At 35.7% G+C, this 1,153,433-nt stretch overlaps 1 protein-coding gene across 1 annotated transcript; it reads right to left on the bottom strand.

Moving 5' to 3' along the window:
- Positions 1 to 258,956: 258,956 nt before the first annotated feature.
- ROBO2 (roundabout guidance receptor 2) lies at positions 258,957 to 841,094 on the bottom strand. Its single transcript, XM_060010476.1, has 28 exons — positions 840,463 to 841,094; positions 780,968 to 781,294; positions 421,776 to 421,933; positions 418,931 to 419,051; positions 408,940 to 409,078; positions 386,511 to 386,638; positions 381,941 to 381,952; positions 362,464 to 362,588; positions 357,796 to 357,967; positions 353,092 to 353,297; positions 348,779 to 348,860; positions 348,182 to 348,344; positions 346,414 to 346,580; positions 343,208 to 343,329; positions 335,915 to 336,146; positions 332,701 to 332,825; positions 330,213 to 330,384; positions 319,629 to 319,811; positions 310,464 to 310,506; positions 308,920 to 309,047; positions 303,557 to 303,838; positions 298,099 to 298,255; positions 289,202 to 289,462; positions 284,781 to 284,986; positions 273,187 to 273,360; positions 266,686 to 266,958; positions 264,701 to 264,901; positions 258,957 to 262,933 (listed from the first exon to the last, which is right to left on the bottom strand). Coding segments are annotated over exons 1-28 (4,422 nt in total). The 5' UTR covers positions 840,524 to 841,094; the 3' UTR covers positions 258,957 to 262,931.
- Positions 841,095 to 1,153,433: the final 312,339 nt, after the last annotated feature.

Here is a 1,153,433-nt window from a genome sequence, read left to right as displayed (position 1 = left end):
ATCAGTGTCATCATCAATGACTTAGAAAGGAAAATTGAAAAATTATTTGAGTGGTGGGGAAGAATTAATACTGAAATGAATTACAGAGTGAATGGAAGATAGGGAAGAGTCTATGAACCTTAAACCTTTTGTCTGAGAAGTTTTACAATAAAGTGTGAGAGTGAAATGCTGAGATGTCCAGAAAGAGATAGAGGATAGTGGAGGTAATTAAGACATGGAATATCGTGAGAAACACTTCTATTATGAGGAAAATAATCTAATGGAAAAAAAACATATTGACAAGAAGGAAAGCCAGAATGAAATGGAAGAAACAAATTCTTAAAGACTAGTTTTAAGAGAAAGGACAGTCTTTCCACAGAGAATAGGAGGCAAAAGTGAAAAGATGAATTTTTAGTCTTGCAGTGGGAAGTTGAGGGAAGCATGTAGTTTAATGTGGCCTGGCACAGGCTATACCTGATGGAATGACAGGAGTTACCTTACTGTCCTCAACATGAGAATGCAATGCTTCTCCTCTGTGGACTCATTCTCCTTTTTGTATATTATTCTATACTATTACATACACATTCCATGTAGCTGATATTGTCGTCTTTAAAAAATGATAACTTCCCCCCTAAAAATATATTGTTAAATTTTTTAAAAAGCAAAAGACAAGAGAAAAATATATATGTAAATAAGCATGCATATATCTGCTCTTCGAAGAAAAAATATAAGAAAGATAAACTATGAAACCAGAAAACTATGAAATTATTACAGGCGAGGTATGAGTGGAAAGAAGAATAAAAGAGGGAGTTACACTTTTCTGAGTGTACCTTTTTATATGGATTTGACTCTTGGGAGCATGTTAATGTTTTACATATTCAAAAATTTAAAATAAGTCAATGACAATGAGAATTTAAAAAACTAAAATTAAAACAGATGAACTCAACTGTATTTCAATATCACATCAGAGGGATAAAGGTAAACCAAGCAAAAAATTTAATCAAAGTAACTTTAGAACACAGTGTGTGACTATGTACCCTCAGTCCAGGGCTGGGATATTGGGATTTGGGTGGAAATGCAAAGAAATATTGAACTTTTTAGTAGAATTCCTTTTGTACTAGTATGGATGAAATGATTCTCAGATTATTACACAGGATTTGTAGGTTTGAGCAAATGAATAAGTGTATTGTTATTGCTGAGAGCCAGGGTCCCTACTGTAGATGAAGGAAAATATAAATATGGCAAGGGGGCAAGGAGGGAAGGAAGAATAATGTTGAGGTGGATTGCAGTTAGAAGTATCAGTATGAATTTATGGTATAAATACTACTTCTGTCTGTTGCAAAGCCAATAGAGAAACTCCAGTGGCAACAAGCACATGTAGAACCCACACACCTCTATACCACTCCCCATGAAAAATTAAACAGGAATCTTCAGATAACTTACCAATTTATGGTCTAGAATAGGGTAGGTTGAGTCTGGAATAATTTACTATGCAAGAAAGTAAAAATATGCAAAAAGAAATGATGACCTATTAAAAGGACACCATCACCAGCTTGAAGGTGATCCCACTAACCAAGCCTGGAACAAGGTAATTAAGCAGGGAGAGTAATGAATTATAAATAGAAACAAATGTATCCATACTGATAATCAATAAGTAAGTAAATAAGGAAAAAGAAGGGAGGGCTCTTCTTTAAAATAGAATGCTGATCAATAAATGTAGAGGAAGTACAGGAGTTAGAAAATCACCATTTTGCACTCATCATAAAAAGTATTTTTTTCAGTTAAGTATGGAGGGGGATATTTTGATGAAGAGCAGAATTTCTGTGGTCTCAGAGGGTCTCCCTACAGATTGCTTTTAAGATGCAAAGGGAAATATGGTAACTTTACAGTGGAGAAACAAGACAGTATTTGCTATGTTGATCCAACTTGCCATCACCATTGAGAGATAGAGAGACATAGGTGCACTTCCTAATATGACACCTTGAATAGTGCACAAACTTTTACATAGAATTTAGAGCCAGGATACACATCTAAATGTGAAACTAAATGTGAAGATAGTTCTGACAAACCCATTAAGACACATTATTAAAATGAAAAGAAAGGGAACCCTGTTGCACTGTTGGTGGGAATGTAAATTGATACACCCACTATGGAGAACAGTATGGAGGTTCCTTAAAAAACTAAAAATAGAACTACCATACGACCCAGCAATCCCACTACTGGGCATATACCCTGAGAAAACCATAATTCAAAAAGAGTCATGTACCAAAATGTTCATTGCAGCTCTATTTACAATAGCCAGGACATGGAAGCAACCTAAGTGTCCATCAACAGATGAATGGATAAAGAAGATGTGGCACATATATACAATGGAATATTACTCAGCCGTAAAGAGAAACAAAATTGAGTTATTTGTAGTGAAGTGGATGGACCTACAGTCTGTCATACAGAGTGAAGTAAGTCAGAAAGAGAAAAACAAATACCATATGCTAACACATATATATGGAATCTAAGAAAAAAAAAAAGGGTCATGAAGAACCTAGGGGCAAGATGGGAATAAAGACACAGACCTACTAGAGAATGGACTTGAGGATATGGGGAGGGGGAAGGGTAATCTATGACAAAGTGAGAGAGTGGCATGGACATATATACACTACCAAACGTAAAATAGATAGCTAGTGGGAAGCAGCCATATAGCACAGGGAGATCAGCTTGGTGCTTTGTGACCACCTAGAGGGGTGGGATAGGGAGAGTGGGAGGGAGGGAGATGCAAGCGTGAAGAGATATGGGAACATATGTATATACGTAACTGATTCACTTTGTTATAAAGCAGAAACTAACACACCATTGTAAAGCAATTATACTCCAATCAAGATGTTAAAATTAAAAAAAAAAAAGAAAAGAGAGGGTCTGAAGTCTTCCAAAATGTTACTGTCATGAAAGACAACAGCTGAGGAATGTTCCAGATTAAAGGAAACTACATGCAACCTGTGATTTTGGACTGGATCTTAGATTGGAGGGGAAAAAGCTGCCATAAAGAATGTCATTGACAAAATTGGAATATGTAGACAAGAAAACATGGAGAGTGAGTCAATATTAAATCCCCTAAAAATTTAAACTGTACAGTGGTTATGAAAGAATATTATTATTCTTAGGAAATATACCCTGAAGCATTTAAGAGTAAAAGGGTAAAAAAAAAATGTGCAGATAGACAGATCTCATGTGCTCAAAATGTAGCACACTTTCATAAAAGAAGATGAAACTAGGCTGATATTTATTTGGATAAAACACAGGACAGAAAATAGTAATAATGCCAATTACAGAAGGAAAATATTTTTGAGGAGGTTACTAAAAATATAATAATTCCACGTTAGGGAAGTGTACATCAATATTACCATGACATTTTCCAATGTTTCCCAAGCACACATGCCTAGATTAGTTATTTTAAAGAAATATATAAGTTTAACTCTTCAGAAGCTGTCATTCTGAGTCTCCACTTGCCTTGACTCTAATACCCTAAATTTACCAATGAAAGCAGATTTTATCCTGATTTCACAAAGCAGGAAACATTCTAAACTTCAAGATATATAAATTCTGCAGTCCACTTGTGTTGGTGATAATATGAAAAGGGTTGTAGCATTCTTATTGGGTACTAAATTCAGCTTATGGTAGTTGAAGATCGATATCCATTAGAAAGGGGAAATTATAAGGAAATAAACATTTACTTGTATGTCATTTTCCTTTCATTGTCATATTTTATCCAAACAGTGCAGTGATGTTTAAATGGTCCCTATTCTGAAAGGTTTGCTTTCTTCTTCCCACCTTCCTCCCCCAATCCCAAAATGAGTTCTAGTAGATCATCTACTTTCAAGTGTGAATGAATAGATATTTAGTCTTATTTAAAGTCTTATTTAAATTAAAATTAAAAACAAACAAACAAAAAACCAAACCATTGCAAGTATGTTATCATTATTTATAAATTACAAACAAGGCATATTGATCATCATTTGAATATGTTGTTTTTGTTTGTTTTTTCATAAATTTATTTATTTTTGGCTGCATTGGGTCTTTGTTACTGCATGCGGACTTTCTCTAGTTGAGGCGAGCGGGGGCTACTCTTCACTGCGGTGCATGGCCTTCTCACTGCGGTGGCCTCTCTTGTCGCAGAGCACAGACTATAGGTGCACGGGCTTCAGTAGTTATGGCACGTGGGCTCAGTAGTTGTGGCTCTCGGGCTTCAGTAGTTGTGGCATGTGGGCTCAGCAGTTGTGGCTCACGGGCTGTAGAGTGCAGGCTCAGTAGCTGTGGCACACAGGTTTAGTTGCTCCGTGGCATGTGGCATCTTCCCAGTCCAGGGCTCAAACCCATGTCCCCTGCATTGGCAGGCGGATTCTTAACAACTGCTGTTTTCTCCTTCATGTTATACATAAAGGAATTTTATTTTAGGGGTTGAATTAATGTGTGAGTTCACAGATCTCAAGAGTGGCAAAACCAGGATGTATATTTTGTTGAATTACTCTAGAGTTGTATGTAAATAAGATTTATTTCTTTTGATGAACTGGTGTTTCCTAGGAGAGTCATAGAGCTCACTGTTTTTTACTTCAAGCTTTGGAGTGTCAGGAAAACTGGGACTCAGTTTTACACATGGTTGTGCCTCTTCCAAGCCCAGATAGAATAGTCTGCCCCAGTATTTGCAAAATCAGAGTTTGAACTCATCTCGATCTAGCTCCGAATTCCATGCATGTTAAGTTGATAAATGTTTCATACTCGAACAGGGGTCAACAAAGACTCCTTACTTTCCTTAAGCCAGGTGGCTTGTATGGAATCCTCTGTCTACAGGAGCTTGAGTCTATGAGGAAATGTAGTATCACTTGCTCACTGGAGTCCAGGGTGGGTCATCTGAAAGGAGCAAGATTTTTAGCAGCTGAAATAATCATCTGATTGTCTCAGCCAATGAATCATTCATCTGAAGGAGCTATACAGTGAGGGAGAATTCAGGTACAAGTACAGCGACAGAGCAGGTATCACTGAAAGTGGAAAAAATAAACTTGTACAACTACTTGAGCTGAGTAGTAGGGAACTGTAACAAGACTTATTGGAGAAGGAGGCCAAAACCTGGTTTGTAGTATAATTTTTGCTGTATCATTGCTGTTGTTACTACTTATTGTGGGTTGAATTAAATGTGACCTTATTTGGAGATAGAGTCTTTGTAGACTCAAGTTAAGATGAGATCATAGGGAATTACAGTGGGCCTTAAAAAAAAAAAAAGTAGGGAAGATCTTAACATAGAGATAACCAAAATTCTGAATTCAGATGTTGTTTGTAAAATTCTGTAAACAACCTTTAAAGCATAAAATTTTTGCTTGCTTCTGGAGAAGTACTATCCTCACAGTAGTGGATCTGGAAATCAGAGGAAAATTTGGACACATTCATAGGGAAGAATGCCACGTGAAGATGGAGACAGGTATTTGAGTGATGTGTTTACAAACCAAGGAATGCCAACCACCAGAGGCTGGGAAGAGTCAGGGAAGGATCCTTCTTAGAGCCTTCAATTGGAGCATGGTTCGGCAGAGACATCTTGATTTCAGACATCTAGCCTCCAGAACTGGGAACTGATGTACTTCTGCTGTCTTAAGCTACCCAACTTGTGACACTTTGTTATGGAAGCTCTAGGAAACTAGTACATACTGGTATCACCTTGGCTCTCTTGCTGCAACCTGAGACACTAAGAAATATCTTTCTTCTAATCTGCATGAAGACACTGGGTTGAAAATCCTCAAGGGATTCAACATTTCTTTGGTTCAGTAGTATCCTCCAAACCCCAAATCTGAATCTACTCTTTTCCAGATCCACTACCGTAAGAACAGTGCTTCTTCAAACATGTTGTGTTTCAAAGGGTATTACAGACTCTTACAAACAACATCTGTGTTCAGAATCCTGGTTATCTCTCTGCTAAAACTATACTTTGAAACTATATTTTCACCATTTTAATTTTCATTTTTCCTGAAGCCATGTTGACCCTACTTCATCTAGAAAAGATTAAAGGCAAGATACATGAAATGTAATAAGCAGACTGAAGCACAGGCAAAAGAATAAAGAACAAGAACAGGACTATCAAATGAAGCAGAACTATGCCTGGGCCACACATTTCCTTTTTAACAAACTGTGTTAAAATTAAAATCTGGTCAGTTGCACCATTTAGAGAGTCTATACAACAGAACCAATTATTAAGCAAAAATATTTCTGGAACTAAGTCTAGACAACAGTTTCTCTCAGGATCCTATGTTATAAAGAACAAAATCATTGACCACTCTCTACAATAGACTCAATGTCATATTTCATAGAGTTATTTTTATAGTTGCCTTTCATATAATTTGAGAGTTTTACTCAAATCTCAGTATAGTAAAAATAATTAATGCGGGGGGTCAATGTGCCACGACCCAGAAATCTAGCTGATAAAGTTGATCCTCCCTTGAATGGCCAGCTTAAAGTTTACCATTTTCATGTTTGTTGTCCCCTCAATTCTCCATATGTATTTTCCTGTTTTGATTCTCTATTTAATCATTTTTTGGCATTTAATAGAGTCTAAGCACCTATATTTAAATTCAAGGAATTTGCCTTATTCCTATTTATATTCCCCAGAAACTTGGCACAGTGTCTTGCCCAGAGTTAAACACCTAACTCCCATTGAACAGAAAATTCTCAGACCACACTAGAATAGAGACAGTGAGTAAAATCACTTACTCCCATAACTTACCTTTGCTCTAAAACATAAAATTCTCCTTCTCAGGACTGAATAGGCATTTTTCCAAAGAAGACATACAGATGGCCAACAGGTACATGAAAAGATGCTCAACATTACTAATCATCAGGGAAATGCAAATCAAAGCCACAATGAAATATCACCTCACACATGTCAGATTGGCTATCATCAAAAAGACAAGAAATAACAAGTCTTGGCAAGGATGTGGAGAAAAAGCAACCTTAGCACCCAGTTGGTGGGAATGTAAATTGACACAGCCATTCTGGAAAACTGTATGGAGGTTCCTCAAAAAATTAAAAATAGAACTACCATATGATCCAACAATTACCCTCCTGGGTATTTATTTGAAGAAAATAAAAACACTAGTTCAAAAAGATACGCGCACCCCAGTGTTCACAGAAGCATTATTAACAGTAGGCAAGATATGGAAGCAACCTAAGTGCCCATCAGCAGATGAATGGATAAAGAAGATGTGGTATATATATATATATAATGGAATATTACTGAGCCATAAAAAGAATGAAATCTTGCTATTTGCAGCAACATGGATGGACCTGGAGGGTATTATGCTTAGTGAAATAAGTCAGAGAAAGTCAAATACTGTATGTTTTCATATATATGTGGAGTCTAAAAAACAAAACAACTGAACAAATAAAACAGACTCACAGATACAGAGAACAACTGGTGATTACCACAGGGAGAGGGACAGGGGTAGAGGCAAAATAGATGAAGGGGATTAAGAGCTACAAACTACCAACTATAAAATAAGTTACTGTATATCATATACAGCACAGGGAATATAATCAATATTTATAACCACTTTGTATGTATAATCTATACATTATTTTATATATAATCTATAAAAATTTTGAACCACTATGTTGTACACCTGAAAGTAATATAATAAGTCAACTGTACTTCAATAGTCTTTTAAAAGTTCCCTCTCTTCAAAAAGAGTCATGTACGAAAATGTTCATTGCAGCTCTATTTACAATAGCCCAGAGATGGAAACAACCTAAGTGTCCATCATCAGATGAATGGATAAAGAAGATGTGGCACATATATACAATGGAATATTACTCAGCCATAAAAAGAAACGAAATTGAGCTATTTGTAATGAGGTGGATAGACCTAGAGTCTGTCATACAGAGTGAAGTAAGTCAGAAAGAGAAAGACAAATACCATATGTTAACACATATATATGGAATTTAAGAAAAAAAAAAATGTCATGAAGGACCTAGGGGTAAGACAGGAATAAAGACACAGACCTACTAGAGAGTGGACTTGAGGATGTGGGGAGGGGGAAGGGTAAGCTGTGACAAAGCGAGAGAGAGGCATGGACATATATACACTACCAAACGTAAAATAGATAGCTAGTGGGAAGCAGCCGCATAGCACAGGGAGATCAGCTTGGTGCTTTGTGACCACCTGGAGGGGTGGGATAGGGAGGGTGGGAGGGAGGGAGTCACAATAGGGGAGAGATATGGGAACATATGTATATGTATAACTGATTCACTTTGTTATAAAGCAGAAACTAACACACCATTGTAAAGCAATTATACTCCAGTAAGAAAAATTTTTAAAAAAATTAAATAAATAAAAGTTCCCTCTCTGATTAGGCTACAGTGTTTTTCCTCATTCACTCTCAAGATGGGTTCACTTTTAGTCCTATAACCAGCACCCAGAGGGTAGATCAACTACTCGAAATTTCTTTGTCGAGAACTGCTGGCAGGACATTTTATTGACTTTTGTGCCTTATCTATCCCCACTTGTCTTTACTTTCTGGAATCCAGATGTTGAAGTTGATGATGAGAAATAACTTTCTCTTCTGGAATTACACCCTGTTGCCTAGACACAAAACTTGTAATCTTAATTTTAAACGGGAACCCTACTGATGAAGCATTTTATTTGATTCACTTTTATTATGGTCTCCACCACCAAGGCTCTTGCATTGTTCTAAAAGAAACGGGCCAAAGGACAATGTGAGGATAACCAGGTATTACAGTGCAGGATTTGGTTCCTTGAATTGGGAATTCATATCTAGACCTTGTCCAAAGGAGTTAAGAAGCATATGGTTTTGAATTAATGTGACAATCAAATTGCCCTTCCCAACATATACTCTTTCTTCTCTCCTTCTGACCCTTGGTGTCCACCTACTTCCTATAAACTTAGCCCATTCATTCTCTGACTTGTTTGCATTTCCAATGGTTATTCAGCTTAGGACCTACTGCTGGAACCTTTGCCGCACTGAATAAATGGATGTGTAAGAAAATAAATGACTGTATTTAACTTGGAAGAGAGAAGTTACTCATACTGTAATACTCATTTGGGGCACTAAAATGGTGACACATACATGGTGGGCATTGATTAAGTGTCCTGGAACTAAAGAAAGTCCCATAGTGGGCAATGAAACAGATGAACCAGAGGGAGGTAACAGTGGCCCAAAATAATGGGCCATTTTAAAATTCTGCTCCAATTTTTAAGCCACTGATGTTGATTGTTAATATGAATATTTTTAGGACTCTGTGATACAACATACGACCTTTTTGCGAACCAGAAATTTAGGTTTTAGTCCTGGCTCAACTACTATCATTTTACTTGTGAAAATTTCAGCAAATCTGTATGAGGCTTAATTTATACATCTGTAAAATAGGAGATAATTGTCTGTTGTTATCTTAATGACACACAGAAACAGAGAAAAATGAGATAATAAGTGTGAAAGTACTACAAACATTATAAAACATAAATGTAAGATATTCTTAGAATTTCAGCAAGAATTTTGCAGGAATGTAGTACTAGGGAAAGTTGGATGAAGGGAGGCAGAGATCTCTCTAAAGAAGTAAGTATATATCTGTTAGACTATATTCTATAATGACAATTTAGGCATTAATAGGATAACAGAATTTCCCTCACTGTAGCATCTTTACAAATACGTTAGTAGAAGGGTTTTCATATTCTGTATTGAATAGTATTATTCCACTAAATAAAGTCTAAAAGAGTTGTATGATTTCACAGTACCATTTTTATTATGTACAAATATGTAAATTTGGAAAAAAGAAAAAAGCATTTTATTTTGGGGTGGTAGAATTATGGATGGTTTTGTTACATTTGGAAATGGAATAGCAATCAACAAATATTACTTAAAAATTGTTCTCATAGGAAAGAATGCCTGCATGTTAAGCTAATGATGGATAATACTATTTATGTAAAAATTTGCTTTTGGCACCACTCTGAAATGAAAACTTTTCATTTTAAGCCCTCAATTATCATGAATAATACTTCACTTTTAATTGATCATCATCATAGCTCATCATCAAATTATCAACTTGAGCTCTTCTTGTGAAAGGCACTACACAAAATAAAATAATGAAGATGAGCCCTGCCACTTTTCTATTCTGTGAAATAATTGTAGAGGAGGAATCTATCTGCAGACTTTTAGTGTTCATTTGTATTTATTCCTAAGGAGAAGGTTCTTTCCTACCTTTCATCCTGAAAATGCTATAATGCAGGAGAGATTTCAGAGAAGGAAGGCCAGGAGGCAGCATCCAAAGTAACTGTCTAAAAATGGGAACCGTTTCCCTATCTCTGTCCCACAGATGTGGGTGTGAAGGTATCTCCCCTTAAATACATAAAACGTTCTGTGCCGGCAAAATTAGCGGTAAACAGCTATGGCAAAAAGAATACGCTATCATTCCTACTGAGTTCTTGCCTTCTTTTCCATTTATCTCTCTCCTTGCCACTGCTGGAAATGATATTATAGAGATACAGTTTAGCAATATAACAGATTAAATACAAGGAATAACAAGTATCGTTTCTCTCCAAAAGAAGGAATCATCTTTACTCCTTGCTGAGTCCAGGGATAGGGGACACTGACTCTCTTCTACATGCTGCCATTCTAGACAAACCCCCTTGCCCATGATGCTCTGTTTTTGAGGAAACCACCTCCCGCCATTGAGACTGTTACAGGAGAAAGAACCTTAAGCGGCTATGTAGGCATGAGTACTTCTAAAGCATGTGTGGGTGGTCTGTTAAAACGGTAAGGTATGAAATGAATCTCATTGCAAATAGGCCACCCTGCATATAAACGTGAAATTATATATATATATATATATATATATAAATGTATATATACACATATACCTGTGTATATAATTACATGTAATTGAAATAATATGAAGCCTCTGGGAGAGATGATATGTTATTGAGATGTTTTCAGGGATTTTTTCTTTCTACAGCAAATTAATTTTATAGAAAATAGAAGTCTTTGTGAAATACATATCACAAAGGATATATTTTTCCCAACCTCCACATTTATCTGTTTAGCTAATTATTATTTCCATATATACACATACACATAAATTCATTTATATATATCCTGCTCAAAAATTATACTGCATCTGTAACTCTATTTCTGTTTTGCAGATAAGTTCATTTGTACCTTTTTTAGATTCCACACATAAGCAATATCATATGATATTTGTCTTTCTCTGACTGACTTATCTACAAAAGAGAAATAGAGTTACAGATGTATAAAACAAACTTATGGTTACCAAAGGGGGAAGCAGGGGAGGGATAAATTAGGAGTTTAGGATTAACATATACACACCACTATATACAAAATAGATAATCAACAAACACCTACTATATAGAACAGAGAACTATACTCAATAATTTGTAATAACCTATAAGGGAAAAGAATCTGAAAAAGACTGGATATATGTATATGTATAATGGATTCACTTTGCTGTACACCTGAAACTAACACAACATTATAAATCAACTATACTCCAATAAAAATTTAAAAAGAAATTAGTTTGGAAAGAGAGTTTCCTAAGTATTTTTTAGTTTTAAACTACATATGAACCTAGATTTTCTAAGGGAAATCAGAGTTTAGGTATATCAAATATAAATGGTTTCAGCATTTCACAGTGCAAGAAAGCATAAATAAAGTATCACTAGGGCTTCCCTGGTGGCGCAGTGGTTGAGAGTCCGCCTGCCGATGCAGGGGACACGGGTTCGTGCCCCGGTCCGGGAAGATCCCACATGCCGCGGAGCGACTGGGCCCGTGAGCCATGGCTGCTGAGCCTGCGTGTCCGGAGCCTGTGCTCCGCAACGGGAGAGGCCACAACAGTGAGTAGGCCCGCGTACCACAAAAAAAAAAAAAAAATCACTAGATCATCATATCAACCCACACTCTACCCAGAAGTTTTTGCAATGGTGTTTTATTTGTTTGTTTGTTTCTGGGGGTAGGGAAAGGGTAGGGATCCCTTTGAAACGCCACTCAAAGATATTTTCAAATTCATACTATGTCCTCCATATCTGTCCATATACATTTGGTTCATCACAATATTTCCTATTTCTTTTTTTTTTCCTATCTGTATTAGTCAAGATTCTTCAGGTTGTGTATCTACGTAGATACACATAGGGCTAGAGAGAGAAAAGTTTTTTTTAAGGAATTGGTTCATGAGATTATAGAGACTAGTGATGCCTTCACCTGATTGAATGAGGCTTACCCATTTTATGACGAATAACCTGCTTTACTCAACATCCACTGACATAAAGTTTAACTCCATCCAAAACACACCTTCACAGAAATATCCAGAATTATGTTTTACTAAATCTCTGGGCACCATGATCCAACTAAGTTGACACATAAGGTTAACCATCACACCAACTACTGAAAAAAGTTGTCTCACTATTGACATCTGTGTATCTATAGAAAGTGTTTAAAAACGACAGACTAGTGAATGTTTCTCTGTGATAAAACCAAGGGGAACAAGGGAGAAAAATATGCCTTGTGAGTAATTTAAGCCCTAGTTCTGCTGTTCTGTAGGTGATTTACCTCAATTAAATCAGTTACTTGAACCATGCTTTTTCATCTGTAAAATGAGGATAGATCTTTCCACTAATTCACATTTCATTGATTTGCACCTATTTGAGAAATACAGATTGAATCACCAGCTTTCTGCCATATTTCTTTCTGCCATATTTAAGTCTAAAAAAATTTTATCCAAGTTGGGTTTTTTTTGCTTGTTAATTTTTAAAAATTTACATTTGTATGGTACCTAATGTTTTCAGTTATATTGGGTAGAGTTAATTATATAGGGAAAATATCTGAAATCCTCCCTAGCTATATCCCTCTCCCTTTTGTTTATTTTCCTCACTATATAAGTTTTAAATATAGGAGAACATGAAAGATAACTAAATAGCAATTATCTGTAATGGTCTTAAAAGTACAAATTAAAAACTTTAATAAATATTAGAAACTATCTTTCTTCAGAAGTTAAACTTCAATAGTGACTGACTGAGGTCTATCACAGAAACAACTTCATTTACAAGGGAGTAAAGGGAGGACAGAATATATTGAGTTTTGCTCAATTCCAGTTTAACGATTTGGTGTCTCCTTTTCTCTAACCTTTTTCTGAGGGCAACCACTTGCCCTTAAGGAAGCTTAACTTGAAGCTTAAAGAGAAGATTCAATTATAGTCCTTTGATTAGGAATGGTCTGTGAACTTTAAGACAGAGTTTAAGTTGTTTGGCCATTTAATTTTCCCCGGTCTTAAATCTCACATTGTAGCTACTCTTTTGGTGAGAACTACATTGATGTGCATACAGGATATTAAAAACAATAAAATAAAACATTTCCAGTGTGATAATTATAGCCCCACCACCTGTCATTATTTTAAGGAAATTATAATGGGGAAAACAAAAGTGTATTTTTGGTTTATTACTGAATAGAGAATTAATTTTCAAAGAAATTTTTATTCATGTTCATTCTCCAAGTGGTATAAAGGAAGAACAGATGTATAGTAGGAGAAAGCAAATTTGCTCAATATTTGTTTCTCACAATGGAGAATGTAACTATAATTAGGAATGGCAGTCCTTAAAATCTTCAACTGATATGTAATATATTCACAAATTATAAAATAAAATTTTTTAAATATATTCACAAATTAAGTATGTTTATACGGTCCAAGGACAAAAAATAAGATGCAGTGCTTGCTCATCTGTCCACATTAAGTGTTTAAATAAATATATACATACACACGGTATCATATTACATACATGTCAAATATATGTCATATTCCTCTCCACTGAACAATATTTTTCTCTCTTGGTCAAACTTCATCAGTCTTAGTTTTCTCAATCACAAAACTTTACAGGCAGAAAATAATCAACAGTTTTACTATAGAGAGTGTGCAAATGTTTTCATACAGCTCTGTTATTAACAATAATGACCTCAGCACAAAGTATTTCCAGGGGAATTAATGACTGGGGCTAATGGCCTGAAGCAAAGCCATCCAGTCATGAATCCCTAAGAAATACCCTGTGCTTTGATCATTATTGCTTCATTACAACATAAAAATAATTAGCAGCAATTATAGTAGGAACTATGGGAACAGTTCAGCCTTGAAAATTAACTCTTTCCAGTGCCACTTTGCTGAAGATTTCACTGCTTCTAGTGAATTTAGTATAAACAATTCTGTAACAAAAAAGAATTGATACAAATGACACTGAAAAGTAATGTGATCCTGAGTGGCCAATATTCCAACTGAAATTAGAGATGTGCATGGCTAACCAAAGAAAGTGAAATGAGCCTGTGTAATTAAAACACCAAGCTAGTCAATCTAAACTAAGAATTTTAAAACAGGTATTTACCTCATGCTCAGAAAAAATTTAAAAATGGATAGTAAAATCATGCCCATATTTTGATGAATCCTAGGAAAATATTAATAGGGAAGAAAAAAAGATAATCCAAAAAACATCATGAAATTCATTTTTGCATAAATTTAACTAAAATTTTGGGGGCAAAAGGCAAAAATAAAATGTATTTTTTCTTTGTTTTTTATTGTTTAAGATCTAGTTCATTTTATTTTTTTATTGCTGTGTAGTTGGTTTACAATGTTGTGTTAATTTTAGGTGTACAGCAAAGTGATTAATTTTACATATATATATATATATATATGTACACACACACACACATATATATGTATATTATTTTTCAGGTTCTTTTCCCTTATAGGTTATTACAAAATATTGAGTATAGTTCTCTGTGCTATATAGTGGGTATTTGTTGGTTATCTATTTTATATATAGTGGTGCATATATGTTAATCCTAAACTTCTAATTTATCCCTCCCGCTCTTTCCCCTTTGGTAACCATAAGTTTGTTTTCTATGTCTGTGGGTCTATATAATACATGTGTTTTAACTTTGCATATCAATTTTCAAATTATTCTCCATTTGTATATAATGTAAACCTTTTCCAAAGTAATGCATGTGTTGTTGAATTAAAGGATGCTTGGGTAAATTCTCATAAATTGAACATGCGAATTTAATAAAAATCGATATGAGAATACAATTTCCTGCTTTATGGCTTCTGCCCCACAAGACCTCTTGAACGATTGTTCACTAACAATGTCTTCATCTAGAAGTTCAGTAACCTTTTCACATATTACTTTCCCCTACTCAGTTCAAGATGAACATTTGACATGGTTAAACTTGCTTTTGTTTTCTTTTTTTTTTCCTTTAAGCTCTCTCTCTTCCCTTGGCTTTTATGACAAATGTTTGTCCTTTTTGACTCATTACACACTGAGTCTTTGACTATCTCCTTTGGACTTCATTTCTCTTCCCATTTTCTAAATATAGGTATCCATTAAGACTTGTTTTTGATTTTATTTTCTTCCCTATAAGCACCCTAATAATTCTAGAATATCATTTGCTTCCACAAGTTTAATGCTTTTCCTTTATAGATGCATACCAAGCCTATTTCTCTATTTCAATCCTCTCACAAATTAGTACTTCCTAACTCTCTACTAGACATGAGGCCATATATATGCTTTTGGCAATTCAAGATACTATATTTAAACCTACCTCATCACCTTCCTCATCTGCCCCTTTATTAATCCTCCCCTTGTTTGAAACATCTATCTTTTGACATCACCATTTCTAGTCACTGATCGAGTTCTATTTAACTCCACATCCAAGTTTTCTAGACTTGATCTCCGAACAACTCTAACATTCATTTGTCTCTTTTAATTCCATAGCCACATCCCTAATTAATCTTTAATCTGAATTATTTCAGTAGACCTTATCTGTTCTTAATATTTCTCAATCTACCACAAATAATGTATCCTTAATAAGACTTTTTCTCATTTTGCCACCAGCCTCCAACTGAATGTAAAATATGATGGGTACATGAGTTTTGGCATGTAAGACAGAGGTCTGAATCCTGGCTTCAATAAGTACCATATATATGACATCGGGGAAATTATTTATTCCATTGTATCTTCAATACTGACACAAATAATAACACCTGTATTATAAGCTATTATAACATGTAAAACTACTAATAATTATAAAGAGCCTCTGATTTCACATTGATTAATTTGCTTAAACTTTTGTTAGATCTGGCAATGTAGATACATGATAAATATGTCTTAAATAAAATTAATGAATCATTTTATAGCTTTTGGGTATCAGTTCCTTTCTGATCCCCCTACCTCACTCCTGCTACATATATCCACCTAGATCTATATGCTGCCTCAAGACAGAGATGATTTTACTTATTTATTAAAAGTATACAGTACTGGTTTTGGTTTCCACTTGGGATATATAAAGCAGGAAAGAGTAAAACTTCCACTATTAAAATAACAACAAAACTGACAAACTTCAAATTCACAACTTTTCCTAAGCCCATCAGAAAGCTGAGTTTGCAGAGTGATTAACCAACATGAAATAGCAAAAAAAGACAATGTACCACTGTTAAGGAAAACAGAAATCTATGGACCAAATTCAGAAATGACACGGAGGTTGGAAATATTAGACAGTGAGTTGAGAACAACTGTGATTACTATCATAGTTAAACATTGCAGTGGAAAAGATGGAAAACATGGAAAGTCAGGTAGATATTTTCAGTAGAGTGATGAAACTATGGGAAACAAGTGGAAATAATAGAAATGAAAAATACAGTAAAAGATGAGGAATGCCTTCAACATGCTCATTAGTAGACTCAAAACAGCTAAGGAATAGGTCAGTGAAATAGGTTTGTAGAAATTACCAAACTGAAAAGGGGGAAAAAAACCCCACAGAATAGAACAACCAAGAGTTGTGAGGCAATTGCATGTGATCTAACCTACATGTATTTGGACTTGCAGAGGCCAAAGAGAAAGAACGGAACAGAGAAACAGGTAAAGAAACAATGGCTAAGAATTCTCCAAAGTTACTAATATCAAATCATATATTTAATATGAGAATCAAAGACGACCTCTTGTCTTTTAAGTGCTAAAAGAAAAAACTGAGAAGCAAAAACAAACTATACTCAGTGAGAATATTTCTCACAAATGAAGGAGAAATAAAGACTTTCTGAGGCAAACCAAAACTGAGAAAAGTCATTGCCAATCATTCTGCACTACAACAAAATGTTAAAGGTAGTTTTTCAGCAGAAGAAATATAATACCAGACAGTAACTTGAATCTACACAAGAAATAAATGGGACTGGAACTAAAATAAATGAAGGCAAAATTAAAATTTATTTTTCTTACATTATTGGCTCTGAAAGATAGCGGTCCAAAAGTAGGAATACTTAGCAATACATTCTGCTTATATCATATACAAAATTAAAATGTATTAAAGCAGCAGCACAAAAATAAGAGAGAGGAATTAGAAATATATTGTAAAATTATTTGAAAGTGTACTCTATGTGTACTGTATACGCTAGGAAAATTCCATTTTTAGAAAAAGAGATATAAATAATAGGTCTCTAATAGGCCAGTGATGGAGATGAGACAGAATCATAAAAACTGCTAAATTACCCCCAAGGAAGGCAGAAAAGAGAAAAAGTGAAACAAAGAACAGATCAAAAAACAGAAAATAGCTAGCAACTGGTAGATTTTATTCTAACTATAGCTATAATTACATTAAGTGTAAGTGGTTGAAACACATCAATTAAAGGAAAGAGGTTGTCAGATTAGATTAAAAAGATAGACACACACATATGCTATCTACAGGAAATACACTTTAAATATAAACATATAGATAGCTTAAAAGTAAAATTATGGGGCTTCCCTGGTGGCGCAGTGGTTGAGAGTCTGCCTGCCAATGCAGGGGACATGGGTTCGTGCCCCGGTCTAGGAAGATCCCACATGCCGCAGAGCAGCTAGGCCCGTGAGCCATGACCACTGAGCCTGCGCGTCCGGAGCCTGTGCTCCGCAACGGGAGAGGCCACAACAGTGAGAGGCCTGCGTACCACAAAAAAAGAAAGTAAAAGTATGGAAAAAGATATACCATGCAAACGCAATTCAAAATCAAGCCAAAGTGACTATATTAATATCAGGCAAGGTGACTTTAGAAATAAGAAAATTAAGAAGGTACGACGAGTGACATTACATAATGATAAAGTGGCCAATCTTCTTAAAAATATAACAGTCCTAAATGTGTATTCACCTGATAACATAATTTCAAAGTACAGAAAACAAAACCGATAGAACTGAAAGAGAAATTTATCAAATCTACAAATATAGTTGAAGACTTCAATACTCCTCTTTCAATAATTGATAGAATAAGCAGACATAAAATCAACAAGCATATAGGAGACCCAAACAGCAATATCCATCACCTTAACATTTTTAGAATACTTTACCCAACAATGGTAAAATACACATTTTTAATGCACTTGGAATATTTACCAAAATCTATGTAAATATGTGCCATAAAGCATACTCTAATAAATATTAAAAATATAAATATCATACAAAGTATGTTTTTAGGCCATAATAGAACTAAACTGATCACGAAATGTTAAACTAGTAATCAATGATAGAAAACTGTCTGGAAATTTTCAAAATTTTGGAATTTTTAAAAAATCATACTTCTGGGCTTCCCTGGTGGCGCAGTGGTTGAGAGTCCGCCTGCCGATGCAGGGGACACGGGTTCGTGCCCCGGTCTGGGAAGATCCCACATGCCGCGGAGTGGCTGGGCCCGTGAGCCATGGCCGCTGAGCCTGCGCGTCCGGAGCCTGTGCTCCGCAACGGGAGAGGCCACAACAGTGAGAGGCCCGCGTACTGCAAAACAAAACAAAACAAAACAAAACAAATCACACTTCTGTGGGTCAAAGAGGATGTCTCAAAAATTTAAATAAATTTAAATGAATTTTAAAAGTATTATGAATTAAGTGAAAATAAAAAGTACAGCATATCAAAATGAATGGAATCGGGCTTCCCTGGTGGCGCAGTGATTGGGAGTCCGCCTGCCGATGCAGGGGACGCGGGTTCGTGCCCCGGTCCGGGAAGATCCCAATAAAAATAAGAGCAGAGTCAAAATAGAAAAAGTCAACTGAGCCAAAGTCTTCTTCTTTAAAAAAATTAATAACATTAATAAACTTCTAGACTAATTAACCAAAAAAAAAGAGAAAAATCATAATATACCAATATTAGGAATGAAATATGAGTTATCATACAGAATTCATGGACAATAAACTGTTAACATAGGAACAGCATGAAAAACACTGGCATGGACCAATTTTTTGAAACACACGAACTACCAAACCTTTCCCAAGAAGAAACAATGTGAAGGTACCTACAATGATTAAAAATTTGGACTAACAGTTTTAAATTTTCTAATGACAGAAAATTCCAGATACAGATAATTTCACTGGTGACATCTATCAAACATTCAAGGAAGAAATAATTCAAATTCTTTTTAGAAAATAGAAGAAGAGGGAAACTTCTCAAGTTATTTTATGAAGCCATAGTTACATTTATATCAAAACTAGAAACATTAGAAGAAACAAAAATTACAGACCAATGGCTTTCATAAGTGTGGATAGCAAAATCTTCAATATTATAATGAAACCAATTCCACAAACATATAAGTAAAGCATAACACATCACAAACAAGCAAGATTTATTATATGAATGCAAGACTGGTATAATAACTGAGTATCAATCCATGTACATTATCATGTTAGTAGACTAAATAAGAAAAACCATGATTATTTCAAAAAATGCAGAAAAAGCATTGACAAAATTCCACATTCCATTGATGATAAAACTCTCAGACAAATAGGAATAGAAAGAACCTCCTCACCTGATAAAGGGCTTCTATAAAAGACCTGCAGCCAATGTCATACTTATGACTTATTTCTCCCTCTCAACATGGGGAACAAGGCAGGGACGTTTCCTCTCACAATTCCTAGTCAACAACATGCTGAAAGTCACAGACAATGCAATAAAACAACAAAAGAAAATAAAGGCATCCAGATTGGAAAAGAATGATCAAAACATTCTCTATTCACAGACAATGTAACTGTATATATATATATATATATATATATACACATATATATTCATGAAAATTCTACAAAAAGTTCTAAAGTTAAGTGAATTTAACCCCATTCAAAGTTGCAGTATACAAGATCAATATATTTTAAAACATCAATTATATTTCTCTATAGTAGCAGTGAACAATTGAAATTCAAAATGTAAAAGAAAAGCTACAATTTACAATAGCACCAAAGAAAAAGAAATACTTAGATATAAATATTACAAGATATTTGCAGTCATTATAATGAACACTATAAAAAAATCAAAGAAAACCAAAATTAATAGAAATTTATACAGTGATTATGGATTAGAAGACTCAATAGTGTTAAGATGTTAATTATTCTTAAATTTGGATTTTTCATCTCAATAAAAATCCCACCATGACATTCATGAAATTAATAAGTGTATTCTAAAATTCATATAGAAAGGCAAAGGAATTAGGATAGCTGAAACAATTTTATAAAAGAAAAACAAAGTTGGATAATTCACATTACTTGATTTCAAGCTTTGCTTTAAATCTATAACAACAACAACAAAAAAGTGTGGTATTGACCAAAAAGAAACATATCAGTTGAGTAGAATAGAGAGTCAAGAATAGACCCACACAAATATAGTAAACTGATTTTTGATAAAGTTGCAAAGGTAATTGAATGGAGAAAGGATAGTCTTTTTATCAGTGATGCTGGAACAAGTGGACATTTATATGCAAATAAAACAGAACAAAAAATTAACCCATATCTCACACCTTATGCAAAAATTAATTCAAGATGCATCATAGCCTTAAATATAAAACCTAAAACTAGAAAACTTCCTGAACACATATAAAAATATCATTGTAGCATTTGGTTAGGCAAAGAGTTCTTAAATATGACCCCCAAAAGGCATAATTGATAAAAGAAGCCATTGATAAAAAGTGGGCTTTATCAAAATTAAAAAGTTTGCTCTGTGAAAGACACTATTAAAAGAATGAGAACACAACCACAGACTGTGAGAAATTTTTGCAGATGATATATCTGAAAGGAATTACATCGAGAGCACATAACACAAAAGTAGGGAAACAATTTTTAAAATGGGCGAAAGATTTGAAATGATATTTTACCATGGAAGATAAATAGGTTGTAAATAATGTGCAAAGATGCTCAACATAATATTTAGAGAAATTGAAATTAAGTCAACATTGTCATACCTATTTGAATGACTTTTTTTAAAAGACAAATAAAAAAAATACAATAGCAAGTGCTGGCAAGTCATAGAGCAGATGGAACTGACACACATAGCTCGCAGTAAAGCAGAAGTGATGCAGCCACTTTAGAAAAGACAGTTTGGCCATTTATTTTAAAATTAAATGTATGACCTATCATTCCCACTCGTAGAAAGAAATGAAAACAGGATCATCAAAAACCTGCACATAAATATTTATAGTAGCTTTATTTGTGATAAAAATTTAGAACCCACCCTAACCTCTCTTAACTATGAATGGATAAATGAACTGCGGTACATCCATGCCATGGAAAACTACTCAATAAAAATGAATGAACTATTGATATACTTCACTATGTGTTTAAACCTCAGCTGCATTTTACTAAGTAAAAGAACTCATATCCAAAAAGTGATTATACAAATTATTGTATGATTCCACTTATATGGCATTATGGAAAACATAAAACTGTAGGAATAAAAGACAGAAAGGTGGTTGCCAAAGAATGGGGCTGGGGTGGATGCTTGACTACAAAAGGAGAGCATGAGGGAATCTGGGGGCTTTTGGAAACATTCTATATCTTTTTTTTTTTTTTTTTTTTTTGCGGTACGCGGGCCTCTCCCGTTGCGGAGCACAGGCTCCGGACGCGCAGGCTCAGCGGCCATGGCTCACAGGCCCAGCCGCTCCGCTGCATATGGGATCCTCCCGGACCGGGCACGAACCCGCGTCTCCTACATTGGCAGGCGGACTCTCAACCACTGCGCCACCAGGGAAGCCCAACAGTCTATATCTTGATTCTGGTGCTGAACACACAGATATATGCAATTCTCAAAACTGAAGAGTAGCTTTTGTTTCAGGTAAATTAAGAAGTAAAACTTTTCAAAGTCTACAATGCTTCGGAACATACTTGACCAAATATTGGTGAAGTATTAAATTTAACTGAGTGCCGATGAGATCACAAGTGATTCCAAGTTCTATTGATCAGTATCAGGAAGTATTCCAACCCAGGGTTACAAGGCTTCTTTTGACATAGACCTAAATCTTTAGGGATCATCCAAATCAGGGATATCGTGTATTCAAGTTGGCTTTGAAAGTTTTTATGGACCTTCTAAAAGGTAAAAACAGAAGTTCTAGGAAAGTTTTACAATGCTTTGTTTCAACAAGGCCTTAAGACCTTTGTGAAGATTGATACATTTCTTTAACATAGCAAAATGTTCTAATAGATGTAAAGTTAGCTTATACTTGAGTCTTCCCCCGTTTCTTAACAGGTGTCAGTGTATTGTTTTCTTATTGCTGCTGTTACAGATTACCACAAACTTAGTGACTTAACACAATCCACATTTATTATCTTATACTGCTGGAGATCAGAAGTCTGAAATGGGTTCTGTTGGGCTGAGATCAATGTATTAGCCGGGCTGTGCTCCCTCCAGAGGCTCTATGAGAGAATGTATGCCCTCGCATTTTCTAGCTTCTCGAGTCCACCTGCATTCTTTGGTGCATTCTTTGGCTGGTGGTCTCTTCCTTCATCTTCAAAGTCAGCATAGCAACTTCGAATCACTCTCTGACTCTGAGCCTCTACTTCCATTGTCACATCTCCTTCCAAGTCTGACCATTCTGTCTCCCTCTTATACTGACCCTTGTGATTACATTGGGTCCACTCAGTTAGTCCAGGATAATCTCTTACCTCAATGTCCTTAATTTAATTATATCTGCAAAGTCCCTTTTGCCATGTAAGGTAACATATTGACTGGTTCCTGGGATTAGGATATGAATATCATTGGGTGAGGGTGGAAAGAAGGGAGAGAGTTATCAGACTATCATAGCCAGCATTCTACCCCCCTGGCACACATTGCCCCATCAACCTGTATAATATATAACTCAATTTATGCCCAATTACTAATAAATCATGAATTTCATATTGTCTTCTTCACTGAGACAGCCTAAAACTAAGTTACTCTTGCCAGAAGATCAACACACTAGAGACCCCTTTATTATGTATGAGAAAGGCCTAAGGGCATAAGACCCCCAAGTTTCATCTGGAGAATTGCCTGATGGAATGCAATATCCAGCCACTTCCTGTATGTCTTACCAACAGGCAGCTCAGACTTAATTGGTTATAATGTCCCTGAAGAAATAGACAAAAACAACATTCAAGGCAAAACACAATGTTACCTCTTCCCAAGATAAAAGAATGTCACCAAGGAAAAATTATATATAATATGTAATATATAATATTATATTTTATTATACTATGTAATAAACATATACAACATTCATACAAAATGTATATCATAATATGTAAATTTTAAATGTATAATATATATTATATAAATCATATCACGTATAAATTTTTAATAGCTTCTCTGTCTCTCCCTTACTAGGTATTCCACAAATATCAGAAAAATACAGCAAAATACAAGTGGAAAGGGACTAAAATTTTAAAATTTTATAATAGAAATTTTAGAAAAAATATCTATAATGTTATAAAGATAGCCAAGAGCAATTAGTCCTTCAAAGACATCTAGTTTACTATTTTAAGATGAATTAAATGTGATTATTGTCACAGTGGTTTTACCCATTTTACTATTTCTTAAAATTTCGGTGTAATACTTTAAACATTTCTATTCTCCCCCCAAGTTCATTCCAAGTTCGTGACACCAAGAAGGTCTCCCATGTTATGGTTACAAAAATGACCCTTTCCCTCAATAATATCAGTAAAATGTATGACTAACAGCATCCCATTAAGGCAAAATAATAAACACTTTGACTTCCCTCCCTAACAAGAAGAGCTAACAAAAGATGGCAGGTTTTGTCTGTTTGTTGCTGTTGCACTTAATAGCTCTGTTTGTTTATACTCCATCAGAAATAAAACAAGATTCAGTAGTTATATCTCTTCATAAAACCATCTACTTCAACAAAAAGTATTCTCTCTATATGACTGTATGCACTTCTCTTAGAAGGTCACATGATAACTGTTCTCAAGATTATTGTCATCTGCAAATATTTATTTTTGTTCACATTCAACATACACACAAATTCAAAAGGTACGTTTTAATTGTAAAAACAAAGAAGAGCTGAATGTCTTAAGCAAGCAAGCAATGATTAATTTTTGACCAATATTGTGTGATTAGCATTGTGAAGAATGAAAGAAATACAGGTAATGTTTCATGTCCTCTTAAGGCTTAGAATCTAACTGGGAACACATGTTTAATATGTGTAAAGCACTAACAAGGTCAGTATGTGTTTGATCTCTTGTTTTGATCAAGAAATAGAGGCATCAAGTTTCCACATGGAGTAACTTCATGTAGATTATATTTATAGCTTCTGGCTTCTCTCTGACCCACGAGGAAGAGGAGAGGCTCATCTGGTTGGGAATTTAGGAGAAGGAGCTTAGCCTCGTCTTACTTGTCTTGTCTTGTCTTGTCCAATTTGCCTGCTGGCAGGCAGCACGGGCTCCAGGCAGTGATCTGCCAGACCCTAGGGTGGGGTTGTTCAAATTTGGGCTGAAATAATGGATGTCAAACTCCCTGCAGCCTTAGCTCTAGGTAAGTCACAACTTCCAATTCAGCCTTTCCTTATCACAGAGATCACATTTCAAGCTCCATTTTTCTCATTTGGTTTCAAACTCATTTGGTTTCAAACTCATTTGGTTTCAAACTTTAACCTAATGCAAAGAGAAGAGAAACTGGGGAGCCCTATGAGATCCTGGGAAGAAGCAGCCTAAAGGAGTTTATACTAGGTTTGAAGGATGAGCAGAACCCAGTTAAATCAAGTATAGGAGAAAAGAGATTCCAGGCATGTAAATGACAGGAGAGGGGATCACTGAGAAATAAAGGTGATGTATCTCAGTCAGTAAGGAAACTGACCTGGCAAGGGTGGATAATTCTGGGGCATTTATAAAATTTAATCATAAAAAATGAGGCTCTTGAAAGCTAGACCAAATAATTTGGACTTGATTTCACAGGTAACAGAGAAGTATTTCATACCCTGGAAAAGGGGAAGGAAATAATGAAATAATTTTTTAAAGATGATTCTTGCTGTGATGTAAAGGAGTTGGATGAGGGAGGGCAGGGGGCAAGGGCAAGTAGACTTAAAGACCAAAAATACCAACCAGAAAATGTATAGAGGGGTTTCCCTGGTGGCGCAGTGGTTGAGAGTCCGCCTGCTGATGCAGGGGACACGGGTTCGTGCCCCGGTCCAGGAAGATCCCACATGCTGCGGAGCGGCTGGACCCATGAGCCATGGCCGCTGAGCCTGCGCGTCCAGAGCCTGTGCTCCACAACGGGAGAGGCCACAACAGTGAGAGGCCCGCGTACCGGAAAAAAAAAAAAAAAAAAAAATGTATAGAGCCCTGGACTTGAACAATCAAAGTGGAATGAAAAACAGGAGTGATCTGATTATGCAAAATTGCTCATTTTTCACAGGAAAATTTTCTCTGTGAACATATAACCTTTAGAAGAGCAGAGAAAATTAGTCATATGGACTTTGACTTTGAAAAATATTTGTAATTATTTGGAAAGATGATTAGATTGTAATTGTGCTGATTTGCGGCTTTGATAACTAAGCATTAATTTGGAGAAAATGTCATTTAAAAACTTAAATGAGTTTTTGGGTTATCTTAGTTCTCACTTTGTAGATAAGGAAACTGAGTCTTAAAGTGAATTTGTTCTGGTTACATAATTTGTGTCCAGCTGGAAAAAGCCCAGCCGTATGAACTTCTACATCAGTTCTCTGTCCACTAAGGCTTGCTGCCACGAGCTAATGCCAACCACATTTGATGAGACAAATACCCTAAATAAAATAATCCATTGCGGTAAATTACCAGTAGGTTGGCCCTAATAATAAGGAAACATATATGATATAGAAAGATGAGGCCAGTGGTATATTATGATTGACAGTGCCCTAATAAGAGATTGATTTTATCTCCCATATAATAATCCCTATCGCCTTTGCCCCTTCACATTTGTTCCCTCATTTATAAAGATTACAGTTTTGGGAGAGAGAGAAATTTGATCAAGTCGCTTTGGTAGTAGTGTGAGGCTCACCAAACGATGTACAGGCACTGTTTTAGCGAATGTGTGTTATGTGAATAGCAGTGATGGAAATGCCCCCTATGTAGCTGGGACTGAGAGTGTAAACATATTTGTGTAATGTTTCTGGACCCGCACACAGCAGCAAACTTGACTGCAAACGTCATCCAGAAATCTGCAGCTCCTTTTCGTCATTCCACAAAGAGCTGCCATGTCTTCAGTTTCAGTGAACAAACAATTTGCTATGTGAACAGCTGAAGGAAGCTGTGTCAACAAGACAGGGTTTGAATTATGACATGCTGCTGTGTCTATGAAAGCAGAAGAGAGGAGTACATGATTACGGCCTAGAGCATGTGGTAGCTCTCCAGCATCAGTTGTTGATGGAAAACATCTGCTTTCTTCCCCACGCCCTTGAAAGTTTCTCTTGGGAAATAGGCCCCCGATGCTATCACTCCAAACCAGCTTGTTCCCTCATCAGAGTTCTGAGGCAATATTTGAGTCTGTTGAGAAATCGTTAAAAAATAGCACGAATAATATGTTGGATAGAATAAAGGGGGACGTGATAAGGAAATGTGAAAGCTTAGTGCGTTCTCAGCCTTAAAATATCATCTGTGCTTTAGCTCCTAATTTTCACACTTCACAGCTGCTAATGGATCTCAGCGGAACTAAACTAATACTGTTCACAGAAAGAGATGTCTTTTTGTCATCTCTGTCAGATTTCTTCCCTTATTCTCATATAAAAGTTTTTATTTGCCTCAAAGTCCCTTGATAGCAGCTAAGTTGCTTTTCTTTTACTTTTCTAAATTGAGACGCTCTCCTTTCTTTCTTTCTTTTTTTTTTTAAATGTCTTCTGTAGCCAACAAAATGATGTAGATAATAAAGGATGATGGATATAAACAGCTTCTCCTGTATGGATTGCCATGAAAGTTATTGGAAACAAAACATGGTAGGGGATCTGGTGATGTGCCCTGGTGCCACGAGCTCGAGGCAGATGTTCCAGGTGTTGGAAGACCTCATAGGCCCTCATATCTGGGATGTTTCCAAATCAAACGAACAATTTTAAGATCCTTATTCGGGGCTAGGAAAAGAAAATTCAAGTTGACTCACTAATAACACAAGCGATAAGCAGTTAAGGGAAAGAGAATTTATTCTCTCTAACAGTTCTGATGGTCTTGCATAATGACATCAACCTTTCTTAGAAAATGACAGATTCCTGGGGTTTCTCAGCTGAACACAGACTCCAAAAAGTTCTAAATTCCTTTGCTTATCCATTGCACTTTCCTTTAACATTCTGGAGTTAAAATGTCATTCAGATATACTGACATAATCTGATTAACTTTGAAGATTTTCAGCCTAATAACTCCATGGTCAAACTATTTCTATTCTACATGGTTTTTTTTTCATATATATTTCTCAGAAATAGTTATAGCTGATGCAGTAAAATAAATACTACCTCGCTGACCCAGTTTTTCTACTTACATGATACTTTTTTGTATTGTGAGGTTTGCTCAATTTTTTTTTCCTCCACCCTAAGGGTGAAAATATATTTTATTTGCACAAAGTAAAATTGGAAGCTTTTATATGACTTATTTTAATCTTTTTTCCATTTTCTATCTTTCTCATTTTCTATGAGATAAATATTGTAACGTTCCCTTTAAAAAGACCTTTAAAAATCCCTTTAAAAATCACCCATAATTTATTCAGGTCATCTAAACAATATTATCAGATTTTCAAGATGTTCTAGTTTTATTACTCTGTTGCTTGTCATTATGAGATAAAATTTCTTCCTGTACTTCTTGACAGTTTCTTATCTCAATCATTTGATCTTTAGGGGTTTTTTACTGGATAATACAAACCTGGACTTCTATTATACGGAACTTCACAGGTTGAAATGGCATTTTGGGGCAGGCCAGAAGGACATTCACTGCCAACGGGAACAGCAACAAAATAGCAGAAGAAGGAGAATTCTTTTCAGAGTGTAGACTCAAAGTTAGGCAGAATATTTATAAACAAATACTGGATATCATATTAAACCAATACAGTCTTTTCATTTAAAACAATCATTTCACAAGTATTTGGAATCTTCCAGGTATAATGGAAGGATTATGGGTTTTGCAATCAAACATAACTGGTTTTGATTAGCTCTCTGACCTTGGAGATTTAACCTCTCTGAACCTCAGTTCTCATTTATTTAATGGCTTTAATAATGACAACTGCCGAGTGTGGTGGTGAGAATTAAATGAATTTAGGGTAGCATCTGGCACCCAGCAAACTCTCTGAATATATAATATTCAGGCACTGTAAATGTGCAATTGAAATATAAGTGTACTTTCCTTCTGGCAATAAATATTTTTATTTAATAAAGCACCTGACAGCAGGACTTTCACAATGTAGTTTAAAAATAAATAATAATACTTGTGACCAGATACTCAGTGGTGGTACAGAGTAAATGTTACCAGAGAAAGGGAAGACAAGGAAGGTATAATAATTGGGGAATGATTCCTTGATGAAATGGGACTTGAGTTCGGCCATGAATAATATGTAGAATTTATAATGGTACAAGCAAGAGGGAAGAGACATCGAGGTGAAGTGAAGCAAACCCGATTTAAGAAGCTGTGCTGACACGCATCATCATGCTGTGTCAGGCACTATGCAATCTGTGTGATGAAAGGAGAACCATGTGTTGGAATACAAATAAAATTGACACATAAGTTTGGTCAAGTTTATGAAGGATTTTGAAAGCTTTAATGAAGAATTTAGAGTTGGTGTGGTATATTGACGGGAGAAAATTTGATTCACTGAGCAGAAAGTAACTTGATTAGAATTTAATCCCTATATTGTTGGCAAATAGAAAGTGAGCCAGCATTTACTTAGAGTAGACAGCTTTAATGTTAGCTTCTGCTGCCAGGGAGGATTTGGAAGTGAGAGATGGAGAACCACAGTGAAGACATTCCTTGGACTTGTGCAATAGCAATTATAAACAGAAATGGTTCTACTACCAGAAGTATAGTTGCTGGGTTTTATGAGGCAACAGAAGAAAAGGCTCTTTATTTTTTGGAATGAATTTCTAGAAATTTAAGAAAGTGTGCTCCAAATGAGTTAGACCATATGTGTCCCAGAAGAGGACAAAGTGGAACTGTCATAGGAAACAGGGTAAATGAAGATGGAGATACAGAAGAACTGGGACCCAGATACTAGTTACGAAGGACCTTACCAGTACCAGTGTGGGACAAATATATTGTTAACAATTGAACTACTTGGTTGTCATGGCCAAGCATAATGTATAATTTACTCAGTTCCTATTGTCACATGAGTGTGTGTGTGTATGTGTCTGTGTGTGTGTGTGTGTGGAGAGGGAGAGAGAGAGAAAGAAAAAGAGGTATAAACCATCAGCAAACAGAATATAATTTATTTTAAATCATGAATTTCTCCTAGAATTTTTTAAAAATTTATTTATTTTTGGCTGTGTTGGGTCTTCGTTGCTGCATTCAGGCTTTCTCTAGTTGTGGCGAGAGGGGGCTACTCTGTTGCGGTGCGCAGGCTTCTCATTGCGGTGGCTTCTCTTGTTGCGGAGCACGGGCTCTAGGCGCATGGGCTTCAGTAGTTGCAGCACACGGACTCAGTAGTTGTGGTACATGGGCTCTAGAGAGCAGGCTCAGTGGTTGTGGTGCACGGGTTTAGTTGCTCAGCGGCATGTGGGATCTTCCCGGAATAGGGCTTGCACCCATGTCCCCTGCATTGGCAGGTGGATTCTTAACCACTGCACCACCAGGGAAGCCCTCTCCTAGCATTTTTAAATAGCTTCATTAAAAGAAGAACTTCATTTATTTTTAGGAAGAGGTATTTGAACTAGGTGAGCCCAATTGCTATTGTTAGCCATTAACCCTTTCAAAAAGAAGGGCAAGGTGGAACAGAACTTTGAGAAGGAAGTGGAGAAGGAAATGAATCAGTGAAGAAGATATTCAAGAACAAAATACAAGATTCAATGGAATTCAACTACAGAATCCAAGTCAAGGATAAAATTTTGAAACACAGAGTAAGAATGTCACATGACTTGACAGTTCAAAGATGAAGAAAACAGAAAAAAACATTGATTTTTGGTGAAAAAGTCAGAGGTGGCCTTCCTGAAAGCAGCTTCCACAAATGGAGGGTTTAAGTGGTTAAGGGGCCAGGGGCTAAGAATTTACAATTGAAGAAATAGAAATAATGAGTGGAAGCTTGTCTTTAACTTATTTGAGTTCATAGTGTTGCGGGGGAGGGGTACCATGGAAAAAATTTTTGAGTGGCAAATATGTATTTATTTTTTGAGGGAGGAGATCTGAGTAACTTTACAGAAAGAGGGAAAGGAGGGTAATGCAAACAATATCAAAAATGCAATGGGCAGGGGAGGGTGGCAATTATTGATAAAACTTGCTCTTTTGTAGAAACCAGGATGAAAAGGAATCAAACATTGAATTATTATTTCTGGAAAACCGGAGAGTCATTATTTTCCTCAGAAAAGGAAAAAGATTGGGAACAAAATATTTGAAGAAATTTAAAAATATTAGACTAGCTACTGTAGAGGGTAGAATAGGAATAGAACACAAGATGAATATAAGGCCTGTTGAGGTACAGCTAGGTCTCTCTGAAACAGCGATAGTAATTATTATATGTAATCAGACATTTGTATAGACTTCTTACATCAACTTTAAACAAGGTGGAAGAGAGAACAGAGGAAACCACAGGTAAGAGTGATTAAGGGTTCAGGAATGCAGTACAGGCCAAGGGGATGAGTGATTCTAGGGTGCCTTAAAAGGGATATTGAGATGACAGATCACAGTGTGCAGCCAAAGCAGAGAGGTGAGTGGATTCAATTCAGTTTAGCATTTATGGAAGGTCTCCAGTTTCAAGGCCAATGCTAGGTCCCAATAGTGAAGAAAGAACAAAACAAGGAAAATGAGCAGGTGGTGAAGGATCAGAGGTCACAATGGGAGCCAAGAGTCAAAAGGCCTTAGAGCAGATGTAAAACTGGAAAATGGAGAGAATTAAAAGCTATAAGTCAAAGAAAAATCATTCAAGTTCCAAGTGCAGGAAAAGTCTGAGATGGGGATTTGCCAGATGGCAACTCTTTAATTGTAAGTCAGTGCAGTTGAGAAGGTCAAAGAACTGTTGTGCCATATAGGTTATCAAAGCAGTCAATAAAAGCACTAAGTAGAAAGGCATAAAACAATCTAAGGAAGAAAACTCGTCAGTAAAATCATCAAGATACATCTGGACAACAGTAAACATTAGCCACAGGATTTAGAAATGAAGGAATATGGAGGATATAATGGACTTCAGAAGAGGAAGCAACAGCAGTAATGAAAGAGTAGTCCAAAGCAGCAATGAAAAATAAGAGTTTTACTGTGTGTTTAGTTTTATAAGAAATTGCCAAAGGTAGTTGTATCGTTTTATAATACCAAGGGTAGTTGTACCATTTTGTAATACCACAAATAATGTACTAAAATTCTAGTTGCTCATCAGCCCTGTCAAAATTTGGTGTTTTTATTCTTTTGAATTTTAATTATTTCAGTGGCTGTATAATGATATGCCATTGTGGTTTTAATTTGCATTTCCCTGATGACTTGATCTTGAGCACGTTTTCATGTGCTTATGGTCATTTACGTACCTTTCTTTATGTAATGTCTGTTCAAATATTTTGCCCAATTATATTGAGTTGTTTGATATTTCATTATTGAATTGTAATATTTCATTATGAATTCTAGATACTGTCAGGAAGGAGGAGAACGTTCCTCTGCCCTTCTAGATTCTTCTGGCTGGCCTAAGAATTAAATTGACATGAGACAGATTAACAGGAGAAAATCAAATTTATGCATACTGAAACCTCACATATGTGAATGGTTCCAAAAGAGAAAGGTAAAATAAGGTATATATGCCATCCTGAGGTAAGGAATGGGATAAAGTCCTGGGGACAGAACAGGAGGGTCATTCACAGGATGATAAGAAAAGCAGATGTTTGATAATCAGATGTTTGCCCTGTTACATAGATGGGGCCATTTGGGTACGATTTATCTCTAATAATAACTGTCTTCTGGGAAAAATCCCCAATTTAAACTCTTCTAGGTAGTTAATGGAGGGGTAATATTTTCTCTTGAATCCACAGGGTCTCGATTATCTTTGGCTCAGAATGATCATCATGCAAAAGTGACATTTTGGGGAGGCTCATTTTGGACCCCTACAATACCGATCCTTTGACAGATAATATGTTTGTGAATATTTGTTCCCAGTCTGTAGTTTATCCTTTTTCTTTTTTATTTTATTTTAACTTTTATTGCAGTATAGTTGCTTTCCAATGTTGTGTTAGTTTCTACTATACAGCAAAGTGAATCAGTTATACATATACATATATCCCCTCTTTTCTAGATTTCCTTCCCATTTAGGTCACCACAGAGCACTGAGTAGAGTACCCTGTGCTATACAGTAGGCTCTCGTTAGTTATCTATTTTATACATAGTAGTGTATATATGTCAATCCCAATCTCCCAATTCATCCCACCCCCTCTTTCCCCCTTGGTATCCATAAGTTTGTTCTCTACATCTGTGTGTCTATTTCTGCTTTGCAAATAAGTTCATCTGCACCATTTTTCTAGATTCCACATATAAATGATATTATACAATATTTGTTTTTCTCTTTCTGACTTACTTCACTCTGTATGACAGTCTTATCCCTTTCCTTAAAAGAATCTTTTAATGGACCAAAGTTTTTACATTTGGTGAAACTGGTGAACTTCTTGATGAAGTTTATCATTTTTCTTTTACGATTATCACTTTCTGTGCCTTCTATAATACACCTTACTCTACACTTAAGTCACAAAAATTTTCTCCCTATATTGTATGGATTTAGTTTTACAGTTTTCACTTTTACAATCAAGTCTGTGATTCATCCTAAATTTCTATGGTATGAGTTTAATTTTGAATTGTTTTTGTTTGGTTTTTTTTCTTTATGGATATTCTTTCCCCATTAGATTGTTTTAGCTCCTCTGTCAAAAATTGATGGAATTAAATAAAAATTAATTAAATAGGTCTATTTCTGAGTTCTTTATTCTGTCCAAGTTTATCTTGTTTATCTTTAGACCAGTACCACACTTTATTGACTACTGTAGGTTTATAGAAAATCTTAAAGTCAGCTAGTGTAAGTCATCCAACTCTTCTTTTAAAAGAATATTTAGAATATTCTAGGTCTTTTTATTTCTACCTAAGTTTTGGAATCAGCTTGCAAATTTCTACCAAAAAAAAAAAAAAAAGCCTGATATAATCAGGATTGGGATTGCATTGAATCTATAACTTGGGGAGAAGTGACACCTGAAAAATATTGACCCTTCTGATCCATGAACATTGTATATCTCTTCTTTTATTTAGATGTCCTTTAATTTTTGTCAGCAATATTTTATAGTATTCAGTGTAAAAACATTGTACTTCCTTTGTTATTTTATCCTTAATATTTTGTTTTTCGATTCTATTCTGTTTTTGCTTTTCTAATTCTAAATGCAATTTTTAATTGTCAGCTTTATTTTCTGATTGTTTATTGCTATTATATACAAATACTATTATTATTTATACTGACCTTGTATCCAGTGACTGCTAAATTTGCTTATTTGTTGTAGTATCTTTTATAGATACCTTAACATAGTCTACATTTAAAAAAGAAATATTATGTCATTTGTGAATAAAGAATGTTTTACTACCTCCTTTATGATCTATTTGTCTTATAGTTCATTGTCTTGCCTTATTGCATTGGGAAGGATTTCCAACACAATATTGAATATAAGTGGTGCAGGCAGACAGGCTTATCTCATTCCTGATCTTATGGGAAAAGTGGTTAGTCTTTGACCTTTGTCATGTTAGTTGAAGGAATTTGTATATTCTTTTCATCATATTGAAGGTGTTCTATTCTTATTTGCTGAGAACTTTTATAATGAACGGACATTGAATAATCTCAAAGGCTTTTTCTTAACTTATTGAAATGATTATATGATTTTTCTCTTATTCAGTTAATAGGGTGTTACCTTGACTTTTTTTAATCTACTAGTTTACTTTGTGAATGTGGGGCAAACAATGGGGCCTGTAGCTTCTCCACTTCTCAGAGGATGTCCTTCTTCAGCTTTTCTGAATTCCAGGCCAAGTGCATGTGCAACCCCGGGTTAAAGATACCATCTTCTCCCACGGGTAACCCATGAAATGAAAGTTGGAGGTGGTAAGAGAGGAATGGGTTCTAGTTCTCCATTGAATTTTTAAAACGTTAAAACAACTTAGCATTCCTGGTATTATTATCCTCTTGGTCATTATGTCAATTTGACATGTATTGCTGAATTTTATTAGCTGATATTTTGTAGAGAATATCTTTCTATTTTCATGAAAGATATTTGTCTGTAGTTTTTTTTTTCCTTTAAATGACTTTGTCTAATTTCATTATCAGGGAAATTAATATTAAATTGGAAGTGTTTCATACTTAATTTTCTGAAACAGTCTGTGTGAGTTTCCCTCAAATATTTGCTAGAATTCACCAGTGAATCTACCAGCAGCTTTCTTTGTGAATAAGTTTTTGATAATAAACTTAGTTTCTTTAATGTATGTAGGAATAGTAAAGTTTTCTACTAATGATGTATAGAAGTTTGGTATGTTCTTCACAGAATTTGTTCATTTCATCTAAAATTTTCTTCCATAATTTGTGTTATTTGCATTTATTAGAATTCCATTTTTATTTAACTATTTGATTTTGGCTAACTCTCTTTGCAATATGTTTAGTGGTTTATCTAGGAATTTCAAAATATATCTTTAACATTTCACAGTTTACTCAGTGTTAAAATTGTACTACATGTAAAATTTAAGAAACTCACAGCCACGTAGGCCCACTTACCTCATCTCCTCCCTCCTTTCTGTTACAGTTGTCCTGTGTATTACGTATAACACATAATACAAGTTTATACTTTATAACAAAATTATATATTTTTTAATTAAAAGAAAAATGTATACATAATATTTATTCTCATATTTATTTTTTCCAGTAATTTCATTTGCTTCTGAAGACCTGGGTTTCAATATAGTATCATTTCCCTGTAAACTAAAGAATTTCCTATAGCATTTCTGTAGTGTAGTTGTTCTGATGATGAATTATTTTCTTTATGCTTTATCTGTAAAAGTCTGTATCTCATTTTCCTTCTTCAACACTATTTTCAACAGGTATAGAGTTGACAACTTTTTGTCTCAGCACTTTTAAGTGTCTTTCCACTGTCTTAGGGACTTCATTATTTCTCATGAAGAGTCTCCAGTAATATGTGTTTTGAGTCCCCTATTCTTAATGTGTCATTTTTTTTCTCTAGCTAATTTCAAACTTTTCTCTCATATTTAGTTTCAGCAATTTGATTTTCACCAACTTTGGGGAGATTTTTGCCATTATTCTTAATTTTCCTTTTTTCCCCCATTATTTATCTTCTCTCCTTTTGGGAGGTCAATTACAGATCTGCTAGACCTGCCCTATGCCTTTCTCCAGGGGCAGAATATGTATAATATTAAGTTAGTAATATTATACATATATTCTGTATGTAATATTTTTTATTTTTAACTTAGTTTGAACTATGAAGGCAAGGACTCCCCACCACCACCCCTTCCAATGATTAGGTGAGTTAAAATGTTACTAATTGCCTCAGCAATGTGATTTCAGGGAGACTTTTCTAAGGATACATGTATGCAAAACAGGGATAATATTACCCACCTCCAAGAATTGTTGTTAAATAAAAGAGATAATGTTTGTAAAACTCACAGAATGTGTCTTGCCCATGTATTTCTTAATATAAACTATATATTGTGATCATCATTGTTGTTATTATTTTTGAAGAATAGTACTAATCTACTATTTAACTAAGCATGGATTTTTATAATTATAGTGCTATTTCTTTGTAAACATAAAAGCCCTGTCCCTTAGAAATATTTCGACCCTTCATCGTTTACATCTCAGTATGAATGAATTCATAAAATTCCTTTCTAAAAGGAAGTTCTTATGGGTTGTATCAGGCAAGGAGAGCTAGGTAAGTTCTTGGTCAGAAAGACAAAGTTAAAAGCCATGGGATAAAAACCATCTTATTTTTCTTCCACTAATATTTATACGCTTTAGTTTTGTCATATGACTTCTTAAGACACTGTTCTTCATGTAACAACCTCTCTGCCCTAAACATATAGACACACACACACACACTCACACTCAACAACTAAAATGTGCACCACAGGAAGTGGCTGGTACCAGTCAGAAAGTTTGATTAGAATGATGAATTGGAGGAAAGTCATCAAACTTCATGATAGGTTGCTAACCAAGGACCAAGGAAAAAGAATGTGCTTTACACAAAACTTTAGCTTATTCAAGTAATCTGCCAGAAAGAGCCACAGTAGAGCCATTAATTTCTTAGTTTAACAGTTTGAGGTGAATTGCTTTAAGGAATGTTCTGTTCAGTATCGAAGCTATTGTAAGCCTTTGTAGGCAGCATAATTAAAGGTAGAGTGATTACCTCAATGCTGATGACTGAATTTGGGGCATGGCAATGAACAAACGGTTTTGCAGATTTTTATCATCACATGAAAACACAATTTAAACAATAACTTTTTTAGGCTAATAAGTTTATTAACAGTAAATGAAACAAATAATCTGAAACAGGGTGGGGAGATATAAAAGAATTAGAATTAAATGATCTAGTAGAGAAATAAAATTAATTTCAGATCCGAATAGCTTTGAGATGTAGTAACTTTTCACTATATTGTTAGAAATTATAGACTAGAATGAGTGTAACTGTTCAGTTAATTAAATAAACAGTGGACAAAAGTAAGAGTTCTTTAAAATTATTTTTAACATTAAAGTCAAATGCATTTTATATAGATAATCACAGAATGTACAAGATCTTCTCAGCAGTTGGAATCCTTTTATATGTTTTAACAATACACATGTAATACATGTGATTTGTAAGCTCAGTGGGGATTATGTTCATTTTATTTTAGAAAAACTCCTTCTGATGCACAAATAAATATTTGAGGTGTTACTAAATGTGAAATGCAGAATAAATGTCTTTTACTAATTGTAGAAAAACACTTATACTAAGAGAAAACTATGAAAATATTAGTCAGCAGTGTTCAGGATCCCAGTAAGTAGGTAAAAAAAATGATTCAGCAATTTATTTGCAGCTACAGCTTCTGTCAGTTAGCTTCATATATTTATGCTGAAATTGCTCTCACATTTAGTATATTTTTCAAAACACTGGCAACAAAGAAATCGGTTTCAAAAAGTAATAAAGGTCAACTTGAAAAAAATCCTTCTGTCAGCAATTGATTATAAAAATGGCTTGCTAATAATAATAATAAAATATAGTAAATACTAAAAAGGGATGAACTGAACTATTGTTGATAAGAAAAATATACTTTGTCCTGTAGATATTTTGGTGGTTCAGGACAAGCTGTTCTGGGCAACAATTTACTAAATTGTAAATATTTTCAGGTTGATGTAATCATGCAACAGTAATAGTCATTTTGAACTTTCATAACACAAAGTGCTCAACAGTCAGTGCTCACAGGGAAAGGTGATTAAATCAAAATCAATGAACAAAATTATTTTTAAGATTAAAGTATAATTTAAGTGTCCTAAGAAGGAAACCCTTACTAACCCAGAGAAGAAAGCAATTACATGTATATTTTTGTTGTTGTTATGAACCTTGTTAATTAAGACTAATAAAAAATGTGATTTTCTCCTAGAATAATCTCCATTTTTGCTGCTTCCCCTTAAATGCTGCCCTTACAGGATATTAAACACTTCTCTTAGGAGTCCAAATTGTTGATGCCAACACACATATTGAAGGCATTAGGAAGAGGGAAGACTCCTTTCTTCAAATACCAAGACAAGGAAAATCTTCTTTAATAACTCAGAGAAGTCAGAGGATGTTACTAGAAAGCACAAGTTGCTGAATGGCCAGGAAGGATAATCTGGAAACAGGTATTCACTTTAGAAGAGCCCTTGTTTTAAGCAGTGGAGATCCCAGTTCCTTTAAACAAGCTTTTGAAAAATAATTATCAAGCATACACTAATAATTACCATATGAAAAAGGATTTTTTTCCCCAATGGGATCTAGATATTCTACTGGTAATTTAAGTGTATGTTGATGGAATTATCAAATTTAGGCTTACAACTTTAAAAATGATGCAGGAATTGTATTATGTCTCTAATAGTTATGCTTTAGAAAATAGCATTTTTCACTTATAATTTATCATCAGTTTTTTTTTTTTTCTTTTAGGCTATGAGAATGGGAGGCAGGATAATCCCATCAACATGAGAATATTCATGTTAGATAATTCAGGATCGAATTAGCTGTTTTTTTTCTTTGTTTTCTTGTTTCTCATTAGAAGGACTTGAGACTGACATAGTCTCAATAAAGGACTCTAATTTTGCTTGTGTAGACATAGATTTTGCCATTATATCTTAGAAAGGTTTTTTTAGGACTCTTATAAGTTGTACCAGAATTTATTCTTAATAATTTGTATAAAGGTACAGCATGGGAACTTTACAATAGAAATGCAAAATTAGATGACAGGCACTCAGTAATAATTTATAGAATTAGAGGTTTTATTCTGTCTGAACCTGAGCTCATCTCTTTTGCCCTCTACATCTAGCTCAGGGCACAAACATACCCAACACAGGAATGAGCAACAAGAACAGCAAAAACCCAGGAGGCTTCATGTTCTCATTTTCCCCAATATCTGATCATAGTGTAGGTTAACAGGTAGATGAGAACACAAAGGTACTTATGCAGGTTAACTGGTGATTAAGTAAAACTATTAGAGTGTTTCTTAGTGAATTTCTGTCATTTTCAAAGTATTTTAGGCTGGATGGAACCTCGCCAAGCCTTCAAGCTTTTGAAACAACGATTCATGGTTATTAAGAGCAAATGCCCTAGAGAGATTAATCTGTGCTATCCCAGCTGACCTTTTCCCAAAGACATAGCAATTTAATTACCTACTTTGAAAAGCACAATTACAGTAAAATTCAAAACCTGTTTTATAGACAGGTTTTATATTTTCATCTATAATGCATATAAGAGTCTTTGGGGTTTCTTTTTTCTAGTTCTGTTGTGTGTGTATTTTGTATAACTAATAAGTGCTAAATAGTTCTTGCTTTAAAAACCATGGACTTTTAAAATTAAATATCTGCTATTAGTAAAAATAATATTTCAAATTATGAGTGTTTTACAGTCTGTGTTATAAATTTCACAAATCACTTGCAGTATTTTAAGTAAACAGGTGTTTCTGTAGTCTGTGAACCTAGGAAACTTGACCTGAATAGGATTTCTAGTTAAGCACAAGCTGATAAAAATGATGTCATCCTTTATTTTTTACTTAATGATTCTATATTTTATCTTATGAAGCATAATTCATTTATGCTTGAAATAGCATAAATTATGCTCTTAGTCAGCTAATCAGTTTCAAATATTTACTGAAGATCCAACTACCTAACATGATAACCCCAACCAATCAGAGAAGGAAGATATTTGAAAGCACAAACACCCGCCCTCCACACACAACCCCCCCCCCACCCCCGCAAAGGGCAAGCCTAAGGTACCAGTGCTTTTCTGTTTCTTTGTTTCTGTGTACGTGTCTTGCTTACACCACAATACTGACTACTACTTGCTAGCCATGTACAATGTCAATAACAACAGGATTCTTGGAAAATCCTCTTTTGCTCCTATAAGGTAGCATCCACATTGCAAAGTGGGGATATAAGGGTGATTATTTTGTATAACTGTAGCTATTTATGTTAAAATGTAAATGTAAATTTTAGGACTTTTTGCTTTAATGAAACCTATTGTAGAAATGCAAAGGTGGCAATGTAGATAAGAAAAAAGTTGGAGACTGTCATCAGTGTTAAAGAGGGAATAAGCCAAGAAACTGGCTCAACTAAGACCTGATGGCACAGGTGCTCTCAAGAGCCAAAGAGATGTTGCAGGGGGAAAGAAAGAACAGAGAGAAATCAATAAAAAAGAAACAACTGTTTGCAAATTATAAAGCCTGGTGGCACACAGTAAGCCTGAAACTACACTATATAACTAAAAACTGAACCAACACTTAATAGAGTATACCCAAGAATTCCCTTACCACTGAAGACCATCAAAGAGTTCCTCCTTCCATAGTCACCCAAAATTGTATACACACACACACATATTTGAAACTGGACTCTATAGGAAAATGCAGAAATTCAAAGGTAATAAGATATATTCCCAGTCCCATAGAAATATTATTTAACTGTAAGACATAAATGCAAAAAACAACATATGCAGATATATATCAAGACTGAACAATGTTACCTGGAAGATAATCTCGTCGTAGAGGCATAATCATGGAGATGGAAAAAAGCTTTCACTTGGAAATCTCTGAATACTGAGAGCATATATTGAGAATCTATATAGAATCAATGGAAGACTCGAGGAAGAAAAATAGGATCTAAGTATCAATTTTCTTTCAGATCTTCATCATATGATACATCCAACAGTGTCAACTGATTGAGAGAGTTGTTGTAGTTTCAGAAAGTTCTGATTTATGAATGAATGATGTAAGAACCCTTCTCCACAGGCATAAATGTCCCTTATGCTTTTTCCCCATAATGTGAAGTTTGAGTATTAAAGGGAAAAATTAAAATGTGGTTAAAATAGATGAAAGGATAAAATCTAAAATCAAAGTTATTTATGAAGTATTTTAAATACATTTTAAATAGCCATAAAGGTAGTGATTTTATGTATTTTAAAAGATAGCATAAAATCTCAATGATTCTGAATTGTTTAGAGATAAGAAAGGCAAGAAAGTCCAATGTCTATGTTTATTTTATATATATATTTGTTTTATATATATATATATATATATATATTAGAAGACTGTATTGTACCCTAGTTAATAGCATGCGTCTACAGAAAAAGAGATATGAAGCATGAAACCATGATATTAAACATATAACTGGGGGGTGTTCTGGAGGGTGGTGGGGCTATGAGTGGGACTGAAAAAATGCAGAAAAGGAAATGATCCAAGAAAAATGAAAGAGAATTTTCCAGAGATGAAGAAAAGAAGTTTTGACCAAAAGAATTGACCAAGTGCCAAGCAGAGTAAACTTTTAATTATCCAATACTGGACACATCATTGTGAAATTATAGCATACTAATACTAAAGAGAGAGTCTGAAAAGCTTACAGAGAACAAAAAGAGTTTATCTCCAAATGAAGGAAGAAACTTAGACTATAATAGACAACATGCTATGATTAGCAACAGTGGATTCTAGAAGTCAGTAGAACAGTTCTGTCAAAGATTGAGAGAAATTATTTTAAACCTAGAATTCTGCACCTATGTTAGTGCATAATTAGTGAAGGGAAATTAAAGATAATTTTAGAAATACAGGAGTCAAAACTTTTATATCCTTTGAATAATATTTTTAATTATTAAAGGATATTATCTGGAGAAATGAAAAAGGGATACCAAAAGAACAAAGCATAGTACCTAAGGAATGGTATGGATCTAACCCTTGAAAAGAAAACTTGAAATGACAGCTATGCAGCAAATATAGAAGAAATAAAAAGATTTGGCTTAGAGTAAAATGCCACAAATTATAACTAAAGACTCAGAGAAGTATGTCTTCAGAAAATAAATTTTATTAAACAAACTTTGTGATTAAGATGGATTATTTTAGCAACATGATGAAGAAATCATAATATATTTTTGTCAACAAAAAAGAAAAGCTTTGGGCTTCCCTGGTGGCGCAGTGGTTGAGAGTCCGCCTGCCGATGCAGGGGATGCGGGTTCGTGCCCCGGTCCAGGAAGATCCCACATGCCGCGGAGCGGCTGGGCCCGTGAGCCATGGCCGCTGAGCCTGCGCGTCCGGAGCCTGTGCTCCGCAACTGGAGAGGCCACAACAGTGAGAGGCCCGCGTACCGCAAAACAACAACAACAACAACAAAAAGAAAAGCTTTTACAAACTCTAGAAAAACATCCCCACAAGAAGTCTTGGTCCAAATAAGAAGTAAATGAAATTGGTGTTAAAATTGGGTGCAACAGGACTTCCCTGGTGGAGCAGTGGTTAAGAATCTGCAATCTGCCTGCCAACGCAGGGACATGGATTTGAGCCCTGGTCCTGGAAGATCCCACATGCCATGGAGCAACTAAGCCCGTGTGCCACACCTACTGAGCCTGTGCTCTAGAGCCCACGAGCCACAAGTACTGATCCTGCGTGCCACAACCACTGAAGCCTGTGTGCCTGGAGCCCGTACTCCGCAACAAGAGAAGCCACCACAATGAGAAGCCCGCACACCACAACGAAGAGTAGCCCCACTCACTGCAACTAGAGAAAGCCTGCGTGCAGCAACTGAGACCCAACACAGCCAATAAAAAATTAAATTAAAAATTTTTTTAAAATGTTTTAAATTGGGTATAACCAACCTTTCTGAACTATGCTTTTTTTTTAAATAAACATGACAGAAGTTTCAAGAGACCAAGAAACAGAGGCCAATAAAGTATACCATAATTTCGTCATAAAACGATATATAAGTCAGAATAGGCCAGCTTATGTCACTGAAATGAAAAGAGTCTCATGACTTTTTAACAAAATGAAATTTTATTTCTTGGTTTATCAGTTTTGATCAAGTTACCCTTCTGTGTACTTTCCTGCAAAGAGTGACCCAGAGAACCATGCTCCTTCCACTGTGTGATTCTCAGGTTTCATAGTTCTTGATTTCCAGATGACTAGCAGGGGAAATAGAATGTGCAGGACATTTTAGGGGCCTGTCCTAGAGGTGGCGTCCATCACTTCTATCCACTTTCCACTCAATCCCATGGCCAACAAAAGTGGAGTAGCACACGGATAAAAGTGAACATGATAGTTTCAGCCACAAATGTCAAGCAACGTTATGATATCATCTATATTGCTTGACTCCTTGTCATCTAAGGAGAAATTACAAAATGGCACGGTTTACTTGGTCTAAGGGGACACCAAGGAGCTTGTACACAACTTGTCACAGAGCTTTGTGTGATCTACAGGGAACTCTTAAAATGGAGAGATTATTCCAACTTTTTTAATCCCTAGAGCATATATTATGAGCCATGATGATACCCAGTTACAGCTCTATGACTTCATTTGAGACTGTGCAGGTCCCTCTCTATTCTTTAATAGAAAATTAAAAGAGAACACAAACATAAGGTTTGGATAGAATAAGATGTTGTACACAAATTCCACATATTTTTATCTTCTTGCCCCTCATTATAAAATGCATAATGTTTCTCTGGAAGGGGAGCAAACAGATCTTACTGTGACATATTAAAAATAGATATAGTCTTCAGTTCCAATCTAATTTGCTTCCCTTAAGAAAGAAAAATATTGCTAATTGTAATGAGTGTTAGGGAACTTGACTCTCTCAAATCAGGCATTCTTTTGAGCAACTGGAAAGATAGAATAAATATATCTGACCTTGAACCTTGTAACATTCTCTTTTAAATGGTACATAGGATAGCATAATTTTCTCTTTAGCTCCAATCACTCTGCTTAGTTGCAGTGTATGATATGTAAATAAACGCAGAATTGAAATCAGAGTTTATTGAATTTCAATTTTTAGACTCTATAGGCAATGCACAGAAGAATTAATCACAGTAACAGAATATAAATACTATAAACTTTAATGGTGTACAGGTAAAAAGAGGGAAGTTCAGGTGTTTATTCAAGTGTAAAAGTGGAGAGTAGACTGTTTAAAATTGATGGAATGCTAACTAGAGGTTAGAACTAGAACAGAAGGTAGCAAATAAAAGAACTAAATTACAATAACTTAAACGCGGACAACCGGGGGCAGGAGACAGGTTATAGTGACGAATTCATTATTTTTATTGGCAGGAAAACAATAATATCTAAACTTAATAAAGAAAAGTGTTAGATATAAGCATATTATTCTGATTTTGGTTAACTAAAAATATTAAAAAGTGATGGTTAAATCTGACTACATCTAGGAGATGGCAATGAAGATAAGGGACAACATTTTATTTTTGCTTAATACTCTCTTTATTGCTTGATTTTCTTTTCAACCATGTGAATGTCTTACTCTACATGTACTACTTGTATGTAAAAAAGTAACAACTTTGCAATTATAATAATATTGATAAAGTATGTTGCACTGTCCTAGACACACTGTTTTGATATGGATTCAAAACTGGCCATGAAAGGACAGTATTTCAGATTCACATGTCATATTAAAGGCAACTTATCCAAGCCTCTATACATATGTGAATCTTTTCTACAAATAAATTTCTCAGCACTGTTTTAATGCCTCTGATAAAAGGAAGCTCACTATATTTTTAAGGGTTAAAAATGTTAAGCATTCCATCTCAGTATGGCTTGAATCATTAGTAGATTCTTCCTTACTATACATCAAAAGCTACCTCATTTCAACCTTGCCCATTTGTTCTTAAGTTAATTACTGACAGAATAATATTTGAATCAGTGGAGATTAAAATATTAGAAATTCAATTTATAGAAATATTTTTATCTCAAAAGTGGCAATAAAATGCATGTATACAATATATATCAGTTTGTTAACAATTCACTAAATCCCATTTAACCACTATAAATGAGCACCAAGGGACGCATCAGGTTTTCATCTGGTAGAATCACTCTCCCCCGTTAACAATAATAGGCCTTATTATTAAAGTGTACTATGATCTGCGAAGAAGTGCCGATAGCTTATTTTAATTCGATAGAAAATTACCTCTGTTACTACTTTAAGAACAAACAAAACTAAGAAAGGACTAACCTAAATCTCCACATCGTTGATAATTCATGATTATTTAGGGGAGATTTATGCTACTTGGTAACTGTTTTATAAGCTTTTCCGATAGCAGTATCAGTCTTGGATTTTTCTCTATTACAAATTTATACTCATTCTTATTTCCTTGTAAGTGAAACTTTTTGTTGTTGTGGCCGCCTCTGTTTGGCTGCTTTCATTCCAAAGACAAGAGACTATGTCAGGGACATTTTCATCCTAATAATGCATGTTTACAGATTATAGTAGATCTGTTGTAATACATTCATTATAATATACTTGTAAACAGAAGTCTAAACTTAGAATAATCTGTAAAAGGTTGGCTCAACAAAACTTTTTTGTATTCAAATATTGTAAATTCCTTCCAAGGTGAAAGAGAATAAATGAATTCAAAAGTTTATGACATACCTTCTTGCCTCAAAATTAGGAAAGAATGTTCCACGTTACGTGTGCTTAAACCTGAGACTAGGTATTATGTGGCCCAATCTGCTTACTGAAATTACTTAACTATCCCCCCAAATTTCCTTAAAATAATCAACATGATATGTTCTTTTAGGCAAGAAAGAACGTATATAATAAAGATAATTCCTCTTCTTCAAAAATAAACAAAGGGGATTCTGAAAAGATGGTAGCTGTGGAGAGGTCCTTTTTGAACCTCTCCCATAGCCCTGTAAAAATAAACAGACGGACAACATCTACCACCAAACTAGAGGTAAGTTATCCTCACTAATGAAAAACATGAGAGAGAGCCATGCCAGGATTCCAATCCAGGCAGTCTCACTCCAAAGCCCAAACTCTCACTAACCACGTAATGCTACCACGAAGTGTATACAAAGCTACCATCTAGTGTTTCCATCTTCTTGGGCTTGCTCGGTTACTGTTGTGTAAAGATGACTTTTTGTTGAGGGCAGAAAAGCAGGATCATTCCCTCCTCAATGTATTCTAGACACAAAGAAAACAAAGCTTTTTAAAGGCGGCTTACCCTGAGGAAGGTCACTTGTCTGCTCGTTTGTGCTGTTCTCCCCCCTTTTCCAATAGTGAGCCCTGGAATCTGCTCTGTCAACCCCCAGGAGGGACTGCTGAGGCAGACACCGCTACCTAATATCACAAGAATATTTTCAAACTACAACAGCATGGTGACAAGAAAAGGATTAGCGGAAGATGACTGAATCCAACAATCTAGAGTGTGAATTCTGTATTTTGCTATACAGAGAATTTGAGCATAATTATACACAAAGCGCGTTAGGGGTGTGCTGTGAAAGTCTGGTATAAAACTGTGGTGATATTTTATTAGAAAAATAATGGCAAACTTGAACTAACGTGGATAAAAGAATCTGCACCCAATTTTTCCTTCTTCCGGGAAGTGTATATTCTTCTTTGTTGCCTCAAACCTTCCACGGCAATTATTTGTTTTAATGCTCTCATTACTAGTTCTTAGTCTGCATTTCGAGACTTTAAATCTCGCTAATTATGTCCTCCTTTTGGGTGAGCAAAAATATTGCTGTCTGCCTGTCTTGTTAGTGCAGGAATGGCTTTCTCCTTTTCAAATCTGAGCCTTCTTTGTGCACAGGTGTCCTGAGAACAATCTGCTTTCTCTTTGCCCCTAGGAATATTGATGTTCTGTTCTGATGTCTTTGGCAGAAAGAGCCACTTACACTTTGGCACCTAACCTGAACATAGAATCTCTCTTGATATGTTTGCTGTGTTACGCCATTAAACATCCTCCTAGCAATGGTGCTTTAGGAACATTATTATCCAATTTCCTCACTTGCAAAGTCATTAAGGCAAATGAAAACATCGACACGAGTTTTCAGTACACGGTTTCTTCTCACCAGACGTGAGGGGTCTGGATATATGAGTGCCCTCAGGGGTTTGGGCAGTGCACAAGACATTCAAACCTGGAGTTGAGCAGCGTGAAACTCGGAGAGCCAAATGGCAGTGCAACAGGCCAAAAGATAACTATATTGGAAGCAGGCAGGCAATCAGATTTCAAATCAACCGCCCAAATCAGTCTAGGCAAAATGACGGCTCCTGGTTTGAAAACAAGCAAGAGGACTTAATGATGAAGAATTTCCAAACAGACAGTGGTAATGAAGAGGTGATTTCCAAACAGAATGTGGAAAAACTGGCACACAGCTCTGGGGCTTTTTTACCCGATTCAAAAGTATCTGGGCTTGGGAGATTTAGAAGTATCTATGGGAGAGCAGCAGAACGGACATTGTTTTAGTTCTGTTTTTCTTTGTGATTCCTTAAGCAAAGAAACCATTTCAATAGGAACATATCAGGGTGAGACCTATGCTTTGAGAAATTGAATTCTGATTCTGCAAATCAATTGGAAAGTACATTTATGTACTATGGGTAAAGTGTATGTTAAAATATGATTTAGGTGTTGCTCTCCAACAAATTACTCTTGGTAAATTTAAGATATATGAGTATTCTGTAACCTCATAGATGTTTGCTCTTCATTCGTAAAACCATATTTGAACTATATTTGACTGGAAGAATGTGTATGTCTTCCAAAATATCTTGATATTTTTCAAATTTAGCTAACATCTCGTGAAAAGAAGGATTTGGGTATTATCGTATCTATATAAACATCATGGGACATAAAAATTACTTTTGGCTTTACGGGCACAGAGAGCTGGTCTAATTTCTTGGATTCTATATTAACGCAAAAATGTCAGCCTTTCCCTGAGTCTCACAGAGAGATTTTTTTAAATTTGTTTATATTTTTAAATATATCCCAAACATGAAACATTTGCATTTGAATAATAAAATTTAGCCTTGTAGCTTCAAGTGAAAAGGGAATCTTTGGATCAAAGATATTGAGAAAATAATTTATAAAACATGTTTCTTTTGGCCTAAAGAGAAGTAGAAAAAATTTAGATGCCACAAACATATTCTTCAAGCCTACATATTCAAGAATAAGAATTTTATTTTAATTTAAAGTTTAATTCATTCTAAAATTTTATTTTATTTCTGAAGCAGAAGAAAATATTTCTAGTTAGTTCTGAATTATCATGAAAGACTTGTTCTCTTCACTACATTCTCATTAATTTTGCCACCACCCTATGTCCTCCCATCCTGCTTTATACAGGAACACAGAAAGTTATGGAGTTCACCAGATGGGACTCTTCATTTAATGGTCTGTTGATGAATGAGAGTCAGCCCTTTCTCTCTAGGATCTGAGCAATCTGCTGTTCTAGGAGGCCCATGTTCTGACAATTAAAGAAGTGAGAGGCCAAGATCCAAATTACATATCCACTGAAAATCACATACCTGGCTAGATGGCACTAAAAGTGCTTGCTGAGCGATTGAGTCAGCTGTCAGAAAATAGTGATGTCGTTGGAAACATGAGTGCTTGACTTGTAATCATTGCTCTCTGTACTGCTTTCAGCAGAAGTAAAAACTGCAGTGGAATCACTCCCGTAGCCAATCCTCCACCCCATCCCCAGCAAATGAGCAAAAAGTTATAAGGGAAAATACAGAGCATCATCACAGGTTGTAAAGCAAGGTTTGCAGGTTGACCAGGTAATAAGGCCACCAGAAGAGAGAAGAGGGCTAGGAAACACAACACTTTTGTACTATTGCAGACAAAACAATGCTTGAGGGGATCATCTGCTGATAAAGAAGGTAACAGTGGCTTATGAGTATTCTCATATAAACATAGTAGTAGATCTCACACAAGGAGATGTATTCATTCTCTGTTAGGAAAGAATATTTCTCTTTCTTGTGAAAGAAGTACATATAATAATGCAAAATAGTATTTGAGCCATAAATTTGGCCTTTCCAGTTATTTCTTACAAACATGAAATAATTGTTTTGGGGTCAGCACAAATAATAATACATGTGTTCAAAGTTTAAGTATATTCTTCAAATGTATCCTTCAAAGGACAAGTGCACATTTATTCAATTTCTATCTACACAGATTTTTGTCACTGTATCCTATAACAACAAACTTATTTAATTACTGAAATTTATGGATTGTTTCTGGATAATAACAGATAGCTACACAGTTCTTGAGTTTAGTTCTTATCCAGTAATGACTCAGTTATTAGAGTAACTCAACTAAAGCAAGATTACACTTACTATCTTAGAGATAATGGATATATTAGAAAGTGTTCAGATTTTGAAATAATTAGAAATATCTATATTCAAATCTTTGTTCAACCATTACTTGATAACAAGTTATTTTATATAATGCTTAGTTTCCTCAATGATAAATTTAGGATGTTTTTTGCAGAGATTTACGAGAACTAAAAATAATAAATTTTAAGTTCCTAGCACATAACAGGTGCTCAATGTATAATATACACAGCAGCCATGATCATTTTGTGGTTGCAGTGTTATCATTTTGTAGTTGCAGCGTGGAAGTAGGAATCATAGTAATAGGGTGTATTCATTTCATATTGTTCCTGTGACGATACAACAACCTTAGTAGCTTAAACAACACAAGTTATTTATCTTCTAATTCTGAATATCAGAAGTTCAACGCAGGTCTCACAGGGCCACGATCAAAGTATTGGCAGGGTATATTGTTTTCTGGAGGCTCTAGGGGAGGATCCATCTTCTTGCCTTTTCCAGTTTCTAGGGGTTGCCCATATTCCTGGGCTCACAGCCCTCTTCCTAGATCCTCAAAGACAGCAATGTCAGCAGCGTTCTTTTCATGCTGCTACCCTTTGGTTCTTACCTCTACCTCCCACTCCAACTTCTAAGGATCCTTGTGATTATATTGTGCCCACCCAGATAATCCAGGATAATCTCCCTACTTCAGATCAGTTTATTAGCAATTTTCATTCCAACTGCAACTTTCATTGCCCTTTGCTATGTAACCTAAAATATTCATAGCGCCCAAGGATTGGGACATGGACATCTCCAGGGGCCATTATTCTGTCTACCACAGATGACTACAGATATAAGTAATGGCTAGATTGTACAAAGTCAGATATGTGATTTCAGTACTCATACTGATTGTTATGTTGTCTGGATTATTCCTGAGAAAAAAATTTTGGTATAGTTATGACCTGAAGTCTTAGGAAGTTGAAATCCTGCTTTCTTCTTTTCGTGACTGAATCATAATTCCACTTTCTAGTGGTGCCCTTGTATTTACCATCCATCAATAATAGGCCTATTATAAACATATATATACACCTAAAACATCTGTCCTTTCTTAGAGGAAATCAATATTAATTTCATTTTGGGGCTTTTCATCAGATCTAAAAGAGAAGAGGAATAAAGCTTTTTCCTTTCTCTCTTTTTGACCTTAACTTAAGCAAGCCTCAGGGAGAAAAGAAATCTACCTGATTTATGTATTTATGACATATTAAAAAGGATAAAGTGAAAGTCAGTCATTCTTCTAAGCAGAATGAGATACTTAAATTTTAGTTGTTCTCCAAGACAATAGAGAGCATCTTTTTAATATTCAAAATAGTGTTCATTAACATTGAGGTAATTTACAAATATAACTGAAAACAAGAAATAAGAGTTGTCACAAATTTTGAAATTGCTTAAAGAGTATCATGGAGGCATTCAATTACAGCTGGGAAATTTCCCTCCAAGCGACTTCTGTCTTCAGGCAAAAAACAACAGCCGTAATTCTTATTCTATGCCCGCTGCAAATAACACCTTTAAACCTCTCCACAGCTTTTTTTGCAGCAGAATGTTGTGATAAAAAAAGGTCTTTTAGATTGCTTCACCAGATGCCTAAACTGAACAATGCTAACACAGAAATTGATCAAAATCCAGCAATCGAATCTTTGTAGTCTGAGAAACTCTAGTCTAAGACAACTACTCCCATTTGGGAAAACTATTACTGAGAAACTGAAAACAAAAAAAAAGGTCCTCAAATTTATTTGAATTTCTCATTAACCGTTAAACCAATAACTCTGGGTGAATTAGATTTGGAAATTTTGTCTTTCTTCTCTCTGGATTAATGTGATTGAGTAAGAAAAACCAGTAAGTTTGTACGTTTGCTTCCCCATTGGGAACTATGAGACAGCTCTGGAATTCATACAGGATCCTTTGAAATGGACTTGATGTCCTTAGCTCAGTGCTTATCAAAAGTAAAGGAACATGAATCACGACGAGGTCTTGCTGAATTACAGATTCTGATTCAGTAGTTCTAAGGTGGTGCCTGGGATTCTGCACTTCTGACAAGTTCTCAGGAGAGGTTATAGCAGGTCTGCCAGAAGCAACACTTAGTCCAGGCAATCCACTTCTCCATGGATTTCTCTACTTCTCTTTCTGTTAAATGTCCTTCATGTATTTTGTTTTTTTCCAGCTCTTTCTACAGTTCTGATAGTATTGCAAGACATACTCAATTTTGATGACAGAGTTCATAACATAGTATGGTTTGCAACCCAAATATTTATCAAATATTTGTTATATTTAACATGAAAGAAATATGGCTGGCCTCTGCTCTTTTTAAAAGAGGGGGTTTTGTTTTTGTTGTTGTTTTCAATCTGCTTTTCAAGAATTCCTGGCTTCAGTTCGTCAACTATTTTATTTTTCCATCTCCTGCTGTGTTAATCATTTTAAGCCAGATATATTCGGGTTTTTTTCCCTATTTTTTCCTAGCTTTATTGAAATATAATTGAAATATAACTTTGTATAAGTTAAAGGTATACAACATGATGACAATACATGTGTATAAATGATTACCACTTTGTGTGTGTGTATGTTTATGCGCGTGTGTGTGTGTGTGTGTGTGTGTGTGTGTGTGTGTGTAGTGAGAATATTTAAGATCTACTCTCAGCAACTTTCAAGTATATAATACAGTACTGTTAACTATAATCACTATGCTGTACATTAGGTCCCCAGAACTTAATCATCTTATAACTGGAAGTTTGTACCCTTTGACCAACATCTTCCAGTTTCCCTCACACCCCCAGCCCAAGGCAATCATCATCCTACTCTCTGTTTCTGTGAGTTTATAAGCTAGATATATTTGAATATGTCCTATGCATTATACTTGATCCTGGGAATAAAAGACGAGTAAGACCATTTTAATGTTTTTAATGAGCTTGCACAAAAGACAGAACCATATATGTGAAGCTATGTCTGCTGGGAAGGGGTGGTGAATGTCACAAAATAAGTGACATTTTAATTGTGCCTTCATGAAGGATAAGATTTTGCCAAGTGACATTAAAAGTAATACAACTTAATAATAAACCTAATAATATTTAACATTTAATGAGGACCTAACACAGACAAGATACAATGTTTAGGAACAATGTTAGAAGTTAAATTTCTAAAGATATTTTCCTATTCAACATGGTATCTCTCCATTTACAATTAACATCATCATAAAGTTGAAGAAGATTTTACTGCCATTAACTTCTGGCATGGAAGCCTTCCCCATACTTACTACCAGTTCTGGGATATCTCTAGAACACAAGAATTGAGATCAGAGGAGATGGGTATATTGTAGAAAACTTTTAACATTGTTAAGCATTCACTGTTTGGGATTTAATTGAATTGAGTAGAAGGTCATGATTTTATTTGCTTGAACACTCTCTGTTTGACCCCTGAACCACAATGAATGAAGTCTGACAACCTTGAAGCTTTCATGCTGTGAAGGAAGGGCTTGTGTAATCACTGCAGTTGGCAGTTCTAACTGTGCCCAGCCATGGAGCCCTCCCATGTGAGTGAAAATGCCTTCAGTGGGCTGCAGTCCACAGTCATCTGTGTCCCCCAAGCTGAGGCCCCAGACATATTGCAGCAGAAGTAAGCCAATCTCACTGGGCCCTGTCCAAATTTTGGACTGGCAAAATGCATGAGCATAAAAACAAAAAATGTTTTTGTTTTGAGGTGGTTTGTTATTCATCAATAGATAACTGGAAAAAGTAATAAGGAGATAATATTTGTAAATTATTTAGAAAAATTCACGGCTCAGACAATATCCAGCTGATGCTATTTTCTTATTATTTTCAGGAATAAATATTCCATTTATTCCCTGCATCATCTCACTTTAACTTCACCTGTATTTTCTCTTACACTTTAAATCTTACAAAAGATATAAGATTATCTCCATCTGCTCTATTATAACTCCTGGCCTCCTATAGGCTATATAAAAACTTTTGTAAAGAGCATATTTGTTTAAGTCAATATATTCTAGCTATTATAGTCTAAATGGAGTAAGCTAATATCCAAGAGAAAATACTCTTCAATAGGTCTAAGGAGATATACTTTCTTTCCTGGTAGACCTTTACACATTATACAGAAATCAGTTTCTATAAACCATTACACAGAAATCAGTTTCTATAACATTACACAAAAGTCAGGTTTTATAACATTAGAAATTCCTTCCAGATTTCAAGGGCTTTATTTTATTGTTTATCTTCAAAATCCCTATGGATGCATTCTTTCTTTTTTTTTTTAACATCTTTATTGGAGTATAATTGTTTACAATGGTGTGTTAGTTTCTACTTTATAACAAAGTGAATCACCTATACATATACATATATCCCCATAAGCCCTCACTCTTGCGTCTCCCTCCCACCCTCACTATCCCACCCCTCAGGGGGTCACAAAGCACCAAGCTGAATAAACTCGTGCTATGCGGTTGCTTCCCACTAGCTATCTGTTTTACATTTGGTAGTATATATAAGTCCATGCCACTCTCTCACTTCGTCCCAGCTTACCCTTCCCCCTCCCCATATCCCGAAGTCCATTCTCTATGTCTGCGTCTTTCTTCCTGTCCTGCCCCTAGGTTCTTCAGAACCTTTATTTATTATTATTATCTTTTTTTAGATTCCATATATATGTGTTAGCTACAGTATTTGTTTTTCTCTTTCTGACTTACTTCACTCTGTATGACAGACTCTAGCTCCATCCTCCTGACTACAAATAAATCAATTTTGTTTCTTTTTGTGGCTGAGTAATATTCCATTGTATATGTGTGCCACATCTTCTCTATCCATTCATCTGTTGATGGACACTTAGGTTGTTTCCATGTCCTGGCTATTGTAAATAGAGCTGCAATGAACATTGTGGTACATGACACTTTTTGAATTATGGTTTTCTCAGGGTATATGCCCAGTAGTGGCATTGCTATGTCATGTGGTAGTTCTATTTTTCAATTTTTAAGGAACCTCCATACTGTTCTCCATAGTGCCTGTATCAATTTACATTCCCACCAACAGTGCAAGAGGCTTGGTTCCCTTTTCTCCACACCCTCTCCAGCATTTATTGTTTGTAGATTTTTTGAAGATGGCCATTCTGACTGGTGTGAGGTGATACCTCATTGTAGTTTTGATTTGCATTTCTCTAATGATTAATGATGTTGAACATCCTTTCATGTGTTTCTGGCCAATCTGTATATCTTCTTTGGATAAATGTCTATTTAGGTCTTCGGCTCATTTTTGTATTGGGTTGTTTGCTTTTTTAACACTGAGCTGCATGAGCTGCTTGTAAATATTGGAGATTAATCCTTTGTCAGTTGCTTCATTTGCAAATATTTTCTCCCATTCTGAGAGTTGTCTTTTCATCTTGATTATGGTTTCCTTTGCTGTGCAAAAGCTTTTAAGTTTCATTAGGTCCCATTTGTTTATTTTTATTTCCATTTCTCTTGGCGGTGGGTCAAAAAGGGTCTTGCTGTGATTTATGCCATGGAGTGTTCTGCCTATGTTTTCCTCTAAGAGTTTGATAGTGTCTGGCCTTACATTTAGGTCTTTAATCCATTTTGAGTTTATTTTTGTGTATGGTGTTAAGGAGTGTTCTAATTTCTTTCTTATACATGTACCTGTCCAGTTTTCCCAGCACCACTTATTGAAGAGGCTGTCTTTTCTCCATTGTATATTCTTGCCTCCTTTATCAAAAATAAGATAACCATATGTGTGTGGGTTTATATCTGGGCTTTCTATCCTGTTCCATTGATCTATATTTCTGTTTCTGTGCCAGTACCATACTGGATTGATTACTGTAGCTTTGTAGTATAGTCTGAAGTCAGGGAGCTTGATTCCTCCAGCTCCGTTTTGCTTTCTCAAGACTGCTTTGGCTATTCGGGGTCTTTTGTGTTTCCATACAAATTGTGAACTTTTTTGTTCTAGTTCTGTTAAAAATGCCATTGGTAGTTTGATAGGGATTGCATTGAATCTGTAGATTGCTTTGGGTAGTATAGTCATTTTCACAATGTTGATTCTTCCAATCCAAGAACATGGTATATCTCTCCAAGTCTTTTGTATCATCTTTATTTTCTTTTCTCAGTGTCTTATAGTTTTCTGCATACAGGTCTTTTGTCTCCTTAGGTAGGTTTATTCCTAGGTATTTTATTCTTTTTGTTGCAGTGGTCAATGGGAGTGTTTTCTTAATTTCTCTTTCAGATTTTTCATCATTAGCTTATAGGAATGCAAGAGATTTCTGTGCATTAATTTTGTATCCTGCTACTTTACCAAATTCATTGATTAGCTGTAGTAGTTTTCTGGTAGCATCTTTAGGATTCTCTATGTACAGTATCATGTCATCTACAAACAGTGACAGCTTTATTTCTTCTTTTGCAATTTGGATTCCTTTTATTTCTTTTTCTTCTCTGATTGCTGTGGCTAAAACATCCAAAACTATGTTGAATAATAGTGGTGAGAGTGGACAACCTTGTCTTGTTCCTGATCTTAGAGAAACTGTTTCAGTTTTCACCATTCAGAAAGATGTTGGCTGTGGGTTTGTCATATATGGCCTTTATTATGTTGAGGTAAGTTCCCTCTATGCCTACTTTCTGGAGGGTTTTTATCATAAATTGGTGTTGAATTTTTTCAAAAGCTTTTTCTGCATCTATTGAGATGATCATATGGTTTTTCCCCCTCAATTTGTTAATATGGTTTATCACATTGATTGATTCATATATATTGAAGAATCCTTGCATTCTTGGGATAAAACCTCACTTAATCATGGTGTATGATCCTTTTAATGTGCTCTTGGATTCTGTTTGCTGAATCAGATATTGTTGAGGATTTTTGTTGAGGATTTTTGCATCTATGTTCATCAGTGATATTGGCCTGTAGTTTTCTTTCTTTGTGACATCTTCTTCTGGTTCTGGTATTAGGGTGATGTTGGCGTCGTAGAATGAGTTTGGGAATATTCCTCCCTCTGCTATATTTTGGAAGAGTTTAAGTAGCATAAATGTTAGCTCTTCTCTAAATGTTTGACAGAATTCGCCTGTGAAGCCATCTGGTCTTGGGCTTTGGTTTGTTGGAAGATTTTTAATAACAGTCTCAATTTCAGTGCTTGTGATTGGTCTGTTTATATTTTCTATTTCTTCCTGGTTCATTCTCAGAAGGTTGTGCATTTCTAAGAATTTGTCCATTTCTTACAGATTGGCCATTTTATTGGCATATAGGTGCTTGTAGTAATCTCTCATGATCCTTTGTATTTCTGCAGTGTCAGTTGTTATTTCTCCTTTTTCATCTCTAATTCTATTGATCTGAGTCTCTTTTTTTTTTCTTGATTAGTCTGGCTAATGGTTTATCAATTTTGTTTATCTTCTCAAAGAACCAGCTTTTAGTTTTATTGATCGTTACTATTGTTACCTTCATTTCTTTTTCATTGATTTCTGATCTGATCTTTATGATTTCTTTCCTTCTGCTAACTTTGTTTTTTGTTTTGTTTTGTTTTTCTTTCTCTAATTGCTTTAGGTGTAAGGCTAGGTTGTTTACTTGAGATGCTTCTTGTTGCTTGAGGTAGGATTGTATTGCTATAAACTTTCCTCTTAAAACTGCTTTTGCTGCATCCCATAGGTTTTGGGTCATCATGTTTTCATTGTCATTTATTTAGGTATATTTTGATTTCCTCTTTGATTTCTTCAGTGATCACTTGGTTATTAAATAGTGTATGGTTTAGCCTCCATGTGTTTGTATTTTTCACAGATTTTTTTCCTGTAATTGATATCTAATCTCATAGTGTTGTAGTCCGAAGAGATATTTGATATTATTTCACTTTTCTTAAATTTACTGAGCCTTGATTTGTGACTCAAGATACGATCTATGCTGGAGAATGTTCCATGAGTACTTGAGAAGAAAGTGTATTCTGTTGTTTTTGGATGGAATGTCCTATAAATATCAATTAAGTCCATCTTGTTTAATGTATCATTTAAAGCTTGTGTTTCCTTATTTATTTTCATTTTGGACTGTCCATTGGTGAAAGTGGGCTGTTAATGTCCCCTGCTGTGATTGTGTTACTGTCGATTTCCCCTTTTATGGCTGTTAGCATTTGCCTATGGGTTTCGTTGTTCCTACATTGGGTGCATAAATATTTATAATTGTTATATCTTCTTCTTGGATTGATCCCTTGATCATTATGTAGTGTCCTTCTTTGTCTCTTGTAATAGTCTTTATTGTAAAGTCTATTTTGTCTGATATGAATATTGCTACTCCAGCTTTCTTTTGATTTCCATTTGTATGGAATATCTTTTTCCATCCCCTCACTTTCAGTCTGTATGTTTCTTTAGGTCTAAAGTTGTTCTCTTGTAGACAGCATATATACATGTCTTGTTTTTGTATCCATTTGGCCAGTCTATATATTTTGGTTGGAGCATTTAATCCATTCGCATTTAAGGTAATTATCAGTATGTATGTTCCTATTACCATTTTCTTAATTATTTTGGGTTTGTTTTTGTAGGTCTTTTCCTTCTCTTGTGTTTCCTGTCTATAGAAGTTCCTTTAGCATTTGTTATAAAGCTGGTTTGGTGGTGCTGAATTGTCTTAGCTTTTGCTTGTCTGTAAAGCTTTTAATTTCTCCACCAAATCTGAATGAGGTCCTTGCTGGGTAGAGTAATCTTGGTTGTAGGTTTTTCCCTTTCATCACTTTAAATATGTCCTGCCACTCCCTTCTGGCTTGCAGAGTTTCTGCTGAAAGATCAGCTGTTAACCTTATGGGGATTCCCGTGTATATTATTTGTTACTTTTCCCTTGTTCCTTTTAATATTTTTTGTTTGTATTTAATTTTTGATAATTTGATTAATATGTGTCTTGGTGTGTTTCTCCTTGGATTTATCCTGTATGGAACCCTCTGGACTTCCTGGACTTGATTGACTCTTTCCTTTCCCATATTAGGGAAGTTTTCAACCATAATCTCTTCAAATATTTTCTCAGTCCGTTTCTTTTCCTCTTCTTCTTCTGGGACCCCTATAGTTCAAATGTTGTCCCAAAGGTCTTACAGATGCGTTCTTTACCTCTTCTACCTTTGTGCTTCTCTCCATTACAAGTCAGTATAAATAGTTAGTAGAGGATGAAAGGAGTCTAAGTAAATATGCTTGCTTTCCAGTTTAGGTATGTGTTCTCCATAGACTGTGCCTTCCTGCTTCATCATGTTAGTTTAAAACTATACCCCTCTATAAAGCCCTCATAGCAAATTATTATGAATTATGATGTGTATTTTTTCTGCTGGCTGTAGTAACAGGTTGACTTACACTTCTCAACTGGACCCTGGTGCCCAGAAGAGTTATGCCCATCACTTGTCAGAAGAACCTTGCAGGTCCCTCCACTGGAGCAGAGTTTCCTCTCCCATCCTCTCATCTCTGCTGTTGACTCTGTCCATGATCTCAGCTAGATTCTGGTTATTCAGAGTGTGCTACTGGGCTAGGCGGACTTTGAAAGGATCCCTTACTCATTGGGCAGGAAGATAAGAGTAGAAGATGTAAGAAAAAAATACCTAGCAGTCATCATATGAGCTTTGGAGCTGTACTATTTGGATTTGCATCCTACTTTCACAACTTACAGGTTATATGACCTTGGGCAAGTTACTCGTGTTTCCTGTGCAATGGAAATGAGAGTTCCTATCATACAGGGTGCTTGTGATGATTGTTAAATTACACAAAACACACAAGTGACTGGCATATAGTCCGTACTTTGAAGCAATGTTTGCTTTCCTCAGGGGTCTCCAGTGTAATGGAGGTGTTTCTTGTTTTTCATCTATATATCTCCTATATTATCTCTTCATTCCTGTAAACTTTGATTCTTATAGTGTTTCGTTTTCTTTCTATTATTTTTTTTCTATTCTTTATAAGAACTCTCTTGTATTTGGTGAGATTTGTTATACAGAAGCAAAGGTTTCCATCTTTTTTGCAAGCAAAATGACCAACTTGTGTTTAATGCAGACATAGTTGTCATAAGTAAAAAGCTCAGAATTCAAATTAACCCTTCTATTTCTATGCCCACTATTAAGTTTATCTTTAACTGGAAAGATAGCATGTTTGGTTTCACTACTTAATTTCTTAAACCAATCACTTCTCTAACATGGCACAACCAATTATCTTTTGGCCACATTGATTTGCTCCCAAATTCAAAGATATTTTAAAAGCCATACCCTTCTTGCACTATTCTAAAGTTAACTGTGCTTCAGAACAAAGCTAAGGCTGTGAACAGAGTTATATTGTGTGACAGGTCTACTTTCATTTCCAGGAAATTACTGTGATTTCACAAGGTTGCTCAATTCCTTGCAGATTGCAAACAAAGCCAAAACCATGATGGACTTAGGTTTAACACCTTTCTTACCTGTTTTAGCAAGGGCAACTTCAACCCTACCATTGCTGGGTTCAGTTTTCAGGTGCTGGGATATATTTTTCATAAGATAGTGATCTCTTAATTCCTATTTATATGCCAAATTCATATCCTAGAAATCTGCAGAAGCTTACCAAAGAAGAGCATTCTGAAAATTACTGGCCATAGCTTTATGTTCAGCAGTGTGATTAAAACACAAATCAAAGGTAACTTGTTTATGGATGCCCTTTAATAAAATTACAAATCGCAAACAGTCAACAATCTTTTGAGATATAATAGAACATAATTGATAATAATAAAATATAGTAAGTTGAGGAATGAATACTTCATTTGTCTTACATATTAAAATCCATATAATTTTATTTCTATTCAAATGAAAATATCTTTGTTTAATTTTCTCCTTATAATTTCAAATCAGTTTTATTAAGGTATAATTTACCTATAATAAAATGTACCCATTTTAAGAGTATAGTTCTATGAGTGTTGACAAATGTGTACAGCTGGGTAATCACCAACACAAACTAGAATATTTCTATCTTTCTAAAAATTTCCTCCATTTTAGTCAGTTCCTGACCTATTTTCAGCCTCAGCCATTAACTGATCTACTTAGGTCACTATAGATTAGATTTCTTTTTTCTAGAGGAATTATACATACTCTTTTGTGTCTGGCTTCTTTTGCTCGGAATAATGTTTTTGAGATTCACTCACGTTGTTGTTATCGTGAGTTCATTCCTCTTCATTGCTGAATGATATTCCGAGTACGAATAAAATACAATGTGTTTATCCATCTGTTGATAGGAATTTATGCTGTTTATACTGTTTGCTATTAGGAATAAAACTACTATGGATATTTAGTACAAGTTTCTGTATAATCATAGATTTTTATTTTTCTTGAGTAATTATTATAGCAGTGAAATTATTGGGTCTTATTATACGTTTAACTTTATAAGAAAATGTAAAAGTATTTTCCAGAATTGTGGAAACAATTAAAATTCCTGAGAGCAAAGTTTAATAGGTCAATTTGCTCCATATCATTACCAACACTTTTACCTTTTTTTAGGCATTCAAGTTAATATTTAATAGTATATAACTTTTCTTTAAATTTTCACTCCCCTTTTGACTAATGTTAAGCAGACAGTATTTTCATGAATTAATCAATCATCTGTACGTCTTCCTTTGTGGAAAGTTTATTCAAATTTTTTGCCCATTTTTAGATTAAGATTTTGTCTTTTTACCATTGATTTGTAGAAGTGTTTTATATTTTATGAATACACATCCTTTGTCAGATGTTGTACTGAAAATGTTTTCTCCTAGTCTGTTATTTACATTTTATTTCTTAATAATGCCTTTAGAGAGCAGAAGTTATTAATTTTAATATAATGTCCTATTTGTTATTTATGTTACTTTTGTAGTTAGTGCTTTTTACATCCTCTCCAAAAAAATCTTTACCTAACTCAATGTTACAAATATTTTCTCCCATATTTTCTTTTAGTTGTTCTTAGTTTAAGCATTTAATTTTAAGTGTGTGAGTAATGTCTAGCTATTTCGAATTTGAAGTGAGATAAGGATTAAGTGTCATATTTTGACAATGGGTATCTGTTCCAACATGATTTGATGGAAGATTATTCTTTTCCCCATTGATTTACACTTGTTAAAAAATCAATTGACCCTATATATATGGGTCAATTTCTGGACTTTCTATTCTATACTATTGATATAGTTTACTTATACCAATACCTCCCTTGTTTTGATTACTGTAATTTCATAGTAAGTCTTAATATCAGGGAGTATAAATCCTCCAATTTTATTCTCTTTCAAAATTGTTTTGGAGTTTTGAATTCTTCTGATTTCCATATAGATTTTAGAAGCAATTTGTTCATTTTTACAAAAAAAAACCCTCTATAATCGTGTCTTTATTTTGTTTAGGATTGCAATACATCTGTAGATCAATTTGGAGAAAACTGACATCTTAATAACATTAAACATTCCAGTCCATGAACATGGTATTTTATATACATTTTATTTAGATGTTCTTTAATTTCTCTCAGCAGTGTTTTATAGTTTTCAGTGTACAATACTAACATACATGTTACTTAGTTTATACATAATTATTTCATGATTTTATATGCTATTGTAAATAGTATTGAATTTACAATTTTATTTTCCAATTTTTCATTGTTATTATATAGAAACACAATTAACTTTGTATATATCATGCAACTTTGCTAATCTCAAATATTTGTTTCTGCAGTATAGTAGCTATTTTGTAGATATTGTAGAATTTTTCATGTACACAATGATGTCTTCTGTAAATAAAGGTAATTATATTTTTTCTTTCTAGTATGCCTTTTTTCTTTCTTTCTTTCTTTTTTCTTACTAAACAGTCATACACAATGTTGAAGAAAACTGGTAAAAACAGAATTTTTTTTACCTTCTTCCCAATCCTGGTGTGTAGGGTGGAGGAAACCATTCCATCTTTCATCAGTAAGTTTGACGTTAGCTGTAGATTTTTCATAGATGCCTTTAATCAAGTTGGGGGTATGCTAAGAAGCTTTTTTGTATATTATAAGTGGATTTTGAATTTTGTCAAATGCTTTTGCTTATATCTATTGAGTAAAATTATATGATTTTTCTCATTATTTTATTAATATCATGTATTATTTTTTATACTTTTTGACTGTTGAGTCAATCTTGCATTCCCAAGGTAAATCCTACTTGGTCATAATGTGTTAACAACTTTGTGTTTTGCTGGATTTGCTTTGCTAATATTTTGTGAAGAGTTTTGATTCTGTGTTTATGAGGGAAATTTTTTTTTTTATGTGATACCTTTCTTTGGTTTGCTTATCAGGATAATGCTGACCACATAGAATGATTTGGAAAGCACTTCCTCTTATTTCCTGAAATAGCTGTGTACACTGACATTATTTATTCCTTAAATGTTGAACGGAGCTTTATCACTGAGGCCATTTGAACATGAAATTATCTTTATGAGAGGGATATTTTAGTTATGAATTCAATTTCTTTAATAGATTTGGGGCAATCAAGGTTTTCTGTCTTTTCTTGTGTCAGTTATGGTAATTTATTATTTATTTCTTTTCTTTCCTGGAACTTGTCCATTTTATCTAATTTATTAAAAATTTTTCATTCCTTTACTATCTTTAATGACTTTTAGAACTATGTGATGTCTGCTCTTTTATTCCTAATACTGATGACCTGTATATGTTATTTTTTTTCTTAATCAGTCTACCTAGAGGTTTATCAGATCTACTGATTTTTAAAAACAGGTTTTTATAAACTTTATTTAAATTAATATAAAATGTACATATATTAAAGTTCACAAATCTTAAACATAGTCCTTAAGAAATTTTTATGAATGAATGCACTCAAATAACCACCACACTGGTTCAGATATACAATATTACCGGCAAAAGGAAGCTTCCTCATCATCTTCTAGTCAATATTTTCCCAAAGTTAACCACTCTTATAACTTCTTTCACCTTTAATTAGTTTTGCCTGGTTTGGAATCTCATATAAATGGAATCATACAAAATGCACTTTTATATGCCTGGCTTCTTTGGCTAAACGTATTTGTGAGATCCATTCATGTTATTATGAATAGTAGTGGTTAATTTGCCCAAGTTAAAAAAAGTAGTAGTGGTTAAGTTGCCCAAGTTAAAAAAATAAGCAAATGAATAAAATATAGCCCCTGGGTTTCCTGTCTTCTTATAGTCTGTTCTTTGCCACCGTCTTCTCACCTATTTTTACAAGTATCCAATTACATTCTAAAACTCTGGAGGGTAGAGAGTATTTTCTAATACTTAAAATATCTACATAGTCCTGAGCATAAGGCTATTCTCAATAAAGATTTATTGACCTGGCTGGGATAGTCAGGATTCTTTATCACTGAAGGAAGTGGAAAGAGAACAAGGCTTGGCATTAAAGACTAATGCTGAGTCTCCTCTAGTTATTATTATCTTACTGAGTTTGGATAAGTCACTTAATTTTTTGTTTCACTTTATTCTCCATAAAGTGGGAATAATATTACTTGCCTTAGCCTGTTCTGAGATACAGTGGAAATCCAATACAAGCATGTACAAAAGTACTTTGTCATCAGTAATCTAACACATTCTTTACAAATGTTTTGTTAATAAATAAAGCGCTAACTTTTATGACTCAAACCTTAAAAGGTAACAGAATCCCTGGCTGTCATTTTCTGCCAAGCCTGTGGCTGAATCCAACTGGGCAGGCAGTAGGGATGATCAAGCTGGACTGAGTCCATCTACAAACATGTCATGACAGGATGTAGGTGCCATGATGGGGCCATGTGGAAAGATAGAAGTGGAAAGTTCAACATGGAATTTGTGTGATCGTTCATGAAATATCTTACTATAAAGCACATCGTCATAATATCACTTCAAGCATTCAAAATTTTTATTCATTTAAAAAATTTACATAAAGTAAAACTCAGTCAGTTTTTGGTGTGGCGCTAGCTTTAGGTTTCATTAATTTCCCCTATTATTTACCTAATTTTGAGTTCGTTTTTTTCATTATCATTTTAAGTGCCATCTTTTTATTTACACAGAGGTTAATTTGCTTTTCTTTTTTCATTCTTGAGGTGGGACCTTAGAACATTGATATTTGGCATTTTTCCCTTTCTAATAAAGCATTTATAAATTTATCCTAAGCATTACTTTAGCTATATCCCACAGATTTTGATATGCTATACTTTCAATATTATCCAGTGTAAAATATATTCTAATTTCACTTATGCTATCTTCTTACCCATGAATTTTATAGAACTACAATGTTTAATTTCCAAACATTTGGGGAATTTTTATGTATCTTTTGTATTATTTATATCTAATTTAATATTTTGATGTTATTATAAACAGTATTATTTAAAATTTTACTTTCCAGCTTTTCATTACTAGTATATAAAAATCCAGTTGAATTTTATATATTGACCTTTTCTCCAGTGATTTTGCTAAACTCAAGTATTTGTTCTAGTACCCTTTTTTTTCTAGATTTCTTAATATTTTCTCTGTTCATATTATATTTTATGCAAATAAAGACAGTTTACTTCATCCTTTCCAATTTGTATCCCTCTTAGGTAAGTGTCATAGAACACATTCAGTATAATTTCCACACTTTAAAATTTTTTACCCCTTTAAATGTGGTGTGTTCTATGGCCTCATATATATATCTATTATGGTGAATATTCCATGCACACTTGAAAAGGACATGCATTTTGTCATTGTTGGATGGGATTTTCTCTAAATGTCAATTAGGTCATGTTAGGTAATAATGTTGGTCACATCTTCTAGATTATTTCTGATTTTTTTTTCCCAATTGTTCTGTCAATTACAGAAATAAGAGTGCTATAGTCTCCAGTTCTAATTGTGAATATGTCTGTTTCTCCTTTCAGATCTATCAAGTTTTGCTTCAAGTATTTTGAAGCTGTTTTTCTATGCATAGTCTTTAGGATTGTCGTGTCTTCTTGATAAATTCATCTTATTTATTTGTTTGTTTTGTTTTGTTGTTTTTTTCTTTATTGGAGTATAAATGCTTTACAATGTTGTGTTAGTTTCTGCTGTACAACAAAGTGAAACAGCTATATGTATACATATATCTCCATATCCCCTCCGTCTTAAGCCTCCCTCCCACCCTCCCTATCCCATCCCTCTAGGTCATCACAAAGTATTGAGTTGATCTCCTGCTGCTATGCAGCAGCTTCCCACTAGCCATTCATTTTACATTTGGTAGTGTATATATGTCAATGCTACCCTCTCACTTCATCCCAGCTTCCCCTTCCCTCCCCCGTGCCCTCAAGTCCTTTCTCTACGTCTGTGTCTTTATTCCTGCCCTGCCACTAGGTTCATCAGTACCGCTTTTTAAATTTCATATATATATACATTAGCATACAGTATTTTTCTCCTCCCAACCTACTCCGCTCTGTATGACAGATTCTAGGTCCATCCACCTCACTACAAATAACTCAATTTCGTTCCTCTTTATGGCTAATATTCCACTGTACACACATACCACATCTTCTTTATCCATTCATCCACCGAGGGACACTTAGGTTGCTTCCACATCCTGGCTATTGTAAATAGTGCTGCAATGAACATTGTGGTACATGCATCTCCCAGAACTATGGTTTTCTCTGGGTATATGCCCAGTAGTGGGACCACTGGGTCCATATGGCAGCTCCACTTCTAGCCCTTTAAGGAAGCTCCACAGTATCTCCACAGTGGCTGTATCAATCCACATTCCCACCAACAGTGCAGGAGGGTTCCCCCTTCCCCACACCACCCCGCTAGCATTTATTGTTTCTAGATGTTTTGGTGATGACCACTCTGACCAGTGTGAGGCAGTAACCCACCGTGGTCCTGATAAACACCTCTCCAATGACCAGCGTTGCCGAGCATCCCTCCCTGAGCCTGCCAGCTATCTGCATGTCCCCCACGGGGAAATGTCCACTCAGATCCCCCACGCATCCCTGGATTGTGTTGTTTGTTTTTGTGATATTGAGCTGCACAAGCTGCCTGAATATTCTGGAGATCAATCCTCTGTCAGCTGCTTCGTTTGCAAATATTTTCTCCCATTCTGTCCCTTCGTCCTGTCCCTGGTCTCCAATGCTGTGTAAAAGCTCCCAAGCTCCATTAGGTCCCATTTGTTCACCTTTGCTCCCACCTCCCTCATTCCAGGAGGTGAGTCAAAAAGGATCTTGCTGTGATTTATGTCATAGAGTGTTCTGCCCATGTCCTTCTCCGAGAGCCTCACAGCATCCGGCCTTACAACTAGATCTCCAATCCATCTTGAGTCCACCTTTGTGTATTGTGTCAGGGTGTGTTCCAATCTCATTCTTTCACACGTATCCATCCATTCTTCCCAGCACCACCCACTGAAGAATATCTCTCTTTATCCCTGATTATGTTCCTTTACCTAAATTTGATTTTGTCTGATATTCACACAGTCAGTTCAGTTCTCTTATGTGTAGTGTTTGCATGGTTTTGTTTTTTCCATCCTTTTACTGCTAACTTGTGTGTTTGAATTTAAAGTGTTCTTTTTTTTAATGAGCACAGTTTTATGCTGCTTTTTATGTCTGAAAAGAGCTGTTTTATAAGTTTTCCCCAGTTTTCTGTTTGTTTACATTGTTTGTGACATGTAAGGTACTATTATTTCCTCATGGCCGATTTTCTTCTATACATTTTTATCCTCTGATTTGTAGTGTACATGGCATTTAGTCTATACATATTGTCACCTTCATGTTAATGACTACAAGACCTAATACCTTTCTTATTTATTGGTAATATCCCTTTACACATTGAATAACCATTTGCATTTGGTTTTATGATTCCAAGTGAAATGAGTGTTGCCTGTGTAGAAATAGCATTTATCATCAAGATGCATTTGTAAAAACCTCTAGGGACTAAAATACATATCTATCTACATAATTCAAAATATGAGCCACACTATGGATGAAAATCTCAGCTCCTCCAACCATGAAGTACAAGCAAAGGAAGCATAGCATTTCTTAAATAAAATGACACATACCTCCAACATTGCATGATAAGGTGATGACTAAAACTTGCTAGCAGCCAATTCCAAATGAAAAACTAAATGATTAAGTATATACTTAAATGTTAAAAATTAATTTCTTTTCACATATGATATTCAGATATACAGACTAGTCTCAGTTATGTTAACAATTTAGTAGAATTTACATTTAAAACTCTTGTGGTAAAATTTTATTGAAAGGAGTAATATAATCACATATAATTTATGGCTTAAAATGTTTTACATCACTGTAATTGGATAAGTCAAATTTCACTTAAACATGTCAGTATGGTTTCTATATTTTATAATGTTCCTTTTTTACTGAGCTAGTGAATTTATTCTGTAGAGAGTTTTTTTCAAATTTCTGCCTTAAACATTATTATATTTTTCTCAATTTTAACAAAGGTTCTTAATAAATAATTTACTAAATGTTATAAAAGTCTACTGATTTGTCATTCCTTTCATCTTCTTTATATATTGATGCAATACCCCCTTAATTATCATCTTTGTGTACTATCTATAACATTTTTAAATGATAGAAGTTGATTTCTTACCACCCTAAAACTGATTTCCAAGTTACTTTACACAACACACAACATTGGTTGACAATGCACATAAACGTATAGATGGATATAGATCACTATTTTAATTTCAGCCTATTAAATCCCACCAAAATTTTACTGAATATACTTATTGTTACAAAACTTATCTGTTGTTGTGGGTTATTTACTATCTACCATCAACAAAGAGAATCTGATACGCAAAAAAATAGATAATCACACCTTTTCATTGCAGCCACAAACAATGGTTTTTATATAGACCTTAGTAAGAGAAATTTAGCTGGTGAAATAATCAAGTTCTATGAAACCTAAAATTCCTTACATAAGTGTATCTGTGTTTTACCTAGTGCCTGTAAGTTTATGGGCAAATGAACTGGATGTATGGCAACAGACTAAAATTCTTGGGTGAAGGGAATTTTTAAATGATATTTTTTATTTTGAAATATTTTAAACTAGAGAAAGTTTTAAACATTACTGTGTTATTATAATAAATACCACCTACTAATTCTTTCCAATTTTTTCAAATTTTAATACTCATATTAATTTTTTTAATGAATGAAATTCTGGAGATAAACTAAAGTCTTTTATGTACCCCTAATGAACTCCATTCCCTTTCCTCTCTCCCTCCCAAGAGATAAATATTCCCTTAATTTGCTATTTATCATTTCCATGCATAATTTTTAATACTGGATATCATATGCAAGTATCCATAAACATGTGTGTATTCTTTGGGTTACATTTTAAATTTCCTATAAATGGTGTACTATATTTACAATTCTACAACTTGCTTTTTTCCTTAAATATTTATCTGTGATTTATATAGCTTTGGTTTCTTAATTTAACTGCTATATACTATTCCAATTATATGAATATACCACAACGTATTCATCCATTCTCCTGTTGCTGGACATTTAAGTGATTCCAATTGTTCACTACTATAGAAAATGCTTAAAATGAACATTCTTGTGAGGACCTTCTTATGCCATACTTGGGATACTTTAAAAGTATATTTGAAAGTGAAATTGCTGATACAGCTTATGTTCATTTTCAGTATTTCTAAAAATAACCAAAGTGATTATACACATTTACAAGATCACCAGCAGTAAAGGAGAGTCAATAGACTATTTTTACAGATTGATTTTAATGGAAATCAAAAATCAAATTAATATTTTACTAACCATATTCTGTTTATTAGATGTAGGGACTCAAATGACATATTTTTATTTCTTTTAGGTATTCCAGGAAATTTAAGTATTTCAGGAAAACTTTGAAATTATCTTAAGGTACATGTTATTACAGTACCTGAGTCTTAGTTTTTAGCAGTTAGTAATTGGTTATATGTTCAGAACTCTCCTTGATTCAATAATCATTGTTTAACCATTCAAGTAAAATATTATTGTCCCTTTTTTCCCTGGCTGTATCATTTATATTTCTTCTATAGCAGTCGCAATAATAAACATTTTTCTAGAGACTACTATCCACACTAAAAGTACCCTCAGATCACTTTCATTTTTCATGATAAGTTCCGAAAGCACCAAGTAGAATGTTTCATACCGCTGAGCACAGCGTGCTATCTTCCCAGTGTCATGCTACATTTCCTTCACACCAGGCTTCTTACTGGATTTGTGTTTCTTTTAATCCCAGGTTGCTCCTGTGCCATCTCTGGTCACCTGAGATGGATGCTGTCTTCTCCTTCTACATTGCCTTCCCCATGCATTCCATGTGCTGCCAAAGAAACATGATTAGAGGGACTTGAGGGCTTTATTCCTGATTATGATCCAATCATTTGCTGCAGTGACAAATAATGTATCTATATTATACAGGCCCTCTCCTGGTCTGATTAATCAGTCATTCCCGAACTTAGACATTTATACTACAAAGGAAATAAATATTGAAAAGACTTGATCTTGCACCAGACATCTTCTGAGTGCATTTTCTTGGGTTTGTTATTGTCTTACATTATAATGACAAAGAAATTGAATATATTATTTATATTAACATAATTGCAATTCAATTCTTTGAAAGAGATTTTAGCTTCCTAAATATTTAAGTAAACAAAGATCACTGAAACTCATCATACCAGCAAGATAACTCACTGTTATCATTCTTTTTGATCCACACACTTGTCTGCATTATATAGATTAGTCCACAAAGTATTCACTCAAGAAACTTTCACAGGCTGGCAGACTAAACCATCACCACACACTGAACAATGTAGCAAGTCATTATTAGGCTATTACAATGATCCGATTGAAAAAAGTGAATAGACATTTAAAAATGCCTTTTGCGCAGCTGTGCTGTGTGAACATTTCTTATGTTTCTAGATAAATAATATTTTGTATTTCGTAAAATCAAACTCTTAGCCACTATATAATGCAGTTTATGGTTTTGGGCTATGCTCGGGGGTCTGACTGCCTGAAAGAAATTTTGTCAATACCTAACAAAACTACATATGATGCAATTACCCTTTTACCCAGCAACCCCACTTCTAAGAATCCACCCTAAAGGTAAGCCTCAAACAACATGAAAATGCACATATATGCACGGTTATTCATTCCAGAGATGTTTATAATTGCAAAATATTGGAAACAGTCTAAATACTCACATATAGGAACATAGTTGAATAAATAATGTTACAGTCATACAATGGAGTACTATACAAATGTTCTTTGTGAAATGATATGGAGGTGATTTCCATGATATACTGTAAAGTGAAAAAAGCAAATTGCAGAAGAACACCTTACCCTTCTTACAAGAAAGAAGGGGATGTAAGAAAATGCATTTATCTTCTTATTTATGCAAAATAACTGCAGAAAGGACAAAAACAGAAGCTCGAGAAATTTGTTACTTCTAAGGGGTGGCTAAGAAAGGGGTGGAAGGAAGAAAATTCTCTCTCTGCCTCTTTCTTCCAGGATACTCCCTTCATCTCAAACCCATAATGTAATCATATTTTTGCCTGTATAATGTCACATTCATAGGTCCCATGAATTAGGACATGAATATCTTTTGGGGGGCCATTTTTCCAGCCTCCCATAATATTGATAAGTCCATACCAATGTACATAATTAAATTGGGGAGAACAGACAGCTCTTCATTAGAGATAAATCCAAATTTTACTAATTGTATTATAGAAGGAATGAAGAAATAGAAAGTGACCATAGGCAAGCATTATAGTAACAATTGTTGCAGAAAAATATACCACTAATATATATTTAAATCAGGGGAGCAAAAGTTTGAGAAAAAAACAGATATTTGCATAGTCTCAAAGTATTTCTCTGAAGTATCTGCCTTATCAATTACAAAGTGAAAAATAATAATTTTATGTAGAGAAACATTGCAGACACCACTGTAACCAAGAGATCAACGATGAGATATACCAACACAATGTACCCCCAGTATAGATGCACCAAGAAAGACACAATAAATCTTCTGTGGTATTCTTGCCAAAGTGTATAACCTCAATCTAATCACGGGCCAATATCAGACAAGCCCAGATTGAGAGACATGCTGCAAAATAACTAGCCAGTCCTTATCCAAACACCAAGGTTATGAAAAACAAGGAAAGACTAAAGAACCGCCTCAGGTTGGAGGAAGCTAAGGAGTCACAATTAGATGCAATGTGAGATCCTAGATTGTTTCCTGGAACATAAGACAAGAGGCGTGAAAAAACTGGTGAAATTAGAACATGACCTGTAGTTTATTTTATAGTATTATACTGATATCAATTTCCTTGTTTTGATAACTATATGAAGGTTCTGTAAGTTTTTAATATTAGAGAAAAGGTATATGTGAATGCTCATTTCTTTAATTCTAAAATTATGGGAAAATAACAAGTAGAAAGAAAGGAAAGGAAAGGGAAAGAAGGAAGAAAGGAAGGAAGGAGGGAGGGAGGAAGAAAGAGAGAAAGGAAGAAAGGAAGGAAGGAAGGGAGACTGTTTAGCTCTTATATAAATACTTTTCAGTAGGCTCAAATGTTGGACCAAAGCCATGCCCAATGGACTCAACTTCTGGCCCGTCAGCCATTTTAATAGAGAAGTGTGATGTATGTGCTTCGATGTGCTACATTTTAACAAAGGCCCCATCACCGTCCTACTCACTCACTCAATGGATGGATGGATGGAAAATAAGCAAGCAAGGAAACAAACTCTTTTAGTTACCAAGCAATGTCTAAAATAGACATCCTCACTTCCTGGCTGAGTCCATTTTATCCCTGAACTGTTGTTGCCAAACTCTTTTTTAATCATAACCTGAGGATATGGGTGAAATGTCCTTAGAGACAAACCCAGATCTAATTAATTTAAAATAATGATTTCATTATTTTATTTTTCTGATTGTCAAAGTAGTGCATATGTGATTTCTTAAATAACTATATTTTAAAGAAATAAATGAATAGAAATGGACTGTCTTTCTTTACCAGAGTTAGCCACAGGAAAGGTCAGATATATGTTTCTTGCATCCACTGGTAACCAAAAACCATAATATTACATTTTGCTTCAAAATCTTCCCTGTCTCAAAATGGTCACTTCTCAATACTGTCTCCTCCAAGTGTTCTGCTTCAGCCCAGACCTCATGTTTCTGACCATATATTGTTGTTACCCCGCTATTTAGGGAATCTTCCAAGGGATGAGTGGACACAGGCTCTTCCTCTGTGTTAAGTGCTATCTCTGCTCTTATGCGCCAGGCACTTATAAGGTACTGTCTACAATGAGCCATGCCTATTTTCAAGCACATACACCTTCTTTACTGTCAGCAACCAGCCATCTGCAACTCCCAAACCCTCAAGAAAGAAACCAAGCTTTTCATCATAGTGCAAATCCCCGCATACATTTACCTCTGGATGTCAGTTCAACAGGCAGTAAAAATTGGAGAAATTTTTCTGGACTCTTGAGATCTCAGGCACTGATTGGGTGGTCATTATAGACTGAGAGAGAAATAATACCAGGAACAGACCCAAGACCTTAATGCAGAAGATCCATCAAAGTGCCTGTTGGGTTTCCTTAGAGCCCAGGCACCTTATGATGGACATGTGGGCGTTAACTGGACATCCTCAGAGCCTGATACCAGATCAAAGGCTACAGAGCCATCTGGCCACTATCCCTTAATTTTAATCCATCTTCAGCAATTATTTCAATCTACTTTGTGTATTCAAAATCCTTCTGGCTGCTGTTCTTTCCACACAGCAAACCTAACAGAGTTATTGCATCAGTTCAAAGAAACACTCTCTTGTAATCAATTAATTTAACAACACTTAAATATTGAATTCTTGTGACATATAGTTTACATCATGATTTCAAGCAACTTGTTTTGCAGTCCCCAGGCCTAACAAAATGACCTCCTAGAAAGCATTATAATGGCTTTTTTTTTTTTCACCAGGGGCAAACGGTGAAAGATCCTATCCAGCACATATTTTAGTAGTACACTAAGATCATACATACCCTAGGCATCCTCTACTACAGTGTAATATGAAATTGGTTTATTGGAACACTTTTGTAACTTTTTAAAATTAAGTATCTACCTGAACTAGTCCACTGTGAGCTAGATGCTTTTCATTGCCTTGTTTAATCCCCAGTGGTGCTGAACTGCACTTCCAGAGGTTAAGGATTTGTCCAAGATCATACAGCTAGTCAGAGGCAGAACCAGGTCTTTTACTATAAAATCTCTTCTCTTCCCCTGCCTACTGTTTCCACTGTTACCTAAGCTGCAGTCATTGTGGTTGGTATTTTTTTTCAAGTAGAAATATGCAAACAAAAGAAAGGCAAATGAGATTATTTCCATGCACACAGTATCCAGTTCCTCCATTGAAAAGGAACACACTAGAGTGAACTCTGCCCTATTCCAGAGTGTTGGTCCATGTTGGAAGTTCCCTAAATCTCTATCACACTCAGGTCTTCCAGAGCCCAGAAGATGGGGTGAAAAGAGTTTCTATTGAAATCCAGTGATGTTGCCAATACTCACAAGATACTCACAGGCAACCAGGGTAAACTCATTTCTAAAAGGAATACAAACTGGCCAAATATTTCATACAGTTAGAAGGAGCTAAAGGCAAGAAACAAAGATCCAGGCAAACTTCACCAAGGCATTGATCCCTTTGCTTTAAATGTATAGTGGCATTTTCCAAAAACTTTGGAAGGGAAGGATTATCAAAAGTTCAACAATTTAGTTATAATCAGATGCAGGTGACTCTGCCTTAGTTTAGTGATATTCAATGACATTTTTTTAAAAAAAGGCCACCTGTGTTTTACTGCTTCTACCTTATGTTGTTTGGGTACATTTCCTTTAAATACAGGGTTTTACTCTAATAAATGTGCAGGTGGTACAATAAAACTCCTGATGTCGTGGTAAGTAAATACTTCCTGGGGAATAAGCTATGCCCGTCTTTGCAATGAAGCATGCTTGAACAGAAAACTTCACTCAGTGGGTTTGTGGCATCTGGGATATGTAAATTCATGTAATATGGGCATGCAGTTTATTGTCATGGAGGAGTTTAGGCACCATATAACCAAACCATCCCTAAGAGTTATACCATTCCCAAAATGAAATAAACATACACAATGTTTCATAGAAGATATTTTTTGGCAGATATAAATTCTCCATATTGTTAGCCATCTCAAAATATGGGAGAAAAGCCAGCAACTGTACTTGTAAGGGTAGATACACTTAGAATTAGACAGAATATGTGGGAGCTGAACTTATGATTTAAAATTCATCAGAACATGATAGGAGTCCTCATTAACCACTCTGAGCGCTTTGTAATAAATAAACTCCAGTAATTTTTTTTTTTTTTTTTTTTTTGTGGTATGCGGGCCTCTCCCTGTTGTGGCCTCTCCCGTTGCGGAGCACAGGCTCTGGACGTGAAGGCTCAGCAGCCACGGCTCAGGGGCCCAGCCGCTCCGCGGCCTGTGGGATCTTCACGGACCGGGGCACGAACCCGTGTCCCCTGCGTCAGCAGGCGGACACTCAACCACTGCGCCACCAGGGAAGCCCAAAACTCCAGTAATTTTTGTCTGTGTTATGTTTCATCATGTTGCTCTAATTCCTGACAAATCCTTCTTGAGTTTTTTGCTCCGCAAAGTGTTTTATTAATGTCCCTTTTTAACATTCTCCACATTGCTAGTAGCAACCTAGACTTATTAAAAAAGATTACGTTTTCACTTTTAGCTTTTTACAGAAATTTAATATTTGGATTCTACGATCTCTCTGTCTAAGTGTGCAACATTAACACCTTTATCTAATCTACCCCTTGGAAACAATCAGCTGAATTGTATTCCTCTTTACAGGAAAAATGTATTATTAAATTCGTGAGACCCCATTGTGTTATAAGAAACCATGTATCATATCCATATGTCTCTCTATAAATATGCCATTTACAAGCAAACAAGCAAATAATAGACTGTATACTCAGAAAATACTTAATGTCTTTGCATTACATCTTGTACAGTATAGTGTAATGAGGATGGTATTAACCTTAGCATCAGAGATTTTGATTCAAATCTCGACTTTACCACAAACAAAGTTTGCAATCTTGGCATTTTGTTTATCTGTTTGTTTATTTAACCAATTAAAACATCAGATTCTTTATCTATAGAAATCATTAATAAGGCATAATATGCAGGATTGTCTGTATATTTTTAAATGGCAGAAAAAAATATCCAACACAGTGATTATATCATAATAGAGATTATATAAGCCTTATTTCCCCTTTTCTTCCCTTTTTCTGGAGTGTGTAACCTACAAGTTTTCCATTGCAAATGCACAGTAAATGTTTTTATTTCATTTACTAGTCAGTTAAATACACATGAATTGGCCAATTTACTTCAAATAGATTATAAAGGTATTTTTGTAAAATAATTTAGAGAATTTAATTTTTCAGATCAACTCCCAATATTCAGGTAATAATTACTGTGTATTGTCAGGAATTAAATGACGTATAAAGAGTGTAATGAACTAATAAGAACCTGCTGTATAAAAAAATAAATAAAATAAAATTCAAAAAAAGAGTATAATGATATATATTTAGTGATATTCAATGCCTTTTCCTTAAAGGCCACCTGTGTGTGTGTATGTATATATATAAAATTATTCAACATATATAATATTACTTATTGATATAGACTCATGTTTTTTAAATTAAACAAAAATGTATGTACCTGAGAGTGAATAATATGCACACGAATTCTTATTGTAGTGTTTTTGTTATTAGTGAAAAATCGAAAACAATCCAACTACACACACACATACAGACATAGAGAAAAAAAGTATAAGTATTATTGGAAAGGGGAAGAAACAAGATTTTTTCATAATATGTTGAGGATAGAATCAATTTATTGTTGCTTTTTTGTTAATAGTGAAAAAAATGGAAAAATATATGGAAAATATATGTAGCAAATATTAGAAGAATGTGAACTGAAAACAGTTCTTGGCATGGGGAGGTGGATTACAGAGGACTTTCTCTTCTATATTACATATCTTTCTAATGTTTAGACTTTGTATTACTTTGTATATTTCAGTATATATTAATATCTTCTGTAAGAAAAAATATCATTTTCTAACTAAAAATAATTTGAAAGCTTGTCCATTAAGGCAAATAACCAAAGTAATTTAACTCTATATCCCTCAGTTAATCTACTTTATAGAATTGTGGAAATAATTTGAGATAAAGCAAGGAAGACCACTCCACAATGCATAGTGCTATCTCATAATGTGAAATCTGTAGATGGATTTGCTTTGAACTATTGATAAGATTATCTTGCCCACCTCTAATTCCAGGTGGAAGACAGTGCAGTAAATGGCTCTTACAGAGATAAGACACTGCCTTCTTTTTCAGCCAGGTTTAACTCCTTCAGAGCAGGCTATCATCATCAGTCAATAGAACAAAGTAAATCTCAAACTTCAAAAAGAAAAGCTCCAATAATCCAGAAAAAGCTCCTGCATATTATTATATTGCTGACTATTCCCATGCAAAAATGGCCATCTGATTCTTTCTTTGTTTATTCAAATGCATTATTCTCCATATGTAAGACACTTCCACATATTCATATTGATGATCTAAAGTACTGAAGCAAGACAGCCTGGGCCATAAAATTAGCTTATTATCATAAAGTTATCTGGAAAAGCACAGCTAAACCATGGAGGACATGTGTCAGAGGAGGTTGGCTTACTTGCAATGGATGTTGTTCCTTTCTAGTTTTTTAGCAATGAGAATGAAAAACCAAGACAGTAGGGGGCAGCTTCCTTAACAGCATTTGGCAGATTGAGATAGTTAGGACCTAATAAGTACCTATTAGTTGTACTAATATTTGCTGCCCTTCACCCAAGGAAATTTCCATAATTATTATTGTGTATTTATATCACCAAATGAAGTTTTGTATTTGCATTGTGGTTTAAAAGGCATATTGATGGTGATTTGATTAGTCATTAGCATATCAAATATGGACTATCCAGGCTTTGGAAAGGTTGGCGGCTAGATTTTACTGTCCTCAAACTGGGTGATTTGTATCTTTTTTGAAAAATGTACATGTCTCAGATTTGCCTCCCCATAAATGACCCTCTAGATCTAGACAATAAGATGTCTCATATCCCATTTCAATGAGCAATGCTGAAACTTTCATATGTATCATAAGTTGTCTCTATATTGGGTAAATCTCAATCATGATCAGAAAATCAATTACAACTTTCTTAATAGGAGAGTGAAATTTGAAATTCCTTTCTAAACTTAGTAATATTTAGATCTGTGGTATCTTATGATTTGCTCTCCAGGTTTAGTTTAAGGAACTGCTAGGTGTTAAAAACAGGCTATTTTGGAAAAATTAGACAACAAATAAAAACCTGGAAGTTATTAAGATGAAATTATAATTTTTAATTAAATTCAATACAGTAAAAGATTTTTGAATGCAATGTGCCATCCACACAGAAGTTCATAAAGGGGTGCGGGGGGAGAAAGAGAGAATCTTTGGCTTTAGAAAGCTTACTGTTCAGTAGGGAGGTGTCATGTAAAAAATATTGATAATATAAATAGCTACAATTTATTTCCCACATAAGTACAGTACTATTACTACCCCTATAATATCAATACTAATACTAATCAATACTAATAAATATACTACTACTATAATATCAATAGTAGTAAAAATATTTCAGAATGTTTACTCTGTGCTAGTCACCATCCAAGACACTCTAAACATTATCTTGTTTAACCTGTCCACAAGCCTATGAGTTTACCCATTCCTATCATGGAAGAGGAAACTAAAACTTAGAGATATTACTTAAGCTAGGAAATGGAAGGATTTGTCTGGTTCCAAGATTCTGTTGAATAGTAACTTACAGAATTCTAAACAATATATATAGTACAAGACAAAATACATTCTACAAGAGTGTTCAAGCCAGGGATATTAATGCCAAAATGGCAGGCAGCTTTACCCGTTTTGCTTACTGATGTATGCCAGGTTCCTAGAACTGTATCTCATAAGTAAAAGACACTCAATAAAGATGTGTAGAACTGAATTATATCTCAGGGAAATAAGTTTTCATTCTTTAGGTGTGAGGGTTAGAGTGGGAGTTGAGAAAGGGCTCAGAAGCAATTATCTGAAGAAAGTTTTTAAGGCCTCACTAGCTCCAACTGCTAAGTTCCTTCTTGTCAAATCTCCTACCCACTGCAGCCCTCCTGATTACATGCACAACTCAAGCCCTCTTGGAACACTCCTCATGTTAATGGGATCTCCAAACTCACTTTCTGAATGTTTAGATCTGCGTGCTTAGATGCAGAGTGAGAACATGTATTATATGAGAAACTATAAATGTCATTGTTCAGGAACTCGTAGGGCTATATGGTTGTGTTTGTGGCTGGTAGAAGTTAAATTACTAGGGTTGAGGAGGTTGTGGAACTGGAAAGTGTTTGAATTATATCTTATAACCATAAAGTTTGCAAGAAACAAGGCAGAGAATGAAAATGTAGATGTGGTGCTGAAATTACTGAGGAAAGTAGAAGAAGATCTGGGTAGCTCAGTAAATGACTGTATTAAAGGACAACAAGGAACCTTGTCAATATGAACTGGAGAAAAGAAGAAGAGGGTGGAATGACTGCATTCTGACCACTTGCAGGGAACAAGGAATGTACAAATGCCTTGTTCTGTCAATATGGATGTCTGGGGAGCACATTAAACATCCAGCTGCAATCTGTTCTGGGGGAAAGGCAAAGAAATGGAAGTGATATTTAAGGAAAAGCCTGAGAATAAATTTCTTGAGCATGTGTCTATTGATGAAGTGTCAATACTCTGCCAGTCCCTTTATCAGGCACTGGGGATGTAGAAGGCTTCCATTCTCAAAATAATAAGCATTCCAAAATGAGCAGTTAGAGACAAATAAAGGAACAGTTACAAATCCAGTGAGTTCAATAAAACAAGACTGTGCTAGCTGTGATCAAGTAGGAAGACAATATTGGGGAAGGGGGATCATCTAAAGCAGGAAGATAAAACGAGTTGTTTGGAAAGTATAATGAGATGGGATGGACATGTTGCAACAGAGAATGAAAGTGTAGAATTGAAGAAATATAAGAAAAACGTATCCTAATAGAGATTAGTCAGACTAATTTTGATGTTTATATCTACTAGATATAATCATAAGATTATTAACTAGTAAATACCTAGAAAAGCTCAGGTATTCTACTGTAACTTAATATGATTTTATGAAAGTTAATCACCCTAGAACAACTTAATTTCTCCATGACAGTGATGCCTAAGAAAGAGCAAGACAGTTAATATATATGGGTTTTAGTAAGGCCTCTGTTACAGACTCGTATGCCATTTTTCACCACGAAATTTGGAATATTTTGTGAAGTCAATGTATAACTTCAAGAAAGCTCATACCCTTAGGTGATGATCAATGGTTATGTGACAACCTAGGATCACATATTGAGAGCTGTCCCACTGTGGTCAGTTCTAATGCCCAGTATTTTTTATACATTTTATTAATGATTTGGAAGATAGCCTCACACTCAGCTTAATGAGCACACTATCTGTTCCCATCTTGGAAGACTGCCAACACTACAAGGCACAAAAATGGAATTCAAATGTCCCTGGTTAACTGGGAACTGGTCCATCAAAAGTGTGAATTAAACCATAGGATACACCCTCTATATTTAGGGAATGAACAGTAGCCACTTGCATATAAGCATTAACATACTAGCATAGCCCCAAGAGGCAATAACTAAAGACAAGAGAACTCCTTTATTGACTGCTATGAATTACAACAGAAGTCCAGTTTGTTAAGAGTATCCACAATGCCTGCTATGTCCTAGTTGGAGAATTGCTTTTCTCTTTATTTTTTAACGTTTTAAAAAAGAGTTCCATAGGGGACTTCCCTGGTGGTCCGGTGGTAAAGAATCTGTCTTCTAATGCAGGGGACACGGGTTCGATCTCTGGTCAGGGAACTAAGATACAACATGCTACGAGACAACTAAGCCCGCATGCCAGAACTACTGAGCCCTTGTGCCTCAACTAGAGAGCCCACGTGCTCTGGAGCCTGCATGTCACAACTAGAGAGAAGCCCGTGCACTGTAACTAGAGAGAAGCCCGCGGGCCGCAATGAAGAGCCACGTGCTACAACAACAAAGATCCCGCATGCCTCAACAAAGATCCCACATGCCACAACTAAGATCCAATGCAGCCAAAATAACTAACTAAATAAATAAAAATTAAAAAAATAAAAAAGAGTTCCATAAAAAGAGATATCCAACAAATGTTAATTGATGGCATATGATAATTAATATGTCAGATATTTTGTATTCTAAATAAATTCTTCCTATCCCCTTTGAAAATAGTAAGGATTCAAGCAATATTTGTTAAATGAATGAATGACTTGAAGAAAGAAACTTGAGACAAAAGATTATGATTGAAGCAAAATTCACTCATTTCTATTCATTTAAGTGACACATTGTTCTTTTACTATTTTCCAGATATGTGTTAAGCACTGGGAATACAGTAATGTGTGAGTCATTGAGCCTGCTCAGAAGGAGCAAACAGCCCAGTTAAAAAAAAAAAATCAATAAGTACAATGGTATGTGGCAAATACTATAAGACAAGGGTCCCCAATACCCCCGTCTGTGGAAAAATTGTTTTCCACGAAACTGGTCCCTGGTGCCAAAAAGGTTGGGGACCATTGCTATAAGAGATGCATGTCAGGGCATTATAGGACAACAGAGAATAAGAAGCTATCTAAACTGAGGCAGGGATAGTGATCTGACAAAGGTAAAATTTGAATAATTAATTTCCAACAATGAAGTTTCAAGAATAAGTTATTCTTAACTGTATATGTGTACGTTTGTATGAATGAGTGTGAGTGTGTATGTGTGTATGCATTGGGGAGTGGGCAGGAGGAGGAATTTTTCTTTCTGGCAGAGGAAACAGAATTGGAACACATGACAGATTTTACATGACAGATTGTGTAGGAAATTTACAGACAATCCCTTCTCTCTCTTTAGAAAAGACGACACTAGAGACAAGATGACTTAAATAAAATCAAGTGGAATTTAACTTGGGCATAAGAATTTCTGTCAGTGTTTTAACATTGGAAAGGAGTATTCACACAATATTGTTATTTGTTCCTAGAAGTCATTAAAAATGGAATTTTAAAAAATCTATCCTTTTTATTGAATGAAAGATTCTTTAAATTCTATAGTGCTTTACAATTTTCAAAAGTTTCACGCACAAGATTTCATATAATCCCATAATAATCCTTTTTTTCCCCATCCCTATATTGCCCCTTCCCCTTTCCCACTCCCCAGTCTATCTTTGGGATGTCAACAAATGGCAAAATAAGAGATACCAGCCTTTTTTCTCCCCACAAATGACAGTAATTAGACAGTAATATAGCCCCGAGAGGGCTCAAGAGTCCAATTAAGAACCTATAGTGAAAAATGGAGAATATCCACACATAAAAGATCACTAGGGAAAGCAGCTCAGTGGAAATGTCTGGAGATAGCTAGGAACAAAGAAGAAAGGCAAGACTAACAATATCAGCCACATGGTGGGTGCCATTATGGTCCCCAATGGCCTACTTTGTGGCGGACCCAGCAGCCTTTGCCTCTGAGAGCCTCTACAGCCCTTATGACAGCTGTGGATTCCCTACAACTTTCATAGCAGAGGACCCCATAATATTTGTCATCATGGACCCCAGAGGCCTGCTCTACAGAAGACACTGGCAGCCATTGCAACTAAGTAGCCAACAGCCATAGCTGTTAGAGACTCACCAGAGACGGAGATGCTGCTGTACTGCTCCCCCAGAAAAAGCTGCTGTTGTGTTGCCCAAGGACCAGGGACACTGCACCCCCTAATCCTGCACATGCCCCAGGCCCCAGAGCTGCAGCTGCTCCATGTGGGCCCACACTTCAGCCCCAGCTTCAAGTCCACTCCGTGTGCACATGTGCTCCAGGATCTTAGCTCTGAGGCTGCTCTGCACACACCCACAGTCTAGATTCAGGACCGTAGCTGCTCCATGTACACCTCAAGCACCAGAACCAACATCACTGTGGTATCACCAGCATCCTGGACTCCAGAGCTGTTGTCACTCCATGCATGCCTGTGCTCCAGACTTTGGGTTTGTGGCAGCTTAGTGTGTACCTGTGTCTCACACATCAGTGCTGCTGTGGGCTAGCCAATGCCCCAGACCCTAGAGCCACTGTCACTCTGTGAGCACTTGGGCTTCAAATCCTAGCTTCATGGCTGCTCCACAGGAATCTGCACATCAGATACCAATGCCACCACCACCACAAGGGTGCCCACAAGCTGGTTCTGACACCAGCAGGGAACTCCTTGGCCACGTCCTTCATGGGAAAAAAAGAGATCAGGTGGTCTCTGAAAACCTTCACCACTGCTACAGATAGCCCCAGCATTGGTCATTGAGGGCCTCTGAAATCTTCATCAACACTGACCTGAGCTGATGAAGCTAAATAAGACTGTGCTGTTGGACCTTCCCAGGAGCTGGAACTAGCACACACCCAGATAGCACCCTCACCTCAACCCACAGGTGAAATCTTTCCCCACAAAAACGAGTCCATAAAATCTGGAAGAGGTGACTTCTTCATCAAATGCATAGACATCAACACAAGGCTACAGGAAACATGAAAAATGAAGAAAACATGACACCACCAGAGGAACTCAATAAGTTTCCAGTGGTCAAATCTAAGGAAATGGAGCTCTAAACATTGCTGGACAGAGACTGCAAAATAATCATTTTAAGGAAGCTGTGATCTATAAAAGAACATAGACAACTCAACAAAGTCAGAAAAAAAATATGAACAAAATGAGAAGTTTAAGAGAGAGATATGTTATTAAAAGAGAACTAAACAAATTCTGGAGCTGAAGAATACACTGAATAAAATAAAAAACACAATAGAGAGCATTAGAAGAAGACTTGATTAAGCAGAAGAAAGAATCTGAGAACCCAAAGATGAAATTAGGCAGCAGAGAAAAAAGAGAAAAAAATTGAAAAACAGTAAAGAAAGTCTATGTAAATTATGTACATCATCAGATGAAACAATATTCACATTTTGCAAGTCACAGAAGAAGTGAGAGAGAAAGGACAGAAAACTTATTTAATGAAATATGGCTGAATATTTCCCAAATCTGAGAAGAGATATGGACATCCAAGTACATGAAATTCATAGATCCCATACAGATTCAACCCAAAGAAAATTTCACTGAGACACATGGTACTAACACTGTCAAAAATCAAAGACCAAAAATAATTTTGAAAGCAGTAAGGGAAACAAACAAAAAACAAAGTGTGGGCTTCCCTGGTGGCGCAGTGGTTGAGAGTCTGCCTGCCGATGCAGGGGACACGGGTTCGTGCCCCGCTCTGGGAAGATCTCACATGCCGCGGAGGGGCTGGGCCCATGAGCCATGGCTGCTGAGCCTGCGCATGCAGAGCCTGTGCTCCACAACGGGAGAGGCCACAACAGTGAGAGGCTCGCATACTGCCAAAAAACCAAAAAACAAAGTGGACCCATAAGGCTCTCAGCATATCTCTCAACAGAAATCTTGCAGGCCAGGAGAGAGTCTGATGATATATTCAAAATGCTGAAAGAAAAAAATCCTGCCAATCAAAAATTATTTACCCAGCAATGCTATCCTTCAGAAATGAAGGAGTGATACTTTCCCAGACAAACAGAAACTGAGGGAGTTCATGATCACTAGATCTGCTTTACAAAAAAATGCTAAAGAAAGTTCTTCAATCTGAAATGAAAAGACACGAAGTTCAGTAATATGAAAACATGAAGATGTAAAACTCCACTGGTAAGGAAAGTACATATAGTCAAATCCAGGATACTCTAATACTCTAATGGTGGTATGTAAGTAACTTAACTCTAGTATAAAAGTTAAAAGACAATTAAAAGTAACTCAAGCTACCACAATTTTTTAATGAATTCACAATATAAAAAGATGTAAAATGAGCCATCAAAAACATAAAATGTGGGAGGGGGAAATAAAAGGGTAAAGTTTTTATATGTAATCAAAGTTATGTTGTTATCAGCTTAAAATAGACTGTTATAACTATAAGACGTTTTATATAAGCTTCATAGTAACCACAAAGCAAAATATCAAGGAATCAAAGCATACCACTACAGAAAATCATCAGATCACAAAGCAAGATAGGAAGAGTGAAAGAAAGGAAAAAAGGAAGTAGAAAACAGCCAGAAAACCATTAACAAGATGGGAATAATATACCTTTACATAATAATTACTTTAAATGTAAATGGACTAGATTCTCCAATCAAAAGACATAAAGTGGCCAAGTGGATTAAAAAAAGGATCCAACTATATGCTGCCTACAAGAGACCTACTTTAGCATCAAAGACACATATAGACAGAAAGTTAAGAGGTGGAAAAGATATTCTATGCAAATGGGAACCAAGTGAGAGCAGGATTATCTATACTTATACCAGGGAAAATAGACTTTAATTCAAGCACTGTAACAAGAGACAAGGAGGTCAGTATATACAGTTGGCCCTTCATATCCAAAAGCTTTGCATCTGCAGATTCAGCCAACTACAGAGCAAAAACATTTAGAAGAAAAAATTCCAGAAAGTTCCAAAAAGCAAAACTCAAATTTGCTGCACATTGGCAACTATTTACATAGCATTTACATTGTATTTACAACTATTTACACAGCATTTACCTTGTATTAGCTATTATAAGTAATCTAGAGATTATATAAAGTATATAAGAGGGTGTGCATGGGTTATTTACAAATATTAAGCCATTTTACATAAGGGACTTGAGCACCTATGAATTTTGGTATCCAAAGGGGGTCTTGGAACTAATCCCCCACAGATACCATGGGGTCAATTAACCAAGAGGATGTGTTTTTGAACTAAATATATTTGAAGTAAATCTGATCTGATCTTAAAGAGTAGTGAAGAGTGGTGAGGTGAATAGAGAACATGTAGAGTTTGAAAGATATAAAATTTAGAAAAGCTTCATTTAAAAGCTCCTTGTGGGCTTCCCTGGTGGCACAGTGGTTGGGAGTCCGCCTGCCGGTGCAGGGGACGCGGGTTCGTGCCCTGGTCCGGGAGGATCCCACATGCCGCAGAGCGGCTGCACCCGTGGGCCATGGCCGCTGAGCCTGCGCGTCTGGAGCCTGTTGCTCCGCAGCGGGAGAGGCCACAGCAGTGAGAGACCCGCGTACCGCAAAAAAAAAAAAAAAAAGCTCCTTGTGTGTCAAGTAGATATTAAACATCATTTTTATGATTTTAATATAAGTGAATCTGAACTAGCATACGGACTGAGTTTCTTTTAGCTGAAATGACTGGGTTTAAAATGTAGGGGAAAATGATCATTTGGTAAATATATTCTTGGTTTTGAAAGACTTACAAGTGTTTAAAAAATAGTTCTCAAATTAACTATATTCATATGCATACAGGTTTTCTCATCTTTACCATTGAAGGATGAAAAGAACTAAAATAAATAAATAAATTTCTAGAAACTTACACCTACTAAGACTGAATCATGAAAAAATAGAGAATATGAATAGAACTATAACTAGTAAGGAGATTGAATCAGTAATCAAAAATCTCCCAACAAAGAAAAGCACAGGACCATATGGCTACATTAGTAAATTGTGCCAGACATTTACAGAAAGATTAATGCCAGTAGTTCTCAAACTCTTCCAGAAAATTAAAAAGGAAGGAATACTTCCAAACTCATGTTATGAAGCCGATATTACCTTGATACCAAAACCAGACAAGGGCACAACTAGAAAAGAAAATTACAGGCCAATATCCCTGATGAATAAGGATGCAAAAATTCTCAACAAAATACTAGCAAATAATATTAAGCAGCACATTAAAAGGATTGTATACCATAATCAAGTCATTTTTATCCCTGTATGCAAGGATGTTCAACATACTGAAATCAGTCAATGTTATGCACCACATTAACAAAATGAAGGATAAAATTCATATGATTATCTCAATAGACACATCAAAAGCATTTGACAAAATTCAACTTCCTTTCATGATTAAAAACTCTCAACAAACTGTGTATAGAAGGAGTATACCTCAATGTAGTAAGGCCATATATGACAAGCCCACAGCTAAAAATCATACTCAATGGTAAAAAGCTAAAATCTATTCCTCTAAGATCAGGAACAAGGATGCCCATACTTCCCATTTCTATTCAATATAGTACTGGAAGTCCTAGCCAAGGCAATTAGGTAAGAAAAAGAAATAAAAAGTATCCAAATCAGAAAGGAAGAAGTTTTGCAGATGATATGATCTTATATATAGAGATCCCTAAAGATTTCACCAAAAGGGTTAGAATTAATAAATGAATTCAGTAAAGTTGCAAGATACAAAATTAACATACAAAAATCAGTTGCATCTCTATATGCTAACAATAAACTAACTGAAAGAGAAATTAGGAAATGAATCCCATTTATAATAGAATCAAAACAATAAAATACTTAGAAATAGACTTAACCAAGGAGGTGAAAGACCTGTACACTGAAAACTAAAAGAGATTGATGAAAGAATATCAATTATACCCTAAATCTAAAACAAACAAAAAAAACTATCTTTGCCATTTATTTAGAAAAAAGGATGTAGGTCTTAGAATTGATATTTAAAGTCTCCTCTTGTTTTGCAATGAAATATATTACTTGGATTATGAATAAGAAAACACATTTATTGAGCACTTATTTCAGTCTGGCATGTACTAAGTATTTACACCTAGTATACTTATTTTGATCTTCAAAAATTATCAGTATTTTAACCCTACAAAAGGTCATTTCTCTCTCACATGACCCATGCAGGTTATTAGGGCACTTTACTCACTGTGTTTATAAGAAAAGCCAGGCTGGGACGAAGTGAGAGAGTAGCATTGACATGTATACACTACCAAATGGAAAATAGATAGCTAGTGGGAAGAGCGGCATTGCATGGGGAGATCAGCTCTGTGCTTTGTGACCACCTAGAGTGGTGGGATAGGGAGGGTGGGAGGGAGATGCAAGAGGGAGGGGGTATGGAGATATATGTATACATATAGCTGATTCACTTTGTTATACAGCAGAAACTAACAAAATATTGTAAAGCAATTATACTCCAATAAAGATGTTTAAAAAAAAAAGAAAGAAAAGAAAGAAAAGCCAGGCTGAAAGAAGTTTTCAGGTAACTTGACGGTTTGAGTTCTGGTTTTTCACCCTTCACATGTCACTGTTAATCACATTTGGAAACAAGTCCCATGACCAAAACTAATGTCAAAAAACCAAAAAAGTACAGTGCAACTATGTGTCAGAAAGTGGGAAAGCTTGAAATATTTGGTGACCACAAAATGGCAACCCAGATTTCTTTTGTTTTTTAATTTTTTTGAAGTATAGTTTATTTATAATATTCCAGGTGTACAGCAAAGTGATTTAGTTATACAGTTATACATATATATTCTTTTCCATATTTTTTTCCATTATAGGCTATTACAAGATATTGAATATAGTTCCCTGTGCTATACAGTAGAGCCTTGTTGTTTATTTTATATATAGTAGTGTGTACCTGTTAATTCCAAATTCCTTCTCCTCTTCCCCTTTGGTAACCATAAGTTTGTTTTCTATGTCTGTGAGTCTATTACTGTTTTGTAAATAAGTTCATTTGTATCATTTTTTTAGATTCCACCTATAAGTGACATCATATGATATTTGCCTTTCTCTGACTTACCTCACTTAGCATAATAATCTCTTGGTCCATCCGTGTTGCTGCAAATAGCATTATTTTATTCTTTTTTAGAGCTAAGTAATATTGCATTGTGTGTGTATATATAAATATATATAAATATATATATAAATATATATATATATATATATATCTTCTTTATCCATTCATCTGCAGATGGACATTTAGGTTGCTTCCATGTCTTGGCTATTGTAAATAGTGCTGCTAGGAACATTGGTGTGCATGTATGTTTTCAAATTTGAGGTTTTGTCTTTTCCAGATATATGCCCAGGAGTGTGGTTGCAAGATCATATGACAACTCTATTTTTAGTTTTTTGAGTAACCTCCATACTCCTTTCCATAGTGGCTGTACCAGTTTATATTCCCACCAACAGTGTAGGAGGGTTCCCTTTTCTCCATACCTCTCCAGCATTTAATATTTGTAGAATTTTTGATAATGACCATTCTGACTGGTGTGAGGTAGTACTTCATGATAGTTTTGATTTGCATTTCTCTAATAATTAGCAATGTTGAGCATCTTTTTATATGCCTGTTGGCCATCTGTATGTCTTCTTTGGAGAAATGTCTATTTAGGTCTTTTGACCATTCTTTGATTAGGTTGTTTGTTTTTTTGATATTGAGCTGTATAAACTGTTTCTATATTTTGGAAATTAAGCCCTTGTTGGTTGCATTATTCGCAAATATCTTCTCCCATTCCTTAGGCTGTTTTTTGTTTTGCTTATGGTTTCCCTTGCTGTGCAAAACTTGCAAGTTTAATTAGTTCCCATTTGTTTATTTTTGCTTTTGTTTCCATTACTCTAGGAGACAGATCCAAAAAATATTGTTGTGATTTATGTCAAAGAATGTTCTTCCTATGTTTTCCTCTAGGAGTTTTGTAGTATGCAGTCTTACATTTAGGTCTTTAATCCATTCTGAGTTTTTTTTTTTATATAATGATGATAAGTGTTCTAATTTCATTCTTTTACATGTAGCTGTCTAGTTTTCCCAGCACCACTTACTGAAGAGACTGTCTTTTCTCCATTGCATATTCTCACCTCCTTTGTTGTAGATTAATCGACCATAAGTGCATGGGTTTACTTCTGGGCTCTCTATCCTATTCCATTGATTTATTGTCTGTTTTTGTGCTGCTGTTTTGTAGCGTTTTCATTACTTTGTAGTATAGTTTGAAGTCAGAGAGCATGATTCCTCCAGATCCATTCTTCATTCTCAAGACTGTTTTGGCTATTTGGGGTCTTTTGTGTTTCCATACAAGTTTTTAAATTTTTTGTCCTAATTCTGTGAAAAATGCCATTAGTAATTTATAGAGATTGTATTAGATCTGTAGATTGCCAGGGGTAGTATGATCATTTTAACAATATTGATTCTTCCAATCCAAGAACACTGTATATCTTTCCATTTATTTGTGTCATCTTCAGCTTCTTTCATCAGCATCTTATAGTTTTTCAAGTATAGGTCTTTTGCCTCCTCAGGTAGGTTTATTCCTAGATATTTTATTCTTTCTGATGTGATGATAAATGGGATTATTTCCTTAATTTCTCTTTCTGATAGTTCATTGTTAGTGTGTAGAAATACAACAGATCTCTATACATTAATTTTGTATGTTGCAACTTTACGAAATTCTTTGAGTTTTCTGGCAGCATCTTCAGGGTTTTCTATGTATAGTATCATGTTATCTGCAAACAGTGACAGTTTTACTTCTTCCTTTCCAATTTGGATTCATTTTATTTCTTTTTCCTCTCTGATTGCTTTGGCTAGGACTTCCAAAACTATGTTGAATAAGAGTGGCAAGACAGGGCATTCTTGTCTTATTCCTGATCTTAGAGGAAATGCTTTCAGCTTTTCAGCATTGAGTATGATGTTACCTGTGGATTTGTCATACATGGCCTTTATTAAGTTAAGGTATGTTCCCTCTGTGCCTGCTTTCTGGAGAGTTTTTACATAAATGGATGTTGAAATTTATCAAAAACTTTTTCTGCATCTATTGAGATGATCATATCGTTTTTCTTCTTCAATTTGTTAATATGATGTATCACATTGATTTATTTGCAGATATTGAAAAATCCTTGCATCTCTGGGATAAATCCCACTTGATCATGATGTATGATCCTTTTCATGTATTACTGGATTTGGTTTGCTTGTATTTTGTTGAGGATTTTTGCATCTACGTTCATCAGTGATATTGGCCTGAAATTTTCTTTTTCTGTGATATATTTGTCTGGTTTTGGTATCAGGGTGATGGTGGCCTCATAGAATAAGTTCAGAAGTGTTCCTTCCTCTGTAAGTTTTTGGAATAGTTTCAGAAGGATAGGCATTAACTCTTCTCTAAATGTTTGGAAGAATTACAACCTAGTTTTCTTGATTCCTGACTTAAGGATATAATCTGTATCAAAATCTTCACATGTGAGAATATGAAGCTCAATTATGTAATAAGATTCAAATGTTTTCTTGATCATGATTTTTCATATTCATTTTTCTAAAGGACACAGGATTAAAAAACTATCCAATGTTTTCTAAACACTGCATAATCATACACTACTTTTTAACACATTTTAATGTTTTTATCTAACAAAGTAAAACAGTAAAAAGTATTAAGTAGTACAAAGTAATACAATTTTATATAGGCCCAGTATTCATGGATTTCAGAAGTCATAGGATGATCAGTTGATTCAGCTTGGTTAGTGGGGATGGTGGCCTCCAAATCTGAAACAGTGAAAGATGACAGAGCTTGAGAGATAGAGAAAAAGAGAGAGAGAAAGAGAGGTGGTGGGAGGGAAGTAAATTTTTACTTAGGGCAAAATCTCCAGGAAATATAAAATTTTGTGTGCTACAAAGGTGAAATTTTGTTGAAAGGAATATCATGACCTCTGAAGAGGAAATGATGCTACAGAAGAGGTGCTGCCCACTCAAGATTGTGGAATAGTGGCAGGAAGCAGATGTCCCTAGGAGCAGCAGACTCTCTTGAATTCTGCGCCCTGTGTGAGTACCTGGCATATTTCTGCCCTGGCTGCCTTGTCACTTGTTAACATGGCTCTTGGAATTTTTGTGGGCCTCAGGGAATCACTAAAGGGAAGGAGAAAAGGAGATGGAGAAGAAACAAGAGAAAAGAAGAAGATAGAGAATGGGAGGGGATAAGCAATGGACCTCTGACCAGCTTGATTTTTCATCAGTTTTGACATTTTTTTTTTATTAATAAAACTGAGTGAAACAGGGAGACACCTTTGTTGGGTTTGAATGATGCGTCTAACTAGGTCCCTTGCTGGTGTTGAAATTGCTTTTCACAGAACCCCATCGAGATTATCTCATAGCATAGTAAACACTGCCTCATAGGCACAGAGGAGTAAAGAGTTGTAATTGATCAAGTAAAAAATAAAGGGCTTTATTTAATTAAATTCTGAGTAGATAGAAAAATAAGTAATTCAACCTTAGATTGGTAAGTCACAATGTAAGCAAATTTGTGGTTAGCACACTGCATCTGTTCCTGATTCTTAAAAGACTTAAGACTTCAAATTTACTGAAGATTAGATGGTGAATTTGTTAGGAATTAAACAAAGCAAGTCATTGTTAGAAAACAGAGAGCAATTCTTGCCAAGGATCTTCTTTCCTTCTCTCTTCATATGTTTAAATCAGCTCAAGTAGCATTTATCAGCAGCGGCAGGATCATTGTTATTTTGTTGAATGTCCCTAATGATAGAATAAAAACTTAAAGTATAATTACTGTTCACTAAATGACAACTAAAGTAAGATTCTCTGTGTATGTATATATATATATTGAATATATATATTCAAATATGCAAATGTATGTGAAATGTCTATATTGTTAATCATATTTATCCATAATCATCTATGTCTACATAATTCTTGGAAAAATCATATACATATATAAATTTTATAAACATGAATTTTTTCTTAAATTTCAATTCATTATCGGTAATATGGAAGATGATATCCCTAAACTGGTTTTCAAACTCAGGACAAAGCTACCTTTGGTAACATATTTCAGTGAATGTCCTGTTCTTGGAATATATGGAACCCATTATTTCTGACAACATATCATATTTTAAGAGACAGCAGCTGCTAAATAAAATTATCACACAATATCTTGCAAAAGAATCACCAAGGCAATTATTTCTCACTACAACCATATCCCCTTTAAGTTGCCTTTCATGTGTCTATATTTTCTCTCTGAAGCTGTCTTGATTTTACACAAAGCAATTAAAATATATTTGGGAGTTTGAAAAATGCAATATATAATTTCCCTGACTTCAGTCCTCGCCACTGATAATAAACTTAAAATTTAGACATAATGACTGTCAAAGACATTTTTAATATTTATGGATTTATGCAAATGAAAAATCTCAAAAAGGCATTTAAATTTTAATAAATCACATATTTATATATGTAATAAACAATCTTTTTTAAAGAATATAACTATAGTAAATTAAGATTGTTCTAAACAATTCAAAACATACAGTGGTTATATCTATGGCTAATTAGATGTTCCAGTTTCAAGGATGGCCATGAACAAGGTCATAATGACTGCATATCCACACAAAGAAATTTACTACTCTAGATTTATATGTGAGCTTTCTATTTCACACACTTAACTTCCTTTAGCTTTAAAAATGCACATGCATATACTTGTGTACATCCCCATATGTCCCCAGGCCCTCAAGATGCTATTCTCGGAACCGAAGCTAGTTTTTCGTAGCTGCAATTCTTTGAGTAAATGGGAAAATCATCCTGACAGAGAATCCCTTAGCCTATGTATATCAGTAATTATATCCATGGTGACATGACCCAAGAAATAAAAGTTCAGGAGATTAAAGACTCAGTGGCCTTGAATCCTGCTTCCAGCAGCTAAGAATCATAATTTGATATCTGGCACAGATTTTCCTTATGACCTATGCCAGATAGGTTAATCGTTTTATGCCTCAGTTTCCTTATTTGTGAAATGTAGTATGAAAATAAATCTGGTCCCAGAGGGAAGAGCTGTTGTGGGGTTTACATGATGAAGTGTGATGTACATGCTGAGTGAATCCTCATTATGAACATTATGGCCTGATTATGCTCATGTTATGTAAAAACTAGCCAATTTACAGATACATGTAGGTATTGTGCTTCAAGTATAAAAGTGAAGGTCAGAAACATTTTTCAATTTTATTTTTGAGACTGATTGAGCACTAAAATAATGTAAAGTACAGCTCATAATTTTCTGCATTTTCCTGGGCATACTGTTCTCAGACAATAAAATAGGATATTAGTTTGACTTTATAATAAAACTGAGCTAAATTCAACCAGTTCTTCATTTTTATTATTTATTGCAATGCCTGTCGCAGGAATGTATTGATTTTTGTGCCAACCTTTGTTTTTCTTACAAGTTTTGTCACACAAATTTGCTTCTCTAAATGCAGTGCCCTTAGTATACTTTACAAAACATATTGGCATGACATTACAATTTGACCTTTACATCTTCTGAGGAACCAGGCCATTTCAGTACTAAAAGCCATATTTTGCAGTTCATTTTATCCCATTCGTTTTCAACTTTTATTGAACTCTCCACAAAGTGAAGCATGCATCCTGCACAAAACTTTCTTTGAATGTTATGACTGAACACAGGTAGTTCAAATACAGGTTTTATATTTTTGAAGCATGGCTAAGTCATTTTTTAGAGCATGATTAAACTAAGCACAATTATTTAGAAGAAAGAATGAGTGAAAAGATGAAAATTGTATTTTGAGTTGAATAAAAATTTACAGAGATACTTGGAAGGTAAAACAGTTACTTGTTACCAGTTCAGAGAGGCAGTGGCATGATTTTACATAATTTGTTTTTCAGAGATTCAATGTCCGCAGTCTGTAGAGCAATGTGAAAAACTAAGTATGCATTTTTGAAGTTCAATAAACTATATTCAGGTTGCCCATATTCACCCTGAATTAATTACTAGCTTGGAAGTACTTGCCAATAACACAGTTCGGGAAGTACAGTGTCTCAACCACCTGGTTTTCCATTCATTTAAAACTATTCATTGAGCACCTTTTATTTGCTAGCTTCTGCTTATTTGCTTTTTAAAACATTATTGTTAGTTTATATCTTTGGGATTTACTTTTAGACAGGAAATTGTTGTTGTTGTTTTAGATTTTAGGTGCAATAATGAAATATTTCTGAGATTTAGAGACAATAATCTTTCTATTGCATCACAGTAGAGCTTTAAAATAGAAGATAATTGATAAAATGAGTAATTTATGGATAATATTCCACTAATAGATAATATAAGGCTGCCATTTTCACTTTTCCATCATTTTCTTGAAATTTAATTATCCCTTCTCTAAAATCAAACTTAATTATGCTCAGTAAAACACATATGAGCTAAAGAAAATTAGACAAGATGATCAAAATCAGAAGAGTGTTTCAGAAAGAAAAATTCCATAAACATTCAAAATATATATTTAAGGGAAGTTAATACATTTATATTGATGCATATTATGAGTTGCTGTTATTGGCTATGACAACCCATTTTATTGTATCTATTTAATATGTTTACTTATAAACTTACTTTTTTTTTTTTTTTTTTTGCGGCACGTGGGCCTGTTCCTGTTGTGGCCTCTCCCATTGCGGAGCAGAAGCTCCAGACATGCAGGCTTAGCGGCCACGGCTCACGGACCCAGCCGCTCCACGGCATGTGGGATCTTCCCGGACTGGGGCACGAACCCGTGTGCCCTGCATTGGCAGGCGGACTCTCAACCACTGCGCCACCAGGGAAGCCCTAAACCTCCTTTTAAAAAATTGTTTAAAGTAGCTCACAACCTCTGAGTGGACCCTATCAAGATAGTTCGCCAAGGAAGTTTTTAATCCATAAATCTTTTGTTTCTCTATTTCTGATGCCATTTGAGCTCATATTCAAAATGATCCTACTTACAGAGCAGAGTCTAAGGAACAAGGAGCAGGATATGGATGGTTCATTGGAGCTTGTATTTTATAGTTGCCTTAAAGCCCAATGATATTAATGAGAAAGTGATGCAGGCAAATCATCACTGTAGTCATCAAACTTCCCTGAATAAAGCAGAACCTAAGGTTCTAAGGTAAGGTTCTAACCTAAGGTATGTAATAAAGAAGGGGAGAGGGAGCATACCTCAACATAGTAAGGCCATATATGACAAGTCCACAGCTAAAAATCATACTCAATGGTAAAAAGCTAAAAGCTTTTCCCTGTTCTTCAGGAACTTAGGATCTAATTGATGAGATGATACATCAAGAAATTAAGCAGTAAAAAAAAAAAAAAAAGCAACCTATCTTTATAAATTTTAAAAAATAGTGGATCAGAGAGTAGGTGCTACAGTACAGTTCAATTAATATTAATATGGAAATTCCTGCTGGAGTAATCCTGAAAGGCTTCCTGGAGGATTTGAAGAGGTAGTCCTGTGAAGGAAAGATATTTAAAATTGCTGGAGGGAAGGGAGAAAGTCCTGCTAAAGAGACAGAATGACACTAGTATAGGATGGCATACATAATGAAAGCAGAGTATTTCCCCAAGGAAAAAGAAAGCATGATGAGATATGGACCTATAGATTAGTCTCAAAGATGTCTGTGTTTACAGAATAAATATGAAATGGGTAAAATTTAAGGAATACAGTATTTCAGATGGAGATTTGGCTACACTTGAACTGCTGTTCAAACAAGAGTAAGCATCCTTGGGGAGTCCTGGGACACTGAGGCAAAAGAGAGGTGAGCTGGATAAGGTGCCTAGACATGTGACACCACAGGAGGTAATGCAGAATAGAAGTGATCCGGTTGGTATCTGGATGCTATAAGTAAAGTCAAATAACGTGTGACCCTGAATTTAAAGCCAGCCTACTTTTATCACCAGCATTAGTTAATGTTAAGTACCTGGAAATTTTTCATTGATATTTCTGAGGCTGTTAAAATGCATGCATTCTCCATCACTTCCCCCAGCCTTTTCTTTCTCTTCTTCCACCTCTTCTTTCTCTTTTTTCTAGACTTTGGCCTTCCTCTGCTCCATCCCCATGGTCCGAGGGAGCAATTTGGAGTACTCCTTTTACTCAAGTGTAGTTTTTAACCTAAATATGTTCCTTTTTCTTTATTGGCATCTGTGTTTTTCTTACCTTCCTCTAGCTAGTTTAAGTAGAAAGAGATTTATTAACAAGCTGGAAGAATCTCCAAGAAGTCTAGCAACAATAGAAGTTAGGAAAAGCTATCATATTTAAGTTTCTTCTTTTCTTATTAATTTTTATTAGAGTAGAGCTGTTTTACAATGTTGTGTTAGTTTCTTGCTGTTCAGGAAGTGAATCTGTCATATGGCATCTGTCCACTCTTTTTTATATTTCCTTCCCATATAGGTCACCACAGAACATTGAGTAGAGTTCCCTGTGCTATACAGTAGATTCTTATTAGTTATCTATTTTATACATAGTAGTGTATATATGTCAATCCCGATCTCCCAGTTCATCCCCCCACCCACGTCCCCCCTCGGTAACCATAAGTTTTTTCTCTGTATCTGTGACTCTATATAAGTTCATTTTTACCATTCTCTAGATTCCACATATAAGTGATATTATACGATGTTTGTTTTTCTCATTCAGACTTAACTTCACACTGCTTGACAGTCTCTAGGTCTCTAATGAAAGCACCACCACTACTCATTATAGCATTAGGCACTTAGGGTACTAGGAACCGTGTACAAGGATTTCCACTAGGGCTGAACACAAGGCATCAACCCCTTAAGCCACTGCCCAATATGCTTTCATGTTGCAAGCAAGTATACTTGCTTCAGCTCATTGCTCTCTTCCTCATTCTGATTTCATGTGGTTGTACCTGCTTAGTAGAACCATAGCTGTATAGAAACCCACCTGAAAAGAGATCTGAAAATATTAATTCTTTTTCTTTTTTTTTAACATCTTTATTGTAGTATAATTGCTTTACACTGGTGCATTAGTTTCTGCTTTATAACAAAGTGAATCAGCTACACATATACATATATCCCCATATCTCCTCCCTCTTGCATCTCCCTCCCACCCTCCCTATCCCACCCCTCCAGGTGGTCACAAAGCACTGAACTGATCTCCCTGTGCTATGCGGCTGCTTCCCACTAGCTATCTGTTTTACATTTGGGAGTCTATATAAGTCCATGCCACTCTCTCCCTTCATCCAGCTTACCCTTCCCCCTCCCCGTGTCCTCAAGTCCATTCTCTATGTCTGCATCTTTATTCCTGTCCTGCCCCTAGGTTCTTCAGAACCATTTTTTTTTCTTCTTTAGATTCCATATATATGTCTTAGCATATGGTATTTGTTTTTCTCTTTCTGACTTACTTCACTCTGTATGACAGACTCTAGGTCCATACACCTCACTACAAGTAACTCAATTTCGTTTCTTTTTATGGCTGAGTAATATTCCACTGTATATATATGCCACATCTTCTTCAACCATTCATCTGTTGATAGACACTTAGGTTGCTACCATGTCCTGACTATTGTTAATAGAGCTGCAGTGAACATTGTGGTACATGAATCTTTGGGAATTATGGTTTTCTCAGGGTATATGCCCAGTAGTGGCATTGCTGGGTCGTATGGTAGTTCTGTTTTTAGTTTTTTCAGGAACCCCCATACTGTTCTCCATAGTGGCTGTATCAATTTACATTCCCACCAACAGTGCAAGAGGGTTCCCTTTTCTCCACACCCTCTCCAGGGTTTATTTTTTGTAGATTTTTTGATGATGGCCATTCTGACTGTTGTGAGGTGATGCCTCATTGTAGTTTTGATTTGCATTTCTCCAATGATTAGTGGTGTTGAGCATCCTTTCATGTATTTGTTGGCAATCTGTATAGCTTCTTTGGAGAAATGTCTATTTATGTCTTCTGCCCACTTTTGGACTGGGTTTTTGTTTTTTTGACATTGAGCTGCATGAGCTGCTTGTAAATTTTGGAGATTAATCCTTTGTCAGTTGCTTCATTTGCAAATATTTTCTACCATTCTGAGGGTTGTCTTTTCATCTTGTGTATGGTTTCCTTTGCTGTGCAAAAGGTTTTAAGTTTCATTAGGTCCCATTTTTTGATTTTTGTTTTTATTTCCATTACTCTAGGAGATGGGTCAAAAAGGATCTTGCTGTGATGTATGTCATAGAGTGTTCTGCCTATGTTTTCCTCTAAGAGTTTGATAGTGTCTGGTCTTACATTTAGGTCTTGAATCCATTTTGAGTTTATTTTTGTGTATGGTGTTAAGGAGTGTTCTAATTTCATTCTTTTACATGTAACTGTCCAGTTTTCCCAGCACCACTTATTGAAGAGGCTGTCTTTTCTCCATTATATATTCTTTCTTCCTTTGTCAAAAATAAGGTAACCACATGTGCATGGGTTTATCTCTAATTATTTTTCTATATATATATTATTCATTTATTTTTAGCTCACCAGCCTTTTCATTATAGAAAATTTCACTGGGGTGTATGCCTTCTGTGGCCATATTGAGTTAATAGGTTTTGTTTGTTTACTTTAACATAATCGAAGAAAATATTAGAGAACCAAGAAAATATACACTTGCTGTTTCTTTCTGCCAAAAGTGTTTTCACTCCAGTCTTTAATGCATTATATTTTCTCTGTTGACATCTCAACAACCATAACATTATTTTATTTTTCAATCTGGAAATACAAAATACAATAATATCTTTGTGTTTCCAGAAATGTGTTATTTGTCTTTGGATTCCAAGTATTGTATATCTATCATCTATCTACCTATCTATCTATCTGTCTTTGTATATATACACCTATATCTCTTGTCCTCTCTCTCTGTCTCTCCCTCTCCCCATGCCTCTTTTTTTCCCCCACTGTCACAATATGAGAAACATAGTTATATTTACACTAATGGCTCTCAAGCTTTTTCACTCCATCGATTCTCCTTTTAATCAACAAGAAGAAAAGAAGAAGAAAAGGAAAGAGGAGAAGAAGAGGGAAAAGAATCGGAAGAAAGGGAAGGGGAGAACAAGAAGAACAATTACAGGAACATGAAGGAAAAGGGACAGGAGGAGAGTGGTAGTGGTAGTGGTAGTGGTAGTGGTGGTGGTAGTAGTGGTGGTAGTGGTAATGGTGGTGGTAGTGGTAGTGATAGGGGTAATGGTAGTGGTGTTGGTGGTGGTAGTGTAGTAGTGGTGGTGGTGGTAGTGGTGGTGGTAGTGGTGGTGATAGTAGTAGTGGTGGTGGTAGTAGTGGTGGTAGTGGTAGCGGTGGTGGTAGTGGTAGTGATGGGGTAATGATAGTGGTGTTGTTGGTGGTAGTGTAGTAGTGGTGGTGGTGGTGGTGGTAGTGGTAGTGATGGTGGTAGTGTAGTGGTGGAGGTGGTGGTAGTGTTTTGGTAGTGGTAGTGGCGGTGATAGTGGTAGTGGTAGGGGTAATGGTAGTGGTGTTGGTGGTGGTAGTGTAGTAGTGGTGGTGGTGGTGGTGGTGGTGGTGGTAGTGGTAGTGGTAGTGGTGGTGGTAGCGTAGTGGTAGTGGTAGTGGCCGTGGTAGTGGTAGGGGTAATGGTAGTGGTGGTGGTGGTGGTAGTGGTAGTGGTGGTGGTAGTGGTAATGGTGGTGGTATTGGTAGTGATAGAAGTAGTAGTGGTGGTGGTGGTAGTGGTAGTGGTGGTGGTAGCGGTAATGGTGGTGGTAGTGGTAGTGTATTGGTAGTGATAGAAGTAGTGGTAGTGGTGGTGGTAGTGTATTGGTAGTGATAGAAGTAGTGGTAGTGGTGGTGGTAGTGTATTGGTAGTGGTAGTGTAGTAGTGGTGGTGGTGGTGGTGGTAGTGGTAGTGGTAGTGGTGGTGGTAGTGCAGTGGTGGTGGTGGTAGTGTAGTGGTAGTGGTAGTGGTAGGGGTAATGGTAGTGGTGGTGGTGGTGGTAGTGTAGTAGTGGTGGTGGTGGTAGTGGTAGTGGTGGTGGTAGTGGCAATGGTGGTGGTAGTGGTAGTGGTATTGGTAGTGATAGAAGTAGTGGTGGTGGTGGTGGTAGTGGAGTGGTAGTGGCAGTGGTAGTGGTAGTGGTAGGGGTAATGGTAGTGGTGGTGGTAGTGTAGTAGTGGTGGTGGTGGTAGTGGTAGTGGTGGTGGTAGTGTAGAAGTGGTGGTGGTGGTAGTGGTAGTGGTGGTGGTAGTGGTGGTGGTAGTGGTAGTGGCGGTGGTAGTGTAGCAGTGGTGGTGGTGGTAGTGGTAGTGGTGGTGGTAGTGGTAGTGGTATTGGTAGTGATAGAAGTAGTGGTGGTGGTGGTGGTAGTGGTAGTGATGGTGGTGGTGTAGTAGTGGTGGTGGGGGTACTCGTAGTGGTGTTGGTGGGGGTAGTGGAGTAGTGGTAGTGGTGGTAGTGGTGTGGTAGTGGTAGTGTAGTAGTGGTAGTAATGCTGGTGGTGGTTGTGGTGGTGGTATATCAGAAGAAAAGTCTTCCGTCTCCTACTGTCTCAGTCTATACACTTATCTGTGTTTTCATTAATCATTACCTTCTACCCTCTTTCACTTGCAGGTATGTCACATCCTTCTCAGAATCTAATACTTGCCTCTTTTGGTGAGATCTTTTCCCATCTCCTCTATTACCATGGCTCTTGCCTCATGGGTTATCCTCTAGCTCATCTGTGACTCCAAATTTCTCACTCTATTATTTCTTTCCTCTCAAGAAGTAAACATTTCCACCTTTCCATCATCTCCAATAAACAAACACACAGACCATTTTTACCTTACCTTTAGATACCTGTAATGTACTATGGCTACAAAATCTTTTTCCTTCACAGCCAAGATTCTAAACACAGGATTTTTCTCTTCGTATTTCACATTCCTATTCCCATTTGTTTTTCGACTCACTGACGTACGTATGGCTTCCAATTCAACTAGTCAAGTGGAAAATATTCTCAGAAAATTTCAAGTGTCCCCAGTTGCCAAATCTCAGGCACACTTTCAAGTTGGGATCTTGTCTTCTTGACAGCATACAGTGCTGTTAGATTGCTTCACCTTCCAACACTTAAATGCATTCATCCCCAGCTTCTATGAACTAGTGTCTCATGAAAGTGTATGTCAAGCTTTTTCTTCTGTATTTCCAGACAGTCTTTCTCAATTACATTTCTGGGCTCTTTTTCTTTCACATATTATTTATAGTTGATATTGCATTGCATTTTTTTCTTGATTCAATTTTCTTCTCAGTCTTAAAGTTCTCCTTAAGTGATCTTATGCATATTCATGAGCTGATAACCAATAAATGTATACTATTCCTCATAATTGAAAGAGTTTTAAACTGGTGTGTCTGTGTGTGTGTGTACAAGTATACATGCATACATATGTACGTATATATACTATATATATATATATATATATATATATATATACACGTATACACTAGCCATACACACATACACACACACATACACTGAGGAGCTTTAACTGAATGTCTAACAGAAAGGTCACCTTTAGGATGTCTAAAACTGAACTTAACACCCCCTTTCACTGTCACCCTCATTGCCACTCTCAATATTCTCTATTCTCAGTATCAAGGGATTGTCAAACAATTTATTCAGTATTTCAATCAGTGGAAATAATCCCTCTTATTTATTCTTATTTATCCTCCCCTTTCTTTTTCAGGCAGTCAGTCTTAAAGTCATGTATGCTCCATTTCCAAAAGATCATTCTAGCCATACCTACTACCATTTCTTAGAGCAGACCCTCCACCATTCCATGCCTGAATAGCTACAGCAGCCATCTATCAGGCAGTCTTGCCTCCAGACCCTAAATTTCTTGTCATTTCACTATCTTCTTAAAATATATTTACTCCTAATCACTGGGTCTTTATTCTTTTTTTTTTTTAATAAATTTATTTATTTATTTTTGGCTGTGTTGGGTCTTCATTTCTGTGCGAGGGCTTTCTCTAGTTGCAGCGAGTGGGGGCCACTCTTCATCGCTGTGCGCGGGCCTTTCACTGTCATGGCCTCTCTTGTGGAGCACAGGCTCCAGACACGCAGGCTCAGTAGTTGTGGCTCACGGGCCTAGTTGCTCCGCGGCAGGTGGGATCTTCCCAGACCAGGGCTCGAACCCATGTCCCTTGCATTGGCAGGCAGATTCTCAACCACTGTGCCACCAGGGAAGCCCCTGGGTCTTTATTCTTAACTACAAAATATTGTGTCTGGAGAGTGGGAGGAATACGGAACTGGAGTATGGTTGAGAGGTCAAGGCTGAAATAAACAGCCCATGTTAATTAAGCACTTATGATGTGCCATGTATTTATTATCTCATATTATCTCATTTTAATCCTCTCTGTATCCCTATGGGAAGGTATTATGATTTTCCAAATTTTACAGATAAAGAAACTGAAGTAGGAAGATACTCGATTTCCCACTCAAGGTCACGGTATAGTAACTGGAGAGAGATGTGAATACTGGAAGTGAGAGTCCAGGACACATGCTCCTTGGAATTACATGTAGTTTTTGAAACCACAGTTAGCAACACTTGTTTTCCTGGATGAATAAAAATAAAAATTCTAGTAAAATAAAATAAAAATTCTAGTAAAAACACACTGTGCTTTGAAAGACAACTGTGTTAAGGTACAGTGACCTAGAGGAGCAGTCTGAGTGGTGGACGGACCAGAATAAAACATCAACTACGTCAAAAAAGGAAATTTTTATTTAGAAAATAGGAGGCGATCCACGGTGTTAAGGTTCCTAAAATGGTGAATAGAGACAAGCTAATTTTTAAAAAGCTTTCCAACTTCTCTTAAACAATAACTGATTGCACTTGGAAGTACAGTTTCATTAGAGTAGGAGATATTTTTAATAAACTCTGGGTTACAGCATTTTAATATTTTATCACAGTTGATAATTTGCAAAAACAAAATAAGAGAATAAGATTCCTCCAATATCCAACTTCTCTTAAGCAATAACTGATTGCACTTGGAAGTACAGTTTCATTAGAGTAGGAGATATTTTTAATAAACTCTGGGTTACAGCATTTTAATATTTTATCACAGTTGATAATTTGCAAAAACAAAATAAGAGAATAAGATTCCTCCAATTTCCAATATGCCTCTTCATGCTAACAATAAAACATTTTATTTGCTCCTAAAATAGTACAAGTAAAGAGAATAGAGAAACTGTGTTATGTTATTTTAATAACTATTTCAATATGAATAGAATAAAACATAATGAAGAACACATGTTTGCTTGGTGCTAATGATATAACGTTTTGCAGTTTTATAGATAAAGCAAAATGCATAATTTGAACCAGATGTTGAAATACTTTGGGATTAGTATCTAAGGACAAATATTTCAAAAACTATGTGGAAAGGTAACCACATATTTGCTACTGGGAGTCCTCTATGTGTCTTTATGTTGCGCTTTACTTGGTTTCTCAAACTGAAATTACAATCTGTTCTCAATACTATATATATATTTTAAATCCCGTAGGAGAGGCAGTTTAGCCAAGCGGTTAAGAGCCCAGATTCTGTAGTCACATATTTTGCTTTATCGTTTTCTGGCAATGGGATCTTGGGAAACTTAACCTCTCTGAGCCTCAAATTCATCATTTGTAAAGAGAAGGATAACAGTAAAACCTACCTCATAGGACTATTGTGTTGTTTAATTTAAGATAATATCTCTGAAGTGCTTTCCATGGGAACATAGCACTCAATGAAAAGTAGCTAGTATTATTGTCTTTGTTATTACTACCACATTTTTTCATTATCGCTACTCCCCCCCTTCAGAATTATTTACTGTTAATCTCCGCATTGTCACTCACTGTCAGTACCTCTGTATCTTGAGAAGTGTGTCAGCTGGGTTCTTTTAATTTCCACGGCACAAAATCACACTCAGTTATCCTCAGATGATCTAGGCTTATTTTTACAATATATAGAAAAGTTTGGGAAAATAGGCAGTGATCTTAGAAGCCTCTCCAGACCTAAAATACCATTTCTTACTGTTCCTCGTAACCCGTGGCTCTGTTGGACTGGCAATAGCTGTACTGATTCGGAAGCATCTCTACTGGTCATTTCTGCAGAAACAGGTATTGCCTGGGCTCTGGGGAAATACTTCTGCCTCTTCAATACCCAGCTGCTTCTGCTGAGCCTGCTACACCTGAACTGACTCTAAAGTCAGGGTCAGTGATTTCAATTCAAACTCACTGAGAAAGAAACACCTTGATGAGTTGGTCACCACAATCCAGGGTAGTGTGTCTCTCATACAAGGGGCTCTCCCCTTGGTCACCACAGAGACTGCTCGGCAGTGATCCTTTTGTTCATCAACCGTGTAGACAACAGAAAGGGAACAGAACATGACAAGATCAATACAGAGGTGGCTGTTATTCTGAGGCTTCTTGAAGGAATCAGTGTAAATGGTAGATGCATTGAGCATCATTCCAGAGCTGAATGCGTGTTAGGGGCACAGAAAGACTCTTTTTTAATTCACTGGCTTCTCTAAGTAAATCATTTTGGAGTGTCAAAATACGCTATTTATATTCATAATGAATTCCTCAGGGGAAGTCACTTGGCCCTGTCTCTCCATGCCACACTTACATGGGGACTGCTTTCCCTCTTTTACAGCAGGATGGCAGGGGTTAGTCTGGGCAACTATTTTGAACAACATACCTTGCTTCTTACTAGGCCAGGCAGGACCATCAGATTGCATTCCCCAAAGATGATCACTTAGCCCAAGCTACTCCTGGCTCAGTCCCTCAGAATTTAAAATTGGGACTGAGAAAGAAAGGTCCACTGTGGAGTGCAACATGTCAGCTGAGGATTCATCAGCAGTCATGCTGATGCTTTGTTTTGCTTTGTTGCATTTGCTGTTGGTTGGGTTTTTTGTTTGTTTTTCTATATTATATGGTCAGGAAACCAAGAGTAAGCTTATCTCTGAGAGGGAGAAAATTGAAGCAGACACAAAGAGAGGCATAATACCTTCCCCTTGCTATCCCTAGATGTTTCCTAAGAAGGAAATTTTTATACCTACTCTTTCACTTCTACGAGATAGTTTTAAATCATTAAACCCTACATTGTTAAGCTAGCACCTACGAGTATCTGTTTTTGAAACTAAGAATTTTAATAACCAGTACAAAGAGAAGTTTTTCCTCCCAAGGATGTAAATCAGGCACTAAAATGACATAGATTATATATATAAATTCCAAAATAAATTTTGCAACCATTTTTCAGTCCTAAGAGAGGGGGGAAACCTTTGACTATTACATTCCAGGAATAATATGGTTCTTATGACCTCAGCCACTCAGCTCATGCTTTTTTGTTTCATCCTTGTTTATTGAACTTTTTAGGTCTTAATATACTTACTTGCTGATGTATAGTCAAGAAAATAAATATTTAATTTTCTCAGGATCTTCAATTCACATAAATACTAATTCTCATTGTTTAGAAATGTAGATATAAACGCAGACAATATAAGAGATGGTACAAGGTTTGCACCAAATCCAGGATATATGTTTAAATATCTGAAGATAAATATGTGTTACTAAACCTAAACCCTGATATAAATCTATTGTCTTGTCATTTGCCTTTTTCTCTAAGGAAGTTAAATATATACATATATATAAATTTTTTATAATTATAGTCTTATATATATATATATATATATATATATGCATTCCAGAACACAGAGCTGGCCAGGTAGGTGATATTTGTGTCTAATTATTACCATCTGGCCTCAATCATCCCCAACTCACAATCCTAATGCCATTTCTGACTTCCTGTAATAACTGTTTTGAATACTAGGGGCTTACTTAGGAGGAATCTATCCTAGCTGGTTAGATCCAGATAAGCCTTGAAGAACTCCTAAGAATGATACACATTTCTGAGGGTTCTATTTCCCAAGAATTATCTTTTTCCCAAGAATTACCTTGTTCCTTTGTATGACTCATCTGTTGCCTGGACATATTTTGGAGGTTAGGGGAAAGCTTTCTGGTTTCCCCTCATCCACACTTTCTTTTCCCCAGTTATTCCAACCATTACTGCTGCATAACAAACCACCACTAATAACTTAGTGGCCTAAAACCACCACCATCTTCTCTGTTCATTAATCTGTGGGTCAGGAATTCAGATAGAATCCAAAAAATAAAGGCTGACTTCTGCTCCAGGATTCTGGAGCAAATGGATGGAGATGACTCAAATACATTGGGGCTAGACTATCACGGAGCCTCCTTCACTCACGTATCTGGTGTCTGGGGTAGGAGGGCATAACCCTGGGCTCAGCTGGACTGTCAACTGGATACTCTCACATGGCCTTACTAGATGGTTTGAACTTTTCTGGGCACGGCAACTGGCTACTAGGTTCTGAGATACTCAAGAAGAAGTATCTGGAGAGTGAGTGTTCAAAGAGAACAAAGCAGAAGCCACATGGCATTTCTATGACCTAGTCCTGGAAGTCAAATTAGCATTGATTCCCACTCAGTTTCTAGGGGAGGGGATAATGACCCCACCTCTCAATGGAAGGATTGTCAAGAAATTTTCAGTCCTGTTAAATCCACTCAACTGAAAGCAAACACGAAAAGCCAAATGAGAATCTAAGTGTGCATTACTGGTAAAACTAGATTGGAGTTTACAGCAGGAATATGCTACTTTCCACTCTTATTTGGATTTGCCTACCTAGTTACAGTTTCAGAGCAGCAGCCTCTTCCCCATCTCTCCACTCACTGTAGAGGAGGATAGATCTCAGGATATTTTTATCACATTGGGAGAGGAAAGAGAAAAGAATTCACTCCGCTTAAAGGTGGCAAGGCAGGGAAGAGAGATTTTGTGATACCAACTATGATATGGACAAATTTGATAGTCCCCTAAGACCCAACACTCAGTAAAAGAGGAACCTCAAAGAGATTAGGGTAATAGTAAACCAGCCTTCAGCTGAGTTCATTTGCCAAATTGGATGAACTTGAGCTTTAATTTTCATGACCTCCTGGTTGTAGCCCTTAGAAGGTGACCATAAGGTTTACTAACTAAAATAACATAGGATAGATGATGAATCTAATACAAAAGTATAGAAAACATGAGACCGGCTTAAATGAGAATGATTTTTTTGTTTTGAGAAAATTTTGTTTACTTGATCACCATGAAAAACAAAGTTCTTATTCTGTGTCATGGCCAAACATATCAAAAGTCACTGTCCTAGAAAAACTCCTGTATATACCCAGGAGACAGGTATAAGAATGTTCAAATAGCACTGTTCCCATTAGAAAAATAATCAGATACACTCAAATGTCTATAATCAGAAGAATGGTAAGTAAATTGTGGTATATCCAGGTAATGGAATAGTGTACAGCAGAGAGAACTGGTGGATAAGAGTTAAAAGGAACAACATGGCTAAATCTTAGGAACAGTTAATTTAAAGAATGTGCTTCTGAAGCATATTTATAGTATGATAAATATACTTTATAAAACATGCAAAATATACATTAAAAACACGCAAAAGCAAACAAAATATTAAGTATAGAAACAGTAAAACTTCAAAAACGCAGGAGAATGATAAACAGATTTTACAAGTTTCAAAAGACTTGTATTTTCTTGGATCTTTGCCTACCAGTGAATAGTCTGTCTCCTAACACCAGCCACAAATTCCTAATGTGACCCTGAAAGGTCAATGTGCCTCTCAGTCTGGTTTACTGATGCCTTAATCTTAAGTTCACCTAATGCAGTTGCAATTTCTGTGTGTTATTTGTGTTCCTAAATGCCAGAATGCCCGAAATGCAGTTGCAATTTCTATGTGTTATTTGTGTGCCTAGATGCCCGAAAAACAAGGTAAAAGGGTACTGTATTTTTATTTATTGCACAATAAGTAAAAATCCCTCTTCCCACTTAATGGAACATAGTTGTTCCAATAAACACTAGGCACAAGGGGGAAGTAAAATTTAAGAAGGCACATTAAACAAGGCTCCTTTGTCTTGTTGTACATTCTGGAAAAAGGCAGTAATTTTGCAAATGCCATTAATTCTCTGAGATGATTGTAAGTATTGGGGATCTTTTCCCCTTTAGATATTACCATGATTATTCTTGATGGAGAGATCTATGCCAATTAGGTTTAAGTTCAGAGATCATGGACTCTGGATAACTGGCCCTAAGCAATCAACATATTAGCAAAAGTAAAAAAAAAAAGCGTTTCCTATTCTGTCCACCCCTCATCCTGCAGATGTTCTCATGCTCTTTCTCTTTGGCAAATTTCTTGGTTCCAGAAACCAAATTTTGCTCAAATAACTACATTATTGTTACACAGTTTCTACCCGGAGTAGCAATCAGGTAGCAAATCTAACCAGATCAAGAACCCAGACAGACAGAATCAAGAGTTGGTAATCATTATATCATCGAGAAATAGATTTTTTTCAGGAGAAAAACTTTTACTTTAAAGCTCCCTCCTTCTTCATGTAATGAAAGAAATAGCACTGGCTATGTTTTTATAGCTCTCTGATGTTATGTGGATTTATTAGGCATAAAATAAGTTTTAAAAGGAAATTATGAAAGTGATGAGTCAGCTTCCAAAAGTTCAATGTTTTGGTTCAGTTGAGTACAATTACTCACATTTGATAATTCATTTTAAATGCCAGGCTCCATATCTCATGTTTCTTCCAACTATTCAAATTTTATGTTCATCCAACAGCTGTATTCAAGGTAAATTTGCCAAATGTGAATCATTTTCTATGCTGCTGGGTACCAGTTGCTAGGAATGATGCTTCATTGTTTTTCTCTTCAATGGCATCATTAAAACTCCAGTCAGTTAATCATCAAAGGAATTACACAAACAACTTTTTCAATTGCACCAAACATAACAAAGCTTGTCAAATTTATTTTTATACAAAATTTCCATGACAATAATGAAGCAAACACCAAAGTCTGTCAAGCATCACAGTTTCTTCATCAGTTTTATATTTATCCATCCTAAACTTGTCAAAATATCACAACCATCCCTAGGCAAATATATTTGCTTCAGATTTTGTACGTACCTCTGCCAAAATAAGATATTTAAACCACCATATTTAAATATGCAGATCTATGAATACTCAAACCCAAATGACAACTAAATATAAAAGGAAATATAAGTGAGCATTTTTAGCTTTATGTCAAATCTTTTAAACAATGCTTTTCACAGGCATTAATTCCTTAATATGTTTTCATCAATCACCCATTGCTAATAAGATTATGAGATATTTCTCTGATTCTGTACTTTAAATGGATACCTAGAAGCATTCCTATGATATTAAAAGAGAAAAGGGAAAAGACAGATTGAGTGAATTTCTTACATCTTTCCTTCCTTCTTGCCAGGACCCAGCATTGTATCAGTGTCATGATTAGCATCTAGATAGTCCCAGATTGAAGGTTAAAAAATACATAGTGCAGTGATCTGAGGTGCTAACAGGAGTCCTAAATTTAGACATCTTCCAAGGCTACCTTCTAATTTTCTGACTCTGAGTTGAGGACACATGACAGTATTTGAATATAATAAAGATCTGTCAACGAATTGGCCCACAGACCAGGCAACATTATTTTTGGTAAATTGTTTCTATTTCTCCATATCTGTGCTCCAAAAGATTATTTCTTTTTTTTTTTTTAACATCTTTATTGGAGTATAATTTCTTTACAATGGTGTGTTAGTTTCTGCTTTACAACAAAGTGAATCAGCTATACATATACATATATCCCCATATCTCCTTTCTCTTGCATCTCCCTCCCACCCTTCCTATCTCACCCCTCTAGGTGGTCACAAAGCACTGAGCTGACCTCCCTGTGCTATGAAGCAGCTTCCCACTAGCTATCTATTATGCATTTGGTAGTATATATAAGACCATGCCACTCTCTCCCTTCGGCCCAGCTTACCCTTCTCCCTCCCTGTGTCCTCAAGTCCATTCTCTACATCTGAATCTTTATTCCTATCCTGCTCCTAGGTTCTTCAGAACATTTTTTTTTAATTTCCATATATATTTGTTAGCATACAGTATTTGTTTTTCTCTTTCTGACTTACTTCATTCTGTATGACAGACTCTAGGTCCATTCACTTCACTACAAATAACTCAATTTCGTTTCTTTTTATGGCTGAGTAATATTCCACTGTATATATGTGACACATCTTCTTCATCCACTCATCTGTCGATGGACACTTAGGTTGCTTCCATGTCCTGGCTATTGTAAATAGAACTGCAATGAACATTGTGGTACATGACTCTTTTTGAATTATGGTTTTCTCAGGGTATATGCCCAGTAGTGAGATTGTTGGGTCGAATGGTAGTTCTGTTTTTAGTTTTTTAAGGAACTTCTATACTGTTCTCCATAGTGGCTGTATCAATTTACATTCCCACCAACAGTGCAAGAGGGTTCCCTTTTCTCCACACCGTCTCTCTCCAGCATTTGTTGCTTGTAGATTTTTTGAGGATGGCCATTCTGACTGGTGTGAGGTGATACCTCATTTTAGTTTTGATTTGTATTTCTCTAATGATTAGTTATGTTGAGCATCCTTTCCTCTGTTTGTTGGCAATCTGTATATCTTCTTTGGAGAAATGTCTATTTAGTTCTTCTGCCCATTTTTGGATTGGGTTGTTTGTTTTTTTGTTATTGAGCTGCATGTAAATTTTGGAGATTAATCCTTTGTCAGTTGCTTCATTTGCAAATATTTTTTCCCATTCTGAGGGTTGTCTTCTTGTCTTGTTTATGGTTTCCTTTGCTGTGCAAAAGCTTTTAAGTTTCATTTGGTCCCGTTTTTTGATTTTTGTTTTTATTTCCATTTGTCTAGGAGGTGGGTCAAAAAGGATCTTGCTGTGATGTATGTCATAGAGTGTTCTGCCTATGTTTTCCTCTAAGAGTTTTATAGTGTCTGGTCTTACATTTAGATCTTGAATCCATTTTGAGTTTATTTTTATGTATGATGTTAGGGAGTGTTCTAATTTCATTCTTTTACATGTAGCTGTCCAGTTTTCCCAGCACCACTTATTGAAGAGGCTCTCTTTTCTCCATTGTATATTCTTGCCTCTTTCATCAGAAATAAGGTGACCATATGTGTGTGGGTTTATCTCTGGGGTTTCTATCCTGTTCCATTGATCTATATTTCTGTTTGTGTGCCAGTACCATAGTGTCTTGATTACTGTAGCTTTGTAGTAAAGTCTGAAGTCTGTATCAAAAATAAGGTGATCATATGTGTGTGGGTTTATCTCTGGGGTTTCTATCCTGTTGCATTAATCTATATTTCATTTTTGTGCCAGTACCACACTGTCTTGATTACTGTAGCTTTGTATTATAGTCTGAAGTCAGGGAGCCTGATTCCCCCAGCTCCGTTTTGCTTTCACAAGATTGCTTTGGCTATTGGGGGTCTTTTGTGTTTCCATACAAATTGTGAATTTTTTGTTCTAGTTCTGTGAAAAATGCCAATCATAGTTTGAGAGGGATTGCATCGAATCTGTAGATTGCTTTGGGTAGTAGAGTCATTTTCACAATGTTGATTCTTCTAATCTAAGAACATGGTATATCTCTCCAAGTGTTTTTTATCATCTTTAATTTCTTTCCCCAGTGCCTTATAGTTTTCTGCATACAGATTTTTCATTAGAAGGATGTTGGCTGTGAGTTTGTCATATATGGTCTTTATTATGTTGAGCTAAGTTCCCTCTATGCCTACTTTCTGGAGGGCTTTTATCATAAATAGGTGTTGAATTTTGTCAAAAGCTTTTTCTGCATCTATTGAGATGATAATATCATTTTTCTGCTTCAATTTGTTAATATGATGTATCACATTGATTGATTTGCGTATATTGAAGAATACTTGCATTCGTGGGATAAACTCCACTTGATCCTGGTGGATCATCCTTTTAATGTGCTGTTGGATTCTGTTTCCTAGTATTTTGTTGAGGATATTTGCATCTATGCACATCAGTGATATTGGCCTGTAGTTTTCTTTTTTTCTGATATTTTTGACTGGTTTGGTATCAGGGTGAGGGTGACCTCAGGGAATGAGTTTGGGAGTGTTCTTCCCTCTGCTATATTTTGGAGGAGCTTGAGAAGGATAGGTGTTAGCTCTTCTCTAAATGTTTGATGGAATTCGCCTGTGAAGCCATCTGGTCCTGGGCTTTGGTTTGTTAAGATTTTTAATCACAGTCTCAATTTCAGTGCTTGTGATTGGTCTGTTTATATTTTCTATTTCTTCCTGGTTCAGTCTCGCAAGGTTGTGCTTTTCTAAGAATTTGTCCATTTCTTCCAGGTTGTCCATTTCATTGCCATATAGTTGCTTGTAGTAATCTCTCATGATCCTTTGTATTTCTGCAGTGTCAGTTGTTGCTTCTCCTTTTTCATTTCTAATTCTGTTGATTTGACTCTTCTCTCATTTTTTCTTGATGAGTCTGGCTAATGGTTTATCAATTTGTTTATCTTCTCAAAGAACCAGCTTTTACTTTTAGTGATCTTTGCTATCATTTCCTTCATTTCTTTCTCATTTATTTCTGATCTAATCTTTATGATTTCTTTCCTTCTGCTAACTTTAGGGCTTTTTGGTTCTTCTTTCTCTGATTGCTTTAGGTGTAAGGTTAGGTTGTTTATTTGAGATGTTTCTTGTTTCTTGAGGTAGGATAGTATTGCTATAAACTTCCCTCTTAGAACTGTTTTTGCTGCATCCCATAGGTTTTGGGTTGTCGTGTATTCATTGTCAATTGTTTCTAGGTATTTTTTGATTTCCTCTTTGAATTATTCAGTGATATCTTGGTTGTTAAGTAGTATATTGTTTAGCCTCCAGGTGTTCCTACTTTTCACAGATTTTTTCCTGTAATTTATATCTAGTCTCATAGCATTGTGGCCAGAAAACATACTTGAAATGATTTCAATTTTCTTAAACTTACCAAAGCTTGAATTGTGACCCAAGCTATGATCTACCCTGAAGAATATTCTATGAGCACTTGAGAAGAAAGGATATGCTGTTGTTTTTGTATGGAATGTCCTATAAATATCTATCTTGTTTAATGTATCATTTAAAGCTTATGTTTCCTTATTTATTTTCATTTTGGATGATCTGTCCTTGGTGAAAGTGGGCTGTTAATGTCTCCTACTATGATTGTGTTACTGTCGATTTCCCCTTTTATGGCTGTTAGCATTTGCCTTATGGGTTTAGGTGTTCCTACATTGGGTGCATAAATATTTATAATTGTTATATCTTCTTCTTGGACTGATCCCTTGATCATTATGTAGTGTCCTTCTTTGTCTCTTGTAATAGTCTTTATTTTAAAGTCTATTTTGTCTGATATGAGGATTGCTACTCCAGCTTTCTTTTGATTTCCATTTGCTTTTTTCCATCCCCTCACTTTCAGTCTGTATGTGTCCCTAGGTCTAAAGTGGGTCTCTTGTAGACACCATATATACGAGTATTATTGTATCCATTCAACCAGTCTATGTCTTTTGGTTGGAGCATTTAATCCATTTACATTTAAGGTAATTATCAATATGCATGTTCCTTTTACCATTTTCTTAATTGTTTTGGGTTTGTTATTGTAGGTTTTTCCCTTCTCTTGTGTTTTTTGCCTAGAGAAGTTCCTTTAGCATTTGTTGTAAAGCTGGTTTGGTGGTGCTGAATTCTCTTAACTTTTGCTTGTCTGTAAAGGTTTTAATTTCTCCGTCGAATTTGAATGAAATCCTTGCTGGGTAGAGTAATCTTGGTTGTAGATTTTTCCTTTCATCACTTTAAATATGTCCTGCCACTCCCTCTGGCTGGCAGAGTTTCTGCTGAAAGATCAGCTGTTAACCTTATGGTGATTCCCTTGTATGTTTTTGTTGCTTTTCCCTTGCTGCTTTTAATATGTTTTCTTTGTATTTAATTTTTGATAGTTTGATTAATATGTGTCTTGGCATCTTTCTCCTTGGATTTATCCTGTATGGGACTCTCTGCACTTCCTGTACTTGATTAACTATTTCCTTTCCCATATTAGTGAAGTCTTCAACTATAATCTTTTCAAATATTTTCTCACTGCCTTTCTTTTTCTGGGACCCCTATAATTCAAATGTCAGTGCATTTAATGTTGTCTCAGTGTTCTCTGAGACTGTCTTCAATTCTTTTCATTCTTTTTTCTTTATTCTGCTCTGTGGTAGTTATTTCCCCTATTTTATCTTCCAGGTCACTTATCCGTTCTTCTGCCTCAGTTATTCTGCTATTGATTCCTTCTAGAGAATTTTTCATTTCATTTATTGTGTTGTTCATCATTATTTGTTTGCTCTTTAGTTCTTCTAGGTCCTTGTTAAACGTTTCTTGTATTTTCTCCATTCTATTTCCAAGATTTTGGATCATCTTTACTGTCATTACTCTGAATTCTTTTTCAGGTAGACTCCCTATTTCCTCTTCATTTGTTTGGTCTGGTGGGTTTTTACCTTGCTCCTTCATCTGCTGCATATTTCTCTGGTCTCACTTTAGCTTACTGGGTTTGGGGTCTCCTTTCCACAGGCTGCATGCTTGTAGTTCCTATTGTTTTTGGTGTCTGCCCACAGTGGCTACGGTTGGTTTAGTGTGTTATGTAGGCTTCCTGGTGTAGGGGACTAGTGCCTGTGTTCTGGTGGATGAGGCTGGATCTTGTCTTTCTCATGGGCAGGACCGTGTCTGGTGCTGTGTTTTGGGGTGTCTATGACCTTATGATTTGAGGCATCCTCTCTGTCAGTGGGTGGGGTTGTGTTCCTGTCCTGCTAGTTGTTTGGCATAGCGTGTCCAGCACTGTAGCTTGCTGGTCATTGAGTGGAGCTGGGTCTTAGCACTGAGATGGAGGTGTTGGGAAAGCTTTCACCATTTGATATTACATGGAGCCAGGAGGTCTCTGGTGGACCAATGTGCTGAACTCGGCTCTCCCACCTCAGAGGCACAGGCCTGACACTGAGCAGGAGCACAAAGACCCTGTCAGCCACATGGCTCAGAAGAAAAGGGAGAAAAGAAAGAAAGAAAGAAAGAAAGAAAGAAAGAAAGAAAGAAAGAAAGAAAGAAAGAGAGGAAGGGAGGGAGGGAGGGAGGAAGGAAGGAAGGAGAAAGGAAGGAAGGAAGGAAGGAAGGAAGGAGAAAGGAAGGAAGGAAGGAAGGAAGGAAGGAAATAAAATAATGTTATTAAAATAAAAAGTAATTATTAAAAATAAAAAAAAACCTGGGGTTTCCCTGGTGGTGCAGTGGTTGAGAGTCCACCTGCTGATGCAGGGGACACGGGTTCGTGGCCCGGTCTGGGAGGATCCCACATGCTGTGGAGTGGCTAGGCCCGTGAGCCATGGCCGCTGAGCCTGTGCGGCCGGAGCCTGTGCTCCGCAACAGGAGAGGCCACAACAGTGAGAGGCCGGTGTACCACAAAAAAATAAATAAATAAAAATTTTTTTAAAATTTTAAAAATTTTAAAAAACTTAAAAAGTAATTTAAAAAGAAGAGAGCAACCAAACCAAAAAACAAATCCACCAATGATAACAAGTGCTAAAAACTATACTAAAAAAAAAAAGGACTGAGAAAACCCTAGGACAAATGGTAAAAGCAAAGCCATACAGACAAAAATCACACAAAGAAGCCTACACATACACACTCACAAAAAGAGAAAAAAAGGATAAAAATATATATATTGTTCCCAACGTCCACTGCCTCAATTTTGGAATGAGTCGTTGTCTATTCAGGTATTCCACAGATGCAGGGTACATGGAGATTTAATCCGCTGCTCCTGAGGCTGCTGGGAGATATTTCCCTTTCTTCTTCTTTGTTCGCACAGCTCCTGGGGTTCAGCTCTGGATTTGGCCTCGTCTCTGCGTGTAGGTCGCCAGAGGGTGTCTGTTCTTTGCTCAAACAGGACGGGATTAAAGGAGCAGCTGATTAGGCGGCTCTGGCTCACTCAGGCCGGGGGGAGGGATGGGTACGGAGTGCGGGGCGAGCCTGCGGTGGCAGAGGCCGATAGGACGTTGCACCAGCCTGAGGTGCGCCGTGCGTTCTCCCGGGGAAGTTGTCCCTGGATCAGGGGACCCTGGCAGTGGTGGGCTGCACAGGCTCCTGGGATGGTAGGTGTGGAGAGTGACCTCTGCTTGCACACAGGCTTCGTGGTGGCGGCAGCAGCAGCCGTAGCGTCTCATGCCCGTTTCTGTTGTCCACGCTGATAGCCAAGGCTCATGCCCACCTCTGAAGTTTGTTTACATGGTGCTCTATATCTCCTCTCCTCGAGCACCCTGAAACAGTGGTCTCTTAGGCAGGTCCAGAGTTTTTCCCGGACTCCCTCCCAGATAGCTGTGGCACACTAGCCCCCTTCAGGCTGTGTTCATGCAGCCAACCCCGGTCCTTCTCTGGGATCCGACCTCCAAAGCCCGAGCCTCAGCTCCCAGCACCGCCCGCCCCGGCGGGTGAGCAGACAAGCCTCTCGGGCTGGTGAGTGCCGGTCGGCACCGATCCTCCGTGCCGGAATCTCTCCGCTTTGCGCTCTGCACCCTTGTTGCTGTGCTCTCCATGGCTCCGAAGCTTCCCCCTCTGCCACCCGCAGTCTCCGCCCACGAAGGGGCTTCTAGTGTGTGAAAACCTTTCCTCCTTCACAGCTCCCTCCCACTGGTGCAGGACCCATCCCTGTTCTTTTGTCTCTGTGTTTTCTTTTTTCTTTTGCCCTACCCAGGTACATCAGGAGTTTCCTGCCTTTTGGGAGGTCTGAGGTCTTCTGCCAGCGTTCAGTAGGTGTTCTGTAGGAGCTGTTCCACGTGTAGATGTATTTCTGATGTATTCGTGGGAAGGAAGGTGATCTCCATGTCTTACTCTTCCCCAATCTTGAAGGTCTCCCCATAAGATTATTTCTAAGTTTTTAATACCAAATGAATTGACTCTCCGGTACACAGATAGGCTATTTTTAACAACGTACTCCGAAGAGGTTTTTTATTTCCCTTTTAACATTCCTTATCTAATGAAATATATTATGCTAGTAGAGTTTAATATAAAACATATTTCTGTATTTTCATCTTACTTGCTCTTGGATCACATTAAAAATTTAAAATATTGAAAAAATAACTCTTCCTTGAAATAATAAAATTACATTTTCAAATGCATAGTAGAGTAGAAAACAATTTCCTCCAAGTTATTCAAAATAGTGTACTAACAAATCTCAATATTAAAACTAATGTGTTGTAATCAAAATAAATCACAAAATAACCTAATTAAAGCAAAAGTGAAATATAATATCAGAAATTCATAACAGTATAATTAGCTGCTTTGTCCTGCCTTAAGAAGTTTTCTAAAATAAGTAGCAGTGCAAGTCCTAAAGCTTTAACAATCTGGTTAAATTTAGCACAAACCAGTGCTTAGCGAATATATAATTTTCAATAATAAACAATATTAATGTGCTTGTTCTATTTTGATCTTTTTCATTTAATCTTTTACATTGTAATATATTATTTAATACATAAATGATATCTGTAAGGTATAAAGAATAATAATATGAAGAATTACATTGAACTCATCACCCAACCCTCCAAACTGGACCACTTCCTATAACTTCCATCTACCTTTGTGCCATTCTTCTATCACACCTTCCTTCGAGATAACCACTATTCTACATGTTGTATTCACCACTTCCTAGATTTTCTACTTTTGTCATGTGAATGCATTGTTGGGCTTTGTTTAAGTTCTATAGTTATATATAATAATGTAAGTCATCTTCCAAGATGTACTATCTTGCCCTGTTATATTTCCAGAGATGTATTCCTGTTGTCATGTTTACTGTAGTTCATTTCTTTTTACTGCTGCATTGTGTCTAATTTTATGAATATACCCCACTTTATTTATTTTTTGTCAAAGTGATTTTGAATTTTTTCAAGTTTTAGAGGGGTGTGTCTTTCTCTTTTTTATCCTCACAGACATTACTGCTGTATTCTCTAGAGTCTATGTACAAACTGTTCATTAAGTCTATGTTTCCTCTTTAAATTGGGTACACAGCTAGACTACATTTCTCAGCTTTCCTTGACACAGGTATGTTCTGGTCAGTGGAATGTGAGACAATGTATTTTATACCTGGGATTCAGCTTTTAAGAAGAGTGTTTTCTCTTTCCATGTCCCCTTCCACCAACTGGTCACAGAAAATAAAAGGCTTTAGAAGATGAGGATGCTCAATAGGGAAAGAACTTTGGTCCCTACTGTATCACAACTTCAGGAGTGCCAGGAGTGAAATTGGAAACTGGCCCCTGAACACAAAGGGCAAGGAGAGACCAAAGAAAGAGGCAGACCACTCCAGATTGGTAGATGGCAGGTTTAATTAGCAAGAAAACTGACATAGGAGGCTTGTCCTGGGCGGATGCAAGATGAGCAGATCTCCCTACCACACTCCACCCCTTGCCAGAATCTTAAAAGTTTACATAGAGGCCCTGATGGGGTTCAGTCATGTATCAGTCCAGATGGTCTCAACAACACATTACTCTCTCAAGTCTGTATCCTTGAAATGGCTCCTAGTGTGAGAATGGTGGGTAGAATATACATTCCAAGGACAGAGGAGGGGTGGGAAGCCTCTTTGATTGCTCTTGGATTAACTGGCAGTCATGTCCTCTCAATGACCTCCAACAACAGTCCCTGAATGGTCACGTAGCACTCTCAGGGCAAGTGATGTACATTTGAGTTATTATTTGAATGAGAAATAAACTTCTAGATTATTGAGCCCATTTATACATTTTGTAATGTACTTGTTAAAACTGTTAATATTCCTCTCAGTGTTTCACTGAGTAAAATTTTTCCACTATCGTGCCCCCCCAGGGGGGCATTTGACAATATCTGCCAGAGCTGGGACCAGAGTAAGGTGACAAATGACCTGAGATGGCATTACATTCTGTACCCTACGAACCTCACTCTTAAAGGGGGTTGCTACTGGCATCTAGTAAATAGAGGCCAGGGACGCTGCTGAACATCCTACAGTGCAGTCCCCCATAACAAAAATATCAGCTGAGAATAACTGCTCTAATTAATATAAGGAAATAACAATAAAAACGTAATAAATAATAGTGACCCTAATGTAGCTTAGAATTTACTCGTTAGATTAAATTTCTGTGGTCATCAGATTTCATCCAAAAGTTCAATAATCCAAATCACAAGAACATGTCTATTAATTAAGTAAAGAATATGTCTTAAATGTACGGCTTTCCATTTTTTAAGTTATGCAGATGCTCTTATAAAGTTTAAAATGCAAGTGCATAGGAAATACTACTCTATTTTTAGGAATGTTTATATATTTATTAATTTATTCATTTACTTCACCGATCACTAGATCAGGTACTAAAATATAAATTCTAATCATTGGTAATCCTTAAAATGATTTAATGTTAAAAAATGATTTAATGTTAAAAACTACATTGGGAGCTTCCCTGGTGGCGCAGTGGTTGAGAGTCCGCCTGCAATGCAGGGGACACGGGTTCGTGCCCCGGTCCGGGAAGATCCCACATGCCGCAGAGCGGCTGGGCCCGTGAGCCATGGCCGCTGAGCCTGTGCGTCCGGAGCCTGTGCTCCACAGCGGGAGAGGCCACGGCAGTGAGAGGCCTGCGTACCACAAGGGAAAACAAACAACCAAAAAAAAACCTACATTGGATTATTCGACTAGGAAAATTAAAGTGGATGAGGCATGACATAAAAGTCAAAAACAACTTGCTTTCCTAATCTGCCCATATCTTGCCATGTGCTTCCAACATGTCACTCTAACATGACTTCCTGGGTCAGCTAAGCTTCAGGGTTGGTGTCTGCTCAAACATCAATCTGACTTATTAATTTTCCTGGCTGGTCTAAATGTTTGGCTCCAAATCAAGTTCTCCTCCTAGTTTTGTGCAACCATTGTTGTGCTTGATTTGCCAGGCCCCATTTCTTATTATCTGCAGGGGATCCAAAGGGAGGCAATAGAGCAAAGTGTGGAAGAGCAGAAATTCTGGATTCCGGTGTGAAATCAAGACCTTGAACAAGATGAAAACCTCTTGTGACTTATTTTCCTATCTGTAACATTATGATAATAGGATAAGGTGAAAGGCTAAGGAAGGTAATATATGTGAAACACTTAGAACAATACCTGGAACATAGCAAATGCTCAAAAACAAAAAGTCAGCTTTATTATAAAGTTCATCATTGCCTTCCTTGCTCTCATATCTTGGGATTTTCTTATTCCTGTCTGTATGCCTACTTGATTTATATTTCACTGATTAGATTGCTTTGTAGTTTCTGCCTTTCTTCTTTTACCTCATCCTCTATATTGCTATCTGCTCTGTCTTTTGTCTGCTCTTGTGTTGTACATATTGATTCATCCATTCATTAAGCAGATGTCCATTGGGTTCCTAATATGTTCTACTCTGGTTACAGCAGAGAAGAAAACAGACAAAACCCCCTGCATTCATAGAATTGCTCCACCAATATCTAGACTCATGACAAGATTTCTGGGCTGTTGATTTCTTCATGGTTGCTGATTTGATTTTCTTACCAGAACTCTTAAATTTAGTGTATTCTTTGGCTATCCTCCTTATGCCTTCTAACCTTCTCTGCTACAGACAGATGAGAACAGCTGAACAAATCTTGATTGGCTGCAGCTCCATGAGTTGCAAAAATTACTGCACAGGGTTTTCCTGGTGGCGCAGTGGTTGAGAGTCCGCCTGCCGATGCAGGGGACAAGGGTTCGTGCCCCAGTCTAGGAAGATCCCACATGCCGCGGAGCGTCTGGACCCGTGGGCCATGGCTGCTGAGCCTGTGCGTCCGGAGCCTGTGCTCCGCGGCGGGAGAGGCCGCAGCAGTGAGAGGCCCGTGTACAGCAAAAAAACAAACAAACAAACAAAAAACAAAAATTACTGCACAGAAATGAAAACCAAAGAAGTGCTGAGTAGCCATTTTCCTCATACATGAGGCAGATTTACTCTATGTCTCATCAGAGTTGGTGCAGATAAAAAGTACTAGAGGTAGAAGACCACATGAAAAGATCAAGACATGTCCAGAGGAAATTTTAGCTTGGAATTCTAAGCACTGTGAGTTACCGTGGACTCTTTTCTATGCTGTTGGACATAGGGTATTTGGAAAACTTTTCGTCATCCGTAGATGTCCTAAAGCTATTCCTAGGCTTCTGACATTGTTTTCCTACAATATTGTTGTCTGGGATCCCAGTACAGATGCCATACTTAGTTCTGTTTTTTGGTGATTATATCAAAGGCAAAAATGGGCTGGATAAAGTGTGTGTCTAATAAAATGCGTGAATCGACGGTAGAAATCTTTTGTTACTGTGCAGCTATATGAGTTAATTTTATTTCCTAGCTTATGTTTTATGTATTTTAGTGTTTTAATTTTGAAAGATACCCAAGGAAAATTACGCAATGGGCTTTAAAAATGAATAATCATGCATTTTCTACATCATGAATATAGGGCCTTAAAGTTATCTCTGAAGCAAACAGAAGATCTTTAATTCACTACTGACTAATGCCACATGCCTTTTCAGTACACAAGGGAAGGATTAACAATATGTAGGAACATGTAAACACAGAAAATCAGTCACAGGTGCTAAAGGCACCATCATGATTGCCTTCCTATGAAATAATAATCCTGATGTGCCTCTGATGGAAAATGGGGTTCCTCTTGGGAATACAAAATCAAGTTTTGTAACATTTAAAGGCTACTCTTGTGAAGACATTTTCAAATGGGTTGATGAAGGAAGATACATGTATGCTTCTGTGATTTATATCAAAATAATTGTGTTACAGTATAAAGATATTGAGCACAGAAACCTACTAAGTGAAACTTCTGAATTTTGATAGTAAATAGAAAGTAAAATGATAAGTCAGACAATGCAGAGCAATAGCAGAGTTTTGTTTGCTTCTGATATGAGCATAACATATTTTCTGTCTATATTTCTATAAATATTAGCATATTTCAAATTAGCTATTTTAGTCTACATGTGGAAATTACTTTTTAAATGAATGATAGGGCTCAAAACTAGTAATATTTAATATATTACATTATCTGATTGAGGTGCAGTACTTTGTAATCGCATATATATTTGAAATTTATGCATGCCAGCAATTAGACTAACTTACCTCCCTTGCTCCACCTAGTTCAACAATGGCTTTTATTAATTATTTATGTGGTGAATTAATGCACCACTGGAAGAGTTTAGTCATGTTAGAGTACTTATCAGCTAAATGATTGTCTAAGATATGACATGGGAATCTCTTGCTCTGTCAATGACGTAAATTCTTTTAAATTATACAATAGACTGGAAATGGTCTACAAAGAGCTGTAAAGACACTTCCTAAGCATCAGAGACCACTAACTATGGATTATGTGATTTAGCTTTTAGTAAAAGCAGACACAAGAAGGTAGTACAACCAAAGCTGGTTTTCATCCCATACAGAGAACCATATGAATTGAATCTGGTTTTGGATATTCATGTGAAATGTGAGCAACCTAGTTACATACAAGCTATAAATCTATGTTTGAAAAAAGAGTTTCAATATTTTATTACAAAGACAAGTGAAATTCTAGAACCGTGTCCCTCTGGAGCCTGAGGTTGGCTCACTGTGGAACTTTTAAAAGCACCCCTTCCAAACTACCCTTGGATGAACAACCTCGTCCACCAACTGAAAATTATGGGTGCAGCATTTAAGAGTGCTTCCGGAACAGTCTACGTTTAGTGAGTGCTCCTGTAATTCCTGTAAAACACTCAGAGTTTCCAACGTTTAAACTAAAAATATACAACTATATATATATGTTTTTACATAATGTGTCTCTTTCATTAGTTTGCTCCCTTGGCGAGAAAAGGTGATGGAAAGGTTCTTCAGGTCTTGGTGAACCTTCTCTTCTGGGGTGGAAGATTGGGCATAGGCTACTGTCAACAGAGTATGAGAAACTGACATCATTCAAAGAGCAGCTGAGGCCAAAAAAGTAGTTTAAATGGAATGAAACTACTAGGCCTACCTTTCACTGCCTTTGATTTATTGCAATAAAATTTGCATTTAAACGTGGTAAGATTAGCTTCCTTTCATATGTTTCAGATAAAAAACACTTTTTCCCTGTACAAAGCAAGTTTAATGTCTTTTCCAACTTTTATTTCCATTAGACTTTATTACTACTGTGTCTGTTGGTATTTTGCGTAAACATTCAGTAGCTGTAATATAAAAACATACGTGTGTGGTCACCCTATATAAAAAGTGAATATTTGTTTCAAAAATAGTAGTTTAATTTGTGTTAAATATCTATCTCCCATGTACAGCAACCAAATGTAACCCAGGGTTAGTTTCTAGCCAGCGTTTAATTTTTAATTAGAATGCTTTCTTTGATGTCCTATTGTGCATAAAAGACAATGCACCTTCCAAATTTAAAATATTAATTTAGATTACATTTACTGGATTGTAGATTTATATGCAAAAGTTTTACTATTAAGCCATTTCAAAGCAACTATATTGAAGTGTCATCACATTGTTTACAAGAAACAAAAATGTCTTCGAAGTGAGGCCATTTAGCTCTCTCTAATAAACAAAATAATCACTCCTTAGATTTAAAAGTTGTCTAAAGAATTAGTAAGTGTCCACGATAGCACTCTTCTATTATATAGCACTCCTCTATTGGAAAATAGTCAATATGTATATAATAAAGATAAACCGATAAAGATAAACTAAAGCAGATCAGTGCTAGTAAGTTTTACAGGGTCACACTGTATAACTATAGAATAAGGAGAAGAACAAATATTTAGTCAAATTGGTCATGTATTAGAACTATATATTTCCATTTTAAAGTTTAATAATCTTCAATTTCAATTTTCCTTAATAATATTTGGGAAACAACTCACCTTTTCTTGAAATTACCTAGGCATATTTTTCCCAGATTTTGAATGTTAAACTGATTCTAAATTCACTAGGATAAAATACAAACTTATGTAAATTACATGAAGCAAAATGGCAAGTGTTCAGCCATTAATTGATGCTTACACTTGCAGAAGAGGAGGGATGAGAGGGTAGGAGAGGAATAAATTAACTAGTTTGACTCTACATGACTGAAATTCGCTAAGATAATTGACAACTTTCTTTTTGTAGTGCCCAGACTGGTTCTCAAATCAGTTTGTTTAAATCATCCCACATGGTGAAGTTTATCCATTTATTGCACACTTAGATCTGGGAAATCCGCAGCTACATGGCATTAACAGCAGTTCAACTGAAAATCACATCTGAAATTCAAAATAAACAAGAAAAAGACCAGTCAATCTTAGGCTTATTAAGTGCTTTTTTATTGATTATATTAACTTCCTTCAGCATGAATACAAAGGACAAAAACTGGTCCTGTGACTTTTCCTCTTTCATTATCCCAAACAAGAAAGGAAGGATGGTATAGAGAACAGGAACATAAAATAGCTGTTTCTGCAAAAATGATCACCTTCCTCATAGCTTCATAATATACTCCCAGTCCATAAGGTCCTCAGTTCCAGTGACTGGAATGATGGATGACTCCACTTCAGCTACAACCGGCAAGGATGCTACAATGTATCACTCCGCAGGCTGTACAATAGAACAAACGAACCAGCAGGATGGAATGGCAAGCAGAGGTGCCAAGGGAATTCTCTTCAGTGGAAGAGTAGATAGTCATTCCCTGGAATTATGTAAAATACAGCTTGTAAATATTGCTCCCATTGTGGACACGTGCATGTGCAACTTGACAGAAAAGGGCAACACTGACATGAAAAAATGCAAAAATATTTTCCACTTCAGTGCCCGTATTTTTCACATGGCCAGATTTTGCATTAAACAAAGCTCCAGCTCTATGCTCAATGAGTTGTTAAGAATGTAAGTATATATATTTGAGGACGGGGGAAACAATTTAGGGTTTTATCATTGATATTTGGTTTACTCTGAAGCTTATAATTCAGTGCTAAAGTAATGCTAAACTGCTTGGTAATACCTGATTAAATCACATTTTTAGAATCATTCCCCTATCTCTTTATAATTCAATGCTAATTTTTTTAATTGAAGTATAGTTGATTTACAATGTTGTGTTTGTTCTGTTAGTTTCTGGTGTACAGCAAAGTGATATATATATATATATATATATATATATATAAAAATATAATTTTTCAGATTTTTTTCCATTATAGTTTGTTACAAGATATTGAATATAGTTCCCTGTGCTATATGGTAGAACCTTGTGGTTTATCTATTTTGTATATAGTAGTTTGTATCTGCTAATCCCAAACTCCTAATTTATCCCCCACACACTCACCCTTTCCCCTTTGGTAACCATGAGTCTGTTGTATAAATAAGTTCATTTGTATCATTTTTTAGATTTCACATATATGTGATATCATGTGATATTTGTGTTTCTCTGTGTAAGTCAATACTAAATTTTAACTAGTTAGGATGTGAAACAATACCTAGCAAATTAACAAAAGGAGCCTTGAATCTCCATACCGTACAGGCAGACGTGTTCACTTCCATCCTTGTCTGTGCAGCTTGCACATGAAAGAAAAATTCTAACTAACCATACTTTACACATTCTCACATAATCTAATAGAAATCTACTCTGTACAGAATAAGTCTAAATGTTTATATCCTGGTAAGACTTTAAGAGCTAAGAGCTCTTATCAGCAAGGGTTGTTAGCAATTTCTCCAAGTTACTAGCAACTAGCAAGAAAAACTTCTTGGCCAGCTCTTATAAACAATTTGCAGATCGCTTTTGCCAAATTCTTCTTTATCTTTTTCATTTGAAACCCTCTGTTCTACAGGAGGCTCTGTTTGAGGGTTTGTCTGTTTTTAACTTTTATGCAAAGTAACCTACTCTTCTACTTCCATACTAGCGGGAAACTCATAAGACGTAGCCTAGCAGAATTTCAGGCACTCAGCTCCATGCAGTGCTGCCACATTTAATTCATAAGCCATAAAACAGACTCGTGTGTGTGTGTGTGTGTGTGTGTGTGTGTGTGAGTATGTGTTAGGGATGGGAGATAATTCATAATCTTACGTAAAGTGATTGGCCCTCGTGACAGATGCAGTGACCTTTATAAGCAAATGAAACCAGGATGTGGATTTCATCTTTTACTTATTGAGATAGCCACATTTGATGTTTTGCTTTTAAACTTTTGTGGGTCTTTAACTTTTTTTTTTGCTCAGAAAAAAAATGAAACTAAAGGAGAAACGTTAATCATAAAATGATATTTTGTATATCTTTTATTCTTAGGAAAGAGATTTGAAACAACACTTTCGCTTGAGAATGGATAATAGAACTCTTTGCTTCAGCTTCTCAGAGCATAAACTATACAGCATTTCCTATCATGTACTAGAAAATGCTATTATTTGTAAAAAAAAAAATAAGGGTCTTGAGATCAAATAAGTTTGGGAAACACTTGATAAAACAAAGTTAAATATATATCTTTACTGTCCACCTTCGTAGAGCCTTTCATATGTTCATATGCATTGAAAATATCAATAAAGGGATATTGTATGCAGTTTTTCTCAAGTATACATGAATTTGAAAACTTTTGTTTTCACTTAAAACCTACTAATATCCTGAGAAACTTACATTATGCAAAGCATATTTTGAAAAATGCTACTTTAATGTTGCATTCATAAGTACAACCAACGATCTTTGATCTTATATTTTAATCATTACTGTCAGCATTCTGATACAATGCAATGCTACGATGTGCAAACTCTCCATTTGTGTGTTACATTTTCTTTTCATTCTGCTATTTTATAGAGCTAGAACCTGGTCTATGAAGTCTGTTTCTTTTTCTGAAAAACTTCTAGATAGGTTGATGACCATTGGTGACTAAAATGACATACCTTGAAGGAACTGACTCATAACTATGACTGTGAGGACTATGCTTTGTAATCTAGAATTCTGGGTCATTTCCTGCCCACTTTCTAAGAGAGATGCAGCCCATTACAAATTGTAAAAGTATATGCAGCTTTGCGCTTTAATGTAAACTGATAGTTATTAAAATCCACCTCCTCCTTTTCATTTGATATTCAGAGATTCAAAGTCAGTGGAGGAAGGTGTCATATTGTAGTGGAAACAGCACTAAACTGAGAATCAAGGGACCAGAGTTTAATCACTAATAGCAGTATAACCCTGGGCAAGTCACTTTCAGGATCTCAGTTTCTCATATGTAAGATGAAGAGTATATGATTCATATATTTGAATCTTTCATTCTGAACATGGAATGGGAAATCAAAACTTCATAAGTAATTAAATTACAATGACTCATTCTTTCTTACACATATGAGCCATTGCAACTGGAAGTCATTGAAGACTAAAAATGTATTTCTTTTTTTAACTTTTACTTAAAATATATAAACAGAAATAGACTCATACTCAGTTTAGTAAAACCTTGTACAATTAAGGCAACTTTCCTGCCCTAGTTTTGTAGTCAAATTATTATAGATAAAAATATGTGTTGTTTATTATAAATTGGGTAAGATCAGAGACTTATTAGCATGAGTATTAATCTATAGGCTCTTTTCTCAAAAACAGTTTTTAGTCTAATAGACTCAGAATTGAATTGCATATCTTTCAACTTGTTGATCTACCAACTCAAAGCTTTTTTAGTGCCTTTCTGTTTCAAGAAAAATGTGCACCTACTTGTTAGAAATCTTGGCACCATTCATCTTCTGTACGTACAAGATATAATAGCCTGACATTAAAAGAACTTAGCTTCAACGAAATATACCCATTAAGTGTCACAGCCAATTCTTCTTGGCAAAGAAAAAAGGTATGAAAAAAGAAAACTGTAGATTCATGAGAAGAACACAAATTAAGCCTTTTAAAATTCCTTTGGTTTAAAAACCTATGTTTCATCCATTGTTCAGTAAAATGCATTCATTACATTTTTTATGATTCTTTGATAGGTTTTATTTTTATTTTAAATGTTTTAAGTGTGTCAATTTTACCCTTCTAACATACATGTGAAATGCTTTATGCCATTCAAATATTTTAAGGGAAAACATGACCTTGAATGTTTTTGAAACTGTACTTCAAAATTTGTGCTTTAAAACATATTATGACAAAATAAAAATGTACACGTTTGCAACTTCTGGGGCTTATGAAGGAAAGCTTAGAGCAAATCCAAATGTAAAAATAAGCACATTTTTTCTTGAAAAGGGTAGAAAATATTTAAATTTCTTGGGTAAAAACACATATTTTTCACTTTGAAAACAGAGGACAAATGTTTTACTGAATTTGTTGGAGCGCTATAGTGTGGATGTGTGGATCTGTTCAGGTTCTTGTTTATCATTTTACTTCTACCTCATTGAGGCACAATTAGGAGGATTAGAGGCTACACTAAGCTTTCAGAAGATGATATTTAGTTATTGCTTTAGGGCACGCAGATGGACTCCCCAGAGCCCTGAGACACTGAGCCTTGTTCTACCTGCAGGCACCAAAGCAGGTGTGTGCCGCTCATGGGGCTGCTCGGAATAGAACCTACCACAGGTGATGCTAATTAAGGAAGCCCAGGGACTGGGAAGGAGCACACAGTTTATTGCTGATGGTGGAGAGCCAAAGGTTAGTGAAAAGCGGGATTGTCTGCTGGCCCAGGGAAGATAAGAACACAAAGGGCACAGAAATGGATTTGAATACAGGCACTTATCAGTGTGCCTTTTAAACTACATAATGCTTCATATAATGGTGTGCTTTTAGCAGTAAAATTAGGAGTCCTTGTATGAATGTACTAATTTATTAACATCAATTTGTGTCACCATTTAAGTAGTCTCATTTTTTTTGTCATGAAGAGGGAGCATCAAGAAAACATTAAACCAACCTCACATAAGCTGTGATTAAAATGAAAATCAGATGTATAATGCCATTTTAATAAGTAGTTTTATATAGTACAACTTTACCCCCACGTTAAGAAAAATTATTTTAATTTCAATAACATATGAATTGAATAAATCTCCATCTTTCCCTGATTTAACAGTTATTTAAAAAATATATTTATTTGGAGAATGAACACGACATTCCACAGAGCAATGTAATTGCATTTTTATTGGTATTGTGATCAAATGGCTAATTCTAATAAGGATAAATCAGAATTAATTCATGTTAACTTTATTGCAGATAATTTTAAATTTTATATATTCTACTTCATTATTAGTTGTATTTCATTTTTAACTAATGATGCTAATATTGCCTAAAGAATAATGACTGTTTACAATAAGGAAGACATATAGCCTGAATATTACAGATTTCAGCATGATTTACCACAGAGCAGCTAGTCGATGATAAGCTGTGTATAGTCCCCTAAAGTGTAGGTGGCAGTATAATTGATCATTTTGAAATTTAATTCAAGTAAAGTGTGTTTTTGTTATCTTCTGTTGTTCAACAAACTACCCTAATATTTAGTAGCTTAACATCAGTACCATTTTTATTTGCTCAAGAGTCTGTGGGTCAGGAATTCAGGAGGTTGGGTGTGCTTGACTGGGCTTTTTTTTTTTCTCTCTCTTTTTTATGCCATTTCCTGGGATTACTCATTTGCCTGCATTCAGCTGGGTTATTAGCTAGAAATTGGGTTCAGTGGGGGCTAGTGAGAGCTGGAATGCCCAAGGTGGATTCATTCACCTGTGTGGTGTCTCAGTTTGAATGGCTGGAAGAGCTGGGGGCTGCCTGGGTGTATATCTCTTTCTCTCTCCATGTCATCTTTCCAGTAGCTGGACATTTTTGCCTGGCAGCCAAGGACTCCAAGAGAGGAATAGGAAGTTTATCAGGCTTGGCCTCACAGATTATAATGTCATTTCCACCAAATTCCATTGATCAAAACAAGTTCGCTAGTCATCTAGACTCAAGGGGAGGGGAAAATAGATTCTAAAGTTTGACGTGGGAGTAGAATGGGAGCTACGACTGTGGCCCTTTTTAGAAACACAATCTAAATCAGTTGAATATGTTTTGTTTTGATATTCAAAAAGACCATATATTTTATAGCAGGTGTCCCCAACCCCCGGGCCGTGGACCAGTACCAGTCTGTGGCCTGTTAGAAACTGGGCTGCACAGCAGGAGGTGAGCAGCGGGCCAGCGAGCAAAGCTTCATCTGCCGCTCCCCATCGCTCCCCATTGCTCTCATTACTTCCTGAACCACGCTCCCTCCCTGTCCGTGGAAAAATTGTCTTCCACGAAAACCAGTCCCTGGTGCCAAAAATGTTGGGGATGGCCGTTTTATAGAATAACGTTTAAAATTATATCAGACACACAGACATTGTCTCCAAAAGAGAGATGAGATAGATCTTGAAATAATTGCTTGGTACATATATAAATTTGAAATCATTATGAAAAATAGTTAAACAGGAAATCAGAAGCTGTACCCTCTTTGCCCTGAAGCAGTGTGGTGAATGCTGTTTCAACAAGAAGCACGTGTTCACCGTTATGAAACCAGACCTCAATGCACCTGGCCTCTCAAAGAAATCTAGACTGGAAAGAATGATGTAAATTGTTATGGGTGAGAATTTTCACCCCACTTAAGAATGGCTTTTATTTAGAAACAAACTACTAACATCTTGTGGGGCCATATTGTGGCCTTGAGCATTTGAGAGTGGTCACTCCAGGTATTTTCTAGTAAGGTATCATTGAAATCATGGTGACACCAATTTTCTAAAGGACCTTAAGGACTAAATTCTATACCCAAGGGATGAAACACATTGTTGTCTTAAGAAGAGATTTTTGCAAAGAATGGAACTGAAAAAATAAGCTTTAACTGAAATCAAATGCTCTTTCCTTTGTGGATATCTATTTTTAGTTCTGATAGGTAATAAAATAGAATTTATTGCAAGAAGAGAATTTGATTTTCATTTATTTCAACACTCTCATTTCATTGGTTAAAACAGTACAGCATTGAGAGGCAGAATCTTGTTCAGAGTCAAAGAGCTAACAAATTGTCAAGCCTGGATAAGAACTCAGGAATTTGATCTGATTCCTCTCCACTGCCCAATGCACCATATTGACTCACATGACTAGTATTGTGACTCTAAGTCAGGAGTCAGCAAACCATGGCCTGGGGACCAAGCCCTGCCCTCTGTTTTTGTAGAGTTCATAATGAGAATGTTTCTCTTCATTTTTAAAAGGTTGAAAAGAAACAACAAGAGGAAAAATGTTTTGTGACATGTCTTGAAACACACACAATTTAAACATTAATGTCTATAAATAAAGTTTTATTGGAGCATAGCCACACTCTTTCTTTTATGCATTTCCCGAGGCTGCTTTCACACTGTAAAGGCAGTGTTGAGTAGTGACGGAGCTCCCTTTTGGCTCATAAAGCCTGAAATATTTACCATCTGGCTCTTTAGAGAAAAAAAACCTTTCTACCCCTACCCTAGGTTTTTTCTTCCCTTTGATTAATTATCTATTGTCCTTCCCTTTCCTACCTTTTTTATCTTTACTTTCCCTCTCCCTGCCCTCTTTCTCTCTCTGTCACTTTTTTCTTTCTTTCTTCATTTATTCCTTTTGTTCCTCTCACACATTTCGTTTTTTATGGTACCAAGCCCCTCAGCTTTTCCTTTGATTTTACATGTGTTTATGTCCTATGCATGGTTCTTTACATATATTATGCTCAAATCAAGACTTTGTCCAAGTGTTTTGTTTTGTTTTGTTTTTTTCAAAATGGCATTCATTCCCATAAGCAGAGATTTGTTTGCTTGTTATACATATGGAGAAATTCAATCAGCAGTCTCTTGTCAACATTTCAAAATTCACCTAAACCAGAAACATGTTAAACCACACAATGTTAACTAAAACAGAACATTCCTTACACTTGCACTTATGCCCCAAGCACATGTGTGGCATAGTTCTTCCCCTTCTTCAGCTCTTTGCTTCAGTGTTTCCCTTTCAGCAGTGTTCTCCCTGACTGCTTCATTCACAGTGGCACAGACCCTCACAATTCCTTCTCTTCCTCCCTTTCTTAATTCCTTCACTGTGCAAATATCTGAAACATGTAACATAATTTACTTCTTTGTTCGATATCTGCCCCACTAGAATGTGAGCTTCATGAGGTCAGAGATGCATATCAACTTTGTTTACTGCTCTATCCCCAGAGCCTAGAACAAAATAAGGAGTCAAACCTAAATTGTCAGGATTTTTCCCAAAAGAATACTGCATCTTCTGAAATTATATTTTCATTTTCTCTAATAAAACAGGACAAACTATTTAGTTGTTTTACTATATCTTAAAATATTTAATGTGTTTAGGTTATAATACGTAAAATCCACTGACCCATTTTAGATGCCAAGAAATAGTGAAAGAAATGACAACTATCAGGTGAGAAGAGAAAATTATATAAGCTCAAATTTATAGAAGAATTGAAAGTACAGTAGAATGAACAATATTTTTCTTAATCCATGGCCCTAAAATATCTTTATAGCAAGAAGATCCATTTTAGACTCAGGGATTTAATTTACTTGCCATGCCTAGTTTCTTCAATTTGGAACAACTCCTCCATTTTTCATTGGTTTTTTTATCTTGATACCTTTGAAGTATACAAACCAGTTATTTCATAGCATGCCTCTCTTTTGAGTTTGTCAAATGTTTCTTCATGATTAAAATCAGGTTATGCATCTTCAGCAGGAATAGCATAGAAGTGATGCTATTTTCTTCTCATTGCATTCCAACAAGTGTTACATGATTTTGCTTTGTCCTATTGTTATTGATAAATTTGATCACTTGTTTAAGGGGGTATCTGCCAGCTTCTCCATTGTAAAATTACACATCTTCCCTTTCTTACTGGTAAGAATTTGGGACAGGAGTAGGGTAGGTACTCTGAAACTATAAAATACCTTAATCAGATTTCTCATCAAAGTTTCAGTTCATTCATTTAATCTATTAATATGGGTTTATGGTTTTCTAATGTATTCATTTGGCATAATTTATTACTGACATTGTTTATTTTGATACTCAATGTGTTCTTTATTTGTCCAGTGGGAGCCCTTCAAGTTGGCTTTTGTGTTACTTTGATGTTTCCATCATTTTTGAGTATGTCATTGCTTTCTGGCATAATAGCACATTTCAGGTTTATTTTAGACTTTCCCTTCCTTGCCCTGGTATCATTTCCACATTTCCATCATTTCTTTTGGTTTATTACTATTTCCAGGTCCTCTCAGTGGGCAGACCTAGGGAATACATGTTTGTACATCATGGCTTATTTCCCACATGAGCCTCTTCATGCCCACCAAACCCACATTACTCCATAATTAGGTAACAATTTGTTCTCCTAGAGCATTCACAAATGCAATTAGTCACTTGATCTTTCAATAAAAGAGGTGAGTGGCCAATTTCACCTGCAATTAACCAATTACCTCATGGTTTCATTTGCTATGTGTGAGTTCATGTATTTCAAAACATTATTTGTACTGCATCCAAAACATCCAAAGGAAAGTCGGGGACAGTTTTTCAAATCCTAGATTAATGCACTTGAGGCAGCACACACTTTCTCTAAAATAGGGGCTAAAAAATTAGAAGTAACACAGTTAGATTTTTCTTATTATTGTGAAACAAGGAATCCTCATATAGTAAAGTGCATAACTGCAGGAGAGACTATCAACGTCACAGTCTATAAAGCTCACTGGCTTGTGCAAGGGCTATCATTCCATAGATCATTCGTTGCAGTATCTCCACTAAATCAGCAGATTTTAAGAAATGAATAACAGTGCTCTTAGTTTCTTTGTCTTTTCTATTTTTAAGGTAAATATACACATAGATAGATGATTGATGGATAGGTAGAGAGATGGGTACATGATAGATAGATGTGATTGAAGGTGACGGCTGCTAACTTTCAATATTTTTTTCTTGATGCATTTCACCTGTAACTAAGATATTTCATTTTCTGTGAGAATCCCACCTCAATCTATAATTAAAACACCTTAATTCAAATTTAAGATAGGAAGAGAATAATTGTTTCTGTGTTTTTCTTTGGTTCCCATCCCTGTGCTCACCAAGATCTAACCTAATCTCCACCTGGTACCCCAATCCCTTTCAGTTACAAGATTAGATTCTCCTATTCCAGTAACTTGTATAATAAAAATGAGGGAATGACTGTCTATAAATGGTTGATTGTGCCACATAATGCTTGAAAATTGCTGTCTTACAGGTTAAAGAGTCACCTTGGCCATTTACTATGTGATGGATCTTCCTTCACCTGAGAAAAATGGGATTTGATCAACTGTTCTAGGGAAACATGTGAGTACATGAATTGGGGTAGTCCATTTCCAGAGATAATTTTTTAAACATTAAAGCAATGGAGAAAAGGAAAGCATGAGATATTCTTCAAAGTCTTCCTACTTAGCTCTATTCCATGAGAATTAGAAAATATTAAGATTTTGGTTGCGAGTATTCAAGACCATTTAATAATCTTTTAAAAAGCTTATTCTTATCTCACATTTCATAAACTTACTGGCAATTCATTTTTTAGTCACAAAGGATAGAAGAGTCTTCCAAATTTGCCTGGCCAGCTTACCTCTTTTAAATAGATAGTAGAAGTCCAAACATGTTGTGTACAGACTCAACCTGTTGCTCTATATTATGTTTAGAGAAACCCCATCTTTCCATTGGTTTAAGCATACCTGCAGACTAAACACAGTTATTAACCACAAGAAGCCCAAAGTCTAATGGGAGAGGCAGGCACATACTCAATAATTTAGCAAAGCAGATTGTGATTGATTAGTGACTATAAGGTAATTAAACATGAAAAACAATAAGAAAATAAGGGAAGGGGAACATGACCAATTTCATAGGGTAATACATAAGACATTGGTATGTAGAGTTGATAGAAAGGCATTTCTAGAAGAATTAAGAGAGATATAAAGTCATCCTTTGAACAACGACTAGAGGAGCAGAGGCATGACAATACGGAAATGTAAGAAGTATTTGGAGACATTAAATAACCATTCACTTAATTATTTTCAAGCACCTCTGTCACAGCATAAAGATGGGTACAAAATCTTTGCCACTCCTTCCCTTGAATCTAGGAGGGCTCTTCTTTAATGTTATATTTTATATAGTATAATATAGCAGAATTTATATTGTGCTAGTTTCTGGACCTAAGCCTTAAGAGACTGGCAGCCTCTACTTCTGTCTCTTGGAATACTTGCTCTTGGAACCTAGCTCCCATGCTGTAAGGAAGCCCAAGCAGTCACGTGAAGCAATCCATGTGGAGAGGAGTCAAGGCACAACAACTCCAGCTGAGCTCCAAGCTGATGGCCAGCACCCACTTATAAGACATATGAGTGAGCCATCTTTGACATGTATTCTCCAGCCCCAGTCAAACTGAACCAGTTTCATGAGAGGTGCCCAATCCCACCAATTCTTAATATGCTCATAAAGCAGATTCATTAGTAAAATAGTATATTATTTTTGTTTAAGCCACTGAGATTTTGGGTAATATGTTGCAAGATCAATAGATAACAGAACAACTACCTACATACCAAGATTGCACCAGGCTCACCATAGGTAGGGAAGAAACTGACAAATTTATGTCTTGTGTTCATGAAGTTTACAGGCATCATGCAGTGCAGCTGGAAATGGGGTGTAGGTATGGAAAATACTGGGATGTTGTAGAACATAAGTTGAGAAAAGTAAGTTTATTAGTGATTATATTGAGAATGCAGGGGCCCCTAATACAAGTATTTATAAAAATGTCTAGATGTGAATGTAAACTATTGAAATTTTATTAAGTGGAGAGTCATGCTTTAGAACAGTGAAAGTGTTGTTAGTATTTCGGTTCAACTGGAGAAGGCAACACTGAAAGTAGATTCACTCTTTAGGAGACCCAGGAATCCGAGAAAAACATAATGGGATCTTAAGCCAGAGCCAAGAGGATGCAAAAGAAAAATTAGGTTTGAGTGATACTGTCACATCTCCATGGAGCAGATTTGATCTGTTCTGTTAATTGATATATCCAATTTCTTAGAACACTATCTGGTATATAACAGGTATTCAATATCTATTTGCAGAATAAATAACTTTTTAAAGAATAAATCAATGTGACAGAAGCCTAGATATCTTTTAGGAAAGTTATACTTCCATTTGGCTCAGTTCATCTTCACCACAGCCCAACAGAAATCTAAGGTAGTCAGTCTACTGCACTCCATGCCTCTCTTCCAAAGATACAGATCCATGAATTGGTTTAAACAAGGATAAAGGAAATACATCACTTGACCATGTCTCTATCCAAAGTGAAATTATCTAAAACACTACTTTGGGCTACTTGTACAGTATAAAGTTTAACCTGTACTGCATTTAATTTCTCACCTTCCAGCCTCCTGCATTTTGTTTTTGTGTGTTTCTTTGTTTTTGTTTCCTTAATATATTCCAGGAAATTTATTTGTAGGTGGTTATATAGGAGAAGATATGATAAATGAATGTAAAGAAGAATCCTTTATTCACACTCTCCCGAGAGGAAAGGGCAAAAGAGATATAACAATAACCAATATATGATTGTATAGAAGGGCTACATACCTGATATTATAAAATACCATATTTTCTTATAGACTTCTCATTCGTAGGCTAAAATATTGCCTTCTTCATCAAACTTGCCTGACAGTATATTTGTTGTTTCATGAGTAAAAGACAATAATTTTTTATCTCCCAAATATACAAATGAGTATTGCTATAGGATCTATATTCACTAACCTCTAAAAATCTTACATAATTAAAATGACAAAAGAAGAAATTTGCTGAAAAGAATTGGGAACAAAGCAAATGTATTCGGTCATACTTATCTAGTTACTTAGTCTACATAGTGAAAAATGAAAGAAACTAACAAAGACTAAAAAGATAAGAAAATTGTGTATTTATTTCTTAATCTAATAGTGGACCACTAAGTGCATGTGTAGAAGTTCATTGTGTATTATTCAATGTTTGGGAATTATTGACACTACTCATATTCTGTTTGTAGCACTGTTTGATTTGTTTTGCATCTATATATTCAAATTCATCTAGAACAAAAATAAAAGCAAAACATATTTTGCCTGATGTTTGGAAAAACAATTGGTAACTATTTGCCTAAATTCAGCTTCTTATTTTAAAATTTTTAATTAAGAATGTAACTTTTAATGTTTAAAATCATTTCAAAATAACTGTTTGAAGAAACAATGTCTTTCTATTTTTTTAAAAAGTGTGCATATATATATATTTAGTTTTTAGATGTTATGAGGGAACCTTTACCGTATCTGGAAGCCATATGCAAAAAATGTTCAATTATTATCAATTTATCTCTGCATAAGTCATCGCAAATGATAGTTCATGTCATAATTCATCTAAGTGTTTCTTTCCTTGGAACACTGCTTTCCACAGATAGTAACAGGACCTGGAAAAAAAATAAAATAGCAATATTATACACATTTTCTATTTCTGCATTTTTCCATTTCTGGAAATGGTCATAGGATAATTTTATGACAGATTAATATCATCTATGATCCTAAATCTCTAAGAATAAAAGTGTTAGATTCTTTTGGTAAAGTTGCCATAAGGACCACATTTATTTTTTAACCAGTTCCTTGGAGTATCAACTCATTTTTAGTTTTACGGCATATGTATCACATCTCCAACCATTCTGCCCCCATTCTAGTTCTTTTCATCCTTCAATTGTGAGGATGAGAAAACCTGGATGCATATGGATATGGTTGATTTGAAAACTACTTTTTAAACATTTGGAAGTTTTTCAAAACCAAAAACATGTTTGCCAAGTGATCTTTTTCCCCTACATTTTAAATCCATGTGTAACTTAAAAGAAATTTAGTCCATATGCTAGTTCAGATTCGCTTATATTAAAATCATGAAAATTATGTTTAATAGCTATTTGACACACAAGAAGCTTTTAAATTAAGTTTCTCTAAATTTTATATCTTTCAAAACACACTTTGCTCTCTGTCCACTCTCAGCACTCCTCACTACCCTCCCAGAAAAGATCAGATTTAATTCAGGACCTATAAATTAGATGCTTTCAATCTACCAATGATGATTAAGTAATAAAGAAAAATGCATTCATTATTTTCCCTTTCTCTATAGTATTTTGTTTCAATACCTCCATGAAAGTTCAGAATGGTTTGATTTTTTTCAGGATCAATAATCTGAGGGATAAAGTCAATTTTTCCATTTGTGATTTTATACTTCCTTTACAGTACATGAAACACATGTACTTTTTGGTGTTTAATTACAAGTAATACATGAGCCTTGTATCAGCACAAATAATGCAAAATTGTATAAAGAGAAAAGTAATCTCTTTTTCCTCATCTTCTTCCTCCTCCAATCCCACCTACACTAAGGCAATCAACGTGAATGGTTCTGTGTCTATCCCTCCACACTTTTAATAGCTGGATTTATGTAGTATAATTCTTTTTCAGGTACAACTACACATGAATAAAACTATGTGTGATTTAGAACCCAGGATTGAGATTTTTAAGGAGTGAGGGAAGGGGAAGGGAAAATGAGAAGTTAAGAGTGGAATGCAGCATAGAAAGAAGTCTTCTTTCTATGTGACATCTGAAGTCCTGACCACCTAACTAACAACATACTCACCTGAAATAGTGAACAGATAAGCACTCTGAAAATTATACAGCATGAATGAAAAGTGCTTGTGAGCCTATTACTATTATATCATTTAATCTTTGTTTTCCCAAGGATGTGTAAATCAAAGTTGTTCATATCCATTAACAAAAAATTCATGAATTCACAAATTAGATAAAATTCTGACAATTTTTAGTACCTTTACATATAATAATTTGGTCCATGTGGTGCTCACTGCTCCTGAAGTTCCTTCTAACATTGAATAATAACTCATACTGGTTTTCAATAATAGTAGTAATTCAACATTCTGTATCCAAGGTTTGTGGACATTGATTGAATATGCAGTATTCCGAGAAGTTGGTGGAAGAGATTTGTGCTAATATGTGAAAGACAGTATTCTGAGGAAGGACAGAAAAAGGATATACATATAAAGAAAGGATGGGTTCCATACTATAATTTAATTTGAGCACCCTCATTCCTGTTTACAAAAAAAAATCTACTTTGTTTTATCAAAAAAATTAACTTATATGAAGTTAATTTAACAGGTTAGAAAAATTCAGATTTGCAATTACAAATGATTTTTTTTAACTACAGAAATTTTAATAATATAGACTTTTCTTTTATAACCATAAATGTATAGTTATAAAATCTAAATATGAATAAGCCCCTGCAATGTTTGATTAACATTACATTAGATATTGCTTAAAAGCAATGGCCTTCCTTTTGCTTTTACCCCAGTAACATTATCATTAGCACAGTGTCTCATGCACACTTATTGTTTCTATCACCCATTGTTATGATTGACAAAACACAAGCCATGCTCAAACAGTCATCTACACGCACAGAGCTGCAGTTATCCTAGGGTGGACTGCATATTGGGTTTCTTAATTTATAAATCTTTATTTCCAACGCACAATTTGTAAAGTTTTGCTGTTGGAAAAATGTCTGAATGGCTATCAAATCCCTGTCTGATTCCTTCTCCCCAACGTGCACACCAATTCTTTGGTTCATTGTTACAACTGTAACTGTTCCTTAATTTTTGACTGAAACTAATCCACATTTGCATCCTTCAGTCTGATACCATTGTCAAAAGTCTACCCTCCAAAACTCTTGTTTTGGTTTCTTTTTATTTCCTTTTTCTTCTTACATTTCCTCAAAGAAATATAGTTTTTCAAAATAGCAAATATTTTGTCTGAGTCTTTATGATGCAAGTATGAGGACAGTAGGAACTTTAAAGACTTTAATTTATGTTAAATTTTGGGAATGCCTGGAACACATTTTCATCCATGCACAATGCAAAGTAGTCACCAACACAAACAGTTTAATGGGAAAAAAAAGAATTCTTTCTATATTTTATCAGAATTTTAAGTTTTATTCCACAACAATCCCCAGATGTTTTAGAAATGGTAATACTTCAAAAATCAAAACATCACTATTATTTTACTACACATGAATTCAGCCACAATTATAGGCAAACCAGATAGAATAGGATTTTCTCTTTCTATTTAGTTTTCACTGCTGGATACCTGATGTGCTGTTTGGTAGATCAGGTATCTGCACTGGAGAACTATACCTGCAAATGAGGTAATTATTGGTTGTGTGAACATACCCATCAGCCTGAAGCAACAGTAACATTCTGTCATTCTGAACATGCGTAGGCTACTTCCTCCCCAGCCTTCTAATTTAGTAATAATAGTGAAAAATAGCCAACATTTATTGAGTACATTTGTTGAGAACTTACTATGTTCCAGATGTTGCATTAAAAACTTTATCTGCAACATTTAATTGAATGCTCACCACCACTCTCTGGGAGGTGTTATTGTTATGCTCACATTTATGTAAAGGGACTAAGACTTGGAGAGGCAAAGTAACTTGAGTATGTTCACATAGCTAATGAATTTAGGAAAACATGATGGTTTAAAACTGTGAATTTCAAAGTTACAGCTACGACAGAAGGGTCCTTCCTCCCCCGCAAGACCCCTTGCCCACCACATACACCACCACCTATATTTTATTTGCAGGTTGTCATCCTGGAGATTATACCACAAATTTTTTTTGTATCAGAATGGTTTCATGACATTCAGTAAAAACTAAGAAAATCTGTTTGAATGAAGTTTGAACTTTAGTCAATCTATCAATATTGGTTCCTTAGCTGTGACAAAGGTACACTATGAATGTCAGAAGTTAACAGGAGAGGAAACTGGGTGTGGGGTGTATGGGAATTCTCTGTGTCATACTCACAACTTTTCTGTAAATCTAAAACAATTCTAAAATAAAAACGTATCAGAGGGGCTTCCCTGGTGGTGCAGTGGTTAAGAGTCTGCCTGCCAATGCAGGGGACTAAGCCTGTGTGCCACAGCTACTGAGCCCACGTGCCACAACTACTGAAGCCCATGCTCCACAGGAGAGAAGCCACCACAATGAGAAGCCTGTGCACAGCAACGAAGAGTAGCCCCTGCTCACCGCAACTAGAGAAAACCCACACACAGCAATGGAGACCCAGGGCAGCCAAAAATAAATAAAATTAAAAAAAATAATTAAGATGTATCAGATACAGTGACTTCATATGCATACCCAATCAGTGTTTAAAACAATCCATCCTACTACCAACCGTCATTTTCCGTTACAATTTTATTATGTTTTTGTTTAAAGAGGGACATAATAATAATAATAATCTCCCCAGAAACAAACCAAAAAAAAGAAAGCTAGTTTCATTAAATCCATTCTTCTTAATGTCAGAAGCCCTTATCCTTCTCTCAAAATCCATGATATTGCATGGATCATGGATAAATATGAAAGCAAATTACAGTAGTCAAAGGAAAATTGTTTACAAAAATGTTATTAATGAAACAATCCTTCTACACAGATGTGAACATATTTTAATAACCTTGGATATGACAGGAAGAGTTGTAATGTAAAAAGAGATTTACATGTACAAAAGCTGAGGGAAAAAGTTTCAACTTCCAGCATTAAGGTCTTAGTTCGTAAATCTGAAGGGAAATAGGTAGAAAATAAAGGCATTAGAAGAAGATATGAAAAAATGTAAAAAAATAAATGTCTCTTTCATGAATCTCTGTGAATATATGATGACACACAAGCTACAGAAAAACAATTTACTGTTTGAAGGATGAATGTGAGTTCGGAAGTATCAACATGGAATTTTCAAGTCAATAGACAATAAACTCATGTTATTTATGCAATAATTTATAGTATCCTGGTTGAATTAAAAGGGATTCTAGAACATACCTTTCCCTATGAAACACATCTTGCTGCTTTAAAACTGCAAGGTGTTTTGAGAACAGATTAGGAAGATTATAAAATACATACTAATAAATCAAAAACAGTTATCCTAAAATCAAATTAAAACCTATTTTTTGCAGAGTTTATTTAAAAGTATTTTGTTTATTTGCTCTAAATGGTTTGTGGCCAACTAAAATTTAAATCATATTAGTCTTAAAATATGCTTTAGATGTAAACTAAATCTAATGCCTACAAAGTTCTTATTTTCCTATTTAATTTAATAGAAATTCCAAAAGACCACTTTCTTTTCAGAGAGAAACTTGTTGAAATAATTACCTATTGAGGACTAGAAATCCCAAGGGGTCAGCTATGGATACAGAGCTTTCAAGTTTCTAGGTCACTGCATGGAATCTGAAACCAAACCCACAGGGACTAAAAGGCATTATCAGGAAACACTGTCAAATGACCTTTATCATATGGTCTCGGTGAGAGACAGTTGTCCACTGTTGTTGACCATCTGGGTTAAGAAGCAAGAACATAAAAGGATATGATTGCCCCTAAAAATGATCTCCAGAGATTTGGTTTAGGCAAAACATTGACCATAGACAAATTCATGCACAATGACTTAACATAATCCCTCTCTCTCTCTCTCTCTCTCTCTCCCCACCCCCGGACAACACACACACTCTGCATAAGCTTCACCAAAAGGTATTTATTGAGAAGATGCTTCAGGGAAATGGGGAATTACCCCTATGATTTGGAAAGGAAAAGACTAAATTTTCTCAAGGGGAATTAAGATTTGGATCAATAGAAAAAGATGATATATTAAAGACTTACATATGAAAAAAGAAAACTTGTGCATGTATTAATTACACAGGTTTTAAAATTATGAAGACAAGTGCAAAACTTATTACAAAATAGTTTCAAATTGCACAAGTTCATAAGTTGATTTTCCTCTGGTTTAGGAAATTTTGAATCAAGTTCTGTCTTTCAAAGCTTTGGTGAGTAGAGAAGAAGGTTATATAATGTGGGATTGGAGAAAGTGGGTAGAACAGTAATCCACGTACAAAATTAGGGATGAAATTGAATCAAATACATTTAATTTATTACCATCAAAATTGTTTTCATAATCAGAATTGAAATTGAATCTTTATGCTTACTATTGAGTACAAATATCGATGAAGTTCATATAGTAACATTGGGGAGTAGAGTAATGGTTACAACTCTCCCCATCACCAAGAGAAAGCAAATTCAATGCACAGTCTCTGTTACTTATTTTGGCCACAATCAGTGTAGAGACTTGTGTCTGGTATTCAAATCATCTTTCTACGTAGCATACTAATTTTAGCTAAGCTCCTTCTTTGAAAAATGTACTTAAAAAAAATTAGAGCTGCTATACAAAGACTTGAGAGTGAGATGGGGAAAGAGAGTCTGTGGTTGATGAAATGCAAATGAGGCTTGGCTCAGGCAGCTGGCTGCTTTGGATGACATGGGTGATAAATGGTTCTTAAAACATGAGCAGGCATCAGGCACCCGATTCAGTGTCGAACTGGCAAAAACAGTAGTATTACTAGATGCTTCCTTTAATTAATGCAACACTACTGCATTAGTCCGGACACTGCCGATAAACGGGAAAAAAGTGATATCGAAGGTAATATCAGAAATCTTTCAACCTTGAAACTGGGATGTCTTGGCCAAAAGCCACAGTATTGTAAGAGGTTTAATTGTATTTGTAATGTACCAGAGCACCATGACAAAAATGGGGAGATAGTGTAGTCAGTACCAGGAAAGGCTGTGATAAATGAGAGAATGAGTGATTACACAGCCAGGAGGACTGTGAAAACAGACAAAGGACAGGCAAATGGAAAGGGGAAATTTAGCCACCACTGTAATTTGAAAGAACTCAGAGGAACTTCGAAGTGCACAAAAGGGCAGTATTTTGTCCTTCAGGATTTGTCAGGGCTAAAGGATGCACATAATACGTAAATAATTCAGTGTGCACCCAAATATGGTCAGACAGCATATACCTTGTAATAATGTATACACTTTAACCTATATCCAAATGGAAATGTGTATGTTATTGAGACAGTGTCTGAGAAATAGCTTTAAAATATATACATTCACACACACACACACACACACACACACACACACACACACACACGATATTTTAAAGAAAATATATCTGGACCTCACTAGCTTTTAAGAGTGTCACCTAGCTCTTGGCTCAAATTTCCACCTAGAAAACAAATAAAATTTTTCAGATGGCACCAATATTGTAAATATGCTGCATCAAAGAAAGATTTCTTTTGAAGCAGATAAACCAGTAAATAATTTTCTGCAACAAGCAAATGACACAGAATTGGCCTCAAATCTCACAGTGGATGCCAGTGAGAATTCCCTGAAATCACATCTCCCTTCGCATTTTGTTAACTACAATGACTACAACCTCACCTACACACTACAAACTGCCACACCTACAAGCTGCCCTTTCTAGACAATCTCAACTGTACTTTTCTACTCTGATCCTATATCTTCCAGCCATGACCTCCTATAGCATTTTAGAGCAAGAGTAAGCAAACTTTTCCTGAATCAGGTGAGATCATAAATATTTTCAGGTTTGCAGGCTCTAATGTCTGTCTCAACTACTCAGCTCTGCCATTGTAGAGCAAAAGCAACAACAGAAAATATATAATGAATGAAGGTCCATGTTCTAATAAAACTTATAAAAACAAGCAGTGAGCTAGTTTAGACCATGGACTATAATTTGCCAATCCCTGATGGAACATCCCAACTCCCCATGCTTCCCTGAAGTACAGATGTGAGTTTGGCCAATAATGATACCTCTCTGAGCACTGCTTACAAAGAGAGCGGAAGAGCCAGTCAGGAATACCTCCTCTTGATACGTGTCCACTCAGGAGTGTACTGCAAAGTCACTACATTATATTTGGGATAGTAACTTTCCTTCCTTTTTGTTCTCATCTTTTGCCCTAGAGTAAAAGCGGTCACCAAACCAAACTGTTTCAGATGGAAAATTAACATGTCCCCTAAACCCAGTCCTTCCTGCCTCTTTTTTTTTTTAATCTTTATTCAGGTATAATTGACAAATAAAATTGTAAGATATTTAAAGTGTGCACTATGATGATTTGTTATAAGTATACATTGTGAAAGGATTCCCACCACCTTAATTAACGTATGCCTCACCTTACATATTTACCTTTTTTGTTGATGGTGGTGGTGAGAACACTTAAGTTCTATTCTCTTAGCAAATTTCTACTATACAATGCAGTATTATCAACGATAGTCACCATGTTGTACATTAGGTACTCAGAATTTATTCATCTTATAACTGAAAGTATGTACCTTTTTACCAGCCTTTCCCTATTTTCCCTACCCCCAAGCCCCATGGCAACCACTATTCGACTCTCTGCTTACATGAGTTCAACTTTTCTTTCTTTTTGTATTCCACATATAAGTGATACCATGCAGTATTTTTCTTTTTCTGTCTGGCTTATTTCATTTGGCATAATGTCCTTCAGGTTCATCCATGTGTTGCAAATGTCAGGTTTTGCTTCTTTTGTAAGGTTCAATAACTTCTTTATCCATTCATCCATCAGTGGACACTTAGGTTGTTTCAATGTCTTGGCTATTGTAAATAATGCTGCTATGAACATGGGGCTGCAGATTTTTTTTTCAAGTTAGTGATTTTGTGGGTTTTTTTGGGAAATATAGCCAGAAGTGGAATTGCTGGATCATATGGGTAGTTGTATTTTTAATTTCTTGAAGAATCTGCATACTGTTTTCCATGGTGGCTGCACCACTTTACATTCCCATCAACAGTGTACAAAGGTTCCCTGTCTCCACATCCTTGCTAGCATTTGTTATCTCTTGTCTTTTGGATAATAACCATCCTAACAGGCATGAGATGATATCTCATTTTGGTTTTGATATTTGTTTCCCTAGTTATTGGGGATGTTGAGCAACTTTTCATGTACATGTTGGCCACTAGTATGTCTTCTTTGAAGAAGTGTCTAGTCGGGCCCATTTTTCAATTGGTTATTTGTTTTTTGCTGTTGAGTTGTATGAGTTCCTTGTATATTTTGTATATTAACTGCTTATCAGATATGTGGTTTGAAAATATTTTCTCCCATTCCATAGGTTGCTTTTTCATTTTGTTGAAGGTTTCCTTTGCTGTACAGAAACTTTTAGTTTGATGTAATCCAGCTTGCTTATTGATTGCCTTTGTTTTCTTTGCTTTTGATGTCAAATGCAAAAAATAATTACCAAGACTAATGTCAAAGAGCTTACTCCTATGTTTTCTTCTATGAGTTCTATGGTTTCAGGTCTTATATTCCAAGTCTTTAATTTTGAGTTGATTTCTGTGTATGGTTTAAGAGAGGGATCCAGTTTCATTCTTTTACATGTGGCTATCCAGTTTCCCAACACCACTTATTGAAGAGACTATCCTTTCCCCATTGTATATTCTTGACTTTGTCATAAATTAATTGACCATATATGCATGGGTTTATTTCTAGACTCTCTTTTCTGTTCCATCAATCTATGTGTCTGTTGTTTTATCAATACCATACTATTTGGATTGCTATAGCTTGTAATATAGTTTGAAATCAGAAATTGTGATGCTTCCAGCTTTCTCTTTTTCAAGATTTCTTTGACTATTTGGGGGTCTTTTGTGGTTCCATACAAATTTTAGGATCTTTTTGTCTATTTCTGTAAAAAATATCATTGGAATTTTTTTAGGGATTGCATTAAAATCTTCAGATCACTTAAGGTTGTATGGACATTTTAACAATATTAATTTTTCCATTCCATTAACATGGAATATCTTTATATTTATTTATGTCTTTTTCAATTTCTTTCATCAATGTCTTATAGACTTCAATGTATAAATCTTTCACCTCCTTGGTTAAATTTATTCCTAGGTATTTTATTCTTTTTGATGTCATTGTACACGGGGTTGTTCTCTTAATTTCTCTTTCTGTTTGTTCATTATTAATACATAGTAATGCAACTGATTTCATATCCTATAATTTTACTGAATTTACTTATTGGTTCTAACAGTTTTTTGATGGAGTCTTTAGGGTTGTCTATATATAATGTCATCTGCAAATACAGGGGGATTTTTTTGTTTGTTTTGTTTTTTGGGTTTTTTGTTTGTTTGTTTTTACTTCTTCCATTCTGATTTGGATGTCTTTTGTTTCTTTTTCTTTCCTGATTGCTCTGGCTAGGACTTTCAGTACTATGTTGAATAGAAATGGCAAGAGTGAGTATGCTTGTCTTGTTCCTGATATTAAAGAAAGAGCCCTTAGCTTTTCACTATTAAGTATGGCATTAGCAGTAGGTATGTTATATATGGTCTTTAGGACCATACACCTATAGTTGGGTGTTGTTTTTTTATTTTTTTAATCCTTTCAGCCACTCTGTGTCTTTTAATTGAATAATTATTTTCCATTTACATTTAAAACAATTGTTGATAGGTTTGGATTTACTATTGCCATTTTGTTAATTGCTTACTAACTGTTTTGTAAGTCCCTGCCTCTTTCTTCTTCTCTTGCTCTTTTCCTTTGTGATTTGATAATTTTCTGTAGTGGGATGCTTTTTTTTAGGGTATTTTGAATATAACTACATGTTTACCTTTACCAGTGAGTTTTATACTTTTACTTGTTTTCATGTTACTAATTACCATCCTTTCAATTAAGCTTCTGAAATATCTGCTGGGGACTTATCAGAACTGCTTCTTTGTTTACTATAGTCCTATGAGTCTTGTGGACGCAACTCTCTTCAGCTTCCAGAGCTAGATGTTTTCAGGGCCCATCCCTTGGGTGAAAGTCTAAAAATGTGATGTGCTAGACACACAGTCCAAACCCTTTACTTTGCAGGGGGAATCTGGGAGTTGGACATTTCCTCCTGATTGTATGGCACTGTGCCAGGAGTGGGGTTTATGGTGAGAGTATGTCTCAGCCTTTTGTGTTCATTTCAAAGTGGGTATTTTCTCATTCCCCTGATGTGTAGGAGCCACTCAGCTAGCTTGTGGATTTCTTCCAGAGGAAACTTCCATGTGTACACACAGTGTGTCCACAGAAAAGGAAAGTTCAGGAGACTCCTAGGTCACTATCTTGGTCCCTTTCCTCCTGCTTCTTAACCTTAGTGTTAAACTTTCCTTACCCAAGGATAGTAAAGATACTTCAACACTTCTATAAGTTTCTATCAGGCATTGTGTTTCATTTCATTATCTGCAATATGCTATGGAAAGGGCATACAATTTTGTATATGTTATCTATTGCAGCATAACAAACCACCCCTCCACTGCAAACAAAAATTGTTTATCCTTTCAGCTCACATATCTGTAAACACCTCAGATGCAGTTGGTCTAGGCTAAACTTAGCTGGGTTGACTGGATTTATTCATGTGCAATTTGCTAGTCTAGGAGAGTTCTTCTCTTTACTGCTTACCTTGGGTAGCTTAACTAGAGAAGCTCTGCTCTTCATGTCTTTCATCTCCTTCCTGGAACCAGGAGATTGACTGAGAATATTCTTCTCATGACAATGATAGAGGCACAAAAGATCAAGTCCCATTGTGTAAACTCAGTTCAAGCCTTTGCTTGTATCATGCCTGCTGAAATTCCATTGGTCAAATCAAGTCCCATGGATAAATTCAGTTCACTGAACAATAGTAGGAGACACCATAAAGAGGATGGATTTAGGGAGATATGAAGATGTTAAGTCAAATATGCAATCTACCAAAGACTAGGAACTAGGCAAAGTTGGGTGTAACTAGCAGCCCAGCCAAATTCCAGCTATGTGATGTTGAGCTCAGTTTTTTCAACTGTAAAAGCAGGGAAGGTTATGCTTAACAAAGAAGATCATTTGTGTGATTGTGAGAAATAAATGAGATAATGTAATGTGAAGGGTCAACAGTATAGTGAAAATTAAAGATATCGAAATGCATAAGCAAATATAATTTATCCTTGAACAACATAGGTTTGAACTGTGCAGGTCCACTTACATGTGGATTGTTTTCAATAGTAAATACTACAGTACTATGCAATCCACTACTGGTTGAATCCATGAATGCAGAACTGTGATATGGAGGAAATGCATATGGAGAGCCTACTATAAGTTATCCAAGGATTTTTGACTGCATGGGTTGGTGTCCCTAACTCCCTCATTATTCAAGGGTTAACTGTAATAATCTGGAATGCCATGAACTATGTAACATCAAATTTATATTAGTTTAATCCACAGAAAGTTAAGAAAATCTAGTTTTCTTCAACACGCTTAGTTTTGGAGTTGACGACTTGAAAATTTACTCCTTTGAGAAAGATACAGTATCAATAACAACTTGGATATCTATTAATAAATCTATTAGTCTAAAAGATGATTCTGTGGTTTTTATAGAAGTAATAATATATTATTCAGCCAAAAACTGATTCTTTCTTGACAACTTTTAATTTAGGGTTAAGCTACAAAATTCTTTCCATGTGATTTGAAAGCAAAATATTTGACTTTTCATATGTTTCATGTAGTTATAAAGTCTTCAAAAGGCATACACTATTGATGCATTATCTTTAATTCTTTATCCTGTAATGACCATGATTAATTAAATATATGGAAAAATGTAGTCTTAAGACCCACATCTATCTCTTGGATTTCAATCAATAGCACTCGTTTTAGAATTGAATGCATTATTCCTAATGTAAAGTCATTAGTCTCTAACTTAGAGTTTTTTACATGGCTCCAGCTGAGATCAAGCCTGTGCTATTTCTTGAGAACTTTCGTGTGTAACTTTAAAACTTATTTCAAGGAGTTGGAGTAACTGAAAAACTAAAGATTAAAGATTTTTCTTTCTTTCTTTTTTTTTTTTTTTTCCTTAAATGGCTTCTCGGGGAAGATGGATTGGACTGGGGTAGGTTATAATTCTTTTTTCTACAACGCTCATGACATGCACTAATGAAAATGTTCACCTTTATGTTCCTCTTGATTATAACCAAGGAATTTTTGATACTACATAGGCATAAATTTTTGTTTCTTGATTGGAAAAGGGCAGACTGGTTGTGGAGTCTAATTGCTGAAAGATGAAATTTGAGAACTGGAGGTCATTATGAAGTTATATTTCTTTCCCATGTCTTGACAAATAACTAAAACTCCATTTTTTTTAAAAACTTGAGGTTAAGCTTTATTTTCTGAAGTTACCTTTTGCATTAGCACTTTCAAAAACAACTATCTACATTTATAGTGAACTTCAATATAAAACTCATATTCCAACATAATATAAACATATATGTATAAGTTGGCTGAAGAATACCTTTCTGGAGTCTTTAGCAGTAAAGGGCCAACTGGGGATAAAAAAGAAACGAACAAGGTTCATTTGACTCTTACACTATTGAAAATAATGCACTCATTAACAGAAGACTTCAGAGACTGGCTAAAGACCCAGAACGGTGACTGATGTCTGATTTGTTTCCCTTGTCTAAAATGTGAGATATGACATTCATGTGCAAGTGGGGATCATGAATAACTGCCATCAAGGTGAATCAATTATATAAGAAAAAGTTTTATCATAACTAAATTTTATCAGTTTGCTGTAACAGAAAAAATTATTCCCTGTGATATGAGAAAGTTTCCAAACTTTAAATTCTCTAAACTTCAAATCCTTAAATGAACCTATCTATTTACCCATCAATTTATCAATGTATCCATCTACCTAATGTATATGGAATAAAATTTTTCTTTATCCAAGACTTTATCAAAATGTAACAACGGTTATCAAACATTCAACTTGCTAAGGCAGGTGACTTAGAAGTTAGTTGCTTCTCCAATCTATAAAAAAAGGAAGGGTAATTCTCTACTTTTCTCATTTGCAGGCTTATTCTGAGGATCATATGAGATCATGAACAACAGCAATACTTTGTAAGCTGTGAGATCTGAGATACTATAATACAAAGGAATTACTTTTTGTTTTGATATTTATGATACAGTGGAAAGACTGCAGGCTCTGGGGTTAAATAAACAAATCTCATTGGTTCCTTCATCTATGAAGTGGGAAGAAAAACGTATTTGGATTTGAAATATTTGGAAAGTATCTAATGCTTTTCCTGAAAAATAACACATGCTCAATAAGTGATAATAATAATTATTATTAATATATCAAAATGGATGAAGATGTGATCTAAATGAGGAGGCAGAGTAGCAGGCAATTTCTGGTATGTGCACTACTCAAAGTCAGACAGGTTCACAAGACACTGCCCAAATTGTCCATTGAGAAACAAGACCACAGGCAGTAGCTGGGAAGATATGAGGACTAGTACAGACTCTCAGTAGGGAAGGAAGCAACAAGATGTAGGGAATTCAGGGAAAGCTTCTTTTTATAATAAGGGAATTAATATAAGGCTGAAGGCTGTCACAGTGGCTGCACACATATGACCGAGGTTGGGGGGGGGGGAAGGAAATGTTGAGATCTCTGTAGTTCAGTCTAGGTGCATCATCATCTGTCAAAGAAACAAATTTGCTGAATGACAATAACATCCATTATTTTACATAATTATAAAAATGTGTGTTATGGACATTTAGTACATGTGTACCCACATGCAATATATTTAAACTTTTACTTCAATTTTCAAAGCCCTTTATATTTCAAAGTCCTGTTATCACCACCCTTTATTATTTAGTTTTTGCAAGAATCAGACTAGCTATCTGCTGTCATCTACCTTAATCTAGGCCTTTACTCTTGTTGTCCACCTGCATTAAATACCTTTTTTTTCTATGTTTGTTTAATTCCTACCATCTTTTAAAGCCCCAGCTGAAAGCTGAGTTCTTCCATTAAGTTTCATTCTCTGAATTCTCCATTACACTCTAATCCCCTTGTTCTCTGATCTTCTATTGCACTTAAGCTGTAACACTCCATTTAGCACATGCCCCATCTCTAATCTTGTCACATTATGTTAATCTTGTCATTCTATTACGCTTGTAAACCCCAGTGAGCACAGACTATGAGGAAGGCTGAGAACTGGTTCTCTCAAATGCCATTCTATCTCCCTTCAAGTTGAAGAAATTAGAAAGCTAAAAACATTCCTAGACTTCCTGGCCACTAAGATTCCAGAAGAGAGTTGGGTTCCACCAATTAGATTTACTTTGAGAAGAACTGGAGGGTAGGAGGTGAGGCAGAAACCATTCTCTTGCACATCTTTGGTTATGCTAATGAGAAATGTTATAGACATGTGCTGTTTTTCTGCAGTAACATTCTTGTGTCCATTCTCCACTTTACCAAACACTTGCATCAGTAGCAGCAGCTAATATGGTGGTGGCTTTTTCACTTCTTCTGCCTCGTTCAGCTATAGCGGTGTGTTTTTGAAATCCTGGCAATAGTGATGATCTCTACATCAGTAGCTCCAGTAAAAATAAATCAACAGACACTTCAATTAAAATACAGTCAGGAATGTCATTGTTACTTCTTTTTCATTTCTAATTCTATTGATTTGAGTGTTTTCCCTTTTTTTCTTGATGAGTCTGGATAATGGTTTTTCAATTTTGTTTATCTTCATAAAGAATCAGCTTTTAGTTTTCTTGATCTTTGCTATTGTTTCCTTCATTTCTTCTTCATTTATTTCTAATCTGATATTTATGATTATTTTCCTTCTGCTAACTTTGGGGTTTTTTTGTTCTTCTTTCTCTAATTGCTTTAGGTGTAAGGTTAGGCTGTTTATTTGAGATGTTTCTTGTTTCTTGAGGTAGGACTGTATTGCTATAAACTTCCCTCTTAGAACTGCTTTTGCTGTATCCCATAGGTTTTGGGTCATCATGTTTTCATAGTCATTTGTTTCTAGGTATTTTTTGATTTCCTTTTTGATTTCTACAGTGATCTCTTGGTTATTTAGTAGTGTATGGTTTAGCCTCCATGTGTTTGTACTTTTTACAGACTTTTTCCTGTAATTGATATCTAATCTCATAGCATTGTGGTCGGAAAAGATACTTTATACGATTTCAATTTTCTTAAATTTACCAAGGCTTTATTTGTGACCCAAGACATGATCTATCCTGGAGAATGTTCCATCAGTATTTGAGAAGACAGTGTACTCTATTGTTTTTGGATGGATTGTCCTATAAATATCAATTAAGTCCACTTTGTTTAATGTGTCATTTAAAGCTTGTGTTTCCTTACTTATTTTCATTTTGGATGTTCTTTCCATTGGTGAAAGTGGGGTATTAAAGTCCCCTACTATGATTGTGTTACTGTTGGCTTTCCCTTTTATGGCTGTTAGCATTCACTTTATGTATTGTGGTGTGCCTACACTAGGTGCATAAATATTTACAATTGTTACATCTTCTTGGATTGATCCCTTGATCATTATGTAGTGTCCTTCTTTGTCCCTTGTAATAGTCTTTATTTTAAAGTCTATTTTTTCTGATATGAGAATTGCTACTCCAGCTTTCTTTTGATTTCCATTTGCATGGAGTATCTTTTTCCATCCCCTCACTTTCAGTCTGTATGTGTCCCTAGGTCTGAAGTGGGTCTCTTGTAGATAGCATATATACGGGTATTGTTATTGTATCCATTCAACCAGTCTATGTCTATTGGTTAGAGCAATTAATCCATTTACACTTAAGATAGTTATTGATATGTATGTTTCTATTAAGATTTTCTTAATTGTTTGGGGTTTGTTATTGTAGGTCTCTTTCTTCTCTTGTGTTTCCTGCCTAGAGAAGTTCCTTTAGCATTTGTTGTAAAGCTGATTTGATGGTGCTGAATTCTCTTAGCTTTTGCTTACCTGCAAAGTTTTTAATTTCTCCATCGAATCTGAATGAAATACAAAGGATCATGAGGGATTACTACAAGCAACTATATGCCAATAAAATGGACAACCTGGAAGAAATGGACAAATTCTTAGAAAAGCACAACCTTCCGAGACTGAACCAGGAAGAAATAAAGAATATAAACAGACCAATCACAAGCACTGAAATTGAGACTGTGATTAAAAATCTTCCAACAAACAAAAGCCCAGGACCAGATGGCTTCACAGGTGAATTCTATCAAACATTTAGAGAAGAGTTAACACCTATCTTTCTCAAACTCTTCCAAAATATAGCAGAGGGAGGAACACTCCCAAACTCATTCTACGAGGCCACCATCACCCTAATACCAAAACCAGACAAAGTTGTCACAAAGAAAGAAAACTACAGGCCAATATCACTGATGAACATAGATGCAAAAATTCTCAACAAAATACTAGCAAACAAAATCCAACAGCACATTAAAAGGATCATACACCATGATCAAGTGGGGTTTATCCCAGGAATGCAAGGATTCTTCAGTATATGCAAATCAATCAATGCGATAAACCATATTAACAAATTGAGGGGGAAAAACCATATGATCATCTCAATAGATGCAGAAAAAGCTTTTGAAAAAATTCAACACCAATTTATGATAAAAACCCTCCAGAAAGTAGACATAGAGGTAACTTACCTCAACATAATAAAGGCCATATATGACAAACCCACAGCCAACATTGTCCTCAATGGTGAAAAACTGAAACCATTTCCACTAAGATCAGGAACAAGACAAGGTTGTCCACTCCCATCGCTATTATTCAACATAGTTTTGGAAGTTTTAGCCACAGCAATCAGAGAAGAAAAAGAAATAAAAGCAACCCAAATCGGAAATGAAGAAGTAAAGTTGTCACTGTTTTCAGATGACATGATACTATAAAAAGAGAAAGATGCTACCAGAAAACTACTACAGCTAATCAATAAATTTGGTAATGTAGCAGGTTACAAAATTAATGCACAGAAATCTCTTGCATTCCTATACACTAATGATGAAAAATGTGAAAGAGAAGTTAAGGAAACACTCCCATTCACCATTGCAACAAAAAGAATAAAATACCCAGGAATAAACCTACCTAAGGAGACAAAAGATATGTATGCAGAAAACTATAAGACACTGCTGAAATTAATTAAAGATGATACAAACAGATGGAGAGATATACCATGTTCTTGGATTGGAAGAATCAACATTGTGAAAATGACTATACTACCCAAAGCAATCTACAGATACAATGCAATCCCTATCAAACTACCAACATAATTTTTCACAGAACTAGAACACAAAATTTCACAATTTGTATGGAAACACAAAAGACCCTGAATAGCCAAAGCAATCTTGAGAAAGACAAACGGAGCTGGAGGAATCTGGCTCCTGGACTTCAGATTATACTACAAATCTACAGTAATCAAGACAGTATAGTACTGGCACAGAAACAGAAATATAGATCAATGGAACAGGATAGAAATCCCAGAGATAAACCCACACACATATGGTCACCTTATTTTTGATAAAAGAGGCAAGAATATAAAAAGGAGAAAAGGCAGCCTCTTCAATAAGTGGTGCTGGGAAAACTGGACAGATACATGTAAAAGAATGAAATCAGAACACTCCCTAACACCATACACAAAAATAAACTCAAGGTGGATTAAAGACCTAAATGTAAGGCCACACACTGTAAAACTCTTAGAGGAAAACATAGGCAGAACACTATGACATAAATCACAGCAAGATCCTTTTTGACCCATTTCCTAGAGAAATGGAAATAAAAACAAAAATAAACAGATGGGACCTAATGAAACTTAAAAGCTTTTGCACAGCAAAGGAAACCATAAACAAGACAAAAAGACAACCCTCAGAATGGTAGAAAATATTTGCAAATGAAGCAACTGACAAAGGATTAATCTCCAAAATTTACAAGCAGCTCATGCAGCTCAATATCAAAAAAGCATAAAACCCAGTCCAAAAATGGGCAGAAGACCTAAATAGACATTTCTCCAAAGAAGATATACAGATTGCTAACAAACACATGAAAGAATGCTCAACATCACTAATCATTGGAGAAATGCAAAACAAAACTACAATGAGGTATCACCTCAAACCAGTCAGAATGGCCATCATCAAAAATTCTACAAGCAATAAATGCTGGAGAGGGTGTGGAGAGAAGGGAACCCTCTTGCACTGTTGGTGAGAATGTAAATTGATACAGCTACTATGAAAAACAGTATGGAGGTTCCTTAAAAAATGAAAAATAGAACTACCATACAACCCAGCAATGCCACTACTGGGCATATACCCTGAGAAAACCGTAATTCAAAAAGTGTCATGTACCACAATGTTTATTGCAGCTCTGTTTACAATAGCCAGGACATGGAAACAACCTAAGTGTCCATCAACAGATGAATGGCTAAAGAAGATGTGGCACATATATAAAATGGAATATTACTCAGCCATAAAAAGAAATGAAATTGAGCTATTTGTAGTGAGTTGGTTGGACCTAGAGTGTCATACAGAGTGAAGTAAGTCAGAAAGAGAAAAACAAATACCTTATGCTAACACATATATATGGAATCAAAAAAAAAATGGTTCTGAAGAACCTAGGGGCAGGACAGGAATAAAGACGCAGACATAGAGAATGGATTTGAGGGCACAGGGAGCGGGAAAGTTAAGCTGCGATGAAGTGAGAGAGTGGCATGGACTTATATACACTACCAAATGTAAAATAGATAGCTAGTGGGAAGCAGCCACTTAGCACAGGGAGATCAGCTTGGTGCTTTGTGACCACCTAGAGGGGTGGGATAGGGAGTGTGTGAGGGAGACGCAAGAGGGAGGAGCTATGGGGATATATGTATATGTATTGGTGATTCACTTTTTATAAAGCAGAAACTAACACACCATTTTAAAGCAATTATACTCCAATAAAGATGTCTGTAAAAAAAATACAGTCGGGAGGCAAATGGGGGAAGCTCTCATGCCCTAATATGATGGCAGAGCCCAACGGGAGAAGAAAGACTCCTCTTCTTGCCTGACAAGAGTTCAGCTCATGAGATACTGTCACAATTCAGCCAATGGAAAGCCACTATACTTTGAAGTTTTAGTTCTTCCAGTGAACTCTGTTTACTTTAGCTCTCCCAATTCCTTTTGCCCTCTTTAAAAGATTTCTCCTCTCCTCCCTGTGTGGGGTCTTGCACGTAGCTCACCATGGTTGCAGATGCTGAATTGCAGTTCTTTGCTGATCCTGAATAAGCCCATTTTTGCTAGAGAAATAACTGGCAATCTGTATGTTTTTGGTCAACATTCCTAAAGGCCCTGACTTGACCATGCAGTTGAAGTTTTCCAATATATTTCTAAGCATCTATTTCCCTCTATTAAAACTCTTCCAGGCAATAATTCCTACAGTGATATCTATGTTCAGCATTGAGTCCTGACTGATACAGATATTAGATATTATTTTTCATTATTATCTCTGACAGCTCCTCATACAAAGTAGGAGATCTGATAAGATATCAATAAGCACTTGGATGATTTTATGAGTTATTTGTTGCTGTGTAACAATTTACCCCCAAACTTGGCAGCTTAAAACAAGAATTATTTATTTTATCACACAGTTCCTGAGGGTCAGGAATCAGGGAGTTTTTTAACTGGATGATTCTGATTCAGGTTCTCTTGGGATGTTATAGTTGAGATTTAGGCTGAAGTCTGCAGCAAGTTTGAGTGAGACTGGAGGACCCATTTCCAAGTTCATTCATGTAGCTGTTGATAGTAGCCCTCAGTTTCTTACTGGTGGTTGATCTTACTGGCCTTAGTTCCTTAACACATGGGTCTCTCTATTATGCTGCTCATGACATGACAGCTGACTTTCCCCAGAACAAGTGATCTGAGGGAAGGATGGAAAGTGAGGGAGAGGAGCATCAAGATGAAAGGCATAGTATCTTTTGTAATCTATGTTACACATGAAATACCATTACTTCTCATAAATTAGTCACAGAGCCTAACTCTGTTACAATATGGGAAGGGGTTGCAGTAGAGTTTGCATTCCAGGACATGGGGACTATTCTGGAGGCAGTCTTCCCCTTCCACCAATAATTCATGTCTGTCCTATATGAAAAATACTCTCCCCCACTCCCAAGGACCCCAAAGTCTCACCTCATTCCACCTTCAGTGTGATATACAGAATCTTGTCTAATCAGATCCATATGCAGGGGAGTCTATTTGTGTGTATTTCCTTAAGGAAAGCTCTTTGAGTCCAGATCCTCTCAATCTGGTGTCCTGTTAACTAAAGAGACAGATGATCTGCCCCCTTCCCCCAACAAAAGCCAACATACATCACTGTTGGGACAGGCACAGGAGAACTGCTACAGGAACTTTTATTCCAAAAGGGAAGACAGGAGGTACACATACTGACCCACAGCAGTTCTGAAATCCATCCAGACACATGTTGAACGTTCCTTGATTAGGACTCAGTTCAACTCCTGCTTGCAAATGACTTACCATGGTTCTGGCCTCCACACTCTGGTATCTTGGTTCTGCACTGTTATCATTTTTTTTCACAAAAGGAAATGTATGTCTCTAGCTGCTTCCTGCTTACAGAAGTTTGGAAATCCAAAAGCTTTCATTTTCTACTCTCTGTCCCTTTGAGTCAAGCTTTCTGCAATTCTTCAACTACCTTACCTACAAGGTCCAGGCTTTTCGAAGAGACTGGTTTGTTCACATACAGTAGAGTGCAGGCACAGTAATCTTTTGCAATCTGATGGCATGTGCATGTGAGGAGAAAAATAACTGAGTGACTGAGTGAGTGAATACAAAGAGCTTTCATTTTGGTGCCCTAGAAACCCTACTGCAAGAACATAAAAAAAAAAAAAAAAAAGGCCAGATATAGCATTTCCTCTTCTCAAGAGACTGCCATGCAGTGTTGGAATTGGAAGGGGAAAGTGGAAGCTGGCAGCATTGGCAGGACTCCAAATAGAGGAGGACAGGAGAGCAAGGAAAGCCTGCACTGGTGCCCAAAGGACCAGGCAGAGATTTTCTGTCTAGAAGACCATGGTGAATAGAAGTTTAGACTGGTTCACAGTCATTGTGGAGAATATCAGCAACCCTAGTGGTGAATTGTGACCGGGATTAGAACTTCTGTTTGAAGAATTAGGGGCTCAAAGCTAGTGAGACTGCAGTAGTAATGCAAAGATGACCTAAATTGCACCCATGGGTTAGGGAGTGCTGGAGAAATTTGGTTTACAAAGAGTATGTACATGATTTCCCATTTCTTTATTTTTGGAACAAAGCCATATCCTTAAATAGAGCTCTTTGTCTTTCAAAAAGACAGCAGTCCACACTCAGCAGTCCACATCCATCAAATAGTCATCTTTCTTATGGCCCCATTCAAGAGAGAAAAAAAATTGTATAATATATATGTATATTTACATAAATGCACACTAACAAGAAGCAAAGATCTAGTCCTCTATGTCATGTACTAAGCAAATAATTTCACAGAACCTAATTTTTTCTGCTGTAAAATAAGGATACTAATCCTATCATTGGAATATATACTAAAAGGGTTAAGTGAGATACTATTTGGATAGAAAGTTCTATAAAAACATAGTGGGAGGGGTGGGATAGGGAGGGTGGGAGGGAGGGAGATGCAAGAGGGAAGAGATATGGGGACATATGTATATGTATAACTGATTCACTTTGTTATAAAGCAGAAACTAACACACCATTGTAAAGCAATTATACTCCAATAAAGATGTTAAAAAAAAAAAAAACATAGTGGGAAATAATTATTTGATTGACTAGCTGGCCCCAATCAGGAACCAAACAAGATTCTGCCTTTCGGTGCATACCTTCAACTAGAACAGTCTGTGGATGAGTAGAAAGATGTGATCTATACATTTAATAATTCCATTAGCACTTATTCTTAACCAGACCCTGTATCATCTCTGTTTTTAAGGAACTACATGATATACTTGATGCTAAATAATTCTGCAACCCATCTACCCACATTTAAGCAATGGATTCTAGTCACACAGTCCCTAGCCAGCTTTAATGAGGCATCTCTTCTAGGTAAAAAGGATTTTTAAAAAACCAAATAGTAAATATTTGGGCCATGTCATCTCTGTTGCAATGACCCAACTCTGCCATTATATCAGGAAAGGAGCCATAGACAATATGCTAATAATCTCTGTTTTCTAATATACATTATTTAAATAAGCAGGCATCAGCCAAGATTTGGCCAGAAAGCTCAAGTTTGCCGACCCCTGATTTGAACAATTACTAGAAGATACTTTGATGAGTATGTTTATATAGTCTAAATAAATCTCTTACTTCTTGTTTTAACATATACTTATCTTACAAGTAAAAAGCAATCCAAATATATACATAGAACATAGATAGATAGATGATAGATAGATAGATAGATATGTAGTTTAAAACCAGCCCTGTATCCCACTTCCCACAGTAAAAACTTGTTATTGTTTTATTATTTTACATATTATGCTTCCAGGCTTAAAAAAAAAAAAAGAGGAGTATAAATTGCAGGTAAAATAAAGTTCATTTTATTACTACTTGAAGTCACATACTCTTTACAGTCTCTCTTCTTGAGGCAATCATTGTGATGATTTTGATGGATGTATTTTTGGATTTTAAAAGTATTTAAAATGCATATTTATATGACTATAAACCTATCCAGAATATATCCATAAACAATATATTGGATTTTATTTATATGTATGGACATGGCCGTCTGCCTTTTTTTAATCTATACAAATGTATTCCCCTACCAGTAGTATATAAATGTAGCTTGATTCCCCACATCCTAGAAAACACTTGATAACATCATGTTTTTCATTTTTGCCAATTCAATGAAGGAAATAAAGTTTAATTTTTAATCCTTGTCAATTTGATGGAGTCAATTCAACCACATATCATTGTTTTAATCTACATTTTCTGATTGCAAATTAATTTAAAATAATTATCATATGTTTATTGGCTGTGGAAAGCCATATAATGCCCCTTTAATATCCACTCCCCAATCTCAGAACCTATGCACCCAGAAACTTATATGGAAAAAGGGACTTTGCAGATTAAGGCTAAAGACTTTGAGATTCATAGATCATCCTGGAATATCTGGGTTCTCCCAACCCAATCATATGAGCTCTTAAAAGCATACAAATGAAAGAAGAGTCAAAGAAATTCAGTGTGAGAAGGAGTCCATCTACCATTGTTGGCTTTAAAAATGGAGGAAGGGGACCATAAATCAAGGAAGGAAGTAACCTCTGAATCTGGGAACGATTCTCAGCTTATAGTTTGCATGATAACAAGGACCTCAGTACTGCAACCTCAAGGAACTGAATTCTGCCAGCCACCTGAATGTGTAGGAAACATTTTCCCAGAGCCTCTAGAAAAGAAACAGCCTGCTGACTTGATTTTAGTGCATTGAGAACTATGTCAGACTTGTGACCTCAAAAACTATAATTTGTGTTGTTTAAGCCTCTGAGTTTGTAGTAACTTGTAATGACAACTGTAAAATTGGATGTTAGTATTTTACTCTTTTGTGACTTACCTATTCTTATCATTGGCCCATTTTTCTATCAGGTTGTTGGGTATGCTTTATTAATCTGTACTTCTTTGTACACTTTAATAATCCTTTGTTATAGCTTCTATTATATAAGTTGCAAAAATCTTCTCTAGATCTGTCACTTGACTTTTTTTTTTGCCACTAGCAATTGGAATTTGTTTCTTAACATCTTTATTGAAGTATAATTGCTTTACAATGGTGTGTTAGTTTCTGCTTTATAACAAAGTGAGTCAGCTATACATATACATATATCCCCATATCTCCTCCCTCTTGTGTCTGCCTCCCACCCTCCCTATCCCACCCCTCTAGGGGGTCACAAAGCACCGAACGGATCTCCTGTGCTATGCAGCTGCTTCCCACTAGCTATCTATTTTACATTTGGTAGTATATATAAGTCCATTCCAATCTCTCACTTCGTCCCAGCTTAGCTTTCCCCCTCCCCATGTCCTCAAGTCCATTCTCTATGTCTGCATCTTTATTCCTGTCCTGCCCCTATGTTCTTCAGAAGCTTTTTTTTTTTTTTTAGATTCCATATATATGTGTTAGCATACAGTATTTGTTTTTCTCTTTCTTACTTCACTCTGTATGACAGACTCTAGGTCCATCCACCTCACTACAAATAACTCAATTTCATTTATTTTTATGGCTGAGTAATATTCCATTGTATATATGTGCCACATCTTCTCTATCCATTCATCTGTCAGTGGACACTTAGGTTGTTTCCATCTCCTAGCTATTGTAAATAGAGCTGCAGTGAACATTGTGGTACATGACTCTTTTTGAATTATGGTTTTCTCAGGGCATATGCTCAGTAGTGGGGCTGCTGGGTCGTATGGTAGTTCTATTTTTCATTTTTTAAGGAAACTCCACACTGTTCTCCATAGTGGCTATATCAATTTACATTCCCACCAACAGTGCAAGAGAGTTCCCTTTTCTCCACACCCACTCCAGCGCTTATTGTTTGTAGATTTTTTGATGATGGCCATTCTGACTGTTGTGAGGTAATACCTCACTGTAGTTTTGATTTGCATTTCTCTAATGATTAGTGATGTTGAGCATTCTTTCATGTGTTTATTGACAATCTGTATATCTTCTTTGGAGAAATGTCTATTTAGGTCTTCTGCCCATTTTTCGATTGGATGGTTTGTTTTTTTGATACTGAGTTGCATGAGCTGCTTGTAAATCTTGGAGGTTAATCCTCTGTCAGTTGCTTCTTTTGAAAATATTTTCTCCCATTCTGAGGGTTGTCTTTTGATCTTGTTTATGGTTTCCTTTGCTGTGCAAAAGCTATTAAGTTTCATTAAGTCCCATTTATTTATTTTTGTTTTTATTTCCATTTCTCTGGGAGGTGGATCAAAAAGGATCTTGCTGTGATATATGTCATAGAGTGTTCTGCCTATGTTTTCCTCTAAGAGTTTTATAGTGTGTGGCCTTACATTTAGGTCTTTAATCCACCTTGAGTTTATTTTTGTGTATGGTGTAAGGAGGTGTTCTAATTTCATTCTTTTCATGTAGCTGTCCAGTTTTCCCAGCACCACTTATTGAAGAAGCTGTCGTTTCTCCATTGTATATTCTTGCCTCCTTTATTAAAAATAAGGTGACCGTATATGTCACTTGACTTTTATTTAACTTTGTTTACAATTGTCTTGATATAGAGATGATTTTAATTTAATGTAATAAAATATACCAAAATATGTCCATTAAGGGTATGCTTTTGTTGTGTTAAGAAAAATCTCTTTCTGTCTCATTAAAAGATAACTAGACTATGTGCTGATTTGATCAATAAGGAGATTTCTAGGTTTAGTGTTGATAATGTAAATTGGCTTCTTTTAATTGCATGTAATAAGGTACAGAAAATAAGAGATGAAAAAAGAGTTGAAAAGAAAAAATGAAATTTCAGTTTGTAGTAGTTATCCACTCTAATATTTAGTTTCCATTTTATTATCTTACACAATATAAAACTGACATTTTGTGGTCCAGCCAGTAGAATATTGGCAATTTCACATGATTTCACATATGTACTCTGTACCCAGTTATTCAGATTCCTTGATGGAATCTTGTCAAGGTTTACACTCTTTACATAGCTTATGAGAATTTCTCATTCAGATCATTTGGATTCCCACACTAGATTTTAACTGTTTTATTTGTTAGAGAATTTATAAAAAGCAATTTTATAGTTACCATTAAAAGATACACAGCAAAATATTCACCATTGTCAGGCAAGATGTCTCGATAAGGAAGCTACATCTTTTCTTTTTTTAATACATTTATTTATTTATTTATTTATTTGCTTGCTTGTTTATTTATTTTTGGTTGCGTTTGGTCTTCATTGCTGCACACGGGCTTTCTCTAGCTGTGGCAAGCAGGGGCTACTCTTTGTTGTGGTGTGCGGGCTTCTCATTGCGGTGTCTTCTCTTGCTGTGGAGCATGGCTCTAGACATGTGGGCTTCAGTAGTTGTGGCACGTGGGCTCAGTAGTTGTGGTTCATGGGCTCTAGAGTGCAGGCTCAGTAGTTGTGGCACACGGATTTAGTTGCTCCACGGCATGTGGGATCTTCCTGGACCAGGGCTTGTATCCGTGTCCCCGGCATTGGCAGGCAGATTCTTAACCACTGTGCCACCAGGGAAGTCCCGCTACATCTTTTCTTGGTCTTAGGTCCCAGAGCTTGGAACTAAGACTAAACTTGCAAACAGCCAGAACAGCATTTTGCCTGGCCTGACTTTCTCACTTAAATCCTATTTATATATTACTACTGTTATGTATCCAGTAATTTTCCACAGCAAATTTACCCAGATTTCCAGTTTATTTTTCAGCATATGCCCCATTAGGTGTTTTTGTCTGCCTTGCATGGATACAAAAGATCACCAGATCTGATGTCAGCATGGCTTTCAGTTGGAAAACCTTTACTTTTTTTGCAGAAATGCAAGCTATTATTACTTGAAAACTGGATTTGAAATGTTTTGTGTCATTATCATTATTACTGTTTCTTTTTAATTGAAATCAAGCAAAAAGGGAGGCAAATCCAAACACTAGTCCTTGTCAGCTATTGCATAGAGACTGGCCTCAAGTCTCTCTCATACAATGTGCTATGCAACTTTGTGGATTTGATAATGCAAATATAATTTCTGTGTCTAGTGCAAGGTTTTATATATTAAACCAGTGGGAGGCAGAGGCTATAGCAAGCTTTCTATATTTAATGAAGCTCTGCATTATCTGGGAATGTGATCCAGGAAATATCCAATGCATTTGCTTCGAAGTCCAAATTTTGTGGTGGCAGATGGGATTACTCTAAGAATACCCAGAAGCTAATTCTCTTTCTGAAGAAATAATAAAGATGATGAATATTGTTATTACGATGATTTCTTTCATCAAGGATCTAAGTATTTTTGGTATAATTTCAAGTAAAAATAGGGCTCTTTTTCTTTCCTCCTGCTGACAAAGATTTTTAGGTTAAAATTAAAGCACATTGGGCTTCCCTGGTGGCACAGTGGTTGAGAGTCCGCCTGCCGATGCAGGGGACACGGGTTCGTGCCCCGGTCCAGGAAGATTCCACATGCCGCGGAGCGGCTGGGCCAGTGAGCCACGGCCGCTGAACCTGCGTGTCCAGAACCTGTGCTCTGCAACGGGAGAGGCCACAACAGTGAGAGGCCCGCATACTGCAAAAAGAATAAAAACATAATAATAATAAATAAAGTACATTTTAATCATGACCTTCTTTCACAGGTTAGATAAAAGGGAGAGGTGAACCAGAATTTAGATAGAAACCAGTACATGATTCACTTATCTGAGATTAACATTTTCAGACCAGTTAAATACCAGTTAGTCTACTCAGTAGTGAATACCAATACACAGTGGTAATCTTGAAGACTTAATGGATGAATTGAGGAACACTTATTTCAGTTTTCTTCAGTATAGACTACAGAAACTTACTCCAAGATGCTCTAAGGGAAAAAGAAATAGATGCATTTGAAACTGGTCCATATATTGTGTATAGAGTATGGATGTATAAATAAGGAAATATATAAATATTCATATATATATAGTACAAATTAACAGTTTAAAGGTTATGAGAAGTACAATAAAGACATTTGTCTGACTTGTTTAAACCAGTTTTTCCCAAATTTATTTGACCACAGATCTTCTGTCTTGAATAATACCAGTTGATACATTTAAAAATGACATTTCCAGAAAACATACATTGTGAAACTCTGATTTACTCATTTTTTACAAACTGATGAGATCAAGATTCTAAATATTCAAATTCTTCTCTTGGATGTTTTTAAAATATATTTTATTTTAAATTCTAGCCAGAATCTACATAGAATGAGAATATGTCTAAATGTTTTTTCTCTATCCCTTTCCATTCCAAAAAGTGTCATTCCAAAAGATGAAGTTAGTCACATCTGTTATACTGCTCTCAACCACTTTAAGTTGGACACGAAAATGAACTTGTTCTTCTTTAAAAAAACAAAACAAAGAAAAAAAGTACATAACATTCCTCTGCATCTGTTTACCAATTACACATAATGGTGAGTCATTTTTTTCCTACGAAATTACTAATGCATAAATACAAAATATGTCTGTTTTTAATCAAGAGTCTGAACTCTGTCAGAATATTCGCAGATATCTTTTTTATTAATTCTATGACCAGGCTAAGGAGGTTGGACTATATATGTAGCTATCTAGCTATCTAGCCATGTTTTTTTCAATCAGATTTGGAAATCTATTTGGAGAGATCCAAACACTAAAAGAGATTTAATGTATGCATAACTATCATAATCCATATGCAGAAACTTACCTGTCTGCAAATTACAGACAGGATGAGCCCAATCAGGGAGGAAATAATGATTTCAAACTTTTTCAATGAATAAAGTCATTTTTTTAAAGCATTAGAAAACATTTTGCATAAGAAGTCAATAAAGAAAACTATCTTTTCTTCATTCAAAAATTCTTTATTAAAGCATAGGCATAAGTATAAGACAGTATGTTAAAAATTAGCTGAATGTCTAATTAAGAGAGACAAAGATGGTTAAATTCCACATTCTTGAAATCATCATGCAACTGTAAAGATGCAGGTAGTTCCCAATGGATATCACTATGTGGATAGCACTTTAGGGAACACTTGATTATTGACCGGGGTTTGGCCTGGACTCTTTTTGTGATCTCCTACTCTAACAAACTCTACTTAACTATTTGTGAGCCTAGATTGGAGCCCAGAAAGAGACCAACATTCTTCCTCCAATAACCTGAATTAATTGTGGTTTGAAGATCCCCTTCAAAAATGGGAGATAATCCCATCTACATTTCCAAGACTTCCAAGAGAGAAGGATGCTAAAGTATTCCAAACAGAAAAATGGCTACTTGATGTGGAAGGCCTCCTAATTTCTTCATCTGAAAACACTATAACCTATCACTATGTCCTATTTATGTCCTTGACTGGAGTTATGAATGGGGAAGTGGAAGATCATTGAGTTCTACCAAGGGGTAATATGTATGTGTGAAACTTTAGGGAGTTATATTCTAGGAATAGTTAGTGACTGTTAAATGTGACTATACTTTAGACTCTATAAATAAAAACGAGTCTCAAGCCCCACTCCATAATCTATATATTTTTCACAGCACATCCAGATGATTTCTAAAACAGCAATATTTGCCATAGACAGGTTTTGGGTGGCCTCTTGGGTTGGTAACTTTAATATAAAACAAACTACAGTGATAGTGATCAAAGAGGTACAGCAAATAATCTTCACTACATGAGTTACACTCAAAAGTCAAATGGATGAGTTTCTTATAGTCAGGGAATATGTTTACAGGGCAAGAGTCTAAAGTCACAGCATCTCTTCAGAAATGATGGGTGAGTTTATTAGCACAGCCCAGGCAAAGAAGCTAGACTTTAGGTATAGGGTTAGGGTTCAGAACAAGAACTTACTACTGAACAAAGGTTTTTATAATTGCTCAAGTAGGTGTATGGAAGGATGCAAAAAAAGAATTAAATTCACTAAATTAAAACACTACACTGAGCATAATTTAAGTTTCCATTCAGAATTAAAGACCTCTGAATCTTCAGTATAATCAGTTCTTACTGGCTTGGCAAAGTAATAGTAAATATATCAAAATGGTGAAATGAAGGGTACATTTCCATTTCCCAAACTGCCTCTTCCCATACATATACATGTAATATATGCCTACGTATAACAGACAGCCCAGAGCTCTGTATATCTGTGGATGAGAGCACATGGGGATAATATGAGAGAATGTACAACTGACTCATACATTTTTACTGTCTAATATTGAAAGGAGAAAGGAACTTTTAAAACATATATTTTAAGCATTATAATATGTATAATAACATATATATTACATGTATACACACTTTATTTATTTATACAATACTTTTGAAGCACCAGAGTAAAGGTTGTAAGTTTTCTGCGATGTAGTGACACAGCAGGGAAGAAAATACGTCTTAGGGGACATTTCTTAAACATTAATGCTACTGTAAGGGAATCTATGGCATGCCTCTAAATGAAAAACCTAATGTCTTTTGACTCAAATTTTTAAGTGACAAAATTTTAGGAACATTATGGGTCTTTGTATATAATACATGTGACAGATTTGTTTTCTTTCTTTTTTTTTTTTTTTTTTTTTGCGGTACGCGGGCCTCTCACTGTTGTGGCCTCTCCCGTTGCGGAGCACAGGCTCCGGACGCACAGGCTCAACGGCATGGCTCACGGGCCCAGCCGCTCCGCGGCATGTGGGATCTTCCCAGACCAGGGCACGAACCCGTGTCCCCTGCATCGGCAGGCGGACTCTCAACCACTGCGCCACCAGGGAAGCCCCATGTGACAGATTTTAAAACTGGAGCAAGTTTGGTCTCTGATAAGAATGAGGTGCCAGTTATAATTTGCCTATGGTGACCTTTTAAAATAATGTCAAGTCCCAAAGAACTACCACCATTTGGATGGTTGTTGGCTCTGAGACATGGATCTAAATTAGGCACAGAAAGTAAACCAGGATTATTTTAAACAATGACAAACTGATCTTAATTTGTAATAAGCCTTTGTTGGCTCCCTGGTTTAGAACTATTACCCTCTCTATGTGGTTCCTAATTTTCTGGGTGGTAATAAGTATTGGCCTTTACAGTTACTCTCATTACAAGCCCACTTACATGCAGCATAAAGAGAATGCGCCCCTCCCATTTTTCTACTCCCAAATTCCTTCTGGACAGAGGTCCTTACCAGTAGAATAGGACACAACGTATATGATAGGTAACTACATGATTAATTGTTTACACCTAATTCTAGCCAAGTTATTAGAGAGAAACAATGGGTCTCTACAGTACCTGGGAATTCTTTCAAGCATGCAGGATCAAAAGAATCCTTTCTTTTACACGTAATAAATTCTAACCCACAGCACGAAGGTCTTTCTAAATCCTCTCCAGGCACTCAACAAAGGTAGAACTAGCTAGACAATATATGGCTCAACTATTAATTACTATTTACTTCTTTTGGTTATTCTCATTATAATAGAGAATAATTATAATTTCTCCTAAAGCCCTGGTCAGCTGTGGTAAGTATCCAGAGTGAAGCCACGAGAAAAGCACTTAATTCTCCTAGAGGATGTTCAGAAGAGGAGGATCTAAGAGAAGGTGACTCATAAAGATATGAAGGAGCCAGATCCTGAAATCCCTGAATGCTGAACTGTTTGGACTTAAACCTGAAGTTACTGCACAAGATTTTGAGGAGGGAAGTGATATGATCAAATTAGCATTTTAGGAAAAACTCATCGGGGTCACTATAGAGAACATGGATTGGAGCTGAGCAGGTCTGTGAGAAAGAAGGCTACTTGGGATGCTGTTGAATAGATCCAGGGGGTAGTTTCATGGAACAGAATTAGCTTAGTGGCAGTGGATATGGATGGGGCAGATACTGGTGGTCAACTGAATAAGATAGTAGGGGATCAGAGTTTGACTGGAGATGCTGGGTTAAAAGCTGGCTGTATCGTGTTACCGTTCAGTCACCAATGTAACTGAAGCATTAACTTTAAACTAACTCTGGTACCAAGTATCTAAGAAGAAAAAACACTGATATTCTTTTGTAGTTTGTGTAACCAGACTCATAACTTTGTGGTTGTACTGCATATGTGAGAAAACTGGTTTGCTTTGAGGGTAGTGCCAACTGTACATTTCATTTATTTATTGAAACTTACTTTAGATTTTCTATAATCTGAAAAAAAAAATCACATGTCCTCAACTTCTCCTTTGTAGATGGGTAATGTTTATTTTCTTTCAACATAGGCTTATATACAGAATATAATACTTAAATTTATAAAAAGTGAACTTGCATACACAATGGTCTTATCTTTCTTGGTTAAGGTTAATGATAAACAATGAAGCAAGTAATTCATCTTCAACAAAAGATTCTTGGCCACATCTTCTTTCTTCTCCCTTATCTAACAAAATATGGTGTATTCTGCCAGGTTGCGCTTAGAAAAGTAACATAACAGATCGTCTTTAATATGACGATTTCACGTCTTGACTATCACAGAAACATTTTCTGCATTATTTTATTTTTTTAATGCATAGCTTTTTAAATATTTTATTACTGATATTTTTTAAAATAATTTTATTTATTTATTTTTGGCTGTGTTGGATGTTCGTTACTGCACGTGGGCTTTCTCTATTTGCGGTGAGTGGGGGCTACTCTTTGTTGCAGTGCGCAGGCTTCTCATTATGGTGGCTTCTCTTGTTGTGGAGCACGGGCCCTGGGCACGCAGGCTTCAGTAGTTGTGGCATGCGGGCTCAGTAGTTGTGGCTCACAGGCTCTAGAGCACAGGCTCAGTAGTTGTGGTGCAAGGGCTTAGTTGCTCCGCGGCATGTGGGATCTTCCCGGACCAGGGCTTGAACTGTGTCCCCTGCGTTGGCAGGTGGATTCTTAACCACTGCGCCACCAGGGAGGTCCTCTGCATAATTTTAAAATCATTTCTTTTAAACTCCAAATCATCTGTGTTGAACATACCTTATTATAGGCATCATTATATTACTAAAGAATAACAGAAATTTAGGATAAATTACCAGTAATAAACCTCTAATTTAAGTTTCTGGGCAACTAAAATACAGTTACCTTTCAGAGTTGACTAAAACCAGAAGACAAAAAATCAATGAAGGATAACATCAAGCTGTGGCAGGCTGAATAATGGCCCCCAAAGGGGAACTTGTAAATATGTTATTTTATACGGTAAAAGAGACTTTACAGATGGGATTAAGTAAGGGCTTTTAAGATACGGGGATTACTCTGGATTATCCAAGTGTGCCCAGTGCAATTACAGGTGTCCTTATAAGTGGGAGGCAGAGATAGACTTGACTGAAGAGAAACAGGTAATGTGACAACAAAGGCAGGGATGGCGGGGAGGTGGTTCCAGCAGCCTCAATAAGTCGGAAGAGGCAAGGAATAGATCTCTCCAGGAGACTCAGGAAGGAACCAACCCTGCCGCCTCCTTGACTTGAGCCAGGAAAGACTCATTTGGGACTTCTGACCTTCAGAATTATAGTTAAATGAATTTGTGTTGTTTTAAGACACTACGTTTGTGGTAATTTACTAGAGCAGCAATAGGAAACTAATATCAGTTTTGATACCTGGAAGTGGGGCGCTGCTGCAACAAATATCCAAACGTGGAAAGGCGGCTTTAGAATTGGGTAATGGGGAAAAGCTGGAAAAATTATTAGCAGTATAACAGGAACAAAGGTACATATAAAGGAAAAATTTTCAATTCAAATCAAGCTAATGCTGGCTACCAGATTTTTTTTTTTTGGTAAACTTCTTTAGTTTTCTTTCCTCTAAATACAGTGCAAGCTCCTTGAGAACAAAATTCCTCTCTGTATTGATGGCTATTGTGTCCCCTGTACCTCAAACAGTGCTTTGCAATTACTTGGTTCTCAAGACATATGTGAAATAGACTGAATAAGTACATTTTTTTTAATTTCAAAATGAAAATTTTAAAAATGTAAATTGCCTTGAAATTAGAAGTAGTTAGAAGTATTTAGAAGTAGTATGGATTTTAATGACTCTGGATAGTAAGAACTCAGAAGGAAGTGAAGAGTGTGTTAAAGCCTATATCATCTTAGATAATACCTAAATGGTCATAAACAGACAGCTGATAGAAATATGGGGGGTAAAGATGCTGTTCATGAGATCTCATAAGGAAAAGAGGAATGTATTATTGAGAATCAGAGGAAAGGATATCTTATTATAGAGTGGCAGAAAACTGCAGAATTGTGTTCCACAGTTTTACTGTAGAATTATGTCCTACACTTTTGTAGAAAACAGAACTTGTAAGTGATGAACTAGGAAATTTAGCTGAGAAAATTTCCAAAGAATGTGTTAGCGGTGCAGCATGCTTTATTCTTGCATTGGTGGAATGCAGGTGAAAAGAGATATATTGAGGTAATAACTGCTAAGCCAAAAAGAACTAGTAGTGGATGATTGGGAGAAGTCTTATTCCATTCAATTTCAAAAAAAATACTACATTGGAGGGTCACTGTCAGGAAGCAAGCTCTAGAGAAAACCAAGGGTGTGGGTGACAACCTTTTGCTAGTGCCTCTGAAGTATCAAAAGGTAAATTATTCAGTCATATGCAGGGCCCTTGACGAGATTAGATGCATGACTCAGACCTCCTCAGCTATCTGAGCAGAAGCCACACTCTAGCCTTCAGAGATCCATGTCCATTCCACATGCAAAATACATTTACCCCATCCAAAGTCTTCAAAATTCTCAAACAACTACAACATCAATTCAAGTCCAAAATGTCATAGAAGTCTCATCAGCTGAAAATTCCCAGATCTCATCATCTAAATCATCTAAATTAGGGATGAGTGTGGGTCTAGATACAATCCATTGTGGGGCAAAAATCCTCTCCATCTGTTGACTTGTGGGGACCATTTTAGACTTATGATGATCAGAACTGTAAGAGACTATGTCTTGTTTTAAGCCACTAATTTGTATTAACTTGTTTCGACAGCAATAAGAAACTAATAAACAATCCTTCAAACTTTAAAAAAAATTGGTGTTTGTGTTTGGTAACCTCTCCAAACAATAATAACTAAAAGTAGAAGACCTCGGTTTCAATGGAACTCTGTCAGAAAAGTTTTCAACATTTCCTAGCAGATTTTTTTTTTTCTGACAGCAAAGTGGAAAAAATTATGAGTCAGTAGGAAGTCAGTAAATACATTCTGATTTACATGATATATTTTCATCCTTGTTTGAATGAGAATTAAGATTATTTATAGGTTATAACTCTAACCTCACTATTTTCCCTTAGGTCAGCAGCCTTTGGCAAGTAAGTTAACTTCTCTGAGTCTCAGATTGCTAATGTACAAAGGAAGGAAAGTAATAATACCAAGTTTATGAGATAACTAGCCATGGGGATCAGATGAGCTCCTTTGTAAATTCTAAACTAGCTACAATGTTAATCTTTTACAATTTTCACCTTACTTCATTATTATATCATTTTTTAAATATTTGTTTAAATCCCTGTTGACCAAGGAAGGAAAAAAAGATATTTTATTTTACTTAGGGATTCATTTTTTAAATGTCTGGAGTTATGAATTATAAAGCTAAATTATTTTTGAATCATTTAAAGTAGCTTCTAATTATAACAAATCAAATATTTTAAAAGCATAATTGTGTTTTGTGTATGAACTGAGAACAATTAAGGATGGATTTCAGGTATTATTTTAAGAAATCTAGTTCACAAAAACAGACTTATGGAACATTTTACAGAGCTATTATTTATTTAAAAGGGATCTCCTAGGGGTTCTTTGAATAGCCACCAACAGAAAAGGATTACACATGTAAATATAAAATATCTACAGTGTAATTTTTTTTTTTTTTTTTTTTTTTTTGCGGTACGCGGGCCTCTCACTGTTGTGGCCTCTCCCATTGTGGAGCACAGGCTCCGGACGCGCAGGCTCAGCGGCCATGGCTCACGGGCCCAGCCCCTCCGCGGCATGTGGGATCTTCCCGGACCGGGGCACGAACCCGTGTCCCCTGCATCGGCAGGCGGACTCTCAACCACTGCGCCACCAGGGAAGCGCTACAGTGTAATATTTTTAAATAGCTTGGCTGACATTATGGAGCATTCTCCAGAACAAAAGGGACTTTCTTTCCATGTATATACATTTCCTTTACATTTAGAACAGTCTCACCATGCACACAAGGGCTACTTTCAGCTCATCATGAATATTCACAAGAATGCCTATTATTAATAAACTTAGAGTTGTTTGTTTTATACTTCTGAAATTTCTTTACATATAAGATTCAAAATTTAAGAACTCTTTTAAAGTATTTCCTATAGTGAATTAGGAAAAATGAATTTTAAGGTAAAATGATTTGCTATCAGTTTGATTTCAATTAAAAACAAATATATTAAATAGGATAACACGTATAAGTTACCTACCAAAATCCCTGATACACAACAGGCATTCAGAAAGTAGAAGCAGCTGTAGTAAAATAAAATATTATAACTATATTATTATATTATTATATCAGTAGTAATGTTATCAATTTAGAAAGGGCCAGAGTGTTACATGCACATTTTCATATGGATGAAAGACTCAGTCTATGCAAACATACATTATAAGAGTTTTTAATTCAGCTACAGAAAGAGTTAAATGTTTAAAGGGACAAAGAAGTAATTGTTTTACGTGAAAATGTAATTGAACATATTTGGTTTATTTTTGTAACTAGCTACAATTTTTTTAAAAAATTCAAATTATTTAAGTGTATGAGGCATACAAAACTGCAAAAAAAATTGGCATTTATGTTTTCTTTTCTTTGATAGCATGAGTCTTTCTCCTTCACACCTTTTTATGAGGTAATATGCATATATTATTAACGTAGAACATCCACTTGGATATTGAACTTGAAATAGTACTGCAATTTAGCACTATTAAAATGAGAATCAGGAATAAAATCTGTATCAGAATCAGAAATCAGAAATAAAATAACACTAGAAATCATATCTAACTTTATTCCCATAATCGTGCTTTTAAAAAATTATTAAATCACTTCTTAACCTTGAAAAATTACTAAAAGCACAACATTGTTTTAAAGAATTATAAATGTGGGAGTTTTTCTTGTCATCTTCATTAATTACGTATAATTTCATCACTACTGAATCTTAAGTAATATTAATAATAATATTAATATTAACATATCCTATATTTAGTCTCACTATGCTCTCATTTTTATTCATGTTTATAGTAGAACATCTGTTTGGTTGACATTTTAAAGGAGCCTGTACTGAAATAAGGCTAACAAATGTTATTTGACACCTAGTATAACTAAAGGTAATAAATCTAAAAATGTGCAACAAGACGAGGTGATATTTACATCATTTAAGAAAACTGTGTAAGTGCTGTAAACATAATTCACTTTTAAACGTCTTTATGAGATGAGGAAATACTTTCTGCCAATCACAGTGTTTAGATTTAAAAATGATACATTTTTAATATACATAGCAAAAAATAACTCTAGAAGGAAGTGGATATTATGGTATGCAATAAGACTCAGACCCATTGAATAAGGTAAATAGTGTATATATTAAAAAAATGGTTTAAATGCCAGCTTTCTATAAAGAGAAGCAAGTTGAATACAATCCAAAGCAATGTCACATATTTTTTCAATGTATGTTTGCCTATATACACATATAGAGAATTCTTATGATAATAACACACGCTTGTTCTGTGCTTTATGCTTGCCAATACATTTTCACATGTGTCAATTTTAACCTTACAGACACACTTTTAGGTAGACAGCAGACTTTTTGATCCCCATTTTACCGATTAGATAGCTGAGATTCAAAGAGATTAAGTTCCAAACTTTACTCAATTGTAAAGTGGGAGTTGGAACTTGAATTCAAATTTTCTCATGCCAAACTCTCCAAGTCTTGATATGAGATAGTCATTCATAAGTATTAGAATCCACATACACTAAGCATAAGGAGGAAACAACACATTTCCTGTTACAACAAGCCTTCTGGAGTTCTCTGAAGGAATGATGATAATGAATGTTTGGGTACAAAGGTATGCCAAGTACGTGTCATCTCTCCTCTCTGCCAAAGTCTGAAACAACTGAGAAGTAAGACAAAAGATTATACAGGTATGGACCAAAATTATACTAAACTCAGAATTGGAGAATGTGGCTTGGACAAATGGCAATAATGGACTTCCAACTACTGGTCCCAGAAAATCAGAAAGATACAACCTCCCGGTTATCCACAGCCCTGGACCACCACAAGCATTTCCATGGGGCAGAGCCTTAGCTTGTAAAGTGACTCCATAACCAAGAGTACATGACTTCTGAAGGCAAGCAGAACCCACAAGGAAAGAAGAAGAGGCCAAGTTTCCCAGGCCCAGTTTATTCCAATACTGACATTTAGGTGAGTGACGGGGTACAGAGAGGCAGGAGTGTGAACTAGCAGAGCTCCCCCTACAGGGCAGAAACTATCAGGAGTGGGGAAGAAATGTTTCTTCTCCCTAAAAGTAGATGTTAAATAATCATATAAACAAGAAATATAAGTGAATACTATTTAGATTTTCAAAAAGGCTTTCAAAAATTCATGAAGTGTCAATATTTTCCACAAAAGGAGATGCAAAAAATTAATGTTAAAGAAAATATGAGTCCTACTATCCAAATAAATAATTATTTCATTCAAATGAGACATAGTGGCATTCCTGTATTTATGCTAAACCTGCAGTCCCCATTGGCCTATTTTAAAAATAATCTCTAAAGGTGAGGTATACCTGTTTTTTTCCTGTACACTCTTAAACCGATATAAGGAAGGAAGTGTGTAGCTTGTTAAAACAACTTAAATGAGGCTTAGTATTATCTCCCAACTAGAGCTAGCTTTATGTGGGCTGTGGTCCTCCCTTCTACCCGTGGGAAAGAGAGTTTTATTTACCTTAGTCCCTAGTTTTGAATTTCTAATATAGTAATGAGTCTTCTACCCAGTCACCCCACCCACTGGCACTGGATTTTTTTTTTTTCTTTGCGGTACGCGGGCCTCTCACTGTTGTGGCCTCTCCCGTTGCGGAGCACAGGCTCCGGACGCGCAGGCTCAGCGGCCATTGCTCACGGGCCCAGCCGCTCCGCGGCATGTGGGATCTTCCCGGACCGGGGCACGAACCTGTGTCCCCTGCATCGACACGCGGACTCTCAACCACTGCACCACCAGGGAAACCCGGCACTGGATTTTTAATTGTAAAGCAAATTCTTCATCTTTTTATCCATATAATGGGATGGCACAGAGTTTGGACTCCTGATACCAACTTTTACTGGATCTATGCCTAGAGATAGTCAAATTCCTTGGTTACCATTTATGTCATTTTGGATAAACTGTAGTGTCAGAAAGCCGTGTTTTTAGCTTGTGTCACTCCCTGTTGGGGGACATCCCAGTTCTTTGCCATCTACTCTACTCTATGTATGTCCGTGCCCTGATGACAAGCTCCATGGTGTCACAAGAAGTGCATAATTAAATTGAAATGTATTTGGCAAACTTTAAACTCTTCCAAATTTTATAATGTTAAATTTATGTAAATAAATGGTAGTGAGATCCTATGTATTTGTTTTCATAGGAAAATCAATCATTGTATGCCATTTTGGAAAAAATAGAAAGCCATGGTTTGGGGCATGGGGGGCGTAATGGAGAGAATAATCCGCATTCTACTGAAAACTCTTTCTTCTACCACACAGAAAACTTCTGATAGTTATTGTACTAATCCCTCACTACTCAGTGGGTGGTCTACTCGCTAGCAGCATCACCTGGGAACTTTCTAAAAATGCAGAATTTCAGACCCCAACTTAGACCTACTTCATTGGCATCTGTATTTTAAGAAGACCGCAGGTGGTGCCCATGCACATTAATATTAAGAAGTACAGAAACTGACAAAACACTGTAAGTCAACTGTACTCCAATATAACATTTTTTAAAATGTTTTTAAAGTACCATATTATCCCACGAATACAACTGTTCAAAGAGCATTTGGAGCCCAAAGCATGTTGGGATACGGGGAAAAATGCTTAGGGATAAAACTGAAGTTATTGTCTTATCCTTGTTCAAATGAATGGAGAATCCACATCTGAAAAATCTCCTTGAGCCACCTCAAGAAATAATGGAGTTGAAGAAAGCCTGGAGAAGGATAAATTTGAGGGGGAAAAGGGGCTACCACGTGTGGAAGGTCTAAAGGCTCGTTCAGACTGCAAGCATAAAAGATGAAGCAACTGTGATCAAAGTTTGTAAAATCAGAGAGGCCCAGAGAGCATGTTCACTGATACTGGTGTCAGGGAACGGCCAATGCTGGAAAAATGTCTGTCCTCTACCCCAGCAAATGTAGATGAAGTATCTGCTACTCAGAGAGCCAGGCAGCTGTTTGTAGTTATTAACAGTTTACTTCCAAGCCAGCTTCAGTCAGGATGGAATCTCAACCAAGTGCAAGGAATATAAAGACAGTGGAGGCCAAGACAGTGGGCTGGCTCCGTGTCAGAATTCTTTGCTTCGCTCCCCATACCCAGCCGCCTTTCCTTCCAGAGGGAGCTCTCTTCAGTTATTTTTGCTGCCTGCCAGGAGTTTCAGATTATTTAGCTGGACTTCACACTCCTTACTCCTCTGCTCACAGGTATGGATGTTCTCTTGATATCTTTGGCTTATCTGATCTCTGGCTGACAGCTGCTCAGAAACCCCAGCATATCAGCTCCCGCCATTCCTCAGGTCACCTCAGCTCTTTCTGTGGGGGTGATTTAAGGCTCTTAGATAGAGGACAGTCCTTGGACTTCATTCAAAAAACAGGAAGTATTTCTCTATATAACAGTAAACCTATCCTGTAAATGGTAGACTCTAGAATTATAAGTAGGTTTAAGAAGGTTTGATGTATCATTAAATCCATGGGAATCTGTAAATCCATAAAATTATTAAAATCCATGTGGATATTTAAAGGAGGAAAGGAGACAAATATTTCTTGTTAATATGTTGGAGGACCTCTCATAAAACACCCCTAAGTGGGCGGAAACAGAGCACTGAGGAGATGGAACATATTTCCACCCAGTGTGATATCTTTTCATTCTCAGTTATAAATTAATAACGTTGTCTAGTTCTAAACTCTCATGGTGGTTAAGGAAACTGAGGGACAAAAAGAGACCTCTGGCAATATTTAGTATAGTTATGTTATTTTGTTCTCAATTTGCTATGAGAACAAAATAATGTATCCTGTTGCTATGCTCACAGGGTATAATTTTTAAGTTTTCATATATTTAATATTTTAACATTCTTTAATGGTGTTTACATATTAATCCGATTCTCTTTTCTTTTGCATGATATGGGAAGCAGATGGATTGATAAAAATGTACAGAAGTTTGCAATCTGATGTATTTATACAAGAGGACATTTATAGAATTAAAATTGTGGACTGGAAAGGAATTTAGTTCAGAGAAGGATAAAAAAAGAGAGAGAGAGATAGAGAGAGAAATAGGAAATAAAGGAGATAAACGTCTTCTGGGTACCTATCATGTGCTGGATACGGTACTCATGCTTTAAAATATAACCAGATGAGATGAAGTTTCCTATAATCTGAGAGTTTATAACCAACGTCTCTGAGGCCAGAAAAATTATAATATGTGCCAGTACCCATCCAGTTTTAAATTGATTCCTGTAACATCTATGCAGGATTTGCATAATGCTTGTTTCTGCCAGCATTAACCCATCACCTATCTTCAGCCTCTACACATGGGAGGCAAGGGTATCAGGGAATTGAGGACAATGGTAGTGAGAACTCATCTGGAGAGAGTGGTCAGTATGTTCTGAACCGTCCCCTTCCCACTGTGCAACCACAGGAAAGAGTCCCCTGCTCTCAAGCTAAGTGAGAATGGCTTCCTGGGGACTGCTGGAGAGCATAGTATACGTTGTCTGGATTTTGATAGACAAAGGGTTGGTCTCTGATTCATGCAGGAAAAATTTAAAGAAGAGTTTCTGACTTTTCCCACAGCAAGTTTCTCAGCCCATCGTAGGCCCAGCAAGTTAAGAGAAGAAATATTAATTGTTGAAATTTAGAGTTTTAAGATGATACTGGAGTTGATTTTGAATACTAGGGAAAAAGGACTATCTATTTACCTGAAACTCTCTAGAAAAACTTTGGCCTTGAATGACTTTTATGCAGGAGAAGGAAACAATAAACAATGGAATGGGATTGCAGTTACCTTCTGTTATCTTACTGAGACCAGCTCATTTTATGAACTGGGTTACTCACACAATATCTCTAATCCAGGTCACGTTAAAATTCTGTCCATAGTAATATAGCCAGTAACCGTGTTTTAAAAATTTTTATTTTACAAGTCTTGTGTTCTTTTCAATAAATCACATTGTAAGTGAATTTACTGCAAATTCACACACATATATTTCTGCCTATATTCTCACAAATAAATTTCTAGTCAAATAATAAAGATCATCCTTTACAAACTTGCTTTTTTTTTTTACTTTCTTATCTTTACTTAAATTTGACCTCTGTATTTTCTTATTTTAATTCTACCACATTTATTTATTTATTTATTTATTTATAATTATTTATGTTTGTGTGTGTGTGTGTGTGTGTGTGTGTGTGTGTGTGTGGTACACGGGCCTGTCACTGCTGTGGCCTCTCCCGTTGCAGAGCACAGGCTCCGGATGCGCACGCTCAGCAACCATGGCTCACGGGCCCAGCCGCTCTGCGGCATGTGGGATCTTCCCAGACCGGGGCACAAACCCGTGTCCCCTGCATCGGCAGGCAGACTCTCAACCACTGCGCCACCAGGGAAGCCCATCTACTACATTTATTAAATACACAAGTCATCTCAGTTGAATTTAATCTCTGCTTTAAAGCAATTCAGTTTTTGAGTGCCTTGTGTGTCAGCCACTGTGGGAGGAATATAAGGTGAATGATATAGAACCAGTGATCTTAAGAAGCTGATGGATCTGGTAGGAAAGACACACACATATGTAAATTTTCTTTTACTAAAATGCAAAGCAGTACTTGATAGTTATATGATAGATGTTGGTTCTGGGGGTGGAAAGCAAGAAAACGTACTCATTTGTATATAAAACAGAAATATAGTACATAAACATATGCAGTCCATCTGTGGTGTTACAAATTCACAGGGAGGACAATTAGGAAAAAATGTTTCCAAGGGCTCTTGGATGGTTGAGGGACGTACCGTGACAGGGAGAAAACAAACAAACAAACCAAAACCCCAAAACTTTGAGAATCACTGGACTAGAGGAATTAGTGAGAACAGCCTGGAGAATTTTTTTTTTAATTTCAATTTTGAACAAATTTCAGACTTAAAAAATGTAAAGATAGTACAGAAAGTGTTTGCATATCTCAATGTTTTCTTTGACTTCCTTCTTTCTCTCTTTGATTTTGATTTTCTGTAGTTTGAAAATAATATACCTTGGTATAGGTATTTTGGCATTTATCCTACTTATTGTTCTCTGAGTTTCTTGGAACTGTGGTTTGCTGTCTGACATTAATTTGGGGAAATTCTCAGTCATTATTTTTTCAAATATTTTTTCTGTTTCTTCCTCTCTTCTCCTTCTGGTCTTCCCCTTATGCATATGTTACACCTTTTTGTAGTTGTCCCACAGTCTTTGGATATTGTTTTTCTCAGTCTTTATTCTCTTCACTTTTCAGTTTTTGAAGTTTCTATTCACATATCCTCAAGCTCAGAGATTCTTTCCCCAGCCATGTCCAGTCTACTAGTAAGCTCATCAAAGGCATTCTTCATTTTTATCATATCATAATTCTAGCATTTCTTCTTGGTCTTTCTTAAGATTGCCGCTCTCTGCTTACCTTGTCTATCTGTTCTTGCATGCTATCTACTTTATCCGTTAGAGCTTTTACCACGTTAATTGTAATTGTTTTAAACACCCAGTCTGATAATTCATGTCTGGTTCTGATCCTTGCTCTGTCTCTTCAAATTGTGTTTTTTGCCTTTTAGTATGCCTTGTAAATTTTTCTTGACAGCTGGTCATGCTGCAATGAGTGAAAGGAACTGCTGTAAATAGGCCTAGAGTACTGTGGTGGTGAAATGTGGGGGAGTAGAAGGGTTCTATAGTCCTATGATTAGGTTTCAGTCTTTTAGGGAACCTATGCCTGCCTCTGGCCTGTGACCTTCCATGTGTTTCTCAGCTTTTTCCTTAGGTGGGACAGGATGCCTAGAGTAGGCTGGAGGTAGGTATTTCTCTTCTCCCACATAAAAGGCTAGAGCTAACTGAAGTTGGATATTTCCCTTTTCCCAGGTCAGTTAGATTCTGCAAATACCCCAGCAGTTAGACTCTAGTTAACTAGTTTCTCTTGAGGGCTGTCCTTGTTAAGAAGAAAATGCTCTGGTATATTTCAAAATAATCCCTTTCCCCCTCTCCCTGTTGGAAGTGAGAGGGAATTTTTCTCTGATATTTACTGTGGCAACCTGGTCAAATTCCTAGAGGTACACCTAACTCCAGGGGGTCCCTATGACTGAGCCCCCCTGGAGTTTTGAACTCTCAGACTTGTCCACAGTGAACCTACAGGAATTAGTCAAATAGAGCTCAGATTTTCCTACCCCAACACTGTTTGCCATGGAGTTTCTGCTAGTGAGTCTCTGCTGTGGTGAGATTTGACTCCCTGTGGTTGCCTATCTTTCTCTCTAATTTGGGGCGGTAGTGGTTTGCCTTGCATCTTCCCCTCTGTTTTGAATCAAGAAGAGCTGTTGATTTTTCAATCTGTTGAGTTGTTTTTTTTTTTTTTTTAGCGTTGTGGGTTTTTTTTTAATAGATCTTTATTGGAGTATAATTGCTTCACAATACTGTGTTAGTTTCTGTTGTACAACAAAGTGAATCAGCCATATGCATACATATATCCCCATGTCCCCTCCCTCTTGAGCCTCTTTCCCATCTTCCTGCCCCTCTAGGTCATCGTAAAGCACTGAGCTGATATCCCAGTGCTATGCTGCTGCTTCCCACTAGCTAACTATTTTACATTCTGCAGTATATATATGTCGATGCTACTCTCACTTTGCCTCAGCTTCCCCCTCCCACCCTGTGTCCTCAAGTCCATTCTCTATGTTTACATCTTTATTCCTGCCCTGCAACTAGGTTCATCAGTACCATTTTTTTTAATTTAGATTCCATATACATGTGCTAGCATACGGTATTTGTTTTTCTCTTTCTGATTTACTTCACTCTGTATTACAGACTCTAGGTCCATCCACCTCACTACAAATAACTCAACTTCATTTCTTTTTATGGCTGAGTAATATTCCATTTTATATATGTGCCATATCTTCTTTATCCATTCATCATCGCCCTTTGTTGAGTTTTTTTGCCCTCTGTTGAGTTTTTTATTTGTTGTTAAGGCAGAGTGGCAACTTCCAAGCTTCTTACATGGAGAACCAGAAACTAGAAATCCCCACTCATTTCCTAAAGCAACACCTTACATGAACATACTATAATGATAAGAACCAAGAAATTAAATTGATACTATACTATTAACCAAAGACCTTATTTGAATTTCACAAATTTTTCCACAGATTTCTTTTTTTAGGATCCAGGAATTTAATCATTTCTCCTTAACTTTCTTCTTCACCTGGGCAATTTCTGGAGATACTTTTAGTTTTTAATAACTGGAGAGTTGCTATAGTATCTGGTGGGTAGAGGCCAGGGATGCTATTAAACTTCCTATAATGCAATGGACAGCCCCCTCTAAAGAGAATTATCTAGTTCATAATATCAAGAGTGTCACAGTTGAGAAATCCAGAATTGAGTGAATAGAATGTATACAAACTTGAATGTGAATGGTGTGCAACAATTTGAAAGAATAATTAATTGTCTGGGATGACTAATGTATAGCTGACATTTTGGAAGATGTGTTGGTCAGCTTGGGCTGCTATAAAAATATACCATAGACTGGGTGGCTTAAGTAACAGACATTTATTTCTCACACTTCTGGAAGCTGGGAAGTCCAACATCAAGTTGCCGGCAGATTTAGTTCTTGGTGAGAACCCACTTTCTGGCTGGCAAATAGCTACCATCTCACAGTGAGCTCACATGACCTCTTCTTTGTGTGCATAGAGAGAAAGATCTTTGGTCTCTCTTGCTCTTCTTATGAGGACACTAATCCCATTAGGGGTTCTCCACCCTCAAGGCCTCACCTAAACCTAATTATCCTCCAAAGGCCCCATCTCTTAGTACCATCACATTGGTGATTAAGGATTCAACACATGAATTTTGGGGAGACACAAGTATTCAGTTCATAATAGAAGGGGACATATCAGCAAACAATTATTTTTTAAATGTAGTTGAAACTCAGCTTGGGAAGTTTAAATGCAATGCTAACAAGGTTAGGCCTTATTCGTGTAATTAATTGACACTTATAGTTTATAGTTGTTTGTTTGTTTGTTGTGCAAGTGGATCTTGTTTGGAGTGACGGCCCAGCATCTTACTTCCCTCCCGAATTGGGGCATCCCCACTGCATGTAGTGTCCATGTGATGCAATACCTCTTCTCATACTGAGGAAGCCAAAGACTCCTCTCGTCTCCTGGTGGCAGTGCCTGAAGCAGAAACAGCAGCATCCTGGCCAGACATTTCCTGCTAAAATACAATTATTGTATTTCCAGGAAAGCCCTCCCAACTGGCTTTTCCCAACACACATTTTTCAAATTTTGTTCTCCAACCTCCCATTAAGTCTGTCATTATATTCCATTTTCGTTGTTAGAAAACTGGAATTGTTTTCTGAGCCTGCATTCACAAACCCTGACTAACACAATAGGTCTCTATCTAAGGTTTTTCTATAAGGGGAGTGATGCTGTCATATTTCTGCATTAAGACATTCACTCTGACCAGTCTGTAGTGTGGATGAAAAGGGGTAGGACTAGACATGGTAAGAAGAAATGTATTATAGTTGATCTGATAGGACATAATAAATGATGAGCTTGAACTAGAACAGGGGAGGAAAAGAAAGAAAACACAATATGAATGTGGAGATATAATTAGTAAATTGATATGACTTGCTGATTGCAAAGGTGCCAAAAAGAGTGAAAGAGGAGAGTAGGTGGTTTGTGACTCTTGAGATAGTAGCCTGAGCAGAACATTGATTCTACTCCCAGAGAACAATATTGGGAGCCAGAGGATGAGACACATGGTAGTGTTTCAATATCAAAAGTGAGAATTTGAGGAAGAATGATAAGATCCCTTCTGGAAATGCTGTATTTGAAGTACCAGTAAAACATGTCTTCATATGATTGCTACTTATTTTGTGCTTACTCCTGTGTAATGTTCATTACTGGTACACAAATGTTAGTGACCCATAGCATGGTGCCTTCAATAGTGAGTATATAAAATATTGGCTTTCACTTATCATAGCATTAAAGCATTTAAAGTAATTGTATCAAAAGTTGTAAATATGTATGGAGACGGTCAGCTAAATAAAACAATCCTAAGCAGAATTTCCAAAAATTTTACATTATTAGGAATATTCTATAATCATAAATGGTAGGTCAGGATGTAGTATACTTCAAGATGCTCATAAATTTAATACAAACTCTAGTATATATAAAAATTGAAGGAAAACATACAAACATGCAAAACACAAATTTTTTAAATTATTTTTAAATCCCTGGCTTACAACTTTAAAAAAAAAAAATGACACACTTATGTTTGCTCATAATAAGATGCAAATTTGATTCATTCACGCTAAGCCTCTCCTTTTTACTGTAGTTCTCTCTCATCCCCACATCTCCCTACCCAATGGTGAGGACATTAATAAACATCAAAATAACTGGAAAATAATTCAACCAAAATAAAATATTTGCCAAAATAAATGAAGAATCACATTAGTAATATCACCACCCTAGAGGGAAATCAAAACAGTTCATGTGATTCAGGCAAGATCACTATAAAAAAAATTTTATGATAATTTTTGAAAAAATGTTCTTTTTAGTATTGCTTAGATGTCATTCCCAAGAGATATCAGTAGCTACAAAATGTGTAATCAAGAAAAATATCTTTTTTTATTACATAAATTTGATAATGAATCTCAGTGCTTAGCTTGTCTTTGCCTTATTTAATGAAATAGATCTATATTTATTGATTGTCCCCTGGAAGTTGAGATTTTAACTTCAATAATCCTAGTCAAAGATAACTTTGGGAACCAAAGAAAATCTCTTAACCTTCCAAGATATCTCAATTAACTTTTTCCTTTCTCTAAGTTTACGCTCTTTCTCTTGCCCCGTTGATAAGACACACTTATCTGTATATGGAGCCCATCACTTCGAATTAATTAGGAGCCAATTAAAATAGGCATGGATAACAAAGTCATGACAGATTTATCATCTTTTTCCCAGTTTGCTTTCCTCTTAGCTATCTTCTGAGTCTAAAGTAATAGAAAGGGAGCTTCTATAATATATCTCAAAGTTGGGGAAGAGACAGACACTCTTGGTCTAAAAATGTATGTATGCCAGAAGGAGCTTAATCTTTGAAGCACAAATTGACTGATTTTCTATTAGATTCTCCCAACATCCATAAGCATCTTTCTCCACTTTTCTCTTTCCTCTACCTCCACTGATAAACAAAATCCAAGCCAGAGGCCAGCACTAGGGCAGGTATAAACTTGGCGAGGAGTACGAATAAAAGGGACAAAAGGTCTAAGAAACTGTGTTGGAAATGGACAAAGAATAAGGTTTGAAAGTCGTGCTCTCTCTTGAGCATGGATGTGTCCACACAGTCTCTTCTGAAAACCTAGAAGTGAGGCCTCCATATCAGTGGACTCAGGCAGGGATGAATAGAACAGTCTATGTCCACCACATTGTGAAACTTGCTATTTGGGTTGGAATAGGTAGTGCTTATACTGAACAAAAGTGATAATTTTTCTATAGTTTTTTGCTTCTAATAAAAATATTTGTTATAGGCTTCATTATCTATAATTTGAGGTGTTATAATTTGAAGGTGGTGCTGTCTTATAATATTATACTCTGACACAGTATTTGGCTGTGCCTTAACCAAATTACTCCATAGAACTAACCCTGGCAAGACACTAGTATGATAATTAAAGTGTTAATGTAAGGTACAAGAAGCATACCTAGTATTTGCCATGTGTTTATCTAATAAGTATTTATAGAGTGCCAACTATCGGTCAGAATTCCCTCTCAGAGGAAAAGAGACAGAAAAGGAACTGTCTCTGAATGAGAACACTACTGTAAGGATAGCACTATGTCTTATGCGAATTTACCAATGGTAGTCCCCAAGAGAGACCTGGAAAATGCCAGAATGAAACAGGTTCTGTAAAGGAGCATGTAAGACCACATCTTTACCAGAGTTTTGGAAGAAAGTAATGTGACTTTGAGAGAGAGAAAGCTGATCCAAAGAGAGAATTCATAGGAAAACCCAAGCAGACATCAATTCACTGGTGGCTACTTTGAGCTCCTAGACCAATGGTTCGGGACAAGTATTAGGCCAGGCAGGGCAGTCTATTTTGGATATAACCATGTACTAAAAGTTAAGGGGTTTTGCATTTGACTTTTATCAGAAATTCAGGAAAGAACAAGGGATATTAGAACAGGAAAGGCCCAGTCCTTGGGTTCTATAATGCTTAAAATCCTTGAACACGTCGCCCTCAGTGTACCATATGTCACTAGGCTCTAAGTGAGCATTTTTGGAGAAAAGCAAGGATAAAGGAGGAAAATTACAATTCCTTAACCACCCAGAAAATAATGGTTGACATGCTTCTTATATATTTTATCAGACTGATTGTAGACAAGGGCAGCATGGGCTTAGGCATTTGCTTAGGCAATTTTTGAAAGGAACTCAGTATATCCAGGAGCTGATAGTCTACCTCAGGGCCTAAGGTTTGTCTGAAATTTCCCTTTAGTTCTCACTAAAAATGGAGTTAATTTAGGTGAAAGAGATGAAAACCAAAGAGATCCAGAGTTACAAAAAAGTGAGTATTGCAGCCTCATTTTATTTCTGAAGTGATGTGGTTAAACATGTCATAGAAAACACACTCTCAAGGAATTCCTTTTTAGCGGTGGAGAATATTCACAAGTCCTCTGATTGTTCATGAAAGAGAACAGAGTCCCAAGCCAGAGTCAGCCAAGTCCCCTCACACAAAGTTTTGTCACTTCAATCTCCTTACTGGATAGATACCCAGCAGCTCCAGGACCAGGTCAAATCAGTGAGAAGTTTGACAATCCACGTGTAGTTTCAATATATAGCCTATAATATTTGCTGAAACCCCACAACTTCTTTAGGTCTCTACAATGGGTTGCACAGGATTTGTGATGAGGGCATTGATCACAGCAGACTTTCTGCCCACCCCTAGTTGGTTATAGTGAGCTTAAGAGACTTCAGAAAAATGCAGCAGTGTCTGGCTGTTGTCAGGAGCATTGTAGCAGACCCTGGGTAGATACTCAGTCTTCCCATTTTCTCTTATTGAACATGTCAGAAGAATATTTCATATCCTCTCTCCAAGTTAACTTAGAAATCCAGGTGATTTGTTTTAGCCAATGAAATGTGAATGGCAGTGATATTTGCTTCTTCCTATCTTCCAGATTCTCCCAGATAAAATTTCCCAGATTCAACTAGAGTGTTCTCTCCCCTTTGCCCTGAGGAAGAATGCAAAAGACTCAAAAGTGACAGACTTATGAGATCAAAAGAGCCAGAATCCCTTAGTCACAACCTTGGAGGAAAACCTTGCCCAGGCAAACATTCAGTTGCATCCAACTATGATGTGAATGTGTGTGTTGGAGGTATTTGCTATAATAACCAGCAGTGTTGTTATGAGACGTTAATTAATGTCTCTTGCCATACAGGCATCTTTTATACCTGGCTCCCCAAGCTGGTCCAGCAGTTTTAGGAATCATGTTTCATCCTCCACCAAAGTCCTTCAAAACAGATGAAGGGTGAGCATTTTCATATACAGCAGCTGCCAGTTCTGTCTTTTCAACTAAACAGCCAAAGCCAAACATACCTGTGTCAGCTGGCGGACCACTTGTATAGCTATGGTATATTTCTAAATTTAGAAAATCTTCCCACATGAATGACACAGAAATTTCTTTTTTCTCAGTTTATGAATTTCCTACTCCATCTGCATTCTGAGCAAGAGAGAAGTGTTGAGAGTTGTTAACCATGGAGAAGTGATTCCATTGGTAATAATAAAAAAGTCAAGGTCAACTTCTTATACCTCAGGGGACCAAAACTTAAAAAGATTTAATAAAACTCTGTTAAATTATGCTAAACATATGTTAAATTATGCTAAACATGTTATGCAAAACATGAGTGTTTCCTAACCTAGGCCCACAGTAAAACTAAAATCGTTGCTCCACTAGTTATACTCAGTACATCTTGATGGTAAAATAGGACGCTGGTTCCAATTTGAATGTCTGTCTAGAGAGAGAAAATTTAATTACAACTGTGAAGTTCGGTTAGAATCAAACAAATTGAAAATATGGGCTTGAAACATTCATCACATAGCATTTTAAACAGCTAGGATTATTTAATTAACATTTGACACTGTGCTGAAAAACTTTTATAATCAAGGAGCTATGTTTTCCAACTGAAATGATAAAGAAAACAAAAACAAGGAAGATCTTTCATGAGCAGAACATATTAATCAAATGGCTCAAAAATTCCAGATCCAGATTATATCAGTAATTGAAATTCTTCTGTAGAATCTCATGATAATAACCCAGATGCCATATATAAAGCACTAAGCTAAATATACAGGTAGGTACAATTAAAATTATTTAGAAATGTGGTTTGTTTGAATGTACATTATTGTTTTGATTTTTAATATAGAGGTTACCTTTGGCTTGCTTGACCACATGCATTTCTAGAAGGTATAATTATGTTTGAAGCTAACCTTCCTCTACTTCAGGAAAGACTCCAGAAAAGGCCTTTCAGTTGCATATATATGAGACAAGTACCCACCTATGATTTAGGATTAAAAAATTTTCTTAATTGGAATGGAGATATTAATGGATTCCACATGGTTATATAAACTGGATTTATCTATAGCCAGATAATCTTATAAATGATTAAATTTTTTTCTCGAAATAAATGAATAAGTTAATTGGAATGTTGGTGGCCTCTACAATAGGTCACTTGAAAGAAATAACAGAGATCTGGGGGAAATTTTGCTGTGCACTGTTGGTTTATCTTGTTCATTGGTTGAATTTTTTCTGTGAAAGGCTGGAACCCACACTACGCATTGAAAAAGTAGCAAGTTTACCAGCAAAGTATGTAGATGATTTTAAATTCCTCGTGACCTTGCATCCTGAGGAACTATGATGGGGTGCAGCGACGTGGTCAGTAATCATTGATCCAAACTACGGAGTTTGCCGGGTCTTGACAACAAGCTAATGTGGCAATGGTCTCTCCCTCAAGCTAGCAATACTTTCCAGTGATGGTAACCAGGATTTACTTACCCTTGCTCAAAACTAACGCTAGTGGGCTTTGGAGAAGATCTCAGGAAGAGAAACTGAGGAAAAGATAAGATTTCCTCAGTATACATGGCATGCAGTCTCAAAGCCATAGTGATATGACTATGAAAAGTCATACAACCTTACATTGAACCTGAAGTTGGTGAAGCCAGACATATTGGTTATTTGGGCTCCTTTCTCCAAACTCTTTTTTAAATTGCAACAATGTATGGCCATGAACCCTTTCCCTGGCCTTGCCTGCAGGAGGGAAAGAAAAGTAAAGTTTGAGTGTTATTTTTAAGGCTTACTTGGACAAACGTGGTATTTTCTTTCTTCAAAATGACATCCTAAGTACATTCTAAACTGGACCTGACACTTAGGTAATATCTTAGAAGTTCACCAAGGCTATTGTAAAGGAATTCTGCCGTATCATAAGGAGATATTTTTGCCGGAGGGAGGCAGTCTGGCCACTTTTAGCTTCAAAGCTAACTTACTTCCACTCCACCAGCTCTAGTTCTCAGTGTATTGTAGCCTTCAGCAAAATTGCTTCAGCAAGAAATAAGGAAATGCCATGAAGAACAAAATCATCAAGGGCAATGAAAATAGCCTTTTGAGCTATCGTTTACTTTTCCCTGAGACTAAAAATATAAACTTTATCAGGTGGTTCTCAAATCGGCTTGCACTCAGCTAGTTAATAGCATGAAAAAGACGTGCTGAAGTTCATCCCTGCAGAACACTGTGGTTTCTTATTTCATGGGTATTTTTCAGTTTCATAGTTCAATACATTAAGTGAATACGTGGACAACCCAAGGCTCATTTTGTTGTCATAAACAAAACTGGAGCGTATATTCTCCAGGATCTTGTCACATCGTTAACTTAGAGTACAATATGGGAGAAATGCTTTACTGTTCAAAATAACGTCATTGCAGTATTGATTCCTAGACTAACCACGATGGAAAGAATTAGCATTGTTTCCCACCTTTCATTAAGCAGAAGGGATGGAAGGCTTGGGAGTGCGGCTGAGAATCCGGAGGATGTTAGGCAGTGAACACACGTCAGTCTTTCTATCTATTCTATACAACACTGAACGTCATCCCTGATTTTTGTGTGTTAATTTTTCCACTCTTTTTTTTTTTTAAATTACTTAACTCAAATTCTATAAATTCAGACAGAAGAGATCAGTTGTAGTGTCGACCAGCATAGAAAACAGTTCTGAGGTATGGTAGGTCACGTGACACTGAGCTCCTGTTTATCTCTCAAGTCTGGCTAAACTGTCAGACCAAAATTTTTTTGGAAGAGGCAAACATTGTTATTCAGGTGCCCTTTTAAAGAGAAACAAATGTACTGGGAAGAAGAGGTACCAAGGAGAAGTGCAGAAATAAAATTTCCTATTTTAGACAGGTAGATAATAAATTGCTCAAGCATGGAAATGTGGAATACTTTACATCAACTGGAGAACTGGGGTTATTAAAATGATCTGTCAATAGAAACAAAGCAAAGTTTAGGTGATGAAAGGCTAACAGCTGCACCTTTTCGGCACAGTCAGGAATTTATAATGAGGTTTAGGTACTGTTTTACTTTTCTTCTCCCCTTTTTTTTTTTTTTGGTAAATAAACAGGCAGGCTTGGAAACATCTTCAAGACTGTACGTTGTAGTAGATTACATTCTGTGTTTAAAATGTTGTAGAATATTTATGTTTCATAGGGAAATTTTCTGGGGGTAAAGCAATGCATATCTTCTTTTCATACTGTCTTCAAAGCAACCCTAAACAGTCCATGAAAGCCTTGCTAAGGAAATTTATACCAAACATAAATGTCCCTGTGTCAAGGGTAGTATCCTTCAGATAATGATTACAAGCTCTGAATTTTCTTTTATAGACAAAAACAGACAAATTATAAAACCCATTAATATATCTTAGATCTTTTAAAATATATTTATCACAAAATTGCCATTAAGACTGAACATTCAGATAAATGAGCAAGTGTCTGACTCCCTTACTGGATTACCTAAAATACCACCTTAATCTCGAATCTCTATAATTCTAGGGTAAAAAATAAATAAATTAGGGAACTATGATATAATTAATCTTTGGCTATAGTTATGTTCTTGACTTCCTGGCCCTCAGTCTTTCTGAACTTTGTAGCTAGGGCTACTTAACTTCATGAATTAGCTCCTCTTAAGGTTCCGGACTGAAGTCTGAATCTAGTCTGGTTTACCATATACCCATTTCATGGAAACAGCAAATCTTATTTGTCCAATCATGTTCATTCTAAAAACTGGCCCGTTTTATTTGCTGCAGCCCACTGACCAAAGACGATCAGGAGCACACATGTGTGAAACAAGGTGAGAACTATTAGTTTCTGGAAACAAGAGAAAACACTTAGCAGAGCTATTGGCCGGGGTGATGGGTGGGGAGCACACAGAAGGAGGGGTGTGCAAGAAGAGGGTCTCTTTAGGGTTTTGGCTTGTACTGGTTGATTCTAAGTAGGGACATGGAAGTAGGCGCCATTTTTGAGATGAATGCGTTAAAGAAGTGAAACAGTTCTGCAATTAGTTGTTGCAGTAATCTTTGTTCAAGAAGTGCGAGAAATGAAATGTGGCGGGGAATGTCATTGGTAAGAAAGTAGCAATCCCTCTGAAGAGCTGGTCCTCAGTACTTTTGCAGCTGTGGTGTGGCCCTGGGCATGATTCTGTAGAAATACTGTTCTTTGTTAGCATTGTCCCTAATTCGTTGGAAAATGGTTGATGTTCCTCGAAGAACAGCACAGTCAGGACTGACTTTTACTTTCACATCTTGTTCTGCTCCAAAAAAAGTCCATGCTGCAAATTTCAAGTTCTTATTTTATTCACTGGATCCCACTATCCTACCTGTTTTGCTTTTCTATTCAATTGCATCTTTCTTCTGTTTCATTTCCCAAGACCAGGCACATGCCTCTGAATACCATTTGGGTGGGATCACAATAGTTTTGAATGTATCTTCCTAGTGCTAATTGCTTTATAGGACTCTGCTGCCAAACTGTGTCACCTGCCAGGTCATCACCTGTTTAATGGCAAGATATCTCAGTTGTGTAAACTTCCTCCATTGCCTGCTTCAGGAACTTACCCTGATTTTCTGCCTCATCGTTTTTGTTCTGTTCAGTCTCTCTTGCCCAACCCCCAACTGGAGTCCAGCAGAAAGAATAAAGACAGAAACAAAAAGTTTTAAAAGTTGGTCCAAAATACAAATGTTTCCAAATTATTAGTTGTTTGGCGATTGACAATTCACACCCTGGGTAACACCAATTAATATTTTATAGTTAATAGTATTTTCTTTTTTTAAAAAAAGAACAAAACACATTAAATTAACCTAAAATAATCAGTGATGAAAGGGGAAGTGTTTCTTCTTTGTTTCAAAACTGAGCCAAGACGCTTGGGTTTGAGCCTTGCTAAGCTAGTAGCAATGTGATACTGCAAAAAATGATTAGACCTCTTTGTGCCTCGAGTTCCTTCCTTTGTAAAAACAGATGCAGTAATGGTCTTACCTCATAAGATTGTTGGTATGTAAAGTGCATATATGGCACATAGTATCTTGCCATTTTTATTATTATTTTTAAGAGGCAATATGTGAAGATGGTGGCATTGGAAGAAAAATAATAATTGATGTTAGGAATCTTTCTAGAAAATATGATTTAAAATTTTGTTCTTAACGTTTAAAAAAAATTTTTAGGTTAATGTCATTGGACAGGAATACATATGATAAGAATGGGAATAATTCAATAACGTCATTTCTGAGATGATATACCTAAGGTCTGCTGATGTGAGTAATAGGAGTGTTGCAGTGCTAATACAATTCTTAAGTGCCATTGTTAGTTATGCCATTGTTTAAATCATTTCGGTTTTTGTAATTTACATGTGCTGGGAGGCCTTAAAAGTAAGTACACATTATAAATCAAAGGAATAATAATAATGGCTTTAGATATTATCAGCAAATAAAATATGACTACTAAATTATCTGAATGACAGAGTAATATTTAAATATGTGTTATTATTTTGCTTCCTTTATTAACACTTGCTTTAACCCAATATTTCAAATTATTCTCTCTTGCTTAATGCAGTCAATAAAAATATTATAATATTTTGCCATCCAATGGAGGGGTGATTTAAATTAGACCATCCCTATCAACCTTAGTTTTTTTCCTCCAAATATCGCACTGAGTACAAACATGAAAAACATCACTTTCTCAGATGTATATGGTGACAGTTTTCTGAGCTCTGCTTAGCAAGTCCTCAGCATGATTGAACCCCTTCATGAGATTTGTTTACACAGTTTCATTTTCTTATCAGCCAATTCAACACAGTCCCTCAGCCTCCGAACAGAAGTCTTCTATTGTATTCCTTACTTTTATCGAACCCCAGCAAGCGTCCTCCACCCAAACATTCTTGAAAATTAACTTTAAATCTTTGCCTGAGGGGATTTTTTTTTTCTGCCTTCCAATTTTCCACTTCTGTGGTCTTCTCTTTGCTTCAACATATTCAGAAATGTGTGCAGTTGATAGGAACACATTTGGAAAGGCAGCGCCAAGGAGCAACCCTCTCCTCTGCTTTTTCCAGAGGGCTGCTCCGGTTTCATGTGGTATGTGGTCTGTGGTGGTGGTGTCTGCCTAACGAGGCGGTGGCCGTTATCTAAGGTTTTAGGTATTTTAGTGGATTTCAACATCTAGTCTGTCCTTTGTTTTTTAACTGCGAGACAGAGTGCCAGGGAAATGAAATTTAAATAACAGTCACAAAAACTCTCCAACATAGATGACATAAAAGGCACTTACTAAAGTAAATCATATCTTGGCAACTTAACGTCTTGCAGTAATGAGAAAATTTGAAGTCATTCCTAGGAACAATAGATCATACAGCTCCATCCTTAACAAGAGCTTAAGATAAAATGGAAAAAAAAATGCAATCGCCATTAATACAGGAAACAGCTATGAAAATAAAACTTGCAAGAGGATATGCTAAATCGAAGATTTAACTATCTTAAAAATAGTGCTGCTAAAAAATAGGAAGCAATTTTAAATACAACAAAGAGGCTTTCAAAAAAATTACAGTTCAGCAGTCTTCAAACTCAGCTTCGTCCCAGGCAAAGCCTTATGGCACTTGGTGAGTATATGGTTGCTAAGATATGTGCAACTGAGCCTTAGAAATAGAATTTGAAAAATGCTTCTTCTGGTTGACATTTTCCTCTATGAGTTGTAGGTGGTTCAGTTTATTCATCACCAGTAGACGTTTCAGAAAATAGTTGATCACATCTAGAGAATTGATTTTATCAGTTCACAAGCAGTGATTAGATTCAAAGACAATGTTTATACCTAACAAATTCACAAGGGACTAAATATTAAAGTTCATTGTCAATGTATTAATTGCACCCAGGTGTGTGCAAGAGGGCAAAGATTTTCCGTTTATTTTGTTTCTTATTACCAACGTAGAAGTTGTTCATGTAGAAAATCTAGAGAATTCAGATAACCTGAAAATGGGAAATAAAATACAACCACATGTGCATCACCCAGAGATAACCATGCTAGCCTTTTGTAGTATGCCTTTGCAGCCTTTTTATGCACCCTTTAATATATTTTTTTTAATTTTAGAAATAAAAGATACCCAATTATATATATTATTTTACAACTTGCCGTTTTTTATTTAATAATATATAACAGATATTTTTTGATGTAATGAAATGTATCTAGAAAAAAGTTTTGTTTGGCTTTAGTACTCCCTTGTTTATGTGATATTTGAAATTTAAGTAGGCAACGTACCTCCTCCACAGCTAACCTTAACCTTTCAGTGACTGATGCAAAATCTTAAGCTTACAATTAAAGGAAGCTGAATTTCCTTTGGATGACATTTTCATCATATTCAAGATTCTTTGTCCTTTCTGAGATGGGGTCTGTGTCTTGGAAGGAAGATATGCATGGTGGACATAGGGTGTATGCGTATGGGGGGGGAGGATTTCCACAGCTGACTCCTGTTACCTGTATCTTCCCCCACCGGCATGTGGTCCCTGGTGCTAGTGAAGTCCATTGTTGCCTGATGAGTGGAAGACAGGTGTCTGAGTTCTAAATATGATTTGATCTGATGCCACTGATTTCTGCTGGTACAGTGGTTTTGGCAAGGATCATGTCCATTTCCTTAGCTTTCAGAGGATCCTCAGGCTCTCTCCACAAGAGCCTGGTAGGTTATATTCGTTACACACTGACATCCAAGGACAACTGGTGGGGAAAAGACGAGGAAAGGAGTGCGTCTTCCAGGCTCTCCTACCCAAACAAAGCACACTGCATTCCCCCAGTCTTCCTGAAGTGGCTTCTCTTTTTGGAGATTAAGAACACTGACCGGGCTTCCCTGGTGGTGCAGTGGTTGAGAGTCTGCCTGCCGATGCAGGGGACACGGATTCATGACCTGGTCCGGGAGGATCCCACATGGCGCGGAGCAGCTAGGCCTCTGCGCGTCCAGAGCCTGTGCTCCACAATGGGAGAGGTCACAACAGTGAGAGGCCCGCGTACCGCAAAAAAAAAAGAACACTGACCAAGGGGCTTCCCTGGTGATCCAGTGCTAAAGAATCCTCCTTACAATGCAGGGGATGAGGGTTCAATCCCTGGTCAGGGAACTAAGATCCTACATGCCGCAGTGCAACTGAGCCTGCGCATCACAACTACTGAGCCCACACACCCTGGAGTCTGTGTGCCACAACTAGAGAAGAGAAAACCCACATGCCACAACTAGAGAAAAGCCCATGCACCACAATGAAGAGCCCATGAGCCGCAATGAAATATCCCACATGCCTCATCGAAGATCCTGTGTGCCGCAACTAAGACCCGATGCAGCCAAAAATAAATAAAATAAGTAAATAAATCTTAAAAAAAAAAAGAATACTGACCAAAAACACATCAAATAAACTTGGAAAGCTCAGGGCTAATTTTATTATGCATTTTTTTTTTTTTTTACTAAAGACAACTTTAGGATACTTAAATGTGCATTATGAACCACCAAGAATATAAAGTATGCAGTGTTTTTCTTAAATGTATTTGACCACAGTATACTTACTCTGAGGAAAATCATACATAAGTCCTATCCCATGGAAGACTCTTTGAGAAACGTTTCAGGTTTCTCCAGTCTGCCTGCCACAAAAATAGTCAGAGTAATCTTGCCAATATTCAAATCTTACCATGGTCCTCCGCATCTCAAAAGTTTTCAATGTTTTTCCATTGGCTTACAAAATAAAAGTCTACACTCCTTGGCAAGACATAAAATAGTCTTTCAACATTTAACTAACTTCTGGCTCCTGATCCAACCACTTGCTCTTTGCAACCTTTCCCTAGCTATTATTATTACCCAACTAAGCTTGGGTCCAATTGCCCATGTGCAGTAAAGCCAATCTACTGACACCGGGTTTTGATGAAGGAAAGTGCAGTGTTTATGGCGAGGTGCCAAGCAAGGAGTCCAGGCAGTTAGTGCTCATCAGGCCCCAACTCCCTGATGGTTTGTAGGGAAAAAGGGAAAAGTTTTTAAAGACAGGGTGAGGGAATGGGGTTGTGGGGTATGTGATCAGCTCATGGACATTCTTCCGATTGGCTGGTGGTGAGGTAACTGGGAGTCAACATCATCAAACTTCTGGTTCCAACTGGTCTGAGGTCTATGTGCTTGTGGGCAGCATACAGTTAACTTCTTCCACCTGGTGGGGGTTTCAGTATCTGCCAAACAGCGCAGAATATTCTCTATAACCCTTGAGGAGGAGCTAAATGTCCTTGACTTCGTTTAATGGCTAAACTATTACTATTTTGTCTTGCTTAACTGTATTCCTTTGTTTCTGCATTTTCTCACTTCTCTGATTAAATTTATTATTTGGAACACGGGGAAGGGCTAGAGGCTAAAGTTTTTCTACAAACAAGAGGCAGGCGGATGACATGTGGAGTCTGTCCTAGAAAAGGCCCCCTAGGGTCCTGCTTGTTTACATTATCTCCTACTTATAATCCCACAATATCGAATTGCCCGTAGATTTCAGAACAAGCCTTTCTCCTCTATACCTTTGTATGCACTGTTCCCTCTGCCTGGTATCCTCTTCTCTTGGGAGTCTGATCAACTTTTTATATCTTAAAACTCTCAGTTCAAATGCTGTATTCTCTGTGACATTGAACTTGACACCCCTAGGCTGATTTAGGTGCTTCTCCTTCTAGTGCACTTGGCACACACATCATTAGAGCAATTGTCTTATTTAGTTACAACTGTTTACTTGAAGTGTCCCTCTTCAGTAAGCTATAGTTCCTTGAGGGATTAGGTAGTGTCTTATTTCTTATATGTCATTAACACTGGAAGGAGACATGAGTACAGTTCTTTACAGAATCGTGTCCCCTTTCTCTGTTATCCCATGAATTAAGCACCCAGAGTCAGAGCGATATACCAAGAAATTCTTTACTTCTGGTCCAAGTCTTCTCCACACAGGACTGCATAGTGAGTGAGGGGTAAGAAGAGGCTTATAATCGCTACTCAGCAAATCTACCAGTAACTTCCTGAATGTGACAGAACTTCATTCTTTCTTATTCTCACTTCCCAAGTACACTTAGGAGTCTCTCCTTACTGTAAATTCCTTTTTTATTCACCCCTCTCCCATTCATTCCAGAGTCCCTTAAGGAATTTTTCTCTCTTATTCCTGCACTAGCATCTTGCTTCTTTTTCTCAGATTTTATTCTTGGTTTACAAGCTTTCCCTTTGGTCTAATTTTTATTAAAATGAATTGAGAATTTTTGGATCTCTGAGAATAGAGAAAATATTGAAGTAAAGAATGACTGTTTCAGCCTCAGGATCAAATATCAAAAAGACGTCCTGAGCAATCTTGTCTTAGCATAACTACTGTGTTTTATACAGAGAGAGAGATTTCCTTTTCCTTTCTTTCTCTAAGTTGTATTTTAAAGGCTGCATCTTTTTTTTTTTAACTTGATTAATACCCAAAAGAGAGGCTACATTTTATGCCCAAGAAGGTGGTAGTGATAGATTGGTAAAGAAAATACTCTCTCCTGCCATGTTGCCTCCCCAATGTCTAGCAGAGTGATGACACATATTACATATGTCTAATAATCTTTTAAATGAGCCAGAAAATAACAACTTAATGATGCTCTTAACTAAAGAGTTTTAGGTATGGAATATGGTCAGGAACCAGTTTGAGAAATGATTCCGGGAACCCGAAGTTGAGTCAAAACAGAATGTTTAGGCCTCTTCTCTCAGCTTTGCTCTGAAAGAAACAGAGCAGCATTTGGAAAGGTACACAGGATCAGAAGTTACCTTATTTACTTGCTTTCATTTTTGTTTATCAAGATGGGAAACACATAAACATACCAATGTAGTGAAGGGAAAGTCTCTTTGAGGACTTTTCCTCTTTGAGGGAACTCTCTTGACCAAGCATAAAAGGATTCACTTTACAAAAGAGAGAGGCTTCTGTCTCTAAACTAAGGGTGGAGCAGATGTGAAAATGGACACAGAGGCAGTAAAGTTTATCACAGAGGATCAGTAATTTAAAGAAATTTGTATCTGAGAGCTTCTCTCTATTTAGACATGTATATATGTATTTTTATTTTGTTTGCCTAGAGTAAATCTGACAACATTTCATGGCACACTATCAAAACTGACCCATGTAAGTTTCTTCTTTTGTATTACTTATTCATCAATCTTATCCCTATTTCCAATTTCACTCATCTACTCTGCCCCTATAGGCACTTATTCAAATGTCTTTTACCAGTGATATTTATCTATCTCCCAGTGCATTACTCTTAGCACATGTTTAGATGGGGTTGAGGAATATGTCAGCGAACAAAATAGAAGAAAATCATTGTCCTGCCCTTGTGGATTTTTTATTCTAATATTCGGGAAGGAAGCAGGGAGAAAGAAAAAAGAAAATATTTATTTTCTAGGTAAAGCATATAGCTTAGATGCTCATAAGTCTTAACAAGAAAAAAGAAATCAGAGAATAAGAATAGGAAGTGCCCAGGAAGGGAGAGGTTTGGGGTCCTGATTAAGGCAGTCAGAGTCTCACAGAGAAAGTGACATTTGAATAAACACTTGACGTCACATCTTGTCTCTTCTCTGCCCAGAACCTTTAAAGAGCTTCCCACATCACCCAGAGCAAAACCAAGGATCCTTTGGAAAGGCCTACAAAGCCCTACACACCTGTGCATCCTTCACCACTGTAAACTCATCTCCCACATCCCCTCTCCCCCAAGGCCCAGAAATAATGGACACTGTGTTGCTGCCAATGCCAGCACCTCCCATGCTCTGCATTTGCTCCTCCTTCAGCTAGAATCGAATTCCTCCAAATATCCAAACAGCACCCCCCCACTTACCTCTTTCTGTTCTTTGCTTAACTGTCACTCTCCCAACAAGGCCTTCCCTGAGTGTGCAGTTAAAAGAAAGCGGTAACATGCCCTGAACCAAAAACGGTGATACATTGTGTCCATGCTTATGTTGGATGGGAATAGATTTCCAAGAGACGCAGGGTGCCTTCCGTACCCCTTTAATGACCCATACAGAGACGACAGCTTCCTGGCTTCCTTTCTTGCTCTCCAGCTACGAAGTCCTGCCACCCCTGAAAGAGGGGGTTAATAAAGCCAACAAAGCATCCAAAAGATAATAAATAAGTAAATATGTTAGCATATTCTGTATCCCACATCTACAGTCTCTACCGCTCTTCCCTGTCTCATCTAACTCCAGACCGTGTATCACTTTCTAACATGCTATAGGAATTGCTCATTTTGTTTATTATCTGTCTCCCCTCAACTCCCCTCCCCACCCTCCCACTGGCACACACACTAAAAGGTAGCTCCTGGGGAGGCGGGGGAGGAAGAAGTCTTTTCAGTTTTAGCCACGGATATGTTCACCGACCACCCACTCCATCCCTGAAGTACCTAGAAAATTAGTCTTTGAATAAATATTTGAGAAATACAGGAACAGAGGGAGCAAACCATGGGGTATTTGGAAGGCATATGGGAGATGTCCGCAGGGTGTGGACCAGAGGTAAAGTGTCCCTGGCCTGTTCAACAAAACAGTAAAGAGGCCACTGTAGCTGGAAGAGATGACCACAGAGAGGAAAGTAGGGCAGTAGGATGATCGTGCTGCATTTTGTTGTCCCCCAATAGGATTTTGGCTTTTGCTTTGTGTTGTGAGAAACCTTGGAAGAATTTTAGCAAATTAACTGTAATGGGTCAAGGGCTAAGGGAGACCCGTCAGTAGAGTGGTACAATAAACCAGTGTAGATATGATAGACGAGGATTAGCTTCTTATAAAATGCTTAGTGTTATCCTGTGTTCATGTATTTTTAGTTAGGACAAATGTTATGATTGTACTATATGTCTCCTTCTCTTTCTTACTTTTCTTTCACCAGCTGTGTGTTTTTATGATGTATCCATGCTGAAGGGTGAACAGCTAGTCAATTGTTTCTAATTGCTAAGTATTATTTCACTGTCATTCATCTGTGTCTTTTTTCCAAACGTGAATTAGAAACAAGGTTAAGATCAGGATATGTGTTTGTTAGGGGAACCACATTAGGGGAATAAAGGCAAGGAGCAATTTGCTAAATGGGATAGTGTGAGCAAAATGGAAAAGCAATGGGTTGGTTTAAACAGTGTTGGAATTTGCCATGTGGGGTCTGTGAAGGAAGAATAAGGTTAGAGAACTAAAGGAACTAATAAGAAAATGGCTGAACAGATAAACCATGGGCTCCATCTGGATATTAATAATATAATAATAATTATAACATAATATATAATTACATATAATATAGTAATAATGATAATAACAATACCGCTAACAATAAAGTAGTTTTTCCTAAATACTTTTAATACGCAGGACACCCAGATAGAAATTCACTTATATTCATTAAAATAAGGGACTAATATATTTGGAGAACAAAGAGAATTCAAGGCATTTGATAGGAAATCAGCAAGGCAATTTAGTGGAAATAATAAAATGAAAGTATTAGAAGTATAGAATATGACATTCCGAAGTACTGATATTTAATTTCCCAGGAGTGAATACTTTCAAGATTGCAATCAACTGAATGTCTTCATAACTGGATAAGGAGCTAGGCTGTTAGAGAATCATGTGCGTGAATGTTGACATTCTCCAAGATGGCGGTAGGAGTTGGGGTGGAAACCTCAGATGCTGGCATGTAATGACTGCACTTGTGATTGGGAGATAGGATGATGCCATCCCAACCTCGTGTCCCATTGACACGTAAGGCAGGGGGGAATAAGAAGCCCATACAAAGGAGGAGAGGAAAGAAGCGACACCAGAAGGAGACTCAGATTCAAGGCAATGCAGAGAAGGAAATCACGTGGAGACATTGAGTTATAAGACAGTTTATTGTCAGTGGGACAAGAGGTCCCAAATGGCACAATTGCAAGATCTAAAGGAAGATAACAGAAGAAAATACATAGGGTGGACAGAGGAGGGAAGAAAAAACTCATGAAATGGGCTTGCATTTAGGCAGAGATATCTCGTGGTTCTAAATAAAATAATGGCCACGTCACCCCAGTTAATTAAATAATTTATTTGGAGTGAAAGCTATTAAACTAGACAAGTGCTTTCGCTCTCTAAATACAACCTGTGCAATAGAAGTGCCTTCATGATGGGGGAAGGAGAGTCTATTTCACCCAGTTCTTTTAACATTCTCAGCCCAACCCCATATACACGGGCACATACGCAAAATAAAATTAAAGCTATTAAACAAAGTGTCATATTGTCATGTTCACTATTTGATCAGTTGGAAGAAATATAACAAGACATTATCCCAATAATTACATTAAATGGCCTCTCATTCTCTTTCCCCTTCTTGGAGCAAATAATAGATTAATCTGCTTCTGACATTTAATAATTTTAGCTTTTTAAAATTTTTCTAGTTGGTTATTTGCCTGACAATTGTTAAAGTGACTAACTTTCTTTTTACCTTCAGAGTGTTTGATAGGCACAAAAGCCATTAACAGGTCTGAATTTTAAATAAATACACAGAATGCATTTTCTCACCTCGATGTTTGCACGTCATTCTAAAAATAAAATATGAGAAACTAGAGCAGTTTATATTTTGGGGAATCACAGTGTGTTTAAAATTCAAGTGATAAGGTTTGTTTTTAAAGAAAAAAAAAAAAACATACTAATTATTTGACGTCTACATGCGCCAACTGCTTAGTAGCCCTGAGCACATTCATTAGTTGCAGGAACCACGTAACATTTATCTCTGAATTTTGTGACTTTCCTTGTCTCTGCCGACATTCCCCAACGTTCACATTCACTTTGAAGTGAAATTGGGCCTGACTTTGTTTCTGTGGAAGGTCTAAATCTCCCCATAAGACTGATAGTGACTGGATTATGTCCTAAAAGTTGCAGTTCACAGAGAAGTTCCCAGACTCTATTTTTCCAAGTCCTAGTGGAGAACATGGTCATGGGTAACTTCTAAGATGTGAGATCATTCCCATAGCCAAAGAATTGCCAGATAGAATTGTTTATTAATAAAAGAGTTTCACAGCTTAGAGATACAAGTCAAATAGCTGGGCACAAATATAACATTTGTTCTCTAATTTTTTTTTTTTTTTGAAGTATAGGTGATTTATAATATTGTGTTAGTTTCAGGGTGTATAGCAAAGTGGTTCAGTTATATATATATTTATATATGTATATTCTTTTTCAGTTTCTTTTCCATTATAGGTTATTACAAGACATTGAATGTAGTTCCTGGTGCTATACAGTAGTTCCTTATTGTTTATCCATTTTATATATAGTAGTGTGTGTCTGTTCATCCCAAGCTCCTAATTTATCCTCCCTTGCTTCCCCTTTGGTAACCATAGGTTTGTTTTCCATATCTGTGAGTCTTTTTCTGTTTTGTAAATAAGTTAATTTGTATCATTTTTTAAATTCCAAATATAAGTATATCATATGATATATGTCTTTCTCTGTCTGACTTACTTCCCTTAGTATGATAATCTCTAGGTCCATCCACATTGCTGCAAATGGCATTATTTCATTCTTTTTTATGGCTGAGTAATATTCCATTGCATATATTTACCACATCTTCTTTATCCATTCATCTGTCGGTGGACATTTATGTTGCTTCCATGTCTTAGCTATTGTAAATGGTGCTTCAGTGAACACTGGGATGCATGTACCTTTTCAAATTAGAGTTTTATCTTTTCTAGATGTATGCCCAGAGTAGGATTGCTGAATCATATAGGAACTCAATTTTTCATTTTTTTGAGGAACCTCCACACTGTTCTCCATAGTGCTGCACCAATTTACATTCCCACCAACAATATAGGAGGATTCCCTTTTCTCTACACCCTCTCCTGCATTTATTATTTGTAGACTTTTTGATGATGGCCATTCTGACCAGTGTGAGGTGGTACCTCATTGTAGTTTTGATTTGCATTTCTCTAATAATTAGTGATGTTGAGCATCTTTTCATGTGCCTGTTGGCCATCTGTAGTTCTTCTTTGGAGAAATGTCTATTTAGGTGTTCTGCCCATTTTTTGATTGTTTTTTTTTTTTGAGCTGTATGAGCTGTTTGTCTATTTTGAAATTAAGCCCTCTTCATTTACATCATTTGCAAATAGTTTCTTCCATTCCATAGGTTGTCTTTTTGTTTTGTTTATGGTTTCCTTTTTTCTTGGACAGTGCTGTGAGCTAAGTGCAGGGAATGGGGATGAAATGAACATGGAATGGCCCTGGAGGAACTCATGGTCCATTGAGGGAGACGGATTGCAGAAGCAAATACCTTACAATAATTACAGTAATTAATAAATGCAACTCCTTAGTTGTGGCTGAATTGCCTAGAAGAGCTGGAATGATTATCCATTAATAGAAAGAAATCAACCTTATTATTAATAACTTGTGAACAAAAACAAAGTCAAGGATATGATACCAAATCTTTGTTTTCTTCTTCTAAGCAGAAAATGTTCATTCTCTTTAGAGTCCTTTTCAGATGGCCATCAGGTGCTTCATCTCCCCCTAGCTCTTCTCTTCCCCTCTTCTTTCTGCCTGCATTTTTCAGGGTCTTTTCAAACCTTTCTTGATCTTTCTACAGGATACTGGTGCCGGACTGGAAAGATAGCAATAGATCCTTATTGGTCTTCATACAAGGAAGCTATAGTCCTTAGGATTCTCCAAATGGAGAAGCTGCAGCATAAGTCTTTCTTTTTTAGTGTACTTCTGCACCAAGACTTCCCATACTATCCCATGAAGTTTCTTTATATAAAGTTGTTCCAGTATTAATGGGTAAAGTCTGGAAACGTGAAAAAGTGATCAAGCTCATGGATTCTGGAGCCAGACTGCCTGGGTTTGAAACACTACTCTGACATTATTTAATGTCTTTCCTCATATCATTGGTTGAGGATTAAATTAATTGATAATATATGTAAAGAGCAAGGACAAAATGAAAAGCAAAATGTCTGACGAGAACAGCAAACCTCATCCTGCCATAGAAAGGTGAATCAGCAACTCTGCAAACCCAGGGGAGTCAGGCACACTGGCTTTGTGCTAAGCCTCTGTCCTGGTGCCATTGCTTCCACATCCCCTTTTGTCTGGGAGAAACTCTTGCTCTTATGGTCTCTGAGAGGTGCCCCACAGGACTGCCATTCCTGTGGCCATCCACACAGAGTTTGCCCTCGCAGGTTGATGCAGCCTTCTCTGGTCATGTCAAGGTGAAGAACTGGCTCACCTTCTCCCTCCAGCCTCATTTTCCTCACCAGGTGGGTAGGTCCTTTTCCCGTGATGGAGCTTGACAGATTCCAAGGGCCCAGGAGTCCAGCCTTTGACTGCTCATCTCTGCATTGTGCTAGAATTCCTTATTGCTTTTCATGTCTCTCTGACACTAGTAAATGGAGGTTTTGCTTGACCACTTTGCCAGCTGAAGGTGAATCAACCAGCTTCTATTTCTGTTCTGTAGACCCCAAGGAGTAGTCCCATGTATGTGGTTTCCTCATCCAGGATTATTTAACTGACCCATCACATTCTTGGCTGTGAGAATCTAAGGACGCCATCACTGCTAGTGCAGTGCCAATGGGTTTATCCAGTTAATGGGAGCACATTTCCATAAACCTAGTAAGAAGGAGGTGGTAGGGAAGACGGAACTGGGTTGTCTTTCGTTCCTCCTTTGGCTGGGTCCAAAATTAGGACCCCATCCTCATTCTTCTGAAAACTCCTATTTTTTAAATCTTTCTTAAGTTTTGGAGTTCTCACTTGATTATTGCCTCCATAAGGTGAAACATTTACAATATAGCCCTTAGCTAAGCACATTAGATCCTACAAAAAACTGTGGCTAGCCAATTTTTTTTTTTAATTACAATCTATAGGAAACTATCACAACGTGAGTGTCTTCTATAGAGTAGCACACTATGTGCAAGGCCACAAGGAGAGCAGTGGAGAAATTTTTACTTCTAGAAAAGAATACTGCTTATAATCTTAGAAACCAAGATTTTAAAGAAATCGATCTCTAATGCCTTCTTGAACAAAAATAACAGCAGAACACCTTTGAGAGAACTTAACCTTAAATTAGTAGAACATGGATTAAAATCTGTCTCTCCCACTTACTAGCTTCTTGTCTGAATTATTTACCATCTCTGAGTATTTGCTTTCTCTTCTATGAAACGGGTATGCTAATATCTACTTGATATGACTTTTGATATAATAAAATGAGAAAACATATAGAGCAACTAACAAGAGTATGGTGAGCATAACAAAAATCCACCTATTCATCTCTGTGTTGAATTCAACTACCTGTAATTTCCAAGACTCAGTGTGGAATTTCCTACAAGTTAAAAAAATCAACTTAATTTGCCTCTCTGGAATATTTAAATATAGCTCCTTTAAGGGAATCCAATGATTTCTTGAAGAACCATATCTGAAGGAATTAGATGATTTATTTAGCATCTCAGCCTAGATTTCTATTCCCAGAATAATCACAAAAGATTATACTATTCCTGTAGCTACATAGTTAGTACCCACTGAAAATGTTTGCACCATACTGTATAATAAATGCATTTTTCTCTTAGTTGCAAAAGACTCTATCCCCAAGAAGCTGTATGCTTTTCCAGATCATGAAAGTGTTGAAGTCAGTAATTGATATTATTAAATATGTTTACTGCTGATGCAGTGACACAGCTGAAATGTGCTTGCTTTTCTATGCTGAAAATTGATGGGATATTGAATCTGATTTCCGTTCTACAGTGGATGTCAGCGAAACTTCAACACGTGAACCAAAGAAAGCAGGAACAGTTGATAAATGTTCTTTCTGAATCAGTCTCAGAAATACGAGCAAATCAAATGCCTGTGGTAACATATGCTGCAGTTTCAGGCAGAGTCTGTTCAAAGAAACCAAGATTCAGAGCAGCTGAGTTTTCGCCACAGAATGAGGCAAAGCCTGTGGAGCCAGAGGAACTGGATCTAAGTCTTATCTTCAGACCAGGGTTTGCTTGGGGCTTGGTCTATGCCTATGGCTGTCTTCCTAGAGGACAGATGTTTTGTTTGTTTTGGAAAGGTGACATTTTTTTTTTCTACTATGCTGTAAAAATGGTAGAGAATGACAGAAAACAACATTCAGGCATATTGATTAGAGAAACATCTTTTGTAAGATTATGGCCAGAAAAATGAATTTTTTGTTGGAAATAATATAAAATAGGCTTTTAAAAAGTTATATGATGCATTGTATATAAGAATGCACTATTTAGCCAAAGATTTATAAATTGCTATCAAACTGTGAATTTCACCATGGACAGGCACAGAACTTATTCTCTTCCCAAAGCAATAGGCATGTCCAATGTTTTCCATTTCATAATTTTAGGTTGCAATCCTTTGTGCATATTGGGCTATTTCCATGGAGGACAAATATTTACATGTATATTTATAATATCACTAATGCTCTAGCAAAATAATGTACTTTCACATGCTTCATCTGTTTTAATCTTTATAACAATCACGTGACCCACATAACATGGCATTTTAATCCCCATTTTACATATTAGGGCACTAAGACTCAGGGCAGGGAAATGACTTGTTTGGGGTCATATAGTTAACAAGTATCTCAATGGTGACTCTATCTCATCTATTCTGGTTTTAAGCTGAGTGGTTTTTGTTTTACATTTTAGTACACCAGAGCACATTTCCCGCTTGCTTCGTATCACTTACCGACATAAAATAGGAAAAACTACTAAAACTTTCCCGTTTATTATTTCATTCATTAGACACGCTTAACATTAAGAATTGAGTTGCTCATTGAGCAAGGATCACGGAATGTTAGATCTGTAACATGTTTGACAAGTTTGCCAAATCCTTTTTTCACTTATACCTTCTATAAACTTGGCAGACCTTCTCCATTGTTCCCATCCAAGTACTAACCAGGCCCGACCCTGCTTAGCTTCCGAGATCAGACAAGATCTGGCAAGTTCAATGTGGTATGGCCGTAAACTCCGTTGTTTCTATTCGAAGATTATCAACGTGTCAGTTTCCAACTTACTTGTGAGGCTCGTTCTCTGGATCTGTTGCAAACTTTTCAAGGAAGATGTTGAACAAAGCAGCAGTATAACTGAAGATATGTTATAAATGGGCTAATTACAAAGGTGTGGGCAGGGTTAAGAGAAAGCAATAAGAGATGGTGCAGTACCTTGAACTCACTGTCTCCCGTGGGCTTGAAGGAGCCAGGAAAGGGAACAGATGCTGGAACCCCAAGAGAATGGTTGGAGGAGAGGGCTGGAGTGCAATTGGCAAGAATGAAGACGGGAAAACAAAAACGCTGAACTCACTTTCTTCTGAACTACCTATATCATACCGTACCTCCCATTGTCCCAAACCAGAAGCCAGTGTATTTTAAACAGAGCCTAAGCTAACATATTCTTTGGGAGTACAATCCTGGGGAAGTGGAACTGAGGTAAGGGGGAGTGAAGAAGCAAAAGGAGAGCAAATATAAAAAGTGCTTTACTGAGCTGGCCCATCTTCACAACAGGCAGATGTCTTGGTTTCACAAAACACCTCCAGAAAAAGTGGTATGAAGCTGTGATGTCTGTCAAGGGTTTGAGGGGTCCCATTGGCTATTAGTGGCCCTATGAAGTGTCAGCTCCTCTCATCTTCTGGATTGTGTCATGCAGGGGCACTGAGTGGTCCTGAGGTGTTTCCCACTAAACAACAATGAGGAAGCTGCAGGGTGCAAGGAAAAAACTGTGAAGCCTGAGCCAGCGTTCTGTGGGGTCACACCTGTGAACCATCTGAAGGAACCACCAAAGCAGAGTCACTCTCAGCTGGAAGTGGCTGGAAAGACCTAGCTCCACGATCTTTAAAACAATGTTAGCTCTGCTAAGGCTGCATCAGTCATAGGGCAAGCAGGGTAATGGCGCAGATCTGGGGACATATAAACTTGTCTCGGTACAGAGGGCCAGAGTGTTTATAGACTGGGACCAGCCTCACAGGGAACAAGCGGAGGCAGGAGTTGGGGGAGAAGAGAAATGGGTCTGGAGGGGCAAATAGAAAATACGCATCATGCATGTACACAATGGGAAGAAGTTTCTACAAAGTAGCCACGCTCTATTTTGTAACACTGTATCTTCAAAATTTATTCTTTTAAGATTTCTGAAGTTGAAGTGGCAAGACAGAGTGTTCTAGTGGTGTTGTCTGATGGCTTTGTGTGTAGCCTTAGAAAATTGTGCCCTCTCCTTTATAGTGGTTTATTTTCATCCAACCTCCTGTAAAACTGCATTTTTACTCAGGGCTCATCCTTACCGTGTCAGGGAAACAAGTGCCATGTTTCCAGTCTTCCCTTTCCTGCAGAATCTGCTTCTGGCCGCCTCACCTCAGTCTCGTCCCCAACTTGGAAGTCTTAGCTGTGTTAGAGATTTATATATGCATTTTAGTATTTAATTCTTTTTTATACACTGTATCGTTAGTACGTTTAATGCAGTAATTTTTTTCTCTTTGGAAATTACAATAAATTTTAATTTTAATCACTAGTTAAAGAGAATACCATTCCCCCTCTTCAGTACTGTAGAAACTAACCTGACCTAGAAGTAAATTTGCACTTATTAATGTCAAACATCATGTAGTTACCCGTAATTGTGATTGGAACCACATGGAAAAAAAGAAGGAAAAAAGGGTTTGCCTACCTCAGCTGTCTAAATTCGACTAACAATTAATATTTGCAGGTGTTGGGAAGTTTACTTAGACTGTTGCTGCCAGGGCACACCTTGATCTACCCTTGAGGCATGGCATTAGGCCTCCAAGTACATAACTCAGAAAGGAATTACGCAGGTGCAAAAAGGATTCACAGATGAATTGCCAAATGCCTCCTTTTGTACTCCTCCGATTCTGAAGACAATGTCACCGGTCTGGTTTGTACTAACTTCTGATAAGATCTAATTAGAAATAAAGACGAGAACAATATTATAGAAACAAAGGATTTTTTTTTAATCAATAAGCTCTTGGAAAATCGTAAATTATTCTGAGGTCTTCCCCTCATTCCTAGTTCCACCCTTGCCAAGTTGCATACATAAAGCCACCTTTGCAAGATTGGTATAAAATTCTGTCCATATGATTAAATCTTCTGCTATAGACAGGAGTAGATATAGTACACAAATGTTTTTTCCAGAATGTTCTTTTTGTTTAAGTGATGGGGAAGTGAGGAGTGTCTGCAAATGGGGAGCTTTCAAGAAGCTTAGTTCCTCTTTGAAATGTGGTATACATGGCAATCACCCTGGTAACACCTGTAATGGCTAAATACATAATAATATCTTCACAGTAAGGAAATAAAATAAGCTATTAACTCCAGAGCTAATATTATTTTGGAATAAAGAGTGTAATTTTGGAAAGGAAGGGCACGTTTTTGGAAATTTCTTTCTCTTTTGACATTTAACTTAGAGGTTGGGGGTAGATGGTATAAATTACCAAGATCTGAGTTGTGGAACAGGGCCTGCACCCCAAATGTGTTGTATGTGGTTACCAAGCCCTCAGTTTTGTTTTGTTTCTTTGGCCATGCCATACTTTCCGAGGCCCAAGATGGTTTGTTTTCTTTTGTTTGTTTATTCATTTTTTTCACTGGTACCAGGACCCGTTCTTAGCTATGCACCGAATCGCTAATGTTGATGTACTACAAATCCATGTAAATAAAAATGAAACTACTTTCATGTATCTCTACTTTAGAATTGCAGATTTTCAAAAAGTATTGTAGGGTGAACATTATTATTTCAATGAAAATTTTTTCAATACTAACCTGGCTTAAATCTCTTTTTTCTAAAGCCGGTAAATAAATAAACTAACTAAAATTCCTTTAAAACACAACATTAACAGTGAGTAGGGGGACTTCCCTGGTGGTCCAGTGGTTACGACTCCACGGTCCCAATGCAGGGGGCACAGGTTCCATCCCTGGTCAGGGAACTAACATTCCCCCCCCTCCCCCCCCCCCCCACCGGCATGCCGGGTGGCCTGGCTGAAACAAACAAACAGAAACAAAGCAAAACAGTGAGTTGGGCTATGCTAGATGGAAGGATAAGAACGTACTATTTTAGCCCCTCCTTGTTTTTATTGATTAAACAAATAAGGCTGAGAACTGTGTTCTCTAAGAGCACAGTTAGAAAACCAAGAAACTAAGAATGGAATCAAGGTTATTTGCTTCTAAATCCAGTACCTTTTTCACTATTCCATTCTAGCGGACTCTACCTAATACATTATAAACCAGTGTTCTTCAAAATATAGACCCCAGGTTCTCCTACATTATCTATGATGCTTTTCACGATATAGCTTCAGACACACGTCCTGAGATTGATTCTGCAGATGTGAAATAAGGCATTAGCATCTGCATTTTTAACAAACAACCACCCAGGGGACCTAATGCACAGTGAAATCTGAGAACACTGCCAACAGCGTGATGCCTTGGATCACTGCGCAGGCACTCTATCCATGCTGGTCACCTGGTCCCCATACATTTCCGTGAACGAGTCCACAGTATCTCTAATTCGGATATTGATACTGAGCCTCTGACAGAAAAAAAAATAAATAAATAACATGTAAAAGTTACCTGGGTTAATCTATTTAGTCAGTGAAGCAATAGATGGAATATAGGATCTGAAAACACAAATTAGCTCTCGTCCTATGAACGTCATGCGCTAAGTCAAAATCAACTGTCGCATCTTATTTATTCGGAGATGCTGGCAACCAGCATTTAACAGAAGGGAGTGGATATATCTCTCTCGAGGGAATGGTCAGATCCTCAAGGAATCTTCAGCTGGTAGCACTTAATTATATCGAGCCCCCAATTCAGAATTGGTGAATTTCTGGAAAAGGATGGTAAGTTCCATTGACTAGCTTAGAAATGACACTATCAGGGTTCAATATAATGTTATTATGATTATCGGGAACAGACTAGTACCTATTTATTTATGGAGATTATGATACAGTTTTCTACTGACGACGTCTGACAGGAATCAAGGCAACATTTTTCACCTCAGGTTTTGATTTTGGTTTTGTTTTAAGAGAGGAGGGGGAGAGGAGACGGAGGGATACTTCATATCAACGTTTGATTGAAAACAACCAAATGCCTGCGTGTGTCTACATACAAGGTGCGGCTTCAAGTTTTCTTATTTCAAGCCCGAGTAATTTAGCTCATCTGGAAGGCACGTGGGCTGCAAGGCCACAGATTCTAGTCAGTGTCAGTTGCCTTTGTACCGGAGACAATCAAGCAGCAAAGCACACTGTAATTTTTCTTTTATGTTTCAAAGGGTTCTTTAAAAAGATTGTATTCTTCCCTCACATTTTCCATGCCACAGCTGGTGGCTCCCTCCTAAATGGTATATTAGGGCCCTGGAGCACTTGATGTCTATCTTCTCTTACTTGACTGACATGATGTGTGTGTCAAAATGTAAATAGTCTAATGCAGAAAGCACAAGAATTCAAGGAGAAATTATAAAACTGTTTCTGAAATGTCTCTGATGGCTGTGCTCTGAGAAATTTCAGCCTGTGACCTTCTCGCCGTCTCTAATTCTAAGCTGGTGGATTTATAAAGTTGTGCTAATGGCCACACGAATCTATAGCCACTGAAAAGACTGAAATGTTCTCTCTCCTCTCCTTGAATACACAGCACTTTCTGCAGTGAGCTGAGGCAGATTATTCACAGCTTGCTGTATAGCCCTACAATTCGTTAGAGCAAAATTAAATTGAGCTCATTTCAGATTCTTTTACTGGTTATTAAGGAATAGTGCATTTCATTTTTAGCACTTTGCTCTAATGAGAGTTCTGTTGTTAATGAAATCATTAGGCATCAATAATGCTGTCTGCCTCTGACCAATACAACTGGACGTAGTTGTGGAATGTTAGAGATGGCAGGAGGTTAGAGACATAGGACCACTGAGTTAGGTAAACGTGCCCTCACCTTCGTTTTCAGATGCAGTATTCTCTGTGAGTTAAAGTCCAACAGCCACACATGAGATCAGCTAATTCTCTATCCGCTCCTATGATTGCTCTTCAGATGCCTCCCACTTTGGCCACAGAGCCACCGCCCTGATGGTGGAGATGGAGAAGAATCTCAGGGATCCTGGTAGAGGGAGTCAGACTCCCTTGGCAGGTCAAATGCTGTTCTCAGAGTCTGCGATTCTTTCCTTTCTCTCATCCCTCTTACTTCCCGTATTTCCTGAGTGCCAGGTTTTTCCAGGTACACTGCTAAGGATAGAGGTTTGGAGATAAGTAAGAAAATGTCTGCCCTCAATAAATGAACAACTAAATAGTCATACTTGTGCATCAGTAACATAAGGTAGATATTAATGGAGATATTGTGAGGATGGAAAGGTAAGATTTGCTTGCAGGGTGATGAAATGCCGCCCTCCACCCCACCCCACCCCATCTCTCCAGCCGGGCAAGGAATTATTCTTTCTTCCTCTATCGTGTTGTTACAATACCTCACAGCTAAGGGTCTGGCCCAATCAGAGTGGTCCTACTCTCCCAACATACTGTGGCGTTTCACACCTCTCCTCCCTTCAGGGTTTTATTTTTCCAGAAAACATTAGATAATCTAATGGACAAAATGACTCCTATCAAACATTCCCCTCCACCGCTTCCCTACTTCTAGAAACACAAACACACACCCCGCGCATACATTCTCTCGGTCTCTTCTTTGTGTGATCACGATGTGTACCTTGTGAGGACGACATAGACTAGTCTAGTTTGCAGAAATTTGGATCTTTTTTTTTTTTTTTTTTTGTGGTATGCGGGCCTCTCACTGTTGTGGCCTCTCCCGTCGCGGAGCACAGGCTCCGGACGCGCAGGCTCAGCGGCCATGGCTCACGGGCCCAGCCACTCCGCGGCATGTAGGATCTTCCCAGACCGAGACACGAACCCGTGTCCCTTGCATCGGCAGGCGGACTGTCAACCACTGCGCCACCAGGGAAGCCCCCTGGATCATTTTTTGACCTCAGGATTCATTCTGGCTTTTTTTTGAGTAAGTAATGAGATCATTCAAGCCCAACTCAAATTATATGGTTGGTTAGGTTTACCAGATCAACGGACTGTCTTTTTGTGTCATTGTGCATATTGCAGAGACAAGTTCTTAATGGGACTCACAAAATGGAGGCTGCCCCAGTGGCCCAGCTTATGTCACAAATCAAAACCCAAACCAGCTGGCCTTCAGGGGAAATACCACACTGACAAGGAAACCTAACGTACATCAGTTACAATCCTCCAACTCAGCTTTGGCTAGCTTACCTTATCCTAGAAGATAGGACCTGCTCACCTTATACAGAAATCCCTGGCCCCCTTGCCAATCGTGCCCTTTTTGAGTATTGGCGCTTCTAATGCTCTAGAAAACTCTTGCACTAAATCCCTTGGGAACAGTGCTTCACTGCTTATAAAGCGCTCTACTCCCCCAGTGCATGGATTGTTTTACTTTGAATACAGGACATCTAAAGTGTTGCTAAATTGTTCTATTTTTGTCATTTGAAACTTGTTTCCTGTGGAAATGTATGTATTTCTTTGAGTTTGTTTTTATTTATGCATTTGCATATGAGTGTATGTTTGTGACTGAATAGGACCAGTTACATTAGAGCTTCAGTTAGTAAAAAATATTCATACATAGCTTCAAATAGGATACTGAAATCATGGCCATAGGTCACCTAAGTCACTATTTACTATTTCTTTCAAGTTGAGGCAATGCAAATAATTTTGACCATTACAATGTCACTCTAAAAATGATAATCTCATTTCATAGTTCTGGGGAACTATTGTCAACAAGCAGGGAAATCTGGAGGGTAGTGGTGAGGATCCAGTATTAAGCAGTTGCCTCATCGTTTCATAGTAGATTTTTAATCAATTACCTAATGCATGAATTTCAATGTCAACAGGAGGATAACACGAATACTTCACATTTGTACAGGATTTTAAATATTAAAACAAATATTAATTTATTTGATTCTCACAACTCTATGAGAAGAGAAACTTAAGAGTGGATTTAAAAAAATGTTAATAAATCATTGGTGTTTTTCCCACCAGCAGAAGTGAAAAGACCTCTCATATCAAAGCATTCAGTTTGCCTCCAAATGAGAATTCCTGGAACATGAATTAGGTCTGCTTCTTTAGAGCTTTGAAGAAACAGCAGAGCTGGGCTATATCAGATAGAGGCATCAACACTCCTAGACTTGATAGGCAAGGATATTTTCATGTGTTTGTGCAGCACCTAATTCTTGCTGGTCGGGAGTTGGGGGGTGGTGTACGAGTGATGGAAATCCACAGATAATCAACAAAATTCTTTTGCTCGAAGGGTTTGCGCTTTATCCCCAAGGAAGCTTTTGCCGTGAGCTCTGCGTAGAAGGAAGAACTGCCTGCTCTTTCTTCTTCTTCAAGCTCCCTTCCCAGCGTGTGGTCACGAGGCTCCCCTCCAGGAGTTTGTGTAGCATCGCCACTGGAGGTCATCTTTTTTTCATCACCATCTGGAGATCTTTTCCCAGGCACTTTGGTTGTTCCTCCAACCTGATTACAATACCCCACTGATCCTGTTTTGCACTCTCTGCTTCTTAACAGGATGTCTCTTTGGTGTCCCAACACCATAAAGAAGTTAATAATGCATAATGAGCTTGGACATCAATAGTTTCAGCTGTGGTGGACTAAAATTACCCTTCTCTTTCATGGCACCATGACGGCAGAGTCTGATCATCGGTTCAGTGAATTCCCACGTTGTCAAGACAAACAGACACAGGTGAATGTTTCCTGAACAATAGTAAGCATATGAGCAAAGGCCACGGCAAATGCACCTCTCTTCCTCATGCTATTCATCTGGAAAAATGATAGCTTTGCATTTGTCCTTGAAAAACCAGCAACTAATAGTCTGGAGGAACTACCTTTGTCTTGTAAAATGCACAATATAATCTTTGTCGCTTCCACATAAATCCAGGTTGTCTTTCATTACCTTTGGTTTTGTGTTTCTTAATGAATTATGATTAGCATGCCTAGACACACTTTTAAACATACCTGTTTTCCTTAAGCTTGTAAGAGAGTCATGGCTTAGGTATGCCAGGAGTTTCCAAAACATATTCCTTTTTTTTTTTCTTTTAGTACATTAATAGAAAGGAAAAGGGTGTTTGCTCTATGAATTGATTGCTTGGAAAAATAAAACAGACATACAAAAGCCAGTATTTGTTAAATGAATACATGAGTAAACTAATCCTCTAAAACAACTCGGGTACATAGACAAAACATTCCATTTGGGGAGAGGACGAGAAGTAGGAGGCAATTTGGGATCAGTATTTGCTCCAATGAGTGTAATTATTGTGTAAATTGTGGCTCTTGACAAAAATCTCTGAGTCCTGTTGAGATGTTGTTAATGCCCCAGGAAGAAGCCTGCCTTCTCTAGTGCGATTCCTTACAAAGATGCTGCCGCCTCCTTCCTCCTTTTCCCACAGGAGATGGGCAATTTGCCAGTGTTTCATTTTCAAGTGCCATTGTTCACCTAGAGCTTTAGGAAAAGCTCCTGCTTCTTACTGTTAATCTAAGCCTAAATGAGGACCATTTTTTTTAAATCCTGGAACATTTTATAACAAATTTATTGGTCACTGACACTAGCCACGATGACACAAATAGCTCTGTCACTTATTTTTTAACTTAACAAGTAATTTAGTAATTTGTGCAGCTTCGGAATTACTTTATTGGTTTGTGAAATCTTCTATGAGTAATTCATGGGAAAAATTATAAATCTGCAGCTGTTTCTGCAGTACCTTTCCGACCTCATTCCATTAGTTATGATTCTGACAACAAAGCAACGTGATAATGTTTATTACATGATTTAATCACGTTAATGTCATATTTTACGTTGCACGTATATACGACACTGAAGAACAGTCCAATCATCCTACATTCTAAGGAAATAAGATACATGTATTCATTAAAGAAATTGAAGAATAGGTTAAAGATGTTAATGATTATTGAATGTGAGCTCATGCTGGGACCTTATGTGAATTAGGTTTGGCAGTCTTGGATTAATTCTTCATATTTAACACACACTGCACATTCGGGGGGTAATTTCCTGTGTTTTATCATAAAGACTGAAGCAGGATCAAAATGGATGCCAGAATTTGAAATGGTTCTATGCAAAAATGGAAAGCAGGTAATCTTTGCCTTTATCGCCCCTTCTAAAATCCTTTGAGCCTGTGTCCCCAGCCCAGTACTCCCCTCACTTGTCATGGGCTGCCCACCCCCCAGCACTTGAGATCTGTCATTTGTCCAGAGCCTCCGCTGTGACAGCGTCCTTCTGCCCCCAACCTTTCCTATTCCCTTCACTCTCAGTTCAAAAATTTCCTACAAACATTACGTTCTTTAAGAGTCCTGTCTAGTCTAGAGAACAAGAACACTGATTTGTGTTTAGGAGTTAATAGCTGGTAGTAGCTATTAATGTGACACCCTTCCGGATGTAATTTACAATTAAACAGCTGCCTGGAACTGAAAGAACTGGAGAATGCTGAGGATTTCAGACTCTGACGCAGGGCCAATGAGAATTATTTTTGGTCACCAAGCCCTTCCCAGGACCTTTCAGGTGTTTACTCAGCCTATGAGACATTAGGAGGGAGAAAAACAAATAAACAAGGCTCTGATTTGATTCCCAGCTCTGACAATTACTAGCTGTGTGACCTTGAGCTAGTCCTTCAGTGTCCTCAACCATAAAATAAGGCTAATAAGTTTTTATGAAGGCTAAATGAGTAAGATAGCTAAAACTCCTAAAAGGTTTAATATTATAAGAATGCCAGTGAAAAGTCTTTTGGTTACAAATGACAGAAATTCAACTCAAACCAGGAATTCTGATATAGTAAAAATGTGCTGTTGTCTAGAAATGTGTATTTGTTTAGCCAGCAAAAGATTCTGATATGGGTGATCGTTGGAGCATACTTCAAAGAACACTACTCTAGGAGTTCAAGGAATATTCCACAGACCTTACAAAATGAGAGGCAGGAGATGATAGAGAATGTAATGGTCCAGATCTAAAAGCATCTGGAAGACGGGGATGGAAACCTCAGTAAGCCATAGAGAGTACAGACAAGATTGAAGTGTCAGCCTAAAGTATACCAAATTCTACACCAAATCTTTAAGTACTTGAGGATCATCTTTGACAATAGAGAAAACTATGTTTTTAAAAGATGTAGCAATTAACTGAAATCAGGGAAGATAATTGGACCACTGGTGGTAAATTGATAAAAGAAGCAGAAAATGAAAGAGGTGCCAAAAGACTGGAGATGAAAAAATGCAGTTCCATTTTTCTTCAAAGAGCCCCAATCTGCTGTGACATAGAAGAAAAAATGCATTTTCTATAACACACCTGTCCACCTTCTCAGATTCTAATTCTGTGAGAACTAGTTACCATACCACTCCGTACAAATGCTCTCTTTTTTGGTAGAGGTTTAAACATCTTCCCTTGAACTCTGTGAAAAAAAGGTTTGCCTCTATCAGCAATTCATTGCAACATTCTTTTATTCCTATAAATTTGGGCCTTTTTGACTTTTTCTTTAAACTGGTTCCCTTATATGCCTGGTTCTCTCAGTTAATGAGTAGAATAAAGCTTAATTGCATGATCATTTTATATCCAAAGGAGAGTCATAATTTTACCTTTTTTTTTTTTGAAAGTAGCTTTCAACAGTGAAATCAGTTGTGTAGGATTGGAAAACTCCACTGTATATTTTTGAGAAAAATGAACAATAAAGAAAAATAATGCCTTAGTATCATTAGGAAAGTAATTTTAACTTTGCAGAGCCCCCAACAATCTTAGAAACTCCCAGGTAATCTCAGAATCATATTTTGAGAACTCTTGCTTCACAATTTTAAGAAGAGCAGTCTCATTCAGCATGGCCAATGAAAAGGATTTTTTATTTAAAGAAGTCAAGTCATTTTACTACCTAAAACGTAGTCTGATAGAAAAGTTTAAAGAAACTGAATAATACATTTAGCCAAGAAATGAGAAAATATAAGGGAACAGGTTATTAATATTCAAATATTTTAGAGGCTTAACATAGAAGACTGACATCTCTCATGCAAAGGTGGAGTTTGAGTCCTTCCCCCTTAAAGTGGAAGTTTAGTAACTTGCTTCTCATGAATAGATTGATGAAGAAGTGACACTGGGGCTTCCCTGGTGGCGCAGTGGTTGAGAGTCCGCCTGCCGATGCAGGGGGCACGGGTTCGTGCTCCGGTCCGGGAAGATCCCACATGCCGTAGAGCGGCTGGGCCCGTAAGCCATGGCCGCTGAGCCTGTGCGTCCGGAGCCTGTGCTCCGCGACGGGAGAGGCCGGCGTACCGCAAAAAAAAAAAAAAAAAAAAAGAAGTGACACTGAATGACCTTCCACATCTAAGTCCTAAGTCATACAAGTTGATAGAACTTACCTGATTGTCTCGCTGGACAGTCATCCTCAGGACCTAGCCACCATTTTTTTAGGAAGAAAGCTCAGGTCACATCACATGGAGAGGCCATGTGTAAGTATTTTGGCCACGGGCACAAGCCAAGGTCCAAGTCAAGAGCTAGCATCAACCACCAGACATCTCAGTGAACAATACTTCAGCCACCAGCCTTAGGACCACCCAGCTAAAGCTGAGTAGAGCAGAGACAAGCTGATGACTGCCGTGCTCTGATCAACTCGCAAACCCATGATCAAAATATATGTCATTGTTCGTAGCCACTAAGATTTTTGATGGTTTGTTAGGAAGCAAGAAATATCCGGAACAAAGAGCAATTACTTCTTGAAGGGTTAGCTCTAAATTTTTGCAACAAGTACGTGGAGGCCAATTTTGGTTGACTATATAAAGACTTTTATAATGAAAATCTATTTACAAAATACAATCATAGAATGAACATATTTAAAGTTCTTTTTTTTTTTAATTTTCCATGTGAGGAAATGTAGACATAACAAGGTCAAATGGTTTGCTTCTCTGCTCCTTACTGGCCCAGCAAGAACTAGAACCAAGGAAGTCTGAATCAATCAATTTCGTTTTCCACTACTCCTCTCGGGAAGTCTTGGCTTCCCTACCTCCAGAGCTCTTCACAGAGCTTGACTTCCTATTTGTCAGGAGTATGGTGTAAGGGAGTACAAGGTAGGATGGGTCTTCTGAGCAGATAATATAGAAGCATCTTTCCAACACCAAGATGTTACAATTCTATGATTTAAAAAGGACATGTGTCTGACCTCTGAGAAGTAACAGTCTTTTCAGTAACACACCACTTACATGTTTCTGGGGTTCTCTGTCTCCCAGACTAGTAATTCATATATGTATTTGTAATTTTAAATGCTGCAGTATTTTAGTTAATTATCCCTCAAAGAGACTGAGAGCTACAGCATGGACTTATGTTCTCACTGGTTCATGTTTTATACATTTAAGGAACTAATGCTATTTAATTTCATCTCATCCGACCCAAATTCTTCCAAGTAAATTTTCATCTGATTCAATTTTTATCCTTATTCCATTTTTCTTAGTGCTAATTTTTACATGTTTGAGAAAGGTAAGAATTATTCTGTTATTTTTTATTAAATTATGGATTAGTAGAAAACATTAGAAATGGGAATATCATAGAAAGATGTAGGATTTTTGTTACAAGTCTACATTGGTGAGCTGGGAATATTTTAATTGTCACTACGTGGAATATTTGCTTTCTTTTCCTATGATTGTAAATGAGATGTTTAAAAAAATCAAAGCAAAAGACAAATATTTTCCAGAAGTCTAATGTTAATTGCTATTTCTATACAAAATTTTGAGGAAAGCAATACAGGGTAGTGGTTGAAAGGACAGATCTGTAACCAAACTGCCTAGGTTCCTATCTCAGTCTGTGCATTTCTTCACTGTCTTACCTAGGGTGAGTCACAAACCTCTTTCTACTTTCTTCATTTGTAAAATGGGGATGATCATTATAGTACCAATTTCATGTGATTGTTACAATAGTGAAAGAGTTAAGATTTGTAACAATATTTAGAACAATGCTTTGCCACATGGTTTGTGCTGTATACCATTTGTTAATTAAAATGTGGACATTTAGTAATACTTTGTGTTCCTCTTTCTAGCGATTCATTACAAAGCTCAATTTTGTAGATTTATTTATCTGACATTTTCTTTGAAAATTGATGAATAAATGGCTAGACTTAATTTAGGCATAACAGTAATCTGCCAATTTATTGTTCTATCTATTTTCAAATCCTCTAAAATTTTGGAACTCGGATGGTTTGCTATCACTGTAGAACTATTTAAACTTAATCTAAACTGTCTACTTAATTTTAATTTTTACCTTAGGTTCTCTGCTTTGGAGATTTTGTGAAGGCTTTCATCACTCTAGGGGTGGAGTGGGGATGGGTTCATACATTTTCACGAGATTTACAGTATTACCTTTTGCTCCTTTTTAATCCACCTAAATTTAAACATTTTGTGTCATGTAAAATAGGCATCTAGATTTATTATTTTCCATATAATTAGCCAATTTTCACAATGCCCTATAATAAGCCATCCATATACAGAAGTGTCGGCATCTTTATCATACACAAAGTGCTCATATGTCCACAGGTCTGTATCTGGACTCTTGAATGTAATCCGTTGGTCTATTTCTTTTACTTTTCCTGTGTCTTACCACACTTTTAACCTTTATACACATATAGTAATAGCCATCCTTTACTGAGCAATATGTATCACTTAGGATGGTAATTACAAACTATAGAGTGTAATGAGAAGCTTATTTTAAAACAGAGAAACAAAAGGGGAAAAAATCCAGTCACTGAAGAGTGGGTAAGTAAAGAAGAATGTGGATGAACATTAGTACTCAAATGAAAAGCTTATTAACTATCAAAGTGAAACTATTGTTAGAATTACAAGGCAACTCTCCATGAGACTGACCGTATGTGACGTTCAGACAGCTGTTTTAGCCCATTTATCATCCATTTAAGGTAGTACCTGAAATTAACAATGCGAAACTTGATCACTAACAATACACCCTGAAGAATTAGACATAATAACACAGAAACTGTCAATGGGTCCCGGATGCCATGGTGTCACCTGACAGGTGGAGTATGTAGAGCATGTCACCCCCGCATTTCTCAGACTTGGTTGTGGACCTGAGATAAGAAGGGGAGTGAATGAAGACTTTGACAAAAAGAACTAAATCACTTAAAAAATGTAAATAAGCAAAAGCTACCTCCCATGTGGCACATTTTTGTCTATGCACTGTTATCTCCAGACAACATTTTGAAAATGTATCCCTTTCTATCTGTTGCTAATATTGTAATCGTCCTTTATCCTGGGTTTTCATAAGAATCCTGGAGGATTTGAGGAAGACCAATTAATCAATGCCAGAGTGGATAATGATTTGTGACCAGAGTAAAAACAGGAGTGCGTACGTTTCAATGTGGTCCCTTCTCTCTGTTGATCAGATTTATTTTTTTTTCTTTCTCTTGGAATGACTCCAAACATCTTGCTGGCAAAGTGGGTGTATTTTTTGAGATAGCAAAGTTGTTTATTGAGCCACTGAGTTCTATCAGCATCAGTAACTCCTGCAGTAAAAGGAAAACTGGAAAGAAAAGGCTTAGTGTAAATTCTTCAAATATACAGTAACGCACTAGCTGGTTCAGCAAGTCACGGAATGGGCTTTATAATGTGAACACATGGTACAGGGAGTGTGTGTTTGGGTCTGTCTGTTTTAAAATATATAAGATGGTCTCTTCCTAGGGATGCATTTTTATTACACTGCCACATTTGTACCCAGGTATTTGGATAGCACGGCTGGCATAGCACTCCCAGCCAAAATAAAAGATAGATATAATTTTTCCTTGAGTTCTACTTTTATCCTTCAAGGTATCTGGTTCAAATATTCAATTAGATTTTATCGCCTTTGTTTCCAAATCATAAATTGTTTGACAAATACCGTATCATTGATGTGTATCATAGAATAAAATAATATCTTCTTTCTTTGATGAGTGATTATGGTACACTATCTTTATATTGCTGAAATTTACGGTACTCTTTTCAGCAAGAGCTACTGTAGGATGGTGAAATGAACAGTAATAAAGTTGGCAGGCTGAATGCTGCAATGTGTGTCTAATGTCTGAAAAAGGAGTCTGCTTTTATGCAAATACAAATTGGCTGTGAAGCTTGTAATTCTGGAATCCAAACATCAAACATGTGTCCTCTGTATGACCCACAGTGATTTGAAAGACAGAGTGGAGACAAAGGGTGGAGAGGGCAAGGATGGAGAAGGAAAATATTAATGTTATTTGTAGAAATTTGTTACAGGTCAGTGCCTATTAAAGAAAAAGACAGGAATGGAACTCCTGCTAAATTACAATCTTAGTAATAAAAGAATAAAGAACTGTTGTTATTATTTTTCTATAGCAACAATGAGGGTTAATTAATAGCCAACACTGCCTTTGGTATTGAGTAAATAGATGATTTCATTTTATTAAGTGTTGTTGTGAATACTAACAGTACTCCTTTTGTGGGAAGGAATAACAAACAACAGGAAGGGAACTATGCCTGGTAGATCTGATATATGGTAAGGACCTGCTGAAATCTGAGAGTTGGTACCCAAGGACCATTTCGAGCCATATTAAAGAGGTTCCTGGGTCCCCCCGTAACAGTTAATGTAAGAACTGGAAACTCTCTCTTTATATCCCTGCACTGAATATCTATTGTTTGCTCTGCCTGATTCTCTCCTTCTTCCAGAATTCTTGCTGTTTATTAATGGTTCTCTCAGTAGAAGCCATGTTTTCATGACTCTATCTCTTAAGCACCATCATTGGTCCAAGGGCGAGAACTTGTCCAAAGCTGGTAAAAATAGAATTCCCTGATGTTGAAGTCACTAGTCCAGGCTTGGGAACTGTATCCTACCAGACTAACCAGGGTAAGTCTGTCTCTCTGAGATTTGAAAACTTAAGATGAAAAACACAGAAGATATAAAAAGCCATGTGTTCTGCTATATAAAGGAAGCCATTATAGCTTTTATGTATTGAGGAAAATGATATAAATAGACAAATGGCAGCTCAGTTAATACCTCGGTCTTTAAACCCTGTTTCTAGGAGTTCTTAAGCCTCAGCTACACCCCCAACTTGCTCATACATTGGACATTCATCTATACCTTCTGTTCCTTGAGCTGAAACATTCCATGTTTTGCCTAATTAATTCAATTTGGGATTTTGTAATCTACAACCAGGAGTCCTGATATATTTTCCAAGGTCAATGATTTTCAGGTATCCTGGAGAGAAGGAGTGTTACATATTAACTATGGTGTATATAAAAAACGTTATGGTGCCAGATTTGTGTCTAGAATTGACCCCATTTTTTTCTTAATAAAATTGTTTATATAAACTATATTTCAGAGGTTAAATAATGCTGAAGAGATTTTAATAGTTTAGTGTGACACAAATTAGTACAATTTTATTCCTTTTATAATGTGATTACATCAAGTAGAAGATACTAAATCATTACTCTTTATTTTAGCTCACCAAAAACGTCATAGATTTTTCTATATACAAGTTGGTATAAACTTAATTGGCTGACCACTAAGTAAAAATATAAATGGCAAATTAAAAATGGAGAGATTCGAGTTGTTATCTCTTCTGCAAAGCAAGTTCTGTGATATTTTTCCCTGCCTTTTGCTGTTGTTGTTGTTTAGAATCATTTGCAGCTACCATGTAGCAAGAACTGAAGATGGAACTCAGAGTCTAATGGAAGAAGGTAATAGTGAAATCCAACCAGCACAGACAGAGAGAGGTGAGAGAAGAATACCCATCTATCAGGGTTATTTGGTGAATATAAAAGGAATTCACATTCAAGAAAGCATCTTCTTGGAAAGAGAAGGTACTCACTGTATGCTAGGTGTGGGTGAAGTCTTTCTCCATCCCATTTCCATTCTTCATATTTGTGTTGATTTGGAATCCTTATATGCACTCTTGTCCTTTGCTTTCTCTTTTCTATCTTCTTCAACTCTCTATAGATCCACTGATTTCCCATATGCAGATTCAGCATCCCCAACTTTTCTGAATTAATCCCAGTTGAACCAGAATATATTTCCGTAGCATCCATAACACCCTCTCCTTAATTCCAACCTAATCAGATGGGACTTTGAACTGTTATGTTCCTATACTTATCATTAAGGTTCCAGGCATTACTCTCTCTCAAGTGTCCCTTGCTGCTAATTTCTGTAATGTAGAAATAATGTGTATGTCCCATTGTGATGATTAATTTTTAAAATGGAGAGAAAATGCTTAGGCAAATGACTCTCATTTGCATATCTATAGTTATTATATTTGTTAGTGATATCTATACTTATTATTTGTCTTTTTTCCTATCATGACTGTTATTAATTATTATCTTCCAGGACCAAATGATGGGTGCCTATGTCTCACCCAAACTAATGATCTGGTATTTGCACCAGTTTTCAGGATTGCTATTCTTTCAATATTCCCCCATTTTAGTTCATTTGTTCAACAATTCATTTATTCAGTTAATATTTTGCAAAAAGAAGCAGGAAAAAGGAGGCTTATGTTAAAGACAAGAAATGAGGCAAAGAGGTAGCAGAGATGACTTAGCCAGTTCAGCCCTGAGAGAGATGGAGGTCAATGGGGTGCTCATATCCAAACATAATAATAAGGACATGGGTCTTTATTCCCAAAATGGGATGAGAAGAACCAAAAGAAAGAGGTCAGAGTATCTTGTTAGGTTTTCCAAACTATAATCATAATCTCTGCCCTCAAGAAGTACATAATATAGGAGGAAAGACCGACACATGAACATACAATATAATGCAGGGTCCTAAGAGTTATATATGTATGAATAGTAACACTAATAGGTAGTGTTTATGAACACATATTACATGTGACTCACTGTGCCAAATTTATAGGTGTGCTGGAGCTGACTCTTACCTGCACACAAAATCCAATCTGATGCATATCCATTTAACCCAGCTTTCAGTGGTATCATGATGCTACAAATCAGGTCCTTCTTTTAACCTGGTGATCTGTTTTGTTGTTTGTTCATTTTTGTTTTTGTTTTTAACACTTATCAGAATAACACAGCCTAAATCATTTAAACCTGTCATCTTATTTTATGTCTTATTTAATCCCAAGACGCAGGTATTATAATTATCTCTTTTTACAGATGCATTGTTTTAAAGTTTTTGTGACTTACTCAAGGCAGTTAGTGGTTGTACCAAAGTTTGAATTCAGTCTAACTCTAGAGTCTGCAACTCTAAACATGATACAGCCTGAGGAGGGCTGGGTATGGAGATGGTACCTTTTCTAAAAAGGCTTCACAAAACTGCTGTTGAAGTTTGATTTGAACAGGAATAGAAATGGGCTGCAAAGATGTGGGGAAGCATAGAAGCTGGATGTTCTAGCTCTGATTTTGAGCTAAATGAGCGAGGAAAACGAGCCAAGAAACATTTTGATCCTTTCACACTGTTAAGATTGACCTGCTTTTAGCTTATTTCCAGTTACATTTTTATGAATTAAGCAAAAAACAACACAACTTCTCACTAACTGGAAATTCCTTTCTTCCAATTGTCCAGGCCAGTATCTTGAGTTATATTTGACACCTTTCTTCCCTTTAGGTGCACATTCAGTTATCAACAAGTATGAGCTCTACTTTAAAAATACATTCAGAGTCTGACCACTATTAATCAACCTTCAATGGTATCACCCTCCCCCAAACTGTCATTATCTCTTACCTGCAATAATTTTTTGTTAGTCTCCTCAATTCCGTTCTTGTCCTGTAGAGACTCGACTTCACAAAATATCCAGTAAAGTAAAATCATGTCATTACTCTGCTTAAAATTTGGCAATGGTGTTGTGTCTCACTCAGAATAAAGTCCTAAGTACTTACCATAGTTGGGTTTTGGCAGAATCACACTGGCTGAGCTAAATGTCCCTGAACATCATGAGAAGGGAGAATTGCTTCTACAGAACTTGGGCAGGAATAAATAGATGTCTAGAGCTCCAGGAAGGTATCATGGGAATGCAGGGGGCCAAGTACAGCTATGGTAGGCAAAGTTCTACCTCAATCTCAAAATGCTAATCTATAGACAGAGTACATCACACGGTAGAGTTGTCTAGATCAAGGTGTAAGAGAGTTGAAAATTCATACCTTGATACCATAATTATTGTTTTAGGGCTCCGCCTGGAGGGACATAAGTTCCAAGCCAATTCCTACCCTCTTTGTGTGAGTAGAATAAGCTCAACATCCCAAGAACAGTCCTATGAGTAAGAGACGCAGGTTCTGGCTGTTGGAGTCAGAGTGAAAATGAATTTGTAAAGTTATCCCAGGGAATGTGTGTGAAGCACAGGGTCTGTTACAATCCACCCATTTCAAGGTGAGATCCACTCAACCCTCGCATTAAATTCACTGTACTGATTCTTCAGGATGGTGTCTGGTAACATTTCTAAAAATAATACTTAAAGAAAGATTAGCGGATTAAGCTACAGCTTCCACTGCTGTGGTTGGTCTTGAGGCAGAGGTGATATTCATCCTCTGCCTACTTTCACTCCCCTCTTGGCCAACACTTCTGCTGCTCTGGATTAATTAAATGCTGGGGTAATCTAGATCTTTATACTGCAAGTGAAAGAGCCCTTGGTACTGTGTCTTTGTTTGGCTGTGATCTGTTCATGGTTAAAACAGTCTTGAGATCGCCAAGGTTGCCACAGTGTATCTCCAGAGGTTCAGACTACTTTCTGTAGCTTTGTAGAGAAGCAATTCTACCTCCTCATAATGATCAGAGTCAGTTACCACTGCCAATACGGTAACTTTCTTGTCTGCTGGTCTACTGGATTGAGGACCAAAATGGCCAGGTAGAAGTCATAGTTTTAGAACTCTAGACCAGCCAAATTAAAAATTGGAAGGACAAGAAGCACAAATCCTCTAAACGGGTCACTGGGAGTGATGGCAATGCGGGGGGGGGTTGTCCCTTCTACTTTCACCCTATCATTTCTGGACTTATAAGTATCAGGGACTCAGGACAAAATGGCTGCTGGCTAAAGGTATATACCATTTCTGAAATCCTCCAAATTAGCAAGGTGTTATTTGCAAGTTGGAACTTTAGCTATGCCTTTGAGTGGCCATTGCAGCATTGTATCAGACTGGTAGGCTCTGGGTGCTACAGAAAATAGTAGAGCCAGTGATCCTTTGAGCCAGGCTCAATATTAAAATCACTTTTCTGCAAAATGTACGCTTTGGTCTGAAGAAATATTATATAAGATAAAATGTCAGTAAATCAGATACGCTGTAAGCCTATAAAACTGACCAAAACATTAAGGACAGGAAAGAAAAACACATACCAGCATATCTGTCAATTACTGCCCATTCCAGAGTGGATGGGGTCTGGTGTAATCAACTTGCCACCACGTGGCTGATGGGTCTTGAGAACTGATAACATATCAAGAGCCCAGCATCACAGTTTGTTGACAAGTGAGATTTTTTTTTTTAATGTTTTGGCCACGCCGCGCGTCATGTGGGATCTTAGTTCCGCAACCAGGGATTGAACCCGGGCAATGACAGTAGTTATATCAAATTTGTTAGAATAAGTCCATGCTATTAGATTCATGTATAGCCATCATCTCTTTTGTCATGGCTAGTTCATTTATGGTTTTATTATACGAACACTGTCATCAATGAGTACAGAGTGTATCTGAATGAGTCACTGCCCCCCCTCTTGTTTAGTACCTCCAATTAATTCATTTACTCTGGTTTGCATTAATGTGTTCTACAAAAACCTGCACACATTCTGATGACTCTCATGAGTCTAACCATATGCCCTTAATCTAGACTTTCTCTTTCAATCTTGTTCTTTCCAAGCCACCGATCAACCAGCGAAGGCTTTTACCACTGGTCAGGGATTTGAGTATGTCCCTACCACAGGCCACTTCTTTCTCCACGTGAGATAGAAGACCAGATGCTACACAAGGTCTGTCTGTTGGGAGGATTTTTTTTTGCCACTGTCTTTCAGGACCCGTCATGCACAGCACTGCGGTACAGCAAGAATGTGCAGACCATCAAGATCCCCTTGGACCATATCATAAAGTAGGAGAGTTAAAATTGCACTGATCAAGACTGGACTGTATATTAGTTACTGTCTGCCCTCGATATAAATATATTTATCCCAATTAAAAACTCAGGGACTGGAAAATGACCACAAGATGAGACTATGTTTCCTCTAGAATTGGACAAGGACCTCGTTTGCCACATGGCATTGCACTATAATGGGTGGCTACAAGGGGATTTGGGTTCCTTGGTATCATGTTAGCTTGTAACTAACAACTTTCAAAAATTCTGGATATCCCCCCATTCCAATGGACATAGATCTCTTTGGGGAAGGATTGGGTGAATTGCTGATGCATTGCAGGTTTTCTCCTCAAATGCACCTGCATCTTTTTCAATCAAGCTCAGGTCTGGAAACTGGATGAAGAATAATGATTTTCCACTGGGGTGGTTAATACCAGTTCATCTGCATTCAATCTTTTTTTGATTATATATATTAAGTTACACCACATTGGTTCCTCCAGTTATCTGACTCTTGAGAATGTCCTGGTATATTAGACTCTGTGGGTCAGAGTCCCCTTGTTTTCATTTCAACTTTACTACCCATAATGGCAAATACACTCACCTTGTGTCTGATAGTTAAATGTTACCACCTGGCCTCTGCTATTCTGTAAATCTATCATTCTCATAACAGAAGCTCAGTTTCACAACATTTTCTATTATTAATGTTGTCCTTTAGTGGATAGCCATCAGTCCACCACTGAGCTTCCACATTGCTGGTTCCTCTCTCACTGAGTGCTTTCCTTAGGAAAAGGAGTGTCCTCTGGGCCCTCCTAGGAAACGTAGCTATTTGCTAGGTCTGGGGCTCACATAATAGATATATTCTTGCCTATCTACCTCTCTGAGTATTTTTGATCCTTTCTCAACATTCTTCCAAGAAGAGTTCTGTCATCTCCAAGTACTTTAATGTGAAGCATCATTATGTCCAGATTTCCAAGAGCCAACCCAACAATGTATCAAAACCAAGTCCTTGCTTGGGTGTTGAATCTAAATCGTCGGAAAAAGCCCACCATATATCCAATCCTCCCAATCTAGCGTTATATACAACTTACTTTGTCCAGTACCTTCAAGTCTTATTTAAGTTTCCTTGATTCTAGCTGCTCCATACTGTCTAGACCTTATTGTTCCTTTGGTGAATAATGCCAATCCTCCCTTAGTAGAGTCAGTACTTCCCAGTTGGACCATCCTAATACTTGACTTTAGTTATTGGTGTCCTAGCCAGAAGGGGTACTCCTTAGGGGAGATTTTAGCATGATCACAGGCAAAGAGATGTCTCTTTGTGATCTTTAGGAAAGGATATGTTGCTATCCTCAAGCAATAATAAGTAGCCATTTCTGTAGACACGAATGGTACAAGGTAATCTTAGATTAAATGTATTCAAGCACATTCACCCAGATATCTCCATAGCAGGTCATAGGATCTCACTCCCTTCCTGACTTTAGACCTTGCCAAGGCTGTGAATTCATCATTCTTTGTAGCTCTGCTATACTCACTCTTGAATTCTGGGCCTGGTCCTCAGCATGGTCTACTCTCTGGCTATAGGTGATGAGAGTCTCTATTAGTGATGCCATGGAAGATTTTTCACTTTCACATCATGCACCGAGTTGGTCATTGACTGACCTGAGTTTGTCATTTTCTTTCTTTACCTCATAATTGACACTTAGCAAAAAAGCAATCAATTCCACAATTCTAAAAGTAACTATTTTCCCTACATTACTTAAATGTTAGAGATATTGTATAAGCCAATACATCCTCTTCCACCTTCTTCCCATCCCAATTTACCAAATGGAATGTCTTGGCAATTGTAAGGCAGTGTTGTGCCAGGAGTTACCATCTATCCAATTTTAATTGCTATCTGGCTGGTAAATGACCTCACTCCAGAATTCCATTCTGGCCATCTATTTTCTAAACCACCTCTGTTAACAACTATGTTATATTGAATTCCCCAAAATCATATTCAGAGAAAACGTTTGTGTGAAATAGAGTTACTAGAAAGAATTCACTGAAAAAAATTGGTGCCAAAGTGGGTAGATAAGACTTGGAAAGAATGGACATCACACGAGGGTGTGATATCAAGGAAATTCCCACAGGTACCAAATTAGTTTTCTATTGCTACTTGGCAAATTACAGCTTGGTGGCTTAAAACGATGACCACTTATAAGCTCAAGTTCTGTAGGTCAGAAACCCAGGGAGGGCCAGCTAGGTTCTCTGCTTAACGGATCACAAGGCCAAAATCAAAGCATCAGCCAGGCTGAACTCTCACCTAGAGACTCTTGGGAAGAACCAGCTTCAGAGTTCATACAGGTACTTAGCAGAATATAGTTCCTTGCAAGGGTAGAACTGGAATCCATGTTTCCTTGTTGGCTGTTGATCAGGATCAGGGTCACTCACAGCTCCTGAAGTCTACTCTACAGTCTTTGCACATGGCTTCCTCTATCTTCAAGGTCAGCAATGACCCTTGGAATATTTCATGGGCTTTTTATCTCTGACTTTCCCTTCTGCTACCGGTGTGGTTAGATTAGACTCACCTATTATATAAGAACCTAGTTCCTATGGGATTTTGAGGCTGCTTGATACAAAGGCTCTCAGTGATGTAGGATATTTGTCTCCCATTTGGTTTATGGAGCCTGATTATGCATTAGAACACATTCCAGATCTTGACCATCAGAGATGAATGCCTATATCCATGAGCCGTCAAAACTCAAATTAAATCTGACATGCACACAGAGTAGTTGGAGTTAATATCCTCTTATAAAAAGGTCAACTGGTTAGGAACCTTAATGAAATATGAGAAGACCCTTTGCTAAGGAAGACAACATAGTCACAAGAGTAACACTATAGAGCAGAGATTACAAATGCCATCTCAGAATTCTGTCTACTACAGTCTGCTACAGAGTTTCCATCAAAAAATATTTGAATCAATTACTTTATAAAATTAAGAAAATAGTATCATCAAAAGAGAAATTAATTAATTATTAACATCTTTATTGGAGTATAATTGCTTTACAATGGTGTGTAAATTTCTGTTGTATAACAAAGTGAATCAGCTATACCTATACATATATCTCTATATCCCCTCCCTCTTGAGTCTCCCTCCCACCCTCCCTATCCCACCTCTGTAGGTGGCCACAAAGCACCAAGCTGATCTCCCTGTGCTATGCACGCTATGCAGCTGCTTCCCACTAGCTATCTATTTTACATTTGGTAGTGTATATATGTCAATGCCACTCTCTCACTTAAACCCAGCTTACCCTTCCCCCACCTGTGTTCTCAAGTCCATTCTCTATGTCTGCATCTTTATTCCTCCTGCCCCTAGGTTCGTCAGAATCAATTTTTTTTTTTTTTAGATATATGTGTTAGCATACGGTATTTGTTTTTCTCTTTCTGACTTACTTCACTCTGTATGACAGACTCTAGGTCCATCTACCTTACTACAAATAACTAAATTTCGTTTCTTTTTATGGCTGAGTAATATTCCATTGTATATATGTGCCACATCTTCTTTATCAATTCATTTGTTGATGGACACTTAGGTTGCTTCCATGTCCTGGCTACTGTAAATATTGCTGCAATGAACATTGTGGTACATGACTCTTTTTGAATTATGGTTTTCTCAGGGTATATGCCCAGTAGAGGGATTGCTGGGTCATAGGTTAGTTTTATTTTTAGTTTTTTAAGGAACCTCCATACAGTTCTCCATAGTGGCTGTTATCAATTTACATTCCCACCAACAGTGCAAGAGTGTCCCCTTTTCTCCACATCCTCTCCAGGGTTTATTGTTTGTAGATTTTTTTGATGATGGCCATTCTGACTGGTGTGAGGTGATACCTCATTGTAGTTTTGGTTTGCATTTCTCTAATGATTAGTGATGTTGAGCATCCTTTCATGTGTTTCTTGGCAATCTGTATATCTTCTTTGGAGAAATGTCTATTTAGGTCTTCTGCCCATTTTTGGAGTGGGTTCTTTGTTTTTTTGATATTGAGTTGCATGAGCTGCTTGTAAATTTTGGAGGTTAATCCTTTGTCAGTAGCTTTGTTTGCAAATATTTTCCCTCATTCTGAGGGTCGTCTTCTTTATGGTTTCCTTTGCTGTGCAAAAGCTTTTAAGTTTCATTAGGTCCCATTTGTTTATTTTTGTTTTTAAATCCATTTCTCTAGGAAGTGGGTCAAAAAGGATCTTGCTGTGATGTATGTCATAGAGTGTTCTGCCTAAGTTTTCCTCTAAGAGTTTTATAGTGTCTGGCCACATTTAGGTCTTTAATCCGTTTTGAGTTTATTTTTGTGTATGGACTTAGGGTGTGTTCTAATTTCATTCCTTTACATGTAGCTGTCCAGTTTTCCCAGCATCACTTATTGAAGAGGCTGTCTTTTCTCCTTTGTATATTCTTGCCTCCTTTATCAAAGATAAGGTAACCATAGGTGGGTAGGCTTATCTCTGGGGTTTCTATCCTGTTCCATTGATCTATATTTCTGTTTTTGTGCCATACCGTACTGTCTTGTTTACTGTAGCTTTGTAGTATAGTCTGAAGTCTATATCAAAAATAAGGTGACCATATGTGCATGGGTTTATTTCTGGGCTTTCTATCCTGTTCCATTGATCTATATTTCTGTTTTTGTGCCAGTACCGTACTGTCTTGATTACTGTAGCTTTGTAGTATAGTCTGATGTCAGGGAGCCTGATTCCCCCAGCTCTGTTTTGCTTTCTCAAGATTGCTTTGGCTGTTCAGGGTCTTTTGTGTTTCCATACAAATTGTGATTTTCTTGTTCTAGTTCTGTGAAAAATGCCATTGGTAGTTTGAAAGGGATTGCATTGAATCTGTAGATTGCTTTGGGTAGTATAGTCATTTTCACAATGTTGATTCTTCCAATCCAAGAACATGGTATATCTCTCGAAATGTTCGTATCATCTTTAATTTCTTTCCTCGCTATCTTATAGTTTTCTGCATACAGGTCTTTTGTCTCCTTAGGTAGGTTTTTTCCTAGGTATTTTATTCTTTTTGTTGTAGTGGTAAATGGGAGTGTTTCCTTAATTTCTCTTTCAGATTTTTCATCATTAGTGTATAGGAATGCAAGAGATTTCTGTGCATTAATTTTGTATCCTGCTACTTTACCAAATTCATTGATTAGCTCTAGTAATTTTCTGGTAACATCTTTAGGATTCTCTATATATAGTATTATGTCAATTGCAAACAGTGACCATTTTACTTTTTCTTTTCCGATTTGGATTCCTTTTATTTCCTTCTTTTTCTCTGATTGCTGTGGCTAAAACTTCCAAAACTATGTTGAATAATAGTGGTGAGAGTGGGCATTCTTGTCTTGTTCTTGATCTTAGTGGAAATGGTTTCAGTTTTTCACCATTGAGAACGATGTTGGCTGTGGGTTTGTCATATATGGCCTTTATTATGTTGAGGTAGGTTCCCTCTGTGCCTACTTTTGGGAGGGTTTTTATCATAAATGGGTGTTGAATTTTGTCAAAAGCTTTTTCTGCATCTATTGAGATGATCATATGGTTTTTCTCTTTCAATTTGTTAATATGGTGTATCACATTGATTGATTTGCATATATTGAAGAATCCTTGCATTCCTGGGATAAACCCCATGTGATCATGGTGTATGATCCTTTTAATGTACTGTTGGATTCTGTTTGCTAGTATTTTGTTGAGGATTTTTGTATCTATGTTCATTAGTGATATTGGCCTGTAGTTTTCTTTCTTTGTGACATCTTTGTCTGGTTTTGGTATTAGGGTTATGGTGGCCTTGTAGAATGAGTGTTCATCCCTGTGCTATATTTTGGAAGAGTTTGAGAAGGATAGATGCTAGCTTTTCTCTAAATGTTTGATAGAATTCGCCTGTGAAGGCACCTGGTCCTGGGCTTTTGTTTATTGGAAGATTTTTAACCACAGTTTCAATTTCAGTGCTTGTGCTTGATCTGTTTATATTTTCTATTTCTTCCTGTTGCAGACTCAGAAGGTTGTGCTTTTCTAAGAGTTTCTGCATTTCTTCCAGGTTGTCCATTTTATTGCCATATAGTTGCTTGTAGTATTCTCTCATGATCCTTTGTATTTCTGCAATGTCAGCTGTTACTTCTCCTTTTTCATTTCTGATTCTGTTGATTTGAGTCTTTTTCCTCTTCTTCTTGATGAGTCTGGCTAATGCTTTATCAATTTTGTTTATCTTCTCAAAGAACCAGCCTTTGTTGTATTGATCTTGGCCATTATTTCCTTTATTTCTTTTTCATTTATCTGGTCTGATTTTTATGACTTCTTTCCTTCTGCTAACTTTGGGGTTTTTTTGTTCTTCTTTCTCTAATTGCTTTCGGTGTAAGGTTAGGTTGTTTATTTGAGATGTTTCTTGTTTCTTGAGGCAGGATTGTATTGCTATAAACTTCCCTCTTAGAACTGCTTTTGCTTCATCCATAAGTTTTGGGTCATCGTGTTTTCATTGTCATTTGTTTCTACGTTCTTTTTGACTTCCTCTTTGATTTCTTCAGTGATCTCTTGCTTATTAAGTAGTGTTTTGTTTAGCCTCCATGTGTTTGTATTTTTTACAGATTTTTTCCTGTAATTGATATCCAGCCTCATGGCGTTGTGGTCGGAAAAGATACTTTATACGATTTCAATTTTCTTAAATTTACCAAGGCTTGATTTGTGACCCAGATATGATCTATCCTGGAAAATCTTCCATGAGCACTTGAGAAGACAGTGTATTCTGGTTTTTTTTGGATGGAATGTCCTATAACTATCAATTAAGTCTATTTTCTTTAATGTGTCATTTAAAGCTTCTGTTTCTGTATTTATTTTCATTTTGGGTGATCTGTACATTGGTGAAAGTGGGGTGTGAAAGTCCCCTACTATGATTGTGTTACTGTTGATTTCCCCTTTTATGGCTGTTAGCATTTGCCTTGTGTATTGAGGTGCTCCTATGTTGGGTGCATAAATATTTACAATTGTTATATCTTCTTCTTGGATTGATCCCTTGATCGTTATGTAGTGTCCTTCTTTTTCTCTTGTAATAGTTTTATTTTAAAGTCTATTTTGTCTGATATAACAATTGTTACTCCAGCTTTGTTCTGATTTTCATTTGCATGGAATAACTTTTTCCATCCCCTGACTTTCAGTCTGTATGTGTCCCTAGGTCTGAAGTTGGTCTCTTGTAGACAGCATATATATGGGTCTTATTTTTGTATCCATTCAGCCAGTCTATGTCTTTTGGTTGCAGCATTTAATCCTTTTACATTTAAGGTAATTATAGATGTGTATGTTCCTATTACCATTTTCTTAATTGTTTTGGGTTTGTTATTTTAGGTCTTTTCCTTCTCTTGTGTTTCCTGCTTAAAAAAGTTCCTTTTGCATTTGTTATAATGCTGGTTTGGTGATGCTGAATTCTTTTAGCTTTCGCTTCTCTGTAAAGGTTTTAATTTCTCTGTCAAATCTGAATGAGATTCTTGCTGGGTACAGTAATCTTGGTTGTAGGTTTTTCCCTTTCATCACTTTAAATATGTCCTGCCACACCCTTCTGGCTTTCAGAGTTTCTGCTGAAAGATCAGCTCCTAAACTTATGGGGATCCCTTGTATGTTTTTTGTTGCTTTTCCCTTGCTCCTTTTAATATTTTTCCTTTGTATTTAATTATTGATAGTTTGATTAATATGTGTCTTAGCATGTTTCTCCTTGGATTTATCCTGTATGGGACTCTCTGAGCTTCCTTGAGTTGACTGACTATTGCTTTCCCATATTAGGGAAGTTTTCAACTATAATCTCTTCAAATATTTTCTCAGTCCCTTTCTTTTTCTCTTCTTCTTCTGGGACCCCTATAATTCGAATATTGGTGTGTTTAATGTTGTCCTAGAGTTCTCTGAGACTGTCTTCAATTCTTTCCATTCTTTTTTCTTGATTCTTCTCTGAGGTATCTATTTCCACTATTTTATCTTCCAGGTCACACTCATCCATTCTTCTGCCTCAGTTATTCTGCTCTTGATTCCTTCTAGAGAATTTTTGATTTCAATTATTATGTTGTTCATCGTTGTTTGTTTCCTCTTTAATTCTACCAGGTCCTTGTTAAATGTTTCTTGTATTTTCTCCATTCTAGTTCCAAGGTTTTGGATCATCTTTGCTATCATTACTCTGAATTCTTATTCAAGTAGATTGCCTATTTCCTCTTCATTTGTTTGGTCTAGTGGGTTTTTACCTTGCTCCTTCATCTGCTGTGTATTTCTCTATCTTCTCATTTTGCTTAACTTATTGTGTTTGGGTTCTCCTTTTCACAGGCTGCAGGTTCGTAGTTCCCATTTTTTTTTTTTTTTTTTGGTGTCTGCCGCCAGTGGGTAAGGTTGGTTCAGTGTCTTGTGTAGACTTCCTGATGGAGGGGACTGGCACCTGTGTTCCGGTGGATGTGTCTGTATCTTGTCTTTCTGGTGGGCAGAACCGTGTCTGATGGTGTGTTTTGAGGTGTCTGTGAACTTATTATGATTTTAGGCAGCCTCTCTGCTAATGGGTTCAGTTCTGTTCCTGTCTTGTTAGTTGTTTGGCATGGGGCGTGCAGCACTGGAGTTTGCTGTTCGTTGAGTGGAGGTCAGTCTTATCATTGAGATGGAGATCTCTGGCACAGCTCTCACCAATTGATAATACGTGGCGCTGCGGGGTCTCTGGTGGTCCAGTGTCCTGTACTTGGCTCTCCCACCTCAGAGGCTCAGGTCTGACAGACAGCCAGAGCACCAAGACCCTTTTGGGAGGTCTGAGGTCTTCTGCCAGCATTCAGTACGTGTTCTGTAGGAGTTGTTCCACATGTAGATGTATTTTGGGGGAGGAAGGTGATCTCCACATCTTGCTCCTCTGCCATCTTGAAGGTCCTACCAAGAAATTTATTTAAGAGAACTTAGTATATTCCTTGGCAAATAGTAAGCTATAACAATTCACTTAGCTAATGAACTGATAAGATTCTGGTAGGTAGTCTCTAAAGATGGATCCCATAGCACCCAGCATCCTAATACTGATGCCCTTGTTTAGTTCCCTTCCCTTGAATCTGGGCTGACTCTTGTGATTCACTTGTAATAAATAATATGTGACAGAAAGAATACTGTCCAATTTCTGATGCTAGATCATAAGAAATCTCATAGTTTCTGTCTCAGTCTCTCGGAACACTTGCTCCAGGGAAGGCTAGCTTCCTGAGAGTGCCATGTTCTGGCTACCCATCTAGCCATACAAGGAGGTGGCATGGAGAGAAAGATGCCTAGGTGGCCCTAAGTTGTCCCATCTCAGGCAGACAATACATTTGGGATTGAAGAAGATATCTTGCATTTCCAGTTGAGCCCTCAAGAGTCCAGACCCTGCCAACATCTGACTGCAGCCTCATGGGAAACTTATAGAACCAATAAAGGTGATAGTAAGTTGTTGCTTCAAACCACTGTTTGTCATAGTTATTTATGCAACAATAGACAACCTGGATGGAGTTCTAAGCAAGTTACTAAACTGAGTTTTTATTGAGGATTTCCTTACTGTCCCAATTGGACTATATCCTTTCCCCAGTTCCTACAGGTTTTTGAAGCTGGTTGATATAAATATTTTCTGTCATGTACCCTATGGGTCTCTCATTTGGTCTATGTAACCTTATTCTTCATTGGGACCTACTCCAGTTCCTTGATCGTCTGTGATAAATGCCTATGTCTATGCACAGTCAAAACCTAAATGGAATCTGACATACATGCAGGGTGGTTGGAGTTACTTTGTCCTCCCCTGGCTCCCACTTCTTATAGAAAGACCTGCTCATTTAAGTGTTTTCCAGCTACATGTTCCCATATTTGGAAGTTATTACATGTTGATAGTTGTCTTCGCTGACATTCACTAGCCTTGATATGCTGAGGAATTTTAAATGGAACTGAGAATCAAAGGCAACACAGTTATGCAGACACTAGAACATGAAATAACACTCCAGTTACTTAAAGAAATGGAATGAATGCAGCCCTAATAAAATATGAAGGCTTTCCAGCCCCAGATCCTATTATCTCCAGTGATACTCCAGTTGTCTGTCTTTTAAAAGTGCGGATGCAATCCAGTTAGAAAAACGTCCTGTAAAAACAGCATGCACCACCTCACAGTAATAAAGATTTTCTCCATCAGTGAACATTGTTGTCTTTGGTCTCTGGCACTGAGAAGTTTCCCCCTGCATCTCACAATCCGCTTGTTTGACAAGTGGGCTGATCTGAGCCACAACAGCAGCAAATATCTTCTTTAACTTTGGTAACTTGCCAAAATTAAATAAAGGAAGTGATCCAAGAGGAGCAATAAACAACAGAGCTGCTAGGATGCTAGTTGAACAGCCTAGCTTGGCATCTTTGTCCTGAAGAGTGCCTTCATGTACTATTTTCAACAGCTTATTGATGATAAATGACAGAGAGGTCATTATTTCCCTGAACTCAATTGCAAAACCTCCTCATTCTTATAAGCACAGTCATGCCTGACAGACATTTAAAGATGTTGGTGACTGTCTAGGAACATGAAGGCTGCAGCTCCAAGCTACATGGGCAGAAATGCGCTCTGAAGGAAACGAGAATTATCTGAAAACCCCAGACTTTAAAACTTCTGACAGTGCAATAAGAGGCACTGAATTCATAAAAATGTAAGACCCCCAAACTAAGGGGGTATTGTTTAATAGGTTCCTTTACAGCAAAATCATTAGCTGCACAAGATTACAAATCTAGCTAAGTTAGAGATCCATACATCTCATAATAAAGGAATTTTTTTTTCCCCATTAAATGTCATTAGATCAGTCCTTATAAAATGCAGCCATGGTATGTGCATGCTTGGAGGAACTGAAGGAAATGAGTCAACAAATAACCATAGAACTAGAAGGGACTCCAGAATTTTACTGGTTTCAGTCTATTATTTTAGATTTTTCTCCATGACACCAGCCCAGAGACTGAGAGTTGCACAAAGCGTCACAGCTCATCTGTGACGGGACCTGACCAGAATTTCCTGCTTCTGTGTCCTTTACTCAACCCATTGCTCCTTCAAGCTGCTGGGTACACCACAGATGCCATTCTGTTAAAAACAGGCTACTTTCAATTAAGTTCTTTATGTGGCTAAAGTTCTAGCACTGATGGTGATGAGAGAGGAAGAGGGGAAGGAAGGGTTCATTGTTCTACATTCGTTGAGCTTTAGGGAAAGTAGAGCAAGCAGTAAGCGTGTGACCAACAGAAAATTTCTGACGTTCGAATAAAGATCTTAAATATTAGGGACTATTGACAAGGGATCTTATAGAATCTTAAAGTTAAAAGAGAATTCAACTATACCATGTTTCAAGGAACAAAAGAACAAGCCTTATAAACATAGTCTAAAGAGGCCTTTAAGATCTGACCATATCTTTACTTTTAGGTTTCATTTTTGAAGCTCCCTGCCCCCCACCCCCCTTCCATCTCAAAGACTACGTTTCCAGTCATACGTCATTTCTCCCTATTCCCTGTTTGTTCCTCTTTTATTCTTCCTAACAAATTCTTTGTTGTTGTTGTTATTTTCAATATGACAATGTTCTCAGCTAAATATTTGCTTTCCCAGATTGCTTCCTTGCTGACAGGCATGAAGAGAGAGGAGAAGGGTTGAAAGGGAACAAACATGGTACATTCAGGCTGAGATCTAGCTTGAGTCATAGATAAGGGAGGAAGGGTCTTAGCAAAGCTCTATCCTTCCAGGTAAAAGAGGATGGCTGATATGGACATTTTATCTTTTTCCTTCATCTTGACTAAAGAATGTGTGTGATAGCTGGAGCTGCAGCAGCCACCTTGCAACCATGAAGGAAAGGCATAATTGATTCCCTGAACCATATGCAGCAACTACCTATTGTGAGCATTCTTGTTATGCCAGAAAAGCCAACTTTTCTGTTTAAAATACTGTTATTAGGTTTTCTATTACTTGCAGTGGAGAGCACTCTAAACTAATGCACTTTCTCAAGGTGCCATTGTTATTTGTCCATGTTTTGTTTTTTTAATGCTGGCCATTTTGGAATGAATGTCTCCTCTCTCCTTGTGTGAAATGTGTTATTCTACCTTTAAGAAAATAATTAACTATAGCCTCTCCTGTTGATCTCTCCCTCAAATCCTCCTGGAGTTATTAATTCCACACCTTTAGGTGTCCTCATAGCTATTTGTACCTGCAGTCACTAGATATTTTTTACATGTTAGTGATAACTCTGCATATAACCTGTATGTTCCCATTCAGTTTCCATAGACTCTGAGATTATATTAGCATTAATAATCATTTGTTACCTCGGTCCCCTTCACATTCATGTTCCTGCAGAGACAGGAAATTCCTGCAAAGACAACCCACCCATTTCTCAAATATTGTGGAAGCCACATGTATGAAAGGATGAGTACCTGCCTCTGGGTGGAGCTGTCCCAGACTCAGGCCTCTACTGCTGACCTTTTCTATCTGCTGGACATTTGTTGGATCTGATGAGTTTCTTAGCTCCTGTTCTATCTGCCACAAATTCTCCCTCCTCTTGGGAGAATGAGGTCCTGCTCTGAGTACAAAAGTCCAAAAGTCCAGGGCAGCCCAAAGCTGCAAAACGACCAATGTGTCAGAATCGCGTGATGCTTCCAACTGAAAACAGCAGGATCAACTTTAGTGTCTCACGTTTCTCTAGGCTGCAGCTCAGATCCAATCCCATGGTCCTGCAGGAGGCCAGATGCCAGTACAGCCCAGTTTCTCCTCCATGGCCCTCCTCTCTCTTCTCTTTTTCCCTGTGACTGCAGCGCACATCTCTCACCTCTTCCTTTACTACTTCTAAAGAATGCATACGTTTTGGCTACCTGGAACAGTGGTCATGGACCACACATTTTCCACACAGGCAGGCTCCCAGGCTGATGTCAGCTGACACCCTGCTGTTACCTATGCTTTTTTTTTCTACAAGGTTTTCAGTTCTTCTGGGACTTGGAGCTTTTAGGTTTCTTTATCTGTTTGTTTGTTTTTGTTTATTTTTCTTTCTTTATCCCTGCACAACATCTGACATACAGTGGGTCCTTGAATAATGTTTAATGAGTTAATGAGGCAAAAAAATGCTAAATGACAATGTCCAGACCTGTCCAGCTAGACAGTGGCAGAGCCAGAACTAGAGGAAATTTCTTTGATTTCTAATCCTGTACTTACTCATTCTTTTGGATGATCTTAATGAGAGCTTGAAGCATGCAGAAAATAGAACTAATAACACTGTTAGCAGTGGGGGGTTTTCTTCAAGAAAAAAACATATCTCTTGCCTGACATTAAATCTAGAACTTATAGTTTGACAGACAAAATGGAAATTATCATTTCCTATAGATGATTTGTGGACTGCCTCAGAGTCCTAGGAGGCCATGTGCTTTGAAAGCCCTGGGTAACCCTAGAAAGCACAGTGGAGGTCAGCTCTGCTTCTGAGAATTTACAAGGTCCAAAGATGGTCAGTGGTCCACTAGTTGTACGGGGGAAAAAAATAAACAAACATGTGTCAGATTAGTGCATGTGAAAAACAATCTCTCATATGTATACAAGCAACACCCCCCCATACACACATATATTGCTTCATATAAACATATCTCAGCAAACTCATAAAATACAGCAAAGGGAACTCATAGAAGCAAAAAGACAGCAATCAATACTCGAGTTGCCCTGGCAACTTGTGAAGGGGTAGAAAAGCTACTGCCAAGCGATTCATATGATAGCAACAGTCTTCATGAGAGACCTGCGGTAGCACCATTAGCCATCTGGCTTTAAAAATAGTAGAGCGGAGTATTGCCAGGGCATTACATTATTTTATGCATGCTTCACTCTATCCCCCAAATCCAGGCTTCTCACTCGAACTGATACGGATTCAGTTTTCTTTTAAGACAAAAGTTACATAGTGTGTATTAAGGTAGGGGAGACAGGAAGTTTTTCTTTCTCTATTATCTATAATTTTAAAATGAGACTTGTATCAGCTGACTCAGGGTGTCATAACAAAATACCACAGACCAGTATGAATTAAATAACATAAATTTATTTTCTCACAGTTCTGGAGGCTGGAAGTCCCAGGTCAAGGTGCTGGCAGATTTGGTCCCTCAGGAGAGCTTTCTTCCTGGCTTGCAGACAGCCACCTTCTTGATGCATCCTCACATGGCCTTTCCTCTGTGACATGTGGAAAGAGAGCTCTTCCTCTTATTATAAGGCCAACAATCATATCAGATGAAACCCCCACCCAAATGACCTTTTTTATCCTCAGTTACCTCCTCAAATGTCCTATCGATCTCCAAATACAGTCACATAGGGGGCTAAGACTTCACCATGGCAATTTGGGGTGAGAATTCAGTCTCTAGCTTAAAATTCATGTCCTTTTCAAATGTCAAATGCACTCATTACACCCCAACATCCCCCGAAGTCTTAACTCAGTGCAGATAGTCTATTAGACATGTCCAATGTCTCATCTAAATATCATCAAAATCAGATATGGGTGAGACTCAAGGTGTGTTTTATTGAGGCAACATTCCTCTCCAGCTGTGAACCTGTGAAACTAGCCAAGTTATGTGCTTCTGAAGTATAATAGTGGAACAGGGGTAAGACGGAAATTCTCATTCCAAAGGGGAGAAATGGGAAAGAAGAAAGGGCGACAGACCTCAATCTAGTCCAAGATTTAGCAGAGCAAATCTCTTTAGATCTTAAGGCTAAAACCAGTCCTCTTTGCTCTGATGTTCTCCCCTCCAGGCCCGCTGGGGTGGTAACATCACCCCATGGCTTTGCAGGGCAGTTGTCTCTTTGGATTTGTGGGGTAACTTCCCCACCTCATGCAGCTCTCTGTGAGGGTCCCCCTCATGCAGTTATCTGTGGTGACCTCTTGTCCACTGAAAGGAGAAAACAGCCTTCCCCCTGGGTCTATGGTGGGAGTGGCAGCCCTCACGATCTCTGAATTTACTTTGAGGGTCATTCTTCCCTTTTCTTGAAGATTAACACATGTTCACAGCCTTCCTTCATTCCGCCCTATTTTCTCTGTTTCCTTTGGTCCAGTGTCGCATCTCTGTTCTGCTCTCTACTGAGGTGGCTGATTAAAATCATGCTTTGTACTCATACTAACCTCTTTATCAAATGATTGTTCAGATACACCCTCAGTGTTCTCTTCAGAACATGCTTTCTCATTTTTGGTAATAATGGATAGGCTGAGAATTTTCCAAATCTTCAAGTTCTGGTTCCCTGTTGCTTAACACTTTCTTCTTTAATTCATTTCTCCCCTTTCACATTTTACTATAACCAGTCAGGATGAACTAGGCTGCTCCTTCAACACTTTGCTTAGAAATCTCCTCAGCTATATATCTAATCCATTGCTTGCAAGCTCTACTTTCCACAAAACATTTGAACTTGCACACAGTTCAGCCAATTTCTTTGCCATTTTGTAACAAGGATTGCCTTTCCTCAAGTTTCTGATAACCTCTTCCTCCTTTCCATCTAAGATCTCACAAGAATGGTCTTGAATATCCATATTTCCACCAACATTCTACTCATGATTATTTATTTATTGTCTAAGGAGATGGAAGCTTTCTCTCCAGTTCTTTTCTCTTTCTGAGATCTCATCGGAATGACCTTTAACGTTCATATTTCTATCAACACCCCCTTCACCCCAATCTTGGATTTTTCTAGCCTGCACCTCAAAACTCTTCCAGATTCTACCCATTTCTCAGTTCCAAAGGCACCTCCACATTTTTACGTAATTGTTACTGTGGCACTCCATTTCTCAGTACCAGAATCTGTTCCAGTTAGCTTGGGCTTCCATAACAAATACCACAGGCAGGGTGGCTTAAACAACAGAAATTAATCTTCTTACAGTGCTGGAGGCTGGAAGTCTCAGGTCAAGGTCCAGCAGTGTTGGTTTCCAGGAAGAAATCTCTTCCTGACTTGCAGACAACCTCCTGCATGCTGTTTTCCTCCTGGCCTTTCCCCTGTGGCATGCCTCTCTCCTATTCTTTTTATAGGACTACCAGTCCTATTGACTTAGGGCCCCATCCTTTTGACATCATTTAAATTTAATATCTCCTGAAGGCCCTATCTCCAAATATGGTCACTTTTTGACTTAGGGCTTCAACATATGATTTTGGAGGTGGGGAGCGAAGAGAGGGTGGCACGATTCAGTTCCTAGCAAGACTGTATATACAACATAAAGCTTTTTCTAAAACACAAACTTGATGAAAAGGAAACAAATATTTCTTGGGCTTAGTAAATTGATATGAATGGACATAAATAGCATGATTAAATAGCTATTCAGAAAATTCTAACTAGATATCATTATTAGCCACAATGAGGTACAAACCTCATTCAACTGGTAGCTTTAATAATTCTTTTTCTAGCTATAAAGTAAATATGTGAATTTCTTTGTAGGAGTGAGAAAATTATAAACCTGGTAATGCAGTTGAGATTTACTCTGAAATTATGGCTAATTACCTACAGTTTAGAGCGGATTAAAACCTAAAAACCTGTGCTTTCTTACCTCTAGGGCTGTCCTTTTAGACTAATTATATATTTTTTTTCTCCTATAGACAAGGCAACAGATGGTTACATTATTCTCTTACTCATATGTACTATGATTAATACCTACAGAGTAATGACAACAGTTTTGTGATTGACTTTGTAAAAAAAAATTGATTTAACCATGTAGAGTCCAAGGGTGAGTATATTCACTGAGCTAGAGTCCATGTTATATTTTGCTTCAAATGTAATATGTAGTAGCAGTTTTCTTCTACCAAGTGTACCTACACTTATAACATGCCTCCAGCATGTACTTCAGTAACTTCACTTAAAAAATGATAGACAAGGGCTTCCCTGGTGGCGCAGTGGTTGAGAGTCTGCCTGCCGATGCAGGGGACATGGGTTTGTGCCCCGGTCCGGGAAGATCCCACATGCCGCAGAGCGGCTGGGCCCGTGAGCCATTGCTGCTGAGCCTGCACGTCCAGAGCCTGTGCTCCGCAACAGGAGAGGCCACAACAGTGAGAGGCCCATGTACTGCAAAAAAAAAAAAAAAATGATACACAAAACTTCTTAAAATAACCACATGGACTTGCATTGTCTGGCCTCTACATTGCCCTCTAACCACATCTCAAACATCCTTGTGTTCTCTGATACTAGCATCATCATACTATAGCCAAATGGGAACGATATGACAACTTTTAAAACAAGATAGTTCAATAAAGAGCTCAATAAATGAACTATTTACAAATATGTGAGTAAGACAGATTGAAACCACACCCTAAAAGTGCTACTATCCTTCGGACCAAAGGGATTGTGAGATAGGAGTGCTTATGAAAACTGGGAAGATAGATCCTTTTGGAGAAGACTTGAAAGAAACCATGACCTGTAGTGAAAGGCAACGCCTGAGGCAACCCCACAAGGAGGGAGCCAGGGGAATGGATATCTTGATTCTTTATGCTCCCTTCAGTTGTTTTTTCTTTTATTTTTTGGGTTAGGTCTCCCCCTGACCAAAAACTAAAAAACTACAAGCCAGAGAAAAGGGACTCCATTGTTATAAACTATTCAGGTCAGCTCCTGGGGCAGCAAGCTAAATGGTAAAGAGTATTTTGGAGGGATAAATAGACATATCCAACAAATAGGGTATCTCTATACTGTGTTTGTCATGATCTCTCCTGAGAAATGATATTAGCATATGTCATTCCTTCTTGAGTAATTCTTCTATTCACTTTGCTAATTCCTATTTATACTTTGGATATTAGGTTAGAAAGTCACTTCTTTAGTTAACCTTTCTTCAGTTCTTTATTAGTCAGGATATGTCAGGTTATGCTGTGATAATAAATAACACCACAACCCCAATGGCTTAATACAACAAAGTTTATTTCCTACTTAACAAGGTCAGCTTCATGGTCATGCAACATATGCAGTCACACAGGTCCTCACACGCAGGAGGACCAATGTCTGGTATAAGGCTCTGCTAACGGCAGAGGCCCATCATGGGAACATACTCCATCCACTCATGGAGAAATCCAGGCCTATGGGAAATCCAGAATCTTGTAACTGAACCCCCAGAAACACATGCTTCCTCCACTGCCGTGGCAGGAGAAGAATCCTCCAAGTCAGGCACACGTGCTCTTCTCTACATTGGCTCGGAAGTGATAAATATCATTTCCTACTCACTGGAATTTGTCATATAACCCAGTTTAACTGTAAGGCAGCTAGGAAACTGAGGCAGCTCTACCACAACCCATGATTACATCAAATTCCCCAATTAGAAAGCCCCGTAGTATCATATGCCTTTCCTGCATCATTGGTTTAAGCTGGAGAAACAGGAATGCTGGTGGTAAAATTCAATATGAGTCAGAACGCCTGGGAATCTAGAGGCCAGTGGTGTAGTTCCAGTTTAAGTTGGAAGTCTGAGAACCAGAAGTACAAATAAACAAGGAAAGGAGAAAATTATGCCTCACCTCAAGCAGAGAAAACGAATTCTCCCCCTTTTGGTTCTATTCAGACCCTCAGTAGATTGGATGATACTGTTGACTTAAAAATAAATGCACAACATGAGAGTTGTGAGTTACGTTTTCTGGGGGGCAAAGGAGGACTATGGCCTGGGAGGCGGCATCTCAGATAGCTCTGTGAAACTGTTCCAAAGAGGTAGGGGGGAAGGTCAAATATATGTGATTTTGGTGAAGAGGGAGTACATGCAAACAAGCACATATTTTTTGCAGAAGATTACTGTTAGTCTCATGGTTACTCCTAGTCACAAGAAGCAGACCATGAAGGATTTTAGTGCTTTTCTAGATATGAAGAGGTACAAGAATTGGGCTCATAAAATCAGCTCCTGAAAATATCTTACTATCTGAAGACCTGTTCTGCCAGTTTTCCCCAGAGCTCAGAGTGCCTCATTTCTGCTCTCCACCTGAACTCCTTTCAGGGGGTGCTGAAAGTCAGCAGATGCAGCAGCTCATGATTTAATCCCTGTAGAGGTAGACGGCAAGTGCCGACGGCAAGTGCCAATAACAAGTGCCAATTTGTAGTTGACAATATCCACTCACAGCGGTGAGGGCAACCTTCATTAGTCTACTGATTCAAATGCTAACCTCATCCAGAAACACCCTCAGAGATACACCCCAAAATGGTGTTTTATTAGCTACCTGGGCATCCCTTATTGCAGTCAAGTTGACAAATAAATTAACCATCACAGTTACACAACAAATATAATTGAATTAATGAATGAATTAGAAACTCCCACAATGGTTTATTCCAGTGGCTCTCCATGTCACTGGTCTCAGGATGCTTTTTCCCTATACTATCCATTAGATGGCCACAAGCCACATCCACTATTTATATTGAAACTAAATAAAATTAAAAAGTTCAGTCTCTCAATCACACAAACACAATTCAAGAGCTCAGTAGCTACATGTGACTATATTGGACACAACTCATTGGACACAACAAATATAGAACATTTTCATTACTGCAGAAGGTCTTATTGGAAATAGCTGCTTTACACTCAAAAGATTAGATAACTCAAAAAATTTTGTTTATGTGGGTTATAACTACAGAGACTTACTGTATTCAAAATTTAATTAATTAATAAAATATGTTAATATATTTTGAAATAACAGTAGTAAACAATTTACATAACATATATTTGTTTAGCTTGATAAAAAGACAGATTTTCACATACACGTCTATGTTTAGTCTACTGAGATATGCTGTTTTGGTTGAACTACATCCTGCCTTACACACATTAGTAGTTGGAAAAGGAGGAGTATTTTAACAGCCTTTTCAAATAATGATGGCTATTCCTCTTTTTATACTATATAAAACTTGACAAGTGGAATTTTCTGAAATTAAGTCACAATGCGAAATTTGAAACCGTATCAGTGAACTTTTAAAACTCTGTTACATTAAAATCCATTAGCCTATCAGGCACTTTGAATAGATTTTTTGTCTATGCAAGATTTTAAATACCATGCATTGGCCAATTGGAAGATATTGACCCATTGAGTTATGCAGATCTTTCAATTGTTGGCTTACTTTGTTATATAATATCAAAAAATCATATATGCCAGTATTATTACCAGTCTTACCAGAAAAGTCTTTAACTATTAGAAAGTTGTCAAGTTCATGGTGGCACATGTATGTTTTCTAATTCTAATTTTTGTTTGAGAGCTCAAATTTTGTCATTAATAATACTCTCATGTATTTTTACTTGAGGTGTCAGGCTTACTTCCTTTGTTTTTGTTTTAAATCTGTCAAATACTCACATCTGAATAGCTATTATTTGTCTGTTAGTATTTATTTATTTTATATTTTAAAACTTTTTTTTAATTAGGGTATAGTTGATTTACAATGTTGTGTTAGTTTCTGCTGTACAACAAAGTGAATCAGCTATATGCTTACATATATCCCCTCCCTCTTAGACCTCTCTCTCACCCTCCCATCCCATCCATCTAGGTCACCACAGAGCACCGACCTGAGATCCCTGCACTATGCAGTATTTTCCCACTAGCTACCTGTTTTACACATGGCTGTGCACATACGTCAATTCCAATCTCTCAGTTCATCTCCCCGCCACCCCCATGTCCACACAGCCATTCCCTACATCTGAGTCTACTCCTGCCCTGCAAATAGGTTCATCTGTACTATTTTTCTAGATTCCACATATGTATATACAATGGAATATTATTCAGCCATAAAAAGGAATGAAATTGGGTCATTTGTAGAGACATGGATGGACCTAGAGTCTGTCATACAGAGTGATTTATGCCAGAAAGAGAAAAACAAATATCATATATTAACACATGTATGTTAGTCTTTAATTTTAATTCAATATGTTCTGTTTTTAAAAAGTGGCTAGTTCAATCTCACACATGTTTTATCTGGGACTCCCATTCATACGTTGGTGTGGAGCAGACGTATTTATGAGTATTTCCCATCCATTCATTACACAGAATATTAAAAATACATTTGCTCAGGGGTTGAGATTTAATAAAATTAATACTTTTTACTGCTTCATCAAGATATTCTTATCTTTTTAAGTTATGTGTGATGGTGAATGTGATGGGCTGAATTCTGTCCCCCTCAAATTCATATGTTGAATTTCTAACCTTCAGTATCTCAGAATGTGACTGTATTGGAGACGGGGTTTTTAAAGAAGTAATTAAGTTAAAATGAGCACATTAGGATGGGCCCTAATTCAATGTGACTCATGTCCTTATAAGAAGAGGATATTGAGACACAGAGGAAGGACCACGTAAAGACACAAGAAGAAGTTAGCTGTCTACAAGCCAAGGCCTCTTGGTTGTCTAGTCTCCAGAGCTGTGAGGAAATAAATTTCTGTTTTTTAAGCCACTTAGTCTGTGGTACTTTGTTAAGGTAGCCCTCGGAAACCAATACAATGGATACAGTAAAAAGCACAATGACTACTAGTACTGTTTTTTTTTTTGTTTTTTGGTGGTACGCGGGCCTCTCACTGTTGTGGCCTCTCCCGTTGCGGAGCACAGGCTCCGGACGCGCAGGCTCAGCGGCCATGGCTCAAGGGCCTAGCCTTTCCGCGGCATGTGGGATCTCCCCGGACCGGGGCATGAACCCGTTTCCCCTGCATCGGCAGGCGGACTCTCAACCACTGCGCCACCAGGGAAGCCCTACTAGTACATTTTGGTGCTAGTAACTTGATTTGTGTTGAAAGAGTAGAAGTTTCATCCATCTCTACTTTTGCGATATCACTGCAGATAACAACCCCGTGAAAAAGACAAGTGACATCTTGCTATTATTATGAAAATAGTGTTGACTTCACAATGTCTCTGAAATTGTCTTGAGGACACCCAGGGTACTGGAAAGATACTTTGAGAACCAGTAGATTATCCATATTACATACTTAATTTTATTATTATTATTCCTTGCCTGTCCCATCTGGGAGCTACTACCTCCATCTTTTCTAAAATGTCTGATGATTCACATAAATCTGAAATATATCTATTTCCACTGGACTTTTTCAGAATCTATATAAAGCATGATTTCTTACAAAATAATTAACATCACAGATAAGTCTTCTTTGTTTGTCCACGTCCTGAAGTGAAAAAAAATAATTTTGAACAAAGCTCTGAAACTCCATACAATTTTTCTCTTGAACAAATTTAATTAGAAAGAGTGGGTAGGATTTGGGCAAGATTATTCCAAAACTAATTACATTTATTTTGTTGCCAACTCATTCAGTGCAACTACTCTGGAACTACTTACCCACTGGCAACTTGTTAAGTTACATTAAGTCTGTATTTTTAAACTACTTCCTTTGGGGAATATCCTGTTTCTTGCACCCAGAAGCATTGACTAATACACAGGGGGTATTCCACTGAAAATTTTTAAATAAAATTACATATATATTTTTAAATTTACCCCTTGTTTTTCATATGAACCTTCACAATTTGGATCAACAATTAGGAAAAAATAAATGCATATCATTATTATTGTAAACAAGAAAATGAGAATTGAAATATTAATAAGATTAAAACCTGTTGCCTAATCTGTTCTGATAACTTCCACTGAGCAGTCATTGTACTGAGAAATAAAATATTGCCTGTCATATCAGTAAACAAAGAATGTCCCAGGCATCAGCCATCACATTGCAGCTGCCCGGATGGTGAGCCCTGAGGAAACTCAGGAAGGAGACAAAGAATGCCCACCATCTATCAGTCAATTCCCCCAATCCCACCCCCAACGGTGCACACTGAGGAGACTCAGGCTGAGAAGTGTTACCGACCAGGGTTCTTGGCCTTCCTTAATCAATCGAAATTGATAAAAGGTCAGACAAGATTCAGGCAGGACTTTACTGGGGCTCCTGCTGCAGCAGCGGGGAGCAAAAACAAGTAATAGTTTCCCTTGCTCACTCCCTGGGGCCGTGAGCTGATGCCTTCTATGGAGTGAGGGTAGGGCTGTGTCCAGGGGTCGGGCCAGAGGGGAGGCTTAGGTGTTTTGCCCACCCCTCTGGTAGTGTTGAGTGCAGGGGGCATGCACAGTACTCTGCTTTTGCTCCTAACACCCTGTTTTTGCTCACAGCTCTTTAGAAGTGGCAGTTGGGTTTTTGGTCTTTTTGTATCTTGTTATCCAAAATTTGCCCCAACTGTTCATGTATACAGTTATTTTTAGTCCCTCATAGTTTCTTTTTATTTTGTTGCTCAAGGAGACGTTTGTCCAGGTGCAAGCAAAGGGTCCCAGATCCCAGCCTGTCTCAAAAGTACAGTAAGATACTGGCCCCAGATAGCTGAGATGCATATCAAAGGAATCACTTCAGTGAGCCCAGACTCTTGCATCATCATACTTAGAAAAACGCTAAATTCCTTAACTTGAGGTTCTGGTTTTCTTTTATTATCAGTAATCCTTTGTTCTCACTACCTGGTGTTGTTGCAGAAACTCCTATATATCTGGCTTCTTCCCACCCTTTCCCTTAGGAGCAGTTTTCTTAGGGTTACTTGAGATGCTGCCTAGCAGGCTTGAAGTCCCAAGAATGCAGAATAAAACACAACTCTCAACTTTTAGGTTGTGCATTATTTTTTTCTGTCGACAGTACTAAACAAAACCAGTGTGTATATCACACTCATCAACATCTATACGGAAAATCTAAGATTCACTGGTTTAATTGACGAGTTGCTTGTTTCATGAGTATATTGGGTGACTTCTGGTGTGCTCAACAGACTGCAGTACGTTCCACAGCATAGCTGAGTTTCTGTAGTTTTTCTTACGAGAGCACATGCAGGAATCGTTTTATGCTCAAGGACAATTTCTTCCACATAACGCAGCATTCAGGCATTTGCTAAATGCTTAAGATGATGCAAGGATCTTCTCACAGGAAAATATTGACTCTATTTGCTCCCTAAGTATATGTTGATTAAGTGGATTGACCTCTCCAGGTACAAAATATTGGTCTACTGCCTACACTTTAACACCACCAATAAAATTGCCTGGATAAGGTAATATTTACTATGACTTCAATCCTCAGCTTTTATAAAGGGTTTATATTAAAAAATGATCTATTTGAAAAACAGTTCTCTGACTTTTGCAAAGCTGCAGTTGAAGATAGTTCTACTGGCTTACCCACAATTTATACAAAAAAATCTCCTAGTAAATTTTTGCTTGCCTGAGGTTTTAGTAGAATAAATATGGTTGTCTCTTTAGAGGAATTTCATGTTATTTACTTTGACATAAAGAGGTAAAATGATGTGCTATGTTTTGCTTCTCTTAAGCGGGTTTAAGCCCCAAACTTAACTGTTCAACAGGCATGTGCCTAGTGGTTTCTAAACACGTTTTTGCTGCCCTCTATTCTGTTTCCACTACTAATTAGCTTATCTTTTAATATGTTCAGACTTTAAGCTCTTAGATAGGGTATTTAGTCAAATAGAATGAATGCTTTTACATGAAAAGTCACAATACTATTTTACTTAATGTGGTAAAATAATTCAGTGGGTGCCAGTATAGTCAAGTCAATTTAGCAGCCTTTCAATTTAGTGTTGCATCAGAAAGTGGAAGTTACAAATGGGGCATAAGACATGATGTTTCAGTGTTGCACATTTTTAAATAATTCACAATATTTTTTAAGAAACCCTCTCTCAAATCTCAAATGGTTGGGAAAATAAATATCCACATTTTCAAGGGAAAAAAATCATTTCTAATAGCACTAAATTTAAACATGGAAAACTTGAAATCCCTGAGGACAAGCTATAACTAGAGAAATATATCAAATAAAGTGTTGAGCAGGTATAGTTTATGCCTGGAAAGCTAATCTAGCCAACTCACATTCAAGAGTATGTTGAATATTGCCCCTAAATCTCATAGCAACTTTATTTTGTCAGCAAATAGCTTTGTTTGCCGTTTGTATGTGGGTGTTCAAGAGTGTGCGTGGGTTTTACAAAATTAAAGTTCTTGTGCATTTTAAAATTATGGAGCCACTTTAGAAGAGATTTGCAGGGAAAGGATGATTAATTATATTTTGCCACTTCATAATTATCCATACTTAGTCTTATGCTCTAATTATTTTTCATGTTTTTGAGTTTTTCTGTTGTTGGTCTTTAATAAAAGATAATCAACAACTCATTAGGATCCTGGGGGAAGGCAGAATGGGACGGAGGTAAGACAGAAGGACCAAGATCCACTTTTCCCTACAAAGTTTTACTGCACATCATTATCTTTGTTTCAATTCATCTGTTCTTGCCAGGATATAATTTGATTTGTTTGTGCTCCTTTTGTGGTTGGTCCTCAGGCAGATTATTATATCAGGTTTATCAGCATTGTGTATTGTTCTTAATTTTCCCTAATGAAGGTCCTATTTGAGCCCTGGGGTCTGGTTTGGCTCTGCTGCAGTCAATTGCACATGTGTGGAAAGCTGCTCTGCCCCATTTGGTGTTCCTTGTAACTGGTCTCGTTCTGCTTCTGCCTGGTATTTCCTGTTGTTGTTTACATGAAACTGCACACTTTCTAAGTAGGAATACTTCACACTGTGTTATGTTTATGATACTTATTTAGTTTGCAGATTTAGGCATATATAGCATTCTTTATTTGGAAACTTATCACATGAATGGCAAATTTGGATACATAGAATTTAAAGGTAGAATTGAATTTTCCCATTTCCAAAAGCACAAATCCCCTTTGAGGGTGAGAGGTCCTTACCTCCCCAGAATGGAAAAAGAAGCATGTGCTTCTGCAGAGGGAAAGTGAAGCCCTCATTTAACTCCTTTGTTTAGGAGGAATAGAGACTCTCTGGGGCATTATTTGGTCTGGAAGGCCTGGCTTGACCCCTAGAGTCTGAGTTAGGTGCCCACCTTCCATATCTCACTATAACACTGCACATATTTATCATATCTTGGATTCCATCATATGATGTTGGTTGGAAACAGTTCAATTATCTGGTTCTCTCATGAGACTGCAGTTTCCTATAGGCTGGAGACTGCATTGTGTCTGCTTCCTCTCTCCACCAGGTTATGTTCTATCAATTCTTCCCATTTAAGGCCAAACTCAATCTGTTTTATCACCGAAGTCTCACTGACCATACCAGCCCTCAGTGTTCTCTCCTACCTGTTAACTCCTGAAATGGATTTCTGCGACATTCAGTCTTATACTGTTTGCTTCACTTTCTACTTCTAATATAATGTTCATGCCTTCTATTACTTTCGACTAGTTTATAATGAGATTGTATTAATTATCATTGCCAGCCTCCCACGACATTGTGCCAAGCACAATACTATGTATACATTTGTTTATTCATTCTAAAACATTTGGTTATTCAAACAACAAAATACCCATTCCTTCACATATATGTATATATTATGATATATATGATGCATATGATATACATAAGTTTATGTGTACATGCGTGTATGTACACATATGTATAAATATAAATGTATATATAAAAATGAGTGTATGTGTACTACCCACAAATAAAAATGGATATATATAAAAACATATATGCACATGAGCGTATATATACATACATATAAATATAAATGCTTATATACTTTGTCCAGGAGAAACAGAGATTATCTAAAGCATTATTCAGTCTGGGATACTTGTCTTGATGCCTATAGTCTTTGTTAGGTGCCCTTTTCCATACTCCATGAGTGTATTCATCATATCTTAGATTCTACTGAATTGAAAATCATTTATATATGTATATGTGTGTGTATACATATGTGTGTATCTCCTACTGCATTTATTGGCTACAAAATACATTTTAAGTGTTAAAATTCATTTTATTTTTAATGTTATTAAACAGATCCAAAATATCTTTCCCCTTGAGAGTCAATGATAAAAGCAGCTCTTATCATCATTATAAATTTTAACTTTTATGATAATAACTAGTTAAATGATTTTAATAGGAATTGGATGATATTGGATATTTAACACATATTTCTTTAAAATTATGCTTTATTGTCATATGTTTATGAGTGTGTATTTTATGCATTTTAGGTATAGTTGAAGTATACTTTAAATGCCAGAGAAATGCTAAGAAAAATTAGCATCATCAACATTAATGAAGACAGGGATTTAATCTTTGGAGTATAATTACTTGCACAAAAATGCTTGCACATTTATTGAAAATGTTTTAATCCCTTTTCTAAAGCTGCCTGCCACTTTCATCTTGTGTCTTTTTTTCCAGGCTGCTTCCATTTACCTGTTTAATCTTTTTTATTAAACTAACCATTACCCGTAAGCAACTACTCTCAAATCATCTATGTTGAGGCATTTTAATCTATTGATTGCATTCATCTACCATTATTCAAAATTAATCAAGTACATTTAAGTCCCTACTCCCCCCATTTCACTTTAATTTCCCTTATAACATATCATCTTCTTTTACACTTAATGCCAGCAAAAGTTCATATCACGGTAATCCTCAATTTCTTTTTTATATTTATCCATTTCTGAGTACACTGAAGTTCATCATCACTAATTAGATGTTTTCCACATCCCACTGCAACTTAGTTCTCTATTGTCTTATTGACAAATTATAAGTTCTGTCCTTGTAAATTTTGTGTGATCCACTATTATTTTTAGCAATGTTCCATTTGAAGTAGAAACTAGTAATAATCAGACAGTGCTCTTAAAAAATGAATAAACTATCCTTTTGTAAGAGTTGGGAGTTAGGGGAGAGGGAAGATAATGAGTGTATTTTCGTGCTTTCGTTTTAGCCTAATGATTTGGAGATTTAACAATACACAAATGAAATACAGAAAAGCTAAAGAACATATTGCAACCTTACCTGTTGATCAAGTGCTCAACACTGATATCAATTAAGTACTTGAAACTCTATCAAAAAGGGGAGGATACATGCAATTTCTCGCTATGTATTTTTTCTGTTATCTCCACAGAATACCTGGGATTCACATGCGTTTTTCTCACGACTTAATAATGACTTTAAAAAACCACAGCAAGGCATGGCATGCATGCCTTGGGGGACACTAATGTAGAGCCTAGGGACAGAATGAGGTATGTCAGCTTCTAGAAGAGTATTTCTCAAAGTGCGTTCACATAGTACTAGTCTTACAAGATGCTCCAGGACTAAGGGTTTTATGTCAGATAAGATTTGAACAGATTTGAAAATAACTCAAGTAGTAAAGAAATCTCTACATATTCAACCATAGAATTTTCACCCCTTTATCTTCTTCTTTATTTTAAATATACCTATTAAAATTCCATAGACTGTTTTGAGAAAAATTAGAATATTGGATAATGTGATGGGGTGAAGGGAAATTAATGAAACTAGTGCAGATTTTATTGCTTGTGAATTTTTTGGAAAGTCTTGCTTCAGGCCTCTTTTCCCTTAGTTCAAAAACAGTAATCAAAAAGATACTTTTCTAGAGATCAGGGCCAGACTTCACAGAAGATACTAATCCATTTATGAAGGCAAAATCCATTTCTGTTTTAATTACTCTGAATCTTTAATTCTTAGCATAATATCTCGATGCTTGCTTGCAAAAGGAATGCATAAGCAAACAACGATAAAAAAAAAAAACTAGTTTGTCAGAAACAAATTATTCATAGATGTTCTCTAGAAAAACATTGTCTAAAAATGGACCAAAAAATGTTGTCTGCTACCCAGAAGCTGTATCCACCAAGGCATTTTATAGACAAAGGGTGATATGGTGCTGTGACCTAAGGGCAGTTACAAGGGCCTGCAAATTGGAGGTTGACCTGAGCCCAAGGTCATTGTATTTGAATTATAAAACAAAAGCATCTTTCCTTTATTAATTACAAAGATAACTGAATATATATATATATATATATATATATATATATATATATATATTTCTTGTAGCTTGACAGCTGGAAGGAGAAAATGTGTTGACTAGAAGATGCAAAGGAAGTCACCTTTGTAGTTCTTTCTAAATTAAATGCACAATCATACAAGTGTCTTGCGTCTGTCACTTGGATTCTTGACAACTTTGCAACTTTTGTGTACCAGATTCCTTCCCTGGTCCTGAAGAAAATTCCTTCTGAGGGTGAAGACCAAAACAAAATGCTAAATTCATCGAGGTGAAAGAGTCCTTGAGAGCTTTTGGAGATGGCATATAACCTCCCCACCTACGCCACGAATCCCAGCCCCCTCCCTGTCCCACCCTTAGCAAGTCTTTCCACTTGCCTTTTCTTTTGAATTCTTATGGCAGTCTTCTGTTACTGTAGTTTTATTTCACATCTCTGCTATAAAGTGAAATTTAGCATGAACTCTCCTGATCGCTTCTTTGAAAGAGATAAAATACATTTTCACAAGTTGAGGACTTTAAATATTATTTGTTGTTTAAATGCTTTCTTGTAACATTGATATATCTTTTCTCTAGCTCATGTACAATAATTAAGAGAGAATAGTGAAAAGAAAATAGAGCATAGTGTATCTTTAATAAACTTTTCTGGTAACTTTGCACTTCCGCCATTTGCAGGAGATTCCATGGTACACTCAGACTCAATAGAGCAATGATTGTTTTGTAATTCCTCTACCATTTATCATACTGGTAACATATATTCTTCTTTAACCACATGTATTATATATTACCATTGTATTATATTAAGACAGCATTATTTGTAATTATTTTAATACTATTTTATTTTCTTATTATTAATCTAAATTAAACTCTGAAATGTATTGTCCACTTACCATGTATTTTTAAAAATATTTAAAGTTTTCTTTTTTTTCATTTTCCTGTTGCTACGATTATTAATTTAAAGAGCTCAAAAATTCTTTTTATTTTTACAGAGCATCTGATCCTGTAATTGTACTTAGTGAAAACGAATGAGCCAAGAAGTTTGTATTCTATCTATCTGAAGGCCTTTGTGGGATTGGGCTGATCAGATCTGTAAAGTAGTGCTGATGGAGTGGGATCTATAATTTCAAATGCTTTTAACATTTCATCAGTGACTTTTAGTCACTACTATAATTTCTATTAATCAATTTCTATTAATCGCCACCAACCCATAACCAAATGAGAAAATGAGATTATGCATTTGGCCACAAAATATTAATGTAGAGTTCTGAAAGTGACAAAATGGTCTGTTTTTGATTTGTCTAAAGCAAGTCTGTTTTACATAAATGGCTTTTTTACAGATTTGAAATGTGAATATATTTTATTTTTTTCCCAGTGAGTACACAATACACAATTCTTTGACAATACTATTAATCAATTTTATGCCGATTTCTTTTCCGATCTAACAACATCAAATGAAACACATTAAGATTTTGGACACTGTTTGGTGACTTAAACAAACTACAGTTAAAAAAAAAGTACATCTATAAAACAAAGTATAAAAAGTCTACCCACGGCCACAAAATCCCTTATCTTGCAACACTTTAAAGTCACAATAAATGCTTTTGAAAATTATGAGATAAGAAAAAATTTAACTTCATTAGTAAAAATTATGGTGTTTCATTTGAAGTACATATCGCAGAGAAGCAAAATAAAAGTAACTTCACCTCTAAGATAATGTGGAAAGACATGTTGCTTTACACCAATTCTTGTCTTGTAATTCTATAAATACAATATACAGAAGCAGATGAACAAATCAGTGAATGTTACAGTTCTGCATATCTTTAATACTGACACACAATCACTTTCCAGTGGAGAAACCACAGTTAAGAGCTCATTGGTATTATAATTATGTTGTCAATGGACAATTACATAACTTTGTTGAATAGAAATTTGGAGGTGTTCTATTAAACTCATACAAACTTTCAACTCAAATCCCATTGAAGGTATATTTAGATAGCCAGAGCATTAGACTATGACATAGAACACCATTTAATGTTTTGTTACAGAGAAAGTCAACTTGCAATGCTTTTACTTCCCTTTGGTTACAGGATATCTTAAATGTTGGTCTGGATTTTCCTATATTCTCCTTTGAACTGGATTCAAATCCTGTGAAGAAATCAATTGTTTTCATGCCCCCGTACTATCCCACCTTACTTTAAATCCAGGATGGGGAAGATTTGGAGAAGGGGTACGGGGCCTCTGCCTGCATACACTGAGGCACACCTGAGTTGGGGCATTGATTCGGCCATGGCCCCAGTTGCAGACCTTGCATGTTAAGAATGGAGCTGTGCTTGTGTTGGGCGTGACTGCATAGCAGCGCTGCCAGTGAGTGCAAGGTAAGGTTATATTCTCTCCCACCCAGGCTTCCTTCTGACAGCTTATGCAGGCTTCTGTTTAGACCTGCTCAAGAGTGAGCTCTGTGAATTTCCACATTCATTTAACTGGCTTCAAAAATGAAAAAATTCATGGTAGCTCTCATGATACTCTGACTTATCCTTATCGGACGTTTTTTACATAAAGCAAGTTGACAAAGGCTTTTGACTTTTGGTAGTGTTCCCGAATTCGTGTGAATCGCTACGGTATTTTTTCTTGCTTTATAGCTACGGAGGAGGATATTTTGGGTGCAATATTAGACCGAAATCAATTAATTTAAAACCAGACTTAACAGAGGATGTGAACTATTGTAAAAGAACATTCCAAGTAACCATAAGGCCTGATATAATCTAACCAAAACAGTTAATTTTTATGCACTGAAGACAATCAAAAAGGTACGACGCTCTGCCCTGCATTACTCCAGAAGCCACCTGCATACACATACTCTGTTTTTGAAGTCTTAGTTTATTAGTCACATACACCTGCCAATTACCAGGGGTAAATGTTTATGTGTAATATGCGTAATGAATTAAAGTTTTAGGCTAAACTGGGTTATAGAGGAGCATAAAGAGGAAAGAAAAACAAACAAAACTTTGCTTTTAAATAGAAAGAGGTGAAGTAGGGAACTGCATAAATAAAGAATTAAATTCCTCACATCTTAGAGCTGTGAATAAGTATGTACTCATTCTTCACAGAAACTTCTCATCTTCCCCAGTCTCTCTGTCCCAGAGAAATCAAACTGCATTAAGGTTCAGGCACTGATGGTGGAAAGTTGATAAAGGGATGAGTAAGTGGGTCGCAGAGTTTTCTTTCTCTTCTATGAAGAAATGAACTACATGGGACCAAGAAGATGTTGGTCCCATAAAGAACATTACGTTCCTCTACTCTTGCCTGTGTTGATGCAGTCTCGGGGAATAAAAAAGATGGAAACATTTAACTATGTCCTTCCTTTGCTATAACAATATGACACACAATTGGTGACTGAGCCAATAATGCACGGAGTATGAACTGTCATTCAAACTGGCCCCATATTTTAGAACTGATTCTAATCATTACATTGAATATTTTTCATAGTACCAACTACTGAACACATCATAGGAAAAACATGAGAAAGTATAACTAGAGATAGAATTTACAATTGTGTAGGCAGCACATGGAAAAATGTCACAAGTGGGAATTTCAGGAAAGTTTGGGAAATTCAGGAAAGTTCTCTTCTACTTGAATGATTGACTATACATGTACAGTAGCTAACATATATTTCAAAGTCATATTCATTTGGACGATACCTGACTGATGTTCAGGAACTTCTTGTTCTCAAAGTCGTGTAAACAAATGAGGCAGGACACTGTTATTAATGTCCACTTACGAGGTTTGGTTTATTTAAAAAGTGTATAAACATGCATTTTTCTTCTTTAGAATTTTTCTTTTCGATTTACTCATTCAAAATGGGTCAAACATATTTTAGTTGGTAGCCAATTTGTGAGAATGTACCATAAAATATTTATTCCAATAACTCTACTTACTGTGAACTGAACATACTCTGAGCACTGCTTTTTAAGCACTTACAATTTGGCTATATATTTGGTGGCATAACTTCACTTCTTAATCAAATAAAACACAAAATTGTATATAGACTGCATTATTTTTAAAAAATCATGAATTTAAGTGATGCAGCTCTATCCTCTAGTGTGTACTGTACATGTATTAAAAAGATGAAACAAGATATTGCAATAGAGTTTTTGTATTTGGAAGCAGCTCGAGTATGTCCTAATAATAAATTGCTTCTTTAACTATTTGCTAGATACTCTAGAGTTCATTTTGTTTGTTTCCTTGGGGAACTTCATATTATATTCTGACTTAATGAATTGGAGAGATTAGTTATGGTAATTCAGAAAATGCTTTTTTAAAAAAACTGTAATATAAATACAGCTCTTGTGAAACACCTTAATTTCCTCTTGCTTGTTGTAGTTCTCAAATGGGTCAATTACAATGACAGGTAAAGCTGATTCTAAATATAACTTTAATTTTTTTTTTAAGCAAGTTTAGTACATCATTGCTACCTGTATTTTTTAATGCCTATTCAGTCTTAAGACTTCAACTTCCTTCTTTTGACCCCTGCTTTTGTCAATAGTAAAAGCCACCTTTCTGCTTTTTTTTTATTGACTCAGTCGCTGATGTTCCAAGAAGACTTCGCCAACACCACTGTTCCTTTGCATCTTTCCTATTTCTACACCCCAACTGAAACCCCCCTAACGTGATCGGTTACAACCAGCATTATCCAACCTAGCTTACAGTACAGAAACTCCCTTCACATTCAGTCTTTTTCTTCATGTCACGAGGAGTAGAGATTTGTGCTTATCACCAAATAAAATTGCAGTGCAAAATTTAAACATAAAAGTTACACAATTAAAAGTTAATATACGGCACCACAGCCTATTAATTCACATATAGTACAACAGACCAATAAGAACGGACAATAATATGAACAGAGCTAAAAAGAGTGAGCTTGCATAGCAATGCACAAAAGAAATTATATACAGAGGAAAATCCTTTTCTTCCTGGAGGGCGAGCTTTGTTTTCTTTCTTTTTTTATATACTCCTGACAAGAAAGAGTTAAGGTGGGTGGTGTACTTAAGAGAAGAACACAAGTAAAATATCTGTGGGATATGTGTGGCTGTGTGTCTTTACATTGCATTTACAGTTCTTTTAATAGTACATAAATAGAAATTGTTCATTGCACTGTTTAGTGTCATCACTTCCATGAGTTCAGACCTGATGGTCCTTCAGAGCAGCTTTGCATGTCTCCTCTCAGTTACTCTATAAAGAGATTTAAAAAAATCAGAAATAAGTTTACATTTAAAGTATTCTTTATCTTGATCAGCGTAACAAAAAGCAAAGCAAACAGATAATAGATGAAGATAACATCTTGGATTTTGTGAGGTTGTGAATTTAAAAAATTATACTTATGGAAAGTGAAAGAAAAAAACACTGTAAAATTTGGAGACAAAATCTGAGTAGATCATTTTTGCACTTCTTATGAGTGTATAATTACTCCAATATAATAGTTAAAGAAAAATCCAAGTAGTCCTGAATCAAATGAAAAATTATAAGTGTATCTTAATCAGATTATTAATAGACAACAGTAATGATAACTTCCATTAATAAAGAAATTTACAGTTTTGAAAGTACTTTCACTTTCATTATCTCATGGCATCCCCCAGTCTGTGATGTGAGCATAAGAGTAATACGATATTTTAGATAAGGAGGTAGAGAAATTAAGACGGTAGTTTACTTTCTCTTCTCATATAACCAGTAAAAGTTGACAAGATTGGAATTCAGGGCTATTCCTTCAGATAAACTGAATTCACGGAAGCAGTTGAAAGTATTCAGCAAGTATAATTCTGACATTGTATAATGAAATTGGTAACTTTCATGATGAAATTAACACAGAGTTCAATGTTTTTCACTGTGTGTGACGTACTGTGACATCCTACTTTTCTCTAGTATTTTATACTTGGAAAGTAGTTTAGTTATATTAACTACCAATGACAGTTCTTTATCAAAAGAGAAATTTATTTATATGTTATTATAATTCAAATATTAAAATTAACTAAAATCAAAGATCAACCTTTCAAGGTTGACTGCCTAAATTTAAAAAAATAAATAAATGAAGAGCAACTAAGGAATGAGGAATTCCCAAAGAAGTTCTTTAAAACTATCAAAGAGCCAACATTTCCTTATTAAATAAGAAAGAAAAGGCAAAGAAAACTACAAGAACTATATTTAATTAATTTCTAAGTATTAAAATTAATTGCCTAAATTATGCAATTTTTGCACAGAATAATTCAAACGAAAGAGAAAAATGTTTATTTGACTGATGTAAATAGCAATGGTCTTTATTATAACCAAACCTACTCAAAATCATGATTTTTTTTCTCATAGTAAAGCAAGCTTTCTATAATTTTGAAATTTGTTTATTGTGGCAATGTCATTGTAGGGGTTCAGGACATGCTACGCCAAAATATGGTACCTTGGCATACCTTAAGGTGAGGGAGTTTGGAAAAAAAAGCAGCAGAAACAGAGAGGTCACTGTGACCGCTCCCACCTCATCTGTCCCTGAAGGATCATAAAAACTCCTGTGTGACAGGTACCCACCCTGTAGTACCAGGAGGAAGATAGTCTTGTCACCAGAGATGGGGAATTGGGGGCTGAGAAATCTGTACAAACAAACCTTATTAAACTAATCCTTATCTTCTCAGTTGCCTCTTCACCATTTACTACCCCTAGCCCAAACCTCTCTGTCTTACCAAATTTAAACGCATTTATTGTTTCTTTGTCTAAAGGATTGAAAAGCTTCCTGCTCTGGTCACTTTGAGTCTTCATTCTCTTGTGAAGGCTCCATGTTCATGTAAAAATTCAATAAAATTTGTATGCTTTTTTCCTGTTAATCTATCTCATCAGTTTGTTTTTCAGACCCAGTCAGAGATCCTAAGAGGGTCAAGGAAAACTTTTTTCTGCCTTACGTTATTAACCCAGTCGTCTTTCTGAATCACCATAGCCTTTTAAACGTCCTAAAGCACTTACATAATTCACCTGTAAACTGTCCTTGACTATTTGAGCCCATATATCCTATGTCAAGAAGGTCGCTGGCATTGCGCTGGTGGCTTCCCCTCAATGCCTCGGCTTTCCTAGGTCCAGTGGATCCCTTAGAAGAAGCCGTTCCTGATGAGCTGTGACCCCCTGGAGATGGGAAACTGGGCTTGCTGTAGGGCACCAAGGTCTCCTCTGAAAAAAGAAACACAAAAGGTTGAGTTGAACAACAGTGTGGAGGCAAAACAAACTTAACTTTAAATACTAAGCTCAAGCTAGGCTATTTTATGATTCCATTCTTCAGTAAAATTAAAAATAAGTTTAATAAGGCCCAAATAGTAAAGGAATTTCTATGTGCAAGCAACATTTCCTACAATAGGAACTGAGGCAGGATTAAATTAAAAGAGATCTTGGAATAAGTATCTAATGTTATATATTATTTGCAAAATTTAAACCCAGTTTAAAAGATATTTGCATACAATAACCATATTGTTTAACTAAAGCATTTCTGAGAATAATTTCTGGGTTCAAAGAGGCTGCAATTTACTTTTTTCATTAAGAAGGAAGGAACATGGTTTGTGTTTTAGTTTAAATTATGGCAACATTTTCTCAATCAACTTAGATAAAGAAGTATATATCAGTGTAATAAACTAGGCTTTTAAAATTTCTGTTGCTTCTTTGGATAGAAATACATTATTTGAAAAGCTGTGTATTTCCTTAAAAGAAAAAGAGAAACTCATTCATTTTAATAATGTCCATATTCTTTTTATGTACCATCTCTCTAAAAATAATTCATGATGTGCATTACTAAATACTTAACACTGAAATAACTTTTTTCTTTCTCTCTTTTTTTGCTTTCTTTCTTCTTTCTTTTTCCCCCCCCCCTCTTTCTCTCCACCTCTCTGTTTTTTCTTTCTTTCTAGGTATGGGTTATTATTACTGCGATTAGATGACTGAAAAAAATACTGACTGAATTTAGTATTTCTCTTTTTAGATAGTCTTTAATGACAAGGGTCACGTGATTTTTCTCTCACAACCGTAAGCATCCTAAATGTTCCACTAAATCTAGATACTAATATTATCATCTTTTGGCTTTTTTATAACTGTATCTTCTTAAACCTTAAGCACCAAGTTGTGACAAAATATAATTATTGAAAATGCATGAGTAGAGGACATATCCAGAAAAGTCCGAATGAATAAAAGAATGTGTAAGGAAACTCAATTGTGTGTGTGTGTGTGTTGTGTGTGTGTGTGTGTGTATGTTTTAATACTCAATGAATCCTGACATAAGAAGAGATGTTCTAGAAAATCCATTTCTATAAGTGGGTCAACATCCCCCTGCCAAAAAAAATCCAACCACTAACCATGGAACTTACTTTGTGACATTTCCAGGAAGTTTGAGTTATAAACAAAAACATTTCACATTGAAGTGTTATCAACTAAATTTAATCCGTTGGAGCAAGTGCAGGCTCCAGTTTAACCTTTTCTAATATGAGAATTCTGTAATTGCCTGTTTATTTGCAACTTTGTTATTTCCATTAATTTACCTATTTGACTGAAGCAAGTTCTCTCAAAATGACTAGCTACTTCAGTCAAAATGAACAAACGGTTGAAGACAGAGATTCAACTGACGCTAAAGATGAAATTTAGTGGTCTAAAAGTACTCAATACAAACATTAAAAGGCAAAAGAAACAAAAAAAATCAAATGGTCTCTTGAGCTCTGCAGATGAAGCCTGGAGGTCTCTTGAGCTCAAAGACCCTGTGCAGAGGTAAACTTGAGGAACAACCCTCACTGAACTGAGTCAGGCTTAAGGGATGTGCTCTTTACACCTTACATCTCTGCTGCGGAATTCCAACTTCAATTAGTGATTCAAAGCAAACGCATTTCAGATGCCCTTAAACAACTGGCATTTCCAAGATACCTGGTAGAAAAAAAAATGTAAAAGTCCACACTTTCTTGGGACTGTGCAGAACACACCTGGTCCAACACCTTGTTTGTGGAGGGCTTTCCGTATGTCTTCTTGGCGTTCTGTGGAGTTTATCCATTCCTGGGTTTGTCGCTGCCACTCTAGGGATGTTTTAGCTGGACAATCCAAAGAGCTCTTTGTGTCTTCTAAGTTGGATGCTTGCTGTCTCTCCAGAGAGCTTCCTTTTCTCTCTGTTGAGTTTTCCACGTTACCAGCATGCTGGCTCAGGCCTATTTGCTGCCTTAAACCCTGACCGGGAGGGGGATCTGGTGGTGGTGGAAGATCTAAAAATTTTGAATAATGTTTAGAATGGACTAAAATGTAATGAAAAGTACAGGTTTTAATTCAAGATGAAGAAAAAACCCTTGCCCTCCTACAGGTATCACCTATGCGAAATGAATTTGGGGGAGGAAAAGGTCAGTTATTTATATCTAAAATGCACATTATTGATCTCTTTGCTATCTTTTGATCACAGTGTCTTTGAAATAAAATCAACTGGCTTTATCCAACTATTGTACATAGAGAGTGTTTTCAATTGCACATTGAGGCTGATGTTCAAGGTGTAAAGAGCAGTTTATGGTTTCTCCATCTTTAATCCATTGTCCACTGCCACCTCCCCAAAGTAGAAATACCAAGACACAAAATGAATAGAAATCCTAGCAGCTGTGTTAATAAAAGGCCCTGGGAATAATAAAAGCTGCCCTGCCAATCTCCATAGGAAATGTTGCCCTTGGGAAATTAAGAACTGTATGCCGTATCGTATACAGCATATGACTGCTCTTATCCGTGTGCGTGGCACATTTAGCAACAGTCAAAGGGTTAAGCTAACATTTATTAAATGCAATTAACATTCTGCCTGACAACCAATTCTGGCTGTTCGTTTCATGAGTTAGCTAATGAGTTACAACTAATATATTATAATCTTCCAATGTATTAATTTTAATAAGTAATAACCAATGTTCAGAGTTTAGATAGAATATGCTTCATGGTGCTAGAGTAGACAATGCATCATGAAAATCTGAGATGTAGTGGAATAGATAATTTTTCATAAAAGCTCTTTACATTAAATATCAGATATGAAAAAACTAAAAGTTCAAATACTCAGCTCATTTTTCATTTTTCTTTTACTAGTTTTTCATTCCATGATACTTTTATATTTTGAATGTCTTTAGTTGTGGAATCATAGTCCCTTCTTTCATATTTCTTTAAGTATTATCGTTCTATCATCTAATTTATACTATTATACTAGTCCTGAAATTACTTTATGGAAGATTTTGAAATCTTCTAAACATTCTAACATTCTTTTGGATTATTTTCTTCTCATTTTTCTGGAATGTTGTTGCAAACTGCTTTGTTCATCCTTAAAGTATCAGTAATTATGTTATTTGTTCACAAAGATCAAATATCGTGGACAATATACATACTTATGTCATTAATAGAGGATACTGTATATAACATAGGTAATTATTTCCCAGGCCATTTTAGTAATGATGCACTTGTTTCTAATAATATTGTTCATGAAATTTAAAAGGGGAAAGTATAAATTTCTTGTGTACAAAACATAATTTCTTTAAGGAAGGCTAAGTTACTCCTTTAAAGACTTTAGTAAGAAGCTTCATACTCTCTTTTATGAACAAAATAATACCGCCCTCCATTGAACCAACAGTGAAAATCTCCTCCGTATCTGCTTCGGGAGTTCCCACATTGGAGCAACATTCCCAATTCTTATGTATGTCCTCTTGTTAGATTATGAATCACTAATTATTGAAGGGAACAGGTTTTCTATCTGGAAGAATAAAGTTGCAATTGGAACATTTCTTCCAAAATGAAGAGCTAATCCAATACTGAGAAAACTGTTTGTTGAATAATCCACCAATGAGTTTGGTATTTTCTTTATATTCAACACTGACTCCCTTCAGTTTGTATTATTATAAATATAAATTAATTATTTCATTTGAGTAATTGGACTTAAGACTGCCAGTTGGGGGGAAATTATTATATTTGCTTTTAAAATAACATATCTTTTCACCGATTTTTATTCTCCATCAGAGCAGCTTAATTTTTCAAATGGCCAAAATGGCATCTGCTTATGCTAGCTAAAATTCTGATTACTATTTAATTTAACCTGAAATCATATGGCTACGTAATTAAGTAATATCCTTGGAGTTTGTATAGTCTAAGAAGAAAGAACATTGAAAGCACATTGAAATAAACAAATTGGAAAAAAGATGAGATTAAGAATGGCTGTGGAAAAAATAAAAGTATGTAATCAAATATGTTTACTTAAATTAAATTTATTATTCATTTCTCTGTTGATTCATTTCAACTAAATCAATTCACTAAAGAGTCTCTGGCTGGCCTACTGAGGATTTGCTATTGTCAGGCACACAACAGTTCAATGATATATGTCCCATTATTATACTCTTTTTTTTAAGGTAAGAAAAAAAGGCATAAAGAAATAGTATCTCCAGCCTGGGTCTCTCCTTCCATGAACTCCAGACTCATCTAACTAAATCCATACTGGAGAGTTCAGCTTTGATGTTTAGAAAGTATCTCAAATTTCACACATGAAATCCGAGCTCTAGATCTTCCTCCACAAACTATACTTCCTCTCTAGTGTTCCTCGTCTCAATTACTACAAGTTGGCCATAACTTTGGAGTAATTTTTGGCTTCCCTGCTTTACAGCCTTTATTAATTTCATCAACAAAGGCTGTGGGCTCTGCCTCCAAACTATACTCAGAATTCAACATTTCTCATTGCTTCCACTGATTCTAGCTTGACATAAACCTTTAGCATCTATTCCCTACATTACTTCCACAATTTCCCATGTGGTTTCTGTGATTCTACATAGAAGCACGTTCAGTCTATCTCAACCTAACATCTAGAATGACTTGTTTTTTAATAAAAATATAAGGAAAATCCTGTTACTCCTCTGCCTTAAACACACACACACACACACACACACACACACACACACACACGTACATACCATCAGTGGTTTCCCACTCAAAGTAAAGAGCCAATGTCCTTATAGAGACTTAAAGGTCCTACAGAACGCTGGTCCTCACTTACTTGTCTGACTTCACAGTCTATTTTGTTGCTCTCTCTGCTTCAGTCACACTGCTCCTCTTCCTTTTTATCAAATATTTCAGGATTCCACTTGCTGTTCTCATTTCCTGGAATGACTTTTCCTCAGATATCATCATTGCTCTTTCCCTTGTAATCTTCCAGTCTTTTCTCAAATGTCGTCATCTTGGTAAGTCCTTCCCTGAGCAATCTAGCTTAAAACTTCCCCCACTTCTATATTTCTCAACTTCCTTCCTATGTTTTTTTTTTTCTCCATGACACTTACAACCATCTTGTATGCTTTTATTTTTCACTTATATATTTATGTTGGTCTTTATCTATCTTCTCTCACTAGAATGTAAGCTACAGGAGGGCAGGGAATTTTGTCTGCATGGTTCCCATTGTGCCTGTCATTTGGTATGAGCTTAATAAATATTTGAATGAATAGATTAATGAATAAAGAAATTTGCTCAATGGTCAAAGCTAGTCCATGGTAGAGCTGGAAAAGAGCCCCTTCTCTGAATAGACAATAGGGTGAGGGGAGGACAGGCTGGAAGGAGATGGGAAAAATGCTGATGATAGAAAACTACCTCTCTGCCTCCTTTGTTTAGCATTGGTCAATGTATTTGCTTTAAAGGATATTCTTTGGCTTATGCAAATGCAATAGATGATTTGAACTGAACAATGTCTGTTTAGGTGAGACTTTATCCAAGGGAGAAGAACATTCCTTAACATGTATGTGAGTTTTTGCATAGTCTTTGAGACAGAGACTGAGGTTGCTTACCACTCCCAATTCCTCTATTGGCCACAAGGGAAGATTACTTTCCCACTCCAGTAGTTAGTTTGATGCCATGTGACAGAGTTCTTGCCAATGAAGGAGGCATGTACCACTTTCAGGACTAGCCACAGAACCTCTCAAATAATCACCTACGTTCTGTCTTCCCCTCACTCAGAAACCATCAAGGTCCCATCTTGGAAATAATGGTGTCTCAATATTTAAGAAGCATACACCCTTACACTACAACTTAGAGGAGAGTCACCTGACTTTTATAAATCACTGTGTCCATGAGAAATAAACGCTTAATGTGCTAAGGCACTGAGGGGATAGAAGCTGTTTGGTATAGCAGCTAGCAATAATTACTCTGATTAATGTACTCATAAAACACTGTTCTAAAATCTATAATGCAAAAATTTTACGGTAAAATGTCTATACATTAAGTGCTACTAAAGAGCAACCTTCCTCAAAAGAACAGTTTGATTTTATACACAAATATTATAAATTTATTACTGATGCATGGATTCATACCATACAAAAGCTACGACATATACATCTGTGGTAAAATAACAAAATCCTTAAGGATAATCTGTAGAGTGCTATCCAAAATAAATGTCCCTGTATCATAACTAAAATGTCTTTGGATCAAACACTTGGAAAGATATGTGAGCCAAAATTTGCTTTGCAATATCACCACTTCCAAAATGTATCTACTAATAGCACCTAATCCATAACCTTTTTTGGAATGCCAGTAAATTTGAAACGTTAGGAACCTATTTGCTTTTTAGAAATATAAGCAACATATTGATCATGCTTTAAACTAGGAGGTAGCTTGTTTTAACTAGACATTCTGAAGAAAGCTTGCAAGGAAAGTGTTTTAGGAAGGAAGAAAAGAGCTCTCTATTTTGCTGATTTATATTTTATATCTTCCACATATTCTGGACACGATCTTCAAACATTTTGGAAAAGCCACAGAAAACCCATATTGTCCCTGGATTTTTTCCTCTCTCCATGACATTCATATCAGGAAAATTCCACAAAATTATTAATGCTGCGATTTGTAACTAGAATATCAGTGGGAGTAGTCCTTTTTATTTAGAGGGAACAAGATGAATGCTTCAAGTGCTCAACTAATCTTTAGATCATCTGGGGCAGAAAGGAGGCAATAAGCATTTTTGCTCACCACAGGATATCCACTTATAGAGAATCAAAATCTTGATTGTACCCTTACCCTTGCATTCCATAGAAACACTTTCCAATGGGGACAAAGTAAGCAGGGAAGATAAGTAAACCTGAAGGCTTTTAGACCAAGTTATTTTGGCTTTTAAAATCTTCTTAGCATTATAAAATGACAAGAGAAAGCACAACGGTGGCTGCCAGCTAAGGACCTACCCCCAAACCAATAAAGAACAAATACTTCTTTTCCAACTAAGCCTCATTCTGTCCTGTAATGATAAGTCTAAGAGACTGAGATGAGTGCGCAGAACTCAGTTATAGCTTCTCAAAGCTGACTGCACGTTAGATTCTCCCATGGAGCTTTAAAAATACTCGTGACTGGTTTTCACCCCAGAACAATTAAATCAGAATCTCCAGGGTATACTTTAAGAGTTCCCAGATGGTTCTAATGTGCAGCTTGGCTAGGTTCATCTTTTTGATGTTTCGTAGTACTATCTCAGGAAAAAGTGTGTGTGCTTGCAGGAGACAGTACAGAGAAGGGGGAAGAAATTTACCTTTGGGTCTGACATTATATTGGGCTTTTTACATATATTATCTTACATATTCCCGAGGATAAAACTTCGGGATAAATACTTTTATTCCTATATTTAAACATATGAGAATTAAGTTGAATATAGGGCTGATGAACTACTCATTATTGAACAAGGATATCGTCCAGTAATATTTTGTTTCCTGAAACTAGCAGTATTTAAGCAAATACTCAAAGACTGGATGCTATACATAAATAAAGGAATTGAAATAAATCAGCAAGCCATGGCCCATGGGCCAAATTAAGCCATTGCCTGTTTTGTCAATAAAGTTTTATGAGAAATCAGTCACACCCATTCATGTACATTTTTTCTATAGCTTCACAGACACGACAATTGAGTAGTGTTGAGTAGTCTTGACAGACACTGTTTGGCTTGCTAAAGCCAAAAATATTTACTATCTGGACTTTTCAGAAAAAGTTTACTGATCCATCAACCAGATGACCTATAGCATATTTTTAGCCCTGGAATTAATGAAACTAAAAAATTACTAAATTGGAAATCACTACACGGTCTTTTTTTAAAGTGAAATACCATCTAAGATATCTTAATTCAATTTCAAAAATGATCCAACAACATGGCAACTGCAATGCTACTTATGTTTTTTTCCTTAATCTTAAAAAGGAATGTTCACTAAAAAGCACTAATGGAAAATGCCAGAACAGCAGAAAAATCAACATTGCAAAGCAGTATGGCCTGTATTTCTTGGGGCTGGATAATGTAGAAATAATTCCAGATTGTTAAAAAAAAAGAGGGTGTTTTATTGAAACAAGACCACATTGCCAGGTGTTCAGCCTGGTTATATAACAAGGCAATGCCTAATCTACCATAGCTTCTTTAATCTAAGTTAATGATTGCACAGAGCATGTCTTTTCAGTTAGGAGACGAGAGAAGGAAACAAACCTACCATCTGTCATTCCTTCCCTTCGGTGAGGCAATGCTGGTTGTGGGTCCACTCGCCCTCCCTTGTGTTTTTTAGTGGGCCGAGGCCTCTGACTTTGACTCATGGCTGCACTGGTGTTACTGTCAGTAGAAAATGGGCTGGTTGGTCGAGGTCTTTGAGAGGAGGTAAAGGCTTTGCCTAAAAAGTAAACAAAGGGAATGAGGTATAGAGAATGTTATTATAAGACCTTGATTCTGTCTTGTATTTCTGCTCTAAGACTAGCCTCTCAACCTGCCTGGAGATGACATTTGAAGATACAAAATACTGGTGCATCTCCATAGAAAAAAAATATGCCCTGCTGCATTTAGCTTGTCCGATTTTTATAAACAACATACTACCCACTGAAAAAATTTAAACAAGTGAATATGAAACAAAGCCACTAACCAAAAACTCAATATTCCTTGATTATATTTTTATTTAACCTTGACAATCTTAGTAATATTTTCATAGATATAGGCAAATTCATGCAGCTTTTACTCCTTAAAATTAAAGAAGCTATTTCTAAAGTGAATTATGTACTGTCTTATCTGTTTAATCAAATTTCACCCTTGGAATCTTACAAACGCTCTTTGAGCACTGAAAAATGTCCTGTAGTAATTACATTTGAAATCTTACAGGAAAGGTCTGCTCAGATACATATATTTAATTGACCTTACCACCCATACACATACATGATGAATTCTACCTCTCTTAGCAGAAACTCAATAACATTAGAGTATAGTATAGGATAGAGAGCAGGTTAAAATCACCTTGTATATCCAAAGTGCAATAGGTGTTTTCTGATGAATAGTATTGTATCTGAGCAGACTCCAAATTCTCACTGAAAAATGAAATGTGTTATGTCCTTGTCTTGTAGTTTAGTGTACATATACAGGGAAATATATTCTGGCAAAAGGTAAGCTAATGAATTTTCAACATCTTACAATTTTAATAACATGTTTATTATGGTATGAGAGGGTTGGTTTATGTACATTTATTCTCTATTGCATGTTTTCATTTCATTCAAAATTACTGTATATAGTTACATTTTAAGTCAATGTGACATGATATCGCTTAATGCTTTATTAGCTATTAGCATACATGCAAGAAATGTACTTGTGCCTTCTAATTTATTAGTGTCCTTGCACTTTCTCACTGTTCTGCTTATAGCTATGCCACAAAAAGCACTCAGGCAACATAAAGTTTCTGACTTATGCCTTAGAAAGCAAGAAAATTCAAATAACCATTATATTACAACATATTTTAGTTCAGATGCTATATGAAAAATAAACCTCTGCAATGCTTGGAAAATCTTCTTTACTTTGAAGATACCTAGTGCATACTCAAAAGAAATAGTATAACATGATATGATGGTATAATTCAAAGAAAGCTTCCAAGACTCATTTTTATAACTTGAGAGTTTAGTGAAGGGTCAAAGTCCTTTATTTTCTACTATTTGAATACTATTAAGATTTCAAAAATGCATTTAGAGTTTAATTAGTTTGTTTTGTAAGGCAACTCAGTTTAATTCATATATCAGAAGTTTCTTCTATGTGCATTTAAGAAGTACACACAGTCATGTAACAGGATCATGCCAAAGTTATTTTGTTCAGTAAAACAAATGATTACGAAATTACTGATCTATTAATAGAGTGAATCCCACATTTATTTTTGAGTTAATGATCAGAAATGTGAAAAATTACATATTTGGTCTTTTATATTATTATTATTTATTAATTTCAGAAACCAAAATTAGATTGTGATAAAGAGCAACATACAAGTAGTCATCATTTTATCTAACTTGCAAATGCAGTGGGTGTATTTTTAATTAGCATCCTTTAAAACAAATAATAAATTATTGGATTAAAATCTTAACAGCCAAACAACTAATAAGACCATCAGCCATTTGAACTGTTAGACTGACAGCTTCAGACCCATTCACCCCATGCTGAGAAAACCTTCCCAGAAAATGCATTTGCAGAAAGAAATGGGGCAAAGGAAAGTAATGGAGATAAAAGCTGAATAATTTTAATCACTGGGTACATTATTGATTGTGTGAGAATTTTGCAAAGTGCGAATTATTGAAAATTTAATGGCAATCTGAGTTGCAGCTTTGCTGTAGTATAAGAAGGAAGCATATTCCAATTAATCAGCAGAACCATGAAGGGAAAGGGGAACAAAGGATGGAAGGTGGTGAGTAGGAGCCTATTCTTGGCTCTGCAAAGGGGGCATCAGAAGAGAGTTCTGTCTGATAACTGAGCACCCAAACTGTGTTCATGCATATTAAAGAAAACCCTGCAGTCAGACTCACTGAGGAGAAAGAACAGAAGATAAATAGCTCAGTGTCCAAGGACAAGATTCTCTCATGCAAAGAGTGTTGACTCAGTCTACCAACCTGTTCTTGTAAGGCTGGTTCCATCCAGCCTAAAACCAGCTTTATCTGCTGCTGCCACCAGTGCTTGTGCAAAACTGCCGCTGGCAAAGATGGAGCCATCTGAGGAGCTACCTACACTAGATCTATGACTAGAAAAGTTACGGTCCTCATCAGATGCAGAGCCCCATCCATTTACCATTGAACCTAAAAACAAATGTAGTCGTCTAGTGAGTTGTATATATTGGATAGCTCATCTGCTTGTACATAACTATACTAATGAACAAAAGCCTTCACTCCTCACTCTTCCTTGAGGTAAATCGGGTTTCATCAAGACTTCTTTAGCCATGTGCAAGCATCATCCATGTTTTAAACATTTCTAGTGCAGAAGAATTAAGCTCATTTAAGACATGTATCTGTTTTCAACACATGAACAAAACATGCTCTGTATGATTCCGTTCTTACCTTGTTTAAATTGTTACACTATTATTTTCTAAAAGAGAATTGCTATGTATATTTTAAGGCCTAGACTTCAGAGAAAAACATTTTTACTGAAATAAATTATAGTGTGTTTAAAGTCAACTTATCAAGAACTCAGTTGAACAAATAGTGTGAATATATTTTGAATTTAATGCAGACTAGTGATAATTGTCATGAAATCTACACTCACATACTGCAGAAGGGCTAGAATTATTTCAAGAATTTAAAATAAAAATGTAATTGCTCAGGAAATAACAAACACTAATAATCAAAAATGTATGAATAATACCAGAGCAAATAGACTTAGAATATAACAAAAAATTTATTTTTGAAAAGTTCTATTTTTTTCAAAGCTTAGTATGATTTCTTTGTTTTTCAATTACTTTAAGACCTCCAGTTTTCTCTTTAATACTAATCTTTATTTTAGAAAATTAATCATTATAAAGAATACCACTGACATTAACATGGATTTTTCTGCAAAGTGCAACATGGCAGTAGAGGAAAAGAATCACAGCTTTATGCGTAAAGAGCTGCAAAATATGATGATATTGAGAAATAATGCTTATTCTTAAGTTTTAGCAAGTCATTTACACTTTTATCCTTTTTTTTTTTAGACCAAAGCACACTGAGACGATCTATTACTTAAAACAATTAACATTACAGTATTTATTTAGGTTGTTGTACCATTAGAGTATGACACAATAAAAATACCAAGTGTTGCTTATCCCAAATTTTTAAAAAGAGAGGCACAAAGTATTTATAGGAAGCTAATTTAATATTCCAGAATAAAACAAACACGTATTCACATCAAAGAGACTAAAGTTAAGTGCCATAGATTTTCTTCCCCCTTTACTCCAATATTTAAGAGACAGCAGTAGAGTTAGAAGTGTTGCCACGATAAAGTGTTTGTACTTTTAGTTCAGGTGCCAGGATTCAATAACACGGGTTTATGCACTTTCAAGACAGAGAAAACAGACACTGGAGGGGTTAGAAGGATCAGAGAAGTTAAAAGGGTGCTAAGTGTAGCAGAAAAAGAAAGAGTTTTGATTCTATTTGCCAAAAGCATGGAGATACACTTTTTACTTTCCAGACAAATTCCCTTGACACAGGCCACTGCAAGGAAGCCAAGATAACACCAGCAACTGAGCCTCCTCTGAGAGAACCATTTCTGAGTTAATAATCACAAGTCGAGGACCAGCAGCCCAAAATGAAAGGAGAAATGATGCAATCAGTTTTGCAATATAATGCTACAGTAGATAAGAAAGAAATCAAAGTGATTCAGCCAGTGATCACAAAAGAATATGAAACCCTAGAACTGAGGATACTTTGGAAACATGGGAAAGCTCAGTTTTGGTCCCTTCTATGTCCTGTTTTCTGTATTTCTACATGTCTGCTGAAATCTGCAAATAAATCTGTGCCGGCTATTTGAAACTCACTCTCCAAACAAGCATCTCCTTTTCTACATCTCCAGTTTCATTCCTAAGCTCCTCCTAACTGATTTCCTTCTGGTTCCTTCTATCTTCCTCCTTGTCATATGAATCACTTTTTCTGAGACATTTATCACATAATTCTGTCTTTCCATTCAAAGCCTTACCTAGTTTGCCAATACATTTAAACACTGACTGAGGTATTTGAGATTCTTCAATATCTAGCCCAGCCTACCTTTCCAGTCCCATTCCCTCTAATAGCCAGTGCAGCCCCATTGCCTCTCATTCCTTTGACACACCTCTAGATTGTTACTAACTGTATTGCCCAGTGCCTAACTTCAAAGTCCAAATCAATATCATCTCTTTTATCACCCTGACTCCACTTCGTCTTCAACCCTGTCTTAGAGAGAATCAATTTCTCTACCTCTTGTGTTTTTCAAATAGTATGCATATGGTAGCATATCATATCTCTACAAACTAGTGTTTGTTGCATATATGTTTTCTCTTCCAGACAGTGGAACTCTGGAGATTAGGAACTATTTATTATTCATTTTAATACCTCATGTACAGGGACATTTCCCAGTAAAAATTCAATGAACATTGGCATAATGAATTAAATGCCTTCGATATTTTCATTATTCAGTATAAATTCTGCATGGGATTCTATTCCATGTGTAATTTCCTAGCAATGGCCTTACTTTAGTTACAGAAAGAACATACTCAAAATAACTCCCAGAACATTTATTAAATAAGGAATATAAGGTCAGTCAACTCCTGTTGATTACTTGGACAATGGGGAAAGCAGTGATGTAACTAGTCCTTCATATGAGGATTTCCACATACAGATTTGCCAATTCCTAAACAAATCAACTATTTTCCGGCCTTTGGGTCTTTGCTCTGACTTTATCTCAATCATTAATGCTCCTTACTATTACTCAGAAATTCCAGTTATTCACGAAGTTTTCTCTGATGCTTTTTTTCCCTTCCCTGGGAAGAGAGGGTAGCATGGATGAATGGCATGGCTTCAAGTGGGTGTTGGTCAATATAGAAAGATATTCTTTTTTCACCACTCTCTGTAAGAGCAAAGAAACTAGATAGATGACTTTAGAGTTGAAGAGATGTGTGCCATAGTGATTTGCCCATAATGGGCAATAGGAAACCTCATCACCACAAACTAAAGAGGGCCAAGTGCCTTCAGCTTAATATAGTTGAGTTTGCCTTCAAAATGGAGGGCAAGAAGGAAACAAACAGAAGGAAAAAAAATTTCTTTCCCTCTTTGCTCCTCTGTCTTTATGTTTGACAACCCATTCTCTCTATTTGAGATATGGAGTACTTATGATATACGGAATGGCTACATTTGCGGGAAATATTTTTAAGGAAAATTGGCAATACACCATGAGTAAAAAAGTATATAACATATATTAAATTTCTTCCATAGTGTAAAATTGTTAAAATTTATTTCATGATTTCTGATTTCATCTCTCTGTGGCTACCATTCTTTCTTTTTCTTTATATTTAAACATCAAAGATTATCTGAAGATTTATGTAAACTATTACCAAAAAAAGACAATGATTATAAGAAAAGAAAAACAGTGATTCATCAATTAGAAAGTAAGCCACTTTTGTGATAACTGGCTTTCTTTCATAAATGTAAACATAACCACGAAAGTTGAAACCAAAACTAGGTAAAACAGCGAAGGTAGAGATTCTTCACAAATTACAAGCAATCCATGCCAATTGGACATGTTATAGACACAAACATAATCAATACATATTTAAACATTTAATGAAAAATGAATTTGTGTAACATAGCCAGATTTATTTGTGTTTGCATCTTCCATCTTTCCAAATTTCTCAGGTTTAAAAATTGCTGAAAGGCCAAAAAAATCTCAAATGTATTCAAGCTGTTAAGGAAGAACTGCAGATAGGACATTAAGCTGTTGCAAAATGGTACTGAGCAGTAAAATACCATGATAAAGTGGTATCTTGCTGTATCTCCATTATGTCTTCAGCACTAAAATTAATTTATGATCAGTCATCAATTCATTTACATGTTGTTTTATGCTAAATCCTTCCTTGCTGATAGATGCTCATCCTTAGACCCATTAAGCTAGAGTAAAGTGTATGCTTTATAATATGACCCTGCTAATTGTTGCATTACCATTTTTATGAGATACAAAAACTGGCTGTCCCCCATTTTTTCAGCCAATATTTAATACAGGAGCTCTTCCTATTAAGTGCAATCTGTCTAACTATCTGTTAAATAAAATCTTCAGCTCTAAGTGTCTTTGGACAAATCAATCCAAATATTGACCTCTGCCTAGATGTAGAAGAACATTTCTAATATTTAGAAGTTCTTTCACTCAAACATATTGAATGCACAACAATTCACTTACATTCCTCAGAGAGAAAGGAATGTGTAATATAAAAGGGAAAGCAAAATAAGAAATTAAAAAATCTCTTCCTTGTGACCTATGACACCTGCTAATTTGTTCTACTCAGATAAAAATTGAATATATGATATTCCACGTTTATCTGTTAAATTTTGAAGTATTTAATTTCTTTTTAAATAAATCAGAGCTGTGGAGAATGTCTAAGAAAATTATTTAGTGATTTTTAGCATTACCTCTGAAATTTCCTTATTACAAAAATATTTTCCTTAAATTTTTGCAACAAAAGCAAGAAATCAGGTCATGCTTTTAAGTGGCCAATTCTTTAAAAGCTGTGTGGTCAAGTAAGGTGGTGAGGCTGCCAGGTTTTACTGTTTTCAAAATAATCTGCTTTGGGACTTCCAGCAAAAACCTCCAAAGACATAAAATACAGAAAATATAGAGCCCCTATTTCCTTTCAACCAGGGTATTTACGTGGGGTTCAGCAGTCAAGGAAACTTTTATTTGTTTCATTTAACAGCACTCACTCTCAGTGTTACTTTTTGTGATCACTGAGGCAGTTAGAATCTTGACTCCATGTTCAGGACATTTTTCTCCTGCCCTCTCTCCTATTGCCTTCTGTTTTTTTTGTTTTTTTTTTTTTTCCCTGTGCTGGAGTCATTAAATACAGGAAACACGCACCCTTGACTCCCACCATGGAAGTCAAAGAAAAAAGTATTAAAGGTTTCCCCCAACCTGTTACTCAAAAGTGGTGGGTTTGGCATTTAGAAGGAAATATTACAAGCATATTCCTGAAGACTGAAACAATCCTGTATGTTTACTTTCTAGACAAAAAAGAGTGTGATGTGCTGTAATCAGAACATTGTTTGTACTTTATTACAACCAAGTAGGTTTAAACTGTAAGTATAAATTAAAATAAAATTATAAAAATGTGACTCCCTATGAGAGTTGAATTTTGTTGGCATGAGTCATTATAACTGAATATAGAATGAAATATGAAAAAAACAAATAATAAAAGTTACATCTAAAAATTTAATATTTTTGATCTTATTAAGTGTATAAGGGGTAAAAATGAATGTTTCCAGAGATAAAATAATGTGTTGTATTTGTATAAATATATATTTATTCATATATGTATACATGCACATGCACAGAAAGGGAGAGAGAAGAACAGACCAGGAAATCATTTTCCTCTTAAATATGCTAAATCCAAAGATGAGAAAACAGTTGAGCATTTCCAGAGCAGGGATCATGACAACTGGTCTTTGGGGTAAGGCTGATTGATTTTGAACATTCTTCTGCCACTTATCAGGTGGGTGATCTTAAAGAAAGTCTTTAAACCCCTCTGTGCCTCAATTTCCTTATCTATAAAATGAGAATAAAAATAGGGTTGTGACAATTAAATGAGTTAATACATGTTAAAACCTTAGAACAGGGATCAGCAAACTTCTCCTGCAAAGTGCCATATACTGAATATTTTAGGCTTTGCTGTCTGTCATTTATTTTTTCTTTTTGTTTGTTTCTTGTTTTCTTACAACCCTTTAAAAATGTAAGAAGCATTCTTAGCTCACTAAGCCACTCATACATGAAAACAGGCAACTGTAGAAGAGTGCCTTGGGTGTACAAAGGGCTATATATGTGCAAGTTGTTGTTGTTGTTGTTATTATTACTATTATTACCAAATCTAAATTCCTAGCCAAGTGGCTGGAAGGAATAGACTTTCAATAAATATTTGTTGTGGAAATCAATAAATAACAGATTTTCAAATACATTTTCCACGCCTGAATGTTATGGACTGAATGTTGACATCCCCCTAAAATTCATAGGCTGACGCTCTAACCCGTAACGTTATGGTATTTTGAGGTGGAGCTTTTGGGAGGAAATTAGGTTTAGATGAGGTCATGAGGGTGAGGTCATGAAGGTGGGATTAGGGACCTTATAAAAGGAGATCAGAGAGCTTGCTTCCTTCTCTGCCATGTGAAGACACAGTGAGAAGATGGCTTCCTGTAAGCCAAGAAGAGGGCTCCCACCAGAAACCCAGTCTGCCCACACCTTGATCTTGGACTTGTCAGCTTTCCACTGTTTGTGCTTTAAGCCACCTAGTCTATGATATTTTGTTATAACTACCCAACCAGACTAAGCCACTGAGACTATGGGTTATAGAATTACTGATACTTTCCTCTCTTCTTGGCCTTTTCCATTCATGAAGCATTATTTCAAAAAATTTAAAGGCCCTCATAAATTACTTAGTTGTTCCGAAAACATTTGAAAATAATATATTTATTTCTTGACAAAAATAGGCTCTGTACCTTGTTAACTGCTGATATTCCTTAATGTGGCAGCTGTTGGAATGCAACATATTTCAGAAGTAAAATTCTAAATAATTTTATATACAGTCTTATTAGCCCATCTTTGTGTTATTGCTGGGCTTTCGTTCTGGTTGGCTTTAGAGTTTCAAGGACTGGTACGTAACTGTTAGTTCTATTTCATAAAAAAATGGTCATTAGTTTCATGAAAATGAAAATAGAGAATTCAGATGAAAGTGATGACTAATTTACTCACACCACACACAAATTTAGAATTCAAGGTAATTTGAGGAAAAATCAGAATCCTCTCCGTGGGCACTTACCATCTTAAAAACATACAAAGCCAATGGAAATAGCCTCTGTTTTATTGCCCACCTCATTTAGCACCATTAAACTAGCCTTGAGTGTCTGAAGAAAACATAAACACGTTAGAGCAATATTCATTAGCATGTTGGTTTCTGTAGCATTTGGTCCATACACACATGCATCTCAGGGCCACCCCCAGGTACACATACACACATGCACACATGCTCTACTGCACTCAACGTCCTATGTATGCTCATATACGTACTCCTACATACACTCACACACACACACCTTACACATAATCACAAACCCAGGCTATACTTTCAGACACGCACACTCTTCTGTACACACAGTCCCTCCCTACACACACATCCTTTTTCTGAAAAACTATATTTACTTTTATTTTTAACTTTTATTTACTTTAAATTACACTTACACCCTAGAAAGCAAATTAAATCTTTGATCATACCTTCCCCACAAAGTTATTGTAAATCCCCCCCCCCAAAAAAAAAGAAAAAAGTTTCCTGCTTGGCTCCTTTGGTATAGAGTGCAACTTCTTTTACTAACTAAGGAGAGATATTATTCATAGGATAAATTCCTTGTGGAATGCATACCTAAACACCTTGAGGTTTTTATATATGGCAGTAATTAAGCACCGAATTTAAGTAGGAAAACAGACTTTTTCTTACCAATAAAAGCTTCATTTGGAATGAACATTATACCAGCTACAAGGGGAAATTCAGATTGTCTTTAACTGCAGTCATATTAACAGTGAAACATGTTATTAACAGGTGAGCAAGTAAAAGTTCAAAATGGCCTTCTCCTGATTTATAGGTATATTTATCATCTTTGACATTATAATATTTAAGAAAAGAACTACATAGGCTCTGGCTGACTTTTATCATTGCAATTTTTACTGCATTCCTAATAGAAAAGAGTTCAGTATCAGCAGCGAGACATGCAAAACTATGCAGATTTTACCCTGAAGGAGATTATGCTAGAAATTCAGGCAAAGGGGCTTAACATAATAGTGCAGTAATAAGTTAGCTCTCTGCATTCAAAGATTTAAACTTTTGCTCTGCCACCTTCAGTCGGATCTGGATTTCAAATCACAGCAGTTTATCTGCACTTCTTAAATCTTAATTAGCTCGGCATGCAGACAGCCCCCAGGTAAAAAGAAAACCTGAAAAGTGTAGGCTTGTGCATGACATTGTGTAATTCAGGAAGTCGTGCAGAGGAAACATGTAGGTACTCATGCTTCTCCATCACTTTCATAAAGGAATTTCCATCAGTGTTTTTGAACTGTAACACACAGAGTGAAATGTGTGCAAATTAAGAAGCCGTTGGAGGAAAAATGAATTAAATGGGACTGTGGTAAAATGCACTCCTAGAATGAAGAGTGTCATGAAGGTAAACATAGAAATGGGTGGCACACAGAGAAGACTCAAGGATAGGACATGCATGGGCGACACATTTGTGGCACTTATATCTTTATAGTCACGTAAGAGGCATTTGCGTGTGTGTATCAAAGAAGGGATACCTACTTGAATAGAAAGACTGAAGTTTTACTTTTCTCCACAGTCACCGTGTACACATTAGGATTTAAGTTTTTTTAAATACAATTTGCTAAATTTAAATCCTTGGAAAAAGGTGGCAGTCCTGGGATCATCCTAGGAGGATACGAGTTGCAGCCTTTCACTTGGTGAAGGAGGCCAGAGGAAGTCAAAGGGGTAAACAGCAAAAATAACTCTTTCTTGGGAGAGAAGCAATTATTGGATCAACAATATGAAACGCATAAATGTATCGTTTATCTCGCTATACATTTTCTCCACTCTAAAAATAATACCTTGTGCAACCTTAGAGAGCCTTATTCTGAAGAGCTGCTTACTTTCATCAGTGAATGATTTTACGGAGTGAACTATCAAGAAGCGTTTTAAGATTGCATTCACTTTGCATGTTGCTCCTGATATACAAAATATATCATTTTTAAAAGTCAAGGTTTTTTACGTAATAGACTTGTTTCCCCAGTAGAGTGAACTTTTCATGAAAGCCCTGGATATAACTGAGTTTTCTTTCATGTCTTAAAGCTTTTTAAAATTCATGAATTTTTCTTATCATTTTTGCAGCGAAGCAAAAGTATTTCCAAATCCTTTTCGAATTTTGTGTTTAATATTAACATATTAAAAATGTTAAAGAAATAGATGGAGTGGAATAAATCTTACATAAGAAAGTATTTGACTTTCGATGCATTTTAATATTACAAATGGGTCACTTATTCCTATTAAATCAGTTCCATTACCTGTCACAGAGCTGTCTAGATTGTCCGTACTGGATCCGGGCGTCTGTTCTAGTGCTCTCAGGGGCCTGGGGATTTCTAAAGCTTCCTCTTCATCATCAGCATCATCATCTGGAACATCTGTTTCCAAATCGGAAATCAAAGCTCCGGACATGTAACCTAATGGTGGAACCGGGGGCTGCGGAGGTTGATTATTGCTTTGAACATGCCTAGAATTCACAAGGGAAGGAAAAAAAAAAGTACTGGTTAGCATTCCACAAAATTGTAATTAGAATGAAACAGCCTGCTGTGGTAACTAATTTTGTTTTCTTGCTTTCCTTTAACTAATTCTGGAGCTTACTATGCTTCCTTACATTTCAGCAGAGACAATGGTCTACATATACATGACTTGCCAAAACAGTAACAACAGTATAGACTATTACACTCTTCTATGGGTATTTACGGGATGATACACAGAGGAAAAAGACTACAGACCCAACATTTTTGTGCAAATAAATCACCCAGAGGAGAATAGGAAGAGTCGTCACACATATCTATTTAAAGCTGATATTTTTTGGTCCAAAAAGAATACAATTACATTCCCAGTTTTGTGTCAAAGTTCTACTCAGCCTGTGTAACCCACATCGCCTGCTGGCCCTTATGAAGAAAAGATGTCACATGAAAATCTAATACCAACACCTTCTCCCTCCAACCATGGCCCATTCGCTGCCCTACGAGGCTTTCCTCCTGCACGATCCCCCCAGGAATCAGGCTGGGTGATTGTTTCCACTTGAACGAGTTTAGGTTAAACCGGGGAGGAATGGCTAATTTTGCTCTAGCTAATATTTTTGCATCTGTCTTAGCCACCAAAGTCTTAAACACCTCAAAGGCAGAAAAGATTCATCTCAGCACTCTGTGTTTAGAACAGTAGGTGTGCCAAATAAACCAGTTGCAATGAATGAATAACTCTAATTGCAACCTTGGGAAGTAGATAGAACTGGTATATCACCTCTCTTTCAGAATTTTTTAAAGGGAGGTTCAAATTTAAGTGACTTAAGTTTCAAATAACATGGCTAGTAAAATGCAGAGCTGGACACTAGAGTCCAGTCAGTTCGCTTGGTGACTACTTAGGAGTTTTTTCTAAACCATAAAATGCTGAAGGAAAGTAAGTCTGTTATTTGTTACTGTCATTATAGAGGGAATATAGCATGTTTTGACACATTTGGTTTTCTTGGGGTTTTTTTTGCCTTGATACAAAATACTTAAAAGACCACTGGATTTAAGGGCGATTTATGCATTTTTATGGTTAGTTTTTGAGTTAAAGATACAAGATTTTCTTTAATATTTGCACTTATGGGGAAAATATTTCATTTTTCCAGAATTTGTTTAATATTCTTCTCCCAACTGCATTCTTGAACTTGTAACCAACTCCAATATTAACAAGATTCTAGACCTTTTAATGTTAAAAAACCTAAGATATTAGTTCTGGAAGCTACCTCAATATCATCAGGCCCACATCTTTAATTTAATAGATAAGGCATTTGAGGTCCCATTTATTACCTGGCATTCATCACAGCTCATTCATTGGAAAGTCAGGAAGTTTCCTAACTAATGCTTTCACAGAAAATCTTGAGTGTTGATGGCAACATCTTGCTCTAAGTGTAACCTCAAATTCTGTTTGTGAAGAGTGGATGGACTGAGTCAAGTCATGAGCAAGAGAATATAAAGTGATATTTATATACATGAGCCATTCTTGCCTAATAATTTTCACTTTGGTCCTAAGAAGGACCGAACAGACCAACACTCTAGTCCTACAGCACTGGTGACACCTCTTAATGGAACCAAGACACACTGAGTGGTGAAAGTGTATTCCTTGAATTCGGGAGAATGAGGAGATGAACAGGAAAAGGGTACGTAACGTTTTTAAGTATCTTCTAGTAACAGGCACTGTGTTCTGCACTTCATGGGTCAATAGGAACAGAATCCCTGGAGGTGAAGCCTGGAATTATTATTTTTACATACTCCTCCTGTGATGTCGATGTGCAGCCCAGATGGGCTGGCACTGCCATCCTAGTAGGGCAAGGTTCTGTGCGAGCACATGAAGACTCATACCTCCTACATGGGGCGTCAGCATGGCATTCTGGAGGACTGTTGGATTAACAGAAGCATACTCAGAGAGAGAAGCAGGGTGTGCTCTGTGGGTACTTGGGGCAGGTGGACGAGAACTAGTTTGTTCACTCATTCAGCAAGTGTCTATAGAGCACTCACTAAGTGGGGCTCTAAGAGTGGAAAGACAGCAATAAACAACTCAGGTGAAAACCCAAGCCCTCTGAATAATAACAGCTATAACGTGGCTAGATAATTTACTAAGTACTATACAAGCGTAAACTCATTTAATTCTCCCAAAAACAATGGTGTGAAATAAAGAATTTGACCTTGCCCAAAGAGAAGTTAGACTTTTGCCTTGTACTCCTGAGAGGTAATCTCTAAGCTCTAGAACATCCTGTCTGATAAAATGTCTTTACCTGGAGGCCAGAGGCTCCTCCAGAAAGTCTAACTATATGATTTATGGAGGGAACTTCGAGTCACAGGATATCAGCTCACCTTCTGGAGGGGCCATAGACCCTGGTCAGCCATGCAGATAGTCAACCACATCTATGTGACAGACCCCCAATAAAGACTCTGAAACTCAAGGCTCATGTGAGTTTCCCTGGTTGACCCATATCGTCACACTGAGTTGCTGAGAAATTGTGCTTTTCACTACTCCACTGGGAGAGGACAAATGGAAGATCCGTCTTTGGAATTTCCTAGCCTTTCTCCCACGCATTTCTTCTCTTGGCTGATTTTAATCTACCTTTTCACTATAATAAGCTATAACTTCAAGTATAATAGCTTTCAGTGAGTTCTGTGGCTCCTTCTAGCGATTCTTGAACCTGGGGGTAGTCTTGGGGACTCTCCAAACTTGTACATAGTGTCAGAAGTGAGGGTGGTCTTGGGGGGACTGCCCTCTCACTTTGTAGATGAGTCAATTCCTATTACCATTATATTTTACAAATGGGGGACTGAAGCACAGAAGTGTTAAGCGAGTTGCCCGTTGTCATACAGCTAGTAAGGAGCGGCAGTGGCAGTGGTCCAGCCTTGGCTGACCCTAGTCAAATCCCAGACCAAACAATCAGAATATCTGGGGTTGGGGCCTACGCATCCAGGTTATCCAGATGATTCCAAAACGCAGGCAGCGCTGAGACCCTCCAAGCTAGAATCTGTGCTTTAAAGGACTAATAGGCAGGGCTTCATTTAATTAACTTGAAAGAAATCCTCTGGCTCTTAAAGCAGCTGGCTTCAACTTCAATAGTTGTATTTTATAAAGCAGACTGATGCAAAATAATACTGTTTACCGGTAAAATGTCTTTGACCTTTGGAAAAACATCTGATGATTGAGAAAATGTTCAAGAACCTCTGGTTCTAAAAAAAGAACCTATGTTTGTAATAAGCTTTAAATGATATTCCTGGTTTGAGTATCTCTTTGTATATTTAGTTGTATTTTTAAAACACATAGTTCATTAACACTGAGAATAAGACATCTCATTATCAGCTCATCCCAGTAGCTAAAACTACCAAAAAAGAAGCTAAGGCTCTTTCATAAAACTTTAACTTCAAGCACAGGACGTAAATCAACATAAGATAATCAGAGGTATGTTACTGAGATTTCATTTTCAGGAGTCAAACTTACATGTTACTGTTTGGGAGAAGGGAGAGAAAATAAGAAAAAATAACTGCACAGAATTGTGAGAGTTGGTTCCACTTGTATTGCTGTCATATTTTTCACAGGATACATCAGCAGACTGCCATATATACCTTATGAAAGTTTATGAATCAATGAGAAAAAAAGGAATTTGGGATTTGTAATTTATTCTAGGGGCTTTTTTGTGTGTGTGTGCATTTACTGTTACTAACATTGTTGTTCTTTTCTGTCTCATTTAGTTCAGCCCAAAGAAGGTCTTTTAATAACTGACACTGACCATATGTGATTTGCAGAAGCTTACATTTACATATTCACAAACACATACAGAATTAATCACAGGCACTTTGAAGAATCTAAAAAGAGTCCTTCATTATGGTGTTGGAAGTGAGTTCAAGGATAAGCTAATTGAGGCTAAACTGTAAATTAGAAAAGATTCTGGTGTAGCCAAAAGTACTTGAGCCTGAAATTCAGCAGATCTGAATTCTTGCTCCAGTTCACTCTAATTAGTTGTGTGACTTTGGTCAAATTCTTTAACATTTCTTCAGTCAATTTCCTTATCTGGATGATGAAGGAGTTGTACAAAAGCATTTCTAACCCCAGCTGTAGAGTTCAATGAGACTCTCTTGTGAATTTAATGTGAAAGAACGTTTCCTCTATCCATGTGTTGAAAGCATGGGTCCCCTGACCTCATGAGGATATTTACCATGTTTGCTTTGCTATATCAAACTGATAGGCCCTTGTCAACTCATCCAGGTGAGCCTGCAGCATGGGCTGCATCTCTTCCCGTGGGGAGGGAGTTAGAGTTGCAGTGGACTGCTGTCCAAAGGAAATGGCAGGGGAAGAAGCCACGCCTCGGACAGGAGGTGTTGGGACACGATCATCATCTTCTTCCAGTTCATCTTCCATACCCTGGTGTAAATAAGTTTGTACTGGTAATGGTGGGCACCAGCTATCACTGTCATAGCTGAAATTAAATGAGGAAAAAAAGCACATTAACACTTAGGCGCGCGCGCGCACACACACACACACACACACACACACACACACACACACACACACAAATACACTGGCAATGAATGGCAACCACAGTAGCATCTAAAATGTTCTCCCAGTTTATTTCCTCCTGATTTCTGGTTGTTGGCACTATTATAGTAAATCACCTGGCTGTTATCTAATTTCTAATCATAAGTACATTGGTTATCTCAAGATCTCAATTTATTCTTAAAAGATCTTTTTAGCTAATTGTTACCCCGACAGTTACAAAAGGCAATAACTTCCCAACAAAGTTACTGACGTAGAAAAACCAAATTGCCAATTAAAGACAATTAATGCATTTAGTGCTTGTAGATTTAACTATTTTCTTCTCTTGTTCATCCTTGTGCACCAACAGAATATGCCAATATTCATCTAAGAAGTGTTTGATAATTTTATTTACTCTTATTCTAGATCTATGCCAACCTTTCATTCCATATGACATGTCAATCATTAAGACTTTGTGCTACAAAATGTATTCAATAGCCTTTCAACTGTCTTAATTTTCTTAATTTTTTCATTAGAAACTGATGTCTCCTTGTATCTCAACATCTCAAATCTATAGAAACAGAAATTTAAAACCTAATCCTATAAAATATATATTAAAAAGAAAAACAACAATTTTAAAAACAGCATGTTTTAGGGATTCTGGTTAGGGAACATAGAAAATTAATCCCCAATGTTTTAATTGTGACACAAAATCAGTAGCATTTTTATTTACACCTTCTCTGTTGTGCTATTATTTTCTTAAATCAAATAGATCCCAATGCACTTTTAAATGGAGACTTAAGGATAAGATAAGCAATTTTATTAGATGTAATTGTCCTATAAATTCAACCTCTTAAATATCCCCCAAGTCTTTATTCTACACTTCACCTCTACTCCCACGATCACAGATCAATCTCCTTCTGAGATGAACCAGCCCATTAGCTTTCCTAGTCTCTTGGAATGTCATCATCATCCCTTCTATATCTTCCATACAGGCAATCGGATTATATTTCTAAAATCTTCATTCACATCACACCTATGCTTAAATTATTAGTGATATTGCTAATGTAAGAAAAAGTTCAAACCCATTAGCAAGGACTAAAAAAAGATACTTCCCCATCTCATCAGCCTATTATTCTAGCTTAATTTCCCATTATTTCCCCAACACCAGCCTACTCTATGTTTTTTTAATCTCTGGGTCTGTATATGACTACTCTCAAATCATGTGACTGTGAGCTCCTGCTTCTCCTTCAAGGTTCAAGTCAAATGTCCTCAGTTTTGTGAGCCTTCTCTGCTCCCACCATATGGAACTGATTACAATTCCATGATACTTATACTGTGCACTCCCCATATTATACTGGAATTATTTGCCTCATGTCTCTTTTTCCCCACTATTCTATGAGATCCTTAACTTGAGAACTCTGTAATTCTCCACTTTGCATTTCCAGCACCTATTACAGTATCTAGCATATAGAAGGTTTCTATTAAAGAAACTGAAAATAGAATGAATATTACAAAAATATATATCTAGTCTTGATGTCCCTTACAAAACACTAATTTGTAAATGTCCAGATGATTCTTGAATAGTTTCACTGGAGTGTCTTTCCAATTATCCTGTTTAAAAATGAATTTGTCAAAAAGCCTATACATGGATGTTTATAGCAGCTTTGTTTATAATTAGTGAAACTTCGAAGCAACAAAGATGTCTTTCAGTAGGTGAATGAGTAAATAACTCGTGGCATATCCAGATAATGGAATATTATTCAGTGCTAAAAAGAAATGCACAATCAAGCCATGATAAGACATGGAGGAATCTTAAATGCATATTACTCAAGTGAAAGAAGCCAACCTGAAAAGGCTACATACTGTATGATTCCAACTATATGACATTTTGGAAAAGGCAAAACTATGAAGACAGTAAAAAGATCAGTGGTTGCCAGAGGTTAAGGGGAGGGAGGGATGAACAGACTGAGCACAGAGGATTTTTACAACAGTGAAACTACTCTGGTTGATACTACAATGGTGGATACATGTCATTATACACTCATCCAGTTTTTCTTTGTACATCGGCACACAGAATGTACGACACCACGAGTGAACCGTAAAGTAAACCATGAATGTTGGGTGATAATTATGTGGCAATGTAGTTTCATCAGTTTATCAAATGTACCACTTTGGTGGGAGATGTTGATAGTGGCAGAGGCTATGCATGTGTGGAGGCATGGGAAATTGGGAAATTATGTATTTTTTTGCTCAGTTTTGCTGTTAACCTACAACAGATCTAAAAAAATAAAGTCTATTTAAAACTCCTCAAGTTATCATCCTTTGATTTGACCAACATGTGTCAGGTAACTGGATCTTTTTATAGAGCATAAAATCCGGTGGGGCAGACTGATAGGTAGCAAATAATCAAAGATACCAAGTATTATAAGAATAAAGCAGGGAGGCTGAAATTAGTTTGGGGCTTGGGTGAGGCTCTGCCGACCACTGAAAAAGGGGATATTCTAGGTAATACATGAGAGGGCCCAGAGGAAGAGAAAATTTAAAGTATTTGAAGAACTCAGCTTTCTAACTGGTAACAGCTGGCCAATAGAGAAGGTTGGTTATAGATGAGGCAGGAGAGGTGAGTATGTGCTAGATCATGAAGGGCTTCATCAGCCCCAAGAAAGAGTTTGGAATTTTGCCTGTGGGTGATGGATAGTCACTGAGAGGTTTTATACAGAGTGTGATGACATCTTTGGCTGTTAAATTTTCATCTCTTGTTGAGGGTACCTGAATAATCTTCTACCTCGATGAGTTGCAAACTGAATACTTTGTTTCAGAAGCCCTGTATAATCTGATAATATCTCTTCTGAAATGTCTTTTACATTTTAGTATCAGGCACACTTTAGTGTGTTACAAATAACCACTCTTATATATTAGAAAATATCAACGGTCAAACTTGTATTCCCATTTCTTGGCTATATAAGTACCAGTATGACCCGAGAAAATATATTGCTCTAAAACGATGGCATTTTTAATGTTTTTTATGTTGGAGATCACAGTTAGATTTCATTCGAAGATAAGAGTCTGTGGTGTAAAAGTTCATAATGACGATCCCAGTTGGATTTATTGCTTTTAATTTTCCCCATCTTCTAATCAATCTTGCACATCACTTACACTTTCTGTCTATGAAAACATCAGAACTCTTGGAATAAAACATTCACTTCACTTTACTCTGTTCTGTCCATTAAATGTGTCAAAGCCTCAACCTACCTTTTCAGATGTTTTCTTCAGTTTCTCAACAAGAATCTCCTGCTCAAAAGAAATTGGTTTGTTTCCTCCTTTCTTTGTACTTTTCCATCTTGGTGCATTAGTTTAAAGAATTCAACTTATTTCAAATAAGCTAGACTCCTCCAATTTCACCTAGCTTACTCTTACAAATCCTTCAAGCTACAGGCTAAATCCCATATCTTTTATAAAGATTTCCCTGATGAGGCCAAGTAGCACTGATATATAACTCTTCTGAATTTGCACTGATAATATTTTTGCACATTTGCTTGAAAATTGATTATACACTGTCTTCTGCCATTTCCAATGTTGATTTCTGTAACTGTTGTCCAACTTATTTTAGTATTTAACCTTTCACATGTTAATAGTATTTTTTCCTCAAGTGGATTTAAGCTACATTAACATAATGACATTGAACTATTCCTGTTTGGCCACATCTGATGTAATACCTTAAAAATAGTATATGATAAGCATATTTATTGATTTGAAATGAAAACTCACAAACTGCTTCATTATTAAGAATGCTTAGGTTTCTTTCCTTAACTTACTTAACTTTAAATGCTATATTATTAAGTCAAACAAAAATATGTATAAGTAGCCTAATTTTTTTTAAAAAACTGCCCATTTTCAATATGGAATATGCATCCTGTTATACTTTATCAATAGTTATAATTAAATTTATTTCATAAACTTGTTACAAAATAGCACAATTTTATTCTATAAACTAGTACATGTACTTTCCTTGCTTACATAGACTATTGTCAGGGATGTCCTACCTTTGAACAAAGAAAGAACATTTATATATTCAATCTTTCAAATGGAAGTAGGGAATTATCTCCTAAAATTTCCCTACTTCATAAGTAGTAAACTATGCTTACTTCAAATAATTCAAAGGGAACACACATATGGAATGAAAATACATATAGAACATAAGAAAAGGAGTAAGTAATGGTACATATATCATGTACTAAGGTAACATAAAAAATTGTAATTAGTTTCACTCAACTCATTTTTTTATTATTCAAATACCATCAGGCAAAGGAGAGTCTACCATAAAATATGAGTTTTAACATTATACAGTTACATTACATAATGTACTAAATGACTAAAAAATATTCTAATTGCTATTCCATTTAACTAGAATGGGTGTTTATCATCAATTCTGCCAAGTCTTTTCTACAAAGAAAATTTAGAACAGTAGTGAGCAAACTCTGTCCCCCTGTGGAACAGAAGCAGAACTAAGAAAAATCCATGGATTCATCTCAGTCATTTGTGCAAGAAGTGGAAAATAGAGAGAGGGGGATAAAAGAAAGTCTAGGCGAAGAACATGAGAGAACAGGTCAAAGAAATTTGGGATATGGTGCAAATCATACGATGGGGACAACTGTGCATCACCTCTGAGGTATTCATGTCTTAATTCATTCCAGAACAACAGATACTTAGGTTTTGTACAGTTTCTGAAGAAGGGCAAGAAAATAATAGATGACTCTATGAATGTTATGAAAAGCATAGTTCTGGTTTTAGAGTTTCCTTCATATTTACAGATGTATACCTTTGAGCAATGAAAATTCAACTTTTTCTTGCAGTAACCTAAAAAAGACTGTGAAAACGATTCTAATGCCAATCCAAAGGTCTTTTGGCCAACCTTTCCTAGAGGAGCTTTTGTTCTTTGACTTCCTGTCAGTGAAATATGAGGCATCATATTATCTGTCTTGCCTGGTGAATAATAAGCAGGATGGCAACAAATCAATGTTGCATGTGAACTAACTTGTGAAAGGCCAGATACAAACACCAAACTACTAATAAAAATACAATAAAGTTCAACAACCACAAAAGCCTGCCAATTTCTAATTGCAATAGCAAAACAAAGCATTAGTTTTCTATTGAATTACTACTGAATTCTTCCTAGCATCATATGATTACATTAAATTTATAGCTACGAACAAACATTTTGATACATTTTTGTCTAGCTGAGAGAGGCATATTGATGAGAGAGAACATTTACCATTGTTGATATAGTACTGAATTAACAAATCATCGTCTATTAGGACAATGATTTGATAACATTTGATATTTAGTATTGTGGGGGGAAAATAGCTCAAGAAAGGCCAAGAAAGATAAAATCTATCCCTCTCTCTCCATCCTGCTGCCATTGCCTTATTTTATTCTCTTATCATTTTCATGGTATTGGCCATTCTGCTGCAATATCCCATACATTATCTACCTGCCCTAGCCTCATGTCCTCCAATCCACCTTCTATACCCAAAGATCAGAATTCCTATAAGACATACAAGACTTCACAACTGGCCTCACGACACCTTCTCAAATTATCTTCTATCCTGTGCATGTTTCAAGCTCAACAAACCTCATATGGCAGAAAGATATAGACAAGCAAGTAGAATGCAATGTGATGAGTATTACAATAGAGAAGTAAGTTTAAGGAATAATGACAAATAAAGGAAAGGTAAGTAACCTTAACTAGAATAGGGTGGGGTTTCAAAGGAAAAGTAGGAAGTACTAAAGGAAAACTAATGGGACTATTCCTTGTTTTCCTCATCTTTCATTTTATTTCTATTTTTTGCCTTTGGCTAGGAAAATTTCTCTCCAACTGCACGACTAATAGTGACATTAGTAACGTTTTGTTGTACTCATTGGTTAGAAAGCTATTCTGATGTGGCGGTTACTTTATGTTAGGGACTACTTCTCATTATCTTTGTCCTTTTTGCTTCTGGCTCAGAGCCTGGCACCCAACAGACACCCAACTCTGGGTACTATTATTTGTGAATAAGTGATTTAAGATTCACCTCAAAACTCAACTTCTATATGCTTGCCCCAGCCTTATCTGGCATACATGGTTATCCCTTTCTGTATGCAAGTTATTATTTTGTACACATTGCTTAGCTAGGGCTTGCCATACAAAATAGTGTGTGTGTGTGTGTGTGTGTGTGTGTGTGTGTGTGTGTGTGTGTGGTTTCTGGTCTCTACCTCTGAATTCTGTGAGTTTCCTAAATCAGGGATCACATCCTCCTTATTAATTGTGTTTTTGTTTCTTTCATCTCTTTTGCTTTCCTTTCTGGCACTGGGCTTAACAGTTCTTAAAAAAAATGTATGTTGAATAAGGTCTCTATTATGATATACTAAAACAACAAAAACAAAATCTACATATCACCATAAGAAGTACAATTGCTGAATCCTTGTTTGTTAAAAATTATTAAAAACAGGTGACTTCTAAAGCTTTTTGTTTATATTTCAAGAAAACTTTAAATTTGCATAAGTTTCAAATCAAGGCATATAAACTATTCTATAAAAGCTCAAAGTTAGGGCTTCCCTGGTGGCGCAGTGGTTGAGAGTCCGCCTGCTGATGCAGGGGACGCGGGTTCGTGCCCCAGTCCGGGAGGATCCCACATGCCGCAGAGCGGCTGCTCCTGTGAGCCATGGCCACTGAGCCTGTGTGTCCGGAGCCTGTGCTCCGCAACGGGAGAGGCCACAACAGTGAGAGGCCCGCATACCGCAAAAAAAAAAAAAAAAAAAAAAAAAAGCTCAAAGTTAATATCATGAAGAGCAGAGTATATAGAAAATATTTTAAAATCTTTTTTCAGTATTATAAGGTTTTCACATTAGAAAATACAAAAATATTAATAAGATAACAAGAGATGGACAAAGTCATCATCATCTCAAATCTACTAATCAAGATTCCAAATTACCTACAATATTTACGCTATCTGAGTTCAAGACTTTATGTTTGTAAATGTTTAACAACACTACTTTTCTCTCCCCAGTTTACAAGTTCTATTTTCTTATTTTCTAATTACAGCCTTTAAAATGCATTTTTCTAAGCCCTGTAATAATATTTTCTTGTGAAATACACACCTCTGTTCCCTGCTTCCCTGCCTAGGAATTGTGTGACACTAACATATTTTATTATTGATATGTATTACATAAGATCATGGGCAAAATTTTGTTTTTAAAAAAGTCAGAGAAAGAAGGTATACTTTTAACTTCCTATTTCAGGTGTGAACGTTTTAACAAAAGTATAATAAAAATGACATGCATATATATGGGAACTACAATCTCACAAAAGCAAATGAAGCCCTTTGGAGGGAAAGAAAGATATAGAGAAAAAATATGGAGGTATGCTTATTTATATATATGCATGCCCATCTATCTATCTATCTGTGTATATAATGAATATATAGAGTATATGTGTATATATATTAGGTAACTGAAAGAAAAAGCAAATGGAATCTTTTTTCGGAAGCAAATGTGATAAAGAAAGTTCTAGTTAGGAAAATGAATCTGGAGACCTCAAAGACAGCAATTATGTAAGAAAAAAGGAGATGGAGAAAAAATTATAAGCATGTGCATGTGATCTTTATGTAAAACAAGATAAGAAATAAAATCATTATTTAAATAAACTGAGATATTTTAATACCTAAATACTTCTAAATAAAGGAAAACTTGGAATAAAAAGCTGCCTCTATTCTGCATTTTTCTTAGTCAAAAGCAATGGGTGACCTGGAAATTGTGAGGAAGCCAGAGCACTTAGAATTATTAAAATAGAAAAAGAGACTATGTTTCTTCTGACTAGCTATTTTTTTTGGATTAAAAAATAAACAGTATCAATGTCTTTCTACTTCAAAATCAATTAACACTTAAACTAACAGAGGAAAACAAACCAATTCTTGTGAGATGTTTGGGAAAGAATAAGGAAGCTGGTCACTTAACTTAAAACTCTTAAAGGAAATTTTCTAACTTAAAAGGTTTTGTTACAGAGTGTGCATTGGCTTGAACCTCCTTTATTGTTTGGACCCCTAAATTCCCATCAAAGCTGATGATTAAAGTCCTACCCACTGGCCAGATCCCTACAATTATCCCATTGTGATGGAGCTCAACAGTGGGCGCCCTGCTATGGCCAGACATCAAGTCATTAGAGAAATGCGAGGGATGATGAAGAAGGTTATTTTAATTTCCTTTTCAGCCCTTCTCAGGAGTGCCTCTTTAGTTCACAGAGCTCTGGGCTACTTGCTTTCAAACTAACAAGCAATATTATAAATGGAGGCTGCATTATCATGATTGCAGACAATCTAAGGCACTTGATGGCCAAGGATTCTACGTCCTCAATATGTGCTGTGTTGTATTTATCAGCTAAAAATATATAGATGGGGCAAACAATAAAAGAGGGGGGGAGCAATGAACAGGTTGGGAAGGCGGCAGGGAAAACAGGAAGACGACACAGTATCAAGACAAAAATGCATAACAGAGAAAGGAGGATAGCCCTGGGCATTTTGCTGGTATATGAGATATTTTTACCCATTTTCTTGCAGTTCCACTGCATAGTGTTCCAGCTCTGTACCAGGAAGGGGCTGGACTGGGGGAGGAGGTAGCGGAACATTGGCCCAGGTTGATCCATTGTTTTTCTGTGCTTTAGAAGAGTTTTTATTTTTCTTCTTTTTTCCACCTTTCCCACCTGAAAATAATAATACGTTTATTCAGACATAGTGAATATCACAAGAAACAGAGTATATCAGGCAGGAAGATGTATTTATGTTTTCAAAACACCAGAATCAGTATGTTACAGCTGTTAAAAGCTATAAACAACGAAATGATATAATAAGAAAAACATTTTTATAAATCACTCAAAATGATATTGTTTCTTTCACAATGCATTAACTGCAGAGTTGAATGAACCAAAAACATGGCTGCGGTAGCAAAAGCTAATTTATTGATTTATTCACGTCTGCTGCCTCCACATTTTCATTGTTAGATGAAATAATGGGCCATAACAAATTCTTTCAAATGTCAGATTTTAGTGCGTTTATAATGCTCCTTTGCATAATCTGTCTCGGTGGAAAATGCAGTATCTAAGGATACAGGCTAAACTTTTCCATTAGAATTTACTCAATTTAATTAATCCAGGCGAGTAACAGTTTTCTCTCAAAAGTAACTTATAAAAATCAATCAACTACAATCTGGAGGATACTTATAAATCTTTCACAATGATATGTTTTATAGAATTTCTGACTAATGAATGGCACAATTATTTTTGCATATAGTGAGAGTAGTTCCCAGATGTCTAAGCATAACATTTCTTAAAATTCCAAATATGGGGAAAATTAATGGAAATAGAGTAATCAGTTTCAGTATTCTCATAATACAAATGAATTCATGTACAAAACATGAGCAGAAAGTAGGTTGGCAGCATATAAGCCATATCTGGAATTACCAGAGCTTAATGAAATAGAGTTTAAAAAATATAAAAATATAGTTTTATCATTTGTTCAGTGCAGTACTTTTTACTCCGCCAAAATTAAGTACATCAAGTTTCTTCCCAAGTGGACCACAGTTGGATGCAGAAACGTGTACTTCTTGAGCAGAATGACAAAAAAATGTTTCAGGGGAACCTAAGCAACTTCTGTCACTCCCACTACAGTCAATAGCTGTATCTCCAAAAAAAAAAATGGTATTGACCCCTTGGACTACATCTTTCTGGAACTAAAAGTTATGAGCATCAAATTGTAGCAGAGCTATCTAACAATAGAGATACCACTGAAGTTTACCTCATTTCTTTTCTTCTACCAATTACTAACCTGCATCAGCCAATTCAGAAAATTATAATAACTTTGAGTGCCAGAAAGTGATGAAACTACTGAACTGGACGTATACACTATTGCCAATTATGGAATTATGTCTGTTTTCTAGGTAGTGCGCACATATACACACATATTTAAAAGAGCATCCCTGAAAACTGAGTGCTTTCACCTTTCTTTTCACTTTTTATCTTTGGCAGAAGAAGTATTAAGAGAAAGGAGAACAGGTATCTTCTGCTTTGAGGATAAGAGCTGGATCTCTGGGTTTGAAAACTAGTTTCTCACCTACTTGACAAGTTATTCATAGATATCACCTCAATTTCCATACATGTAAAAAAATATAAAGTTACTATCTTGGGGGGTTATTTTGAGTATTACAAGAGATAAGGCATATAAATGGCTCAGAATATATAGAATGTTCAGTAAATGCCAGTCATTATCACACTCTCCCATCTCCTCTATCTCAAAGCAAACTAAATCCTACCTGTTTCCAAAGCCATTCCACACCCAACTCCTACCCCAATGAGGATCCCAGAAATAACCCGATTCTCAGAATAAAAATAATAAACCTGATTGAATTTAAGTCTGTAATTTTTGTGTTTAAGGTAGGTGAGCCTTAATTCTTTGTTTCTTGATCAAAACAATCATAAACAAGATTGTATCTTTCTCGGTAGTATCAGAACTATGTCTCAATACTTAAAAGAAGAATGGGTTGGGCGTGTGTTCTTCATAGCTTTTCCCTAGTTGTACCTCTTTTATCCCTTGTATATTTATATGTGTACTATGCTCTTTTCACTTTTTATAGCACTTTTAGAAATGTTATATGATCACCATCAGAACTGAGTGACACAAATAGGGAAGTTTTTACATCTCCATTTTATAGATGAGAAAATAGAGGTTCTTTCTGTGTTTGTGGTCCGTATTCACACTGTAACAGAACAAGCAATTTAGAAGGCAGCAGCTTTACTGGAAATTACAATTTCAGCAGCTCTGAACCCAGCTCTGTTGAAATCCTTGTCCAAGGTCAGGAAAGCCATTATCAACTCTTCCAAACAACTTACTTAAAAATGTGCTGTGGAAGCAGAGGTGATTCATAGGGGGAATTTGGGAGGGTTTTCCATACAATGTCTACTTTCCCCTCTTTGGGGGAAATTTCTGCCTCTCATTGTGGGTGCTTTTGGTAAGACTATCAATCAACATGCTTTGTCTTCTCTAGAATGAGTTAAGAGGTGGGCTCTTAGCATAATAGTGGTATATGATATGAGCTAAGAAAATTAAATTCTCTATCTGAGATCTGTATCTTGATCTAAGTGAACCCATTCATTGTGTTGCTGTTTACTTGCCACCAAAGATCATCAAGCATTTTAAGGTGAGAACTGCCTGCATTATATTTTAGGGGAACATATTTTGATGACTTGCAAACATATTTGATCCGTCCCTCTTCAACTGAAAATGTAAATATTTGGATTTATATTTACTTATGCTGAACAAATGATTTCTATGTAAAGAAAATTATGAAAATAGCTCATTTTAAAATTAAACTTATAGTCTATTTTAAACAAATACTGGCATATAAAAAGATTTAGTTATTACTACTGGCACTGTGTTGTATTTGCATGTATATATATAAAATTATGATTGCAGATACTATTTTGAAAAAATCTGAGTTTTATATTTTTTAATGGTTGGCTTTTTTAAGAGAAGTGCTAAGATCTTATGTATTTAATAAATCATAAGAGTGTTTCAAAGAGGGTGAGAAATTCATTCATATAACTCAGGAATGTCCAATTTTCTTTATTACTGTGATTATTTTAAATTTGTTTTATCACTGTGCACAAATTAAGAAAACCTTATAATATCAGTATGATATGATCCAATATCCATAGGGAAGTTTGATCTTAAATCTAAGCTTTAGGAAACATACCTCTGATTATAAGCACAAAACAAACTAATATTAAGCTCAATTTGACTAAACTAAGAAGAGAATAATCTCATCACTCTTACCTCCTAAAGAATGCTTTCTATCACCAATTTAAGTAATTTTGTATTCAAATGTAGATGAAGTAGTTAATATAATTCATATATATATATATATATATATATATATATATAAATGTCACTCAGATTAATGGATTCAAAAAAGCAGTAAGCACTATTGTGAATCATGTTCTGCTTACAATTACTCAAAAGATAACTTTAAAAACTCAATGGTAATCAAGATATACAGAATATTTAATAAGGAATTCACAGAAGGTCTTAAACAATCCATGGCTTACAATATATAGATTAAAAAGAAAAAAAAATATATATATATATATATTGATTGAGACTTTGCATATCTTGAATGAAATAAGCCTAGGATAAAATTAATTTTTTAATTATTCAGTACAATTGTGGGATTCCTCATAAATAAATGACAGTACAAATGACATATAAGGTTATTCAAAAAAATTCCCCTATATAATTAAGCCAGTTTAAATTCATAACAGATGTTTAAAATTTTCTGCATTCTACAATGTATCTAATTCTACCAATAGGTAAGAAGAGCAAATGGCTCATTTTGGAGGGGAGAGAGAACATTAACATTTTCAGACTGAAAGGGTTTTATCTCTGAGGAAAAGTCATTTAGTAAATGTTAACCTAACGACGTAAAAGAATTAACTCTTTATGGCTTTGATGCCTCGTAGCCTGTGACATATCATAATACACCATAATCTTTTATTAAGGAACTGAGGTTAAAAAAAAACTTCATAGAAATAAATAGTATATCATTAGTATAAAAAAATAAGCAAATAAGGTCATGGCATCAACTAGAAATGTGCAGATAAAGTCGTCAGTCATACACAACATAGATGTTATGTTTGAGAGTTAGAATGTCTGCTAGGACCTCCTCATTTTAGAGATGAGGATCCTTGGGCCTAGAGAAAATCACTGATATTCATTATGATAGGTATATATTTCTTTCCAGTAAAACGTGTTTTTCCCCACGTGTGCTATACAATACCTGCAGTACAGACTGTTAGTTCAGCTGTTGTATCTTGAATATATATGAAAATTTACAGCACAAAAGAATTATCAATAGGAAAGATTAGGGGTTTTTTGGCAATTAAATGTAAAGAGTAATGTCCCATATTAACATTCTCGTTTAGCATGGTATCAGGACCTTACTCTAAATAATATCATTCAATAGAATACTATTACATAATATTTCGGAAAAATTGTCCAAAGATAGGAAGTCACATCACCAGACTCCTAATGTTATGAACAATTGCCAAAATCATTTGCATTTTTGTTGAATTCATCTTTTGCTGTCCACACCATGGGGTTGACTTTCCTACAAGATCTTTTTATTGTAAAGTTCTCTGGACTCTTAAGCAGGGCTCAAGGCAGATCAAACTCATCTGATCCTTAATAATTCGTATTTAGTAAAATGGTACTATTTTTCCCTGAATACATCCTTGTATAATTAGTACATAAAGGGTGATGGTGAATTTTACCCCCCTCCCCCAAATCATGATTTCATTAGGATAAACTGTTATTGTTATTTGAAAGATAAATGTCTGACAGTGAGTTGTGATCCAGGTACTTCTTCATGGTTGTTAGGAACACAGGTCATATGCTGGTGACAAACAAATATTTCTCCTTACTGTGACGAGACCAACCTGAGAGACTGCCACTCCTCTCTGAGCTGTTGTGAGAGCTGGTGGTGCTGAAATCCTGTGACTGGTTGTGTGGCATTCTATTAGACAATCCCTCAGCCAATCGGTAGTCAGGGATGTAAAGTAAGGCTAAGGGTTAAAGGGCAGAGGTCATAGTGGCATCATGTGATTAGTTCACAGCACAAGCCCATGCAGAACATGCAGTTAGCAACTCAGAAGCAGATGTCATAGGACAGTGGAGGCATGTTTTGTCTATCCTGCCTAATGGAAGTCGAGATGGACTATTGATCACTATTGAAAAAAGAGCTAAAAGGATGAAACTGATTGGTGTTGGTGTGTGGTGATAGTGACGACGGTGGTGGTGGTGGGGATTGTGGAAGGTACTGAATACATGCCGGTATATTTTTTAGTTTGGGTAGTGAACCTGGTGATGAATCACTAAACTGAACAACAAATACTACTTTCTATCTCATGCAAAAATGATATGAAAATAACTCTTCAGGAAGTAAGGACTTGACATACCATTGTTACCTTTGTTCTGATCAGGTAGAGAATAACCAAATCCCATCAGATCTGTTTTTTGCTGAATTGAGCTTTTCCACTGTGGATCGGGCAGATCTACAGCCAATTCATGTATGCTATTGGAATGCAATATCTGTGTAGTGGCATACGGAGTAGCCTGTGTTATTTGGCTGGAACTGTTGTAAGTGGTTTTGGTCGTGAAGTCAATGCTGCTATAAATGGCTCCATCTGAGAGCATCGTTGCCGTTTTATCCCCTTGGCCTGGAACTGGTGGCAGCACATCTGTGGTGAACATAGGGAAATGAAACAATTTAATGATGCACAGGAAGCCCAAAACTATCAGGACTGAAGATGAAAAATAAACGTGTCATGCCACACGTTTGCATTTCAGCTGAGATGGGCTTCATGAGCCAATGAAGGGTAGATGATATACAACCATCACCAAGCTATCAGCCTTGTGACAGGCAGGCCTACAGCTCGTCCTTCATGTCTCACTGGTTAACACAGCCCCTCCCCCATTTTCTTCAACCATGAATGAGAAGTTTGGTGTATTTCACTATTAAAAAATGCTTTCAGATGCTCATTCTGTTTTAGAATCTAAGAAATTGTTAGCTCTTTACTGAAGCAATGACAAAAGTGAATCTACAAATCATGGATTAAAGCATCTTTTTCCACTTTATCCCAAGAGACATGGAATATAACTGCTAAATAGATGCAAACATGTCCAAAATTATACTCTCCAAACTATAAGGCACTTTCTTCTGAAGTTTCAACTTGCTGTTTATCTGGGTTGATTTCACAGCTCCAGAAATGGAGTGTAACTAATGGTAACAATTTTTTTTTATTGGATAACAAAGGAACATTTTCATGAATAAGTCATTTTCACAATACAGCAGGATTTAACTATAGAAAAAGCAATGAGTGATTAGCGAGTTTAGTTTATGCTACCAAATCTTAGAAGTGGAGAATTATAGTTTCAAGTTGTAACACAGCAAGTATAAAATTAAAATTTAGGAACAACACTGAATATCAATCAGTCCATTTATCACTTTGGTGTGCTAAATTATCTTTACATGATGCTTTTTATTTCAGAACTGCCACCTCTCTCCTGAGCACTCACTTTCCTTCCCAGAAGAAAGATACTAGTATCTAAAAAAAGAAAAAAAACACAAAAACACACACACACACTAATACTATTTTTAGTCATGCAGAGTTAAAGTGAATATAATTATATCATGCTCCTTAATAATGTATGTTCTGAAAGTCACATTTCATAGGACATGAGGTCATCAACCCACTTGATCTCTTCATTATGGGCAATTTTCAACTAGTTCTAGTACTGTAATAATGAACCAGGTTGTCTCAGTACCAAAACCAGCTTATCATCACAAGGAGAATGCTGAAATAGTCAAAATATCCTAAAACTTTTAGGTGAGATGATACCCAACAGTACTTGAAATAAGGATTCTTGTAAAATATTAATTTTGCTTTTATATTTTACAAAAGCTAAAAATGATCTTCTTTAGCAACAGTAACAAGACATTTATAATATATTTTATGCACTATATAATTTAGGTCTCTCTGAGGGTATTGATGTCTGGAATTCCAAACTGTTTTATAATTAAGTATATATGTACTTTATTAAATGACTATTTTAAATACATATCAGTGAGATTGTTAAACATGTTCACATTTGTAATATTTCACCAAGTTGTATAAGCAAGTAAATTGTTCTTGGATTCAGAATTTTGTAACTACTTTCTCGCCCTTCTTGTTTTTAGCTATAAACTAATTAGAAAATTTGATGACAAAGAAACGTATTTCATTCTAAAGCATTAGGTCAGTATCATTTTATTATCAAAAACTTTTGATACTTAATAATATATCAAGACTCTAGGGAATACATCCCACTCTAGGGAAGTTTTTAGGGTTTTGTTTCTACTTCCTCCACCATGTCTTTCACTGATGAATATTAACTGGATAGATGTTTCTCCAGCATTGACCCCAGCTTCCCAACACCTTGAATATGATGTTCTCCAAAGCTTTAGATTTATATTGTGAGGCACTGCAAGTTTTTGAACTGTTGTGTGTTTAAATGTTTAAAAATGGAAAAAAAATAGTCCGAGAATCTAATCCTTCATAATGTTATTCTGCACCGAACAAAGCTACGGTTCTAGAAATAGAATCTCTCTATGCTTATGAATTATAGAAACATTTCCCTCCAGTTGGATTTACTCATGATTTCATTCTGCAGTCTTTCAGCACCTTGGTTACACATGCATTTATTTCTTTTTGCTTGGAATAATTACTTGTATGAATGACTGTCCCCTTCACTGTATCTTAAATTAGCTGAGGACAGGAGTACCTGGGATTTATGTCTCTAATTCCATAATTCCTCACCTAGCATTGTGCAAAGAGGAAGTACTTACTGAACAGTTAAATGAATTTTTATAGTTTGTATTGTCAAAATGTAGACATGTGATAATTAGTAACTTTATTATTCAAAATACGATTTTCATTACATTTAAACATGTATTGGTATAACATTCTTTTTTTATTGTTATTAAAGTTGACATATTTGGTGTGATTTTTAATTTTTATTTAATTAAATTAAATTAGATTTTTAATGTTTATTTATTTATTTGGCTGTGCCAGGTCTTAGTTGCGGCACGCAGGACCTTTGTTGCAGCACGCAGGATCTTTTTCTTTAGTTGCGGCATGAGAACTCTTAGTTGTGGCATGTGGGATCTAGTTCCCTGACCAGGGATCAAACCCAGGCCCCCTGCATTGGAGGCACAGAGTCTTAGCCACTGGACCACCAGGGAAGTCCCAGTATAACATTCTCAAAGGAAAAAATGTCAGTATCCGTGATTATTCTTCTAAGTGAACATGGTAATACAATCATACATGTGAATCCCACCTTAACTGCAGAACAGTGTAAATAAAAGAACCTAGGCTTTAAAATCTGTTAGATCTGGATTCTACACATAGATCTCAAATTTTTCATCTTGATAAACCTTAATTTCTTGACCTCTAAGATGGAAATATAATTATCTATGTCCTACATTTATTGTGCAAAGGAAATAAAATTTGCAAAAAATCCTACCTTTGGTACATAGTAAATGCTTAAAATACTTATCACACTGAAAAAAGATACAGTAAACCCTGCAGAAACTTTGTCCTGGCCTTGATAGCTACCTGTGAAATATTTTCATGTCATGAAAATGAAGTGGAAATGGAAGGAAACCTTGAAAATCTTCAAATGTACCCTTTGGCTAAATTAGACTGAGACATTTTAGATGTTGATGTAGTCTGCCAGAAACTGAAAAAAACAAAACCAAAACCAAAACACTTTCTCCATCTTTGCGCATTTAATTCTTGATATGTAGATAGAATAGCGTGTTATTCCAATACAAATACAAGAAAGACAGGCAGCTATTCCTTGATTGATAAAAGCTTTGGGACCAGAATTTCAAAGGCAGTGGGTAGGGCAGGGCATCTCCTTGGTGAGGAGATGCTTGGGCATAGAACTACCCGATGTAAAGTAGTAGCCTATAATTGCAGGGCTCAGAGTTTGGACACCTAGGGGAGGCAGCCACCACTATCAGGGGGTCTGGGCAAGTGAGAATCTAAACGGGGAGTACTGGGTTACAGAGGGTAAGCAAGACTCTTGAGGAGTCATACAATTTACTTTCTGTTCTATCATTTACTCCCCAGTCATGCCTGTTGGCCACTGATTGTATGTCAAGCTTTGTGCTAAACCTGTATATTTAGTCATCCATTTAATTCTCATTACACACCTATAAGGTAGGGCTGGTTATTTTCTGCATCTTATTTGGAGAATGGGAGGGAGATCCCTCTTTTTCAGTTTGTATTGACACAATGCAGAGTTGTGCAATAATTAGTAACGTTATTATTTGAAACACTATTTTAATTATATTCAAACTTGGATTGATATTACATTTGTAAAGAGAAAATGCCAATATCCATGACTATTCTTCTAAGTCAATATGTTTATACACTCATACACGTGAAATCCATCACTGAGGTTTATAATGGACTCAGAATAGTTTAGCTCAGCCCTGGGTCTCCTACATTAATTCTACCTAGAAGTGTAGAAATCCTCCAGTGGATTCACATGAACTTTCTTAGATTACAGCACTATTCTCCTAATTAATCACCCAAAATTTCCACACTATCTCCATTCTCCACCCAGCAGCAGGATGGATGATTGAAAACAGTACTCGCATTCTAGCATTCTCCTCTAAAAGTCCATCAATGGCTTCTGAACATCCTTCGGCCAACGTTTAAAGTCTTTGTGTAGCTCAGAAGGCCCTCTGTTACCTGTCCTTCTATATTTCTTACCACTCTTTCTGCCTTGCAATCTATACTCAAGTCATTAGGAAATTCATTCACTTCTTAAATAGGTCAACGTTTCTCTTACTTTCTGGGCCTTGAAACACAGTAGGTTTCTTTACACACTTTCTACACACTCTTGACTCCCCACCTTTCCTTCATATATCAGCTTAAATAATACTCCATTCATAGAACTTTCCTACTCCCGGGGTCAGCTCTTTCATCTGGGGTACTGGCAAGGCAGCTCCAGTCCATTTACTGTCTGTACAATCCCCTGCTAAGGAAAAACTCATGTATCGGCTGAACGGAACAATGGGGCCTGAGACTTCTCTAGTCCCATCTTTCTCTAAACCCATTGCTCTCCTAGTGACTGGATGAAAAGATGGAGAGGGGAAGGTGGTGATTATTTATAGTAGGTCCAATTATGTCTCCTTATAAAGACCTATGGGGAGGACCCTGGTACCAATTTTTGAAGACCTTAGCATGTCAGCCACTTAGCATTTTTTGTCTTTTATTTAGGGTACTATCAGTTGTAGAACTACAGAAAAGCTCTCTGTCAACATGTTGTTATACTTACTTAAGTGTCTGCTCCTTATATGATATTATATTTTTACCATCTGCTATAGTGCCAGATACACAGGACATGCTCAATAAATATATATTGAATGAAAATCAGAGAAGTGAAAAGACTAGTTTGAAATCATAAGCCCTGTTTGGCAGCATCGTTCCTGATTTTCGTAATCTTGTACTAATAGTTCCAAAACCAAATGTATTATGAATATTTATCTTCTTGGTTAGTGATGACGTCCTTAAAAGCTTAGTTTTACTCAAGATAATAGATACAACAGTTTTATAATAAAATACTTAGCAAATGTACAGCATTATATGTACATGTGCATCACTAAATTTAATTATGGAAGAAAATACTTTTTAGTATGCCTTTTTCAAAACACCTAGGAAAGCCAAGAAAACAAATAAATGAAAAAATTTTGAAAAACATAACTTACCTCCGCGCCCAAAATTCGCAATCTCATTTGGGCCACTATTGCTGTTGTTTACTGGCAAGCTCGTGGCTGGCCATGAATCAGCAAGCCATGGATAACTGGGATCACCAGCATTTAGAAGACCTGGGCGGCTAAAACAGGAATTAAAAGGAAATCAATCCATGGAACTCAATGAGAGATTTGGACATCAGTCTCATGAACTAAAATGGATTAAAGAATTTAAGATTTTAATTCACTTTCAAATTAAAATCTGTAGGCTCTCAAGAATTAAGGAACTTTAGCAGTTCACTAGGCTATATATAGATCAACCCTGTCAGTGGAAGCTGAAGAGTGCTGCCTGGGATTCTGCTGATACCCAAATGAATTCAGTCGTCTTCCCTGAAACTGGTGGGAAACTGGTAACATAGCAGCATCCCGAAACAAGGTCTGATGATAAACTGGCACCTCAAGGGAACAACTGCTCAGTATCAGCCATTTCCAGGACTTTGAACTATTGCTTCCTTAATTCCTGCAGCTCCCATATTTATCTGTCCCCTATAGGCTATAACCCCTGATATGGGCCCTCATGCTTGATTAGAGGCAAGGAACTTAAGGGAAATTAATGAACAGTATTTATACTGTTCCATCAATAGCACATTTTCAGGTTCTCTAAATTGAAAATGTTAGGAGAATATTAAAGGTTTTTTTAAAGATCCACTGTGGTCTGATCCAGCATGTGTATATAATCTACGAAGAAAACTTCCTTCATATTCTATTTAATAAAGAATTCCCATCTTTAAAATAAAAGATGGGATTCTGGTCACTTTCCAGATTATTAGCATATTTACAAAGATACAGCAACATCTATAGTCATTGTACTTTTTTTTCTGATAGACTCTTTGTGATACAATCCCTAAGAGAAACATGTGTTTCTATGGAAACTGCAATAAGAAGATCCAACTGCTTTCTTGCTACATCCACTAGCTCTCATTAGACCTAATCTCTTTTTGCTAAAATATTGATTAAATGGGAGATTGGAAGTTATTACCAGAGCCTAATTACAATCTCCATATCGGCAAAGGGAAAATAGATGAGGATATATGGGTTTGTTATCAACTTTTATCAATTTCAATTGAGTATCCAAAGTTGTGGAATCCAGTCTGATCAATCTACAGCCTATTCATCATCCATGAATCATTTACTTTGTGATCGATTATGTGTAATTGTTCACTCACAGCAATTTAGTGAGAACCAATAAGGAGTCTTAAACAACAGCAACTTCATTTGCTAATGTCTAATTAATGCAATAAACATCCTGCTAACAAATGAATACATTCCTTGTGATATTTACTACTAATTTCTTCAGGGGCCTCTGGGAGATATGAAACATCTGGACTTGATTCCTCTAAAGTGCACAACAGACAGGCCATTAAACCTTGTGGTGAGCCGTTTAATTCCTCCTAGAATTCTCACTTATAAGTGATTGTTTATTACAATAATAGCCTCTTACTATAGAGTTTCCTCAGTCCTGATTAAAAATAATAATTTAAGAAATCTCCTCAGTATACCTTCCATTGCTCATTAGTCCTCCATCTCCTCTTTGAAATGTAACTGTAAAAAAAAAAGAAACATACACAAGTAGTCAATATTAATTATGATTAATAACAACTACATATTGGCCCCTAGTTTAGAGCTGAAACCTCTGGGAATTTTAACAAAATATAATTAACATAATTGTACAGAGAATAAGAAGCAGTGGTTTGGCCTAAAGCAAAGCTATCATTTGCTCCATCTTTAATAAGACATTGAAATATTCCTCAAGCCAAACATATGGTTAAGTCAAAGGGGCAATTTTTATTTGGGTGTCAATTGGTATATACATGGTATTGGAAGATCGACATGCAATAACGAGGAATTATCAAATCTTGACTTTTAATGTTAACATAGAGGTGTCCTAATCAGAGGGCATAATGCAAAATGCACATAGTTGAAACTGAAACAGGATAGTCCAAACAGATAATATCCTTTTAATGAAACAAGTGAAAGTACTGATTGACACCACATTCCTCCCCATCACAGATCCTTTTAGGGACATTAAGAAGCACTTTGAGTTGAAATACTATAATTACAAAGACATGAACTGTAATGAATGGAGAATACATAATGTATCGGGTGCTTTGTTTCATTAGCCAACTCTTACAAAAATGAAACTTTCAAATAATTGATACTGAATATATTCCAATTGTATATAATGATTACAAAACTTAAGTCCTTTTTAAAACTGTGGAACTTATTAGCAATATCAAGAAGTATCCAGGAGGGCCACAGCTGAAGAATCCACTCCCTCTGGTCACTAGATTCCATTCTACAAAGCTAACAACATGAAAGTGGGCTTCAAGGATTGGCCAAAGAAGGTAGATATCAGTTTGGGTCCATCATCCCGTATCCCAAACCTTTGCAGCTAAATTTACTTGGAATTCAAAATGCTTCAGATCTGAGATAGGTAATATGATGCATACTGCAGGGAGGGTCCAAGGCAGCAAATGTATTTAAAATTATTGTTTTTGCAATGAGATGTGAATATTCATGATTAGTGGAAAAAAGTCTATAAATAACTTCATATTATTTTCGACCAAATTTTGCCACAAAATTACTTAACTAGAAAATCATTGGGAAAAAAAATTGGTGATTAGAAGTTTATGGATTGCAAAATTGCAATTCTGACCAAAATTAGTATGGATCAGCTAAACCAATCCCTGGGGATGAAGGCAAAAATACCATTTACAGATGTGAATCCAACATATCCTATCTTTGGAAGATACTGATTAGATTTCCTGTGATTACTTGGTAAGCAAAAGTAAAAATAAAATTTTATGAATTGATTCATATTTTTAATAAACTAAGGACATATTGCTACTTAAAGTGCACAAATAGTAAATACTTTCTCATTTGGATAATCTCTCCATCATTCACCTCTTTCTCAAGTTTGAGCTAATAAATATGATTACTCTTTAGATCTTATAACTTTCTAAATGTAGTTCCCCAATCCCTTCCCTAAGGTCATCTAAGGATATATCTCTCATGGCACCATAATTAGGCAATAAGATGGCTAAGGTTCTTTCAGGAATTCATGAAGCAGTGCTTTCAGAAACATCTTGGCACCTAAAAGTACATTGCCGTATCAAGTTTTTAGGTAACTTGTCAAGTGAATTATAAAACAATCCTTACATAAACTTTGTACCTGCCCACGACTGGCTATGGACAGCTCCTTGGAGAAAATAAAAGAATACTGATCACTTATCTGCTTCCTGATGGATTCAGGTGTTGGGAATCAACAATCAGCAGTGTATCCACACCACACTGGGTCCCTTTAATAACTGCTTTTAAGAACAACAATAAAAAATTGATCTGAAACAATTATTGAAAAGAACTGAGCACTGGTGGTATTAAATACAGGCCTGATTAGGAGGAAAAAACACAAAATGTGAAAACAGTACAGCTAATTAGCTTTCTATCTGATGTGACTTCCTAGTTATGTGGATTTTTAATGGACTATCAAGTGATTGTTTTACTCTGGTAAAAGAGAGCTAAGATAATGCTGTGAATATCATTGTGAATATGCAAATCAGCAGGTACTGATGGGCTACACCTCCAAATGTGCTGCTTAGGAGATACATGGGGAGAAGCTGAGCCCTTCTCTCTAACTTAGATGCTCTTTTTCCTCACCCAAATTTTCTGTTACTGTCAGAGCAATAAATGATATTAGAGCAAAAGAGGAGAACTGAAGCAGAAGCACAGAAATTAAGTTGTATTTAACTTCATGTACTTACCAAAGGTAAATTTTTCATAAACTGTAAATTTTAAAGTATTATGATGCAGCACTGAAAATCTTATCCAAAAGATATCATTCAAATGGCTAATAAGCACCTGACAAGATGCTCAACATCAGTAATCATTAGGAAAGTGAAAATCAAAACTATTGGGTTAGGGTTTCCCTGGTGGTGCAGTGGTTGAGAGTCTGCCTGCTAATGCAGGGGACACGGGTTCGTGCCCCGGTCCGGGAAGATCCCACATGCCGCAGAGCGGCTGGGCCTGTGAGCCATGGCCGCTGAGCCTGTGTATCCGGAGCCTGTGCTCCGCAACGGGAGAGGCCACAACAGTGAGAGGCCCGCGTAGCGCAGAAAAAAAACTATTGGGTTGGCCAAAATTTCATTCAGATCTTACGGAAAAACCAGAACGAAATTTTTGGCCAACCCAATACAATGAGCTGTTACTTCACACCTATTAGGTTGGCTGCTATGCAAGAAACATAAAATAAGCATTAACAAGAATGTGGAGGAATTGAAACCCTTGTGCACTGTTGGTGGAAGGTAAACTGGTGCAGCCATAGTTGAAAACAGTATGTTGGTTCCTCAAAAAATTAAAAATAGAATTACCGTAAGATCCATCAATTCCGTTTCCAAAGGAATTGAAAACAGGGTCTCAAAGAGGTATTTGTACATCCATGTTCATTGTAACATTATTCATAGTAGCTAAAATGTGGAAGCAAGCCAAGCAACCAGTGATGGATGAATGGATCAGCGAAGTGTACATATAGACACAATGGAACATCATTCAGCCTTGAAAAGGAAGGAATTTCTGAAATATGCTAAACCTTTGATGTATCTTGAGGACATTATGCTAAGTGAAATAAGCCAGTCACAAAAAGATAAATACTGTATGAGTCCACTTCTATGAGGTACTTAGAGTAGTCAAAATCATAGAGACAGAAAGAAGAATGGCGGTTGTGAGGGGCTGGGGGGAGGGGGGAATAGGGAGTTATTGTTTACTGGATATAGATTTTCAGTTTTAGAAGATGAAAAGATTTATGGATATGGATGGTGGTGATGGTTGCACATCATGAATGTATTTAATGCCACTGAATTGTACACTTAAAAATGGTCAAGATAGTACATTTTATGTAATGTTTATTTTACCACAATAAAAAATTGAAAAAAAAATTTATCAAGTTAATTTACAGCTGTGTTAGTGTATGGACTCTATGATATGGTCCATATTTACCAAATGAGAATTAAATGGTGTGAATAAAAGAATTTTAAATTTCAAAACTTTCAAGACATATCGATTTCCTATTTGTATTCCAAATCATTAAACTGTTTTCAAATGGTTCTAGACCGCTAAAAGACCGTCAAAATATTTCATAAAGACATTTATCTTCGTACCTCTACATACCAACTCTACAAAGGCAAAAATACACAGTCATTATGTAAATACATAATTGACTTAAAATGGCCCATGGATACAATTTGATATACATGAGAATCTTCAATTTTGTATGTTTCTATCAGGAGAGAAAAACAACAACAAAAAACAATACCTTTACATAATAAGGTTGATTAGTTGTCTTTTTAAAGCAAGGGAAAAAGAGAGAACACTTTTTCGAGTATCCTTTTCTTCCCATGCTCTAAAACTTTTAGATTTGTTCCATTTTGAAAAGTAGACCAAAAATAACTGAGTTCTATTAGACCATGAGATCAAAAGCAGACTAGAGGGCTTCCCTGGTGGTGCAGTGGTTGAGAGTCTGCCTGCTGATGCAGGGGACACGGGTTCGTGCCTCAGTCCGGGAAGATCCCACATGCCGCGGAGCGGCTGGGCCCATGAGCCATGGCCGCTCAGCCTGCGCTAAGCATGAACAATCAGAACTCCTAAAATGGAAGTCATATTTGGTGTTTTGATCAGCATTTTTTGTGTGTGCAGAGAGAGAAAAACATAAAAATAAATGCCACAACAAAGTGAAAGCTGTTTTGAGGTAGCTCTCATTTCAGAGATGTTGAACTGCCTTAAAGCTGAAAGCAAGACGGTGGGGAGGGTAGGTGGTTGGACAATTTTGCTCTAGTCACTATTTTGATAATCACAGTGTGGTAACTCTGTGCTTATCAGAATTAAATTTGAAATAAGTGTGAATCTTTACCAGGAGTTTCTGCTAGCATCTAAAATTAAGAATTTTCAAGGGAGCAACATAGAGAAGTTTTTATTGCTAAAACTGACTGACTAGTGCTAAGGTTTCCAAAAAGCTCTATAGACACCACAATCTTAAATGTTTTAGAATTGCATTAAATATTCTGAATTTATTGCAATATTTATAAAAGATATAAGGTAAAGAGATTTTGCAAGTTCATATCATACACAAAGTACCTCTACTATTATCTGACAGGATTAATCCTAATCTCTCGCTTTCTAGAATTGAGGGGGAAGGGAAACAGAGCTACGTGGTAAATTGACATTTTGAGGTAAGGAAGCTTTCAGAGTGCCTATCTCTAGTAGGCCACATTTTCCTACTCCAAATGGAAACTTTAATGTTGCCAGCCAAGCCTCACTCCCCTTCCTGATAAGCTATTTCTCAACTATGAATGTAGATTAATCCTCTTTTAATAAGCATTAACTCAAGCCCAGATAATCAGAGTATAAAAATTCCATCAAATCTTTTAGCTGTCTTAGGGTCATTTTGTCAAATAATTTCACCAAGGGTTTAAAACCTATGCATGAAGTGTTTGGTATTTCATAATTTGCTCACTTATTAAATTATATATATTTACTGAGTTTAATAAAATCTGTTCTCCTCAAAGGTAATATTCATAAAATAGAACTCACCCCTTTAAAAGTGAAAATGTTTATTTTCATTAAAAAGTTGGTGACTTAAAAATTGTGAATATGAACAACATAAGTTTGAAAAGAGTCCTGTAGCCTTCATGAAGATTATAATACAATATATAGAATCTTCATGAAGGCTGCATGGCTTTTATTCAAACTTATGTCATTCACTTTTCTATTCACAAATACCATTAATACATATAATCAAACATTTACTCTAGATTCAAAATCACCTAGTATTTTCTGCCTAAACATGTTTACAATTCTATTTCACCCAGTAATTCAGGTAGTGAATTCTTCTGGCAATCAGGAACCTCACATGCAGTGACAAGCAGACTGTTAGTGTTCAGTGAAGATTAACATAAATAACACTGCATGTTACTCTAGAAAAATATAAAATGATTTAATGTAGAATATGAGATATGAGGATACCTTTCTCATCCCAGCTGCCCTTCTTTGAGCCACGAGCAAAGCTGTTGTGCGTGTTTGTGTCTGAAGAATTTAAATAAAGAATAAATAGGAAAAAACTGAATAGGAAGTTAGTGTGTAATTTTGCCCTGGGGAAATCTCCAAGATCTTCTATGTAAAGGAGCAAAAACATGTTCAGGCCAAATTCTACTCTCAGATCATTTAAGTGTATAAGTTTACATTTGATTCTTGATAGTTGCTTTTACAATCTAAGGTGCTAATCCACTAGTGTTCTATGATCAATATGTTAAATCCTCTGAAACATAAGAAAAATATCAACACTGAGTAGCATGCCATTTTTTTTTACCTTCCTTTTAAGCATTCAAATATAATTTTCCACATGGAGATGGAGAATCAAAGATTAGCCACAATAAAATCAGCAGGTGAGTTTTTGCCTGTACAGAGTGAGTGAAAGTATCCTGCCGAGAGTTAGATTCTCCACTCTGCGAGTTATTTCTTCTCCCCACTAGTTAAAAACTTCCCTCTGGTGGTTAAAATCTACCTGTGGGGCTTCCCTGGTGGCACAGTGTTTGAGAGTCCGCCTGCCAATGCAGGGGACACGGGTTCGTGCCCCGGTCTGGGAAGATCCCACATGCCGCAGAGCGGCTGGGCCCGTGAGCCATGGCTGCTGAGCCTGCGCGTCCGGAGCCTGTGCTCCGCAACGGGAGAGGCCACAACAGTGAGAGGCCCGCGTACCGCAAAAAAAACAAATTAAAAAATAAATAAATAAAATAAAATAAAATAAAATCTACCTGTGATGGTTAAGAAGACTTGGAATGAAGTGGGAAAAAGCAAGTGCTGAAATCAAATTTTACCTGCTTTTCAATTCTACTTAGGATCAGTCTAGCATTATTAAAATGCATGTTTCTTAATTTACATCAATTGCAGCAGAGTTTAAGTATAATCCAAGATCAAATTTGGGGTTTGAAATAAATGAAGACATTTTTTGTTATAAATTAATTTAAATACCAATCCCAAAGTAAACTTTCATTTATTTGAAAAAAAAATGTTATTGCTATCATAAATCAATAAGAAAATTTTGAAACAATATAGATATTATCATGTAGTAAAAAGTGGAAACATTAGACTTTTCATTTTGTGAGTAAAATTACATTGCTTTAATGTTACTGGGTTCAGTTTTCATGCTTGTTAAATTATAAGATTTCCAGAGAAATTTTTATGAAAACCAAAAATAAACAGAACTAGTACACATAGACTATTTTCTCTATAATTTTTATAAAACACTTCAGAGAAAAATATCCCTGTACGAAATCCCTGTGCTCTTAAAATGGATCATTAGCTCATGCATGAAATATCAGAAATTTAAACATATGATAAATACATACTACACTAATCATTCCTATTTAAAATCCTCATATTCTCAAGAATATAAAAATTCCAGGAGGTGGAGGATAGGATATTTATGGAGGGAAATGTGTAGAGAATATCGCCAGGTCAGATATGCAATACTAAGTACCTGTGGTTTGGATTTTCATTTGCTTCTCACCTAGAAGAGAACAGCAGTTGCTGGAAGGCAAATTACCAGCTGAAGGTGAATCCATTCTGAGAGTCAGCCATCTATCAATTAAGTATAAAGGTTCAGAAAGGCTGCTCTGTGGCTTGGCCTAATTCCAAAATACTTGAAGTGCATAGCACCTTCCGAGTTAGTAGTTCTTCTACAAGTAGATGGATATCAATCACAATGAGAACTGATAACAGGAAATGTACTACTCTTGTCAAGCTCAAAGACCAACAGATATTTTTAAATTAAATGCATAGGTTTTGCAAAGAACTGCTGTTTAAAAATAAAGAAGAAGAAAGGCTAACTGACATAATTTTACTAAAAACGTAAACTACTAATTACGAGACCTATGCTATTTTGAAGGAGTGAGTGAATAAAGATGTGTGGAGGGTAAAAATGCAACACTCCAAACGTGGCATCTTAGAACTTCGTACTGAAGTGGCTAGCATAGTCAATCTTTTATTATTTTCACTAAAGCCAAGCAATGAGATAAAACATAAAAATAGTCCTTGAATTAAATCATTCTTCCTTATTTCTCATGTGATTTATATGAGCGTGTCACAGAGACGAAATGGAACGTGGTGATTGACTAAACAGACAGGTTGATGGACAATACCTTCAGGGAATGAAAGCAGAGGACTGGACTGCAAAACAAGAAGTTATGTTAAAGTATCATTAACGTTCATGACTCTGACACTCAGCAGTTATTGCCCAGCATACCTTTCCAGGAAGAATCACTCACTGGTAGGATGATAAAGCACTCAGATGACAAAGCGTAAGGATGCTGGCATCAGCAACCAATGAGAAATGAGAATGGCAGAGCAATAGCAAGTCACAAAGCATGAAAGGCTCTTTTCAATGGATACATTATACTACCTTCTCTAGTCCTGGGAATTTGTTCTAACCAGTAACTAATAAACTTATTTTCACAAAATATAGACATGAGCCACAGTGTGATCATCAAATGATCGTATTTAAATGCTATCGAATAACAAGAAAGGCAACAAAGTGGGTGCTATTCCTTTTATTTTGAACTATTCTCAGAAGCTCAGACACCTACAAGCTACAGCAGCGGATAAACTTAATAAGAATTGAAGCCTCTGTCAAAGTCACCTAACACATTTATGTTTCTTACTAAAGTAAAAATTAGAAATAGAAGATGAATAAAATATCTCAAAAATTTTAAAATATTTGTAGGATGATGGCAAATTAAAATTGTTCCCTTGTAAATTCTACAAAGTGTGAAATATTGTGAGACAATTTCTTTTGATGATCATTGTTAGAGAAAGTACTTAAAATTATTGCAATTTAAACTGTAATTGAATATAGCTTCAGTATTGAGTTCATTTTTCAATCACTGATTGATAATTTTCTCCCTCTCTCTCTTCCTTGGAAGTATTTTGAAGGCCATAATTTTGGACATCCTTAAAATTCCTGTTCTTGATTCTAAGAAGAAAACATTTTTGCGAATAAGTAGAACACCAACGGTCTTCTTTTTCTTCTGCTGCTTCTTTTCCTTCTCCTTTTTCTTCCTTCTAAAATGCCTATTGGTCCCTTTGAAATAGACATCCTATTTAAGTGACTAGTAAATCACTTAATTCATGCCTCATCAGTCTCATCAATCCTGGTGAGATTTTTTTTGCTTCGTTTGTATTTTCCATCTGAGACACAGATTGTATTGTAATCTGTATCATGAAATACAAAGAACTACATTTCAAATCTTTTCTCTTTTTTTCTGAGCATTTTAGGAATGCTCTTGCTTAAATTCACTTTTCAAACAACGGTGTCATAGCATGCAAAGTCTGTGTGTGTGTGTGTGTGTGTGTGTGTTGAACTAGTTGAGAAAAATGTCTAAGCACTTTATCAGTGTGCATTCTTCTTATGCTTCCTTGGAGATACAAGCAAAAAGATTGCCTTATGGTCATAATGTGATATGGTGAAGAGCAGTGCATTAAAGCATGTTGTCTGTAATTGTTTAAATCAAGCCCAAAATATCCATTCATTCACTCAGTTATTCCATTCCATTCCTTCCCTTGAATTTTGTCGTATTTCTAAAGATAAGACATTTTTTTAGCTGGAAGTAGCCTCTTACCAGCATAATTACTGAGTCCCTTTCTCTTCTTTCTTCGCCAATACAACCAGATGCTAAAACCCATCAGAATTACCCAGCAGGCACCACCAATACCAGCTATAAAAGCTGGTTGCTTCACAACATCAGTGATTTGCTCAGTTATGCTGTTATTGTTTTCAGTAATGACAACTTCATTCCTTCCCCCTATGGAAGAAACAACAGTGTTAGTGTTAGTAAATATTAAGACAAAAAACCCCACAAAAATACATATATGGTATGCCAAAGGCACAGAAGATCAGAACATTCTTTGAAGCAGGTAATATTTGTTGTGTCCTGAGCCTGTGACAATTTATTGGTAAGCATATTTTGTAAGTTTCAGAAAAAGAATCAAATAATAAGTTTGAAATGTGATTAAGAACATTGCTCCCTTGTGTTTTGTTTTGCTGTGGACAGATTCAGAACCACTTCTTGATTTACTGCCTCATAAATAAATAAATACTAAAACAAGTGCTGTGAGCTGAAATAATAGTAACCTTTCTTCAGTTAGGTAAAGCATTTTGTAATATAATTCTCATTTTTTTAAAAAAAGCAACTATAACATTTAACGCCAGGTATTTGAAAATTACCTTCCCCCTACAGCACTGCCTAAATACAAATGTTCAAAATATTGCCTTTAGTATTCTACCAAAGGTCTTATTTTGATCAAACATACTTTAATTTTCTGGAAGGTATTAAAATTACTATATTAAACAATGACAATTATGTAAATATCTTTTCATAGACATTAGTATCTACAGTTAAAACATCATGAAAAGATAAAATTCCTAAATGTCCTTAACGTATTTGAAACTAATTTGAAAATCCACTTGAAAGCTGGATACAAAACAACTTGAAAATTAATTCTAAGGTCTATGTAACAAAAACATACATTTAAATATGGACTAAGATGATTCTAGTAGTCATGTGTCTGACAATTTAGCCCTCTCAGAGGTAATAAAGAAAATCTCAATCCACATTTTTAAACAGGTTTAAAACTCACGGAATCATAATATCACTGAAGAGCAAAGATTTATGTGTTTAAGAGATGGATGAATTCAGGCACTGGAAATTAAGTGATTTCTTATGTTAATATCATATCTCATTAGTAACTAATCCAATACTTAAAAAATAAATTGTAAGCAAAATATAAATGGCAAATTTCAGCATATCACATCACAGGAATGTGTAATTCTCATTGTTTCAGTTATCATGGCACTGTAAGATATTAGAAAGTGCAAGGTCTTTGAAATTCCACATTTGAGTATCATCTCAGCCACTTACTAGCTAAGTAAGCAGTGAGCTTATGTAGGGCACTTAATCTTTTGGAATCCCTGTTTCTGTTAGTTGGCAACAGTACTATTTCATTTATTTGGGAGGATTAATTGAGACGATGTATGTAAAGAGGTTAATAAGAACACAGTGATTATAGCCCATATAAGGCTAAGAGTTACTTTAAGGGCCACTCAGGTGGGAATAGAAGTTGTAAATTATCTAGATGTGAGAGTCCCGCAAACAATAGGTGACTTGTTTACCAAGGTTTCACCTTTCTTCCAGGGCAGAAAATTAGCCTATATTCCCCAGCCTCCCTTGTAGCTGAGTACAACAAAGTGACTGAATATTAGCCAATTGTACACAGGCAGATGCATACTACCTCCGGATCTGACCCATAAACCACTGTGACAATACGTCACACTCTCTTTCCTAGCATGTTGGATAGAAACGAGGGATCTGCGGCAGGATGCTGACCATCTAAGACAGTGGTCCCCAACCTTTTGGGCACCAGGGACCGGTTTCGTGGAAGACAATTTTTCCACGGGCGGGCGTGGAGGAGGGGAGAAGGTTCAGGCGGTAATGCGAGTGACGGGCAGATGAAGCTTGCCCGCCCGCCTCTCACTTCCTGCTCTGCGGCCTGGTGCTTACCAGTCCGCGACCCAGGGGATGGGAACCCCTGCTCTAAGAGACGTAGAGCCATTGATGGAAGGAGCCAAGTTCCGTGAAAAATTTTATGGGGTAGAAACCCCATCCTCCATTCTGCTGACTCATATTAGACTGGGCTATGAATAAGAAAGAAACTTTTATTTTGTTAAGCCAATCTGTATGCCTACTTGTTTGTTATAGCTGCTAGCATTTTTTATAGTCTAATATTCCATTCTTGAAATGTCTTTTGTGTTAATTTCCAGATTTAAAAACTAGCTTCACTTATGTACTGAAGCTGGTTCATTCTCCTAATCTATCTGCTCTTAGTTACTATACATATAAACATAATCAAAAATGTATTTAAAATGAGCTCATATTTTCAACTTGAGACATATCAACACATATATCTGGTGATTGTGTTAAACACTAGTAGTTACTAAAAAGAAAACACCTCATAGCACAAACAGAAAAGAAAATTCGTCCTTCATTTGTGTAAAAGATCCATAAAATGTCTTATTGAAGATAATGAAAAATTTACTTACGTTACCCAAAGTGTATGAGTATTTCTTGTGCTGCTAGTATTTTTAAAACAATGTCATCAGTTGGACTAATTAGAGCACAGACATGGGATGTGTGTGACCTGTAACACTCCATTGTTCTTTCAGACAAAAAAATATAATGAAATATAATGTCTTCCTCCCACTGGACAGTAATGAAGAACAAAACTAATTTGTTGGACTAAAAATTAATTAGACACATCAGATTCGACTGTACCTATTACTGTGAAAGTTTGCAGTTGTTCCACATATTATTACCAACTATGTAAGGTAAGCGTGAAATAGGCAAATGATTAAGGAAACAATAGGTATATTACTAAGCAAGATTACTGAGAATTTTAAGTCAATGTAATTTTGTTATATGACATGCTGTTTGATGCTTATATATATAAATGTATTTGGTTGTATTTGTGTGTGTGTAATTGCAAACATATAAAATTATGGATATTTTGATGTAAAAGTCACCTTACCAGTGGAGACAGCAAATAAAAGAACAATACTACTTTTAAGTCTGTGTAAGGCTATTTATTATATTTATACAAATTTTAATTAAAGGTCCCTTAATGTAACTTTTTGGAATAAAAACTAAGCTGAGAAAGAATAGATGAAACAGTACATTGTCTGGCATAAAACAAATCTAAAATTATCAGCCATAAATTACATCAAATGCCAATACATGATTTAATTAAAGCAAAGGGGAAGTGAGGAAGAGCTTGAGTCACTTCAAGTGCTGTTTCCAGTACTGAATAGACAATAGGAAAAGCGTAAATTGAAAGAGAAATGGAGATTAGCCATCACTAAATCACTTTTCAAATAAGGAATAACAGTTGTGTAGATACGGTTATCAGACAAGATGTTGAGGTAGATATGCAAGGGTAATTAAAGAAACAATTAAAGGCTTCTTCAGTACAACAGTAGATATTAAAAAGAAATAAATCTCTCAAGGACAAATAGCCTTTTCCAGGTTGAATTGTGCTTGTGTGTGTGTGTGTGTGTGTGTGCATGTGCGTGTCTGTGTGTGTGTGTGTTTATTTCAAGTAGTACAATTCTATTTTCTATAATTATGTCTTGGATATTGTGTATTCTAACTACATGAAAAGGAGATAGAAATATTACTTATTAGATTATTTTTTATTTCATAGAAAAATTTGAAAAGTATGATATATAAACAAATTAAAAGGTACTCATTATCCACTTGATCACTCAGTCTTTTTAAAATAATACGAGTTAAGCAAAACTTTCCATTTGATTTAAAATAATCTTAGTTAACATTATTATTTTAAGTTACCATACAATTGTTTATTCTTAACTGTCATGACATGAACTTGGGGAAATGGTGTTACTGCAATTTTTACTTGCCTCCAAATACAATAAATCCCCCAATATTGTGAAGCAAATAGGTAGCTACTACAAACCAAAATCAAAACCAAAACAAACCAACTTTTCCATGCTTGAGAATTATATTTATTACCAAAGATGACAGAAAACATGAAAGGAAAATATAGATATTTGGTAATCCTACTGATCTTTGATTTAGAAAAATTACATTCAGTCAATCTTTTTCATAGATATGCTAGAAGGGCAGTGAAAAAAGAAAAGAAGCGGGCTTCCCTGGTGGCGCAGTGGTTGAGAGTCCACCTGCCGATGCAGGGGACGCGGGTTTGTGCCCCGGTCCGGGAAGATCCCACATGCCGCGGAGCGCCTGGGCCCTTTAGCCATGGCCTCTGAGCCTGCGCGTCCGGAGCCTGTGCTCCGCAGTGGGAGAGGCCGCAACAGTGAGAGGCCCGTGAACCGCAAAAAAAAAAAAAAAAAACTTTGTTTACCTATCTAGGAGCTCTCATAGAAAGCTATACCTTTCAAACATGTTTCATATAGATATAGATATAGATATAGATATAGATATAGATATAGATATATTTTTTTTGCGCGGGCCTCTCACTGTTGTGGCCTCTCCCATTGCGGAGCACAGGCTCCGGACGCGCAGGCTCAGTGGCCATGGCTCACAGGCCCAGCCACTCCGCAGCATGTGGGATCTTCCCGGACTGGGGCACGAACCCGTGTTCCCTGCATCGGCAGGCAGACTCTCAACCACTGTGCCACCCAGGAAGCCCTGTTTCATGTTTTTTAAGTGAAAAGTTACTGCCTTATTTCTAAATAACAAATATTCTAAATATTTAGAAAATATGTAGAAATAAGAATAAGTTCATCTATATCTGTTAAATCCTTTTGGGTGTACCTGTATTTCTTTCTTATTCCAATTTATTTTAGAAAATCTCAGAAGGGCAAGATTATAGGTTTCCCTCAGGTTAAGAAATTAATTCAGTTTGTATGACTAATTAAGAAAGGGAAGGCAATTTAAAGAAAAGTTAATACTATAACTTTTCAAATGTTTTTAATATATAAAAGGAAGAATACTTGGAGAATCTAAAAAATTTTAATATGACAACTGAGTATTAAATCTCTTCATTATATAATAAAAACATTGTAAAAAGAAACAGCTTCCCAAAATTTGGTAGTATGTTCTATGTGCATATTTTAGAAAATAAACAGAAAAGAATGCAAATGGCACATTGGCTTGTATGAAACTCTGGACAAGTATTTTTAAAATATATAAACTCTAGGAAGAACGTTTAAAAAGATAAAGACACTGACAAACAAATAAAATCAGAGTAAACTGAAGGGATTTGCCCTTTGAAAGAATAAAACCACTCAAAAAAAAGAATCTGCATTTATGAGGCTTTCTACCCCCTTAGAGGGCTCAATCCATGCAGCACTAGGGAGCTAGAACTCAAGCTGAAAATCTCAGTCTTTTACTTCTAGGAGGTGTCAGAAGATAGCCTTCGCAGCTGCCAGTGTGACAGAAAATTAAGGGAGAAACCATGTGAAAGAGGGAGAGACAGGAGAGTGATGTTCTCAAATCTGTGTATAAATTCTCCCTCAGTACTAGTGTGAACCCTGAATTGTGCAGGCAGAAGGACGATTTCAAGGATTTGGTGAAACTCAAAAGGTAAAAGGCTGCAAAGACTGAGCAGACTCTCTCACTGCAGAGAAGATTGTGTTTGAAGTTTAAATTCCATCAAGTTAGGCAGACCAGATAAATATATTAGGCTTTTCACCGAAAGTCCAGGAGCACTATGCCTTAGAAGTAAAAATTAAACTGAGGTTTTGCCTGAAGAATATTGTCAAAGCATAAATAGTCCATACTAACAATATGTAAAAACCAAGCCACCACAAGATCGAGATGATCAGCCAGTAACATAACTGCCTCTCAGGAAAAGAAAAACAACATTCTTCAGAAGATCACAAAATTGTATAGTATGTTTTCTGCAATGTCCAGTATATAGTAAAAAATTACCAGGCATGCAAAAACAAGCAAAACAATAATAACAACCACAATAGCAAAAATGAGGAAAAGATAACCCAAGATCAAGAGGAATAGTAATCAATAGAAATAGACCATGAGATGACATGGATGTTGAAATTAGGAGGAAAGGGCTTTCAAGCAACTATTACAATATGTTCATTAATTTAAAATAATAGAGTCCTAATGAATGAACACATGGGGAATTTCAGAGGGAAATGAAAAATGTAAAAGAGAACAAATGGAATTTGTATTATATAAGCTGAATAATTCACTGGATACTTCCACTTCTGCCCATGAAAGAATAACAGGAATGAGACATGCCATCCCACCATAAACAAGGAAAACCTAGGCAAAATATGTGAAACAAAAGGACAGAACTATGAGAAAAAAGGAAATAAACAAGGGGAATCGTACGATATTCATATCTTTCTATCTGGAGACAATTTCTAAAATGTGATGCAATGAAGGGGAGTCCAAAAATGGCTGAATAGCATTCCTGAGTTAAAGAGACAGTAAAACTCAGGCAGACTCAGGGACTGAATTTAAGGAACAGAATATCAGATAAAGGTGGGTAATATAAAATATTTTTTCTTAGTTTTAATTGATTTGAAAGATAGTTGATTGTTTAGAGCAAAATCAATAATAATACTTTAGTTTGTGTGTTGGTTTTTATTACATGTGCAGGAGTAAAATGTAGAACAATAGCAAAAAGCTTGAAAGGGAGGAAAATGGAATTATATTTTCTAAGATCCATATAGCATAGGCTAATCCTAGAGTAATCATTACAAAAATAAGTATACTTAACGATTCAATAGTGAACATAAAATATTATACAGGAAGTCATTTTATTCATCCAAAAGAAATCAGTAAATTAGGAAAATAGGAACAAAGTCCGATTAAAAAAAAAAATAGCAAAAGGGTAATTCTAAGCTCCAAAACATCAATGATCACATTAAAGATAATAAACACTCCAATTAAAAGGCAAAGATTGTCATATTGGATAAAAAATAAGGCCTCACAATATGCAATTTAAATAATACAAATGTGCATTAAATACAAAGACATAGGAGTTAAAATAAAAGGATGGAAAAAAAAATCACAAAACGCAAACACTTACACGGGTATACTAACATCAGACAGAGTAAGTTCCAAGACAAAGAATCTTACGAGGAAATACGTGAGGCATTTCATAATAAAAAAGCATAAGTTCATTTAGAAGCTATAACAATCTTAAAATATACTCAGTTAAAACAGAGTAGCAAAATACATGAAACAAAAACATAAAAAGGAGAAATATACAAATCTATAATTATAATAAATTGTCAGGCTCTTTTCTTATTAATTAAAAGAATGCATTAACAGAAAATAAGTCAGGACTTTAACAATACTACCAACTGATTTGACCTGACATTTATTGAACGTTCCATTTCAATATAGAAAAATAAAAATGAACATAGTTTTTAAATGCACAAGGCACGCTCGCTAAAACGAAATTCTGGGCCATAAACTAAGTCTCCATATTTAAAAAGCTAAATTCATGTAAAATACACTCTCTGACCTCAGTGGAATTAAATTAGAAATCAGCAACAAAAAGCTATATGGAAAATACCAAAACATTTGGAAATTTAATAGCACATTTCCAAATAACTTCTGCAAAACCCAAAAATTTTTAGGGAAAGTGAAAAGTGTTTTCAACTTTATGATAAATGGAAACATAACACATCAAATTTGTAAGATTCAGCTGAAGAAGTGCTTAGAGGGAAATTTATGACTTTAAATATTTGTATTAGAAAAGAAGAGAGGTCCAAATCATTGATATAAGTTTCTATCTTAAGAAGCAACATAAAAGTAAGCAGAAGAAATAAATATCAGAAATCGCTTAATTAGAAAACAAATAAAACTAACAAAGCCAAAATTTGTACACTGAAAGGATTAATAAAATTGATAAATCCTTATCGAGATTAAAGTTGGAGAGAGGGAAGAGAGAGAGAGGGTAGGGGGCAATGAAAAAGGAGAAGAGAGAGAGAGCATCAATCCACAGTACTTATGAATAGAAGAGATGGCATTACTACTCATCCTGCAAACATTACAATTAAAGGGATTACAAATAAGGAGATACTGCAAATAAACATGTGATAATAAATTCAACAATTTAGATGGATTAGACAAACTCATTGGTGGGCAAACACCAAAAATCCATTTACCACAACCAACAGAGAAGAAAAAAATATCTGAATAAATGTAAATTCATAACAATAAAAATAATTCACAAAGAAAACTCTAGGCACAGATATCATCATTGAATTCTAGAAGATTTAAGGAAGAAATAGGACCAGGCCTACCAAGACTCTTACAGAATGTAAAAGAGGAAGGAATACTTCCCAACCCATTAAAGCTAGCCTCCCTGATTCCAAAACCTGATGAACACATTAAAAGAACACTACCTATCAATATCCCTCATGAACATAGATGCAAAATTCTTTACTAAATGTTAGCAAATCAGATCCACTAGTATCTGTAAAAAGCATAATATATCCTGACCAAGTGGGATTTATCCCAAGAATGCCAGGTTTAATTACCTTTGAAACCATAGAATTTATCATATTAACACAAATAAGGAGAAAGAAAATAGATGATTATCTGAATACACTCAGAAAAAGTATTTTGCAACTATTAAAATAAGTGAGTGAAGTTAGTAAGGCCATAAGATATAAGGGAAATACATAAAGATAAATTTATATATAACATAAAGTAGTTGAAAAAGGGAATTTTATAAATTCACTTGTAATAGTGTAAAAAACATTAAATAGGAAAAAGTTTAACAAAATATATGTTAAGGCCATATGCTGAAAACTACAAAATATTGTTGAGAAAAATAAAGACAAATAATGGAGAGTACATCAAATTCCCATAGAGAAAGACTGACTATGAAAATGTTTAATCTTTCCAATTTGATGTATAGATCCACTGTATTTTTAAACATAATTTTTCCAACATAATTTTGTAGAAAAAAATTTTCCAAATTTTTCTTCCAACATAATTTTGTAGAAACTGACATGCTGATTTGAAAAGTATATGGAAAAGCAAAAGGTCTGGAACAGTCAAAAAAATTTTGGAGAAGAAAATGATGCAGTATTCACATTACCTGATTTCAGGACTTTCTATGAGCTATTAGTAATCAAGACACTGTGGTTTGGCATATGGATGGACATATAAACAAATGGAATCATACAGGGAATCCAGGAATGGATCCACACATATATAGTTAACTGGAGAAAGGAAAGTTTTTTCAGTGAAAGATACCTATGCATTTTGATTTTACATATGGAAATAAATAAGCCTCAACCCTCAAATCACATGCAATTACTTTAAGATGAATTATAAAAGCTATGCATAAAAGCTAAAACTATAAAGCTTCTGGAAGAAAATATCTTTGCTATCTAGATTAGGACATAGTTTCTTAGAAAGTACTAAACATGAAAGAAAAATTTGATAAATTATAGATTATGTAAATTGAAAACTTTTGCTCATCAAAAGACTATCAAGAAAAGGACTAAAAAGCCATAAATTGGGAGAAAATATTTGTGATACAACCTATGACAGATAATTTATATTGAAAATGTACAAATAACTCCTCTTAGTAACAAGAGACAAATGACACCATTTTAGAAAAGGCAAAGGCTTGGAAATTTTACAAAAGAAAATATGTGAATGGCCAATAAGCACATGTGAAGTTGCTCAACATCATTAGTCATCAAAGAAAATTGAAGTTGAAATGACAATGAGGGACTCTTACACTCACTGAAATGGCTAAAATGACAGATGGCAACATTAAATGTCAGTGAGGATGCAGAAAAACTGGAAGTCATATTATCTGTCCCAGTGAGAGTATAAAATTATACAATTTGAAAAAAATATTTAGAGTTCCTTATAAAGTCAAACTACATCAGTGCTGTTACCCAGAAATTCCACTTCTAGGTAATTCTCCAAAAGAAATAAAAACATATGTCCTCAAAAAATCTTCTTACACATTCTCTCAAGAGAAAAGCAGAGAAACAAAATACGATACATTCACATGATTGAATACTGCTCAGAAATAAAACATATGAATTGCATAATATATGTATGGGAGAATCTCAAAAACATTATGTTTAGTGAAAGAAGCCAGACACAAAATATTATATTCTGTATGACTCCATTTATATATATTTCAAGAAAAGTCAAACATAATCCATGGTGATAGGAAGCAATTTTCTGTAATGATGATAGTAGATTGAATAGGGATTTCGTCTTTGGGATAGTTTATTTGGATTACTAGTTTCTTTTGGCCTGTTTCTGGTTAATTTTTGACATTTTTCTGGCTAAGAGGAGGTATACAGATTTGAAACATAATGCGCCTTCTTCAGTAACTGCCTCATTTCCTATTGTATTTCAAAGGCATCAAAATTACAAATGAAACTATAGATTAAAAATAATTTTCAAACCAACTTTCAGCATGTAAACTCTTAATGATTATGATTTTAAGAAGTTTGTGGAAATCCTAAGAGCATAAGCAATTGCTAAACATTTTGTTAGAAGCTCTAGTCAGTTTATTTGCCTATATGATGTGTGCATTTATTACTCATTATTTACTGTATTTCCACTGTTGGGATGTAGATTCAAAAAAATAATCTACCTTGTTACCAGTTGACTGATTCTAAAACACATATCATATGGATTGGTACTCACCAATTATTATTGGCTGTGGCTCACTTTTTACTCCAACTCCTGCACTGGTACTAGCTGCAACCTCTACCCGGTATTGAATCCCTGGGAATAATCCACCGATTATTACAGATCGAATGGCTGCATCCACAGTTTTGTTGATGTGGAATCGTGTTTCATTCCCCAGACACCAGATCTATAGAAATGTAAAGGTAATATCAAATTATTTTTTTCTGGTAATTAGTTCATTATAATTGATTCAATCTTTTAGTAGAGACCAATCTATTTTCTAGTCTTATAGAAGTATTTGTAAATGACATTTTCTCAAGCCTAATTTCTGCTGTTTATATATATACGTATGTATGTATATATATATAGGTGTGTGTGTCTGTGTATGTGTGTGTGTGTATTAAAGAACAACAAAAGAAGCTAAAACTATGCAGCATTCCTTTATATTTTACAATCAACACTGAATGCTCATAGTACAATGATTCCCTCAGCACCTCTGCAAGGTCTGGAAAGTGGTCCTTGATTACAAATGGTGTTTAGGTATGGATTAAAACACACAAATTCCTCTGCTTAATTTATTTATCAAGATTTATTATGCAAAGAATTATTAAAAATATGGTGATTATGAGTTGTAGTATCCAAAGTATATAGGTGCACATCGAAGTAATTTATATTTCATTTAAGAAAATATTAACTTACACAGAAGTGGTTAACAAGATTAATTGACTAAAGTTATAGGTATTGACTGAGATAAAATTAAAGCCAATATTTACACTGACAGTAACAAATCTTAATATTGATCAAAACATATCTATACATACATACACATGCATGAGAACAGAGTGGTGGGAAGTCTTTAAACACTGATGTGAGGGATGCTAGGCTTGTACTTCCAATAAGAATCAAATTTTAAGTCATACATTCTTTTGGGATATGGAAATCTGTTACTGTAAAATGTGTTATAAAAAATTCTACTGTGTGTACTTATTTGTATTTCTATTATACAGTATTTATAATCTACATGGGGACACGTACATTGCTTGTTTCTGAAAGAGGTAAGTTCCTGAAACTTTTTCTTTAAAAGAGTGCCTTTGAATTGCAAATGTCTTTTATTTAGTCTATGAAACCTAAGTTACTAGTGAAGGGTTATTTAGCCCTTACCAAAATATACACATTTTTACCAAAATAGGACAATCTCATATGAGTGAGAAAATTTACAACTTATGAAAAATTATCATGTTGTGGAAAAAAATCAATATTTAAATAAATAGAAGTTGAAGATATTTAGTCCTAGATGATATAAAAGTAAAATCCTAAACTCATTAAAAAACACACACACTCCAGGGTAGGTAATGTTTTGCTTTTAAAACCATGTGTCCTAACACTTATAAAATTTCTGATTTTATATAATTATGCTACTGTAAAAGCACTTACTCTTATTTTCTTATTCACATTTCTTTATAATGTGATGGGAATAATTTTAAAATAAATTCTTATGCAAATTTAGTCCATTTGCTTCAGTAACTTAACCATTAACTTAGGAAAATTCTACTTTAACTTTCACATTTTTTCCTAGAAGTAACAATGTTTTGAGTAAAATTATTCAGCTTAATTTCACATACCAACTATGAATTTCCTGGGTGAGGTAGGGTGTCTAGTTTTCTTTTCTAATAGATCTACTTAGTATGTTATTATCAGATTTCTATAAAAATTTATTAATAGCAAAAAAGCATAGTTTTTAAATTTTTACAAGATTTAATGAGGTGTTTTACTCTCCCATGTGGTCTAATCACATCACAATTAATTAGAACCTTATTTCTCAAAGTTAGACAACTTGTGATTCTTAAGTGATGTTGCTCAAATGATGGTGAAGAAACAACGAATATATACTGTTTCCAAATAGCAACAAACTCATCAATTGAAAAATAAGAGTTTTTCACAATTTGTTTTTTCAATGGCTCCCTTTTTTCAAATGAAATATTTTACAGAACCTTTTACCAATAACTTGGTAAAAGCAGAATTTACAGTGGGAGGCGGTACTGTCCACCCTCTTATCTCCATCTCAACTCTTTAAACTCCTGAAGCATCTTTTTTATGAGAATACAGTTTAAAAACAGCTGTTCTAAGTCCCATTACACAGAAATCTAATAACAAAGATAAAGGCACTCCCTAGGATAGGGCTTCACTATCTACCCTCTACCCTGTCTCTCTAAATCCCTGAGGTTCTGCAATCACATTATTAAAACAAACAAAAAAAACAACAACAACAACGCTGCATTCTTATGGTTTGCGTGTCCAACTGAGTTTGTGTTATCTGTGACCTTGGAATTAGGTTCTATGCATCCTATGCATTTGCTTCTTTACCTGTCACACAAAGATATAAAATATTACTTTACACTCAAACTCAATAAGAGGGCCACTCGAAATGTTCCCCCTCCATGTGACCCTGAGACTTCTCTGGGGACTTTTACCTGTGAACTTTCCTTCTTCATCCGGGCCTTACCTTGTATTCTTGGATAATTCCATTCTGATGGTCAGGGGGAGGAGGATCCCAGGAAACACTAATACTTGTGCTATTGTGGCTTCCAACAGTCAGCACAGTGACAGACTGTGGTGGGGCACTTGGGGCTGCAGAGGAAGTGATTAGAATGAACACAAACTGTAAGTCTTGGTGTACATTAAGACTGCTTACAGAATATGAATATAAAGACAAAATGCAAGAAGGTCTGGTTTCCAGTAGTTCTGAATTAACAGTGACAGTTTAAAAAAAATCCTTTATATATAATGGATAGATTAAAGCAAATACAACAGCTATGGTAATATGTCCTCAACAATAAATTTAACAGCTAACATTCAAATGAATGTTTCCTATGTGCCCAGAACTGAGGTAAGAGTAAGATTTAATTCTCATAATAACCTCAGGAAATAAAAACAACTCTTATCTCAGTTTTACAGATAAGGAAACTGAAGACTTAGCTAAGTCAAATAATGAGGGAGAATTTGAACCCAGGTATGCCTGATTGATTCTAGAACTTTTGTTCTTTTGACTCTAATAGGCTCGCTTTTTAAAAAACAAACAAACAAAAAACAAACAACAACAACAACAAAAAAACACTGCTATCAAAAATGTTCTGAGAGGATGCATTCCAAAATTTTATGTTATTATCTCTGAGTGGTAGCATTACTGACAATCTTTTTGTTTTGTTCTGATTTGCATTTAATACATAAAAACAGAAACACAGCTATAAATTTCACCAATGCAGAAAAAAGACACTTCTGTTTTCGTATTGAGAAAAATAATTGACTGTTATAAATTGACCCATAATTTAAGATTTAAAACTTATTTTATATTGATGAACAAGGAACTCTGATGATATAAATGAAAACAGTTCATGTTGGATCAAATGTGAAATGGACAGATTTTAATTTCCTACAGTTCTCTTCCTTTATGGAAAAAACAAATCAAAGTACTAACAGTTAAAGCAAAATTCAGATAATCTTGTGGTACAAAAGAATTTTTACATATAAGATCAATGCTTTCACAACTACACAACTTAGTTCTTTGAAAACGTGTACACTTGAAACATAAAACATATTTTAAAAGACTATGAATGGGGGCTTCCCTGGTGGTGCAGTGGTTAAGAGTCCACCTGCCAAGGCAGGGCAGCCGGGTTCGAGCCCTGGTCCAGGAGGATCCCACATGCCACGGAGCAACTAAGCCCGTGCGCCACAACTGCTGAGCCTGCGCTCTGGAGCCCTCAAGCCACAATTACTGAGGCCAAGTGCCACAACTGCTGAAGCCCACGTGCCTGGAGCCCGTGCTCCAAAGCAAAGAGAAGCCACTGCAATGAGAAGCCCGCACGCTGCAACGAAGAGTAGACCCTGTTCGCCACAACCAGAGAAAAGCTTGCGTGCAGCAACAAAGACCCAATGCAGCCCCCCCTCCAAAAAAAAAAGCCGATCAATAAAGTTTCCCACGTTTGATAAATCTGTCACAGCATATTTCACTAAGGTGTAGTCATCTTTGCATTGAGTGTAAGACACACACAGACACGTTACCACCATACTGCTCTTTATCACTCCTCTGTGTGATAAGGTTGCTCCAAAATGTGGCACAATGACATCAATCCAACCATTTGCCTACCAGTTTTGTAGTTATTAAGTAGACTTCATTGAAAAGTAACATTTTGGAGAGCTGGCTTCTCATCTGCCTTACCGCTGGCTTGGCGAGAACACCGTGCCTATTTCCTGACCTGTCAATTATTACACAGATGTGAAAGAACCCACTCATTGCTCCCAGACAAGCCCAGCTGAGTTCCAGTTTGTTCCCTTCAGAAGGCCACAGAAAGCGGAGATGAACGTATACCGAATGGTGACAAATGTCTAGTCTAGAGGAAAAGTCTAACTGCAGTGAAATTGATTTTTGGAAATATGCTTCAAATGTAGCATTCTGTATTAAATTGACCCACCCCACTCATTAGTTCTACACATTATCCACATAAAGTAAAATTTAATGGGGGATGAAGATCCTATTATTAATTTATTTTCTTTACAAATCTTAAAGGTAGACTAATGATGCCTTTAAAAATATGCACTTCAGCTCATATCAGTATAGCACACTGTAAACCAATATGAAGATAAAATTTCTCTGTGTTGCTTACTATAAGATATGTATAATTTAAAAGTTCTTTGGTCAAACATGTACATCTATGTTACCATGAACAACCTACACACATTTTCTTAAGGTTGCTCTTATATTGATTTATATAAAATATGGTTTTGTACATAAAATTAGTACAAAAGCAGAAAAGGGGGGAATTTATTATAGTTGGTATCTGATTTTTTGTTCTTTTTTTTTTTTTGCTGTATGCGGGCCTCTCACTGTTGTGGCCTCTCCCATTGTGGAGCACAGGCTCCAGACGCGCAGGCTCAGTGGCCATGGCTCATGGGCCCAGCTGCTCCGTGGCATGTGGGATCTTCCCGGACTGGGGCACGAACCCGCGTCCCCTGCATCGGCAGGCGGACTCTCAACCACTGCGCCACCAGGGAAGCCCGGATTTTTTGTACGTTGATGATAGCATTCATTATAAACCTCTAGTTTAGGGAAGGAGACGCTAGAAAATGGTCTGGTTGAGACCAACATTAATTTCATGTCCATCACAGACTGACTTTAAAAGTATCTACAGGTAAGAAAAGTTACAAAGGGAAGAGGGAGAGGGAACATCACTAAGAAGAATGCTGCTGCAAACATGCAAGGGGCCTTCCGGATTAGAAATTATGAATCAGACTGGCAGAGCCCGTAGGGAAGCAGGCTTATGAAAGGAAATGTCATGCTTTACTCTACCCAAACAAAGAGAGACAAAGAACAGCCTGTGTACTTGGGTTTCCATTAGCCTGTCCTTTAATGAAGCCAAATGTCTTAAATCCATGTGTAAAAAAAAAAATAGGAAAACATTATAATCAAATTCCAGTGCACTGAAAAACAAGATTTGAAGCGAATGTTTCCTTAAGGAAAATTCAAACTACTTGAATGTCATCTTTTTGAGTTGTTAGATTCTATGAAATTCTCAGAATAAAAGGAGAAAATGATACTTCCTGGATTGACTTTTAGAATGTCTTTTGCTACCCTTCTAAGGAAGATGATAAACTAGAACTTCAACAGAAATTGATTTCATTATGGTTTAAGTTTGGTTTATGTTAGAAATCTGAATACTGACCTTCTTCAGTAGTACGAACTGTTTTAGACTCACTATCCATTCCTTGGAACTCATTAAAATATGGTCGAACTTTAATTTCATAAGTCACCCCCTTTTTCAGATTGACTAAGACAGCACTTCGCTCAGTCGGGACTTTAGCATCTAAATTCTGCCATGTTGATGTAGCCTGCAGGCCTGAAGTCTGACGGTACATCACTCGGTAGCCTTGAATAAACTGGGGTTGGCGATCAACCTGAAAAACAAAGCAAAAGACTTTTGAAACCAAATGGAAGTGTCTGAGTGATGCCATGGCTTTCTAATTCATCTCCCTGCTTCTAATATCCTTTTCCAGTTCTGGGTTCACGTTGCTCCTGAGTTGTTATTTCCAAAATGAAGAGTGGAACAACATTCTCTCCTGTTAAAAATACTTCATAGCAGCTAAGATACTCAATTAATTCAAATTCTTTGGATTAGCACAAAAGCCTGTCAAGGCCTAGACATGCCAATGTTTCTAGCTTTGTTGTTCGTCTGTTTGTTCTTTTTTTGTAGTCAACAATTCTCATTTTTGTGGTTTTATATGTAGTGTGCTATTTGTCCGGAATCTCCATTCTCATCCCTTGTTCATTCACTAATGTCTTCACTCACTCAAACATTTTCTGAGTTCCTACTAAGAGGTGCCAGTTATTCTGTTAACTCTGAGGGTAAAACTGGAATGAAAGTAGAGTCAGTCCCAGGCCTCGTGGTGCATAGAATTCAGGTAGAAGGTGGGCATTATTTAATGATCACTCAAACAATGGGCAGGTTACATTCATAACAAATAAGCATACGCAGATATTATGAGTGAGTTGTACTAGGAGCTAAGAAAGCCTAGAGTGGAGAGGAAGCTGAGTGGTCAGGAAGGGGAGACAGTTTCCTGGAAGAAGAACAAGTGCTGAGGTCTGCATGGAAAGTAAGACTTATTTAGGGGAAGAAGAGTAGGAACAGAATGTGTAAAATTCCTGTAGCTGAAGGAAGCATATGAAAGAGACTCGAGAGTTGTGGCGCCAGAGCGTCTGTTTTAAATGCATATGAAAAGCTTATACCCATTAACAAATATTAAATGAAAGACATTTATTAAGTTATCAACTTCTGGCTCCTCCAATATCCCACTATTGGCACAACCTGACAACTTTCTTGATCCTTTCATTCATTTGAGGTACAGAGGATAAGCAGCTGTTTTTAATAAAAATCTGAGATTTGGAACCTGAAAACCAATATCAAAATATCAAAAAATATCAAAAAACAAGTTCTTGTTTTACATTTATTGAAGAGTCTTTATTGGAGTTACCATTGTTTCATTTCAGGGATAAAGGAACTTTTAGCTTTTTAAACTTTTTTAATGTCTTGCCATTTTTTAGAAATGCTTGACAAATATAACTATCACAGCACCTTCTTCAATTAATATTCCATATGCTATAGTTTAGTAGCCATATTTTAAGAAGCCTTTAACTTGACATATTTCACTGTCAAATAAAGTGTAAAATTCAATGGAGAAGAGATGGAATAACCTCATTTTAGGAAGGTTGAGGAGAGAGAGGAAATAAAGAAGGTGATGATGGAAACGGTTACTTCAGCTTTTTAAAAATGTCTTGATCCAACTGTTAACACAATAAACAAAAGGTATTCTTTCATGTATTAACTTCTGGCATTTCTTCATTAGTTGCAGCATTTTAAAATACTTTTTAAAGTGAAGACAGAAAATTAAAAAATACAGAACCTCAATCAAAATACAGTGAAACAAAGGGACATTTTTTTTGGTATTTAGAATGTCCAAGCTAGAAAAATCCATAAAGTTGGTAAGCATGAGCATGTGTGTTTCTAAGTATAGCTAATTCCAGTTTCACAGATGAGTCTCAACAAGTAAGAATTCCTTCACCCACCTGACAGTTTTCTAACCCTCAAAGATTTGTGGAATTAGTGCTACACTTGTATGAGGTTATGTCAAGGAAAAGTAAGCTCGGTTCTGATACCAAAGCTCATGATCTTTGAATCCTAATGCATGCTACCAGTTTGTGTTCATACCAAAATACATATTTTTTGAAAAGCAGAAGTTGTTCTGACATTATAAAACAAGGCAAGTAAAAAGCAAAAAGGTAAATTTATGAGAGCCAGGAGAGATGCCTTTCATCAAAACTGTCAATGTTCAAAAAAATCCCTGCAGCATATGTTAAAACAACATTAAGCTTGCAGTTTATAAACTTCTCTGCATTCACTTTAAGTGAATTTATATACTGAAAGAAAGACATAACTCACAATAATAGCTTGTTAATACTGAAAGAAGCAAGCTGTGTTTTTAAGAAGGACATTAAGCAGCTGTTTCCAGATGAAGGGAGTCTGTAAATCAGGGTAAATTGGTTTTATCCATGTTTGGTTTTCATTAATTAAGTGTTTTAGGACTTTATGAAGCTAATGTTTACTACACAACATTGCTTTGCTCACTTCAGTGTACACTGCCTTCAACCAGTGTATTCTAATGGCCTACTTAATAGCTAAATAGTTTAACTTGATTTTGCGCGGTTGCTATACATTCTTTTCAGAAGGAAATTTGTTGTTGCAGGTGAAAGCAAAAATGAAAATGCTGCATATTACCTATTAAAAAATAGGTGGGATTTTTAGTGGATACGTGCTCTACAGCACTGACTTTTGGAGCACCTTTTGACAAGTGGTCACTTTTGAGTTAAACCTTATGCTTGTCACTAGTTTTATTAACATTCTAGTTATAAGACGGAGGATTTTCTTTTAGAGTTGATTATAATCAGAGTCCAGCCACAAATCCATGCATGGGCTTATAGAATTTAAAAAATTGGTATTTTCTGGATACCAATCTGAATACAAATGAATTGTCTTAAGGAACATGTGAAGTGAAGAGAGTTTCAGTCTTCAGGTCACAAGGTCTCTATTAAGTGACAGCTTAGCCTTTTAAACTTTCTGAGCCTCAGTTTACTTAGTTTGCTCAAATAATACGCATATTACAAGGGCACAGAAACAATTAAATGACTAATACAGTTTAAACCACTCTGCAAGTTTTAGAGCTGTACAATGATAAAGCATTGTTACGTACGGGATATACTAAAAATGGGGGCCCATATGTGGCCCTCAAATCAGCACTTTCATTAAAAGGTTTAAAGCGAGATGCTCAATATCTATCATTTCAATTTTAAAAATTCCATCTATACTGAAAATTCAAATTGAATTTCCTTTGGTGGGCTTAGCCTTCTAAGTAACTGATCTGGGTTTAATTGAGTTCTGAAATTCAAGTTCGCCAAAACACTCTTTCAACTCCAGTAGCTGTGATGTTTAAGGGGCAAGGAGCCTATAATCCTTTTTGTCCTTGAATAAAAACAAAACACTCACACACAAAAAAACCAGAATAATGATTTTAAAATAAGGGATTTATTGCTACTTTCTTTGTAAAACAGCCATTTTCATCATTTTTACCTACCCTTATTATAACAGCAGTCACTTTTAGAAAGTAGCTTTTGTTAAGTATTGTTGCTTCAAGATTAGACTTGTGGGGCAGGCAGATGGTCTTTCCAGTTCAAACATCCTATGTGTTTGGTAATAGAATCCTGCCAACTATTGATAAACCATATCAGCTGACCCCTAATCGAAATACATGGGCTGGTGAATATATTTCTTCCCTCAAACATCAACATGTCTATAACTCAAATACTAACAGTGTTATAACTCAAAGAACATACACATTTAGCAAGTTGAAAATATGACATGAAAATGAAATATTTGGTTACAATTTCTTTGGCAACTGATCTGACTTCCAGCCTAAATTTATTTCACTAAAATTTACCTCTGAAATATATACTTATCTCATGTGTAACTACAAATTCGTGGGGAATTTGTGATATAATTGAATGGTTTCTTTTTTAAAGTAAAAAGTTAAAATGTATGAAAACAACTGATTTGATCATTCAACAGACAGTTACTGAAAAAGTATTTCATAATGAATGCTTTGTTCTGAAAAAACAGAAATGAAAACACGAACTTTGGACTCTCAGAACACAAGTTCATGAGGGATAGAGATATGCAAACTAGAAATGACAAGTTTCTTGGGATATAGAGATGAATATGACAAGGTCCCTCTCCTGGAAGAACTCCCAGACTACTGATCTGAAATTCTTATCTAATTTGATTTATTCTTTTAAATTCAGTGACTTTTACAGTGATTAACTTCATAAACATAATGACTTTGATTCTTACCCAAATAATTTCCACATTTAGAAGCAGCTTAAAAAAGAAACCCCTTCAAAACTCACAACAAAGCAGAAAAGACTTTTTCAATTGAGAATGAGGAAAAATCTGTTGTTAAAAATATAACCCTTTCCTTGGCTTTATTTGTTTGGTATCTAGCCAAAGCTACAGAAAGATGGAAGAGCCATGTCAGATGATATCCTTTCTGTGCCATTGGAAAAATGATGAGGTCATTATACTCCCTTCACGGGAGCAGAAGAATAGAAACCATTATATGCAGAAAACAGAATAAGTCTATGTGAAATTAAATCAAAAATAAAATTGGAAACAATGTAATCTTAAATAATCATAATTACTCTTAAAACATAAATTTAGTTTTATTTTTTGTTAAAGCATTACCCAGTTTGGTACTCACTAAACGTTTGACTAGTGTGGTTTAAGAAGTAAAGTGCCCCATCCAGGATCATATGTTGAAATTCCACAGTTAAAAGGTATTTCTTTCAACTAAATATTTGTCTATAGTTTATCTTTAAAGTGAAAAACACAAAAAGTAGGTTTAAAGTAAGGAAATTCTAATCCTATCTTTACCTGTAAATAGTTGTAGGATACTGGGAACACTGTTCAACCTGTCTGCATTGGTTTCCTTTTACAAGTCTATAGAACTGGAGAAAACAGCCCTAAATGTTAATTTAGTTTCCTCTGTTCAAATAAATAATGCCTCTATATTTCCCCGTATAGATGTAGATAAGTGATAATGTTGTTTCTGATGCCTGAGGATAGAGTTAATCACTTCCTCTTTGATTGAAACCTGTGTTTATAAAATGTGTACATACAGTTATGGCCCTTATCCCTGTGTACCTTCATTAAGAATTCCCATGTTTTTCTCAAGCAGATTTGTGTCTCTTTATACAGTGTTTCCCCACATCTAGTACAAAACTGGTCCTCAAAAAATGCTTGTTGAACTATGTTTGCTCAATGGTTTTATTAATAAGAGGACGCTGGAATAATTCTCTTCATTGCGTTTCATATTTCAAACATAATTAGTTAAGAGCTGACGAAAAATAACTGGTTTTCCTTTTTCAACTACTTTTGTTAAGGGAATTGATGGAAATGGGTGAAATAGTTCCCTAAAGAAACTTGGATTCTAAGGGGGAAAAATCCATTTTTTTTTTTAACTTACAGTCATTCTTCTACTACCACAAAAACAATAACAAAACTAATAGTCATAATTATAAATACTTTCTAATTAATATAATTCTTTCTAATTAATTATGATGGATATAATTCTAATATTATAATTAAAGTGAAAATTTTCTAGATATCCATGACTCAAATGACCATTACTTACACAACATACAAGATCTAGCACAAATACGGGGGGTTTTAAAAAACTGCCCTTTTATCATCCCCATGGATTTTTAGCGGCAAGAGATCTCAGGCATAAATGAGAAGTTGGCAAAAACTGTATTAGGCACAGGGAAGAACATTATCTGGCTCTTCACAAAACAGACACACATAGACACAAATACATATACAAGGGTTAATATCCTCTAATATGAGTAATATGGCTATTTTTATGCTATTTCTTGTTTTCATTTCAGTGACTATCATGCGATGAAAACATTTGTATTTTGAAATAACAGTGGGCAGGTTGACATTTAATAATGCATGGAATTTGGAATTGGACTTTCTTAGCATATATTAAAATATCAATCTACTTCTTAAAACCCATTAATTTTTTTTTACTACATATGTCAAATTATTAAAATTAAATACTTTTCTTGGTACTGCTGGATGAGATTCAGCTAAAAGAATGTGAAGATGATTGATTTATATTTAGAAGAGAACTTCAAATAAAATTTTTTGTGCTTCAAATGACATCATTAAGAAAGTAAAAAAAATCCCACAGATTGGGAGAAAATATTTACAAATCATATATCTGATAAAGGATTTGTATCCAATATGTAAAGAACATTATAGAACTATAATAAGAAGACAAACAACTCAATTTAAAAATGGACAAAGAATTTGAACAGACATTTCTCTAAAGGAGATATACAAATGCTCAATAAGCACATAAAAGATTCAAAACACTAGTCATTAAAAAAATGTAAATTAAAATCACAGTGATATACCACCCATACCTACTAGAACAGCTATAATCAAAAGGACAGGATAAGATGCAAGAGAAACTGGCAAGGATGTGGAAGAAACTAGAACCTTCAAATATTGCTTGTGGGAGCATAAAATTGTGTAACCACTTTGGAAAACATTTTGGCAGTTCATCCAAACGTTAAGCAGAGAGTTTAATTCAACAATTCCTAAGTATACGCAAGAAAAATGAAAATATACGTCGATGTGTACACAAGTGTTCACGGCACCATCATTCATAATGGTCAAAAGTGGAAACAACTCAAAGATGAATCAGCTGATAAATGGATAAACAGATGTATGTGATACATCTATACAATGGAATTCTACTCTATAATAAAAAGGAACAAAGTACTAATAATACATGCTACAACATGGATGAATCTCAATGACATCATGCTGAGTGAAAGAAGCCCGATACAAAAGATCGTATATTGTATAACTTCATTCACATGGAAGAAATAGGCAAATTTATATAGACAGAGAACAGATTAGTGGTTGCAAAGGGCTAAAGTCAGGGGAACGGAGGAGTGACTGCTAATGGGCGGAGGGTTTCACTTTGGGATGATGAAATGTACTAAAATCAGATTCTGCTGATGACTGCACAACTCTGCAAAGATACCAAACAATACTGAGTTGTACACTTTAACTCTGGTATGTTAATTATATCTCAGTAAGGCCATTTAAAAATTCAGGAGACAGATCGTATTGTTTATATTGCGATCTATTTTTACTCTAGTCACACGTTTATCTATTGAGTTTTTTTTCTTCTTTGCCTTTGATTACACCTTGACTTTAAATGGTGAGTGTTTTTGCTACTTTTTTTTTTTTGGTTTGTTTGTTTGCTTTTTTCTGTTTTGGTTTGTTTTCTTAAAGGAGTAAAAGAGACTACCATTAGGATAGTCTTTAAAAACTTACCGTCCATGTGACTTGAACAGTGGTGGGAGTCAATACAACCGGAGTATGAAGATGGACAAGGACGTCGCCGAGTTCTTTCTGGACTTGTCTGTGGTCCACTCCCTGTGCTGGCGGGCTGATATCTACAGGGATAACCATTCCCAATTTTTTAAAATTAATAGTGGATTCTAATATACATTATATAAGCCAATATTATGCCATTAGAAATAATTCCAGGGCAAAAATTAAGAACTCTTTGGGACAAACAATGTTAAAGTATATTTATATACGTACCACCATTTTAGAACATAATTTGAGAACTGATACCTTCACTAAAATAATCTTAATAAAAGTGTATGCAACCCCTTATCCCCACTCAGTACACTGCTGTGAAAGAGCTATTATTTTCTTATTAAAGGATGAAGTACGTGCTGAAAGACTTCTTTAGAAACATCAGTTTTACACAGATGTTGCCATGTTGAAGGACTTTTCCAAGTAGTTAATGGGGCCAGGTCTGAAAACTGCTGTTGAGGAATTTGTTCAATCCCGTTCCCCAGTTAGTAGGTTGTGTGTTCCTATTCCTTGAGCTATTTCAGTCTGTGAGTGTGGAAGAGAAAGTAATTAGGGGGACTGCGAGTGAATTATGTTACTAAATGTAAACAAAATGAGGGAAAGAAGGGGAAGAACCCTCCCAAATTCTCAAAAATAATTTTGACCAATTTAAAATGCTGATAAAATGTTCTATGTAATAAATTCTGAACAGTACTCCAATATCTGACAAAAAATCATGCTGCTATTTTTTCGAAGTGATGGGGGGGCTAGGAGGGAGAAAGAATTACAATGTTTAAAATGATATACTCTCAGTCATAAACTGTTCTGACCCCTTAGTCACCATTTGCCTAAATACTACTCTACTTCCCATACAATGGTTTACATCCTATGTGTCCATTAAGAAAAAAGATAAATTATAGATGTCCAAATCCATCAAATTGATATCAAACACTGAATTTCACACATACTCAAATCAGCTTCTTTAACTGGTGCACTGCAATGTTATGTTGCATTTTTTTCTTCCATCACCTTATTTAAGGAACAAAGTCCAATTTAAAAGGATTTATTTTCTTAATCTTGTTTTTTCTCAGGCCACAATGCGACACTCTTGCAAAAATATTTTTAAGTGCATATCTCAGCCATAACTTAAATTGGGTGCACTAACTTAAGATGGAACATAAATAATTGGGGACTACATTTTGGTAATTTTTTTCCAGTTCCACTTTTTTTCATCCTTAACATAGACAACACAGTGAGTTTTACTTGATTTAGAAATCATATATATATATATATGTATATATATATGTGTGTGTGTGTGTGTATTATTAATATCATGTGAATACTATTAATCTTTGCTGATATATCTATGATCTACTGTGCTTTGATGGTACAAGTACTTGCTGCCTTGCTGAAATAAGAAATTGCTAAATTCTACAGTATTTAATATCTTTGAAAAATAAGAGCTCACACAGCCAAGTGTTCTTTGCAAAGAGGTGCTTTGCAGAATGCAAAGCTGCTGAAAGTGTGGTGTCAAAAATGATCCTGGGCTTCCCTGGTGGCGCAGTGGTTGAGAGTCCGCCTGCCGATGCAGGGGACACGGGTTCGTGCCCCAGTCTGGGAAGATCCCACAAGCCGCGGAGCGGCTGGGCCCGTGAGCCATGGCCACTGAGCCTGTGCGTCCGGAGCCTGTGCTCCGCAACGGGAGAGAGGCCACAACAGTGAGAGGCCCGCGTATCGCAAAAAAGAAAAAAAAAAAAAAGATCTGGGTACTACAACTTCTTGACTTAAAACCATACACCTCTTCATTTTCAAGTTCAATAATTTAATGTACTCATTAAATTCAGACACACTAAAAGCAACCGGATCCTGGCAAGGTAAAATAGAAACAGTTTCAGGTCGTCAAATTCCTTCTTGCACTTTTTCCTTCTCTTGAGACAGGTTCTTTACCTACAGTCCCTTTATCATTATGGGAAATTAATCACATTACTGCTTAGAGAACAACAGCAAAGTGGCATCCCCTCCTCCCTTGACTGTCATCATGTCAGCAACGTTGCAAAATCACGTGGTGACTTTATTTGACTTGATTCCTTTAAGGTGCCCTTCTCTGTTATAATAGCATGCTAGTTACTATCACCGAACTACATTGTAATTATAATAATATTTTATGGCTGTATGGTGCTTTTCATAGCATAAAAATACTACTTTGAATTATAAATATCTTGTTCAAAGCCTTTTACAAATAAGACATAATTAACCCTTTCTCAAGAACCCTGTGGGAAGTAAGCCGTAACAAAGAATAAAGCCACCGTTTCTATTTTATTAATTCCCTTCACCTACTAGTAAGAAGGAAAATTGTAATTCAACATCCCATATTAACCCCTAGACTGCAGCAACTTCTCAGTTTGAAGGCAGGCTATGAAAGATGAGATGAGAAATCTTCCATTTTGATCTTATAATATTCTGGGTGGGTGTTTTTGTTTTGTTTCGTTTTTTATTAGTCAAAAGCATTGCATACCTCGGGAAGAAAGCTTGGTTTACTGCTTCCTGAAACAAATTGTTCCTTTAAACATGTGGTTTAATAAAATACACTGTAATGATGCTTGTCAAACTTAAGCATTAACATTCCTGGAGGGCACTTTAACAGGCTGCCAGGCGCCATCCCCAGAGCTTCTGAGTCAGGGTCTGAGAATCTGCATTTCTAATGTGGCCCCAGGTGATGCAGATGCTGCTTCTGTGGGAACCACACCTTGAGACCCACTGCACTATCAAAACACAATTCCTGAACTAGAGGAAGTAATTTTGATATCCCTAACAGGGCATTTTATCCATTAAAGATCACTTTTTGCTATTGTACAATTAATTTCAAAGAAGGAGGAACATTTTTCCTTCTTTTGAAATATAGTAAAGCCCTACAGTTAAGCCCCAATTTAACTTACTATGTAATTGTACCAAATTATTTTGTTTCTTTTTTACCAAATAGACCCTGACAACTCCAGAAAGAGGACACACTCACCAAGGTGAACAACAAGTTTTCTTTTTCACTGGATCAGGTCTAGCGAAACATTATAATAAGCAATGCAGACACATTTATCTTTGGTCCTGCAACCCCTTTGCCCTTAAAGATCTGTTTAATGCCTCCTTCTAGAAACAGTCATGTTTGCAGCTATTGAAATTACCTTGTGTGCGCACAGGATCTGACATAGCACTTGGGTCACTGAGACCTTGAGGGTTGATGGCTCTCACCATGAATAAATAGATTGTATTGGGCCGCAGTCCTCTCACTGTATAGAGGGTGGTCTTTACGTGGTTTGCCACTGTCTGCCAGCTATTGCTCACTGATTGGCTGAAACATGAACAGAAATTTCATTTAAACAGCAGTCATAAGGTCTTGGAAATGGAGTTGGGTATCAATGACAAAGGTTAATGGCTGAAAATTAAACACGCACACACACAACGCTTGAAGTGTTCAGCCCAATAAATGAAACATTTGGATGATTTCAGTTTATTCAACAACAAAGCCGAGCCCACCTAACGGAAGTGCCATGCACAACAAAATTAAACTCAGCCCAGGAGATGTGATAGCCCTTTGCTAAAGCACAGCAGCCACTAAATGAATACCTGTAAAAGGAACAGAGGCCAAGATCACAACATCAAGTTTATACAATAAATATGGTCCTCGTAAATGTATATATATATACCTTGAAAAGAATTAACCTGTAGAAAGAATAAATGGACTACAGAGTAAATTATGCCAATACATTTTCCTGTTACAAGGTGTGTTTTCTTTTGCATCAATTCCACATGCAATATTATAATAGAGCCTTCTAAAACTACATATCTGTAAAAGAAGAAAGGAAGCATGTAATGAATATTTTCCCTTGGTCACATTTTTAATAAAATTGTACATTACACAGTATTGTGATTTACCACTTCGGAATGGTGAAATATTTCTGAATCTGTATGTGTGGACCCTTTAACAGTCATCTGCAGATGGGATGCCCTTTTATAGCACTTTGTCTAAGGTCAAATGCTGCTTTGGTTTAGAATGAGGAGGAAATGTGATTTTCAGGGCTGTCTGTTTATTTTTCAGAAGTCTTTTTACATCAAAGCATGAAACTTATAGAAAAACACTGTTTTGAAATTTGAAAACTATATATCGATCCTTAACTTTAATAGATTAGGGAAGCCTAAAATGAAAGTGATGATTTGTCCTAATGCTTAAAAAGGAGAGAGGCTATCACTATATTTATAGTGGCAAACAGAAGCACATTGAAACTAAATATGAAGCCACATTTTCCCATTAGTACAACTATTTTTTCAAATTCTCATAAAACAATTTTATACTAGTATTTGCTAAATTATAGTCTATATCCTTGAATTGATGGCAATTATTTCAAATAACAGTTGGACATATCTTTTCCGTTCAGCAATCAGAAGTGCATGTACTCAATCTCTTAATTGTAGCTTTTAATATTCTCTTAGGCATAGCCAATACACGTATTCAAATATATAGCATAAAACACTGGAATTATTTTAAATTCTGCTCTAATTATTAGGACGTAAAATTCCAAGCTTCCATGCCTCAATAACAGTTGCATAACTTAAAAAGTGCCTGTGCCTAATTAAATTATTTTCTGTTTAGTTCTAAAGCCAAAATTCACATCTGATAAATCCCTACAATGGTCAAGAGCTAAGTGATTATGTCATAACCAGATCCCTACAGACATAGGCATGGATAATGCATATTTAATCTTATAATTAAGGTATGAATGAAAAATAAAACTAAAGTCTATTCTTGAATAAAGTCAGATATAAAAGATAAATTCTTAAAATGCACTGATTAAGCATGTCCTTAGAATAAAACAGCAGGATAGCTCACTTGAGATTTTAGGATATAGGAGCTAAAGCAAAAACCCAATGGAGAAAAAAGGAACTGTCTCATACCTGAAAGCCTCAATGATATATGCACTTGCTGGTAGGGTTCCAGGGGTACCTGGTTGCCAGGACAAGGTGACACTGTTCTTAGTAACATCAGTGACCTGTGGTTTGGATGGTGGTCCAGGCAGGTCATTAAAATCATAATTTTTACTGATTGTTGCTCCAGACTCTAGAGGGGACAAATAGAAAAAGCTTCATTTCTGATTACATAAGCTGACAAAGATGCTTAAAAGGAAAACAGTCTATTAAAGAATTTGAATAGACAGTGAGCAATTCATCTTCATGAATCAAAAGTATATAAGTGAATATTTGATTTTTCCTACATATTAGTAAATATTTACTTTCACACATGATCACTAGAATTGCTTGTTCTTTAGACAGAGAAAATAAAATAACAAGATTATTAAGGACAAATGTATCACATTTCATATATGCAATGCTACGTACCAAGAGGTATAGAAACGAAAAAGTGGCGTAAAGCTTAGTTCTTACATTCAATAAATTTAAAATATTGATCTCTCTTTAACTTGTTAGTTGATAATGAGCTAATCACTGAAACTGGCTCAAGATTTCTTCTGTTAAAATAGTTCACAAAGAACCCACCTGTCACATCCAGCACAGCACTCCAGGAAGTCTCCCCACTTGAACTTGTAGCCACACAAGTATAAGTGCCAGTATCAGAAATCTAGTGTGCATAGAAGGGGGAGAATAAAATTGTTTTAATTGATTTGTAGAATAATTACTCAATCTCAACAAGGCAATATTTGACTGTGAAAATGTGATATATCACTTGGCTGTCCAAATTATACATTAGAGTCAATCAAATGCACATGTAAAATATTAAAATAAGCTCATATCATGTATTTTATTCATAATGGTGATTCAAAGATTCTTATTATATTTCTACAACTAAATGCTATTTGTCTGTAAACTTTAGTTGTCTTTCTATTTGCCTCCATAGCAATCCCCTTATCTTTTAATTCCAGCTTATGTTGGTACTTCACTGTGTCAGAGTTAGATATGGATAACTCAGGACAGAAGTTTTCAGCATCCTATAAACATTCAGAGATCAGTAATGCAAAGCTGTCCTCTTTGTCATCAGTAAACTGTATTTCACAGAATAAAATATACCCAGGAGTAAATAAGCACTGAGATAATATGGGGGCAGATCTTCTTTTTTTTAAAGACATGGAGAAAAGTGAAGAAGAAATTTTGTTTTTTAAAAAAGGAAAACTAAACCTTTCCTTTTAAAGAGTGCAGTGCTCACTTTTATTAAAATTGTAGCAGTGTAACAGTGAATGAAATAAAGTTGTGTCATTAAAAACAAGCAAACGATACCCATGGAATCATTGCAATAGAGAGCTGAAATGGTCATAGAAATCATCTAATCCATAACACTTTTTAAAGCATACTAAAAACTGTCTTTCACTGATTACAAAAAATGTTTTTGTTATTCATTGAAGAGCGGCAAAAGAATTTGAGGAATAGTTGACAATATAATCAAGAGTTCCCTTTTGTAAATGTTAAAAGGCAGAAGATTCCGTGATTATACCTTGACAAAATCTTCAAGTTTGGTAATATGTAAATCAAAAATCCTCCCTGTGGTTGAGCCCCACGGGCTTAAATTGCAAACAACATTCATTCAGGTTAGTTTAGGGGTGAAGGAAAAGCGAGACTGGGAAGAGAAACTGATGACCAAACAGAATAAGGCAAAGCAGAAGATGTAGAATTAAAATTCCACGATGAGCGTGAGTCTAATTGTTGATAAAATACGGGAGGTCATGGAATATAATATCTGTTGGGTTCAAAATGTAAGTGTATTGATGACTCAACCTTCCACAACTGATTCTCGGGTAAATCATTAGTGCCTGGATGTTACTGCGGTTCCACAATTTTAATTGCTTTTAAATGGCATTATGTATTTTAACCTAAGTTTCAAATTACTCTGTCACGTCATTCTTTGCCATATTATGTTATCTCTGTACAATTGTCTTCTATTATAGTGAGGCAAGATGGGGGAATAGCCATTGTAGAAAGAGCCATTTTTTCAAATGTGGCTGTGCACGCATTATAGTCATTAGATCTTTGCTTTTAAGAAGCATCACTCACAAACTAAATATAATGAGCCGAGGCTGGATTTTAATGGGATGTTCATTTGAATATGGTCTGTGAAAGAGTAAAAAATTTGCATTTTATTATAGCAGTTGAACTAAAATGTAGCACTTGTTATTATGTGCAAATGCTAAAAGAAGAGTACTAGGTAATGCTTCTTAACTGCACCTCCTTGTCATTGTATGGAGATACAAGTCTGACATTAGCTGTGGTCGGCAGGTTTTAATGGTTATTGGAATATTCTCCTCAGAAGAAACGGATTCAGCTACCAATTACTGGACCATGAGAACACAGTGTTCATCACACTATTTTTCCCCCCTTGCTTTAAGTACTGGAAAAGAAAGTAAGATCTAAAGGAATATGATCTACAGAAACCCTCTCTTGACTGTATCAGTGAAGTAGTGTAAAACATTTTATTTCTGTTAAAGACAGTCATCTTACAGAAAAAATAACAATGTTTTCATTGTGGAGTTTATCAAAAGTGATATGAAAACCCTAAATACATTGCTAAAGCTCACTCTTGTATTATCATCATCATCACCATATTCATTTTCATTCCTTTAACTTTAAATAATGTCTTCTCTGGTCATGAGTGCTTGATATCTTTTCCATCCTTCTCTTTTCGTCCTTAATCAGTGCTTTGAAAAAGACAAATGTGCTGGCACACTCTCTCACCTCCTTTTCTCCTTGTGTAGCTGGCTGCAGACAAGCTCCCAGGAGTATGCATATGCATCTCAGAAAGACTACTCAGAAGCCTGAGAGAGGGGCTCAAACTTTGTTTGACATCATCAAGCACCCACCTTTAATTGCTTCTTTTAAACACTATTGGGGGTCTTGACTGTTCAAGCACACTCTTTAATTCAGCAGTACAGTGGAAATGCATTAACCTCCATGGCCCAAGAAGTCTGCTTTTAGCTCAGAGAGAGCGATTAAATTGTTTACTCAAGGAGAGCTGGCATTAATTTTTTAATAACTCCCATTTTGTCCAAAGAAGGTTTACAATTAATTTACAATAAATAAAAAGACATTACTGTATTAATTTATTTTTCTTTAAATTGAATTTGATAGCATTTTGTCTACTTAGAGCAATAATTAATGCCTATCTCAAAATTAAAATAAAACAATATATACATTCATTATAGTAACAAATTAAAGATTTGTGTTTGTGTATGCATGTGCACACTACAAAAAAGTCATTCTTCCTTTTTGTTATGTGGCCGTATTTTACACATCCGATAAACATGTGCTTGTAAATAATTTACATTGTAAGAAAAAAACACTCCCCGTTGTGATCATTTGAAAATACACATAATAAAAATAATTTATCTTCCTCCTCAGGCTTCTGAATGGGAAAATGCAACACCTTTTTGTTTGTTTTTGAATCACCTTGGTTCCCAATTTATACCTAGATACCAGATGCTACTAATTGTTCTTCCACTGAATCATTTTCAGTCAATTTTTCTTCATGTACTATTACATCAACCACCCTAATTCTGACCCTCATTCCCAATCTTGTGACTATTCTGACATACTCTTGAGCTTTAGCATAGTGCTTGCTACATGGAGGGGAGGCTTTCTATATTTGGTTGAATGAACTGAATATACTTGTGGAGGGCAGGTGGCCCCCATGATAACATCCTTCTGGTATTCACACCTGGTGTAATCCCTCACCTTGAGTGTGTGGAGGACCTGTTGACTTACTTCTGGCCAATAGAATATGGCATGGAAGTGACAGGATGTCACATTTGTGATTATGTTATATAGGATTGTAAGCCTGCCTTGCAAAAAAACTCTCTTCCTTGTTGATTTTGAGGAAGCAAACAATCATATTGGGAATATCCACATGGCAAGGAACCACAGGCAGCCTTCAGTGAACAGCAAACAAGAAGCTGAGGTCACCAGTCTGATAGCCATTAAGAACTGAATGCCACTAACAACTATGTTGTTTGGAAGCAAACTGATCCCCAGTCCATTTTCAGATGAGACTACAACCCTGACTGTAGCTTTGTGAGACCCTAGGGCAGAAGACCCAGCTAAGTCATGCCCAGACTCCCACAGAAGGTATGAGATAATAAACGTGTTGTTTTGAGTCTAACAACACAAGTGTTGTGAAGTGTTTTCTGATACTGTTACACAGCAGTAGATAGCTAATATAATATTCAGAAGTAAACATTTATTTTGAGCTGCTCCTGTAGCAAGTCTAACTTGGTAATTTGGCAGGAATGGTCATTTTTCTATCACGTCATCTTCTGTTAAAAGACCAGCAATGGCTTGTTCTTGGGCACAGATTTAAACCTAAACTGCACAGCAACTTTACCTAAAATGTAAGATACTTTTACCAACTAGCCAAACCTGCTTCCTATGCAGTCATCAGTCTCATCTCTTTATTACTTTCCACATAACTGTTTGGCCGAGCCAATCTATCCACATTTCATTACGAACTTCCCTTGTTCATGAGAGTAAATCAGAAGCATTTCTCATTTTCAGTTATTTTAAATGTACTACTACTATCATTAACTTTATGTGTTTAACCTTTTTAGTTTCACTGATTACATACATATAGGATAGAATGAAGGAATAAAAAGTTTCTAGGCCTGTTATGAGCTTATAACGAACTTAAGGACAATGAACTTCCCTCTAACTTCAATTTGTCATTTGTAAAATAAGAAATAACAGGGTCTATAATAAAATGTATAGCAATTATGCAGGGATGTAAGATTTTAACTTCACAACACAGTGTTTCCCTAGGGAAGTACGTACTTCTGTGAGATGAAGATCCAAATACAAATTCCAACATTACTTACGCGTAAATTCTTAATCTGCAAGGTTCCTTGTTCTTGTATAGTAGCTCTTGGATCTCTACCCAGAAAAGTAAATCCCTCCTTTAGCCAGCTAATTACAGGAAGAGGGTCACCAGTAGCTTTACATTTCAGTAATGCTGTACCATCTACTGCTAGCGTTTGGTTGGCTGGGCCTTGTAGAATTATAGGTGGAGGTCTATCTGTCAAAACTAAAGGACAAAGATATTTTTCAGGATATTTTAATTTTATGAAATTTGGTAGTCTTTATATCATCAGTAGTCTTATATCAAAAGTAAGATTAAAGCCCCAAAGTCATACATATTACTTACAATTTTTTCTGTAATATTCTACATCCATTATAAATCTATCATCTATAATTACTATACATACACCTGTACATATTTTACTGAAGCCATACTATATTTATAACTTACTCTGAGTTACCTATAATTAAGATGATGATAAGATAAATTCTGACATCTTAGAAAGGTTAAATCATATTAAAATTAAAATGTTGAGAGCTTATCGTAATCATTTGCAAAATGGCCATTTTTTCTCTCATATGCATGTTTTAGAAAGCCTGTGGAATATCACATGAGTACAATCAATTTTCACTTTTGCTTTTATTATAAATATATGAGTAATACATAATTTTACCTTCATAGCACCAGTTGCTGGCTTTATTTATATAGACTATAATATTTTGATGACGTTAAAATATTAGACTATAAATAATTTATTTCTAAAATTGTGATATTGGGCTCTAGATTATAGTAATATAATGTGGATGATATAATTTAATTAGTCTATACTTTTAAGCAAAAAAATCTAAAGACCATATTTATGACATGACAAAAATAGCGTTTTCATGAAAATTTGTGTTTACATATATATCCATTTTTGTGATCATTTGAGTAAATTTTCCATAATTTCATAAACATAGTTCACTGTTTTTTTAATTGAATATTGATTTGTAGCAGTATCATCAGTGCCTTTAGAAGTATTATATAATGATTTAGGAAGTGTATCAGAATGTATAGTAATATTTAAATGGGTAATGAAAATATGGAATCAATTGGAGGCAGGCTTTCATCTACAATTCATTAGAAGACCATCTCACAATGAAACTGATATACCCAAGCCCAAGAAAGGATTTCGTAAGAGAAAGTTTTATAAACTTCACATAGGTTTTGGTTAATTATCCAAATATGCTCTTTATTATGTATAATAATAACAAATATAATATTTAAATATATATATATAAGTTCCACAAAAAGAAAAAGATGGTGAATCTGAATTATTGCTAAGCAACTGTGAAGAATGCTTTTTCTCAAGAAGGTCATCTTGGATTACTATGTACATAATCAAAAAAAGTCATTTTGCTTATTAATGCTCTAATTTCCTTTGTCTACCAACTTTTACAAATACCCATTTATATGTTTATATATTTCTCAATCTATATGTATTTTTATTTGTAGAGTTCACAGTTTTGGCGAAAGACATTAAATCAAACAGCCCTTTTAGAGGCTACCATGAGAAAGCCAACTGATCTTGATTTAAAATAGAGGTCTCCTGCATGTCAAGATAGAGTGGACTTCCAATCAACCTAAACCTGTTATATCAAAATATGTATTAAAATGTGTGTATATGTAGAAAACCTTATAAAAACCTAAGGAAAACAAGATTCTCTGTGTATTCTTTGCAAATAAAAATTAGATCCATTTAGTTCACTGCTTTTCTTGATCAAATTCTTCATTTTAGAAGTAAATTAAATAATCTTCAGAGAATGTGAAAGCACAATATTATACTAATTCTGACATATCTGGCAATAATTGTGCAAATAGATATTCAAGTTGAATGCTTTGTGGAATTTATTTTCTCTCTGAGTCAAAAATGGAAGGCCAATTCACCAAACATTATGAATAATTTTAAAATTCAGTAAGAAAAATGGGTCTGCATTACCAGAGAAGAAACTATTAAATTTTATATAATGTTACTTCTTTGTTTCAAATTAAATATCTATATAGAATTCTGGTAACGTCTTATAACCTGCTCTTACTGTCATATCCTTGAAATCATTATATATGGGCAAAGGACATACAATTAGTTTCTTTTTTCTCTTTTTAACTGCCCAAATGAGTAGCTCATTGTCTTTTAAATGAATTTGATCAAAACAGTAACTGAAAATTTCCTGGCCAGAAAGAACTTTCAGTTTCAAGGATGTTATGGGTGAAAGATGACCACAAGTTTCCATGACACTAAGGTCAGAGGTTAAATGAACATTTAGGGTTTCCAGTGATCTGTGAACAATTCCATGGTTTTCTCTAACTATGCATTGTGAATCCTCAATAAACCATTCATATAAGATCATGATGTGACATCTATTGTACATTTCTTCTCTCCAGTCCTTTTAGATTCTATTGGCTCTACTCAGAATTCTCATTACAATTTCCTAATTTTCTAAAAGAAGAAAAGAAATGAAGAACAGTGTTAATGAAATAATAAGAAGGTCTTTTAAAGGGATGTTTTGAAATTCAAGTGTATTAAAGATCTTAGCTCTACCTATAATAAGTAAAATTATCACTCAACAGCACCTTTCATCACCATTAACAATCTCATCTCATGTGAACACTTGAGTTAAAAATATTTCCAAGAAAGGAGTCTAAGTACAAAACTGTAACAACAGAAACATCGCTATAGATGTTTTGCTTGTTTTTCTGAACACGACATATGTTTTCATTCTACACTGGAATTTCATTTGGCTCTAAACTGCCCTGGATCATACCAAGCAACACGTTCAAAAGGGGATGACTTGCGTATTATTAAACTGTTAACCAGTCTGAAAAGTTCAAAACTATGAATAAAAGCTGAAGTCATCGGCCAATGTGGCAAGTTAATATTTGGAGACCGTTATTTATAATAAAGTGTGTGTGTGTGTGTGTGTGTGTGTGCGTGTGTGTGTGTGTTTAGGTCTTGAAGTTAGATTTCTTTACTGTCAAAATCAATAACTCTATAACCTCCATTCAATGTTGTTGCAAAAGGATCTTGACTTTGTGAATGCTTACGAAAGTAAAAATCAATGTAGCAATTAATATTCAAGCCACTTGTAACCAAATGTTCAGAGACATCTCAGTCAACAGATTTAAATTTCCTTATCACTCTTTTCAGTTTGACCACAGAACCAAAGCTAGAATTACTACTGGTCTGAGAGATTATGTCAACAACAAACATAATTTCTCAAAACAAGTTTTCCTTTTCATTATATCAGGCACAGTTTTGAATATCCACCTGTTTCATGAACCACATCAGTCATATCAACTGGCTTTTCTAAATCATCAACTTTGTTTCTACAAATATGGTTTGCCTTCTTCATAACACTTTCTTCATTTAGAAACATTTAAAAGTCTGTCTTTTGTAAAATACCATAAGCAGCTATAGTGGAGTTCGTAAGCATTATATTTGGAATCTTTCATAGTAGTATAGAATAAAACTTAGGTTTGGGCCAGAATACCTTATTTTCCAAGTATATGTTTCTAGACATTTTTTCCTAGTAGAAGAAAACATAGGAACTTAAAAAAGATTAATAATTATATTTTATTTATTTTAAAGAAATATGGAGGTTTGAAGGATCGACGATCTTGTCCACGTAAAGGAAGAATTTCTTGGCACCATTACCCTTGAACCTGACTTCTTTCAGTTCCATAGCAGTAAATCTCTGCTGCATCAGCAGGTATGGCCATTAACGACTCAATATCCCCTCAGCTAATGTTTGTCTGTTCTATTTATTCCCATTCCTGACATGGCGCTGAATCAGGCAATACCATGGGCAGACATTAAAAAAATACTGCCTTTCTATTAATTTTAAATGACCTTTTAATCTACATGTAAATTTGAATTGCATGAAAGCTCAGCAGAGAAAGAAGAGAATCAGAGAGGTCACAGCCCAAAGCTCTTTTATCGCAGAACCCAGAGGGGGAGAATCAGAAACCCCACAAATCTAAGAGGGCAAGAGAGATTTTTTAAATTTAAGATATCAAAGAATATGGCTTAAATTAATGCTCAGAGGTTCACAAATATCTCAAACTCCCTACGTGTCAATTGGGACAGAAAAGCTCTTGGGAAAAAAAAATCAGACATGAAGAGTGCTGCATGGTCTTCAACTTTCACCTGAATCAGGTGCTTCAGTTAAGATTTGTAGGGCATACATACAAATAAAAAAATAGTTTTAGCATCCATTTGTAGTTTGGAAGGTATTTAATTAATTTAGCTTAGTGAATGTATAATTAACACATCATAGGATGTCATAATGTGATTGGCTAAGTGAAAAGTCATCTCTGTTTCCACTGATAATAAAGATTATATCTCTCTCTCTCCTCTAGTAAAATAAGATGATTACTATCCATTAGAAGCAATCATATCAGCACAAGACTGAATAAAAATATACAGCTAACATTCCTATTTCTATTTCACTAAAATAATGCATCACTATATTTTTAAGAATAAAATAGATTGTGTTTGATGTTCTTCTTTGGGAAAGTAAATGGTATTAAATCAGGGAGAATTAGAAACTATTAAGAATGTTATTTCACCTAGATTCAAACTTAGAAGATAAGCATTAATTTTAAGGATTTAACTAAAAGGTCAGAGAATTTCATAGTTTTGATAAAAATCATTATTTTCAGAAAACAAATTCTAATAATATCACACCATCAGTAACTTCCAGCTGAGCTTTTGCTAAAATGCTTCCTGCCACAGTTAGGGCCTGGCAGATGTAGTAACCCGCGTCCGAGCGCTGAGTGTCGGTAATTGTAAGGTCCCCGGCTGGCGACACAGAACATCTGCTGTTGGCCTGTTGGGGTTGATTTGGGAAAAGCAGGTTCTGTGGAAACAAACACAATGTTACTAAGATCCTCTTCTCACTCAGAAGGAAAATTATATTAACAACAGCTACTGCAGTTAGAGAAATGTGGCTGGAAAAAGAAAACACAAAGATTTAAAAATACGGTACTAAAAGGGTTAAAGGCCACACAGTGAGTCTCACTGGGAAACTTTTTTCCCATCATGGGAAAATGATGTGCTCTAAGAAGCGAGCATGCTCTGGCTGAAGGAACAATCATCTAGGTCTGGATCGTGACCTTTTACTCTCCGCGTGCCTTTCTGTGAGTTACTGAACAGTTTTGAAATGCAGTTTCCTCATCTGTAAAATGGACATAATAATGCTCATCTGACTCAACTCATAAAACATCGTGAGAATCTAGAATGTAACATCAATTGTGTATGTGTTTCATAAACTGCAGATCACTAGAGAACGCAAAAATATTTTCTGCTGACCCTTTTGAATATTTGACATAAGTAACTCAATTTCTCCTAAAGGTATTCAAAAGTGTGTGACTGAGACTGACAGAGAGACAGCTGAATCTCCTTCTGCTATAAGATTTTTGCAGGTTTTAACAGCTTTGAAAGGAGCTAGGTATAAAGGCTACCGTCTGAGCAAGCTTAACCAAATCACTGAAAATAAAAAGAAGATGCGGGATGTTTCTGAAGGATGCGTGTGATGGTAAAGAATTTCATAATATTACCCTATCAAAAAATCAAAGGTTCTTTAGTTTCCTATATAACTCATATTAATACAAGCAGCCAAATCACAAAATTGTGAACGTTCTTATAGGAGAGCAGTAATGTTAACCTGGATGACCTATGTTGCTTTACTGTTGTTCAATTAAAAAAAAATTTGGATACAATAAATTATATTGAGATATGCTTCCAAGTTGGATTATAAATAAGGACATATCAATTTTTATGTTGTATTTACTTACAAAAAAAGAACATTAGAACCCTCTGGGATCTGTTTCTCGACATAGTAATTAATTTTCCAGGTTTGTAATTAAACAGTTTCAATATGTTACAATCAGGAGGTAATAACATTCAATTAAAGGCATAAGACACATTTTCCCCTTAAAATATTTCTACCCTTGAAGTAATACCAATGAAAGAGGATAAAATAGGGTATTAGCACTTTTCAATTACCCTAAATGACTTTAATCCTGCGAATGAGGTCCTACTTTAATTAGAAGCTCTTCTCTTTATTGCAACATGATGGATGTCCACTTTATTAGATTCGAGTGTGACACTGTAAGCCCACTTTACATAAACATACTACGTTATTAAACCTTTTCTAAAAGAGGTGATGTTTGCTAGCATGCCAGGAATATAATTTCAAAATGCTATTGCCTTCCTATAAAATTTGTATTACTATATAAGGCTAGACTATTTCATACATATGAAGCATAATTTGAGAGCAAGCTAATTCTCCTGTGGAATCCAAATATATTACTGAAATAAACCATCTGAAAGAGAAGGGTCTAAATTTTAAAGGCACTTGGAAATGATACAATAACTCAAAGTGTGCACTTTCCTACAATTAGCCATTAGAATACTAATTTACATAGCACTAATACATCAGATGGGCTTAATTCTCTCCGGGATCTCTTCCTCTACAATGTGTTATCAGTCCACCTTCTAAATGATTCGATGACATGGAAAATGGCATATGATTGAGGTTAACCCATCATCTTTATTCCCTGTTTGTATGACATAGGCAAAAGAAAATGGATGACAAGCAAAACCCAGGAATTCTACAGAGCTCTTCTCGCCTTGAAGTGCCTGGGTATCCTATTAGTGCTAATTGGTATTATCAGCACATATTGAGGAATATGGACCATTAAGTCCAGGCTCTTAACTCTCTATACTGATGGATAGTCATAGATCACTGTAAAAATTGGATACTGCAGACAGTAAGACTAATTTATTTTTCCTAATGTCCCAATTCATGATTTGAAAATTTACAATTTGCTCAAGCATTTCTCTTTTGTTCTCATTCACAATCTCCTTTCTCTCTCTCTCCCCTTTCCTCTCTCCCCCGACCCCTCTGTCTAATGTGAGGGAGATAGCTGAAATAAAGAAAAGGAGGCCTAAGATTATAATCAAATCAATCACCTAACTCGAAAATTTTTCCCAGAGATTAATATCTCTGGAATTACATGCCACTTTGTCAAATAAGAGAAAAAGAAATACTTTAATGCTATTTGATCATTACTTGTTTAAAAAACATTAAAACACAATGTAGCATATTTAAATATCATGCTCATTGGGCCACAAGACCAATACACATTTCATGCAATAGCGTGTATAAGCCTGAAGCTATTTTAGGGCACGTGATTTACAAATGATATAGCTGTATCTACACGATAACAAGTTATAATGAGATTTAACTCACTACATGGATTTAAAGTGTAAATCTGCAACAATCAAATTGCTTTATATCATTATATTTGTATCACTTATGAATAAATAATAAATTCACATAAATATCTTTACTATCAGTGGCTTGAGAAAGTAACTTCTGTGGCCCCCATACCTCCCCGAATGGGTGGAGGGAAGGAGCTACAGGCAGGAGTGAGAATCTTGACAGGCTACCAGGGCTCTCCAGGCTCATCCCCTCCTGCCTTCTCAGGCACGATGTGGGTCTGGGGACAGAGGTGACCAGAGTGGTGCTGAGCTTCTGTGCGTGGGCAGAGGGATACCTCTGGCCCTAGCAGCCTGACCTGAGCAGAAGCATGAACTTGCCACTTCAGCCAGGAACAAGGGAAGGCAGATGCATTCTGCATTTTCCCCATTTCTAACCTTCAAAATATGTAAAGCATTTTTACATATAAACTAATTTAATCACATAATCTTCATAATTTATGTGAAGTAAAATATATTATCCTCAAATTTTAGATTAAGAAGATGAGCTTCAGTAAATTTAAACAGTGCTACAAAGATTGTAAAAATTATACGGAGGGAAAATGGCTTTAGAATTCTTTCCTTTTTCAGGGCATGTGTGTGTATGTGTGTGTTCAAGTGTGTTATAACTATATCATGTTGCTTTACACTCACTTTAGAGTTTGGGATGTTTTCATCTGAAAGCAATTTTTAAGTGAAGAATCAAGGAAGTCTATGAGTAGAAATCTATTGTATTGTTACTAACTGATAAAAAAGATGGCAATTAAGTCCTGGAACAATCCTGATGTGGGATAAGACAGTGGCCAGAACTTTACCTTATCCTTCTCATCACTATATTTACATCCCACAAATCATGGGGGAAGTGAATCCAACAAAGAGCATTGAGGAAAGGAAGAAAGATAATTTGCCCGTCCATACTGAGATGTTAAAACTGCTAGCTTGGGGTGGTACGGAACTGTATAGGAATTCACAACAATGCAAGATGACGGCTGAGGGAAACTTCCTGATGTCTCTCTACCCAGATAATCATACACGAGTTTTGATCAACAGGTTCTCTTAACTTAGTCGAAAGCATTTTCCATCTCTGGCAAAGTTTTTAGATTGCCTGAGACTTTAAATCATGGTTTTCATGTTTGCCCAGGAAATTCTTCCAGAACTTGGACTAACACCAGAGGGTGCTGACGAGGAACACCAGTAGGTCTCTTCCTGCGAACTATATGCCTCCTTCGGAACGCTTCCGGAGAGACTAGAATGAAAATATCTCTAGGTCCCTCAGGAATGCACAGATAAGTCTGTAGACAAAGAACTCAATTTCTGATCTGGTTTAGGCTGGAATTTCCACTCATTGCCTCAGAACCTAGAGGCTTGTGCTAGTCCAAGTTTGGACCAAGTTCTAAATGAGAAAACGGGTGTATTCAATTTGTTTTTAGCAGAGTCTTGAGAGATCATGCTGCCCAGAGAGGGCCCGGAGAGGACAAACCAGGGCACAGCAAAGACCAGACAAGTGTTGGTTTTTTTCTGGTATTTAATGTATTATTTCCTGTCTAACCCCACTATGAGGGAATCCAGAAGGGATGATGGAAGAAAATATTTCTCCTACTCAAATGGAAGCGTGCTTAAATTAACGGCAAAGAAAAGGTATTTATACTATATATCTATGAAAGGGGGTTGAAACTAGTTTCTAGGCTGATTAATAATGGAAATATTTTTGACTGTTTTACATTTGCCCAGGATGTCCAAGTGCTTTATATATACTAACTCACTTACTTATCCCAATGTAGCTCAATGCGAGAAAGCAAACTTACCTTTCTGTTAGGAGGTTTTAAACAGCTACAGGTTAGACTTTTTCAGATAATTTGGTTACACTGCATTGTATCTATTTGACGTAAGATAAAAATATTAGAGAATAACACTAGAAAAAAAATGTTATATTAAAGCATCTGACTCCCGCTAATTTTAGAAATAGTTGGTCTCTTTTTCAGAAATAAAATAAATTCAACATTGTTAACAAGAAAGGAAAGACAAACTTTGAGGGTCACTAGAGACGGGGAGTTCAGAGATTTCAGAAAAGCAGTCAAGGCTTACACTCACCTGGCTGCCTTCTTTTTGCCAAAAAACTGCTGGCTGTGGGTTTCCTTTAGTTTCACAGGGAAATGTCACTGTACGACCTTGAGCAACAATCTGATCTCTTGGCCTAACCACAAACTGTGGAGGAGCTATAATTTAAAGGGAAAGAAAGTGTGTCAATATAAACTGTTGACAAAGAAAAATATATCAAAGAGAAAATCTGATACTAGGTGGATTGCTCAGTGCCAGGCAGAGGCTACAGTTTTTGATTTAGTTTTAAGTATTTCTCAAAACACAATGGGGAAAGAAAAACGAGCACTCTATCAAATGTGAGGAAAGAAGTAAATGTATTCGTAGACACATTTTAAATGTACACTGTAAATCCTGCAGCCCCTATACTCGCATAGGAAAATAGATTTTTAATGATATTCTAAAGTTTTTAAGAAAAAACATGGTTTCCCAATATGGTCTTGTGTTTTGAATGAAGAGAGAAAAAGAGGCATTGCATTACTCAAATATCTCCTTCCTGTGAAATCAATCTACTAACAAACATTCATTGTTCTTGTAATATTTGCAAGACATTGTACTGGGCACAGGGATACCAGAAGGAATAAAATATGATACCTATTCTCAAAGTGCTGATATTCTAGACCTGAGGAATTGAAGTGTTGAAAATACCAAAGAATCAAAGAGATGGGAATTACATACAAAGATAACTAACAATATAAAGAAACATATGAAAGTGGTTGATTCTATTTAATTCATTTCATTTACATCAATAAGCATTCGGCAATTACTATGTTCCCCTACTGGGCACTAAAGATACACAGATAAAATCATCTACCCTGCAGCCATGAAGGTACTCATAGTCTAAGAGAAAATACAGAACATGATCATGATGACAACAGCAACAGCAAAATTAAAACAACAATTCTCTAAGGCTGTGGTAAGTTCAATGATAGAGGTGCTCTCAGAGCACAGAGGAGAAGCACTTAAATTATAGTACACATCATAAGTGTGATAGGACTTCAGGAGAGAGGGATCGCTTTGTGTTAAGGTAGCTGTGAAATGCTTTGTTCAGGAGATGGACATTATGGAGACTTGGAGGAAGGGGTGGCATTTAGAGAAGTGGAGAAATGAACATATTCCAAGCAAGGAGCTAACTGAGCAAAGTGTAAGAAGCAAGAACGCATCTAGCATACAGTGTGTAATCCCAAAGGAATGGCAAGTCCCCATTGTATAAACAGCATTGGCTACAAAAGATAGATTCGTATCCTAAGAATGGCCTGAGAAGACAAACTGAGGATTTTATTCCGACTCTTTCTAAGCTGAGGAGTGATAAATGTAAAGCAAAAATTTTGGAAGCTTTAACCCTCTAATGAATGTAGTATATAGATTGTGAGCGAGACAGATCAGTGAATAAAGTAGGGAGTCTGACTGGAAGGCCAATAAAATGGTGTAGGCAAAAATAATGAGACCTAGGTACAAGGAACTCCAGTAGAAAATAAAGGGATGGGGTAAAAATGCTAAGGAAGTTCAGATTTAAATTTGGGGCTAATTATAAAGAGAAAGAAGAAAGTGAAAAACAGTAGACTGTGTAACTGGACGTTTTCACAAGGACATCTTCTTCATACTAAAATCCACTCCTGTTGAAGAGAAAACAGCATGTTTATTCTATGACTTTTCTAATCATCTGTTTCCAGTGTAACTCCTGGCTTATACTAGAAAACTTATGACCAAGAAAAAAACTTTAAAATGAACTCGAAGTTTTAGAACACAGTGTACATGGCCACAGTCCTAAAATTTGAATGCTGAAGAATTTTAACAGCAAGCACCATTCGGTAAAGTCCTTTACTCAGAATTCTTTCAGTCCTTTAGGAGTACATAACTGCAGGTCCAAGAATGGAGTAAATGTAGGGTATCCTCAAACATGCAGGATTTACAGTGTACAGTGTACATACAAACAGCAGCAGCATTTTTTCAAAAATCTCAAGAGATCTGTAGTGGCTTATTTTTTGGTGTCCTATTATACTGCCTCCTAATTCAATACATTCAACACACACCTCAGAGACAGAAGGAATAAATCTACTAAGTGAAATTTCTTCTACAGCTATAGATAATAGAAGACTCAGTTTAAAAGGATGAAGAACCCAGATTTATGGATCTATTTGAACAGGACGTGGTTTATGTTGCCCTGTATTTTTAGGAGATTACTTGCTTCTTATGATCTTCTTGTTATTTCTACACAATTCCACTGAATCAGCAGATACATTGATTTTTGTTCCATTTTTTCTAATACGAATGATAGTTTAAATCAACATTACAAAATTACTTTAGGTATGACTCTTAAAACACTGCAGTGTCTATTTTTCAATAGAGATGTGAAACCACCGATAGTTATCCCCAAAGATACTTAAGATTGGTCTCTATCATCTGTAATATCTAAGAAAAATTATATACATTAAAAAAATTTAAAGATCAATGTATATTTCTTTCCTTCTTAGTAATTCTATGAAAAAAAGTTTACTGTCAACATGGACACTAAGTAAGAAGTACTGAGTAGCTTAGCTTGTACCTCATTATCAAAAATAAAAACTAAAATAAAAGTCAATATAGTAAAAATCAGTTAACAGTCTGTGATGAAAATCACATACACAGCTTATTAGTTCATCTGTATTGCTTTGGACCAGAAAGAATTTGAAATGGTTCTCAAAACTAGCTAGTAAAACTAGTTAGTAAAAATTTAGAGCCCCATATGAACTATAAAATGCTTCTTTATATAATTTTTAAAATGTAATAACTGAGAATACACATGATTAAAATCATCAGACGAAACATCAAATGCAAGCAATGAAAACATATTTTATAGTTTTAAGCATATTATGCTTACTCTGTTTATCTATCATCTATCTCAGTAAAATTACCATTTCTACTTTAAATATTAAACTATAGACTTCTTAAATTTGATTTTTCAAGCTTTCAAAAACCTTTGGATAGATGAGCGATTTTGCAAAATGCTTTTGGAATCCAGATCCTACAATTTTAACACAGCTGCTAAAACATAACCCCCAAAATAAAGACTGGCGAATAACCACATCTATCGATCCACTTTTTGAAAAAGATGATTCATCTATTTACTCGTTCAAAAATGTATTGACTGGTTACAAACTATGATACATTCTGCTTGGTACAGGAGATACAAAACAGAATAAAATATTGTTCATAGCCTATGGCAGAGACTTGCTATTAAATAAATAAATAAAAACAAATACGGCAGAATATGATTTGCATAATAATAGAAACATGCGGGGGGCATCAGGCGAAAAAGTGTGGAAGTGCACAAACTAGATCAAGTAAGTGCTGAGGAAAAAAGAGGAAAGATGCCAGGAGATGGCTATGTTTGAATTGTGCTTTGAAGCACAAGTAAGAGTTCACGAGATGGAGAGGACTCAGGTCACCTGGGACGGAGAGAGGCAGACACAGGCAGAGACCTGTGGAAGCAGATGTGTTGGGAGGATATAAATGATTTAAAAAATAAAATCAGAGATGCAGAAGTGACATAGGTAGGGTGAGATAATTTATGCTAAAGGAGCTTAAATTTTGCCCTAGAAAGTATGGAGATCTTTTCACAGATGCTTATGCAAGAAAGATATAATAAGGTTGTGTTCTAGAAAGAATGCTCTTCCTAAAAGAGAAAAGGCAGATATGAGGCTGAAAAATCTTAGCAAGTTGGGACAGCAAATCCAGTTGAGAATTGCTATATTCATAGTAGCACCTAAATATAATATTTTGTAAGAATTCTTAAAGGAAAAAGAAATTCTGCAATATCACAGTGCAATATTTACCACTGATGATATAATCTAAAAGACCAGGAAATCAAAGTTTCTTGAGTTTTTACTCAGTAATGAATTTTTAAAGACTAGTAACAAAATGCTATCAGCATTTGTGTTACTCAGGCTATGAAATATCCTTTCATGTGATGTTTATATCTAATGTACTTTTATTCCAAGTTATTATAAATACACTGTATTTATAATGTACCAAATTGCTTCTTGTCACCCAAAATTAAATCACACTGATCTTGCTGAAACTAGAATCACATTTTCATTTTTAAAATTAAAAAATAAAGATATTAAAGCATTTAACAAAGCAAAAGATTTTAGAAGTATTCAAGTCTCTGAAAATGTACATCTTTTCTTCTTGTCATCTGAAGTTGAGCCACCAAAACCAACTGCATCAATCACTTTTACTTCTGTAGACCCTCCTTCTCTGCCCAAGACCTATACTGTAATCTTCTGTGAAGGGATATCAGCTGAAGGAATTTATTTTTGAGGTTTTAAAATGAAAAACTGCATCAACAATTCTTCTGATAACACTTCACAGTTTCAGTATTTCTGCCAGGTGGCAGTGAAAATGGTTTGAAAAAACAGTATTTGGCCGATGGCACCAATGGGAGGGAGTAGGCAGAGAGGTGGCATTTTATCAACACAGCACGATAGCACAAAGTGTGCTATACACAAAATGGATTTTCTATGATGGCTCTCATTAAATATGAAAAAACACAACTAGGTCCTCAGGATGACAATCCAAAACACATATTTAAACCCAATGTGAATTAAAGAGTTTGAGTTATAAACTCCAGAAGAATATGCTAGTTATAGAAATGAAAATTCTCATATATTTCGAAGACAGAAGACTATAAAATACATATTTTTTATGTCTTCTCTAAAACCTGAAGCATTAGACAAATCTTTTGTAACTATGATGTAACGACTGACTTGCTTAACCTATTAAATGACGATACTTTATTGCTTCAGCTATAACAAGAAATGAAATGAAGAAAACAGAGTGGCACAATTCAATGTTCAATTACACATGTACTAGTTAAAAACAACAGCTCCTTAAGAAAAGTACATTGTGTGCTTTCCAGAGGAGTAGATCCAGATAGAAAAAGGTCAATTAAGATTAGAGGTCTGTCTCAATGGTGAAAAATGGAAACCATTTCCTCTAAGATCAGGAACAAGACAAGGTTGCCCACTCTTACCACTATTATTCAACATAGTTTTGGAAGTCTTAGCCACAGCAATCAGAGAAGAAAAAGAAATAAAAGGAATCCAAATGGGAAAAGAAGAAGTAAAACTGTCACTGTTTGAAGATGACATGATACTATACAGAGAGAATCCTAAAGATGCTACCAGAAAACTACTAGAGCTAATCAATGAATTTGGTAGAGTAGCAGGATACAAAATTAATGCACAGAAATCTCTTGCATTCCTATACACTAATGATGAAAAGCCTGAAAGAGAAATTAAGGAAACACTCCCATTTACCGTTGCAACAAAAAGAATAAAATACCTAGGAATAAACCTACCTAAGGAGACAAAAGACCTGTATGCAGAAAACTATAAGACACTGGTGAAATAAATTAAAGATGATACAAACAGATGGAGAGATATACCATGTTCTTGGATTGGAAGAATCAACATTGTGAAAATGACTATACTATAGGATTCAGTGCAATCCCTCTCAAACTACCAATGGCATTTTTCACAGAACTAGAACAAAAAATTGCACAATTTGTATGGAAACACAAAAGACCCCAAATAGCCAAAGCAATCTTGAGAAAGAAAAACGGAGCTGCAGGAATCAGGCTCCCTGACTTCAGACTAAACTACAAAGCTACAGTAATCAGTATGGTACTGGCACAAAAACAGAAAGATAGATCAATGGAACAGGATAGAAAGCCCAGAGATAAACCCACGCACACATGGTCACCTTATCTTTGATAAAGGAGGCAAGAGTATACAATGGAGAAAAGACAGCCTCTTCAATAAGTGGTGCTGGGAAAACTGGACAGGTACATGTAGAAGAATGAAATCAGAACACTTCCTAACACCACACATACAAAAAAACTCAAAATGGATTAAAGACCTAAATGTAAGGCCACACACTATAAAACTCTTAGAGAAAAACATAGGCAGAACACTCTATGACATAAATCACAGCAAGATCCTTTTTGACCCACCTCCTAGAGAAATGGAAATAAAAGCAAAAATAAACAAATGGGACCTAATGAAAATTAAAGGCTTTTGCACAGCAAAGGAAACCATAAACAAGACAAAAAGACAACCCTCAGAATGGAAGAAAATATTTACAAATGAAGCAACTGACAAAGGATTAATCTCCAAAATTTACAAGCAGCTCATGCAGCTCCATATCAGAAAAACAAACAACCCAATCCAAAAATGGCCAGAAGACCTAGATAGACATTTCTCCAAAGAAGATATACAGATTGCCAACAAACACATGAAAGGATGCTCAACATCACTAATCATCAGAGAAATGCAAATCAAAGCTACAATGAGGTATCAACTCATACCAGTCAGAATGGCCATCATCAAAAAATCTAGAAACAATAAATGCTGGCGAGTGTGTGGAGAAAAGGGAGCCCTCTTACACTGTTGGTGGGAATGTGATTTGATACAGACACTATGGAGAACAGTATGGATGTTCCTTAAAAAACTACAAATAGAACTACCATACGACCCAGCAATCCCACTATTGGGCATATACCCTGAGAAAACCATAATTCAAAAAGAGTCATGTACCACAATGTTCATTGCAGCACTATTTACAATAGCCAGGACATGGAAGCAACCTAAGTGTACATCAGCAGATGAATGGATAAAGATGTGGGACATATATGCAATGGAATATTGCTCAGCCATAAAAAAGAAACAAAACTGAGTTATTTGTAGTGAGGTGGATGGACCTAGAGTCTGTCATACAGAGTGAAGTAAGTCAGAAAGAGTAAAACAAATACCGTATGCTAACAGATATATATGGAATTAAAAAAAAAATGGTTCTGATGAACCTAGGGGCAGGACAGGAATAAAGACACAGATGTAGAGAATGGACTTGAGGACACAGGGAGGGGGAATGGTAAGCTGGGACGAAGTGAGAGAGTGGCATGGACATATATACACTACCAAATGTAAAATGGATAGCTGGTGGGAAGCAGCTGCACAGCACAGGGAGATCAGCTCAGTGCTTTGCGACCACCTAGAGGGGTGGGATAAGGAGGGTGGGAGGGAGACGCAAGAGGGAGGGGATATGGGGATATATGTATACATATAGCTGATTCACTTTGTTATGTGGCAGCAACTAACACAATATTGTAAAGCAATTATACCCCAATAAAGATGTTTAAAAAAATTAAGGAAATTTTATCAAGAAACTAAATATAAGACCTAATAAAATAAAAAGTCTTAGAAGAAGACACAGGAAAAATAAAAAAGAGATTAGGGGTCTGGTACTGTTCACCCAAAACTGTGTTTTTGAAAATTTAAATACAATGCACAGTGAATTAGATTTGATTTCTGCTAGGTTATGCTTTGATACTTCATTCAGCCCAAGCTGGCTTCAATCAAAGTCACGCTACAGCTCTGTTACGCTAACTCCCGCTGCTGTGAGTGAGTGGCTGATATGGAAATCAGATGGCCGAACACGAGTAGGAAGCATAGGCCTTGCATGAGGTGGGCTTGGAGATGTGGGATGGGGGGACCCTAAAGGTGATCACATCATGTTCAGAGTTGTTTTTACAGGAAAATATGACTTTCTATGGAAGACATGAACATGGAAACAGTCATGAAGAAGTTGCATACATTAATATGTGATAGGGTCGCTATAGGCACACTCAGCAGCTCTTCCTTTGGGTACAATTTTGCACCTGAGTGAATAAGCTTCTTCTTCTGTAACAATAAAGATTATGAACTTTGTATCCTAAACTCAAGTATAAAATTTTTTTGCTATTTAATATTTTTTGCATGTTAAATTATAATATATTCTATAAGCATATTTGAAACACACACTCTTCCATCATTTGCTTGTTTTAAAGATCTGCAAGTTGAAAACTGCTTAATACAACAACAATAATTAAAATTAATTGAGTGCTTATTAAGTACCAGGAGGTGTGTTAAACCATCCACAGGCATTATCTCATTTAATATTCAAAGAGCCTTACGTCTTAACTTCTATCATTATGATGTAAAGACCAGAAAATTGAATCTCATGAAGGCTTTTAAGGATTAAATCAATAGATAGGAGGAAGGACTTGACTTCTGATCCGTCTGATATAGTTGGACCTCTTAAACACATATGGTTCACTTCAAGCCATATGACTGAGAATCTGTCATGTCATTACCAAACGGAAGGGTAAGAATTATATGCTATAATTTCCAATATGGTATAATGTTGTTAAAATCATAACATGTTTTTCCTAAATAATTGCTTTTATTGTTAAAGTACATAAAACCTATAATCTTGCTCTTTCTGCGCCACCTGTAAGTACAACCTTTCTTAAGTATACTTATTTCAAGTGATTCTTTATTCAAAAACCTACAGTGCTTTTTCTATTGCTTGCCATTGCAATGCTTGCACATCATTCTCCTCTGTGTAGCATGTTGTCTTCCATCAGCTGGCCCAGGGTTTTACCATCCTGATGCTCACCTGTCCCCAAACTGGCTCCAACATTTCAGCAGACCAGTCTACTTTCAATCACTTGCATGCGTATTTGCTTGTTCTAGTGGTTAATCCATCTTGATATCTATTATCCTTTGATCCACCTTGTCGACAACGATTAACCTGAACACACTCTAATCTTGTACTTCTCTTGTGTTCTTCCCACTTAAGGTACTTGCCCTTGCTTGTATTGTCTTGTTTCTCTATTTGTTCCCCCTGCCTGTGTGCCTTGATTCTTCTGTTCCATTGTAAACTCTTAGTGGTATGGTGTGCTGTCTACTATTTTGCAATGAAATGGTATCTTTATTTGGCCTGGAAAATCTCCAAATAGTGAACACTAAATAAAATTCTTGATTTAAAGCAAATACTCTCGCTTTTTCCCATCTCCTCATACTAAAGAATACGATGCATTCTTACCAGTGACAGCAACTCACTATTATAGTAATTTGGGTGGGGAGAAGTCAAAGAAAATATGTTTGAAAAATTTTCCTAACTGATTCTTATATGCCCCTCTGTAAAGAATGCCCAATATACCAAATGAAAATCTATAACTTAAAGACTATAAATGAGTAGCCACCACCCCAGAGTGACAAAAACAGCATAAAAAATGTTTACCAATTCTAAAAGTTCCTGCAAAAGAAATTAGTTAATAGGCTTAGCCTCAGCAACAAGAAATAGCAAAAATTCATTTCATTAACATGAAATGTAGAGCAGGAGTAAGAGATGAATGTTTACTCAGTAATCAGAACAGGCTGGCTTCTAATTGATAAATGATTGTTTCTTCAACTTATTTAATTCTATTTAATTTTTACTATTTAACACTTCACTTGATTTCAAAAGAATTTCTGTTAATAATACTGAAAATGCATAATGTCATAAAAATATTTGATTTGAAACTTATTAACACATAATCCATACCAGAGGAAGTAATGAATTTATAATGAAAAATATAACTTAGGGATATAGGATTTAAAATGAACATTTTTATAAACCCCATTTAATCACATTTTGTTCATTTGTCACTATTTTTCAGGAATATAAACGATCAAATTGCTAAATTACCTACCTTTCAAATTAATCATTTTCTTACTGAGTCCATGGCAATAACTCTTCTGGATGAGTGCTGTGATTTCTTTCTCAGCCATTACCTTACTTCTAACTAATATTAAAAATTCTTATTCCATAACAAAAACCAATATCTATACCTCTTTTCAACAATAATCTAATAATCTATCTCTCAATATATATGTTTATATATATATATATATATATGCTTTCCTAATGTCAAAATGAAAAAGTAAAACTACTAAATAGTCTGCTGTTTTCATAAATATGGAAAGTATAGTGGTCAAAAAAATAAAATGACTGAAATGAATCAAAATCTTTAGATTCTTCATCTATTTAGATTTCATATTCTACTCTCCACCTATGAGAGCCCTCGCATGTACAAACTGCATTCAATCCTTGTATGAGTAAAGACGTGTTCCAATTTTGCAGCTATACTCTTTATATTTTTTAACCACTGTTGTGGAATTTATTGATTGTGGGAAGACTAATTTTTGAAGGTTCATATAATAGTGAAAACTAAAAGTTACTCATGGTTGTTCAAAATCTGATGAATAAAGTAGGCCATGAAGCTAGTCAAATGTGTTATATAGTATAACTATAAAATAATGTAAGTGACCTTCTAAACTGACATTTATAATAACTGGGAAAGTAATTCCAAAGAGGGTCAAAGGTACTGAGTTTTGGTGATAATGTGACGTACACACAAAAAAGTATGTGTATGTTTTGTGACAGTGATTAAAACCATGTTCTTAAATGTACAGTCACAGATAATATGCTTCTCCTTGAAAATGAGCAATGTAAATATAAAAATGAAATAATTCTACAATTATCTAGAATAAATAGAATGCCTTTGAAAAGGATAAACTCATTTGGTTCAAAATACCCTGCACATTAAGATCTCACTGCATGCATATAAAAACAGTGTTATAATAAACAGCTCCACCACATAGCCAATTTTTCTTTAATTTTTGAATTTTATTTTATTTATTTTTTGTACAGCAGGTTCTTATTAGTTATCTATTTTATACATATTAGTGTATACATGTCAATCCCAATCTCCCAATTCATCATATAGCCATATTTGACCTTAATTTTTTTAAGGCAACATATTACTGGAAAAAATAAATAAATAAAAATTATTATTATTAATAAATTATTAAATAAATATAAAAATAATAATTTATTATTATAAATTTGTACTAGAAATGAATTCAGATGTTTGTTGGCACTTTCACTCATAATCGTGTTTAATTATTTTAAGCAAACATTTACTGGTTTTATATGGTGTCAGGGTCTGAGGGTACTAAAATCTCTGTTCTCTGGAACTTACCGCCTACCAGAGGAAACTCACATGCAAACAATCAAGCATGACACAACATGATGAACATGGTAATTGCTGTAATACAGGATGTCCCACCATTACGAGAGTAACTTGACTCAGTCTGTCTCCAACAGTTGGGGAAAGCATTGAAAGAGAAAAAGAGAGAGCGAGAGAGAGATTTGTTCTTTTGAGATTAAGTAGGTAAGAAAGGAAGGGTGTGAGGTTGTTCCTCACAGAGGGAAAAATACATGCATTATGTTAGAGATAGAAGTTTTCCAGACTGCACCAATGCACCATTACCATCACCTGGCTTCACTGACACCTTTAGAAAAGCAGGTAAGTCTGTTTGTTAAACTGAAGGATTATATTGGTGGAACCACGTATTTTTCTGTGTAAATGGTCTTTACTGGCTTTAGCAAGTCCAACTTAATCCTCTAATGGTATTAAATATTTCTATATTGTAATAAATGAAATAGCTAACTCATAAAGTAACTAAGTTGGATATGTTTACAGATCATTTTAGATTTTATTACATTTGCACTTAAATTATAGGCAAGTACAGAAAATCATGTAACTATAGGAAATCATTCTGAAATCTAACATGCAAATTTCATAAACTTTTGAATTCTACAAGTTACAAATTAAGAAAAAAATTAAATTTAAACAAATTCTGAATTGTAAATCACATTTTCCCATATTATACTGTCCTTCACCAATCAAGCTTTGCTTCTCTACTTTGCTTTCTGAACTAAAATACTGAGTAGAAAATAAAATAATAAAATTTTGTTTTCTTCAAGGGACTGTTAATTTTCAAGGAAAATACTATTAATTTAAAAACTAATGAATCATTGAATGAGGCAATATTTACATTATTTTTGAAAAAGATCTCATTTTCACCAGCAGAAGAAAAGTAGTTCAAGTAGTGGTGAAAAAAATCCTCTCCAGATACTAACTGGGAAAGCTAGAGTTCTCAGTATTGTGGGTAGAAGAGGTTGTAAGTGTGGAGGTGAGGAGGTAAAACTATAGCTTAAAAATGGCTCTTCATGTAAATGGTGAGACAAGACATCCATTTTCACTCACTTAACCTGTCAACTTGCCAGAACTGTCATGTCAGCACTCTAGCTAAACCACAAAGGTTGATCACATCCCATTATCTCATTTTTTTAGAAAAAGACTGCATGAAGATGCCAATCAGAAGAAAAATAAAAGGGGGGGAAACTTGCAAGCAAGGAACAAATGTACTGAAGCTGAAGGGCTGCTTAGTTAACAGAATTTTAATATGCAACTGCAATGTTTCTTAATAACATTAATTACACGCTTAGTAAGGCACCATCCTAACTCATTAGTGCCTTCTTTTTTGTTGTATTTTATCTCCTACTAGCAGAATGGGGACTATATGATTGGCCTGTTACCATTAATGTTGCTTAATCTTTTTATAGCACTGTTTAAAACTGCTTGCATAAACATTTTTGAGGCAAGTATTACCTATGCATGCATATGTGTGTATCAATTAACTGCACCAACATTTGGCGTGCCCCTCCCACATGTAAATGTTATGCTAGACCTAGAGGCAGCAGAAAGATAAATACAACAATGTATTTACTGACAAAGAGCTAATAGTTTTGAGGGGAGATGAAAATAATAGCCTCAGTGAATCTGGGAAGCCATGTTTGCCATAAGAGATTTAAAAAAGCTTTCAGACATATTTTAACTCAAAATTTAATTTAATTTGGTAGTTTATATATTTTAATGAATCTAATTATGTACTATTCCCTTGAGTGACACTTAATATGTTTAAATAAATAGTGCAGTAATTCAAATGTCATGCATATAATATTTAGGTGTAATGCACATCATGATATATATTTTACAGTATATACATATGTAAATAGATATGATGATATCTTTCTGTCAACAAATTATTATAACTTATAAAAATGAAAATTTTTACTTTCTAAGAAGGTGTGACTAAAATATTGATGCTATCTCTTTCTGGCAATAGCCAGTGAAATCTCTTAATACTAATCTCATAATACTGTTTCTAGCCAGAATATTTACATTATTGAGATATTTGATATTTATAGTACTTTTAACTACTAAGTTAACAATTTATTTTATTTTCATCTGGATAGATCCCAAAATTAATGAGTAATGGAGTAAAGGCTTATTGCTCCACCTTCCTCTATTGACCATAACAAAATAAATGAATAATATGGAAAAACTACCATTGCCTCAAACCACAAATTGTGAAGTACCCCTGCCAAACAAGGTCAAATCTGGAGGAAAATGAGGATGCAAGGTGAGCAACAGCTAGCCCCACCCACAATCCTCTATCAATGCCAATTTCACAAAAAATTTCTGTCAATACTGTGAGAACCCAATCCATGATCCTTTGATAGAAAGAAAGGAGATCTAGAGTCAAGAAGGAGACTTGGGAAATATGAGACATGACTTTGCAGATAACCAACTAAAATTAAGAAGTCTGGAGAGAAGGTACTGAAGGAAAGAAAAAGCCAAGCCTACTATGGATGGCGAAAACTTAAGGGGGCCCCCATGACCTTCCCTTCATGGAGTTACTCCCATGGTTATGTTATGTTATGTGACAAAAGGGATTCTGCAGATGTAATTAAGGTAACTAATCAGTTGACCTTAAGACAGGTCTTAGGGACCTTAAGATTAGTTTAGGGGCCTAACCCAATCACATAAGACCTTTCAATCAGGGAATTTTCTCTAGCTGATAGCAGACTGGGAAGTGAGAGAGATACAGAGCAAAGCACCTGAAGGATTCAAGGGATCACTGCTGACTTTGAAGGCTGTGGCAGCCATGCGCAAAGGTTAGCAAGTGAATTGTGAGCAACTTCTGGCTGGCAGCCAACAAGGAAATGGGGACTTCAATCATACAACCTCAAAGAACTCAATACTGCCAACAACCTGCATGAATTCTGAAGTAGATTCTTCTGGAGAGTCTCCAGAGAAGCGCCCAGCCTGATCAACATCTTGATTTAGCCTGTGAAATGCTAAAAAGAGGACCGAGTTGAGTCTGGTTGGACTTCTGATCTACAGAACTGCGGCCTAAAAAACGGCTGCTGTTTAAGTCATTCAATTTGTGGTAACTTGTTATGCAGCAGTAGAAAACTAGTAAAACCAGGAAAAACCATCTCCATTACAAAGCAGGGAGTATGAAGGAAGATGAAGAGTGTTTCCTATGGAATACAGAGAGTTTGTAACATAAAGTGTTTTGCTGTGTATTACTAGAATCACTAGCTTACCAAGGAGAAAATGACATGTTTTTTGAAAAAATATTCCAGATAAGAGTTCAAGTAGAGGTTGACCCTGATACTTTTCACTTTCTCTTCTCCAAACATGTAAACCCTAGCTTTCAGCAGTTAACTAGATGATTAATAATCAAATAGGGACTAAAACAGGATCTACGTAAAATAAAATAAAGCAAACTGTATATTAACTAATTACTTACTAATTAATGACAGAAAAGAACATAATCAATTAATCAAAGGGAGAAAAAGCATTTATATCGTCCAAAAATAACCCAAGGAAACACAGAAATACTTTAGAATAAATAGTTGTCCATAGTCTAAATAGAATTATGTACAACAGGGCCTCTCTTTAAAAAAGAAACAGACAAAAAAATCTCAAAAAGGGGTAAAGGCGTTAAAACACAAGTGAAGAAGAATACTTTGTTCAAGCTTATCAAGGAAATGAACTAAAAGTTAAAGTAAGTTAAAGAAATATATTTTAGAAATAAGAAAAAATGATAACTGCAATTGAAAAAGTTAGGAAGGTGATAAATACGCATTAAGAAATAATACAATGTGAAACAATGATGACTTCAAAATTATTATAGAGAAGTTAACAAATATGGAACTGAGACAAAGGAAAGCCAATATAACTGATGTATTTGAGAAAAACAAGTGAGACAGAAAAAGTATTCAGAGATAAAACAGAAGAAACCATTTTGAAATAGAGTAAATTAAAGGATGAATCTGCAGATTCTAGGGGTCGTGCTGTCCCAGGAACATTAGACACAGGGTGATCAGGCCCAAGGTATAACCCAGCAAAGTTATAGAAGAAGGGAATACATTGGTATTCATATTTGTATTCATAAAAGGGTATCCCAGCTGAGGATAAAAATATTCTGTAAGTCTTGTACTTCCCTATAGTACCATTCAATACAAAAACAATAAAACATTCTCACAAAAGTCTGAGAAAAGAAAGTATGACTCAATAATTTTGTACCTACCCATCAAATTAGAGGCATTGAACAGACATTGTCAAACACACAAGGTGCTTCCAAAAGAAATAAGTCAGTGACTAAAACCAGCCAAGCATGAGAAGTAACCACTACTTGATTTTCACTTGAAAAATTAGTATGAGCTAAAGATATTTTAAATGTTTCACATTATGGGAACTCTGTTAGAATATACAAGACAAAATACAATGCATTTTTTAACCTACAATTTAATCAAAACATATGGAGCAATGAAAAACGTGATGCTTAATAAAAATTAAACGGGACACTGCATAAAGTAGCTAATCAGCGCCAGATGTAGGAAACATCAAGGGCTCCTAGGAGAGAGATGATCACCTCAGGTCATGGGGTAACACCTTGCCCAAAGAAGAAAGGCTGAAGAGAATAAAAGTATAGGTTTCCTTCCAAGAGGTTTCCTTCCAAGATACACTCAGGATGCCTTTTGCACAAAAGTGGATCTCGACATGAAAGGATTCGTATATAATATCCACCTAGTTTCTGATTTTTAAAAACCTGTAATATTTCCAATATTAAGTTGAATTATATCCAGCACATTAAACTTTCCAAATTTCAAGGTGGGGTGGAGGGTAGGGGTGTTGAAAACACCAGTTGCATTATTTTTAAAGCATTATCTGATTTCTATTTTTTCCTGAATGAAGTTTTTCAGTCACTCACTTTTTATTGGATCTTTTGGTGGCCTCAATAAAATGTTTCAGAGCATGTTATAAAGCAAACTCCACTTCAACTCAAAGGAGAACTTTCTAAAATGAAGACATGTTAATTTTTTGTGTTTAAACAGTTAAAAGATTGAAAAAATATGTCCCTATAGATTTCTGTTCTATAAATATGTCCCTATAGATTTCTGTTCTGCTTCTTTAAAATAATAATAATAAAAGATGGGAATTTTGCCAAAAACATGTATATTTCTCAATACTTATACACTCTTGTGGCCAATTATATTCTATAAAAAGAAACATACTTTTGATTTACTAAACTAGGAAATAATTGGAAGTTTCCATAAAGTTGTGTATTGTCAATTTGTTTTTGATATTTTAAATGAGTTTCACCTGATATACTCAGTTTTTAGTTTCCATACTGGAGGCTATCACCAGCTAGCATATGGTATACACGACACAAAATGGAGCAGGCCTCAGCTTCTCAAGCAAGGCAGCTGGTAGGTTTGACAGTCCTTTTCCAAATTATTCATTATGTTTTGAGTTGCTGCTAGGAAAAAATGTGTTGCCCATCTCCAAAATAGATGTTCTTTTTTATTTTTAAGCTTGGGAAAGACTTCCAATAGAAAATAAGACAGATGGGTATAGGAAGCAAGATATTTATCTCTATTTAGACCCTTTTCTTCTGTCAGTTCCCTCATCAACAGAGTTTTCCAAACAAACAAATGAATATTTCAGCATTCAGACTTAACTCTGTCCTAGGATGTACTTTTGCTCTCATATAAAGAATACCTTTGGAACAGTAAAAAGTCAAAACCACAAGAAGGGTTGGTGGATTCTTAACGATCAAAGTGGCATTTGTCTAGATTTTGTGGTAAAAAGCAGCTAGGGAAGTTACATTCCAGGACTCTTTCTGAGGTGTTGATGACATTGCAGATGAGGAAGTGAAATCTGGAGACTACTTTGCTCCATTGGCAAGTATGTGATTGTTTGCTTTCAGTAGGACTTCCCACATTGATGATCCTCAAAATCAAGAGTTTTCTTACACTCTCAAAAGTACAGGCAAGAAGGTGTTTATTCCAACTGTAAGTTGCATAGAGTTTCCAATTCTTTGACTCAAACGCAGCTAATAAGAGTCATCCAGTTTGGAGGTTTAAAATGATTTCTAAATTGGCTTTCCACACAGACAATCAAGTTTCATCTGGTAGGTAATGTAGTGATTGGTTTCTGAATCTGTTAGTATTCCAGAATGTGCATATATTTCTAATTTTCTTTTAAAAGCTTTAGACAGGAACTATTCCTTGAACTTTCTCTACATTTTACATAGTTGGTACATAGTTCTTCACATAATTTATACTAGAATCGGAAGATGGATTTTCTCCCCCTTCTGTGGTTTCTACTTTGTAGACTACTGATTATGTTATTGCTAAGAGCTTCAAAGTTAAAAAACTTTTAGTCTAGTAACAAATATTAATGTAGTTTTCTATTATTTGAATATTTAATTCATGATTTTACTTAATTTGTAGCTTCTCACCTTACAATAAAAGTTGGCATATCTATATTTCCTGAATTAAAATTGATGTAAAAAGTTGATGCAAAGAAAAAGCAGGCTAATTTCCACATTATCAGTCTCTTCTTTGGTGATCCAATAAGAGCATATCAAACATTCAGTTTCCCAAATTAATAGTAGTTGTCAAGTTTAAAGTATAGTTCTTCATATTTCTGAGCACTGTCATAAGTCATTTTAAGAAAGATTTATGAAATGACAGACTTTCCCAGAATAAAGTACAATGTGTCAAGAATCTATTCTTTAGTTCCAGTCCAATGGGAATTTAAGAAATCATTTCAAAAAAGAATAAAAAACAGAAATAACTTTTGAAATGCCTTGTAGGCGACAAATATATCTCAATACTCTGTGCATATCACATTTTCTAAACAAGATATTTTTTTATTCATGAGTTTTAATATATTGGAAATTATTAACATATTGTTCTATATTCCAGGAGCTTGTGAAATAATACAAATCAAGTGGTCATGGTTTATCAGCATAAGGCTTCTATATATAAAGATCTATAATTTAAATGTGATTTTTCCTGTTAATTTATGAAGTTATTATCTTATTCTTTCCCATTTACTTCATCATTTTAGATGTCATACCATAGATATGTAAAGTTATTATTAATATGAATTATTACAAATGCAAAAAAATTTTAAACTATAGTATATTCTTTAATTTTCTAACAGCATCAATTGTAAAAAGCATGATCAATTTAATAATTGTATTTTAAGAAAAAATGCCTGCAGTTTATGTTCAAATTAATCATAAGCCATAAGCATACTTCAAAAATATTGAAATGTGAAATAATGTATGTCTCAGAAACTAGGAATGTGTTAACAAATGTTGGCATACAAAACTTTTTCACATATATGATCAATTTTGAACTCAATTCATTCCTATAGCAGTTTTGATACGTCAGAGCTTTTCTCTCCGTTTTATAGAGGAAGTGATTGGGGATTAGGGATGTTGAATAACTGACAAAGGAAGTACTGCTCAGAAATGGCAGAGCAGAAATTCAGATTGGGAAGCCAAAGTTCTATTTATTGTATTTGCTATCCATATAAGAGTACATTACATAACAATAATGTTTGTGAATGTTTCAACCAACGGGGGAAAAATGTTATGAGTCTGGATGGCTATACATCAAATGTCAACAATGTCAAGCCAGTATAATAAGAAAGCTTTTGAAGTTAGGTGGACCATTTATAAAGCTGTGTCAAATTGAATAACTTATTAAAGTATTTCTTGGTATATTAAAGAAGCAATGTACTAAATTAATTTATTCATTCACCTACCCATCCATTTATGCATATATCTATTTATTCACTTATAACACAATACCAAGATTTCTTTTATTCAAACACATTTCTTGGTAGGTTAAGCAAAACTTTAAAAGAGATGCAGAAAGTTTATCAATACATTTGAAAATATTTTATTTTTGTTTACAAATAATTACCACTTAAATTACTGCAAGCGCAAGCTGTTAACTTCAGTTTTGCAAAGCCAAATGAAGAAAAAGATATATTCAAACTTTTCATGCCAAAGAACATGGCTCATCCCTCCCTTTTCCCCTTAGTGTAAGCATCAACTTACAGTAACTTGAAGCATTCTACTAAATTTTAAGTAGGCATGCAGATAATAAGTATGCAGCAGTAAAAAATTACCCTTACAGAGAGCAGACTCTAAGCAGCTTAAAATAAAAGTGCATAAAATAATAGAACTTCTTAATTTAGTTCATAATCTTTTATATTAATGAATATCAAACGTAACTAATAATTGAATATTTTATACACACAAGAAAAAGGAAGTATTGTATTTTTCTCAAGAAAAGTTAGAAGTTTATAATATTCATCATTCATATATTCTTTTACAAGAAAATTGTTACCTATTAATTGCTAAGTAACAAAAAGCCACTACAAAATAGTTTAGTAAAGTGATGAAAAAGTTAGGAGCAACTTTTACAGCAGACAGTCCCTCAAGTAATATTTTAACAGGGGTGAACAAATGTATTTCATTCAGTCATATCCTACTATGCATGAGCTATGAAGCATTGTACAAAGCCATGCGAAATGGATAGAAGGATGGCTACTTACCAACAGGGCGAGCTGTAGACATTACAATGGTGTGGTGAGAACATAAAAAAGAAATTAAAAAAAAGAAAGAAAAGAAAATTATCAGAATGCATGATGTGTAATGTTACATTTAAGTATGGACAGTAGGGTGATTTCTAGTCTCATTATTCAAGTATGAACAGGATGTCCTAGCTTGATAAAAACTGAACGTAATATAAATAGAGCTTATATAGAGCTATAATTAGCTCTATAAATAGAGCTAATTATAAATAGAGCTCTAAGAAAATAATTACTTTGCACACCGAGATTAACTTTAAGCAATTTGAGAGATACTTTACATAAGGTCTTATTGTCATCATCATTTACTATAGTTATTATTTCAAAGATCTTTTTAGAGTTAAACAGGCTTGTGTTACCCCAAAGTTAAGAACCTGATGAATATAACTATTCAAGTCACAGGCTAGCAAATGTCATGTCAATAAAAGAAGGCCTTGCTGTCTGATTTAAATAGCAATTGGATTTTAAGCATGGTTAGTCAGAACCATTACAAGGACTACAGAAAAGCCCCTGACGCTGCGTTTCAGCCAGTAATAAGTTAAGATCACGTCACTTTTCATCCGTGGACAGGGTAGATGAAAATATAACAGATAGGTTGGAACATCCTTAGAGATTTCAACTGAGTAGCTCTCTAACTACTGTTAAGCTCTTTTCTTTTTTTGGCAGAGGGCAGGAAACAATGACTGACAAATAGATTCTTGTCCATACTGAGAATGGCTTTCAAACTGCTGCTTCAACAAATTATTGTTATTTTTTATTATTCTATAACTTTCAATCACTAAAATCAGTTGTCATAGACTGCCCCCATTTTTAATGCACAGAAACTGTAAGAGACACACATGGGCTTAATAATACTTTCTTTAAAAAGAATAATGCCAAATCAATTTAGATAGTAAACCACTTTATATAAAAGCAATGGACAAATATAAAACATATGGTCCCATTTTCAAATGAAGAAGAAATAGATTTAGTAGCGTTTGAACTTTTATTAAATCTTACATTTCAAAATATAAATTTATTCAGCAAACAAGTGTTTCATCCATACCCCAGTGGGTAAAGCTCCAGTGTGAACCCAGTGTAACTCTCGAACTTATGAGTAGTTTTGTCTTGATGACTTGTTGGCATGGTGAGATAGATATAGCCATTGAAACCATATTTATAGACCTTCATTCACTCAACAAATACATCACAATTCTAGTTCTGTGTATCTTTGAAACTATATTGGAGTTTATTCTCTATGAGATTCATGGTCTTAGAATATTATTCACAATTAAAGGGGGGGTAATACAACTCAAAGAAGACTAAAGCAATCATAGCAGCTGAATGAAAATTCTGGCTTAGTGAAACTCTAGTGTGTCCTACAGTCTATAGTGGGTTTACTATAGCAAGAGGGAGAAAGTAAGTTGAGCTATGCACAATAATTTCTTTCTTTTTCTGGGGGGGCACAAAAATAACAACTAAGAACAAAACAACAGACTAACGTAATGAAGTTGTGCCTTATTCTGACTGATGAGATTTCTCTTGATTTTGCCAATGTCTAGTAGTAAAAGTACTTTGTGTTTCACTTTTGAATTTGCATTTTCAGGTACCACCTCCAGCTGAATCTGAAACATAATGTTTCCTTTAGAAACAAAAAGGCATTTTGAGTCTATGATTGTAAAGAGAGAAAAAGAAAAAAACATGGTGAGAAATCATGTTTTAAAGAAATAAAATATATTTCTTAGTCTAGGAAAGTTCCAAAAAAATTAAAGCTTTATTGCTCTAGAACCAAGATAGTTTTCCCAACGAAGCTTTGATTTATGCAAAGCCAATTTAAGCAACTGAAAAATGGGAAAAAAAATATGTTTATAAATATGCAGTTTGTGTTCACTCATTTTGGAGCCACTTTAAAAAAGTTCTATTAGATCATGAAATATTTGATTAGAATATAAATGCTAGGAGGCTCATTATTGTCTAGCAATATTTCTTTCTAATTTTATGTTTGTCAAGTCAGCAAAGGGAGCTACTTGCTGTTAAGTTTAATTTTATAGTCTATTTTCACCATATTTCTGAAGTGGAAAACAACTGAGTAAGTGTTTCAGATTGTGATTATAAAACTTCGTTTTCTTTTCTCAAACTGGCTAAAGTGAATATCATGATAAAATTTTAGCAGAAACATCACAATAAAACTTGTTGTAACATAGCAACATTTCATCCTGAAAAAAAACCCAGCAGGTGGATGTTTTCAAAATCAGCAAATTAAACTAAACTGTGTCCCTGCATTAAATGGATGAAAATGGATGTGGCCTCTTGGGTCAGTTGACCCTGTTCTAATAAAACAATCCAGAGAAGGGCTGAACATTTCATTTATGTGCATAGAAAAATGAGTGTAAAAAAATAAGCCGTAGATAATATTTTTTTTTTCCGTTAACCTCTTAGTATGAGAAATCCCAACCGTTTTTCCTAATGGTAAAAAAGTATTTTTAAACAATTTTTACTCCACATTCTATTATATTATGGAGATTTTAATTCTTTAACCCTGTTTTTGAGGTTTCAGTCTTAGATGAAATGCATACTACATAGATTAAACACTCTAATCCATTTACAGGACACAGATTAGGGGAGAGACCATTAAGGTTTGCTGATTTAAAAAAAAGAATCCTATTGAAAACAAACAACTCTTTCTATTAGTTTTGTAAATTAGCTTCAAACATCCATCCAGGAGTAGCATGCTTTGTTAAATGAAATGGTAAACCTGAAACTTTCAACAAATTATGAAAACAATTAGCTGGGAAAGATCTTAAAGCAAACAGACCACTTCAAATCTCATTCACCCAAGCATTCAAGTATAAAAGGAACCCTGCTGCTTCTACAAACAAACAACTCCTCACATTTTCTCACCATTTGTTTAGTCAGCAAATATTTTTTTGACAGGAACATTTCTTGGTTAGTTGTTTATTTTCTTTTTCCACTTACTTTAGAAAAAACAAACAAACAAACTTTGGGCGAATTATGGTCAAGTGAATTCCTTTTGCAAAGGACTGACTAGATAAAAGCAAACAAATATGCATAAATATATAACCACCTACCGGAAAAGGTAGGTTAACTATACTAAAGTGACTTACAAATCAGATTTTGATCATATATTATCAGTATATATATTCAATTGGTGTATCATCATAGCTTTTTGTGATCTGTTAACTAATGAGGAATGAAAAACTTTTTAAGCAACTAGTTTGCTCATTTTGTCTAAGCTTATTTTATATCTAAGTCCACACTAGAATATCTGGATGGGGGAAAAATGGATTAAGCGGAATAGGAATGAAGTGATTGAGAAGTCTGGAACTCACCAGTTTTTTTTCTAGGTATCCAGAGTAAATGTCTCCTAATATTTACCTGGAGGAAGGTTTCTTTTTAATGATATGATGCCCAAATCATACATCTGGCAAAAATCATTTTTCTTACCAGCTAGAGGACCAGTCTGAGAATCCCTGACACACTTCTTGCCAATCCAAATTCCTCCAAGCCTTTCTCCTAATCTTATGAAAACTTCTGTGAGCAAAGCTGCACAAGGCTAAGAGGTCTGACTAAACAGGGTGAGATGCAAGTGAGACATGGATATAAACATGCAGCCAACTTCCTTATCATGAGGGATGGGAGGAGGAGGCATTAGTTAAGGTACTGGAAGAAAGGCTGGAAGATAGGGCAATGGATGTACTTGCCTATCTCTGAAGTTCTGTGAGTGTAAACAATGCCATGGGTGATATCTATTTGGCGAGAGTAAGTGTAACTGTGTACTTGGTACTACTTGGTACCTTGGGCTATATAATTTACTCATGTGGATCAACATGCGCCACCAGGAAGGCAGTTAATTCATTCTAGCTCACTGTAGGGTTAAGTAATGCTTTCTTTCACTTATAAGTAATTGCAGGGAGTCTATAAATGAAAATTATTCCATGACTGAGAAAGTGCATGATACCCAGAAAGTGAAAGTTATTACAGGAGCGGCACTGACTATTTCAATTTTTTAAGGTGAATGAACTTCACAAATCACTTTCTAAATCAGATTTTCTCAACATGGGAGCTCCTTTGTGTCCATTTTTCACCTTTGGAAGCAGTGTTAGCTTTTTCAGATTGCTTTTTGAATGTTGAAATAAAAAAGAATTTCAAAAAAAGTCTACTAGTATAAAGTGACAATCTAGTAAACAGAAAACCAAGTATCTTTGAAATTAGTGACATTTAAAAGCAGTAAATAGTTCAAAACAATGGAAACATAAAAGATTAGTGTAAATCTTTCCTATTTTAAGATTTACTTTTAAACTACATTAGCTATTATTTATTAAATAAAAATTAATCATTTCAAATGATCATCCCTTCAAACCCAAATTTGAAAGTAATTTTATTTCAACTAAAATATAGAGAGGACACAAAATCTAGGCATTTTAATGTGATAATAAAACAGCATAAGCTATTATTTTGATTGTGAGTTCACTTACCAATTTGACCAAATATTAGTCTTCTGGTTCAATTGTATTTCACATCTTAAGTCTCTTACCTCGGACTGTGAGGGTAGCAGAAGCTTCCACCTTTCCAACCCGATTCTCAGCAATACACGTATATGTGCCTTCATCTGTACTCATGGCCTTTTTAATTCTCAGTGTGTAATCATCTCTGATGTCATACCTGTGTAGAATATGAATTGGTTTTATTAAATAACATTGATTATATTTAGATAACACTAACTATTCCTTTTTCTCTTTTATACCGTATTTTACCTAAAATAACACACACACACACACACACACACAACGTTCAGCCATAAAGTGCAATTGCTTAGATTAAAGCTACTGCTAATAAGATCATTAATTTTGTATCTTATCTCTAGCTGCTTGATTATCAATTACCGATAATTTAGACATGTATACAACTCTGGCTGCATCAAAACTCTCAAAGGTATTATTAACACTTTGACTATTTTTTGGTAGCTCTTAGACAGTAAGAAAACAGTGTATAGTTCAGTTTCTTGGTGAGTTATATTTTGTAAGCTACACTGCATTCAAATATATGATTTACTTTTTAGGTACCTTGAATATAATAGAGCTGAAATATATTAAAGGAGAAGATTCTCTTATTTGTTGGCAAATTGACAAAACAGACACTGGCTAAAAGAATTAAGAAGGGGTAATCCTTTTTTTAGATTAGCAGTATTAACTTTTAAAACATCCACATGCCTTGGAGTGATTTCTGGAAATGCACGTCGTCGGCTCTTTCACAAACATTTATTGTCACACTTCTATTTTGTAACAAGTACACTAACATACTAGTTCAGAAAAAAATTCTAAAATTTTAACATGAATTTTTTAAGAGCTTGCATAGAATATGCTCTTATTAGATTCTAAGAAATTATACAAATTGATGAAGAAGTTATCTTTACATTGTTTTCATGTCTGATTTTTCTTCTTGATTTTCACTGATGAAAATGAAAATGTGTGTGTGTTATTTCACACACACATTTTTGCAATAGCTTCTGGTTGATCACACTGACTGTCCTCCTCATACATACATACCACACATTTAAAGCTATATTTCCAAAATATTACTTTAATTGATTCTGTCTGCTTACAACTAGCTGGGACTTCCTATTGCTTTTAGGCTTGCACTGAAGATTATTATAATCAGATTTCTTCTACTTCTAGCTAGTTATAAAAGAATAACACAGCTTAACATTATTACGAACTGAGACATGGACCTAATAAAAGTTCTATTTTACAGAACTCTGCAAGACAGAAATCAAGTGTCTATGAACCAAGCATGCCAACTAAACTCAACTATCCTTGCTCCTCCATCCTCCAGTTACGGTGGTTACTTTTCTGTCTGCATGTTTCGGGTTAAACTTCTGCTGATTTACAATGTCCTAAGTCATGAGGGAAGCCTTATCTTCCACTACTCTTGTTTGAAGCCATCCATTACCACACTAGAAAACTATGATTCTTCTCTCCTCAGAACAAAACAAAACAAACAAACAAAAAACCAAAACCGACCCCCCAAAGCAAACAAAAAAACTTCTTGCTACACCAATCAATCTGCACTCACTCACATTTTGATTTGTCTATTTTGATAAAGGCAGAGATCCTGTCTGTTTCACTCACTGCTATATCCAAAACCCCAACACAGAGCTTTTAACATCCAGTAGCATAACCAAGTGGTTAAGAGCACAGACTCTGGTCTTTGAGATTTTTAAATAATCTCTCCAACTTCTTGTTCACTCTCTCCTGACAACATGGCCCTTTTTCCCTTGCTCAACATAACAACCTAATTACCACTGTGTCTTTGTACTTCTCTTGTAACTTCAGGGGATGCCCTTCCCCTACAGTTTTCATTGCTGTTGCTGATCATTCTTGGGTTTTGTTTTTTTTTTTTTTTGCGGTACGCGGGCCTCTCACTGTTGTGGCCTCTCCCATTGTGGAGCTACAGGCTCCGGACGCGCAGGCTCAGCGGCCATGGCTCATGGGCACAGCCGCTCTGCGGCATGTGGGATCTTCCCGGACCGGGGCACAAACCCGTGTCCCCTGCATCGGCAGGCGGACTCTCAACCACTGCGCCACCAGGGAAGCCCTGTTGCTGATCATTCTTGACTTTCAAGATAACCCAAATATCCCCTCAAAGATATCTTCTTGCCCAAACAATGTAAAGTAGCCCTTTACCCACCAGTTACATTTATTATTATTATTATTTTTGCGGTACGCGGGCGTCTCACTGTTGTAGACTCTCCCGTCGCGGAGCACAGGCTCCGGACGCACAGGCTCAGCGGCCATGGCTCACGTGCCCAGCCGCTCCGCGGCATGTGGGATCTTCCCCGACCGGGGCATGAACCCGTGTCCCCTGCATTGGCAGGCGGACTCTCAACCACTGCGCCACCAGGGAAGGAAGCCCCACCAGTTACATTTTAAAATTACTTTTACTTGTTTTTATTCTTTGTTTTTATATTTTTAGTTAGTTTTAGTACTTTTTATCTTTTTCACAGCACACACCTCTATCAAATTTTTGTTTGCTTGTTTATTGTCTACCTAGTTTCCAAGAGCATGTATGCTCCATGAGAACAATAATTGATTCTGTCTTGTTCCAAACTATATACTCTGAACCCTACCAAACAGCACCTGAGATCTTGGATGTGCTCAATGAATGCTTACGGAATGAGTGGTGAACCATCCAACACATTCTTAAAATTCTTCTATAGTTCTTTCATAGCATCGTTATTAGTAAAACAATCGTATGCAGAACTGAAAGGTAAACTAATATGAAATATAGAACTCTATTATATCAAGAAACAAAGTAGTGTTATTAGCTTTATATATCAGCAGTTAGTTCTGAAATGTAGGTTAAATCAAACAAAATACTGTAAATGTTAAGACTCACAATATTTAATACATAAATGCTACTATGGAGATAGAGCTAAAATAAAGAAGTTAGCGAATCCTGACTAGCAATCTAGACTTTTGATTTACATATTATCACTGTAAATTTCCCTCTGTAAGTTGGTAACATGAAAAAACCCTCTCTCTCTGCACAAAAGTAAATGAAATAATTCTAGAAGAATATCTAAAACAATGTGAAGACTACAGGAGAACAAAGTAAAGCTTTGTGCTTTGTTCAATGCTTTTGAGAATATCAACTCATTATTCTGGCAGCTAGAGTGGTTACTAATCACATGTGTTATTAAAATAAAATAATGACAAAAAATGCATTTGCATAGTGTTCTTAAATATACTTTTTAATGTATTCTCATAACAATTCTGGTAGGTAAGGAGTAAAGTTATTACGTCTCCTATTTTAAAAATTAGAAATTTTAGGCATATAAGCTTCAACCTGAAACTATATAGTTTATTTTTACACTTTTATAAAATATGGCATAGTGGAATATTATGTTCAATTTTACCCCCTATTAATCAAGAAAGGAATTAGAGACATAAAAATTGAAAAGGTGACATACATGAACTTGAACTCTTCACGTGTGAAAACAATAACTTCAAAAAATATAATTTAAGTCTAGAAAACTGTGAAGAATATGAATCAGTGAACATGGAAATACTCAGAAAATCCCCAAATATAATATTAAAGGAGAATACTTGAAGCCTAAATAAAATACCTTTAGGATAAGAGGGGGGAAAAGGCTATTTAATTATGCAATTATAAGAAAATACATGGAAATTGGTTATTCCACGAAACCAACAGATTATAAATTCTGAGACATAGGGAAAAAATATTGAGTCTAGTCTAATATTCTAATTTTAAGATTAGAAAAATAATACTTTGCTATTCAGAGTCTGGGAATTCATTGGTAGCAAAAGTTTAGACCATATTAAAAACTAGCTCTCCTGGCACATTCTTCATCAATTATATTACAGCGGTTACAACTTTCTACCAAAAGAAAGCATAAAGTTTCAATTTTTAAAAATCATGATGTATGAATCTATAAAGAGAAATTAAACAGGGGATATACTACCAAAATGGCAACTACTTCCACAAATTTTTCCTTAATGGGTTCAATGAATAAATGGTCAACATGCCAATTAAGCTTTTAGTGGCAGAGTTGTTATTAGAATTCAGGCTTTGTGGTCTGACTACAGAAATTTACACCGGATACTATAAAATCATAATTGCAGTTTGCTCATTTGTGGACTGAAGTCTGCATGAGAGCAAGTGGTGTGTGTGTATCCATGTGCGTGTTGTGTTTTGGCTCACTAATGTTTTAAAATTATTGGAATAACTGATATTTAAAATTTTGACACTTTCACATAGAAATCTGGATTTTCAAATCAAGGTCTGTCTTCCTCCAAAGTGCACACTTTTTCTCCTTCATCACACTGCCTACATGGGTCTAATAGAACTGTACAACTGGAGACACTGCGGTCCCTTCCAACATAACTGAACCACTGTGCCAGTCTCTAGCCTGAACCCTGACAGTACCCACAACCCAAGAGACTGAAGCATGTCATGGTACCTTTGTCAATTTTCACAATAAGATACAACTCAGATCAGAGAAATGATAAACCTATAATTATGATCAAATTAGCTCTTACCTGCAAAAACTTAAGATATTTGAGGGTTGGTTTTAAAGAAATTACGTCTAAATAACTTCAAAACCCAGAAAGAATTAGATATTTGGCTCATTGCTAGTTTCACATTTAGGCAAGCTGAGGCAAAATATGACAAAGTTCCTTTCCCAAGGCCACACACATTGAGACAGTTATAGTCAGGAGAAAAATTGTCATGAGTACCTACTGCCAGTCTCTGCTTTCTCTACAGGTCATGATGTCTCTGAGACAATAACTTGCTTCCTAAAAGTACATATTTCACAAGAAATTAGATGTCAAATATTTCCACAGGTCCAATAATTGTGGCCTTATTTCTTGTATTCCTTTCTGGATAAATTTGTACATGCTTAATAGTCATCTCATTGATGCTTTACACTACTAGATTGGATAATTGGGGAAACATTCATTTTTCCCTAGAAAGCAAATATTGACTGAGTAATATAAATAATTATAAATAATAGTTCCTTATATTTAAAGAGATCTTTACAGTTTACAACTGAGATTCATATAAATTTCACAACAATAAATTAGAGAAAATGCCTATTTCCAAACACCATTTTATAGAAGAAGATTCTGATATTGTTGTCTCGAGTTATAGAGAGACTGAAGTCGATGTCCTGTGCATCGGTGTCCATTTATTTTTCTAACACAGAACAACACACCTTTTCCATTTGATATGTGTGTTTATTGCTCTGTGTGCATGTGCTTTGAGCAGGTGTGTATTTCTGCATCAGACTCTATGTTCAGAGTCTCAAAAACTCCAGAAACTAACTTTTATCAATATTTTTCTCAGTATTGCTCTAAAACCAACTGTAATCCTAGGAGGGTCATAAATGCATTTCCATATATATATATATATACTTTAAAATTATTGTTTTATTAAACAATCTAATGTACCTAAAATTTTCCCTGATTTGCTCTTAGCCTTCTTTACATAGTGGAGGATAAATTTTTAGTAACTAGAGCACACTTTGGTATAAAACAACTAGTTTTCCAACATGGTATGATATTATATGTGATCAACATGTAGGAGGTATTGTCTGACTTTAATTAAAAATAAGAAAAAAAAAGAAACAGATGAAAAAACATTACTAGTGAAGAAATCCTAACAGAAATTGGGTGATTTTGATTGTGAAATCTGCCAGTCTCAGACTTGTATAAATGCAGTCATTGTTGCCAGGTTTGATTAATGACAGTTGTACAATCATGTGCTGACAGTCCCCACTATAAAGATACCTTTTTTTTTTTTTTTTTCTGATATGAAACACTGCTGAAAAATGCAACCCAATCAGATTTGGCCCCCGGACAACATGTGCTATCATCACTGTACCGTGAATTGAGATTGATTGGTAACCAGCTGTGACAAAGTGGGAAAAGAAGCTCTGGTTTTTGTGTTGTTTTTTTCCCAAAGGAAAAAAGAAAAAAAAGAGAGAGAGAAAAAGGGAACTAAATTGTGTCAAACCGTTACCATCTGTTCAGCTAAATAATAAACAAAACAAAATACATTTCTTTTAATACTTAAAATAACAGTTTGTATGCAAGGTTCTGTTTGTATGTGATCTTAAATAATCTTAAAAGTGTGTCAAAAGAGAAAATATTACTGATATTTTAAGAAACAGAGTACTATATGCTAAAATCACTTCCAAATTTAAGTGAGATAATCTATTTTATTTCTTCCTGCTAAAGAAGCCTCTCACAGCTAGGGGGAAGAGTTCCTATAAATCTAAATTTACTTTGAAAATACCAAACAAGATTTTTGAAAACTGGCCAAGTTTTATAACATAACCACATTTTATACATTTCTCATACTTTGCAATCCCCAATGTACCTTAAGCTTCTAGGGTAGGAACTTCTCATGATTTTCTGGCTTTTATGAATATAACTAAGATAACTTAGGGACCACCCCCTCCAAATCTCCCAAATTATATAATTTGAGAGGAGAAAAGACGAAAGAAAATACTCTATATTTTCTACTACAAACTGGAATTTTACCATGTTCAGTTTAAGTCCCTGTATCTCATTGCCTTGTTTGACTTGTGTGAGGTCTCTACACTAATAAAACTTCCTGAAAGACCGTTCTCATCTCAAAAGCACCTTTGTTTTTTGTGGAAGGAAATTTATCTTCTCAGCATTTTTAGTTTTGAAATTACCTACTACTTCTTATTATAGGATGTCTGGCTCCAATTCTAGAACGAGTGTTTTGAATTAGCACCTAAAATTTTATTATGTATCTGCTTTATTAATCATTAAGTTGGCCAATCGTAAAAACTATGAATCGGACCAGGAAATATTTAATATCTACACAAGTAAATGCTTCTTTCCTTTTAGGGAGACTTGAAAAGTTTGTTTTCAGTTTTCAAAATACTTGCACTCAATCAAAATAGCTGAAGATCACCTTACACCTTTTAGATTCTTTCAGAAAATGAAGGAAGGTCTGCAATAATAGGCATTCCGTAGTTCCAAATTCAGTGAAAATTTAACTATGGAGCTTTTACATGAAAATGTTACAAAGTATTGCTTTGTTTTCAACAGAAGAATTTTTAAGATTAAAAAAAATCACTTATTAATCTCATGGAATCATTCACTGATAATTAGAGACACACCGATCAACTAAAACCTGCAGGGCACTTAAGAGCAGTATGAAGAACAGGTATCATTTAAAAATTAAAATTAACATAACATTCATTGGGAACAAAAATCTTGGGAGATTAGACTTATAGGGAAATAGTAAGAGAAAAGTGGTCCCCAAAGAGAACTTGCTGTTCTATTCTGGAAGCTTATACAGAAAGCCAAAATGAAACTTGAAATAAGCTTATACAGAAAGCCAAAATGAAACTTGAAATATGATGGCATTCTTGACTCTGTCTTAATTAACCAAACAATATTTTATCCTTTTTTGGCTTCCCGTAAATGCTATCCTCGTTATCTTCATCCCAATCAAAGGTGGCTCTACCCTTGTAGGCTTGACCCATCAATGGAAAACCCCTCTTCTAGTCTCTCTTTAGCACAGCTGAGAGAGCAAGGAGTTTTCCAACTAAAAAGCTAAGAGAAAGCAAGCAAACAAAAACGATAACTAAAATACCCACAAGAATATAACAATAGTTAACTTAACACAGGGCATATTTCAAATCACAGGATAATAGGCCCAAAAGACAAGGCCTCAAAATGACTGCCAGGGAATCCCAGACATTGACCATCGTGAAAACAGAGTCCCTCTCTGGAGACTGGGCAATTAAACCAAACTATAGCCGAGTCCTTCCAGAAAGGCCAAAGCACCCTGCTCATCCCAACTAAAAGTACCTCCAAATTTTAATCACTGAGGCTATGGCTGTCTTTTGAGTACCCCCTGTCTCTCCCATCTTCTACACCTATGACAGACAGCAGAGACTCCAAGAGTTAACTCCCTTGGCAAATCTGTGGACAACTGTGAAGTTCATAGCCTGGTACCCTTGGTCACCATCCAAGTTTCCGTCTTCTCCTGTATCTTATTCTCTCATTTTCACCACCTCTGCAGTGAGTTTTATCTCCTCTGATATAACCTCAGACAACTTTTTTGTGGTCCTCTTCACAAAATTTTTCACTGTGCCATCTGAACTACCTGTTTGCTGATTTGTAAAACTTCTTGATCCTCTATCTCTCTCAGATTTTCACCTTCACCTCCATGCATTAATAGAAATCTGGCTCTTCCCTGTGGGTTTGTGTAAGGGTGGAGAAAGAGTGAAAGTGAGAACACCTTCCCAGATATTCCAAATAATACCCAGAGCCTGACATGGAGCAGTTACTCAATAAATATTTTTGGAAAGAATTACATAGCCTCAAAACAAACCAAGCAAAGTTTTAAAAGCAAAACCAAAAAGTCCTATCCCATTGAATAGTAATTATGTTATCCAGTTTTCAAATGGAACCTTTAGAATTTCTTTCCATTTGACCAAGATGGCATTTAATAAGGACCTACTTCACAGGGATGTTGTAAGGATTAAATGAGTTAATACATTTAGAGTGTTGAGACCTGAACCTGGCATATGGTAAATGCCCAATAGATGTTATGTGAGATTTTCTGTAGCTGCCTCTCACTACTCTAACATCTCCTCCTTCAGAGATATTGTCTCCATCTCCCTTTGCCATTGTCTCATAGCAAGATCCTGGAACTTTTCTTCAATTGGAATGGATCCATCTTTGAAATCTGAAGTTCAAATATCTTTGAAATCTGAAGTTCAAATATCTGATCCTGCCATAACCTTGCATGTTTCCTACTCTTTTAATCAGTTTACAAACTGGACCTCTTCCTCCATTTCTATCACTCCTTTGCATCAACACTTATTTGTCTACCCTGCTTAGATTCCAAGGCCCATAAGATACTTGCCAGTATCCTCACTTTTCTTGTCCCAGTGCCTTTCTGTTGCATTTGCCTAGGAAAACCTCAATTATGTATTGACATAATTGTGTGTGTATGTATGTATATATATATATATATATATATATATATATATATATATCTTATAAAATCATGTACTCTTCCTTCCACACTCATATGAAATCAAGTTCAAACCATCCTAGAGATATTGGGATTTTCCTTTGGCTCATAATAACAGAAAGGAATGCTTAATTATTTTCACAACTGTCCTTAATATGCAACCATATTGTGATAATGTTTTCACTAACTTTTAGCAGATTATTCAAATAATATCTGCAACTCCTTAAATGTATTACTTTTAAATACTTTTTAAAATATTGCAGTTATTATTTTAACTAATTAGAACAGAAAAATTTAGGGTAAAAAGTGCAAATATATCACAATTAAGGAGATAATGTTGGAACAAATTAAGTGCTGAAGCAGGTTAAATTATCCTCCAATTTAGAAATAGTTATTTTATTGGCATAAGTGCATTTAAGACAATTTGGTTTTACAATAGGACTAGAAATTACAATATCAGATTTGGAAAAGTGGATATATCTCACAGTTTTGTGTTTGGTTAGAAATTAATCTTAACTTTAAGTTCTTTTAGAAAAGGACTTTAGAGACTAACTTCACAAGAGTCCACAGAACTCACAGCTCAGACCAGACTTTTTGATTAGCAGCTCCCATTCTTCTTGCGCTCTTCTGAGTTGGGAATGAAATCTGTGCAATAAGGGACTGCAAGTTTGGGATAAAATGGATTTTTAAATTTGCCACATACTTAGTGGCTTTGCAGTATTTGATGGACAAACTCCAGGAATTCTCCTTCATAGGTGTTCAAAGTGAGCACTAGGGGCAGGGTAGGCTTCTGTGTCCTCAGAGAGATGTTCATTCTAGGCGGTTCTATGGAAGGTTCAAAAGGCTTTCTTTTCTTGCCTTCTGCCCATAGAAACTTCCTTGTGAAATATGCTTATGGAGTAATTTAGAAATTCAACATGACATTGGAGCACTTATTAAATGTGTCACAGAACTTGTGGGTTGGTAGGTCTATTTGAAAATGAAGGCTCAGACACTTCTCTAATTAAGCTACTCAACTAGTTTGATCAATTCAGCAACAATTTCATGAACAAGAAATGAAAAGAAAAATTCCCTGCCTCATATATTCTAGAAAATATACATTCACTTCAAGTCATTAGTGAACCAAAGGGTCTTCTTCTTGTGTTAAATGATGACATGTTTATGTCAAGTCCATTCATGGTATTATTTGTCCATCTCACTGGTATAACCTTCATAGTTAAGGCAATAAGAAAAGACTATTATCTTTGAAATCTATTTCTTTGAACTATATTCTATTATTTTTGTCCTAACATTAAAAATAAAAATCAAATAAAATAGCATTCGGGTGAGCAAGGCCCAAATTCATTGTTTCCACTAAATCGGGTTTCTCAGCCTCAGCACTATTGACATTTTGGGCAGATTATTCTTTGCCGTGGGAGTTGTCCTGTGCATAGTGACAGGATGTTTAGTGGCATTCTTAGCCTCTCCATACTAGATGACAGTAGCACCTAATCCCCCAAATGTAGCAATCAAAAATGCCTTCAGACATTGCCAAATGTCCCTCTAGGAAAGGGAGAAGCATAATTGGCCCTAATTGAGAGCTACTATACCGTACTGAATGTGTATTTGGTGAGCCCCACATGTTAGACGTAGGACTGGATATTTGAGATCAAGATAAATACGGCAAAGGGAGTTGGGGAGTCTGGGAGAAAAATAAACAATTACAATAATGATATCAGAGAGACCTGGGTGTGGACTCCAGCTCTGCCACCCACAGGTCCTGTGATCTTGAGCGCGTAGTTCATTTGCTCTAAGCCTCAGTTTCTTCCTTTGTTAAAAGAGGGGATTCATACTTCAAGGCTGTTGGAAAGATTAATTATAAAATGTGAAACAGCCTAACGTGAAGCCAGTGGGCCCTCAAAAAATTATAGTTTTTGTTATTATCTTAATATAATTTTCTTTGAAACAAATTATTTTAGTGTAGTAGTTAAGAGAGTATACTTTAGGGCTAAAGTGCTTCAATTTAAATCTCTGTCTGCCAGTGAAATTTGCTTCTCAGATCCTTCAACTGTAAAATAAAGATAGTATAAAAATACTTACTTCATGCGGCAATTGTGACGATTGATTAAATGAGCTACTTGCATGTAAAACATCTGTAAACATTAGCTTTTACTCCCATAGTTAATCAATTTTAAGATACACATTTTTCATATTTTAAATCTCTGAAATTAGAAATCCTCTATCAGAGATGGCATATCATAGTTGATTTGGCAATCTTTTTTCCGCTTAACTCAGAGAAAAAAAATACTCTTGTATCTCACAAATAATTCTAACTTGAATTCAGTTACATATGGTATTATTATATGATTAAAAATGATTTAGGTTAAACAAATCTTTTGAATTCTCTATTTATTAAGGACAAGATCATTCATCCAGGCACCCAACCTCAGAATAAACTTCAGTATTACTTTTAATCCCTCTTTTCCCATGAACCCTGACATAGAATCAATTACTAATTAAAAAAAAAACAACACATTTTTCTTTGTATTGCCACTTGCATTAATACCCGTGTTGGGGTATTCACAGGAAATACTCCAATGTAATCCACTAACTAGTTTTTAAACAACTTCCTACCAGGTATGCCTACCTCCAAACTTTCTCTGCTCCAAGCTACACTACATATAAATGTAAGAATCAATTTTCTAAACGTAGAAACAAGAATATATTTCTATTCAATGTGTTTAGTGAATTCCCCATTTCACAGTGTGTTCCGTATAAACACTTCACTTGGGATTAGAGGCTGTCATAATAAAGCCTCAACTAACCTTGCTGGCCTTAAGTGCCACTCCACTACGCTCCAGGGAAACTGAACCACAAATTGTTGGCCTACCCTTTCCACCACCAGAGCTTTTTCATCCTGCTTCCATCTCTTAGAATAGTCTTCTTTCCACTTATAGAAATTCTATTCTTCCTTTCAGACCCGTTTCTAGTGTCACATGGGAATAGAGAAGCTTTTATTTTCTGAAACCCTAAAGAGTCTTGTACATCATAGTCTGTATATAATTTTCCTTATTTAATAATTAATGTTTTTATATCTCATACTTTCTTCTAAAAGTCTTACTTTCCTTCTCAAATTCTTGAGAGTAAAGTCATTTTTTTTTAATATGCTGGGATATCAACACATAGAAATGTTTGATTGATGTCTGTGGTTACTTTTGAAATAATTCATGAAATATAAATAATATTTTATTAGTCTACATTGAAGATTTTCATTATTCCTTTGAGATAATTGATATCTTACTATAAATTATGTTCAAAATATTTTCTTTCAGTCTCTTTACGAAATCTCAAATAAAGGTAAAAGTCTTGATTGATTTTTTTGTTTCTGCTCTATGTGCTGTAAATATTTGGACAAAACTATTAGAAAATGTGAGTCAATGAATGGAATATTTATAGTTTTCATTGAACATTTTTTTATAACAAGTGCCATATGTTGTATGAATTGCAATGACACAGAATATTCAACCAGATATTCTTTATAAAAGTGCCAAATGCCTATATAGTCGAGGAAATGAGTTGAAAGATATTATAATAACCTTTGCAATTGTGACAGTTATGCTCATAAGAATAACTAGCAAAATTTCTGCACTGAGATTTTGTCACAAGGTTATTACATAGATCTTTGGTTTTTAATTTTTATAAAATTTTATATTTTGGCCACACTGCGCGGCTTACAGGATCTCAGTTCCCGACCTGGGATCGAACCTGGGCCACGGCACTGACAGAGCTGAACCCTAACCACTAGGCAACCAGGGAACTCCTTAAGGCTATTCCACAGAGCTACATGATTGATCAATCACCTTCTCAGAAGAAACTTCTAGTACTTGTATTTATTAGCAAAGGTTCACTGTGCCCCAATCACAATTCTCCCTGTCTAAATATGGTCTTTTAGAATGAAGTTCCAACGAGTTAATACTGTGTACCAACTAAAATAGATTTCACTAAGAATTGTTTCTATTGTGGTGGAGTATATTCTTAGTGTGCTTTGGAAGCATTCTCTTATCTTTTATCTCTGGCAATTGTATCTTTTTCACACACTAACAAAGATATAATCCTCATTCACATTGTCATTGTAATACTGGGTCTCAAGTTATTATTTGTTTTTTTTCCCTTTGTCTTTCAATTCATACCAGTTGATGTGAATATGTGGGTCAAGCAGCAACTTTCCCAAAGGGAGTATTATAAGAAATAAAAAATATATATATGTTTGTAGAAAATATAAAGTCTGGAACACAGTCCTGCCTTCCAGTTTATAACCATCCATGGAACTGTTGATAATAAAATATTATCATGAAAATATTAAAAAAATACTCTTTTAGTAAATTCAAAAGTGCCCTGAGAATGAAAAGATGAGTTAAAGTATCATGCCCTGGAAGAGTTCATCGTTCTAGTATTTATCCTTTACTCATGCTATTTGATTCACTTGGCAAACATTTCTTTAGCTTCTAATGTGTTTCTCGTGACTTTATTTTTTTTCCAGATACACTGTTGCGAAGAACACAGATATGTTCAATTAAAATGTTCTGTGAGAATAAAGATAGTTATAAATTCTATTTCAATGGGCAGTGTAAAATAAATTTTTTAAAGATGAAAATTTATTTGATATGATATAATGGATTTATTTATTGCTTATAAGTACCATTATAATGAAGATTATAAAATCTTTATTACGTACTTTACCACACAGATATATTTGGTGACTTTCTGATGAAAGTGACACTTCTAAAGGCTCCAGGCGTTTACTAAGCTGTATTTTCCTAATCTTCAATCCCAAATGGAAAATGGAAAAAAGTTGTTCAGAGCCAGAAATCCTAGACCCCTTACTAAGTGACTTGGTCATACTTAACCTCATTATACCTCATTTCTCCCATTTGTAATATTGGAATAATTATAGTATTTACATCAAGTCCTAAGGATGTGTATTAATGTAAAATGCCTAAAGTAGGTCTGATATAGAGTAAGCACTATGTAAATATAATTTATTAATATTATATTTATGGGAAAGGAAAATGCAATTAAAAACAACTCTTTTGATTCAGTACTAGACTTTTTAAATAAAGTCTAATAAACTTTTTAAGTAAAATTTTTAAATAGACATTTTAGATAAGCATTCAGGGTCAAAAACAATTTTGAATTAAAAAAAAGCCCATTTACACATAGAAATCTGAGAAGATATATGCAAAACGTAAAAAGTAGATACCATTGGTAATGGTTATATGAGTAATTTTAATATTCCTTTTTAGGCTCATTCATTTCAAATCTTAGGGATTTTTTCCTCTAAAAATGTATTATACTTTATAAATCGTTTTGCATTGTTGCCATTCATAGATTCATACCATTTTGGAATTTAAAGGTACTGCAGAAACCATCCAAGGCAACTTACACATTTTGCGGATGTGGACTGTGGTACTCAGACATGTAACATAAATTGTTTAAAATAACATGATGCGTTATGACAGGGCTGGGATAAGAATGTTGATCTCCTAAATTCTAGTTAACCTTGCAGCTCCACATTACGATTCAATTTATTAAGAATAACAACAGAAAAAAATAAACAAACAACCAGAACTGTATCTTAATTTGAAAAGCCTGTGGAGTAATTAATTCATCTAAGGGATTGTAACCACAAATTGTCTTATAAAGGCAAGGATTTTTGTTGATACAGTCAATTACATAACTCTTCCCTTTATTTAGTTAAGGCAAGAACCCAGGTATGAGAAAGAGCGTCTCTAATGATAAACATCCAGTATATCCACCGTTGGGATACGGTGTGATGTGACAACTATCTCATGTCGTGGTAAGCCTTTGGTCTGTCCTCCTGTTTGGGCTAAGGTAAAATGTTCTCCTGGTTCCGACCTTAGCCTAGCTGAATGCTCTAATATGCCACACTTTGATGGACGAAGCACACCTGCTGTGGCTCCTGGTGGGACGACACTCACATGCCAGTGACAGGCGGCACTCAGACAGATCCTTTGCAAACTGGCACCTGGTCTTGGCTCTGCCCTCACACAACACAAGAGCTGCCAGTTAATGGACAGCAGAGCATCTCTGACTTCAAGGCATTTCTTAGTCCAAGTGGTCCCAGCTTGTTAGTTGACCACTGGCCAGAACCCAAATTGCATGCCAGTTCCTGTATTGTTCCTTAGCAGAGATTCTCAACAGATGGGCCGGTGTGGTCACAGGACGAGGCAACTTGCACTCCCCACCCTAGGTGGCAATTAGTTTTGTGTTAACAGCAACTATTAGCACCTATTTGATGAAAACACAGAAAAAATACCATTTTGGCATCCCTCTGAAAATTGCTAATTAATTCTGTTTATAAACAAAATCTATATTTTCAGCTTCCAAGGAGGGAAGCTTGACCTGGTCCAAGTTTAGATTCTCAAAACACTGGGACATTTTATGTAAGGGTTATGCAATTGGTCTAAAAACTACCCTTAATAGTAATGCTATACAGTATTCCTATAAAGTTGCTCATAATATAGTGTTTCTAACCAATTATTTAAAATTTTATCTAAAATGTAAAATTTGTAAGGGGCTCAATTCCATAAACAATTCATAATCGCATAATTACAGAGCCCATTAGTTTAAAATACAGGTTTCATGTTGGACAGATACTAAGTCAGATCCTGGCCCTAACACATATTAATGTGTGTCTTTGGAAACAACTTCTTTAAGCTATTTCCACATACCTCAAATGGGAGTAATATTATTCTGGAACACTAAGCTTTAAAATAATGAAATTAATATATGCAAAAATCATTTAGAAGAATGCATGGCAAATAGTAAGTCCTCCAATAATACTTGCTTTAATCATTACATAATCTTCTTACAAAGATTATGAAAGATGGTGGTTTTCTTATTACCAGTGGACCAAGGATACAGGTAATGTGTGAAATTTGAAGTTCCCAACCCAGATAACTGATTGCACTGGGGTTAGAATATAATATCTGGACCATGTTCAATCTCCCAGAGGTAGAGAAAAGGGTGACAACTTTTAGGCTTGGCAAACGGGCTGGAAAAATTTATAAATAAACCTATATGATTTAAAAGGAAAAGTGATAACTCTTCAATCAATAATATTTTATGTGTTTCTTTGGAAATCAATTGGCCAGAGAGAGGAGAATTGTGATTATTTCATGAAAATTATATACTCTGTATTTTTTAGCATTAACTATGTTTTCTTTGTAGTTATCTACATAACTAATAAATACCACCAATCAGTAGGATTTATAAAACTGAGGCACCTGTTATGTACACCAACTGTACAGTGTTTACAGTACTCTGAATAAGTTATATCATTTTAATAACCCTTTGAATTAGAATGGATGGCATAATTATTCACCCTGTACAAATGAATCAAAGTATAAGTTAATCATTAGTCCCAATGCATTGCTTGTCCATATCTTCAGGATGTAAAACACAAAGAGTTTAAATAGCTTCTTCAAGGTCACACTCCTAGTTAGTGGTAGAGAAATCTGTTGAACATCATTTCCAGAACATGCGAGTATAACTAAAGGGATAAATGATCAAACAGTGTCAGAACAAGGCTAAAATCCAACATCCCTGACAATGACCTAAATATTCTTTGTTATTGGTTGCTCTATTAAAAGACCCCACAATAATGGTCCAGGCAGTTCTAATTATTTTTTCAAGCAGAAATGGCTAAGACATCTGTATAGCTGAAAAATCATAGAATTTTCATTTACGCTTCTCCTTATATTTCTAAATCTTAGGGACCAGTCTATTGTTTCAAATGCCACATACAATATTTATATACATTGCTTTTCTCGTGCTCTCAGGTTTTATTCCTTCTTTTTTGAAAACCACTTTAATTGACCAATCTTGACCAGCCAACCTTATCAGCGTGGTTATTTATCATGAGCCCAAATTACCACATGTCCTTGAAACACACACTGTATGTGAAGAAGGCTGATCTCCTCAGCAGGGTAGCTTAGCACCTGTTCAGCGTCTCTGCATCCCAGAAGCACATGCTCTAAACAATGGAGCTCCCAAACAATTAATATAAGAACATTTTCCAGGGCTAAGCGAAAAGAGCCACTTAGTGTAAAAACGCCACAAAAAGGGGACTTGTAAGTGGTCCTATTCATTCCTTCTCTTAAGGAATCATGTATTTATGTGAATCTCACATTTCATGGAACTAAGAACTCTAAAAAGTCTCTCTTAAAATAGATTTGCACTTTAGAAAAAGGAATTTGTCAGTTGGTTCAGGAAAATTGATAGAATTTTGCACTATATATCTTGAAACTCTTTTTCTCTAGTCCCTTGTCTATTTTTATGAAATATTCATGAATTATATCCACTATGTGAAAGCCATCAACTGCATTTAGAATTCGCAGGCATACGTAAGAATGTAAATGACATATTTTATTTCTTTTTTTCTGTGACAAGCTATTATGAACATTCATTTCTCTACTCTAGATCCTTATTGAGAAAGTTAGTGTCACTTTAGAGTTAGTTTAGAAAATAAATAAAAATGAAATAAAAAATATCTTGGAACTCAATAGTGGTGGTATACTGATATATGATTGATGCAAGATGTTAAATTTCCTGTTTATAGTCCTTTAAAAGATTGCTAATAATTATCTGAAATACAAACTGTACAGACAAACCCAGATAAGAAAACATAGTTGAATTAATCATACTACTTCTTACCCAAATTCTGAGAAGAGATATTTTTATTCTCCTCACAAATATTAAATTGAACAGAATATTGTAGCGTTGGTAAATTTCAATTTTTATTGTTATGTCTTTGGTTGTAAATGATTAGTATTCTGTTTCTTTTATATTAGTACATGCTATTTTTCATAAAGTTTCAGCATATATATACTTTTTTCATGACAAAATATACAATATCCCTATGCTATGATGGAACATTGCCTCAGTTATTATAAATACTGGCAATTTCTATCACATGAAACACTTCGTGATAAGTACTAATTAGCAAAAAGCTCTAGGTTTGCCTGAGAAAAAAACATGTAGCACCCAAGCAAGACACTAGAATTACTTCAGCTTTAACTTTCATTAATGTATTCAGTATGTAAATACTTTCCTACATCACTCAATTTGATCAACATAAAATAAAAAATAATAACAGCATACTTACCTTGCTTAAAGTGACTTCTTTTTTCACAGACTATCAATGGCGCTTAATAAATACAATAGGCACTTAATAAATATAGGTAAACCTTAAAGTGTTTCTTCTACAATTTCAATTATGACTTGAAAAAACAGTTTTATTAAAACACATAATCATTATGATCTACAAAATGTCTTTCCCTTATCTCCTCATTTTGTTTCCCCTACCCACTTTATTTTCACAGTGGTGTGTAAAATTCTTATCCCTAATAAATGAGTCGTTGTGCATTTATTTGAGCACATACGTATTGAGACTCTCTGGAGAAAAAGATATTGATACCTGGCACGATCACAAAAAAGGCAGTGACCTTTCTCTTCCTGAAATCGTCAATTGTGAAATAGTAGTATTGTAAGATGTTTCTGCAAATGTAACCAAGCAGGATCCTATGGGGCCTTCCCATGACAAGCTCTCCCCCATATCCTCTGCTTTAGCTCCTCTCTGAAGTACCTAGATAACAGTACCTGATGCACATTTCCTGAGCTGTTTGAGAGATGTGAAAACCCCCCACCAACTGGAAGATGTTAACTACTTGATGGCCATGAGCACGTAGGTCCAGGCCTCCAGGAGACGAAGACTAATAATGTTAATCCCTGTGACATCAACCTGTTACCTCACCATCAGCCAGTTAGAGAATTGTGCATGAGCTGATCACATACCCTGCGACCCCCTCCCTCACCTGGCTTTTAAAAATGCTTTGCCAAAACCCATCGGGGGACCTTGGGGGTTTTTTAGAGCATGATGCACTCCTCTCCTTGCATGGCCCTGCAGTAAACCTTTCTCTGCTCCAAACTGCGACACTTAGGTTTGTTTGGCCTTGCTGTGTGTTGGGCCACACAAGCAATTAACATTTTAACAGTAGCATATATAAAATGAAGGCTCCTTCCTATTTTGTCCCTTTTTTATATGGAAAATGTCTAAATAAATAACTTTTCCCTGGTTGGGCATCTGGGTTATTGTTAGACTTGGGAATTGCTATTTACCAACCTCACCGAAATATTTATCTAATCAAAAAATGTCTTTAATAAAACTCACCAATGGTAAGTTGTAATTTCATTAACGATAGTTACTGAGAAAGGTCAGAAATTTAGGGCTAAATCAAAGAAAGAGGTATATGGGTACTACTTAAAAACTGTTTTCACAGTGAAGAAAAAAATACTCCTTTAATTCATCTCTGGGTACTGAAAGGTTGGCACAGATATCTTCTTCTGTGTTGAAAGTTTAAATAGCTATCACAGCATTTCATAAATTTAAACTTGAATTGAAAAGCTTTTCTTGTCTCCAAAAGAAAAATAGTCACATATTACTTACGTAGTAATTACAGGCTATGCAGCTGCCCCACAAAGTTTTACTATAAATGTGTTAAGCATGAACCACTACACAAACCTTATTCAAATTGCATTAAACGTTAAGCCAAAGAAATGTCATCCTCCACACCACTCCACACAATTGCTTGCACAAGAACAATGGCCATCTCCCTAGTCTGAGACCTAAATAATGTAATAGAATCAATGCTGTTGATTTAGGCTATGGTTGGTTAAGTCATTACTGTTATTCCTCCCCAAGCAAAAAGGTCTCCTTCCCCCTCATTATGCATATGTGAAGCTTATGCTAATGCATACAAATCTAAGCGTGAATAAGCTTCTTTGAAATACCATTTAAAGATTGAGATTTCAAGAAGAAGTACGTGGCTTCTATCATGATAAAAGTACTGACCTCAATTTCTACATTGCACTGATCCTTGCTTTAAGCCTTTCTAACATACAATTTAAAGCTTACGTAGCATTTCCATTTGCCTAAGACTTTAAAAATATTTAGCTGGTCACACAAAGCACTGTAGCCATATCATGCCAGTAACAGAAGAATAAAGAGGACAAACTTACGAAATGTTTTAAGGAAAGCTGGTAGAGGTATGATTTCGAACAATTTCAACTTCGTCTTTTAGAGGCCTTTATATCAGCCATTCTAAATAGGTAGTTTTAAGGCTGCTGTTTGATTTGTATGTATTATTTGAGCTCGGAAGCAAATGAATACGGCAAGATTTGGAGAATATTGTGGCAAACAAAGCTGTCAGGTTTAACGACCTAACACCTAGAGCAATCTGGGAACAAATCAAATTGGGCTTAAGTTGTATTTTACCTTAATTCAAAGACCTAGACGCATTAAAATGTAATGCACCCTTACCACTTTCTATTTTCTCAACTTTTGTCAATAGGATCCTATTTAATGATTAAAAATATCAGGATCACCAGGGATGTAATGTGAATATCATGTAACCCCTGATAATCATGTGACAAAAAGGGCACTCTCCACGACTTTCTTCCTGAAGTCCCAGAAAGCCAGTCTAATCATGAGAAAACACTAGACAATCCCAAGTTTGGGGAACATTCTTAGGATACCTGTCCAGAACAGTCTTAGGATACTGAAGACTTGTCAAGGTCATAAAAACAAGGAAAGACTGAGAACCTGTCATAGAACAGAGGAGACTGGGAAAACATGACAACTTAATGCAATATTCTATAATATCCAACTAAAATACCCCAGGTAGGATCCTGGAGAAAAAGGAAGACTGGTGAAATCAAAATAACATATAAACTTTAATTATCATGTATCAGCATTTGTCTATTATGAGTTACAAATCTTTCATATTTGTGTAAGATGTTAACAATAGGGGAAACCAGGCATAGGGTATATGGGAATTCTCTGTACTATCTCTGAAACTTTCTGCAAATACGAAATTATTCCAAAATGTAAGATTTTTTTATGGATAGGATTTTTATTTCTACTAATTGAAAATTAATCTTTGTCTACACTAATTTTACAGTATAATTAATCTCTTAGTCTTACATCAGCATTTTAAAATTATACACGAAATGCCCTCAAATTTATGGAAAGTTATTGAGTATACACAGAAGATGGACTCCAATACCTCAATTCCATCACCTCTACTTGCTTTTCAACCTGCTTCTCCACTGAGAAAGTTTGAGGAGGCTCACATTCACTAACCTCTCCTAATAACATGCTTTAAAACTAGGTGTCTGACAGCAAAGTGAGAAAAGAAACATAGTCAACTTTCCCTACAATTTATGCCAAAAAGCTAAGCAAAGTAAAATTTTCACTTGTCTCTTTCCTATAGATTGCAAAGAACCTGTCACTATTAAAAAGGTTTGGTCCATTTGAAGCCAGTGCTGTTGATGATGTGACTTTAGAAAGTATAGTATCAGAGACCTAGGGATATGTAAAAATGAGATTTTGAAATGAATGTATAAATTCAGGAAAGACTCGATAGCAGTGCCAGTGAAAGCACAAAGAAACTCAATTTGATTTCTGTGAAAGATGTTTACTTTCAGTCAGTTGAATGAAACCTAATTTCTTTTTTAGGAAAGAAAATTGGCAAAAAAGCAGGATGTGAAATTTTTTGCAGACCCTCATTGTAGTAGGTGTGATGGCTGTAGTTTCAGAAGGTAGGACCAGGATGAAGTCAAAAGAAATCTTATAGTTAAATACGCTTGTTACATAGAAAAAAAAATACTTGAATGATTTATTTGATCATAAAAGGCAAGGTCCTGGGAGAATTTAGACTACAAAAAAGTTTTATTTTTATTTTTATAAAAGATGACAAGCATTTCTGGACTTACCCTAGAGAGCTGAGAGATTGGGTTTGGGGTTTGGTGATAAGAATAGAAAAGAGTTGGAAGAGAAGATCTCCATGAAGAGATGGCAAGTGAGAAAGTGACAGGAAGTCCTTAAGTGAAAAATTCCCTATGTGGATAGCCATGTGCCTTTATCCTATTGTATTGAATGAGATCCATTGTTTATTGCAGACCCTGCAGTCTGCTACACCCAGTAGCCATGGCAACAGAGCAGTAGTTGAAGGGGGCATTTGGGATGGGTGGGTCATTAGAAATTCAGCAGGAACAGAATGGCAGGCCTAGATGGGGCCAGGAGAAGAGAGTGCCTTAGGAATCCTTGATATTGGGGCATAATAGATGGAGTGGAGGGTCAGGCATTTATGTGAAAATTCAATGAAAGAGTGACATCAAAAGCCTGGAGGACTTCAGTATATAAAACAGCAGATATCTGGCTTTCATATATAAAAATCATGTGTGAAAATAACATACCAGGATATGAGTGTTTGGTGGTACAATGGAGGCTGTCTTTTTCTTTTATAATTATTCAATGGTTATCTAACAATTTTCCATCCATATGATGCTCTTACCTTCCTCTTGGCAAGTCTGCGTCATCCTTTTTCCACCGCACAGTTGGTTGAGGATCTCCTTGGACCTGACAACGAAACTCTACAGCTTCTTCCTCCAGTACCACCTGGTTAATTGGCCTCCTGAGAAATGCGGGTCGTTCTTAAGAAAAAAAAAAAAAAAGTAAAATAAAATGAATGTTGTGCATACTTTAAGTGCATTAAGAAAAAAAGCATAGAAAATATGTGGTTTATTTTTGGTACATAGGTACCTAATTTTATAGCTCAACTATGTCTTGATAAGGCCCTACAGATCCAATGTAATTGTATAAGATAAAATATTTTTGGAACACATAAATAACTATGGTTAGCATATAAACCCATACAGTCTGTTGGAAAATATTAAATTGACTCTTCTGTGAATTTCTGAACTAAATCATGTGGAACTTGTCATAAAAAAAACCCTGAACAATGAATTCCAAAGAAACAAGGAAAGAGATGATTATCTTAATCCATTAAAATGACTCAGAGTGGGAAAACTGAAAGTTGAAACTAATGGAAAATATCAAAAAGGAAACAAATATTAATATTCCATCAAGAATGCTAGAGAAAACTAAAAACGTTGTGCTCTCAAGATGAGTATTATCTAAATTTTCTCACTAAGGCTATCTATTTGATAAGGACCCAATACTTCCATGAATATTTTCACTTCATATATGATTTTTTTGTGTGTCTTAAATTTTTTAAAAATCTGTCAATCTAATTTTTCTTAAATAAAAAACACTATCATTATTAATTATTGTAAACTATTTACTGTCACATACTTTTCTAAGGCTACTTCTAATTATCTTCTCCTAAGTGTTCCAGATACTTGCCCATTTTTATTTACTTAACTTTTCTGTTTGTTTATTTCTCTAGTATTCTGTTTTACTGTTTCCGTCCTTTAGTCTTTTGTTGTTAATCTGTACCTAGCACTGTTAATCTGCATTCTAACACTCTTCTAAATAAAGCCTGGAAAAAATAAATTCCTGTCCATAAGAATCTTACTGTTGAAGAGAGGTATAAAACAAAATGTAGTTTTATATATCTGTAAACACTTCAATCTCTTGTCTAGTTTCCTCTCTTTTTTATAATGATCTGATTCTGATACAGGAAAAATCACCATTTAAATTTTTCTTAGCCCATGTCTCTCAATCATAGGCAAGTCCAATATTGCTACTTATTGAAGTAGGAAGAGAAGTCAAGGAAAAGAAGAATGAAATCCATAGGGAGTTGACACAATTTATGGCCATATGGCCATATTTGGTTACTTAGAACTTTAGTTTCAAACCCAATTTAAGAATGTGAATACAGTGGCACAAAAACTGAAACATATTTAGCAAGAAATCTTTAAGGAAAATAAATCACATCAAATAACATATGCTGAGTATAGACTGGAAGTATATGATTTTACTGACTAAATAAAGACCCGTATTTATGAAACAAATGTGTAAGCTACAAAGGCATATTTTACTGCAGTAAAGTCAACCATCATTGGTATTCAGAAGGAAGACAACTGCATCTGTCCACAGGGCAGCTGACAGTAGGGATCAAAATTTTCTTTAAACACAGACAGACCTGCACATGCTCAAGTATCTGTACACTGGGGCCCCCAAACCCCAAGCCGTAAAACAAGGCTCATGGACTTTATCATGGAGAGGTTTTCTAATGCAGGATTCAGAAATAATCCATATAGACTTGAGGGAAAAGTTTGCTTTAAAAGATTTTAGGTGGTCAGAAACAATTAGCAGCTAAGTGTGCCCCTTTGACCACAGAACAAATCTGCAGGTTGGATAGAATTACTTAGTGTTCTCCTTTGACCACTGGACACTGTGTGCTTCAAACTATCTTAGTGCCTGCATAGTTCATATTGAGCTACTGTTTTTGGCAGTATATAGGCAATAGGATCAGTATCTTCTTACGAGTGTTTGGAATATTAACAGAAAAAGATGAGTCATTAGCATAGAAAGCAGGATTGATTTCTTCTTTGCTATCACTTAGGGATATTCATCCAGCTCATCCAAAAGCTGCAGTAAGCCAATATTAAAAGAGATCCAAGCCACTGCTGATATCACTAATGAATGAGAAATTGTGTGTCAGGCTATCCCTCCTGTTCCCTCCGATTTTAAAGGGGGAATTGTCCTAAAACTTGGCATATGGATGAGTAAGCTAAGAGAAGTCTTTCCCTCATCCACTCATTCATTCAGCACATGTTAATGCAGTTTCTCCTATGCCAGGTTTCTAGCTTGGTAGCTGGTGAAGAGCCAGCAGCTTGGTTTCATCAGAAAAGTGGTGAGAGATGAAACTAGTTAGTTGGTAAATGGTGAGACAATGATGGGCCTTCTATACCATGTCAAGGAATGTGAGCTCTGCCCTAAAGGTGATAGAGAGATGTTGAAAGATTTTAACTAAGGCAGCAGCATTTTTAATAAGCATATGAAAATGATCGTGTTGGCAGATCTGTGAAAAATGAGTTAGAAGAGAATATGAAGCAGTGAATTAGGTCAAACAGTTATTGTAAGAAATTATTTCAGCTTAGAACTGACAGTGGTTCTAGGGATATGGAAGAGGGAACAGAATGAAGAGATACCAGAACTGGGTGATCAATCAGATGTGGAAGGAAAGTCTAGAAAGATTCTGAAATTTCCATTTGGCAAACTGGAACAAAGTGGCAGGTAAAGTATGGATATGGTGTGTGACTGTGTCAATCCTTTCATTGCAGATATGGTAGATATGAAAAAAATGGACCCCTTACACTTAACCCATTGTTAGCCTTCTGTTACTTGAAGTCAAATGCATTCATAATTAATATGGTAAAGGAGGCTACTTATATTATAGAGAGGAGAAAATAAATATGATTACGTCTATAGATATAGAGAACCTGTTGGATTAAAAAAATTCTAAATAAGAAGGAATCACAAGAAACTTCTTAAGTATAACAAAGATATTTTATCAGAAACTAAATACAAAAATTATTCTTTGTCTATTCTCTTCTGCCCTCAAGCAGAGTTTAGTTGCCAAGCAACTAGATAACCACAGGAGACTATGTGGTATAGAATTTTTGGAAGCCTAACATTGGTTTATGGTGGAAAATGCAATTCAATTGATTAAAAAAAATGGACAATGCAAAGAATAACCCAGAAGAAAGTCATTTGCATATACATGGCACATCAGAAAGGGTTTTATACCTGAATGTACCTGAGGTTGTGCCTTCCAACAAAGTAACATTGAAATTTACCAATTCGTTGGAATTTGGTCACAACTTTAAAAAAATTGTTCTGAGAATTTCCATAGCGCCTGTTGCAGCAATTATCTCTAAATTATGTTATTCATTATGTCAGTTGTTTTCTGCTAATTATATTAAGTTCATCTTCTACTTTGTAACTTTAACAGCCCACAAAAAAACAGTATGTTAAAAACTGTAGGTTTGCTTAACATTTATTTAGATCGAAAGACAGTTTTTGGTAGGAATTATTTTCAGTTTACTTAACTCGACTTTATTTCCAGAAAATCTGAGAATCAAAAATATGAGTATTAAAGACTAAATAAGTTATACAGGCAGAAATGTATTTTTAAATGCTTTGCCTTTGCAGAGGTTACTGCTACCACAGCTAAACACAAAACCACACCCCTTTCAGACGCAAATTACAAAAATTACAAGGAATTATCTTGGGGTTTATTGTTTTGTGTCAAAATCATCTGCAAATAATGTAGTTAGAAGGATTAGAAAGTAAGATGACAAGAAAAGCATCCAGCAAGTCGGTAAGTGACCACATTCAATACCCATTAATGCCCCGTGAAGTTTGTACTCCATGAAGCTCTGGACAGCTACAATAAATATACATGAAACATCTTGAACTACTGACTAACAAGCAAACCACATTTTAAGGCATGTCAAAATAAGGTCACTGATTTTTCTGTGTTGTTACCTTATGGCTGATCACACATTGAAACACGGGTAGACATCTCAAGGGCTATTTGCTGAAGGTTTATCAATGAGATTAGAGTCCCTCTGAATGGCCCGATCCTTAATTATATAGCCATTGCGTGATCAGAGGCAATGTCTTTGCCAATGCAATTAACATTTTTTTTATTGTGAGATTAACTGGATTTGAATCACTTGCATAGTTTGCTTATAAGATTAATCTCTCTTGAGATAGCAGTGTTCTTTGGCAGCATGGTACTATGTAAAGTACAGGTCTCAAGTAGCCAGGTTAATTTAGTTCCAAATTGCCATTGTGGAAATTCCAGCTTTGTATTCAACTGTAATAAAATCAAATGCCAAGTCTCCTTGTGGTTACATCAATAATATTCAGAAATCAAAATATTCACTTCAACCCCAAAACCATAAATCTGAAATGTGGTTGCATAATATCTCTTAACTTTCTTACTTACATGCTACAATGAAGGAAATTAAGTGTCCAGAGAACAAATTTCTTTCAACTGTATTCAGTCATTGACTATGGCTGTAAAATTGGTAAAGGCTATGCTGTGACAGCTATTACTAGGACAACCTTAACAATTTAAAAATAAACTTTGCTTGACATTATAAAAGTAGCATTATGGCAATAATTATATAGGTAGAGTCCTTTAAATCCTCTAAGACCAAAGCTATGCAGTAAAAGCACATGAGACCTAACCACTGCTTGTAAATCTTATCTTAACTTCAGTTGACCCAGAAGGATCCGCCACTCAGTAGTGTCTATTAAACTGGAAAGTGAGATGGCTAGTCGTAGTATGTCTCCTTTTTAAAATGGGTATGTGTGAGGGGCAGGGGGTTATGATAGCCATTGAATGCGAATTACTGTGCCCTTCCAATATAGACTGGATGATAATGATCAGTCTGCCTGACTGGGATTAAATAAATCCTTGCTGCACTAATTTCTCTTCTTGCCAAGAATTTTCTTTGTCTGAAAGAAACCATCCTGTGAAGCAAAAGCAAACATAGGTAAATATTCTCAGAGGGAAAAGAATGCCTTTCTCACCATGCTTTAGAGGCAAAGTTTCGTGTTATTGCTGATATGATATGACATGAGAGTCATACTGAAAGCAGGGGACCTGTCTATTCATTTCCCTAACTCTATTTAAACACTCAGAGCCTGGCACATAGTAGGTGTTCAAAAGATATTTATTAAATAAGTGAACAAATGAGAAATATTTTGCTCTTTTAAAGTTTGCAAGTTAATATTATTTAAAAGAACTAAATTGCTGTTAACAATAACCTTGATTTTAATAACACCTTATGTTTTAAATTCTTAAATGAAGGCCACAAGTTATCAATAACACACAGATATTTCCTAAGGTTTGGTTCTGAGATTTCTTCCCTCATAGCTTTGTCTCACAGTATCTCAACTACACTCAGGCCATCAACTATTATCTCTCACTCAATAACTGAATATCAATATAACCAGACCCAACCTCTATCCTCATCCCAAAGAAAACAGTCATTTGAAGAAAGCCTCCAGTGTAAAAGACAGAACAATGCAGGCGAGAGGTCAGGGAAAGGAACTTAGAAGAAAAGGAGGAATGCATCATGAGAAAAATTTATTTAAAAAAAAAGAATATTGTTAAAATCCTGAGATGCAAGATAAGTTAAAACATCCATGAAATAAGAACAAGATGCTATAAATAAGGAATATTTCAAGAAAAGAAAGATCTAGGAGATTTAACGTCTCATTAATGAATTTATGCTCGACAGAGAAATGGAATAGAAAAAATGGACAGTATATTTCATTGACTTGTATGAATAGAGCGTTTTTAGATTGAGATTGCTCAGTAAGTGTCCAACCAGTAAAAGAAAAAAAGTGCCAAAATGAGGCATCGTATTGAAACATTTCAGAACCATGGGATAAAGAGAAGGTACTAAGTAAAGTTTGGAAAGAGAAAAAAAAAAGGAAAGTGATCGCATAGGGATCAAAAGTACAGTAGACTCCTCAACAGTAACGATGGAAGCAAAATGATATTGAAGTGGCGACCTTAATATTTCGAGCAAAAATATTTTTTTAAACTTGAATTCTATAACCAGCTGAAGTATCCATTAAGTTTTGGATTGAATAAAGATAGCTTGGTCTGGAATGTGCTCTAGGCTCTAGTCAAGGAGAAATCAGGAGAGAAACACTGTTCTGAATATAGGAGTTAAACAAGAAAAAAAAATACAGGATATAGGAAACAGGGAATCCAGCATCAAAGGAAAGGGAAGATGAATATCAGAATGAAGTTTCTGGGGTAGATCTAAATAGAATCCAGGCTGGTTGGACTGGGCAGAAGTCTGACGCCTCCCGGATGGCTGTAGCAAGAGTAGACTTAATAGCTAAATAGAATTTAGAGAATTTTAAACCTTCCGTTGAAGATTTCAAGAAGAATTCATGACAGGCATAGATAAACATAAGTAAAAGGAAAAATGGATTTATTATTAATTCAAAGAAGACCAAATATAGTGCCAGAAAAGTAATGCCATTATAATAGCATAACACTTAGCTCACAGTCAATATTTACAAGGTTATAATAACTTAAATTCTAAATATTAATATAGTCAATGTTTCTAAAGTCAATATACTGAAAAGACAAAGAAGGGAAAAGACAATAAGAAGGGAAAGTACAGGTGAGAAGTTGGGGAAGGGAGTATAAGTGGGCCAAATCATCATCTTCCAAAATAAGAAGTTAAAATGTATAAAATTGCAGAATAAGCACATTGATATATGGAAATAAATCCCAGAAGAAAAAGATAAAACAGGCTTACAGGAATGTTCAAAGATGAGAAATGTGTGTGTGTGTGTGTGTATGTGTGTTGGGAGGAGGGGAGGTTGCAAGCTCTTTCTGTATTTCATCATAAGTTTTGCAATACTTCTAATGTCTATTAGAAATGTAACACAGAAAATTTTTTTTCATGTATTACTTTTACAAACATTTAAAAATAATTAGGAAACAATTCTTATTTTTAGTTGCTTTTTAATGATAGTTAAATTCTAGATAACAGACATCCCAAACCTACACATAACTGGAAATTTAATTATGTACTTCAACTCTAGTTTCTCTGTCTTCAGGATCTCTAGAATTTAATTAACATATGTAAATTGCTACAAAGTATTCTTTATGAAGACATCTAGACTGTGCCATAGATTTTAGTGTCCTTCTGCTCTGTGATGCCTACTTCTAATTTTTAGATTTGGTACTGCCACTTAACTAGGATGCTACTTTATGGTCAGCAAATATTAAAGAAGAACAAACAGCATAAATGACTCAGAGAGTATGGCAGAGTAACATTTTGAAAATTATGTCACACTGATTAAGACTTTTCCTAAAGCGCAGATTCTTAAAGCATAATTTGAAATTTTCAAACTAAAAAACTTCTAAGTCCAATCCCACTTATTAAAGAGTCAAAATACTTGCAGATGGCTATTGTATTGGTAAAGACCCTTTAACCTTTTCATTGGTTTCCTTGCCATTATAAGTGAATTATATTTTTGAACAATTAAATATCATCAGTTACTTTTTCTGTATTATATATCTTAAAGATGGAGTTGCAAAGGACATTTAAAAACTTCCATTTAAAAGCTGGAAGAGTACAGAGTTGTCATAGTAGCCAGAGTTTTAAAGGCAGAAGTGTTGCTACATGAAAATAGAATTGAGAGAGGAGAGGTACACTGTCACTAACCAGCTTTATATTTATAAACCTCCCACCAGAGATAGAATATCTAACAACGATGAAATACAGATAGGTTTACTAGAAAACATTTTCTGGATACAGAGCATCAAAATAAACTAAAGAAGGCCTCATTATACATAGCACACTAGTTACTTTATTTTCTCTAAGAATTGGGGAATCAAGGTACAGGAGGGGGTCTTTCCCATGCAATACTTGTCACAATCTTGATTTAGACCATCACTACTCTTTTTATGTTTTATTTCTAGGTTTGGATGTTGTTTTCTTATCAATTATGGAATTTTAGTTTTTCCCTCAACTTAATATTGTACTTAGGTCAGTTCTGACTAGTTTACACCATGAGATAAACGTTTCTCAGCTTCCTAAACAAATTGTTCCAGAAGAACTGCCTGTAGACAAATTCAATCTTTTTGGTTTATAGCTACTATCAAAATAATTTAGAAGTCCCCCCTGTAACTCCTGACATATTTAGGGATATCCTTCAGTTCTCATCATATTTTTAGAGAAAGTAGGGTGAATATTTCATAACACAAGTCACATTTGGTAAGTCTAATTGCTTGGGTAATAACACTAAACCCTTTCAATTTTCTTCTGAAGGCAATATATACTGCTGTAATGAAACATTTTTCTGTTCCAAAGCTGGTGGTAGCTACAGAAGAATAGAGATGAGTGTTTCTTTAAATAGAATAGCTGTACTTGTGGGTTTTCAATGCTAATGTTCAGTGACCGCTAATTTCATATCTTAGCAGGCAAAACTGTATTTTATTCATTACGAAGTGAAGCACATTTTGAGACTCTTATAGATAGATAACTGCATGAAATGTAAGGGCAAACTGATATTGTCTGAGCTCTCTGTAGGACAGAAATTTACATGCATACTTTGAACAGTTTTATTTTTACTGTTCAATTCCTTTAATGAATTATGGGATCCTGGTTTTGTCATTTGGGACTTCAAGCTGCTTAGTATCCACAAGGAGTATTACCAGAGATTACCTGATACTCAGAGCAATTGAAAAGAGAGGCCTGCACTCTAGTACATATTCATAAACCACACCTAACACTCTAAATGTAGTGGAAACCATAATATGGCTCTCTTTTGCATCACAGCACGGGATCCCATTATACCATGGGGGGCACATCCCAAACTGCAAAAGAAGTTCCTTTAGGGATGTATGCCAGATTCTGATGCTACCTCAGTGTGTTCTGGAGTAATGACATAGGATCTTATCATACCATGCACAGATTCAGAAGATTATTTTACTGACACACACAAAAAAGTAATTTGAAATTCACAATTATCTCTTGCATTTAAAAAAGAAATCATAATATCTGCAATAGTGACTCTTTTATTCAAATATATATAGAGAGAGATAGATATACACACGCATCTATATATGTGTGTATATATATACATATGTGTATGTGTTTGTGAGTGCGTTTGTGAGTATACATATATATTTCCATACAGATACTTGAATGGGACTTCAGTGGGACTTTGATGTCATCTAAAGGAATGTTTCATTTTCCAGCATCTTTAGGATCCCCATTTTCCCCAATTTTCTGCCATTGTATTTCTCTTTCAATTTTACACAGCTGCCCTGTAGCATTTTCCTTACTTTCGTTTAATTGGCCATCTTTACTACCTCCAATTTTCTCCTTCCTAATGCTTTCTCCACTATTTCTGTGATACAGATCTAATCACGTTTTCACTAACTAATTGAATTACTCCAGCTAAAAAGTCCTTTGGTTTTTAAGTTGAAGAAACATGAATATTATAGCAAAATAGTTGATCAATTTTTTTCTAATTTTGATTGCGTGTGTATAAATAGCAAGCTAGTCTTTTTATCATGAGGTAAAACTGCAAATAGCTCAATCTGAAATTTTTTAAATTAGAACACAAGTGAAATGGCTATACACTGCACTCTCTAATTTTTAAAAACCTTACTCTGTGTCATGCACATAAGAAATACTTCATAAATGCATCACAATGGAATGAGTGATAAACTTTAAATGTATATAATCTCTCAAATAGATTTTGAGAAAGGACAGTTTTTTATATCCTGATGAAAGGCAAAATCCTATAAATATATATGAATAAAGTAGGTAAAATAATGTTTCAAAAGTTTAATTTTCTTCACATCAAAGATTTCATTGAAAGACAGAACCAGAAAACAAGACAATTCTAGTCTATTGAGCTCACCACAAGTCATAAGTAACTGTCCCTGTATGGCCTGGTGTTTGGTATTAGCAAAAATATTTAAAGGAAAAGGAAAAGTAGTAAATAGCAATTTATAATTGAAAAGAGAGTTTTACCAAAGACAGTCAGCTCTGCTGGATCACTGTCTCTTTCTCCCACCATATTGGTGCCAACACAGGTATACATCCCTGCATCACTTTTCCTGGTATTGGAGATCATTAGTTTTCCACCACGGATCTGTTAAAATTGAAAAAAAAGAAAATGGAAAGGAAAAGAAACAGAGAAAGAAAGGTCACTAATAAATAATTTTTAATATTTAAGCACACTTTTTTTCTCTAAAAGAAATAGCTGAGTGTCTAAGACACAAAATTCTACCACTATTTTGGCATCTGCACGTGTACTTTCTTCTCTTAAATTCACCCTCAATGTAAGCCTCCATATTTCCTTTCTAGAGAATGCTTCTTTAAGGCAGTCTTCCTCTCTCTTGCCTGGTCCTATTGACTCTTGTGACTGCCCCCATTAAACCACAGTGGTTGGTCTTCACTCTGAGATTCTGTTGAATGAATTTCTATTGACATTTGTCATCAGAACGAAGTACTAGATATCTGCTTTGGATAATATAACGAAATCTAATTGACTCAGAAGAATTCAATGAGTATTTGTTGAGTACCTCTATGGGCTGGGTAGTGTTCTAGGCCTTTGAGATTCAATAGTCAACCAAATAGTAAAAATCTCTGCTTTCATGGAGTTTACATTTCAATTGTTAGTATTAAAATTATCTTTGCCTCATCTTAACTATATTTATGAGATAGTTTTTGAAGAGGAGGTCAGGTTGAATAAAAACAAAATTTTTTTTTGAATGATGAGTATGACTTGGTACAAGTCATTGGCTTCTAAAATGTGGTCCCTAAATGTTTCTTAAATGAGAAGCATTTTTGTTTAAATAAACAAATGTAATAATGTTAAATTGTCTCTTAGTTAAAGGGTACAATAAAGCAGAATAAGGTTTTTAGTAAGTGAATCATCAACTTATAGCTTCTTTTCCAATAAAAATTTTTTTTTATTATTTATCTAGTTCAACAATCTTAACTTTACAATGACTGAGTGTTCTTAAAGAGATATGAGATAAGAATATGCTGGTTTCCTCCTTTAATTTTAATTTTACAGGCAGACAAAACTCAAGTAGGTACGTTTTCATCAGACTTATTCAGGCTCTAAAACTAGCCATGTCATAGAAAGAGATTTTCAACATTTTTTTTTTTAACTTAAGAAGAAAACATAGTCAACCTATTCTCAACTGTATGCAGTAGAGCATAATAAATGATAGGTTTAAACCACGGAGGCCATTTCTCCTTCCCCCGAAGCTGAGTGTGACAATATGATTTGATTCGATTTGACCAGTGGAACTAAAGCAACATTTCACCAGAAGAAAGGCACTCGCATATAGGGACTTGCCTTCTCTTGCTGCATTTGGAACCCTGAGACCAGTACGAGAACCAGCCCGAGCTAGCCTGCTGGAAAATGAGAGGCCGTGAGGAGAAGAACCAAGATGGCCAGCTGAGAGACAGTCAATGGCCAGCCATGTGAGTAAAGTTATCCTAGATCATCCCAGCTGCCAGCACATGTTTAAACAAGCCACAGAAGCATGAGAAAGCCTAGCAAAGATGAACCAAGCTAGCCCAGAGCAAAGAACTGTCAGCTTACCCCCGGAATCATAGTGTAAATGCAATGGTTATTATAAATCACAGTATTTGGGGGTCATTTGTTACAAAGCAAAAGCTAAATGATTACAAACATGAAAAAGATCTTGAACAGGAGCACATTTTCATAAGTTTGGTACCCGAGCACAGACCATTGAGAACCAAATTATCTTTCACTGTAGATCCTCACAGTGTCAACAGTTCAAGCCAGAATCATATGGAATATGTTGTGATCTTTTGCATGGACTCTCTCGTCCTGTGTTATGATGTAATCACAATGTACACATAAGAATAAAACCTCATTTATAAGATATTTTTAAAGAGAATAGACACCCAGAAAATGTGGACTTTTTGATAGAAATGGTACATTTGTTTCGTTGAGATTATTTTAAATAAAATATATTAATTCTCAGTTATTGTACTGAGTATAAAAATTATACTAAGAACCATGTCAGAAGGTTGAGGCATTATCTACTATTTCAGTGGACTGCTCTCACAAACTTCACATACACAGGTTGAATGGATCTTCTGAAAAAATAAAATAACTATATGCCATTTCTCTACCTTTTTACCATTTTCTGGGTGTTCCATTTTGAATATTAATTGACTGATTAACCTGATCATCCATTTCCCTTGAAAACAGACTATTTTTCTACAAGGGTTAAACTGCAAAACCGGGCAGTTATTTTTACATTGATTTTACTTTCTGTCTCTTAAACTTTGAAATGAGTTTTCATATAATATTTTAGTTATAAATATTATGTTGGAAAAACTGGAAAAGAGCTTCAAATATTTATCACCTCAAATTATTTCCTCTTATAATTTTGAAAGTAGTATGAAAAGAAATGTTCTAGTTAATACAGTTTATGGCCATCATTTACACTTTGACACATGTATTGCATGATCAATAGATGCATTTGGAGATCTTAAAAAGAGCTTCGACATCAGTATTCTACTGCAAAGATATATTTACATATTCAGATTGGTCCAGTTATTAATATATCATATACACATGATTTATATAATATTTGACTATTTGAAGCCTCATTCCAAAGTTTTTATTTTTGGTTACCTTTTTTCAGTCCTTTCAATACAGTGTAAATAGTAATTAGCACTCAAATACAGTTCTACAACTTTATTACCAAGAAATAATAAATAATATAAATAAAATATTATAAATAATATAAATAAAATAATAAAATACATCCATTTTAAGCCTTGATATTCAATCTCTCTAGGGGTCCATTTTAGTTTAACTCACACTTATTCTTTCTTCCTTGTCATCAATTCGAATTTTATCTTTTTTCCAGTAGATGGTGGGTTCTGGGTGTCCCCGGGGAGGTTGGCACTCCAGGATTGCAGGCTCTCCAGCTGCCACTACAACATCTGTGGGATTTTGCCGGAAGTCATCTCGTAACACTGAAGAAAAACAATTGTAGTAAAAGAAAACTCAATGACAGTAACTTTAGCTTCCTCTTGCAAAAGGTAACTTCAAGTCTTAACTTACTTTGTTCTAATAAAATTCACTGGTATTTACTGAGAACAGAACCACGCCCATCTTAAAATATGTTAGAGCCAATCTAAGCGCTTCATCAACAGGGAAATGATTAACTCTATGACTATGAACCTTTGCTATAAAATCTGAGTTTAAAATGAGATAAGCCTAAAGAAAATAAGATGAGACACATTCATGATATAGTTTTGACATTTAATACAAACTCAAAGTATAAAACTGTTTATGTAGTATGATCCCATTTTCTATTTAAAAAGCATATACGTATACATACATGTGTATAAATGCATTAAAATAAGTTGTTATACTTGTTATACTTAAAGCCCTGAAACAAGTCATGTGCACGTGGCCTGGGAGCATGTATGCCTGTTCAGTCTGGCAGGGGAAGTGGGGTGAGAACTCCTTGAGAAAGCCCTTTCTCGTGACATGAATATGGACAAGATCCACACTGTTTTCATTACACTTCTGAAGATAGACTCATTGTTCACCCTTGCAATGCACTAGCACCCACATACACAGGGCTACATTTTCATTCTGTCTGCATCTCCACCTGCCGAGCGACATCTGGGCAGCGTGACATTCGGAGCAGAGATATCCCTTATAGCGGTTTTGCCAGTCTGAATTTCCCCTCCTTTCATTAGGAGAACAGCAGGTTGGACCTCCGTTGTAACCTCCGAAAATCTGGCATGCCTAGCTCTCCAAATGTCACCTATCTATCTGTGCACTTTTCTTCCCCTGGCAAAATGAAAAGCCTGGAGAAATGACTCGGTCCTATCAGACTGCAGAATGCTGGTTTTATTTAGCAAATAAGAACTATATCTATTTTAGGGTAAACATTAGAAAAAGCAGTTGAGAAAACAGGCGAAGGAGATTAAAGGGTACAAGCTACCAGTTATAAAATAAATAAGTTACAAGGAAGTAATGTACAGCACAGGGAATATAGTCAATATTTTATAATAACTTTGTATGGTGTGTAATCTGTGAAAATATTTAATCACTACTTGTACACCTGAAACTAATATAATATTGTAAGTCAACAATACTTCAATAAAAAATGTAGTTGAGACCAGCTAATATACCATATAACACAATTGCCTCTACTTTTTGTAACTGCCTTGACCTTTCCTATTCTTTGATATTCTAACACAGACAAGGTTTTTTCCCAATGTACCTTGGGGTAAAAAATAACCCCCCCAACACAAATATATGCGTGTATATGTATGTGTGTTATACACGTGTACATATATATACACACACCTGCATACATATATACATATGAACACACACATACATTTTCTATATATAAATTGGTCAAGCTATTTGAAATTGGTCAGCCATTTAAAATCAAAATTGGGCGGCTTGTGCTAACTTGTTATGTAAATCATCTGCTGCAAATGTGGATTAGGTCAAACCAACTGCTTTTCATGCCCTGTAATGAGACCCACTTCAGCACTCTGCTTCTTTGTTGGGCCAAGTCTCCAGATTAATTGTCATTCTCCAAATAAATAAAAATCCCCTGTCCTGAAAATAGGTCCAGAGAGACAACTGAGTGACTTTTAAGGCTTTTCTTTTCTTGTCTCTTGCAACATGGTTTTCCATCTTAATGAAGTCATGACCTTTTATGAGATTAGAGAACCTTGTCTCCTACTGAAGGAGCAGTAAGAAAGAATTCAGCACAAATTGCTCACTCTTAGTTATAAGCTGATTAATTTACTGCTTTAGCTGCTGAGGAAATGTGTTCCATTTTAGCACAATGAACTGCACATTTTTCGGTTCTCTTGTCTAACTGGCAAGAAGGATGTGATTTATATGCATAGGGGTTTGCTTCTGAATGGGCTGAGGGAAGTGTGCATTTAAATGTGATGTTCATGCAGGAGGGTAAGAAGGGGTTAACACTGTGCTTCCCTATTGCAGGTAAATCCTCAAGGTAGAGCAAGCTGGTGACTCATTTATATCCTGAATACAGAACAGCTGCCTATTTATGCAATGTTAAGACCCGCAAAACTATGGTAACAGGGTGGTGAGCACCCCTACAATATCCGGTAGTGGCAGCAAGTGGTGTTTTGGCAGGCTCTCAATCTGGTCCAAAATGACACATCTGGCCAGTTGGAGAACCTTCTCCAGAACTGGTCTCCTGACAAGTAAGCCAAAAAGCCTCTGCTCAAATGGTACTTAGGACCACTGCAGATGATTCAGAAACACAGTATTACATCAATCTGCAACAAGCCAAATTAAGAGAAAAAAAAAAAAAAAAAAGGTCCTTTGATATGGGGGATAAAAAGGAGGAAAATATCATAACAAACTAGGGGCTGCTGCTCTTAAACAATATAACGTGTGTTTATGGCGTTGACAAAAAAAGAAAATGACTCCAATTTGCAAATGAAGCCAAGAAATCTAACATCAACTGTAATTTTAGGCTTTCCGACTATTCACCCAGAGAGTAGAGTGAGATAATAGTATAATTGGTACTGTACCCTCTTCAACTTGTAAAATGCTCTCTGGGGTTTATAGAGTAATTCATTTTTGCTTAGTGATACCATTTCTTTTACATCTTTGGGGATAATAAAATGTGTTTCTTCTCTCTCTCTCTCGCTCTCTCTCTCTCTCTCTCAAATAAAACATTCAAGAGAAAAACAACCCTTTCAGCAGGTTCTAGCACAGCAAACAAATATAGAATCTGTCTTAGGAAATAGAAAGTCATTTTTACTCATCTCAAATTGTATAAATGTTCTGATACCTGCTTCTGTGTTTCTGACGTTTGTATACCCATTCACAAATGTCAACAAAATAAAATGAAATATTTATTGTTTCCAAATTTTTGCTAATTATTCATTTCTGTCTTGGATTTTGCCCTCTGCTTTATGGGAAGTGATAAAAAATAGAAGGTGTTCTCTACAGGAAAGGATTTATGTATGTTAGATAACGGGAACTAAAACTGTCCTGTAAATGTAAAAAAGCAAAGCAAGTCCAAATTGAGTCTATATATTTTTTCTCATTAAGCTCCTATTCTAAAAAGAACTGGAAGCCATATTTTCAATGTGGCTTGACAAGTAAGCCAAAACAAGAGCATGCAGCAATATGTGTTTACCTAAAGCTCCAAACAAGTCTTTAAATAGGGTGAAGAGAAATAAACATGATGAACTGAAAAGAATCTGGTTAAAAAGACAAAAGCTGGGGGCAGGGTAGAGGTAAGTTGTACTTTAAAGAAAAAAAGATATAATAGGCACACTTTTGATATAGTACTTGCTTGCAGATCTAAGTTTAGAATACAAGGGTTCAAATCTCCATGGGGAAAAAGAGAAAACTAGTTGGCTAGAATCCAAATATTCATTTCTCTCTATGAGCTGAAAACACAAATGAGACTTCACTAAGCTAGTCATAACCTGGGTTAGACTTGAATTCTCTTTACATTGACATGCACGGTGACTTAGAAAGTTATTCTGGAAGATCAATAAATTCTGAATTACTACTGTGTTTGATATGATAGAGTTCATATTCATGACATAAAGATTTGTAACAAATTAATTCAATTCTACAAGAAGACACTGAATACTGCAATGTGCTTGGCAGTGTCTTATAAAGTGGTTAAGGAATACTGTATAAAACAGAAATGACATGACGGTGCCTGTGGTAGGCTTGTTCTCTAACGCTCCACAATAACCTCTCCCTCTTGGTATTTATTTCTTTGTCTCATCCCCTCCCCTTAACTGTGGGCTGGACGGGGTGACATGCCTTTAATGAAGTGATGGAATGTCATTTCAAAAATTAGGTTACAAAAGGTTGTAAGTTTCATCTTTTTGGTTCTGTCTGTCTTTCTGTCTCTCTCCTCATGTGCTTCCTCTGATCGTGCAAGATGCCACACTGCTCGATGTAGAGGCCCATTTGGCAATGACCCGAAGGCAGCTTTCAGCCAACGGTAAGCAAGGAACTGAGGCTTCAGTCCACATCCCTTGAGAGCTCAAATCCTGCCAGCAACTACTGAAATTTGGGAACTTCTGCAGTTGAGCCTTTACGTGAGACCACGGCCCTGACCAACATCTGCATTGCAGCGTTGTGAGAGATCCTTAGGAGGAGACTAAGTTAACTCATGTCTGGGTTCCTGACCCACCAACAGTAAGAAAATAAATGTGTGTTGTTTTAAGCTACTAAGTTTTGTGGTAATTTGTGATACAGCAATAGGTAACTAATACAGTGCCCTAAAACAGCTTTACATCTAGGTATCCCTTTAGAGCAGACCTCTTGGACTTTTGCTTCTTACTATCCCACATTCTATAGCTCACCAAGTCCTCTCCCTTCTGTCCTAATTCAATAGTTCTCAAAATTCTTTTTTGCCTCAGTCAACAGAGACAAGGCAAATCATTACTCTGACATTTCATCATTTTAAAATAAATTAGCAATAATAATGAAATGAGACTGCATAATTAGCAGACTTCTGAAAGATACATTTCTGACTTACAACATATACATGCTTCCAAGCAGTTATTAAAAATGTAGAGCCTAAAGCATTATGGATGAAAGTATTCATACACACCTTCAGATAAAGAAGACCATCCACAACAAATTAAACGGATCACGGGAAAGGTAATTTAAAAAGAGATATGTAATTAAAAGCACGGTTAGCAGCAGTTGAAACCTCTGGCAACTCAAAGCAACGCTGATCACAAGGCTTCCACGCCAGGAGGATTTCTCTCTGTATGTGCACCTGAGCTGTCAGAGCTGTGCAGCAAGAGACTTCTCAGTGGAAGACTGACGACTAGTTCTAAGAGATGCCCATCCAGTGCATATTTTAGTTTAAGAATACAAAATTTGAGTAAATCTTGATACTTAAAAGGACCGTCAGAAGGCTTTAGTCATGCATAATATAGGAAATAACAAGAATTTTTTTTAAACTTGCTTTTTTGAATCAGCAGCACAACAGTAACACTTTGATCTCCCTATTTTAAAAGTAATTGCCCTACAATAATAGCTGATATTTAATGAGTACACACTATGTGCAAAACCTGGCATCATGGATATGTCATAGGTCATTTGGAATGACCTATTGTAGTGGACAAGTACAGAGTCCGAACCCTGCAGGTCTGACTCTAGACCCTACGCACAGTCATTATGCTACAATGATTTGTAATATCACCTGTATCTATTTATTTTGTCCCCACTGCCCTAGTTCAGGATGTCCTTATCTCTTCCTTAATTACTTCCAGGGTATCCTATTTAAACTTTTTCTCTGATTTCTCTTTTAATCTCTCTATTGTGGCTATTATGAGTTTGCTAAAGTGCACATACGATGACATCAATTCCTTTTTTACAACTTTTTAAATGGCTTTTAAGAAAAAATTCTCTTCTTAATGTGATATCAAATGTTGTATAGAATCAGGTCTCTGTGTTTATATTTCCACACTCATCACATACATTTCTGCAACCCTCTTGCCGTAGACACACAGAGGAACATCTAATTATCAGTGCACATTAGCATATGTAGTCTTTCTGCTTGAAAATCTTCCCCAGATACCTCTTTGTTCCCTTACTTTTTCCTATTTCTTTCTTCAAACACATACTGTTCCTTCAGTGTCAGCTTCAGATTCAATCATCTGAAAAGTTTTTTCGTTTACACTTACACGGGACTAGGTTACCCACCACAGGGCTCCCACCTTTTTGTTTTTTTAATTAATTTATTTCTTTTTTATATTTATTTTTGGCTGTGTTGGGTCTTCGTTTCTGTGCGAGGGCTTTCTCTAGTTGCGGCGAGCGGGGGCCACTCTTCATCGCGGTGTGCGGGCCTCTCACTATCGCGGCCTCTCTTGCTGCGGAGCACAGGCTCCAGACGCGCGGGCTCAGTAGTTGTGGCTCACGGGCCTAGTTGCTCAGCAGCATGTGGGATCTTCCCAGACCAGGGCTCGAACCCGTGTCCCCTGCATTGGCAGGCAGATTCTCAACCACTGAGCCACCAGGGAAGCCCAGGGCTCCCATCTTGAAGGGCATCAGATGAGTTCATCAAGTATACTTGACAGGTTGATCAAATTGATGAACTCCTCTTCAAAGGGTGTGCTGCAGTCTTTTTCTTATTGTATAAAATACACTACAGTGTTTTAATTTGATTTCAAAATGTCATTTCTGAAGAACAATTTAAGTTGGTAGGATTTAAGAGACAGTGCACTCAACTTGCCTACCTACAAGCTCGTATATCTCTAAAATAAAAGCCTGGCAGTTCAAAAAGGTCAGAAATCAATCACTCAAAGGAACAACATATTTATGTGTAAGCAATAAAACTGCTAGCACAAATTATAGTATATCATAGTAAATATTACAGTGGGTTAGGAAAAACAGTGATGGCCATTTCTACCACTGGTACACATTATGTTCCTATCCTCATCACCAGCAGCACCTCTCACCACGGGGAATGATCGGGTGTAATCGCCGCAGCCAGCCTGAAGTTCAGGTCCTCTACTCTACTTCCCAGGAAAGTGCACTGTCTTGTCCTGCTGCAGTAAATGGCTGTTGTTGACAGCCATGCTCTGACCCCAGGGGGAGCTCCAGCCTCAGAATGAAACTGAGGCTCTGCACACTAGAAAACATATCTGGGTTCTTGATGCCATAACTGAACGAACCAATTCTGAAGACTGTGTTAAATCTGGACTTTCTACGTATGGGATCTAAAGAAGTTTTCTTTCATTTTTAGGCCAGTTGAAACTGAGTTTCCCCCTTCAACTGAAAGCTCTACACGGATAAGTTACAATAATTCTGTATTTTTCTGAAGTTGCAAAGACCGAAAGACCTAATAAATCTAAAGAGGAACCATCATTCACAACAAACTACTTTATTATGTTTGGTACCATCAAACAAGATATGGTCAGAATGGACAGGCCAGCCACCAGCTAAACAGACAACAAGATCTGATATTTAGGGAACAAGTCATAAGTGGTTTATTCTGCACAGAAGGGGAATGGGAAAGAAAGAACTCAGTGGGGAGACATCCTGCTACCGCTGTGCAAGCTGACACTCTGGCACCTCTGCAACATGCTGACAATTCCAAAATGAGAAGGTCTCACCCCTCATCCCGCTAAGATTCCCTGTGCAAGCAAATTCACTCAGCAAATGATCCAGATAAACCAGTGGTATGAACTGGAGCATGATAAATGAACAGGGATACCCGGCGACTTGCTCATTTTCAAGTCATAGCATTTTGTGAAGCCTCGAATTCTGCAGGGAATAAAACACACAAACACACAACTCGTCCAAGAGGAATGGCCGGCTCCAAATTCCTTAGCCAAGTCTTTACTCTCGAATCCTTTTTTAGCCCTGTTCTGTCCTCATCCGCAATATAATTTGAAGTCCCCCTAAGAGTGCCAAGCCTTCCTTAATGTTTTCCATTAATGTTTAAAACTTGCTGAAGGATTCTTAGAAATTGCATGGAAACATCATGCTCTCTGTAATTTGTATCCGTAACCTCTGTAATGCATATGTTCTCCTTGGGGACCAAGAGTTGAGATCATTCATAAACTCTTGGATCACATGTGGCACTGCAAACTGGTGACATCTGACCACGGCAGACTCGAGGCCTGTCTCTGGTAATCATTTCCTTTGGTTTGAGTTAAGGAGCCAGCAGTTGGCACTCCTTCAACACTTGGAAGTCCTATTTTTGGCAAAGCCTAGCATCTGATATTCGACAGGGATCTGCATACCCTATCCATTAGCTTGTGAGGAAGTTGTGGACTGAGGCTAATTAATGTTTAATCAGTTCCTCTTTTTTCTTAAAGTGCCATTGTCCACAAAATTGGTCATGTGGGATCGATGTTTCCAGAATCACAGAAAACTCAAAGGCATGAGGGGAACTTAGAGGGTGTGTCCAAATATAATAGTAAGTCAGGAGGAGAACGGTGTGTAGAATTGAGGGCACTGGCCTAAATGTGTTCAAGGCGGCCTTCCTCTACTGTAAAACAAAAACTCTCCACATCCCCAAAATGTTCTACTCTGCTACCCAACCTCCTTCCAGCACCTGCCCTTTTGCTAATTTCAATCTCAGTCACAGAGATAGCTATACCTCTGGATATTGGAAGAAATAACACATTGAATTTAAAATTCAGAACTACACAGATTAATCCTAAAAAAAGCATTAAGTGATGTTTCTCAAGATGGTCACAAAGGGAAACACCAGATTATTTCAAGCTTAAATACTGCCTCCTACTTTCTCTAAATCTGGGTTGGGGCATTAGTAAATAAATAAATAATCACAACATCTTTATAGCATTTACATTTACAGGACGATCACAAATAACCATCTGTCTGCTTCTAGCTCTTCAACCTGGTTCATGTCCCAAGAGCCTCAAGTCTTCAGCTAAAGAAGTTAGGCTTCTAGGTATCAGGAAGGCTTGTTACAGGCGCTTTGTGGAATGTTTTTTTTTTTTTGGCCCACTATTTCTCATTTTTTTCCCACACTCTCTTTTTTTTTTTTTTTTTTTTTTTGCGGTACGCGGGCCTTTCACTGTTGTGGCCTCTCCCGTTGTGGAGCACAGGCTCCGGACGCGCAGGCTCAGCGGCCATGGCTCACGGACCCAGCCGCTCCGCGGCATGTGGGATCTTCCCGAACCGGGGCACGAACCCGTGTCCCCTGCATCGGCAGGCGGACTCTCAACCACTGCGCCACCAGGGAAGCCCTCCCACACTCTCTTTTTTGCCTCATTTAGCTCTCACTGTAAGACCAAAGAAAACAAAAAATTGAAAGGGACAAATCTTTTTTATATTTTATATATATATAATTTGTATATATATATATCTGTAAAAAATTTTAATTCAATATACTTATATACTTATTTAAGTGCACATTTAAATTTAAAATATACATAAGTGGACTTCCCTGGTGGTGCAGTGGTTGAGAGTTTGCCTACTGATGCAGGGGACATGGGTTTGTGCCCCAGTCCGGGAAGATCCCACATGCCGCAGAGCGGCTGGGCCCATGAGCCATGGCCGCTGAGCCTGCGCGTCCGGAGCCTGTGCTCCGCAACGGGAGAGGCCACAACAGTGAGAGGCCCGCGTACCACAAAAAAATAAAAATAAAAATAAAAATAAAATAAAATATACATAAGTATTTATTTAAATTCAAACTTCAAGACTCATTACTGCCTTAAGGCTACATCTGTCAATTTGAATAAAGAAATAAAGTGCTATCAAGTAAATATTAATGTGCTGCTTTATTCTGGATCCCAATAGATTCCTACTCTCCTCCCGCCTTGTTAGTCCTTATCTGAAGGCATTAGCTTTTACAGCATTCTAACATTGCACAGTTCACAGAGGTACACAGTCTGCGCAGCTGTGTACCTCTGTCATTTCACCCTTTCCTAGTATCAGTGGGTTAGTGCTCTGATATTTCTCTCCCATGGTGTATTCTGACGTGCCCGATCAGCATGAATTACAATGCCAAGTAACTGCCAGATGTCATGAGTTACAAACTCAATAGTCTAAGGATTATTACACATTAGGGCACCCTACAGTGCAAGGGTGTCCTGGAATTTATGTGTTATTTATTACCTATTGGCAAGGTCTCAAAGTAATCTCACCCCTGCTGATGAAATGAGGGTTGGAAGGAGAAGAAGGTCAAGGTCAACCTTCCTTGTCAAGAATGCCAGTTACTTCGAAACTACTATTGCTCTATCTTTTTTCCCCCGTCTACCTGAAACTCAACACATTTCTGAATAACTGAGCTATATGTTGTAATGGGCTTTCAACATGATTCTGCTGATTTCACAATTTCCATCATTTCACCTATTTTAACAACACATTTCATAACCATAATCACTAGTGGTCTGATTTAGAGTGTAACAGTGAATCTCACCATAATTCATGAACTTAAAAATGACCACTGGGAGAGTATGCTCTTTACTTCCCTGTTTTACACAGGAACGTAGACCAAAGCATAACTGCATGAGACTTACTTGAATTCAAATGCAACAATGAAAGTAGTTTTTATAAATTTGTGGCGGTGATCACTCTGTAGTATATATAGCTGTTGAACTATAATGCTGTACACCTGAAATTTACATAATAAAAAATCATGTTCCACATGCCTGTGGGCTCTTTAGTCTTTCCTATCTAATATTAAGATTTGCATACGTCCACACTGCAAAATATGGGCATTACTGTAAGCTTCAGGAATTTTGCCGAAATGGATGTAATTTGACCTTTGGGAAATGTTCTATTTGATTACTACATAACAAGAACTTTGAAATGTTTCCTAATCCAGAACATAGCATATTTACTTTTTAATTGGCTGATTAAAAAAAAGCTCTATCATCTCTCTGCTCTATCCCAAAGACCCAGTAACCTTCTTTTCTTTTGCTACCAAATGAATTCTCAATGCTGCGGTTAATATTCAGCAATCTCATTACCCATCTACTGTAAATCTTCAAAATCATCACCATATTTTGACAGCTAAGCAGGAGAAGAGGAAGCAAGAAGCATATCCAAGCACTTTTTATGAATGCAAATGTGCTAGAGACCACATTTAAATTACTTCAGAAAATTCATATTATATCATTGACAACAACCAGCAAACAATGTGCTTGAACCTATGAGTAGCACAATTTCTTTTTTTCCTGATGCTAACTCTACAGGCCCCCATCCAACCTTGCCATATACTCTTTGAAAACAAACTGATACCAAAGAACAAATAATGGATATCTTTTTAAGGTGTGATACTGAGTTCTCATGATGAAAATGTATTATAAGTATGTTTTCCCCAAAAGTGTTTAAATATTTTAAAATTCATGTAAACTCTAATCAAACCTTCATATCTTACATGAAACTAGAAAGAAGTCATATTAAGCATGGAGGTTTAGAGAAAAATCCCCCTCTTCTTCATACTCTGTAGCCTTGGTCAGCCACAGAGTATATGCTCAGCAATAAGGCAATAAATCAAATTGCCCTCGGAGTTTTTTGTTATATTTTTATTTTCTGGGCTCCATGGTTATTCCTAGGACTAAGACTCAGTACAATTTTACTCTCAAAATAGTCGTGGATAAAAAATAAACAGAGCCACTTCCTTCCTGCTTGGTGAGGTGCCTATATGGAGATAACCACCTAGTTGCATGTGATTGTTTTAGCTTCTCTGCCTGGGAGAGTACCAAAACTTAATAAGTAAGATTTATCAGAAAGTCTGCCAAACCTTTATTGCTTAGTTCTAATCAAAGCTATTTGTGAGGCCAGATTATTAAAATTATTATAATTCACAAATTATTATAATTCCTAATTTGGGCCATTTTCATCAGCCACTTCACCACACTCTTCCCCAAACTTTCTACAAATGGTAAAATTAGAAACTTTTTTCTTGATACTCTCAATGAACAATCAAATTATAACTGTTCTGAATGTAAGGCAAAATACGTGTATTAAATGTGGGCCAAATAAGAAAATCAGAGGTTGGAAAATGGGTTAATTTTCAAAATGAATTAGTGGATCCTAAATAATGAGATGTTACATATATTTATCCAGTGATGTCTAAAGCACATGGCTAATACAGCCCTTGAAATGGTTTTTTCCACATTTACTTAAAAGGAAGACCTTTGCTTCAGTAAGCTTCTAGGAGATATGGCTTCAGTTCATCACTGGGAATGTTGTCAGTTGATGGACTCTAAGACTTCTCATTTCCCTGCTAATATCACAAGTAGCTGGGGAAAACTTTATTCATTCCTTCTGAAATCTAAAATCTTTAACCTTACCTATTATTTTGTCTTCCATACTAAACATTTGAGAAAGTAAATGGAAGCATTCTTCATAATTATGCCAGGACAGTTCCAGGACATCGAGGCAGAATGTTAACTACCCTCCTCTTTTCTTCTGTGCAGTTTATTCTCTAAAAATCTCTACTGCCTCATCTTTGCCCTCTCAATCATAATTCACACCCACACTGGCCTTTCCTCAGGTCCTGGAACATAGCAAGCTCTTTTCCATCTTAAGACCTTCACACTGTTTTCTATTTCTAGGTGCACTCTAGTTCCTCTCCACTGTTTGCCCAGTTCCTTTCACGATACCTAGAGCTTCCATTTAATAAATGTTTATGGAACTATTACTTTTTGACGGGGAGGCAATATGGTATTGTGGTTAAAATAATGGGCTTAGTCAGAGGCCTGGGTTTGAGGCTCGGCTCTGCTACTTAACTTGATGGTCTTAAGTCTCAGCCATGTTAAGCTCACCTTCTTCATCTGTAAAATGGGGATATTAAAGTTTATGTCTTTGGATAGTTATGAAGAATAAAGAAAGCGATCTTTGTAAAGCACATTGTGAAGCAAAGGAAACACTTCAGAAATAAGAATTATTATTGTTGTTAGAAATTAAGAATGCTAGTGAAAAAAAAAAGGGACCCTGAACCCTATCTTCAAGAACCCTATCTTGTGTATAAAATAATTCCTCTTTTAAGGTCTTGAGGGTCAGACAGTCAAATACTATGCAATTGCTACTGGATGGTGATAAATACTACGAGTGAGTACTATCGGATTTAGGATTTATATATAACAGTATAATTCTAAAGTCAAACGTATTTAGGTATCATTATTTATGTTGTAAAGTATTATCTGGGCAATAAAATATCATTGGTTCCTCCAAATCAAAAAGTTTTACCCAGCTCATTTCTAAAAGGTGATTTTAATATGATATTTAATTTTGCTTTGTTTAATTGATACCAAGTAAATTAGATATTTTCACTTTTCAATTAGTTCTAGTTGTAACTACTAATTTGAGATAACAGAAGAGTTTTTTTAATCATTGGTTTCTTTTTTATTTAAAAAGTAGGTACTGAATATTTTGATGGTGACAGGTGCTATGTACCTATCACACTTAGAAGTACAAGATATTTCAAGCAGAGATCTTGCCCTAAGGGTGCTAAAAAGATTTAGGAAAGTTACCAAAATATAAGTCAAAAATCACAATCTGAAAGAAAAAAAAGCATGCAGCATCATAGAACCACATTGAAAATGTATTAGGATACAAAGGAGGGAAACTGTTTTCAACAAGAAAGTCATTTTATCAGGGCCAGCTTCAGAGCGGGGTTTGAAACATGCACAGTATGCTTTAATTAATTACAAAAAGAAACATGCTGGAATGTGCTTGCATGTACAAAAAACAATCTCTGGAAGGACACACAAGAAACTAATAATAACAAAGCCTTTGCAGAGAAAAACAAAAGTGGGAAGTGAGGGATGAGAGAAGAAGACTTCACTATATGCACTTCATACATTTTGATTTTTGAACCCTGTAAGTGTATTAATTACTTACTAATATGTATATTTTACAATGTATAAAGAAAAATAATTTTGACTAAGAGTGTTTTGAAAGTATACCATCTGCTCCAGCTGGATTCAACACAAAGAGTTGGGAAGAAGGTAAGGAAACCTGGTTTCTCACAAGAGTCACTCAGTGACACAAACTGCAAGTTTACAGAAAATTGGTGCTTTCAAATATAAATGCCAACAAAATACCTGTAGAATGGTAATAAGTCTGACCTTGGAGATCAAAATATATAACTCGATTAATTAGTTATTTTCTAAGGTAGAATAAATATTCAGAAAAATTTAATGTTAAGAAGGTCTCTTCATTTAAGATGAATTGAAGGCCAACTCTGAGCTAGGTACAAGAGATATAAAGGTGAGTAAGATGACAGCCTTTTGATCTAGACCTAGGCCTCTTAAGTGCCTCAACAGAGGACTGAATACAAAATGAGGAAGTTATAGGGGAAGGAGCAAGCAGTGGTAACTGCTCTAGATGAGAGAGGCTTAAAGCCATCACATATATTCACTGTCAACACATGACCCATAAAAGGCAAAATATCACTTATTTTAAAAAAGTTCCTCAATTCTCCCCAATTGTAAGTTGTGATTCTATAAGCCCACTTTAAATATGTGAATCAAGAAAATTATAAATGATTTCTCCTTTAAAAATGTGAAAAACCTTAACTTTATAAAAATTTTGGTTTATTTTCCTTGATATATCTGTGCCTTTTATACTCATATGATTTGAGTGTATAAAAACATCATGAGTTTTTTATTTTAAAACTTGGAATAAAAGGATAAAAAAAGATTAAGTATAATGATCCATTAATATAGTTTTTCTTATAGAAAGATGGTGGTATATCATAAAATGAATTATAGTCCATCTTAAACAATACAATTGGCTCAAGGAATCTTTCTCTATACCAGTAAATTCAATTTTGTCTAATTCTTAGGTTTATGATAATGTCAGCTCCTTAAAATGTTAGTTAAAACTCATTAAATGCATCTGGAGAGGTAACAGCTTCGTTACTGTAATATGATGTAAAGAAAAAGAAAATGCTTTATTATCATTTAATTGTCTTCAAAACTGAATATATTTGTATAATAAAACGTTCACTGTATATTTTCAATAGTCTTCAAAAATTAAGCAGCCCAATAACTAAAAAGTGTTCTTTTCTAAAAATAATTTTGTTCCTGCAGAGTCTTAGTTGCTGTTTTTCTATTCTTTTTCCATTAGATAAAGGTGGTCATTAGAGACAAAATCATTTGAGATAATACTAAAATACACTAACATAGTCTTTCTTTCTTTCTGAATATTTTTAATGTTTAGGTAGAAGAGGCTTTCCATACAATAGATATATTAATCAAGTATTACATTTAATTGCCTTCACTAGGTATTATTTCAGTGTCTCCTAAGACTAAAAAGAGTCGGATGGAAACTATATTGGAAATTAGCTATGTCTCCAATATAGATGTGATTATTCCATGTTTCTCTCCTGTAGTAGCTTAGCCATAGAAATTGCTTGATAATATTGCTGAGAGTTAAGATATGGAAAATAACTATAGTGATTTTTTGTACTCTCCCCCAAATCCTACATGATGAAACCAATACCATTAAAGCACTGCAAAAATATATCTAATTTAAGCTTGTATTTCTTATCTTGTGTTCTGAGATACTTTCATAATTTTCCTCCCTCTAGCCATTACTCTTGACTGTACTTTGCCAGAAACTCCTTGTTCTTAAAACATAGTCAATATTACTCAAAAATGGAGAGCTCCCGGACACAAATTCTTCGTAGTTAACCTCTGTCAGTCCTGCCTCCATGCTGATGATTCTAAAATGAATGCCTCCAGCCTTGAGCTCCTTGTAATTCCAGACTGCCTGCTTGACATCACCCCTTGAATGTCTAAGAGTATTCTGAATTTAACGTGACCAAAATTGAATTCTTGATTTTTGTCACACAAATCTTCCCCCTCCCCCACCCTGCAAAACTTTTGTGTCTTTGTCTGTGGTACAATCGGGTATAAATTATCAACAAATTATTTTTCCTCCATTTCTGTCACCCACGGACATCCCCCTCACATGCACACATCATCATCATCTTGTCCATTGGTAAGCCCCAATTACCAAGAGACTTATCCAGAATCTGCCTATTTTTCTTTACTACCACCCCATCACTTGGTCTGAGTCACTGTCATCTCTCAGGGAATATTAAAGCTGACTCTTAATAATCTTATTTTTACTCTTCTTACAGTCAATTCCTCACATAGCCAACAGAGTAACCTCATTAAAATTGTAAAACAAATCTTGTCATCCTTCTGCTTAAAATTCTCCAAAAGACTCATCACATCTACAGAAACATCCAAATCCTTACTCTGGCTTACAAGGCATCTTGAGATCTGGACTCTCATCTCATGATACCCATTCCTCTTGTTCCCTCTCCCTCAGCCACACTGGCCCTTCTCTTCTTCTAGCAAGGCAAAGACTTCTTCAGGTCCTTTTGCTACACTATTCACTGTGATATGTTCTTCCCCTAAGACTTTCTTTTAGCTCTCTTCTTCTCGTCCATCAAATCTCAGTTTATATGACAATTCTTTGAGTTTCCCTTTTATGACTACCCAATCTAAAGAAGCAACAAGATCACACATATCACACCCTTTTGGTATTTGCCCCCTTTATATCACATATGTGGAACTATTTTGTCTGCTAGCTTGTTCATTATCTATCTGCCTTCAGTAGAATGTAAGCCAGCTCCGTGAAAGGAAGGACCTCATTCATTGTTTACTGTGGTATCCCCAGGGTCTACAATGGTATTCTTGGCACATAGCAAGTGCAAAGTAAATATTTACTGAATGAATAGATGAGTGAGGAATTTCAATTCTTGTCATCAAGATAAGACTAAACTGGATACAGTTGATTATTACATATGCATCTTTAGTAGGAAGTTCCCTAATTTAATGATTTTACTCAATAAATGTATGGGAAGTTGCTTGTCATTTGCTTTAGTAAAAAATATAGTATGCTTTGAGGGGCATTATTGTGGAATGATCTTCCAGTAGTGGAATGCTAGTAGTTTCTCATTTTCAAAGTTAAAAACTAACACAAATTTCACAGTATTCAAATGGTCAGAAAAATGTCAGAAACTTATATCACTGCTTAAAACATTCATCATGTTTTCAAGATTATGTTCTGCATTTTTAAAAAAAATATCTCAGTTGTCTAGTTGGATGGGATAAATCAGTGTCTAATAATGATCAAGATTTCTTGCCTATAATGGAAACCCCACAATAAACCTGTGAGGTAGGTAGGCTTATGAATGAAAAGACAAATGTTTGAAGATACCAACTTCATCCAGTTAACAAGAGGAGGGACCAGGATTTGAAAATAGACCTTTTTTTTTTTTCATTTTCTATTATTTTGAAAGAAACTTAAGCATAACACACATACTTTATAATTCCTTAACCCAATAATTAAAGTATACTACAAATAATTTAACTTGGAAACTAAGGTCGTCATTATAATCAGTTATTACATCATGCTGTGAGATGGTGACTTCAAACATTAGGCTAAATCTATTTTTAATTTAAAGTTCATGATGAAACTTCCTTCTTTGAATGAATCCCTAATATGAGCTTGATTCTGTACAATTGCTTTTTCATAGAAACTGGAGAACAAAAGCTAATGGTGGGTGGATTGCTGATCAGTATTACACTGCTATCTTTCTGTATAATAAACTATTGCAGCTTTTCTAATGGTAGCTCAAGCCCTGAGGATTGCAGTCTTCATTTTTTTTTTAAATATATGTCAATCTCTTTTTTCAGCAAAACTAAACTTTTAGTCAGATTCAATCTTTTTTGTGTTTTCATTTATTTTAAACGGAACATTAGAAAATACATGTAACCATCTTGGAGACAGTTCATTTCTCAGAGTGATATAATCATTATGAGATTATATCTCTTGCAAATATAGGTACAGACAGAACATTACATCTTCAGCAGTTCCTGGCCCTCTGCAGGTGAAGCCCACAGGTTTTGGTGAATGAAAGCCTTCGGTTTGAGTCCTGGCACTGCTGATTATTAGCATGGGACTTGGGGCAAGGTATTTATCCTCTGTAAGCTTCTGCTTCTTCATCTGTAAAATGGGGATAATGTTGCCTATCATCTAGGGCGACAATGAGGATTAAGTGAAAGCACTTTTTGGCATTTAGCACATGATTAGCAAAGAGGAAGTATTCATTAACTTTCATGGTTTTGCATAATCAAATAGACAGTGATGTTCAAAGTTATATATTCTCCCTTATAAAGTATGCATCTCCCCACAGTGATAATTCTCCCGGTGAAGTACATAAATATATAACAAAGTTGTAGATTAAATACAATATCATGGAAATTTCTGTTATTGCACTAATTTAATAGTGGAATATAAAGTAACATCAAATAATATTTTGCATAAGCAAAATAATGTTTACTGGGACTAAATAATTGGTTTAAACATTTACATTAATTAGATTAGATTAAAAGTTGTGGCACTTTAATTTTGCTTTATATTATTTAAGAAAAAAAATCAATCATTTACTTTTAGGGTAGTCTTTCTTATTAAAAACACATAGAATAATTGGGTCAAGATTTTTAGCAAAAGAAAGAATCACAATAGTAGCAAGCAAGTGCAAAGAATGACACTACTATGATGCCAGGAGATTTTTATGCCTAATTTTTGGTGAGCAATCATTTAATTTTAGTTTAAATGTAAATATTTTAACCAAAAAATTAGCTCCTTCTTATTACAAATTTTCACTATGCTCAAATTTGTCAGATATCTCTCTTTATATCTTTAATTGCTGAACAAATATTTTCATCATTTACTAGCTTGGGTATTTGATCCTCAGTATTATATAGCTGGTGATGCCTAAAGATTAAAATAAATCTTCTCGAGAACACAAAAAGAAAATAGTTGAAATAGTGAGAGGAAAAAACAAATCAGGTTTAGTTCCTCAAGAATCAAAAATCACCTGTTCCTGACAGTTCCATCTTCCAGTCTCCAAATGCCTGTTAGTAAAAGAAAAGCAGTCCGGCCCACCCCCTGACATCTTTAATTGACTTCCTAGAGAGTGTTATCAAGAGCTACTCAAGCGGGGCTAATAGTGCCTGAAGATTGCTCACACATGGCAAAAGTGGGTGTGTTGGACTTTAAAAGGGCTTCAGGGAGAGCATAATCTCTACTTCATGTGGGAACAAGAACCAAGGGTTATCTGAAAAGCAACAAATAATCCTTCAGCACTCTTGAGACAGAAGGAAGATGTGTAATTGGGAGCTGGTGAAATTGGTGCCTACATGCAGACATCTTGAAGATGCTTCGCATCACCATATTTAGATTGTGACCCTGAGTTGTGTTAGATGTTGGGAACTAAATGACAGAAAAAGACACTGGCCATGCTGAGCCTTCCTTTTGACAATTAATGTTGAGTCTTTTGAGAGCATATTGTACCTAGAGAGGTATCTTATATTGAGAAAAAGCAAAAAGGATCTGGCAGAATTCAGACAAGCCCAGGCATTTTCAGTTCCATGTAAAATGTCATCCCTATTGGGAGGACAGCACATATGGTGCCTAAGATCTACTTCTTGGACTGCTGCCTAGGCATACTGGGATGAAAAGAAGTTTGTTTGTTTGTCCTCTTTTCATTTTCCTTTTGCCACTGAATTTCTCACTTCTGTGATTAGAACTAGATATTTAATTGAAAAAGAATGAAAGAAAGCATTGCACACAAAAAGCAGCATGTTGTATATCTTTTAGCTTTTATTAAACCCTCATATTTTCACAAGAATGTTTGCCCATCATTTCTAAGACTGTCCCCTACTTCCTCTCTACCAAGCTAAGATTCTTTCCTTTGAAGCAGGGCCAAGCCTTGAGGTTTCTTCATTTACCAATAAAACAGAAGTAATTATGTTTCATATCTAAAAAGAGCAACTCCTGTTCACTCTCAATTTGATATCTTTAATGACTATTTTCATTGGCTCACTGCATCTAACTATGAAAATTTTCACTGTACAAGCGAAAATACTAAATGGCTTTCAATATTATTTCATTTTCTAGTTGACATCCAGTTGCAGTCTACTTGTTTGTACTTCTACATAGAATGTAGTTCTATGTAGAATGTGCTATGATATTATGGTATATTTTTACACCATGGTACTAAATAGTGTGCTCAGAATTCAAGGTCATATCGGAACACTAATAATATTTACTGAATAATTTCTCCATCACTTTACTACAAGAAGACATGAACAGCCTTGATAATAACCATTTTATAAGAGAAAAAGAAATAAAAATTGGCATTGAATTTGCAAATTCCTTCCACATTTAAGGACACTTTATTGACAAAGTTCTTTAGTTACCATTTACCTCAAGGAGTTTACTATAAAGTGAAATATTATAAGAAAATCTCTTTGCAAATGAGATCATGTATGTTATGATGGTATTTGATACTTATTAATAAATGAATAAAAAGGAACATTGGCTATTATCACCAAAAATTCTTTTGAAGGAAGAAAAGAAAGATTTTTACTCTTGCTTACATTCAGATTCACCTGTTTTGTCCTAATTAACTATATTCACAATGTCAGCTACTATAGGAAGTTTTTTTTAGTGTCATACTTTTTGAATGTTTCTATACAATCTTTCCCCTAGTTCTTGTAATTTACAAAAATAATTTTTTCATTAATGATTGTAGCTGCTCAAACATTTTTTCAAGTTTAATTTATTGTCTTCTCAAAGATGTGAAAAAGATTCTTCCATTAATCAAATGATATACAAGCTTTGCTAACTACAGTCGTAATTCTATTCATTTGAAAGGTAGTTAAATTGGTTGTTTTGGGTTCAGCATTACAGCTTCATTCTTCTATTTGTTATATCATGATAATTTTACCTTTTCAAATTACAAGCCATAGAATTTAAAATCTACTTTACATTAGCCATAGAATAAAAAATCTACTCTACATCAACAGTAAACTTATTCAAGCAATTTCTCTTGCCATTTCTTGGTGTTAAGCCACTTTCACACACCTGGGAGATAGTAGCCTAAATTACAGGTACAGCCTGGGTGTAGGAATGGCTGCAAAACTAACTTGTCCAAACCATGATGATTCATATGGTATCCCAACAAACTGAGTTAGCAGAATGTCAACTTCTATCACTAACAGATATAAATAAGTCATTAGAAAGGGAGAAAAATAGAATAGACAATTAAATAAGATTAACTATAATGAAAAACAATAATCATCCTGGGAAATTTCAAGAGTATATGGTGACTTCTTATGAATTTAGAAGAATGTCAAAGAAATATTCAAAGGACAACCTTTCAACATGTCAAGCTGTGAAATGTTATAGGTCAGCTACACTATGGATTAATAATAATGTTCTGCACAGATGATGCCAGTACAGAGTTAAAATGATATCTGATATAGCATACATTGTTGCTGTGTAGAAGATTAATATAATGTTTCCATCTTTCTGCCTCAAGATGTATTAGTACAAGTAAGGACTAAATGAAAAGGTTCTTGAATATAAAAACTGGTAGGCATTCAGGAAAGTTTTGATTGTAAAGGAGTCTGGGGTTTGGCATAGTGCATGACCAATGTGATGACAGTGGAAATATACAGAAATTGATAACTAGAGACTGTGCTGCATTTAACAAGGCAGAACAATAGAAAGTACAAAAACAGTGAAACAAAATTGAATGCTTATCTTTTTTTGAAACAAAATCATGTTCATATGATAAACAACAGAGTAACTATCGAAATAAATATCAATGTCCTGGACAAGTTTTAAAAAAATTAACGTACTAGCAGGTATTTGTGCCATAAATGAACAAATAGTTCAAGGGGATGGTATAAAAGAAAGGCCCAGAGTAAGAAGATTTTTGAAGGGGATGCCAATCTCAAATAAGGGTACACACACGTTCTTTTTTTTTAAATTCCAATGAAGGTCCCTGATCAATTCAGTTGTAACTGTTGATGAGAAATAAAGATTGAGGACAAATGTTCTGAAGGAGCGACAGGAAGGGCATGTATTTGAAGACACCTAAAACACATGAGAAATCTTCCAGTCTCCTAGTGATTCCTTCACTTTCCTTTCTAGAAACTCACATTATAAAAAGGTCATATTGTTACTTGCCTTTTTTTTTTTTTACTTGCCTTTGAGTTGGGTAGTTAATTCATGTAAATTGATCAAATAATCATTTAATTACAACTCCATGCTATGCACTCAAGTAAGACCTGTAAGATAACAGTTAATAAGATACCATTTCTGTCATTAATGACCTAGGACTGTAGTGGGAACTATGGTTAAAAAAGAGAAAATGTTTAGTAATTTTCAGAAATAATCAGGAATATTAACTAAACTTTACATACCTCATTATTACAGCTGTTTGAAAAAAAAATCTCAAATTATTAGACTAATTAGCATCTGTAAATTGAGAGATTAGATTATCTCCAATTCCTTTTAGCCCTTACAACCTATAATATAAGCAAAACAGTAATGGAAACCAGTATGGCCAGTGAATGTGAAATTATAAGGTCCAGTTAGTGGATATGATTAGAAATTTAGATTAAAGTAAAAGAAAAAAAAAAGCCAGCCTTTAAATTTGTAACTTATAAAAAAATCAATCCATGTAGATGAGTGTTGGGGAGAAACCCTCCTTATTAAACTCTGCACTCCCAAAGTCGAATACAATGATTAGGAAGTTGTTCCATAAATGCTTAACGAATTAAAAAGATGACATGGAAGACCATTTATGGAACAGATATAATATTTTTATTTTTTATAAGTATTTTTCCCCAATTTGGAGCAGCTTAATAGGTAAGATGGTACTTTTAGTTTTGGACAAATGAGAAAATAGAATAAAATATCTGTGAGACATCCAAGTTACAATGTTGAGTTGGTTTGAACATGAAGATCTGTGATAGCTAGGCCGTAGCTATTCACTGAGGAAATGTCAGCACTCATGTAATAACTGAAGACATAAAATTAAAATGCATCACTCAAGGATGAGGTAGGAATCCTGGAGGAGAACTATGAGAAATACAAGTTTACAGAGCAAGCTGAAGAAATGGAAACTGTAGAGAATACTGCAATTTGATTCTCATTGGTTTGTATGTGTGCCCTTGATATTCAAACCTATTTCTGCAAATTAAATGAACTTTTCCAATGATTTCTATAATTTACATTTTTATGGAATAACATTGTTTTAGGGCACAAAAATCACATATATCATATCAATCATTTAAAAACTAATCCTGTCACCTGTAAGCTGATCTATTCATAATAATAGCTAACATTTATTGAGCACTTACTATATACTAGTTACTGTTCTAAATCCTTGACAAGAATTACCTGCTTTAATCTTAATAATAGTACCAAAAATAGATATTGTTAAATTACCATCTTACAAATGAGAATATCTAGCCATACAAATATATACAATATATATTGCCCACTGTTCCCATGATAGAAAAGGGTAACTGGGAGATTGGAGACAGTGTTTGTTTTACCCGAAAGCATGTTCCTTGTATTCACTATATAAGATTGAAACGTAAGCACGATTAATTTATCTGAGTTTAACTATACGTACTCAGAAGGAGAGGGAGACTCTATTTCCACAATTCAGCCACTTCCCAATACTATTCCTATGAAATAAGATTTAGAAATCTGTCCTCTCACAGTCTCCCTTTCCACATGTAATGAGAACATCTCACTATTCTGATTGCAGTGAATGAGCGTGATACTTTATGGATGAGTCAATGAATTTTGAGAGATCTTTTTTTCATTATTTTGCTATTAACTAACCGTTAAAATAAATGCCAATTTAAAATGTAATTCAGTGAGATGTTTATTGTTTTTCCAGGGGAAAAGATGGAAAGTAGGGAAAAGAAAGAAGGGAAAAAAGAGAAATGGAGAAAGGCAGGAAAGAAGCAAAGAAGGAATGAGGAAGAAATCAAATAGTGCATCTTGACTGACAATGGTGGAACACTGAAATTTCAGAGTGAGATCTTTCAATATTCTTCTCATTTATTCATTTAATAAATATTAAATAAAACCAACTTGGGCAAGCACTGCACTAGCATCAGGGGATGCAATGATGAGCCAAAACATACCTGAACCCTATAGGCTTTCATTGAAATAGCTATACCCTCTTGTCATGAGGACATTAAGCCAAGAGTGTGTGATCTAGATAGTGAAAAATATAGGAGTTCAGAGAAAAGCACTATGAGATCATAATAATAGGAAAGATGTAGGAGGAGATAGTTTTGTTTGTTTGTTTTAAGTTTGGAGAATACTTTTAACATATCAATTGAAAATTTTGATTTTATAGACATGGACAATTCTAAAACTTCAAAATTCATAAGAATTAAATGGAGAGAATTGGAAATTATAAATGTTTCTTAGTGAAACATTTTTACACTGAATTTCAAGCTACTGAAGAAAATTTTGATATAACTAGGAATTAAGAACATATAGAAATCCACTTATAATGCATCTGTTATGATTTCCTTTGAAAATCACAACTGTTCTCAAATGCATTTGGATTTTTGTAAAATTATGCATTTGAAAGAAGCTTTTTAACTTTATAGAATTTTAAATGTGCATTCACAATTAATATGTTTCACTATATTCTGCAGTATAATTAATGAATCAAAATTAATTCTCTACTTAGCTTGAATGCCATCTATTATCTCAAAACATGATTCTAAAATATATAACATAAAACAAAGGCATTTTTCTTCCATTAAACTCATCTTTACCTTGCCTAGATTTACAAATATCACAAAGAAATCTCTAGTATCTCTAAAAGATAAAGGCTTTAGTCTTGTTCTACTGATTCTACCATTTTTGATATTAAAAAAACAAAAATCATATATATATACATGTATCCATGAATAATATTTAAATGTTTTTCATGTTAACTGCTGGGATAAAAGGAATAAAAATAAAAATGTGCTAAATATACCTGTTCTAATTATCTTCATCATTCTTGGGATATCTATTACCCAGCAGGCACTATATTGGATATATAACCCCTAAACCATGCAACACTTTTCAAGAGAGTATCTCCAGTTCAAAGATGTATGTTTCTGAGTTTCAGAAATTGACTTTCTAAATGTCATATGGCTTAGAGTTAGAAACCCAGGGTTCTTTTTCTCTAAAGCGTGAATTCCTTTCACTTCCCTTACAAGAAAATGGCTCATGTTAGTTTAAGTTACACTGTTAGCATTCCATGCTAACAATAAGAAGTGAAATGTCTCATTCACCAACAAAGTGGAAAAAGTAGATTTGAACACTTTAACAACGGGATTCTCAATTCTAAATAAAAACCAGCTGACTCTACAATGCAATTATTCTAAAATATGCCCAGAGAAACGTGTCTAGAGAGTATCTAAAGATTAGCAACCAGATATTTCTCAAATGGAAAAGCAAAAGCTTATGGCACACATTACAAATTTAGGACATTTTATTTTTTTCTGTTTACAGGACACTTGTAGATTTTTTTTTTTTTTTTACTAGAGCTGAGTTATTAGAAGCTGAAACAGAAAGTTGCTTTATTAAATGGTGGGATTCCTTATTTTTTATTTTTGCATCATTAAAAATAAAAAATCTCATTGTGTTTACCAAGAAGGTTTGTGCCTTAATTTTAGCAGAGCTACAATGGCTCACTTGATAATAAAATGCTAGCCAATCAATCCCTTCTGGTGTTTTTCGAGGTCTGACTTTACTCACTTGAGAGACACCATTTTTTTCACTTGAATAATTTTGTATAAATAAACTCAGATTTTGCTAGCTAAGCACGTGGAAGTCATATAAAGCACACTAATCACATAGTTTAAGCATTCAAAATGTAGCATATAGCAAAAACTGCAGTGCTGTTTCTGTCAAAACCTGTCACCTGATGCAGAAAATTGTTGGTTTTATGAGTCATTTTTTTCAGTGAACTCTAATGGAAACAAGGCTTATGGAGATTTTAATGAAAGATGCAGATTTCTTTCTTTCTTACTTTCAATGAAACTCAACCAAACTGTCCTCTCTGTGATTAAAAGGAACACATTTTTGGGTAAATAGAGAAAAAGCCATTTATAATGTATTTTAAGGACTTACAGACTTTACAGCACATATATTATCCTTTCATTTCTCTAAAAATACATTTGCCAACCTAGCTCTGTATCTAAGAACCTAAAATTTCACTTACCCCCATATGTGTTTTTTAAAATTCAAAGATAAAAATTGAAAATATATACCCTTTCTTTCTTATTACTATTTTGTTTTTATAATCTTAATAACCATTTGCTTCTATCACTAAGAGTGATTATTTCATGCTATGAACTTCAAGCTCAAGTTTTCTTCTGTAAAACTTAATATTGAATTATAGAACATTTCATAAATGTTAATTCCAAAGAACAATCAAGCTAATTGTACTATGATTATTATTACACCTTCGCATTAAGTCAATTGACATATCCGATTAAATGTCCAGTATTCTTAGAAATACCTTTCACTTGGTGACCAGTAAAACTACAAAAAAATTACCTTAGAGAGTTAAGATATTTATAAACAATTTATAGCTACTATAGATATCTAGAATGAAATAGATTTTTGCTGATTTTTATTCACATTTCCTCAGATAATTTCTTTTCACATAGCTTTGCATATAAACATTTTTACCCTGGCTCTTATAAGTGATTTTATGATGAAAAAGCTTAATGTTAGTCCCAAGCTCAGAACGCAGTAAGAGAATGGAGGTGATTCTCATAGGCACTAGTTAAGTAAATGATAAAGTTTCTGTTGCCTAATTCCCTAGTGAAGTTGTTACTCTCTTAAAGCAAAGTTTCATTTCATTTGATTGAATAATTTTTCCTTACTATCTACTATATTCCAGGCAGTGTAAAGTACATAATATCACTAATACATGCCTTTTCCCTTAAGAGGTATATGCATCAGCTAACTATTGCTGCCTCACCACAACCTCAAAACTTGGTAATAGGCGAACTAAATAGACATTTCTCCAAAGAAGACATACAGATGGCTAACAAACACATGAAAAGATGCTCAACATCACTAATTATTAGAGAAATGAAAATCAAAACTACAATGATGTTATCAACTCACACCAGTCAGAATGGCCATCATCAAAAAATCTACAAACAATAAATGCTGGAGAGGATGTGGAGAAAAGGGGACACTCCTGCACTGTTGGTGGGAATGTACATTGGTACAGCCACTATGGAAAAGAGTATGGTGGTTCCTCAAAAAAAAAAAAAAAAACAAAAAACAAAACAGCATGGTAGTTCCTAAAAATTGAACTACCATATGACCCAGCAGTCCCATTCTTGGGCATATACCTGGAGAAAACCACAATTCAAAAAGATACATGCACCCCAATGTTCATCGCAGCACTATTTACAATAGCCAAGACATGGAAGTAACCTAAATGTCCATCAACAAAGGAATGGATAAAGAAGATGTGGTACATATATACAATAGAATATTATTTAGCTGTAAAAAGGAATGAAATAGTGCCATTTGCACAGACGTGGACAGACCTAAAGACTGTCATACAGAGATGAACTTATCTGCAAAGCAGATACTTATCTGCAGAACTTATCTGCAAAGCAGAAATAGACACACAGATATAGAGAAAAAACCTATGAATACCAAGGAGGGAAGGAGGAGTGGGATGAACTGGGAGACTGGGTTTGACATATACACACTACTATGTATAAAATAGGTAGCTAATGAGAACTTACTGTATTACTCAGGGAACTCTACTCAGGGCTCTGTAGTGACCTAAATGGGAAGGAAATCTAAAAAAGAGGGGATATATGTATATGTATAACTGATTCACTTTGCTGTACAGCCAAAACTAACACAACATTGTAAAGCAACTTTACTCCAATTAAAAATTTAAAAAAAAATCAACTTAATGGCTTACAACCACTATTCCATTGGCTCACACTTGGGTGGGTCAGCAATTAAGGCTGGTTTTTGTTGAGTAGGTTTTCTGACCTTGCTTGGGGCCACTCATCCATCTATAGTCGTCTGGGGGCGCTACTGGGGCTGGATGGTCAAAGTCAGTCTCATCAACATCTCCAGGTAGTTGTCCCAGAATACTGGGACAGCTGTATGGCTGTATAGTTGGGTCATTCTCCATATTTGGTCTTTCAGTCTCAAAGGGTCTAGGTCATGCTACTTCACATGGTGGCATCAATGTTCCAAGAAGGCAATGTGAAATCAGCAAGGTCCTCATGAGATGTAGGCTCAGCATATCAATTCTACTGTATTCTATTAGTCAAAGCAAGTGACAAAGCCAGCCATACACAAGCAGTAGAGAAATGGACTTCTTCTCTCGATACAAGTGACATTGTAAAGAGTATAGATACAGTGATGGAAGAAATTAGTGTACTCATCTTTGCAGTTTACTATAGTTTAAAAAAATTAATGTGACACTTTATAAGCTTTACATACAATAAACAAGAGTTTATATTCAACAGAATATCTCTCACACATACACATTTAAATAGCTCAACACTGCAGCACTTTTCTCCACCTCTTATAATCTCTCAAGGAAAAACCTAAAAAGTAATGAAAAACGACAACGAAAACATAAAGGTATAACAAACATGGGGTCTCTCTCTTTCTTTATTGTGTTGTGCACTAGAACTTCTCGATAATGGAACTTTAATTCTGGAACCAGCAGATGAGACCTCAATTTTACTCTTAATTTAAAGAAAAATGCTTGTTAGTTCAAAAGGATGCTATCCATGATGTTCCTGATGGAACTGTATGGATATAAAGCACGAACTCCATCCCAAGCAAAGTGTGATGCCAAGGTTTTTCTATAATTTACATGATCCATCTTGCGACCTAGTTGTCTCTCCAGAGATGTCCCACAAGCAGACTCCACGGGTTTATATGGCAGAGTACGACTAACTGAAGCTCACTCTGTTAAACTTCGGTTTACTGTATAAAAGCTTTAATTGTTAACAGTTTGTTTTTATTTGATGTTCTTAGAATTTAACAGATGTTAACAATCCAACAACAATATTGAAAAAGAATCTCATTATTAATGGGCAGAAAAAAAAAAGCACAAGTGTTGAATGTTCCAGCACATGGCAATCAGAATACCATGTTTCTTAGTACCACATGCTTCATCGCAAATGCTAATGGTGTCTTCTTCCTGTATACACAAGAACAGTTAGGTATTCATAAACTATCAAGCAATACTACTAAGTAACTTATTAGTCTTGGCTGTTGTTTTGAAACATTTCTGGGCATAGGATCAATTTAAATCTCAATATACTTAAGGGAAGCCTCCCTCAAATAGCAATGAGTTATAAGCAGGTTTTCCTTTATCAAAGTCTGATCTCGCTTTTCTTTGAGAAAATTTCTGACTCTCCAGGAAATTAAATGGCATCTGATCGGCTTGTTTACACTTTCTCATTTCCCCAAACCATTTTGCTTCCTTTACTGCATTCTGTCACAGTGAAAGTGATTTGGGGATTTAAAATGGATTCATTCTGCTCAAACAGATGTCAAAGATGAGGTACACTGGTTTTAACAACTATTTAGGGGCCAAAAGAGGAATAGCTCTTCCCATGTAAAAGTCTATAGTGAGCATCCAAAGGAGTGTTTTCTATTTTTCTCCACAGCTATATTTCACTAAATTCAGTCAAATTTATTGAGCAAGTTTTGTGTATCGCTGCAGAGAACTGACATGCATCTTTAAAACTGCTAATGTATTATAGAAATTATAATACATGGAAATAGTTTTGTTTTGCTAGAAACCACAACACAGCATTTGAGCACTGTGAGAAAAAAAACACATCTATTTTTACATCCATAAAGTGATTTTAAAAGAAAAGCAAAAGTTATGCTCCTTATATCATATTTCAAAGGACGTGACAACATAATGAACAAATGTGGACATATGTTTATTCTTTGTTGTACTTTTTTGTGGTAGTGGCATTGGGATGCAGTGAGAAATTAATACTTGCCTAGCAGTTAAATCAGGCATGGCTAGAACTTAGTGATATAGTAGTTTTGATAATGCTTAAAATTATTATTGGTTTTAAACTATGTCATATGCATTGCAAAATATTACCAGATGAGGTGGAGAAGAAAGAAAATATTAACTGCCTGTGTCATCATTTTCTTTGTGTTTGTATGCACATGTGTGTGTATGTGTGGCTTTGATGTCTCCAATTTTGTCTCCGTAAGTGATTCTTTGACAATTAGATGGTGCTGAAAAGTATTTAGTGACCTGAAGTATGATGCTATTAACATCAGCTAGAAAGACAGAAAAAAATCAATACAAATTTTGCTCACAATTAGCAAATAATTCAATGACTTCTTGCTAGTTCTCTAGAGAGGAGGGTTGTGGAATCCTTGAATTCAAGGGAAGATACTCTGGATTTATTTCTACAGAAAAGCTTATCTCACAAACCTAATGAATAAAGGCATAATTCTAAATGAGTCAATGCCTCAGGATAATTGGAGTTACAAACCCAATTACTAAATGTCATCCTCAGTAATTATTCCACTTATGCAGTATATTAGACATAGTTTCAAGTATTCCTATAGTTTATATTTCAAAGAAAAGCTAGTCTTTCTAGTTTTATATTTGCAAAGCCACACTTTTAAATTGTTGAAAAGCAACTGCTACCTTTTTATTCTAGTATAATTAATTAAACAAAAAGACAACTTTATATATCTTTCTTTTTTCTAAGAAACTATCATGGAAATTCTATCTTCCACAGTTACCAAGTTAAGTTTAAGTCTGTATTTAAACTGTGCACTCATTTTATTGAAAGATGTTGTGGACAAAAAAAATCTCTAACCTTGTTTTAAAAAATTATTTACTACTGTAAGAGTCATCTTTTCTTTTCCTTTTATGAGTTTTGATCAAAAATCACTTTTAGGCAGCATATATGACCATTTTGTATATATACTAAAAAGTATATATAATTTTGGGGGAGAAGGGAATATTCTGCGGGTACTTAACATGTTCATATTATACCCAGTCAGCTTTTGGTTTGTTTATTTTAACTTATATTAGATTGACTTAGAGATCTATAACAACTATTGAATGTTATATTTGTTCAACTGGTTGTTAGCAATCCTGAAATAGTCTTAATTTTAATAACGTATTTTTTCTTAACTAAAAAAATGATTACAATTTTTACAATGTATCTTTTCACTATTAGCACAGTGGCTAATGATGCTGGTGGCCAGGTGCCCGTCTTTCTGCTTTCATGCCAGTCACCCTCCTAAGATACTGAATTATTTGAGTCCTTGAAAAGGCTGTTTCTAAGGAAGAAGCAAAATATGTCAGCAATACAGCAGGAGATGTCACCAAACTGGTGTGGCACATCAATCACTTATTGATTTTTATGTGCCAAAAAAGGACAATATGCCATTTAAAGAATGAGAATACCATACCAAACCAGCTCAGGATTTGGAACTGAGAAGCAATGAACTGCAGACATGTGGCTCATCCTGATTCAGTCACAGTAATTAGGAAGGATGACTCCTGACACTGCAAACACAGGTGACAATCCTGCTGACAACACCTAACTGGAGATACTAACTAATCAGATATGAAATCCAGGCCTTTCCTCTATACATTACATAACTGAAATAAAGGTCTTTCCTAATTCCCAAAGCTTGAGATAAACAGACATGTTCTTTTCAGTAATTGCTACCCTTTTCCCATTTAGGATTTTATATCTGATTCACTCAGAGGCTTCACAGTTCAGGCAGCAATTATTCTTTGTGGAAAAGTCAATGCCGCTAAAACCAGAATTCCCACGAAGTTTTCTGAACTTCTTTTTTCCTTTTTAAAAGTTCTCAGGCTAGCAGAATGTTAGTTTCAATTAACTGAACATAGCCAAGTATAACTTCCCTGTCAAAGGGCAGACTAATAAATCTCAACAGGAAGAAACTGATATAAAATTACATTCGACAGAGTTATTGAAGATGTTTAGATGGAGACATAAGTTAATGTATACAGAATGTTCATTAAAATATGAAAGTCTTATACATACATATCTACCTAATCAAAGTGCCTAATGACATGCTCAAATGTACCAAGTACCATAAAAAGTTTATATTGTCTTAAAACCTCATCTTCTGTAGTATTTATGCTAGTCTCCCTAATAAAATATAAAAAGACATGAAGTGAAACTAATTTATGCAAATACATGTGTAGGAAGGGGTGATATGGATATTAGAATTCTGCTCAGCAGTATTCTTAAATTTATTTATGTGAACTTTAAAGGGAACTGTTGAGTAAATAGAAGAGAAGATCTGAAGTGAAAGATGAAGGCATGAACAATAATAAATGAGAAACAAATACAGAAGTAATCAGAGGAAGAAAAGAGGTGACGATCATTAGGGACATTGTCTGCTTAATTTGTAAAGTATATAGCCTGAGACGCTACATATAGATCATTTTAGAAGGCTGTGAGGTAGGTAACATTGATATTGGTATCAAGAAAAAAAAAAAAAGGTTTGGCATGAGAGAGAGGCTCGGATTAGATAACTCATGCCACTACTTTTATCCCTTCTTTAGTCCAGGATGGCCACCTCAGTGACATGTTTGCCTGCAGGGTACAACTTGCATGGGGAAAAGAGAGATGAATACGCCAAATAAAACCAGAGGATCTAAATTATTTTTATTAATATGAGAAGTGATTAATATACTAAACTGTAAATTACTTATAATGGTGTCTTATAGGGACACAGTAAAAATGCTTCGAAGGAAAAATGAAGAGAATTAAGGTATTTTTTTTCTGAAATGGCTCCATTATTTTGTAAAATTCAATTTTAGTAGGAATGTCCTGCCTCTAAAACAGGAACTCCAAAAGCACATAAATTTATACTCCAATATCATTCTCAGGTGTTTCATGTTATTGATAATAGCTTAATAGTTATAAAATTGAGTAGAACTGCACTGTCTTTAGTTGACAGTAAAAGTGAGTGAGACTTAGACTATTTGCCAACATATGTAAATGATGTTGCAACAGTCACCCGAGATCTTATTTAGAGAGATCTCGGAAATCTAAGATTTCAAAGGAGGAAAAATTCTATCAAGCTGAATTTATTTTTCTTTTGAGTCTTTTTCCTTTTCAGGAAAAGAAGTGATAATTTTAACCACTCTGTCCTATATATCTGACAAGATTGTTTTAATGATTATTGAACATAATATGTGAGAAATGGTTCTATAAACTATTCAGAGCTATACAAATCTTATTATAAGCAAAAATAATACCTTGGCTTTTACACTGATTTTTCTTCAGATTGTAGCCAATCAAATTCTAGTATTCCTTAGAAGTGTCTAAGGATTCCAAAAATATTAGATTTGAATTTCATTTTAAATTTGTTTTTAAACTATCTTTAAATACAATAAAAAATAATATGCACTAAAATATAGTGTATTCCTAACCTACCATTCAGCAACCAACATATGTACTGCCAATATAACTGACTTGATTCAGAGCTTAGACTCAAAGTCACCCTGAGCAATGAATATAAAACTAAACTGCTTATTATTACTCATGGTTATATAGCACTGTAAAGTTTTAAAAACCTAGGACATCCACACACATTACATTGCCATAAATCTTGGATCAGAAGTCTGGTCAGAATCATAGACTTTATGATTTTTTCCTTTTTTTTAACTTAAAGCTTGTTCACTTGAAAAAAAAAAAAAGTGAAACTTCTTCACTTGTGAAATGGTACAAATGAGAATACTACACACATGAACCCTGGCAGGGCTCGCTGACACTGAGGGGCATCTGCTGTGTTGGATAAGGACACATCACAGTGTTAGAGCCATTTGACCAATACCGAATGATATAACACATCACAGCAACATGAAATTGTACTCTAGATTATTTTGATATTCATCACTTTTGGATGCTTATCAGACATTCATAATTGTGATATCTCTTTAAATACTGTTTAATTGTATTTTATATGTTAGAGTTCTGCTTTCGAAAAGCTTTCCATTGGTTGAAAAAAAAAGGTTTGAAAATTGCACTGTTTTTTCTTACATAATGAGATGATCTTGCATAATGGCCATAACCTATTTTGAACTAGAAATAGCAGCATGGAAGGATTCATGACTGTAAATTTTATATTATTCTGATATTTTAACTTAGAAATCAATTCTAAAATGTTTTGTGTTTAAACCTATAAAAAAAGACGCAAATTAAAATGCTTTAAAGCATTCCTTACCCAATAAACAAAATATTGATAAGCATCAGCAAAACAGATCATTCTAAATTTGTGTTTTCTTTGAATTGCTGAACAGAAGAATAGCTTAAAGTAGCACTCTTCCAGTTTCTTCATGCTTATTCACCAAAATTGATTTTTAAGGTTTGGAAACTAGCAGCCTGTTTTCTACAGAAGGCAAAAAGTCACTTTGAAGACCTCGACCAAAGACATTTTATCTTGTAACTTTTACTCTGGGTGATCATTTTTCTTCAGGTTGATCCCAAATGCCTCACTTATACAGATGTCCTCTGGAATACTGATTTCTTATGCAGTGCAACTCATTTTATAAAGGAATTCTTTCCTTATTTAAATTCAGACATGAAGATACACATTTTCTTAGTATCTATTATTTTTAATCGTTCCAAAAGTCTTTTGAAGTACTGTTTTACAACGTCAAATACAGTTTTGGTATTTTTAACTTAGCAATTGTTATCTATTTTTACTCTATACTACCTTATACAATACACATGTGTACATACATATGCAATATGCATATATATATACACATTCCTGTCACTTTTTTGAAAACATTGCACGTTTTGCATAACATACTTCAGAACATATTTCTTGGATTAAATGAAAGGATACAATGTTCAAATGCAAGAGAAATGGAAAAGAGCTGCTCTATTGTAAAACCGGTTGAACAATGACAGTTACAAGGGGTCGAGCCCCAAAATGAGAGAGGAAATGTTCACAAGGAGAGGCTGAGATGCACAACACTCCACACAATGCACTTCTCACTTGTATGTTCTCCATTGGATATTGACTTTGCTGATTCAGTATGAAATCTTTGCCAGGAAGAATTGTACTGATTTTGGAAAATCTAAAGAGACTTAGGGCAAGAAAGGGACAAATAGAGAGGCAAGCAACAAAACAGGGTGGACTGAAGGCTCTTCCTGGATCTGGGTGCTTAGTGAGAGAGTCTCTCCTGACACTCCTTCCACTCACCCTCAAATATTTCTGGAGAGGCAGTTTCCAGAAACAGGTCAGTTCACAATGGTGTAAATGGAAAAGGGACCTAGCAAAAAGTGATCAAGATTGCACACTAGGCGGAGACTTTCCTTCTTCCCACATAAGAATCAACAGAGAAAAATAAAATTGGTCTTTCACAGAGGTATTAAGATTTAGGGAAATTTTAAGACATTTTATCCAAAGCAAAACCACAGGAAACTAACTATAAATGTTTACTTTACTATAAACACAATGAATTTATCCTTTTATGGTTCATTTTGCTTCTTATAGAATAAAAAAAGACACTTCCATTTATCATGTCTTGACCCATATATATTGGCTGAGACATTTAATCTGTGCACATTATAACTACTAAAGCCATATGCACGCCTCATTATAAAAAGAAACCTCTATTCCTGTATATGCAAAATTGTTACAGTTATTTGAAAAATAGTCAATAGGCATTGCTGCAATTTAACTTTTATTTATATCAAAAGACTCCCAAGTCATCAATGAACTCTGCTATTCAATATAAAAAAAAAAAAAAAGATGCAAAATGGCATATGGAAGTAATTACAGGGGCAAAGTTCTAGATTCAATAGGTTCATCATACCCATCAATATGAAAAATTAGGCTTTTTATTGACAAAATGATGTAAGAATGTATCAGATGTAAGGACAGGGTTAAAAAGCATCCTGAGAAAGGAAATGGTATTAGCAATGGTCGTTTTATTCAACTGTCTCATTGTTACAGCAAACAGATAATAGGATAACATAAATGGAAACAACTTGTGTGTTTTTGATACATTTGTATTCTTTGTTTCTCACATTGAAACAATGTATAAGTATCTTATGATTTTGAAACTGTAGATTAAGTAAAAATTTCATTTCCATTTGCACATCCTTTTGCTACATCATTTATTCAATAAACACTACCCGGCTGCCTGCTGGACCAGTACCAGACCGAAGTGTATTTAACTTGGTTAAAAGCCATTTACAGTATATCGAATCACATACACTTTAAATATCTTACAACTCTGTCAATCATACCTCAGTAAATCTAAAAGAAAAAAAAGCCATTTAGAGAACAAGGTATGACATGTATGAGGGTGTCTAGAATAGACCTAAAGCATGTTAGAAAGTGAAACGCTCTGTTAAATAATGTTTGTTTAGGAAAGAAGAGAAGAGAAGGAAGAGAGGAAAGAAAATGAGAGAAAAATAGGAGATGAAAGAAAGTAGCAGAAAATGTTGAAGGAAATAGAATTTTCAAAATTGATTGACATCATCACCTTAGAGAGTTGCCCTGCATTCCTGAATGGCGATGGTGAAGACACTGTCTTCATTAAAATTGTATTGATGCAAGGAACTCCACATGCTTAAAGAAAACATTTTTTCCCTCTGCGGATCATGTTCTATTCTAATCTGAACACCATAAGGATTTATTTCTGCATATGCCAGAGGACAGGGGAAGAGAAAACATAGTCTATCTTTTCCAGGGCTAACTTGGATATAAAAATTACTAATTCATATGATAAGAGGCCACAAAACTATGCAGCTTGATAAAATACAAACTTAATACAATGGAAAAAACCATTTCCTTTTAAATATGCCATATTCCTCACATTTTAACATATTTCTTTGATCATCATGTCTAAGTCCCGAGCAAAGCAGATAGAGTGCTGTCTCAATAAGTGATGAGTCCAGATTCTGGAAATTTTAAGATGTTAACTGCTCCTTAATGACTTGCAAGATATCATTCATTTTCTTTGCTATTAATTTAATGGCTAATGGCTAATAGTAAATAGAAGGTTCTATTGTATTTCATTACCAAACCTGATGGTAACTGTAATGGTACCAGTTACCAGTTACCAGTGATGGTAACTGTAATAATTTAATATATAATAATGCTCTTTGGTAATTTTTATCTTCTTCAGTTATAATGGTTATGATTTTATCTTTCCCTTGAAGTAGAGAGGTTGCTTTTATTTTAAATGACCTTGGAAATACAGAACACTACCAATTGAACGTTTCTATATCAATACTACTTCAAGAAACGATTTCATTTTTTAATAAAGTCAATATAATTTATTCAGGATTAAAAAGCATGGTTAAAAAACTATGATAGTTACATAGTAACACATCCTCCACAAAAGAAATAGCTCTCATTTCGTATGTACTTATAAAAAGTATAGTCTAGCACAGAGGTCTGCAAATAAACAACCCATGGATCAAATTGGTCTGTTACCCATTTTTTTTTTAAGGTTAATAAGGTAAAAACGGTATTTACATTTTTTTAGTTAATTTTTTTATTGAAGTATAGTTAACTTAAAATATTATATTAGTTTCAGGTGTACAACATAATGATTCAATATTTTTAGACTGTGCTCCATTTAAAGTTATTACAAAATAATGGCCATATTTCTCTGTGCTGTACAATATATCCTTGTTGCTTGTTTATTTTATACACAAAAAATTTACATTTTTTAATGGTTACAATTTAAGTAGTTAAGTCCATACATAATATCCTTGATTTATATATAATAGACATATCTACTAATGCTAATGTAATATATTAGGTATAATCTACATAATATCACGTATGCATGTATGTATGTGTGTCTTCTCTCCTTTGGAAACTCGGTTTCAAATACACACTCTTTAGCTTAAATAGCCTCAAGTGTTCTAGTAAGTAAGGCTGCTCTCTCACAAACTGTGTATGTGCACTCTCTCCAAATATACAATATATACAGTTTTAACACCTGGTAAGACTCAGAGTCAGGTCTGACATACTAGGAAATCAGTCTAGGTGGGCAGCGATTTGGACAACTGTGAATCCTGCTTGGCCATTTTTTTGTCTCTGTTGCCGTTTTTGCTCTGCTCCCTCAGAGGCCAGCACTGATATATATACACACAGAGAGCAAGAGAGTAAGCACACTTGCATTTTCCAGACCAATCAAGGCTATGTAGGTTGAAAAGTGTGTATCTGAAACTGAGTGTTTATCAAAGAGGAGGGAGTATGGAAAGACAGTGCAAATATCCCAGACATCATATATAAGGTAATCCAAATCATGACCATGTTTTAACTTGCTATAAGGCATAGATTTTCATTTCCACACAGTACATTTTATTTATTATCCTAACTTTGCATACTGTAGTGTCTGGGCTTTGATAAAAGTTCTGGCATCCAAATATTAAGATTAAGAATAGACTGGCCGGAAGGCAGAGTGTGTTCAAAAAAAGCTGCCATATTTTGCTGTAGACATTTTCAAAGGAGATTTTCTTTGATTTTCCAGGAGGAATTTTGAGTAGGCCATCACCAAATCAGAAAACTTTGGCACTTTCTATGCCAGACTGTGAAAACAATGTCAAATTCCCTCACTTATCTGTAAGGTTGTGATGGACGATACAATTAATAAAGGAATTTTTCTAGCTCCATTTCATTTAGAAAACTTAGACATGTTTCAGTTCTATACAAATATTGTATCAGAAACAAAGAAACAGTATAAGAAACAAAGAAACAAACTAAAATTAGACGCTTTAATAGGAGGTACTTAAAACTATGTATTTTTTTGCTAACATAAAAAGTACACTATTAATTTCTATTATGTAGTTTTGTTATAAAGTAATAATAATCACTACTTTATTTAAATCCAATGGCTTATTCCTTTGATTACTATTTAAAATCATAAATATATGACCCCAGTCACATTATAATTTCAGTTCCCGAGTACAAGTTTTATAATATGAAAGGAAATATGATGCAGTAACATTTTGTGCTTAATTGAAACAGTACTGTAACAGAGCAAAACAACCCTGACTCCATATTGGATCTTATTCCTTTAGCTCTAACCTTCCGTGCCCTGCTGCCTGTGCTTAGTCATTGCTGGCTCTGAACACTTGTAAAAGAATGTTGCCTATAGCCTGAAATATACATGAGCGTCTATTCTCAAGGCTCTGCCTCCCAGGCTTGACCTTTAAAAGTATACCACTTTTCATTCATAAAAAGTTGCAGAACAGAGAATAACATTTGTCTTGTTGGAGGTTTACAGGAACATTGTGACCAGACCTACGTGGACAGCTGCAAGAACAAAAGATTCTAGTACCAAGAAGTTTGCTACACCCAACCACACTCCTCCCCTTTTAGTATAACCAAAGTTGATTGTAATTTGGGTAAGATGGTTCTTTTGGCTTTCCGAATAAGGTTGATATTCCTTGCCCAAACACCTCATCTCTCAATTTATTGTTCTCTTGTGCGGCAGGCAGTATGAGCTTGGACTCAGCAACAATATCGCATTAAAAAAATTCTCACATTATGAACAAAATTTTAGAAATCACAAATTAAAAAAAATAATAATTTGTCAATTATTCACTGTATTTTAATACTGACAGGCCAAGTTAATGGTGAACTGCCGCATGACATAACCACAGTTTAAGAAAAAAAATCTACACTGTTTGTGAGCAGGGAATGACAGAAGATTTGGATTGTATAAGGTATTCAAGCACATGTTTCCTTGCATGAATTACAATTGCAATGTATTAATATTTTGTTAGACCTGAGTCAGAAGGTACATAAAAGCAGAAAATCATACATATATATAAAATCATCCAAGGATTGACAGTATAAAAGACTCACACTTCTTACTAATGAAATAAGTTGCATAAACAAAGAGGGTGAACATGCATTATGTGTTATTGCATAGTACTGAATTTTTAGAATTGACAGATATTTCTTTTGGACATAAGTTATCGTACTTTTTTTTCTTTACTTCTCTAGGTTTTAAATCAAAATAGACATTTAAATCGGCTTTAAAAACAAAGATAACATCTACATAAGTAAACTCCTAACTGCACATATATTTTTATGTGCAGATAATGTTCTGATTACTTTACATATTATTTTCTTCTGAAATCCAGTTTTTCTACATATAAATTAGTTTCTCTATTCCTCTTGTATCATCTCAGAAGGTCACATCTGACCATATTAGACTCCTCAAAAATCCCCAGAGACATGTTAACTTGAATAATTCATAAAATAGAGTATTTTTATTCTTAAAGTAACAATGTTGATACAGGCTGACAGCTAGTTTTGCTCTTAAAATGTAACAAGTCCCAGAAAAACTGTGACGATCGGGGTGGGGAGGTGGGTTAGAAAGTTAGTGGTAGGCTATTTTTTCCATAGTTTTAATATTGCAATTAGCCTTCTCTGGTTCTATAATATAGTGGTTCGGATTATGCAAAGACAATTTTTTGCCTACGCATATATTTCATTAGAACATATTCAATTTTATTCCACAGGGGGAAAGCTGGCTATCTCATAAATGATTACTTCATGATTATTCCAGAAAATATTTCTTCCATCTCTCAACCTTTTATCAGCCCAGCATGACATATCTGATTTTTTAAAATCTGAAACTTAAGAAATATCTGAAGATAATATAAAACATGGGTTGGAGAACCTAAGAAGCAACTGTATTACAAATCACAGCCAGCTAGCTAAGATCAAGCATAGCTATAGGAGCAACATTATTTGAAGAATTAGATCCAAAGTCACAATACATGCCTATGCTCAAAGTAATAAAGAAAAGATAATTTAAAGAAATAAATCAAGATTCAAAAGTTATAGATCAATAAAGAGCTAAGCAGACTATGAACTAAACAAATGCTTCTGCTTGGGAAGTGGTTGACCTGAGGGGACCAAACTGCCATGAGACACAACAGATGTATTGAATAATATGCCATTAAATTTTGTTGTCATGTTGAAAGACTGTACGCCTATTCTAATAAAAAACCCGAAGAAGACCAAAAGGTAAACCAGCATTTGTTTCCCAGAGGATTATATAGATCAACCATTCAGATCTGAATTAAGGCCTAGAGGGAGGTGTCTGGGAATTCATGACTTAAAGGCATTTGAATATTACAAGTGTTTGGCACAGGGAATGGGAAACAGGTTTTTAAAAGAAAAAATAAACAAACACACATATGGTGAAATGAGGGCAGGACTGAGCAAGCCTGTCTTTATCTCACAAATTCACTACCAAGTCATTCTTAAGAACTGAGTCTTAATTTCTTCAAAGTGGCTCCTATGATCCTGGTGTGGCATTTTTGGTCATTAAATATTTATGTTGTGAATTTTTTATGCAGTCAACCTACCGAATTCCTTTATAAACACCTATCAGATGAACTTTACGATATGTTCATTGCATGGTCTCCAATAATCTTGGATACCCTATTTCTTTTCTGACCTTTGTCCGCCCTGTTCCATTCTTAACTGGTCTCTGCTGCACATACACATTGATATGAAGACAAAGCATTGTCAGATGGAATCAATAGATCATTCCTTTGGTATTGAGACTGGCTCTTGCATAGTTTACTTTCATTTTTTTTTAGCAGATCAATAGTGCTAAACTGATGCATTACAAATTGGGGGTACAATTAGTATCTGTCTTCAAGTTAGTTAACGTGGGAATACTGCTTGACTGGTAGAGTTTAGATGGAAAAAAATTCTTTTGAAATTTTTAAGTCGTATCAAAATTGCCTCTAAAATATAAATGTTTCAAAAAGAAATGTTTAATTTCTTTAAAAAATTATTTTTCATATTTCTTAGTATTTACTTGATTTAAAAAGACATTTTCTTATTAGATACTTTTTAATAAAATATGATTTGAAACATTTTCCATTGAGGGATCAGGAAAAGGAGTTCTTTTTGAGTCTCTATAGTCCTGGTCTAGAAAGAAAATAATTAGATTCATAGCATATTCATTGAAGAAACTTAAATGTATTAATCTTAAATGAATTTTCTGATTTTGCTTCATTATCTATATAAAAATGCACAGTTAAGACATTTTTTAAAAGGAATGTTAAGAATTAACTTTTTTACACTTACACAGTTGCTTTAATGCCTCTTCTTTACCTACTTCTTAGTTTGCATTGAAGATTCATTTCACTGGTGACAAAAGAGAGTTGAGCCCATTTTCTTCCATCTCATCAATATATTCATTAATGGGACTTCATCAATCTCACTGCACTAAGAAAATGTTAAATCTTCCAAGCATATTAAGATTGATTTCATGATTTGGGGATCAAGTATTCATTATTAGGCCATGTTTTTATTTTATATGTGACTGCATCAAAAATAATAATAGACTATAAGTGGCCTTAAAATAAAAGAGTGATATTCAGTGAAGCCATTATCTATGTAAGAGTAATAAGGTACACAATTTATTAAATTTGACCCTTAACACCAAAAACAGTGTTACATATTGATTTGCTCTTCCTTTACCTAGGATCCAGTAAGTTACTGGACCTCAACAACTTTTCATTATACGTGGCAATGGGGAACACAGACGAGAACAAATACATCCTAAGCCTTCTTTGCAGCATATTGCAGTGCACGATTTGAGGGTCTCAGCCTAGATCTGAAACTTAGTTTTACTTACTTACTACGAATGGTGGTAATAATTAATATCTTACAAGATTGCATGTGTTAAAGAGCTCATTCATTCAACCTGTCAGTAGGTTCATTTCTTTCAATATTTATAGAGTTGGTGTATTAGGAGGTGGAAACATAACTCTAAACAGGGCTATATAACCCTTATCCTCCAAGAGATTAGATTTTAGTGAAGCTGACAGATTTTACATAATTATGTACTAATTTACAATTGTGATTATAGCTGCATATGGGAAATTTCGGGTACTTCGCTTAGTCTGATCATTCGTGAACAATTCACATTGAGGCTCTGACTTAAGTTCTGCTGAGAAAGATATCCAGGGATTACTTGGTGAAAGAGAGAAGTAGTGGTCTTTTCAGCAGAGGGAATAACATAATCAGAGACTGGAAGAAGGATGGCATGTAGGAGGAAGTGAAAAGGGCTGCAAGGATCATGCATGACCTTGTAGGTAACACTGACAATACTGGACTTTTTCTCAAAAGCAAAAGGAGATCACTGAACAGTTTCAAGTAGACGAGCAACATGATTAGGGCTAAGAGTGGCCTCAGGCAGACCAGATAACAAGCTGTTTCATATTCCTGTAGAGAAATGCCGCTGCTTGACTAGGATGGTGGCATTATGAATAGAAAGAAGTAGATGGATTTGCAATGTAATTTAGGAGAGGAAATCCACTGGACCTGGTAACTAAGTACAGGGAATAAGGAAAAGGAAAGGGGCAAGATAGACACAGGAATTCTTGTACTGAGAAATTTCATAAAGATGGAGACATTCACTAAGATAGGCTATGATAGAAGAGTAGGATAAAAAAACAAACAAAACTGAAAACCAAGAGCTAGCCCAAAGGAAATGTTTCCAAGTAGGTGGTTGGATATCTAGAAGATAGGTCCAGGCGAGAGTTACACACTTGAGTTATCAGTTTATAGAGGGCAGTTGAAGCCATGAAGTAAAGGTGACTGCCCGGGGAGATGTAAAGAATGAGAGGTTTAAGAGCACACACAACTATGTCTAGGGGAACTCAATTATTTAAAGATTAGATGACAAGGATTACATCTAAGAAAAAGGAAGCGCAGTTGCTAGAGAGAGAGAAGGAAAATCCTCTGAGAGCAGAGCATGCCAAGCACCCTGCCTGGCCCATGGCAACATTACGTAAGTGTCATCTACCAGTAACACTGCCAGTATGACAAAGAATAATAGAGCCTAATACAGAACAGCCTAGGAAAGTATAATACAGGATAGGCAATACCTACTTTATGTTCATCTTTCCTAGCTAATAAACCGAGATACCCAAGTGGCCCAGGAGCCCCCTTTTCCTTCTCACAGCTGCTTTTAATATCCTCTTTATCTCTCCTATTCTTGCTCTGTTGGCTCCTGTCCAGGATAAAATCCTTTAACTTTCAACTCACGTCTACATGGTACCTCACCCTAAGACCTATCCTGAGGAGGATCTGAGATGCAGAGAGGCCAGGTGGGAACAGTGGTAGAGAGAGGGAAGGAAGGAAGCAGAGGAGATTCAACCCTGCAAAAGACTCCTTCATCACAAGCTCCCAAGAAAAGGCAGTGGCCTCCAATCAAGCCACATGTCCTCACTCCTCCAAAGGATTCGAAACAACAGAAGAAATAACCCGGGCCTACTCTCTTATGTCTCTAGCCTATATCCTGCTGGAGTCTCCCCCTCAGATTCGGTGGATCAATTCCTGCTAGTCACTGACTGGTGGGACAGGAAAATACAAGAGGAAAGCTACAAGGCACAAAAAGTCTGCTTACTGCTCTGGTAGAGGATAATCCATTCCTGATCTTGAGAGTCAAAACTCAGAATGAAATTCCCCACAATTCACTCTTCCTTGTGGTGTTAAAGACTAATTAAGAAGTGAACATGATGGATGTTCACTAAACTTACTGTGGTAATCATTTCATGATGTATGTAAGTTAAGTCATTAGGCCGTACACCTTAAACTTATACAGTGCCATATGTCAATTATATCTCAATAAAACTAGAAAGAAAAAAAGAATTAATTAAAGACTCTCCAAGGGTTAGCAAATGTTTTCTCTGAATTGTTTGGCTTTCAGGCCAAAAGGTCTCTGTTGCAACTACTTAGTTTTGCCACTTTTGCCCTAAACTATCCATAGACAATATGTTAGTGAGTGAGCATGGCTGTGTTCTAATAAGATTATATTTACAAAATTAGGAGGTTGACTGGATTTGGCCCACAGACCATAGTTTGCCAATCCCTGGCCCGTAATATCATTAATGCCTTCATAGACTTCAGGAACTGAGCTAAATCAGGTGTCATAGACTGTTGTGGGGATAACTAAAAACCAGGATTGTTTCTATGCAAAACTGTCTACTATATTGCAAATGATTATTTACAAATGAATTTTGGGAACACAATGAATCCACAGAGGCCATTCTGCATTCCTCATACATAATTCTCTTTAATTATATATACATGGTTAAAAAAAAAATCCTGTATATAAAATGCCATTCCTTACACTTCCTATAAAATTCTGTAGAGGCACTGCTCTAGCTTGAATATACAAATAGTTTTTTGTTTTATAATCCCCTCTTTGGCCTTATTCTGACTATATATATTAATAAAAACAGAAGAGTTAAAACAAATCTCAAAGATTTGATTCCAAATTGCTAAAGAAGTAGGAAGCATATTTTACATAGATTGTATGCTGCAGAGGGAATTGTTCTGCCTAGTTTTTCTAAATATTTATAGCTATGACAATATCCAATACAAGTCTCTTAATCCTTATCCTTAGTTCCAGGGTTTAGAGTTCAAGGGTGTCTCTATATCCAATGACTGCTAGAGTTTTCACTCTGGAGACGGTGAAACATCAGCGTCAAACCACATACTTTTGTTATTGATTCTTCCCTATAGACTTCCTTATAGACTGATAGTCTTTCCTTGGATTTGACAGGAACAAAACCAAGCCTTTCTAGCCTTAGCATCAACATCTTCTTTCGGCCTGGCTAAGGATTGATGTCAACTAGTCTGCCCCTTTTCATCATTGACTAGCCTTCCTCTTTTACGGAGCCAATTATAGATTCTTTATTTCTTAACCCAACCCACATTTATTGAATATTATGAGTCAAATCTGAGCTAGATACTGGGAACACAGGTTGAAAGTAAGACAGGTTCTGCTTTGGGAAGGCTCAAAGTCCAGTGAGGGTGCCATTTCAGGAAGAACGTGCAATTAAGGTTATCACTAAAAGCTGAAAAGAGAAGCTTAATTTCATAGAAATCAATAAGTACATCTATTTTTGAACTGTAGTTGACTTCAACAATTAATTAGAAAATTATCCTCAACACCATGTAGGATGTTTAGCTTCTCCTCATTAGTATTTGCTCTTCCACAGATATCTGTTGAATGCATGCATTTTTATATCCCTTTTCTCTTATGGTATCATCCTATCCCCTTCACCTAAGTATAAATTTTTGAAATCTTCTTTAATTCCACCTTGCTCCCATGTCCAATCAAATCCCACTGATTATTTTGCAGATTTTCCCACATGCAACTTTATTTTCCATTGACGTTAAGATCATCATCACCTTTCATATACTAAGCAGTTACTTGCTAGAGGCAGCTCATGCAGGGCCACAAAAGCCAGTTGCTAAATTTTCAGGTATTTTGTGAGTCTGTTGATAGATTATATACATTTACAATTGGTACTGAAGCTGAAACAGTTTTCAGTTTGAAGAATATAATTTAGATGAGAAATAGTTTAACAGTAGATCACACATTAGAGATGACGACAATAAATGTATTGGGAAAAGAATTAGCATACTGGGATTCAACTCCATTTGGTAAACCGTGATTGAACTGCAACCATAGACTGACTACAGATAGAAGAGTTTTGCAAAAATCCGTGAAAGCACTCTGAAATATGAGATTCACAATAAAAGGTATTATATATTTTATTATTTGTAAATGGGTGTTGCACATCCTTCACATCAGTAAAATTTATAATAAATAAATGCACACACAATTTTATTTTGGAAGTTGTCTATTAAACATTTACCAGCACACCTCTGATTAGCAGCCACTCCCCACAGACATACATACAAATGCAATAACAATAAAACTTCAAAGATACCCTCCCAGATGGTAAAAACTTCATAGTTTATCATCCAAGGCTTTCCATATAGCCTTCCTTTCCAAACTTTCACAGTTTCTTCATGTAGACCTTCAGCTCCTGTCCTCACTCTTCTAGTTACCATTCAGCAGAGCTCTCTTACAGGTTCCAATCTTTCATCTTTGTTCCCACTGAACTGACCTGTCTTCCTCCTACCAGTCAATTTCTACTCATCTTTCAAGAATCTGTTCAAGTCCTCCCTTCTCCCCAGAATTTATTCAGAACTGCTAATCAACACAGGGTTGGATTTCTAGCCATCACTCAGTGTCTATGCCCTGTTTCCAGGCACAGGGGTTGGATTATATAAAACACGCTTATCGTTCTCTGTTCTACTAATAGATTCACTTGATCTATCCCCATGGTCATGGTAACAGCAGAGTGGACCAGGATAGACTCTCACTCGTAAGCTCTGCCATGCTAATCCACCTTCTCTCTCTCTCTCCAAACTGTTGGTAGCTGTCACTGGAACTAAGAGGCCATAATTTTGCAACTTGGATGGGGTCATTTCAAACTACAGGTGAAATGTATAAACAGAGAGAGCAGAGGCACCAACAGGCAGAAAGAAACAGGGCACAGAGGGAATGCTGTGTTTCTTACAGAAGACTACAACCTTGTTTTTCAACTTCACTACTCTCAACTTCACTTTTTGTCCTTGAATTTCATGAAATAATGAGAGCATCTTTGCCAATAAACCAGTTTTTTACATGAGAAGTTTTTAGTTGTTTTTTTTATTACTTTAACCAAAAGATGCATGAACAGAACAAACAGTAATGTCCTTGGTTCTCTATAATTCACTGGATTCCCCTCAGATATTAGCAGAGTAGAATTTTATTTGGTTAATTGCATAGGGGTTCGGGGGGGGGAACACTAGTTCACTACTGTTCATTTCTATTATATGCTTTCTGACCAGTTGGGTACCAGTTGGGGCCACCATGATGGCTTAAAAAATATGTGGGAAAGCCTAGTAAAAACAAGTCAGGTACATTTATAAGATTGTAATAAAATGTAGCTCTGACCTGTTCCCAGAATCAGTGAATGGAGAAATAAAACACAGAAGAGAGACTGCATTTGTGACCTTTCATTCTCCCATATGCAAGAGTAGTTGATACTTTCAATTTCATACTTTGGTTTTAAATGGCCAATTTGCTTCATGATACAGTAAGATTAAAAAATTTGCTCTGTTGTCATATATGTTTCTAATGTTTTCAGATTGGGCAAAATAAACCATTTTCACAGATTAAAAAATGTCTTGTTGTATAATTTTAGATTAGCATTATTTCCTTGGTTCCAATCTAAAAATAAGTCAACATTCTATAGTATGGTTCTGACTTTCTCTTCCACAGATATGTGTTTTGACACAAAATGCATTGTTCTTATTATACTGTTAAAATGAAAACCTTTGCATTAAAATTTCTTGATGTCATGCATATATGCATTATGCAATATAATCCTAGTATGCAATGGTCCCACATGACTACAAAGTATAAGTATTTTTTGTTGTTCAACTTTGTCCAGCCACAGCAAAAACATAAAAATAAATTAAAAGCTATGGGAAAAAAAAGCACTGCTCTGAAAACATTCAAATGGAAATTAACACTAAAATATCACTTAAGCTTTGATGTGAATGCCTGAAATATAAAATATTTCAATTGTCAGGTCTTACAGGTCAGATAATTTTGATTTAAATTTCTCCTTTAAATTTCAGTCACAAATAAAATCACATATTTGCTATAGTTCTAAGAGGAAAAAAGATCGATCTTCTGAATTAACAGGACTAAGAAGTGTGTGTACTGGTGTAGACTGAAAAGGATGAAAATTTCAGTTACAGCACTAAAACTGTATGTGCTTTAAAGCTATGCTGCAATGATTTTTATTAAAAAGATAACATTTGTCTTGTTTTGCTTTCTTGGTAACTCACAATATTTTCTTTTTCCTTGGAATGAGATATCACAGTAAAGATTTCAATGATAAAATAAATGCCAAGTTTTTAATGAAAAACCAGCTCAGCTCAAAAAAAAGGCTAATAGTTGCCTGTAAGGTTAAAAATAGAATATAAAATTAATCTTTTTATATCAACGATCAATGCAAGCTGAATAGTCAAAATTATTTCTCCTTATTAACCATTATCTTTAATGATTTATTGCATTCTTTATTGATAGTTTAAATTATTCCAGTGAGGTAATTAGCAGTCCTTGCAAACACAATGAAGCTGACTAAATGATTCAGGTGAGATGAGTCAGCAATGGACCAGGTGCAGAAACTGCAAACCTTGCAGTTGGGAAAATTATGGTTTATAAATTAACAACTTGCTGTCATTTTCTTATCTTTCCCTTATTGCCAGTGGGAGTCAGCAGGCTGTCCACTCCAGGCAATAGCTAGTTTTTCTTTCTTCTGGGATTGGAACCTTTTATCTACCTGTGGTGACGTTTCTTAGGGGAACGTTAGAGCCAAGGCCAAACATAGGAAGAAATTCTGTTAGCTGTGATGTCATGCTGTGGAAAGGTGGGTACATGGGCAGAGCTGACAAACCCTGAGCTACATTATCAAGGGAGTGTTTCTTTCCACCGACTCCCCCCAAACCCCATCCTTATAACTTCACACACACAAACATACACACACACAGAGTGTTCATATTTATCTCCAGAAAATATACAAAAGAAAACTAAGCTCTCTATCTAAGAAACCTCCTCAGCATTTTCTAAAGTTGACAGAAATAATTTGATGGTGATAAATAAGAAGCAAAAGAAGAAAAAAAATAAACCCTTTATATTACCAGTGTGGAAGGTCAGCTGTTTTAGTAATGTAAAAATACATTTATGTGTAAACCAAGCTTTAAAGTATGAGATTATAATTAATTTTCAACATTGTTCTAACTTTTAATGTAGAATACTTTTGCAAATTGATATTTATTTTTCAACTTAGATGGGATACTCTCTAAACTTTCACATGCATTATCTTATAAAGCCAGCAAGAACTTATCCCATGACTAAAACCACACACTTTCTAAGGACATAAGAATAACCATTGACTAATCTAATATTCTCTTCACTAGATCTTCTCTGCACATTTTAGGCCTTCCTACCTCAACATTTTGCTCATACCATTCCACTCACACTCTCCCATTTCCTCCAATAAAATTCTTCCCATCTTTCAAGATTTGATTTAAATCCCAGTTCTTCTACAATATCTCCACTGATCATCATTGTCTGGAGTTATTCCAGAGTTACTATTTCTTTGCTTGAATATCTGTGCTAATTATCTCCCAAGTATTAGAGATACTGGTACCCTTAGGCGACACCAGCCTGGTGTAGAATAAGATAGGAAGTTAGCGGGCACAGATATTCAAGTAAATAAATACATTATAGATGATTTTCATATCTTGCTTGTGCTACCCCAGCTCTAACTCAACTCTTAAAGAACCATGAAAAACTCTTATTTTATGAGCCTCAGTTTTTCTCACATGTAAAATGAGGGGCAGAAGTACAAGATCTACAAGATCTCCCCCAGTTAAAAATATGTTGTTACTGAATTATTAATACATTCACACATTCATTCTTTCAGCATTTACTTAACTCTTGTTACATGCCAATCAGGTTAATCAGCTCTATAGACACAAATATGTTATGACACTACCCTGGAGGAACTACCTTTCAGGAAGGACCACAGTGAGGTAGGGGTATATGAAATTATGTACTATAGGATATATCCACACATTGAAGTATTTTAAAAGTAAGAGGTGTGTAATCAATAATGCAGTGTCTAACTCATCCTGTGAATTTCAGGAAAGATTCTCAGAGAATATAGTGCTCTAGCTGAGACTGTACAGATGACAAGCAGGTGTTCCCTTCAGACAAAGTAGAGAAGGACCTTCCAAGTAGAGGGACCAGTAAGGACAGAGGCACAGAGTAGAGGTATGAGGTAAAACTGTGATAAATTTGGAGTTATATTAGGGCAATCACAGTTGAAAATGGACAATTTCACATATTTCAACCTAATATAATCTTATCAGTTATTTATTTTAAACTTTTGGTATTTGCTGTTCTGTGTTGCATGTATGTCTTAATTCTGTAACTACTTTGAAAGATTGCGGCATGAAAGGTCCATTTCTTACATAAGAAAGTCATTTAATTGGACATAGTAGCTTCTCAATAAACATGTAATTAATATGACATGATAATTCATTTAGACTTTAAAAAATAATTTATCTGAATGACATCATAGAGACTAAATAGTAAGGTTAAATAAATCTTGCTTAAAAATATAGCATCCTCATTTACTTAACTACCATATATTTTGATGATTTTTGCCTAGTAACTAAATAACAGAAAAAGTAGTTACTTGCATTACACTGCACAGCATAGCATTACACTGCATTTATCCCAGGAAATCTGCTTTTTTAATCATTTAACTTCTAGATTGTACAATTCTGACTGCCACAGAGAATATACTTACACTATGTATGGGGCAACTGGGAACTGGTAAATAATGAAAAATAGTAATTTACGTAAAAGACCCAATGATAGCCTTCCAGTGGCATATCATATCTCTAAAAGTGAGCAAAGTGTTATATTCAAAGAGTACTTGAGTATTCATAAAATGAGGGCACATTATTTTCTAAGCCTTCTACGCTTTTATAGAAAGTCGTATAATTATATAATGATAGGCTGACACGTTCATGAAAAATAGGTGCAAATCACTGTGAGTGTCCAATCAGTGCCATGCCCTTCAGCAATAAAGATGGAGAAATTCAATGAGGGGAGGTCAGGAAAATGCAAAGAAACACATTAGCTATGTTTTGCAGGAAAATATTAAGATAATCACTTTAAAATTCATGCTTGAAATGCATTTAAATAATTCTGTGGTTCAATATTATTGAACTGATTGTAATTTTTGACACAGCAGTTTGGGAACAGATTGATTCCAGAGTCATCCTTCTATCTTAGGAAGGCATGTCAAAGACATTTTTAAAAATGCGTGCTGAATGCCCACCATATGCAAAATTTGTGCCAGGAACAGTTTAAAATGCAAAGGTGACTAAGACATAATCGCCTTGTAGGGCAGAGAGATACATATTAGCTATAAATGCCTTCTTAGCCTCATGTCTATTTCTGGGGAAGACTGTCTTCACATTAAAAGATATAATGGGGGGCTTCCCTGGTGGTGCAGTGGTTGAGAGTCCGCCTGCCGATGCAGGGGACGCGGGTTCGTGCCCTGGTCCTGGAAGACCCCACGTGCCGCGGAGCGGCTGGGCCTGTGAGCCGTGGCTGCTGAGCCTGCGCGTCTGGAGCCTGTGCTCCGCAACGGGAGAGGCCACAACAGTGAGAGGCCCACGTACCGCAAAAAAAAAAAAAAGATATAATGGGTATAGTAGGGAAGTAAAAGTTGTAAAATATCACATATAAGAACCTGCCAGTTCCTTATCTTATTCTACACCAACTTGATTTTGCTTTCAGATACCAGTACCATAAAATTGCATATAGGCTATTGGGCAGTTAAACTAATACTGCATTAGGTAAATGGCTTCTTAACTTTTGTGACTAGTCTGCCAATGTTGGAATATTCTACGGTGCTGCCTCAGCATTTAAAATTACCAGAAGAGTGTAAAACAAAGTGCCCATTAAATGCAAGAATACAAATCAGCACATGAATCTAATTTCTCATGATATTATTTCTAATTCATTCAAATGAATTTTGCTGAACTGCAAATAAGAGTCTAAATTAATGGGATTAATGTACAAAGGGAGATAATATCTTTAACAGCAAATATTCTTTTTTTTAAACTTTAAGTTATTTAAGTTTTCTATAATTTATTTGTTCATTATAATAAAATTTTTACTTTACTGAAAATAAGAGAATCAATGGATTATTTTTAAACCCTATTGATCCACTTTTATTTTTCCAATCCTTCTTGTCTTTTTCATCTTTTATATCCACTTCAATTAACTTATTTTTATAGTTTTTAACAGTGTTATGATGCTCACTAGTTCAATGCTTCTGGTTATTAAAACCTGAGGCCCATTTAAAAAGTACATGCATAGAACATTTTCCTGAAATCATTAAACAAAATCTTGATTATATGAGCTAATCTTTACATTAAGCCTTTATCATTATGAAATACTCTTACAAATTCATAGTGAAGTTGCATCATCCTCTGCATAATGCTGAATATGGCAACAGAAATAAAAGGTGTTATACATGGTCAGATTGGTAAAATGAGATAAAACTTGAAACTTCTCTGGATGTTTGCCATGATGTAGATATCAATGGGATGGATAATTATATAAAACATAAATCTATCAAAATAAAAAATTTTTTAAAACAGATAATACTAAATATTTACATAAAACAAATGTCCTGTGATATTTCTAGAGACACCTAATCCACAAAATAATCCTAGTTAACAGATTACAAAACTAAGGCTCAGAGGGGTAAAAGAGCATGCCCATGGAGCAAATTACAGCAGAGGCCAGCTTTCATCTTGCATCCATGGGATTGAAAAAGCCTGTGATTTTTTTTTTTTTTTTTACTTTCTATGTTATATTGTCTCATTTTTAGACTAATTTAAATAATTATAGAGACCAAGGTGGGAAGAAAGGTGAATTGAAAATTCTAATGGGAGTTTGACATTTAGTCTGCAGGACTAGGGACATAACCACATATTAAAGGTAAATTGTCAATGGGGAAAAAATGTACCTGAATCTACTGAGATTAGACTAAGGCAATAATGCAGTCTCAGAGTACAACAATGTAGCATGCAATAAGGGACACATTCTAGAATGTCTCATTTTCCAAACCTATCTCTCCAAACAATCCCCACTCTTCATTTTAGAAGGGCATCTCCAAATCAATGGAATCTGGTAGACTGAAAGAAACCTCAAGCACAACCGGAGTTAACAAACAGGACATATTTTCTATATGAATATCTGACCAGTTTAATTTCCTTTTAAAAACTGAATCAGAGTGACAGACAACACATTTGGTAAAGCTTCAAACCGCCTGTTTGGCTGAAATCATTACTGGAGCAGGTGGCTTTTATTCTGTTGGAAGTTTCCCAGCTGTACAGCTGCTAAATGGGAAGTAAAGAAAGCAGCCACTCCCAGAAGGATGTGTGCCCAGGAAATCTGGCCCTTGGTAGAGCCAATCCCATGAAATGTGAAGGCTTCTTTCTGAATAGCTAGACACAGACCGAAATACACCTTTTAATTTTATTTCATTTTGAGAGACACACCATACATAATATAATATACATACATATATTCAGACTTATTTAAATGTATTTTTTTAAATGGCTTTTCAAACATACTGACTTGACTAACAAAAAGAAGCCTGTAAAATATTTACCTTAAATATTTACTTAATACAGCTTCTTTGAACTGGAAATGTATGGAAGCTGAGATCATGCTTCATGTTGTGGCCTTTCTTCCTTCTCACCAACATCAGACTCTTATATAAGATCAAATTAAAAATTAAGGAAATGGGGTTTTTTAAAGAAATTGGGGCAGGGATATCTTGAATATTCAACAGAGATCAATAGTTCTTAGGTATTTAGTATTAAAAAATTATCCTGGATACTTGCTTAAAATGCATATTGCCGATTCATCCTGTTCCTTGAGACTTAGATTCTGAAGGTGTGGTTTGGGCATAGTAATCTTAATTTTTAATCATTTCTCCAACCCCATTTTCAGGAAGACCATACGGAGAGCATACTTGAGAAATACCAGCCTTAGAAGGCAACTCAAAAACTCCAGTCCTAGCATAGAAATATAGTCATTTTAGAGGAGTTGGTTTTATTTCCTTTTTAACAAATACCAATTTATTTATAATGATATTTCATATTAAACTCTATTAAACAGATAAAGTTTTCAATTCCAAACAGCAGAGTTTCAAAGCTATGTGCACTGTAGCTTTTATTTTTATTGTCATAGTAAATGACCACCTAATATTTTTTATATTGTGAGATGGGTTTTGTGGCAGAAGGCAGAAGCAGAAAGTGCTAGAAGTAAGTTGCTTATAATACACGGAGTTCCATTTATCTGTCACATACCACACTATTGTTATAACATTAATGCCCATGTAGTATTTGTTTCCTTTTTTTAAAATTTTCACAGTAATATATGTTCTCATGCTCAATTCATTTTATTATTACTCTACTTATGACATGTGTTTACAGATATCACCGTTAATTAACTTTTTTATTCTTCCGTTTTCTCATTTCTACCAAGAACATGCTAGTATTACCATTAAGGTGAGGATTAAATGAGATAGTATATGTGAAACACATATCTGTGTTCAATACTTGATAGCTATTGTTAATAATATTTATTAGTAGTATGTTAGAAGGTCAATATAGCTCTGTAAGCTGACAAAGTATGATTTAAGCTTTTCTATGATAGGGCATTACTGAAACCACACATTTATGTTATGTTAACTTAGAAGACCTTTACAGTATCTGTCTATATGGTACTGGAACAAAAACAGAATTACAGATCAATGGAACGGGATAGAAAGCCCAGAGATAAACCCACGCACATATGGTCACCTTATCTTTAATAAAGGAGGCAATAATATACAATGGAGAAAAGACAGCCTCTTCAATAAGTGGTGCTGGGAAAACTGGAGAGCCACATGTAAGAGAATGAAATTAGAACACGTCCTAACACCATACACAAAAGTAAACTCAAAATGGATTAAGGACCTAAATGTAAGGCCAGACACTATAAAACTCTTAGAGGAAAACTTAGGCAGAACACTCTATGACATAAATCACAGCAAGATCCTTTTTGACCCACCTCCTAGAGAAATGGAAATAAAAACAAAAATAAACAAATGGGACCTAATGAAACTTAAAAGCTTTTGCACAGCAATGGAAACCATAAAAAAAGATGAAAAGACAACCCTCAGAATGGGAGAAAATATTTACAAACGAAGCAACTGACAAAGGATTAATCTCCAAAATACACAAGCAGCTCATGCAGCTGCATATCAAAAAAACAAACAACCCAATCCAAAAATGGGCAGAAGACTGAAACAGACATTTCTCCAAAGAAGATATACAGATTGCCAACAAACACATGAAAGAATGCTGAACATCATTAATCATTAGAGAAATGCAAATCAAAACTACAATGAGGTATCACCTCACACCGGTCAGAATGGCCATCATCAAAAATCTACAAACAATAAATGCTGGAGAGGGTGTGGAGAAAACGGAGCCCTCCTGCACTGCTGGTGGGAATGTAAATTGATACAGCCACTATGGAGAACAGTATGGACGTTCCTTAAAAAACTAAAACTAGAACTACCATATGACCCAGCAAGCCCATACTGGGCATATACCCTGAGAAAACCATAATTCAGAGTCATGTACCACAATGCTCACTGCAGCACTATTTACAATGGCCAGGACATGGAAGCAACCTAAGTGTTCATCAACAGATGAATGGATAAAGAAGATATGGTACATATACACAATGGAATATTACTCAGCCACAAAAAGAAACGAAATTGAGTTATTTGTAGTGAGGTGGATGGACATAGAGTCTGTCATACAGAGTGAAGTAAGTCAGAAAGAGAAAATCAAATACCATATACTAACACATATATATAGAATCTAAAAAAAAAAATGGTTCTGATGAACCTAGGGGCAGGACAGGAATAAAGATGCAGACGTAGAGAATGGACTTGAGGACACAGGGAGGGGGAAGGGTAAGCTGGGACGAAGTGAGAGAGTGGCATTGACATATGCACAATACCAAATGTAAAATAGATAGCTAGTGGGAAGCAGCCTCATAGCACAGGGAGATCAGCTCTTTGTGACCACCTAGAGGGGTGGGATAGGGTGAGTGAGAGGGAGTCACAAGAGGGAGGGGATATGGGGATATATGTATGCATATATCTGATTCACTTTGTTATACAGCAGAAACTAACACAACATTGTAAAGCAATTATTTTACTCTTATAAAGATGTTAAAAAATAAATAAATAAATAATTAAATGAAAACAACATTTATTATTTACTAGCTCTTGGAAAATGTAGGTTGGGCCTTTCCCTTCTAAATCTCGTAACACCTAGTAAAACAATAATTTCCATAAATGTATCAGTCATATGAATGTATGAGTCAGAATACTTTTCTTCATGGCTCTTAAAGAGATTTCACATCAAACAATACTCTGAATTGTGACTCTCCAAGAAAAACAAGAAAATGAGAAATATACATGGAAATGAGTAAGTTGTAAAATTTTGAAGAATTAAGTCAATTCTAAAGTATCTTTGGTAAGCTGAGCCATGATTAATAAAAAATTACCTTATAGTTCAAAAGGTTACTATTTATATCTGCAATAAAAATGTACACTTGTTTTGGGATATGGATGTAGCTGATAAGTTGGAAAGTTATTGTGCTATGTAAGAATATAGTCCAAAAAATGAGAAGCACCACCTGCTTTTTAATACTATAAAAAGTATGTAGTATTGAAAATGTGCTTACCCTGCCGTAAAAACATTCGGAAGCTTTGATTTTGCTCGGTATGTAATGAATTTGTCCTTTAGCATTGAATGTCCTTCACATCATTTTAATTGCACCTAAATATTGCTATTTTTTTTCTTCTTCTGTTGAGTTCCAATGATAAAGTACTGCTCAAGTACTATACCCGTTCCATGCTAGACCAAGCTGGCATCTCTTCAGAGACACTAGAAGTCCCAAAAAGGCTGCTGGGACTTTTTCATATACTTCTCCACAAGTAAGAAAATCATATAATAATGTTAGTTTTAGTGGGTTACTAACATTGTTCAAGGTAAGATTTAAAAAAAAAACTTGAGGTAATAAAAGGGTTTGTTAGTTCGGTTTGTACATTTATTTATTCTTTCTTTTATCTTTTCTGCTGTCCCCAAAACACTTCAGGCAAATAATAAAGTCATCTACTTAATAAAAATATTAAAACTAAAAAAAAAGTTTTAAACATGTTAAATGAGAAAATTATAAATATATTAACAATAAAGGCAATTAATGTATTTGTCATGATTATGCATTAAATTTAACCAAGTTTCCAGGGAAAAATGCATTGAATATGTATTATCTCTCAATAAAACATAATGCTAGTAAATTCATGTGATAATCTACCTGTTGTTGGTACCATTTTCTGAGTAGGAAAATGTTATGATAGTGTAATTCGAAAACAGAAGGAAATATCATGGCGTATTATGGCATTCTTTAGCTTGTTAACGAATTTACTAATATTTGAAGGTTTACAATATACTGAATCCATAAACTAGAAAGGCACGAGTTAATGAGGTCTTTGAGGATTGGTCAAATAAGCATTCTATTCTGTCATTAAATGGTCTTGGTGTGTAATTAATGACTTGGGCAATGCAATAGGGAGCTTGATGCCTTTATTATGTATGTTTTCTTGAAGTTCCTAGAAATCTTAAAACTATACCCCACAGCATTTTCCACTGAGCACATAACCTAGGAAGAAAAGGGTATCTCTAAGCAGATTACTCCTTCTCTTTATGGTGTATTATTTTATCATTTCCTTTCTTATGATCTCTCTAGTTTTTTTTTGTTAATCAATCGATTGATTCAACAAGAATATATAATAACAAAGAAGAAAGCAAAATGTTTTTGGCAAATCATATAACTCACAAAAAATAAATCAAGAAAATGTGGTTACCCTGAACTAAAAATATTGGGAAGCTTTGATTTTGCTTGGTATGTAATGAATTTGTCCTTTAGCATTGAATGTCCTTCACATCATTTTAATTGCGCCTAAATATTGCTATTTTTTTCTTCTTCTGTTGAGTTCCAGTGATAAATCCAATGCCCAGTGAAAGAAAGGAAAGATGTCAGAAAAACAGAACCCAGACGTTCCAGCTGCTTGAAATTATCTTACACTCAACATGCACATAATGAACTTATTATGTTTGCTCACCTCCTGACCAAAACTGCCCATCCTCTGTACTCTATGTCTTGACAAATGACATCAAAGTGTAACTTTTACCCCAAATAGAACCTTGTAGTCATTGTTATATGTTCTCTTACTTTCCAAATATGTCTTAAAGTCCTGTTTTTCTTCCCCTAAAAAAACACATTAGGATCTACCTTCTCCTCTCAATCACTCTTGCCATTTCCTTATTATATTCTGCCTGGGCTATTTCGGAGGACTCTTAATAGTTTACTACCTCCAGTTTTGGCCATTCTCTCCTCCACATAGCTACCAGATTTATCTTTCTACAATACAGACATGATTATGTCACCATTGATGGTTAGAGAATAGTATCCACACACACTTCTTAGAATAAAATTCATTCAGTATGACTACCTGCCCAGGCTTAACTCCTGCCTCTCCCTTTGTTTCAGTAATTTTCAAAGCCATAACTTTGCTTTCCCACATCTCTCTGGGGAAGTTGAGCATCTGCTCTTCTGTTCTTCCATAACACTCTGTGTTTCTCTAATTCAGCACATAAAACATCTGATACTAATTACAATAAGGGCAAACATATGCCCTGAATATCACTGGATGGCCCTCATGTTAAATATTCTCTTCTGTTTTCAGCCCATGGGTGGGGTCATCAGTCTTTATTTTTATTTAGAAAATATGGTCCACACTTTGGGGCTGTCCCACCAGACAGGCAGCTCCCTGCAGGCAGGGGTGGGGTCTTAGTAATCATGAACACTCAAAGGTTCATTGTTTAATTAAACTAAATTGGAAAAGGAATTCTCTATTTATACAAGTTGACTATGAAAGGAGCCATATGTAACAGATTACGTGTGATCTCAACACTGTCTGGAAATCTGTTCTCTTTCAACACAATTCATTGTTTCTCTACAGAACGATGTAAGCCAGTGTTCCCATTTTATCTTCAAACATTAATGTGAAAAAATGATCTTGCATCTTGAACTGTACCCTACGAAAATCATATATGTGATTATCTACCTCCTTTACCCACCCATATGACTGCATCTGGGCCCATTATCTACCTTCTCTCATGACAACAGATGATGTCTGTGTGTCCAGATTAGAGCAACTTCTCCATTTTTGCCTAGCACCCATCTCCTTTTGCCTATTCAAGGACATTGCTTCAGCAATTTCCCTCTCTCCTTCATGTATCAGCAATTTTTCCCTCTTTACTAGATGATTTCCATAACACACAGACATGCATTTATTTATCCCACCTTAAAAACAAACAAGAAAACCCCTCTCTATTGTCCCCACTTTCCTCTCCTGATACTCTCCGTCTCTCTGTTGCCTGGACTGAAGAACTGTGGTGTAACCTCCTTACTGTCTCTTGATTTCTCTTCTCCCATTCTCTCTTGAACCTCTTGTAGTAAAGACATCACCCCCACTATCCAGCAAAATTACTCTTATAATGGTTACCAATGACCTCCATGTTGGTCAGTTCCTGTGGCTCATTTCCTTTCATGCTTCAGTAACGTCTGACACAGTTGAATGTTCTCTCCAACTTTAAACATTTATTTCACTTCATCTATGCCATAACATATTCATTCCACTTTCTGCCTACTATCTAACAGGTTTTTTCTCAGTCTTCTTTGCTAGGTCCTTTTCATCTTCTCAACCTTTAAAAATAAAGTGACCCAAAGCCTAGTCTTAGGATTTCTTCCACCTCCACGGACTCTATGTGTAGTCCCATCAAATCTGATGACTTTACTACATGTATGCTCCTATCCAAATTTATATGACCAAGCCAGACTTCTTCCTTGGACTCACTCCTCCAACTGCCTACTTGACGTCTACATTTTTAGACGTCAAATAGACAAGGCAAATTTGACTCGCTCATAAAGTCTTCACTTCTCACAGTCTTTCCATCTCATTAAATGGCAATTCCCTTCTATCAGTTAAGCTGATAATAGTTGATTGTTCCTTGGCTCTTGCCCTTTTCTCATAACCTCACATAACATGATCTAATCCTGATGGTTTTAATTTCAAAACGTACCAGACTCTAATCACCTTGCAGCACCTCCACTGCCTCTGCCTGGTTAGCTCTCACCTGGATCATAGTAACTTATCTCCCTGTTTCAGTTCTGATTTGTAAAATTCTCAACTAAACGCCAAGAGTGATCTTTTTTAAAACATAAAATAGACCATGTCTCTTCTTTCTTCAAAACTTTCAATGGACTCACTTAACATAGAAGCCAAAGTCCTCAAGGGACTCCATGACCTGGCTTCTGCTCACCACTCTTAACTCAACTCACCCTGCTCACCCTACCTTATTCGTGCTCAACTCCATTCACAGTAACCTTCTGGCACTTTCTGACTTGGGACCCTCTTCCTAGAACATATTCTACCCCCACGCCTCATTTCCACAAACTAGTTTGTTTTCATGTTTATTTTTGTTTTTAATTTCCATTAGGGCTTCATTCAAAATTCACCTTCTCAGGCAAACCTTCCCAGGCCACTTTACCGAAGATTGGAACCTCTCAGATGCCCCCACCCAACCCAAACACACACATTTTTTCCGGTTCATGCTTTTTCTCTTTGTTATGCAACTTGATTATCCAAATAATATATTTTATTTTCTTGTTTGTTGTTTATATCCACTTGTAGAAAGAAAGCTCCATTTTGGTCTCTTTTGTTCCTTTCTGGATTCCCAGGGCCTAGAAAAGTGTTGGGCTCAAAAGTTGTGCTTCATAATTTTTTTTTTTTTAATGACTGAATAGAGTTCCAAGAATCCACTGCAGTTACTCATCCCCAGAAGGCCAAGAGGCATTAGTTACAGTGGGAGAGGAACACACTTCACTAGCGCAGTGTCCCAGGGCAGAGGCTAATGCTAAGTATAAAACAAAGTGTGGGGCTAGGCCAGGACTGAGCTAAGAGCCCCTAGGAAATGGATTAGGAAAGCATTTCTGGGATACGGTCCAGGCAGGAGGAGACTTTCAAGCCCTTTTCAAAGACTTTCAGATTTTTACTTAGAGAATCCTGGACTTGGCTGCTCAAACATCACTCAGGGCTTGGGTATTCCAGGAACAAATACTTCTGGTTTGTGATTCCATTCTCACCAGTTACTGGGAGGAGGAAAACTGTGAGATTAAGTCGTGAAGCTGCAGTGCTCAAACAAGGGTTCTTCTCTACAGTCTGATTCAGTAGATCTTGGGGATGGAGGGGTCTCTGGAGTCTTCACTTTTAGCAAACAGCCCTGCATAAAGCAAATGTCATGTGTCGTGTGTCTTTATAACACATGTGTCATAACCACAATTTAAGCTACACTGGTTTAAAGCTCAGCAGCTCAGTTCCTTCTGTACTTGAACTTGTCCTCTCTTGGTTTTCCAAAGGCAGTTCCCAGGAAGCCCCCTTAGGTGTCAATCTCCAGGTAGAAGCTTGCTGTGACTGGTGTGGCCATTTCTTCCTTTTGTCAGGGATGTGGATTAAAGGGCCTATAACTGTCTTTGGCTTGCTGGGCTCCTTTAGTCAAATGATGACACACATACTGCCTGCAAAATCCTTTTAGAACTTCCTGAAACTTAACCAGTGAGGATTCCATGTGAGTTAATAACTCTCCTCTTCTAAATCAGAAACATCACTGGAAGGTATGAAGCTATTGGTCAACCACATATTAATATAAATTTAGGGTTTTTTTCTAATAGCCAGCCAAAATTGACAATACTAAAGTGAGGAGGATAAATGTAATTTGAACATTCAAACTTGATATATCAGGGATGAAAACATTAAAGGATGTGCAATTCAGTATCTTTTTCTTTTTTCCTCCTTATAAAGTATCTTGTAAGCCTTGCTGTATCAATGCATAAAGGCATTCTTCATTCTTTTTATGGCTCAAAGTAAGATATACCTTACCTTTTATAGTGATGTTCCTATTGACTTGATTCTCTTTAGAAGTTGATGCCTACCTTTTGCCATAATATATAAATTTACACAGATAGTGCTATTTTACACACATACATATATTTACCTGAAATATACATTTACAAAAGTAAATGCTGGATCTAAAACTACTTTAATTCATATTGTTAAATTGTCCTTAATAAAGGTTTTATTAATTTGTAACCACACCATTGCACTAGCAATGCATGAGAGGGCCTCTGGGATGACTTTGGATAAGCATGCAAGTAGCCTGTGGGCACTTTTTTCCTGTGGAGACAGGGATGAATGGGCATCAGGAGTTAGGAGAACCCTCAAAGTGGTGCTAAACTAGTTTTATTTTTGCTCTGTGGTTATGAGAAACTACAAATTACTTAACATTTTATTATACTGTATGTAACACAGTCATCTCTCAGTCAGCCCCTGTCAGAACTATTACAGACCAAGAAAATGAGCTATAGATTTTTCTAATACACTTCTAAATGAAATTTAAAGACTAATAATTAGAATAAGAATTTTAGAAATGGAAGCCTTATAATAAGGGTGGGTAAGTTAAATATTAATACATACAGTAAAAACTTGGGTATATAGAAACAGATCCCACAGACAGATATATTAATCCATTTATCTGTCATGTTTCAAGAATTTTTGAAGACTGCTGCATTCAATGTTAATGCAAAACCAACTTTGGTAGACTAGTGGGACCTCATATCTAACATCTTCAGGCAGTTACCTTTCTAGCAGAGCATGTAAATTAGTTATTGCATCAATTTACTGATCCCTTAGAAGATAACCCAATAAAGGACACAAAGGTTAGCATGTATAAATTTAACTACATAAGGAGTAGTTTCTGGTTAACATGTATTTTTATTCTGCTATTCTAAATATGAACATCTCTGGACTTCAATTCAAATCTTCATATTGAAAAACTATGTGAGCAGCATTAGCGTATGTGTATGTGGGCAGCAAGGGGGGTACATATATGTTACATATTATTCACTTTGGTCCTTTCCTTGGCCTGATAATTGGAAATATTAGCTAGAGACACACTGCAGTTTGGCTCTATAGCTTCATCAGAATCAACAGAGCTGCCAGAACATTTTTAATGCTATTTGAAACCGTTAATGACAAAGAGTCATTTGCTTACCCATGGTGCAGTCCTTCTCCAGTGAAAATTACTGGTCATGAATCTGGTGAACATTTACAGGAATCTCCAAATGAAACAGCTAAATCCTTGATGACAGGGAGCCTCATAAAGGCGGCTCATTTATTCTCACAGGGCATTCATCCCTGCCACTGGGATCAATAGAAAATCTCATCTGCTATATCCTTAAATGCCAGAGTACAAATGCTCTCTTCGCAATTTTGCAGAGAAAAGGTTCTACTTCCACTTTAAGGAACTGACACCAAATCACTAAAAAAACACAGTCTTATCCTGCATTTCCTTTAGACTTAAAGCCTAAGCTTGTAGAAAAAAAATAACGCTTTTTTCTCTCATAAAAAATAAAAGTAAGACTCAGACACTTCGAAGATTTGTAATTGACTACCATAATAAATAAGAGTTTATGATTTGGCCACATAAATATTAACAGCTTCAGAGTCGCAAACAGAAGATATGAATTAGCAACTTGTTGCAGTATAGCTGCTCTGTAATCTTTAACAGTTTACTCCACAAAAGTGATTTTAATCTCAGTAAAGGACTTAAAAATTTATATAAATTCAAGATGCTTGCACAAACAATTCTTCTAAAGTACATCTAAAAAGACAGAAAAGGAGAAATCAATGTAGCCTAAATGGAAGTTAAAACCCTGATAGCACTTGGGAAAACAAACAAACAAAAATGAATTTATGATAATAGATTGTTTTAGCCCAGGACCTGATAGGATATTCTAAACTATAACAGAAGAGATTTTACTCCTTCTCTAAGTGTCCTCCTTTATAAACGCCATGACTTGCTTACTAGCAATTTGCTGTTTAATTAATACAGAGGGTCTGTCAATTCTAAAATCTTAACAACCTAATAAAATGCCTTTTGGCAAGAGTATAGATTCTATTATGGTTGGTAAATTAGAAGACTAGGGTTTCTATAAAGGGGATGTGCTTTCCTTTCAACTTAGAGAAGCTTCATAAGGATATAAAATCTTTTTATTATTTCCTTCATTGAAAACGCAAAAATACAATCAACACACACACACACACACACAACTCATTTTAGAATGAACATGCTCAAAACACAGAGGTGTATTTATTCTAAGGAGAAGTCAGTTACTACCTAACAGATCTGTTTATTGCATTATAAGGACTGGAATGTTCCTCAAGGAACTTCAGGGAAGGTTTTGGGGTTTTTTTCATCCCCTCCCCTCCACCATTCAATTGCTAAGATACATTTATAAATTCATAATTCATTGACAAATCTGTTAAAGGAAGATAAATTTGGGAACAAAGGCATAACTTTCCAGCATAATCAAAACTAAAGATTTATATTACTATAAATTTAACTTATAGTAACATGTAATGTGTCTGAATGTAACTCCATAATCCTGTCAGTGACTAGGTATGTATTAATAGAATAGTCTTTTTTTTAATCAAAACTTTAGAAGAACATGATCATTTTTACACTTTTTCTGTGCAAAGACCTATTTTTTAAAATAGTCCTAAAGATTAGGAATCATGTCAAAAAGAAGCATGAGCATCACTTTTGCAAAAATGCTTTTCTTTCTTAAACTGTGAACATAGTTTGGTTCAGGCCATGGCCTAGGAGGCAACAGGCCAGCAGGAGGCCAGTAGGATTAACTCTAATTACCTCATGTTTCACCTTAATTAACTCCTGATACAAAAAGTAAACGCTGCAGGAAGGATAGAAGGACCCTAGGCCAGAAAGCAAGATATCTAAACTCTCATTGTTTGCACATGATAATCTTTCTTTTGAATTTCCCTTAATTCCTCCAAAAGATCAATTGATGGACACACATTACAGTGTGATTAGCTGTGCTACGGAAATAGAATGCTCTTTTTCATATTTGTTCTTGGCATGGAAACCACATTTTCAACAAGGCGATACATCAGTGAACTGTCATAGTACTTTTATTATATTTGTTTAATAAAGCCATAATAAATAGTTTAAAAAAAGCTCTTCTAGAAGGTCCAGGACAAACTATTCTGTGTTTGATGTAGTAATTATTTCAGGAAATATTTGACCAACCGATTAATAACTTTTTCTTTAATCCACCAAAAAACCAATTTTCCAGATGCCCCTGTACCATATCTTCCTTGAGAGCAGAAGGCAATATGAATGCTCCCTGCTCCCTCATCACTTAGGAGCGGTGAATACCTACAAACATAAAAGGAGTGACAGCTATTAAAACCAATAAAGCCTTTTTTCCTCTTCCTCCTCATAAAAGAGCCTCATTACTGAGTAGTTATCACATTGCAACCTAAACTTTAAATAAAGTTCAAATATTTGTTAAGTTTAAAATGTAAACTTTGAGAAAGTCATGCACTGTGCATTTTCATCAGCAATCCCAAGATGCTGAAGAGAAGCATGAATAATCCAAATAACAAAAACAATTACAAATGATTTTAGAAATGGGAAAGCATGGAGGGGGGACAAAGAGTGACATCTGAAACCTCGAATTAAAAAATGTGTGAAAAACAAGTGAACCGCTTACACTCATACTATTACTTTTTTTTTTTTTTTTGAGGTACGCGGGCCTCTCACCCTTGCGGCCTCTCCCGTTGCGGAGCACAGGCTCCGGACGCACAGGCTCAGTGGCCATGGCTCACAGGCCCAGCAGCTCCGCGGCATGTGGGATCTTCCCGGACCAGGGCACAAACCCGTGTCCCCTGCATCGGCAGGCGGACTCTCAACCACTGCGCCACCAGGAAAGCCCCATACTATTACTTTTTAACTTACACCTAAATATATTCTAAAATCCTGGAAAATAAATAATATAAGACCTAGCATAGGATTATTATTACTATTCATAACTGTTATCTAGTTAGTGTTATCAAACATGAAAAAATGATATAAGGCCATGTTGAAAACAAATTTTAAGTTATTGCCTCAAACCTCTCCTACAGGAACCAAGAAAAATAACTGCTTCATTAATTTCTGACTTAGTCATTTTAACTTTAATTTTTGTTTGCAAAATAAAAATTAGTACATAGAATAACAAGTATGGAGGCCTCTAATTTTCGCCATTCAGCAAACATCTTTGTGAAAGGCCAGACAGCAAATAGTTTCAGCTTTGGGTCGAGCTGGATTTGGCCCAAGGGGACTTTTGGCTAACCTTTGCACCATTAAATTGTATTTCTTGCATTCCAAGGACATTTGTGTTCTCTTCCTTCTTTCCTCTTAAACTCCTAAACTCCTAAAAATCTCCAGTCCTTTACTAGACTTGGAAGAATTGGTATTTGGCAGAAGCTTGTACTTTTTATAACTAATATTTATCCTAAGCTTAGTAATTGCAATTCTGACTTCTGCACATTTCCCATCATTGCCTAATGTTTCCTGCAATGTTAACTTATATTTAGGGCAGAATACTGCCTGCCACACACTCACTTTAAAGGCTTAACAGTTATTCAAGGCTTAACTGTAAGGATAATATGAAGCTATGAAAGATATTAAGGTAACTTTAAAGTTTTTGTTAATTAAATACAACTGTGGTATTGAAACAAATTTAAATATCTTTTACAAAAAAGGTTTGATATTATTTTATTCCTATGAAAAAGTACACTTTCTACCTTCTCTAGTGATTAAAATGGAAATTCTTAAATCACAATCAGTAAATATCTGTACATTTATGCACTAACATATACATGTATTCATTTTTTTTTCTTTGCAAATAATTCTTATTCATCACTTACTGGGAACTCTCAGCCCTGACCTAGCAGTATATGAAATAAGAAGTACCTGATGAGGCAAAAATAACTGGAAATGCAAAGACGTATTATAAGAGAGGTCCCTGGTTTCAAGAAACTCCTAGTCTGGTGACACAGATGAGTAAACAAACAATTCTGTGAATTTTGCTCTCAGAGAAGTATGTGCAAGTATATGAATTGAAGAAGCACAAGAGCTGGGAGAAACAACATCACTTGGGGAGGGTTTAAGAAAATTTCAGGGCAGAAAAAATGCCAGTACTAAAGCTTTATTCCTCACACATGGAAATCTATCCTTCAAAATCAGTTCCAAAACTTGAGGATGCCATTTTTGTCATGCTATTATTTGAACAGAATTAATTCCCGTTGACTGGAATAACTCTCATCTTGTTCTTTTGGATTTTTAAAAATCCTTATAATACATGTCAAGTAATTATAACAAGAATAGCGAATGTGTACTTCACTTCCATTTTGCCAAATTTCCCATAATTGATTCCAGGTAAGTTCCCCTGCCCCCATTAAATTCTAAGAACATCCATATGTCCTTGTAAAATGTTACATTAATCATCTGGAGAGAGTTTTTCTTCTTTCGTATTTCATTTGAACATATGCAAAGAATGACATGCTTTGAACTGCAGAATACATTTTTTCATGTTAGAAACAAGCACTGGAATTCCATGTTTATGCCGTGCCATATTGCTGACCTTTAGGATCCCTTGTTATTTATGTGTTTATTTCTAGACTGATTACTAAGTTTAATTATGACATCTGTAGGCTCTTAAAATGTCAAAGCTTGTTGTCCAACAACTGTGAGAAGAAATACTGTAACTGACACACAGAATAAGAAATGTAATCATGAAATTATCTGTTTTATATAAACACAACTAAAAGTCGGTTTTGCCTCCTTACATCTTATACATACGCATGCACTTAATGTTTATACAGAGGGGCTATGTGCATAAACTTATACATAAACTATTACATTTCACAAGGCTTTACCCTCTTTTAATGATTTCCCCATGCCTAATGTTTATTTTAAAACAAAGCACCCATGAGTAATGATATTCTATATAGAAACTGTCACATAAAATTTTTGCAGTCTCAATATACCGAGGAGTCATCCCCCAATTCCTCCATAGTTGTCAAGGAACTGTGGTCCTTGGGTACCTTTAATTGGAGGCATCCACTTGCCAGTGTTGTTTTATTACAGCAAATGCCAAGTGAAAAGCCAACCATTTGTAAGCATAACGCCAAACTGGAACACTGATCTACTCCAGGCAACCGAGGCCTGAGGACCAAGTGCCAAATGTAAAACCTTGTTACCTCGGTGTAGTTCAAACTCCACTATTCTCATTTGGATTCGCTACTCCATTGAAATGTTTGGTCTGTCCCTGCTTACTAATTCCATAGAATATGTCCCTTAGAGCTTTCCTTCCAATATCTCAATGCTCTCTGAAGGACACCAACCCACCGAGTTTTCAAGTGCATACTCCTTTTATAGGTCCAATAGGTTTAACTCTGCCTCTTAAAGAGACAGGATAGTCTTCAAAATGAATTATAGTGCAAAATCTAATTCAAGAAGCATTTGAGAAAAATCCTGGAACTTCCCTGGTGGTGCAGTAGTTAAGAATTTGCCTGCCAATGCAGGGGACACAGGTTCGACCCCTGGTCCGGGAAGATCCCACATGCCGAGGAGCAGCTAAGCTCGTGCACCACAAATACTGAGCCCACATGCCGCAACTACCGAAGCCCGAATGCTCTACAACTCGCGTGCCACAACTACTGAGCCTGCGTGCTGCAACTACTGAAGCCCACGTGCCTAGAGCCCATGCTCCGCAACAAGAGAAGCCACCGCAATGAGAAGCCGGTGCACTTCAACGAAGAGTAGCCCCCGCTCGCCGCAACTAGAGAGAAAGCCCGCGCACAGCAACGAAGACTCAATGCAGCCAAAAAAAAAAAAAAAAAAAAAAATCCTGAGTTCTATCCAGCATATATACAAAGCAATATAAAATACGCTGTCTCTATGTGAAGAGGAGACTTGGATTCATGAAAAAGTCCGTAACACTGGATGAATAATAGGTGCTGAATTCTAGAAATATAAACGAAGTCATTTTGTATTTAAGGATTGGAATCCCCTTCCTAGAGTTCTGCAGTAGCACATGACCAGTATAAATGACATGAAGTATAAACTCATAAACCATCTGACAAGAGCTGGATTTTCAGTAAAATGTAGGGGCTGACAAAGAAGCAATCTAACCAAAGGCAAGAAATTTCTGGACATATTTAATTCCTTCTACAATGTTTTTGTATCCCCTGTATCTGTGACTTGTGTCAGGAAATAACCAAGAATCCAAAGAACAATCTGAAAAACTCACACTGTCCTGTATTTTTATTATCACAAGGGACCCTCCCAGAGAAGGTAGGAAAGATCATAAATTAAAACTTACTTCAAACAGAATAAGACACAGAGATTAACAACAGAAATTTTGTAATGAGAAAAAACTTGACTTGAAATTAGAAATTTACCACTCACTAGGTGTAGAATTTCGAAAATTCACCTAACTAGGCTCTACCTCATTTTACCTCTTCTTTGAAATGGAAATACAGGGCTGCTGTGAGACTAAATATACCTGCATTTAGCTCACTCTCAAATGCATAACACGCCATCTACTAGCCAGTATAAAAGTGTTCTTGAACCAAATCACAAAACAAGCACAGTTTAATAAGGGAATGTTCCTCAGAAGAAAAGCTGATCATGCTTTCTCACTTATATGCAAATTAAATATTTTAAATCAATTACTTGTAAAGTGATACATTTAGAAGAACAAAATACACTGGATAATTTTTAATATTTAAAGTGAGTTTACTGGCTTTTTAGGGCTATGCTCCCAGATGTCTGGTTCACTTCACAAGGCCCCCCAAATGACTCTAGAAAAATCCATGGTGGATTTCACATTATCAATCCCTGCAAAAAGCTACAGGAAAGTAAGTGCAGTTCAGAACTATCAACTACCAGTAATTATACAAGATGTCCTTAAAGATATTGACACATTTTAATAGTTCTGGTTATAATTTACCAACAGTCAGATTACTCGTGTCACCCATACATTCCTCTTTGAGCTAAGTCTATTGTTCTTAAGGCCTGAATTTTCTGAATGGGTAATGACACATCCTGGGCCAGAAGTAAGGAATCTTTTTAAACAAAAGCCAAGCTACATGGTTAGAGTAATTACAAAATGACAGTTTTAAGAAGTACAATTTAAAAATCAATTTCAATGCTTTTATTCCTAATGCTTTTGTTTGCTTTCCTCTACCTGCTTATCCATCTTCCTTGTCTTGTTTCTCCACACACTCCCCTCTTCACCTCTCTTTTCCCACCTGATACCCACATAGCAAAGTATCTCCTAACCTAAAAAAGCCCAGCCCAAGGCAGTGTACTGCCGTGATTTCAACCTACACCCTAGAGCCAGGCTGCTTGGATTTCAGTTTCAGCACCATGACTCTTAGAGCTATGTGATTCGGGCAGGTTACTTAGGGTTTCTTTTTTTTTTTTTTTTTTAACATCTTTATTGGAGTATAATTGCTTTACAATGGTATGTTACTTTCAGCTTCACAACAAAATGAATCAGTTATATATACACATATATTCCCATATCTCTTCCCGCTTGCGTCTCCCTCCCTCCCACCCTCCCTATCCCACCCCTCCAGGTGGTCACAAAGCACCGAGCTGATCTCCCTGTGCTATGCGGCTGCTTCCCACTAGCTAACTGCCTTACGTTTGGTAGTGTATATATGTCCATGCCTCTTTATCGCTTTGTCACAGTTTACCCTTCCCCCTCCCCATAGCCTCAAGTCCATTCTCTAGTAAGTCTGTGTCTTTATTCCTGTTTCACCCCTAGGTTTTTCATGACATTTTTTTTTTTTAATTCCATATATATGTGTTAGCATACGGTATTTGTCTCTCTCTTTCTGACTTACTTCACTCTGTATGACAGTTTCTGTGACCTCAGTTTTCTGGGGGATAATACAAGTGTGGTTTTTTTTTTTTTCTACTTTTGATAAATTAAAAAAAAAAAAGTTAAAGGATAGAGAGATCAATATGGATGCACACACGCCCACCACCACAGGTATTCTTACCCTTAAAAGGTAACACTATATTCAGTGCTGTTAAGTACCATATATGTGCCAGTCATTATCATGACCACTTAAGTCAATTTACTCCTGAGCATATTCCTGTCTCAGTCAGTTTGGGCTGCTAAACAAATTACCATTGACTGGGTGGCTTAAACAACAAACATTCACTTCTCACAGTTCTGAAAGCGGGAAAGTCCAAGATCACGTTGCCAGCAGATCCACTGTCTGGTGAGGGCCTGCTTCCTGGTTTGCAAATGGCTCTCTTCTTGCTGTGACCTCACATGGTGGAGGAAAAAGAGAGAGGAAGCAAGCTTTCTCCTTTCTCTTCTTTTAGGGCACTAATCCCATCATGAGGGCTCCACTCCTATCACCTAATTACCTCCTGCAGGTCTCACCTCCTACTATCATCCCACTGGGGATTAGGGTTTAAATGTATGAACTGTGGAGGAGACACAAACACTCCATAACAATGGCCTAATCCTCATTAAGGTATGGTGTTATCTTCAAGGAATTTAGAAACTTAGGGATTTAGGACTTGCTTGGAGTTTGGCTTTAAAAGGTACAATTTGAAATTTGTGCCAAAGAACATAGATTTCAGATCCCCAGTTCAGCAGCTTAAAGTGTATTGAATTGTGATTTAAAACTAAAAAACAAAACAAAACAAAATATTGGTTTGTCAAGCCACACATGGTAAAGAAATCACTAAGAGACTTCCATAAAACATGTCCTGACTACAAAGCCAGAATTAAAATATCTCTTGTCACCAAAGAATGTTTTCATTAGGGCACCCTGTCTGCAGAACTTCTGGGGGAAATTTTAGATATCAAGAGAATTAATGTGCCAAAATAAACTTAACTCTCTTTAACACTCATTCAAGGTTTTTAACTAGGTTATTCTCATAGTTAACAGTTTTGAGTACTTCTCTAAAATTGTTCATTGCAGTTCATTTAAATATTTTCCTAAAGTCTATATCTAATGAGAGTGGAAAGGAGGGAAATATGAAAAAACAAAGCACAACAAAACAAACTTGGCAATTTAACTTGTCTTTTCAAAGACACTTTCAAAGGCACCTGTTAAAAACCAACTACTAAGAAGTAATTTCTGATCTTTGATAGTTTCTGACACAGGACCTTGAATCATATCACTTTTAGAAAGAGGGGAAAATCCTCTGTTAACTCCAGGCTTTTTATAAGACTTGCCTTTAATAAAGTCATTAAAAAGAGGTCTAGTAAAAAAAACTATGTTGTTTACAAATGTGACTAAGAAAAATTTCTTTACTAAAGTAAATAATTTTCTTTTCATGTAGATATTATATTGCACCAAATATAGACTAAGTATAAACTACTAGATGTAATCTCCTTCTTTCTCTGTTTCTCTCTCTTCAGATTTCAAGAATAGAACAAAATCACTGGCAAAGTTAATAAAATTAAGAATAAACTCTTAGCTGGGCACCAAGACCACCCTCTTACTTTTTAGTCTGAACACTCACTTCTCCCAATCCAGCATTCCACACTAACTTCTGCACCTTCCCTGAAAATCCTCTATTTTGGTTTCCCTGAATCAGAAGAGATTGTAAATGGCTTAGATGTCTAAAGTCCAAATAAGTACATAAGGAAAGGTCATATAATTGGCTTAAAAATGAATCTTATTATTCCATTATTGAAGTGACTATTAGTGTATATAATTTATACATAAAATATATTACATACATAATAAAATACTTATGTACTGTATAGTTCCTCCTGCTTAGAAAATATAAAGACTAAACACCTGAATCTTAAAAACATCCTTCTGGTACTAAGATTTAAAAGTGTTTAAAATTTTCTCTCTCTCTCTTTCTCTGTCTCTCTTCTTTTTGTTTGTTCTTACTGCTTAATTTTTCTAAAAATAGCATATATTCCTAAAATAAAGTAATTAAAGGGCTTTGCAGGTAAATCCAGAACAAAGCTAGAAAAACACTTAACAGTTTCTTCCACTTCAAGACAGCTTAGAGCACTAAAATTTTATAAATTCCATTAGGTTAAAAAATTCTTTAAAAAATAAATGCAATTTAAAAATCCCAATTTTTTGCCAAAAAAATATTTTATGAATGATATAAGCACTCATAGACATTTATTTATAAGTAAATATCATACATATATACATTGCCTAAAGAAAGACATACATCTTCGCCAAACGATGTGGCTACTAAATACACAGGGGTACATAGAGAGATTTCTTATTTAGGATTTTTTAGTCAAAGTAACTGACTCTCACCTATAAAGCTCCCTCACCAACCTGGGCTGTCAGCCAGAGGTAGGCAGAGCCTTCTAGGTAAGAGATGTGATGATGGACTGCCTAAAGATGGATTATTCTAGAGGATGCATCTCCACCCCTCTATAGAAACTAATGTCTCTGATTATTACTCTCAGATAGGACTGGTTTAAATGCATCTTCATGGAGAGGGATTCTACCATGTAGATTTTTATGTACTTTGAATTCACAGAATATCTAGGTTAGTAGGGTGCAAAAGACAAACAGACCATGATCAATAGGGTGCAAAAGACAAACAGACCATGATCAATCTCACTGACTAAGCTTTTTGGTCACTTACAAGTTACTCATTACGCATGAATTCCCTTTTGGATGAAGGGATAAATAAGTTTTCAGAAACATGATTTATTTCTACAGTAACACTGTGAATGTTTTCTTTGAAAAAACATACTATAATGATATGTGTACTACTCACACAGCTAGATCTTTTCTAAAATTCAGATATGTCATAGCTTTAAATATTCCTTAAGTATTTGTAACCAGGAAATTTTAACACATATTTATATATAATCTAAACTTGCCACTATTTTCTCAATGCATTCACTTTTGCTATAGACCTCAGAGATGAAATCTTCATTCCCTCTACAAAGAAAAGCTAAAAACTGTTCTACTCATGAGTTCACAGTATTATGAAATAAATTGACAAGATAAGTGTGGTCTATTTCTTTGTTTACCTAATAAAATAAAATGAAATTAATAAGATTAAAACAAACGACAAGATGTGCTTTTGCTGACTGACTCATTGCAAGACTTAAACCATCCATCCTCAACTGGCAGTTGACAGGAATATAACCGAGACACTCAACAGCAGCAGTCTAAGCATGGCAGAGTCTAATAGAATGGTTGTGTCCAGAGATATTTAGCACTCTGGGGTAGAGGGGGGAAGCTTAGTGGATATCAACACCTGCAAATAGATACAAGTGTTTAAGTACAATAGATTAAATATCAATGATTCTGCATAATTGTGCTCAATTAGTCCCTAGTAGCCATAATAACTATAACAGTAATACAATAACACATAATAATTTTAAAGATCAAAGTGTTTCATGTAGTTACTGTTTTGTTACTACAATGTCATTGGAAGATGATGAGGATGCTCTTATTAATTTGATTATTTCAAAAATGAAATAACTCATAAACAGCAAGAAAGAAATTTATTTAGAGTGAATAACAGACTGTCTAGCCTTAAAATTTGACTCTTCTATAATTTTCTTACAAATTATGAATCTTCTCTCTTTGAATGATATGGGAAAAGGCACAACCTATCTTATCATTTAGGATGTAGAAATACAAATAATAACCTAGAAAGTAGATGAGACAAAAATAAGAATTTCAACTTGGGGATGTATGGAGGGATGCAATTGAGAATGGAAAACATTTTCTTTAAAATTTTATCAGATGTAATTTTTAAACCTTATGGCTAGATTTGAAAATACACAATTTTCTTGATTATTTGGAGGTTCCAAATGATTAAGTTATTGCAGAATGATTTCCTAGTAGTTGAAATTTTCAACATGCTTCCAAAATGAATTGGAGAAGAAAAAAAAAAAGAGTCCTGAATACTAGCAAAATTACAGCACTTTCAAAGCTGTGACTTGTTCATACCTTAAAGAAGTATAAAACAATCCATGCAAAATATAATCCAACAAAAATAAATTTAAATGGTAGATTAATGTATCACACGATACATATTAAATTCCTTTAAAAATTCTACTTCTAATAAAATAATTTAGTAAATTGTGATTAATAATTAAACTCTTATAAGGGAGGAATTATATTGTATTATACTCTATTACAATTAGGTCCTTTACAGAACTTATCCTGATGTCAGTGTATGGTAAAACTCCAGAAAAACTTGTTGGATGGACTAACAATGATAACAATTAATTAGTATCAGGTTAGAACTTGGGCTTTTATTATCCACAAATATCTAAAATACAATTTAAATAAAATGCAGATAATAAACTATAAACAAAGCTTGAATTTAAAACTGAATTGGACCATCTTATAGTCTTATTCCTTCTAATTTTGCTGCTCTCCTAAAGCATAAATCTCCTTCTATTCCCTCCAAAACGTTCAATTTTTAATAAAGTAACATCTGGTTTGGGGATGAGGCTATGCTACCTGCTGTTCCCCCACCCCTCTGGGAAAGTGGAAAAGTAAGCAGCTATTCAACATCATTTTTGTTATCCTAGTAACAGCTGTGGTTTTTAAAGGGATAAAGCAAGAGAAATTAAAAATTAGAGTACTTGAACAGTGTGTGTGGAATCTACTGTGATATGTAATAAACTACATTAAAATTAACGTATCCTAATGGAAAATTACACTGTGGTACTCCTAAATGGAAGGAAGGTGTAAAAAGAGAGCAAATGTTGGATTACGTGGTAACCTATTGCCATATGTATAAGTAAATTAAAACAGCAGGAGAAACCACTAAGTAAATCATTTTCTATGTAGTTTGATTTTGTGAGTGTAAGCATCCTGTTAGTACAAGAAAAGGAGAAATACTGGGCCTATTTATGCAAGTTGGAACTTAAATAAATTCCAAATTGAATAATAGTTATTACTGAAGAATTGGCATTGAATTTTCTGTTTTTTCCTTTTTCTTTTGCCCTACCCAGGTACGTGGGGACTTTCTTGCCTTTTGGGAGGTCTGAGGTCTTCTGTCAGCATTCAGTAGGTGTTCTATAGGAGCAGTTCCACGTGTAGATGTATTTCTGATGTATCTGTGGGGAGGAAGGTGATCTCCACGTCTTACTCTTCCGCCATCTTCTCCTGGCATTGAATTTTAAAGGTGGTGTAACATGGTTAGAAGCTTTTTGATACCTTGATATCAACACTGTTCCTGATATTCGTGCCAACAGACAATTTGGTGAGGAAAGATTTTACCTAAGGCTATAAAAGCTATAATGAAAATTATTAGAAACATTAAAATCCAGAGATTCTTGGTACATTTATTGCTACTTTTAAAGACATTTTAATATTTTGTAGTGTTATTCTAACATAGAAATGAGTATTCATCTAAAGGAAAACTGACTGACCCAAAGTAAAATGAGCTACAAATTCACTTACTTTTTGCATTCTCAAAACACATATTTCTGAAATGTTGTAAGAAAAAGAAATGGAGAAGTTAAACTCTTCTGAACACAAAATAGGAAACCGTATTACTGACTGTGTTATCCTCTTAATAATCAGTACAGAAATATGTGTTCATTGAATTTTTTTAATAGTAGTTCAATATTTCATCCTTCTTTTAACTGGTGTTTCTTCTTCCCTTTATTATCCTTAATATATTCCACTGAGAGTTTTCTTTCACTTCAAGAATAGGGAGGCGACAGGCCAACGGCATCTCCCTCCCAGAAGCCACTGCCATGAAAACTTGCACACTAATCAGAAGTGGGTCAAATGGTCTTCACATGAAAGCATCTAACAAGGTCCCCAAGGAAGCCCTTCTAAGTGGCAGCACAGAAAAGCACGATTGCTTTTTTATGAAAGACGAATGCTAGCTTCCATTGGCCCATCTTAAAGTACAGATGCTTGCTGCTTTGAAGTTACTATAATCACGGTTGCTTTTGAAAGATTATTACGGTGTTAGAAACAAATTCCCTGAGATTTGGGATCAGAAGCAGTTATGAGGGCTTGCCATACAGGGAAAGACTACATACATAAAAATAACATTTTGTTTTTTGCCACTGTTTGGTCAAATAAACACTTGTAACCTTCCATTTCTCAGCTCCCAGTTACATAAATATTTACATTAACTCTGAGTTTGATAAAGTCTACTGTAGATTTTAATAAATTAACAGAAAAAAAGTATAATTATATTCCATAAGCATAGAATATTAAGTGAGGAACTCCAAATTTGGTTGCAAGGAACAACCAAATTGATCAAGTCAAATACTCAGCAGCTCATATATGAACAGTAAATCAATGACGATTGAATAATAACATTATGACATTTGGATCAGTAAAGGCTGTAATCAATTTTCTCCAAATATGAATATTCTGGACTATCTGAAATGGTCCTAGCTAAAGAGCTATCATCATCAAACAGCATTGTTTGAGAAGTTTATCATAGAATATAAGATTGCCAATTCACTCACAAATTCATTCATATATTTTTAAGTAACTGACTACATGCTAGTCAGTGTGTGATACTGTAGTCATAGGCAATTTTTCTTTTGTTCTTGAGAAACAAAATTTGAGCCAATAGAATGAGGTAAGTTATTTATGCTTATTCTCTGTCTTCTAGAAGTTTTAGCTCATGCTATTCACCAGCTTCTAAACCTTTAAATTGTATTTTTCAAAAAAAAAATAGGCAAACAAAACCAAACATAAATTTCCATTCAAAAGCAATCTTGCCATCCTGCTTAACACATCTTTGCAATTATCAGGAGACTGAGAAGGGAAATTGATATATCATTCAACTTCTATAGGTAAAAGAAATAAAAATGTGTTAACTGATATTATGTCAATGAGCAAAGAGATATAGAAAATGAGATTTCATTAAGAAAATATGAAATAAATCCAAATGTGTTACTTTAACATTGTTTGAAATATAACTAGAAAAAAAGAGCCCTTCCTAACACAGGAAAAACAAAAATGCTCTACTCATAAATGTGCTTCCATCTAAATTAAAAATGGTATTAAAGTCTTCTGAACCTATTATTTTATGAACATTCATGGTAAAATTTCTAATATCAGCACAAAATAATGAGAAAGGTCAAATTTTAGTGCTATCACAAACTTGTTTTGTCCAAGATTTACTTTGTATATCTAAAATGAACAGACCAAAGTTCATAATACTTCTGCAAATTCAGAAAGAAAAAGACAAAGGAGTAGCTTCCTTTAGGAATAAAAAAATAGTACTATGTTTAAATCCCACAAAATTAATGTTTAGCTCAAGGATTTGCTGTTCATCTCAGAGCCCCTCAAGCCTGAGGCAGGATTAGGTCAGACTCGTGTTCAAACAACTGGAGGAAATCAATGGATTTCACTTTATTAATAATTAAAAAGCTAATGCAGACTGGCAAGTGATTAAAAACGTGTAGAGCACATATTTATTACTGCAGTTTCAAATACCTCCATAATATATACTTCTAAATCGGGCCTCACAAGAAAGAAAGAGGTTATGGTAAATAAGAACAAATGACAGATAGAAAGAAGAGGCGAGGATTTCTGTGTCGATTGTAGATGGAGCAAAGTTTCTGCCTGCAGCGGGAAAAGCAAAGCTCGTAACTAGCTTGGATCCATGACAGAATGCTGGGTTACTGTTGCAGCTTATTCTGTCACCCATAACTAAATTAATCCCTATTAGGATTTGTCAATGGTGACAGAAACAAAGTTTGCACAATGAAGGACATTAAAGCTCTTCTGACACAGTCAAATAGGTTGAATTTTAGCAATTCAAAACCAGAGTTTATTAAAGATACAGGTTAGACCACACTAGCAATCCCTCATTTCTAGAATCCACAGTAACTTCATTACTGTAGCTACTAATAGCCTAAATATGATTTATGAAGTCAAAGAATAGATGAATACACTTCTAAACTAAAATGCCAACCTTCAGTTTGACATCAAACCTTCCTTAAATATCACTGCTTTGACAGTTCTTATTTCTCACTGTCATTTCTTCCATAGATAAAATCTGTTATGCATGGTCTGGCTAAAATTAAGTTTTTGAAGTAATGAGTCTCAAAGGAAAAGAAACGATATGGACAATAGATCTTAGGAAGCAAAAAAAAAAAAAAAAAAAAAAATTGTCCAAACTCTCTAAGGTATATATACTCCTCACCTTACAAAACAGAATGCTGTTTTCATATTTACATATCATATTGTAATACAAATCCAGGGAATTCTAATGGAAACAGCTTTGAACAAATACTTCAGGTTATTTGCTAGGAAGGTGTTTTGTCTTATGCCTCCTTCTTCCTCAACTGCTAGTATAATACCGGACACTGAGAATAAATTAATCCATAGAATATAGGGAAAATAACGTTCTCCTATAAATGCACAGACTCCTGGGCTTCAAGAGAGCAAAACATTCTGAAAGGTGGAATTAAATCTTTTAGGGAGGACACAGCAGACTCAAAACTATGAGACCCAGAACTCAGGAGGGTGTCTAAAGTGAAGGTAGACTTGGAATCCAAAGGGACTGGAACACATCCAGATAGTATTTAGAAGGAAGGGAAACATGTGTTCACTTATCTGCAAGCTGGACTTGGTTCTAATGAGAGGTGAAGACTGGAGAGATGACCAGGATTGTTGTGATGCTGGGGACTCAGCAGGGCAATTGCCCCAATGAGAACTTCGGTCACTATGTACATTGAATGTGATGCTTGCAAGAATAATGGAAAATCTGGATTGCCATATGTCTTTAAAATGTAAATGGTTTCACTTTGTTATACAGCAGAAACTAACATACCATTGTAAAGCAATTATACTCCAAGAAAGATGTTATAAAAAAATTTTTTTAATGTAAATGGTTTAAGTGTTATTTAAAAATATAGCATTCCCTCTTTTGTATCACATTTTGATTAGAGATGTCATAGACCAAAGAGAAAACCAAAAAGCACTTGACTGGAATATTTTCATACATGATAGATTTTCCAGGAGGAGATTAATCAATTTACAGATCACCTATAGGTAAGGTAAAATAGGTAAAATGGGATGCACTCAAAGCTACATGGTTGATGTGCAAGGAGGGGCTCAGAGACTGGCCTGAGGACCTGGCTCTTCCTACCGTCATCCCCTTGATCCTCACTCCACTATAGGTGACCCAGCCCCAAGACTGATATTTGGGAAAACCCACTTTCTCTCTTCTGGATATGGGTCACTGCATTTAGTATACACTCTCAGGTAAAATCACAATGTTATAATCTTCTTTTTATTCTCTTCTAGTAAATGTGTCAGCATTATGAAGTGTAAGGCAACAGTACAACCCAGTCCTGCCATAGCCTGGAGGAGCACATCTCTGGATTGGGATCCATGCTAGCTGCAAATGATACCACAAACACACACCCATGTGGATATAAATTGATAGCAAATGGGATCTTGCTGAAATGTCAAAAAAGAAACAACTTAATGCCTTAGGTCAAAATTTAAATTATTCAAAGAGAGAAATTGAAAAGAAAAATATAAAGGAAGGAAAGAAAGAAGAAAGGAGAATATACATATATAATATATATAACATATATAATTACTGTATATATATATAATTAATGTGCATATATATATATATATATATATATGCACATATACTTTCTGATTTTCTTGATTAGTTCAATATCCAACTCTCTTGGGCAGTGCTGTCAACAGAACATCACCTGTGATGATGGAAATGTTCTACACCTGGGCTGTCTGACAGAGTAGCCAACAGCCACAGGTGGCTCTTGAGCAGTTAAAATGCGGTCAGTGCAAATGAAGAACTGAAATTGTTACTTTATTTAACTGTTAATAATTTAAATGTAAAAAGGCACATGCATCAAGTGGCTACGAAATGGTAGCATACATCTCGGGAGGAGGAAAAAATTTTTAAATAAGAAATTAAATTAAAAAAGAAAAACCTCCGCAGCAAATTCTGAGTTTGCTGTACATTTTATAATTAAAAATGCTAAATCCTGTTTCCATTTAAAAATTGCTTTTAGAGAACATTGTTCTTTAAGACAGCTTTTTATAGATTTTATTGGTGTATTAAAGTTCCTTCTTGATTTACAGTCAATTTACTATGGAGGTAAAAGGCCACAAATTGAAGAGTGTGATAAAGTACTTAAGACACATCACTCTTTGCCGGCACAAACTAGAACTTGGCATTAGTTGTGAGAGAAGGGAAAGGATAAAGGGGGAAGAAAAGGGGGAGTGGGAGGGAAGGGAACCCCAAGACATTTTCATTTATTCAATACAAATTGAGAAGAGAACCAACATCCTTTACATTTTAGTAAAATGATGCCTTTACAGGAAAATGCGTGTGGGCACGTGATGTGTGTGTCTGTGTGTGGGTGTGTATGAATGACCGAGAACAGAGTTTGGGCTGCTTTTAGATATTCAAAGAATATAACTAAATTTGCTATAAACTTCTGACCACTTGGCAGCTGTAAGCAGTGGAACAGGCTATATTCATGTTCATAAATAAGGCAAAAATACTTCAAAATCTGACCTTCAAATTTGTCCCATTTGCACAAGCAAGACTACCATACAAAAGATAATAATCTAGTTGAAAACTTAGTCTTGAGTATTAACTGTTAAGACACCAGGTTTTAATAAAACATCATCAACTTGAACCTCAAGTGCTGCTACAAATGCACCTAACACTAAAAGAAATGCTGCTACAGTGATACTGTTCTAGAATTTTTGTAGTCCGAATTGTAATTAAATATATTCAAGAAATCTCTGTGTGTTTTAGAACATTAAGCTTTCCACAGTAGCTCTCTTTTTAAAAGTAGGAGACAGCTCTTTGGTAAACATTAGTAAACATTTTGGTAAACACTTGTGTTTCAGTTATGAGAACGAGCTCTGAGGTCAGAATTTGAATCAATTTCTACTGGCTGTGCAACCTAAGGAAAGTTATTTAACTCTTCTAAGTCCTATTTTTATCACCTACAAAGTGAGGAAGAAATTAATACCCACATTTGAGCAGTTCTTGTAAAGTTAAAATAATAAAATGAAAGTAAAATGTTTAGCATGGCACACAGTGTTTGCCATTAGAAAGTACTGAACAAATGTCACCAGTAAAATATAACTGTCATTATGAATTTATAGTACAGTATTTCATATTTTTGTTTCCTTGTTGTATGGTTGCTGTTGCTGCTGCTGCTAGATTTTACTTTTAGATTTAGGATTAGAAATGATGTGATACACCGTTCAGAATGGCCATCACTCAGAAGTCCACAAATAATAAATATGGGAGAGGGTGTGGAGAAAAGGGAACCCTCTTACACTGTTGGTGGGTATTTAAATTGGTACAGCCCTTATGGAAAACAGTATAGAGGTTCCTCAAAAACCTGAAAACAAAGTTGCTGTATGATCCAGCAATCCCACTCTTGGGCATATACTCAGACAAAACTATAATTTGAAAAGATACATGCACCCTTATGTTCATAAGAGCACTATTTACAATAGCCAAGACATGGAAACAACCTAAATGTCCATCGACAGATGAATGCATAAAGAAGATGTGGTACATATATGCAATGGAATATTACTCAGCCATAAAACAGAATGAAATGATGTCATTTGCAGCAACATGGATGGACCTAGAGATTATCATACTAAGCGAAGTAAGTCAGAAAGACAAATTCCATATGATATCACTTATATGTGGAATCTAAAATATGACACAAATGAACATATCTATGAAACAGAAACACACTCACAGACATAGAGAACAGATTTGTGGTTGCCAAGGGGGTGGGGAGGGAGGGAAGGATTGGGATTTTGGGATTAGCAGATGCAAACGAGTACATAGAGGATGGATAAAAAACAATGTTCTACTGTATAGCACAGGGAACTATATTCAATATTCTGTGATAAACCGAATGGAAAAGCGTATGAAAAAGAATATATATATCTATAACTGAGTCACTTTGCTGTACAGCAGAAATTAACACACATTGTAAATCAACTATACTTCAATAAAATTTTTAATTAAAAATTAGAAATGATGTGATAGAAAATCCCTGGACTGAGTGTTAGGATTCCTCTGTTCTATGCTATGTCACTCACTTTTTTGAGGGTTTTGGGTAAATCATTTAACTCTGCAGCAAGGTGTCCGCAGTGTTCCATGAGATAGGAGAACATAGCAAACTCCTCCTATGTAGCAAGAACTTCATGTAAAATAGGATTGTGAATTGAGATGTCCTATCTCATTTGAGAGTTCATTCCAAAGATCTCACAGAATAGAAAACTTGCATAACTCAATTTTCCCATGGAATAGGTATAAAATGAGTCTGGAGGAGGGGCTTCCTCAGATATACCAAGGTGGGTGTTTAGTTTTCTTCCTAGCTTTTTACCATTGCTAAACTCTGTTCCAAAGTAATTTATCTCCAGACATATTTTCTAGATCCATGCACTATCACTAAAAGGTCACATCAATGACATTGCAATGGATATTGAAAAGGTTTAAAATAGTAATAATTATGAACGTTAAAATGTGAAAAGATCTAAAATAATATTAATTATGAATGTTAAAATAATAGCACAATGCTACTAAAACCACTCACAGATGCACTAATAAATTAAAACAAAGAAACAAACTGCATATTTGAAATCACAGGGCCTGGATTCTAACAAAACATAGCAGGTGTCTTAATTACCAGAGAATGTAAACTGTCTCTTATGGTTATCAATTCAATAAGCCCAACAGCTTTAAAATTGTGGGAAATTTTGAAGAAGTAGGGGTAGAGAGAGGAAGAGTCACACTATTTAACGTTTTATCCATAAATGAAATCTATAGTTATATTCTACATCTTAATATTTCAAATTCTCGTAACTCAAATTTTAACTGTGTTTTATTTATGGTTCAGGACTCTATAAGGAGCATGCAAAATATTTTGCGGAACTTTTTAAAGGTTTATATTTATTCATTTATTATTTAATGAATTAAAATGAGATTTATTGAGTATCACTTATTTCAGGTAAAGTACTCGGTAGAATGCCATACAGACGAATAAGGCACGACATTTACTTTCAAGCAGCATGCAATCTTCTGAGTAACTAGTGACTACAAGGCTATCATCCAATTATTTCTATAAGTTTGAAGAGAGGAATTTATCTTCCTGTTTAAAAAGAAGACCAGTTTATCCATCTGGAAAATGGGTCTCAGTGGTACTTGGAATCTTTTTTTAGAAGACAACTTTGTATAAAATAAGTAGTGTAAGCACCACAGAGTGCAACAGCAGAAAAGAGATGGATTTGCTGGAAAGAACTTGGGTTAATAACTTTAGAGCTAGCATTTACTTGGGTTAATAACCTTAGAGCAAGCTTGTAATGTGCAAGCCATTACACAGTCACTGAGGACTAAGTATTATCAGAGTATCTGGGAAAGATTAATTAATATATTGCAGTTTGGCATAAAAAACCCTATCTGAAGAGTTTCAGTTGACATATATTTAGATTTTAGCACTATGAAAAATAATTATCACCAATCTCCAGCCAATTATCACATAGATTTATGATGACTATATGTGTAAAAAGGGTATGTGAAAAAAGTAGAACTGATCCTGATTCATGTTTTTGCAAACATTTTGCAACATTTTACATGTAAAAACACTCCATAAAATGTATTTTGTTTGGCAATTGGCCAATTCTTTCTGGAATACCTCTCAAATTTTTCACAGATTTTTTTTTTTTTTTTTTTTTTGGCTGCACCGCACGGCTTGCAGGATCTCAGTTCCCTAACCAGGGATTGAACCCAGCCCTGGCAGTGAAAGCCTGGAATCCTAACCACTAGGCCACCAGGGAACTCCCTCATAGAACTTTTTCAGGTAAGTATTCTAAATATAACCTATTCCCTCCCCAAACACACACAAATAAAGCCCCGGATTTTTAGTGATTTTATTTGAGCTCATCTATGCAAGTTTACTAGAATTGAAATAATAAACATCTCTGAAACAGTAAAGGTTATATAACGGATGAAAGATCTCTTTTGTTGAAAAGAAGCACGGGTGAAGCAAAGGGAGTGAAAATAACCCAAATGTTAAACTTCCCATAGGTGGTATCTTCCCAATCTCTTTTTCTTCCATGGCAAAATGTAGAAGAGAGTTCCTGAATCATTAGCTTTTAGATCAAAATCAATATATCTAACTTTAAGAACCTAAACAAAAAAGTTAACTTTCATCCCAACTTTGAGTTGTCCTAATACGAGGCCTTGAAATTCAATACTGTTGAAAGTAGGTTTAAGTAAAGAAGACTTTAAAAGTGATGATTAAATTTATAAGCAGCTCATGCAGCTTAATAACAGAAAAACAAACAACCCAATCCAAAAATGGGCAGAAGACCTAAATAGACATTTCTCCAAAGAAGATATACAGAGTGCCAACAAACACATGAAAGGATGCTCAACATCACTAATCATTAGAGAAATGCAAATCAAAACTACAATGAGATATCATCTCACACCAGTCAGAATGGCCATCATCAAAAAATCTACAAACAATAAATGCTGGGGAGGGTGTGGAGAAAAGGGAACCCTCTTACACTGTTGGTGGGAATGTAAATTGATACAGCCACTGTGGAGAACAGTATGGAGGTTCCTTAAAAAGCTACAAATGGAACTACCATATGACCCAGCAATCCCACTACTGGGCATATACCCTGAGAAAACCATAATTCAAAAAGAGTCATGTACCAAAATGTTCATTGCAGCTCTATTTACAATAGCCCAGAGACGGAAACAACCTAAGTGTCCATCATCGGATGAATGGATAAAGAAGATGTGGCACATATATACAATGGAATATTGCTCAGCCATAAAAAGAGACGAAATTGAGCTATTTGTAATGAGGTGGATAGACCTAGAGTCTGTCATACAGAGTGAAGTAAGTCAGAAAGAGAGAGACAAATACCGTATGCTAACACATATATATGGAATTTAAAAAAAAAAAAAAGTCATGAAAAACCTAGGGGTGAAACAGGAATAAAGACACAGACTTACTAGAGAATGGACTTGAGACTATGGGGAGGGGGAAGGGTAAACGGTGACAAAGCGATAAAGAGGCATGGACATATATACACTACCAAACGTAAGGTAGATAGCTAGTGGGAAGCAGCCGCATAGCACAGGGAGATCAGCTCGGTGCTTTGTGACTGCCTGGAGGGGTGGGATAGGGAGGGTGGGAGGGAGGGAGACGCAAGCGGGAAGAGATATGGGAATATATGTATATATATAACTGATTCATTTTGTTGTGAAGCTGAAACTAACATACCATTGTAAAGCAATTATACTCCAATAAAGATGTTAAAAAAAAAAAGTGATGATTAATACAAAAAATCTTAGATTTACAACAGAATGTAAAAGGAGAAGGCCAGAAATATTGATATATACATTTTATTACAACAATTTATTACAAGGATTGTATTATAAGCTCCTGATTTGGTCTCTGGGTTGGTAATAAAACATCTAATGAGTTCTCAGATGGTGCTGATACTGCTGGTCTAAGGACCACACTTTGAGAATCATTGTACTGGGGGAAGAGTGTGAGTTGGATGAGCTCAGATTTTGGATTCCACCAATCCTGAGTGTGAACTGCAGAGCTTTTGGTTGGCTAAGAAAAAGCTTCATGGGAGAAGTTATAAAGTCATAAGACTCCAAAGAGAGGAACTGGATTCCAGTCAGAGAAGTCTGCCTGGTACTAGCACCGAGATGAAGAAGCAGCAGAGGCTCAAGATGGCGGAAGTGAAAGGTTTTGTACAACTGAAGGGTTAAGTTTTAGAAGGAATAACTGGTGTGGGATAAGGCCAATAAGTAGACTATGTTCATAATATGAAGAGCACAGACTGAATGAAGAGTTTTGGCCACCATTGTAGGATCTTAAGCACACTGTCAGTTTGTTTCTTAGAAATACAATATTAAAAATGTCTTGGAACCACGGAAAGACTGGTCAGGAAGTTGGGAGTAAAGTTTGTAAGACTAGAAAGAGGTAAGGAAAGCCTGAACTAAAGTCGTGGTTGAATAGTGATGAGAAGCAGAAAAACTTGACAGAAGTGGAGAAGAATCAATATGATTTAACAATTGGTTAGTGTGATGGGAGAGAAAGAAGACGGGAATGTGACTTTGAAGCAACTGGATGTTGACACACACTGAGCTATTACTTTATTTAATAAAAATAGACTAATGAGTACAGACCAGCATAATGCTGAAAGCTGGCTCTATTTATGGCAAACCTGAGTCTTCACTCCATTCGTGTAATAAGCATGAAATAATAAAATATATACATTAGTAAAAAAAGAAAAATAGTTTTAAGTTTAATAAAAAGAAAATATGGAAGATTAGTTTCCTGAATTGAATAAGTTGCTTAATTCCCTGTGTAGATTTCCTGATAGCAAAGTAATAGCAATAGCTATTTCACTACTGAGTTCCAAGCACTTTTACCATATGCGTCCATTTAATCTTCAGTTTAGCCCTTTGAGTTAGGTACTATTATTATCTCCATTTTACAAATGATAAAACTGAAGTTAAACAATGTGTCCAAGGAGATGTGGTTAATAGGAGATTCCAGAATCTCTTTTCTTATCAGCTATACACAGTGTGGTAATAAAAATATTTTTACTTAAGTAGCTGGAGATTGCATGAAAATTAATAAAATATAATTTTAAAAGTTATAATATTAAATGTATATGCAGTGGTTGCCTATTTTATCCATTCCAACAGCTAGGAACTTGAAGATTAAATAAATCTGTAAAAAGGAACAAAAGAAAAACAAAAATCTGACAGCAATTTAAAATTCTCAGGCACAAAAAAAGTTATTTTGTTGATATATTAGTAATAAATAAAGATGAAATATTATAAATACTTCATCTTTTTTTAAAAGAAGAACATGTTTGCTATTATTTTAATGCTGTAATTTAGAATGTTTTAATTTTAGTAGCCCTTTAATTTTAAAGGGCCTATCAAATTTTCTAAATTCTTAATCACAAAATTTTATCTAAAATTTTAATTATGTTTTCATGTCTTTAACTAATTTTCATGTTATGTACTATTTTTCATATATTTCCAGGTTCAGTCTTGTGCACAACTTTTTATTCAATCAGCAGCCTTGCTGTTGTTTATTCCTCCACTTAGGAAAAAAAGTCAAGAACTAAAGAATCTTTATTTTAATATGTGTCTGCTTGTTGGTATGTGCCTGAAATATGTGATTCAACCAGGAATTATGAGTTCTTTGCAAAGCATCACGGACAAATTTAGCATTTAATGGATGCTATCCGAAGGGAAAAAAAGTTAAAAAATAAAACCTCCTAAACACCTCAAAGTTCTCTCCGAAAAAATAGATTTCATGTCAAGATGGTATCACATTTCACATACCCTTTCCTCAACAAATCAGAAAATTTCCATGATGAATTTACTCTGGTTTAAAAATAAATTTATAGAAAGATATAACCCAAGAAAAACAGAATAGCAATAGCAAAAATAAAAAAGGAGAATCATATGAGAGGGAAACAAATGTAACTACTCACCATATGTGAATACATGCAAATGGAATTTTCTGAGTTTTTCTATGATTATGTTGACAAGTATCCTTGCCTGAAGTCACTTTTCTTCTTCAGAACCTAAACATTCACAAATATCTAAACTTGTGATTATCTAACCATGGGTAGTGTGTGTACTGTAATATATGCCTCAAGGGAACTGCAAATGTCAGGAAGATGCAAAAATAGTCATAGAGTGTGAAATCATCAAAGGGATACTGAAAGTTTAGAAGCTATCATTTAAAAGGCCCTTCATGCAGAGTTTCTCTGTTGAAAACAGCCCTGCATTATATTTCTGAAGATCTAAGTTAAGCTGAAGAGACTGGAAATCTGATAATGGTTTTATGGGCTAAGATAACAGGGCATCCTGGATACTTTCAACCTTCTATAGATTCCATGGAAACAGGAAATGTAAGAACATTGTCTTGATTATTCTAAATGTCTGCTTTAGGAAGAAATGGGGAGAAATGCCAGTGTCTTTTTCAAGGGAAAAAAGGAAAAAAAAAAACCTCTCTGATCTTTTTGCTCACTTTGAGTTTGGGGCTGGGGTGGGGATGCAGGAATGGCATCAAAAGATCAGGGTTTATCACACTTGCCATTTGGGATGGTGCTAATCAGTGGCAAGAATGAGAGAAACATTCATCTTCACACAGATTCACCACTGAAATAATCTCTGTAACACCCACTGCTCTGACAAATAAAGAAAGAAAGAGGGGACACTTTAGCCTAAGAACGTAAGAAAATGGGTAAGAAAATAAAGCACTATCAATTCTATTAGTGCTTGAATTCTAAAAAATTCTCAGCTGTGATTTATCATTAGTATTACCCTTTTATTTTCATTTTTTTCCTTTCGTGTTAATTTGTCTTCACATAATTTTGAAATGCTTTAACATGTTATTACATTTTGGTCCTCGGTCTCATCACGTTTTCCTCAACCTCTCCATTGTCCTTCCCTATGACAGAAGGAGAGGAAAAACAATAGACCAGCATTCCATGAAGGTCTACACCATCTGATTTTCCAATGGGGAAGATAATTAAGAAGTTTAAACAGCCCACTGTGCTAGTGTGTTCCAGCTTCGAAGTAAAAATTGCATTATTTTGATTTCTTACAAAAAAGTAGGATTTTTTGGCTTGCTGCCTATTACAAAGAAAAAATTCAAATTCATATTGTTCACTGATGGCCTTTATTTTGATAATGTTCCTTGTTTCATACATAATATCAGTAGCGTCCACTTTAACTGCACAGAGGCTCAGAGTGAGCATGTTAGAACAGAAAAGGTGCTTTAGAAGTGACTATCCATTAAGTCCTTCTGAGTGTTTTACGATAGTCCAAATAACTTTGCTTCTCCCTGGGGATAAGAAGACAGATATGTGCCTGGCTGAGAGATGGAGGGTGAAAGCTAACAACTGAGTCGACACAGGATCTAGAACCTGTCCCAGGACTGAGAAAGGTGAATGGGAGCCTGCATGCAGCTGACTGTCATCTAGGGGAAGAGCTGCGAGCAGCAAGGCTAGGAGAGGACTGATGGATAGAACAGGGAGAGATGCTGAGAAAGCAAAGAACAGGTTCCACGGGAGTGAAGGAGTGTCCTGAAAAGAGGTAGAAGGTCAAGACTAGGAAATTTAGAGCAAGCCATACCTCATTTTATTGTGTTTGCTTTATTGTGCTTCACAGATAACTGTGGGTTTTATTTTGTTGTTTTTTATTTAAACTGAAGGTTTGTGGCAACCCTGTGTTGAGCAAGCCTATTGGTGCCACTTTTCCAACAGTATTTGCTCAATTGGACTTTCGGTGTCTTATTTTGGTAATTCTCCCAATATTTCAAACTTTTTCATTGTTATTTTATTTCTTACGATGATCTGTGGTCACCGTGTGATCTTTGATGTTACTAGTGCAAAAAAGATTACAATTCCTTGAAGACTCAGATGATGATTAGCATTTTTTAAGGGATCAAATATTTTTTAAATTAAGGAATGTACTTTTTTTTAGACATAAAGTTATTATACACTTAATAGAATACAATATACTCTATAGTATAAACTTAACTTTTTTATGCACTGGGAAATTTCTGTGACTTGCTTTATTGAGATATTCACTTTATTCTGATGGTCTGGAACCAACTGGAATACCTCCAAGGTATGCCTGTATCAGTTTAGAGGCATAAAAGGATTGATTCACATGTGGTGATAAAGGATAAAAATCATTTAAGCTATTATTTAAAAATTTTTATCCAAACCAAGAATGTACAAAGATATTAATACATATTTTGCTTTAACAGTATCACATTTCTTCAAGTTATGTAGCTTGAATTCATTACAGTTAAGCAAATATTAAGTTAGATAAATCTAGGACAGTATAAGAACCATCAATTTTTCAATGTTTTTATTGAGTGCCTACCAGAAGCCAACAACATGCTATATACTTTGGACACAAAAACCAAATCAGCATACTTAATTTAATGGTATCACAGATTAACTAAAGATGCACACGTGTAAACAAATACATATGATAAAGGGTTGGTAAATACCTTAACTAAGCTCTGTAAAAGAATACAGAAGTGACACCAAGGAGAGATCAGTAACTTCACCTGTTCTGCATGCTCGGTCTGGGGATGAATGACCACAGAAAACTTCATAGAAGAAACAAAAATTGAACAGATCTTCAGCAGAGGTTTTACAGGCATCTATGCAGAAGAGACTGCATAGTTGACCATGATGTGGAATTATAAAACATTTCAAAGAATCCATGATTGGTCCAGTGAATGCAAAGAGAAAATTCACTCACCTCAATAACACACAAACTATTTCAGATATCTTTACCTCTATCTGTATTTATATTTGTATCTGTATTTATCCATATCTATCTATATATAGTGTATAAGACTATATAGATTTTGGTCTCAGACTTGGGTTCAAACCCTGGCTTTGCCACTTAATAGATACATGGCTATGAGCTTTTTGAACTAATTTCCTCATTTGAGAGGCTACATAAATTCAGTGGTTAAAAAAAGTAATGGCATCGGAACTAAATTTATTGGGGTTTTTTGTTTGTTTGTTTAAATTCTCTCTCTAATGTACCCTAGTTCTGCTGTTTTGTTGAGGAAATTTTTAAGTTCTCTGCTTCCCAGTTCCCTTGTTTTGTAAGGTGGGGATAATAACATTCCTACTTCATAGAGGTTCAAAGAGTTAATACTTGTAGGGCTCATAAACTGTACCTGGTAAAAACAAAGTCCTCAAAATACATTAGCTGTGTCTTCAAACTGGGGAGAATAACACTTATCGATTGATTTGCAATAAGATTATGATAATTTTCAAAAATGTTACTTCCCTTCTAACTTCAAGTAAGGAAAAACAAGTCTTATGTATACTTTCTAAAAAAAAAAAAGTCTGAGATTTATTCATCTTTCCAAAGTCCTATTGCTAAGAACTAGATTTAGTTGGCACCACCACTTAAAAAATGCAACAGATAAAGCTTTCTTCAAGTAAATGTAGACATGACCTAAATTACTGCAAAGAGAAAACTCCAGAGAGTCAGAGAAAAGAAAATAAAAAAGTATCCTTCACCTCTGGAAATACCTGATTGTATCTTTCTGATTAGTTCTGAACTGCTTTGTTTTGCCACCAGGCTGAGGAATCACTGCCATTAGTCACTGATATTAAGTATTGTTTATGTCCAACCTAATGGCAAAGGGTTAAAGTAAAGTACACAAAGGATTAAACATCAAAAATCCTGGGTTTTCCTTTTGAAATGGATATACCCAACTAAATCAGATATCTGACTCCAATTACAGTAAGTCAATAACCTCAGTCACTTTAACAACATGGTACAACGGCTAGACACTCTTGCCATGGATCATGATCTCATATCTTTCCTATGGTCTTGAGGACATAATTGACTTCTGTGTAAATGCCTACTGAATTTGTAATCCAAAAATGAAATGCAACAAACAAAACTCAGCTTGTACATGACATATAATGCAACACCTATTGAACCATAGAAATGAATGAGGATGTTTTCTGGTTCGAATGTAGAAGATCACCGTAATATATCAAGGGGAAATCTCAAGGATTCATAAAATTATATATAGTAAATTGACTACTGTATAAAAATGGGAAGAAATAATGTATCTTTTATATATGTATTTGCATACTCAAAAACCATTTTAGGAGGTCTAACCAAGAACTCTGGAAAGAACAACTGGATGGGCTCACAAGATAATTTTTACTGTTTATCCTTTTCTACTTTTGAATTTTGAATCATGCAAATTTACTGTATCTTCAAAAATAAACAAAAACAATCTAAATTTAAGGTATAATTAAATTTTCTAAAATAAGATAAGAAAATTAGCTTCTGGTCAAGTTCATAAATCACTATATAAAATTATGATTTTAGTAAAAAAGAACTTTTATCCTAAGTACATTAGATTTACAAGTGAATAAACCTGGCTTAATTATTCCTACATAATGAGAATGAAGGAATAATTTGGCGTGACATTTTCTCATTAATCTAGTAAGCTTATTTCAAGAAGCAAACACATTTGATCTTGCCAAACAGTTTCATACTAACTGAATAGTAGAAATGGTAGAATTGAGAAGTGAATGATCATTGGATACTATGATGATAGCCAAAGTCAATATGTTTATAGCATATGCCCAGCACTATGCTAGTACTGAGTTTGTGCTCTCAAGGGACTTACTGTCTAATGCAGGGAGGGCAGTAAGAGTTGCAGAAAATACACAGGTAATTAAATTCAGCAAGATTAAGGCAAGTTAAGCAATGGACATTCTGAATATACGTAGAAAGCATATGCAACTGGCCTAGAAAGAAAAGGAAAGGCTTTCAGGGAAAATGAATCTGAAATGGTCTTCAGGAACCGCACACCTAGACTTTTTCATGAAACTTCCACAGCTTGTGCTATTTTAACCTTAATGCAAATCAGGAAGACGTGCAGTTTGTGCACACAAACTTTACAAAAGTTAATCCCAATTGTGATGCTGATTTGCATTCTACAGTAGTACCTATAACAGGGTCTGCTCCCATCAGCTATAATGAAATATTCCCAAGAAAATATCTCCTAAACTGTGCCTAAATCCCTGAAAATGAATGCCAAATAGCCTTAGAATCTTCAGAGACAAAGATGGCCCTACTTGAGAATGAAACTTAAAAGCTTTTGCACAGCAAAGGAAACCATAAACAAGACAAAAAGACAACCCTCAGAATGGGAGAAAATATTTGCAAATGAAGCAAATGACAAAGGATTAATCTCCAAAATTTACAAGCAGCTCATGCAGCTCAGTATCAAAAAAACAAACAACCCAGTCCAAAAATGGGCAGAAGACCTAAATAGACATTTCTCCAGAGAAGATACACAGATGGCCAACAAACACATGAAAGAATGCTCAACATCACTAATCATTAGAGAAATGCAAATCAAAACTACAATGAGGTATCACCTCATACCAGTCAGAATGGCCATCATCAAAAATCTGCAAACAATAAATGCTGGAGAGGGTGTGGAGAAAAGGGAACCCTCCTGCACTGCTGGTGGGAATGTAGATTGATACAGCCACTATGGAGAACAGTATGGAGGTTCCTTAAAAAACTAAAAATAGAACTACCATACAACCCAGCAATTCTACTACTGGGCATATACCCTGAGAAAACCATAATTCAAAAAGATTCATGTACCACAATATTCATTGCAGCTCTATTTACAATAGCCCAGAGATGAAAACAACCTAAGTGCCCATCATCGGATGAATGGATAAAGAAGATGTGGCACATATATACAATGGAATATTACTCAGCCATAAAAAGAAACGAAATTGAGTTATTTGTAGTGAGGTGGATGGACCTAGAGTCTGTCATACAGAGTGAAGTAAGTCAGAAAGAGAAAGACAAATACCATATGCTAACACATATATATGGAATCAAAAAAAAAAAAAATGGTTCTGAAGAACCTAGGGGCAGGACAGGAATAAAGACACAGACATAGAGAATGGACTTGAGGACACGGGGAGGGGGAAGGGTAAGATGGGAGGAAGTGAGAGAGTGGCATGGACATATATACACTACCAAATGTAAAATAGATAGCTAGTGGCAAGTAGCCGCATAGCACAGGGAGATCAGCTTGGTGCTTTGTGACCACCTAGAGGGGTGGGATAGGGAGGGTGGGAGGGAGGGAGATGCAAGAGGGAGGAGATATGGGGATGTATGTATATGTATAGCTGATTCACTTTGTTATACAGCAGCAACTAACACACCATTGTAAAGCAATTATATTCCAATAAAGATGTTAAAAAAAATGAAAAATATAAAACAAGCACAGCAAAAAAAAAAGTTAAATGTGCTCTTGGATGATTAATTTTGTTTTTCTTTTTAAAAATGACAAAGAACAAAATGTATTTGACCCCACAAAGGGTTGCAATAAGAAAAAAAATAGAATCATAGAAATTTAGTATGGATAAAATATAAATAGAGAATCAAGGTATTTGAATATTATAAGCTATGCCTCTTAAAGACTTATAACCGGAATCTGTTTAATAGACAAACACTTGATAGATGTATAATGAATACTCTAAGAAAATGTTTATGCGAAGAGAAATACCAGAAAAGGTATAGGACACTGAAAACACAAACTTATTCATAAAATTTCTCTAATAATTTCATAGGTTAATATTATTAGATGGAAGAAAAATTAAGTTCCCATAAAACTATATTATCAACCAAAAGCTCATTTGTCATATCCACTAAAGACTTTTATTAAATTCTGAGGCTCATTAGTCAAATATTCACATAAAGCAGCACAAGTGAGGTACTGAAGTGTCAGGCATTGGTAAATCTTAGCACTCTAAGTGTTAACATGAAAGCAGAATCCCTTTGAGAGGATAAACAGAATAAAGTTCTGGAAGCTAGAGGTAATATTTCAACCACAGAGTTTATTACACACAGTTCCGTTGCTAAGCGTAGCATGTCCCGCGGAATCACAGAAAATCACCACTGCTGATCTCAGAGGTTGAGACTCCATCTCCTTCTGATAATGCCATAGTAAAATGAAGAAAACGTCTCTTGGCATCTTCACAATACCTTCGGTTTTTCACGTTGAATGTCTTTTTTTGTTTGTTTTTATTACTCAGCTAAGAAAACTTGCAAGAGCTCAGCTATTAACCTTACTGAGTTATTATTTCCAAAGTGGGAATGACTCTCAGAGTATGTATTAGAAACTAACTAACCATTATTGAATGGGAGGTGGAGGAAGGGGCGGGGGAAGGGAAGCTACACTCCAAAGATACTCACAAGGATACAGATATAAAGGAACACACTAGTCCTCTCCTTAGAAAATGGACACTTGTGCCTAATCATTTTTTCACTTTGGTTAATCACCAGTTCAATAAGGATTGTGCACAGATTTCTTGCTTGTAGCTTTTAATGCATATATCCACACAAGAACACAATCATACAGTAGTACCCTAGTACTATTTGAACTCCAAAGTGCAGTGTGTCCACAGAATGAACAGTGGGCAATGAGATTATAATCAAGACAGTGCTAGGGTTTCAAGGTGAGGAAGGCCCCTGAGCAGAAATCCCCACACCAGATGAACTGCATTTTCTAGAAGGCATGCAAGTTCTTCAAAATGTTTCTTTCTAAAGGTCCATAAGTGGATGAGTGAATTTATTATAATAAATACTTCTTTTCGCAAACTCGACAGAAAAAAAATCACCTTGGTTGTACTCTCACTTTGGTTATCATAACAAAAGCAGAATGTAATCATTCAGACTGCTCTGGTATCTGTTTTATGTTGAACTGTTCTTTAAAAAGAGGTGGAGAGAAAAAAAGAAAAAATTTCCTCACTCAAAGTATTTTTCTAGTCCTTACAACTGCCTTTCATTTGAGATATTTTAAATTTTGCCAGTCAATACTTTTCTCTCCTCCCTAACTGAAATGCATTGTCCAATAATTGGTTTAGAGCTTCTATTCACATCTCCATGTCCTTGGGTTGGCTACAATAGTTCACCAAAGGCATTCAAATTGAGTCTGGGGTATACTGTGAGAGCATCCTAATATTGACACAAAAATGTGAAAGTGATTCAGAATTCACTACGAATTTTGTTATTATCTATGTAATGGTTTACATGTAGCCAAGAAATCTGGAATTCCTTTCCACACCTAACTTGTCTGCTGAATCTCATACGTGTTACACAAAGTGAATGTTACGCAAAGCGATGAATCATTCTAAGAAGATAGGATCATCCTTTACATTCTAATTGTAGGGATGGGGCAACTACTTAGACAAAGGTCTACTGTCATCATTGAAGGGACCAGCAACCAATCAAAGTGGTACAAAGATTAAACTGAAACCACCTGAACAAACCACAGAGTTTGCAGAAACAAACTTTATCTAAACTTAAGCAGAGCCTCCTTAACATACAGCTGCCATTAAATGCTTCCAAGGGAGTCTCCTGCTTGAAAGAAGACTGACCCTTAGCACTAAGAGGTATAAATTCAGTTACCATAAACCCCCTCTGGAGGAGCTTCTGGCCAGGAGGGAGACCGTCTACGGGCTTAAGGATGAACATGTCTAATGGAAACCTCCACACGTTCCCACTGAAGCCCCAAATTCCTCATTTTTGCTAAGCTGGTATATAAGCCCTTGCCCTTTGCTATTCAGCAACTTTCTCACTACTGAGTACTCCCCCATACAGGTCAATTAAAATTTTTCTCCTGTTAATCCGTTGTCACTTAATTTGCAGGTCCCTGACCACTTGGAGTTACTAGAGGAGGTTTTCCTCCCAAAGCCATGCTAGGAATTAAAAGCATTATCTCATTAAATAATCTAAATAAAAATGAATACATTGTTTCTTAATATCATTATTCCGTGTTTACAAATCAGAAAACTGAAGCTTAGAGATACTGTGTGACCAAGAATATATCAGCTGATATGTGGTACAGCCAGTATTCTGACCCCAAAATGATCCTCTTTCCAATATTTATTTCCTTATGCAAAGAGACTCTGATATGATTCCTATTGACTCTCTCCTTTATAGTTTATCAGGGCTCCCCAAACTTTTCCCAGTCAATGCACATATAGAAAATGATAATGCACTGGTACTGCCCACACCAAAGGAAATGAAAGAGGCCACTTGTAGCTATTGATATATGTGATGACTATGGCAGCTTACACACAGCCCTACCAAACGTCTTCTCCAGTGCCCCGTGGCTAACAGGCAGCCCATCTGTGACATCAGGCACAGTGGCTGGGAAGCACCAGACTAGAGGATATCAAGCATAATAGAGCAGCTGGTTCAATTAGTGGTGATGGACAGCTATCCTGAGAACCACGAGAAGATCTACAAATAATATCGGAAAATATCAAAAAAGTGAATAAAATACAGGACCTGCCCAGAATGGGGAGGTGCTAGAAGGGCTTCAGAAATTAAGTATTATAGAAAATAAGTCAGCCTCTGCAGGCTTCAACTGTCTGGTAACTGTGAGTATCCATTTTTTTATTTCTAGCTGAAATATTTTCTGATGCTATTCAATATCTCCATATGGATGGTTCAGAGACATGACAAAACTCAGCATCTCCTAATCCATGATTTCTCCCTTCAGACTTCTTTGCCTGTTTCAGGATATGGTACTACCATCCATCTGGCCAACTACGCAGATCAGAAACTTGAGAGATCTTTGGATACATCTTCCTCAACTTCGATACTTAAGCTGTTACCATTTCTTTTCATTTTCCCTCCAGAATAGCCCTCCAAACCATCTAACTCTCCCTTAAACACACTTCCAAGCACTAGAATATGGAATAGTGCTGTTTTTGTATAGCTCACAAGAAAAGAATGCTTTTTACATCTTGAAATGGTTAAAAAAAAAAAATCAAGAGACTATATCATGACACATGAAAATTATAAGAAATACAAATTTTAGTATCAATAAAAAATGTTTTATTGGAATGCAGCCATGCTTTGTCATTTACATATCATCCACGATTGCTTTGGCACTACAATGGAAAACCTGAGTAGTTGCAACAGAGACTGTGAGGCCAGCAACTCCTAAAACATTTACTATCTGGCCCTTTACAGAAAAATTTACCAATTTCTGTTGTAGACTATCTTTGGTCTTTTGGCTGAAGGGCTATACTGACCACCCAGGAAATGGTTTATAAATCTTCCCATCAACTCTAATCTTTCCTTCAAGCAGCTAGATTCATCTTTTCAAATGCAAATCTTATCACTCTCTTAAAGCTTTGCAAAGTCTTTCCATTGTTTTTTCACAACGAAGATTAAAATGGCCTGCTGGGTACCACTTTATCTGGTTACAGACTTCCTTGGTAGCTCTTTAGTTACACTTAACCCGTCCACTGGAATTCAACCACAGATGCCTGCTTTCAATTCCTTTGCTCAGGATGCTCCCATTTACATGGAAATCTACTTTCTTTTCTTACCTTCTCTTTGCCCAAGTTAGTCCCATTAAGGCTTTGGTTTTAGCTCAACTTTCACTTCTTCAGGCAAATCTTACCACACCGTTCCTCTCCAACACATTAGCTGGGCTCCCTGTCCTGTGAAGGGTATCATTCTCCTTTACTGGACTTATTACAATTTCCTATATATTTGTAAGATTATTTAATTAATACTCTTCTCCATTGTTATAAATTCTGCAAAGGCAAGGATTATGCTTATTTTGCTCATCCCTTTTGCCTGGCATTTTAGGTACTCAGTGAACATTTGTGAAATGAATAAACATTAACAAGATCCTAAATTTATGTTTACCCCTCCCCACCAAACGATTAAAGGGTAACTGGGTCAGTTATACACATATTTAAAGATGATTTGATGTTCAACATTTTAAAACTAATAATGTTTTTAGATCTTTCTTTCCTTTAAAGTACTGCTGCCAGATGAAAATAAGATAAATATACAAATAAGTAAAACAGAATAACCTCTGAAATTTGGATTTAAGATGAACAACAAATACCTTTTGTAATATAGGCAAGTTCCGCGCAAAAAATTTGTCCCAATACTAAGAAAAAAACTATTTGTTGTTTACTTTAAAGAGGTCTCTAAGGAGAAGTAAATTTGACTTGGTTATTGAGGTTCTAACTAGGCATTAGCATAAACAGATGATAAAATTACCATCGAAGAAGGTGACTGATAGAAATGAAGGGATGTGGCATTTTAATGTAATAATAATGCTTGTCTATGAAATTGAAAAGCTCATAATCTTGGAAATAAGAAAAATCACCAGAATTAAAGAGAAACAAACCACCAACAAACTAATCTAACCAGAAAAACAAAACACAAGGCCAATGTCAACTGAAAAAGAAATGCACAACGTCAGAGTGGTGACTTAAGTTCTATCTGGGGCAAAATGATGGCTATAGCCTTGGAGACCACTTCTCAGATAGCGCTGTGGAACTGCTCCGAAGAGGCAAGGGGGTCAGTATGGATGTGATTTTGGTGAAAGAGGATACATGCAATCAAGCACACATTTTGACAGAAGGTTGCTACTAGTCACAAGAAGGTGGCTGCTAGCAGATGTCTCCTTTAATGCTTTTAGTGCTCTTTTAGATAGGGGAAGATGCCAGAAATTGTGCTCATAAAATCTTCTCCTGAAAATATCTATGGAAAGGTCTGTTCTGCTAGTTTTTTCCAGAGCACAGACTGCCACACTCCTGATCTCTGCCCTGAACTCCTTTCAGGGTGTGTTGAAGGTCAGCGACTGCAGTGACTAGTGACCTAATCCTTATAGAGGCAGATGGCAGGTGACAATTTTTAGTTGGCACCAAGCACTATGCAGATAAAAAAGATTTAGCAACTAGCTCTGAGTCTCTATGAAAACCTTCAGGTTCTCCTGAAAATATAAAATGTATTGAGATAAAAGTGCAAAGAATTAAGTTGATAGAAGGTGGGGGCGAGGTACAGGTTCAGCAATATGTTTGGAAAGGAGGGACGTGGACGGGATCCTAAAGTTTTGTGAACACAAGTCCATTTGCTTCTTAGAATACATGTTTAACTTGAAATTAAAGCTAATAGCAGGTCATGTGTCACAGTTTTGTCTTTAACTTAAAAAAAATAAAATTCACTATGAAAAAAAGACACCTAGCATGCTCAATGCCTATATAAGGCTTGCACTAAACTATCACAAAGGAATTTGCTGATAAAATACAGATATTTGTCATTAACTATACAAGCTCAAGGTAATATTTAGAGCATTTAATAATAACACATGCTGACATAGTTCACTTATTTTAATTACCTAGACAAATTTATTTTTACCTCTTCACCACCCTCCCTCTCCGTCTGCATCTCAAAAAAAAAAAGTGTAATCAATGAAGTTTTCTTTTACACAATCTAATTTTCTACACGTGTCAAATTCATGGCTATTTGTGGGTAAAGTAAATCTTTCCAGGGCTTCCAAATCTTGATGGGGTTTAATTATGTTCTAATTCTTGCAGATTAGTACATTTGCAACTAGAATATCTAAGCAGCTCCCTCCCTCGCCCACCCCAACACCCACTTCCCTGCATTTGATGGTTAATGAAGGGTTGGTCAAGCCAGTGGATGCTAGTGAGTATTACCTTGATGCTCAAGTGGAATCTGGGGGATTCCAGCCCTAGCAATGCTGGGAGCATAGGAGAAATTTAGCACTTCAATTTCTACGTTTAGCACCTATGTACCCTCCTTTTTCTTTGATTGAAGAACTGAATTAAGAAAGCTGTATTTAAAATGTTTTCTTTTCCTGAGTTGTCTATAGTTGTCTTCTCCACACTATCTGTTCTGGTAGGCAACTCAACCCAACACACATTCCCACTGTCACAGTGATCTTTGATTTCTGAAGGCTCACTGGATGGAAATAATTGCAGAATACTCAAGAGAGACATGTTTGAGTTCTCTAAATCAGCATAGGTAAACTTTGTTTTTTCCAAAACAGATACTTTCTGCCTGAAAGGACAAACACATACATTCATCTGTTTTCTACATTTTATTGTTATGCTATAAGGTTCTGAAATAATCTCTCTTTTGAATTGCACTTGATCACACTCCAACCACAGTGTATAATAGTTCCCAGCCCTCTAAGCTGACATAGAAATGTATTTTCCACTATTGTTCACATCCCTGCCTGCCTAGACAGGTTTTCCCAGGTGCTTCAGCTTTTGCAGTTCAATGAACGCGTCCCTGAGAAGCGAATAAAATCCAGTTGTTTTCTTGTTTCTTTTGCATCTTTTTCCAAGAACATTTGATTCCTATTTAGATACTCATGTGCTGCTTTCTATTCAAGATGGGGCAGGAAGTCAGGGTGAGAAAGAGCACTAATCATTAAGCATGAGAAAAACAATTTTGTTTCCACTAAGGCTTTCTGCCAGGGAAGAAAATAAAAGAAAACAAAATGGAACAACTAAATAAAAAGTAACACAAAACATACTCATCAACAGCTTTTCCTACGAAGATTCTGCATGTCTTGCAGGCCTGCTATAAAAATTTACCTCACCAAAAGGTTACTTATGCAATGATTGTTTGATATGAATACTATAAGCTATCCTGAATAAGGAATCTGAGAAAAGGTAATACAGTTTTATGCCACTGGTTTCTTTTTGCGGTACGCGGGCCTCTCACTGTTGTGGCCTCTCCCGTTGCGGAGCACAGGCTCCGGACGCGCAGGCTCAGCGGCCATGGCTCACGGGCCCAGCCGCTCCGCGGCATGTGGGATCTTCCCGGACCGGGGCACGAGCCCGTGTCCCCTGCATCAGCAAGCGGACTCTCAAACCACTGCGCCACCAGGGAAGCCCGCCACTGGTTTCTTTATTGTAGTGATACTTTAAAAGTTTATTTTTCTAAAGAGATTATTATTTAGATACAAAAATCTCAGTACATAATAATAAATGCTAATGATTTAAATCATGTGTATTACTCAGAAATAAAGCATAGCATATATATAGACGCACTGGATATCTATATCTATTATTTATATTTTAATGTAATTTTAATTTTTTATTAATGCTGAATATTTACCAAGGTCAAGAATAAAACCTGAAAATTATAAATTTGTCTTCCTGGTTGTTATGGGATGATCTGTTTCCCACAACAATGTATGTTGAAGTCTTAACCACTAGTAATTTAGAATGTGACCTTACTGGAAATAGGTTTATAGCAGAGATAATTAGGTAAGATGAGGGAATACTGGAGTATGGTGAATTCGTAATCCAATATGATCAATATACTTTTAAAAAGACGTGAAAATACAAGAAAAGACTGCCATTTGAAGATGGAAGCAGGAATTGTAGTTATATAGCTACAAGCCAAAAGCACCAAGAATTGAGCGCTGCCCACCAGAAGCCAGGAAGAGGAAGAATGCATTCTACTCAGAGTCTCAGAGGGAACATGGCTCTGCTGACACCTTAACTTCAGATTTCTAGACTGAAGAATTATGAGAGAATACATTTCTGTTTTAAGACAACAAGTTTATTTTACTTTGTTATGAAAACCCTTGAAAACTAACACACCTACTTACCCTTCAAGATTTCCAGTGGGGATAATATCTGAAATAGGATCTTCTTGAGAATACATTGTTTCTCTTTTATGCTTGAACTAGCAGTTCAAAAGTGGAACTACAGATGGAGAAGGGATCAAGATGGTGGGAGTAGGAAGACCTTGAACTCACCTCCTCCCAAGGGTACACCAAAATTATAACTACTTACAGTAGTAATAAATATTTGCTCCTAATCAATCAATGAGTCATAGCATAAATAAAAGAGGAAAAAAAAATACCTGGAGACAAATGAAAATGGAAACACAACACTCTGAAACTTATGGGACACAACAAAAACAGTTCTAAGAAGGAAGTTTATAGTGATACAGGCCTACCTTACGAACCCCCCCAAAAAACCCCAAAGTTAGCAAAAGGGAGGAAATAATAAAGATTAGAGCAGAAATAAATGAAATACAGACTGAAAAAAAAAAAGATTAAAAAAACTAAGAGCTTGTTCTTCAAAGAGGTAAACAAAATTTATAAACCAGACTAATAAAGAAGAACAAAAGAGAGGGCCCAAATAAATAAAATCAGAATTGTAAAAGGAAATGTTATAACCAACATCACAAAACTACAAAATATCATGAGAGATTACTATAAACCATTATATGTCAACAAATTAGACAACACAGAAAGAAAAATGGGTCAATTTCTAGAAACATATAATCTTACAAGACTGAATCAGGAAGAAATAGAAAATCTGTACAGATAGAGCACTAGTAATGAAATTGATCACTAATCAAAAAAACTCCCAACAAACAAAAGTCTAGGAACAGACTGTTTCACAGGGGAATTCTACCCAGGAATAATAAGAAATTATTCTTATTTAAATAAGAGTTAACACCAAGCCTTCTCAAACTATTCCAAAATATTGAGGAGGAAGGAATGGTTCCAAATTCATTTTATGAGGCCAGCATTCCTCTGAATTCAAAACCAAAGACACTACAAAAAAAAGAAAATTACAGACCAATATTCCAGATGAACAAAAATGCAAAACTCCTCAACAAAATACTAGCAAACTGAATTCAACAATACAATGAAAGGGTCAGACATGATGATCAAGTGGGATTTATTTCCGTGATGAAAAGATGGTTCAATAAGTGCAAATTAATCAATTTGATACACTATATTAACAAAATAAAGGATAAAAATCATATGATTATCTCAATAGATGCAGAAATCTTTTGACAAAATTCAACATCCATTTATGGTAAATACTCTCAACAAAGTGGGTGTAGAGGGAACATACCTCAACATAATAAAGGCTATATATGACATACCCACAGTGAACATCATATTCAATGGTGAAAAGATAAAAGCATTTCCTCTAAAATCAGAAACAGAGAAGGATGCCCACTCTTGCCAATTTTATTCAACATAGTAATAGAAATCCTAGCTACAGCAATGAGAAAAATAAAAGGAAAGAGTCTAAATTGGAAATGAAGAAGTAAAACTGTCACTGCTTGCAGGTAACATAATACTGTATATAAAAACCCTAAAAACTCCACCAAAATCTGTTAGAACTAAAAAATGAATTCAGTAAAGTTGCAGGAAACAAAATTAATTTACAGGAATCTGTTGCATTTCTATACACTATAATGAACTGTCAGAAAGAGAAATTACCATCACAATCCCCTTTACAATTGCACCAAGAAGAATAAAATACCTAGGAGTAAATCTAACCAAGGAGGTTAAAGACCTGTACTCTGAAAACTAGAAGATACTGATGAAAGGAACTGAAGATGACACAAACAAATGGGAAGATATACTATGCTCATGGATTGGAAGAATTAATATTGTTAAAATGTCCATACTACCCAAGACAATGTACAGATTCAATTCATCCCTATAAAAATACCTGTGACCATTTTTTTTTTGAGAAAGAAGAACAAAGCTGGATGTATCACACTTCCTGATTTCAAACTATACTACAAAGCTACAGTAATAAAAAACAATATGGTACTGGCATTCAAACAGACATAGTGATAAGTGGAAAAGAAAAGAGAACCCAGAAGAAGAAAACATGCTTATATGGTCAATTAATCTACAACAAAGGAGATAAGAACGTACAATGGGGAAATCACAGTCTCTTCAACAAATGGTGTTGGGAAAACTGGACAGCTACATGTGACAGAATGAAACTGGATCACTTTCTCACTTCATATACAAAAATAAACTCAAAATGGATTAAAAACTTAAATGTAACCCTGAAACCGTGAAACTGCTAGAAGAAAGCATAGGCAGTACACTCTGAGATTGATGTTAGCAATATTTGCTGCATCTGTTTCCTCAAACCAGGTAAACAAAAGCAAAAATAAACAAATGAGACTACATCAAACTAAAAACCTTTTACACAATGAAGGAAACCATCAACAAAATGAAAAGGCAGCCTACTGAATTAGAGAAGATAATTGCAAACAACATATCTGATAAGGAGTTAATATTCAAAATATATAGAGAACTCATATAATTCAAAACAAAAATTTAATAAATGGGCAGAGGACTTGAGTAGACATTTTTCCAAGGAAGACATACACATGGCTAACAGGCACATGAAAAGATGCTCAACATCACTAATCTCCAGGGAAATGCAAATCAAAACTGCAATGAGATATCACCTCACACCTATCAGAATGGCTATCATAAAAAGACAATAAATAACAAGTGTTGGCAAGGATGTGTGGAAAAGGGAATCCTTATACATTCTTGGTGGGATTGTAAATTGGTGCAGCCACTATGGAAAACAGTATGGAGGTTCCTCCAATAATTAAAAAAAGAACTAACATATGATCAAGTAAGTTCACGTCTGGGTATTACCTAAAGAAAACAGTACTAATTCAAAAGGATATATATATATATCCCTATGTTCATTGCAGGATTATTTACAATAGCCAAGATATGGAAGCCATCTAAGTGTGCAGAGATGGATGAATGGATAAAGAAGTTGAGATATATATATATGTGTATATACATATATACATATATATATACGTATATACGTATATATATGTATATACATATATATACATGTATATATATGTATATATATACATGTATATATATGTATATATATGTATATATATATATATACGTATATACGTATATATATATATGTGTGTGTGTGTATACACACACACTGTGGCATATTACTCAGACATAAAAAAGAATAAAATCTTGCCATTTGAAATAACCTTCATGGCTCTAGAGGGTATTATGCTAAGTGAAGTAAGTCAGATAGAGAAAGACAAATACCATATGATCTCACGTATATGTGGAATCTAAAAAACAAAAGAGACAAAACAACACAAAAGGAAAACAGACTCACACATAAAGAGAACAAAAGGGTGGTTGCCAGAGGGGAAGTGGGTGGGGGGAATGGGTGAAATAGGTGAAGGAAATTAAGAGGTACAAATTTTCAGTTATAAAATAAATAAGTCACAGGGACGTATTCATACAGCATAAGAAATATAGTCAATAGAACCGTAAAAACTTTGTATGGGGACAGATGGTTACAAGACCTAACATGGTGATTATTTACTAATCTATTTAAATGTCCAATCACTGTTATATCCCTGAAACTAACACAATATTGTTCAATGAGTATATTTCAATAAAAAATAATTTAAAAAATCTTGCATGTACTTGAGCAACTGAAAAAAAAATGAAAATACAAGTACTTCACACCCATTCCTATTAAATCTTTTAAAGATTTAATACGCTGGTGATTTTCTTCTCAGAGGGAAAGCTAAATTTTAGTCTGTACTACTTTTCTACTTTTCCTCAAATCTTGCTTTCATTTCCTTGCCTCATCTCCTAATAACTCATCTGATTTAGGACTAGTGCCAGGCCCCTCTATGTTTCTTCCCACAATAGAAAAATAATATTTGGTGACAGAACATGTAGGTTAAGAGCTGGGACTTTGAAAGGAATCAGAAAGCTTAGTTCATCTTGGTTCTACCGCTTGATTACTGAGTGACCATGAATAAGGTTCTAAACCCATCTAAGGTCATTTTCCATACGTGTGATTCATAAAATTGTTCTAAGAATTCAATGATAAAATACACAAAAGGCATTTGCAAAGTGCTTAGCATACATTAATGTTTTAATAAATATGACTGATTATTTGTATTATGATAATTCAAGAGAAATCTCAATAGTATCATTTCATTCCAGACTAAACACTTCTCTCCCCATCCCCAATTTTAAGCAATATTTATCATATTTCCTCAAAGTAGTTCTGTTTTTTCTTTAGTCTTCATCTAAGCAAAATACTCTCCGTTTCTAGTAATGAAAAATAATAGAAAATAATGTAACAGGTCCCCATATTTAATTCATCCAGATTTAGCAAACATGTTTATTAGCAAACAAGTTTACATGTCATATATGCTTTAGACGTTTTAAGGAGTCAAATATAAAGACAAAGCCCCAACTCATACCATCTCCTCCAAAATTAACCACTCTCTTGTGTCAGTGTGGAATTGTTCCTTGCATATTTCAACCATTTACTAATATGTATTTCCCCATAATAATATATAAAATCAGTTTTCTTAAAAATGTGCATAAAAGGTATACTATGAGACTTCAAATAATTTTTTTCTACATTGATACAGGTGTCTCTAGATTATTTGTTAATGCTGTAAAGTATCCCATTGTATGATCATTCCAACCGTCTATATATTTCTTCACTGTCACTAACCAATAAATGAAAAAAAGCATATATCTATAATGCAACTGTTTCACTTTTAGGTAAATATCTGAGAGAAATTATTGATGCATATTTGCAAGAGTAAATGAATAAGAATAATAATTGCAACAATGTTTGCAAGAGCATAATTTTAAATCTTAAAAATAGTCAAGCCTTACAAAAAATGAAGAAAAATGTGAAATATTTTCTTTATAATCATACCCAATCCCACACCCTCTGCAGAAATGCTGCTGTTAATCTTTTAACCATCTGGTGTGAATCCAGTTGTTTTTCTTTGTATTTACTCTCTCTCTCTTTTTCATACACACAATCACAAAAGTTTCTTTTAATTAGCTATCAAAGGAATCATGATGAATAAACTGTTTTGCAACTTTTTCATTTAACATAGAACTTTCCATGACACCATACAGATCTAGTTCATTCTTTTTAATGGCTGCATAATATTTTATTGTGCCCATGAACCAAAATTTACATATTTATTTCCTTATTGATGCAAAACAATCTATGCCCACATACATAAGTATTACTATAGAATGTAGTTCCAGATGTGAAATTGCTGAATCAAATAGTAATAAGAATAAACATCTTTTTATATGTATATTGGACACTGTTTTTTCAGTAAATTTTTTTTTCTGCTTTGCCCATTTTTCTTTTGGGTTGTTTCTTTGCTCGTTATATAGCGTGTATATCAAAACCAGGTCATATGCGCTATTAAAGTTTCTCCCTGGCTGGTGCTTGTTTTACAACTTAAATTGTGGTGTCTTTCACCTTATACAAATTTTAATTTTTTATATTGCAAATTTTTCCTAAGTTCTATTATTTTTTTGTCTTGCTTGAGAAACTATTTTTCATTCTAAGATTATACTAAATAAGTCTCCTAAGAATTGTTAATACTTTCATTGTTTTATATTTAAATTATTAATTTAATATTATTTTTTTCCCAAGTGGACAATTCTCATTCATACCTAAATCACTAGAATGCCTGTCAGTTCAAACTTCAAAATATTTCCCACATCAACCATTTCTCAGAACCTCCACTGCTGCCACTGGGGAAACCATCATCACCTCCCTTTGCCTAAGCTGCTATAATCACCTCTTAACAACCATGATACCATGATTCTCATCATAGTAACTGAGCTATTTTCACAAAATATAAAGCAGTTTGTATTATCCCCCTTCTCGAAGCCCTCTGTATACATGCGACAGTAAGAATGAATGGCAAGTGCATTTTGCTAAGTGAAAGAAGCCAGACTCAAAAGGCTACACATGCTATGATCTAATTTATAAGATATTCTTTAAGAAGCAAAACTATAGCAACAGAGAGCAGAGCCATGGTTACCAGGAATTCAGGGTAGGAGAAGGGCCTGACTTCCAAAGAGACATTATGGAACTTTTTGGAGCGATAAAAATTTTTCTTTGTTTTGATGGCCAAAGATGTTTACCTGACTCTACGTGTTTATCGAAATGCATAGAACTATATACTAAAAAGAGCGCATTTTGCCATATGTCAATTATACCTTAATAAACTTGACTTAACAAATAACCCTCTTGTGGCCCTCTATTGTTTTTGAAATGCAATGTAACTTCTTATCATAGTTTATAAGGCTCTGCTTGAAATCAAGCCTGTCTACTTCTCAACTTTATCTCCCACACCTTTCCTTTCAACACCTTCTGAGCCAAGAAGGCAGGGCTTTTTATTCTCTTGGAGCAATGCCAAGCTTGTTCCCTTCTCAAGGCACTGCACTTGCTCTTTTCCAGTCCAGAAATGCCTTTCTTTGTGATTATACATGTTAGAATTACTAGCTTCTAAAAAATACCTATGCTTAGGCATTGGCCTCAGAAATTCTGATTCAAACAACACCCTCATTCAACATACTTCCGCACTAGGAGACTTCATGGAGATATGGCTATTTCAAATGACAATCAAGTTCTTCATCTAAGATTAGGCCATTGGCTTTTCAAAGATATCTTGGTCTCACTCATATTATAAAGCTAGTTTGCTTATTTATACTCTGCTTTTACCAAAGAGTTTAGATTGCTTACAAAATACATACTACAAAAGCAAATTAAACTAAGTAGTGAATGTATCAAGGTGAAAGAAAATAAAATAGGAAAACTTTTAAAAATATGCAGTGAGACCATCACAAAAGAGCTGTGATATTCTGTACCAATCATAGAGATGTGCCCTAAATTGCTCTGTGTTTTCTAGTCCCTAGTATAAACTCGAAAACAATCATTTTTGTAACTCTCAGTGTCCATGAGACCAACAACCACTTGCTCAGGAAAGAGAAGACTATTCTTCGTACTGACTCTGGAGATATATTTCTCCAGGGGGTTCTCGCGAGGTGTCTGCAGGGTAATGCAGAGAACAACATCCTCAACAAAATTCTTGCAGTAAATAAAGTAATGAGTTTCTCAGGGCTGTTTCTTCTAAGGATCCTCAGTGTGGCCCAAGGGCATAGTTCCAAAATACAATTCTGTAAAAACAATTCAGGCATGGAGCTGCAGGAGAGATGGGTGATGGTACTTGATTGATGTAATTCATTTTCACATTTTTTTATACTTATAGTTTAATCCAAGAAGAGATTTCAGATTATCTAGAGCAATATTTTCCAGTGTATGTTCTGAGCAGTGTTAATAGGTATTGAGTTTAAAAAAACAAGTCTCCATGGTAAGTTACCCTATGCATGAAAGAACTATTTTGAAGTATACTGAAGAGATCGATGCCAAACCTTCTCCTTCGAACGTTCTTGTTTCAGCATTGCCAATCTCAATTCAAATAAAAAGAACAGACACAGAAGTGTACCATACTCTTCCTGGCTCTTAACTATGTCCAGAAATGTGTTCTCCTCCCATCAGGCTTTACCTAAAATGTGGACTTGTAAAAAAGCCTTCTCAGAAGCAGCGGTCTTTCCTGTCACTAACAGAACCCCCTAAATTTGTGTGTCCCACAGTGCCGAACTGTACCATTTGGCTACAGGAATTTCTCAGAGACTAGACTGAAACATTATTATATGAACTTGAACCCAGAGTTCATAAAGGGGGCTTAAAAGATCATCTTTTTTAAAAACAAAAATTAACGTTAATAATGGCCTGAGGGACTTTCCTGGTGGTCCAGTGGTAAAGAATCCACCTTCCAATGCAGGGGGCATGGGTTTGATCCCTGGTTGGGGAACTAGGATCCCACAGGCCGCAGGGAAACTAAGCCTGTGCGCCACAATTACTGAACTCGTGCACCTCAACTAGAGAGCCCGCATGCCGCAAACTACAGAGCCTACGCTCCCTGGAGCCCACGTGCCACAACTAGAGAGAGAAAACCCGCATGCCCCAATTAAAGAGAAGCCCATGCACCACAACGAAGAGCCCGGGTGCTGCAACGAAAGATCTTGCATGCCTCAACGAAGATCCCAGGTGCCTCAACTAAAACCCAATGGAGCTAAAAATAAATAAATAAATGATAAATCTTAAAAAAAAAAAAATAATGGCCTGAGCCAGTAAGAATTCTTCCTTCATCATGGAATTTAAAGGAGCAGTTCTAAAAAGAAGTCTGTTGATAACCTGTAAACAAAGAGATTCAATCAAACACAGACAATATATGACCCAGAAGATTAATAGATCTGTTGAGACCAATGCAAGTTATTTTAGTTACAATGATTTTGTGATGGACCATACGAAATGAGCTGTTTAAATCCAGAAATACACTGCATCCTATTTTCCTGACCTCCTAATCTAGCCATCTCGTCCCAGAAAGAAATACCTTCCAATATCCAATGTCCAGAGCAAATTAACGTAAGATCAACTCAACAAAAAGACAAATTTGCACTGATAACCTCTTGGTCGCCACATCAGTGCTCCTGATGTTGAACCCACAAAAAGTAAGATCAGGGTAAAATTCAATGAATTGTCCATTTTTTTTAAAAAAGTAAGAGTTTTGAAATTTTCTGTATTATTCACTCTGTATTATACTTTTCTTCAGTTAAAAAACCTCATGTCTTAATTTCTTCATGGGTTATCAAATGAATAAAGAAAGCACATTATGACCTTGCAACTTCTACCATCAGGATGTCATTGACTCAAAACACTGGGGAAAAACATAGCACGGCTTCCTGTAATTGATGTGTCTCCTTTTGGTGATGATGCTGTGCATAGACACATAATGTCAGGCAGACCATTTGAGAATATCTTCTATAATAGAGAATGAGGCACAAATTATAATGAAGCCCTTGTCATCACCCCCGAATCAAGAAGTTTGACAATACATCTCTAGTCATGCCTGTCCATGTGTTCAAATCCCAGGCCTTCTTTGATACCTTAAAAGGTCTAGATTTTTCATTATGTAGCTCTGTAGTGCTTTGGCCTGAGTTTAAAACAAGCTCTTTAGAAAGCTAGTGTGAAATGCTGATACCTGCAGTTCTTGCTGTTGGAGACTCCAGATTATATGGTGCTCCTTCTACTTATACTGTTGTTTTTTTTTTTTTTTTTTTAATGTTGAGCCTTCTTTTAATTTATTTATTTTTATTTTTGGCTGTGTTGGGTCTTCGTTTCTGTTGTAGGACTTTCTCTAGTTGTGGCAAGCGGGGGCCACTCTTCATCGCGGTGCGCGGGCCTCTCACTGTCGTGGCCTCTCTTGTTGCAGAGCACAGGCTCCATATGCGCAGGATCAGTAGCTGTGGCTCACGGGCCTAGCTGCTCTGCGGCATGTGGGATCTTCCCAGACCAGGGCTCGAACCCGTGTCCCCTGCATTAGAGGCAGATTCTCAACCACCGCGCCACCAGGGAAGCCCCGTTTTTTTAAAAAAAATAAATTTATTTATTTATTTATTTTTGGCTGCTTTGGGTCTTCGTTGCTGTGCGCGGGCTTTCTCTAGTTGTGGCGAGCAGGGGCTACTCTTTGTTGCGGTGCGTGGGCTTCTCATTGCGGTGGCTTCTCTTGTTGCAGAGCACAGGCTCTAGGCACTTGGGCTTCAGTAGTTGTGGCATGCAGGCTCTAGAGTGCAGGCTTAATAGATGTGGCGCACGGGCTCAGTTGCTCCGCGGCAATGTGGGATCTTCCCAGACTAGGGATCGAACCAATGTCCCCTGCATTGGCAGGTGGATTCTTAACCACTATGCCACCAGGGAAGTCCCTCTACTTATATTGTTGACATAACATGTCCTTCCTGATTCACTCTTAACAACTTTAGGCTAATGAGAAAACATGATTAATTATTAGAGTTATCCTTCCTTTTACTTGGAGATAAATGCAGCCTTCCTGATGCCTGAAGTATCCCACCTCCTTGTATTTCATCATCAATGATTTACCCACCATGTTAAGGGAAAATATTCATGATGACTAGTGAGGTACCTTAACATTCTCAACCACAAAACTCTTTATCCCATTTCACCCCCATCCCCCATTCCTGTCAGTCCTGGTTCCTGAGCCAGGGGTAACCTGTCTACTCCTCATTAATCCCTTCACCTGCCATCATAAGTCATTTCATGCCCTCCCGTAAAAATCATGACGCCTTTTTCCAACTCACCTTCCACTAGTCATTTTTTACTTCTGTGGTAACCAAATGGTACCTTGATTTTAAAAAGAAAATGTAAGCACTACAACTAAAATTCAGGTGTTATTTAAACACTGTGCCAGTATGTTTTGATATGTTTATGTTGCTCTTTGTTCCATCAAATTAATTATTTATTCAAGATCTGACTACAGTACAATAGAAACTTAAAGTTGTCACAGTAAACCTCCCGAATATTTATCTTTCATGATGAAATAAATTAGAAAGGCAAGTAATGAGTAAAACAAACAAATAAGAGGACTGGAGCTTTCTTTCAGGAAATAAAATAGTTTCCCTAGATGTTTTGTTAGCTATTATTCAACACTTTAAAATGGAGCAACCATCAAAACACAGCTTACTGAAACATATATAAATGTAGAAATGCAAGAATTAAAACTATTTGTGACCAAATGTACTTGGTAAATCAGGATGTCAGTGAGTGTGTGTTTGGCTCTAAGCCTGGCAGACTTAGAAACCTGGTTTTCGTGTGTGAGACATCCCTAAAGACAGAATTTTCCACTGCGCCTCACTTGTGTCCTGTTCCCTGCAGCTGTTTCTCCCCACTCTCTCTCGCAGGTGACCTTAGCCCCAACTGTCCTTCCCTACCACTCTTGATAAAAATCCAAATTGCCAAAATAATTGCTTCTAATCTACAAGAACAATTCCTCCCTCTTTTGAGGACCAGAGCAGTCTTTAACCAACTAATTATTCCCTAAAGTAGCTGAACTTCAGCTAATGTATCTTGCTAATGTTCTATTAAAAAAAGAAAGGTCCTCCCCACTAAGCCAGAACTCTCCTTCAGAGTCTTCTCTTGCCCAGCATTTCAAATAGCAGCTGACACGAAGGAGGCTGTGGTTGATTTTCTTCCACAGCTGAAAGGTTAAGAGCATCTTCATATTTAGCAGAAGTGGGAGAAGGTGCAGAAGAGATTCACATTCAGTTAACCAAGTTCAGGAAACTGATATATTAAATCATAAACTGATTTTTTAAAAGTCCTTAGACTATAACTGTCAAATGAATCAGAATATGTATGTCAGTACATGTCTTTTCACAGAAGCCAAATCATAATTATAAGGTCAATTTATTAACTTTCACTAAGAAATAGTTAACATCAGGACAAGACTGCAGGAGAACATTTTGCCAGGAATTTTACTTCTGCAGGGAGACAAGAGCTGCGTGGAAAATCAAGTATTAATCATAATATTGTTTGGTGATTATATCAGAAAAAAAAATGAGTTAGGGAGCTGAATCAAATGTTCATTGGCATGGCCTAAGAGAATCTGACTCACCCATGGACACAAAGGCTCTGGAATTCTCATAGTTCACTGGCTGAATGAGGCTCCCTCCCTTTGGACACATTTTACTAACTTTTGCTTTTGAGTATCCTTTTAAATTGCCTCTAGAAAGTCTGCCTTTTCTTATTAAAACATTCTTTCCTTAGAAACATTAAGCCATTTAATAGGTAAGGGTCCCTTTGGTTTAAAAGCAATTCTAGTTCTTTAAAGTAACTGATTAATTATATGTTGATTTCATAAAGTAACTCTCAGAAGGCAATCTTATTTCTTTATTTCCAGGTTCTTGGGGGACATTGCACTATAGCTCCCCAGAACAGATAACGCTATATTTTTAGCACCTATTGCAGTAGGAAGAAAACCAGGTTAGGAGTCAGGAGAGTTGAGTTTTGGTTTAATCTCTCACACTTAACTAGTTTTGTGACCTTGAGCAAGACATAATAATTGCCTTCATTTGGAAAATAAAATAATACCTGCTTTATTTACCTTATAGGGTTGTAGCCAAGTATACTCTATGTCAATATACTTTACTTATCTTTTTCCCCCACCATGAAATATTTACTGACCACTTAACTATATTCCATGCTTTGCTCTAAGCACTGAGATAGTTAGGAAAATGCAGACAAATGTATCAGACCACATGGAGTCTATAGTCTAGGTGGATGATAGGTAAGTTATAAGAAGAAAATAAAACAGGAAGGGGGAATAGGAAATGTCAAGTGGGAATGAGAGCACTGCCATTTAAGAGGAGTGACAAGGGAAGATCTCCCTTAGAAGAAGCTTTCTGAGAAAAGAATTGAAGAAAGTAAGAATTGGCCAGATGGGTACACATTGGAAAAGTTAATGAGGCAGAACCAATAGCTAATGCATAGACTCTGGGGTAAAAGCCAGGATCACCTGCATGAAAAAGCAAGAAAGTAAATGAGGACTTGGCAGGTGTATTAGGAGAGAAGTCAGAGATGTGTTAGGCACTGATGCTGATGTGAGAATAAACTGAAGGGTGCAAGGGCAGAATTAGAGAGACCTGTCATGACGATTTTGCCATAATCCAGGTGAGAGATAGTGATTGCCTGAACTTTTGACCTTGGGCAGTGGCAAAGAAGATGAATATAATCTAGATATATTCCGAAAATAGAAGAGCTATGTTTTCAACAAGAATTGGACAAGAGATTAGAGCAAGAAAGATGTACAAGATCAATCAAAGTTTTCGGGCCTAAGTAAGTAAAAAATTGTGGATGGAGAGCGTTTCAGGAAGGAAAGTAGAAATATTAGTAGTTCAGGATGGAGCATATTAATTTTGAGATTCCTGTTGGACACTGAAATGAAATATTGAGTCAATAGTTTTGGAAGTTGAAGGAAGAATTCCAGGCTTCAGATATAACTTTGGTGACTATCAACATATGGAGAGGGCGGCTAAAGCCATGAGAATCATTGAGATCACCTGGTAATCACATTTGCATAGAAAATGAGAAAGTTCAAATGCCATGAGTAGGGGCACTTCAAAATATAGGGTTTGGGCAAGAAGGTGAAACCAGAACATAGATCAAAGAAGGAGTAGCCTGGGCTTCCCTGGTGGCGCAGTGGTTGAGAGTCCGCCTGCCGATGCTAGGGGACACGGGTTCGTGCCCCGGTCCGGGAAGATCCCACATGCCGCGGAGCAGCTGGGCCCGTGAGCCATGGCCGCTGAGCCTGCGCGTCCGGAGCCTGCGCTCCGCAAAGGGAGACGCCACAACAGTGAGAGGCCCGCGTACCGCAAAAAAAAAAAAAAAAGAAAAAAAGAAAAAGGAGTAGCTGGGAAGACAGGAGAAAGACAATTCAAGAATCATGTCTTGGAAGCCAACAAGGAAGAAAGCATATCAAGGAAGAAAGTGCATCAAAGTGTATCATCTGGTTCAAATGCTGATTATGGGTCTATTAAGATGAATACTCAGACATGGCCATCAGATTTAGTAACTTGGAGGTCACCATGCTTCATGATAAAGGCAGTTTGGGTAAAAGGCTGGGGGAAATAATGCTGCATTTTAGAGTAGACTCAGGAAAAAAATCAGAATGAAATTGCAGACAAAAAAACACAAATAAGAAGCAGAGATAAGGAGAAAATTGATAAAATAAAAATTCTTCGTGTGTGTGTGTGTGTGTGTGTGTGTGTGTGTGTGTGTGTTTAATGGGAAAAATAAACATAATCACGTATTGATGGGAACCATCTAGATAAGAGGGAAAGAGAGAAACATTGCTGCAGAAATGTTTTCAGAACAAAGGGCAAATTATGATGTTTATTTATTAATGTATAATCAGAAATAACTTAAGGTATGGAATATAAGATATTTATATTACAGTTGTTTTCGTTTGTGATGGCGTCTGTTTTTCTTGACAGGCCATAAGATGAGTCAAATATGAAACTTAAGGTTGTGTGGTGTCCTTGGAATTAAAGCAGCCTTTTCATGAGTTCTCTCCATAGTTCCCTAGACTCCACGAAATGTAACTTTTCCTGAGAGGACTCAATCAAGTTACATCACTCTAAGCTTCTGACCAACCAACAACCTTATAGTAGGGAGAATTCTAAAGAAATTTCTAAAGAAATTTCTAAATTTCTAAAGAAATCCCTGAAATAGTTCCTTCTGCTGGTTAATCAATTGGGTACTGCTATGGAGGGACTTTGCAGGTGGAATTAAGGTTATGAACTGACTTTAAAATAGGGGGAGGAGGACGCAAAATTCATGTCTCCACACAACTAGGGCACCTACCAGGCAGCGGTGGGGGACCATGGACACCTAAGGGGACGGGAGGAGCCCCCAGCAACCAGGTAGGACATGCGGCGTGGGGGGAGTGAGGGGGGAGGAGAAGTGGAGGCGGGACGGGACTGGCAACCCTGAGGGGCGGCTGGGGGAGGGGAAGGGGTCCCACGCCCAGAGGGGGAAAGAAGAGGACCATTGGGAGGGCAGAGGATCAAAAGGGAGCGTGGCCAGCATTGCCCCTGCACACTTGGGCCCCCAGGAAGCTGCTGAGATCCCAGGCCTGATCCTCTGCCCACCGAGGCCCCCTCCAGCCGTGCGGGTCCTGAGGGAGTGGGAGGGAGGGAAGGGGGAGCAAAAGTAAAGGCTGGACCTAAGGGATCAGCACCCCTGAGGGGTGGTTCGGGGAGAGGAAGAGTTCCTACACCCAGCAGGACCCACCCACAGTTAAGGGTCAGGCAGCGATGGGGGAGACCCTGCAGGGGTGGGGGGCATGCAGAGGAACAGAAGGGAATGCGGCCAGTGCTTTCCCTGTCCACCTAGGCACTGCGGAGCCTGTTGAGCTCCCAGGCCTAATCCTCTGCCCTCGAAGCCTCCCTCCTGCTGCAGAGCCCAAGCCCTGCCACTAACCCCCAGCCAGGGCCCCACCTCTACACTCGGAGACCCCCTCCGAAACCCCCTGCAAGTGCACTAGGCCTAAACGCCACCCACGCGACCTCACCCGGGGCCTTATCTCCAAACTCTGGAACTCCACACTCTGGAGGTCCCCCTTTGAACGTGCTGCCTCTCCTCTTCTGCACAGGTCCTAAGCAGAGTCCCCATCCCATGCTTAAACGTCACCCCCCGCCTAGGCCCTGCCCCACCCTAAACCCTGCCCCTGCCTAAGTTCCAACCCCTGCCTAAACTCCACCCCCCATAGTCAAGGCCTCTTTTTTTTTTCTTTTTTCCTCTTTTAGGTTGGGGTTCTGTTTTACCCTGTTGTTGCTGATTCACTTATATTTTTATTTTTTCCAATAAATCTTTTATTTTTCTAATTTTATTTTATTCTTTGTACTTTGTTATGGTTCTGCTCCTTTTGGCTAGTTCACCTTTTTTTTTAAATTTTTTCATTTTTCTATTGTGGTTTTGTTTTACCTTGTTGCAGTTGTTTCAATTATATTTTTATTTTTCTTATATATTTTTTATCTTTCTAATTTTATTTTACTTTTTATTTTCTGTTATTATACTGCTCCTTTTCTTCTTTTCTTTTCTTTTTTTTTTTTTTGCTGTGCCATGAGGCTTCTGGGATCTTGGTTCCCAGGCCGGAGGTTGACTCCAAGCTCCTGTGGTGGGAGCTCTGAGCCCAAACAGATGGACTAACAGGGAACCTCAGACTCCAGGGAATATTAATCAGAGTGAGGCCTCCCAGAGATCCTCATCTCGGCACCAAGACCCGGTTCTATCCAACTGCCTGTAAACTCCAGTGCTGGAAGCCTCAGGCCAAACAACCAGTAAGACAGGAATACAGCCCCACCCTTCAAAAAAAAAAGAAACGACAAAAACGTACGTTACAAAGGAGCAAGGTAAAAAACCTACAGGACCAAATAAATGAGAGGAAATGAAAAAGAATTCAGAGTAATGATAGTAAAGATGATCCAAAATCTTGGAAACAGAATGGAGAAAATACAAGAAATGTTTAACAAGGATCAAGAACTAAAGAGAAAACAAACAGTGATGAACAACACAATAACTGAAATTAAAAATACTCTAGAAGGAATCAAGAGCAGAATAACTGAGGCAGAAGAATGGATAAGTGAGGTGGAAGATAAAATGGTGGAAATAACCGCCAGGGAGAAAAATAAGAAAAAGGAATGGAAAGAACTGAGGACAGTCTCAGACACCTCTGAGACAACAGTAAATGCACCAATATTCGAATTATAGGGGTCCCAGAAGAAGAAGAGAAAAAGAAAAGGTCTGAGAAAATATTTGAAGAGATTATAGTGGAAAACTTCCTTAACATGGGAAATACTCAATCAAGTCCAGGAAGTGCAGACAGTCCCATATAGGATAAACCCAAAGAGAAACACACCAAGACACATATTAATGAAACTATCAAAAACTAATTACACAGAAAAAATATTAAAAGCAGCAAGGGAAAAGCAACAAATAACATATAAGGGAATCCCCATAAGGTTAACAGCTGATCTTTCAGCAGAAACGCTGCAAGCCAGAAGGGAATGGCAGGACATATTTAAAGTGTTGAAAGGGAAAATCTACAACCAAGATTACTCTACCCAGCAAGGATCTCATTAAGATTCAGTGGAGAAATCAAAAGCTTTACAGACAAGCAAAAGCTACGAGAATTCAGCACCACCAAACCAGCTTTACAACAAATGCTAAAGGAATTCCCCTAAGTGAGAAACACAAGAGAAGAAAAAGACCCACAAAAAACAAACCCAAATCACTTAATAAAATGGTAATAGGAACAGACATATTGATAATCACCTTCAATGTAAATGGATTAAAAGCTCCAACCAAAAGAAATAGACTGGCTGAATGGATACAAAAACAAGACCTTTATATATGCTGTCTGCAAGAGATCCACTTCAGACCCAGGGACACATACAGACTGAAAGTGAGGGGATGGAAAAGGTATTCATTGCAAATGTAAACCACAAGAAACCTGGAGTAGCAATACTCATATCAGATAAAATAGACTTTAAAATAAAGACTGTTTCAAGAGATAAGGAAGACCACTACATAATGATCAAGGGATCAATCCAAGAAGGAAGCAAAACAATTACAAATATTTATGCACCCAACATGGGCGTACTGCAATACATAAGGCAAATGATAACAGCCATAAAAGGAGAAATTGACAGTAACACAATAACAGTGGGAGACTTTAACATGTCACTTACACCAATAGATGATCCAGACAGAAGATAAATAAGGAAACACAAGTTTAAATGACACAATAGACCAGGTAGACTTAATTGATATTTTTAGGACATTCCACCTGAAAGTGGAAGAATACACTTTCTTCTCAGGTGCACATGGAACGTTCTCCAGAATGATCACTTCTTGGGTCACAAATCAAGCCTTGGAAAATTTAAGAAAATTGAAATCATATCAAGCATCTTTTCCGACTACAACGCTATGAGATTAGAAATCAATTACAGGAAAAAAAAACCTGTAAAAAGCACAAACACAAGGAGGCTAAACAGTGCATTGTTAAATAACCAAGAGATCACTGAAGAAATCAAAGAAGAAATTAAAAAATACCTAGAAACAAATGACAACCAAAATACGAGGATCCAAAACCTATTGGACACAGCAAAAGCAGTTCTAAGAGGGAAGTTCATAGCAATTCAAGCTCACCTTTAGAAACCAAAAAAAACCTCAAAAAACAATCTAACCTTACACCTAAAGCAACTAGAAAAAGAAGAACAAAGAAAACCCAAATTTAGAAGAAGGAAAGAAATCATAATGATCAGAGCAGAAATAAATGAAATTGAAGGAAACAACAGCAAAGATCAATAAAACTAAAAGCTGGTTCTCTGAGAAGCTAAACAAAATTGATAAACCTTTAGGCAGACTCATCAAGAAATAAAGGGAGAGGACTCAAATTAATAAAATTAGAAATGAAAAAGGAGAAATTACAACTGACACTGCAGAAATACAAAACATCATAAGAAACTACTAAAAGCAACTATATGCCAATAAAATGGACAGCCTGGAAGAAATAGACAAATTCTTCGACAGGTACAACTTTCCAAGACTGAACCAGGAAGAATTAGAAAATATAAACAGACCAATCACAGGTAATTAAATTGAAGCTCTAATTTAAAATATTCCAACAAACAAAAGTCCAGGACAGGATGGCTTCACAGGCAAATTCTATCAAACATTTAGAGAAGAGCTAACACCTATCCTTCTCAAACTCTTTCAAAATATAGCAGAGGGAGGATCACTCCCAAACTCATTCTACGAGGCCACCATCACCCTGATACCAAAACCAGACAAAGATGTCACAAAGAAAGAAAACTACAAGCCAATATCACTGATCAACATACATGCAAAAATCCTCAACAAAATACTAGCAAACAGAATCCAGCAGCACATTAAAAGGATCATACACCATGATCAAGTGGGGTTTATCCCAGGAATGCAAGCGTTCTTCAATATACACAAATCAATCAATGTGATACACCATATTAACAAACTGAAGGAGAAAAACCTTATGATCATCTCAATAGATGCAGCGAAAGCTTTTGACTAAATTCAACATCCATTTATGATAAAAACCCTCCTGAAAATAGGCATAGAGGGAACTTTCTCAACATTATAAAGGCCATATATGACAAACCCGCAGCCAACATCATCCTCAATGGTGAAAAACTGAAAACATTCCCACTAAGATCAGGAACAAGTCAAGGTTGCCCACTCTCACGACTATTTTTCAACACAGTTTTGGAAGCTTTATCCACAGCAATCAGAGAAGAAAAAGAAATAAAAGGAATCCAAATCTGAAAAGAAGTAAAGCTGTCACTGTTTGCAGATAACATGACACTATACATAGAGAATCCTAAAGATGCTACCAGAAAACTACTAGAACTAATCACTGAGTTTGGTAAGGTTGCAGGATACAATATTAATGCACAGAAATCTCTTGCATTCCTATACACTAACAACAAAAGATGAGAAAGAGAAATTAATGAAATGATCCCATTTACCATCACAACAAAAAGAATAAAATACCTAGGAATAAACTTACCTAAGGAGGCAAAAGACTTGTACTCAGAAAACTATAAAACACTGATGAAAGAAATCAAAGATAACATAAACAGATGGAGAGATATACCATGCTCTTGGACTGGAAGAATGAGTATTGTGAAAATGACCATACTACCCAAAGCAATCTCTATGCAAGCCCTATCAAATTACCAATGGCATTTTTCACAGAACTAGAACAAGAAATTTTATAATTTGTATGGAAACACAAAAGACCCTAAATAGCCAAAGCAATGTTAAGAAAGTAAAAAGGGGCTGGAGGAATCAGTCTCCTTGACTTCAGACTATACTACAAAGCTACAGTAATCAAGACAGTATGGTACTGGCACAAAAACAGAAATCTAGATCAATGGAACAGGATAGAAAGCCCAGAGATAAACCCACACACATATGGTCACCTTAGCTTTGACTAAAGAGGCAAGAATACACAATGGAGAAAAGATAGCCTCTTCAATAAGTGGTGCTGGGAAAACTGGACAGATACATGTAAAAGAATGAAATTAGAACACACCCTAAGACCATACACAAAAATAAACTCAAAATGGATTAAAGAGCTAAATGTAAGGCCAGACACTATCAAACTCTTAGAGGAAAACATAGGCAGAACACTCTATGACATAAATCACAGCAAGATCTTTTTTGACCCACCTCCTAGAGAAATTGAAATAAACCCCAAAATAAATGGGACCTAATGAAACTTAAAAGCTTTTGCGCAGCAAAGGAAACCATAAACAAGACCAAAAGATAAGCCTCAGAATGGGAGAAAATATTTGCAAACAAAGCAACTGACAGAGGATTAATCTCCAAAATATACAAGCAGCTCATGCAACTCAATGTCAAAAAACAAACAACCCAATCCAAAAATGGGCAGAAGACCTAAATAGACATTTCTCTACAGAAGATATACAGATTGCCAACAAACACATGAAAGGAAGTTCAACATCACTAATCATTAGAGAAATGCAAATCAAAACTACAATGAGGTATCACCTCACACCGGTCAGAATGGCCATCAACAAAATATCTACAAACAATAAATGCTGGAGAGGGTGTGGAGAAAAGGGAACCCTCTTGCACTGTTGGTGGGAATGTAAGTTGATACAGCCACTATGGAGAACAGTATGGAGGTTCTTTAAAAACCTAAAAATAGAACAACCATATGACCCAGCAATCCCACATATACCCTGGGCATATACCCTGAGAAAACCATAATTCAAAAAGACACATGTACCACAATATTCACTGCAGCACTATTTACAATAGCCAGGACATGGACATAACTTAAATGTCCATCAACAGATGAATGGATAAAGAAGATGTGGCACATATATACAATGGAATATTACTCAGCCATGAAAAGGAATGAAACTGAATTATTTGTAGTGAGGTGGAGGGACCTAGAATCTGTCATACAGAGTGAAGTAAGTCAGAAAGAGAAAAACAAATACCATATGCTAATGCATATATATACAGAATTTTAAAAAGCAGTACTGATGAACCTAGTGGAAGGGAAGGCATAAAGACGAAGACATAGAGAACAGACTTGAGGGCACAGTGGGGGAAGGGAAGCTGGGATGAAGTGAGGGTAGCTTTGACATATATACACTACCAAATGTAAAATGGATGGCTAGTGGAAAGCTGCTTCATAGCACAAGGAGATCAACTTGATGCTTTGTAACGACCTAGAGGGATGGGATAGGGATGGTGGGAGGGAGGATCATGAGGGAGGGGATATGTGGATATATGTATACATATAGCTGATTCACTTTGTTGTATTGTACAGTAGAAACTAACACAACATTGTAAAGCATTTTTACTCCAGTAGAGATGTGGGAAAAAAAATAGGGGAATTACCCTGGATTATCTAGTTGGGCCCAATATAATCACATGGGCTTTAAGGCAGAGAAGGCTAGGTAGAAGGAGATTCAGAGAGATTCTAAGTTTGAAAGGACCCAACCCCCTGTTGCTGGCTTTGAAAATGGAGGAGATGGGCCACAGGACAAGGAACGCTGACACCTCTAGATGGTAAGAACCACCCCTCCCCCACAACACACACACATACACACACACACACACACACACACACATGCCCCTCCACTCCCATTGTCAACAGCAACCAAGGAAATGGGAAGCTCAATCATGCAACTGCAAGAAATTGAATTCTGCCATGAAACTGAATGATCTAAAACACAGATTCATCCCTAGCGCTTCCAGAAAGAAATGCACACGTGCCAGCACCTTGATTTTGGTCATGTGAAATCCAGAGCAGAGGACCAGCTGAGTCTGGTGTTCTGAACTACAGAACTGTGCAATAATAAATAGATGTTCTAATCCACTGAATTTGTGGTAAATTGTTATGTAGCAATATAGCATTAATAAAACCCTATTTCCAAATGCGGCTCGCTGGTACTAAAAAAATAGCTGATGTTGTAAGAGTGGAATGAGGGGTAATAAAACTAGACCCAGGTAGTAAGTTGATATTCCATTCCATTAGCAGTACAGTTGAAGGAATAATCATAATCGTACTTATAACTGTAGCCCTCATGAAGCTTAAATGTACATTTAACTTAAAATTATGACTTGCATTTGTTGTAGAGGAGATTACACTTTGACCTACAAATATTTAAATTATATTGAACAATGCAGCCTAAATATATCAAATACAAGCTAAGACTTAAAGGTCATTACGTATTTAATCATGTAAACTACTCCTAAACACAAAAGTATCTAATGTTTGATTGAAAGTAAGGTAAGACTGGTGATTTGGTTTTAAATGACGCAGGATATGATGTGCTTGTACCAAAATTAGCACAATAATAATGAGGCACATTAATATATGACAGCCAAAGAATCAACCAATAATAAGTGCAATTGCAGGATGTACCATGTTAGCCACTATAGAACAGCATAATTAACATTTAACCGACATTAACTGGCAAATAATGTGGCTAACATTTTAACATAGACCAAATGAACTGTTAATTGGTTAAAAAGATTATTACAGTAATGAAGAGAATACTGGAAAATAATTACCATCAATTATGCTGGACAAAATCTTCATAATTTATTCTCTGCATATATTTTCACCTTTTGATTTACAAAGTTATTTAATATCATTATTCTGTTAAGTAAAGCTAATTTAAGTACCTGGTCAGAAGAAAGACATTTTGTAAGTGTTTACTTTAGAAACCAGATATGGATATTAAGGTTCAAAGATAATTATGTCAGTTACTGGTTGAAAACTACAAATTAACTAGGGATTTTTTTTTTTTTTTGGCATCAATTCCATGAGCACAGTATCAAGATTATTTGTTTAAATACTAAAAATACTATTTCTCCCTGTGGTGCCAGCTTCCAAGATGGCCACCAATTATCTTCATCTGCTAGTACTTATGCCCTTAGATAGTCCCCTCCCACTGAATAGGGCTGACCTGTGTGAACAGTACCATAACGTAAACGTGAGGGCGTGTGACTGCCAAGCGTAAGTCATAAATGACATTGCTATTTCTACCTGATCTTGGATCGCTCCAGGAGAAGCCAGGTGCCATGCTGTGAGGACACACACGCAGCCCCACGGAGCTGCCTCCGAGGGAGAAACTGAGGTCTCTTGCAAACGACCATGATCAACTCAGCAGTCACGTGAGTAAACCACGTTGGATACAGATCTTCCATTCAGTCAAGCCAGTTTAGATGAAACCAGCCCTTACTGACATCTTGACTAACACCTCACAGCAGTTTTTATGCTTATTTGGGGAGAGGGTTCCCAAACCAGAACCCCAAATTCTTGACCCCTATACACTGTGAAGAAGAATGAATGCTTATTGCTGTTTGAAGCCTCTAAGCTTCGGGGTAATTTGTCATGCCTCAACAGGCAACAAATACATTTGCACTCGAAGACGGATGATCACAGGGCTCTTCAAGATAGTTTAATGGGTTAGGAATAATACAACAAAACAGAACAGAACGTTAGAGTATAAAGTATAATGTAATGTACCTGACATTAGAAAGAATCTTATAACAGATTCCCAAGTACCTACTACCCGTGTTTAACATCCATCAGATCTCTTACGGATCTAGTACCCCTCTGCCCATCTCACTTATTGCTCTTGTTTTTTTTATTGCCCCACTTTTTTCTTCTGTATTTTAAAGCAAGGTTCACATATACTATCGTATTTTAAGAAAGAATATTTTCACGTATTAAGGAAATTTTTCCATTTGCCTGGATCTCTACATGGCTGACTCTCCTGTTATTCCAATTTTAAGTCGAACATCACTTTTTCATCATCTTCTAGGAAAACATCTCACACCACCATAGGAGGAGCACTATATCCCTATGTAGAGGTCATTTTTTGTATTCTTTGCATTTACAACTCTTGATCACTTACTTAATCATTTATTGTCCCCTCCCCCTAAAAAGTCAGCTTGAGAACAAGGATTTTATTCCTGTCTACTACTCAACACCAAGCCATATAACCTGGAACCTGAGAAGCTCAATTAAAAAATAACTTCAGAACATTTCTTCGTCTTCATCTCATTCAGCACACTGGTGATATCTCTTTTTCATCCATGTATTTGCTTTGCACTTGCCATTCCCTTTGCCTGCTGTTTACTCCCTTTCTTTCTTCAACTGCAATCTCACATTCATGATCAGATGTTATCACCATTGAAAAGTCACTAATATACACAGGATATTTATTTCAATAGCAAATTATGTTAAGCACTTAACATATTGCTCTGAAACTCTCTTTCTTGCCCACTCTGAGAAGCTAAAGGGCAGAATGTTGTCAGGTTATTCCTTACATCCTATACTTCTTGGTCTGTACTCCTTACGCATGTAGTTGGGCACTTCATCAATGGGAAATATACAAATATATGGATTCATGAATGATGAATGAAATCAGTGTTCAAGCTATTGTACTCTTTTAAGATAATAAAAGAGGAGATCACAGCTAGAACATGTAACATCCTTTAATATTTAAAATGCATTTTGTAGTTTACTAGAATTAATATGAGCATATGATGAAGATTAAGAGAATACTTCAACTCATGGTTGAAGATACAGGTAGTCTAACTCTACAAATGTCTCTTATAGCTTCATGTGAAGAGAAAAAAATGCTCTCTCTTGCTTACACAACTCAAATTGTGTCAAAGGTCTTGTTAAGGACTGAACTACATCTGCTCCCACATAATTCATATGTTGAAACCCTAACCGCAAATGTGACTGAATCTGAAGATTTGGTTTTTAGGAATTAATTACAGTTAAATAAGGTCATATGGGCAAGGTACTCTTCCAACAGAACTGTGTGAGGACACAGCAAGAAGGCCCCATCTGTAAGCTAGGAAGAGATCTCTCATCAGAATCTGACCACATTGGCAAACTGATCATAGACTTTCAGTGTCCAAAACTGTGAGAAAATAAATTTCTGTTGTTTAAGCCAACCCAATCTATGATATTTTGCCATGGCAGCTGGAGCTGACTAATACAGTAAATTAAAGGCAAACACTGTATGAGGAACACAGTGATGGGCTTTGTGGAACAGATATATCGTCTCCAACATAAAGGCATTTACAAGGAGGGACACAGTGACTACGCCAATAAGAATCACGTGTGTTCCCCAAAATGATTTAACAAAAGGAGCCAAATGGAGAGTCAGGGAGAAAGGCTCAGCAAGGGTGTGACACCATATGGACCAGTAAATGGGGAGTGGACTTCTTGGACTCCAAGGAGCCTCCTGGTGTCCCTCAGGGTACAGCAAAGAGATATTCAGGTGCAATAATATAGAAAACATGTTCAGATACTTAAGTTTATACTCATACATGTATGTAACTGCCTAGTTACAAAGGAATACTTCTCTCTACAACAATTATGGACTATTTTATTTTTTTAAATCAACTCTGGAAATTTCAACTAGAGCAGAAGGTCTGTTTTTGTTTTACAGTAACCTCACACAGTGCTTTCAATCCAGGTGTTGAGAGAACAGAACTGACACATCCTATGCTTCCTAGACTTTAATGATGCCCAGAGCTTTCATTTTCTTTTACACACTGACAATGGAAAACATGGTCTCCTTATGTACAACACAAAACCTAATAAAGTATCCAGCTGTTCTTTCCCTGGTGATTTCTGCTGCTTCTAGCTGAGGTATAGTAATGTCAAATTTTCATGAAAAGGGCTAGAAAACATACTGTATAATTGTACCATGCCGGAATATCCATAGTACATTTGCCGTTTTCTTTGTCCCTGTCTTCATATATCAAATACATGCACAGAAGCTTTATTTCCCAGTGGCTTAAACCTACAAGATAATGCATATTCTTAATATCCACCTCTTTCTACATTGCTCTCTCTTGCAATATTCCAAGAATATGCTTTCTTTGTTTTATTTCTTCTGTCTCAAACTACAAATGCATCTGTTTCTGATAAATGCAGAGATGAAAAGAACTAGAAATATGTTTATAATTATTTTAAGATTGCCTTAATCAGAATAAGAATATAACCACTCATGTTCCACGTTGACTCTGAAAAATTCTGCAAAGTCTATTGACAAAGCACAACCACGCTTACTAGTATTGTTTTAGGTGTGATGCTAGATTGCAATGATCGATATTACACTTTCGCAACACTATCACATGTAATTCCGTATCTATAGAATGTTAGTATCCTCTTAGGTAAAACAAATCCTTGAGAAATATTTAAAAGTTTGAGAAAATTAGTTTTCATTATATGATGCGATGCTGCTTCACCAGACACAAAATATCACTTCCCCAGTCCCATCGGCCACTGGACTTTGAATGTCTGTGGGCAAGCCCAAAGACCCAATGGCAGTAAAAATAACTTAGACTTAATGTGTTGAATGTTTTAGGGCTTAAAATTACAAGAACTATAACTATGTAAAAAGCTGTTTCAGGAAAATTTAAATCTACAGTCAAGATCTCCTCTTCCATTTGGTCTGATCTGGTCATTCTAGGTATGGTAGATTCCCCTGTGATTGAAGAAAAGGCCAGATACACACTGATTTTTTGTTCTTATCAGTATCCCCAAAGTGGGAGGCTTTGAGAGTTAACCCCTTGTATTCTGATGCTCAACCAATAGGGTCAGCAAACTTTTTCTGTTAAGAATCAGTAAATATTAATATTTCAGGATTTGGGGGCCACACAGTTGTAGCACAAAGCAGCCGTAAACAATATGCAAAGTATATTTACTTGGGGTACCAAAATTTAAATTTCATGTAATTTTCCTATGTTACACAGTATTATCCTTTTGATTTTTTGTCCACCATTTAAAAATACAAGGAGCATATCTAACTCATGGTTGGCCAGGTTTGGTCCACAGACTGTAGTTTACTAATCCCAGGTTTAGCACTGAATAAGTGACAACACCTCAGAATCTAAAGCTGAATTTTTATTTTTTATTTATGTATTTATTTTAGCCTAGCTATCTTTGGGATCATCAAAAGGGTTAGCTACTGATTGTCAAACTGTCACTAGCTACCATATGGAATGCATTCTTACAGTTAGGTCACTAGTATTACATTTAGTAACCTGTCTGGTATGACCTGGAACTTCCTAGGCAAGATCTGACCGCTCGTCTATAAACAAAAGTTAGCCAACAAAATGGACTTAAATGAATTTAAACATATGGTGCCTGTGAAAAGGAATGACCTGAACTGGGTCTTCTTAATAGTTTGCGTCCTATGCTAGCTAATGAAATAGACCTTAAATACATGTCTGAAAAAGGTGATTTGTCTTTTTATGTCCAATTTTTACCTCATTCTACCAGAGAACCCAACAGTGCAAACTGGCAATGAACAATGTTTTAAAAATACAACCATGGACTCCTACAAGTATCAAAGAATCAAAATCACTTACCTAATTGGAAAACAAAGAGCAAAGTCATTTGAAATCAATCAGCAATCATTGTTTCCAAATCCGTGTTAGAAGACATGAAAGAAAAAGAAAGAGAATATTTCATTAAGATATTTTCTTCAGAAACTGACTTCTCCACAGTCATATTACTAATTCTATTGCTAATAAACCACCACTGTTTGGAAAACCAACTGGAAGCATTCTTTTATTGTTCTCTTTACCACTCATTACAAAGAAATGATTTTAGAAATATCTGATAAAAACCCGTACAGCACTTGTATAGCTAATATGAATTGAGCAGTCTTACCACTTATGATAGCAAGTAACATAGGACAGTTTTGAAAATCACTTGAATGACATCTTTATCTGAATATCAGCAGGGAAAGGGCCAGGGTGGAAATTATACAATAAGAAGGAAATTGAACAATTCAGATATGTTTATGGAAAACTTGCAACTTGGGGCATCTCATTTGCCATCAAAAAAAGCTGTTATTCATGATGTGCAGCAACAATAAAAAGTAGCTGTCTGGTATAAAAATTTTGCCAGCAGAGCAAATTCAGGCAAATAAGCAGTTTTCAAACAAATGCACTGAAGAGGAAAGAAAAAAAATAAGCCTATAGAATGTTTGTATGTATGCTTGCCTCTCCAACTCTGTCTTTAATATACATGATGATTCCTAAAGCCAGCCATTCATGAGTAGGTCATTATTCCCTAAAACATATATTTTCGTTCTATGTAAAGTCCATGATAATAATGGTTTCTTCTTGCAGACCTAAAAAATGACATAAATTTTAAGACTACCTAAAGATACAAAAGAACTGAAAAGTGTCTTTTCTTTCATTCAATGGATTACTTTAATGCTATACTGATCAGGATCATCTCTTGCATTTTGAGGTGATCAGATGTTGTCCACACATGTAGGTTTCACTAAGATTTCCCATTCAGAGCATCAACACTGCTCCAAAGATTTCTTGGTAAAGGCTGAGATTCAAGTACTCAGAACTTTATTTCCACATGAAGAAGACAGTGAAACACATCTGAAACTTTCAAGCTCACCACACTTTTCTTCATTATCTGAACATTTCAACATCTTCTTGGTTAAAATTAGCTGTATAGCCAAATTGTCTCAATCATAAACTCGTGCTCAAATTCTCTTTGCTCATTTAATCACAGTCAACATTTAGTAGGTTAACTGCAGATTATCTTCTAACCCTGACCTAATCCTGGACACACCTACTTTAACAATATGGGCCACACCCATGTTTTAAAAAAGTATGATTTTAAAAAGGTATTATTTTTTATTATTTGCCAAAATAATAAAGGAAAGAAAAGCTGTCTCTATGTCCCCATCTTCCCACCAGGAAAAAGTAAATACATTATAAATGATTAAGTATCTCACAAAGGATTAAGTAAATACATTATAAATGATTAAGTAACCTGGTATTTGTTCTACCAGGGTACTCCTCTAATATGGAAAATTAAATGAGCATTTTGGGATGGTACTAGGGACTCACCTCTAGCACTGTTTCTATTATTAGACATGCAATTCCAAAACAAATCAATTCTTTCAATACATTAGCTTTATTATTCTAGCCTCACTTATCAGTGAAATATGGAATCAAACAATTATTTAAATAATTTACTCAAGAGAAATGCAACAGTTTAGAAAAAATGGCACTGTTCTTTTAGTATCAAACACCTAATCCTAATCCATTTTCTTGATCTATGACTAAATATATTAGTATTTTTAAAAACACTGAATACTTGTCACTGCAGATACTTAATAACTAAGCATATTGAAAACGATATCTTCATTCAGTAGTTGTGTTCTGTGGCTCCTCAAAGATCTTTGTCTGCTTTTTTTTCCTCTTTTCCTTTTACAAGGTAAAATAAATTATTTAAAAATAATCACCACAACATTGCCTCATTGCTCTGTATCAACAATGTTCATGTGTTTTGCTTTCTGCATTTTATCTTTGGAGTCATTTATCTGAAACGCATGAGCTTTAGTCTTCTTGATGTTCATCTGCTCCTTTTTCAACCCCTCTCTAGTGAGGTCATGATGATCATGTCTGAGATCTCATGAACAAGTCCAGAACAACCAGATGTGGGGTCTGACCAAAGCAAGGGAGGAGCAGATGGCATCTAAAGACAAAGTGCATTTCCATAAAAATATCCCAAATAATGAGAACTGTAAGAAACCCAATGTGGAAACTCTGAAGTTAAATACTTCCTCCAAACAAAGATTTTTCCTAATCCCCCAGATCAAAATAAGATATGAGCTCTAGCTTGTTTGAACATTAAAAATAAGTCTGTGATCCCCCTTCCTGATGCCTGTTTTCTAAAACTTAGCTTTAGAATTGGAAATAACCACATTTTCTTTGTTTTACCCAAGTATACTATTACTGACCATAGTTGTTTATTGGAAATCTAAAGGTTCAGTGGAATGTTTCAAGGATGCTGGGATTAAACTTCAACCAATACTTAATGATTTATTATTTAGTAAAACTATTTTGATTACATTGGTTTGTGGAGTCAAGTTTGAGGGTTTTCTGGCAAAAAAGCAGAAATTGACTAATAAAGTCATTTCGGATAAACACATTTTACTGATTATGTATACATTTAAAAGACTCTACCATTTCATACTGGAAAGTAATGCAAAGATTTTTTTCCTCTAATTTTTGCAACATGTTCTTAAAAGAAATGAATTCAGCACCAAGATTAGTAAATGCTTATGTGATCCCAGAATCAATTTGCTTTGTGATGTTGTTACTTAATGTTTTGTGTGGACCTAAGGAATAGCTATTTTGGACAGGCTATGAAACTTGCAAATTAATTGCTAGGTTCAAATAAAATAAAGTAACAAATACAGGAAACATAATTAACATAATTCATCTCAAATAAGGTATTTTGTTGTTATTACATTTTAAGTACTTTTTAAAAGAACAGTGAACTCAACTCAAGTTCAGTTAACATAATATATTTCAACATGAACATAATTTGTGGTACAAACTCACTAACTTTTGAACATGAATAGCCTTTGTAATAAAAACTCCCTAATTTTCTTCTTGGTCATAAGGATGAACAGAATTGGCTGTCTCATTCCCAGCTTAATATTTTAGGAGACTAATCTTGGAGAAGAAATGTCATTATTCTTAGAGCAAAGTTTTTCCTTCTAAGAAGAAAGCAATGTACCTTCTGATAATTGTGCCTGCCCTATGGATGGAAAAGGTAAACTGTTCACCTTTGAAAGAAAAAAAAAAAGACATTTTAAGGCTCCCCGATTTGTCTTCGTGTTAGCGCTTCTTAAGAAATAGTAGCTAACGTTCTAATGGCTAGAAATTGCTGATATTCATTCAGAAAGTAAACAATTTCTTCCAGACATAAAAATCAACCCTTTAAATTATTTGTCCCATACAAACAATATGAAACTTCATCTCTTGGGGACCATCTCTCCTCCTTTCTCTTTTTATAGAACTTGTATTTCCAAGTATTTGTTGGACAAAGTTATCATCTCATCCTGGAGACATACTAAACTTAGCAAAATAAAAATGGAACTTGTTTCTCTCTTTTCACCTCACAAATATTTTCCACACCCTTCGTTTCTGACTTTGGTAAAAAGGCATCACCAACTCATTCAGTAACACAAAATAGAAAGTATCCTTTTATTCACTATTACTTTTTGCCAGCAATAAACCTTTGCAGACTGCCTATATGGTGTCAGGCAATGGTGTGATACACTAGGCTTAGGGAGGGAAAACGAGACCTTTCCCTGTCTTTGCTCTCCAAGTTTGTATAGAAAATGTCCCACTTTTTATACCAGCTACTTTCTTATGGAAGACGCTCATTCGTTTCCTAGTGGGCCACTGCTAGATTTTCTCATTGTTTCACATACCAACAGTCTCCCCCAGCCCTAGTCCATCTGTCATACTTCTAGTAAGAAGGATTATCCTTAAATTAACAGCAAAAGGGGGAGAAAAGGAGGAAAAGGAAGAGGAGGAGAAGGGGGGAAAAAAAGGAAGAAAGAAAGAAGGAAGGACATAAGGAAGGTTAGAAGAGAAGATGAAAGAGGGAGACAGAGAAGAAAATCCCTCTGATTTCCTGTTCCTCACAAAATAAAACTTTTTTTTCCCTTAATCAAATAAGTTATCCTTTGTCCTCTGTTCTCTGTCTAACCATTCAATCTCACTTCCCATAATGCCACTTGCACACTATGCTCTTGACAGACAGGCTCTCTGTTCACCTACAGAGCCTACTGGAACTCTTCAAAAAACTCTCCATGTGTGCAAGTAGGATCCTCTGTCTTCCCTTTTCTTTTTCTTCATCAGGCATATTCCTGTTCATTCATTAATCCATCTCAAATGTCATTACTATAAGGCCATTCTTGTCTTTCCCAAGCAGTCGCTGGAACCCCCGTACTTTATACTCCATACTAATCGTAATGGGCTATTAATGGAGCTTCAATTTTGTGATTCCACAGTTCCCTGCGCAGAGCTCAGCTATCACAAGTTCCGCACTTTTAGTTTATGAGGTTGTTTTTCCTATCAAAGCATGAGGGCTCATTAACCGCATCTTAGACGGCACTTAGAATGGTGCGCGGTGCATCTTTGGTGTATGTGTCTCTCACCCATTATAATATCAACACTTTGAAGCCAAGGTTGCCTTATCATTCAAGAAATGACTGTGAATTATTTTCTTTGCTTCCTCCTTCAAGTATGGTCACTAATGTTCATATGTAGACCCAAATAGAGGCAGATGAGTTCTAAGTGGGCTTCGGGTGTGTAGCAAAGAAGGTAATGTAGGTGAATAAATAGAGGTAGAAAAATATTTATAACCCAGCATAATACCAAATGGCATCATTTTTGTTCTGTAATTAAGTTAAAGAGCACAGATATAGACATAGTTAGAGATGACAGAGATAGAAATGAAAGGATATTTTTTTTGCCCTCAATATTTAGGATTTTTCCAGGCTTAAAGTATGATCAGCTATCTGCTACATTCAAAAGCATAAAGTAAGTTAATACTAATCATATGTGTACTGAAACAAATTTGAAGAAAAGACTGCATTGTCTCTTCAACTTTTAACTCCTTTTTGTTTGTGTGATAGTATCTTTGTGAAGGTCCATCATTCTCACCTACTGCCATAGACTTGAAAATGTCAAATGCAATGAAAGAGATAAGCTTACAAAATAGATATGTGTCTTGCTCTCACAGGGAATTCTCCTGCGGGCTGTGAAGACTTTTCAGGAGGACAAGTAAACTTGAGTTACAGGGCTTAATAACTGCCACCTTTGCTGCTGGTTTGTATCTCAGTAGGGCATACACCATCAAAAACAATTCCTGAAAAGTAACTTCTGTCAATTTTCTTCCCACCAGGCTTAAAAGTATGTCACTCCTCTGAGCACTACCAAAGAGCTATTGCCTCTTCTTCTGCCACAAAGTCCATTAGGTCATAAGGAATATCCCAGAGCTGTAGACGTGCCTATGTATGTAAGGGAATGAGGAAGGGAAGGTGTGAGAGAAGCAAATTTGTGATGGATGAATGAATGAAGCAGTGAATGCTTCATCTTATCCTGAGCCTTGGTCAAAAAAGAAAAAAAAAAAATCCCTCTTCAGGCCTGAAAACCTATAGTAGACATCTAATGGATTGGATTGTATGAGTAAAGAAAATTAGTGCCCACAGCTAAGCACAGGCAATGCGGGACAGGTCCCCCAAAGATTTCACTGGAGATGACGTTTGGCTTCATTTGGGTCAGCAGTGCCCATGGCAGGATTACACAACAAAGTGTTTCTTTGGCCGCCTCTCACTTTCTGCTCTGCCTCTGTCCTCCCAAGATTTTTAATCATACTTCTTTCACTCCTTACTCCCAACGTTCTTATTTTCCTCTTTGGCTGTCTGTAGAAACTGAGCACAATTTGAAAGTTCTGAAATGATCACTTCCTACCTACCAGTCAAAATTTCCATGCTTCTGGGGTAGCTGAGTTCATCAAGGCATTAGAAGAAAAGTACCTATAAACTTTATCAAGATCATTCACCCTAAAATATAGGTGTGGACAGGACAGCGGACGTTAGATTCTGTCTTTTAAAAAATGGAAAAAAAAGCTTACTAAATCTGAATGAATTTTTCTGTAGAGTTTGGGACAGACATTCCAGAGGCTTGTTGGCTCCTCTTGCCTAGGCTGGATTAATACCCTTTCTGTATATATATATATATATATATTTAAAATTGGCTCCAAAGTACACCCTTCTAAAAAGTGTCTACCTCATCCCAAACTATGGGTAATTACTCTAAAAAACACAGTGTGATGATTTTCATTATTGAAGCAAGGAAACAGACAAACTGGTCTTTGCTTCGCATAACATATTTGATCGCAGATGGTTATAACAACCTAGAGGACACATATTTATAAAAATTTAGGCATATGTGATGGTGGATCCTGAACACATGAGATAAAACTCACTGCCAGGTTTCTTATCAAGAGTCATGTGGGGCTTCCCTGGTGGTGCAGTGGTTGAGAGTCCGCCTGCCGATGCAGGGGACACGGGTTCGTGCCCCGGTCCGGGAAGATCCCACAAGCCGCGGAGCGGCTGGGCCCGTGAGCTATGGCCGCTGAGCCTGCGCGTCCGGAGCCCGTGCTCCGCAACGGGAGAGGCCACAACAGTGAGAGGCCCGCGTACCGCAAAAAAAAAAAAAAAAAAAAAAAAAAGAGTCATGTGGCCAATGGTTTGTCGCTGTTTGTTTATCATAATAACAAATATACTTCTCTTTATCAACAGATGCACTAAAATTCAAATCACCAGTTTATAACAGAAATGTTAAGTATAGATTTTTGTTGATGTAGATTTTTTCACTTGTAAGCTTCCGTATTTGAATTCTGTTCATAATAGTCAATCTAATAAAACTAAAATCTAGGATTCTTTACCTTGTCAATTGCAAAAAAAGCAGAAAGCTTCCCTTCTAACAGTAAAATGAGAAATACAGCGGAAGAAGTAGCTGGTGAAATTTAGGAACAAGCAGGTTTAATTAAGGTGTCTGGGACACCATCTTAAGAATGCATGGTTGAATCAACACATCTAAAGCTATAGCCTCTTCACAGTTAATAAAATGGCTGAGGCTGGAATATAACCAAGCCTCAGCTGAATCCATTATAATAAACTGCCTTAAGCTAGCAGAACTGTAATCACATGCATTGTATCCTGTGAAATAATTCTTTTTTTTTTTTGGCGGTGGAGGGGGAAGGAGAGGAGTCTGTACAGAGTACAGAAAAGAGGAGTCCAGAGTAAGAATTCAGTAGACTTCAGTCAACTAGAAATCATCAGACACATTTTCTGATTAAAGCAAGGAAGTTTTCCACAGCCTGTGTGAAATCTGCATTAAGACCCTCTCCCTCTTTTCTGACTACTTTGATCTAGTATTCAACAAGCGCCTTTCTGATATGAAACGGTACTAACACTAATATTAATACTGCCTAATACTGATTCTTCATTTTGTGCCATACATAGATTTGTTTGATTCGACCATGTGTTTCTTTTTATCATTATAATAATCCAAGAAGTACAAATAGGTACTGCTCATTTTGGAGTTAGGCCTAATGAAATACATAACTAGGTCAAGGATACACAGTAATTGATAGGATCAATATTCAAGGCCACAAAGTTCAGTTCCAGAGCTTTTAACTACTCACTCTAGAACACAATCTCTGGAAAAGCAACCCACAAAGCTGAGGACCAGACAAGATGAAGAAGCCGCAGCACCACGCTCCCACCTGGACAGATTCACTGGCTCATCTGCTACCATATCTCTGTGTCATGGTCCTATAACTTTAACCAATTCAAATTGGTCACAAACATTTCAAATAGCAACAAAGGCAAGAACAAATATATCACCTGACTTCTTTTTCATTTTAAAAGTTTCAGGTGATAGATGTGAATATACTTTATGTCTATGAATACAAAAATGAGACATTCAACACCAGAGCAGATATCTGAAGAGCAGTGCCAATTTAATTTCTATTGTGGGAGTGTTCCAAGCAATTTCAGAGTTTTTAAATACAGGGAACAAAGAATATCAACCAGTGTACAAATACCATATCTAACCAGAAAAGCAGCCATTTCAAGCTTGTAAAAACAGTGAGAATAACCTTTGATTCAACTGTATAAGTAGTATAACTGGGATTCTTTGAACCTCAGAAAATCCAGGTATCAGATTTGCAATGGTGCTGTTTTTTTCTTTGCCTTCAATATTCAAAATTTAGTTGCTGAAAGGTTTTTGTTTGTTTTGTTTTGTTTTACTAGTAGAAATTTGATTACGGATAAAATTTGATACAACACTCTGGGGCACATAAACCACATCCAAGAAAATATCCAGCTCTCCTGTTTTCCAGTCTACCCAACTGCAACTGCAAGCGTCCTCAAAATGTCATCAGCAATAAACTGCAAAAGGCTTCACATCTCCTCATTAAACAGTCTCCCTAAAGCCTTGGGCTGTAAACAGAAATTGCCCGGTTCCTAACACAGCATTTATGAATTCAGACACAGACACTGGCACTTTCACTAAACGCAAAAATGTATATACTGAATGCTGTTTATGTAGCAATCAGTGCAAGGTACACAGAAGCGAAGAAACACTCTACATAATTACCATATGAATGGGCTTAATATTTTTCTGACATACTCCAAACATCCACTGCACAATTTGAAATCTAGATTGGAGAATATGTATTCCTAATGCCCTGGGGTTTTTTTCTTGTCGGATTCCTCAGCACACCCTCAAGTGACAGCTAACTTTTTCACACTAAAATGACAAAGCCTATTTCATATAGAATACTATATGATTACCTTTTCTTTAAAAATTGAATGAATCAAGTCAGTTGAATATTGAGAAAAAATTTCAACTGGTAACTTATTTCATGTTGGAATTTAGAATTTCTAACACTTTGTTTTAAACACACACCCCCCTTCTTTACCAAATAAAGAATATCACCAAAGAGGGCCAAAGCTGGTATCTGTATTTTCCCTTCAAGGCTTGTAGGATAGCAGCTTTATAGACAAGGGCAGTCTGGAACATAAACCCAACTGCATTTGCACAAAACAGTAACCTATTCCTTTTTGTCTTAAATTCTGGTGCTCCTTTTTCCTCCTTACTAATAAATGTCCTTTGTGGCAATTTTTTTTTTGTTTTTCTAGAATAGGGAGTTTCTGTCTGCATTAAAGACCTCTTCAGGCAGATATTCCTTCTCCTCAATGATTTTCTTAATGGCATCTGGGAACTTGTCTGCTACCTCTTGGTTGGGAGGAGCTGCTTCTCCTGTTATCTTGACATTTTTAAAGCCAAACTTCTTTCTAAAAATTATCAAACTATCCTTTGCTGGCATTAAATTCTCCAACTTTAGAGTCTCCGTTTTCCTTTTGCTTTGAGTTGTCATATAATAACTTTACTTTTTCCTCAAATCATATTACAGTCTATAGGTATGCCTTTCTTATAATAATCTTGCATCCTCATAAAAGCTGCGTTTTTCAATACAAGATAAAAAGGTATTTTGCAAAACGTGGGAGGTTTTCACGCCTGCTGGTGTAGCAGCAGCATGTTTCACTAATTTCCTTTTCTGCTTTTACAAGGGTCCTTAAGCTGGATTCATTTATCTTGAAATGGCAGTCAACTGCAGCTGCAGACCTCAGTCTATGGGCAACTCAACTTCTTCTTGTCATGTCATGACTTTTCTCTGCTTCTTGGGAGGATTTCCAGCATCACTAGTGGCACTTCGTATATGTCCCATAGTGTTATTTACGGTTTACAGTATTGCCCTAAACATGATGAAAAATATGTGAGAACCAAAAGAGATCACTTTTTACTGCTCTATGAAATTTACTGGAGGACAGATGAACGGCTCACATGGCATCTTAAGCAGATACTCAAAACACTTGAGCTCACTACCATAGCAATGGTAGGTGGCTACAAAATTAATACAGTAGTACAGTGTGTACTAGAGTTAATTTTATGAGATTACTGCATCTTTACTTACATTTACATTTCACTCAATGAGAATGGCACCATGTATGATCTCTGTGTGTATAAGTTTTGATAAATTTTAACTTTTTATAATAGATTTGTGTGTATTTTATGATAGTAAAAAATAAAAGACTAGTATCTGGGACTTCCCTGGTGGCACAGTGGTTAAGAATCCACCAATGCTAGGGACACGGGTTCGATCCCGGGTCTGGGAAGATCCCACATGCCGCGGAGCAACTAAGCCCGTGTGCCACAACTACTGAGCCTGCGCTCTAGAGCCTGCGAGCCACAACCACTGAGCCTACGTGCCACAACTGAAGCCCACGCGCCTAGAGCCCTTGTTCCACAACAAGAGAAGCCACCGCAATAAGAAGCACGTGCACCACAAGGAAGAGTAGCCCCTGCTCGCCGCAACTAGAGAAAGCCCACGTGCAGCAACAAAGACCCAATGCAGCCAAAATTAAATAAATAAAATACATTTATAAAAAAAGACAAAAACAACCCCCCAAGAAACAAAGAGGGCCAAGATGGTATTCAGTAAGTATACCTCAATAGAAAGCAAGCAAAGTTTACAACATGTCATCAGACCAAGGCCCAAAATTCTTTGGTTGCCTTTCAAAGCTTTGTATGAGCTCCCACCAAATTGTTCATTCTTTACTTTCATGCCTAAGCCCTACACTTCCAACTGATCTTCTAATAACCCCCTAAACACACTCCATAAATGCCCACCTCTATTCATCGTCTATTCATTTATCCAGATGGGCTTCCTTACCACAGACCCTGAGCTCAGTCCTAACTGACTTCCATTCAAATCGAAATATGATCCTTAACAACATAGTAATTATCAGACATAAATCATGCCCAGTTCGAGGTCACTCTCTGACACAGTATAGACACCAAATCACCAAAAAGTGAGTGGTACCTAGTAATATACCTTATGCTTGGAATTTGGGGTGAAGTAGTGGGACCAATGGTTTAAATTATACTGAGAGGTAAAGAAAATAATCAAAGAAGGGTGGAGAAGGGATTCAGTTTGAATTTGTCTAATGCTAAAGTTCATGCACTTTAGCCTAACCGAACATCCAACATGTCTATGAATTCTTCCTTCATAACCCTAAACTTCAGAGTTGTGAGCACTAATATATGGCAAGCACAGTAAACATCACATAAGTATTAGTGACCATTGCTTATGTCATTGTGCTTCCCCTCCCATGACACTAAAAGTAGAGATAGGTTATAATCTGGTTAACATAATCAGTGTATATCAACAGTTTGACTCCTTAGCTGGGCTACAAAAAATTAGATGACTGCACATCTCTTAAGCATTGCACAAGAGTAGACCCAGTGAAAGGCATACAGAAGTAGGGAATGAGAATTAAGGTTAAATACCCTGAATAAAATGGCTAAAGAACTCACTATAACATCACTATCACCATAGAGAACTCTTTCTTTTGAAACTGTTTCTACTTTACTTATTGTCAAAAAAGCAGCCAGGTAGGATATTCATGTTTCATAAATGATATGGGATCCTCTTAATATAAAGGGATCCTATATAAACAAGAGTTACAGTGGTATTCCAGTAGTCTAAACATGAGAACCAGAGTGGCATTTGTTATGATTTGCCATGCAAGTAAGGAGTGAATCTTAAAACCCCAAGTACTAGAAGGAGAATAAAAATAGAAACAGAAAACAGAGTTCTAACTGTTTAAGCCCCAATAGAATTTTACTCACATGTATCCTTCTAGAAAGTCTTACATCTAGTATCGCCTATTTCATCATTCCTCCTTTTCTTAAAAGCTTTCTTTCTAATTTACCCAGTGCTAAATTAGCTTCAGATTATTTATTTTTGTCCTTAAAAGACTACATCAATATCAACATTAGATCATTGATTAATGGAGAAAACCTAACTGTCAGACTCTGTTTAGGCACTAACTTGTGTTTTAGGGAGACTCAGATCAACACATCAGAAAGCAATGCAGCACAAAGAAATTCAGTGGGTTTGACAAAAGAATGCAAGGGAAAGAAAAAATAAAGAGCTGAGTTCCAGCATTGTTCCTGCAATTATTGCCAAACTATCACAGATTTCAGCAGTTTATGAAAACAGTATTTTGTGTTTTCAAATATGCTCTTAAATTTTTCACAGGATGTATCAGATGGGATACATTCTTGTCATTTTTGGAGAATGTGGAGAAAACAGGCATGCCAAAGACCAAGAACAGCATGTGGGAATAACACTTTACATGCTATTTTAATGCCACTTTTTTTTCAAAGTGTAAAGTGTTGTGAAACAGTAGCAGGGGCAATGCAATGTCAAAAGGTTTTCAACTATATATCTATCTCTTATTGCATTATGGTGCCCTGTTACATTTTTAATATATGCCATTATTATTAATGCCAGCTCATCATCTTTACTGTACATTAAACAGCAGATCAATTGTCACATCACAGCATAGCAAAGGGTATATAGAAAAAAAATGATGAAATGCTGGCAGGTGATTCATATAAGCATAGCTAGTTTACAGCTTTAGATTTGGTTAGATACTGTCAATCAATGAATTCTGGCTTAATAGCATGGCCCTATAGAATATGAACTGGTACACTGTTGCAGCTTGTAAACATTTACACAGTCAACTGTATTCCATGCCTTAAAACAATAACGCCTTTCAAAATGTGGCCTAAACTTTATTATTAAACTCAACGGTGGCATGTGGTTAATTGCTCAATTCAAGGAGCCCTTATATTAGCTTGCTATGTGTCTCATCCACAAGGCATTGTGAATGCACCGGGGAGGAAAAGGCTCCTAGCAATTTTGCCGGGGAGGGGAGGTATAGGAGTGGTAGCTGCATAGGGAGGGAGGGAGGAAGGAGCAGAAGGTGGGTACAACAGGAAGATTTCCAGTGTTTTACTTTGTAATGCAACATATAAGGGTAGCCATTCAGCATAGTTTCAGAAATATTGCTCCATGTGCAGCCGAGACCCAGGAGCATATTCCTAGCCTTTGACACTTGGGATCCCCTCGTGACTTTATTATTCCCTTCCCTAGGCATGGTTCCTGGTCTCAAGGGTACAGGCTTAAACTGCAAAATGGAGATACAGTGATGGAAGGGGTAAGGAAATAAAGAAACCCTTAACCCATAAATTATCCCCAACCTAGTTCTCTCTCTTTCTCCTATCTCAGAAGGTACAAACCCGCCTGTCTCTCTGATCCTAGGAATGGCACACTGTGAATAAAATTAATCTGAAGGCATTCCCAAACAAAGAAGGTGTTTTCCCCGCCACTACTGAATCTACAACATGGCTTAGAACTATTTTCATAGAACTGTTGTTATACATAGAGGCTAGATGTTTGTAGTGCTAGTTATAAGTATATTAAGCTACATTATGGGTTAAATAGGTTTTGGAGGGCTGACCGAGAAACTTAATCTTATGGAGCAATGTTTCTATGGTAAATGGCATCCCAAGTTCCAAATTGTCTATGACTTACCCATGGTCTTTTAGAATATGATTCAATTGTGAATTGAGAACTGTCTGCACTCTGTTCCTTTATGACACAGTGTATTTCACTGTTTGAGTTGAAGCAAAACTGGCTAATTCTTGGTTCTTGGAAAACAGAATGAATAAAACTGTCTTCAAAGCAGAATTCATGTTGAGGAAGAATCTGAATAGAACCCAGTAAGGAGGAAAACAGCAAATGAAGGATACATCTCCAGCACCACCAGGGCGACTTTGCAGGAATTAGCCGGTGTTGTGTTAGTTCCTATCCCTGAAGAATCACTGCTAAGCCATTTGAAGCTGCTTTCTCAAAGGGATTATCTCCTTCAATCTGTTTTAATCACAACTAAACGCTTTCAATTGTTAGATACTGAGCTAGAATTAGAGAATCAGAATTCCCCTAGATCTCTGTCATTTGGTTGAAAGAAAGAAATACACACACTCACACACACATACACACACGTTCTAGAAATTAAATTGTCATCTGCCATTGTTCAGGTTAATTATGAAAAATAAAAGGGTTATATTTTTAAACAGCACAAAACCAGATCAATGCATACATAAAATATTCTACATGAAAATGCTTTGGAGATTAGAGGTGATTTTTCAGAAGCAGGAAAATACATTCTTTAGAAAATGGCTACATTTGAAGAAGATTACTATGGTTAAAAATAAGTGAAATGAAAAACAGAATGACAAACTGAGCTACAATTTGCAAGTTAGGTGATTATTAATTGCTTATTTTGCTCATTGCTGAGATTTGATATCAACCAAAAAAATTCCCACACATTTATTTACTACACGGCAAATTTTGAGTGTTCTCAAAGAGCACATTAGTCTACATAGTATGAGGAGAAAACTGGTCATTGACTAACTCCATTTATGACTAGAATCATCCCATTAGACACATGCTTACTCCAGAAAAACTACAAGGATGATAAAAAATGTTTTCTTTCAGTATTTCTCACACAATACAAGTTGTTAATTGATATTTTCCTAGATGAAAGGAAGAATTATTTTCTTGCATTAAAACTAAAGAAAAGAAAAACTGTGGCCCAATGACAGAATTTCAGCAATCCATCATATTTAATTCCATGGTAGAAGCAGTATAATTCAAGGTGAAAGCATGGACCCTGGAACTAGTTTGTCTGTATTTGAATCTCCATTCTACCACTTTCTAGGAGTATCATCTGTCCTGTCACATGAGGTCAAAATAATACTATTTATCTTGTAAGATTGTTGTGAAGATTACATGAGCAGGTTGCTTAATGTGTGCAACCACTGTGTGCCCAATAGGTAGTTACATTTTATATTTTTGTGGAACAAATTTAAAACAAAGTATTATATAACAATAAGCCAGATGAGTCTTAATTCTCAATTTTCCACACACACCCCCAATTCCAAGACTTTGATGGCTATTTCAGACATCGATAGGTTCACATTTTGCACAAGAGGTAGAGCTATCAAATAATTGTATGCTGACATCAGTTGCCCCTGACAGCTCTAAGATAAGAAGTAACAAGCAGTCAATGTCACACTCCTAAATCAAGCCCAAGGGCTTCCATGGCACCAGACAGTGGCAGCTTGTTACTGCTAAGGAAATGTCAGTCCAGTCAAAGCATGGGGGAGTTGTCAAATCCCTGGTTGTGTCTGCCCTGGTATAACTAACATTCTGTAAGGTAACGTTCATAAAGATGATGTTATGTTGCCAAAAACCCTGAAGCAGAACAGCCAAGGTGGCTCTCAGAGTTCAAGAAGTTGTTTGACTTCTTCAATCACAGGAATTCCTCCCTCCAGGAGACAGGTTTATTTTCTCTCTGTTTGTAGGCACAGCCTTTAGGATCAGAGATCATATTTTCTCCCTGTGAATGTTATAAGATTTGTATAAAGCCAGACATCAGTATACATGTGATGACTTTCAGTTTGCATTCACAAGCAATGCTTATGAACCATTTCTTATTAACTTCTTAAATGCATTGGTTTTTAAAATTACTTATGTCTGCCCCCTTATATCATAACTGGATTTTAATTTCCTTTGACTGGCACTGATTCTGATACCCTGCTATTATCCATTCTCACCCACAGCATCTTTGCCACGGCAGGTATCACTTACTTCTGAGGTGGCACGTTGGTTGAATCCAAGGGTCTTATTAGAGATTTTCTATTTCCATTTAATTTTAAGAGTAGCTTCCAGCATGGGGAGGGGGAAGGGTAAGCTGGGATGAAGTGAGAGAGTGGCATGGACATATATACACTACCAAATGTAAAATAGATAGCTAGTGGGAAGCAGCCGCATAGCACAGGGAGATCAGCTCGCTGCTTTGGGACCACCTAGAGGGGTGGGATAGGGAGGGTGGGAGGGAGACGCAAGAGGGAGGAGGTATGGGGATGTATGAATATGTATAGCAGATTCACTTTGTTATGCAGCAGAAACTAACACACCATTGTAAAGCAATTATACTCCAATAAAGATGTTAAACAAACCAACAAAGAATAGCTTCTAGGTAATACATATGCTGGTTTAAAAGGTTCATTTTCTTGCTGTTCCTGTAAAGTATGGTGGCATTTTGTTTGTGTTTCAACTTTCCCATCAACAAGCCCATTTCTAGTCTCTATGTCACAAAAAATAATAGAATGTGCTGGCTATTCTCAGTCCTATTTTGCCAATAAATATCAGTGCTCATTGATCCAGTTTTTCATTACAGTTGGCAAAGACCTTTAGTAACATTTAAGGGCTTCAATCCCAGAGTGCTATACAAGCACCAATCAGAATTCCATTTTTGAGTCCACGCTAGAAACGTACATTCATCAACATACTGCAGGACCTGGATCTCATCCTTTGCTGACACTTATAGACAGTCCCCTGTGACTTTTACCATGAAGAGTGTGTTGGGGTTAGAACTGGGTTATAGTCTGTGGTCATTAATCTAAAGTCTCACTGTGGACTTCCCTGTGCCTCAAATTGCAAGTCTCTCTCACCCTCTTCATACACCAGTGTCAAAGAAAATACTTACATCTGTGCTATAAATCAATTTGAATATATGGTAACAGAAACAAACATATGGGTTAAATTTCCATGAAATTACACATGGTTATAAAAATTGACCTAAAAAAAAGTACTTGGAAAAACATGTTTGGGATTTGATCGAACAAAAGTATTTTAAAATATCTCAAGCTGTTTGGCAAATCTCAGAAATGCCAAGTGATTTCCAAACCTACTCACAGCATCCTTTGTCTAATACATCAGGCTTTCAAAGCATGGAAGTGTGTGTGTGTGTGTGTGTGTGTGTGTGTGTGTGTGTGTGTGTGTGAGAGAGAGAGAGAGAGAGAGAGAGAGAGAGAGAGAGAGAGAGAGATGAAACAATGAGCTTTGTAACCATTTTCAGGAGTTTCATCCTATAAAAACAGGCTAATGAATAACATTGCACAACTGTTTAGGAAATTTGTTATCAGTATTGCAAATACCTGTCAGGTACAGGTTCAGCTCTACACACAAGTAGAGTCCTAAGGTATGTACTTGCTGTGATTAGGTGATGTCAACGGTACTTGACACTTATTTTCTCAATCAAATGGCATGTTTTCTGCAGAAAAGCTATTTGTTTCAGTTAATGTGGGGAGAAACACAGGTTAAAATGCAAATGTGTTACTCTATTAGCATGGAGTAGCACACACATCACACACTTGATCTCCTCACATACTTGATGTCTGGGGCTTGAGATAACAGTTGTAAGAAACAATGAAGTCTCAACTCAGGAGAGCAGATAAGAAAAGTCAAGAGCATGAGGGCACTGCCAAGGAAGGGTTGATTGCTTGGGGGCGTGAAGGCCATAGTCCTGGGCAGTTGGAGATCCTTCAGTACATGAACGTGGGGTAGCATGGGTGATTTCCAGCATAGAGAAGGTGTTTATGGACATGGGGGTGAAACGTTATTTGATGCATCGAATTACACCTGTCTTTATACCTATAATTATATATATAATATTTATATATGATATAAGCTTCATATACCTTATATACATTATATGAGTATATATACATATTATATATAACATACACTTTATACCTTTATACCTGCAATAACACCAGTATCTTAAATAACTCAGAGACTCTATAATACTCAAGCTTGAAAATAGCCATAGAAAATGCATAAAATATAGCCAACCTAACCAGTTAAGGATATTATATAAGTAAGTGTTTATCTGTCTCATGACTTCCCCATTTCCTTACTTATGGTTGCCTCGCTCTTGGTCATCAATCTGGTAAATTTGCTGCTGATCTCATCTTCAGAGTTTCATGTTCCTTCAAATCATTGTGAACCTTTGCCACCAAAAACTCCCTTAAGCATTACGTTAGGCAAACAACACTTCCAATTAGAACTGGTAACTTCCCATTTACTTCAGAAGGGAAGCAAAACATTTGAGCATGCTTAACTCTCCGATCACCATGATGTCTGTTGGGGCAATTTTCTCAGTAATACTTGCAAAGTTGAGCACCTCCTCATTATACGTCTCCTTCAAATCATACAGCAGAGTGACAAACTAATTCCTTCCAAGAAACACTATGTTAAGAAATCAAACTTAAACATGAAAACATTGTTTTATCACAAGTTTCTGGACTACCTGGTGTTATTTGAATCTATCTATAATTTTTGTAAGATTAACTCGTAATATTGATGTGTATGACCTAGGGATCAAAACTTAATCTTCTCTCATTTGATAATTTGTCACGGTATAAAACATAGTGCCTGCTTAAGGTTTGCTCAGGAAAATTAAGCGATGTGGCCCCCTCAGGTCTGCCCAGATAACTCCTCCACACTTGAAGCCCCTTCTCTACCGATTACTCAGAACCACAAATACTGCGGTGCTTTCTGCATAGGTAACACCCCAGCACTGTGCCCAATCTCTTGATTGTCTCAACCACCCTTCTGTGCTTAACTGTGTCCCCCAGCCCTATGCACTGTGGGCGTGCTCCCTTGGTTCCATAGGAACCTTCAAGCTGTGAACTTTCAAATATGCGAACATGCATCTGGTTCCAGCAAGGAACCAGACCCTGTGCCATCACTATCAGACGTGAGTGAAATTGCAGCTTGCCCTCGGTCTCCCATTGCTGACGATCCTTCAGCTCCACCATCTCCCACCCCCTCTGCCTCCTCCAGTCAGTCACTCTTCTGGCCTGTTCACTCGATGCCAGCCCCTGGATGACAGCTGTTGTACTGTACTACCGTACTTTTCAAGGTACTGTACTGTAAGACTAAAAATGTTTTCTTTATGTTTCGTGTTTGTTCATTTTTTATGTATTATTTGTGAAAAGTATTATAAACCTATTACAGTACAGTACTATGTAGTCTACTGTGTTAGTTGGGTACCTAGGCTAACTGTGTTGGACTTTCAAACAAATTGGACTTAACATACAAACGCACTCTTGGAACGGAACTCGTTTGTATGCAGGGAACTTACTGTATTTCTACCAGCACTGTCTCACTGCTTAGTCATCTGTTCACTAGCCTTTCACATGTCTTGTTTGTCTTTGTATTTCTTCCATGTTGTCTGGAATGTAGCACATTCTTGGTATTGCTTAAATACTTTCCAAGTAGATAAATAAATGTGAACAAATAAACTCAAATTATAATTACAACTCTCAACTGACCTCTAGTGCCATTTAAATTCTCATACTTAAACTTTAACTATGGTTCTATCACCTCTCTCTAAAATTTTTCTCATTATGAACTATTTCAAATTCATAAACATAGTGAATATACTCACCACCCAACTTTATACTTATACTTTTTAAATTCCTCCAGACACATAATTTCTAAAAAAAAAATACAGACCCATTCTACTATCTTTTAGTCAGTTAAAATCCTTTCATCTGGAATTGTGTGCTGTGCTTGTGTGGGTGCATAGTAAAGTACCTTTGTCTACTCTTTCACACCTACAATTTTGAGTCTAATAATTGAAAAGACTTCTAATGTTTTTAAAGAGTTGAATTTTAGTTGCAAGACACATTCAATGATATCATGTTTTTAAAAAGAAACAATGAAATAAAGTTCTCAAAAAGATGTTTGTATGGTAGCCTGTGAATGAAGTACCATTTCTGGCCACTGGAGGGAAGCTGCCTTCAAACTCATCAAAGAAGTTTGTTTTTTTGTTTTTTGTTTTTTTCCTCACTTAACAAGTCCCCTCCCTGGTTTAGTCAGGTATTTGGTCAATGTACTAATCAGAATCCTTCATTAACAATACATTTAATGGCAATGTGTAATCAAATAAAAGACCCTTTTTCTAAGAGCTAGAAACAAAGAACCATAACTGCTAACTGCTATCTGTGTCCCTCTAGAGGCAAAAGGAAACCTATAATTTGCCTTGAGAAAGTGGAAAGAGATCATGAGGCAAAGACAGAGGCAGCATCAAAGTGCAATCTTATTCCTTTACCATCTGTCACAATCACTGTCATTCCCCAAAGGCCATTTTTAAAAATGAGACAAGAGAGAGAGCCCAAGAACTTGAAAAAAAGTAAGAGTTCTGCATCACACTGAATATTAAAACTCAACAATAGCAGCTAGCAACTGCTAGAAATCAAGAGGAAAAATGTCTTCCAGTATAAGCCCAAAGCAGGGAGTAGTTTTTTAAAACAAGTAGGGAAGAAGGAAGAGGATGAGCACACAATAAAAGCTTTAGAAATACGTTTTACGAAGGGTGGCTGTATGTTTTAAAGTTTATTCACTTAGTGTATTGAATTAAAATGTACAGCCACAGTTTCAAGAATTATTATACTGCTATGATTTGAACAGGTGCATTCATATTACATTTAATAAATTTCAAATTGTTCAGCTGTTACGTACCAACAAAAATCAATCAGGCACACAACTGCAGCAGTGATCGATTGACCACATTGTTACCTTTCCAGGTTCTTAGGCTCTCCACCACTTGGGGGCAGACTGAACAGCAACAGGGCAGGGAGGATAAGAAACATCAACAGATTCCCTAAGTGCTTTTTAAAATACGAATGTGTGAATGAAAGCCACTTAACTCTCATTGAAATCCATTTCCTATATAACTAGAGAACATAGACGTTATGACATAGCCAGAGTATAATTTGAATAATTTCATACTAAAATTTTACGTGAGAGAAAAGGCATGCTCAATATTGCCATTCAGCACCCCTGACAGGCCCAGGCATTACTGATAGAGGAAAAAGACAGTGTCTTTTTTTTTTTTCCTGTTTTCCTTTACTCTTTAGAGGTTTCAATTAAAGCTGTCTTACTCATAGCATAGTCAGTTGTAGTATAAACTTCCCAGTCAATGGACAAACCTCAAATCCCAATGAAAAAAACAAAGGCCTAGACTACTGACAGAGTCAATGCTTGTTCTGTCAGTTGGCATGAGCAATTAGGTTATTAGTTTGTGGCAATTCCAGGCAGGTCCAAAGACAATTCCTTCCTCTTAAATTAAGAGACTTCTGCAGTTGGACCTGATCAATGACTAAAGTCATTGTAATCAAAAAATCTGTATTTCCAGGGAGAGGAGAAGTTCAAAATATACAATAGAAAGAATAGTTATTTCTCTACCCATAATTAGACTAATGCATGTATAAAATGTATCAGAGTTCTGTGGCTTCATCTTTTCCTTTTTTTAGATTTGAAGGGTAGACTTCTGAACATCCAGCACGTGAGCAATTAGCTCATAATGGACTTGACCAAAGCCCATATAGTCAATGTGGTAAGACCAGATTAAAATGAAAAACAGAAACATAATTACTTTCTAGGTATTATAATATTGGATAAAGAGCACAGGCTAATCAAAATCATTGACTTGGGCATATCTATAGAAGATGAATCCAACGATTTAAATGGAAAAATACAGAGATTTATAAAAGATGAATAATAACCACTGTCATCTTAAAGAAGAACCTCAAAGGCACTAAAGCAAATCTGATGACCTAAAGTACAATAATTTGATGAACATTACTACCTTGACGTTGATTTCAATAAAATGTAAATCAGCTTTAATTTGTCAATCATAAAACGTATAAAAGAACACTGGGCGGTTGGTGGCAGCACCAACTACTTACAGAGTGATTATTATGTTTTAGGCACTGTCTTTAGATATTGTACTTTACAGGTATCACCTAATTTAGAACTTGAACCTGCAAAGGAGGTGCCATCTCATCTTACAGGAAAACTGAGGTTTAAAGATGTTAAGTAATTTGTGCAAATGGTGTGGCCCTGGTTTGAATCTAAGTCAGTTTCACTTTTAGAACCTATAATTTTAATTTACACTGTCTCTTGTTAATTATCACTCTGGTTTGCTGAGATTCCAGCCCAGACATACTAGCAAATATAAGTAAGACAAATGCTGTAACACTTTTATCTATAATAGGAAAACAGGTCTCTATGGCAGAAACCGCCAGTTTCTGATGCAATATCTTTTTTTTTTCCCTGTAAATTTATTTATTTATTTTTGTCTGCATTGGGTCTTTGTTGCTGCACGTAGGCTTTCTCTCTAGTTGCGGCCAGTGGGAAGCTACTCTTCATTGCGGTGCACAGGCTTCTCATCGTGGTAGCTTCTCTTTGTTGCGAAGCACGGGCTCTAGGGGTGTGGGCTTCAGTAGTTGTGGCACATGGGCTCAGTAGTTGTGGCTCACAGGCTCTAGGGCACAGGTTCAGTAGTTGTGGCGCACGGGCTTAGCTGCTCTGCAGCATGTGGGACCTTCCCGGACCAGGGCTCGAACCCGCGTCCCCTGCATTGGCAGGCGGATTCTTAACCACTGTGCCACCGGGGAAGTTCCCTGATGCAATATCTTTATTCTCCTTTTTTTTTTTTAATTAATAGAACCCTAGTTTCGGGGTGGGGAGGAGAGGCATAATGTGATTAATGATAAAACCACACTGCCCAGCCTTATCGCAATGTGGGACCCTGTGAGAAAATGCTGGGCATAGAGTTGTAAGCAAAACACACTGGTACTTCTTAAAAAGCGGACAGACTCACTCGCCTCTAGTCTTTTGTCATTCTCATTATTCTATAAATAAGACGTTGTGCAGACTTTCTTGCAAAACATGTAGGCAATCATGAGAGGGAGACCAAGAAATCTGCAAACACCTTAGGTGCATAAATTGAAAATTTACATATGACATTAACTTTTAGAACTCTTTTACTACCAGTTGAATAAAATCCCTAACTGATAATAGCCCAGTTTTCTTAAAAGTAAGCAAAGGGATTGAAGGATATAACCTCAAAGTCACTTCTAGTTCGTAACTTTTATGACTTTATTAGAGTAAGAATCCCAAAGATAAGAAGAAAAGAACAAGTCAGCTTCACAAGCATTCACTGTTTGTTCCAACACTGTAAAATTCGATGAAATAAAGCCCAGACTTGTTGGAATTCATCCCAGAATGCCATTCACCCTCAGACCTTGTAACTCAAATACGTGAGAGTAGTTTGATCAGTGTGGCCTGAATAATGAAATTTAATTTCCATTTAAAATTGTGGGCTCCTTTATGTACCGTCACACGAAGCTTCTATTTACGTAGCTATGCTAAGACTGTTCTGCAAATAAGCCCCTGGTGTAGTTCCAAGTTCATATTATTAGTTTGAAAAAGGTCAATTTTGTTTTCTCCATTTTACAGAAGAGGAAACTGAGGCTTTGGAGACATTAAGTAAACTTCATAAGTCACAGTAATGTGGTCCAGCACTCTTCTCCTTGTACCACATTCTCTTTATTATTACTATTACTCAAAATATCCATGGGCTTACAAAATAATGGTAATGATTTAGCTAAGCAGATACATGTAAAATTTGAAATTTGATTTCAAGTTGTTGTAAAAGAGTAAATACGTTACTGAAGTCTAGCCAAAAGACCAAACGATGAGCTTAATTTTAATAAAACAGCCTGCAGGTACATGCCCTATAGCAGGTTATGTGATAGCCTTGCTCTCCAATGAACTGAATAAAACAACTTCAAGATAACAATTTCTCTGTCTTCCTTCCCACCCTAAGTGGCCTGATATAAATGCTTTGTGTACAATCTTGCCGAAATATAAGGAATAAATGATATATTTTAACAATTCCCTATCAGCCCTCTGATGATAGGACTCTATGATACACAGTCTACGCTAATACTTGTAAAATGGTCAGAAATATCCTTGAGCTCTTTGATAGCAGAATTTCATGTATAGAATTTAATCCTGTTGAATCAATATCATAATCACTAAGGGTTTAGTTACTAATAACATATTCACTAATGTTTGTTTTGACCTAAGACAAAAAAACCCATAAATAATACATGGAAAAGAACTCTACTGAAAGAAGAAGAAGCTAATGCAAGATGAAGTTTTTAAAAAGTCAAGACATCAAATATGTAGTTAATCAGCATCCAGACTAAATAAGGTTGGTAGCAATGGGGCTATCCTGAGATTGGAGATTTGTAGTTACTATCTGTATAATCACTATCACTGTTGGCCAAATGTTTCTGGCTGTCCCCTCCTTCCAGACACATGACTAGGTTGCCTTCTGACTTCTTTGTGGGTTTATATGGCCATGTGACTTCCTGAAGCCTATGAATTGTGAGAGAATATGTCATGTGTGACTATAGGATGAAATATTTATCCTGATGCAACAACCTCTGGAACTGTCCTTTCCTTCTGCCACTGTCACCAGAGTTCAATATTCCTTCACCCTGGCTGATAAAAGAAAGGTAATGCCTATACCAGAGCAAGGCCCCAGCCAACCTGTAATAGGCATATAAAGAGTGATAAATTTTGTTTTGCTTTTAAAACTATTGAAAATTTTGAACTTTTGTTACCACAGAATTTCTAACGCATCCCAACTAACATAATAAGATTTGGTGCCCAAAGTGTTGAATGTAGGCATGCGTTATCTTATTCTTTAGATCTTTTCCTTGACGGAGGGTGGAGCAGGCTACACCACATTCATATGAGGCCTTTCCTTTTATTGAAAACAGCTGCTAAGTTCCAATTAGATATTTTAAAAAATGAAGATAAGCTTTGTACTGTCAGCTGTGAAATTGAGCATGACTCTAAAAGCCATCAGGCAAGAAGAATAAAAGTTGTAGATTTATAGATTTGGTGATAATTAAGATTTCTGAATTTTAAAAATGTGTGTGCAGTCATTTCCATGAGTAACTGACACAGTGAATTCTGAAGTGCAGTTTTCTGTTTCACTCTAATGATGGAGTAAGGACTGTTTCCTCTTTTGGGTCAAGTTAGACATTTTCACACACTAATAATACAAACTTTGTGTGCTTTTCATTTAAGACATTTAAGGTTTAACACAAGAAAACATATAGTCGTTAAACTCTTTAGCTTGTGAGAGGAATCTGTCTTATACTTTATGGCTGGGGAACAAAAACGATGAACTATCAGACTTGTCTAGACACTCACTCAAAAATCTTAAAAGAGACATGGGTTTATATTTTACTATCTTACTACTTCCATCATGGTTTATGTGTGAACTGAAAGGTAAGACGAAAAGAACTCATTTGTTTTCTCATACAGGAATGTGAGTTTTTCTATTTCTCTAAGGGCATTCATAAATCTGGCTTCATAAAAGGCTTCTAGATAATACAGATGAAGGTCATCATTTGCAAATAATGCATGAATGATATGATAAATGATAGAGATCAAAACATACCTGAAGCCACTAACAACTTGTTTTAAAAATAGCCTAGGTATTGAGAGGGTGCAAAACGGGTGAAGGGGGTCAAAAAGTACAAACTTCCAGCTGTGAAATAAATAATAACATATTGCATGGTGACTAGTTAATAATACAGTATTGCATGTTTGCACATTGCTAAGAAAGTAGATATTGAAAGTCCTCACTGCAAGAAGAAAAGAAGAAAAAAAAATGTAACTAGGTATGGTGACCGATGTTAACCAGTCTCATTACGGTGATCATTTCCCAGTGTATACAAATACCAAATCATTATTCTGTACACCTGAAAGTAATATAATATTATACGTCAATTATTCCTTAATAAAAAATAAAATAAAAAGTTAAAAATAGCCTAGGCATGTAAAAACAAAAATAAATAAAACATTTCTGTACCTGCTTTTATTTATACAGTGTCAAACGTTACAGAAATAACCTGAAAAATAGCTGGAATTCAACGGGATTTTATATACATGAATAACTGCTGCTAAAGGCAGGTAAGAATGTTAAGAAGTATAAAAGTTTTCTGAATCATTTGTTTTGAGAGACGAGGATAAGAAAGTGAGATAGTTGCTTGAAACAGAGAACAATTAATTGTGAAAAGAATTAGGGATCTATACTAAACCAAATCATACTATCTAATATAGAGCAAGAACCTTTAGAAGTTAAGAAGTGGTTAAACCCACTTACGGTCAATTAATCTATGACAAAGGAGGCAAGAATATACAATGGAGAAAAGACAGTCTCTTCAATAAATGGTGCTGGGAAAACTGGACAGCTACATGTAAAAGGATGAAACTAGGAATATTCTCTAACACCACATACAAAACAAACACAAAATGGATTAAAGACCTAAATGTAAGACTGGATACCATAAATCTCCTATAGGAAAACGTAGGCAGAACACTCTGACATAAATTGTAGCAATACTCTTTTGGATACATCTCCTAAAACAAAGGAAATAAAAGCAAAAACAAACCAATAGGACCTAATAAAACTTAAAAGCTTTTGCACTGCAAAGAAATCCACTGACAAAACGAAAAGACAACCGACTGAATGGGAGAAAATATTCACAAATGATATGACTGATAGGGGTTAATATCCAACATATATAAACAGCTCATACAACTCAACATCAAAAAAACCAAACACCCTGATTAAAAAATGAGCAGAAGAACTCAACACGCATTTTTCCAAAGAGGAAATGCAGATGGCCAACCGGCACATGAAAAGATGCTCAACATCACTAACCATCAGGGAAATGAAAATAAAAACCAAAATGAGGTATCACCTCACACCTGTCAGAATGGCTATCATCAAAAAGAACACAAATAACAAATGCTGGAGAGGATGTGGAGAAAAGGGAACACTCATACACTGTTGGTGGGAATGTAAATTGGTGCGGCCACTGTGGAAAACAGTATGGAGGTTTCTCAGAAAACTAAAAATAGAACTACGATATGACCCAGCAATTCCACTCCTGGGTATATATCCAAGAAAAAATAAATTAAAACACTAATTTGAAAAGATACATGCATCCCAATGTTCATAGCAGCATTATTTACAGTTGTCAAGATATGGAAGCCACCTAAATGTCCATTAACAGATGACTGGATAAAGAAGATATGGTATATATATATATATATATATATATATATATATACACAATGGAATACTACTCAGCCATAAAAAAGAATGAAATCCTGTCATTTGCAGCAATATGGATGGATTTGGAGGGCATTACGCTAAGTGAAATAAGTCAGACAGAGAAAGACAAATACTGTATGATAGCGCTGACAGATATAGAGAACTAGTGGTTACCAGTGGGGAGAGGGAAGGGGGAGGGACAATATGGGGGTAGAGGATTAAGAGGTGTAAACTATTAGGTATAAAATAAGCTACAAGGATATATTATACAACACAGGGAATATACCAAATATTGTATAATAACTATAGATGGAGTATAATCTTTAAAATTGTGATTCACTATATTGTACACATGTAATTTATACAATATTATACATCAACTAAAAGTTAAATAATTAATTAAAAAAAACAATGCAACAACAAAAGAGGTAGCTTTGTTTTATTGAAGTGAATTCAGTTGAATTCCAGTGTTCTATGGGGGATAATGATGGCCATGATGTATGCTGTATGAGGACTTTTATTACATACTAACTCCTTTTTGTTTTTAATCATTGACCCAGTGGCTTCAAAATATTTTCAGCAGTTACATTCTTACCAAAGATGATAAGAGGAAAACAGTAGAAGTCAATTAAATAGCCTCCTATATCCCTAATTGACTGTGTCTTGTAAAATCCAGTTGTGCAAAAATATGGCTCATCTACGGAAACTGAGAAATCATGTCAAAGATAAATTTGATCAGAGCTATTGAAAACACTAGGTTATTTCTAGTGTACATAGAATCCTACAATATTATTGGAAGTGCTTGTTGTATGTAATTGTGGCGTCTTTGGCAAAAGCCAGAAACAAAGCTGCAAAGAATGGTTGCACAAATCACAGTCCAGTCAGCTGATGAGGAAAAGAAAAAATTAGAAACCGATACATACACTGAGGTAAAACTCTTATTACCAAAATCGCTTTTTTCATGCATCTAGATTTTGCTTTGATTTAATAAATTAAATGAGTCAGAAAATGAATTTAAACCTACCCACAGAAATTCATAATAAAATGTGTGGTGGATTACTTCTGCTATGACATTTCAATTTACTCATCAGAAGACATCTGATTACTCATGAGTGCTTATATTACATTAGCCTCTTTACTCATGACAAAAAGGCTATATCAGACTTAATCCATTATGGTGTTGCTTTTTTTTTTTTTTTCATTTAAAGCTCATCACTACTATGCACACTGAATTGTATATTTAAATGGTAAGACATTGAACTGGTAAATCATGGTCATAGAATAAAATGCTGTTCTAAATTATTTTTTTTATCTATCAGGATACTGAATAAGTAATTGTTCTGATAACAGACCTTGAGTCTTAAGTGAAACAAGATTATATAAGTTTTTGCAATACCATTTAATTTTAAGACATCTCAAGTGGAAAGAAATTCACAGTTTTTCTGAAAGATACAGTTGCTCTCTCTGGAAGTGAATATGTTTTTCTTTTTCTTTTTAGAACCAGATTTGAACGGAACAACAAATGAGTAGACAGAGACAAAATCTTTTCTACGCATATATCCTCAGTTGCGGAGATTTTATGCTCCAAACAGAATTGGAGCCATTGTCTTGCTTTCTTGTCTGCTTTGGCGTTCTTAGGATGCAAAAAAGAAATTCATTTCTCCTAAAAGGGTCTCCAAAAATATCTTTCTCACTTTAATTTCTCATAGGTTTTCAACCACCTGCAACTCTCTGTTTAGAGATGTAGAGAATATAACTTAATCTAAAACTTCTTTTCAATCTAAAACTTCTTTTCAGGCTATAAATAGGGACTCAATTTTATTTTATGTTTATATTTAGATTCCTAAAAAGACAGTTAATTTTTTCCATAAATGTGTTCTAGATTTGAGTTTATGTGTACTTAAAATTTGATATGTGATCCACTGAAAGAAATTTAAAATAAGGGGAAAATTTCTTCTCTCAGTCACTGGAATCATAGGAGAAGCCATCTTACCCTGAATAAAGAATCTCTGGATGTCCATCCTAGATAGTACATAGAAATTGAACTTGAAGTCTTTAAACTTTTTTAATGGAAGGAAGAGCTAAGGTCTGATACCACTTCCCCACTTTGATTTACTATGAGTTGTCCAGAGGAAGAATTTATATTAAGGAATGAAGGAAATCACTTCTAACACTGACATCGAGGCCTTACTCTTGCTGTTTTTCAAGTATCACTGCTTTAAATATCACAGTCATCTCCCTGTGGGCCTTTCCACAGAACTGCATACACAAATGTGGTTCTTGCTGATATAAATGTTTGATTCTTCCTGGGGTTGATTCTTCCTGAGGTTGCAGCTAGGTTACTATCTCTAGAGATGGGAAGGATGACATTTTGTCTTTTGCAGGCAGGGCAGTTGCCTTTACTCATCTGGGTAGGAAGCTAAAAACACTGGTTCAGAGATTAACTTGAGAACCAAGCTCTTAGAAATAGGGTTGCCAGATGATCAAATTCAGTACAAATATCTTTATTTTGTTAAATCTGGCGATTCTAATTATGAGCCTTACATCATTATCCAGTGGCTTCTTCCAGGGCAGTGTGGAAGAAGGAATCTCTCTGTAAGTATGAAGCACTAAGCACACTGTAGACAATCAACAGAAGCTTTTTCACTCCCTCTAGATTCAAACACCAGAATCTAGCAAAACAAACAAACAAACAAAATGCAAACACACACACAAAAGAAGCACCTTTCCCATTGGACAGCCACATGTAAATCAATGAAGCTAGAATATACCCTCACACCATACACAAAAATAAACTCAAAATATCTTAAAGACTTAAATATAAGACAAGACATCATAAAACTCCTAGAAGAGAATATAGGCAAAACATTCTCTGACATAAATCATACCAATGTTTACTTAGGTCAGTATCCCAAGGCAATAGAAATAGAAGCAAAAATAAACAAATGGAATCTAGTCAAACTTATAAGCTTTTGCATAGCAAAGGAAACCATAAACAAAATGAAAAGACAACCCACAGAATGGGAAAAAATATTTGCAAATGATGCAACTGACAAGGGCTTGATTTCCAAAATATACAAACAGCTCCTACAATTCAATAACAAAAACCCAAATAACCCAATCAAAAAATGAGCAGAAGGGCTTCCTCGTGGCTCAGTGGTTGAGAGTCCGCCTGCTGATGCAGGGGACATGGGTTCATGTCCTGGTCCGGGAGGATCCCACATGCCGCGGAGCGGCTGGGCCCATGAGCCATGGCCGCTGAGCGTCCGGAGCCTGTGCTCCGCAACGAGAGAGGCCACAACAGTGAGAGGCCTGCATACCGCAAAAAAAAAAAAAAAAAAAAAAATGAGCAGAGGATCTAAATAGACATTTCTCCAAAGAAGACATACAGATAGACAATAGGCACATGAAAAGACGCTCATCATCGCTAATTATTAGAGAAATGCAAATCAAAACTACAGTGAGGTACCACCCCACACCCATCAGAATGGCCATCATTAAATAGTCTACAAATAATAAATGCAGGAGAGGGTGTGGAGAAAACAGAACCCTCCTACACTGTTGACGGGAATGTAAACTGGTGCAGTCACTATGGAAAACAGTATGGAGGTTCTTCAAAACTCTAAAAACAGAGTTGCCATATAATCCAGCAATCCTACTCCTGGGCATATACCCAGACAAAATTATAATTCAAAAAGATACATGCACCCCTATATTCATAGCAGCGCTATTTACAATAGCCAAGACATGGAGACAACTTAAATGTCCATTGACAAAACTTAAATGTCCATTGACACATGAATGCATAAAGAAGATGTGTATATTTATATATATACACATACACCATGATAATGCCATTTGCAGAAACATGGATAGACCTAGAGATTATCATACTATGTGAAGTTAAGTCAGAAAGAGAAAGCCAAATCCCATATGATATCATTTATATGTGGAATCTAAAATACAACACAAATGAACATATCTATGAAACAAAAACAGACTCACAGATATAGAGAACAGACTTGTGGTTGTCAAGAGGGAGGGGGATGGGGGAGGGAAGGATTGGGAGTTTGGGATTAGCAGATGCAAACTATTATATATAGGATGGATAAACAACAAGGTCCTACTGTACGGCACAGGAAATTGTATTCAATATCCTGTGATAAACCATAATGGAAAAGAATATGAAAAAGTATATCTACATCTATATATCTACAAGTGAGTCACTTTGCTGTACAGCAGAAATTAAATACAACATTGTAAGTCAACTATACTTCAACAAAATTTTTAGAAAAAAGAACCCCCTCTCCTCTCCCCCCCCACCCCGCTGCCCCACAAAAGAAGCATCTTTCCCACTTTTCCTTCTAATTGGCTTCATATTTTGCATTTCTCCGGAATCCCCTAAATTTGTATTTGGGAAGAATAATTAAGCACAGAAACTGTATTTCTGTGAAGGATGTATGTATATATTTACATGTTGTGAGTACATAACATATGGGTTAATAGCTACCAATATACATTAGAATGCATATGAAAATAAAATAGAAGGAAAATAAATTTTGGTTTTTTAGATATTAAACCAATGTTTCTCAATCCTGGCTATAAACAGGAATTAATTGGGATTTAAAAACCTCCCCAAACTGATGACTTGATCCCAACCACAGAGATCCTGATTGAATTGGTCTTGGGTGGGGAGGTCTTAGATGGGGAGAAGCAATTGGTATTTTTAATTAAGGTCCCCAGGTAATTCTAATGTGCTGTCAAGGTTAAGAGCTACTATTGCAGACAATAATACCAGCCAAGTTTAGAAATATATGCCTATGGGTCGCTTTAGTAGAGTCAGAATTAGGACTCAGTATTCATTTATCCTCCTGATTTATGGTGGAAATAATATTAAACACCTTGGATCTAATCCCAAATCAGCTATTTACTGTACGCATGACCATGTGGTCAGCTGTTTTAACTTCTCTAGGTACTGAGTTTCTTAATCTGAGAAAAATGCAGTATTCCCAAATTACCTACACATTTTGAAGAGGGTGGATGAAATAATGCCTTTGTATACAGATATAGGAATTTTAAATATTACTGAAATTACAGAATTTCTTGGTCACATCCATTTCATTGAAGTTGACAGGCACCGATCATCTTTACTAGTCTGTCCTAGCTCCATAAAGTTATGATAACACAAGAATGGTCAGAAATAGCCCTATTTAAATTCTTCAGCGGATACTCTAGTATCTACATCTAGTATCTTGCATCCAGATATCTCTGTTTCTCTTTCCAGGTCCTCTTCATTCCAGTCTCTTAGGATGTGTCCAAAGTCACTGGCACAACTTTTAGAGTCCTAGGCTACTTAGAGGTTCTTTCTTCCACTAGATGTTCTCCCATGAACATCTAACTATGTCTTGGTGTTTATCTTTTAATTCAATTTTATTCATATATCACTAGAAAACTGATAATGGTAGTGTGAATCAAAATCCCCCAAAGTCCAGGGAATTTAAATAAGATCTTCCTGCCTACATAGAATATGACTTAATATTTGGCTTAAACTTGTTACTTCTAGCATGAAAAGAATGAATACCACGTTTTCTGAAAATTTTCAAATTAATGCTTACATTTAGGTTTCCTTTTGTACACATTGAATATGTACTCTTTTTTTTTTTTTTTTTTTGCTGTACGCGGGCCTCTCACTGTTGTGGCCTCTACCGTTGCGGAGCACAGGCTCCGGACGCGCAGGTTCAGCGGCCATGGCTCACGGGCCCAGCCTCTCCGCGGCATGTGGGATCTTCCCGGACCGGGGCACGAACCCGTGTCCCCTGCATCGGCAGGTGTACTCTCAACCACTGCGCCACCAGGGAAGCCCGAATATGTATTCTTTGTATGAATGCAGTTTAGTAGAAAAAAAACGAAATGTTCTCCTTTAATCAAGTTAAAATCTCTTCTACCCAACTTACTTATAGTTAATATTTTTAATTTAACTCATGTTGTTCCCAAGAGAAATTTCATATGTTTCTCAAATTTGACAAAAATATCCCTACTCCCCCCCCCCCTTTACTGAAAATCCTGATTAGTCATAATTAGTCGAGTGATTAGAACCTCGTCAAGCTGTCAGAAGTGAGAGCCCTGGGTAAGGTTTACACCGAGTGTTTAAGGAAAATGTGCCTGTCTTTATTCAGGGCATTGACTGTCCATTTCACTGCAGTCCACCCACATTAATTTTACTCACTTGGCCCCTGATGCTTTTTAGTTCGCAACCCTTGGCCAAAATGATAAACTCTGTTTTCAAATAGTTGACTTAAATTCCACAGAATATATCCTAATCTATAATTTTCTGATATTAAGAAATAATATTAGTGTCAGGTTACTTGGTTCCAACAGAACACTTCTATTTGAACACAGAAAAACACCAACCTGGTGTCTCCCCATCATCACTTTCATACCACCCAAACATATATGAACTAAATCTGTAAGCTGAGACAAGGCTGCAAGAGTAACTTGATTTCTCATCCAATGAAGTTTAGTGGTCAGAAACACTCAATGTACTGTATTTTCCAGACAGCTATGTTATGCATGTTTAAAGCTGCGACTGTTTTGTAAAATAAGATGTTTAAGGTGATAAGGTATCCATTTTGAGGCAGGGTCCAAGGTGGCAAGGATGCATTTATTGAACATTTTGCAAGGATAACTAGAATGAAAAGTGATACTCTATATTGTCAAATGCAGAGATAATGTCCTTCACACACAATGCCTTTGTTCCTGATAGGAGCAAAACAATATAAGCATGACATTTGATTTTCAGGCTAAGGTTTCTAAATAAATGTTCTAATGACCTTTGAAAACAAAGTTTCTAGGATAATACATTCCTCTAACTCTTGAACTAAACTAAGAGATGTCAGTTAATTATTTTGTTATTATAGAACCATGGGAAGATAAATTTACCCCACATACAGACTGACAAAAACAAGTTTTATGTTATATGGTTTATATCTCCATCTCTTTTAAAGAATATTTATTTTCAAAACTCAATTTAGCTTTCAGAAAATAGTTTATTGGTCTATTAGTGAACTTACCTCTTAAAATAGTCACACTGCATTTTTTAAATATATGTTTATTTTAACAGAAGCTAAGATTGAAGAAACACTTTTATTGTATTGTATAATTTAATGTGAGATATATTTCATCATATTAATGATCACACTTTATAACTTTGAGGTTATACATATACTTTGCTTTGCCCAAATAATTGAATACTTCAAAAAGGTATAAACATGTACTTATATTTTATTAATAAAATTGTATACCATACATACTAATAGAGCTCTCAAAAAAAAAATGAGAGATTTGTGAAAGGGAGTTTCTATACAATTAGAATACAATAATATTTTGAAGTATTTAAAGAAGGCTCTTTTAAAATCCGATACTTACATAAATATAGTATTGGTTACTGTATACATACATCATTGTAGTAAATTCACTATTTGAGCAAACTTCAAAACTAAAACAAATATATTTATTTTCATTTACTATTTAAAATGATTCTTCTACTTTTATTGTTACTATGTGGAAGAAAAGGAGAAATAGGATGTTCTCATTATTTCCTAAACCTAAAATACTCCCATGTCTTATGAATATATTTTTAGAACAATAAAGAAGTTACCTGAAATAAATATATTCAGTTTTTTTTTTTTTTTTTTCTGAAGAAGAATAAAAGGTACACACAAACACACGTAAATTCTTAGGTTGATATTCCGGTTCACTCTCATTTAAATATTATAAAGCTAATTTCATACTCTGGAAAACTTTGAAAAAATAGTTTTTTAATATTATTTTCACATGGAAGTCTAATAGTTTTTTAAAATTCAAAGTAGTTTTAGTTTTCTTCTTTTGTGACTTTTTTTGCACTTATGATAAATGATAATTTTAAAATAGATACTGAACTTGGAGCAAAGATGTTATCCTTCAGGCTGAGAATGCTTTCTACCATGGGCTTTAATTTAATTTTGATAATGCCATGTGAACATGAGTGAATTTGCAGATTTCAATTTAACATTTTAGACTTGGAGATAAAGGGAAAAACTGACAATATCTCAATACCATAGACTGTACTCTTCTGCCCTTTTTACATCCTACCTGAGAACACCATCCCCAAATGTGTCAGCCTACAGCGCTAACATATTGCTGTGCATGGCACATTCTGGGACTTGGATATGTAGGCAACCTTCAGTCTTATAGTCTAACACTCAGAAAAGGCAATCACAATGATTTGCTAGGAAATCTAGTGAAGAATGCTTCCACAATGGCAGTTGAAACCCCTTGTCTAACCTCTTTTATGAATGCAGTGTTTAAAAATTTCACATCGACTATCTGATGTTTATTGCATATTTTAACAGCTATACTCAAAGATTATTTATTTTTCAAATGTTGCAAGCCATGGGTCAAAATGTCCCTAAAATCAAAGTAGAACAGCCATCTACTTTTATTGAGCAACTTTTCAAATATAACTGTGCTCAAATTAACTCATGATGGAGGACGACTGGTAGAGTCCTTACGAGCAAATAAATATTCCCCAAGGGGTGAAAGAACTGGGAAAGCAGACTATTTAAAGACCAGTTGTAACAAAACCCAAAGACAAATAAATAATGCAATATAGAAAACTTCATCTGATCATTTTAGTGCGAAATACTGCAGGCTTATAAATGCATTTGCCAAAAACTACAGCTTACTTAGGTATCCTCTCCCCAACTGACATATTACAAATACATTTACTCCCTTCGTAAGAACAATCTTCTAAGCACAATACATAGATGCACATACCAAATTTATCACACTGCTGTTTGACCAGAAAAAGATAAAATTTCCTAATACAAATAAAGTGAAAATGGTTCTTCCAGTTTAAGGTCCATAAAACACTTATTAAGGATAAAAGCAGGTTATTTAGCAATACTGGACTTTGTGAGATGCAGAATGTGCAACAGAATGAAATAGAAATTTCAGTGATGGAAAATCATACTCCTTCCCTCGTGATAGCATAATAACCTTTTAAATCATGTTTGACATTTGTAAGTCGAGTGAGCTGGCAGCCCTGCAAGGTCTATGTGGTAATATATGTGGTAAACCCTTTCTGGAGCAGTAATCTCATTGCTGTGTCTAACGGCTCTAACTTCATGTGGCCGACTGGGCCCCAAGAGACTTATCTGGCTCTGCATTTCTCAAGCCACTGGTTGCTAATGTTCCCTATTATGAGGAAAGCAGAAACGTGCCTTCAGGCAATGGCCACTCGGCTAGAGGTACACCACCAGCCAACCTTCTGCTGAGTTGTTTTGTTTTAAACTATTAAATATGCACATGCGTTATACAAAGGGGGTTCTTTGTGCTTCAAAAAACAATATGACAGCGATATTTACTCTGCTCCAATTGCTAATCTGACAAGCTCCATCTGGTAAGCAGACCCTTTATCTTCTCATCACCCTAAATCTCTGAAGGAAAGTGGACACTAGTGGCATATGTCCATGTCTGGTCCTTATGCTTAATGAAGTAGAATATTTATAGGATTAAACTTTAAGGACACCTATAAGACATGTTACTTGATGTTGAGAAGGAGAGCTATTCCATTACAGCCAACTACATCAGTCCATTTTCTATCACTCCGCATTTCATTTGTAAAGGGAGCCCAGCACTACACCTCCTTACAAAGGTGAAACTGAGATTTAATTCTTCTCAAAATATTTAATGATCTTAAAGTGGCAGCTTCAGTGTCCCCAGGGTAACCTCGACTTATCCTTAGCTCTTGCCTCTATATTTTGTCTTCTTATATATCTTTCTTCTCTACTCAATTGTAAGCACTGTGAAGACAAGACACGCAGATTATTTCATAAGTCTACACAGTAGATGCTTTCTAATAGTTCCATGAGTAAATGGATACATTTTCACTCTGTTGTAAACATGGAATATTTACATTTCCCACAGGAATAAAAATGATGACAAACAATCTTTTTACCTTATCATAAAAACAAGCATACGAATTGGTAATTTTTGCCTTCCACAGTTGATCAAAGAGCTTCATTTATCTTGTTCTTTGTTACTCATTACACAACTCATGCACTGAGTATCCACCCTGAGCAATCCATATTCAAACATGAAAAATATTCTAGGAATATTTTCAATTCAACATGGTACTCTGTACACACAATTTAATTTATCATACTTTGTAGAAATATAGAAGGAACATGGCATGGAGGTACTACTGTGGGTTAGCCCAGAATCAAATGTGTATTCTGAGGGAATTAGCAAGATCTACCTTCAAAGTTGGTAGCATAGTAAATCCCATGAATTGCAGCTATGGAGGGATTAAAAATAAAGGCTATTGTTCATTTTAAGGAAAGAAATATAAGTGCTGCTTTCTATTAGATGCTGATGAAAAAAATCTGAACAGGAAAGATACAGTATTCCCTGGCTTAATTGGTATTTCGTAATCAACCAAAAGCCAACTTTATCCAATGGGGATTTAAAGGCATCTAAGACTTTGGTTTAGAAGTGGGAAATAAATGATGAAATCTCCTTGTCCATTTTCTGGGTCACTTTCTCAATAAAAAGGTCATAGCCAGCTGCTATGGCTTCCTTCCAAGTATATATTTCAGCTGTATTAATGCATTATTTTATCTTTTTATCACTTAGAGAATATTTAGGCACTTAATTTTCCATTAAGTGCCTGAAATTACAGTTGATTTTAAATCTTTCAAACTAATACAGTGAGCTGCAACACGGTAGAGAAGAGATTTGGAAATCTGGCATTATCCCCTAGATTTGGTGTCCATGCCACTATAAATTGTAAGAATTTCTAGCCCAAGAATATACGTTAAATATATATTTAAAAAAGGTGTGATTATTCATTCATTGGTTTTACTTTCTTAGGTAATACAACTCACGATAATTTAGGAGTGATTGTGGAAGATGGGATAGTTAAGCCTAATACTTATGTAGGCTTAGTGAAGAGAAATACAGCTTTAGTCCAAACCATCATAGTTAAATTAAGCCATCACTATGAATGAGGCACTGATCTAATTTATATATATATTAGTTCAATCAATCTTTACAACCATCCTGTGATGTAAGTACTGTTATTATCCTCATTTTCTAAATGAGAAGACTGAGGTCAAGTAACTTGCTTGAGGACACACAACTATGTGACAAAATTGGGCAGTTTAGTTTGTCATGTGTTTAACCACCAACTGTGTCTCTAGTAATATCTGAAGTTATAATATTTGAAGACTGGCTTGTAAACTAAAAGGAAGGTCTCATTTTAACTATTATTAAGAGTACTTGTACTAGGTACAAGGGCTAGAAAAGGGAATTTTTCACTTGACTGTCTATGCCTATTTTGCAAATGAATGGTATAAAAAACTTATTTTTGTTTCTGTTCACATGTGAATTTAGATATCTACAACTATATGTATGATAGGAACTCAAATATTTGCGGAGTGGATGGATTGATAAGTGAATAAATACATGGATCTCTGTATAAAATATATTTATATAACTTTGTCATTTTGGAGCAATGCATGCACATACAAACACGGAAGAGTGAATGGAGGTTACATAGAAATAACTAGGAGCCACTACTGAGAATCATTTATAAACTGCACTTTGCGAATGCAATTGATTACATTATCAGCAATGGTGGGAATTTGCTTTGCACCTCTCCCAATCACTGTTAATAACTATCCTGACAATAATGATAGTAATAATAATAAAATTCACTGGGAAATTGGGGTCTTTAAAAGTATTATGGAAAGTATTAATAAATGCATCTTTAGAGAACTTTGTTATCATTTTAAATCAGTAACATATCTAAATTTTTAAATGCATCTATTGTTCCGATGTAGGTTTAAGACAAGTCCCCCAACCTCTCTATTTCAGCTAGATTGTAGTCCCTAAACCTCTCTTATAAAGAAATTCTGGAAATACTCATTATGTAAAATGTCGAGGTTTTAATGAAAATGACTGAAGCAGAGAGAGAGGAAGTAAAAGATCACGTGTGGTTTATTTAAAAAGTAAGGACTACCACCTAAATGGGAAAATGACTAGGTTTAATGTACCACAATTTCTTCTTCCTCTTAAAAACAATTTGTTTTCTTTCAGCCTTTTGACATCAGTATTTTTTGTAGCGCAGCAAAGACAGAACTAAAAATTCCAAAGACTGATGTAGAAACAACCTCTTTATAAAATTAGAAGAAAAAAAAAAGAACAGATGGGTTGGGCTCCTACATTCATGCTCCCTACATTGTACTAAATTGAATTAGAAGGAATAACCATCTCTTTGGGTCCCTGCCTAAATATCTAGTTAGAGCTTGAATTGTAAACTACTATAGATTCTCTTCAATCCTGAGTGGCTGCTCTATAGACTAAATTAACTCACTAAGTAACTTTTTTTAAGAATATATTTTGGAATATATAAGGCAGCTTTGCAAATGATAAAACTCTAGGCAGTGTCAATAGCTTGAACAAAAGCAATAATAAAAGTGATTTCACCACTGCATAGTATATTTAATTCTGTGTCAATTTCTCTTTGGCTCTGAATCTACGCTAATCTGCAAAAGTGAATAAAGATACAGCATATGCATTGGTGTCCATGTTGTGTATACAGAATATATAACATGGATGGCAGATTTATATGTTTACGAAAAGAAAGAATGAGGAATTTTTTTACAGTACGAGAATATGATGAGTGTTATAGAAATATTCGCATTCCATATTTATTTCATGAATCTGCCTTCTTTGGTGTCACCCAGACTCAGAATCTTTGAAGTAAGTTGGAGTCTCCATCTTCCTTTTTTTACTTCCATCTAGTTGGCAGACCTTGCCTGCTATTCATCTGCAATGCCTTCTATGTCATAATCTCCATTTGTACAGCTGCCTTTCTAAGTTCCACTTTCTATCAGCCTGAACTAATTTTGCAATCATGCCCTAACACTTTTCCAGACTTTTGCTCTTTATTCGCTCTCTCCAAATTACCCTCGACTCTCTCCTAAGTTGCTTTTCCTAAAACACATCCCGATACTAACCCTGCCATCTCCATCTATTTCAGTGCCTCCTCTCCTTGATTTCAATGGCAATATAAACATACTTAGTCCAATATTTTAGGTTTGCCTGGATCTAATTCCAACTCACTTTCCCAACCTTATTTTCAATAATGTTTCACGTTCAGCGAAAGAGCATTACTTTTATTCATGCGTGCCTCTCTTTTCCCTCTTCTAAAATGCTTCCTCCCTATTCTCTGCCATACACATCCTACTTAGCATTCAGTATTTAGTTCAAATTCTTTTTCTTTTTTTCCATGAAAGTTCCTTGGCTCCGTAGTTCAACACTTCCACCTTCTCAGATTCCCTGGCTGTTAATCTAGTATCACTGAACTAGACATTAGAGCACAGTTCTTTATAATCAGTGTTTTACTGTAATTATGTACATATATATCTAATCTTCCACACTAACTGTAGCACTTTAAGGGCATAGTCTCTTACATTATCTAATCTACAGTGCCAAGCACACTGCATGTGTATAGGAGGCACAGATGAGCACATGTATGAAAGAATGATGACTTTATCCATAACAGAAAAAAAAAATTGAACTCAACTCTCCTGAACCCCACCAAGCTATTCTGTTCACTGCTTTGCTGATGGTAACTCGCTATTTAGTCAGCTGTGACTGTTAGGATCCACCTACTTCAAACATTATACTTGCACAGGGTAAAATAATCTTCATTACCATTTTCCATGACTGATGTATACCTTTCCCACAGCAATTCAGTCTCCTTCTATGTTGCCCTGATCTGAGGGCAGCAGTTAGAAGGCAAAGGGCCTGTGAGCGAAGCAGTCTGGATTCTTAGGCCTACCTCTCCAAAATTCCTTAGCTTGGCAAATCACTTATAGCCTTCATTTTCTCATTTGTTAGATGAGGGGTTTGGGCTGGATGATTCAGGAGTTCCTTTCCAGCTCTGAAATTTATTGGAGGTGAAAGGTATAATCTACCAACTTTGACCTTTAGAAAATCATTTTACATGCTTGAGTTCCTAGGGATTATTATTAAATGATCCTCTGTTTCCCCTGGTGCTGGCTGGTATGGTTCTAACACTCATTCTGATCTCTACCTTTCAAACTTTGTTTCAATATTGCTCAATTCATGCTGAGAATTTCCCTACATCTGTGTCACAGCCTTCAGAATTTCCCTGGAATTCTTCACCCAAAAGGGTCCATTTCCCTATCACTGAATCCTCTGAGGGTTTAATGCCATTTGTTATTTGCTTGAGGAGGCTAGGCTTTGCTGAACAGCCCGCGCAAGCTTAATGCCCTGCCTCCTTGGGTAGCTGCCCCCTGACAAGCTCCTGCATCTGCTGCCTGGTTTCTCCACCTTCTTGGCATGTGTCCAGTGACTCTTCTGGCTCTCTGACCTTCATAACTATGCCTCTTCATGTCAATGTGCCTTCTATCCCATGGTCTGTTTTTCTCCTTTCTACCCACATTCAAGGTCTTTTTCCTTCCCTTTCTATTCGGTACAAACTTCCTTTACTTCTTTTGTTTGCCGATTTCTTTGTCTTCTCTTGATGTATAGACTCTGAGTGTTAACGGAAGTCTAGAAAATCAGAGGCTTTGATAAAATTGGGTGGGCTTGACATAAATGTGGGAAAATAATCAGAACCAAGAAATGGAGGTACAAACGTTTAACATTAGATCCTGAATGACAGACTTGAAATTGCAGTATGGTAGATGTGATACCGTCTATGGCAAACTTCCAGAGGAGGCAGGGATTCTGTCATCTTATCACCAAGCATTCTGGAAGCTGTTTCCTTTCATTGGATCTGCCTTGAAAGAACTTATCTCTATTCTGTGAAGAGAGTATACTCAGACAAATATCTCATTTTAACGTCCCCTCAGTTCCAAAACACCGGCGATTCCAGTTCAGCCTGAAGATCAGTATGTCCAAAGTTCCATTAAATTTGAAGAGATTTATCCAGTAGATCAGTGGTTATCAACTCTGGTTAAACATAGGAATCGCCTGTGGGACCTCAAAAATTATGCCTACCTATCACCCCTAAATTGACTGATTTAAGCCTGGACATCAGTATTAGTAAGAATTTCCCACCAGCAATCAAGCTCCTTGGTACTTACCCAAAGGAGTTGAAAATTTACATCCAAATAAAAACCTGCACACAGATGTTTATAGCAGTTTTATTCATAACTGCCCAAACTTGGAAGCAACCAAGATCTTCCTCAGTACATGAATGGATAAAGGAAGTGTGGTACGTCCAGATAATGGCGTATTATTCAGCGTCAAAAAAGAAATGAGCTACCAGACCATGAAAAGTCATGGAATTAGCTTAACTGCCTGCTACTAAGTGAAAGAAGCCAATCTGAAAGGTTACATATTGTATGATTCCACTTATATGACATTCTGGAAAAGGCAAAACTAGGAAGATGGTAAAAGGATCAGTGGTCGGTAGTGGAGATAAACAAGTGGAGCACAGACAATTTTTAGGGCAGTGAAAACACTCTGTAAGATACTGTAACGATGGGTACATGTCATTATACGTTTGTCCAAACACACAGAATGTATAACAAGAGTAAATCGTAATGTAAACTGTGGATTCTGAATGACAATGATTGTCAGTGTAGATTCATCAATTGTAACAAAGGTACCTCTCTGGTGGAGGATGCTGATTATGGGGCAGCTATGCATGTGTGGGGGACAGGGGGTGTATGGAAAACCTCTGTACCTTCCTCTTAATTTTACTGTGAAACTAAAACTGCTCTAAAAATTAAATTTATATATATATAAAATATATATAATATACTATACTATAATATATATATATATATTCAAAAACTCACTGCAGTATAGTCAGCTCAGATCTGCCTTTGGTGGCTGGGAGACCAGGAGGGTGGGAGGTTTACCTAATGATTGTTTAAGAACCATTTTGATAGTTTTATACATTTTCCAGTTTTGTGGTAACTTAAGCCTGGAAAAAAAGAAAAGCTTTCAGCTTCTGTCATGTCCCTTGATCTCAAAAATTATTCCTGTTCATTTAAAGGTACAGACAGGTCAAAATATGCAAAAAAAAAAAAAAAAAAGAGCAGTCGATCCTGTTCATGCTTCATGCTTTTCTGGGAGAAAAATGTGTATGTTGGGGACATTTCTAGGGAAAGACGTGAACGGCTGCCCATCACCATTCAGCAAAAACCTAAATCGGTAACATGGCCTACAAAGCCCGGCATAGACCGCTTCTTCTTTCCCAGCTCTCCAGTCTCCTGTCGCACATGACTCCCCAGCTCCCCGCTCTCAGCAGTACCCGAACTTTCAGCTTTATTAAGTTTCTGCTGAGCTTCATCTTACCACTGGCCTTCTCCATCTGCCTAGAATGTCTCTCCAATGGTTCTCAAGCTTTGCTGAGCATTAAAATCACCTGGGGGCATTCTAAAGCTCTCAATACCCACGTCCTACTCTGAACAATCAAATTAGATTTTCTAGAGATGGGAGCCAGCCATCAGTAATTAAAAAAAAAAAAAATCCTCAAGTGCTTATGATGTGCAGCAAAGTGTGTGACCCAGTGTTCTAATTTCCTCAGCTCATCTGCTTAACCTCCAATTTGACTTCAGGTCTCTACAAATTTTCACTTCCTAAGAAAAACTTCCACAATTCACAATCTGGCCAAATACCTCTATTTACAATTTTACAGCATCAAGCACCTTCCTTCGTATTGCAGTGTTAATTTTATATTTATTGGTTGGGGCTACAGTCTCTGTCCCAAACTCCAAACTAGACTTTACAATCTATGTAGTCAGTAACTATACGGTATCTAATTTTATTAACAAGACTATCCCCAGTCCCACAACAACAACAGAAACAAACAAACTAAAACAGAATTTGCCTATGTCTAGACTCTTAAATTCATCACATGTATAGATTCAATAAATCAGCTGGACATCATAGAGGTCCATAATGGTGCTATAAATATATTGACAACTTTGCTTCTAATCTTTAGTGATACTTTTGCTAGATCTGACAACAACAGAAACAAACAAACTAAAACAGAATTTGCCTATGTCTAGACTCTTAAATTCATCACATGTATAGATTCAATAAATCAGCTGGACATCATAGAGGTCCATAATGGTGCTATAAATATATTGACAACTTTGCTTCTAATCTTTAGTGATACTTTTGCTAGATCTGATTTCACTGGTAAAATTATATTCTCTGTGATAATATAATACAGTGTTATTGCACTTTTCAATTCTGGACACAAGGTATAATCATTTGCATGCATTGGCTTAAATCATCTCTAGTCTCCTTTATTTTTTTCTCCAGTACAAATGTATGCAATCTACTAATTGTAGATCTGCTGTAACACATTCTGTTAATGCAGTTGTTCAGAAAAGTGTGATTACATTTTTTTGGGGGTGTATTTTGTAAAAAATCTGCCACATTGAAATTTCCTCAGCTGTTGGTTCACAGAGGGTGTCAGACCTGTGGGCTGTCACATGGTCAAATAAGGAAAACAGAACATCAGGCATGTTAATTAGTATTGCATAAGCACAGCCATAATGAAGTCTAATTGCTTTTGCAGTGGCAGTTACTGGAAGACCCAAAACCCATACCAGTCTTCTTCCTGTGAAAAACAAGACAGAAAAATAAAAAAAAAAAATGTTTTCCAAAAACTTATATGCTTTTAAGGATGCTGGCATGTAAATGCTCTACTGAAATGTTTGCCACTTGAATATTTTTGCTTTATGCTAATATTTCTCTACTTTTAAACTTCCCTATCCATTACCATCATCCTTTCCGTACACACATTTTTACTAACAACTGTTCATCTGATTCTTGCCATCTAAACTAGCTCCACAATTTCTAGAAACAATTTCACGCTCAGTCAGTTTTGCAGTCTGTATTTGATCTTAGTGTGAAAAAGAGAAAGAACAAAATTCATCACTACACACATAAAATACCCTGTTCTTCAATAAACCCAAGAATTAAATGGAAAACCTAACAGTTTCTCATGAAGCTAAATTACTGTACACCAAGATATCCAGTTTTAATCAAATTTGGAACGATTCAATGAGGATCTAATAGCCAAATGTCAATTTTATACATAATATTGTCACTAATCCTAAAGGAAAAAATAATAATAAAGACTGTATGTGGTTATTTGACCTATTTCATTCATGCTTATGTTAATTTAATTCAAAGTTTTCAAGGAACAATGACTGTCAATTAAGTTAAATTACACTCTAGGGAGAGGCCTTCTGAACATGTGGATTACAATCTGCAAAAGAAAAAAACAAGACACCAAAGCACTTCACTGATCTGAATTTCAGTCATCTTTTAAGATGGCATCCTAAGAAATTTTGAAAGCAGAATCTATGAGTGGCTCCTCTCAAATATCTAAAATCCTCGAAAAATCCATCTCTTACACATATAGTCACTTGCTGAATGTTTCCTTAAATTTTATTCTCACAGAATGAACAATTTGGATTATGATAGCCTTAAACATGTGCAAGACATAGCATTGCTTCAATATTTGAGGAAGGAAAATAAACTGGGAAGTATCTGGGGATGGTGGGTTTCAAAAATAATTTCAGCTTTATTTTTTCAACTAAAAGAAAATGTACCACAGAAGTGTTTTAAATTAAGGAAATAAGGGATTATTGGTTTTAAGGAATAAGAATAATTCCTGCAGCTAGATCCATAAATCTATTAAAAGATAATGTTAAAACAATGTCTGCCAATTTGAAAAGCATGTTGCAATTCCACTTTATAAGATGTTTTGTGAGGGCACACATCTCTAAAGAGAGCATGTATGCATAGAGGAGTTTGTGGGTGTTCATGTGGATGGGAGAATGTGTGCTAGTGTGCATATAGCATCTTAACAAATTCTCCTGGGTTTATTTCAAGAGTAGAAGGGATTGTATGATGAATCAATTCCATAAAACAATGGCTTATGAACTCCAGATGGAATGCTTTTGCACTTTGTCTAATAAGCAGCGGAATTTGTCAAAAACAGCCTTCCTTTCTAAGAGAACCCAAATGAACAGCAACGTCTATTTTTAATCTGTTTAGAATTCCAAGTTGTCGTTCACTTGTACAAAGGAATCAAGAGTGAAACCATTTGCACTTATATCTTAGTGGCATATTACTCAACATCTGGTATGATCCAAAGTTCTGAACTATAATTTAAACAAACTCCTGGCTAGAATGCAACAAATAAATAAGAAAAAATTGGGAATGCCTCACATACTTTTCAGAGTAGACTTCAAGAACAATAGACTAAATATTTACTCAATACACTTATGTGAAGGATAAGGGAAAACCACAAAGACAAAGTGGAAAAACAATTTTTAGCATAGTTCAAGACATAAACATCATTTTAAAAAATTCCTCTCAAAGTTACAAAAATAATTATCAGAATAGTCTATACTCATGATGTCAAGAAGACAATTGCAGAGTATTTGCAAAGTTATTCAGTTAAAAAATGGCATTGCCCCATAATTTCATATTTCTATAACTTCCATAACTTCTTTGGGTATTTTGAATTCACGTTATTTATCAAAATGGAATATCTTCAAGATACATGATTCACTTAATGAAACATAGTATAATATCTACAACATGCTACCATTTTTGTAAAGCACAAAGCTATATATGAATATGCAGAGATTATTTACATATATTAATGGAAGTTTATACAAGAAAAGCAGCAACATTTGTTACTTCTGAGAAAGGAACGGGATGCTTCGGGGTTAGGGTGAGAAAGAGACTTGATTTCCTTTAATAGCTTTTTTACTTTTTGGTTTTGTACTAATAGAGCGTTTTGTTTTAAAAATAAATAAAATCTATATATTAAAATCACATTTGATTTCCACTATAAACCCAGCTCTTGATTTAAGACCTTTTTTGTCTTATCTTCATGGAACATATATTTTGGGAAAATAAGTGATGTGTACATAAAAAAATAAAATTCAAACATAAGTTTGGAAAGTAGCATAATGAGTGTATGACATGGAGTGAAAGTGGTCTAGGAGCCCCATGAAGGTCATAATGCCTTAGATAGTTAAGAAAAGACTTCAGGTAAAACTGGACATTGTAGGATTTATAGAGAGAGAAAAATAAAAGGGCAATTCTGTCAAAAATCACGTATTTGAAGCACCATATGAAGACAAGGTTGGCCAAAGCAGAGTCCCACTTGATTACAGAGATTTGTGTGTGCGTGTGTGTGTGTGTGTGTGTGTGTGCATGCACGTGTGTTGACGAACTCTGTGTGGCTGTGGAGAGAAATGTGGGTGTGAGTGTGTAAGTGCTGGAATGAGGTGAATGTATCAGATGGCAGAAGACATTTTTTTTTATGATTCTGAAAGCAGGACAAGTGGTTGTACTTATTTGGTTTCTCTCCTTTCTTTTTCTTTTATTTTTCTTATAGTTATTTTAAATCTCAAGTATTAATACACCTACAGTTAAGTGCACAAGTCAAAATTACTCATGTGAATAAAGATATACAAAGTGAATATATCCACGTAACCTATACCGATACATAAATGAAGATCTATAATGTCACTAGCCTCCCAAAAGATCTTTCCCCCACATTCACACTCCCAAAAGGTAACCAATATTCTTTTCCATCACCAAAGATTAGTTTTGCTAGTTGTGGAAGTTTAACTAGAGAGGATCATATCACGTGTGTTTTTCTGGATCTGGCTTTTTTCCCTCATTATGTCTATAAGGTTCATCCGTGTTGATGCATGTGGCAACCCTTGACGCAAAAAGGTTAACCTTGAGCTCTTCGGCTAAATAATTACACATACTCACTACCCCAAAGTACAAAGCACGGAAGCAAGGTAAGGTTAATTAGGCATTAAAACCTATGAATTGTATTGCACGTTACAATTTACACTGCTTCATATTTCTTATTTCATTTGCCCTTTACAATAAACTAATAACCTATTAGAAGATGTGATTATTACATTATTACTATTATTATTATTTTACAGATAAGGAAGTGCAGATTAGAGAGTTTGCAATAACTTACTGAAGGTCTTCTTTAAACAGCAAGTAAGGAGTTAATTGTTATTCACAGTCAGAGCTTCCACCTTCAAAGTCCATGATCATAATACAAGACCACATTATCTCCATTATTATTTAAATAGAGAAAATGGAAAAAAAAAAACTACAATAATATAGTTTAAAGTCTATTTCTCCACTTTCATGACCTAGCATTATTCCTTAGAAAATATGACGCTGATGCTGACACTATGGGTCAGGTCTTTTCCTGAAAGCTTGTATTATTTCATTTAATCATCATAAAAACCATGTGAAGTAGGTATCATCATTATTCTTATTTTACAGATGAGGAAACTAAAGCCCAGAGAGGTAAGAAAACTTGCCTGAGGTCACACAGTGTACTAGTATATCTGAGTTGGTAAACTTCTCCCATAAAGAGCTAGATAGTAAATATTATATTTTAGACTTTTTGGGCAATATGGTCTCTGTTATGACTACACTGCTTTACTGTCACAGCACAAAAGCAGCCATAGACAGTAAGTAAATTAATGGGCATGGCTGTGTTACAATCGGACCTTATTTCCAAAAACAGGCACTTGGTCAGATTCAGCCCACTAGCTGTAGTTTGCTGACTTCTTAGAATCAATGGTCATAGAATGCTTGAAAATACCATAATGCAAATTCCAGGTAAAACTTAATTCATGGGTGAAGCTGTAGAAATACTTGCAAGATATAAAAGTTAAAGTATGTTGCAAAAGCATAATACAGCAGAACCCAGAAGCATAAGTAAGCTAGTTAGTGCAAATGCAGAGCTAAAGGCAGAATCAAATGACAAGTGAAAATGAGTTTCCTCAACAAAAAGTTAACCTTAACTTTTCCTCTCTTACTTTACATATGGAACAAACTTTATTCAGAGGCCTGAATAATCAGAGCTGTAAAAATATTACATTATGTAATGTAGGCAAAGCCTGGGTTTCATGGATCTCGGAGTTAGTAAAGGAAACCAGTCAGGTAGGTTCAATAGCCCCAAATGAATACAGCAAAATTAAAATGCATGAACATATTGTCATTCGTAAATTTAAATATTTAACTTTTACCATTTTTAAGAGTGGTTGGTATGTGTATTTTTAATTTAGAGATAAAAATGTGCCCTTACTCATATTTTTTAAAGAGTCCCAATAATAAAAGCTCTGTCATCTTTGTAAATTGTATGCTTTGCTTGTCCTTGTCTTAGAATCCAGTTTATTTTTAAAACAAACATTCTGAAAATCTTTGATACTGCATTCAGCAATCCATCTGCTCCAATGTAAATTCTTTCAAGTGCAGGTGGCCTGTAATGTTGTGTGAGAGCAATTAATGAAGTTTTGAATCTCTTTTGCTCTTTCACGCTTGGCTGACTGGTAAAAAGGGGTTATCATCTTTAATTCTCCAGCTTCACAGTATATACAATTAGATATCTTCATGCATTTTCATTTCCCTTTTCGATACATATATTATACATGTTATTTTGGTTGTTCTAGATACAGACCAAATGAACTCACCAATGATTTGCAGGATGGATGAAAATTTTAATATCTAGTAGAGGTTATATTAATAATGCTTTTTAAAAGTTTAAAGAAAATATTTCAGTCTGCCAGCATTGTCATGTAGATTCTCAAGTTTACAAAAGCAACTAAAAAAAAAGCAGAAAGCTTTTTATGCCAACATCAGTTGTTTAATGAAAAGTTCAAAACTTTAGATATTTATCATGTTTCATTTAATATATAAAGACTTTTCTTCATATGCTAGTAAATCATTCATTCTAATTAAATAATAACTTAATAGCTAATTTATAAATTATTTGATTAGACCCCCAATTTTTCTGATTATCATATTATGCTCTGAGCCTAACAATGACTCAGATCAAATTATACTTATAATAAAATGTGTGAGAGTTTATGTCCTTATCTGTATAGAGATAGTGTTTTGCTAAGTGCATTGAGAATTTATCTGACAATAACCTTACATTTTATAAGGTATGAATGGTTGTAGATAGCTTTGTGAATGCCACATTTGTTTCTTTTTTCCTTTAATACAAAGGTTGTGTTTCTAGTTTACAGGTAGAATAATTAAGATCTATTTTCTATCTATAGTAGTAATTGTGGAAGCATGGTAAATATTAAAGATTGAAGGATAGAATCTCTAAAGGAAGCAGCCCAGGGAATAAGTCTTGTCATTCTGAACACAGTAAAATTTCATCTATAATGCCAGTTAGTTATCATTCAACAACCATATTATAGTCTATACATCCCTATAAATTATATTAAAAATTATATTTTCATGTCTTAAATCGGTTATTTTAAAAATCAGTCATAAAAAGGTGGAGGAAAAAACCAGTAGAAATATAAAGAACTCCAATAGTTGACTCTAAAAGCTTGCAAAATATATGCACTTCTAAGGATATTTCTAGTACTTTTTTTTCTTTATTTCTAAATTTTATTTTTATTCTAAATTTTATTCTTTATTTCTAAATTTTCTTTATTTTATTTATTTCTAGTATTTTTTCTTTATCTTTAATTCTATTTAATGCAAAGTAAAATCTTAATATAGAGGCTTAGAAGAGTTATTGTCTAGCTGGAGACTTGCTAAATTGAAGTCAGAAAAATTTTGTACTAAAACTGTCTATAAGAAAAACTTTTGCTCTTTTGTTTTTGGAAAATACAATTTTTTTTTAAGTTAAAGTCTAGAATTTAAGAGAAGAAAGAAAGATTGAAGTTTTCTTAGGAAACCATCCTAAAGGCCAAATATAGTCTGGGCAATTCAAGACACAGAGTACAGCTTTGGGACTCATCCACTGTCAACTGAAGTCACGCTTATGAGGAAAATGAACAAATGCAAGCGTCTTCAGCTAGGGATGAGTATTCAACCATTGAATGGCTGCTTTTTTGAGTAGGTTATGATTTACTAGCATGCGAAAGTATAAGCATGGCCCTTAACACCCTGATAACCCAACACCCGATAATACAGATAGCTTTACATTCCACTTGATTTCCCCAGAAAAATTTATTCTCTCATGCCAGCATATTCTGTTCTCTATAACTGGAATACTTCTCATCCCTATGTTCCTGTTCTACTTCAGTGTCACTTGCTTAGTCCCTGAAGCTAATGTTAGGCATGACTTTGTTTTGACTCTTAGTTGCTTAGTTTTTCCAACCTAGATTTTGATTGGTTTTATGTGATCCGTGCACAGAAGAGTGCCTGGCACTAGACAGACGATCAATGTACTGAAAAAAAAAGAGTCACAACAAACAAAGGAAATGAAAGAACCTATAATACATGGAATCATATTGTTGTCAGGGATTTCATGAGATTGCTTAAAATTATCTTATTTTCTATTGTTGGGTTATAATCAAACTGGTGTGGGAAAAAACATTTCACTCATTTTATAGTTCTGTAAGTCTCATCATTCCTTTTGATTATAAGATGATAATGAACTTATAGTTCATTAGAAAGAAGTACCTATCCTTTCCATAATCCAAGTAAAGCCAAATCTGTCCTGTCTTTAGCTGCTTACTAGATTTTATGGGGTTAACCAAACCAACAGAAGACATGATTTCTCTTCTCTAACTGGAAAGACAAAGCATTCACATATTTATCAACTATAGATTTAAATCAGCTATAGTTATATAACCGATTTGTAGGGAATGTAATAAACCAACCATAAATATTGTATGAATTCAGCAACAGAAAATATTACTGTGGCCTAAGCAAGTTGCATAAGGTTTTATGACAGAAAATTTGTTTCCCCAAATATGTGGGTGGTAGCAGAGAAATGTTTAACGATCATGCATTTATGGGAAACATAAGAAACAGTATAGAAACCAGATGAGAATGGAACATCTCAGGAAGAGTGAGCAAGAGAGATACTTTGTACTGAAGAACAACCTTCAATGCTTAAAGATTTGAGATCATATCTAATAGTTAATCAAGAATTAATAGTCTCTTAAATAGAAGGTCATAACCTACTTATATTAATACCTAAGAAAACATACTTTACACTATATTGAAGCAAATATATTTACACTATTTGAAGCAAATATATAGCATTTTTTAAAGTAATCACATGATAGTCTTTCACTCTCCATTAATAATTGAATGTCTCTGTGAGTGTGACACCAAAATCTGAACAACCCCCAAAAGCACAATTTAACATACAAAACAAATTAAGCCCTAACCACAACATTCTAATGCATAGCATGGCATATACTTCATAGGAAAAGGCAGATACCAAGACTGTTTTTTCTTAATGTTGTTATTTTCATCCACACTGAAGCCATAATAAGTAGAAAGTATTTAATTCTGTGTTATTAATATTTAAGAAAATACTACATCAAAAAGAGAAGGAAAGAAGACTCCAAATGTTAACATGTGTATTCATTTTGCCTTACTTATAATGTTAGTCATTTAACTGAAAAAAAGAAAAAATTAGTCAGGTCTGGATTGGTCCACTAAGGTTTCAACTGTTTTTTGCACGTTAAAAAATGCATATGCATGAATTCTGAAATAATCATTATGAACACACCCCACAAGTTAAGTAGAATTTTCTACTATGCATATTCAAAATGTCTTTTTCAAATGCTAATTTGTTAATTACAAACTTTTTCTCCAGCTTAACTAAACTCATAGACTTCATTGCAATCATTTGCATAATGTTTCCTATATAAGCAATGCCATCATTAAGTTACTGAAAATTTTCATACGAAAAGTACATTTTATTAAACCCAAAAGAATTAAGTTTGTTATTGAGGACAATTATACTCAGAAAATATACAAGGTTCTGAAAATTTAAGCATTTAAAAAATAAGTGGAGCACTCCATTCATTTTATATTGTGGTAACTTATAAGACGTTTTCAATTTTCATAGAGCACTGTTTAATTATCATCCACACTTCTCACACCAACAAATAATCAGGAGCATCTCTAATAAAATACTGGTGTCTGGAGTCTAAGGAATATGATTAGGGTCTCTAAACTTTCATCTTCTCAGTAAGATAAAATGCTGCTATGAGTGTGATGATGATTTAGTCAATAGTTAACTAATGCCAGCTGTTTTCATGATTATCATAATGACAATTGTAGTTTCAAAACTGCCAATTCATAAGTTCTGAGTTTGTCATGTTTCTTGTCTTTTTTTACTCCTAGTGGCTATTTTGCTTTTATACTTATTGCTGACATCTCCACAACAGGGAAGGTAGAATGACACCAAAAAAAAAAGGGTAAAACACAAATTAGTCAACTCTTATTTGTATAATCCTTAATTATAACCATCAATAAAATTAGCTATTAAAACCAGCTTTAAAAATACAGTTTGGATATTATTTCACTTTTCGAGAAACAAGGGATAATACAAAGTGTCTACTCTATAAGCTTATTGTGAAGACAGAATTAGAAAATGTATATAAAGTTTATAGCACTGTACCTGGCTTCCAGTATGCACTTAATATATGTAATAATAATTCATAAATTCCAATCATTCATGTATCCACTTGTATAAATTATTCTAATTTGTAAAATTAGTATATATGTTTTTACATTATATTTATTTCCTAGTAAAACTATCCTTCAGCTCAGGATATAAACCCTGAACACACAATTATTTATAGGATTTTGGAGTGACATCAGTTGAAGTGCTATCAGGAAGGCTAGAGTTGGATGTAGGATACTCATACCATCATTTAACATCATGGGATTCTACAGGAGCTAATGGAGTTGTTCATGACAGACAACCTCAATCTGTCAGCAGGGCTTTTTCCATAGGTTTACATGGCCTTTCACTCATGGAACAAATATTAACTCTAAATATGTCAGTTATGAGAATCAAAATCTAAACTCTTTGTTTAAAGGGAAAATTTTATTCTCATCTCTTCCCATCCTCCCTGTTCTCTCTGAAATGGGCAAAGAAAATTGCATTCCTCTGAATGGTACAATTATTGAAGCTTTTCCAGGTGAAGATCAGGAGAGATAATAAAGAATAGCAAAGCAATCCTTATGCATGAGAATGTACCTTAACTATAGGTGATCTTATACTGACAGAGTATGTATTCTGAACGGGGTCATTGGAGCAATGTCAACCACAAGGGGACAAATAGATTCTCATTGCAAGGTTGGGTGCAAATGTGCTTTTTATATATAAAAGCACAGACATGCATACAGTACATAAACAAATTTAGACTTCATCGGTAGTATTAAAATTTCATGGGGATAGCAATTAGGAAAAAATGTTGAAAAAGCTCCTATAAGGGGCAATAATGAAAAAAAGTGAGAAACACTATGCTACTGATATCAGAGAGGTTTTAAAATAAAATCCATTAACTATTAACATGGAAGGACATACCTAGAAAATCATGAATACAGTTAAAATGTGTAGAAAGAGTGGAGAGGAATATGCACAACTTTTTATAGTGTGTTTAGGAATTTTTGCAACCTCTCCATAGATCGTAAAATCAATCTAAATTACATAATGCATCACTAGCACACAAGTACGTTTGCTCAACTCATAGAGTATTTTGATAGCACCTCATATAAGGGGAAAACAATTAGATGCCACCATGTAGAAACTGCATGCTTCAGTTTGCTTTAAGAGCTTCATGTAGACAAAGTCAAAAACCCCTAAAAACAAGGGTAACTTAAAATATCCTTTCCAAATACCACATCACTTCTTGTGTTTCATCTAGAGACGAATTAAGAAAAATAATTTTTAGGATATATAATCTTTTATCATATTGTACACCACACTGTGGTCCTGGCACTCTTGCACCAATAATTTTTGCAATTGATACTATAAAACTTTATCTATTATTTTGATATATGGCTTAACACCATAATTTCAGTATTGCAATGTGAAGAGAAAAACCTATTATTTACTGAAAGAAGAATAAAATAGGATAAAGAAGAGATGCATGAAAAAAACTTGAAGATATTTGCATTTATATACCAGCTATTTTTTTTCCAAACTTTATATTTCTTCACTAGTTGTACATATTATAAGAATAAACTGGACTTCCCTGGTGGCTCAGTGGTAAGAATCTGCCTGCCAATGCAGGGGACATGGGTTCAAACCCTGGTCTGGGAAGATCCCCACATGCCGCGGAGCAACTAAGCCTATGCGCCACAACTACTGAGCCTGCACTCTAGAGCCCACAAGCCACAACTACTGATCCCGCATGCCACAACTACTGAAGCCCGTGTGCCTAGAGCCCATGCTCCTCAACAAGAGAAGCCACCACAATGAGAAGCCCGCACACTGCAATGAAGAGTAGCCCCCACTCGCCGCAATTAGAGAAAGCTCGAACACAACGCAGACCCAACGCAGCCAAGAATTAAAAAAAAAAGTTTAAAAGAAGAATAAGCTATAGGTGCAGAGCAACTCTACTGGAGAGAGAAATAGAAGAGAAATATCTTTAGCCAGAAGTAGTGATTTTTCAGACAATGTGCTCATTTTATTTCAGTAAGTTCTTTGCATACACTCAAGTTCCTCAGTGATCAGACATGAAATGCTGATGTTCTAGCTAAAGTTTTATCTAAAAAGGTTTTGACATATGATGGTTTTGGGGGTTTTTTGGGTTTTTTTTTTTTTGCGGTACCCGGGCCTCTCACTGTTGTGGCCTCTCCCGTTGAGGAGCACAGGCTCCGGACGCGCAGGCTCAGCGGCCATGGCTCACGGGCCCAGCCGCTCCGCGTCATGTGGGATCTTCCCGGACCGGGGCACGAACCCGAGTCCCCTGCATCGGCAGGCGGACTCTCAACCACTGCGCCACCAGGGAAGCCCCATATGATAGTTTTGAATGACAGAATATTTAGTTGGACTTCAAGTTTATACAAATTGTCTCACCACACAGGATGTCTCCTCAAAACTGTCTGAAAGATTTGTCCTCAAGACAAATCAAGTGTTCCAGGTCAATTATATATGCATGCATGTGTATATCTATTGAATTATGTGATATATTTTCACATTTCAAATAGGAAATTTTACAATTTAAAAATGTTCCTTAACAAATGCTTCAGTAACTTCTCTAATTGCAATGTAAATCTAACGGAAGTATCAGTAATTCAGATAGCTAATTTTAAAAATCCATGTCAATACAATATGGTTTTTTAAATATATAAAAGAATCCTTCACTTTTTCAAATTCTTAGTACCAAATCCTGATGAACAAATACAGATATTTGATTTTTATTTTTAAATCAATCTTCCTTTTCATTCTAATCTAAAACAGAAGAATATTTTGACTGTCTACTGTTCATAGACTGCGTCACAGTGACTTTAAATTCATCTCTGTGAATCAGTTTATTAATCCACAAAACAATGCTTGAAGACTATCCATTATAAGTACTGATTTTTAAATTGTTCATGGAGGGGGAAAATTACTTACTAAAAAGTATATGATAATGCTTTACCACATCTATTTTCCCAAAACAGTTTGGAAGAGATGCTACATCTTGAAATTCATTCTCCTCATCTATTTCATTCCCTAGCCTATGATATTCTTTTATTTTTAAAGATGGAGAATTTTTGAAAATATCATTAAAATGAAACTCAATCGCAGAATATTCATTAGGTAGCCATCCATGTTGCAACATATTTCAAAGTGGTTGGGAAGTGACAGGTACAGTTGTTTCTCAACCTTATGACAGATAGGTTTTGCTAGTTTTAAATGACAATTCTAAAAATTTTATTTTCATGAAATATAAAACATTCTAACAATATATGTAAGTATAATTTTAATAGGTAGCTAACATTCCCCATCTGCCAGAAAATAAAGCCATTTGAAAGACTAAAACAGAAGAATCCTGCCAAGTTATTTGGCTTTAGTGCTTCTTAGATAATAAAAAAGAAAAAAAAGACCATATGCTTCCTAATTTTCCCACAACACTTTATATGCAAATTTGGATGTAAAATGCATGTATTTTATATGCATTTGTGTGATAAATGTTTCTTGGGAAAAAAAAGGTGTTTAATTTTGGTTAAAAATTTATGCTTCAGTTTATTCTACTTAAATGCTTACAGAGAAACTAGAGGTAAAGTCAACTCACACGAAGCCAGAATTATATTAGGGCTATAAATGATTACAATAATAACTTTATCAGTAAACTCAGTATAGCTTTAATTTATGGAAAAAAAAATTTTAATGTCAAATTATTTAGATGATGTTTACATCAAAGTGAAATAATATTTTTAAAACTTTTTTTGGATATAATTTCATGTGACCAAGTCTAATAAAGAATTGGATGGGTCTTGAAATACGTACATAGTCATGTAATTACTACCACACTCATGCTGCAATTGTGATAAAGAACATTTCCATAACACCAAAAATTCCCTCTGATCTTTGCAGTTATTCTCTTCCCCCAAACCCATCTCTGAAATTATTGTTCACCTTTCCATCAATACAGTCTTTTACCTCTTCAAAAAGTTTATATAAATCAAACCATGAAGCATATAATTGTTTGAATCCACTTCTTTTATTTAGTATGTTTTTAAGAGTTCTTCATGTTATTGTTCTGTACTAGTAGTTCATTCTTTTTATTACTATGTAGTATTCCATTTTATGGATATAAGACAATTTGCTTATTTATTCACCAATTTATAGATATTTGGGTTATTTCCAGATGTTTACTATGATTACTAAAGGTGCTATTACAACATTCACAAATAAGTATTTGTGTAGAGATATATCATCATTTCTCATGGGTAAGTATCTAGGAATTGAAATGTTGAATCATATGGTAATTGTGTACTTAGCTTTATGAGAAATTGCCAAATTTCCAAACTGTGCCATTTGCCTTTCCAACAATGTATGAGAGTTCCAGTTGCTCCAAATTCTCAACAACATTTGATATTGTCAGTCTTTTTAATTTTAGCTAATCTAGTTTGTTTGTAGCATAACTTATTGTGGTTTAGTTAGCACATCCTATAATAACAAATAACAATGAGCACTTTTTTGTGTGCTTATTTGCCATGAATATTTATTCATTGGTGAAGTGCCTATTCAAATTTTAAAAAGTTTTTTGAGTTGCATGTTTTCTTCCTATTAAGATGTAAGTGTTCTTTACATATTCTGTATGTAAGTCCCTTTTTAGAGATCTGTTTTAAAAATAGTCTTTTGAAGAGCAAAGGTTTTTAATTTTGATGAATTCTAACCTTTTTTTTTTTGGATGGCTTATAAGAAATCTTTGTTTACTTCGAGGTCACTTGATTTTCTCCTATGTATTTTTAGAATACATGTTACAGTGTTAAGCTCTTTCATTTAAGCTAGGATCCATATTGAGTTAATACTTATATGAGGCACCTGGTAATGGTAAAGTTTCTTTGGATACTTTTAATTAATTAATTTTTATTTTCATATTGCAGCACTATTTGTTGAAAGACTATCCTTTCCTACATCAAATTACCTTCCCATATTTATAAAAAAATCAACTTCCCATATATATGCGGATTTATGTCTGGACTCTATTCTATTCCATTTTTCTTTATGTCTATCAAGTCAATATCACACAGTCTTGGTTACTGTAGCTTTACAATAAGATTGGAAATGAGATATGTGAGTCCTCCATCTTTGCTCTTTTCCAAAACTGACTGGGTAAAGAAGCCTTAGTTTTTTGTTTTTTTGTTTTTTTCTTTCAGTAATTTAAAGAAGTCATTCCACTGTTACACAGCTTGCATAGTTTCCGGAGAGAATTTAGTCTCATTATTATCTTTGTTCCTTTTAAAATATTGGGTATTTATTTCTTCTAACTTCCTTCAAGATTTTTTCTTTATCATTGGTTTTCAACAATTTGATTATGATGTGCCTCAGCATGCTTTTCTTTAGTTCTATTCTGCTTTAGGTTTGCTGAGATCCCTTCAATCTGTCAGTTCAGTTTCCATTAAATTAGAAAAATGTCTAGCTATTATTTTTTCAAAGATTTGTTCCATCTTTTATTCTCTCCTCTACTTCTAGTACTCTAAGTACATATATACTAAATTTCTTGGTATCACCCTGCTAACATAGTTTCGTTTTATAGGTCTTCAAGTTTGCTGATCTTTCCTTCTGCTTTTTTTCTAATTTGCTGTCAATCTCATTCAGTACATTTTTCATTTTATTTTTTGTCACGTGAGTTTTTCAACTTATTTTTTAAGACTATTTTTCAGAGCTATTTTAGGTTCTCAGCAAAGTTGAGAGTAAGGCACAGAGATTTCTGATATACCCCCTACTCCCATGCATGCACAGCCTCTCACATTCAACATACCCCCCCCACAGTGGGACATTTGTTAAAACTGATGAACTTACATTGGCAAATCATCATCACCAAAGTCCACAGTTTGCACTGTGGTTCACTCTCATTGTATGTTCTATGGATTTTAACAAATGTATAATGAGATGTATCCATGGTTATGGTATCATGCAGAGTATTTTCACTGCCTTAAAAATCCTCTGTGCTCCACCTATTCATCCCTTGCTCTCTCCTAACCTCTGGAAGTCACTGGTCTTTTTATTGTCTCTATAGTTTTACCTTTTCCAGAACAGCACATGGGAAGAAGAAAAGGGGGAGGGGCAAATTAGGAGTATGGGATTAACAGATTCAAACTACCATGTATAAAATAGATAAGCAACAAAGATATATTGTATAGCACAGGAAATTATAGTCATTATCTTATAATAATTTTTAATGAAGTATAAGTTGTAAAAATACTGAATCACTATGCTGTACACCTGAAACTAATTATAAGATTGTAAATCAACCATACTTCAGTATAAATAAATAAATAAATAAATAAATAATAAATAAATAATTTAAAAGGTGGCATTTCACACTGGTGGCATTTCAAATCATGTTGGGACAATTAGACATTAAAAAATAAGTTTAAACCCTACACATCTATTAGAATTGCTAAAATCTGGAACACTGACAACATCAAATGCTGGCAAAGAGGTAGAGCAACAGGAATTCTCATTCATTGCTGGTGGGAATACAAAATGGTACAGGTACTTTGGAGGACAGGTTGGCAATGTTTTATAAAATTAACTTACTCTTACCATATAATTTAGCAGTCGCGATCCTTAGTATATACCCAAAGGAACTGGAAACTTAGGTTCACACAAAAACCTGCACAGGAATGTTTACAGCAGCTTTATTCATAATTGCCAAAACTTGAAGCAACCAAGACGTCCTTCAATAGGTGAAAGGATAAATAAACAGCCAGGCAGTGGAATATTATTCAGCGCTAAAAAGAAGTGAGCTATCAAGGAGTAAAAAGACATTGACGAATCTTAAATCCACATCACTAAGTGAAAGAAGCCCGTTTGAAAAGGCTACACACTGTATGATTCCAACTGTATGACATTCTGGAAGAGGAAAAACTATGGAGATAATATTTTTATTTTAGACATCATAATTTTTTTATCTCTAAAAGATGTATCTTTTTGTATCTTCCAGGTCTCTCCTCACCATGCTTTCTTTACTTTCCAGAACATATGGAACCTATTTATAATAACTGTTTCTACTTCACTGTCTGCTAGTTATATTACCTCTGCTATGTCTAGGACTGCTTCTAATGGTTGATACTTATTCTGGATGTGGATAATATTTCCCTGCTCTTTTTTCATGTTGTGTGATTTTTGACTGAATGATAAACATTATGAACTTTATATTACTCCTTGCTAAATTTTTGTTGTATTCCTTTAAATAATGTTAGATTTTGTTGTAGTGTGCATTTAAGTTAGAGGGAATCAGTTGAATCTTTTTGAGGTTTGCTTCTAACCTCTGTCAGGACAACTTCAGAGAAGTTTTAGTGTAAGGTTAATTCATACCCCCTACTAAGGTAATACTTGTCAGAGAATTCTATCCATTGGTGGGAACATAAACACTTCCCAGCTCTGTGTGAGTGCCAAGATTTCTGCCATTGGGTAGTGTCCTTCCATTTATGAACTGATCAAAACTCAGCCAAAGATTTGAGGGGGCTTCTCTGCAGCTTCTCTCTTTCTTCCTCTCTCTGTCTCTCTCTGTCTCTCTCTGTCTCTCTGTCTCTCTCTCTCTGTCTCTCTCTCTCTCTCTCTCACAGCTTCTTCTCCAGTGCTTTACCCTACAAATTCTATATACACCTACTCTCCAAAGTGTGTGGGATCTCTCTGTTTTACATCTCAGTGAGATGACCAGGCCCTGTTTGGGCTCCCCCTCCTTACTTTGTAACCTAGAAAGTACCTCCAGAAACAAAGCTAGAACAACTGAAAGGCTCATCTTTTTTGTTTCCCCTTTCTCAGACATCACTGCCTTGAACTGCCTGCTATTCAATACTTGAAAAACCACTGTTTCTTTATTTTATCTGGTTTTCTAGTTGTTTAGGGTGGGAGGATAAATCCTAACCATTACTCCATCATAGCTGGTGAAATTAATTTTTATATAGCACCAAGATATTGATACCTTGTGTACATTCAATAATTAGATCATTTTATTTACTGGCTTTGCTTCCTAACAGTATTTTTATAAAGAATTATTATTCTTCCTTAATATTTAAGAAGTATATCTCATGACTTGTGGTTACTATTTTTTTTACAAAAATGTCATTTACTTTGCTTCTTATCAAATATGATATAAAATTTTCCATTGTGTGCTTATATACATTTAGGAAGAAAAATTAAACATCATGCCTATAAAAAGTATGTTTTATGGCCAAGTTGCAAATTAAAAAAGAACTGTCACATCAAATAACAGTAGAAATTAAGGCATGAAAAGCTTTGAACATTTGAAGCAAGACTTAAATAAAAGTAGATTAAAAACACCATTAGGGCAGACTAGAAACTAAGAGAAAAGACAAGAATAGAAACTGTAAAAAAGAAGATACTGGTCAACTAGCCAAGAGAAAATTTTATTACTTGCTATAATTACACATAATACATTATCTATACTTTGGTTACAGCTTTGTAAAGTTGCTAGATTTCTTTTATTTTTCTGTATCTAGGACTCAGATTCATGAATATTCTTCAGGGATAGTTGAAATTATCCAGTCACAATTTTGGTACTTCAACAAGATTATTCGTGCCTGAGTTGGCCTGACAAAGCCATTTACAGACACCTTCTACCCTACAAGAAAGGGCTCTGATTTAAAAGTTGCCGAGTGGCAAGACTTTATTTCATTGATAACTGTGAAATGTTTTCACAAAGATAAGGCACAATTATGGTAATAAAACTGTGATTAATTATGGTAAAGATATAATTGTAACAGAGTAACTACTGGATGATGCTACCACTTTTATATTAACTTGAACCCTACATTTATAAATCTTTCCTCATCCTTAACAATTTTGTATTTTGATTATAGAAAGCTTAGATTCCTTTTCAAAGAGTCTTTTAAGCTAGTTCATCAATTTAACATATCAATTGCTCTAATTCCTCATATTAGGGTTTAGGATGGCAAAACAATCAGGTTGAGAGAGAAAGAAAAAGCTATTTCTCTCACATGGTGTAAAATTATAGCCACCTGCCCTATGTTTGCAATATTACTAAACCAAATAAAAAGCTCAAAATTAAGTACTTCCTTCTACTCTCCGCAGAGAAGAGTGTCTTACAGCAGGAAAGAAGCCATTCTCCACGGCTTACAGAGGCATGCTAAAAATAGCACTCAAACCTTCCTGCTCTAAGAACTTGTTCAGAAGATGAAAAAGCTGTTGGTTAACCATAAGGAAAAGTTCTTGCAATAATGAAACCACATGAAAAAGGTAAAGTCAGGCAGGGCCCATGAGGGCATCTAATGTTGCTACAAGGTAGTTTTCTGTTAATATGTAATTTAGGGAACCCAAAACCAATAGGCAAAGAACAACAGGGTACATCTGAGTAGTACTTGGATTTTTTCACTTGTGATTCTATTTTCTTCTACTTTATTCTCTTTTGTACAAGGACAATAAAAAATGTCACTAAAAAATTACCAATGTGATTTTGTAGCAAGAGACTGGCTAAGAATAGTGCACTGCAGAGGATCTAATCACAGTGTATACTTATTTCCTCACTAAATCCTGATGTTCCTTAATCCTTCAGCTGTTACTTCTAAATACTCTTTAGGTTAATGTTTGACAAATTCACTTCTGTCAGCGGATGGTGCCATGTTTTAAAAAATATAACATAAAATAAATACAATAAAGTAAATATGTCATCCTGCAAAATGCATTATATCTTTCTATTATAATTTACCAGTAGCTTTCCCCACTGCTTCTGGAAAGCCTCCGGCTACAGAATTATTTTTAGGAATTATTAGAGAAACTGAAATATCATGTAGATATCATTGTAGGTTTATACTGCAAGTTTTTACAGGCAGAAGAGGTAATCTTGTTCAATGTTACCTTTCTAACACTTAGCGCTGAGTAGGTCCTCAGTAAATATTTGTTGGTTTACTGTATATATTAAATAGAAGATATAAAATAATTGCCTTAATGCATAATTTTTACACAGAGAATGAGGAATTTCTGAAGACTGAAAACGTACATGTACAGTGATAAAATGATATTTTTTACATAAAAAGTACAAAATAAATATCTTCATCAATTTCAACCATGATATACAAGCTCTATTTTAAAAAAAGAAAGCAAACTCTACATTTTCATTAAATATTTGCATCTTTTTCGATCGTAAGTAACTATCCTTATATCTTTTATGTAATTTTTGTCCTACTGGTAAGTATACAGCAGCGATCTTCAAACATCAATGATTAGGGATTCTTATTTGCATTATCATAATATTTTGAACCACTGAGTTCAATATTGAGGCTTTTTGCCAATATGGTCAATGCTATAACTTAATGTAATATCAGATATCCATACAATTCTAAGAAACAAATATATTTAAATGTATATACACAGGGAAGAATTGACTCAGTGTTCTTATCAAATATGATGCTATCAAAATGTGGCAGGATGTCACTCTGGCGATAGCAAGATTACTTGGCACTTTGTGAGCCAGCATAAAAATAGGTCACCAAACATCCACAGTTTTTTTAAATCTGAGTCAAGAAAGTTTAATTTAGAAAGTGGTATTTATTTGAGCATTCTAGAATGTTTTTAAAGAAAAGATTAGTCTGTTGGTTGTTTCCAAGGAGTACAAACTGATTTCAGCTACATTATTTAACTAAGTAAAGAACTGGGAAAAGACATGATAGGAAACATGCAAGAACTATGTTCTTAATCTTCATTTGCACCAAATCTAACTGGCACATTCAACTTTCTAAAGCTTGACATTCAACTTAAAGCCTAATTCTGTATTTTGAAATGTTTCATGTGCCATTTGTTGCTATGTTTAAATTTTAATTAGAGTACTTATAAAAACTAAAATTAATATAATTTGCAATATAGTTTTCATTTATTTTTAAAGCACACAATGAATTCTGGCTGCCAAATTATAATCGAGGAGAATTCACACCAGGCCAGAGAAAAGCTCTCCTGCCAACACACTTTCTGAAAATTCTCAAGACTTCTTCTAAAACATAGGAACCAGGATATCAGTGATTCATCATTGCCTGTTATTAATCACAGAAATACATATTATAGATGATCATCCCTTATGCATTGGTATGTGTAGGAGAGTTGACGATTTGTGCTTCAAAATGCTGGTCCCTTTTATAGGCAGATATATTTACCCTCTATCTCAGAAAACCCCTTGCCAACCATGTTTTCATTAGAATTCCTTAAATTATGGAACAATAACCTCAAAGGGGATTGTTTATGAGAGGTTTCTAGGCACCCTATATATCTGTGACTTGCAAATGAATTTTAAATGAATGCTAGGAGTGCCAATATCCAAAAGAAAAGCCCATGTGGAAAAAAGATGTATCAAAGCCTAAAGGATTTATGTTTAAATTATTGAAATTCAATTGTGGATGCATGGTTTATTTATGCTAATTTGCTTTCTAGCTGCATTGTATGCTCTAAGTCCACTGGGTTTAGGACAGAAGACAACGACTTCTTTTCTGTATATTTTAATATTTTTTCTACATCACTTGTCCATATTGATAAGACCAGTGACTCAAAAATGAAAAACGTTCGTGTAGTGTTGGTGTAAGTCAACTTTCCTCTCGTCTGTCTTTTAATTAGCTCAGAGATCTGGATTTTCACTGTAGTGTGAGAAAACTATTCATTAGTTAGAAGAATTAAAAATATGAAAACCTTCTTTTCATACCAATGAGGGAAATGAAACTGAATCTGATAAAATGAAAACATTATATACTTATCTAATATATGATAGAACTATTATTTAAACATATCGTGCATACACCATGAACAGTGTAGTAGCAAGCTATCTAGAAGAGGAATTGTTTCATGAGAAGCCTATTATTATAAGCACAAAATATAAGCAGGTATACCCATCTCTTACTACTATTTCTAAAGATGGGCAATGCCCTGGGGAAACCTAGGGCAATGCCCTGGGGAAACCTAGCCAAAGATACATGGCTCCTTTGATTCTTCCTACACGTCTCTGGCGTCTTTTCAGTGTTGTCAAATCTGTCAAGAGCTGTGCCCAAAAGAGGACAAATAAAGTGAATATGAAAATGTCACTTTAGACTCTGGATTAGCAAAGAATGTATGCTTGTTGCCTGCAATGATGTTTTCTCAGAATTCTAAGGAAGGACCCTTTTTCCTCCCTTCTCCAAGTGATGGGCATGAACCTGTTTCAACTTACTAGGTTTCCTAAAATTAGGCAAACTGTGCTAACAAGGGTGTCATTGAATAGTATTTCTTCAGTTTTACTCTGTTTGATGGGTAAAAATTACACTAACACAATATATAAGCAGGAACTTTTTCTAGTCTTAGTGTCATGGTGTCTGCCCCCGGCTCCCCCAAGTAGCATATGGGCCTCAGAAAGCCTACATTATGAGAAGATCCCAGTGCTGAGGCTGAGAATTAATACTTTTATGGTGTGAAGTCTTTCTGCTGGAATTGACTCTGTTGAAAAACTGGAGTACACTAAGTATTTAAAACATACTCCGTAGTTTTTCCCATTATTCCATACAAATGCCCTAATATTTTTTAAAAACTTGCTTCTTTGTGGGAATTAAAATATATGCATTTTTCATTGAGCATAGGTTCCATATTTTATTAGGAAAAAAGAAGACCCAGACAAAAGAAGCTAATTAAAAAACACTAAATGTTTCTTTAGTGTGGTGCATTAACAGTATTTAAGAATTATGTTATAACGGTAAGCTGTAATTATAACATGGCAGAATAATGATATAATTCAGCAAGCTCAAAGCAATTCTACTACATCCAGATACAGTGAATACCCAGCAGGGAATGGCATTTCACAACAACTTGCTCTCATAGTCTATGCACGTCATATAATATTTATCTTTTATTTCACTGAGTGTGATCATGATGCCAAATAATGTGCTCTGTTGTGCAGAAAGGGTTAAGTTATGGCTTTTGTGAGCCATTAGGTGGAGATTTATTGGGGGAGTTAGTAAGTCTATAGTTCAATATGTGGTGATTGAACAAGGACCATAGGTGCAGAGACAGAGAGAGGAAGAGAGCTGAGGCAAATGACATCCCTAGGGCTTTACAACATATGGCCCATCAGTCAAGGGTCAAGCCCCCTCACAAATTGCATGCACTTTACATAGCCATCTGCATCAATAAATTACTACTCTCCTGTAGCCAGACACTAATGCATGAGCAAGAGGGATCAGCCCCACTTAAAAATAAACTGTTTTATTTATTCTTGTTCATTTTGGCACAATACTGCGACCCATCATTTCCACACGAGACCTTCCCCCCATAGTCAGGCCCATCCACTAATAAGTACACTAAGTTTTAAAAATATATATTTGTCTTTTCCAGAGTGATGGAACGTATCTTATAGAGTAACTAAGGTGCAGGTGAAGCAGGTCATTTATAACCTGGGAAGATGAAACTTCAACACATTATCTTATTTCTTTCTGCTGAGTTTCCCTTTGATGCCCAAAGACTGGTTTGCTAGAGAAAACTTCCTGGAATATTGTACTTTGCATTTTTGACATTGTCAATTTACAAATTAAGAATGTCGGGCTTCCCTGGTGGCGCAGTGGTTGAGAGTCCGCCTGCCGATGCAGGGGACACGGGTTCATGCCCCGGTCCGGGAAGATCCCACATGCCACAGAGCAGCTGGGCCCGTGAGCCATGGCCGCTGAGCCTGCGCGTCCAGAGCCTGTGCTCTGCAACGGGAGAGGCCGCAACAGTGAGAGGCCCGTGGACCGCAAAAAAAAAAAAAAAAAAAAGCAACCAGTTATTTCACAACCATGTATATGTGGAAAGAACCTTTGAAACTGGTAATTCTGGGGCACATTTGAAACAGCATGCAAAACAGAGCTCAACTAAGATGCTTTTTGTGTAAATTCAGTTGTTATTTTAACTGCATAATCTCGGAACTTTTATGCTTTGGTGCTTTTGCACAAAAAAAATTAAAGCTTTGTGAGTCCGAGAGTGTCTTTCATATCTGAAAGAAAAAAATATATATAGTGCTTGGCACCCAAAAAGAAGCAAACACTTTTGAAAACGAATAAATACTGGAGAAGTTCATCAGTTTGTAGCCATGTGATTGACTGGTGGTACATTTAAAAAGTCAACCTTTTTCACAGAAGCAGGGTATTTGGGGTGAAAAATGGGAAAGTAAATGGGAATAAGTACCACTTCATTTAATTCTTGCAGCAATCCTCTGATATCAGTAATTATTATCACTATTATATAGATGTAAAAAAAAAAAAAAGAGAGAGAAGGACAAGATTAAGGGATTTGCCCAAGATCACACAGTGAGAAGAGGTAGAACAGGGATTTATAGACAGCTCTTCCTGGTCCAAAGTTCACTGCCATCCAACTTTCCAAGAAAGGCGGAGGAAGCTGTGAGATCCACAGTGGGGCTGAGAAGTCATGGGATTCTAGGGGAGGGAAGGCCCTTACATATGACCTTGCTCAACCACTTTTCTGCGGCTTTAAACAAGAAGCACTCACAGGAAACAGAAAGGGGGAGCAGCAGCAATTCAGTTCAAGAATAAAAGTAATACAGGTAAGAAAAGATATGCATTGTTAGTGGGAATGTAAATTGGTACAGCAACTATGGAAAACAGTTTAAAGGTTCCTCAAAAAATTAAAAATGGAACTACCATGTGATCCAGTGATTCCATACTGGGTATTTATTTGAAGAAAACAAAAATACTAACTCAAAAATATATATGCACCCCTATGTTCATTGCTGCATTATTTACAGTAGCCAAGACACGGAAACAACCTAAGTGTCCATCAACAGGTGAATGGATAAAGAAAACGTGGTTTATATTTATACAATGGAATATTATTCAGCCATAAAAATGAGGGAAATCTTGCCATTTGCTACAACATGACAACATGGACAGAACTTGAGGACATTATGCTAAGTGAAATAAGTCAGACAGAGAAAGACAAACACCATGTGATCTCCCTTATACGTGGAACTAAAATCAAACAAACTCATAGATACAGACAACAGATTGGTGGTTGCCAGAGGCAGGGGGTGGGGGAGAAATGGGTGAAGGCGGGTCAAAAGGTACAAAATCCCAGTTATACAATAAAAAAGTTATGGAGATGTAATGTACCATTGAGACCACAGTTAATAATACCATACTGTATATGTGAAAGTTGTTAATAGAGCAGATCTTAAAACCTCTCACCCCAAGGAAAAAAAATTCTACTATCTATGGTAACAAAAGTTAACTGGACTTATTGTGGTGATCATTTTACAATATATACAACTATAAAATCATTATGTTGTATGCCTGAAACTAATATAATCTTACATGTTAAATTATACCTCAATTAAAAAATATTTTTTTAAAGAAAAGAGAACGGATAACTGTAGATCAGTACAGCTCTGAAGCTTAAATGTTGCCAGGAATAAGCTCAGTAATTGTGCATATCGAGGACAGATTTCAACTTATACATTTTCTGAAACACTGAGTAGAGCAGGATTCTGAGGGATGCCCAAGATCAATGGGAAAAGAGACAAAGACAGAACAGCTTAGACATAAATAGCACAAGGAAAAAGAGAGAGTTGAGAGAGATGCCTATACTTAATGAGATATTCTTCATCTTACCTGAAAAACTGGTTGAAACCTCAGTTTGTTTACTATACTTTATAAGGCTGGGCCTGGGTATCCTTTTGGAAAGTTTTTGATTCTGCATATTTTCCAGATTATACAGAATACCTTTAAATGTACAAAAATATTGAGATATATATCCATGAAAGATTTTTTCTTTTGGTTTGGTATGTATTAAAAGGGCTAACTTGGATTCCAATAAACCTTATGTATTTCCTTAAATACTCTAGCCTATCAATACAAAACTTAATTAATTACCTTTTAGACTGAGAGCAAATAGACACAGGCATGATTTAGTATGAGAAACACAGATGTGTACTTCACATCTGAGATTGGACTCTAGTTCACGAAACATATTAGAGTGGACACAAGACCAAATTCTTTTGATTTAGATGGAAAGTATACAGTAAGATTTGCATTGTAATGGATCCATTGACCCCTGGTCAAGATGGAATTGTCAATAGAAGTGTCTTATGTATGGTATGAATCATATTTAATGGTTCTATTAACATCATATTGAGATTGAAGTCTCAAGGAGCATGGCTTAGAATAATGGAAATGGAAGAGGGCTTTATTTATTATTTTCATTTCATTTCTACAAGTGTATTTTTTCACTTTTATATCATCTCTCATAAAAAAGCAAGCAATGATACATTTATTAAAATTATATCAAAACACACAAACTTGTAAAAGGCATCCAATTTTAAAACAGATGATTCTCCCCCTGCAAGATCAATTCCTTAATGGCCTACACCTTAAGGAATAAGGAGGATAGGGACTAATGGAAAAAAGGGAGGACTGACAGTGAGCAAACATAGCATCTTCTGCGACTCCTGAGTCTGACATGCTGTGAAACGGTAGGCAAGTGGCTCTATTTCCCTCTCTCAGATTCTTCAACTGGAAAACAGGGATAACATATGCCCGCCCTTTCATGTCGTAAGATGCAAGGATGAATCAGATAATATAAATGAAGCTTTTGGAGCACATTAGAAGAAACTGGTTTTTGAGTTACGATAATTATTTAATGATTTCTTATTGTTATTACATCAGAATAATAACTACTGACCAAATTCAGTATTCATGTAAAAAAATGGACAATCATCAATCTACACAATTTTCTAATTGTCCAAGATATTTCTGAAGGAACAGGAATTAGATATTTTATGCAGTGACATACTTGAAGTAGTAATCTGTCTTATATGCCATTTTAATTTTTAAAATGTTAAAATACAATACCTGAACTACACTCTCCATTTTCCTAACAGTTAAATGGGAAGGCAGCTCTCCATTCAGACTTGTCAGAAGTAATATAATGACTAATAAAAATATCAAGGAAACAGAATGATAAAGGAAAAAAGAGAGAAAAATATTTCTCTTACTATATGGTCATCTATACACTAGAAGTAACCATACTGTAAAGCTGTGATTCTAGAAGACTGTGAATGGTAATGGAAGATCATGGGAAAACAAAATAGCATTGAATCCTCTGGAAGGATCAAGTTGAAAAATTGAAGGATACTTCTCCCAGCAGACACAGGCCTTTTTCAAAACGGGGAAAATCATAAAAATGTAAATTTAGAGCAGAGATTTGAGAAGATGGCGGAGGAATAAGACGTGGAGATCACCTTCCTCCCCACAGATACATCAGAAATACATCTATACGTGGAACAACTCCTACAGAACACCTACTGAATGCTGGCAGAAGACCTCAGACCTCCCAAAAGGCAAGAAACCCCCCACGTACCTGGGTAGGGCAAAAGAAAAAAGAAAAAACAGAGACAAAAGAATAGGGACGGGACCTGCACCAGTGGGAGGGAGCCGGGAAGGAGGAAAGGTTGCCACACACTAGAAGCCCCTTCGCGGGCGGAGACTGCGGGTGGCGGAGGGGAAGCTTCGGGGCCGCGGAGGAGAGCGCAGCCACAGGGGTGCAGCGGACAAAGCGGAGAGATTCCCGCACAGCGGATTCCCGCACAGCCGACTCCCGCACAGCCGACCATCACTTACCAGCCTGAGAGGCTTGTCTGCTCACCCGCCGGCGCGGGCGGGGCTGGGAGCTGAGGCTCGGGCTTCGGTCAGAGCGCAGGGAGAGGACTGGGGTTGGCGGTGTGAACGCAGCCTGAAGGGGAGAGTGCGCCACAGCTAGCCGGGAGGGAGTCCGGGAAAAAGCCTGGAGCTGCCGAAGAGGCAGGAGACTTTTTCTTGCTTCTTCGTTTCATGGTGCGCGAGGAGAGGGGATTAAGAGTGCTGCTTAAAGGAGCTCCAGAGACAGGCGCGAGCCGCGGCTATCAGCGCGGACCACAGAGACGGGCATGAGACACTAAGGCCGCTGCTGCCGCCACCAAGAAGCCTGTGTGCGAGCACAGGTCACTCTCCACACCTCCCCTCCCGGGAGCCTGTGCAGCCAGCCACTGCCAGGGTCCTGGGATCCAGGGACAACTTCCCCGGGAGAACGCAAGGCGCGACTCAGGCTGGTGCAACGTCACGCCTGCCTCTGCCACTGCAGACTCGCCCCGCACTCCGTGCCCCTCCCTTCCCCCTGGCCTGAGTGAGCCACAGCCCCGAATCAGCTGCTCCTTTAACCCCGTCCTGTCTGAGCGAAGAACAGATGCCCTCCGGCGACCTACACGCAGAGGCGGGGCCAAATCCAAAGCTGAGCCCCGGGAGCTGTGCAACAAAGAAGAGAAAGGGAAATCTCTCCCAGCAGCCTCAGGAGCAGCAGATTAAAGCTCCACAATCAACCTGATGTACCCTGCATCTGTGGAATACCTGAATAGACAACGAGTCATCCCAAATTGAGGAGATGGACTTTGGGAGCAAGATATATTATCTTTTCCCTTTTCCCCTTTTTGTGAGTATGTATGTCTATGCTTCTGTGTGAGATTTTGTCTGTATAGCTTTGCTTTCACCATTTGTCCTAGGGTTCTGTCCGCCTGCTTTTTTTCCTTAAAAAAATTTTTTTCTTAATAATTATTTTTTATTTTAATTATTTTATTTTATCTTACTTTATTTTATTTTATCCTCTTTCTTTCTTTCTTTCTTTCTTTCTTTCTATTTTTTCTCCCTTTTATTCTGAGCCGTGTGGATGAAAGACTCTTGGTGCTCCAGCCAGGCATCAGGGCTATGCCTCTGAGGTGGGAGAGCCAACTTCAGGACACTGGTCCACAAGAGACCTCCCAGCTCCACGTAATATCAAACAGTGAAAATCTCCCAGAGATCTCCATCTCAACACCAAGACCCAGATTCACTCAACGACCAGCAAACTACAGTGCTGGACACCCTATGCCAAACAACTAGCAAGACAGGAACACAACCCCATCCACTACCAGAGAGGCTTCCTAAAATCATAATAAGGCCACAGACACCCCAAAACACACCACCAGACGTGGACCTGCCCACCAGAAAGACAAGATCCAGCCTCATCCACCAGAACACAGGCACTAGTCCCCTCCACCAGGAAGCCTACACAACACACTGAACCAACCATAGCCACTGGAGACAGACACCAAAAACAGCGGGAACTACGAACCTGCAGCCTGCGAAAAGGAGACCCCAAACACAGTAAGATAAGCAAAATGAGAAGACAGAAAAACATACAGCAGATGAAGGAGCAAGGTAAAAACTCAGCAGACCTAACAAATGAAGAGGAAATAGGCAGTCTACCTGAAAAAGAATTCAGAATAATGATAGTAAAGATGATCCAAAATCTTGGAAATAGAATAGAGAAAATGCAAGAAACATTTAACAGGAACCTAGAAGAACTAAAGAGGAAACAAGCAATGATGAAAAACACAATAAATGAAATTTAAAATACTCTAGAAGGGATCAATAGCAGAATACCTGAGGCAGAAGAACGGATAAGTGACCTGGAAGATAAAATAGTGGAAATAACTACTGCAGAGCAGAATGAAGAAAAAAGAATGAAAAGAATTGAGAACAGTCTCAGAGACCTCTGGGACAACATTAAACGCACCAACATTCGAATTATAGGGGTCCCAGAAGAAGAAGAGAAAAAGAAACGGACTGAGAAAATATTTGAACGGATAATAGTTGAAAACTTCCCTAATATGGGAAAGGAAATAGTTAAGTCCAGGAAGCACAGAAAGTCCCATACAGGATAAATACGCCAAGACACATATTAATCAAACTATCAAAAATTAAATACAAAGAAAAAATATTAAAATCAGCAAGGGAAAAACAACAAATAACACACAAGGGAATCCCCATAAGGTTAACAGCTGATCTTTCAGCAGAAACTCTGCAAGCCAGACGGAGTGGCAGGACATGTTTAAAGTGATGAAGGAGAAAAACCTACAACCAACATTACTCTACCCAGCAAGGATCTCATTCAGATTTGACAGAGAAATTAAAACCTTTACAGACAAGCAAAAGGTAACAGAATTCAGCACCACAAAACCAGCTTTACAACAAATGCTAAAGGAACTTCTCTAGGGAGGAATCACAAGAGAACTAAAAGACCTACAATAAAAAGCCCAAAACAATTAGGAAAATGGTACAAAGAACATACATATGGATGATTACCTTAAATGTAAATGGATTAAATGCTCCAACCAAAAGACATAGAGTGACTAAATGGATATAAAAACAAGACCCGTGTATATGCTGTCTACAAGAGACCCACTTCAGACATAGGGACACATACAGACTGAAAGTGAGGGGATGGAAAAAGATATTCCATTCAAATGGAAACCAGAGAAAGCTGGAGTAGCAATTCTCATATCAGACAAAATCGACTTTAAAACAAAGACTATTACAGGAGACAAAGAGGGACACTACATAATGATCAAGGGATCCATCCAAGAAGAAGATATAACAATCGTAAATATTTATGCACCCAGCAGAGGAGCACCTCAATACATAAGTCAAATATTAACAGCCATAAAAGGGGAAATCAACAGTAACACAATCATAGTAGGCAACTTTAACACCCCACTTTCACCAATGGACAGATCATCCAAAATGAAAATAAATAAGGAAACACAAGCTTTAAATGATACATTAAACAAGGTGGACTTAATCGATATTTATAGGACATTCCATCCCAAAACAACAGAATACACATTTTTCTCAACTGCTTATGGAACATTCTCCAGGATAGATCATATCTTGGGTCACAAATCAAGCCTTGGTAAATTTAAGAAAATTGTAATTGTATCAAGTATCTTTTCCGACCACAATGCTATGAGACTAGATATCAATTACAGGAAAGATCTGTAAAAAATACAAACACATGGAGGCTAAACAATACACTACTTAGCAACCAAGTGATCACTGAAGAAATCAAAGAGGAAATCAAAAGATACGTAGAAAAAATTACAATGGAGACACGACGACCCAAAACCTATGGGATGCAGCAAAAGCAGTTCTAAGAGGGAGGTTTATAGCAATACAATCCTACCTTAAGAAACAGGAAACATCTCAAATAAACAACCTAACCTTGCACCTAAAGCAATCAGAGAAAGAAGAACAAAAAAACCCCAAAGTTAGCTGAAGGAAAGAAATCATAAAGATCAGATCAGAAGTAAATGAAAAAGAAATGAAGGAAACGATAGCAAAGATCAATAAAACTAAAAGCTGGTTCTTTGAGAAGGTAAACAAAATTGATAAACCATTAGCCAGACTCATCAAGAAAAAAAGGGGGAAGACTCAAATCAGTAGAATTAGAAATGAAAATGGAGAAGTAACAACTGACACTGCAGAAATACAAAGGATCATGAGAGATTACTACAAGCAACTCTATGCCAATAAAATGGACAACCTGGAAGAAATGGACAAATTCTTAGAAATGCACAACCTGCCAAGACTGAACCAGGAAGAAATAGAAAATATGAACAGACCAATCACAAGCACTGAAATTGAAACTGTGATTAGAAGTCTTCCAACAAACAAAAGACCAGGACCAGATGGCTTCACAGGCGAATTCTATCAAACATTTAGAGAAGAGCTAACACCTATCCTTCTCAAACTCTTACAAAATATAGCAGAGGGAGGAACACTCCCAAACTCATTCTACGAGGCCACCATCACCCTGATACCAAAACCAGACAAAGATGTCACAAAGATAGAAAACTACAGGCCAATATCACTGATGAACACAGATACAAAAATACTCAACAAAATACTAGCAAACAAAATCCAACAGCACATTAAAAGCATCATACACCATGATCAAGTGGGGTTCATCCCAGGAATGCAAGGATTCTTCAATATATGCAAATCAATCAACGTGATACACCATATTAACAAACTGAAAGAGAAAAAACATATGATCATCTCAATAGATGCAGAGAAAGCTTTTGACAAAATTTAACACTCATTTATGATAAAAACCCTGCAGAAAGTAGGCATAGAGGGAACTTTCCTCAACATAATAAAGGCCATATATGACAAACCCACAGCCAACATCGTCCTCAATGGTGAAAAACTGAAACCATTTCCACTAAGATCAGGAACAAGACAAGGATGTCCACACTCACCACTCTTATTCAACATAGTTTTGGAAGTTTTAGCCACAGCAATCAGAGAAGAAAAATATATAAAACAAATCCAAATAGGAAAAGAAGAAGTAAAGCTGTCACTTTTTGCAGATGACATGATACTATACAGAGAGAATCCTAAAGATGCTACCAGAAAACTACTAGAGCTAATCAATGAATTTGGTAAAGTTGAAGGATACAAAATTAATGCACAGAAATGTGTGGCATTCTTATACGCTAATGATGAAAAATCTGAAAGTGAAATTAAGAAAACACTCCCATTTACCACTGCAACAAAAAGAATAAAATATCTAGGGATAAACCTACCTAAGGAGACAAAAGACCTGTATGCAAAAAATTATAAGACACTGATGAAAGTAATTAAAGATGATACAAATAGATGGAGACATATACCATGTTCTTGGATTGGAAGAATCAACATTGTGAAAATGACTCCAGTACCCAAAGCAATCTACAGATTCAATGAAATCGCTATCAAACTATCACTGGCATTTTTCACAGAACTAGAACAAAAAATTTCCAATTTGTATGGAAACACAAAAGACCCCGAATAGCCAAAGCAATCTTGAGAACGAAAAATGGAGCTGGAGGAATCAGGCTCCCTGACTTCAGACTATAATACAAAGCAACTGTAATCAAGACAGTATGGTACTGGCACAAAAACAGAAATATAGATCAGTGGAACAGGATAGAAAGCCCAGAGATAAACCCACGCACATATGGTCACCTTATCTTTGATAAAGGAGGCAAGAATATACAATAGAGAAAAGACAGTGTCTTCAATAAGTGGTGCTGGGAAAACTGGACAGGTACATGTAGAAGTATGAAATTAGAACACTCCCTAACACCATATACAAAAATAAACTCAAAATGGATTAAAAAGCTAAATGTAAGGCCAGACACTATCAAACTCTTAGAGGAAAACATAGGCAGAACACTCTATGACATAAATCACAGCAAGATCCTTTTTGACCCACCTCCTCGAGAAATGGAAATAAAACCAAAAATAAACAAATCAGACTAATGACACTTAAAAGCTTTTGCACAGCAAAGAAAACCATAAGCAACACCAGAAGACAACCCTCAGAATGGAAAAAAATATTTGCAAATGAAGCAACTGACAAAGGATTAATCTCCAAAATTTACAAGCAGCTCATGCAGCTCAATAACAAAAAAACAAACAACCCAATCCAAAAATGGGCAGAAGACCTACACAGACATTTCTCCAAAGAAGATATACAGATTGCCAACAAACACATGGAAGAATGCTCAACATCATTAATCATTAGAGAAACGCAAATCAAAACTACAATGAGATATCTTCTCACACTGGTCAGAATGGCCATCATCAAAAAATCTAGAAACAATAAATGCTGGAGAAGGTGTGGAAAAAGGGAACACTCTTGCACTGTTGGTGGGAATGTAAATTGATACAACTACTATGGAGAACAGTTTGGAGGTTGCTTAAAAAACTACAAATAGAACTACCATATGACCGAGCAATCCCACGACTATACCCTGAGAAAACCATAATTCAAAAAGAGTCATGTACCAATATGTTCACTGCAGCTCTATTTACAATAGCCAGGACACGGAAGCAACCTAAGTGTCCATCAACAGATGAATGGATAAAGAAGATCTGGCACATATATACCATGGAATAATACTCAGCCATAAAAAGAAACGAAATTGAGTTATTTGTAGTGAGGTGATGGACCTCAAGTCTGTCATACAGAGTGAAGTAAGTCAGGAAGAGAAAAACAAATACCGTATGCTAACACATATATATGGAATCAAAGAAAAAAAAAAGGTCATGAAGAACCTAGGGGTAAGACGGGAATAAAACACAGACCTACTAGAGCATGGACTTGAGGATATAGGGAGGGGGAAGGGTAAGCTGGGACAATGTGAGAGAGTGGCATGGACATATATGCACTACCAAACATAAAATAGATAGCTAGTGGGAAGCAGCTGCATAGCACAGGGAGATCAGCTAGGTGGTTTGTGACCACCTAGAGGGGTGGGATAGGGAAGGTGGGAGGGAGGGAGACGCAAGAGGGAAGAGACATGGGGATATATGTATAACTGATTCACTTTGTTATAAAGCAGAAACTAACACACCATTGTAAAGCAATTATACTCCAATAAAGATGGTAAAAAATGTAAATTTAAAATTCCTCTGTGCCAATGGACACTTAGGTTGCTTCCATGACCTTGCTACTGTAAATAGAGCTGCAATGAACACTGTGGTAAATGACTCTTTTTGAATTATGGTTTTCTAAGGGTATATGCCCAGTAGCGGGATTGCTGGGTCGTATGGTAGTTCTATTTTTAGTTTTTTAAGGAACCTTCATACTGTTGTCCATGGTGGCTGTATCAAGTTACATTCCCACCAACAGTGCAAGAGGGTTCCCTTTTCTCCACACCCTCTCCAGCACTTACTGTATGTAGAATTTTGATGATGGCCATTCTGACTGGTGTGAGGTGATACCTCATTGTAGTTTTGACATATGCACAATATTACTCAGCCATAAAAAGAAACGAAACTGAGTTATTTGTAGTGAGGTGGATGGACCTAGAGTCTGTCGTACAGAGTGAAGTAAGTCAGAAGGAGAAACACTAATACAGTATGCTAACACATACATATGGAATCTAAAAAAAAAAAGGTTCTGAGGAACCTAGGGGCAGGACAGGAATAAAGACGCAGATGTAGAGAATCGACTTGAGGACATGGGGAGGGGGAAGGGTAAGCTGGGACGAAGTGAGAGCGTGGCATGGACTTATATATACTACCAAGTGTAAAATAGATAGCTAGTGGGAAGCACCACATAGCACAGGGAGATCAGCTCCATGCTTTGTGACCACCTAGAGCGGGGAAAGGGAGGGTGGGAGGGAGATGCAAGATGGAGGAGATATGGGGATATATGTATATGTATGAGATATGGGGATATATGTATATGTATGGCTGAGTCATGATTCATGATTCATGATTAACATCTTTAACAATAAAGATGTTAAAAATTTTTTTTTTAAAAATAAAATTCCTCTGATGGCAGAGAATAAATCTGAGTAAAGCAGAATAAATATCAACGGAAATTACCACCTTTCTCCAAATGTACGCAAGTAAAAAGGAAAAAAAAAAATCTAGAAGCTCATGTGAAATGGCAGTTACTACAAAACCAGTTTGGTGTGAAAAGAAGCTAAGGATGGATATGCCCAGCAACGACCAGTCAAAAAGTCCACGTTAGGGCTTCCCTGTGGCGCAGTGGTTGAGAGTCCGCCTGCTGATGCAGGGGACACGGGTTCGTGCCCCAGTCCGGGAAGATCCCACATGCCGCGGAGCGGCTGGGCCCGTGAGCCATGGCCGCTGAGCCTGCGCATCCGGAGCCTGTGCTCCGCAACGGGAGAGGCCACGACAGTGAGAGGCCCGCGTACCGGAAAAAAAAAAAAAAAGTCCACGTTAGAGACTCACTAATAAAGTTGAAACCTGAAATTTGTCCCTGGATCTTTAACTTTCAGTTTAGACTTAGACCAAGATCTATAAACAAACAAACAAATATTTTCTGTTTTTATAACTACTTATATCATGGCTTTACTCTCCATTGGTTATACGCAGTGAATTTGAAACTTCAGAAATTCTAATTTTTTAAATGGCAGGTAAATGGCTTAAAACCTAGCTTTACTCCCTTCAAGGCACACCTGTTTGGAATGAGAGCCTTTTCTACCTCTATAGTAATTCAGGCTTTTAAATTTCCATACCTGATCAGATGACCCTACAAATCATTCTGCAACTTGTTCCAGAGAGATCCACTACAACACAGAAAATAGAATCTTGAAGAATCTATTTAAGCACTGTGTCTCAGTGTTTTAAATGTAAAATGGGAACAGTGTGGAAGCGTTGTGAGCATTAAATGAATTAATTACCAAAGTATTTATAATAGCACTTAGTTCATAGCAAGGTTAGCTATCATCATCTTCATCATCACAGTCATCACATTCATCATCATCCTCATCACCAAGGTCATCTGCTCTCTCAAAGATTTAATGTAATATTTGCCTATTTTATGATATTTCAACTTTGATTTATGATGCGAAATGACAATGGTTAAAATATGAATGACTTCCCAAGTAGCTTTTAAGAATTTTTATATGCTTTTTCTGGGGAGTTTTTTGATATACATTTTGGATTCTTTGTGTGTGTGCATGTTCCTGCCTGGCTGTAGCCTCGCTCCACACCCTACACCCCCCAAAGCCACCATCAAGGCTTGCTCCCCACTTCCAGGTTCAACTTGAAGCTGGCCCCCCTTCAGAAGAACACCCAAGGCTTTTTTCAGTAGTAATCCATTACTCACAAAGATTTATAGCCAAGGTCCATCCAAAGACTTGTATGAACAGAATGCTCTCTCACTGTGAGGGTGCAACTCCTGGTACGCCTATCAACACAAATGCCCTTTTGCTTTGTGTAATAAAAATGTGGTTCCAACTGATCATGAACTCACTTCTTTTTTCACCTCTTACACATCTTCAGCAATGTAAGCACCACAATTTTGCCATCTTTCAATATGCAAAACATAGGTATCAAAACAAAAGCAAAACAATAGAATCCTCTGATGTGTTTTTCAATCACTGGACATTATCTATAACATATAACTTACTGGTTCACCTGAGAACATCTGTTTGTGCTTCATCTCAAAGATATCCTCTAGCTACTGTATGAAATGGAGTGGGTGATACATTTGTTCCCAACCATAATAATTTTGTGAAATATTTATTTTCTAACAGGCAAAATAATGTACAAAATTGAAGTGGAGAAAATTACTAGGTGGGCAGCTTTAAACTACTATTTTTCAGAAGGCCTGAGAATGTGTCAGTCAGTGTAAGGATATTTCAAAATACTATAAACTTTTCTCCTCTCATTCATATAAAAGATGAAATCTGAAATGCATTCCTCCCCCCCCCCCTTTTTTTTTTTTGCGGTATGCGGGCCTCTCACTGTTGTGGCCTCTCCCGTTGCGGAGCACAGGCTCCGGAAGCGCAGGCTCAGCAGCCATGGCTCACGAGCCCAGCTGCTCCGCGGCATGTGGGATCTTCCCGGAACCGGGACACGAACTCGTGTCCCCTGCACCCTGCATCGGCAGGCGGACTCTCAACCACTGCGCCACCAGGGAAGCCCTGAAATGCATTCCTTCTATAACAGAGCAACCAGAGGTTTTGCAGTAGTTGTACTGCCTTTCTTCCAACTAAGGTAATAAGCCAAGTTTTTAAAAAAACCTGCACACAAATATGCATATGGGAGCATATAGTGCCAGTGTATCTTAGCATTTCACTGCTGGTATATGAGTAGTAATAGTGTCATGATTTCTGATTAAAATATATCCTTGTATAAAAAAAGCAGAGATTCTCCAGAACAAAGGATTACGCCACAATAAAAGCTCCCTTTTATGCCATTTCCTTAGAGAACTGACAACACGGTATAGCAATATGCCTTGTTCTTTCCAAGACTGAACATCATTTTTAAAAGATCTATTCTCAGTCTACAGAAAAGCTTTAACAGCTCATTCCTATTCAAAGTGTCTTTGGAGAGAATATCATCCTTCCCTTGGATCTGTCACTGTTAAGAATTCTTAAGTGGCTACGGAACTTGTAAGGCTGTTTCTGTGACCCTCTTGGCATTCCCCAGGAATGCATTTGCCATTTGGGTAGAGGCAAGGATGAGGGTCCCATCTCTGTCTCCCTACCTGGCTTTATTTAAAATGAAGTACTTTGTTTCTAGTGCAGACTAAGAAAGCCGAGGCAGATCTCCAGATAAATTTATTTCCCATACTCTCTCTCTGTCCAGAGATACCTCCTCAGATATGTGACAGGTCAATTGGAAACCAAGAGCCTGGGAGTGCCTCATTTCAGCACTAATTCTGGGTTGGCAGCCTCTCAGTGAAATTCCCATGAAGCCCAGACACCAGGAATCAAACCAATGCAGTTTCCTTCGTGTTCCTGCCTTGCTGCAGCCTTGCTCTACATCCTCTACTGCAAAGCCACCGCCAAAGGTGGATTACCCGCTGGGGCAGCACAGTTGTCAGAGTAGTGAAAGTGAAGGGGACGGTGCACAATTATTAGGTCACTTAATCATTTCAGGGACTCAATTATCATGACTGACTCTCCTGTCAGTCCTTCTGTCATCTAATAATTGCACAAACTGCATTTTCACCTCCACTCTGAATCTATGGCCTGTGTGACCTTGGGTAAGTCGTTTAATCTCCCAGAGCCAATTCCTCTTGCCAGATATAACACACCAAATTACTGTTTGAGCTGAATCTTCTTTATGCTGTATCGCTTCATTTCAAATGATGGGTTTACTGCAATTCAAAACAGTGAATCAACTTGCTTCACTGTCAAGAAACTTCTTAAAGCACATTTCTAAGGATCATGAATAGCCATTTTATCCATCCTGAGTGGCCAGTGAATCTTCAAACGACTCAGTCCATTGATTGCTGAGAAATAGTTTAGCTGTGCTGTGGAGTATTATCACCTCATTTAGTGATGAATATGCCTATTTCAATAAGTTGGATAAAGAGCTTATAACAAAGTCTGTCTTCCATTTCAATGATAACTGTCTTAAACAATATAGTCAATAGATCAAAAGGGTATTCATATTTTCCCCTAAATCCACAAACAAGCTGCTGTGCACCCATGAAAGACATCTTAACCCAGTGCTGTGAGAATAGCCCTCTTCTTTCTTAGACTCAAGGACCACCTGTTTTATTACTTCTGTAGGACACTGCAGATACATTAAGAGGAATAAGTTGAGAGCATGTGAGAGCAGTTTAAAGTGAAATTCTAACCAGAATGACGAGAGGATCTCCTAAACGGCCTGACCCTCAGCAGGTCCCACAGGTAGTGCCACGGCCCAGCAAAGCTATTAGTGTACACATCCAAGAGACAATAAAGGAGGCTGGCCAGAGCCCCAGATGGTGCTGCCGTAAAAATACATTCCAAAGCTTGGCATCTGGATTTCGCAGCTGCCATGCATAGCCCATGTGTGGCAATAAATACTGGTTCTGAGACTGGAATAGCTAGAGGTTAGGGACAAATGGAATCATCTGAACCATCACAATGGAACAAACAGACAAAGCACGGAAGTGATTGTGAAATGGCATGTACTGTCAGCTGCTGAAATGCTAAGGTAAACTTTCGGCAAATAAGGGTTTATTTGTCAAAGGACAGCAGCTAGCAAATAATCATCCTTTATTTATTACTGTTCTTTATTTTGCCAATTCCAAATATTAAGCTCTGCTTACTCTTATCTATCTTTTTTGTCATCATTTGAATTCTTAGTACTTCCGTTCAGCCACATCGATCATTTATGACATAACCTTTTAGTAACCAAGTGCCTTCTCTTTAAAATGTACAATATTTTTATCCATTTATTTGTTTATTCATGCAACAGCTATTTTGCTGCAGATTTCCCATGGGCCAGGCACAGTTCCAAGCATGAGAGATAAAGGAATATACAAAACAAAGTCCCAACTCTCATGATGCTTACATTCTACTAATGCAAATTCATGTATATGTTTCTTAATATTTATTGTGCACTGACCATATGCCATACGGTTCTCATCTCAAAGACAGAGGAAATTCTGTTCAAGGAAACAGACAAGAAAACAGGTAATAACAAGCCTGTGAAATGCTAACTACAACAGCAGAAGATAATTTCCTGAGAACACAGAGAAGGGTCATTAAATTGGATATGAATATAAGGAAAGTATCGGGAAGGGCTTTGCAAAGGAAGAGAGACCTCAGCTAAGAACTGAAGGCTTAGAAGGAATCCACCAAGGGAACAGCCAGAGGCGGAAAAAAAAAAAAAAAAAAAAAAAGAAAAGAAAAAAGATTTGAATGTGCAGAGCTCAGCCAATTGTTTAGCGGAACTGGAATGTAAAATTGTAAAATGGGAGGAAAATATGGAAAGAAATAAAGGTAGAGTGAGCAGCAGTGGCCAGTCATGAAGGGCTTTTGCAAACATCCATGAACAGAAAAAAAAAAAAATTTTATACCTGAAAGCCACCTAATTTGGGAGATTTATAGGTACATAAATACCTATATATAGGTAAAAAGGATACATTCCCAAAGAAAGATACTTTGCAAGTTGAGAAAAGAGATCACACTTATTTACAGCAGAAGGTCACTGAGGAGGCATTTATGCTGAACTCTGAAGCAGAAGTAGGATTCCATAGAAGAGGATCATGGATAATCTGGCCAAGATGAGTATGAAATACTTGAAACTCTTAGGTGGACTTTTAAGACAGTCTGCTCCTCTGAGGAAAATGAGTATAATTTCTCAACTTCTAAAGCTAAGAAAACTCAGGAAGAATATAGGATTAGATAAAAAGTAACACAAACTTGAACTTCTATAGCAGCCATGTCCCCCCACTCACCAAGTTATTTAGTTTAATTAATTTGGTTATTACGTAAACCAGCATTAATCCTGCTTCTACCTTTAGGGTTGATCTAAAATTTCCAGCTATCCTTTCACTTGAAATTTGTACAAGTGGATTTGAATCTACCTTTGTAGTCTCCTATACATACTTTCCATGGCACATTGGCCTCCCTCTGACACGCTGGTAATTATTCTAAACTCACAGAATGTTGGCTCATCAATAGGTTATAAAACCAATATCTTTTATCATATACTCCCTAGCTAGTAGACCTGAACACATGTTATCTTGCTCCAGATTCCACTCAAGACAGTAGCTGAAGAAATATTTAAATGACATTATAACGAAGCATCTTTCTTATCTATGAGATAGATTCAGATAACATATCCTGACATATTATTATCAAAATATCTTTATGGCATTGTTTCTTATTACACATTATTTTTCCCCAATTGTGTCTTAATCCATAATGTAATATGAAAATACTGGTAATAACATCTTCAGTTACACCATTGATCTCTCACCTCTTAAGCTGGAAGCAGAAAATCGTAAAAGCCCTGAATTCCATCCAACTAATCAGATTAGTTAGGTAGGCAACCCTATGTTAAGATAATGTTGCTGAAAACACAAGTCTGACCTTTTTTTACCAAAGATTTTTCACTGTTCACATACAGGCTACTTTGTCCTTCTTTATTTTTACTGAGAGTTTGCACTTTCTAAAGAGTAACACTTTTTATTTCTTTCAATCAGTACATAATGATTTCCTATTATTTATAGCAATCATTCCTTTTGAAATACTGTCCTAGTGCCCTACACAGGTCCAAAATGCATGCCCATTTTCATGGTCTCTGCATCTGACCACAGCAGCTTGCCAATTAAGTCTTGCCAGGTCCTGTCATTTCAGCGTTTAAAAGAGCTTCTAAAGTCCCACCTGCTCTGTGAAGCTTCTCAGCAATAAAGATAATTCAGAGGATTGTTTGTTCTGCCTAGTCATAACCTTTGGGCTACATTCTGTTTGCTGAAAAGCCAATCTTTTCCCTGATATGGTTTGCTGAGGGCCCAGTCTGCTTTGTGCACTATGTGTATTTAAATAATAAAACAGAAGCTGGTGATCCCAGGGACCCTCATTGCAGATTATCAAGTGTAAATTAGCCAAGTGTTTTGATAGCTCTTAATTACTGACAACAGACAGACTCATGGAAGCGCCTGCATAAGCCACACATCTAGGTAATATGAAACCTGGCTCCCCTCCTTGGCAATTATATATCTGTTGAGATATGGGGAGGGGAGGGGGACCACCAGGTGTCCACCAAGAAGGACAGGATTTGTGGATTAGCAAAAAGTGAGAGCTAATGAGGTTGGATGCTAGGAGGGCTTTCATTAGCAGTGCTGTATTAGTGCATAATTCAGAGGCCATTTTCAAAAAGGATCTAAAAATTCCCTGGAAGATCACTGGTACACAATATAAATTACTGGGGTAAGCAGGCTAGTTTACTCTGACAGTGCCAAGGTTTGTTTGTTTTGGTGTTCCTTATAAACCTTGGTTTCACCCTCTGCTCTTAGCAAAAGGCTGTCTTGGGACTACCTTATTCTTCTTTACTCCCTTCTCCATCAATATTCTCCACAAATAAAGTACTTTACAATACCAATTGATCAATGATTGAAGCTCTCTGTACTAAATTTTTGGACTAATGCTTAAACCTCCCACCATCTTTAAGCTAAATAAAATATGAGATATCAAAATGTTTATGCTGAATAAAAGAGATTTTTTTTGTTTATTGTTTTCGCACACGCGCATACACACACATTGAAAAGCACACTAAGGAGTTTACTTCTATGACCTCTGTTTATACTTTATGATCTTGATGTTACCTCATCATGCACATTAAGGAAACAGAATAAATGATTTTCCAAAATTACATACCCTGTAATTGGTACAGACTTGTTTTTAGGGCAAAGATGCATTACTAACATTCTTAAATGTTATAAAATATAAAAACAGTGATAACACGTAAGTGTTGACTTTTAAAAATATTTCTAGGATAATAAAGCAGAAAGTATCCTAGATTTGTCTTTTGTTGTCATCTGTGTTTTTTGCTCTATTCATCCCATTTCTGCTAGTGAAATTAAAACAAGAGGATCACTGGCACCTAAAGAGAAATTATCTAAAGAAAAACCAAAACTTGATCGACTGTTGACAATGAGGCAGCTTCATTGGGTTAATGAATTTATAGACACCATTAGCTATCACATACAGAGCTTCAATAATTGATCGTTTTGGAATCAAAGATATTTTTTGATGTGATAATTGAAACACATGTTCAAGGCTGACAGCAAAGCTGGCTTACAACCTGCAGGAGATGCTCAACCTCCAGACAGAAACACCATTGGTCAGTTTTATAACTACAGCTAAATGTGAGAAGAAACCGGATGACTTCCACTCTCATACACCCATAGATTCCCATTGGCAAGACTGTCTTCTCATTGCTTTCTACAGAATAAATTAAAATGCATTTTTCCAGAAGAAAATTGGGTTGATGTTTGGGATCTGCTTAAAAACAGAACGTTTTCTTCCACCATGAACACAAAAGAATCTGAAATGCAATTTAGTTCCTATGCTTGCTCACGTTTTTTACCCTGTGATGTCTATAAAATAGCTTTGCTCTCCAAATCTAAGGGCTTTCTGAATTGCTACAGTAAGAGTTTGGGTAGTAACCGTGTCCCCCCAGACTGTTTGTTTCTTGAGTTCAGAACCACCCACATCATGTATTGTACTATTATTTTAGCACTTCAGAGGTTAATTTTTTCTCACACTCAGGGAGCCTGTCTCTGAAATAGACTTGCAACCACAAGGTGGCAGAAGAGATTTGTGGTCACATGGTCTAACTTCAAAGATTGGTGCTTATATATTTATTGTGTATACTACATCTACTCAGTAGTTGAATTGTTTTTATACATGGACCACTTTACACCCGGCTTGTTTTATTAATTCTTACAAATTTACACTTTGCCAACACTTTCCTTTAAACTTACAGGTGCCTTTAAGAAAGGCTTTCTCTACTTTCACACTCATTTAACTGGATTTGATTTGAAAACCTCCAAAAAGGTCTTGGTTCCCATAAATTCTTATTTCCCTGGGTAATAACACATTTCTGTGTTTCTTGTATCAAAAAAAAAATCCAGTATCCCCAGTGCTAATCTGAATCCTACCTCCCTAGGTTATTTGGGATCTTAATAAAGAGTCTCACCTTCTCTAGTTTTCCCCCCGAAAGTACAGTTTAAACTTTGCATTTCAATATATTTTTGTCTCTAAGAAAACATATAGTGGCCCGCCTCTATGATGCACAGAACTGGCTACTGAAGTTTAATGAAAAGGTCATTAACCTTGGGTCAGAAGAACAGGGACCTTTTTTCTATTCTGCCACTTTTCTGCTGGGTGACTTTGAGCAAGACACTTAACCCCTTTGACCCTCGGTTTCCTCTTCTGTCAAATGGAAATGCTGGTTCAATATGGAAGTAAGGGTTAAATAAATATAACTGAAATAAGTGCCTAAAACAGAGTAGGTCTTTAACAAATTTTATACTAGAAGTGCTTTAATTTCTCACTGTAATTTGGCAACCAAAAAAGAGATTAAGAATAAAAACAACCTGTAATAAAACCAAACTTTAAAATGTGGAACAATTCTTTCCTCTTTTCTAACGGTTCTGAAAGGTGTTCTACCTTAACATCACATAAGACTATAAGTAAGAATATTCGATAGTTTTGTTTTCAGCTTTTAAGTTCTCAGCTTAGAGAAAGGAGACAAAATCATCATTCTTTCAAAAAGCCCAACAAAGAAATGTTTTAATTACTTACTACATTGTAAAGCTACTTCTAAGGTTTAAGCCTCTTTCTACTTCCTGGAATATAGCAACCACATTGGACAAATTGTTTTGTACTGGTTCAATTAAAATATGAATATGTTGACTTGATATAGCAGTCACTATTCACTAGAATAGCTAAAAATGATGTCTTTAAAGGAAAAACAAAGCAACAGATTCATTATCTTCTCAAACAAAATCAAAAGTAACTACTTAGCTAAATTCTCCTTAAACATAGTAACTAAGCAAAGTATAAAAACAGAATATGAAAAGAAAAATTATGTCAAATGTGTGTCTTTTTTATTATTTTGAACACCATATATTTCAAATACAATAGATTAGGATTTTTGTTTAATGTCAATTTTTATATTCATGGTTCTAGGTTATTTCTTTACCATTATTTCTAGTTTACTGAATCTAGAGCTTAGAAACCACAGCTGTGTCTAAGAAAGCAACAATCTTCTTACGGAAATAACCCAAATATTTAGATGAAGAATACGCCATTGCCACGGTGCTGACATATATTGTCATTTCTCAGTGGCAAAGAAGAAAAAAAAATCTGATCTTCCATCATTTTAAACTCACTCAGGCCTTTTGATCACATTGTATGATTTTTATTGTCCAAATAGATTTTAATTTTTTCTACCCTGGAGGAAAGTTTGTTTCACGTCAAGACATACATTTCATAATACTTTGGTAATACTAGATTTAATCTTTAAAAAGACAAAATTTAAGAAGTTTTCTTCTGGAATAGAGCTATGCAATGAATATTAAACTTAATTTTGCAGTTTACAGCACAAAGCTCTTTATGTAAATTACTTCCAGAGAAATTATTTTTCTCCACTTGATTTAATTTTAAATACCTCTTCCATGCAATTATATTTAAATACTTGACTCAATTTGTAGAACTAATTCCTTGGCTTATATGAACTTTTAATTTCTAAATTCAACTTTTAAAAAAGTCTCCTAGGAACAATAATCATATTTCTAATATTCTCATTAAAGTCAAAATTTTAGTGCTGAAATTGTGTACTTCAGAGGCAGTCCCCTTTTTACAGAATCAAATATAAACATCTGCTGGCCATCTGGAGAAACACAGAGACATGCCAGCCGAGGACTCCTATACTGTGCTTACTTCTCAAAAATTTGTTTGCAATGCTTCCGAGTTCTCTTTAGCTTGGGTCTTAAAATGCTCCACACACATCTGTAATGTCAACTTCAGTGTACCCATACATTTTTCAAAGCAACATAAATTGAAGGTTAATACAACTAGCTATATAAATTAATTTAATGCTGTTTTGTCAAATAGAGTAATTCACATTTTCCAAACAGGTGCCCAGTTACAGTTCATTTACCAAAACTTTTTGTTTATCCCTAATTTAAGAATAAGATGCAAACTGTCTGGAAAAAAATCAGGTGCCATTTAAAATGAGTGAAGTGATTTATGAATAAGCCGTGCACACATTTGTCACTCTGAGTCAATGTATTAAGCACCAGGTTTGGTTTTGTTTTGTTTTTAAAGAAAGAGTGGCCTCTCCTCATTTATGAATCACAGCTGCAAAAAAGCAAACACTGAAAGGCATCACCACTTGGTTGGTGGTCATTAATACACAATCCAGGTGTATCACAAAGTAAGCAAAAGGATTGCAAAGTGGACAACATCAAAGAGAGTGCCTCTCCCAAACCTTCATGTTTGATTCTGAAGGAAAAGACCTGTGTCTGCCTCAGCTGCTGTTTTATTTGCATGGCTCGGTCATAGCCCACAAAGACTGTAGGTACTTTTGACTAGTTTGACTAATTTACTTTTTAAAAAAGGATTAAAATAATGTTTAAACCTAAAAAGTAAAACCAACCATCTACTAAGGTTATGGTAGATGTCTCTCTGAGATACACTGCGTTTAGGCATAAAGCACCCAGTTCCATCTTGCTTCCAGCACTAGGTGTCAGGGAGACCAGATATTGAAGGGGAAAGAGAGAAGGCATTTCCACCTGTAGAATGATAGAATGGCATAAGGCTGAACATTTGTTGAAAGCCCAGTACGAGACAGCCTAGTCCCGGCATTTTTGACAATTACCAGACTCAAAGTAATCTTCCAAGGTAGACTGAGGGCCTGCATTTTATAGATGAGGAGACTTAAAATGACCCAAGCTAAATAACTTGATCAAGATTACAAAGTAAATCAGTCAAAAGCTAAGACAGAATTCAGTTCTAGTCCTTTCAAGATCTAAAATTAATATGCTACTCTGAATTATAGTGGTTTTGAAGTAGGCTAGTCATCTTACTTACAATTTTTTTTATATAGTAGCAATATTTTAGGGCTATGATCTGACCTCTTACATGTAGAATATTAATATGTTACAATATAATGAAGTTTTTCTGTGTTTATATATAAAAAAATTTCTTCAGAATGCTTCCTTAGAAGAGTGGTTCCTCAGGTAAAACTTACAGATGGAAAATCAGGAAAAACCAACGACTCTAAAACTTTGGAACTTTATAGCCAGCTCTTAGTTCTCTGTGGTTATGGATCTAGGTCCTATAGCTATCATCATCATCATCATCATCATCACCATCACATACAGTAGCTATCCTCAAATTTGATTAGTATAGTCAATTTTGATTATACTAATATTTTTTAAAAGAAACATTCTCTTTGACTTCTAATAATAATAATTATTTGTTTTATATTACTTAAATATCCATATGAATTCACAAATATAAAATTAGGTTTAAGTTTCATAAGTTTATGTCCTTGGGCAACTGTAAAATGTTTAAGTATAAACCTATGCAACTTCTAAAATTTAGCTGAACAACCTAATTTTAAACTGATAGATGATATTACGCAGCTGAAACTAAATGTCACTGGCAATATTAATTTGAGGCTGACTGTCAGGGACCACGTGAATACCACTTATCCTTTTCTATTCAAACACCTGCAAACACTTTGTTCTTACTATGTTGTCTTACAGTCTTTGGTTTTCCCTAATGCCTCACATATCTGTAAAACTTTGATTATTTCCCTCTATATCACACACATTAAAGAACTATCATCTGGAACAAAAGCAATTGTAAAAACTTAGACACAGAAGGCATGGGCTTCCCTGGTGGCGCAGTGGTTGAGAGTCCGCCTGCCGATGCAGGGGACACGGGTTCGTGCCCCGGTCCGGGAAGATCCCGCATGCCGCGGAGCGGCTGGGCCCGTGAGCCATGGCTGCTGGGCCTGCGCGCCCGGAGCCTGTGCTCCGCAACGGGAGAGGCCACAACAGTGAGAGGCCCGCATAACGCAAAAAAAAACAAACAAAAAAAAAAACAAAAAAACAAAACAAAAAAAAAAAACTTAGACACAGAAGGCAGAGCAGGAATGTTTTGTCATAGGTGGTTTCCAGGTAACCCAGAAAAAGCATTTTAGTTTTCTTTTTTTCAGTTATCAATGAAATAAAAAATGCAAATTAAAAAACTTTTGATAAAGAATCCTTACACTTATGGGAATAAAATTGGTGGACTCAAGTTTCAGAATGCTTATATCAAATGATCTCCCGAACTCATTTTATTGAGTAATTTTTCTCTGACAAAAATTTAAGGAACTGTTATTACTAATTTAACAACATAATTTTACTTGCTTAACATCAAACAGTTGGTAAGAAGCAGATCTGGGATTCAAATCCAGATCAGTTGGATGCCTTGAAATGCTAAGAGAAATAGTGAAAAATATTAAAATTCAAAGAAAAAAGAGAGCGCACATACATTAGCAAAGTCAGCAACATTGTGCCTTTCTGTCAAGGAAACTGATTCTACCACTCAGAATTTGGGGTTGTAGGGGAAATACTCTATAAGCAGCATCATTATTCTTACTGAAGAGAAGAGAAGCCCATGTATTTGTGAGAGGATAACTGAAGGGTGACAATGGGCCTCGTATTTGGGATGTGAATACGGAGTTACTCTCATCACTATCAACAAACCTAACTGAGCCCCCAAGTGCAGAGTACTCTGTCGAGCACTCAGACTAATGGCCCTGCAGTACAGCCTAATTCTAAAATTTTACAGAAGAAAGGCAGTATCCTCTCACCTAAAACATAAATAAGAGTCTACTGATTTCTCCCTTAGCTCCATGACAACCTACTCTTGCCAGCTCCAGGAATAAAGACTAGACTCAAAGCTTGGGAGCTATTCCTAGCTGCTTATGGGAGAAGCATTACACAGTCCCACAGCAAATATCATTAGTGATCCATTTCCGTTAAATAAAGCAGTTCTAAGCTTGGAATCTATAAGTAGAGACGTGGACTAAAGGCTTCAAGCTATTCAGAATGATTCCTCTCTCAGCAGATCACCACTAAAATAATAAATGCAACTGTTTACTAAGAGTGAAATACTTTAAAAATTGCCCCCTTGTTTTTTCATTAATATTTACCTTAAATCTTTCATTAAGTTGAATATACATAGTTCACCCCACCCCCATTCAACTTTCAGCACCAGTTATCAGTGATCAGTTAAGCAATGTTTGGGAACCAGCTAGACATTCAAATCAAACAGCCAATAAATCTTCCTGTTTCTTTGACTGAAAAATTATGCCTCAGAGACAGGTTGTGTAAAATAAGAAGAAGTCCAGCTATAATCAAGAGGCAGATTCTCTCCAAGGAACGAATTTATTTAAATTAAATTCACTGTTTACCAAAAAAGTGCTAACGTGCTTTCTTGATGGCTTTCAGAATATTTTAGGGAATCTATGCAATACTGCCTTGGAGTTCCACCAGAAAGAAAAATAAAATGTTGAGTGCCAACACGTCAAAAGATAGTTGACGTCTCGTGATTCATGTTTCCTTGAGAATGCTAAAGTGTGCAGCATCTTCCACATGGGGCTGAGTTCATTTTGCTATCTTGTATTTCACATTTATTTTTTTACATGGTGGCTCAATATCTAATGGTTTAGATCTGGCCTTACCACTAAATTATCTTCCATTCAACTGAGGATTGATCCAACCTATATAGTTGGAATTAGAGTGAGTGTAGCCACACAATATCAGGGTTAAACTTGTCTGCAATGGTCCCCTCCTCCCTTACTTACCCACCCAACACACACTTATATATATACTAGATACTTTAAAGCCAAACTCAATTCTTGATCCTAGCTCAGGGGTCTTCTGGGATTCAGGGAAGAGCTCATGGATCTCTCTTTGTGCCCAAGAAGCCACAAACTCATTAAAAAGTGGTTTAGGCTATTTCTTTTCCTTTTACCTAAGAGTCAGGAAATTCCAAATAATAAGGTAAGAAGAGCTGACCAGCTACAAGTTCTTGACTTTGTTCATAGTACATATTAATTGACATAGTACTATGTTTACCTGTTTTAAGTTCACATTATTTAACTAACTTAGTTCCCCATGGCAACTTAACTCAGACTAAATTGGCAGAACATCAGCAGTGAGTGCTTATTCCAGTTATTATAACCGCATACCTATATAAAGGTACACAATTTATTTTTATGCCTCAGACAGATCCTTCAGCTAACTACAATTTCCAGTTTTATAAATAATTCAGCAATAGCAAGATCATTCTGTGATATCTGGTCTTAAAATTCTTTAAAATATTATGGTTCCATTTAAATCCTAGCAATCTTGGCTTTTCTTTGGTCTCAGTTTTCTGTTTATTTTGCTTGTCATTTTCTATGTACTTTCAAAAGGTGTCTTTATGAAGTTTGCTGTTCTAGCAACAAAGTTTTAGATGTTTGAAAAAAAAAATGATTCTATTTTAAAAAGTCACATTGTACTAAACATCAGCTTGAAAGAAAGAAGCCGCAAATGGCAGAGTTTTCCCCTCACCCTGGATGAGAATCAGAAACCACCCTTGTTTGCCAAAGTTTCTCTGAAGTCTCCACTGTATTCACACAGCCTCATCCTATGGAGAGTTGAGCTAAATGAGTCAGTATGTTAATTATGAGCTCTGGGAGCACAAAGAAGAAATAAAGAAGTTATTACCTTCCCAAGTTTCTCAGGCAATGAGACCGACTTCTGGAGATATGTGGTGCTCTACCAGAATCTATCATGAGAATGAGCTTTGCAGTAAAATGCACAGAATTAATTTTTTAATGAAAATCCTCTACTGGTTTTCTGCATCAAATCCACCTGACAAATGTCACTGGGCAACGTCATCACCAGTTAACCAGCACAAGGCCTTTAGAACAGATGGTAGAGCGATGCCTTTTCAGAAGTCAGGCTGGCTAATTTCAGCCACCACCACCCCCCCACCATGAAAAGGAAATAAAATAAAATTGGCTCCATGTCACTCAAACGTGACAGTACTTTGGATTTCTCCCCCATGATGTTTTTTAGCCTTGAGGCAGATATGACAGGCGCCTTATTAAATTCCAAAAATAAATGTGGAGCAAGAGGCAGTGCATTCCAATGAGATATCCAACTTGTTAAAATGCAACATGCATAAAACTTGGTTCATTGTATTTTTAGCCATCATCCTCATCATTTGAAATCAAAATGGAAATATAATATTTGTTACCATAATCTGAGTAAAATTAGTAAAAAGATCTGTTATTTTTTTATAAAAATTAGCCATTCATTTGTTCACATGGACTTAAGCTGGAATTTCCCAAAAATATCTCCATCAATACCCGGAAATAGGCAAAAAAGATTTACAGAAGATTTCTCACTCTATATTTTAGCATAGCCCACGCATCTACTAACATTTCCTTAGACAAACCCAGTGATATTTATGGATCCCTGCCTTTGTGCATGCTGTACATTTTCCTATCTGTATTTCTGTCTCTCAAACTACTACAATCCTACTTTGATTTTCACCGTCTTTTCCTGACATACACCCTCTTCCCCCATACCATTATAAGTAACCACAATATGTGCCTTGTTCAGCTATTTAGCACTTAATTCATTTATTTATTCTGCCTCACGTGTTCATTTATTTCCTCCACTAGAAAAGTATTTCTTCTACAAGGAGCTTCTAGGCATCCTTACATAACCTACAGCATCCAGCCTGAGGCATTATACTATCAGGGATTCAATAAATGTTAAAAAGAAAAAACATGACCAATTGCACACATCATAATGATACAATCACTTTTGTTTCTTCCTTGTCTTACTACCATGACTCCAAGAAATTTGGATAATTGATCCCAAGAAGCAACCCAATCTTGAAGTCCCAATATGTGTATAATCTGTACTAGAAAAAACACAACAGAGTGTCTGAATCTGGTCTTTATCTTCAAGAAGATTTACGCTAGAGTGTAGGGACCAGGCCTTGAGGACAATTCTCGGGACATCTCTATGACTCATTCCTTGTAACAATGATAACCAGCATTTGCCTTGGGATTAACAGTAACTAAAGTACTTTTAATGCATCATTTAATGTTAAAACATTCTCATAAAGGAGGCAATACTAGCCCAGTGTTATATATCAGAAATCAGAGATTCAGAGACTTTAAATCACTTGTGCAAGGCCACCTGCCTGCCAAGAAGTGACAGTACTGGGTTTCAAGGTCATGTATGTTAATGACAAAAAACCATGTACTACGCACCTTCAATAATTCCACAATTTCACAAGGCACAAATGTATGTCCCAAGGAACCTGAGGAGACTGGACTAGCAAATCCATGACGCTGTACCCAGAATATTCACTCAGTTTTACCCAGATGATTTTTCCTAATATCTAAGGAAGTGACCCACCTTCCACTCCCAGCTCCAGGGAGCTCTGGCAGAGCCCCCTCCCTCCAGACCATTGTGTTCCCACAGATACTTCTAAGGCTTCCCTGGTCCTAGGAATAATAATCATCATCATGTAGGTCTTTAATCAGTACCAGGGTGCAGTTAGCAATCATGATCCAAAAGATGGTTCAAAGTGCTAAAATTTAGCTTATTTTTATCTAATTCTATTTCTCATGCAAGAAGCAAATTAATATTTTTCAATATGATCAGGTTTAATCTGAAATGTGTTATGCAAACCATCATTATTTCTAAGAAAAAAAAATAAGGTTAACACAAGATCATAAAGATGGGAAAGGCTTTCCTATAACTAAAATTCCTTCAGAGAGTTTCTGTTGCAACATCCTAGGTCAGAAAGCTGACTAAGGCAGCTTGGAGCAGGTATTAGGGTTCTAATTCTCTCCCTGTTTCTCTATCTTTCTCTCTATCATCTCTATCTCTTTCTCTCTCTATCTCTATCTTCATCTGTTTTCCCTTGTTTGATATCTTTCATTTAATTAATTTCAAACCAGGTAATATCTTGCAATATTAAGGCACACTATAATAGGCCATATATAACCTTCCGCATTGAGGACCATATACAATTTGAAGGTCCTTCCTTACATATAAAAAGAAGGCAAAAGACACTATCAGCCACTCTCTCCTCTGCCTTTGATGTGACTCTACATGTTCAAGATTACCCCCTTCTGTTCTCTCTCCCACATTTATTCTCCCTTTTCTGTTGAAGTTCAACAAGAAAGCTGTCTTACGGAAGAACATTTGCTGTTTATACCACCCTCTTGTAAACAAGTCATGTCACTGTTGTCATGATGTTGTATCTATAGCAGAGCTGGATGCAAAGGAAATTTCAACACACTGGAGAAAGTATCTCAGTAAACTTCAAAAGAGAGTATATTCTGGATAACAATAGCGTGGAAGGAGTGTCAGCTTTTCTGCTAAATACCTTCCCACACCTTAGATTTAAATTGCTTTAGCCATATAATTATCTTTTCTTTTCATTCAGAGATGTGAAAGAAGACTATACGATGCAAAATAAGAATGTTTGCTTGCCAAAACGTTGGTTAGAAAACTAAGCCTTAGAGAAAAGAACCTCAACAGGGAAGAATATTGCTATCTCTTTAGCCAAATGCCATGTTTTGCCTTTTGGTAACACTTTAAATTCTTAGAATATATTATTTCTTCTCCTGACATAAATATGAATGTATCCAATCTTACTTGAAATGTGTGAATCTTTAACACTAACAACCCCTGCCAACTGCAATCCATAAGGCAATACGTATTTCAGCACATATCTGGGTCCTCTCTTAGTATAAAAATAAAAATAAATCAAAGTAAGTTGTTAAAAGAGCTTATTTTCCACATGTTAGCAAAATATCTACAAAGTTGCTTCACGTATTTGGGCTTGCTAAATGTTTGTGTTTATTATCAAATCTCCCGATAATAAAAAAAAACTGTTCAAAAGTCACTAAAATAGTCAAAGCTTCTGACTTTTGATTCCTTACGCACTTCGTATTTTAGATTCCAACCACATAAAGGAAAGACTGATACAAATGGATGATCCTTTCTTGATACTTAGTTTGCTTCCTGGTATTGATTAATCATACTGCAGTTGTGGAAAGCCTTGAATTAGAGGTCAGAAGATTGATGTTTTTATACTAGCTTAGCCACTATTTATTTCCTGTGTAAGTCTGCCACCTGACCTAACTTGCCTGTACCCCAATTTTCTCCTCTGTCATTTGGGATCCGTAATAACTTACCTCTATTTTAATGAACAAATGGATAGTGATTATTGCTTTTATTTATTCGTACTATTCTTGTCAGATAAATGAACTACAGAAATTCATTTAAAATGTAAAGTTGCATTGGAAATAGTGCTATCATTAAGTAGCACAAACTGAATTTAAAGGAAACAAGAAAATAAAAAATAACATTTGTCTATTTCCTTACTATAATTATTTTAGTTTTGATTTGTACACTTTATGGTTTGAGTCAAAACTAGAAACAGAAATATGAGATCATTATTCTGTTAGTACCATCCCCCGAAAAAGTGTAATTTTCACAAGTGCTTCTATTTCACCAGACTTAGAGGGTGTTACATAGTTAAAATTTGACTTATAAGTACTTAGAACTTTTAAAATACTTCACCTCATCCATCCTTTGATATTTTACTATTACTATCTTTGACAACCAGTAAAAAGTTTGGCGAATAGATCTGTTTACAAAATGCCAGTTGATGCACCAGTGATCAAATATGTACAAAGTACAGAGATTTCTGTATAAAAATAGAAGCATTTTATGTACTCACTCATCAAAACAGATGAGTTTTATCAAGAGATGCTTATGCGGAGTTTCTGAAATATTTTCATTTGAATTGTTACACCTGCCAATCATCTCTGACTTCTCAGCTAATCAGCAGACAAAAAGAAAAATCAAAGAAAACTTGAAATAAGATTGTAACTTAAATTTAAAATTACTACAGCCTGGTGTTCATTTTTGGTTTGTTTGCTTACAATTTCACATGAAGCCTGGGCTGCTATGTAAAGTTATGTTATACAGTTTCCCTCAGCATAGCCATTCAGCTCTCATTTTCCCTGTTCTAGCTGGGTGGGGATTAGTAGCCCATTTTCATTAGAAATATCAACATTTCCTAAAGTTATTAGAGATATGTAAAAATGTCATCAAAAACTATATATCTGGGGGGACACTAGGAAAATTATGAACTTTTCAGGATATCAGCTACCTCCTCTATCTGCAGGCAGAAAGAAAACAGGAGTATTCCTGAGTAAAGGTCCATGTCACTAGGATAGTTCTGCATTATACATAGTGGTGACTGAACACACAGTGGCACAAAATACTTGTTGACAAACAAGGTAGCCTGTTTGCCTAAAAAGGCCCAGCGATAAACAAATTTTCTTTAGAAAGAAGTGAAAAATATAATCATAATGAGCAAAAGAAAAGTAGTTTTAGTCTGCTAAATGAAACATGTCTCTATAAAAGAAAATCGAATAGTAAATATGGCTGAAGCTATAATTAAAAGCAAATATTTAGAAATACAGTAAATGTTCTTCAACACAATTTTTTTCATTAAACTTCATTTTAATTTTTAAAGGAACTATTTAAAAAATTTTAAGCCATAAGTATTCTTAATAAAATTGGCAAAATAGGAAGTAGTAATTGTGTATGTACTTTATTTTTAGGGGCAAGTGGGATCAAAAAGGCATCGAATGTTAATACCAGATTATTCTAGCAGAAAGAATTTTAATTAACCAAATGAATGCTTTTGAATCACATTGTACTTTTGGCAGAAAGCATGATAGAAATATGTTAAAATAAATTTCCTTAAATCTCTGAAATTTTCTGTCTAATATGTAAGTGAATTGATTCTTCTGCTGATAGAACATCACAATTTTTGACACTGCATTAAAAAAGCATATATGTGTCATTGGTTCAAGTTCATATTTTATATTTAGGTAAATTCCACTCACATCATTAATGTCTTTTTTCTTTCATATTATTGAATGTATAAGGTTGTAAAGCTGGGAAAGGACTTTCAGGTCATATAACATTTCTTTAATTTTAGAGATGAAAAAATTAGTATTTAAGCTATTCTGATTTCATATTTAGTCATCACTTTATGCGTGATTTTTTTCTCCCAAATATATGGTATATTGTAATTAAGCTTATTTAAATATTGTTTACTGTAATAGATTATAAAATCTACCAAAATACAATACAAAGTCATTGTTTTTCCATTGGTCGTCTTTTGGGAGAAGACACAATAACAACCTCTTCATTTTGTCTGATTGAGCTATTCTGTCTTTTCTAATTTAAATACTTCAATCACAGAAAGGCATCACTTTTTGAACGTTACAGTGAAAAAAATATCCGCAATGCTTAAATACAAGCAACCACCAGAAACCCCCAGAATTAAAGTAAGGCCACTTCATGATGTGGACTTCATCCACCTGAGCATCAAGGAACCAATCCCAAAAGTCCCCAACCAATAACCAGAAAGCCCTGACATTGAGAAGATAAGCCCTAAACAGATACTATCGGAACATTTGTCATTGAATTTTTAATTCTGTTTCTTTTTCAATAAGCTCATCCCATCTGATGACTCTCCTAGAAAGGGTGAGTATTACATGGACAAAGCACTTACATAGGCCAACATGAAAATTACAAAAGGAAAAAGGATAAAGAGATTGCAACATTTGATTGAAAAATATTAATAAACCTCTTATTCCTTTTAAGTAGTTCCCCTCTCTCCTTGGGGGATAAATGTCCCTTTCATATGCCAGATAATCTTTAAATAGATGCATCTTTCATTTCAAAGAATGCTGTAAAAAGCAGATTGTCTCTGTGACTCACCTAATTGTATTCTTTTCTGTCCACATTCACATTAAATGTTTGCAGTGTAATTCCTGAAGCCAAAAGAATTTCACTGCCTCAAAAGTAATAACAGACACCCAGGCATGATTAGTACTCAAATATTTGACTGCTCTCTCTTAGAACCCTAATCTCACTTCATTTTAACATGAACAACAACCCCAGGGGTTCTGAGATGGTAATGATGTCACAATCCCAAGGGCAAAAGTGGGTGAAGGGAGGGGCGAGGAGTCAGGTTTGATTTCAATAGACAGTGTGAGTTGTTGCTCTTCTGTGAATTTTGACATTGCCTTGGAAGGAAGGAAGGAGTCTGTTCAAAGCCAGCCTAGACAAAGCAATATTAAATATTTAATTTCCAAAGGCAAAACCCCAAGGTTCCAAATCTCCGTGAAAGCTAACGGTCCTCTCCCTAGTTAGGCTATCAGGAGCAATTACCAAACTCAGCACTAATTTGGCTGTAAGATACAGGGACTTTCTTCAGAAATATTTATAAATCCCCAGGTTGTTTTCATTACTTTTTAAACAGAAACACAAAGTATGCATATTTTAAAATTCTGCAAATATTAATACACGTGTATTTATATACTAAGAGGATTCACTAACACATATCCTGTCTTGTATATAGACGTTAAAAGCAAATGAATTTTAGTTTCATTTAAATATTGCTCTTTTTGAGAAAAAAAACAAAGTTAAATAATAAGAATGAAATGCTCACATATTCTTTTCTAAAATTAATATAAACATCTGATTATATATAATATTAACTTAAAACGTATAAAAATCTATATAAACACTTGCTTAAGATTTGGTTATAATTCTTAAAAATTATTTAAAACAGTGACATGTATATATACTTAACATGGGATAGTGTTCCAAAAGTATTATACCAGTACTGTACTAAAATTTGAAATACAGTTAAATCCCCATTAACTTCTAAACACTCATATGGGCATTACACACACTGGATAATGTTCTTTTGCATATAATGATGGGCAGGGTTTCTCTCCTTCTGTACCACAGAAAACCTACGATGCAGATGTCATTTTTTTTCTTTGACACCAGGGCCTAATAGTGTACTCCTTTAAATCATACTGCCTTTACCAATGCATAACTGCTTCAGGTTCATTACCTATAACCCAGAGAACTGCTAAAGACAAAAAAAGCAAGGATGGTTTTTTCACATTATTTAAATCACATTTCAAATATAATACAAAGAGGCTTCACCTCACTGATATTACTGAACTGTTCACAGTATTATTACCTTCGAATGTTCAGACATCCTAATTGATGAGGCAGCAATCAATCAGATTAGCTTTGCAGAGATAAAAATTGACCATGAAGATAGGTAAAAGCGATTGTATGACCTGTTGTAGACTTTTTTTTTCCGTTTAATTTTTCCACATAAGTAATATACTTCTTTATATTTGTTGGTTTATTATATTACAAGCACTAACCTCAAACACAATGACTTGGTTTCAGAAGGTGGAAAATATGTCAGATGTAACCCATGCTGGTAAATAAAAAGTTATTCTTTAAATTAAAGGAAATAATATAAAACTGAAAATTATATATTATTGTAGCATAAGCACGGAAGTACTTTGAAAATCATGAGGCAGTTGAAATGAACAGATATCTTTGAGCACTGAACTAGATGACGGGAAAGGGGATCATGGGCCAAATCAGCTAGCCAACACAATTTGGAAACTATTACCAGATTCATCATTCTTGTGTCTGGGCTTTCCACTTGTTCTTTCTTCTTCCAGGATTCCTCTTACTGTGGTCTTTTAGGACAGCCTCTCTTTAAGAGAGAACATTCCTGACCACACCAGGTAAATAGCTCTCCCTGATCCAGTTACTCTATACATCATTGCTTTATTTTTTTTTTTCCGTAAGATTTAACTACCATTTAAAATTATATTATTTGCATGTTTCCTAGTTCATTTTCTCTCTCTTTCCACAGCACACAGCTCCATGATAGCTGGGATATTTTCTTTCTTCGTCACTTCTGAAAACACAGTTGCTCTAACATTGCTCGACTCATGGAGACACGCAATAAATTGAAAGAAAAATCAGTGGATTTTGGAAACGAGGAAGAACACAGCAAGGTTGAATATAGGAGGAGAACCAAGAGTGTACAATACTAGTGGATTCAAAGAAAGACAAATATTCAAGGAGGAGCAAATGGTCCATTATTTGAAAGCTACAGAGAACAAGAGCTGGGTAAAGCATTGCAAGACTTTGGAGATAATAGTTTCAGTAGGGCTACAAGGATAGAGACTAGAGTCTAAGAAGAAGAGGACTGGGATAGTCTATTTCCACAAAGTGTGTAGAAGAGAGAGTGAGGACAAAGAATCAGTGGAGAGAAAACTAATAGAGCTATGAAAGAGAGCCATAAGGGACAAAATATCACCCCAGAGAAGGGTGACAGGATTAGAAATAAAACACCAGTATAGGGTTTCAGACTGGGAAAGAGTGGAAGCAAGTCTGTCCTTGAAACTGTAAGGAAAGAGAAGAAAATTAAGGTAACATATTAAGAATTAATAGGTAAAAACAGATAAAAGATTCTAGCACAGCCAACTCTATTTTCTTTGTAAAATAACGGGTGAGAGTTTAAGAACTCAAACAACAGAGTAGGGCATAGCATAGAACATCCAATAAAGAAAAAGAACCTGATGAGGATTCCTAGCATTTCTTTTCTTCCCCCTTTTTAATAAAAGGCTTTTCCTTTATACTAAGGCCCTTATCACCAAAAATTATATGATCCTACTGAACAGGATGATGCCTAACTAGCGAGAAAGCAACTCACAATTTTAAGTAAAGCCGTATTTTTTTACCAACCCTGCCAAGCACATGTTTAATCACACAAATTATTTTCTTTTATTAACTGAAAATAAAACTGCATATTGAGTAAATATTTTAGAAACAAACAAAATAAAACAGTACTTCAAAATCTAGAGAACCTAAATATGACTAAGTCAATGATTTTCATGAAAAAGATAATAAATGAATAATTTTGCATTCAAAGAAGTCTAATTTTAAGGAAAGCCAGAATTGCTGTTTGAAATATTCTTTACAAATGGCCTATGCTTTAGAGAAACTAGTTTCTCTATATTTTATGTGGCAGCCAATCTCCTAGTTTTTTCATTAAGAAAATTTGAAAAAGAAACAAGCTTTCAGATAAGTACTTAGAGATTTGCTTGAAGGATTCTAATAGAAAAGTAAACTAATACAAAATTAATGTACTCTAATAAACAGGACTTCAATTGATATAGCCATATATATCCAATTCCAGTATTAATATGTTTAATTTTCTTTTCCTATTGCCTTTGTCAGACCCTAGGACATTCACTTTTGCCCTCAAAGAAATCTAGGTTAACATTATACTTATAGAGTAACTTATGTTTATATTATTGTTGTTGTTGTTATATTTTAAAAGTAGTTTAACATGGCCGATTCAAGGAATAACTCCAGAGTTCTCTGACACAGAAAAAAGACGTATTTCCCAGCACCAGATGGAAGTCACTTAATAAAGTTCAAGCTTTTATTCACCAGAAAAAGCAATACTTTTACTTTCATATAAACTATTATATGCTTTCACCATTTAACCTAAGACAACCCAGTTAAACAACGTGTAGTATTATTGTACAATAGCTCTGAAGTAAAAAATTGATCTAACTTTTATCACAGAGGGAATTCTGAATACAAATCCGTAGGGAAACTAATAACCTCCTGATTCCAATGGGTCGAAATCTCCTAAAAGAAACAAAGATAGCACTAGGGAAGCATGGCAGCAAGCACTGGACACCACTGTCTATTCTATTTCTTACGAGCTATTTCAACTTGGCCCATTCTTTTAACTTTCCCAAGCCCCAATTTATGTATCTGATCAATAGCTTTAATAATACTCATGATGCTTCTTCCTGAGGATGTTTCTGAAAAGCAAATTAGATAATGTACATAAAACAATCTCAAACTATACACAGCTACATAATTTAGATTAGTACTAAATCACACACACACACTAACCAAAAGGTGCATCCTTTTCATTATGTGTTATTTGAGAGAAATATGTTACAGATACTGAGGTGAAGGCTTAGAAATTAAAATGAGTTCTTGAATGTGAAAACAGTTTCTTAGAGATTAATTTCATTGGTTTAGCAGATAGCTTATCAACAAAGCATGCCAAATGAACCTAGCAGACTGAATATATATTGAGCCACACAAAGTGCATAAGAACTAAAAATGAGTAGTCCAGCTATTTTAAAGTTTGTGTCCTATCAGCTAGCTTGTTGGCTTGATAAAGCTTAATCTGGACTTAAGCATATCAACAGAGGACCAACTTCAAGAGATCAGAAATAGTTAGGTCTTTTACTGGCACGGTTCCGTGTTTCTCTCTGGATTTTATTAAGATTTTATTTTTAATCTTGCAACTAATATTTTAAAATTAAATGTGTGTATGTCTGTGTGTGAATCACAGCATCTGCTCTCCTAGCTATTCAATGAAAACCCTCAATAAAATCCCAGAATTACTGCTAATTTGAATCCAGCAATACAGAGAAAATATTGCTAAATGTTTTTATAAAGAAATATTTTAGTTGTAGGCTTTACCAATTATTTGAGTCTGTCAAATAATAAGTCAAATATTAGGAAAATACACTGTTGGATTTAACTTTAGTCTGGTTTCTCTCCTAATACACATGCACACCCATTAACATTTGTGTAGAGTTTTCAACACGTGGACTGAAATAACTGTTATGTCTGTGTTTGCAAGAGCAAAGTAATGGAGTCATAAAATAAACTTCTGCATACATGCAGAAACTAGTTTCACTATTTTGACGGACTTGACAGTGAATGACAGGGCAAGGCAGCTGAAAGAACAATCAGATTATCTGATTGACTTGAAAGGACAGTATAACCTGTTTCCTCTCCCTCATCCACCCAATACTCCGTCTTATCCTGATCCAACCTACCAGTCAAACCCATCATATACAAACCGGTTTGTACACGTAAACATTAGCTTGGGCAGCATAACTAATGCCATTCTAAAAGAGGAGAGAACTGTCTTCACAAAAATTCAACTCTGTTATATATTATCCTTAACTTGTTCTTTCCTTAGAACTGGGTTGTCCTGGAGTGTCTGTCCAACAGCACTTTGGAAAGGAGTCAAATTGCTAATTACTTTACCAAAATCCTATTTTAGTAGTCAAAATGTATCATAGTAAAGTTTTTTCAATAATCACCATTTGAAAAATCTTCTTCAAACCCATTTATGAGAGAAAAATAATCTATTTGAGAATATTTTTCTTGACTGTTCTAAATGGAAACAGAGAAATAAAGCAAATTGACAAAGTTGTATGTCTGAATCTTTCATGAATATTTTAAAAGCCATATTTGTTGTTCTTTTTTAAACTGAGGTTTATGACCTCCTTAAATGTCATTTTTAGTCAAAGTTTCTGAATTTTATTTTTTTACTCATATTTTGGGGCAGTTAAAATACTTTATTCATTTTGCTCTACAAGAAAGAAATCCAGAACCTGTGTGTTCCACTACTATAAACAGAAAATTACGAGCCTAAAAGCCATTTAATAAAAAACAAAATGCTTTTAAGGTGAAACATTTTTCCATTGTATAAAAAGGTCAAGAATTTTTGAATAAAATTGCATTTTACTTTGGCCTCACAATTCAAGTTTTTAAGAAAAATCACCTTGGTCAGCACCACTCATTAACTGAGTAATCTTGTCTTGATCAATCAAGACAATATAAGGAGTCAAAACAGCACGTGTGGAGGCAGATTTACCCCAGCTTATCCTTACATTGTTCTTCTTATGGACATTTCAGTGTAGGCACCAGACTCTACAAGCAGCTCTGAGCCATGTAAGTGTGGGAAAGAGCACGTAAAGAGTAGAAAGGAGAAGGAAAGGGAAAGAGGAGGGAAAGGGGTTGAGGGAGAAGAGGAGGAAGAAGAAGTAAGAAAGAAAATGCTCGTTTAGAACAGTCCTAATAGGGTCATCTTGTTTTACTAGGATAGTAATTTCTTGCTATTTATTTTTTTATTTATTTATTTTTTGTTTGTTTATTTTGCGGTACGCGGGGCCTCTCACTGTTGTGGCCTCTCCCGTTGCAGAGCACAGGCTCCGGACGTGCAGGCCCAGCGGCCATGGCTCAGTGGCCCAGCCTCTCCGCGGCATGTGGGATCTTCCCGGACCGGGGCACGAACCCGTGTCCCCTGCATCGGCAGGCGGACTCTCAACCACTGTGCCACCAGGGAAGCCCTGTTTTTTTGTTTTTTAACAAAAAATAAATTGTGTTTTTCTAGTCAAAACAGCCTTAATTGAATTTGTTTGTTGTTTACTCAGTTTAATCATATCTCAACTTTTTGATGAATATAACATTCCTAAAATAAAAGATTCATGTTATATTATTTCTTGCAAATAATGGAGTAGAACTGTGTCTCCAAATTTTCATTACAGAAATTTTCCAGATGATAAGAACAAGTGATGTGGATAGTGATCCCATGATAAGGATAGTGATATCATATGTTTAACTGAATCTCATGATACATTACTCCATTCTCATTAAAATGTTTCTCCCTAAAAATTGAACTTTATAAGAAATATGATCTTAAAGTAAACATCACGAACATTTTCCTGTAATGAAATTTGCATAGCATGAAACCACATATAGAAATTATATTTCTGGCTGAAAGTGAAGGATTTTGCTTAAATATTTACAGCCTTTCCAATACTATTATAAGCATACAAGTGTTAATTCAGTTTCAATGAATGAGTCATTTTTTTTTACTATTAAGTGTATTTTAATACACTATTACACACAATCTCTTGATGGTATATATACTCATAAACTGATTTAGCTGCACATCCTATTTTCCCCTATCTCTTTAGTTAATCATGTTCTTAAAATCATGTTAATCAAAAATGACCCACACAGAGCTTTATTTAATTTATTATAGGATTTATTTTTTAAAAAAAGTTTGCCTGGTAATGAATCCATGGCTGAAAGTATATTAAAGAAATGCACTTTGAAGAACAAAGGAAAAAAATAAAACAGGGCTTCACACAGCCCGAGCATATTGTTGAAGATGAGTTTCCTCTGAGCAACACAATCCAAAAGCCCTCAGAAAGAATAAAAAGATGCTTTTTCATCATTACATATTATGCAAAATTTACTAAACTAGAATCCATTAATGAGAGCAAAATTGGGGGAAACACCACTGAAAAAAATTCAGTCACTGTTTTCAATAGAATGAAATAATATGAACATAGTAACCCCAGTTACTCTATATCTTCTATTAAAAAATAAAATACCTAGAGTAAATTTCACTAATTTTGCAAGGAAAAGTCTATATATACTGTGTGAGATACTTACTGAAATATCTAGTAGTAAAATGAGAAGCTTTAATATACTTCAGAGTGAAGAAAAGAAGGAATAAACATTGTAGCAAAATATCAACATGGTTACATGTCAGATCATTATACTGTGTTCTGTAATTCTGTATATGTTTGAAAATTTTCAGGAATCTTTCCTAGGGAGAAATAAGTGTCTAATAATATAAAGTGTATCTTATCTAGAATCTATATAGTCAAGAATTTCCAATGGATTCTCCTAACTTTTCTTGGATCATGACTCTTTCTCTGATTTTAGGAGAAAAGTATCTGTAACCAATGAACTCAGGAGAAGTTTAATTAAAAAAAAACCACCCCACCCCCCAAATTCAGTCAAACAATAAAACAAATTTTAGGATAAACTGTAGAATTAACATAGATTTAATTCACCAATACAGTAGGTCCAATGAACGTTAATATCCACAGTGATAGCAATGAAGCATTATAAAACCCTTAAGTCCAAAGAGTATTAAATGCTGTTCTCTGTATTTTATTAATGCGTTTTTTAAGGCAGTAAGGATTTCTTTGAGAAAGTATAAGCCAAGAATGCCATTTTACATAATCTTAAATTAGCCAGATATCTTTTCCCCAAGCCTCTTATAAGTACTTTAGTTTACTTAATTAGGCAATCTTTCAGCTCTAATATTCAAACCTTTGTGGTTTATGAAGAACCATGTACACTGTCTTTGGATTTGGACTATATAGTAAGTAAAATCAGAAATTTGTGTCAGGGTTCAAAACTCCTTTTACTTTCTTCTGGTGAAGGGGCTGTCTTCTCACAGGCATCATATTGGTTGAAAGCACATTCATGAACAGTGTTAGAGAATATGGTTTACAACTAGTAGTCAAAAGGAGTAATGCTAGTTCTAAGATCATAGGCCTGAAGTACTCTAACTACAACAGACATCTTAAAACACAGAAGTGGCAAAGGCTCATCTATACAAATTTAGAAGGACATAACTTGTAAATCAATTCCAATAGCAAAAGTATACACTAACCTCCTTTAAGATATTTGAACAACAATGAAGATGCCACATATGAATATGATATACATGGACAGTTATGGGAAACCCAACCATATGACAAAATAATATTCTAAGCTAATCAAATCACCTTGATATAATCACACTGAAGTAAACACATAAACAAAACTAAAAGGAAAACAAAACGAGGTTTTTCTCTTCTCTGGCCTTAATGAAGTATTGTAATGACTCCTAATATAATCCGCATATAAACATAGTCTATGTCACAGTTTCTCAAAATGATTTTTTTTATTGTTCAAGGATTAAATATGCTTAGGCAACTCAGTTGAACCAACAGAGCACAGATAACTCTACTACAAGTTTTGCAGAGTGTAATATGCAAATTTCAATTATGAATCTACAGGAGAAGGCAGAGTAGGTAGTATTTTACTGTGTAACCCTTTTGTCATGGAACAGAGAAGAGAGTAGGCAAGTACAAATAATTAGTATTCTGCAGGACACAATTTTGTGGAATGTGCATCAAAATCTCAAACAAGTTGACATCAAATTTGCACCCCCTGAAAAAAAATGGCTCAAATGCCTTGTTTAGGTGTTCCCTTTTCTTGAGAAATCAACTTATCAATATTTAGTCTCAGTATCCATTAAGTATGACTATGTTGTACCTAGAATTGTTGAGGTAACTGTTTTTTTTTAAATGTGAAGCCCTTTCCAAATGCATGTCAAAATGAAGATATATTCTTTTCAAGGCCTATTTTTTTAAAGTGTAAAAATTCCTTCTTTACAGTTGAACTATTAAAAGCCCACAGAGCCATCCTTACAAGTAAAACAGCATAGCTAACTAATAAAGTAATTCACCTAGACTTTCAGCTTGTGTAAGGGTAAGAGCTTTGACTGTAAGGAAAACAGAAAGCGAAGGCTCCTGTATATTGTACACCTCAATGATCTTGGAAATCATTTTCCCAGGGTAGAAGGGGAAGAGGTCACACATACATTCTATTTGATTCTATTTTGACAGGATGAAGTGGATTACCAAAACAACAGTTCATACATATTTAAAGAGGAAGGAAAGTACTCCTTGGGAACTACAGCTTTAAGTGCTTTTCTACACCAGATGTCTGCTTTTTAATGGGTCTTCTTTATTTAGGAAATGAAAATGAAATTAGGAGTAGGCCACATTTTCCCATTGAACAAATGTGCATATCACATGGAGCACGTGGACATATCACCATGCTGTCTCATCATCAGCTTAAAATACAGAACGAATTTAAGTGGGAAGAAAATGCTTTTAAAAAAGTTTCATTTATAAATGCTTATATGTATGTGTGTGTGTGTGTGTGTGTGTGTGTATATATATATATATATATATATATATATAAAGATAAAGTTTTGAACAGCAGTTGTTGCCAATGACCTAAAGAAATTTTGAGGAGAATGACCAATAAAGATAACCTGAAGGGAAAAACAGAATGTACTTTGCAAAGTAATTCTTACTTAGATTCCTTCATACTGAAAAATGTTGCAATTTTTTGAAAACCTTCTAGGAAAATCTCTCATCTCTTTATTACTCAGAAAATCCTCTGTGATTTACCAGAGGTACATACATATACATATAACCCACTGGGAAATGCATACACCAAATTGGTAAAATAAAAGGATCTAGAGCAGGTACTATTCCCTATACTTAATTCTTCACATTGACAAAATTTCTGTACCAGTTTTTGGCTAGGATCTACATATTCAATCAATATAACTTCTCTTTTCCACTTAGGGTTTTTGGGACAGGAAGGTAAAATAAGATAGCATATTAATAGTCCAATGGGCTATCCATTCTTTTTTTTTTTTTTTTTTTTTTTTTTTTTTGCAGTACGAGGGCCTCTCACTGTTGTGGCCTCTCCCGTTGCGGAGCACAGGCTCCGGACGCACAGGCTCAGCGGCCATGGCTCACGGCCCAGCTGCTCCGCGGCATGTGGGATCCTCCCAGACCGGGGCGTGAACCCGTGTCCCCTGCATTGGCAGGTGGACTCTCAACCACTGAGCCACCAGGAAAGCCCCTATCCATCCATTTTTTAAAAACAAATATCTACCGTTCACTTGGACAAGTATTGTCTCTCATTACAGGACTCCCTTTCTTTTGGGAACTCCTATTCTATAATTCCCGTCCAGTGGCCACATTTTTATATGTCCCAATAGATTGGTGCATAGATGGGCACTTGATCTAAACTGGACAGTGAGCCCTTTTTATTTAAGGGATGTTCTGTAGTATGAACTATAAAAGGTTGCATAAGAAGGTTAGTTAGGAGAAGAGACAGACAGACAGACCGACCCAGGGAGGAAGGTATGAGAGAGACAAAAAAGGTTGGAGAAGGTCTGAATCCTGGTGTCAGGCTCAGCTTCCTCTCTGTGCCTTGGATCAGTGACACACGCTACCAGCTTTATAACAAAAACCCTTTTTAACTCAAATTGATTGAAATTGTATTTCTGTTACATTTAACTAAAGACTACCAAATAATACATTGTAACCCTATAAACTCACTTTCAAAGGGTAAACACCTTCTATCTAACATGAAACTGGTCTGAGTAATGGGATTTCAGTTTATAGAGCCATGCAGTGCTGCACTGCAGAGCACCAGGGAGCATTTCCACACGGGCAGGGGGAGCCAGGTCAAGAAAGAGGGCACCCAGATATATGAACCATTAAAACCATGGGAAGACAAAGCTGTGTACCTGTCATGTTTACAGCTGCAGTGTTCATGTAATTCACGTTTTCCTTGTCAAAAATGTTCAGAACGTGTAAAACCTAAGATGCATAGGAAAGCTTTATCATCAGATACATAAGTCACTAAAAATTGTACTTATGCTAAATACTAACTTTGACTCCTTCATTTGGATTATATTTTCTATGAATCTCCTTCACCCCTTTTTTTGTAATAGAAAATATGTGATTTCTCCTATTATACAACATCATAATACTTAGGATGCAAAAGTTAAACAATAATTAATCTTCTTCCAAAAGATGAATGGGTAACTCTGCTGTGTAAGACTGAAAGTTCATTAATGTCTAAATGATAAAAGAGATACTAATCTCTCTTCATTAGTTAGGTGAAGTTAGTTACACCTTCTATGAAAGTGTATTCAGAAGTTACATAATTTTAAGTATACACTGGAAGATTCCATGATTCAATCAGAACATTAGAAAAAAATGTCCATTTAATCATCTTGACAGATTCATGCCTTTATTAATTTTAAGAATCATTTATAATTTCTATAAAGAATCGAGTTGAACTGAATTAAAATAGTAGAGACAGTAATCTAATATTTTAGATTTATGGGGAAATGATAATATAAATGAACACGTTTAATATATATATATAAAGCATTGACTTAAAATGAGTAATTTCATTTAAGTAATGGCACACGCTTTTATAGTAAAATTTCTAGAAGCATATCCATATTTTCAGTTGAGGCCTGAATGTAACTTTTTTGTATGTGAAGTTTCCAGTTTGTGAAGAAATGCAAGCATGTTTTCTAAAGCCACGTTCTGAATATTTTCTATTGTCATCTGTACTTCTGATCGGATATGCTACTGCTCCTACATTACTAAAGGATTTTTACTTAAAGTAATTGATATTTACACCTCTTTTCTATATCAAACATATTTTTAGAGTTAGTGTCAGACATCTAAAAACTTCCTACACAATTTGGACTTTTAATTTGATGTGAAATTAGTAAAAATCTTTGACACATAAAACATTCTGATTGTTACATCTAACTTACAACTGTGATTTCGTGAGGGCAAGTTTAGCCATTTTATAAATCAGCAAACTGATGCTCACAGAAGCTAAATGACTTCCTTAGGCATCACAATTCAAATCTTCAGTTTATTACCTAAATCTATTACCCCCAAAGGAAAGTACCCAACATAATATATATACTTAGGTAGTCAGTATGGTTCTCTCGGGGCTTCCCTGGTGGCGCAGTGGTTGAGAGTCCGCCTGCCGATGCAGGGGACACGGGTTCGTGCCCCGGTCCGGGAAGATCCCACATGCCGCGGAGCGCCTGGACTCGTGAGCCATGGCCGCTGAGACTGCGCGTCTGGAGCCTGTGCTCCGCAACGGGAGAGGCCACAACAGTGAGAGGCCCGCGTACCGCAAAAAAAAAAAAAAAGATAGCTAGTGGGAAGCCGCCGCATAGCACAGGGAGATCAGCTCGGTGCTTTGTGACCCCCTGGAGGGGTGAGATAGGGAAGGTGGGAGGGAGGGAGATGCAAGACGGAAGAGATATGGGAACATATGTATATATATAACTGATTCATTTTGTTGTAAAGCAGAAACTAACACACCATTGTAAAGCAATTATACTCCAATAAAGATGTTAAAAAAATAAAAATAAAATAAACAAAAACTCACTACCTCAAAGGAAAAAATATATATATGGTTCTCTCAAAAATTTTACTTATAAAATAAAGACTAGTGAGTTTGGTTATAATCATTTAACAAAATGTGGTGTGAGGAGAGAGAGAAGTTTTAAGATAAATGAAAAGGAGCAATAATGGGCACTGTATCTCAAAATAAGTTGATAAAACATAATGCTAAAGATATTGGAAAGATGAGAAGGTCATTCACTCATGTACATTTAAGCACTTTCAAGAAGTTTTAAAAGTAAAAAAAAAAATTACAAAAAGACACGTTCAATGTGCCATATTTTGTGCTAGATTCTAAGTGTATATATAGTATTACATAAAAATTTATAGTTCTTAATATCATAGAGTTTATAATCTAGAGGGAAGTTCAGATATTAATCAAACACAAATAAATGTATTACTACAAACTGCAGGAAAATATGAAGGAAACGAATAGGGTGATACTATACTGAGAGAACTTCTGTGAAGAAGAATTTCAGTTAACTCTGAAAGATAAGTAAGAATTAGACAAGTGGAGAAATCCAGGCAGAAAGGAAATCGTGTAAAACTTTAGGGTGAGGAGCTTGGCATATTAAAAGAGCAGGGTGAGGGGAAGATGGCATAGGTAAGGGCTAGATCATGAAGGGTCTTATTTAAAGAACTTGCTTTTTAATGCCCACTCCATTAGGAAAGCATAGTGGACAAGGGGATTTAATACATTCATACACGACGACTGGACCCTACAAATCATCAATTTAAACAGAGATTTCCATACTCTTAAATCTTGGTTATAATTTTCTTGGAATCTGGGAAGTATATATCTATTTACTTCAAAATGTCTTTTTGGAAATTCAAAGCTGTCTTTGGCATGGATAATTGTGCCAAATGTACCCCAAATGGACAAAAGATAACTAATTTCAAAATAATGAGATATTAGCTCATTTACATAGAAAACTACTCTAGCCTGTTACATTAATTTATTTTTCTGTGTTCTATTGTTCTTCTTTATGAAATAAGGGTTAAGCCTAGACCTTGGGTTTCCAGCATGAATCCAAAAGCCGTGAAGCTTAATCAAATTAATAAAAGAAAATTGATCTAGATTGCTAGTTCACATGAGTATAATACCCACATACTACCTCCTACAAGTTTTATGGAACTGGTTCCCTTCAGGTGTCATGTTAATAAGCTTGTATCAATTAATAACTGTAACTGAAGCTGAACATAATTAAGCATTTAATTTTGAGCTCTTCAAGTATAATTCCATTAAAGTCACATCATGAAACTGGGGCAAAATAAAGAATTATTGACAAAAGATGACCAGAAATGAAAAGCTTCACCATGCAGTGATGCATGGCTTAATTGGGTCCAAACTGACTATTAAGTACATTTATCTTCAAGTCAACAGTAGAAAAATGAGGAGGCCTACACACCTTTGAATTTCTGGTTGTGAGTTTACTAATAATTTTCCCTCAGCAAATGATCTCCTATATTTTGAAGCTCTGACATCAGTTACATAGGGTCTTAAGATAGTTCTTCAGATTTTTAGGTTAAAAAGTGCCTTCGTGCCACTGGTCTCCGTACACCACCTTACACACTTGCCATGGGGATTTTTAAAATAATACAAAGTAACATATATTTTGAAGAAAAACATGTCTGTCTAAACCAAACCAAACACAAAATAACCTTTCATAATTCTATCTCTTTAGAGATAGAAAGAATATCTCAGTATTGGGGTATTTGGCATTAGAGCCTTTTTTTTTCCTTGCACATGGGAGATTTTATTTTGGTCTGTTTGTTTACGAACATAGAATAATACCATTTGGTAATTTGCTTCTTTTACTGAATAATATATAGTGACTATTTTCCGTGTCAGTAAAGTAAATATAGTTCTAATACAGACTTTTTAATCTCAGCAGAGTATAATATTGTATGATTATACCAAAACTCTTTTAACCAATTTCTTGGTTTTGGTATTTGTGATATTTTAAATTAATTTTTATGACAAAATATGCTGCAAAGAATATCCATAAATCTTTGAACACAATTTAAGATCAATTCCTAGAAGAAAACTGTTAGGCTAAAGCACATGCAATAGATATTTTAAGGCCATTTTCCAAATGGAAGGAGGCAGGGTGAGGTTTTGAGATACTTATAAAAATATCTGCACAGGATGCTGCTCAACTCCAGGAATACGAGCTTACTTCCAAAGCAAAAGTCCTAAGAACCTGATCAGCAGATCCATAAATGTGTCCTACCTTATACGGTAAGTATTCTTGGAAACAGCTTAGAAAAACATATAATTTATTTATTTTTTCCTTTAAAAAGGAGGGGGCTTCCCTGGTGGCACAGTGGTTGAGGGTCTGCCTGCCTGTGCAGAGGACGCAGGTTTGTGCCCCAGTTCGGGAAGATCCCAGCTGCTTGGGCCCATGAGCCATGGCCGCTGAGCCTGCGCGTCCGGAGCCTGTGCTCTGCAACGGGAGGGTCCACAGCAGTGAGAGGCCCGCATACCGCGGGAAAAAAAAAAAAAAAAAAAAAAGGAGGAACTTTTAGGAGTCATGTGTTCCAACTGTCCTGAAATATCAGAATCACCTGTGTTGCTTTGTGTAAATACCTGTTTGTGAGCACCCGTCTGGACTTAATAAATAATTATTTCTGAGTGCAGAAACTGGGGATAGTGGTATTTAAAAGTTTCCTAAACGATCCTGATGTGGCCAGCCTGACATTTGCCCTTGGACCAGCATTTTGGATCTAACTGCCTACTCCGGTCCTCTCATTTTGTAGATTAGGAAACTGACTCCACACACATTTAGTTGTTTACCAAACTCTCTAGTTAAACAGGCAGATAGAGACCTCTAAACCTCAAATCAGTGTTCTTTTCGCTATATTAATTTGCTTCTATTGCTGTCAATATGGACTCGTGATAATCAGCCCACTGGATCTACCATTAGAAGACAAATCAGGAAAGAAATGGATTATTTAATAATATTCATTGCATTATCTCACAAAGTGGAATGCATGTCTTTTGAACCCTGTTTATTGCTATTTTGATCTTATTGCTTTTTTAACCTTGAACTTATTGAAAATTAGATGAAACTATCAAAGTAAAATATTCTTAGACAACCTTACCTTCAGTTAAGACGTCTTTATGTGACATCAATCCACTAAAATAACAATCAATCAGCAAAACGTAATGCTTTTGTCCAAGGCAAATAAATATTTAATTATTTTTTCTATAAACTATCTGGTCTTAGATTTATATAGACCATGAAACAAAAATATTGAGTTCTATTCTTCATTACTATTCATATTTGCTGCATAGAACTAACATTACCAAATTACTTCTGGAATAAAGTTGTTAATAAATGATAGATTAATACCTTCATGAATAGCCTTATTAACTTTACAAGACCATGCCTATTTTTCAAAGAATCAGATGAGAGATCTCTTTCTTAGAATCTTTCAAAGCTTCACCAAAAAAGACGTAGAATTGTTCATAATACATCAACCATAAGGATCTCTCAAAATATACAATATAATATCACACCATTATTTAACACAGTCCAATGGCTTCTTTTTGCATTAAAAAAAATCCAAATGCCTAATTGTAGCTTACATAGCCCAGTGCCATCTGAACATGACTACTTTCTCTTTGAATTTATCTTCTGCTGTTTTTCTCCTCATCTATTATGACCAGTCATATTGGCCTTCTTTGTCTTATTCTTCTACACATTTGGATCCTGAAACTAGCATGGTACCTGGAGTACCATGCTCTAGCTCCAGAGAGCTGTGTGATTTTCTCAGGCAAATGCCTCCTTTTCAGAGAGAACTTCTCTGACAGGCATGTCTAAAATAGTTACCAATAAACATCTACTGCAGCAGATTTTAATTCTCTACAGCAGTTGTGATTAGCTAATGCTTCTTCTGATTTGCTTGTTTGTATATTTATTTGCTTACTTGTTTATTTTATTTACTTTGACCACCAAAATATAATCACCAAGAGAGAGGCTATGTCTCTCTTGTTCTCAGGTAGTCTTCCATAAGTAGGTGTTGGGAAGAACGAATAAATGAGTTTGTACAGGAATAGAAATCAAATAAAATATTGTAGCCAACATTTCATTTTTAAATATTTTTTTCATTATGTAAAAGAAATCTGTTAATTTAATTTGGGATTGTGAAAAATTCAATATATCTCTATATCACGTGAGATATGAAAATATGGCTTTTTTAAACAAAACCCCAATTTTAGATTACAAAGATAACTCAGTGAGGCATTGTGTCATAAAACATGTGGCCATAAGCTATTGTCCATCTTCAAACAAATATGAGACTGATTTCTCATTCATGGCTGTAAAAATAGTGTCTGTCCATTAGTATTAACTTTGTCCAGCCTAATAGGTCCTCAGGAGCTAAGTTTTAACAGGTCAGAAGTCAATGAAAACACATTGATAATTCTAACAGTGTTCATCATCAGCCATCAGCATGCTGTCTGTCATGCCAACTTGTGAAACTGTATTAACTGGTTTCAATTCAATCTCCACGTTCTTTAAAGCAAAAGAAAATGTATATTTATGATAAAATCAACTGATACAATATATAGCTTAATCAATCAAAATTCTCCCCCAGTACTACATTTCACCCAAAGCAAAATGTAGTTCTATAGACTGAGAGAGTAATATAGTCACAACTTCAGAATTCTTAGGGAGCTTTGAGTTCCAAGTGAGATACTTTTTTAAGAAATACAAATGAATGGGCAAGGTCATGAGGTGAATATGTTTCCTAATCATTCTGTTCACACTGGGTAGATCTTTGTCAAATGGTTTAGAATCACAGAAAAAGACTAGGAATTAAACTTAGCATTGCTTAGTTTTAATGCACAAATCTTAGTCTTTAAGGAGAGAGCTCATGATAGATTCTTTATCTGAGCCAATTGTTGCCCTCAGATATTCACGGATAATTCCCACCATGGGAGAGAATCCACCACAAGCTCCTGTTGAGTATGAAATCAATTCTCAGGAGTAAGAAGACATCTTTAGTACCCACACATTCTGAAAAGCAGCAAGGATCTTAAAACGTCAGCTGCATGAAAGGCATATCATGAATAGACTCCACTCAAAGTATTTAGAGGTTCAAACACTGAGCCAATGAATCTGCAATTATCTTACATGAACCATGGATACTCTTAAAACTGCTACACACTAAAAGCCTATGACTGCCCTTTTGTGATCGCTGGAACTCACCTCCAATCCCATTTTGGGAGCTACACATGCTCCTCACTGGACAGTGAAAATAATTTTGTATTTCATATGGGCACAACATACAAAGAGTGTCAATATGAATTACACGCTCGTTTTTTTATTATTTTTTATTTATTTATGGCTGTGTTGGGTCTTACATGCTCGTTTTTAACCTTCCCTTTATCTAAAAATGATGTTGAGATCAAATTCTGCTAGTGTATATTTATAAGTATGTTCTAAAAATAACATGATGGCTAAAGTGAATAAAAGGTAGAAACACTAGTAAAACCATAAATTAATAAATGGGTGTTCTACTTAAATATCTAAATGTAAAATGCAGATCAAAAATAATTCTGACTCATTTAATATAAAACTGGGATGAAACATGATTCTTAATATGAATAGTGTGACTGCCAGAATGGATTTTTTTATATCATATAAAGTTTATATTTTAGAATGATCCTTACTAACTAAAATAGACATACAGTAATAACTCTCCCATTAAATCCTCTCATAACTCAAAGTCCTTCTATGAATAAATCTTAGGGACTTCCCTGGTGGTGCAGTGGTTAAGAATATGCCTGCCAATGCAGGGGGCACGGGTTCAAGCCCTGGTCCGGGAAGATCCCCACATGCCGCGGAGCAACTAAGCCCGTGCACCACAACTACTGAGCCTGCGCTCTAGAGTCTGTGAGTCACAACCATTGAAGCCCATGTGCCACAACTACTGAAATCCATGCACCTAGAGCCCGTGCTCCGCAACAAGAGAAGCCACCACAATGAGAAGCCCGCGCACCACAAAGAAGAGTAGCCCCCGCTCAGCGCAACTATAGAAAGCCTGCGTGTAGCAACGAAGACCCAACGCAGCCAAAAATAAATAAATACATTAAAAAATAATAAAATTAAAAAAAATAAATCTTAGACTTCTGATGGGAGAAGCAGGACTCAATAGGAGAGAAAAATCATACACATATAATGTTATTCCTTATATTCACTATAACTGCAGCTTGTGTTGCCAAATAAATCAATTAAATTGATATAATGCCCATATTTAAATAAAATTATTTAAACTATATTCTGTGTTTGTTGTTTATAGGAACAGAGTGTCTACTATATAGAGGATAGAGTACCTCAAATCACCAGTTCATTGATGAAAGGAGAAAAAAATAAACAATAGCCCAACCAAGTGCTATGCTTTATGTGTGACCAGTCAATGAACAGTGCACAATCGTGTAGCAATTCAAGAATATTACAATGCATTTAAAATGTCCATGAAAAAACTGAAAAATATTTTAAAAAACACAGAAATATTTTCTTACAAGAGAGCACAGCTAGGGCAATCGTTTTCATGCAAAGAAGGGGCAGCACTACAATTAATCTTATTCCAAAAGGGAAATAATATTTTAAAAATTTTAAATCTATATCCTCATTATTATGGGCTAAATTGTGTCCCCCAAAAGGATGGATCCTTTCTTAGAGGATTTGGAGAGAGCATGGACCTTGATTTCAAATTTCTTTCCAAAGCTGTGAGGTAAAGTGAATAAATTTCTGTTGTTTTAAGCCACCCAGTTTGTAATACAGTAATTTGTTAAGGTAGCCCTAGGAATCGACTCTTGTTCCGCATAACCCTGATCTACATAATTTATTTCAATATTTTCCTTCTCATCAGTCAAAGCTAGGTTATTCTTTAAAGCCCATATTTGCAATAAAATCAGTAGTAATTTTTTTTTGCTTATACATTACAGAAGTATAATTCCTCCAATGGCACAACCCATTAAACTAGTTTAAGACTACATGTAATTGACCTATTGGCATGAATCTCCTCACATTCCTACCTCCCTACCTAAGATCTGGTTAATTAGACTGGCCAACATTAGACATTTTCTTGAAGAAGAAAAATATGGATTATCTAACTTGGAGTTCATTTTGTTTTCTTGTTCACACATTTACAGGGAGAAAATACTAAATTATAAAAAGTACTATCAGGTAAACCATTGGATAGTCAAATAGACTTCAAAAAAGGGAAAGAAAATTGCATATTCTAGGAAAAATCTGAACCTTTTTTCTACTTTTATTAAAATTGAAGGGAAGTATAGCAGTCTAAAAAGTTTCAAAAGACAGATTTAAACATATTGATCTTCTAAAATTATGAATTCCATAACAAAAATCATGGCACTTAAAGTATAAAGCTATTGTCATAAATGCCTTCTAAAACTTATTTCATGTTATTTGTTGGGAAAAAATTGCTCTTAATTCTAAGTTATCTTGCAGTTTCCCACCAAATATCTTTTATTTGAAGTGAAAGAATCTTAAAGTTTGAATAATGTAAAGAAGTATTTTGCTAACAAAAAAAGCGATGTTTTTAAATTGCACCCACTGAATTGAATGTTAAGATTAGTGTGGCTTTAGGAAAATGCCATCCAGTATTATTTAATGGTTGTGAAGCAAGTGCAGAGGTAGAGTACAGAGTAAACGATGGGTAACCATTGGGTAACCACTGAGCTCTGTCGCTAGTCCTTCATCTCTAGCTGTTCCACTGGAATCCTGCAAAATTAAGCCAGGTTGGCTGGGAGCTCTGACTCAAAATGGTTTCCCTAATATATTTTAAATAATATAGGCAGTGCATCATTCTTATTTACCTTCTACTCTAAAACAGGTTCACCTCCTATTTACATTTTTGGTTGAGATTAAGGCCACGCCAAATTATGCATCATAGTTTGTCCTAGGAGGGAAAGTATCCAAAAGAGAGTGATCTTACACTTATTTAAGTTGCTCTTTTCATGGAGAAGCAGTTTTGAATTGTGGTTAAGAGCACAGGTCTTAGAACCTTGTTCCTTCACCTACTAGCTGTGTAGCCTTGAAGATATTACTAATTCATTTGTACTTTAGTTTGCTCATCTACAGAATAGGGACGAGTCTAGTTTCTATCTCACAGAGTTGCAGTCAAGGACTGAATGAGAAAATACAGGTAAATCAATTCCAACAGTGTCAGTTTCAGCCACCACCATCAACACAATCATCACCAAACTATACTGCAGAGAAGCCATGAAGTCTCTTTCAATAAAAACATGAAACAGTAAAAAAGGAAAAAATTAAATATATGTAAATAATTAACTGCCATTTGGTTTCTTGAAAAAGATAGACAAGTTTGATTCAGTAACTTTTACATGGTAAGTGTATTCAAACACTTTGAAGCTAACATTTTAAATGTCACCATCATCATTGGCTTCTGATGCCTTAGTTACACATCAATCTTACTTTAACTAGTTTTCCCTCCCAAGAAAATGGGAAACCTAATTTATTTTTATAAGTGTTTTCGGGAAAAAATAGATTCTTAACCTAAGATTACTTGCAAACTCTCAAAATGCCATAAACAGTTTGTGCCTCACCCCCAAGAACAGAGTATGATCAATCATTCCCATGATATATTTGCACTAAGTATTGCTTAATCTTCTTAATCAACACAATAAGAAAAGTAGGTGAGGTGACCTTCTGGCAAAAAATATTCTACAAATTGCATAAACCCTTTACACACCTTGAGTAGTACCTTTACATGCAATGCTTTGTCTTTTAGCATCAAGTGGAACTGGAGAAACATATTACTTAGTTATTTGATTCTTTAGGCACAGTAGGACACAATGCTACACTGCAATGCCAAGAAAAAGAGATAGGTCTTCCTCCTAATCCCAAATGACTTTATGGTATGACTGCTGCCAACCCATCCAGCTGTATTCCTATGAGTGGCTGAGATTCTATTTTGCTGCATGCTAAAAGACACTGTGCAGGAAAGCAGCTCTGTTGGGGAAGCTCTCAACGAGAGAGAGTCTGCTAGAAACCATCCTTGCTGAGGATCTCCTACCCTAAGACCTTTCAGTTAAGATCAGTCATGTTATTCTGAGAAGGTGAGTAATTTCATTTCATGGGGCTGCTACAATCACCCAAGGAGTCATTTGATAGACACTAAAAAAAATATTTGATGAATGCAAGAAAGAAAGAGAGAGAGATATAAACCAAAAGAGAGGGTGAGGTAGTGGGAGGAGGTGATGGAGTGGGGTAGAGGAGATGGAGAGGGAGAGGGGGAAGGAAGGAAGGAAGGAAGGAAGAAAGGGAGGAAGAGGGGAGGGAGGGAAGGAAGGAAGGAGGGAAGGAGGGAGGGAAGGAAGGAAGTGGGGAGGGAGGGAAGGACAGAAGGAAGGAAGGAAGGAGGAAGGAAGGAAGGACGGAAGGAAGGAAGGAAGGGAGGAAGTCAAGTAATTTAAGTTGAGGGCTTTCTTACGTAATGCTTCCATTACTCGTGCTGCCAAGGAAAATCAAATTGCCTATGAAGAATAATTTTTAAAACAGTAATGAAGTTAGAAGGACAGGAAGGAATAACTATTTCAGAACAAGCCCCGCCCTGGTCATTTCTACAAGTTTTAAGGAGAAGGATGATAGGATAGGCATACATTAAAAACATTAGTCGTTTTTACTATGTCATCCCTCCTGAAATATCACCAATTTGTTTTTCTTCAAGTCATTCAGCATTTTTCTAATACTCTAGAAGACAGACATGTAATCAGATGGAGCAAATTAGAATAAAGTACCATAAGGTAGCAGTGCTCTACACTGCAGAAAATGTTGTCTATAGCAGTTTGAAACATGGTCAAAATTCAGAGAAAAAGCCCAGCAACTAGTAATTTCACAGTTGGCCAGCTTCCCTCTAATCTTTGCTATTATTCTTGACTCTTTCTTTGACTTCTGAGTAAGTGCGTACCTATCTGGGCAAGTCAAAATTAAAGTTACTACTTTAATCAAAATGTAGATTAAATAGGAATCACACCTACACCCTTATTACCTCTAAGCAGCTTGCATATGTAATTTGTTTAAAACCTAGGAATTTGTGAGCAATCTAGATGTATAATTTTTAAGTTAGTAAAACTCATTAGGCCATCCATAATTTGTTTGTCCTTGAAGATCAAAGTACAATCTTAATTTTTTAAATTAATTTATTAATTTATTTTTAATATTTATTTATTTATTTTAAATTTTTGGCTGTGTTGGGTATTCATTGCTGCGTACGGGCTTTCTCTAGTTGCGGCGAGCAAGGGCTATTATTCTTCTTTGCGGTGCGCGGGCTTCTCATTGTGGTGGCTTCTCTTGTTGCACAGCATGGGCTCTAGATGCGCAGGCTTCAGTAGTTGTGGCACGTGGCCTCAGTAGTTGTGGTTCATGGGCTCCAGAGTGCAGTCTCAGTAGCTGTGGTGCACAGGCTCTGCAGCACGTGGGATTTTCCTGGACCAGGGATCGAACCCTGCATTGGCAGGCAGATTCTTAACCACTGTGCCACCAGGGAAGTCCCTCAAGGTACAATCTTTTTTTTTCTTTTTTCAAGGTACAGTCTTAAGGTAAACAATATTCAGGAAATTGGCTGTTGCCAGTTACCCATTATATTTTAATGTAGATTTCAGAATATAGGTCTTTTTTTTCATGGAAATTTTGCCAGTGACTTCAAAACCAACATCCAGATAATATAAAAATGTTACTATATTTTATTATTTGTTATAAAAATAGAAGTATAGCAGAAACCTTCAATGAAAATCCAGGAGAAAAATATTTATTTTCCTTATACCTTATCCCCATTCATGATTTCACGATTACTTTCTGTGTCTATTTGTCCTTAGATGGTTTAGTTTGCTTTTTTTTTTTTTTTCTTTTTCTTTTCACAGCCTGCAACTATTACCCTGTGGTGTGTACCTGTATTGTAGTTTTATTACATTCAGAACTGGAAAGTTCTTTTAACCCAATCATTTTCCCCTCAAAGTCTGATCATGAGTCCCCCAGTTACCACTGACGCTTTTTAAAAATGGAAGTTCCTAGTCTCTGCCCCATACTCACTAAATCGAAATCTCTGGGGATGGTTCCACGAATCTGGATTTTTAACAAATTCCTCAGTGATTCTTATACTCTAAAGTTTGGGTATTTCTGCCCTAAACTCACCAGTCCAGTTATGGGTACAGTCATACATAGGATCCAGAAAGAAATGTTTAGGTAACAAATGCAGTAAATGTCCATGCGCTCAGTTCAAGATGAGCATGCTAAGGCTTGCAGAAATAAATACTCTGTTCTGATAACATGTCCAGGTGAAATAAGGCAAACCAATCTACTTGAATGCAGAATTTAAAGGTGGAAAATTGGGATTATATTTTCAGCTACAAAAAGTCTGAGTTTCCTTGATCTATTCAAAGTTCAGAGGTCTTGTTATTAAATTAATTTCAGAGTAACACAATACGTATAACTTAAAAAATAAGAAAAATGAAACTGTAATTGTTATTATATGCTCAGATTCTAAGTTAAGCACAGATGGCTGCAATGGGGTTTGCTACTTTGGGGGAGGATTTTGCCCTTACATTATTCTGTAAATCTCCTTAAACAATGAATCCGTGAGGTGCTGCCTCACCAAACAAAGGAAGGGAATGTGACGATGTAGAAGAGCACAGAATCCAGAAACACCTGACTTCAACTCTAGGTTGTTCCACATTATGAGAGGTATGACCTTGAGCAAGTTACTTAAAAATCTCTACAGCTTTGTTTTCCACGTTTTGCATAATGAGGATAATACTATCTTACCCTTCAAGGTTGTAATAAAAATTAGGTAAGTGATATAGCACTTATAATGACCAGCACCTGGTAGGTGCTTGAGATATTATAACTAGAACAGCAGCAATGACAAAGGCAGCAGGTACAATAATTGCATTCAAATTATACATATTCTTTATATCAAAGAAATACTTGCAAATATGCAATTACAGATTGCCTGGAATCTGACTGGGGCCTTGGTGAGGAAAGGGAATGCTTGGCCTGTAGTGTCTGGGACAGTCCCTGTGTGCCAGTTGGCTTGTTGTTTAGAGACAATGTGTTTAAATCCTATGTGCTCTCCAGTCACTGGTATCTGAAGGGTGGCAAAATATGGCACTCCAAAATACACCACTTTAGCATAAGGATAATTTTAAGCTAAAGGCACTTGAAAAATAGCAGGTACGAGAAAGGCACTCTGAACTTCCCTTTTCTTCCTGAAATTAGGAGATAAAATTTATGCGAAAGATGCCTTCCTTATACCAGAGGAAAGAAAAATTCTTATCACCAGAGAAAGGGAGTAGAGGTAGACAGAATTCTGTAGGAAAAGACCTTGTTAAAGTAACTTTCATCTTTGAAGTAACTTTCATCTTTAAAGCCCCATATGTTTAATTGTCTCTCTTTGTTCAACCTAATGTATAAGCACTTAGGTTTTGCCACTTCTTTGGCTCTTCGTTTCCATATGAGGGCCCCCATGTCACGTAAAACTTATATTAAATAAATTTGTATGTTTTTCTCTTCTTTATCTGTCTTTTGTTATGGAGCTCCAGACAAGATCCTAAGGTAGTTATGGAAAAGATGTTTCCTCCCCTACATATCAAACATACCATATACTCTTTAAGAAAATTATGTGGCTTTCAGGGACTTTTGATTTTAAGAACACTCTTTTTCTTAATCCTCAGTCTGGTAGTGACTAAGAAAAAGCCGAACTATAGTTCTTCTGACAATACCTTATCTTACCATCTGGTCTGCTTGAAGATTAGGAGCATCCTCTTCACTAGAGACAAACAGACCACCTGTAACCTAAAACAACCCACAGCACAATATAAACACCTTTCTGAAAAACTTTTATAGGACTAATGAGAAAGTAACACTGATTTACTTTTTCTTTTCTAAGTTGCATTTACTATGCTGCTCTTTGTGGCTCTGAAATTGATTTAATACCATGGACAGCTACCAAAAATAACAATATCTGTAATCTTTTAAATGTTTTCCATTTTATGCCCTTAGCCTACAGTAATTAGATTATATATAATAGATTACATAGGTTCCACACACACACATTATTGGTATATATTTCATTACTACGATCTCCTTGTAAATAGTTGAAATAATATTATTAAAATGAAAGTGACCCATAACACCTAAAATGCTATTCCCTTTCCAAGAGTAAACAGGTGTGTGGGTGTGTTTTCATACCATTTCTTACACATACATATACATGTAAAAGTAGAGAAATTAAAGATTTTTTATATAAATGAAGTCATGCTCTTTTTCCACTTACTCTTTACATTCAACACTATGTAATGGATATTTCCATGCCAGTTCATAAATCTCTACAAGTACACTATTTACATGTGATGTAAACAGTGACTGTGAGAATAACAATAGCCTGCATTACTGACTGCCCACTGTGAAGAGATGAATTAGCTGAGGGACAAGAGGTTGACCATTCTGACTAAGGAATCACTGACTTTTTTTTTTTTTTTTTTGCGGTACGCGGGCCTGTCACTGCTGTGGCCTCTCCCGTTGTGGAGCACAAGCTCCGGACGCGCAGGCTCAGCGGCCATGGCTCACGGGCCCAGCCGCTCCGAGGCATGTGGGATCCTCCCGGACAGGGGCACGAACCCTGCATCGGCAGGAAACCTGCATTGGCAGGCGGATTCTCAACCACTGCGCCACCAGGGAAGCCCAGGAATCACTGACTTTTAACCCATAATGAAAACAGCTGAATTAGCCTTTATGATTTTTTTTTCCTGAATACCTTGTCTCTGCTCTCTGGACTTCACCTGGACACCACCACTTAGAGAACAATGACTCATTTCACTTGACCTCATTCGATGTCTCTGGCTCCCCAACTAGGGATCAGCTAGGTTCTCTACCTCAGTTTCCAAGGGAGAAAGGCAAAACACTTACGATTCAAGCCACCTAGATAAAAACCCTAATGCATAACAAAATAAGGGAGAAAACAATTGCATTAAAGGAAGTGTCAAGGAGTCAGTGGTACCACAAGGAGATGAAAACCCAGGATGGAATCTTGCAAGAGATTATAAAGTATTTTCACCAAAGGGGCTAACACTTCACTTTATCAACCACCAAATAGTACCCTTCTGGGAATCATTACTATTGATTACTGTGTCATTTATATGTATCACACTGTATGGTAATTATCTGTTTATACATCTGTCTCTCCAGAGTCTGGGTTCTTTGAGAGTAGGGATTACTTAAAGTTTATCAATGAAGACCAAGCACTTGAATATAGAGTATATTTTTATGAACTACTTGTTGAAATGAAATGCCTTTCTGAGAAACATTTGGGGGCCTGACCAAAGAAGTCATGTGCAATCTGAACTCTGTACCTTGGTCCTGAAAAGCCCACATAGTCAGGCCACTGTGGCCTTTCCACCCTTCCATTTGATAACTCTTGCTCCCTGTTCACTCCTCTCCAGCCACTGGGTGTTTTTTCAGCTCTTAAACCAGCAAACAGCTTTTTCAACTTAGGAACTTTAGGCAAGTGGTTCCCTATCCTTGAAATTCTCTTCCCCTAGCTCTACTGATTCCTTCTCATCCTCAAGTTTCAGTTCAAATATTCCCTCCTCAGTGCTGACCACCCTGACAGGGGCTCCCTGCTATTCACTATTTTAGCATGCTGTTAATTTCTTCCCGGGACTTATCCTAACCTCCATTTTGAAAATAGATTCTTCTTATTCAGTGTCTTCCCCCAGTAGAATGTATTCTCCACGAGGGAATAGACATGAGTAACAAGTATCATATGAGGCACATCCAATTTTGAGGGCTTAACTCAATCTAAGGGTAAAATATCAACTCTCCAGATGCACAGTTTATACCTTCTTTACTGCATTTCTTTTTTCTCTCTCAGCTGGACTTCTGAATACCACAAGATCTGTGGATGCTTGCAGATAGCAGTCAAGAGGGAATTCTTGACTGCTTGGGGAAAGCTTAGGTAGGCTGAAAATAAAGGGTTTTTGCCCCATTGCTAACATACCATGAATATACATTATTTCCAAATAATTAACTAGGAGATCATGAGATATCTCTTTATGGGTTAGCAAAATTTGAAAAACTATGTTCTGTAGCACTGATTCATTTGTTCACTAGTTTATTCATTCAATCAAATAGTTGTTGAGCACTTGCTATGCATCAGGCATTGTTCTGGGTGCCAGGGATACAATTGTGAACAGGACCAACTTCTGGCCCCTGTGAAACTTGCACTCTAGCTAGGGAGCCAGAAGGTAAACAAATAGAGAGACTTGGCTGGCGGCCACTTTCTCCATCTTCGAAGCTTGCAATGTTGCATCTCTCTGACCCACCTTCCATAGTCACATCTCCCTCTGGGTTCAGTAGAGAACGGTTCTCAGCTCTAAAAGATTCTTGTAGTTATATTAGCTCCACCTGGATAATGCAAGCTAATCTCCCCATCTCAAGGTTCTAACTTAATTACATTTTAAAATCCCTTTTGTCCTGTAAGGTAATGTAGTCACAGGTTCTGGGGATTAAGATGTGGACATCTTTGGCAATCCATTATTTTGCCTACCAAGCTAAAGGAAGCTAAATGAATTATTTTTCATCTTCCTTTGCAGTTGGATGTTTGGCTGTTTGATTTATTCTCACTCCATTTCTGATGGCAGAAACATAGAAGTCAGCAGTGTTCGGATCAATTCCCCATTTTTCCAACCATTTTCTGACTAGCCTCCACTTGTCTTCACTGGAACCAACAGACTCCACAATGAACCCTGTTTTTTAAAGAACATAATAATTTAACCAGTCTCTTTTTTGCTCATATGTGATGCTTAATAACCAGATGATTTTTAGCACTGTATCATACAGACCCAGTGAAGATGAACGTAAGACTGTGAATATTCATCACAAGGTAGATAAAGTCAAGTCATCTGTTGTTCAGTAATGAAGCTTTCCACATAAGTTCAGCCAACACTGGGAGCAGTTGATCACTACATATATTGCCCTCATTACAACTTGCAAAAGTGAAAGGTGTGAAATTTCAGCTTGGGTACTTGGAAGAAATAAGATTTTGAAATGGGATTGATGCTCTTCCTCCAGAGAAATCACGTGGAAGCATTTCTGTTCAGGAGAAATATTATTTCATGATACCATAAAATATTTTAGGAGATAGCCAATGGTTTCATGTATGAGAACACTGGAACTATTTGAACTGTTGGAAGTTTTGATTTATTCCATTTACTTTGTCTTTTCCCTCTCTTTCCACCTCTCTGCTTTTTTCTTTATAATGTAACAAGGAATTTCATTAGGTCTCTCTTTTTTCTTTTTACTTAAGCCAAATTTTTACCAACTTTTGCCCCTCCTTTTTTGACTCTATTGTATACAGTTATTTGGTTCAGTATATAAGTTAAATTTTCCAATGAATAAATCTAGTCACTTAAATTTATTTACTGCTTGCTCCTGAATTTGCTTAATCGGGTACAAGCAGGGAATAAAGAACGTGTTTGTCTGTGTTTGCCTGAGGCAACACAAAGTTGCTTAACCATTACCATTTTTTTTAACATCTTTATTGGAGTATAATTGCTTTACAATGGTGTGTTAGTTTCTGCTTTATAACAAAGTGAATCAGCTATACACATACATATATCCCCATATCTCCTCCCTCTTGCGTCTCCCTCCCTCCCGCCCTCCCTATCCCACCCCTCTGGGTGGTCACAAAGCAACGAGTTGATCTCCCTGTGCTATGTGGCTGCCCTCTAGTTATGAGAGATCAATTTATCAATATATCAATATCAATCTATCAATATAAATTAAAATAATAAAATATTAAGGTAAAATAAATATATATGAATATATTAATAATAAAATGTATAATATGTATATGTATATATACCTTTGAACTACCACAGTATATTTAAGTATTCTGATAAAATACATACTAAATCAATTTATTAGACAAAAATATAAAAGGGCCAAATTGTTGAATTCTGCAGGGGGAAAATGAGATGCTCTCCTCATCATCAAATTTTGCTAATTCAGTAAAATAAATATTAACGTCCTCTCAAATGATCTATTACTAACTTACAAAAACACAAGACTAATTAGCAATCCCCAAAAGACTTGGGTTTGAGAATTCTGATTCTTTATAATGGAGTTCCTAGATTTTCCAGAAAGAAGCATGTTTCAAAGTTACACGTTTAATGAAACACTCAGGTAAGTATAGTATTGGATTAATCCACACACACACATTTGTACTACGATACACAGTAGCTAAAATTACATAACAGGCTTTCAAATGGATTTCTCACATTCCCATACGAAGCAAGCAGAGCCCTGCACTACCTGTCTGTTGCTCCCTATTCGCTCGCTACTGCTGCTCTCCAGCAAGGTGCCAGGGAAGGCTCTAAATATATTTGATTAGTTTCAGGCTTTCATTTTTAGCAAGTCATCACCCTCTTAACAGCAGATGATGCCCTCTAGTTCGAATCAATGTGAGTGGCCCTGGTTACAATGGGCTGGATTAATGATGAAAAATGTGTCGTCAGCCTAGAGGTCCTTGGACATTCATCACCCAATGGGTCTGCCAATTGGTGGGCTGCCCCTGGCTCATCAGCACAATACTTTCCCAGCCTTAAAGAGATAGTGTTCTTTTCAGATTAATTTAATGAGGCCTGGGAGGTGGGGAAAGGGACATGGTGAGACAGTTAACTTGACAGTTAACTTGACAGATTTAGGTTCTATATGTTTCAGTACTTCTCTAACAAGTGTGCTTCCTTTTGAAATTTGCAAGGGAAGTATATGCAATTATTAAAAGCTGTATCTGGAAGTCTATAATTGCTGATGTTTCATTTTAAAATATTTTTCTTATAAAGTAAACCTAGAAAATGTTATTAATATGAATATGATAGATTTAAAATGTTTGTGGTTAACTATAATATTTCCAGAAACCTTAAATGCCTGATTAATTCTCAAAATGAAGTGAATATCATCTTTAAAATTATTTTATTTTATTCACTCCTTTTTCCTTGAGTTCATTTATATTGTTACTCTCAGCCTAGGACTTTTTTCTTGACCTTGATCATCAGTGCATATACTTTCATTTAAAAGATAGAAAAAACTGTAAGGAAGCCACTTAAATAAGTTCTCCTTTTAAAAAAGTTTACATTCATCCTGCATTCATAAATGTTTACTTAACATTTCATTGAGCAACTTCCTGTCCTTCTCGAGCTCACCAAAGTAATGGACATGTGGAAATTAATATAAGAAATTGTTCTAGGTTTTATAAACAAGTCAAATAAAATATATTTGGCAAAATTAGCAAGGAAAAAATAAATGCCAAGTGTAATTTATATTGTCTCCTGCTTATCTGAATTTAATGAAGTTGAAAAAAATATTAAAAAAATATTAGTCACTGAAAGGAAACAACACACGTCATGGGTTAAGATTGGGGAGGGGGAGATGGTGACAGATTTCAATGTCATTGTTAACATGGAAAATCCTAATAGCATTGCCCCTTCATTCTGAAATTCTTTCTTCCAAAAGTCACCTGATATTCAATTTCTGATAAATTATAATGATTACTATGAAAAAGGATTTTCTGATATAAATCAAACATTACAAATTAAGCTTTACACTATAATTACTCCTCCATCCATAGCCATATTTCTAACAACCAAGTAATGCATGCTGAATTCATAACTTCCCATTAACTTTGTAACTTCCCATTAAATGACACAACAAGTCCAAGATACTATAAGTTAATAATAGCAGTTAACTCAGTGTTGATTCCAGAAAATTGGGGAATACTTTTTCCAGATTAGTAAAAGAGATCTGTAAACATAATTTACCCTATGAACATTTAATCTTGGCAATTACCAAGTTCTCAGGAAACACATACTGAGTTGAATGAATTAACCCAATTTTCTGCTGTTAGGAAATCTTAAACATAAACCTATTGCATTCAATCAGAAAACATTACTAAATGAAGGGTCTGGAGTCTGGAATGACCAGAGGATATGTAAGAGAAATTAAGCAACATCCTGAGAAAGGAGTCATTAAAAGTAATAACCATGTTAAGTTTGGCACAAGCGAACTTACATGAAGAGTAGCTGGTACAAGGACACAGGACAGTAAGGTGTTAGGAGTGAATGGGGCCAGTGACAAGAAGACAGCTTAAATGGAGAGTCCCCCAGAGAATTTGGAGAGAGGCTGTAAACTGGTATATTGAATTAAGCTGCCACTGATCTTACTATCAACTAGAACTAGCTATAACATTTAGGAAATTTTTCTAGATTAGATATGAAAGAATAAAATCTTTAAATCAGTATTCCACAGCCATTGGTGTTTGACATCAGCTATCATCTCACCTAACATAAGTTACTTTATTCGCTTTAGGCTTTGACAGCTGTTTGAGGACAACAAAATATAATAAAAAACTAATCTATACCTGAAAATGTAGGTTCCCAATGTCTACATTAAAAAACAGATGCATACACGTGGGTCCAATAAATAATATCTAGCTATAACTCGATAACTAGAACTTCAAAAAAGGGAATGCTTCACTTTTATTCTTGAATTTTTCCACTTTTAGGTATTTTCACAGATTTGAAAAGATATGTGAGGTTTTGCGTCATTTAAAACAAGAACTTTTTCAAAGAATTCCCTACCAGAGTGATGACATAGTTTTGTTTAGCCTTGCTTTTTAGGTCATGACCTGTCTTCACCTTCTGCTACTCCAAGGTCATGGCCCTATTAGTAAACAAGGAAATTTGTCCATAAAATTATTTTGTTGACTTAAATACATGAACATTCCAATGGTCCACATATCCATCAAAAACTCCTCCCCCATCATCTTAGTAAGCCCTCATGCCAAGAAGAATCCTTTCTGTACAATTTTCTCATAGAATTAGGTATGACTCTGCCCTGGAAATTGATATCTTCTCTGAATCCAAGGTAACCGTACCATTACAAATTTTGTTCTCAGAGCATTTTTACTCCTTCTAGCACTGATTATCCTACCAGACTGAAAATCAAACTATACTGAAACAACATTGACCTTTTAGTGTTGGCATGCCACTTACAGACCAGGCAAGGCTGCGAACATATTATGGAAATGTATTCTAATATTTGTAAAGCAGAGTGTCAAAAGGAAGTGTCAAAAAGGAAATATGTTCTGTTATCAAGAAGAAAAAGAACTCTCAAATTTAATGAGAAACAACTTAGTTTACAGCACCTTATTTGTTATAGCAAAAAATACTCATTAGCTAAGAATAGTTACCCAGTAGTTCAAATTATTTGGCAGATAACTTCTATTGCTAACATTAAAATTATGACCAAAACTGAATAGTTGCAGTCAATATTTAAAGGTATCTTTATTCTGTAAGAATTAGTTCCAATAAACATATAAAGATAACCTAGCAAAGCAGAGAAATGTGTGGTAGTCCAAACCCACTCATTAACTTTATGAACTGGAGGATTTCCATTTTAAATTCTTAAGAAAATACTTTCTTTTTTTTTTTTAAACATGGCCAGTATATTAAAAAATACTTACAAAGCAGAACACATTTTTTATAAACTTATGAAGACAGGATATCTATGAAGATAAAATAACTGCATTGAGGATGTATTGGCATTTAAATTTTACTTTCAAACTATCTTGTTAAATATAAGAAATAAAATGACACACCCAAATGACACATTTTTGCTATGCATCAAAAACTGCATACCCAACTTTTCTAAATAATATTAAATTACTTACTTTTTTCAATGCATAGTTTACCACTCTGTTTAGATTCACGCAATTTCTTTTATTTTTAATTTTTAATTTTATTTTTTAACATCTTTATTGGAGAATAATTGCTTTACAATGTTGTGTTAGTTTCTGCTGTATAACAAAGTGAATCAGCTATATATATACATATATCCCCATATCCCCTCCCTCTTGCGTCTCCCTCCCACCCTCCCTATCCCACCCCTCCAGGTGGTCACAAAGCACCAAGCTGACTTCCCTGTGCTATGTGGCTGCTTCCCACTAGCTATCTATTTTACATTTGGTAGTGTATATATGTCAATGCCACTCTCTCACTTCGTCCCAGGTTACCCTTCCCCCTCCCCGTATCCTCAAGTCCATTCTCTACGTCTGTGTATTTATTCCTGTCCTGCCCCTAGGCTCTTCAGACGTTTTTTTTTTTTTTTAGATTCCATATATATCACGCAATTTCTTCCCCAAACAGAATCACATTCATTTTATGACCATGCTGTGTACTATCTACAATCATCTGACATTTAAAGGAAAAGTGTTATTTATAATGTTTATCATGCTTGCCAGTATACTTTTACAAGTCTTTGACATGTCAATGTGAAAAATTTATAGATATACAATAAAGCTTCATTGTAAGGATTTTCAAATAAACTAAGATGCATTTTGTGTTTGTCTAAAAGGCTCAGTAATGAAGCCCTGGGGACTTGTTTATGCATAGTGTTTTCCCAGTAGGAGAACCAATATTGGTCAGTTCTCTCGTCCTCAGAGGCCTTTCTCAGTAAGTGGAACAGCATTAGCTCTGTTCTTTAATTCTAATTAACAACCAAATCATAAATTGTAGGCTTTGCCCAATTGAATTAAGCTTTCAGCATTGCGTGTGTTAAAAAAAAATTCTTACTGCCTTGAATTTTATTAGGTAAAAAGAAAAAAGCAAGGGCAAAATGGTGGATACCAAAAGCAAGATAGTGTACAAGTTTAATGCATTAGCCTCTTATCCCTAGAGATCACGGTTCCTACCTGTCTTACGCCGCACTTTTAAAGAGTTGAATGATCTAGAGAAATCCCTCATGAGTATTTAGCCCTATCACTGAGTCCCTGAACAATTAAGATTCTCTGCTCAATTTATGGCTCTCTACTGGACAAGCTGGTGGCACAACAGGTCAAAAATTAAGGTGCTCACACTAATTTGTTCTCCCAGTAAACTTACATTGTCTATTAGGCTTATTTCAGGACTAAATGAAATAACACACTTAAGGTACAATATCTGTCACCCAGTAAGTCATATTAATATATGGTTGCTCATATTATAGTACTTTCTATTACTTTTTTTTTTACTTTCTATTACTAAAACTGACCATAAGAACTTAGACAAATATTCCAGACGTGTATAATGTATTTATTTAGCATCTAATAAAAGCCTTATTCGAAAGGTAAGGTTGATCATTTATTTTTATCTTCCTGAATAAAAATTCAGGAAGTGTCTTTCTTCCAATTTTTTTTTTTTTCGCTTATAACGTCTGATATATTTCCAGGAGCGTCTCTATGAAATGTACTTCCAAAATGCAAACACTTTTCCTGACCTTCACATGGATGTTTCTGGCCAGCAGGGCCATTCACCTTTGATATGGGCTACCTTAGCATTTTTGTACATCACTGTAAATTATATAAAGAACACAGACATTACCATTTCAGAAGTTCCTTCAGTTTACATCAGTGTAATAATTTTGTGTATACACTTCACATTCCTTATAGTCCAAGAGTCTAACCATTGAATAAAACTAATAAAACTCTTCTTTTCAAAATCTAGGATTGAACAGCAGAAACAAATTCTTTTAAAGCATGTTTTTTAAAAAGGCTTTAGCCAAGATAAAAGTACAAAGTATGTTCAGACAAAATATAATGCTTCCTTGCTAGATGCTGCCTGCCAAGATCTGGTGTGTTTCACAGATTATAATGCTGCATTTCACTGTTTTCTCTAAAAATAAGTTATACAGTTTTTATTTGAAAAGAAAATAGAATTCCTTTTATCTGATAAATTGGGAGGAATGTTAAAGGAGGCATTCAGGTCAGGATTTGCTTACAGAGCTCTCAGAGACAATATCTTTTATTTTGAGAAACATCTGGCAGAGCAGTTAACAGTAGGGATCAGAATTCATGTTTTACTCATTTACACATAGAGAATGCCACCCTCAAAAAGTTGCAAATGACTAAAGAAAAAGATTACTTTCTAGCACACTTAGAATTTTCCAATAAGGTTAAGCTAATTGTCCAGTTTTAATTTTATTCTAGTCCTTCATGAACACTTGGAATAAAATTGGTGTTTAATGGAGATACGGATCTTCTCTGTAATAATTTCATGCATTCTTTAGGAAAAAGGGTCAAATTTTCCACCGAATAATATTTCATGACACAGAAGAACAGATATATGGTTTCAACCGCAGTGCTAAATTAGCCTAAAATATTGCCTCTTTTTTTTTCATGAAGCTATAAAGAATAAGGACAAGAGTGCTAACATAAGTAACTTGATTTCAGCATCACAAAACTCAACTAACTTGTTTTAAGCTAATGCCATCATATTCTACTTAAGATAAAACTACAGATATTGCTGCCCTATTCAAATATTTGTTTTACTCTGAAATTTATTTTTATAGTAAATTGTTATATACTGTATATGTTCACGTCCCTTCTTATATGTCTTATAAAATCTTACCATAAAATAAACATCATATTTTAAAGACTACTTATTTGGGGGATATAATATTGAGAATAAACTCAGCCTTCAAGAAAAGAAGTAGATTGAACAGGCACTGTTTTGACATGTTCAAGGTTTGCTATTTCTTTGTGTCATCGTGATTGAGTGCTTGTAAGCAATACATTTTCCTGTACCCCCGATAAAAGAGGGCACAGGTATCTTCTTTAAAAGACAGTTATCATGCATGACATATGAGGTAAATATCATTTATCATCTTTCCATGGTCACTTCTAAGAGGGTTTCTTACAAATCGTATCTTCAGTGTTTTTGTGTCAGCAATCATGTAACTTCTTCAGTTTCCACATAATCTTCAGCATGTTCCACATTTTAACCTTATCATATCTACTTACAAGAGTTCACAATATCAAACCAAGACACATTAGCACAATAAGCATTTACAAAATTTGTCACATCAGGAACATAAAATTCTCAGAAATTTCATTAAGAGATCAAATGAATGTGAGAACCCATGAGAAGAGTCTAAGCTAGAATAATATGAGTTAAATTTTAGAAAGTATCTGATACAATATTTTTACTTTAAAAAAATGTGTTATATAGAGGGAAAATTTCTGTATTTTGAACCAGAAAGTTAACTGCCTCTTTCTCTCTCTCTCCCTCACTTTCTCTTTCTCTCTCTCTCTTACACACACACACACACACACACAGATTACATAAGTAATCTGGCTTTAAGTTTTAAATATTTGTTCTTGCACTAGAAATGTTATCTTTTCTCATCATGCATTGCTTAAAAATATATCAAGAAAATTCTTTTCTTCTAGACTGCTTTTTGGCTCTGTCGAGACCATAGATCTAAAACTATGTTACACAAATATCCCTTTGGTAGACTTTTGTAATTTCAGAACTGATTTTTAAAAATTTTGATAAGTATAAAATGTAACTAGACAGATGCTAGACTATAAAGATACAAAATAAAAATGTTCTCTTACAGCATAATAGAATGTTATTGCCAGTTTTATCCTGAAAAGAGTACATTTTGGTTTAGCACTACACATTACACTTTTAATGGTCATTTTTCTGCCTTCAACTAATCAAGGACACATAGATAAGTATGAAAATGCCATGTAAAAGCATAAGCATTCTCAAATAAATCCAGTAAGCAATGCAATCACATGCCCAGAAACTCATTTCTTCACCTTTGTTTCCAGGGCATTGATTAGGAGGTAGGGTCAGAATTTTTTTCCATAATCCTGACAGGTCATTTTGCATATAAAATATATCTAGACTTTAATAACCCTCTAGGGTAATGGTAGCTCTGTTTTGACAAATATTAGTGCTTCCCTTCAAATTATTTAATCCTTCCATTGGAAAAAAATATCATATACATTAATTTCCCCGGATGTTTGTAAATCCACTCAGTTGGCGTTTACCCTTCAGAGTAAATCATATATAAGTGAATAAGCCTATAAGCCTATTTTATTTCAATCTATCCTATGTCCTTTTTTTCTGTCCTTTTTTTGTAACACTGATAATTCAAAGTAAGAATCCACATAACATTGAAGAGAAATAATATGTAAGCAAAGCACAACAGCCCTGAAATTTCTCAAGCTTAACGTTATAAAATGTATGCTGTTACTCATTTACCCAATTTGAAAATATTACTCCAATATTTTATCATATTTGAGGTTGGAAGTCATTTTGTTCATAGCATATATGTGACACAGTCAGTATTCTTGTAGTTGGCTCTGAGCAATTACAGTTAACATTTTTTATAATTTACTGAATTTATCCCTTACTCAGTTCTAAAAAGAAGAAGTCAAGTTATTCTCTGGTACTTATTTCAATGAATTTTGATGAAAGAAAATACACACATACCAATTATAAGTGCATAAGTTAATTTAAAACATAGTGCACTTTATTTTTTATTCTTGAAACGGGTGAGATTTGGAACTTAAAAGAACTGCAGAATTGCTTTTCCCATAATCCACTATAAAGAGAGACTCTAAATGCAGAAATAAATAGAACTGGAGAAACTGTCTAGGATTTTTAAAAAGAAAAAAGGTACTGATATGTTGAATTATTCAGGAAAGAGTGAATGTGAAGATCTATGGATTCTGCAGTGGGACTAAAGTACTTTTTAAGTGCAACAAGTCACTATACGCATCTACCTGTCAAAACAAGACCAAAGGCAACTGTAAAGTCAAATATATTCACCATAAATATAAAGATTTTTAATACAAATTTAAAAATTCATTTGGGTAATTTCAAGTATATTTGTTTTAAACTGGTATTCAATTACTTTCAGTGCAGTTTGGGTGTTGAATAACTGGGCCCTTTAGGCACGAATCAGAAGTTTCAGATTCCCAAGAATGGCAAAACCAAACCTTATGCATATTACTTTTTATTTAAAATGAAAGAATTAGGTAGCCAATAACTATCTGATACCTTTGTATGCTGATATATTGTAACTAGACTTACCACGGTGATCAGTTTGAAATGTACAGAAACGTTGAAGTTCTATGTTGTATAACAGGAACTAACATAGTTTTATAGGTCAATTATACTTCAAAGCCAAACAAACAAACAAACTCACAGAAAAAGAGATCAGATTTGCGGTTACCAGACGTGGGGACAGGAGGAGAGGGAATTGGATGAAGGCAAGCAAAATGTACAAACTTCTGGATATAAGATAAATAAATACTAGGGATGTAATGTGCAACATAATAAATATAATGAACACTGCTGTATGTTATATATGAAAGTTGTTAGGAGAGCAGTCCTAAGAGTTCTCATAATTTTTTTTTTCTATTTCTTTAATTTTGTATCTGTATGAGACCACAAATTTTCACTAAATTTATTGTGATGATCACCTTATCATGTATATGAATCAAATCATTATGTTATATACCTTATACAGTGCTGTATGTCAATTATTTCTCAATAAAACTGGAAGAAAAATAATAAAATAAAATGAAAGAATTAGTCTGCACTTCCCTAAAGGGCCAATATTTCAAGTTAATCTAAATAGACAAGTTCACTTAACTAGAGCAAATGTTAATTTTAGATTCTTCTTCCAACCTCGCCGACCTATAGAAGAAATATTTTAATATATATGACTTATTTAATCCTAGTTGCTCTTTTATTGTGTTTTTACAATGAAGGATCAGTCTTATAGTTTTCATTTTCAATTATTTCAGTGATAATTTTATAGGAGAAACAATAGCTGTGATTACATTTGTGATAATTATTACAGAAATTTATAGCTTTTACTTTCTGCCTCTTGAATACTAAAAATACAAGTTTTCAATCACCCGATGTTGACATGGTGTATATTACATTACATAAATGTAATTCAGCAGACCAGTTCACTCTATAAATAATATTACCTAATCAAAAGAAAGTTAAAGTAGTATTTTAATCAGCTCATCAGCATAAAAAAAAAACAGTCAAAAGTAAAGTAGTAATAATAGGCTGCAAGTTAGAAGCCACATGGATCTGGGCTAGAATTCTAACTTGGCACAAACTGTTGTATGATTTGAGTTACATCATTTAACCTCATGGAACCACAGTTTCAAAATCTGCAAAAGGGGATCAGTATTATCTACCTTCAAGAATTGTTGTCAGGTTTAAAAGATAACCACAAAACCTCATTACAGGAAAAACAAAACAAAACAAAACAAAAACTCTGTCTTTTTGTAAAAGTCCTATACAGCCCTCTGTACTCTGGATAAACTCATTTGCATTTGACTGAGGTCCAGCCTTCACCAGTTGCTTTCTATTAGAATTTAGATTTGTCTCTTGCCTTGGTCTTCTCTCTCCATCTTAAAGGACCCTTCCTCTCATCCTGCTGGTCCTTCAAACTATTACCTCCCACTCTACTAATAATCACTCATTTATTTTTTACCCCCTTGCCAGTTTGATTCAAAAGTTATTAACCTATGGAATCTTCTCTTTATAAGACCATCTGTGAACTTTCTGATCTTCAAAACTTTGGGGCTTTTCCTCCTTGACTTCATTTCAATTTCCCCATGGTATTAAATATTACTGTTCACTTCTAATCTCCTTATTCTCTGCAATGCTGACATTTTGGTATCCCTTCTACTTCTCCCACTACTCACTTGTTTCCTTCTGTCATTCCATTTCTTTTCTTTCCCAAAAATATCCACTCCTCGAAAACCTGTTTTTCAGCATTATCTATGTCTGCCTATAATTTCCAGGTTAGTAATCTGACTTTACCATTCTAAACAGATAACTCTTCCACTTTGTCTACATCTAAATCTAAGATGGCCATTATATAGTATTTCCAATGCTAGGTCCCCAAATGAACACATTCTATTCCACATAAACTTACCCCTGTCCTCACTCTTTTTGGTGGGACCTATCTTTATGGCAGCCTTGAACCCACACAAACACTTGTCAAGTTTTGCAGGTTCTGTTTTCAAATATCTCCTTCATCTATTATGTTCTATTTCTATGGCTGCTCTGCTATTTCTGGCTGTGATTATAATTAATTCATCAACACGTTCTATAAGCTACTAAGTGTCAGGCATTATGCTACAATCTGAGAATGTAAAAATGAGAACTGTATTATCTCAGTCTTATCTGCCCAACTGAAGAGCCTGAAATATCCTCTAAAACTTTTTTTCCCTCAAGTCATTGTATATATAAAACAAGCAGAATATTTTCATGTGAAACTCATACTCATAAATAGTACATATATGTCTACTTCCTATACAATAATATAATATCTTTAAACTGACATTGAAGGATTACCTAATGTGAAGCAAACTTACTTCAATAGTTTCTTTCATTCTCAATAAATGTATTTAACATGTAGTTAAGAAAATACATGCATTTTCTTACCTGTGTTTTCACTCACATTATCCCACCAGCTTGAAATGTCCTTTCCCTTCCAAATGTTTGATGTGCAAACCCAAATCTCACCATCTTTTTTATACATGCTACAATTGCCAACGTTCCATTACTCACTGCTTGGTTCCCACAGATAGAAGTGATCCTTTGAACTCTTAATATTTTATCTGTATCACTTCTTGACTGTATATTCTCTACTCTATTGTAGTTCCTTATCTTCACATGATATCTCCTTTTTAGAATATAAGATCATTAATAGCAAAATCTACATCTAATTCATCTCCCCATCTCCCATGGTGACTTATACATAGAGGATGCTTCATAATTTTGTCAATCAAATGGTTGCATTTCTAGTTTTGAATTTATGTTCAAAAGATCAAATACTTTATGAATCTCAGAATTTAAAATTGAAGCTGATGCAAGATTTATAAGGGTAAAACACATATACTTTATAATTAGTCAAGATCAGCTCTGGAGATTCAGGTTGTGTTGTCCAGCAGTAAGGAAATCTCCTGAGCCTTCGTTCATTACACCAACCTTGCAAACATGCTTCTAATCATTCAGTGAACATATCTATAAATATTTTTCTCCTGAAGGTTTGCTTGGTGTTTAATGGGATCTAATGATGTCCAGGGCCATAAAGGAATAGAGAGTAAACCTCAGATGCAACTGAATGTGAAAGATATGATGATGATTAAAGACAGCAGAAAACTGACATTGTGTGCTAATGTGATAAACAGCACAGGGCAAATCAACAATGATAGCAAAGATTTTTATAAATCTTGGCATATCACTTGAAAATAAGAAAGTTAATCAGTTCAACAGAGATTTATTGAGTGTTTATTATGTGACTAGTGATCTGCATCATGTTCTAGACATGATCACGAGGTTCTAGTCCACATGAGATATCAAGGCAATTGAACAGACAAAATACACAAACAATATCTTTCATCACTATTGCATTAGTCTGTAGGGATGCCAATTTGGGGGAGTTTAAACAGAAATGTATTGTCTCACAATTCTGGAGGCTAAAAGTCCGAGATCAAGGTGTCAACAGAGTTGGTTCCTTCTCAGGTCTCTCTCCTTAGCCTGCAGATGGCTGTCTTTTCCCTGTTTCCTCATATGATCTTCCCTCTGTACATTCTGTGTCCTAATCTCCTCTTTAGAAGGACAGTCCTCATGTTGGAATAGGGCCACTCTAATGACCTCATTTTGGTTTAATCACCTCTGTAAAGACTCTATCTCCAAATACAGTTACATTCAGAGGTATTGGGAGTTAAGACTTTAGCATATGAATTTGGGGGCACCCATTCATCCCATAACAACTATTACTACCTAGTCATGTGTCCAGTTAAGGAAGTAATCCCTGTGGCAACACTGGAGAAGAGGGAACTCTTAGTGTCCCGGAATTCTTAAAGATTATAGAGGAGCAAATAAAGGGAAGAGCATGCAGCTTTGGTGGTTGGAACAAAAAAGGTTTTTTGTTTGTTTGTTGTTTGGTTTTGTTTTTGAGAACACTTAGTAACAATAAAACATGTGTTGGCATTGGTGAGATAGGGATATACAGACTATCTGGAATCTGATTAGGTTATCATCTGATAACCACTTAGGGGATAAAGTAACATTTTCATTTAAAGGTAGATTTGATGACTCATATTTTATGAAAAGTGCTTATATTCAGCAGGTCTCAGATAATGTAATTTACAGCCTGGTTACATGCAGCTTTAGACATTCTTTACTAACAGCTTTTTTTTAAAGTTCCTTTCACTGTGGAGCTGCCTCTCTTGGGAGGGATTGAGCAGTACACCAACTCACTGTAGTTTCAGGGATAAAGCTACAAATGGCACCAAGCCCTGCTTCTGTCAGCTCACTATTCACTGAGGTCTGCTCAATCTAAGGTCTGTCTTCTCATCAGCTGATCGAGGTTGGCACTTGTCTTTGGCTACACAACTCAAATTAGGAGGATGGACTGTTGCTCTCTCATGAATTATTCAAAAGAATGTGTTTGAATTCAATTCCTCCCCTACCCCACCTCAGACAGAATTAATCACTCCCTCCTTCAGAATTACTGTTCTAGCTTGTACATACCTCTGTTACTGTGCTGATCACATTGTACTTTACTGTATTACAATAATTTATTTGCATGTCTTTCTCTGCTCCTGGACTAGGGACTCCTTTATGATGAGGACTGTGTATATCTTTTTTGTCCCAACACCAAGCACAAGGCCTGTACTCTCTGTCAGTCCTCAACCAGTCTGTTAAATGGATGAATGAATGAATGAGTTATCTGGCTCTTCCCACCACCATAAATGTACATTGTTATTGCTGTATATGATACCAATATGAATTACCCACATATTCAGTCTCAGCTGTTGGAAATTTCTTGATAAGGAGTGCTTTAGTCTCAATTAGCCTTGTTGAGGATGGTTACAAAAGTTGCCAAATATAAATTAAGTCTTTCCAAAGGAATAAAATAAAACCCTTTGCATGAGATAACTATTTACTAGGAATCAGAAGGTTACTGACAACTTTTATAACAGCAGGATACATACAGCTAAAACTATACTGATGTTTGTGGCTCATAAAGGACTTTAGGCTATTTTAACTAAAATCAATCATTGCACCAATAAGAGAAGTGTTAATAGTTCTCCTTACTTAAGAAATGATTAATTTAATCAACTTTATTGCGCTTACCACAAAACTATGTTAATCAACTTGCATGTGACTTTGCATTTTAAAATATTTTCATTATAATTAAATGTTTGACAAGTTATATATACTAGAATAATAAGAACAAATATTTTTAAGACAATCTGAAACATAAAAAGCCAGCATATTTGGGCATCATTCTTTTTCTTAGTTACAGTACTCAGTAATGCACTTTTCAATCTGAATATTTTATATTCTAAATGACTTGTTAAGTTTTATTCCTTTTCCTGTTTAATTTCTGCAAAGACTTTAGAAAGATATACTTTACACACCTTAGGGGACCCAGGCATGTGTGAGAAAATATTAGCTAAATATTACACTAATGTCTCATTTTTTTTTCATTTCCCATGTTTAAAATTATATACTGAAATAAAATGCTTAATACGGCAGAACAACCCTATCTTAATAAATTCAGACCTACATTCTCAATGACAGGTGAATCCTTCATCCAGAAAGACACATACACCACTCTGAAATGTATACAGAAATTAGGAAATATCCCCTTCTATGAGCTTCTCCTGGAAACATGGGCCATATCTCATCCCCTTTACTATACGGTCATTAGCTCCACAGCATGTCAGATAATCTTGGTACGTCATCTAATCAAGTCTAACAGGAGTGTAGTGTGGATTCACTACAAAATCCTAAGCTGTTCCTAGCATAATCAAAAGGCATTCCAGTTTATCTCTGGCAGTTCATCTATTACAACAGGTGGACAACATTAAAAACTGGCAACCAAGTGAGATTTAAAAATGTAGTACTGTATTTTTAAATGCTACCCTTATTTAATTAGACCCTAAGGTCACAAGTAGGAGATTATTTGAATTTGCCGTAATAAGTATGTGCAAGTTTTATAATGGTGTCTATGGAGTTCTGGCAGCAAGGTAAGTGCAACTCAGTAGAATCTGGACCAGAAGCACCACTTTCCAACAATCATTTTACTTGAGAGTTCTAAAGATCAATATTACAATCTAGGCGCTTTTGTGGATTTTTATGAGTGGATATCATGGGCCAAAACAAATACCACACATAAAAGTATACATTAATATTTTATCACAGAATTTCTCTCTCTTCCTATACTATACTGCATGTGTATATACGTATACACACACATGCATACACCTTTCTATGTAACAAGTTTCAAAAATACTTGGGAAGTATTTAAGAAAAACTTGCTTTTAAACAGAAGTATGAAATGAGATCTTCAATTCTACAGACATAATACACCCCTAATGTGCTTATGAACTTCATAGCATTTCCTTTTATTTTCAATGTCTTTCATTCAATTGACATGGTATAGAGAAAAACATATAAAGGATTCCTATAGATAGTTTAGAAATATTTTCTACTCTTTATCACCTCCCCAAATCATTCGACCCTTTTGTTCTTGATTGATTTTTTTACTTGTTAAACTGGTCCTTTCACACTTGGTTCGATCATTCAAGTAAAGTTTATTTTTCTAGACCTTGGCTGCACCATGTAGTTCATACAAAATATGCTCCCTGTTCTATTTCCTCTTTGTGGAGCCTTACACCACTTACAAGTGTTTTTAGTGGTAAACAGAAGATTAAATGTAAGTATTAGATCTCATCAACACTAAACATGGGGGAAGAATGTCTGTGGCTCTTTTCCAGGCAGCAAATTAAAGCATTGCTGGCAGTGGTACTTCAAACAAGCCCTGATGCTTTTATCGACTCCCTCACCATCTCAAACACAGCCCAGTATTCAGTCAATACTTGTCATTCCACGGGAGCCACTAACTCACTGTTGCTGTCAGTTTTCCTTATCTAATTACAAATGGGCTCCTGTTCATGAAAGTATCTCGTAATAGAGTACACCCAGGACTGTAACTTGTTAAGAGACAATTTAACTAACTTTAGCAGTTGTTTAAGATCTTCTTATATTCACATATATTTCCTTAATAACAGCATTTTTTCTCTTTTGTTGATATATTTCCTTAATAACGGCAGTTTTTCTCTTTTGTCTATATTTGATTGTGTTTTCATGGAAAGTAAGTTTATGGGAGATTTAAGATTACATATTTATGTACAAAATAAAAAACACTGGATATTGATAGCAACAGAAGTGTCAAGGCATTCTTTTTAATGCTAATTGTTATTATCTTGATGCTGCACAAATTTAAAGTGTAACTTTTTCCTGCCTCCTACTTTTGATTAGATCTTCCCTGGTCCTACTATTTTCACATAAAATATTTGCAATTTTTTAATATATGTTTTCCTCAAAACATAAATCTTGTTAAATACATATGTATGTATTTGTATACATCCATACATTATGTGAAAGAGTAAAATATATTTGCACTGCATTGTAGGAAAATATAATTAAAAAGGAGATATGTACGGCGCCTTTTGCTTAATTTAAGTTTTTTTTTTTTGCACATTTATTAAGTAAACTTGCCTATAGCAATCCAATCTCCTGAGAACTGAAGAGTTATTAGCAAGTGACCAGGAATTTTGAAGCCTATTGTTAAGGATGGAAAGGACACTGACAATCTACACCTAAAGGCAGTTACTAAATATTAAAACTCTCTGAATTTTCATTATGCAAAAGGCAGTTTAAGAAAAAAGTCATTTTCATTATTTCTAAGGAATATTCTGTACCTTTTAATAATGAAAATAACTAATTTAGAAATAAGAGGAATACCTATAGTAAGTAGCCACACATTATGATATGTTAATACATACCTAAAATACACTAAGTCCATCAAAATGAATTATTTTGGAACTATTGGCAGATACCCAAGTCATCCAAATTTATACCAGTATTCAAGCACACTTAGCATCAGCATGGTGTCTAAAAAACAGTAGCAATAGAACAAGATAAGTATTTCTGTTCCAACTCAACCTCAAACTTGACACTGAAAAAAGATGAAGTTTGCTCTATGAGTAGCCTTCCTATTTTCAAAATATTTCTGCAGAGTACTAAAGAAAACAAAATAGCTAAATCTTAGAAAATGTTGCTAAGAAAATATTTAAATATAGCCATGAGCCAAAATAATCCTTGTAAATTGGGGAGTTTTATATATACATGGCAACAAATAATTGTATATATACTGAGGAGGTTATAAAATTACCTCAAAAAACTAAAATGGTACTTATTTTTAGTGCATTTGTTTCTCAGATATTTAAAATTTTCTCTTTGCTGGTTCTCTTGAGCATGCATCTTCAACTGTTTAATAAAGTGGGACGTCTTTTCATTAATCTGAAGCACCGAAATCAGTTTGTAAGTGTGCATTTTCCGTAGAGCAGGTTTTGGAGATCTGGGATCAAAACTGTTGAGCGTGAGTTCATGGCAAACACACCGAAAGAGTACCTCTTCCTTTAAAAAGTCAAAACCAATAATCTAGGCATCAACATATAGTTCTACCTGGGGGTGCTTTAAGGTATTCTGAAATCACATCCTAATCTGTGTGTTGGGAACTCCAGTTCTACAAGACAAAATGATCAATGGAGGGAAAAGATAAATATGGATTATACATTATTGAAAGAGTATGCAACAGATATCTGCAAAGCTTGCCTTGTACCATCCATTGCTGTCTCCAAATCTACCTTACACAGTGGCCCCACCCCAAGAGCACTTTCTATCCCCTTATCTTCTTTTATCTACCTGATGTTAAATTTTATGTTGTCTATAGGTTTATCTTCTGTCTTCCCCTTTTACATGGAAGCTCTACAAGGCCAAATCTTTACCTCTATTATCTACTGCTCTGTCCCTGAGCCTATAACACCACTAGGTACATTGTAGTTGCTCAATATATATTAGCTAAATATGTAAATTAGGAAAACACTTAAGGAGGTGCAGAAGAATAGAATGGTAATCGAACCATTTCTTTTGTACATATACATACACATCTATGAACAGAAGGGTGATTCGTGTTGATTCACTAGAAAACATGAAGGAAAAAAAATAACCTATCAATTCACCCACAGTCTTAGTAGGGTATGTGGAATTTCCTTCTTCTTTCCTATTGGTTAAAAATATAATTTTCAATATATATGATTAATCAGAAAAAGGGAAACTTAGACTCAAAACTACCACTAAGGATAGTATAATATGAAATAGTTCATATTATGATATGAAAAGTTATAAAAATAGAGTAAGAAATATGAAAATATTGTTTGGTGCTTAAAGTAGATGGGTTCTTAGAACCAAAGGACAGGAAAAGAGCATGTTTAGTACTTGTTTAACTAGATGAAAAAAATCTTCAGAGGTTTTGGAGTTGAAATTTCGTTAAATGCAAAACTGAAAATATTTTGGCTGCATTTGAACATTTTTCAACTCTAATTAATGAGATATATCTGAAGTATTAACAGACAGTGAAACGGAGGTAAACAAATAACCAGTGGGTACAACTGAGAGCCCTTTCAACAGCTGTTTGGATTACATCTGTATATTTTCCATAATTTTTTAGCCAAAAAATATTGAATTCACAAAAAATTATCTATAAATTATTTAAAGATATGCTTTTTTTTGTTCTACACATAGAGAGTACTAAGTTTGTATTTTTGCTTCCTGACTTTGGTCAGATTCTCAGTCTTGAACTTGAAAGTTTTAGATGATAAAATTAAACAACAGTTGATCAAAATAAGATGTCACATACTTCTAGACTAAAATTCATTCTGATCTATATGGAGCAGACCAGAGTAATCTAGTTTTAACATAGTGTAGTTTATTCCTAGAAAGAAATAAAACAACTTATTTTCATTAATCTCAAATATTTTCTTTATTTTCTTATTTTTATTTTTTAGTTTAAGCATGTGTGGATCTACTAAGATCCACAAGATTTTGGCAGCAGAGATAAAGATGAATAAATTCATAAAGTGAAGAAATGACAAAGTGCATTTTGGTCTTATTCCAAGGTGCTATATGCTTCTTGAAGCATATAGTTGTGTATAAGGTAAATACTATCTACCAGTTCATATTTACCTACTGACTTCCACTATAATTTTAAAGATGTTTGAACACAATGGAAAAATTAATTATGCACCCTAAATTTTACTTTAGAGATTGTGTGTTTATGAACAAACAGTCTAAAGACATTATTTCCACACAATCTCTGAAAGTACCCAAATGAATAATCTGTTCACATAAGCTTTATATATATATTTGTTTTACTGGGCATTTTCACTGCCTCCTTCATATTTAACTAATCTATGTCTAGCATTGTTGGAGGTCCTCAGTAATGATCACCAGCATAAGGCTTTCTTTATAGACCTTGGTTGAAGTAAACACCCTTTTCTCAGTTAGCTCTGAGGTATATGAAATTTGACCACTTCCTGCTTCTTGGGAGTCTCTTCCCTTTCACTGTTTATGACTCCCCAAATTCATCTGCACTTTTGGAATTGTCCTTTCCTAATTCCCCCTCCGGATCCTGCTACTTGCTACCTAAATGTGAGTGTCACTGTAGGCGTGTCACTGTAGGCTAATTCCTCAGCCTTCTCTCTCTCTCTCTCTCTCTCTCTCTCTCTCTCTCTCTCTCTCCTTCTTATTTTTCCTGTGCTTCATTCTTAATGATTCCATCTCTTCTAATAGATGTTCTATTCTGTTCTAAGTTTGGTTTCAACTTCCTTAAACTAGATGATTCCATAGGTTCTATTTCTACCTCTGACTTTTCTCCCTGCTTCTAGAATGACATTTCCAAACTTTTCTCTGGTTTTTCCATAAATATATCAAACTCAGTATGTATCAATTCAGATAGCACCAAAATCCAATTTTCCTCTTGATTTTCCAGTTTCCATTAATGATGCTTCTTTCTTCTCAGTCACCGAGTCATCTCTCTCCACCCTTGCCTTTGATCCTAAGGTCCCTGACTATTCCAGCTTACAAATCCTGGAAATTCTACCTAAACCAATCTGACCAATTTATATCCTTTTCATTGCACTATCACCTTCCTGGTTTAGGTGTCATGATTTCTCATCCACACTGCTGCAATAGTTTCCAAATGATTACCCATTTTATCAATGTTTCCTGTGTCAATTTATCCTACACTTGTTAACATGTAGCTCTAACACCATCACTTCATGTTCAAAATTCTGATGACTAATTATTGCATATTTATTAAATTAAGTCGGAATTCTTCAGTCTACAATTCAAGAACCTCTCCAATATAGTTCCGATTTACATTTCTGTTCCTACCTCATGCTACTTTTCTTTAGATGCTCCAAAAGTAACAACTAGTTTTGAAAATAGATTTGGAAAGCTTATAGAGCTAACAGCTTTGTAGTTAATACTATGTTCAAGTACTGTGTGGAGAGGCAGTAAGTACAGTGGTCAGGGAAACACTCTAGAGCCAACTAAGTACACACTTTGACTCTAACAGTTACTACTACTTAGATGTATGACTTCAGGCAAGTTATTTAGTCTTTTTGACTCACTTTCTACATCTGTAGAATGGGAACAGTAATAGAATAGTATTGGGAATAGTAATACCTTACAGGGTTGTAGTGAAAATGTATGGGTTATAAATTCAAACCAGTAAGAAGGTTATGTGATTCATTGTATGCTTTAGCTATTTATTAAAAGTGAGTTCTATTTTTTTTAAAAAAATTAGTAGTATTTATGTTATGACAGGCTTAATATTTAGGGATGTCTTTAAATACCATCACTTTATGAAGCCTTCTTATTTTCCAAAACTAAATGTAGTCTTTTTTAAATGAAATTCTATAGAATTTTTCTGTTTATCTATATTGTTCTCTGTTTGGCATGGAGGAGTGTCTGGTATGATTCTATTTTAAGGGAGAGTCAGTAAAGAGTAAAACAGAACGGTTTTTTGTCAGGAACAGAATGGGAGAAATGAAAACCATTAACATAACTAAATAGGTTGGCCTTAGCCATATAAATTAGCTTTAACAGAGCTAAACCAAATAGAAAAGGATACGTGAAGTTTTGGAGAAATCTTAAGATAAAGAAGAGGGAAACAGAAATAATTCACATATAATAACTTGGTGTTGTTACATGAAATTCAGATTAAAGTTATCCTCTAACAATGAAAGGTGGTATGGGAGGAGGAGAGATCCATGCCAATGGCACTGGAGAAATGAATTTAAAGAAAGAAAGAAAAAAAAACAACCAGCAAGTAGTATTGAAGGCAAAATTGAAATGTGTTGGTTTGGATGTTTTTCAATTTAAATCTATTAACACAGGTTAATATAACATTTTCTGGATTGTATAAAAACAAACACTCTTTCCTTTGTAAGAGTAATTTATATATTTAAAAATTTCAAAATATTTTAATTGTTCTCTAAGCTTGAGGCAATGCTAATCAACACTGAAAAAAATCTTTATTTAAAATTCATGATTAGGATTTTCAGAGTCAAGCAAAGCTACAGGGATGGGACACTCATGACCCAGTTAATGTCTTAGTTGAAAGGTGTCATTACTTTATAAACTACCTAGTCTAGGAAATCTAGCTTGGGGATAGAATTCAACTCATAAGAAAGAAGTGAGTGACAAGAAATGAAGAGTTAGGAAAGCAGTCCTGAGGGTTATAGTTATTCCATTTATTTTCATTCCTCTTTCTTCTTTTGAGTAAATAAATGAATAACAAACATGTGGAAAGTCCAGGATACATCACACACTTAACTTTTAGGATGCCTAAGGCATTGTATATCACAATGAGAAGATAGAGTATTCGAGATGGTAGGTGTTTGGAATCAAGAGCAATTTCTGTTATGGTCGATGCTAAGAAAACAAAGGTGGTAGTTTCAAATCTAGAGAGAATTAGGGGAGATAATATTACTTCTTTATAACCACTGGATCTTTTAAATCCCTTTAGATATAATACCTTCAGAAATACAATATGAATTCCTAATTAATTACAATTTTTTTGAAATGATTAAACATAAATAATGCTTTAGGGAAATTTATATAATATACACATGTCTTCTACTTAAAATAACAGTGGCAGGCCTGTGTTAGATGATATATATATATATTTCATGATTTCATTGTTTATGAAAACTCTTTGGGATGGGCATTATCATCGCTATTTTACAAATGAAGAAACTGAGGGTCATAAAAGATTAAGCAACTTACTCAAGATTATATAATTATTGTGTATGTAGGCAAAACATCTTAGACTCTGAATCTGAGTCTTTGTATCATACATGTGAAGGGGCAAACACAATTAGGAAAAAAAAGAACCCTAAATTAACAAGGTCACTTCTTGTTTTTAGAACAATATACTTGCCAAATTGTTAATTTGGAAAAATAATAAAAGCATGGAAACTTTTTGTGAAATATGAGTGCTCTCTGGGGTTGAAAAAAAATTAGAATACACAAAGCTTTTAGAAATACATATTTGATAGTCATTTTTCAAATGATATACCATTACCTTGTAGGCTTAAATATATAAAAATCGTTAATATGTTATCTATTCTTAAAATCTACCTACACCTTCTTCTAACTAGTGTTTCTTCCTTTAGAAACTGTTTCTAACTTCCCAAAGTCTTCAAAGGTATGAGCCAACCCTTTCTAAATAGATGGTTCTTCCTAGGTATTGATTCTGCCTTGTTGTTTTACCTTGTCTATCTACGTGACATCTCCACTCCATTCAGAGTTCATTGAATGCAAACATCCTTCTGCTTAATGGCTAATTTATTATTTGCCTTGCAAATGTTTATCTGCTGGGAAATGGGATAAATACTTCAGTTCTGACAAGTAGGAGGGCCACTATTCTTGGCCTGATGGAATGGTCAGTTGACGGCATCCCAGAGGACCCGGGCCCTGCCTTGATTTTCTGAGACAATCTTCTGAAAATCTAAGTATCTATTTTTAATGAGTACAATGGAAAATCAATTAGCTAGTGGTTTACAGGAGGAAATTACTGATAACTTTTGTATGGCATCTTACAAACCTAATCACAAATAACCTGCATATGTAATCACTTGGCAATATTGTAACCTACTTATTTAAAATAAAAGTACACCACCAGAATCATAGACTTAACTATATATTTACCAAGCTCTAAAACAGCATCACCGAAAACACTTAAAAAACACACCCACATACGTAAACATTTAAAATCTTAAAACAAAAGCCAAAATGGACAAATATGAAAATGTTAACAATGTTTTCCACTAAATGGTAGGTGATTTTTATTTTATTATCTGCACTTGATAATGTTTGTTAAATTGTGTAATAAAAACATATTCCTTTAAAATTATATAAATGGTATATAAGAAAATATTTCTCACAGAAAAGAAATATATCCAATGTAAGTTATGAATGACACATCGATGGTAGAAAGCCAACATTGTATATACAATTATTTTTTATCTCTGCAGTGACCAATTCTGTGGAAAGCAACCTCATGAGACAACTGGGTATAAGCCACGGAAGTATTCCTAGTCTATTCTGCTTGTTGGGAAGCAAACAAAAATCTGTTTATCTATGTACGTACAGATATTTTCACACTGATGCTAAGAAAATCTGGAGTAGGGGAACATATCTAATTCCTACAAAACAAATACGTGTAAGTTTGACTATGTAAAACTATACTGTGAATTTTTCCAAACAGTAAAATTCCAGGCAGAATATAATAGAGCTATGAAATTATTAGTCTGGGTGTAATTAAATAAATAGCATTTATAAACTAACACAAAGAAAAGTCTCTTGCTGAGAAAGAAATACAGCTAACCGACAATTCTGATGCTCCAGGTGGTCTGACTAATTTAGGTGTTAGTTTCTCTACAACTGAAGGTAGGCAATGGAAATAGTGTTCTCTTTCTTCAAATTTATTTGAAATTATTAAACAATAAAACAGAAATAAATGGAAAACATGAGACTGACAGACAAACCTTTTTTAAAAGTCTGACAGATATGCACATGTACCACCCACCCTGCCTAGAATATATTCCACATTTTAAATGATGCCTTTCTGCTAAAATGATGGAGCTGAGGGTCTCGTCCTGATACTTACTGAGTGAAATTCATTAGCTGTGCATTTGGACTTTGGCTAATAACATGAGCACAAGAGGAAAAGTTAGAAAAGTTATCTTAACTCACAAAGAAAGATAAGACAATGTAATAATCATTTTTGTAAATACTTTCAAGCCCATTTGAATTCTCCAAAGTCTATTTTAATTATTAAAAAAAGAGGAAACATCTTTGTTCTGATATTAACTCTCAAAGAGAAATAATGCCAACAATTAATGTTATCCCCCTAAAAACTAACCCATGATTACTTTTCTAAGTGGGATGAAGTCGGCTCCATGTTTCTTCAGCAAGTACAGGCAATCTGCTGGGGTCCTGTTATTCAGACATCATATATGTAACGAGTCCTGACAACTGCTGATTGTATCTTTTTTACAGGACTGCTTTCCTCTTTTTTGTTTGCCAGTTATATCCTCTAGTGTATATGCCAATGCAGGCAACGCCCCATCACCGGTAATTGTCACTGGGCTCCCTGTCAGTGACGAGAAGAAAAGGGTGACAGCCTTGACATCCCACCACTCATCCCTCTGGAAAATTGATATTGTCCTTCCCAGTAAACAACAGCTCAAGAATCGACCAGTCCCGCTGGCACATCCCCGAACAATCAGCTTCCATTAAGGACAGAAGCCACACATTTATCCCACCACAGTCCAATCAATAGGAAACTGACTTTTTCTGTCCCTTTTAAGCACCTTCTACTTGTATTTTGCACTTAATACCCCCCAATTACAAACACCCTGTGGTCCTTGTTTGCGTCACTGGAATTCACAGTAAGATTTGAAACATTCATTTGGGAGGGGGTAGAGAAATCCTCATATGTAATGGATAATTTATTTTTAATATGATTAAGATGCAAATATTGAAGAGATATAAACTTCTGCTCCTTTAGATTTGAGACTTGCCAAAGTTTTACAAACATTTTCTATTAACTCTTTCTAAAGGCTAAGTAATTCTATTACTGCCATTTACATATAAACCAAATTAGGACAAAATAAAACCAGATAACAGTACAGTTGATACACATGTGGCTTTCTAGTAAAGTGAAATGTGTATCACAGAGAAGATACATATTTTTTAATAGAAACAAATAACCAGTGGTTATTGACTTAATGGCAATCATTTAAAGTCTGATGATGCTAAAGTCCTTTTTCCCAACTCACAGATTTTTAAAGCCTCTTATCATGTACAGTGCTCTGAAATATTAGTTATAAGACCATTAAATGCAATATGTTATCAGTAATTACAAATACATGTTCATACATTTACATGCTTACTTTTTTACAAAAAAAAAAATGCATGTTGGGTTGTGTTTAGTTGTGTACCAATGGCTACATGGAAATTCCAAGTTTTTAGGGCATAAATTTAAAAACTGCCTTGTCTATAATGACAGTGATTTTATAATACATGGGCAGCCACCCAGAAAATACCACCTAGGCAGAATATGGAAGTGGATAAAAAAAAATAGATTCAGCTACAGTGACAGAGAATGCATACTCTTTAAAAGGTGACGAGTGTCAGCTCTGGGGGGAAGGCAGTGAGTGGCTAAAGGATCATGCCGGAACACTCACTTGCTGATTTATGAAGCTTCCCATGTGTCAGTCTGGGAGCATGATGTGCTGCTCTATTTCTGGACCAGAGTTAGGTACAAAGGAAGGAATCAGTCAAGGGAAGCCCATCACCGTCAGATGCCATCTCACCCCCCAGAGCCTCTAGGAGGACCAAAGTGGGGAGGTTCCTGCTCACCTCCCATCCCCTTTGTGGGGAACTGTGTCTGTTTCCATTGTAATCTCCAACTTTTTGGAATACTTTTCACTCATGAACTACCTTCTTAGAGTGACCTTTATCTTTAGAATAAAAAAAAGAAGGAAAAAAAAGGCAAACATCAAGGTAGTTAGTTATTACTAAAACAGGTTTGTAGTTTAAGCACTCAGTCATAGATACAGAGAAGTTTTCACTGAAACGTGTGGATAAGTAAGTTTGATTTACAAGTAGCACTATAATTTTCAGAAGCAATATTCACAAAATTCCTACTATATGTATGCTTGAATTCCATTTAACATGAAATTTTTATTAATATTAATGAAAATATTTCTTTTGAGGAGTTTAAATCCAATGTTGGTACATATTAAAAGCGATTTACAAACAACATAGCAAGTCAGGAGGTCTTATGGTTTCTTTTTATTTTATTTTCATTTAGAGCTTCTGTCTAGTAAATAAAGATAAAGGACTACTAAAGCTCAACAAATTTGGAGACTAAAGATGAAACAGAGGGTTTATTGTAGTCGTAGATATCTACAACATCCCAGTAGGAACATTAAAAAAACCCTCCAAGTATCCAAGTGAAGGTTTTAAATGAACAAAATGCTAAATAAACATTTTACCTATATAACAAGCCTAATGACTTGTTCACAAGCTCAAAGAACACAGACATATATTTTATATATTCACAGTTTTAGAAGCTGGAATTTGAATGCTTTCCATTTGTATACATGTAGACACAATCAAGACATTATACAAATGCAGGAAGTACAAATTCTTATTCTGTGCTCATTTAGTCTTCTTTGAACACTGGAAATAGAATCACTCCACACTTCCTGTTGGCACTTAGAGACAAGACAACTATTGGACAAAAACACAGTTATCTAAACCTGAGAGAAATTATTCACATAGATGAGAGAAGGCAAGTCTCCATACTCCAGCACCAATTTTTCTCCTTCCCTGAGATGGACACTGCACGTTTTCAAGGTGACATGAGCAGGACTCCACGTGGCAAGAAGCAAAGGCAGCCCTTGGTGAGGGTGAAATTGAACAATTTGTTCATTCAATCATTAAAACATTCCCTGATTGAGCAGACTTTTTGTTTTAAATTCCATACTATGGCTTATGTACTTACTAGGTGCTAGGGCAAAAAATTACAATTGGACAGTATCTTATATAAAGAGATATTCTAATGAAAGGACAAGCAAGTAAAATTAATTATAATGTGAAATAAACACATTGCTATGAGAGTTAGTGTGAGGAATGTAACCATGTCCAGTACTTCCATGGTCTGGGTCTCTAAGGTGAAGGAAATGGAAAGGAAGATCAAAATTTCAATCAGACTGGATATTTCCTATGCTTCTTGCTAGTTTTTAAAGCTATAACTTCACACATGTAATTGAGAGGACAAATGCTCCCCATGAACGTGAGATAACTCCGTAAATAGAAAGACTTACACAGTGAAATTCCTTTCAACTATACAAACTCATGATGTTTTCCTTCATAATCAAATTTCATAAGACCAAGACTAACAGCAACTGTAAGAACCATACTGGTTACACAGCCATTCTGCCATTGACTTAATCTTGTATTTAGGGGCAGGAGGTATGTTAAGCAAACTGTGTGCAATGTTTATTATTGTGGAGGTCCAAGTATAATGATGAAATGCCAAGCCATTGGGGAGTTACTGCACCCTCAACCTTACTAAATGGACACAATCAATACCTTAATGGGGATGTTTGGAATCAACCTTATGAGAACCAAATTGGCACATTACAACACATTTTCCAGCTAAGCATTAAGTTCATTTCCTTTTCTCATTTGAATTACAAATTTCATTTCTCTGATCCAGATAAAGACAAGATCTCATTTACAGGCTCAGAGTTTTGCCATGTTAATGTTCTACAAGGAACAATAAAGTTAATGCAGCAGAGAAACATCACATCTCCTCTCTTGGGAGACAATTAGAATAGAGTGTAGAGTTAGAATATAGGGTTCCATATTCCAATAATTCTGATGGAAGTGGCACAGAACCTCCCATAAAAAAATGTGAGAAATTTATGAGGTGAGAAGATTCAAGGACTAATATATGATATTTTTAAAAAAATGTTTAAAATGCAAAACTATAGTATAATATCACAACCAGGATATTGACATCCACATACCATTTTACCTATATATGGTTATGTATTAGAATGGATTTTCTTTATCAGACTACCTCTATGCAGTGGAGAATTGATCTGGTTCATTCAAATATATTCATCTTAAGAAAAGAGCTCTGTGTGTATATGAATGTATCTGTATTGGTCTATGGTATGTCTGTCTAGTTATCCATCCATCTTTCTAGAGAAACCATTTTTGACTATGCCAGAAATAAATTTAAAACATAGATGAAATATTTTTAAAAGTAACAGTAAGATATTTAAACTATTACAAGCCACATAAATTCAACATAATTTTCTCAAGCTCTTAGTTTGTGTCCCAGATCATGTCTAAGTATAAGGTGTAAGTTGTTTAACAAAAGAGAGTTGTCAGCCAACTTGAGAAAACAGACATTAAACAAATGAACATGCAGATATGATTTCAAGTTATAATAAATACTATAATGTGAAATGACAGGGTATTATAAAAGAAAATAGGAGGACCCTAAAAAGATGCCAGCAAGTATAGATGGCCTCTATGGTTAAGGAATTTTGAAATATAAAGCACTATGAAATAAATGGCCTAGAACACAGTGTGTGTCGTTGGATTATTGGAATCTCTGTAGGTTAACAGTTTAATGATTAGCAAGACTACTGTCAGAATCAGCTAGACCTCTGCCTTATAGCAAGATTAACTCTCACTCAAAGATATTTGGGGACGATTTATATAATGTAAAATAACATTTGTATTATCTACGTATGGGTTATTTATTCCTATAGCATGTCTAGACAGCAAGAAGAATGTCTTGGTTATATATACATTTTCAGAGTTAGTGGACATCATTGACATCAGAAAATGTAAAAATTTTGTATAGATTCAAAAGAAGCAAAATTTGTAACACCAACTTTACTGAAATTTTCAAAGTAATACGCTTAGGTCCTAAAGCAGAGATTTTTCAGTGTCTCCCACCTCTAGTGCAAAACCTCGTCACCCCTCCCACTCCCACATCCCCACTTCTCCTGGCCAAAAATGCTTTAAATCCTTTGCAGGCTTATTAGACAAAAAGAGAAATGCATACCTTCTATAAAGGATAAGTTATTTAATTCATATAAAAGGGAGGTTAATTTTAAAGTTTTGGGGTTTTTTTTGCGGTACACGGGCCTCTCACTGCTGTGGCCTCTCCTGCCGCAGAGCACAGGCCCCGGACGCGCAGGCTCAGCGGCCATGGCCCACAGGCCCAGCCGCTCCGCGGCACGCAGGATCCTCCCGCACCGGGGCACGAACCCACGTCCCCTGAATGGGCAGGCGGACTCTCAACCACTGCGCCACCAGGGAAGCCCAGGGGGAGGTTATTTTAATGTTCCATGCCTTATAGCTTTTGATCAGGGAGCGAGTGATACACAGGCAGGTGTCTACTGTTTGCATTAGCAAGGTTTCTAGAATTCATTAAGACACTAAACTTGTCATATAAGATGCTACTTCTTGGATCCTGACAATGGAAATACTGTTGCTTATCTGTTTGAAAGTTATTTTAATTAAATGCAGAAGACAATGGTAGTTTTTTTTCCCAACACAGTACTTTTATCCTCATTCATTGTATACTGGATATCAAACTGTGTAAGGTCAATATTTGTTAAGCCATGCATTATTTTAATATCCATCTTCCAATCAGAATTACATATTTAAAGCATCCAACAATTTTGAAATTTAAACTGTGAAAAATATATAGTACAAATATATTTTGTGTTGTTATTACTGTCATGGCCGTAATATTTATTCTTAAGCTGTTTTATTCTTTCTTTTTTAGCTATTATATTTCACAGAGTATGCTTTCTGCTATATGTCGTATTTTTTTAACATTGGAGAGTTTTGACTTAGGAAAGTTTGCTAATGCTCCAAGTTAAAACTTGGTGAGTTTAACTCTCAAGTTTTTACACACTGAATTTGAGATGAATTGTATCTATATCTTCCTTAGAAAGAGATTATTTTTAAATGTACTGTTGGTATTACTGAATTTGCAATAGAGAAGTTCTAATTCTACATTATATTCAGACCATGACTTTGTATGTAACTTGGACAAAGCTACTAATTTGACAATGATATGAATATGGAATATTCTTGTTTAGAAAGGAAGCTACATGTTTCAATAAGGAAACATGACAGCAGAGAATGGGAAGAAAGAAAGAAAGAGAAAGGAGGTAGAATAGAGTAAGGGAAACAATGGTAAGAGAGACAAAGAAGAATATACATTTTCAGAAAATACATGTAAGTGAACGAAAGCTAACTTAGTAATTTTCAAATTGAATTTTTTATTTCTAAATCTGATTTCTTAAGAGGAACCAAAAATAGAATATCTTTGGGCTATTTTTCAGAAAATAAAAATAAATTGCTATGGAATCATTCTCTAAATAAACCAACTTCAAACAGTTTACTTTTGTCATGTTAATGAAAAATTATAAGAAGGTGATATATTACTCTGAAATGGAAAATAATTTATAATCTTTTACCTTACTTTTAATAACAACTAAAGATTGTGTATACATATTTGTCCTTAATAAAGAGTTGAAATGTTGCTTGAAGAGCAGTCATCAAGCACATATAATACAATAATGAATTTAAAATAGTCAAATAAAACACCAGCATCAAATGAAGCCTATATTTGAACTGTCTTGGCTCCATATGCAAATGAAGCATCATAAAAATGATGCTGAGGTTGCATTTTATGGAAGACAGAGCTTTGTATTGTAGATGCAAAAATCCAATTCCAAATACATAATTATTATTATGGTCATAATGTGTTTTTCTCAACACCTAAACAAACAACTAAAACCCCCTGGGATTGAAATGCCCCAGGCAATCATGCTCCATTGGCTCCCTCTTTCTGAGAAGTGCGGGCCATGAAGCTTACAGGGAGGGAGGGTTGTAATTAGCAGCATCTTCCAACCCATTGGAGTACTCCTTTTACCTATCTGTGGAACCAGTTAACCATTCAGTCATAAAGGATGCTTTAATAACACTTTACATATTCTAATTCCATAGAAAATTGGGGAAGTTATCATAGCAATAAATTACTCTTCAGCAGCCCAAACTCACAATATGATCCGTTCAAAATCAACATACAATTTCACATTCAAGTTCTTATTAGTTTAAAATTACAGTATCAGTATTTCTCTAGGTCAATCTGTAACTCCTGAGTAATTACATGTCAAGAATGCAGTAATTATATGCTCAGTGTCTAACTTGAAGTAGCAGTAATAAAACTGTAGTTCAAATGTAATTTTCTATACCTCTTATTGGCAACCGTTCACATCTAAAGTGCATGGTATGTTCCATAGATATTCTGAACAGTTTCATCCTAATTACTGAACTATATTACATATACCAGTTTATCAAATGAAATAATTCAGGTAAAGAAAACACGTGACTTCTCTCTCTCTTTTTTTTTTTTTTTTTTTTTGCGGTACGCGGGCCTCTCATTGTTGTGGCCTCTCCCGTCGCGGAGCACAGGCTCCAGATGCGCAGGCTCAGCGGCCATGGCTCACGGGCCCAGCCGCTCCGCCGCATGTGGGATCCTCCCGGACCGGGGCACGAACCCGTGTCCCCTGCATCGGCAGGCGGGCCCCCAACCACTGCACCACCAGGGAAGCCCCTCTCTTTTTTTTTCATTGTATCAACATCACCTTTTGGAGATACATTATCAAATGAGTATATTTCAGTAATGAAAGAAATGGCTAATGCATCCAATACATTACTCCAATAAAAATATCTCAAGATGATGTAAATAGAATAGCATTAATGCAGTTACTCTACAAAAACAGTTTGTAGGAAAAAGTATTTTCCAAGACAAGCTTTATAGATAGTAACTATCATTTTTTTCAAATGTGTTGAAGTTTTTGAAACTTTTTGTCTCCCTCACACATGAAATGCTACCACATGTAACGGGCTTTTCCTAATCACTGGGAAAGCTCATCTCTATTTAGGAAATAAATAAGTTTTCTAAAAACGACATTGAAAAGCATGTCTTGTGTGTTTGCCTTCCACAATTATCAACACTATTAAGATAATAAGCATAAAAAAAGTATAATTCATGTTCTGTCTGAGGTGAACACACACACAAATCTGCTATCTCTGGTAAATCTACATTTCTCTCTTTCTCTCTCTCTCTCTTCTTTTTTCCTTACAGCTAATTCCCAGACTAATGAAGAAAACATGATTTATTTAACTCACACTCTTTTATAATTTCATATATTTATATGAGCTACCCTGAATTTTACATTCTTATTAAATTATCCAAGTTTGGAGACAGACTATGGAGACATATTATGATGCCTCCTTTGACAGGAGGTTTTTATCCTTTGATTTGGACAAGTAGACACATTTTATTTTCATTTTCCAGACAATATTAAACAAATCACTACTCTACTTTACAGGTGCCATTGATGACTAAAGAAGGGATAGTGCTGGATATAAGTTCTATTAACCAGGCGTTCGTCATAGTGAAAATCCGCTGGGGAAGAACTGTGCAAGGATTGCTGCCAAGTCTGCATTAGGAAAATGAGGGAACCTGCTACAACACCCCCTAGTGCAATAGCTGGGAAATTCATTACTAAAATGTAGTAATCATCTTGCAAAAGTACCAGCATTTTGCACACATTACCTCCTGCAGATTGAAGTGGGAATAACTAAAAGAAAAAGGGTAATGATGGTCCGGGGAAATTGAATTTTCAGCGCACTTATCTTCTGTGTCATTCTATTTGCATGAGAACAATGTTAGCCACAGATATTACAGGACCTAATGAGAACAGGAGCCTCGCCCCGATGGGTAGGAGCCAGGATGGGTGTGGAGGAAACCAATCTATCAATGAGATTTTAAAAGGTGCAATAGTCCCTGCCTTGCTAAGAACCCGTGTGGGTGGGCCTTCCATCTGAGGAGAGAAGAAATTAAGAATGATGACTTGAGAGAGTTCAAAGCACACTCACCTCTCTGTCAGCTGGCCCTTAATGATAACGTACTACTGCTTTCCTTAAAGAGCTTCATGTCTTATTCAGGGTAAATGGTGAAAATGTGGCATTTTAGAACCCATGATGTGTTTTTCTATTGATGCTGTCAGTGTGACCAGCCGCTAAAGGAAGAGTTGTTTGTCAGTTCCCATTCTCTTTAGTGATTCATCAAACAGTGGCAGTTCATGCATACAGTATCAGAAGAGGAATAAATAACTTAACAGCTCCATACTGAACACTCACATATTTTATTAAGCTGCCACCAACACCAGGGCAATTCAGCATGTCGGAAGACAAACGCCTCTAGGGGAGTCTCTGAGCACATATTTTAGTTACAAGCTACTACCTGCTACAATTATTTATTATTGAAATATGAAAACATCTTTTGAGTTGCAAAGGCTAGAGATGCATTTTATCCCTTGGCCCTATTCTTTATGTCATGAGTAAACTAGTAACGATATTCATTATTAATGTATTCAATTTGTAAACCACTTTTCCTCCAAAGAATTCAACTTGCAGTATCCCCAATTACATATGTTAACTTATCTCATATGGTGAGCCGTCTGCTTTTCACATGGTAAGCTACATTAGTGCCTGAGTGGTAGCTCTCTAAATCATAGCTATTTAAGACCAAGTAATATTCTTCAAACATCAACAGCAGAGGACATTCCCATGTAGGTTGGATAGACCATAGAGAAAGTTTCCAATAACCACTTTGGTTATCACCAAGCTCTACCCAATGTTGAAACGGGGTTACTAGGGGTCCTGGCATGTGTCCAATTCATACACTGCATGTTGCCAATTTAAATCTTTTTCAAAGTTTTCACTGTTAACCATTTTCACCCCGGGTCAGTCTGCAGGAAAACAATACATAAGTATAATTTCAGTGACTGTATTTACAGGCTAGGCAATTTGAATGAGATTATTTTTATACAAGAAATTTGAGTTGTATTTCATATGTTTCCCTTATCTTTTTTACATATTAAACAACTGAATTATGAAGGCTTGGCTAAAGGCAAGGCCAATCATGGCTACATTTCAGGATTTCCTCTGTGTACTGTTATTGCCTCTCTCCCACAACTCTCATAAGAATTTTAGTAAATATCTACTCACTGAAATTTAATATCTAAGTAGCAATGTTCATTTCCCAGAATCAAATACAGTTAATCTCTAATATAGAAACAAACTGTGTCCCAAAAGCTCATTCAGAATTGGTTTTAGAACACAGAATACAATTCCTCATAAGCACTAGTTTTATAGTATAGCGAAGTAAGGCTGTTCAAATCAACTCATGACCAACATGCCAAAAACCAAGGAGCACACAGCGTCTTCACCTGTTACTAATCGCTAACAAGTCCCCACTTCTTGGACTCCAACAGCCTTCAGGGTTACCATATCCTTTTCAATGGGAGTAGAGCAGAAGTCTAATAAGAACTGCTTTGCAAGCAGGCAGAAAGCAAGAGAATTCTCTTCCAATTATAAACTTATGTTTCTTTCTTTGGCAATCCTATCTGGGAATTGGAGAATCATTGAGCTTCCATAATGAAATAAAATAAAACTTTTAGCAAAGACACTGAAATTAAACTTACTTCACAGTAAGAACAGTCAATCAATTTTTAGACAGTCAAATTTTCGTTGGGGATGCTAATTGCTACGTCTGTTATCCCTTGCTTAGTAAGTTAGAATAAAGCATTGAATTATTTACTTATTCTGCTTTAGTGGCCAGAAATAAGTGAGTCAAAGAAGAATAAGAAAGACATTAGGTGCTTGTTATATCTTTGGACTGTAAGAGTTATAACAACATCGTTTTTAGTATTCATTGTGCATCAAAATCATCTGGAGGGCTTATTAAAACATCTATTGCAGGGCTCCATCCCAGAGTTTCTGGTTAGGTAGGTCTGAGGTGGGGTCCAAGTGAGGTTAATGCTGCTGGTATGGCAACCACACTTTAGGAACCATTGATATTAAAGATAGAGTACAGACTAATTTAGAGACAGAAGCACTCTATTCAAATCCAGGGTTTTTACTCACTAGTTAGCTTAATTCTTATAAGTTCTAATGAATCAATAAAAAGGAATACTAAACACCAGCACAAAGTTGTGAGAATTAAATTGAGGTGTTATAAAATAAAAAACCTGAAATATTACAGGAGCTTAATAATTTTAAGACTGTATTGCACAAACACTACTGAAATCTTTGAAAAAAATCTGTTATAATTTCTTACATCAACCTGCAATATATAGGAAAATGTTTTTTTCCAGTGAATTTCTAATGATTTGATATGTGTGACAATTGACTTAACTAACAATGACTTCCCAATGTCATAGGTACGTACATCAGCACATTTATAACTCAACCAGGCACTGAATGCAAAACCAGTTGACATTTGGGGTGCAACTAAATTGGCAATTGATAACAATTGTCATCAATTAAATTGACATCAATTTAACTTTGGAAATATGCAAAATTATTTCTATGCATGAAGATACAATCTTACATTATTTAACATGATCTCAACATCAGATCTGACTGCATTTTCAACACATCTTCTAGCCTACATCAACCATCCCCCAACTCCTTCCAAAGTAGAGCCTACCTTTACCTTCTCAATCAATCCAGAAGGACACACAATTTATGACAATACTGGAGGAGAAAACTAGGAAGAAACTAGGAGATCTTCATTCCATATTATTTATTCTTTATGCTTTCAAGGTCATGATCCCAATTATTTATGGTCTCTGATAAAAAACGGTGATTACGATGAAAATTGTGCTAAAATGATATGGAGGAGATGACGCTTCACTTGCTTCTAGGGTTACTGAAATAATTTAGCAAACTGGCACTTGTAGGCATTCTGCCTTGATTTTAAAGGCATAGAAACTATTAGACAGAGGTGACAGGGTGAGACTGACACTTTAAAATGACTCTGGCTAAAATTTGGAAAATAGAATGAACACAGTACAGAGTGGATGCAGGTGGGTCATTTAGTGGTTCAGGTGAGAAATAATAATAGCTAGACTAGGATGTTACAGGTGGAGCAGGAGTAAACAGGATCAACTAAAGATAGATCCAAAAAGTAATAGCATGCTGTAATAATTCTTGGATATAAAAGGAGGAAGAGAATGGTGTCATGTGTACAGGAAAGTTATAAGTTAAGTTTGGGAGACGCTGAGCTGAAAAGTCTTTGAGACACAGAAAGGAAAGTCAAGTAAGCAATGAGCTATATGGATAGAGCTCAGAAGGAAGGTCTAGACTGAAGATGGAAATCTGCACACCATCTAGAAAGAGCGGCAATAAAAGCAGTTAACCAGCAGACGGGAGCTCCTAGAGAAAGAAAAGTAGAGGGCTCTAAATAAACTGAGATGGATTGAAATGAGCTGTAAAGAGGCCATGAAGGAGAGGTCAAAGAGGTAAAACAAACAAATAAACAAACAAAAACACAAGGAAGTGCTAGGTCATGGAAGGCAGAGAAGACAAGTGTTTTACAAAGGTAAAAGGAGAACAGTTAACAATGTCAAATGCTTCTGAGAAGTGAAATAAAGTGAAGACTGAAAAATATGCAGAGGGTTAACAGCATGGAGGTAACTGATGATTTGCACAAGAACGGTTTTAGTAATTAGACCTGTATCCAGATCACAGTGTGTTAGTTTCCACTAAAAAACTACCATGTGTGTTAGCTTCCTATTGCTACCGAAACAAATTACCACAAATTTACTGACCTAACAGAGTTTATTATCTTAGACATCTTTAGGATGGGAGTTTGACAGGCGTCTCACTGAGCTAAAATGAAGGTGTTAGCAGAGTTTCTGGAGGATCTATTGGGAGAATCTCTTCCCTTGCCTTTTCTAGCTTTGAAAGGCCACCTGTATTCTGTGGCTACAGGCCACTTTCCTCCATCTTCAAAGCTAGCAACAGTGAGTCAAGGGCTCACATTAAATGACTATAATTCCTTCTTCTGCCTCCCTCTTCCACCTTTAAGGACCCTGTGATTACACTGAGCTCACTTGGATAACTCAAGATAATCTCCCTATTTTAAGATTAGCTTAATCAGCAACCTTAATTCTATCTTCAAACTTAATTCCCCATTTGCCACGTAATCTAACGTAGTCACAATTTCAGGGGATTAGGACATGGTCACATCTGATGGCCATTATTCCACCTTCCATATCAAAGTCATTTAACATTTATTGAGCACTGACCATATGTCCAGTAATCTCCTTCATTTTCCCCAAAACAAGTCATTTTAAAATAAACACTTTGAGGAGACACTTTGCTAGGCAAATCTCTTTTCTATTTTAACTTACAGAAATATATGTCATTAGCTGCTCTTTCTCTGTACATATTTACTGTTTCTTGATTATTTCTTTTATGTCACACTGAAACAAGGTCAAGAAAGAAAAACACATGGTTAGAAAATGATAGGAGATACTTTAAATTATGTGTATTGTTTCAAGAGAAATTCATTAGGAATTTAAAGTGTAGATTATGTTCTCAGAATTTTTTTTGAAGTTTGATCCATTATATTTATGTTACAAATCTACTGAGAAGGAAATGCTTTGCTGCCTTAGATAGATAGATAGACAGACAAATAGATAAGATTCAAATTTAAAACTTTTGTGCCTCAAACAATTCCATCAATAAAAGTTAAAAAACAATGAATAGAATGGGAGAAAATATTTGCAAATCAAATATGTTATAATGAACTTTAATCCAGAGTATATAAAGAAGCCTTACAACTCAACAATAAAAAGACACAAAATTCAATTAAAAACTTGGCAAAAGATTTAAAGAGCCATTTCTCCAAAGAAGATATAAAAATTGTCAATAAACACATGAAAAAAATGTTCAACATCATTAGCAATTAGGGAATACAGATGAAAACCAAATTAATATCACTTATACCTACTAGGATAGCTGGAATCAAAATGATGGATAATGACATGTGTTGGCAAGGATGTGGAAAAACTGGAATCCTCATACATTGTTGGTGGTTTTGGAAAATGGTGCATCTACTTTGTAAAACAGTCTGGCAGTTCCCTCAAAAATTAATAATAGAGTTTATATATGACCCAGTAATTCAACTCCTAAATATTTACTGAACAGAACTGGAAATAAATGTCCAAACAAAAACCTACACGCTAATAAAGCGTTATTTATAATAGTCAAAAGGTACAACAACTCAAATTTTTACCAACTGATGAATGGATAAACAAAACGTAGTATATCCATGCAATGGGATATTATCTAGCCATAAAAATATATAATATTAACACACGCTACAGCATGGATGTACCTCAAAAACTTTTTACCAAGTGACAGAAGCTAGACAAAAAGGGTCACGCTAAGTGAAAGAAGCCAGACAAAAAAGCCAGTATATATGATATATTGCACTTCCACTTACCTGAAATGTCTAGAATTGGAAAATTCATACATACAGGAAATAGATTAGTGGTTGCCAGAGACTGGGGCCAGAAGTGAATGGGCTGTGATAGCTAATCAGTACTTCCTTTCTGAGGTGGGGAAAATATTCTAAAACTAGACAGTAGTAATGGTTGCACAATTGTGAATATATTAAAAATCACTGAATTGTACTTTAAAAGGGTGAATGTTATGGTATGTGAATTATATCTCAGTAAACTTGTTATAAAAAATAATTCATGGCATAAAGAGTAATACTAATACCTATTTTCTACACATTTAATAAATTAGAAGTGTCACATCAATTCTAGAGCAATGCTTTTCAGTCTTTAATGTGCCTCCAATCACCTGAGGATCTTTTAATTTTTTTATTTTTTTTTTAAGTTTTATTGGAGTATAGTTGATTTATAATGTTGCGTTAGTTTCAGGTATACAGCAAAGTGAATCAGTTATACATACACATATATCCACTATTTTTTTTTAAGATTCTTTTCCCACATAGGCCATTACAGACTACTGAGTACAGTTCCTTTTGATATACAGTAGGTTCTTATTAGTAATCTATTTTATATAGAGTGGTGCGTATATGTCAATCCCGATCTCTCAATTTATCCCTCCCCCACCTTATCCCCTGGTAACCATAAGTTTGTTTTCTATAACTGTGACTCTACTTCTGTTTTGTAAATAAGTTCATTTGTATCCTATTTTTATTTTTTATTTTTTTATTTTTTTTTGTGCGGTACACGGGCCTCTCACAGTTGTGGCCTCTCCCGTTGCGGAGCAACAGGCTCCGGACGCGCAGGCTCAGCGGCCATGGCTCACGGGCCCAGCCGCTCCGCAGCATGTGGGATCTTCCCGGACCGGGGCACGAACCCGTGTCCCCTGCATCGGCAGGAGGACTCTCAACCACTGCACCACCAGGGAAGCCCTGTATCCTATTTTTAGATTCCACATATTAGCGGCATCATATGATATTTGCCTTTCTGGGTCTGACTTACTTCACTCAGTATGACAGTCTCTAGGTCCATCCACGTTGCTGTAAATGGCATTATTTTGTTCTTTTTTATGGCTGAGTAATATTCCATTGTATATATGTACCACATCGTCTTCATCCATTCGTCTGTTGATGGACGTTTAGGTTGCTTCCATGTCTCGGCTATTGTAAATAGCGCTCCAATGAACATTGGGGTGCATGTATCTTTTTGAATTATGGTTTTCTCCAGGTATATGCCTAGGAGTGGGATTGCTGGGTCATATGGTAGTTCTAATTTTAGTTTTTTAAGGAACCTCCATACTGTTCTCCAGTGGCTGTACCAGTTTACATTCCCACCAACAGTGCAGGAGGGTTCCCTTTTCTCCACACCCTCTCCAGCATCTATTGTTTGTAGATTTTTTGTTGATGGCCATTCTGACTGGTGTGAGGTCAGATTCTGATCTAGTAGGTCTGGGGTGGGATCTAACATTCTGCACTTGTAACATGCTCGTGGGTGATGCGGATGCTGCTTGTTCTAGAGGCACACTTTGAATAGCAAGCTCCTAGAAAGGCACTGTCCAATACGGTAGTCACCAGCCACATACGGTTACTGAGCATTGAAAGGGGGCTAGTTTGAATTAATATGTGTTGCAAGTGTGACGTAGCACTGGACTGAAAAGACTTAGCATGGAAAAAAAGAATTTAAGGTATCTCATTAATAACTTACACAGATTATATACAAAATTTTGGATACTGTGTTAAATATTACTAAATTAATTTCACCTGTTTATTTTTAATATGGCTCCTAGAAAACGTTAAATTACTTACGTGGTTTACATTATATTTCTCAGAGCTATCCTAGGGTATTTTCTCAGTATCATCAACAAACTGTGTTGCTGAACTTTAAAGGCCAAGAGTTATCGGTATCAAGAAGGTTGTTAATTGTCATCATCTGTAAACAGGCAGGCCATAGTTGTAGCACAAATGTACTCTGCTGAATGAATACAAAGGATAGATAACAGAAATATACCCAAAATACTGTTGTACAGTGATCCTAAGAAGTGCTACCGAAAGCAGAAGAGTAGGAGAAAATTATTTGAAATGCACATCTTCAAATAATGTGGTATGACTGAGGATTGTGCTGATGCTACAGTACTAGAAAGTACATATACCATAGCATAGCAAAGTCAATGGACAAAAAAAAAAATCTAAAGAACAGAACTTAAATGGGAGAGATTTTGTGAAAATCAAGAATTTCATGGTCAATGATAAATTTTATGTATATGTACATAAATTTATGTATATGTACATATACATAAATTTTATGTATATGTACCATGGAAAGACCCAACTGGTATTGCTTAATTTCTTCAATCTCACCTAAATATGCCAATTGCAATGCAAATTTTAAAGTAAGACATAAAAGAAAATGCCATTATTTTGTGCTGAGCTGGGCATGGAAAATTAAAAAAATATTTTTCACCTATTTAAGGTGCATTGGGTACTTATATCAGTAAATAAGCATAAAATAGAAATACTTGAGCATTATCACAAACTTAGTCAAAGACAACCTGAACAGCAAATCAAAGTGCGGTCTGTCAAAATAGTGTATGCTGACAGATAGCTGTCCACATAAAATTATGCTAGAGATCCGAAAGAGAAGATTCACAAAGCATTCATTCTGGCAAATTGGACGAATGAAACCTTGAGGTTGTAGCTGATTGCAGTCTTCTTACGGTCAAAATGGTCCAGAGTAAAGGTAGAAAACCAGGCAAAGAGAAAAAGAATATTATTTCATCTTCCATTTAAATTTTTTTTTCCTTTTCTTTAAAACTTCAGACCATTTTGAAAGGCACTCAGTGAACTAAGTAATATTGTACCTAAACACATAAAGTCAGCACCAAAATTATCTTTCAATGTAAAACTGAAAATAATAATTTTAAGTTTATGTGCAACCCAAACTCAATGATTACACATGTATGAAGTATATTCACTAATCAATTTTACTACAAAAAATAAATGACCCCTAAAATTGCAGGTATATAATACTATCCTGATACACTTGGAAAAGGTAACCTAATATGCAAGGCAGACATTAAGCAACTAATGCCAGTAATATATAAAAATTTCTCACTCTGAGAACTGATAGAGAGGAATATGTATGCTGCATTGAGTGGGCATAATATGGAACTTAATGTAGCCTGGGGGGAAAGAGGAGGATAGTCAATGCAGGCATCCCTGGTGTGACTTTGAGCTGACATGAAAGATAAGTAGAAGTTACATACGTGTCTATGGACTTAAAAAAACATTACAAGACAAAGACTGCATGTGCAAAGGCTCTGGGGCAGGAGGAAGCTTGACGAATTTACAGAACTTAAAATATGAGGCTGAACCATAGAGAGAAAGTATAATTAGGAGAAAATAGGTGGGAATCATCCAATGTAAGTCGTTTTAAACAATAAGAAGCCAATGAAAGGTATTTAATCCGTATTTCATTTTGATAAATCATTGAGAATGTAATAAAGAGAAAAATGAATTAGAAATTACAGTAGCAGGCTTCCCTGGTGGCGCAGTGGTTGAGAGTCCACCTGCCGATGCAGGGGACACGGGTTCGTGCCCCGGCCCGGGAAGATCCCACATGCTGCGGAGCGGCTGGGCCCGTGAGCCATGGCCGCTGAGCCTGTGCGTCCGGAGCCTGTGCTGCACAATGGGAGAGGCCACAACAGTGAGAGGCCCGCGTACCGCAAAAAAATAAATAAATAATAAGAAACTACAGTAGCCCAGGTGAGATATGATGGTTGTTTGATGGAAATGAGACAAGTGAGATCATAAGAGAGATTTTTTTAAAGGTAAAATCAATAGGACTTGGTTCTGGATTAGATTTGGGGGCTAAGAGAGGGAGTCAAAGAGCATAAGTAAATGAATGCCATTTGTTGGGCTAGAGTACCTGAAGAGGGCCCTTTTGGATGTTGAGAGACATCGTTAGTAACATTTTAGACATTTTGAGTTTGAAGTGCACCTGAAGCATTTAAGAATAATTGTCAAATACACAGTTGAAAACATGGGCCTGTAGCTTAGCAGAATGGCCTACCTCAGAGACATAAATTTGGTAGTAATTTGCAGACAGGTTATAATTAAAGCCATGTGTACAGATGCAATAGTTTAGGAAGCATGTACAGGTTGTAAGAAGGACTCAGAATTGAGAATTAAGGGATTCAACATTTTAATAACCTGGTATAGAAGAACATTCCTGCAAAGGAGAAGAAGGAAAGACCAGAGATGTTAAAAAAAAAAAAAAAAGAAAAAGAAAAAAAGCAAACTGAACCAAACAAAAAACTATTTCTCTGTTTACCTCACTTGGAATAAAAATAATCTTCTCTGACGGGAAATTCCTATTTATCCCTGAAGGCCCAGATAAATTACTACTTTATTTCTGTGGCATGTTCTTAACCCACTCAGCTTCACTGTACATTTGTATACATAATTCTACTTTGGCTCATATACTATTGTAATACATTTTTTATGTTCTTATATAAACTTTTGAGGATAATACATTATTAAAGGAAATAGCAACTAACTTCTAAACTGGAAATATGTATTTTTTTTGTCTTTATACTTAAAATACATCTAGCTTAATTCTTTTGATAGAAAGATGGTAAGTTCTCCGTTCATACTTAAGTGTCCATTTTAAAGCATGAAATGTCACATTTTCTAATAACAAAATTATGATAATGAAAATGTATTTTAATTGGGAAATAAACTGTATACTGTTAAAAACTCAATTATACTTGCAGTTCTAACTTGTAACTACTATGTCTTGAAAGCATCTGTTCTTAAAGTTAATTAAACTTGACATTCAAATCCTGCCAACCACAGTTTCCAAATAATTTTAATTCCCTATAACACTTTGCCATAGAATCACATCCACTTTTGTTTTGTTGGCACTGCTCTGTAATAAACTATCCTTGAAAAGTGGAAGAATGAGGAGCCAGTGTCCTTATGGGAAAAAAAAATAAAAAACTTTTCATTTCAGGATTTCATTGATGTAGCCAAATCTGCATTTTATAATTTATAAGGCTTTTCTAGCCTGGCTTTGAAGTATGATTATCTACAGACACTTTCTTGTTGTTCTCCGCAGAAAAGGGGGAAAAAAAGATAACCCATCTTTCCTGGCCATAAATATTTTATTGAACAATCCTTTCTTTTCTGATATATAAACAAGAAAGAAAAGAACCACAGTTTGAGATAAAATGTTCCTCTTAACTTTCAGAGGCTTTTTTAAGGTAAAAAGATTACAAAAAGTGAACGAGTTACTCATCTGTCCTTCTCCACATTTTACTATAAAGAATTTTTCTTTTGTTCTCAATGCAAATGGTCATTGGTTCATTTCTCTCACCCGGGACAGTTATGTCACATCTCTTGACTAATACGCATGCATTTGCCACTAAAAGACATTTTAACTGAGAGCTGTCACATCCGTCATCTCCACTCGGCCTGGTTAAAAATTTTATCTGCCGTCTTGAATTAATTTCAGCTTGCCTGAGCCCAGCAGGGGAGTTTAGAGTGGTTTAGTTAAATTCTTCATTTTAAAAGAATATTATCGGTCCCTATTTAGAGTTTTCCTCCACATCTAATTTTTGTTTCACATTACTGTAACAATGATATAATTATATATCCATTGAAAAGGGAAAAACCAGGAACAAAAAATAAAATAAAATAATCATCCAAGAGTGACATTTTCCTGAGGAAGCCATTTTCTTTTGCTTTGTTTTCTCCACCAATTTTCCTGTTATTTCACAAATTAGCTATAACCCTGCCTAAATAGTACACAATTAAGAAGTAAATATGCAGAATTGAGAGAAAAGAAAATGAGAACCCCAGCACTAACTGGCAGTAGAATCACAAAAGGAGGAAAAAAAAAAAGCAAAATAGGAATAAGGACTTAAAGACCAAAATATTTAATATAGAGCACATCTGGGACAAGACTGAATGCAACCAAATCAATAATCTATTCTCCTTAAAGACGTTCTTCAACAGTTTGCTTTGCAGGCAGCCAACACAGATGTTGGTGGGTGAAGAAGTGCAAGCTGTGAGTTGGATGAGAGGGCAGGGCTCTTTGAAGCTGACTAATGTCAACAAAAGTATCTAAGTCTCCTATAAGCCACTGCTGACCTGCGGGAATACAAACCTCCTGTGACAACTACTGAACTCAGGACAAATACATAATCTTACAGGTTGCAAGTTGAGTTTTCCAAGCACGGAGATAGTTACTAGGAAGGCTTAGTAAGGGCATATGCATACATACTTACTCCCCCAGCCAGGACCTCTAGTCTACATTAAATACTATCTACATACATATGTTTGCAAAATACCATTGGAATTCGCAGAATCTCCAAGCTTTTAATTAATGTACTTTGGTCAGTGGTGATTTTAATACCTTAAATTGAAAGGAATCAGCAGAATCTCTGTTGGGTAACTGTAACCCCAACACCCAACTTTTTCAGGCATTCCGTTAAAAAATCTGAGGGAGAGTATGCAGTACATGCTTTTGCTTTTATTTAATCAGGATTAAGGAAATTGTACCTTTTAATTAAGCTAAATTGGTAGTTTAAAATGCTATATTAAATGTATTTGTGAATCATAAACTATTTTATGAAATAGAGTCAATATTTTGTTTCATATTTAATGGCATTTGTTTCACATAATGGGATTTAATATTTGTAAGATCTCATCTGATAGGAATTATTTTTGTGTCTGTACTCTCTAGGAAAAATTGTGAAAGCTGCAACATTAGTCATTTCTTCTCCTTGAGATTATCTTCACATAACGCTGCCTTAACAATGTTTTTACTATGGGGGCTTCCCTGGTGGCGCACTGGTTGAGAGTCCGCCTGCCGATGCAGGGCACACGGGTACGTGCCCCAGTCCGGGAAGATCCCACATGCCGCGGAGCGGCTGGGCCCGTGAGCCATGGCCGCTGAGCCTGCGTGTCCGGACCCTGTGCTCCGCGACGGGAGAGGCCACAACAGTGAGAGGCCCGCGTACCGCAAAAAAAATAAAATAAAATAAAAATGTTTTTACTAAGGACAGAGAACGTGAGAAATGAATACAATGTAATTCTTTTGTGTATTATTTTACCTTTGTACAAGGCATAAGAAATGAGTTCCGGTAGTATTTCTTTTGTTAAATGTTGGGTGAGTAAAGGCAGAAACAGTTTTCATGCAGAGATTATCAGGCATAAGGAATGCACAAGGAAATGCCTACTCATACTTGGGTTTCCCCAACTAGCAATGAATCACAGTACGTCCTGTGCTAAAACAGGCAACGCAGTATTGTGTCATTAAAATCCTTTTAATCAATAGGAATGATGAAAGTGGCTAAATCAGAAGTGGTAACCAAAACAGCTGATTGCAATGGGGTGAGGAGGCGGGGGGGGGGGGGGGGGCGGGAAACATTAAAGGAGGAAGCACAGAAGTGTTTTAAACCTGTATCCTTTAAAATTTACTAATTTAGCCATCTGGCAAGTTTACTGCTATTATTATAAATTCTTATTTAAATGATAATAAAATCACTTGCCAACAGGAAATCAGTCATGCAAGGAGGACCTGCAGATGCACTGCCTCCTGCCCAGGCCCTGGAACTGTGTGTAAAGTTCAAGGCTGTTCATTTGCTCAAACCACATGGGGTAGTGCAATGCTGACAGCTTTAAGTCTTTCAAGGTATCCCCCAAATTCAACAGATCTTTTACAGCTTTTAGGGATCTAAGTGTGTGAGAGGGAAGAAGTGTATATTTATAAATGTCAGATTCTCTCCCCAAGGTATTTCATCTTTTCTTGTTAGATTAAATGTTAAAAACCCAGAGAAGAAAGGATACATCAGTCTGTATAACTTTTACACTAATTCTTGGCACAATAAAATAAGAGTGAAGTGTGATATTAGCAATGATATTATATTAAAGATTCCATTTGGAGTCTCTAGAATTATTTTGTAAACTACATGTAATAGAAAAGTACATCATGAAAACATTTTCACATACAAAACTGTGCTTTTACACAGGAAATATTTCTATGGAACTTTTATCACTGTGGTCACAAATTCGTTTTTGAAGATACTTTGTCCTTATAAAGAAAGTTTATTGAGTAAACCAAGTATTTTATCTTATGAAGATGGTGGCTAATTTTATATAACGTCAATATTAAAAGTAACACTACCTAATGTAACAATTTATTTAACACATTATAGCTTGAAAAAACCACTATTATGGTGTTATTAGATTTTCACCCTTTGGAGCCGTCTCAAGTGGGCACCAGTTCTCCCTTTTTACAGATGAAAATACTGAGCCTCAGGAAGATTAAATAAACCACCCAAGGATCAGAGAACTAAGAAATACCAAAGGCAGCAATCACTCTCAGGTCTTCTGATTCAAAGACCAGAAGACAGAACACATGATGCTAGAGCCAGTAAACCAGAATGGAACTATATCTAAATAAACTGCAGTTTAGCAAACAAGCTAAAAAAGAAAGCCAGTAGTATTGCTTCTTGTTAGGTAGATAACTTCCTAACATAAACAAGTGTGTATTGCATATAGCATAGATATATAAATTTACTAAAAATTTCACCTATATGCATGCCTGAATTTCATATTCTTTCTTTAACATGTCAGACTAATCAATTAGCTTTTTAAAATGGCATCATTTGAAGTTTTTAGGGACAGTAACTTTAGAAAAGATCCCAGGTAACACAATTCATCATTGTATTTACAATTCTCTATGTAACTGAAGATACCGTTTATTGATAGAGAAGATAGTCAAAATGAGTATTAACTTTGTTTTTACTAAAATCCTCCCCTATTCAACTCTTGGAAGAAAAAATGATTATTTCCACAGAGAAAACTCATCGTTTATCAACCAAAACTGTCCAATCGTGCCTCTCCATCTCCCTACAATCTGGTTTTGGCTTTTCTGCACACAGCAATGAACCACTTCTGACAGAGCCATCGCCCTTCCCCCCCTTGCTCCACCCACTGCATCTATTTAAATTCAAACATGCACAGCTCATGTATAAGCAAACAGGTGCAGAGATCAGGGGGCCGCCAAACCCGGAGCAGGCAGGAGGTACACGTGTATCTCACTGATGGTGGCACGCTACTGATAGAAGACAACAAGCCCAGACAATAGGGAGGGTCAGTAGGTGGCTCTTTGATTTCTTTGGCTTCCTGACATGGCAGCAGCCTGGGAGTCTGCAGCTTGTAGAAGACCTTATGTTCACTACCTTATGACATTTAAGTGGCAGGAATGAAATTTTTAGATGACCTGAACAGCAGCTTTCTGCATTTTCTAATCGCTACCTCCAGCAGTTAAGTGCATGAGATGGCTACCCAGAAACTTAAGATACCAGAAGTCCCAAACCACTGCCTCTTCTCCCTCAGAATTGTCAAGAAACAAACAGCAATAATGTCAGACAGCACACACAAACGGATAAGCATGCTACCAGAGTTTGAAAGAAAGTATGTGAAAGAGTATTAATTAGAAAAGAAGAATGTTGCCAGGTTGTTTATGGTACATGGAGAAGCCATCTTTTCTATCAACACTTAAACCAATACAGATTTATGCCATATTTATTTGAGCTCACCCCAACACTAATCTCATTCAGTTGAGGGGTGGTGCAGGCAGAAAAATGATATCCTTAAATCAGGAAAAGTATCACCTTGTCATATTTCATGTTAAAAGATACATCAAGGTTTTATAGCTTGCCTGCTTTTAGAACATGTGGGGATATTCTGAAACACATAAAAGTTTAAGCAATGCTTTACTAACATTTTAAATGAGTGTCTCTCTTAACTTTTTAAAGCAATGTAGAGCTTTTAACCTCAATGCCATATAAAAGCATGTGTACTAAATCACATTACTTCTCCTTTAGAAAATTAGCTGCAAAAATCTCAGTAATATACTTGCAAATCTGAACATACATTTTTCATAACCATAATTGTGAGAACCCAAATGTTGAATTTTCAACGTCTCCCATGAATCAGTATTCATATTATTTTATCGTAATAGTTTTTAAGAAGTTAAAAGATCATGAACGTCTTTTACTTACAATTTCTTTTTTGATTTCTTAGCTCCTGGAGAAATGAATTCTCTACATGATCTACATAGCTCGTGTTCACCCAGCTAAACTACACTAGCCACTCTTCAGATAACTATTGTGGAGACTCAGGACTCTAAACTATTAAAGCCAATGAACTTCTCATATTCGTTTTCAGTTTGAATCAAAGTACCTTCATTATATATGATATTAATATTTAAAAGAAAGTGGAAAAAGATAAATGTACGAGGGCCACTGACAGCTTCCTTTCATGATCCATATTTTTACATTTAGGGAGATTAAAATAAGATAAAACAAATGCTCAGAGATGTATCTACTGCCCATTTTCATCACTGTGCTCCACTGAGCAAGGCATTAATAAATTATTACTTCAGGGCTCACACTATCACTGATATTTGAGGCCTGACCCTGACCGAGAGCCAAATTACACCTATGTTTATCACAAAGCATGCATATTGGAATTAATGAAAATTCTACTTGCTTCCACCAATTCTACCTCATTTCCCCAGTTAGCTTTTTATACTTGCTAAAAATGAGTGATACAACTTCATATTAAAACCCTAGTGCCATATGTCTTGTCTATTTTTCATCTGTAGAATCCACTCAAAAATGAATTACTGGGCTTCCCTGGTGGCACAGTGGTTGAGATTCCGCCTGCCGATGCAGGGGACGCGGGTTCGTGCCCCGATCCGGGAAGATCCCCCATGCCGCGGATCGGCTGGGCCCGTGAGCCATGGCCACTGAGCCTGCGTGTCCGGAGCCTATGCTCCCCAATGGGACAGGCCACAACAGTGAGAGGCCTGCGTACCGCAAAAAATTACTATCTTTGATTCAATATTTCATTCAGGGCTTCCCTGGTGGCGCAGTGGTTGGGGGTCCGCCTGCCGATGCAGGGGACATGGGTTCGTGCCCCGGTCTGGGAAGATCCCACATGCAGCAGAGCAGCTGGGCCCGTGGGCCGTGGCCGCTGGGCCTGCGCGTCCGGAGCCTGTGCTCCGCAGCGGGAGAGGCCACAGAAGTGAGAGGCCCGCGTACGGCAAAAAAAAAAAACAAAACAATATTTCATTCAAAGTTTACAAAGTGTAAATAAATTGTCTTATAATATTTTCTTTTTGAACAAGGTGATGTGTATATGTACCTGTGTATTTATATATAGTGTAGACAAAAATATATTGTTTTAAGCAGAACATGCTGGGAAGAATACTGCCATGGAAAAAAATCATACATAGAGTATGTTCTTAAGAGGTTTAAAATTTTTAAAGAGTCAAAATTCCTCCATATGAAACATTCACATGAAAAAATATGGGACCAATGATTACCCAGAGTTAAATTATGTAAAAAAACTCCTGTAAATTCAATGGGATTTCAAAGGAGGAAAGGGCCAATAGAATCTGGACTTGTATGAGAGTAAGGTTTGATAAAGGAACTACGATTTAATTTTCATCTTACAGTACATTTAAGAGGAAAAGAAAATGGAGAGTAAGTTGGTTAAACAAGTAAGAAAAGCCACTGAGTCAGAAATAAACATTAACATAAGTGAGAGATTGAGGGTTTTGTCTACGTAGAGGAGGCATTTCCTGATAGGAATTATGAAATGTAAGGGCTGCATAAATAAGGGAGAATCAGAGCATGTAGGGAATTGAGAGTAAATCAGTGAATGGTGGTCTTTCTTTTTAACTTAATCTGACAGACAATGTGCTTTAAGAAAAGCAAAGTGCCATGCAGAAAGTAAATGCTTTGGAATAATTCAATTGTCAGTAAGCTTACAGGGTAGAATGGAGTAGCAAGAAGTCTAGAAAGCATATGAACAAGTGCTCCTAGGAATAGTCCGAGCAACTGTCATAGGGGGACACCAGAAGAGTGAATATGAAAAAATGAACAGGAAATAATGAATGTCAGAGAAATTCTGAAAGAATATCAATATTTAGGTAACCAAGAATTTAGCAGAAATATGCAACACTGCAGTGGGGAAAATACTTTTTATTTCTTATTTTCTATATCTAGGTCGAAAAAATAGGTGTTCAGTCCACAAGTATTAAACAGAGATGAAGAAGACACAGTATATCATACTGATTTTATAGCAGCTATAAAATATAAAATGATGTCTGACACTTTAAATGGATGAATTGTATAGTATGTGAAGAATATCTTTAAAAGCCCTTGTTTAAAAAATGGTGTCTGGGGGCTTCCCTGGTGGCGCAGTGGTTGAGAGTCCGCCTGCTGATGCAGGGGACATGGGTTTGTGCCCCGGTCCGGAAAGATCTCACATGCCGCAGAGAGGCTGGGCCCGTGAGCCATGGCCGCTGAGCCTGCGCGTCCGGAGCCTGTGCTCTGCAATGGGAGAGGCCACAACAGTGAGAGGCCTGCATACCGCAAAATTAATTAATTAATTAATTAATTAATTAAAAAAAATAAAAAATAAAAAATGGTATCTGGGAGATCTTTGGCAAAATTGTCATAAAGCAATACAACTAGAAGTTTTCTTTTCTTTGCGAGCTTGCTTATGTTAAGATACAGAGAGCCCAGATTCAAATCTGGTTTTGCCCGGTTTCAATTACTGTAACCTTAGTTGAGTATAACTGGCCTTACTCATTTTGTTTTCCACTTGCATAATGACGGCTGGGGACCAAGCCCTGTGCTGAATTTGGGGGAGACACCTCTCACCTGTAAAAACAGGGCTAATAACAACATCTCCTTGAGTTATGATAAGGCCAGAATGCAATTCTACACGTACACGGGGAGCACGGCATCTGACCCAACTCAGGCCCTCAGAAAAGGTATCTGCCTTCCCTTCCTCCTATAGCAAGCTCCAGAGGGCTCCCTTTAAAGGAAATTCTGAATTGGCGCGCCCTGCGCTCCTTGAAAGAGCTCACGTGTGACGACGAGTGTGGGGAGGAAGTTAAAGGAAAGAACTCATCCCTCCATTAATCCTGGTAGGGAGGCCCAACCAATAAGTTCCTGCTATTTGTACAACTTATTTTGTATTCAATGTGTATAAGCAATAGGCTCCAATAGCAAAAAAAGGCCGATTTTACAATATCATCTGATAGTTACATTTTAGCTTTTACAATGTCTCCTTTTTAAAGTTATTTCCATTTGATTTTTTTTCTTTTTTTTTTTTTTTTTTTTTCTTGTGGTATGCAGGCCTCTCACTGTTGTGGCCTCTCCCGTTGCGGAGCACAGGCTCCGGACGCGCAGGCTCAGCGGCCATGGCTCACAGGCCCAGCCGCTCCGCGGCATGTGGGATCCTCCTGCACCGGGGCACAAACCCGCGTTCCCTGCATCGGCAGGCGGACTCTCAACCACTGCGCCACCAGGGAAGCCCTGATTAATATTTTTATTATAGTAATATACTTAGGATTTGGTTATCATATATTGACACTAAGGAGAAGTGTCACTTCGGAGGAAAAATCTCAGCCTACTTTTGAAGACATATCTATTTGCAAGTGAGGGCATGTGTTCTTAACCTTTAAACATACAATTAAATATACTTTTCTATGCAAGTGTATTTCCACTACATATTCAAAGTTGAAGATATGTTAAGAGTTTATGATTTTATCAAATATACAGGAATATTAATTAGGTGTTTCCTGATTAGATTGATTCTCCTTTAGAATCAATCTTTTTTTGGGGGGGTTGTTTTTAATTTTTATTGGAGTATAGTTGATTTACAATGTTGTGTTAGTTTCAGGTGTACAGCAAAGTGAATCAGTTATCCATATACATATATCCTCTCTTTTTTAAGATTCTTTTCCCATATAGTGGTGTTTTTTGTTTTTTTGTTTGTTTGTCTGTTTTTTTGTGGTATGCGGGCCTCTCACTGTTGTGGCCTCTCCCGTTGCAGAGCACAGGCTCCGGACGCACAGGCTCAGCGGCCATGGCTCACGGGCCTAGCCGCTCCGCGGCATGTGGGATCTTCCCGGACCGGGGCACGAACCCGTGTCCCCTGCATCGGCAGGTGGACTCTCAACCACTGCGCCACCAGGGAAGCCCTAGAATCAATCTTCTAAAATTTAAATTTAAAGCTTTAAAGTTGGATAAAGGTGTTCTCAAGATCTGAGTGTGTATAGACACTTGGATATTTCTAATAGGCTGTACATACACATGTGAGAAAGGGAGGGAAAGTAGGAGAGAGTGAGACAAAGAGATTTTTCTGAGTTTTGGTAGCTCTCTTCCAAATACTAACTGTTCAATTTATAAGAATTCACAAGCGTGCTAAACGGAGCCTGTACTTTTAAGTATGTGGTCTTCAGTCACTTTAAAACTACATTAACTGAATAATTTTCTAGCTTCTACAATCAGTAAAAGAGTAGTATAACACAGGAGTAGGAAGATACAGTGGTGTTAGCACAATTCCTGCAATAGAATTTTACCCAAGGATGTAAAGAAATGAAAAATCATTCATTCAGTATAAGCCTGTTTGGCTTGCCTCTAATTTATCACAGCTTACAACTCTTGCCTGCCAGCAGAGCTGAATTCATACGTTATTGTCCCAAACCTGTCACTTCCTGGACTGCTTTTTAATCTTCCTCCCTGAATTACATTCAGAAAGGTCACCGCTATCCAATTAGAACCTTATCAAAGATGCACACGCAGTCCAGATTCACGCTTATCGAGAATGGGTCATAAATCCAGAAACTGCACATCACAAAGTGCCATTACCATAATGAATAACTGAAGAGGGGACAAAAAAGAAGTGACAAAACACCTGTATATTTGCCAGTCTTTGACTCCATTCTTGGGAGGGGTCATGAAAGGTGAACAACTGTAAGGTAGGCAACAGGGTGATGGAGAAGAAAGGGAGAAAATCAAAGCAATGGGCTTCAAGACTGTCACCTAGAGCATATCATACTGCCTAAAGACATAATGAGAATGACCAAGGATAAAAAAAAGTACACCTGTTATGAGAGATTACGTATTGCACCTTAGGATATAAAGGAAAAAGCAAGTGCTGCTTGGCTAGATGGAATTATATATCCACAACTTACTGTATTTCTACACAGGCTTAAATTCTTATTAATCTTGGATAAATATTACTTGCTGTAAGGTTAGGTTAGATTTGTTCATTTCAGAAAATACTTAGCACACTTTCTTTCTAATCCTAAATTATCACATTGGGTCATAACTTTCTTGGAAATTAATGATTTCTTTCACCCTGAGAGTGAAAGTCTCATTAACAATTTATCACGACACACCATAGGTAACTCACTACATAACATTCATAGAATGCAGCAGATAAAAATTTTGGTTTAAACAAGGGAGAAGTGAGGAGGTAATATTTTTTTCAGTTTTATTGAGATAGAATATGGCATATGGCACTATAACTTTAAGGTGTACAACATAAAGACTTGACGGTAATGATTTACAGTACAGAAGGATTTCTTACTTTCCAAGAAGAAGTTAAAGAGGAATTTCTACAGGTTCCCTTTAAACAGAAAGCCCTTCAAGTATTTAGAATAAAATGGCCCACAGAATTTCAGGAAAATGTTTTATTGTATAAAGGAAGGTATACCACGAGTAGGTACTAAATTGGAACCCTGGGCTAAATTTTAACCTCGCACCATATTGTCTTAAATCAAAGTGCTGGGATTATTGAAAGTGTATGAAGTTAACATGTTGCTAGGAGTATAATTTGCTCTGTTTATGTTTTCAGGGTCAGTTACCAGCAGACTCAATCATGCATATATCTATGAATGTTGATTTCAGGGAGACTGGGAGGTACTGTATAATTAAATGTAAATGGATCTCTGACATAATCTGAGCAGTACAAACTTAATATCAGATTTCATAGCATAAAGAATACATATATCTCCTTGCTCCTTCAGGGTGCAGTGTGTCTTTATCCCTAGAATGGTCCTAGCTGAACTTTTAGTTCACTCAGAATCTGGTTATAAAAAGAGCATTATTTGGTCCCCTCTCAGCTTTAAAACATTTCATCTTCATCTAAACATTAAGCTGGCTTCAGAAAAAAAATTACCACAATAAAAGTAAAACCTCTCAGGCTTCCCTGGTGGCGCAGTGGTTGAGAGTCCGCCTGCCGATGCAGGGGACACGGGTTCGTGCCCCGATCTGGGAGGATCCCACATGCCGTGGAGCGGCTGGGCCCGTGAGCCATGGACGCTGAGCCTGCGTGTCCGGAGCCTGTGCTCCGCAGCGGGAGAGGCCACAACAGTGAGAGGCCCGCGCACCACACACATACACAAAAAAGTAAAACCCCTCTGTCTGAGGCACTACAGGTCACACTGTTAACGGAAGTATTTCCACTCCATCAGGGTACTCACAGTGCATGTGTAACAAGTGGAATGAAATTGTCCATTTGTGAAGCTTATAATTACAAAGATCTCCCCAGAACTATATATCTGCAGTTGATAAAGGCAGGGCATACACTCACCCTTCCATCATCCCCTCCTGCCTCCAGTTTTCCGTGGGGTTTTGACGTTCAGCTGGTCACGAGGAAGTAAAGACACATTCACGTTTTCTGATGTTGACAAGCATGTCATCTATAACTTAGACTCTGACAAGTGGGGTTGTCAGGATTTGCCTTGATGGGAAAGTGATTGACCTTTGCTCATAATTATCCAAACAAGGGGAAGAAAAGTGACTAGTGAGGCAGCTGCTACTTCGGCTGCTGTCCAACTTCACAGAAAGAGAGGATGAGAGGTCTTTTTAAAATCTGAGTGCAGAAGATACAGCCTACAGGAACACAAAGCTTTATTGCAAAGGGCAAATTGGCACTAATACTGATGTACTCTGAAGGAGTGTTCTGTTGTGAGGATGTGTTGATCTTTATAGCTAGGAACTGTTAAGTTATTGAACTGGTAGGACTTCCCTGGTGGTCCAGTGGTAAGGAATCTGCCTTCCAATTGCAGGGGGCAGGGGTTCGATCCCTGGTTGGGGAACTAAGATCCCACATGCCGCGGGTTAACTAAGCCTGCGCACCACAACTACTGAGCCCACACGCCTCAACTAGAGAGAAGCCCACATGCCACAATGAAAAACCCGCATGTCACAACGAAAGATCCTGCATGCCACAACGAAGATCCCACGTGCCTAAAAGAACACCCGACGCAGCCAATAAATTTTTTAAAAGTTACTGAACTGGTTTCACATATGCATTACATACCACACTTCCAAATCACTCAAGTGATATAGGATTCAAACACAAACTTTAGGCATTAAGTCATAATTTCATTGTGAAGATCTTACAATGTTGGAACATGTGGTTGCAAGGCTTCTTAGTATTAATATACCCTAGGTAAGTTTTGGTTTGAAGTACCATTCCAAGTACAACCCATCACTGGATTTAAAATTCAATAATTTGGGAGGAGCTTCAAGACGGTGGAAGAGTAAGACGTGGAGATCACCTTCCTCCCCAGAGATACATCAGAAATACATCTACATGTGGAACAGCTCCTACAGACACCTACTGAATGCTGGCAGAAGACCTCAGACCTCCCAAAAGGCAAGAAAGTCCCCACGTACCTGGGTAGGGCAAAAGAAAAAAGAATAAGCAGAGACAAAAGAGCAGGTATGGGACCTGCACCAGTGGGAGGGAGCTGTGAAGGAGGAAAGGTTTCCACACACTAGGAAGCCCCTTCGCGGGAGGAGACTGCGGGTGGCGGAGCGGGGGAGCTTCGGCGCCGCGGAGGAGAGCGCAGCCACAGGGGTGCAGAGGGCAAAGCTGAGAGATTCCCGCACAGAGAATCGGTGCCGACCAGCACTCACCAGCCCGAGAGGCTTCTCTGCTCACCCGCCGGGGCAGGCGGGGCTGGGAACTGAGGCTCGGGCTTCGGTCAGAGCGCAGGGAGAGGACTGGGGTTGACAGCGTGAACACAGCCTGAAGGGGTTAGTGCACCACAGCTAGCCCAGAGGGAGTCTGGGAAAAAGTCTGAACCTGCCGAAGAGGCAAGAGACTTTTGCTTCCCTCTTTGTTTCCTGCTGCGCGAGGAGAGGGGATTAAGAGCGCTGCTTAAAGGAGCTCCAGAGACGGGCACGAGATGCTAAGGCTGCTGCTGCCGCCACCACCAAGAAGCCTGTGTGCGAGAACAGGTCACTATCCACACCTCCCATCTCGGGAGCCTGTGCAGCTCGCCTCTACCAGGGTCCCATGATCCAGAGACAACTTCCCCGGGAGAACGCACGGTGCGCCTCAGGCTGGTGCAATGTCACACCGGCCTCTGCAGCCTTGGGCTCGCCCTGCATCCGTACCCCTCCCTCCCCCCGGCCTGAGTGAGCCAGAGCCCCCGAATCAGCGGCTCCTTTAACCCTGTGCTGTCTGAGCGAAGAACAGACGCCCTCAGGCGACCTACACACAGAGGTGGGACCAAATACAAAGCTGAACCCCAAGAGCTGTGCAAACAAAGAAGAGAAAGGAAAATTTCTCCCAGCAGCCTCAGGAGCAGCGGATTAAAGCTCCACAATCAACTTGATGTACCCTGCATCTGTGGAATACCTGAATAGACAATGAATCATCCCAAATTGAGGAGGTGGATTTTGGGAGCAAATATATATATATATATTTTTTCCCCCTTTTTCTCTTTTTGTGAGTGTGCAGGTGTATGCTTCTGCGTGTGATTTTGTCTGTATAGCTTTGCTTTTACATTGGTCCTAGGGTTCTGTCTGTCCTTTTTTTTGTTTGTTTTAGTATACTTTTTAGCACTTATTATCACTGATGGATTTGGTTTTTGGTTTGGTTGTTCTCTTCTTTCTTTTTTTCTTTATTACTTAAAAAAATGTTTATATTAACTATTTTTTATTTCTTATTTTAATAACTTTATTTTATTACATTTTACATTATTTTATTTTATCTTCTTCTTTCTTTTTTTCTCCCTTTTATTCTGAGCCGTGTGAATGACAGGCTCTTGGTGTTCCAGCCAGCCAGGCATCAGGCCTGTGCCTCTGAGGTGGAGGAGCCAATTTCAGGACAGTGGTCCACAAAGACCTCCCGGCTCCATGTAAGATCAAACAGCGAAAATCTCCCAGAGATCTCCATCTCAACACCAAGACCCAGCTTCACTCAACGACCAGCAAGCTACAGTGCTGGACACCCTACGCCAAACAACTACCAAGACAGGAACACAACCCCATCCACTACCAGAGAGGCTTCCTAAAATCATAATAAGGCCACAGACACCCCAAAACACACCACCAGACGTGGACCTGCCCACCAGAAAGACAAGATCCAGCCTCACTCATCAGAACACAGGCACTAGTCCCCTCCACCAGGAAGCCTACACAACCCACTGAACCAACCTTAGCCACTGGGGACAGACACCAAAAACAACGGGAACTACAAACCTGCAGCCTGCGAAAAGCAGACCCCAAACACGGTAAGATAAACAAAATGAGAAGACAGAGAAACACACAGCAGATGAAAGAGCAAGGCAAAATCCCACCAGACCTAACAAATGAAGAGTAAATAGGCAGTCTACCTGAAAAATAATTCAGAATAATGATAGTAAAGATGATCCAAAATCTTGGAAATAGAATGGGGAAAATACAAGAAATGTTTAACAAGGACCTAGAAGAATTAAAGAGCAAATAAACAGTGATGAACAACACAATAAATGAAATTAAAAATTCTCTAGAAAGGATCAATAGCAGAATAACTGAGGCAGAAGAACGGATAAGTGACCTGGAAGATAAAATCGTAGAAATAACTACTGCAGAGCAGAATAAAGAAAAAAGAATGAAAAGAACTGAGGACAGTCTCAGAAACCTCTCGGACAACATCAAATGCACCAACATTTGAATTATAGGGGTCCCAGAAGAAGAAGAGAAAAAGAAAGGGACTGAGAAAATATTTGAAGGGATAATAGTTGAAAACTTCCCTAATATGGAAAAGGAAATAGTTAAGTCCAGGAAGCACAGAGAGTCCCATACAGGATAAATCCAAGGAGAAACACGCCAAGACACATATTAAGCAAACTATCAAAAATTAAATACAAAGAAAAAATATTAAAAACAGCAAGGGAAAAACAACAAATAACACAAAAGGGAATCCCCATAAGGTTAACAGCTGATTTCTCAGCAGAAACTCTGCAAGTCAGAAGGAGTGGCAGGACATGTTTAAAGTGATGAAGGAGAAAAACCTACAACCAAGATTACTCTACCCAGCAAGGATATCATTCAGATTTGATGGAGTAATTAAAACCTTTACAGACAAGCAAAAGGTAACAGAATTCAGCACCACCAAACCAGCGTTACAACAAACACTAAAGGAACTTCTCTAGGGAGGAAACACAAGAGAACGAAAAGACCTACAATAACAAGCCCAAAACAATTAAGAAAATGGTAATAAGAACATACACATGGATATTTACCTTAAATGTAAATGGATTAAATGCTCCAACCAAAAGACACAGAGTGGCTGAATGGATATAAAAACAAGACCCGTTCATATGCTGTCTACAAAAGACCCACTTCAGACCTAGGGACACATAGAGACTGAAAGTGAGGGGATGGAAAAAGATATTCCATTGCAAATGGAAATGAAAAGAAAGCTGGAGTAGCAATTCTCATATCAGACAAAATTGACTTTAAAACAAAGACTATTACAAGAGACAGAGAAGGACGCTACATAATGATCAAGGGATCGATCCAAGAAGAAGATATAACAATTGTAAATATTTATGCACCCAACAGAGGAGCACCTCAATACATAAGGCAAATACTAACAGCCATAAAAGGGGAAAGCGACACTAACACAATCATAGTAGGGGACTTTAACATCCCACTTTCACCAATGGACAGATCATCCAAAATGAAAATAAATAAGGAAACACAAGCTTTAAATGATACATTAAACAAGATGGACTTAATCAATGTTTATAGGACATTCCATCCAAAAACAACACAACACACATTCTTCTGAAGTGCTCATGGAACATTCTCCAGGATAGATCATACCTTGGGCCACAAATCAAGCCTTGGTAAATTTAAGAAAATTGAAAGCATATCAAGTATCTTTTCCGACCACACCGCTATGAGACTAGATATCAATTACAGGAAATAATCTGTAAAAAATACAAACACATGGAGGCTAAACAATACACTACTTAACAAGCAAGAGATCACTGAAGAAATCAAAGAGGAAATCACAAAATACCTGGAGACAAATGACAATGAAAACACGACGACCCAAAACCTATGGGATGCAGCAAAAGCAGTTCTAAGAGGGAAGATTTTAGCAATACAATTCTACCTCACAAAAAAGAAACATCTCAAAAAAACAACCTAACCTTACACCTAAACCAATTACAGAAAGAACAAAAAACCCTCAAAGTTAGCAGAAGGAAAGAAATCATAAAGACCAGATCAGAAATAAATGAAAAAGAAATAAAGGAAACAATAGCAAAGATCAATAAAACTAAAAGCTGGTTCTTTGAAAAGATAAACAAAATTGATATACCATTAGCCAGGCTCATCAAGAAAAAAAGGGAGAAGACTCAGATCAATAGAATTAGAAATGAAAATGGAGAACTGACACTGCAGAAATACAAAGGATCATGAGAGATTACTACAAGCAACTATATGGCAATAAAATGGACAAACTGGAAGAAATGGACAAATTCTTAGAAAAGCACCACCTTCCAAGACTGAACCAGGAAGAAATAGAAAATATGAACAGACAGATCACAAGCACTGAAAAGGAAACTGTGATTAAAAATCTTCCAACAAACAAAAGCCCAGGACCAGATGGCTTCACAGGCTAATTCTATTAAAAAATTTATAGAAGAGCTAACACCTATCCTTCTCAAACTCTTCTAAAATATACCACAAGGAAGAACACTCCCAAACTCATTCTACGAGGCCACCATCACCCTGATACCAAAACCAGACAAAGATGTCACAAAGATAGAAAACTATAGGCCAATATCACTGATGAACACAGGTGCAAAAATCCTCAACAAAATACTAGCAAACAGAGTCCAACAGCACATTAAAAGTATCATACACCACGATCAAGTGGGGTTTATACCAGGAATGCAAGGATTCTTCAATATACACAAATCAATCAATGTGATACACCATAGTAAAAAATTGAAAGAGAAAAAACATATGATCATCTCAATAGATGCAGAGAAAGCTTTTGACAAAATTCAACACCCATTTATGATAAAAACCCTGCACAAAGTAGGCATAGAGGGAACTTTCCTCAACATAATAAAGGCCATATATGACAAACCCACAGCTAACATCATCCTCAATGGTGAAAAACTGAAACCATTTCCACTAAGATCAGGAACAAGACAAGGTTGCCCACTCTCACCACTATTTTTCAACATAGTTTTGTAAGGTTTAGACACAGCAATCAGAGAAGAAAAAGAAATAAAAGGAATCCAAATAGGAAAAGAAGAAGGAAAGCTGTCATTGTTTGCAGATGACATGATACTATACATAGAGAATCCTAAAGATGCTACTAGAAATCTACTAAAGCTAATCAATGAATTTGGTAAAGTAGCAGGATAGAAAATTAATGCACAGAAATCTCTTGCATTCCTATACACTAATGATGAGAAATCTGAAAGTGAAATTAAGAAAACACTCCCATTTACCACTGCAACAAAAAGAATAAACTATCTCAGAATAAACCTACCTAAGGAGGCAAAAGACCTGTATGCAGAAAATTATAAGACACTGATGAAAGAAATTAAAGATGATACAAATAGATGGAGAGAGATACCATGTTCTTGGATTGGAAGAATCAACATTGTGAAAATGACTCTACTACCCAAAGCAATCTACAGATTCAATGCAATCGCTATCAAACTACCACTGGCATTTTTCACAGAACTAGAACAAAAAATTTCACAATTTGTGTGGAAACACAAAAGACCCCGAATAGCCAAAGCAATCTTGAGAAAGAAAAACGGAGCTGGAGGAATCAGGCTCCCTGACTTCAGACTATACTACAAAGCTACAGTAATCAAGACAGTATGGTACTGGCACAAAAACAGAAATATAGATCAATGGAACAGGATAGAAAGCCCAGAGATTAACCCACGCACATATGGTCACCTTATCTTTGATAAAGGAGGCAAGAATATACAGTGGAGAAAAGACAGCCTCTTCAATAAGTGGTGCTGGGAAAACTGGACAGGTACATGTAAAGAATGAAATTAGAACACTCCCTAACACCATACACAAAAATAAACTCAAAATGGATTAAAGACCTAAATGTAAGGCCAGACACTATCAAACTCTTAGAGGAAAATATAGGCAGAACACTCTATGACATACATCACAGCAAGATCCTTTTTGACCTACCTCCTAGAGAAATGGAAATAAAAACAAAAATAAACAAATGGGACCTAATGACACTTAAAAAGCTTTTGCACAGCAAAGGAAACCATAAACAAGACAAAAAGACAACCCTCAGAATAGGAGAAAATATTTGCAAATGAAGCAACTGACAAAGGATTAATCTCCAAAATTTACAAGCAGCTCATGCAGCTCAATAACAAAAAAACAAACAACCCAATCCAAAAATGGGCAGAAAATATAAATAGACATTTCACCAAAGAAGATATACAGATTGCCAACAAACACATGAAAGAATGCTCAACATCATTAATCATTAGAGAAATGCAAATGAAAACTACAATGAGATATCATCTCACACTGGTTAGAATGGCCATCATCAAAAAATCTAGAAACAATAAATGCTGGAGAGGGTGTAGAGAAAAGGGAACCCTCTTGCACTGTTGGTGGGAATGTGAATTGATACAGCCACTATGGAGAACAGTATGGGTGTTCCTTAAAAAACTGAAAATAGAACTACCATACAACCCAGCAATCCCACTACTGGGCATATACCCTGAGAAAACCATAATTCAAAAAGAGTCATGTACCGAAATGTTCACTGCAGCTCTATTTACAATAGCCAGGACATGGAAGCAACCTAAGTGTCCATCAACAGATGAATGGATAAAGAAGATGTGGCACATATATACAATGGAATATTACTCAGCCATAAAAAGAAACGAAATTGAGTCATTTGTAGTGAGGTGGATGGACCTAGAGTCTGTCACACAGAGTGAAGTCAGTCAGAAAGAGAAAATCAAATACCATGTGCTAACACATATATATGGAATCTAAAAAAAAAAAAAAAAAAAAAAAAGTCATGAAGAATCTAGGGTCAAGACGGGAATAAAGACAGACCTACTAGAGAATGGACTTGAGGATACGGGGAGGGGGAAGGGTAAGCTGGGACAAAGTGAGAGAGTGGCATGGCTATATATACACTACAAAACTTAAAATAGATAGCTAGTGGGAAGCAGCCGCATAGCACAGAGTGATCAGCTCGCTGCTTTGTGACCACCTAGAGGGGTGGGATAGGGAGGGTGGGAGGGAGACGCAAGAGGGAAGAGATATGGGGACATATGTTTATGTATAACTGATTCACTTTGTTATAAAGCACAAACTAGCACACCATTGTAAAGCAATTATACTCCAAAAAAGATGTTAAAAAATAAAAAAATAAAATTCAATGATTTGCAAATGTCAATAGAGTGTATTAACGGAATAAAGTACATGGAGGGAGATATTTTCTTGGATAAAAATATTCTGAATATCGTGTCTAATACCAGGTTTTCAACGTCAGGAAATTATCCAACTGTTACTGAAAATTTCCTGTGTGTATTGAGGCAGTGGGAAGAGGCTTGTCTCTGCTCCATACTCTTGAGAATGATCCAATTAACTCCCAGTAGCATTTTAAATGTAGAGTTTTAACATTTTCCTCTATTGCTCTTTTTGTCTATTCTCTGCTACCTATTTTCCTGTAGGCTCAGAGATTAGAACTGCTTAGACTGCCTGACCATTTTCCCTTTAATAGGGTGTAATTTTATAATAAATTTTTGTATCACAAATACTTTTAAACACAGTTCAGTTGTGAACTCATGATCTAGTATAGAAACTCTAGTGCTTTTAACACAGAGCCAGACATTTATTTTTCTTTTTTCACAGCCAGGCACCTCCAGTCTTGTGTTCATGCATGTGTCTTCTCCTCACTAAGTGTGGAAGCTAAAATTGGCCTAAGCCTGCATAAGTTCTGAGATTGTTCCTGTTATGCCACATTCTACTTGCTTGCTTGTGGCTACTTTCTGGCATAAAACAGAACACAGAAATCATCATTCCAAGTCTTTTCACCTCTGTTATTAGTTATACTCTGGACTTAGAACTAAAATAGAACTTCAACCAAGGGGTAAACACACATACAAAACACACATACAAAACACACTCCACATAGTTAATTTAAAAGATCTTAAACATCACATTAGTTCTTTTATCTATTTACTTCTTCATATAATGATTAGTCTCTCTCTTTTCTGCTATTCATAGCCCATGCTCTATCTTTAATATGAAAATATGTTTTTGAATATTCTGAGCTAGATACACAAGAGATCCTGTGACAGTTGCATTTATTAATCAAAAAGAACTTCTGAACTTGCAATTCTCTCATCTTGGAAGTATCACGTTATCTAAACTATTATGGAGAGGAAATTCCTTAAACCAGATTTAAGCAGTTTGGTGAATTAAGAGTATGTAGTAGACACCAGGATACACTGTACTGTCATTGATAGTATGAGTAATTAACTGTATTTCCTTAAAATAGAATCAGAATGAAAATGGATTATTGTACTTCAATAGATTACATATGTTTTAGTGCAAAAAGTAAGGAGCAAATTAAAACCAGTGGGAAAAGTATAATTTCTTGTATTGGTCTGGAGAATTGGACAATATCTTCAAATAATCTATCATTATTTTAAAAGTTAAGAAATTGTACACTGCAGGGGAAATTTTTTGAATGATAAGGGAAGTTCATGACAGACAGATTCAAGGTGTTGGAGCCATCTTTGTGTTCCAAGTTTTCCATGGTGTCTGAAATATTTTGAATTCTGAACAATTTTTATTAAATTTAATTGCTTTTGCTTGGAAGTGCTGCACAGAACTCTTCTCTTTCAAGGTCACTGTAGAGAGAGGGACTGTCCAGCTTTAAGGGAGATCATTCTGAATATACTGAGCTGCACTCATTAAATGTCCTACTTAGGCAGATAGGACGGAGCGAAGCACTTCTCCACGTTTCCTCACTGGATAATTGACGCTTATGGTCAGGCAGCCATTTGGAGGGTTTCTCTCAAGCACAGACTTGTTTGTGCTCACTAGACTGTACAATTAGAATCCCCTAGATAACGAGGAGAATTTCCCTCAAAACTGGTGGGAGTTGAGCCAGAGTTTTAATAACTTTTATCATTATTTAGTTTGTTATTTCTCAAGTCACAAAAAGTTAAATGCAAATAAAAGCCAAATTAAATTTCTTCAGATATTATATTGAATATATACCCTATCATTAAATCTCACTGTGATGGCCTTCTTTTCCTGGGAAATGCTAAGAAATAACATAGTAGTAAAGTTAAAGAAAAGTAGACTCTTTAGTAATGGTATCAAGAATAAAGTGAACCTCACCAGACCCTCTAGTTTTTAAAACTAGAAAAAGGTATATTTTCTTGTCCTTTCTTAGTTATATGAAAAGGTGAAAGGTATCAAGATATGAATTAAACAGATTAATTTTCCTTAATACAACTAGAATATATTATTATCCAATGAAACGACAATTGAGAAGAAGAATTTAGTGTAGCCTAACAGAAAATTGCACACTGGTATTTAATTATGGAGCTAGTTTTTAAAAATCCTAAGTCTGACTCAGCCAAGATAAAATTTTAATCAAAAGAAATTCATCTATTATTTTATAACGATAGCTCTGAGCTCTATTTTATTTTTTTCCAGTATGCGGGCCTCTCACTGTTGCGGCCTCTCCCGTTGCGGAGCACAGGCTCCGGACGCGCAGGCTCAGCGTCCATGGCTCACGGGCCCAGCCACTCTGCGGCATGTGGGATCTTCCTGGACCGGGGCACGAACCCATGTCCCCTGCATCAGCAGGTGGACTCTCAACCACTGCGCCACTAGGGAAGCCCTGAGCTCTATTTTCAGTGTCTCTTGTAATTATTAGTGCCTCCATAATTAAGAATAACATTTCACATCTGTCTGTAATTCCTTACTCTGTAATATCACATTCTGTGTAGAGCACAGAAATAAGAGGTATCTGCTGGGTGCTAACAGTGTACACAAAATACCTAACCTGAATTATTCTACAAGTAAAGTAAAAGTAGTAAAAAACACATCTTTATCACTACTACTGTCACCGTGTACCGTGCTATATGAAATACCTTTCAGTCATGAAGTTAAGAACTTAATGTATTTTTAACTGTAGAAACAGACATTCGATTGACATGTTACATAGAAAGTTTATATGAAAATTCTCAGCAATTATAGTAAGTCTGCTCTGATAGAATAGGTTCCTTTCCTTTCTCTCCCCACTGATGTTAAAGTACCAAGTAAAGTACCAAGAGTTATCAAGTGAAGTAAAGAGATAGAGAATGACTGAAAATAAAACCAGTCACTTCAAGATTCTCCATGTGAGTGACAAGAAAGGGCAGAAGACTAGATAAGCCCAGTTTCTGCAACCAACATTATTATTTGAAGATACTCCTTTATCTGGAAATCTAGATGTGTTTGTAGTCATATAACTAACATACACCCACAATAGACTTCAAATAACCTGAGGATCATGTTGAAACCTTGGCACAGTACTATGTTGCTGTTCGGCTCTACATAAATTTTCATATTATAAATCTAGAGTTTAAACTCCCTCATTCCCACCAATTCTGTTTTGTTCCCATATTTCCAATTGAAAATCATGAGCCAGGAGTTTTGCATGCTGAAAGCTGCCAGTAGTGTTGTCAGGGATGTGTAACTGCTGTGCAAGGCTTTTATAGCTGGCTTCGAAGCTGATCTATGGAACCACTCAATTCCACAGCTGTCAAAGCACTGATACCAACTGCAGTTAATGACACAGCGTCATCCTCTAGCTCGTTTACCTGCCGCCCTGCAAACAAATGGACACTGGCAGTAAGGGGAAGTTCAGTGAGCAGCAGATACCAGATTTATCATAATCACTATGATCCATGGTTGAGGAAAATCAATTTCTCTTAATCGAGTAGAGTGACTTATTAAGGGTTATGAGTCCTGGCTGGATAGCTGTGCTGATTTGATTATGTTGGGAGGGAAATTAGCAGTGGCCTCCTACACAGTCTTTTCCTTTGTCTTCTGGCTCAGAGTTTGTTATTAAATTATTATCTTATGAAAGCCTTAGTGAGCAGGTCATGCTTTGATCAAGAAGAGACTGAGAAATAGGGTGCTGAAAAGGTTTCAGAAGTGTTGACAGGTAGAGATGTGAACATTCAAAATATCTTCACTGCAGAGCTATTGGTTTATAATTGAAAGGGCGTATATGTAGCATAAGCCTGTGCTAACGCTGGAACCTTCTTGAAAGAACCATCGTAAGTTAACCTTTGTCCTTCAGTTTCTCCTTCCTCTTTTTTGATACCATAATCTCAGACACCTGGAAAGCAAGGTACCTTGTTATGCTGAGAGGAATAGGTCAGTAGGTTAAAAGTCATGTACATGTTTTTAATCTTTAAAGATGCTTTGACCAGAATCAGTAGTAGAAAAATAAAAGTTAAATGTGTGCTAATTTTCTTTAACTCTCCAGGTTTTTAAAAGCTCACAAATCATGAAAAAAAAGTGGAAAAGATTCTGTGAAAATAACTTTAAAACATTTTGTCACAAGAACCACTTTTCTTCACCTTCCTGTCTCTGATGCAATATTGGGGAAAGGAAATAGAATAAATCAGTTGTTTTTCTGAACAGTTTTAGTTGGAATTTTGCAAACATATGGGCACCACCAGATTAATTTCCCTCTGAATAAAATAAATAATAAAATTATGAGATGTCTCATCTCTTTCAACATATATAAAAGCCAAAAATGGCAGGTTAGTAAAAATTACTATCCTTTGTAAATGGTTCTATTATAGACACTGTCCATATGTACAACCAAATATGTACAATTTTTCTTAATAATAGTATTTAAGATACCAAATAAAATTATTGGGTGAATTTTTCGTAGGAGCAAGCATAGAAACTAAAGGAATCCCAAGACAGAATGCTTTGTAGTTGAGCAGAGCACAAAATTGCTTTTTCTTCATCTTTCTCAAAACACATAATCCATTAGATGTACATGATTCCTTTAATAATCATGCATTTGTGCTTTACACATATTAGATTTAAAATATTTGATAAATATAATGCCAAGATTTCTTTTGATGGTTTCATAGTTCTTAATAGAGTTGTTATCTGATCTCCCTGTGAGTAAAATTTTATTGTTAGTACCATGATTTTAACAAAGGAATGATGCAATTCTTAGAAATAAGACAGTCTGAGTTCCATAATCTTTTGTTACCTTGAAACTCACACATGTATTCTCAATTCTCTCTCCAGTGGCCTCATACTGTCCCTTCGAAAAATTGCCTGACACATAATGGAAAATTTTTATTTTATAATCTTCCTTCACCTTTCAACTCTCATTTAAATAAACGGCTTTTTGGTCTCAATAACCAAAAATATCTGAAATTGCACTTACAAACCTTATTTGCCACATAATGTCCCAATTATGCATTTTACCATATAACTAAATAAGTACAGAGGTACATTGCAAGATTAAAGGAAGTAGAAAGTTAAAAGTTACTTATATGCCTCCATTCTTGGTTATCTCATATGTCATAGTCTAGAAAGGATGAATAGACAACTCCTATCCATTCATCTCTCTCTTAGCATATATTCATTTTTGTAACCCTGCAACCTAGCACACAGCCTAACATAGAAAAATGTTCAAAAGATATTTGCTGAATTAAACTCAACTCTACTAGACACATATCAAACATGGTTTACATGGACTACTTTCTTTCTTTGGAATTTTCATTTCTGTTAATGGTCCTCATTTTTCCATCACTTCCAATTATTGGAGACATTTTCACACTCAAGAGAATAAAGACAGTTGTACTTAAAAAGTCAGTAGTCAAAAGAGATTTAGCAACTGAATGAAAACTTCCATTAGTTTATTAGGAATAATTAAAAAATTTTAAATCTGTGGATACATAGTTCATTTTTTTCATCTAATGTTTATAAAGGTATTTTTGGCTGATCAAGTAGTAACCAAGAGTAACTTTTCATAAGGACTCTCTCCCTGTGGTATAAATAATCTTATTTGTGAATATAATGATAACTCAGTCAAAACAGCCCTTTCCAACAGCTGAAACTATCATAGCTAGTTTGATGATAAATTTGAATCTGATAAAATTGACACATTACACCAAAAAGACCATATTAATCAGAGGGAGTTGGAGAAACATTTGCCACTGAGCTCTATGTAGGATCATTTTATTACTTATCAGTCAATAATCACCAAACGCATTCAAGTACTCTTTCTCCTGGCTCAGAGAAATTAAAACTACAATAAATCTTCTGACATACAGTATTACAGTATTATTAAACACCATCATTCAACACTAGGACATTGGATAAAAATCACAGTCCTGTAATAAATCATATGTATTTTGGAGGTAAAGATTAAAATATACTTATCTTTATTCTTATAATTTTATGAGTCACAGGAATATATTATGTCCTATTCTAAAGGAAAATACACATTCAAATTAATCCATTTTAAATACATTTTAAATGATTGATTTCAAAGAGATTCACCCAATAATTTAGTAATGTGCTTTCCTGATCTTTAATGACCAAGTTTTAGAATATTATTCTTTATGAAAACATAGCCACATACAAAAAAATACAAGAAAGTGGTAGGAACTGTTTTCCAATTACTTGTATATTTCCTTTACTAAATGGTCAAATCTGATAGGAACTAAAGATTTGTTTCTAAATTCCCTAGTCTCACAGGTAAATTGTAATGAAGAGTGTGGAAACTATATTATTTCAACAAATTATACATGCCACAGATTTAAAAAATTAATGAAACATACAGTTCTGCCCCATTGAGCTTAGAGTTCATCACTTATTTTCATATATACAGATCTCTAAGATTATATATTTCCCCTTATGTTACTGAAAGCTTTAATAGTTCTTAAAGCATCAGAATTATAAATCTCTTGACAACTGACATTTTTTATCATCAGTCTTCAGCCACTAATGCAGTTGTCTTAAACTTACATTCCAACTGGGTCTAGCAAAGTAATGTATATGAGTAAATCATTCAAGGTGTGGGTAAATTTGGTTTGTAGGACACATGGATATCTGGAGAGAACAAGACTTATCTAAAAGCATAAGTGCAATTGGAACATAATAGCAAAACACTAGGAGGGCTGAGCCTGTCTGTATTTAGCCTTTCAGCTGCCTGTATTAAAATAAGAAAAATAAGGCAGAATACCTCCAGCCTATCTCTCGGTGGGTACTAGGGAGATATCTTTCACCCAAAGACTCAGTGTAGACCTAGGTTCCACCAAGCCAATAGAATTGGGGAGGTAGAAATGACACCGACATAAAGAGTACACTGCACCTCAGTCCCTTTAATGTCATTTTCACCTTTTGCTAGCAGTGTCTAAAGCTTCTCCAATAATATATATCAAAGGGGAAACCAATAAGAACTCTAGTATTCTAATAGGAAAAAAAAAAAATCTACTTCTGCAACTAGTTAATATAAGTTTACACATAAGCAATCTTATATTAGTATTGTCAATATAACAGATTAGTAAAGAATGATGGGAATTCATCTGTTTCAATTTTGAAGTAATCAATAGGAAATCATGGAGGTTACTATGATAGTTTTGCTACATAAAAATGGAAAACCTTTATGTACGTAGACACAAAGGGACATGAAAAGAGGACAATATTCTTCATATATAACAAGCTCTCAAGTACCAATAAAAACAGCATTCCAAAAGGAAAAACACTTAAACAGCATGGACAAGAAATTCACTAAAGGAGGAAAAATAAGCCAACACTCACATAACAAACGCTTTAGCCTCACTAGAAATAAAATGTAAAATTATTAGGAGATAACAATTTTATCTATCATATTGGCAAAGGAAAATGTCCAAAAGGAAGGCTATGAGTAAACCTGGACCCGCAAGCATTATTGATGGGAATTTAAATTGGAACAGCCTTACAGAAGAACCTACAAAACTCTTAAAAATATCTATAATCATTGATTCAGCTATTCTATGTAACTGAATTTATTGTGAAGAAATAATCTGGAATATGCACAAGAATTTTCATCATAGTATGTTCTTCATAGTTTATATATTCATATACATTCCTGAAAACCTGAAAACAACTTAAATATACAATGATAAAGAATAAGGAAATCAGCATACAACACAGGATGAAAAGTTGTACCATTAAACACTATAGTGAGGAAGAATATGATATGAGAAAATATTTATGAAATGCAAAGAAGCAAGATGACACAAGCTACAATGATAATCTGAAAAAAATGCAAAACACAGATACACATAAAAGCATGCAAAAATATAGTCATCCACAAATCATTAACAGCAGACTTCTGAGTGATTTTATTTTAGTATATTTACATTTATATATCTTTCACGTTTCTGCACTGAATATGCAAGCACTGAGAATATAAGTTCCATGAAACCATAACTTTTTTCTAGTTTATTCACTGACATATCCCTAACACCTAGAACTGAACCTGGCACATAGTAGATGCACTATATCATTTGCTTAAATGAATAAAAAAGTATGTTTACTTTTTGAAACATTTCCAAACTTTATTATAACTCACAAATGAATCAATCTTGTATAACTATAAAAGTATATCTGTAAGTATCAAAACAACTTTGTAAGATTAGAATCCTCATCCAGTTTTATAAGTAAAAAAAAAAAAAAACTAAGACGCAGAAGTTAAATAATTTGCCCGAGGTCACAAAGCTAACAGGTAATTTATGGGAAGGAAGTGATCTATAGCTAGGATTAGAAGAAAGGTCCTTTGTTCCCACTTCGACCTTGGCCCCTCACCTCAATGATACAACCTCAAATGAATGGTATTCTGCTGGTTAGGATCTTACTAAGCAGCAGAACACCATTTTTTAATTCACTTGCCTGGACAACCCAAAACTTTAGCCTTAACTGATGACACAAGGCAAGAAGAAGCACCATCCTAAACTTCCTCTTAATTCATTCCTTAGGACAGATAAAATGTCAACCTTATGTAGAGTCACTGTCTTAGAAAGAACACTATGTTGAAGTTATTAGCAGTTAGGAGATATCCAATACATAACTGACCTATCCAAACAATGAACATCTTCTTTTCCTAAATGCACTTTTCTCAAAAAATTAGGGCCAACCTTAAATCAACTTTGCAAGAATCTTCTTGTAAAGAGTATCTCTGTCAATATAAAAGAATTTTAGAATTCATGATGAAAGATAAGCTGTAATGAAACGCATGGCAGTGATTGTAAGGAGCCCAAGAAGTTGTTCAGGATGCAGAAGAATAAGAGAAAGTGCAAATGAGAGAAGCAAGGACAACTGTGCATAAGACTGGACCAGAAATGAGAAGTGATAAAATGAAATGGGTTTTATATGTGAGACGTTCCACTCTATTATTGCACTTGAAACAAAAAGGATATCTATGAGGATACTTCTGAATATAAGAAATTCTAGAGAAACATTCAGATATTGTAGTAAGAAGACTGTGGGAAGACAGAGCTTTTCTTAGGTTAAAATTTCTACATTATTATTAATCGAGAAAGATAAGTTTCAAGATCAAATATATAGAAAGTATATCCCACAAAGATTTCAACATCTTTCACAAGGAAACAAATAATTATTGTACATTTATATTCTTTCTTTCTCTCAACCACATAACTTTAAAATGTTGATCAAATTCCCCTGAGTACTTGTGCTGAAAGCCTGACATTAAACTACTAGAGAACATACAAATGAAAAGTGCTGAATAATTTATCACGAATTGGTGATTGTGGACAGAAATGTCTAAAATAAACTGATAAAGACAACGATCAAGAAGAAAACAACTAAAAATATGAGCTGGAAATACCAAACCACAAGGGATAATGTTTTTAATCCAGTGTTTGCTCCTGCATTTCTCTTCCATAAATTGGAATCTGTAAATCCGATTTGTGAATTTTAAGTAGGCCAATTATGGATCAAACAGATGATTACTTCATTGCTTCCATAATAACACCGCTAGGTAACCAATTCAAACTTATATTTAATGGTCGTATATTTTCTTTTAAATCATCTTCTGAATACATTTTGGAAATGGACTGTGACAATGGTTTAAAGCTTTATTCCTCTCTTCAGCTACAAGTCATCACAATTCTGACTGTAATGAGGTTACTCTGCATCTGTCTGTCACAAATAACCTAGTAACAACTAAATGGATTGCCATCAATCTTTCAATTAGAATATATAACTTGATTAGCACAATATTTTTTGAACTGATTGTATTACTTTGAAAAAGGGCTTTCATTTACTTTGTCATTTAGGGTCAAATGTGTGCAATCGCTGGGAGCTGAATAAATAATAATAACCTGTTTTGAATTTGTGGGCTGTAGCCTTTGTTAACATGTTTTTCTTTAATTATGTAAGCTACAACAACTAGCAGTACTTCAGAAGTAGAAATGAGCTAAACGTAGGCAGATTTTTATGACAATTCTGCACATGTTATTCTATGATGTCAATTCCTAACAACTGCACTCTAAAACAGCTGTTACTCAAATTTACACATCAGGAAAATTTCATTAAAATATTATTTTTTAATAATTTTTAAAGGTTATAATTTTTTAAAGGTTATAATTATGGTGAAGGAAGCTATACCCAAAACATTTTTTTCACATTTCCTTGTAATGAAAAGCTTAGATTCACTCACATTACACCTTCAGTCAAGCATCAAAGAACACAAGAACCCATGAGCAGTCTGGACAGTATCTGTTTTCTTTCACTTCTCAATCTTTTCTTTGTTAAGAAGAAGAAAGAGTAGTAAAGCAAGTGATAGAGACCTAGAGCCTTAAATTGAGCAGAATTAATATTAACCTATTAAAACAGTAGCAACACATCTGAATGAAACTCAAAGTAATTAATGAAACCAACACCAATCGACTATCCAAGTCCCTGGGAAGGTTGAAAGCTGTAGTGATTTATGCTTCAAAGGCAAAAACTCTTCCTTCAACAAAACCACCTGGATCTACCTAAACGGCACTCTGAGAGGTAGAAATCCACCATGACTGTGAGATTGTGCAGACAGACCACAGCTCTTATAGTTAATATGGTTTTTCTACTATATGTGGATATCTGGCCTACATTTTATTATAGTCCCAGGTTTCATAGCAAATAGAGGTTTCAGCTAAATACTACCTGGAAAATTAGTAAAAACAGGGAGCTCTCATCATTCAAACTAAATATTTGAAAAGTGCCTGGATTCTCCACTTTCAACCCTGATATTGCTGTATCATGAAGACATAATACTATATTAGAATTTAATATTATAATAATTAAAATGTCAGTATTCTTTATGGCAGAAAGAGATATAGAAAGAAGAAATGAAGCAAAAAAAAATATAGAGAAGATAAAGATAGAAAATAAGAAAAGAGAAAAGATGAAGAGAGGGAGGAAAGGGGGAAAGACAAGTCCTTGAAAGCTGTAAGCAATTATAATGAATAAATCAATTTGCTACTTTAATTGGAATTAAAAATGGTTGCTTAAACAAGATGTATACTGGGATGTACATTTTTTTATGACTAATACATGGTACAAAACTAAAGGGAACTGCACTACTACTTCAAATTCAGTATTTATTTTACCAAAGTGAACTCAAGAATCCAGAAAACGTCTCCAACCTCTGCTCCTACTTTGATTTTATTTTGCTCAATAACTCATATCCACAACCCCACCAAACGTTACAGTATATAAACACTGATTTCATTGTGTCCTGTCCATTTTCAAAGCTTCCTGAACATATTCATCCTGCCTCCTGGATACTCCAAAAATTTTCTGCCTGGAATTTGTGGTTCATGTTAACTTGGCTGCACCTGACCTAGGCCCCTCTTAAATCAATATTATAAACTCCACTCCTGCCAGGTTGGCCAGACCTTCAGATAACACTGCTCCTTTCTAGCTTCAAGTTTCTACCTTTACTATGTTCTTCCCTTCTAATATGCCCCACTTTCCTCTCTTCCAATTTTTCGAATATTAATGAATTCAAAAACATTTCTCTAACAAGGAAGGCTGCAACTTCTCTATCCCATAGCCTACATTCAGCTCAGGCCTCTCTGGTATCCTATGAAAATGGCTTTTAACCATTTGAACTCTGAAGATTCAAAAATAGAAGGAATTAACAACCTCTGCTTTTATCTGACCTGGACTCTGGACACTGGGGTTTCCAACGTGGGCCTCTCACTGTTGTGGCCTCTCCCGTTGCGGAGCACAGGCTCCGGACGCGTGGGCTCAGCGGCCACGGCTCACGGGCCCAGCCGCTCCGCGGCATGTGGGATCCTCCCGGACCAGGGCACGAACCCGTGTCCCCTGCAATGGCAGGCGGACTCTCAACCACTGTGCCACCAGGGAAGCCCTCCAACAAGATTTTAAGAAAGTATCTTTTCAAATGTTTTACACACATACACACATGCACACACACACATGAAGGTGTACATATTAAAACTGTTGTCCTATAGCATTACTTACGTTTATTACTTTCTTCCTCTCTACCTAGAATTGACAACACTTTCATATGTGTATGTCTTATTTCTTTCAATTAGTATATAAACAGTCAAAAAGCAAAGCCCACACCTTCAAACACACTGAAACAGGCTAAGTTCATAATAAATTCTAGTAAGTACTTCACTGATTGATAAATAAATGAAAAAAATATTTGCAGACTTTTCTAATAATCAACCTCAATTATTTTCTAAATTCTCCAAGATATTTTCATACGTCTTTGTAAAAGCAAGAGCCAAATAAATCACCTTGAATTATATAGCCAGAGAAGAAAAACTTTTGATCCAGTGGAAAAGCTGCAGCAGATAAAATGTGCCTAGAATATATTTAAAGTCTTGGTCCCATACATTGCTGATCACCTTCCCTACTAGAACTGTATAATATAGTGTATAACTAAGAATCAATTCACAGAGCACTTTAAATTTCTACCTTTATTTTTCTCAATGCTGTTGCTCCCTGCATGTTTATGAAAATCAACTGGTTAACTTTATTGCGAAAGTATTAAATTGTATATATATGGCTAATACCTTTATCAGCACACTGCTTTTGAGTTCAGATCCTGAACTAGCCTTTGTATTTATTGCTGATTCCTCTCCATTCTTTTCCTTTAACAACAAAGTAATATGGTTTTGATAAAACCATCCTTTGCAGCCTGAGAAAAGACCCTCACCAGCTGTTCCCAGACTTACTATGGAAGACTTACTATGTCAGAAGTAGTGAAATTGCACATTGGCTCAAAGGCCATTAGGCACAAGCTAGGAAAAAAAGGGAGGACATTCACTTTTAATTTTGAATCTATCAGACATGGCTTGTCGGCATTATGTCATTGGCCTGTCAGAATGAAAGAACACAAGACAAAACTGTTTTAATACTTCACTGCTCGCGATATTACAACACCACATGTGGAATAGATCCGAGAAGGAAGCTTTGAGGAAGCATCATAGGTTCATTTTTTACGATGTCATCACCGTAAAAAAGATATTTGACTGGACTTCAGCCTTTTGAATGGCCATTCTCTATGAGTTTAGCACTGGTGTAGTGATAATCTGTTTAAATCAGCTAACTTTTTGGATTTCTACATATTCTTTGACTATGAACGCTAATGAAGAATTTATATGTTCACTATTTTAGTCCACACAAAAGGAGAGGGGCAGTGAGAACTAAATTATAACCCCAACTTTTTGTCTAAGAAATGCTTACTAATTCATACATCTGTATGGACCACCAACAAATTTACAACTGCAGCTTTAGGTGGCAAGGGGCACCAGTCTGAATTGTAAAATCATACAAAAAGTGCCTATGTTTGTGGCCACAAAGCAAACAGCCCACCTTTCTATTGTTGGGGAGAGCACATTAGTATTTAATACCTTGTTGCTCTCTCTTCCCACATATAAACACACACACTCCAGTACTGTGAACAGTTATCTACTTCATCTGCAGAGAATGAGAGTTACACCTCAATAAACCAAGATCCTGAGCTCTCACAAAAATCAGAATTCCTTGTTGCACTTCATACTCACAGAGATCAATCCTAAGAAGTCTCCCTTAGATCAAATACTCTAGAAACTGTTTAAGTGGAAAGAAATTCAGATCAGTGAACTGACACACAGGGATTCAAAACTCCCCTCTGACAAGCTGTATGGCTTTGGGCAAAGTTTTTGTCCAACTTGCCATTCAATTTCTTCACAATGAAAAAAAGAAAATAATATCCTAAACATCAGTGGCTTGAAGTGAAGATCGAATGGAGTATGAAAAGTTTCCAGAATATAATTAGGGTTCAACTTATGTAAAGGAAAGGCTGAATTTTTCACTGTGCAATACCATAGCACATTCAAGTTTCATAATATAAAGAAAACTAATGCTTACGATAACTATCCTGATGAGAACTTAATCACCCAAGAAATTTCAACTAATGCATAATATAAAATAAAAGTTTTAATAACAATTTCCAACAGAGCATCGTTGCTTATACAAAACAAACCAAGGGAATCTGGTTTAACTGAGTTAACTGGAAAACCAGAATGTCCCATTTCTCACTCAATTTCAAGCAATGAAGGACTTACATGGATAGACAATGAAACTAGTCAAATTATTCTGCTAACAGAATATCAGAAATTTTTAAATAATTTAAAAAGAATATCAAAACCTGAGTATATACTCAATGCTGGCATAATACTACTAAACATCTGCATTGTACCTCCCATTAATTTGCCCAAACATTGATTTATAAGAAATTTGGGGATTCCTAAGTGTAAGAATTCTGTCAAACAAGATTGGTCAGGTACAATTTCCAATTTTTAAATTGTCTCTTCAACTCAGTATAAAAAAATCACTCAAGTGCTTTTTCTTAATTATTTTTTAAGTCTTTATTCAGACTTAGCTGAAATGCACAGTATTCTGAATACAGAGGAGTGTAATATACTTAGCTGGCAAAGTTGGAAGTTTTTCAAAGCCAAAGCTATCACTGTAATTCCAGCTATGCCATTGAATTCTATGTTTGTAACTGTTAGAAATCATAATTATGCCAGGCTAATCACAAATTCAAAGAATAAAGGCAAACTTTCCTTTCATATTTTGTGTAGGTACTCCATATTTAAAATTTTACTGTCAACTTACAACTATCAATTGAATATTAACATATCATCAGTTTTTTGAGAGGTAATTACAGTGTGAATCAATCCAGCTCAGGGGTATAATGTGATTTAGTTGGAATCCCTTCAGCATACATTTTAGAAGTTTTATAATTTGCCAAATTACCTCAGTGCCTACAACCTTTTAGGTCATCAAAGTAAAGTTATTAGGTTGTTATATCAACATCATTGACTTAGTTCTTTTCCATATCTTCCCCAAATGTCCTGTACATTTTTAGAAGAAATGTATATGCTGGACACATTGGAATAAATGTCAGTGCATGTTACAAGTTAAAATAATCATACTTTCATTTACTTGTTACCATAATTGTTCATCACATTAAAAAATGGAATTTAAATGCTGAAATCAAGGTTGTAGATGATGCAAAGCAGTAATCTCATAATATAAAAAGAGTGAAAAAATCTTTGATGCTTACTTAATAGGGTTTATGAAAAAAAAAATAGTCGAGGATGAAAGTCATTCCAAATTACCGATACAAATGCTTACCAGGGCAACATTTTGAAACGGTGGTTCTGAGCATTTTAGTACATGAAATTGGCCAATGTTAATGTCCTTGAATGAAAAATAATTATATATCAATATGAATTCTGTAAAACCATAAGTCTTAGACTGTCAGCATGGAAGCCTCTAAGAATGGATAGTTATGTGTTTTCTCCCTTACCATCTCTGTTCCAAGAAACGCACACAACATTAAAATAACATACTTCACATTAAAGCTCTTTATAGTTTATAAGGTACTTTCATATGCATTTCTTTGCTTAATTTCTCAGTCTCCCTGTGTGGTAATAGGGAGATATTAGCATCAGATAATAGCATCATTTTCTATATGAGAGCACCTGGCAATCTAACATATGAGTGCCCTTTATGCAAAGAAACTTTGACACATAATTTATGTTAATGAATTAAGTTGCTTCATTTTGATTAAATCACATTTCCATGTAATGGATCTTTGTTCCAAAATAATGTGTATCATTTTTCCATTGCTGTTTGCTTGTTGTACATGGAAATATCTGTTGACCTGGCATATGACCTGACAGTTCATATGCCAGAAATTGCAAATGAAAAAAAAAATGTTATTTTGGAGAGAAGTAGGTGGTGTAGAATAAAAGTCAAAGGCAAACTTAGGCAGGTAAAAGTGAGTCAAAATATGGAGAACATAGTGAGCACTCCTAATTTTAAAAGCACAAATCTTAAGAAGCATTAAGTACTAGGCATCATATTTAAGGACTTAAAGCAAATGACAGATGTGAAATGTTCTGATATTTAGAAGGGCTGGTCTTTAAGGAAGATGTTGCAACGGCTTCCCTGTGACTGCTCAAAACAACCCTTCAAATCCAGATATCCTAATCTGACCACCCTCATTTTTAAATTGTGTCTGATCTAAACATCCATGACAGTCTAAATGACCACACACCTTGATTCCAGAGAGGATCCTACAACTAGAATTCATCTAAGAATTTTCCAAACCAACTCAGAGGCATCTAAGGAGAGATGAGTTGATTAAATGCTATAGTCAACTACTAAACGTTTTCACAAAATTATAGAAGAAACCTCATTTAATTTCAAGACAAATCAGGAAGTCTGTAGCAATAAATAATGACCTATTATGACCTGTAATATTGCCAAGTTATTACACATTGTGCTGGACATTCCAAAGGGCCTATCAATTTTATGGCAAATAGCTCTGATGTGGATTTAGTGAATAAATGTAAATTATAATGTCAATGAGTTCAATCTTTATCTAAGTTCTTACCAGTTTGTAGATTCAAGAGAATGTGTGAAAATGAGCCCTTTGAAGATTAAGAATCATTTTCAGCTTCACAAATACTTTTATGACAGAACACATAAATATTAAATGTAGAATCACTGAAAAGTAGGGCATTAGAGACATTGGATATAAGGATATAGAGATAATCACATGAAATATTTACAAATGAGAATAAAGCTGAAATAAAACTTAGATCTTATTATCTGTCGTGATCTATTAATTTCTTAACAAGTGTGACCAGTTTTTAAAAGATACGAACATACCTTAAAACAAACTGCTAGCCTGAATCATATTTGTTTGAAAAAACTAATCACAAGATTATTTTTAATTTTATATGAAAATTTGAAATAAGGATGTGAAGAAGATTGTACTGGAATAAAGTTTAGTCAAATGGACAGAGGAGTAGAATTATTTCCATGTTAGATTAGCATTTGCTACAAGACTCATTCTTTATTATTAGAATTCACTTAGGATAAAAGGATCACTCAACAGTAACAATAAAAAGAAGAAAGGTTTTTACAAATCCTATTTGAAATCTTGTTTATAATTAAAAAGAATTATAATGGTAAGTATTTGACTTGGGGGTTTATTTTGGAAATTCCATAACTTCAGTAGACCAAAACTTAAGCCCATTTTTTATTTCATTACAATTTTTAAATACAACATTTTGACCCAAGTAGTTTTTTACATGTATTATAGTTTCCAAAGTATTTCCAAACATCTATTTCAGCAATTCCAAAATGTGCTTGTTAAAGAAATTATAAAAACATTACCCAAATCAGCAAAGCATATCAAAACTACAAGTCAGCTTTCATTCCAGCCTTAAACAGTGTAAACTCTTGGGTGTTTTTACTTTTCAAGTGTAGGTGCAGAGCTCGTCTAGTTTCTGTGATTTCTGTGTTATTAATTCTGCACAAAATATTTCCAATATCCAGCTCTGTGATCACACAGGTAGCTGAGCATGTTATTGTCCAAGCAAATGTGTTATGAGTCCTCAGATGATGGACTACATTGAGGCCAGATGTCAGAGGTGCTGAAATTGATAATCCATCAGTAATTTTCTATCTGTCGCAATAGCTCTGACCCATTGAACTAAATAAATATGCTTAATCACTGACTGGTCAACTTATCAAATGGTGCCCTGAGCTAAGTGGAAAGACTTGTCAAATGTGGAACAGATAAAGCAAGAACCACAGCCAAAGGCAAGAAAATAAAGGGCATCCTTAATCTCTACCCATTTCCATCTCACTTTGAGAAAATAGACTTAAGTGGAAATCATATTAGGAAAACAACTTTTAGGTTAAGAAATAACAGAAAAATATTTCATTACAGTTCTACTGCATTTCTTCTATTCTTTTCTACGTAAGCCAAACTGTTCATAGGTTTCAATCTGACTACAGTTATATAAAGACATCCCAAGTTCAATGACAAGTAACACACTGAACACTGATAATGGGCAAGAGTCAAGGAAGAGCTACATCACGCAGTTACCATGCCACATCACAATAGCGATTGCAAATAAGGGTGCTCAGTGCCTAAGATAAAGCTCTCATCTGTTCAAGTAAGCTAAGGAATTGAAAATTGCTGAATGTGAACAGTTACATGACAAGCCCATTCCACACAAACATTAATCATAGTTAATGAGATAAAAGCGTTAGTAACATGTGACACTAGGTAAGTGATAGATCAGCCATCCTTTCATTGAATGTGCCAACAGCTCTGTGATTATAAGGGCCAACCGCCACCACTGTCCAGGAATGGAGCAAACTGAGATTAGGTGCACTGCAGTGACCACAAACACTAGTGATTTCTCCAACAGGATTTGTGGAGGTGCACAAAGAGCATTCTCAGCATTAAGTTCTCTATGTCTTACTTTGCCAATTCCATGCACTGCCAGCCATAACAGAAAACTCTTGAACTTGTTTATGCACACTTGTTTAATCCTGATTCTACACACTGATTCAGCCTGTGGGGTTAAGAAGATGGATGAGAGGAGCCAGGGCCACAGAGGGGTCAGGGTCATGATGTCGCTAGATCTCATTAACTACATCACTCAAGACACCAGTCACTCCAAATGTCACTCCAACTGAGGACTAGGGTATAGGTAAAAGAAAACTAGGTGGATGAAATAAACAAATTTTTCTTAGAACTGACATCACATACGAAAACAAAACTATTCTCAATTTGCTTTCTAGTCCCAAATATATCTATTTATTAAAATAAATAGTTTTAAGAAATGAAGAATAAACTACCTCTAAAATCCCAAGCAAAAAATACATAAATATTTTTAAAGGGCCCATAAAAGCATAGTTAGTCCCTGCACTGAAAATTATTCTGTTGATCTTTACCAAGTAAAATTTGGCCTGTTATATATGGTAATTAGTTTAAAAAAGGTGGAAGAAGGACTAGTATTCACAAAGGTATCACCACAGTTAGAAAGCTGAAAGACAACTTTTTTTGTGACAGAAAAATAAATGATTATAACTTATTTTACAGAGATGATATAAAATATTTGGCAGTAAGACTGTGATATGAAAACTCTTCCAAAAAACCACAATGTTAGAATTTGTAACGACTTATTAAATATGTTTGCAATTTAGATTATTCCTATTTCCTTAGTGTATGTGTAAACCATTATTATAAGATTTCTAAATGTTCTTTGAAGAAATATAGACAAATTATGTTACAGCTTATCCAATTTGACCAAATTATAGATATATTTATTGACATGTATAGTATTTTCATCTTTTATTTTACTGAAGTATTAAAACTGAATCCATTTCACAGATTGTCTATTATTAAAGTGATAGTGTTGATAAAGAAAAAAAAACACAGTGGAAATAATGATGTTTATTTCTGGTGGTAATTTTTTTCTTTAGTTTTCTGTAGTTTCCAACATTTCTAAGATGAAAAGACAACCCTCAGAATGGGAGAAAATATTTGCAAATGAAGCAATGGACAAAGGATTAATCTCCAAAATATACAAACAACTCATGGAGCTCAATATCAAGAAAACAAACAACCCAATTAAAAAATGGGCAAAAGACCTAAATAGACATTTCACCAAAGAAGACATACAGATGGCCAAGAGGCACATGAAAAGATGCTCAACATCACTAATTATTAGAGAAATGCAAATCAAAATTACAATGAAGTATCACCTCACATCGGTCAGAATGGTCATCATCAAAAAATCTGCAAATAATAAATGTTGGAGAGGGCGTGGAGAAAAGGGAACCCTTTGGCACTGTTGGTGGGAATGTAAATTGATACAGCCACTATGGAGAACAGTATGGAGATTCCTTAAAAAACTAAAAATAGAACTACCATATGACCCAGCAATCCCACTACTGGGCATATACCCTGAGAAAACCATAATTCAAAAAGATACATGCACCCCAATGTTCACTGCAGCACTATTTACAATAGCCAAGACATGGAAGCAACCTAAATGTCCATCAACAGATGGACAAAGAATGAATAGATAAAGAAGATATGGTACATATATACAGTGGAATATTACTCAGCCATAAAAAGAAATGAAATTAGGTCATTTGTAGAGATGTAGATGGAACTAGAGTCTGCCATACACAGTGAAGTAAGTCAGAAAGAGAAAAACAAATATGGTATATTAACGCATTTATGTGGAATCTAGAAGAATTGGTATAGACGATCTTATTTACAAAGCAGAAATAGAGACACAGATGTAGAGAACAAACGTACAGATACCAAGGGGGAAAGTGGGGTGGGATGAATTTGGAGATTGGGATTGACATATATACACTACTGATACTATGTGTAAAATAGATAACTAATGAGAACCTACTGTACAGCACAGGGAACTCTACTCAGTTCTCTGTGGTGACCTAAATGAGAAGGAAATCCAAAAAAGACGGGATATATGTATATGTATAGCTGATTCACTTTGTTGTACATTATAAACTAACACAATATCGTAAAGCAACTATACTCCAATAAAAAAAAAGTATTTATAATCAGAAAAAAAAGTAGAAATATAAAAGACAAAATAAGGAAAAATAAAACAAAGAAACAAACAAAAAGACACACACAGTAGAAAGGGTTTTTTTTAGTAATTTAGATAACATGGGTCCAGAAAGAAGAGCAATGTTATGTTGGTCTAATATATGCCTGCTTATGTGTATAATTATGAAATTAATTTCATATAATTATGAAAATATTTCAGTAAAAGACAAACATGCATTTTACCTAATAAAATATTTTATACACTACGTGTAAGTCAAATACATCTCAAAAATTAGCTGCTTTGCTTCATATACTTCTTTTAGAGAAACAAAACAAAATCCAATTTATATACTACAAATTTATATTTGTTTACATTAAACTTCAAGAGACTAGAAACACTGATCCAGAATATACATACTTTTGCAAAAAAAATTTACCTTAGATCTGAATGCCTAAAATAAAAATGACTTAATTACGTGGTGACAAGGTGACTAGGGACTGCATAGATGTGGATCCATGATCAGTTAAATCCTCAAAAGACTAGAAGATTAAGGAAAATCTTCATTTTATCAGCAATATTATCAATTACTTGTTGTCGACCAGAATTTGCTTGAAGAAATGGTGAAAAAGAAAGAAAAAAATAATATTATCTGAGATACGAAAAAAGGTTTTTTTCACAGACTGCGGGAATGGCCAGTTAAAAGGACTACTGCTCGGGCTTCCCTGGTGGCACAGAGGTTGAAAATCTGCCTGCCGATGCAGGGGTCACAGGTTTGAGCCCTGGTCTGGGAAGATCCCACATGCCGCGGAGCAACTGGGCTCGGGAGCCACGACTACTGAGCCTGTGCGTTGGGAGCCTGTGCTCCGCAACAAGAGAGGCCCTGATAGTGAAAGGCCTGAGCACCGCGATGAAGAGTGGCCCCCGGTTGCCGCAACTAGAGAGAGCCCTCGCACAGAAACGAAGACCCAACACAGCCAAAAATAAATAAATTAATTAATTAAAAAAAAAAAAAAAGACTACTGCTCAATTACTTGATATCCAAGGTTGGCTCCTGTCAGTTTCTGGAATCCAAACATACATGATCTGTTGGAAATATCTTTTTTCAATGAACTTTGTCCAGTAGTCGCATGCAAACCGTCTATAGTAGCTCAGTTAGATTTCCACTTTTCTGGAGGATGAATGATCTAGTCTAATTCCCTCACCTTAAATTCAAGAAAAGAGACTCAGAGAGGTTAAAAGCTTTGCCAAAATTATAGAACTAGTTAATAGGAGAACAGGGCCAGAACCTGGTCCTTTCTGGGAAAAGAAATTCCCCAAATTATCTTTCCTCTCCATTGCTGTCTGATGAAATTGGCTCCCTCATTTGTCATCTGAGGCCTGCCTCTCATCAACTGGGGGCTTTGGTTAAGTCAGTTCATGTCTCAAGGCCTCAGTTTCTACATCTGAACAACAAGGGGACTGATGATCTCTAAGGTTCCTCCAACCTGCCAGCTTCTTCATGCACGGTTTTTTTGATGACCCGATTCACCCAAAGGTTGCTTTTTTTTTCTTTTTTCTGATTTAGTCCTACATCCATTTCTTATGAGAAAGCTTCCATTAATGCCCCTGTAATTAACATCAAACCCAAATGGAATGAATGGGAGATTTTCTTATGCACAGGATAAGGACCCTTAAATAAGAATGAATAATGATAATATTTCCCAGAAGACACTATGGCAGCCCTCAAGCATGATTAACTACACCACTCCTTGTCTTTCTTTCTCCATAGAAATAGAACAGTTCATTTGCATGTCATCTGATATAAAGAGAGATCCTAGCATATAATGGGTTATTACCATTGGGTACTTCATTAGTAAAGCTTTTCCTTATGATGTGACAGAAAAAAGAAAGACAAAGTAAATTGAGAGATGTAAATTCTTACATCTCTATTAATGACAGACACATATGAAGATTAGATTCTATCAGCTTATCCATCAATCCTAAAGAACCAAACAAGTAGTTAGGAAGGATTTTGCAAGTTGACCCCTTTCTAGGTAGTTCTGTTTAACAACAGGCTTTTGAGAGAAGCTGCTTTTAAAAGAAAATCTTATATGAATATTAAACACAGCATCTTCCTCCTTCTTTTAAGAATATTCAAAGCAGATCCAGGAAGAAAACAAAAATAAATCAGTCTTTCTATCAAGCTACTCTTGAATCTGTACATGTGGGTCCCGGGGAATTATATGTTATAAACGAGGGGTTGGACTACAAAATGCAATTAATTTAATTGCTTATAATCTCAAGGGATTTCAAGATAAGATGTGTAAGACATATGAGTAAGTGAGATTTTTCCAAGGACTTTTCATGAAACATGATAATACTAAATTTAAGGAAATCATTTCTACTTTATGGAATTCCTTGTGAATAATAAAGTGATGAGACTAAATAAGTCACCAGTACTTAGTTTTGTTATCTTGTTTCATTATTATGAAGACTGATTTTTCCTTTGAGGTAAAACATAAGGTAAAGCTATAAGAAAATATATAGTTGTACGTAATTTTTTAGGTTCTCTTCTGACTACACCATCATATTGGCCTTGGTTTGCCTATAATTCCCTAACAATCCCAAGAAAGAACACATACACCATAATTATTGTCTGGCATCATGAGGCAAAACCTGCAGCTTCCATACACTGGTCCTTTTCTTTCCTCAAGGGTCACATGGAACAAATATATTCTCCCTTTGGGATGACAGCTCTTGATGTGCTTGGTGAGAACTACCGGCCCTACCCATGTCTTCATTGTTCCTCAATAATAATCCCAATTCCTTCTGCTTTTTCTGCTTGTAACAGTCTTAAATCCTTACTCTTTCTCTTCTAGTGGTATTCCATTTTTAATGGTAAATTTAAACTGGTACTCAGAACTATTAACAATATTCCACCCATAGTTTTAGCAGAAAAAAAATCAAGCTGGATCACATTTCTTAATCTGAACTATTAATGCAGTTTAGAGAAAGAGACTTTTTTGGCAGCTTTATACAATAAGAGACCCTGTTCATTAGGTCAAGTACTGGGGACTCTTTATTCTTAGGAACAACCACTCCCCTCTTACTTTAACACCCCCACTTCTTTCCCCCCCAATAAAAAAAATTCTATAATTAAATTCAAAAACCATGATGGAGCAAAAATCAAAAATAGAAAAAGAAATTCACAGAACTGTATGTAGAACATACCACAAGTTGTATTTAATTAATTTCAAACAGTGAATCTGAATAAGTGAATTTTAAAGAAATTTGGAAAAATCTGAATTCATCAAAGTTTAAGGAAAACACTTAACATTTAAAAGTCATAAAATAAATTATTAGTTTTTAATAAGACATTTTTATATACTTATGTTTACTTAAGGTAGTTAGCTTATTTGTTTTAAACTTTTATTTTGAAATAATTATAAATTCACAGGAAGTTGTAAATATAGTACAGAGATGTCCCCTGTACCCTTTACCCAGTTTCCCCTCAGCGGTTACATCTTACATAATGATACCAAAAACAGGAATTGACATTGATACAATGCATGTGCTTCTATGTCATTTTATCACATGTATATTTGTGTAACCATTATCACAACCAAGATACACAACTGTTTCATCATTACAAAGATCACCCTCTTGCTCTCCCCTCATAAACACACCCATGGCTCTCTCCCCACCATCCCTAACCCTTGGCAACCAGTAATCTCTTTTCCATCACTATAAATTTGTCATTATGAGGAGGTTATATAGATGGAAGCATACAGTATGTAGCCTTTTGAAATGGCTTTCTTCACTCAGCATAATGCCCTCAAGATCTCTCTAAGTCACTGTGCATATCAATAATTCATTCCTGTTTATTGTTGAGTAGTATTCCGTGGTATATATATAACATGGTTTATTTAACCATTCACCTATTGAGAGACATTTTAATTGTTGTTTCCATTTTTTTTTTTGCTTTTACAAATAAAACTGCTTTAAAGTTGTGTACAGGTTTTTGTGCAGATTAAGTTATCATTTCTCTTAGCTAAGTGCCCAGGAGTGCAAATGTATGGTAAATGTACATTCAGTGTTTTAAGAAATTGTCAAACTATTTTGAAGAGTGACTGTACAATTTCACACTCCTACCAGTAATGAATGAGAGATCACGATTTTGTATTTTGGCTGTTCTAAATGGTAGGTAGTGATTGTTCATCATAGTCTCTTTTAATGTGCATTCCCCTAAGGCTAGTGATTTTTAACGTCTCTTCAAGTGCTTATTTCCCTGCCATACATCCTCTTGGTGAAATGTCTCTTTATGTCTTATGCCCTTTTTGCTAACTGGATTATTTGTTTTATTTAATGTTGAGCTTTGAGAGATCTTTATACATTTTAGGTATGAATCTTTGGTCAGATATATGTTGTTCGAAAGTATGTTCTCCTCGTATTTAACTTGTCTTTTTATCCTCTTGACAAGATCTTTCAGAGAATAAAAATTTCTCATCATAATGATGTCAAATTTATTTATTTTATCTTTTTGGTTTGTGCTTTGGTATCATGTCTAAGAACTCTTTACCAAGCCCAAGGTATCAAAGATTTTTGTCCTATTTTCTAAAAGTTTTATAAATTTTATGATTTACATTTAAATATTTAATCCATTTTTAATTCATTTTTGTATAATGTTTGAACTGTAACTTGAGCTTCTTTTATTGCCTTTGAATATCCAATTGCTCTAAGTTACCATTTATTGAAAAAACAATTCTTCCTCCTTTAATCAATTTTTAAATTAAAACTGGAGTTATTTGAAAGCCAAACTGACCATTGTTAACATTAAGTACTGAACTTAGAAAGAAACTATCAAAGTTAGCAAATTTCTACAAATATGGCCATGAGATAATGCATGTTAATATGTTAATAACTTCTAAAGAACTCGAGAAAATACTGTAAGGGTATCATTGCTATTAGCATACTCCCTTTTTTTAATATAAAACTTAGTCAAGTTATCTTTAGATATTAAATGATAGATAACTCTTCTTATAAATTTGATTCTTAAGCTCCAAGCTGCTTTGGCCTGCAAACATGTCAGTAAGACCTGAAAGTGATGGATCTTCCTGATACTGATATTTGACAACTAGGAACTGTACAGAGAAAATCAAATTACTTGAATAAACTAATGAGCTCTTAAATGTCAATATATAACTAAATTAAAAAAAAGAAAAGCTTACTCTTTCTGTTGTTTGTTTCCTTTATTACCCCATGAATCACAGAATTTTAGCACCAAAATGAAGCTTTAGACTTCATGTAGTCCAGCATTCTCATTGTATGTATACAACTGGATAACCATTTCTGGATAGAATACCTAAAATAAATGTTAATGATTTCTTCTAAGTGTCAAATGGTTTTGTTTGTTTAAATGAATCAATGAGACCACTTAGCATGGTAGTTAAGAAAGCAAACTCTAGGCAAAGGCTGTCTGGGTTCATATCCTGACTCTTCTTACTGTGCAAAAATTGCTAAGTTAACAAAGATTTGGCCTCAGATATAATAGAGAGAAAATAATAAGTTGTTTTGAGAATTATACTCAAAGTAAATTATAAATATAAAACACTTAGGGAAAAATCCTGGCATTTAGTGATTATTTTTACTGACTTTCCACTTATAGAAATCATTTAACCTGGTCCATATTTCTCTTGGCAAAATCAGTATTTTCTTCCTCTGAATTCCCACATGTTCAGGTGTTCTTTACTCTAGGATTTACATTTTATACCATCTTGAACACTCTTTGATGGAATGAGTCATCTCTTGTTCTGTTTTTTGTTTCTGAGGTAAAAAAAACCATAGGTAACATAAAATATACCATCTCAATCATTTTTAAGTGTACAGTTCAGTAGTGTTAAGTATATTCACATTGCTGTGCAAGAGATATCCAGGACTTTTTCATCTTGCAAAACTGAAACTCTATACTTATTAAACAACTCTTGTTTTAAATATCAGTATCTTCAGCACCTAGCTGAGTACCTAGCAATTAGAAAGTACTGTCCAAAAATGTAGCGAACTAAATTTATATCATCCCTTGGACCACAAACTCATTTCTTAAATTTGTATCAACTCTCCTTTGAAATGCCATCTCCTATCTTTCAGGTATCAATTTAATTCATCAAAGTAATTCAACCTTCTTCTTACCATACCTTAATTTGTAATAGATCTCCTACCTTCACACTCTTCCATGTTCTAATCCACCTTATACTGCCTTTAACATATCCCCTTTCATACCTTACAAGTAACATTCCCAAATCAAAAAAACATTGAACGCTCCCTCAGGTCTTCTAGGATAATGTGCAAGCTCCTTAGTTCGTTTAATTATGACCAATCTCTACTTTCCTATTTAAATTATCTCCCTCTACTCTCCTACATACGTTCTCCAATTCAACAATACAGTAATTACTCCCCACACTGGCCAATCACACACAGCCTCAGGTCTTTGCTTTTACACTTCTCTCCAGTTTTCTAAGGCCACTTTCCATTCATATTCATCCAGAAGCATTTGATGTCACTTCTTCTAATGCCTGTGGCATGTCCTATCTGAGGGCCTTTACCCCACACCACAGTGGAAGGTGAGCTGTTACTTGATGAGGTTTCCCAGGCTTCTCACTTATAACACAAGCACCATTGAAGGCATGGATTTCTTAAGCTGCTTTTTACTCCTAATGCCTAAGAAAGCCAGTAAAGACCTTTGAATAGATTTAAGAAAAAACACTGAACATCCTCATTCAATGTGGATAAGCAGAAAAAGCAAGTAGGAGGAGAGTGAAGCAGGTTGATATATATATATGTATACATAACAGTCTATATTGAATACGACATTATGAAAGTAAAATAGTCATGTTACCTTTCCATAATTTTACAGTTTATATATAAAAACTGCAAAGTTTGTGCCAAAGTCTTTGTACAGACTTAGATGTTAGATAACCACATAAAAAACTTAATGATTGTCTTTATAAATAATAAGTACTTGTCTAACTGGAAAATGGCCTGATTATCAGAAAAAGGTATATGTGATAGAAAGAGCCCTTTTCTTCTTAGATGTTACTTTACACTCAGTTTCTAGGCCCTACTTGTGATGCTACTTAAAGGGCCAATGGCGTAGGCCATTGCTGCCTGTAACCCAGGCTGACACCCTTGCTTGCAGGCTTTGTGAGGATCAACTTTTTAACAGGCTTAGGCTAACCAGTGAGTAAGTGACCATGGGCTATTTTGGGTGGTAGAATTTCTGCAAAAACAAAAAAGCAAGACAAAATAAACATACAAAAACTTATTGGAATTCACCAGATTCTGGGCCTATATATCTGTCTGTCACATCCTCAAAGCACCTGCCTCTCTTACAATCCTTGCCTGACTTCTCTCCAAGGGTCAGAGACACTACTGATGTCTGAGCAGCCCCAGAAGGGTAGTGCTAGGGAACTTCAGAGAGTTTACAGAAATCCTAAACAGGGGCCCAATATTGTTTTCCTAGATTACTTCTTGTAAAACGTATACCCTATTGACAAAAATGTATGCATATCTCCTAATTAAGAAAGAGGTGGTTGAAAATGTTGTGTTTGCATTTGAAAATCTCCTAAGAGGAAAACCAATTCCAATGATTTAGAGTGTAAAGAATATGTTGATTCCTCAATTGAACCTCTCATCCTTTAGCAGTTAAGTCACAGGCTGTTACAGACTTCTAAAGAAGAAGAAATTTCCAGAGTTGAACAAAATTTCACCTGTCGTTTTTACTTCTGTACTCCTCTAAAGAGCTTAACACATATACTGACTCATGCATGAAAAAAGTGCAACCCCCTTTATGTAATTATAGAAACCTTGTGGGAGCTGCTTCAGAATTAAACAATGTGTATTATAATTATCAGAAACAAATTCAACCTAACGAAGGAAAATTGGAGACCTGTCTTTCTGATGAAACACATATCTTGAGAGAAAAGCATACACGTTGCTGCACAAAATTACATTTCCTAACTACAGTGTCAACCTATATACATTTTCAGTAGAATCAATTTATATTTACAAACCAGCTGAAATCGAATAAATTGAAGGTTTATAGGTGGGAAACCCTCCAAACCACAAATAGTCTTTTCTTACTTTTATCTAAAAAAAAATTCTGAGATTGAAAACAAGAGCTGAACTCAACAAGTTTTGTCTTAAATACACCTTAGTATCACTATGAATATGTTGGGCTATCATTCCATGGATAGGATTTACATGTTGGCAGAGTTCAGGATTAAACTGTTTTGGGAAATAGTCTTTGGAAAAGAAGAGAACATCAAGATTCCTCTTTCTCTTATTTATGTGCTTTCCTTGGAATCAGAGTTAATTCAGGCTAATTTTAGTGAACGGCAACTTGAGACTTGTAAAGGGAGAGGGGTTGAATACAGTTAATACAGTTAACAGAAACCTGATATCAAAATACAGCATTACACATATTTAAATAGTTCATAAGCTCAAACATGTACTCCAGGCATAGCAATTTCACACCTCCATTTGTGAAGATTAAAGGAGAGATCTGTATATGAAAGAATCTGATGGAGTATTACACAATTAAAAGGTACACAGACAAAACAGCCCAAGTAACACAGATGTGTGCGTGTGCACACTCATGTACCTTCTAACACTGTTCTCTAATACCAAAAAAATACCAAAACATTTGCTATTGTCCTTTCTTTCTAGTTAAAGATGTTTTAGATTGATTCCCCTATGCCCATACATTCACAGTTTATAATACTTTCAACTGAGTTTACAGATTTCTTTCAAAACAGCCTCGGGCCAACATTGTGGATGCAGGGCAGTACAAATCCACAGAGCACAAACAATATTTGATTCAAATCACTATGTTTTTTTTTTTTTTTTTATGGTCTCTTACCAGTGGTTACTCTTGCTGTAAGACAAATGGCCTGTATTAATTTGCTAGGGTTGCCATCACAAAATACCATAGTCTGTGTGGCTTAAACAGCAGAAATTTATTTTCTCACAGTTCTGGAGGCTAAAATCCATGATTAAGGTGTTGGCGGTTTTAATTTCTTCTGAGGTTTCTCCCCTTGCTTGAAGATGGCCACGTTCTCACTGTGTCCTCATATGGTCTTTCCTCTATGCATGTGCCTCTCTGGTGTCTATGTGTCCAAATGCCCTCTTCTTATAAGGCCACCAGTTAGTATAGACTAGGACCCACCCTAACAACTGTATTTTAATTTACTCCTTTAAAGACCCAATCTACCAACACAGTCAGATTCTGAGGTACTAGGAATTAGAGCTTCAATATATGAATTTGGAGGGGATACAATTTAGCACATAACATGGCCGAAGTACATTAAGGTATGAGTGGTTGTCTGTATACTCTCCCCCCAAATTCTCGGCATTCTCTCTTGAAATTTGTAGAAATACAAACAGAGGAATCACGAAAAAGCCAGTAGCTCTTATATTCTTCTTAGTCAAAATCTATGAATATCAGTTCCAATTGACTAGTTGCCTCTTATGCATTTAAATAGATACATTTGTTTGTTTTAGGAAAGTTGAGTCATGATAGCAGCTCTTTTTTTCCCTACTCCTGGAATTACTTAATCAACTTCTATTATAATCACCATTAATTGTTTACTTCCTAGTAAATGAAAGAAAAACAAACAAACGTTAAGACCTTTGAAAGGAAAAATAACCTGGGAACAGGAAAGGTTATGTCAATTATTCTCAGAAAAGATAATGTCATCTCCTGAGAAACCAGAATACTGTCATCTTTCAGGACAAATAAAAATGTGGCAGAAAGTGAAGTAAGGTTCAAAAAGCAAGACTATCCAACTTAATTGGGGCCAAAGTCAACACGGTTTGGTAAGAAGTTTTATAAGGGGAAGTGATTTCAGAATTTATTTCATCAATTCATACTACTTGAATTAAATAACTAGGTCAAAGAAAAAGAAAGTTCATGACCATTCAGTGGCTTTACAGAGTTAATTATTTTATATTTTTAATTAATTAAATCTTATCTTAAAATATGGACATATAACCCAAGGAAGTATAACATGCCAGCAGTCAATAATATTTATCAAATACTGGCAATGTTTCTAGCTGTGCCTTGTACTAAGAGGGGAGTTGGATACAGTTAATTCAATAACACTAATAAATATTTTTATCTACACCTAAAAGTTACCTATAAGTCCCTTAAAAAGTTGAGTTACCATATAACTAAGCAACTCCACTCTTAGATATATACCCAAGAGAATACCCAAATGAAACCATATGTCACACAAAAACTTGTACAAGAATATTCATAGCAGCATTATTCGTAAAAGACAAAAAATGGAAACAACCCAAATTTCCATCAACATATGAGTGAATGGATAAAATGTGGTATATCCACACAATAGAATATTATTCAGCAGTGTAAAGAAATGAAATACTGATACATGCTACAACAAAGATTACCCCTGAAAACATTATACTCAGGAAAAGAAGCTAGTCAAAAAAGACCATGTATTGTATGATTCCATTTACATGACATGTCTAGAATAGGCAAATATATAGAGACAAGATAGTAGACTAGTGTTTGCTTAGGGATGTAGCAGAAGGGTTCCAGGAGAATGGGAATTGGCTGCTAATGGGTATACAGTTTTCTTTATAAGTGACAAAAATGTTCAAATTAGATTGTGGTGTTGGTTGCACAACCCTGTGAATACACTAAAAAACATTAAATTATACACTTTAAATGGGTAAATTATATGTGAACCATACCTCAATAAAGTAATTTTTTTAAAAAAGCTCTCCATGGCTTAGGCTTTTCTGCAATTTAATTTATCTCTGTGTTTTTGGAGCATAAAGGTATTTTGCCTGGATAACATTCATTTACAGCCGAAAGTAAAAAAAGGAAAAAAAATTACATATTTATTAACTTGGAAATATCAATGAAACAATTCACCTTGTGTTCATTTTTAATGCCACCTGTGACCTCTGTTACTAAAGTCAGTCTACTTCTATAACCTCTCTTCCTTGTACAGATAAAACATCAATTTAGTTTGGGATTTAAAGCAGGATCATTATGTCTGTAGAGTGTTCCATAGCTTTGCTGTTCTAGCAATCTGTGACATAAATAATGCAACACCTTTTCCTTCTCTAAATGACTTTCTTGAGGCATGGGTCTTCATACGTGGAAACAAAAAGGAAAAAAAGGATGAAGAAAAGAAAAGAAATCACCCCGCAGTCATGGAATTCAATCTATTTCTAGTTCCCCAACTGAATTATGAACCACATCTGTTCTCTTTTGTAGTTGCATCAAAAGCCAACTTTCAAACATTTAGCCATTTTATTTTATTTTTCTCAAAGCAAAGCTAAATCATAGGCAATCTGAAAAGTTCTTGTGTTTTAGTTTTGATTTATAAGTAAGGAAAGGGGAAAAAAAAGACCGGTTTCTAAGTGACCCTTGACCTTTGAACCACAACCTCCTTGCCACTAAAGCGTTCATCACTTCATTTAATCTCCCCTCTCTGCACTGGCGTAGTACAGAGAAAAGGAAACGGAAAAAATAATCTGGGGACTTCATCAATTTTTCATGAATTTTCATTTAGGCCACATCCCCCTCTTACCCTGGTCGATAGATCAAGCTGCTGTCATATATTTACCACCTGGGGCTACAGCTGCCATCTCTAGGCACTGCCACTGACTCAGGCTGCAGCACAGGCAGCCACAGTCTGCGTGAGGACCCCTGTGCTCCTTCTGCTCCAAACACAGGGAGCCCTGGAGTTCAAACTGAAATCTTATCTGCACCAGCTACGTCTCAGCTCTCTTGGTGGTCCCATTGGACAACTATGTATTAAATTCTTCAGTGCCAAGTGCCTTACTTGTAGAACCTGCAATTCTGTTTTCTAAATATGTAAAAATCACTTTTTTGCCTAAATACCTTCCTTGAGTTAAAGTGATCTAAAAAGTACATTCTGGATTGCTTTTTTTTCCCAAACCAAGAGGGGAAAAAAGCAAATATGTGGTAAGTGATTCAAATCTCCACTGCAGGGACTGGCCCTGAATAGTTTTTTCCTCAATTATGTTGTTCCGTTACATAAAAGTGAACTCTGTGTTTAATAAAACAAAAAGAGAATGAATAGAGTATGATAAAAACAGGCTAACTTCTATACAGTCAGTCAAGACAGACGGTTATCAATAAAACTGCTCATATCATATGACAGCAGAAAGCAAGATTGTTGAAATTAAAAATGAAAATCAAGATGAAGCAGAGTCAAAAATTCCAGATTTTTTATCAATAATCATTTCACAATAAAAGTTATAACAAGGTTGTTTGCTACTTATCCATACCACCTAGATATTCCTATATACACCTAAATCAATTCGCAACCGATTTTGACCGCCCCTGAGTTCTTGAAAGAACAGGCAGCACTTGCCACTCCAACTCACTACCAACTCATTCTTCAGCTGCTGTGCTTTCTTTTCACCCCTAGAGACCACAGATACTTTTTATTTAGACCACCACGTAGCATTTGCATTGCCAACCACTTTTTCTTTCTTAAAATTATTTCCTTATTTTTCTTGTCACTCCACTTCCCATGTTCTATCACTCCAATACCTCCTCTGAGCCTCCTGAACTAGACTTTCCTTTGCCCAACATTAAATATTCTTTCCAAACAATGGGAGTGATCACAGCCCTATACACAGCTTGCCTGGACAATCACATCTATGTCTATCTACTCCCCTGGCTTCAACCTCCATCTGGGAAAGACTTCTCAATTCCAGAAGCTCTTTCCTTAATGGAATATGGCATATTTTTACCTTGATATTTCATTGGCATGTCAAACAATACAACCAAGCTGACTTCACTTTCCTGTTCTCACTAGAGTTATTTCTCCTGTATCTGCCATCCCTTTGGATGGTAGGTATCATAATATACACAGTCACTCCACCAAAAAACATCTGGGAATCACCCTCTATTCCCCAAACCAACCACAAAGTGATATAATTTCTAAATACGGTTCAAACTATTTCCTTCTTTTAATCCGCACTGCTTTGTTCAGTTTAAAATCTAACATATACTCTTTTCTGAATGATTTCACAGCTTCTTAACTCCGCTCAATTTCAATCATCATTCCTTTAACCCTATCTTCAATTTTCTTTCAAAATTGAAAGGAAAAACTCTCCTTTTACATAACAAAAAGTCTAGATTTTATGATTCAGCACATGCCTATCTTTCTAACTTACACTGCCCACCAACCTCATTATCAAGCTACCTGCAGCTCTCCAAATACATAGTGTTTTTAGGTTTCCATTCTTTCCTTTAACAAATGAAGAAATGGATATGCCATAATTGAGCAATTATGTTGAGTGTCCTAAAATATGAAGGCCAGACATTTATATGACCCACAGCGGTTCCTATCATTTTATAAAAATACACCTTGGTTACCAATAGGATTGACAAATCACAATGCTTTGACCTAAATTTCCATATTAACACATTTTATGAAACACATGAGGAAATGGAGAAGACTGATGAGCTAATGCGAAAGGGATGAGCAACATATAAATGGATATTATTTGATCTTCTGTTGCCTCAAATGGCATGAACTGTTGACAGGGCATTAGAAGAAAGAATTTTATTCACTAGCTAAATCCAATTTAGAACTCTTCTTGTTTTCCTCTCTAGGTCAGAAGTATTTTTTTAGCATTTCTCAAAGCTCACTGATTTAAAAATAAAGAAAAATGTAACTGTCATAGTACATTGAAAAAAAATTGTGGTTTAAAATTTTCCCTCTAAAACAGTTTGATTAATTATTAATGATGCAATTAAGAAAGAGAGAAATCCTTTATGTTAAATCAAAGTACAAGATACATGTGTGTTGGGAGCAATTTTAACAATGCTAAGGAGCAGAATAAAGATAAGTTTATATTATACAACAACTATACCTCAATTTAAAAAATAAAAAAAGTTATTTGCTGCTGAGTGGATAGAAGAAAAACTTTTAATTAAAAGTTCTTTATTTTTATTTATATAAGATGAGCCTGGTTTCATTTGAGCGTTTTTCGAAATATGGTACAATTCTCTCAAACTAAAAATTGGAACAATCATGGTCTGATCTTGAATTCCCCATTAATTTATTGCCTTAGTCTTGGTCACCTAACCATCATGGGTTTCATTTTATCTATAAAAAGAAAGAATAATGCATGTTATATTTACTGTAAAGGGATCTGGTGGGGAAAACAATCAATCGAATTGACATTGAAATATTTCAGTATGTTTGAAATGTTCCAGAAATAAGATATTTCAAAATAAAAATGGACAGCAATATTTGTATTCTTGAGGTTCTGTGTATATATTTCAAATCTCACTAAACTGCATTTAATCTGCTTTTTGAAGTAAGTTATAAAAATGAAATTACCTAGCAACTGGCGCAAAATGGCATTGCTAGCAAAAGTTCTAATGCTTATATCTCAAAGTACTTCACATAATAAATTTCTCAAAGCTCATTGATTTAAAAATTTGGGTTTTAGGATTCCTGTAGTTTTTTCCTATTGGACTTACATATTTCAAGCATGGACTGGGTTCCAGATTTCTTGGTACAAAAGCATAAATCAAAAGACTGGATGCGTAAAAGCAAAAGCTTTCATTGTGTTAGCTGAATAAGAAATTGTATGATTTTGTTACTAAAAGATGTTTTCATGTATAAAGGTAATGATACACTGTGAGAATTTCAATACACATATACACAAGTTTTATAATTTAGTGTGATACCATATAGCATGTGAGTATAAGTATCAAAGTTAATTGCAGACATAGACCATGAACTATTATCCGGCACTCTCATCCCAGCTATAAAAAAAAGACGCATGCATCCTGAACTATTTCAATTCTCTTACGTATGAACACCTACTGGTACAAGCAGAAAGTTGAAGAGCACAAACTTTTTTTAAGCTCAGTTATTGCCATCTTATTCACAAATAATTCTTGATAAAGTATTCCTTCAAAATAGAGAATACCAAAATAATTATGACACCAAATCCTCACTTATAAACCAGAAAACAAATCTAACATATTTTGAAATTTGTTCTGGAAAACCATCCAGAAAAACAAAGTTATGGACTCAATGATCAAATAGATGCAAAGCCTTGATGCCTTGATTTACTAGTGCTATTTGGGCTACCTGATTAATAAATAAATATATTTTTAAGTGGCAAGGGCAGGACAAATCCTTAGGTACTGCTGATTACCAAAACTGAGCAAGACCTTCCTCTATATGCACACTTTGTCCCTAAACAGAAATCAGTTCTGTTCTCTGATAAATTTTTTGATAAAAAAATATAGTTGCTGTTGTTGGTATATTTTCCCCTGCATGCCTAGGGTAATGATCCCTGAATTTAACCTGGAAGTAAAAGAGTTAATATAACCTAAAGAGTATATTCTTTTTAAAGTTGCCCAATAAAAGTTAGATTTAAAAAATATATACATGTATATATAATATATTAGTTATATATAAATAAGTAACAGGAATAGGTACAATAATGAATTTATACCTTATATTTGATCCCATGTTACACATAAACTTTTTATTTTAACATCGCCAACCTTAATATTTTATTATATCTCTCATTAATAATTCAAATTTTAAATACGACCAGCATCATCGCCGCCTTGCTTTAATATAATATCATAATACCCACATTGCTTCAATATAAATAAATTTACTGCAACACCTTGGCTATACATTATTTTGACAAGCCTTCTTTGCAGAAGGCAAAGTAAAATTATGCAGAGAGTATTGATTGGTGTATTCTATAGGTATTAAGCATCTATGAGAACAAATCAAAGCTTATTAAAAAAAAATCAAAGTAAAAGCGCATGCCATTTATGAGATTCATTACGTTTACTTACATGCCACTTCCAGAGATGCATTTCGACTCATTGCTTCACCAAGATAGTTCCTTGCAACACACACGTAGCTTCCTTCATCAGGTTTACTTCTGCGCCCATGCACAATGCGCAAGAAGAATAAGGAACCGCTGGGCAGAAGCATCCTGTGGGACCGGGGATCATCCTTGTCAGTCTCCACCCGCTCGCCATCCTTGTACCACTCAATGGTGGGCGTTGGCCGGCCCTCGGCCTTGCAGTTCAACGTGGTGGGCTCTCCCTTAGAGACAATGACATCGGAAGGGTGCTCCACAATCCGCGGGGGAAAGTCTTCCTGGCGAAGACGAGATCCTACAAAATGTGACAGAATGAAGACAAGCTTTAACATTCCTTATCTATAGCTTTTGTTTCACTTAGGTTCACACTGATAAAATTAAACTATTCAATCATTCAAACTGCACTTACTACTATTTTATTTATGTTTCAGTCTTTTGTTCTTTATGCATCTCGTAAGTCATTCCAAGTCCCTTTTGGAACAAGACAATATAGCAGTAAATTAATATGTTAATTCTAATGAGTTAGTTTTAACATGTTCCATGAGTCAGGACAAATAAAAATAAGCATGAAATTTTCTTTTGGAACCAGTAAGTTGCAATGGGTACTAAGATGAGTAAGGTTAATTTCCTGTCTTCAAAGTGCTTACTATGTACTAGGGGAGAAAGCCAAGTGCCTAAAATACACATATAGAAAACGTTTATCATGCTGGCACTGTGCTATCAGAGTCAACACAAAAAAAGACCCGAACATTATGTACAAATAGTAACTCAATTTAACAGATGAGGAAGAAGTTTAATGACATATATTGTCCACGACTGTGGAAGAAGCAAGCAGTAGAGGCAGGATTTGAATCCAGGTATGTCTGACTGAGGAACTCAGGTTAAATCACTATGTTGAAATAAGTGTTGCACGGAGGTCCAAGAAATGTATTACAGGAAAAGATCGGGAAAAGTAATGTCAACTCTAACTAGAGCACAGTGAGAGGCTTCCCCAAAAAAGGTAGCATTTAAATTGAGTTGTAAAGAATGAAAATAATATGTCAACAGAAGGAGAAAGACATTCAGAATGAAGAAATAGCATGAGCAAAAGGACAGAGAAATGACAATATATGTATAAAACATTTCATAATCAGGGAGGAAGTTAACATGGCAGGTGAGGGTAAAAAGCAGTCTTATAGCCGGAGACAAAAGGGCTTAAAATACCACGCTAAGGAGTGTGACTTTTATTCCATACGGCTAACTGATTTTGAGGGAGCAGTGATATGACCATCTGTGTATTAGAAAGGTTCTTTTGGTCTGTACAGTAAAAGATAGATAGTGATGGAGGCAAAAAAGACAGGTGAGAGTTACTTCTATATCCCAGAGAACAATAAAAAGAACCTGACCTTGAAACACTTAAGGTAGAAAAAAGAAGGAAGATATAAGTTATACAGTAAAATAAACACTTGACAGAATTTGGTATTCCATACAGTAAGGAAGAGTGACAGGTACCAATAACTTTCCTGTGGCTACAATGAAAATGGGGCCATTAAAAGTTAGAAGAAATAGGAAGAGAAGGACCTGTTTGGTATTTTAAGATGAAAATTTTGCATAATGTACTGTTTTGAATATTTTAATTTATGAAGTGTCAGAAGCCATTATTTGTGGAAAGGTCCTACCAGCTGCTGCAAATAATTCTAAAGGAGACGGCTGAGAGAACTCTGTCTGGAGACATAATGATAATCTACATACGAGCTTTTAAAAGCTCTTACAATTTTCCAACCAATCACCCAATATTGGCACATTTCTGTTCAATAAACAGAAGTAATATTTACTCATCAATGTTATTCCAGTTAACTTTCAATATTAATTTAAAATTTCTATTTGAATTTAATAAAGGGAATTTAATTTGGTAGTGAATGAACCTTTTCTGAAGAGGATTAACTTTTAAAGGTTGCTGATTACCATTTGTTAGCTCATCAGATGCAAGAAGGAACTTATACATTACAAGTGCTAGGTACCTAAAGCAAGAGTAATTTACACTACACAGGTCAAAATTTTAAGAAAAGAACTAAAGAGACCCAAAGCATTTAAATATGGACAGAAAACCACAACCTGCATCACAGTAATAAAGAAGGTTATATATTGTAAGTACTGAGGCCCTAACACAAATGAGGAACTTATAGAATATAAAAAGTAAGAATTACTTTAAAAAGTAATAAATGAGATCCCAAGTACTTAAATATGAATAACTAATCATAGCTTGCAAATCAGTAGCATATTCCCAAATGTAAAGGTCTGGACACATAGCCATAGAAACTGATACTAAAATGCACCAAGAGTTATATGTCACTTTTCATGTAACAGACATACGGTAGCCACAATCCTCTTGTTTGGATACCTTCCTTGCTCTTCTCTAATCTCCCATATGCAATCATCTACATTCTCCCTAATGCCAAAGTTGTTCTATTATTAAAACTAAGCAAGTTAACTGTCCATGTTTTTAGAGTGCTATTTTCTACATCAAAAAGTTCTCTGCCTTATTAGGCAGTTTGGCCTGAATAAGGCCTGAACAGGACCTGAAATACACTAACACTTATTAAATAAAATATAAAATAATAGACTAATAAGAGAATTAGATGCAAAACATCTAAACTATTTAGCAATAAGATTTAGAATCTAACATGTCCAATAGCACTCAGAGAATTTTACTCACTTATGACTATAACATATGTAAACTATCCTAGTGCTGTTGCATTTGGATATTCTTGTAGTAGTTTTACTCCGCTGTTATAAAAAATTCAAAAGAATATCTACAACCTAAATGTAAGAGGTAAAATTATCAAACAATTAAAAGAAATTACAGGAGCATATTTTTATGATCTTGAGTTAGTCAAAACCTTCATGAATATGACACCAAAATCACATGCAAGAAATATATTTGTTCTTGAAAAAAACATTACAAAAGGAAAAACAACCCACAGAATCAGAAAAAAATTGCAAATCATATATCTGATAGAGGACTTATATCTAGAACATATAAAGAACCCTTACAACTAAATAAAAGTACAAATAACTGAATTTAAAAATGGGCCAAGGATTTGAATAGACATTTATCCAAAAAAGTTAGACAAAAGGTCAGTAAGCACATGAAAAGCTTCTCAACATCATTAGCTATCAGGACAATGAAAATCAAGACCACGAGATATACTTCTCATCCACTAGGATGGCAATAATCCAAAAAGTGTGAAATAACAAGTATTGTCTGGGACGTTGAAAAATTGAGAGCCTCATACATTGCTGGTGGGAATGTAAAATGGTACAGCCACTTTGGAAAACTATCTGGAGTTCCTCAAAAAGTTTTGGAATTAACATATGACCCAGCGATTCCACTGCCTGGTATATACCCAAGAGGAATGAAATCTTATGTCCCCACAAAAACTGTAACATTGATAGCAGCATTATTCATAATAATTTTTTTAAATGGAAAGAACCCAAATGTCCATTAACTGATGAATGCATAAATGAATGTTATATATCCACATAATGGAATATTATTCAGCAATAAAAACGAATGAAGCACCGATACACACTATAACATAAGTGAACACTGAAAATATTATGCTAAGTGAAAGAAGCTAGTCACAACATGATTCCACTTACATAGAAATGTCCAGAATAGTTAAATTCATAGACAAAAAAATAGATTTTCAGTTGTCTAGGGTAGGTAATGGGGGTGAGAGGTGAAGGGGGACTGGAGAATCTTTTGGGGGTGATGAAAATATTCTAAAATTATTTATGGTGATGGTTGTACAACTCCATGAAAATAATAAAAACTATTATATTGTACACTTTAAATGAGTAAAGGATGTATGAATTAATGTCAATAAAGTAGTTTTTTAAAAGTCATAAGTAAAGGCACTGTGAACAAATTTAATACAAGGCATTGTAACAATTCATGTTCATTCTGACCAATAGTTAGGTTATTTTCCTCATTCATAGTTTTAAGTTTAAATGTAATCATCAGGCCAGCAATGGCCAATAGGGCATAAAATAAAGTTAAAAGGTTGTACCAGTCAGATAGATGATTGATAGTCATATAGGTAGGTAGACAGATAGATAGAATGATATGGAGATATGCAAAAACATAGCTGCAATCTAAATTTTAAGATGTTATTAAAAGTGAGGGAATTAATTTAGAACTCCCTTAAATTCAGACATTACACAACAGAACTCCCTTAAATTCAGACATTACACAACAGAACTCCCTTAAATTCAGACATTACACAACTATAGCAGTGACCCTTAAGATGGGTAAGCCTTAGACAGGTTCGTGAATTCTTTGAAATTGTGTATAAAAATGGGTATTCTTGTGTGGACAGGAGGGAGTAGTAGCAAGAGGGGCTACAGATTTCATCAAATTTCCAAAGAGGTCTGAGGCTTTAAAATTATGAAGGGCCACTAAAGTACTAGGATCAAAACAACCCCATTATTTGGTTAAAAAACAAAAACAAAAAAGATAGCTGAGTTGTCAGCCAAAGTCACTGGGGATTCAAAACCCAACAGTAGAGGGGGCTGTTCATCACGTGAAAAGACATGAAACAGTTTAACTTCAAAAGCTTTGATATCCAAGGGCAAATAAGAAATACAGGGTCCCCAGCCCAACCCCAGACCTACAGAATCAGAATCCGCATCTTAACAAGATTCCCTGGCAATGCATATGTGCATTAAAGTTTGAGAAGCACTGCTTTAAACAGTTTTAGTATAACCTTGAGCTAAGGATGGTTTAACATTTTTAGCATGTTGTTAAAAAAAGAGGAGGAAGAAGAATAAAAGAAGCAGAAGGTGAAGGAAGAATGAGACTGTATATTGTCCACAAAGCTTGAAATACTGTAATCTGATCCTCTGCAGAAAAAGTCTGCCAATTCTGCTTTAGAGCACCTGTTTATCAATTTCCATTAATAACTTTAGTTTATTTGTTTATTTTTTTATATAGGACCACAGAACTTTTTTCTCCAGATTTCAGATGAAAAAATATGTCAACAGCAGGAAAATAATATTTTGCTCATGTAATGGGAAATATTCAGGATCTCTATTTGGTCAGATGCGCTAAGCACTGTATCAGAATTACTATCTGCAATTCTAACTTTGCTTGCAGCTAATAGCAAGTCTGGACATTATTTTATATCTCAATTATGAATTGTGCAATAAAATAGTCAAGTTTAATCTAAAACATTTTATTCAACTGTCTTTAGCTATTATAAAGAAACAATGTAAATTAGTCATAGGGTACTATAGGTGAATATCCAAATGTTTATTTTTACTGTCCAAGAAAGTAAGCTATAAAACAGTCAAGTGATTTGTCCATAACTGAACAGCTAGTAGAGGCAGAATTAGAACTCAAGGCCTTTCATCCAAAATGTACTAGGCTTCTGAAAATGCTGGAAGCTTAAGTAAAGAATGCACACTACAATGAGACTAATTACAAAACCCCTTCTAAAATTGATTTCAATAAAATAAGTCAATTTAATGCCTCTAGTCGTAATAAAATCAGAAAACATCTTCCTTGTTTTTTCCAAGTGTGATTCTTAAAGTACCGGCATCAAAATCACCTGGGATATTTTTTTTAATGAAGATTCTTGGTTCCACATTGAACAGAATGCATCAGAAGTTACAAGTGGAAGGATCTAAGAAGCTGCAATTATAGCATGCCTACCAGGAGAAGGGCATGCACTTATATCTGGCTAGATGTAAGCATGCCACAGAAATACCAAATTAGTGAGCTGAATGAAGATGCATCTTTGAATAATGTTCTAAGCACCCAAATTTACATAATGGATTATTTCCGCTTCTCAGAGACTCTCAAACAATGATTTTGTAATGATTTTAGTAAAATATTTAATAAAAAACAAATTGAATGGTTTATTAGTGCTTGAAACTTTAAAGAATTGGAGGTGAAGTATAAAATCATAATTTGTGAATATATTTAAATTTAGTTTTATTTAGTCAATAACCACTCATTTGCAGTGAGTGCTACAGAACTGCTGTTTTCAGAAGTGATTTCAATTACATAATATAGTAAAGGAGGATAAAGCACTGAGAACACCTGTTGATTTCATTTCACATATTTGAAAGTAAACTTCTTCTGTCTCCTTATTCAGTTGGAATATAATATTTCCTTGGACTAAGCTTTATTTTTCATTCACATACTAGATAGCATATCTAGCTAAGCAACACATTTCAAACTTCTCTGAATTTTCCCTCCAGCAAAATTTCTATGCAGTGTCTGTTTTTCTTTTTCTTAAAAACGTATGTAATATACATTGTGTCCTAGTTCATAATAAGTATGTTTGTTTTAACAAAATATTTTCCAAAAAATTTAGTAAAATAAAGCCAGCGAGATATTCTATGATTACTCCAGATCTGAGTGTGACCAGAGATTCTTCCTGAAGTTATCCCTCCCCCAGTTCGAGAGGTACCTAGTGCAACATGAAAAAGTGAAGGCTGGATGACCCATCACAAAAAAGAGGTGGTGTGGTAGGAATAAAGGAATGGGTTACTGACCAGCAAATATTTATGCCTCACTTTTACCAGGTACAAATCAGAACACCAATATCTCAAGAGTTGGTTTAGATGATTAAAAGAAATCATATATATAGATCACCAGGACATGTGGTAAGCATCCAGTGTACCTGATATTTCCCGTCTATAATCTATTACAAATATTCTTTCCAGGGCTTCCCTGGTGGCGCAGTGGTTGAGAGTCCGCCTGCCGATGCAGGGGATGCGGGTTCGTGCCCCGGTCCGGGAAGATCCCACATGCCGCGGAGCGGCTGGGCCCGTGAGCCATGGCCACTGAGCCTGCACGTCCGGAGCCTGTGCTCCGCAACGGGAGAGGCCACAACAGTGAGAGGCCCGCGTACCGCAAAAAAAAAAAAAAAAAAAAAAAAAAAAAAAAATATATATATATATATATATATATATATATATATATATATATATATATATATATATATATATATTCCTTCCAAAATTTGCCCCTTAAAACGAATCACACTGACAGGTTCCTCCTTTTTGAGGTCATTCTTGTATTAATTTTTTCTGCATGGTAAATTTTAGCTAGACCATGCTGATTGCTTTACACTAGATTTCAAAAGGATTAAAGCCGTTACTGCTTTCCATTTTACCAGAATAAATCCTATTCAAAATTTCTCCATAGAAAGAAACATATCTCAGTGCCACTACTAATGCTGTCCACATTTATTAGTGAGCTAATGTCATTTGTAATGCAATGGAGTTAATTAATAACTCCATCAAGTCTGTCCTTAGAACTGTTCCATCCTTGAATTCTTCATAATGATTAAGTTCCAGTGTACTTCCCTTATCAGTGGGGGAAATAGAAGAGGGATACAAGAAACTTCTTTTTCCTAGGAGTCCTATGATGCGATAAGATGTGGTGAGAAAGCTAATGTTTGGAAAACACAAAGACTGTTTTATCCATTTGAACCTTACTGAAATTCTCTCAGGAGATGATCTAATTTAGCAATGAACTAAATACATTTGTAAGATTCTCATTTCTTCTGGAAGCACAGCAGTGTTAAAAATAAGTTTAAATTAGAGAGGACATCAAAATTAAATTGAGGCCTGAAATACTACTTATTACAAAAATTCTAAATGGCTTTTTTTTTTAGATTCTTTTCCCATGTAGGCCATTACTGAGTACTGAGTAGAGTTCACTGTGCTATACAGCAGGCTCTTATTAGTTATCTATTTTATACATAGTAGTGTATATATGTCAGTCGCAATCTCCCAATTTATCCACTCCCTATCCCCTAGTGACCATAAGATTGTTTTCTATATCCATGACTCTACTTCTGTTTTGTAAATAAATTCATCTGTACCCTATTTTTAGATTCCACATATAAGCAATATCATATGACATTTGTATTTCTGTGTCTGACTTACTTCACTCAGTATGATAATCTCTAGGTCTATCCACATCTCTACAAATGACCCAATTTTGTTTCTTTTTATGACTTAGTAATATTCCATTATATCTATGTACCGCATCTTCTTTATCTATTCGTCTGTTGATGAACATTTAGGTTGCCTCTATGTCTTGGCTATTGTAGTGTTGCAATGAACATTGGGGTGCATGTATCTTTTTGAATTATGGTTTACTCTGGGTTATGCCCAGGAGTAGGACCGCTGGGTTATACGGTAGTTCTATTTTTTGTTTTTTAAGGAACGTCCATACTGTTCTCCATAGTGGCTATACCAATTTACATTCCCACCAAGAGTGTAGGAGGGTTCCCTTTTCTCCACACCATCTCCAGAATTTATTGTTTGTAGATTTTTTGATGATGGCCATTCTGACTGGTGTGAGGTGATATCTCACTGCAGTTTTGATTTGCATTTCTGTAATAATTAGTGATGTTGAGCATCTTTCATGTGCTTTTTGGCCATCTGTATGGCTTCTTTGGAGACACATCTATTTAGATCCATTTTTTGATTTTTTTTTTTTTTGATATTGAGCTGCATGAGCTATTTGTATATTTTGGAGATTAATCCTTATTTTGGTGCTAACTGGCTTTTTAATGTCATAAAACTAAAGGGTGTGAAAGGAAAATGACAAAGATTAAAGACATTTCTTGTCAAACTTGGCAGCCTTAATTCTGTAAGTTTCAGTTGTACAATATGGCATCTAGTATCGTCCCTATGTATACAGTCTTCCAGGTCCAACAGGCAAAACATTGAGCTACGAGAAGACCCTCTTGTCCCAAACCCCATTTTAGAGTTGAGAAGGAGAAAGAAAAAGAGAAGCAAATAATTGAAGTTTCTTTCCCCAAAGCTGAGACTAGAACACTTTGCCTTAGCTGGGAGTCCATTTCCAGGATAACTTTTTCTTCTCTGTCTCTCCTCCTTCTTACCCATATTTTGGGTAAGTCTAAAATAGAAAGTCCCAAGTACTAGATTTCAGTTATTGGGTTTTTTTGTTTGTTTTGGTTTGGCTTCTTTTTTCCTTGGGCATTGTTTGTTAGGTGTGTAACCTTAAGCAAGTTACCTAAACTTCCTCATGGTACCATTTCTTCATCCCCAAACTGAGGCAACTAGAAGAGTAAGTTGCTACAGGTTCATCGTTTTATAACATGATACACTTTTTATGGCTGTCACAACATAATGGACATAGCCATAGGAAAAGATAATAGGGAGCAAGTTAAATTTATTACCACAGAGCAAATTTTTAAAGATATACACTATAGATTAATGTTCATACTTTTAATATAAGTAGAGATTAGAAAGGTTTGCCCTTGATAGGTCTTATGTCTACTATCAAAAAGCAGTGGTTGCCAAAATACCTTCTTAGAGCACCCTCCAAAGGTTAACAATGATTTAAAAGCTTTTGTTTAAAAAGCAGCTCGTGTAACTTAGAATTTATTCTTAAATTCTAAATTAAGAATTTATTCTTAAATTTATTGTTAAATTTACTTACATTGCCAATAAATACATGGTGCTACAAATCATTTAAACCAAACACCAACCGGTAAAACATAGATACTTACCTTAAAAGTAAATTGTTTATTTAAAATATAAACCATCAATTATTTATAATATAATCTTAGTCAAAGATATTAAAATTTCCTTCCTTACTCAGGGTGAGTAGCTGCTATTTCAGGATAAGGTAACTAAGGCAGCTTTCATAAAACTTTTCTCTGAATTTCACAACTGTATTTCTGGTCTTTATCAGTGTATCCTTAGCAGAAATTACTGAAAATATTGAAAGTGGAACACATTTTCCCTCTTTGTTTCCCCACCACCTCATGTTATTCAGTACCCTTGTTACATAAGTTTTTAATTGCTTAACACAGTAATTCATTTTCTGGCTGCCTGTATCCAGTGCAGTGAGCCACTGACCTCTTGTGAGCAGGTGGGCCTAGGTCACAGAACACCAGACGGAACACATCCAGACGGAAGGCAGGACTGGTTTGGGCAAGTTAAAACCAGTCGCAGAAAGCAATCAAAAACAGGGGTTAAACACATGAGAATATCTATATAAAACTGAAGAGAAATTTCGAAACCACCAGTCTCTAAGTTTCCAGTAAGTTTTTAGTAGTGATTTACTCCTGAGAAATAAAAAATTAATTTCCTACTTTATAAATTCATTTTCCAACAATTCAGTGCGGAGCCAACGTATTAACCTGGACACTCATCCAAAACTATTTCAAATCAATTTGCTTCATCTTACCATGGTTGAAGTCATTCTTTAAAGAGTGATTTGCCACCAAATCAGAGGTTTTCATGGGTTATGCAGATTTGCCTTATGGTGACAAAAACAATCTGTATTCCAGAAAGATATCTTTGAAATTTAGCTTCTTACTGTCGTATTTATAATATTTTGATGTGGTTTTAAAATTGCATTTGGCTTTGCAAAAGATGATGCAATGAAACAATCTCCAACCTCATTCAATTGTTTAATAATGTTTAATTTTCTAAAAACTATCAATATTTATTTGGTGGAGACTATGAATGGGTTTCCAGAAAAGGGCATTCTCCTTACATAAACTCCTAATGGACTGATAACATTTTGGCTTTCTATTCTACTTCCTAAGCAATATATTCTGAAAATGCTGTGGCAGTAGCATTAATCTTAGTAACTGCAGAGTCAAAGGTCCCAGGGTCAGTGTCAGAAAACACCATTCCTACTAGCACTGATACTTTACACCTGTGCTAATAAGCTCTGTTAAATATTTAGTTTCTGATAAATTTGCCTAAAACTCGACATATTTTCCTCTAATCTGAAATGTTTTATTATAAATTTAAATTGAAATTCAATAACCCTAGTTAAAATTGCAAACATCATTTACTATATAGTAACTAAGGCTTTTTTAAACAGAACTGAGAATGTTAATACAATCCAGAAACTTTCTTTAAAGAATAATGGCTAAGTCATTACCCCCAAAATTATAGCTGTCATAAGCCAAATGTATTAGCTGCATCGTCTCCAAGTCATACACACAATGACTGGTTTTAGACTTGTTCATTTCCAACGGACATCCAACTGCAATTTGGCCTAACATATGAAATCGCATTGCGTTACACCATTATCTTTTTAAATATGGTTCTTAAACCAGGGATTACCTTATGTGGAATAGAGGTAAAACATGGAATAGAGGATGACATCTCAGATATTGGGGGTAAAATTTTGTTTGCATGCACGTTTTTAAGAAATAACAAAGCAGATCTTTGACAGCTGATATAGATTTTCTGTCTTTAAGAAGACTCTGACTTGCAATTGCTCTTGTCCAAGTGTGAGACAGGAGTATGAAATCAGGCAAGTTTCCTACCCTCACCACACTTTGGTTTCCATATCTATAAAACATAGAAGTACCAACCTAATATTGTTGTGAAGACTACATGAGATTTTTCCATGTGCTGAGCACACAGTAAGCACTCAGTGAATGTTCACTACTATTAGTGTTACTATAATGTATAATTCTTTTATTAGTATAACCTCTATCACTATACTCAAAGGAATTTGTGATCCCATAAAGCTAAAGACTACCATCTATAAAATATAGTCGAGGCTTCCCTGGTGGCGCAGTGGTTGAGAGTCCGCCTGCCGACGCAGGGGATGCGGGTTCGTGCCCTGGTCCAGGAAGATCCCATATGCTGCGGAGCAGCTGGGCCCGTGAGCCATGGTCGCTGAGGCTATGCTCCGCAATGGGAGAGGCCACAACAGTGAGAGGCCCGCGTACCGCAAAAAAAAAAAAAAAAAATACAGTTTCTGCCTATCTCTCTATTGTGATTTTCTACTACTGCCTGTTCTTACCTACCAAATCAAAGGTCATTCTGAATAATATACCTTACCTACATTTCCCTAAAGGCTCCATGTTTTCAACAACTCTGCACCTTAGGTTTGTCACATACACTATCAAGTTCTAAAGATGAAAATATTAGGTGCTCAATCAATATTATATATAAATGCATGAATAAATATATCACTTTTGCTATTCTTTCCGTGGAGCTATAGCAACTAAAGAATACTTCTACTGTAGTTCATGACAAATTGGATGTGTGAGACTTTAGTACCAGGCATTACTGTCTAGGCATGCTGAAGAAATTACCTACAAATTATATTCATTGGAATTTAATCAAATATCAATGTTTAATAATTCTTTGTGTGTCCTTAAATATTTTATTGAAATAGGTTATACCAATACTGATGATTTTTCTTTATGTAAATCTTGAAACCACTGCGTGATTAATACATGGGAAGGATCTATTTTTTGGTGACTTTTCCATTATAAATTTAACGAGAATTAAGGACTATCAAAAGAATCTTTTCGAGGGCACAATAACATGACTGAAGTTAAATGAAAAACAGGAATGGGAGCATTATCAGAACACTGTCTGAAATTAACCCTTACCAGTAGTTTAAAGCGGTGGTGATAAAACCATTTTCTCACTTTTAAAGTAACATATTTCTTCCTCGAAGTCTCTAAATTACAGTTCTGTGAAATTATGTATCCTTAAAATAAGGCTAAGATCTCTTGCGATTAAAAAATAAAATAAAAAGACAAGTCAAAGGTGGGTACAGCAATCCCAAAGATGAAAAGATTTTCTCTTGCATAGTAGGAACAGCCATATTGTATTTAGTTTTTTTAATGTTGTACAATGGACTGATGTTGTACAATGTTGTAATTCTTTTTCTGAAGCCTATACCTTGGAGAGTAAAGGAGGTTTATAAAGGTATCTGAACACAACTGATACTTATTGCTTTGTCTTTGACGATCAAGCTCAGAGTGAATGAGCTTTCACAGTTGACCAAACCGAATGGAAGTGACAGCATCACATTTCTGTGGAGGTATTTGCAATATAGGCACCTAAATTCACTGTTGAAGTGTTTATTCCACTACAAACACCTTGAACAAGATTTTGATCCAGAAGAGGTTGAAAAAGAAGCCATGTTTAATCAGTTGCAAACAGTTCTTAGGCTTGGAATTGAATGTTTTCAAATCTTTAGCATGCTGTCGAAAAATTTCAAAGGTGTCATTTTGTCCTTCGCTTTATGCATTGCATTAAAATAATAAATAAATAAATGTAAATCTAAGTTAGTCTCTAAGAAAAAAAGATTGACTTAGTAAATCACAATGATTCTGATACAACTTCTGTCGTAAGGCGTACAAATGGTTAGTTACATTTAGACTGAAAATCAGAGTAGCTTTAGCCTAGCAGATAAAGAATATGAGTTACCTTAATTATCAGGATACTTTTCACTTGGGGATCTACTTTCTCTTCATTTTTGTTTATTTATGCTATCTGTTGATGCCTTTAAAAAATGAGTGATTTAATAAAACTTTAAATTTCCTTTCAAGGGATGTCTTCTGTTTCAGAGTGAAATGACCACCAGATAACATCATTGCTGCAACAGGAATACTGAGTGTAGTTTTCAGTTAAAAGAGCTTGTCTGCATAGAGAAAAACGAGCTTGTTTTTCTGCTGGATGGAGAAAAGCAGCAAATGGGAGTGCTATAAATATTTTTAAATGATCTTTTTCTGCTTGAATTATGTTTCACTAAAATACATCAGAGACTCAATTCCTTGGGTCTCTCAAAAAACGGCTGCAGTTTCTAGAGAACTTATGAAAAGTGTTATTTTCCACTCATTTCATTTACTTTGAAGCCTTATCAGATGAGGGATCAAATGAAACCGATCATCCCCAGGTTTTCCCAGGTTATTACCATAAGGACACGGAATTAACCTCCATCCAGCCACTCTCAAAATGCAATGCTTTCTTGTCGCAAAGCAAAAGAAGTGGAACACAAAGAATTATTCTGGATTATGTTGAAGGGAAAGAAAGACAGGCAGAGGAATAAAAAAGTATAGAGTTATCGTAATTGTGAAAGACAAGAATAACAATAGCTTAGAATAGGGTGGTTATTTTTTTAAATGTAGGAAGTTGCTTTTACAGTCAAGTACTCAATACATCAAACTCTGACAAGTTGGATTTTATAAAAAAGCAACAACTGAAAATCTGGAAGAAAATGAAAGGTGTATGAATTTTAAAAGAGTATAATGATGTTTGCTTAATATTCCAGGTAGGTATACTACTTTCAAAAGAGGCAATAATAACTGTATTGGGGTTTTTTTTTGTATGAGATATGCAAACTGTTGTTGACATTTAAAAAATAAAGAACACTGTTACTGGGTACTTTTGTTATCAATTTCTATCACTAGGGAGAAAAAATCTTTGAGTTACATGTAAAATACTAAACTAGAAGTTTGAATTAAGTCAAATAATTTCTGACTCAATAGTTAAGGAGTCCTAAGACCTCAGCTCTTCTCTTCAGTGTATGGGGACTCATTCCCTCTCACTGTGTCAGGTATCGTTTCTATGACAACAAGAGCCAAATCTCTAGTTTAGTATCTCCAGTTAAGGAAAGCTCTAGGCTTGTTTCAGGTGCCTGCGGAATGCTCATTCATAACCTCAAATTCTGTGTCTCTCAAAATGGATCCCTCGCCTCTCTCCTGTCCCATACCTCATCCTTCTCTTCTTCCTGACATACTTCCACCTTTCTTCAAGTCCCTAATACTAAAAGTCTTAGTTGTAGGGTTTAACCCCTCAATCTCTTTCATATCCACTTAGGCATAGATTCCTGTGGATTCTTCCTTCTTTTTCTCCCTTTATGTCTACTGCTCACTTCCATCCCTCTCTAGGCTCAATTTCACAATATCATTATTCCAAAAGCCTCAGAGTTTCTCAGTTCCAAGTACATTCTTATTCTTTTCCCTCATCATTCTATACCTAGAAAAATATATTCGGATTTTAGAGAGCTAGGTGTAACTTTCCTTTAAGCAAACAAAGAAGTAGGTTAGCCAGCTAAATCTTTTCAAACTTGCACAGAGTGCTCTAAATTCTTTTCACTCCCTTGGCCAGTAAAACTCCATCTATTCAGCCAGCTGAGTTACAAATTGCACTCTTCTAAGTCCAGCTTATGCAGCCAGGATTAAGCAAATTGCCTTGTGAGTTTTACGATGAAGCACAAAACTCTGAACCGTCATGCCAAGGCTCGGCATTTATTTGGACAGCATTTACTCATGCTGCCACGATGTCTTTGCAACACTGATTTATAGTCAAAGGTGCCAGAACATCATTTACTGTATTAAAGCTTGGCTGTGTTTCTCCATTTTCTGAGTTCACTGCACATTTGAAAAAAATATGTTGACTGCAGGGGAAAAAATGAGATGCAGAACCCTTACTTACTGAGGTAGCTTATACCTGATAAATGTATCTAAACTGCCCACACTGAAATCAGGCCTATAGAACAGCTTCGTCACGTGAATCCTGAAATGATGATGCAGGCATTGATAAAATCAGGCTGATTTTTTTTCTATTTTACTTATGAGTACCTTTAAATATAAAATAAAGAAATACCACCTAGTAAATAAGCACCTTAATTTAATTTCTAAACATTCCCTGTGAGATAATTAGCAAAAAAATAAGAAAAAAAAAAGACTGTAGTAGCTTCAATGTAGTTAACACGCATTCACCAACCTCACTATTTATATGTCTACTACGTGAAGTTTGAACTCAAATGTACAAAAACAATTCACAGTGAAAATACACCCACTGTCTAAAGTCTATCAACAATCAGGAAATGGAGGAGGTTGTATATCTGTTGTCATTAGTTTACAACCAAGTGATTTCTTTAATTATCCTCAATGGGCTCAACAAGGTATTAAACACCCAATGATCAGTCACGGAAACAAAGGCATGAATAAGAGCACAATGTCTGACTTTGCCAGGCTCAATGAGCACCACCTTGATGTACTGATGGTTCTTAATGAAGACAACCGCCACCAATTAGACAACTGACAATTAGCTTGAAAACTAAAGTGTCAAAACAGGAACAAGGGACTGACCCCTGAATACTAAATTATTTTTAGGTGGCATTTAACGTCTCACAACAGCAAAAGACAGATTTTAGGGGTTGCTCTTCACTACAACGAGGAATTCTGCTTTACACTTTACATTTTGCAGGTTTACATGTTAGCTTTCTTTTCACTCTTCTAAATTTTGCTGGAATCTAGCTTGATACACTATTTCATTATGATTAACTTGTATCAATGAACATACAATTAGAAAGATGGGCCACAAGCAATATTTAAACATAGGATCTAAGCAGATAGTTCATAGATTCTGGATTTAGACAGGCCTCAGGTTTAGTTCTGGCTCCTAGAGGGCAGGTTATTTCTTAAGTAGAAGATATGAGTGTCACATTATTTAGCCAATATTTAGAGTGACTAAAGCTATTTTAGTACCGGGGTCCATCCAATAAGGATTGAGGAGAAGCCCCAGGTCAGCCTGGGGAAGGAGTGGCCATTTTTGTAAATATATCATATAAATAGGAGACACATAGGAAATATATATCATACCCACATATATATATATACACACACACACACACACACATACACACACACACACACACACACACACATATATATATCCATACATATATCTTATTCCCACATCAAGAATATTGCCTGAAGAGATCATTGCCCACAGAATTTTCTTCAAAAAACCAAAAATTTTCAAACACTTAACACACTTTTACACAAGCCACTGCCTTCCCCCACATAAAAAAAGAAAGTCTTTCTGTTTGTACACCAGCCGGCATCCCACATTTGCCTGTACTAGGATTATTTCTGAATGATGTGGCACAACCTTTAATGATATGCTTCTTGCATCACAGGATTCGATGTTCCACTTTTGTCCATCTCATTGCTTTAGTCTCCAGAAGTTGCATTTGCCTGATTATTATTAATACACAGGGGCATTTCTGCATGGCTGTCCTTAGAGCCCACACACTTGGGCTGCCTCAGAAGTAAGATCACCTTTGGATCTCCACTGGCTCTGTTCCCTTGGACGGGATCCAAGACAGAACTGCCTTATGCTGAATTTCACTGCTGTGGCCAGTGGTGTAATAATGAGGTTCCCATGTCAATACACCTTGGATTTTCAAGGGTCGTATTTCCAATATAAGCACAGGCATTTAAAATGATGTGTTTCTTTTAATTTCATGTCATTCAACTTTTTTCTTTCAGGATCAGGTCCAATACTATACACCAAAATGCATAACAGTCAATAACTTGAAATTTCCCATAAACTAGCATAGAGACATCTCACACACACACACGCACACACACACACACACACACGCACACACACACACAGGTATAAACACAGTCACAGAATTATGGGAACAAAATTTTTCTCATTCTTCCCTTCAAGGAGGAATCTGCCACTCAACATTATGTCAAATATTTGAGTCATTAAGCAAAACATATAACTCCAATGGATATCTTATAAAAAACAGAATGTAGAATATATATAATTTTATAATCAAATTAATATAGCCACTCATTTTTAGTGGAACCGTGTCTAGTCATTAACGTAAAACTTCAAATAACTATGTATTTATGAACAGAAATATATGAGCAAAGATTTTCAAGCTTACTGCACTCCTGCCAAAGGCAGTTAGTTGTACGCATGAGGCAAAGGACATAGGTCTACCCCCAGAGTCAACTGTAGCTAGCTCAGCTGAAGAGACCTTTCCGATTCTTGGCAGAATAACAGATTCTCAAGCAGAGAGGGGATAGGGGTGAGATTTTTTCTTCTGTAAGTAACTTAATGAATGAAGTACTAATTAACATTATGGCATTGATAAATGGAGAGAGAGATTAGGGATGTACTCGATATTCAGATCTTCGCAGATGGACGGTCAAAGCCACATTAATTCCTATCTCATTGGAGCATCTGCTTCTCCCATAATCCACTGCCCCTTGGTACAAACAACACAAACTGTTGTGACTCAATTCGATTTATATCAATCTAATTTCTTTTAATCCAATTTGTATTCCAATCTACTACCTTCTAATCACTTAAATCTTCAGCCTCCATCTGGTAAATTTTCTCTCAAAATTAACCGAGCAGATGCCTCTGTGATTGTCTTCCACAGTCAAGCTAATCAGACCCTCGCAGTGGCCTATAGAACCCGCTGAATAGGTACGTGACTTGCGGTGTTGCCCTTCCAGTTACAAAATCTGTGAGGTAGGAAGACCATTTAATATGTCATTAATTGGTTCATTTGCATAACACTGCTTGGGAAGAAGCACTGGACACAAAAGCCAAGAGAAGAAAACTACAGGAAGAAAGCAAAATGCGCTCATTTCTCAAATGAGCTTTACAGTTCAATCTGTCTTCTCTTTAGGTTAACAAACATGGGGTGAGAATACTATTTAATATTGCATGGTCTAAAAAGCTACCTACCCTCTGCAGGATATGGTATTAGGGGAGTTTTGTCTAGTCATCACAAAGTAATACTGAGACCTACCTTTGGTTAACAAACATATTCTTAAAATATGCTTCTGAATTTTGGAGCTATGCACCAATTTATTCACTGGAGCATATGTCATATAAACAGTAAAGCCCCTGGCTAGCACTGACTTCCACTCCCACGGAAGTTCCACTGTGATCCATAATTAACACCACAAATTAAACATCCCCTATGAGAAAGCTGGCAGCACTACCTGTGGAATAAACACCATTCTGGAGACACAGTAATTAACAAAAATGTAAATAAATAAAAGGACCCAAGACATATAAAGACAAACACTATACTGAACTGAAGTGGAACCATTTTTCATAGGAGACTTGGTTTCATTAATTTACAGTCATACTTACACACACAGTGTATCTCGATAATATTTTGAAATATTTTTTTCAAATTTCAAGGTATCATAAATAGAAATACTAAAGTGTTCCATGTGCCCACATAAGGATTTATTCTCAGGAAGCCTTTCGCTATTAGAAAAACTTGAAAAATTAGCATAGAAAATCATTAAATCTATAACATAATCTTAGAGTGAAGAATTCTTGATAAGTCAGCCTCATTAACATTATGAAACAGAAAAATGTCAAAATGCCTTCATAAAGCATAACATAAAGCATAACCAGTTGGATTAAACAATTGAATGTAGAATCTATTTCTATAATTTTGACTAGAGCAAGATATAAAAGGTAAGGCCTCTTGTGGCTGGGTCACTGGGTGTCCAAAATAACCAGAGAAACCCAGGTGGAGAAATCAGAGGGCAACAGCATTGGATCTTCTGGGAAAATGGCAGGACTGGGGAACTGGGGGCACGGTGAGAGACATTGGTCCATCTTTCTATCTCAGCACGAAGATAGTAGGTGACATGCAACCACTCAGTGAATAAAACCAAGCACTTCTGGACCTAGTTCAGTCACAGATTTGATGCTCCAAGCCTCAGTTGTTTCACCTGCAAAGTGGACTGAAAATTATGTCTGCTTTTATCCACTGTATTAAGGATGAACTGAGATCATTCATGTAAAGTACCAATTTTGAATTCTAAGGCACTATATAAATAAATGTAAGACCCCAGAGCAAGGCCATTTAAAAACATGGACTCTGGACTCAAATTTGAGATCCAGACTTACAGTTAGGTTAACTTCAGATAAATTACTAACTTCTCAGTACTTCAATGTAAAATAGTGATAATAATAGCTCCTATCCCATGTTACAAGAAAAAAAAGAATTGACGAAGGTAATATGTCTAGATGAGTAGCTAGAACAAAGTATCTCATGAAAACATAAATGTCAGGTAAAGGATAAAAGCTAAGAAATTTGTCTTTCTATGGCAAGTTCTCAAGTTAATCTAGAGGTGCAGTAACAGTTCAGCAGCTGAAGGTAGTGTCTATTTTCTCAATTGCATTCTTCTTTTCAATAATAGAGGCGAACTAACTTGTAAGGATATAACTGTTTCAAGTGCTGCAATGAGGTCTATCTATAGAGTGGAAAGAAAAATATGGTTTATATTGTACTTTTGATTGGCTTTCATATGAAAACAGTGACCTCAATGGTATCAGTAATTTTATTAGTTACTGAAATAAACACGTACTGTATACCATGTGCCAGGCATTGTGCTAGAGGGACGGAGTCCCACCCTCAAGGAATTCAGAGTCTTCTGCCCTGGCACTTTGATTAAACCCTTTTCCCACTCTTGGAAGTAGAATATCTGAAGCAGACGTGTCACGTGCTTCCTTGAATGCCGATATTCACAAAACTGACTCAGAATTGTAAAAGTATTAGTCAAAAGCCCACTTCCATAATCCTGGCCTTAAAACTAAAGTAGAAATATAAATGGGTACGAATTCTAGAACATACGGGAATGATTCTATACTTGGATGAGCCACCCACACACTCAAAGACTACCTGTGCCCCACCTCTGGTAAGGCAAAGAATGGCCTTTGATGGATAATAATATGTATGTAAATGTAAGTATTACTGTGTGTGTGTGTATATATATATACACATATATATGCTTGATATATATGTATATGTACTCCTTCTCTCTCTCTCTCTCTCTCTCTCTCTCCCTCTCTCTCTCTCTATATATATATATGCACATACATACACACACACACATATGTATTATAGAAGAATAACCTAGGGGGCCAGATGTTACTCTGAAGAAAAAAGCCTTGAAAATCTCGAGAAAATTGGAAGGTCCAGTGGATGAAGGAACACAGCTCCAGCTTCCTCTGTGTTAACCACAGCCCTAGCTGACTCCAATCATTTCTCGTCTAACCTTTTACCAATGACCTCTCAGTGTCAAGCCCCTCCCCAGCAATCATTCACCCAAACGGAATCCATAATTGACCAGGCTTGCCAGCAATTTGCACACAAGTGTACCAGAAGTATTTTCTCAATTGTGATTCTATCATTTTAGTTATGTATATAAATCTTATTTCTGCTGCAAGTTTTAACTTAGTATTTTTGCTGCCTGGCACGGTACCCTAGTATATCACATATGTAACAAACATTAACTCATTTTCAATAATTCTAATATTCAGTAACAAAACATTATCAATATAGCTACACTTTGTCAAACTTTTGGCAACAAAGACTCTTTTATTTCATTCTCAGTACAACCTTTGTATAATTATCCTTGTTTTACAGGTGAGAAATCCAAGAATTTAAATAGCTTGTATAGATTCATATCCACAGAACTCAAGATTATCAAAACATAATAGAAAATTTTGTGCCCTATTTTTCAAAAGGCAAGAAGATATATTTTAAACGTGCTGTGTTATTGTGCAGTTTTTGCCCAAGATTTAGGAGACAGTTCATTTATCAGGAAAGAGTCCTGGTTTGTTTAAGTGAGCTGTTTCAGCACCATCTTTGAAGCTCCCCATCATCAAATCATTTCCTTAAAAACATTAGCATCATCAGTTTTAAATAGTTAACGGGGTTCAGAACATGCTTCCCCCAAATAGGGCACCTTTGTATATTGAATTTTTTAAGCTAAAGGAATTTGAGGAATGGTAGGTATAAGAACGACTTTGTGACCTTCCCCTGAAACAGGTCATAAGACGCTCATGTGACAGGTGACCTCCTTATACCTGGAAGAAAGGAGCATCCTTACCTCCAAAGACTAAGGGACACTGAAAGGAATAAGGAGAAACATAGATGTGAAGGAACAGGCCTTGCTACGTTTCCCCCCGTTTACTAAACTTACCTCATACCCTTTGTCCTATCACATTTTCCCAAGACTTTCCCTTCTTCATCAAACCCAGTATAAAGACACTTAGGTTTAACCACTTTTTGGGTTTTCATTTCCTTATGAAGTCTCCTGTGTCATGTAAAACTTAAATAAATGTGTAGCTTTTCTCTTGTTAATCTGTGTTTTATTATGGAAACCCCAGTCAAGAAATTAGAAGGGTAGAAGGAAAAGATATTTGTCCTCCCCTTTAGAGGCCATCACAAAATTTGCACTGATCAGTTTTAGTTTGCTGAAATCTTTAAGGCAAAACTGAAAGCTCATAATTTTGAGTTCTTTTTTGTAGAATAAACACATTCAAAACTCAAAATTTTCCATAAATGCCAAACCTATAGTTTTAATTGAGGCAAATTATTAATGCTTCATATAGATTTTCTGTACATGATACTGAGTTGTATACGATGCAAAGTGCTACATTATTTACATTAGAAAATATAACTAATATTTATTTTTAAAGTTTTATTAATTTTAAGGCAACCCTTCATAAAGATTTCATACAGTTTCATCTTGAAATAATTTACAGGTGGTTGGTGAAATATAGTTTAATTAAGAGAAGAAAGACCACCTTGTCTTCTCTCCAGTTTTACTTGTTCTCTTTACCTTTCAAAATCTCTATCACTTAAAAAAGCAAACTTTAAGCAAAAAAATCCAGAAACACAAATTGTTGTCAGACATTTTTGTACCATATATGTTAAAACATATCCCTTCTGGGCTTCCCTAGTGGCACAGTGGTTAAGAATCTGCCTGCCAATGCAAGGGACATGGGTTCGAGCCCTGGCCTGGGAAGATCCCACATGCCGCGGAGCAACTAAGCCCGGGTGCCACAACTACTGAGCCTGAGCTCTAGAGCCCGCAAGCCACAACTACTGAGCCCACGTGCCACAACTACTGAAGCCTGCGCACCTAGAGCCCATGCTCCACAACGAGAAGCCACGACAATAAGAAGCCCATGCACCACAACGAAGAGTAGCCCCCACTCACCACAACTAAAGAAAGCTTGTACACAGCATCGAAGACCCAAAACAGCCAAAAATAAATAAATAAATTTATTTAAAAAAACATATCCCTTCTGCCAAATAAGTTCTAAACACTTAAATTAGGTGTGCTTTTAAGAACCAGTCTAATTTAATCCCTAAAAAGTTAAAATGTGTTAATAAGACAAACCAGGAAGCACAAGAAAGCACAATAAAATCAGTACCACAGTGTAGGAGAAAAAAACGTAGAATTTATATATTAGATCTTATGATACAATCAAGAGGAAAATTATGGGGAAAATGTCCTTCTAAATAAAACTGCAAGACAGCAAAATATGCTTGAACTTTTCAAACTGTTTTCAAGCTATTACTATTTCCTGACCTCAGCAAAGTAATTTTAAGTCCCATTAGTGTGCCAGAAGAAATAATAGTAAATAATTAAAGCACCCCTCCTACAGGAAATATGTCGACAATATTTTGGTGTATATATTAACATAAAAATGCAAAACAAAGTTACTTTTTCTGTTAGTTACTCTCATCAGGAGTTTACTGATGAAAGGAAACAGAGATAGGCCCAACCCTGACACAGCAACTACTTTTGGGTACCCCTCCCCTACTCACCTCCAAGTCTTTAACAAATACAAGGACAGGAATCCCAAATCATCTCAAAAGCCTGCCCAGCCTCGGTGAGAGAGGGAAAACATTACTCTTAACTTTAAAATCTTACTGGTGTTCTCAATTTCTTTTATTAGTAAAATTCATCAGTACGTTCATCTGAGGTATTGCTATGTCTACATAAGTGCTCCCAACTGTGGGTCAGTCCGTGGTTGATTGAATCTGTGAATGCAGGACCCCTGGATATGGATGGTCGACTGCACTATGCCATTTTATATAAGGGGCTTGAGCATCCCGGATTTTAGTATTCATGAGGGTCCTGGAACCAAACTCCCACAGATACTGAGGGACAACTGCATGGCATTCTATATACTGTACCTTCAGATACAGATATGACCCCCCAAAATTCTCAACTGAAATTAGAAAAGAAAGATATGGCTGCTAATAAACCTGGTTGGTCACTCTATAGCATTATAATGCTAATAAAGAATGCTAACATATAAATTATAATACTCACATGTAAAGAGATTCACTTTATGTACATTTATTTGTGTGTATTCATACTGACCACAAGCAAAGTGACTTCTCCCTTTCTACTTATGATCCATTTTCCATAAGTCAGGTATTAATGTACTCAACTTTCCATTTATGAAAATTTAAGTGATGTGACAGGAGCATAACAACAGAAACCTTTACTTGAGAACAGTGAAAATACAAAGTTGGACATTCTTAAGTCTTTCCTCTCAAGATTGGGTACGGAAAAATATAGTGCTTTAAATATTCATGAAAGAATACTTCCCTTGGTGCAAAAGATTGCTACACTGTCATCTCACCCTGCCCTTAGGGACATTTATGCTGTGCTGAAATAACATTATTTCTTCAAAGGATTGAATTCATTCACCCATTCATCATTTATTTGTTTATTTATAGGTAATGTTCCAGTGACTAATACACTTCACAGCAGGAACAAAAAACAATAAAGGGGATGCTTTCTCCAGGAAGAGTTGCTCTAAAAATTGGACAGAAATACAAAGTTATGAACTCACCAAGGGCGTGACTTTTTTTTTTTAATTGAACTAGCTGTATTAGTTCTTCTTCAATCCTAAAGGAAACATCTGTCAGCGAACCAGCTGAACTAATAAACACCCTAATGTGTTTTAAGAGTATGACTTGATTTGTTCAAAATATAATAAATACAAAGACCCTCTCAGGCATGTAACTAATTGCCTTAGTAAACATCTGCAAGGAAACAAGACACAGAAAACATCATCTGTTTCTAACTACTTCTTTTATGTCCTGGAATTATCATACAGGTGGAAGGGGACATATTTTAAAACTGAACTTTACAGAAAAGAAAGATGAAAGAAAGTAAGTGAGAATGATATTTTGACATTTTAGAGATAGCCTTCACAGGTGTGGAGAACAGAAAATACAATTACATCACATATTAATGTTAGTAAAATAACAGAGCATAAGTGAATATTTATGCCACATCAAAATCTGAATCTGCATTTGTAATTCATCAATGTTCATAGTGCTAGTGATAAAAAAGAAATATTAACATTATCTGTTTCATGCGTTTATACGACATTTTGTACGAATGCATTTGTATGCATTCATTTGCACGACACAGGATTTTAATTTGTAATGTAAATGTCATACACTTTTGTATTTAGCAATATATCAAAAATGGTTATCAAAAAAGCCACTTTTTAAGATAAAATGTATGATCTAGTTAACGAACTTCATTTACTCCCTTTCTTTGTGTGTATTTTCAGGGCACAATCTCCAACTAGGCCTAAAGCCACATGAATCTGCATAATTTCACATTTAAGGAGAACACCACACCCATAGGACAATTCTATCTGTTCACCCTGAGTGTGAGGGTCAAGCTGTGTAGTCCCCAGAAAGTAGCATTAAATAAGACAACTTAATAATGCACCAGGGAGGAAATCACTTAATATTCATGTTGACAGAAGAGAAGATTAATCATGGGGACTTTGTGCTCTCAAAGAGGAATCAAGAAGGCCCTAGGTTCCAGTTCCAGGAAAGTTGATTGCTTTAAAGTAGTTCACAGCAACCCTTTGATGAAATGCTAAGGTTTACTGCAAATTGGCACTGGGTGACAAATGAGAGACCTTCCTTACTTTTACTTCAAATTAATCATATTGTCCCATTGATCTTTGTTTTCTGCAATGTGCTTCTCACAACCTTTTCTCCTTTTTCGTATAGAAAAGCACTCTTTTCAGTGAATTTTAAACAATTATAAGGAATAGTCCCTCTCATATTTACTTCACCCTACAGGTGATTTCAGAAACAGCATGCTTTTTCCTTTTTTTCTCTTAGCAAATAAAAATGTGTCCCTCTCACACTCTGCTCACTTTTTATGACAAAGTAAACATTAGAAAAATAATGGTCAATGTTTACCTGGTATTCAAAATGCTGAGTTAAAAGCATTCAACCTGTTACAGACTATTTTTAATGACAGTGATTAAATATAATTATAACCCTTTTCCCTTGAGCAATTTATTAACCCCCTTTGGATTAAATACTCATTTGCTGTAATTTTTAAAGGGCAATTGTTTTCATATCTATTAAGCATTTTACTCAAAACCTACCTACAAAACCATTCAAAAGCGGCAATATTACAAACATAATAAAGGCTTAGCTGATTCATTTCCTATTCATGTGTTTTAAATGATTTCCCTTTTGACTTCTAGTAATCATTGCATTGAATTAAATCATAATGGCCTTACAGTCCTTCCATGAAAAAATGAGCTTCACTGTTATATTTATAGCAAATAAATATAAATGCAATCCTGAATTTAAATAAAAACAGATTAATGTGGGACACAGACTCGAAGCACACAAACTTTAGGGATGACAAATGTTTATAATCTCTACTACATATTAAACATAAAATACGTTCATTCACAAATATATATGCTGAGTATTTATTACCAGCTGACACTGGGTACACACGAATGAACAAAGCAGAGACACACAGAGATTGCTATCTGGTTGTATATAAGTACATAGCATATAAATTTTTTTTTAATTGTGGAAAATGCTATAAAGAAGGATGTAGTAAAAAGAACCAATTTGGATTATTGGGCAAGAAAGTCTTCTCTAAGTAAGTGACTCTTAAGCAGAGACTTGAAAGATAAATGGAGTTAGCTAAAGTAAGAACTGGAAAAGAACATTCCTGGCAGAGTATCCAACATAAGCAGTCTCTTAAATGGGAATGAATGACCTTGGCATGTTCTAGAAACTGAAATAACACCAATGTGGCTGGAATATATGGTAAGGGAAAGAACAGTGGAATAACGTTTAAAAAGTAGGTAGTGACACCAAGATTATGTAGGAACTTATAAGGCCATATCCATGATTACAATCCTATCATAAGTGCAACAGAAAGCATAGAGATATTTTAAACATCTCAGGAAGCTAACATCATCTGGTTCACATTTTCAAAAACCGCCCTGCCTTCTCTAAGAGTCCAGGAAGCTCTTGGAACAACCCAGATAAGAAATGATGGTGACTTGTGAGTATGGGGAGAAGTAAGCAGATTTGTTATTTATATAGGAGACAAAATCAGCAGAACATAGCTCGGCTTCATGGTAGCAAGGAAACTTTCTTATTTTCAATGCTTTTATCACAGGAAGCTGATGATTTCCTAATCACTTTTTAAATGGCCTAGAAACACCCTGAAACAAGCAGAAAGGCAGCATTACCTCACAGGAGGGAACATCTAGACATACCACCAACCCCAGGCTTCACCTCAAATGGACTCTTCCAGGGACTCCCCATGCCCCTTGGGCAAGCTGCTTAAGGACCATGTTTTCTAAAACATCATCACTCATTTCCAAGGAGTGAGAGGAGAAACAATGGAAGAGAGAAACCATTTCATTTTTCATTTATGATTTTTGCAACTGGGGGAGAGGTGCTTTTCTTATTTCTAGGCAAAAGGCCTAGGCTATGAAGTCTTAGGTAACTTCACAAGAATTCATTATACAAATATCATAAGGGACATTTACACTAAAACTACTAGTTTTATTTTAATTTCATCCTATTTTAGAATTTACTGATTTTTTTTTTTTTTTACTGAATGAACAGCTGTTTCTAAAAAGTAAGTTTTCTAGTCTGGAAACTTGCTCATTAACTGGATTTTACAGAAAAAGAATAACTCTTAGTTTAGAAAGAGATATATGTCACCTTAGAAAGAGAAGATTCTACATAGATTATTTTCTCAGAAGAATACAGATAAATCTGGCGTTTGCTCCTAGAGCAGAGACTGGGAGACAGTAGCAGGTGGGAGACTTTCTTCTCACAGTATAACTTTCTGGAGCTTTCGAAAGATTTACAGTCTGCTATTACTATTAAAAATAAACAAGCAAACAAACAGTAAGAAAACCACCCAGGATTTCTCCCCACTCTGTATCACATCACTCATAAACATTTTGGTTTATATTCATTCCACCAGCACATCTTTCAAACCTGGCCACACTTCTTTCCATTTCTGCTGAGCCCCTGGTACACCTCTCCACGAGGGCCAAACATGATTCTCCTTGTTTCCTCTTTTTTTCCCATCAGAGTCTATCCTCTACACCACAGTGAAAGATACCTCTCTAAAATACAGACAAATTATTCTACTTGTGTGCTTAAAACCATCCAAGGGATTTTCTTTATATTTAAAATAAAATCTAGACTCCTCACCAGGATCTACAATAACCTACGTAACCAATCCATTGTCTTCTCTACCTTCTTTTTGTACCACCTTGTCCCCTTTGCTGACAACTCTCTAGGTACATCAGCCGTAGTGGGTTGACTAGCATCCCCAAAAATTCACGGCCACCCATAACCCCAAGATGTGACCTTATTGGGAATAGGGTCATTGCAGAAGTAATTAAGGTAAGAATGAAGATATGGTCATACTGGATTACAATGGTCTCTAAATCCAATGAGAATATCCTTATAAGAGATAGAAAAAGACACACAGAGATGTAAGGGACAAGTCCATGTAAAGATGGAGGCAGAGACTGGAGTTATGCTGCTATAAACCAAGAAATATGTGGAGCCACCAGGAGCTGGAAGAGGTAAGGAACATGTATTAGTTTCCTAGGGCAGTCATATTAAAGTATCACAAATGGGGTGGTGTAAATAACAGAAACATATTATCTAATAGTTCTGGAGGCTAAAAGTCCAAATCCAAGATGTCCGTAGGATGATTCCTTCTGAGGGCTATAAAAAAAGAATCTGTTCCTGCCCCCTCTCCTAGCTTCTGGCGGTTTGCTGGCAATCTTTGGCATTCCTTGGCTTGTAAATTACCCCAATCTCAGCCTTCATCTTCATATGGATTCTCCTTGTATCTCTGTGTCCAAGTTTCCCCTTTTTATAAGGACATTAGTCCTATTGGATACGGGCCACCTTAATGACCTCATTTTAATTTAACTATCTCTGTAAAGACCTTATATCCAAAACAGATCACATTCTGAGGTACTGAGACTTAGAATTTTGACAAATCTTTTTGGAGGTCACAATTCAATCCATATCAGAAGGATTCTTCCTACACTTTGATTTTGGACTTCCAGCCTCCAGAACTATGAGATGAGACGATGAGTTTTGTTTGTTCACTTGTTCGTTTTCCAGACATTTTTCCGATGCTACTATCAAAAGCCAAGATTTCTATTATTTGTAAGCCAGGAAGTTTGTGGTTATTTGTTACATCAACCCTAGGAAGCGAATACACCAGTTTCCTCTCTGGTTCTTTTTTTGTTTGTTTGTTTGTTTGTGGTATGCGGGCCTCTCACTGTCGTGGCCTCTCCCGTTGCAGAGCACAGGCTCCGGACGCGCAGGCTCAGCGGCCATGGCTCACGGGCCCAGCCGCTCCGCGGCATGTGGGATCCTCCCGGACCGGGGCACAAACCCGTGTCCCCTGCATTGGCAGGCGGACTCTCAACCACTGCGCCACCAGGGAAGCCCTCCTCTCTGGTTCTTTAACACAGCAAGTTCTTTTCCACTTTAGGGGTTTGCATGGGCCCTTCTCTCTCCTGGAATGCTTTTCCTGCAGATCTTTGTAAGGCTGGCCCTTATCCTGGTCTTAGCTCAAACATTTCCTCCTAAGAAGACTTCTCCTGATGACTCTACCTAAGAATGCCTGGCCCACCTGGCACAGTCATAACACTAAACTGTATCCTCACAACATCAATTTGTCTTTTAAAATTATCTAGCAACTGGTTTGATTCCTTGCACTTTGTCTCTCTCCACCTCAAGGACTCCAGCCTGTCAGCTCTAGAAGAGCAGGCCTTGGTCTATGCTTACCACTATAATCTCAGTGCCTGAAAGAGGTTTCAATGCCTATTTGCTAAATTAATTAATGAGAAAATAAGAAAGTCATTCAATCCAACCTCTTCCAGACATTTTGACCAAGGGTTTATATAGCCTATGGCTGGATAAGCAAAGTACTAGAAGTCAATGACACACAAGAAAAAAATATTCCATTTTAACAGTATAATTCTATTAGTATATTATTTTTTTCCCCACATTGAATCAACATACCTTTCAGGAAAATTCCCACCTACTGCTCCTAACTCCAACTTTACCCCTTTGTGTTAAATATAATGAGACTAGTCATTTTCCCATGTGATAACAGATATTTAAAGATAACTGTGATCCCAATCAACTGCTTTTTCTGGCAAAGCAACATCATTCTTTCAACCATTTCTCATATCATGTTTTAAAACCCACCTCAATCCTCCTCCTCTCTCCTAAGTGATCTCCTTACATTAATTCCAATTTGTCTATTTCTGTCTTAAAATTTAGCACTTTCGTATGTGGTCTAAGAACACAGGCTAGAGTACAAGGATCACCCCTTTTATTTTAAGTCAAAGATCAACAAACTTTTTTTAAAGAGCAGGACAGTTAATATTTTCAGGTTTGTGAGTCATACCCTGTCTGTCACAGCAACTTAACTCTGCCTTTGTAGTAGGAAAGTAGCCATGGACTGTGTGTGAATAAATGAGCACGGCCAGGTTCCAGTGAAACTATTTGTGGACAAGAAAATCAGATTGAATAAAATGTTCACCTACCATGAAATATTATTCTGCTTTTGATTTTTAGTCAACTATTTCAAAATGTAAAAAAAAAGAAATATAGTACTTTGTGGGTCACACAAAAACAGGTGGCAGACTGAATTTGGCCCACAGGCTGCAGGGAGCCCATGTCTATTTCAGATCATGTGTTCTATAATGAAGCCTAGGAAAACAGTAGCATGTGGGACTGGGCTGCCAGTACTGTGCAACTACATTGAATTTAATTGTTCACAAAATCACTGAAGTCTTAATGCACATGGTCTACTTCCAATTCCACCTTCTCTCATGCTGTTTCGATGCCATTCATCCTCTCCTACAAATGAATAATGTGCTTGAATTATATTTTCAAGATATGTTTTTCTTTAGACTGAATATTAAATGGGGCCGTTAAGTGACTGGTTGGTAGGAGGTTTTGGATATTAGCAATGGAAAAAAATGATTATGCTTTAATGTATACAATGTTCGTTTAAACAAAGATTATTCTCAATAGGGTGATTTGTTTATTCTCATTTTAAAAAGTCAAAACAGAATGGCTTCTATTGCTTCCCTTGGGAAATGATGGCACAGCAGAAGGAAACATCTTTGCAAATGCTGTCTTAATTTTATTCTTTGTTTCCAACACATAAGACTGACAGCTTTCTCTCACCACAAAAATATGTTTTCTCATATCAAATTAAGGTTCACACCCTTAGCATAAATATCAACCAAGAAGCCTGTGCATTCTCAGTGGTGAGAGGGAAGTGGAACTTCAAAAGTAAGACAGGCCGTTCCCTCTAATTATGACTTTAAAACAACAAAGGCTAATGGTGTCTCTTTGGAAATTTTTGCAAATATGCACTTGTAATTATTTTGAGAACAACTAAAAAGGTGCCAAGAACAAAAAAAAAAAGAAAAAGAAAAAAAGCACAAAGAGAAACAAATAGAGCAGTTTTAGACATGATTGTTTAGAGTTGAAGAATAGATCTTAAAGTGGTCTACTGTGTAAGAATTAGTGTTGATGATTTTAAAAATCAATATATGAAGTTGTGATCAATAAAATGAAAAAGAAAAAAAGTGTTTTGAAGCATCATCTACATCCTCTTTAAAAACTGAGCTACTCTGGTAACTGTGAATGGAAACAGGACATGTAGGATTAATTCCCAGGAATTTCATACCAACAGCAGTCTTGATTTTCTCACGTACTTCCTACTAAAGGTATGTATCCTCTGAGGCTAATGATAATATGTCAGTAAAGAATAGATGCCCTTCATCAAACACTTTATGAAAAGAAGGAACAAATACTCAAATCAGCACTGGCTCTGTGCCAAGCATGGCGCTAGTTGGTTTTCATGTGTCATCTCAGTTAACATTCGCATAACGATCCCATGACATCTTCCCCAACCTTTTGTCTGTTACCCATATCCAACTCAAAAGCTGTTTATGGTAGATACATATATACTCATTCTTTTCAGTTTGGTATATATGAATAAAATTCCTGCTTTTTTGTACTCACAGTTGTCCTCTGGCTTAACTTTTGATAAATAAAGATGATAATGAAAATACTGAGTACAAATAGCAAAAAAAAAAAAAGTTTGAGAGAGCAGAACTGAGACTTACTGAGTATACCATTCAACTGATGGGAGCACTAACGCCCACCACATTGGGAATGACCCCATGAGCTGTGTATGTTTGAAGGGACTCTGGCTTCAGTCAGTATGATTCGCAAAGGGAATGATGGCTTTGGTTAACCCATTACTACAACTTTGGTGGTCACGAAAAATGAACTAGAGACAATTCTTGAAATCTTTGGAAAACTTGCTAAGGCCTACCAACAACTACAAACTGTTTTGTAATTTTGTTTTGGGGTATGCATGTATGTTGTATGAGTGGGGGAGGAGGGAAGAGGGTCTTTTTCTTAAAATGATATTTAATCCAAAAGCAAATGAAGAGTCTAAAATTTGCTAACCTGAACATGAGTGTTCATTTTAAAACTTACTGCAAGTCTACTAAAGATTTGTGTGTTTTATTTTGAGTAAACATGTGGATAATGCGGATAACTGTTCTATGTTTTAATACAATCTTGCAATACTCAGCACTAAGTAAACATTCCTTAAAAATTCTTTAGGTTGCTTGTTTGTACTATCAAAAACTATTAAAAAATAAAAACAATCATCCCCCTAAAATGTAGATAAATTATGTAATTGAAATATGGACATCTTTAACATTAACGTATACATCACTATATAATAAGGGTTATGTATACATTAAAATAAGTTAATGTATACACAGACCTTATTATATAGAGTATATTATATATGTATACATTAACTTATTTTGCCCACTCTTAGTCCTTTAGTTTATTGTATACACATCGTTTATGTGTATACAAAAAAAAGCCATAGGGTGAATGGCTAAGGTTATTTTTTAAATTGACATGCTATTAATATACATGAGAAATTATGTAGACTATTTATTATTAACAGAGGAACCCATGGAACAAAGAGCTGATTTTGAAAACATTTTTTCCACCTGCAGTTAATATTGTCAGAATTATTATTGCCAAATGTCTTTTGACATCTAATATCATAGCTATGCATTTAAATTTTAAAGTTTATGATAAATATGAATAACTTTCAAGTCATTAGAATATAAAAAATCTTTATTTTTCTCAATATGAATGAAGATAGTTATAAAACTACTAGTAAGATCAAGAAGGTGGTCTCTTCAAAATTATTTCAATTTTTTTATTATGTCATTTCCCATAGGTGTTCCTATCTTAGTAAATGTACACTTATTAAAAGTGTTATTGTGCTATTATCAATTACCAAATTGATGATGATGAGACATAATCCTCCCTTCTCAAAAAGGAACAGAACTATTCTAGGCCATTTTTACAGACATTTTTTAAAAAGCCATGATTATACAAGAATCTTCCTTTGTAATAAGAAATAGCTTCAGCTTCATTGCCAACAAAATCTTAGGAGAATGCCAATTACGCCAATTTTGCAAAAACAGATGTATGGTGATTCTGTGATATGGACTAGTTTCACACGAGGGACAGAGGCCAAACCATTCATCTCAATTTACTTAGGACCCAAGGCTTAATTTGAACTCTGACCTCAGAGTGGAAAGGTCATCTGTATATCCAATAGTGCACAAGGCACTATTTTCAAAGAGAAACATATATATTTACCTTCACATTCCATTAATTTTTCAATTAATTATGCAGTGACATTATCTTATTATTTTAATTGTATCTTAAAATTAATCAATTCTAAATGTCTAAAATTTGGATCATTACTAAGGTAACAAAGTGTTTAATCAATACTATGGATGATGGCCATTGATTGAAACTCCTCATTTAAGGTGCTCTCAATCTTGATCACCGATGGTCAAATGACACCTGACTAAAGATTGCTAAGAATCTTGTTACTCACTGACTTTAATGGAATTTTGAAAATAGGTCATAGGAATGACAGGTAATTGGGATTAAATGAAAATACAAAGGGAAACAATGAGCTATATTTCACAATTAATTTTGAAGAAAGTTTTTGTTTGGTCATCCATTTCTTATAATGAAAGAGAGTAAGTGTATTTCCATAAAAATGAGTTGCAACTTTTGTTGACCAATCTATACATACTAAGAATGCAACTATTTCTAATAGCCGATTAAAATCATCTTCTCTTCAACATGTGATTTATTGCCCTACTCCTTCCCAGGGAGCTTCTGAGAATTAGTGAGACAATAGCCAAGCGCTTGAAGCTCCTTAGGGAAAGACTGTGATGATATTATTAAACACTATTGTTATTATTATTATTTTATATGCAGTTCTTGCAAATATTTTTTTCCTAAATTAATGTAGTGGCCTTGATTAAGCTAGACCCACCCTGCATTTAAATCATTGAATAAAAATACTCTGTGAGTACCCCTGCCTCCCAAATCTGGGAGATACATAATTCTGGTCACTTTCCAGAAAACTATTTCTTGCCTGAAGCATTAATGCTATCAAGACTTCCATATCCCCCTGGTGGTCATCAAACTAACAGAAAAATGGGAAATGAGAACATCAAGGAATCATTATTGAAAATATTTTATCATAGAAAATAATTCACCCTCCATTTTTCCTCGGGAAACAAAAGAAAACTATTTGAATGAAAAAGCACAAATTATTATTACATAAATTGTGATATTTCTGATTCAAGTAGTTAAACATCACAAATTTTTAAACTGTTACAAACTTTTGCACTTCTTCCTCTAGAATAATATGTGTTTTTATTATATTTTGAAATATCATTAGTATTCAACTATTTATTTTATTAAAATATGTATAATATAAAATTGCAACTTACATAAATATATTTTTACTACAAATTTTTCATATGCTTGGACTTTGTTTTACAAACTCTTATAAACTAATCTTTATATTGTACTTTAATCTTCTTTCTTTGAAAGGAATAAACTGACATAATTTAATATATTTGCTTTTTAAGGTAATTTTTTTTTATTTTGGTTGATGCCACACAGCTTGTGGGATCTTAGTTCCCCAACCAGGGATTGAAACCGGCTGTTGGCAGTGAAAGCACGGAGTCCTAACCACTGAACTGCCAGAGGATTCCCTTAAGGTAATTTTTTAAGTAAAGTCAACTCTTTACAACCAAAACTATGAAAATTAATGAAAAAAAATGAAACATAAAACATGAAAATTTCATGAGAGGAAAGCTTAACAACAGTAATATAAGCACATTAATTTTTCTGCAGACTTTTAAATTAACATGAAGAAAACAGATTTTCCTTCCATCCAGGTAAGTAAACTAACAATTACAATACAAAGTGTACATTATGAATATTCTTAAATGATAAATTGGATTTAACCACACAGATATAGATAGGAGATAGCCCAAATTCAGAATACATAAGTTGTGTATATTCAGGAAAATATTGTGATGAATAGATCATTTTGAATTTGCACACACCATTGATGAATTCAGCAAAACCAAGGGAAAAGAGTAGCTTTTGCTTAGTCTAGAACAAGTAAGGACAAAGAAGACTTAAATGAAGTGGACCATTTTAATTTAATTCAACTGAACACTTTATAAATGTACAGTTCTCTGCTACCCACAACAAGCGATAGCAAGTAAGGTGGAAACAGCTCCTGACATGAAGTAGCCTAACATAAGTGTGACTCATAAAGCTTATACATAAATTATTACAATTCAAGTAAAATAAGATGCAATCCAGGGAGATGAAGAAAGAGTCATGGGAGTTGATGGGACAGGAGATCCTGTCAATCATTATTTGCATCCCTCACTGCAGCATAATTGAAACTTATTTTATTTATATATTTCTTTAGTTGTTTTGACCAAACTCCTAGGTATCTCTCTAACTCATCCCCTCATCGTCCATTTTGCTCCAGTCTCACCGACTGACTTCCAGTTCCTCAGCAACCTCTTCCTGTGTTATTCCTTACCACCTTCTCACTGTCCATACTGGATGAGTGTGAAGAATCATTAAGAGAGCTTTTAGAAAACTGACACCCAGCCTCCTGTCCCAGCCTTTTTAATGTAACTGGTCTGGGGTGAGGGCTTGGCGATGCTTCTAGCTAACTCTTAGTCTGGACTCAGCCCAAGGTATCCCCCTCAGAATCCTTAGCTCAACCCTCCCCGCAAGAATGGTTTGGGTCATTATGCTTTCATAGCCTCCTGAGGCCACCTCCAGCTAACAACTAACCACAGCTAACAGCTAACTGCACTCTATAGTACTCCGATTTACCACTGGACCTCTTCTACCAGCCTGGAAATGCCCCTAGGAGCAAAACTACGCTCCAGTGTCTTCTCAGTGTCTTCCCATTGTCTTAGGATAAAGTTTAGAACCCTTATCCATATAATCTGCACCATTAAACCCAGCCTTCTTCTACTTTTCCTTGGCTTGCAATTTCCCCCTCTACTTTTCTTCTAGGTTTTCAAAGGTGACAGGTTTCCCCCTCCCACCCTCTTCAGGACCTTCTCTCAGTCTGAAATGTTCTTCCCAGATCCCACCCCTCACGTGACTATCTTTAATCCCACAGTCCTCAGCATAAATATAACTTCCCCAAAAGCCTCCAGGCCCAACAAACTAAATTTTGTAGGTGTTTTGTAGCTTAAACTGAAAGCTCAGCACCCGATTCCAAGCACCCAGCACAATGCAATTGCTCAGTAAATATTTTCTGAGAGAACTAATGAAAAAATGTGCATCTGCACCATCATCTAAACTAGTAATAATAGTCATAAACTTGGAAATAGCTAAGCAAGATGCAATTTTTTTAAAATAACAATTTATCCCTAAGTGCCATATCCCACAGACCCATTGTTTTCCTTTATTTTTTCAAGAGTATTAACAATATCACTTGAGGTCTTCACTAGCCCTAAGAGGAGTTACAGATTCATTCTCAGGGATGTTATGGAACAGAGGGCAGGATGTACCAGATAGCACACAATTTGTCTTTTTAAATTACAATAACAAGGTCACTGTGGATATTACTTACATTTGGTTGGAACTTTCAGGTAACTAAATATTAGAGTATTGTAGTTTTAATTTTCATGAACTTTGTCTCAAGGCAACTGAATAAACCTAGTTTGCTATTAAGCTAAAAGCATCTATAAAAGCATCTATGCCCAAAGGTTTTTATTCACATTCTATTCACATGATATTTGAAAACTTAACAAAAGACATTAAAGACATTTCTTACCCCAATATTTTAATAGAGTTTTCTTAATAGCAAATTTGTAATTATTCCTTTTTCTGATGGTAAAAACAACACACACACACACACACACATAATGACAAAATTCAATCATAATCCCAATCCAAGTTCATATTAAACAGAAACACTATAAAATTCAAAGCAAGAAAGGATGGCTTGCATGCCAGTAACTAATTCACATGTATGTTAAGACAAAACGATAGAAGTGCCAAAGCCTTTCAACTTGGTTGTATAAATTCTTAACTACACTGTAAGTATATCTGTATATGTGTGCATGCATGCATTTGTGTGTATATGTGTGCACATATGCGCATGTCTATATACGCATATATTACATATATACTTGTACATGTATATTCCTTAATCTACAAAACACATTGTGTGTGTTATGGATTATGATTATGGCTTCAATTCAACCATTTTATGTTAGAAATATTAAGCAATATATTTGAAAAAAAGTTATTTTTATGTTATTGTATCTACAATCCTTAATGTAATTGCCAAAGAAATGTATATCTTGTATCTAAGCTTTGAGTTACCTATATATTTAGAGCTGTGAAAATTACACTAAATATACTATATATTTTTTTCCTATATGCTCAGTTCCCAGTATTTCAGTCTTTAATTTTTCAAACTGCCCATATAATTTCAAGAAATGAAAGACTGCTAGTTTCTCACAATCCAAAATAAAATTTTACACAGTTCTCAAGTGTTCTGGTGAATAAAGGTACATCTTGAATTAAGATATTAATAATAAGCTAGAGGATCTTTCACTTACAAATATACACCTTTACTTTTATTGGCTAATCCGAGTGAATCTCATCAAACAAAATTAGGTCTTCATAAGCTCTACCAAATTTACTAAATACAACCTCCTTTGAAAAAAGTAAGGGGGAGAATGTGTTTTTACACAAATGAATAGAGAAAGGATGACTTCATCAAAGAGAGTCTTAGCTACATTACAGAAAAGAGCTGGGAAACAGTAGTAGGTCTTTGTGGCCATTCTCTGTCTTATTCTGAGTACTTTATCTTGCCAGAACTTGTTTAGACTGAGTGTGGCTTCACAAACTTGTTACTCACATATTTCAGGCCTTCCTGTGATCTAATGTTTTCTCTCTGAAGGAAACTTTCCTCTTATTGTGAGATAAATACCTACAAAATATGTCCTAAATCCTCTCCCAAAAGATATTATTAGTACTGTGCACTCATTTATAAGGACAGTTCAACCACTCTATTTACTTCTTTTTTATTTAATGCATTCACGCTACTTAAAATGGCTGGGTTATAACAATCACCATTTTGCCAAACCAAGTTCACCTCACAAACCTTCTTTTGGTTAACTTGACCCTACTTTTAAAACTTGAAATTAGAGGGGGAAAAAGTAAAAAATGATCTGGCAGTTATATAAATTTATAGAAATAAATTGATTGGTATTGGGTATAATAAAGTTACCCTACTGGTTTTGATTAGTTCCTCGGGGTACAAAAATGTAGTTTAGTTATATTTATATTACACAAGTTATAGTCCAAACCGATTTATATTAGGTTTCATTTGAATATATTGTACTTAAATGAGCTCTCCATATATATATATTTGGAGAATTCTTTATAAGCGTTACATGGAATGGAAATTGAAGGTACTGAGAAATATCGTGATAGGATAACAGGTTAGGAGATCACAATGAAGAGAATAAAAAGTAGAATGAGCCTAGTGTATTTTCTTTTGCAGCATCTATATTTCTATTCCAGATTTATTATGAGACCTTCTATAGTTCTAGTCATTTATGTATGCCCCAAATGAGTCTACTGTATTTTCTTTTACAGCATCTATATTTCTATTCTAGATTCACTATGAGACTTTCTATAGTTCTAGTCATTTATATACACCCTGTCAGCAAACTCGTCCCTCCTGAGTTCACAGACTATTATGAGAATGAAAGTCCCTTCATCAATACAATATGCAATTTACTGGCCTAATAACACCACCAGGAGAATGAATTTTACGCAGAGACCCCCTAACACCAAGAGCATCTTTTTCAATATTATATGCTCTGTGTTACAGAATGATGAATACTACATCATACTACTACAAAAGTGTTTGATGTTAATGGGAAGAGGCCAAGGAAGTTGGATAACAGAGAAAAATCTAAAAAAAAAAAAAAAAAATCAAACTATAAAAGTAGCATACAATCATACAAGGGTGAGTTCCAGGTGAATACTTTTTTGTATGTTATTTCTAAATATTAATGACTGCCTCTCTATCCTGTACCATACCTCCAAATTTAACATGCAGGCACTTAATTATTGGGACTCTTATCTCATTATTGATATATTACACTTTTAACAAATATAGATAGATAGATAGATATAGATATAAAACACATACATATTGATGAAACTGTACAGAGTTAGCCTCTTTCCATCACTGGTTGCAGATGTTATGGCACAATGCCCATATGCTTTCAAATGTTAGCTATGATATGGCCCCATAGCATGACAGTAACATAAAATTGAAAAAATAAAGCCAATTTGTAACTCTAGGAATTGGCCCTCATCACCTCACTGTTCATCTTATTTTTTACTTTTAAATTACTGAGATACTGGATCCATCCTATTTCTATCTATCACCCTTTTACATCAGGAACGACAAATACAGAGAATTCTATGGACTGGGGGAAAGGAGCCAGCACATAATTGTACAGCAAGCATAGAATCTCACTTATACAACCTCCCAGCCCTTTATCGTCCAGCCGAGTAGTTAATTAACTACCACATTGGTACAGGGAATATACTTAGTTTGAAGAGCCACTGTCCAGACTTGCTACACTCCATGCAATACTTTCCTCTTTTACTGGAAGAAAGCTAGATCCTTGACTTCAACAGGAAGTTTTATTCTTGAACATATTTGGGGTCAGGTGGCATAAACCACCTATATAAACCACATAAACCACCATATAACCTCTATTGGCTTCTGCATAACATGCTGTCTATAAAGGACAAATTTAATTCATCTAACATTGAGCCCTACTTTGTACAATTCAGCAGGTATAAAATGGACATGCAAACATGGGCCTTGCTATATACTGACAGGCAGTAGAGATTTCTTGGAAAGCTTCGTGAATCTCTTCTTGATTTTGAAGATGCTATATTCTCTATATAAATGGAACTACAAATTTTTAATTGAAAGCATGTACATAGGAGTTGATGTCATACCTCTAAATCACTCGCAAATCTAAAGCTGAATTCAAATTTACACCAGCCCAAAACAGTAGAGCGTGAAGAAATCACACCTAGCAAAAGAACTACCAACTTTTCAACTTTAGAGGAGCAGCAAAAAAGGATATGAAGAAAAATATTTCTTGTTTAATCTGAAAGACAATTAAAACAAATAGAATTGGAGGTGTCTTAATTCTGACTCACCTTCTCAAATTCCCAATTTGAACTTAAACTTCTAAAAATACTTTCTCCTGAACTTTCTTTCCTTTGTTCTCCCACCGCCAGTCCAATTCTGTCAAATCTACCTCAATAGTTTTTTAATCCATTTCACATACACTGACAATATAGTTTGTTTCATATCTCCTGACAATTTGTTTATGCCTTCACCATTTTAGCCTTAAAGGGCTTTCTCTGCCTTTGGTCTCTGCACCTTTAACACCACCCTCATAGAGGTCACATATTGCATTTTTTTTTTTTTTTTTTTTTTTTTGCAGTACGTGGGCCTCTCACTGTTGTGGCCTCTCCCGCTGCGGAGCACAGGCTCCGGACGCGCAGGCTCAGCGGCCATGGCTCACGGGCCCAACCGCTCCGCGGCAAGTGGGATCTTCCCGGACCGGGGCACGAACCCGTGTCCCCTGCATCGGCAGGCGGACTCTCAACCATTGCGCCACCAGGGAAGCCCATATTGCATTTTTGAACAACATTAACCAACTTTAAAACCTCTAGGTGAGTTTTTCATTGCCTTCCTTCCTTTCTCAAGAAACCCTCCAACACCATTTCCCAGTGAGGAATCTCCTCTCTGCACCTATACTTCAACCAGAAACACCATATCAAGTAATCTCATGCCTTAAATACCTTCCGCCCTATCCCCGAGCTCCACAACCGCTTGTCCAAATGGCAGTCGCAACACTCCTTTTCTTTCTAAGACTCTGCTCAAGTTACCTGACAGGTGTGAAGCTGTCACCTGCAAAGCCCATTAGGTTCCCGGGGGAAAATAAGATAGAATCTAGGCGATAAGACAAGGTCTAACCTCTTCCTTGATGCGTAGCCTAGTCTCACTTGCTCATAGGGTGCCCCGTGCAGAGGTCTTGCCTCAAGGCCTCCAGACCAGAGTTCCTCCTGAGAAACTGCTGCGCTGACACCTCAGCTCGGGGACCGTGCGCAGAAGCCACGCACAACACTCAATCCAAGATGGCGGCGGCGAGCCGTGCGCAGAGACGCTGCGCCATCTGGAGGCTGAGCAGAGCAGCTGCGACTTCCCCGAGAGAACCAGGCCCCGCCTCACGCCGGCAGGTGGGATCGCTATAAAGCAGCCCCGCCCACGGCCTGTCAGTAGAGCTGTGTACTCTAGAGCGAGAGCCCACCTCTCCAGTCTCTGATCAAAGAATAAAGCTTTACTTTGCTTCTGAACTACTGGCATGAGCAACACCAGGCAGGAGGACCCTTGCTGGGGACCGATTTGGGAGAATCAGTAAGGAAGCTTTCTCTTTCTCTAGGCAGCCTTGCATGGGGTTCTCAGCGCAATGTACAAATACCTCAACTGCAGCAGGACTTGAGGGCAGTGACAGTATTTAAGTCGGCGCTTGGGATCTAAAGAGCTCAATCCACTGCACATAGTAGGTGCACTCTGAACACGTGCTGAAAGGATGGATGAAGAGTGATGAAGTGGGAGAAATAATATGGGCAGTGTGTGTGGGGGGTTCATTTTCTGGCTCCATCTGCGTCTTGCCCCATCCCACCACATTCTTTCTTCTACTCCTCTAAAGAAAAAGCAATGATTTATATTCTACAGCAAACTATAACCCTTAGGCCAAAGCTGGCCCACCCCTTGTTTTTCTATGACCTGTGGGTAAGAATTTTTTTTTTTTTTTTTCATTTCTAAACCATAGGGAAAAAACCATAGGGGAAAAAAACCATAGTCAAAAGAAAAATGTTATTTTGTGAGATGAAAAAATTATTTAAAAAATTAAAAATTCTGTGTCTGTGAATAAAGTTTTACTGGAACAAAACTCTGCCATTCATTTGCATATTGTCTATGGCCACCTTCTCCATTCAAAAGGCAGAGTTGAGTAGTTGTGACAAAGGATGCCTTATGGCCAGCAAAGCCAGAAATAGTCACTACCTGGCTCTTGAAGTTCTAAGGCACCCCAGTTCACAGCATCATGCTCCCTTTCTTAGCACAGGTACCAGAAGACTGTTAGATCAGGATGGCGTTGATCAGCCTTGGCAGTCAACTCTGCGTTCTTTCTGTTCTCTTGGGCTTATCATTAATGATATAAAATAATCACCAAGCTCAGGTACTAGCTTGTATATGATGCCTATCAAACAACTGAAAATGTCTGAAACCAAGAAAGGTGATTTTTAAAACCAATGACAGGATATTGTTCTGCCCCCTCCAAATAATTTATTCAAAATATTGAGACCAGAGGAAAAACACAAAAAAAGAATGCCAACTCATGAAGCCAATCTTACACAGTATTTTCCACTCCTGCTATCATCTTGCAGTTCTCTACAGAACAGAGACTATCAAGTATTTCACATTTCTCTTAAACTGTATAGCCCCAAAGGGTGCATGTCTAATAAGACCTCACTAATTTGAAAGTAGATTATGTTCTGGATCCTGCTCAGCCAATGAGTCTGATTACAATTCTTGTCTATTTACATAGTGGACTCATTGTTTATTATCCTTCCTTTGAAATACGATGCAACTTCGCATTAAGCATCTCCTATCATTTAAATCAACAAAAATGTTAAAATATGAGTGTTTTCTCCCTGAGCATAACTCATTGCTTCCAAGTCTTTCTGATTTAGTTATGAAAAGTGGTTGGTGAAATACTTTAAACGTGGTTACATTTTGCCAATCTTTCCCCTCAATATTTGAAAAAGTTTAATGGGATCCATCTCAATACTGTTTCTCATCTCTATAGGTCAGGATATACAGAGGCAATAAGTACATCCTTCTCTAGTTTTAAGTGGACAGACATCTTCCAAAAGAATCTGTCTTTGTTACTCACTCCTGCTTCTATTCTGCCAATATCTCTCTCCCACACTCATGTTCTGGCAATGAAGTGCAAAATGAAAGAAGTATTTCAACTGCACTTAAGCCACGCTCACTGAAAGAGAATCTCCACAGTCAGTGATGCAATACTCCCTAAATGGGCACTATAATCCCCTGACCTTTAAAACTGGGACATAACACTCCTAATCTGAATCGCATTTTCTCCTGGTCTCCACTCCCATATTTATCCCCTGGGCCCTTTCAGTTTTATTGCTTTGCTGGCTTCTCTCTCTAGTTAGATATCTAGGTTTCTGATTATTTCCCTGAAGAATTATTTTACATTTATATATGGAATAAGGCATTAGTTCATAATCTGCTAACAATTTTTGCTGCCTAAAGTTTCCTAAATCATTTCTATGTTCATTAGGGGGTATGGGTAGCTGGTGGGGGAAGAAGTTCCCGATAGCTTTCTAATGTTGAAATATGTCAATTTCTTTATCATTTTGTCCTCTCCTTTATGTCACTAATAAAGATGTTAAATCAGACCTCACTCAAAGCTGATCTCTAGACATCACCCACCAAGTCGTTACATTTTTATCTCTGATTGCCCTTGGGTATTACCACCTCTTAACAAGATATTTCACTTCCACAGAGTCACAAACAGGTTACAGGAGGCATCATGCCGAGTTCTTTAAATGTTGTTTGTTCTCATATTCAGACTCCAGTGAAGCCTTTTTAATGAACATGAGTACATATTGAAGAGCCAGACTAAGCTGCTACATCAAAAATAAATGTAAAATGAACAGAAGAATTAGAATAATTTTAAAAGAACACTGAGGCTTGGCTTAAATTACCATCTAAATAATAACAGCCTGGATGACATTAGAATCATGCTGAAAAACAGTATGAAGAAGCACCACCTTACATTTTCTAGTTGCCTACACAGGGCACCAAAACCAGAAGCTTTTCTATCTATGCACCTCAGATGATAGGCAAGCTTTCTAAACCTTACACAACTTTATTTGAGCTGTGCCATGTACTCAATGCAATCAAAATATATAAAGAGAGGTCATAGGGATGGATTATAATGATAACATCCCAAATCCCTTATGCTAAACTAGCCTATAGATATAAATATATATATGTATATATATATATGTATACATATATATATATATATATATATATACATATCAATATATAAGAACTTCTTTGTAAATCATTGACTGCCCCTTATATCCAAGTGCTCACGGGAAACAAACACCTGCCACCCTTAACATTTTCTCATTAGATGTTTCTCTAAAATCTCAAGTGTATTGTAATTAGTTTCTTTATCAAACAAACAAAAACGTGATTTGGATGCTGTGAAATAGATCGGTGTAGACAACATTTTGAATATAATCACTTAACATCATGCTTTTAGTTTGATGGTCATCATAAAACATTGCCAAAATATAAGAATGGCTAACTGATTTTCCTATAAGCGTTCATTTGGGACATTTTTACCATTTCAGTTGTATCTGACAATAGCCACTATTAACAGTTCATGAAACACTATTTTTTTTAACGACTACTGGTGGTATTGAAAATTTAGCAACTTCTTTTTCAAAAGCATTGACAATATATAAGATCTAATTTGCAAAAGAGCCAAAGTAGTATGAAGACCTTTCCTGTCTGCCTCCCCCCCCCCCCCTTAAAAACAGAAGGTATTAATCACTGGATTTCAAAGGCAGCTGACTGATGCTATTCACTGAGTAGGGCATTCTCACTAATGTGGCCCCATGAATAACTCTCAAGGCTTTTATTAGGGCTGAGTGGACTTCTTAGCAGCACAGCCTCCCTTTAGCAACCCTCTTCCCCTCAGGCTCCAAAAGGATTATAGATAGCAGCTGAAAGAAAGCATCATTGGTAAAAACAAAAGTGTTTAAAGGGGAAAAAAATGGGAGCAAAGTGGACATATTGGAGACAAGTCATGATTCATGGCCTGTACTGTGTTCCGCCTCTCTTTTTCTTATTCAATACACTCTTTAGTTTTACTGCTGGATAAGAGGGGACCAGACCAGTGCACTTCTCCTAGCAACCAATATCAGACAGCAAAGAAGCCATGTCATCTGCTCAAAAGGAAAACGGAAGAATTTGGGGTCATACAAAGCCAGACACATGTTCTTTTGCATCTGATCCCAAATTGATTATCAAAAAGGATTCAGTAAATGCTAAATAATTCTGTTTTATATGAATGTTAACAATCCATAGAACTAAATATCAGCTTGTCCGCTTGCTATATAGCAGAGTTTCAAATGCTGGTCCGATTCATTTCGTTCAAATGTTCCGTTTTTCACTTTTCCAACACCCCCTCACTCCTCATTGTTCCTAGAGACTGCCTCTCCCAGGTATATCCTTGCACTTCCTGGACTATTTCAAATGCAAAGATCACACATAAACTCCTGTAACACCCCAAGTTCAGAAAGCTTTGAATGGCACCCTGAGAAAGATAGACTATAAAAGCAATTGCCTAGTTGTCTTATTTGCATGCCATGCTTAGTTGCTGCTTAGAAAGATAAAAACCACTTTCTGAAAAGAAAAGTTACACGAACTTGGAATTTAAATTTAACATGATGAGACGCTTTTACTGAGCAGCTCAAAAATCTGGGGAGTTTCATAAGATCCAACTGGTGAACATCACAGGTGTTACAGTTTAACAGAAAAGTACAATAATAATTCATAGCCCAGGAAATGTTCTTCATAAAATAACAGTTGTCTGATGGATTGTGAGTAGAGGGCAGGTATCAAACAACTCAGAAGTTTATTCATATCTTACAGTCATGTGTGTATGGGGCAGGGGGGGATAAGAGGTATCTCTGCCCAAAATCTGTACCCAAAGGTGTACATATTTTTCCCATTCTTTATTCTTTCATTTTGTATTACAAGCTCGCATTATCCAGGCTTTCAAATCACAAAGGCGAATTGAAACTCTTAAAGACTTTTGTACTTAGCTGCAGAATCACCTACAAGTTTTCAGGATAGCCAGTGAGGAACTCCCCTGTGAACTCTGTTAGCACTTTCTTTTCTGATGAAGTTATTCAACAGCATTTGTGAGAAGAAAAGGAGGCTGCAAACCTCAACTGAATAACAGCTTGAAGATTTGTGAGTACAGGGCTCAGGTACCATGGAAATACATTTTCATTGTTAGTTTTTAACTCTTGAGATTATCACTGCTTCGAAGAAAAGTATCCTCACAGCCCATTTTGAATGAAAAAAATGCTGAGGTATGTTAAGTTACCGGGCACTTTCTTTTTGAAAGGTAACATTCTTCTTACTCTGTATCTCCTCTAATCAATGATGCAGATGCAGTTAGGGAGGGGTTCGCATAATTTGCATTTGGGTGAAGGCATCTTGTAGTTGTTGACATGCAAAGGTGTTTTAGAATGAACAAGCTGTTGCATATTTAAGGTGGGGAAGCTGAAATGCCTGCTCTAGTTTTAATAGATCAACAATTAACTCAGTTTTCAATAACTACTCATTATTTGACCACACATTAAAGTTCACTTTAAAATAAAGAGATACAAAACTCAACTTAGAATGCCTATTGCTAGGTTCATCCTGAATTTCCCTTAATTTACTGTAACCCTGAAAACTACGTTCGAGCATTTGCTAGTATTTATTGTATTCGAGCATTTGCTAGTATTTATTGTAAGTATATATTGTTAAACTTTAAAGTATGGCTATAACATTGATTTATAAAATTTATAACCTTTTCTTTATAAAGAAAACCTCTTGACTTAATTTTTTTGAAAGTCAAAAGTTCTCCCTTTTTTGTTCTTACTTATGAACATTTAAATTGGTTATAACCGTTGCACAGGTTTTGGACAAATCCTTTAAATACCAAATTGTTTCCTTGTTCTTTGCTTAAGCTTGAAAAGCAGTGTAATGAAACAGTTGAGTTATATTCCATGTTCTCCAGTTCATTTCCAAAAAGGCTTGGGACCAAAAACTAGGGGAAGAGATCCCACATCAATCCTTACAACAGAAATTAAAAAGTGGCTATTGGGCTTCCCAGGTGGCGCAGTGGTTGAGAGTCCGCTTGCCGATGCAGGGGACGCGGGTTTGTGCCCCGGTCCGGGAAGATCCCACATGCCACGGAGCAGCTGGGCCCGTGTGCCATGGCCGCTGAGCCTGCGCGTCCGGAGCCTGTGCTCCGCAACGGGAGAGGCCACAACAGTGAGATGCCCGCATACCGCAAAAAAAAAAAAAAAAAAAAAAAAAAAAGTGGCTGTTAACCCCTCTCCTGAGCTAAGACTGCCGTATCACATACAGTTCTAGTCACAGTGGCCATAAACTAGTAAGTACATTGGCTTAAGACTATTGTTATTTTAGTATTTAATTTTTGAATTCCATTTATTCATAAAGAAACAGTAAGTACCATTGGTCATTAACGAATGAAAGTGGATGTGAATCATAAGGCTAGTGGATTTTGACTATTATCCATAATCAAATCATTAAGCCCATATCAAAATACAGCCCCCATGCAGACTGCACAATAACTCATTATTTTCAAAGATGGATATTTATGGTTTGGGATAATTTTTTTCCAGGATAAATTTTCCCCTTTAATTGTACTCAAACATAATGCAAATGATAGGACATTTAACAAAATGACTTACAGTAAGAGAACTTAAGCCTGAGACGTTGAAGAGTACACGGTCAAATATCTATTTTTTTTATATAAGAATCTTAAGTCCTACCATTAATTAGTGGTAAAGCTTAAACTGGAGTCCACAGCTTCTGGACACCCATGGTGTATCCCTTCCACAATAGCAATGATTTTGCTTTAGTCAGGTTATCCTTGATATATACACAACCACTCAATATGCAAATCTGGTTAATGGATAATTGTAAAAAGTATTAGAATCAATGATGTCTATACTAGATGTAAGAAAGATAAGTGGGCTATTCAGGAAAAAAATGTTGAGTGGAGACAATGTTAATTTTTAAATATTTTCTGTACTAGAAGTGTTTACTTGGAATTCAATAAGCTTTGTCTCTTGAAAGATTTATCTTCATGATACTTTATATCAAAAGCACCAAGTAAAAGACGTAAATCAGTAAATGTGAACCAAAACGCAGGGTTTTACTAGCATGTTCTGTTTGTTAACAAATTTCTATTTGTAGTATGCCTCTCTTGTTTATTCCTTTCATTCATAATACCACTCACTTGGGAATCCCATTTGCTCTGTAATCAGCACATGATGCAATGGAAACATACATGTCATAGCACGTTTGTCACGGTTGCATAGGTGTGGACACAGATGAGTCCCCTTAAGAGGCAACAAAAGTTCTTATTTAGTCACCTGAAGACTCATGCTTGAAAGGTTATATGAAAATCTTCGTGAAACGCATCTCAAATGTAGTTCATGATTAGCCTGATAGAAAAAGTCCTCTTAAATTTACTTCTACTCCATACTAGGAAAGGAATACCAATAGAATAAAAATACTACTACTACTAAAAAATAATAATAAATAACACTTAATTGGGGTTTAGTAAGTACCAGGCACTGTTCAAAGCATTTTAATATAATTTCTACACATATAACATATATATGTAACATACAGATGTATATTACATATATATACACATCTAATTCCATATATGATAACATATCAATATATATGCACACATATGTTCCATATACATATATATACATACATGGGTATATATATGTGTGTGTGTGTGTGATTAATATATATTCATCTATTCCTCATATCAGCTATTTGAGAAGACACTATTATAATGCCAATTTTAAAGATAAGTACACTCAGAATGGTTAAATTATTTGCTCTTATTCACTCAGTAGTGTTTGTTGACTGCCTTTCAGTAATTATCTCACACTGCCCCTCCATACAACTATGTTACAATTAAACTAGACTCCTTGCCTTTCCCCTAGCACACCTTTGTCATCTCCATGCCATTCCTCCTGCTATTCCTTTTGCTGGAATGCAATTTCCAATCTTTCTGTCTATTAAAAGTTCACTCTTGGGCTTCCCTGGTGGCGCAGTGGTTGAGAGTCCTCCTGCCGGTGCAGCGGACACGGGTTCGTGCCCCGGTCCGGCAAGATCCCACACATGCCGCGGAGCGGCTGGCCCCGTGAGCCATGGCCGCTGAGCCTGCGCCTCCGGAGACTGTGCTCTGCAACGGGAGAGGCCACAACAGTGAGAGGCCCGCGTACCAAAAAAAAAAAAAAAAAAAAAAAAAAAAAAAAAAGTTCACTCTTCTTCTAAGGCCCACATTAAGTGACCCATTTGGTGTTGACTCTTCCCAGATTGCACTAGCTGGAAATCATCTATTCGTTCTCTGAGTTCCCAGACTATGTTGTGTGTTCCTTCAACCCCACACCCTGCTCCCTGCTATTACCGGATACTATTATTTTAGTGACTTGAATATTTGTTATCTTCCCTACTAAAGAATCATCTCCTTGAAGGTGGGAACTATTTAACTTCATTATGTCCCTCACAGAGCCCTCAGCAAGGTGCTTTGTTTATAAATAGGTGCTCAATAAGCATGTGCTGAATCAAATGAATAACCTCAAGGTATCTCAAGCTAATTCCCTTGTTGACATGTTCGGAAAACAGCTGGCCATTTTCGGTTAGTTACAAGAGCCTGGAACTCTTGTTAAGGAGTTCCAGGGTTGAGAAGCTGGAAATAGTCTTTTGAGAGAAGTGTGGTATAGAGATAAAAAACATCCCTGGACTCTAGTTTCAGCTCTACTACTAAGCAGCAATAGGCTATGTGACAAGGCACATAAAAACTCTGAGCTTCACACATGCACCCCAATGTTCACTGCAGCACTATTTACAATAACCAGGACATGGAAGCAACCTAAATGTCCATCGACAGAGGAATGGATAAAGAAGATGTGGTACATATATACAATGGAATATTACTCAGCCATAAAAAGGAATGAAATTGGGTCATTTTTAGAGATGTGGATGGACCTAGAGACTGTCATACAGGGTGAAGTAAGTCAGAAAGAGAAAAACAAATATCGTATGTTAATGCATATACGTGGAATCTAGAAAAATGGTATAGATGATCTTATTTGCAAAGCAGAAATAGAGACACAGACGTAGAGAACAAATGTATGGTCACCAAGGGGGGAAGGGGAGGGTGGGATTAATTGGGTTATTGGGATTGACATAGATACACTATTGATATTATGTATAAAATAGATAACTAATGAGAACATACTGTATAGCTCAGGGAACTCTACTAATGCTTTGTGGTGACCTAAATGGGAAGGAAATCCAAAAGAGAGGGGATATATGTATGCATACAGCTGATTTACTTTGCTGTACAGTAGAAACTAACACAAAATTGTAAAGCAACTATACTCCAATAAAAATTAATTTTTTATTCTCCATCTGTCCAACCAACAAGAGAATTGTACCACAAAACTGCGAAAACTTCTTCTAGCTCTGAGATGTTATCATTCTGTGATTTACATTTAATATTGTTGAAGTCTCTGCTAAAAGTGACAATTTCAATTTGGGTTAATTTCATTTGTAAAACTTTACAGGACAACTGAAGAACATTGAGAAGATAATCACTGAAGGGATTAGAAATTAGGACTGGACTTCCCTGGTGGTGCAGTGGTTAAGAATCTGCCTGCCCATGCAAGGGGACACGGGTTCAAGCCCTGTTCCGGGAAGATCCCACGTGCCGCAGAGCAACTAAGCCCGTGCGCCACAACTACCGAGCCTGCACTCTAGAGCCCGCGAGCCACAACTACTGAGCCTGTGTGCCACAGCTACTGAAGCCTGCACACCTAGAGGCTGTGCTCCTCAACAAGAGAAGCCACCACAATGAGAAGCCTGCACACTGCAAACAAGAGTAGCCCCCACTCACTCCAAATAGAGAAAGCTCACGTGCAGCAAGGAAGACCCAACCAGCCAAAAATAAAAATAAATAAATAATTTTTAAAAAAAGAAAGAAATTAGGACTACTGGAAACTTAAAGCATATTATTATCATATAAAATTGTCTCACTACAAACTTATATCCAACTTGTAAAGGCCGTTCAACATTTTCTTTCCATGGTGAATTGAAAGAATATATTTACCTCATACATTGCGAGTGGGAACGTAAAATGGTATAGTTGCTTTGGAAAACAGTCTTGCAGTTCCTCAAAAGGTTAAACACAGAATTACCATATGAACCAGCAAGTCCACTCCAGTTATACACCCAAGAGAAATGAAAACATACGTGTTCACAAAGATTAATACACAAATGTTCATAGCAACGATCTTTATAATAGACCCAAAGTGGAAACAACCTAAATGTCCATGAACTGATAATTCAAAGAATAAATGATGTGGAATACTATTCAGCAATAAAAAAGAATGAAGTACTGATATACACTACAACATGGATGACCCTTGAAAACATTAGATGAAGGGAAAGAAGCCAGTCACAAAAGACCATATATTGTAAGATTCTATTTGCATGAAATGTCCAAAATAGACAAATCTACAGAGACAGAAAGTTGACTGGTGGCTTCCTCAGGCTGGGGAAGGGATGGCAGATAAGGAGCAGAACACTTGGCTTCTTTTTTTGGATGACAAAAATGTTCTAAAATTGGATTGTAGTTATGGTTGCACAATTCTCTGAATACACTAAAAACCACTGAATTGTACACTTTACATGAGTAACTTGTTTGTGAAATATAATGTGAATTATATTTCAATCATTTCAGTGAAGTTGTTGGGGGAAAATATTTAAGCAGCAAAATTTAGAGAATGTCTATGTTTGCTTTATCTCAGTTTTAAAAAATAAATTTTCCGGTAAGATTCCTTTGAGTTATTTTCTTAAAATCAAAAGTAGGTCTATAAAGAGGGTCCTACCTGCCAAATTCCTGGGTATATCTCAGTTTAGTATCAGTGATGGTAAATAGGGTCCTAGACATGATGATTATAACAGTAGATAGGGTAGGGTAATTCCAGTTGCTGCAGGTATTTTAATCTTCCTCTTCTTTTTCAAGTATTAGTGAGCTATATAATTGGAGACCAATTTTTAAAGTATTCTTTTTAATTCTATGCCTGAACTAAAGTAATCATTTTTATCTGTTGCTAATGCTTAAATGAAAAGTTGCCCCAAAGGTGAAGAAAAGTCTCACTTTTTGGACTAGATATCATTGTATAAGTCAAAATGCCTTAGTCAGATAAGAGTGTATGTGGTCCTATTAAGGTACATTAGAATCATTTGAAGGAGTGCCCTGTCAAAATATATACACCACTCAACAGTGTGCTGAAACATCCAACAGTGTTAGTATGGAGATTGGGAGTGACCATCATGTAAGTCACACCATTGTTGAAAATACTCTTGGTTAGAAAAGAGACATATCAAAGCAAATAGTCAATTCTATATCTCCTGCCAGGTGAAAGGTGGAATACTAAATCATCAGAAATCATGATGTCATTTATGTCAAAATATGCATGTTTGATAACTCTCTCTCTCTAAAGAGAGAGAGAGAGAATGAGAGACAAACACAAATACACACCCCCAAATAAATAAATAAACCTAGTTCAAATGGTAAACGTTTCACATGTTGGGCTAGGGCATGAAAATAAACATCTCAAAAGCACTCCATAAGCACATTTTCATTTATTCAACAAATACTTGATTCTACTATGTGTCATCCTGTGCTCTAGGCACTGGAGGAACACAGGTAAACAAATAGACAAGGAAAGTCCATGCCCTAGGAGCTCAGTAGAAGAAGCAGACAATAATCATACTAACATATGCATACAGCTAACAGTCTTCTAAACTCTAGACGGTCTCCCTTCAGAACAGAAGGCTTACTGTCTAATATAGTCAAGATTTGCTTACTGTCTAATATAGTCAAGACAATGTTTCCCTCCAGGCCAAAGGTTAGGCAGATTTCCTTATCGTCCACTATAAAATATCCTGGTTCCCAAGCTCAGGGCTCGTCAGCTTTGTGTGTGCACCATCTACCTGGCCCCCACTGCATTGCCCCTAAGGGTCTTCAGGGGAAAGGTAAATCTATACACACATGAAGTCATGCTGCTTGCTGTGACATAACTAATGAAATCTACCACCTGTGACCCAGGAGTTTCATGTCCTTTGCCAGCATTCATGAAGTTGTAGCAGTCTAACTTCTTAGCTCGCAAGTAGGGTACAATGTGGGTGCCTTCAAGGTTGTTTATACAAACACGTGCATGTGCGTGTGGACACGTGCTCACACACCCACATAAACTTTAAGAAGGTGATAAGAGCTCAGAAAAATATTAAGATAGGTAAGGGGGGTAGTCCAATAGTGTTTTGAGGGGAGCATTTTTACATTAGGTGGTCCATATATCTGAAGAGATGATATTGGATAGGGACTCATTAAACCAATTGAAAAACACCCATGCAATGATCAGGGGAAGCACATTTCAGGTGAAAGAAAGAACAAATGCAAAAGCCCTGAGTCAGGAACAAAACATCAAAAAGCAAGGTCTAAACCTAGGTTCCAGTAGGGAGTGTGAACAGATGAGGTCAGAGAGGCAGTGAGGGACCTGAATTTGAAGAGTCCTGTAAACTACTGCGAAGAGTTATCAGTGGAAGCCATTAGAAGCTTCTGAGCAAGGTGCTGCCATTATCTTATTTACATGCTTTTGAAAGGTCCCTGTGGCTACTGGGCGGAGAACTAACTGGTTGGAGGTAAGGTGTGGGGATAGGAAGAACAGAAATGGAAGCAGGATGATCATTTATCAGATTATTCCAATAGTCCAGGTTTTGACCAGGATGGTAGTGGTTGAATTAGTAAGAAACATTTGGAATCTATTTGAAAATGCATCAAAACAAGAAGATGAATTAATGGTTGCCTAGAGGAATGGGTAAACGGATAGATATGTGGTAATCAAGTATAGTAAAAAACGGTAGAATCTACATGGCAATATGAGTGTTCACTGTAAAATTCAGCTATGTTGCATGTTTGAAAATGCTTATATTAAAATGTTGGGGAAACACTCACAAACACACGCATAAAATTTTAGGTATCAGGGTATACTTCAAAGGATTTACTAACAAGTCAGATATGGGCTGTGAGAACAAGTCAAAAATGATTCCTAGTTTTGGGTCATGATAAAACTGTGAATAGTGATGCCATTCACTGAGCTGGAGATGACTGGAAGGAGAAGCCAATTCTATCCCTGGCTTGAGTTTGGTATATTCATTTTAAAAATTATTTTATTGAGGTATAATTGACATACAACATTATATTAGTTTCAGGTGTAGAACACAATGACTCGCTATTTGTATACATTGGGAAATGATCACCACAACAAATCTAGTTACTATCCAAGTCTGATATATTCTTCTTAGATATCAAGCAAAGATGTCATGTAGTCAGCTGGATATGTTAAGTAATGTACGGGCGCTGGAGATACCATGGTAAATAGAAGAGCCAAGTTGTACTCTCATGGAATTTACATTCTTCCACAAGTGATTAGGGCAATTTGAGAAGTATCAGAATAAAGAAGTATTTAAAACCCATGCGACCAGATGAAAGACATTAAGGATTAGGTGCAAATGGAGGAAAAAACACTAAGGATTGAGGCCTAGATCACTCCAGTGTTGTTTGGTTAGAGACAGGTTTTTTGGGTGAATATGCTGCACTTTAGATGCTATATTAGATTTCTGCTATGCTGAAACATTGCCAGAGTTTATGGAAATTTCCCCTTAAAAGACTTTATGCCATCATTCATTCATGCTTCACTCAATAATTTAAAAAAGAAGAAAATCATTAACAACATCAATGTATTGATTTAGGTTGGCAGGGCTATACCTGGAAACACTGTAAGAAGCATAACAATACTTCTCTTTGAAAATAAATCTCTAATATAGCACTCTATAACTTTCTGCTAGAACTCAGGTCTGTAGACGTCTGTCTGCCTAAACTGGAAAAAGAACTATATAAGTTTGCATCAAGCTCTACAGGATTGTAAAAGAAAAATGATGAGTCAAGACCCCAACTGGGTATATCCAAAGTTAAAATATTATTAACATATCTCCTTTAAATGCAGATTTTCTAAATTGTTATCCAAGAAACCTCTCACCTATTTTCTTCATTCTTCAAATATTTCTTTAATTCCTTCCACTGGGTCCAAAAAAGAAGGAGGGGAAGGAAGAAATGAAGGAAGAAGAGAAAGAGGTGGTACAGGAGGAGTAGGAGGAGAGCTAGGAATAGAAATAAGTAAAAGGAAAATCTGGGCTTCCCTGGTGGCGCAGTGATTGAGAGTTCCCCTGCTGATGCAGGGGACACGGGTTCGTACCCCGGTCCAGGAGGATCTCACATGCCGCGGAGCGGCTGGGCCCGTGAGCCATGGCCGCTGGGCCTGCGCGTCCGGAGCCTGCGCTCCGCAACGGGAGAGGCCACAACAGTGAGGGGCCTGCGTACCGGGGGAAAAAAAAAAAAAAAGGAAAATCTGTTTTTTCTAACTCTTCAAAAATCAAATTGCACATAGGAAGTAAATAAATAAATAACTCCTATGGACTGCAGGAGCTACTGAAGCAGATATTACTGAACACACACATCCTACATACGTAAGCTCCCTTCATTACTATATATGTATCCAAATGTAGGCAATGTTCTTACATATCCATATTTTTATTAGCAAAGATGCTATTTTATACAGGTTGCTCAAGGATGCAATAACTAGAATTTTTTTTTTTTTTTTTGGTATAATCATGACCTTTTTTTTCTTTAAGATACTCTTTTCTCTATGTATTAAGAAATCTTTTTGGTTTATGGTCCACATGTTGCCTAGAATCAAAGGTTATTCAAACAAAGCCAATTCAAACGTGGTATTAGTGTATAGTTGCAAGAAGAAATTTCAGGTTACTTATATGCAATTTAAGTTCTGAAATGGACTACATACGGCTACAATAATGAGTCCATTACTGAAAGAAGCACTTTAGCAAAACCTATAAACCTATATGAGATTATATATCTGCACCATGCACACGTATCATCTTTATCTCTCCAAATATCACAAGTGCCATTTTCATTTTAGAACAGTTAAGGATTAAAGACAAGAAATATTTTCATCTCAAAAACATCTTTTCGGGCTTCCCTGTTGGTGCAGTGATTGAGAGTCCACCTGCCAATGCAGGGGACACGGGTTCGTGCCCCGGTCCGGGAAGATCCCACATGCCACGGAGTGGCTGGGCCCGTGAGCCATGGCCGCTGAGCCTGCGCGTCTGGAGCCCATGCTCCGCAACGGGAGAGGCCACAGCAGTGAGAGGCAAAACATCTTTTCACCAGTATTGTAAAATTATTGAACTGACACAATGTATTTAATATAGATGTAATCCAACAGTCTTGTGACAGTTCATATTAGTTCCCTGTAAATGATTACAAAACCATATTCTTATTTAAAAATAAAGAAAATCTGGAGAACAAAGGCTAAATTCAATACATATTCTCATACATAATAGTAAGGAAAAATCTGCATTTGGTTAATTAATCTGTATCGAATGAGATAATCTTTATTTACATCCCAAATAGAAAAGTTTGCCTGTAGTTCTCAATTAACTTAATATTTATTCTCTACAGATTCCTACAGACACAAGATACAGAAAAATCATAAATAATAATGGCACATAACTTTCATGAGGATGCAAAACTCTAACATTTTTCATATACTATAAAAATGCACATATAAATAACCCACCAAGCAAATTTCAATGCAAATCTATGTATCATTTGTCACTGAATAAAATTAATTTCTGTGTCTAGCACAAGGAGAGTCAGTATATCTTTCAAATGGTACAAGCTTCTCTAAATTTGAAATTCATGGGGAGAATAAGCACACACTTCTAAGAAGGATAATAAGTAACTAGAAATCATAGAACCCTGGAAAAGTAAGAAGGCTTAGAGATCCTACAAACAACCCCCTCATTATATATGTAAACACACAATCCCAGTGTGTTGAAATAGCCTAGAGGGCAGTGTTGTCTACATCCCAAATTTTTAACAATCCCCATGGAGGGGCTGTCATCATTAGGGGGTAAACCAAGGGCAATCCAATGTCAAACATATGACTTGCATACTAATTCAGTAAGTGTCCACAGTTTCCATTGCTTTGGACATAGTAGATGCTAAATACAAAAACTAGTTTCACACACACAAGAATTTAATACTACCTTTTCAACTCCTCAATCTTGGGCATTTTTCACTACATTACTATGAACGTTGCTGCACAGTTATGGCCCAGACACAAATTACCCCCTTATCCTATAATGTTAAAACAGAACAAAGGTCCTAGGTGTATCTGTGGGACAGGAAGGGCAAGGTGAGTGGAGAGCGGGAAAGAAGGGAGGGAGCTAGGATACGAAGGAGGGAGGGAAGGGGAGAAATGATGTCTTGCTACTGCTGTTCCAGCAGCAAGGTGGTTAATTGCATTTGTTTCATATATCTCCAAACACCCTGGTACATTAATTACATTCTGTAACACCAAGCTCTTCTGATTCCCTCTGTCACTTCCACTGAGCAATTTAATTGTATTCCAGCTAGCTACACAACGACTGAAAAAAAAAACAACAACTTGGTGATAGTTCTGTAATCTAATATATAGTTTATAATGCATTTCTGGCATTGCAGTATATAAATTCATGGTTTGTGAGGACATATCCAAAAAGTTATATTAAAGTCTTATTGTGACAATCAAAACACTTGGGACAAAACCTTTTTGTGATTGTCATCTAAATGTATTACAAAGGTAAATGTATTGAAGAAGAAAATGTCTGGTGAATGATTAGATATGATTAGAGATATTGCCACAGTAGAATTCACAGTGATTTACTCCTATACATCTACTACTTAGAAGGGAAAAAAGAAAAAAGCAGTGTGCCCACATGAACGCTCGCCTACTATCGCTGGGGGGCATGGGTACTTATGTAGTCCAGGATTGAAAACAGCCACTTGACTGAAGGTAAACTCATCCTTCTTGCCTCATGTTTATAGAAGGGCTTCCTTTTTGAGTCTGATACATGGGGCTCTGTGCAACAGCCGCTGCCAGGAACAAAGTTAGCTCCTACAGGCGGGCAAAAATAGGCAGTGTCCCAAATAATGACTTCGTCCACAATGCAAATACTGGAGGAAAGTTTATGTAGCAACAAGCTACTATAATGGCTCAAGTATCTGGACCAATACACCTCAGATTATTTATAAGTACAGTAATTAAAAATCTAAAGTACTACAATCCACACATGCAGGCAAAAATATCATGCTCTAATCTTCTCTTTAGACCAATTATTTCCATTGATGTGAAAATTAAAGTCGCTAGGTTAATACCAAATTGTTCTTTTGACTTTCTTCTTTGGAACAAACAAACAAAAAAGCATGTTAACGATTCCTTCCACTCATCATTCAAAAGAGCTACAAAAAAGGATTTTGCAATCCTCCCACAGGAAACTGACATCCTATGAAAATACCCCAGGAAACCAAATCTGAACAAAAGACAGGAGAATCAGAGGCAGAATGCTGTCTGCTTGACAGACTGACTCAACCTAGAGGGAGACACCTACAGCACCTGTTTCAGATCCCCATTGTGTTTGCCACTAGGGACTGAGCTGAGCGTTCCGTACCCACAGCCAGCCCACAGCTTCTGCTTCCCCCTTCCTGGAGCCTCGCCCTGTCTTACTTTTGACAGTTTTCTCCCTATGATCTAAATCTTCATTCTGATATCACGCTAGGAGAGCACTTACCAGCACGCAGGTGATACACATTGATCCCTGAGATCCCTGACTCAAATTCCTAACCTACTGCACCTTCACTGGGGTATCTATTACTTACTTCACTTGAATTTCTAAGCCAAAGTTCAGGTACAAGAACAAACCCCAAATGGAGAACAAGCACAAGAGTATTAGACTCGTTCATGAGACTTACTTTCATATTTCTTTTTCTAACAAAACTGAGAGCCCATCATTTATTACCCAACTCCTCAATTAATTAAGTAAATTACAACAATAGGTGACTCCTAACACGTTCCATCTGCAGCAGTTTAGAAACAAAAGACTTAAAACCTCTGCTTCCCCCAAAGCCCCCATGCCTGGCCAAAAGGGACCAAAGGATATAATGTCATTTTATTTATAGCCCACATCCAACTCAGAAAGAAATGTTGGGGTTTTTTTTTGGGGGGGGGAGGGACAGGATAGAAACATTTTAACTTACCATCAACCCGAACATATAAAAATCCACAGAGCAGTAGTTGTGTAAACATCAGCCGACTCATTTTGACATATTAAAAAGGATCCAGATTGTTTAAGAAACCAATCCCAGAGAGCAAAAGTACAAAAATAAGTATCAAAAAAAGAGGTAGGTCCAAAGTTTAGACTTTTCTAGCTGCTAATTAAGTCAAGAAGAGCAAATGGCAAGATCAGAAGGGGTTAGTGGAGAGGTCTTGAATGGGGCACATTTAGATCCATCCAAATTAACAGAGAGCACTCCCAAGGCTGCTGTATTTCCTCACTGTGGCTTCCTAAATTCCCACGAATTCAGCCCAGCCGGAGGGATTATTCAAGTGTGTCTAACCCCCTCTCCTCAGGCTTCATGGCAATCCAAAGCCAAGTTCGTTCTTCAGAAGTCAAGAAGATGACGGGAGAGGAAAAAGACCTAATTCCTAGAAAGTGTTCCACAAACTTGCCAGCGCGCTGCCGAAAAAAAACATTGGCCTGCCCACTGGTTTCCTTTCCCCCGGTCTCCGTCTGGGTAGCAGCTCCACGTCCAGAGTTTTTTCACTAAACTTCCATAATAAGGATGTGTCAAAGCAACACTTTGCAGGCGGGCCGATTTGGCGGCCCTCTCCTTTGCAACCTCGTTGCCTCCCTCCACCTCTCTCGTTCCCGAAAGAGAGGCAAAGGGAAATAGGGACGAGGCGGGTGGAGAATCCGAACTCCTACGTGGTGGGGCTGCAGGGAGGGAGGGAAGGCGGGAGGGATCGAGGGGCAGGGCTGAGGCTGCTGCCACCCCCCCGCGGTGCCGCCTCCGAGCGGCTGTGAACTCGGGCGGCGGCAGGCGGCGGGCGGGAGCGGAGCGGGGCGGGTGAGCCCAGGGGCCCAGGAGCGGGAGAGCAGGGGAGCGCGCGGTCCAGCCGCCCGCCCGGGTCTAGCCGCCAGTCCACCTGGTACGGCCGCCGCCGCCGCTGCCGCTGCTCCCGCGGCCCCGCAGCAGAGCGTCCGCCTCCTCCTGCAGCTGCCGCGGGTGGAAGGACTTAGAGGGAAGGCGAGGAGGCGGGAGGGGAGGGGAGGAATGAAAGCTGCTTGGAGTCTGCCCCGGGGAGGGGGGCGGGGGGTGATGAGGGGGTGCACGGAGCCTCCACTTCCACGCTCCGCCACCCGCCCGCACAGGGGCCGCCAGCCCGCTGGGCAGTGGGGGAAGGGGGAGCTGGAAAGCCTAGAGTCCTAGTGGGACAGAAATTAACAAATTCGGAGCCGAGGCTACCGGTCAACTCCTTCCCCTTCTCTGCGCCTCGTCGTCCCCCCCTGCTTCCCGCCTCGGGAGGGGATAGGTGGGCTCTAGCCTCCTGCCCTTCGCCGCGTCCCGTTTAATGGGCAGGTAATTTTCTCGGTGAGCGATTTCATGGAAGCCCTTCCTAATTATTCATCCCTCCGTCTGCCGGAGATGCACGGAGATGCACACGCTTTCTGGAAAAAGATCATCCGTCCAGGACCCCGGGTGCAGCCTCATTACCCGTTAAAATCACACAAACATTCACTCTTCACCTTTTAGCAAAATGAGAAGCTGAGCGGGAGGGAGAAAAGGAAAGGAAACAATATAACCACCTCTTGGAGCGGAAAGGTTGTGTCAGGGTGCTTTCTCCGTCGTTAAAAAGGCACAAAAAAGGGGGGAGGGAGATGTACAGAAATCCGTAGTCTCCACTGGCTTGTTTTAGCCAAGATCTATGGCCCCCTGAGGAATCCCGGGTGGGGGGGGGAGGGGAAGGGGTGGCATCCCCTCTTCTGTTACTCAGTTGCCTTATGACCCCCTCAAAGACGAATTTGACGCGGGGCTGAGGGATGCCAGGGAGTTCAGAAAACGCTTAGGATGGAGAAAGGAGATCAGGGAGCTTGGGTGCGGGGGACCGGTACCCGAAGTTATTACCCTCCAGAGACTATCACCTCTGAAAGGAAGTTCGGAAAACCTGAAAACCCAACTGAGCTAACGAAGCTCAAAAACAGCTGAATTGCAGCCCAAAGATGACAAAATCCTGAAAATTAAGGCAGAACCCACCAAGTGAATGCCATTCAGGACCGGGAAGATTAAGGCAGCCCACATTAGATCAAAGGGATGCTAGTGTCTGGGGTGCCACTGGTGTGGCCGGTGGAGCCCGGCCCACGTGTGATCACAGGCTCGCTGGTAGTTGTTTGATGCTAGTTCGGATGATTACAAGGCGGGTTATAAGAACTCGCGCAGGTTCCCGAGCCGAGCTAAAAGCTGGATGGTGAGTCTTTAGTTCCCCCTACTGGAAAATATTAGAAAAGATTCTTTCTGTTCGTGGCCTTGTGAAGCAGTTTGAAGAAGAGCCTTTGTCTGGTGGTACATTTTGGTGTTGCCACTCAATTTAGCGCTCCCTTGCCTCTTATGGATGTGATATTGTGTGTTTCAAAAAAAAATGGTCAGTGACACACAAGTAATTAGGAGAGTTTTTATGGCACCTCTGCATGCTTGAAAATTATGGTAATGAAATAGTCTTGCAGAAGAATAAAACAAGCCACTCTTCTTGTGAAGCATTAAGAGTAATTTCAGCACAATTTTTTTATACATTATTTAGTTGTTTTAAAAAAGTGCATTAGCGTGCTGAAGTTAAATCACTTGAATTCTCACAGTAATGATTTCTAAATGTATTATTCTTTTACCACTCTAAGAAAAGAAGTGGGGAGGGGAGGGCGAGACAAGTTCACATGCTTTTTTTTTTTTTTTTTTTTTTAACCCAAAGGGCCAAGTCTAACTTAGATGATATGGTGGTCATGGAAAATGACAAAATTTATTGGATTAATATCTCTCTTATCTATCTTTAATGTTGCCAAATAATTTATAATTCTTTAAATTTTTCATTTTAAACATTCTGATTAGATTTAAAATCAGGGATTACAAAGCCTACTTTATTCCTCTAATGCACCACCACCACCACCACCCCCCAATCTCTATTTCAAATTTCCCTACATGGGTACAACAGAAAATATTCTGAAAGTAAAGTCTCCCTAATAATAATGCAGAAATTAACAAATCATATAGACTTAAAGCTCTTTAATTTTAAGATAGATCTCAGAAAGGAAGATACTGGGACATTTCATCTTGAAGAGTTTTGTCATGGCTATTCATCTGGAGGGAAGAAGGTAGATTTGACTTCATATATGTTACACTCAACCATCTACAAATGCCTTTCCTTAGGTGATCTATAAAGTCACTCAGAGGCAGAAAGGGTGTGCGTGGGAAGTTGGAGGAGGGTAGTTTGAAGGAGAATGACCTAGCAATTGCTGTTGTTCCCTAGGGCAGAAAAATGTTACCTCACATCTCACAGAAAGTTGTCCTTGTATAGAGTATGACAAATGACCTCACACAGAGAAAAGATTTATTTAAGAGACATTCCTTTGGTTACATTTATTTGGCATTTTGGACCAAGCATCATCATTTTGCATTCATACTTTACTTACTAAAGGTGACAAAACACACCATTGATTTCAGTCTGGTGCCATCTTTTTGCAATACATTACCTACATTATTTAATAATGTCTGTAACAAAGGAATTTAGGGGTCTATGTTTTGTGATTTTTCTTGAAGGTAAGTTCATAAATGATGTTTAAAAAGAATACTCTGTCAGTCTCATTTGACATAAAATGTGACCAAGGAAAACTGATAACTTCACATATGACTCTCATACCAAGTGATGGTTCAAGATTATGACCAAAACTCTCAACACTAACAGTTACTGTAAGAGTCTACAGACAGAAATGTAATATGGACAACAATAAGTCCAAGGGGAACAAAGACACTACCTTCTGGGAGGTTTGATAAGATCTGTATTAGAGAAAAGTTTACATTTCTATTAAATTTAACACACTTTTAGTGAGCAGTGTCTATAGAAGAAATGGATTCCTCACTTGGTTTTTCTAAAAGGAAAATGTTTAAAACCTGAACATTCTAGTAGAAGTTGGAAATTCAATTTTAGTAGCGCTTTAGCTAAAAAAATTTTTTTTAGGTTTTCATTAAGACAAAGCCAGAAATAGCTTAGAACAATGAAGCACCCGCATCGCCAGATTAGAAGGTTTAAGACACATAAAATTAAATGGGCACTTAGCTATAATATCTTCCCAAATATCAACTGTTTTTTTTTTTTCTTCTCTAAACAAGCTGCTAAGTAGAAAATGTACACGGAAATCTATGTAAAACCTGGAATGGTATTATTATGTGCTCAAAATGTGCCTACCAGATAAATATATATTTTAAGATATCTAAAGACATCTATGTGTAGGAGACTATAATTAACCCTAATTGGGGTAAGGTGATCAAATGATCTTCTCTGTGATTGCACTTCTGAGTTGGCATTCCTGGAGAAACATAAAATACTCATCTGAAGCCAATCTGCACAACATAAGATATAAAATATTAAATATTTCTTTTCCATACCAGATTCCCAAAGGATGTGGTATAATTTGAAAAACCCCAATCTATTTATTTTTTACTCTTTCCATCATGCCCTCATTATAGTTGCAAGGTGGTATACATAGGTAAATTAACTGATCCCTGATAATAATTTTAATATCTACTATGAAGTGGTGAGCACTTGCTATATGTCAGGAATTGTTCTAGTTTTTACAAATTCATTAAATCATTTAAATCCTATGAGAGCCTTATGTGGTTGATATTACTCCCATTGTACAGATGAGAAAACTGAAGTTTAGATATCTAACCCAAATTAATAAAAAGTGCAATCTTCCTTTGAATCCAGATCTCTCTACAAAATCTATGCTCCTAAGGGTTTTAAAATATCTTCCACATTGTAGAAACACTGTAACACTTTAATAAATTGCTTTGATTGATTAATTTAAGATCTGGTACATCAAAACATATAGAAATACATAATCGGTTTTTGTTACCAAAATTGAAGAATATTTTTTACAGCCAGAAGACCATTTGTTATCAGTTCAGTTTGAATTTTTCTATATAAGATTGTCTTACCATACTATGCAGAAACAACACATATACATGAAACGTATAGGTTACTATCTACAAAAGAACACAGGACAATTAAAATAAGTGAAGCATTAAAAATCCAGATCAGAGAAGAATGACTCATGTGCTCTTAGGTTCTTCTTCTTTTTATTACACTCCAACTTGTTGCAAAACGATTTGAGGAAGCCAAGATAAATTGCATTTTGTTCTTCTGAAATATGTTCTAAGTATCTGATTTCAGTCAATTCATTTTCAATATTCACTAATACTCTGTATGTAATCAGTCTGCCTATCTATGATTAGTACTTTTGGTACATTACATGGAGTTATTAAAATATTCCATTCTTAGAGATCTGAGATTTAAGTTGACTGAAATGTAGCAATATATCACAAAAACAAAGTATTTTCTACCAAATACCGTCATTTGTGGTCAAGAAGAATTTTTCTTTTTTTTAGAATTAAAATCAATTTGGAAAATTATTTTCTATCTTGATTGAAAACTTCAGTGATACTTCCAAACTTAACATAACTTTTGATTAAATAAAATATTACATTAAGTGTTAATAATAAATAATATCGAGGCATAATTTCTCTAAGTGTGTATACCTTAAAATTTAGAATTTTTTAAAACACATAAAGCTATTTCAGAGTTCATCAATGAGATTTTATCTCCTTAAGGTCAGTACTCCTCATTCTGAGGTTGTCCGTTACCCCCTTCCCTCCGTTTAAGTGATCTATGAAACCGCAACCTCAGCCCATAAATTAAAAAGTAGCTCTTTGGTGGGGAAGATAACCTTTCATCTAGATTAGGAAAGCGTTCTTAGAAATAAGCAGAATTGTCAGTCTTGCCAAGATAGAAATTATTTACAGGTGCACCTCCGTCTATGATGCCTCTGACCATAACAGGCTAGGCTTCCTATCCCTGCATAGTCTTTTACTGCTGGTTATTTTATCATCTCTATTTAAAGCTCTCGAGTTCTAATTTTAGTATACAGCCTAATTCCAATGATGTTAAATAATACACTTTTTGCTATTTTTATATCACAACATAATGAACCCAAGAATATCCCTTTGATTTTTTGCCAAACTATTCCAAGTCCATCTGCTCCAACCTGGGCTTTGTATAATTGAATTTTAGCAACACAACTGTAATCCTAATAAGAAGGTTTCTCTAAAAATCCAAAACAGAATTTTTGTTGTTCTTAAGAAGAAGGGATTGTCAAAGATTTAGGAAAAGATTCATCATACCTATAGGCCAAAATTTTTAGTTATCTGCTCACTGAGTTGTCTTTTAGACTATTTAACAATGGATTCTTCAAATTCAAAAGAAGTTGCTTACTCTCTCTTAACAATAATATCATGGAATTAATCCAAGGGCACATGTAATCCAATTGAACTGCCTATGGTTCTGTCATACAGAAGAACTAATCTGCTCGGGAGCAAATTCTGATTTTCTTCCAATATCCAAATTATCTTATTTCTGCCTGATAAAATAACTTCTGGCTGCCTGCAGAGTTCTTGAAGTCCTTCTACAACGAGTACTACGTTTTCAGTTGTTAGATACCAGCAGGGAGGCTAGGTAATATAATTTTGCTTTAAAAAGTGAGAGATGTAAATACACATTCTCTTACTAAAGTGATAAAGTGAAATATCTGGGGACTTCCCTGGGGTCCAATGGTTAAGACTTCACCTTCCAGTGCAGGCAGTGTGCGTTCAATCCCTGGTGGGGCAGCTAAGATCCCACATGCCTCGTGGCCAAAAAACCCAAAACATAAAAAAGAGAAGCAATATTGTAACAAACTCAATAAAGACTTAAAATGGTCCACATCAAAAACAAATCTTTTTTTAAAAAGTGAAATATCTGGAAAAGTTGTCATGGTACAAGTTTAGAAACAAAACTACAAATGAAGGAATAATATGACATATAAAGTACTTCAGATCAAAATATTTCAATTTGGATAAAAAGTCTCTCTTAAGCAGTTTCTAGTGATTCATCATTTACTAAAAAGCAGTATAGGTATAAGTGACTTTTGTTTTCTGAGTACTTTTGGCTTTTCCATTATATACTAATACTAACGTAAAAAGATCGAAAAATCAAATCATTAAAATTGAAAAATGCTAGTGTAGTTTTTGACAATTTCATACAAACGGTATGGTCCTCCTATCAAATTGGCTTGTTTTAATTTTTAATATACTTTATTTTCAATGACTAGCTCTTTATATTTAGTAGGAGTACACAATTTAAATGTTTATCTAATGTAAGCTATATTGAGCATCTAAAAATTAACTTAAAATTTTTAGTAATGAGAGAAATGTTTCACCAACTTTCTATTCTTTAATTTTTCAAAGACTACTAATCTATGATCCTTTCCTTCGGCGATCTAGCAATCATGAGTGTTTGAAGCACTGATTGCTATAGACAGGGTCAATGAAAATTATATAGCATGATGAGCACTGTGGGATTTTTCTTTCTTTAGCTTGTCTCTACATCTGGCTTAAGTTCAGGTTATTACTTACCTATTATTTTGTTCCTCCCTTCTCTACTTCCCACCAAGCACACACATTAAAAAGACATTATGTCACAAAGGTGGAGCAAAACTTTATAGGTGTATTGGTAGTCTATTTTCCAGCCTTTTTTTCTGAATCATGCTTAAATTATCAAAAAAGAGATGAAAACATTTTATTTTAAGACTTCCAGGAATTTCACAATATTCTTAAGTAAACCATTCACTCATCATTGGGAAAATTTTATTCTTCTCCAATCTAACTGTGAAGTAGCATTTCTACTTCATTATCCCTGGGAGGAGACGGAATGATGAATGAATGCCTAATTGGGGAAATTATAGAGCATGCTGGCTAAGAGCTGGAGCTCTGGAACAAGCAGATCTAACTTTGGTTATACCACTTACAGTGTGATCTTACAATTGTCTCAACCATAAAAAAAAAGATTAAAATAGTGCCTACTCAGATGGGTGTATGAATGATGGTTTTAAAGAACTTGCACAGTGAACATCTTAACTGGTTTCCAACACTGAGGGTGTTGGAGTGTATTAATGAATCTCCTTCATGACGGCAGAGACAATGCTGTACGGCAACTTCGAATTATTTTCTTTCCTTCTTCTACTGAGAGCTTGGTTAAATATCCCAGCTCCCTTGCGGGTAGATATCATGTGACTGAGATGTGGCCAATGCAGGCACTTCTGGGACTGGCCTCTAAGATACCTCCCATAGCACCCCAGACACTTTATTCTATCATTCATTGGATGGCCAAACCCTGTAGAAAACACCAAACCACCAGACGGAATAAATGAGTCCCAGAATAAGTATGTAGAGCGAATGATCACACTCTCTCCTGAATGTTTTTCATTGAGTTGGACAAAAAAATAACTTATAATTATGATTATACTTAATAAATTATTGAAGTTTTTGTATTCTTTGTTTTAGCACTTAGCCTATTCTGACAAATATAATAAGCTATTTTGAATATCGCCTAAAGTTTAAATGGAAATGTGGTATTTATTTCTTCACAGGACATTGAACCATGATTAATATTAGAAAAATACCTAACTTTTAAAAACTATGTGGCAAGCACTTCAATAAGACTTTTATATTGATTGTCTTATTTAATATCACAAAGCATATGAGGGTAATGTTATTTTTAGCCCCACAGTTCAGAGTAGTTAATGAAAGCTCAAATTGAAAAAACTTTGAAAGTGTCATAATTTGAAACTAACTCATATTCAGTGTCAACAAACCTATGGTATCACGCAGGATAGACTAGGTTTTTCTATGGCAGAGTTTCTCAACCTTTTTCTCACGGTTACTCTAAGATGCATTTTTAGGTATTTTTGTCCTAATCAGCTCCCCATGGAATTTAATACCACAGATACAGTGCATATGTTTATGCGCTGCATGTATGTATGTACTTTATACATAAAAAGAGTAAGATTTTGTTTGCCCTCCAAAACCAATTTTACATCACTGCCATTGAGGATGCATATTCTACAAATACAAACAATTCCAAAGTCTTAAGCAATAAGGTTTATTTCTTGCTATATTGTGAGTCTATTGGAGACTGTTCTACATCATCCTCATTCCAGGATCTAGGTTGCTGGAGCGCTCACTTTCTGAACAAATGGAAAAGCAGAATATGGCTGTTAAATTCCTTGGTTGGGGACGAACCCAACCAAGGAATTTTGTTGCCCAAACAAGAAAAAGTATCCACCCCACTCCCCCTTTATGGATGCGAAGAAGCTGGAAATATTCGTTGATCAGCTCTATTTACCATCCCACATATCCACCCCCTGCAGACTTCCTTGCTTTTGGAAGGAATTATTTAAATTCATTATGGCAGTATAGGTTATTGCAGGCTAAAGAGAAACTCTAATTTATTACTATATGGTTTGGTACTGGATTGAGTAGTGTCCGCCCAAAACCTCAGAATGTGTCCTTGTTTGGAAATAGGGTCTTTGCAAATTTACTCAAGTTAAAATGACTTTATGCTAGATTAGGATGGGCCCTAATCCAATGACTAGGGTCCTTAAGACAAGAGGAAAATTTTGACACAGACACGGAAGTCAAAGGGAGAAGATAGCTATGTGAAGGCAATGGCAGAGATTGGCGTTATGCTGCTCTACACCAAGGAATGCTTGGAGCCACCAGACTCTGAAAGAAGTCAGAAGGGATTCTTCCCTAGAGCCTTCAGAACATGGTTCTGATTTTCTAGCCTCTGGAACTGTGAGAGAATAAATTTCTGTTGTTTAAGCCAACAAGTCTGTGGTGCCTGTTATTGTAGCCCTAAGAAATTAATATAACCATTACAAGTTTTAATAAATTCAAACTAGGAAAATAACTTTTTGTTTATTAAAAGCCAAGTAGATGAATGATAGATTAGTAGAAATCTTGGGAAACATTGGTAATATGCATTCTAAGCCTATTTAAATCAAAAGTTTATCATAGGGCTTCCCTGGTGGCGCAATGGTTGAGAGTCCGCCTGCCGATCCAGGAGACACGGGTTCGTGCCCCGGTCCGGGAAGATCCCACGTACCGCGGAGAGGCTGGGCCTGTGAGCCATGGCCACCGAGCCTGCACGTCCGGAGCCTGTGCTCCGCAACGGGAGAGGCCACAACAGTGAGAGGCCCGCGTACAGCAAAAAAAAAAAAAAAAAAGTTTATCATATATATAGTCAAACAGACACATGTATGTCTAACACAAAGAAGACTAAACAGAGAGAAAAATTAAAATTTAAAAACTTTACTTTAAATGATCCATTTTAGAAGTTCAGAATTGAATGATAGCCTTAAGATCATCTATTATAATCTCATTATATATCTCAAGGATGGGAGGCCAATTTAAATTATAATAGATACCTTACCTTATTCATAAATTAGTTTTTAAAAAATTATATTAATTTAACTTAGAATTTTTGAGTTTAGATATTGTCTTTTGTTAATTGTTATTACAACTACCAGTGATTTCCTGATTAAAATTTAATTTATACATGTTAGTCCATTTAAAAATCTTTGTATAGTTAAAATATATCAAAATTTAAAAATAACTCTATACCATAAAAATGTTAGAAGAAATACTAAATAACTATAGTATACAAAAATACTAAATAAAAATATTCGATCCTGGTCTTATTAATGTTTATTACAGAATGCCTATTGCAAAATGTAGTAAAGATTATCCCAGAACCAGATTTACACAACTGCCTATGGCAATAAATAGAAGACTTAAGTCATTTCCTCTGTTGATTATTATAATATTGTCTTAGAGGGAAGGCTTAATTCTCATCTTTGTACAGCTTTTCTGTTTTAAAATAAAGAAAAGAATTAGCCAAATCTCAATTTCTATGTCACTAGTCCACTTCCCACACCAGTTTTCTTCTATATTCAATTTTTTTTAATTCAAAAAAGAAAATACTCTCTAAACTTAGAAGCTCCCCAAATTATGAAACATGATTTTTGGCAACTTTTTCATATGTACATTAGCCCCAACAGAAGCCAGCCAGTCACCAAAATTACTAACAAGCAGTAACACACGCACACTCACATGCTGGGCCTCTTACATCAAGTTGAAGGAATACAGTCTCATCGGTCTATTAACTTTCAATCTAAAGCAACATCCATAACAAAGATTGAAACATATCACAAGCTATATTCATACAGAGAAACATATATGAAATCAAGACCAACTTCTGAACTAAATTCATAAATAGACATGCTGTAAATCAATGAAACTTTGCACTACACTCCGTGCTATGTGTTGCACTGAAACCTCAGGGTGAAAGAGAGGTGCTAGAAAGGAGAGAGAAATTATCGGATGTCTTATAGACACCAAAGCAATGAAACAGGGAAGTCAGATGTTAGAAGATTTTGGAAAGGAAGACAATATTCCACATATATTGAGTCCCATTTATGGTAGCATGGAGCCAGAGGTGGAGGTAAGTGAGAAGCCTCAGGTGCATAGAATCAAGATAAAAGTAGACAAGAGATGTCAGATGGTCTTGTAAAGTTCTCGGAGGACTTAGATGAGAGACAAAGAAAAGACTGTTCGCTATGAACAACAAAAAAATTGAGGCTCTGAGAAATTAAGTAACTTTGACAAAAGAGTACAAAAATAAATGAGCGCTGAGACCTGACTGACATCAGAATCTATTTCATTTCCACTAAACCGTGTTAACTAATTTAATGTTAATCATTGCTTTCTGGCTATAGAGAGGGTGTGCTGAACATTTTTAACTTGAGAGAAGCGTTGGCAATTAGTGAACTAGGGGATTTCAGGAGCAGTTCCTTGTTTGTTTGCCTCAATCAGTTATGAAAAGGAGTAATGAAATGAAATAGAAGAAAAGGAAAACAACGGTGAGAGGACAGAAAAACAGGAGGGTAAGGAAGGAGAGAGGAGTGTTTGATAAGCTTGGTTTCACTAAAAAAAAAAAAAAACCTAGAGAAAGCCATGTGATTTGATATTCTTTGGGCTTTTAATTTTGCTTTGCAGCTCTTATTAAGTATTCTTTCTGATTTCTTTCTACCCACTTGACTTTTGTCTTGTAAGAAAACTGAGATGTAGCCTCATTTGTGCACACCACAGAACTTTTGAGCCAGCTTAGCCGTCATGTTTCCCCCTCCACTTAATTAAATATGCAAAGTGGGTTAGAGAGTAGTGCTTGACTAATACCCTTACTAGAGTTCTGAGTTTGACCCTGTCTGGTCCTTAAGCTAGCTCTCAGTGCTTAGAGGACTATGCTAACTGCTGTAGTTTAATAAAGTACCACGCTGTCAAAGATGGTTGTTAACAGTTCCTTTTATATGACCTTGGAAGAGTTAAACTTAGGCAGTGCATGTAGCAATTTCCTATTCACAATTTGGTTTTGCATTTATTGTCCAATTGACTGTTGCTGCTATATATGCTCTCTGGGGTGTCCAAACTAGAAATGTCTGTGTATGCTTTGCATGAGCTTTGGAAGCAGTGGTTGAGCGATTTAGTATCAGCCCCTCTAACGTACACAATGCCAGTCTCCTGGAGATGTCACTTTCTGAGTGTTTGGTCCATGAGCCTGACAAGAGAGCTAACTGCATTAGGGGCTTCAGTGGGATTCTTCTACCTGTTTCCCTCAGACTGAGATTTTCTTTTTTTTTTTGTAATATGATGTTGTCATCACTATTGTCATCAGAAAGACATATAGAGGGATTTGTTAACATTATTGTTTTTCAGACTTCTATATTAATTTTCCTTGAAATAGTATTGCTTCAACTGAAAAATACAATTATATATTGCCCTGTCTCCAGAAACGCTTATAAATTAGAATTGATGTTTGAGCTACATGACTTTTTATGGCTGATGTAATTTGCTTTTTTATCTGAATGCTTGATAAGTAGCAGTTTGACTCTATTCTTCTAGTTACAAATCCATTAACCTCACCCTTAAAAAGCCGTTGCTTTATAATACTAGCTTTTACATCAAAGACAAACCCCAAAATATATCATGTTAGTCAACATGCTCGCACATATTTCTGGATAGGTCACCTAGATATGATGAGGTGCACTAATTAAAATAAAAAAGATTGGGGGGAAAAGGATTCATTCAAATCACTCAACAAATTTTTATTGAGTGCTGTTACATGCCATCCTATAACAGAAATGTCTGTCTCAGACTAGTCTCCTTAAGAGCAGACATTCTATTACTTATTTTGCTCATGTAGAAAGCATGGATTTCAGCTCTTGTAGCAATAATCGGGCCTGAGCCCTTTGCAAAAGATAAAGAATCACTGCCTCAAGTTTCAGATTCTGTGACACAGAGTTACTTTGAAAGCTATGATATGAAGTGGTGTTTATTTTGATAGTCTTCCATTGGCACATCTGGTCTAATCCATCATGCTTGTATTTATGGGAAGCTGTTAGAATGTTAGCAGTTGTTCTTCAGGGCCAAGTGTAGACTGAAAAGTTATGGACATTCCTGGTAGCTGGCTCATCTCTGTGACATTACATATGTATAAAGTACCTGCTTTATTCTAATATCACAACCCTCTATTAAAATAAAAAAGGATACTAGCATCCCTGATATAGCACAGCTTATGATGATACAGATATGGCTATCATAAAGGTCAAAGTTTAACCCTGGATGTTAAGTGGTCTGGAGGGATTCCATGAAGTTTTATTATTAGAAACCTACAGGACTGAAGGAGACTACAGTAGGCTCTCAACATTAAAACAAAAGACAGGGACTTCCCTGGTGGTCCAGTGGTTAAGACTTTGCCTTCCTATGCCAGGGGGGTTCCATCCCCGGTCGGGGAGCTAAGATCCCACATGCCTCACTGACAAAAAACCAAAACATAAAAAAGAGTATCAATATTGTAACAAATTCAATACAGACCTTAAAAACGGTCCACATAAAAAATAATCTAAAAAAAACCTCAGAGATTTAAAACCAAGCATATGAGCATACAGACTTTTTACAAGTCACTTGGATATCTTCTTGTGATGACCACTTAGTTTTGACTGTTGAGCTGATGGTGGTTGCAGCGATCCTGGCGAAGGCATTTTTAAAATAAATAAATGGAAACGTCGAGGTGCTCATAGTAGAACTGTGTCTGCCAGTAGATAGTCGAGGCTCTTTCTTTGTTAGATACCTCTTAAACAATAAAACTGCGTAAAACATCAAGCTACGAGCAGCAACAAGTAAAATGCCTCTCAAGCAGTAAGGCAGCGATTTATGTGGGCACCTTCAGCAACTGCTGCAGGGATTTCCACATGTTAATCTCCAAACACCAAGACTGTAGTACTTTCCATTAGCACCCTACCAGCCCATTCTAGGATCCCCTCAACACAAATGATACCACCCAGAAGATTTTTTCCAAGGAGAGCTGTAAAGATTTTTGCATTTCAAAAGAAATGCACTCAAATCATGAATCTTTTGTCTAACCTTATGTCATCCCCTTTTATGTTCAGTTGGGAGCAATTTGTCTATTCTTTCAGAAACTTTTGTTAGTTATCATGTTAACTAAATTTCCAAGTCACTGCAGGACATTACTTTGATTTTGCCCTCAGCAATAAATTTATACTTGAATTTGTTATACCAAGCAAACTGGAAAGCTTCCACAAATGTAATTATTGAAGTCACTTGTACATGTTTGATTATATTTTGTTTTCAAGGCACAACGTCGTAACAGAATCCTAAAGAAAAGGAAAACAATTTTGGAGGAGGCTTATGAGCTGACAGCAGGTTTAAACAGTCATTTGTAAAGTCCAAAATAATAACTAAGACTTGGAATGAAAATGACATTTAATTGACCTAAAATACCTCATAGCAAAAGTTGAAAGAAATATTTTTTTATTACAGTTAAGTATTTTGTGTTAGGCGTTTATTACCACTTCCTTTCCACATGACCATCATCCACTCTAAAGGGAGGAGCTAGCCACCCTGTCCCCTGCTTTTTAAAGGAGGCACCCTAAATTAAGTTATTGCCAAAGGACAGACCTTCTGTCTTTTCGAAAAAGTCCAAAAGAAAAAAGGACAAAATAAAACAAGAAAAGGTCAAACTAGTGGTCAGTTCACTAATGCTTCCATGTCTTCACTTCATGCTGTTCATATATTTCAAATCATGTATTTTCCTCTTCCAGTACGGTATTAAAGAAACATATGCACATTTGAAACAATAGTTAACATAAGAAAATGCTCCAAAATGGTGATGCCAAGATTCATGTTATAAAAGCAAATTTCAAATTTCTTTTCCCTCCTCTTTTGCTTTATTATTATTCAAAACAAAATCCATAACAACTGGTATGTACAGAGTCTTGGTATCTCCAACCTTCAGTTATTTCTCTCAGTGCAGAATTCAGCATTTCCATCTCTTAGTTATTCCTCTTAGTACAGCGTCTACAGATTCAACTCCAGCTTTTACTCTAAGTATACCACTGTCTCTAAACACTAGATCAGAGTATCATAAATGTTTGTGTTAATGGTATACACAATTTTCTTTTGTAGCTGATATCACTCTCTGTTTTATCGATCCCTCTTCCTCTCCATCAGACCCTCAAGCTGCCCGTTTTACTGTCTCACTTCCCACACAGTTTCTCTCAGTGCCAGATCAGGTTCTGCACTGAAACTAATATTCAGAACAAAAAACATACAGGGATGTTCTTGGGACTCCAACTTGCCCATCCAGCTTCCTTTTCCATCTAATCCCCTCTTAAAGATTTCTGAGGTAATAATTCCATCTATGCTGAAATAGTCACACAATATGATGCCTCACCTAACTTCAGAAGTTTAACTGGGTAGGGACACACTAAACTTATCAATGAAGTTTTACTTTGGAGCAATGTGGAGAACGTATGACAACTAAGTGAATCCATGTCAGTCTGTGTGCTCCCTGTATGCAGAACTGACGTGTGTGTATTTGGTTATAAGTGTACCTGATATACAGAGAATCTCAATTATTAGACTTGAAGAAAACGTTAAATCAAATACCACGTTTTTGTACTTCAAGCTGTTATATTAAGGTGGCTAACTGTACCTATAAAACATACTATAGATATTCTTAATTTTCAAAAATATAGATATGAAACTTAGTAATTACTGTGTCATTTTATATATATATTTTATAATTTAAGTATAATCAGAATGTTACTAAAAACTACTTTGGCTGTAGAAATTATAGGCTGTAGACCCATCAAAATAAGAAGGCAGTACTTTGGCATAAGAATTTCACTAGTATAGGCTGATTTTTTTTCTGTCTAGTTTATGTTTGAAAGAAATATTATAACATAATTCTGTGTTGATAAGAGGGTAATTAGGTTTCTTTTCATGCCTGCCCCTAAGAGGCTGTATCCTTTCAACAGTGTCTAAATTCCTTGAACTCTAAAAATACTAAAACTTTTGACATACAAATGGTTATTAAAATTATTATACATCACTCCAATCATAATATAGCTCAGCAATTTTACAAGTTTTTGGAGCCTGTTTGGCCTTTTATGATTTTATTTCCTTATCCACTATTTGATTTGCTTTCTAGTACTTTCCTAGAGAGAGAAAAAAAGGGTTTTCAAAAATATTAATCCTCAGGCTAGTCACAAAATGACAAACACTGTAAGATTCTACTATACAAGGTTCCTAGAGTAGTCAGAATCATCAGACAGAAAGTAGAATGGTGGTTGCCAGGGCCTGAGGGAAGGAGAGATTGGGGAGTTATTACTTAATGGGTACAGTGTTTCAGTTTTGGAAGTGAAAAAAGTTCTGGAGATGGGTGGTGATTGATGGTGATTGTACAGTAATGTGAATTAACTTAATACACTGAAGAGTACATTTTTAAATGGTTAAAATGGTAAATTTTATGTCATCGAAAAGATTTAATTTTGTGGTACATTTTATATTTTAATGATTAAAAATATTAATTTGCATGTTGTCTTTTTAAAGTAGCTCATGCACTGTTTATTATAGAAAATGTTCAAATACTAAAATGTATAAAGAAAAAATTCAACAAGTCATGACCTTACCACTCGAGAAATAAACACTTTTTTCATGTGTTTCCATTTTTCTCCATATACTGCTTTATAGTTGCAAGCTTACTGTTTATGATTCTGTATCCTGCTTTTCTTTAGCTTAGTGTTGAAAAATAAAACGTTCCTGTATCATTAAACTTATAAACATAATTTTTATGGCTTGTGATGTTATATAGTTTGGATATGCCACATTTCTTTAATATATTCTCTTATTATAGGACATTTAGTTTATTTCCAGAATTATTTTGGACATAGTCCATAATATTCTTTGTTTCCCTTTAGGAACAACACTGTCTTGAACATATTTTTCTGTAAGCCATTGTGTACCTTTTTTATTTATTACAATATAAGTGTTTGCTTAAATAGATTGACTTGCTGACTCAAAGGACATGAACATTTTTAAGGTTTTTAATATGCATTGTAAAAATATTTCTGAGAAAAACAAAAAAAACATTTACAGTATACCAGCCATGAATAAGAGTGTCTATCTCACTAATGCTTTTATATAGAGAGAGTTCCCCCCAACCAGATATTTGATAAATTATTCAGTTCTCAGTTTTTACTGCTTTGTTTGTGGGTTTATTTTTACATTTAACTATAAAAATCAAGATGTATTTTCTATTTTAGTATACGGTGAGGTGAATATCTAAATTATTTTTCCCAAAACCTATTCAATTTTCATTTATTTATAGTTTTTCCTGTTCTTACTATTTAAAAGCAGCAAGTTCCCTTTCAATAGTTCTAGCAATATAGTGAAAATGATACTGACCAGAATCAATGACTGTGCTTTATGTTTGCTCTGCTGAACATTTTACATACATGAACTTGGTGATGATCCTTTGGATTCCCATTACTAAGTCCCCACTTGGTCCTCACATTACCCTAAATCCTCTTTACCAAATTAACTAGCTAGAAGTGGCAGAGTTGTGGTTCAGATACAAATCTGTCTGAATATATGACCCAAAGTCTTAAACATCAAGAGGCCATGTAGAATCATCATTTTGAAGAAACCAACCAGTCTCTTTAGTCTTGTTTTTCAGTTTTCCACAGAATGTTGAAGCAAAGGACTTCTTAGCAAAGTTACAAATACTTGCAGATGAAAGGGTCACTCAAAAATCCTTTAAAGTGAAAGAGATAAACTCCTAAAAGAGCAAGGTCCATTTGGGTATTCCTGACTCTATTTTACTCCATGTGACATTTCCTTTTCTGGAATTCCCTTCCTTTTCTATTTACCTTCTCCCTTCCATTCCCTTCCAGGCACATTTTTTCATGAAGAATTTCCTGAGTTCTTTAGCCAGAGACAACTCTTTCCCCTTTTTAATACTTATTTTGGGGAGCTCTCATCTGAAGTTTATCCTAAGCTCTTTGAGGTCCAAACAAAGGACTATTGCTATGTCAGATCACTGATAGAAGAAAGATGTTCTGTTTTGGAAGAATGCCCTTTTGGCCCACTACCCACATGGGAAAGGATGCCCCTGGATCAGAGACAGGTTGGGCTGTTTTTTCTTGGTAATCCAGAGCGGCAGAATCAACTGTGACAACTGTTTCATGACAGGAGGTGCAGCCAGATTACCCTTACATCCCTTACATCCTATTGATTTTTTTAAAAAAATCTCTGTTGAGTTTATACATGTCAGTAGTAGAATATATTTAAAATATTGTTCTAAACTGAGAAGATCTTTCCCTTATCATATACATCATGTTCATGACCTTTTCTATAGGAAGGCAATATAAAGGTTTTGGGGTAGGCTATCAATGTTCTATTAATATAAATTTAAAACAAAAACAAACTGTTAGAAATGTAGTCTTACGCCCATAGTATTTTTTATTATCAATTAGAGTGTAAGTCAAGAAGAAATTGAAAAAATTATTTTTTAAAAATTGAGTGGTGGGCTTCCCTGGTGGTGCAGTGGTTGAAACTCCGCCTGCCGATGCAGGGGACACGGGTTCGTGCCCCGGTCCGGGAAGATGCCACATGCCGCGGAGCGGCTGGGCCCGTGAGCCATGGCCGCTGAGTCTGCGCGTTCGGAGCCTGTGCTCCGCAATGGGAGAGGCCACAAAGGTGAGAGGCCCGCGTACCGCAAAAAAAAAAAAAAAAAAAAAAAAAAATTGAGTGAATCACAGCATCTATTTTAAAATAATATTGGGCTCTTCAGATATATGTCCACAAAAAGTGATAAAATAAATAAAAGTATGCAAACAATATAACAAATACTATGAGAATCTTCCAAGGTTTATGTTTTTTCCTGATGTGTCTCATTTTTAATTTTGCCTTTCCTTTTTAAGTATATAATTTATATAAGAGGTCTAAGTGGCTTTTTCTAAGGATAGAACTAAATGTTGTAAATGTTAAAAAATTCTCAAATTGTTTTCAGCTTAAGCAACACTTGTGTACTTTTATTGGACTAATACTCTGGAATGATTGTGAAAGAAAACCATGGCCAATCTACTTCATATACACTTTAATTTCTTGGGTCAGTCTCAATAGCCATTTGATGTTATCCCTGACGGAGTCAAATAATCTTTTCATACATCAGCATTACTTCCCTCATCTATTTACTTTATCTTCCTTTTACAGTAGAAGGTTTTCTGTCGTGGTTTTTTGTTTTGAACTCATTTCCTTTGAATTTAAAAGATGAAAGTTCATAGACACAAAGTCTGATTATTTTTCCACCTAACAGTTTCTGAAATTAGATACAAATTCCAAGGCAACATTCTCACATTTTAATAGCCTTGCTCTCTTGTTTTTTGGTCTAATATGTTTATATTTTAGTTCAGCATTCTAGACAAAATAAAGATTTCCTGGTCAGATAATAAGATGAGGAAGTATTATTGTGCATAAGAACTAGAGTAAACTAAATAAGACTGACGGCTGATTGATGTAGCGGTGGGCTTAAGAGGTAGCCGAAAAGATAATCTGTATTACTGATAGCTGATCACAGTTTTAGTAAATATTATTATAATATATGAAGCTTAGCTTAGTTCATAAAGAAATATATTCCGCTTGAAAATTGTTTCCCTTTTTCAGGAACTCATGGAACCAAACTATACTTTGAACAAATTTGCTCTCTTTATACATCCATATGGTCTGAGCATGTAGAGCAGCTTGGTGCAAGAGTAAAAGGCATGAGATTTGGAGAGATGTGTATGCCCAATCCCCGCTCTAATATTCCTGGCAGTGTCACCCTGGGCAAGGATCCCATCTGTGAACCTCGGGTTCCTCACCTAGAGAATGGAGATAACAGTCACATTACAGGGCTATTGGAAGTAGTACTGGTTGTAGTAGGTTAAGTCACATGAACATGTTTTTCTAGATTAAAACGTTCAAATATTAGCGATTTTATATGATTCAACCTAATGTATATGAAGATACGATCTCCAGTCCCTTGATGACTATTGGTATTAGCATTGCTATTACCAGGACCTGGACTTGCAAAGATAAGCATGATGTAGTTTTCGGCGGCGGGGAGTCTTATATGTATATAAAGATGGTGAAAAGTGTGCTATTGACAACCAACAGTAAAACATTTTCAGTTTGTTTTATACTTTTGTTTTTTTTAAAGAAGAGACATAAATTTATGTGTGGATCCAATTTGCAGTAGCACCATGATCTGAGAAAGCAAATTAATATAAAGTGTAAAACTCTGTAGGTAAAAACAACATATTAAAAGATGGATAGTGAAAGGCAACATAAATAAATAAACTGTAGTATTAATACCAGATATGGGTCAGGCTATGTTTCAAATGTGTGAATGCACAGTGCTGACATAGACAAGGCATTGAACACATTCAGGTTCAGTTTCTTGTTATGCAGAGATAAGAGATCATCGTATGGTTTTCAGCCTACAGTCTCTGGGCTGTGGGTGAGCAGTTGTGATTCTGCAGAAATGCAGTAGGCTCAGTTTAGGTAACCCATCCCTCCAGTCATAGCAAGGTGCATTTTTAAGCATTTGTATGTATTGGGGCCCTTACAAGAAGTATGCTGGTATAAATTGTTTGAAAATTACTGGGCTGTATTGTTTAGCCCCTTCTTACTCTACAAGCCATTGATTTTTATGATTCTACTTAATATCAACATTGTTAAATGTCATCCTAGAGTATAATTTGCATAGAGTTGTTTTAATCCTGGATGGTTATAGGTTAAGTATTTCTTGATCCTTCAGTGACCTTTGGGGAGACATTCCAAGGAGACAGAGTAAAAATGGAGTGTTCTCTTAAAATATCAAAGGCAAGGAAAAGACGTAATCACTAATACCGCATTAAATTTCTGGCTTCCCATAAATCCCATACGTGTACACAAAGGCTCTTTCATTACAAACTGGTCACACTTTTTAGAAGTGACACCACTAATAACAACCCCTAAATGATATTAATCATGTTTAAATAAAAGAGAGTTCGCTTTAGTAAAACATTAGCTAACTCTTGTTAAATTGATTTTGGTCTTCTTGGTTAATTGATTTTAAACACTATTTCCTTAGAGCTTTTATGATGAGCTGCACTGGAAGGAAATGACAAGATTTCTCCTGAAATACTGACTAGAAATATATTTCCTTTTTTTCTTAAAAGAATACTTTCTTTTTTAAGAGACTTTTTTTAAAGGTGAACATTTAATATGTAGGAATGATACAATTGAGAAGCAACTATCTATCTTTAAAGATAAGTTTATTAGAATTCACTATTTATGATTATAATCTATAATTTTTTAATAATACAAACAGGACACATTTAATAATAGAAACGTAGGGAATAGGTTGAAAGATTCATTATTCAGCAAAAGTCTAAGAAAAAAGGCACACAAATGTTGCATAAGGCTCTGCTTGTTCCTTTGGGCTTCCCCGGCCCCCCTCATCTTTCAAATGGCCACCATCAACCCACAATTCCTTTGCTTCTCTGTGACAGTAGAATAAAACTTAGGTGGTCTTTTGACCACCCCCAGTCTCCGGCAGCTCCTGATTGTTCACTCCCTTAACAAAACCAGGTCTTGCCTGATATAGCACCTCACATTTCAATTGAACTGGCTACTCCACGGTTTAAATAGAGCTAGAGGAGAATGATGTTGAAAACTGCCTACCCACTGTCCTGTTCTCAGGGGTTTCATATCTTAGAAAGTGAGTGTGAAAACTGCTGGAATCTGTATCACAGGGTTGTAGCCCCATTTGGAGCCTAGCCCTCATATGCAGTTCACCTTGTGAGTAGCTCAGTCAGCTCCCTATTCAAGCACAGCTCTCGCTGGAGAAGGACTGAATTCCATTGTTTGTTACTGTGAGCTGAATCAGAGATTTACCAAGGTCTTCCTTCGCCTGGACAAATCACCTAAGTTGCTTGGAAGGAAAGAACGTCAAATGAAAAAGTAATCCATTAGGTGGCTGTGTGGGGAATGTTGAATAAGAGACAGGGCCAATTTAGCAGCCATTATAAAAGTTTAATGCATTAAAAGTTTAGAGTCTGTCAGACCAAATGTTTATACCGACTAAAATTGAGGCTCAAAAATAAAGAAAATGAGATTTCACACAACTATAATTACCCTGCAAGTGTTTGGGCGGACCTCACTGAAAGGAAATTAACCAGAGAGAAACTAATGTTTATCAAAATACTAAACCTCAGTAACTTATATTACAAAATGTTCTAGGTTACAGGAAATGTATAAAAAAATTCAGCTTTTAGAAACACTGTTCCTAAGTACACCCCCTCAATCCCCATAGTCTTGTATATCACAGTCCAATATACAATTAAGGCATCAGTGTTAATTAAAATTTGTTTTAAGTTTAGGATCTTTAAAAAGTCCATACTTACTAGGGATACAAAGATAATATATTAACTCAACAGGAAGGAAGCAACAATGTGCTTTATCTAATCTGCTTCTCCTTATAGGTTTCATATTCTTCACTTATGTCTACAGCCTTAAATGCATGGGGTTGAGGTATACTATTTCTTGACCTCTTCAAGTATTATTATTTTATCAACAGCTATAATTTATGTTTAAATATATGATTTCAAAAATAACTTTACATTAAAATTATGTTTTCTTTCTCTTTTAGCCACAAGACCACATTCTCCTTTGCACCCCACTCTTAAGAATCATGCCTTTGCAATTATAAGCCCAAATCAATGAGAAAATATAATTTAGTTAATAGAAATTACCTCAACAGCCAATCTTTCAGAAACACATCTATCTTATAAATTAAGGTGCACCTATAACCTAATTTATTTTATCATTATTTTTCTACTTTCCTTTAAAAATATTTCAATTCTTATTAGATTAGTGATGTGAAGCCTAGTGATTGCAAATTGTATTAAGACACTAATGTTGGTTAATGCTTAAAGATAAAAGGATTTTTAAAGAAATTTTTATTTCTTTTTCTTAAATGAATATAACTTTAGTCAACTGCATTTTCTAATTCTTACTTTAACACCTGAAATTAAACTAGAAACACTTCTAAAAAAAGGTGGTGCTATTTAAGAAATTGAAACAGGTAGTAACAGAAATCTGCAAATGCAAAAGTGGAGTTACTAGAAATCTGCCCATGCAAAGGGAAATAGAGCTGAACTGGATTTAGGAAGATGCCACAAAAAATAATCCACAGTAGCTGATCATCAGAAGAACCTGGGTTGATTGAAATAAAGATTACCAGGTCAACTCCTGGGCATTTGAATTCAGTATTTCTGGGCTCACGCTGAGAACCTATATTTTAAAAAGTTTATCAGGTAATTCTGATAATCAGAAAATTTGGTAATCATTGATTTCTAAGCTTCCATAGAATCAATTTTGACAATAAAAGCTTCTCACCCAATTGTTATCTTTCTATCCACCCACATAACTGAAATTCCTATTATGACATGACTGGAGTCTTCAAGTTACAACAAAGCAGATATACAATTTCCAGGGGACTAAATTCATATACGTTATTCAAGTTTGTTTGATAGTGTCTTAGAATCATTTAACATTTGTTGTTTGTTAACAACAACATTTGTTGTTTGTTAACATGAACTTGTATCAGGGGAGCCAATTTTCATGCAGGAAACTTCATGAAGCCTTAAAATAGAAAGTCAACAAAAGAGGTAACATCCCCAAAACAAACTTGCAAATTTCCATTTTTGGGTTATTTCTATGCTCTGAAGTCATATATTTCAAAATGGACCATGAGTGATTATAAGATATGCAGTAGTAGACACTGAGGTACAGAAAACCACAGTGTAAACTGTGCGTATTCCTGAAGTATCAAGTTTATTTATATCTTATTTATTTATTTATATTATAATAAACCCCAATATCTCATAAAGTAAAATATTTCATATTTCTATAGCCTTCACATGGTCATGTGGATAAGAATATTCTTATATAATCGGTGCTTTGTGTCCACCTAGAGGGGTGGGATAGAGAGGATGGGAGGGAGACACAAGAGGGAGGAGATATGGGGATATATGTATATGTATAGCTGATTCACTTTGTTATACAGCAGAAACTAACAAACACACCATTGTAAAGCAATTATACTCCAATAAAGATGTTAAAAAAAGAATATATAATGAACATATATGTATAAATATATATATATATATTCATTCTTAGATTAGAGAGGAAGAAGAATATATTTCAAAAAAATGTCAAGCCTAGATTAAGTTGCTTTACGTTGGGTGCTCATAGCTCTTGTTTTTATACCATGCTACCAAATGATGAATTCATTCATTATTTTTGAAATCTGGGTGAAAAACCTTTTGATTGAAATTTCAAAAGAAGGTTTTAGCAGGAAACAGATGGCACACTCTGATATTTTAAGTCTAATAAAGGAACTATTTACAAAAGTTAATGCAAAGTTTAAAGAAAATTACCCTAGGTCTAGTCACGAGGAGGAGTTATTACCACCCCTAGGCCTGAAAAAAGTAGCTGTATGAAGATGTCCATCTGATAGGACTGTGGCCTTTTGTAGAGGGCTGAAGGGATGCAGCCAACTCAGTTCAATATAGTGGGAAGAGAGTCTGGTAAAAAATTCCCAAGTTCACCTCTCCCTGCTTTACAATCACTTGCAACTGTCCCCATTGGCCAAACTCAAGGAGAAGTCAGGCTGTTGATATTGTCCAAATGGTCAGTCTCCCCGGGCACAGAGCAGGGTGAAGGGTGGTGGTGGATCTTGAAGAGTAAGCATAAAGATACCCACCACAGGGAACAAATCCTTTTGATGCTACTAACATGTATATCTATTTGGATTTGCATGTAAAAATAGTCATTCATTCATTTGACAAATATTTATTGAGTACCTACTATGCGTGAGGCTCTGCGAGAGGCATGAAAGATATAATAGTGAACGAAACACACAATATCCTTATATTCATAGGGCTTTCATTCTGTATATAAACAGGTAAAGAGAGAGAGAATGAAGTTTAGGTGCTATAAGTTTTGTAAAGAAAACAGTGCAGTTTGAAGGATAAAGAGTGACTGGGGCATGGGTATCCGTGGTGGTGTTTTAGTTAAGAGTTCAAGGAAGATCTTTGTGAAACACACAAGAACTGAGAGAAGCCAGTCACAGGATAATCTGAAGAAGAACATCTTACAAAGAAGAAACAGCAAGTGCAAAGATTCTGAGACTGGAACACACTTGGTGTATTCAAGGAAGAAAACAAAGGGCCAAGAGGAAGTCAGTAAGATAGGGGAGTCTGATGAGAGTTGAGGTGGGAGTGGCAACACGTGGTCTGCTCGTGCAAGGAATTATGGTTTATTATGAAGAGTGTTTCTTTCACTATAAAGTAGAGACATCTTTGGAAGTTTTAAAGAAGGAGAGTTGTGATTTAACTTGAGCTTTTAAAAATATTGCTCTGTTTAATCTTCCTTTGTGTAGGCAAGCAGGAATCGGGTTATAAAACTATTGCGGTAGTCTAGGCTAAAGATCATAGTAGTGTGTACTGGTGGTAGGTGGAGATAGTGAGAACAGATTCTGGGTTGTAGCTTATTCCTCCACGTGTATTTCAATTTTTATTGAAATTGAACTACTAATAAGAATTTTGAATGATCAAACTCCCTCACTTCTGGTTTCTGAAATCAACCAAGTTTAGTGAAAATAACATAGGATCAAATCTAAAAACTGATCTTTCAGTAAGCTTTCTGATTCTTCTTGCATAAACAGTTTATGGCAATCAAATTAATCAGATTCTGAATTTATGCCAATTAAAAGCTGAATACATCTGTAAACCAAGATCTAATTTTGTTATAAGTCTGTTTTTTTATGAGTAATTGTTTGTTAAAGGTGTGTACTGTAGAATAAATCTTTTCTTAAAATGGTTTTATCCTTTGGGTTTGTTAGCGAAACAAAACTAAATTGTCAAGACCAGATGAGACCAAGTGTCATTACCATAATATTGTATTTAAATATTGCTTCTGAAATAGCTTGGTATTTTAAATACAATTCTTATGCAGAGAGGTAATGAAAATTATCAAGAATATAAATACATTGGATTAGAGTTTTTATTTTTAATTGTTTAAAAATTGGGTTTGATTTCTTGTTTAAAAAAAAGTATCCTAAATTTTAAATAAGTTAGTTTGGTTAACAGTGATTTACTCAAAGGGAAAAATCAGTTCAAACCCTCAAAGAATTTTCTCAGTATTTAAGTAAAATTATTGCTAGAGTGAGGACAACTACTCAAGAACTCTGAATTGTCAGTCCACAGTTTAACACTAATAATAATAAAAATAGCTACCATTACCGTGCTTAATAGAATATTCATAATAGAATCAGTTTCTAGGCAAGGTCCTTTAGACAGATTATCTGGTTTAATCCTACTTTTGAAGTAAGTGTTAATTTATTCTCACTGGAATGAGAGAACTGACCATACAGCAATATGCTTCAGTGTCCCTACTGCTAATTTTATTATATGTATTTATCATCACTTTTTAATGGGTTAACATCCAAAGCAAAGGATACAAGTAAATGAACAATAGTTTACACATCTACTTAGAAAATAGTTATTGGATTTCTACATTGTGGTATACATAATTCGGGGTGCTAGGGATAAAGTAGTGAACAAAACCAGAAAAAAAAATCTCAACTTTTGTGACTCTTCCCTATTTCAGGTCCTTTAAATTTTCTGATTAGTTTTTATTCTATGTTTCCCTTCTGGATGATTTCACATAAATCTGATACAAGACTCTAATATTTATAACTATCTCCACAGATATTTTCCAATTCTATATCTCTAGCCTAGATCTGACAGACTGAAAAATTAAAAGCAACAAGTGTTTTTCTAAAACCGTGAGCAACTTTTCTATGGTTTATGTTGTTTCAGCTATTCTGTTGTCATTATTTTCCAGAATAGGCTTTCCTACAGTTTATATTCTTAGAGATTATGGGTACAGATTTTATGTGTTTTATTAATTACTATACTTCAGTGCCTAGAAATGTTGTGGGCTGATCTTTGGTAATAACGGTTAACAACTTGCACAGACCGCTCAAGTCTGGGTGACTAGAGAGTGACTATCTTCACACTTTGTGTGGTAAAGATTAACTGATAGTCAAAAGAACCTGAGAAAAGTTTGCAAGTAAATATATTTACAGCCCAAGGGAAACTATTCTGCTTTTCTTACATAAGGTATAGTAGAAGGTGCCAGCTAAAAATTGGCACTTGTCATCTGCCTCTACAAGGATTAGGTCACTAGCCACTACAGCTGCTCACCTTCAACACCCCCTGAAAGGAGATCAGGGTGGAGATCAGGAATGAGGCACTCTGTGCTCTGGGGAAAACTGGTAGAACAGGCCTTTAGAGAGTTAGATATTTTCAGGAGAAGATTTTATGAGCCCTGTTCTTGCATCTCCTCACATCTAAAAAAGCACCAAAGTCATTAACGGAGACATCTGCTCCTTGTGACCGGCAGCAACCTTCTGCCAAAATGTGTGCTGGACCGCGTGTAACCCCTTCACTAAAATCACATGTATACTGACCTCTCCCCTTACCTTTTCAGAGCAGTTTCCCAGAGCTATCTGAGATGCTGTCTCCCAGGCTATAGTCCTCCTTTTGCCCCAAATAAAACGTAACTCACAACTGTGCATTTTTCTTAGTCGACAAAGGTTATCACTAAATTAAGTTCTCTAAGAAAGCGCTTAGTCTAATAATCAACTTATTAAAAAAATTCAGAAAACCAATGAATTCTTTGACAGACAAAGAAACAGAGTATTTGTGGAGAGTGTCAGGTTCTGGTGCCAGCAATTTCCAAGTAGAATAAAAATGACTGTGTCCTTTTTTATGGCATAATCTGCTTTAAGAATATGAGGGTAGGACAGCTACAGAAACCAAATTCACACTCTTGGTCAAGTTTCCTAAGAGTCATATACACAAACCGTAAATAATTCACTGTCCTGACAGAATCAACAAAGTCAGCCTGACAATACCTTAGTTGCTACCCTTGTCTCCTCTTAGCCTTCGGCTGTCATTTGTCATCCTTTTTTAGTTTCCTTTACTCTATAAAGTACACGTTTATTAGTCCTCACAGAGCATGTATATGTGTACCAAGACCTTCAACAAACTCCTTTCCTTTCCACCTGGCTCATTAATATTATCAAAATATAAAGTCCATTTTGAACCAGAAATGAAATTATTTCATCAGTATCGAATGATACTTGCCTTTTCAGCATAAGCCCATTTTACTTATAAAATATATTGAATAACAAATATAAGGAATCGTATGCTAAACAAATAATACATTACTGTCATGCCAAACAAATAATACACTACTGTCACTTAGGATAATAGGGAGTATCAAATCTGTTCTAGAAACTGTGCTTGGTGCTGTCACTACAAATGTAAAGACATGGTCTCTGCCCTCAGGAAGCTCCTGAAGAGGTTGGAAGGATACTATGTTACCAGGTACTTAAAATGCAGGACCAGGCAACAAAGAAGGGCAAGGGGCCATGGGAGTTAGGAAATGCTTCCCACTGGTGGTGTCATTTGTATGGATAGAGGTGTGCCAACATCTGGGCAGCGGGAAGAAGTTGTAGTCAGTGGGAAAAGTCTATGCAAAAGACATGGCATTTCGGGGGAATATTGCCTCTGAAATGTACAAGATGGGGATTGCATGGTACAGCTGCTGAGATAGTTGGATTCTATAAAAAGAAAAGTTTATGTCGTCACCATCATATTACTTTAGATAATCAGTTGCAAAATATCTGAAGAAACAAATACCAGTACCAAAACATTTTACTGAAGGCAAAAAGCCTATAAACGGCACTTTCTTCTGACTCTGCCATAGTTCTCTCAATAATCAGTCTGGTCCCAAAAGCATGAATGAGAACTTTCTTGATAAGCAACTTTCAACTGAATTCAGACATTTGGTTTAGATTGCTTCCCTGCATAAATTAGAAATACCATGAATGCTGTATAGCTCTTGGCAAGTGATTGACCTAACAGGGGTTCCTATTTTCTGAGGGAGTAAAATGTGAGGGTAGGCGTAGCTTCAATTACAATCTCTCCTTCTACTTTCAGTTCTGAACTATTACGCAACCAGTTGCCGGCAAGGAACAAAGAAATAAAAAAACTGAAAACGTTGTTGCCTATGGATTTTCTTTATATCTTTTTCTTTTTTTTTAATACCATTGGCAGAATTACAAGCCACAAAGCTTGTTCTTATATTTGAGAAGTCAACCAAAAGAACTATGAAGATTTTATTAATGTCAATAGCCATTAAATCCTGAGGTTTCTAAAAAGTTTAACATGACAACAAAATAATTCTGTTATCGAAGCACATTTTTATTTTTATTTCTTTATTTTTATTAGAGTATAGTTGCTTTACCATGTTGTGTTAGTTTCTGCTGTACAATGAAGTGAATCAGCTATATGTATACATACATCCCCTCCCTCTTGGACCTACCCGCCCCTCCCATCCCACCCACCTAGGTAATCACAGAGCACCAAGCTGAGCTTCCTGTGCTATACTGCAGGTTCCCACTAGCTATCTATTTTACACATAATAGTGTATTTATGTCAAACCTAATCTCCCAATTCATCCCACCCTTTCCTTCCCCCTATGTGTCCACACATCCATTCTCTATGTCTGTGTCTCTTTTCCTGACCTGCAAATAGGTTCATCTGTACCATTTTTCTAGATTCCACATATATGTGTTAATATATGATATTTGTTTTTCTCTTTCTGACTTACTTCACTCTATGTGACAGACTCTAAGTCCATCCACATCTCTACAAATGACCCAGTTTCACTCCTTTTTATGGCTGAGTAATGGTCCATTATATATATATATATCACATATATATATGTGATATATATATATCACATCTTCTTTATCCATTCATCTGTTGACGGACATTTAGGTTATTTCCATGTCCTGGCTATTGTAAATAGTGCTGCAATGAACACTTGGTATTGATGTACATTTTTAAAGTGCCCAGAGTTTATTATAGAGGACCTTACTATAAACATCTCAAAATTAAGTATCTTTGACACAGATAAGAATTTAAATATTTCAAAGCTGTTTTTTTTTTAAAGCTGATTTATCAACTGAAACACAATTAAAGAAGTGAACATGAATTTCTACATAAGAACACATTTTTAGGTTTGGCTATATATTCTGAGGCTGCCAAGTTCACAATGAGTGGCTAGTGGACCAGCCAACTAGATAAATTCTAGGCTGAGAGAAGATGCATTTCACAACTTTTCCAGGAAAGCTCCACTAGATCTGATTAAAGAATCTCCATCTCTGTAAAGCCTGCTCTGTATTCAGTCTAACTGGGTAGAGAATAGCTTGGAAAGGAACAAAGACTGATGGTGATAATAATTGTTCTTTTTGTTGAGTAGTATGTACAACGTACTGTTTTCTAACTCTTTAACAAGTATTGTCTCATTTATCCTCACAGCACTATGACTTATGTGATATCATTACAGTGTTCCTCTGAAAGAAATGTCTTATTTTTATTGCCACCTCTGAATTACTCCTGAATATGAACATCTCTTGGTCCTATCTTTTCTCCAGCTGTAGCAACAGTAAGTATCATGGCATTGATGTGCTTCTGGAACAATAGAATTGATGTGCTAATTCTTATTTCATAGAGGTTATTAATTCCAAGCAAGTTAAGGAGCTATAAAGATGCTATGTAACAAAGAACATTTATGAAGCACCCACCATATTCACAGATTTGTTGAGAAAAATATTAGATACTCTCTGAAGGGAGATAAAAAGTAGAGAATAATATAGTAAATATGCTCAAAAGACAGCTTGCTTTTTCCTTTTATTTTTCCTTGTGGTTATGCAACAAAAGAGTCATAGGGGATATTTCTGTTCTTCTACCTTAATTACACTGTATGTCTGGACATATGGTCTGTCGTCAAAATGCTTTGATCTGGTCATTATACATGAATGTTTGAGTAGGTATTTCCCTCCTCCTTTAATACGTATTCTGGACCTGTACTAAGTAAATATTATTGTACTATTTCTCTGGCTTTCGTGGGTATGCCAGATCAAAAAGAAAAACATAAAAAGGTAACACAAACCGCAACTAAATTAATAATTATCTATGGCTTGGATTTAGAGACTGAGACAAAAAAGTTATCATTGAAAACTAAAATCCAAATTGAAATCCTCTGCCAATGTTTAAACAAGACTAGAAACTTCAAAGCTGAAATGAATTCTTATATTTGTCCGTTAGGTCTTCTTAGTAAATAAAAATGTTACTACTGTGTTACTGGAAGAATCACAACTATCTTACTATTCTAATATTTTTTTCTAGTATTAATTGGACTTTTGAATCTTCTGAGATACTTTAATAAACCACCAGTTTTAGAATTTCAAATAATTATCTTCAACTATAAAATAGATGCTAGAATATGGCAATCATTTTAATACAGAATAATATATTATCAATATAATTTATGTCTTTAATAAGAGTCAGAGCCATTAAAATTTATATTTTGAAGATATGGAGTTGTAAGATAAAATGTTGAGAGAAGAAAACATTTTATTTGATGTGTAAATTAATGTAAATAATAATTACATTAATAAACTTAGAATTAATTTATCAAGTCTCAATATGGAACATAATGGTCTTTCCAAGAGTTTGAAAGTGGTAATCTAGGGACAAATAAAATAAAACATTAACTTAAATACTAAGAAATTTAGAAACCATACTTCAGTGTGGTTGAAAGGTAAAATTCATTTTAAAAGATATATTCATGCATGATAATTAGTAAAATAGGATGTTTATTTCTACAGATATATTTACCATACTCTCTCCAATGATATAATAGATTTGAAAATTCTTTCATTCATTTAAACTATACTTATTGATGTTCAGTTTGGGGCTAGACATTGTGTTAGATGCTTTGCGAGGATCGATTAAGTAGGTGGAGAGGATACACAAGGAAGACAGGATCCCTAACACCGGGTAGCTCATGTTCTAAACAGGAAGGTGGTCACCCACATGTGTGCAACAAAATATATTAAGTACAACTATTTTTTGGAGCAAAAAGGCAAGAGTAACTTTATACAGTTGTAAAACTGTTAGCTCATTTAGGATTAGAAAGATGTTCATAGTTATTGCTTGAGTTTGCTTTTAAGAGGACTACTTTGTCCACCCACAGGAATCTTGGTACCACTAGCCAATTCAGAATTCTGGTCTAGAGCAATCATAGATTTTTTTTTTTTTAGAAGTTTGCATTTCATCTTCTTTATTTTTTATTTTTTCTTGAATATTTGAATTTTATTTTATTTATTTTTTATACAGCAGGTTCTTATTAGTTATCTATTTTATACATATCAGTGTATATATGTCAATCCCAATCTCCCAGTTCATCCCACCACCATAGAACAATCATAGATTTGACACAGGATGGTGTTTAACATATCCCTATGAGATGGAGACGTTATAATATTTGCTCTTTAGAAAACCTCGAAAATCTCCATTCAAAACCCCCTTTCAAAACCCCCTCCACATGTGTTGGCAGTGTTATCCATCATTGACCATATCTGAAAAGATCTGCTGCTCTTTGAATAAGAATCATGTTTCTGCTGTTGTTTGAGATATTTCCATTGTGATGCTCACAACTATTTTTAATATTTATGGGATGGTGCTTCAGTCTGTTGCAAATTCAGAGCACATGTTCACCAGTAACAAGAACCAGAAGAATGCCATACATTTTATGAACTGTTAATAAGTCTGTAAACTGATTTTTTTGTAGCCAAAACCCTGCTACTACTGGCATTAGCCGACATTCCAATTTGGATTTCTGCTTGACAATCAGTCTGTTCTAAAGTAATAACTCTGTTCTTGCCCTACTTTCGCTCAAAGTAGTATCAGATTTCATTTATGGAACATCATTTTAGGAGGAAAAAGAAGTGAGGCTGCACTGTTGGTTGCTTCCTTGTTCTTAGGTAAAGCCAGCATTCTCTGTTTTAGACTTTGTGCTTATTTCTGGAAACTTAGTAGGCACACAAGCAATGTCTATTGAGTAATCTTGTCAAAACTGCCTTTTAAATAGATGGTGGCTAACTTGGATATATTAACACCCATGGCGTGCGTGGCAGGGCAGGGCAGGTTTTAGGAGGTACCTCTGTGTGGAAAGCAATTCATTATTCAGATATTACTAACGTTGTAACAAATGAGATAGTACCTGGGAATATTTGTTTAAACTAAGAAGCATTTTAGATATGAAAGTTTTTTTTACTTTATTTTCATATTATTTTGTATATGTAGTTTCCATCTCCCATTCTACTTCCTTACATTCAAGATACTTTTCCCCAATAGATCAGTATTGTCATTAACAAATGTTTATCAATTACCTGCTATATTCAAAGTTCTGGTTTAAGAACTGTGCATATAAAAACACATAAGGGGCTTCCTTGGTGGTGCAGTGGTTGAGAGTCCGCCTGCTGATGCAGGGGACGCGTGTTCGTGCCCTGGTCCGGGAAGATCCCTCTTTAAAACATAAGACATTATCCCTGTCCTTAAGGAGTGTTTTTTTTTTTTTTTTCCTTTTCACCCAAGTGCATAGTTTATATTAGGGTTCACTCTTGGTGTTTTATCTTCTATGTATTGTATATTTGCCAAATGTATCATGACATGTATTCTCCATTATAGTACCATATAGAATATTTAAACTGTCCTAGTAATCCTTTGTGCTCAGCCTATTTATCTCCCCTTTCCCCCAAACATCTGGTTCAGGGAGTTTTCAGACATTTGATGAGGCCATGCCTAGAGAAAAAGTAGCCCCAAAATATCAGCTACCCATAAATACGTTTCCAGTGAGTGTTTGCAAATATTAATATTGAAAGGGTTCAGAGGACAGAACGACCACTGTGGCCTGAAATGACCGGCAAAGGCTTAGCTTACATGGAAATTAACTGGAGGGGCAGGATCTTGACTGAGCAGAGAAATAGAGGAAAGGCTGTTCAAACTGAGAGACTGGCAAAGGGAAATTCTGGAGGTTGGTGTGTTTTTGGTTGGACCTTGACATTTAATATTTGATGTTTTATATAATTTTGTAGGATGCGAAGACCTTCAGTGACCTACCAAGAACACTGAATCATGTCATGCCCAGTATAGATGGGAGTGAGTCATCAACTCCCACTGACTTTGAGAGAGTCCATCTACATCTAACCATAGTTCATCTGTGAAATCACCCTTCCTCCGTGGTCTCTTTCTAATGGGAGGGTTCTTAAAGTTCTGGGGTAATAGTTTTAGCCCAAATCAAGGATTGATTCTCTCTCTCTCTCTCTCTCTCTCTCTCTCTCTCTCTTTCCCTCTCTCTCAGCTCTCAGTGGACATTAATTAGGCCATCTTGTCCCAGGTAGAAGAGTAATATAAAGGAGGAATAAAATAAGTCTGAAAATGTGGGGAGTTACAGAGTACAGGTTGCCAGAAACTCACCAGGAAGTTTATGCTGAGCGCCTACCATGTACCATGTATTGTGCTAGTTGCAGTGGAGGATACAAAAGAGGTGAAATGCATCCGTATTGTCAAGCTTACCAAGTCAAACAGAAAACACATGAAATAGAGAACACACAGCTATATATGTTTCCATAGTGAACTGGAAAGCACATACTTAAAATGCTGCAGCTCAGGACTGTGGAATAAGGCCTGTATTAGGAGCCTTCACACTGGCAGAAAGTGTAAAACTCTTAAAAAATGTATTTCATACAAATCCCAGGGGCTTCTCATGTATGTTATCAGTCTTGACACACATTTCTTTCTCAAATGTGGGTCTTTTCTGGTTTTAGTCAAGAATTGGAATTCCTGTAATTATTACTAGAGGGAATACCATTAACTAAAATACAGTTTCTCCAGGGGGTAAAAGAAGAATGACATTTCTAAACGACCTAATGTTATTGTAACACGGAGCCCTTCGACAAGAGCATTTGGCTCTGTTGAGCTGTAAAGACGCAGGTTAAAAAAAAAACATGTAAGTAACAGTGGACACATTGGACAGTTTTCACTTTAAGTTAAAGGGCCCTGTAATCTGGGGTAAGGGTCTTAAAGGTACCCCCAGTTATCTACAAAAGGGTTATTGCCATTATTTGCGATGATGTGGAGTATACTCTCCTGCTCACACAGGCTCAGACTGAGAGCCGCCCAGGCTATAGGTGACAGTACTAATCCTGAGACTAAGTGGAGAAAACAAGAGGACATTTCACAACAAATAGGCATTTGGGATCATTATCTAGTTTATGTAAAAATATATTGGCCTTTCCATCAGTAGATGATTAAAAATGTACTCTAGATGCAACATCACTAGTCCGCAGTAAGCCTTAACACAGAAAACCTTGTGGATTTGGACTAATTTGGAGGAAGGCCAATATGAACTTTAATATAATTTTATTGATTTTGAATATAAATATTAATTTGAACTAAGAGCTAATTTAATACTTATAAGTTGAAATCTTGCTGGGATTACTTCAATAAATAGATAAGTTTATTAAGTTCCTTTAAAAACTGTTTTATGAAGCAAATAAAAATGTTTCCTGCAGTCAGACTTACACCCTCAGTATACCTGGCAAATCATTCTGCAGTGTGTGTGAGAAGGTGCACTGAATTCAACCCTTCCAGAGAACTGCCAGCCTGTTGGCTTCATTAATCACCTAATTCCCCTGGGCAGGAAAATTAGTGATAGGCTAGTTGTGCACTCACTTGAGAGTACCAAGATCTGAAGCGTTTTTATACTCAATTACCTGTATAACTTCTTCCTGAAAAGTAAATACCACTACAGGTTCGAGCCCTGGTCCGGGAAGATCCCACATGCCGCGGAGCAGCTAAGCCCGTGCGCCACAACTACTGAGCCTGCGCTCTAGAGCCCGCGAGCCACCACTACTGAGCCCTCGTGTCACAACTACTGAAGACTACGCGCCTAGAGCCCGTGCTCCACAACAAGAGAAGTCACCGCAGTGAGAAGCCCGCGCACCGCAACGAAGGGTAGCCTCCGCTCACTGCAACTAGAGAGAGGCCGCGCGCAGCAACGAAGACCCAACGCAGCCAAATATAAACAAATAAATAAATTTATTTTTTAAAAAAGTAAATACCACTATATTCAAAATGACTACTGTGCACAGTATGTTATGAGCCTCTGTTTCCCTACCTGTAAATTGTAATATTTGTCCCTGTAATACTGGGGTAGACACACTGGCAGTCACATATTAGACCGTGTATCTGATAATAATGATGGTAGAGACTGTTGGTGTTGCTTTTTTCAATCATACAGTAACGTCAAGCCAAGACGCCCACCAAAAGTGAATACTTATGCATGACTAGTAGAATAAAATAAGGAAGGTCTGGATTACTTTGTTAAACTCTCTTTCATGATCCACCAAAGTTCTATATGAAAATACTCAATAAAAATCTACTGTCAATCTGAATTAACAATGGCTGATTACAAATTATTTTCAAAGAGATTATTTTCAAGTACGTACAGAAATTCAGAATGTGGTCAAATATATCTTATGGTGTCTCCTTCAAAGACTGTTATACATAATTATCATTTTGATTACTAATTTTGCTCATTTATTTATATCTAGTGTAACAGTAAACTTCAAGCTTATGCTCAAATTATTCCTAATTCTAAATTAATTAAAACTTTACCAATATTAACATCTGGGATAGATTTTCCAGTAACATTTTCAAATTTTTTTAAAAATGGGACTCATTTATTAACATAAGGTTTTGTGGACTTAGGTATGTTTTTATTATACTGTTCACTGTAATAATTCACTTAGTTGATGAAATGTGGAAATTTCTAGCACATTTCTGTGGTTTGTTGGAGGATGAGGACAAAGTATTAACATAGGTTTCTCTGGAATACTGAGATATAGTTTCATAAGAGTATATCTCTAAGGCAGGTATCAAGTTACCTATTTCTTAGTATGGTATCTTATAGAGCCTTGCATACTACCTGGAACATAATGCGCCCTTGATAAAGATTTGCTAAAAGATATAATAAACAATTTCTTACTGGCTATTTTGACTCTGTCACTAATTAGGCTTCATATTAGAATTTCAGGGAAAGTTATATGACAAGTTTTTTTTTATTATTATTGCACTGTTGTTATCATCTTTGCAATCATTTTAGTGTCAATCACTTAGAATTATGAAAGAAAATTATGACAAATGAAAGTAGTTTCCAGTTCACACCACGCATTCAAATTTTAGAGTTTGTGTTTGGGAACTCCAAATGTGCTTTTTCCATGGGAACAACATTAGAAATAATTAGGTTCCCAGGCCAGAACACAAATTCCTATTTGATCATTAACATACCTAAATTATATTACTAATGTAACAAGTCTAAGTTCCAAGTTGTGATAATTGATGGGCATACAGAGCAGCAAGAAAAATACTTTTTCTCCTTTTCTTATACACGGTTGTCCAATGTTAACATTTCAAGATGTACACAGATTGTATTTGGGGCTCATTTATCAGCTTTTTTTTTTTTTTTTTAAGTTTTCTCTTACTTTAAGGCCCCAAGAAGTCTCAGGAGCCCTACCCATCAAAGTGTGGCATGTAACTTACCTTTCTTTCCTCTTCCTGTTTAAAGAGAGCAATTAGGATGGAAACATGCTAATTAAACCAATTCACACTGAGGTGTAAATGACTGAAAGCCTTTTAACAAAATTCAAGAGAGAGATTTGCATTTTTTGTTTGTTTTTTTTAAACAGGTCATTAACCAAAGTAAACATTAGTTGAAAGAATTTCAAGCACTATTTCAAAATAATGTTAAAAAAAGAAATAGATAAAGTAAGTGAAGACATTTTGGGGCAGTTAACTAAGATAAAAAAAAGTTTATTTTTAATGATTTGTATGTGATATTTTAGGATCATTTCCTCGAAGATATCTTTGAATTTCACAAATCTTTATTCTTTCATTTTTCACACCAGAGTTGTGAAGAGTCCAAGTTGTTAATTTTATCTAATTGTATTATTAAAAAAAAATAATACTGCACATTGAAATGATATTCGTAGCTCTTTTTAGAAGGTAGGTAGAACAAAAATTGATGAACAGGAGGTTGACTGTAAGTCAGAAGTTTTGAAATCAAGAAATACTTTGATTTTTCTCAAAAAATTTTCTAGGCAAAATAACCTTTGAGTTCTTATTTTTTAGAATAATCACAGTATAAAATGGGTCTCTTTAAAAATTGAAGACCAGACCTGTACACTATATCATTTTTTGTGTTTCAGATCTATTCAGTGACAGGGATATCAAGCCCTGTGTATGAAAAAAAACTGTTTCTAATATTTTAGGAAAAATTTGATGTTATACCAAGATTTCATACAATTCTCTCTCATGAAAAATTGGTCCAAGCACATTGTATTTCTCATCATATGTCTCAGAATGCGTGATATTTAATAACCCACTGCTATTTTTACCAGGGTGGTAAGTCTTCTTCATTGATGTGTCTTAGCAATGGTGATGTATAATCTGTTATTTAGGAGAACAGAGCTTTAAATTCATTCATAGCTTTTAAAATTAAAGTTAAATTTAAAATATATATTTACTAATATGTTGATATAGATGGTTCCTTTAGAAAGGTTGATAGGATATGCAAGAGTATTGGAGACAATGATCTTAAGAGTGAAAATATATTAATGTCACTGGTTCCATGCCTTCTCTGTCCTATATGTCCCTCGTCTGACTTACTTTTGGCAGAGAATGTATAATTCTGTGGGAGGGTAGATCTATTTCTAACAATGTATTTTGCTTACACTGTTGGATACTAAGTAATTTTTCTTGGGACAGGAAGGTCTATTCTCTGGGTGGCATACATTTCACACTCATAAAAAAAAACCAAGCATCAGCATTGAAGACCTGGAAGCCCTGTTTGGTCATGGAAATTTATAAGGAGCAACCCCTTTAAATTTATATAGTTTTCCATACGTACAGCAGAGTGAATATCTGATTAAAAGCTTTCAAATAACCGTGCTTTTGAGGATATATGTCCACCACACTGGGGTCATTAGCCTTACTGGAATGAAAAACACAAATTCAGAGCTTTTTGAACTCTGCCATACTCTATTTTCTCTGATAGTTAAAGCCTTTCTACTCCCACTAACGATCTATTCACTTGGTTTCTTATTGCAAATCAATAAATGTCAGGATATTCATGCTCTGCATATTAATACACTAAAAGCATTGCATGTTAATCTAATATTAGGCCTTTATCTATATTTTCTATGGTGAAGAAGATTATTTTTCTTTTCTTTGGATTGTGAATTTATTATCTCTTCAAAAATCCTCAAAATAATAAATCCCATGATAAAACAAAACAAAACAGCATTGTGGAACCATGATTTATACAGCTCCCTTGAACAAACACAGAGATCCTAGCTCATGGTGGTTATAAAAATACGAGCTACATTTCATTGTAATTGGTATCGATGACTTCAAACTACACACAGAAAGCGAAAACTAGAAAACAATGCATACTGTGGGATGATATTGCATTTAGATTAATTACTTATATGATTTAGAATGTTGCAATACTGCATATTACACAATGGTTTGAATTAACTGGTAGCCATCATCTCCCATAGGAATAAATAACCATAAGTTTCCATGGCTGTTATTTGACAATGTTAATAGTATTGAGTTATATGCTGAATATCATGTTTTAAAAAAAATTGTCAACGTTGGGTGGAGCTAGTATTTATTAACCTTAATATGTTGATTTCCTAAATTTTTACATTCATGACAAACTTTAAATATAGATAGTTTCATTATTTCAAAAGTTCTCTGTTTCTATTATTAATGATTTTGCAGATGCATTCTTGTGTGCATATGTCCTAACTGGAAATATATGGGCAAGAGAGCTACCTGATTATGTTGAAGAAAGAAAACCTCTGGCTAAGACTTTCAGAATGGTAATTTTAAGAGAGATGAAGAAGAAACTAAATCAAGATGAACCCCATAGAGTTGGTAATAGGTACCCTAAGCTTCCCTATTACATTTTTACATCTTATTTTACTTCTTAACTAAGTAGGGGGATAAAAGGGGAAATTAAAACAAAATTCTTTATTCAGAAAGTAATATGAGACTTACTGAATAAAGTAATAAAGTAAGTTACTGGGGCTGGGAAGGAAAAAAATAGTGTTGCCATTCTGAGATCTATTAGATCTCAAAAGATAAAAGGGTTTAAATTCAAACCATTCGTTAATTTAAATCCTTAGGTTTAATGCTAATAATAGGATTCTGGTGGAAGAAAGGTAAATAATGTCTGTTAGGTGTAAAAGAAACACAAGGGTGTCCTTGTTCATGTATGCCCCCGTGCCTATGTGCACGTGTCTACAAACACACACATACACTATGTAAGAAAATTTTATTTCATCTACCATTAGAGCTCCCTGAAATGTTTTGTCCCAAATATCCTGCCAGATTTCTCTCCACCGTCTTACTTATATCAGTGTTCCAGTACCAAATGCCAAGTCTTATTAAAATATTGGGATGGTAGTAAGGTGGAAAATCAGAGGGCATAAGAGGAAACATTCTCCCAACAAGGAATAATTTAAACATTTAAATTAAAGAATTAAATTAAATTTTGTTTTAGTAGGATAACACTCAATTTTTAAAATTTTTTTCAAATGTTATTCTAAAAAATAATGGCATGTTAATAGCAAACATTTCAGTTCAAATGTTGCTTAAAATATGGACCAACTTTAAAACAAAATCACTCCCAATCTACTTACTAATGGGAAATAGAAATTGGCATTTTTAGTCTTACCATATTATACGTTGTTTATATTCACCAGATTACAAAAGAGTGGTTAAGAGTGGATTCAGCCTGCACAGATTCAAAAGCTACTTTGTTTCATTAGCCAGTTTAGGTAGCTTTTCTGTACCTCAGTTTCCTAATTCATGAAATGAACATAATATCTCATGTAAAGTGCTTAGAATATGACAAGTTTATATAGGTCCTAAAAAAAACTACCTACTATTATCCACTCTATGTGACTTATTTTATTAATATTTTAGCAGTTTCACATTAAATGATTTTTTGTTGTTAAAACTATCAATTTTTTTTGGTGGTCAGTGAAAATTAGTATGGAAAAGTATTGGTATTCAGTGAGTGTGTAATTATCATGTTAATAAGGACCTTGGGGAGCTAATAAATATGAAGAGACAGGACTAATATCTCTTCTAGGAATCCTGAATTATGGCATAATATTTTAAGCTAGGTACATTAATTTTCTAAATAGCACAGTCGGGAAATTTCAAGTTTCTCATTGGAGTGGATCGCTGAATGAGCAGCATCATGATAGGACTGGGGATAACCATTTCTTTTCTAGACTAAATCTATTCAAATGCAGCGTGAGGTTCATTTTTGCTACTATCTATTCACTTCTTGATCACAGAACACAAATTGCAGTTCAGAAAGAAAGTTGTTTTAGGCTTTGTTGTCAGTTAGAACAAAGAATTAGAAGCATGCATGCCTCAGTTCTACTGAAACAAAGAAAATTACTCCACTGGGAATAACAGGGTATTGGAAGTAAGGCCCACACCAGCAGAATGAAGTGGAAAATAAGACATTTATCAAGATAACTTAGAAGAAAAGAAGGAAGGAAGAAAGAGAGGAAGAAATGAAGGAAGGAAGGAAGGAAGGAAGGGAAGGAGGGAGGGAGGAAGGGAGGGAGGGGAGAGAGAATAAGAATATTCTATTCTTGACTTCCCTGGCAGTCCAGTGGTTAGGACTCTGGGCTCTCACTGCCGAAGGCCTGGGTTCACTCCCTGGTCAGGGAAGGTCAGGGAACTGCTGCATGGAGAGGCCAAAAGAAAAGAAAAGAAAAGAAAAAAACGAATATTCTATTCTTTTCTAGGTTTCTGACCTTCATCATGGCCCAAACTCCCACAACACAATTGAGGTAAATTATTGATAGAGTTCTTTGGAAAGTGCTTTTTAGCCTGACTTATTCACATAATTAACTCAATTCTCAATTTAGTACTTCACTCTGGTGGTGAGGATGTGGGCAAAGAGGATTTTTGGCAACCATCCATTCCCCTACTGACCTCTTCCTAAGCAGGTTAACCACAGATGGAAAGGGTTGATATAAACTGTATTTTTATTTGGTCCTTGGTGAAACTGGAAAAAAACAGGCTTAATAGCCCTACCTTTGGATTTGGTACAAATGAGCGCTTCATAAGATGATTTCAAAAGTCTGCTTTTCTAACAGGAATTACGATGAGCAATGCTATAATGATCATATCAATAAATAGGTTGCATCAAATTTTAGTTTGTCTTGTAATTACCTTTCAGCCAAGTAAAGTATAGCCTATATGCTATATTTTTAAAGTAAGAAATGTATGATTTTTAAAACTAAAAGCATATATGCTGACAAATGATCTTTATAGATTAATACTGTTATGTTTTTGATTCTCATTGTCTATTTGTAGCAGAGTTAAAACTTTTAAATATTAATAAACACACTTAATTCATCAGATGTTTGCCATGGGGGGAAAATTATTGTACACTAAATGAAATGCACATGTGGGAGAACTTCAATGTAAACTATTCTCAGGGAGATACCTATTTATGCACAAATTAACTAGGGGATCAGCAGTGATACAAAGAATATGTGAGAACTGGTATATCATTTTAGGGGTGGGGTGTAGAAGAGAGGAATTTAGAATTACTGATTTGAACGCAAAATAAAACTGGCTTTTTGAGAAACTAGAAGATCAAGCCAGTTTTTTAAAAGTGCATGAATTCTTTATGGCATAAAACCCCTTGCAGTATCCCAGTACAATATATTAATATATAGGTTTTGTCTCATCTTTTGTGACTACTTTTCCCCAAAGAGAAATAAGGCCAAGTAAATACTGCTAGAAGGCAAGGAATTCAGCTATGAACCCTGATGAAGATTTCAATCAAAGGGAAGTCACACATAGACTATAGCCCTGAGAAGGAAAATATCCTTGTGGCCTAACAGCCCCCTTCTCTGCCCATCCCCCATCACCCCAGCAGTGTGGAACTTAAACAAAACGAATAGAGCAAACAGGTCTGTAAAAGCATGTTCTTTGTAAATGGTCAAGATCTCTAGAGGCCAGTGTATTAAATTGCAGATATTATCTAGCTAAACTCCAAATCATAAAAGCATGAAATTAGTAATTGACTCAATTTGCCTCATTTATTAGTAGCTCAGACCTCTGCTTGAATTAATATTGCCCAATGGAATTTCAAGTAGTGGTGACACAGCGTATCATGACAGAGATTAGTGCCTGTTTCTATTACTGTACTTCAAACATCCCACATCCTCCAATTAGGTTAGCTCTAATCTAACATGTATGCTTTTGGCACTTTTATTGTCAATAAGATGTGACATCAGTTGTTGATAACATCATGTTCATTTTAGGCAGTGTGGGATTCATTCTGCCTTAATTTGGCATGGTCTTTACAGTTGCTTTTGCATCTTGTCTCAGCTAGGGGTTTACTTATTATATTTCCTGATGTTTTTAATAATATATAACAATTAAAGATGGAAGTTAGTTATCTATACATGTGTAATATAAAAATTGCTAATATACTGAGTTCCATACTATAATGCAAATAGCATAACCAAATGCAATTATACATTTTTTAATATTTTTCTATGAATGATATTAGTATTTTCATACAAATGCACATTAAATTTACGATATTATTGAAATAGGTTCTATTTTTTTAAAGAATTGCTCATATTCCTATGTTATTTTAGTAATAACTAAAAATAATTTTCTTATCTCTGAGAATAAAGAAATTTAATTTATACTAGAACATTAGTATTTTCATGGGCATTATGGTAATAAGTCACAGGAAATTAGGCACTGTTTCCTGTTATTAAATAACTGAAAAAATATTTTTGGTCGAAATCATGCCTTACAAAACCCAAATAAGGCTAGGTACCAGAACCCTACCATGAATTTGACCTGAGTCTTGAAAGGAATAACGTAAAATTTTAAAGCACTGGCAACTCCTCAGAAGTCTAATCTATAGGAAACAGCCCTGAAGATAAATACTCTACACTTTGTAACTTGGACTTTTGTGAATTTCATCATCGGCCAATGCATACTGTACAGCAAACCATTTAAATAGATGCTTCGGCTTTAATTACTTGGAGCCATTTGATTCATGAGGATGCAATACATCTTTGCCATTGTGGTATTAAAAGAAAGAAAACAATGCCAAAATACACATGCACACGAACTACCATAAACAGAATCTGCTTCAAATGCTTATCATAAAGTCACTGATATTTTTTCATGGTCAGTGTGTAACAAAGGTGCATCTTCAAAAAATGAAAAGATTTTAAAAGTTCTGCCCAAAAATTGTGTTAAGATAAGGGAAGTAATTGTTACAAATGTCCTTGTTGTAAGATATTTCAGACAAAATTAATGACTACACGGAGTTAATGGCCCTAGAACCACAGGCTCTTCCAGTTGATCATTAATCCTCAGGAAATACTGGCATCATATATGTTATTGTTGAAACTATATATAGCCAAGAGTTCCACTTTGTTCCTTCATTGCTGCTTGAGTTATACCCCACCTGTTGAGTTCAAGTTGAATATGCAATGGAAAAAGTCCTGAAGGACATTAGCTAGTACTAGCAATAATTATCAAATTGATTATGTCCCCCTAGAGAGAAATGAACTGCTCTAATTTCTACACAAATATAAATTATCTTCATTTTACAGTTTTCCTAGCCAAATTTTCCTCAAACAGATATTTTAAAGTCATTCAGTATAACCCATATATACTTTTGATGATTTTCAATGTTTAATAAAATTCTGATTAATTACAACTGTTAATTAGAAGCTTAAAATGGAAAATGCTGAGCCCAATGAATTCAGTGTATTAGGCTTTCTGCAACTTTATGAAGTTGAACAAAAGAACAAAGAAATCAAAGCAGTAGAAAGGTATGTTTCAATATAAACTAAAATTATTCACGTAATGCTACATTGACTAATAATTATAATATTATTGTTTAACTCTAATTCTATACTGATTAATAATTTGGAATTTCTTATTTTATTTTGGAGTTAAATTATACTAATATATATATTATTACAGTAAACTAGTTCCAACATATACATATGTATTTTTGTGTGAAATTGAAAAAATTAGAAAGAATGTATCTCTTTGTGTTAAACAAATTTCACTTTAAATTATAGTAGTATAAAATTATTTATTGTTCATTTTTTGTCCCTTCATCTACTACTCCATTACTCCTCCCATCAATTTTCTTTTTTTATTCTTCTTGTACCATCCTGATCCCAATATAGTCAGTTGATGTGAGTCAGAATTGTATCTTCTTTTCATATTTTATGAATATAATTTTTGCTTTTACATCTTTCCCTTCCCACAACTTTTCCATGCATTTTTCAAACATTTTTTTTAGCGGAATGGTTAACTGAAAGCAAAAGGGTCCAAACTGTCTCTGGATTATGGTAAAAGCATCTGTCTTCTCTGGAGCCAAACCACACTTATGAGTCTGACAGAATATGGATATTCTTGTGGTTGGACTCTTGAAGAACTGTAAGCTTGGTGCAGGTAATGGATCTGACTTTGCTTCTTTTGTGTTTTTTCTAACCTGTCTTAAACTCTCTGTTTCTACATGGTTTGATCTCCTGTTACATTGGGTCTCTGAAGAAGGCTGAGCTCCAATAAGTAGGGAGTCAAAATAGCTGGTGTATGTTTAGTAGTTCAAGTTAAGAGAAAGGAATTAGAGAAGAGACAAGATGATAAATGTAAAGAAACCCAGATTTGGAGTCTAATAACCTGAGTATGAATCCCTACTCTACCAGTGGCTGATCTTGGCCAAGTCACCTAAACTTATAGGAACTCACTTTCCACATTAAAAAAATATATATATGGAGAACATATTATATATTATCTGGATAAGGTGAATTAAATATGATCATGAATGTGAAGCCACTTTCTCTATTGTCTACTACATAATACATACTCAATAAATATTTAAAAAATCTTTAAATAAAATCCAGTCAAATCTACTTAACCAATCAGTATTCTTGTCAAAGTAGTTACTTTGGGTATTTCTTCTAACATAAGACCAGACTCTAATATTTGGTGAAAGAAAGGCATCAAAGAAATCAATATGGACATTACCAATAGAATTCATGGATGCATTTTATTAATAGGTATAATTTATCCTTTGAGTTTATATTTTGTTTAGATAAATGTATGCACTAAATCATTTGTTGTCTAAAAAATGTAGCATATCCCTTTCAAATCCTTGAGAAAATTTGTAAATTGTTGACTTCCTGATTCTTATTCACTCTTATAAATATTAAATACATACATTTCATAAATACCAAATTGAGATAAACAGCAATGCTGTTTCCTTTAATTACTTAAAAATTATTAAACCTGAATATTTTGTTGCTTGGGTATGATTTTTTAAGTCAAATGAATAAAAAGAATTCTAAGGAGCATTGATTTTTAGAGAAACCTCCTAATGCAGTGTTATGAAATGGAACAAAATATAGATTCATTTGTTGGTGTTCCTAATGTAAAACACCATTTTCAATACAAATTTCTATTATGTTTTGGCAGTGCATAGAAAATTCCTATCTAGGGCTTCCTTGGTGGCGCAGTGGTTAAGAATCCGCCTGTCAATGCAGGGTACATGGGTTCGAGCCCTGGTCCAGGAAGATCCCACATGCTGCAGAGCAAATAAGCCCGTGTGCCACAACTGCTGAGCCTGCGCTCTGGAGCCCGTGAGCCACAACTACTGAGACTGTGTGCCACAACTACTGAAGGCCGTGCGCCTAGAGCTCGTGCTCCTCAACAAGAGCAGCCATCACGACGAGAAGCCTGCGCACCGCAACGAAGAGTAGCCCCCGCTCGCCGCAACTAGAGAAAGCCCGCGTGCAGCAACCCCGACCCAATGCAGCCAAAAATAAAGAAATTAAAAAAAAAGAAAAGTCATATCTAAAAATTATACTTGAGATTACTTATGTGCAATCACAAAATAAATAGGTATAAATTAACAGGATGTAACCCCTTCCTCACGGTTTGTTTCATTTTGTTTTATTTCATAATATGTCTTCATGTAATAAAAATGTACTTTAGTAAAAATTGACTAGCTTATCTTAAAATTCATATGGAGAATCAAGGGACCCAGGATAGCCAAAACATGCTTGAAAAAGAAAAACAAAGTTGTAGGACACACTTGCCAATTACAAAACTTAGTACAAAGTTACACTAATCAAGACAGTGTACTTCTGCACCACAGAGGACTTAATAGACATTTTCCCAAAGAAGACATGCAAATGGCCAGGTACATGAAAAGGTACTCAACATCACTAATCATCAGGGAAATGCAAATTAAAACCACAATGAGACGTTACTTCATACGTTACTTCATAAAATGGCTATTATCAAAAAAGATAAGAGATAACAAGTGCTGGTGAGGATGTAGAGAAAAGGGAACACTTGTTCACTGTTGATAGGAATGTAAGTTGGTGCAAATCCTGCCACCTGCAAAAACATGAATGGGCCTTGAGGCCATTATGCTAAGTGAAATAAGTCAGAGAAAGACAAATACTATCTATACTATGTTATCATGTATATGGGGAATCTAAAAGAGTCAAACTCATAAAAACAGACAGTGGAATGGTGGTTACCAGGGGCTAGGAGTAAAGGAAATGGGGAGATGTTGGTTAAAGGGTACAAACTTCCAGCTATGAGATGAATCAGTTCTGGGAATCTAATGTACAGCATGGCGATTATAGTTAAATATTGTATTATATACTTGAAAGTTGCTAAGAGAGTAGCACAACTTTTTTTCTGTGTTCTCACCACACACACAAAAGTGTAATTATGTGAGGTGATGAATGTGTTAATTAATCTTATCGTTGTAATCATTTAGTAATACATAGGTGTACCAAATCATCATGTCGTATACCTTAAACTTATGCAATGTTAGCAGTTAATTATATCTCAATAAAGCTGGAAAAAATAAGTGATGGAAATAATAGCCAAAAAAGAATGTAATTACTGGCATTAGAATAAACATATAGATAAATGGAAAATATCTGAGAGGACACAGAAACCTTCATATATGCAGGAAATTGATTTTCAATAATGGTGTAATAATGCTTAATTGGAAAAGAATCATTTTTTAACAACTGATGCTAGAACATTTTGTAATCAACACACAAAAGAACAAAATTGAATATCTACTTCATACCATATACAAAACGAACTTGAAATGGATCAAAGACCTAAACATAAAAGCTAAAACATAGAGAGAAAACAAAGGGGTAAATTTCGGTGAACTTGGGTTTGGTAGTTTCTTAGATATGATCCCAAACCAAAAGCAATAACAATAAAAAATATTTTTTATGGCTGAGTAGTATTCCATTGTATATATATACCATGTCTTCTTTACCCATTCAATTGTTGATTGACACTGAAGTTGCTTCGATATCTTGGCCATTGTAAATAATGCTGCTATGAACATTTTGGTGAGTGTATCTTTTCAAATTAGTTTTTTGTTGTTGTTGTTGTTTTTGGATATATAACCAGGAGTGGAATTGCTGGGTCATATGGTAGTTCTATTTTTAGCTTTCTGAGAAAACTCCATACTGTTTTCCAGTATGGCTGTTGGGAGAACAGGCATTTATTCCATTTTTCACTTTTATTGAACAAAAATGTTTTGTTATTTATGCATCACATTAACATGAACTGTAGTATTCTGCTTTGAATCTCCTAGCATAAAGGGGGAGGATAAAAAAGTTCATTTTCCAACTTCCTTCTATTCAGCACACACTTTCCTTCATAAAGTAGCTGATGCTTTCTAAGCTACATTCTTGAACTGTTTTTTTATAGACTTAGAAAGCCAGCATGGATTCAGTAGGCTAAAGGGTGATAGGCAGTGCTATTTCTACCCTTTGATTACATAGGCTAATGTGGTTTAGAGACCCATGGAGAAAGAACGCCCTTGAGATCAAGCTCAGGATATGTCACATAGAACAACTTTGAAAACCAAAAGTCAGCCAAGAGCTAGCAATGGAAAAAAATAAAATCCTTCCATTTGCAGAGTTTTATGTGTGATGTTTCTTGAGCTTCACCCCTTCTCATGAAACAAAGTAAGTTATTTCTTGGAGTATGGGACCAGATGTCTGTCTGCCAAGCATCATCTCTAAATATTGCAGTTTACTTCCTTCATAACCTTAGGGAACAATTCAGCAGAGACAAATTTTCTACTCTATCTCCATGTCACGTTTCGGAGTAGGAGGTCCTTTATTTGTCCGTGACTATAATTGATTCTTATTTAGTCCTTGATCTTATGAAAGTTTCCAAGTCTTGTTTTCAGGAATCTCCTCGGACTGGAAAGCAGTGAGTTTTTACTCAATAAAAGAGAACATTAGATAGATAACACAATACATGGGAAAGTGAAGACCTTAAAATATGTGTGTGTGAGTGCGTGCGTGTGTGTGTGTGTGTGTTTGCTTATGTAAGAAAAGTAATTGGATGAAGTTGTTCACTTTTCCAGTAGAGTGAAAAAAATCAAAATAAAACAGAAACCTAAAAGAGCCCTCAGAACTCTGAAATACCGTTCTAAGCCTTTACTTGGGCAATTCCCTTTAACAATCATGAGTGCACATTTAGTGTATTTGTGTGGGTGACCTCAGTAGGGTGAAAACATTCTTTATTTCCACTATTGATTATAAGGCAGCAGTTCCTCTTTTCAAAATTAGTCAAGCATCTGGTCACCTATTTATTTTTCTGAGGCATAGACAACTCCCTTTTTTCAGAACCTTGAGAATATTCTCTATAATGTTGCTTTCATGTTTTAAGTCTGAGAAGTATTGATTTCTCTAGTTATTCATTTTGATTTTGTGAGCAATATAGTTTCCACCTGGCAACAGAGAGCTAAACTGAGCAATTTAGAAGAATCCGTAGCATTTATTCATTTTTAAAAGACACTCAAATACATTCCTACAGACCTCAGGTCATTAAGAGCACTCTTGATATTCTTTCTTCCAAATAAAAAAGATGTCAATATGTATTTTGTCAGGAAAATATAGAAAAGAGTGCTTTGTTTCATGTAAAATGAGTATTTTCATTCTGAGACTGACCATAAATCTGATGCCTAAAGTAACCTTTATTACATTTCAATTACTCATCACCCCCCACCCCCCACCCCACCCCCACCAAATAGGCTTATAACGTAAAATAGAAACCTGAATCAGGGTCTTGAATGTGTGCTATCAGTATCCGGAGCTAGAAGACCTGTTTTATTTAGGTTTGGATTGTTAATCACTTTACCAATGTAATTAATTTTTAACAGAGTTTGAAAATTAACCATAGGAATCACCAAGAGTATTTTCAGGGCCATATGTAATTCAAACTTGCAAGTTCATACTCAAATGGAAGAATGGTAGGATTTGGAATCTCGGGATTTGAATGGATGCACAGAAATTCATACATTTGAGAATATCACCAAAGAATTTGCTAGGGTAACTCTGAAATATAATCTGGTGTTTGTTAAACATGTTCATTATTGCACATATATTTATTCTCTGATGAGGATATATTACTATAATCTGAAATTTACAGATTATTTTCCAATCTTTACAATGTACTTTCTTTAGAAAGATACTAAATTTGATCCTAGTTCTATGTGACTGTCAAATGCTTTACACCAAACAAGCATGCGAGATAGGAATCAATTTAACTGCAGTATTCAGCAACTGAAGAGTTCTTCAAATGCTTGGCTAAAATCTAGTCACATTATAGTTTTCCCCTTATTAGAAATTTAATAATGAATTTAAAAAATATGAAGTTAGTTGTCTTGACTTTTAAGTGAATCAAAACTTGCTCCTAGTGAGTACTATCTTTATTTCTAAATACTTGAAAACAATACCTTACAATCCATTACAAAATTTTTCTTTGCATTACTGCCAAGTTTAGTACAGCTTTCCATAAAATCATTTTATTTACATCAACATATATTGGAAAATACCCTCATTTTCCACAATTTATTGATAATGTTTTTAGGCATTATAAAAAATTGACCATCAACCCTCCCACAAGATCAATTAGAATTTTCAGAAATCGTAACAAATGTTCACTGTGACTCCTCATTGAAACACTTTCCTCCCCGTAAAGTTTTCATTTAAAATGTTTGTTGTAATGCAATCCATAACGGACAGTAAACTTGAAACTGTTGGGGAAACTAAATATCTCTATGGTGAGCTGACCAAATTGTTGCATTGCACAGGACTTCTTTGTATGAGATTAACTAGGATAGTTTAACCCTTATTAATTCCTGCACTGCTTACTCTCCTTTCTGGTATTTGGCTTCACTTTCAAATTTGCATGGAAACATTTACCTAGGAATGTCATTTCCAACATGAATAGCAAATAAAGCTATCTGGAAAAGCAAGTGTGTTGCTCAGTAGCAAAGGTGAATCATATATTACTAAAGTGAACACTGAATTTATATTCTGACTGAATTATTTGGTACAATTTCGTTTTCAGCAATACCATAAGGTGAAGTCACTAATCACTTTTTACTCAGGTTCTACATGGTGTTCACATATTTTGCTTGGCCTGGTATGAAATTCCTCCTAGCAATGGGATTTATAAAACAAAAAATATTTTGGTTTGCCTTCATGTATTAACTTTTCTAAACATTCCCTCATATTCTCAGATGAATCATTTCATTCAAACAGCTTGCAAGGTGGGACAGCACATGTGACTCAACAGAAGTTAACATAGAGAACCAATACGGGTCCTGCTCCAGGCAGGGGCGGGAAGACAGGTGTGTTATGTTGTATAGACAAGGTTACTAACTGTTATAAAATGTCACCATTTATGTCACATGCAAACTTGCTTACCGGCCATTCTGTGTAATATTTTCAGTGAACATACTAAAAACTTAATCTAAAGATTAAATGGAAAACACCAGTCACTGCTATGTCATTTCCATATGATTTAGAGAAAGTTCCATGCTTCCCGTTATATGATTAAAACAAGCAAACTAACCAACAAAAATTATGTTAACGGAGTGTACGTCTATGAGCTTATGTGAAAATGTTCTTTAATCTGTAAAAGGCTTTTATATTATTGTAAAATAATAATGATCCAACATTATGGGACATTGGGATATAACCTCTAAAATACCATGTAGAAAGTCCTTAGCTCAATATAGTAATAGTTTCATGTTTCATCTATCTGAATAATGTCTGTTCTGCATGTTATCTGTCACACTGACTAACTGCATTTTAAAACTTCTGCTCTGCTCCTTCAGCTTCTATGAAGTGATTCTTTAGTTTAGATATTTAAGACACATGGCCTGCCTAAATTCTGTGTGAATTGCTAATCAAAACACCATGAAAAAATACTATATTTTGACCCTGATAAAGGTCTAAGAGCTTAAATTCAGTGGCAGACAAGACTCTCTACACCCACTTCTTACTTGCTCAATTTAAGAATGTCTATTCCATAGACATTAATCTATCATATTTGACTTCTAGTTACATCTGTATCACAGTTAAATTGTGCTTTCATTTGCATAATCAATATATGTATATAGTTTAAAGCATGTCTGTAAAAAGAGTTTTGGAGGTATACAGTCTGGAAAACTAATTTTTTAAATGTTAAGAGAATGGATTTAATTTAAAATATGCTTGAATTTCAAAAACTATTGATGTTTCGATAATGACGGTGATAAAATGACTGTGGTTAAATTTAAAGGAGAAAATTTTAAAATAAATCAGAAGACACTTTTGTGAGGAAAGGTAATAATTTCCTCCAAGAGTAAATTAGGAAAGAAAGCTTGGGGAAAATAGAGGAAACAATTTTAACATCGTCGTCGCTGTTACATGGAACGTCAAACCAAGACAATATGATAAAAAGAGATGGAGTATAACAGTGGTCTGTATCAGTCATTCCCAACATGCGGTTTGAAGTACAGGAGGAGTGCTGAAAATTGTTGCCTAGACCCAAGAACACACATGCACAGCAAGCACTGACTGTCAACCAAAGAATGATGGATTTTCCATGTATATGTTACTGTTTTTCATCTGTATGTTACATAATAAGACATCAATTCATATTAAAGCATGTCTGGGGAATTCCCTGGTAGTCCAATGGTTAGGACTCCAAGCTTTCATTTCTGGGGCCCACGTTCAATTCCTGGTCAGGGAACTAAGGTTCCACAAGCTGCACTATGGTATAGCCCAAAAAATAAAAATATATAAAAAAAATAAATAAACTTAAAAAACAAGCATGTCTGCCTTCCAAGCATCTTGTTATTTCCCATAAAGTAGTATTACTATAATAAATTAAAAGAGAATCCTCCTACAGAGTGAGGATGGACCATTATGGAAGATGGGAAAATTAAGACATATCTTAGCTGTCTTTAAGCTATGCACTATTTTTGCTTTTTTGAATGGTATTATTCAGCCAACTGTAACAAACTATTACCATCCCACAAAACCCTTCAAGAGCTACCAATAGCTGAGGAAGAGATGCCAAAAACATTTCTAAGAATAGATGGTTCCAAAGACTAAGTAAAATAAGCACATTTCAATCAACAGATTTTATAGGGATTTAAAAGCTAAAATTTACAATGAAGGCATAAAAGACAAATGCAATATCAGGGTGGTTCCTGGGACACTACAAGAGGACCTGTCAGAGAAGAATAAATAAGCTAAAATAAATTACAAAGCCTTTGAGAAACAGGAGCTCAGTAACCAGATCACTGGCATTACATACCTTCCGATTCCTCCACTTACTAGATAATCAACCTTTCCTCATCTGTAAGCCCAGGTTAAATATATTACCTATTTTGTGAAGATCAAATTTGTTAATTCACGGGACTTTACATGTTTTTGACAGTTTCTGGCCAGTTGTCCACCAACCCCTTTTCCTTTACCAAATAATAGAATACCAAAAGGAAAAAAAAAATAAAGAAAAGAACGGGTTAGAAAGGCTTAAAAAATAGTTCAAAAATCTTTACCTCTAGTTTTAATGTATGTTAAAGGAGACAGTATATTACAGTTTTTTCTTTTCAATATCACTGAATTATTGTCTTTCATATAATTACGATTAGATAAAAATTTCCTTTTGCTATATGAATGTTAAAAGGCTACGCAAGAAGGACTCTTCTAGAATTGAAAATTGTGCAATTTGTTAACAGAATCCTCAAAATTAAAAAGAGAAAAGTGTTATGGAATGTTATTTGTCTGTTATCTGATCAAGAGAGCCTTAAAATTTCTTGTATTGCCATAACTCATCCTAAATTCATAGGATAATTTTGGCATACTCTTTCTCCCTGAGTTTATCATACCCTCCTCCCTGCAATCTACTCAGATCTGCAGCTAATCAAATGCAGTGAAACTCCTTTACAAAATGATATTGTCTATTGCATTTTGAGCTAGACTGGGAACGCCTGAGATGGGGTTGAGTTGGGGACAATGTCTAATTTATCTCTTATTATCTTACTCTTTTTATTCCTAGCACAAGATCTCATTCATAGTTAAAACTTAGTAAGTGTTCATTATTACATTGAAATTTGAAGTCTAAAGTTCAGAAAAAGTCATGCCATGCCTGTAGTTGTACCTATAGTTAGATAAAGATGTTGATTATTTGTGGTATGTTGAAATATGGTGTCCATCATACATGAAGGCAATATTATTGATAAGGTATAAGATATGATGATTTCTTTTCCTTTACAGTAGAGGTTATGGTTTTGGACTGTACATTAATCATTAATTGAATAATAATCTGAATATTATAATTATTAATTTTGTGGTATTCTTATTAATAGAATGTTATATATACTGACTTGAATTTTCACAACTTCTTTTTTCAAAGTATTTTTAATGCTTTTCTTTTCTCAGGGTGAGCGGATAGGCAAAAAATTCAGATAATCACCTGAAGCAAGTAATAGACTAAGTAGTAATTTTCAGTGGAGTACTGATGCATGCTACCCATTGAGTTGCTAGGACTTGGCCTAAGATTTTTCCACTAGGACTAGCCAGGGTTTAGGTATAACTGGAAAAATAAAGGGGGGAAGGAGGCCCAAGCTTGAGAGATACAAACTTTAGGCTTCAACACAGCTGAACTTGGGTCTCAGCTTATCTTTCTGAAGGTGAGACAAATACCCTCTCTTTATAGAGGCCTCTTAGGTCCACAGGCCAAGGTTATGTTAGTTGAGTATTTGTTCTGTAACTTAATACAAACACAGCTTCTATATTAAACAACTAAATAGCTCTTAATAAAACTTTAAGGATAAGAAAAAAGCAAAAAAAAAAACAAAGAATGATGAGTTTCCTTAGCAGTTGATAATTATTTTTTTTGCTGTTAGTCATCATTAAGGTAAGAAAACATCAATTATATTTATGCCCATAATATATATGAATGTATACACATATGCTCATGAATGTGTACAAGAGTCATGCTCCTTGCAAAAAATAAAATATAATTAAGAGTTTTCTATATGCTCAAAAGAAACTTAGAAAAAAATCAGCAAGAACTAACAAAACTGTACTTTTCAGGTTATTGAGGAGATCTTTAAAAAAATGTTTTTCTCAACAACCAATTTCCACAAAGGAAATCAACCCAGATAAAGATTTTTCTTGAATGGCAGGTAGTGAAATGTAGTTCATCTTCAAACACAAAAGACTTTGTAGAAATGGGGCCCAACCAAGCAAGTGAGATTTCTGTGGAGACTCCGGAAACTTATCAAGTTTTTGTTTTACAGCTCATTGAGTAAGAAATACAGTTCCTCCAACAATTTCCTTTAAAGCATTTGTTAATGTGTTAGCCATGACTCTTGTGGGGCTCTTGAGCAAAAGATGAAAAGGATAGAAATATAGTCTCTAGTAAGGTTGTTTGGGGAAGTTAAGCATCAGATGCTCAACAGGGAAATTGTAAGAGCTTGCATTTAGATGTGATCCAAAAAAAGTTCAGTAAATACGTTATTAGAACCGGTTAATCAGCCTCATGATTGAATTGCCAGGTTAGGTCCTGCTCATGTCTGTACCATCTGCCACGTGGCTTCCCTCTATTGCTGAGGGTCTAGTGCACAACAATTTGTTGAGTTGAAACAAGATAATAAGTTCTTAACAGAATCTGGTATCTCTTAGTTTTGTTCAATCATTTGTCTCCAAAGACATATGCACTTTGAACTATAAACCACATGCGAAAATATAAATATAATGGTTTTCATTTATGTTCTCTATTTATTCCTGCCAGATATACATGTTTACCCTTCACATTTTAATGCATCACCCACATATAAAATCTAACTGATGTTAATTCAACTGTGCCTAAACTGATAATAGGCCTGGGTATATATGTTCAATTTGTATAGATGTTAGGCAATTGAATCTTTTACAAATTTAATATATTTAGATTAAAAAATTCTGGAATATTTAGCATATTTTTCTTTTATAGAAGGATTTTTAATCCTATTACAGTCATCTCCATATTAGTAGAAGCAACACATCCATGACAGTTATAGTTTGAGAGGTGGGAATATTCATGAGAAAATGATGGGCAAATAATCATAAAAGATTAAATTTGAAATAAAAAAGGGCTTTTGTCATTATTTTAAATGCATAGAAAATATTTTCCTCAAATGAAATTTCTCTGGAGTAGTTTATTACTATAAGTAACTACATACAAATAAGTGAATATACATTAATTTATATTAATGTCAAAGGCAGAATTTCATGGAGTAATGGGAAAAGTGTAGACTGAGAATAAGACAGATGAGAACGTGAATCCTGGGTCACAAATTAAATATGTAATGTCAGCCAAAGTTTCTTAATTCTTTTCCAACTCAGTTTTTCTTGTTCATAAAACGGAAATAGCAATAACATATATTTCAAACACTTTCTAGGAAAAGTAACGATATGATTTATGTGACATTATGTGGTTAATGGAAGGGATTCAATAAAAATAATTAATTAAATCTAAAGAACCTAAACATATGAGGTGTTAATATTCTTTAGATGAATTTCTTCTTTAGAAATTATCTAGTCCTAAATACTCACTCTTTGACATTTGTGTATTTTAGTGAATTCCTATTGGTTTATTAAACCTTCTAACTGAGTCATTTAAAACACAAGCACTAAATTCACTACACAGATTCGTGGCCTGAGCCAGGCACCAGTCCTTATGCATTCTAACCAGTTTTGTTTCCTGGAAAGACTCTTCTGTCACTTTCCATTTAGCCCTCTTCCAGCTTGTAGATTTACGCTGGTGAAAATGGAAGCCGACCAAATGCTTGTCACCCAGCCAGGCCCCAGGGCTCACTCGTATGAAGACATTAGTTTTTCATCATATTTAGAAGGGTACTTCTAGTTCTGATTTGACGATGAAGTGAGGTCATCTCTCAAATATGAATTAAGTAACTGAGCTCTGGCTAAAATTATCTCCTGGTAATTTTCTTTCTTTAAATGATATCTTACATTTCTTTCTAAAGAATAAGATGCGGTCATACAGTGGCATTTTGTTAAAAATCTCCTTTCCCGAAAGTAAAGGAAATGGTAGAGTTAGGCCCTTGAGAAAGCGATTAATCCCCTGGCCACAGAGAAGCAAAATGACAACGTGGATAAATACCTTGTCTTTTAACGCAAGTTTCAAGTGACTGTGGCCAGTCACAGCAGAAATCGTAATGAGGGGTCTGTGGAGAATGGTTCTTCAGAACAAACCAGCAAAGCATTGGTGGGAATGTAAGAAATGATAGTGGTCTCAGAGGAATTTCCTTTCTTCCAGGCTTACACTTTGAAGCTTTGAATCCTGAACTTTTGAACTATGTTGGCTTTATCTTGTCCCTTTGGAGAGATTTGCAAGGTACTCTTATAACACTTGCTATAATTATATTCTTAAAAATTAATGATACAGTGATTATCAAAGAAATACTGTCTGCTTCAAAAAATTCTAAAACTAGCAAACACACACAGACACATACACACAGACACACAGAGACACACAAAGCCTTTCTGATATGATTTGTCCTATCACAGCTTAAGAAATAACAGTCCTCTTTGTTACATATCTCCAAAGCCCCCAATAATTTATAATAAAGCTTGCAAGTCATTATCAGAGTCTGAAATGCTCTCTTTCTATCTAGGAAGAAGACATAAAGGGAAAGCTGAAAGGGTAGAAATCAAGAGAGAAACGCAGCATGTGGCCAGCTGAGGATATACAATTGAGGCTGAATATATTCTTCAAAAGAATTATTTTTAACAAATCTCCTCTCAGTTTGATTGTATGATTCAGCAAACGTACTGTCTTGGGTTTTGTGGCTCTTTGGTACTTAGAGATAGAGTACATCAGATTCTCTAAAATAATAAAATTAGGTTATTGGAATGATTTACTGGAGCTTAGAGAGTCTCTTGCAAGGAAGATCAGTCTCTCAAAGACCCTCTATGTGCCTTGCAGTCCAGTTCAATTTCTGGTCTAGGATAATGAGAGAAGCCACAGTCACACAAAAGGGGCCTTGTATTTCAATTAGTCATTAAATATTAAAGCTTCATTATTTTCCATAAGGAATACTTTTACATTTTTTTCTATATTAACATGTTTATGTATTGATTCTAAAATCTGCAATAGGTAAAGTCAAATTTCCTAGCCACCTTATTGAATTCTGCTATTTTCACTTATTTTCAAAGCTCATTGAACCAGTTGATAGTCCCACCTTACAAACAGTTAACAGAAATGACTTTCATTCGCTTCAAGTCTTTATTTAATAACTGTGTAAGTCTCCAAGTGCTGTAGTATCAAGACATACATTACCTAGATTAAAACATAAATTAATGAAAAGCTATCCATGCTGAGTAGAATAAAACTGACTGATTACACAGTTACGCAGCTGTCACTAAATTAACTTTTAAAAAGGATTAAATGGGGAATATCAACTCTTGAAAAATGTAAGCCACTGAAACAACATTCTAAAATATAAACCTTGTTGTAAAAAGAATAAAACCTACATAGCAACAGAGAATGTCACATAGTTAGCTGGCAGTATCCACCAATCATTGATGAAATTATAATATTTATGATGGTTTTCTGGCAAACAATACAAACCTGATGAACACTTGCATATAATAGTATACTAGCTTCAATTTTAAAAGTTGAAATATTCAAGATTTAACCTTCACTAGAAGCTAGTGGAACAAGAACACATTGTAATTTTCCTCTACATGTTAAACCTCCTATTTTTGGACTTACGGTAAATATACTCAATATTGTTTGAATGTTTACTGTGTACAAGATACTTTATCTCATTTAATCCTCACAAGAGTCCCAAGATGGAGGCACAGATTGAGGGGAGGTGAAAGAACTAGCTTGAAATCATATAGATGGCAAGTGAAAATCTGGGATTTGAACCCAGTCTAATAGCAGTGATTAAGCTCTTACCTATTAAACCATAACCTTTTCTCATTTCTTATGCTTCCACTCATCAGTTATGCATTTGCTCATATTCTCTCTTCTCTGCATCCTTATTCTTATTCTTAAAACTCCAACATCAGACACAGAAAGAGGCATCATAGTAGAAAGATTTAAAGCATACTTGGTCTCAAGCTTTGGCTCTGACATATTCTAGCTTATGACCTTGGGAAATGGTACTTAACTACACTATGACTCAGTTTCTCATTGTAAATGGGAAAAAATGAAATAACACAGGTAAATCTCTAAGCACAGTGCCTGGAACATGTTAGAGGCTCAATAAATATTATTTATGTAGCATTTATTACTTTTTGTGAATAAATCATGAGTGTCTACATTTTAAGTCATCTTCATGGGTCAAATAAAAGATTTGCCTGGTAAATAAATGTAAGAAAAGGGCAAGTAGGAAAAATTTATAGATATGTATAGCATAATGTTTAATTAATATTAAAATAATAATGGTATAGCAACTACCTTTTGCATAATGACATTCTGAAAGTTTCTTTACAGACATCTCTAATTCTTATAACGGCAAAGTATTATTTTTCATCTTTTATAGATGTGAAAGAGCAAATGAGAATTTAGCTTCTTGCCTAAGGTTACACAGCTACTGTGTCAAAGCAAGGATTTGGTTTCTGAAGCTGCTCCAACTTTTCTCCCCATACAAGTTACAGGAATTTCCCCTTTGTAGGGAGTTCGCTCTGTGGTATAGCTATGCAATGACTGAGGAATAAGAGCTGGAATATCTGCAGATGTCTGTGGAACTGACGCAACTACGAAGGCAAGGGCAGTCAGGAAGGCTGAGGCAACTGATCTCCAAAGTGTAGCTTAGAGGCACACCTTGCTCTTTTTGTATAGCGGAAGTCAGCTTGCTAGACCATGGGTCACCCCTGCCCATGGCAGTGATATTCAAGTTATCTCAATTTGTCTGGCAGAGGGTCTGAGGGATATCTCCACCGTAACTCAGAAGACGGGTGGCTGCAGCCTAATAAGCAGCTGATTCACCTTTCCTTTCCTGGTCCACCGTCCTCGTCCAAACTCACTGTCAGCTCATGTCTTCTGCTGACCCAGTGACTGTGTTTACTTCTTACTCTTGCATCCACTTGCTCATGTGAACTTGTGCTATGCATAGCAGCAGGAGCTCTTTTGGGAATACCAAAAGAAAGAAGCTTAAGGTCCACTTGGGGGAATCAAAGACATTCAGATGTGATATCTTAATAATAATTAATTACGAAGTGGCCCATGGAAGTATTTTCCAGTCATTACAGAGGTAAGCTAGCAACTAACTAGCTGATTTCTAGGTTACTAAAACTTAGAAGTCATCAACAATAAGTCTGAACCACTTGCTGCCCATAAGTTTAGGTCTTATCCACTATGTCACTTTCTGGAGCACCAGAAAAACAATCAAACCCCCCCACCAAAAAAAAAACACAAAAAACCCCCTGGAAATACTAGAACTTGTGCTATGATACAGTGTAGAAAAAATACTATCATTGCAGGGGAAATAACAGAATCCGAGAGAAAGAACGACCTATATCAGTCATCTAATCAAATCTTATTTCACTTAGATGACAGCTAAGGTGATGAGAATGATATAGTTGGAGTATATTAAGAGGTGGATGAAATTCAAAAAGTCATCATTTGACCTATCATTTAAACCTTCATGTGAATTAAAACCAATGTGATGCCAATCTCAGTGCTATCCAGTTTTTCTTTAATGACCACACATATGAGAAGCAATCCTGGATTCTCAAAATTTCCAAAGAATATTGACAACCATCCACAATGTCATACTTCACTGTTTAACTTGTTCCTTTATGGGAGAAATTCTCTAATCTGATATTCACCCTTCAAGCTGAAGGCTAAACCATATTTTCTTGTTCATTCTTTTTACTCTGAAGGGACAGAGTCCTAAAGAAATTGTCTGCCTAAAATGGGTCCCAACATTAGACCAAGTTAAAATTTCACTGAATGTTCTTAGATCTGTTAACTGTGCCCAGTGCTAACGACATATAAAAGTGTTCATATGCAATACGCCATTGGATGTTCAAATTGCTGTCTTAGAGAACCTGCTGATTATTTGACATGTGATATACATTTTACCCTGTAGAAGTTTAGATTTTAATAATATGAAGGTCTGAAAAAGTTTACCACATTGTTTTCTTAGTTACTTTCTCTTGCCTCCAATATTGTTATTTTATATTTTTGCAGTGTAAATACTGCTACAGTTTTTTTTAGGTTTTTAAAGGTCATTATAATGAAAGGACTGTAAGTGGATTTCTTAAATTATGGAATTCTGTGGCAATATGTAAACCAGAGTTGGTATCACCTTTACACCTTAGAGAGCTGTTTACACCTTTGTAATTCACAGCAACTTTATTTAAGGTTGATTTCAGTTAGGTGTGAGGTTTCACCTCCAAGTACATATTTAAACGTTTTGGGTTTTTTTCTTTTTCTCACTTAAAATAATCAAAACTCTTGAAACTAAAGACTTCAAAAATGAAACATAATGTGTAAATTTTAAATATATTTTAAATTAAAACAATTATTGAAGATTATGTTCTAAATTTACATGCTGTATATACAAACATACACATTTATAAGGAGATTCAGAGAAGAGAAAAAAATCAGTATACTGTTGAAAATCAAGGTGTTTAGAAAATGATTAACAACCCACATCAACAAGAAATATTAAAAAAATATTTCTACTGTAGCCACTTCTAGTTCTTCTCAATATTAAGGATGGTCACTGTGTGGGTGTGAATTCTTGTATTGCCTATATAGACTGTATATTGAAAAACAATTATAGCTAGAGATAAGTGAATCTTATTTGGGGTTTTGTGTGTAAATTTTGCATCCTCATCTCAAAGATTAACCTCTCTTCAGGAATGTCAAATTGATGAGAAATCTTAAGGACAATTTTTGAAAAGTTTTCATCTATGTAGGCAGCCAAGTTATATAATCCATACTTTTGTTTCTCTGAGATACTCAGAAAACTGTCACATCTCAGTTCTCTCTAACATTGACTGAAACAAAGTATAGAAAGCAAATCATTAAGAAATTTTTTAAAGAAATATATAAAAGTCAGTGAAACAAAAAGAATTGATAAATTATGAGTAACATGAAGTGTAATTTAGGCACTGAAGTATTTCAAACTCATTATTTCTGGTTTACTTTTTCTAGCATTTTTCGTCATAAGTTTATCAGCAAAGAATCACATTAAACTTGTAAAATAAACACTCCCTTTAGTCAACTTTACATAAATTCAAATAAAAATTAAGTTTGAAGAATCAGCAGGAAATTTTTTACTTAGTGGTGTTTTTAATGCTTTATCATCCATTACTTATTTAAATTCAGGATATGAATGACAAATGTGTATATGAAAAGCATAAAATCATGGAACTGGCTGGGATGCATCTACCATTAATCTCTAATGAGAGAAATGTAGCATCCTTGAATACTCGTGTTTGTCAGTTCTCTGCAACAGAAAACTACCTTTGAGCACTGTCTTTAAACACTACATTTGCTGTGACTTCTCTGCTACTTACACAAATCGTGTCACTCCAGTACTCAATGAACCAGCCACTAAATAGGTCCACCACAATGGGTCTGAGATCAATAACTAATTTTGAAAACTGATTAGTTTGCACCAGAGTAGTAGACAGTTCCAAATTTTGCCAGAGGACATAATCAGCCCATAAATAGAGGTATTAGTGCACTAGTAATAGGTTGGTAATACAGCCCAAATCTGCCATAAGCTCTTTTTCACAAAGGGTGATTTGAGTCTTTATAAGCAACTTCACTTACCTTTTTTTGATGTTGAAATAAAGCTTAGTTTTATTCCGCAACATTGCTTGTTAAGAAGAGTTGTTTGTAAATGAATTCTAATAAAGCAACAAGCTCAGTCTTGGGTGACTGCTAAGGAGCCAAAGACATTTTTATACATCCTGACTGGCTGTGAATTCCAGTTGTTTTCAATATGAAAAATGTTACGTTCTAACGGTTAATGTTGCATAGCTAGCCATTCAGAAGATGTATCTTTCTATTAGATGGAAATGTTGCTATGGAGATAACTAAATGTCTGACCTAAGAGAAGAAGTGGGGAGGGAACTGTATTAAAAGAAAGGAGAATATCAATTATGCCAGTAATTGAAAAGGTAGTGAAAAGGTAAACCTTTTATCCACAATTACTTCCAGAAAACAAATGTGAATATATGATGCACAAAAAGAAGGTTGTAGCCTCTTGCATTGTATTAGCTTCATCACGTGACCATGGGGATAAAACTTGACCACTCAATTATAATGTGAACTGGCACTAAACCAAATACATACCTTTAAAAAGCCTTCCAAATGCATAAGCTATAGTTTGACAACTGCTGCAGGGTTCGTGGTAGGGCTGTGATAAAATACAACTTCAGAGAGTTGTGTTAAAATATGCCCTTCTCAAAACTCTGAGACAGTTGTGATTCCACAAGCAAAACAAGTCTAGAAACTGGTGATATGAAGCTGGTATAATTTAGCACTCCAGATTGAATTGCTACAGCAGAGTTGCACCATTTGGATTGGGATTTTAAATGTGTGTACTCAGTGCAATTGAATTCCTAAGCCTAAGCTGAGGGAGGAAGAACAGACAGAGAAAAATCACACGCTGTATTCTGAAGAGAGATTATTTGTTTTAATATGAGGTGGGATGTAAATACTTAGAAAACAGATTGTAATTAGCAACCTCAGGCCACCTCTCTTCATTCAGTGGATAAGAAGGCAAATTGAGATGACCGTCTCAAGACCTTAGCACACAACAGTGGCAGCACTGGGACAAAGCTTTTAGTTTGAAATATTTAATTCACTGTTATAATGAAATTAATATTTATTATTTGGGGTTTTCTTTTGTATTCTAAAGGGCAACATTCCCCCCCATAATTCCACTTTGGAAGGAAAGCTCTCAGGAAGAAATAAGGAAAGAAGAGAGGGAGGAGAAATGAAAAGGAGAGAGAGCTCCTTCACTTGAGTCTCAAAGCCCCTCAGAGGACTTCCACGTAGATAAGCTCCACTCTTTCTTCTACCCTGTGGTCGTGAACACAACGTCTTTAGGCTCATTTCAGTTCATCCAGAGTTAAATTTTAGTACTTTCTTAACCAAAATGATTGATTCTATCAAAGGCAGTGGATACCTGTCTAATTGTCTACTATTGATTCTTTACGAATTAGCTGGAAAAGCTCACAGATAATGTTGTTATCCAAATATTACAGAAATATTCTATGTCCTAGTAAAAGACCTAAGAGGTGTTCTAATGTTTAATTATCTTTTTTTTTTTTGTGTGGTACGCGGGCCTCTCACTGTTGTGGCCTCTCCCGTTGCGGAGCACAGGCTCTGGACGCGCAGGCTCAGCAGCCATGGCTCACGGGCCCAGCTGCTCCGCGGCATGTGGGATCTTCCCGGACCAGGGCACGAACCCGCGTTCCCTGCATCGGCAGGCGGACTCTCAACCACTGCGCCACCAGGGAAGCTCCGTTGCGGAGCGGCTGGGCCCGTGAGCCATGGCCGCTGAGCCTGCGCGTCCGGAGCCTGTGCTCCGCAACGGGAGAGGCCACAACAGTGAGAGGCCTGCATACCACAAAAAAAAAAAAAAAAAAAAAAAAAAAAAAAAGATTAAAATGGTAAGTTTTGTTATACATATATAATTATTTTCCTTGAATATATCCATGGAAATTGCAGTGATGTGCTTTCTGATTTCAATGGAAAAGCTAGGCTTGTAATTATTTTGTCCATCATGAAAATGTTATATAACTGTATTCTCAGATTTTAAAGGTCATTTGCATAATGTTATTGCTTTTATTGCTTTAATGACAGTCAAATCATTCTGAGAACCATTGGAAACGTTGGACAATACTCTTTGGTTAGCTTATCCATATAACATTGTTATAAGCAGAGACCTAAAGCCTTTATTTTCATCATGATATTGTGCCGAGACATGTTTTTTAAGATTCTGTCTTCTGGTTACGGTCATAAGCGTTTTGTTTTTTTGGCTGCCTTGGGTCTTCATTGCTCACTGCTGTGCGCGGGCTTTCTCTGGTTGCGGCGAGCAGGGGGCTACTCTTCGTTGCAGTGCGCGGGCTTCTCATTGCGGTGGCTTCTCTTGTTGCGGAGCACAGGCTCTAGGCACATGGGCTTCAGTAGTTGTGGCATGCAGGCTCAGTAGTTGTGGCGCACAGGCTTAGCTGCTTCGTGGCATGTGGGATCTTCCTGGACCAGGGCTTGAACCCGTGTCCCCTACATTGGTAGGCAGATTCTTAACCACTATGCCACCAGGGAAGCCCCCCATAAGCATTTTTTAGCTAGTCTCTTCCCTAGTGTGTAGACACAGCTATGGTGTTACACACGATGAGAGAAATATATACTCTTCAGGTGTGGCAACTAACACAGATATTAGGCCTTCAGACTGAAATAGAAAATACATTCAGAGGACTTCTTGCACTGTAAGATTACACAAAATGATTAATAAAGTGTAGTTACATGTAAATCATGGTTTATTAGGTGCTATTTCAATAGCACTGTCCTAAAATATGACAGACGTTTTCAAAACAAACTTGTGGCTAATGAAGACCTATTGGGACATTTAAATGTGCCCTTCTCTGTAGGGCACATTTGTAGGCAAATTTCCCTAGGCCTGGGCCCCTGGGTTTATGTTTTATATATTGAAAGAAAGGTGGTTTCAAACTTGATAAACATTTTCCAATTTAATTCTACTGACTAAATATTTACTCTGTTGAATAAATAAATGAGTCAGTTGGGACCTGTAAATAGTCACTGAATTTTCTCTCACTTCATTGTAAGTCACTCAGCACATTTAACTGAATAGATATTGGAGAATGAAAGACAGTCAAGGTTAAGACTATAGCTATATGGCTTTTAAAAATTCCTTCTAGCACAGGAGCACTTGAGTAAAGACTTACTCTGGTGAAACAGAAATTGCCACCCTTTAAGTGTAAAGTGGTGGCACACATACACACACACAAATTAAGAAAGGAGCATATGGTCTTTTATGTTGACCTATTGAGATTAATATGTGAGTGAGGGAAGGGTGTGCATGCATGTGTATATGCCTGTGTGTGTCATTGTGTGTGCTTCTCAGACAGTATGTCCTCATGGCTAAACACACTCTCTACCAAACATAATACAAAATGATGTTTGATATATAGTGTACTTTCTCAACCAGAAATACAGATTGAAAGGACCATTTTGCAGTAAAAGTTCATCTCCAAAGTGAAATTCAACACTCTATCGGGGGAGAGTGCTTGTTGAATTGGAAGTACTATATTGAATTATAAGAATACCAGCAAGACATTGGTGCCCTTGAGTATATAGAGTAGATGTGCAGTTTTTTAAGTCTGATCCTTGTCATTCAGGATAAAATTAAGTTTCAGTTAAATATCCTCAAGTCCTGTTTGCTCCATAAAGTAGCCGAGGTACATACACTACGATACAGTAGTAATGGCGTCTTCTGCCCTTTTCTTGCCGTTTTGAACACTCATCCCTTGATTAAGCTGTTACATCTAAATGATTATATGCAGTTTCCTTGATGGCAATACTCATATCTGTTTGTTTCAAACTAAAATGCACACTTACCAAAAGTTTTTTTGTGACTTTCCAGCTGGGTGGCATTTACAAGCAGCAGACAGCTGAAGTTAGCAGCGTCAATCTTCCACTAACTTGTCTATTATAGTAAAATGTATTTTTTCAAGGATGAAGAGATGCTAATTCAGAAGCAATTTTTAAAAGGCTGGATAACATTTCTATTTGATTTTTCTCTCTAGAAATTGTTAAAAATTTCAGCATTAGTACATTGTCATGATTTTTTTCAAGATGGTAGAGAATGGCAAAATTTTCTACAGGTTTTGTGATGAATACTGTCAAAATTCCCTGGCGTTTGATTGCATTAAAATGCTAGAATTACAACTACCATTTGGCAGAGGTTTACGTAATGTGTGCAAATTTTAGTCAATAAATAAAAAAACTGACATCTGTACAAATTAAAATAGAATCTGAAATTTTAGTTTAATTAAATTCTCCCTGCTGAACAAGCTAGGAGGGAAGCAAATGTAGTTTGTAACTTGTATTATTTATTATTACAAATATAACAACTGAATATTTAATACATAAGTATCTACATAAACACACATGCACACATATTAAATGTCTGGATAAGAAAATTATGCCATATGTGATAATGACAATTGACTCTACAAAAAGTTTATTTCACAGGTTAGATATAAAAGTAGCTTATAATAGGAGAGTTCTTTTGTCATGCCCTGAGGCAGAAATTATTTATGTCCATTGGTAATCAACTATTGTATGAGATGACTTAAAAATATTAGTAGACATGGTCAATCGTAATGTAGGCTGTTTTCAGACAATATATCTACTGTCTGCTGAAATTCATCAATCTCACATGTTATTGACTTATGCTGATTCAGAGGGATACACTACTTGACAAAATAAACTACCAGATATAACTTAGTAAAGTTATATAATCATAGATCATGTGTACTAAAAAATATATTTTATATCTTGCAGAGCAAAGCTGGTAAAAAGCTGCCAGTGAAAACTTGGTGAGGTAATTGAAGAACTTAAGAGTTTCAAGGTAAAAATGGCTACTTATATGTACTATCTGGGCCTTTGGAAATGAGAAAAAAGATCCAAGGGTATAGCGGTTGGCCATGGGAAAAATGAAAATGTGGACTTTTTTGGAACATGGTTTATATTAGTTTAGGAATGGCTCAAATCTCATGGAGAAGTAGAAGAACATGATTCTTAAAAGAAAGAAAATTTTAATTAATTTTAATTAACTAAGAAAAAACAAAGAAAAGACATTCATATATATAGTACACAATTTCTGTTCTATGGGGGGTAGCAAGCATAATGATATGGAAATAAAAATAATGTGTCACTTTAAAAAGTCAAGAAAGTAATTAAAAACAGTGTTTTTGCCTCTATTTCTCTTTTTCCTGTCTTCATATAAATGCATACTTAAATACACACATACACACAAAGAATTTCAGGTTCATTTTTCCTATATTATCTTTACTGCAAGGTGACATATATATTGAAGAAAGGTAAATATAATTTCAAATATATCACCTAGATAGTGTTGAATGACTGGAATGGTATGATTGAAGTTTATAACACTCTAAAAGAAATAAAAATCTGTCATGTTGATAGATGATATAACCAGAGTGTTAGGTCCCAAAAAAGAGAGTTGAAATGCATTAGAAAGAGAATACAAGTTGTACAAATACAAGTTGTTTAGTCCTTAAAATTGAAGAAGGAATGGGTTATGGAATTCAGATTTAGATCACAATAGAGAACGGAGGCCAAGTATAGTATTGATGGTGGTTTTAACTTTCTAGACACCTATAAAAGCTGATAAATTCTTGCCTTTCATTATCTTGATGATAATAATATTGTGATTAAGTGAATCTATGTTCAACTCATATCCTTAAGAAAGTGACAAAGAAATAAAGCATATCTCAGAGTTGATTATAACATGGGAGCATCAGCTGGGTATGGTCAAATGCATACCCCAGATTGCTGTTGTTCAAAGTGTGGTCTATAACCCACTGCCATAATGGGATGCGTATAGGAGTTGAAAGCAAATGTTTAGAAATCTTCATGGCAATCAAAATGGCTGTGACCTCTTAGTATGTAATCATTTTTATAATAATTCGCTTTTAATGTATTTTACAAAACCCATGATGGATTGGAAATAAATAATAATAATAAAACTTTTGAAATTTTTCCATCACAGATAGCTTTAGAATGAGAACCACTGTCTTAGAAAATGAAGATTTCATGTATAATTGTGTTACTTAAATGGGAATCAAGGCTTACAAAAGACTAAGCAACATAAAGACTGATTTGATTCTGTTAGAGGAAGAAGAAAACCAAGGAAAACTTTGGCTTTCTCTTTGAGTAGGAGCTGATGTGGTTGCAGAATTCCTCAACTGTTTCTTAACTCTGTCAAAGATTATAATCTTCAAATTTAACACTATAGAACAAATATTGATAGAAGGAATTTTAATCCCCCCAAAGTTAGGAAATTGTAAAGAAGGCCCCCACGACTCTAAATTCAATAAAGTCACTAGCCTCTGTGAATTGCAACCTAGGGAATTGAAAAGATAATCACCAAACCAATTTGATGGATTTTGGAGAATTCACGACAAAAAGAAGGATATCAAAAATGTATGGGTCATTCAAATTTTATAGGAAGAAAATAAGTTCAGCTAATCATACTGACATGGTTTGTGAACACATTGAGAAGGTAATAATTACTGTTCCCAATATGATTCACTAAGAAGAAGTGGTTTTAGAGTCGTCTTTTTTCTTTCTTTGCAGTGTTTCTAGACAGTTGGAGAATAAAAACAGAGGGCACACAGTGCAGTGAGATCTGTTGATTTTGCTAGCACAGTATTCCTTATTGTAGTAACAGACTCAACTCTTCTTTTGGGAGCCTTCCAGCCTCCTCTTTTATTCATATCATTTTGATAGGGATAACCCTGCACTCTGGATTCAGGGATTCACATTTTACCCAAACAAAAGACAGTGATACATGGGATTTTTCTTTTTTCCTGGAATTATTGGAAAAGATCTACTTCTACTGCAGCAAATTTGTGAGAGTAAGCTGGTTGTCATTCTACCAAATTTGATGAAAAAAAGTGAAACCATATGAGGAAAGCAGATCTGAGACATGAAGAGAATTTTGATGACATCATTAGGACACCTGAAATTAGCTATTTTAACTACTGGACTCTTCATGTACATCATCCAAAAAAGTCTTATTTCTGGCTTAAGATGGTTTGACTTGGGATTCTATCATTAAAACTGAAATCCTGACTTTACACCCAGTCTATCTGAACATCAAACCTATCTGTTTATACCTGGGGACAAGATGAAGAAATATGGGCTGATCATAAAGACAATTAAGTGACTGGGAAATTGGTAGAATGGCTAATTGAGCTCTGTAATTATTATTAAACAACACAGAGTTCTCGGTTAAATACCATATGGTACTTCATCTTTATCTTTGTCACAGTGAGTGTGTTTCCCAATGACTTGGAAGAAGTTATGGAAGATAGGGCAGTATTTTGGACCTAGTAAACTTCACAAACTTTCCCATTACAAAACCTTGGAAATATCTACTAAAATAATGTAATCATGATTTCCAAATGCTTATAAGATAGAAAAGGAAGTCTTCGAAGACAAAAAACAAAGTACCAGCAAGAGAGGTGACTACAAATCTCTTCCTGGGAGTTACAGCTGCCCTGTGAATGTTTAACAACCTCTGAATCCTAAAGTGTCATGTTTTAACAACCATCTTGCTGACCGGAGGCAAAGTGCTGGGCCCCACAAGGTAAACAAGTTGATTCCATTAAAGTCAGGACCCTTAAAGGACTATATCTTCAGTGAAAAAGTACTTTAGAAGAAAAGTCCACCCACTAACAATTGGAAACAGGTGGGAAGCCTGTCAGACTCAGCCTAACCTTAAAAATAAGGCTCTCTGAGAATTCATAATTACATTCCTGCCTTCCATCTAGTTTGGAGTTCAAATTTACTCTTCCTGCTTCATCCAGAACATTTCAAGTCAATAAATTAATGAAAGTTGTCCTCATTGTTAGCACTGGTTTGGGGATGATGTAGAGCTGGGGAAAAAAAAAATATTTGAATTCTCTGGAAAAAACACACCTTCAATATAGACCTTGAAGGATTCTGATAAAACACAGCACACTTAATCCAAAGTTTCAAAACACATGAAGAAACACAAACCAATATGAGTAAGAGCTGAGAGTTGACCACCACTAGACTGTCAGGGAAAGAAATCCTAGAAATGTTCCTCAAAAATAAAGGGAAATTATCCTATAAGGAAGTTCTGAGATGCAGTAAATAATGATGAGTACAGATATTGAAAAACATGTGGGAAAATAAAAACTAATATTGACTATAAAATTTTTAACTTTTGAGGTTAAAAACTCCAGCAGAACAACAACAAAACAAAGACAGGATTTGAAGTAAAAAGTAATGCTTTCAGAGGAGAATGGTGACAGAGCACAAAACGACATCATATGAAATTGATCAGGGGAATCTGAAACTGCTAAAACTGTTAGCTACGAGAAGATACAACTTTGGGAAAATAAAGCCTACGTTAAATAATTATAAATGTTGTCACATACTGGAACATTTATGTTTTATTCTGAATCTTACTAGGTAGTAGATCAAGGAACAATGAAGTACAGATTTCACTGAAATATAGAGAAAATCTTTTGTTTTGTCAAGGCTAGTCTAAAAAAAAAATGAACTTCCTCAGAAATGAATAATTTTCTAGTCTCTAGAGGTATGACACATAAGGCTGCTTATATATGTTCTTGTAGAAAGAATTCAAGTACTAAATAGATGGACTAAATACATTGTAATATGTCTTCTGAACAGATATTATTCTTGGACTAAGATCCTAATATAAATATTATTTTTTTCTTGATTTGTGAAAAAGGAGTTAAATACACTAGTGAACCTACAAAAGATATGGAAATTTTTTTTATCATATGGTGATTTTTGAATGATAAGAATAACAGTCTTCAAACTCTGCCTCAATTTAAGAGGGAGTAACAGGAGCTGGATATACTCTCCTACCTGAAACAATTAAAACACCATACTGAATATATGAAACAATGATTTTCAAGACATTGGCAAAGAAAGACATTAGTTCCTGAGAGATGAGGGAAAAAATAAAATGATCCCTATATTTGTCCCCAGCTTACAGCTGGAGAGGGTTTGCAGACTTTATGCAGGGAGGGGGACGCAGGTGGAACCAAGCAGTCTCCTTAAATTGAGGTGATGGAACTGAGATTTTAGGAAGGCTAGTGGCTAAAGTTCACAGTACAGAGTTCCAGAAAGAAAAGAGCTGCACACAGAGAGAATTTGGGAGATCTGCAGAGGGTTCTTTTCAGGTATTCAGCTGAGTAGTGCACATGTGTGAGCAAATATCCATCACTGGGCAAAGAACCAGCCAAAAGAATTCAAGGAAAAACTCCTTGAGGCTCACAAAGAGCTAGGAATAGTTACTGACCTGGCCAGCCTGAGTGGAAAACCTCATATTTCAAGGGGCATTTGGTAGAGAACTAAAAAGAGTTTTGCTTCACTAGGGCAATAATTAGCCCTAGACCAAATACTGCTCTAGTCCTACTTAACAAAGCTTAAAAGCAAGACCAGAAAGGATTGAGTTATTTTCAAGAACTTAACCACATCTCAGAACATAGCCCAAGGATATTTTTAGGAGTATAAACATACCTAGCACCTAAAAAACTAAAATTCTTAATGTCTCGCATCCAATAAAACATTAGCAGCCACAGGAAGAAGCAGGAAAATACAACCCATAACGTATAAAACAAACAAACAAACAAAAAGGAAACTGTCAAAATCAACCTGGAAATGACATAGATCGTAGACTTAGTAGATGAAGACATTAAAGAAGTTATAAGAACTGTATCCCATATATTCAAAAGCCAGACGAAAGACTGAACATGTTAAATGTAGACATGAAAGCTATAAACAAGTATATCAATTTGAACTTGTAGAGGTGAAACTACAATGTGTGAGATAAGACTAATAGCGAATAAGACATTGCAGAAGAAAAGATTAATGACCTTGAAGACATAACAATAAAAGTACTCAAAGCAAAACATAGAGGGGGAAAAAAGACTAAAAAACAACAACAAAAAGACAATCAGTAACCTGTGGAACAACTTCAAATGGCCTGATACTATACATGTAACTGTAGTTTATCCAAAAGAGGAGGTGTGTTTGAGCTGGAGCAGAATAGATGTTTAAATGAATAAATGGGCAAAATTTTTCCAAATTGGATGAAAACTATAGTTTCATAGATCCAAGCAGCTTAATGAACTTCAAGCATATGTTCACAGCCTAAAAAATGCCCTAATTTGTAATAGGGCATTCCAATTCAGATTTCATAAGAAACATTAGAAGGATAATAAGCTCAGTCTTCAGTTTTTTTGTTGTTATGTATAGTGATAACAACATTAATCATAAAATTAATAATTAACATTCATTTAATGCTTATTATATGTAAATAGTTCTGATTTCTTAGCTTCTAAACTGGCACATCACCACTTCTACCACATTCTATTGCTAAAAATCATCACAGCACATACCCAGGTTCAAGGGGAGACAATGACTTTCATCTCCTGATGGAAGAAGTGTTAAAGATATGTAGCCATATTTAATCTTTCCATAAGTTCACACTACATTGCAATATTCATATCAGTTATTAGGATTTGGGAGGAATTTGGTATTAGGATATTCAGGAATTTGGTAGACATAGTCAACTATCAGAAAATAATTCCTCTTCTTATGTAGAAATGAACCTAGGGGCAGGACAGGAATAAAGACAAAGACATAGAGAACGGACTTGAGGACACGGGGAGGGAGAAGGGTAAGCTGGGACAAAATGAGAGAGTGGCATGGACATATATACACTAACAAATGTGAAATAGATAGCTAGTGGGAAGCAGCTGCATGTCACAGGAAGATTAGCTGGGTGCTTTGCGACCACCTAGAGGGGTGGGATAAGGAGGGTGGGAGGGAGACGCAAGAGGGAGGGGATATGGTGATATATGTATATATATAGCTGATTCACTTTGTTATACAACAGAAACTAATACAACACTGTAAAGCAATTGTCTTATTTTATGTTGCCTTGAGAATATCCTATTAAATTATACTGTATTTTAAAAACAATATAATAAACGGGACAATAAAACCAACATAACTGAAATTTATATTTTCCTTTTCCTTTTTCAGCTTCCTAAAACATAACATGCTTTATATTAATGGCTAAAATCTTTCAAGATTTAATTTAGTACTATAATATCTATGGATTTATAAAATGTCAAATTCTTGTTTCTGTAAAACCATGAAAATTGTGTATGATTTGTTCTGTGGGAGTGTGAGATGAGTGTTGAGAAAAGTTTATTATCTGAAAATACCACATATTTCTCTTTGTTAGTTAAGTGAATACAATGTATTTTAGGGCTTCCCTGGTGGTGCAGTGGTTGAGAGTCTGCCTGCCGATGCAGGGGACACGGGTTCGTGCCCCGGTCTGGGAAGATCCCACATGCCGCAAAGCGGCTAGGCCCGTGAGCCATGGCTGCTGAGCCTGTGCGTCTGGACCCTGTGCTCCGCAACGGGAAAGGCCACAACAGCGAGAGGCCCGTGTATGGCAAAAAAACCCACAAAAAACAAAAAACAAAAACAAAACAATGTATTTTGTTTTGAGTGAATTAACCTTGCTCATTTGTACTTTTAAAATTTGTGATAATTCATTCATGGTAAGGCTAGAATTTGTCTTCTCACCACCTATAAAAATATATTTGCTAAAAAAGTAGAAGTATAATAGGACTCCAAGTATGTATACAAGGTGCTTAGAAATTCATTATTTTATAAATGACACTTACTGACTGTAAAAGTAATTATAATAAGGCAACTGAGAGTTTAACATAAAAGACCTTTTAACTGGAAAATGTCTTTAATTGCTAGGTTAATTCTAATTACATGTATTGTAAAATTTTAAACTATGTGTTTAAAAATAATAATTTTGACTTTCTATACGTTCACCAAAGTGTTTCTCCAATTAGTCTATATTACTCTTTAAACAAAAAATAAAAATCTTTGAATTAGATAACTAAGCCCAGCCGGAATTCTTGTCTCCCAATTTATTAGTTATGTTACCATAGCTTCACTTTACTCCTCTTTTGTAAAGTAGTAGCTATACTACCTATCCTACATGTACTTTTGAGGAACTAATAACACAGCTTAATATCAGCCAACAGCATTCAGCACACTGTAGCAAAAATTGTATTGTAAGGATGAAACAAAACAAAACAAAACAAAAAACTAACCTAAACCTTAGTAAAATTTTCTAACTTCTTAAGGAACCAGGTAGAAAAAAGTACTGACACACATGGTGGCTTCTCTCTTTTTTGCTTCTTAGAATAGCTCCATAATTTAACTGTGAATGTGCTCTTTAGTTATCAAAATGTACTGTGCAAAACCCAGATTTAAAATATGGTCACGATTTTCTAGTTTGGTAATTGACTTCAACTATAAAGAAGGAGTAATTTTAAGTGGTACTTTCCCATAGGTTTTACAGACTTCATATGTACTTTTCTGACTTCCTTAAAGATCTAGTTCAACATTTCAATCTCTGGGAGGTTTGGGATCACTAACACCAGGTTGGAAATACAAGAAGAACATTATAGTCGAATGACAACCTTAATAATAAGCAAGAAAGGTTTTTAAATGCTTTTGCCAGGTCTGCAGAAACAGATACTAACATAGATAGCAATAAGTGGTATGCAAACCTCAAGATAAATGTTGGAGGACCACGGAAGGGAGTTTACAAAATAAAATACCAGTCCTCTGAGTAGCTCTTTCAATAGGCCATGATACAGATTTCCTAGAAATGACCAAGTCAAAGTCAATCTACTGAAAAAAATGCCAAAATAAATTTGAAACCACATTTTATTGCTAACATATTAAAATATATACCCTACCTTTCTATGCACAACTGAAGAATTCACATGAAGTCAGGCAAACATTGAAGGGGAGCATTGCATTGAAGTCTGTGTGTCTACCAAATATTTTTGATAGGTAAGAATAAAATAAACTCACAAAAATATGTATGATTATAAATGTATATATCTTAGGAGTGTAAATGAAAAAGAGTACCAACTTCTAGCCACAGTTTGGTTAATAAAATAAAATATAGTATTTCAATACTGTTATTTTTTTTCAGTTAAAAGATGGAACACTAGAGTAACAGAAAGTGAGAGTTGACAGACTTAGAGTCCATCCAATAAACTCCACATTTTATAGATGAGGGGATTGAAATTGAGAATTAAGAGAACGATTCAGGACTGAGCTCTGCCCACCAGACCAACAGCCAACTCTACCCACCACCAGTCCCTTCCATCAGGAAATTGCACAAGCCACTTAGATAGCCTCATCCACCAGAGGGCAGACAACAGAGGCAAGAACTACAATCCCACAGCCTGTGAAACAAAAACCACATTCACAGAAAGATAGACAAGATGAAAAGGCAGAGGGCTATGTAGCAGATGAAGGAACAAGATAAAACCCAAGAAAAACAACTAAATAAAGTAGAGATAGGCAACCTTCCAGAAAAAGAATTCAGAATAATGATAGTGAAGATGATTCAGGACATCAGAAAAAGAATGGAGGCAAAGATCGAGAAAATGCAAGAAATGTTTAATAAAGACCTAGAAGAATTAAAGAACAAACAAACAGAGATGAACAATACAATAACTGAAATGAAAAATACACTAGAAGGAATCAATAGCAGAATAACTGAGGCAGAAAAATGGATAAGTGACCTGGATAACAGAATGGTGGAATTCACTGCTGTGGAACAGAATAAAGAAAAAAGAATGAAAAGATTTGAAGACAGCCTAAGAGACCACTGGGACAACATTAAACGCAGCAACATTCACATTGTAGGGGTCCCAGAAGGAGAAGAAAGAGAGAAAGGACCTGAGAAAATATTTGAAGAGATTACAATCGAAAACTTCCCTGACATGGGAAAGGAAATAGCACCCCAAGTCCAGGAAGCACAGAGAGTCCCATACAGGATAAACCCAAGGAGAAACACGCCAAGACACATAGTAATCATGCTGGCAAAAATTAAAGACAAAGAAAAATTATTGAAAGCAGCAAGGGAAAAATGACAAATAACATACAAGGGAACTCCCATAAGGTTAACAGCTGATTTCTCAGCAGAAACTTTATAAGCCAGAAGGGAGTGGCATGACATATTTAAAGTGATGAAAGGGAAAAACCTACAACCAAGATTACTCTACCTAGCAAGGATCTCATTCAGATTTGATGGAGAAATCAAAAGCTTTACAGACAAGCAAAAGCTAAGAGAATTCAGCACCACCAAACCAGCTCTACAACAAATAAGGAACTTCTCTAAGTGGGAAACACAAGAGAAGAAAGGACCTACAAAAACAAACCCAAAACAATTAAGAAAATGGTAATAGGAACATACATATCAATAATTACCTTAAACGTGAATGGATTAAATGCTCCAACCAAAAGACACAGGCTCACTGAATGGATAAAAAAACAAGACCCATATATATGCTGTCTACAAGTGACCCACTTCAGACCTAGGAACATATACAGACTGAAAGTGAGGGGATGGAAAAAGATATTCCATGCAAATGGAAATCAAAAGAAAGCTGGAGTAGCAATACTCATATCAGATAAAATAGACATTAAAATAAAGAATGTTACAAGAGACAAGGAAGGACACTACATAATGATCAAGGGATCAATCCAAGAAGAAGATATAACAATTATAAATATATGCATATATATCCCAACATAGGAACACCTCAATACATAAGGCAACTGCTAACAGCTATAAAAGATGAAATTGACAGTGACACAATAATACTAGGGGACTTTAACACCTCACTTACACCAATGTGCAGATCATCCAAACAAAATAAATAAGGAAACACAAGCTTTAAATGACACAATAGACCAGATAGACTTAATTGATATTTATAGGACATTCCATCCAAAAACAGCAGATTACACTTTCTTCTCAAGTGCACATGGAACATTCTCCAGGATAGATCACATCCTGGGTCACAAATCAAGCCTCAGTAAATATAGAAAAATTGAAAGCATATCAAGCATCTTTTCTGACCACAACGCTAAGAGAATAGAAATCAATTACAGGGAAAAAAAAACCCCACAAACACAAGGAGGCTAAACAATACGTTAGTAAATAACCAAGAGATCACTGAAGAAATCAAAGAGGAAATCAAAAAATACCTAGAGACAAATGACAATGAAAACACGATGATTCAAAACCTATGGGATGCAGCAAAGCAGTTCTAAGAGGGAAGTTTATCGCAGTACAAGCCTACCTCAAGAAACAAGAAAAATCTCAAATAAACAATCTAACCTTTCACCTAAAGGAACTAGAGAAAGAAGAACAAACAAAACCCAAAGTTAGCAGAAGGAAAGAAATCATAAAGATCAGAGCAGATATAAATGAAATAGAAACAAAGAAAACAATAGCAAAGATCAATAAAACTAAAAGCTAGTTGTTTGAGAAGATAAACAAAATTGATAAACCATTAGCCAAACTCATCAAGAAAAAGAGGGAGAGGACTCAAATCAATAAAATTAGAAATGAAAAAGGAGAAGTTATGACAGACAACGCAGAAATACAAAGCATCCTAAGAGACTACTACAAGCAACTCTATGCCAATAAAATGGACAACTGAACCAGGAAAAAATAGAAAACATGAACAGACCTATCACAAGTAATGAAATTGAAACTGTGATTAAAAATCTTCCAACAAACAAAAGTCCAGGACCAGATGGCTTCACAGCTGAATTCTATCAAACATTTAGAGAACAGCTAACACTCACCCTTCTCAAACTCTTCCCAAAAATTTCAGAGGAAGGAAAACTCCCAAGCTCATTCTATGGGGTCACCATCACCCTGATACCAGACAAAGATATTACAAAAAAACAAAATTACAGACCAACATCACTGATGAATATAGATGCAAAAATCCTCAACAAAATACTAGCAAACAGAATCCAACAACACATTAAAAGGATCATACACCATGATCAAGTGGGATTTATCCCATGCATGCAAGGATTCTAAGTATATGCAAATCAATCAATGTGATACACCATATTTACAAACTGAAGAAGAAAAACCATATGATCATCTCAATAGATGCAGAAAAAGTTTCTGACAAAATTCAACACCCATTTATGATAAAAAAACTCTCCAGAAAGTGGGCACAGAGGGAACCTACCTCAACATAATAAAGGCCATAGATGACAAACCCACAGCAAACATCATTCTCAATGGTGAAAAATTGAAAGCATTTCCTCTAAGATCAGGAACAAGACAAGGATGTTCACTCTCACCACTATTATTCAACAAAGTTTTGGAAGTCTTAGCCATGGCAATCAGAGAAGGAAAAGAAATAAAAGGAATCCAAATCAGAAAAGAAGAAGTAAAGCTGTCACTGTTTGCAGATGACATGATACTATACAGAGAGAATCCTAAAGATGCCACCAGTAAACTACTAGAGATAATCAGGGAATTTGGTAAAGTTGCAGGATACAAAATTAATGCACAGAAATCTCTAGCATTCCTATACACTAATGATGAAAAATCTGAAAGAGAAATTAAGGAAACACTCCCATTTACCACTGCAACAAAAAGAATAAAATACCTAGGAATAAACCTACCTAAGGAGACAAAAGACATGTATGCAGAAAACTATAAGACACTGATGAAAGAAATTAAAGATGATACAAACAGATGGAGAGATATGCCATGTTCTTGGATTGGAAGAATCAATATTGTGAAAATGACTCCACTACCCAAAGCAATCTACAGATTCAATGCAATTCCTATCAAATTACCAATGGCATGTTTTACAGAACTAGAACAAAAAATCTTACAATTTCTAGGGAGACACAAAAGACCCCGAATAGCCAAAGCAGTCTTGAGGGAAAAAAACGGAGCTGGAGGGATCAGTCTCCCTGACTTCAGACTATACTACAAAGCTACAGTAATCAAGGCAATATGGTACTGGCACAAAACCAGACATATAGATCAATGGAACAGGATAGAAAGCCCAGAGAAAAACACATGCACCTATGGTCAACTAATCTATGACAAAGGAGGCAAGGATATACAATGGAGAAAAGACAGTCTCTTCAATAAGTTGTGTTGGGAATACTGGACAGGTACATAAAAAAGAATGTAATTAGAACACTCCCTAACATCAGACACAAAAATAAACTCAAAATGGATTAGAGAACTAAATGTAAGACCGAACATTATAAAAATCTTAGAGGAAAACATAGGAAGAACACTCTTTGACATAAATCACAGCAAGATCTTTTCTGATCCACCACCTATAGTAATGGAAATAAAAACAAAAATAAACAAATGGGACCTAATGAAACTTAAATCCTTTTGCACAGCAAACGAAACCATAAACAAGATGAAAAGACAACCCTCAGAATGGGAGAAATTATTTGCAAATCAATCAATGGACAAAGGATTAATCTCCAAAATATATAAACAGCTCATGCAGCTAAACATTAAGAAAACAGAGACTTCCGGGAAGATGGCGGAAGAGTAAGACGCGGAGATCACCTTCCTCCCCACAGATACACCAGAAATACATCTACTTGTGGAACAACTCCTACAGGAGCACCTACTGAACGCTGGCAGAAGACCTCAGACCTCCCAAAAGGCAAGGAACCCCCCACGTACCTGGTTAGGGCAAAAGAAAAAACTAAACAGAGACAAAAGGATAGGGACGGGTCCTGCACCAGCGGGAGAGAGCTGTGAAGGAGGAAAAGTGTCCACACACTACGAAGCCCCTTCGCGGGTGGAGACTTCGGGAGGCGGAGTGGGGGAGCTTGGGAGCCGCGGAGGAGAGCACAGCAGCAGGGGTGCGGAGGGCAAAGCGGACAGATTCCAGCGCAGAGGATTGGGCCGACCGGAACTCGCCAGCCGAGAGGCTTGTCTGCTCGCCCGCCGGGGCGGGCGGGACTGGGAGCTGAGGCTCCGGCTTTTGTCGGAGCACCGGGAGAGGACTGGGGTTGGCGGCGTGAACACAGCCTGCAGGGCATTAGTGCACCGCGAGAGAGTCCGGGGAAAAGTCTGGACCTGCCGAAGAGGCAAGAGACTTTTATGTCCCTCTTTGTTTCCTGGTGCACGAGGAGAGGGGATTAAGAACGCTGCTTGAGAGAGCTCCAGGGACGGGCGCTAGCCGCGGCTAGAAGTGCGGAGCCCAGAGACAGACATGAGACGCTAGGGCCGCTGCTGCCGCCACCAGGAGGCCTGTGTGCGAACACAGGTCACTAGCCACACGCCCTTCCGGGGAGCCTGTGCAGCCCGCCACTGCCGGGGTCCCGGGATCCAGGGACAACTCCCCCGGGAGAACGCACGGCGCACCTCAGGCTGCAACGTCACGCCGGCCTCTGCCGCCGCAGGCCCGCCCCACACTCCGTGACCCTCCCTACCCCCCGGCCTGAGTGAGCCAGAGCCTCCGAATCAGCGGCTCCTTTAACCCCGTCCTGTCTGAGCAAAGAACAGACGCCCTCCGGCGACCTACACGCACAGGCGGGGCCAAATCCAAAGCTGAGCCCCTGGGAACTGTGAGAACAAAGAAGAGAAAGGGAAATCTCTCCCAGCAGCCTCAGAAGCAGCGGATTAAAGCTCCACAATCAACTTGATATACCCTGCATCTGTGGAATACCTGAATAGACAACGAATCATCCCAAATTAAGAAGCCCTGTGGATGAAAGGCTCTTGGGGCTGCAGCCAGGAGTCAGTGCTGTGCCTCTGAGGTGGGAGAACCAACTTCAGGACACTGCTCCACAAGAGGCCTCCCAGCTGCACATAATATCAAACAGCAAAAATCTCCGAGAGATCTCCATCTCAACGCCAGCACCCAGCTTCACTCAACGACCAGCAAGCCACAGGGCTGGACATCCTATGACAAACAACTAGCAAGACAGGAACACAACCCCACCCATTAGCAGAGAGGCTGCCCAAAATCATAATAAGTCTACAGACACCCCAAAACACATCACCAGACGTGGACCTGCCCACCAGAAAGACAAGATCCAGCCTCATCCACCAGAACACAGGCACTAGTCCCCTCCACCAGGAAGCCTACACAACCCACTGAACCAACCTTAGCCACTGGGGACAGACACAAAAAACAACAGGAACTACGAACCTTCAGCCTGCAAAAAAGGAGACCCCAAACACAGTAAGATAAGCAAAATGAAAAGACAGAAAAACACACCGCAGATGAAGGAGCAAGATAAAAACCCACCAGACCTAACAAATGAAGAGGAAATAGGCAGTCTACCTGAAAAAGAATTCAGAATAATGATAGTAAGGTTGATCCGAAATCTTGGAGATAGAATGGACAATAGAATGGACAAAATGCAAGAATCAGTTAACAAGGACCTAGAAGAACTAAAGATGAAACAAGCAATTATGAACAACACAATAAAAAAAATTAAAAGTACTCTAGATGGGATCAATAGCAGAATAACTGAGGCAGAAGAACGGATAAGTGACCTGGAAGATAAAATAGTGGAAATAACCAATGCAGAGCAGAATAAAGAAAAAAGAATGAAAAGAACTGAGGACAGTCTCAGAGACCTCTGGGACAACATTAAACGCACCAACATTCGAATTATAGGGGTTCCAGAAGAAGAAGAGAAAAAGAAAGGGACTGAGAAAATATTTGAAGAGATTATAGTTGAAAACTTCCCTAATATGGGAAAGGAAATAGTTAATCAAGTCCAGGAAGCACAGAGAGTCCCATACAGGATAAATCCAAGGAGAAATACGCCAAGACACATATTAATCAAACTGTCAAAAATTAAATACAAAGAAAACATATTAAAAGCAGCAAGGGAAAAACAACAAATAACACATAAGGGAATCCCCATAAGGTTAACAGCTGATCTCTCAGCAGAAACCCTACAAGCCAGAAGGGAGTGGCAGGACATACTGAAAGTGATGAAGGAGAAAAACCTGCAGCCAAGACTACTCTACCCAGCAAGGATCTCATTCAGATTTGATGGAGAAATTAAAACCTTTACAGACAAGCAAAAGCTGAGAGAGTTCAGCACCATCAAACCAGCTTTACAACAAATGCTAAAGGATCTTCTCTAGGCAAGAAACACAAGAGAAGGAAAAGACCTATAATAACGAACCCAAAACAATTTAGAAAATGGGAATAGGAACATACATATCGATAATTACCTTAAATGTAAATGGACTAAATGCTCCCACCAAAAGACACAGATTAGCTGAATGGATACAAAAACAAGACCCTTATATATGCTGTCTACAAGAGACCCACTTCAGACCTAGAGACACATACAGACTGAAAGTAAGGGGATGGAAAAAGATATTCCATGCAAATGGAAACCAAAAGAAAGCTGGAGTAGCAATTCTCATATCAGACAAAATAGACTTTAAAATAAGGACTATTAAAAGAGACAAAGAAGGACACTACATAATGATCAAGGGATCGATCCAAGAAGAAGATATAACAATTGTAAATATTTATGCACCCAACATAGGAGCACCTCAATACATAAGGCAAATACTAACAGCCATAAAAGGGGAAATCGACAGTAACACATTCATAGTAGGGGACTTTAACACCCCACTTCCACCCATGGACAGATCATCCAAAATGAAAATCAATAAGGAAACACAAGCTTTAAATGATACATTAAACAAGATGGACTTAATTGATATTTATAGGACACTCCATCCAAAACAACAGAATACACATTTTTCTCAAGTGCCCATGGAACATTCTCCAGGATAGATCATATCTTAGGTCACAAATCAAGCCTTGGTAAATTTAAGAAAATTGAAATTGTATCAAGTATCTTTTCTGACCACAACGCCATGAGACTAGATATCAATTACAGGAAAAGATCTGTAAAAAATACAGACACATGGAGGCTAAACAATACACTACTTAATAATGAAGTGATCACTGAAGAAATCAAAGAAGAAATCAAAAAATACCTAGAAACAAATGACAATGGTGACACAACGACCCAAAACCTGTGGGATGCAGCAAAAGCAGTTCTAAGGGGGAAGTTTATAGCAATACAAGCCCACCTTAAGAAGCAGGAAACATCTCGAATAAACAACCTAACCTTGCACCTCAAGCAATTAGAGAAAGAAGAACAAAAAAACCCCAAAGTTAGCAGGAGGAAAGAAATCATAAAAATCAGATCAGAAATAAATGAAAAAGAAATGAAGGAAACGATAGCAAAGATCAATAAAACTAAAAGCTGGTTCTTTGAAAGGATAAACAAAATTGATAAACCATTAGCCAGACTCATCAAGAAAAAAAGGGAGAAGACTCAAATCAATAGAATTAGAAATGAAAAAGGAGAAGTAACAACTGACACTGCAGCAATACAAGAGATCATGAGAGATTACTACAAGCAACTCTATGCCAATAAAATGGACAACCTGGAAGAAATGGACAAATTCTTAGAAAGGCACAACCTGCCTAGACTGAATCAGGAAGAAATAGAAAATATGAACAGACCAATCACAAGCACTGAAATTGAAACTGTGATTAAAAATCTTCCAACAAGCAAAAGCCCAGGACCAGATGGCTTCACAGGCGAATTCTATCAAACATTTAGAGAAGAGCTATCACCTATCCTTCTCAGACTCTTCCAAAATATAGCAGAGGGAGGAACACTCCCCAACTCATTCTACGAGGCCACCATCACCCTGATACCAAAAGCAGACAAGGATGTCACAAAGAAAGAAAACTACAGGCCAATATCACTGATGAACATAGATGCAAAGATCCTCAACAAAATACTAGCAAACAGAATCCAACAGCACATTAAACGGATCATACACCATGATCAAGTGGGGTTTGTTCCAGGAATGCAAGGATTCTTCAATATACGCAAATCAATCAATGTGATACACCATATTAACAAATTGAAGGAGAAAAACCATATGATCATCTCAATAGATGCAGAGAAAGCTTTTGACAAAATTCAACACCCATTTATGATAAAAACCCTGCAGAAAGTAGGCATAGAGGGAACTTTCCTCAACATAATAAAGGCCATATATGACAAGCCCACAGCAAACATCATCCTCAATGGTGAAAAACTGAAAGCATTTCCACTAAGATCAGGAACAAGACAAGGTTGCCCACTCTCACCACTCTTATTCAACATAGTTTTGGAAGTTTTAGCCACAGCAATCAGAGAAGAAAAGGAAATAAAAGGAATCCAAATCGGAAAAGAAGAAGTAAAGCTGTCACTGTTTGCAGATGACATGATCCTATACATAGAGAACCCTAAAGATGCTACCAGAAAACTACTAGAGCTAATCAATGAATTTGGTAAAGTGGCAGGATACAAAATTAATGCACAGAAATCTCTGGCATTCCTATATACTAATGATGAAAAATCTGAAAGTGAAATCAAGAAAACACTCCCATTTACTATTGCAACAAAAAGAATAAAATACCTAGGAATAAACCTACCTAAGCAGACAAAAGACCTGTATGCAGAAAATTATAAGACACTGATGAAAGAAATTAAAGATGATACAAATAGATGGAGAGATATACCATGTTCTTGGATTGGAAGAATCAACATTGTGAAAATGACTCTACTACCCAAAGCAATCTACAGATTCAATGCAATGCCTATCAAATTACCAATGGCATGTTTCACAGAACTAGAACAAAAAATTTCACAATTTGTATGGAAACACAAAAGACCCCGAATAGCCAAAGCAATCTTGAGAACGAAAAATGGAGCTGGAGGAATCAGGCTTCCTGACTTCAGACTATACTACAAAGCTACAGTAATCAAGACAGTATGGTACTGGCACAAAAACAGAAATATAGATCAATGGAACAGGATAGAAAGCCCAGAGATAAACCCATGCACATATGGTCACCTTATCTTTGACAAAGGAGGCAGAAATGTACAGTGGAGAAAGGACAGCCTATTCAATAAGTGGTGCTGGGAAAACTGGACAGCTACATGTAAAAGTATGAGATTAGATCACTCCCTAACACCATACACAAAAATAAGCTCAAAATGGATTAAAGACCTAAATGTAAGGCCAGAAACTATCAAACTCTTAAAGGAAAACATAGGCAGAACACTCTATGACATAAATCACAGCAAGGTCCTTTTTGACCCACCTCCTAGAGAAATGGAAATAAAAACAAAAGTAAACAAATGGGACCTAATGAAACATTTAAAGCTTTTGCACAGCAAAGGAAACCATAAACAAGACCAAAAGACAACCCTCAGAATGGCAGAAAATATTTGCAAATGAAGCAACCGACAAAGGATTAATCTCCAAAATTTACAAGCAGCTCATGCAGCTTAATAACAAAAAAACAAACAACCCAATCCAAAAATGGGCAGAAGACCTAAATAGACATTTCTCCAAAGAAGATATACAGAGTGCCAACAAACACATGAAAGAATGCTCAACATCACTAATCATTAGAGAAATGCAAATCAAAATGACAATGAGATATCATCTCACACCAGTCAGAATGGCCATCATCAAAAAATCTAGAAACAACAAATGCTGGAGAGGGTGTGGAGAATAGGGAACCCTCTTGCACTGTTGGTGGGAATGTAAATTGATACAGCCACTGTGGAGAACAGTATGGAGGTTCCTTAAAAAGCTACAAATAGAACTACCATATGACCCAGCAATCCCACTACTGGGCATATACCCTGAGAAAACCATAATTCAAAAAGAGTCATGTACCAAAATGTTCATTGCAGCTCTATTTACAATAGCCCAGAGATGGAAACAACCTAAGTGTCCATCATCGGATGAATGGATAAAGAAGATGTGGCACATATATACAATGGAATATTACTCAGCCATAAAAAGAGATGAAATTGAGCTATTTGTAATGAGGTGGATAGACCTAGAGTCTGTCATACAGAGTGAAGTAAGTCAGAAAGAGAGAGACAAATACCGTATGCTAACACACATATATGGAATTTAAGAAAAAAAAAATGTCATGAAAAACCTAGGGGTGAAACAGGAATAAAGACACAGACTTACTAGAGAATGGACTTGAGGCTATGGGGAGGGGGAAGGGTAAACGGTGACAAAGCGATAAAGAGGCATGGACATATATACACTACTAAACGTAAGGTAGATAGCTAGTGGGAAGCGGCCGCATAGCACAGGGAGATCAGCTCGGTGCTTTGTGACCGCCTGGAGGGGTGGGATAGGGAGGGTGGGAGGGAGGGAGACGCAAGCGGGAAGAGATATGGGAACATATGTGTATATAGAACTGATTCATTTTGTTGTGAAGCTGAAACTAACATACCATTGTAAAGCAATTATACTCCAATAAAGATGTTTAAAAAAAAAAAAGAAAACAAACAACCCAATCAAAAAATGGGCTGAAGACCTAAATAGACATTTCTCCAAAAAGACATACAGATGGCCAAGAAGCACATGAAAAGCCTCTCAACATCACTAATTATTAGAGAAATGTAAATCAAAACTACAATGAGGTATCACCTCACACCAGTTAGAATGGGCATCATCAGAAAATCTACAAACAACAAATGCTTGAGAGGGTGTGGAGAAAAGGGAACCCTCTTGTACTGTTGGTGGGAATGTAAATTGATACAGCCACTATGGAGAATAGTATGGAGGTTCCTTAAAAAACTAAAAATAGAACTACCATATGATCCAGCAATCCACTACTGGGCATATACCCTGAGAAAACCATAATTCGAAAACATACATGCACTCCAATGTTCACTGCAGCACTATTTACAATAGCCAGGACCTGGAACCAAACTAAGTGTCCATCAACAGATAAATGGATAAAGAAGATGTGGCACATGTATACAATGGAATATTACTCAGCCATAAAAAGGAACGAAGTTGGGTCATTTTTAGAGACATGGATGAATCTAGAGACTGTCATACAGAGAGAAGTCAGAAAGAGAAAAACAAATATTGTATATTAATGCATATATGTGGAACCTAGAAAAATGGTACAGATGAACCGGTTTTCAGGGCAGAAATTGAAGACATAGATGTAGAGAACAAATGTATGGACCCCAAGGGTGGAAAGCGGCAGGGCGGGGTGTGTGTAATGAATTGGGAGATTGGGATTGACATATACAGACTAATATGTATAAAATGGGTAACTAATAAGAACCTGCTGTATAAAAAAATTAAATTAAATTAAATTAAAAAATTAAAAACAAAAAGAGAACCGTTCAGTGTGAGAGGGAATTGGAGTTGGAACCAGCACTGAAACTAGACTTCTGGACTCCCAGAGACCAGTGTTTTCTCTGAGCCAGACTGATGTGTATCTATTTTGTCTCCTTGAGTGGAGGAGATGGGTATGTGTAGCCAATGGAACTGCGTGTAGAAAAATGTCCCGAGGCACACATGAACTTCTGCACTTCCACAAGCAGCTGTCATGGACATGTTGATATGTGAGGTCAACACTCTTTAAACATCAGAGGTGCTTCCCATCCAAAGAATCAAAAGCAAACTCAGCGGACAGTCTTCCCCTTCTAAATTGAAATGAATTCCACTTATGTAACACTTTTATGTTATGAGTATTCCCAGTCTGTGGGAAAGGGGAGTCAAAACGATAAAGCTGAGCTGGTCATTAGGTTTGTAGGTGCTGCTCAGCCCATGGTGTTTCACTAGTAAAAATGAAATGTTGTTTTATTTGTAATAAGGAGGTGTGCTTGCAAATGAAAACCAGGTATTCCACTGGGGTGGTAAAAATGTCAAACTTAGACCTGCTGGGTTGAAAGATGAAAAGAAAAACAAATCAATGAGTTTCAACAAGAAACAAGAAACGTTTAAAATAGAAACTACTAAAAAGTTTAAATTTCCAATTTCTAAATAATTATAATTTTCCATATAATAATCCAAATAGTTTTTGTATGCATGAATTTCTTTCATATTAAAATGACTTGGTATAACTTTCAGAAATAAAATATGTAGCAACATCTTTCTATGAAATTGATCTATAATTTTATTATAAATAAGTCAAGTAAATATGTTTTCTTTTAGCTAACTTTTAGTAATAATATCATTCACTTAATACTTTCTCACTGATCACATACAGATTATATCTTAAGAGAGATAGTCCCTTTTCTAAAGTGGAAGAGATCCTATTCTCTAATTTTAAAATATCATGTATTTTAAAATTTTGCTGGTTGGTCAAAAAAAGTTTATTAGGCAATTATTATGTAACAGGCACAGGGTTATGCTCCAGTAATACAGCAGAGATCAAGTTCTGGTGCTACAGCAATGCCCTCCCCAGAATTACAGAGAAGTAGAGAGACATAATAATCAGAAAGAGGTAAGTGCTATGTAGGGAAAGTGTTACCACACTGTTGCCCCAGAATCATACTCCTGTTGTCCCTTCGAATGGAAACTAACAGACCTTATCTGAGTTTCAGGTCCTATTACAAAAGGAGGAAGCTGCAAGGAGAGAAACTAGGATTGGTTAGAACCAGCTAGGCCCAAGATGGCTGAAGACATGGCCTCTAGTAGACCTTGAGCCTCGTTATGTGCCCAATGTAATGCACTAGCATGTTAAATGACACAACCACCATCACCACTACCATTGACCATTGCCATGACACCCATCAGAAGAGCCCATACAAGGACTGAAAAGGAGTGTTTCCTCAGTTCTGGCTCCAAACCACACCACTATTCTTGGATAAGTCATGAATATTCCTCTCTCTCTTTACTCAATTCCCTCCCTTTTACCTCAATCCGCATATATAGATGGTGTCTCAGCTCCAGTCAGGTTGATTGATTGCGCACTTATCCATTCTTTGGCCGCTGAATGAAGCTTGTGCTGTTCTAATGTCAGCATTGGTTTCGCTATTGGCTGTGCCTTGAGCAGAAAGAGAACCTCCTCAGCCGAGACAAGGGGTCTGGGCCTGGGCTAGCACCCTGGCATGGGTCCAGGAGACCAGTATGGTTACAAAAGGTTACTAGTCTAAGAGATTATTATTTCTATCACTACAGATTACAAGAAATTTCAAGAGTTACAGAGGTAAAGGGGAATGAGCCTTTCAAGTACAGGGAGAAGCATGTGTGACAACTCAGCTTTAAAAGAACTTGGTTTAATTAAGGCTCTAAAATAAGGCCAGTGGAGCTGAAACTTTGAGAGTTAGGGAGAAAGTGGCATAATAATGTTCTGGAGAGGAAGAAAGAAGTCAGATCATGAAGGACCTTGTGAATCTGGTTGAAGAATATATATTATAGCAGAGTATATTCTAAACATTTAATATAAACTGGTAACATAAAACATTTTAAATGACCTAAAACACTGGAATGACCTCATAAGTTACTTAAAAAATTCTCCTTTTTTTGATTCTGAAGAGAAAGTAGTAGAAGAGAACAAGAATGGAAGCAAGGAGGCCAAATAAACTATACTGTAATATTGACTTGAAGAAAGCTAGAGGCAAAATAGATCAAGAAGAATGCGCTCAGTTGAAACACAGTTTGGAGGATGAATCGACAGCACTTAGCGATGGGGGTAAGAGACATTTTGAAGATGACTCCTAAGCTGTAGACTTTGGGAAAAGCATGGTTGAAGGTATGATGAAATCAGATTTATATTTTAAGGCAAGACTAGAAAAAATTAAACATAAAACTCTCTCTCTGTGTTTGTTTGGGCCTCCTCCATCCCTCCCTAATGTGCAGCGTGCATATGCATTGTACATAAGCCAGAGCTCCTTAAAGACGGGAGTGGCGGCTCAACCATAAAGACCAATTTTTTTTTTCCTTTCTTCTGACTCTAGCAGTGAACCTTCTAAAAAAAATAGTGTTCTTTCCACCTCTGTAGGGGGTCATGGTGACTTCCTGCTCAGTTTGGATGTGCTTACCTGAACTATATATCCTTGGTGAACTTTATGTAAAATATCAATATGTCATTTTGATGTATGATCCGTTGTTTCAAAAAGGTATATGACTATTCCTTTGACTTGTAACAGGCAGAACAGTTCTCAGAACTTTCTGAGAATCTGCTTCACGTGTTATGATCCTCAGTTTGGCTCAAATAAAATTCCCTTTTTTCTTCTTAATTTGCTAGTTAATTGAATTTTTGTCGACTGATATCATTTGCTGAGAAATAAAAGAGTTAAGGATGAAAATATTTGGAGAAAAATCAAGGGTTCAGTTTGGATATGTTAAATTGAAGGTATCTTTGAAAAACCCAAGTGCAAAAGACAAGTTGGCGGTTGGAAATACAATCAGAAACTCATAAAAGGAGTTTGGATGAAAACTGCAAATTTGTGCATCATCAAACTATAAATGGATTTAAAGCCATTGGAATGGTGGACATCACCTGGCGAAAGAGTGAAAAAGGAAGTAAGAAACTAGTGAGATCAGCTGTATATAAAACTGATGCCTATTTTGTGTGAATGTTATTGAAGGTGTTCAATATCTTTTCAAATCTGAGTAACTAGAGCTCTGCAGATTGATGGGCATTGTGGTAACCTTGGGATGAATTAGAAGCAGTGTGAATGACAAAGACAAAGTTACCCTAAATTGAATACAATCAAAGAAAAAATCTTTTGGTAAAATACATCCAACATTTCAGTGAATCAAGCAGATGAATGGAGTTTTTGTCTCACTGAGAAATATAATAGCTGGCCTGACTTGAGCAAATCAAGATTAACATGGTAAAATCCATTTATTCTCCATTTTGCTGAATAGAAAGCCTTTTAAAGTCTGTAGTTCTAGTGTTTGGCAGTTTCAGAATTTCTTATTGACCCATCCCTCATCTGCCAGGCCCCCATCAAATTAAATGCTGATATACAAACCAGTTTAGAAACTTACACAGTGTTAAAATTAGTCCCAATAACAGATTCAGTCAACTGCAGAACTGGTTGGGGTGCAACTTGGTATGTACAATGGTCAGAGAATGGGGATATTGAATGCTCTGCTCTGTATTCACCAGTCTTAAGATTTTGGAGGGAAAAAGACAATTTCATAAGAAAAAAATCCTACGGATCATCACTGGTATTCACTCTTTTATTAGAATTTTTTACCCATTACAAATTTTACCGATGCTAAAAACCAGGATTCTGACAATTCATTCCACCAAAGCACAGATAAAACATGTTTGCTTTCACATATGTTACCATGAAGATTTATCAAGAAATATCTAAATAACCTCAAGAAAAGTTAATGGAAAAATAAACATATTTTGAAACCTAATTAGTACACTAAGTATAGGGAAATTCTTTCCTTTGTTCTTCATTTTTTTATCATAAAATATCTAAAACAGAACCATGCACCTTTAACTCACTATACTGAATCAATAACATATCATCTTTCAATTTCCTCCCTCCCCTTCTGGCTTAAACTGTTCTGTACATTGCCTTCTACTCAGAGAAAGAGTAAAAGGCTGGCCTTTAGTGTGTGTGTGTACAGAGGTGACTATTGATTGAGCTACATGTGGCCAACAGTTGTTGGAAAAAGAGTGGAGGATTAGCTGGCCAGCCACCTATGTGGTGTCACTTATGTGAACTGACTATCTACTAATTTCTAGAACTATAAAAATTCAAAGATGAGAAGATCGGCTGACAGGAGCGGAGTGCAGGCTGGTGGTCCTTGTAGGGCTCTAAGAGATGAAGCAGAGGAAATCAGGTGAGGAGGGAAGCAGATCAATAAAAGAGTAGAGAGATACTGAGATAAGAAAGAGTGTGTGGCCTCAAGGAAAGAGAAGTTGCCGCGATGCCTTCCTTGATTACTGACTAGCTTCCCGATGCCTGTTTTATGAGGTCTGTCTGTACTTCCCTCCTATGGCTTCTGTATTTCCATGCTGACCTACAGCACACAGTACCGCCTTGACATTTTACTTGAGCTAGTTTGTTTGTTTTTTCTGGCATGGGTACGGTAGACATTTGAATCAGATAGATATAATTATGTAATGGAAAAATTATCTAGCTCTTACATGGACACTGTCTATTTTAACTGCCACAAACTCATATTGTGTTATAAAGATCAACTGGTGAAGTAAGAGTAGCTTTTCACTTTAGGATTTACTAAGTATAAGAGCAAAATGGAGGATCAATCAATGTAGGTGGGTTGAGGATAAGGAGGGATGGGTATATATATGTATGTATGTATATATATATATATATATATATATAATATATATATAAACAAGTTGCTACATTAAGAGGAAAAGGACTAAGGCTAAAGGCAGAAAGTAAGAAAATAAAATTGAGTTAAACACCAAAATGTAATTGCTATATAGTCTAAAAATACCACAGCTGTTGTGATTAAAATGAATTCTTTAAAACTATTTTCTCATCCAGTGTTATAAGAATGATTCTAATTTCATAACTGGTGTCATTTATATTTAATAGGCATGTGCATTTATAAAGAAAACTTACTAATGTCAACATGTTGGTGCTAGTTGTCATGTGTTGGCTCCAGCAAAAAGTTAACTTCTAATACCTCCTAAATACTTCAGTCCACACCTTCTCTGACTTGGAGGGGCAATGCCATCCCCAATAATATTTTCATTTTCTGCTTCAAAGTTGTGACATGTGAAATCCTTAGACATTTAAAATGATTTTCAATTTCAAATGTAATTTATATTTAACTCTACAACTTCAAAATTTGCATGCCATTAGAGGGTACATGGATATTTTCTATATAACAATAAATACACAAATCCTGGTCAGAGGGGGACATATACAAAGTACCCTTCTATGACATAGATTTTCACATTATTTTGGAAAGTTATGACATATCTATGATTTACTGAGCTTAGATTTCTGGTCTGAAAAATATATCTACTTTTTTAATGAGGGCATAAAGTCACCTGTGTGCTTTGTATCTATAGTTTCTATCTTTGTCTCCCTTCTTTTCCAGATGGACATCATATGCCCTGTAATATCATGTGATGAGAGGGACATAAAATCACTTTTGTGGTCTTCATGCTAAAATGCAGTACCTCAATCTAATCATGAGAAAATTTCAGACAAACCCAGACTTGGATAGTTGAGGAATATTCAAAAAAAAATAATGGGCTAGTACTCTCAAAAATGACAAGGTTATGCAAGATAAAGAAAGGCTGAAAAAAATTAAAAAAGAAAGACTGTCCGAGATTGGTGGAGATTAAGAAGACATGAGACCTAAATGCAATGTAATGTCCTAGGTTGGATTCTGGGCCAGAAAATGAACATTAGCAGGAGAATTGGCAAGATTTAAATTAGATCTCTAGGTTTGTTAATAGTATCGTAATATTGTTAATTGTAGGTAATTAGGTAAACAGAAGACAGTAGATGGGGGGAATAAAAGAACAGTGGGTACTATATTTTGCCAAATTTTTTTAAGTATAAAATTATTTTAAAATAAAGTAAAAAATAAATTCCACATTCTGAGCCCAAGAGGCCGAGATTTTCATTTTATGTTTGTGAAAACTAAGACTATTCTGATAATTCCTTCAAACAATCTTGGCATTGCAGAAAATTTCACTAGTGAAATAATACTTTGTAATCCTTCTGAACTTCCAAATTGAAGTCAAAGTATTTTCTCCATGTCATTAGGACACTATTTAACATTTTATTCATGCATCTATTTTTTTAATCAAGCAAATCACAAATATCACAAAAGTCTGATATTCAAAAAATATATAAACAGTAAAATACAACCACCACATTTTAAAAGAAATATTTTCTGATTTGGGACCTTTAAAATCTATAAAGCTGTTGTTCCATAACTTGTTTTAAAGGTGGTTTAATGTGTGGATTTTTTCCCACTCTTTATCTCATGGCATATGCAGGTCAGTTGCGAGGAGTATGACAATATGGCTATGAGGCAGCAATTTATGTTGACTATGAATTAACTTGTCATTATGTTCAATAAACTTTTCCAAAACAAAGTTTCTAGAACACAATACAGCAAAAGCTTTTAAATGGATGAATTGTAATCCTAGATATGCATTAAAGCAAGTTTTATCCTACTGAATATTAAACTCCTGAAAACAACAATTGATGTGGAAATACTGGCAACATCCGAACTATTTTTATACAGATAATATTTCTGTAATAAAGTATTTTTTAGGAGAGATAGGATTGTGTTTTTATGATAGAGACACATATAATGATAGCTGATGTCTGGAAGGTATTAGACTGTGGTTATAATAATCACTATAATTGTAACAGTTCATGCTAGCTCAACTGCACATCTATTCTTCATTTGTCCCTAAACTAATTTGTTCTACATATGAATATATAACACTCATCAATTTAAAGTGCCATCTCTTGGCTATGTGGGTCATTAAAGTAAATACATAATGCATGAGTTCAACAGTCCAAACTTAGAGGGGGAAAGGCTTTTTAGCCAAGTGTGAAATATTGCTACAAAGATGACTTCTGTAATTTAATCAGTCAAGTCATGATCACTAATTACTTTCAATCAATTCTAGTGTTCTTCATATATTTTGTTTTGATCCAAGGTGTTTCATTCATAATTTTGACTCCAATATTCATTATTAAAACTATTGACATCAGCAAATTATATATATGTATACATAACTCTATGAAGTTAAAGCAATTTTCTGTAGGGCATTGCTTTTCCAGAAGACAATCAAATCCTAAAAAGTGCTGAAGTTATTGGAACTAGTTCATTTAAGGAACACAACTTATCTGGGATGACAGGATGAGTAGTAAATTTGCTGTGATAGAAAATCACAAATGGTAAGTTAAGTGGAACTATTTTCCATTTTAGATTAATGCTTTGGGGGGGCTATACAGTATACGGAATATGAAGAAATCAATAAGAATGGGGAAGAATTATAACATATTTTGTGATTATGTTAATACTATAACATTCTTGACTACTTAGTATTTTCTATTTTAATAACAATTATTTTACATTTCACTTCCTATCTACTTTCCCAAATCTGGTTTCAGTTGTATAGGCTTAAAAAGAATATCTTTATTCTAACAAAATACTTGTAACCTGAAACAATTACAGAATATGTTTGTCCACGATCATTCTCGATTCAGTCTTGAATAGTAAGGGCAATAGATTTTTCAGGGAGGTGGGTTCATTATCTTTATCCTCTTTCTGTGAACATCTGAGAGTAGATGAAATTCACAACTCGAGGGACTTGGAAGATTGTTTTAGGAATATGCCTAGGTTTCAATTTTATGTTGAAAGTGAAATGTGAAAGGTTAATTTTTCCATGTCTTCTTCGAAGTACACCATCTGAGTACTGACTTTATTGGAAGTTTAGTAATTTTTGTTTAGGTAGTTCTCTTAAACAAGAAATCTTAGAACAACGGTTTGTTTTCTTTTGAATTGATGTTTTTCATGTGTATACGTTTGTGCAATAATCAGAAATAAGTTGCTCTTTTTTTGGCCAGAAGATTCTTTGTAGTTCAAGTGAAGAGCAAAAAATAGCTATAGCATAGGAAGAGTTGGAGGCATTACATAGTAGACTGGGGATTACGGTTGCAACCTAGACTTTATGTTTTCAGGGATGTGTGTGTGTGGTATGTTTCTAAATATATGTGTAGAAACATAGGAGATAGGCTCTTTCCCTTTTTGTGGTAATACAATGTTTCTTCTATTTATCTTGGGCAATTTCTCACGGTATAGACTAAATGTTCATTATAAATCACTAGGAAGATGCTGAGCTATTTATCAAACATATTAAACAAATGTATATAATATTTTTCAGTCTTTTATTTTTCCTTTATGGTAAAAATTTTATATTCCTTTTCATGTCTTCTAGTAGAATACTGATTCCAAAGCAAGACTGCGACTAGACTTCATATATTTTAGATGCTTTAAATTTTTTATTTGTATTCTATGTTTAGAAATCCAGATAAAAGTTGAAAAACAAGTTGGTGTTGAGAGTCATTACAACCATATAAACTACTTTAAATCTTTTCCATGATGATTCTCAGTGGAGATCTGGGCATTTATATGTAGCTTAAAATATGTGTTTAACATCCTTGTAAATAGAGTATTAGGCTAATAAAAAATATTTAAAAATACTGCTGATGACACTGACAATATAATCAGTTTAAGACTAAATGCTCTAATATATGTGCACATGTGTGTTTTATAAAGCATATACATATATGGTGGTATAATATTTAAAAATGTAATGCAAATATTTAAGTAAATTGTGTAAGTTAATAAAAGAATCAAAAGTTTTATATATTTTCTTGGGTGGGAAAAAGGCATGCTTGACCTGCAGTAAGTGTAGGTTGAACTGAAATCAAATGAAAACTGGTAGCTTTCACTATTTTACTTTCTAAGTAAAATAAAATGCAAATTAAACTGAGAGCGTGGCATAGATTTTTAAATATAAAAATGCAAATTGATTTTAGTTCATTTTGCTATTCTAAAGCTTTACCATAATGGTTTAAAATTAAAGTTTTTTAAAAAACAAAACCTTTGAACTATAACTAAATCAGTAAATTTTAATTTTAAATAACATTTGAACTTTAACCAAAAAGTAAAGTGGCAGCAAAACTAGAAATCCCTGAGTTCTGTCAGATAGTAACAGAAAGCTTTCCTCCTCTCCGTTCCTTTATACAGTCCTTGCTCTTGCTTTTATTCATTCATTCATGAAGCTCCTACCTTTTTGCCAGGTTCTGTTCTCAGTATTGGGAATAGAGCAGTGAAAAGATAGACAAAATTCTCAACACTCTTAGAGCTTACATTCTAGTGAAGGAGGGGGAGTCCATAAGCTTGATAATTAAGCAGAATATACGGTGTTAGACTGTGATAAAATTTTAAAAAATGTAAGCAGGAAAGGTGGATAGGAAGTGTTTTGGAGCAGTGGCTGTGATTTTGCATATGGTGGTCAGTTAAGACTTCAGAAGCTACATTTGAGAAAAGGTCTGCGGAAGAGAGGGAGAACCATGCACAAAGAAAAGTGAGGAGTATTTCATGCAGGAATCTTCCCTGAGATGGGAGTGTGTCTGACACATTTAAAGAACAGCAAATAGGTCAATGTAGAGAGAGTGAGAGGAAGATGAATAAGAGATGACATCAGAAAGCCAAGGAGAATGGAAGGGACAGCATTTATTATTGAGGGTTTTATCTTTTACTCTGAGTGAAATCTGAACCCACTGTAGTGTTCAGAGCAGTGCTTCATATCCTGAGTTACATTTTTAAGGGGTTATCTTGGTTATTTTGAAGGAGGCTGGGGTGGGGGTGGGGAATAATGGAAACAGGGAAAGTAGTTGGGAAGCTACCATAAGGACCCAGGAGAGAGATGATTGTGGCTTAAGCCAGGTTGATAGTGGTGGATGTTATGAGAAGTGGTTGCATTCTGGATATATTTTGAAGGGAGTGTCAAAAGCATTTGCTGACAGAACAGGTATTGTTCATAAGAGGAACAGAGAATGACTCCAAGGTTTCTGGCCTAAGCACTGGGAAGAATGGAGTCCCTCCTTACTGAGATGGAGACCTGGCAGAAGTCAATAAATAGCTCAGTTTTGGATGTTTCATGTTTGAGATGTCCACGGCACATCCATTTGAGGTACTGAGCTGGGGGTTAACCATTGAGGGGTGTGATTTAGGAAGAAATATGGCCTAAAGATGTGTAAATCATCAGAATATTGAATAGATTTAAAGCCAATAGACCAGATAACTTCCCCAAGGAGGTGAGAGAAGATGGAAGGACAGGAGGTCCAAGGACTCCCCTGAGACACTGTAGGAGTTGAAGAGAGACTAGCAAAAAAGTCTGAGAAGGAACAGCTGATAGAGAGGAAGAAAACCAGCAGAGGTGTCTTGGAAGCCTAGTGAAGAAAGTCTGAGCTGGTAGAATTGTTGGCAGACCTCTGAGAAAATTAAAAGGATGCATTCAGACAACAGGAGGAACTGAGTAATTGGGGGCAGAGAAGGTGCCTTTAGACCTTTGCTGAGGACCTTGAACAAGCCTGTCTAATATGCCAAAATTCTTTGGGCAGGAACTGGAAGGCTGTTATGTACAATTTTTTTGGTGCTGCTATAAAAATTATCACAAACAGTAGCTTAAAACAGCAGAAATATATTATCTTATAGTTCTATTGGTCAGAAGTCTGACACAAGTCTTACTGGGCTAAAGTCAAGATGTTATCAGGGCTGCAATTCTTTCTGGAGGCTCTGGAGGAGGATGTGTTCTCTTGCCTTTTGTAGTGTCCAGAGGTCACTCACATTCTTGGTTAGGGTGAGGGTCAGAGTTAGGGTTAAGGGCCCCTTTGTCTATCTTCAAAACCAGCAACATCGCGCATCTCTGAACATTCTTTGCTTGTCACATCTCCCGCTCTCTCTTCTGCTTTCCTCTTCCTCTTTTAAATACCCTTGGGATTACATTGGACCCACTGCCTAATCAATATAATCTTCCTATTGTAAGGTCTGCTGATTAGCAACCTCAGTTCCTTCTGCAACCTTAATTTTCCTTCGCCACGTAAACTAACATTTTCACAAGTTCTGGGGATTAGGACATGGACATTTTCCACGGGCAGTTATTCTGCCTACTACACAGACAATATGCCTTGCTATTGAATAAGAAATTATCTTTTCTCTTCTTATTAGTATCAGCATGTTTATTTCTCAACTAAGCCCAGTACTTTCTGCTAAGTAAACAAACCAGTGCATTTCATATAAAATTTTTTTAAACAGACAGAACTACACATTTGAACTTGACCAATTGTGTCTATACTCTTGAAATAGAATTGTGAGGTGCATACAACAGATGAAGTTTAAAATTCTAAATTTGACATGTGAAAAGAAGTTTAGGTTGTAAATGGATAATGCACAAAAGTTTGCCTTTAGAAATGTAGATGATGTGGAAGTTGCGACACATTGTGCAACTGTTCGGTTTTTGTTATGTGTTGAGGAAGTAAGGAAAGAGCCCAAAGCCAGCAGATTGCCTTAAAGGAAATGATAGAACTAGAGCGAGGTACTGGTTGTGAGGCAGAAGCAAAGTTAGCAAACATGATTAGGAATTGTTCTTAGGAAAATCTTGTCAGAGGTCAACAAAGTCCAATGAGATAAATATGAGAGACAAAATACCTATGTCATTCTTGGGTCAAAATCAATAAGAACAGATGTACAGAGACAAAGATGTGGAATCTAAGTTTTAGAGTTGGGCTTCTTACAGTATCAGTAGATGGGTTCCTTTGTATGGCACTGACAATTTCTCATATTCTTAACAATTGTCTTGTACTTCCAATCTCTGGAAGTGTAACACAATACAAAGTCTCTTATGAGTATATCTTAAAAGTTCTCATCACAAGAAAAAAAAATGTAACTATGTGAGGTGATTGCTGTTAACTTATTGTGGTAATCATTTCCTAATATATACAAATATGAAATTATTAGCTTGTACACTTTGGACTAATGTCATGTGTCAATTATATCTCAATAAAACTGAAAAAAAATCTCAACATTTCTAACTTCTGTGACAAAATTCTCTGCCTTCAAATAAAACGAATATTTACTAAACACTTGTTATATTTCATGTAAAGTGCTAGATTCTATGGTAATATAAAGATGATGCTCTTTAGCATTTTACATCATATGGGTGGATAGAGCATAGATATACAAAAATCTTAAATAAGCAGGCAAATATTGAATAGTAATACATTAATAAAATGCACATGTGATTTCATAAGACCACAATGTAGTGTTTGCTCTGTTAGGAAAAATAACTGAAAAAAAGAGCAAGTTTTTTTTTTTTTTTATATATATGCCTAGATAAAAAGTCAGTTTAAGCCTGAGTGGGAATTCAGTAATAGTGACTTATTATAGGTTCTTAAGAGTAAATGAGGTGATCAAAGCATTGTTTGGAAGATTAGTCCAACATGGTAAATAAAATAGATTATGCAAGGAAAAGATCAGAGTCATAAAGACTAGTTAAGATTTTATTTTTATCATTCAAAATTACAATAATTTAAAGAGAATCACTGTGCTTAGAAATGGAATTCAAGGCTTAGATGGGAGAGGAACTGTGAAAGGAAACTAGATAGTGTGAAGTGAAAAAAAGAGAATTTGATGATAATGGATATACAAATTATAGAAGACAAAATTCAATGATAACACACAAATGACCTGAAGGCAGTGAGTGCATGGTCATTCCATAACATAAATAGCAAAACTAAGGTGGGAACTGTTCGGGGGGGTGGTGGGGAGAGATGAAGTGGTTGTGGAGGGAGAGGTTAAAGTATATAATAAGTTTGTTTCCTTAAAAGATTCAAAACTAGAAAGAAAATAATAGTTTATGCAATTTCATAACCCAGAGATGGTCATTGTAATTTTTAATATATTTGTTTCCATATTTCTCTATGTTGTTGAAGAAATGTTTATTTAAAAAAATAAGCTATATTCTTTATTTATTGACAAAGTTAAAGACTCTTTGACCAAAAAAAAAAGCATTCTTATGCACTGTTTATATAAAATAGTATTCCCTTCCCACACAGCAACTTGGCAATATGTAGCAAGAACCTTACAAAACATTTAAGACTTTCTTTAGTAATTCTTATTCTAGGAATTACCATTAGAAAATAATCAGAGATGTCAATGATGTATGTACAACTGTGTCCATTGTTAGACTGTTAGGAAAATTGGAAGAAAACTATGTATAGTTTACCATAATTTGTATTGTACAGGGATTATCATAAAATGTTCTTAGAAATTTGGAAGAAATTACTGGGAAAACTTTTTTGGGTTAAGGTTTTTTTGGGGGGAGAGGGGGTAATTTTTCAACATTATGGAGATATATTTGATAATGCTATTTCTGTGGCTATATTAAAGTTCTATTCACTTGAAGCAAATGACAATTACTTGACCATCTATTGAGTGCTGTTCTGTATGATGTGAAAGAAACTTTTTTAAAAATGAGGAATACCAACCCAGAGTCTGGAAGCGCCCCCATCAATACTGCTGCATTCTCAGCAATTTCTTAAGTTCAGCAAATATTTAATCTAATGGGAGGCTGGGTAACAAGAAATTTTATTACAGTAAATTTTTTTTAGTATAAAAATAATTACTTTTTCCTTTATGTGCTGCTGAGCCTCAAATATTTGAAAATGATTCATCTCCTTCAGTTTTTAAATGAAACGAGTTAGGAAAGAGGTTGCAATAGTGTTTCTTTGAGCTGGGTTGTCCTCAAAAATTACTTGAGGTAGTTATTACTGATGAGTTATTCAATGGCCCTCTGTGGATCTTCAGCACAGTTCACACTGTTGACAATTTCAACCTAATCAAATTTCCTATGTTTTGAATTACAGGATTTAGTCCTATCTCTGAAAGAGACTACTCAGATTCTCTCGTTACCTACTACCACGTGTTGACATTCCCTCATTAAGACCCGTATGTACATATCCACTTCAGTGAAGTGAATTAACTTATGGATATGAAATAAACAGGAGAAAGGGAGCTTTATAAAATGAATAGTGACGCTATTATTGACAATATACTTCCATAAATACTTCAAATGCATTATCCTGATGACTTTTCTGAAGGAAAATCAAGGCAAATTTACAAAAATCCAAAAAGACCCACAGAGATTCGTAGATGACTATGGTGCCTCGTTTCCAGTTGAAAGTTTCTAAGAAGACATTTCCATAATTAGCTCCTAGAATCAGTTATCTCTGATTCTTCATATACTGCCAAAATGCTGTTATCTTTTTATGTTAATGTCTTTGCTTAAGGCATCTCCATGCTCAACAAGAAGCTGAAATTTTAATATAACTAGAGGAAATTCGAAACAGGACTCCAAGAAATTCAGCCACATTTGACTGTGAATTTCACATCATTTAGACATAGCCATACTTCTCTGATACAGCAATTTTAGGACTCTGGAAAGGGGAAAATAATTAGACTCAAACTGGAAAAACATGAAATTCTCAGATATGAGTTAAAATTAAAGGCACCAGATTTAATTGTAATGGAAATCAAAAGATACTGTCCCACAACCAATTTGTAGCATGGTAGTTTTTAATACAATCACCACAGAAGAGGAATGGATAGCCATTTAAGCCAGACCTGTCCCTGTCACCATTCCACTGACCCCATCTCTGAAGGAAAGTTTGACTGTTTCTTTGTCCAGAGGAATATAGACATATTTTTTTTTAACATCTGTATTGAAGTGTAATTGCTTTACATCACTGTGTTAGTTTCTGCTGTATAACAAAGTGAATCAGCTCTACATATACATATATCCCCATATCCCCTCCCTCTTGTGTCTGCCTCCCACCCCTCTACATGGTCACAAAGCACCGAGCTGGTCTCCCTGTGCTATGCAGCTGCTTCCCACTAGCTATCTATTTTACATTTAGTAGTATATATATGTCCATGCCACTCTGTCACTTCATACCAGCTTATCCTTCCCCCTCCCCATATCCTCAAGTCCATTCTCTATGTCTCTGTCTTTATTCCTGTCCTGCCCCTAGGTTCTTCAGAACACTTTTTTTTTTTTTTTTTAGATTCCATATGTTTGTGTTAGCATTCAGTAATGGTTTTTCTCTTTCTGACTTACTTCACTCTGTATGACAGACTCTACGTCCATCCATCTCACTACAAAAAACTCAGTTTTGTTTCTTTTTATGGCTGAGTAATATTCCATTGTATACACGTGCCACATCTTCTTTATCCATTTATCTGTTGATGGACACTTAGGTTGCTTCCATGTCCTGGCTATTGTATATAGTGCTGCAATGAACATTTTGGTACATGACTCTTTTTGAATTATGGTTTTCTCAGGGTATATGTCCAGTAGTGGGATTGCTGGGTCGTATGGTAGTCCTATTTGTAGTTTTTTAAGGAACCTCCATACTGTTCTCCATAGTGGCTGTATCAATTTACATTCCCACCAACAGTGCAAGAGCATTCCCTTTTCTCCACACCCTCTCCAGCATTTATTGTTTCTAGATATTTTGATGAAGGCCACTCTGACTGGTGTGAGGTGATACCTCATTGTAGTTTTGATTTGCATTTCTCTAATGATTAGTGATATTGAGCATTCTTTCACGTGTTTGTTGCCAACCTGTATATCTTCTTTGGAGAAATGTCTATTTAGGTCTTCTGCCCATTTTTGGATTGAGTTTTTAGCTTTTTTGATATTGAGCTGCATGAGGTGCTTGTATATTTTGGAGAATAACCCTTTGTCAGTTGCTTCATTTGCAAATATTTTCTCCCATTCTGAGGGTTGTCTTTTCGTCTTGTTTATGGTTTCCTTTGCTGTGCAAAAGCTTTGAAGTTTCATTACGTCCCATTTGTTTATTTTAGTTTTTATTTCCATTTCTCTAGGAGGTGGGTCATAAAGGATCTTGCTGTGATTTATGTGATAAGAGTGTTCTGCCAATGTTTTCTTCTAAGAGTTTGATAGTGTCTGGTCTTACATTTAGGTCTTTAATCCATTTTGAGCTTATTTTTGTGTATGGTGTTAGGGAGTGTTCTAAGTTCATTCTTTTACATGTGGCTGTCCAGTCTCCCCAGCACCACTTATTGAAGAGGCTGTCTCTTTTCTCCATTGTATACTCTTGCCTCCTTTATCAAAATTAAAGTGACCATATGTGTGTGGGTTTATCTCTGGGCTTTCTATGCTGCTCCATTGCTCTATATTTCTGTTTTTGTGCCAGTACCATACTGTCTTGATTACTGTAGCTTTGTAGTATAGTCTGAAGTCAGGGAGCCTGATTATCCAGCTCTCTTTTTCTTTCTCAAGATTGCTTTGGCTATTCGAGTGTTTTGTGTTTTGATACAAATTGTGAAAATTTTTGTTCTAGTTCTGTGAAAAATGCCATTAGTAATTTGATAGGGATTGTATTGAATGTGTAGATTGCTTTGGGTAGTATAGTCCTTTTCACAAGGTTGATTCTTCCAATCCCAAAACATGGTATATCTCTCCATCTGTTTGTATCATCTTCAATTTCTTTCATCAGTGTCTTATAGTTTTCTGCATACAGGTCTTTTGTCTCCTTGGGTAGGTTTATTCCTAGGTACTTCATTCTTTTTGTTGCAGTGGGAAATGGGAGCTTTTCCTTAATTTCTCTTTCAGATTTTTCATCATTAGTGTACAGGAATGCAAGAGATTTCTGTGCATTAATTTTGTATCCTGCAACTTTACCAAATTCACTGATTAGCTCTAGAAGTTTTCTGGTAGTATCTTTAGGATTCTCTATTTATAGTATCATGTCATCTGCAAACAGTGACAGCTTTTCTTCTTCTTTTTCTATTTGGATTTTTTATTTCTTTTTCTTCTTTGATTGTTGTGGCTAAAACTTCCAAAACTATGTTGAATAATAGTGGTGAGAGTGGGCAACCTTGTGTTGTTCCTGATCTTAGTGGAAATGCTTTCATTTTTTTCACTATAGAGAAAGATGTTGGCTGTGGGTTTGTCATATATGGCCTTTATTATGTTGAGGTCAGTTCTCTCTATGCCTCCTTTTTGGAGAGTTTTTATCATAAATGGTGTTGAATTTTGTTGAAAGCTTTTACTGCATCTATTGAGATTATCATATTGTTTTTATCCTTCAGTTTGTTAATATGGTGTATCATATTGATTGATTTGTGTATATTGAAGAATCCTTGCATTCCTGGGATAAACCCCACTTGATCATGGTGCATGATCCGTTTAATGTGCTGTTGGATTCTGTTTGCTAGTATTTTGTTTAGGATTTTTGCATCTATATTCATCCGTGATATTGGCCTGTAGTTTTCTTTTTTTGTGACATCTTTGTCTGGTTTTGCTATCAGGGTGATGGTGGCCTCATAGAATGAGTGTGGGTGTGTCCCTCCCTTTGTTATATTTTGGAAGCGTTTGAGAAGGCATCTGGTCCTGGGCTTTTGTTTGTTGGAAGGTTTTAATCACAGTTTCAATTTCGGTGCTTGTGATTGGTCTGTTTATATTTTCTATTTCTTCCTGGTTCAGTCTCAGAAGGTTGTACTTTTCTAAGAATTTGTCCGTTTCTTCCAGGTAGTCCATTTTATTAGCATATAGCTGCTTGTAGTAATCTTCATGATCCTTTGTATTACTGCAATGTCAGTTGTTACTTCTTTTTGATTCCTAATTCTGTTGATTTGAGTCTTCTCCCTTTTTTTCTTGGTGAGTCTGGCTAATGGTTTATCAATTTTGTTTATCTTCTCAAAGAACCAGCTTTTAGTTTTACTGGTCTTTGTTATTGTTTCCTTCATTTCGTTTTCATTTATTTCTGATCTGATCTTTACGATTTATTTCCTTCTTCTAATTTCGGGTTTTCTTTGTTCATCCTCTTTGATTTCTTCAGTGATCTCTTGGTTATTTAGTTGTGTATTGTTAGCCTCCATGTGTTTGTATTTTTTCTTTCCTGTAATTGATATCTAGTCTCATAGAGTTGCGGTTGGAAAAGATACTTGATAAGATTTCAATTTTCTGAAATTTTCCAAGGCTTGATTTGTGACCCAAGATATGATCTATTCTGGAGAATGTTCCATGAGCACTTGAGAAGAAAGTGTATTCTGTTGTTTTTGGATGGAATGTCTTATAAATATCAGTTAAGTCCACCTTGTTTAACATGTCATTTAAAGCTTGTGTTTCCTTATTTATTTTCATTTTGGTTGATCAGTCCCTTGTTGAAAGTGGGGTGTTAAAGTCCCCAACTATGATTGTGTTACTGTCGATTTTCCCTTTTATGGCTGTTAGCATTCGCTTTATGTATTGAGGTGTTCCTATGTTGGGTACATAAATATTTACAATTGTTATATCTTCTTCTTAGATCGATTCCTTGAACATTATGTAGTGTCCTTCTTTGTCTCTTGTAATAGTCTTTATTTTAAAGTCTATTTTGTCTAATATGAGAATTGCTACTCCAGCTTTCTTTTGGTTTCCATTTGCATGGAATATCTTTTTCCATCCCCTCACTTTCAGTCTGTATGTGTCCCTAGGTCTGAAGTGGGTCTCTTGTAGACAGCATATACATGGGTCTTGTTTTTGTATCCATTCAGCGAGCCTGTGTCTTTTAGTTGGAGCATTTAATCCATTCACGTTTGAGGTAATTATTGATACATATGTTCCTATTACCATTTTCTTAATTGTTTTGGGTTTGTTTGTGTAGGTCTTTTTCTTCTCTTGTGTTTCCCACTTAGAGAAGTTCCTTATTTGTTGTAGAGCTGATTTGGTGGTGCTGAATTCTCTTAACTTTTGCTTGTCTGTAAAGGTTTTAATTTCTCCATCAAATCTTAATGAGATCCTGGCTGGGTACAGTAATCTTGATTGTAGGTTTTTCCCTTTCATCACTTTAAATATGTCCTGCCAGTCCCTTCTGGCTTGCAGAGTTTCTGCTGAAAGATCAGCTGTTAACCTTATGGGGATTCCCTTGTATATTATTTGTTGCTTTTCCCTTGCTGCTTTTAATATTTTTTCTTTGTATTTAATTTTTGATGGCTTGATTAATATGCGTCTTGTTGTGTTTCTTCTTATACTTATCCTGTATAGGAGTCTCTGCGCTTCCTGGACTTGATTGACTATTTCCTTTCCCATATTAGGGAAGTTTTCAACTATAATCTGTTCAAATATTTTCTCAATCCATTTCTTTTTCTCTTCTTGTTCTGGGACTGCTATAGTTCGAATGTTGGTGCATATAATGTTGTCCCAGAGGTCTCTGGGACTGTCCTCAATTCTTTTCATTCTTTTTTCTTTATTCTGCTCTGTGGTAGTTATTTCCACTATTTTATCTTCCAGGTCACTTATCCATTCTTCTGCCTCAGTTATACTGCTATTGATTCCTTCTAGAGAATTTTTAATTTCATTTATTGTGTTGTTCATCAGTTTGTTTGCTCTGTTATTCTTCTTGATCCTTGTTAAACGTTTCTTGTGTTTTCGCCATTCTATTTCCAAGATTTTGGATCATGTTTCCTATCATTACTCTGAATTCTTTTTCAAGTAGACTGCCTATTTCTTCTTCATTTGTTTGGTCTGGTGGGTTTTTACCTTGCTCCTTCTTCTGCTGCATATTTCTCTGTCTTCTCATTTTGTTTAACTTACTGTGTTTGAGGGTCTCCTTTTCGCAGGCTGCAGCTTCGTAGTTCCTGTTGGTTTTGGTGTCTTCTTCTAGTGGGTAAGGTTGGTTCAGTGGGTTGTGTAGGCTTCCTGGTGGAGGGTACTGGTGCCTGTGTTCTGGTGGATAAGGCTGGATCTTGTGTTTCTGGTGGGTAGGACCGTGTCTGGTGCTGTGTTTTAGGGTATCTGTGAACTTAGTATGATTTTAGGCAGGCTCTCTGCTAATGGGTAGGGTTGTATTCCTGTCTTGCTAGTTGTTTGGCATGGGGTGTCCAGCACTGGATCTTGCTGGTGGTTGAGTGGAGCTGGGTCTTAGTGTTGAGACAGAGATCTGTGGGAGAGCTCTCGCCTATTGATATTACGTGGCACTGGGAGGTCTCTGATGGTCCAATGTCCTGAACTCAGCTCTCACACCTCAGAGGCTCAGGCCTGACACCAGCCAGAGCACCAAGACCCTGTCAGTCACACGGCTAACTCTGCTGGGCCTCAGGGTCTCTTGAACATATCAAGGTCGGTGGCACAAGACGACATCGGGTCTTCCTAAAGCCCAGCTGCCTGCAGCAGCAACTTCTTCCAGCCCCCGGAATATAGACTTTTTATGACCTGGCTTTATCCTTATGAGTCTATTGAACATAGTTGGCACTCATGCAATATTTTTTTGAATAAATGAATGAATCTACAGATGGTCCTCAACTTGTGATCGTTCAACTTACAATGTTTTGACTTTACCATGGTGCAAAAGCAATATGCAGTCAGTAGAAACTGTACTTTGAATTTTGATCTTTTCCCTGGCTGGTGATTTGCAGTATGATTCTCTCGTGATGCTGGGCAGTGGCAGTGAGCCTCAGTTCCCATTTTACCCTTGATCATGAGGTTAAACAATTCACACACTTACAACCATTGTGTACCCATACATCCATTCTGTTTTTCACTTTCAGTACAGTATTCAATAAATTCATGAGATATTCAACACTTTATTATAAAATAGATTGTGTGTTAGATTACTTTGCCCAATTTAGGCTAATGTAAGTATTCTGAGCATGTTTAAGGTAGGCTAGGCTAAGCTATAATGCTTGGTAGGTTAGGTGTTTTAAAGCCATTTTCCACTTATGATATTTTCAATGTACAATGCGTTATTGGGTGAAACCCCATCATAAATCGAAGAAGATTGCTACTATGATCTGGTGATACATATTTCAGTCATAAGGTCTTTGAAATTTCAGTTAGTTCTCTTTTGTAGGTGGCTCTTCTTTATGGGATTTGATTTGCTCTGGTTCATGCAGCACTCCCAGCATCCCCTTCTCATTTTTCTTCCCTCTCCTCCATCATGCACTTAAGAGCACATATGAATATGAGGAGCACATTGTGAATATGAAAACAGTATTCTACTCTTTTTAGTGAATTATAGATACTTCTGCTTTGTTAAGTATCCTTCCCCCAAATATATGTGAGTTAATTTTAATATTTTGGTATGTTAACATTATGATATTGAAGACATTTAATATCTTGACGTTTTAGCAGAACTGACTTTAAGAAATATTTAGTTTTACTCAAATTCAAATGTAAAATTTTGAGAAATCTTTTCCAAAGCTTCCACATCCATGATAGGCTATTATTGGGCAAATATATATAAGGTAACCCAAGAACAAAATAGAACCTATCAGGTCTTCACAGTCATTTATTTATTTAATTATCCAAAAAGTATTTACTGTGGTTTGGAAAAGGAGAAGTGAACTAGACTTTTTTTTTTAATTGAGCCACTGTATCTTGTATTTCACACACATAAATTCATTCCATCATTTTAATACCTCTAGGTATGAGCTATTCCCATTTTGTAGGGGAAGGAATGGAGCTCTAAGAATGTAAGTGTCACAGGGGACACAACTCTCAGATGGCTGAGTTGGGATCTCAATTTATGGCATTTTAAATCTAAAGTCCCTGAGTAAAAGTACAATGATGCCTCAGTGATTCACTGGGTTTGTGCAACGGGCAGGCCCATATGTACTGGGGGAATACTAAAATAAATTGAATGTGGATTCTGGATTCGGTAGCTTTTAGTTTGTAGAAATGAAAGTGTAGGTACATAAACAACTATAATACATAATAGAATGTTAAGGGACAGAAATAGATATATGTCTATTATAGTTTAGGGACTTCCTTGGTGGTCCAGTGCCTAAGACTTCACCTTCCAGTGCAGGAGATGCAGGTTTGACCCCTGGTTGGGGAGCCAAGATCCCACATGCCTCGTGGCCAAAAAATCAAAATATAAAACAGAAGCAATATTGTAACAAGTTCAATAAAGACTTAAAAAAAATTGGTCCACATCAAAAAAATCTTTTAAAAAAATCTATTATAGTTTATATGATAAAATCTTGTTTAGGTGAAATTATAACTTGAAGGTCTACATACCTTTGTTCAAATTCTTAACTGTTCTATCCATTGAGACATGGAAAAAGAAGATTGAACCTAAGTGACAGCAGTAAATGGTTTTCCAAGGTCAAATACAATCATGTCCTAAAATATTGTTTCCAATTTACCTCATTTTTGGTTGCTGAACAATATGTTAAGAAGAAATGGACTACTTCCAGGTTATACAACTTCATGTTTACAGTTTTAACTTTTTCATGGGGTCGCATTTCCTTATTCATCTTTTACATTTGAAGTTGGAGAAGCACAGGGGGAAGGGTCAGGCTGCCAGAATCCTTTCAGTGTGATTCAGAAGCAACTGCTTAGTTTCAGGCTGCTGGCACAGTAGTAGACAGGACACAATGTTTCTGCAATTAATCTTTCTGATGTACCAATGATACTTTGCAGAACAGAATGATTACCACTAGTTACTTGCTCTTTTCACTCATTCCTGGCCAATGAGCTGGGCCAATGAGCCAGAAGAACGCTGATTGAAAACCAAAAAAGGAGCTACAGCTATTAGCGTTCTCCTCTTCTCAGTATGTTCATTTCCTCCAGGTCATTGAGTTTGGATGGATCCTATTTGATGAAATAGGGACTATATATTATTGCTTATTATAATATATATATTATTCACATATGTACCATATACCAATTTAGCTATACTTGTAGTTATACTATGTGTCTGTTTACATACATGTGTACCCTTCCAAAGCAAATCACAGTAAAATTTAAATCACAGAGATTGACTTTCCGAAGTAGACCATTATGAGGGAACATTATCATCTATTTTTAGAAAGGACGATAATGGTGTTCAGAAGCTAAATGGCAGGGAGCCATTCCCTCTGAGTCTCCAGCAATGATTCATATTTTTGATAGCTCTGAGTGAGTTAAGCTTTGTCTCTGTCTTAGCAGCCTCCTTATACCTGGATGAAGATATAAATCCTGGGGGCACCAGAAGGAATGGAGCCCATATACTCTGATCTTTATGCCAGAAGCAACTGTGCAACAGCCAGAAACAGAAATGAATGTAAACATCCTCACTGTTACTGTGTTCTTCAGGAAACAAAGCTTTATTTTATTGAGTTATCTTGCCAGGGGATAAAAATGAATTCCTGATCATGAGAAGATTGAGAACATGGTACTTTTGTACTCTGTTAGGAAAGTTGGAAAGCCTAGACTCAGTGACTAAAAGAGTAGCAGCTCAATGTATAGCACTGTACAAAAGCTCTGTGTAGAGTGAGGCCCTTACAATGAGTCCTGGATCTCTGGAAGGCTCCTGGCTCAAAAGCCTGTCCATTGAGACCTGCGGGGTGGGAGAAGTAATGAGGAATGAGCTCCAGCTTCTGCCTCTCAAAGTCTGTGAGATGTTGAGACAAACAGTACCTCCTGTTCCAAATAGGTGGGGCGGGTAAAATAGTTCTTCACTTTTCGTTCTAAGGGAGGTCTTCCTGGCCCACTATTTTCCCACCTGAAATACGGCAATCACCGTCTCAAAATCACACCTCCTGCCTCACCCTTCTCATGCTTCCAGAACAAAGGTGGGAGGTTCCTTCTGTTTGAATGCTTTGGACTGGGCCTCAGTTTTATTTCTTTTGCCAAGATGGTGCCTAAAGCTACAACTGGTATTTACTCCTTGTGTTCTTGAAGCATTGGCTTAGTAGAAGAGTGGATTTTGAACTACCTGAGTGCAGGACTGTGACTCATTCTACTTGCCATCATAGTACCTTGTACCTTATGCTTTCTGTAGTAGTTAAATAATTTGTTCTGATTCCATTCTATTTGCATTTCTACCTATTCATTGAAAAGTATTTTGGCATTTATTTCATTCTGCTTTGTAGAAAACCATGATATTTTCTGATTCTTCTAGTATATACATACTCAACATTTCCACAAATTTTAAGGCAAAAATTTTGGATCATTACCCCAGCTCACATAATTCCAGAAAGTCAGATATGATTCTATCTGCTTTCAGAATTACAGCAGCAATGTGACAATCTCGTGAGTGGTTTGGGGTCTAGTTCTGTTTACTAGAGTATCTCAAGTGACAAGAATAGTGCTTGGCATATTAAAAACATTCAGTGCTATTAAAATTATCATAACAAAAATTTGAGGTTGTACCTAGCAAAAATTGGGTACTCTTATAATGGGTATTTCTCATTTACATCTTTTTTTCCATTTACTTTTTTATAATTAAACAATTCACAGGAGGAGTTCTTGATGGGTCAAACACATATCCACTGTAGTACATTCTAAATCACAGACCATGGAAGGCATATATTCAAGTGATGACATCAATCAATTTATTATGGATCAATTTGCAGCCAAGCTTTCCCCTAAACCTGTCTAATGTTTTGGCAAGATACTTGAAATGACTCACTAAAAATTTATTAGTGTAGCTTGAAATAGTTTTTTTTTTCCATTCTCTGGCTTAACAAAGAGAATACTATTTGCCCTCTGAACATATAGATTTTATAGTTTAACATAGTAATGGATATTCTTGCCAAGAATCACAGTTTCTAATGAGGCTCTATTAAAATATTGCTGTTTTAACTTTCATTTTATGTACTGCATTTTTATTTAAATTTGTCTAACTCATAATCAAAGGTTAACTTGAGTACTGGTTTGGAAATATATTTTGTATCACTTTGTATCTTCTTTTTAGTGAACCTAGTAGTTTCAATTAATTGATACTGATTTTGAACATATACAATATGTAAACTTTTCAAACAGAATTCACATTAGTGTAAAGAGAATGTTGCTTTCATATGTAATGTTTTTAAGTAAGATACAGCTTTGAAAGACTAAGTATTTCAGACACTGATTTAAACTTCAAGCTTTAGCTTAGTGCAGTAGCCACAGCACCAAATGAACAATGTTGTAGGTTACTATATGTTATGAATTTAAGGATAACTGGTTTATAGAAGAGACCAAACAGTAAAATTTTAAACTGACCAGAAAAAGGTGAACTTTAAACTCCAATTCTGTACACAAGAGAAACTAGTTATTTATATTGGCCAAAAATATCAAAAAGTTAACCCAAAATTTTCTTCCTAGATGACATCTGATATAAATGATGACAGCATATTTATTAATAATATATTCTAAACTGTCTCCTTTAGAGAATGTCTTTTGAATAAGCTAAAGAAAAGTAAGTTTTGGGCTTCCCTGGTGGCGCAGTGGTTGAGAGTCCACCTGCCGATGCAGGGGACGCGGGTTCGTGCCCCGGTCCGGGAAGATCCCACATGCCGCGGAGCGGCTGGGCCCGTGAGCCATGGCTGCTGAGCCTGCGCGTCTGGAGCCTGTACTCCGCAACTGGAGAGGCCACAACAGTGAGAGGCCCGCGTACCGCAAAAAAAAAAAAAAAAAAAAAAAAAAAAAAAAAAAGAAAAGTAAGTTTTGATGCCTTTAAGTGTCATTTTCTAATAAACATGTTATCTTTTCTTTCTTTTTAAGCTTTGTTGAAGTATAACTGAAATGCAAAACATCACACACACGTAATGTGTACACTTTGAGGAGTCTGGACACATACATATACCTGTGGTACCATCATTACAATCAAGATACTAAACATACCCATCCCCCCAAATTTCCTTGTGATCTTTGGCATGTGTGTTTGTGTGTGTGTGTGTGTGTGTGTGTATTTTGTGGCAAGGACACAACATGAGATCCAGATTCTTTATATATTTTAAAGTGCACAATACCATATTGTTAGCTATAGGTACCATGTTTTACAGCTAAGATATGGAAACTATCCAAATGTCCATCAACAGATGAACGGATGAAGAAAATGTGGTGTATATAGATATTATAGCCTTAAAACAGAAGAAATTTCTTCCATTTGTGACAACATGGATGAAACTAGAGAACGTTATGCTAAGTGAAATAAGTCAGTCACAGAAGGATGAATATTGCATGATTGCCGTTAAATGGAGGTATCTAAAAGTCAAACTCATAGAAGCAGAGGATAGAATGGTAGTTTCCAGGGGCTGGCGGAAGGAGGAGATGGGGAATTGTTGCTTAATGGGTATAAAGCTCTTCTTTAAATGCAAGATGAATAAGTTCTAGAGATCCACTGTATTTTCTATTACAATATTGAGACTTTAGACTAGGCTACTTTTTCTTCTCAAAAAAAAAAAAAAAACAGAAAAAAGAATCTTAAATCACAAAAAAAATGATATAGCTGAAAGCCAAATGATACATTTATTGGCAAGAGTTTCCTGAATTCACTGGATTTTTGGATTACTGCATTTTTTTTTTCCTGGTTTTTGAACAGGGTCTCCTCATTTCCATTTTGCACTGGGCTTTACAAATTATGTAACCATTCCTGATCACTGTCTTCTGTGTCTGATTTTCTTAAAATAAATTTCAAAAATTAAAAAATTAAGGTGTGTAGGAAGTTTCTTTTTCTGTTTATCTTAACATTTAGAAAAGATAATTGCTCAGGCAGTAAACTCTGTCAGTAAATTATTACAAAGTAAATGTGTACGCTTGACACTGCAATAAGGCATATCATGGAGTTATTAGAATTCTTCAAAGAGTTCAGAATCTCCTTTTGAAAGCTGCTGCGACATTGCAAAGTAATTAGCCATAGGCTAAAAAACATAAATTAGGGCTTCCCTGGTGGCGCAGTTGTTGAGAGTCTACCTGCCGATGCAGGAGACACGGGTTCGTGCCCCGGTCCGGGAAGATCCCACATGCCGCGGAGCGGGTAGGCCTGTGAGCCACGTCCGCTGAGCCTGCGCTTCCGGAGCCTGTGCTCCGCAAGGGGAGAGGCCACAACAGTGAGAGCCCCGCGTACAGCAAAAAAAAAAAAAAAAAAAAAAATTAATTAATTAAATGTAAAGATAGATGTTCTGTGCAAAAGAACTCCATTTCAGTATCAAGTTTTGGTGAATGAATTATTAAGGAAAATGACAATTAAAATTTTTTCCTTGCAGTTAAAGATACAGTGATAGACTGCATAAATAAGTGCTTTGAGTTATTTACAAATCGTGAACTCATTTTTGGTTTCTTGTATGAGCCCTATAAGTTAAAGGAAATATCAGAGGAAACATGAAAAGGCCATTAGGTACATTTACTTTTAAAATTAAATTCAGACTAACATGAAATTGATCTGTATGAAGAGACAAATCTTTTCAGAAAACGCTTTCCATGAGAATCAACAGCTCTATATGAACTAAAACCCACATTTTGAAATAATTTATAAGAAATGTATTCCAATATTGTCAATCTATAAAATATTCTTAATAGCTTCAGTTGTGTCATCAGAACGATACTTCTAAATTTAAAATTATCAAAGTTGTTTTCTATCAGACAGCTGCCTAGAGTAACTGCCATCATTTGTAATAATGTTGATTGAAAATGAAGTTGTTAAAAGTATAAATTTTGATGACAATAAATAAATTTATGGAAAATGAGCCAGGAATATCTTATGATCAATTAAGATATCATACTAACAAACCATTACTGTAGTTTATAAAATTATGACACCAGAATATTATTTTTTGCAATTGTAAGTTATTACTCATTTTACTCCACCAGGCTTTATAAGTAATAAAATATTTTAAAAGAAATAGCTTCATATCTTAGTACCTTTAACTGTATTTTTCCCCTGCTTTTTGAACAAGGGTCTCTGCATTCTCATTTTGCAATGGGTTCTACACGTTATGTAACAATCCTTGATCACAGTTTTCTATGTCCAATTTTCTTAATTAAAATAAACAGTTAAGTGGGAAGTTTTCATTTCTGTTTATCTTAATATTTAGGAAAGATAATATAGTAATATTTTCTTACTGTGATCTTTTTTTTTCTCTCCCTTTCCAGTGCTTTGGTTCTCATTGATTACATAACTTTCTTTGTACCTGCTTATATTTTCTAAAGCAATAAGGCACCATAATTTTTCTTAGAGTAAAAGCCTGGGTTTAAGATTTAAGCCATGGTTTTCTAGCTCATCAGATATTTTCCACTTAAATGACTGTCAGGAACCAGATTTTAAAAAGAACATTTTTTTCTTCAATGGGAAGGTCCTGCCAGCCATCATTCACCATATTTGACACAGCTGGTGAATAAGCAAAAGACACAAATTGTTACAGAATCCCCAAACTGCACTCTTGTTTCAGCACCACCTGTGGCCTCTTAATGTATGAAGCAGGAAAAGGAAATATGCAAATGTTGGTATTCATTTGCAGGGAGCTGATTCCACTGAATAGTTTTTTTGGGTTTCCTAATGTTTTCACGATTTCCTCAGCATATACTTATCAATCATTTTTCTTGTCAGTAAGAACCTCATTTTTTTGTGTGTGCCCACATTAAGTGTTGCCTGAAGGTACTGCAATTTCTGAATCCTCTCAAGGTAAGAATATCCTTGGAAAAGTCTATAATTCTTGACAGAAAAGAAATCACCATGACTGAAAAAGCAAATAGCAATGATGCCAGTGCATAATAAGCAACAGACTACCAGAATTCATTCTTTAATGGGACTCTTGATTACCATATATAGAACATAAAGATGAAGCAGAAACATTACAGCACTAATGCCAAGCTGCAGCGTTCTTCCCTCTGGGTATGGATACCAGCCTGTCCATGGATCTCAGCCTCCCTTAGTCAGTCATTATCAATGAGTGCCTTAAAGAGACACTAAAATTTAAAGGTCCCTTGTCAAGCTAAGACACATCTGCTTTTCTAGTCAATACGGTATCTTCAGGAGAGGATGACCCAACAAATAACTAGAAAATTAAGCCAGAATCTATCTATTCCTCAAATGGATCAGTATTTCATTATTGTAAACCTCTACTACTAATTGGAAAAAAAAAAAGTATATAGTGGCTCATAATAACTGTGTGGGAGGAAAGACCTGTTGTTCCCTCCTGGGTGAACTCAAAGAATTTCTTTGGATTTTTAAATTTCATTTTCTTTTTGAACAACCTTTAGAAAGAAATGTTATGGTGTTAGATTATATGTTCTTTTTTATTTAATTTCAAATGTCCAGATAAAAATCACTCTGGTTACTACCTCACATGTGTTTTTAAAATACATGTGAGGCTCACAAAAATTGTATTTAACGTACAAAAATGCATCTGTTTATAAAATCTCCTTTATTTCCATTTTCTAACAATTTTATTTTCTTTTATCAGGCTTTATTAACCACAGTTAAGATTGCTGCAAAAACATGTCTCATTCAAGTGCATATATTTGTTTAATTCACATCAAAAAGTCAAGTGAAACTCCCTAACACCATACACAAAAATAAGCTCAAAATGGATTAAAGACCTAAATGTAAGGCCAGAAAGTATCAAACTCTTAGAGGAAAACATAGGCAGAACACTCTATGACATAAATCACAGCAAGATCCTTTTTGACCCACCTCCTAGAGAAATGGAAATAAAAACAAAAATAAACAAATGGGACCTAATGAAACTCCAAAGCTTTTGCACAGCAAAGGAAACCATAAACAAGACCAAAAGACAACCCTCAGAATGGCAGAAAATATTTGCAAATGAAGCAACTGACAAAGGATTAATTTCCAAAATTTACAAGCAGCTCATGCAGCTCAATAACAAAAAAACAAACAACCCAATCCAAAAATGGGCAGAAGACCTAAATAGACATTTCTCCAAAGAAGATATACAGACTGCCAACAAACACATGAAAGAATGCTCAACATCATTAACCATTAGAGAAATGCAAATCAAAACTACAATGAGACATCATCTCACACCAGTCAGAATGGCCATCATCAAAAAAATCTAGAAACAATAAATGCTGGAGAGGGTGTGGAGAAAAGAGAACACTCTTGCACTGCTGGTGGGAATGTGAATTGGTACAGCCACTATGGAGAATAGTATGGAGGTTCCTTAAAAAACTACAAATAGAACTACCATATGACCCAGCAATCCCACTACTGGGCATATACCCTGAGAAAACCATAATTCAAAAAGAGTCATGTACCAAAATGTTCATTGCAGCTCTATTTACAATAGCCCAGAGATGGAAACAACCTAAGTGCCCATCATCGGATGAATGGATAAAGAAGATGTGGCACATATATACAATGGAATATTAGCCATAAAAAGAAACGAAATTGAGCTATTTGTAATGAGGTGGGTAGACCTAGAGTCTGTCATACAGAGTGAAGTAAGTCAGAAAGAGAAAGACAAATACCATATGCTAACACATATATATGGAATTTAAGGGAAAAAAATGTCATGAAGAACCTAGGGGTAAGACAGGAATAAAGACACAGACCTACTAGAGAACAGACTTGAGGATATGGGGATGGGGAAGGGTGAGCTGTGACAAAGCGAGAGAGCGGCATGGACATATATACACTAACAAACGTAAGGTAGATAGCTAGTGGGAAGCAGCCGCATAGCACAGGGAGATCAGCTCGGTGCTTTGTGACCGCCTGGAGGGGTGGGATAGGGAGGTTGGGAGGGAGGGAGGCACAAGAGGGAAGAGATATGGGAATATATGTATATGTATAACTGATTCACTTTGTTATAAAGCAGAAACTAACACACGACTGTAAAGCAATTATACCCCAATAAAGATGTTAAAGAAAAAAAAAAGTCAAGTGAAAGATGAGCATATTAAAGCTACCTTGTCTTTATTCAAAAGAACTACCAGAAACTGTAACATTCCACAACTTATTCTAAACTTGTTTTGGAGTGAATGTTTGTGTCCCCCTAAAACTCATATGTTGAAATCCTAGCCCTCAATATGAAGGTATCAGGAGATATTGGCAGGTAATTAGGTCATGAGTGTGGAGCGCTCATGAATGAGATTAGTGCCATTATAAGAAGAGACAGATGACAGAGCCTGCTTCCTCTCTCTGTTCCCCACCACTTGAGGATACAATGGAGAAGATGGCTGTCTGCAAACTAGGACGAGGGTCCTCATCAGACAATGGATTGGCTGGTGCCTTGATGTCGGGCATCTAGCCTCCAGAACTGTGAGAATAAATGCTTGTTGTTTAAGCCACTCCATCTATGGTGTTTTTATTATAGGAGCCCAGACTGTATAAGCAGGAAAAGACTTACTATAAACAGGAAAGGACAAGGAAGTCACGACCTGTCTCACTAAAGTCATTCTCTTCATTCTTTAAGCCCTTACCCATAACAGTACTAAGGCTGGAATCATTTAATTTTCTGTTCTTAAGCTTTCATAATGGATTTCTCAGTACACAGAAGACACATCATTTGTGTATTTAAAACATATATTTCAAATTATTTGCTAGACATGGCTAAGCACTGGAAATAAAGTGGTGAATAAAACAGGCATCATCCCTGCTGTTCTGGAACCCACAATCTGGTGGGTGAGACCAACAATAAAGAAATAAAAATAAGGTTACAAACCATGATGAATATTATGAAAGAATAAAGTGCTATATTAACAGAATTAAAAATAGGTGTCTTAAAAAAGGGGAGGGACGTTTTTCTAAAAAAGTTATACTGAAGTTTAGAGAGACTAGTTTCTGTTCCCATGTATAGTTATCTCAGTTTGGCAGTGGTCAACCCCACTGGGTACAAGAAAGCCTTCTTCTCACTGAGAATGTGAGGCTGTTCCTGCCTCTTTCTTTTCTTAGAAGACAACTGCCCTGATTTCTCATCTGTTGAAATTCTTACTCTTTGCTTTCTCTTCTTCCAACATGTGCACCTGTCACTTTGCTCTATAATCAAACTGAGAAAACTGACTAAAATAAGAGTGCAATATTTTTCTTCTCCATGTTGATATAGTCAGTGTAATAGCAGTATGCTGAAATGTATACCAAAAGGTCCTGTACAATTGTGTAAATTTGTTTCAATCATCTGCATCCAACTAACTCTGAAAGAGAAAGATACAAAATTGACCAAATATTAAGTAAAAAATATACTACCTACTAAGAAGTGATACAGATTTCTTGGCACCAAGAACCAAGAATTATTTCTCTTGGGGACTTCCCTGGTGGCACAGTGGATAAGACTCCATGCTCCCAATGCAGGGGGCGCAGGTTCTATCCCTGGTCAAGGAACTAGATCTCATATACATGCTACAACTAAGATTTCGCATGCCACAACTAAGGAGCCCACGTGCCACAATTAAGGAGCCCACAAGCTGCAACTAAGGAGCCCGCCTGCCGCAACTAAGACCTGGTGCAACCAAATAAATAAGTAAATATTTTTAAAAGAATTATTTCTCTTGTGGTTCTTCAGAAAAGTGAGTACTCATGATGTCATAGTAGAATAGGTCACAGTTATTCATGATGTTAAAAAAATAAGATAATGTGCTAATGAATGCTAATATACTAAACAGAGACAGTTTTTCTTTTTCTCTGCTATTCTCTCTTATGTATATTTGAGTAGGAAAATTCTGAGTTTATGTTCCATCTGTGCATTTTAATTCTAAAAGGTTAGTCAACATGGAAAGATTTTACTCCTGGTGGTAAATTCATGAGGCACTTAGCAGAGAACTCTGTGTAATGCTGATAATCTTGGAGTTGGGGGTGGGACATTAACCTATGTGGCATTCTCCATGCAATTGAGGACACGTTTTAGCAAATCCCATGAGTGTACATACTTAAGAAGTTCCCATGGATACACATACTCCCAACACAAAAATGCTTTGGTAAAAGTTTTCCCTTCTAAACAATTATTTTAATTCACAAAATTACATCAGGAATCCAACTGGATTTTAATCCACTTTCCACTTACTAATCTTAAGGAGAACTATTCACCAATGAGAAACGTTAGAATGCCCCAGCAGCAGCCCAAGAAGTGAGTGGCTGAACTGAAGTAACTGCCACAGTATTTCTGGGCAGAATAAACTAAATCTGTTAAACATATACAGTGTACTGATTTATTTATTCAGCAGATTTCATCTGTCTTAAAAAATCATATTAAAGATTTTTAACCATCTTTGTAATAAAAAAATGCCCTTAAGATGTTCATTCACAGATTTCTTGACTTTACTGTAGTACTGATAATACATAGAAATAATGTTTAAAGAAGTATTCATATGTAAAATATACATACATACTGCAGGTGGAAACATGGCCCTAATTGATGCTAAATAACAGACCCAAATAATTTCTTACTTAAATTAACACCAGTGAGTAATTGATAGCTATGCCCTTAGAATGCCTTGCATGCTTTCATGAGTAGGGAGAGCCTGACTCCCTCCAGAATGATGATCTTCCACACAGTAAAATGACCAGAGAAATGTCTCTTTAAGACCTCTCTCACCACATAAAATATTCATTCATACATCAACTCAGGCAGTTTCATGGGGACAGGCCCATTTTGAAAGAGGGTCAAGGTTTCAGATTATACAGTCGGAAGGTTCATCATGCTTTGCCTTTTCCTTTGTCTTCCCATCCTATTAATTCAAACTTTTTCACAAGGAGTGGCACTAATTAGACCTGCTCTGGACTACCACCAAGACTTTCTATCAAATTTCTTTCCTGTTTATGTTTAAGTTACTCAGAAGTTATCTGTGTGCCCTTTGGACATGTAGGACCTATTTTTTTAAACTCCCTCTGTACAAAGAATGTAATCTTAGCTTCCTGGGTTCTGGATTATGTCATAGTATTTCTCTATTTCAACTGAGAAATGTCAGACTAAAGAGTGAAAGTAATAATTCATCATAATAATCCCCTCTTCCCAAATCAGAAAAAAAAAACACTTTTTGGTTAAAAGGATTCATTGCCTGAGGTTGAATATAGACTGCCTAATTAGCTTTAGTTCCGTCAAACAGAAGTTTTATCTATAAATTATCCTCTTATGAAACGATTATGGGGTTGTTTCTGATGTGATAAATTTCACTTCTTTTTGAAGTTGTATTTGGGTCATTAATTGGAGAGTCATTAATTAGAAAATAGAGCAATTAGCTGTTATCGATTGAGAATTATAAGAACATCTAGGAAATTAATTGGCTACTGATTATTGTGTGTTGATAAAGCGGACAGGTTTGTCAATTATTTTATCTACCAAATGGAATTTTAGCCTTCTAAACAACTTATAATCCTTGCTAGATGTTCTTGGACAATTTACGTTGTCCCTGTGATTTTCATTATTTCAAAAAATTATGAGAAAGAGAATCATTGCTTCAGAAAATAAAATTTCTTATTTTTTGTTTCTTATTTCTGAAGATAAACCTTATTGTATCACTAGAACTAAAAACTTTTCAATTGTGATTTGTGGATAGGAGCTGTTGTAACGTGAGTGCTCTAGTAATTTAAGAAATTTGGGAAGCATCTAACTCAGTTATTTCTCCTCACAGAGAAGAAGGCAAATGCAGAGAAGTAATCTGCTCAAGTCACAAAACTCATGACTTAGTCAACATAAGAAACTTGTCTTATGTCTAGTGTTCAATATCTTATCCACTATGCGTATAGGATTGGTTTTTGGTTTTATAATCTGAAAATTTCATGACAAATTTTACCTGTGCTTGAAAAATCTTCTTAGAGATTAATTGGAAGAGTGTTAGGTTCTTTTTTACCTTTTTTTTTGAAAACTTATAGGACATTCTCATAATATGCATTGTATACATTGTTGGTTAGAATATTTTCTATTTAAATAATTCATTAATGACTTTGGAGAATGATATAAAACCTTCAAATTTGGAAACAGTAATAGCACATATTTTGAGGATCTGGGAGAATTGCAATTTTTTAACTGAAGAACATTTGTAGTTATAGGCACTGCTGACAAACTTCACTGAGTTTTAATTTTACAGTTTTACTTTGCAAACTGAATTTTTAAAGTAACCTTTATATTAAACAAAGCTTTCCTCATCTAGCCTATTCTTGTAACCTTGATTTTTTTTCCCCTCCCTTAATCATCATTAGGTTCCCCTGCCTCAGTTCTAACCAATTTCTTGTTCCTTGAATAGATTCAACTCAATTTCCTTGTGTTTTTTTGGTTTAAATTTGAAATCCACTGCCATGCTTTTCTCATAATTTTAAGAGAGTAAAACAGGTATTCAGGAAAAGTTTTCCAGTTGCCTTGCAAATACAAAGTGGCAATGAGTTTTACAGAGACTCAAATACGTCATTGTAAGATAGAAAGAAAGGGTTACATCAGATCAATAAGACTTGTGTTAGGAACAAACATTACACCACTTGTTGACAGTCATTTCCATTTCATCAGAAAGGACCTTGTTGTGTGCCACAACTGTGTTTTTGATCTTGAAAATGAAATCACCAGCAAGCACTACAGTTTCCCATTTATTAAAATAAGTTTCTGCTTAGTTTCTAAACTAATCTCTCTCACTTGTGTATCTCAGAAGGACAGAGATACATTATAGAAACTTTCCAAATGACCGCCAACACACATATTATTAAAATCATGTATTTTTCTCAAAATCACTTAGGGGACAATTTTGTGGAAAGTATTTTAAGTAGACTATTTAAAGCATCATGAAACAATGAAAAAAGCACTGTTCTCTAAGGATCGCTTTGTGAAGTAAATATATGATACTTGTCACTTCTCAAGATGAAATATTAATACCATGAAAAACGTTTTAAGGCTCAATGTTCTATGATATATATTCATTTATTATAAACATTAAATAATGTGTATAGTGACAATGTGTATGATTTCTAGAAGCTTCCATTTTCATAGCCCATTCACACCAAATTTTCCCTGCTTTCTCATCATTTCATAAGTGTACAAAGAAAAAAATAAATTTAAATAGCTTCATGTTTATCAAAATGCAAAGGACTCATCTACAAGTTGTTGAGATTGTAACACTTTCTTCACACTTAATAGTTTTTGTAGAAGCTAACGAGTTAATAAATGCCACAGATTTTTAGAACAGTGTCCCGACTAGATGATTCAAACACCTTGAATAGGGCACTGAAACAACTTTTCTCTGAGAAGACTGATGAGTGTATAAGATGAGGAAAGTTGAAAACAACAACACTGACTTACCCTTATATATTTTAGTAGTAAAATATATATTTTTTTACTACTAATAACAGTAATTTTGTACCATCGTTCAAGAAATATGATTTCATACTGATTTTAGGGCTTCACAAAAATAGTAGGAAGAAAAGAAAGCTTGGAAAGTTAAGAAACTTGCTTAACTTTGCACAGCCCTTGAGGGGAACACCGGGACCTCCCGATTTCCTGATTTCAGATCCAGGGCTCCTTTCCTCACAGCATTCTGCCTCCCAAATAAACTGTATGACAAGGAGAGGAAAATGTGAAAAACAGACTTTTTTCCCCTTCCTTTAATCTTTACTTCTGCTGTCTTGGAAAGACCAAATGAGAGTTTTATGTGAGGTGAAATTTACCTTAAATTTTGAGTTTATTAAATAATCTAGAATTGTAAAACTGTAATTTTGAATAAGAAAACTCAAGTATTGAAAGGATTCCAAAAGATGCTAGGTGAAAGTGTCAATTTAAAAAAGAATCCACGAAGAATCACTGAATAGAGAAGGTTGTTGCAATGAGACCCAATTTAGCTGAAGTCAGATCCCATTGATCTTTATACTTTCAGTTTCATTGTCCCTAGATATTATTGCCACTCTGGATGTGATTTAATAAATGAAAATCTTGTTGGATTCATTTCCATCTGTTTAGATAAGACTACACAGGGTCAATATCTCAAAAGTTTTGGGGTAAAGTAGTCCATTATTGTTCCAAATTTAAAATTTATAAAATCAAACCAGAAATAAATGTTGAAGATGAGTAAGTTTGCACATAATTTTAGCATTATCAAACTGAAGGACTAAATCAATTATCTTGATAGTATGTACCAAGTCATTCATTTGAACAGTGACTACTTTGCAAAGTATAATTCCCCTCAACTTGCCTAGTAAAGAGGTTTCTCTTAAGCAAGTGTATATGAAACAGGAAGAGTAGAATAACTCTCCCAAGGATAAATTTTAATTATATTTTTCACTTGTGTTTGTCATTTATCTAGTCTTCTTTTCCCCAAATTAACCTTTCACCTCTACTAGTGACTTCTCAGTGCCTCTTGAATAGCAGCAGCTCATAAAAGGATCATCTGAGTTAATTGTTTAATGCACGGTATTGGATGTAAGTACCACAGAAGAAAGACAGGATGAGGCTCTGTTAACAAATCTGACATGGCTGGGGGTGTGAGAACCATTCTACTCTGACCTTTAGTCAAACCAATCACCTACTTTTTTCCTAAAAAATGGTGTCGGACCAACGACTAATATATCTGGGTCTACATTGAGAATGCTTCTTTGTATGTGAACCTCATTTTGGTAAAAAATTAAAATTGGAACAATACTGGAATGTCTGGACTGGCAAGTTGGAGCTACATATTAAAGTTTCAATGCTGATTTTTCACATGAATATTCAACTTTATCCAAAGGAATTAATCTTACAAAGAAACCCACACACATATGTGTATATATATGTATATACATATTATATATGTATATATAAATTTATATATATATAAATTTTCAGGGTTGACAATTTATCTATGACTTTTGACTAATTTGAAACAGTATTAAAACAGAAAGGCCATGTACCAACATCTGCGAGGGCCATTTCGTTTTAGCCATTTAATTAATGACTATATTCCCCATTAGACTGCAAATTTTTGCCCCTGGCTCTAGATTATGTATCCAATAGAATCCTTGGCACATAGTAGGCACTCAGAATATTATTAAATTATTAAATGAATCTTTGAAAAGTCAATAATTTTTATTTTACCCCTATTATTTATCCATGATATAAGACTGCATCTCTTACCCTCATTAACTTGGATAAATATATCTGCTATTGGTTACAAACTGCGAGATTGAAAAAGCAGTGAAAAGGCACCGAAATAGGAATCTGGAAATAGGGTTTGGGTCACAGCTCCTCTTCTAGGTTGGCTGTGGCCCGTCCGTGCTTTTGGAATAAAGTAGGATTTTACTTTTTGGACTAGTGAAAATTGACTACTATTCTCAAGATAATCTGAGACTTGAAAATGTAAATGTTAAAAATGCATATTATGTATTCAAGTGTCAGATTATGAAACTCTCTCTAACTCTACAGTAGTCTCACCTGGCATTCTTCTACTCCTTATCTTTCATGCGTCACCAATACACGCCTGTCTTGCCCTTTCTCTTCTCATTACTCTCAGTTTATCCCAGCTATAATGCCTTCCTCTTCCAGCAGGTAGGGCTTGTGATGGAGCAACTAAAGAGCACAGAGGAAAATTGTGACTCCTATCTCTGTTGTCCTACACAGCAGCTGGGGTGCAACATTGGTCTCCTCAATATGTTCCCATTCCATTTATCTCACCCAAATCCTTGCAAGGATTGTCTAGGATAACCTAGAATTAAGTGAAACTCTGGAATTCAGCCTTTCTTTTGGTGGTATTTATGTTAAAAAAAAAAAAGATTTGGAGGTAGCTTACATATTTCTAAAAAAATACTTTTCGTTACTTACATAAGAAATGTTTCAAAACTCTCAAAGAATGCACTTGGAAGAAAGGGTAAAGAGGTATAAAGGATACTTCTACCAGACTTAGTCATGGGTAAAAGAAACACAAGGCAGAAATAACAGCTGGTGGCAGAAGAAATTCAGTCACAAACTCACACTGGGCTAAGATAATGTTCTTGAGGATATGAAGCATGAGATTTTCTCTGCCCTTGAAGGCTCATACGCATGGGGTAAATGCAGGGAGAAGAACAGGCATATCAAAGATTCAGGACCAAACTAAGATGTATCCTTAGACTAAAAGGACGACCGGACTAAGGGCTAAGGGATGGAGAACTGTCAATCTCACTTGCCAGCAGGTGGAGGCAGCGAGAAAGGTGTGGAATTGTCCGGATCTATGACTCGAGATGTACAAAGTTGGTTCCCCAACTGTGAAAAAACAACCATGAAACAATCTTTTACAGAATCATTCCTTTTGATAGACTTTAAGTCTAAAATCTCATTAGGAGAGTAAAATATCTCAATTATTTCTTGGTTCGATAGGTTTTGTCAGCTTACCTATAAATGTAATTGCTATATTTAGCAATATTACTATGAGAAAACGCATTGAAACAAATGTGAAGAATTGTTTTTTCCATAACCCACATAACCTACAGCCCCTTGCTGTAGTCTCCATATGATGAATAATTCCTTTAATCCCTATCATTCCATTATTGAATCATGAGTTTACCCTAGCATAAATATGCATATGTCTTTAAGAATATAGTACAGTTCTTTCAGCAAATTCATTTAAACGTCAATCCTTAAAAAAACTTGAAATATAACAATAAGTACATGATTCTTCCCCATAGAAATTATCCTGTGTTTTGGGGAGAAAGATGAATTTCATGGGTATTCTTAGGTGCCTGTGGTGGGAGCGAGGAGGGAAGAGTAAGAAAAAGTTTAGTGTTGAGTCAAACTATGTAGGAAAAAGAAAAAAATGTACTAAAAACTTACATGTGATCAAATGTATGCATATATATAAATTACATATGTGAACATATTTCTTAAGATTTTTAATTATATTAAAATATCTTAAAGTAGTTATATTTCTCAAGCATCTGGGTAAAAGAATAATTAATTAACAAACCTCTTCTTAGGACTCAAACTTGTTTTTGTTATTTAGAATGCATCTGGAATAAATATTTGTTGCATAAGCGATCATATCCCTTGTATCATATTTAAATTTAAAAGATTAATTCATTATTTCTTTAAAAGATATGTGTTAAGTGTCTACTATGAGCCAGGGATTTAAAATGGAATGAAATATTTCAAAGTCCTTGCCCTTGTGAAGCTTATATTCCAGTGCCAGAGAAATAACATAAACAAAAATAAAGTTAAATATATAATATGCTATTTGGGAATACATTCCATAGATAAAAATTAATTAGGGACAGTGGTAGAGAATACTGAGAGTGTTGCAATTTAATACAATGTGAAAATGGCAAAATACATGTTAACCCTCATTCTTGGGTCTGGTACTATTAGCTTCTTCCTCCCAGGCAAGTCAAATTAGCTCAGGCTCTCATTGTAGTGAGACGTTTCCCTGGAGTGTATATGATTTATGTTTGGACTCTGTTTTATTCAGTATTTAATTTATTCCTAAGCAATAATTTGGTTTAGACCATTCAGCCTAAACAACACAAGACTGTGAATGTATTTTTTTCCTTTAGTCTATTTTCCTTTAAGAGTAACTGTAAGCATAGCTGCTGTAAAACTCCAGATGGAAAGGAAACAGTTCGATACCATCTTTTCTTCATCTGCATTGCCGTGGCACTCAGTTTCTCATTGCACACGGGACCTTGAAAATTCGAGGCCTCAGATGTGGTCACATGTATCCTCTGCTGACTACTACAGATTTGCCTTCAAATGAACCACAGGAATGTTTCTTGTTTTAATAATCAACAGCTTCTCTTGTAATGTGTTTTTTTTGTTGTTGTTGTTTTTATGTATAGGCTAGCAGCATTGGTCCCAAATTTTAGCCTTAGCTGGTGGGCTACCTTCCTTATGGGAGTTTTAAAATCACCATATTAAGCTAATTGTTTGTAACTCTTGTCAAGGGCTATGGAAAAAAAAGAAATCTTCCAGAGTCTTGAGAAAATATGACAATCCAGGATCTATTTATATTGATAATGCTTTTAATGATTTGACCCAACTTCCTTATTATGCATATTGTCACATTATGACACCACCTTAAGTGACATACCTTCTAATGAATTGTGAGAGAAAGGTCTCCAACCAGTCTAAGCTTAGAGTCAAATTTTAAATTAGGCAGGCAAACTTTGGGAAAAGGGTCCACTTCCATTCCATGATAGATGGTCATGAAATCTGCCATTAACATTGCTCCAGAGGTATAAACTTTCCCTTAACCTTCTGACAAAAGAAATTTTCATATATTGAGACATAGGAAAGTCATTTCGGCTTGTACATGAGTTAACTTGAATTTTATGCTAACTAAAATAGCCTGTTTGTGACCTATCAAACATACACTGTATATCTGCTTAATTATTAGAGAAAAGGACACATTGGCCAAAAGTAAAGAATGTCCATGTTAAAAATAAAGATTAAATGCCTCTTGCTACTGGACCTAGAGACTGTCATACAGAGTGAAGTAAGTTAGAAAGAGAAAAACAAATATCATATATTAACACATAGATGTGGAATCTAGAAAAATGGTACAGATGAACTGGTCTGCAAGGCAGAAATAGAGACACATATGTAGAGGAAAAACATATGGACACCAAGGGGGGAAAGGGAGGGGTGGGATGAATTGGGAGATTGGGATTGACATATATACACTAATATGTATAAAATAGATAACTAATGAGAACCTGTTGTATAGCACAGAACCTGTGGGATGAATTGGGAGATTGGGATTGACATATATACACTAATATGTATAAAATAGATAACTAATGAGAACCTGCTGTATAGCACAGGGAACTCCACTTCGCTGTACAGTAGAAACTAACACACCATTATAAAACAACTATACCCCAATAAAAATAAAATATCTCTTCCTAGGATGCAAATGTTGGTCCTCCTTTGATGATAAGACTCCCTTCCTGGGTGCCAAGGCCATGCTGACTTGCTGTGTACATGCTGGACTGTTTTTTGTTTTGTTTTGTCTTTAAACCTTGAAGACATGTAACCCTGACTTATTAAATGTTCTTTGTTCTGACAAGATATAAAACTGTGCTGAAAACCCTGCTTCTCCAGAGCAGCTTCCCAGAGTAATCTGGGAAGTGGGCTTCTGGGCTAGTCCTCAGTTTGGCTCAAATAAAACTCTTTTCTATTCTTATTATTGATTGTTTATTGATTATTTTCGCTGACACTTCAAAAATAGTTACTAATGGGTATAAAATATATACTAATGAGGGGTTCCCTGGTGGCGCAGTGGTTGAGAATCTGCCTGCCAATGCAGGGGACATGGGTTCGAGCCCTGGTCTGGGGGGAATCCCGCATGCCGCGGAGCAACTGGACCCGTGAGCCACAACTACTGAGCCTGCACGTCTGGAGCCTGTGCTCCGCAGCGGGAGAGGCCGCGACAGTGAGAGGTCCGCGATGAAGAGTAGCCCCCGCTCACCGCAACTGGAGAACGCCCTCGCACAGAAACGAAGACCCAACACAGCCATAAATAAATAAATACTAATGAGTATAATTATAATCATTAATATTCATATAATTCTAAATCATTTTAAGTATGTGACTATGCAGTAACAAGATGTGAAATTATTCACACCCCAAAGACAGGAAGAGAAGAGAATGCAAGTGTGATGAGAGCAGGGATTTTGTTTAAGAAATTCACCTTGAACGGTGTCTCACACTCAACAGGTGTTCAATAGATGTTTGATTAATAAATGAAGAAATGGTACCTGTCCATGTCAAAAAAATCTATGTAGATGTCAAGGTCATACCCTTGCAAATTAAAGGTTCATCCTTTCTATGGAAAGAAAATGGCTATCAAATAAACTGACTAATTTAAAAAGCATAACTTTAAAATGTCAGCGCTACATAGCAAAATCTTCATCAAGTGTTTATGAAATAAAACATAAGTCTAAGAGAATTTAATTTTCAGATTTTAGGTAGGAGGCATTTAAATCCAAATACATTTTTTACATTAGTTATTAAAACTGTGGTATTTTCTTCACTTACTTAGTATACATCTCCAAATATTTGAACTTGCATACTTTTGACACAGGAACTGGGTTAGGTCTTTGCTTTTCTAAGTACTCTAACTTTTTTAAAGATAACAATTGAGAAAAAAATTGTGAACAGACATTTAAATGCCAGATCAAGAGCTCTATCAAAATTTCTCCCCCCGCTTTGAAAAAAATCTGGTTTTATTTATAGTGCTACACTAGATTGGCTATAAAAAAGAGATTTTTCTTTTGAGGGAAGCAGAGGAATGGTTGAGTACATCCTGCATCTGGCACTGGTGATCTTGGAAACACATGGAACTGGTGTCCAATTACCCTTCTTCCACTTTCTGGGGTTATCACACGATCCATTCTTCTCTCCTGACAAACACATGGAAGACAGGGCTCTGTTCATGAATGTCCACTGTCCTGGCTTGGAATAATTAGAATGTAATAAACACCAGCTAGAAATACTGTATTTTTCCTTTCTATACTGTATATGGTAGAGCATGTACTTCTAAGAAATATATATATATTACTAAAGACTTTGAGATGACCCTAGATATACAGAGAAATTTAGGTTAATGTAATAATGATTCTTTCCACCACTTACATACTGCTGGAGGAAAATTTGCTGTTCTCAAACAAATTTAGAGAGAATAACTGAATTGATTAAGACAAAGTAAATTTCTCCTAAAACTGAATTTTTGGTGGGGGGAGAGTGTCTGTTGACATATATATATATATTTTGTCTAAACTTAAGTTGGGAATTGTTAATGTTCATTAGTAAAAATGGCAAAACAAGAGTACGAGTACCAAATATAAGATCTTAGCCCATTATTTCACAATGTTGAGAACATAGCAATTGACATATAATGAATTTGATTTTATGTGTATTAAATTTCTACTAAGTATTACCTATAAATTTTATGCACCTTCTTAAGTAAGGTGCTTTACAATTATAATTTAATACTTATTTTATTTTATTTTATTTATTTTATTTTTTTTTTAGCGTTATGCGGGCCTCTCACTGCTGTGGCCTCTCCCGTTGCGGGGCACAGGCTCCGGACGCGCAGGCTCAGTGGCCATGGCTCACGGGCCCAGCCGCTCCGTGGCATGTGGGATCTTCCCGGACCGGGGCACGAACCCGTGTCCCCTGCATCGGCAGGTGGACTCTCAACCACTGCACCACCAGGGAAGCCCTAATACTTATTTTAGATGAATTTTTAAAATCATTTTAAAAACTGTAGCGGGGAATGATTTTTCAGTGTGCTTAGTACTGATGTCAGTATCATACCCTCTGTTTTGCTCTTTTAAGAAGATGAGCTTCCTATGCCTTAGACATTTTCATGGATAAACTTTCCAGGCCTCATACAAATCATCAAAAAATGCGTTGGGATGTTCCAAAGTTTTACAAAATTGCTGAAACTCTCTTTAATGTAAGTTAAAGCCAGCATTTTTGTGAAGGCAGCTGTTTCCTGATGTTGTTATGCAGTTACACAAGAATATAATTAGCATTTGTAATGTGTATCTAAATTTCAATCTTATTCCAATTACTGATAGATCCATCATAAATATGAAGTGAAAATGAAAATTGCTTTGCATATGGTTTATGTATATATGCAAACTAGGTTCTCAGATTTCGAACACTTTGTCCATCATATTTTTAGACCCATCTATAACTAAAAGACCTGAAAGGACTCTAGGAGTAGAATGCTTAGTTTTCACATGTGGTAGTGACAGCTGTCCACACTGTGGACTAAGTATAATTTAGCACACCTGCCTCACTCATCCATGATATAGTGACTTACAGAAAGAGGTCAAGATTTGACTTCTGCATATTTCAAAATTTAGAGCTTAAGAAATAATATTTTAAATGTACCCAGTAATTCCCTAAAAGTTTAAAAATTTTTCCTGAATATTCTCAAGTATTTATCATCAAAATCCTTAGGCTCAAGTCCTAGAAAAATTTAAGGTTGAAGCTGCTTTTACTATTTTGACTGGAAAGATCTTTTTGTTCAGTTTTGCTGGTAGATACAGCAGTTTAATTCCTCATATTTAAAGACAGACAATATTAAATGACATACAGTATTCTCCAGGTAGAAATATTGATGTCTTACCCTCAGAAATTGACAGTATACATAATGCTTATAGTAGGGAATAATAGTTTCGATGTAGGTGAAAAGTTAGGAATGGACCTTCTAGAGATAGAGGAGACAGTCCACTCTCTAAATATACCAAATTGGCAGCAACATTGCAATTAAAGCACTGAGCTTCCAGGGGCGGATCAGGTACAGGATTCCAACCAGAGATGAGGCCTCCCCTATGTGGTTATGATGGATTAGAAGGCAAGTCAAGCTGTCCTAGGAGCAAAAGGAAAGATTCTTGTTCCTAAGTACAAAAGTTCAAGGGAGCAAGAGATGCAGTTTGGCCAAAATGAGGAATCCATACAGCAGTCTGGGGAGAATTCAAGCTACTTAATAACATTTTATTCCAAATCAGAAGATAAAATACCCAAAAAGCAAACAAACTCGAATAAATGAAAACTCTTCTCAAACAGGAAAATAACACCTATTCTTAAGTGCTCTATGATGTAATCATCTTTTGAAATTATTTTAGCTATTCTGAGCATGATATTGCAGACTCCCAAGAACTTGAGTTTTTAAGAACCCAAAGAAAGTGATTTTTCCTTTTCTGAAGATTCCTACTAATTCTCAAAGCTGTTTTTAAAACACTATTATTATATAAACATGTAGTTGGCCCTAATAAATAGATTCACCCAATAATCACTAAAGAAATTATATAGGGCTTCCCCGGTGGCGCAGTGGTTGAGAGTCCACCTGCCGATGCAGGGGACACGGGTTCGTGCCCCGGTCCGGGAAGATCCCACATGCCGCGGAGCAGCTAGGCCCGTGAGCCATGGCCGCTGGGCCTGCGCGTCCGGAGCCTGTGCTCCGCAATGGGAGAGGCCGCAACAGTGAGAGGCTTGCGTAACGCAAAAAAAAAAAAAAAAAAAAAAAGGAATTATATAGCACTGGGCTATAAAAAATATATGCTCTGATAAAGGTTAATGGATAATGAATATATTATAAGTTAATTTTAATAATTATAAATACAATAGAAATATATGTTTTTGGCACCAAACATACAATGCTCTAACCCCTGTTTGAACTATCACAAATTTCAAATTCGTTGAAAATTTATTTGGGTACAATGCATTTTGATTAGGGAAAAATATCAAGTGGTATTTTTCATACTACCAAGAGCACATATTTATTTTACTTGAGAGATTTGTTTAGTAAATGTATTTTTTATGTTTACTTTTTAGAGCTAAATAGTATCAGGGCCAACACATTAGAAAATTTAATTGGTCACCGAGATATTTAGAGAGGAGATGGGGACTTCCCTGGTGGCACAGTGGTTAAGACTCCACCTGCCAATGCAGGGGACATGAGTTAGAGCCCTAGTCCAGGAAGATCCCACGTGTCACAGAGCAACTAAGCCCATGTGCCACAAGTACTGAGCCTGCACACCACAACTACTGAAGCCCATACGCCTACAGCCCGTGCTCCGCAACAAGAGAAGCCACTGCAATGAGAAGCCTGTGCACCGCAATGAAGAGTAGCCCCCGCTTGCCACAACTAGAGAAAGCCTGCTCACAGCAACGAAGACCCAATGCAGTCAAAAATAAAAATAAATTTATGTAAAAAAGAAGAGAATAAATAAAAGAGAAGGAAGATAAAAATGACGATGACGTGTAGGAAATGGAAAAAATGAACGAAGAATAAAAAATATTTTTCTATGGCAGGGATACTGCAATTTGGAGCTAAAAGTCTATTTTTTCACTTTCAGAGTTTTAATTTTTACTAGCAACCTCATTATGAAAAGAATTAACATAATATTTTTTAATATAATTCTAAAAGGACAAAAAACAAAACTAAGTTAAGTAAAAGAAAACTATCCCAATTCTTCCACACAACTGCAATTCCATTTGTTTTGGTTGAACTGAAAAAACTGGGTTTCTCTGAGTTAATTCAGTTGGATTAAGTCCACCCTGTCAAATGATTCAGAAAAAAATTAAGTGACTAGAGTTGGATGAGCATGTTTTCTCCAGAAACTCTGACTCTGATGTACTGGGAAAAGTTTTCATATCTATGAACAAGACTAAAATTGACGAGAAGCACTTTCAGTTAGTAAGCAATTCAGAAGGCTAAACTATTCAAATGCAAACTAGCTATGATAATTTACTATGACTACTTCAGCACAAATCATAAAATATTTCATTCGCAGAGATCTCTTTCATAAGACAACACTGCTAATGGCAGGCCAAACATAGTAGTATAAATAGATCTGTTTTTTAAGACACCATGCATCATTCTTTAATTGGAAGAAAATTATATAATAATAATTGGAGATTACATTACCTACAAAAATACATCAAAACAATAATATTCCTTATTTTGACATACCAGTCCAAGATAGTAAGATATACTAAATCACAGGCATCTATGATTTAAACAGGCATTTATTAGTTTAAGAGGACAACGGATCTACAGAAATATCGATTTGCTAGGTAATTCAATTATCACATTTTTGATCCACAGAGATGAAATTTCGAAATATCAAAACATGCCAAAAACATATTTGTATACGAAAAGCCTAATGGAATCTGAAATGCATTGAATTAGCAAGTTGTCATGCAAGTACGGTAATAAGTTTAGTGAAAGAGGAGAAAGGGATTTTTCTCCTGAGACATAATGGACGCACTATTCCCTAAATAATAAAGTATAGACCAAGATCTCTAAAAGAAAAACCACTGCTCAAGGGAATTCTTTACTAATCCCTACTGTTGAAAAATTTAACTTTTTTCATATCAGTTAGACAGAACCCTTTATCTACTTGTAGGTTCATATACTGGGATAGTTACTTAATTTTTGCTTATAAAAATGAGCTAGTTGAAAGAGTTCATGAGGAACGAATCAATATGTTCAGTTAGACATTATTATGATTTTAAGCGATTTTTTCTTTCCTATCTTTAAGGTTACCTTGATTATCCTTCTCCTCTCAAATGATATAGAAATGAATTCACGCATGCAAGTGTCTGGTCAAACTGTGAAAGCACTGCAAAAATAAATCAAAGGATAATGTTTATTATATATTTTCCAAAAGGCAGCCAAATTTTAAAATTTAATTAACAAAACTGTCAGATCTACCTAGGGATGGGACAGAGTCCAGTGTTTTAATTAGAGGAGATGATCTTAGACAGAAACCAGAATAGTTACCTTTTGAGGTAGGAGGTTGGTCATAGTATACAGGTAAAGAGGAAGGTAGGTTGAAGAGCTGTTGGGGCATGTGGAAATTCTCTAATTGCTGATATTTCTTCAATGAATTAACAAGCAAAATAACCAGCTTCGAGAAGGAGGGAAGAGGAGCTCATATAGGTTTGAGGAGAGTGGGAAAGGTTTGAAATATTCATCTTGTAAAGAGAGAAAATGAATTGGCTCAAGAAATGGAGGAGGAGTTTTTGGCTCCATTGGAGGTAATTGGTCATGAATCTAAAATGTGTCAAGCCAGTCTGATTGTGTGTTTCTCTCCAACTATGCAGGTGAAGACTAAGTGAAGAATTTAGCAAGAGTTGTGTTTTTGCCAGATGAGTAGGGCAGATGAAGGAAAACTTCGTAAACCAGGAGAGGATGTATTTGAGGGATTGATTACTATGTTAGAGAAGGAAATTTCAGTCAAGTAAGGAGAGAATTGAGGGCAGTTTGGAGTGTCAGACAACGAACTGAAAACCTGAAAGAACTGGAATTTTTGCTTTCATCTGGGCTGTAGATGGAGTGTACAGGACAGATAGAAAATGACAGCTAAGAGTAGAATGCTTGACTTGAGATTATGGTGATGACTATAGGCAGAGAGGACAAGAGGTCAAAATAACTGGAGTCAGAGTCCAAGAAACCAGAATGCTACAGTGGAGGATGTATCGTGCTTGTAGAAAGTCATATCGCAGAGATTCAAGATAGCCATAAATGATCTTGGTGAAGTTGCCTAGGAGCACAGATCTTTGTGTACGGTTGGTCCTCCTCCCTTTTGTGGTCTCTACCCAGGGACTGGGGGACTAAACCAGACACTGAAGCAGAGTTCTCCATGTCCTACAAAACATTTCCCACCTCTGTATCCCTTTTAAAAATGCCAATATTTATAGCTTCATTGTCACACTCTTCCTAAAAATCTATCATGACTGATCGTATCCATGTCACCAGAAGCTCAGCTCCCAGGTCATCTTCCAACACAGAAACTTTCATCCTTATATGCACATTCTATAAATTCACCAACTCTTTTACCTCTCCTGACCCCCAGTCCCTTCTATTGCACTCTCTGGAACTCATGCACCAACCCCCCACCACCAACCATCACCCAAATCCTTCGGGGTCATCACCTTCTTCTCTGAATGTTACAGAACTAAAATAGCAATTTCTGGTGAGAATATTGCTTCTGCTGATACCCTGCTAAGTGGAGGAAATTTCATCTCCCACAAACTTCTTTCTTGAGCTCAAGGTGCTTTAGATGGTGTCCCCAGTGAGATCTGGACCATTATTTCTCCTCTTCCTCCCCAATTTCTTTTAGTTTTATGAAGCTTATACCATTAAATCCAACCATCCAGCAACAGTTGTTTTGGTCATGCTGGGACCTTTCTGTCATTCTCTTAGTGTCTTAAAATACTATCAACTGGAGCCTACTCAAACACTCTCCCTCCCTCCAACACCACTCCTGTCATAATTCTCGCATTTTAATATCCATATCAACTCAAGAAGAGGTGAAAGAACCAACAGACCTACAATCACAGAAAACACCAAAAAGGAGTCAGCTATCCAATCCTAAAAGATGTTAAGTTCTAATGGTTTTACTTTGATTTTTATTAAAAATCAAAACTAATGATTCCTAAGTTATTTAAACTGGACCAGAGCATAGAAAAATATAGAGATCTCTCCAACTTCATCTACAAAATAGTAGATTCTTAATAACAAATATTAGCACAAAGGAAATCTATTGTTCAATATTATGAAGATTACTCATGTGAATTAAGAAGATAAGTATAAAATTCTAAACGAAGTGCTAGCAAATAAAGTCCAGAGATGTTAAAAAATATATCATGAGGTATATAAAGGTGGCTAAATATTAGGAGTTATATCATCAGTCATATTAATGAGTAAAAAGTGAAAAAATAAACCATGAGACTTTGACTGTTGTCAAGAAAAGCATTTGATAACATTCAAAACCCATTCCAGACTTTCAAAATTGCTTAGCAAACTTGGAAAAGAAAGGGTTGCCTTGATCTGATAAAGAATATCCATCAGAAACCTTCAGCAAACATCATACTTAATAGTAAAGTATTAGAAAGAATTACCACTAAGGTGAGCAATGAGATAAGGATGCTACTGTCACTGACTTACCAGTGCAAGGAATAAATAAGACAGGTAAGTGGTAAAAAGAAACACACAGCATTGTCATTGTTTAATGATAGTTTCTGCTTAGATAACACAAAATAATTAATGAAAAAAATATTTTACCGAAACTGGTTGGAGTGTCCAGTAAGTGGCAGAGTTATAAGGACAGTATAGAAAAAGTAATATTATAAATGATCATACAAATATGATAGAAAATATTTAGTTCACTATAGCAACAAAAGTAAATATGAAATAACTAGAAATCATCCTAACATATTTCCAAGCCCTATACCAAACCTTGGGAAAGGCTAGTCTAGAACAAAGAAAGGACCAACTCTTAAGAAAACTTACTCATGATGGGGGCAAAACACCCACGATAGTCCCACTTTAAAATGATTCAGTGTAATAGTGGTTTTCGCCTGATGTTAGGTAATGAAGTGTAGTGCTGAATCCTGTACACTCTGGAAACAGAAAACACTGGCTTCAGATCCTGACTGTACTAAGCATGTTTGTTGATTTCATTCTTCTGAGCCTCAATATGCTTAAAAAAAAGGCTGGCAATAATATCTATCTTTATTAGACTGTAGTTAGAATTGAGATGTGTATAACTTTCTCGGTGCAATGTCTAGCATGTGTTAATAGTTCAGTAACCCACCATCATATTTCTCATGGTTTCTTACAATATCTTCCTGACTGGTCTCTCTGTTGCTTCCTTCAGCTCCTTCGGTTCCCAACGCAGAGTGATCCTGTCAAATAGTAATTCAGATGATGATAATCTTTGACTCAGCATCCTTAAATGACTTCCTATTGTAGGCAGAGTAAAAGCAAAGCCCTTACAAGTGGCCTAAATGGCCCTTTTTTTATTCAGTCCCTTGTTCCTTCTCTTCTCCTACTCCACTCCCACTTCTTTCTCAGGGAACTGGAATCTGTCGTTCCCTCTGCTTGGAGCACTCTGCCCTAAGTTTGCTACCTCAGCTCCTTCGTCTCCTTCCTCAAATGTCATCCTTTGGTAGACAGACTCCCTGACCATCCTATCTAAAATTGAAAAACAAAACAAAAAAAAACCCAAAACCCTCACTCTGATCACTCCCTTTTCCCTTTTCCTTTTAAAATTATTTTTCCATTACCACTATGTAGCATTATAGTTTCCAAGTGTCTTTTGTTGTCTTCCCTACTAAAGTGTAATCTGCACGGGGACAGGGATTTTCATCTATTTTCTTTTTCCCCAGTACCTAGAACAGTGCCTGGCACACAATATATACTCAATAAATATTTGTTGCATGATTATAATTGTTATTATTATAACAATAACACTATTAAATGGAGTTACTGATTTTATTTCCATGTGTTAATATGCTGACTGTAAAATATTAAAAGTTTGGGCCTCCCTGGTGGCGCAGTGGTTGAGAGTCCGCCTGCCGATGCAGGGGACATGGGTTTGTGCCCCGGTCCGGGAAGATCCCACATGCTGTGGAGCGGCTAGGCCCGTGAGCCATGGCCACTGAGCCTGCGCGTCTGGAGCCTGTGCTCCGTAACGGGAGAGGCCACAACAGTGAGAGGCCCGCGTACCGCAAAAAAAAAAAATTAAAAGTTTTCATTGTATTTCATCAGCATATTTTAGAGTGATTTTTTTTCGTTTTGCTCCCTGTAGTTCCTACTACAGGAAAGCTACCTTCTAATTGTAGTGGTCCTTGATTATCTTGGTCTATGATTTTGTCAATATCCCACATAGGTCTCTCCCAAATATCTTTTGATATCCAATTTCTTTAGGATCGTGTACCATAACAAGCTACAAATCTTTTTTAAAAATGCCTCATTTCAAATATCTTTCCCACGAGTTACTTTGAGACCAAATTCCAAGACTGAAAAAACCTGCCACAGTGCCTACACGGAACAAGTGAGCCAGTCCAATCTCAGTCAGCAGTTTGGCTCAGTAAAGGCTTCTCTCTATCACTGTAAATACGAATCAGATTCTCAACACCTAGCATCCGTCAAACCCTGGGGGCACAGCTAGGATTTGGAGAAGCTCATAGGAAGTTGTGCAGGCCTGGCTCCAACAGAGGAGCCACCGAAGTGTATAAACAGTGTGAAGAATGAATAAAAATGATGAAGAACTTTCTCAAAATTCTGACCAAACAATCTGTCAACTTTTGAGGGGATTACAAGATCCAGGAAAAACTGGCTTTTATGTTAAAGGTTATTAGTCAACAGATAATATTTTCTGGAGGAAGTCTGAACTAAAGAGGCTCCACAGAGATTAGAGGATTTTAAACATTACACACATGTGAACATTCACACCAGAAATGAGCCAATAAATCAGCTTCCTTAACTCTTACTGGAACTGATTAAAAACTAGAGCCAAAGTCCTCCAGTGGTGTGAGATAATCAAAGGCATTTTTTTAGAGTGACGTGTAGATGGTGATTTATAAACCGTAAAGATTGCCATGTCATTTGGTAAACAAAACCTAGATAACACAATTCTTCCCATGTATTGCTTCAGTTATAATCCTGATGGAGTACATGTATTAGTTTGGTTGATGTTATAAAATTTTATCTAATTCATATTCATAATTATTTTAATTAGATTTTTTTTTTTTTTTTTTTTTTTTTGTGGTACGCGGGCCTCTCACCGCTGTGGCCTCTCCCGCTGTGGAGCACAGGCTCCGGACGCGCAGGCCCAGCAGCCACGGCCCACGGGCCCAGCTGCTCCGCGGCACGCGGGATCCTCCCGGACCGGGGCACGAACCCGCGTCCCCTGCATCGGCAGGCGGACTCCCAACCACTGTGCCACCAGGGAAGCCCTAATTAGATTTTTATACCCATTTTCTGATTAGGATATTAGAAAATCAGTGTTAACTCTGGTTCTACTGATGTTCACCATCATAATACTTAACTAGATTCACCTACAAGCTTTTGTTTGGGATCTTACTATCCAGTAACCATACTATTTTGATTTGAATGTAGGTAAAGTCAACAAAATATTTTGAATTCCCCAGTGTCAGAGGAATATAAATCTATAGTTATAGACTTTTAGATACAATTGATTGTTAGAACTTCCAACACTCAAGATTTGATCTAACCCTTAGGTAAATAATACTTTATCCCTCAAATTACTCACTAGTTCCATCTTATACAGTTAGTAATTGGAGTGGGAGTATTACAAGACTCTCAGCCTGAGATTATATGCCTAATACGGCTTCCTGAGGTTTGACAAATAAATGCACCAGATAGAAAGCATGCACTTGAGTTTACCCATAATTTGACTGCAGGGGAATATTGGTGCTGGAATCCAGGTTTCCTTGAACCAGAGTATCTCAGAAAAGATTTTGTAGAGAACTGGGTTTATTGGTTTTAGTAGCAGAATAGTTCTTAATGCAGCAATACTAGCAATCTCAATGTAATAACCCAAGCTTCTTTCACTGAAGTGTGGAGATGGGTGGAGAAAGCAGAGGGTTAAGACCATCCCATCACCATTCCAACACCATGTGCCACTGTGTTGTCTCTGACACCTCCATTACACCTTTGGGCTCAGTTGAGGCTACTTTGAGAAAAGGTTCTAACCCCTTTAAAAATTCATTTTTAATTTCATTTATTTTATTTTAAATTATTGCCAAGTGGTAAGAACAAGTGGGTGTGGCAGCTTAATGCCCTTATTTATTATTTAAATTAATTTTTATTGGAGTAAAGTTGATTTACAGTGTTGTGTTAGTTTGTGCTGTATAGCAAAGGGAATCAGATATATATATATATATATATATATATATATATATATATATATATATATACACATATATCTACTCTTTTTTAGATTCTATTCCCATATAGGCCATTACAGAGTATTGAGTAGAGTTCCCTGTGCTATGCAGTAGGTTCTTATTAGTTATCTATTTTATATATAGTAGTGTGTATATGTCAATCCCAATCTCCCAATTCATCCCTCCCGCCCCCTGTTTCCCCCTTGGTTACCATAAGTTTGTTTTCTACATCTGTGACTGTATTTCTGTTTTGTAAATAGGGTCATTTGTACCATTTTTTTAGATTCCACAGATATGTGATATCATATGATATTTGTTTCTCTTACTTCAAACTGGAAAAAGCAGAGAAGCCTCGAAGCCAGGTGATTCCCTAGGATCACACGGCTAATTTTTAGACTGAAATCTAGTCCAGTGCTTTTCTTACTACATCAATCCTTAAAAAAATGCTTCCTGAAGCAAAGGCAGAGCAACCTCACTAGTATTCAAAGAGTGCACATTAAAAAATAAAATGTCATACCTTTCTTTTTAAAGAGATAATTTTGAAGGAAACATCAGCCATTACAGATAGTTGCTCCTTAAGAAAACCTTAGTACACCTTCCAAGACCTAGACGAGTACTGCCCAATAAAACGTCCTATGATATTTCTGCTCTGTCCAATATGGTGGCTACAAGCCACGTGTGGTTATGAAGCATTTCAAATGTGCTTCTTACATGTGACTGAGGAATGAAATACTTAATTTTAATTAGTTTACATTTAGTAGCCACATGTGGCTGGGGGCCACCATGTCAGACAGCCCAGGCCTAGTACTTTCCTGTCTCTCTAGTCTCACCTTTCACCACACCCTCACCTACCACTTTTTATGGCTTGTCCATATTACATTTCAGTTTTATGAACTCACCTGCTCTCTCCTGACTTCTAAATGTTTAGTTAGTACCACTCCCTAATTCCTCACTTCACTTTTACTTGCTAACTTCTATTCACCTTTTGTATTTGATGAAATGAAGCTTTCCTTAAGAAGCTGTCTTAATTCTCTAACCCTCTTCTCCCTTGACCCCATATTTACAGAATCCACCTAAGGTAGACAGCATTTAACCTACATTAGGGCAATTATATTTTTACTATCCCTTTCCGCCTATGAGATTTTAAGAGTCTCTATGGAAAAAAACTGTGTTAGCCACAAGCACATGACTTACCACATGTATTTTGAACAAATTAATACAGGAATGAATAAATGAATATTGAAATGTCTGCTTAAATGTTTTAATTATACTTCTGAAAGTTAGGCAGAAGAAAATGGATGCAACATGGAGAACTATTGTCATCTCTCAAGCAGAATAATGACAAACTCCACATTTAAGTCCAACAGTAGTGTGATGAACTGATTAGATGGAATAGTGTTTAGAAATCCATTTCAATAGTCAGCACTGATGTGATGACGGTCTGGACTAGAGTCATTTAGTGATCATGGAAAAGAAGGTGTGTGTCTAAAAGACATGTTGAGAATTGGGTTGAATAGAAATGGAAGGAAACTGAGTAACCAGAAACAATTCAATGTGACTTTTGTAAGAAATACAGAGAATAGCAATAAAAAACAAAGACATTACATTTAGGAGCTAAATAAAACTTTGGGTGATGCACTATAAAGATGATGATGGGCTAAGTAAATTCTGAGGAATGTCAAAGTGTGAAATGTCTAAGCTGCACAAGCAATTGATAATACGTGACTATTGAGAGTGTATTGGGACAATCAGGCTGAAAGTTGTAGATATTAGAGCCATACGATTGGTTGGGCTTTTGATGGAAATCAGTGTTGGAAGAAAAAACTGAATAAGTAAGTATTTAAATACATCCAAGTTAAGAGAGAAAAGGAAGTGGGAATGCCAGTAGACTATTCAGAAGTATACAAAAATCAAAAGGTAAGAGTTTTAAGGAGAGGGAGCATAGTTAAAAGTATTGACTTCCCAAGAGAAACTGAATTGGAAAGACATGAAAAAAATAAAATTTGGATAGAAAAAGTCTTAGGGGATGTTCTTTGAGACAGCTGTCATTCTTAGGCCGTGTATAAAAGTGCAAAGAAGAAATATTGACATTCCATACTTCTCAAGTGGCCAGAGGACTGTGCTCCAGATATAAGACCATAAATTCAGAGACAGGGCTTACTATTCTTTATTTTGTTTGGGACCAGGAATTTTGTTTTTTTATCTTTATTTTTTTAAAGAGATGGAAGGCTGAGGTCTGCTAAAAGTTTACCCCTTCAAACTTAATATAAATAGTTTTGAAGAAGTATTTGTCATTGGTTTTACAAAACCTTGGGTGCTTAAATAAAAAGGATCCATCATCTACAGGGTCTATATGAGAATTTTTTTGTAATAGGTTATTCTCTTAGCCCTTAGGGCACAGACACACAAAAACTTGTGTGCTAATACCATATTAGGTATTAGTATTCCTATATTAATACTATAGTATTCCTATATTAGGAAGTGCTCCTCCAAGGAAGTCACAATGAGGGAAAAAGGAAAGGGGGGAGAGCAAAAACATGGAAGCGCTTTGCCAACTCCTTACACTTCGCATCAAGCACAATTTTGCCCTTTTTAAGAGGCAGCATGAACTACTACATCTCAGTCTACCTTGGGGTAAAGAAAGGAGAAAAATGCATCTGTCATTTTCCATTTCAATTGTCACAGTTTTGCTTCATGGCTATTATTAACACACCCTCCCCAGACCCAAACACACACACCTCTAGGTTGCATGCAAACATCTCTAATGTGTCCCATGATATCTCATGTCTCAGAAGCAATAAGAAAGCATCAGGGAGGAAGGCTAAATGTGGGAATGTGGGAACGAAGCAAGATGCAGTCATGTTGGCCAATGCAAAGTAGGTAGTTACAGTATCTGGAGTGATATAGTGTCCAGTGGTCTCAGAAAGATCCTGCTAAGAGGTTCTAAGATGGCACTAAGAGGTATCTGATATAGTTCACAAGTACCAGCCACTTTATTCTGTCTTCTCTGGCCTTTGCACTCAAGGGTGGTTTGCATACAGCCTCTAATTTGAGTTCTATTTTTGTGATGGGGTAATTATAGACAGTGAATGTACAAGTGTGTGAACACTGATATTTTTAGATAATACACATCCTGGGATAGTTTGAGTAGGAATGGTGGTCTGACTCACTTATTAACTCTAATAATGATAAATTATGGTGATTTTCATACCAGCTTTATTTCTGTATAGTTTGACCGTTGAAATCCTATAGTCTCTAGACAAATCTTTTTTATATTTGTTTGATAAAAAATGTACTTCATCAACCTGACGTGGCCTTTTGCCTTTTTGAGCTAGCAAAATTTCATGAATGCCCCAGACTCAATTCAAAAGTCACCTTTTCTCTAAAGATGATATTGTATATTGAAGCTTACTAAAGCTTAAGTTCTTAAAGTCCCTTTTTAAGGAAAAAAATGAATACAGTCAAAATTACCCATAAAAATTATTCAAATCACCCACTAGGAACAGTATTAAATATATACAAATACATACATATATCTATGTATATAGTTTGTTTATACAAACCAAATGGAATCCACTAGGTGTCGGCTAGTCAGTATTTTCTGTGTGGCTCCAAGTCTCAAGAAAGCCTTAAAATCAGTCACACACTTCTTCTATCATTTTTGCTCTTGAGTTTCAGGTTTACTTATATCAATTGTTTATTTAATAGAATTAAATTAGGTGTTTGACTCAATTCCATTGACCCAGACCTTCTCAAAAAGATGTTATCTCTTCTCTGTGCTTTTATTTCACCCTCTTTATGCCATTGGCAGGAAGTTTATCATATTTATCATTTCTATTTGGGGAGATGTGACAGTGAGGCATTCCCTACAGCCATCTCCCATTTGGATATAATGTTTTTGTGTTCCTAGATAGGCAATGATATTAGAATTAAAACTAGGAAAGATTAAAATAGAATATAATAGGAAAGTATTATGAATAATAACATGAAAAAACTGCAACAGCTCTACGTTTCTAGTAATTTGCTAAAAATCCATTCCCTTGATTTGATCTTTTAGTTGTAGACAACTTGTTCCTGGACCACAAAGCTGAGAACCGAAGCTAACAGAGGTCATGGTCTTAAGGGAGGCCTGTTTGGTACATCCTGATTTGACATACCAGCTGTCCTTCTGGAAAGGCTTCTCTGCTACAGTTCTCTACAGCCGTAACAGCATTGTGGTTGGTTCTCCCCAGAGCCATCCACCCTACTAGAAAGTGAGTTCCATGAAAACAGGGATTCTCTTATCTTTGTATCCCTGATGTCCAACACAGTTTAGCTGGTAATAGGTTCTCAAAAATGTTTGAAGACACAATAACAAAAAAGAACTTTTAATTTTGCATGTTTCCACATAAAATCTTATCAATTCTTACAATTCTCTTAAAATATATTATATTAGATTAAATTTCATTAACTGACAATGGAGATAATTTGTACTTACTCTGTATTTGTAATTGTTACATTTTAAGACAGAATAATGATGAATTGAAACTTAATTCCTAATCAGAAGGTTTTATCTATCATTAAAAAATATGTGCCACTTAGATGATTCATAATGTTGTTTATGGCCATATTAAACAAGAAGACATCATGAAATCCCCTACTGTGCTCATACAGAGGGTTGATAAATGTTTATTAATTATTATGGATGTGCTAAAGTTAACAAAAGACAATATATACTGGATCATTTAAAATCAGCTGGTGTCTAGCTCTAAAGTTGAATTCTTCTCATTGCATTGCTCCATAACCTGAATATAGCTTCAACTTGAATAATTAAATCCAAGACTCTCTTAAGCAGAACTCTCTAATGTAATCTTGAAAGAGAACATTGTTGAACAACAAGTTCCATCACAAACTCTACACTGAATATTTTTAACAATCTTAGGAAACCATTGGTTTGATAATAGCTCCTCTTTGGACACCAGAATTTAATTAGGCAATCTAGTATTAGACACCAGATAAAGTAAATGGACAGTTAGCAACCTTAGATCATATGGCATGAAATAAATCATAATACAAGACTTCTTCCATTTACTGTCATCTACAGTGTGATACTAAATTGGTTTGAGATAAATGGTTTCTATCATATGCCTCTGTTCAGGATAAAAAACAGAAAATGATACTATTAATATACTGAAGTCACCTCATTATTCAGGAAGATTAGAATAAAGAACTGAGATACCAGGTCTGTAGATTGTTTTCCTAGCATATTAGAGGGCTTTGCTAATGACTACAAAGTTTAGGATCATTTATATAAATCACAAAATGTGAACATGATAGTGGTGTAAAGTGATTAGAAATATGTTTCAATAATATTTTAAGATTTCTTACATACTTATAATAGTTTTCCTCTTGCGAGCCAATGAAGTAATGAATTTGGCATTGTAGACTTACACAATAAATTTTAAAACAATATACAAGAAATTTTCAATGATGATTTTAATTCAGCCATTTATATTTATATGTATTATGGAGTAAATTATACATATGATAAATTACACATGTGATCTTTCATGATTCTAGGCAATTATTTCAGGAAGACTGAATTGTTTCCTTTGAACTCATTATAATATGGCTGATAAAGGCTTTATAAAATTTAGAGCAACCCTAAAATAAGTAATCTAATGGGTGATGATAATATTTTTGATTGGGATTATGTAAACAAAAGAGGCCATTCTCCTTTCTGTAGGCAGAACTCCAGGTTAATATCCTTTTACAGATATGAGTTTCCCTAACACGGACAAAACAAATTGATATTGGAAACCAATTAAGACTGTGAACCCAACCCTGTTTGAAGTATCATGTTTAAGAGTCATTCATCATCAAAATTCTCCTTCATTGGCAGAGTAGCCTAGAGCTTCTATGCAAGAGTTGAGTTTCCAGTGTAATGCAACTTTAGTTTCCTAGCATAGAAAGAATAAATTTCTTTCAAATTCATAGATGGCAGAAAAAGTTAACAATTAATAAATGCAGTAAATAATTGTGAATAAATTAATACAAGTAACTTATTTTCCCAGAAAGATCTTAATAAGTTTTGAAAATCATATAATCATACCTTATTTTAAAATTTATATCAGAATTATTTTTCCTAATTTTATTTTTTGTTACTTGAAGGTATTTTTTGCTTAGCATGTTATAGGTAACAGATGCTGAAAGTGCTAAAAATACGAATGCTATTTTCAAGGAAAACAAATGCAAAATGTTTTTAAAAGCTATTTTGATACTCTGTTTGAAATATAGGGTGGCTGGCAGCAGCAAAGGTGAGGGCGTTGTTGTGGAGGGAAAAGTGAGTTATTTGTGAGGGAGGAGTGATGATATTGTATTTTCAAATGTACTGAAGATTAACTTTGTATCTGGAGGTAAAATCCAGGCAGAAAAATGAAGCTATGTAACCTCATAGGTTATGATAATTCTGATTTTGAATGTGATAGACTACCAGCCCACGTATTTCACCTCTACAAGAATTTGTATTGTTAATTCCATGATTATTTTTAAAATTTTATCGACGTATAGTTGATTGACAAAGTTGTGTTAGTTACTGTTGTACAGCAAAGTGACTAAGTTATACATATATAATGTATATTCTTTTTCATATTCTTTTCCATTATGGTTTATCACAGGATACTGAATATAGTTTCCTGTGCTATACAGTAGGACCTTGTTGTTTATATACATCCTATATATACTAGTTTGCATCTGCTAATCCCAAGCTTCCAGTCTTTCCCTCCCCACTCTCCTTCCCCCTTGGCAACCACAAGTCTGTTCTCTATGTCTGTGAGTTTGTTTCTGTTTCGTAGATAGGTTCATTTGTGTTGTATTTTAGATTCCACATATAAATGATATCATATGGTATTTGTCTTTCTCTTTGTGACTTACTCTGCTTATTTTTAGAAGCGTTTCTAACTAACAGCAACAGCAATAACAAAACCCAAACCTACAACCAACAAATCAAAAACAAAACAAAATAAATATTGCCCACGAAGAAAACCAACCTGCCACACAACAAATGCCCTGGTAATCCTGCTAAGTCAAACCAAATAGTAATTACAAGGGTGGGCATGAAAACCAGCAGACAGAGTTATGTTTGATCACACATCAGGCCTTGCCTCCATGCTTTCTGCCGTATTCAGGGCCATAATCATAGTGCCCCATTTAGATGCCACGTCTGGGTCAAAAGACATATTCAGAGATCCAAATAAGCACTCTGAGTAGGAGCAAACTATTGACCTATGAACATCTTTATTTGCATGTTGATTTTTATTCAACATGTAATTTATTCTGATTTGAAATGGTAGATACATAGTCTGTAGTTCTAGAATAATTTTGCAGCAGGATATTTCTAATATTGACATTATTCCAATTTGACATATTCCTGAAATTTCTGAAAGTGGCACATGGGAAGTAAGTGGTCAAACATGTAGCAGATGAGGCTCAGAAACAGAAAAGTCTCTTTTAGGCAGAAGTCTATTGCAACAATGCTTTTCTCATTTTAAAATGCAAGAATTAAGCTGGGATGAAGTGAGAGAGTAGCATTGACATATATACACTACCAAATGTAAAATAGACAGCTAGTGGGAAGCAGCTGCATGGCACAGGGAGATCAGCTCGGTGCTTTGTGTCTCCCTAGAGGGGTGGGATAGGGAGGGTGGGAGGGAGACGCAAGAGGGAGGGGATATGGGGATATACGTATGCATATAGCTGATCCACTTTGTTATACAGCAGAAACTAACACACCAGTGTAAAGCAATTATACTCCAATAAAGACATTAAAATAAGTAAATAAATAAAATGCAAGAACTAGAGTATTTCTAAGAACCCTGAACACTTGAAGATTCAGTGACTCTACATGTTTTTATACATACTTCAGACATCAGATTTTAAAACATAGGAATAAATTTATGTTCTTTGGTTTGAATATCCTAGAGACTAAGGATCATTAGGCATGTCTTAGAGCTTAGTCTCAAGTTTTAAGAATTAGCTCTTGGATAATTCTATACGCTCCAATCCAATTTAATAACAGAGAGAGAGATACAGAGCACTGTGGTTAATTGTAGAAAATGATTGCCAATGACTATTTTCTGAGGTCTGGGAAGCCATTGGAAAGATCAAACAGTACACAAAACTAGGTACAGTGTGTTGTAATTAAGCATCACAGCTAATGGCCCTCAAACAAAACTCTGCTGGAAGACACAGTGATTAGAGACACCTGCGGGTTAATAATTAGAAGCATCTGCGCACAGAAGCAATTAATATAGGGGAACTCTCCCAGGAAAAAGGCTGAGCAGTAAACAAAATAAAGTTCTTTTCAAATTCCCATTTTAAAAAGCCTGTGTTAATAAAGTGTCACCAAGACCAAACTTTTAAGAATGCATTAAAGTACTTATATTTAGTTTGTTCTGTAGCATATCTTTTAAATTCACTGTACGCATAGATGTTTTCATTCAATGTAATCAGAAATGATTGTTTTTCTCCATTTACCAAGTGAGTATCAAACAATTAGAAAGTCTTCAGTATCGGGTATGATAACCAGTAGTAATGATTTGCTAGGCAAAACAAAGACCACCAACATTGAATTTATATCTAAATTTCTAGAATTTTTTAAATGAAAGCCTCCAAAAACCTATTTTTTTCAAATTAAAACCATACTAACATGTCAAGTAAACTATCTGTAAGTGAAAATGTTCAAAATTTTAAAGTGTGAAACTGCTTCCATCTTATATAGGAACATTAGATCATTTCAGCACAGCAAGATCTTTTATATTTAATAAGTACTTTTGGTACACACCAAAATATGTTCGGCTGGCATACATTCCTCTATTTAGTGCTGATCACATTTTGCTCTTTATTGTGTGTATGTATATGCATTTTATATTTCAAAATTTTGTTCATTTTAGCCATGTTAAACACATAATGTTCAATTAGGTCCCACTGTTCATTTTCTGTTCCAAGCTGATTGCAAAAGTAGATGTTTTGAGGGTATGTAGCAAAGGCTAATGTATTCCTAAACAAAATGGAAAAATGATAAACCAGGAAAAAAAGAGACATTAAAGGACATTAAAGGACTGTTCTGGCCATGTGACCTAATCATTAAAAAACACTTCCAAGGGAAAAAAATCTCAAACATTACAGAAATACAGATTCATGAATTATGTATAGTCATAAAGGCCCTTGGAAAACATGTAAAATTCAAGCCTTAAATCATTACTTTGAGAACTACTTCCATTATTTTTCTTTGTCTTATAAAGAATAATTTGCATCAGAATCCCAATACATTTATATCCTACAGCAAAATTTACTTGGTCAAATATGAAGGGTATCATATCCCATTTTCAATTTGTTTTTGATTTAATCTTTTTACTAGTATTATCTTTTGTTCATGAGGCAGATGTTGAACAGTTTAGAACCCAAAGGTTCAGATTTCTGTTAATTATAATCCAAGTCAACTATGAATAAACAATGTAGACAGTACAGATGCTATAAAATATTAGCTTTACTATTGGTATCACAGAATCATTATTATTAAACAACTGTTTAGATACCCCTCAGATACAGCCCATATAAGGTTTGTTCTATTACCACAGCTCTGGCTTCTCGAATGCATTCGTTAGTCTTAATCTTCTAGATTTGAAATAACGTCAGAGACCTTTAAAGATGCATTCTGTTTGCTAGGTTTATTCTAATGCTACATCTTTTTTATTGTTGTTTAAATTTGATTTTTTTTTCTCTTCTTATTTTTTCCAAGGAAGATGTTACAATTACTGGAATTGTTTAGATTTTCCCCACTGTCATCGTTCTCTAGCACTTTCATACTCAAAGTGATGTTCTACGGGACTCATCTGGGAGCTGGTTAAAATGCAGATTCTTAGATCTCTACCCCAGACCTACTAAATCAGAAGTTTCACTTTAACAAGATTCTAGGTGATCCAAACCCACATTAAGGTTTTAGAAGCATTGTAGAAGGCACCACATAGACACACGCATACACCTCAGAGATATTGTGGGTTTGGTTCCAGACCACAGCAATAAAGCAAATATCACAATAAATCAAGTCATACAAATTTTTTGTTTCCCAGTGCATGTAAAAGTTATGTTTACACTACACTGTAGTCTATAATGTGTAACAGCATCGTGTCTGAAAAAGTATAATTAAAAAGTGTTGCTAAAACATGCTAACAATCATCTGAGCCTTCAGTGAGTCATATCTTTTTGCTAGTGGAGGGTCTTGCCTTGATGCTGAAGGCTGTTGACTGATCAGGTAGAGGTTGCTGAAGATTGAGGTGGCTGTGATAATTTCTTAAAGTAAGACAATAATGAAGTCTCCTGCATGGAATGACTCTTCCTTTCATGAAAATTTTCCCTGGGACATGCATTGCTGTTTGATAGCATTTTACCCCCAGTAGGGCTTCTTTCAAAACTGGAGTCCATGCTCTCAAACTCTGTTGCTGCTTTATCAACTCAGTTTATGTAATGTTCTAAATCCTTTGTTGTCATTTCAACAGTCTTTACAGCATCTTTACCAGGAGTAGATTTCATCTCAAGAAACCACTTTCTTTGCTCATCCATAAGAAGCAACTCATTCATTAAAGTTTTATCATGAGATTGTAGCAATTGTCACATCTTCAGACTCCGCTTCTAATTCTAGTTCTCCTGCTATTTCCACCACATCTGCAGTTACTTTCTCTACTAAAGTCTTGACCCCTCAAAGTCATCTGGAGGGTTGGAATCAAATTCTTCCAAACTCCTGTTAATGTTGTCGTTTGGACCATTTCCCATGTTTCATGAATGTTTTCAATGGTGTTTAGAATGGTGAATCCTTTCCAGAAGGTTTTCAATTTACTTTGCACAGATCCAACAGAGGCATCAATATCTACTGTAGCTGTAGTCTTATGAAATGTATTTCTTAAATAATAAGACTTGGAAAATCAAAATTACTCCTTGATCCACAGGCTGTAGAATGGATATTGTGTTAGCAGGCATGAAAACAACATTAATCTTGTGTACATTTCCATCAGAACTCTTGTGTGATCAGGTGCCCTGTCAATGAGCACTCATATTTTCAAAAGAATCTTTTTTTCTGAGCAGTGTGTCCCAACAGTGGGCTTCAAATATTCAGTAAACCATGTTGCAAATAGATGTGCTGTCATCCAGTCTTTGTTGTTCCATTTTTAGAGCACTGGCAGAACAGATTTAGCATAATTCTTAAGAGACCTAGAATTTTTGGAATGGTAAGTGAGCACCGGTTTCAACTTCAAGTCACCATGTGCATTAGGCCCTAACAGGAGAGTCAGCCTGTCCTTTGAAGCTTGGAAGCCAGGCATTGACTTCTCCTCTCTAGCTATGAAAGTCCTAGATGGCATCTTCTTCCAATATAAGGCTGTTCCATCAACACTGAAAAATCTATTGTTTAGAGCAGCCATTTTCATTCATTATCTTAGCTAGATCATCTGGATAACTTGCTACAGCTTCTACGTCAACACTTGCTGCTTCACCTTGCAGGTTTATGTTATGGATACGGCTTCTTTCCTTAAAACTCATGAGCCAACCTCTGCTAGCTTCAAACTTTTCTTCTGCAGCTTTTCACCTCTCTCAGCCTTTGCAGAATTGAAAAGAGTTAGGGCCTTGTTCTGGATTAGGCTTTGGCTTAAAGGAAGGTTGTGGCTGGTTTGATCTTTTATCCAGACCAGTAAAATTTTCTCCTAACCATCAATAAGTCTGTTTTGTTTTCTTATTATCCATGTATTCAGTGGAGTAGTAATTTCAATCTTCTTCAAGAATTTTTCCTTTGCATTCACAACTTGGTTAACTGTTTGGAACAAGAGGCCAAGCTTTCAGCGTATCCTGATTTTCAATGCTAAGCTTAATCATTTCTAGCTTTTCATTTAAAGTGAGAGATTGTGACTCTTCCTTTCACTTGAACGTTCAGAGGCCATTGTAGGATTATTAATTGGCCTAATTTCAATATTATGTCTCAGGAAATAGGGAGGCCTGAGGAGAGCTGTAGAGACAGGGGAACAGCTGGTAGGCCAAGCACTCAGAACACACACATTTATTGATTAAGTTCACCATCTTATACAGGCACGATTTGTGGTGCCCTAAAACAATTACAATAGTAACATTAAAGACTACTGATCACAGATTAACACAGCAAATATAATAACAATGAAAAAGTTTGAAATATTGTGATTGCTGAAATGTGACAGAGAGACACAAAGTGCAAATGCTGTTGGAAAAATGGTACCAATAGACTTGATGGACATAGTCCTGCCACAAACCTTCAATTTATAAAAAACAACATCTGGGAAGCACAGTAAAACAAGGTGTGCCTGTACTGGTTTGAAAATGAAGACATGATTTGTCTCCTCTCTCCTGCACATTTCCTTTGACTGCACTTTCAGTATAAAAGGGTCAAGTAGAAATGGCACTGAAATTCAATAAAGCAATGGAAGTTTACATAAAAGTAGAACTAGAGGAATCACCTGATGGATCTTTTGCTGAATAAATCTTGTGGCTTGGTTCAATTGAAATTTACATTTTAAACGAATTAGCTTTACATTTAAGAATATTATTAAATTATTCCCCCTCACATTTTTATTATTCCAGCTTAATATTTTAATTCTTTCAAAAAATGTTTGAAACCATAACCACATTTCTTTTTCAACTTTATTTCTATTTTTATAGTGTCTGTGGGTATCTGGATAAGCAAAGGATGCTTATGTACAGGATGAAGTCCTAGACTCCTTCCCCAATTACAAGAGGTTTCTTCTCCCCGATGAATAAGTGATAAAAGAAAATAGAGGTGGTTGGCAAAATTTTACTTGGCAATCTTGGTTTACAATTTTTAATACTGGTCTTAGCTCAGATTTTGTTATTTGGTGTTACATTCTAGCAATGCTTTAAATGTTACTGAATATAAAACAAAGATCAGATCATATTTCTTTTATTTTATACTTATTTCCATAGGAAATATTTAAAAAGAGCCTAAATCCTTTCCATTGTAAGCCAGTAACATACCATTAGAGTTAAATGAATAAATTTTAATGACATTTTGCTTTTTCTTTGCTTTTCCTCTTCTTTCAAACAGCCATTGATAGAGAGGCAATAACGAATAAATCTCCTTTGTCTCAATTTTTACTTTATTTTATCTAAGAGTAGCTGCTTAAGGGACTTTCCACAAACACCGCTTTTTTTTTTTTAAGATTTAATTTTTTTTTAAATTTATTTTTTGGTTGCATTGGGTCTTTGTTGCTGCACGTGGGCTGCACGTGGGCTGCACGTGGCAAGCAGGGGCTACACTTCGTTGCGGCACACAGGCTTCTCATTGCAGTGGCTTCTCTTGTTGCGGAGCATGGGTTGCAGGCGCGCGGGCTTCAGTAGTTGTGGCACACAGCCTTAGTTACTACGCAGCATGTCGGATCTTCCTGGATCAGGGTTCAAACCCATGTCCCCTGCATTGGCAGGTGGATTCTTATCCACTGCACCACCAGGAAAGTCACAATTGTTAAAATTGATTTAGTAAAATTATTGTCATTCAGAGTTAAAAAGCTTATTTCATTTAATTCTGTATCCATCTCTTATAAATTTTCTTGAAGGCTCCCTAAATAAGGGAATGTATAAAGTGTTCCATGAATCATGGGGATGGAATGCTCTGGACCGAATCATATCCCCTCAAAATTTATATATTGAAACTCTCACCACCAGTGTGACTGTATTTGGAGATTGAGCTTTTAGGAGGTAATTAAGGTTAAGTAAGGTCATGAGGGTGGGATCCTAATCTGACAAGATTGGTGGCCTTCAAAAAAGAGGAAGGCCACTCATACACTGTGAGGAAAGTTTATGTGAGCACATTAAAAAGGCAGATGTTTGCAAGCCAGGAAGGGAGCCCTCACTAGAATCCAACCATGCTGATACCCTGATCTTGGACTTTCAGCCTCCAGAAGTGCAAGAAAATAAATTTTTGTTGTTTAAGATACCCAGTTTATGGTATTTTGATATGTCAGTGATAGGGTTCAGGGCAGGCCACCCCAAAGTATACCATTTTGACATATTGATTATTTTGAATTAAAGTTACTTGAGAAATGGCCAGTTCAAGAAGAACACTCTGACCCTTCTTTGTCCTTCTGAAAGCAGGAAATAAATTTCTCATCTGAAGCTATCCTCCCTATACCAGGAGGCATTTTATTGCCAGAGATAGGGAATAAAGGCTGTATAAACAAACTTTATTACTTTACTATCCCAAGCAAAAAATCCTTTGTTTTGTCAAATCTTCAAAAATAACTGTCTAAAAGGTATAAGAGCTGCCTGCTTTGGTCACTTCTTTGAACCTCATATCTTTGGGGTTCCAGTATGTACAGAATTAACTTTGACAGTTTTCTCCTGTTGATCTGTTTTATGTCAGTTTAATCATTAGACCAGCAAAAGAAAAAAAAAAAGAAAGAAAAAGAAAAAGACCTAAAAGGGTAGAGAAAAAGTTTTTCTCCCTTACAGCAGTCTGAACAGACTAAGACAGGTTTCAGTACTGAGAAGTGAGGTGCTGCTGTAACAAAAGTTTAAAATGTGGAAGCAGCTTTAGAACTGGGTAATGGGCCCAGGCTGGATGAATTCTGAGGTTCATACTAGAAGTATAGACATTAAGGGTAATTCTGGTAAGATATCAGACAGAAATGAGATCTGGAAAAATGTTATTGGAAACTGGAGGAAAGGTGATCCTTGTTATAAAATGACAAAGAACTTTGCTGAACCGTGTTGTATTACTGTGGAAGATAGAATTGCAAGCTATGAAGCTGAATATTTAGCTGAGGAGATTTCTAAGCAAAATGTTGAAGTAGCAGCTTGGTCCCTGATGGCTGCTTACAGTAAAATGTGAAAGGAGAGAAATGAAATTGAGAAGGAATTATTAAGCAAAAAGGAACTGGAACTTGAAGATTTGGAAAATTCTTAGTTGACCCATATTGGGCCAAAAAAATGAGAAAGCATGTTGTGAAGAAAACAACAAGGATATGGCTGGACTAGCACTTGATAAAGAGCTTACAAGATTTAACTTGATAAAGAGCCAGTTTGAACTGAAGGGGTTAGAGATAGGACAAAATGAAGGAAGACTGTTGGAAGATTTGATGGGAAAAAACAATAGACCTATTTGGAGGTGAATGTGCTCTATTCTTAAATAAGAGGGGAACAGGACCCTGAAGGTGATTCAGCGATCATCAAGGCCACCTTCTTGGTTTCAATAGGCCAGATAGCTTCTGCCTTGGGGTACGGACCCTAGGCTAGAGGAGCTGCAGGAGTGAGACCGCTGCCTAGAATCTGGGGGGTAATGCCGCAGTCACAGTGGGCCTGGAGGGCAGAGTATCAAACCAAAGAAGATTATCATTGAGCTTTAAGATCTAATGGAATTTGCCTTACTAGTTTTTGGACTTGCTTGGGACTTGCTGTTTCTTTCTTCCTTCTGATTTCACCCTTTCAGACTGTGAATGTCAAATCTATGCCCGTCCCATCATTGTATTTGGGAGGTAATCACTTGTCTGATTTCACAGGTTCACAGTTGGGGAGAAATTTTGTCTCATAATGAATCATACCACTAGTCTCACTCGTAACTGACTTAGATATTTAGATGAGACTTTAGACTTTAGATTTTAGAGTTGATGGGGGAATGAGTTAAGATTTGTGGGACTGTTAGGTTAGAGTCAATGTGTTTTGCATGTGAGAAGGACATGAATTTTGGGGGCCAGGGGTGGAATACTATGGACTGAATTCTCACCTAAAATCCACATGTTGAAGCCCTAGCCCTCAATGTGACTGTATTTGGAGATAGGGCTTTTAAGAGGTAGTTAAAGTGAAATGAGGTCATAAGGGTAAGATCTTAATCCAATAGGATTAGTGGCCATTTAAGAAGAGGAAGACAGAGATCACGCTCTCTCCTCCTGTGTACACACCAAGGAAAGGCCATGCGAGCACAAAGGGAAAGATGGCAGTCTAGAAGCCAGAAGAGAGCTCTCACCAGAACCTGGCCATGCTGGCCTCTGATCTCAGATTTCCAGCCTCCAGAACTATGATAAAATAAATTTTTGTTGTTTAAGCCACCTCATCTATGGGATTTTGTTATGGCAGCTGGAGCTAAGACACCAGATATTTCTAGAATATCTATTGTGTGTTACAGAACTTTTGAACATACAAAGTAGAAAATAGTGCTTAAAAGCAAAACAAACAAACAAACCTGTCTCATAAGTTACTTCATACTAGGAGTAACAAGGCCCTAGGTTTGTACATCAGCTACCAGTTTTCTATTTATCTCCTTTCCTCCACAGCCTTACAGTTCTAAAACATTTGTTTTCTTTCCCTCTTGACTGCTCAGTATTCCAGAACTTCTACATAGCTTTGGAGAACAGAATACGAAATGAATTAGGCTTGGTTTCTGGCCTAACAACATATTATCCTGAAAGAAAAATGAAATTAGGTGTGCATTGTTTGCATGTAATTCAGATTACTATCCTTCGACCAGAACCAGAATATTTCTAAGAGCAACCTTTAAGCTAACATCAAGCTAGTCTGTGCAAAGGAACTTCATTATTACATTTCCTATTCTATGATACTGCTATTAGAAGCTCTGACTTTCAAATACTAATAAAATAATACTATTTTATGTTACATGTTCATGTATAAAATATTTGTGTAATTTGAATGTCCTGGAAAACATTTTTTTTACTTTTATAGAAAATATAAAATATGCTCTTAGGATTTTGAATAATTTTTTTTCTGAGTCTGAATGTTTTATAAAATAGTAGTATCTGGTAGAAATCCATTTATTGACATTTTAGGATATGAAACAGCAACTGTTTATGCTTTGATTATGCTAAATTTATCATTCTGGGAGAAAGTGTTAGCAATTTCTAGATGCGGTGAAATAGCAAGAATTCTGTGAATTTTACTTCCTGCATGTAATTTTTCTGTTTAGGGTCTTATTACATTGAATAAGACCACTAAACCACTAAATTTGCAATAATTTGTTATACCAGCAATAGGAAATTAATACACTATGCATAGCAAGGAAAGGATGCTCACGTTAAATCATTAAACAATTAAATCACAAAGAATGAATTCTGTTACACATGTAGCATCTCAATCAAGTGTTCCCACTGGGTCAGATGATTTGTGTTTTTGTCTTAGCTCTGTCATTGACTAACTGGGTTACCAGGGAGTCACTTCACCTGTCTGGACCATATTCCTTCTTCTTGTATTGACTGTGAAGGAATTAAAAAGGATCATCATCTCCCAAATTTTCTTTACTAATCCCATGTCCCTTTTAAGGTTTTCCCTGTCTATTTAAATTTTATTAAACTTTAATTTTGGTTGCTTGGATTATGGGAAAATAGGCACGTTAAAAATGCTTTTCAAATAATTATCATTTCTTCCCCACCCCTGAGCCTTGGATATGAACTTCTGTGATGGGCTATGGAGAAAGTGCAGACAGCGTGGGCTCTCCACTGGTTTGAGAATCAGAGTACAAAGACCCTCTTGGCTTTGACCATCTGATTTAAAATAAAACTATGCCAACCCAACCCCCAGAACTTGTATGTAGCTTAAAAAGAAATCAGGAGCACCCTCAGGATTTCTTAGTAAGATTTCTGGGCAATAATAAATAATTAATTGAAAGGAAAAAAAGATTTAAGAAACTTGATGGTAGCTTGAGGACAAAATAACTTGTCCCTAATTCGGCTTTGGAAGATTCTTAATGGGTGAGATGAAGTATGGGCTGACAGAAACAGAGTTAATGGTTCTCAGAAGTCAAAGGCACTTTTTCTTTTATTGGTCTGAAAACAAACAACTGACTTTTACATAGAGCCTTTAACCTAAAGCCTTTGTTTAACCTAATGGCACTTAAATTCCTTTTGTCAGATTCCCAGGGTGACTTATCTCCTCAGTCAATCAACTGGGGTGGCCCACTATCCTGCTCTCCTCTCTAACTTGGGGGTCTCAGGGAAACAGTCATTCTTTGGCTTACTTCTGTTACGCTTCTGTTTGGTTCTTTCTCCATTCTATTTATCTTAGCTAGTGCCATTCTCTATTTCAAGGTCACCAGGGTCAATAATCAAATTAGGAGGCAACCAAAGCCTTTTCTTTCTGGGTGGTAAACTTCAGAATACCCAGTCTGCCTCTGGTAATTGGAAAGAAGAATGGAAAGAGAAACTCTTTCCTAGCATTGGCAGCTCTTCTGCCAAATGAGCAAATCTTGCCAGAAAGCTTTCAGGGCAAAGCTTACATTCAAAATGTGTGTTGCTGCTTCTGTTCTTTCAGTTCTTTCCATTTCTGCAACTGGCAGTACAAGGCGATCCTTGGAAGTGAGAAGTGCCACAAGTGTCCAGAAAGCAAATGGTTCAGTTCATCTCCCAATTCGAAGAACATTTTATAAAAGAAATTGGAAATTCAAACAAAAAGTTTTGCTTGCTGATTGTAGAAGGGGATTTGCTGTTTCTAAAATGCTGAATGTCCTCAGGAGTCTATAGTGATTCCAGACACTACATAAAAAATAAAATGATGTCCATGGTTTACAAGTCATTCAATATACCCTTCTTCTAGATCTGAAATAATTAAAATATTTATGAAGCTTTTCCCCTGCCCTAGAGCATGTGAACTTTGCCTTAGAAGAGGCTTAAATATTGACTGATCCATTGTAGTGTGACATTTATTAATCTTTGTAACATTTAATGTGCACTAAAAGTAATCTTGGTTTAACATACTTCTGAAGAGTAAGAAGTCTTTGGCTATCTTTTAGTTAAGTAAGAGTTAAAAATACAAGACTTGTTTTTCTTGTAAAAGATATTCAAAGTATCAAAATTCATATGAATGCTTTGAATGGACAGAGCAGAACACCAATTTTATATTATACATTCTTGAAATTGTCAGCATCTAAGATATTTAGGACTTTCATGTTGCTGTTGTTCACTTTGATATAATGAATGTGATTTTTTTTTTTTTTTTTGCTAGCCAGGCACATTGATGATTCTGGTCTACATAAATATAAAATACTTGACAGGTATAAAGAAAAGCAACATAAAAAAACATATAGGAAGTCCTAATGGTAAATTATTTATTTTATAAAAGCAGAGATGCATGTAATTCCAAACCTTAGATCTACAAGTATGAATATTTTTAACACAAAAAAACTTGGTGTTAAAAGTTCACTTAATTCTAATTTAAAAGTTGTAGCAAGCATATGAAAAATTTCCTGATGCCATAGAATTTATTTCTCACCAAAGCTTACACAGATTGTGACCTTATTGATTTTAAATTTCATAAACTCAGAAGGATGTTGACTATTAAAATCTCTTCCTGGAATGTAATAAATTATTTGAAAATATTTAAATTTTTTCATAATAAGCAACTAAAAAAGTGACGATCTTGAGCAGTTTACATATCTCTTGCTAATGTGTTGAGTTTCTTAACTTATAAAGATTAAAATGAAAATAAAATATTTTTAATCCATAAATATAACTTCAAGAAACAAAAAAGTTTTTTTTTTCTGAGTGTTAGGATTATGAATAATTTGTAATTTCATTGTACTTTCTATATTTTATAGTCCTCTATACGTCTGATTTGCTTCTGGGAAATTGCTTCTGGGAATATTTTAGTTGAGCAGAGTTTACTGCTCAATTTAAAAATACTATTTTTTGGATTATGTTCCTAAAATTTAAGAGAGAAGATCTTTGCAGAATACAAGAAAATCAAAAGTTGTTATTTTCTATTAGTGCCTCGATTAATATTTCAGTGACATTTATGACAAATCTCCAGGTGTTACAATTTTCCAAGTTTAGAGCTTTCATTTAAAAAAGAATGAAAGAAAAATTTTAAAAAACTGGGAAGACTTACTGCTGAGTTGCAGCCCTGTCATTATTTCCGCCAGGTTTACATCCCTATGGCCATCTGCAGCCACAGACCTTCAATGCTAATTATATCCATGGTCAGCTCAATTTTGATGTAACCAAAAGCTAGTCCCTTTCGGATCTACTGTTGTCACAGTTAGCCAGACACAGACTTTCCGTGAAACAAGTTGGCTGCCATTCACAATCACAAATCTCCAGATAATAGGTGATGATCACAGGCATGTTTCTCAGCTCCCAACCAATTTCCTTCATTTCCCTGAAAAATGTGTTTTATCTTCATAGATTCTACTAATGATTTCCTGAAGTGAGTTAGTGATTGCTTGAATTTTTAGTTAAATAGATATTTTTCAAAGACTAAATTTTGGATTAAGTTGGATAAAACTCCACAGAGTACAGAGGAATTAAAAAAGAAACTAAACTAAAAAAGATAGGTATTTGGAGAATTCAAAATAGTGGCTGATGACCAAAGATTTTAGAGAAAACATTCTCAATTCCTGAGAAGAGCAGACTGCCACATGTCACAAAACAAAAACAGTCACCAAGTCATATGTCATTTCAAACCCAAAAACTATTGAATAAGCTTAATGCCTTCATCATTGTTGTTTGTCTCTATGGATTAAGTTCACATAGTCTGATGATGTAAATCCGTTATTTAGAAATGTCTGTATATTCTGTTCCAGTCTACAAACATTCCCCTAGTTATAATTCCTATACTTAATAAAGTGAAAACTAAATATATTTTATAACCCAATTTTATTTCTAGGTATGGTGGGTGAGGGAGCAACTGGCAGAGTTCCTTTAATGTTTTTTTCATTTAAATGCCAAAGGAAATGTACCTTTTATAATATGTCTTTAAAATAGAAAAAAAGATACAAATGAACTTATTTCCAAAACATAAAGAGACTCACAGACATAGAAAACACACTATGGTTATCAAAGGGGAAAGGGGGGTGGGGGGAGGGATAAATTAGGAGGTTGGGATTAACATATACCCACTGCTATATATAAAATAGATAACCAACAAGGACCTACTGTATAGCTCATGGAACTCTACTCAGAATTTTTTAATAACCTATAAGGGAAGACAATCTGAATATATATACACATATATATATACATACACACACACATATATGTATCACTTTGCTGTACATCTGAAACTAACACAACCTTGTAAATCAATTATACTTCAAGTTAAAAATTGCTTAATAATAAACTTTAGATCTATTAAGGTCAGTTGGTGGGGAAAAAAGGTAATAAATTCAGTCACTTTATTGTACACACAACTGATATATGTTTGTCTATTTATGAAATTTATATACTGGGTATTAGTTTGAATGATTAACACACACAATTACTTTCACTTTAAATACTGTATTATGGATGAATATTGACAGCTCCAAGTCCAGCTCTCTCCTGCCTAGCATATTACTGACCTTTTTTAGATGTTAACTTTCCTCATCCATCTAATATCTGATTTTTCTTCTAACAAAAACCTGATTTTTGTCCCTCTTCTCTCTCTACAGTTTTTCATATCCTTAAATGTACTATAAGGCTCATGATTTTATTCTTCTTTTTTGATTTCTGGCTAACGATTTTGACTCAGCATATGGACGTTTAAGATCTGGTGTATCTTGTATCGTTTTGCCTTATCCTTGAGATAACTGACAGTTAACAAACTAGGCAAGATTCATTTTCTGTTACATAAAATGTTTTACTTATGCATTTCTTTTTAATTAATGTGAGAAGTTATGTTGATTTGTTGGTATATTTAATTTATTAAATTAATATTTACTGAATGCCAGACACTCCCCTAGACCCTGGGTGACAGAGATGAATGAGACATGCTCTCTAGGAGTTCAGAGTCTAGTGAGAAACTGTAGCCTAGTGCAGAGAACTCACTTGAATGTACACCAGAGATAATTTTGAAAGGTAAGCTGATATACCTCATGGAAACCTGGGCTTCCTAGGAAACTGGAAGATCATCTGAATATATGTTTCTAAATATACAGTCTATTGCTTGGCTATTCAACAGGAGAATCATTTGGAAGAACTTATAAAAATAGAGATTGCATCAGACTCTGGAGATGGGGTGTGAATTTATAATTGAAAATGTACTCCCAGATGATTCTGATGAAAGCCAGGTTTGTGAATAACTGTAAGGTTAAAAATCTACTCTTGCGGGGGGGATATATCCTAAGAGGTCAGTCATTTGCACATTATTGCTGTTGTTACACAGTTGTAGTATTACTGATATGGAAAATAATGTTATTCAGTGATGCACCAAAGGGAAAAAACTTCACATTAGCACAAGTTATTTCTCTGAAAAAGGCTTTTGGAATTCCTGCTACTCTGTGTTGCAAAATCAATGCATGATTTTAGATTTTTCATAATAATATAAAATGATATGATATTTAAGGAGTATGTTTAGTCTTTTTGTTTCTCTACTGTGTCTTGCTGGGTATACAGAGAGTTTTATCTCTTCTTTCCTAACATTTTTTATACCTAGAGACAAGTTTCTATCTAAACTAGAATGGGAAAGTAGTGTTTGCCATTAGTTCAGTGACATTATCTATTCCAAATACTGCTCACTGCTTAGCTTGCACAAACTCCGGGCATTTGCTCAGTTCCAAAGAATTTCAGTTAAAAAAAAAAATTCTTTTAACTTACCATTTTGTGTCCATTAAAAATATCTTTTTTCTCCACAATTATATGCCTTAGTACCTGTCACAACCATCAGTACCACCCTTAAAATCATTTATCTTGCTAAATATACCTTTGTGTATGTATATTAGATAATGTTTTTCAACACATGAGTCTCTAAATGTCTCTAAATAGTTTTAAACAAGTAGATTTTTTTTTTTAGATAACAGCTTACAGGTACATTTTAAGACCATTTTTGCCCTTAATCTCTCTGCACTAGAAGGCTAAACTTACCTCTCAGTTTGTTTCCGGTAATGTTACAAGAAGCCAAATATTTGTTCAACTCACAGCATTGCCAAAGCTGCTGGAACTTGCAAATTTTAGTAGAAACCCACACTGCATGGGGACGTGGGGGCTATCAGACCACATTGCTTCAGCCAGGGTATCAGGAGACCAATATCCTAATCCAAGTAGGAGGTTGAAGTTCTTTTCAGGTTTGCCCTAATTCAGCAGGTCCTAGGAGATTGGTTGGGTTATGTGATATTTGAGGGATTTTCTTAATGCCTTTGAGAGTTTAATAAATCAGGAGGAAATCTTAAGTGTGTCATAATTACTTGGCATTGAGCATGAAGACTGAGTGGAAGGAACAGAATAACAATTGTTAACGGACACCTCTAAATTAGAACCAATCAAATTGAAACCAATCCACTAAAATTTCATTGCCCTTCTTTGCTCCCAGTATATGGTCAGTAGCTATAAATAGCAAGTGACAAATCTGACTGCGAAGTGACTTTATTTTTCAATATGAATGAAAGCAATGACACAGATCATTTTTATGGTTTCTTCCAACTCTGATATTCTCAGTTTCAGTGATAAAATTCATGATATTAAAAAAGGTCAATATCTACTAGTCGCACAAAATATTCCCCAATATTTTCAACATTCCTTGTTGAAAAAAAAGTTAATAGCATTGCAACTGTTCAGATCTATGTCTTCATTAACAGAGAGACAGGGCACAGAATGGTTGAATAGCTGGTTTCGACTCCTAATTCTATCCCTTCTATCCCTTACGTCACTCTCAACAAAGTACGTGAGCTCTCTGTGCCTCAGTTTCTTCATCTATAAAAACAGAATTATGATTTCTATTTCCAAGGGCTTGGAGAGGATTAAATGAGTTAAGAAATGCAAAGCACTGAGGAAGGAAAAAAAAAACTTGCACAGAATAAGATATTATTAAATATTATGATATCTTTTCTCTGACTCCTTTCTTTGGCATATCAATCTGTCTATCTATCTACCTACCTACCTACCTACCTATCTATCTATCTATACTGAACTAAAATACTCTGGTTAGAATGGAAAGTTTTCACACAGGCATAATATTACCGATAGAGATAATTATTCCTAATATTATTTAGTGATACATCTAAGAGAGAAAATACACATTAGCACGATACATGCTATTCTTCTGAAGTGCTTTTTTAGTTCCTACTAATCTACGTTGCGAAAGCAAGGAGTGATTTTAGATGTTTCATAAACATAATATGACATTTAACGGCTATTTGGATACTTTCCTTTTATTCCTGTATTGTCATCATTGTTAATCCATTTATTTCTGTAAGACAGAATCTGGTTCCAATGTGTTATTATTGAGATTTTTAGCTGGGATTTTTATATTCAATTTATTTAGTGATTTAAACAACAGAGGCAACTTTGAGGGTTATCTGATAACTGTCTGGATATACTTTCATAAGATTCTATCAGAAACTTAGAATAAAACCAGAGTAATTTGTCCTACTTTAAAAATTGAAAGTTATTACTTATTGTCTTGAGATAACTCTTAAGTATTAATGTATTAATGAATGTAACAAATATGTACATGAGAGGGAAAGCTCCGTCTCCAAAGAGAATTGGTGGTCAGCTCTTGTTCATTAAGGGGCAGTGAATTAAGACAAACATGCCAAAAAAAGAACAAAGTGGAAGATGAGAGGATGAGAAAAAAGTATATGGAAGAGCATAGTCATTGGGTCGACAGATAATAAATTTATAATCTGAAACTCAAGAAGAACTATAGATATTTAGAAGAAGCAAAGATTCAGGAGAAACAAAGATTCAGAAATTAGGGAGGTTGCCAAAAAGAATCCATGTTGAATAAAAAACATAATTGTAACTTATAAAATTGATATATGTATGCATTTGTTTTACCATGTCTGAATATTTGCTGTTTCTACATTTATACCCACCTCCTATAAAAACCTATAGTAGTATCTGTGTAGAATGGTCCTAAAATGGAACTGAATGTATATCATATGATAATTTACAATGAAGAAGATTAGTTTGTGTGTCAGGGGATGGGATGACATTGCCAAGCATCTAATACCATGAGAAAGTATAAACCTTTGGGTGGTGACAGGGGCAGAGTGTGTCAAGCAGAGTCCCTGGCGTGAAGTACATACCTGATATTTTGACCATTTGCTTCAAGTATTATTGGCAGCCTTGTTGTGGTATCTAAAACTCTATGGAGAAAACAATGTTCTGGCTTCTCGGAAGCACTTTACCTTTCCCTTTCTCATGCAATGAGTTAACTTTTCCGAATAAAATGTAAGCATTTTCCAGGATAGAATGAGCATGTGTTTTTTTCTTGAATAAACACTTCTTTTATTTTTAGAATTCCTTTCTAAGTTGAAACAGTTTAAATAGAAGAATGAAACTGCTAATGTATTCCACTGGAAATTGATGCTGATACTTTCTTTTAAAAAGAAAGAAACTGGATACTCAAGTTCTTCTTGGTTGTCTTCCTATCTTGTTGAGCAGCACTGAATAAAAATGCCCTCAAAATTGAGCTTCAGTAATAGTGGGCTTTAAAAGTCAATCTCTGTGGGCTAAATTTTTCTTAAATCTAAGCTAAAACAAAACCCAACAAACAAAGCAAAATGAATGCACAACATCCTAAAATGTACATAAACCTCCCATAAAATACTCTCTTCTTGAAGATGATCCCTGATCATGCATGTGTCAATAGCACTAGAATGAGAATGCTGTCTGTATAATGTATAAATGCCCGATTAACCTATATTCTTTACTAAAATAAGTAACAGATGCCTTATGAGAGCCCAAATGACAAGTTTTTCACTGAACAAGACTTCTCTGGAGAACAGAGGTCAAGCTGATAGTCCATTATATGCCATTTCGTCCTCTTTTACAAAATAACAGTAATCTAGGCTAGGTTAATACTCTCCAACATATAAACACTTAATAAATGCCTGTTGAACTGAACCAACGCTCTCTCCCTTTCCTTGCTTAAAAATAAGTGGTGGTCACACTTTTCAGTTAAAATGTAGCTACTATCTGATTGTGAGACAGTACATTATATATTCCAAGTCACTTAATGACTTTACCCTGGTAAGTCACTAGAAATGGCTGAACAATTAACATATAGTTCATTACATGAGGAAGATCAGGCCCTTGAGAAAATCCCAGCACACTAGGAAGTAGCAGTTGAGATGTGCAGGTGCATCTAATTAGAGCTAGTGTGGATTGTGAAAATTATCTTACTTTTCTGTTATTCAACCTGATTATGTATAAACAATCATCCTCATTTTTCATTTGTTTCTTATTTGCCAAAAATAAAATAAAATACTAAAATTAAATAAAATAACTGCCAGATTTATAGCAGAAAAAATTTATAGCACAGGTACTGGTTTAAGGTTTAAAAACAAAATATTATTTGAGAATTAAATGGAAAGAAGAGATATAGAATAGAAACTTCAATGGTTAACTAACAAAAACAATCACAAATATTTCTCTAAACTTGGAGTCTTGAATAGCATTAAATTTATCATTCTTAGTCCCCAAATGGATTAATTTTGTTTTAATGTAAATTAATAAAACTAACTTTTTGGCATATAATTCAGATCTGGCAGCCATAATATTTAAAAATCACCATTATCATCATAACTATTATCGTTAATATCATCTCGGAGTAAAAAATTAAGTAAACAGAGGTTAAGGCACACACTTTATGTAATTGATAATAACAGAATCATAGCAAACATAAACAGTGTTCTTCCAAATACGATGTTTTATATTAAAAATATAAAATTAAATAACTTTATGGCAAAGCTAAACACTATGTACATCCTTTATTTTTTTCCTTCCTTTCTTTTTTTAAAAGCAGTATAAATTACTTGTCCATATGGAGTAGTAAAACTATATAGAATATTCTTTACCACTTCAAATCTGGAAGTTCTTTGAAAAACTCATGGACTTCTCTTTCTTTGATCAAAGTAAATGGATTGAAACATGCACCCCCCCAAGGCAGTTTTTAGATAGGAAAAGATCAAATAAAAGCAATTACACTGTAATTTGGCTGGTAAGGCTTAAAATAAGGAGCCTATTGAGAAGCTCTTTCATACTTCAACTCCTGCATAAGTAGCCCGATTTTTATGTTTAAATTAATATAATCATGTTGAAGTACCTACTAAAATACAAGGCAGCTATAATTGATCCTAAAATTCTACCTGCAGGAATAAAATGCCTCTTAATTCAAAATGTAACATGGCATTTGAACAGGAATGAATTAGATCAGTCCTGTTTAAGATATTCTTTGTGGGTATAGCAGGATATTCCTTTATAGCTTTTAAAATTTCATTCAATACTTGCAATTAAACACAATTTTATTTACCTACCATGGGCCAGGTTGATTAATATTAGTGACAAAAGTATCAGTGACCTTAATTTGGTAATCTGGACTAACATCGTGAAGTTAGTGTAAGAAATCTGGTTATGACCTTGGAAATACAATCTACACTTTTAAGTAACCTAGACTATGGTAGAACATAGAAGACCGACTCAGTTTGGTACATTGTGATAGCGCAAAGCGGTGCTCCTCAAAGGGTGGTCCCTGGACCAGTGCTGGTCCATAAAGTGTTTGTTACCAGTCCACGGCGTGTCAAGTACAGAACTTAAGAGTAAGCTTTGATAGCAATTTGATAGCTATGTGGTACTATTGAGTCTAATAATCATTTTAAGAATTGGTGGTTTTAATTTGTATGACTTTGTCTTTTTATTTTTCTAGTAATTCATTTTTATTGTATTATATGAAAGTTTTGAATCAAAACATAATGCAAAAGAAAACAAAATTGCACACAAAGAAGTAGGTGATATGCTTGTCTACGTTTTTGGATATATCAAAAAAGAAAAGAAAAAGCACAGAGTGGAAATAGAATATTCTGTGAGATATCCTTAGGGAAAATAAATGTCACACTTGACATTTTAAATGACAGCTCCACTGCTCAATAATTTAAATTCTGATTTTCTGCCATTCTAACAGTGCTTTCTACGTTAAATTCGTTAGACAACTATTATACTGTACATTATTTAAATTTATCTTGACCTTCAAAAAAGTGCAGACTAGTTCCATGTTGTATCACTTGCCATTTTTAGTTATTTTAGTACAAGTCTATTCTTAGGTCATTTTAACAATTCAGATGGAAAGTACTGTTTCTGAATTTAGATCATTATAAAGACTGATTTTCATTGTTTATATTCCCATATATACATAATTTGATAACCTGTTCGACTAATTATTAGGCAACAAAACATTATTTTTTGTCTGCAGATGTTAAACTTAAACACAACTTGCTATCAAGGTGTAGATAAACTGCTTCTCTTTATGGCAAACTGATGCTCATGCCTAAAGACCTGCATGTACTCACAGATGTACAGTGACAAAGTTTTTGATGAATGCCAAAATAAAGGCACGTCCTGGGAGTAAGAAATGCTATGATGTCAACTTGAGTTTCTGACAGTTCTACCTTAGAGATATAATGGATGAGAAAAAACTGAACATGAGATATGAAATGCAGAGACCAAGGAATTCTTGTGATTAGTTCTGTGATGTCTGTGGAATAATTTTCCTATTCATCAAGGTAAGGTGAAGGAAGTTTGATACCTTAACTGATATTCTGGGACAAAACGACTGAAGTGAAAAATTATTCAATCTATTTTCTTTCATATAGAGAGGAATATTTTAATGAGAATATAAATCAAGGACTATATTCCCAATATTATAAAACAACATTCAGATTTGTAAACTGAAAAAAACACAGATTTATAGACATCAAATAAAACATATTGTGAATGACAGAGTTCCCAGATGTATCTTAAGTATTTATAATTTTTTAAATCTATGGCCCAAATCCTATTAAATAAGAGCCCATTCTGGAAGAGGAGTTTGTTCAACTCAATAGAATGACATGCAGTGAATTACTGCACCAGAGAACACACTGGTTCCTGGGAGATGCTCGCTCACCTGGAAATACTGCACTCTTCTGTACTAGAAAAAGTTACATTTCACAACAGTAGAATTCCTTAAGTCTTGTCAGGATTATTTTTATTTAAGGAACAAAAATCTTGTTAAACATCAACAAAAGACAATTATTTCGCAAAAGGTCATTTAATTCACAGTTTTCAAATATAGATTTTGATAGCCTATAAAGTTTAGTGTTTTTATTGCTTGAGATGTTGATTGGTGGAGATGGTTATCGTCATTACAGTCCCAACATACATTCTTAAAATAATTATTATATATACTAACATTTTTAATTTCATATATTTAGCAATTCATGAAAGCTTTATTGAGTACCTATGCTTTTGTATCAGTATTGCAGATAAACAGATAAGCTTATGTCCCATGACATTCACTGTCTATGAGGGAAGACAGATATATAAAATTCTACTTATAAGACAAAGAATAAGTTCTATACTAGAATATATAATGTATACAAGATACAGATCTATAGGAGTATGAAGGTGCTAGTAGAAAACTCAATCTGATTAAAAACTTAATAAGAGAGTAATATCTGAGTTGGACCTTGAAGGACATATATTCATAAGATTGAAAGGAGAGGGAAAATATTTCATGCAAAAGAAACAGCATATATAAACCTACAAAGACAAACAAATGAGCAGCAAATACAAGAGATTGCAAATAATTTGATGTGGCTGGAAGACAAGGTAGAAAGACTGTTGGGAGGTAACATCATATAATTAGGTTGATTTGCTTTACAGAGTGCAGTTTCTGCCCTTTTTAACAAAAAATTGCAGATGTTATAGTTTGGGACTGTTAAGGAAAAGTTTTGAGGTGAGAGGTTAAATGATCAGGTTTGTGTTCTAGAAAGTTGACTCTATCAGCAATGTGGAGACTAAGATTCATAGCATTTGCTTTTTTGGAATGATAACATTAAACTAGGGCAGTGGCAATGGCAACAGAGAAGAGGCAAAAGATGGTAAATTGTTGAATTATAATTTATTAAATAATAGATATTAGAGACCACTCATTAGATCACCAAAAAAATGTGATGTGATGGATTTGTTAATCAACTAGATGGGAGGAATCCTTTCACAGTATATACATATTACCATGATGTATACTTTAAATTTCTTATCATTTTACATGTCAATTATACTTCCTAATAAAGCTTCAATTAAAAAAATTTAAAAAATTATCTTCTTCTGTATTGAATTTTAGATGAGAACAAGGCCATCCAGAATAAAGACATCATTTCTTAGCCTCTTTGTGGTTACATGTAACCATGTAACTAAGTCCTGGGTTATGGGATGTAAGAAAAATTATATTGTGTAGCAGCTTTAGGGAACAATTCCCACCTATAAGATGGAAGGTATGCGCCTTTAAAAAAAATCTTCCTTTTAACTGCTGCCGTAACTACGGGCATGACTGCTGGAATTCTATCTGCTCTCCTGAGGTCTCCATTTTAGGAAGGAAGAGCAGTAAACTACAAGAGCCTCAGTATCTGGGGATATAAATAAAACAAAATAAATGATCATATTTAAGCCATTCCTACCTGAGGTCTCTGTTACATGTAGTAAAGTCTTGTTCTAATGATACAGGAATCAGAATTTGAGGGAAGGGAAAAAGTAAGTTGAAACTTCTGGCTTGGAAGATTACTGATTTTAATTGAAGTCAATTAAAAAGTATGTATTGAGAGAACATAGTGACATATTTAGAAATTTGGACTTTAAAATACCAGAGTGACATCAAAAAATGTTGTCCAGGGCTTCCCTGGTGGCGCAGTGGTTGAGAGTCTGCCTGCCGATGCAGGGGACATGGGTTCGTGCCCCGGTCCGGGAAGATCCCACATGCCGCGGAGCAGCTGGGCCCGTGAGCCATGGCCGCTGGGCCTGCGCGTCCGGAGCCTGTGCTCCGCAACGGGCGAGGCCACAACAGTGAGAGGCCCGCGTACCGCAAAAAAAAAAAAAAAAAAAAAAAAAAAAAAAAAAAAAAAAAAAAAATGTTGTCCAGCAGGTAGTTAAGTATATTGGCCTGGAATTCAGGTGAGCGGTTGGATATAAAGACTTGAGAGGCATAAAAATATATGTGGTGATGTGAAGACTTGATAAATGTATACAATGGCCCTTCGAGAGCACACAGAGGTAAGAGATCTGAGAAAAGAACTGTAGGGAGCATCGATACCTAGACTGTGGGTGAAAGAAAATAGGGGGAGCAAGAGTTAGAGGATTAATAGGAGTGGTGCTGGTGATGGTGGACAGTAGCTGTTAAGAGTAAAACAATAATTTACTAAGCAACTATTATATGCCAGCCATTGTCATAAGAGCTTTACATGTATTAACACTCAATCCTCAAAACAATCCTCTAAGGTATTATCTAACTCATAAGGTAGGTACCATTATTATCCCCCCCCTTTTTTTTTTTTTTGCGGTACGCAGGCCTTTCACTGTTGTGGCTTCTCTCGTTGCGGAGCACAGGCTCCGGACGCGCAGGCTCAGTGGCCATGGCTCACGGGCCCAGCTGCTCTGCAGCATGTGGGATCTTCCCAGACCGGGGCACGAACCCGTGTCCCCTGCATCGGCAAGCGGACTCTCAACCACTGCGCCACCAAGGAAGCCCTATTATCCCCATTTTAAAGGAAACAGACACAAAGAAGTAAGTTGACACACTATTACACGATTAGCTGTGGTGTCCAGGAGGCTGATTCCACTGTTCTTACTCTTTACTATTCTACCCTACTTCCTCAAAGTAGATGGAGAAGTTCAAAGGGTTAGGAAGAAACTCAGAATGGAATCATGGCAGAGAAGGGTTGAGAATTTCAAAATGACGAAGTTGTTGGCTATTACTAATGTTCAGAGATGTTAGGGGAAGAGAGCCAGGTAGAGCTGACCGGACTAGAAATATTGGATGTCACCAGTGACTTAGCTGAGACCCCCTTAGTGGAATGGTGAGTCAAAGTTTGACACAGATGCAATGGACTGAAGAGTAAGTTCACGCCTTCCTTTTAACACACACATACACACACACACACAATAAGTGCAGTTTTTAAGAAGTGAAGGGCAGGTGGGAAAATGGAGAGAAAGGGCATACCATTCATATGTGCATTAAAGGTGAGAGTCTGTGAGAAGAAACTAAGGACAATGGGATTTTTTGGTTTGTTCCTTGTTAGAAGAGACACGTGTGATTTATCCTATGCAGTGAAGAGCTCAGTAGGTGGACTGTTCAAAAATACAGAAGGAAGATGGAAAACTAATTGGCCAAGTTGCAAGAAACTGTGGAAGACAATGCCATCAGTAGGTCATGTGGCAGGATTAGCCTGGAGCACATGGATGTAAATGTCCTCATGGTTCAGTAGACGTTAGTAGAAAATAAAGAAAACCTGAAAGTGATGCACTCTTAATTATCATCTGAGAACAAAGAAAATAAACAAAACCAAAAAGGACCCAGACGACAGCATCCATCATAAAAGAGTATGGGGATCATTATTAAAAAGCTTGGCTCCTAGTATGAGCTCTGTCACAAATTCATTGGCAGAACGTGTCTTCTTTAGAATTATGATATCTTAATTTTCTTACTTGAAAAACAGTTCTATTGAAACAGTATACTTTTTATGAAAGATTGAAATAAAAAGCCTTTGAGGTAAGAATATGTTTCATGAATTTATCACTATCAGGAGAAACATGAAGAAACTGAAAGTCACCATTTGTTGTAATGGGAATAGTCCCAGCCATGGGTCAGCTCTGCCACATCTACAGTGTCTCTGAGCAAATCTCGCAGGCACTCTGAATCTTGGTCACTTCCTTTGTAAAATAAGGATAATTGCCCTTAGATCAAAGACCTGCTCAAGGATCGAACTAAATTTATATGAAAACACTGTTATACAAATCACCACACAAAGCACTTCTTTTGAGAATCATGACAGAGCATCTGTAACCGAAGATAATAATAGCATTAAGAGACGATGAACAGCATTCATGCCCAGATAGCTCAGTGGAGGTTAGAGGTAGACGCCACAGAAGTCACATCTGGTTTCTTTTGTGTTCCAATGAATCACACGTAATTTTAAACAGCAAGGCAGCACTGGGAACAAGGGAAGTGGTCCAGGGGACCATGACTCTGCTGGACAGTGAATGGTTAGCTGCCATATGCTACCCAGCAGAATAGAGAGATGTGTGGCCACCCCCAGAGGGGTGGGAAAGAGATGCTGCCGGAGGTTGTGGCTGAGGAAATTTCTGTTCAGTTATGGGAAATTTTTCTGCTTTCCCCATGTGGTCTCACCACATCCTCATGGACCTCCATGGTGGGGTTCTCTGGAGAGAAATAAAGGAATAGGCAGGGCAGGAAAGCAGACAGAGGGTAGAGAGAGATAAGCCAAGAGGTGTCAAGCAAGAGGAAGAGATTGAAATAGAAGGGCGGGAGTAGAGCTACAGAGAGGCATGAATCATCAGAAGGTGCAGTGGCACATCCTCTGCTTGGACTGGAATATCTGTGATGATAATATTGAAATTTCCTCTCTTGAAATCACACGTTCTTTGGTCAGTATCTCTTTTCTCTCTATTCTGCCACAGTTCCTCACCTTCCGACTTCTCTTTTTACTCTCTCTCTGACAAGGTGAACATTCAACACTCATAGAATCAATCCCCCGACTTATGCAACTGATGCCCATTTTCAGAATTTGGGCCTCAGGACCTCATTCACACCATGGACTCTTACTTTTAATTGCTTACAGATTTTTCTGATTTCCCATTGACCTTTACCTAAATGTGATGTTTCCAAAATCCCATCATCCTCCATGAAATAAATGGCTTTCCTTATTACCACCCTATTTCCAAAGTACTACCATCACACTTTTTATCCTCTAGGGCAGAAATCTTGGGGTTATCAAGCCTTGCATAAAACATATCTCTCACTGCTTCACCAACATTAACACCATACAAATGTGTATTATACTCATCCCACATCTGAACTACTGTAAAAGCTTAAATACATTCTGTTAGTTTTCCTAAATCAATGTTTGCATTGTGTTACTTTCCAATTCAAACTTTGATAATAGTTCTCTACTAATTATCATGTTAAAAATCAAACTTCTCTGCCTGGTTTAGTAGGTCCTCCCCAATTTTGCTTTAGATATCAAATCTGACTTCTCATTACTCATGATATGGTTAGTAAATTATTTTTTTTAAAAGCTCTTTACTTATTTGCTGTTACATGTTGACTCTGTGATAAACATAAATATAGATGGCACAGTTCCTGTTTTCCAAAAGCTTAAGACTTAAGTAAGGCCAATGCCTAGTGTCCCTAGTGGTATGTTTGAAGTATCTCAGGGGTATTAAATGGGGATTTTGAGAATAAGGACCTAATAGGGATCACAGAGGAAAATTCCCAAAAGAAGTGGATAAATGAGGTGGGTCAAAAGACAAATAGAATGAAGTGGAAAAGATAAGAAATGAAGATATTTTAGGCATGGGGATAAGTAGCTTGAGAACACATTGTATATTTAAGGACTCCTAAGTTGTTTTTGATGGCAGGATTAAAAGATTTAGCTATAAAACTAAAGAGGAAGGCTGGTGTCAGTTTATGAAGGGCCTTGTAAGTAAGGCTAAGAAATGTTTATTTCATGCTGAAAGCAATGGGAAGCTGTTGAAAGATTTTAATTAAGATAATGAGTTGCATGATCATATTTGTGTTTTAGAAAGATGCCTGGCAGCAAAGTAGAAAATGCTTGGAAGGGAATGAGTGAAACAGAAAAAAGTTAGAAAGTTTGGGCCTCTCGTAAAGTCTTGAGAAAACAGTTGCTGCTTAAAAACCACCACCACACACTTTTCTTCACCATCAGTGCTGAAACCCTATAGGCCAACAAAATTGTTTTTGATAATGAAGATGTGTTAAAATAAAAAACATTTCAAGAAAACATGTGTCTACTTTGCAAAACACAGAGATCAATATTTCATAAATTGCAAGTAAAAATAAACCCACTGAGTTCAATAGCAGATTAAGGAAATATCCTCTAATTCCCATGGCTTTCTAATCTTTTAGATATTTTTCTCCAGTATTTTATTTACAGATAATTAAGATTAGGGATGCATTAATATACGGTCACATTATACTTCACTTTTCAATAAAAAAAGTGGGGAATTCAGATTCTACATCGTGAGAGGATTAAAAAACTAAATTCTTGCTTAGTTTTTAACTCCTTGCATATAATATATACCATACGCAAGCGTAATATACAAAACCAGGATTAGAGAAAACACTTGCTGTGTTGGATTATTGAATGTGTATGCTGTTCTGAACCCTCCTCTCCCCATAATTTCTGCAACTTGTCTGCCATTACAGGCTTCTTAATGATTTGCTGCTCTGTTTTTTTCTGGAAGATCTGTGCATATTTTGCTGAAGACCAATAGATAGCCAATACTATAAAATATTTATAGATAGTGTGGTAGGATAGCATCATCACTACTTAGGAACTTGTTAGAAAAGAAAATTATTGGGGCATACCACAGATATGCTGATTAAGAATAACCTGTGCTATGGCCCAGAAAATTACTGTATTTTGGTAAGCTTTCCAAATTATTCTTATACATCTTAATTTAAGAAGGATTGTAGTAAACGGTCAATCTAAAGGCAGAACAATCTAAAGGCAGAGTTTAATTAATTAAAAAATTAATTTTGCTGCTACAAATGTCTTCACTTTTGGCAGATAAACACAAATACCCACTAAAATTGTACCAAGCCTGTGTTGCCTCCCGTTGAACCAATTATGTCTTCTTGTTCATGTAATAATGACCTGTAGAAAATATACCCCATTAAGCTCATGTTGTCTGTTCATGGGACTCCTACGTCACCAAGACCTGACTGACTCAACCAGCAAGGAATACCAGTATATAGCCCAACCCTTGGGCCACAGACTGTTACTGGTACGCGGCCTGTTAGGAACGGGCCGCACAGCAGGAGGTGACCGGCTGGCTGCTGAGCGAAGCTTCATCTGCGCTCGCATTACCACCTGAACCGTCCTCCCCCGACTCCACCCCCTAACTCCCCACCCCGTCCATGGAAAAATTGCCTTCCACGGTCCCTGGTGCAAGAAAGGTTGGGGACAGAAAATGAAGGTGCTCAGAATGGATAATTTTTTAAAATAAATTTCCTATAAAAAAGGTATACTGTTTTTGGTGAGTTTGTGAGGTATTTCTTAGTCACTTTGTTTTTCTGGATCATATCAAATATTCTTATTTTATAAATTAGTTGTTTGATACTGACAATTACAATAACTTAACCAGTGGTATAATGTGCTGAACCCTATTAGAATGCATTTTGAATTAAGAAACGAAGTAGTTCTTTTTCTTGATGGAAATCGAATAAAAATGTCAAACTGCTGCAATCAGACATCCCAGATATGAATATTCATTGGCAACTGTTCATGGCAGATTTATGAATTCTTTCACCTGCTGTTAGGAGGAAAAGGAAAACATTAAGTTGCCAAATAAAGCCATTAACATAAGCTAAAAGAAAAAAATATATATACACAGATGGATGCTGATCTTGGAATTATGCAATCTTATCAAAAAAGACCTATTTCTTTTATTTTGTGAAAACATTTGTTTCGTACATGCAGATTGCAAAGGTCTGAGATTTGAACTCAGTATCTACCATAGCACCCTCTCTTGTGGTTTATGAAGGACAGTGAAACAAAACATCTATCAACTTGTCATGGGATAGCTGTGTGTAAAGATACTCATTAACAGTCTGAGTTGTATTTTATAAACATCTGCCCCATTCCTTCAGCACCATTTACATCAGTATCCAAACACATTGGACTATTTTGCCCTAAAGAAAAGATTCTGATTAAATTTGAGGGTATAATTTAAATGGATGATAACAAACTACGACTATGGATTTGTTTGGAAGGTTGAATAATGGGAAACCATATAAAATGTTTGCTTAGGTGTGTTAGGTTACTTATTTAACCATGTGTGAAATAAGTTAATTTGTGGAATACAGTTTTCATGAGCATTTTTAGTGCTTCCTGATTACTACCAGGGTTGAAATGCTACACAAACATCAGATTTCCTGAAGCAGTTCAGCATTTTCATTTATAGGCAAGGAAAGGATGCAGAGAAGCAATAAAAACTATCCTTTGAATATATGATTATTCTCACATACACAATTCAGTTCTTACTTGGTTCAAATATTTTTGGCTTACCTTTTAGGTATGTTTGATACAATCTTTTAAATAGGTATAGGTTTTTCTTTTTTAGTTTATAGCTTAAATAAAGACATAGCTAATACTAATGGACATTTCTACGTTAATTAATTGAATAAAATAGTAATGGAACTATGAGGCCAAGAAGAATTTGGGTTGTATTTTACCCAATAATCAGAAGATTTCAAGTGAATTATTTGGCAAAATAATCATTGCATTTTTCTACAAGAAGAGGCATTTGAAGAGACCTGCAGAGATCTGAAACAAGAAGCCCCCAGTTACTGTTCCTCAACTACGCCAAGAAGTTAAACAAGAAGACTATCCCCAATCTACTGGGCTTGGTTGACAAAACAAAAGTAAATGGTGCTGAGTTCTCAAAAGTTTGCATTATCACACTCACTAATTGTTGGTGGAAGTGTAGATTAGTGTTGTCTATGGAGGATAATTTGTTAACATTTTTAATGGAGGATAATTCACCTAACACAGGAAAATTAAATATGTATGCACCATTTAGGCCAGTAATTCCACTTCCAGGCATTGAACCTATAAAAGTTTACCACATTCAAAAGTATTAACTGCATCAGAGTTGTAGTAGCAAATGACTGACAGCAATCTAAATGTCTATTAGTAGAGGACAGGTTAAATAAATCGTGGTTCACCCATACAGTGGATGACTTGTAGATGTTAAAAGAATGAGGTAATTCTATAAGTACTGATGTGGACTAATCTTTAAAGTGTATTTTTAAATTAAGAAAAAAACAAGGCACAAAATTCTGTATATAATATGCTATAGTTTCTTGGGTTTTTTTTTGCGGTATGCGGGCCTCTCACTGTTGTGGCCTCTCCCGTTGCGGAGCACAGGCTCCGGACGCGCAGGCTCAGCGGCCATGGCTCATGGGGCCCAGCCGCTCCGCGGCATGTGGGATCCTCCCAGACCGGGGCACGAACCCGCGTCCCCTGCATCAGCAGGTGGACTCTCAACCACTGCGCCACCAGGGAAGTCCTATGCTATAGTTTTAACATGAGAGAGAAAAGAGAGAATATATTTTTCTGTTTATTCATTTAATCTATTTATCTATTCAGAAGGATATATAAGAGACTCAAAACAGTGATTCTCTCTCTATAGGTGACTAGGGTGGGAATACACACTCTTCACTCTAAATCTCTTTGCATTTTAAAAGATATTTATCATGTGAAGGTATCAAGTAAATAGGTTTAAGAAATAAAATTTTAATTGCAAATAATTCATTTCTAAAACTCTACCACATTATGAAAAGTATGAGTTAGTGTACACATAGAATAAATGATCATATCCTAAAGGTTCAAGTGTTGGATACTAGGTACGGTTAGGGAATATTCTTATAGTGGACTTTGATTATTTGAGTTTCTATCCAATCAGCTACATATATCTACATTATATCTTAAAATTTTACAGTCAATGCCACACTTTTTCAGTTTGGTTAAGGTTATAGGCCCTCTCCTCCCCAAACTGCACACATGCCCACACCCACAAATGTGCAATAAACCCAGGGGACTTATCAATATTTATTACATGCACTCCAAGACCGTCATCCATGGATCTTTAATATTCTATGAATATTGGGATAACAACTCCTTATTTTAATAATGATATAAATGTGGAATGAACAATACATATTGTTCATTCTCAAATCATATAGAGAAAGACTCTAGTAATCACTTTGAACAAGACCTTAAAAATAAATACATGTGTTAGATTGAAATTTGTGATTATAATCTAAGCCTTGAAAAGCAATATATATAGTCCCAAGTGGCCATCTCACCAACCCCCTTTTTAGTTATTTTGTATCTTGGCAGCATTTTCATCATTATTGAAATATTTTTTAAAATATTTGCCTAAGGGAAAAAAAGTAAGCAAATATTAAGAAAGTTTTCTAGAGCCCTTATATTTCAAGAGCTAAATAATAACAATGTGGGGTTTTTTGCCATTAAAAAATTTATTTGAAACTAGTTTCAAGGGTGTGATGAGGCCTAATGTTATTTTAAGATATAAATCTCAATATCAATTCAAAAATGAGCAGTATTGCCTAAAAGAGTAATCACTAAGATACTACCTCTCTGAATACATAAAATTCCATAACAATTACTCTCAGTTGTTTATGTAACTATGACAATGTTTTTATGCATATGTATACAGATTGTTTTTTAGTACTGTATTTACAATAATCATGACACTATTTTAAAATAATAGTGAATACAAGTCTAACTGCTAAGCATATAGGCAGAATACATGGAAGATTCGTTAATGTAAATTTTGTAATTACTAAAAACTAATGAAAGGTATTTAATCACCCCATAGATATGTTCTTCTTAACATAATATCACTGTTCATTCAGATTGGGTTTTGTATTTGGAGATTTTCATTAGTTATTTTCATGGATTTGTTTGAGCTTCTCATTTTCTCTCTCTTAAAATATTTGAAAAGTAGCATAACATCTCTTTCCTTTGACCTCTTCTGACAAATTAAATATTCAACAACCCTCAAGCATCCATTACCCTTGAGATGACATCATGATCTCAATAACACTCCTTTCAGCTAATCAACATAATTACCACACAACTAGAACTTACAGAGATCCTTCTCAGACAAAGGTAGCAGCAGAGCCTCTGCTATTAAGGGGTCAGAATATAGGTTTAAATGGCTTAGGATCCTAGATTCAGCACTTTATTTAATATCTGGGTAAAAATATGCTTTCCCTTTAATTAATAAATGAAAGAACATGAGGCAATGAAATTCATATCCATAGGGTATGGTGGGAAAGAATATTCTATAATATCTATTTTGGATATCAAAGCCTTCACCAAAATACTTTTTTCTAGTTTTTAAAAGGAAATAATGCCGCTGACAGGCAAAGTGAAGAACTTCCTAATAAGTGTCCCATTGGGGGACAAAGGGATTTGCTCTCTCATTATCGATAATAGTTTTACTGGCTCTTCTGATTATATAGCTGGAAATCTTAACCCAGGTTATATATTTAATGGAGCCCAGATACCCTAATGAGTATCTGAAAACAACAATAAAAACGACGACACTTACCACAAACACTTACTATGTGCCAAGCGCGGTTCTAAGTGTTTTCAGACTCTCTAGTTTGTTTACTCCTTTAGAGCCACCTTATGACATAGGCAGTATTATGAACTCATTTACAGATGAGGAATTTGAGGTGAAGAGGCGTTTACTTATCTTGCTCAAGGTCATGGAACTGGGTGGGGAATTTGAATCCAAACCAAGGAAACTTACACATTTAAACACTACTAAACTACACTGAACGTTAAGGAGATGTTTTAAATCACCTTGTATTTTTTTCAAAAGAAAGGTCACAGGAAGAGAGGGTGATGATTATCCATGGACTCATCCAACAGATATTTATTAGTTACTGTTAGGCAAGGTGGTAGATGCAACTAAGAAAGATATGAATGACAAAATGAAGCTGAAGAAACAATACAAAGGTAAGTTTTTAAGAAAACTTTTTACTATACTAACTAGTTTCCAATTACATCAAGTAAGCAAATTAAAATATGAGACAAAAAACTTTCTATTGTTTCTGTAATTCTCATCTATGTATTCTTACAACCACTATATTTAAAAGAGCTTTAAATAAAATGGTTGTAAGGATATATTTAAAGAAGTGTTATTTGACTATTTTATGATTTTACTCTATGCCATTTTTCTTTTCCTATTAAGTCTAATCAGTGTCACCAATTTCTCTGACCTGTTTCTATTCAATTGTGTATAATGCCTGTAACAATCTACTTTTCTGATTAACCTTCAGATTCTCTATCTACCATGAAGTCTTCCCTGAAAATGTGCATCTAAATGACTTTAAAGTATGTGCTTGAAATACTCACTTGGTATCAACTATAGCCAATCACATATTAACATTTTACTGAATTTTTAGGTATTATTTCTTGAAGACTAGTTGTCTGGTTTAATTTTTTTGTCATTAAAAGCAGCTTTACCTAATATAATTTCTGCAGAGACAGGCATATTCCATAACTGTGTGGTCCAATATAGTAGCCAGTAGACACATATGTCTATTGAGGACCTGAAATGTGCCTAGAGGGACAGAACAATTGAAATTTTACTTTCATTTAATTTAAAGTAATTTAAATTTAGTCACACGTGGCTAGTGGCTGTCTATTAGACGAAGTAGACCTACAGTGATAAATGTAGAGCAGATATTTAATAAATTTTGTTGAATGAATGAATGAATGAATGCATACATAAAAGTTCTCAGGTTCTTAGGAAATATCTATCTGCACCCAAACTTTTAGTTTGGAAAGTATTACAAATCATTTATGAAGGCAAACATTCTAGGGATAAATAATCTTAGAATCATAAAGTTAGCCTAGGGAGAGACTCTTGATCATTTAACCATCCAAACCTTTATTTGACAAATAAGAGACAACTGAGTCCAGGGAAGACAACAGTCTTTGTTTCAACAAGTTTGTAAAGAGGCAATGGCTAGAGCTCAGGTGTCAGTTTCTCAGGGTAGTATTTTTGTCATAATATTCTGAAATTTTGGGGGTCATTAGACATTTTGTTTTTCCATTATCTGTAAAATTGTAAACCTATTTTAGTGTTTTGTTTTGGGGTTACCCAAAAGCAGACCGTAAAGCCAGGATTAAAATACAGGTTGTTAATTTGGGAGGTGTGGAGAACACCAGCAGGGAAGGCTAGGTATCAAGAAAGCATTATCAAGACAGAAAATGTGGGCCTCAGAGCTTAGTTTCATGAAGAAAATTCTGGGATACAATTTAAACATGCACACTTCAGAGTTATCTCCGTTTGGGAGGGTGGGGTGGTGCCAAGTGAGAGAGCTAGAGTATTTATTTATCAGCTCCCATTAGTTCCTGGACGTGTGGAAGTCAGCAGATTCCAATGATGAGGGCTTTTCCAGCTTCTGACCACTTCGTACTTAGCACAGGGTTAAGCTATAGTAGTTGCTAAATTAATATTTGTTTTATTGAATACATATAATGGGAAAGATGTTATGTACCATAAAGAGATAAGGTGCAAAATAGCTTTTCCTTTTTTTTTGCGGTACGCGGGCCTCTCACTGTTGTGGCCTCTCCTGTTGTGGAGCACAGGCTCCGGACGCGCAGGCTCAGTGGCCATGGCTCACGGGCCCAGCCGCTCCGCGGCATGTGGGATCTTCCGGGACCGGGGCATGAACCCATGTCCCCTGCATCGGCAGGCGGACTCTCAACCACTGCGCCACCAGGGAAGCCCCAAAATAGCTTTTTTTAGCCATAAAATCTTAATGGACTAAGAGTTTTTAAAGACAGACAGAGATACTAATCTTTGTATCCCAGGAGCTAGCACAGTGATTAGCACAAAATAAATGGTTTTCGAATGATTGCCATAACTTAATCTTGTCAACATAATACACAAAAGAACAACATAATATTTTAGTACTCTACTCCTCCTACTATTCTTAACAGTAAATACTAATTGTATCAACTATCTGCTTCTAAATAATTTTTGTATATTAACTCATTATTCCTCACCTTAATTCTAAGTTGTATGTACTATTTCTCACCATTAAATACCACAACAAAGCATAAGTAGGATTTTTTGTGCATATTTTAAATGATACATAAACTATGATATTCAAAATTTGCATTTCTAATTTAATGCATTATTATTATTTCTAATTTGGGAGATCTTTTATTTTGGAATCTCTTTGGTTTTGAAATCTGGGGATGGACGCCTAAGGACTCTGGTTCTTCTTATGCATCTCTGTATTTAAATTTAGCTGCATAACTAGTGGTATTCTGAAGCATGCAATGCAGACATGTCCATGAAAGAAAACCAGAGTTTAAGGGAGCATATGGGTCTGGAAAGGAATATATACTACTTCTCCCCTAAATTTCTTTTTCCAAATAAGAGATTCCAAGATACTTGCTATAACACCCCGACAATAAACACTGAGCACTCACTAGGTGTATTCGATGTGATACCTAGGACAAACCATTTCCCTGACTTTAGATCAGGTTTCTAAGTTATTTGCCTACTAAGAAATTAACATCTGCAGAGCATATCTGATGTCTATATTATAGTACAGTTTTACTAACCAGAAAGTAGTAAGATGGTAAATACCTGTTAGAATTCTACTGCCGCAGAAATAGAGTCATTTAAGAAACAGATGGGTTGAAACTTGGGTAAAAATGTTGTTTAGTGGAACAATTAAACTACTTTCTATGATTTTACTTCAGTTTGTTTACATTGGATTCTTTCCATTCTTTTAAGTGCAGTATCAATGCGTGTTACCAAATGGAGAATGTTGATATGCTTCTGATAAAACTACAATAGTGAGATATATAGGGGCAGGGGCAGTGGTTTACTGAAAAGCCTGTACCAACTAGCTTACTTAGCTGATCATGTGCCGAGATGTGCAGCATCTCTTCTCAATTCCAAATTCAGTGAAGAGACTTCACCTTGGGAGCCTGAAATCCATTATGGTGGGAGTATTTACACCACCGAAATTGTACATGTTACAAATCGAGTCGTTCTGCCCCCCGATCCTGGTAAACATTTAGCACCATCATTTACCAGTTTGCCACTGTAGAGCAAAGCCTATGAGGTGTCTCGGAACTCATAACTAATTTAACTCAACATAAAATTTACTTGCAGAAGCACCTCACCTGTGTGATACATCATACTTAGGTGACCAAATTGTTTCTGGAACAAAAAAATCATGAGTCTAGAGCTGCGGTGTTGCTTTATATAATGACTGGCTCTAGAGCATGAGAAACTAATGGTATAGACTGGTAGTTTTCATATTTAGATTTTTATTGCAATTAAAATTTTTCCTTTAATTCTGAGACCATCACAAGGTTTCAAATTTTCATTTTGTTAATGAAATCATAAAAAATATATTGCCATTTCTTCTCAACTTAATTTCACAGCTGAAAGAACATTTAATACTAAAAAAGTAAAAAAACAATTAAAAAGATATAATCTCAGAATAAATTATAATTCTTCCTAGGAAAGAAAAATTTCCATTCTTTCACCACCATCTTACTATGTATCAGTAAAAGCTTTGTCACAAGCTGAACAGGAACTCTGGAATACAAGCACAATAGATAGTAGGAACAATATCCTGAAAAATGATTATATCCAGCTTTGAACAATGTTGAGAGAGTTGAGGTTGCCAGACAGAATACCCAGTCATACAAAAATCATAGAGTGCCCATGGATCTCTTAGCTGAGGAGTTATCAGATTATCTAAATTCCTGGCTTCCTTATCTATACTCACTTAAGTAGATTTCTCATAAGAAAAGTTTTTTCAGTGTTAACTTTTCTACAGAGAAAATGTGACCACAACTATGTGGTCTCCTTACGAGCTGTCTTTCAGAAAAATTAATAAGCTCTATAATCTCTTACTCCGAATCATCTGTTAGTCTCTAATACGTTTCACTGAGCTTGATCATCCTGGGTATCACATGTAGTTTTATAATAAGTAAAATGAGGACCCTAACTAGAGACAAGGTGAGTAGGTTCAAGCCTGGCCTGATCAACTGCTGTTGTGACAGCTGATCAGGACACCCTGGCATCAACACTACCCCATGTCCTTCAAACTGCGGTAAATATAATTTCAACTTATTTGAAAAATGTTCACTTACTTTTAAGTGAGATCAGATATCATTGTTCCGTATGTAATTATCTCTAGAAAGTTATTGCCAATGTATTTAAATGTTATTTTTCTACCTCTGAAAATGTAACAGGAATAGTGTATTTTATGTCACCTCTTTTTCTAATCAAAAGATTGATACCTGAGAAAAAACTAAACTCATGTACAGTAACAAATCAAGCAAGGAGGTACAGTCAAGTATGTGTTTGGCATATTTAACAAAGCAAAACCAACCAATAGCTGTAAATTAACCATGAATTTGTTTTTGTAAAGGAGAATTATTATTGACATTTTCAGCTTGAGGGGCTACTGAGAGTGAATAAGTTGATTGTTGTTCAGTTATTTAATTAAGTTCCAGGAAAGATGTGAATCACAAGGTCAGCCAGCATCTGAACTGAATTATAGAAACAGAGAAGTACTCGTCAAAAGGCAGACTGCAACGATCACTGAGAGTGTGATATAGATTGACTCTGTCAGCTAGTATACTTACAAGTGAAAATGTGGAAACTAATTTTGAACTTTTGAATTAAAATGACTTAAAAATAGACTAAGGGACCATGAAGAGTTTAGTGAATGTAAGCATATAAGGTATTTTAGCTTATGTGATCTCAGAAGAGCCAGTAAACAGGTACAAATATAGAGGAAAGTTTTTACAAAACCACTTCCAGCCCAGACAACAGTAGTGAGTATTGAGAATAACAAGGTACCAGCATTGATAGTAAATAGAAGTACTGACTCTTCAAACCATCATTTAGAAATACAAAAGTAGAAACACAGGACATTCATTCATCTTTCACGTTTTCAGATTTCTAAAAATGTGAAGACATTTACTATATGTACATTATGAACATAATTCAGAAGGTATAAATGTCTGCATAGTGAAATTTGGGCAGAATATGATATTCATTGCAATAAGCTATGAAAATCTATGTAAAATATTTCTTTCAGGACAAGTATATGTGCAAAGAATAACTATTCTGTTAACTACCAGTGTGGAAGAATAATTACTTTGTTAATTCCCAGTAAGGCATATATATCCTTTATGATCAAATTCATCCCTGATAGAATGATAAACATGACCAATTGAGGGAAAGCAGTAGATCCAATACAGTTTTATTTCATAAAGGTTTTGGTTCTGTACCACATGTCAGAAGTCATCGATAAATTGAGATATATTGTCTCGTTTCAATCACCATTAAGTTACAGCACAGAGCTATAGGATTATAGTCAATGAGTTGTATTTGATGGGCCATTGCCAAGTTCAGGTGACATAAGTAATGTTTCACAGTGGTTGGTCCCAGGCTTATTGTTGAGCATTTTAATCAGTGACTTTGATGATTGAATCATGAACATGATCATTAATTTTGCAGATAAGTTGCAGAGAGTGACATCTTGAGCACTTCAGAGGAAAAGAATGAGAATATAAAATAACTTTAGGAAATTCCACAAGTTTTCAGAATTAATTATGATGAAATTCAAGAGGCACAAATAAAGGTTATCATGTTGATTGAAAAAAATTAAGGAAATATAAGAGTGAGGAAATGCTGTCTATGCATAAACATATTTGAAGAAAGTCTGAAGCACCACAGAGAAAGTGATTAAAAAGTCAAATATGGGTACACAATGTACTTCAAGTTTTAAAGGGAGAAAGAGACTCAGTTACTTGAATGAAGTAATAAGAGCATGGCACTGTGGACAAAAGATTTGGGACAGAAGACCTGAGACTGACTCCAAGATCCACACTTACTAACTCTGAGATCTTGGGTTGAGCCATACTATATCTCTGAATCTCATTTGAAAGATGGAGGTGATACTAGTCTTGAGCTCAATAAAAATAATTGGGATAATCTGTGTAAAAATACATAGTGAATTTTAAATCATTATACTAATGTTGGTTTTTGGAAATAATTTTTGTAAAGGCAACAACATTCAAATTACAGATGTTTTATCTACATTTTATAGGATTTTTGGAGGGCTGAAAAATTTAAAGGACTTAGATAACATTTTCTATTAGAAGATGTAAAATTGCATTTGAATTTTTTATTGTTTTAACCAAAATGTAATAATTCCAACGTTTCTAGAACACAAATGGGAAGTAAGCATTTCTAAATTGCTAATTAACCCAGAAGTTGTTTTCTGTTAACTATAGTAGTGAAGATTTAACTTTAATTTTAAGCCAAGGTTATTAGATTCTGGCAGGCTATGAAACAGTTGATTTTGTACATTTCAAAAGAAAAAAAAATGAGATGACTACATTTTCATCAATCTAAAACTAGATAAAGTCCAGGCTAAAAACAGTTTGTATACTGTTTAAAAGATCTTTCAAAAGGCCTTCCTGGTTTAGTAGTAGGTCTTTTCTTTCCTTCTTTTTTTAAATTTGGTATCCCCAATTCATTGTTTTTACTAGCCTGAAGTCACTACTCTGTTGATTTTTCTAATGCAGTAAATACATCTTTATTTTGCTAGTGTATAGAGACTTAGTTTTTTATTTTTCCTTTGGTCTTAGGCAGAAGGAGATGATAGTGGGAAAGACAAACCTCTGGTTTGAGTGCTAAGACAGGAATATAGAATTCTACACAAATAGATGACAATTTATTATAAAGTATATGCAAATGAAATCCCAAATATCTCTTTCCATAACACTTGTGGGACTAAGTTTTGGTGGGGTCCAGGCAAAAATGAGGCTCAGAGGAAAACCACTAAGGAAAAGGTAGGGGCTTAAGTATGTTATAATGTTAAAATAGATAATTGAAGGATTTTTCTTAAAAAAAAAAAATTCATAGTTTTCACTTACTACTGTTCCTTGATCTGAAACTCACAACTGATGTAAGAAACCATTTCTCCTGATTAAGTAGTTTAATTTGCATATGTGGCTTACTATATACATAGATCTTTCTATATATTCTAATTTATTGGTGTGAAACTCTCACCAATTCAGAAAAATTTACATTAAGATTGCTTGGTAATGTGAAATCTGTTCGGGAAGACTGGAAAACCATATTATATTCCCAATAGATTATACTAGCATTTATAACAGTTACATCAAAACAAGCTCATATTTACCCAATTGCAAACAATGTTGCATGAAGCATTTTAACCCCAAATAAACACACTGTTTATTCAAATATGTAAGTGTTGGAGAAACAAAAAGTCTGATGCCAAAGTCCCTTAGCAACAAAGAACTTGAATGGTTCTAAAAAGATTAACATCACTTAACCTCCAAAATAACTTAAACCCAGTAAAATTTAGAACCGTTATATTTAATGATGATGCAATTCAGTAATTCCACCTTATTTTTTTCACTTGAAAGGATGCCAGCTCTTTTTTTTTTCTTTTTTCTCCTGCAATTCGACTCCTCTTTATATAAGATCAAGGTAACCTAACTCTTCTACTCAAAATGTATGAAAGATACGTCCAGCAAAATCATAGCTTTTTACTGCTTGTGGTTTCTAGAACAATGCTTCTAAAAACCTTAATGTATAGACAAACCACCTGGGGATCTTGTAAAAATGCAGATTTTAATTCAGCAGGTCTGGCATGAGGGCCCAGATTCTGCATTTCTAATAAACCACCAGATGATGTCCATTCTGCTCTCAAGTAGCAGCAACGTCCTGAAACACATAGAGAAGGAATATTTCACCAAATCTTCAAACGATAGCAAAAGTTTTTTTTTTTTTAATCCTGCAACTATGAATAGCTCAATAATAACACAAATATAATGTGGTGGGAATTATGACTGTGGCCCCCAAGAAGTAGCTAAGGAATCTGAGCTAAGGAAAACGGCACCAACCACAGAGGTCAGTGTCCCTATATTCCTGTGAAGAGGTAGTAATGCTTTAAATTTCTCATTAACACTCATAAAATATTTACTATACCAACAACATAATGCACTATAGATGCACTATTTTGAGTCACATGGTACCTCTCAAATCTTAACTTGAAAGTAGATTTTGAATAGCATGTGATATTAATAAATAATATATATATTTAAAACATGACAGATAATGAATCATCTTTAAGGACAAAATTGTGAGGTAAGGCTGTGATTGATGGCATTTAAAAAACAAAATAACTAATTATAAGATACTTTTATATGGCTCAAATGGAAATGCCATAAAGACTGACTCACCTTCTGCTTGTTAGATTAGTAGAAAACAATGCTATTTATTTCTGTTACCTTTAAATCCATGGAAAGGATGAAATAGTAGAATGAGCATTGGGTTGGAGAATGAGAAGCTCTGAAGTAAAATTATTACCTGTGTAATCCAAACCTCCAGGAACCTCTGCTCCTTGAGGCTAGTAACTCATACATATAGAGCTGGGACAAAGGAATGAGATACTGCCTGGAAGATCCTTAGCACTGTGTCTGCCCACAGTTGGCAACCTACAATTACTAGCTTAAAATATTAGTACTCTTAATAATCTGAGTTTCTGCGAACATCATATAAATGAGAAAATATTCACAAAACACCTTTCACCGTACTACTCCTAATAACAACAATAATAATATCGATTCCACCATTTATTGAATACCTATTTCATGTCAAGTATTGTGTGAAAAGCAGTAAATAAATCTCATTCAATCCTGGTACATATCTGAAGTTTATATATTATTTAAGAATAATCAAGTCCAGAAAAATTAAGTGGTTTGCCTAAAGTCCCTAGAGTTTATTAACAGCAGAACTGGTATTTCAGCTTAGAGCTTCTAACTTCACAATTCCTGGTCTTTCCACTACAGTGATGTATAAAACTGTCCCCTGGGGTGTTGTCATCGGTTAAATGGGATTAATGATGTAGACCACACACACTTTAAAAATTGAACCAAATAATGAGTATTGAAAAACCCACATAAGGCCTGGCACAAAGCTAGCAACAAATACACAGTCCCTGTCCACAGCCATCGCTGCAGGTAATACTCATCGCTCCAGAGTTGTAATCAAGTGAACATTAGTTTTGAGATGGGCTTTGCTTACTGTAGCAACAGCACGGTAAGGTTTTCCACCTCACAACTCTGTTACCAGCTTCTATTGTATCCTTTACTCCTGTCTACGCAGTGTTTTCCATCAAGCCATCGATTCTATTTAGCCAGATATAACATAGCACTGTTGCGGCAAAGTAAGCATTCTGCCTTTTTTTTTTGATTCCTGGCAGAATGCTATCCAAACACAACTTTCCTTTTGCTGATGCCGTTAATTGCACAAACGCTCATGTCATCTTGTTTGGACTGTGGTTTCATCCTGTTTTGACTATCATGTTGCCCTTATGCTGGTCTCCCTGTTGACAGACTTCAGCTGGTACATACCGCGCCGTGGATTCTGATAGGCATCAGCTGCAGCAAATAGACAATTTCTGCTTCAGCTACAGCTGCCGGACACAGATTTCTATTAAACTGTACTTTTAACTCTCCATAAGAAAATATTTCTAGATTTATGTACAAAAGATGTCCTTCCTTCTTGAGTATTTAGAAATGTCTAATAAATCCTCCCTTTTCTCATATGTGCTGAAATAGGTGGCATGAAAAGAAACACCAATGGCCCTTTCTATGTTCTTAATAGTGGGGCCTTTTACAAAGCTACAAGTTATCTTTTATTAGCACTCTTCAGGCTGATGAAGTTGGATTTATTACATGTAGAGTAAAAAGAGAAGAAGGATGTCAGATTTGTTAATGTTCTCTCTCTCTCTCTCAAAAAAAAAAGAAATTTACCAACCCTCACCCAAACAAATTCCATGAACCCTGGTCAGTTTAGTGCACAGTTTTTTCTAAAAATATGCATTCCATATATTATATATCTTGCTTCTTCTTTTATATTTGTGTTATTAGCTTATATAAATTAGAAAGACCACAATTTAAGGACACTGAAAAAATACAGAGGAATTCTGTTCAGGTGCACAGGAGAGTGCTAGGAATTTGTGTATTGAAAGCAGAAGCTCTGTCAGTCATCTGCAGCCACATGTGTCCTTGAATCCAGAGCATCATTACCACATATCTGGGACAGTACAAGTCTGTAATTGTTTCTTTCTCATTCTTCCTGACCCAATGGCTCTTGCACAGTGCTACGAGACTTTAGTTCCCTAAAATGTTGTTTTTGTTACGTTGTAGACATTTTCTTTCCTTTTTTTTTTTGGACATCTGGTGAACATCACCTCTCCTTTGTTCCTAACAGCACTCCTATTTCTGTTTGGAGAATTAGCTCTGCCTTACTGTGTGTAGTCTTGGTACTGTGGAAATGCAGGCGTTTTCCTTTTACTACTGTAACAGAAATGATCACAGTCTTCTACTCACTACTCAGATACAGCCAGGGAGTAGATGTGTGACCTTTATTTGGTCCCTCAGATGTTCCCTTCAGGGACTTAGAATCTTGAGGGAGAGCCATAAAGTTAAAAGAAATAGTTGGAAGTCTGTTTTCTTAATTAGAAAAGCCCCAAACAGAAGGAAGGTCTCAATAAACATACTTATTATAAGTAATCTCCTACAATTCCTGCCGGTCCTTTACCTGGGGCAACCCAAATTCTGCCACTTTGTCTCCTAAATTCCCTTGGAATATTTGAGCTCTGACTACAATTACAGTATTTTCTTTTGCTTATTTTAGCAAGACTTTACTCAAAGATCTCTGGATGCTTGCAACTCAGGAACTGTGCATGATTATATTTTCTTACTTTAAAACTTTTCAGTAGTATGATCGTCTAAAGAATGAGATCTCAGTTATCTTGCATCTGGCTCAGTTCCACTCTCCAACATTGCCAGTTTTACCCAAACAAATGCTTTACTTGAGGTGGACTAATTTATTTATGTGTGCTTGTGTGTGAGAGTGTGTGTGTGTATTTATCTTCACCTCCTTGAATGGAATACCCAGTACTCATCCCTTCCTAACTTCTGCTTTTCCCCTCTTATTTGAAGCTTATCTATCTTCAAAGCCCAAATCAATTCTGCGAGTCCTTTATAGGGCCTTTGTTCAGCACTAAATCCACGATGGGATCTCTGTTCAGACTTTATAAGGATTACTACTGTGTAGCGCTAACATTCAATAAGGTTCCTGAGTACTCTGTTAACTCAGATTATTATTCTATTTTCCTGCATGCTTTATTTCACCAATTATCGTGGATGGGTCCAAGATATATTTCACTGATTTCCTACAGTGTTTAGCATATTGTCTCATGAAATAAGTTTTTATTTAATTAGCATTTTAGTTCTCAACATTGAATTCCTCTTTGCTTTTGGAAAATTCTTACTGTGATATTTTTTCCTTTTTCTACTTTAGAAAGTAATCATTTGGGCTTCCCTGGTGGCGTAGTGGTTGAGAGTCCGCCTGCCGATGCAGGGGACACGGGTTCGTGCCCCAGTCCGGGAAGATCCCACATGCTGCGGAGCAGCTGGGCCCGTGAGCCATGGCCGCTGAGCCTGCGCGTCCAGAGCCTGTGCTCCGCAATGGGAGAGGCCACAACAGTGAGAGGCCCGCGTACCGCAAAAAAAAAAAAAAAAAGAAAGTAATAATTTGAGTGACTCTGTGACTTGAGTGCTCTGTAGTCATGTGTATTAAGTAAAGTAAGAGTTAAAAAGAATTCTGCCTTCAGAACTCTAACACTGAACAACAATGCTCTAATGGCACTGTGGCAATTTCTGGATACAGATCAGCAAAGGAAACTTTAGAAAATATACACAGTAATGTAAAGCTGCTCCTAATGATTACAGAATAACTTAGGTTATGTGGACACCTATACAAGCTGATTTTGAGAAGACCTTAAAGGACTGACTGCTCATGAAACACCAGGGCAGGTCCATGGTCAAATGCTCTAAAAGGCTCCCACTAGAACTCTTCCTTTTCAGAACGTATTTTAACTACTTAAATGCTAGATTTTTTCTACTCCACAAAGTATGTGGCATCTTTATGCCAAATCTCAAAAAGTGGACTTCAGCTAAGATATTTCTTAAACGTTGTATAGAATAATGAAATGTTTCATTAAGTGAAAGAATATTGCCTCTTTAGCTCTAAGAACACTGCATATATATTTTGGGGATATGCTCCAAATTAAAGAACAAAAGGAGACAAGATGGAAGAAAAACCCATAAGATATATTATTGGCAAAACTTGATTATGGACTGTATATTTGACAGTATGGCATAAAAGTTAAATATTCTGAATTTGATAACTACAAAGAAACAGACTGTACTTGTTCTCAGGAGGTAAAGATTGAATTATTTAGAGTAAGAAGATATTCTGTCTGCAATTTTCTATCAAATGAGCAAACAGTAATAATAATATTAATAATATACATAAATAGAGGATGTTAAATCAATCATGGTAAAATATTAATTTGTGAATCCAGGTGAAAGTTGTATGTAAGCTTATTGCACTATTGCAAATTTTTCTGTGTTTTTAACATTTGGGATGTTAAGAAACATTAAAAGTAAAAAAAATAACCATATAAAATGGTAAGTACGCTTTCTAAATCGGTTTAACTCTTTTGGGTATAAGGGGTATTCTAAAAAAGTTCAACTTCTTTACTATAAATACTTACATTTATATGAATCAAATACCTATATAGGTAGTTGGTTCTTACTGAAGTATTCTCTTATAAATTCCTTAATGGTGATTTTTGCAATAACTTAGCATATTAGTGAATGTTTTTTAGGATATGCAGTATGTAATGTCTTAAATATTCTATAAATCTAAAGCATTTGAAATATGTATCACCTGCAAAATTTGGTATAAAGTAAGATTCAACATCTTCAACTCAATTTTCCTTGATTGTATGAAGTTGCTTGAAGGCAGCATGGCAAGCTATAGGACAACATTGTAATAAAAACACACTATCCAGAGCAATACATGTAGTCAGTAACATGAACTTGGTAACATCTTGACATGGGAAAGGTATTCTGTCATACTTTGTCATGTTATATTATATATTGTATTATATTTCATTCTGCAGTGATAGCACATTCCACAATTATAACTCTGCTCTTAACAACTGATAGGGCATATTGACAGAAAATCTTTAAAGATACATAAGATTTGAGTAACACTATTAACCAAGTTGATTGAATTAATATTTATAGACTATTCAACCCAAAAGCAGAAGAAAAAACATTTATGCAAGTGTGCAAGGAGCATGTATTGAAATAAATCATATCCTAGTTCATAAAGCACATATAAATAAATTGAAAAGGATTAAAGTCTTACAAAATAATTTTCTGACCACAATGAAATTAAACTAGAAATCAATAAAAGAAAGATATCTGGAAAATCCCCAAATATTAGGAAATTAAATAATACACTTCTAAACAACCAATGGGTCAAATGAAAACCAAAGGAGAAATTATAAAGGCTTTGGACTCTCTAAGGGAAATTAAAAAGTATGTGGACTCAATAAAAATGAAAACACAACGTAGAAGTGAAGAGATTAACAAATGAAGCTACTAAAAAAATCTATACTTTCTCCATCCAAAGTTTTATTTATTTAAGGACTCTAAACAAATTAACACACAGTTTCAAAGGAATGAACAAAATATTCAGTTAAGAGGATAACAGTTCACTCAGAAAAGGGCCAAAATCAAGAATGTGTAGGAGCAAATATGGTAGTGGGAGAGGACTAGTTCTTAATTAAATATGGCACTGGGAATACATAAATTCAATAACTTGACATTTGGGAGAATCTCATAAAATATTTGTTTAACTATTAGGAACATGTTAGAATAAAGGAAGTAGTAGTAAATAAGCAGTAGACCATGTAGAACTGAAGCCAGTAGAAGATCATATAGAGAATTCCTCATTGATATTTACATATATGATGTATTAATGAAATCTTCAAACTCATTACTTCACTCACATAACAAATATATTCTGAATGACTCAGTCCCTGCTCAAATAAATATTAACCAAGTACAAGTAACAAAAAAAAATCCTCAAATGGTATTCTCATTACTACATATAGGGTATTAACAGAGCTTGTTCTTACAACCCATCTATCAGGCGGGGCAGAGCTGGTACCAAAACTGGCTCTGAGTTGCTTAGTCTCATTGGTATGAAATTCAAGAATCCAAAGTGTCTACTCATGTTGCTTCAAATGAAATTCCCATAAGTTACAAAACTTATGTGTGTTTTATACCTATAGGGTTTGGATTTGGGAATGTCAACTCCAGGGAAAACATAATTTATTCTTTATATTAGGAAACATGAATTTTTAGAAAACAGTTTAAATGGACAAAAGTAGAGACTGCAAAGAGAGCTACATTGAAAAGTTTATCAACACACTGAATAAGTGTCAATAATAGGAAGATCCTGTATTGAATATAGTTCAGGACAAATGAAAACAAATTAACATGTTGAATGCAAATTATGTTGTCCTGGGAAAAATATAACTAAGAGTCATTGTGGTGCATATCATATAAAACATATATATCAGTGATCATTTTGCAAAAAAAACAAAAACTGAGTATATATTTCTGTGTGTGACTCTGTGTGTATATCTATTAGTGTTTGCTTATAATTAATGTATTATATATTATTGTGTTTGTAGAAATATATATGTATATTGTGTCTATATACATTAATAGAAGTTTATCCTTATTCTTAAAAAATGACTCACTGCATCATATAGAATGTAATAGGAAAAAAAAATTCTATTTAAGTATTGCCAATACTACCATATTAAAAGAAACAACTTTTCAAGATTATTTTTAGATTTCTCATCATACAAATTCTCAGTTTTCATTGTTGTAAGTCAGTTGTAAACATTTAGAAGAGATAAGTTAAAAGGACTCTTTACTATCAAGGAAATGTAACTTGTACCTTGTTTTTGTGCTCAACTCAATCATTTGCTTATTGAGTATTCATTTATGCCAAGAAGTTTGCATTGTACATTGACAATCATTGTAAAATGGTTTCTTATCGTTTATGAGATATAATTTCTTTTGTAAAATTGTAAAATTTTCAAGTTTTTGGTTTCCAAGAATTCTATAAAAGCCAAAACAAATCTAAACAAATTTTTATATGTATTTAATAATTTGGATTGCCTCAAGAATTTGAAGAATGTAATGTTTTGGTCAATGAAGAGATTATATGTATTTACGTATATATGCATGCTTCCTCACTAAGGAGGGTGATATATTAAACACTGTAGACTAAATTCAGAGTCTAGATAAATTCCATAAAAAAATAACCAGTGGGTGTTTGGGTAGCTCTACTATCAAGAAGACAATAGGAACAATGCCATTATCATTGGAGATCTAAATCTAGCCAGCCCAAGAACACAGTAGGCACTTTCAATTAATTTCAATAACCGAAAGAAGTAGATTTGAAACTTATGTTTCCCTGAGAGTGTATGTGTCTGTGTGTGCACTGGCAATTATGAGAGAGAGAGAGAGAGACAAAGAGGGAGAGAGAGAGGGAGGGAGGGAGGGGAGGGAAGATGGGGGAAGATGGGGGAAGGGAAGAACTGGATAAGAGGTAGGAAGGAGACAGTAAATGAGTATTTGTGCATAAGTGCTTATGTGCAGTTGTGGAATACAGATAAATTTCTTTATGAGCTCACTTTTGGTATTTCCCACTACCATGTCAACGTATAGTTGACATCTCTATTAAATATATCCATACAACACCAATCAAAGTCTAAATGAAAACTACAGATTTCTCTTACACGCGCGTTCCCACATAATATTACACCTTTTAAATAGTTTATTTCTTCATAATTCTTAGACAAAACACTCTGACAAACTTTAATTTCTCTCTAAGTGTTTCACTTTTGCTGAAATATCTGACACCTGGTGGTAATCATACATTACTACATACTAATTTTTTTATTTTTTGGATACATGTGGGATCCCACCAACCTTTGCCACCTGTTTCACAGTGAGCAACAGAGGAGAATAAAGGAAATTATTTTGTTGACATATTTGCTATCTGCCGACTATATATTCAGACCTAATAAAGATTTGAAATCCACTCCCCTTCATTTTATAAACGAGGGAACTGAATGTCAAGAGGTACTTGTTCAAGGTTCCATACCTTGTAAGAGTTAAAAGGTCCTAATCTCATTTCTGCACTTCTTGATCTGAAACTGATTTTGGCTAAGATACTTTTATTTACCCTTTCCTGTCACATTGGATTTAAGATATATGTGCTTTCTCCACAAGATTGAAACTTAGCCTATCTCTTTGTTCTCGCTGTGTCTGAATTTGTATGTCTAAGACAGATGAATTTTTAGACTACTGCTTTGACCATGTTCTCCCTCAGATAAAGACTAACCAATTTTTCTGAAACCTGTCCTTATGCTAGAATTTTAGGTATAATCTATCCTCACCGGAACTATAAAATGCCCTCTACTGTTATTTTAAACAAGGACCTGTTTCTCAGGGCAGACAATCTTTCCTGTTCTTCGCCACCTACCTGTCTCAAGCTCCCCCACTCCCGCACACACTGACATCTTGTGAACGTCTTCCAAAACCATTTGCACTTACTTATCTTGTTTTCTTTATTTTGAATGGATTTTTCTGCCTTTTTCTACTTATCCAAATTATACCATCCTTCCAGAGTCATATCAATTCCCAACTTTTCTAGAAGTCTACTCCATGACTTCTGGTCAATGAAGACACCTCCTCTCCTTGAGGGAGCGTTTATCTCATACCATGATTCTATTCTCTATCGCACCTTAGGATGCATTAAATGGTGTCATTCGTCAATTGTTTTATGTGTTTAGGTGTTGCCTTCACAACCAAAGTTGTTAATTTCTTGAGGGCAAAGACCAAAGTTTATAGAAATTCTGTAATTCTTGTCATTAATAAGTGTGCTATAACTTCGTACTGATTTTAACACAGAGCAGGAAATAGTCTGGAATGATACAGAACAGTCCTCAAATTCTATGCTTATTTAGAGACACATTAATTGAAAATTAGGTCAATAAGTCTTTACTTTCTTTGGATATATCACGGAAGGACTTTAATTAATTCACTGATTTGTGTTAAATTTCTTCACAGTCTTATGTAGAACATTGCAAAGTGAAGGCATTAAATGAAGTCAAAGTTATTGATTAATCATATTGGTGATCACTGTACTTGTCTTCCCAACATTCATTTTATCAATTTCACCGTTTCCCCATGTATAGCAATCCTGTAATTCGGAAGGGATTGATTTCTCCTTTCTCCCTCTATTTCATGGATTGCTTTGACTGGTTTAAACAAATAAGTATTCTTTTCTATTCTGGTAAATTCCAGTAATCCTGGCCTAAAACAGTCAGCACACGGTATTCCCCTGGCCACAAAACTGGTTCCGAGTTGACCCATTCAGCACAAAGATTAGCTAATTTGGCCAACACAAATCCTTTCCTTTTTAGGTACATGGTCCAGAAAGTCTTCTAAAAAGTTTAAGGTAATTTATGTTGGAATTTCCACTAAATATAACTCAAAGCATCCTAACAGTTCTTGTTTGTGATGCTTTAAGAGAATAATTTGAGAAGACATTAATATGTTTTATCTCATATGGAAATATGTGCTAAAAAGGGAAACAAATGATTGAAAATAGGTAACACAAATTTATAAATGTGAAACAAGTGCAAATGGTTGCAATGGTTTCCTATAATAAGTTGAGTCTTGGGGAAAAATGAATGCATTTAATATTACACGTAATTTTAAAGAAGCTTAAAAACTAGTCTCATTTTTTCACTTTAAGGAATACTTAACACTTCAGGTAACACTATGCCTAAAAATATAACCCTATACAAATTTTCACTTTTAGATATTCTAGTAGATTTTTCACAATAATCCATATTGTTTATGTGCTAAGCCTGCCTTGTAGATTTGTTAAAATCAGCAAGTGTTTTTGACTTTCTTTAAATAGGTAGTTGGACTTACCATATTATAAAATTTCGTATTTTTGTATTTGAAAATATTTATTTTATTATATCCCTAAATAGCATGGAGAGAACACTCACGATTTAAAGATAAAATAAAACAACCCCACCCTAATTCTTACTTTCCAGGATATTTTTGACCCAGGATAGGACACTTCTGGACATACACCATAAGGGGAGAAAATTCTTGAACTGCCTTTAGAACTGGGATATGGCAAAATTCACATTGTGGAAAATGCTAAAAATATTTCATTTTCTTATGTAAGCAGTATGGAGCAAACAAATGTTTTTTTGAATAGGAGATAATATTAGATTTTTTCTTTGAAGAGGATATCCTGTTGGAGTTATGAAAGCTAGATTAGAAAAGAAAAAAAAAAAAAAAACTAGATAAGAGAGAATCTTCCACATAGGATTTGAAGAATGTCAGCAAAAACTGAGTCGTGGAACATGTGTAACAGATATTTCTGAGCTAATATTGATAGAACTGATAGATGCTAGTCAGTTGTGAGGATGAGGGAAAAATGAATGTTACAGTGACAAGGTACACAAATATGCAGATATTTCTTGCAATAATCAAGAAAGTGAATACAGTTGGCCCTCTGTTTATCCTCAGGTTCTGCATCCTTGGAGTCAACCAACTGCTGATTGAAAATATTTTAGAAAGTTCCAAAAAGCAAAACCTGAAGTTGCCATGCACCAGCAACAATTTGCATAGCATTTATATTGTATTTACAACTACTTACATAACATTTACATTGTATTAGTTATTACAAGTAATCTAGAGATGACAAAGTGTACAGGAGGATGTGTATAGGTTATATGCAAATATTATGTTACTTTACAAAAGAGATTTGTAGTTATATGCAAATACTAGGTTATTTTACAAAAGAGACGAGGATTTTGGTATCTGTGGGGGTCTAGAACCAATCACTCATGGATGCCCAGGGATGGCTGCAGTGAGGGAAGAACACGCACAAGGGAACAGAGTTGTAGGTGTTCTGGAAACTGTGTTCTGGGAACCACTGAAAAAGCTAGGCTGAGACTTCAGACAAGAGAGTCCAGGACTGGAGAAATAATGTCTGTTAAAGTTCTTCATTATACTTGAAAACAAGAATGACTGAGGATGGTTCCTTAGAAAACATAGTATCTAAGGGGTGGTGGAGGGTAAAGAATCCGAGAAGGAACCAACATGGGAATTCCATGTAAGAGGAGAATGAGGAAAAAGTATAGGGAGGGTCATGTGAAGGAGGATTTTGTAGAAGGAAGAAAGAGATGCCATTAAAGGCTGCAGGAAGATTAACCAAGATAAAGTCTGAAAAGACACAACTGGGTTTAGCAATTAGTAGCATTTTTGAGCACTTTTGAGCACATTTTTGAGCATCGTTTTTAAGAGAAACGATGAGAGCTGGCTGCCTATTAAAAGGTGAGGAAGAAGAAACTGCATATAGAGGCTACATGAGTTTCGAAGGTTAGAGGAAGAAAACGAAAGGGAGGGTAATTTAGAGAAGGTAGGATTAAGAGAGGGTCTTTATTGCGATGGAAGGGAATCAGGCTGTTTTTCAGTCTAAGAGGAAACAGAGAGGATGCTGAACTGTAAAATGCATTTAGGGAAAAAAATTATAAGATTGAATGTAGATCAGAAAAAAACCAAAGGGGTTCAAGAGTCGTGGATTGTAAAAGGGGAACAATGACTTTTTTCTCTGCGAGAAGAGGTAAAAAGTGTTCTGTAATTTTGACAGGGATGGCAGTGTGAGCTTTATTGGGAAGCTATCGATTATAAGGGATGATAAGAATATCAATGTGATTGGATATACTTAGATGTATTTTATGTCAGTTACATAGAAACAGATATTCCCATAATGTGAATTTTTACTGTGAAAGTGAATATTTTATGATGTTTAAAAGAGCCTAGGAAATTATTACCTAATAATGGGAGAGTGCTTCTAAGAACCTAATTTATGAATGAATTTTCAAACAAGTCTCTTGCCTTTCACTAACACACACCTTTTGCTCTATTCATTTTTGCTTACTGATAAGTTTTATTGAGTGTTTCTTCTCTTTCTATACCGTAAAATGAGCATTGTCTGTGCTAAGTGTAAATAAAAAAGAACTATATATATATAAAAATTTTTTTTTTTTTTTTTTTTTTTTTGCGGTACGCGGGCCTCTCACTGTTGTGGCCTCTCCCGTTGCGGAGCACAGGCTCCGGACCCACAGGCTCAGCGGCCACGGCTCACGGGCCCAGCCGCTCTGCGGCATGTGGGATCCTCCCGGACCGGGGCACGAACCCGTGTCCCCTGCATCGGCAGGCGGACTCTCAACCACTGCGCCACCAGGGAGGCCCTCTATATATAATTTTATAGAGTGTCTAGGTCTAGGTGGGAGGGTAATATGAATTAAATATAATTAAATTAATTAAATATATATTAATTAATATATCATTCTCCTATAATTAAATTACTTAAATGATGTATTAATTCAATATTTATATACTACATGTCATAATTATATAATATAAATAATAATATATAAATAAAATAAAAACAGAAATCTTTTATTGGCCACCTACCATGTGACAGCCTTGTGCTAGGTAGGGACTTTTCACATTATTTCATTTAACCCTACCAGTCACACGGTGAAGTAGAAACTGAGACTCACAGAGGTTCACCAATTTATCCAAAGGCACAAAGCAAGGCCAAGACATGAACTCAGGTCTCACAATACTGCATGCAGGGTGTTGCTTTAGATAGTCTGTGACCATGTCTAGTGACATAATTTTATTTCTAGATCTGTGCTAGGGATAGAAAACAGTTGATCCTTAGCTTCTGCCTACAACTCTTGATGTAAAGCCCTTGACTCACCATTTATTATTATTTTCTCCAATAAACAAATCTAATTCTTTTTAACTTCTTTATTGGAGTATAATTGCTTTACAATGGTGTGTTAGTTTCTGCTACAAATCTAATTTCTTAATGGTCCTCAATCTTTTATTTATTTTCTGCTTGGTTGGTACTGTCACTTTATCATCTTTCAGAAGTCTGTGAGGTCCTCAAGTCATGGCAGTTTTAATTACAAAAGGCTAACCATAACAACTTTTCCCCTAAGCTCCCACATCATGAGTTAGGCAGTGAGTTTGTGGGTGAGACCAACAGGAGAATAATCTGCAATATTACGCAATAGTGTAATAATGAATTTGGAGGGTACTCTGCGGAGTATGCACCCTAGCCAGAAAGAATCTTTAAAGTGAATTGTGAAAATGGTTTTGTGATAAACCTACTGGACCATGAGTCTGAACACCAAGACGTTATTTATGACTGCGCCAGTAAATGTGACCTTGTCAAGTTCCTTAAATGTTCAGTGCTGCTGTTTCCTCAAATATAGAAGAAAGAATTCATTAAACAATCTTTCAGACCCCACCTAGTCAATAAAGCTCTTGGATCGAGCTCTACTTAAGAACATCTTAGGAGTAGGGCTTTCCTTAAAGTAACGGGTTATGGAGGGAGAACAAACAAATCACTTTCCTTTGGCCTTGTACCTTACAGACTAACTTCTCAAGTGGCAAGCCATCAGAAGCCAGAAGGGAAAGGCAAAGACTAGCTGTATCCATTCATTCCTGACATACTATAAAAATCCAAAATACCCACCTGAACTCAGTTAAGTTCAAAAGGGCTTTTGTTTTCCTAAGAGGAGTTAAACTTAAAATCACACCAAATGTCTCAGGAGTTAGTGCTGCTGTTCAGGTATCTTAGCTCAAATCTCTTGTGATTTACTGTCACAAAAATTTCTGAATGATACCAAAGCAACCCTACCTAACAAACAAAAAGAGAAGCTATAACCGTATATTGTCATGTGTGACAAGCTAATGTGGAGCGTTTTCTAGCGCTGCCCTCTCCAAAGGTTCCAACACACAAACATCAGGCTGAGTGTATTTAAACAAGCAGTGTTTGAATTCATTCCAGCCTCTCCATTTACAGCAATTTAAGACTATTTGTATTCAGGAAACAAAATAACAAGGGACAGCTGTTTCTCCACTTTGTTCTTACTTCTATGCTATTTGAAAACACTTTTGACAAGTTAAAGTTGTAAAAGAGCATCATCTTTATAATTTAGGGTATAAGCAAGTCAGGTAAAATTATGGAGACTAGCATAAAATCAATAGTTTCCTTTTTAAGCCAATTTTACTAACAGACAACTAGCTTATATTTTGGAATACAGGCAATATGCTGGGTGTTTAATGTGTTGTATCTTCAATCTTAAGAGATTCAAAACTGAGCCTATACAAGAGCAGAACCCACCACCACGGGTGGTCCTCCATATAATTAGCCCTAAGAAGCATGCCCATAGCATTATGGGTCACACCACTCAAGCCGAAGACGGCTCAGCTGATGTGCATGGGAATTACCTCAACAATCACTATCAGCATTTCACAGTATAAAAATGTTATGGGGCTTCCCTGGTGGCGCAGTGGTTGAGAGTCTGCCTGCCGATGCAGGGGACACGGGTTCGTGCCCCGGTCTGGGAAGATCCCACATGCCGCGGAGCAGCTGGGCCCGTGAGCCATGGCCGCTGAGCCTGCGCGTCCGGAGCCTGTGCTCCGCAACGGGAGAGGCCACAACAGTGAGAGGTCCGCGTACCGCAAAAAAAAAAAAAAAATGTTATGACATGATAATAAATTACCTTCTCCTCCGATTACCAGAAGGAAATCTGGTATGGCTACCACAATCATATCACTGAAGCCGTGGACAGCACTGCACCCACAAACTTAAACTGTCTTCATTGTCATTCAACCAAACAACAAAAGGATGATGTACGAGGGCCTAGGGTATGCCTTCCGCTATTCTATCTCCATGGGGGATTGTAATGTCATGCTCAAGGAATTCCAATTTCCAGTGCTTGGCTGGGTTACACATGGCCTGAAATTTTCAAAGATGATCATAGCCTATTGGAAACGCACCTTTCAGAACTCTGCATATGAAGAAATGAGTTTGGAATCAAACTCTAAATTGCTACTTCAAAATATGACACTATTACAGCTACTTAAAAGAAAAAACACAAACTCACTGATTGAATGTGTCTAAAAGAACGCTTTTGATTTAAAAAAAAAAACTCATCAACAGATTTTTTCCTGCTTCCTAGGATGTGTGAGAGTTGCTTCTTTTCCTCAGACACCGCATATGAATATTAACAAAAGAACAGTATGCATGGGAGAAATGCTTTTTTGTAAACTCAACAATGTTAACTGTTTTAGGAATATGTTAGGGTAAGGGTGGGGGGGCAGATGGGGGGAGTCCGAATGCATGTGATTATTTTTAGGTAGCAAATTACCTTCAAAAGGAGCCAGATGGCTCTAGGAACACATCTGCAGCTTTGGTTTTCATTTTCTCACTACTCACACTGATAATGACAGGGTCATTGAGGAGATGGGCACAAGCAATCCTATGAAACAGACACTGCCTTGTGTGAAAATAGGAAAAAAATAAACCCTAAGATTTTTTTAGCTGAGACTATACAAAATTGGACTTCCATCATTGTTTAGCCAATTGACAAAATTCTCCTTCATGGTTCCTGTACATAGTGGTGAGGAACTTGTTGAGGGCCATTACAGCACTGGGGGAAATAGGAGGGGAAGTTTGCAGATTGAAGATTATCCATGAATTAAAAACAACCTTCCTTTTTGTGAGAGTTTTTGTTGTTTATATTGCCTCTGCACAGCAAGGGAACCATTATCAAAGTGAAAAGGCAACCTACTGAATGGGAGAAAATATTTGCAAATCATATATCCAATGAGGGGTTAATATCCAAAATGCATAAAGAACTCATATAACTCAACAACAAAAACCAAACAACCTAATTAAAAAACGGGCAAAGGATCTGAATAGACACTTTTGCAAACAAGACAAACAGGTGGCCAACAGGCAAATGAAAAGATGCTCAACATCCCTAATTGTTAGGGAAATGAAAATCATAACCACAGTGAGAAATCACCTCACACCTGTTAGAATGGCTATTAATAGAAAAGAGAAGAAATAGCAAATGTTGGAGATGATGTGGAGAAAAGTGCACTGATGCACTGTTGATGGACTATGACATATTCCATCTCATTCAGTTCTAAACTAAGGAACTTTATTGTGATAAAACAATAAGGAGGGCTTCCTTGGTGCCGCAGTGGTTGAGAGTCTGCCTGCCGATGCAGGGGACACGGGTTCGTGCCCCGGTCCTGTAAGATCCCACATGCCGCGGAGCGGCTGGGCCCGTGAGCCATGGCCGCTGAGCCTGCGCGTCCGGAGCCTGTGCTCCGCAACGGGAGAGGCCGCAACAGTGAGAGGGCCGCGTACCGCAAAAAACAACAACAACAACAAACAAACAAACAATAAGGAAATAATACAACAATTTTATGTCATGGCTACTGTGCCAGTTATCAGTTTATTGTTTTTCACCTTTCTCTGCCTTGTTTTATAATAGTGGAGCTGGATCCTGTAAACACATCTCCTTTGCCAGCTGGGAGGATGGTCAGCCTTTGTGGTAGAAGCTATGAAGAGGACCCTTACTGAGGAAGAGGCTGGTGGAGGGGGCAGAGGGAGGTCGTCCTCTTACTCCAGGTGCAATTTATTATTCTTTCTCCTAGTGCACGATCACCAGTGGAGAGGATATCCAGTGGTACTCATATTCCAGCAAGTGTCACCAGCACCCCCAAGGGAAGCTGCCTAGTGAGTTTTGCGGGTCCTTGATTTGGCAACTTCCCCAGACAGTCCCGGTAGGAGCCGGGCAGATGGTTTCATGCTAGCTACTGCTGGTCTGCATCACCTCAACAAACTCTACCATCCAGGGGTTACTCCCACATCCTCTCCAACAAAGTCTGAATCTCAGCTTTGGGGAGGAGGGTGGGAAGTAGGTAGCAGGGGGCTCTTCCAAGTCTGTCTTTTCCTTGGGTCTTTTCTGTCCACCCTAGGGATAGTAGCTGACTCTATATTTGCTAATTCTGAATTCTTTGGAATTCTCTTTACCCCTTAGTGGTTAATATCCTGATACTAGTTAATAATAATATTAAAATTCCCGTGTTCAAACTACTGGTGTGGATTCTGTCTCCTAATTGGACCCTGAGTGATACATTCAGTTAGTTAAAATATTCAGGAAGGAGGATAAAGAGACATATTAATTAAAGAAACAAATGAAGCAGCTGAAAGTTACAAAGAAAAAGGCGACCAGTATGGCAGAAACTATTAGCTCTTTGCTAAAATCTGCCATCTTCCTTTTTGATAGTCACAGAATTACAGCCAGACACATGACTGCCCAGCTGGTCTACATTTACCTGCTGCCTTGCAGTTATGTACGGCCATCTGACCAAGTTCTCACCAATAGAGTATGAGTGGAAGTAACACGTCACATCCTTCTCTGGGACTCGAGAGATCATGAATGTCTCTACTACATTCTTTTCCTGCTTTCTGGTGGGAACCCAGATGTAAAGTGACTCAGCTTTGACCATGCAGATGACAACACTGATCTAAAGCATGGTAGAACAACAATTTAGAAGGAACCTGGTTCCTGGTTGACTGTGAAAAGCAGAGATGACCCTACAAAACTGGACCACTCACCTCAAATCTGACTCACAGAATAAAATAATTTAAGCTACTGTAATTTAGGGTCTGTTTGTTATAGCAGCTGGGTTCTACCCTAACAGAACGGCCAATCAGGGAAATCACTACTGTTTCTGTGTCTTATGTCTCTTTCCAGCCTAGATGTCATTATCCAATTATGCTTTCTCAGAAATATTAAACTATCATTCCCCTATTTCCATATCCAAATGTCTTTTCAATCCAAAAAAAAAATATTTCCAATCTCTAGAACATTGTCTTGGTCTTCTCTGTCATTCTATAAGCCTGGAATGTTTTTACTCTTTCTATTGCTTCAATTTCTAATACCTCCCACCTTTCAAAAATTATCTCATCTCACCCATAACACTTTTTTGACCAGATTAATTCTACTTTTTCTAACTATGAATGCAATTATTTTCTGAACAAGTTACAAGGCTAAGTATCAATTCCGAAATGAAATGTCTCCTGTCTAGAACACTTAAGATATGCATTTATTTTTTATAATAGGATCCTTCTTGTATTTAATTTTAATCTCATCAAACAGATTATAAGTTCTCTGAAAATAAAGCATCTAACTTTCATTAAGTCTAACCCAGTGTTCTATACAAAGGAAATATTAAAAAGCTTACTGTTTTAACTTTTATTCTGAACTAATAGGAACCAGCATTCTGTGGAGTAATGGATTCATCGTGTGGGTCAATAAATATAAAAGATAAGCCTGAAACTTGCTGACATACCAGAAAGCTAGAAAGCCATCAAATATTACTAGCAATATGTCAAAAGAAACCAATCTGAAGAGGCCTCCACTTATCAAAAATAAGACAATTTTAGCCTCAATATGCATAAAAATTTGCAATGAATAGAGGCATACATGTTTATTTTTCTCCCTAGTTTACAGATAAAGATATTTAAGACAAGCACAGAAAAAGTAGGTAACTCATCCAAGTTCCTGCAGGTTGTAAGTTCTTATTTAACCACCGTTCTCCATAATTTTATAGGCTCAGTGCAGAGCTATAAGAAGAAATACATTTTTCTGGCTCTAATTATTCTAAGAATATCACTGCTACTTTGGGGGCGGATGGAGAATAAAGAAAAGGCAAAGAAATATAGAACTAAAAGAAGTAGGGACTTCCCTGGTGGTGCAGTGGTTAAGAATCCGCTTGCTAATGCAGGCGACACGGGTTCGATCCCTGGTCTGGGAAGATCCCACATGCCGCCGAGCAACTAAGCCCATGCGCCACAACTACTGAGCCTGAGCTCTAGAGCCACAGCTACTGAGCCCGTGTGCCACAACTACTGAAGCCCACACGCCTGGAGCCCATGCTCTGCAACGAGAAGCCCATGCACCTCAAGGAAGCGTGGCCCCAGCTCACTCGCTGCAACTAGAGAAAGCCCGTGCACAGCAACGAAAACCCAACGCAGCCAAAAAAAAAGTGAAGAAATGAAGTTACATCCTATCTTCTTAATCTACATCCTATCTTCTTAATCTTTAGGGGTCCATGAATATTTGTAGGGGTTCCTTCATTTGACCTTTCAATCCAAACTCATTTATTTTTTCTTTAACCCATATTCTGCCACACTCTTTATCTTTGCAGAACATGTTGTTCTATTCTTTTTTTTTTTTTTTTGCAGTACGTGGGCCTCTCACTGTTGTGGCCTCTCCCGTTGCAGAGCACAGGCTCCGGACGCGCAGGCTCAGCGGCCATGGCTCACGGGCCCAGCCGCTCTGCGGCATGTGGGATCTTCCCAGACTGGGGCACGAACCCCTGTCCCCTGCATCGGCAGGCGGACTCTCAACCACTGCGCCAACCACTGCACCACCAGGGAAGCCCTGTTCTATTCTTATACTATTTATAAATTTTCATCAATGAAAATGATTATTCATAAAAAGGATTTATTTTCTATTAATTGGGGATGATAGGTATGAAGATTAAGTAAGTCTAGACATATAAAGTGCATGGAACACTGCCTAGAAATAGTAAATACTCAATAAATGTTAAATATTATTATTGTTCTTGTTACTAATTCCTACTTTGTATTCCACATGTCAATAGCACATGAACTAAAAAATGGAACTGATAAGTTCTCTTAGTATTACATTAAGATAATGAAAGTTTATGACTTAAAACTAGAGTTTTATCACTTAAGAAGTCAAACAACATTTGCCCTTTAATATCAGTTTCTGCAGCGGCATACCAAACAGCATAGGGCTGTGCGAGTGGTTGACCCTGGCACAGGGGAATATTTTATCACCGATATTGTTCAGAATTGCCTGTGCATAGTTACAGTTAAAAGGCTGACCAACTTTTAGTCAGTTTTATTACCGTTTTAAATCTATATCCTATCCCATCTACAGAGTACCCAATATTGAAGGCACCTGGGGCAGAACGCTCCTGCTATCCGTACCCCTTGCTATGCCACGGATTTCCTGCAATAATGTTGGAATCATGTAAGCGATAATACTATAGACAATAATGATCCATTTGAATTTGGGTATTTTATTATCTATTCTTATATTTGTAGATCATTTATTATACACCAGGTGTAGTCTGAAGTACTTCACATATATTAACTCCAAGATCCCTCATAACTACCTTTTAATGAAGATAAAAATATTTTAAAAATAACTTAAGGATTTTAGTTCAAAAACTTCACTTAAAAAGAGTCACTACTGCTTTTCTATGAGTAAAGATATTGGTAAGATTTTACAATTGTTTTGTACTATAGAATTGAGTTTTACCTTGTAGACTGAAATAACAGCTACTGTCTGAGAGGGAATTAATTTAACCTCTTTGAAATGCTAATTGAATTCTTATCTACAAACCCAATATTTGCATTGTTGAGATATGTAAAGGAAATATAAAATCCATAGGGCTGATGAAATGATAAAAGACATTTGTTTAATGAAATAACAAAACGAAACAGTCACTTTTATTCCGGGTCTATGTTCTGTCCCAAGTGTAGGAATAGAACAAAGTAATACTAATACATGGAAAACATATGACACTTAACTATAAAGTAGTGTTTGTTATTGGGATTGTTTTGACAATACACAGAGGAATATTTCCTGAATTTTAAAAACTAGAAAACTTTCAAATAAATAATTGAATGATTTCAGCGATTTCTGTGAGCCTAAGAACTTAAAATGTTCACCAGCTTCCAAGTGTTCATTCTTGTAAGTCCAACATCATTTATGCTTTACATATTCCTATCAGTATATTCTGTTATAATTTTAATTATAATTTTAATAAAAAACATTTTCTGTTGGTAGGAAATCTTACGACATAACTCCCAATGAAGCTGATTGGTGGTAATGATTCATAATGAAACAGATACATAATAATCCATATTACACTACATATTGTAACAATAGCTGCATATTTTCAGATTCTCATATTTCAATCCACCTCAAGTAACCCCACTTTCAAAGTACATTAGTGCGGGGAATTTTGTCTACTTCCCATTAGAATTTCCTGATATAAACTAGTTCGGACCAAGCAATTATTATTATTTTGTGTAATTCATTTGGCCATAGCTAAAGCTTTTCATTCGTAGATTTTTAAAGGAAAACTGAATATGTAACATTTTTCTTCCTCTTTATTATGTACTATGGTAATGGCATAAATTACATATAATCATAGGAATATAAGATTATATATTTTAATTATTTAATTCAAATTATAAGAGAAAATAAATAGGTTTTCACCACTGAATATAGAATGGGTTTTTGTGTACATAAGAGGATATTTTTCATATTGAAACTAGTGCCATGCCAGAAAAAGTTTTATAAGTAAATTCCTGTCTTACGATAAGAAACATGCATGTTCATATGTGTGGAAATGAAAGAGTGGGTGCTTGAGAGTGTTGATTTAGACAGAGTATAACTGTACTTGAAATTGTGATGCTTAAAATCACTGTGAATCAAAATAATGTGTACATGAAACAAATCGATCAACAGGCCTTCTCTAATAACTGACATGTGAGCAGGGCAATACTGAACCAGGATTGAACTCAAGTCAGGCTGTCAGTCATGATTTACCTGGTGGAGCATTTTGTTTGAGTGAAAGTGAGTAATGTCTTTGACTAGAACATACAGAAAAATAGAGTCATCAGACAGACAGAATAGAGATTGACTTGCTTAAAATCTTCTATTGAACCAAAGCCAGTATTTATCCTCTTTCTCCCAATGTAGGCTCATACAACACAGGTCGTAGTTGAAGTTGCAGTACAGTAACAGCAGAGTGCTGGTTACTGCTCTGAATATACTTTAAACCACTAAAACAAAACAACACAAATTGGATTATTTCCCTTTGCAGTTTTTTGGTATACTAGATCTTATGCATAAAAATGATCAGTTAATTAATATATATTAAATTTTTCTCTACTAAAGAACTTGGTCTACTAGCCTAGAGGTTTAAACAGACTCCCCCAAACCCCAACATAAAAGGCTCTCGACAAAAGACTGCCATGTTTTCTCTCTCGTTAGTTTTCTAGAGATCATGAAGATACTCTCCATTCCCTTCCTGAGATTACACATTTTTAGTGATGTTTCAGTGGCTGGGGACGAGGAAAGAGTTTTCCAGAGGGTCTGACACCTTTCAGGACATCACTGGGATCAAGAAGTACAACATCCAGAGAAAGCCTAGTAGCATAAAGGAAGATTCAGCTCAGCAAGGGATCAGGGAGACAATATTTGTCTAGATGAATGTATTCAAAGGGATAACAGATTCCTTCATGGCCTAATCTACCTAACCCCTACTTCTTTCTTCCCTTTGCTAACCCTTACTCATGCTTCAGATCTCTAGTTAAATATCATTTCGACATTGGTCCTCCCTGACCCCCTGACTAGGTTAAAGTACCTTATTATACACTCACACTACTCTCCACTTCTCCCTTGTATAATTCACTGTTACTTATTAATCTGTTTGGCTGTGTTTATCTAATTTTGACCTAAATTTCTAGTTCCTTGCCTATAACAAGTACGCAAAATTTTTTGTTAGAAGAATGAATAAATAACTGAGATCAGTGAAAGCAGTTATGTTTTATCCTGGGCTTCTAGGCAGAAAATTTAAGATAGGCAGTTTGAGTTTGATAAGTCAATACTGGACCATCTTCCTCTACCACTTCTTAATAATTTCTTCCTCTGGTTTGGAGTCACAGCTCTCAGCTTATTTTAGCATAAAGAATACAATTAACTCGATGCCTTGAGAAACACAAACATCCTTAACATTATAGTACACATGCTACAATGCTACAAATAATTTTTACCAGCTTAATGAATGGACCATATAGCAGCCATCTGAGTCTTCGACTCATTCCTTGTTTATGTACTTGGAGACTCCAGGTGTTGCCAATAGCTTAGAATTATTTTTAATAGGCTAATGGTTGACATTAGAACAAACCATGTACACTTGAGCATGATAAACATCATATCAAAAGTGTTGCTAGTACCATAGCTATCTCACATATTAGACTGACCTTGCACTTAAAAACAATAGCAAAGCAATTATGGTCACTGTTAAATTTGGAATCACATACTTAAATATTTTGTAAGGGACTTTGTAAAGATGGAAATAAATCGGAAACTACAAGCTGGTGAATTCACTCCCCTAATATGTCTTTGCTGTCATACAAGCAGAATTTAATTCACAACTGAACACCACTTTGGAAATTTACTTTCCTCAAGAAAAGTGCAGACTTGAGGAGAAAGTAACTACTAAATATAAGTGACGAAAGGGAACAATGGGCCGAAGCCTAAACAAATCATTATAGTTGTTACCAGAGGGTTTCAGAGTCATGAAGAGGAAGAAGATGGTATGTGCACGTTTAACCTTTTAATATTACACCCTCATTAGCTGCCTTCTAAACTCTGAAATGTTTGACATGTAATTTAACTTCTGAGAAGATAGGCCATTTCTAGCCCTTACAGAACAATTCTGTTTAAAACAGAAAAAGAACAAAAGAAGAAGAAAGAAAAAAGTAAAAGAAGAAGAAAAAAGTATTGTGTGACTACAGTTTTAGAAACTTACAGACAATATTTATCATTTGGGACAATCTTGAATCACCTCTAGTACTTTATTATTATTATTCTTTTTTGCGGTACACGGGCCTCTCAGTGCTGTGGCCTCTCCCATTGCGGAGCACAGGCTCCAGACGCGCAGGCTCAGCGTCCATGGCTCACGGGCCCAGCCGCTCCGTGGCATGTGGGATCCTCCCGGACTGGGGCATGAACCCATGTCCCCTGCATCGGCAGGCAGACCCTCAACCACTGCTTCACCAGGGAAGCCCACCTCTAGTACTTTTAATAGAATTTGTAAGTTTCTTATTATTGATTTTGACACTTTTTATTTTTCTGGTCATTGTTTATTGCTATTGACTGTGGAGAGGTTGCAAACACAAATATTTGTGCAAATTTAAATTTAAAATAGTTCTTAAAGAGCTCAATGAATCTTTACCATAACTTACATAAATTGCACAGAGATAAGTATTGATGACTTTCAAAGTATCTACTAGAGAAGAAGTGATATTTGCTATCGAATTCTTTGCTGACTATTAATACATTTGATGTTAAAAAACATCCTGGTGGCTCCTTTATGAAAAATTAGATACTGAATTTTTTAGACAAAAATTCTTCAGCATAAATATTATTGTCAGACAATAGGATCAGTAGCTTGGCTACCCTATCAAGTGAGAAGAATCTAATAAGCAGCCTATTTACCTGTTCCTTATTTCAGATCCACTGGACTCTTCATAATTGAAGAGAAAACATGGCTATAAACTCCTCAAGCACTGGCATTGTGTGTTCTCCTCTCTGAATCCTCAACACTAGCAGATTCTCAGCAGATGAGGCTTTTCATTTTTCTTTGTTGCTTAGTGGTCTGGTTCAGAAAATAGTAATAAACTCCTTTATTACAAAGTTCTTATATTTTCCAGAAAATTTTTTCCATGTTATTTTTATCCATTATCCCTTTTGGCACAATGTGAAATTGTGAGGACACGTACCAGGCGAAATATCTAAAGTGCCTTCTTTATTTCTTGTATTACATGGTTTTCAGACTCATCTCTTAGTGAGAACTTTATTCTAAAACATATGAAGACATCCTAAGTGCATGTTTTTCACAATAAATATTTAATTGGTTGATGGGAAAGAACTGTTATCTTTTTTATATATTCTACTGCTCCAACTAATTTAATTAAAAGAATATATTTATTTTGCCCAAACCAAGTTTAGCTGCTTCCTATTAATCAAAGAGGTTCATCTTAACTCATCATGGAAATGGATGTTTCCAATACAATGGACAGACTGACATGTACCGTATTTAGTCTTCATGATGACACCTGTGAAGGTTTTTGTTCTTTTTGTTGGTAGAGACAAACAAGAAGTGGAGAGGTGGGAAGGGATACATCCTTCAAACTCCTAGTTTCCTTCACGCCTTCTCTTCTACTCACTTCTATCTCATTTTCTCTGCATCATCTCTGAATACAAACAGAATTCATAATTTACTCCATCGCCACAGTCATCTAGCCTTTGTATTAATGTGTGCCTTGCTCAGGGTTGGAGCAGAGAGAAACTTTTTACTTAAATGAATTTATATTTGTATCAGCATTGCTTGAGAATGCTCCTTTTCTCGTATACTAACTAGACAGAGTCTGTTTTTAATGTGCCAATCTAGTTTGTAATATATTTTTATGTAATTTTCCGATTACTAATGAGAGCGAATATTATTTTGTTTACCAAGCATTTGTGTTTCTTTTGGGAATGACCTTCTTATATTTTGCCCATATTGCGATTATGTGATCATTTAAAAATGATTTATTGAGGGCTTCCCTGGTGGCGCAGTGGTTGGGAGTCTGCCTGCCGATGCAGGGGATACGGGGTCGTGCCCCGGTCCGGGAAGATCCCACATGCTGCGGAGCGGCTGGGCCCGTGAGCCATGGCCGCTGAGCCTGCGCATCCGGAGCCTGTGCTCCGCAACGGGAGAGGCCACAGCAGGGAGAGGCCCGCGTACCGCAAAAAAGAAAAGAAAAAAGAAAAAAAGTTCTCATCACAACAAAACAAAAATTTTCTAACTATGTATGGTGATAGATGTTAACTACACTTATTGTGGTGATTATTTCACAATATATACAAACATCAAATTATTATGTGTACACCTGTAACTAGTATGTTATATGTCAATTTTACAATTAAAAAATGTATAGATAAAATCTACAATAAAATATGCTGTAAATTACTTAACATAAAATAAATTAGACAGTTTAGGAAAAAAAAGCCTTTGAATAATATCTTGTCCCCTGAGCCAAGAAAAAAATGAAGCACAAGAAACTATACAAAAAGCCAGGAAAGCAGTCTGGAGAACAGAAATAGGGACAAAGTTTTGAAATTACAGCACAATCTTCTTCTCAATCCTTTCTTCTTTTGTTGTTTTGTTTTGTTTTGTTGTTTTTGCGGTACGCAGGCCTCTCACTGCTGTGGCCTCTCCCATTGCAGACCCCAGGCTCCGGACGCGCAGGCTCAGTGGCCATGGCTCACGGGCGCAGCCGCTCCGCAGCATGTGGGATCTTCCCGGATCGGGGCACGAACCCGTGTCCCCTGCATCGGCAGGCGGACTCTCAACCACTGCGCCACCAGGGAAGCCCCTCACTCCTTTCTTGATGTGACAAAGATTGGTATTCAGTATTCCAGGTCTGAAAAGTCTGGGCCCCGGAGCTGAAACTGTCTATAGGGTGACAATTCACCAAAACTTTCAATAAAGGCAATTTGGTCACAAGGACCCTAGGTGAGATATAACCTAACCAACATTTACAATATGATGGTTAAATCCAAATCCAATGTTCCAGGCATGTTCTGACAAGAAAATGGTCGAAGGATTACCTTCCTAGAGCTTTGATTTTTATCTCAACATTCCAGAATCTCATCAGTTTTAAGATCTTACACAAGCAGTATTACGTTATTGGTAAGAAAATGGAGCAAGAACTAACACAAAAGAAAAATTTCTCTGTGACTATTCTTTTTACCTAAAATAAACAATACCACCATTTTTTCCAGGCTCTTATACTTGGAGAAGCTGCACGCTTACCAATGACTACGTACATCTCAGAAACATCTGATCACAAATGGTGGACTCCTCTCTTGAAACTGCTGGATTATGTTAGCCTAAAGGTAGTCTTTTCCCCAAACTTTGAATATTATAGAATTCAAGATAATGAAAAATCTTTTAAAAAAAATGATGTCTACTTATTAGTCATGCAACACTATGAGTTTGTCCACCTCATCATGAAGTCCTTATTTAGTAATGAAACGCTGATTAACACTGATTAACTGATAGATCACTGATTAAAATGGTTCATTAGGGATGTAACTTGCATCTTATTAATAAACAACCAAATTATCTTCATCTCACAAACTGTCATTAGTTTAGTCTTAAAAGGAACTTCTCTAAATCCTCCAAATAGTAATTCTTTATTTCTTAATATCTTTCTTAATTTCAAAATGCTAGTCTCTTAGTACACTTACAAAATAAAATTTTAATTAGATTTTTTTTTTGTCCTCAGGCAAAATTTTCACCATTCTTGGGGAAAGTTTCATAAAGCATTGTACTTAAAACCTCCATGCTAAATAGTCAGGTAATATGCAATAGTCTTTAGTCCCTTGTGTGTCTTTGATTGTTATTTATTCTTCCTCCTTCTACCTCTGAAATACAAATGTTGCCTATGGTTCATTGTAAGCTGGTTATCGTTTTCTCTTTTCTCTTGGAGAATTCACTTGATAAATGCTTTATATCCACCCAATAACACCCAAATCCTTTCCTCTAGTGCAGCTACTTTCCCAAATGTCTTCTGTTATCTCTATATTTTCATTATTTGTTATCTCTATATTTTCATTATTTGTTATGTCTATCTGATATTGTTCTTTAGCCCAAAATTCAATATTGGACTGTAACTCTGGTCCAGTAAAAGCTCATTACAGACTAGATATAATTTAAAAAATTGGGTTGGGGTCCTGAATGTGCCCTGATTGTTTGTGTGACCTTCCTTAGGGTCACTTAATACCTTCCTTATCTCTAAAAGAATGATATTACGGTAGAATGTTGTTTATTCCTCTACTCTCCAATGTAATGTCATTTGATGATTAAAACTAATCATCTTTTCTCCCACCCTTTTGGTTCTTCACCAATCTTCAATTTCTATGATTTATATCCTCATTCTTCCATTTACCCAGGTATTTGGAATCATCTTAAAAATGTCCTGATATTTTGAACTCTAAATCCTGCCATTCAAAATGTATTGGCAACTCACACTTTATTTTTATTCTTGCACAATAATATTCCTCAGATACATCTGTCCCTTCCTATTTCCATTGTATTGTCCATGATCTAGATATTACTCCCCCTCTCACATAATATCAAAAATCATCCTAACTGTTCACTGGTCTCTAATTTTTATTCTCCCATTCCTTTCCTCTCCTTTGTTTCATTGAATTGTTTTCTTCTATTTTTCTTAATTTTCTTCCCTTCATCCTTATTTTATTCCAAAGGAATAAGGTGATAATCTAAAAAAAAAAAAAAAGGTTCTGAATAAAGACACAGATGTAGAGAATGGACTTGAGGACACGGGGAGGGGGAAGCGTAAGCTGGGACGAAGTGAGAGTGGCATGGACTTATATATACTACCAAATGTAAAACAGATAGCTAGTAGGAAGCAGCCTCGTAGCACAGGGAGATCAGCTCAGTGCTTTGTGATCACCTAGAGCGGTGGGATACGGAGGGTGGGAGGGAGACATAAGAGGGAGGAGATATGGGGATATATGTATATGTATAGCTGATTCACTTTGTTATAAAGCAGAAACTAACACACCATTGTAAAGCAATTATACTCCAATAAAGATGTTAAAAAAAAAAAAGAACACCTCCTCTCCAAATTTTAAAAAAGCAGAAATAATCATCATCAAAAGTGGAGTCATAAAAAGTGGTCAGAAATGAGGTTTGAGATAATCAATGGATGTTGCTTTAAGCTACTAAGTATGTGGTCATTTAATAAGCATCATGGAAAACTAGTAAAGCATTCCATTCATTCATTAACTCATTAGAACAAATGTTTTACTTTCTGTAAGCAAATTGTCCTCTAGAGGGGTTACAGTGTCTATTCTTGCAAGGTGATCACTGGGAGAACCAGAAGCCCACCTGGGTAGTATGACTGAGATCAGGGCTCTTTTTCCAAAACACAGCCACCCCCCTATACCATCCCTTCCATACTAATGTCTTCCCAACACACTCTTCACTAATCTGTTCATTCCCTAATCACTGACAATATAAAGACCATACATGGCCCCTTTGGCTCTAACTTCTATAGCCAGCCTCATAACTCATTCCTTTCTAAGACAAATGTCTCCCATCGTTGTCAACTATTTACTGTCCTCTGCACATACTAGTCTAATACCCATATGCGAGCCACCTCCCCCGTCCCCCTTAGACATTCTTAATCATTCTCATTCAAATTATTCTCTTCATTCTTTGAAATTCTGATAATTCTTTGGATTAGTTTAAAGCTTAGTGACCTTTTTCTACCATGAAGTCAAGAAGACTTACCACTGTCAAATATACCATATATTTTACATATTTACCTTTTTCATTGTTTTCCTTCTCCTTGTCAGGCTCATAAAGAGAGGGATGTTTACTTTAGTTAACTAGTGTATCCTTAGCACTTAGAATAGTGCCTGGCACAGAGGAGGTGCTCAAAAAATATTTGCTGAATAAATTCATAACACTTATTGTCAGTATCACTTATTTAGTGTTGAATTTATAAAGCCATAACTAATCTCATATGTTAGCTTATTATCATTTAATTTGTGGGTATGCATATTATGTCCTCATCTGGATTGAGGACCAGGAACCAGTGCTCATTGCAGTGCATCCCCAGAATAAGGCCAGTGTAGCCTAAGTAATGCAACAAATAGAATAGAAAAGAAAAAGTTGGACATTGTATCTTTGTATTATAACTGTAAGTAGTGTTATATATTCAGCATATCCTTCAAAGTTTTATTCAAATAAATTATAGTTTTAATGATTCAGATGATAATTGTGAATGTTAATTCCTTGCAATTTATTCATCTTCTATGGACAACAGCTTTTAACATTTTGACTTTGGCAGCTTAACCACCTAGTTTTTATTTTTGGTCAGGTAATTAAATGATCTGCAAAATAATAATTAAATCCTTTAGGCATTAATTGTCCTAAATTTGTGTGAGTGAATAATTTTGTAATAAATGTGTTTTTAGTGATCAGAAACTCATCATAACTTATCTGCCCAGATATTTAGATATTTTTCATATATTCAATTGTTTTAAAACAGGCAACACCTCTTCGGAATACATATAATTGGTGCGCTCATGTCAGAGATTAAAAAACAAAATCATGCACACCTCTTTACAAGACTGGAAATATACTACCAATTTGTTACTAACATTCTTCATTGTGATGTTATTTAAAGGAGGATAAACACACACAGAACTCACTCTACTTCTCTAAAAAATCACTACCAGGAGCTAAATAAATAGTTAGAACCCAAAGGATGATGAAGGAATTTTCTATTTTTAATTAGTTAATAAATTTTGAAGTAGGTGGCAAAGAAAATACATTAGTAGGTTCTTATCAATGAACATATCTGTAGGGAGTCTTCCACATCATGGTCTGTCAATAAATGAAGGAGCTGAAAATTTTCACTAAATGGAAAATAGGCATTTTAAAAAGTGTGTTTATATAGGTTATTTTCAGGGATGAACACAGTAGGAAATAAAAATACTGAAGCTGAGAACTAATTTCTTGCAAGAACCACAATTACAGCTTCTATTATAAGCAAAAATCTGCAAGTTCAGTTTGATATAAAGGATTCTATTCCTGGCATCTGGAGGGAAAAATAATAAATAACCACTTGCAAAGAACTCAGATGTATCATTCTATAATAAATCTGAATGACAGCATATACAACCATTTCACATACAACATATATAAGACTAACATTTTAAATTGCAATAATTAAATAGTGTTAATTCCTTTGTAACCAGAAGTTTAAAAGACTTCTTCCACAATTTTAATGTAGAGAAACGCAGCTTCGTTGTATTGATTCGAATTTCTCATAAATTCATCATAAAAGCTCATCCACAAATCATAAGTCAGTAACTACTCAATTCTAAGTGTGATTGTACAGCTCACAATTTGAGTCCAAAGTGTGTTACTGAGACAAGAGAGCTAATATGTTTTCTCATCATATGCACAAGTCACACATTTATTACCTGAAATAGGTAGGGCATATTATAAATATATATGTATAGTATATAAATTATATATTAATATATAAGTACATAAAATATATAGTAAATATAGTAGGTACAGCAAATTTTATATATATAAATTTACATATATAAAAGTTTACATATATATGTGTGTTTATATATATATACACATATGTATAGGTACATATGTGAATGTGTGTGTGTATATATATATGTGTATATATATGTGTATATATGTATGTGTATATATATATGTGTGTGTATATATATATATATATATATATATATATATGGTTGGCCCAAAAGTTTTTTCGGGTTTTTCCATAAGATTTTACAGAAATAATATTAGATATATATATCAAACAAAAATCTATCATCTGAGTACTAAAAGTTTATCTTTAGGGTTCCAAATGTGACAATAACTTTCTTTGTGGTAGACTAAAGCTCCTCTTTTTTCTAATGTGCATTTAAAAATTTTTTAAATTTTATATTGGAGTATAGTTGATTTACAATGCTGTTTTAGTTTCACATGTACAGCAAAATGATTTAGTTACACATATTCATATATCTATCCCTTTTCATATTCTTTTGCCATATAGATTATTACAGAGTACTGAGTATAGTTCCCTGTGCTGTAAAGCTCTTCTAATGAAGCACTAAATGCTGCTAGGAAATCTACTGTGTAGTTTCATTTATTTACTTTTTCCTACTGTGTACTTTTAAATGGTGAATATGCCAACCATTGTAGCTGGCATCTCTGAGAAGCTGAGGTGCTTTCTTTCAGAAGATGCAGCTACTTTTTACTAAAGTGTTTCATTTTTTATCCATGTTTTCTGGCACACTCCTTTTCACTTTTCAAAGCAAAATCCAAGGAATTTTATTTTCAAAAACTTGAAAGAGTTGGCTAAAATATACTTCTTTTATGGATTTCTGTGTCACAGAATTTACCTCATTGTTTAGAGAACACTGGTTTACTCATCTAGATATCCTGAATCCTAGTGCAAGAATAGAGGCTCATTTCTGTTCCACCTGGTATTCAAGAGGAGGGTAGAGAAGAATCTGAATAGGGGAAAAGTATATTTGTGTGTGTTTGTGTGTACCTACACATGCGTGCACACACACACAAGTGCATGCACATGTGGGCACAAAGAAAATAAGCAGACCAATACCCTGATAACTGGAATTAAAATTCCAGAAGAAATAATAACATAGAAGAATTTAACACAGAGATGGAGATAAGGGAAATTATAGACAGTAAATAATCAAAAGGGAAAGAGAAGAAGGATTTCAAAAGAAACTTCAAAGACTAATTAAAATCACCCAGATACAGAGAAAGCAGACCTTCAAGCAGAACCATGTAATGCATTAAGAACACAGACAGCTAGAGGAAGAAGACTAGATGTAATCTTAGTACAAGAGAAACAAGCCTCAATATAAAGATGGAAATTGATTTCACATCAAGGGAGGGACTGGGGCTCTTTCTTTGGTCTGTAAATGGAAAAGATATACAGAGAGGGACTTCAGCTTAGACCAACAGTGGCTAAGTTTGGAGATGTACAAGACACAAGTTTGAAGATGTATGACCACGAAATGAATTGAGAAAATATTAGACTTTTGGATGTGTAACATCCCACCATCTCTAAAGAAATATGAAGGAGAAAAATGATTTAATATTCTTACACATTCCAGCATGATGTGTCTTTTAGAACACACAGACTTTCCACTGTGTCTTAGGAAACAAAGACAGGATTACAGAGAACAGAAAATGACCCCACAGGCCAAATATTTAGATTCAGTTTGTAAGATTTGAAAGATGCTTATTTAGATATAACTGCCAACAATTTGGAATACAGTTCACACACACACACACACACACACACACACACACACACACACACACACACGCACACACACACACACGAGAATAGGTCAGTAGAACTAAGAAACTTCATGAGCAAGAAACAATAGAGCTTTATATAATATTGCTTTTTTGATTATGCTACAATAATAGCTAAAAATTACTACCTCAAAAGCTATGACATTTATACACATATATAGGATATACATATATATTATATACATTTTTTTTGAACAAAAAGAAATCAAAGTAAAAGCAATGGTTGAAAGAAAAGATGCTTAGCTCTCTTTTCAAGACATCTCGGTGGCAGGATATATTTAAAATGATATAAAGAAAGCATTCAAGGGAAGAAGTAAAACCAGAGGCTTTAAAGAGAAAAGCAGATATTCCCAGCTGTAGAAGTGTTCAGTGGAACATGTAGTTGGAAAAAAATAATCAAAGGTGAAGTGGAGCAGAAATAACAAAAATGAAAGTGTGAAGGAAGGTCGTTTATATTGACGGAGTTAAGAGAAGAAAAGAAGAAGGTAGTCAGTTAAAAATAAAGATTCTACCCACAGAAATTCTAAAGCTTATTTGCTCATTCAACAGTCATTTATTATGAACGTACTGTCTGTCGGATACTATAATATGGAGCTTTGAAAATGAATAGACCACAATTCCAAACTCTCAAAATGATAACTACAATGCAATATTTATCATCATTGATCTTCATTGGAGGGAACCAGGTCTTATACTATTTTAATGTTTTTCCCCTGTAGTACTTTGCTAGTGAACACATATAAAGAATTAATATAAATGCTTTACAGTCTGCTTATTAAAAAGAGCATATGCTCTGACAGTAGACTGACGAGGATTATTCCTGGCAGAGTTAAATGAATTCTGATTAAAGGGTGGACTCACAGTAAGTATTCAGAAGATGTTAGTTATTATTTTGTTTTTTAATTCTCAGAACAACCATAGGAGGGTAGGCACTATTATTATCCCCATTCTAAAGAAAGGATAGAAAAGATGAAGAGAGATTAAGAAATTTCATAGCAATCGCAAAGTTAATAACTGGCAGAGCCAGGACTCAAACCCAAGGTCTGTCTGCCCTCAAGATGTGAACTTTAACATCATACTATAGTTGTTTTTCAATGTAATCTATACAAAAAGTTTGACCTCAAGGCACAAAGTAAAGTCCTCAACAAATATTAGCTACCACTATTAATATAAAAATCCTGCCAAGTTATTGCTGACATCATTTCTCAGTTTGGGTACCTATCATTGTTAGACAACAGCCTGCTATCAATCACTGGCCTTTCTGTATTGTAAACATACCATGTTCGAGTCTCCTTAAAGGCCTTTGTGCTTACAGTTCCTGCTGCCAAAAATGCTTCTTTTCCATTTTGATCTTCACATGGGTGAGTTTGTCCTGAGATTTAGGTCTAAATTCAAATTGTCCCCTCTGAGAAGCCTCCCCTGAGCACCTTCTCTAGTGCCACAGGAGCCCACCTCCTGTGCAGCCCCTTCACAAGAGCCACACACCTCTGACCATTCATCACTCTCTCACCTGTTTATTTTTAATGTCTCCCCAAGAATATGTCACCACCACTCTTGTTCACCTCAGAATCCACGCAAGATTGGAGCTTAGTAAATATTTGCTGAATGCATAAAGTGACTAGGACACTTCCTTATGCCTAGAATGTGCCCCATAAATGTTAATTCATCATTCTGCTTGCCCACCTAAATTTGAATAGAAGCTAAGTTGGAATAAAAACTCCTCACTTCAAGTGAATACATAATTTTTCTATAGCTTCATATCTTAACTCCCTTAAATATGTCCTTTGTCAATATTAAGGATGACACTCTTATACAACTTAGCCAAAATGACTACCTTCTCTGCTTACCACAGTCCTTCTAGCCATTAACTTGTTCTGAAAGTTGTTAAAAACACTTATACATTTGTTTTAGGTGTCCAGGTTAGAGACAAACCTATAAAAATGTACAAAATATGGTACTACACAAATATGTATTTAATATTTGGGAGTGCACACACAAAATTTAACAATTAAGTAAACCTAGAATACTAGGCAAAACTGCTACAATAATTTAAGAAAAGTGGAGAACGATAAGGGTTTTTGTTTGTTTTGTGTGTGTTTTCTCCTCCCTCCCTCGAGCAGGCCCTCCTTTTCTCCTTCTCCTTCTTCTTTTTGGTTAGGTAGAAAGAAAAAGAAGAAGAGATATTTTACTGTCTGGGAGAATCTCCTTGTTCCAGAAAGTGTGCTCAACTTAATCAGATGAAAGCTGCCAGTCTCCTCTGAATTCCTTCAAAATAAGCAGAAAAGTGAAGTACCCAACTGTTACTACAGTATCTCTTTTATCAAGTAGGTGACAAATTATACAAATATTACTAATATTTATTACTGTGTTAGCTGTATCTTTCAAGATCTCATAAAATTGTCTTTAGTAGAATACTCTATACTCTTATTTCTGTTCCATCTATGAAATGAGATTTTAAAAATCTCTAAATTTGAGTATTTATCCATGGTCTTGAAGTTTATTCTCTGCAAGCAGTAAAGAAAACAGCTACCCAGATAACTTTACATAAAATCACAGACATCCGTGTTCTGCTTCTCTACTGGTCTCAGATACATTTGTCCTTGTCCTTCACCCATGTGGCATATAGCTAAATATTTACTAAGCTAACGTAAATAGTGTCCAAATCACTATGAAGGGCATTTGCTTTACCATCAGCACTCATCATCCTAAGAAAAAACTTTTTTTTTAGGTCAAAAGAAACAATTCTGAAAGTAGTATCTTATTGTGGTTTTAATCACCCCACTATGAGCCCCAATATGCTGAAAGGTCAGGTATTAAGAATGGCAGATTTAATAAGCAGATTTGCAAGACAACTGAAGTAGTGTATACTCAGAATAATTTTTCCTATATTTGTTCTGGACTATTGGAAAAACGCTTACAAATAATCCTGAGAGTTAGTTGTTTTTTCTATTTTACCAATAAGGAAATTGTGTCTTGGAAGAATGATTAGCTTTACCAAAACTGATTAGTTAGCCAGAATAGAAACCCTAGTGAAAATACTTTCACTAGAAGGTCTAGTAAGTTAGCATAAGGGCATTCGTTTTATTTTAAGTAGACTGGCACAGGAATTGCCGCAAGTGATTTAGTCTGGTTATATTGCTACCCTTATTTAATAAAGCTATAATAAATTTTAATGAAACCCATTTGCTATAGGGTCAAAAAATGGCTTAAAACACAATCAGGACATGATATATAGAAATGAATAATATAGATTGTTCAGATATAGAAAACCATTTTAATGATGATAACCCATCTACAGCTTTATCCCAAATTTCAACGTACTCGATATATTACCTTCACATATAGTATATTTATAGGAATTTTCCTTAAAGTTAGAAACCCTACGAAAGTTCAATAGCTTTTATTACTCTCACTTCCAAAACGAACTGAAGAGCCATTATAACAAAAGTACAAAATGCAATTGTTTCTAAATTTAACATAAACTTTAAGTTTAAAAATATGACTTCAAAGTCTACTCTGACTAGTTTGTTTAGAATCAAATCTATTACTGTTCAATTTGAAGGTGAAAGTTTCCAGAATTTATATAAAGTAAAATATGTTCCCACAAAAGTTCAACAATTTTTCAATATTTTTCTACTTGTGTCTATTGTAAGGGAACACAGATTGGCAAAGAATAAAAGTTGACTGCTAAAGGACTGTTTAAAAATTTTTATGTACAATTTTAATTAATAAATATCTCACAGCCGCATAATTTACAATAGCGAAGTACAGGAAACAATACAGATGTCCACCAACAGAAGAAAACTGGAACAAGTAAAATATAGTATATCATACAATGGAAATAAGACAATCTCTTCAACAGTAGTACTTGGAAAACGGAACAGCCGCATTAAAACAATAAGATTAGAACATTTCCTCACACCATATACAAAAATAAACTCAAAATGGGATAAAGACCTAAATGTAAGAACTGAAAATATAAACCTCTGGGAAGATAACATAGGCAGAACACTCTGACATAAATTGTAGCAATATTTTCTTGGATCAGTTTCCCAAGGCAAAAGAAATAAAAGCATAAATAAACAAATGGAACCTAATTAAAGTTAAAAACGTTTGCACAGCAAAGAAAACCACTGACAAAATGAAAAGACAGCCTATGGAATGGGAGAACATATTTGCAAATGATGTGACTGACAAGAGCTTAATATCCAAAATATACAAATGGCTCATACAACTGAATATCAAAACAAAACAAAACAAAACAATCCAATCAAAAAATGGGCAGAACGGGACTTCCCTGGTGGCGCAGTGGTTGAGAATCAGCCTGCTAATGCAGGGGACACAGGTTCGACCCCTGGTCTGGGAAGATCCCACATGCCACGGAGCAACTAAGCCCTCCATCCACCACAACTACTGAGTCTGTGCTCTAGAGCCTGCGAGCCACAACTACTGAGCTCATGTGCTGCAACTACTGAAGCCCACGCTCCTAGAGCCCGTGCTCCACAACAAGAGTAGCCACCACAATAAGAAGCCCGCACACCACAATGAAGAGTAGTGCACACTCGCCACAACTAGAGAAAGCCCACACACAACGCAGACCCAACACAGCCAAAAAAAATTAAAAAAAATAAATAAGTAAAAAATAAATGTAAAAAATGGGCAGAAGATTTGAATAGATTTTTTTTTTCCAAAGAAGACATATAGATGGCTAATAGGCAAATGAGAAGATGCTCAGCATCACTAATTATTAGAGAAATGCAAATCAAAACCACAGTGAGGTATCACCCCACACCTGTCAGAATTGCTATCATCAGAAAGTCTACAAGGGACTTCCCTGGTGGAGCAGTGGTTAAGAATCCGCCTGCCAATGTAGGGGACACAGGTTTGATCCCTGTTCTGGGAAGATCCCACATGCTGGGGAGCAACTAAGCCCGTGCGCTACGACTCCTGAGCCTGCGCTCTAGAGCCTGCGAGCTACAACTCCTGAGCCCACGTGCCACAACTACTGATGCCCATGCGCCTAGGGCCCGTGCTCTGCAACAAAGAGAAGCCACCGCAATGAGAAGCCAGTGCACCACAAGAGTAGTCCCTGCTCGCCACAACTAGAGAAAGCCCACATGCAGTAATGAAGACCCAATGCAGCCAAAAATAAATCGATTTTTAAAAAGGTCTACAAATAACAAATGTTGGGGAGGGTGTAGAGAAAAGGGAACCCTCTTGCACTGTTTGTGGGAATGCAAATTGGTTCAGCCACTATGATAAACAGTACGGAGGTTTCTTAAAAAACAAAAAAATAGAACTACTCTATGACCCAGCAATTCCACTCCTGGGTATATATACGGAAAAAACCAAAAACATTAATTCGAAAAGATATGTGCACTTTTAATGTTCATAGCAGCACTGTTTACAATAGCAAAGACATGGAAGCAACCCAAGTGCCCACTGACAGAGGAATAGATAAAGAAGATGTGGTATATATATCGATACATAAATGGAAAACTACTCAGCCATAAAAATAAATGAAATAATGCCATTTGCAGGAACATGGATTGACCTAGAAGATATTATCCTTGGTGAAATAAGTTAGAGAAAGACAAATACTGTATATCACTTATATGTGGAATCTAAAAAATAATACAAATGAATGTATACACAAAACAGAAACAGACTCACAGATATAGAAAACAAACTTCTTACCAAAGGAGAGAGGGAAGGGAGGAGAGACAAGTGAGGGGTATGGAATTAACAGATACAAACTATTATATATAAAATAGATAGGCAACAAGGATATACTATATAGCACAGGGAATTATACCCTTGTAGTAACCTATAATGGAATATAATCTTCAAAAATACTGAATCACTATGCTATACACTGAAACTAACACAATATTGTAAATCAACTATACTTTGATAAAGACTGTGGTTTATTCATACAATGGAAATTTATACAGCAATGAGAATAAGTGAACTGCAATATGCAACAACACGAATGAATCTCACATATACTACATTGAGCGAAAGCAGCTAAATATTAGACTACAGACTGCATGATTTTTTTAATATGAAATACAAAAGAATGCAAAACTAATCTATAGTTTAGAAGTCATGATAGTGTGAACCTTTAGGGGTATGCAATGACAGGAACGGGCCATGATTAGTGCTTCAGGGATACCGGTAATACTCTATTTCTTTATCTGTGTGTTAATTATATAGGTATGTTTCATAAAAATTTATCAAACTGTACAGGGATGACTTGTGCACATTTCTCTACAATGTATTTTAATAAAAATGTTTTCTTTTTAAACCCTCACCCTGTTTAAACATCATTACAATATTTCAAGGTCATTCAAGTTATTAGAGCCAAAAAAGAGACCTAATCCAGGGACAGGCAGAACCAGAAAAGAGGAGCACTTCTGAAGCAAATAAAAAGAATACTTTAGGGCTTCCCTGGTGGCGCAGTGGTTGAGAATCCGCCTGCCAATGCAGGGGACACGGGTTCGAGCCCTGGTCTGGGAAGATCCCACATGCCACGGAGCAACTAGGCCCATGTGCCACGACTACTGAGCCTGAGCTCTAGAGCCCGTGAGCCACAACTACTGAGCCGGCGCGTCTGGAGCCTGTGCTCCGCAACAAAGAAAGGCCCCGACAGTGAGAGGCCTGCAGACCGCGATGAAGAGTGGCCCCCGCTCACCGCAACTAGAGAGAGCCCTTGCACAGAAACGAAGGCCCAACACAGCCAAAAATAAATTAATTAATTAAAAAAAAAGAAAGCATATTGAACAAATTTTAAAAAAGGAGATAGATTTTTAAATTAAAAAAAGAATACTTTAAAGAAGGAAGATAAGAATAGGTAGACAATGATATCAAATTCTGTGAAGAGACCAGGTAGACTAAAGATTTGATAACCAAAATATTATATTATTACAACATCACTGGACAGAGTGTGGGCATTATGTATTCCTTGAGCTGTTTCTATGGCTCCTTTAAAAAGAAAGGTAGATTAGGGAGAGAAAGAGGTAAAAAATGGAGGCAAGATTTGGTGGTAAACACACAGGAGAGTGATCTTGTAGAAGCTGAGGAATTAGTAGAATGGAGGCATTGCTGAGAATTTACTATCATGATTTTACATGATTTGACAGCTACTATGTTTTCGACTTCCTGGAACACTTTCATTTGGGAGCAGTTTCTTCCACGCTCCCTTATGCATTGTAAGAATTTTGTTAAGGTGTTCTCATCTACTTTCTATCTCTTCCCCTCCAAACCCCATACCTAAAGGGGAGCATGTGGCCCAAGCTAATACCATTCATGTTCTCCCTATTGGAAATGTGGATCTTGGGATTGGGTATTCCTATTACCACACATAGATGATAGGATGAAATGATAAAGAGGATGGGAGGATAGATAACAAAATATTAATAATGGTTACTGTTGAGTTAGTATTTCTAGAGATTTTATTTTTAATTACCTTCTATGTGCTACTGATAATTTAAAAAGTAAAAGAAATCAGAGTAAATATAAATATATGCTTGTAGAAATGTAAATTTTTACATATGGGCATATTTTGGACAGAATTCGACAAACATCAGAAATTTGAGAGGCAGGAAAATGGGATTATGTTTTTGTCTCTATTTTTATATTTATTTAGTATTATGTTGCCTTTATACATTTAAAATTTTTGTAATTTTTATGTGAAAATGAAAATATTCAAAAGAATGGAATTTAAGAAATTTTAAATAGGTAAACATTCTTAAATATCTGTTATACCCTCTTAATATTTTAAAAGACTTTGTGACACATCAGAGCTCTGAACATTAACATTACTTTTATTATTGAGTCTTATTTTAGAAACTAGCTCTATTGCAGCTATTCATGTCCTACAACGTTTGTTTGAACATTTTGTTTGAAAAACTTATTTTTTACCAGGCACTGTTTTCTCCTTTAAGGAGAACAATACAGTCCCCTGGTTCCAGATGCTTTAATTATATTTTAATCATAAACAGTTACATGATAGCTTCCATCTAGGTGAAATATTTTCAAATTTTAATGTAATATTGGCTAAAAATATTTTCCATTATTGAAGAGGCAAAATCGCTTTCAATAATAAATAAAGGGAACCTCAGGATGTAATAACAGAGGCTATAATGGAAAATAAATTATAATGATCTATTTTTACATTTAGATAACAGTTTATAGAGTATTAGTTATTTACTGTGACAAAACAAATTACCCCAAACTTAGGGGCTTAAAACAAATATCTCATACAGTTTTTGAGGGTGACGAATCTGGGAGTAGTTTAGCTGAGTAGTTCTGGCTAAAAGACTCATGAGATTGTAATCAAGCTGTAGACCATGGTTACAGCCTGTAAATGTCTGATTGGCTCATTCATGTGTCTATTACCAGGAGGCTTTAATTGATCACCATGGGGGTCTCTTCATAGATTTTCTTACAAGATAAGCAGCTAAATACTTTCAGAGCAATGGAGAGAGAAACGGAATCAGCAATGTTTTTTAAAACAATTTCAGAAGTGATATCCCATGACTTCTGCCACATTCTGTCGGTCACATAGACTAACTTTGGTACAATGTGGGAGAGGATTACACAAAAGGGTGTGAATATCAGGGAACAGGGATAATTGGGGGCCATCTTGGAGGCTGGCTACCACATGCAATACCAAGATATTTTACTTATCCACTTATTTATTTTTTACTTTCACCAAGCCTTTCCAGGTTCTGCTCTACTTGTACTTATTCTTTTGTGCAATCCACATCTTACATCATGTACACTACTCTGCAAGGTACATTTCTGGGACTTTTTTTCATCACACTGGGGAAAAAAATGGGCTTTTGCCCTTTACTCATCAAATAATAATAATGATTATTGGAGATTATAATGCTAGTAATAGAACCTAACATTTGATGAGCCTTTTCTGTGCATTTTTGTGGTTTATCTCAAGTAATCCTACAACAACTCTGTGAGGTAGGAGCTATTATTATTCCTGTTTAACTAAAAAAGGAACTAAAGAAACATGACTTGCCCAAGGTTACTCAGGTAGTAACTGTTAGGACTGGAAAGAACCCAGTACTATTTGTCATGAGATCACATACTCTTTTTGTATGTTATAATATTTTAATATATTATTTAAAGCTATAGTTAAGAAATAGCTTGAATTCAGTAATGAACTTTTTTGGTTTTGATTTTACTACCTAAGTATTTATTTACAATATTATTATTTTTTAAATAGTGATATATTTAATTTGGGAATATATATTATATATATTATGTTTTCAGCTTAAAATATAATGCATATTATAGTTTTAGCTTGAAAAGGCTTAATTGCACTTATGTTACAGCCTTATGAACAAAGGATATTTTAAAGAAAGGCAAAACAGGACATTTGCAAATTTGATTTAACTTAAATTTGACATATATTTTAAACGAGTGCATTTATTTATCTATTCTTATGTAGAATATTACCGTTCACTCAATTTATTCCTTATTGTATTTCCTCACTTTTAACAAAATAATACTATGAAAAATACGTTCCTACATTTTAATATTTATCTCTTTAATAATTTTCTTGTGTCTATGTCACAGAGTAGAAAGTTCATGATAAACCGTATCTTATCCTGCAAGTACAGATTTGTTTTAGCACAGTAAATGAAGATCACCTTTCATTTCTGCTAGTTAACTAATCATTGTCTGTGACTACATCTACATATATACAAATATCACCATGACTTCCACTTAGAAACTCACCATTGATAATGAGATATTGGTTTACATATAGGAGATAACCAGATTGACTAGAGAAAAGGTTGAATAAGGAGCTCTTTCTAAATACACAATATATACAAGTCAGTTTACCAAGGCCCTAGCTCTCTTAACTATGTTCTGGTCAAGACTGATGCTGTCAGAATTTGTAATCCCAAGTGTAGTGAGGGCCAAGGGATACAGAGCAGGAAGAGGTAAGTGAGGAGGAATTTGTTGAGAATTGATTTTTTGACTGCTTTTGAGACACTTCACTCGAATATCAGAAATAAATGTAGCCAAATTAGCATCACTAGAAAGGCAAGGCCATAGCAGTAGTGCTTGGGACTGCACTGCACATTATTAAGACCTAAAAATGTACGCTGCAACTCCATCATCACTTTCTTTCGCTTAGTAGCAGATTCCTGTAACAGCCCTAAGGCTCAAGACTGGCTACAATTTCCCATATTACTTGGAAATCCTCGTTACCGAGGACAGCTGCAGGATACTGATGAGGTTTAGGGGTAACTATCTCTTAAGGAGCCATCTACGTCTTTGATACAACAAGCTATATTAACTTTCAGAGTGGGTGGATGTTTTGATTCAGTTTGAGGCCAATTCCGAATTCTAGTTGAAGGTGTATACCGATATTTTTTTAAGCCATAGGTTATAACCAGTTGCTAAGATAAAGATTGAGTTTTAACTTTTTTTTATAATCATAGAAAATATAAGAATATCCATAGTTTATAAGTGGCTAAATGAGTTATTTAGACTGTGCTCTAAATTAGCTTTTCAATTTATGTAGCTAGGAGAGCTGTATAACAGGGGAGCTATGGTAGAATCAAAGGCTCTCCATGGACTTGCTATTTTTTTTTGCGTCTGGGCCCTTGACTTAATACATGACATTCCTTTTTCTGACATTCTGTTTCTTAAATCACATTTGCCGTCCTCTAAATTGGATGGAAAAATCAAGTTTCATTTTGTGTTATGCTCTTTATCCTTTTTCACTTATAAACTCTACATTGATTTTAGTAAGGCACTCACCACAGCTTATGAACTTGGGCAGCTTCTTTGAAAAAAAAGAAAATGAGTTCGCTTGTGAGCCTGTTTTCTCCCCAAGCCCTTTGGAAACTAATTACTACATCTGCAGTACAATAGCAAGGGGAACAGAGCCTAGCAGAAGGTTAGGGAAGGCAATCAGACAGCATGCTCTGTCTGCACAGCATCCTGCGAGCCAGGATGCTGCCTTATCTTTTGCTGATTACCCCTGTATACAGCGTGTAGCCACCGGCCATGAACTCCTTGAAGAACTCCAAGTGCAATTTGGAGTTGCCAGTGCAGGCTGCTCCTTCATATAATGGCACCCTAGGTCATTAAACAGTAATTTATATTGTTCTGCTTGGAAAAACGAAGCCATTGCAATGTTCTTTTTAAAGAGAAATGGGGAAAGAATAATCTATAGACATACAGACAACAGAGGACCTGGGCTACTCAAAACACCGGCAAGCTGAGTGCACAGAGAAATAAACACCCTGCATCTAAGGGTCCAGGATTCTTTGTGCCTTTTGATGCCAAGCAAACTCTAGCCATGCTCTAATGAGGTGCTTTCCTCCTAACCTATGTGAAGCCACTGACATTTGGCATGTTGGGAGATAGATCAAAAGTGGCCTACAAGCATGTATAAATGTTTAACACCCAGGTGCTCGACTTGACATTTTCTTGCTATCTAGCAGCTGCCTGATTATTTAAGCATTACCAACAGTCATTGAACATGGAGAAAGGTCCACCTGTACTAATCATTTGCTATAATAGGAGCAGTGTTCAACACTCAGGTTCTTTTGATTATCACGGTTAAACTTTCTCTTAGGTCCCCTAGCTTGCTAGAGGAAAAAGACTTACTGAACTGTGCTATATCAAAGCTGCTACTATTGAAATATTAGTGGAGACTTTTGTGTTCCCAATAATAGATGTTTTTCTCCTTAAGAAGCTCAGATAAAGATTACTAAAAAAATTTCACTATACAGATATGCTATATAATTTCTCTTGTCATTATAAAATCATACGAAGTGGATATAATATAAAGAAATAACTTTCATGCCAAGCTGCTATAATTTTATAGTCTAATTTCTTGTTATAAAATTAATACTAAATTGGCATTAGAAGACAGTGGAGTCTGTTCTCGTCCAAGTCCTGTCTCTGACTCTATTAAATATGTGAACTTGGACAAGTTAACTTCTCTGATCCTCAGTTTCTCCACTGGTAAAGTTATAATAGGTTTGTTAAGAGCAATTAAAAGAACTTTAAACAATACACCTGTTATAGTAAGCGCTAAGTAGGGTAGGCTCAGCTAGCACTCTACACCATTTCAGGTAGAAGCAGGGAGGGGTGGTGTTTTTGAGTATGTGTCGTATCAAGTGGAGGTAGACTGCTGAAAATATCCTTTCCTTTTCTCCCAAATACTTTGCCCTAGGTCTATTTTTATTACTAATATTTTTACTTGCTTGGCAGAATCTAGGCACTCAATAGATAGTTCCTTTTTTGTTTTTAACCCACATTTCCCTTTTTTATTCCTTCCTTTTTGTTTTATTGATAATGGAATGAGAATCTTCTGCAAATAAGGAGGGAGGGTTGGTGAGATAAAAGAAAATCCTATTCCTTTAATTCTGTCCTCTATTTGGACGGGTTTAAGACAGAAGCCGGATAATGACTTTTTCAAGTTTCTTCTAAGTTGTTGTCAACATTAGATTTATTTTTATTGCAACTGAGACTTGCTATCTGGGTGCTTAGTTACATTTCTGCTGTATATATTGCAATATTAATATCATGATGGGTTGTTATAGAAAGCAAATGGCATATGGTTTGTGAAAATACTTTGCTAACAATGTAAACATCCAAATATACGCCAGTTGCTCTTGTTATCTGACTCTTGTCATAGACCTAAATACTTTGGGATTTGGGGACATTTTTGGACTTTTAAAATATTTTTATTTCACACATTAGCCAAATCTCTGGCTTAATCACTGTTGGCTGGTATGTGAGGCACTAGATTGATCACTTGAGACAGAATGAAAACGTGTATCCCATTTACCATTTCTGAAGATACAGGTGACCCTTGAACAACGTTGGGTTTAGACGTGATGACAAAAATCAGGGTATAACTTACTGTCGGCCCTCTGTATATGCAGTTCCTCCACATCTCTGGTTCTGCATCTGAGGATTCAACCAACAGCAGATCATGTAGTACTGTAGTATTTAATTATTGAAAAAATCTGTGTATAAGTGGATGCACACAGTTCAAACCCATGCTGTTCAAGGGTCAACTCTATATTGAATAAAATGCATTTAAAGCATTTGTGGATATCAAAAGATAAAATTGCAATCATATTGCAGGAAGTCGCACGCACTTTATCATTTGAGGGTTGTGTGGTATCTCTTTCTGCATGAGGTTTTGGTGGCTGATGAAACAAATTTAAACCTTACACTCTAGAGAAAATAACCAATAATGCTACAGTAGGGTTTGGCCAACTATGGCCCATGGGCCAAACCCAGGCAGCTGCCTGTTTCTGTGTGGCCTACAAGCTAAAAAGCTTATTTTAAATTTAAAATGGTTGAAAAAATTCAAACAAGAATGCTATTTTGTGACGTGAAAATTATACAAAATTCAAATTTTGGCATCCATAAGTAGAATTTTACTAGGACACCGCTACATCCATTTATTTACATGTTGTCTGTGACTTCTTTCATGCTATAATGGTAGAGTCTAGTAATTGTGACAGAGCCCATATGGCCCACAAAACATAAATAATTACAATCTGGCCCTTTACAGAAAAAGTTTGTCTACCCGTGGCCTAAGGAATCATTAACATTTTGAGACAATTTAGTACTCTCCTAGATCAAATAGGGTAGAATATATCTCAGTCATTATGTATACATTGATCAGAGAGACAAGCTGGAAAAATGTACATTCGATTGGAGACTAAAATCTTGAAAGATTTGTGTCCTGGAAAATTATGAAAAACAGATGGACAGAGTTGAATTGTACCAATAAGACATATGGGTTTTCCAACTCTGATACAGATTGATTTACACACACACACACACACACACACACACACACATACACATATATGTGGTTAAAAGGGTAAATGTTAGAGCAGGAACTTGATCTTGATTAGGACTCACTGACTGAAATTCAACTGGGTGGCTTCCTCGTTCTCCACACGCTCTCTAAACCTGACTCTAATGAAAGTAAAAACTTAGAGAAACAATTAAGCATTTATGAAGCTGCTTGTAACAGATCCGTATTAATTTAGACATAAAGACCAACAACCTTTTAAGATAAGGCATAATGCCTCCACAGATAGCTTTCATCGATATGTAGCACCAGTCTATTGGTGGTCACTTAAAATGCATAATTGTACATCATCAAAAGATTCTACCCAATTAACGTTATGTTCTGACACTCATCAAATGCCCGGGTTTCATCATCTTGAAATATCCACTTTGTAGCAGCCATTTTGGCCGTCTGTTTCCATTAAAGCCAATTGTTCAGACTAATAGAAAACATCTGGAAACAATGAGCTAGAAGTGTCCTGTAAATCAGAAGAAATACCTAGGAGAAGAGAGATAGCAACATCTTAGTAAATAACGATTGCTAATGCTTCCCGAGCACTTCTCTAGTCCTAGACTCTGTGCTAAGCTCTTTATATACATCATGTCCATTAATCCTTGCAACAATCCTATGAAGTAGGTACAAACAGTATTATTGCTACAGAAAGAGGAGCTAAGGAACAGTTACAGATTTTGTTGATCTGAGAACAGGATCTGAAGTCTAGGAATTTGTGTGTGTGTGTGTGTGTGAGAGAGAGAGAGGGAGTCTTGATGAGACATTCTACTCTGCTCTTAATCAGTAGGCAAGTAGGATTGGCTTACTTGTCACCATAGGACATTTTTGATGGTGAGAGGGGATGGAGTTTATGAGAGAAGGTATAATGTTGTGTGCAGATAGACTGCCAAAATATAATTCTTCTTTCTCTCTCAAACAGTTGTCTCTGAGTTTAGATTATTTTAATTTCTAGAACAATATGTAATATGAAATGAGTATTGATTTCATGCTAATTTTATTAGTATTTCTTTTTTAAAAAAAGTATTATCAAACTGTCCATTGCCATGTCAACTATAACAAGAACCCCAGACATGTATGACTTAATAAATAAAATAGATATACCCTTGGTATGTGTACTATTAGATGAGCTATTAGCATAATACCATGCGTTAGGAGGACGTGCTGCTCACTGATGAACTTGGGCCAAGTTTTCTTAACAGTTTAACAAGACAGTCCTAGTTCAGTGAAGCCTCAGGTTGACTGGTTTTCAGATCCTGAGATTTCCCAGCATATAAACAACAAAAATATAGGCTACTTATTATACAGTGCCATGCCAAATTTGAAGCTCAGTTTTAATTTCCTGTTGAGATTAAAATAGTAATAAAAGACAGAAGGAAGACCTGGGAGCTTTAAAAGGGACTGGAACTAAAATGAGCCAAAAATAAAGAGGATAAAAAAAGAATATATGCCAATGAAGAAAACTTCTCCATGGTGCCACGAACTAACACTGGGGTCTCTTTCCTTTAGGACTCACCTTGGAATGATAGAAAGGGCATGGATTATGGAGCCAAACAGAGCTGGGTCCTAATCCTTTATAAAGTACCTATTAGCCCTATAACCTTGTACAAATTAAACTCTCTGAATCTTATTTTCTACAAAAGTAAATTGGGAAAAATACCTATCCAACAGGATAAATGTTAAAAACAATAACATGTGAAGTTTCAAATGCAGTTCTTGAAATTAGGAAAGATGACAAATACTAATGTATTGCCTTTTCTGTGTGCAATCTTTGTGTGTGTGTGTGTGTGTGTGTGTGTGTGTGTGTGTGTGTTCTTGGCATTTTTCAGTCCCCTCTCTTCCCTTACTTGCTAATATTTCCATTTTTTACACCCCCAAATGTCCCTACATTTAATTACTAAAACCTAGCCACTATAAGAGCTAAAAAGAAAAATCCTGAATAGTCAAGCACTCATTAACCCTGACCAAAGGAATAATAACCATTAGTTGGGTATAAATAATTCCTAAATAATGTGAACATTTGAGCAGTTAACTCACAATGTCCCTTTCCCAGCTAAAAGTACCTGATTCTTAGAATTATTAGTCACCCAGGATAAAAATGTAAAATATTTTGGAGAGAAGACAAGATTGCCTCATATTCATTTTTTAAAATCAATAAAATTTACGTAGCACCGACCTTGCATATTAGACATGAAAATTGCCACGAAGAAACTTACAACAGAGTGGCTAAGGCAGGCATTGGTGAAATGATTATTTTGTTAAACGTAAAATTGTAACTGCAGTAACTGTTGTAAGTGAAAGTATAAATACAAATTCTATGTGAGGTGAAGGGGTTGATACAGACACCTGAGAAGGCTGCACTGATGAAGAGACCTCAGCTGATATCTGAAAGTGAACAGGAGTAAGCAGATGGAGAGAGGCAGAAAAACAAAAGCATAGGCGAGAGCATGCGTGAAAAGAGACATGTTGACTGTGAGGAAAGGAGGATGTTATGTCTAGAGCAGAGAAATATTACAAGATGGAAGAGGAAAATAGGAGCTATGTTTATTTTTTACAGAATGCTAGCCTGAAGGTGGAGTAGATGGTTGACTACAGGATGATTTAAGACGTACTTAAAGATGCTACCATTAACATTCTCTCCCAGGTATTTTACCATTCATTCATCTACCTAGTTAATGAGCTACTCCTAATCAGATACAGGCAATCTTCACTTTGCATGGTAGTGCAGGACTGTGCAAGCTGAAACCATGAAAAGCAATTATAATATTAATGGGAAAATTAAGATATTCTGTAACTACAAAATTTTGGTCAAAATATTAAAACCTCTCTTACTCTCAGTTAAAAATGTATAGGGAAATAAAAATAATAGTAGTTTTCATTTAAAATACTAAGTTAAAATTTTGGAAAAATCAAGAATTGAAGTATATTATTTGTTTGTAAAAAAAATACTTATCAACAGTCGTTTGAACAGTTGTTGCCTCCTTCTCATCATATAACGTGATATGGAGTATCTTTGCTGTGTCTTGGTGAACTGTCATACTCCTTACTAAGTTTGGATCAGCTTCCAACATTTTATCTTTCACTCTTTCAATGTCATGAAATATCTCTGAGAATTCCTTTAATGTCAAGTATTTTGTCAGAGCACTTCCTCTGGGATATCTTTAGCTTTTTCATCACAACCATTTTCCTAATTTATGTTGATAAGTTCACCTTCTCAGTTCCTCTAGCTGAATATCTGGGATTTCTTGAATGGTGACAGTATCACCATTCCCAGGGTGAACTATTTCTTCTATAACTTCATTTCCATTTAATTTTTTCACTTCCAGTGTTATCACCTTTCATTCTTCTGCTGCAGTTTCATCTTTGTCAGTCAATTCCCTCTTTCAATTATCCATTTTTTCAAGTGCCACAGGATATCACTGGGAGATAAGGAGTCAACACAAATACATGCATTGCTGTTGCTGTCTGTGAGCATACAGAATACCAGGTATGTGGTGGCCAATCACTGACAGGTTTTCAAAGAAGTAATTGATTGGTCACTAATCATGATGTGCATCTGTATCTTATAACAAGTTTTTCAAGTATTTATAGTGATCATGCATGGTTGAGGCACACTGTTACAGAAAATCACAATAATGGGAAAGAAACACTATAGGGAGAATACACAAGAACCTTTAGACTCTTTATGTTTACATGGATATAATTTATCCTTTTCTCCAGATAACTAAACTGCCATCAATTATCAATAAGTGTGATTGATCTTTATATAAGAATCAGGGCCATGGGCATTTTCTACACTCTATTAGTATAAATCCAGGATAAGACACATACATGTAATTTTTTTCAGATCAACCTTCAAGATGAGATAAAATACAGGAAACATCACTAAGAATCTGAGATATGTAGCCATCAAACATGCAAAGGTATACATAAAAGGTTTTGTTTTATACTTCACTTTCAGTGTCCACTTCACTTTCAGTGTCCGCTACATTTCAAACCCAGCTTTGATATTTCTGCTCATTTCAGAAGAAATCTCATATGCACTAACCAGTATTTTAAAATTAAAGTCATTTTTTCAGAAGATGAGAAATTAAGATTTATTACCTATCTCATACATAATTATACCAGTCATCCTGGTAACAATCATTTCTCTCCATAATATCTCCTTAAAAAATGTCAATAATCTTTTCACAGTGGATAATAACTTACACAGTGAATGTGAAAAGAGTGTTCAAGTCCTTTGTGCAATCAACCCAGTGTCTTTTGTTACGTATGTATGACTTCAAATCAGTGTAAAATGGCAGGCTAGCAGTTAAACAGTGTGCATTGCTGGATCTAATTAATTCTACTATTTTATGCCAAAAATTCCATTAGTTTCCATTAAAGGTCTTGATGTAGTGCAGGCTCCTTTATGTTGTGTAGTTAAAACAATCAAACTTCATTTCAAATGAAGGATTATACTGCAGAACTAAAGGAATGCCAGTGTGGTTTTCTAGCATTGAATAAGTTACTTTTAACAGGAGATTCAGACAAAAGTGAACTGCAAAACAGTTACCATGCAATGTAGCAACAGAAAACTTAAATCCACAGGGAAAGGCAGCTGGTAAAAGGCAGTTTGAGAGTTTGCCCTATGGGTTACATTATGATAATATTATAATCTGCCATTGAAAATGAAAGTTTCACAAGTGTTATTGGTAATGTTAGAATCAGCAGTGTAGCCAAATTTAGTATTATTATTGTGCTTGATATTTATACCTCTGCTATATATGCTCCTTTAAAGATCCCACATACTAATAATTCATCATATACTTTCATAGCTCTTTTTTGGGTCAATAAATAATACTTATTATGTGCACACTATGTGTAAAGCATCACCATCACTATTTGATGACAAATAGATCATTTACTCACATGGAGAACTGAACCATGAAAAAGGGAAATGGCATATCTTTATCTGCTCCCAAAGTGTATGAAGTATTCAGAACTCTTTCTTGTGGGTATCACTAGATTCGTTTAGTTTACTATTTTTTTTGGTGATTAGAACCAACTTCCTTTATAGCTGGCTTGATGATCAAAACCAATACTTACGTAAGATAATCACAATTATAATCTATAATAGATAAATGTTAATTATTACTTAAGAGCTTTTTAAGTAAAAACATTGATAAACTACTTCACATGTATATTTTACTGCCAGAGGCTTATTTTTTTATTAATTAATCAGCCATCAAGCATCATCTGAAAACACATTATTAAGTTTATATATATATATAATATATATATTATATATATAAATATATAATATATATTTATATATATATAATAACTACTTTATATTAGTAGTTGAGACTAACACTAGCATACAATTAGTGTGGCTTCAATCAAGAGACGTTTCTTCAAGGTAGTTTATAACTGTAGAGCCCCCAAAATTTTGAACATTTGTGTTAGTGTCCATCCATGCTTTTCTTTGGAGGAGACAATCCGTAGCTTTAGTCAGATTCTTGAAATCAATGTTCTGTTAAGGGTGGGAAATATTCTGGATAGATGGATATACAAAGAGCTTACACTAAGTATTAAATTGAATTACATGAATTAAACAAAGACCGAGGGCAAACGTTCAAAAAGTCAGTGATACTATGGGTTGGGATAGTAGAGAAGAGCTACATTGTAAGACCATTTTAACCACATAAATAGATAATATATACCATACCCCTGTTTCCTAGGTGTTTAGGAGATAAATACATTTTTAATTTATTTAGTTCTCACTATAAATAAAAAATCCTATTTCAATTTTATATTTCACTTAGGCTAAATTCTTAAGCTACACAAAATAATTTGAAAACCTAGTTAATATGACTGAACAATTAAATAGCATCAATATACTCCATGAAATGGATTTTGTCAAAAGACCAATATTTTCATCGACACTTCTTTCCGTAAAGATGTTAATTTTATGGATGGAATTAAGTTCAACTGATTCTAAAGAAAAAACCTAGGATATGAATAAGTTCTATATTTAGTATTTTCTGTGCAGCTGTTTTAAAACCAACTTATCCACTGTTAAGTACAATAAGTCACCAACAGTAAAAAGACTGAAGTACATAAAAAATTAATTTTAGATTTCATTTTACATTTCTTCTGTCTACCAACATTTTGTCAATTACTTAAATCCCTTATAAAATAAATTTAATATCTAATAGCTACTTCAAAAATTGGAGCCACAGGCTTATGTATAATTTACATGTCATATTCTGCAAATCAGGGGGAAATTCTTTTGAAGAGTTTAAAAATAAATAATATTTCTTTTTTGCAGTCTTTATGAACAGATAATTATATATAGGTTTCAGATGCAGAACAGTAATAAACCTGGATAAAACAATAAAGCCTATTCTATTTTCATGTATGCAAGGTTAAGTAGTAGGTATTAAACAGAATTACATAGTTACATATAGACGGGGGGAATTTCTTCCCTAATTTAATAACCATATTAAGATTTAGATTAGTTTTTCATTTTAGAGAAAGATGTTTTTAGAAAACTTTGGATCTTTTTATAGTTTTATTTTAGATATTTTATATCAATTCCATTTTTCCATGAATTTGACCTTGATTATGAAGCAAGACCAAAGTAAATCCAATTTGTCCCAAAACTCCTTTGGATGAATTACATCCTTTCTTGTATTTTGAGTCTTCATGCCAGCTTTGCATCAAAATCTCTTTCAATTATTTCATAAAGTTTTTGATTCATAATAAAAGAAATATTTATTTTTACAATTATTACTTCTCAGAAAAAAAGGATATTTTAATTTCCAAGCTTTCTTAATTTCTCATTGAGTGCAAAAAATATGAAGTTTAAGCAGCCACTGAAAATACTGTTTTTGAAACTATGCAAGATTTCTTTCAATTCAAAACTAAAAACAAAGCCTACTTTCTATTTGTCATTGAGCTTGACCATCCCTCTTCTTTTCCTTATTCCTACTAACTGAAGGTATCTGACACTTTTATAGCCTGCCTGTTAAACGGGCTACAAGCACCAATTTAAAGGAATTAAGAAAAATCATGAGTTATATCAGGTCTTCTCTCTTAAAAATGTGATTTACCTGAAAATAGAAAGATTTAAACTAAGATATACTGTGAATTAAACCAAGATAAAAAATTATTTCTGTATAGAACCACCTTTCTTTCAAACAAATAAGGAGGTTACCAGATGGACTCTTTCTCCCAACTCTGATATTCCATGACTATAAAATCATTTTTATATTTAAAAGCAGAAGAAACAATCATTTAGTTGTTATGCCAGGACCAAGGAATCATTTCTTGCAATTTAGAGCATTAGCGTTAACTTAATATTTTTGATTGGTTATTCACAAATGCATTGGAGATGAAACAATGACTCAAGAATTCCAGATTTACAATATAAGCTACACAATATATCCATCGGATGAAGGCTCATTCATTTCAAAGAGAATATAATAATCTGAATTGTGTTTCTGTTTTAGCATCTGAACATACTTACAGCTTTCTCAATTATTCAATGCCTCAAAGTCCCATCAAAAGAACAACTACAGGGGCTTCCCTGGTGGCGCAGTGGTTGAGAGTCTGCCTGCCGATGCAGGGGACGCGGGTTCGTGCCCTGGTCCGGGAAGATCCCACATGCCGCGGAGCGGCTGGGCCCGTGAGCCATGGCTGCTGAGCCTGCGCGTCCGGAGCCTGTGCTCCGCAACGGGAGAGGCCACAGCAGTGAGAGGCCCGCGTACCACAAAAAAATAAAAAAAAATAAAAAAAAAAAGAACAACTACATCAGCCACGTGTCTCTAAAAAGGAGCACATTTGTATGAGCTGAGAAAAAAGCAATCAATATTTTTTCATATTTTCCATTAAAAATGTCCAATGGAAAAACTTCACAGCTTCAATGCCTCAATTGGTAATTCATTACTCATGTTATTACTATCCCCATCTTTGACTTGGTTTAAGACAGAATAAATCCAGTTTCTTTGTATTCTGCCTAGGATTATTTTGCAAGCTTTTTTCCCCCGCATTCTTTATTGATGGCTCTTAAGATATCTTTATTTAATCAGAAGGTCAAAATCTGATCTCAGTACTCTAAAAATATCCAACTAAGACTATATATAAAAAACATATAAGAACATGACACTCTCTATAGATAGCTAGACAGATATGGATATATAGGTATGTGTATTTATTTGGCAATGTTTATATTAAAGATGAAAGTTTATTGTGTTACAGGATTTTTTAAAAATTAATCTTAAAAAAACCCTCAAATATGAATCCCTTCATAGATAATAAGATCCAAAAAATGACTCAAGAATGGCATATGTTAATGAAGAAGTAGTAAAGATCAAAGCAGAAAGCTAAGGCATATGCATATGGAAATCTCATCAAGTTCAGATAAAAGCTAATGTATGTGAAGAAAGAATAAAATACATCTGTCCATCTGTCTAATACGGTTAATTAACCTAGTCTTGGAAGTTTCCAAGAAAAAGGTCATTTATGAAATCACAAGTTCATTTCTAAAAAAAAAATGAATAAATGTAACAGTTCAATAATATAATAAAACTTACAATTTTAAAAGAATAAAAGTTTGCTTCACAATAAAAGAAACCTTCAAGACAGATAAAATCATGGTATGAACAATGTTGCATTTTATTACTGATTGAAAGGGTTTGACCATGACATTTCATCCATCAGATTCCATTTCTCATTACATGAAAACAATGCACATTTATCACATTTATGTTGTATCTAAATTTTTTTGCCTTAATTTCCAATGATTATAGTAATTATTATGATTTTTATCAGAATTGCAGGCTCTCATCATCACAGTCCTTCAGAATTTCAGTCTATTCTAAAGACTTTGTGCACACGAAGAAATTTTAGCCTCATCCCATTACTGCATTAATTCAAATTTCTTTGTGTCAGTTGTTGACTTAAGTATAAATCATTGACTGTTAAGGACATAGATTCTCACTAATGAAAATGGAAACCAGCTGAATCCTCTGGAACTGGTACAAATCATTAACATGATTCAGCAATAGTCCACTCTGGCAAATCACCATGAGACGATGATTATAGCACGCCTTAAAAGGTAGTAAATTGTAATGCACTGACCACTCTGTGCTCACTTCACTTCTCTGCTAACTCAATAGTCCACTAAGAACAAAGTAAACGTAAGGTAACTCTTAACAAAAATCAGAGTGTATAGAAAAATCAAGATCTACTTCCTTAATGTGGATCCTGAAAGATAACTTAAAAAAAAGATAACTTAAAAATTATGAGGTATGATATTGTGCTGGGGGGTGTACTACACTAACCATGGAAAAATTTACCAAATAGGTGTTTTTAAAAATATATGTGTGTGTGTGTGCCTGCATGCGTGTGTGTGTATGTATATATATACATACACACATATTTTTTATTACTCTTCATGATTATTTGGTGACTAACAAAAAAATAATCTTGAGAAAGCACTCTGCCTTTGTCAAAGTATCTCTTTAGATATGACTATTATGGATTCTGGAGAACAACACTTTAAGTTAAATATAAAGATCTCGTAAAAAAATGTACAGAATAAGGCTGGCTTATAAACAAAGCCCACGTTATATGAGGCAGTTTTGCTGTCTCACTCTACATGCCTGGAGAGGAGAGCGCCCAGAGCAGATTTGTCTTATGCTGATTTCTCTTGTTTACTAAATAATGTTGAAATACCTCTTTACCCTACTATGATTAAGGCATGTATTAATATGCTGGTGGCAATACATGTTTGTGAGTGTCTTCAACATTTCTATTGTAATTTTAAAATCAGGATTAATATATTTTTTCAAAGTAAGAGAGTAAAAATTAGTGTTATACTAAGCATTTTACAAGAAATGAGAGAATACTTAGCTATAAATTAATTAGAAAATACCATAAGTTTAAAAATAGCAAATTTAGTATTTTAAAATTTTTCTATCGTACTTTCCCCCTCGATTTTAAACTTATTTTCAAACAATTATTTTTAATTTATAAAGAGCATATAGTCATTTTGCACAGTTGTTGATTACTGTTTAAGGCTAAGAATGAAAAATCACTTTTCTAAATTTGAATACTTTATGATACTTAAGTGCTTTAGAAAACAGATGCTAACTTTGAGTTTGACTTAAATATATGGTTTGGGAAAATGATCTTTATTGTGAGGTTTTTACCATGTTTGAGGAGGTTTTTTTAGGATTCAGATTGATTGGGAATGACATTATCAAAATGAGAAAACAATATTGCACACTGCAGAATTAAAAAAAAAATACAACCTTATATCAACACTGTCCAAAAGAAATATCATGTGAGCCACAAATGTAGTTTTAAAGTTTCTAGTAACCATATTAAAACAGAACAGGTGAAACTAATGTTAACATATATCTTACTTAACCCAATATATCCAAAATGATATCATTTCAACATACAATCATTCTAAAAATTATTAATAACATATTTCCCATTCTTTCATGTGTTCTAAGTCATTAAAACCTGGTTATGTTTTATACTAACAACACATCTCAATTTGGACATGTGATTAGTAGCTGCTCTACTGAACACAAAGCCTTAAGGGACTAGGTGGCAATGCTCTTGGACCCTACCTTTTAAAAGAAATTGGCATTTAAGGCAAGAAAGGTAAAATATATAGAGAAGGTATCAAAAGGAAGAAAATATCACAGTACCATAAATTTAATATTTATGATATTAACCCCCTTGGATGTGAAAAACAGAATTTTCCACAGAAGTGTAGTCAAGGGCAAGAAAGTAGGTCTGGAAGAACAGCTGAAGGAGGTATGGTAGTATACTTCTTTTATTGGTGCCCTGTATCCAACACAGATTTCTGCCGTTAACTTGTAAGACAAAATCACCTGAGGTACAGGCATTGTGCTGTATGTTTCTTACCATATAGCATCTATTTCTATTTTCTCTGGTTCACACTTATGGTTATTCAAAAAAAATACAGTTTTAGAAAAACAACTTTGTCAATACCCATGTGCTTTAAACTTAATCCTTCCCCTCTCTCCCTTACATTCTTTGTTCCTCTGTAGCCTTTGCAACATGTGCCTGCTAAATAAATACATACATACATACATACATACATACATACATACTTGTATGTTGGGTGTAAGGGTGCATATTTATGAGAACCAGGCATGTGGGGAAGTCACACTGTGAAGAGAGTGTTACTCACAGAGGCTCCTGACCCTTTGAAATACCCTCAGCTGCTCTGAAAACCACAGGAAACCTGTTTGTTTATGGAAGTGTGCCAGGTGTTTCTTTTTCATAAATTCTTAATTGATTAATCATCATCATCTAGGAAAAAAGGGTAACGCCATGATGAGAGGCTGTATTTTCCATCTGTACATTAAATAAATAGAATATTTCAAATGAGAAACAATGAAGAGAAAAAGAGGGAGCAAGGAAGAGAGAAAATATGAGCAGAAAGTTAGGCAAGTGGATTTATAATTTAATCATAGTTTATACTCCCAAGCTGTTTGAATTTTCCATCCACTTAGTAAAACCCTGTGAATTGACAAAATCTGTGAATATTTTATTCTACAATTATACCCGATTTAGTTATTTTTGGAATAATATTCAGTCAAAGGAATGAGGTAAAACATGGTATGATCATCATTTTAAAAAACTGCTATACTTAGATAATAATATCTTATTAAAATTAGTTTTGAATAAAATAGGAAGTTGACAATAAGTGAAAATATGTATTTTTAAATGGCAATTGTCTTCCTTGGAAGCTTCCAGTATTTATTTAAAAATAGAAAGTGGACACTTAAGAGAGATGGTAGGATGGAGAGAACAATGATAGGTATCTAGACACTAAACTAACCATGGAAGAGATGAGCAAACATGACTAAGTTATCGAGCAGATCTTTTTCTAAAGCTAGATTACTTTAAATAAAAGAATATGTCGCAACCTCCCAATTCAGACATACATACACTATTGATACTATGTATAAAATAGATAACTAATGATAACCTACTGTATAGCACAGGGAACTCTACTCAATGCTCTGTGGTGACCTAAACGGTAAGGAAATCAAAAAAAGAGGGGATATATGTATTCGTATAGCTGATTCGCTTTGCGGTACAGTAGAAACTAACACAACATTGAAAAGCAACTATACTTCCATAAAAATTAATTTAAAAAAAAAGAATATGTCCCTGCAATGGACAGCATGGGAGAATAATTTACCTACCTGGATATACACTGAAACATCAGGGATGAATTTTAGCAGGGTCTAAACTACTTGGTAAGAGACAACAAAGGAATTACAGATGGGGAACTCATCGTGAAGATTACATTTTGAAGAATATGAAGCAAATGTTAAATACAGATTTCAATCATAACAATAAATGATTGCTAGTTAATAAGAAATGACCATTGTCTTTTTGCCTCTCACTGTGGTTTTATTTTGGCTTTTGTTCTGAATTATGATTTACAGGTGAACAATAACTGATTATAAACAATAAATGATAAATCACATGTACAGAATTGGTCAGTGTAGATCACTGACAGAGCCCTGAGCTGTACAGCTGACCAACTAAATCATCACCATCAACATCATCATCATCATTTGGGTGTTAGTTAGAAAGGAAGACTCCCAGGCCCTACTCCAGACCTACTGAATTAGGATCTTAATTTTGACAAGATTCCCAAGTGATTTGAATGTGTATTAAATGAGAAGAACTGCTACATATATTGGTTTTCACTTCCATTTCATTGAGTATAGCTAGATATAGCTATACTTTGACCATTACATGTACCAAACCAAGATGAACAATGGGCCAGTCAACAAAACTTTGGTTTTTGGTTGTAGAGCGTTGCCATAAGTTTTGCTGAGTCTCTATGGCCATGGTGGAAAGTCACATTTAGAGGAAAAAAAAGGTCTATGATGCTCTTTTAACTTAGATGTTTTTGCTAATATTTTTCTAGTTAATCTATAAAATTTTGAACAAGTAATAAACTGAAGATTTAGATTAACAAATTTAATTTTTATTTAACAATCTTCAAATATATAAAGTTACTATATAGGAAACTTCCTTAATCTGATCTAGACATATAGATATGTTTAGCCATGCAAAAAAAAATGACTATCTATGGATATGTGTGTCTGTTTGTGTGTCTGTTGCTAAACACTGAAATAAAACATCATTTCACAGATGCTTTAAAAAAAGGAAAATACATTATATTTAAAATGACTACCTAGATTTATAAGATACAATTTTGTTACCTGAACTAGCCTGTAGTTTAACATGATTATTAATTTCAACTAAATTTTGATTATATTAATTCTTGACAAGTCACTTATTTAGAAAACTTTTCATCTCAAATATAAAGTAATTTTTTACTTCATACTACATAGTCTATAGTTTTCTAATATATTTCTCTGTCATTTACCAACGAAACATGCTAAAGTTTCAGGTAACTTTTTATCTAATAAATACTTCTAGAACAAAGAAAAGATTAAAAGTCAACTTCAACTTGATTTAAATCAAGAAAGGAAAACAAGACAGTGTAACTCTAGAAACACTGAAAAAAGATAGTGAGATCCATCTGTTAGTGACAGAATGGGAAAATGAGATTGTTTGCATTAGAAAATGCTGCATAGAGCAGATTATTCCAAATTGTGTTTTGCAGAACTCTGACCTCACAAAGGTGTGAGAAAAAGTGTGCACTGAACAAAATAAGTTTGGGGAACTCTGAGGAAGTTCAGTGAAGATTAGTATATCACATTTATGAGGTCTCCAATTAAAAAGAAACACACACATAACTATTTTATCTGCGTTTTTCAAACTTATTCCATTAATGTGTTCTTTTAGATTTTATTGTAGAATACTGATATACTGATAAATATACTGATTATAGAACACTTTTTGGATTGCTATAAGAAGTTATCAATACCTATTGTATCAGTTCCAATGGGATAAAAGCAAATTTTACTATTATATTAGTGTACCAATTTAAATAGATATTTCTTTGCTACCAAAAATATTGTCCCTTTTGCCTATCTTCAGTAAAAAAAATCCAAAAAAGTAGATTCCATGTTCATCAAAAGCTAATGCGCTCAAAATAGCAATTGAAAATTAATATTTGATTACCATTATTTGATAATGTGGGCATTTCAATGACATTCTGTATCGATGAATGGACATACTGAAGTGGAGGCTAAAATATCTATGAGATGCACTTCTCTTATATCACCATACATACATGCCAATATGATATTACTTCAAAACTAGAACAATGACAAGTTTAATTCAGAAAGAAAAACCAACAGAGAAAAGCAGAAATAAACAAACAAAAACCAGCATCACACCCTGAAAAGTATTTTATAAAAATCAACTTTGTATGCACTTTTCTTTATGGAGGTTGCTCTGGACTAAACTGGTCCAAAGTAGTATATGGAAGAAAAAGAAATATAGGATATGTTTATTCTTTGTGTCATTTAAAACAAAATTTTATTTCCATTTCTATTTACTTAATTATAATGTTTAATATGTTATGAATCTATGCCATCCATATGTTATAAATAACAATGTTCATGATGCCTACTTTAAATCATTCTTGGAAGAAGATGTATGATTAGATAATTAATTGCTTACTAATTACTTTATAGATCTTGACTGGCTAATCCCGCTAATCTAGGTACTTTAATAAGTATTTACATGGGAGTTACATATTTCAGGATTTTTTAATATAACAAAGGCAATAAAATATAAAAGTCATCCATTCTTAGAAGATAATTGAAAATATCATTCTTAATGCATAAATATTCTGAAGTTCAATCACTTAACTAAAAGGTTTTTGTCATACTTGTTGATTGATGAGTTAATACAAAGAAAATAAGCTGAAAGCAGAATTCAAGTGATGTCAATTATTTTAGGTGTCTTTAATCACCTTTGTTTTGGGTTTCAGTTAATTTTCCTATATTTATCATATAGGTAACTTATCTTTTCTCTAAGTAGTAATTCATTAATCTCTTTATAAATTTTATAAACAATGTGAAATGGGAATGATATTTCACCTTATAGAAATTCTTCCATTTTTCAAGCTATGTAGGCTCAGTTGCTCTCCTATTGTCATTCAACGAGTCGATATTAGAGCCAAGATACATTGTCTATAGTTCCCTAGTCCTATATGTGTCCTCAGAGTATTCAATTACCCACCAAAGAGCAATGGCAAATATTAATAAATGATTTATGGTAAATCGTTAGCTATTGTCCCATTATCCATTTATCCCAACGAGAGCTTAGCCTATTTAGAAATTACTGCACCTTCACCCCCACTTTGTTTTTAAGGAAAATATCCATTGAGGATATCAGTAAAATCATGACAGTTCAGGAGTTTTGGCAAGCACACTGTCCAAAGTAGGGGAATGTGTGTCATGTTTCCCATTATAAAAGTAACGACTGGGAAAAAATGCCACCACTTTGCCTCGCTCACCTATTTTCAATGAATTATTGCTTGTCTTTTCATTTCTCAAGCAAGCCATCATTCACATTTCCCTTCTGTGACTTTCTTCCCCATACTTTATAGCAATACTCCATTTTGAAAAACTGCTAGCCTCCATGCTCACATTGTTACTTCCTACTCTAAGTTCATAGATTAAAGTAGAAAGATATTATTATTAGATTATAGAATCTTGGAATCATAGAGCTAGATCAGACTTTGGAGATCATCCACTGAACTGGTACTTCTCACTTACAGGTGAAATGAATTAGAGGCAAGGGTTTATGCAAATGTCTAGGTCAGAATTTCCTTTGGCTAAAGAGAACCTGGAGTAAGGTTTATGTTCAAGTTCTTATGTGGCAAAAGCCTACCCCTGAAATGTCAGGCCACAGTTGGAGAGATAATAACGATAGCTATTCTATCTCTGAATTTAGAAACATGATAATGTTGATAATAGTTTTTGAAAATACAAGTCATTATTGTTGATAGCTACCAAGACTAATTAAGACTTAAAGAGGAAGAGTGACTTTCCTGGAGGCATACAGATAGAGTAGGGCCCAGGGTCCTGGTTGTGACTCTGAATGGTTCTATTTACTGTTGCTATGTAACAAATTACCCCTAAATTGAGTGGCTTAAAACAGTTTAATTTGCTCCCTATTTTGTGGGTCAGGAATTGGAGAAGAGCTTAGCTGGGTCGTTTGCTCTTGGAGTCTCTCATGCAGTTGTAATCTGATGTCAGTTGTGGTTGGCTGCAGTCAAATGAATTTTACCTAACTGGGCTTCTGAAGTGTCCCATAACTTGGCTGACAGGTAACGCTGGCTCTTGGCTAGGAGTTCACCTGGGCGCTTTCGACTGACGCACCTACACATGGCCTCTCCAACATGAAGGTCTCAGAGTAGCTGGATTTCTTACGTGCTGTATGGCTTCCCCCAGAGTGAGAGTGCCAAAAAAAACCAGGTGGAAGCTAAACGTCCTTTAATGAACTGGCCTTGGAAATCATCCAGCATCACCACCACCATATTTTATTGGTTGAAGTATTCACAATCCTGCCCAGATTTCAAAGGGAGGTGACGTACACCCTGTATCTCAATGGTAGGAGTGTCAAAGAATTTATAACCATTTAAAATAAACACCATAATCTGGGTTCAGTCTGGCTCCGGTATACCCTACTATATCCTGTCACTCCTTCTGAAACTTTATGAAAAGTTATCATTTCCCTATGTTTTCCTGGACAGCCAGGTATATAGTTTTCATGCTAGAACTACACTGGACTTGGAAATAAGAAAAGTGTCACATATTTAATACTTAAAATTTAGGTACATATCATTCATTATTTATATTTAAAAATAAACAAAATATAACTGAGTACTGCTATGTGAGAGTCCCAAACCTAAGTACTGGAAGTACAACTATTAAAGAAAAAAACTGCCCTCCAGTCTATTAGGAAAGGCAAAAAGTAATAACAGAGTTGGAAAAAATGTTGCTAAGTTGTTATAACTGAATTATGCACAGGGTTGGCTATGGAAGGGCTTTACTGATAAAGAATGGGGTTAAAGAAATGGCTGCAGAGAATTGAGGTTAGAGAAGCATCTGGAGGGATCTTTGACTAACAAGGTGGCCAGACCTCTCCCTCACCAAACACACGGCATTCCAACACATATATCGGAGGAAAGTTTAAATTAAAAAATCGAGTTAAATTTATAAGGCTAAGGTTAAGATACATATGTGGTTAAAGAAGACGAGTGTGGAAAATTAAATAAGAGCCAGAATTTGAAGCCTTTTCTATCATGATCAGGAGTTTGTATATAAAAATATTTATATTTTGTATATAAAAATATTTATCTGGTCATTTAATATTAATGATGTAACTGAAATAATTGAAAAGCGGAAGTTGGTATTCTAACATTTCTGTGGTGATACTTTTAAACAATGGAAACAGTGCAATTAAAATATTTAAAAGTAGTCCAAACTACATAAAGTTACAAATAGAATTTTGAGCAGAGAGGAAGCGTATTGAAACAAACCATGGATGCTTAATACAAAGGGCAACATAAATGGAACTAGACTGAAATCCGGTGTTGACTTAATTTAACTTTGCCATGGCATGTGGTGGGTTATGTTGGAATCATCCAGTATTTGCATTACATAGAGTAATCAAGGCGGGGCAAGCAGCAGGGAGAATGGATTCTACATGTTAATTCTCCAGGGACAAAACACATGGCGTTCAATTCACCTGGCTCCTGTGATTTTACTGCATGTGAACTAGCTAATTAAAGTGAGTGTGAGTTTCCTAGATCAGGTATGAAACAAAGATCCTTTGTGGTTAAAATTATTTGCACATGGCATGTGTTAAAGTAGGATAAGTATGCAGGATGTTGTTTGCAGCTCAAAGATTTAATTATTTATAAGAAGAATGTCTGTTGAAAATAAATGGGATGCAGGAAAATAATTTTACAGGCCAAGTGGGGCACCAATCCTCAGTCTCCATACAATGGAGGCTTGCTCCCCAAAGTGTGCTCTTTAGAGCAGAAGCATGGGCATCAGGTGGCAGCTTGTTAGAAATGGAGAATTTCACATCCCACTGAATCAGAAGCCACAAGATTCTCAGGTGATTCCTATGGACATTAAAATCTGGGAAGCACAGATTTTGGGGACAGGACACTGTAGGCTTAGGATAAGCCCTGAAAACTGTAGTATAGACCTTTGCATTTGTTTTCATTAGTTGGTTTAAAGAGCATGAATCAAATCTTGAACAGGAGGAAAACATATAAAGGAATAAAGGTGAGAAAAATTTCAAATGGTAGGGATTGAATAAGTAATCAAGAAGGAGTAGCAATTCATACATATAATTGCTACCTATATCCATATCTATATCTATACAGTTGAATTTGAATTAAATAATGGACAGTTAATAGTAGCTGTAGACTACTATTAAGTGCCTACGACAGTGGCTGGCACATGTTAGACATTCAATATTAATATGGAGTGAATAAGCTTTACATATATCACTTTATCATACAAAGTAATTTTGCACACATTATTTCACTTTGAGTCTCACAACATCTCTGTAAAGTAGACAGAATGAATAGTTGGTATCATTAGACAAATGCTTTCAACTTGTCTGCTTTGTAATAACTTAAAATCAACAGGTATGACAAAACCTTTTAGTGTATAATTGATGTTAAGAATATTCATGCATTAAAGACAGCATTTTCAATTGTCTTTGAAGGAGGATAATTTTTACATGTTACTGACTTTGTTTAAGAAAGCCTAGGATAGTTAACTGCTATGTAAATGCTAACTAACTTTGAATAGGGAATTCACTCAGTTTAACTAATTTACCAAATTATCTTACATTGTTACATCAAGGATTTAACACAGGCATCATGAACAATGCAGTTTAAAAATATATGAGGGAGGGAGCTAGGTTGGGAACACACCACACTTTGTCATTACTGAAATACAAATGAAAATAGCATGATGCTGTAGGTGACTCTGGGAACACATTTTGCATCTTTTTTTCCTCAGTGTAGAACATTTGGCCATTAAGCCTGTACAACCTCCAAAAAGAAATGTGCTTTAACATGAAGCATAAAAAACAGGATCTTGAGAATGTTGAAATGCAGACAAGTAGCAAATTTTCAAAATCACAGGTGAGACTAGGATTTGAAGTCACACTTTCTGATTAAAACTTGAAAAAATGTTCCTCCATAATGACCCTCATTTTCAATTCCAAACTTGGAACACATGGTGTAATGTGTGATCTGACCAAAAGATGGTTGTTTGCAGTTCATACTGAACATCAGCGTAAATCTGGAACATATTTTCAACATAACTTGCCTCTCAAAACAGCTTGCTTATGTTAAGGGAACAAATAAAAGTTGGAATTCTTGTTGTAGAGAAAGAACAAAAGTAATTAAAGAACATATGATGCTTTATTTTATGAGATAAATATTTGACTTATATAAAGGTATATTGAATTATACATTTTATTAAATGAGCAATTCTTTCTTAAGATATTAAAAATTTTTTCTATTGTTGAGGACAGAAGTTTGTTACTTGACAAATCAAAGATCTTTTCTTTAAAAAATTATTTTACAAGCTGATTCTTCCAATGTATTGTTCATTTTAAATTTGCTCAAATTCATCATAAGCAAAGTAATTACATAAAGGATAATCTCTTTAAAGGATAATTCAGGTTTTTTGTTCCATCATTAGTTCTAATTGGTTAAGTGCTTAAAATCCATACTTTTTAAACATTTGAACTGAATACTAATCTCTGGAATCAGAGTCAACCACATTACGAAGTTCAACTTGGATTGAACTCTACCAAACTACATAGTTTAGAGAATTTTCTCTTGAAGATGGAAAAGAAACTCTTTTACTCCATTGATACCCATAAATGGCCAGTGATCTTATCCAACAAAAAGTGATAATTATAGTTGCTTCCATGTTTTCTACACTGGTTGTACATCAGGCACAGTTCTGAACACTTAATATATAATGCCTCAACTCTTACAACCATCATTCAAAAAAATGTCATTATCCTCAAATTATAGAAGAGGAAATGGAGGCTTAAAGAAGTTAAATTTGCCCAAGATCACAACTCAGCCAGACTATATTCTAGCCACTGTGTTCTTCCTACCATGCTCTGCTTAGCTTATTGCATTATACAAAGTCACAACTTTAACAAGATAGTGTTTGCATTTCCAGAAGGTCACTGGGCTTTGCATTTCTGTAAATCTCTTAAGAATACTCCTTTAGGTAAGGAGAAGTGATAACACAATATTACTATACCTTATTACTCAATAATTACACAATAACATCATAAGGTCTAGTTCAGAGGGGAAAAGACAGCATATTCTGAAATATTCAAATTTGAAGGCAATGGTAGAGAATATCCTCATTTTAAAGTTAGCTAGGGATAACTTTGTGGAAGGCCTATAGAGTATATGTATGGTAGTAAAGGGACCATATAACTTACTTTCCAAACCAGGACACTTCTGAGAGTGAAAGGGAATAATCTCCAGACAGATGGCAGAGCAGCAGGTTTAAATAGGGACTGTCCTGGGAAAATCTGAATGTATGGTCATCCTGTACACAGAGGAGTGATAAATGCTGATAAAGTTGAATTGGTGAAGGAGAGAAACAGAATTGAGACTAACCTGAACTCTTAATCGGGAGTGCTTTATTCCTTAAGGCTTGAATTAAGTAACTGTATATACCTCATAGAATTTTCTGCCTTCTGCAAGAGGCATGCCAAATGAGGGTTAGGAAAATTTGTCCAATGCTATTTGTGTTTAACAAATTGCTTCCTAGTTAGAGTGATCTGATATAATGAATTAACTTTGAAAAGGATACTCTTAAAAGGGTCAGCAACTGTTCCAGGTTAGAGAAAAAAGGGAAGGAAAAATGCCAGAATCATTCAGCCTTTTATGTCTTCCTGATTCAGTAGCTGTATCGTTTCCTTCTTAATCAAACTACACCCTTCTTCAACCAGATATTTAAAACATTCCATAAAGTACAAAAAATTATGGTTGTAAAACAACAAACATACCACATGAAAAATAAATCTATAAATACTAAATGTTTTCGCATTGTTAAAAATAATTTATGTAATTCTAAAACTAATAAAATCAAATTGACTATCCAATAAATGGAATTTTATATGATGTTTGTTATCAGCTAAATAATTCATTATTTCATTTTATATACACACTCTTTAATTAACTTACTGACTCAGAGGTAAGATGCTGCTAATCCGTTCATTTCCCCAAGCCCATAAAAAAAAAAAAGTACAAAACGCATGAAAGTATAAGAGCAAAAGGTTAAGAGTTTAATATGAAGGAATTTTTAATCAGAGGAGAAAGCAGCTGGTTGAGGTTCTTTCCACCTCCAACTGGCGATCCCAGATTGCACGGTGATTAGTGACACCTGTTTTTTACTAGTCTCTTCCTGAAGCAGGCAAAGCATGAAGTTGGCTATAGAAGTGTCCTTGGCATTTTGTTGTTCTTTCTTTTAAAAACCACATTTCTTTTAAAGCCAGATATTTATTTTTAGCCATGGTGTGCCTATTAAAATATTCAGAGGCTAAATTTGTCTGTAGGTAATAGGAAACTATTTTATAAGGGGAAAGAGAGTAATTTGCAAAGAGTCTATTTTAGTATACTCGTAAGCGTTTAAAAAGTTTTAAAAGAGTCACTTGCAACTTACAGTTTCAATAATATTTTACTGTTAGACTCATACTCTCCAGATCAACTCATTGAAGGAACCTGATATCTCGGTTTGAGTACCACAGGTTAGTTTTATTCCATATGGCCTCTCCACCCTTTTGCTTTAGCTACTACTTCCTTGGAATCTGTATTAATTTATTTTCTTTCTTCCACATGTCAGAGCTGGATTGGATTTAAAAGGCAATCTGGTTCAACTTGGCCATGTTATGGAGTAGAATTCTGAGGCCTCAAGAGAGGAAGTGACATAATCAAGATCACACCGCTTGAAGGTGGAAAAGCTGAAACTAGGGTGTGGTACTTTGTTCTGGCCACCTTATAACAAACTAATACAAAGGACTAGGTAACGAGAATTATGCAACCATTGCTGAGAAAAGAATTTCTTTTCACAAGATTGATCACACTGATTCCAAATTATTTTATATTTTACGAAGTTATGGCCCAAGAGAGGCAACCTCTCCAGGTTTACAACAAAAACAGACTTAGAAATCCAAGTTTCTAACTCCCAAGCTAGCTAATCACTTTCCAGTACTCCATGCTATGTCTCACATACACAAACCCAAACACAAAAAATATCCTGTAGAAATCCTTCGTCCCAGGAGAGAGACATTTCAGAAACTCCGTTTACTGTTCATGGTTTGGTCGAATACATGGTTGCTTTTCATGTTTCTGCACCTACTTCGTGAATACATTTATTTAACAGAGTGTTACAGAGCTTCAACTATGTGCTAGGTAGCATATCACACTTAAATGTTTTTATAGACAAATCCACAACTGCATCTACCACTTTTACTGTCTATTAAATTGCCAACCTCAAATATGTATTAAAATGTGCTTAAGTTTAGCACTCTTAAGTTTTATAGGCACACTCCAAAAAACTCCACATCATAGTAGTGACTCATGATTAAAGAGATTAAAGAGAAACAGTGGTATAAGGGACAAAGCACTAAAATTGTTGTAAAAAAAGATTTGAGTTCTTTATTCTTTAAATTTTGATATTTGATCAAATTATGTCACTGAATATAAGAGCTATACTCTTGATTAGACTTTAGGGACTAGGTCAGATTAGAGGGAAAAAAGCATTATTAGAAAAAAACATAGGACCAAACACTTAGAAGATGACTCCTAGTTTTAACTTTTCTATTTATTAGCTTTGAGTCTGGCAAACTGCTTGGCCTACCTATGCTTCAATTTCTTTATTAGCAAGATGAGAAAATTTGATTCATCATCTAAGATTTCTTGTAGGTCTAACATGATTGAGACCTAAAAGAGTAAATATAATTTGTGTAGTTGACAGTGTCCTTACACAAAGGATAGCTCAAGAGATACCAAACTACTGACATCCAGTTTAGAGCAATATGTGTGCTCTGTCCTTTTTTGGGGGGAGGGGGGTTCTTGAATATTTATTAGTTTCCTATCGCTACTGGCATTACTTGGCTTGTGGCCATATCACTCTGATACATGCCTCCATTTTCACATTTTCTCCCTTTCTATCTGTCCATAATATACACAGCGAAATGCAGCGACAGACGTCCTTTGTGTGTGTGTGTGTGTGTGTGTGTGTGTGTGTGTGTGTGTGTGTGTGTGTGTGTATGTAGGGGGCAGATAATATACCTCTTTAAGGTCACACACACTACTCCCTTTCAATAGTGTAGTTTAATAGAAACAAAGAACATGTATTCTTTTTTTTTTTTTTTTTTTTGCGGCATGTGGGATCTCCCCGGACCGGGGCACGAACCCGTATCCCCTGCATCGGCAGGCGGACTCCCAACCACTGCGCCACCAGAGAAGCCCAGAACATGTATTCTTATATTCAAAGCCTTTCCCAGTATAATTCCTTAGCATGTGATCTTCATTTTTTTAATTGAAAATAGACATCAGTGGACAATAAAGTGAACTGCCAACAGACATAACGGTATAATTTGTGTTAAGGCCTAGATCAATCAAATGTCTGTATATCAGCTTTGACTAGGGGGGTTTCATTTTCCCAACGGAGAGGCGCAACTAATGAGAAAGTGACGGGTTGGTGCAATCCTTAAGAACTAGGTAGGGAAATTTCAGCTCCTTAGAGAATTTCTGGAGGATCAAGGACATTGCTCCATCTTTCAGAGCACTAGAGATTGTAAAGGCACTTCCTCAAAGAGAATTGCAAAGGTGAAGGTGGTCCAGAGGAAAACCTGAGCCTATAGTTTTGCAGGCCTCACACCATGTCCATGAAACTAAGTGCAACCAAGAGCCTCCACCTTAATTGTCAGTTTTCCTTAACAGAGGAAAATTCCTCTGTCTCAGCACAGGGCAAGTCTTCTTCATCTAGTCCTGAAGGTCTCCTCCCAACATCTTTGCTCAACAGGAGACATTCCTGATAATTACTTTCAAGTAGTAGAGGCATTAAATGGTAAGAGTGTTGCAGGAATGGGTATTACTTTTTTTCCCATTGAACAAAATTATCTATGTATTTTTCTTTGTCAATATTAATTTTATGCACCTTGACAATGGTTAACTTAAAAATCCATTTATTTGCTTTTGTAACAAGTTAACTTTTAAGGCTCTGTTTCTAGTCTGCCTTTAGTAAAATACTAGAGTACTATATCTTTATTACTTTAACAATTATCTATTGAACAATTAATCTGGGTCAGGCAGTACACCAAATACTAAAGACACAATGCCCTCTAGAAAACTTACATGAGACAAACAGGAAAGTAAATAGAAGACAATTAAGTTTGACAGAAATAGCTTAATTGGGGCAGCCATGGGTAGCAGTGTTAGATGAGTGTTTCTAGTGAATGTGATAAGATAATGCTGGAGAACTGAGGAGTTAGGCAAATTTGTCAGGAAAAGTAGATGGAGGAAGGGGATAAATGGGCAAAGAGAATGAAAGTGTTAGTGTTAGTGTAGGAGAGACCACCCTTCTCTAATTCTTCCTGCTTTTATAATTCTGGTTCTCCCTTAGAAGCAGCTTTTTTTTTTTTTAACATATTTTGTCTTTAGGAGAAAAGTTTGTTCCTGTAACCTTACTATGGAAAGGACTGACAACTTCCCTAGAGATACTGGTTAATCACATCTAGTTCTAACCCTTCCTACCCTGTCCTGTTGAGTGAAATCTCTCTATGGCTTAGAAGGTTTGATCATCTCTCTTTGGATGAGAATTAAAAACTCATTTGTGTAAGTGCATATCATTTAGTATGTTTATTTTCTTCTTCCTTCTCCCAATAATTGAATCACTCATTTTATTAAGTGTTTCAGGAAAAAAAAGCATGATTTATCTTATCAATAAATAACATAGACTATTTTATAACATAGACTATTTTATAACATAGACTATAACATAGACTATAACATAGTCTATAACATAGACTATTTTATAACATAGACTATTTTTTTATCTTATCAATAAATAACATAGACTATTTTTCTGTAAGTGATCAACTCTTCACCTACTAGAGGTGCCGTAGTTATAAGGTCAAACTGACGATTCTCATTACATTGTGACATCTCCCAGAAGTTCAAGTCAGTCCAGGGCCGCCACCCTACCTCTAAGCAGCAGAAATATCAACCCAACCCTCTCTTTCTTTTCCTTGATGACCACACAGATTCCACATAACTCAAACATGGAAGAGGACTAATATGATTAAGGATCTGAAGGTATGTACAATCTTCTTTCCCTTCCACTTAAATTGTTCCTACCCTTATTTCTGGTGAACAACCTAAGAGTTCTATGCCTCTGGGTCTCATGAAATTACCTTTTACAAACTGTGAGCCCATGTATATAGGATTAGAACTGTAAGACCTAATATCTTCTTTGTGAACTTTAATTAAATTTAATGTCTCTTTATTCCATTTTCTTATCTGCAAAATAAGGACAATCACCTTATTTTCCTCACTGGGCTGTTGTGTGCATAGAACGGAAAGAAAAAAAACAACAACAAGAAAACATGCTCTTAAATGTCCTGCAAAATCCAAAGCACCACAAAAATATACGTAATTGCAATTACTTGAGGGTGTAGCGATCATAATCTCAAAGGTCCCTGGACATCAACGTGATCAGGCCCAAATGGCTTTATGTACTGAGCTCTCTTACCTATTCATCACTAATAATTCCCTCATTCTTCCTTTCCTCTTGGGTGTATTCGGTGTATATAAATGACAAGCTGCTGTTTTAATTCAGAGAACTTCATAAAAACCCACTCCACCTCCTTCAATAAGACTACATGGCCTTGGAAGGCAGGACCATATCTGCCTGTGGACAGGGCTACTCAGGATGTAAACAGATTGTAAAGCTCGCTGGGAACAACTTGGTAGCTCCTTTGATCATAGGTGGAGCATTCTTGGAGCATACTGTGGACCACTTATCCAGTTAGGAAAACAGACTAAGAAAAGTAGATAATTAAAAGTAAAAAACTATGTTAACCCTAATGGATCATCTGGCTTAGTGAAATTATCATGGAAATTGTGGTAACTATATCCACTGCATTTTCTTCCTTTTGAGTCCCCAAACATCTTGAAATAATAATACTCTTATGACTATGGAATAATAAGCTACATTTTCATTGGCCATTTGAAACAATGTATTATTTTTTCACCCCCCAAATCATTCTAAGCTTACTGAAATAGAATGTCCAGAGTTTTGACTACAGATATACTTTATTCTAGCTTATTTTAAAAATTTCCCAAATTTAGGAATGGAGCAAAATGTAAAAACAATCCGTAGCTTCATATGTCCTCCTGTACAAATGTTTTATAGATATTCTATTGTGGATTATTATTTTATGATTAATGTCCATGATTTCATTTATTTCTCATATTGATAATTAAAAGCTTTTATATTTTATAGCCAGAAACATTTGCAAAGAGTAAAAATAACCCAGTAACATATTTGACTGATTCAAGAGTTTTTCCTAAGCCTGGCCAATAGACAGTGAAGATACAGCTTATATTTTCATAGCATAAGGCCTAAGACTCTTAAATACTATTATTGGATTCAAATTTCATATATTCACAGCTAATTAATAACCTATACTATATATAGGCTATTAAAAATTAAAGAAATTCTCCATTTTACCACAGATTTCTTACTTTCACTATCACTGGCTAAGTAGGGTAGTCTCCCCTTTTGCTGATCATGTGTCCAGAAAAAGGGATACAATGGTTGGATTAGGGAGTTTTTATATTAACAAGTTTTGAGATCTTCTGATCTAACCCAAGCAAATTCAAAGAGGAAAAACTGATTTTCCCACAAATAACGTAGAGATAAACAGAAATAGTAACCCAGATGGGCAAAATGGAATCAGTCATTGATTTATTCACTCTTTGAGGACAATTATGTACAAATCATTATTCTAGATGTTTCATTTAGAGTTGAAGAGAGATATAATCCGTTACAACAAAGAAGTTACAGTTTGCTGGGTGGTAGGGGCATGAGAAAGCAAATATTTGACCCTAGAAAAGATGAGATGAGAGAGGAATCAGGGCAGGTACAAGTGTGGAGGTAGGGCTATGTCTTGAAGTCTAGCTAATTTTCTAACACCATTTTATTGATGCTTCTAGTATCTCTGTGTTTCTATTAATCTGAATATTGCTAGCACAAATCTTCATACATGCCTTTTTCTCAGGATAAAACTTGAAAATGAGCTTATGACATAAATCCCCAAGTACCTATGGTTACTAACTTTTACTCTAGGGTAGTTGTCTCTTAGCTAGGCTCTCATAACACTCTCTGGACACTTCTATTACAACACTTATTGATTCCAGAATAACACAAGAACTGAAAACTCCTCAAAGGTAAAGAATGAGTCTTTTTTGAATGAGCACTCTTCTAGAACCTAGAAAGTGCCTGTCCCATGGAAACTGTTTAGTAAGTATTCAGTGAATAAATGAATAAACACTAGGCACCAAAATAAATAGATTTTGATATTTCTGAGAATTTATTTTATTGAACGATTCATGAAATCAATCATCTGAATATAAAAAGACGAACTGTCAATTTCCAAGAAACAAAATTAATCATAAAATTTGTTTAATTTCCTCATGAAATTTGACTATAGAAAAAGTTTATAATGTACAGAGCTACTACAGATGAATTTTACGTAATGTGAATACTTGAATAGCATTTGTTGGTTTTTCATTTAAAGGTGCTTACTTGTGTAGAATTCAGACTGGATACATCCATGCTCAATATTTTCTCCATTAGATTTTAAAACCCCTGAACTTCCTTTGTAATTCCTCCCCATCACTCCCCACCTATCACACAACAGTGTCACAAGCTGATACCCAAATGCATATGTGTAAGTTCCCTAATTAGTGCTGTCTCAAATTTAACAATCTCAAACATGTTATTAGCAATAACCTTGAGGGCTCTATGAGTGAGTTATTAAAAGGGAGGTCTTATCCAAAAATATGATTTGGGTACTTAGAAAGTCTTAATAGCATCTGATTAGCAGTATGTTTCTTAATTGCAAGTAATAAAAGCAGCAGCATTATCACAAGTAATCAGATTTTCTTAGTTATGATACTTAAACATCATAAGACAGGTGATTTATTCAACTATTTGGAGCTTTTCCAGAAAAGATGGGACATAAATCAAATACAGAAGAGTAGCAAGACAATGCAATTTATGAATTGTGAAAGGGTTATACTCCCCCCACCTGCGGTGTAGAAGTTTTAATGAACATGGTGCAGTTAACCTTTGACAAATAACACCACTTCTGTCCAGATACTAATACACAGATTATTTCTGTATCTTTCCAAGTACAGGTTCAAAAGCCATTTCTCAGAACCATCTTAAATTCTAATTTCTCCAATGACCTAGGGAAAAGAAACTCACTTAAAAAAAACAAAAAAGCTTTGTGTATTACTGTGAACTGCCCTAAGTAAAGCCAGCTTTTATTTGAAATCACAACTATTAATGAAAGTATATTTTTGTTCTCCTTCCTGCTATCTCTATTAAAAATGCATTGTTTATTTTTTTTGAACATATATTCCCTAATTTGTCTTTCATTAATTATATATGTACCAATAAAAAAATTTACAAAGATTTGTTAAGAAGTGGTATTATTTTCATTAATTTTTATGGGCCTCATACAGAGGAAGATTGAAGACAAAGCATAAAGGCAAAGAAACAAACAAACAAAAACAATTGACTGGAAAATAAAAGCCCAGAAGTTTTACCGTAAAATGCTCAACAAGCTAAGTTTGTTTCAGTTACATTCAGAACAAGGATTGAAAATAATTCGATTACAGAGAAAATTAGTTTGCCTGTAATGCTAAGAGCAGCCCCTGCTGGTTACTGTCATATAATTGAGTCATGGGAAATTTTCATGAAAGAAGTTGAAAAAAGAACAGAAGATACTGGAGAGTTCTTTATTTTTCGATAACACATGATCTCTCCTTTGACACTTTTTCAGTATGTGACCTGCAATGTCTGCCACAAATCACATATAAATTATCAAATATCTAAATCTGAAAGTTTCTTTTCCTTCGAAGCAATCTTTTTAAAAAATAGCTCAAACAACCACTCACTTAATAGTTTACCCAAATCAGCACCCCTTGACTCCCCAAAACTCACCGATTATAAGAGGAAAACTAAGGAAGCATTATTGTGGGTACATATTTGTAGTTTGAACTAAAAGTATGACTTTACTAGATTCACACTTCATTAGATCATTATTTTTAAAGTGCATAATATAGTCATATTAAAATAACAGAATAAAATATAAGCTTCTAATTATGGCTCTATAAATGAAACAAGACAAACAAAAGTTGGTTTAAAATATTTAAAAACTATACTCCTTCTTGCAGGGGAGTAAATAGGGAAAATAATAAAAAGAGTTAAAACAAACTGAAATAATTCTGTGCTTTATATTTTTCCTGTCTTCCTTTGATTTGTCCTCCCAAATATGTTCCACCTATTTCCAGAACAGTAGTTCTCTGTCCACCTAAGTCTTTGGCTTATATTCCAATAAAAATCTGAGATGATTTGTCTGTAAATACATGTTACATCTACCTTTAAAAAAAATCATAGATGTTTGCTTAACTCTTTTGAATTAATAACCAAACCATAAACATTAGTATATTTGTTTAATTTGATGCCATTATAAATTCTTCACTAACACTGGATTTTCAAATTTTCCTTCTCTTTGCATTCTAAGTGTTTTGCAAAGTGTGTTTTGTGGAATCATAGTTCTATAAGATGTTACTTAAAAACAAATAAATAGGGACTTCCCTGGTGGCACGGTGGTTATGAGCGAGCCTCCCAATGCAGTGGACATGGGTTCGATCCCTGGTCCAGGAAGATCCCACATGCCACGGAGCAACTAAGCCCGTGTGCCACAACTACTGAGCCTGCGCTCTAGAGCCCGTGAGCCACAACTACTGAGCCAACGCGCCGCAACTACTGAAGTCCACACACCTAGAGCCTGTGCACCATAACGAAGAGTAGCCCCCGCTCGACGCAAGCAGAGAAAAGCCTGAGCGCAGCAACGAAGACCCAACAGAGCCAAAAAATAAATAAATACACAAAACACATAAGAAAAAAAGTCTCTATAGCCTTAGAGGTTTAAAAAATTCTACATACTATGTTCTCTTAAAGGTTCAGAATGTAAATTAGTGTATTAAACTCTTTGCTATATCCTTTAGTAGAGAAACATTAGACTTTTCGGTGACATGGAACTCATTTTCATAGCAAACCTAGCAAGATATGGTGGAACTTATCTTTCTGAGGAACACGCTGTGTAACACAATTCTAATTCTTTGAGGCGGAGCACTAAGTGTACTTTAATTCCTAAAACCTCCTCATCCTTAGGCACTTCAGGACATTCAAGACTGATCCAGAGGAAAAAGACTGTATCACAGATGACTGTTGTGGCCACATCCCCAGGGCTGTACTTTCTTGACTCTGCCCCACCAAGCCCTTATCTAGTGACCACCAATCACCCACAGCCTCAATACCACATTTTTGATGTCCCACTATTGTCTATAGGAGAAAGTTCAGTCATCTTTCCAAGGCACATAGTTTGGCCTATGCCCTGCCAACAAAACTTGAACACCTAATGGTATGTATTCTTTTGTTTTATTTCAACCTTCATGACTTTGCTCATGCTGGTCCTTCTGCCTAGAATATCCATATCTTACATCCGTTCCTGATAAATTCTACTCAAGCTAGAATTTGTGATGATATGTTTATCTTACCCAATAAACTGTGAGCAACTGAGGACAGGAACAGCAAGAAAAGTACTCTGATATTTTTAAATTTATTCTCTCTGAGTCTATTCAATTTGGTTTTAAGAATAATCCCATTGATTTCTTAGGGGAGAGGGGCAGCGGAGGGTTGGATTGGGAGTTTGGGACTAGCAGATGCAATTATATAGAGAACGGATAAACAACGAAATCCTATTGTATAGTATAGGGAACTCTATTTAATGTCCTGAACTGAACCATAATGGAAAAGAATATGAAAAAGAATATATATATATATATAAAACTGAATCACTTTGCTGTAAACCAGAAACTAACACGATATTATAAATCAACTATACTTCAATTAAAAAAACGAATAATTACATTGAGTTTCATCTATTTAAATGTAAGTTGGGCTGACTCTAAGGTATGACTGTATAGTAGCTGTATGTATACAATTGGAAAAGAAAATAAACATTTCTATTTCTGTCTTTTGAGATAGATTATCTTTAAAAAGCAGATTTAGAGGCACAGCAAAATTGAGCAGATTACTCATGTAGCTGTGTGCCCTGACATATGCACAGCCTCCCTCATGATCAACGTCCTCCACCAGAGGGGTACATTTCTAAGAATTGTTGTACCCCCATTAACACATCATAATCATCCAGAGTCCATAGTTTACCTTAGGGTTCATGCTGGTGGTGTCCATACTACGAGTTTAGACAAATTTATGCTGACACGTATCCACCATTAAAGTATCATACAGAATACCTTCACTGTTTATTTTTAGTTGTTGTTTCAAATAATACATGACTATTTTTGAATATTTAAGAAATAAAAATATAATCATACACAATCTAAACATCTAAAAATTACATCTATTAACACAGTCTGTATTTTTTCAGTCTTTGAATCTCTCCATATGTACAGATTTTTATAAAAATGTATCATACTATACATTTTGTATACTGTTTTTATTTAATAATACAGTGCAATATACCTCATTAAATATTCTACTATAACTTTATTATAATTAGTTTTTGTTATATTCGCTACTTTGTTTTATTTTTTAGATTCCACATACATGTGATATCATACAGTATTTGTAAAATAATAATTACATTATTTTAAAAGAAGCATAAATATTTTATTGTGAGAAAGATAAGTCAAAATGTATTTAATCAGAATTATGCAGCTAAATTTTAGATACTTTTAGTTTTCTTTTCAGGGTTACAAATCACAATGTGATGAACATCCTAATAGATTTATATAGGTATATCTGTGATTACCCTCCTTAAAACAAATTCCTAAAATTAGAATTACTGGATCAAAAGTTATGCAAATTTTAAACACTTTTCAGGTGTATTTTTAAAATTATCCTTTAAAATTGTTAACAATTTATAGCCCTACTATATGATTTCCCATAGTTTATTAACCCTGGGTGTTGTACTCAAAAATAAAAGAACAAATAAATGTCACAAATAAATATCATTAATAAATCTAAAACTAGGTGAAAATATACATACGTGTTCTAATGGTCTTTTATTTCTAGTGAGATTGAATTATTTCCATATTAACAACTATATTTATATATAGTATTCTGTTCTTATTTTTAGTATTTCATTCATATTTTAATTGATCTTTAAAACTTTATAATCAAGCATGTTATATATATTACAAATAAATATACAGGCTTTAAAAATTTTTAAGATGCTTTCTAATGCAGAAGGCTCATTAATTAATATTTTTCTTTGTGACTTTTATCTTTAATTTTAGGCTTAGAAATAACTATCAATATAACATAATATTAATCATCATTTATATTTTCTTCTATTATTTTCAGCTTTTTTTTTAATACAAATAATATTTTAATGCATATTATTTATCAGTCAAGCCACTATGGTGGGGAGGAGACAACAATCCAATATCCTGACCTTTAATTTTAGGACCTTCTGTTAATTTACTAACAAATATTTAGGGTAAATATGCTGCCACATTAAATTTATATGGATTGAAAGGTATCACCAGGTTTCAGGAATTTTAAGAATGTGATAAATAGGAGATCTATTTGATGGCCCCATAGCAACTTGTTTATATAGAGTTTAGGACATCTTATAGCCATCAATTCTCTCCTGTTATCATAGGGGACAGAGTTTCCAAAAAAGACCCCTAAATCTATAAAAATGTTTTTTGTCCTTCCCTCCAAAAATCAAATATTAAATTAAATTGACACCTGCGTTAAATTAAACCCACAAGCTAATTTCAGAGGGAAAATACGTGTTTAAATTATTTAAACTAGATACAAAGATGTTTGAGCATTCTACTTGTGTAAAATCAACTATTATAAAAAATGCATATTGACAACCTTTTTACACAGGATATTGACAAGGGCTGAAATTTTTTTTCTATAGTACTTAGAAATGTGTTAGGTTTTAGTCAGGTTTAAGAAAAGCTACTTGATAGTAAAATTATAAAGAGAAGTGTTCAAAGCAATAAAATCTGATTCCTTTATTTTAAATTAACTGTATTTTAATTTTTGACTGTAACCAACCACCATTCAAATGCAGTTGTATTCACCTATTCATGACAAGGTATAAAAGTAGATTTCTCTAAGTCATAATATTAACACAAATTCCTTCCATTTTCTTTGGTCAAACCTGAGTCTTAATACATTACAGTTAAAAACTTAAAACATCTATGAATGATAGATAGAGATGTCAGTTTTTAAAAATTACACATACTCAAACAATGCCATTATGAAAAATAGACTGAACAAGAAAATTGCCATAAACTCCTTCAGAGTCACTTACGGCTACCATATGAAATTCTCTCTTACACTGTTTTGCAAATCATTTCATTGGTCAAATAAACGGAACAGGTGGTGTTTGTGTTTACATATATTCCTAGATAAGAAACCAATCACATGTTTTAATAAGGACCTGACACAGATTTGAGTGTGTCTAGCGGAGAGTTCCTCAGGGATGAAGAGGGAGTTTGCAGGAAATGCAGAGAAGGCTCAAAGAAAATGTAATAGCTATCCTCACACGTACAAAAGAACTGCCATGGAGCTGTAATGTGATACACTTGATCTAGTTGCCCCAGCACACAAAGAAAGTTACCCTCAGGAATAGAGGTAAGAAAGATTCTAAATGGAAATGGGCCACTTTGATTTTTATTGCCATTTTTTTTTTTTTTTTTTACCAGCTCTAAGAAAATATACATACACACATTGTTCCTTCTCTTTCCCCCTAGGAAGGAAAAACATGGCATAATCCAAAACAATGTAATTCCAGGATGATCTAGAATAAAACTCTGGACTTGTATCTTATTACAGTGTGTCTTTTACGGCTCATATATAATAGCTGAAGAGGCGTAGTACTGAAAAACATGCTAACTGTTGATATCAAAGAACCTGAGATAAAATTAGTCACTGGAAACCTGAGGAGATAAAGACAGAGACAGAGATAATAAACTTCTATTTTCTGTGATTAATTTATATAATATCTATCTATCTCTATCCATTGAGGGATCCATCAATATATTCATAAAGCAGAATCTATATCCAGAGAGAGAGAGAGAGATTGGAATGGTAGATACTTACTTATTTCTCCTCAAAATACAGCAGCTCAACATCAACATTAACTTGTTAGAACCCAAATAAGATTAATAGCAAAAAGATAAATCCTCAGATAAATTAAGGAAAGGTAAGTCGTTTCAAAGATATATGTACTTTTGATTTCCAATGTAATTTGAAAGGCAAGGGATCATTTTATAGAACATTCGTAGAATGAGAAAAGGTCATTAATCTGAGTCCCTTGTCTTTTGCAGGGAAAGCTAAAAGTAAGTAGACAATAACGCATGTATAAAGCTGAAGAAATCATGTATGAAGTTCTTCTTTTTCAGGGAAGAGAAAAAGTAGCACTCTTTGAATAGGCCAGAATGAACATATGCATTTTTTCATAGCACAAATTTTATTCAAGCTAAAAAGTCATACTTCCTTGAGAAAAAAAGTAGGACAACCAACCATTCTCTTTTAAAATATTTACTTGAGTTTAAATTTTTAATTGAATTTTTTAAAGGCTACATTAAAACTCAACTTGTTACTACACAGATTTTCCATCATTAGTTTATAATTAATAATTCAGAATTTATTGAGTTTCTATGATGTTTCAAGCAATATAGGTACTAGACTTACATAGCATAGGAGGAAAAAAATGGATCATGAAAGAGAATAAAAGTCTCAAAAATGACAATATTTCTTAAAATATCTAATTCTTCTCTGTCCTCCACCTCATTCTTTTGTTTCATTAAATTGTTTTATGTTCACGTGATTCTCAGAAAGTAGAATATAAGTTCTTTGCTCAGAGTAAAACTTTTTAATTGTCAAATACTATCCACAGTTGTTCAGATATCACCAGCAAAATTTGCATGACACTCTTAGTTGACCTGATCCATTCTCTCATTTATGAGTAACTACTCAGTTTTTATTTCATTAAAGTTTTATTTCATTATTGATTTGGGCCTAAACCAATTTGCGAAATTCTTAGTTTTAGCCAAAGTGATTGGTTGGGAGATTGGCACTTGACTTAAGGTCATCCAATCAGAGAGGAGTGCAGGACTTGTGTTCTAAGTTTGAGGGGAAAATTGTTTGCCCTTGTACATGACCTAGATTATACTGTCCCAGTTGCTCCTGGCAGCCATCCTGTGATGCCAAAGAGAGTCAGAAAATAGTTACCTGACACAGGATTTCTCTAAAAGAGTGTGCTAATAAAAAGTGCATAATAATTTGCTAATATCTCAGCATAATATTATTGGCCAGAGATCTGATTGTATTTAACTGTATATATCCCCATCCCTTGGATTTCATCACAAGGTTAATTAAGGAGTTAAAGTAATTTCATTATGCAATGAATGAGGACATTGATTTTGTGTGTGTACTGATTTTGAGTGTATGTGTTGTGTTCCAAAACAAATCCTTTTTTTTGTTTGTTTGTTTTTGCGGTACGCGGGCCTCTCACTGTTGTGGCCTCTCCCGCCGGGAAGCACAGGCTCCGGACGCGCAGGCCCAGCGGCCACGGCCCACGGGCCCAGCCGCCCCGCGACACGCGGGATCCCCCCGGACCGGGGCACGAACCCGCGCCCCCTGCACCGGCAGGCGGACGCACAACCACTGCGCCACCAGGGAAGCCCCAACAAGTCCTTTTTAACAAATAAAAATTGCTGAAGGTAGGTCTTATTCAGCCTCAAAAATAGAATAATAGTAAAACCAAATAACTCTAATGTGGTGTGAAATGCTTATAAAAAGCTAACCGGCTTCCAAAGGCTTACATGAAAATCAGTCTTACAGTTGTAATTAATCACCCCAGCACATACATTTTCACACGTCTTTTTAATCTTTATTTGGGGTGAGGTAAGAGAAATATGGTCTCACCTCTTCTGTGAACTAAATGGAATATTAATTCATAGAGACCCTGAGAACCTTTCTTTACATCATCCTTTCAGCCTTTATATTTCCATTGTGTGTGTGCTTACAAACTTCTTTGCCCTGTATTTTCAGGTAGAGTAGATTTTTAAAAACGACTCTATTTTATTCAGGTAGAACAAAGACAGCTTTTACCTACGAAACATTCACTTGCCTAAACTGTAAGAATTCAAATTTTAATTCTGACTGAGATCTGATCATCAGCTAGCCTTTCATCTTTTAGAAATACACAAAAATTAAGGGTATGAGGGAGTTCTAGGGAGTCCCTTTCTTAGCTAAAATATGCAGAACGTCTAATCTTTGTACACAGCATCTCTGAAGAATCTGATCACTGTCAGGAATCTAAAGAGATAGACCTGTATCTACTGTCGTGAAAGCAGTAACTTTCCATATGTGATGACATTAGTTACTCACTTACTATCTGGTGCCTGATTCAAGAATAAGCTAATAAAAATAAATATTTTACCAAAAATAAACTACATCACTGATGAGAGGTGACATCAAATTGTGATACGTCACCCACGATTCACAGATAACTATATTTATAACTCCTACATAGGCCTTACCCTACTATACTGATGGATAAAAAGAATGCTATTCACTTCGCAGTGCCCTGAAGAATGAAACCTGGACATTCAAAAGAAAAGAATAAGAAACACAAAGTCATTCTTACCTGTAATTCTTAAATTCCCAACCTCGTGTTCTAGAAATCAGTATAAAGTTTTTAATCTTGATACTTGGCAGTCATGCTATGAATTAAGTTTTTAAAAACTATAGAGAAATTTTATACTCTTATAAATAAATAAAATATGATTCTTGCTTAGTTCTGTTGTAGAAAATATTAGGCCTATTTACTGGCAAGGAAATCTTTACTTATTGTCAAAGACATGTGGAGTTTATCTGGCCACCTTAATAAAGCGAAGATCGGGCAGACTGACATTTAAAATCTGGGTACACAAAATTAAAAAGTTTGGAAGTCCCATTTAGCCGCTTTTCATTAATTATTACTTAATCATCAAGTTGAACAGCCTTTATTTATTTTACTTCTCTTTATAATTTTCAAAATTGAAAATTTCTCCCTGGATTTGAGCTAAACACATTTGGCAACAGTAGATAGACAAGGTATTTCTGGTAGAGACCAAAGTGCATTTCAGATACTTCCTTAAATGTCTTAGCCTATAAACTGAGTCCCCACCAAACTAATGAGATTAGGAATGCCCTACAGAGAAGAACAGGCTAAGCAGAACCAGCTAGAAAGGATTATAATAAAACACCACAGCATTTATAAAATACTATCAGAAGGAAGCCACTGGTTTTTCAATAGTTTGCTAGTTCAAAGGGTTATACTTCTTTAGAATGACCAGAATAAGGCAAGAATACTGGTAAAATAACGATTCTACAAACACCCAAAACAGAATAACCCTTTTTGTACATGTAGCTACTTACTTACCCTTTTTAAAAAAGCCAAATTTATTAAAGTACAATATATTTCAAAGAAATTTATAAAAAGCCTTAGAATCTCACGTGATTTATATGAAGCTTTATGTTAGCAATAATTTGGTATTTTTACAAAGCAGTATATTTTAGTTTTTCTAAAAGCCCTGGTAATTTAGTTCTCAAAGATTTTCCCATAAAAGGTAACACAGAAATACGGGTAAGATACAAAAGGTCACTGTCATAGCGATTAACATCCATTAGTCATGAAAGTCAGAGCTTTTTATAAATGTAAATATGTTTCATAATATAAATATGTTTCACTCTTCCAGGTCAGAAAATTTCAACTAAAGATGAAATTAAAGCATTGGTCAAGCTTTTAAAATAAAGGTCAAAGTGAACATTTCCTCAATTTATGTTCAGTTCTCTGGGGTGAGTTACTACTTTCTAAAGAATGAGCCACTGGTATATATCTTATGTAGAATATCTAGGTCAGAAGAGAGGCTAAGGTAGCAGACTGACTGCAGATTTCTTCCAAGTTTGTGACAAAGTAGGAAATAATTTACTTTGTTCCCAAATTTGTGCACTCATCAACACACTGAGTTTGAGTTTTTCTCATGGGGGACACTTTCTTTTTATGTTACTGAACTTGTACAAATGTATCCTCTTTTGTATCCTTTATGACTCAAATCAATAAACCCATATAAAACTCTAAGCCAACTGACTTCAAGTCAGAGACTATACTGATTTAATGATAAAGTTGTTCCTTAACAATAATTTTCCTTATACTATTGCTATTGTTTGGAATGCAGTGTTGTACAGGCAAAATGATCTACAAAAATGTATTTGCTCCTAATTTTGAAGTCGAAGACTTAAATAATATGTTTTTATTTACTACAAGAACAAGGCTAATAAAATTGTTTTAGTAGAAAAAGTTTTTAATGGGAATTGTGATTAATTTTACATAAAGTATATTTTTTCTAGCAATAAAACTTAGAATTAGGAGAATGTATTATTTCAAGATCTGTGTCAGAGAGTTTGACAGAGAATTTCTGGACCTTACCCATTTTTGATGCATATAAAGTTGAACTCTGCTTTTATTACTTCCACAACCTACTCTTATCTTTTTTTCAGTGGATGACCTTGCTCTCCACTTCAGTAAGCAAATGTATCACCAGTGCTGTACTTTTGCTAAATCTCTATGCTCTGCTATAATGTAAAAAGTATCTTATCAAGTCAACTCCTCTACTTTCGGGCTGAATCCTCACCCAACCTCCTTTTCAGGGACTGTTACCCTCTTCCGTCCCAACTTTTCCCACCCTAGTGAATCTCACCTAAACACTTACAAATATGTAGGAGCATCTCTCATTTTTTAAAGAGAGAAAACAATCAAGAAATAAAAATAACAAAAACAGCCTAACTTGATGCCACATCCACCACTAGCTTTTGTACCTCTTATTTCCTCCTCTTCACAGAAAATACTTCTCTCCAGAGTTGTCTCCATTTCTTTCTTCTCACTCACTCATCCACACCATTCTAAAATTCATTTTCAGCCCTCCTATTCAAAGGGTGTTTATCAAGATCATTAATGACCTCTATCTTACTATATACAAAGACCAATTTTCTCTCCTCATCTAGCATGGTGGCTCTTATTGGGGACAACTTTGCCTACCTCTCCTTCCCCCAGGGGACAGCTGGCAATGTCTGGAGGCATTTTTGGTTGTCAAAACTGGGGGTGTGTGCTACCACTGGCATCTGGTGGACAGAAATCAGGGATTCTGCTAAACGTCCTACGGTGCACGGAACAGCCCCCCTACCACAAAATATTATCTAATCCCAAAGGTCAATACTGTTGAGGTTGAGAAAGCCTAAACATCTCAGCCTTTCAACAACATCCCACAGCTCTGAACACTTGTCTGTGTCTCTCACTAAGAACGTAAGCCTCATGAGTCCTTACCTTTATTTTTTATTGTTTTCATTGTGTGTAGAAAAGTGACTTGCCTCATATTAGGCAGGCAATTTTTACATTTCATCAGCAAACTTCTCTTACATGATTATTGCTTTATTTAGCAATCTATTTAAATCTTGGACTAATGGTAAAACAGATTGGTTTCACCCTTGCAGAACTGTTTACCTAACTCCACAGTACAACTTCCCCAGAGGGGTTCAAGATGAAGTTCTTGCTGCTTCCCACCCTTCCTTCCACCTGTATGCTGGGAGATGAGATGAGAAAACTTACAGATTTATAGCTAAGGAAAAACAGAGTTCAAGGTAGCTTGGATTCAAGTCTGTTACCACTGATGAGTACTTAGGTTATTATACAGCATTTTAGGCTAAATAGTCCTTTTTGAACTGGTCAAGAATCTCAAATCACCATTTAACATTTTGAATTGTTTGCTTAATTGTTTCATATGAAGAAATGGATTCAAGTCTCAGAAAATAACTTGCAAATGGATTTGAGAAAATCAGTCTTTTGAACATTGAGAAATGGCTACAGCAGAAACCACAACAGGGATTACCAGAAAAAGAAATCAGTGAATAATGAAAAGGTCAACATTGAAAACTGTTCTAAATGATAAAAATAATGTGAACTTCCTTCTCACTAGAAAATAACACAGATATAAATAATACCTGATAAACTATTCATACATAAATTTCATCTAGAAGTGAATTAATTATATTTCAAAGAGGAAAAAAAGCCACTATATTACTTTCTAATATGCAAAATATGGTTACAATTATTGCATGTAAAAACATTTAATTCTTTTTTTTTTTTTTTTGCGGTACACGGGCCTCTCACTGTTGTGGCCTCTCCTGTTGCGGAGCACAGGCTCCAGGTGCGCAGGCTCAGCGGCCATGGCTCACGGGCGTAGCCGCTCTGGGGCACGTGGGATCTTCGCGGACCGGGGCACGAACCCGCGTCCCCTGCATCGGCAGGCGGACTCTCAACCACTGCACCACCAGGGAAGCCCAAAACATTTAACTTTTTTTTTTTTTTTGTGGTACGCGGGCCTCTCACTATTGTGGCCTCTCCCGTTGCGGAGCACAGGCTCCGGACGCGCAGGCTCAGCGGCCATGGCTCACGGGCCCAGCCGCTCCGCGGCATGTGGGATCTTCCGGACCGGGGCACGAACCTGCGTCCCCTGCATCGGCAGGCGGACTCCAACCACTGCGCCACCAGGGAAGCCCAAAACATTTCATTCTTAACATCAAATATTTAAACCTGTAAAGCTTCATTCTTTGTCATTCTCAATAACCATTCAGAGCCTGCTCCTTAGAAAGAGTTTGTGTATGCACATCTTGGGAATGCACATAAAAGCAGGATGGAGTATGCTATAACAATGAAATACTACCATTCCTTTCTGCCTCACATATTTCAGATTACCATTTACTGTGGACGATATAGAAAGGTACTTTCTTTAAACAGAAAGCTGTAAATTCTTACTGAGAACCAGTAGTATACAGTAATGATTTTACCTTAGAGTTTACAAAAAAATTTTCATGGATTCAATATGCAAATTATATTCAAGTTCAAAATAAAATAGCTAAAATCATACCATTAGGTAATAAGGCTACATGACTGTTTTCAAGTGATTTTTCAAAGCCCAGTTTACATAAAAGATGGGCAGGTTTCATTTGAGTCTGCACTTCTACTTATGAGTTATTAACTACTGCAGGCTTTCTTTCATTGATCTTAGAGTTCTGTCTTCCTCTATCCACTGAAGCCAATGTTCCAGACAAAACATTTATTGGTGAAAAGGGGAATTTTTTTCTGCTATATAACCAATTTTGTGTATAAAAACTGCCTTTATGTAGGGAGTACTTAGCAACATTTAACAGCCTCCTTTAACCATGAATGCACTGAGCATTTGCAATGTGAAAATGCCTAACACCACACAAAATAGAACAACACTAAATTCTACCCACCTGAAGTTCACTGTCTACTGATGGGATTGCAGAAAAGTTTTTATTTGTGTTGTTACTTATGTCAAAAAGCACCAGCTACACAATTGCTTTGGCTTCTTGAGATTCATCTAATTTATGAAAAGGGATAGAGTAAATTAATTATATCAAAGGTTTATTTTAAACCTTATTCTTACACCTTCATGGTATTTGGGACCTGATCTTTGTTTAAGTGGCTCTTTATACGGCCATGTAATGGTGTCTTCTCTGGACAGCCAAATCCTCGTCCCCGAAAGATGACAATTTTACTTAATGAAGTATCTGGAAGTGGTGAAGAGTGACAAAGCCGCACAACTCCCCATGAGTTGGTTTTACTGACAAGGTGTCTTTTGTGCACCTGATCATTCAACGCTAGGCAACAGTGAACAGCTGTATTAATACTGTATTACTATGAGTTACCTTTGAGAAAGGGCTTGAAAAAAAATTGTGTTGTGGCCTAGAACTGAGGGTTTGAAGTAGAAAAGCAGGGTAGGGTCACAATGATATACTGATCATGATTTTTAGGGGAAAAAGCATATTTTCTCCTGAAAAAACATGACTTTCAAGGATTCTTAGAATCATGCAACAGTGAAAAGGAGTTCCCTGGTACTCAATGACTTTCCTTGGTCTTCATGAATTAAGGAAATCTTCCAATAAACTGGACTATGGCATCAGAACGCCTGTTACTCATTGTTGAGGACTCATGGCCTCCAGGGCAGGTACTGATTTGTCTACCTGCCCAGATCATTCCCTTTTCAACATCGCTCGTGGTTTTCACTCTTCAGTATCCCACCTTCCATTTCATTCTCTCCTCCTGCCCACTTTTCCATGCCCAAGAAACTCATCCCACTTTGTTTTCCTCAGGGATCCCCTAACTTTCATTGAAGTAGCAAAGGAAATCTAGGTGTTTTCATTAACTCATATATATGAATATTTAAACCGACATGACAATATTTCAATTTTTTCACATTTATTCATTTTTATTTTTACTGAAGACCAACTTTGATGCTTTTCAAATATTTATTTTATATACCCAGACTATGGAAATAAGTCAGATACCAGGCTATATACCTGTCAAGAATATACTAATGGAAACGTCTTAGAAATACATGTGTACTCAACAGAAAAAGACAGTACATTTAGAACATTTAAACATAAATCTGAACACTGAAAATAAACCTCAATATACACCAAACATTCTTGTTCTTTTCAATATTGCATTGTTTCATGGTGTAATCTTATTATAGTCATAAAAATACATATATTAAACCTCAGCTGCCATAGGTTTACAGAATTTGTTTTAATAAACTATAACTATTAGACCAGTGAGTTATCACAAAAGGGGAGAGAGTACCCCCACTTTGCTTTCAGAGTCAATTTCTAGGATAATTTTTAATGCTACATCCTAGAATTTGGCTTCATTTGAAAACAGTCAGGAAACTTTGGTAATTGTTTTGCTTATTTCAGATGAAAAAGACAGTTACTCCGGTATAATAGGCAGAATCCATTTATAGAGTTCAATCTGTTTATTGGGAACTGAAAACACCTCTGGATAATGAACAAAGTAATAAACAAATCTCTGAGAGGGAACGTAATGATTTTAGTCGAGCGGGGTCAAAATGGATGAGCAACACAGAAATCATCACTGAATTACTAGGAAAGTCAACATTTACTAAGAGTGATAAGAAAATGCTCTGAGTATGAAAGACAGAAAGGAAAATGGAGAAAGAAGAAAAAAATAAAGAGAAAAAAGGAAATATTGTAGTGAATGGAATACTTTTAACAATGTTACCCTATAAGCAAAAATTATCTCTTTTTTAATGCAAGGGGAAATATTTTTAGCAAAATGCCTACTGGCACACTTTTTACAAGTAAATAATGAATTTTGCGTGAGCATATTTTACTTTTTCAGTTACAATTTCTACTTTGCATTCACATTTTAAAGATAGGGAGAAAGGATTGTAGGTCATAGGGATGAACTTCTAGACAAAGGTTGACCATAAAGCCAGTTAACTGGTTTTCCAATAATTACTGGCCTGTAGGGAGACATAATAGAAATATATGAATTTCTAGCAACATGGTTTCCAGTGACTACTGTGCTTTATGGGACTGACAGGACTAAATTAAAAAGATGCAGCAAAAGAAGACCTCAATTTTATGATTTTAAAACTAATAAATAAACAAGGCTCTACAAAATAGAATTTGCAGTCACGTCCAGTATTATAAGAATTAACTTTGGGAAAATATATAGGTCAATGTTCAGGAAATTTAATACACTTATTACTCGGTTTTAAAATGAACGATAAACCAAAGTCTTGCTTATTTTCTAAAACGTGAAATGTAACAATCCTTGGGAATACTAATTTTGGTGCAATAAAAGAACACAATTACTCTGCTAGTAGGGGAAAAGAAAGGTAACTATATACAATGCATATACTGTTTTATATTATGTATTTTTGTAGTATGCATAAAACTGATTATGTTGTGTATCTTGGGTAGTAACAGCACATGTCTACAGTTAGGCAGATTTGTTTATCTGTCTCCAGCAGTAGGCCATGGGCTCTTCCTTTATCTTTAACTTTTTATTTTATATTGGAGTATAGCTGATTAACAATGTTGTGATAGTTTCAGGTGCACAGCAAAGGGACTCAGCCATATATATACATGTATCCATTCTCCTCCAGACTCCCCTCCCATCCAGGCTGCCACATAACATTGAGCAGAGTTCCTGGTACTATAAGTTGCCCTTCATTTTTTATTCTTCCCACACTAGAGTTTGATACACATGAGGGATAAATAAGTATTTGCTGAATGAATAAAAATGAATGAAAGTGCACCACTTAAAAGAAATTAGCCAAATAAAGATGAATAATAGGAATTTAGAGCAACAGATCAGAAATCAGTACTTTTCAAATACTTCCATTTTGATACTTTTGTCTTTCCTTGGTTTTTTCTTTCCCCCTCTTTTTGTGTCCCTTATATCTTCTTACTCAAGGTCATTTTAATATTAAGTGGTGGTCTCAAGACTACCCAGATCAGAACCCAGCTCTCCTGATTTCAGTAACTTTATTCTTAGAGCCTAGCAGCTAAAATATCATAAATGTAGAAATATATAAGGCATACATATGTAGAAATATATAGCATAGTTTTTTCAACATTAAAAATATTGTCATTTTCTATTCTTTGGGACTATGAATATATGCATATACAATATTAAAAAATCTAACTCTGACATTTCAGCTTTTAAATTTAACATAGACCAGAGACATGATCAGAGAACGCGATGACTCAGTCATTGGGAATATCTGTTCCAGTTTACACATGCCAATCATAAATAATTCATTTTATAATAACCCACATCTGAATATCTTTTACTACCCTCAAAATCAAAGGGCCTAAAAATTACATAAGTGTCTTTTCTGCAGCTGCAAGAGACACTTTTGCCTATGAACTAACAAAGAATTTTTTTTGGCTCTGGAATTCATTCATTTATATTCATTCATTCCTTCTTTATTTTAAAATTTGTCAGAGATTTATTAATAGCCAATAAGAATGAGTCTTCTGCATTTGAAACAGATTTGGAAACCACTCTCAGGAAGCTTACAGACTTGGTGGGAGTGGCATGGACTTATAAATATCTAAAATGCAGTATTCAGCAAAAAATATAAGGTGTAGATAGTTTAGCTAAGCTACTCCATGGTACTGGTGCCTGGCATCCATTTTGTGTGTCCAAGTGTCCTGTAGAGACTTTAAACCGACACTAGACCCTTCATGCAAGAGTATTGCTTAGGTAACAGCTACAGAGTCACAGGCAAATGTTAAGTCCCTGATTTGACTTCCCCAACAGCCCTTGAGATCAACATTCTCTCTTGCCTCCCAGCACCTGTATGCCTTTCACGGCCCTTGGATAAGAACCCCAAGGGACTTAGGAAAACCACACTCTTTTGTTTTGAATTGACCAATTGGACCCTAGCCCAGGAACCCCAAAGCACTCTAGCTACAGATGCTAATAAAAGCAAGTGCACCAGGTCCTGTCACTCTCTCTGCCTGCACCCTGCCTTGACCTCTCCAAATAGCCCCTTGAGGTGTGCTTAATACCTCCTCTGGGACCTGTGAGTAATAAACTTCTCTATTGCAATTTCTCTTTTGGTCTTTTGTTGAACAGATTCACCATCTGGCACCCTGTGCTCCACTTAACAAATGTTAACGAAGTCAGAAGATGACGTTATAAACTCAGAAAAGTGAAGACAGGGGAAAGGGGAACTTAAGGTACCCAGAAAAATATGGCGGCTCCACAGAGGATCTATCTTTTGATACATATCTGAAGAATGAGGAAAAGCAGGGAGCAAGTTGGAGAGGGCGAAGAGGCAGCCATATGCCAAGAAAAGTTATAGTTTTCTTTCTAAAATGTTGAGAGCTACTACTAATTAAGTATTTCTGAAATACGATTGATATGTTGAGTAAAAAGAGCCCCTGGATAGGTAGACAGAAATCAACACCTGCCCAGGAGGTCTTAAGAGACCTCAGTGATGAGTAACAGGTGCCTGAGTGAAAGATCAGCTTGGAAACTGTGTGGAGAATGATATGAAGGGGAGACATAAAAAGCAGAAAATTGGGTCTTGACATTTTCTGTGAGGTAACGTACTTCAATTAATTCAGGAAAAACAGACTGACACCCCATCTCACGATTCCTGACTTCACCACATCTCTAAAGACCATTTTTCCACATAAAGTTACATTTACAGGTTGCAGGGATTAGGATCTGATATCCTTGGGGCTACTGTTCAGCCTACTACAGACATTTAATTTTAAGTGGCTGCAGGAATCAGGGACTGGAGGTATGAAATAGGAAGCAGAATCATTTGCTAAGAGAAGATAGTGCCAGTGACACTTGATTCTTCGCATCATCAATTTCTGATGTAGCTGTTAAGGAGAATGTAGCAGACAGCTGACTAGTTACTAAACAGTGGGGTTTTTTTTGTTTTTTTCCTATTCTTTTTCAGATTCTCTTCCCTTATAGGTTATTACAAAATACTGAGTATAGTTCCCTGTGCTATATAGTAGGTCCCTGTTGGTTATCTTTTGTGCATATAATAGTATGTATATGTTAATCCCAAACTCCTAATTTATCCCTCCCCACCTTTCCCTTTGGTAACTATAAGTCTGTTTTCTATGACTGTCGGTTTACTTCTGTTTTGTATATAAGTTCATTTGTAACCTTTTGTTTTAGATTCCACATATAAATGATATCATACGGCATTTGTCTTTGTCTGGCTTACTTCATTTAGTATGATAATCTCTAGGTCCATCTATGTTGATGCAAATAGCATTATTTCATTCTTTTTTATGGCTGAGTAATATTCATTACACACACACACACACACACACACACACACACACACACACACACTGCATCTTCTTTATCCATTTATCTGTCGATGGACATTTAGGTTGCTTCCATGTCTTGGCTATTGTAAATAGTGCTGCTATGAACATTGGGGTGCATGTATCTTTTTCCAGTTATGGTTTTCTCTGGATATATGCCCAGGAGTGGAATAGCAGAATCATTCAGTAGCTCTATTTTTAGTTTTTTAAGGAACCTCAATATTTTTTTCTCCATAGTGGCTGCACCAATTTTAGTGTAGGAGGGTTCCTTTTCTTCACATCCTCTCCAGTATTTGTTATTTGTAGACTTTTTGACAATGGTCATTCTACCGGAATGAGGTGATACCTCACTGTAGTTTTGATTTGCATTTCTCTAATAATTACCGATGTTGAGCATCTTTTCATGTGCCTTTTGGCTATCTGTATGTCTTCTTTGGAGAAGTATCTATTTAGATCCTCTGCCCATTTTTTGATTGGGTTATTTGTTTCTTTGATATTGAGCTGTATAAGTTGTTTGTGTATTTTGGAGATTAATCCCTTGTCAGTCGCATCATTTGCAAATATTTTCTTCCATTCTGTAGGTTTTCATTTTGTTTATGGTTTCCTTTGCTGTGAAGAAGGTTTTAAGTTTATTTAGGTACCATTTGTTTATTTTTGTTTTTATTTTCATTACTCTAGGAAACAGATCCAAAAAGATATTGCTGCAATTTATGTCAAAGAGTGCTCTGCCTATGTTTTCCTCTAGGAATTTTATAGTGTCCATCTCTAATCCATTTTGAATTCATTTTTGTATACGGTGTTGTGTATGGTGTTTTTTTTACATGTAGCTGTCTGATGTTCCCAGCACCACGTATTCAAGAGACTGTCTTTTCTCTATTGTATATCCTTGCCTCCTTTTTAGTAAATTAATTGACCATAGCTGCATGGGTTAATTTCTGGGCTTTCTGTCCTGTTCTATTGATCTATATGTCTGTTTTGGTGGCAGTACCATACTGTCTTGATTACTGTAGCTTTCTAGGATAGTCTGAAGTCAGGGAGCCAGATTCCTCTAACTCTGTTTTTCTTTCTCAAGATTTCTTTGGCTATTTGGGGTCTTTTGTGTTTCCACACAAATTTAAAAATTTTTTGTTCTAGTTTTGTGAAAAATGCCATTGGTAATTTGATAGGGATTGCATTGAATCTGTGGATTGCTTTGAGTAGTATAGTCATTTTCACAGTATTGATTCTTCCAATCCAAAGAACACGGTATATCTTTCCATCTGTTTGTGTCATCTTCAATGTCTTTAATCAGCTAAGCAGTGTTTTGGATGGAGTAGAAAGACAGATAGCCGCAAATACGGCAGTGGCAATAATCTGATGAGTTGGAGAAATGTTTCCCAGTCACCTTCAGATGGCTAGATGTAGGACACAAGATGACAAGTGGTTGGATTAATCAGAGGCTTAAGCTTGCTGACCGTATGCAGTTGAAAAAGATAAGTGAGAAGTTGGGGTCAGAAGTGCTGTTTAAATTTGTTAAAGTGTTGGATGATGGGACTTAGGCCAGATGAAAAAGCAAGTAAACTCAGGAGAATGCTGAAATACTTGAGGAAAAAAAGTTGAAACATGATTAATAGGAAGTAAAAGATTAAAGTTTATGTTCAAAGGGAGAATAACAGCAGTGTCTACATGGTAATGGGTGACTTGATAGTGTGAATGTTGAATAGAATAGGAAGTGAGAGGGCAAGGACTGTCATTCTCAAATTTTAATGTGTCTAAACATTGTCTGGAGACCTGATTCTACTTTTTTTTTTTCTTAAGGCAGTTTTATTATTTATTTATTTATTTTTTGGCTGTGTTGGGTCTTCATCGTTGCTTGCAGGCTTTCTCTAGTTGCGGCGAGTGGGGGCTACTCTTCCTTGTGGTGCACGGGCTTCTCATTGCGGCGGCTTCTCTTGTTCTGGAGCACAGGCTCTAGGCGCATGGGCTTCAGTAGTTGTGGCTCTCAGGGTCACTAGTTGTGGCTCGTGGGCTCTAGAGCACAGTCTCAGTAGTTGTGGCACACAGGTTTAGTTGCTTCACGGCGTGTGGGATCTTCCCAGACCAGGTCTCGAACCCATGTCCCCTGCATTGGCAGGCGGATTCTTAACCACTGTGCCACCAGGGAAGACCCTGATTCTACTTTTGAGGATTCTGATTCAATAGGTCTGGTGTGGGGTCCATGAATTTGTATCTGTAACGAAGACAATTTGGATAAAGGTAGCAGACATATCACACTTTGAGAAACTGCCATAGGATGTTAGAATTATAGCTTATATAAATATTGTTGAAGTAGTATGGAAGCAAGATTTTGGATGAGAGAGAAAGGTGTGTCAAACCAGTCATCAATACAGGTGCGTGATAAAGAAGTCAATAACACTAGAATAAATAGTACTGGGGATAAAAAGCATTGGATGAGATGGACAAAAATGGATAAAAAGGTTTTTGCATGAGCATAAGAGTAGAATAGGTTGGGATTTACAATAAAGGGCAAGGAGAATGCCAACTCCATCCCTGGGCGGGATGAGGGTAAGAAAGTGTGTTGTCTCTACACAAGGGCCATTCAAAAGAAGTTTTTTTAACATCTTTATTGGAGTATAATTGCTTTACAACGTTGTGTTAGTTTCTGCTGTATAACTAAGTGAATCAGCTATACATATACATATATCCCCATATCTCCTCCCTCTTGCGTCTCCCTCCCACCCTCCCTATCCCACCCCTCTAGGTGGTCACAAAGCTGATCTCCCTGTGCTATGCATAACATCACTAATCATAAGTCTTTACTTTTCAAATCACTTAAACTTGATTTTTTCATAGCTGACAGCAGCATGACTTCCTACCCCTTCTTTTTCCCATGCTAATGAATATAAAACACATTCTGGAACACAATCGCAAGTTTCTTGTAAAATAAACCTCCAAAGCCAATTGTAACACACTGGGTGGTGTCCCAAATCTTCATCTCAAATCTTCTTCCCAAAGATCAAAGTCTGATTTCCCTGGATTGTTAGCATACTTGAAATGAAAACAGCCTGCTTCTAGCCTTCAGTCTTATGATTGTGACAATAAAAAGAATAAATGTGGTAGAAACAGCTGTACATTTTCAGGAATGATAAACTTCAGCTGGAATTTTTTTTAAACTTAAATTTGAAGTTTATACCAGCAACTAACTTTAGACAGAAATGGGGCTTTGAAGATGAAAGGCAAAAAGCAGCACAACAGAATAAGGTTGGTCAAAAGAAGATGAAAAAAATGAGTAAATAATGCAGGAAGTAATCAGATTCAGAGAAACATGGTATAAAGTACTTAATAAACTGAAAACCGTTTCTGAGGGAAAATATATCATAATGACAGTTCCTTGCATTATATTATGAAGGTAATAAAACTGAAGAGTCAAAAGACTCATCAGAAATATGCTACTTTATAATTAATGAGAAACAATAGATGAAGGGCAAATAATAATCTGTTTATTTCTCTTATCACAGAAACCTAGGTGAAGTATAAAATATGAATACTTCAAAAGTGAAGGAAAATGTTTCATGTAGAAGTTGGGAAACTTTGTAAAAAAATTGATATTTTTTACTTTTGAAATATAGAGATTTTTGATTTGGGATATCAAGTAAACTTGAGAATCTGGGTTGATTATGTTTTTGAAAGTTGATAATTTGTACTAAAAAGCTGTGAGCTCTCCTGGTTAATTGCAAATACGCATCTTGACTCATGTTGAAGGATCCAAACTGTTCTATGATTTATGCCAGAGTTTTGAAAATCCTGGGTTTTGTCAAATTATATATATATATATTTTTTGTTTGTTTGTTTGTTTGTTTTTTTACAAAAAGCTTTTTGATACACAACTTGGAATAGCTTTGTGACACAGTGGATGAAGGGAAATTAGTAACCAACTTCCATATTACCAGAATTTGATTATTGTGCTAAGAAAATATAGTTGCTAAACAAATTCCCTCAATGAAGAGAATTATAAATTTCAGTATTTTTAACATTATCCTTTAGTGGCAGACTTTGCAAGAGAGAGCTGCAAATCACTGGTCTCCTAAATCAGGATTTTATGAAGCTGAATTATTCTAACCATATTCTTTCAGCTAGGCAACTAATTTTGACTCTAAAAATGGATGTTATTTTTATGTTACCCAAGTCTATAGCCTCTTCCCCCCCACCAGAAAAAAAGTAAAATATTGAACATAAGCATATTGCTTTTCTTTGGTCCTGCCTATGACAAACTTGTAAAGTATAGAAGATCTGTAACAAGTAAGATTTCTTCCATCTCTTCTTTTTATCATTGCTCTCCTTCAGGAAAACAGATGCCTCTGAAACTTCAGGCAGATGCATAAGCCTCTCAGACTTTTTCTACATGAATAAACAAAGGAAGGCAAACATTTCTCTCTAATAACTCTGGCAAACAAAGTTATCAGCTGAGTGCCCTATTCTCTTATGTAGAGACCTATTTGATAAGCTCTCAGTTAAAGAGGTAATTGAAGTTTTTAAGAAATCATTTTCTCTAGCAGAACTTTTACATTTTTATTGGCAGATTTTTACCAGAAAATTTTGTTAAATGACACCGTTCAGGATGAATTCATTAAAAGTGTTTCATGTGGATGTTTTTTACTTTAAAATATACAGATATTAATCCACAGAAGATAAAATATAATCTTTCAAATGGGAGATTACAATTACAATAAAGTCAGATAAAATTTTAATAAATTAGTTAAAATTAAAATAGATACAATCAAACACTCCATTTAACTAATATTTAAAAAGTCTCATCTGAGGCAGTGTAAATATTGTTTTGATGTCTGGATAATTGAAAAAATAGCTAAGTCCATATGTTTAAATAAATCATTCCTTCTATGTCCGTTTATCTATGTTATCAATGAATTCACATTTTCCATTAAGTTTAAAGTATAGGTTCCATTGTAAGTACACCGAATGTATGCTAAACAAAACCTTAGCAACCTTTTAAAAAATAAATCTACTTTAATATTATATCCCTAAAATTTAAAAAGTATGACCACACTAAAATTTCCTCTGTGCTGCATGTGGAGAATGCATAAATGATTTTTTTAAAAGCTAAAGGAGTGAAGGATAATGTAATGAAGCAAAAAGACCCAAAGCCTGGAAAATTTGTTCATGCTTTGTTGAATGTGCCTGTATTGAGTATTGTATTTTGTGCCATTTGAAAGGACACATGTCCATGGAAACAGCCAATAAAATGTTTTGTAATAAAAGTGACTAAAATATTCTAGGCAATGGTTTTGAATTTTCAGGTGAATAAAGTCCTTATTATGCGACCTTTTTACTGCAAGTACATTCTTTCAATCTACATTTATATAACAGTAAATGTAAGGCTCAGTACCTCTAACTGTAAAATAGCATTGCTCACAAATCAAAGTCTCAAAGGGAATATTCTTGTGATACTTCCTGAAATGATGAGAGCTCTTCAGACATATATCTTTAATGCCCCGTGACTATTTATAATCACAGAGAGGCTTTCTTAATTTAATGACTCTTAGGCTTAAGTTGCTAAGATCTTTAAGCCCATTCATGGTAAGTTTTCCCTTAGTAAATTGTTCCAAGATGAAAATTCAGAAAACAACTGTGCCTCTCAACTAAGGAAGGGTGATTACAGTTATTTTGGGAATATATCAAAATAACATTGGCAAAAGGAACAGAATCTGATGAAGCTTTTCCTATCCTGACCACTAAAATTTAAGTTTAAGCTGGTGTATGCATAAAATTTATCAAGTAGGATGGTAGTAAATTCTAGCCTATTAACTGTACTAGCATTATATAACCTGCCCTGTAGTTTCTAATGTTAAACTGATGGTAGGGATAGCTGTTCTTATATAACTCTTAGGCTTAAACTTGTATCTGCTCTTCTGTGAAAATTAGATGGATGTCATAAAAATTCTAGCAGAGATCTGTTGTCAGTTACTGTTTCCATATAAAATTGTTATAGAATCCTATCCCTAATGAAATTTTTTGGCCATCCCAATACAAACATCATTAATTCACTCATTTCTTTAGGGAATGGTGAACTACCAACCAGTTTGGGTAGGTTATGTAATGGTAGTAAAACAAATAGGCCAAGATTACGACCATTCTACTAATGGATTTTATGCTTACATCAGCTGACATTTAAATGTTGGTGGTCAGAAATATATATAGGAACTATAAAATGTTTTTTATTACCAGTTAGTATCTAAGATGCTTCCATTTTAAAATCATTTGGGAGATTAAAAATGGTTTTGTAATCCTCTGAGTTACCTTCAAAGACTGTTAATTGTGCCCAAATAAAACTTACACAGCCAGTAAAGCTCTTTACATCAGAAGAACGTTTTGCTTTTGATTCCTCTGCCAATTGTAGAGATTCTTTTTGAAAACTTGCTATGAAGTTAGTTCATGGGTTACAGAAGAATATCAAAGCTCTTACCTTTTGATTACATTTCCTTTTTAAAAATAAAATTGGTGTACCTAGTTTAATCACCTACCTAATGAACCAAATGCAGCTGATGTTCCATGATGAAATGTATAATAGTCATGTTTACACTATCTACAACTCTTGTTAGATCGATTATGGGGGTTTCAGTCAAGCTATGTTTCATGAAGAAATGGTGGATGGGGTCTTTGTGAAAGATTTATAGAGTTAGTAATTAAAACAAAATACATATACAGTATATCATGCTTGCCAGTCTGCTCTGTGGCTATACAACTTATGTCAGACATCACCTTCACGTCAACAAGGCTGAATGGCTTTACACCCACATTTTAAGCAAAAATGCATATAGAAAATGGATGGATGTGATGCCAAATGTGGCAGTTATTTCCATGTATAACATCCTTGAAATAAACTACAATGTGATGTTGGTACATTTTCATGAGAGTAGACATGACTTACAACTGGCGGATGTTTGTTACTCACAAGGATTTGCTATGTCAGTTAATGTGGGACATTTAAGGTGGAGCTTGCCGTTGGATATTCCACTAAGCAATTTAAAGATTCTCTACAGGCAAATGTACGCACATGCAACATCTGAGCTCAGTCATGGAAGTCAGAAATGAAAACAGATTCCCCATGATGGCTCAACTGTCTCATTTTTAATGGTCATTAGTGGCCTGTAGACAAGGCTCAACCTGCTAGGTAAACAACCAATTTGTTTGTTGTCTGACTTGTAAACAAGGGATAATTTATTCATTTGTTAATTCTGTTTCTTGCTTTAGCACTTTAGGTTGTTATTTGTTCTCTGACTTAAACAACTTTTATCTAGACTCATTTAAACTGCAGTTTTCTTCAAAATCTGTAGCAAAATACTTTTGAATAACCTCAGTGTGGAATATCTCCAATTTCTATGACAGAGCCTGTTTTTTATTTTGTTTTTTGTTTCTTTTAGTAAACCGAATGGTGTTTGGAACCATATCTATCCGTAAAAAAACCTAAAAACTATAAGTAAACAAACAGATGGACAAATAACCCAAGATATACATTTTTCTTCTTTTTTGGGTAAAGATCAAATATTCACTAAGGCAATAATGCCAGCTTGCTTGCAGTTAATAAACTAGCTTTAAATACAATTTCAAAGAAAGAGATGCCACAACAGTTTCTAAAGCAGGATCGCCCGAATGAATGTATCATCAATGTACCTAATTTGACAATAAAATAAATAAACTGCATTTCCTTATGGTCATATTTCATATGCTAAACTGTGATAAAACCAGAATAAAGTAATGCCCAAAGATGCATAATTTAAGTATGACAAATCCTGTCATTAAAGTATTGTTTACAAACTAGCCCTTTATGAGAACATAATTCAGATAAAATCTTTTAAAACAAAGCTTCTATCCAAGAGTGAACATACAATTGTTTTGCAGACAAAGCCAAGCTTAAACCTCCTTTAAAAATGTCTCCTTTGCTGTATGTTGAATAAGATTTATATATGAGGTAAGCCATAGATCTGGTTTATACTCTCCAATAAGAGAGAATAAAAGGGGGCTGTGGGGCTTCCTTGGTGGCGTAGTGGTTGAGAGTCCGCCTGCCGATGCAGGGGACACGGGTTCATGCCCCGGTCCGGGAAGATCCCACATACCGCGGAGCGGCTAGGCCCGTAAGCCATGGCCGCTGAGCCTGAGCATCCGGAGCTTGTGCTCCGCAACGGGAGAGGCCACAACAGTGAGAGGCCCACATACCGCAAAAAAAAAAAAAAAAAAAGAGAAAAGAAAAAGGGGGCTGTGGATTAAAGCCCTCTCTGTATATTCTTTTTTCATTAAGGACCATAAAGAAAGAAAACTGGATTAAAATGGCTAAATGTTCTTGGAACAATTCCCACAAATGCCAGTAATTATAGGTTTTGGTTTCTTTGGTTCTCATGGCTCTAATCTTTAATAGCTTATTACAATGTACAACACAGCATCGGGTACTTCCCATACAACACACATTTAACATCCTCACATTACAGACCAGGGGCCAAGATTATGGTTCAAATGCAGTTAGGTTTAAGCGATGCAATAGGAACCACAGGAAATGTGACAGCTGTCAAATACCACACTGTCCATGCTACTGAGCTAGACTGTACCAGAAAGAGGTCAGCCTTTGAGACTTCCATTTCTCATCTCTTACAATTCTACTGAGTCCACCTTTACTGAATGTGTATTTTATGATCGGCTTACAAGGGTTTTTGTTGTTGTTGGCAGTGGTGGTGTTTTTAACAAAAGCATAGCATAAGCTGCCTGGAAGATTAGTAACTTTTTTTCTTAGAATTTCAGCAAAGTTGTTTGCAGGGATTCAAATAAGATTCTATGAGAATACTTATTAATCTGGGCCTGGGTTTCTAACCATTTATTAGATGGCAATAGAAAAGAAGCTCTCTTTCTCTATGCCTAAGTATACATTGGAAAATCTATTTTATCGTTAATAATTGTACAAATATAAAATGACATTGCGTTCCATCATTTAAAATAAACACATCAGGGAATTCCCTGGTGGTGCAGTTGTTGGGAATCTGCCTGCCAATGCAGAGGACATGGGTTCGAGCCCTGGTCCAGGAAGATCCCACATGCCACGGAGCAAGTAAGCCTGTGTGCCACAACTACTGAGCCTGCACTCTAGAGCCTGTGAACCACAACTACTGAAGCCTGTGCGCCTAGAGCCCGTGCTCCACAACAAGAGAAGCCACCGCAATGAGCAGCCTGGCAACACAATGAAGAGCCCGCTCGCCACAGCTAGAGAAAGCCCATGCGCAGCAATGAAGACCCAATGCAGCCAAAAATAAATAAATAAATATTTTAAAAATAAAATAAAATAAACAACCAAAAGCTTAAAATATTTCTACACTGGTATCAGAAAGAAAGACATAGTGTTTATGAGTTTGGGGTCACCTACTGCAAATTAAGGTCTATAAGATGAGGAGCTAACCTCTCCCTTTTTTTTTTTTTTTTTTTTTTCCCAACACACTCATTAGGCACTGAAAAGAACAGGCTAAAGGCTTGAATACAGTTAATAGAATCTTTGGTAGAACCATCAGTCTCTATATTTCATATAAGATTGTGGTTTGTTTGTTTGTTTGTTTTTTGCGGTACGCGGGGCTCTCACTGCCGTGGCCTCTCCCGCCGCGGACCACAGGCTCCGGACGCGCAGGCTCAGCGGCCATGGCTCACGGGCCCAGCCGCTCCGCGGCATGTGGGATCTTCCCGGACCGGGGCACGAACCCGTGTTCCCTGCATCAGCAAGCGGACTCTCAACCACTGCGCCACCAGGGAAGCCCTGGAGGGCATTTTTACACATGTGCGTAGTTTTGAATAAAAATGGCTAACTAAAGCCTACCAATTGGTTGGAAGTAGAAATGATAAGAGAAAAAGAGGCAATTTTCTTTTTCAAACAGGTAACACAATGAAAACTTACCAGCTTTTCTTAAGAAATATTGACATTTAATAGTTATTGCACTAATCCCCGGAGAACTAATTGGTCAAAAGCAAGTGTCTTCTGTTTTGTTTTGTTTAATGAATTATTCATTTCTGACCAAATCACACTTTGCATTCATTTGAATGTTAAACCACATCCAAACAGTTTGTCGGGAATATCTTATTAATAGAGACATGGAAGCTCTGTCAGTGGGGGGAGACATAACTAAATATCAAGATGAAATCTCAGATAAACTAGGGAAATCTTTAAAAGATGCACAGAGGGCTTATGGTATGGGAATCACTGATTAAAACTAGAAGGAAAGTATTTAATTCAAAGAAGCATAAGTAAATCATTATCTGATTATCAGAAGCAACCTTAAAATAAACAAGTTTAAAACGCCATAAAGATTTGAAGCTCTTCATTAGGAGCTCAAAATTGCCGGAAAGATTTTCTCCATGCATTGTAAAAGAATACTTTCCCAAGGCTTGTTAGATGGATCACTCATTACATAAGATATTTACAGATGTGATGCTAAAAAGTAGCTCCAAGTCAATTAATTTGGAAAATCTTAGTTTTTAAAAGACTCTACTTATTACATTTTTTTTGTTGAAGAGTTTATTGAGTTTTATTATTCTAGGGCTGTCAAAACTTTTAATACGCTTATATTCCTTATGAATCTGAGAAAAAGTAGCAGTGTTAGGAACGTCTTGTGGACAGGATTCCAAAGATGACTTCTTTAATAACAAGTTACCATGACAGATGTTTAATGTGGAAGAGTTACCTTAAAAACTGAAAATTTTAACTAAAATAACTTCATTTTAATATAAGAAAGACAGGGAAAGAAAGAAAGGAAGAAAGAAGAAGAGTTCTGTGGTGAGTAAACTATTTTACAGCTATTTCCATGAATTTTTACTCTCCTTTAAAAATAGAGTGAATGTCATCATTTAAATACAGGATCAGGTTCTGGGTCATAGCACTGTAGAAGATAAAGAGGCTGTCAATTTTCTTAACTAAAAAAACCCTGGTAGGGCTTCCCTGGTGGCGCAGTGGTTGAGAGTCCACCTGCCGATGCAGGGGACACGGTTCCGTGCCCGGTCCGGGAAGATCCCACATGCCGCGGAGCGGCTGGGCCCATGAGCCACAGCCGCTGAGCCTGTGCGTCCAGAGCCTGTGCTCCGCAACGGGAGAGGCCACAACGGTGAGAAAAGCCCGCGTACCGCAAAAAACAAAACAAAACAAAACAAAAACCCTGGTAAGAAGGGCACCCAGAAGTCACAGTGAACCACTCATTCTAGTTCCTGTCTGTCTGTTGATTTGCTTTTTGTAAGGGTCTTCTAAGAACTTAAATCTAAAAGGAAGTAAAGCCATGATCAGAACAGCACTTGGGCTCCTTTATTCATGATGGCTGTCACTTACCTCTCCTGGCTTTTCTAATTCCCTTTACATTTTCTTCTCTCCTGTCTCTTCTTGAACCTCACAATTCTCCTTCAATGGTAACCATGTTCCAGACTAATAGGACGATATACTATTTTAATTTTACCTTCATCCTAGTAGAAGTTCTTAGCAAAATTAAGAAAAAATAATAAAATGGTAAGATGCCATTGTAATGCATACTGGATTTAAAAATTTTTACCTAATGTTATGGGGACAAAAACTTTAATTTGGACCCATGTTTACTATTCTTTCTATAAATCATTATCATGCAGCAACCCAAAATTTATTAGAATGATAGGGCTATGAGAGGCAAAAGTAGAAGTGGTTTTTGTTCATTCATGTAGTTAATCAGCAAGTATTAGCTAGAGTCTATTTTATTCTAAGAAGTGTGCTAAGCACTGTAAGTATAAAAGTTAATAGAGCAAAATTCCCATTCTCTAGAAGTGTCCGTTACTTGGAGGACACACAGAAGTTAAGAAATAATCAGAACAATGTAATTACTACAGTGATGGAAATGGGAACAAGATACTATGCCAGAAAGAGGAAGAAGGCCTGGGTATTGCTTGGAGAACTGAAACCTGGAAGAAGTGACATCTACATAAAATCTAGTAATAATCATTAGGAGTTTCCAAAGTGTCCAACAGTGAGACAGAAAAAGACTCCAGAGGGAGAAAAGTGGTTTCAAGATGGGCAAGAAAAAGCATGATGTTAGATGCAATCTGACTCTTGCCCAGCACCTGTGATCTGCTTAGCGTACACTGCTGCAGATGTTTGACCTGCCAGGCTTCCTGCTCTATTTACCTTCACCTGTCTTGCACACTGCCTGCTGCAAAGTCGGTGCTCAATCTTGATGTGTAAGAAATGGTACCTCATTGTTTTAAAATTTATATTTCCAGCTAGTGATCCGAATCACCGTTCTCTATGTCTATCTGCCTAAATGCAGGTATTTTAAGCAACAGATAATCTGAATTACAGAGAAAGTAATCAAACTTGAAGAAGCAATGATAGTAATGATGTAAATATTCAGTTTCCTGTGGACCATTCAACAAGTTTAAAACCCAAACCTAAAATATCTTTTTAATTTCTATAATTTTTCCCAGTAGCGGAAAACAAAGAGTGTGAGACTATTGATAGATGACAGAATAAATGACCTAAAAGTGCTTAAGGTTTTTGTAACACACAGTTGTATTCTTAGGTAAATTCATTTTCTATCTCTCGATTCTCCCTAGGAAGATGCATATCTAATTTTAAATGACTCTTTTATGCCCATCTTTTCAAGGTATTATTAAATATTTTTATAAAGATATTTCACAGAAATTTCAAATTCAGGGTATAAAAATAAATCCATTATCCTCACCTCTCAAAATCAAAACCAAAATGTCTATATTTCCTTTTTGAGCTAATGGCAGCATCATCTACACAACTGCCCAAATGAGAAACCCAGAAGTCATCCTGACTCCCACTGTCCCTGTAATTCACATAACCTATTACTCACAAAGGCCTGATGATTGTATCTACCTAATCTATCTCTATTCCTTCTGCCTATCATTTGAATCTTCTGGCTGATCTCTGAAACTTCAAATTTGTCCCTTTGTTTCAAATCTCCTCATCTTCATCTATTAAAACCTATTATATCATAGTGATCTTTCTAAAACTTGGATAAAATCCCATCATCCCCTTCTTGAAAACTTTAAGGGGACCTCTGTACCTACAGAATGAAGTTCAAATTGCTACGTATGGCATGCAAATTCTTGTGATCTGTGATTGTCTTTTTGTTCTGCTATAGCTTCACCTAACACCTGATTAAATGACAGGTTTTCTAGATGACATTTTGCTGTCTTTTCTTACTTGAAGTTTATTATACATATAATATATGAAGGTAGTTTTCATATGAATAATTCAACTAAATAGAGTAAACTTGGTAAGATACCCTTAAACACTGAATTCCTCTTCACCTTCTATTTCTTAGAAATAACAGCTATCAAACACTGGATGTGAATTCTACCATGTTTTGTCTTACCTCCTGATTACTGTTCTTCTGTTCCCTCTGCCAGGAATGGCTTCCCCCCCTTTTTTTTAATGAATGAATGAATTAATTAATTGATTGATTTTTGGCTGCACTGGGTCTTCGTTACTGCGCGTGGGCTTTCTCTCTAGTTGCGGCAAGCGGGGGCTAATCGTTGCAGTGTGTGGGCTTCTCATGCGGTGGCTTCTCTTGTTGTGCAGCATGGGCTCTAGGGGCGCAGGCTCAGTCGTTGTGGCATGGGGACTCAGTAGTTGTGGCTCACGGGCTCTAGAGCACAGGCTCCAGTAGTTGTGGCACACGGGCTTAGTTGCTCTGCGGCATGTGGGATCTTCTTGGACCAGGGCTCGAACCCGTGTCCCCTGCACTGGCAGGCAGATTCTTAACCACCTACTGTGCCACCAGGGAAGCCCGGCTTTCCCCTTTAGTATAGTGAACTCACAAATCCAACAGTCTAGGCTCTAATGACATCTCTACAAAAGGACATTTCCTCGGTTGTGTGGAATTGTAGAGAAAATACTTTCATGTTTCTCTATGCTTAGGGTATTCTGAGCAAATAAACTGGACCCTGGGTTAAAGTATATGCCTTTGAAAGTTAAAGGATGGACCTATTTAGAGATATGTAGAAATTTATCTCCCTAGGGCTATGTGCTTCTATTTCAAAGAGAAATGAAACCCAAGAGCCATTCACTTACATTTCAAAGTCAAGTTTACATTACATTTACAAATTGTAAAACTTTGGAGAGATAGGTTTCTTGCCCTCTCTCAAGAGAGGAGGGTGGCAGCTGTATAGCGGTTCCTATTTAAACTTCATGATTCATAATTTTGGAGTTCCTCTCCTCTGGTATAAATCCCTTCCCTTTGTACACACAGGCATAACCAACTGGCTCTCATCTCTTTGCTTCGGGTTGAGTACTGGGGTTTAGAGAAATAGTCTGTGTTTGATCCAGAAACGTCATTTTGCTTTCAGGATAGTATAGATAAATATAGATATTAGAAATTTATTAAATTGAGCAAATTAATGCTTCCTCCTCTATTCTCCCATAGGTACTTATTCATACCTCTAACAATAAACTTATCACACTGGTTTATTTGTTGCCCTTTAAATGTGAGTTACAAGATAATAGAAGCTGTCATCTATTAATCTTTGAGTCACAAGTTACTTATGTGTTTCCTACTGACAACAACAAAAGGAAACAAATATTCAGGTGTAATTTAATTTCCTTGGAAATATTCTACAATGCCTCCAAATAAAAATAAAACTGGCATCATATATCTTTATAGCCCATCATTTTTTCCTATAGAAAACCAAATTTTATATTAAATTTTTATTAAATTTATTTATAACTGAAACATATTGAATTTATATTCATTTCTTTATAAAACTCAGAAAACAAGAATCCATCAACCATGTGACATTCTATGGTTCTGAGCTAAAATGGAGGATTAGGTGAGGGAGTGATCAACATGAACAAGAAGAGGCAAAGAAATAATACTTCCTACTCCACCTCAAAAGTAAAAGTAGAGGGGCTTCCCTGGTGGCGCAGTGGTTGAGAGTCCGCCTGCTGATGCAGGGGGCACGGGTTCGTGCCCCGGTCCGGGAAGATCCCACATGCCGCGCAGCGGCTGGGCCCATGAGCCATGGCCGCTGAGCCTGCGCGTCCGGAGCCTGTGCTCCGCAACAGGAGAGGCCACAACAGTGAGAGGCCCGCATACCGCAAAAAAAAAAAAAAAAAAAAGTAAAAGTAGGAAAACATTTTCACTTTTGAATTTAGGGTGGCAGAAATAGGAAGACGGTACCTTCTAGACAAAGTAGTAAAATTATCTTCAGTAATATCAAATACTGAAATAATCACTGGGACAAAAGAATTGTAAACAATATAAAAAGATTACAAACATTTCTTTCTTTATAATTGTTTATATTCCCGTATTCAAGTTAAAAAGTCTCTTTTGTTTTCATGCGAAGTAGAAATCAGGGTAGAATCATTTTCTTTTTATTCTGCCTTGAGGTGGTTTTTGTGATACTCAAAATCAAATGCCAACTGTCATGAAAACGTAATTAGATATAAATATTATTATTACTTTCTTTTATGGATTATTGCAAAAATTTAACATATGTTTACATCCATGACTAGGAAATGAAGTGGATTAAGAAAGTATTGTATGTCAATGAGAACCTTTTCTTTCTTTTTCTTTTTTTTTTTAAATAACTGGATTCTCTCTTTGGGAAAAAGAGACATTGACTACTACAGAGATTATCCATAAATTTGTGCTGCTCACCCACCAGCCTAATCACTATTGTCAGGAAGTCAATTTGAGATCACAGGTCACAGCTTTAAATTCAAGTGTGGCATAGGGAATTTAATCAATATATGTATGCACATGGAAGAAAATATGATGCAAGCAAACCTATTTTAGTAATACATTGGTTTAAACAGGCTTAAAATTATTCTGGAAATGTGTTTAAGTGAAGATAATATTTGGGTTGTGTGCATTTTAAATTAACCTGTGTTAAATGTGAGAAGATCTCCAACAGCTCATTAGTATAAGGCCTAAATATTTTGCATTTTAGTTTCTGCCTCAACAATTCTATTGAAACTGCTTTCTTAAAGGTCACCTATAACCTCCCAATTGCCAAATCCAATGGCCTTTTTTTATTGATCTTCTTTGATACTGTTGCACTATTTGATACAGCTCACATCTTCTTTCTTGAATGTATACTCTATGTTACAGAATAAAATGAATTCAAGACGTGTACCCCTCTAGAAATGCCTCACTGGGTGTATTATTTTTGTCCTTTTGGAATCCTTCTGGCGATAAATGTAAGCATAGACTAGGTGGAATTCATGAAAAGTTAATTAGCTATTGTAGTATTCAGGCATTTGGGATGTCTCCTTTTCAAATATGAGCAATCATAGAGGATTTATCACAGAATTAAATGGGAAACTACACAGAGGTAATGGGTTAGCTCAGGGCAGGCAAACTACACCTACGGGCCAAATCCAGTCTACTGCCTTTTTTAGTAAACCAAAGTTTTATTTGAACATGGCCACACTCATTCACTTACACACTGTCCGTGGCTGCTTTGTTGCTACAAGGGCAAAACTGGGCAATTGCCATAAAGACCAAATTTCATGCAAAGTCTCAAATATTACTATTTACCTTCACGCAGAAAAAGTTCACAGGCCCCTGGGTTAGAGGATTAATTAAATGACCTGAGAAGGAACTACCCAACATTTGATGCAAAGAAAAGGCATCGTTATTATAAAGCTTCACGCCAATATGAGAGGATGGTGTGGAACTAGTTGTAGGCACAAGATTCTTCTAGAGATGCCTGTTAAAGTATGACTTTCCTTTCTGGCACCTTCCCTCAAGAATAAATGTGAGAACCCAGAATAATTAGTTATCTACAAAGATTCTAGAAGACCTCATACCATCTCATCCACTGTTCTGGCTTCCAGAGTACACACAAGCATGCAGAGCCTTATCTGGGGAAGGTGCCTCATCCTTGGAAGCCCAGTGTTGAGAGGAAGAAAAGGAAGGAACAGTGATGTATGGTGTCTTCTCTTATAACTATTGCATCCCAATAAATTAGTCTGTTTGAGAATCTCTATGTTGTGAGTAAAACTGATCTACTTTATTCCAAGCAAAAAGGGTGCTAGAAACCTTGCCGTAGTGAAGTTCCTGCAAGCTTTGTTGTACTTAATTTCTTCCAGGATTCTATCATACCTCCAACATTCTTACAATAACCAATCCTTCCACCTGACCGTTATTTCAGCTAGCCTAGGTGGGCTTGTCTCCCTTATAACCAAAAGATATTTGACATAAATGAACTTGGACTGACACAAAGGAGACTGAAGAATCATAGCAGGCTCTTACATGGTCCACTCTATACATAAGGATATGAAAAAAAAAATTAACCCAAATAAAAGCTTAGTATTTTCACACTGGTCTTAGCTCAAGCTACTATAACAAAGTACCATAGACCGGGTCGTTTAAACAACAGTTCTGGAGGTCAGAAAGTGCAAGATCAAAGTGTCAACAGATTAGGTTCTTGGTGAGGGCCCCCTTTCGGGCTTGTAGACAGCTACCTTCTTGCTATGGCCTCACATGACCTTTCCTTACTCACATGAGTGAGTGGGAGAGAGCTAGATCACTCTGTGTTCCTCTTCTTATAAGGGCACTTACCCCATCATGAGGGCCATACCTTCATGACTGAATCTAAGCCTCATTACCTCCCAAAGGTACCACCTCTATATACCATCACACTGGGGGCTGGTATTTCAACATATGAAATCTGGGGGGACACAAATGTTTAGCCTATTCATGGAGAAACTTTCACTTTGATTCAATATCTGTCATCAGATTATCCAGATATGTGTTAGTTCAACTTTGTTATCCAACAAAATATTTTTTTCAGTGGAATTTCTATGGTATATAAGTAAAACCCCATTAGAGATTTTCAGAGGGCTTGATTTTGTGCTGAATGTCTAGGTTTGTGTTCATATATATATAATCACAATATATTTTTTAAAAAACATATAATTTAAAAAATTGTGGTGTATTAATTATTTGAGATGTTTTAGACTTAATATTAAAAACACAATCTCCTATATCTATAGAAGTCTGGCAGAAACAACATTTTAAAAATAATCCAATTCAATAATTCACTTCACCCTATGAGACTACATTCTCTTATTCCTGAAAATATATTTCAAAATTTTTCTTTAATAATTGACATTCAATCTTGTGAAAAATAGGTTAGAGAAGTCAAATGTGTTCCCACTGTATATCTACCTACCTTATAACCATGAACAATACTCAGAACCTCTCAAGAAAGAGGCTTACTCAGCTGTTAAATGAAATGAGATTATTTCAAAGGTCCTTTCAAGCTATAAAATCTCATAATTGATAGAAGACTCTCAATAATGATCTGACCTGAAGATTTACTGTTTTCTGAAGCTTGTTATACAGTTTTTCAATTGACATCATCAACAAAAGAAAAATAAGTTACCATACCTTAGTCAATTTTCTCACAGTAGCTCAAGTCATCAACATCTAAAACTCCAATATTTTGTGCCTCTAATTTGATGAAATGATAAAGAGTTTTACTAGGATTTTCTATCTAACATTTCAACTGGCATTTTATGTACAGGCAGTCCTTGTTATGCATATTTCTGAAATGCAGAGATTTATCACAGTTTAGTTAAATAACTCCAGTGTCCCAACAACAGGGTTCAAATTTCAGTTTCCATGGTATATCAACCATGAGTAAACCATAAAGTGCAAACTTCACTGCTAGCTCTTCTGAGCACAAGTCACTACATAAACGAAAGATGTGCATCACGATAAATAACAATTTATGTCACTTCTTTCAAAGTCTGTGATTGGTCACCGTGCATTTGTTATTAAATTCATATATAGATAGCTAGCTTGTTGTGCTGACCCTTTGTCTCCCAGTGATAAATCCAGGTGCCATTTTACAAAAATGGATAATTAAGAGAGGAATTTAGTCAACAAAAATCACCTCACAACTGTCACGGTGTTTACTATCAAAAAAACAGAAGACAACAAATATTGACAAGGATATGGAGAAGTTGGACCCTTGGACACTGTTGGTGGGAATACAAAATGGTGTGACTGCTATGGAAAAACGACTGCTATGGAAAGGAGTATAGAGGTTCCTCAAAAAATTAAAAGTAAAACTACTATATGATCCAGCAACCTCACCTCTAAATATTTATCCAAAAGAATTGAAACCAGGATCTCAAAGAGATATTAACACTCCTATGTTCACAGGTGCATTATTCACAATAGCCAAAGGTAAAAACAACCTAAAGATTCTTTGACAGATGAATGGATAAAGAAAATTGGCATATAGATATAATGTGCAATACTATTCAACTCTTAAAAATGAAGGAAAGTCTGCAATATGCAACAACACGGATGAATTTTGAGGACATTATACTGAGCGTAATAAGCCAGTGACAGAAACACAAATACCGCATGATTACACTTATATAATGTATCTAAAGTAGTCAAAGTCATAAGGGCAGAGAACAGAACGGTGGTTGCCAAGTGATAGGGGAGAGGGGAAAATGGGGAATTGCTGTTCGATGTGTATAAAGTTTCAGCTATGCAAGATGAATACATTCTAGAGCTCTTCTCTACAACATTGTACAATAAGGTACACTAAAAATTTAAGAGAAGAGATCTTATGTTGTGTTTTTACCACAATAAAATAAAATTAAATGAAAAACTCAATGAGTAGTAAAGAATTGGAAAGTTATGATGCTGGAAGTGAACCTCAAATTGAACATAAATGGAATTTTAGAAGGAAAAGCTATCTGTGTGATTGTCAACATTTCCACCCTCTGCAACATGCAGCCAAAGGTACTTAGTGAAAGCAAACTTGCTGACATAAATGAGAAAAGTGGTTATGAAGAAAATGATGAAGATGTCCCAGAGGAAGTGATGCTGGCAAAATATTTCACATTAAAGGAACTCTCACAGATATTTCATTACACTGAAAGCACAAAAAATAGATTGTTGGAAGTCAATCCAAACTTAGAAAGGAGTATGACACTTTAAAAGGCATCAAAAAGATGCCTGTTTCATAGCATAACTTATGTAACAAGAAGGCAAGGCCTGTTCTTGATGAGTTTTCATAAATAACTAAAACACATTAATTCTCAGTGTTTTTGATGTTTTAAATCACAGCATACTAAATAAATACATTTTACTATTTTTAAAATTTCCCTATTCATTTATAACAGACAGTAAGAGGATTTTTCATGTTTTGACTCCAAAATTTAAAGGTCATGGAACAATCATGATTTTTCCCATTGATTACTAAGATTTCTGCACAATTTCAGTTTGCATGGTTATTTTTACAGTTCTTTACCATCTGGCAAAGTGAGGACTGCCTGTATTAATTTCAGTAAATTTTACTGAATATATCCTATAAGAATTTTCAACACATACAATAGTAGAATGCCATTACAAACCATTTGGGAGGTAGAAAGTATTGAGGAGGACCTCTGACTAGAGTTGATACTTTGATTTTCATATGAACTTAAACTTTGTGCTTTGTTCAGTGCGTAAGAGACTATCCCTTTTAGAGGCATAGTAAGGTTTAAAAGTAAAGAGCAGTTGAAGAGCTCTAGGGATTGAGTAATCTAATTATCATTTCAATAGTAGTAACATCCTGATTTAGGGCTTGAACACCTAAAATCCTAATATCTGACCCTCTGTCTCATCTTCTCTACTCTAGCACTTTTTGAGTCTCACGTTTCTCATTTTTTCCTCCTCTTTCTCCCCTCATTCCTTCCCGTGACTCTTTTCTACCTAACCAGTCCTGGAATAGATCCACATCTTTATTATTTTGTTTTTATTTAACATGTATCATGTTTTTTGACAAACCTTTGACTTTGATTCAATATCTATCATCATATTATATCATACAGCATATTGCTCAGAACAGACAATAATTCCTAATTCTCCTCTCTCTCTCTCACACACACAAATCAACACAATAAATAACATCTTAGAAAAAGGGTTTTTCCTTGTATATGACCCTCAGTCGATTTCCCCCCCTGTGTTTCCATGGCACTGGAATTATATGCATTAAATGAAACTCATTTCCCAGCATTAACTCTTCAATACTTAAACAATTCTCTTGACACACAGGTTAGAAAGATTTTAATTGCATGCATCAATCTGGGTCCAGTTCATCACAATCACCAAATCCTACACACATAATTGGCTTCTGGGAACGTGCACAGTCTTAACCCTCTAAACAGTTCACTGTGCATTTTGGCAAGCAATTATGTTTCTAATGTGTTAATTGGAAGGATAAAGACATGAACAAATATAAACATTGAAAAGCTAACTGTAAGTTCTCATTTAAATATATAAAATACTGTAATATGAAGTCATATATTCAGAAAAATATATACCAATACTGCTAGTACAGTATTAAGTTGGGGCACTCTGCATGAGAAACTGACAAGATATGTAGAAATTGGCCCAGAAAAATGTGTATTTCATACTCTGATCTATATGACTTTGACCCCTTGTCTGAGAAACGAAGAGACTAACTTTATTGGTAGCTAAAATATTGCCAATTTCTAAATACATATGGTTTTCTGAACAAGTTCTTTAATTAATCCTAAATATAATCTTTTTTCCCCCTGGACTCCCACATACTACCCTAAGTACTGATTATTTTGATAGTATAGCTCAAATGAAATCTAAACCAAAATTATAAAGCAAAGTGCCTTTAGTTCATTTTCCCCTTTTATTACATCTTGTAAAAGAAACTGCTTTTAATCTGATGGCCTTCCTTAGGTTGTATTCTATTAGAGGAAATTGGACCAGAATTGATCTGGGTAGCAAAATTTATCATTACCCACAGAAAACGGACAATGATATGTGATTAGGCTACATATGCCCATCACTGCCTTTTTCAAGAGCAAGACTTGAATAGAAAAGCCTGGATCCAATGAATCAATAACAGTAAAAGCAAAATTGGAGAGCTGTCAAATCAATTTAATTCCTCTCTTCTGATCAAGTGGCATCCAATCACCTAAAGCACAAAGTTAATAATCGAATTAGATTGCTTTTGACTCCTTTTACGGGAGTCAAAACACACATCTGACTGTGACATTTTATATACTCAACTTTGAAAAGCCAATAACATACCGACATATACTAGAATTAAATGCTCATTGCATTCTCAGGATGAGGCAGAGGACAAAACTACTTTTCATTATGCTCTTAAACTCAATGGAATAATTAAAATAATAGGTTGCATTCATCCATTCAACAAATATCTCAAACGTAAGGAACTCTGCAAGCATCAGCATATTAGTATGGTTTATCCCTTTCTGTGGCATTTCTTTTGCAAAAAGCAGCCGTTTTTCACTCTTTGCTAGTATGGAAGACCTAAATATAACATTCATTCAATCAGATCATACACCTTGTCACCTGGCTCTAGGTATCTTTCTTATGGGTTTCTTTGGCAATTTATAACATAGCTCTTCTTATACTGTATAATAATTTCCTGTGCATAATAAATGAGAGAAATGACACAATATTCTTTCAAATGTAAATGTTCACCACAGTGCTATTTATTGAGTGCATGAATTACTATGAAAAGATAATGTTATGGATACAGCACAGTCTAAAACTGTGAGACTGTTTTGGTAGAGATGAGATTGGCTTTTAAGAAAAAATAAAGTTATACTTAAAATCCTTCTTAAGGGGAGAATTTTTTCTTTAGGAGTGTTACAGAAGCTATAAACATACATCTGACGCTTCATCACATCACAGTACCAAAGGCAACATTTCATTCAAAAAGATGGTCAATGTCTTATAGTTTTCTGAGTACAGGTCTTTTACCTCCTTAAGTAGGTTTATTTCTAGGTATTTTATGCTTTTTGTTGCAACGGTAAATGGGAGTTTCCTTAATTTCTCTTTCTAATCTTTTGTTGTTAGTGTATAGAAATATAAGAGATTTCTGTGCATTAATTTTGTATCCTGCAACTTTACCAAATTCATTGATTACCTCTAATAGTTTTCTGGTAGCATCTTTAGGATTTTCTATGTATAGTATCATGTCATCTGCACACAGTGACAGTTTTACTTCTTCTTTTCAATTTGTATTCCTTTTATTTCTTTTTCTTCCCTGAGGCTAGGACTTCCAAAACTATGTTTAATAATAGTGGCGAGAGCAGACATCCTTGTCTTGTCCCTGATCTTAGAGGAAATGCAGACCAATGTCACTGATGAACATAGATGCAAAAATCCTCAACAAAATACTAGCAAACAGAATCCAACAACATATTTAAAGGATCATACACCATGATCAAGTGGGATTTATCCCAGGGATGCAAGGATTCTTCAATATACACAAATCAATCAATGGGATACACCATACTGACAAATTGAAGAATAAAAACCATATGATAATCTCAATAGATGCAGAAAAGCTTTTGAAAAAATTCAACACCCATTTATGATAAACACTCTCCAGAAAGTGGGCATAGCGGAAACCTCTCTCAACATGATGAAGGCCATATATGACAAACCCACAGCAAACATCGTTCTCAATTGTAAAAAAATGAAAGCATTTCCTCTAAGATCAGGAACAAGAAGAGGACGTCCACTCTCACCACTATTATTCAACATAGTTTTGGAAGTCCTAGCCGTGGCAATCAGAGAAGAAAAAGAAATAAAAGGAATACAAATTGACAAGAAGAAGTAAAACTGCCACTGGAATAATTAAAATAATAGGTTGCATTCATCACCATTGAAAATGATGTTTGCAGTGGGTTTGTCATATATGGCCTTTATTATGCTGAGGTAGGTTCCCTCTATGCCCACCTTAGAGTTTTTATCATAAATGGGTATTGAATTTTGTCAAAAGCTTTTTCTGCATATATTGAGATGATCATATGATTTTTATTCTTTAATTTGTTAACATGGTGTATCACATTGATTGATTTGCATATATTGAAGAATCCTTGCATCCCTGGGATAAATCCCACTTGATCATGGTGTATGATCCTTTAAATATGTTGTTGGATTCTGTTTCCTAGTATTTTGTTGAGGATTTTTGCGTCTATGTACATCAGTGATATTGGTCTGTAATTTTCTTTTTTTGTAGTATATTTGTCTGGTTTTGGTATCAGGTATGGTGGCTTCGTAGAATGAGCTTGGGAGTGTTCCTTCCTCTGACATTTTCTGGAAGAGTTTGAGAAGGGTGGGTGTTAGCTGTTCTCTAAATGTTTGATAGAATTCACCTGTAAAGCCATCTGGTCCTGGACTTTTGTTTGTTAGAAGATTTCGAAAATGACACAAACAGATGGAGAGATATACCATATTCTTGGATTGGAAGAATCAATATTGTCAAAAACATGACTATCCAAAACCTATGGGCTGCAGCAAAAGCAGTTCTAAAATGGAAGTTTATAGCAATAAAATCCTACCTCAAGAAACAAGAAAAATCTCAAATAAACAATCTAACCTTGCACCTAAAGGAACTAGAGGAAGAAGGACAAACAAAACCCAAAGTTAGTAGAAGGAAAGAAATCATAAAGATCAGAGCAGAAATAAATGAAACAGAAACAAAGAAAACAATAGCAAAGATCAATAAAACTAAAACCTGTTCTTTGAGAAGATAAACAAAATGGATAAACCATTAGCCAGACTCATCAAGAAAAAGGACTCAAATAAATAAAATTAGAAATGAAAAAAGTTACAATGGACACCGCAGAAATACAAAGCATCATGAGAGATGACTACAAGCAACTCTACGCCAATAAAATGGACAACCTGGAAGAAATGGACAAATTCTCAGAAAGGTATACCTTCCAAGACTGAACCAGGAAGAAATAGACAATATGAACAGACCAATCACAAGTAATGAAATTGAAACTGATTAAAAACCTTCCAACAAACAAAAGTCCAGGACTAGATGGTTTCAGAGGTGAATTCTATCAAACATTCAGAGGAGAGCTAAAACCCAGCCTTCTCAAACTCTTCCAAAAAACTGCAGAGGAAGGAACACTCCCAAACTTATTCTACAAGGCCACCGTCACCCTGATACCAAAATCAGACAAAGATACGACAAAAAAAGAAAATAACAGACCAATGTCACTGATGAACATAGATGCAAAAATCCTCAACAAAATACTAGTAAACAGAATCCAACAACATATTTAAAGGATCATACACCATGATCAAGTGGGATTTATCCCAGGGATGCAAGGATTCTTCAATATACACAAATCAATCAATGGGATACACCATACTGACAAATTGAAGAATAAAAACCATATGATAATCTCAATAGATGTGGAAAAGCTTTTGAAAAAATTCAACACCCATTTATGATAAACACTCTCCAGAAAGTGGGCATAGCGGAAACCTCTCTCAACATGATGAAGGCCATATATGACAAACCCACAGCAAACATCGTTCTCAATTGTAAAAAAATGAAAGCATTTCCTCTAAGATCAGGAACAAGAAGAGGATATCCACTCTCACCACTATTATTCAACATAGTTTTGGAAGTCCTAGCCGTGGCAATCAGAGAAGAAAAAGAAATAAAAGGAATACAAATTGACAAGAAGAAGTAAAACTGCCACTGTTTACAGACGACATGATACTATACCTAGAAAATCCTAAAGATGCCACCAGAAAACCATTAGAGCTAATTAATGAACCTGGTAAAGTTGCAGGATACAAAATTAATGCACAGAAACCCCTTGCATTCCTATACACTAACAACGAAAGTTCAGAAAGGAAAATTAATGAAAAACTCCCGTTCACCATTGCAACAAAAAGAATAAAATACCTAGAAGTATACCTACCTAAGGAAGTAAAAGACCTGTACTCAGAAAACTATAAGACACTGATGAAAGAAATCAAGGATGACACAAACACATGGAGAGATATACCATGTTCTTGGATTGGAAGAATCAATATTGTGAAAATGACTATACTACCCAAAGCAATCTACAGATTCAGTGCAATCCCTATCAAATTACCAATGGCATTTTTTACAAAGCTAGAACAAAAAATCTGAAAATTTGTGTGGAGACACAAAAGACCCTGAATAGCCAAAGCAATCTTGAGGGAAAATACCAGAGCTGGAGGAATCAGACTCCCTGACTTCAGACTATACTACAAAGCTACAGCAATCAAGACAATATGGTACTGGCACAATAACAGAAATATAGATCAATGGAACAGGATAGAAAGCCCAGAGATAACCCCACGCACATATGGTCAACTAATCTATGACAAAGGAGGCAAGGATGTACAATGGAGAAAAGACAGTCTCTTCAATAAGTGGTGCTGGGAAAACTGGACAGCTACATGTAAAAGAATGAAATTAGAACACTCTCTATCACCATACACAAAAATAAACTCAAAATGGATTAAAGACCTAAATGTAAGGCCAGACACTATAAAACTCTTAGAGGAAAACACAGGCAGAACACTCTATGACATAAATCACAGCAAGATCCTTTTTGACCCACTCCTAGAGAAATGGAAATAAAAGAAAAATAAACAAATGGGACCTAATGAAACTTAAAAGCTTTTGCACAGCAAAGGAAATTATAAACAAGACCAAAAGACAACCCTCAGAATGGGAGAAAATATTTGCAAATGAATCTATGGACAAAGGACTAATCTCCCAAATATATAAACAGCCCATGCAGCTCAATATTAAAATAACAAACAACCCAATCCAAAAATGGGTAGAAGACCTAAATAGACATTTCTCCAAAGAAGACACACAGATGACCAAGAGGCACATGAAAAGCTGCTCAACATCACTAATTATTAGAGAAATGTAAATCAAAACTACAATGAGGTATCACCTCACACCAGTTAGAATGGGCATCATCAGAAAATCTACAAACAATAAATGCTGGAGAGTGTGTGGAGAAAAGGGAACCCTCTTGCACTGTTGGTGGGAATGTAAATTGATACAATAACTATGGAGAACAATATGGAGGTTCCTTTAAAAACTAAAAATAGAACTACCATACGACCCAGCAATCCCACTACTGGGCATATACCCTAAGAAAACCATAATTCAAACAGGCACATGCACCCTGATGTTCATTGCAGCACTATTTACAATAGCAACCTATTGTAAGCAACCTAAATGTCCATCGACAGATGAATGGATAAAGTAGATGTGGTAAATATATACAATGGAATATTACTCAGCCATAAAAGGGAATGAAATTGGGTCATTTGTAGAGACATGGATGGACCTAGAGTCTGTCATACAGAGTGAAGTAAGCCAGAAAGAGAAAAACAAATATCTTATATTAATGCATATATGTGGAATCTAGAAAAATGGTACAGATGATCCTATTTGCAGGGTAGGAATAGACACGCAAACATAGAGAACAGACGTGTGGACACAGGTTGGGGCTGGGATGTATTGGGAGATCCCATGTGTAAAACAGATAGCTAGTGGGAACCTGCTGTATAGTGCAGGGAGCTAAGCTCGGTGCTCTGTGGTGACCTAGATGGGTGCAATGTGGGGGAGGGAGACGCAAGAGGGAGCGGATATGGGGATATATGTATACATATAGCTGATTCACTTCGTTGTACAGCAGAAACTAAAACAACATTGTAAAGCAACTCTACCCCAACTTAAAAAAAAAAAAAAAAAAGATGGTCAAGAATACCCTTGAAGGAAGCAGTTTCCAATGTGGATTCTAGGGCAAGATGGGAGTTTTAGTGGATGCCACACTGTATATCTTTACATTGTCACAATGTGCTCATCAAGAGTGCTGGAGCCCAGGCTGCCTTCAGAGAGTTTTCCTGGGGTTAGGACAGTTAAACTTTTTCTTTCCCAACTGATATATTTATAGCTCTCTGGACGGTTTTTCAGTTGGCGA

This window comes from Delphinus delphis, chromosome 4, assembly GCF_949987515.2.
Source record: "Delphinus delphis chromosome 4, mDelDel1.2, whole genome shotgun sequence".
Taxonomy (NCBI): domain Eukaryota; kingdom Metazoa; phylum Chordata; class Mammalia; order Artiodactyla; family Delphinidae; genus Delphinus; species Delphinus delphis.
This window is presented reverse-complemented; position numbering and strand designations above follow the sequence as displayed.

What these genes read in the sequence shown, in the direction of transcription:
- ROBO2 (XM_060010476.1), bottom strand. Translation starts at nt 840,523, where the DNA reads ATGAGTCGGCTGATGTTTACACAACTACTGCTCTGTGGATTTTTATAT. An exon ending in TTTATATGTTCGGGTTGATG is followed by an intron (nt 781,295 to 840,462) that starts GTAAGTTAAAAT and finishes CACATTTTGTAG; the next exon opens with GATCTCGTCTTCGCCAGGAA. An exon ending in ACAAGGAAGAAAGAATAAGT is followed by an intron (nt 419,052 to 421,775) that starts GTGAGTTAAACT and finishes CAATTTTAACAG; the next exon opens with ATCCGTGGTGGAAAACTAAT.